The sequence below is a fragment of the Pelophylax lessonae genome, assembly GCF_965119305.1.
Source record: "Pelophylax lessonae genome assembly, chromosome: 8".
NCBI classification, from domain to species: Eukaryota; Metazoa; Chordata; class Amphibia; order Anura; family Ranidae; genus Pelophylax; species Pelophylax lessonae.
In genome coordinates, this window is record NC_138775.1 from 94699710 (window position 1) to 95641170 (window position 941461).

The 941461-nt window shown below is 46.9% G+C and overlaps 2 protein-coding genes and 2 pseudogenes across 5 annotated transcripts in view; 2 read left to right on the forward strand and 2 right to left on the reverse strand.

Moving 5' to 3' along the window:
• Positions 1-57917: 57917 nt before the first annotated feature.
• DMC1 (DNA meiotic recombinase 1) lies at positions 57918-843219 on the forward strand (the record flags this gene model as incomplete). The annotated part of the gene is made up of 14 exons (XM_082264958.1): positions 57918-57994; positions 97049-97107; positions 114670-114714; positions 233600-233746; positions 271906-271988; positions 276960-277012; positions 337012-337053; positions 420407-420479; positions 467355-467446; positions 547767-547840; positions 630750-630864; positions 685334-685394; positions 791366-791482; positions 843150-843219. The coding sequence occupies exons 2-14, from the start codon at positions 97054-97056 to the stop codon at positions 843217-843219; spliced, it is 1026 nt and encodes a 341-aa protein (XP_082121084.1). The 5' UTR covers positions 57918-57994; positions 97049-97053.
• On the reverse strand, positions 495100-501374 carry LOC309561166 (zinc finger protein 862-like; annotated as a pseudogene). The gene is made up of 2 exons: positions 500613-501374; positions 495100-496490 (listed from the first exon to the last, which is right to left on the reverse strand). The product of its transcript is annotated as a zinc finger protein 862-like (transcript).
• A 42306-nt stretch (positions 843220-885525) lies between the features above and the next one.
• On the reverse strand, positions 885526-887982 carry LOC309561025 (annotated as a pseudogene). The gene has a single exon. The product of its transcript is annotated as an uncharacterized misc_RNA (transcript).
• Positions 887983-907493: 19511 nt separating this feature from the next.
• The window catches only part of DDX17 (DEAD-box helicase 17), a 75940-nt gene continuing 41972 nt past the window's right edge, over positions 907494-941461 (forward strand). The window contains exons 1-2 of one of the 2 annotated variants that reach the window (XM_082266175.1): positions 907494-907727; positions 921138-921273. In XM_082266175.1, coding sequence (XP_082122301.1) covers positions 907693-907727; positions 921138-921273 — 171 coding nt within the window. In that variant the 5' untranslated portion in view covers positions 907494-907692. The remainder of the gene's footprint in view (positions 907728-921137; positions 921274-941461) is intronic. The other variant, XM_082266174.1, reaches the window with a different exon arrangement.

Consider the following 941461-nt stretch of genomic DNA (forward strand, 5'->3'; position numbering starts at 1 on the left):
ATACCACATAAACCTGTAGTGAACTGACATTTTACATATCACATGCAGTATTTGGATACATGACCCAAATATCACATGTGATACCCCTGTTAGTGAATAAATCATTGTATTGTTTAAATGCAACTTCTGCTGGCCATACACTATACGAAAAATCGTTCAAACTCATTTTAGGAAAACAAACATATCGGCCATAAGAGCAGACGATCGTGCCATCACGTAATGACCGAATTCTGATTGATAAATCGCTCAATGGACATAAATGAATTTGTTTTTCGTTCCTTTTGTCACATATGTCTAGTGTTACATAGTTACATAGTTAGTGAGGTTGAAAAAAGACATCAGTCCATCCAGTTCAACATATGATGTGTGTGTGTGTGTGTTTGCTGTTAACCGTACATTGTATACCCCTGTATGTTGTGGTCTTTAAGGTGCCCATCTAATAGTTTTTTGAAACTATCGATGCTCCCTGCTGATACGACTGTTTGCGGAAGAGAATTCCACATCCTTACTGCTCTCACAGTGAAGAACCCCCTGCGTATTTTAAGGTTAACCCGCCTTTCCTCTAGTTTTAGTGAGTGGCCACGTGTCTTGTTGTAGTTTCTTTCTATGAATAGGTTTTTCCAAATGCTAGGGTTGCCAGTACAATATTTGTACATTGATATCATATCCCCCCTCAATCGTCTCTTCTCCAGAGAGAATAAGTTCAGTGCTTGTAGTCTTTCCTCATAGCTGATGTCCTCCATTCCCCTAATTATTTTTGTTGCCCTTCTCTGGACTTTCTCCAGTTCCAGCACATCCTTCCTGAGGACCGGTGCCCAGAACTGGACAGCATACTCCAGATGTGGCCGTAGAGTGGGAGAATAATCTCTTTATTTCTGGAGTGAATCCCCTTTTTTATGCATCCCAGTATTCTGTTGGCTTTGCTTGCAGCGGCTTGGCATTGCATGCCACTGCCAAGCCTGTTGTCTACCAGTACCCCCAGGTCCTTTTCCATCCTAGACTCACCCAGAGGTTCCCCCCCTAGTGAGTAGCTTGCTTTCTGGTTTCTGGCACCCAGGTGCATTACTTTACATTTTTCAACAATAAACCTCATCTGCCATGTAGTTGCCCACCCCATAATTTTGTTCAGGTCCGCTTGTAAGGTTTCCACATCCTGCCCAGAAGATATTGGCCTGCTTAGTTTAGTATAATCCGCAAATACTGAGATTTTACTTGATATCCCCATCTCTAGATCATTTATGAAGAAATTAAACAGGATTGGCCCCAGGACAGAACCCTGGGGGACCCCGCTTTCCACACTCGCCCAATCTGAGTACTCCCCATTAATCACCACCCTTTGCAACCTTCCCTGGAGCCAGTTCTCTATCCAGGTACTCACCTTATGGTCCATACCTACCTTCCTTAGTTTGAACAGTAAGCGTTTGTGGGGAACGGTGTCAAAGGCCTTTGCGAAGTCCAGGTACACTACATCCACAGGCTTACCTTTATCTAGGTGGCAGCTCACTTCATCATAGAAGGTTAATAGATTGGTTTGGCAAGAACGATTTTTCATGAATTCATGCTGATTACTATTAATAATACCGTTTTCATTACTAAAGTCTTGTATGTGGCCCCTTAACATCCCCTCCAAAATCTTGCAGACTACTGATGTTAGGCTGACCGGCCTAAAGTTATATATCTCGGCCCCTTTTTAAATATTGGTACCACATTGGCTTTTTTCCAATCAGCTGGCACCATACCCATCTGTAAACTAGCCTTAAAGATCAAGAATAATGGTCTGGCAATCACCTGGCTGAGCTCTTTAAGAACCCTCGGTTGCAAGCCATCCGGTCCCGGTGATTTATTTATGTTAAGTTTCTCCAGTTTAGTTCTAAGTCTATCTTCTGTTAGCCATGGCGGTATTTCCTAAGGTGTGTTGTTTAGTTTGGCCTTACAAGCTGGGTTAGTGTAGCCCCCCAATTCTTTTGTGAAGACTGAAGAGAAGAAATGATTTAACACTACCGCCTTTTCCCTGTCCTCTGTGGCCAAAACTCCCTTATCGTCTTTTATGGGGCCAATGTGTTCTGGCCTTGCTTTCTTACTGTTTATATACTTAAAGAATTTCTTTGGGTTCTTTTTACTCTCTTCCTCTATATGTCTCTCGTGTTCTGTTTTAGCCGCCCCGATTTCGTCTTTACATTTCTTATTACACTCTTTGTAATGCTTGAATGCTGCCAATGACCCCTCAGTCTTGTATTTTTTGAAGGCCTTTCCTTTAGCATTAATATGCATTTTTATGTTGGAGTTTAGCCACCCAGGGTTTAGTTTTGATCTTTTAAATTTATTTCCCTTTGGAATGCACTGGTCAATCACTCTGTTAAGTATGCTTTTGAAGCACTCCCATTTTTCCTCCGTGTTCTTTGTTCCCAGGGTTCAATCCCATTTGATATTTTCTAGCAGAGTGTCCTTATATTGCCCTTGTGTTTACTATTACTATAATTAATACTGAAACTAAATGACCTATGGTCACTGTTTCCTAAGTTGTCCCGTATTTCTATATCCGTGAGCACGTCTGTATTGTTAGTAACCAGTAGGTAAAGTACCGCATTGTTTCTTGTCGGTGCATTCACCATCTGACCCATAAAATTGTCCTGCAAAACGTTTAGGAACTGCCGAGCCTTGGCTGAATGCGCGGTTCCTACCTACCCAGTCTATATCTGGATAATTAAAGTCCCCCATTATAATGACATTTCCCATCCTTGCTGCCAATCCTATCTGTAAAAGGAGGTCCGCCTCCCCCTCCTCCCTGTGGTTGGGGGGCCTATAGCATACGCCCAATATTACCTTCCCCACAGTGCCTTCCCTTTGAAGTTCTACCCATAGGGATTCTGCCTCGTCCATAGCTCCATTATTAATATCATCCCTCATATTTACTTGTATTTTTTTCTTAATATACAGACATACCCCTCCCCCTTTTTTACCTTCTCTATCTCTGCGATAAAGGGAATACCCCTGAATGGTCGCCATCCAGTCATGAGAGCTGTCAAACAAAGTCTCAGTTATCCGAACAAAATCTAAGTCCTCCTCAAACATCAGCAGCTCCAGCTCTCCCATCTTGTTAGCCAGGCTTCTGGCATTGGTATACAAGCCTCGTAATTTTGACCGGTTACATATATCCTCATTTGAAGTTTTTAGGCTGCTTTCTTGATTTTTCCCCATACCACCTCTGTGTTTAGGAGCTCCGAACAGCCTACCGCTAATGCCCCCATTTCTGCCCTCTGAATCTTGCTTTCCACTGGATAATTCTACATCTGTACCCTCCCCCCCCATCACCTAGTTTAAATGCCCCTCTAACTTTTCTGCCATCTTCTCACCCAGTACGGTTGCACCCTCCCCATTTAGGTGCAATCTGTCCCTCCCAAAGAGCCGGTGGCCGACTGAGAAGTCGGCCCAGTTCTCCAGGAACCCGAAACCCTCCTTACTACACCAGATCCTCAGCTACTTGGTAACTTCCCTAATCTCCCGCTGCCTCTCTGGTGTGGCTCGAGGTACAGGTAGTATTTCTGAAAATACTACCTTGGAGGTCCTAGTCCTAAACTTAGCTCCTAAGTCCCTGAAATCATTTAGGACTCTCCATCTTCCTCTGCCTATGTCATTGGTACCCACGTGTACCATGACAGCTGGGTCTTCCCCAGCCCCACCCAGTAATCTGTCCACCCGAGCGCCCGGTAAACAACAGACTGTTCGGCGCACATGGTCTTTGTGGCAGATTGCACTGTCTGTCCTTCTAATAATTGAGTCCCCTACCTAGTGCAAACAGTTCAGGTGAGAAACACATTAACCTTTTCAATATATCGTTAGTTCGGCAGAATTTTCCAAACTGTTCCTTCGATTTTTAAGCTCTGAAAAGTTAAAACCGATTTTCTATTTGTATCCATTAACTGGACAAAAAACGAACAAACTAACGGAGAAAACGACAGATTTTCAAACGATTTTTCGGCTAGTGTATGGCCAGCATTAGTGCTAGCTTACAGCAAATGTGTTACAATGCATTTTGCTGGATTTCCAATGCTGGAACAATTGTATAGAAAAAAAATGGTGACCATGGCCCTTACACTATTTATAAAATATCCCTCTTGTGTCCCTGTAATTCTGCAGATTATTTACATATAAAAGTGCTGCTAACTAGGGATGGGCGAATGGTTCGGGCTAAGCATGAGTTCAGCCCGAACATCACCCATATGGGTGTTCGCCGAACACCTGAATTTTCTGGACACTTGCCAGGATGTTCACCCGCCACGTCCTTAACAACAAACGAGTCACCAGCTGCCAACGGGCTGACAGCTGATTAAAAAAAAAAAACTATTGCCGAATTTGCTAGCAGTAGAAAAAAAAAAAAAACAGCATGGCCCTTTGGTTCTGGTATGGATTTTAAGGGGAACCCCATGCCAAAATAAAAAAAAATGTGTGCCCCCCCCCCCCAAAATCTATACAGACCCTTATCCAAACATTCAGCCAAGCAGGCCAAGAAAGGCGGGGGCGAGTGAGAACCCCCGCCACTTGCCCTTAACATGGGGGTTGCTTTGGGGCAGGGGGGGCTCTAACCTTTCACCCGAAAGCACCTTTTCCCTATGTTGAAGAGGACAAAGGCCTTTTCCCCACAACCCTGGGCGGTGGTTGTGGGGGTCTGCGGGCATTGAGTTTATAGGAATCTGAAAGCCCCTTTTAATAAGGAAGCCCCCAGATCCTGGCCCCCCCTATGTGAATGACTATGGGGTACATTGTGCCCCTACTCGTTTACCAAAAATTTGTCAAAAATAAATAAAGACAGGAGGTAGTTTTTAACAATTCGTTTTTTAAAAAAAATAAAAAAACAATGTCTCCCGATGTAGACCTATTGTCAATCACAACACCCGCCAGACTTCGGACATGCGATAAAGGGTAACTGCCGAATGCCTGCTCCCCTGCCTGAAAGCTCCTAAATAGGTAAGGGGCGGGGCCACCTGGTGACGTACCCTGGTGGCACTGCCACCAACCCAGCATGCACCAATCTGTGATATTACCAAGTGACATCACTAGGTGGCCCCCCGCCCCTTACCTATTTAGGAACTGTCAGGTAGAGGAGCAGGCATTCGGCAGTTAGCCTTCGTCCCAGTAAAGAGAACACAGGTGCCAATCTAAGTGCAGCATGAAGGATTTATTCAGGTAAAACGCATGGTATGGTACTCACAAACGAGCGTGTTTTCGTCCCAGGCAGAGCTTTTTTTTTTCCTGGGCCCGGCACTGCGGCAGGTTTCGTGGATCTACATCGGGAGAGATTTTTTTTTATTTGTTTAATAAAGGAATAACACTGCCTCCTGTCTTTTTATTTTGTACATTTTTTTTCAGTAAATGAGTACAAAGCACCCCATAATCATTCACATAGGGGAGGGCTGTGGGAGGGCCGGGATCTGGAGGACCCCCATAGTGGTAAAGCCACCGCTCGGCCTATAGCAGAATGGGAAGGTGTTAATCAGATAGAATTTTATTGTATATTTTATTTTTATTGTATAAGTTTGTATATTGTAATTTTATTTCATAAGCCTTTGTTTTTTGTATATATAAGCACACTTACAAGTACCAATAAGTAAAAGACATGGTGAATACAGAAGTCATACTTTGTGGGAAGGGGAAATCAGGATGCAAACAATAAAAATTGCACAGGATGTTGAGGGTGATTTGTCTTTTATCACAAAATAGCTGAACAACCATGCAATTTCTATGCTAACTGTTAAAATTCATAAATCTCTGCGTTGTAAATTTTTTCCAAAACTGTTTATTGTAGTTGAAATAAAGATTTACAACTAAATCTCTACTTTGTCATTGACATTATGTAAGTTTGTTCTTAAAGGGTAACTCCAATTTCATGGGAAAAAAATGGATTTTTAATTCATACTCACCTGTAAAGTCCATTTCTTGAAGTACATCACAGGACACAGAGCCATCAGTCATAACATATGGGTTATATAGCCACCTATAGGTGAAGGACACTGGCAACCAATCAGAATTGATGACCCTCTATATAACCCCTCCCATACAGGAAGTACTGTACCTCAGTTTTGTAGCAAGCAATAAAAGACCCCATAGAAGAGGGAGGGACCTCTGTGTCCCGTGATGTACTTCAAGAAATGGATTTTACAGGTAAGTATGCATTAAAAATCTATTTTTCTTTTCCTACATCACGGGACACAGAGCCATAAATCATAACATATGGGACGTCCCAAAGCAATGCAACTGAGGGGAGGGGGGCACCAAAAAGAATATTGCCATCTGACCCTTAACAGAAGGATTACACTGCCGCCTGGGTCCCAACATCCACTCTATAGAAACGAGTGATCATATGCACCGACGACCAGGTCGCGTCCCTGCAAATCGGAGCCATAGAGGCTTGATAGCGATGTGCCCAAGAGGCACCAACTCCTCTGGTAGAATGTGCCATTACAGAAAAAGGTGGAACCTTTCCTACTAAACCATATGCCTGGGTAATAACCTTGCGAATCCAACAAGAAATCGTAGATTTAGATGCTGCCAACCCCTTTCTGGGGCCTTCTGGCAGTACAAACAAGCTCTAAGTCTTACGAATCTGAGCGGACGAAGGTTTGAACTAGTGATCGACCGATATCGGTTTTTAGTTGCCGATACCGATATTTTGGCCAATGCATATCGGTTTCGGCCGATATGCGCTGATATTTTGAACATTTAACGTTTTTTGCAAAGAAACCCCACACATTTCGACACAAATCGGTTACTGAACATGTTAATATTTGTTTGTTAACATTTTTAACACTGCAGTCAGTGCAAATTAAACTGCTTGAAAAAAAAGCTAGACAACAAACAGCTAGACAGTGGACTGGAGGAGTCAGTGGACTACTACTGCCAGGCCCGGATTGGCTAATCGGGAGCACCGGGAGAATTCCCGGTGGGCTGGTCAGTTTTTTTGACCACTAGGGCTGTTGTCATGGCCAGGGGTGGACTGGCCAAGTTGCCTGGGGGGCCCCACGCAGGGTGGCAATTTCCCCGATCTGATCCCCCAGGACACCGCAGCAGCACCTTTAGCGTGCACTAGACTGGTTGCTAAGATGGCCAGCCGCCTGGCGTCTAGCAACCAGTGACGTGCAGAGAAGAGGACCCAGAATGCACGGCAGAGTAGGATCTTCCTCGTCCTCCTCTGCGCCTATTGGAATGTGTGGCATGTGGCTCCACCCACCTCCTCCCTGCATCTTCACTGTGCGGCCGACAGGGGCGGAGACTGCCGGTGTGAGGAGCGAAGGAGGAGAAGGCGGCACCCAGGGACAGCTAGCAGCTTTTTTAAATGCAGGAATAATGGCTTTTTTTTCAGCCAGGACCTTCGGTGCTGCCTCCTTGCATTGCCGCTTACTACAGTCACTTATAATCACAGAAGCCCAGCTTCTGTGTTTTATAAGTGACAGCAATCTCGGCAGCATGCTCAAAACCCTCCCTGCTCTTCCTGAATATTCAACAGAGGAGGGGGCGTGGCAGGATGAGCAGGGGGCGTGGCACGACGAGAAGGGGGCGGGGCACTTGTTTTTGAGCCTACAGTATCACAAGAAGCCCATGGCATCAGCCTGACCTCACCTGTAAGTTACAGTCTATTCTTTTATTCTTTTCTGTGGGGCAGAGGACAGGGAGGGGAGCCCTGTACTGCACTGGGCAGGGAGGAGAGAAAAGATCTGTAATGGAAGGGAGGGGGCAGAAATTTTGAAGAGTGCTCTGTACTGGGGGGGGGGGGGGGGGGAGGGTTGACCTGTGAGATATGCACACCTGCCCTCTGTACATAGCATAAGCTGTCCAACACAAACCTGGAAATTTTTCAGAAATAACAAAAAGAACAATATTATATATTACTTTGCAGTGAAGTGACAGTGCTAACCTACATACACATATATATGTATATACTCAAGATCCTAAATAATCTTCCAAAAAGCATGTATAATAGTGAAACAGAAAACATACTATAATATCCTTAATATGCAAAATCAATAAATATAATGTGTGAGAAATAGAAAGGCCATCTGTAGATCAGCAACTGTGTGTCAGGAAGCCCTTACAAAACACCTCCATGTGCAATGAAATTTTAACCCATTACAGGTTATATTGTGCCTTTTGTATGTTTGTTTATAGTCAGGTGTGGTTTCACTCAAGATGTATGCTCCTCTTCCGCTGAAAAACACTCCGCTAGGGAATGAGTACGCAAGGTATGAAAGAATAGGCTTTTAGCATAGTTGGTCTTAAAAATGAGGTATTTTAAAAATATTAAAAACACTTATATTTGCAGTACTTGCCAAAACGCATGTAAAAAACAGTCCTTGGGGACGATAAATCTCCTCACCACGATACTTCTGTGGGCACGGAAGTATCTAGGTGAGGAAGAGATTTACCACCCCAAAGGACTGTTTTTTTACATGCGTTTTGGCAAGTACTGCACTCCTGAACCCTGACATCTGTAGGTAGTGCGATCCTGAACCCTGACCTCTGTAGGTAGTGCGATCCTGAACCCTGACCTCTGTAGGTAGTGCGATCCTTAAACCTGACCTCTGTAGGTAGTGCGATCCTTAACCCTGACCTCTGTAGGTAGTACTATCCTGAACCCTGACCTCTGTAGGTAGTGCGATCCTGAACCGTGAACTCTATACGTAGTGCAATTCTGAACCCTGTAGGTAGTGCAATCCTGAGCCATGCACTCTACACATAGCACACTCCTGAACCCTACCCTCTGTAGGTAGTGCAATCCTGAACCGTGCATTCTATATGTAGCGCACTCCTGAACCTTACCCTCTGTAGGTAGTGCGATCTTGAACCGTGCACTCTGTACGTAGTGCACTCCTGAACCCTGTAGATAGTGCAGTCCTGCGCCGTGCACTCATCACATAGCACACTCCTGAACCCTGCCCTCTGTAGGTAGTGCGATCTTGAACCCTGCACTCTGTACATAGCGCTCTCCTGAACCCTGCCTTCTGTACGTAGTGCAATCCTGAACCTCGCACTCTGAATGCAATGTACTCCTAAACACTGCACTCTGCACGTAGTGCACTCTGTACGGAGCACAATCCGGAACCCTGCACTTTGTACATAGCACAATCCTAAACCTTGCACTCTGTATTCAGTGCACTCCTGAATCTGCACTCTGAATGTAACGTACTCCTGGGCTCTGCATATAGCATACTCCTAAACCCTGCACTCTGTATATAGCACAATTCTGAACCCTGCACTCTTTATCTAGCACAATTCTGAACCCTGTACTGAAAATTCAATGCACTCCGGAACCCTGAACTCTGTACACTGCACACTATATACAAAGCACACTCCTGAACTCTGCACTCTGTGCTTAGTGCACTCCTCAACCCTGTACAAAGCACACTCACACTCCTCAACTCTGCACTCTGTAGGTAGTGCACTCCTCAACCCTGCAATCTGTACATAGCGCACCGCTGAATTCTGCACTTTGTACGTAGCACATTCCTCAACACTGCACTGTTCACAATGCACTGCTCAAACTTGCACTTTATGTGTAATACATTTCTCAACTCTGCATTCTGTACATAACGCCCCCTAAACTCTGCACTTTGTGCATAATAAGTTGCTAAACCCTGTACTCTGTATGTATCACACTTCCCTCTTTCTTTCCTCTCCCTCTCTCTCTCCTTCCCTCTTTCTTTCACCCCTCCTTCTCTCACTCCCTGAATGAATTACAAGGCTGTAGAGAACAGTGCGCCATTGCAAACTTATATTCTGAGGTTTTAATATTATTATTTTAATATAGTCAGTCGTGAACTTAAAGCGGAATTCCAACCATTTCACTCACCTGTCCAACGGTCCAGCGATGCGGCCGCCCGAAGCCTCGATCCTCTCCCTCTGGTCTCGGCGGCGCCGGCATCACTGCTGTGGGCACCCGGCTGTGACAGTTTGCGGCTTCACATCCGGGTACCCACTGCGCATGCGCGAGTCGCGCTGCGCATCTTGATTGGCCGACAATCTTCTGGGACCTCTGACATGTCCCAGAAGATTGCAGGGAGGGAGGGGGAGAGGAGAAGTTCCGTTCAGGGCGCCGCGGCGCTCCGAGCGGAAGTGGGAGCGGGTACCTGTCAAAACTAGGTACCCGCTCCCCCCCCAAAAAAATGACATGCCAAATGTGGCACGTCAGGGGGTTAGAATACCTAAAGCGGAAGTTCCACTTTTGGGTGGAACTCCGCTTTAAGTGGGCTGGTCTAAGGCATGAAACTCCAGGACTGAAAATGAGTCCCACTCCGGCCCTGACTACTGCAGTAGTGCACTCCACTCACTGCAATGCTTTTAAATCACTACTGCAGTCAGTGCAAATTAAACTGCTAGAAAAAAAGCTAGACAACAACAAACAGCTAGACAGTGGATTGAAGGAGTCAGTGGACTACTGCTGTAGTAGTGCACTCCACTCAGCGCAATAATTTTAAATCAGTGCTGCGGTCAGTGCAAATTAAACTGCTAGAAAAAAAGCTAGACAACAAACAGCTAGACAGTGGACTGGAGGAGTCAGTGGACTACTGCTGTAGTAGTGCACTCCACTCAGCGCAATAATTTTAAATCACTGCTGCGGTCAGTGCAAATTAAACTGCTAGAAAAAAAGCTAGACAACAACAAACAGCTAGACAGTGGATTGGAGGAGTTAGTGGACTACTGCTGCAGTAGTGCACTCACTGCAATGGTTTTAAATCACTAACTGCAGTCAGTGCAAAACTGCTAGAAAAAAGCTAGATGGTGGGGAGTCAGTGGACTACTGCTGCAGTAGTACACTCACTCACTGCAATCATTTTAAATCACTACTGCAGTTACTGCACTGCAGTAGTGATTTTAAATTATTGCAGCAGTGAGTGGCACACTACTGCAGCGGTAGTCCACTGACTCCAAACTACTGTCTAGCTTTTTTTCTAGCAGTCAGTGCAAAACTGCTAGAAAAAAGCTAGACAGTGGAATGGATTGGAGTGGTGTGGACACTAGTACTATACTACTACACTTTCAATACTCCGAGTTAAGTAGAACAATATTATAGTGCAGAAAGCATAACATTTCAGCATGTTCACCAGTTAAACGGCTTATTTTCTTTTCATAAATTGCTGCCACTTCACTAAAAACATGCTCACTTGGTACTGAGGAAGGAGGAAGAGAAAGGTGCAGAAAGGTATCTTCTACCACAGCCCTCAAAAATTCCACTCGCCTGCTCGCATTTTGAGGATGGCGAGTAAGGGCTGTGCTGTAGTCCTGTGTATGGGGAATGTACTAGTGCCTGTGCCTGCCCCTGCCGCCGCCACCGTTCACAGCGCAGCCTGCAATTACATTCTTCTTCAGAAAAGGGTGGACCCGGGGCGCAGAGCAGTGCACCCTAAACCCACCCATTGTGTGACAATAGCGAATGAATATTCGCTATTGTCACAGGGATCCTCCTCCTGATCCTCCTCCTGGCCAATCAGGAGGCGGGTGCAAGACCCGTTTCCTGATTGGCCGAAAGGCGAACAATTGCAATTGGCCAAGGAGGAGGACTCGGGAGACACAGAGAACGCGCAGGATTGAGGAGAAGCCGCCGCTGCATCAGGTAAGTGCACGCTGGTCTCTCTGCACGCTGTTGGCGCTCTGAATTTAAAGGGGGCACGCTGTGGGTGCTCTGCATTGAAAGGGGGCACGCTGTGGGCACTCTGCATTGAAAGGGGGCACGCTGTGGGTGCTCTGCATTGAAAGGGGGCACGCTGTGGGCGCTCTGCATTGAAAGGGGGCACGCTGTGGGCTCTCTGCATTGAAAGGGGGCACGCTGTGGGCTCTCTGCATTGAAAGGGGGCAGGCTGTGGGCTCTCTGCATTGAAATGGGGCACATTGTGGGTGCTCTGCATTGAAAGGGGGCACGCTGTGAGCGCTCTGCATTGAAAGGGGGCACGCTGTGGGCGCTCTGCATTGAAAGGGGGCACGCTGTGGGCGCTCTGTATTGAAAGGGGGTACGCTGTGGGCGCTCTGCATTGAAAGGGGGCACGCTGTGGGCGCTCTGCATTGAAAGGGGGCACGCTGTGGGTGCTCTGCATTGAAACGGGGCACACTGTGGGCGCTCTGCATTGAAAGGGGGCACGCTGTGGGCGCTCTGCATTGAAAGGGGGCACGCTGTGGGCGCTCTGCATTGAAAGGGGGCACGCTGTGGTCACTCTGCATTGAAGGAGGCAATGTTATATGCAGGGGGGTGTAACACTCCTGCGTTTTTATTATAGGCTGGATTTGCAGCTGCAAAATCTCCACTCAGTAGTCATGTAGAGATGTGTTGAATACCAGATCCAACTCTCCAGGACTCATCACCGTGGGCCTGTCAGCTTCAACATACAGATATATACACACTCAATGAGATGTTCCTGGAGTGATAGGATGTATATGATAGTATGAAGGTGATGTGCTGAAGGGACAGGTGTGAACAGTGACAAGGATGGTAATCACTTGATAGGTTTTGTATAGGAGAGTTCAAGATGGTATTTAGGAATGCAGATAGGTTAGTATCGAGTATGCTAACAGGTGGTGAGGACAGCAGATGACAAATACAGGATAGACTAACCCAGTGCAAGGATAGATAGTAGTAGACAGGAGAGCTAGCAATCTATGCAACAGTGCAGATGATAGATGGTAGTAGGCTCAAGAGCTAGCAATCTATGTAACAGTGCAGATGATAGGATAGTATGGATAGGTAGTAACAGTCCTTAATGTGCATAGGTAGATAGTGCAATAAGGTTATGGAGGGTTCCCCTGCGGGGTACTTATCACTTGTAATGTTAGTAGTTTAGAGAGGTCCAGTAGATAAGGAATGATCCGGTAGCGAGATACAGGGATCAGTAGCGAGGTTCCGGTCTGCTCCAGGTAAAGGGAATAGCTGGAGGTTCCGATCGAGAGACAGGCTTGAAAGCATGTGGATAACATGGCAGGTTGAACGAACAATGTGAGTGAGACCGCCGGCGGTTGAAATAGCCGCTCTGCGGCGCTCAGCAGTGACATCATCGTTCTTAAAGGTATATGCGTACCACCTGAAGAGAAAGGTGGGACGCATTACAGAGAAAGTGGTGATTAAGGGTACCGGAGGTACCAGAATCTTACAGTACCCCCCCCCTTAAGGCCGGCTCCGGAAGGCCTATAGGACAGGTTTCTCTGGGTTTTTTCGAGTGAAAGTTCCGTATAAGTCTAGGCGCATGAATATCAGAGGTATCTAGCCAGGTGTCGTCTTGGGGTCCATAGTTCTTCCATCTTATGAGATACTGGATTCTTCCTCTATGGATGCGAGAATCCAAAATTTCCTTGATCTCATACTCTTCTCCGCCTTCAACTTGTATTGGAGGTGGAGGCAAGATGGTAGGCCTTATTCCTTGGTTAGGAACATGGGGCTTCAGTAGCGACACATGGAAGATGGGATGGATCTTGAGATCTGCTGGTAGGGTGAGCTGTACTGCAGCTTTTCCGATAAGTTTTTTAATTGGGAAGGGTCCCAAAAATAAAGGTCCAAGCTTCTTGCTAGGGATTTTTAATCTTAAGTTCTTTGTCGATAGCCAAACAAGGTCCCCAATAGCATACTGAGGAGAAGGTCTTCTACGAAGGTCGTAGTACTTTTTTTGTTGACTGTGAGCGTGTGATATAGTGGTATTGAGTAAACCCAAAGAGTCTTTTATTTGGGTAAGGTAATCCGAGGCTACTGGGTTACTTGATGGCAGGATGCGTGGTGGAAGAAGAGTGGGATGAAACCCATAGTTCAAGTAGAACGGACTTTGCTTCGTAGTACTGTGGGTTGCGTTGTTGTAAGCAAATTCTGCTAGAGGAAGGAGATCCACCCAATCATCCTGCAAGTATGATGTGTAGCAACGTAGATATTGCTCAATGCACTGGTTGACTCTTTCAGTCTGTCCGTTGGTCTGAGGATGGTAGGGAGAAGTGAGCTTTCGCTCAATGCATAAAATTTGACAAAGTGCTTGCCAAAATTTAGAGATGAATTGTGAACCACGGTCGGACAAAAGAGTTTTTGGAATTCCATGCAACTTAAACACATGTTTCATCAGTAGTTCCGCTGTTTGTTTAGATGAAGGTAGTCTACGGATAGCAATGAAATGTGCCATCTTTGTCAAGTGGTCCACTGACACTAGGATGGTATTAAATCCTTTAGAGGGTGGTAGTTCTACTATGAAATCTAAGGACACAACTTCCCATGGAACCTGGGGTATTGGTAGACTACAAAGTAGTCCAGATGGTTTTGTAGTGTCAATTTTGGACCTTGCACAGATGTCACATGAAGAAACGAATTTTTGTACAGACGTCTTCATATCAGGCCACCAAAACTGACTGGTGAGCAAATTAAAGGTTTTCGTTATACCCATATGTCCTGCCATGGGCACATCATGCGATAACTCCAAGATCTTGGTGCGCATAGTAGGGGGTATGTAGAGTTTGTCATTGTAATAGAGGAAGCCTTCTGCATCAGTACTTAGTTGTGGTGGAGGTGAATCCATTCTTATACTGTGCAAAATCTCTTCCTTCAAGGAACGGACAACACCAATAATGCGTTCATAGGGTATTATGGGAATGGAAGGGATTTCGGCGCAGTTATCTTCGGTTTATCGTGATAGCTCATCCGCTTTTTTATTTTTGTCTGCAGGCGTGTAGGTCACTAGGAAATTAAATCTTAAAAAGAATAATGACCATCGTACCTGCCGGTGAGAGAGAGTCTTGTTAGTCTGGAGGTATTGAAGGTTTTTATGATCTGTATATATGAGTATTGGTAACTGGGTACCTTCGAGCAGATGTCGCCAATTCTCCAGTGCCTGTTTTATGGCAAGCAACTCCTTTTCACCCACTGGGTAATTCACCTCTGGGCTGCTTAGTGATTTTGAAAAGAAAGCAACTGGGTGGAGTGATGAAGTGTTTGTTGGTCGTTGGGAGAGAACTGCTCCTACTGCCATATTTGACGCATCTACCTCTAGAATATATTGGAGGGATGGGTCTGGATGGCGTAGTATGGGAGCAGAAGTAAAGCTTGATTTTAACAAGCAGAAAGCTTGATTTGCTTCTTTTGACCATTTGAATGTTTTTTTTATACTTGTCAGTTGTGTGAGAGGTCTCACAATAGCGGAAAAGTTCTTGATGAACTTCCTATAGAAGTTCGAGAATCCAAGGAATCGCTGTAGGGCCTTACGAGTTGTTGGTATAGGCCAGTATAGAATACAGGATATCTTACTCATATCCATCTTAATTCCAGTTTTGGATATGAAGTATCCTAGAAATAATATTTCTTCTTTATGAAATAGACATTTTTTTAATTTCACATATAGTCTGTGTGAGAGCAGTCTGGACAACACAAGTCTTACATGTTTTATGTGTTCAGGCATAGATCGAGAATAAATAAGTATATCGTCTAGGTATACTACAACACAGACATCAAGTAAGTCTCTAAAGATGTCGTTTATGAATCTTTGGAAAGCTGCGGGAGCATTACATAGCCCGAATGGCATCACAAGGTATTCGAATAGTCCGTATCTGGTTCTGAATGCTGTTTTCCACTCATCCCCGTCACGGATTCGGATTAGGTTGTATGCCCCTTTCAGGTCTAATTTGGTGAAATAAGTAGCCCCACGCACCTGTTCAATAAGTTCAGGGATGAGCGGCAAAGGATAGCGATCCTTTATCGTAATCGTGTTTAATTGCCTATAATCGATAATAGGCCTTAGACTGGAATCCTTATTGCGGACAAAGAAAAGTCCTGCAGCAGTGGAAGAAGTAGAGGGTCTAATGAACCCTTTTGTCAAATTCTCATCCAAGTATTCCTTGAGATGAGAAAGTTCATCCTGTGAAAGGGGATAAACATGACCGAAAGGCAATTTGCTGTTAGGGAGTAGATCGATAGTGCAATCGTAATCCCTATGGGGAGGCAACACTTGAGCATTTTTCTCAAGGAACACTTCGGACAGATCCTGATAGCATAGTGGTGCAATTTCATCTGACACCACAGACAGAATCTTCCCATAAGATGGGAGGTTACACGTATTCTCACAATAGTGAGAAGGGAAAACCAAAGTCCGTTTTTTCCAATCTATGATTGGTTGGTGTGTGTGTAACCAGGGAAGTCCCAAAATAATAGGAAAATGGGGTGAGGATAGTATGTCAAAGGTGATGGTCTCCACATGTGATTCGTTGGTAGTGGCAAGGAGTGCCTGTGTCTGGTTGGTGATTGGACCAGAAGACAGTGGAATACCATTAATGAAACTAACAGAAACAGGCTTAGATTTTGAAATAATAGGTATTTTATTTAAGGTAACAAAGCGTGTATCAATATAGTTTCCACAAGATCCAGTGTCGACCATAGCCTTGGTGGTGATCCTAGTTTGGTCCCACTGTAATATTAAATGAACAAAAAGATAGGGGTTAGAAAAGGAAGTCGTTAATCCTCCCAGCAAGACATGTGAACACTCACCCTCTTTTTTGCGGACAAGGGGACAGGTGCTTATCAAATGATCCGAGGATGCGCAGTACATGCAGAGATTTCTGGATGTTCTTCTAGCTCGTTCAGTAGTCGTTAAAGGTGGGCGTATGGTTCCTACATCCATGGGAGTAGGGTCAACGGCCGAAATCTGAGAAGGACTAAACAATGGCATTCCCATCTTTTCAGCCCTTCTTTCTCGCAGTCGTCTGTCGATGTTGATACTAAGTTGTATCAAGGCCTCCAAGGTGCCAGGTAAATCCGCTCGGGCGAGCTCGTCTTTAACAGCTTCCGATAACCCGAGTCTGAATTGAGTTCGCAAAGATGTGTCATTCCACCCTGAATCAAGGGTCCATCTTTTGAACTCAGATACAAAGTCTTCTACAGGTCTCCTTCCTTGTTTTAAGGCCCTCAACTGAATATCAGCAGTACTCTGCCTATTGGGGTCATCGTATAAACTAGCGAGTTCCGCTAGGAATAAGGAATAGGTGTTGAGAATCTGATCATTATTCTCAAAGAGAGAGTCTGCCCAGGCCCGTGGATCACCCGTCAAGTATGAAATAACGGTACAGACTTTTATTTGATCAGTGGGGTATGTACGAGGTTTTAACAAAAAAAGCAATTGACATGCATATTTGAATTCACAAAATTTTTTCCGATCACCTGTAAACACTAGAGGAGGGTTTATTTTAGGTTCAGGAGGCTGAACAGCAGTAAGCCGTGAGAGCTGGGTTACCTGCTGTGTCAGAGTCTAATTCTTTTCTTGTACGTCAGTCAGAGCAAGTATTAACGCTTTTACTTGTTGTGTTAATTGTGTCACTTGAGTGGGTAATTCTGCTGAATCCATTTTTAAGGTTCGTTCAATCTGTAACGTTCCTGCGTTTTTATTATAGGCTGGATTTGCAGCTGCAAAATCTCCACTCAGTAGTCATGTAGAGATGTGTTGAATACCAGATCCAACTCTCCAGGACTCATCACCGTGGGCCTGTCAGCTTCAACATACAGATATATACACACTCAATGAGATGTTCCTGGAGTGATAGGATGTATATGATAGTATGAAGGTGATGTGCTGAAGGGACAGGTGTGAACAGTGACAAGGATGGTAATCACTTGATAGGTTTTGTATAGGAGAGTTCAAGATGGTATTTAGGAATGCAGATAGGTTAGTATCGAGTATGCTAACAGGTGGTGAGGACAGCAGATGACAAATACAGGATAGACTAACCCAGTGCAAGGATAGATAGTAGTAGACAGGAGAGCTAGCAATCTATGCAACAGTGCAGATGATAGATGGTAGTAGGCTCAAGAGCTAGCAATCTATGTAACAGTGCAGATGATAGGATAGTATGGATAGGTAGTAACAGTCCTTAATGTGCATAGGTAGATAGTGCAATAAGGTTATGGAGGGTTCCCCTGCGGGGTACTTATCACTTGTAATGTTAGTAGTTTAGAGAGGTCCAGTAGATAAGGAATGATCCGGTAGCGAGATACAGGGATCAGTAGCGAGGTTCCGGTCTGCTCCAGGTAAAGGGAATAGCTGGAGGTTCCGATCGAGAGACAGGCTTGAAAGCATGTGGATAACAAGGCAGGTTGAACGAACAATGTGAGTGAGACCGCCGGCGGTTGAAATAGCCGCTCTGCGGCGCTCAGCAGTGACATCATCGTTCTTAAAGGTATATGCGTACCACCTGAAGAGAAAGGTGGGACGCATTACAGAGAAAGTGGTGATTAAGGGTACCGGAGGTACCAGAATCTTACAGGGGGACAGAGAACACTGATGTAAGAAGAACATTGTTGCACCACCACTACAACCACCAGGAGAGGAAGGGAGCACGTGAATTAGATGAACTGCGCACTGTAAGTCAATATTCTTTATGGGTTACTAGGATTTGTACGCCTCTATAGCCGATGGTATTTTTCACTGCTGTATTATGTACTGTTGGGATTTGCAGTCCTCTATAGCTGGTGCTATTCTGCATTGTTGTATGTATTACTGAGATATGTAGTCCTGGTGGTATTCTGTATTGCTCCTTTCTTGTTCTCTGTAGAGATGTGACACCTTCCTATTCAACAAATTCCTGGCCTTTCTCTTCATTTTTAAAGCTTTTACAAGTTTTTGAAAGCACATAAAGAATCATGAAACAGAGCACATTAAACTTTTTTTCATTAAAGCAAAAGCTCAACCTACTATAGTGGAGTCACAATCAAACCCTATAGAAAAAGACAATGAATCAAGAGCAAATCCAGCCGCTAGTTGTAGTTTGCCTCACAACTCAACTGCCTTAACACCTAAGAGCAAAAATGATGGTGATGCTGACAAGACGTCTAGAAAACGCCCTTTTAATACTCATTGGCTGGAACAATTTTCATGGCTTATTTTCTTAGAGGATACAGATACAGCTACGTGTAAAGTTTGCAGTCAGTTCCCCCAAACTTCTAATGCAAAATGGAAAGACGGGATAAAGGCTCCATTTAAAAGGGAAACCTTTGTATGGCATGAGAAAAGTAATAAGCACAAGGAGAATGTTGATAAAGTGAAGGCTAAAGGCAACCCTGAAGAGAGGCCTTTAGCTGTGTGTGTCAGAAGAATGGATGCAGCAATGTTTCAGCACATGACACACGTGTTTAATATCGCTTATTATGTAGCTAAAAATGAAAAGCCATTTCGAGATTTCCCTGATTTATTAATTTTAGCTGCTAAACTTGATGTGCCAGTTCTGCAGAAGTATGGAAATGATGTGCAGTGCAAACAATTTATTCATTTCATTGCAAAAACAATCAGAGAAAGTCTTGTGGAAAACATTAAAAAGTCAGCTTTTATTGGTATCATGAATGACGGATCTACTGATCGAACTTCCACTGAACATGCAAACATTTATGTCCGTTATATTTCAGAAGGAGAAATAAAAGAAGATTTTTTGGGTACTTTTGCTCTAGAAAGAGCTACAGCTCAAGGTTACTTCAAAGGATTGACTGCCTTTTTGGATAGTCTACATCTTAATTACAAAGGCACTTCTTGGGTTGCAGGTTTGGGAATGGATGGGGCTGCAAGCATGCTTGGCCACAAGTCTGGTTTGGCAGTCCAGATGAAAGACTGCCCACAGATGATCAATATACATTGTGTGGCTCATCACTTGCAGCTTGCTATCTTGGATGTTTGCAAGGAAGTGCCATACCTACAAACATTTGATGATGTGGTGCGGCATGTTTTTAAATATTATCATGGCTCTGCCAAACGCCTACAGCAACTAAAAAAATAGCTAAATCTTTAAGTGAGGAAATCTTAAAACTAAATGATATACACACGGTGCTTTGGTTATGCAGCAAAGTTGATGCTTTGCATGCTTTTCTTCAAAACTGGAAAACAGTGGTGAGGCATTTTGAGCAGATATCAACTGAAGGATCAATTGATTCTTCTAAGGTTAAAGGTATCCTGAAAGACCTAAAACAGGTGAAGTTTGTGAAACTTTTGTATTTCCTACTGGATTTTTATGGCAAGCTGAAACCATTGTCAGAAGGTCTTCAAAACAAGTAACCTATGGTATGTCACATTAAAACCAAACTGGAACATGCCATTAAAATTCTCCAGGATCTTTGTAAAGGGAGAGGTAAAAATTAACTTGAATTCCTAGATAAGTTTACAGGTGATGGAACACTTCATGGACTACTTTTATAGGTATGCGATTCCCTGAGAGTATTTTAGTTCGGTTTTAGCCGTCATCCCTATGTATCTTTGAAAGGGGGGAGGTTTGATGCCTCAAGTCAAGGTGTGTGGGACTTTTTAAAGGGCTAGTATACAAGAGGATATTTTAAAAGAAAAATAATATAATATTTATTCCAAAATAACATATAAAGTAAATATCATGCGTTTCAGGTTACAGCTGATATGGTACATATAGTGTATGGGTTAAAGACCCATAGGTGAGAGTGAAGAGGAATATGAAAGAAGTGACATTGGGGTGAAGTGACATTGGTCTCTCTCTTGAGGTCCAAACGTCTTGAATTGGCGTTGGATCTTGGTATGAGAGAGTTTCTATTCCTACGCGTTTCGGCGGGGAAGCCTTTATCAAGGAATTATGTCAGATATCTCTGTGGGTATATTAAATGATAATCAGGTATTTGTTTTGTTTTTGACCATTTTGAGACATTTGTTTCTCATGTGGTCATATAGTACATACTTTAGAGGTTAGTACCGTGTTGTGCCTGGGCCTGCTTATAGTCCTCAGGTCCTCATAAGAATCAACTGGCTGTCGCTACTGGGATATATATAAAGTATAAAATCAGGTTATTGAGGTTAACTTTATATTGGTACATATGCCAGTTGTATTTTTATGTACTTACTGGTTATATGTATGCTTGGGCCCGTTTGGGAGTAGAAAACACATTAAACTCTTCCCGTGTCTGGTCAAATCTGTATATACAAGAAACGTATATTGATATAGAGTTTGGAGCATAATTTTGCTTCCCTGTAATCTATGCTTGTTTTGCACTTACTTAGCAACGTATACTTTAATATGTGTTTCCAATATCATCCACTAGAGGGAGTGTTACTCCAGCTGGTCCTGTGGTCATAAACAGTTCCAGTGGTCTCCACTAGGGGGTGCTGGTCCGGCTGTTCCTGTTTCCAATAGTAATGAACAGGAGAAGCCTTGTTATTATATATCCAAATAGTTTAAGATACCATCAATGCATGTGTTTGCATTGTGGTATACTTACAGTTTCCTATGGTCCATAGGTTTTAAGGAGATGGAGAGATCCTGGTAGCGTGGTCCGAGCGTCCTCACAGTTCCTTAAGCTTGAGGGAAGTGGCGCTCTATTCTGATTCCCGGCCTTTTTATACGCCGTTAGCGCATGCGCAATAGGTGCGCGATTACATAAACAGTGACCTTTGCCGGATGACGCAGCGTGGGTGCGCGCGCATCCTGTCATTGTTGCGGCGGTGTTTTTCATTAGCGGCCGCCGACACAGGGGGTGGAGCTCGGATCCCGATGCTGGGTCCTATTGGCAGATGATGGAACGAGTCTGCTTAACTCCTTAGTCCCCGGTTTGTTCAACCGGGGCTACCTGTGCCGGATGAGGATTTTTGGAGGCATAGACAGGCTTTAATTATTCCTCCAGGCAAAAAAGTGTGTATACAGCACAATTTTTATCCTTGAACAACATTCCATTTTGGGGGCCGCTTGGGGCTGTTTAATCCAAGGAGGGAGTAGTTTGAAGCTATATATATATATATATATAATATATGGAAATAATATTAAGGCATATAGTAGATATAGAATAAATGCAATTAGCAGCAATTCAATTTTATCTGTACATGTGTGATATGAGAAAGGCATAGAAGTCTCGATTTAGGCAAGGGGTGTTCAACCCGGGCAGGGGGTTTGATGGGCTAGAGAGGTATGGGGGGTCCATAAAGGGAGGGTTGTTTTCGGTGGTTCTATCCTCTACCTTGTTATTTATATGAGGAGGTTTGTTATTTCCAAGAATCTTGGAGGGCTTTGTATCTGGAAAAACGGACTGAGGATACAAATAGACACCCCAATATATGACGGAGAACATTTATTTATTTACTTTTAACAAACCTCCTCATATAAATAACAAGGTAGAGGATAGAACCACCGAAAACAACCCTCCCTTTATGGACCCCCCATACCTCTCTAGCCCACCAAACCCCCTGCCCGGGTTGAACACCCCTTGCCTAAATCGAGACTTCTATGCCTTTCTCATATCACACATGTACAGATAAAATTGAATTGCTGCTAATTGCATTTATTCTATATCTACTATATGCCTTAATATTATTTCCATATATTATATATATATATATAGCTTCAAACTACTCCCTCCTTGGATTAAACAGCCCCAAGCGGCCCCCAAAATGGAATGTTGTTCAAGGATAAAAATTGTGCTGTATACACACTTTTGCCTGGAGGAATAATTAAAGCCTCTCTATGCCTCCAAAAATCCTCATCCGGCACAGGTAGCCCCGGTTGAACAAACCGGGGACTAAGGAGTTAAGCAGACTCGTTCCATCATCTGCCAATAGGACCCAGCATCGGGATCCGAGCTTCACCCCCTGTGTCGGCGGCCGCTAATGAAAAACACCGCCGCAACAATGACAGGATGCGCGCGCACCCACGCTGCGTCATCCGGCAAAGGTCACTGTTTATGTAATCGCGCACCTATTGCGCATGCGTGAACGGCGTATAAAAAGGCCGGGAATCAGAATAGAGCGCCACTTCCCTCAAGCTGAGGGACTGTGAGGACACTCGGACCATGCTACCAGGATCTCTCCATCTCCTTAAAACCTATGGACCATAGGAAACTGTAAGTATACCACAATGCAAACACATGCATTGATGGTATCTTAAACTATTTGGATATATAATAACAAGGCTTCTCCTGTTCATTACTGTTTGAAACAGGAACAGCCGGACCAGCACCCCCTAGTGGAGACCACTGGAACTGTTTATGACCACAGGACCAGCTGGAGTAACACTCCCTCTAGTGGATGATATTGGAAACACATATTAAAGTATACGTTGCTAAGTAAGTGCAAAACAAGCATAGATTACAGGGAAGCAAAATTATGCTCCAAACTCTATATCAATATACGTTTCTTGTATATACAGATTTGACCAGACACGGGAAGAGTTTAATGTGTTTTCTACTCCCAAACGGGCCCAAGCATACATATAACCAGTAAGTACATAAAAATACAACTGGCATATGTACCAATATAAAGTTAACCTCAATAACCTGATTTTATACTTTATATATATCCCAGTAGCGACAGCCAGTTGATTCTTATGAGGACCCGAGGACTATAAGCAGGCCCAGGCACAACACGGTACTAACCTCTAAAGTATGTACTATATGACCACATGAGAAACAAATGTCTCAAAATGGTCAAAAACAAAACAAATACCTGATTATCATTTAATATACCCACAGAGATATCTGACATAATTCCTTGATAAAGGCTTCCCCGCCGAAACGCGTAGGAATAGAAACTCTCTCATACCAAGATCCAACGCCAATTCAAGACGTTTGGACCTCAAGAGAGAGACCAATGTCACTTCACCACAATGTCACTTCTTTCATATTCCCCTTCACTCTCACCTATGGGTCTTTAACCCATACACTATATGTACCATATCAGCTGTAACCTGAAACGCATGATATTTACTTTATATGTTATTTTGGAATAAATATTATATTATTTTTCTTTTAAAATATCCTCTTGTGTACTAGCCCTTTAAAAAGTCCCACACACCTTGACTTGAGGCATCAAACCTCCCCCCTTTCACTTCATGGACTACAGCTGACCAACCTTAAAGCCGGTGAAAGAATTTCAGTCTATACGCCAAACAGTATTGGCTAAAGCTGAAAGATATTTAATTTTGAGGCTTTCTTCAGTTTCCTCAGATATTGTGCAATCTTTTAATATATTTGACAGCCTGTCCTGGCCAGACAAAGCACACATCCTCAACTTTGGATTGACTGAGTTGCACAGAATTGCAAAGCATGTTTTGCATGAGTTTGAGGACAATGTTGCACTTTAAAAAGCAGAGTGGGCTGACATGAAACTCTCCATTCCAAGTGGACTTTCTTTCAATGAGACTTTGAAAAGAATGAACCAGCAGAAAGAGAGATTCCCTACAATCCTCCCTCTGGTCAACTTCTGTGCTGTATTGCCCCCAACAACAGCATCATGTGAACGTGGCTTTAGCTACAAAAACAGAATAAAGACTGTGTATCGTTCATCATTGGCATTAGAGACTTTGGATGACCTTTTGATGATTGCTGTTAATGGACCACCACTCACGGATTACAATCCAAACACAGCCATTGATAAGTGGTATTTTTCATCAGAAAGGGGACGTTACACAGGGCTTGCTACTTCTGTACAACGCACGCCATAGAAAATCTCTGTCTGAAATTTGCTTCATATTGTTATGCCATATTATTTGGCATGAAGGGAAGCCCTGCTTTATTTGCCTTAATGCCACACCTATACTCAGGGAAAGCACTTTTTTGCTTTTTATGTTTACATTGATACTGTTGTTGCTGTTAATATTTTTTTGTAACTTAATTCTAAATAAAACATTTAACATTGTATTTTTATGAGATATTTTACGAGGGCGTGTTTAGGGGCGGCGCAGGGTAGGGTTTGGGTGGGGCAACAAGTGGCGAGTAACTCTTATGGCCTGGCTAGTAGCTCATGACCTGAAATTTTGAGCCCTGATCTAAAGTACACTCTAAGTGTCACGTACCTGGGAGGAGTCTGAGTTGACGAGGTCGGCCTCTCTTATATCTCCGGCCTAGACCCCACTGAAGGTGAGACAGAGGGTGTCAAAGGCCAGGAGGGACACGAGTGCCTGTGGTTGTTGATGGATCAGGATAGGCTGCTTGTCCGGATCCTGGAAACTGGAACATGCAATGCTGTATGGAACATGTGCAGCAGATAGCCAGGCAAGCACTCGGGTAGTTCTGAGAGACAGAGTCAGAGTAGTAGGAAAGCCAGGGTCATCAACAGGCGGTGCAGCAGGGTACCAAATCGTAAGCAGAGCCAAAGTCAGGGACGGAGCCGGGTCAGGTTTAGCAGAGAAGCAGAAGCAGAATCCAAGTCCAAGTTCAGAACAAGCCAGGTCAGCAACAGGGAAGCATACAGGTATCATCAGGTCACAGGAAACAGCTGAAGATCAGTCAGCACAGGAAACAGGAATGAACTTCCTTTAAATAGCCTGTCTGGCACCACGCCCATTAGTCATTCTTCTGGGAATAGCCTGTGCACGGCGACGCCCCAGACGTCTCACAGGGATTCCCTGACATTGCCCCCCCCTTAAGGACAGCCTCCGGATGCCCAACATAGACCGTTTTTCCGGATGTTGTAGAAGGTAGGCTCGTAACAATCGAGGAGCATGGACGTTTGAAGCAGGTTCCCAGGAATTATCCTCAGGGCCATAGCCCTTCCACTTGATAAGAAGCTGTGTCCGACCACCCCTTCTTCTACAGTCCAGAATAGACTCCACCTCAAATTCTTCATTACCTTCGATCAAAAGGGGAGCAGGAACTTCAGATCCACGATCTGGGAAGGGGTTGGGAACGGCTGACTTCAGTAAAGAAACGTGGAACACGGGATGGATCTTCAGATTACCTGGTAAGATTAATTCGAAAGCCACAGAATTGATCTTCTTCCTGATAGGAAATGGACCTAGGTATCTTGGGCCAAGCTTTTTTGAGGGACACTTTAATCTCAGGTTTGCTGTAGATAGCCAGACCTTATCCCCCGGTTTTAAATTCAAATTCCCTCTCCTTCTTCTATCAAAAAATTTTTTATTACCAGCCTGTGCCTTCAAAATGGTTTCCCGCAAAAGCTGACTGTTGGTATTAAGAAAATTTAGTCTTTCTTGTACAGCTGGTACAGCAGATTCCATAGGTAACTCAGGTAGGAAGGAGGGGTGATATCCATAATTGGCATAGAAAGGAGACTGCTTGGTGGCGGAATGAACGGAGTTATTATAAGCAAATTCCGCTAAAGGGAGGAGTAACACCCAGTCGTCTTGAGAAAAAGAAGAGAAGCACCTTAAATATTGTTCAAGAGTTTGGTTTGTCCTCTCGGTCTGTCCGTTTGTTTGTGGGTGGTAGGCAGAAGACAAACAAAGTTCAATGTTTAATGCTTCACATAAAGCTTTCCAAAACTTGGAAGTGAACTGCACCCCACGATCAGAGACAATGCTGGCTGGAATGCCATGCAATCTCACCACTTCTTTGATAAACGTGGAGGCAGTTTCGGAGGCAGAGGGAGTTCCTTTCAGAGGTATAAAGTGTGCCATCTTGGAAAGACGATCAACTACGACAAAGATAGTTGTAAACCCTTCAGATGGAGGAAGTTCCACAATAAAGTCCATAGAGATCATACTCCATGGTTTTTCAGGTACGGGGAGGGATTCCAGCAGGCCCCAGGTCTTGGCCCGATCAGACTTGTTTCTGAGACACACAGAGCAGGATCTGACATAGTTTTTACAGTCCTTTAACCAATCTGGCCACCAAAAGGAACGGGAGACCAAATCAGAGGTTTTATGGATACCAAAGTGTCCAGCCAGAAGATGATCATGACACTTCTTAAGAATGGTGACCCTCAGTTGTTCGGGAATAAAAATTTGTTCCTTGTGGAAATAAAGTCCATCCCTCTGCTGGAGATGCAAGTTCAGAGGAGGTGGGGAGTTTGCAACTGTCCCCTTGATCTGTGACATCAAGTCTGTTTGCAAGAGTAGGAAATTCTTAGCTGGCAAAATGGTGTCAGGTTCAGGAGGTGGAGCTGGTTCAGGAAACATGCGAGAAAGGGCATCAGGTTTGCAATTCTTAGAGCCCGGACGAAAAGTTATATGGAACACAAATCGAGAGAAGAAAAGTGCCCATCTTGCCTGTCGAGGTCTTAATCTTTTCGCAGTTCTTAAATATTCTAAGTTCTTATGGTCTGTAAAAATAAGGATAGGGTGTGCAGCCCCCTCCAGTAGGTAGCGCCATTCCTCCAGGGCAGCCTTTATGGCTAACAGTTCACGATCTCCTACGTCATAGTTCCTCTCAGAGGAGCTTAATTTTCTGGAGAAAAAGGCAATAGGGTAGAGTAGGGACTTGGCTCCTTGTCGTTGGGATAGTATAGCCCCGACCGCATTTTCAGAGGCATCCACTTCAAGTACATAGGCTAAAGCGGGATCTGGGTGTTTTAAAATGGGAGCGGAAGTAAACAGAGTCTTTAATAGTTCAAAGGCGGCTTGAGCCTCTGGAGTCCATTTGAATGGGGTAAACTGTTTGGTCAGCTGTGTGATGGGGGATATGATGCCAGAAAAGTTCTTTATAAACTTCCTGTAAAAATTAGCGAAGCCCACAAAGCGCTGTACTGCTTTCTTGTCCTCGGGGGCAGGCCATTCCAGTACGGCAGATACCTTTTGCGGGTCCATAGCAATGCCATCCGCGGAGATAATGAGTCCCAGAAATTGGATAACCTGTTTTTCGAACTCACATTTCTCCGCTTTTGCGTAAAGACGGTGTTGGCGAAGTCTGTCCAGTACTTTCTTTACATGGTTTCTGTGTAGGTCGAGAGAACTGGAAAATACAAGGATATCATCCAAGTATACGATGATAAACAAATCAAGATAGTCCCGAAATATATCATTAACAAGATGTTGGAATGTGGCTGGGGCATTACAAAGACCGAATGGCATGACCAGATATTCGAAATGCCCAAAGCGCGTTCGAAACGCGGTTTTCCATTCGTCTCCTTCACGAATTCTGACTAGGTTGTAGGCACCCCTCAAATCAAGTTTGGAGAACACCTGTGCCCCTCGTAACCTCTGGAAAAGTTCGGGAATTAGGGGAAGAGGATAACGATTCTTGACAGTTATCTTATTGAGATCGCGATAATCCACACAGGGCCTAAGGGTATGGTCCTTTTTCTCAACAAAGAATATACCCGCTCCTGCGGGTGAAGTGGAGGGTCGGATGAATCCTTTTTCCAGGCTTTCATTAATGTAGTTACGGAGATTCTCTAATTCGAGCTCAGAGAGAGGGTAGATCCGGCCAAAAGGTATTTCAGCCCCTGGCAACAGTTCAATGGGGCAATCGTATGTACGATGGGGAGGAAGAGAATCAGCGCTCTTTTTATTGAAAACATCCAGGTATTCGTGGTAAACTGTGGGTACCAGTTTCAAGACTTCGGGGTCCGGGTGGATACCAAGGAGAGAGGTAACAGTAAGAGACTCCTCAGGAACACAGTGTGCCCGGCAGTAGGGAGAAGAGAAGGAAATCTCACCTGTGAGCCAATTGATGCTAGGGTTATGGGCCTTCAGCCAGGGTATACCAAGAATGACAGGAAACATGGGTGATGTTATAACGTCCAGGCAAAGGAATTCTTGATGACCAGAGGAGGAAGAGCAGAAAATTGGAGCCGTCTCTTGTGTCACTGGACCAGACTTGATACCAGAGCCATCAGCCAGGTGAACAACAAACCCTTGTTTCTTGGTACAGAGAGGTAGATTGTGTTGGGCTGCAAATGTCACATCCACAAAACAGCTACAGGCCCCAGAGTCTATAATAGCAGGAACAGAGATAGTCTTTTCAGGAAGTTTCAGATGGCAAAGCAAGGTGAGATGTGTTTGATTAGTCCCGGGTGGATGCATCATAGAAATCCAGTTAGAGGAGGTTCTGCAAGGCCTCACAGGACAAGTCTGAATGTGGTGACCGGCATCGCCACAGTAGAGGCAGAGATTGGAGCGATAGCGTCGAAGACGTTCCGATGTGGACAGAGGGGATCTCTGGAAACTCTTTCGTGAAGGGTAGTGAGGTACCTCTGGGGGGTTAACGGTAATGAGAGGAGTATCAGCCCCAAACTCCGGGCGGACCAAAGGAGCCTTGTTAGTTCTTTCAGCTTGCCTCTCACGTAGCCTCCGGTCAATCTGGATGACAAGGTTCACCAGGTCTTCTAAGGCCGTTGGTACCCCCACCCTGGCAAGTTCATCCTTTAGGGCATCAGACAAACCAAGACGGAACTGATGATGGAGGGCCGAATGGTTCCACAGAGTATCGGCACTCCATACACGGAAATCTGTCACATAATCCTCCACAGGCCTTAGGCCTTGCTTTAACTTGCTAAGCTTTGATTCAGCAGTCCGATGACAAAAAGGATCTGCGTATAGCTGGGACATGGCAGAAAAAAAAGAGTCCATGGTTGTCAAGGCTGGATCGTGTTGTTCCCGAAGATGGAAAGCCCAGGATTGGGGCTCATCCCGAAGGAGCGAGATAATGAACCCCACCTTGGTATCTTGTGAAGAGAAGGTTCGAGGCAACAGGGAAAAGTATAGTTCACAAGAATTACGAAAAGTCCGAAATTTTCTTCGATTTCCAGAAAAACATTCAGGAATGGGAACCCGAGGTTCCGGGTGGAAATCCGCCGCACAGGATGTGCTGGGCTCCGTCAGAGAAGAGTCATTTTTGCGGGCCGATAATTGATCTTCGATGCAATCCAATTTTCCTTGCAGGCTTTGTACCATGTGGGATAGTGCAGAGATCGATCGGCAAACGTTCTCCAGTGGAGAGACCTCCCTTTCAGACTCCATAGTTGGCTGACTGATACTGTCACGTACCTGGGAGGAGTCTGAGTTGACGAGGTCGGCCTCTCTTATATCTCCGGCCTAGACCCCACTGAAGGTGAGACAGAGGGTGTCAAAGGCCAGGAGGGACACGAGTGCCTGTGGTTGTTGATGGATCAGGATAGGCTGCTTGTCCGGATCCTGGAAACTGGAACATGCAATGCTGTATGGAACATGTGCAGCAGAGAGCCAGGCAAGCACTCGGGTAGTTCTGAGAGACAGAGTCAGAGTAGTAGGAAAGCCAGGGTCATCAACAGGCGGTGCAGCAGGGTACCAAATCGTAAGCAGAGCCAAAGTCAGGGACGGAGCCGGGTCAGGTTTAGCAAAGAAGCAGAAGCAGAATCCAAGTCCAAGTTCAGAACAAGCCAGGTCAGCAACAGGGAAGCATACAGGTATCATCAGGTCACAGGAAACAGCTGAAGATCAGTCAGCACAGGAAACAGGAATGAACTTCCTTTAAATAGCCTGTCTGGCACCACGCCCATTAGTCATTCTTCTGGGAATAGCCTGTGCACGGCGACGCCCCAGACGTCTCACAGGGATTCCCTGACACTAAGAATTTACATCTACATGTGTCATCTAATACTGGACTGTTTACACTGTCTAATTTGGGACTATTATCACTTTGATTTGTGTTATATGGACGTTGCACCTTAATGTCAAGCTGTGTAGATGTTTTTCCTCACATACAGTCAGATCCATAAATATTGGGACATCGACACAATTCTAATATTTTTGGCTCTATACACCACCACAATTAATTTGGAATGAAACAAACAAGATGTGCTTTATCTGCAGACTTTCAGCTTTAATTTGAGGGTATTTACATCCAAATCAGGTGAAAGGTGTAGGAATTACAACAGTTTGTATATGTGCCTCCCACTTTTTTGGGGCCATAAGTAATGGGACAATTGGCTGCTCAGCTGTTCCATGGCCAGGTGTGTGTTATTCCCTCATTATCCCATTTACAAGGAGCAGATAAAAGGTCCAGAGTTCATTTCAAGTGTGCTATTTGCATTTGGAATCTGTTGCTGTCAACTCTCAATATGAGATCCAAAGAGCTGTCACTATCAGTGAAGCAAGCCATCATTAGGCTGAAAAAAACATAGCAAAAACACACGCCAAATCAATTGCTTGGAACATCCTTAACCACATCCCGCCCACCCTATAGCAGAATGACGGCGGGAATGTGGTTGTATTATCCTGACTGGACATCATATGACGGCGGCAGGATAATACGCTCTGTGCGCCCGATCGCCTGTGCGGCGATCGGTGATGCCAGGTGTCCGCCTATCAGTGCCCAGCAGTGCCGCCTATCAGTGCCCACCAATGCTGCATATCAGTGCCGCCTATCAGTGCCACCCCATCAGTGCCACCCCACCAGTGCCACCCCACCAGTGCCACCCCATCAGTGCCTCCTCATCAGTGCCTCCTCATCAGTGCAGTCTCATCAGTGCTCATCAGTGCAGGAAAAACGTATTTACAAAATTGTATAACATAAACAAAAAAAACGTTTTTTTTCAAACTTTTCAGTCTTTTTTTTGTTTAGCAAAAAAGAAAAAACCTTGCGGTGATCAAATACCACCAAAAGAAAGCTCTATTTGTGGGGGGAAAATGACATAAATGTGGTTTAGGTACAGTGTTGCATGACCGCGCAATTGTCATTCAAAATGCAACAGCGCTAAAAGGTGAAAATTGGCCTGGGCAGGAAGGGGGTGAAAGTGCCCTGTATTGAAGTGGTTAAAAAGAGAGAACGCACCAGTGAGCTCAGGAACACCAAAAGACCCGGAAGATCACAGAAAACAACTGTGGTGGATGACCAAAGAATTCTTTCCCTGGTGAAGAAAACACCCTTCACAACAGTTGGCCAGATCAAGAACACTCTCCAGGAGATAGGTGTATGTGTGTCAAAGTCAACAATCAAGAGAAGATTTCACCAGAATGAATACAGAGGGTTCACCACAAGATGCAAACCATTGGTGAGCCTCAAAAACAGGAAGGCCAGATAAGAGTTTGCCAAACAACATCTAAAAAAGCCTTCACAGTTCTGGAACAACATCCTATGGACAGATGAGACCAAGATCAACTTGTACCAGAGTGATGGGAAGAGAAGAGTATGGAGAAGGAAAGGAACTGTTCATGATCCAAAGCATACCACCTCCTCAGTGAAGCATGGTGGTGGTAGTGTCAAGGCGTGGGCATGTATGGCTGCCAATGGAACTGGTTCTCTTGTATTTATTGATGATGTGACTGCAGACAAAAGCAGCAGGATGAATTATATTATCTGCTCATATTCAGCCAAATGTTTCAGAACTCATTGGACTGCGTTTCACAGTGCAGATGGACAATGACCCGAAGCATACTGCGAAAGCAACCAAAGAGTTTTTTAAGGGAAAGAAGTGGAATGTTATGCAATGGCCAAGTCAATCACCTGACCTGAATCCGATTGAGCATGCATTTCACTTGCTGAAGACAAAACTGAAGGGAAAATGCCCCAAGAACAAGCAGGAACTGAAGACAGTTGCAGTAGAGTCCTGGCAGAGCATCACAAGGGATGAAACCCAGCATCTGGTGATGTCTATGTGTTCCAGACTTCAGGCTGTAATTGACTGCAAAGGATTTGCAACCAAGTTTTAAAAAGTGAAAGTTTGATTTATGATTGTTAATCTGTCCCATTACTTTTGGTCCCTTAAAAAGTGGGAGGCACATATACAAACTGTTGTAATTCCTAAACCATTTACCTGATTTGGATGTAAATACCCTCAAATTTAACCACTTTACCACCGGAGGATTTTGCTGTCTTACGTCCAGGCCACTTTTTGCGATTTGGCGCTGTGCAAATTTAACTGACAATTGCGCGGTCGTGCAACGCCGTATCCAAACAAAAGTTACGTCCTTTTTTTCCCACAAACAGAGCTTTCTTTTGGTGGTATTTGATCACCAGTGCGATTTTTACTTTTTGCGCTATAAACAAAAAAAGAGCGTTTATTTTGAAAAAATAACAATATTTTTAACATTTTTTTTATATGAAATCCCCCCTCCCCCCCAAAAAAAAATGTAAAAATCTAATTTTTTTTTAATTTTTGGCCAATTTGTTTTCTGCTACCTATGTTTGGTAAAAAAAAATCACGATATGCGTATTTTGATTGGTTTGCGCAAACGTTATTGCGTTTACTAACTAAGGGAAAGATTTCTGTCATTTTTGGTGGTTTTTTTTTTAACGCGTAATGGCGGCGATCTGCGATTTTTTTTTTTTGCGGGAACTCGACATTGCGGTGGACAGATCGGACCCTTGACTGACATTTTTGACACTTTTGGGGGTACCAGTGACATTACTGCAGATCTCACTCGATTCCCCGACGATCGGGGAAGAGCGGCGGCGATCGCCGCCGCTCCTCCCCTGGCCCGACTCCCGCTGTGACTGAAAACAGCGGGAGCGCGCCTCCGGCGGCGCGCGAGCGCCGCCTACAGGGAGAGGAGTCCAGCGACGTAGGTCTACATCGCTGGACGATAACGAGCCACATTGCTGCAGTAGCAGCAATGTGAGCAGTGGGAAAGTGGTTAAGCTGAAAGTCTGCAGTTAAAGCACATCTTGTTTGTTTAATTTCAAATCCATTGTGGTGGTGTATAGAGCCAAAAAGATTAGAATTGTGTAGATGTCCCAATATTTATGGGCCTGACATATAGTTACATAGTAGGTGAGGTTGAATAAAGATAATAGTCCATCCAGTTCAACATGTGTACTGTAGGTGTGTGTGGCTGTAATCATCTAACATAGCCCTTAATGTCCTGATCCTTGAGATGTAAGTCCAAGAGTCTTTTGAAAGTCACCATACTACCCGCAGAAACCACCTCTTGTGGTAGACAATTCCACAATCTTGTAGCCCTAACAGTAAAGAACCCTCCTCGTTGCCTGAGGTTAAAAAGCTTCTCCTCTAATCAGATTGTATGTCCTCGAGTCCTCATGCAATTCCTTCGAATGAATAGCTTTTTTTCTAAGCTGAGATCCCCATTAAGATATTTATAAATTGCTATCATGTCCCCTCTCAGACGTCTCTTCTCCAGGGAAAATAAATCGAGCGATTGCAGCCGCTCTTCATAGTTAAGGTCCTCCAACCCCCTAATCAGTTTAGTTGCCCCTCTCTGGACTCTCTCCAGCTCCAACACATCCCTCCTGAGGACTGGCGACCAGAACTGGACAGAATACTCCAGATGCTGTCGGACCAGAGTTTTATATAGTGGAAGGATTATAGTCTTATCTCTGGAATACATCCCTTTCTTTATGCATGCTAATATTCTGTTGGCTTTGGAAGCTGCCGCTTGACATTGCATGCTGTTGCCTAATCTATCATCAACCAAGACTCCCAGATCTTTCTCAATTTTTGATTCCCCCAAGGGTTCCCCTCCTAACGTGTATTGTGTTTTTAGTCCCCAAGTGCAAAACCTTACACTTCTCCACGGTATACCTCATTTGCCATGTCGTTGCCCACTCCGTAATTTTGTCCAGGTCATTCTGTAGGATATCTGCTTCATGCTGTGCAGTTATTGCCCTGGCCAATTTTGTGTCATCTGCAAAAACTGATAACAAACTACTGATCCTGTCCTCAATGCTGTTTATGAATAAATTGAACAAGGTTGGTCCCAGGACTGAGCCCTGGGGCACCCCGCTTACTACCTCAGACCAGTCTGAGTATGCGCTGTTTATTACCACCCTTTGGACACGGCCTTTTAGCCAGTTCCGTATCCAAGAGCAAACCCTGCTGTCGATACCTGCAGACCTTATTTTATAAATTAAGCGCTTGTGGGGAACTGTATCAAACGCCTTAGCGAAATCAGAGTACACCACATCCACTGGTCTGCCCCTATCTAGCTCACAGCTCACCTCCTCGTAGAATGCTAAGAGATTGGTTTGACAAGAACGCCCATTTGTAAACCTGTGCTGGTTACTGCTGATGATGTTGTTGTCTTTAGCATATTCTACGATATAGTCACTTCTCATCCCCTCCAAAAGTTTACATATTATTGATGTCAAACTGACAGGCCTATAATTTCCCGGGATATGCCTCTGGCCCTTTTTAAATATCGGAATCACGTTAGCCTTCCTCCAATCCCCTGGTACATCTCCTGTCCTAATACTGTCAGCAAAGATCAGGAACAGTGGTCTAGATATAACCTTACTGAGTTCCTTGAGTACTCTCGGATGTACGCCATCCGGACCTGGTGATTTGTTTGTGTTAAGTTTATCCAGTCTTTCCCTGATTTCACCCTCTGTTAGCCATAGTGGCAAGTCCTGTATATTACTACTAACCATACAGTCATGGTCAGTGTACCCCTCCTTTTCCTGCGTAAAGACTGACGAGAAAAAAGCATTCAGCACGGTTGCTTTTTCAGTGTCCTCTGTAACCATCCTCCCATCATCGTTAATTATGTGTGCAATATGCTCTGCCCTAGTTTTTTTGCTGTTGATATATTTAAAGAATTTCTTTGGGTTTTTTTTTACTATCCTCCGCTATTTGTCTCTCAAAGTTGATTTTAGCCATCTTGATTTCTTGTTTACTTTTCTTATTTGCCTCCTTTTATTGCTGGAAGGCCGATACTGTGCCCTCTGATTTATATTTCTTGAAGGCCAATTTTTTTCCCCTAATAAGTTTTTTTAACGCAACGGTTTAGCCAGCCAGGTTTGGCTTTGTCTCTTCTAAATTTATTTACCATAGGAATGCACTGCAAGATGCATTTGCTTAATATGTTCCTAAAGCATTCCCATTTTTCCTCTGTGGTCAGTGATCCCAGGGTTTGGTCCCAGTTTACCCTTTCCATCAATGAGTACAGTTTTGGAAAGTTTGCCCTTCTGAAGTTTAGGGTTCTTATGTTCCCCACTTGCCTTGTTATATTGTTATTTATACTAAATGTGATCATCCTGTGATCGCTAGAGCCCAGGTTGTCCTGGACTCCTACCTCTGAGATTATGTCTGGGTCATTAGTGATCAATAGATCCAGGACTGCGTTTTCTCTGGTAGGGGAATCCACCAACTGTGACATATAGTTATCCTGTAAGGTTTCCGTGAAGTGAGTTTCTGTGAGTGTGCAGTCCCCTCTTCCCAGTCAATGTCGGGATAATTGAAGTCCCCCAATATGATGACTGATCCCAGTTTTGCCACTTAACCCATTAGTGCTAAAAATTCCAGCTCTACCTCCTCCCCTTGGTTAGGTGGCCTATAGCAAACCCCCACAACTACTTTTCCCTTATCTTCTTCCCTATCGAGTTCAACCCACACAGATTCTAAATCCATGCTCATCCCATCCGTAATGTCACTCCTTTCTATCACCTTTATATTGTTGTTGACATAGAGACATACCCCTCCCCCTCTTTTTCCTACCCTGTCCTTCCGGTACATCGAATACCCTTGGATATTGGCCAGCCAGTCATGTGAGGGGTCGAACCAAGTCTCTGTTATTCCCACAAGGTCTATGTCATCCTCATGTACTAAGATTTCCAACTCACCCATTTTATTAGCTAGGCTCCTGGCATTAGCATATACCCCTCTTAGTTTTACGGAAGTTAAACGTGATTGGCGGTTATGTTTATTTCTGTTTGGTCTGCGGTTTTCCCGCACAGACCCGCCAATTGACGTTGTGGACCTACTGTCGCTGCTGACCCTACAACTGCCTCCAGTCCTTTGCTCCCTCCTGACTGATTCTACTTCTGAGCCCCCCCCCCCCGTCTCCTAGTTTAAAAGCCCCTCCAACTTGGTGGCCATCTTTCTCCCCAAAAGAGCTGTACCGTCCCCATTAAGGTGCAGCCCATCCTTACTAAAGAGCTGGTAGCCGACTGAGAAGTCAGCCCAGTTCTCCAGGAACCCAAACCCCTCCTTTCTACACCAGTTCCTCAGCCACTTGTTAAGTTCCCTAATCTCCTTCTGCCTCTCTTGTGTGGCTCGAGGTACAGGCAGTATTTCAGAGAAAACCACCTTGGAGGTCCTTTTCCTCAATCTATTACCTAAGTCCCTGAAATTGTTCTTAAGGATCCTCCACCTACCTTTTACTTTGTCATTAGTGCCCACATGCACCATGACCGCTGGGTCATCCCCAGCCCCACACAACAATCTGTCTGTCAGATCTGCGATGTCCCGAACGCGGGCGCCCGGTAAACAACATACTGTTCGGTTACCGAGATCTTTCTTACAGATTGCCCTCTCTGTCCTCTTGATAATTGAGTCCCCAACTACCACAACCTGTCTAACCTTTCCTGAGTTATGGCCCCCCTTTTTCCTGGAGCCGCCCCTCCCCTGGCAGCTGGGGGAGGGCGCATGCTCCAGCTCTGACACCCCTGAGTTGATATCCCCCTCAACCTGCAACTCGGCAAATATGTTAGGGTGTACCAACTCAGGACTGGCCTCCTTGACACTCCTCCCACTAACATTCCTAACAGTCACCCAGGTGCGTACCTCTGCTGCTTGCGTCTCCTCCACTCCTTCCTCCTCTATGCTGGCCCCTGCCAGCTCCTGATGGGTAATGTCCAAGCTCCTTTCCAGGTTGTAGATGCCACGCAGTCTTGTCACTGTGTTCTCTAGATCCACGATGTGGGCTTCCAGAGCAACAAGTCGCTCACATCTTGCACAGCAGTATTCATCCTCGATTGGTTCATCAAGGAACGCATACATGCAGCAAGAAGTGCACTGAGTGGCATCCCCAATCCTGTCGGACATTATTACCCACTACTCTATGGGGATAATGTTAACGACCTGCTCTTCCTTACCTACACTACCTCTAACTTCCCTGGTACTAAACCTGGGGTACCCACCAGTCGCTAATACCCTCACCAGTCACTAGATACTCACCAGTCGCAAGGATCCTCACCAGTCGCAAGGATCCTCACCAGTCGCAAAGATAGTCACCAGTCGCAAAGATACTCACCAGTCGCAAAGATACTCACCCACCAGTCGCAAGATACTCACCAGTCGCAAAGATACTCACCAGTCGCACGGATACTTACCAGTCGCACGGATGCTCACCAGTTGCAAAGATACTCACCCACCGGTCACAAAGATACTCACCAGTCGCAAGGATACTCCCCAGTCGCAAAGATACTTACCAGTCGCAAGATGCTCACCAGTCGCAGATACTCACCAGTCGCAAGATGTTTACCAGTCGTAGATACTCACCAGTCGCAGATACCCACCAGTCGCAAGATACCCACCAGTCGCAAGATACCCACCAGTCGCAAGAGCACCTCTCAGTCTATAGTAGCCCCTTAGTAATCTGTATTACTTGTAGTTTTTTGTACTTGTATGTAGATTGTACTTGTAGTCCCCCACCAGCCCACCCCCTACCAGCAGATCAGTTGCTTCCTACTTACGCCCCTCGGTCAGGTCCAGGTCTTTGTCCCCGCCACTGCTGTTCTGTCCCCGCTCTGACTCCGCAGCTGCTCTGTCCCCGCTCTGACTCCGCAGCTGCTCTGTCCCCGCACTGGCTCCCTGCTGGTCCGCACTGATGCCGCTGCTGCTCCGTCCCCGCACTGTCTCCCTGGTCCGCACTGTCTCCCTGGTCCGTGGCTCCGAGGCTCCTGCACCCGGCCCCCGGCTTCCTAGTGCGGCTTTCCCCGCTCCCCCCCCCCCGCATGTGCGGCTCCTCCTCCGCTCCTCCTCCACACAGCTCTCCTCGCTGTGTGTGTGTGTGCTGTGGATCACTCGCAGCTCGCAGCTTCCGGCTTCCGCTTCCGCAGCTTCCTCTCCTCTGCATAAGGGAGGAATGGCTGGCTACACGGATCGAAATTAAGCTGCACGGCCTGCAAAGGGAACAGCAACACACAAGTTATATATATTTCGTTATACACATGTGATATTTGCTTAGGACAATGGTTTATGTATCATATATGTAACATTTTAGTATCAATGTTGGATTCATTGTGATCACACTTGTGTGGTTCCCTTCATAGGACCACCTATACGTTAGCGCAGCACTTATAACATATAGATTTCAGGCATAACCTGCAACAAAAATTTAATTTTCTCATGTCGTCTTCCAGGACAGCCCATGAGACCTAGGGCTCCTCCTACCAGGACAAGAAAGCGGTTAACCCCACCAGATAAAAGGCGGTCCTCCAGTCCTCACCCTTCAGGATTAGTGTTTCCTCCGGACAGGGGGTAACATGTTTCCTGGAACCTGGTTCTTTGGTCTCATGGCCTGTCCTTTGGACACTTGAAAGAATCTTACTTGCTCTCTCCTGCCCAGTGCGATACCTCTACTTACAGGTTAGTGGTGGCTGCTCTTTCTCCTGTTCTCAGTGCCTGGGGAGGGCCAGAACTGTTGATGGCATCCTAGGAAGCAGGAGGGAATCTTTCTGATCCATGTGGTGTTTTGGCGGCGGAGGAGGTGCTCAGGCAGTACACATGCACTGAGGTGTGTTTGCTGTTCCCTTTGCAGGCCGTGCAGAGTTCTGTGTTCTGGGTCTCCTGTATCAGCTCCACGTGTAGGAGGAAGGGGCGGAACTCCTGCATTCCACGCTGGCCCCAGGAAGAAACAAGGTCACTTCCAGTCACGGTGATGTCATCAGCAGGCGCCGGAGACGCTGGTTCCAGTCTTTGTAAGCGCGAACAGGAGATTGCTGGGCGACTGGTGTTATTTGAAGAACCCAGCAGAGGCTGTGGGAACACTAACAGAGCAGGATGGATTCCTCTGCAGCAACTGTTCAGGCAGCAGACGCAAGCTCTGGCACCAGCACCTCTCAGTTAAGCCTGGGCAATCTTCCCTTTTGCAATCCTGTGGGGTTTTTCTTTTCCCTCCATCAAGCTATGGGCCTGGTGAAAGGGGCACTTTTCCTCTCTCCTGCACTGGGGGTGTTTGGAGTTTCTTGGTGGTTTAAATTCTCAAACTGGATTTTTCTTTTTTGTTTGTTTGTAGAACAAGGCTCAAGACAAGGTCCAGGCACAACCACCCAGAAAGAAATGTGCAGTCTGCGGAATTAAGCTAGGCTCCACATGGAGTAATGTTGATTGCCGCGCATGCATAGACAGTTTGGTAAAGGGTGATCCAGCAATATCCTCCCAAAAGATGCTTACTTCAGTTAGAGATGAACTTTCCTCTACCTTTAGCTCTCTTAGGAACCTTATTGACAAAATGCAGACTTCCACTCGGAGTCAAGCCTCGGATATGCCTGTGGCTGAAGCCCCACCACAGAGTACAAGTGGGGAGGATCCTAGAGAGGAGTCTGCTGCCCCCCCCCCCATTACTCACTGGAAGAGTCAGGATCAGGGGAAGAGCCTAGGGTTAGGGAATCCAGTAGAGGCTCTAGGTACAAATTGTCACTAGAGGATGTGGATACTTTGCTAAAAGCTGTCTATGTTACACTTAAAATTGAGGAGGAGAAGGTTCAGTTATCTAAACATGATCTTATGTATGAAGGAATGCACAAGAAAAAAAAGACAGGGTTTTTCATGTGCACAGCTCTCTTCGAGGTATAATCAAATTAGAATGGGAGAATCCTGAAAGGAAACCATTTTTTTCCAGTAACTCGAAAAGAAGGTTTCCTTTCGATGATGACACAGCGCATCCTTGGAACAAGTATCCTAAATTGGATGCCCCTCTTTAAAAATTTTCCAAAAAGATGGATTTAGCTTTTGACGATATGGGTACACTTAAAGACCCAGTGGATAAGAAGGGAGATATCTTGTTGTGCAGGGCTTGGGAAACATCTATTAGTTTGAAACCAGCCTTGGCGTCTACTTGTGTAGCCAGACACCTAGAATTATGGCTTTCACAGATACAGACTCTTTTAACTGCCGGGACACCAAGGAATCAGATTATTAAATCTTCCCCACTTCTTTTTCAGGCAGTAGGTTTTCTGGCTGATTCCTTCGCTGAGTCGGTCAGGATGGCAGCCAGGACATAGGCGTTGGTTAATTCGGCCAGAAGTCTCTGGCTGAAAACATGGTCAGGAGACTCCGCTTCCAAATTGTGCCTGTGTAGTCTTCCCCTTTACAGGCGACCATCTCTTTGGCCCTGGGTTAGAGGAAACTTTGGAACGTACTGCTGACAAGAAGAAGTCAATCCCAGACAAGAAAAAGACCCCGTATCCTCTGATGTTTTTTTCAAGGGCATGGAGGCAGACAACCGGTTCTGCGTGAAAAAGAGGCCAGGCCGAGGAAACATTGGACTGGCCACAAAGGCAGAGGTGGGGGGGGGGGGATCCTCTTTAACCCTCCTCAACACCCCGCCAAGCTACAATGCAGAGTTGGAGGAAGATTAAGTGCCTTCCTCCCACAGTGGAAGGAGATCACTTCAAGCCCTTTTATTTTAGACCTGGTGGCCAGGAGATACAGACTGGAGTTTGATTCCCGGCTGCCGGAAAGATTGCTAATTACCAGTCTGCCCAGAGATCGAGTGAAAGCAGCTGCCCTGAGTCTCCAAATAGAAGACTTAGTAGATCAGAACGTTCTGATCCCAATTTCAGGGGCAGAGCGGGGCAGGGGGTTTTACTCCCACATTTTTGTGATAAAGAAACCCTCGGGGAATTATCACTTAATATTGAATCTGCATGCTCTAAATAGCTTGATCAGATACAAGCCCTTTCGCGTGGGAATCAGTGTATTCCATAGGAAATCTGCTTTACCAGGGATGCTTCATGGCAACTCTGGACTTAAAGGATGCTTACTTTCACATTCCTATTCACCAATCATACCAAAAATTTCTACAACTAGCAGTGAAGCTAGGATCAGAGATCCAACATTTTCAGTTCCAAGCACTGCCCTTTGTGTTATCATCAGCCCCAGGCATCTTTTTTTTTTTTTGCTCATTAATTTTTATTAAGTTTATAAAGAATAAGATACAGAGTTACATTGAAGCAGTGTTACATAGAGATGGCTTTGCGGTTCGCGGCAAATTTTGCTTGTTCGCTACCCGCCAAATTTTCGGATACATGGCGTCGTTCGCGGTGGCCATATTTGTTTACATTGGGGAGAACTTTGACCCGTGACACAGCCGTCAGGTGGAACGGGACAGCCAATTGAAACATTCCAGCACATGGACAGTCCCCCTACCCTATAAATAGACCTGATCTGGCGGCCATTTCACATTCCGCTTTCTGCCAGTATAGGGAGAGGTCTGCTGTGCTCATTAGGGAGAGTTTGCTAGACACATATAGCACTGTGAAGATCCACAAAAACCCTTTTCAGGGCTGGTATTTCGGTATAGGCCTTCTACAGTCTCTTTTCAGGTTAGGGACAGGTATCCAGTGGTTGCTTTAGGGGCAGTTAGAGATCGGCTGCAGTCACAAATCGCTCTGTCAATGTCCACAAAAGTCCTTTTCAGGGCTGGTATTTCGGTATAGGTCTAGTATTTTTAGAGCTTAGGGGCAGGTATCCTGTGATTGCTTTAGGGGCAGTTAGAGATCGGCTGCAGTCACACACAAATCGCTTTGTCAATGTCCACCAAAGTCATTTAAAATGCTCCAATGTCGTTTTAGGGTCTATTACAGTCTCTTTACTATAGTGGCAGGTATCCTGTGGTTGCTGTAGGGGCAGTTAGAGATCGGTTGCAGTCACACAGAAATCGCTTTGTCAATGTCCACAAAAGTCACTTAAAATGCTCCAATGTCGCTTTAGGGTCTATTACAGTCTCTTTACTATAGGGGCAGGTATCCTGTGGTTGCTGTAGGGGCAGTTAGAGATCGGCTGAAGTCACACAGAAATTGCTCTGTTAATGTCCACAAAAGTCATGTAAAGGGCTGAAAAGTTTTTGGTATTGCTGTGCAGTGCACTAAAAATGGGGGGGGGGGGAGGGGGGTAATCCACAGTGTAATATATTTTGTAGAAAGCATATTATAGTGGATTAGTACTATTATTGTGCACTGTGCAGCATTGTGACAGGTGTGGTGGTGAGACTGAGCGTTTCTGCAGCAACACTACACACAGTGACAAAAGCACTTATAATGTATTATAACTGGTGTGATAGACCAATTGCCCCCCCCCCCCCCCCCCCAATGCCACATATTGAAGTGGGGTGTTATCTGAGTAAACTTTTTCAAGTTTTTTTGTGTCATGCAACAATATTGCCTAGTTTGCTGAGTGAAGTCTGGTACACAGCGCCAAACTCACTGGCCATGTACAGTCACATCTGGCGCTCCCAGGACTCCGGCACATGGCTCCGCAGTGTGGGCTTTTATTAATGTGTCCGTTGCTGATACCAGTGTTGCCATCTGCAACCTTTGCAGTCAATGCATATGTCGTGGTAAGCCCAACACTCACCTAGGGACAACCGCCTTAAGAAGGCACCTGAAATCCCATCACCAAGCCTAGTGGGAGCAAAACTGTCAGAACCCACAAAGCCACACTCCATGCTCTCACCGTCCAGCCTCTTCTCCTTCTCCTCCCCCTCCCTCTTCTCCTGTGTCCTCACAGTTGTCCAACACTCCACCTTCCATGATGCCGTCATCACGTTTTTCTGGAAAAAGGCAGGCTTCTGTGGCTCAAATCTTGGAGCGTAAAAAAAGGTCAGTTCAACCCATGTGAGCTCATGTTTGCGGCCTAAACAGCCCGCCACCAACTTGTGTATACTGTGAACGCCTACTGTACCTCTAGCCATCATATACTACGTTCTTTGCTGTCAGTTCAACCCACGTGAGCTATTTTTTGCGGCCTAAACAGTCCGCCACCAACTTGTGTATACTGTGAACGCCTACTGTACCTCTAGCCATCATATACTATGTTCTTTGCTGTCAGTTCAACCCATGTGAGCTCATTTTTGCAGCCTATAGAGGCCGCCACCTACTTTTGTATACTGGGAACGCCTACTGTACCTCTAGCCATCATATACTACGTTCTTTGCTGTCAGTTCAACCCATGTGAGCTAATTTTTGCGGCCTATAGAGGCCGCCACCTACTTGTGTATACTGTGAACGCCTACTGTACCTCTAGCCATCATATACTATGTTCTTTGCTGTCAGTTCAACCTATGTGAGCTAATTTTTGCAAGCCTATAGAGGCCGCCACCTACTTGTGTATACTGTGAACGCCTACTGTACCTCTAGCAATCATATACTACATTCTTTGCTGTCAGTTCAAACCATGTGAGCTAATTTTTGGAGCCTATCTGAGTATACTTTTACAAGTGTATTTGTGTCCTGCAACAATATTGCCTCTTTTGCTGAGTGAAGTCTGATACACACAGTGCCAAACTCACTGGCCAATTTTTTGAACAACTGGTGTGATAAACCAGTGGCCCCCCAATACCACATATTGAAGTGGGGTGTTATCAATCTGAGTATACTTTCATAAGTGTATTTGTGTCCTGCAACAATATTGCCTCCTCTGCTGAGTTAAGTCTGGTACACACAGTGCCAAACTCACTGGCCAATTTTTTGAACAACTGGTGTGATAAACCAGTGGCCCCCCAATACCACATATTGACGTGGGGTGTAATCTGAGTATACTTTCATAAGTGTATTTGTGTCCTGCAACAATATTGTCTCTTCTGCTGAGTTAAGTCTGGTACACACAGTGCCAAACTCACTGGCCAATTTTTTGAACAACTGGTGTGATAAACCAGTGGCCCCCCAATACCACATATTGAAGTGGGGTGTTATCTGAGTATACTTTCATAAGTGTATTTGTGTCCTGCAACAATATTGCCTCCTCTGCTGAGTTAAGTCTGGTACACACAGTGCCAAACTCACTGGCCAATTTTTTGAACAACTGGTGTGATAAACCAGTGGCTCCCCAATACCACATACTTTCATAAGTGTATTTGTGTCCTGCAACAATATTGCCTCTTCTTCTCCTCCTCCTCCATCCTCCCTCTCCTCCTCGACTGACTCCTCCTATTCCGCTGCTACCGTCTCTTCTCCTGCGCCGCCCATGATTCCCAGAACCTATTCCACATGCCAGGTGAGACGTTGCCATGCTGTGCTGTGTCTGTTGTGCCTGGAAGCCAAGAGCAACACTGGTCCTGCACTCCTTTCAGCTTTGCCTTCACAGGCAGATCAGTGGCTGACACCGCTGAATTTGTCAGTTGGTAAAGTGATGTGCGACAATGGTGCCAATCTGCTGAGCGCAAAATAACACACATGCCATGCATGGCACACGACCTGAACTTGGTGGTGCAGCGATTCATTGCCAAATACCCTGGGGTCCAGGACGTCTTGCGGCAGGCCAGGAAAATCTCGGGCCATTTCCGAAGATCTTACACAGCCATGGCTCGCCTTGCTGAGATTCAGCGGGGACACAACCTGCCCCTCAGGCGTCTTATTTGTGACTGCCCTACGCGATGGAACTCAACTTTGCATATGCTCGATAGGCTGCTCCAGCAGAAACGTGCAGTTAATGACTACCTGTTCGAACTTGGCGGCAGGACAGGTTCTGGGGAGCTTGGGTTACTTTCACCTCGCCAGTGGCTGCTCATGCGGGACGCATGCAGACTTCTGCGGCCATTCGATGAGATCACCAAACTGGTCAGTCACGGCCAGGGCGCCATAAGTGACATCATACCTTACGCCTTCTTTCTGGAGCATGCATTGCATTGTGTCATTGATCAAGCCATCAAGGAGCAGGAAGATCAGGAAGTCGCAATGTTGAATGAATTCCCAGGGGGTGCTACTCCATCTGAGACAAATCAACAGCAGGAGTCTGAAGAGGAGTCAAGAGGAGGAGGATGGTGCTGGGGGGGGATGAGGAGGAGCAAGAAGAGCATGCTTTAAACCTTTCTGGGATCCCTGGTGTTATCCATGGATGGGGGAGGAGAACGAGGACGACATTATCCTGGATGATGAGCTGGAAGCAGGCCACTATACCACTTCCAGTTTAGTGGGAATTGGGGCCTACATGCTGCAGTGTTTTAAGGGGGACCCCCGTATAAAACACATAAAGGCCAAGGACCAGTACTGGTTGGCAACGTACTTAGACCCCCGGTACAAATACAAAATGGCGGAAATTTTACCACAATCACAGAGGGCGGTCAGAATGCAGCACTTCCAGGCCTTGCTGCGGGAAATGCCGCATTCTGCTTTTCCGTGCACTGGCAGAGGAATTTCCAGTCACAAAGAGACAGTTGCGGCTAGCAATCCAACAGCGCCTGCAAGAAGAGGGCGGTTTGAAGATGTCTTGGTCACTTCAGATATGAGACCCTTCTTTCAGCCGAACCATCGACAGCTGTACTCCCGATCCAGCATGACGGAATGCCTAGACCGACAGGTGTCTGACTACATCGGGTTAACGGCCGATGTGGACGCTCTGAGGAGTGATGAACCCCTGGACTACTGGGTGGGCAGGCTTGACCTCTGGCCAGAGCTTGCACAATTTGCTCATGACAGTGTAGACAACCTGACATTTATAAAAATTAATTAGGCATGGATCTCTGAGGAATTCAACACATGTGACCAGTAGACCAGGTTTCATCGAAATTCCTCCACCCACAACAATTCCTGGTCCTTGGCTTCGCTACATACAGCGGCATAAAAGGCATTTCATGTCCATTGAATGGCAAATTTTTGGGGCCTTTCAGGGCCGACAATTATTTTTTCTGTGAATGCCTAATGTACCTCCAGCCACCAAATACTAAGTTACTTTCACCTCGCCAGTGGCTGCTCATGCGTGAACGCTTACCATACCTCTAGCCATCAAAAACTAAGTTTTTTGCTGCCAGTTCTAACCATGTGAGCTAATTTTTGCAGCCTATACAGGCCGACACTTACTTCTGTATACTGTGTGAATTCCTAATGTACCTTCAGCCACAGAATACTACGTACTTAGCTGTCAGGTAAACCCATGTGGGATAATGTTTGGGGCCTGGAATGGGCGACACTTACTTCTGTATCCTGCGAATGCCTAATGTACCTTCAGCCACAGAATACTACATTCTTAGCTGTCAGGTAAACCAATGTGGGCTATTTTTTGGTGCCTTTTATGGCCGACACTTACTTCTGTATCCTGTGAATGCCTAGTGTACCTTCAGCCACAGAATACAACGTTCTTAGCTGTCAGGTAAACGCATGTGGGCTAATTTTTTGGGCCTGGAATGGCCAACGCTTACTTCTTTATCCTGTGAATGCCAAATTTTTCAGACTGGAAATGAAAAACAATGGGTCTGTAAAGGTTCCGCCAAATAGTGGAATGGATGCGGACCCATTTTACAGATGTGTGAATGGACCCAATATGTATTAGACAATGTATTTACCGGCTGCTGTCAGTTCTGGCTGATTTATGAAAAAAAAAATATTTTTTGCTGTAAAAAAAAAAAAAAATTTAGGGCAACTTTTTCAAATTGCAATACTTCTGTTATGACATTGTCCATGTGCTGGGACTATTTGTGCACAGCTAGTACGTCTTTTGTGGCTACAAATATGACCTAAAGGTTTTTAAAGTTCGCCTCCAATTAAAGTCAATGGGGCCCGCCGCGAACTCGCGGTTCGGACTTTTGAGAAAATTTGCGGCTGGCGTTGGTGAACCGCCCCCGGCCGATGTTCGTCCATCACTATTGTTACATAGTACATATCAAGGCACGGAACAGTGAAATTTATTCAAACTTAAACAGTAAGTTGTTCACTAAGGTTATTTGAAATAAAGGGGTTGTTGTCCCCCTCGGACACCCCATCTGGGAACATCCTGTGTCGCAGAGTGGGGGAACAAGGCTGCCCCTCGCATTCCAGTAGAAGATGCAAGAACACAACTGGTGTCAGCCATAAAGGTTTGCATATATTAATGAAAACCCATGTTTCCCACAGTGTGTTAAATTTGGTTGTATTATCGTGGGCTATAGCCCTGGTCTCTTCCATAGCATAGAGATTCTCCATAGCTCAGAGCCATTCTATAAGAGTTGGAGCTTGTTTTGACTTCCAGTGTTTTGGAATCAAAGACTTTGCTGCAGTAAGCATATGTCTAGTCAAGCAATTTTTATATTTGTTCATAGAGCAATTTGAGATGTGTAGCAAACAGCATGCTGCAGACAGGTCAATTGTAGTTTCTGTTATGTGCTTTATCAATTTGATAACATCTTACCAGAAATTTTTATTAATTGGGCATTGCCACCAAATGTGTATTAAGGTGCCCTTGCATCTCCAGCATCTGTCTGCGACGTCCGGGAACCATTGGTGTATTTTTTCTGGTGTTTTGTACCAGTGTGGGAGTAGTTTATAGGACGTCTCTTGTAAACGTGTGTTGATAGAGCATTTGTGGGCAAATATACAGGCTTGTAGCCACTGTTTACTGGAGAATGTGGTGTTCAAAGCTTTTTCCCAAAGCAACTTGTGTCTAGTGGGTTCCTTTGTGTCATCTGACTGCAACCATGAACATATCAGGGAAATCGTTCTACTAACTCCAGAGCCTGCCAAGCAATTTTTTTCAAGTGGGGGGTTAGGTTCCTTCTAAAACTTGGGTATTTGGATGTGGCATGTATATAGCTGTGAAGCTGTTGGGATGGCCTAAAGGTCAGATCCGGGCCGCCTTGTTCCTCCCTCAACGCACTATAAGGTTTTAATTAGCTTTTTTGTATGCAGTGTGTAACTAAGAGGTTTAGGGGTCTGGGTTAAGGCTAATGTCATTAGGCCTGGTGCAAAATCTGTTTGTCCTAGGTGAGTAATTGAAGGTTAAAGCATGGGCTCCTTGAAGCCCATAAGAATTTCCTTAGCTTTGCCTGTAAGGTGTGGAAAAAGCTGATTGGGATGGAGATCGGAATGGCTTGAAACAAATAGAGGACCCTGGGTAGGATCATCATTTTTATAATTGCCGCTCTGTCGAACCATGAAAAATATTTCAGTGTCCACCTATCCAATTCTTTGGTTATATATTTTTAAGCAAAGGTATAAAGTTTGTGGAATACATGGATCGCAGATTTGGCGTAAGCCAAACCCCTGATTATTTAAGTGCCTTTTCTTCCCATTTAAAGGTGCAATTAGTGTGAGTGGCTTGCAGAGTTTTGGTTGTGAGAATGAGATTTAGTGCCTCTGATTTCTTATAACTGATTTTGAAGTTGGACATATAAGCTATAGTGATTGCTCTCAGTGCAGAGATTAGGCAAGGTGATGTAAGTTGTGAGATGAAAAATAACAAGTCATCTGCATAACCGGCTGACTTATACATGGTATTACCAATCCGAAATCCATGTCTTATGTTTGCATTGTTTATTGTTCTGATCATAGGTTCTACTGTTAGAATGTAAAGTAGAGGGGATAATGGGCAACCCTGTCTCATGTCGTTGTGGATATGTACAGCATCGCTGGTTGGGTTAGTAAGGACTGTTTATGTTGCTTTTCAAGGGTTCTTATTTTATGCACTAGGTAATTGACCTCCTTTTCTGTTTCTTTTTTTCGGCCCCCATGCTAATCAATTCCCCCTAACCATGCATTTGTGTGCCAACCAATTGTCATAGGGTTGAGTTCGTCTGTCACGTTTTCCACAAAGTATGATTGGATAACTTCTGCTTTCCTGTGTTTTCTTTTGCTGTCAGTCACTAAAGAGGGGTTGAGTCTCCAGTTACTCCTTTTTTTGTGTGGGGTAGGTGAACCCAGGGACATGGATATGGGTGGATGGTCTGAAAAGGTTCTCAAACCAATATGGGCTCCCGATATAAGTGGTAAATCCCTCTGGGTGATAAAATATAATTAATTCTAGTAAATTTGTTATGTAACGGGAAAAGTATGTGAAATCCCTATCCGTGGGATTAGTGGTTTGCCACGTGTCGATAGTATGAGTTCTGCAAGGAGCATTTTTATTTTGGCAAGTTTCCTATATGATAGACACGATTTGCCATCAGAAGTGTCTTGTAGGGGGCTTAGCGGGACATTGAAGTCCCCCCTAAAACTATGCCTCCTGATACAAAACTCTTCAACTCCTCAACTAGGTGTTTGCAGAATGTGACGTGGGCTGTGTTGAGAAAGTAAGCATTTGCCAGAGTAATGGGAATTCCATTCCATTGCCCTTTAAGGAAGAGAAATCTACCATTGGGGTCAGCGAGATGTTGAGTAATTTCTAGGCCTGCATTCTTGTGTAGAGGTATCAACACCCTGTTAATTTTGGACGATTGGTTGATGGATTGATAAGGTTGAGGATAGTGTTTACTGTATAATCTGGGTATAGCCCCTGTTTTGAAGTGGGTTTCTTGGATAAACACCACATTGGGTTTTACTTTAGCCTATTCTCTCAGTAGTGAGACCCGTTTTTCAGGAATATTAAGTCCCCTGACATTGTGTGATATCACGAAGAGTTGCTTACCTAATGATGAATACGACATGGTCCGTCTTAGGAGTAAAGATGTTACTTCTGCGATAAATAAGAGCTCTCCACGAAGAAGAGTCTGTATAAAGTAAGTAAAAGATTAGTATCAGAGAAAAGAAAAAGGAACAGACAGTGGCAAGCCCTCAGTATCGTATTGCAATACCTAATATCTTCAACTTAATATGTTAAATAGGGCCCGTACCCCTGTCTGTCAGCAGATGAACTCCCGAATAGAGAGATGTCGGGAAAACGTTTCCAACCGGTCACCAGAGGAGAAAAACTAGCGTTAGCCTGTCCACACAAAAATGGTGGGTTGGTACTACCTGCGGGGGATGTGGGAGGAGTCGCCTACAGTAGAATGTATACACAAAAAATCGTTGAGACTATCACCGTATTGATTAGAGGAGAAGTGTCACCTCCCTGCATGTTTAAAAATCAGAAGAATATTTGTGAACATAAAATTCCAGCCTAAAAGCAATTAAGTATTAAGAGTATATAATTGGTAAGGCATACATATGACAGCACTTTTAAAAGCAAATTTATAAAAAACAAACAAAAAAAAATGGATGGGGGGGGGTGTAAAACCTATGTAAAGATTTGGAATGCAGTAGTATAATAGGCCATCAGCCTAAGTATTACTTGTAGGTATATAAACAGCTTACATAGTGTAACCAAAATGTGACGAATGAAATATTGTCTTTAGCTTATAAGCCTTTTAAACTATTAACAGAGGTTCTAAAAAAAAAAAAAAAACTGAGGATAATAGGGTCGTGTCCCAAAAAGTGACCCCGCAACTTGTAACTTATAGCCTCCGCATAAAGCTTGTGGTTCTTAGGCCAATTACTTCATTCTCCATAGTCGGCAAATTCAGCACATGTATCAAAAGTCTATTTCAGACCAGAAGATGGCACTTAAGGTACAAAACTATAAAGCAATGGGATGATAAAAAAAGGTATGAGTTTAACAGAGATGAACAATATCAAACCTAATCAATTCCGAACTTCATGAGAATAGGGATAATATTTTGGATCAGTTTCCATTGGTGTCCTGCTGTCTCAATGGATAGCGAGCAGTCAGGCAGTCAGAGACAAGGTTCCTGGCTCAAGAAAATCATAAGGATAAAGGTCTGCCAAACTGTTCAGGTGTTATCTCTGAATCTGGATCCTCTGTGCGCATAAGGAGTATGACCGTGGTTTGGGCCCGTACGCTTCCCAAATTTTGGCTTCTTGGAAGAAGGAGGTTTGGATGGAGAGGTCAGAGGGGTGGTAGGGGGAGTAGATGTGTAGTTGGGAAGACAAAATTACCTGTACCAATCTGGAAGGTCCAGCAGGGGGATATCCAACTGATCACAGAAAAGTGGAAGTTCATCTGGCATTTTCAGGTAGAATTGCTTCCCTTTTAAAGGTAGCATTCAAGGCAAAAGGGAAGCGCCAGCGATATGGAATTGCTTTTTCCCTTAGTATATCCAGTAGAGGGCGCAAAGCTCTCCTGTTTTGTAGTGTAATAGGTAACAAGTCTTGAAATAGGGAAATTATGTGATCATTGAAGTAAATCTGATAATTTTTCTTGGCCTTGTCGAGTATTTTTTCTTTAGGTGGAATGTTCTGCAAGCATCAATGTTCCTAGGAGGGACTTTACCTGGGGGTTTAGGTTTAAGAGCTCTATGAACTCTAACAAAATCAACTGCGGTGTCCTTAAAAATTGCCTGTATGGCTCATTTGATCTGTGGGGTTTCAACCGCTTCAAGGACCCCCCGAATTCTGATATTTTATCTCCTGCTCCTGTTGTCCAAATCCTCTAAATGTCTATTCATTTGCATGAAAAAAAATGGGTGGACAGTACAGTTTCTAGATGTTCCACTGCTCTGTCTCTTTTAGCATCTGCCCTTTCATTCTCAGTAATCCTGTCAGACAAAGTCAGGATTTCTGCCTTTAAGTCAGTAATGGCCAGGGAGAAAGTGTTCTTTATGTCTGCAGCTATTTTATGCATTTACGATAGTTCTAGTGGGTGATCCTCACTGTGCTCCCCCTCGTGTCTCGTCTGCGCCATCTTGGATATCGGCCTCCCTTGGGGTTGAGAGCGGAAAAGATCCGGGATGCTGTGTGATCCGGTTGCTGAAGAAGATCTTGGCTGTTGGGGGCCCTGAGAGGATCTATTAGGTCTGCCCATAACCATAATTCAGCGGCTATGGACTGCTGCAAGAGGCGATACAAGCCGCGGGAGTGCAGAACTCTTCTATTCTGCTGCCATCCCCGCTGCACACCAAGCCATGCCCCCCAGCCCCACGCATCTTTACAAAGGTCCTAGGGGAAGCGTTGGCCCAGTTAAGACAAAAATCAATTCTGATCATCCCATACCTGGACGACCTCCAAGTAGTGGCAGATTTGTGTCAAAAACTAGAGAGGAATCTCCAGACAGTTCAGGAGTTCCTCAAGTTGCTAGGCTGGATGGTCAACAAAGAAAAGTCGTCCCTGACTCCTTCCCAAAGCATGACATATCATGGGTACGAGATTTCCTCACTAGATAAAAGATTTTTCTTCCAAGGGCAAAGGTTTTAAAAACAGGTCAGATGATGGCATCCTTGCAAACCAACCAGTGGGTCTCAATCAGAGATGTTTCAATTTCAAGAGCCATAGGCCTTATGGCCTCCTGCTTTCCAGCTGTACCTTGGGTGGGGTTTCGACAACGTCCTCTTCAATTATTCCTTCCAGAAATCTGGGACGGGTCCCCAAGTTCCTTGGGATTTAAAATTAAAAAATTCCCTCCAAAGTAAAGAGGTCCCTGTGGTGTTGGAGGTCGCCATTACTCCTTGAAAAAGGGCTGGAATGGGTCATTCCAATATCAAAGCAAGCTCCTTTGGATGGGCAGCCCATCTTCAAAACAAAATAGCGCAGGGAGAATGGTCCCCGCTGGAAGCAGGAGCGTCATCAAATCAGAGGGAGCTCCTAGCAGTGCAGAGAGCCTTGGAAGTTTTTCAGGTAGAGGTCAGAGGGCGCCATCTGCAGATCCGATAACGTTGCTACTGTAGCGTACCTCAACAAACAGGGGGGTACAAGAAGTCAGACCTTGCAGTTCACAGTCCAAAAGATTCTATGTTGGGCCGAGGCGATTCTAGCCTCCATTTCAGCACTTAATCTGAAAGGGTCTCAGAGTGGTTTGGCAGATCACCTCAGCCGCTACCAGGTGTGTCGGGACAATTGTTCCCTCAGCCCGGAAATATTTTCAGAAATTGCTGCCAGGTGGGATCTCCCAGATGTAGACCTTTTTGCAACCCAAACAAACAGCAAGACAGTTTTTTCCCTGAACCCAAGGGATCAGTCTCTGGGGATCTACACTTTTGCGAATCCCTGGTCATTTAAATATATCTCCACTTTCTGTGTCTATATGAATGGGTTTGGGGAATAACCCACTAAACTCTGCATGGTAATAGGAAGGTGTAAATTGGTATGAAGTGTCTATAACAGTGCATACTAGTGAATAATGCTTATATCAACAAAATTATGCTTATATCAACAAAATTATAGTGCTTCCAGTATTCTAGTGCATACAAAACCTTGTTGAAAGGTGCTGCAGTGCTAAATAGTGCAATAATGCAAAAGTGCTTATGTGCAACAAAGGTGCAATCAATTAGCAACAAGGTGCAAGGTGTCGGCAGTCTTTTCCTTAAGCCCAATCTTTATATGTGTCCACAGGAGCACTTATTCCCAGGGGTCTCTCTGACCCTGATATACAGGCCGTGCTGCCGGTAATAGTCCGTATGTGGTGGATAAGTGCCCTTAAACAGGATACAAATGTTTCAGTAGTAAAACTTTTTTGGTGAGCCCGACTTCCCGGAACACAGCCCCCAGTAAGTGCTGGTTAGTGTCTTCACTCATGCCTCCCCCCTCAGGGTAAACACTCACCAGAAGCCAGACCCCTATTGGGGTAAAAAAGCCTTGCTTCTATGGTGGTGGTCCATAGGTGGCTCCTTTCCCTGCACTTGGACTGGGTGGATGGTTCCTCAGGATTACATAGAGAGAGTACCCATAGTGTAGTATTTCAAATTATCTTTATTAAATAAAAGATATCACACTTACATCAATGAAAGAAATGCTCAGCGTTAGATGTGGACGTCTGGGACTCTTCCTGCGTTCCATGAACTGAAACCGGAAAAATCGGAAGTGACATAATGACGCTTGGCGGATGTTAGTACTTTTCATGACTAAGGGAGAGGATATTGGGTGGTGAGGTTATTTATTACAGGTACTTATATAATGCCATCAATTTACACAGATTATATATATATATATATATATAATTATACATTCACATCAGTCCCCACCCTCAAGGATCTTACAATCTAAGGTCCCTAAGTTACATACAGTACACATACTAGGACCAATTTAGACAGGAGCCAGTTAACCTACCAGCATGCCTTTGAAGTGTGGGAGGGAACCGGAGTACATGGAGTAAACCCATGCAAGCACAGGCAGAACATGCAAACTCCAGACCCTAGTGCTGCTAAGCAAATGTACTACTCTCGCCTAACTCACAACACCCTCTACACCTACCCACCCCCATCACTGGCTGCACTATTACGATGAACCCACTTCGGCTGGCAGAGGTGCCGATTGGCGCTCTTCTGGGGGTCATCGTGGGGGCAGAGCAATGCGCCCGACACTCCCCACTTTTCTGATGTCTGGGCTGTGATTGGTCCAGACTCCAGCCTGGACCAATCACAGGAGGACATGGACCTGGTGACGTGACGCATGGGGGCGGTGCACCGCCACTAGGTCATGATCACCTTCCGTTTCCGCCAGAGAGAGGACACAGGAAAGGAGAGCGAGAGCCGCCGCCGAGGACGAAGCCGGGAGCCGGGAGGACCGGGGAGTCGCCACTCGCCAGTCACCGCCAGCGAGGACGAAGGCAGGAGGACAGAGGAGTCGCCAGTCACCACCGCCGAGGACGAAGCCGGGAACCGGGAGGACCGAGGAGGATGCCGGAGAAGCCGCCGCTGAAAGGGAGCCCAGAGCAGAGCACAGTACCGAGGAGCCTGGAGGTAAAGTAGTGACAGGATGTGATCCTCCTGCAGAGCGCAGACTGAAGGTTATTCTGTGCCAGCAGCTGCAGCGGGGCGGGTGGCCTCACGTTGTGAATGATTGGTCGGCTTGATCAGATCGTGCAGAGATAATCTGCGATCAGATCTCTGATTCACAACGTGAGGCCGCCCGCCCCGCTGCAGCTGCTGGCACAGAATAACCTTCAGTCTGCACTCTGCAGGAGGATCACATCCTGTCACTTCACCTCCAGGGATTGGCAAAAGAGGAGCTGCCCGCAGTGCCCAGAGAAGTCGGGGTGCACCATGTGGGGGAGCTGTCCCTCCGGACCCAGGAGCGACATGTCTCCCGTCTTCAGCAGCCCACAGCACAGCAGTCGGTCCGGTCGAGTGAGCCAGCCCAAGAGCAGGTAAGTGACATGACATGTGACATGACTGTGACATGACCTGTGACATGACCTATGACCTGACCTGTGACATGACCTATGACCTGACTGTAACATGACCTGTAACCTGACCTGTGACATAACTGTGACATGACCTGTGACCTGACCTGTGACATGACTGTGACCTGACCTGTGACCTGACCTGTGACATGACTGTAACATGACCTGTGACCTGACCTGTGACATGACTGTAACATGACCTGTGACATGGCCTGTGACATGGCCTGTGACATGACCTGTGACCTGACCTGTGACATGACCTGTGCATTAATGGGGATATGCTGGTCAGGTGGTCACTGTGCATTAATGGGAACATGCTGGTCAGGTGGTCACTGTGCATTAATAGGGACATGCTGGTGAGGTGGTCACTGTGCATTAATGGGGACATGCTGGTCAGGTGGTCACTGTGCATTAATGGGGACATGCTGGTCAGGTGGTCACTGTGCATTAATAGGGACATGCTGGTCAGGTGGTCACTGTGCATTAATGGGGACATGCTGCTCAGGTCACTGTGCATTAATGGGGACATGCTGGTCAGGTCACTGTGCATGGATGGGGGACATGCTGGTCAGGTCACTGTGCATTAACGGGGACATGCTGGTCAGGTCACTGTGCATTGATGGGGACATGCTGGTCAGGTGGTCACTGTGCATTGATGGGAACATGCTGGTCAGGTGGTCACTGTGCATTAATAGGGACATGCTGGTCAGGTGGTCACTGTGCATTAATGGGGACATGCTGGTCAGGTCACTGTGCATTAATGGGGACATGCTGGTCAGGTCACTGTGCATGGATGGGGGACATGCTGGTCAGGTCACTGTGCATTAACAGGGACATGCTGGTCAGGTCACTGTGCATTGATGGGGACATGCTGGTCAGGTGGTCACTGTGCATTGATGGGGACATGCTGATCAGGTCACTGTGCATTAATGGGGACATGCTGGTCAGGTCACTGTGCATTGAATGGGGACATGCTGGTAAGGTGGTCACTATGCATTGATGGGGACATGCTGGTCAGGTGGTCACTGTGCATTGATGGGGACATGCTGGTCAGGTCACTGTGCATTAATGGGGACATGCTGGTCAGGTCACTGTGCATTGAAATGGGGACATGCTGGTCAGGTGGTCACTGTGCATTGAATGGGGACATGCTGGTCAGGTGGTCACTGTGCATTAATGGGGACATGCTGGTCAGGTCACTGTGCATTGATGGGGACATGCTGGTCAGGTCACTGTGCATTGATGGGGACATGCTGGTCAGGTCACTGTGCATTAATGGGGACATGCTGGTCAGGTCACTGTGCATTGATGGGGGACATGCTGGTCACTGTGCATTGAATGGGGACACGCTGGTCAATCTTGAACCAACCTAATGATTGTTTGTTAAGTCACGCAATTTTTTACAGCGTTTTTTGCCACAAAGCAATACCTATTACATTTTTTTTTGCGCCCCCCCATATATTTTGAGCACCAGTTGCCACTGTCCAGTACACAGTCCATAGCCTGTCACTGGTCTGCACCAGCTTGTGGACCCACCTTACCAATGAGAACTCCACAGTCCTTCAAGGAGGAGGGGTGCAGGAGCAAGTCCTTTCCAAATACCAACCCTGATTCATTGGCTAACATGGACAGCAGCATAGCTCCCAACTGTCTCTGATTTGGAGGGACTGTATATAGAAACAAGAAGAAAACTCACTGCTCCAGGTGAAGTCAGAAGCCTAATGATGTAACGGGTGCCCGCCTCGGCACTGAATAGACATAGAAGAAATGGCCGCACTCCAAATAACATCAAGATTCTGCATTATTAGAATACAACAATGTTTGCTACACTGGGATGTTCGTCTAATAAATCAGAATCTTGATGTTATTTGGAGTGCGACCATTTCTTCTATGTCCTTTGGAGGAACTGTCCCTGATTTGTAACAAAGTCCCTCTACCCCTCTTTCCTCCTCATTTTGGTCTGATCAATATAATTGTATATAAAATGCACTTATCTTTTAAAAAGTGTTTCTTAGCGCTAAACCTTTCATCCAATTTCTAAATTGTTGCATTTGTACATTTAAAAAGCCAGTATAAAGGAATAGCAGTGGTACAGTAAAAAAAAGCCCTTTTGGGCTTAAATATATATATTTTTTTTATAATTCTCCTTTGAGGGGGTGTGTCCTTTGCCTATTTACTTTTTCTAATAGGTGTCCCTTGTTCCCATCTCAAAAAGTTGGGAGAGATGCAGCAGATAACAATCATCAAAGCAGCTAGCCTAGGAGTGGGGAGGATGTTGGCTAGTTGTTCACCTTTTTCATTTTTGCAAGAAGGTGAACTAACCCTTTAAGCAATCATTTCAGCTCAACTAATTTATCTAGCCGAATTTTAGTGCTGCTTCCAGGAAAGGCTGCTGAATTACCTGAATGTCCCTGTCCTATATGGGCGGAGCGCCATGCTGTTCATGCAGCTGGAACTCCTCCCTGTCGCTCTGTGGTGCTGAGTGCGGGGCAACCTATCAGATTGCGTAACAAGGCGCGGAAGGTCGCGTGAGGAGGGAAGGCGCCGAATGTGGTAGGAGCCAATCAGATTGCAGCAAAAGACGCGGCTGTTCGTTCATGTGAGGAGAGAAAAGCGCGGCTGTAGTTTGAGGAGATCTGAGCTGTGAGGTGATTGTTGCTTATCTCTCGGTTTGTGTTTATGATAGATATATCGCTATACTCCATAGAATTACCGGGGAAAGGACCACATACGAATCACTGTACTGACAATCAGCTACATTAGATGTTAGTTGGTCCACGTTTGAAAGGAAAGTTCCCTTTTTTTTGGAACCAAATCTAGTTGCTCTTTAGTTCTAATTGTCGTCTTTGTAAGGTTGATGTGGTTCCAAAAAAAAAGGGAACTTTACATAAACATTTTTGTGGTTTACATGTTCTTGCTATTTCAACCTTTATATCATAGTGGCTAATTTTTGGAAAACGAATGATAATTAGGGATGAACAAGATTCTTTACTAAATTGATGGATATCAAAGAGAAGATCATTTTGGCCTAGTATGCAGGAAACTGCTAAAAAAAAATGATCTAGAAAAGTTGTTACTATTTCATGGCCCCTGCCACAGAGAGACTTTGCTGAAAGGAGAAGTAGGGCCAAAGTTTTGCAAGGATCCTGACAGTATATGTCGGGATTTGCCCAGGAGTAGTAGCTGGCTCAGCCTTTCAGCGCACCGCTGAGAGCCTGCTGATCTGGCCCCTCCACTTCCAGAGCACAGTGGTGACTGCTCAGAGCGGAACTGATTGCTCCGTTCTCAGTGTAGAACCAGTGCAAGGGATTCCCACATTCAACTGGTTAAAAAAAAAAAAAAAAAAAGACTCCTGTATGGCCAGCCTAAGCCAGTTACACGCAGTAAGAAAAAAAAAAAAAAAAACCCTGAAAATTGAGTAAAGAATGCTGCAGCACAAAAATCCGATAAAATAATGCTCTCTGGGCGGGATAAACTAAAACTGGTGCACACAGAATCTGGTGCAGCTGTGCATACTAACCAATCAGCACCTAACTTCAACTTGTTCAATTAAGCTTTGACAATAAGCCCCTGTTCACATCAGGCTGATTTGACATGTAAAATCAGAGCCCATTGCCAGCAATAGCACTGTCCAAATCGGTACGATTCTGACTTTGTGGCACCGCACCACTGATCCCTAAAATTAGTTTCTGCACTTAGGCCCCTTTCACACGGGCGATCGATCCGCCTGTCAGTTTTTCAAGCGGACATGATTGGATGCTCCATGCATCCCTATGGGGCAGCGGAGTCCTCTCCGCTGACACCCGCTGCTATCCGATCCTGTCAGTGAAATCCGGACGGATGGAAACCCTATTTTCTATCCGTCTGGAGGATCGGAACGGATGAGAATGGACAGGTGGTCCGTTCTCATCCGATCTCCCCATAGAGTACAGCGGGGATCTGATAGCTCCGTCTCTGCACACAGAGCGGAGACTAAGCTGTCATCCGCCTGCTCAGCGGGGATTGGCGGATCGATCCCCCCGCTGAGCAGAACAGACTCCGTCGGGCGGTGTGCCCGTGTAAAAGGGGCCTAATGGTGCCTTCAGGGGTGATTTCAGTAGACATCTGTTCAGGAACCCGCACAGATGTCTGTCAAATCGCCCCCAAACTCGCACTGACATGTGGGTTTGAAATCGTGTGAGTTCAGCTGAACTTGCACGATTTCAAACCCACCCTATTGCTGGTAATGGCACAGTCTCAGTTGGTGCGACACTGACTTTGCAGCTCCACACCGATTTCTAAAAGTTGTTCCTGCTCTACTTTTGGCGACTTTGGTTGCAATTTCAATAGACATCTGTGCATGAACCCGCACAAGTCTTTCAAGTCTCCTCCGAATTCAGACTGAAACGCGGCTTTGAAATCATGTGACTTCAGATGAAGTTGCACAATTTCAAAGCCATGATCAATGTGGATGAGGGTTTAAACCTGGAAGCTGAGTAGTTACTACTATGCAAAAAAGGCATTGAATACAAAAATTACTAAAACAACTATGTGTAGCATTGGCTTGGGTAGTGCTGCCACACAGCAATTCTCTACCCACACAGGTCTCCAGGGTCATACCAACACCACGGATTACTTACGCATTTGTGTATAGTTGTTTTAGTAATTTTTGTATTCAATGCCTTTTTTGCATTCTACCACCTTAATAAAGTTTTTGATGCACCTTTAACCTTGTGAGCCCAGTTTCTGTGCAACCTTTCTGAGATGGTCACTTCCACCTCACATCCTTTTTGCTGATTAGTATTGTTTGGTTGCCTGAGGTTCCCGGTTATATTAACCGTTAAGGTATAGCTGACATTTTTTCAGACCCACTGATATAGTAAGGTCTGACGATCCCACTCACATCCTAGTTTTTAGCCAATTTCATGTAGTTACTACTATGCACAGCTGCAACAAATTGTTCACCAAAATGTTTTAAAACAGCGCAAAACACACACGCTCACAGCCAGGGTCAACGGCCAGGAGTGTGTGTACATATGTAAAGGCAACTGTCAGGTTTCATGTGGAAGCGATACAAGCAGCACTTCCACAACCTCTGCACTGTATGTCAGCGTCAGGTGTGGGGTCAAGGACTAGGTCACAGGGGGGCTTTTCAGATAGGCTGTACAGGGTCCTGTGACTTCTAAGCACCCTGTTTGTGCACATCAGCTTTAGTAAATCTCCCTCTTTACCATTAGGCCCTTTCACATGGGGCGGATTCGCTCGGCAGTCTGCGCTAGCTCAGCGGGGATTGCTCCGTTGATCCCCCGCTTAGCAGGCGGATGACCGGTCCGTCTCTGCTCACTGTGCAAAGACGGACCTGTCAGAGTCCCGCTCTCCTGTATGGGGTGATCGAATGAAAACGGACAGATGGCAAGTGTTTTGCCATCCGTCTGTTTTAAACTGATCTTGTCGGATCGGAAGACAGACGGGGGTCAGCGGACACATCTCCATAAAGGAGAATGGGTGGGCCGATCAGGTCCGCCTGTCTGTTTTTCAGGTCCAATCGTGTGAAAGGGGCCTTAAGGTGATAGTAAAGTCTAATTTTTAAAAATAAAAACCATAAAAAAACAAACATTTTATACTTACCTGCTCTGTGCAGCTGGTTTTGCACAGAGTGGCCCGTATCCTCCTCTTAAGTACCTCTTCTGTGCTCCTGGCCCCTCCCTTCTGTTAAGTGCCCCCACAGCAAGCAGCTTGCTATGAGGGCACCCGAGCCAAGTCACAGCTTCCTGTGGCAATTTAGACATAGAGCCACTACTCGGCCCCTCCCCACGCTCTCCTGATTGGCTGACTGATTGACAGCAGCTGGAACCAATCGTGCCGCGCTGTTCTCTCAGACAATGAGGAGGCGAGTCCTGGGCAGTTGAGACACTCCTGCAACATGGATGGATAAAGATGGGCTCAGGTAAGTATTAGGGGGGCTGCTGTACTCATAAAATGCATTAAGATAAAAAAAAAAAAAACTTCTGCCTTTACAATCCCTTTAACCACTTAACCCCCGGAAGATTTTACCCCCTTCCTGACCAGGGCCTATTTTGCGATTCGGCACTGCGTGACTTTAACAGACAATTGCGCGGTCGTGCAACAATGTATCCAAATGAAATTGACGTCCTTTTTTTCCTACAAACAGAGCTTTCTTTTGGTGGTATTTGATCACTTGTGCGCTTTTTTTTTTGATCATGCGCTATAAACAAAAAAAGACCGACAATTTTGCAGAAATAACAATATTTTTCACATTTTTTATATGAAATTCCCCCCCAAAAAAAAGTAAAAATCAAAATTTTGTAACATTTTAGGCCAATTTGTTTTCTGCTACATACGTTTGGTAAAAATAATTGCAAAAAGCGTATTTTGATTGGTTTGCACGAAAGTTATTGCGTTTACAAACTAAGGGAAAGATTTTTGTCATTTTTATTGTTTTTTTTTTTTTTTAACGAGTAATGGGGGCGATCTGCGATTTTTTTTTTTCTTTTTTTTTTTTTGCGGGACTGCGACATTGCGGTGGACAGATCGGACCCTTGACTGACATTTTTGACACTTTTGGGGGTACCAGTGACATTACTACAGTAATCAGTGCTATACATATGCACTGTTACTGTAAAAATGACACTGGCAGGGAAGGGGTTAACTTTATTTGAGAAGGAGGGGTTAAGTGTGTCCCTAGGGGCGTGATTCTAACTGTGATTGGATGTGGCTGTGTGTGTAACAGCAGAGATCAACGGTCCTACATAGCAGGACCGTATGATCAGTGCTGTTACACAAGGGAGAATGACAGGCGGCTTTGTTTACATTAGCCGCCTGCCTTTCTCCTGGTGTAACCGACGATCACGAGTGACGGGCGGACATCGGGTCTGCCGGTCACTCGCGCAGGGGGGGGGGGTCTGTGAGCGAGCGGGAGCGCGCCTCCAGCGGCCCGCTTGCTCCCTAGAGCCTCACAGGCTAGCGATGTAGACCTACGTCACTTTGCCTGTGAGGGGCTGACTGCCGACGTAAATCGTTGTTAGGCAGTCGGCAAGTGGTTAAAATAAACAAATGCAAAATAATAAATCTCAGTCACCTTAACCTGTTTACCCCAGCTATAAGCATATATGCGGCCACTGAGTGGGTGGGCTTTAATGCTAAGTGTCCATATACAGTGCCTTGCGAAAGTATTCGGCCCCCTTGAACTTTTCGACCTTTTGCCACATTTCAGGCTTCAAACATAAAGATATAAAACTGTAATTTCTCTTACGTCCTCCGACAGTCGCCGCCCACTCACAAGTCTTCACCAATGGGTATTGACCTTTGCTCCGCAGGAGTAGCTAGGCAACAAGAATTGTTAATACAAAAGCTTTTAGCATAGACACACCCCTAGGGGCTGTCCCCTCAGTCAATACCTCCCTGCACCAGCATTCCCAACTCAGTTTGACTTTGCCTAGCTTAGGAGTAGCTGGCTGTCCTGTGCTGGGGCTCTGTCTCAGCCTTCTACCCTTTCTTTGATTTTATTTCAAGTATTTTTCTCTTTTCCTTGCTAGCTGTTATTTTGGCAGTCTTAGTTTAGGGATCTTCTGATGAAGAATCATCATGCGGAGCTGGGTCTCGGACTGGCCGCCCTGGATCCCAGGGCTGAGAGCCAGATGGATCCCCGGCCTGCCATCGAGCGTTCAGCTTAGGTTTTACCCTGGCAAATTGAACGACCCATCCCTGTTCGCTGCAGGGATGCTGCCTGTGGGGTGGCTACCTCACTGGACGCCGTGACTGTGGTCCGCAAAGTGTCCTGGCTGCGGCACTCCCTGTCTGCCCTGATAGCGGTTTGTCGCTGGAGACGGCTCCCCACACCATCTGGTACGGTAAGCACCTTCTGTGTGGGGACCTTCTGTATGGGTGTCAGTCTGTGGCTGTGTCTTACCCTCCATGTCTGTGTAACTGCGGGCTCCCTGTCAGATCCCTTTGTGACTGCACTGCCTGTGGGATGCGAGGGGGGGTCATCCTGCTCAGCTATTTAACATGCTCTGGGTGCAGTTTGTGTGCAGACATGTGTGTATGCGGCGGTCGCTGCCATTTTTATGCCTGTATACTGTGACCGGCCCTGTCCTCTGCAGCGCCGAGTTTTGGCGCCATTCGCCGCCATTTTGGCGGGCGATACTCATCATGCACATGGCGGCGCCATTTTCTTGTAGCCTTTTCCCTCGGCCGAGCGGCCATTTTGCTGGAGCCTTCCATAGGCTATATCAATCAGTCAGCATTGCATCACTTCCTCTTTCTCTGGGAACAGCGATCGGTGGCAGCAGTCTGGTGTGCTCTCTCCAGGTTTTTACCTTTTTGTCCTGTCATTCCTTGCTCAGTATTGTCTATCCCTGCGGGGTCAGTGCATACGGCAGTGTGCGGTGGGCTGCGCTCGCCGTGGTATTAAAGGGCCAGTACCTTTATACTTTTCTGTACTGGGGCATGGATTCTCAGGATAGCAAGTTTCCCCCCGCCCTGGTGGGGGACCAGGGGGCTGCCGCACCCCCCGAGGGGGCCGATCTGACCACTGTAGTGGCTTCCTTAGTGTCTCAGGTGCAGATGCTGCTGGCTGAACGATCCGCAAAAAGGGCCAGGTTATCCATTTCCTCTGATTCAGAGGGCGATGTGGCTGCTGTGGCTGGCGTACCCTTCTCGGGGTCCCGCTCATCTTTGGACCTTGTGGGGTCTGAGGGGGAGCCTGAGGTGGAGGGGGTTGATGTTTCTCCCCCTGGCTCGCCTGAAGAGCTTGCACTCATGAATGAGCTGATTGCTTCCATAAAGGATACCTTGCACCTGGAGGATGAGCCTACTCCTCCTGCTAGGATGTCTGCCTTTGGTACACAGAGGGCTCGCAAATCAGCGCAGGTTTTCCCCTGCCCTGCTGAATTTCACCATACTGTTAATGAACAGTGACGCAATTTGAAGAAGCCTTTTACTGTGCCAAATAAGTTTAAATTGCTTTATCCGTTTGCACCTGCCACCGACGAGCGTTGGTGTCTGGCGCCTCCGGTGGATCATGCGGTAGCCGTTTTGAACAAAGCTACTGCGGTGCCTTCTGAGGATACTCCGGTTTTCCGGGACCCTACGGACAGGAGAATAGAGTCTCTTGCCCGTCATGCCTATATGGTGGCTGGGTTTATGCTGAAGCCTATTTTTGCTTCCATTATGGCGGCACAGGCTGTTGCTGATTGGACCAAGATGCTCAGGCGCACCTTGGCGGCTGATTCCGCCCTGCCTACCACGTTGGCTATGGTGGACCAGATCCATCAGGGTGTCATGTACTTGTGCGATGCAGACTTGAATTTAGCTCCCTTGGCTGCACGCCTGTCCAGCGTGGCGGTACTAAACCGTCGTCTGATTTGGCTGAAGAATTGGTCGGTCGACCAATCTTCTCGCAAAACGCTGGCGGATTTTCCCTACGCGGGATTTCGCCTTTTTGGCGAGGCTTTGGATACCCTGATAAAAGGGGTTACGGGGGGCAAGAGTACTCTCCTGCCCCAGTCTTTCAAGCATAAGTCTTTCCGGGGAAAGAGGAATTCCTCGTCTAGGCCCTCTCAGGGGTCCTTTTGTGCTTTTCGGTCACAGTCCAAGGGCAAGCCCTTCAAAGGCCAAGGCTCCCAGAAGAAGCCGTGGGCGGGGAAGCAGAAGTCCGGCCGGTCCGGTTCAACTTCCCATACCATTTCCGCCTGAAGGGGCGCCCTCACCTGTTTCTGGGGTGGGGGGACGTCTGCGCGGTTTCCTACAACCTTGGCTGGCCCGCATTCGGGACAGATGGGTTCAGGAAATCGTTCGATCTGGATACAAGATCGAATTTCTCTCTCGGCCGGCAGGGATTTTACTCCAATCTGTTCACTGTGCCCAGAAAGGAGGGCAAGGTGCGTCCGATTCTGGACTTGAAAGCTCTGAACCGCTTTGTGCGGGTTCGCAAGTTCCGCATGGAATCCCTGCGCTCAGTGGTGGCTGCCCTGAGTTCGGGGGAATTCATGGCCTCCATCGATCTGAAGGATGCGTACCTACACATTCCCATTTTCGAGGGTCACCAGAGGTACCTTCGGTTCGCCATTGCGGAGGATCACTACCAATTCGTGGCGTTACCTTTCGGTCTCGCTTCGGCTCTGCGGGTTTTTACCAAAGTGCTGGCGCCGGTTCTGGCCCTGTTGCAAGCACAGGGCATTGCTGTCTTGGGGTATCTGGACGATATCCTGATACGGTCAAACGCCAGTCAGAGCCTGTTGACCGACCTGTCCACCACGATGCGGACACTGCAGGAGTTCGGTTGGACCATCAACATTCCGAAGTCGACTCTGTGTCCTTCGGTTCGTCTTCCCTATCTGGGGATGATTCTGGACTCTGTCCAAGCAAAGGTCTTCCTCCCGGAGGACAAGCTTCGGACTCTTCAGGACGAGGTCAGGTCCCTCAGGGACAACCGACACTCGTCTCTCCGGACATGCATGAGATGTCTAGGTTTAATGGTCTCGTCGTTCGAGGCGATCCCTTTTGCCCAGTTTCACACACGGGGTCTCCAAGCGGAGATTCTGGCCGAGTGGGACGGGCGGCCGCAATCCCTGGATCTGCGGATCTCTTTGAGCCACGGCACCAGAAGGGATCTTCTGTGGTGGCTCCAGTCCCCGGCGGTGTCGGGGGGGCAAGTCTTTTCGTCCGTTATCATGGACGGTAATCACCACGGATGCCAGCCTGTCGGGCTGGGGTGGTGTTCTGGGCGTTCTGTCCGCCCAGGGAACTTGGTCGGAGGAGGAGTCCTCCCTTCCGATCAACATTCTGGAATTGAGAGCGATAAAGCTTTGCCTTCTGAGATGGACGGACCGGCTTCGGGGCCGTCCAGTTCTGGTTCAGACGGACAATGCCACCGCGGTGGCCTACATCAACCACCAAGGGGGCACCAGGAGTGCCCGAGCGGCTCGGGAAGTAGCCGACATTCTGTCTTGGGCCAAGACGCACGTCCCGGCGATAACGGCAGTTCACATTCTGGGGGTGGAGAACTGGCAGGCGGATTTTCTGAGTCGCCAGACCCTGGACCAGGGAGAATGGTCCCTTCACCCGGATGTCTTCCAGATGTTGTGCGCGAAGTGGGGGTCCCCGGATGTGGACCTGTTCGCGTCTCGTCTAAACAACAAGGTGGAAAGGTTCGTGGCACGGACGCGCGATCCTCGGGCAGACGCCTCAGACGCATTAGTGGCGCCCTGGCATCAGTATCGTCTGATGTATTCCTTTCCACCGATTCAACTGCTATCCAGGCTTCTTCGCAGGTTAGCCTCGGAACCGCACACGGTGATTCTGGTGGCGCCAGACTGGCCTCGCCGGTCTTGGTACGCAGACCTCGTAAATCTGGCGGTCGACGCTCCGTGGCGTCTGCCACTTCGAGAAGATCTCCTGTCTCAAGGACCGATATTCTATCCTGTTTTACAGTCGCTGGCTTTAACGGCCTGGCTGTTGAAAGCCAGGTCCTGAAGGATAGGGGTCTCTCCCCTGAGGTCATTCCCACTTTGATCAAGGCTAGAAAAGCCTCTATGGGGAAGATTTACTACCGTACTTGGAAGGCTTATTTTGCCTGGTGTGAGTCCAGGGGGTATTCCCCTCGCTCATACTCGGTGTCGAGAGTGTTGGCTTTCCTTCAAACGGGCGTGGACCAGCGTTTGGCATTGGCCACGATTAAGGGTCAGATTTCTGCGCTGGCCGTTCTCTTTCAACGCCCTGTGGCGTCTAATTCATTGGTTAGCACCTTTGTTCAGGGGGTGCGACATTTGGCCCCTCCTAGGAGGGACCCTTTACCTCCATGGGACTTGAACTTGGTTCTGTCCGTGTTGCAACAGGCTCCCTTTGAAAAGATCAGGGAGATCTCGTTGTCTCTGTTGTCCACAAAGGTTGCTTTTTTGGTGGCGATCACTTCGGCTCGCAGTGTGTCGGAGCTGGCGGCTTTGTCCTGCAATTCTCCCTACCTGGTGGTCCACAAGGATAAGGTGGTCCTGCAGCCTAACCCATCTTTTCTTCCGAAAAGGATCTCGGAATTTCACCTGAATGAAGACATTGTCTTGCCTTCGCTCTGCGCGAAGCCTAAGCATCCGAAGGAGGTTGCCTTACATTCCTTGGATGTTGTCCGGGCGATCAGGGTTTACCTGTCGTCCACTAAATCTTTTCGCAAGTCGGATTCCCTCTGAGGGACCTCGGAAGGGCACGGCGGCGTCGGCTGCGACCATCGCCAAATGGATCAGACAGATCATTGAGCAAGCCTATGCCTTGAAGAGGAAGGTTCCTCCCTTCCCTGTGAAGGCGCATTCTACCAGGTCTTTGAGTACGTCTTGGGCTTATCGTCATCAGGCTTCTGTGGCCCAGGTGTGTAAGGCGGCTACTTGGTCGTCCGTTCACACCTTCTCTATAAGTTCTATAAGGTGGATGTTGAGGCATCAGCTGATGCCTCCTTTGGCCGTAAAGTTCTCAGTGCGGCAGTTTCCTAGGGACCCTTGTTTTTGTGGGCCCTTGGTTGTTGGGGTGTTTTACCCCTGGGTTACTTGTTTTCCTGGGTTGTTGCTCCTGTTGAGCACGTTTTCCTGTTGCCCAGTTGGTTCTCTTACTGTGGTAAGGTTCCTTTCCCTGATGTGGGTACTGCGTTGCCTTTTCTACGGTTGCGTCTCCCACCCCTCATGTCTACACTGCTTTGGGACATCCCATTGGTGAAGACTTGTGAGTGGGCGGCGACTGTCGGAGGACATAAGAGAAAACTGAATTTTTGTAAAATCTTACCGTAAAATTCCTTTCTCTGAGTCCTCCGACAGTCGCCGCCCCCCGCCCCTCTTTTGGGGTTTTTGTGTACTCTTACTGCTATGCTACCAAACTGAGTTGGGAATGCTGGTGCAGGGAGGTATTGACTGAGGGGACAGCCCCTAGGGGTGTGTCTATGCTAAAAGCTTTTGTATTAACAATTCTTGTTGCCTAGCTACTCCTGCGGAGCAAAGGTCAATACCCATTGGTGAAGACTTGTGAGTGGGCGGCGACTGTCGGAGGACTCAGAGAAAGGAATTTTACGGTAAAATTTTACAAAAATTCAGTTTTTTTGTGAAGAATCAACAAGAAGTGGGACACAATCATCAAGTGGAACTAAATTTATTGGATATTTCAAACTTTGTTAACAAAAAACTGAAAAATTGGGCGTGCAAAATGATTCAGCCCATTTACTTTCAGTGCAGCAAACTCTCTCCAGAAGTTCAGTGAGGATCTCTGAATGATCCAATGTTGACCTAAATGACTAATGCTGATAAATAGAATCCACCTGTGTGTAATCAAGTCTCCATATAAATGCACCTGCACTGTGATAGTCTCAGAGGTCCGTTTAAAGCGCAGAGAGGTCCGAGATACTGTTGTGGATAAGTTTAAAGCCGGATTTGGATACAAAAAGATTTCCCAAGCTTTAAACATCCCAAGGAGCACTGTGCAAGCGATAATATTGAAATGGAAGGAGTATCAGACCACTGCAAATCTACAAAGACCTAGCTGTCCCTCTAAACTTTCAGCTCATACAAGGAGAAGACTGATCAGAGATGCAGCCAAGAGGCCCATGATCACTCTGGATGAACTGCAGAGATCTACAGCTGAGGTGGGAGACTCTGTCCATAGGACAACAATCAGTCGTATACTGCACAAATCTGGCCTTTATGGAAGAGTGGCAAGAAGAAAGCCATTTCTTAAAGATATCCATAAAAAGTGTCATTTAAAGTTTGCCACAAGCCACCTGGGAGACACACCAAAACATGTGGAAAAAGGTGCTCTGGTCAGATGAAACCAAAAACAATGCAAAACGTTATGTTTGGCGTAAAAGCAACACAGCTCATCACCCTGAACACACCATCCCCACTGTCAAACATGGTGGTGGCAGCATCATGGTTTGGGCCTGCTTTTCTTCAGCAGGGATAGGGAAGATGGTTAAAATTGATGGGAAGATGGATGGAGCCAAATACAGGACCATTCTGGAAGAAAACCTGATGGAGTCTGCAAAAGACCTGAAAATGGGACGGAGATTTGTCTTCCAACAAGACAATGATCCAAAACATAAAGCAAAATCTACAATGGAATGGTTCACAAATAAACATATCCAGGTGTTAGAATGGCTAAGTCAAAGTCCAGACCTGAATCCAATTGAGAATCTGTGGAAAGAACTGAAAACTGCTGTTCACTAACGCTCTCCATCCAACCTCACTGAGCTCGAGCTGTTTTGCAAGGAGGAATGGGCTAAAATTTCAGTCTCTCGATGTGCAAAACTGATAGAGACATACCCCAAGCAACTTACAGCTGTAATCGCAGCAAAAGGTGGTGCTACAAAGTATTAACTTAAGGGGGCTGAATAATTTTGCACGCCCAATTTTCCAGTTTTTTATTTGTTAAAAAGTTTGAAATATCCAATAAATTTTGTTCCACTTCATGATTGTGTCCCACTTGTTGTTTCTTCACAAAAAATTACAGTTTTATATCTTTATGTTTGAAGCCTGAAATGTGGCAAAAGGTCAAAGTTTAAGGGGGCCGAATACTTTCGCAAGGCACTGTATATGTTTCCAATGGGAACAGCTTTTCTGTGCTGAGAGCATGGTTACTGCAACCTCTTAGGTATACGTGTGATTGGGTGGAGAACATAGAAGTAGCAGGCGATGCAGGGCTAAAAGATGGGGAGATGGGGGTAAGCTTTGCAAGCAAGTTCCATCCTCGAAAATACGTTGTGAGCCAGATCTTGACTTTTCTCCAGTCTGGGGTTTATATGAATCTGGCCATGAGTACAATCAAGCGGCAGATTTTGGCCTTTGCAGTTTTCTTTCAAAGGCCAAATGCTGCTCAATCTTTAAAGCATGCCTTTGTTCAATGTATCATGTTCATGATTCCTCCAGTCAGGTCACCTTTTTCCCCATGGGATCCCAGTTTGGTGCTGTCAGTTTTATAGAGGCCACTTTTTGAACCCATTTGGGACCTTTTTAGTTATTTTGACATGGAGGATGCTGTTTTTTGTTGCTATTACTTCCGCATGAAGGGTGTCAGAATTAACGTCTCTCTCTTGCTAGGAGCCATTTCTGGTACTCCACTATGACAAAATTCTTCAAGCTCCGACATCATTTTTGCCAAAAAGTAGTTGAATTTGTTAGCTTATCTCTCAAACCTATGATCTGAAAGGAAAGGCTCCACTTCAGTGATGGCTCATTCTGCCAGAGGTGTTGTTGCCTCCTGGGCTGTCATCGGGCATCAGTGGTTCAGGTCTGCAGGGCCGCAACCCTGTTTTTAGTTCACACCTTTATGAGATTTCACCAGGTGAATGTAAGAGGCACTGAGGAAACTGCTTTTGGACATGCAATGCATTGTAGACTGCTGCGTAGATTTCTGGCCTGTCAAGGGTTCGCCTCCTCTTATGAGCATTGCTCTAGAGCATCCCTATCAGTAAGGTTTGAAGTGGTTCTAAAGGCAAAAGTTTTTTTTTAACCTTAATGCATTCTATGCATTAGGGTAAAAAAACCTTCTGTAAGCAACTTCTTCCTCCCAGACCCCCCTTATACTTATCTGAACCCAATATCAATCTGGGGGCCGAGGCTCCTAAGGCTCTCTCTCTCCTCATTGGCTCATTGGCTCCTGCTGCTGTCAATCACAGCCAGTGTAGAGGGGGGTGGACCTACAGAGCTGGAACGGCAGTGAGCACGCACAAGTGCTCCCATAGCATGCGGCTTGCTATGGGGGCACATACAGGCAGGGGGAGCCAGGAGCACTGGCAGGGGAATCTGATAAGAGGAGGATCGGGGCTACTCTGTGCAAGACCATTGCATAGAGCAGGTAAGTATAACGTGTGTTATTTAAAAAAAAATATTCTATAGAATCACTCTAATATGGCTGCTCTATGTCCCAGTACTCACTAGCATAACAATTCTCATTCTTCTTTATAGTCCATATGCACTGAGGTAGTAACCTGTGCTGCATGTTCTTTATGGTTTGACTTAAAGTGATACTAAAGTCTAATTTTTTTTCTTTCTATTGTTAAAAATAGCAAACATTTTATACTTCCCTGCTCTGTTGCTCCTCTTCTCGGGTCCCTCTTCTGCAGTCCTGGCCACTCCCTCCTGTTGAGTGCCCCCACAGCAAGCAACTTGCTATGGTGGCACCCATGCCGAGCCGCACCTCCGTGTATCCATTCATACACGAAACCGCGGCCTGGCCCTGCCCTCTCTCTCTCCTCCTCATTGGCTTACTGAATTTGATTGACAGCAGCTGGAGCCAATCGAGTCTTAGCCAACGAGGAGAGAGTCGATACACTCCTGCAACATTGCTGGATCGAGTTGGGTTTAGGTAAGTATTATGGGAGCTGAGGGGGGCTGCTGCACACAGAAGGCTTTTTATCATTATGCATAGAATGCATTCGGATAATAAAACCTGACTTCACAACCACTTTAACCACTTAAGCCCTGGAGGATTTGGCTGCTCAAAGACCAGGGCCTATTTTGCGATTCGGCACTGCGTGAATTTAACGGACAATTGTGCAGTCGTGCAACGCTGTACCCAAATGAAATTGACATCCTTTTTTTCCCACAAACATCTTTCTTTTGGTGGTATTTGATCACCTGTGCGATTTTTACTTTTTGCGGTATAAACAAAAAAAGCGACAATTTTGAAAAAATATCAATATTTTTCAATTTTTTTTTAATATGAAATTCCAAAAAAAAATTGTAAAAATCAAATTTTTTTAACATTATAGGCCAATTTGTTTTCTGCTACATATGTTTGGTAAACAAAATCGCAATAAGCGTATTTTGATTGGTTTGCGCAAAAGTTATTGCGTCTACTAACTACGGGAAAGATTTGTCATTTTTATTTGGTTTTTTACTAGTAATGGTGGCGATCTGCAATTTTTTTTTGCGTGACTGCGACATTGTGGCAGACAAATCGGACCCTTGCCTGACATTTTATGACACTTTTGGGGGTACCAGTGACATTACTACAGTAATCAGTGCTATAAATATGCACTGTTACTGTAAAAATGACACTGGCAGGGAAGGGGTTAACTTTATTAGAGATCAAGGGGTTAAGTGTGTCCCTAGGGGCGTGCTTCTAACTGTAAAGAGGCGTGGCTTTTTATGTAACCACAGACATACGATCCTACATAGCAGGATCGTATGATCTCTGTTGTTACACCAGGGAGAATGACAGGCGGCTTTGTTTACATTAGCCGCCTGCCTTTCTCCCTCTCCAGCGGGAGATTGCGAGTGACCGGCGAACATCGGAGCCCCCGGTCACTCGCGCGGGGAAGGCAGGGAACGAGCAGGGGGGCTCATGGGCGAGCGACGTAGCCCTACGTCATTTTGCCTGTACGGGGCTGACTGCCACCGTAAATAGTCGTGTGGCGGTCGGCAAGCGGTTAAATTTTTTGTAGTTTAGGATGCAACGGGAGGGATAAGAACTCTTGTCAGGTTTTCATTGATGTCTTTGCCCCCGTTAGGGAGATTCACCCTCTCTATTTGTCCTGTTTACTGTTATTGAAAGTAAAGAAAACCCCACATTTTGGGTTGACACCAGAACAGGAATAGAGGGGAAATATTCCAATGGGGACACTGGTTCTGGTTACCCTGGTTACAACCTAGGATTCCCTCATTTTGGAGGAATTTCCTCTCACTTCCTGTTTCAGCTATGGGACAGGAAGTGAAGAGAAATTTCCTCAATGGGACACACATGGCAAACAACCTGACAGGGGTTATAACGTTCCCTTTATCCAAAATTAAAAAAAAAATGGAAAATTGTATCATATTTACCGTAATTTTCCTTTCCTGGTGCCTATCCATGGCAGCAGACAGGTGATAGAGCTCTGCCTCGACTCCTCCCTCAGGACTAGTGAATAGCATAAAAGAAGACCTGGCCCCCTATCCCATCATTCTCAGTAATATAGAATACCAGGATGGGAGCGTATGCTGCCATGGATAGGCACCAGGAAAGGAAAATTACGGTAAATATGATACAATTTTCAGTTTTCCTGGTGCCTCCATGGCAGCATACAGGTGATAAATAACTAGCTCAGACGGGTGGGTTATTGCTGAACTTAAAGTATTTTAATTGGTTACAGACATCGCCGCTTGGATTGCTCTCTTTCCAAACTCCACAGTTGTGAGAGCACCTGGATCGACATGGTAGTGTCTCAGGAATGTGTGGCGAGACGACCAGGTGGCGGCCCTGCATACTGTTTCCAAGGAAACGTTAGCCCTTGCTGCCCAAGAAGCCGAGACTGCTCGAGTTGAGTGAGCGTTCACCCGCGCTGGAGGGACCATATTCCTCGACTTGTAAGCTTTTTGAATCAATTTCATGACCCAAGAGGCTAACGTTCTGCTGGTTGCCTCTTTTCCTCAGTTTTTGCCGAAGGGAATCACCAAGAGTCTCTGAGATTTCCTGAAGGATCTAGTAGATTCCAGGTAGGCCCTTAGAACTCTAAAGAGGTCCAAGTCGTGACATGCCCCTGATTCCGTATCCAAAAATACCGGTAATGGCCAGGGTTCCAGGAGATGACACGGGTTGTGACTTTAGGCGTGAAGCCACGCAGAGGGCGCAGTTCCACCCTGTCTGGGAAGAAAGAGATGTGGTCCTCGCCTATTCCCAAGGCGTGTAGCTCTGAAATCCTTCTCCCTGAAGTGATGGCCAACAGGAACATGGTCTTCAGGGTTAGGTTCCATAGTGATGCATCTTCTGAAGGGGAAAAAGGTTGATCCGATAAGGCTTGCAGAACCACAGACAGGTCCCACTGAGGATATGGATGCCCGACAGGTGGCCTGATTTTCAGGACTCCCTTGAGAAATGTGATCACTAACGGGTCTTCCGCCCATCTCCTATTTGTTGCGGCTGAAATGGCGGCTACCTGTATCTTTAGAGAGCTTAGGCTCAGTCCGAGGTCGAGACCTGTCTGGAGGAAGCGGAGTATATCCGTTGTGGAGGGCGAGGCTGGGTCTACCCCGCGTCCTGTGGCAAAGGATAAGAACTTGTTCCATACTCTTGAATATACCACATTTGTGGATGACTTTCTGGCCTTCATTAAGGTGGTTATAACCTCCGAGGAACAACCTAGGGCCTGAAACCTTTCCCTCTCAAGTTCCAGATTCAAAGGTCTAGTTTTTGGGGATCTGGATGGGTCAGTCCCCCTTGAGATAGAAGGTGAGGGAAGGAGGGAATTCTGACTGGAGGGCTCATCGAGAGATACATGGCCAGGGGAAACCAAGGTCTCTTTGGCCAAAATGGTAGGATCACCAGTATCTGTACATGTTACCTGAGGAGCCTCTAAAGAAATTTCAATATCAACGGCCGAGGAGGGAAGGCATATGTTGTTCTAAACGTGCATGGGCACAAGAGAGCATTCACTGCTTCCGCCTGGGGATGTGGTAGACGAGAGAAAAATCTCGTTAGCTTTGTGTTTTCCGCGGTGGCAAACATGTCCACCTGGGGGGTTTTCCAGAGTTTGCAGATCTAGCTGAAGATGTGGGGATGTAATGCCCACTCGTTGATGCCCACAAACGTTCTTGACAGCCTGTCTGCCTCTGTATTTGCGCTGCCTGGGAGGTAAACTGCCCTCAGGTCTACGAGATTTTTTTCTACCCAAAGCATTACCGGCTCCACTTCCCTGAGCAGAGATCTGCTTCGGGTTCCGCCCTGCCTTTGCAGGTAGGAGACTGCTGCTCTGTTGTCTAGATGGAGCACTACTCTCTGACCCTGTATCAGAGAAGCTAATGACGTTAGCGCTAGAAAGGCCGCTCTCATCTCTAGGATGTTCGAGACTATCCCTCTTGTGGGGTAGGTCCATCTCCCCTGTACACCGGTTTCCCCGCAATGAGCTCCCCAGCCTAGGCCACTGGCATCGGATGTAATTACGATCCAGGGAAATTAGCCCAATTGCCGAGAATTGGATAGGTTCCTCCGATTTGTCCACCAGTGCAGGCTCCTGCGCATCAAGCTGGATAGGAGGATCTTCTGAGAGAGACACCGTCTCTTCCATTGCGACAGGAAGCCCGTCTGAAAATATCTTAAGTGCCAATGGGCCCATGGAACCACAGGAATGCACGCTGACATTGTGCCTATGAGGCTCAGACACTGGGATGCCGTTATTTGGTGAGCTGTCATAACCCTCTTCATAATAACCTCTATCTTCTGAACGTGCAATGACACAGTTCCCCTCTGTGTATTGAAAAGTATGCCCAGATAGATCATTTGTTGGGAGGGGATGAGATGACTCTTGGCATGGTTTACGAGCCAACCTAGCTCCGATAGGGACCATAGTAGTATGTCCCTGTGGGAAATGAGCTGTGCTGGGCTGTTGGCTAAGAGGAGGATGTCGTCCAGGTAGTGGTGTACTCATAAGCCTCTCTCCCGTAATGGTGCCAGTGCCGAGATGAGGATTTACGCGCACACCCGAGGTGAGGTGCAGAGGCCAAAAGGTAGACCCTGAAACTGCAGGTGGGTCTGACCTACCGCAAACCTCAGGAATCTTTGGAATATTGGATTGATTGGAATATGCAGGTAGGCATCCTGTAGGTCGATCAAAATCATGCAATCCCCTGGCTGTACCACCTGGATGATCGTCTGTAACGACTCCATCTTGAAGCTCTCTAGATTTATATACTTGTTGAGCCTCTTCAGGTCTATGACAGGTCTCCAGTCTCCTGTTCTTTTCGCACCAGAAAAAGAGGGGAGTAAAAACCTGTGAAGCGCTCTGCAGCTGGCACTGGGATAGCTGCCCCTTGCATCTGAAGCAATTTTATGTACTGTAACAAGGTCTGAGCCTTCTGAGGCGATGTTGGAATTCTCGTTTCTTGAAAAAAGGACAGAGGAGGAAGATGATAGAAATTCCAGGAGTGGCCTGAGCCAATTGTTGACAGGACCCAAGGATCCTGGCAATGCTGAACCCATTTTGGCAGAAAGAACTTCAATCTTGTTCCCACCTGAAGGTCCCGCGTCCCCCTGGCGTCAAAAGGGCTTAGCGGGTTCTTGCGGAGCCGATAGGGTTCTGTTTTTACGGGGAGTCAGGAAAGTAGACTGCGTGCCCCTCCAGGGCCTTCTGCCGTCTCTGAGGTCTTGGATTCCTGAAATCCCTGACGTTGGTTGGGCGAAATCTTGCCGTATGAGCTCTAGGATTTCTCACTTTCCGATCTTGTGGTAAAAGACCTGACTTTCCACCCGTCACTCTTGAAATAGCTTGATCTAACCTCTCCCCGAATTGTATCTATGGCTGCTTCACCAACAAAATCAGCCGATAGTCTGAGCTCCTCTAGTGCCTTGATTATATCCTCTCTGGGGTTGTTCTGTCGTAAGGCCGTCTCGACGTTGTCTGTCCAGGCTCTGATCGCGTTGAGACAGAGGTAAGTGCAATCGCTGGTTTGCATGCTGCTCCTGCTTCGAGATAGCCTCTCTTAAGATCCAAATCGATACATCTATCTAGGGGATCCTTGAAGGAGGTAGAGTCATCCAAAGGGAGGGTGACATTTTTGGCTAGACGGACTATAGCCGCATCCACCACCGGCATGGGATTTAGCATCTGCGAATCGGATTCAGCCAAAGGATACAGTTTGTTGAAGCGGCCTAAGGAGAATTTTTTGTCCGTTCTCTGCCACTCATCCTGAATCACTTCCCTGATTTCTCCCATCAATGGGAAAACAATTTCTTTCCTCTTGAGAAAGGGGAAGTACCTCTTAGATGTTTGAGGAGGTTCCTCAGCATTTTCCCATTCGATCGCTGTATTAACAGCCTGAATGAAGGAAGGAATCATTGTGTAACTGAACCCTGAGGGTTCTGATTCTTCTGCCGACTCCTCCGAGTGTTCCTCTGGGGAGGCCTCCCTGGCTTGGCGGCCTGGTGGAGGTAGAGGAAGGCTGGCTGTTGATGGGCCTGGTGTATCAGAAGCTGCCTGCTGAGTCTGGGTGCCTGGAGTCGGTGTCGGAGCGGGAACCAAGGCTGCCAGTTCCGAGAAAGAGTCCCTCATTGTTTGCTTTAGAAAGTCAGCAACTTGTCGGCTTTCTGATTCTCGGTCAACTGCGTATTCCCTGAGGCAGCTCTTGCAGACTAGCTTGTCCAGAAGCGGGGTTGCCCCGCAGGCCCAGCACTTCCTCCTTGAGGAGCGGGAAGGAGGCGAAGGAGAACGGTACTGGTGCCATTACCTTGACCTGTCATAGGATCTGTGCCGAGATGATCGGGACCTTCTATCCAGGCTGTAGTCCTCACGATGTCTGGAGGATTTCCCAGACCTCTTGGAGTGTGCAGGACTGGAGAAAGAGAAGAATGGGTATCTCCATCAGCCGTGCTCTTTCTTTTTTTTTTTTATTTTACTTACCAATAGATGGTCACATACCTATTGCAGGGAGGATCTTGATTGCGGGATGAATGGCTCATGGTAGGACAGCAGGAGGATCAGCTTAGAGATAAGAGAAGTGCGAGAAGGAACACGTAAATAAAATTTGTACGGAAATTTGCTGGCGGGCAAAAAGCAAAAAACTTTTCCCCCCAAATTTATTTATTTTTTTAAATTACCAGCAGGGCTTATCGGCTCGGGAGGAGCAGGGCGCCACTCAAGCAAAAGAGGCAGTGAACTGCTCCCTGAGTTCTGCTTATATCTTAACGAGGATATTCATTAGGGGTGGGGGGAGGTCCAGGAATTACTTTTTTTATTTTTTTATTTTGTGAACGTTTAAAAGGGAAAAATTTTTGCCCTGTTTCCCTCATCCAAAATGGCCGCCAGAGCATTCTGACTGACTGAGCTCGGAGGAGGTGGCGTCTTAGAACAGGAAGCTGCCGGAGGGGATACTGCAATGCCATGAGCAGCCAGGACGGCGTCTGGACACACTAGGGCGGTCATACAAAGGTACATTCAAAGAAAACGACATTTTTAACCCCTGAGAGACCCTGGTAATGAATTTAGCAAGAAAGGAGGTGGATTAAGAAATTAATAGAACAACCTGTAAGAGAGGAAAGGAATAAGCTGATCCTCTAGCGATCCCACTGTGCCAGACATCAAAATTTAAAAGGCAGGGTGGTGTTCCTATGAGGAAACCCTGCAGATTAATACCCCAAAGATCCACAGAAGGGGGCTCCCACTCTATTTAGTGCTTTGAGCGACCCGAGAAGAGGGACTGTGCACTGGAGAGGCTCAACTCGGGGGAAGCTGCCAACGGCAGAGGTATGGACGTGCTGCTACTCTTCACCAGTCAAGAAGGTATGAGGAAAAAAAGGAGAATGATGGGATAGGGGGCCAGGTCTTCTTTTATGCAATTCACTAGTCCTGAGGGAGGAGTCGAGGTTGAGCTCTATCACCTGTATGCTGCCATGGAGGCACCAGGAAAAAGTTTTGCTATAGTTCTGCTTTCATCATCTGGGTTCATGGATGCTGGTATGCATACAAATGCTAGAATACTATAGGTACTGGGGCTGAAGCTGTGAACAAACAATTTGGTGAACATGTTAATGAGCCCGAATTTGAATAGATGAAAAACAATGTTAATTATGCTTGCACAGCTAACAGGGTTTTCAGTTTAAAACAGATTTATGATATCAACAACTTCCTAAAAAGTCAAACCTAAAGGTGGCAATTCCTTTAAGCTTCTAGTTTTTATGTCATTACTTTTTCTCTATTGTTCATTGACGAACAAAGTCCTCTGATGCATATCAGTAGGGTAGTACCGCCCCCCTACAGGAGTAGGACACTAGGCAGAAAGAATTTCTGGCTACGCCTATAGGCAGTCCCTGGGGGTATACCCTCTCTGTCCCTGCATAGGATGTCAGTTTTAATCTGCCTAGTCAGGAGTAAGGACCTAGTTCCTTGCTGGGATCTTTGGTCCTGGCGAGTAATTTTTTTTATGTAGATTTTTTTTATAGCTAGTCTTTTTTTTTTTTTTTTTATCGAATGTTTTTCCTGTGAGATCTTCAAGCAATTATGCCGGCCTAGGCGACAGACTAGACCCCCATATCCAGTGGTCACCCCAGTCTGGCCATCAAGCGCGTGCAGGCCTTAGCTCCGCGCTGGGTTGGCCACGACATAGTCTGGCCCCGCGAGTTAAATGTCTCGCCAGGACGCACACGACAGGGTCTAGACTTATGTCGCAGCGTTCCTATTTGGCCGACAGCCCCCCTACTCCGGTGGCATGGGGTCCTGTCATGAGATGGCGCCTTCCTGTGTTTCCGCTATGGTGACTACACATCCCCCCCCTTCCCTGGCGGATTTTGGGGTGGACAAGGGCCCTCTTCCTGGGATGGTCGGACCCTCACACTCCAGGGTTTCCCTTTGTCCTGTTGTGTCCCCCTCCCTCTCACACGTGGGGGACTGCTTGAGCCTACCTGAGGCTGGGGCCTAGTGTGCAGGCCGCATGGGGGACCGGGGGATGCGCCGTTCGCAGCGCTCTGCCGATGGTGCGGGGGGGCCTCGTGCGGGTCCTCCAGGGCTGAATGGTATAGTAGGGCTGGCGGGGGGTCCCCCTGTGGGGTGCTATTGCCGCACTGGTTGCCATATTGTTGTAGCCTTGTCTGCAGTTATGGCAGCAGCCATCTTGGGGGGTCGTTTTCGGACATTTTTCCAGATTTTTTGCTGGGAAGGCCCGTGAGTGTGCCTGGAGGCGTTTTTCCGGGGAGGAGCCCCTCCCTTCAGCCCGGGAGGCTCCCAGCTCACTTTCTTTTCATGAGCCACCGCTGACACGTGCAGACCTCCCTGATCAGATGTGGTGACATTCCTTTTTTTCATACAAAAAAAAAAAAAGTATTTTTTCTGTAATTTTCAAAGTTTGCTGGCTGGTTCTATTCGTGCAACATGGACCCCTCAGACCATGTGTCCCCATCTGACCCCCTCACGGAGGCCGCAGGGCCCTCCCAGATCTCAACTGTCCACTGATGCGATTAAAGCAGTCCTGGAAGCTTTTGTGTCCCGGGTGGAGGTGGCCTTTAGAGGGCGGGGTGCGCAAAAACGACCCCCTCCTTCCCCTGCCTCCTCTGATGTCTTGGACTCTGAGTCTGACCCAGCCACCGCAGACGCGGGTACCCCGGCCGGGTCGGGTACCCTGCGATGTGCCTCCTCTGATTGTGAGGATGAGCTTTCTGCCTCTTCTGCTGTGCAGGATAAGGCACGGGTGGACGCAGTGGTTGTTTCGGTGCGCAAAACCCAAAGTTGGAGGATGCGGCTGTCATTGCTCCTGGGGCGCTGGTTGTCTTCGGCACCCATAAGCCTCCAAGGGTGGAAAAGTATTTTCCCTTCCCCACTTATATTTACTAAATTACAGTAAGTGAAAAGTTGATCAACATAGTCAAGATGGAGCCAGATGACCTGGGATGAACCAGAAAATTGTCTAAAAGAGGGGAAGTTCAAAGCCATAAATCTGCTCTGGCATTAGATAAACAAATCTCCGGGTAAAGAATCCACATCAAAACATTGATGGATGCTAAGTTCGTGTTCCTTAAACAGGAAAATTCAAATGTATTGCCAAAGGACAAAATCGTTAATTGCAGAGCTGTCCATCACATGTTGTGCAACCAGGGAAAGAGGACGTTGCTTTCTGTAGTCCTAGTGTCGTTACCAGGCTGAGGTCCTTATGGGTAATTAAAGTGATACCAGCATACATATATAGTTTTTAACCTCACTGCTTGGTCTATGACTTTAGAATAGTTAGGCAGAGTTAGTCCAATCTTCCAACAGGATCCTCAGAAAGCTAATGAGGAATTGTCCCCCTTACCGGAGAAACCCTTATTGATTCAACATCAAATTTTAGGAAGAGCTACAGACAGCTCAGGGCAGCACCTTTCAAAAAAGGTAGTGTGTAGTGTGGCAGCCATAGTGAGCGACCGTGTAGTCATAGTCAATAGGTTCACTATAGGGTCAGGGTAGAGTTAGAGATCAATAGACCACAGTCTCTAAGAATGGCCAATAAGGCCTTTAAATCTTCTTACCCTGCCCTCTAGATGTGGGTAGACCAATCCCAAGTTGCTTGAGCAGAGTCCCCTTGTCATGGGCTTTCATCTCAAGATGGAAACTATTTGCAAGGTGGTGGCCTCCCTACATCAGGGGGACTTCCTGGCCTCAATCGACATCAATGATGCCTACCTTCACATTCCAATCTGTGCTGCTCACCAACGGTTTCTCCGTTTTGCCGTGGGAGAGGATCACTATCAGTTTGTGACGTTACCATTTGGTCTCGCCTCCGCTCCTCGGATCTTCACAAAGTTGTTAGATCTGGTCCTGGCGCTGTTGCGACAGGAGGGTTTATCGGTCATATGTTATCTGGACAATCTAATTCTCTGCGCGGAGTCCCCCGCGTTGCTGGCGGAAAACTTGGGGGTCACCATGAGGAGGAGTTCGGTTGGATCGTGAACCTTCAAAAGTTGTCTCTGACCCCCTTCCATGAGACTGGTCTATCTGGGCCTGACCTTGGACTCCTCTTCTGCCAGGGTGTTTCTTCCTCCGGAAAAACTCCAGAAGCTCCAGTCAGCGGTTCGTTTGTTGATGTCCAACGACCGGCCGTTCCTTCGGACCTGTATGAGAGTACTGGGACTGATGGTGTCCTCCTTCGAGGCGGTCCCATTCGCTCAGTTCCACACGAGGGCTCTTCAAAAGGAAAAAAAGTGGAACAAACACCAGAATTCTCTTTATTCTCGGATTTGGTTAAGCTGCAGGACCAGAGAGTCCCTGGTCTGGTGGCTTCGGTCCCCAATGCTCCAGTTGGGAAAATCCTTTCTCCCTATATACTGGACAATTGTCACCATGGATGCGAGTCTGTCCGGGTGGGGGGGAGTCCTCAATCAGGACTCGGCTCAGGGAGTCTGATCCCTGGAGGAATCTAGATTGCCGATCAATGTCCTGGAGCTGAGAGCAGTACGGCTTTGTCTGACGCACTGGACCGACCATCTGGAGGGTTGTCCAGTGCGCATTCAATCGGGCAATGCCATGGCCGTGGCTTACGTCAATCACCAAGGGGACACCAAGAGCGTCCTTGCGGCCCTGGAAGTGGCAGACATGTTCTATGTTGGGCGGAGCGCCATGTTCCGGCTCTCTCCACGGTCCACATTCCAGGAGTGGAAAATTAGAAGGCGGATTACCTCAAGCTTTGAATGCAGGGGAGGGGTCCCTGCATCCTGAGGTTTTTCAACAGTTGTGCCTTTGTTGGGGCACTCCAGACGTGGATCTGTTGGCGTCTCAAATCCAACAGGTAGGTACAAAGGTTTGTGGCCCGTTCCCGGGACTCTCTGGCAGATGCCGCATACGTGTTGGTGGCCCCCTGGGGCCAGTACCGGCTGATGTATGCCTTTCCTCCTCTCAAGTTGCTGCCGAGACTTTTTCACAGGATAGAGGCGGAAGAGATTCCGGCCATTCTTGTGGCTCTGGACTGGCCTTGTCACGCTTGGTACTCCGACCTGGTCAGGCTTGTCGCAGATGCCCCGTGGAGACTTCCTCTCAGGGTGGATCTGCTGTTTTAGGGGCCAATCTTCCATCCTGCTTTACAGTTGCTGGCTTTGACGACTTTGCTGTTGAAAGCCAGGTGCTGAAGGACAGGGGTTTATTTTCTTCAGTGATTCCCACTCTGCTAAAAGCAAGGAAGGCAACTTCCAGGAAGATTTATCATCGAACGTGGAAGTCATACATTGCGTGGTGTGAGTCCCTTGGGACCCACCCTCGCTCCTATTCGGTGGCTCGGATCTTGGCTTTCCTTCAACGAGGGTCAGGTCTCGGCCTTGGCTATTTTCTATCAGAGGCCATTGGCTGCCCATTCCCTGGTGCGTAGTTTTATCCAGGGGGTGCGACACTTGGTACCTCCGGTGCGACCTCCGCTTCCGCCACGGGATCTTAATTTGGTGCTGTCGGTTCTCCGGGGTCCTCCCTTTGAGAATATTAAGGAGATCCCCCTGCTTACCTTGTCTAAGAAGGTGGCCTTCTTGGTGGCTATCACTTCTGCTCGCAGGGTGTCGGAACTGGCGGCGCTGTCCTGTTCTCCATATCTGGTGGTTCACAAGGACAAGGTGGTTCTTTGGCTTAATCTGTCTTTCCTGCCGAAGGTAGTTTCCAGTTTTCACCTGAATGAGGACATTGTGTCACCTTCCTTGTGCTCTAAGCCTAAACATCCTGAGGAATTTGCTCTGCATACCCTGGATGTTGTTCGGGCGATCGGGGTGTCTACCGAGTCTTTTCGCAAGTCTGATTCATTTTTTTCTGCTCACGGATGGCCTGAAGAAAGGGCTGCTGCGACTATTTCCAGATGGATCAGACAGACAGTGGTGCAGGCTTTTTCCATTAAGGGTCAGGTTCATCCTTTCCCTGTCAAGGCGCACTCTACTCGGGCGCTTAGTGCTTACTGGGCCTTTCGCCATCAGGCATCTGTGCTTCAGGTGTGCGAGGCGGCTCGACTTGGTCGCCTGTGCACATCTTTACCAAATTTTATAAGGTGGATGTAATGACATCTACAGATGCCTCCTTTGGCTGCAAGGTTTTGCAGGCTGTGGTTTAGGGGGCCCCTTGGCCTTCCTTGAGGGTGTTTTTTTCTGTTTGTTTTCAGGTGGACCTCATCTGGTTGTCCTGATGTGTCCTGTGTTGCCTGGTTGGCCATGTTGGCCTTGGGGGACTGTTTTTTCTTTGTTTTGCTGTTCCCACCCCTCATTTTGGTACTGCTTTGGGACATCCCTACTGATGCATCAGAGGATTGCGTCTGTCAATGAACGATAGAGAAAACTGGATTTTTGACTTACCGTAAAAATCTTTTCTCTTAGGTTCATTGACGGACGCAGTACCCGCCCCTCTATATTTTTGAGTGGGTTGGTGTGCTTTTCTCTGACACTGCTTTGATACAAAACTGACATCCTATGCAGGAAGAGAGAGGGTATACTCCCAGGGACTGCCCATAGGCATAGCCAGAAATTCTTTCTGCCTAGTGTCAGGATCAGTATCATTACGTGGGTCACCTGCTGGTGGCACTGTTGTTCCTGAAACTGAGGGGCGCAGTTCCAGGGCCTACCAGCGGGTGTCTCCCAGCAGCTGGACTGTACTTTTAATTAAGCTGCACCTGAGAACTGCAGAGGGAATGTAAGCCCGCCCTTCACTGAGGCTCAGTGCTTCAATATTTTCTCTGCTAGCCTTGTCCCCCCTGTCTGAGCCTGATCCTGAAACCTGTATTCTGATCCTGAGTCCTGTTCCCTGTACCCTTTTTCCTGTACCTGGCTCCCTGCTTTCCTTGTCTCCTGTCCCTGTCCTGGCCTGCTATTGTTTGCTCCACCCTTTTGTATATAGTTTGTAAGGTTCTATTGGAGTTTTGTACTGTTATTATTTATATTTTGTTTACTTGTTTATGGTCTACTGGTTTTGGTATTGGAGTATGTCATTTTGGTTAATAAACTTTTCTCTTACGTCCTCCGACAGTCGCCGCCTCCTCTAAGTCATCACTATTGGGTATTGACTTCTGCTCCGCAGGAGTAGCTAGGCATAAGACTTAGTCAAAAGAGCAAAAGCATTTGCATAGACACACCCATGGAGGCTGTCCCACTGGTCAATACCCCCCTGCAGTGATCCCTCCCTTGTTTCTGCCTAGCGTCAGGAGTAGTTAGGCTTTCCCTGTGCTGGGGCTACAGTCTCAGCCTTTCTAATCTTTTTTCTTAGATTTTTTTTGAAAATGTCAGTTTTTTCTTTGATATACTAGCTGTTTATTTTGTCGGCTTTAGTTTTAGTCGATTCTTCAGATGAAGATGAATTCTTGCGGAGCTGGGAATCGGACTGACCGCCCTGGTTCTCCAGGACAGAGGGTCAGAGGGACCCCCAGCCTGCCATCGAGCGTTCAGCCATGTGTTCGTCCTGGCATTATGAACGACCCATCCCTGCTCGCAGCAGGGATGCAGCCTGTGAGGTGGCTACCTCACTGAACACATCTGCGGTGCTGCAGTGTCCTGTCCTTGGCTAACGGCATTCCCTGTCAGATGAGGACAGCGGCTTTCCGTTCATAGAGGCACCCCACGCCATCTGGTACAGGTAAGTACTTCTGTGTGGGGCCTCTGTCTGGGGTGACAGTACTGTGTTGCTGTGTGTTCCCCATGTCTGTGCCTGTGTGGGGCTCCCTGATGCGATTCCTGCGGGGGTCTCTTGTACATGCGGTGCTGTGTGTTTTTTGGGGGCCCCTTCCCCTGTGTCACTTCAGTGTTTTTGGGGGTGCAGACTGTGTGTGTGACGGCCGCAGCGGGGAAAAACCACGCGGTCTGCCATTTTTAGTATGGGCAAGCATGTCTGGCTTCACTGTGGGCTAAACTGCATGCTGTTTTGGCGCCATCTTGCGTGTGGCAGAACGATCGTTCCGAGCACATGTTTGGCGGCCATTTTGCCGAAGCCTTCCATTCAGTTCTATGGGCAGCCATTTTCCCTGGGTCTTGCAGCTTATAGTTCAGCCTCTGATGACCTCACTTCCTTTTCCTCGGAAGCAGCGATCGATGTGGTAACACTCTGTGGGGCTCTGCAGACTGTCTCTTCCATAACTCTGTTTTGTCCTTCCTGGCTCAGTTTCTTCTCCTTTTGGGGGTCTTTGGTCACTGTACATATAGCGGTGGGCTGCGCACTCCGCAGCGATTTTAAAGGGCCAGTACCCTTATTGCACGGTTGTTTTCTAACTTGGGCAATGGAATCTCAGGACAGCAAATTCCCTCCAGCCCTGGTGGGGGACCCCAGTCCTGCTGTGGCCCCTGTTATACCTGATTTGGCCGCTGTAGTGGTGTCTTTAGTGTCCAAAATGGAGGTGCTGATGGCTGAACGTGCTGCTAGGAAAAGGCCCAGATTATCTATCTCCTCTGATTCAGATGGTGATGTGGCTGCTGCGGCGGGCGTGCCCTTTTCAGGGTCTCGCTCATCCCTGGACCCTCTGGGGTCTGATGGGGAGGCGGAGGTGGAGGGGGTTGATGTTTCTCCCCCGGGGTCGCCTGAGGAACGCGCGACCATGGATGAGTTGATTTCTTCTGTGAAAGAAACGCTATACTTGGAGGATGAGCCCAGTCCTCCGGGCATTGTGTCCTCTTTTGGTACACACAGGACCCGCAAGTCGGCACAGGTTTTTCCCTGCCCCGCTGAGTTTCATTACACTGTGAATGAACTGTGGCGCACTTTAAAACGTCCATTAATGGTACCTAGTCGGTTTAAGTTGCTTTATCCCTTTGCGCCGGCTACGGAATCGCGATGGCGTGTGCCTCCACAGGTGGATCACACTGTGGCCGTTTTAAACAAGGCTACCTTGATTCCTACTGAGGAGACCCCGGTTTTTCGGGATCCCACGGACAGAAGGTTGGAGTCTCTAGCCCGCCATTCCTACATGGTGGCGGGTTCCTTGCTCAAACCTGTTTTCGCGTCCGTTCTGGTGGCTCAGGCGGTGGCTGATTGGACTAAGGTGCTTAGACGCAACCTTGCGTCTGATTCTGCCCCACCTGCCATGCTGGCTATGGTGGACCAAATTCACCAAGGAGTCATGTATTTGTGCAATGCGGCCTTAAATGAGGCCCCTTTGGTAGCACGCCTATCTAGTGTTGCGGTGCTTAACCGTCGATTGATCTGGCTGAAGAGCTCGTCGGCTGACCAGACGTCACCGAAAACAGTTGCTGATTTTCCCTATGCTGGTTCTCGCCTTTTTGGCGAGGCGTTGGATACCTTAGTAAAAGGCGTCACGGGGGGCAAGAGCACCATGCTGCCCCAGAACCCGAAGAACAAGTCCTTTTTGTGGTAAGCGGGGTTCCGCCTCTCGACCCAATCAAGGGTCCTTTCGTGCCTTTAGGAATCAAACCAAGGGCAAGCCCTTCAAGGGCCAAGGTAGCCAGAAGAAGCCTTGGGCGGGCAAGCAGAAGTCCGGCAATGCCGGAGCGGCGGGTCAATCCGTCTCTGCCTAAAGGGGTGCCCTCACCCATTTCTGGGGTGGGGGGACGTTTGCGCTGTTTCCTCCAACCTTGGCTGCTCCGAATTCCGGACAGGTGGGTTCAGGAAATCATTCGATCAGGGTACAAGATCGAATTCCTTTCCTGGCCGGCGGACAGATTTTTTTCCCTCAAATCTTCATTTGACCCCAGGGCGCCTCAAGCGGTGCAAGACCTCCTTGCCCAGGGGGTGATTGTCCCGGTGCCTCATCGAGACAGGTTTTGGGGGTTTTATTCCAATCTGTTCACTGTGCCCAGAAAGGAGGGCAAGGTAGGTCCTATTCTGGACCTGAAAGCGCTGAACCGCTGTGTGCGCGTTCGGAAGTCCCGTATGGAATGGTGGCCTCCCTGAGCCCAGGGGAATTCCTGGCCTCTATAGACCTGAAGGATGTGTACCTGCACATCCCCATTTTCGAGGGTCACCAGGGGTACCTGCGGTTCGCAATAGCGGAGGACCACTATCAGTTTGTGGCGTTACCTTTCGGTCTCGCTTCGGCTCCAAGGGTCTTTACCAAAGTGCTGGCACCTGTTCTGGGCCTTCTAAGGGCACAGGGCATTGCAGTCTTGGGGTATCTGGACGATCTCCTCTTAAGATCGAGTGTCAGCCAGAACCTACTGCGCGATCTGTCCACCAAGGTACAGACGCTCCAGGAGTTCGGATGGACCATCAATGTACAGAAGTCAACTTTGTCTCCTTCGGTTCATCTTCCCTATCTGGGAATGATCCTGGACTCTGCTCAAGCAAAGGAGTTCTTGCCGGAGGACAAGCTCCGGACCTTACAGGACAAGATCAGGTCCCTCAAGGACAATCCATCCTCGTCACCCAGGACCTGCATGCGGTCCCTAGGGTTGATGGTATCGGCCTTCAAGGCGATACCCTTTGCTCAGTTTCACACACGGTCTCTTCAAGCGGAGATCCTGGCCAGGTGGGACAGATTACTTCAGTTCTTGGATCTGAGTGTCTCATTGAGTCGCCGGACCAGAATGGATCTTCTGTGGTGGCTCCGGTCCCCGGCAGTGTCAGAAGGCAAATCCTTCCGTCCGTTACTGTGGACGGTGATTATCACGGATGCCAAGCCTGTCAGGCTGGGGTGGAGTCCTGGGCAATCTGTCTGCCCAAGGCACTTGGTCGGAGGAGGAATCCTCCCTTCATATCAACATATAGGAATTGAGAGCTCTGTCTTTTCCAGTGGTCGGATCGACTTCGGGGCCGCCTTGTTCGGGTACAGACGGACAATGCCACCGTGGTGGCTTACATCAACCACCAAGGGGGCACCAGGAGTGCCCGGGCGGCCCGGGAGGTGACCGACATTCTGTTTTGGGCCGAGACTCATGTCCCGGCGATTTCAGCAGTTCACATTCCGGGTGTGGAGAATTGGCAGGCCGACTATCTGAGCCGCCAGACCCGGGACCAGGGGGAATGGTCCCTACACCCGGAGTTCTTCCAAATGCTGTGTGCGAAGTGGGGATCCCCGGACGTGGATCTGTTCGCGTCTCGGCTAAACCACAAGGTGGAAAGGTTCGTGGCAAGAACGCGCGATCCTCTGGCAGACGCCTCGGATGCATTGGTGGCCCCTTAGCATCAGTATCGTCTGATGTATGCCTTTCCTCCGATTCAGTTGTTGTCCAGGTTCCTTCGCAGGTTAGCCTCTAAACCGCACTTGGTGATTCTGGTAGCGCCGGACTGGCCGCGCCGGTCCTGGTACGCCGACGTTGTACACCTGGCAGTGGCGCCTCCTTGGCGGCTGCCAATGCGGGAAGATCTACTGTCTCAGGGACCGATCTTCCATCCTGCTTTACAGTCGCTGGCTTTAACGGCCTGGCTGTTGAGACCCAGGTCCTGAGAGACAGGGGTCTCTCCCCAGAGGTCATTCCTACTCTAATCAAGGCTAGGAAAGCCTCACCTGGAAAAATCTATTACCGTACCTGGAAAGCTTATTTCGCCTAGTGTGAGTCCAGGGGGTTCTCCCCTCGCTCATACTCGGTGACGAGAGTGTTGGCTTTCTTCCAGTCTGGTGTGGACCAGCGCCTGGCGCTGGCCACGATTAAGGGCCAGGTATCTGCACTGGCTATTCTTTTCCAACGCCCTGTGGTGTCTCATTCCTTGATTCGCACCTTTATTCAAGGTGTGTGACATTTGGCCCCTCCCCGGAGGGAGCCTTTACCTCCATGGGACTTGAACTTGGTTCTGTCCGTGCTACAGCGTCCTCCCTTTGAAAACATCCGGGAGATATCGTTGCCTCTGCTGTCTAAGAAGGTTGCTTTTTTGGTGGTGATCACTTCGGCTCGCAGGGTGTCGGAGTTGGCGGCGTTGTCTTTCCGCTCTCCTTACTTGGTGATTCACAAGGATAAAGTGGTCTTGGGAACTCCTTCGTCTTTTCTCCCTAAGGTGGTCTCTGAGTTCCACCTTAATGAGGACATTGTTCTGCCTTCGCTCTGTGCGAAGCCGAAGCATCCTAAGGAGGTTGCATTGCATTCTTTGGATGTTGTCAGGGCGATCAGGGTTTACCTGTCGTCCACTGAATCCTTTCGGAAATCGGATTCCCTCTTTGTCCTTCCTGAGGGACCTCGGAAGGGCATGGCTGCGTCTGCATCGACCATTGCCAAATGGATCAGACAGACCATTGAACAGGCCTATGTTTGAAGGAACGGGTTCCACCCTTCCCTGTTAATGCGCACTCTACCAGATCTTTGAGCACGTCCTGGGCCTACTGGCATCGAGCCTCAGTGGCCCAGGTGTGCAAGGCTGCGACTTGGTCGTCGGTGCACAACTTTTCCAAATTCTATAGGGTGGATGTTCTGGCATCAGCCTTTGGCCGCAAAGTTCTCAGTGCGGCAGTGCCATAGGGGACCCTTGTGTTTTTTGGTGGGTCCCTGGCTGTTGGGGTGTTTATCCCCTGGTTATTTGTTTTCCTGGGTTGTTGCTCCTGTTGAGCCTTTTCTGTTGCCCAGAAGGTTCTCTTACTGTGCGTGTAAGGTTCCTTTCTCTGATGTGGGTACTGCGTTGCCTTTTCTACGGTTACGTCTCCCACCCCTCATGTCTACACTGCTTTGGGACATCCCAATAGTGATGACTTAGAGGAGGCGGCGACTGTCGGAGGACGTAAGAGAAAACTGAATTTCTCTTACGTCCTCCAACAGTCGCCGCCTCTTCATATTCGTCACAATGGGGTATTAGACTTTGCTCCGAAGGAGTAGCTAGGCACCAGAATATGTTAACATTAAAGCTTTTAACATATCCCACCCTCAAGGGGTGGTCCCCTCAGTCAATACCCTCCTACTTCCTGCAACCATATCTCAGTTTCAATGTCTAGCTTGTCAGGAGTAGCTGGTTCTCTCTGTGCTGGGGCTTTTTGCCCCAGCCTCTGTTCTTATTTTTTGATTTTTGTTTGAGTTTTTTTCTCTCTCTTTACTTAGCTGTTCTTTTTGTCAGCATTAGTTAGTTCTTCTGATGAAGAGGATTATGCGGGCTGGGTCTCGGGCTGATCCCCCTGGTCGCAGGTCGTGGGTCAGTGGCTTCCCAGCCTGCCATCGAGCGTTCAGCCAGGTAACGCTCCTGGCGCAGTGAACGACCCATCCCTGTTCGGTGCAGGGATGATTGGTGAGGTGGCTACCTCACTGGACGCTGTGCGGTTTCTTAACCCCCTTTTTGTGCGTCCTGAATGCGACTCTCCCTGCCTCATGTGCAGCGGCTTGTTCGCCTGTGCGGGTCCCCCACGTCATTGAGAGGTAAGTGTATCTATGTGGGGACCTGTATATCGCGGGGGGTGTCAGTCTGGGACTGTGTAACCTGCCTCTGTTCACACTGTTTTGTCTCCCTATCACTCTGCTGCATGCTGTGGGCTGCAAGGGGGGGAAGCTGTGTGACACTGTCTGTGTCAGCCTGTGTTCAGTGTGCAGAGCTGTGTGCTGTGGGGCATGTTTTCTGTCATGTTGGGGCACGATACAGCGATCGATGCGGCGATCTGCCATGTTTTTTTGCATGGATAGTGTTATCTGCATAACTGTATTGTAGGAGCGGCGGTTTCGGCGCCATTTTGCCTGCGCTCGCTCCGGCCGCATGTTCTACATGTAGGCGGCCATTTTCTTGCAGCCTTCACATAGGCTTTAATAGAGCGCCCTGGTTTCATCACTTCCTCTTCTCCTGGGTGCACCGATCGAGGCAGCTGCAGCGGCGGGGATCTCCTCAGGTTTTATCCTTCTGTTCTTCCTATATCCATTGCCTGTGTTCAGTTTATTGTCCCTGTGGGGGTCTCATTGTGCTTGTGTGAGGTGCGGTGGGCTGCGCTCGCCGCGCTTGTTAAAGGGGCAGTTAACCCTTTATTCTCCGGCATATTATATTGGGGCAATGGATTCTCAGGAGGGCAAATTTCCTGCCACCTTGGTGGAAAGCCAGGGGTCTGCTGTTTCCCCCCCAGGGGGGGATTTGGCCGCTATAGTGGCTGGCCTTGCTGCTCAGGTGCAGATGCTGGTGGCTGCTCAATCTACTAAAAGGCCCAGAGTTTCTATTTCCTCTGATTCTGAGGGTGAAGGTGATGGGGCTGTTATGGCGGGGGTCTCCTTATCAGGGTCCCGTTCCTCCCTGGATCTCGTGGGGTCCGAGGTGGAGGCTGAAGTTGAAGGGGTTGATAATTCTCCCCCTGGCTCGCCTAAAAGAGCTTGCAATCATGGATGAACTGATTGCTTCCATAAAACAAACGCTGCGTTTGCAGGATGAAGTGTGTCCTCCCGCTGCCTTGGCGGCTTATGGGACGCAGAGAAAACGCAGGACACCGCAGGTTTTTCCCTGCACTGATGATTTTCAGCGCGCTGTTAAGGAACAATGGCGCCACTTACGCAAACCTTTTGCTGTACCTAGTAGGTTCAAGCTGCGTTATCCTTTTTCGCCTTCCACTGATGAACGGTGGTGTGTGCCACCCCCGGTGGATCACGCAATTGCGGTTTTAAACAAATCCACTGCGATTCCTGCAGAGGATTCCCCGGTGTTCCGTGATGCCACGGATAGGAGATTGGAGTCTCTTGCCCGTCATACTTATTCTGTTGCGGGTTCGATGCTAAAGTCTCTGTTTGCCTCTCTTATGGCAGCCCAGGCTGTCGCAAGTTGGACGCAGATGCTTAGGCGCGTCCTAGTGGCTGATTCGGCCTCGCCGACGACACTGGCTATGGTGGATCAAATCCATCAGGGTGTCATGTATCTATGTGATGCGGACTTGGACCTAGTCCCGTTGGCTGCACGTGTACACAGTGTGGCGGTGTTGTCTCGCCGCCTGGTTTGGTTGAAGTGTTGAAGTCGGTGGACCAGTCTTCGCGTAAAACCTTAGCCAATCTGCCTTATGATGGGTCTCGCCTTTTTGGGGAGTCCTTGGATGCTTTGATAAAGGGGATCACCGGAGGTAAGAGCACTCTCTTGCCCCATTTCCCCAAGGCTAAGGGGGCTCCTGGGAAGAAGCATGCTAAATTTTCGGCCTTCTCAGGGGTCCTTTCGTGCCTTTCGGTCGCACTACAAGGGCAAACCGTTCAAGGGTCAAGGCTCTCAAAAGAAGCCCTGGTCTGGGAAACAGAAGTCCGGTCAGTCCGGACCTGCTGCCCATAACAGTGCGGCCTGAAGGGGCGCCCTCACCCAGTTCTGGGGTGGGGGGACGCTTGCTCGGTTTTCTTCAACCCTGGTTGGTCCGCGTGCGGGACCGGTGGGTTCAGGAAATCGTTCGATCTGGTTACAAGATCGAGTTTCTCTCTCGGCCGGAGAGCAGATTCTTTCCCTCAAATCTTCAACTGTCTCCGGAGCGTTTACGGGATATGCACCTAGCGGTGCAGGACCTGAGGGCTCAGGGAGTGGTGGTTCCGGTGCCTTATCGGGACAGATTTCGGGGGTTTTATTCCAATCTGTTCACCGTGCCCAGGAAGGAGGGCAAGGTTCGTCCAATTCTGGACTTGAAGGCTCTGAACCGCTTTGTGCGGGTTCGCAAGTTCCGCATGGAATCCCTGCGGTCGGTGGTGGCTGCCCTGGTTCCAGGGGAATACATGGCCTCCATCGATTTGAAGGATGCGTACCTTCATATCCCGATCTTCGAGGGTCACCAGAGGTACCTTCGATTCGCCATTGCGGAGGATCATTACCAGTTCGTGGCGTTACCTTTTGGTCTCGCCTCGGCTCCACGGGTTTTCACCAAGGTGCTTGCACCGGTTCTGGCCTTGTTGAGAGCCCAGGGCATCTCTGTCCTGGGGTATCTGGACGATATTCTGGTTCGGTCTGCGTCCAGCCAGGGTCTGGAAAAGGACCTGTCTCTCACGATGCAAACTCTACAGGAGTTTGGTTGGACGTTAAATTTTTCAAAGTCGACGCTGAGTCCGTCGGTTCGTCTTCCCTACCTGGGAATGATCCTGGACTCGTTCCAGGCGAAGGTCTTCCTGCCGGAAGACAAACTCAGGACTCTTCAGGAGGAAGTCGGGTCCCTCAGGGACGTTCCACACTCGTCTCTGCGGGCGTGCATGAGATGTCTGGGATTGATGGTCTCGGCCTTCGAAGCGATTCCCTTCGCCCAGTTTCACACGCGGGGTCTCCAGGCGGAGATCCTGTCCAGGTGGGACGGGCGACCTCACTCTCTGGATCTTCAGATCTTGTTGAGCCATCGCACCAGAAGGGATCTTCTGTGGTGGCTCCAGTCCCCGATGGTATCGGGGGGCAAGTCCTTTCGTCCTGTCTTGTGGACGGTGATCACCACGGATGCCAGCCTGTCGGGCTGGGGTGGTGTTCTGGGCGTTCTGTCCGCCCAGGGAACTTGGTCGGAGGGGGAGTCCTCCCTTCTGATCAACATTCTGGAGTTGCGGGCAATAAACCTCTGCCTTCGTCGTTGGACGGACCGGCTGCAGGGCTGTCCAGGTTCGGGTGCAGACGGACAATGCCACGGCGGTGGCCTACATCAACCACCAAGGGAGCACCAGGAGTGCCTGAGCGGCTCGGGAAGTGGCCGACATTCTGTCTTGGGCCGAGACTCATGTCCCGGCGATAACGGCAGTTCACATTCCGGGGGTGGAGAACTGGCAGGCGGACTATCTAAGTCGCCAGATCCTGGATCAGGGGGAATGGTCTCTCCACCCGGCTGTCTTCCAGATGTTGTGCGCGAAGTGGGGTCTTCCAGATGTGGACCTGTTCGCGTCTCGTCTCAACAACAAGGTGAGAAGGTTCGTGGCAAGGACGCGCGACCCTCTGGCAGACGCGTCGGGACGCGTTAGTGGTCCCGTGGCATCAGTACGAGCTGATGTATGCGTTTCCACCGATTCAGTTGCTATCCAGGTTCCTTCGCAGGTTGCACTCGGAACGCAGCACGGTGATTCTTGTGGCACCGGACTGGCCTCGCCGGTCCTGGTACACAGACCTCGTGAATCTGGCGGTCGACGCCCCGTGGCGTCTACCTCTTCGAGACGATCTGCTGTCTCAGGGGCCGATATACCATCCTGCATTACAGTCGCTGGCTTTGACGGCCTGGCTGTTGAGACCGAGGTCCTGAAGGAGAGGGGTCTCTCCCCTGAGGTCATTCATACATTGGTCAACGCGAGGAAGTCTTCCTCGGGGAAGGTTTACTACCGAACCTGGAAGACCTATTTTGCCTGGTGTGAGTCCACGGGGTTTTCACCCCGCACGTACTCGGTTTTTCGAGTGTTGTCCTTCCTTCAGGCAGGTGTCGATCAGCGTTTGGCGCTGGCTACGATCAAGGGTCAGGTGTCTGCGCTGGCCGTTCTTTTTCAACGTCCCGTGGCTTCCAACTCTTTGGTTGGCACTTTTGTTCAGGGAGTGCGGCATCTGGTACCTCCTAGGAGGGATCCTCTGCCCCCTTGGGACCTGAATCTCGTTCTATCTGTGTTACAACGTGCTCCTTTTGAACAGATCAGGGAGATCTCGTTGTCTATGTTGTCCAAAAAGGTCGCCTTTTTGGTTGCGATCACTTCGGCTCGCAGAGTGTCGGAGCTGGCGGCTTTGTCCTGCAAGTCTCCGTATCTGGTTATTCACTTGGATAAGGTGGTCTTGCGACCTAATCCTTCTTTTCTTCCGAAGCGAGTTTCGGAATTCCATCTCAATGAAGATATTGTCTTGCCTTCGCTGTGCGCGAAGCCTAAACATCCGAAAGAGGTGAGGCTGCATTCTTTGGATGCTGTTCGGGCGATTAGGGTTTACCTTAAATCGACTGAGTCTTTTCGAAAGACGGATTCTTTGTTTGTTCTTCCAGAGGGTCCTCGGGAGGGCATGGCGGCGTCGGCCTCTACCATCGCCAAATGGATCAGGCAGACCATTGAACAGGCATATGTCTTGCAGGGGAAAGTTCCCCCTATGCCTGTGAAGGCGCACTCTACTAGATCTCTGAGTACGTCTTGGGCCTGTCGTCATGGGGCTTCTGTAGCCCAGGTGTGTAAGGCGGCGACCTGGTCGACCGTACACACTTTCACAAAATTCTACAAGGTAGATGTTCAGGCATCGGCGGATGCTTCCTTTGGCCGCAAGGTTCTTAGTGCGGCAGTTCCCTAGGGTCCCTTGTTGGGACCCCTGGCTGTTGGGATATGTTTTTTTTATCCTGGGTTGTTGCTCCTGTTGAGCAAGTTTTTTTCCTGTTGCCCAGCTGGTTTCCTTCCTTTGGTAAGGTTCCTTTCTTTGATGCGGAGACTGCGTTGCCTTACGGCGCGGATGCGTTTCCCACCCCTCATGTTTGCACTGCTTTGGGACATCCCCATTGTGACGAATATGAAGAGGCGGCGACTGTCGGAGGACGTAAGAGAAAACGGAATTTTTGTAAAATCTTACCTGTAAAATTCCTTTCTCTGAGTCCTCCGACAGTCGCCGCCCCCGCCCCTCTTTTGGGGTTTGGTTGTATACTCTACTGCTATTCCACTGAAACTGAGATATGGTTGCAGGAAGTAGGAGGGTATTGACTGAGGGGACCACCCCTTGAGGGTGGGATATGTTAAAAGCTTTAATGTTAACATATTCTGTTGCCTAGCTACTCCTTCGGAGCAAAGTCTAATACCCCATTGTGACGAATATGAAGAGGCGGCGACTGTCGGAGGACTCAGAGAAAGGAATTTTACAGGTAAGATTTTACAAAAATTCAGTTTTTTGTAAAATCTTACCGTAAAATTCCTTTCTCTGAGTCCTCCGACAGTCGCCGCCCTGCCCCACTTTTGGGTTTTTTTCTTGTACACCTACTGCTATTCTACCAAACTGAGTTGGGAGGGATCACTGCAGGGGGGTATTGACCAGAGGGACAGCCCCCATGGGTGTGTCTATGCAAATGCTTTTGCTCTTTTGACTAAGTCTTATGCCTAGCTACTCCTGCGGAGCGGAAGTCAATACTCAATAGTGATGACTTTAGAGGAGGGTGCGACTGTCGGAGGACTCAGAGAAAGGAATTTTACTGTAATATTTTACAAAAATTCAGTTATTTACACCTTTATCCATCTGGGTCCTGATTCCGTGGTGCAGCCAACTGATCTGATCACCCTTGCTGGATTCCTGCATGTGGTATCCCTGACACCTAGTGTCCTACTCCTGTAGGGGGCGGTATTACCCTACTGATATGCATCAGAGGACTGCGTCCGTCAATGAACCTAGGAGAAAAGGATTTTACGGTAAATCAAAAATCCAGTTTTTATAGGGCCTCACTCCTAGGATCTAACATGTAATTCATCTGCTATCTCATTATAGCACTGAATAAAAACATATAGTATATATTACAGTATTGTTGATTTGACATTTTTTTTTAGATAATAATGTAAATTTGAGAATCTGTTAAATGTTATTATAATCCTATACAAGTGTAGTCTGCTTTTTGTAGCTATCATGAGATCAGCGGAGGACCAAGTAGTGGAAGAAATAGCAGGGTTTGATGATGAGGTAAGACACAACTTGATAATAAACGCAGGGCAAGTACTAATGTGATTTTTTTTTTTTTTTTTTTTTTTTTAATAATCAGAACAATTACATGAGGCAATGCATGTCTGATCATAAGTTATAGAGCTCATAAGGTAAATTGTTATCAGCTGGGGCACTTGTAATGCTCTGAGAAAAGCAGTGTTTTGTATCCATTGAGATGTGATTAACTCTTTGGGAGTATCCCGCCAAAATAAGACGTTAGTTGCAGAGGATGCCTAAAACCTGACTGTATTTTAGTGTAGAGTACTTCACACAAGCAGATTATTACTTGGTGTATAGAACCCCTCCAGAAGCCATACTGCATTACCTTTTTAGAAAATTACAGGTACTTTTTTAATAACAATAAATTGCCATATGGCTTTTGTAGCAACTGTATACTGTATGCTATATTATTTTTATCACTATATATTTTTTCCACAAGAGTGGAGTTACCCTTTAAGATAAAGGATTGGATTAGATAGAAAACTCCCTGCTCGATTCACTTTTTTCACTAACATGCGTGCTTAACTATCCCCTCTTTCCAAAGGTATTCCAAAAATAGATAGATGTGTTTTAATATAGAAATATAGCCTCCGCTACAATATTGTGCAATACATACATATTGTACAATAGGCAGTGTGTGTAATAAGTATTAGACAGCTAGGTTATGCCTTTTGTTCCATACAGTATGTGTAACACCATGGGGAAGATACATCATGTAGAAAGTGAGGAAGAGCTAAACTGGTCAAACTCTCTTAGATGTTTCTCAATAAGCTTGCAGGCCTAACCTAATAGAAAAACATTCAATGTTTTTCTGCTGCGCCCACTGTGTTCTGACAGCTGACACTGGCTTTCAGAATACCTGAACAGCGGCTATATCTGATAAGAGCAGCCACTATTCAGCCAAAAATGTTCCAACTGGCTCTTTTGATTTTTCCAATTGAAGGATGACAGAAGGGTAGGAGGGCCACCCACAGAACACATTTCTGTCTGTTACTCATATAGGGATCTATTTGTAAAAAAAATTACTCCGTGCAATTCTTAACATTCACGCAAAAGTCAAGAATAATACTTGTAATGTTTATACTATATATTAAATCTATTTGTTTCCTTTGAAAGAGCAAATGTAACAACCCTTAGGGCTCTTTCACATGGGCGTTCAGTTTTTTTTTGCCCGATGAGGTCCTTTTTTTTTTTTTTTTTTTGCAACGGACACGGATGACACTTGTGTCATCCGGTCCGTTTTTCATCCCATCCGTTTGCGGATGAAAAACGGACATAATGTATCTCTATGTAAATACGGATGTCAGCGGATGACACCACTGACATTCGTTTTTGCGTCTGTTCCGTTTTTTGAACGGAAGAAAAAATAGGGTTCTCTTCCGTTCCAAAAAACTGAACTGAACGGAACGGACGAAAAACAGATGTCAGCGGATGATCATCCGCTGACATTAGTATTTACATAGAGATACATTATGTCCGTTTTTCATCCGCAAACGGATGGGATGAAAAACGGACATACGGAAAGAGCCCTTAACATTTAATCCAAAGAGGAAAAAAAAAAACATAAGAACATTCAACAAATAGAAAAAATAGGATTAAGAGGAATGGTGCCCAGATCCTGCATGCAGGAATGAGGTCAGCTTGTAAGTTTGCAATTGACCTGTGGGTTATTGGTGACCTCACTAGCAGGGTGCTATATAGGTCCATGGCAGTGATCCCATGAAGGGAAGTTTGATTCCTAAAGGCCCTATGGGGCACGTCCAACTATGAGGGCTGAAGATTAGGCCTCTGGTCCTGCTACTGTGGAATGGTATTTGTCTCTTTAACCACTTGCCGACCAGGCACCGCAGATATACGGCGGCAGGTTCCCACAAACCGCTATTCCTGTATGGCGGTTCGCAGGAGAGATCCTGGGGACGCACACTCGCCCATTCGCCAGTGGGGAAGCTGATCTGCGGGGCCGGCGGCCGCAATTGCCGCTGGGCACCCGCGATCTCTCCCCGTGGAGAGAAAAAAGAGGTCTGCTGTTGTAAACACAGCAGACCGTTGTTCTCTCACCAATCAACACAGAGCTCCTGTGTTCCTCCAATTTGGGAATACAGGTCTCTGTGTTGATTCCATAAGCCCATCCCCCACACAGTTAAAAAACACCCCCTAGGCTCACATTTAACCCTTTGATCGCCCCTGGGTTAACCCCTTCCCTGCCAGTGTCATTAGTACAGTAACAGTGCATATTTTTAGCACTGATTACTGTATTAATGTCACTGGTCCCCTCAAAAATGTGAGGTGTCCGAACTGCCCACTGTAATGTCGCAGTCCTGCTAAAAATCGCTGATCTCCCCCATTACTAGTAAAAAGTAAAAATGAAAAATCTTTCCCCTAGGTTGTAGACGTGATAACTTTTGCGCAAACCAATCAAAATATGCTTATTGGGATTTTTTTTTTTACCAAAAATATGTAGCGGAATACAAATTGGCCTAAAATGATGAAAAAAATGATTTTTAAAGGTGATCAAATATCACCAAAAGAAAGCTCTATTTTTGGGAAAAAAAGGACATCAATTTTATTTGGGTACAGTGTCGCACGACTGCACAATTGTCAGGTAAATGTAATGAAAAATAATGTAATGTGTAAAGAAATACAAAAAAAAAAAAAAAAATTACCATTACGTTATATTAGTTTTTTTTTTTTTTTTTTTGTACTCGCCGATACCAATTACTGATACTTACTGCAGCTTTTTTGTTTATACTTCAGCTGTCAGCAATGGTGCAAAGCATTGAAAATATATTTCTCTTACGTCCTCCGACAGTCGCCGCCGCCTCTAAGTCATCACTGTTGAGTATTGACTTACGCTCCGCAGGAGTAGCTAGGCATAAAGACTTAGTCAAAAGAACAAAGGCATTTTCATATACACACCCATGGGGGCTGTCCCATCTGGTCAATACCCCCCTGCAGTGACCACTCCCAACTCAGTTTCTTTCTGCCTAGCGTCAGGAGTAGTTAGGCTTCCCTGTGCTGGGGCTACAGTCTCAGCCTAATTAATCTTTTTTTCGGAAGAAGATGGATCATGCGGTGCTGGGATTTGGACTGACCGCCCTGGTTCTCCAGGGCAGAGGGTCAGATGGACCCCCAGCCCGCCATCGAGCATTCAGCCGTGGTTCGTCCTGGCATTATGAACGACCCATCCCTGCTCGCAGCAGGGATGCAGCCGTGAGGTGGCTACCTCACTGGACACATCTGCGATGCTGCAGTGTCCTGTCTTTGGCTAACGGCACTACCTGTCAGATGAGGACAGCGGCTTTCGTTCTGAGAGGCTCCCCACGCCATCTGGCACAGGTAAGTACTTCTGTGTGGGGCCTCTGTCTGGGGTGGCAGTCCTGTGTTGCTGTGTGTCCCCCATGTCTGTGCCTGTGTGACTCCCTGATGCGGTCCCTGCGGGGATCACTTGTGCATGCGCTGCGGTGCTGTATGTTTTTGGGGGTCTCCTTCCCTGTGTCACTTCGGTGCTTGTTGGGGGTGCAGACTGTGTGTGTGTGGCGGCCGTGGCGGGGGAAAAACGCATGGTCCGCCATTTTAGGTATGGGCAGGCATGTTTGGCTTCTCTATGGGCAATACTACATGCTGTTTTGGCGCCATCCGCCGCCATTTTGCGGTAGCAGAACGATCGTTCCGACCGCATGTCCGGCGGCCATTCTGCCCGGAGCCTTCCATGCAATCCTATGGGGCAGCCATTTTCCCTGAGTCATGCAGCTTATAAGTTCAGCCTACTCTGACAGCACTTCCTTTTCCTCTGAAGCAGGACATCGGTGGCAACACTCTGTGGGGTTCTGCAGGTTACCGCTCTCAATATCTTTCTGTATTGTCGCTTGTGGCTCCGTTTTTTCTTCTCCTGTTTGGGGATCTTTGTCGCTGTAGCGGTGGGCTGCGCACTCCGCAGCGGTCTTAAAGGGGCAGTACAAACTTTATTGCACTGTTGTTTTGTCACCTTGAGCAATGGAGTCTCAGGACAGCAAATTCCCCACAGCTCTGGTGGGGGTCCTCAGTTCTCCTGTGGCCCCTCTGGGACCTGATTTGGCCGCTGTAGTGGCGACCTTGGTGTCAAATATGGAAATGCTGATGGCTGAACGTGCTGCTAAAAAGATGCCCAGATTGTCTGTCCTCTGATTCAGATGGTGATATGGCTGCTGCGAGCGTGCCCTTTTCAGGGTCTCGCTCATCCTTAGACCCACTGGGGTCTGAGGGGGAGGCAGAGGTGGAAGGGGTTAATACCTCCTCCCCGGGGTCGCCTTAAGAGCGGGCGACCATGGATGAATTATTGTTTCTGTAAAGGAAACTCTACATTTGGAGGATGAGCCCAGTCCTCCGGGCATTGTGTCCTCATTTGGGACGCACAGGACCCACAAGTCGGCGCAGGTTTTTCCCTGCCCAGCTGAGTTTCATTACACTGTAAATGAAATGTGGCGCACGTTAAAAACGTCCATTCCTGGTACCTAGTCGGTTCAAATTGCTTTATCCCTTTGCACCGGCTACAGAATCACGATGGCGTGTGCCTCCACAGGTAGATCACACTGTGGCCATGTTAAACAGGGCTACCTTGGTTCCTTCTGAGGATACCCCGGTTTTTCGGGATCCCACGGACCGGTGGTTGGAGTCTCTAGCCCGCCATTCCTATACGGTGGCGGGCTCGTTGCTCAGACCCATTTTTGCGTTCGTATTGGTGGCTCAGGCGGTGGCTGATTGGACTAAGGTGCTTAGGAGCAACCTCGTGTCTGATGATGTTCCGCCTGCCTGGCTGAAAAATGGTGGATCAAATCCACCAAGGAATCATGTATCTGTGTGATGCGGCCTTAAATGAGGCCTCCTTAGTAGCACGCCTCTCTAGTGTCTCGGTACTTAACCGGCGACTGATATGGCTGAAGAGCTGATCGGCTGACCAGTCCTCGCGGAAAACAGTTGCTGATTTTCCCTATGCTGGCTCTCGCCTTTTTGGCGAGGCGTTGGATACCCTGGTGAAAGGCGTCACGGGGGGCAAGCGGGGTTCTGCGCCTAGATCCACTCAGGGGTCCTTTCGTGCCTTTCGGAACCAATCCAAGGGCAAGCCCTTCAAGGCCCAGGGCAGCCAGAAGAAGCCCTGGGCGGGTAAGCAGAAGTCAGGCAATGCTGGCTCGGCGGGTCAGTCCGCCTCTGCCTGAAGGAGCGCCCTCATCTATTTCAGGGGTGGGGGGACGTTTGCGCGGTTTCCTCCAACCTTGGCTGCTCCAGATTTCGGACAAGTGGGTTCTGGAAATAATTTGATCGGGGTACAAGATCGAATTCCTTTCCCGGCCGGCGGACAGATTCTTTCCCTCAAATCTTCATTTGCCTCCGGGGCATCTGCAGGATCTGCACCAAGCTGTACAGGACCTTCTTGCTCAGGGGGTGATTGTCCCAGTGCCTCATCGGGACACGTTTCGGGGGTTTTATTCAAATTTGTTCACTGTGCCCAGAAAGGAGGGCAAAGTGCGTCCTATTCTGGACCTGAAAGCGCTGAACCGCTTCGTGCGCGTTCGGAAATTCCGTATGGAGTCTCTCCGCTCGGTGGTGGCCTCCCTGAGTCCGGGAGAGTTCCTGGCCTCGATAGATTTAAAAGATGCGTACCTGCACATCCCTATTTTTGAGGGTCATCAGCGGTACCTTTGGTTTGCTATCGCAGAGGACCACTATCAGTTTGTGGCGTTACCTTTCGGTCTCGCTTCGGCTCCAAGGGTCTTCACCAAAGTGCTGGCGTCGGTTCTGGGCCTGTTGAGGGCACAGGGCATTGCGGTCTTGGGGTACCTGGATGATCGCCTTCTCGGATCGAGTGTCAGCCAGGACCTATTGCGCGATCTGTCCACCACGGTGCAGACGCTGCAAGAGTTCGGGTGGACCATCAATGTTCAGAAATTGACGTTGTCTCCATCGGTTCGTCTTCCCTATCTGGGGATGATTCTGATCTCTGCTCAGGCAAAGGTGTTTTTGCCGAAGGACAAGCTCCGGACTTTGTGGGACAAGATCAGGTCCCTCAGGGAGAATCCGTACTCGTCACTCAGGGCCTGCATGCGGGGCCTGGGGTTGATGGTTTCGGCCTTCGAGGCGATACCCTTTGCTCAGTTTCACACGTGGGCTCTCCAGGCGGAGATCCTGGCTAGGTGGGACAGACTGCCTCAGTCCCTGGATCTGAGTGTCTCCTTGAGTCGTCAGACCAGATTGGCCTTTCTGTGGTGGCTCCAGTCCCCGACCATGTCGGAAGGCAAGTCCTTCCGTCCGTTGGTGTGGACGGTGATTACCACGGATGCCAGCCTGTCGGGCTGGGGTGGAGTGCTGGGCAACCTGTCTGCCCAGGGCACTTGGTCGGAGGAGGAGTCCTCCCTCTCAATAAATGTGCTGGAATTGCGAGCGATAAAACTGTCTCTTCCAGTGGTCGGAACGACTTTGGGGCCGTCCTGTTCGGGTACAGACGGACAATGCTACCGCTGTGGCTTACATCAACCACCAAGGAGTGCCCGGGCGGCCCGGGAGGTGACCGACATTCTGTCTTGTGCCGAGACTCATGTCCCGGCGATCTCAGCTGTTCACATTCCGGGTGTGGAGAATTGGCAGGCCGACTATCTGAGCCGCCAGACCCTGGACCAGGGGGAATGGTCCCTACACCCGGAGGTCTTCCAAATGCTGTGTGCGAAGTGGGGATCCCCGGACGTGGATCTGTTCGCATTTCGGCTAAACCAAAAGGTGGGAAGGTTCGTGGCAAGAACTCGCGATCCGCTGACGGACGCCTCGGATGCGTTAGTGGCCCCTTGGCATCAGTATCGTCTGATGTATGCCTTTCCTCCGATTCAGTTGCTCTCCAGGTTCCTCCGCAGGTTAGCCTCGGAACCGCACCTGGTGATTCTGGTGGCTCCGGACTGGCCACGCCGGTCCTGGTATGCCAGCGTTGTTCACCTGGCAGTGGTGCCTCCGTGGCGGCTGCCTCTGCAGGAAGATCTCCTGTCTCAGGGTCCGATCTTCCATCCTGCTTTACGGTCGCTGGCTTTAATGGCCTGGCTGTTGAGACCCAGGTCCTGAGGGACAGGGGTCTCTCCCCTGAGGTCATCCCTACCCTTGTCAAGGCTAGGAAAACCTCCTCTGGTTAAATCTATTACTGTACCTGGAAGGCTTATTTCGCCTGGTGTGAGTCCAGGGGGTTCTCCCCTCGCTCTTACTCGGTGTCGAGAGTGTTGGCCTTCCTCCAGTCTGGGGTGGACCAGCGCTTGGTGTCCGTACTGGCTATTCTTTTCCAACACCCTGTGGCGTCTCATTGTCTGGTTCACACCTTCATTCAAGGTGTGCGACATTTGGCTCCTCCCAGGAAGGAGCCCTTACCTCCATGGGACTTGAACTTGGTTTTGTCCGTGTTACAGCGTGCTCCCTTTGAAAACATTCGGGATATATCGTTGCCCTTGCTGTCTAAGAAGGTTGCCTTTTTGGTGTCGATCACTTCGGCTTGCAGGGTGTTGGAACTGGCAGCGTTATCTTGCCGTTCTCCGTAATTAGTGATTCGCCGGGATACGGTGGTCTTGCGTCCGCATCCCTCCTTTCTTCCTAAGGTGGTCTCTGAGTTCCACATTAATGAGGACATTGTCCTGCCTTCGCTTTGTACGAAGCCTAAGCATTCTAAGGAGGTTGCTCTGCATTCCTTGGATGTTGTCAGGGCGATCAGGGTTTACCTGTCGTCTACGGAATCCTTTCGGAAGACGGATTCACTCTTTGTCCTTCCTGAGGGACCTCGGAAGGGCATCGCTGCGTCTGCAGCGACTACAGGGAGTGCAGAATTATTAGGCAAATGAGTATTTTGACCACATCATCCTCTTTATGCATGTTGTCTTACTCCAAGCTGTATAGGCTCGAAAGCCTACTACCAATTAAGCATATTAGGTGATGTGCATCTCTGTAATGAGAAGGGGTGTGGTCTAATGAGATCAACACCCTATATCAGGTGTGCATAATTATTAGGCAACTTCCTTTCCTTGGGCAAAATGGGTCAAAAGAAGGACTTGACAGGCTCAGGAAAGTCAAAAATAGTGAGATATCTTGCAGAGGGATGCAGCACTCTTAAAATTGCAAAGCTTCTGAAGCGTGATCATCGAACAATCAAGCATTTAATTCAAAATAGTCAACAGGGTCGCAAGAAGCGTGTGGAAAAACCAAGGCGCAAAATAACAGCCCATGAACTGAGAAAAGTCAGGCGTGCAGCTGCCAAGATGCCACTTGCCACCAGTTTGGCCATATTTCAGAGCTGCAACATCACTGGAGTGCCCAAAAGCACAAGGTGTGCAATACTCAGAGACATGGCCAAGGTAAGAAAGGCTGAAAGACGACCACCACTGAACAAGACACACAAGCTGAAACGTCACGACTGGGCCAAGAAATATCTCAAGACTGGTTTTTCGAAGGTTTTATGGACTGATGAAATGAGAGTGAGTCTTGATGGGCCAGATGGATGGGCCCGTGGCTGGATTGGTAAAGGGCAGAGAGCTCCAGTCCGACTCAGACGCCAGCGAGGTGGAGTACTGGTTTGGGCTGGTATCATCAAAGATGAGCTTGTGGGGCCTTTTCGGGTTGAGGATGGAGTCAAGCTCAACTCCCAGTCCTACTGCCAGTTTCTGGAAGACACCTTCTTCAAGCAGTGGTACGGGAAGAAGTCTGCATCCTTCAAGAAAAACATGATTTTCATGCAGGACAATGCTCCATCACACGCGTCCAAGAACTCCACAGCGTGGCTGGCAAGAAAGGGTATAAAAGAAGAAAAGCTAATGACATGGCCTCCTTGTTCACCTTATCTGAACCCCATTGAGAACCTGTGGTCCATCATCAAATGTGAGATTTACAAGGAGGGAAAACAGTACACCTCTCTGAACAGTGTCTGGGAGGCTGTGGTTGCTGCTGCACGCAATGTTGATGGTGAACAGATCAAAACACTGACAGAATCCATGGATGGCAGGCTTTTGAGTGTCCTTGCAAAGAAAGGTGGCTTTATTGGTCACTGATGGTTTTTGTTTTGTTTTTGAATGTCAGAAATGTATATTTGTGAATGTTGAGATGTTATATTGGTTTCACTGGTAAAAATAAATAATTGAAATGGGTATACTGTATCTTTGATTTTTGTTAAGTTGCCTAATAATTATGCACAGTAATAGTCACCTGCACACACAGATATCCCCCTAAAATAGCTAAAACTAAAAACAAACTAAAAACTACTTCCAAAAATAGTCAGCTTTGATATTAATGAGTTTTTTGGGTTCATTGAGAACATGGTTGTTGTTCAATAATAAAATTAATCCTCAAAAATACTAATTTGCCTAATAATTCTGCACTCCCTGTAATGGCAACAGCCTTGATCTCATGTTTTCCTACCTATGCACCCCTCGCAACCTCTCCAACATTCCATTCCCTCTCTCTGATCACCACCTCATTAGTTTCAGTCTCTCCTTGTCCTCCTCCTTACCTTCCAACTACCGAACAATTACCCGTAGAAACCTTCGCCATCTTAACCCTTCACTTCTTTTTTCTGCTACAGATTGTCTCTTCAACACAATCTCATCCCTTTCCTGCCCCAACATGGCCACTTCCGTCTACAACAGTTCACTGTCATCTACCCTGGATGCTTTGGCCCCCCCTCACTACACACAGAATCAGGCCCCGACCACTACAACCCTGGCAGACAGACAATACCAGAAGCCTCAAAAAACGTAGTCGCCTCACAAACATCCCCTACCCAGGCGCTGTTGGGCAAACCGATTGAACAATCCCCCAAACACACCAAACACTTGGTCGCTTTTGTATTCACGGCGGCCAAGGTTGCCATAGCTCGTTCCTGGCGGTCCCCGGTAGTATTGTTGGAACTGCTTAAAGCTAAGCTGACCTGGATTATGGTGAATGAGCGAATGGTGGCCATCCTCCAGGATAAGCTACTCCTCTTTGAGAAGACCTGGGACCCCTGGATGAGATATCTGGCAGGACCTCGGTGAGTTGTGGATATTCCCTTGCTGCCTTCTGCTTGAGTAGCCCATCGCGACTGCTCTGCCCCCCTGCGGCGGACCTGGACACCAATCCCCTCTAATAATCCTGGACCCCATCTTCTCCTTCCCCCCCCCCCCCCCTTCCCCTTTTCCGCTTCTTTCTACCTTCTTTTTCTTCCTTTCCTATCTCTTTCTATACCCCTCTTTTTCTTTGTTGCTCTGTCACCTGACAGACATGGTCCCCTGGGGACCTTCTAAAACTTGTTAGCACCGCTTATTGGAGCTACAGAGGACGCCGTGATTGGACAGCGAAACGCGTCTAGCGCTTGCCTGAGCAGACCTGACGTCATTTATCTTATCATATATATTATGTCTTGTGGTGTATTATTAAAAAAATGTGTATTTTTGGTAACTTGATCTTTTGTTGGAGCACATCACAGAATACAGGGATCCCCCCTCATTTTGTGGGCTTGTTTGCACATGTAGTAGACCTCTGAAGAGCAGTCCAGAGTGGATCACATTCCAAAGGGGGTTTGACAGGCAGTAAGGAGGCATTACATCACCATTATGTTAGCCACTAAAAGCCCACACATAGTTACATCAGTCAGGTTGAAAGAAGACACAAGTCCATTTGGCTCAACCAATAAAAAACAAAAAACGGTAAAGAAAACCCAACCATACAATCCCGTATACACAATCATATACCTGCAGTTGATCCAGAGAAAGGCGAAAAAACCCCAGGAAAGCATGATCCAGTTTTCTACATCAGGGGAAAAAATTCCTTCCCGATACCCCAAGAGGCAATTGGATATTCCCTTGATCAACTTTACCAATAAATATTAGTACCCATTTATATTAGGTACACCTAGGAAAGAATCTAGGCCTTTTTAAAAGCAATCTAGTGAGCTAGCCAGAACCACCTCTAGAGGGAGTCTATTCCACATTTTCACAGCTCTTAAGGTAAAGAAACCTTTCCGTATTTGGAGACTAAATCTGTTTTCCTCTGTGTTGACCTTAAAGTGAATAACGCAACACCAAGTTTCACACAACTATGTTAACTACTAAAAACTGGCAATGAGTGCATTGCAAGTGGTTTTGGGGTAGTTGCAGCACGACTTATTCATTCAAAGGCGACAGGGCGTTTAATTCTTGCTGTATTGCTTGTTTTTATTCCACAAAAGCTTTATGGAAGCATCAGAAGGTTACAACATCAATGTAAAACAGTTCTGATGTAGTAAATGTCAAATATGGTTGGTGTAACATAGAAGATACAACCACAGCAATACATAAAATCCATTTGCAATACAGGGTACGCTCCTAGTTTTTAATACAGTCTTTTTCTCTTACGTCCTCCGACAGTCGCCGCCTCTTCATATTCGTCACAATGGGGTATTAGACTTTGCTCCGAAGGAGTAGCTAGGCAACAGAATATGTTAACATTAAAGCTTTTAACATATCCCACCCTCAAGGGGTGGTCCCCTCAGTCAATACCCTCCTACTTCCTGCAACCATATCTCAGTTTCAATGTCTAGCTTGTCAGGAGTAGCTGGTTCTCTCTGTGCTGGGGCTTTGTGCCCCAGTCTCCTTCTTCTTTTTTGATTTTTTGTTTGAGTTTTTTCTCTCTCTTTACTTAGCTGTTCTTTTTGTCAGCGTTAGTTCTTCTGACGAAGAGGATCATGCGGGCTGGGTCTCGGGCTGATCCCCCTGGTCGCAGGTCGTGGGTCAGTGGCTTCCCAGCCTGCCATCGAGCGTTCAGCCAGGTAACGCTCCTGGCACAGTGAACGACCCATCCCTGTTCGGTGCAGGGATGATTGGTGAGGTGGCTACCTCACTGGACGCTGTGCGGTTTCTTAACCCCCATTTTGTGCGTCTTGTATGCGACTCTCCATGCCTCATGTGCAGCGGCTTGTTCGCCTGTGCGGGTCCCCCACACCATTGAGAGGTAAGTGTATCTATGTGGGGACCTGTCTGTCTGGGGGGGTGTCAGTCTGGGACTGTGTAACCTGCCTCTGTTCACACTGTTTGTCTCCCTATCACTCTGCTGCATGCTGCGGCTGCAAGGGGGGGGGGGGGGGGGGAGCTGTGTGACACTGTCTGTGTCAGCCTTGTTCAGTGTGAGAAGCTGTGTGCTGTGGGGCATGTTTTGTGGCATGTTTGGGCACAATACAGCGATCGCTGCGGCGATCTGCCATGTTTTTTTATATGGATGGTGTTATGTGCATTACTGTACTGTAGGATCGGCGGTTTCGCCGCCAAACGGCGCCATTTTGCCTGCACTCGCTCCGGCCGCATGTTCTACATGTAGGCGGCCATTTTCTTGTAGCCTCCCATAGGCTTTAATAGAGCGCCCTGGTCTCATCACTTCCTCTTCTCCTGGGTACACCGATCGAGGCAGCAGCAGCGGCGAGGGTCTCCTCAGGTTTTATCCTTCTGTTCTTGCTATATCCATTGCCTGTGTCAGTTTATTGTCCCTGTGGGGGTCTCATTGTGCTTGTGTGTGGTGCGGTGGGCTGCGCTCGCCGCGCTTGTTAAAGGGGCAGTTAACCCTTTATTCTCCGGCATATCATATTGGGGCAATGGATTCTCAGGAGGGCAAATTTCCTGCCACCTTGGTGGAAAGCCAGGGGACCGCTGTTTTCCCCCCCAGGGGGGGATTTGGCCACTATTGTGGCCGGCCTTGCTGCTCAGGTGCAGATGCTGGTGGCTGCTCAATCTAGTAAAAGACCCAGAGTTTCTATTTCCTCTGATTCTGAGGGTGAAGGTGATGGGGCTGTTATGGCGGGGGTCTCCTTATCGGGGTCCCGCTCCTCCCTGGATCTAGTGGGGTCCGAGGTGGAGGCTGAGGTTGAGGGGGTTGATAATTCTCCCCCTGGCTCGCCTGAAGAGCTTGCAGTCATGGATGACTTGATTGCTTCCATAAAACAAACGCTGCGTTTGCAGGATGAAGTGTGTCCCCCCGCTGCCTTGGCGGCTTATGGGACGCAGAGAAAACGCAGGACGCCGCAGGTTTTTCCCTGCAATGATGATTTTCAGCGCGCTGTTAAGGAGCAATGGCGCAATTTACGCAAACCTTTTGCTGTGCCAAGTAGGTTCAAGCTGCGTTATCCTTTTTCGCCTTCCACTGATGAACGGTGGTGTGTACCACCCCCGGTGGATCACGCAATTGCGGTTTTGAACAAATCCACTGCCATTCCTGCAGAGGATTCCCCGGTGTTCCGTGATGCCACGGATAGAAGAATGGAGTCTCTTGCCCGTCATACTTATTCTGTTACGGGTTCTATGCTTAAAGCTCTGTTTGCCTCTCTCATGGCGGCCCAGGCTGTCGCAAGTTGGACGCAGATGCTTAGGCGCGTCCTAGTGGCCGATTCGGCCTCGCCGGCGACCCTGGATATGGTGGATCAAATCCACCAGGGTGTCATGTATCTGTGTGATGCGGACTTGGACTTAGTCCCGTTGGCTGCACGTGTTCACAGCGTGGCGGTGTTGTCTCGCCGCCTGGTTTGGTTGAAGTGTTGGTCGGTGGACCAATCTTCACGTAAGACCTTAGCCAATCTGCCTTATGATGGGTCTCGCCTTTTTGGGGAGTCCTTGGATGTGTTGATTAAGGGGATCACCGGAGGTAAGAGCACTCTCTTGCCCCATTTCCCCAAGGCTAAGGGGCTTCTGGGAAGAAGCATGCTAATTTTCGGTTCCCTCAGGGGTCCTTTCGTGCCTTTCGGTCGCACTACAAGGGCAAACCGTTCAAGGGACAAGGCTCTCAAAAGAAGCCCTGGTCTGGTAAACAGAAGTCCGGTCAGTCCGGACCCGCTGCCCATAATAGTGCGGCCTGAAGGGGCGCCCTCACCCAGTTTTGGGGTGGGGGGACGCTTGCTCGGTTTTCTTCAACCCTGGTTGGCCCGCGTGCGGGACAGGTGGGTTCAGGAGATCGTTCGATCTGGTTACAAGATCGAGTTTCTCTCTCGGCCGGAGAGCAGATTTTTCCCCTCAAATCTCCAACTGTCTCCAGAGCGTTTACGGGACCTGCACCTGGCGGTGCGAGACCTGAGGGCTCAGGGAGTGGTGGTTCCGGTGCCTCATCCGGACAGATTTCGGGGGTTTTATTCAAATCTCTTCACCGTGCCCAGGAAGGAGGGCAAGGTTCGTCCGATTCTGGACTTGAAGGCTCTAAACCGCTCTGTGCGGGTTCGCAAGTTCCGCATGGAATCCCTGCGGTCGGTGGTGGCTGCCCTGGTTTTAGGGGAATTCATGGCCTCCATCGATTTGAAGGATGCGTATCTTCACATCCCCATTTTCGAGGGTCACCAGAGGTACCTTCGATTCGCCATTGCGGAGGATCACTACCAGTTCGTGGCGTTACCTTTTGGTCTTGCCTCGGCTCCGCGGGTTTTCACCAAGGTGCTTGCACCGGTTCTGGCATTATTGAGAGCCCAGGGCATCTCTGTCCTGGGGTATCTGGACGACATTCTGGTTCGGTCTGCGACCAGCCAGGGTCTGGAGAAGGACCTGTCTGTCACGATGCAAACTCTGCAGGAGTTTGGTTGGACGATAAATTTTCCAAAATCGACACTGAGTCCGTCAGTTCGTCTTCCCTACCTGGGAATGATCCTGGACTCGGTTCAGGCGAAGGTCTTCCTGCCGGAAGACAAACTCGGTACTCTTCAGGAGGAAGTCAGGTCCCTCAGGGACTTTCCGCACTCGTCTATGCGGACGTGCATGAGATGTCTGGGATTGATGGTCTCGGCCTTCGAGGCGATTCCGTTCGCCCAGTTTCACACCCGGGGTCTCCAAGCGAAGATCCTGTCCAGGTGGGACGGGCGACCTCAATCTCTGGATCTTCAAATCTCGTTGGGCCATCGCACCAGAAGGGACCTTCTGTGGTGGCTCCAGTCCCCGATGGTGTCAGGGGGCAAGTCTTTTCGTCCTATCTCGTGGACGGTGATCACCACGGATGCCAGCCTGTCGGGCTGGGGTGGTGTTCTGGACGTTCTGTCCGCCCAGGGAACTTGGTCGGAGGGGGAGTCCTCCCTTCCGATCAACATTCTGGAATTGCGTGCGATAAATCTCTGTCTTCACCGTTGGACGGACCGTCTGCAGGGCTGCACGGTTCGGGTGCAGACGGACAATGCCACGGCGGTGGCCTACATCAACCACCAAGGGGGCACCAGGAGTGCCCGAGCGGCTCGAGAAGTGGCCGACATTCTGTCCTGGGCTGAGACTCATGTCCCGGCGATAACGGCGGTTCACATTCCGGGGGTGGAGAACTGGCAGGCGGACTATCTGAGTCGCCAGACCCTGGATCAGGGGGAATGGTCTCTCCACCCGGCTGTCTTCCAGATGTTGTGCGCGAAGTGGGGTCTTCCAGATGTGGACCTGTTCGCGTCTCGTCTCAACAACAAGGTGAGAAGGTTCGTGGCAAGGACGCGCGACCCTCGGGCAGACGCGTCGGACGCGTTAGTGGCCCCTTGGCATCAGTACAAGCTGATGTACGCGTTTCCACCGATTCAGTTGCTGTCCAGGTTCCTTCACAGGTTACACTCGGAACGCAGCACGGTGATTCTTGTGGCGCTGGATTGGTCACGCAGGTCCTGGTACGCAGACCTCGTGAATCTGGCGGTCGACGCCCCGTGGCGTCTGCCTCTTCGAGACAATCTCCTGTCTCAAGGGCCGATATACCATCCTGCTTTACAGTCGCTGGCTTTGACGGCCTGGCTGTTGAGACCGAGGTCCTGAAGGAGAGGGGTCTCTCCCCTGAGGTCGTTCATACCTTGATCAACGCGAGGAAGTCTTCCTCGGGGAAGGTTTACTACCGTACTTGGAAGGCCTATTTTGCCTGGTGTGAGTCCAGGGGGTTTTCACCCCGCACGTACTCGGTTTCCCGAGTGTTGTCCTTCCTTCAAACAGGTGTCGATCAGCGTTTGGCGCTGGCTACGATAAAGGGTCAGGTGTCTGCGCTGGCCGTTCTTTTTCAACGTCCCGTGGCTTCCAACTCCTTGGTTGGCACTTTTGTTCAGGGAGTGCGGCATCTGGTTCCTCCTAGGAGGGATCCTCTGCCCCCTTGGGACTTGAATCTCGTTCTATCTGCGTTACAACGTGCTCCTTTTGAACAGATCAGGGAGATCTCGTTGTCTATGTTGTCCAAGAAGGTCGCCTTTTTGGTTGCGATCACTTCGGCTCGCAGAGTGTCGGAGCTGGCGGCTTTGTCCTGCAAGTCTCCGTATCTGGTTATTCACTTGGATAAGGTGGTCTTGCGACCTAATCCTTCTTTTCTTCCGAAGCGTGTTTCGGAATTCCATCTCAATGAGGATATTGTCTTGCCTTCGCTGTGCGCGAAGCCTACACATCCGAAAGAGGTGAGACTACATTCTTTGGATGGTGTTCGGGCGATAAGGGTTTACCTTAAATCGACTGAGTCTTTTCGAAAGACGGATTCCTTGTTTGTTCTTCCAGAGGGTCCTCGGAAGGGCATGGTGGCGTCGGCCTCTACCATCGCCAAATGGATCAGGCAGACCATTGAACAGGCCTATGCTTTGCAGGGGAAGGTTCCCCCTGTGCCTGTGAAGGCGCACTCTACTAGATCTCGGAGTACGTCTTGGGCCTGTCGTCATGGGGCTTCTGTAGCCCAGGTGTGTAAGGCGGCGACCTGGTCGACCGTACACACTTTCACAAAATTCTACAAGGTAGATGTTCAGGCATCGGCGGATGCTTCCTTTGGCCGCAAGGTTCTTAGTGCGGCTGTTCCCTAGGATCACCTGTTGGGATCCCTGGCTGTTGGGATATGTCTTTTATCCCCTGGTTATTTGTTTTTCCTGGGTTGTTGCTCCTGTTGAGCAAGTTTTTTCCTATTGCCCAGCTGGTTTCCTTCCTTTGGTAAGGTTCCTTTCTTTGATGCGGAGACTGCGTTGCCTTACAGCGCGGATGCGTTTCCCACCCCTCATGTTTGCACTGCTTTGGGACGTCCCCATTGTGACGAATATGAAGAGGCGGGGACTGTCGGAGGACGTAAGAGAAAACGGAATTTTTGTAAAATCTTACCTGTAAAATTCCTTTCTCTGAGTCCTCCGACAGTCGCCGCCCCCGCCCCTCTTTTGGGGTTTTGGTTATATACTCTACTGCTATTCCACTGAAACTGAGATATGGTTGCAGGAAGTAGGAGGGTATTGACTGAGGGGACCACCCCTTGAGGGTCAGATATGTTAAAAGCTTTAATGTTAACATATTCTGTTGCCTAGCTACTCCTTCAGAGCAAAGTCTAATACCCCATTGTGACGAATATGAAGAGGCGGCGACTGTCGGAGGACTCAGAGAAAGGAATTTTACAGGTAAGATTTTACAAAAATTCCGTTTTTGTTACATTAAGATCTGGGCATATTTTAGGAGCCACAAACCTGTTCTTGCAAATATATAAATGACGTCATACAATAAATGCTAATGTAATATACTGTGTGGCCATATATCATGATTATAAATGTTTTATAGGTCATAAAAACTTTGTATTCATATTTCCTATTCATATCTTCTATCAATTTAGGAATCTTTTTTCCAAGATATTGACATGTTACAAAAGCATGGCATTGTAAGTATAAGATGATATGGACACTAAAGATGTTATGGACACTAAAAATGTAGATCATGTACCAGACAATTTTGCAATGGTTTTTACTTTTTAAATATATAAATTTCATTGACAGACGCAGCTTCATATCATCTTGACCATTGGGCTATACTGCCCCTTCAGGAGTAGGACACTAGGCAGGAAAAAGCTTTACCACGCCTATGATGCAGGCATAACCCTTTACACTCTGATGTAGCCCTCAGTTTGTTTCTGCCTAGTTTAGAAGTAGAACCTAGTTCCCTGCTGGGACTTTAATTTTGGGAACCTTTTTTAATGATTAATTTCTTTTAGTTAGAGTTCCTGGATAACTACAAGCAACAGCCGGCTGGGTTTCGGACTGGATATTCTACATCCTTAAGGTCTCCCAGCCTGGCCGTAAGCAGGTTATAGTCCAGCGCTAGGCCTTGCCACGCCAGAGCCCTGATGGACGGGAATGAGCCTGCGAGTGGACCGTGTCTCCGGGGCGCGGACGACCTGGGATGCCCTGAGTCACAGCGTACCCCCCACCCTGGGGTGAAGGTGGTCTGTTCAGAGTGGCGTCCTCCTGATACCGTGGTATGGTGAGTAAGTGTCCTCCCAATTCCCTGGCGGTCTCGGGGTGGACGTGGGCCCCCCCATGGAATAGTCGGACCCTCGGGTATCCCTCGGTTCCCCTGGCCTATCGGGCATACCAGGCCCCTCTTAGCTGGTTCTCACCCCCCTCTGTAGCAGGTTCATACCTCATGAGGGGGCGGTTATATTGTGGCCACTGCGGCGGTTCCGGGGGGGGGGGGGGGTGTCTGTCCTGGTGGGGTCTACTTCTGGCGACCCTCCGATGCCTCTGGTCTGATGACCCCCATGGGAGTCCTGGAGACCGCATGGCGTGCCGTGGGAGGCCTCCATTTTGCTGTACACTTCAGTTCTGCCCTAATGAAAAAATTGTTCTCATTACAATGCATGGGCGGCCATGTTTTGTTAATTCCCCATAGGAATGCATGGGGCGGCCATTTTCTTGTAATCCTCGATCACTTGACAGCAAGGGGAGACACTAAAGGCTCTAGGCATGCTTTTCATTTCCTGTGCCAGATCGTTTCTATCTTCAGCAAGGAATGTTCCTGAAGCTTCCAGACTGGTTTGGTGGTAATGTTTTTGGGGTCCCTGTAGGCATTGCTCATTCACACTGCTGCAGGTTGTGTTAGACTGTGACTTGTAGTACCGCTGGTGCAGCAGTGCGAATCGTGGTTTTTCTACTTTTTTTAAAGCGACACTGCATTTTTTTGTTTTTTAATGCTAATGGAGTCCAGGACCAAAAATTTCACCTACAGATCTCCTCAGTGCGGCTACGGGACCCTCTGGGTCGCAGCCCCTGTCTGCTTTTACAGCAGTTTTGGAAAGCCTGGTGCCAAAAGTGGATTTCGTTTTAAAAGAAATCCTGCTAGCTGAAAGCACCCTTTGCCTTCACTGCCCTCTGTGGTATCCTCAGATTCTGAGGCAGACATAGCCGCCGCGGATGCACCCCACCTTGGTGGATCTGTGTCATTGCATTCTGATGGCGAGGAGGACATGTCCTCATCAGCCGCTGCGCGAGAAAGCGTGCTGGTGGAAGAACTTATGGTATCAGTGTGGTAAACATTAAAAATGGTAGATGAGTCTACAGCAAGTGTCTTTTGGCACCCGCAAATCCAAGAAGTCGGGCAATTTTTGACAACATTGTCAATGAACAGTGAGGACGCATCACACAGATGTTGGTGGTGCCCAAGCGCTTTAAACAGCGCTACCCCTTTGCGGATGCGGTTTCCACTAGGTGGACCGTACAACCTAGGGTTGATCATTCAGTTTACAGACTGAACAAGTCCACAGTAGTTCTGGTGGAAGAATCCCTGGCTTTTACTGATCCTGTTGATAGACGGATTGAGTCTCTGTCCCACCATTTACATGTGTTAGCGGGCTCCATACTAAAACCGGTCTTTGTGATCACATTGGTGTCACAGACCATTACAGAATGGGTGAAGTTCCTAAAAGGTGACTTGGAAACGGAGCAGCGCTCTCCGGGTCTGATTGATCTAATGGACCAGAAGGGTAAAGCCCTGCAGTATATTTGTGATGCCTCACTGGATGCGGCTCCCCTGGTGGCCAGAGTGTCTGCAGTGGGGATTGCTATTAGACGCATGGTTTGGTTAAAGAGCTGCTCTGAGGACCAGGCCTCCAAAAAGGCTCTTTCTGACCTCCCTTTTATGGGGGACAGGTTGTTTGGATCCTCCTTGGATGAGCTGATAAAAGGCCTTATGGGTGGGAAAAGTACTCTTCTTCCACAATCCTCCAAGAGCAAGGTGCCATGTACTAGACGAGGGGCCCTCTTTCACTGCTCATAGGGGGGCCCTTTCGTGCATCAGAGTCGCAGGAGAAAGGAGCAAACCCATTCTGATCTTCTGGGGGTTCCAAGAAGACGTGGCCGGGTAAGTAAAGATCTGGCCAATCTTGATATGCGAACAAATCCTCGTCTGCATGAAGGGATGCCCTCACCAGTTTCTGGGGTGGGGTGGGGGGACGTCTTTTGATTCTTTCCGGAAACCATGGACTTCCTTGATTCAGGACAAATGGGTCCACAAACTGATCCGTTCGGGCTGCAAGATCGAATTCCAGTCTCGACCGTCGGACAGGTTCTTCCCGTCCAATCTACGCCTATCTCCAGACCGGTTAAGGGACCTACGAGAGGCAGTACAAGAGCTGCTGTCACAAGGGGTGATTGTGACAGTTCCCTCTCGGGAGCGCTTTCAGGGATTTTATTCAAACCTGTTTACTGTGCCCAGAAAGGAAGGCAAAGTACGTCCAATTCTGGACCTCAAGGTTCTGAACCGCTTTGCTTTGTGCAGGTACAGAAGTTTCGAATGGAGCCCATTCGAATGGTAGTGGCGTCTCGTCACCAAGGGTGTTTTTTGGCCTCTATAGATATCAAGGACGCATATCTACACATCCCTATCTACTCTGGGCACCAGTGTTTTCTTTGCTTCGCTGTAGGATAGGAGCATTATTAGTTTGTGGTGTTACCCTTTGGTCTCGCCTCTGCCCCCCGGGTATTTACCAAGGTGCTGGCTCTGGTGTTGGCAATACTGCGCCAATGGGGGATTTCAGTACTGAGATACCTGGACGATCTCCTGTTGAGAGCGGACTCTCATTCACCCCCTGTCGTGTGACCTGACATTCACGGTACAGACTCTGCAAGAGTTCGGTTGGAACATCAATTTAAAAAAATCTGCCCTGATACCTGCAATAAGACTGGATTATCTGGGCCTGATTCTGGATTCCACCTTTGCGAGGGTCTTTCTTTCTCCAGACAAGCTGCAGAAGTTGCAGGGGGCAATCTATTTGCTGTTGGCAAACAATTGGTTCTCTCTGCAGACTTGCATGTTGGCCTTGGGTCTAATGGTGTCAACCTTCGAGGCGGTTCCGTTTTTTCTCAGTTCCACATGAGACCCTTTTTTTTTTTTTTTTTTTTTTTTAAATCTTTTTATTGTTTCAACAAATAAAAAACAACAACATACAAACAACAGGTGCAAAAGGTTCACTAAGCAGCCTTACAACACATGGCCATCAACATGTAGAGCATGCAAAATCATAGGGAGCCCACGCAGGGGCGAAATGACATTGGCATCAAAAAATCCAACAGCACAGCAGTAAATAGCATGAGATAGAGAGTGCAGTACGGGCGGCATTTCAGCCAACTCTCAGTCGGCGGCTTGGTAACCCCCGGGCCACCCCCACCAAGGCAGGCAGCAAATAGCGGGATGGAAGAGTCCGCCAACCATCTGGCCCAAACTCTGTCGTGCTTCTTGGGGCACCTCCTATGAAAGTACGTGTCCCTGTTCAGCGGTATCACCGAATCCACCAGCGCCCTCCACCGCTGAAGGGGGGGGGGGACCGCTGTCTCCAGTGAAGCACTATATTCTTCCTGGCGAAGAAAAGGAGACCCATGAGAGTGCGGTCCGCCACCCTAGGCAATAGGTCATCCAGGAGGCCCAATAGAGCTATTTTGGGCGAGGGGTCAATTGAAACATGCAAAACGCCGTTCGAAGCAGCAAATACCCGCGACCAATAATCTGACAGATCCGAGCAGGTCCAGAAGATGTGAATAAAGTCCCCGGGAGTGCGGCCGCACCGCCAGCACTCCGGGGAGTGGGAACCATGTATCTTATGTAGGCGATGGGGGGTGAGGTAGGCCTGGTGAGCAATCTTATTTTGTACCATACGATCTCTGAGAGAGACCAGGATCTTAAAGGGGGAGTCCCACACCTGCCGCCAGTCCTCCGCGTCCATGTCCGGGACATCCCGAGTCCACCAATCCCGGAGATCCGAGAGCTTCGGAGAGCACACCTGAAGGAGATGGGCGTGCAGGACAGAGGCGGCACGAGCGGAGCAATCAAAACGAAGAACCCGCTCCAGATCCGACTGCACCGCCCCCACCCCCCCTTGTGGGAACTGGGCCCTGAAGGCATGGGACAACTGTAGATAACGGAATAAGTGAGACGGGGGCACTCCGTGGGAATCTAGGAGTTGATCAAACGTAGAGAGGGAGAGGTCCGAGGACAGATCGGAGATTTTTTTAATGCCAAATTTGGTCCAGGCCGCTGGGTCAGGGAGGGAGTACAGATGGGGTAGGGTAGGATTAATCCACAGCGGCATATTAGGGGAGACCGTGGTGCTCAGGTACGCCTCTAACGCCAGGCCCTGACGCCAGGCCCTGAGCGTTGTTCGCATTGAAGAAGTCAAGGAATATGGAGCCTTGGGGCCCCGGAATAACAGATGTGACAACGCTTCCACAGACCCCAACACCGCCGCCTCCGTCACCACTGCGGAATTGGAAGCGTCAGGAGACAACCACCATACCGCGGAGACCAACTGGGAGGCCAAAAAATACTTATGACAGTCCGGGAAGGCCAAGCCCCCCTGGGACTGAGGTCTCATCAGCGTGGAGAAGGTGATCCACACCACAGAAAGGAGGAGAAGATTTTGTTCAAATTGGTGAAAAAAGATTTGGGGATCCATTGGGGTGAGTGGCGAAAGAGGTAAGTCAATTTAGGGAGGATCTTCATTTTTACCAGATTCACACGGCCCAATAAGGAGAGGGGAAGGTTCTCCCATGCCTTCAGCCTGACCCGAATATCCCTCACCACCGGGTCCAGATTAAGGGATATGAAGTCTGTGGGATCCTTGGAAACTCTCACCCCTAGATACATAAAGCTGTCAACCCACTGCAGCGAGAGATCTGACGGTGCAGCACTCCTGGCCGCCCCATCGATCGCGAGCAACTGGGATTTGGTCCAGTTCACCCTCAGACCCGTCACCCTGGAGAAACCGTCCATTATGGCCAGAGCCCCCAGAAGGGAGGGACCCACATCTTGCAAAAATAAGAGGAGGTCGTCCGCGTACAGTGCCACCCTCTCCTCCAGCCACGCCACCTGAAGCCCCCGATCCTCCGACGAAGTCCAGAGTGCCTCGGCCAATGGCTCCATGGCGATGGCAAAAAGGGCCGGAGAGAGAGGACAGCCCTGCCGCTTGCCTCTGGACAACGGAAACAAAGGGGATAGCCTGAATAGCCGCCACCGGAGACCTATAGATAGTTTGCAACCACCTTATAAACAGGAGGGGGAATCCCATCCGTCTGAGGACCTCCCACAGAAAGAGCCATTCCACTGAATCGAAAGCCTTCTCTATATCCAGGGAGGCGACCACCCTCGTACCGGAGTTCAAGTGCTGTGTTTGCAAATTAGTAAAAAGCCTACGCAGTTTGACATCAGTGGACCTGTGGGCCATAAACCCTGTTTGATCCTGGTCGACCACGGAGGGGAGGATGGGGCGGAGTCTAGAGGCAAGGATCTTGGTGAGAATCTTGAGATCGTTATTAAGTAAGGCTATCGGGCGGTAGGAAGCGCACAGTTTAGGGTCCTTCGGTGGTTGAGGAATCAGGATAATATGAGCTTCCGCCATAGAGGGTGGTAGTGAGCCCATCTCCAGACAGTCATTATACAATGCTGCCAAAGAGGGGCCAGCACACCAGAGTGGGTTTTGTAAAATTCAATGGGTAGCCCGTCTGGGCCAGGGGCCTTGCCTCCAGGAATAGAACGAATCACAATCTCCACCTCCTCCTCCGTGACCTGCCGAACCAATTCAGAGCGTTCAGAATCTGATAACCAACCCAGGGCCACCAGGTCAAGGAGCTGCTGCAGGTCCTCCGTCCATAGATCAGCGGGTAGGGTAGTGGCATATAATTGGGAATAGAAGTCCCGAAAGGTCCCCAAGATCTCCACCGGGGAGGTGACAGCCTCCCCAGTAGGGGAGGTGAGCTCCGGTACCAGGGTGAGGGGGGCATCATAATGAGACATAACTGCCAACAGTTTCCCGTTCCGATCCCCATGTTCAAAAAACCTTTGCTTAGATTGGTACATGGACAGCCTGGTGACCTCAGACAGGTGGAGATGTAAATCTCTTTTGGTCGCCTGCATCCCCTCGAAGTTGGCGGCCGAGGGGTCCCGAGTATATCGGCCAGAAGCCGCCTCCAAGGCAGACACAGCAGCCGCCTGCTGCACCCGGACAGCCTTAATAGCCGAAATGTAGTGGCCTCTAGTAACCGCCTTAAAAGAATCCCACACCAGTCCGGGAGAGGACGTACCCGCATTAATATTCCAGTAGTCTCGAATCGCAGACGAAGTCTGAGCCACAATCTCGGGTTGGTCAATCCATTGGGCGCCGAGACGCCACATGGAGCTGCTGCGATCACATCCCGAACGGATGACGACCTGCAGGGGACTATGGTCCGACAAGCCGCTGGGGAGGTATGAAACATCCTCCACATCAGACAACATGGACGGGTTAGCGAAGCCATAGTCAATCCTGGAGGATGTCTTGTGGGTAGCGGAAAAGCAGGAGTAAACCTTCCCCTGGGGGTGTTTCCAACGCCATACCTCCTGGAGCCCGGCAGCCGTGGACCAGTGAAGAAGGTCCCCGGAGAAAGCCTTGGGAGGCGTGGGCCTATCAAGATCCGGGGAGAGGATGGCGTGAAGTCCCCCAGAAGAAGCAATTTGGCCGGACAGTAAGTGGAGACCCTCTCCAGGACGGTGTATAAGACCTCAGCCTTAAACGGTGGGGGCACATAAATGCCCGCCACCACATACCTTTGCTGCCACATGGAGAGCACCAGCACGACACATCTACCGGAGGGGTCAGTGTGTACCGCCTCCACCACGCAGGGCAAGGACTTACGGATTAGTATGGAGACGCCTCTGGCATATGTAGAGTAAGAGGCATGGAAGGACCTCTGCACCCATGGTTTTTTTCAGAGCCAGGAGCTTGCTGCCCACCAGGTGGGTTTCTTGTAGAATCAGTATGGAGGGGCTGTAACGTTGCACATATTGAAAGAGCAATGCCCGTTTGAATTTGGAATTGAGACCCTGTACATTCCAGGATAGCACGGAAAAGGTAGGTGGTTTATGTGATGCCATCATGGAAGGTTATAAGAATGGCACCCCAGAAGAACCACGCGTAGGCTCAGTCACCTGGGGAGCAGCAAGGCAGAGCAAACCCATGCACCTAACAAGAACACATACAATGTAAGCTCTCCAGGAGGGAGAGCACAACACCCCAAACACATAGTTCTTACCCTACTGTACCCCGGCACCCCCAAAAAACATATGGGGAGGGCCCGGGGACAGTTTAAACCCAAAACTGAGAAGAAAAAAAAATCGCGATTAGGCACCGGCTGTCTGACCAACTAGGCCTATCGCGGGAGCGAGTCCAGTGACAGTTAGTCCAAAATTGTCCACCAGCCTCCAACAAGGCCAGCAAGCAGCACAGGGCAGAAAATAGTCCAAAAAAAAACAAAATATATGGCAAAAAGGAGAGATAGGAAAAAAAAAAACACAGTCCACCCGAGCTCCGTGGTGAGTCAATAAGGACATAAGGGCCAAAGGAGGATAAAGGGTAAGCATCCCCCGCAGGTAAGAAGAGACAAGGTCCTAGGAGCCATGAGAGACACGTCCAGGAGAGGCAGAGTAGAGACAAAGACAAAATGAGGGGAAAAAAAAGAAAAAAACGGCAGGAGTCATTGCAGGAATCCACTTACAAAATCCAAGACATCACGCAGCCGAGGGGACCCAGGGAGTAGGCAGCAATCAGGCAGCAGCACCCAGGGTGTCAATCCAATCACCTGCATCCGAAGGGGTCTCGAGGAATCGTACTGTTCCCTGATGGGCCACTCGCAGCCAACTGGGGTACAGCATACTATACTTAATGTTTCTCTCCCGCAGGCGACGTCTCACATCATTGAAGGATCTGCGTCGTCTCTGCACCTCAGCAGAAAAATACGGGAACAGCATCACTCTGAAAAGAGGGCCAGCCAAACTAGCGGGGACAGAATCGCCCTATAATAGAAGGATGGGCACAGATGATCACGGAGCTCTGCAGCCACACGTCCGTTCAGGCTCACATCCCGGCCACGCCCCTCCACATGAGACCCTTACAAAGGGAAATTCTTGTCAAATGGAACAAAGATCCAAAGTCTTTGGAAACTTTGGTTCGGTGGAGTCACAACACGAAGACTGCTCTTCTATGGTGGCTTTGCTCGTTAGCACCACACCAGGGCAAGTCCTTCCTTCCATTGTATTTAAAGGTGGTAACCACGGACGCCAGCCTGTCAGGCTGGGGTGGAGTGCTGGGGAAGCTTTGCGTCCAAGGGTCCTGGGTGGTGGAAGAGTCAAAACTTCTGATAAATATCTTGGAGCCCAGGGCAATAAAGCTTTGCCTTGGAGCCCAGGGCAATAAAGCTTTGCCTGAGACACTGGATATCTCATCTGCAGGATTGTCTAGTCCGGACTTACATCAATCATCAAGGGGGCACAAAAAGTATCTTGGCGGCCCGGGAGGTGGCTGACATCCTGGTTTGGCGGAAAAGTTGCAGCCCTCTCTACTGTGCACATCCCAGGTGTGGAGAACTGACAGGCGGATTACCTGAGTCGTCAGGTGTTGGATCAGGGGGAGTGGTCCCTACACCAGGAGGTGTTTCATCTCCTGTGTGTCCGGTGGGGGACACCTGACGTCGACCGGTTTACCTCTCCACTCAACAAGAAGGTTCAGAGGTTCGTAGCCAGGTCTCTGGATCCTCTGGCCGATGCCACAGACGCTCTGGTGGATCCTTGGAGTTAGTATTTGCTGATTTATGCATTCCCTCCACTCAAACTTCTACCGAGGCTTCTACGCAGGGTAGAAGTGGAAGGGATTCCGGTCATTCCAGTGGCCCCAGACTAGCCTCTCTGGTCTTGGTACACAGACCTGATATGGTTGGTTGCCGATGCTCCCTGGGGACTACCTCTCAGGGAAGATCTATTGTCTCAAGGACCGATCTTCTATCCTGCTTTACAGTCGCTGGCTTTAATGGCGTGGCTGTTGAAAGCCATGTATTGGAAGGATAGAGGTCTTTCTGATTCAGTGATTCCTACACTGCTGAAGGCCAGGAAGTCTACTTCCAAGGAAGATCTATCATTGTACGTCAGAATCATACATTTCATGGTGTGAATCTTTGAAGGGGCACCCTCGCTTGTTCTCGGTGGCTATGGTTTTGGCTTTTCTTCAAAAAAAGTTTTTGAACCGCAGTTGGCATTGGGCACTATCAAAGGCCAAGTTTCGGCCTTGGCTGTGTTTTTCCAATGCCCTTTAGCTACGCATGCCCTGATTTGCACTTTTATTCAGGGTGTCCGCTACCTCCGTGGGATCTGAATTGGGTACTAACTGTTCTTCAAAATCCTCCGTTTGAGAACATTAGGAAGATTCCTCTGCTTACCTTGTCTCAGAAGGTTGCCTTTTTAGTGGCTATCATGTCTGCCCGCAGAGTATCTGAGTTGGCAGTGTTGTCCTACCGCTCACCCTATCTGGTGGTCCACAGAGAACAGGTGGTACTCCGACCTAATCAGTGTTTTCTTCCTAAGGTGGTTTCTGATTTTCATTTGAATGAAGACATTGTGCTGCCTTCTCTTTGTCCAAAGCCCAAGCATTCCAAGGAAATTGCATTGCATTCTTTGGATGTGGTGCGAGCAATTAGAGTCTACCTGGCGGCTACTGAGCCGTTAAGAAAATCAGATGCTCTATTTGTCCTTAACGAAGGATCTTGTAAAGTATTGGCTGCATCTGCTGCGATCATATCTAGATGGATCAGACAGACGGTAGTTAAGGCTTTGCTGAGGGGTCAGGTTCTTCCTTTCCTTGTGAAGAAGCTGAGCGCTTCCTGAGCTTTTCGCCATCAGGCGTCAGTGATGCCAGTTTGCAAGATGGCAAGTTGGTAGTCAGTGCACATGTTCACAAAATTCTACAAAGTAGATGTGTTGGCATCTTCAGATGCCTCTTTTGACCGCAAGGTTTTGCAGGCTGCTGTCTAGAAGATAATTTTTTTTTCTCTTTGAGGGTGTATGTTTGTTTTTTTTTTCCGGGTGAGCTCCAGTTGTTCCTGGTTGAGCTCCATGTTACCTGGTTGGCTAGGTTTAGCCTTGGGAAATTACGTTCTTTTTTGTGGTGTTTTTCCCACCCCTCATGCAAATACTGCTTTGGGATGTCCCAATGGCCAAGAAGATATGAAGCTGCGCCTGTTAATGAACGGTAGAGAACTGGATTTTTGACTTGCCGTAAAATCCTTTTCTCTGAAGTTCATTGACAGACCCAAGCACCCACCCCTCTATTTATGAGTGGAATGAAGTTGTGGTCTTATTAAACACTGTTTGCAACAAAACTGAGGGCTATAGCAGAGTGTGTGGGGTTATGCCTGCAGGGACAGCCCCATAGGCGTGGTAAAGCTTTTTCCTGACTAGTGTCATACTCCTGTAGGGGGCAGTATAACTCAATGTTCAAGAAGATATGAAGCTGCGTCTGTCAAAGGAGAAAAGGAATTTACAGTAAGTCAAAAATCCAGTTATTTTTAAATAGTGATTATGATCAGGTGCTTAAAGAGCCAGGCAAAATGCTAAATACACACTTGAATTACCTGTATATGGACTGTTATACCAGATAGTTGATGCAGGCACTCTTGCAACCCATAAACCCACTTGCTGTGTTGGCACTGGCTTGCCTTCTGCTGTTATTTGGTGCTTTCATCCTCCTCTAAGCAGACCCAAACCCTAACTGTATGACATGTAATTTTCTTACATACAAGTGCATCTCATAAAATTAGAATATCATCAAAAAGCTAATTTATTTCAGTAATTCAATTTAAAAGGGAAACTCCTGTTTCTCTTTCATTCATTGATGGACACCGCTCTCCATTATTCAGAACCATAGGGACACTAGGCAGAAAAAAGACTTGGCTACGCCTTTGGGCAGTCCTAGGTGGTATACATCCCCCTTTCTGCTATAGGCCTTCATTTTGTTTCTAAAAGGGGGGTAAATCCGCGCTAAGGATAGGGGTAACTGGCTGCTGCCCACCTCCAAAGTATAGCTCTAAAGAGATGTATGAAAAATTGGAAAGAAGGAATGTGAGGTAGATGGCGCTGCCTAAAACAATATATCTGGGCAAAGTAAGGTATGCAGGGTGGATCATAAAAACCATAAGAGATGTCACACTAATATCATAACATGGGATCAAGTAAATATTAAATTGAATAAATACGTGAAAGTGACAAAAAAAGTGCCAGTAGTAATATGCAATAAATTAAGGAGTATGGGGGTGAGGAGATAGAGTGCACTAGTGGCAAGTTCCTTAAATGAGACAACCACAATAAATAATAATACAGTGGATATAAATCAAGGTGGAACAGTGTGCAATATGAGGTAGTTGGATAATTTGTTGTAAATATCAAATAATAAATTAATAAATAATTAAAGTCTAAAGTGCAAAGTGGTCTCCAATAATAAGCAATCAGTGTGATAGCAGTTGATAATGTAATAAGGTGACTGGTGCTACAAAAACCAATGTGCAAATCACTGTTTGGAGTTCAAATAAATAAGTGACTACCGTAATGACGTCTGACTGACGAAAGGCGTAATCGCGTCACTTTCGCTGCTGTTGGGACGCACTTCCGGTGGTTGGAACGCACGGCGTTCCGGAAGCTCCGCTACACTGTATTATTTATTGGGGTTGTCTCACTAATTTAAGGAACTTGCCACTAGTGCACTTTACCTCCTCACCCTGATACTCCTTAATTTATTGCATCATATCACTACTGCCACTTTTTTTTGGCACTTTCACGTATTTATTCAATTTAATATTTACTTGATCCAATGTTATGATATTAGTGTGACATCTCTTATGGTTTTTATGATCTACCCTGCATAGTGCTTTGCTGCACCTTACTTTGCCCAGATATATTGTTTTAGGCAGTGCCATCTACCTCACATTCCTTCTTTTCAGTTTTTTTCTGCCTAGTCAGGAGTAAGGACCTAGTTCCCTGCTGGAATCTCTGGTCCTGGTAATTTTTTTTATTTTTCTCCTGTTTTTTTTTCCTGTGAGATCTACAATCAACTGCTGGACTGGGCGATGGGCTGGATATCTAGATCCAGTGGTCCCCTCAGTTTGACCTGCGAGCCCGCGCAGACCACAGCTCCACGCTAGGTCAGTCGTGACACTGCCCACGGGAAGGGGGCTGGTCTGCGAGTTAAATGCCTCGCCTGGTCGCATACGCCTGGGTCTCAGGCCCAAGCCCCAGCGTTCCTCCTTTCTGACAGCCCCCAATTTCGACAGAGAGAAGGTTCTGTCTGGAGTGGTACCCGCCTTGTTCTTAGTATGGGGAGTAGCTGTTCCCCCTCTCCCCCTGGAGGAGTTTGGGGTGGACGCAGGCCCCTCCCTGGGGCGGTTGAATTTTTTTAACTTGCGGGTTCCCTTCCTTCCCCTAAGGCTCCGCTTGGTTGTGTGGTGGTCCCTGTGGGTAATCTTGGTACCCCCCCGCCCCGCCCCGCACCCACCCCACCCCCAATCTGGGTGGGCACCACCGGCAGATGGGCTTCATGGCTGGGGGGAAGCTGGCTGCTACTGGTGGTCCTGTGCTCGGATCCCCCCCTTCATGATCGATGGTTTAAAGACTCCAGGGATCACTCCTGGATCCGTGGGAGCTTTGTGGAGCCGGGTATGGTGGCCATTTTGCCATAGTGGGTGTAATTTCTTTGGCTCCTATCTGTTTCTAATGGCCAGCGGCCATGTTTGTGTAGTTCGATAGCCATATTTTGTTGGTGGCAGAGCGGCGGTCGTAGCAGTGGAGCCTCTGGGTGGCGATTTTGGCTGTGGGAGCTCCTCCTCTTCCCCTAGTGTTAACTCCTGGGTTTATCCTTCCCCCTTGGACCCTGCACATGGAGCAGAGCTATCTCTGGTGCAGACCAGTGCTACTCTGGTTGGGTAGTGAGTCTGGTGGGGTCCCTCCCTCTCTCTGCTGCAGGTTGTGGGGTGCTCTGATGCTGGTGACCCCATGGTGCTACCTGCATGGTGGGGGTGTCTCATAGCGGTGCTAGAAATTTTTTGTGGTGGTCCCTCTTTTTACTTATGGAGTATAAGGAGCATGTTTCCCCACCTGACCCTCTCTCAGAGGCTGCAGATCCCTCGGGGGCAGAGCCGTCCATTGAACTGACAGGGGGCCAGGAGTCCTTTGTTTCCCAGGTGGAGATGGCCTTTGGGCGGCGGACTAGCAAAAAGCACCCCCTGCCTCATCTGTCTCGTCAGATCCTGAATCTGACCCACCCTGCGGGGTTTGCAGCCATGCTCCCAGATTTATCAGATAGTGAGGATGATTCCTCCACACCTGTAGCTGCGCATGAGAACCATAAGCCATCTCGCACGGTGAAAGTGTTTCCTTATCCCTCCTATTTTGAAAAACTTGTCTCTAAAGAATGGGAGCATCCAAAACTCCCCTTTATGATTCCTAAAAGCTTTGCTGTGAGGTACCCCTTTGAGAAGTCACTCCTTAAGAAGTGGACTGTTCCACCAGTGGTGGACCCCTTTGTCTCCAGGCTGAACAAGGCAACCTTAATTCCGGTAGAGGAATCTTCGGCTTTTAAAGATCCAGCTGACAGGAAGGCGGAGTCTGTTACCTGCAATACGTTCACTATTGCTGGCCCGGAGCTTAGGCTAGTCCTGGCCATTGCCCCGGTGTCACAAACATTAACTGTGTGGACTAAGCTTTTGCGCCATGACGGAGAAGGTGAGCAGGCTCCCCCTGCCTTTGCTGAGTTGGTGGAACAGTTGGTCCAGGGGCTGCAGTTTGTCTGCGATACCTCCTTTGGAGTGGCTCCCCTGATTTCTAAGCTATTTGTTTCGGCAGTGGTGCTTAGGTGTGTATTGTGGCTTAAGTGTCGGTCTGCGGACCAGACTTCTAAAAAACTCTATTTAAATTTTCTTCCATAGTCTGGGAAGGGGAAAGAACCTGCTCGCAGATGTGGTCCGACTTTCTCGGCTCACAAGATGTTTTTTCATCCCTCAGGGTCCACTGACAAGGGTTCAAAACCTTTTAAGCCCTCCTCGGAAGGTTCCAAGCGGACCTGGTCTGGCAAGCCGAGAGCGGGATTCTCCAGCCTGGCAGACAAGGCTCCTTCAGCATAAAGGTGCACCCTCACCCGTGCCTGGGGTGGGGGGATGTCTTCGCTAGGTTTCCAGGCCCGTGGACCTCCATAGTAAACAACAAATGGATCCACAAAGTGATACTGTCTGGTTACAAGATAGAGTTTTGTTCTTGCCCTCCAGTCTTCCCTTCCAATGTGCGTCTGTCCCTGGACCAATTGCAAGCTCTCTTTAGGTCGGTGCAAGACCTGTTGCTTCAGGGTGTGATTGTTTTGGTTCTGATATCGTAACGGTTTAAGGGTTTTTATTCAAACCTGTTGACGGTCCCAAAGAAGGAGGGCAAGGTATTTAGAATTCTGGACCTCAAGGCCCGGAACTGCTTTGTGCGGGTACAGAAATTCAGAATGGAGTTCATTCGCATGGTGGGGGCATCCCTTCATCAGGGGGGCGTTCTTGCTACTATCGACATCAAGGATGCTTACCTGCACACTCCATTATGTGTCTGACACCAGCACTTCCTCCATTTTTGCTGGGGGAGGAGCGATATCAGTTTGTGGTGTTACCCTATGGTCTCGCCTCCGCTCCTGGGGTCTTGACAAGTGTTGGCCCCAGTTCTGGCATTGCTACATCAGCGGGGGATTGCGGTACTGGGCTAACTTCCTCTTGCAAGTGGCGTTCTCTGCTGCCCTGATGAATGATGTAGAGATCACTATACAGAACCTGAAAGAGTTTGGTTGGCTCCTAAACTACCAGAAGTCTGCTCTGATTCCATCCAGAAAATTGTATTATCTGGGTCTGCAGGTGGTCCTCTCTCTGGACTTGCATGCGGTCGCTGGGCCTTATGATATCTACCTTTTGAGGGGGTTCCGTTTGCACAGTTCCATACGAGGTCCCTTCAAAGGGTGATCCTGGTCAAATGAGACAAGTGTCCGAAGGTCTCTGGGTAATTTGATTCGGCTGAGCCAGGAAACCGGGGTGTCCCTGGTCTGATGGCTTCACTCTCTGGCTCTTCAGCAGGGAAAATCCCTTCTCCCCTTGTATTGGAGAGTAGTCACCACAGATGCCAGTGGCTCTAGGGAGGTGTCCTGGGACTGCGCTCCGCTCAGGGTTGTTGGAGGAATCCAGACTACCGATCAATGTCTTGGAACTTCGGGCGATCAGACTGTGCCTAGTTAACAGGACGGATCGACTGCGGGGGCTCCCGGTACAGATCCAGTTGGACAATGCCACGGCAGGGGCCTATGTCAATCACCAGTGCAAAACAGAGTGTGTTGGCAGCCCTGAAAGTAGCCGGCATCCTCCGGTGGGAAGAACGTTGGGTTCTGGCCCTCTCCGCCGTACACATTCCTGGAGTGGAAAACTGGCAGGTGGACTATCTCAGTCGGCAGTCGTTGGACCAAGGGGAGTGGTCCCTTCACCCGGACGTGTTTCATCAGATATGTCTTCGGTGGGGCTTTACCGAGGTTGATCTGTTGGCATCCCAGTTAAACAGAAAGGTACTGAAGTTTGTTGCAAGGTGACTGGATCCTCTGGCGGACGCCATAGGTGCTCAGTTGGCCCCGTTGGGTCATTATCGTCTGATCTAGGCCTTTCCTCCTCTCAAGCTTCTGCCGCAACTTTGGGCAGGATCGAGGCCGAAGGAAATCCTGTCATTCTGGTGGCCCCAGACTGGCTTCACCGATCTTGGTACACCAACCTGGTGCGACTGGTCGCCGTCATCCCTTGGGGACTGCCTCTCAGGGAGGACATACTTTCCCAAGGACCGATCTTCCATCCTGCTTTACAGTCGCTGGCTTTGACGGCCTGGCTGTTGAAAGCTAGGTGCTGAGGGATAGAGGTTTGCCTGGGTCTGTGATTCTGACACTGCTGAAGGACAGGAGGTGTACCTCTAGGAAGATCTATCATCGTACGTGGATAGCGTACATTTCTTGGTGTGAGTCAATTGGTGTTCACCCTCCTTTTTTTTTTTTTTTTCCGCTGGCTCGGATTTTGACCTACCTTCAATGAGGTGTCGACCAGAAATTGGCCTTGAGTACCATGAAAGGGCCAGGTGTCAGCCTTGGTGGTCTTCTTTCAGTGACCCCTGGCCACGCACTCCCTGGTTTGTACCTTTATTGAAAGGGTTCAACATCTGCCTCCACCAGTGCGGCTCCTCTGCCGCTGTGGATCTGAACTTGGTACTTTTAGTTCTCCACATGCCTCCCTTTGAAAATATTCTGGAGATTCCCCTGCTTACCCTTTCCCAGAAGGTGGCCTTTTTGGTGGCTATCACCTCTGCTCACAGGGTGTTGGAGCTGCCACGTTATTTTGTCATACCCCCTACTTAGTGGTCCACAAAGATAATATGGTTCTTCGCCCATGTCCCTCGTTCCTTCCTTAGGAAGTCTCTGATTTCCATTTTATTGAAGACATTGTGTTGCCTTCCTTTTGTCCCAGGCCCAAACATCCAAAGGAATTTCCTTTGCATGTCCTGGATATGGTTCTGGGTAATTCGGGTGTATCTGGCAGCCACTGAGTCTTTTCAGAGGTCAGACTAACCGTTTGTGATCATGGACGGGCCAAGAAAAGGCCTGTCTGCTTCTTCTGCGACCATTTCCAGATGGATCAGATAGACCATAACTCAGGCCTATTCTATGAAGGGTCAGGTTTCTCTTTTCCCTCTAACAACGCAATCTACTCGGGTGCTTAGTGCTTCTTGGGCCTTCCGTTATCAGGCGTCAGTGGCGCAGGTTTGCAAGGCGGCCACTTGGTTGTCAGTGCACACTTTCACAAAGTTCCATAAAGTGGATGTGTTGGCATCTGCGGATGTTTTTCCTTTGTCCGAAAAGTTTTGCAGGCTGCTGTTTAGAGGGTCTGTTCCCTCTTTGGGGGTGTTGTTCAGGTTGGGCTCCAGTTGTTTTCTGTTGAGCTTCTATTTACCCTGTTGGCTATTGTATTTAGCCTTGGGATTTTTTTGTTGTCCCACCCCTAATGTTTGGCACTGCTTGGGGATGTCCCTGTGGTTCTGAATAATGGAGAGCTGTGTCCATTAATGAACGAAAGGGAAATGGGATTTTTGTACTTACAATAAAATCCAGTTAATTTACAGACACAGCACTCACCCCTCTACGGAGTTTTATTACTTCTGACACGGCTTGTTACTAAATTGAGGGGGTTCCCCTAATTGGGACTTTTCAGGCACATAGAAATTTGAAAACTTATATATATCAAATAATCACTTTATTGAGTACAAATGTTGAAAACAGGTTGAGATAAAAACATGTACAAGCATAAGACAGATAGGAAAGAAACTCAAACACTAGAACCTAGCAACCCGACATGTTTCGAAGATATATACTTTCTCCTTCTTCAGGGGTAGTTCATAGGGGTACTCTATTGATACAAGAATATGGTTATACAAATTTTATTATTCATGGCACTTATGCTCATATTCTTGTATCAATAGAGTACCACTATGAACTACCCCTGAAGAAGGAGAAAGTATATATCTTCGAAACATGTCGGGTTGCTAGGTTCTAGTGTTTAAGTTTCTTTCCTATCTGTCTTATGCTTGTACATGTTTTTATCTTAACCTGTTTTCAATATTTGTACTCAATAAAGTGATTATTTAATATATATAAGTTTTCAAATTTCTATGTGCCTGAAAAAGTCCCAATTAGGGGAACCCCCTCTTTGTGTATTCTATATTAGGGATGTGGCACCATCAACATAGGTCATTAGCACCCTTTACACTGTTACTAAATTGAAGGCCTTTAGCAGAGAGGGTGATGTATACCATCTAGGACTGCCCGTAGGTGTAGTCCAGTCTTTTTTTTCTGCCCAGTGTCCTACTCCTGTAGGGGGCAATATAACCCTGTGGTTCTGAATAATGGAGAGCTGCGTCCATCAATGAATGAAAGAGAAATAGTTTCACTTTTTGTATTGAGTTACTGAAATAAATTACCTTTTTGGTGATATTCTAATTTTATGAGATGCACCTGTATGTAAGAAAATTAAATGTCATACAGTTAGGGTTTGGGTCTGCTTAGAGGAGGATGAAAGCACCAAATAATGGCAGAAGGCAAGCCAATGCCAACACAGTAGGTGTCCATCAGAGAAATGGATTTTAGAGTAAGTACAAAAATCTCATTATTTTTATATAGATGCATTACATACTAGGCCTGCACGATATTGGAAAAAAATATATATTGCGATATTTTTTTTTCAACGATATATATTGCGATATTGAGAGACAGGTACAGGGTTAATGTTACTGTAGGGATACAGTGCACACTGCAGCCTTGTACTATATACATTACAGAGTTAATGTTACTGTAGGGTAGGGAAGTAGTGCAGCCTTCTGATTGTTCAAGGGACACCTGGGACAGCCAGGGTTAATGTTACTGTAGGGATGGGATGAGTTTTGCAGCAGCCCTTCTTCAGATTGTATATATACTGCACTGGGAGTCCGGGACAGCCAGGGTTAATGTTACTGACACTGTAGGGAAGGATGCTGGGAATGGACGGAAATCGTATTGCAGCTGGGCATGCAGGCAGCAGCACAACCTTCTGATTGTAATTGCAGATACAGGGCAGGCCAGGGTTAATAATGGTATACTCTCAGTGACAGTGTGGAATTGTGTGGAATCAGTCTCTCACTCGGGACTCACAGTGGTGCAGTGGTGGTAGGAGGACTAGGAGCCGGTAGAAGAACACAGCCATACAGTGACTCACTCGACTTCCTTGCAGCCCACACGTTCAGTCTCTGCCCTGCAGCTAGTTTTCTTCAATGGCACAGCGAACCAATCACGCCGTGAGTAGCGGCACAGCAAACCAATCAGGTGTGCAGGCACTCGTGATTGGTTAGCTGTGCAGCTGCTCACGGCGCGCTGCTCACTGCTGAACGGGTGGGACGGATGTAATCACTGAGAGTCCTCCTCCTCCCCACCGCCGAGTCCCGACTTCTCCCTGCCTATACTAAATATCGTGTCTTCGGCGATGTGAATATCGCCCACAACCACAGAACGATAGTCGATATCATATCGACTATCGTTCAGCCCTATTACATACAGAGTGATATGTTTCACGCATTTCGTTCTTTTAGTTTTGATGATTATATCTTACAGCTAATGAAAACCCAAAATTCAGTATCTCAAAAAATTTGAATATTATAGAAGATCATTAAACCAGGTATTAGTACTTTTGGCAGCTTGTCAGCAGAGGGAAGCATTAAGTGCTCTAGAATTTCCTGGTAAAAGGCTGCGCTGACTTTGGACTTGATAAAACAGTGGACCAAAACCAGCAGATAACAATGGACTCACAAATCATCACAGACCGTGGGAAATGTTGCATTTCATTTGGAAATCAAGGTCCTAGAGTCTGAAGGAAGAGTGGAGAGGCACAGAATCCAAGTTACATGAGGTTCAGTGTGAAGTTTCCACAGTCAGTGATGATTTGGGGAGCCATCTAATCTGCTGGTGTTGGTCCACTGTGTTTTATCAAGTCCAAAGTCAGCGCAGCCCTCTACCAGGAAATTCTAGAGCACTTTATGCTTCCCTCTGCTGACTAGGTTTATGGAGATGCTGATTTCATTTTCCTGCAGGACTTGGCACCTGCCCACACTGCCAAAAGAAAATACCTGGTTTAATGATCATGGTATCGCTGTGCTTGATTGGCCACAAAACTCGTCTGACCTAAACCTCATAGAGAATCTGTGGTGTATTGTAAAGTGGAAGATGAGAAACACCAGGCCCAAAAAATGCAGATGAGCTGAAGACCGTTGTCAAAGCAACCTGGGCTTCCATAATACCTCAGCAGTGCCACAGGCTGATCGCCTTCATGCCATGCCACTTTGATGCAGTCATTTATGCAAAAGGAGCCAAGTATTACGTGCATACTATTACTATACATGGACATACATTTCAGTAAGCCAACATTTCTGTGTTAAAAATTCTTTCTTTTTTATTGGTCTTATGTAATATTCACATTTTCTGAGATACTGAATTTTGGGTTCTCACTAGCTGTAAGCCTTAATACTCAAAAAAAAAAAAAAAAAAAAAAAAAAAAAAGAAATGCTTGAAATATATCACTCTGTATGTAACACATCTATATAAAATATGAGTTTCACTTTTTGAATTGAATTATTGAAATAAATGAACTTTTTGATGATATTCTAATTTTATGAGATGCACCTGTATTATGTTAAATAAATTACTTTTTAACACAAATAGTTGCAGTGTTTTTACATTAGAATTGTGTGTTCACTTTTTTGCACCTCTATCCTTTTTTCATTAACTTCCTGTTTGATGCTGGAGCAATTGCATGTACTGTAGCTGCACATCTTTACTGTTGATCGGGCTTCCTAAAAGTCCGCTGAAAACAGGGGTCCATGCCTGCTTAGTCAGCACGATAGGAGAACAGTTGTCACCCCAGCCTCAGTTTTTTTTTTTTTTTTTAACCCATAAAGCACCCTTCCAGTCAAAGTGTGGGACAGAATTAGATTTTTAAAATTAGCACTAGCTTTATAAAGGTTTAAAGTTTATATGTAACATATTGTATTTTTCCCTACTTTTCCTTAATATAAGTTTAAACTATTATTTATATTTCCTGAGAGACTCCATGGCAGCATACGTTTGGGTATGGCCCCACCTCCTCTCCTACCCTATAGGACCCCACTCCCATAAATCTTTGCTACCTTTCAGAATCAGTGTTTTTTTTTTTTTTTGTCCTCCTCCGGAGCACCTGGAGGGTGCTTTCGTACCTTCAGAGTTCAAAGTAGAGTCTGGCATGGAGCGTACCTGGGATGTTGGGTTGGTGTACCTCCGCTAAGCCCTTGCTCTTAGGATATGAAGGGGGCAAACGAAGAAGCCTATGCCTGGCCATTGGCGGGTGAATGGCGTTGGCCAAAAAGCTCAGCTGCTGTGGGTGGCCCTGGGTTGCCCAAATTCTGGTGTGCCTGGCCTGAAGATTACTGTGTAGCAAGTATGGTGTACCTTGTTTGTTTTTATGCCGTGTTTTCTGTGTCTCTGGTGTAAGCCTTTCCTCCCTGGCTGTATCTCCTGGCTTCGGCAGCTGGTTCGCTCTGCGTTCCAATGCGCTTTCTCTTGGCTGGTCAGCACATGTGCGGCTGGCTGCCAAGACCGAGGCTTGGTCGCGCATGCGCGATTCCGACTTTGTGGGAAGAGGTGGCCAGAAGCTCCCCCATTCAAGAGCTGAAGATAGCCTTGGCTTTCTTGGGTGAAGCGTCCATCGATGTTATCTGCCTTGTAACTCGGGTTATGTTATCCTCCGTCACTGCGAAGCGCGCCCTTTTGGCTTCGGCCCTGGTTAACCGACCCTGTGTCTAAGCAGGTGTGGTGCCTGATTCCTTTTTGAAGTTTCCTCTCTCTTCGGGAACAAGCTGGATAACGTTATAACCAGTAAAGGGTAAAGGAAAATCCGCGCTTAGGATAAGAGAGGAGGGGGATGGTAGGGAAAAAATAAAATACAATAAAATAAAAACCAATTGGCTGCAGCCCACTTCGGAATATAACCTGCTAGAGATTATACTAGATATGTGGAAAGAAGGAGGAAGTGCTTGGCGCTGCCAATGTGTGCGTGAAATGGTAAAGGTGCTTCACTCAATAGTGGGAGATGATAATATCACAAATGTCATACACAGATAAGAAATGCAGTAGGTATATAAATAAATTAAGTTAATTCCCAAATGTTCAAAAGGTAAAAGTGCAATGGTATAGTATAAAACTTATATTCTAAAAGCCAATATTAAGTGTATATAAAAGCTTGATGGTGATATAAAATATCATAAATACACTGTGGTAAAAAGTAGTGCCCTTCAAGTGAGGGTGAGGTAGTGACGTTGAAAAATATATATATTTTTCAACGTCACTACCTCACCCTCACTTGAAGGGCACTACTTTTTACCACAGTGTATTTATGATATTTTATGTCACCATCAAGCTTTTATATACACTTAATATTGGCTTTTAGAATATAAGTTTTATACTATACCATTGCACTTTTACCTTTTGAACATTTGGGAATTAACTTATTTATTTATATACCTACTGCATTTCTTATCTGTGTATGACATTTGTGATATTATCATCTCCCACTATTGAGTGAAGCACCTTTACCATTTCACGCACACATTGGCAGCGCCAAGCACTTCCTCCTTCTTTCCACAACGTTATAACCAGGGCCACGGGTGGTAGGTCGGGGTTTCTTCCCCAGCAAAGGCGCCTGACAAATCAGAAACAAGCTCTTCCCAGGCAGCAAAATGTGGATCGTGCCAGGGAGGTCCACAGCTACAAACCCATCAGAGAATTTGGGAGAAGCTGGAAGTCTAGACAGTTTTCCTTCCGGAAAGCCTCTAGGGGTAATTCTTCTGGTGAGCGGGAGGCCGCTAAGTCTTTTTTAGATTGGGCCCGCTCAGACATGTTGGGTGGGGGCATACCTCTTCCACTTTTGACATGTCTGGGCGGCCTTAATCCGGGACTCCTGGACCATCAGTATGGTCTCTCTGGGGCATTCCTGGAACTTCAGCAGCACCCCCAGACTCAGGTTCGTCCCCACTTCACTTCCATTGTTGGCAGAAAAAAGGCGGGCTCTTCTTTCTTATGTAGAATGCCTGATAGCTCAGGGTGCCGCGCTTCCCATCCCAGAGATCAAGAGGGTGCAAAGAATCTACTCACCTTTCTTCATGGTTCAGAAGAACAGCGCCTGGAGGCCCATCATAGATATTACGCATCTGAACCAGTTTATCAGCAGAGAAAGGTTCAAGATGGAGACACTGTTAACTATTCAGCAGTCGGTCCACCAGGAGATTGGTCAGTGTCTGTAGATCTGAAGGACGCCTATTTTCATGTTCCTGTTGCAAGAAATTTCCAGCGGTTCCTCCCTTTCGCCATCGATCAAACTCCTCTTCAGTTTACCTGTCTCCCCTTTGGGCTTTCAACATTGTGCCTCGCACATTTTCGAAAAAGTCTTGTTAGCAGTAGTAGCCTTGGTAAGAGTCAGGGGTATCCGACTTCATCATTACCTAGACGACCTGCTCCTCCTATCTCAAGACAGGTCCCAACTTCTCAAGCACATGGCTAAAGTCATTGCTATTCTCCAGGAGTTCGGGCGGATTCTGAAAATGGAGAAAAGTCACCTGGAACCCACGCAGTCCCTTGTGTTCCTCAGGCTCAGTTCAATACAGCAAGAGGCACTATCTCTCTGCCCTAAGATAAAATTCCTGTAATGTGAGACAGGATTTCTCTCGCTCTCTCTTCCTCCTATCTCACTGCCCAGCAGTGCCTGGGATTCATATGGACAGTGGTAGCCACAGCTCCCATGGTGAAATGGGCATTATGAAAGATATGGCCCTTCCAGAGAGGCTTCCTCCAGCAATAGAGATCAGAAGACAGGAATCAACGCATCTATCGGACTTCAGCCAGGAAGGGGTGCATTCCCTGGTGGCTTCTGTGGGAGAATCTCCTCAATTGCCATTCTATAGCTCCTGCCTCGTGGGTCATAACGTCAGATGCCAGCAGTACAGGTTGGGGTGCTCACTGTCTGTCGGAAATGGCACAAGGCAGGTGGGTCTTTTCTTCCCGCGGAATAGTCTCCAATGTCCTAGAGCTTCGAGCAGCTTTCAAAGTGTTACAAGCTTTCCGTCATCTGACACAGGGGTCTTCAGTGATGCTCAGGCTGGACAACACAACAGCGGTGGCCTATGAGAAGAGACTAGGAGTAACTCTCAGCCTGTCCTTGCGTGGGGAAGTGGAGCCAATTATGTCCTGAGCACAGAAGAACTTGTCCAACTTATCGGCAGCGTATGTTTCGGGAGTCCAGAACGTGCAGGCAGATTTCCCTCTCGTGTCTGGCACGACAACGACGAGTGGGTCCAGTCCCTGGGGTTCTCCCCAGAAGTCTACCTCTTTGCATCCCCAGGCAACAACAAGCTTTCAAGATATTACACAAGGTTCCGAGATCCTCCGGGCGTTCGGGGTGGGTGCCCTTACGGAGCGATGGAACTTTCGCAAAGCTTATGCCTTCCCTCCAATTCCAATCATTCTTCAGTTCCTGCGGAGACTCGGGTTGGAAGCGGTGGAGGTTATGATGATAATTCCTTTTTTGCCCAACAGGCTCTGGTTTCCCCTACTGACGCTTCCCAGTTACCAGGATTTGTTTCCCCTGCCTCCCAGACCGGACCTGTTGTCTCTGGGCCCTATTCTACAACCCTGCCTGGCTTGTCTGCACCAGTGGCGTACCAATAGGGGGGGCGGTCCGCCCCGGGTGCCACACATTAGGGGGGTGTCAGGGAAGACCAGGGTGACACCCGGGGCCGGCCGCCAGACTGCTTCCGCCGCGGAGGAGGAGGAAAGCAGAGGATGTGAGAGAGACTCACTGTCACTCCCGAGCCCTGAATACACAGCGGTCGGCGCCTCGCGGGAACTGCAGAAGTTACTATGCTGGTTGATGAGAAGGCGATTGGTTGTTAGGACCGCCTATCAACCAATCACCTGCTCATTAACCAGCATAGTAACTTCTGCAGTTCGCGCCGACCGCTGTGTATTCAGGGCTCGGGAGTGAAAGTGAGTCTCTCTCACATCCTCTGCTTTAAACAGTTCCTCCTCCTCCGCTCTCCTCCTAAAAAGGTGGTGGGGGGCGAATGTTGTATTGTAAAGGGGTACTGTGGAGGGGGGGGCTTTGTATTGTAAAGGGGTTATTTTGAGGGGGTGGGGGTTGTATTGTAAAGAAGTTCTTTGGAGGGGGGGGGGCTTTGTATTGTAAAGGGGTTATTTTGAGGGGGGGGGGTGGCTTTGTATTGTAAAGGGGTTCTTTGGAGGGGGGCTTTGTATTGTAAAGGGGTTCTTTGTGGGGGGGCTTTGTATTGTAAAGGGGTTCTTTGTGGGGGTGGCTTTGTATTGTAAAAGGGTTCTTTGGAGGGGGGGCTTTGTATTGTAAAGGGGTTCTTTGTGGGGGGGCTTTGTATTGTAAAGGGGTTCTTTGGAGGGGGGGGGCTTTGTATTGTAAAGGGGTTCTTTGCAGGGGGGGGCTTTGTATTGTAAAGGGGTTCTTTGGGGGGTGGCTTTGTATTGTAAAGGGGTTCTTTGGAGGGGGGGGGTGGCTTTGTATTGTAAAGGGGTTCTTTGGAGGGGGGGGGGCTTTGTATTGTAAAGGGGTTATTTTGAGGGGGGGCTTTGTATTGTAAAGGGGTTCTTTGGGGGTGGCTTTGTATTGTAAAGGGGTTCTTCTGGGGAGGGTGGCTTTGTATTGTAAAGGGGTTCTATGGGGGGGGCTTTGTATTGTATAGGGGTTCTATGGGGGGATTTATTGTAGAGGGGTTCTATTGGTGGGGGCTTTGTATTGTAAAGGGGTTATATTGGGGGGCTGTGTAATGTAAAGGGTTGTATGGAGGATGGGGCTGTGTAATGTAATGGGTTCTATTGGGGGGCTGTGTAATGTAAAGGGTTCCATGGGGGGGGGGTGGGAGCTGTGTAATGTAAAGGGTCCCATGGGGGGATGGGGGCTGTGTAATGTAAAGGGTTCCAATGGGGGGCTGTGTAATGTAAAGGGGGTAAGGGGGCTGTGTAATTTAAAGGGGTCCAGGGGTACGGGGGCTGTGTAATGTAAAGGGGTCCAGGGGTACGGGGGCTGTGTAATGTAAAGGGGTCCAGGGGAACGGGGGCTGTGTAATGTAAAGGGGTCCAGGGGAACGGGGGCTGTGTAATGTAAAAGGGGGTCTCCATACATTTTACACGTGACACGTCAATGGGCAGTTTGTCGCCTGGGGGGGGGGGAGGGGGTGCCAGATATAGGATCCGCCCCGGGTGCCAAATGCTCTAGGTACGCCCCTGGTCTGCACCTCAAGGTTAGGTTTTTGAGAGGGAGAGGCTGGAGGCTTTAGGATGTCCTGAAGAAGCTTTCTCTACACTCTTGAATGCCAGAAGGAGCACTAATAATGTCTATGAGAGAATATGGTCCAAGTTCTCACGCTGTTTGTTCCCCAGGGCTGGCCAGGGGTGGCGCCTACAGTCCAGAATGTCCTGGGCTTCCTACAGTCAGGTCTTGATCTGTCTCACTCTGATGCAGGTTTCAGCTATTTCAGCTTTCACGGGAGTGTCTTGGGCCAGGCATACGCTGGTTTGTCAGTTCTTCAAGGGGCAGTGAGACTCAGGCCTCAAAGGAAACCGAGATTCCCCAAATGGGATCTTTCGCTGGCCCTAGATTTCTTCTTGTCTGTTTAGATTCTGACAAGCCCCTTTCGATCAAAGAATTCACACTGAAAACAGTGTCTCTATCATTCATTTGACAGACGTAGCTCCATATTCTTCTTGACCATTGGGTTATGCTGTCCTCTACAGGAGTAGGACACTAGGCAGGAAAAATCTTTACCACGCCTATGGGGCAGTTCTGCAGGCATACACCCACTCACTCTGCTATAGCATTACGTTTTTTTCTACCTAGTTTAGGAGTAGGACCTAGTTCCAGGCTGGGACTTTGATCTTAGCTCGTCTTTTTTATTTTAAAGGGAACCTTTTTAAAAAAATGTAATTTTTTAGCTAGTTATGTTCTAAAGCGAACTGCAATCAACAGCCGGACTGGATATCCTAGATCCTTAAGGTCTCCCAGCCCCGCCAGCGAGTGTGTGCAGGTTATAGGCTAGTTACTGGGCCTATAGGCTAGTAACTGTGCAGTTACTAGGCCTTGCCACGACAGAGCCCCAATAAATGAACGGGGGCTGGTCCGAGAGTGAAACACCTCTTCGGGATGCACACGACCTAGTTCGGCCTGAGTCGCAGCGTACCCCTTGGCCATCAGCACCCCCACCCCAAGTGGAGAGGTAGTCTGTCCAGAGTGGCTCCCACCAGATGTCGTTGGTGGGGTGAGTAGTGTCCCCCCATAGTTCTGGCAGTCTCGGGGTGGATGTGGGCCCCTCCCTGGGAAGGTTGGACCCTTGGGTATCCCCGATTCCCTCTGGCCACACGGTATGTACCAGGCTCCCCAAGGCCTCCCTCCACACCATTGTAGAGGTCCCTACCTCAGTCAGCGACGGGGGTCCTCGGGGGTGGACGTGCCGATGCCATGCTCGGGGGGTGGAGTTAATCCTGGTGGGATGCTGCTAATCGTTTGGACCTCTTAGGGGTCCTGGAGACTGCATGGCGCTACGAGGACACCATTTTACTGTAGAATCGTTCAGCCTCCTTTTGCAGATGTTTCTATTGAAATGCGTGGGTGGCCATGTTTTTGTGGTTTCCCCATAGGAATGCATTGGGCAGCCATTTTCTCGGAGTCCGAACGCTGGGAGCAGCTAGGCCTTTACTCTAGTGATGACCCAGGTACTTCCTCTTCCTGTGAAGATCGTTTTTCTTCGGCACAGCAGACCGATCCTGTTCTCCTCCATATCGAATGGCGGTATGTCTATTGGGGTCCCTGTAGGTCTCTCTCTCTCACCCTATGTGCAGTGCTAGTGGCTGGAACTTGAAGTACCGCTGGTGCAGCGGTGGGGTCAGTTTTTGGCAGTTTTCTTAAAGGGACACTGCGCTGTTCCAGGGTTCATATGGAGTCCCAGGAACAAATTTTACCTACAGATCCCCTGTCACAACCCCTGTCTGCCTTAACGGCAGTTTGGGAAAATCTGGTGTCAAAATGGGATTTGTTTTTAAAAAGTGCCCTATACCCTTCCCTGTGTCCTCAGATTCTGAGGTAGAAATGGTTGCCGCGGACGCATGTGACCCTGACGGTTCTGCGTCATCGCACTCGGATGGTGAGGACGACATATCCTTGTCTGCAGCCACGCGGGAAAGCACGCTGGTGGAGGCACTTATAGTGTCAGTGTACGAAACTCTAAAAATGGCGAATGATTCTGCAGCGTCAGGGATGCAGGTGTCATTTGGCACTCAGAAATCCTGGAAGTCGGGCAAGGTTTTCCCTTGTCTGGAACTTTTTGACCAAATTGTCTCTGACCATTGGGGGCTCCTCAAACAGATGTTAGTGGTGCCGAAGCGTTTTAAGAGGCGCTATCCATTCGCGCACGCGGTATCCGCAAAATGGACCGCTCCACCGAAGGTGGACCATCCGGTCTCCAGACTGAACAAATCTACTGTGGTCCCGGTGGAGGAGTCCCCAGTCTTTACAGACCCTGTGGATCGAAGGATTGAGTCTCTGGCACGCCACTTACAATACTTAAACCGATCTTCGTGATCACTCTGGTGTCCCAGACCATAACGGAATGAGCAAAGTTACTAAAAAGTATTTAATCAGCTGATATCGGCTTTACACAGGCTGATACATTTTAAATTCTTACATAGGATCTACTATACGCCAGTCATGGTGGCCAGAATTTATCCGGGCCTCCAGCAGAATGCTGGCGATGCACTTGCTCTCCGGATGATTTTGGCCATGTGTTTTGGCACTGTCCGCTGGTCAAGAATTACTGGAATGACCTACTTAAATCTATAATGGAGGTTACTTCAATGCACGTCCCCATGATGGTGGCGGTATGCCTGCTTGGTCTGGTGGAGGGGTTGGTGCCTACGAGAGCTCAGCGCACACTATTGACCTTATTACTCTATTATGCTTGTATGGCACTGATTTTGTTTTCGAACAAGCCTGTCACGCCTAAGGTCTCCTATTGGAAGGGGCTGATCAATAAAATCCTGCCATTTTATATAGACATTACCAGACGCTGGGTTTTCTTCCCTGGTGATGCTCTGCCAGGCCTCTACTGCAACTGTCTTCAGTTCCTGCTTGTTCTTGGGGCATTTTCCCTTCAGTTTTGTCTTCAGCAAGTGAAATGCATTCTCAATCGAATTCAGGTCAGGTGATTGACTTGGCCATTCCATAACATTCCACTTCTTTCCCTCAAAAAACTCTTTGGTTACTTTTGCAGTATGCTTCGGGTCACTGTCCATCTGCACTGTGAAGCGCCGTCCAATGAGTTCTGAAGCATTTGGCTGAATATGAGCAGATAATATTGCCCGAAACACTTCAGAATTCATCCTGCTGCTTTTGTCAGCAGTCACATCATCAATAAATACAAGAGAACCCGTTTCATTGGCAGCCATACATGCCCACGACATGACACTACCACCACCATGCTTCACTGATGAGGTGGTTTGCTTTGGATCATGAGCAGTTCCTTTCCTTCTCCATACTCTTCTCTTCTCATCATTCTGGTACAAGTTGATCTTGGTCTCATCTGTCCATAGGATGTTGTTCCAGAACTGTGAAGGCTTTTTTAGATGTTGTTTGGCAAACTCTAATCTGGCCTTCCTGTTTGTGAGGCTCACCAATGGTTTACATCTTGTGGTGAACCCTCTGTATTTACTATGGTGAAGTCTTCTCTTGATTGTTGACTTTGACACACATACACCTACCTCCTGGAGAGTGTTCTTGATCTGGCCAACTGTTGTGAAGGGTTTTTTCTTCACCAGGGAAAGAATTCTTCAGTCATCCACCACAGTTGTTTTCCGTGGTCTTCAGGGTCTTTTGGTGTTGCTGAGCTCACCGGTGTGTTCTTTCTTTTTAAGGATGTTCCAAACAGTTGATTTGGCCACACCTAATGTTTTTGCTATCTCTCTGATGGGTTTGTTTTGTTTTTTCAGCCTAATGATGGCTTGCTTCACTGATAATGACAGCTCTTTGGATCTCATATTGAGAGTTGACAGCAATAGATTCCAAATGCAAATAGCACACTTGAAATTAACTCTGGACCTTTTATCTGCTCCTTGTAAATGGGATAATGAGGGAATAACACACACCTGGCCATGGAACAGCTGAGCAGCCAATTGTCCCATTACTTTTGGTCCCTTAAAAAGTGGGAGGCACATATACAAACTGTTGTAATTCCTACACCTTTCACCTGATTTGGATGTAAATACCCTCAAATTAAAGCTGAAAGTCTGCAGTTAAAGCACATCTTGTTTGTTTCATTTCAAATCCATTGTGGTGGTGCATAGAGCCAAAAAGATTAGAATTGTGTCGATGTCCCAATATTTATGGACCTGACTGTATATCCGTGCCAATGATGAAATAAATATAATCAGTGAAAAAATGTATTTTGCCAAAAAGTGAATAAATAACCAAGCAAATAAAGCAATGTGAATGTCCTATTAGGGTGTATATGGTGAATCCCTTCACCTATAGTTGAAGAATGTGGTAGATCCACCCAAAAAGATGTTTTCATTTTTTTACTGGTAAGGGGTTCTATCCCTGTAAAAGATGCTATGCGTGCCAAGGACATCTATGTACTGGATTATATCAGTCACTTATTTGTGGCTACAACATCATGGCGGCTGACATCGATTAGACAAAGGCCTCTAGTGGCTTAATGTTTACATAAAACAGTCCCACAATACATCCTCCATCGTCATCCCCGGATAAAGTCACGAAGCATGTGACGTAACGCGTAGGACAGAGACAAAGCGTACCCGGAAGTGACGTCCACACCAGGAAGAGCGGAACACTGCAGATTTACAGAGTTTTATTATGTGAGTTTTTTATGCTTCTTTATCAATAAAAAAAGTTTGAATTACTACACCATGGGAAGATTATCTTTATTCTCACTCCCAAGAGTATCAAAAGGTGGAACAGAGTGATTAGTGGCAGGAGCTGTATCACATGGGCCTTCTTTACCCAGGACCCCCTAGAGAATCCAGCTTGTCTTAAAGAGGCTGTTTAAAAAAGAAAGAAAGAGGTGAGAGGCTAGTGACACTGGGTTGGGGGCACCACACTGAAGACAACCATCACTTACCTCGAGACACCTATAGGTGAAGGGATTCACTGTATACACCCTAATAGGACATTCACATTCATATTGATTTATTTGCTTGGTTATATATTCACTTTTTAAAAAATTATGTTTTCCCGATTATATTTATTTTAATAGTTGGCACGGATATACGTGGATTCATCACTGCATTGGATATTCACATCACCATTGTCACACCGTTGTATTGACACTGAGCACTTGATTTAATTATTTTTCATTTATTTGTATTACAATGATTTTTTGTAACGCACATTGGATATTTGAACACATGATTATGCAATTAACTTACTTTATGTGATTTTGTAATATGGATTCATATTTTATTGAATTAACATCCCATCACCCTATACACAGGTATATCTATATTTAATTTTTTTCAGCTACACTCAGCTCTACACATGTAAGAGGTAGCGCTTTACTATATTGAATATTGAACACGATAAAGTGATAGCGGCAGCCTCATCTATACACCTTTTGATTTTGAATTACATGATAGCCCGGGAGACATTTTTTCTATACACCAATAGGGGTTTCCCCAAGAAATTTGAGAAGGTTCTGGCAGGCCTGGCTGAATATCCCTGTGACAGTGGCCTAGACCCATTCGGCAATCGGCTGACTTAAGTGTTTTCCCTGGTGTAGCCGCTGGACATGGGGGGAGTCATGGGGATGCCTTTGGTTCTCCTTACCTTGGTGATATGGGGTCCATTCCGGATCCAAATGTACGCTTACTGCTCCTTGGTTTTGAATTTGCCTAAGATGCTCCCCCCCCCTTGATGAGTTGTCCTCTGATTCCCTTTTATATAAATTAGAATGTAGTCTTTTATGTATTCTGAAAATTATATTTCGGTATTTGAACATAAACTTGTACCCTTGAGGGACATGGTATGTTATTTTAGTCAGCATGGGACTTATCCCAGGGGGTTGCCTGATAGGGAGTGAGGGGGGGGGGGTTTGGGGTTCTGTTTTTTTCACTTTTTTTGTGTGTATATGGCCCTGCGTGGCCGTTTTTGTTGCTTTTGTCTTCTGTTCTGTTTTTATGTGTAAAATGATAATAAAAATAACTTTAAAAAAAAGTTGCTAAAAAGTGACCTAGAAACAGAACAACTCCCTCCGGAGCTAACAGACCAAATGATCCAAGCCCTACTATTTACATGTAATGCGTAGCTAGATGCTGTGCCTCTTGTAGCCAGAGTATCTGCGATGGGGGTAGCTATTAACTGCATGGTGTGGCTAAAAAGCTGGTCTGTCGATCAGGCTTCAAAAAAGGGCTCTATCAGAGCTCCCCTATACGGAGGACTGTTGTTTGGATCCTCATTGGACGAACTGATCTAGGGTCTTACAGGTGGGAAGAGTATCTTCTTCCTCAATCCTCCTAAGGGCAAGTCATCGTGTAATAGACGGGGGCCTTATTTTACAGCCCACAGGTGGCCTTTTCGTGCCTCCGGTATGCAGGAGAAAGGATCTAAGCCATTTAGGTCTTTTGGGGGTTCCAAAAATACATGGCCGGATAAGCCGAAAGCAGGCCAATCCAGATCTGCAGACAAATCCCCATCTGCATGAAGGGAAGCCCTCACCTGTAACTGGGGTGGGGGGACATCTTTGTTTCTTTCTGGAACTATGGACTTCCTTGATTCAGGACAAATGGGTCCATGAACTGATCCGATCGGGTTACATGATCAAAATCAGGTCTTGACTGTCGGAAATATTCTTCTCTTCCAATCTACGCCTATCTCCAGATTGGATAAGGGATCTATTAAAGGCGGTACAAGATCTGCTGTCGCAAGGGGTGATTGTGTTCTCTCTTGAGAACGCTTTCAGGGGTTCTTTTTAAACCTGTTCAATGTTCCAAGGAAAGAAGGCAAAGTGCGTCCAATCTTGGACCTCAATGCTCTGAACCGCTTTGTGCGGGCATAGAAGTTTCAAGTCCATTTGCACGGTAGTGGCGTCCCTACACCAAGAAGACTTTTTGGTCTCCATCGATATCATGGACACATATCTACACATTCCTATTTACGCTGGACTCCAGCGTTTTCTTCGCTTCACTGTGGGAGAGGAGCATTATCAATTTGTTGCGTTACCCTTTGGTCTCGCCTCCGCTGCCCGGGTCTTCACCAAAGTGTTGGCTCCGGTACTGGCATTACTGCGACAACGGGGGGATTGCGGTACTGGAGTACCTGGACGATCTTTTCTTAAGAGCAGACTCACATTCAGTTCTGTTGGGCGACTTGACAATCACTTTAGGGACACTGCAAGAGTTCGGTTGGAGCATCAATTTAAAAACATCTACTCTTGTACCATCTTCAAAACTGGATTATCTGGGCCCGACTCTGGACTCTGCGTCAGCGAAGGTGTTTCTTCCCCCGGAAAAGCTGAAAAAGTTGCAGAGGACGATTTGTTTGCTGTTATCCAGCAACCTGTCCTCTCCAAGGACTTGCATGTGAGCCTTAGGTCTGATGGTGTCGACCTTCAAGGCAGTTCGGTTTGCTCAGTTCCACACGAGACCCTTACAAAGGGAAATTCTTGTCAAGTGGAACAAAGATCCATAATCCTTGGACACTATGATTCGGTTGAGTCACAGCACAAAGAGCGCTCTTCTGTGGTGGCTTCGTTCGTTGGCCCTACACCAGGGCAAGTCCTTCCTCCCATTGTATTGGACCGTGGTACCCACGGATGCCAGCCTGTCAGGCTAGGGAGGAGTGCTTGGGAAGCTGTGTGTCCAGGGGTCCTCAACCGTGAAGGAGTACAGACTACTGATCAATATTCTGGAACTCAGAGCAATAAAGCTTTGTCACTGGACAAATCATCTGCAGAGTTGTCCAGTTCGGATTTATTTGGACAATGCCACGGCCGTGGCCTACGTCAATCATCAAGGGGGCACCAAGAGTATCTTGGCGACCCCGGAGGTGGCCGAGATTGTGAAATGGGCAGAACATTTTGTTCCAGCCCTTTCCGCTGTGCATATCCCAGGAGTGGAGAACTTGCAGGCAGATTACCGGAGTCTTCACGTGTTGGATCAGGGGGAATGGTCCCTGCACCCGGAGGTGTTTCACCTGCTGTGTCCAGTGGGAGACAACCGACATCGACCTTTTAGCCTCTCGACTCAACAAAATGGTACAGAGGTTTGAAGCCAGGTCTCAGGATCCTCTGGCCGATCCCACAGATGCACTGGTGGCTCCTTCGGGTCAGTATCGCCTGAGCTATTCGTTCCCTCCACTGAAACTCCTGCCAAGGTTTCTGCGCAGAATAGAGGTAGAAGGGACTCCGGTTATTCTGGTGGCCCTAGGCTGTCCTTGCCGGTCTTGGTACGCAGATCTGGTAAGGTTGGTCACCGATGCTTCCTCTGAGGAAAGATCTGCTGTCTCAAGGACCGATCTTCGATCCTGTTTTACAGTCGCTGGCTTTAACGGCATGGCTGCTGAAAGCCTGGTATTGAAGGACAGGGGTCTTTCTGACTCAGTGATTCCTACACTGTGGAAGGCTAGAAAATCTACCTCCAGGAAGATCTATCATCGTACGTGGAAATCGTACATCTCATGGTGTGAATCGCTAAAGGTGCATCCTTGCCTTTTTTTAGTGGCTAGGATTTTGACCTTTCTCCAAAGGGGGGTTGAACAGCAGTTAGCTTTGGGTACTATAAAAGGTCAAGTGTCGGCTTTGGCTGTTTTTCCAACGCTCATTAGCTACGTATGCTTTGATTCGCACTTTTAATCAAGGGGCCAGTTATATGGCTCCTCTGAGACAATCCCCGTTACCTTCGTAGGATCTTAACATGCTACTGTCTGTTCTTCAAAAACCTCCCTTTGAGAACATTAGGGAGATTCTTCTGCTTACACTGTCACAGAAGGTAGCCTTTTTGGTGGCTATTACCTCTGCTCGCAGAGTATCTGAATTGGTGGCACTATCCCGCCGTTCACCTTATCTGGTGGTACCTCGACCAAATCAGTCGTTTCTTCCTAAGGTGGTTTCTGATTTCCATTTGAATGAAGACATTGTGCTGCCTTCACTCTTTCCTAAGCCTAAGCATTCCAAGGAAATTGCCTTGCATTCTTTGGATGTGGCTCAGGCAATTAGGGTTTACCTGGCGGCTACTGAATCTTTCAGGAAATCAGACTTTGTCCTCGCGTAAGGACCTTGAAAGGGATTGGTTACATAGTTACATAGTTACATAGTTAGTGAGGCTGAAAAAAGACACAAGTCCATCCAGTTCAACCTATGTGTGTGTGTTTGCTTTTAACCGTACATTGTATACCCCTGTATGTTGTGGTCTTTAAGGTGTCCATCCAATAGTTTTTTGAAACTATCAATGCTCCCCGCTGATACGACTGCTTGCGGAAGAGAATTCCACATCCTTACCGTTCTTACAGTGAAGAACCCCTTACGCACTTTAAGGTTAAACCGCCTTTCCTCTAGTTTTAGTGAGTGGCCACGTGTCTTATTGTATTCCCTTACTCTAAATAGTTTGTTCCTTATGCTAGGGTCGCCAGTACAGTATTTGTACATTGATATCATATCCCCCCTCAAGCGTCTCTTCTCCAGAGAGAATAGGTTCAGTGCTTGTAGTCTTTCCTCATAGCCGATGTCCTCCATTCCCCTAATTATTTTTGTTGCCCTTCTCTGGACTTTCTCCAGTTCCAGCACATCCTTCCTGAGGACCGGTGCCCAGAACTGGACAGCATACTCCAGATGTGGCCGGACCAGAGTCTTGTAGAGTGGAAGAATAATCTCTTTATTTCTGGAGTGAATCCCCTTTTTTATACAACCCAGTATTCTGTTGGCTTTGCTTGCAGCGGCTTGGCATTGCATGCCACTTCCAAGCCTGTTGTCTACCAGTACCCCCAGGTCCCTTTCCATCCTAGACTCACCCAGAGGTTCCCCCCCTAGTGAGTAGCTTGCTTTCTGGTTTCTGGCCCCCAAGTGCATTACTTTACATTTTTCTACATTAAATCTCATCTGCCATGTAGTTGCCCACCCCGTTATTTTGTTCAGGTCTGCTTGCAAGATTTCCACATCCTGCATAGAAGATATTGGCATGCCTAATTTAGTATCATCTGCAAATACTGAGATTGTACTAGATATCCCCTCCTCTAGATCATTTATGAATAAATTAAACAGGATTGGTCCCAGGACAGAACCCTGGGGGACCCCACTTTCCACACCCGCCCAATCCGAGTACTCCCCATTAATCACCACCCTCTGTACTCTCCCCTGGAGCCAGTTCTCTATCCAGGTACTCACCTTATGGTCCATACCTACCTTCCTTAGTTTGTACAGTAAGCGTTTGTGGGGAACGGTGTCAAAGGCCTTTGCAAAGTCCAGATACACCACGTCCACAGGCTTACCTTTATCTAAGTGGCAGCTCACTTCATCGTAGAAGGTTAATAGATTGGTTTGGCATGAACGATTTTTCATGAATCCATGCTGATTACTACTTATAATACCGTTTTCATTACTAAAGTCTTGTATGTGGTCCCTTATCATCCCCTCCAAAATTTTGCAGACTACAGATGTTAGGCTGACCGGCCTATAGTTACCCGGGATATATCTCGGCCCCTTTTTAAATATTGGTACCACGTTGGCTTTTTTCCAATCAGCTGGCACCATACCCGTCTGTAAACTATCCTTAAAGATCAAGAATAATGGTCTGGCAATCACCTGACTGAGCTCATTTAGAACCCTTGGGTGCAAGCCATCCGGTCCCGGGGATTTATTTATGTTAAGTTTCTCTAGTTTAGCTCTAAGTCTATCCTCTGTTAGCCATGGCGGCACTTCCTGAGGTGTATTATTTAGTTCGGCCTTACAAGCGGGGTTCGTGTAGCCCCCCGATTCCTTTGTGAAGACTGAAGAAAAGAAATTATTTAACACTTCCGCCTTTTCTCTGTCCTCAGTGGCCATTTTTCCTTTATCATCTTTTATGGGGCCAATGTGTTCTGGCCTCGCTGTCTTACTGTTTGTATACTTAAAGAATTTCTTGGGGTTCTTTTTACTCTCCTCCGCTATATGTCTCTCGTGTTCTATTTTAGCCGCCCTGATTTCATCTTTACATTTCTTATTACACTCTTTGTAATGCTTAAATGCTGCCAATGACCCCTCAGTCTTGTATTTTTTGAAGGCCTTTTCTTTAGCTCTAATATACATTTTTATGTTGGAGTTTAGCCACCCAGGGTTTAGTTTTGCTCTTTTAAATTTATTTCCCTGTGGAATGCACTGGTCCACCTCCTTGTTAAGTATGCTCTTGAAGCACTCCCATTTTTCCTCCGTGTTCTTTGTTCCCAGGGTTCTATCCCAATTGATATTTTCTAGCAGCGAGCGCAGTTTAGGGAAATTGGCTCTTTTGAAATTCAGTGTCCTTATATTACCATTATATTATATTATGGTTGCGTCTGTTGCGACCATATCCAGATGGATCAGGCATACGGTGGTACAGGCTTATTTACTTAAGGGTCAGGTTCCACCTTTCCCTGTGAAGGCACATTCTACTTGGGCACTGAGTTCTTGGGCTTGCAAAGTAGATGTGTTGACATCCTCGGATGCTTCTTTTGGCCGCAAGGTTTTGCAGGCTGCTGTTTAAAATAGAAAATATTCTGTTTTGAGGGTGTATGTTTTCTAGGTGAACTCCAGTTGTTCCTGGTTGAGCTCCATGTTCACTAGTTGGTTAAGTTTAGCCTTTGGGGAATTACGTTCTTTTCTGTGTTGTTTTCCCACCCCTCATGCAAATACTGCTTTGGGGCGTTCTAGTGGTCAAGAAGAATATGGATCTGCGTCTGTCAATGAACAATAGAGAAAACTGGATTTTTACCTTACCGTAAAATCCTTTTTTCTGAAGTTCATTGACAGATGCAGCACCCGCCCCTCTATTTCTGAGTGGGGATTTTTCTTCTAAACACTGCTGGCAACAAAACTGAATCCTATAGCAGAGTGAGTGGGTGTATGACTATAGGGACTGCCCCATAGGCGTGGTAAAGATTGTTCCTGCCTAGTGTCCTACTCCTGTAGGGGTAGCATAATCCAATGGTCAAGAATAATATGGAGCTGCGTCTGTCAATGAACTTCAGAGAAAAGGATTTTACAGTAAGCCAAAAAATCAGTTTTTCCTAGTGGCCATCACATCAGCAAATGGGGTTTCCCAGATTCAAAGTTTGGGCTCAAAGTAGCCTTTTCTATCCACCTTCCCAGACTTTTTTTGAGTTCAAACCCCAAAGTTACCTCCCTCTTTCATGAGAACAAAGACATTGTTCTCTCCACCTTCAGGACGAGTGAAGATTTTGTTGTTCATCCTCTTTAAGTGGGTAGTACCCTGAAGCAGTATATAGTAGCCACGGCTTCCTTTCGACAGTCTGAATATCTATTAGTTCTTCTTCATGGGGAGAAAATAGGAAGGCGTGCTTCGTCCAGAGCGATTGCTGCGTGGATCATTCAGGCCATTCCGTGGGCGTATAAAGCAAAGGTCCTGGCTCCTCCGGAAGCAGTGACAGCGCATTTAACCCGAAGCGTCTCTACATCTTGGGCAGTCTCTAGGTACATTGCTCCTGGTAGTAATCTGTAGGGCAGCTTCCTGGTCTTCTATTAACACCTTCCTGTCCAATTATTGTGTTGAGCCTGCTGCCTAATCTTCAGTTAACTTTGTTGTTCAAGTACTGTCGGTTGACGGTGCCAATTAACATTTTTTCTGTTCAGCATCTGCCCGCCTGGGTGTGTATGGCGAGTTATTTCCCAAACGTATGTTTTGAAGTCTGTCAGGAAAATGGATAATTGTCTATCAATTGCTTACTGTAATTTTCCTTTCCCGATGGATTCAATGGCAGCAGGAGTCCCCTCCCAGTTGCTGAGTAGGCTAGTTACAGAACACTGATGCTGAAAGGGAGAAAAGATTTATTGGAGTGGGGTCCTATAGCTAAAGGAAAATTACGGTAAGTATTTGATAGAGAATTTTCTGTTATTTTTACTACTGATTAAACCTGGAATACTGGGGAAAAAATGATCAGAATGCTATCTTTTTGAATATAAAAAAGTTTTGATGGGCATATCGGGTCTGAAAACAAAAGAAAAAATGTATTTATTTTTCAGTATGTTGGCTTCCAGGACACAGGATTCAAGGACAATTATGTTTAAAATCTTGCCCAGGAATATTTGGATACTAGAAAATATAAAAAAATAAATAATTGACCAGTCTGGTATTGCTTTTGCTAGTGCCTTAGGAAGATGGACGTTATTTCTCTATTGACAAAAGTGCAACCATTTTCCCCTTTTACAAGATTATTTGTTCAAGCAAGACTTCATCCACATGCTGCTAGAGCTGATCCTTTTGGGCAGCTATCCAAATCCACTTAACCTCAGCAATAGCTTTGGAGGTTATAACCAGACCCCGTTGGACTAGACGGTTATGGGGCATGCCTGTATTGTGATTTTTAGGCACTGGGTTCCATATTGTGATGCTTTCCAGACCTTGTACTGTGTCTATTAGCCATGCAATGCTTTCCAGGTCCAGAGCCATGGCTCAGCCTCTGGTATAACCCAGTCTCTGATGATTCACTTGAGTAGGCTGTTTGGGTTGAGTATCGGGAGCTGATTCGTTAATTACTAGAGTTGGGCACCATAGCATCTTCTTGCCATTTATTTATTTATTTATTACACATACTTATGTAGTGCCATCGATTTACATGGCACTTTACATATACTGTATATTGTACATTCACATCAGTCCCTGCCCTCCAAGAAGCTTACAGTCTTAAGGTCCCTAACTCGCATTCATACATACACATACTAGGGTAAATTTAGACAGCAGCCAAAAAAACCTACCAGGATGTCTTTGGAGCATGGGAGTAAAAAGGAGTAGTCATTGCTCCTTATTACAAGACACATGCGGTTTCAAATCGGTTAGTCTTTGCTGCTGCACATAGTAACCTGGTCACCTTCATATGTTGAGTAACCTCTTTACTTTCGATATGAGACTAGCATGCAAAAAACAAACGAATATTCGTCCGATAATCTGATCGTGTGTACGAGGCTTTACCTGCTTTTGGCTGTGGAGGATTTATCTGATGAAGAGTTTTTAGAAGGCCTTCCTGGGTGATGTCTCTGAGTAGTCGCACATGGCCACAGCAACTGCCACGCTTAGTTTTGTCTCTTATTCATGTGGTGTGTGCCAACTTAAAGATTGAGGCCTATGCTTCCACTAGTACTGACCTGTCTAAGATCTCTAAAAATTTCAGCCCAATAACCTTTTGAGGAGTCCTTTATTAAGAAGTGTGCTGTTCCCACCATTGACCCGGCAGTGACAAGTTATGTACAGGGTGTACCATTATTTAACCACTTGACTTTCGGAAGGTTTACCCTATTTTATGACCAGACCATTTTCGCTAATCGTCTTCCATTGCAACATCTGGGAGGTGGGCTCCTCCCCCCTGAAACAGGAAACAATAGTCCACCATTATAAAAACTTCAGCCATACCTTCTGCCTCAGTTTTTTTTTTTTTGGGTTTCCTCCAGATCCACTAGAAGTTACACCTGTTTATTATTTTCACAGTCTTCTTGCTGTGGCAGGAGGCTCCTTGACCAGCCTCCCCCATAGCTCATGGAGCCTCTGGAAGGAAGGTCAGTGCTAGCATAATGGGGCAATGCTAGCCCTCGTCTGATGTTTCATCCCTACTGAGGGGTATGCAACTATCCCCGCAGCTGTAAGATACCCAAGTAGTATTCCCCCATTAACTACTTGAAGGAGGTCAGCCTTGGGCAAAGTACTCAGGCAGAGAGGCCCCTCAAGCTGGAAAATCCTGGACCGGAAGGATGTGCAGTCAGCATGTGGGGGGGGGGGGGGGGGTTGCCAGCTTTGCAGGACCCACAGGTGTTCTCCCCCTCCATTTTCCATTGCAGGGGAGCGGAGCTTGGCATCACTTCCGGTGATGTGCTTCCGGACGCGGCCATCTTGGGAAGGGCGGATGTTGGCAGGGAGGTCTCCAGAGCCCACCTTCCACCCAGAGTTCAAGGGGCGTACTTCCGCTGACGTCATTGCCAGGCGACATTGCGAATAGGGCAAAGAGACAAAGAATGAATCCATCTTCTAAAAAAAAAAAAAAAAAAAAAAAATGACACCAAAGGGATGAAGCCTTAACAGAAGGAAGAGTACAAAGTACCCAGCAGAAGGATGTGCAGGTATGTCCACCAACCTGCAGCTAGGGGCGGGGCTGGAGCTACGGCAGGAAGCAGTATAAAGGTCCCTATGCTGTTTTCCTTTTCCTCGGACTCACCATGTCGGATGCCTCACCACCCTGCCCTGCAGATCCTGTTAGTCAGGAAAGCTCCAAGGTAAGCCAGAGTACTGTGGAATTCCCTGTCTTTACCTCACCACATATGTCTTGTACGGTGGTATATGGCAACTGCCTACCTCATGGGGCCTTGTCTTCCTGTTTTGCTGGAGGCTAAGGCCCAAGAAGAGAAAAAGGCAAAGTCCAGCAGCAAAGCATGTGCTTTTTCCAGAATGGAAAAAAAACACTATGCCAAAAATGCATCAAGAAAATAGTGGCTAAGGAATCGCAGGGTTTCCTTAACCACTTGCTGACCGCCGCACGACTATCTACGTCGGCGGTCAGCCCCTCACAGGCAAACTAACGTAGGGCTACGTTGCTTGCTTGTGAGGGTCTAGGGAGCGAGCGCGCGCCCCCGGAGGCGCGCTCCCGCGTGGTCATGGACCCCCCCGCGCGTGTGACCATCGGACCCGATGCCTGCCGGCCACTCGGCGATCGGCGGGGGAGAGGGAGAATGTCAGGCAGCTTGTGTAAACAAGCTGCCTGTCATTCTCCTCGCTGTAAAGACACTGATCACATGGATCTACTATGTAGATCCGTTGATCAGTGTCCTTACAGCTCAAGCCACAGCCAATCACAGTAGAAAGCGCGCCCCTAGGGACACACACAGCCCCTCCCTCCCAAATAAAGTTAACCCCTTCACTACCAGTGTATTTTTACAGTAACAGTGCATATATATAGCACTGATTACTGTAGAAATGCCACTGGTAACCCCAAAAGTGTCAAAAATGTCAGTCAAGGGTCCGATCTGTCCGCCGCAATGTCGCAGTACCGCAAAAAAAATCGCAGATCGCCGCCATTACGCGTTAAAAAAAAACAACAAAAATGACAAAAAATCTTTCCCTTTGTTAGTAAACGCGATAACTTTTGCGCAAACCAATCAAAATACGCTTTTTGCGATTTTTTTTTACCAAACATAGGTAGCATAAAACAAATTGGCCGAAAATGTTAAAAAATTTTGATTTTTACATTTTTTTTGGGGGGAATTTCATATAAAAAAATGTGAAAAATATTGCTATTTTTGCAAAATTGACGCTCTTTTTTTGTTTATAGCGCGTGATCAAAAAATCGCACAGGTGATCAAATACTACCAAAAGAAAGCTCTGTTTGTGGGAAAAGAAAGGACGCCAAATTCGTTTAGGTACAGCGACGCACGACCGCGCAATTGTCCGTTAAAGTCACGCAGTGCCGAATCGCAAAATACCCCCTGGTCGGAATGGGGGTAAAATCTTCCGGGGCTTAAGTGGTTAAAGACACGCTTAACTCCCCTCCGTTCGGCTATAACGAAGCTGGAGGCCCCAGCAAGTTCCAGCCGGGGCAGCAGCCCATCTACCAGTAAAGCCCCCATCCCTCCTATCAGTGGAGAGGAAGGGGATCAGGGGGAGGAGGTTTTGGATTCAGATGCCTCAGATTCAGAATCTGCAAACAGCCTAAATTCGGACTCAGATGATGAGGATCAAGAGGCATAGGATACACTTTTTCCCTCAGACACAGATAATTTGCTAAGAGCCATAGCAGACACTCTGGGCATCAAGGAGCAGAAAGTCGCAGAGCTCTCCCTACATGACAAAATGTATAAAGGCTTACAGCCAAAAAAAACAGGACTTTTCCAGGACATTATACTCTGAAAAACCTGGTCAAGAAAGAGTGGGAAGAGCCAGAAAAGAAGCGATTTACCCCGGCTGCAATTAAACGCAGATACGCTTTCACATCAGAGGACATCAAACCCTGGGAAAAATGCCCTAAGGTGGATGCCTCCCTGGCAGGAGTCGCAAACAAATTGTATTTAGTTTTCAATGACTGGTATCCTTGCTGATCCCAAGGATAAGAAGATAGAAGAACTTTTGAGAAGGGCTTTGGAGGCAGCAGCGGCAAACCTCAACCCAGCTATAGCTTCCACTTGCACAACATGGTCCCTACTAGTCTGGCTTACTCAGCTGCAGAAACTACTAGAGGGAGATACCCCAAGGGGGAGCTAATGAAAATCATACCCACTCTAACCAGAGCGGCAGCGTTCCTAGCGGACGCATCAGCAGAACATCGGCCAAAGCTACTGGCTTAATCAATTCAGCCAGGAGAGCTCTGTGGCTAAAGTCCTGGGGAGGAGACATCGCATCCATAAATAGATTGTGCGGCATTCCCTTTGTGGGTGATCTACTATTTGGACTCTGACCTGGAAACTATTTTTGATAGAACCGCGATCAAAAACAAGGAGTTTCCTCTAGCTAAAAAGAGGCAGAAGAAAATGCCCTTTCCTCAGTCCAGGAGATTTAATAAGGAGGGCTCAGAAAAGCACTGGGCCCAACAGGATCAAAAAGGCAAAAGATTTTATTCTCAAGCCTACCGCTCCAAAGGGCAAAAAACAATGACGGTCTCCAGGTGGGGGGGGGGCAGGTTGGTGTATTTTGCTCACCAGTGGAAGAGTATCACAAAGAATGGGTTTGTCGCACAGTAACAGAAGGCTTTTCGGTAGAACTCTCCTCTCGCCCCCCCAACCAAATATCTGGCGTCTAAACTCCCATACTCCTCAGACCAATTAGTACATTTTCTGACAGCATTAGAGAACCTAATAGCTCAAAAAGTGATCTGCCAGGTGCCGTCGGGAAGAAAAAACGGGAGTCTACTCGCACATATTTGCAAGAAGAAAACAATCAGGCAAGTTAAGGCTCATATTGAACTTCAAGCCACTCAACAAGAACATAGGATGCAAAAGGTTCAGGATGGAATCCATCTAATTGGACAGAAATATTCTCCTGGCGGGAGCATTCTTGGCAATAGTAGATCTACAGGATGCATATCTACACGTACCGATAGAAAAACTCTATCAAAAATACCTAAGATTTGCAATACAGGGGCCGGCTACCATGCTACATTTTCAATACATGGCCCTGCCCTTCAGTATCTCCTCAGCACCCAGAATCTTCTCAAAGATAATGGCGGAAGCTCTAAAGGAGCTAAGACAATGGGGCATAGGAGTGATACCGTGCCTAGACGATCTACTATTCTTTGACAAATCAGCAGACAAGCTGAGCGGATCTATGCGTAAGCATATCCTACCTGCAAGGTTTAGGGTGGATAGTGAACGAAGAGAAATCGCAACTATCACCAAGCCAAAGAGTCACTTAGGTTACATACTGTATGCCAGAGTGACCAAGATGTTCCTGCCAGAAGAAAAGGTCAGGAAGATCATGAAAGCAACGTTTTCTGTAACTGAGACCAGATTCATGACTGTAAGACAGGGCATGGCAGTCTTGGGACTGACGTCCTCAATTCCGGCCATTACGTGTGCTCAGCTCCACATGAGACCATTGCAGAACCACATCTTGGCCCAATGGGATGGCAGGACAGCTTCCCTAGAGGCAACCATCACGGTTCCCCTCGCAATCAAAAGACACTACAATGGTGGCTCAGGCCACTGACTTCCCTCGAAGGCCGCAAATGGACACAGGACGATCCAGTGCGGATCACTATGGATGCCAGTGCTCTAGGCTGGGGAGCGCATATGGCAGGCCACTACTCACAAGGGAAGTGGAACCCCAACTGGGTCCAAGCAGGCTCTAACCTAAGGGATCTAAAAGCTCTGGATGAAGCTCTAAAGGCATTTTAGCCGGCGATTCAGGGCAAAGATGTCAGGATTTAGTCAGACAACGCCACAACTGGGGCATACCTGAACAGACAAGGGCGAACAAAGTCACTCCGTCTAATGGAACTGACAGAAACAGCTCTTTTAAGGGGAGAGGAAAATGTCAGATGCATCTCCGCCATCCATCTAAAAGAGACAGACAACATAGTGGCAGATTTCCTAAACAGGAAGATCATAAGGCAGATGGGAGTGGTCCTTAAACTAGGTCTTTCTATGTATTACACGAGTCTGGGGGATGCCAGAGGTGGACTTTTTTGCGGCAAAGGCTCCCAAAGTTCTTCTCTCTAAACCCGATGGATGGAACTATCGAGGTGGATGTGTTCAGCCAAAGCTGGGCTCCCCATCTAGGTTATGCATTCCCCCCAAACTGTGCGAATACCAAAGCTGGTACAAAAGGTCAGGAAAGAAGGGGCAACAGTAATACTCATTGCACCTCACTGGCCTCAGAGGCCATGGTTCAGCCACTTAAAAAATCTCAGCGCACAACCTCACCTAACACTTCTGGATGTGCCGGATTTCCGAACACAGGGACCAGTCAAGCACCCAAACCACAGGGTAATGAGGCTATCAGCCTGGTTTCTGAAAGGGTGAGGTTGCAGAATAGAGGCTTGTCTAGCAGGGTGATCGACACCATTATAGCTAGCAGAAAACCGGTGACCAGAGCCATTTATGAGAAAGTAAGGAAGAAATTCATCCTCTGGCACAAGGACAAGAAAGTCTCCAAGGAGGAAGTTGTTCCCTCAATCCTGGATTTCCTACAAGAGGGGGTGAATAAGGGATCTCGCATAACATACTAAAGGTACAAGTGGCAGCCCTGTCTTCCCACCTCGACAACAGGCTGGCAGAGGGTACACTCATTAAGAGATTCCTTCTCTCCCTGAAGAAAGCTAGTCCTGTACAATGCAGCAGAGCTCCGACATGGGACCTTTCTACGGAGCTGAAAGGATTCCTCCTCGCACCCTTTAACCCACTAGAAGAATGCTCGGAGAAGTGCCTCACACTGAAAACCGTGCGGCTTTCTTTTCTACACTGAAAACCGTGCGCCTGGTGGCTCTCGTATCAGCAAGAAGGGTCAGTGAGATACAGGCCCTATCCATGATGGAACCATACTGCTGGATAAAATTATGCTCACGCCAGACCCAGCTTTTCTACCAAAAGTCTGTTCTACCTTCCATAGAACCCAGAAGATTGTGATTCCCTCCCTTCCAAACTCAATGGATAGCAGGATAAGAGTTACCTATAACAAGCTAGACATAAGAAAGTTCCTGATAGCTTACCTGGAGAGAACAAAAGACTGGCGGAAATCAACCTCGCTATTCATTCTCCATGTAGGCATCAACAGGGGTAAAAGAGCATCAAAGAGTGCGATAGCCAGATGGATTAAGCTTGCTATTAAGACAGCTTACCAGGCTTTAAACCTTGCCTCGCTGAGCGGAATCACTTCCCACTTGACCAGAGCATGGGCTTCATCGACTGCTGAAAGAGCCTGGGCATCTCCAGAGCAGATCAGAAGGGCAGCGACATGGCCGAGCTTCAATACCTTTGTTAGGCATTACTGCATTGATCAGCTGTCCAAGCAGGACCAGATGTTTGGATCACAAGGTGCTCCAGTCCTTATCCCCTCCCTAGTAAGTATTGCTTGCTACCTCTTCTCCGATGCTGCCCTGGAAGACGATTAGAGAAAATAGAGTTAGGTACCTGGTAACTCTTTTTCTAAGAAAGGGCAGCACTCGTTTCCACCCTAAACAACAATAGGAAACGGGCCTTTTTCTGAGGAATCATTAGCTACTGAGGGTTCCTTCAGTGCTTTAATATTACTGAGGCAGAAGGTATGACTGAAGTTTTTATAATGGTGAACTATTGTGTTTCCTGTTTCAGGTGGGGGGGAGCCTATCTCTCAGATGCTGCCCTGGAAGACTTCATAGAAAAACAGTTACCATTTACCTAACTCTGTTTTCTCTTACGTCCTCCGACAGTCGCCGCCCCTTCATATTCATCACCAATGGGGTTATGTCCTCTTATCCGTAGGAGTAGCTAGGCAATAGAATATGTTAGTACAAAAGACTTTTAACATATCCCCACCCCCAGGGGGTGGTCCCCTCAGTACATAACCCTCCACTTCCTGTAACCAAACCAGTTTCATTTGTCTAGCTGTCAGGAGTGGCTGGATGTTTCTGTGCTGGGACACCTTGTCTCAGCTCTCTTTCCTTTCTTTGGATTTTATTTGAGTTTTTTCTCTCTTTCTTGTTAGCTGTTATTTTATCAGCGTTAGTTAGTTCTTCGGAAGAAGAGGATCATGCGGGCTGCGTCTCGGGCTGACCCCCCTGGTCGCAGGTTGTGGGTCAGTGGTTTCTCAGCCCGCCATCGAGCGTTCAGTCAGGTATCGCTCCTGAGTTTTCTGAACGACCCATCCCTGTGTCGTGCAGGGATGCCAGGTGAGGTGGCTACCTCACCGGACGCTGTGCGGTTTCTCAACCCACCTTCTGATGCGTCCTAGATGCGACTCTCCCTGCCTTATGTTCAGCGGTTTGTTCGCCTGTGCGGGTTCCCCACGCCATGTTAGAGGTAAGTGTATGTATGTGGGGACCTGTCTGTCTGGGGGGTGTCAGCCTGGGACTGTGTTACCTTACCCTGTGTTCACAATGTTACTGTCTCCCTATCCCTCATGTTGCATGCTGTGGGCTGCAGGAGGGGGGGGTTGTGCTGCACTCTGTGTCAGTCTGTATGTGAACGGCTGTGTGCTGTGGGGCTTGAGTTTCTCATGCTTGGGGCACATTACAGCGCCGCTGCGGCGGTTTAACATGCTTCGTTTTGCTGGGCAATTTGGATGTTTTTTTACTTCACCCTCATGGGGTGTGGGAGCGGCGGTTTCGGCGCCAAACGGCGCCATTTTGGCTGCGATCGCTCCGGCCGCATGTTTTTACATGCATGGTGGCCATTTTCTTGTAGCCTCCATAGGCTTTAATAGAGCGCCCTGTATACCAGCACTTCCTTTCCTTCAGGAGCACCGCAGGCAGCAGCAGCAGCAGCGATCTCCAGGTTCATTTCCCTCTATTCCCTGTATCCTGCCTAGGTTTAATTGTCCCTGTGGGGGTCCCTTGTGTGGGGTGTTTGTGTGCAGTGGGCTACGATCGCAGCGCTCTCTTAAAGGGGCGGTCACCCATTTATTTTACTGCTACAGGGGCATGGATTCTCAGGAAAACAAATTTCCTACAACTTTAGTGGGAAGCCAGGGGTCTGCACTCTCCCCCCCTGGGGGGGATTTGGCTGCGATTGTGGCTAGCCTTGCGACTCAGGTGCAAATGCTGGTGGCTGCTCAATCCACAAAAAGGCCCAGAGTTTCAATTTCCTCTGATTCAGAGGGTGATGGTGCTGGGGCTGATGTGGCTGGGGTCTCCTTATCGGGGTCCCGTTCCTCCCTGGACCTTATCGGGTCAGAAATGGAGGCTGAGGTGGAGGGGGTTGATAATTCTCCCCCTGGCTCGTCTGAGGAGCTTGCACTCATGGATGAATTGGTTGCTTCTATCAAGCAAACACTGCGGTTAGAGGAAGAATCATGTCCTCCAGCTGCCTTGGCGGCTTATGGGACGCAGAAAAGGCGCAAAACGTCGCAGGTGTACCCCTGCACTGATGATTTCCAAAACGCTGTGAAAGAACAGTGGCGTAATATACGCAAGCCATTTGCTGTACCTAGTAGGTTTAAGCTACGCTATCCCTTTACGCCTGCTACTGATGAGCGCTGGTGTATTCCACCGCCGGTGGATCATGCGATAGCGGTTTTGAACAAATCCACTGCGATTCCGGCTGAAGACACCCCGGTGTTCCGGGATGCCACGGACAAGAGGATGGAATCTCTTGCCCGTCACACCTATTCTATTATGGGTTCTATGTTAAAAGCCTTATTTGCTTCTCTTATGGCGGCCCAAGCGGTCGCGAGCTGGACGCAGGTGCTTAGGCGGGTCCTGGTGGCTGATTCTGCCCCCCAGGCGACTTTGGATATGGTGGATCAAATCCACCAGGGTGTCATGTACTTGTGTGATGCGGACCTGGATATGGTTCCGTTGGCTGCACGTGTACACAGTGTGGCGGTGTTAAATCGCCGCCTGGTTTGGTTGAAGTGTTGGTCTGTGGATCAATCTTCCCGTAAGACTTTGGCCAATCTGCCTTATGATGGTTCTCGCCTTTTTGGCGAATCCTTAGATGCACTAATTAAGGGAGTCACGGGTGGTAAGAGCACGCTCTTGCCCCAATCCCACAAGCCCAAGGCGGCTCCTGGTAAGAAGCATGCTTCCTTTCGACCCCATCAGGGGTCCTTTCGTGCCTTTCGGTCACACTATAGGGGCAAGCCGTCAAAGGGTCAAGGCTCCCACAAGAAGCCGTGGGCTGGTAAGCAAAAGTCCGGCCAATCCGGTTCTGCGGCCCACAACAGTGCGGCCTGAAGGGGCGCCCTCACCCGAGTCTGGGGTGGGGGGACGCTTGCTCGCTTTCTCTCGGCCATGGCTGTCCCGGGTTCGGGACAGGTGGGTTCAGGAAGTCGTTCGATCTGGTTACAAGATCGAGTTTCTCTCTCGGCCGAAGAGCAGATTTTTTCCCTCAAATCTTCTGTTATCCCCGGAGCGTTTGCGGGACCTGCGTCTAGCGGTGCAGGACCTGAGGGCTCAGGGTGTGGTGGTCCCGGTGCCTCATCGGGACAGATTTCGGGGGTTCTATTCCAATCTGTTCACCGTGCCCAGAAAAGAGGGCAAGGTACGTCCGATTCTGGACTTGAAGGCGCTGAACCGCTTTGTGCGGGTGCGCAAATTCCGCATGGAATCCCTGCGGTCGGTGGTGGCTGCCCTGGTTCCGGGGGAGTTCATGGCTTCCATCGACTTGAAGGATGCGTATCTTCACATCCCCATTTTCGAGGGTCACCAGAGGTACCTTCGATTCGCCATAGCGGAGGATCATTACCAATTTGTGGCTTTGCCTTTCGGTCTCGCCTCGGCTCCGAGGGTGTTCACCAAAGTGCTGGCTCCGGTTCTGGCCTTGTTGAGAGCCCAGGGCATATCGGTCCTGGGATATCTGGACGATATTCTGGTTCGGTCTGCGACCAACCAAGGTCTGGTGAAGGATCTGTCCGTCACGTTGCAGACTCTGCAAGAGTTTGGTTGGACGATCAATTTCCCAAAATCAACATTGTGCCCGTCAGTCCGCCTCCCATACCTGGGAATGATTCTGGACTCTGTCCAGGCGAAGGTCTTCCTACCGGACGACAAACTCAGGACTCTTCAGGAGGGAGTCAGGTCCCTCAGGGACAATCAGTTCTCGTCCATTCGGACGTGCATGCGGTGTCTGGGATTGATGGTCTCGGCTTTCGAGGCGATTCCCTTCGCTCAGTTTCACACTCGGGGTCTCCACGCGGAGATATTGTCCAAGTGGGACGGGCGACCGCACTCTCTGGATCTTCAGATATCCTTGAGTTCTCAGACCAGAAGGGATCTTCTGTGGTGGCTTCGGTCCCCCTCAGTGTCGGGGGGCAAGTCTTTTCGTCCCCTTTCGTGGACGGTGATCACCACGGACGCCAGCCTGTCGGGCTGGGGTGGTGTTCTGGGCGTTCTGCCCGCCCAGGGTGTGTGGTCGAAGGAGGAATCCTCCCTTCCGATCAACGTTCTGGAACTGCGAGCGATACTCCTCTGTCTTCGTCGTTGGACGGACAGTCTCCACGGCTGTCCGGTCAGGGTGCAGACGGACAATGCCACGGCGGTGGCTTACATCAATCACCAAGGGGGCACCAGGAGTGCCCAGGCGGCTCGAGAGGTGGCTGCGATTCTGTCTTGGGCCGAGACGCATGTCCCGGCAATATCAGCAGTTCACATTCCGGGAGTGGAAAATTGGCAGGCGGATTATCTGAGCCGCCAGACCCTGGACCAGGGGGAATGGTCCCTTCACCCGGATGTCTTCCAGATGTTGTGCGCGAAGTGGGGTCTTCCGGAGGTAGACCTGTTCGCGTCTCGTCTGAACAACAAAGTTCCACGGTTCGTGGCAAGGACGCGCGATCCTCGGGCAGACGCGTCGGACGCGTTGGTTGCCCCGTGGCATCAGTACCGACTGATGTATGCGTTTCCACCGCTTCAATTGCTGTCCAGGTTCCTTCGCAGGTTGCACTCGGAACCAACTGCGGTGATTCTTGTGGCACCGGACTGGCCTCGCCGGTCCTGGTACGCAGACCTCGTAAATCTGGCAATCGACGTCCCGTGGCGTCTGCCTCTTCGAGAAGATCTTCTGTCGCAAGGACCGATCTTCCATCCTGCTTTACAGTCGCTGGCTTTGACGGCCTGGCTGTTGAAACCGAGGTCCTGAAGAACAGGGGTCTTTCCCCTGAGGTCATTCACACCTTGATCAATGCGAGGAAGTCTTCCTCGGGGAAGGTTTACTACCGTACTTGGAAGGCGTATTTTGCCTGGTGCGAATCCAGGGGTTTCTCTCCTACCACTTATTCAGTGTCTAGGGTATTGTCCTTCCTTCAGACGGGTGTTGAACAGCGTTTGGCGCTGGCTACGATCACAGGTCAGGTGTCCGCTTTGGCCGTTCTGTTTCAGCGTCCTGTGGCATCTAACGCTTTGGTTAGCACTTTTGTGCAGGGGGTACGTCATCTGATCCCTCCTAGGAAGGACCCTCTACCCCCTTGGGACTTGAATCTAGTCCTGTCTGTATTGCAGCGTGCTCCTTTTGAAAGGATCAGGGAGATCTCGCTGTCTTTGTTATCCAAGAAGGTCGCCTTTTTGGTGGCTATCACTTCGGCTCGTCGAGTGTCGGAGCTGGCAGCCTTGTCCTGCAAGTCTCCGTATCTGGTTGTGCATTTGGACAAGGTGGTCTTGCGACCTAACCCTTCTTTTCTTCCAAAGAGGGTTTCGGACTTTCATCTCAATGAGGATATTGTCCTGCCTTCGCTCTGCGCGAAGCCTAAGCATCCGACGGAGGTGCTGCTTCACTCCTTGGATGTTGTCCGGGCGATTAGAGTCTACTTGAAGTCGACTGAGTCTTTTCGCAAGTCGGATGCCTTGTTTGTTCTTCCGGAAGGTCCTCGGAAGGGCATGACGGCGTCGGCTTCTACCATCGCCAAATGGATCAGACAGACCATTGAACAGGCCTACGCTTTGAGGGGGAAAGTTCCCCCTGTACCTGTGAAGGCGCACTCTACCAGGTCTCTGAGTACGTCTTGGGCCTGTCGTCATGGGGCCTCTGTGGCCCAGGTGTGTAAGGCGGCGACTTGGTCGACCGTTCACACTTTCACAAAATTCTACAGAGTAGATGTTCAGGCATCGGCTGATGCTTCCTTTGGCCGCAAGGTTCTTAGTGCGGCTGTTCCTTAGAGCCCTTGTTGCGGGTTCTTTGACTGTTTGGGACTTTTGTTTTTTCCCTGGGTTTTCTTGCTCCTGTTGAGCGAGTGTTTTGTTCTTATGCCCAACTGGTTTCCTTCCTTTGGTAAGGTTCCTTTCTCTGATGGGGAGACGGCGTTGCCTTGGGCGCGGCTGCGTTCTTCCCACCCCTCATGTTTACACTGCTTTGGGACATCCCATTGGTGATGAATATGAAGGGGCGGCGACTGTCGGAGGACGTAAGAGAAAACGGAATTTTTGTAAAATCTTACCTGTAAAATTCCTTTCTCTGAGTCCTCCGACAGTCGCCGCCCCCGCCCCTCTTTTGGGGTTTTTCATGTACTCTCTACTGCTATTTCACTGAAACTGGTTTGGTTACAGGAAGTGGAGGGTTATGTACTGAGGGGACCACCCCCTGGGGGTGGGGATATGTTAAAAGTCTTTTGTACTAACATATTCTATTGCCTAGCTACTCCTACGGATAAGAGGACATAACCCCATTGGTGATGAATATGAAGGGGCGGCGACTGTCGGAGGACTCAGAGAAAGGAATTTTACAGGTAAGATTTTACAAAAATTCAGTTTTTTGCGATATGGCACTGCGTTACTTTAGCTGACGATTGTGCGGTTGTGCGACGATGTACCCAATGAAAATTTATTTCCTTTTTCCCCCACAAATAGAGCTTTCTAATTGTGGTATTTGATCACCTCTGAGGTTTTTATTTTTTTTTTATAGGCAAAAATAGACCAACAGTTTTGAAAAAAATAAAAAAATGTCACTTTTGTTCATTGACGGACACAGCTCCCGGTATTCATTGGGTTATACTACCCCCTACAGAAGGACACTAGGCAGAAAAGAATTTTGGCTACACCCATGGGCAGTCCCAGCGGGGTATACTCCCTCTCTCTGCCATAGCCACTCAGCTTTTTTCTGCCTAGTCAGGAGTAAGGACCTAGTTCCTTGCTGGCAATTTTTTTTTTTTTTAGAAAGAATTTTTTTCTCCTGGATTTGTCTTGTGAGATCTACAATCAACTGCTGGACTGGGCGACGGGCTGGATAATCTAGATTCAGTGGTCACCCCAGACCTTAGCTCCATGCTAGGTCAGCTGCGACATAACCCCATTGGACGGGGGCTGGCCTGCGAGTTAAACGCCTCACGAGCTCGCATACGAACGGGTCTTGGTCTGAGTTGCAGCTTTCCTCCCGGCCGACAACCCTCCTATTTGGATGGAGAAGGATTCTGTCTGGATCCTGGTTCCTGGTATGGTGAGTAGCTGTCCCCCCCCTCTCCTCCTGGAGGGTTTTGGGGTGGTTAACACTGCTTTGGGACGTCCCAATGGCTATGAATACCAGTAGCTGTGTCTTTCAATGAGCGAAAGAGAAAAAGGGATTTTTGACTTACCGTAAAATTAATTTCTCTGATGTTCATTGACAGACACAGCACCCACCACTCTGTGGAGTTATTGTTCTCCTGACACTGCTTTTAACAAAACTGAGTGGCTATAGCAGAGAGAGGGAGTATACCCCCTGGGACTGCCCATTGGTGTAGCTAGAATTATTTTCTGCCCAGTGTCCTACTCCTGTAGGGGGCAGTAGAACCCAGTGGTTATGAATACCTGGAGCTATGTCCGTCAATGAACATCAGAGAAATGGATTTTATGGTAAGTCAAAAATCCAATTTTTTTACTTTCTGCTATAAAACATATCTGATTAAAAAAAAATAATAATAAAATGTCCTCTGAAATTTAGGCCAATATGTTTCTGCTACATATTTTGGGTAAAACTAAATCCCAAAAAGCCTATTTGATTGGTTATACCAGTTACAAACTGAGATTTTTATTTATTTGTTTATTTTTTTTACTAGTAATGGTGGCGATCAGCAACATATAGTGGGGCTGCGATATTGTGGCAGACAATTGGGACACTTACACTTTGACACTTTTTGGGGACCACTGACATTATTACAGTGATCAGTGCTAAAAATAAGCACTGTCACTGTACTAATGACACTGGCAGGGAAGGTTTTAACATCAGGGGCTATCAAAGGGTTAAATGTGTCCCTAGCCTAAACTGTGAGAGGTGCTTTTACTAGGGGAAGGAACAGATCCATGCCTCTGCTTTGCATGAACACAAGATTCATGCCTTCCCTACTGACAGAACAGCAATCTGCCTTGTTTACATTCGTTACAGAAGCAGACCGCCATTCTGCTTCTGTAACGAATATTCAGCGGGCGCAGGCCAAGATCGAGTCCATGGTAGCTGCTGCTGGACTCCTGCCTATGTGATTACAGCGGTAGGGAGCCGCTTGAGGCACGCATGCGCGCTTCTCTACCCGGAAGAGCCCAAACACCTGTATATATACGTGATTCAGTGCATAGGTTCCACCCTGTAGCAATGAACTGCTATGGGGTGGACCTGAAGCGGTTAAGGATTTAATAGATAAACATTCCAAGACCTTGTTTTGCCTGGCAGACCCTGCAATGTGACCTGCTGTGGCCTCAATGCTGGTCTGTCAAGTTAGAATAATGGACTGAACTTAGGAGAGGGGCCCCATTAACACTTGTGTGACTTGTTCTGCAACTTGGGACTGGACAGTTGCATGATAAGTTTGTATCCCATGATTTCCAATGAATACCGTTTATATTTCTCTGTCGCTCATTGACAGACGCAGTCCTCTTTGATTAATATCAAATTGGGTTATACTGCACTCTACAGGAGTAGGACACTAGGCAGAAGAAAACGTTCTGGCCACACCTTAGGGACAGTCCCAGAGGGTATATCCTCTCTCTCTCTCTGCTACAGGATGTCGGTTTTTTTCTGTCTAGTCAGGAGTAAGGACCTAAGTTCCTTGCTGGGATCTTTGGTCCTGGCAAGATTTTTTAGATAGATTCTTTTTAAGTTAGCTTTTTTTCTCCAGTTGTTCCTGTGAGATCTTCAAGCAATTATGCCGGATCTGGGCGATGGGCTGGATGTTGAGGTCCAGTGGTCACCCCAGCCGGCCTACAAGCGCGTGCAGATTCCAGCTCCGCGCTGGATCGGCCGCGACACATTTAAACAATTTTGCTGGAGCTGGGCGACGGGCTGGATGTTAAGATCCAGTGGTCACCCCAGTCAGCCTACGAGCGCGTGCAGGCCCTAGCTCCGCGCTGGGTCGGCCGCGACATAGTCTCACTGGACGGGGACTGGCCCTGCGAGTTAAACGTCTCGCCAGGACACTTACGACCAGTCGGAAACTGAGTCGCGGCGTCTGTATTGGTCAACAGCCCCCCACCTCGGTGGAGAGGGGTTCTGTTAGGAGTGGGTGCCCGCCTGTTCCGGTATGGTGAGTGTAATGTTCCCCCTCTTCCCTGTCGGGTTTTGGGAATGGATACGGGCCCCTCTGTGGATGGTCGGACCCTCTTGATCCTGGGTTCCCCCTCTATCCTATGACATGTTTCACAGATCTCCCTCTTGAGTGTGATTTGGTGAATAAGAGATACCACTCCAGGAGGCTTGGTTTGGGAGCTGACTATCTGATAGTCACTGTAAAGAGCTGGCGCTGTAAAAGGAGGAAGCCATGACTGGGGTCAAGGATGAAGACAGGGGCTGGCGTTACTATTTGAAATAGTCATGTAAAAGGGTGATATGATCAAGCACCTACCTAATGCATAGTGATGCAGCTACATGGACTACCGCCATCCTCCCGCAGGTCGCACGGCACAAGCCGCTGCTATCCTCCCGCAGGCCGCACGATTCAGCAGGCCGCCGCCATCCTTCCACAGGCCGTCCGCAGGCCGCCGCCATCCTCCCGCAGGCTGCACGGAATCCGCAGGCCGCCGCCCTCCTTCCACAGGCCGCACGGATCCCGCAGGCCGCTGCCAGCCTCCCGTAGGCCGCATGACTCAGCAGGCCGCCGCCATCCTTCCGCAGGCCGCGCAGGGCCGCCATTTTGGCGTAGCCTGGTGTCTCCTGCATGGGGGTGGCCATTTTGGATACGCCCAGCTACCTCGAGGAGTAGCAGTGGGAGCGCCGGAAGGCGTGTAAAGGGGCGGAGCTGCCTCCTTTACCCGGGAAAACTATTCACAAGACTTCCTGTTCTGTAAAGGACAGCGCTAAGAGCGGTTTGGTAGAAGCTTCTGTGCATCAGGTTGTGAGCCCTTGGGGTCTCTCTATCTCTCTCTGTGGGGGTCCGAAGCAGGTAACGCTGAGGGGCGCTGTTGCGCTGGGGGATTATTACACACAAAAAAAAAAAAAAAAGTTTTTTCTTTTGCAATCTTTGTTTGCTGGCAAGTGTTCCTGGATTAGTCATGGACCCTGCCACACATGTATCCCCACCTGATCCCCTCGAGGTGGCCGCAGGACCCTCCAGTTCCCCACTTACTATTGATGCATTGTCAGCGGTTTTGGAGTCTTTTGTATCCCGGGTGGAGGTGGCCTGTCAGGGACGGGGCGCAAAGAAGCGACCCCCGCCTACCCCTATTTCATCTGACACTTCAGATACAGATTCTGAGCCTGTCACTGCAGCTGCAGGTCCCTCTTCTGGGGCTTGTGTCTCGGGTACGGTCTGCTCAGACAGTGAGGAGGACGTTTCTGCCTCCGCCATAGCACAAGAAGAAGCGTTGGTGGATGCACTAGTTGTGTCTGTCCGGGAAACCTTAAGACTTGAGGTTACACCGGCAGAGGTAGCTGATACTGAAATTCCTTTTGGTACTAACAAGCCTACCAAGATGGCGAGGGTGTTTCCCTTGCCCAAATGTTTTGGTAATATAATTAAAGAGGAATGGGGTCGTCCAAAACGAACCCCTGGTATTTCCAAACGCATTGCTAGGCGTTATCCGTTTGAGGAATCCCTCCTTAAAATATGGACAGTACCACCATTGGTGGATTCACCGATTTCCAGACTAAATAAAGCTACTGTTATCCCGTTGGAGGACGCTCCGTCCTTTAGGGATCCGGTGGATCGTAAGGTGGAAGCCGTGTCCCGCTTAATTTTTTCCCTGATAGGATCAGCCTTTAGGCCAGTGGTTGCCATTGGTTTAGTTTCACAAACTTTGACAGAATGGACCAAGTTGTTACGCCGTGACCTAGAGGGGAGAAGTATCCCCCCGGCAGTATCAGATTTGCTGGAGCAGATGATACAAGGGCTACAGTTCGTCTGTGACGCCGCTCTGGACGCCACTCCATTGTTGGGGCGTGCATCGATTTCAGCATTGGTCCTCAGGCGTGTGCTGTGGTTAAAGTGCTGGTCGGCGGATCAAGGTTCCAAAAAAGCTTTGGCTAATCTCCCCTTTCAGGGGAATCTCCTGTTTGGGACCACCTTGGATGAGATTATCAAGGATCTCACTGGGGGCAAGAGCACTTTTTTGCTACAGAATACTAAGGGTAAAGGACCTCGTCATAGACGGGGGCCTTCCTTTTCCGCTCATAAAAAGTTTTTTCGCTCCGCTGGGGCGGGCGATAAGGCAAAGCCCTCCAAAGCCCCTCCAGGAGGATTCAAGGGGCGCTGGTTTGGTAAACAAAAGTCCGGCTCTTCCAGAGCTGAAGATAAGACCACTAAAGCCTGAAGGTGCGCCCCCACCCATATCTGGGGTGGGGGGACGTCTTCACCGGTTTCCGGACCCATGGCTCTCCAGGATTCCAGACAGATGGGTTCAAGAGGTCATACGGTCGGGATACAAGATCGAGTTTCGATCACTTCCACCGGTGCGATTCTTCCCTTCCAATATCCGACTATCCCCGGATCGCTTAAAAGCTTTGCGGGGGGCAATAACTGATTTGATGCAACAAGAAGTGGTGGTCCACGTTCCTTGGACAGAACATTTTCAGGGGTTCTATTCGAACCTGTTCACAATACCCAGAAAAGAGGGCAAGGTGCGTCCAATCCTGGACTTAAGAGCACTCAATCATTTTGTACGGGTACAAAAATTCAAGATGGAGTCCATTCGCACAGTAGTGGCCTCCCTTCGGCAGGGGGATTTTCTGGCGTCAATAGACATCAAGGATGCCTTTCTTCATATCCCCATCTTCACAGGACATCAGTGTTTCCTTCGCTTTTCCGTAGGGGAGAACCATTATCAGTTTGTGGCGTTACCCTTTGGTCTCGCCTCTGCTCCCCGGGTCTTCACAAAGGTGTTGGCCCCGGTTTTGGCGCTGTTGCGACATCGGGGCATATCGATTCTAGGTTACCTAGACGATCTTCTTCATGAGGAGTCTCCGCAGGCTCTGTTGCTAGACTTGGAGATCACTATGATCTCTTTGCAAGAGTTCGGGTGGCTGATGAACCTGCAGAAGTCATCTCTGGTTCCCACCAGGAGGCTGGAATATCTGGGCCTAATTTTAGACACATCCCTAGCAAAAGTGTTTCTCCCTGCAGAGAAACTCCAGAAGATTCAGTCAACGTTTCAGATGTTACTGTCCGTCAACTGGCCTTCCCTTCGGACTTGCATGAGGGTCCTGGGATTGATGGTGGCCTCCTTCGAGGCAGTACCGTTTGCCCAGTCTCATACCCGAATCCTTCAAAAGGAGATTCTTCTCAAATGGAATCGGAATCCCGATTTCCTGGACAATCGGATCCGGCTGAACGAGCGGACCAGGGAGTCTCTGGTCTGGTGGCTTCAGTCTCCGATGCTCAGCCAGGGGAAGTCATTTCTTCCGATATACTGGACGATTGTCACCACGGATGCCAGTCTATCCGGATGGGGAGGAATTCTCGGCAGATTATCTGCTCAGGGACTTTGGTCCCTGGAAGAATCCAGGTTACCGATAAATGTGTTGGAACTGAGAGCGATCAGACTTTGTCTGATTCACTGGACCGAGCAGCTCCGGGGCAGCCCGGTTCGGATCCAGTCGCACAATGCCACGGCCGTGGCTTATGTCAATCACCAAGGGGGCACCAAGAGTGTCCTGGCGGCCATAGAGGTGGCCAGAATTCTTCGTTGGGCGGAACGGTTTGTTCCAGCTCTCTCCGCGGTATTCATTCCGGGGGTGGAAAATTGGCAGGCAGATTATCTCAGCCGTCAGATTCTGGATCAAGGGGAATGGTCTCTTCGTCCAGAGGTATTTCACCAACTGTGCCTTCGTTGGGGCACCCCGGATGTGGATCTGTTGGCGTCTCGGCTCAACAGGAAGGTGCGGAGGTTTGTGGCTCGCTCCCGCGATCCTCTAGCAGATGCCGCAGACGCGCTGGTCGCCCCGTGGGGGCAGTATCAGCTACTGTATGCCTTCCCTCCTCTCAGGTTGCTGCCGAAACTTTTTCGCAGGATAGATGTGGAGGGAATTCCAGTCATCCTTGTGGCTCTGGATTGGCCCCGTCGGGCCTGGTATGCCGACCTGGTCAGGCTGATCGCGGACGTCCCTTGGCGACTTCCTCTCAGGGAGGACCTGCTGTCTCAGGGACCGATTTTCCATTCTGCTTTACGATCGCTGGCTTTAACGGCCTGGCTGTTGAGACCCAGGTGCTGAAGGACAAGGGTTTGTCAGCTTCAGTTATTCCTACTCTAATTAAAGCGAGGAAAGCGACTTCCAGATAAGTCTATCATCGCACATGGAAGTCTTATATTGCGTGGTGTGAATCCCTTGGATTTCCTCCACGTGTCTATTCGGTGACCCGAATCTTGGCTTTTCTGCAACAGGGGGTTGAGCAGAAGCTGGCCTTGAGCACTATCAAGGGTCAGGTTTCAGCGTTAGCAATCTTCTTTCAGAAGCCTTTGGCTACTCATTCCTTGGTGCGGAATTTCATCCAGGGGGTGCGGCACCTGGCTCCGGCGGTGCACGCGCCCTTGCCGCCCTGGGATCTTAATTTGGTGTTGTCGGTTCTTCAGAAATCTCCCTTTGAAGATATTAGGGAGATTCCCTTGCTTACGTTATCCCAGAAGGTGGCCTTCTTGGTGGCCATCACTTCTGCACGCAGGGTGTCAGAACTGGCCGCATTAGCTTGTCGTTCCCCATATCTGGTGGTTCATAGGGATAAGGTGGTTCTTCGTCCGAATCCTTCCTTCCTTCCTAAAGTGGTTTCAGAGTTTCATCTGAATGAGGATATTGTGTTACCTTCCCTGTGTCCTAAGCCCAGTCATCCTCGGGAGTTTGCGTTACATTCCTTGGATGTGGTTCGGGCAATCAGGGTATACTTGAAAACTACGGACTCGTTTCGTAAAACGGATTCACTTTTTGTGATCACGGATGGCCCCAAAAAGGGGTTGCCTCCATCTGCCGCGACTATCTCCAGATGGATCAGACAGACGGTGGCACAGGCTTATTCTATTAAGGGTCGGGATCCTCCGTTCCCTGTTAAGGCGCACTCCACTCGGGCGCTTAGTGCTTCCTGGGCCTTCCGCCATCAGGCGTCAGTGGTTCAGGTTTGCAAGGCGGCTAACTGGTCGTCAGTTCATACCTTTACAAAATTTTATAAAGTTGATGTGATGGCATCGGCGGATGCCTCTTTTTGCCGCAAGGTTCTGCAGGCCGCTATATGAGGAGACCGTTGGTCTACCTCGAGGGTTTTTTTCTGTTGGGTTTTCAGTTGAGTCTCATCCTTTTGTTTGATGAGCCTTTAAGACTTTTAGTCGGCACCGGTTGGGCCTTCTGGATTTTAATTTTGATTTCTGTTATCCCACCCCTCATTTGTGGCACTGCTTTGGGACGTCCCAATTTGATATTAATCAAAGAGGACTGCGTCTGTCAATGAGCGACAGAGAAAATTGGATTTTAGTAAGAACTTACCGTAAAATCCTTTTCTCTTAAGCTCATTGACAGACGCAGTACCCGCCCCTCTATTCTGAGTTGGGTTGGGTTAAATTCTCTGACACTGCTTTGTGACATAACTGACATCCTGTAGCAGAGAGAGAGAGGATATACCCTCTGGGACTGCCCCTAAGGTGTGGCCAGAACGTTTTCTTCTGCCTAGTGTCCTACTCCTGTAGAGGGCAGTATAACCCAATTTGATATTAATCAAAGAGGACTGCGTCTGTCAATGAGCTTAAGAGAAAAGGATTTTACGGTAAGTTCTTACAAAAATCCAATTTTTGTACGACTTCAAGTTGCAGCGACTTCAAAGTAGTCTCTACTTTGGTCTGACTTTGCGACTTGAGGTCCATAGACCTCAAGATTACACAGGGAATCATTCAAGTTGCGTGGCAAAGTCGTGCGACTTTCAGGTCACACAAGTGTGAATGGGGCCTTAATCTTCACCTCAACATTGATCCTCTATTTTCAAAGCACTCTTTTTTTCCCAGATGAGTTTCCTATCAGTGAATATGCAGAAAACGTTTTAGTTGAAATGTTTGGGCTGTGAAGTAGGCATTTACTATGTCTGCCCTTTAAGGGACTGCCTTGGACACTCTCCAAGGATGTCAGTGGGAGTCAAAGTACTCATCTACCCCAGCAGAAAAAGCCTAGGTCTCAAACTAGGAAGAATCAGCCCTCCCCTCTGATGCCAAGAAGATATCCTTCTGTTACTCCTAGACTCCAACCTCCTAAGGTCAAGCCAAAGCCAGGAGCCCAGTTTAAAGTGATATTAAAGGTTCAGTTAAAAAAACAAAAAAAAACATGCCATACTTACAGTGGGTACGGAAAGTATTCAGACCCCCTTAAATTTTTCACTCTTTGTTATATTGCAGCCATTTGCTAAGATCATTTAGGTTCATTCTTCTTCCTCATGAATGTACACATAGCACCCCATACTGACAGAAAAACACAGAATTGTTGCAGATTTATTAAAAAAGAAAAACTGAAATATCACATGGTCCTAAGTAATCAGACCCTTTGCTCAGTATTTAGTAGAAGCCCCCTTTTGATCTAATACAGCCAGGAGTCTTTTTGGGAAAGATGCAACAAGTCTTTCACACCTGGATTTGGGGATCTTCTGCCATTCCTCCTTGCAGATCCTCTCCAGTTCTGTCAGGTTGGATGGTAAACGTTGGTGGACAGCCATTTTTAGGTCTCTCCAGAGATGCTCAATTGGGTTTAAGTCAGGGCTCTGGCTGGGCCATTCAAGAACAGTCACGGAGTTGTTGTGAAGCCACTCCTTCGTTATTTTAGCTGTGTGCTTAGGGTTATTGTCTTGTTGGAAGGTAAACCTTCGGCCCAGTCTGAGGTCCAGAGCACTCTGGAGAAGGTTTTTGTCCAGGATATCCCTGTACTTGGCCGCATTCATCTTTCCCTCGATTGCAACCAGTCGTCCTGTCCCTGCAGCTGAAAAACACCCTCACAGCATGATGCTGCCACCACCATGCTTCACTGTTGGGACTGTATTGGACAGGTGATGAGCAGTGCCTGGTTTTCTCCACACATACCGCTTAAAATTAAGGCCAAAAAGTTCTATTTTGGTCTCATCAGACCAGAGAATCTTATTTCTCACCATCTTGGTCTCATCAGACCAGAGAATCTTATTTCTCACCATCTTGGAGTCCTTCAGGTGTTTTTTAGCAAACTACATGCGGGCTTTCAAGAATGAACTTAAATGATTTTAGCAAATGGCTGCAATATAACAAAGAGTGAAAAATTTAAGGGGGTCTGAATACTTTCCGTACCCACTGTACCTGCTCTGTGCAATGGTTTTGCACAGAGCAGCCCCGATCCTCTTCTTCTTGGGTCCCCGCCAGTGCTCCTCCCCTTTTACCTGTGCCCCCAATAGCAAGCAACTTGCTATGGTTGCACTGGTGCGTACTCACTCCTGTGCCCTACTCTATGCATCCATAAGATACATAGGCGCGCACTGCCCCCTACGCTCTTCTCATTGGCTCACTGGTTGTGATTGACAGCAGTGGGAGCCAATAATCTGCTGTGTTTCAGCCAATAAGGAGAGGGAGACCCAGGACAGTCGAGGCTCCCGTGCACATCCCTGTATCGAGAGGGGGTTCAGGGTAGTATTAGGGGGGACTTTGGGGGGAAAAGCTCACAGAAAGTTTTTTTTCCTTAATGCATTCTTCAGCCCTTACAACCACTTTACCTTTTCCAACTGTGGGTTTCTAATTCAGCAAAACCCACAGATCATGTCTCTTTGACATGAAGGAATGCCCCCACATTCCATAAAAAGGTGATGTTTGTTAGCCTTTGTGAATACCTGGATTAAAAAAAATACCAGATTCATGGGTACGGGAGAAAGTTTCTAGGGCCTACTGTTCACCACCTCTCCTCCTGGTCCAGGTCTTCCAATCTACCTATGTCACTTCAAAGATTAGCAGACCTTAAGGCTACTTTCACACGGATCCACGTTTTGGCGCTCTTAAGTTAAAAAAGAGAATGAAAACTGCATTCCTTTTAAATCCTATGGCTCTCTTCACACTGGTCCCTTTCAGTGAAATAAATCCGGCTTGCTGCATTTTGGTGAATGTTTCTTCAGTTAAAAAAAAACAAAAAAAACAAAAAACACACCCCCCCATTAAAATCAATGGAAAACGCATCAAAAACATATAAAAAATACACCGTGATTTGTTTTTGGTGCAGTTTTAGAGTCACATATCCTTTAAAAAACGGACTGTGAACAAGTTTTTGCGGCGTATCAGTGTGAAAGTAGCCTAATTCGGCCCCTGTGTGTATTGTGGAGTTATCCCCCAAGTTTCAGGAGTGGAAAGGTTTCAGAAATTTTATTACAACCTTTTCACAGTTCCAAAGCCAAAAGAGTGCATATGCCTTATCTTGGATGTGAAGGCCTTGCATTTTTTGGTTCAAAAACATTTTGCATAGTCTCCACCTAATCTGTCCTAGCCTTCTTTCATCTGGGAGACTTTGACTTCTGTAGATATAAAAGGACATGTTCTGGCAGGTCTCTATTTTTTCTGCACATCAGTGATTTCTTTGCTTTGTTGTGGGTCCCCAGTACTTCAAGTTTATATCCTTCTTTCCGAATGTCTTCAACATTGTATTCACCAAGATTCTAGCTGTTTTTGCCTTGCTACATTTTCAGGGTATTATGGAACATCTGGACATGCTTTGATTGAGAAAACAGTTGGCACAGGTGCCTACCGACAATGTAGTATGGACAGCACAGACCTTGAAAAGGTTTGTTTGGATTCCTGAACTTCAGAAGTCTGCATTGATGCCAACCCATTGCTTGGAGTATTTGTGTCAGAGCACTATCCACAAGGGTGATCGAAGGCCTGACATCCCTTGCAGTATCTTGCTTTCCTGCCAAAATGCACAGAGCGCACACGGATTCACATTGGCATGCACGGGAGCACGCACGGACACGCATAATTATGCATGCCCCCAGTATAGTCTGGAACCCAGTGGCCTTTATAAAGAGGCCAGTCAGTGGCTGAAGTTGCTTATCTTCAGCTTCCTACTGTGTTCCTGTGATCCCTTGCTCCTGTGATTCTGTTACTAACCTGGCTTGTCCTTGACCTGTATCCCCCCTTCCTCCTGACCTGAACTGATACGGCTTGGCTTACGAATCTTCTCTTCTTGCTCTCCTGTGTTTGACTACAGCTACCCTTCTCACCTTGTCTGCTCTGTTACCTACCTGGCTCCAGATCCTGGCTTCAATCTGACTTCCCTTCTGTTTCATTGCTACCACAACTTGTCATGTCTCACAGCCACCACCTGCCTGCAACTACCACTCAACACACCAGCAGCATTCCTGAGTCTCTCTGCAAACAGCCCCGCTGGTGACTTGTGGCCCTATTTTACCTTCAGAGGAGTCTGGAACTTGGCCATAAGGGAAGCCCTCTCTCCATTGGCCTCCAACATCAGCTGCGTAATAGTATCAATCAGCCATTATGTCTTGAGGCTGAGAGAGGTGCTTCTGCGTTGGAGGCTCTTTGTCAACAGATGACGGACCTTAAACAAGCAGTCAAGAATCTGCAAGAAGGCTACTTCCAGCTTGAAGGATGTCTCCACACCCTTACTGCTTCTGTGACCTCTGCAGAGCCAAATCTGGCTACGAGCCCTGCACCTTCCAGTTCTTCTGTCGCTGCTCCATCTGCTATGGTATTACTTCCTCCAGGGCCCAGAGTCTCCAATCCTTTTCAGGGGATCGACGGAGATTCAGGGCCTTCAAGAATGCTTGCAAACTTTACTTTGCCCTGCAACCAAGGACTTTCGCACTTGAGATTGTCAGAGTGCGATTCATTATTTCCCTCCTGTCTGATGAACCACAATCCTGGGCCCTCAATCTATTAGAACAAAAGGACATAGTGTTATACTCTGTTACTACTTTCTTCAAAGCCATGGCTGGCTTATATGATGACCCACAGAAGACCACCACTGCTGAGTCTGCCGTTCATACCCTCTTACAGGGCCGATGACCGGTGGAGGATAACATTGTGGCGTTCCCGAAATGGTTAGCTGATACTGGATGGAATGGCGCATCTTTAAAATACTAGTTCTGCCTAGGCTTATCTGAGACCATTAAGGATGAACTGGCCAGGATTGAGGCTCCCACTTCACTAGAGAATCTAATTCAGGTCTCCATCCAGTTGGATAGACGCCTACGGAGGCGACACTCTGAACGTACTCAGACTTTCCGGCCCACCTGGGTATTGCCATAAGTTGCGGGTCCAACAGTTCCTGCCCCGTTCCTCAGCCCTCGAATACTTCTGATGTGGAACCCATGCAGATTGGCCTTATCCAACCCGCTCTGACTCTGGAAGAGGAGCGTAGATGACAGAATAACCTAGCTCTTTACTGTGGAGCTACAAGCCATTTCTTGCGCAATTGTCCCATTCGACCAAGTAAGTCCAGTCAACAATACCCTTCATACCTCAAGTTATCCGGAACTTTATTTGCTCATGACATTCTTCCCATCTCATTGCAGGTGGCTGGAAAGGAGGTCAAGCTGCTTACAAACGTTGATTCTGGAGCCTGCAGCTGCTTCTTAGATATCAACCTGGCCAAGGACTTGCACGTTCCCCTTAACCTAAAGAAACAAAGGCTTGACATACGCTTAGCTGATGGCACTACTCCCAGCTCGGGACCTGTTACCCAGGATACCATTCTTATCCTGGCAATCACAGCTACAGGTCACCAGAAACTTCTCCACTTTTATGTCAACAGATCCCCCATATTCCCAGCCATCCTAGGAATACCTTGGTTATGGGCTCACAACCCACAAATCTACTGTTCCAAAGGGCAGATCACCTTCTCATCTAACTACTGTCACCAAAACTGTGGCACCCCTATGCATGTTGATTCTCCAGTGTGCCTGACCATTCAACCCTCAACAGATAATAGTCATGCCTTTCCTTCTGTCTACCATGATTTCCTTGACGTGTTTTTAGCAAAAATACAGCCGATATCCTGCCTCTGCACCGATCCTACGACTATCTGATTGAATTGCTTCCTGGAGCAGAGATAACTTTCGGGCGCATGTTCCCATTGTCTGAGATTGAGCTGGAAGCTCTCCAGCAATATATTGATGAAAGCCTAGCTAAGGGATTCATTCGTCCCTCCTCCTCGCCTGCTGGAGTAGTTATTTTCTTTGTTGAGAAGAAAGATCACTCCCTCAGGCCATGTGCCAATTACAGGGAACTCAACTAAATTACTATTAAGAATAGGTACCCACTTCCCCTTGTGCCTGAGTTATTTCAGAGGTTCCGAACAGCCCGAGTATTCACGAAGCTAAACTTAAGGGGGGCCTATAACCTGGTCCGCATCAGAGAGGGTGCCTTGTGAACGTGCTTCAGTCACTCCGAGCACCTCGTAATGCCCTTTGGGCTATGTAATGCTCCTGCGACGTTCCAGCACTTTGTGAACAACATCTTCAGAGAATTCCTTGACCTGTTCTTCATGGTCTACTTGGATGATATACTGATCTTCTGAGTCTCACTCAAGCTCCATCGAAACCATGTCTAAAAAATGCTAAATACCCTAAGAACTCATGGCTTGTACGCCAAAGCGGAAAAGTGCTAGTTTGAGAAATGGTCCATCCAGTTTTTGGGACTCATATTATCCACTGAGGGGATTCCCATGGATCCCCAGAAAGTCTCAGCGATTCTGGAATAGCCCACACCTTCAGACAGAGAGTCCAGAGATTTATAGGCTTCGCTAATTTTTATCAGAAATTTATCAAAGGCTTTTCAACCGCCATTGCCCCGAACAGTCAGCTCACTCGCCTGCACACTTGTTTCCTCTGGAATCAGAAAATCTTAAGCAGCCTGCTCTGGTGTTGCAACATCCATACCCAGCACTCCCTTTTATTCTTGAGGTGGGTGCTTCCAAAGTTGCAAAAGGAGCTGTACTCTGTGTCAGGACCCAAAGCTCTGCTTCACCCCGTAGCCTTCTGTTCTAAGAAACTAAACCAGGCTGAAAGGAACTACGATGTGGGCGATGGAGAACTCCTGGCAATTAAAGTAGTATTGGAAGAGTGAAGGTACCTGTTGGAGGGCACTAGTCCCCCAATCATGGATCACAAAAATCTTGAGTACTTAAGATCTGCAAAACACCTAAGACCCCGGCAGGCTAGATGGGCCTTATTCTTCTCCAGGAAAAATTTTAATTTAAATTTCCGACCAGGATCCAAGAACGGGAAGGCGGATATCCCGGATGTTCCCTGAATCTGCTGAACCTACTTCCCCAGCACCATTCTTTCTACTCAGAATTTTTTGCTAATACAGCCCAGCCTAAAGTCATCCATTGAGCAGGCTTCCTTATGTTTCAAATCCGATCATGCCGCCTCATTAGGGAAACAGGATGGATTGCTGTGGCACCAGGATAAGGTCTTCATACCTCAGGAGGCAAGGCCTCAAGTTCTGAAGACATTTCACGATCACCAGTTAGCTGGACATTTTGGGGCTCGTAAAACAAGTGAGCTCATCTGGTGGCCTAACCTTAGTCAGGACTGTAGAGCTTATGTCAAATCCTGCACTGTGTGTCTACACAGCAAAAGCGGCAAAGCTAAGGCCTGGGGTTTTTTGAGAACCTTACCTATACCTAACCGTGCCTGGAAGATGATCTCCATAGATTTCACTGTAGATTTCATCCTTCCGCTCTGCCAGAGACCATGCCCGAATCAGCAGTTCCTGCCGTGCAAGACAGGCTTGCCTTTATACAGAGCAATTACCAAACTCTTTAAGAATGCATACTGAAGGCTCGAACAGATTATAAAAAGTTCTTTGACAGGAAACAAAGGGGAATCCTTTCCTTAAAATCGGGGACAAAGTATGGCTGCCAACAGTCAACCTGAAACTGCCTTGCCCATCAAGAAAGTTGAGGCCAAGATCTATTGGTCCTTTTCAGATCAAACATGAAGTAAACCCAGTGGCATTCGAACTGTCTCTGCCCGATTTATACAGAATCAACCCAGTCTTTCACGTTTCTCTTCTCAAGCCAGCCATTCCTGATCCATTTACAGGCAGAGTGGAACTATCTCTGCCATCAGTAACTGCGGGAGAAGAAATAAAGTATGAGGTGGAGTCGGTTCTGGATTGCAGAAAGTGAGGTAGGCAAATCAAACATCTGAAGAAGTGGAAGGGGTATCCACCCGAAGAAAGCTCCTGGGAACCTAAAACCAATATACATGCCCCCAGACTCCTTGAGGAATTTCATGCCAAGTATCCGAAAAATATTTTTTTCGCATTTGGGTGTATGACCCCCCGATCAGTGCAGTTTGGATCTCTCCTCTTGGTGGTTATCTTGTGGTTCCGTGGGATGCTAGTCTCTAAAACAGTGGCAATTTGGCTCTTAACCCTTTGATATCTGGTAAGTAGATACGCATGGTGTGGTGATAGTTGCACTGCGGTGGAGGATCATACATCACCGGTCTACTCTCCTATTTATCACCTTTATTTGAACTATATGGACTTTTTTTCACAAATTGGTTCTGAGATTGTGCACAATTCATTCATTTTATTAATTTATCATTCACTATTGAGTTTTCACCATATACATCATCACTAGAGGTTTATATTTGTGCACATTCAATTATTACAATTGATGATTGTGTTTTGATACTTATTCACTATTTATTCACGATTATTATTGTTGCGGCTTCTTTATCTGTATCTGGAAAAGATGGCTCAAATGGGCATCCGGAGGCTGCCTGTCGGGAAGGAGCACTGTCAGGGCACCATCCTCAAGAGCGCTTGAAGGCCTGGCATCCCTGCCAGTTTCTTGCATTGCCCCCGGAATGCACAGGAGCATGAACAGATTCGCATTGGTATATGCTGGTGCATAGGAGCGTGCATGGATGCGTGCTGGAATGCGCATGCGCACAACTATGCACGCTCCAGTATACTTTGGCGACCAGTGGCCTTTATAAGGAGGCCTGTCAGTGGCCGAAGTTGCTGATTGATCTTAAGCTTCCTACTGTGTTCCTGTGATCCCTTGCTCCTGTGATTCTCTGTTACCAACCTGGCTTGTCCTTGACCTGCCTGCCTCCTGACCTGAATAGTGCGCTATAAAGGTGGTATTGGAGGACCATGTCTCTATGCTGTAGATTACTTCTGGTGCGAGGTGATAGGAAGCCACACGTGACATTGGCACACTCCTGGTTCAGCATGTTGTCACTGTCTCTGAAGGAGCCAAACCTTTTGCTTAATAGCCAGTTGAATATCCAGCACGATCCATACATTGATGGTTCTGGTTGATACTTGCTTTCCTTCGTTCCTAAAGTGGATATAAACCCTATTTATGAAATCTGACCAGGGCACATAAATCTGTAGTGTTTACCTATCTCTCTCCAAAGCCCTAAGTCCTGTGTCTTTCTGCTGCTCCATTCCCCTGTTATCAGCATGATAACTTCTGACAAGTTCTCCGACACAGGAGATAAAAGCAGCTGGAAATTTGTGTCGGGGAAGGGACTTAGAGACAGGTAAGTAGAGAGCTTGTCTATTTACAGCATTACTCTGCAAGTTTCTTCATATATCTATGTGGAGGTGGGGGGGGGGGGTAGTGTGTGCCCTTCCTCCAATCAGCTCACACACAGTGTATGCCTAGACTCCCCTCCCACTGCTCAAACATGAAGAAAAATGTGTAACATGATGTGCACTTTCTAAAGTATATAGAAAGCTGAAGACAGCAGCTATATATGTAAAACTTATGTATTGGGATTAGTCTCATCTCTGTGTATCATCTGAGGCTGTTCACTTCACTGGGTATATGTGAGGGCTTACTGTACATCCACTTTAAGAGAAAGTAATTGTCAGAATATCAAAACAAAGCTGTGGATTGTAAGTAAGCTTATTGTGCACTACTGATGTTCAGTGGGTGGATCTGATCATCCTCGGTTGTCCTGAATGTGGGGAGAACATATTCTTTTCTCTGGAAAAGCTGAGGTCACTAATGGATTAAATCCCAGCATTGGAAGTAGAACTTCCAAAGGCTCTTATCTCAGTAACCCTCTTGGCTACGGTGATGGCCACTAGTGATTCTGTCTTAAAAAGAGAAGTCCTTACTTGAACTGAACTGAAAGTGATCAAATCTAGAGTTGGTAAGTAAGTCCAGAACAAGTGTTAAATCCCATTTCTCTATCGTTCATTGACAGATGCAGCTCCTTATCTTCATGACTCATAGGGTTATGCTACTCATTCTAGGAATAGGCACTAGGCAGGAGAAAAACTTAACCAAGCCTATGGGGGCTGTCCCTGCAGGCATAACCCCTCAGACTCTGCTATCATCAAACAGTTTGTTCTGCCTAGTGTTAGGAATAGGACCAAGCTCCCTGCTGGGACTTCGGTCTTAGCTGTAACAGGGAATGTTTGTGTTTTTTTTTATTTTTTAACTTGTTAGTTCATGAGGACCGAGATCCAGAGGAACTACAAGCAACAGCCGGCTGCAGTTTCGCACTGGACAATCTAGATCCTTAAGGTCTCCCAGACTAACCAGCAAGCATGAACAGGTTATAGTCCAGAACTAGGCCTCGCCACGACAGTTCCCTTTGGATGGGGAATGAGCCTGCGAGTGGACAGTCTCGCCTGGATTCATCAACCTGGAACGCCCTGAGTCGCAGCTCCCCCTTGGCTGACAGCACCCCTATCCCGGGTGGGAGGTGATCTGTTTCCGAGTGGCGTCCACCTGGTAACATGGTATGGTGAGTAAAATTGTTCCCCCAAACACACTTGGCGAGTGTGGGCCCCTCCCTGGAATGGTCGGACCTTAGGGGCTCCCTCAGTTCCCTGGCACCCCAGAGGACTAATCTGGTGTACCCCTTGGCATTCCCCTACCCCTAGCAGATTTTACCTTAGGGGGGGTGGGATTAATTTGGCCATTATAGTGCTGTTTTGAGGGGGGTGGATTGTCCTGGGTGGGTCCCTTAGATGCCAATTGTTCTGGGACTCCTTTGGGGGGTCCTGGAGACCGCATGGTGCGCTGTGGGGGCCGCCATTTTGCTGTGGTTCATGATCTCTGTGTTCCCATTAGTTTGCATTGAGAATGTACGAGCGGCCATTTTCTTGAGGTCCGTGGGATGGACAGGCATGCGGCATGGCTTGTAATGATAGAGGCAAAGCTTCTTCCTCTTCCTGTGCAGAAAATGTTGGTTTCGCTTTTGCACTGATCAGGCTGGATGCTTCTCTGTGGTCTGGTAACTTTCCTGGGTTTGTTCCTCTTCTACTCTGCTATTACATAATAATCAGGGATTGTGAATAGGCAGTAATAACGGTGGGACCGCATTTTTCAGGGTCTTAAAGGAACATTACACAAACATTTTTTTGATTTGAGCAATGGAGTCCGAGGATAAAAATTCACCTGCAGACCCCCTAGAAGCGACTGCGGGACCCTCTGGTTCACAGTCGCAGCCAGAAATTGCATTTTTTTTGCAAAGCCTGATGTCAAAAGTGGATTTTGTCCTTTCTAGGGCTGCCAGCCGCAAACGCCCTCCGCCCTCACCTCCATCGGCAGGTTCTTTGGACTCAGACAGATATGGTCGCCGTGGACGCAGACCACCTTGAGGGGTCGGTGTTTTCACATTCTGATGGTGAAGAGGACCTGTCCCCATCAGCTGCCGCGTGGGAACGCGTACTGGTGAAAGCCCTGATAGTTTCTGTGCGGGAATCCCTAAAATTGGCTGGTGAACCTACAGCGTCAGATATGCAGGTTTCTTTTGGCTCCTACATCTCGTAAATCGGGCAAGGTGTCCCCTTGTCCAGAATTGTTTCATACTATTGTGGATGAACAATGGCGACGCATTAAGCACATGTTAGTGGTGCCTACGTTTTGCATGCCGTTATCCTTTTGTGGAGGCGGTGTCCAATAGGTGGACTGTACCACCAAAAGTAGATTTTCCAGTGGCCAGGTTGAATGAAGTGACTCTGGTACCGGTGAAAGTGTCTCCAACCTTTAGGGATCCTGTGGATAGACGGGTGGTATCCTTGTCCCACCATTTGCATGTGGTAGCAGGTCACATGTTAAAGGCTACCTTTGTGAATGTTTTAGTAGTGCAGACTGCTACTGAATGGGTGAAGTTACTGGAAATATTGTGAATGAAAATATGCCTTCAGACAGCAGCAGTCTGAGCATATAAAAGAGTTAGTGATCGTGCCACATCCTAAAATTTATTAAATAGAAAACATGGAAGACTGGGAAGGAAGGATTTTCCAGGCACATAATATAACTATTTAATTTCCATAAAAAACAAAAAGAAAAAAGCCAAATAATGAAAACATATACAGTATAAAATCGATTAGGGCCCAAAATGGCTAGCTAATCGTGTGTATGGCATACAGCAGTTCTAATACATTTGATTGTACACAAATTCATTGCTGTTAAACATATCCTGAGTATAAGAGAAGAGCTATAAATACATCAAGGAGATCCTGTCAGTGGTTGGTCCAATTGTAGGCACCGTCCAGCCAGGGTCAGATGATGATGACAAAGAGTAATAATTCAATTGCTCAACATGTTTCACCTCATAAAGAGGCTTCATCTGGAGCTTAATTGTGAATAAATATTGTGGATAGATTCTGTATGAAACAAAAATTGCCATTAGACATATGTATTACTTATAATGGAATATGACATGTGGTGTTCTATAAAGTTGAGGACTGCGTGTATATTCATGATGACTCATCCAATCACTGGTTGGGAGCGCATATGCAAATAGGCAGGAACCCCCGTGGGCGCAACGGACAATGCACACCCAGAGGCTCACCAATCGGTTCCATGTGGGGGACCACACAATAATAATTGATAATTTAATGTTGGCCAATGGTAATTAAAATAGAATACCAACAAGCAAAAGCCAGGTGGTTATATACATACCTGTACACTTGTTATGCAGGACAGAAGTCACCGCAATGTGATTGGTAGTTAGTAACGAAGGGACACTCATGGGCTAGTCAGAGCTTGGTATCATATAAATAAGGCTGACCCAGGAATGGTAGACACCTGGTTGCCATCTAGATTGAGGTATAATAGTTAGATTAGTATTGAGCTATAATATATGGTTTAGCGACTCATAAATTATTCTCAGAGTGGAAGGTAACTAGCATGTAGGTACTATGCCTATAAGGATACCATAGAAACCCTATGCATGAAGTAAAGGCATGCAAGAAAGTAGTCACCAGAACACCGAGGATATTTGGTGAATAGTAATCTAAGTCCTGTCCACTAGATGGTGCATAATAAAGAAGTTGAAACAAAAAGAGAAAGGGGTTACCATGGGGCTTAGCATCTTACCAATCACTTGAACTTGCTGAGAGTATTTTCATATAACTTTATATGTATGAGTGGTTCCTGCGCTATCCGAGGTCGTATATGTTTCCCTTCCTGCTGCTGCACCACAGTACTGGCACCAGGAACCAGTCAATACAATGTGTGCAATTTGGGTGGGTGGTGCGCTTCAGAAGTGGAAATATAACTTAAAAGGGTGTGGCTTAAAACATGGCTTAAATTTGTGAATATATAAAATACAATAATAAAAACGTGTTCCTGTGGTAAAGTTGTGTTATCGTTAAATTATGCCGTGGTGATCAAATAAATTAAATGTAAATAAACCATTACAATATATCTTCTATACGAAAAAGTGCTGAGTACTTCAATTTCATAAAAAAACTCAGTGAATAAATAATCCGTTAACAAAGTATAAATATATAAATAGAACTTCAAAAACAATTAAAGGTGCTTTGTGCTTTCTGAAATAAATAAATAAAGTGCACTGTTCAAGGTGTCCATTCATAAAAATCCAAAAGTCAGGTGCAATTCCCTTCAATAGCTTCAAAGAATAGTAAACGTGCTCTCATGCAAAAAATAAGGGTGTTGTGACTTGTTGCCTCCACCAGGTGTCACATCTAGGTGTTCTATATTCTCACCTCAATAAGGTGTATATTGCGCCTGTATATAAAGCTTAGCCTTCGGGTAACATGTAGGCTTTTGCTAATTCCAATCTCCTGTTTCGACCTCCGGGTATTTTCCTGTCCTGTCCTTTCAGCTTTTGGGGTGTTAAGCTTTCTGGCGTCCTTAACTCCTTATCGTAACCTCGGGCTCAGTTAAAATAGAGGGCAATCATGGTGCAGTATATTAAATCAGGTTTAATTGCACTTACAATTGTAGATCATTCATTCGCAAATAATATATGAATGCAGCGTGGGGAGCGATATCGCTCCGATCTCCAACGTCACTTCCGGTAGTCTGGCGGCTCCTCCTACGCGTTACGTCACATCACGTGACTTCCTCAGGGAGATGTGACGTAACGCGTAGGAGGAGCCGCCAGACTACCGGAAGTGACGTTGGAGATCGGAGCGATATCGCTCCCCACGCTGCATTCATATATTATTTGCGAATGAATGATCTACAAATTGTAAGTGCAACTATGTTTTTAACAATAAACCTGATTTAATATACTGCACCATGATTGCCCTCTATTTTAACTGAGCCCGAGGTTACGATAAGGAGTTAAGGACGCCAGAAAGCTTAACACCCCAAAAGCTGAAAGGACAGGACAGGAAAATACCCGGAGGTCGAAACAGGAGATTGGAATTAGCAAAAGCCTACATGTTACCCGAAGGCTAAGCTTTATATACAGGCGCAATATACACCTTATTGAGGTGAGAATATAGAACACCTAGATGTGACACCTGGTGGAGGCAACAAGTCACAACACCCTTATTTTTTGCATGAGAGCACGTTTACTATTCTTTGAAGCTATTGAAGGGAATTGCACCTGACTTTTGGATTTTTATGAATGGACACCTTGAACAGTGCACTTTATTTATTTATTTCAGAAAGCACAAAGCACCTTTAATTGTTTTTGAAGTTCTATTTATATATTTATACTTTGTTAACGGATTATTTATTCACTGAGTTTTTTTATGAAATTGAAGTACTCAGCACTTTTTCGTATAGAAGATATATTGTAATGGTTTATTTACATTTAATTTATTTGATCACCACGGCATAATTTAACGATAACACAACTTTACCACAGGAACACGTTTTTATTATTGTATTTTATATATTCACAAATTTAAGCCATGTTTTAAGCCACACCCTTTTAAGTTATATTTCCACTTCTGAAGCGCACCACCCACCCAAATTGCACACATTTTCATATAACTGTTTTTGGGTTGAGCCCATACGTTAGACATGAAAAGAAATGAAAATTGAATTTCCTATGGTAGGTATAAATGGTATTATATAGATTGCCATAGAGAGCGACTTAGTATTCAAGCAAACAGTAAGAAGTAAAGTTAGGCTTAATCAGAATAGATACCTTTGACCAGCTCTGTCTACATGTCCATGGTGTCCTCTCCGGATGGGGAACCGCCGCCATAATGAAGCCTGGGTGCGTGGCCTCTTTATAGTGTGGGCCCCGAGCGGCTCGTCATGGACGTCACCTGCTCCGGCCACGCCCCCCGACGTAACCTCGCAAAATCCGGAAAGGCACCGACGGCCGCGCCGAGAGTCGTGGGTTCGTTCGGGGAGAGCGAGCGTGTCTGCAGGACAGGAAGTGTCCTCATATCCGCTCGCTAAGCCGCAGGACGTCACCGCCGGAAGGGCGGAGCGCCACTGCGGCCTATTTGGCCGCACATGTACCAATGAAGGGAGCCAGCCAGGAATCATCCCGCAGCGCCCCCACGGGGGTCACCACCCACAGCACACGCGATCCCAACAAAACAGCGATAAAGAGGAAGAGGTCACCGCTGCAAAATGAACAAAAATAGATGTTAGATATGAACCTGAAAAGGTTCAATATTAGTTACAATTTATCATCATCATAGCACAGAGTAGAAAAAACACAAAAATACATACAGTATATGGAAACTCAAAACAAAACAATAATAGTTTGTCAGTACAACTGGTATAACAATATACAGTATTCAGACATAGGTTACAAAACATACATAATGAAGAATTATGCCATATGGAAGGGGAATATATATAATTTGAGAGACAAAACTGCTGGGATAGTTGCTTAATAAGCAAACTGGTATCCCATGCAATACAACGCATTAAATCAAAAAGAAAAAGCAAAAGGAGGAAATGTCTCCAGACTGTAGTTACTAAAGATTAAAATACAGAGCTGAGCTGGGCGCTAATAAATCAATGTTGCAAGAAATTTCAACAATTCTAGCATAGATTAATTTAGGCAAAAAATGCAACCAAATAGTGCATAAAGTCATCACCGATCTATCATACTGATAAGATTTTGAAAGGTTTATAGGACTGCATTTTGTTGATCCCTGGCCTTTGTGTTGCATTTAAACACTCAATCCAGAGGGTTTCCCTCTGGAGGATGCGTTTATCCCAATTTCCCCCACGGGGATCTTGGGGGATAATTTCTAGAACAAAAAACCTAGCTTTCTTGGGATTGAATTTATGATGGAGGTCTATGTGCCTACTCACTGGTGTAATCATTTTACCCCCCGCTGATACATACACATGATCTCTAATTCGCTGGCGCAATTCCCTAATTGTTTTGCCCACGTAAAAAGTACCGCAGGCGCAATACATTAAATATATTACGCCGCGGGTGTTACAATCTGCTCTAAATCTTGGTATGAACATTTCACCATTAGGAAGTAAATACTGTGTGGATTCCTCCACCCATGGACAAAACGCACATTCTTTATATCTGTATGTGCCCTTAGAGGAATTTAGTCTGGTTTGTGGCATCTGATAGTGACTTGACGTTAGGTGGTCTCTTAGAGAAGTTGTGCGTTTGAACACAATTTGGGGGTATTCGCTTATGTATTTTTTGATAATGGAATCATTGTAGAGTAGGTGCCATTGTTTTTGTAAAATAGATCGTAGGACATTTGCATGTACTGAGTATTTTGTAATAAATTTGACTGTTGGTTGAGTAGGGGCTGTTTTTTTCTTAAATAAGAGATCATTTCTGTTTTGCGCTGCGGCCCGATTAAATGCTTCTCTAAGTATACGCTTGCTATAGCCTCTATGTTTAAGACGATCACGAAGTGAGTTCGCCTGCTTTTTAAAGTCAGCATCAGACGTACAATTTCGTCTGAGGCGGACGTATTGGGCATACGGGATGCTTCGGATTAGTGCCGGAGGATGTGCACTGGAAGCATGCAGGATAACATTTCCTGCAGTTTCCTTACGGTAGAGATCCGTGCTTAGATTTCCATTCCCTAGTTTACGTACCGTGAGGTCCAAGAAATTAACCTGTGATGAATTTTTTAGTACTGGTCAATTTAAGATTGAATGTATTGACATTAAGTGCTAAGATGAATTCATCTAGTAGATGTCTAGGACCTGTCCATACTACAAAGATGTCATCTATGAATCGTAACCAGACGGCCACATAGGTAAAAAACTTGGAAAGAACGTCATCAGACGTAATTTGTCGTTCCCACCCCCCCAGGTACAGGTTGGCATAGGCCGGTGCGCAACACGTGCCCATGGCCTCGCCCTGTACCTGGAGGTAGTGGGAACCGTTAAAGACAAAACAGTTGTGTTTAAGAATATAAGAAAGTAGCTGCAACAAAAATTCACAGAAGGGCCATGTTCGATGGTCCTGCTCATACAAAAAGGTATGTATCGTCTCAATGCCCTGCTCGGGAGGGATGCTGGAGTATAAAGCCTCCACATCCAAGGTCACGAGCAGGGCATCAGGAGGAACGACCATATCGTTTAATGTTTTAAGAAAGTCTAAAGTATCCTTGATATATGATGGAAGACTGGTTACGTGGGGTAACAAAAAAAAAAATCTATAAACCGACTAGCATTTTCCGTTAGACTCCCAATGCCCTAGACGATGGGCCGACCTGGTGGAGATTCAAGATTTTTGTGAGTTTTGGGTAAAGCATAAAAGGTTGCTTGTCTAGGGAATCGGTTATTTAAGAAATTGTATGTGTCCTGGTCAATAAGACCTGATTGGTGCGCCCATCCAATCAACTCAAGATATTCAGTTTTGAATCTAGATGTAACTGAAGGGGAAATCTTTTTATACCAGTTTGGATTTATTAGTATATCTAGGCACATTTGTTCGTAGAATGTTTTTGTCATTAAAACTACGTTTCCACCTTTATCTAACGATTTAATGACTAGGTCAGGGTGGTTTTTTAGCTTAGTCAATACTTGTGATTGTTGATGTGATAGATTACTCTGCTTCTCATCAAGCTGACATCTTTTTATTTCCCCGACACATGCAGTAAGGAAAGCCCATACATTTGGGTTAGTAGTCAAATCTGGAAAATTAGTAAATTTAGGTTTGAACTTAGTTGGCTGTATTAATGGAGTGGTTGGCTTGGTCACCTGACTCGGGCATTGGGAGTCCGAGGGATTGCTTTCTTCCAGTAACAAAATGAGGTCACGCAATGCTCGAAATTCTTTCATAGAGAAATGCTTAATCCTCTCCGATAATTCCTTCTCCTGTTGGTCCCTTTTCCTATCGGGATCAAAAAGGTAACGGTAGGTTAGATTTCTAACGAATAGATACAAATCTTTAATAGTTTCGTATCTATTCATAGATGCCGATGGGCAAAACGTGAGGCCCAGCTCCAAAATCTGTTGTTCCTCAGTAGTAGGGGGTCAAATTTATGATGGACAAGTTTAGGTGGGAAGGTTGGGAGGTCGACTCCCTTGAAAATTTGATGCTTGTGACTGGTTAAAGTGTGCATCTAGTGTCATCTGTTTAGAAAACTGTGAGTTAAGTGATAGTGAGGTAGGGGGAACTTGTAAATTGGATTGTGAGCTGTGTATTTGAGGGTTCGTGGTGAGGCCTTGTAGGGCCAGTGTATTCCCATTCGTGTTTTGTGTGGGTTGCAACATTTGGACTGCTTGGAGAGCCAAGCCTCCCAAATAGGGATCAGGTGCTTCCAATGTGTCTGGTGTGTAAGTGTTAAGTTACTTACAGGGGTGTCCTGTAGATGCAGCCCCTGTTAGGTTTTGAAATCTGGAGTGTTCTTCTGGTGGCTTTTTTGATCGTGGTGTAAGGTGTCCACTATCTTGTTGGCTTTGTTTGCGTGTGCCAGGATCGGTTTTTGGTCTAACATCCATATTGGAATTTCTGGACGATCTGGATAGTCTAGACTGTACAGATACGGAAGATGAGTCCGACTCACAGTCGGTTTCTTTCGACTTAGGATGTTTGTATGGTTCCCGGGGGCCACGCATATGGCGCGGCCTCCGCGAACCCACAGATCCTGGCCATCTATAGGCATAGCCCTCAGTAAAGGCCATTTTATCTTTTAGAAATTTGGTCTGTTTTTTAAAAATAATATCTCTGTTTAATTTGGTGCCGTAATCTTTCACCTCCTTCCATTTTTGTTCAAATTGACCATGTTTTTTAACATTTTCGTTCTTAGTATAAAGGAGCGACAGTTCTGTATCTAAAGCCGCTAAATCTAATTTATACTGTGAAACCAGCAACTGGCATAGATCAGTGCTGCACTTAGTCAATATATGTTCCCAATGAGTTTTAAATTAACTAGAGGCGTTATCAAACGTCGGAAAGAGGTGAATTTTCAGGCCCATAGGACAGATATTAGCCTGTATGTATTTGAGGAAGAACTCAATATGCCAATATAAATTGGACTTCTTTTTCAATAGTTTTTTAACCGTGCTTATATATTGGTTTAAGCTTAAATCTTCCTTAACTGGAATATTACAGGTAGCCTCTATTTCCGTCATGTAACCCGACCATACGTTACCAATAAATTCCATAATGGATAATATAGTTACAAATAATTCTTACCGAATCACAAGGAGTCACTTTCATTGATCAAAAGAGCAACAGGAGTAGTGTTGCCGTTCCCTAATTCAAAGGGACCCAATTCCGTAGAATTTTTTTGCAGCGGTGACCTCTTCCTCTTTATCGCTGTTTTGTTGGGATCGCGTGTGCTGTGGGTGGTGACCCGTGGGGGCGCTGCGGGATGTTTCCTGGCTGGCTCCCTTCGTTGGTACATGTGCAGCTAGATAGGCCGCAGTGACGCTCCGCCCTTCCGGCGGTGACGTCCTGCGGCTTAGCGAGCGGATATGAGGACACTTCCTGTCCTGCAGACACGCTCGCTCTCCCCGAACGGATCCGCGACTCTCGGCGCGGCCGTCGGTGCCGTTCCGGATATCGCGAGGTTACGTCGGGGGGCGTGGCCGGAGCAGGTGACGTCCATGACGAGCCGCTCGGGGCCCACACTATAGAGAGGCCACACACCCAGGCTTCATTATGGTGGCGGTTCCCCATCCGGAGAGGACACCATGGACATGTAGACAGAGCTGGTCAAAGGTATCTATTCTGATTAAGCCTAACTTTACTTCTTACGGTTTGCTTGAATAGTAAGTCGCTCTCTATGGCAATCTATATAATACCATTTATACCTACCATAGGAAATTCAATTTTCATTTCTACAATGTCTAACGTACGGGCTCAACCCAAATAGTTATATGAAAATACTCTAAGCAAGTTCAAGTGATTGATAAGATGCTAAGCCCCATGGTAACCCCTTTCTCTTTTTGTTTCAACTTCTTTATTATGCACCATCTAGTGGACAGGACTTAGATTACTATTCACCAAATATCCTCGGTGTTCTGGTGACTACTTTCTTGCATGCCTTTACTTCATGCATAGGGTTTCTATGGTATCCTTATAGGCATAGTACCTGCATGCTAGTTACCTTCCACTCTGAGAATAATTTATGAGTCGCTAAACCATATATTATAGCTCAATACTAATCTAACTATTATACCTCAATCTAGATGGCAACCAGGTGTCTACCATTCCTGGGTCAGCCTTATTTATATGATACCAAGCTCTGACTAGCCCATGAGTGTCCCTTCGTTACTAACTACCAATCACATTGCGGTGACTTCTGTCCTGCATAACAAGTGTACAGGTATGTATATAACCACCTGGCTTTTGCTTGTTGGTATTCTATTTTAATTACCATTGGCCAACATTAAATTATCAATTATTATTGTGTGGTCCCCCACATGGAACCGATTGGTGAGCCTCTGGGTGTGCATTGTCCGTTGCGCCCACGGGGGTTCCTGCTTATTTGCATATGCGCTCCCAACCAGTGATTGGATGAGTCATCATGAATATACACGCAGTCCTCAACTTTATAGAACAACACATGTCATATTCCATTATATGTAATACATATGTCTAATGGCAATTTTTGTTTCATACAGAATCTATCCACAATATTTATTCACAATTAAGCTCCAGACGAAGCCTCTTTATGAGGCGAAACATGTTGAGCAATTGAATTATTACTCTTTGTCATCATCATCTGACCCTGGCTGGACGGTGCCTACAATTGGACCAACCACTGACAGGATCTCCTTGATGTATTTATAGCTCTTCTCTTATACTCAGGATATGTTTAACAGCAATGTATTTGTGTACAATCAAATTCATTAGAACTGCTGTATGCCATACACACGATTAGCTAGCCATTTTGGGCCCTAATCGATTTTATACTGTATATGTTTTCATTATTTGGCTTTTTTCTTTTTGTTTTTTTATGGAATTTAAATAAATATTGATTTTAATTATATTATGTAGGCAAAAAATTTGGGGGAGCATACCCATGTATTTCCAAAGCTGCTGCAGCTATGAAGCAAAAGACATGTATATTAAAAAAGAATAGCGCGCAAATGCAAAAGAAATTACTACCAAATCTGAAGAGAGTCCATAAATAAAAATGGGGGTTTGGTCCCACCATATGACCATATCGTGCTCAAGCCCACTACTGCGTCAAAGTACCCCATTATCAGTGGGTCCTACACTATCCATGAAAAAAGAGATGAATCCAGCCTTTCTAACCCTTGGAGATAATACTCCTTGCTGGGAGAGATGTGCAAATGCACTACAGGGGACTCCTCCTATATCCACTTGATGGTGGACACTGATTGAGTACAGGTGTGTGTGGGGGGTGGGGAGGGCTGCTCAACCCCGATAGTCTGGTCAGACCGAATACATAATAAACAGGCAAAAAATTTGGGGGAGCATACCCATGTATTTCCAAAGCTGCTGCAGCTATGAACCAAAAGACATGTATATTAAAAAAGAATAGCGCGCAAATGCAAAAGAAATTACTACCAAATCTGAAGAGAGTCCATAAATAAAAATGGGGGTTTGGTCCCACCATATGGCCATATCGTGCTCAAGCCCACTACTGCGTCAAAGTACCCCATTATCAGTGGGTCCTACACTATCCATGAAAAAAGAGATGAATCCAGCCTTTCTAACCCTTGGAGATAATACTCCTTGCTGGGAGAGATGTGCAAATGCACTACAGGGGACTCCTCTTATATCCACTTCCCAGCAAGGAGTATTATCTCCAAGGGTTAGAAAGGCTGGATTCATCTCTTTTTCATGGATAGTGTAGGACCCACTGATAATGGGGTACTTTGACGCAGTAGTGGGCTTGAGCACGATATGGCCATATGGTGGGACCAAACCCCCATTTTTATTTATGGATTGTCTTCAAATTTGGTAGTTATTTCTTTTGCATTTGCGCGCTATTCTTTTTTAATATACATGTCTTTTGGTTCATAGTTGCAGCAGCTTTAGAAATACATGGGTATGCTCCCCCAAATTTTTTGCCTGTTTATTATGTATTCGGTCTGACCAGACTATCGAGGTTGAGCAACCCTCCCCACCCCCCCACACACACCTGTACTCAATCAGTGTCCACCATCAAGTGGATATAGGAGGAGTCCCCTGTAGTGCATTTGCACATCCTTCCCAGCAAGGAGTATTATCTCCAAGGGTTAGATAGGCTGGATTCATCTCTTTTTCATGGATAGTGTAGGACCCACTGATAATGGGGTACTTTGACGCAGTAGTGGGCTTGAGCACGATATGGCCATATGGTGGGACCAAACCCCCATTTTTATTTATGGATTGTCTTCAGATTTGGTAGTTATTTCTTTTGCATTTGCGCGCTATTCTTTTTTAATATACATGTCTTTTGGTTCATAGCTGCAGCAGCTTTAGAAATACATGGGTATGCTCCCCCAAATTTTTTGCCTGTTTATTATGTATTCGGTCTGACCAGACTATCGGGGTTGAGCAACCCTCCCCACCCCCCCACACACACCTGTACTCAATCAGTGTCCACCATCAAGTGGATATAGGAGGAGTCCCCTGTAGTGCATTTGCACATCCTTCCCAGCAAGGAGTATTATCTCCAAGGGTTAGAAAGGCTGGATTCATCTCTTTTTCATGGATAGTGTAGGACCCACTGATAATGGGGTACTTTGACGCAGTAGTGGGCTTGAGCACGATATGGCCATATGGTGGGACCAAACCCCCATTTTTATTTATGGATTGTCTTCAGATTTGGTAGTTATTTCTTTTGCATTTGCGCGCTATTCTTTTTTAATAATTATATTATGTGCCTGGAAAATCCTTCCTTCCCAGTCTTCCATGTTTTCGAAATTACTGGAAAGTAACTTAGAAACGGCACGGCTTCCCCCTGCGGTACTGGAACCAATAGACCAGTTGACCCAAACCCTGGTGTTCATGTGTGATACGTCCCTGGACTCAGCCAGTGGGGATAGCTATTAGGCGCTTGGTATGGCTAAAATGCTGGTTGGCTGACCAGGGTTCTAAGAAGGCTGTGACTGATCTTCCTTTTAAAGAGGAGAGTCTGTTTGGATCCTCCCTTGATGAGTTGATCAAAGGTATCATGGGGGGTAAGAGCACTAATCTGCCGCAATCCTCTAAGGGCAAGGCGCTGCCTACTAGGTGGGGGCCTTCCTTTACTGCTCACAAACGTCTTTTTTGTGCCTCCGGGTCGCAAGAAAATGGTAAACCGTTTTAGACCTTCTGAGCAAGTCCTTGGCTGCATGAAGGGGTTTCCTCACCCGAGTCTGGGGTGGGGGGATGTCTTCGATTCTTTCAGGAACCCTGGACCTCCTTGATTCAGGCAAATGGGTTCACTAACTGATCCGATTAGGCTACAAGATCGAATTCCGGTCTCGTCCATCAGGCAGGCTCTTCCCATCCAATCTTCAATTATTCCCAGTCCGGTTAAGGGACTTGCGAGGGGCGGCAAACGACTTGCTATCGCAAGGAGTGATAGTGCCGGTTCCCTCTTAGGAACTTTTTTAAGGGGTTTTATTCAAACCTATTCACCGTGCCTAGAAAAGAAGGCAAGGTGCGTCCCATCCTGAATCTCAAAGCCCTAAACTGCTTTGTGCAGGTACAGAGGTTTCGGATGGAATCCATCCGCACGGTAGTAGCTCCTCTGCATCAGGGAGATTTCTTGGCCTCCATAGATATCAAGGACGCATACAGTGGGTACGGAAAGTATTCAGACCCCCATAAATTTTTCACTCTTTGTTATATTGCAGCCATTTGCTAAAATCATTTAGGTTCATTCTTCTTCCTCATGAATGTACACATAGCACCCCATACTGACAGAAAAACACAGAATTGTTGACATTGTTGCAGATTTATTAAAAAAGAAAAACTGAAATATCACATGGTCCTAAGTATTCAGACCCTTTGCTCAGCATTTAGTAGAAGCCCCCTTTTGATCTAATACAGCCAGAAGTCTTTTTGGGAAAGATGCAACAAGTCTTTCACACCTGGATTTGGGGATCCTCTGCCATTCCTCCTTGCAGATCCTCTCCAGTTCTGTCAGGTTGGATGGTAAACGTTGGTGGACAGCCATTTTTAGGTCTCTCCAGAGATGCTCAATTGGGTTTAAGTCAGGGCTCTGGCTGGGCCATTCAAGAACAGTCACTGAGTTGTTGTGAAGCCACTCCTTCGTTATTTTAGCTGTGTGCTTAGGGTCATTGTCTTGTTGGAAGGTAAACCTTCGGCCCAGTCTGAGGTCCAGAGCACTCTGGAGAAGGTTTTTGTCCAGGATATCCCTGTACTTGGCCGCATTCATCTTTCCCTCGATTGCAACCAGTCGTCCTGTCCCTGCAGCTGAAAAACACCCCCACAGCATGATGCTGCCACCACCATGCTTCACTGTTGGGACTGTATTGGACAGGTGATGAGCAGTGCCTGGTTTTCTCCACACATACCACTTAGAATTAAGGCCAAAAAGTTCTATTTTGGTCTCATCAGACCAGAGAATCTTATTTCTCACCATCTTGGGAGTCCTTCAGGTGTTTTTTATCAAACTCCATGCGGGCTTTCATGTGTCTTACACTGAGGAGAGGCTTCCGTCGGGCCACTCTGCCATAAAGCCCCGACTGGTGGAGGGCTGCAGTGATGGTTGACTTTCTACAACTTTCTCCCATCTCCTGACTGCATCTCTGGAGCTCAGCCACAGTGATCTTTGGGTTCTTCTTTACCTCTCTCACCAAGGCTCTTCTCCCCCGATAGCTCAGTTTGGCCGGACGGCCAGCTCTAGGAAGGGTTCTGGTCGTCCCAAACGTCTTCCATTTGAGGATTATGGAGGCCACTGTGCTCTTAGGAACCTTAAGTGCAGCAGAAATCTTTTTGTAACCATGGCCAGATCTGTGCCTTGCCACAATTCTGTATCTGAGCTCTTCAGGCAGTTCCTTTGACCTCATGATTCTCATTTGCTCTGACATGCATTGTGATCTGGAAGGTCTTATATAGACAGGTGTGTGGCTTTCCTAATCAAGTCCAATCATTATAATCAAACACAGCTGGACTCAAATGAAGGTATAGAACCATCTCAAGGATGATCAGAAGAAATGGAAAGCACCTGAGTTAAATATATGAGTGTCACAGCAAAGGGTCTGAATACTTAGGACCATGTGATATTTCAGTTTTTCTTTTTTAATAAATCTGCAACAATGTCAACAATTCTGTGTTTTTCTGTCAGTATGGGGTGCTATGTGTACATTCATGAGGAAGAAGAATGAACTTAAATGATTTTAGCAAATGGCTGCAATATAACAAAGAGTGAAAAATTTAAGGGGGTCTGAATACTTTCCGTACCCACTGTATCTACACATCCCTAGCTATTCTGGACACCAGCGGTTTCTTCACTTTGCGGTCGCAGAGGAGCATTATCAATTTGTGGCGTTAACCTTTGGTCACGCCTCTGCTTCCAGAGTGTTTACCAAGGTACTAGCACCGGTATTAGCACTGCTGTGCCAGCGGGGGATTGCGGTACTGGGGTACCTGGATGATCTCCTGTTGAGAGCGGATTCTCATTCAGCCTTGTTGGGGGATCTGATGATCACGGTCAGAACTCTGCAGGAGTTCGGTTGGAACATCAATTTCAAGAAATCCGCGCTGACTCCGGTTCTGAGACTGGACTATCTGGGCTTGACTCTGGATTCAGCCTTGGCAAGAGTTTTTCTTCCCCCGGACAAGCTGCAAAAGCTGCAGGGGGCTATTCAGTTGTTGGACAACAATCTGTCCTCTCTACGAGCTTGTATGCGAGCCTTGAGTCTAATAGTATCGACCTTCAAGGCGGTTCCGTTTGCTCAGTTCCATACAAGACCTTTGCAAGTGGAGATTCTTGTAAAATTTGAACAAGGATCCAAAGTCCTTTGGATTCGGTGATTCGGTTGAGCCACAACACAAAATCTGCTCTGTTGTGATGGATTCAGTCTCCAGCACTGTGCCAGGGCAAGTCCTTCCTTTCCGTTGTTTTGGACGGTGGTAACCACGGACGCCAGACTGTCGGGCTGGGACGGGGTGCTGGGGAAGCTTTGTGCCCAGGGTACCTGGACCATGGAAGAGTCAAAACTTCTGATAAATGATTTGGAGCTCAGAGCGATAAAGGTTTGTCTGAGTCATTGGACGACTCGTCTGCAAGGTTGTCCGGTTCGGATCAATCAGATAATGCCACGGCTGTGGCATACATCAATCACCAGGGGGGCACCAAGAGTGTCTTGGCGGCCTGGGCGGAAAGTTTTGTCCCGGCCCTCTCTGCTGTTCACATTCCAGGTGTGGAAAACTGGCAGGCGGATTTCCTGAGTCATCAGGTGTTGGATGAAGGGGAATGGTCCCTACACCTGGAGTTGTTCCGCCTCCTGTGTGTCCGGTGGGGGACTCCCGAGGTCGATCGGTTTGCTTCTCGCCTCAACAAGTAGGTGCAGAGATTCGTAGCCAGGTCTCGAGATCCTCTGACCTATGCCACAGACGCACTGGTGGCTCCTTGGGGTTGGTATCGGCTAATTTATGCATTTCCTCCATTGAAACTCCTGCCCAGGCTTCTGTGCAGGATAGAGGTGTAAAACATTCCGGTCATTCTGGTGGCTCCAGACTGGCCTCGCCGGTCTTGGTACGAAGACCTGATAAGGCTGGTCGCTGATACCCCTTGGAGACTTTCTCTCATGGAAGATCTGCTGTCTCAAGGTCCGATCTTCCATCCTGCTTTACAGTCACTGGCTTTAACGGCATGGCTGTTGAAAGTCAGGTGTTGAGAGATAGGGGTCTTTCTGACTCTGTGATTCCTACACTCTTGAAGGCTAGGAAGTCAACCACTAGGAAGATCTACCATCATACGTGGAAATCTTACTTTTCATGGTGTGAATCGCTGAAGGTGCACCTTCGCTTGTTTTCGATCACTAGGGTTGTGGCCTTTTTGCAGAAAGGGGTTGAACAGCCATTGGCTTTGGGCACTATCAAAGGCCAAGTTTCGGCTTGGCTATATATTTTCAATGCCTGTTAGCCACGCATGTCCTAATCCGGACTTTTATCCAGGGAGTGCGCCATATGGCTCCTCCGAGGCCATCTCCGTTACCTCCGTGGGTTATCTGGTCTTCAAAAGCCTCCTTTTGAAAAAATTTGTCTCAGAAGGTGGCCTTCTTGGTGGTGATCACTTCTGCTCACAGAGTATCTGAATTGGCGGCATTGTCTTGCCGCTCACCGTACCTGGTGGTACACAGGGATAAGGTGGTACTTCGACCTAATCAGTCGTTCCTTCCTAAGGACGTTTCTGATTTTCATCTGAATGAAGACACTGTGTTGCCTTCACTTTGCCCTAAACCTCAGAATCCTAATGAGTATGCCCTGCATTCTTTGGATGTGGTGCGGGCGATCAGAGTTTATTTAGAGATCACTGAGTCCTTTACAAAATCAGACGCTCTTTTTGTACTTACTGATGGACCTTGTAAGGGATTGGCTGGGTCTGCTGCAACCATTTTGAGATGGATTAGGCAGACGGTGGTACAGGCCTATTCATTGAGGGGTCAGGTTCCGCCTTTCCCAGTGAAGGCTCATTCTACAAGAGCGCTGATTGCTTATTGGGCTTTTCGCCGTCAGGGGTCGGTGCTACAAGTTTGCAAGGCGGCAACTTGGTCGTCTGTGCATACGTTCACAAAATTCTACAAGGTAGATGTGTTGGCATCCACAGATGCTTCTTTTGGCTGCAAGGTTTTGCAGGCTGCAGTTTAAAAAATAACTCTGTTTAGTTTCTCTTTGAGGGTTACATTTTTTACAAGTGAGCTCCTGTTGTTTCTGGTTGAGCTCCATTTTGCCTGGTTGGCTAAGTTTAGGCATTGGGGACTTAAGTTTTGTTTCTGTTTCCTACCCCTCATGATTATACTGCTTTGGGACATCTATATGAGTCATGAAGGAGCTGCGTCTGTCGATGAACGATAGAGAAAACTGGATTTTTGTAAGAACTTATCATAAAATCCTTTTTATCTGAAGTTCATCGACAGACGCAGCACCTGCCCCTCTACTTCTGAGGTATGGCTTTTTTTTGTCTTATAAACACTACTTGAATACTGTTTGCTGATAGCAGAGTCTGAGGGTTTACGCCTGCAGGGACAGCCCCCATAGGCATAGTTACGTTTTTTTCCTGCCTAGTGCCTATTCCTAAAAGGAGGAGCATAACCTTATGAGTCATGAAGATAAGGACATGCATCTGTCGAACTTCAGAGAAAAGGATTTTACTGTGAGTTCTTACAAAAATCCAGTTTTTTGGAATCTTGGTTTTCTCTGAGGTCTAGGATGCAGCATCCCTTTAAAGAATCGGAATTCTAAGGGATGATTCATCCATGAGTCATTAAGCCGGCCATACATGGATCAAAATGTGGGCAGTTAAGCAAGGGCCGACCGAATTTCGATCCATAGGCACCCTGGTTGTACAGAAGTTGATCGACTTCAGTCAGTGCCACCAACTATAGCCGGCAGCACTGATCATTGTATTTTGATGGCGGGGAAGTCTCCCCACTGTCAGAATACAATTACTCAGCAGGAGTGATTCCCTCATCCACATTGAATTGGATCCTTTTTTTTTTTTTTTAATTCAACCTGCTGGTTGAACAAAAATATGTCATAAGTTAGCCTGTAACATTGTTTGTATACTCTTCCCTCCTTGCTGCATTTCTTCAACTTTGCTTCTTTTCACATGTGGTGTTTGGCTTCTCTGTTCACCTATGGGCGTCGCCTGCTCCACTGTGGGTTATATCCTTTTCCTTTCTATTATTTTCTGGGTCACCTCCCTGTTTGCTTCCCTATGTATACACTTGCTCATTGCAGTGCTCCTTGCCTGAGCAACTTCACTGTTCTCTAGCTTCCATCTGTATACCCCTAGGTTACTGTATCTGATTTACTGTGTACTGACCCTGGCTTCATTTTTCCATCTGTGTTTGTTTGCTGCCTGTCCTGACCTCGGCTTGTCTCTTGGATATTCTTTAGTCTGCTACTTTCTCTGCACATGCTAGCGGTCTCCACATCTTCAGCTGGGCCTACCTGGGGACCGCGACCTGGTTCCAGCTTGCTGCAAATCTATCCCCACCACCAAGGGCCCTGGTATTTTATTTTAAACAGAGTTCCAGTAATTTTTTTTGTTTGTTAAAAGTCAGCAGCTACAAAAACTGTGGCTGCTGTTTTTTAATGAACACACACTCAGCTGTCCCACGATCCATTGGTGCACTCATCCCAGATGTGTTCTCCCCGTGTCCTCCCTCGACGGCGTCTGTGTCTCTACTATGGGCACCCAGCTGTGACATCTTGCGGCTTCACAGCCGGGTGCCCACTGCGCATGCGTGAGTGGTGCTGCACTCTGTGACTGATCTCAAAGTCTTCTAGGACCTGTCGTGTCCCAGAAGATTTCGGGAGGGAAGTGGGAAGAAGAACTTCCGCCTCCGATCGCGTAAGGCAACCGAAACGGAAGTGGGAGTAGGTGGCTGTCAAAGTCCGGGTACCTGCTCCCCCCTCCACCCCAAAAGCTTTGTTTCACAAACAGGAGCTGGGGAGAAGGCCTTAAAGCGGAAGTTCCATTTTTGGGTGCAACTCCGCTTGAAGTCATCTTAGGGATGCTGCAGTGCTCCTTTTTGAGGTGTCTGAAATAATTCCTGTGCTTTGCAGGAGACTCTGCAGGATTTCCCCATATTTTTTTTTTTTTTTTTTTTATTCTTTTACGTTTTTACAAGTACAAAAAAAAGAGAGAGAGAAACAATCGCAGCATATATAAAAATTTACATTATATAATGTGATGGTAAGGTAACCAAACCAAGAAAATTTTACAGGAGTAAATATCGAACAGACTCCAAAATGTTTCCCAAAGTCAGGGCAGGGTAACACATTTGACAACAATCAAAAACCAACTCTCTTGGTTCCAGGGGATCGGAAGGGGCTTGTCATGAAAGTGAAGGGTGTGTCTGTCACATTCCAGGTATCTGCAATAATGTCTGGGCACAAGTAGGGAAAAAAAGAAGCCAGAGAGTAGAAAACAGTCTAAGTAACAGGGAGTGGTGCTGCTGTCCAAATACTGTATAGGGAACTTCTAAAGATTTAGGTAATAGAGGGGTGTAGATATCCCCTCAGAGGGCTATGGCTGAATTTAACTACTTCAATAGAGGGCACTTGCACACCCTTCCTGCCCAGGCCATTTTTCAGTTTTTATAGAACTATTGCATTTTGAATGACAATTGCGCAGTCATGCAACATTGTACCTAAACCAAATTTGTCATTTTTTTCCCCCACAAATGGAGCATTCTTTTGGTGGTATTTGATCACCGCAAAGTTTTTTTCTCTTTTGCTAAAAAAAAAACACTGAAAAGTTTGCAAAAAAAAAAAAAATAAATTTTTTTTTGTTTGTTATAAAATTTTGTGAATAAAATTTTGTAAATAAATACGTTTTTTCCTGCACTGATGAGGAGGAACTGATGGGGTGCAACTGATGATGAGGCACTAATATGCAGCACCGATGGCCACTGATATGTTGCACTGATAGGTAGCACTGTTATGCAGCATTTATGGGCACTGATAGGTGGCACTGATGGACACTGGTGGGTGGCACTGATAGATGGCAATGATGGGCACTGGTGGGCTGCACTGATAGATGGCAATGATGGGCGGCACTGATGAGGAGGGCACTTCACAGGCTCCCTGAGCACTAATTGGCATCCCTGGGTGCAATAAGTGGGCAATCCCTGGTGGCTCTAGTGGCATCCCCCAAGGGTCTGCACTGGTAATCAATTCTCTGATTACCAGCACAGACCCCCCTCCCCGTCATGAGAGCCGCCGATCGGCTCTCCTCTACTCGCCCCTGTCAGGCGCGAACTGAGGAAAGCCGATCAATGGCACTTCCTATTTACTATGTGACCAGCTGTGATTGGACACTACTGCGTCATAAGCTCTTTACCAGGATCGGAGATGCGGTGTGTCAGAATTTCAAACCGCACCACCGATCGCCGCTCTGCTGAAAGTCATATGACGCCCAGTCAGGAAAGAACAACCACTTTGAGGCCGTCATTTTCCTATATGACGGGCGGCGCGGGAAGTGGTTAAAGAGGGCTCAGGATCTGGTGCCACGGGTATACCACAGTTAGGTAATAGAGCTGCACGATTTTGGATAAAATGAGAATCACAATTGTTTTACTTAGAATAAAAATCACACTCTTCCCCAGGCTGTTACCCTGGTTAGCCTGGGGAAGAGTGTTTTCTTCCACAGGCTAACCAGGGTAAGGGCCTTCGTCACAGTCGGGGTTCTTCCCTTTCAGCTCGCAAACAGTTTCTTCATCCCTCGGGGGCGGTCGATGTGGCGAAGTCCTTCCAGACTTCCGTGTGTGGTTCCAAACGACTCTGGTCGTTATCAGTTTGTGGCGTTGCCCTTGGGTCTCGCTTATGCTACTAGGGTCTTCACAAAGGTGTGGCTCTGGTCCTGTCCACCACGAGAACTCTGGAGGAGTTCTGGTGGGTTCTGAACGTTCAGAAGTCATGCATGGTCCCTTTCATGAGACTGGACTATCTAGGCCTGACTTTGGACTCGCCCTCAGTCAGGGTGTTTTCTCCCTCCGGGGAAAAGACCTTTGGAACTTCAGACTGCGCTTCATGTCCCGCACATCGTCGTCCCTTCGGACCTGTATGCGAGTTCTGGGACTGATGGTGCCGTCTTTCGAGACGGTCCCTTTTGCTCAATACCTCTTGGTTATCCCCCCAGAAGGCGATCCTTCTCAAATGGGACTAGAATCCAAACTCTCTAGACTTTCGGGTTCTGGCTGAGCTGGCTGACCACGGAGTCTTGAGCTGGAATCCTCCCTCCCCTTTTTCCTGAACACATCACCGTGGATGCAAGCCTGTCTGGGTGGGATGGAGTCCTCAGCAGGTTCTCTGCTTTGGGAGTATGGTCCCTGGAGGATCCAGGTTACCGATCAATGTCCTAGGGCTTAGAGCGATCCGGTTTTGCCTGGTTCACTGGATCAGGCATGTGCTGCTGCCCGATGCACGTTCAATTGACTACGCCACTACGTGGCTTATGTCATTCACCAAGGGGGCACCAAGGGTGTCCTTGCGACCTTGGATGTGTCAATTCTTCGTTGGGCAGTGCGCCTTGTTCCAGCTCTTCCGCTGTTCCCTTTTCAGATGTGGAAACCTTGGCGGGCAGATTGCCTCAGTCGACAGGCCTTGAATGCAGGGGAATGGTCCCTTCATCCGGAGGTGTTTCTGCAGTTGTTTTTTCATTGGGGGCACTCCAGACATGGACCTGTTGGCGTCACATCTACAGGATAGTGCTGCGGTTTGTTGCCCGCTCCCGGGATCCTTCTGGCAGGTGCAATGGTGGCACCATGGGTTCTGTCATGGGCAAGAACATTTGCTAGGTTCAACTTGAACGATGCCGTGGAGTTTAGCATGGTCACCTGCGCACGGCTGCCGCTGGCATTGTCGTGTGTGCGTGCTCACAGATGGGCCAAGGTCAGTCTCAGCTGCGGTCTGCCTTTCCTGCTCCCAAGTTGCTGGCAAGAATTTTTCACAGGATCAAGGCGGAAGGGATTCCGGTCTTTCTCGTGGCTTCGGACGGGCCTCGCCGAGCTTGGTACGCCGGTCTGGTCAGGATGGCCACAGACGCTCCTTGGAGAATTCCCCTCGGGCCTTGGAGACAATAACTCCTCCCTATCTCTCGTCTGACTTTGTGGCCGCTGACTTTGCCGACTTGAATGCCAGGTGCTGAAGGACGGGGGTTTGGCTGCTTCAGTGATTCCCACCTTGCTTGAAGCGTGGGAGGTGACTTCTAGGGGTATTTTTGTTCATCATACGAGACAGTCGTTTATTGCGTGGGCTCCTCCTTGCTCTTACTCGGTGGCCCGGATCTTGGCTTCCTTCACTGGGGAGTTGATCACAAGTTGGCCTTGTGTACTGTCAAGGGTTGGGTTTTGGTTTTGGCAAATTTCTTCCGAAGGCCCTTGGCCGCTTGTGCCCTGGTGCGTGACTTCTTCAAGGGGGTGCAACACTTGGTGCTTCCAGTGAGACCTCCGTCACCCACTGGGGACCTTGATTTGGTGCAGTCAGTTCTTTTAGGCTAAGTTCACATGTAGGCGTTTTTTGGGGCGTTTTTCTGCTCTAGGATCAGCTCAAAAAACGCCCAACAAGACAAATCCTATTCATTTCAATGGCCCCCTGTTCACATCTGAGCGTTTTGACGTTTTAAGCAAAACGCCCAATGCTCAAAAAAGTACATGAGCTTCTTTTTGGGCAGATTACACACATTTTTATTTTTTTCCATTGGTCACTTGTCAAACTAAAAACGCCTGAAGAAACGCCTAAAAAACGCCTGTAAATAGCAACGCCAAAATGTGAACGTAACCTAAGACCCTTTGTTTGCGAGTATTCGAGGGTATCCCCTGCCTACCTTATTACAGAAGGTGGCCTTCTTGGTTGCTGTCACTCTGCGTGCAGGTGTCGGCACTGGCGACATTGTCCTGTCGTTCTCCCTATATGTTGATCATGGGGCCAAATGGTACTTCGTCCTGGTCCGTCCCACCCTCCGAAGGTAGTTTCTTGTGTTCACTTGCAAGGAGACATTGTATTCCTATCTTGTGTCCTGAGCCCTCACATCCTAAGGAATGTGCATTGCTTACTCTGTTTAGAGTGCGGGCACTCCAGGTGTACTTGGCGACTACTGAGTCTTTTCGTGAGTCAGGCTCGCTCTCTGTACTTACGGATGGCCCGTGAACGGGACTGCCTGCGTCTGCTGCGTCTACTCCCGGATGGATCAGACAGACAGTGGTGCAGGTTTATTCAATTAGGTCAGGTCTTGCCTTTCCCTGTTTAGGCGCATTCTACTCGGGTGCCTAGTGCTTCCTGGGCTTTTCGCCTTGTGGGCATTGGTGCTCCAGGTTGCAAGTCGGCTACCTGGTAGTCTGTTCACACCTCTACCGCGATGTGCTTGCATCTGCAGATGCCTCTTTTCGGCCCGCAAGGTTTTTTGCTGGCTGCTGTTTGGAGGGCTTTTGGCCTTCCTTGAGGGTGTTTACTGTTGTTTTCAGGTGGGCCTCATCTTTTGTGCTGATGAGTCCTATGATGCCTGGTCGGCTATGTTTGGCCTTGGGGACTTGTTCTTTTCTGCTGTTTCCACCCCTCATTTTATGGCACTGCTTTGGGATGTCCCTACTGATATGAATCAGAGAGAACTGCGTCCGTCAATGAACGATAGAGAAAACTGGATTACCGTAAAATCCTTTTCTCTTAAGTTCATTGACGGACGCAGTATCCGCCCCTCTATTTTGAGTTGGGTTGGTGTTACTTTTCTGACACTGCTTTGATACAAAACTGGCATCCAATGCAGGAAGAGAGAAGGTGTACCCTCCAGGACTGCCCATAGGCGTAGCCAGAACTTTTTTCTGCCTAGTGTCCTACTCCTGTAGGGGTCAGTATTACCCTACTGATATGAATCAGACAGAACTGCGTCCATGAACTTAAGAGAAAAGGATTTTACGGTAAGTCAAAAATCCAGTTTTTCTAGCAAAAAACACAGATTTTAACTTGCAATAACAAATGTCAAAAAAAGGCTTAGTCTTGAACCACTTGCCGACTGCTGTACGACTACAGCATATATATTGCGGCAGTCAGCCCCCTGCAGGCAAAGTGACGTATTGCTACGTCGCTCGCTCCCGCCGATCTGGGGCACGCTCCCGCGGCACCGCTGATAGTCTGAGTGGGTTCAGAACAAATCAGTCATCGGGTACAGGCCAATGATTTTTGGTCTGGACCTGTTGATCGGTCCTGCCCAATCAGATACTGATCTGTGCCTGTGTCATGTAAACACAGGCACAGAAAGACCCGCTCTCCCCTCCCTTGATCCTTTTTGGATTCATCGAGAGGAGAGAGCAGATCTAAACTGTGAGTACTGCACCAGCACACCCACGCACACTTAGATAGGCACATTTCATCCCCGATCGCCCCCCCCCCCCCAGTAAACCCCTACACCCCCTGTAACAACACACACTGTATACTGTATATAGCAGTTTCCTATATACCTGTATAAGTGTGACTTGTGACCAGGTTTAGCGCTTGCGGCCCTTCCTTTTACACTTGGGATACCCGCCAACCCCCCATAAAGATTTAACCCCCCGTTAACCCCTTCCCCCCTGTCACATTGCACACACGTAATATAGTGTTTTACTGTATTTTGTATTAGTGTGATTGTGACTTGAGTTAGCGTTAGCAAATTATTTTCTGTCCCAAGGAGACCCAGTTGACCCCTTTATTGCTCTGTCACAGTGTCACTTTTATATTGTAAAGTTTTTTTTCTGGTCGCTATTATTAGTGGAACAGGTGACATTAGTTAGTGTTAGCATCAGTCCAAGATAGCACAGATCCCCGGTGCATAGTTAGAAATAACCCCTTGATTACCACACACACACGCACACACACACACTTCCATTACTAGTATAGTGTTTGAACAGATCAATATCTGATCAGAACTATACTAGCGTCCCCATAGTTTAGGGTTCCCAAAACGCGGTGTTTGCATAATCAGCACTGATTCCTGCTAGCACCTCCGTTTAACCCCTCCGCCCAGACCACCCCACCCCACCCAGGCAAGTGTAGTAATCAATACATTACTGTCCCTTACAAAAAACACACAAAACCGTGGTGTTAGCAGAGTCAGGCCTGATCCCTGCTAGCATTAGCAGTTTTTTTTGGTAGCGGTTGAAATAGTCCTTGACAACCAGGCGCTTTTTTTACTGTGAGTCACACTACTTGTCAGGATGGCAGGTGGTGCCTGACTAATAGAGAGAACTCTCACCTGATGAGAAGGCCGTGGTAGCAGAGCTGGATGCCGTATGGACACCAAGGTAAGTACTCTGATAAGGACACAGGTTCACCTGAGGTGCGGAGTCTAAGTGTTAGCTGGTTTTCACCAGGGCCCCTAATGGTGGGGTTGGACTACGCTGCAAGCTAGCACCAGGTCGCGGTCCCCAGGATCACCCAGCCTGGCAGAGCGCAGGTTCTGGTCCAGAAGCAGAGAAGCAGACAAGGGTTAACCAAGAGAGTAGTCAGACGAGCCAAAGGTCAGGGCGGGCAGCAAGTAGCAAAGACAAGAGGAAGCCGGGTCAAATAATCAGGAACAACAGGTACACAGGAACACGGATCACAAGGAAGAGCTGAAGATAACACAGCAACTTCCTGTAGTGACAGCTGTGTATCCCTGACACTACTGTACCGGTAAATTTAGTTACTAAAATTACCAAATGGTGGTACAGTAGTGCAGAGGCTTACAGTATACTGACCATGTCAGATGAGAGCGATGGGGAAGCCTCACTGGCAGAATCAGGGTCAGTATACGAACCTGAACAGAGCAGCGGCTCCCTGACAGATAGCTCAGACGACGGATGGGTCCCTGTTAGAACCAGACGTACGCGACCCCATTCTGGAGTTGCAGAGGTGCAGAGATCGCAGCGTGCTCGTATGGAGCAGGGTGTCGGTACTAGTGCCGCTCATCATCCTTCTGGTGGCCTGGCAAGCGCCAGCAGCCTAGTACACCCTGGACCTAGTACAACCAGCACTGCAGTAACACTTGGTGACGTGGCGAGACCCATAAGTGCAGTTGAAGCTGGTGCGGTGGCTAGCACAAGTAGTGGCCCGCAGCCACCGCGTATTTGTAGACAGGCCCGTAGAGCCCATAGTGCCCTCCCTGATGCGCTGGCATATCCCAATTGGCAACTCACTGATACTACAGCGCCAGTACTTCCCCCATTCACTGCCCAACCTGGAATCCACGTGGAAACAGACAATTTTACGCCCCTGAATTTTTATGAGCTGTTCTTCACGGAAGATCTTTTCAGTTCTATTGTGGATCAATCAAATTTATATGCACAACAATTCATCACCGGCATTCAAATTCGCCCCTTGCTACACCATCCGGCTGGAAAACTTTTACGGTTCCCAATTTTAAAATCTTTCTGGGCCTTTCCCTCAACATGGGCATAACCAAAAAGAGTGATTTGCGGCTATATTGGTCCACTAGTCCAATTCACAATATGCGTGTGTACTCTGCCTCCATGTCCAGGGCGAGATACGAGCAAATTCTGCGATTTATGCATTTCAACGACAATGAAATCTGTCGTCCTTGGGGAGACCCTGAATATGATCGACCCCTCGTAGACCACTTCAATCAGTGGTTTGCAGCCTTGTTTACCCACGAACAAGTTGTCTGCGTTGACAAGTCCCTGATTAAGTTTACTGGCCGCATTGCTATGAAACAGTATCTCCCCAGCAAGCGTGCCAAATACGGGTTCAATCTGTACAAGCTGTGTGACAGGGCCACAGGCTATATAGTTAGTTTCCGGGTCTACGAGGGAAAAGATAGCTCTGTGGAGCCCCCCAACCGCCCAGACTACCTAGGGAGCAGCGGCAAGATAGTTTGGGACTTGGTGTCACCCTTATCCGGAAAGGGGTACCATTTGTACGTGGACAACTTTTACACAAGCCACTATTTAGTCACCTTCTTGAATTAAAAATTGGCGCATGTGACACCATGCAACCTAATCGCCGGGGCTTCCCCCAACGGCTTGTAAATTCTCGTCTTATTCGGGGGGAGAGAGTCTGCTTTAAAACGGACAAATTGGTTGCAGTGAAGTGGAGGGATACACAGAATGTTTTCGTTCTGTCCTCCCTTCATGCAGACACGACGATCCAAATTACTACGGCAACTGGCGTTATGGAGAAACCCCTCTGTCCACGACTACAACCTTAATATGGGAGGGGTGGACCTTAACGACCAGCTTTTGGCGCCGTACTTAGTTGCCCGTAAAGCCAGACGCTGGTACAAAAAAAGTGTCTGTTTATTTATTCCAATTGGCTATGCTGAAAGCCTTTGTCCTATACAGGGCGTCAGGACGAACCGGATCCTTCCTAGAGTTCTAGGAAGCGATCATCAATGCCTACCTATACCCAGGAGGTGTTCCGGCCCAACTTCCCTTTCCAAATGCAGTGAGCCGGCTGCATGAGAGGCATTTTTCACATGTCCTCCCGAGTACCCCTACCCAAAGACGCTCCCAAAGAAGATGTCGTGTCTGTAGCAGGTGCAGATTTAGGCATGACATCCGTTATTATTGTCCCACCTGGTCTCTGCATCGGGAAATGTTTTGAGCGCTACCACACACTAGTAGAGTATTAGTGTAGGGTACAGCACAACATAGTGTAGGGCACACAAACACATGGTCTCGAAAGATGTTCGATGGCTATCGACATTTTGAGAGACCCTAAGCTCTAAAATTGCAGTTCACAAAAAGAAAAGTGTTAAAAAAATATATAAAATAAAAAAGCCAAAAACAGTTGTCGTGTCAGTTATTTTTATGTTCTTCTACTCTTCCTACTGTACTTTTACTGTACTTTGTTTTTCATTCTTTTCTTAACCGGTTTCCCTTGCAGGTACTCTGATTTAATATATTCTGACACAAACAGCGTTTGCGCTCATCATATATGGATACCTCTGATGGCAGCGCTGTGGTAGGTTGATTTCACCACTGCAGTTAAAATACCTTTAGGTATACGTGAAATATTGTCATGTATAGTCACCATTAAATAAGTGGGTTTGGATGTTGTCGGTTAATGGTGTGTATACTACACAATTTTCCTGTGGTGATTTTTGTTAGGTTCTCTTTTTTTCAATCAGCCCACAGGCTGCATGAAAAAAAAAAACCTACACTATATGCCAATCAAGGACCAGCAATGGACTGGTACGTTGCTGGACTTTAAGTGGTTATACCAGGATGATGCCTGCAGATTTAGGCATCGTCTTGATCTTGTTTTTTTACAGCCAGCGGTCGGCTTACATGTAAAAGCAATCCTAGTGGATAATTGGCCGCTATACTGCTTTTACATGCAGTGGGAGGGGACACCCCCCCCCTCCCGCCACCTTCTGTGGTTTTTCTCGGGGCTCTCCTGTCTAACCCGAGAGTGCAGCCGGTGGTTCAATTATCTAACCATAGAGCTGATTGGAGACGAGAATGGCTCCAATCATCTCTATGGCCTAAGATACTGGAAGCTACGAGCATTCCATGACTTCTGTTTCGCCAGAAATAAACAGCGCCATTGGGAAAGCATTTTATCACACCAATTTTGGTGTGGTCAGATGCGTTAAGGTCAGAGGAGAGATCTAGAGTCTAAAGACCCCAATTCTTTTTAAAAAAAGAGTACCTGTCACTATAGATTGCTATCATAGGGGATATTTAAGTTCACTGTGATAACAATAAAAATTATAAAAAAAAAGAAAATGAAAGGAAAGGTGTCAAAATAACATAAAATGCAAAATAAAAAAAAATCAAGCCCCCCCTGTCCCCAAGTGGTAACCTGTAAAGACTTTTAAATGCTTTTAAAAATGTGCGTAGTTTGTTGCTGCTGCACAGGCATGCACAATTTTTAAAGCATGTCATGTTTGGTATCTTTGTACTTGGCATAAGATCATCTTTTAAATTTTAGCAAACAATTTGGAATTATATAGTGTATTTGTGCATTAAATTTAAAAAAAATATATTTTTGTTCGCAGAAATTGCATTTGGAAAATCTGTGCGCAAATACAGTGTGACAAATGAATTTGCAACATCCACCATTTTGTTCTGTAGGGCCTCTGCTTTAAAGAAATATATAATGTTTGGGGGTTCAAAGTAATTTTTCTAGTAAAAAAAAAATATTTTTTTAGGTAAACAAAAAGTCACAGAAAAGGCTTGGTTTTCAAGTGGTTAGAAGAGTGGGTTATGTGTGTGGCTAAGATTGAGCATAAAATGCCAGGACAGTTCAAACACCCCCCAAATGACCCCTTTTTGAAAAGTTGACACCCAAAGCTGTTTGCTGAGAGGCATATTGAGTCCATGGAGTATTTTATATATTTGCCCTAAGTTTCGGGAAGGTGACGTTTTTTTTATTTTACACAAATTTGGCACTAAATGATATATTGCTCACGCATGCCATGGGTATATATTAAATGACACTCCAAAATATATTCTGCTGCTTCTCCTGAGTACAGGGATATCACATGTGTGAGACTTTTTGGGAGCCTAGCTGTGTATGGGATCCCGAAAACCAATCATCGCCTTCAGGTTTTCTAATGGCCTAAATTGTACATTTTACTTCTGCACTAGCTGTCAAAGTTTCAGAGGCCCTGAAATTTCATGATAGCACAAAACCCCCCCAAATGACCCCATTTTGCAAAGTAGACACTCCAAGCTATTAGCTGAAAGGCATGGTGAGTCCATGGAATAGTTTATATTTTGCCACAAGTTTTGGGAATATTATTATTTTATTTTTATTTTCTTTTTACACAAAGTTGTCACTAAATTATATATTGTTCACACATGCCATGGGTATATGTGGAATGACACCCCAAAATACATTATGCTGCTTCTCCTGAGTACAGGGATACCCCATGTGTGAGACTTTTTGGCAGTCTAGCCGTGTACAGGACCCGAAAACCAATCCCCACCTTCAGGCTTTCTAATGGCGTAAATTGTTGATTTCACTCCTTACTTCCTATCACACTTTTGAAGGCCATGAAATGCCAAGATGGCACAAAACCCCCCCCCCAAATGACCCCATTTTGCAAAGTAGACACTCCAAGCTATTTGCTGAGAGGCATGGTGAGTATTTTGTAGCTCTCATTTATTTTGGAAAATAAAGAAAAAAACAGGAAAATGCATTTCTTTCCTCTTTATTCAAATTCCAAAACTTTGTGACAAAAAGTGAGATCTGCAAAACACTAAACATGCCTCTCGGCAAATAGCTTAGGGTGTCTACTTTCCAAAAAGGGGGTCATTTGGGGGTGGGGGTGGTTTGTGCTGTCTTGGCATTTCATGGCCTCCAAAACTGTGATAGGTAGTCAGGAGTGAAATCAACAATTTACGCCCTTGTAAAATAAAATATAAAATATTCCATGGACTCACCATGCCTCTCAGCTAATAGGTTGGGGTATCTACTTTGCAAAATGGGGTCATTTGGGGGGGTTTTGTGTTATCTTGAAATTTTAGGGCCCCTGAAACTGTGACAGCTAGTGCGAAGGGTGAAATGCACAATTTACGCCATTAGAAAACCTGAAAGTGGTGATTGGTTTTCGGAGTCCCTACACAGCTAGGCTCCCAAAAAGTCTCACACATGTGGTATCCCTGTACTCAGGAGAAGCAGCAGAATGTATTTTGGGGTCTCATTCTACATATACTCATTGAATGTGTGAGCAATTTATTTTTTAGTGACAACTTTGTGTTAAAAAAATGTAATTTTCCCGTAACTTGTGGCAAAATATAAAATATCCCATTGACTCACCATGCCTCTCAGCAAATAGCTTGGGGTATCTACTTTGCAAAATGGGGTCATTTGGGGGGGTTTTGTGCTATCTTGAAGTTTTAGGGCCTCCAAAACTGTGACAGGTAGTGCGGAGGTGAAATGCACAATTTACGCCATTAGAAAACCTGAAAGTGATGATTGGTTTTCGGGGTCCTGTACTCGGCTAGACTGCAAAAAAGTCTCACACATTGGGTATCCCTGTACTCAGGAGAAGCAGCAGAATGTATTTTTGTGGTGTCATTTCACATATACCCATGGCATGTGTGAGCAATATATCATTTAGTGACAACTTTGTGTAAAAAAACAATAAATAAATAATTTTACCGTAACTTGTGGCAAAATATAAAATATTCCATGGACTCACCATGCCTCTCAGCAAATAGCTTGGGGTATCTACTTTGCAAAATGGGGTCATTTGGGTTTTTATTGTGCTATCTGGAAATTTTAGGGCCTCTGAAACTGTGACAGGTAGTGCGGAGGGGAAATGCACAATTACGCCATTAGAAAACCTGGAAGTGGTGATTGGTTTTCGGGGTCCTGTACTCGGCTAGACTACAAATAAGTCTCACACATGTGGTATTCCTGTACTCAGCAGAAGCAGCAGAATGTATTTTGGTGTGTCATTCTACATATACCCATGGCACGTGTGAGCAATTTATCTTTTATTGACAAAATGTAATTTTCCCGAAACTTGTGGCAAAATATAAAATATAGCGAAGAAAATTTTCACCGCTCAATCACTACCCTGACAAAAGAGAAAAAGCAGCTGGACACTTAAATAAGGTCAAACCAACAAAACCTCAAAATAAAACAAACAAACATTAGTGCAATGCTAAAATGATGACAATCATATTATAACACACAGTGTAATAAAGTCCATAGTAGTCCAAAGAAAAAAGAGGATGCCAGAGTAAGAATGCCTTCAGTGTAGAAAGGGTAAATCAAACACCAAATCAGTGAAGCCTTTAACCAGTGAGTATTAATGCCTCTCACCTCCAGCACTCGACCACTAGGGGTCATCAGGCAAAACGGGCAGGACTGCTGACACAATTCCTCTACAAAGATCCTGGGCTTAATACGGACAAGTCATCCATTCAGGGGAAGAAAGAAAACAATCTAAGTGCTCTCTGTCTCCCTTAAAAATGTTTTAAATTAAGTTAAAATACCTTGCAAACAAAGCACTGACTCAGTGCTTAATGCAGGCATAGCAAATACACGTCTTCCACCGTGGGTGACGCCAGACTCCTCCCCCCGTACGCGTTACGTCAATTGGCGTGACTTCTTCAGCGGGGCTGGAGAATCGTCTGATCCCCGCTCATTAAATATACTGTAGTATAGCAACGTGATGCTACAGCAAGTATTCCAGGAAGTCAGGAGGGCAGCACTGCTGCGTCCTCCTCACACCGGGACCTGCCCTGTATTGTTAACCCCGGAAATGCTTACAATAAGAAAGCCTGCTGCAGTGATGGGCAAATAATATATATAACCCAAAAGTACTATAAAAGGAGAAAATTATGGTTAATACAACCTGACGCCTTCTTTCCAAAAGCTGGACATCATATTTAATACCGCTAAATAAATCTCCTTACAATAAAACAGCATATATATTATATTGTGTGAAATCACATAGAAATATATAACACTGAGTGCGATGTAATCCACGGCCATCCATTTACATCAATTAGACGTGGAAGAAGCAATTTCATCAGATTATTAAAATTATTAGAACAACTAATGATTGTTTGACAATAACTAAACAGTATTAACAATAACCAAACAATATAAACATATATAATGAAAATGATATAAAAATAAATAAATGAATAATAACCCCTATACCCAAAAGAACCTACCTATTAGAAATAAAGCAATTTAAATCGAAATCAACATTCAAACCCCCAGGTGACAATACATGTATGCGGTAAATCCAATAGGATTCTCTCTGGCTTAGCTTGCGAATGAAGTTCCCACCCCTCCAATGACGCTCCACCTTTTCCAAGCCCCAGAATTTTAAACCTGAGGGGTCACGCTGATGACAATTTTTGAAATGCCTGGGCACACCATGATTCATTTTACCCTGTCTTTTTTTACTTATGTTCCTCTACTCGTACATGAAGGGCCCTAGAGGTTTTTCCAATATATTGTAACCCCCATCCACACTGCAGCATGTAAACTACACCCTGTGTAGCGCAGGTTATAAAGTCTTTTATCAGGTGCATCTCTCCGGTAGCGGTGGCTGTGAATTCTTTCCTTTTCTTCAGATTACTTTTAGAGTTCCTGCATGCCACACACTTGATGCATGCATAGAACCCCTTCAAGATGGGAAATAATCTCCTATCCACAGTCACTGGGGGGTCAACCACCCCTGGTGCTACCCGATCACGTAATGAGGGGGCCTTCCTATAAATAAATTTAGGCCGTGCTGGGAGAACAGGGCCCAGAATGCAGTCATTCTTTAGTATAGACCAATGCTTGGCAACAATATTTTCAAACTTTCTATACTGGACATTGTAGTCCAATATCAAGCTAAATTCATTGCTCGATGCTGTCCTACGGGACCCAGCAAGAATTTTCTCCCTTTCAATGGAACCAATCTTTTCTATTTCTTCATTAATGAAGGAGGGGTCATAACCCTTATCCAGAAATCTAGTTGCCAACATCCGTGACTGCGATCGATAAATTACATCCGAGGAGCAATTGCGCCTTATGCGCATAAATTGCCCCCTCGGAATGTTACACAGCCACAGTTGGTGGTGACAACTCTTTCTGGAAATATAAGAGTTACGATCGGTCGGCTTAAAGAAGGTACGGGTCTGAAGTCTATCACCTTCCTTGAAGATTTCAAGGTCCAAGAAAACCGTTTTCTCTGTACTGACATTCCACGTTAATTTAATATTCCTACTATTGGCGTCCAACCTTCCCATAAACTGTTCAAGACTTGGAATGTCACCCTTCCAAATCAGGATAAGGTCGTCTATAAATCGCCGGTAACAGCTAAGTTGAGGGGGTCGGTTTGTGAAGATAACCTCCTCCTCCCAGTGTGCCATAAAGATATTTGCCACACTGGGAGCAAACCGGGCCCCCATAGCAACTCCTTTAGTTTGTAAATAGAAGTCCCTATTGTACCAGAAATAATTTTTTAGTAGGCAAAAGTCTAGATTCTCCAACAAAAAGTTGGAATGCTTGCGAGAGAGATCAGACCCAGACAATGCCTATTTTAGTGAGGTTAATGCATCCTCATGATTAATAATAGTATACAGCGACCCTACGTCAGCTGTCACTAAAATACTATCAGACACATCAGACAAAGTATCAAGCAATTGAATGACGTGCTTGGTGACTTTAAGGAAGGCGGACGTTTTCACTACCAATGGCTGGAGAAAATGATCGATGTACTGACCCAATCTAGCTGTCACGGAATCAATTCCGTTCACGATTGGGCGGCCAGGGGGATGGGTCTGGTGCTTATGTATCTAGGGTAAGAAATATATAATTGGTATCCTGCAAAATAAGGGATCAAGGTATAAAGCCTCCTTAGCACTCAAAATCCCTTGCTTTTCACCTTTACTGTATGTACCAAGATACTTAGTTATTTTTTAAACTTGATCATAGGGTCACCTGGGAGAACGGAGTAGGTATCTCCATCTCCCAGCAATCGGTGCATTGCTTCCCTATAATAGGCACCACTCAGTACCACCAGCCCCCCTCCCTTATCAGCAGGTCGAATTATAATTTCTTTTCTCCCCTCCAAAGACTTGATTCCCCTTTTTATTTGTTTTTCGGTCAGAAACTTTTCTCAGCTTAAGTGAGTCCAGTTCCCCGCACACCATATTTCTGAAAACATCCAGATGCTTGGTGTCTACATTAGGCTGGTTGAACACTGATTTATTCCTTAGATTGCAATGGGAGGTAGTCCTTACTGTCGCATTACTCTAAGCAAAGTTAGATAAAAAATATTAGCCTTTATTAATGGGTAATGGTGCACTCTGCAGGAGCAGGCTAGGCAGATAATTCATTAACAGGTTAATACAAAAAAACTTTTTGTACTTCAGCACGCCATTAGGGGGCCATCCCCCAGCCATTACCAGAACCTCATCTGATATTTCCTCAGTTTGAAGCTGCCTAGCATCAGGAGTAGAGTTAGGTCTTTCCTGCTGAGACCTAGAGTCTCGGTTTTCTTTATATTTTTTTCTGAATTTATGTGTTTTTCTTTACACAATAGATTTTATTTTCTCTCACTATCACTTAGTCAGGGATTTCTTTCCTGGAGGACTACAAGTGACCGCAGAGCTGGGCCTCGGACTGGGTATCCTAGATCCTTATGAAGTCCTAGCCTGCCAACGAGCGTCGCAGTTTACTGGTACGCCCAGGCTTCGCAACGACTGTGACCCGACATATGGGGACGAGCCTGCGGAGCTGCGCTTCGCTGAGGATGTCTCAACCCGGATCGACCGCGTGTTGCCAGCGTCCCTCCATGGCTGACGGCACCCCCACATTAAGGTGGGAGGTCTCCCGTATCTGAGCGGTGCCCACTTCTGGACTGGTGAGTACTGAACCCCCTTGTCCATGGGGACATTTGGGCGGGTTGTGGGCCCCCTCTTAGGGTATAGCAGGGCTGGTGGTCTCTGGAAGATCCCCCTTCTGGCCGGGTTTGGGGTTCTCCCTTCCCCCCCCCACGCTCCTGTGGGAGGCGCTGTATGGGGTACCGTAGGGGTCTCCCTGGGGTCCCTGAGGTTAGCCAGAATTTGTTTTGTGCACTTATTTGCCGCCTGTTGGGGCGGCCGCCATTTTGGGTGGTGTGCAGAATTTAATCTCTGTGTGAGACAGCAACCATGTGGGGATTCTGCTAGGGCTCCTGGTCGGGCGCCATCTTGAATGTGGGCAACATGCCTAGTAAGGGCAAGTGGCCATTTTCCCTGTGACTTTTGTCATAGACTTTCAATAGGCACCTTTTCTCTGGGCTCGAGGGCTGGCCTCTAGTGATGTGAGGTCACCTCCTCCTTCTTCACAGTCTCCTATACAGGACGCATGGTGGGCAAGTACTGACAGGCTGGGGGGATTTTTGCTTATTCCTCTGCCATTTTTCAACCAAATCAGATTTTGTTTGTGGCTTGTGTGTCTTCACAAGGGGCTCTTTCTGTTTATGCAGATTGAGGGGGGGGGGGGGGGTCCGCGGAACCGCCGATTTAAAGGGCCAGCGTCCTTTTGTTTTTTTATTTTAAGGCAAAATGAACTCCTAGGATAACAAATTCCCCACAGACCTGGTGGGGGCTTTGGGTACACCTGAATCCTCCTCCATGGCCTCCATATCTGCTGCTCTTGCGATTTTGGCGTCCCAGGTAAATCTGCTGATGTCAGAACGCTCCTCCAAAAAACGGCCTGTGCCCTCCCAGTCCTCTGACTCTGAGCCCAAATTGATTGCCATGGACGATGGCCCCCCTGAGGGGTCCCGGTCCCCCGCTTCTAAGCGAGATGAGGAGGAGAAGGAATCTTCCCCCTCAGTAGCGCGGGAACGCGCTAGGATGGATGCTCTTATTAGCGCCATTAAAGAAGCTCTTGTTCTTGATGATGAGCCATCTCAGTCACATAAGCGGTCTGCTTTTGAGTTCGACAGACTCCAGAAATCTGGTTAGGCTTATACCTGCCCTGAGGAATTTCACGAGATTGTGAATGACCAGTGGCGTCACATTAAGCACATGTTGGTGGTGCCTAAGCGTTTTTCCGTCCGCTATCCTTTCGCGGATGCGGTAGAAAAACGTGGATCACACTGTCTCAGCTGAATAAGTCCACCTTGATGCCTGTGGAAGATTCCCCGGTTTTCCGGGATCCGGCGGATAGGAGGGTGGAGGCACTCTCCTGCCACATTTATATGGTGGCAGGTTCCGTATTGAAACCTGTTTTTGCCTCGGTGATGGCCTCTCAGGCGCTCATGGTATGGGGCAAGGGGCTTCGTAGCACCCTGGTGGCAGAGTCGGCCTCACTGACTGCCCTTGCAATGGTTGATCAGCTCATCCAAACTGGGATTTATCTGTGCAAGGCGGCCTTGGACGACGCTCCTTTGATCGCCCGGTTGTCGGCGGTGGGGATCGCGATCCGCCGCATTAGCTGGTTGAAGAGCTGGTCCAAGAAGACGGTGTCTGAGATTCCCTATGCGGGAGGTCGTCTTTTTTGGGGAAACTCTGGACGAGTTAATTAAGGGGCTCATAGGAGGTAAGAGTACTTTGTTGCCCAAGGTCACTAAGGGTAAGTTCCCCCGCGCGCGAAGGGGACCCTCCTTCAAGGCTCAATGTACTTCCTTTCGTGCCTTCGGGACGCAGGAGAAGGGAAAACCCTTCCGACCTCCTGATGGCCAGAAGAAACCGTGGACGGGTAAGCCAAAAGCTGGACAGTCTGGCTCGGTGGCCCAGTCCACCTCTTCCTGAAGGGACGCCCTCACCTGTTGTCGGGGTGGGGGGGGGGCATCTGCGTTGTTTTTGGGAACCTTGGCTGTCCGGCATTCAGGACAGATGGGTTCAAGAACTGATTCGTTCAGGGTACAAGATCGAGTTTTAATCTCGCCCAGCAGACAGGTTCTTCCGTCCAATCTCCAGCTGTCCCACGATCCTCAAGAGATCTCAAGAGGGCAGTGCTCGATTTGCTCGCCCAATGAGTCATTGTACCCGTTCCTTCATGGGAACGGTTTCGCAGGTTTTACTCCAACCTTTTCACAGTGCCCAGGAAAGAGGGCAAGGTGCGTCCGATTCTGGACTTGAAATCTCTTAACCGCTGTGTGCGGGTGCAGCAGATCAGGATGGAATCCATCCGGTCGGTGGTAGCATTGTTGAGACCCAGGTACTTCCTGGCTTCAATGGAATTGAAGGATGCGTATCTGCACATCCCTATTTTCGAGGGTCATCAGAGATATCTCCGCTTCGCGGTGGCTGGGAAGCACTACCAGTTTGTGGCGTTGCCTTTCGGCCTCGCTTCGGCTCCCAGGGTCTTCACCACGGTGTTGGCTCCGGTTCTAGCTTTACTGCGTTTACGGGGCATTGCGATCCTCAGTTACCTGGACGACCTCTTGTTAAGGTCGAACCCATGTGTGACCCTGACGAGCGATCTGGCCGTGACAGTTCAGACGCTCCAGGAATTTGGGTGGACCATCAATTTTCAGAAGTCGGCACTGATCCCCTCAACTCGTCTTCAGTACCTGGGGATGGTCCTGGATTCAGCTCAATTTCGGGTTTTCCCCGGAGGACAAACTCAGGACTTTACGGGCACAGATCGGGGCCCTCAGGCTCAACGATCTCTCCTCTTTGCGGACCTGCATGCGAGTTTTGGGCTTGATAGTCTCGGCCTTTCGAAGCAGTTCCATTTGCTCAATTTCATAACAGGACTCTGCAAGCGGAGATCCTGGCCAGGTGGGTGAGGACCCCTCAGTCCTTGGAAAAGAGGATTTCCTTGAGTTGCCCGGGGCGGTCGGATCTCTTGTGGTGGCTCCAGTGGCCGTCTGTAACACAGGGCCAGTCTTTCCGGCCTCTGTTGTTGATGATTCTCACCACGGATGCCAGCCTATCGGGCTGGGGAGGAGTTCTGGGCACGCTCTGTGCCCGGGGGACCTGGTCGGCGGGGGAGACCTCGCTGCCAATCAATTTCCTGGAGCTCAGGGTGATAAAGCTTTGTCTATTCTGGTGGTCATCTCCGCTTCAGGGGTGTCCGGTCCGGGTACAGATGGTCAATGCCACGGCCGTGGCATACATAAATCACCAAGGGGGCACGAAGAGTGCCCGGGCAGCCATGGAGGTGGCCGAGATCCTGTCTTGGGCCGAATCGCATGAACGGCGATCTCGGCTGTTCACATTCCGAGTGTGGAAAACTGGCAGGTGGACTATCTGAGTCGCCAGGCCATGGACCAGGGGGAATGGTTCCTGCACCCGGAGGTGTTTCGCCTTCTGTGCACCTGTTGGGGAACCCCAGACGTGGATCTGTTCGCGTCCCACCTCAACAAAAGGGTGGAAAGGTTTGTGGCCAGAACCTGCAAACCTCTGGCGGACGCTGTGGACGTGTTGGTGGTGCCCTGGCATTACTACCGGCTGATCTATGCCTTTCCTCCAATTCAACTGCTGTCCAGGTTCCTTCGCAGGGTGGCGTCGGAACAGATGTCAGTGATTCTAGTGGCCCCGGACTGGCCTCGATGGTCCTGGTACGCGGACATCGTTCAGATGGTCGTCGAACCTCCCTGGCGGCTTCCACTGCGAGACGATCTTCTGTCTCATGGACCGATCTTCCATCCTGCTTTACAGTCGCTGGCTTTAACGTCATTGCTGTTGAAAGCCAGGTCCTGAGGGATAGGGGTCTTCCACAAGCGGTCATCCCTACCTTGTTAATGGCTCGCAAAGCCACTTCAAATCACCGCACTTGGAAAGCGTAAATCGCTTGGTGCGAAGCGAATGGTCTTCATCCTCGCTCCTTCTCGGTGGCGAAGGTCTTGGCCTTCCTGCAGAAGGGCGCGGATCAGCGTCTGGCACTGACTACGGTTAAGGGTCAGTTGCCGGCCTTGGCCATGTTTTTTCAGGGACCGTTGGCGTCGCATTCTTTGGTCCGCACCTTTATTCAAGGGGTGTGGCATTTGGCTCCCCCGAGGAGGGCTCCTTTGCCTCCTTGAGATCTGAATCTGGTTTTGTCAGTGTTAAAAAAAACCTCCTTTCGAGAATATCAGAGATTCCTCTGTCTGTGTTTTCACAGAAAGTTGCTTTTCTGGAGGCGATCACTTTGGCTCCCAGAGTGTCTGAATTGGCGGCCTTATCCTGCCGTTCTCCTTATCTGGTACTTCATAGAGATAAGGTGGTTCTGCGACCGAGTCAATTTTTTCTTCCCAAGGTGGTTTCTTCATTCCACCTCAATGAGGATATTGTGCTGCTTCGCAGTGTGCACAGCTCAAGCATCCTAAGGAGTTTGCCTTGCATTCTCTGGATTTGGTCCGGGCGGTCAAGGTCTACCTGTCCGCCACGGAGTCGATTCAGCAGTCTGATTCTCTATATGTTCTTCCTGAGGGACCTCGGAAGGGATCGGCTGCCTCCGAGGCAACCACTTCTAAGTGGATTAGACAGACGATTAAGGGTCAGGTTCCTCCTTTCCCGGTAAAGGTGCATTCTACTCGAGCCGTTAGTGCCTCTTGGGCTTTTCGCCATCGGGCATCTGTGGCTCAGGTGTGCAAGGCGGCGACCTGGTCGTCCGTGCACACTTTCACTAAGTTTTTCAAACTTGACGTTTTGGCATCTTCGGATGTTTCCTTTGGCCGCAAAGTTTTGAGTGCGGCAGTGGTTTAGGGGACACTGTCTTTTCGGTCCCTCCTTATGGGGTGTTTGTTCTGGGTTTGTACCAGTTTTTTTCCTGTGGGCTCAGGTTGTTACTAGCCCGGTTATTTGCGTTACCTTCTAAATTGGTTGCGTTGTTTTCCCACCCCCATTAGTGAAGGGTAATACCATCGGGCGCTGACTGTCAGAGGACGTAAGAGAAAATACAATTTTTGTAAGAACTTACCGTAAAATTATTTTCTCTGAGTCCTCTGACAGTCGCCGCCCCCACCACTCTGGTTTTTGGATCTGGGGGTTGGGGTCTTCCGGTACTGCTTGCTACAAACTAAGGTAATTTCAGATGAGGTTCTGGTAATGGCTCCCTAGTGGCGTGCTGAAGTACAAAATGTTTTGTTGTATTAACCTGTTAATGAATTATCTGCCTAGGCTGCTCCTGCAGAGTGCGCCATTACCCATTAGTGAAGGCTAATACCATCGGACGGCGACTGTCAGAGGACTCAGAGAAAATAATTTTACAGGAAGTTATTACAAAAATTCTATTTTTTTAATACTAAGTGTCCTCATATATTTTTGGATATTAATATAGATGTCAAATTTGTTCATGTTTCGGACAGGGGCAAATTTAAGGCCCCGGTCCAGAACACGCAATTCATCGTCGGTTAAAGAGACACCACTCAGGTTATAAATACCTGTCCCTAGTGGGGTTTGGGTCTTTTGTGCCCTTCTCCCTCCCCTGCATCCTCTTTTTTCTTTTCTTTAAATTCATTGGTCCGTTTGGGGCCTGATTCAATGGATGGGAGGGGGGGTGGTGTCCCACTTCCACTACATTCGGTACCGGGGTGCATAGTTGAGGATCCCTCCAGGGGGTCCTCTGAACCCCTAACAAATGTGGGTCCTCATTATACCCTTGTAAGGGAGCAAACCTATTATTCATAGGGATAGGATAACTATTAGAGGGACGCCTCCCCCTTCCTCTAGGGTGTCCTCTATTTTGATAAGGGACCGTTTGCCAAAGCTGGTTATTATAACCATATTCCCCATTGGCCCAGTCATTTCTCATGGGTGATTGGTATCTGGGCTGTTGACCCCTACCTCTCCCCCTACCTCTCCCCCTCCCTCTCCCCCTCCCTCTCCCCTTTCTCCCTCCGTGGCCTCTCCCCCCTAACGGGGGGACCTGCAAAGGAGGGGGGCCGGGGTCGGGGGGTTCCCCATTGGGACTCCAATTCAACCTGGGGATCCACCTCCAACAATGGGAGCTGGGGCTGGGCATTAGGATCCACATCAGGTGAACCAGAGTTCCCCTGAGCTACCTGCCACTAATATATTGAGTTCTCCCCAAAGTCACCCATGTCCTTAAGGAATTTCTTCTTTTTCTTTTCTTGGATTTCCTTATCCCATCTTACAAGTTTGGATTTGAGCTCTTCTGATAATCTGATAAACTCTGGTTTCTCCTTATCCTTTTCTATGTTTTTTTTTTTGATAGACTCAATCTGAGCCTCCAGACCTTCCATCTTGCGCTGTTTACGCGACAATAGAAAGGATAAGAGTTCAAGACCTTTAGCAGTAAAGAAATCCCCCCATTCTTTGTTGGAATCAACATCCATCAGTCCGTCGTTTGGTGGGATATCCCATCTCAACCGGCGGGGGATTATCTTTACTGATATATACTGCTGGAAGGAGACAATATCCCACCATGTTTTGATCTTTTTCTCAAATATATGCCCCAATTTTTTGAAGGCATATATGAGATCACTGGGTTCCTTCACAGCAGTGGTACATGAGAAAATATCATCCAATTTAATTTCCCGGGCTTCAACATACCGAAAAATATCCATAATTTTAAATATGTGATCAGCAGCTAAAAATAGAGGATTGGGTAAATCTTAAAACAATAGCGAAGAAAATATTAAGCACTTAATCACTACCCTGACAAAAGAGAAAAAGCAGCTGGACACTTAAATAAGGTCAAACCAACAAAACCTCAAAATAAAACATAAACAAACATTAGTGCAGCGCTAAAATTATGACAATCATATTATAACACACAGTGTAATAAAGTCCATAGTAGTCCAAAGAAAAAAGAGGATGCCACAGTAAGAATGCCTTCAGTGTAGAAAGGGTGAATCAAACACCAAATCAGTGAAGCCTTCCACCAGTGAGTATTAATGCCTCTCACCTCCAGCACTTGACCACTAGGGGTCATCAGGCAAAACAAGCAGGACTGCTGACACAATTCCTCTACAAAGATCCTGGGCTTAATACGGACAAGTCATCCATTCAGGGGAAGAAAGAAAACAATCTAAGTGCTCTCTGTCTCCCTTAAAATTTTATTAAATGAAGTTAAATTAACTTACAAACAAAGCACTGACTCAATGATTAATGCAGGCATAGCAAATACACGTCTTCCACCGTTGGGTGGCCGCGGGTGACGCCAGACTCCTCCCCCCGTACGCGTTACGTCAATGGGCGTGACTTCGTCAGCGGGGCTGGAGAAGCGTCTGATCCCCGCTCATTAAATATACTGTAGCATAGCAACGTGATGCTACAGTGAGTATTCCAGGAAGTCAGGAGGGCAGCACCACTGCATCCTCCTCACTCCGGGACCCGCCCTGTATTGTTAACCCCGGAAATGCTTACAACAAGAAAGCCTGCTGCAGTGATGGGCAAATAATATATATAACCCAAAAAATACTATAAAAGGAGAAAATTATGGTTAATACAACCTGACGCCTTCTTTCCAGAAGCTGGACATCATATTTAATACCGCTAAATAAATCTCCTTAGAATAAAACAGCATATATATTATATTGTGTGAAATCACATAGAAATATTTCCGGGGTTAACAATACAGGGAGGGTCCCGGTGTGAGGAGGACGCAGTGGTGCTGCCCTCCTGACCATCTGGAATCCTCACTGTAGCGTCACATTGCTATGCTACAGTATGATAAACGAATGGCGTTAGGCGCAAAAAGTACCTGCGCTTATTGGATAGAAGTGCAAATGTGCAAAAATATGTTTGTGAACAATACAATTGGTGATAAATATGTGAACTACATAGGTGGATAAAAACATAAACATATATAATTATATATAAAAATATATAGAAGTGCACAATGTAATGGTGTAAACCAAAAATAGGGAGCTGCGACTCAATCGTAAAAACGTATAGAATGATAGATGATACACCCAAGGTGTACTAAGCTGCGCTCACCTTAAAGGTGCAAATGTGCAATAAATAATGATAATAAAATTGCCATATAAAGTTCATAAATGTTAGAAATCATCAACTATTTACAAACGTTAATACACAGATAAAAATTGTTTAAATCGTAATAAATAATCCTGAAAAAGGTGCATAGTAAAGTGCATCAAAAGTCAGTGAATAAATAATTAATTCATGGTTATAGTCCCAATAAACAGATAAAATAGTGCAATCTCCAAGGGATATGACTCTTCACAAGATAAAAATCTTCAATCCCTTCACCATATAGGCACCCAATGTGTGAATGTGCTTACCAGAAAGCACCGACCCCTTATTACAGGGGGTCAATGAAAGCAGAATAATTCAATGCGACCAGACTCCAAACATGAAAGACCAGGCCCTCCAAAGTTATCCACTTCACAACCGCCTTTAAACCATAGAACTTCACACTCCTCCTCCACCTTACGCTCCTTATAGCAGCCAATCAGAATAAAAAATTGGCTGATCTAACTTCTTTAAATGGAAATGTGGTTGCTCTTGGTTGCTGCTCTTTACACATCCATATGAGCCTTTGTAGATGTCAGCTGGAAATCAGCATACAGCATTGGCGGTCAGTAATCATATTTCCTAGCACTATTGTAAAGGGAGATCATGTATTGTCCCTCAAGTTGAAAATGTAATTTTTTCTTAAAATTTTCGCTCTTTCATTAATATCGCAAAATATAAAAAAGCGCAGAGGTGATCAAATACCACCAAAAGAAAGCTCTGTTTGTGGGGAAAAAAGGATGTAAATTTTGTTTGGGTACAGCATTGCATGACCGCGCAATTGTCAGTTAAAGTCACACAGTGCCAAGTTGAAAAAAGGGGTCTTGTCTTTGAGCAGCCAAATCCTCCGGGGCTTAAGTGGAACTCCACCCAAAAGGGGAAGTTCCATTTTAAGCACTCCTCTCCCCAAAATATGCCAAATTTGGCATGTCATTTTTTTGGGGGGGGGGGGACAGGTTCTTAGTTTTGACAGGTACATGCTCCCACTTCGAGCAGAAGATCCCCTCTCCCTCCTTGAAATCTTCTGGGACACGTCAGAGGTCCCAGAAGTTTGCACGACCAATGGGGAGATGCTGTGTGGCATGCACAGTGCACACCCGGCTTTGAAGCCGCATGCTGTCACAGCCGGGTGCCCACACTTACAATGCTGGCTCCCCTGAGAGGAGAGGGAGAGAAGCGAGGCTTCCGGTGGCCGAATCGCTGAACCGTGGGACAGGTGAGTGTCTTGAATAAAAGTCAGTAGCTAAACTTTTTGTAGCTGCTGACTTTTAATAAACGCAAAAACGAGTGGAACTTTGCTTTAAGTAGTTAAACTGCCCTCATTTACAGACCGAAGTTCATCCCTTTGATTTAAAAGAACCAAATTTATAGAATGGTTAATTTTATCTCTCAGCGCTGAGCAATGTTGTGATAAACATTGCTGGCAGACTTTTTTTTTTTTTTTTTTTTTACACCCATCATCTGTGAGCAGAGAATGGCTCTGTGCTGAATAGTGGAAAAGCTGGATTAGGATCGTGAAGGGGATGAATCGAGACTGATTTTTTTTAACAGTTAATAGTGCAGCACTATTAGATAGTATTTGCAGGTTTGAATCATTTATGAAGGTGTGCTGCGTAGTTAGAAGAGAAGGTGTGATCTGTCCAATAGAACTATGTTTTGCAAAAGTATTTCTTCCGTCATGTTAGTTTCAGGTCTTGTCTGCTGCCAGTACAGAAGAACTTTTCTGCATTTAATAAGTGCTTTGTAAGTAATCGTTTGTATTGCTTATATGACATAGAAGCCAGTTGTTATAGTTGTACATCAGTAAATTTGTACACGAGATCCCTAACCTTGGTCCAGAAGGGCTGCAGGAACAAGGCAGCTCCAAAATATGTGAAAGTACACTATATTGTCAAAAGTTTTGGGACTTTACACACACATGAATTTAATGGCATCCCAGTCTTGGTCCGTAGGGTTCAATATTTAGTTAGCCCACCCTTTGCAGGGATATAGTATACTGATTGATTACATTAACTAAGAGACTCACAAAAAAGATTAGCTTTATTTTAAATCCGTATTAAATATATCTAATGTAATTGCTAATACCCATAATGTAAAACAAAGAGCCTAGGATGCAGATGCTGTCTGAACAAAGTAAAAACTAGTGTCAGTCACCTCTGACTCTGCCTGCACCAAAATAATGTATAAAAAAAATACACATTTGATCAATAAAGATTTATAGGGAGCTGTAAGGCCCCTTTCACACATGCTGTCCGTTTGTTCATTTTTCATCCATCCGTTGACGAATGAAAAACGGACATCAATGTAGCTCTATGTAAAAACGGATGACAACGGATGATCATCAGTTAACATCCATTTTCATCCGCTTCCAGCAATGTCCGTTTTTTTGAACGGATGAATGCTCTATTTTTCATCCGTCAAAAAAACGGATGACAACGGATGAAAAACGAATGACAACGGATGAAAAACGGATAACAACTGAAGAAAAACGGATGATAACTGACAAAAAACGGATGGAAAACTGATACATTTTGACGTGACTGAACTGATGAACTGAACGGACCGTATGTGTGAAAGGGGCCTAAATCAGTTATTTGAGTTTTATAACCTAATTTGAATTGCTTTTCTGAAACTGTTTTTAATACCTGTATCAGGTATTATAGCACAAGTGGTGGTGAATTCATTTAGCAAGAAAGCTCATTGGATTTATTGAGTTTCCTGGAAAAAGGAAACTACACAATGTTTGATTTCAAGAGACGTTTTTGTTATTGTTTTTAGTTGAAATATTGTATTGCATTGTTTTATGAAAGGTGTTGTGTTAAGAGAGTTAGATGCTGTACCTTTTGTGTGTTTAAACTGTTTTGAGTCATGCCTTTATGAGAGTGTGGGTGAGTACTAACAGGCAGCGGGTCTAACATAATATATTTTGGTTCACAGCAGCTCACAAGTTTTTTTTTTTCACATGACAGCACTAATCAGGGCTGGCCAGACAGACTTAAACTGTAGACAGCATACATCTGCAGAGTAATAGAAGCTCCTCCCAAAGATCTTTTCCTGTAAATGGCAAAAAAACAGAGAAAGTTAATATGAGCACACAACAGCTCTGCAGGAATAAGGTACTTAGGGGATTTAAAAGAAATAAAAGCAAAATACAGTGGCATGATATACTGTATATGATTTATGTGAATTAATTCTGCCAATTAACATTTCTGTGTTTAGTATCACTCAATTCACTCACTTCCGTTAAGGTGAGAAACCTACCACTGTCTGACATAAACAAAACAAAAGGGCTCAAAAGCCTAGTGCATTACTGTCATCACTGTAATAGCCAGAATATAAAAGCATAGTACAAAACCCAAGAAACAGAACGGGGATCCAAAAGATAGAACACACAAGGTCCTAACATGAATCAAACTACTGCTGACACGTTTCAAGGGACATGCACTCTTCAGAATACTTCAAATACACTTTTATGAAAATAAAAAAATACAGAAAACGTGGTAGTATAATATTAACCTACAGTACTTATAACCATCTTTTTTTTTTTTATCCAACAGAATGTAGCAGACATTAAGAAGTTAAAATCTGTGGGAATATGCACCGTAAAAGGCATTCAGATGACCACCAAAAAGACTTTGTGTAATATTAAAGGTCTGTCTGAGGCTAAAGTGGACAAGATCAAAGAAGCTGCAAACAAGTTAATAGTGAGTTGCAAACTGATAGCAATTTTCTAAATTATTTCTTTTGATTAGTGAAAAATTAAAAATTAACATGGTTTTAATTCTACCTGAAACTATACAAAAGGCCCCTATAGTTGTTTAACAGCTGTTCACCTTTGGAACATGTTACATATTCCACCCCTATTTATGGTGGAACATGTAACCTGTTCCAGCTCCTGCATTCTCTCTGCCCGATCCCCATCTCCCTATGACCGCACCTGCTGTCACAATTTAAAAACAGCATCCTCCTAATTCACAGATTCTTCCTGCAATTCAGTAACTGCCTGCCCGTATCTGAGGTACTAACAGACCGTTTGCTGAGAGTCTGCAGGATTCTGGCATTGCACCTGTGATCTGCTGATCGCGCGTGCAGTGCTTTACGGGCTACAGTATAAATAAAATAATACAGTAAATGCAAATTTACTACTTGCAAAAAGATGTGCATTTATCATTTCTCTTTCTTTCGTTGATGGACACAGCTTCCCATTATTCAGAAACATAGGGTTATATTGCACTATGAGTAGGACACTAGGCAGAAAAAAAACTTGGCTACACCTATGGGCAGTCCCAGGTGGTATACTCCCTTATCTGCTGTAGGTCTTCCGTTTTTTTCTGCCTAGTCAAGCGTAAGGACCTAGTTCTCTGCCAGGATCTTTGGTCCTGGGAATTTTTTTCTTTTTAAATGGCTTTTTTTTTTTCTCCTAGTTTTTTTCCTATGAGATCTAAAATCAACTGCCGGACTGGGCGATGGGCTGGATAATCTAGATCCAGTGGTCACCCCTGTTTGGCCAGCGAGCATGTGAAGTCCACAGCTCCACTCTAGGTCGGCCGTGACATAGCCCCAGTGGACAGGGGCTGGCCTGCGAGTTAAACGTCTCGCAAAGTCGCATACAACCGAGTCTCGGCCTGACTCGCAGCATTCCTCTTGGCCAACAGCCCCCCATTTCGATGGTGAGGAGGTTCTGTCTGGAGCGGTGCTCGTCTGGTTCCTGGTATGGTGAGTAGCTCCCCCCCTCTTCCCCTGGAGGGTTTTGGGGGACTTAGGCCCTTCCCTGAGACAGTCATAACTGTGGGTTCCCCTCAGACCCCCCCCCCGGTTGCTGGTGGTCCCTGTGAGCCATCTGGTATCCCCACCCCCCCCTCCCATCTGGGTTAGTGCTGGGGCTCGTGTGCTGCACTGAACTAGTGGGAGGGGGGGGGGGGTAGCCGGCTGGTTACTGGGGTCCAGTGCCCGATCCTCCCTCTCCTTGCTGGTTAATGCCAAGGCACCAAGGATCCCTCCTGGTTCCCTGGGAGCTTTGTTATAGCCTATGTGTTTCAATGGTCATGTTTGTGTAGTCTGGCAGCCATTTTTTGTTGGTTTGGTGTACTATTAGAGCGGCGGCCATGACAGGGGAGCCTCTGGGCGGTGATTTCGGCTGTGGGAGCTCCTCCTTTCCCATGGTGTTGACTCCTGGGTTTTTTCCTTCCCCTTGGACTCTGTAAGTGGAGCAGTGCTATTCCTGGTGCAGACCGGTACTACTCTGGTGGGTTGGTGAGTCTGGTGGGGTCCTTCCCTCTCTCTGGTGCAAGTTGTGGGGTGCTCTGCTTGCTAGTGACCCAGTGGTGCTAACGGCGCGGTGGGGGTATCCCATAGCGGTGCTAGACATTTTTTGCGGTGGCCCCCTTCATTACTTATGGAGTCTCAGGAGCACATTTCCCCACCTGATCCCCTCTCGGAGGCTACAGGTCCCTTCGGGGTCCCAGCCCCCCCATTGATGCACTGAAAGCGGTCCTGGAGTCCTTTATTTTCTGGGTGGAGGTGGCCTTTGGGCTACAGGCTAGCAAAAAGCATTCCCCACCTTCCCCGTCTCATCTGATCCTGAATCTGAATTGGCCTCTGCGGACGCGTCCCATCATGCGGGGTCTGCAGCCACACTCCCTGATTTATCAGATAGGGAGGATGATTCCTCCACCTCTGTAGCTGCGCATGAGAAGGCGCTAGTTTATGCACTGATTGCATCTGTGTGGGAAACTTAAAAAATGGAGGATGCGGCTTAGTCTGCGGCAGAGGTGCCAGTCCCCTTTGGCACCCATAAGTCGTCTCAGATGGGAAAAGTGTTTCCTTATCCCTCCTGTTTTGACAAATTTGTCTCTAAAGAGTGGGAGCGTCCGAAACGTGCCTTTGTGGTTCCTATACGCTTTTGCGGTGCAGTACCCCACCCCCTTGAGGAGTTTCTCCTCGGGAAGTGGACTGTTCCATAGTTGGTGGACCCCGTCTCCAAGTTGTACACGGAAACCATGATTCCAGTAGAGGACTCTCTGGGTTTTAAAGATCTGACTGACAGAAAGGCGGAGTCTGTTTCCCTACCAGGAGATATTGGATGACAATGTGATGCAGTCTGTCACAAACCTGAGGCTTGGGAGACGGACCTTTCAACAGGACAATGATCCCAAGCATACCTCCAAGTCCACTAGAGCATGGTTGCAGATTAAAGGCTGGAACATTTTGGAGTGGCCATCACAGTCACCAGACTTAAATTTGATTGAGAACCTCTGGTGGGACTTAAAGAAAGCAGTTGCAGTGCACAAGCCTAAGAATGTGACTGAACTGGAGGCTTTTGCCCATGACGAATGGGCGAAGATACCCGTAGATCGCTGCAAGACACTTGTGTCAAGCTATGCTTCACGTTTAAAAGCTGTTATAACTGTAAAAGGATGTGTATAAAGAATATAAGTGCGCAGGATCAATTATGTGAATAAGCAGCTACCTTAGAACCAAATGGTGATCAAAATAGAGAAAAGAAATCAGGTGCGCTAAAATTCACTTGTGTCACAAATCAGGATTTAGGTGTGACACTATAGTGAGTGTCCACCGTATACCCGTGGTGTGTGCCTGAGTTGATGTGCATTCAAGAGGGTGTACAGTTGGATACTATGCACCCTTATGCATAAACATAAAATTGCGTGGTAGATAGGTGATGGCAAATCAGTATTGTGATAACAACATAAACCAAAAAGTGCACTTGAATAATTCAAAAACAGTGTCCATATATTCAGTGTGTTGCCACCGCTGTGTATACTTTATAAGTTAGGAGAAAAAGGTGCATAAAGTCCCAATTCTTCCCTCACAAGCTGTGAGAGATTCGCAAAGTAGGTTCCCCTAAGTCTGTAGGGTGCAGTTGGGTTCCACCACCTAGGAGGGGATTGGCCCCTTACCATAGAAAAGGAGGTCAAGGGCGGATAGTCAACCCAGTAGTGTCTTAGGGATTTCAGGAGGTCACAGTGAAGAACACTCAATAATGAGGGTAGCCTCTTACCAGATCACTCTAAAAGGAGGGCAACTGTCTCACTGGTGTTTGGTTGTCAGGTCCTGGTCCTCTACACTCTGGGTATCTCTCTCAGCTGTCACGGGTGAGGGCTTCCGTATGTGACTCGTAAAACAAAATCAGACCATAGTGCAGTACATTAGCAGTGTCCCAGTCCAGATGGCCGGTCTCCTCAAACTCCCAGTCTTTCCGTTGTCAGTGGGAAGTATAGCAGCAGAGGTGGAGGAGGCAGCAGCTCAAGAGGAGAATGAGTTAACTTTCTCCTCTTGAGCTGCTGCCTGCTCCACCTCTGCTGCTGTACTTCCCACTTACAACGGAAAGACTGGGAGTGTGAGGAGACCGGCCATCTGGACTGGGACACTGCTAATGTACTGCACTATGGTCTGATTTTGTTTTATGAGTCACATACGGAAGCCCTCACCCGTGACAGCTGAGAGAGATGCCCAGAGTGTAGAGGACCAGGACCAGGAACTGACAACCAAACACCAGTGAGACAGTTGCCCTCCTTTTAGAGTGATCTGGTAAGAGGCTACCCTCATTATTGAGTGTTCTTCACTGTGACCTCCTGAAATCCCCAAGACACTACTGGGTTGACTATCCGCCCTTGACCTCCTTTTCTATGGTAAGGGGCCAATCCCCTCCTAGGTGGTGGAACCCAACTGCACCCTACAGACTTAGGGGAACCTACTTTGCGAATCTCTCACAGCTTGTGAGGGAAGAATTGGGACTTTATGCACCTTTTTCTCCTAACTTATAAAAGTATACGCAGCGGTGGCAACACACTGAATATATGGACACTGTTTTTGAATTATTCAAGTGCACTTTTTGGTTTATGTTGTTATCACAATACTGATTTGCCATCACCTATCTACCACGCAATTTTATGTTTATGCATAAGGGTGCATAGTATCCAACTGTACACCCTCTTGAATGCACATCAACTCAGGCACACACCACGGGTATACGGTGGACACTCACTATAGTGTCACACCTAAATCCTGATTTGTGACACAAGTGAATTTTAGCGCACCTGATTTCTTTTCTCAACTGTAAAAAGATGTTGTACTAAGTACTAAGATTGAATGTCACTTGGGGGTGAATAAAACTGATAATGATGTGAGCACAGAAAAGACATTTGTGGTTATTTCATTATAAATGTTATGTTATATTTGTCTGACCTACACGTGCCTCTTTGATTTAATTGTAAGCAGGATGACTGAATGATCAAAATCAATGTCAAACTGGTCAAAACAATCAATTTCAGTGGGGGTTGAATAGTTTTGAACACAACTGTATATATCTCTCTGCGTCCAGTCTCTGTATCCGTGGGATTGCGCTACTGCGCATGTGCCCCACAGACAGCCGTTGGGACTTGGAGCGCAGAGACTTCAGGCGGCCAGTGTCCTGTCGGATAATGCCTCCCTGTCAAAAAATGCATCTTCCATATATATAAATGGAAGAATTAAAATAAATAAAAAAAAAAAATATATATATCCTTCTGTTCTAAGTATACTAAATAAAATAAATAAATAAAAAAAAAATATATATATATATAGCTCCTTCTGTTCTAAGTATACTAAACACTGTTCTAAGTATACTAAACAATCTATACATATAAAGTACAAGTGTCTCTGCGTCCAGTCCCTGTGTCCGTGGGATTGCGCTACTGCGCATGTGCCCCACGGACAGCCATTGGGACTTGGAGCGCAGAGATTTTGGGGGGCCGGGCAAAACTGTTGAATCGGCGGATGTGCGCGGGCGCGCGGCGGGTGCGCGCTCGCGTGGACTTACTGCTAAGTCTTTTTTTACAAATGTTTGACCACATATGTTCTAGCGCCCGTTAATTTAACGGGCTTAATGTCTAGTGAAAGTAATAATACCTGTGATGTGATTATAAATGATACCCACCAAAATTCTATGATGGATATTATATAACTTATAAAGTGCAAATAATAGTGCTTGTGCTATATCCACAAATAAATACATACAGTGATATATATCATGAAAAATCTCTCATATAATGAATGAATCAATAAAGTGACAAGTGCTAGTGAAAATAACGTCCATTAACTCCTCTTCCTTATGTTCTATAGTCCTTGGTTAAGCAGTTCATAAATAAATAAAGTGACCGGTGTCCACTGTGCAAGATAATCACACTCGTGAAATCACACTGTGCCCAGGGCTGTGAGCCGTGCTCCCCGCTTTCCTCCCTACTCACCAGAAGTAGGTTGGATATGAGCCTTATAAATCTCCACTGGTGGTAATATGAAACACATCCTCCAGGGATAGGGGTCACTCCAGTGTATCCTCTTAGTGCTCCTGATACTTCGGGGCTATATCCTCCTCACCTCCACGTACCAGCCCTGTATTCTCCTATTACTATGTATTTGGTGACTACTGAGTCTTTTTGAAAGTCGGATTCGCTCTTTGTAATCACGGATGGACAGAAAGGGCTGCCTGCGTTTGCTGCGACTATTTCCAGATGGATCAGACAAGCAGTTGTGCAGGCCTATTCAATTAAGAGTCAGGTTCCACCTTTCCCTGTTAAGGTGCATTCTACTCGGGCGCTTAGTGCTTCCTGGGCCTTTTGCCATCAGGCGTCTGTGGTTCAGGTTTTCAAGGTAGCTACCTGGTCGTCTGTTCATACCTTCACAAAGTTTTAGAAGGTGGATGTGCTGACATCTGCAGATGCCTCCTTTGGCCACAAAGTTTTGCAGAGAGAGGGAGTATACCTTCTTGGACTGCCCATGGGCGTAGCCAGAACTTTTTTTCTGCCTAGTGTCCTATTCCTGTAGGGGGCAGTATAACCCTACTGTTAAGAAGAAAAGAGACTGCGTCCGTCAATGAACTTCAGAGAAAAGGATTTTACGGTAAGACAAAAATAAAATTTTTTCCTTCCTGCCCACAGACTGGTTACAGGGTCTGTTTGAGGCGGTACAAGACCTGTTCCATTAAGGGATGATTGTCCTGGTTCCGACTTTGGAAAGTTTTCAGGGTTTTTACTCAAACCTGTTCACAGTCCCCAGGAATGAAGGTAAAGTGCGTCCAATTCTGGACCTCACGGCGGTAAACTGCTTTGTGTGGGTAAACAATTTCAGAATGGAGTCCATTTGAACAGTGGTGGCATCCCTGCGTCAGGGGGATTTTCTTGCCTCTATCGATATCAAGGATGCTTACCTTCACTTTTCAATATGTGCCAGTCACCAGCGTTTTCTCCATTTTGCTGGGGGAGAGGAGCATTATCAGTTTGTGGCGTTACCCTTTGATCTCACCTCCGCTACTCGGGTCTTCACAAAAGCGTTGGCTCTGGTGCTAGCTTTGGTATGCCAATAGGGGATTGCGGTACCTGGCTACTTGGTCGATCTCCTTCTGTGAGCGGAGTCTCCATCTGTTCTGGTGGAGAACCTGAAGATCACAATACGAACTCTACGGGAGTTCTGCTGGATTCTGAATTTCCAGAAGTCTGCCCTGGTTCCGTCCACAAAGCTGGACTATTTGGACTGGACTCAGCCGCAGCCAGAGTGCTTCTTCCTCTGGATAAACTTCAGAAATTGTAGGCTGCAATTCGCCTCCTGCTGTCCAACAAATGGTCATCCCTCTGGACTTGAATGCAGGTGCTGGGCCTGATGGTATCTAATTCGAGGCAGTTCTGTTTGCGCAGTTTCATACGAGGTCCCTGCAAAGGGAGATTCTGATCAAATGATTCTCTGGACAATCAGATCTGACTGAGTCAGGGAACAAAGGAGTCCCTGATATGGTGGCTTTGCTCTCCGGTGCTTTGGCTGGGAAAATCCTTCCTTCCCTTGTATTGGACAGTGGTCACCATGGATTCCAGCCTGTCTGGCTGGGGAGGCGTCCTCGGCAAGCATTCTGCTCAGGGGATCTGGATGCTGGAAGAGTCCAAACTACTGATCAATGTCCTGGAACTCCGAGCGATCAGACTGCGCCTGAATCATTGGACAGATTGTCTTCAGGGACTTATGTCAATCACCAAGGGGGCACAAGAAGTGCCCTGGCGGCTCTGGAGGTAGCCGGCATTCTAAGGTGGGCAGAATGGTTTGTTGCAGCCCTCTCCGCTGTACACATTCCCTGGGTGGAAAATTGGCATGTGGATTACCTTAGTCTGCAGGCGTTGGACCAAGGGGAGTGGTCCCTTCATCCAGGGGTGTTTCACTAGCTGTGTCTCTGATGGGGTTCCCCCAAGGCGGATCTGTTGTTGTCTCAGCTCAACAGAAAGGTGCAGAGGTATGTGGATCAGTCAAGGCATCCTCTCACAGATGCCACAGACATGCTGGTGGCCCCGTGGGGTCAGTATCCTCTGATTTTAGGCCTTCCCTCCTCTGAAACTTCTAAGCAGGATCGAGGCAGAAGGGATTCCGGTTATCTTAGAGGCTCTGGATTGGCCTCGCTGGGCTTGGTACGCCAATCTGGTGCGACTGGTCGCCAACGTTCCTTGGAAGCTTTCTCTCAGAGAGCATCTGCTGTCCCAAGGACTGATCTTCCATCCTGCTTTACAGTCGCTGGCTTTGACGGCTTGGCTGTTGAACGCCAGGTGCTAAAGTATAAAGGTTTACCTGAGTCCGTGATTCCTACACCGCTAAAAGCTAGAAAATTGACTTCTAGAAAGATCTACCATTGTACGTGGAAGATGTATATTGCGTGGTGTGAATCTCTTGGGGTTCATCCTCACTCCTTTTCGGTGGCTCAGATCTTAACCTTTCTTCAAGGGGGGAAGGGGTTGAACGGAAATTGGCCTTGAGTACTATCAAGGGCCAGGTATCAGCCTTGGCGGTCTTTTTCCAACGACCTATGGCCACACTCTCCCTGGTGCGTACTTTTCTTCATGGTGTTCAACATTTGGTTCCTCCAGTGCAGGCTCTGTTGCTGATCTGGAATCCTAATGTGTTGCTTTCAGCTCTACTGAAGCTTCTCTTTGAAAATATTCGGGAGGTTTCCCTGCTTACGCTGCCGCAGAAGGAGGCCTTTTTGGTGGCTATCACCTCTGCATGCAGGGTATCGCCCCTGTCTGTCATTTCTTCCTAAGGTGGTCTCTGACTGTCATTTGAATGAAGATATTGTGTTGCCTTCCCTGTGTCCCAGGCCTAAATATCCGAAGGAATTTCATTTGCATGCCTTGGATGTGGTCCGAGCAATTAGGGTGTTCCTGGCAGCTGCTGAGTCTTTCAGGAATAAAAGGAAAATAAAGTGCAGCGCTATAAAATTACAAATGGTGCATAAAATCATTCACATTAAAATGTATAAAATGCACAATAAAAAGCACGTGGATCATAAATCATAAAGTCCTTAAAAGCTGATTTCCAAAGTGAAAAACAGGAATATTTAAAACGACACTGCAAACGTGACTCCTCCACCACAGATAATACATACAGCCTCTCACCTCCTGTATTCGACCACTAGGGGTCACAACACTTTGTATCAGTAAGCCAGAGGCAGCCAGAAGATCTGTATATCCAGGATCCAACAGGTTCACAGAAACTCGTGTATGGCAATCTGGAAAAGATAAATAAAACGATCTAATGCTCTCCGCTTAATTAAGGACATTTATTAAAGTAAAAAATAAAGCATCACTCACAAGCAAGGCACTGTCACAGTGCCAGATGAAAGCGAAAGTGCAGACATGTGTTCCAGGATCTCAGAGAGCTGCGGGTGACATCAGACTCCTTCCCCCGTATGCATTACGTCAATAGGCATGACTTCCTCAGCAGGGGTAAGGAGGGAGACCGCACCCGCTCATTATAAAGACGTCTCATAGCAACCAGAAGCCAGGTCATTACAAAACAGGAAGTGAAGGGGAATAGAAAACCTCCGCCCCCTTCAACCAAGGACCAGCCCAACTTCCTGTAGACACAGGAAATAAGAATAACAGAGCTGAACAGCAGTGGTCAGAGGAAATATACAACACGGATTAACCCCTGAAGCTCCGCTGCAGCTCACCATCAGTGACTAAATAAATTATGGCAATATAATTGGAAATGCCCAAATAATTCACTGCCTAACATAGACAGTCGAGCAAAATATTAAAATAAATATCCAATTTAAAACCAATATAAAATCGGAATATGACAACAACCGCAGCTCTCCGATTGGAACATCATACAGATTAAAAACATATACATATAAAACCTGCGCATAGAGAAATACATATATGTATAAATATAAATACAAAACATACAATATGCATGACCTACATGATACATGCAATAAAATTCCAAAAGAAAAGCTGAATAATAAATAAAACAGATCTATTAACTATTAGAGATAAAACAATTCAAATCAAAATCGGCATTTAAACCTCCTGGTGACAGCACATGGGTCCGATAAATCCAGAAGGATTCTCTGCGACTCAATTGTCGCACGAAATTCCCACCCCTGCAATGATGGCCTGTTTTTTCAATGCCCCAAAATTTTAAACTGGTAGGGTTGCAATTGTGGTGTTTCTTAAAGTGTCTCGGCACGCTATGATTAGTCTTTCCTTTCCTGATCTTACTTATATGCTCACCTATGCGTACATGGAGCGGTCTAGTAGTTCTACCCACATATTGCAACCCACACCCACACTGGAGCATATAAACTACACCCCGTGTGGTGCAGGTGACAAAATCTTTTATTACGTGGGTCTCATGAGTGGCAGTAGCAATAAACTCCTTTCTCCTTTTTAGATTTGCTTTAGAAGTGCTTGCACATCTGCCACAAGCGTAAAACCCCTTTAAATCTGGGAACAACCTGTTCTCAGCTCTAGACGGGGGGTCAACAACCCCAGGTGCTAAGCGTTCCCTGAGAGTCGGAGCCCTCCTATAGATGAACTTAGGTCGTTCTGGAAGGGCGGGGCCTAAAATACGATCGCTTTTTAATATGGGCCAATGTTAAGCTACAATGCCCTCAAACTTTTTAAACTGGACATTATAGTCCAGAACCAGACTGAATTCATTATTGGCAGGTGTCCTTTGCGTTCCAGCAAGAACTACCTCCCTATTCACTGAGCTGACCTTCACTATTTCATTATCAATAAGTGCCGGATCATAACCCTTCTCAAGAAACCTCTTAGCAAGTACATGCGACTGAGACCGGAAATCCTCTTCCGAGGAGCAGTTGCGCTTAATGCGCATGAATTGCCCTCTCGGGATATTACATAGCCACAGATGTTGATGGCAGCTGTTCTTAGGCATGTAGGAGTTCCGGTCCGTCGGCTTGAAATAGGTGCGAGTTTTTAGGGCTCCATTTTCCTTAAATGTCTCCAGATCCAAAAACACGATTTTTGAGTTGCTAACATTCCATGTTAACTTAATGTTTTTGGTATTGGCATCAAGCCTCTGCATAAAACATTCCAAACTGGACATATCACCCTTCCATACCAAGACCAGATCGTCTATATAACGACAATAACAGCTTAACTGGGGGGGACGATTAGCAAAAATGGCTTCCTCCTCCCAGTGTGACATAAAGATATTAGCCACACTGGGAGCAAACCGTGCCCCCATAGCTACTCCCTTTGTCTGTAAGAAATACCTCTGGTCATACCAGAAGTAATTTTTCAGCAGGCAGAAGTCGAGACACTCCAGCAGGAATTTACAATGCCTAGAAGGTAATTCAGACTTGGATAGGGCCCATTTCACAGAGGTCAGGGCATCCTCGTGATTAATGATAGTATATAGTGACCCCACATCTGCGGTCACTAATATACTATCCGAAATGTCAGGTAAGTCAGACAACACTTGTATCGCATGCTTAGTGTCTTTTAAGTATGCAGTGGTGCCAACTACTATCGGTTGGAGAAAACAGTCGATGTACTGACCAAGTCTGGCCTCACAGACTCAATGCCATTAACGATCGGGCGGCCCGCAGGCCTGGTTTGATGTTTATGGATTTTGGATAGGAAGTAGATTATAGGGGTTCTACAAAAACGGGGATTTAGATAGGCCACTTCCTTAGAGCTTAAAATCCCCCATACTTTGCCCCTATCCACAAGACCTCCCAACTCCTTTTTAAACCTAACCATAGGATTTCTCGTGAGAGGGGAATATGTTTCCCCATCACCGAGCAACCGCTGCATCTCCTCCCGATAATAGGCACCACTCATAACAACCAGTCCTCCTCCCTTATCCGCAGGGCGGATCACAATGTCCTTCCTACTTTCTAATGTTTTGATACCTTTCTTAATCTGCTGAGGGTCATTCGCCCTCTTCAGCTTAAGTAAATCAAGATCTCTGCAGACCAGATTTTTAAACACTTCCAGATGTCTGGTATCAACATTCGGAGGATTGAACACAGACTTATTCCTCAGTTGTGAATGGATAGTGGTGTCCGTAGACACATTTCTTTGGAACCTGGTTTGATAAAAAAATACTTTTTAATATTCATTGACCTGACAAATTTTTGAATATTGATATAAGTATCAAACTTATTCATATTTTTTACAGGTGCAAATTTTAACCCCTATCCAGGACTCGGACCTCATCCTCCGTTAGGGTAACACCGCTAAGGTTATAAATCCCTGTACCTATTGGGGTTTTGGTCTTTTGTGCCCTGTGTCCTCCCCTACATCCTCTTTTTTTCTTTTTCCCGATCTGTTCATGGGATACGATGGGGGGGCCTCATGTTGTTTCCCTTTGGGGTTGATGGACCCGGTGGAGGATCCCTCCAGGGGGTCCTCTGCACCCCTAAAAAATGAGAGTCATCATTATAATTTTGCAATGGCTGGAACCTATTATCCATGGGAATTGGACGGTTAATAGTTGGATGGCCACCCCTCGAATAAGTTAAACTTCCTCTATTCTGATATGGGACTGTTTTCCAATAATTGTCATCCTGATGATATACACCACTATTCCAGTCGTCCCTAGAGGATGATCGATAACTAGGTAGATTACCTCTGCCTCTACCTCTACCCCTCCCTCTCCCTTTTCTTCCTCCACGGCCTCTCCCTCTAGGCGGTGGGCCGGTCCTTAAAGGAAGATTGGGACTGGGGGTCCCTGATTGGGACACCACTTCGGGTAAATCATCCTCCTCAGTAGAATGTGGGAGAGGTGCTGCACCTGTACTAATATCGGGCACTGTGGCATTCCCAGACGGGACCTGCCACCTATAGATCAGGCCTGCTCCAAAATCTCCCACATCCCTGAGGAATTTTTTCTTTCTTATCTTGGGACTCTTTATCCCATTTAATAAGCTTATTTTTAAGCTCATCAGACAACCTAATAAATTCAGGTTTGTCTTTATCCTTTTCAATGGATTTTTTGATAGTATCAATTTGGGTTTCTAGAGTCTCCATCTTCCTCTGCTTCCGTGATAGCAAAAAAGATAAGAGCTCTAGACCCTTGGAGGTGAAAAAATCCCCCCACTCTTTGTTAGAATCAATATCCATTAATCCATCATTAGGTGGAATATCCCAACGCAAACGGCGAGGGATAATTTTGGCAGATAAATATTGCTGGAAGGACACAATATCCCACCAGGTTTTAATCTTTTTCTCAAAGATATGCCCCAGTTTCTTAAAATGGCTTCCTCCTCCCAGTGTGACATAAAGATATTAGCCACACTGGGAGCAAACCGTGCCCCCATAGCTACTCCCTTTGTCTGTAAGAAATACCTCTGGTCATACCAGAAGTAATTTTTCAGCAGGCAGAAGTCGAGACACTCCAGCAGGAATTTACAATGCCTAGAAGGTAATTCAGACTTGGATAGGGCCCATTTCACAGAGGTCAGGGCATCCTTGTGATTAATGATAGTATATAGTGACCCCACATCTGCGGTCACTAATATACTATCCGAAATGTCAGGTAAGTCAGACAACACTTGTATCGCATGCTTAGTGTCTTTTAAGTATGCAGTGGTGCCAACTACTATCGGTTGGAGAAAACAGTCGATGTACTGACCAAGTCTGGCCTCACAGACTCAATGCCATTAGCGATCGGGCGGCCCGCAGGCCTGGTTTGATGTTTATGGATTTTGGGTAGGAAGTAGATTATAGGGGTTCTACAAAAACGGGGATTTAGATAGGCCGCTTCCTTAGAGCTTAAAATCCCCCATACTTTGCCCCTATCCACAAGACCTCCCAACTCCTTTTTAAACCTAACCATAGGATTACTCGTGAGAGGGGAATATGTTTCCCCATCACCGAGCAACCGCTGCATCTCCTCCCGATAATAGGCACCACTCATAACAACCAGTCCTCCTCCCTTATCCGCAGGGCGGATCACAATGTCCTTCCTACTTTCTAAAGTTTTGATACCTTTCTTAATCTGCTGAGGGTCACTCGCCCTCTTCAGCTTAAGTAAATCAAGATCTCTGCAGACCAGATTTTTAAACACTTCCAGATGTCTGGTATCAACATTCGGAGGATTGAACACAGACTTATTCCTCAGTTGTGAATGGATAGTGGTGTCCGTAGACACATTTCTTTGGAACCTGGTTTGATAAAAAAATACTTTTTAATATTCATTGACCTGACAAATTTTTGAATATTGATATAAGTATCAAACTTATTCATATTTTTTACAGGTGCAAATTTTAACCCCTATCCAGGACTCGGACCTCATCCTCCGTTAGGGTAACACCGCTAAGGTTATAAATCCCTGTACCTATTGGGGTTTTGGTCTTTTGTGCCCTGCGTCCTCCCCTACATCCTCTTTTTTTCTTTTTCCCGATCTGTTCATGGGATACGATGGGGGGGCCTCATGTTGTTTCCCTTTGGGGTTGATGGACCCGGTGGAGGATCCCTCCAGGGGGTCCTCTGCACCCCTAAAAAATGAGAGTCATCATTATAATTTTGCAATGGCTGGAACCTATTATCCATGGGAATTGGACGGTTAATAGTTGGATGGCCACCCCTCGAATAAGTTAAACTTCCTCTATTCTGATATGGGACTGTTTTCCAATAATGGTCATCCTGATGATATACACCACTATTCCAGTCGTCCCTAGAGGATGATCGATAACTAGGTAGATTACCTCTGCCTCTACCTCTACCCCTCCCTCTCCCTTTTCTTCCTCCACGGCCTCTCCCTCTAGGCGGTGGGCCGGTCCTTAAAGGAAGATTGGGACTGGGGGTCCCTGATTGGGACACCACTTCGGGTAAATCATCCTCCTCAGTAGAATGTGGGAGAGGTGCTGCACCTGTACTAATATCGGGCACTGTGGCATTCCCAGACGGGACCTGCCACCTATAGATCAGGCCTGCTCCAAAATCTCCCACATCCCTGAGGAATTTTTTCTTTCTTATCTTGGGACTCTTTATCCCATTTAATAAGCTTATTTTTAAGCTCATCAGACAACCTAATAAATTCAGGTTTGTCTTTATCCTTTTCAATGGATTTTTTGATAGTATCAATTTGGGTTTCTAGAGTCTCCATCTTCCTCTGCTTCCGTGATAGCAAAAAAGTTAAGAGCTCTAGACCCTTGGAGGTGAAAAAATCCCCCCACTCTTTGTTAGAATCAATATCCATTAATCCATCATTAGGTGGAATATCCCAACGCAAACGGCGAGGGATAATCTTGGCAGATAAATATTGCTGGAAGGACACAATATCCCACCAGGTTTTAATCTTTTTCTCAAAGATATGCCCCAGTTTCTTAAAGTTGTACACCAAATCACTGGGCTCCTTGGGAACTGCCACCCGTGAAAATACATCATCTAACCTGATTTCACAGGCTTCTATATAACGGAAGATATCCATATAAATCAGATCAGCAGCCAAATTAAATAGGATTGGGAAGATATACAATAAAAATAAAAATTCAGCGCTTAAAATCAAATGGATGGGTAAGCAGCTGTACACCAGGATAGGTCAAACCTACCAAAACCTATAATATGCAATAAAAGAAAATAAAGTGCAGCGCTATAAAATTACAAATGGTGCATAAAATCATTCACATTAAAATGTATAAAATGCACAATAAAAAGCATGTGGATCATAAATCATAAAGTCCTTAAAAGCTGATTTCCAAAGTGAAAAACAGGAATATTTAAAACGACACTGCAAACGTGACTCCTCCACCACAGATAATACAGCCTCTCACCTCCTGTATTCGACCACTAGGGGTCACAACACTTTGTATCAGTAATCCTGGATAGGGGGTTAAAATTTGCACCTGTAAAAAATATGAATAAGTTTGATACTTATATCAATATTCAAAAATTTGTCAGGTAAATGAATATTAAAAAGTATTTTTTATCAAACCCAGTCCAAAGAAATGTGTCTACGGACACCACTATCCATTCACAACTGAGGAATAAGTCTGTGTTCAATCCTCCGAATGTTGATACCAGACATCTGGAAGTGTTTAAAAATCTGGTCTGCAGAGATCTTGATTTACTTACGCTGAAGAGGGCGAATGACCCTCAGCAGATTAAGAAAGGTATCAAAACATTAGAAGGTAGGAAGGACATTGTGATCCGCCCTGCGGATAAGGGAGGAGGACTGGTTGTTATGAGTGGTGCCTATTATCGGGAGGAGATGCAGCGGTTGCTCGGTGATGGGGAAACATATTCCCCTCTCACGAGTAATCCTATGGTTAGGTTTAAAAAGGAGTTGGGAGGTATTGTGGATAGGGGCAAAGTACGGAGGATTTTAAGCTCTAAGGAAGCGGCCTATCTAAATCCCCATTTTTGTAGAACCCCTATAATCTACTTCCTACCCAAAATCCATAAACATCAAACCAGGCCTCCGGGCCGCCCGATCGTTAATGGCATTGAGTCTGTGACGGCCAGACTTGGTCAGTACATCGACTGTTTTCTCCAACCGATAGTAGTTGGCACCACTGCATACTTAAAAGACACTAAGCATGCGATACAAGTGTTGTCTGACTTACCTGACATTTCGGATAGTATATTAGTGACTGCAGATGTGGGGTCACTATATACTATCATTAATCACGAGGATGCCCTGACCTCTGTGAAATGGGCCCTATCCAAGTCTGAATTACCTTCTAGGCATTGTAAATTCCTGCTGGAGTGTCTCGACTTCTGCCTGCTGAAAAATTACTTCTGGTATGACCAGAGGTATTTCTTACAGACAAAGGGAGTAGCTATGGGGGTACGGTTTGCTCCCAGTGTGGCTAATATCTTTATGTCACACTGGGAGGAGGAAGCCATTTTTGCTAACCGCCCCCCCCCCCCCCCCCCGTTAAGCTGCTATCGTCGTTATATAGACAATCTGGTCTTGGTATGGAAGGGTGATATGTCCAGTTTGGAATGTTTTATGCAGAGGCTTGATGCCAATACCAAAAACATTAGGTTAACATGGAATGTTAGCGACTCAAAAATCGTGTTTTTGGATCTGGAGATATTTAAGGAAAATGGAGCCCTAAAAACTCGCACCTATTTCAAGCCGACGGACCGGAACTCCTACATACCTAAGAACAGCTGCCATCACCATCTGTGGCTATGTAATATCCCGAGAGGGCAATTCATGCGCATTAAGCGCAACTGCTCCTCGGAAGAGGATTTCCGGTCTCAGTCGCAAGTACTTGCTAAGAGGTTTCTTGAGAAGGGTTATGATCCGGCACTTATTGATAATGAAATAGTGAAGGTCAGCTCAGTGAATAGGGAGGTAGTTCTTGCTGGAACGCAAAGGACACCTGCCAATAATGAATTCAGTCTGGTTCTGGACTATAATGTCCAGTTTTAAAAGTTTGAGGGCATTGTAGCTAAACATTGGCCCATATTAAAAAGCGATCGTATTTTAGGCCCCGCCCTTCCAGAACAACCTAAGTTCATCTATAGGAGGGCTCCGACTCTCAGGGATCGCTTAGCACCTGGGGTTGTTGACCCCCCGTCTAGAGCTGAGAACAGGTTGTACCCAGATTTAAAGGGGTTTTACGCTTGTGGCAGATGTGCCGCTTGCAAGACTTCTAAAGCAAATCTAAAAAGGAGAAAGGAGTTTATTGCTACTGCCACTCATGAGACCCACGTAATAAAAGATTTTGTCACCTGCACCACACGGGGTGTAGTTTATATGCTCCAGTGTGGGTGTGGGTTGCAATACGTGGGTAGAACTACTAGACCGCTCTATGTACGCATAGGTGAGCATATGAGTAAGATCAGGAAAGGAAAGACTAATCATAGCGTGCCGAGACACTTTAAGAAACACCACAATTGCAACCCTACCAGTTTAAAATTTCGGGGCATTGAAAAAAACAGCCCATCATTGGAGGGGTGGGAATTTCGTGCGACAATTGAGTCGCAGAGAATCCTTCTGGATTTATCGGACCCATGTGCTGTCACCAGGAGGTTTAAATGCCGATTTTGATTTGAATTGTTTTATCTCTAATAGTTAATAGATCTGTTTTATTATTCAGCTTTTCTTTTGGAATTTTATTGCATGTATCATGTAGGTCATGCATATTGTATGTTTTATATTTATACATATATGTATTTCTCTATGCGCAGGTTTTATATGTATATGTTTTTAATCTGTATGATGTTCCAATCGGAGAGCTGCGGTTGTTGTCATATTCCGATTTTATATTGGTTTTAAATTGAATATTTATTTTAATATTTAATATTTTGCTCGACTGTCTATGTTAGACAGTGAATTATTTGGGCATTTCCAATTATATTGCCATAATTTATTTAGTCACTGATGGTGAGCTGCAGCAGAGCTTCAGGGGTTAATCCGTGTTGTATATTTCCTCTGACCACTGCTGTTCAGCTCTGTTATTCTTATTTCCTGTGTCTACAGGAAGTTGGGCTGGTCCTTGGTTGAAGGGGGCGGAGGATTTCCATTCCCCTTCACTTCCTGTTTTGTAATGACCTGGCTTCTGGTTGCTATGAGACGTCTTTATAATGAGCGGGTGCGGTCTCCCTCCTTACCCCTGCTGAGGAAGTCATGCCTATTGACGTAATGCATACGGGGGAAGGAGTCTGATGTCCCCCGCAGCTCTCTGAGATCCTGGAACACATGTCTGCACTTTCGCTTTCATCTGGCACTGTGACAGTGCCTTGCTTGTGAGTGATGCTTTATTTTTTACTTTAATGTCCTTAATTAAGCGGAGAGCATTAGATCGTTTTATTTATCTTTTCCGGATTGCCATACACGAGTTTCTGTGAACCTATTGGATCCTGGATATACAGATCTTCTGGCTGCCTCTGGCTTACTGATACAAAGTGTTGTGACCCCTAGTGGTCGAATACAGGAGGTGAGAGGCTGTATGTATTATCTGTGGTGGAGGAGTCACGTTTGCAGTGTCGTTTTAAATATTCCTGTTTTTCACTTTGGAAATCAGCTTTTAAGGACTTTATGAATTATGATCCACATGCTTCTTATTGTGCTTTTTATACATTTTAATGTGAATGATTTTATGCACCATTTGTAATTTTATAGCGCTGCACTTTATTTTCTTTTATTGCATATTATAGGTTTTGGTAGGTTTGATCTATCCTGGTGTACAGCTGCTTACCCATCCATTTGATTTTAAGCGCTGAATTTTTATTTTTATTGTGAGTCTTTCAGGAAGTCAGACTCTCTATTTGTGTTCACGGATGGACTTCGAAAAGGTTGCCCGCTTCCTCTGTTACCTTTTCCAGATGGATTAGACAGACGGTGGTTCAGGCCTATTCCATAAGGGGTCAGGTACCTCCTTTCCCTGTCAAGGCGCATTCTACTAGGGTGCTTAGTGGCTCCTGGGCCTTCTGTCATCAAGTGTCAGTGATGCAGGTTTGCAAGGTGGCCACCTGGTCACACTTTTACAAAGTTTTATAAAGTGGATGTGTTGGCATCTGCAGATGCTTCCTTTGGCCGCAAGGTTTTGCAGGCTGCTGTTTATGAGGACCTAATCCTCTTTGAGTGTGTATTGTTTTCTTTAGGTGGGCTCCAGTTTTTTGGTTGAGCCCCTGTTGCCTGGTTAGCTAATGTTTAGCCTTGGAATTTTTTTGTTGTTTCCCACCCCTCATGTTTAACACTGCTTTGGGATGTCCCAATGGTCAATGACAGGAGCTGTGTCCGTCAATGAACGAAAGAGAAAATGGGATTTCTCTTACGTCCTCCCGACAGTCGCCGCCTCTTCATATTCGTCACTAATGGGGTTATTGACCTTTGCTCCGTAGGAGTAGCTAGGCAACAGAATATATTAATATCAAAGCTTTTAACATATCCCACCCCCAGGGGGTGGTCCCCTCAGTCAATACCTCCCTGCTTCCTGCATACCAACTCAGTTTCATATGCCTAGCTCAGGAGTATGCAGGCTGTTCCTGTGCTGGGGCTCTTAGTCTCAGCTACTTTTCTCTTTTTGATTTTATTTGAAGTTTTTTCTCTTTCTTTTACTTAGCTGTTTATTTTCAGCGTTAGTTAGTTTCTTTTGCTGAAGATGATCGTGCGGCGCTGGGTCTCAGTCTGGCCACCCTGGATCCCAGGGCTCAGGGCCAGGGGCTTCCCAGCCTGCCATCGAGCGTTCAGCTTAGGTTTTGCCCTGGCACATTGAACGACCCATCCCTGTTCGCTGCAGGGATGCTATCGGTGAGGTGGCTGCCTCACTGGACGCCATTGCGGTTTCGCACCGCAACTCCACTGCGCCATGCTTGCGACACTCCCTGTCCTCAGTGCAGCGGTTTGGTCGCTGGTGCAGGCTCCCCACGCCATCCGGACTGGTAAGTGTAACTCTATGTGGGGACCTGTCTATTTGGGTGTCAGTCTGGGACTGTGTGACCCTGCATGTCTGTGTGGCTGCTGTGCTCCCTGTCAGTCCTGTGTGGACTTGCTGCCTGTGTGTGGGCTGTGAAGGGGGGGGGCTATCCCGCTCTGCTGGGTGTCATAGTGAAGCAGTCAGATTTTAGGCATGCTGTGCGGCGATCCGCCATTTTTTTGGGGCAAAAATCATGGTGGCAGGTCCTGTGCGGTACTGCACGGCGCTTTGGCGCCAAACGCCGCCATTTTGAGCGGCGATCGGTCAGGCCACATGTCGGCGCCATGTTCTATTTGCCCTAAGAGTTCTCAGCCAGCGGCCATGTTTGTGTAGCCTTGCATAGGCTTCATGGGGGCGGTCAGTCTTGCATCACTTCCTTTTCCTCTGGGACAGCGATCGGTACAGCAGCCTGTGTGATCTCTCCAGGTTTTATATCTCCTTTTTTCCTGTATTCCTTGCCCAGTTTCTTGTCCCTGTGGGGGTCAGTGTGTTCAGTGGGTGCGGTGGGCAGCGCTCGCCGCGATCTTAAAGGGGCAGTACCCTTTATTAATTATTTTGCTGGGGCATGGATTCTCAGGATTGCAAGTTTCCTCCCACCTTGGTGGGGGGCCAAGGGGCTGCTGCTTCCCCCGAGGGGGCTGATCTGGCCACTATTGTGGCTAACTTAGCTGCTCAGTTGCAGATGCTGGTGGCTGATCGATCCACAAAACGGCCCAGGGTGTCTATTTCCTCTGATTCAGAGGGCGATGGGGCTGCAATGGCTGGAGTGCCCTTCTCAGGGTCTCACTCATCCCTAGACCTTGTGGGGTCTGACGGGGAGGCTGAGGTGGAAGGGGTTGATAATTCTCCCCCTGGCTCGTCTGAAGAGCTTGCACTCATGGATGAGTTGGTTGCTTCTATCAAGCAAACGCTGCATTTGCAGGATGAACCATGTCCTCCTGCTTTGATGTCCTCTTATGGGACGCAGAGGAAACGCAGAACATCGCAGGTTTTTCCTTGCTCTACGGAATTTCAGCATGCGGTTGATGAGCAATGGCGCAATTTAAAGAAGCCTTTTGCTGTACCGAGTAGGTTCAAACTGCGTTATCCCTTTACACCAGCTACTGATGAGCGTTGGTGTGTGCCGCCTCAGGTGGATCACGCGGTGGCGATTTTGAATAAATCAACTGCGATCCCTGCTGAGGATACCCCGGTGTTCCGGGACCCGACGGACAGGAGATTGGAATCTCTAGCCCGTCATGCCTATACTGTTGCTGGCTCTATGCTGAAGCCTATTTTTGCTTCCATTATGGCAGCCCAGGCTATTGCGGATTGGACGCAGGTGCTCAAGCGCACTCTGGTGGCTGACTCTGCCCCGCCGACACCTTTGGCTATGGTGGATCAGATTCATCAGGGTGTCATGTATTTGTGTGATGCGGACTTGGATTTAGTCCCTTTGGCTGCGCGCCTTTCTAGTGTGGCGGTCTTGAACCGTCGCCTGATATGGCTGAAATGTTGGTCGGTTGACCAATCTTCTCGCAAGACTCTGGCAAATTTGCCCTACGCGGGATCTCGCCTTTTTGGCGAATCTTTGGATGCTCTGATAAAGGGTATTTCTGGGGGTAAGAGCACTCTCTTGCCCCAATCTCACAAGAATAAGTTTGTTTGTGGTAAGAAGAATGCTTCGTTTAGGCCCTCACAGGGGTCCTTTCGTGCCTTTCGGTCGCACTATAAGGGCAAATCCCTTCAAAGGCCAAGGCTCCCAGAAGAAGCCGTGGGCGGGTAAGCAGAAGTCCGGCCAGTAAGGATCCGCTGCCCATAACAATGCGGCCTGAAGGGGCGCCCTCACCCGTTTCTGGGGTGGGGGGTCATTTGCTCGGTTTTCTTCAACCCTGGCTGGACCGCGTTCGGGACAGGTGGGTTCAGGAAATCGTTCGATCTGGATACAAGATCGAGTTTCTCTCTCGCCCGGCGGGCAGATATTTTCCCTCAAACCTTCAGCTTACTCCGGAGCGCTTGCAGGATCTGCACCTGGCGGTGCGGGACCTGCGGGCCCAGGGAGTGGTGGTTCCGGTGCCTCATCGGGACAGATTTCGGGGGTTCTATTCCAATCTGTTCACTGTGCCCAGAAAGGAGGGCAAGGTACGTCCGCTTCTGGACTTGAAAGCTCTGAACCGCTTTGTGCGGGTTCGCAAGTTTCGCATGGAATCCCTGCGCTCGGTGGTGGCTGCCCTGGTTCCGGGGGAATTCATGGCCTCCATCGACTTGAAGGATGCATACCTTCACATTCCCATTTTCGAGGGTCACCAGAGGTACCTTCGATTTGCCATTGCGGATGATCATTATCAATTCGTGGCGTTGCCCTTTGGTCTTGCTTCGGCTCCGCGGGTTTTCACCAAGGTGCTTGCGCCGGTTCTGGCCTTACTGAGGGCCCAGGGCATTTCTGTCCTGGGGTATCTGGACGATATCCTGCGTCGGTCTGCGACCAGTCAGGGCCTGGTGAACGACCTGTCCATCACGATGCGGACTCTGCAGGAATTCGGCTGGACGATAAATTTTCCAAAATCGACGTTGTGTCCATCGGTTCGTCTTCCCTACCTGGGGATGATTCTGGACTCTGTTCAGGCGAGGGTCTTCCTGCCGGAAGACAAGCTTCGGACGCTTCAGTGCGAAGTCAGGTCCCTCAGGGACATTCAGTGCTCGTCCCTCCGGATGTGTATGAGGTGTCTGGGGTTGATGGTTTCGGCCTTCGAGGCGATCCCCTTCGCCCAGTTTCACACACGGGAGCTTCAGGCGGAGGTCCTGGCCAAGTGGGACGGGAGTCCGCAATCTCTGGATCTGCGACTGTCGTTGAGCCGTCTCACCCGAAGGGGTCTTTTGTGGTGGCTCCAGTCCCGGCGGTGTCGGGGGGCAAGTCCTTTCGACCTTTGTCATGGACGGTGATCACCACGGATGCCAGCCTGTCGGGCTGGGGTGGTGTTCTGGGCGTTCTGTCCGCCCAGGGAACTTGGTCGGAGGAGGAATCCTCCCTTCCGATCAACATTCTGGAATTGCGAGCGATAAATCTCTGTCTTCTGCGTTGGACGGACAGGCTTCAGGGCCGTCCAGTTCGGGTGCAGACGGACAATGCCACAGCGGTGGCCCCTCAACCACCAAGGGGGCACCAGGAGTGCCCGGGCGGCTCGGGAAGTAGCCGACATTCTGTCTTGGGCCGAGACGCACGTCCCGGCGATATCGGCAGTTCACATTCCGGGGGTGGAAAACTGGCAGGCGGATTATCTGAGCCGCCAGACCCTGGACCAGGGGGAATGGTCCCTTCACCCGGATGTCTTCCAGATGTTGTGCGCGAAGTGGGGGTCCCCAGATGTGCACCTGTTCGTGTCTCGTCTAAACAACACGGTGGAAAGGTTCGTGGCAAGGACGCGCGATCCTCGGGTAGACGCCTCGGACGTGTTAGTGTCGCCCTGGCATCAGTATCGCCTGATGTATGCCTTTCCACCGATTCAGCTGCTGTCCAGGTTCCTTCGCAGGTTGGCCTCGGAACCGAAAACGGTGATTCTGGTGGCACCGGACTGGCCTCGCCGGTCTTGGTACGCAGACCTCGTGAATCTGGCGGTCGCCGTTCCGTGGCGTCTGCCACTTCGAGAAGATCTCCTGTCTTAAGGACCGATATTCCATCCTGCTTTACAGTCGCTGGCTTTAACGGCCTGGCTGTTGAAAGCCAGGTCCTGAAGGATAGGGGTCTTTCCCCCGAGGTCATTCCCACTTTGAACAAGGCTAGGAAGGCCTCTTCGGGGAAGATTTACTACCGTACTTGGAAGGCTTACTTTGCCTGGTGTGAGTCCAGGGGGTATTCCCCTCGCTCGTACTCTGTGTCGAGAGTGTTGGCTTTCCTTCAAACGGGCGTGGACCAGCGTTTGGCGTTGGCCACGATTAAGGGTCAGATTTCTGCGCTGGCCGTTCTCTTTCAACGCCCTGTGGCGTCTAACTCTTTGGTTAGCACCTTTGTTCAAGGGGTGCGACATTTGGTCCCTCCTAGGAGGGAGCCTTTGCCTCCATGGGATTTGAACCTTGTTCTGTCCGTGTTGCAACATGCTCCTTTTGAAAATATCAGGGAGATCTCGTTGTCTTTGTTGTCCAAGAAGGTTGCTTTCTTAGTGGCGATCACTTCGGCTCGCAGGGTGTCAGAGCTGGCGGCCTTGTCCTGCAAGTCTCCGTATTTGGTGATTCACTTGGATAAGGTGGTCTTGCGACCTAACCCATCTTTTCTTCCGAAGAGGATCTCGGAATTTCACCTCAATGAGGATATTGTTCTGCCTTCGCTTTGCGCGAAGCCTAAGCATCCGAAGGAGGTGGCTTTGCATTCCTTGGATGTTGTTAGGGCGATCAGGGTTTACCTGTCATCGACAAAATCCTTTCGCAAGTCGGATTCTCTCTTTGTCCTTCCTGAGGGACCTCGGAGGGGCATGGCGGCGTCGGCTGCTACCATCGCCAAATGGATCAGTCAGACCATTGTGCAAGCCTATGCTTTGAAGGGGAAGGTTCCTCCTTTTCCTGTGAAGGCGCACTCTACCAGGTCTCTGAGTACGTCTTGGGCCTATCGTCATCAGGCTTCTGTGGCCCAGGTGTGTAAGGCGTTGACTTGGTCGTCCGTTCACACTTTCTCAAAATTTTACAAGGTGGATGTTCAGGCATCGGCAGATGCTTCTTTTGGCCGCAAAGTTCTTAGTGCGGCAGTGCCTTAGGGTCCCTTGTTTAGGTCCTTGGCTGTTGGGGTGTTGTTACCCCTAGGTTACTTGTTTTTTCCTGGGTTGTTGCTCCTGTTGAGCACGTTTTTTTCCTGTTGCCCAGTTGGTTCTCTTAATTTGGTAAGGTTCCTTTCTCTGATGTGGGTACTGCGTTGCTTTAGGCGCGGCTGCTTTTTTTCCCACCCCTCATGTCTACACTGCTATGGGACGTCCCCATTAGTGACGAATATGAAGAGGCGGCGACTGTCGGAGGACGTAAGAGAAAACTGAATTTTTGTAAAATCAGTCAGTCGCCGTCGCCGCCCCTCTTTTGGGGTTTGTTTATGTACTCTACTGCTATTCTACTGAAACTTCTATGCAGGAAGCAGGGAGGTATTGACTGAGGGGACCACCCCCTGGGGGTGGGATATGTTAAAAGCTTTGATGTGAATATATTCTGTTGCCTAGCTACTCCTACGGCGCAAAGGTCAATAACCCCATTAGTGACGAATATGAAGAGGCGGCGACTGTCGGAGGACTCAGAGAAAGGAATTTTACAGGTAAGATTTTACAAAAATTCAGTTTTTTGACTTGCGTAAAATCCATTTCTCTGATGTTCATTGATGGACACAGCAATCACCCCTCTGTGGAGGTATAATTCTCCTGACACTGCTTGTAACAAAACTGAGTGACTATAGTAGGGAGAGGGAGTATACCGACAAACATAGTTACATAGTTACATAGTTAGTGAGGTTGAAAAAAGACATCAGTCCATCCAGTTCAACCCATGATGTGTGTGTGTGTTTGCTTTTAACCGTACATTGTATACCCCTGTATGTTGTGGTCTTTAAGGTGTCCATCTAATAGTTTTTTGAAACTATCAATGCTCCCTGCTGATATGACTGCTTGTGGAAGAGAATTCCACATCTTTACCGCTCTTACCGTGAAGAACCCCTTACGCACTTTAAGGTTAAACCGCCTTTCCTCAAGTTTTAGTGAGTGGCCACGTGTCTTATTGTATCTCCTTTCTCTGAATAGTTTGTTCCTTATGCTAGGGTCACCAGTACAGTATTTGTACATTGATATCATATCCCCCCTCAATCGTCTCTTCTCCAGAGAGAACAGGTTCAGTGCTTGTAGTCTTTCCTCATAGCTGATGTCCTCCATTCCCCTAATTATTTTTGTTGCCCTTCTCTGGACTTTCTCCAGTTCCAGCACATCCTTCCTGAGGACCGGTGCCCAGAACTGGACAGCATACTCTAGATGTGGCTGGACCAGAGTCTTGTAGAGCGGGAGAATAATCTCTTTATTTCTGGAGTGAATCCCCTTTTTTATACATCCCAGTATTCTGTTGGCTTTGCTTGCGGCGGCTTGGCATTGCATGCCACTGCCAAGCCTGTTGTCTACCAGTACCCCCAAGTCCTTTTCCATCCTAGACTCACCCAGAGGTTCCCCCCCTAGTGAGTAGCTTGCTTTCTGGTTTCTGGCCCCCAAGTGCATTACTTTACATTTTTCAACATTAAATCTCATCTGCCATGTAGTTGCCCACCCCGTTATTTTGTTCAGGTCCGCTTGCAAGGTTTCCACATCCTGCATAGAAGATATTGGCATGCCTAATTTAGTATCATCAGCAAATACTGAGATTGTACTCGATATCCCCTCCTCCAGATCATTTATGAATAAATTAAACAGGATTGGTCCCAGGACAGAACCCTGGGGGACCCCACTTTCCACACCCGCCCAATCCGAGTACTCCCCATTAATCACCACCCTCTGTACTCTCCCCTGGAGCCAGTTCTCTATCCAGGTACTCACCTTACGGTCCATACCTACCTTCCTTAGTTTGTACAGTAAGCGTTTGTGGGGAACGGTGTCAAAGGCCTTTGCAAAGTCCAGATACACAACATCCACAGGCTTACCTTTATCTAGGTGGCAGCTCACTTCATCGTAGAAGGTTAATAGATTGGTTTGGCACGAACGATTTTTCATGAATCCGTGCTGATTACTACTTATAATACCATTTTCATTAATAAAGTCTTGTATGTGGTCCCTTAACATCTCCTCCAAAATTTTGCAGACTACTGATGTTAGGCTGACCGGCCTATAGTTACCCGGGATATATCTCGGCCCCTTTTTAAATATTGGTACCACGTTGGCTTTTTTCCAATCAGCTGGCACCATACCCGTCTGTAAACTATCCTTAAAGATCAAGAATAATGGTCTGGCAATCGCCTGGCTGAGCTCATTAAGAACCCTCGGGTGCAAGCCATCCGGTCCCGGGGATTTATTTATGTTAAGTTTCTCTAGTTTAGCTCTAAGTCTATCCTCTGTTAGCCATGGCGGCACTTCCTGAGGTGTATTATTTAGTTCGGCCTTACAAGCAAGGTTCGTGTGGCCCCCCGATTCCTTTGTGAAGACTGAAGAAAAGAAATTATTTAACACTTCCGCCTTTTCTCTGTCCTCAGTGGCCATTTTTCCTTTATCATCTTTTATGGGGCCAATGTGTTCTGACCTCACTTTCTTACTGTTTATATACTTAAAGAACTTCTTGGGGTTCTTTTTACTCTCCCTCGCTATATGTCTCTCGTGTTCTATTTTAGCCGCCCTGATTTCGTCTTTACATTTCTTATTACACTCTTTATAATGCTTAAATGCTGCCAATGACCCCTAAGTCTTGTATTTTTTGAAGGCCTTTTCTTTAGCTCTAATATACATTTTTATGTTGGAGTTTAGCCACCCAGGGTTTAGTTTTGCTCTTTTAAATTTATTTCCCTGTGGAATGTACTGGCCCACCCCCTTGTTAAGTATGCTCTTGAAGCACTCCCATTTTTCCTCCGTGTTCATTGTTCCCAGGGTTCTATCCCATTTGATATTTTCTAGCAGCGAGCGCAGTTTAGGGAAATTGGCTCTTTTGAAATTCAGTGTCCTTATATTACCCTTGTGTTTCCTATTACTGTAATTAATACTGAAACCAATTGACCTATGGTCACTGTTTCCTAAGTTATCCCGTATTTCTATATCCGTGAGCAGGTCTGTATTGTTGGTAATCAGTAGGTCAAGTACCGCATTGTTTCTTGTCGGTGCATTCACCATCTGACCCATGAAATTGTCCTGCAAAACATTTAGGAACTGCCGAGCCTTGGCTGAATGCGCGGTTCCTTCTGCCCAGTCTATATCCGGATAATTAAAGTCCCCCATTATAATGACATTTCCCATCCTTGCTGCCAATCCTATCTGTAACATGAGGTCCGCCTCACCCTCCTCCCTCTGGTTGGGGGGCCTATAGCATACTCCCAATATTACCTTCCCCACCGTGCCTTCCCTTTGAAGGTCTACCCATAGGGATTCTGCCTCGTCCTTAGCTCCATTATTAATATCATCCCTCATATTTACCTGTATACTGTTCTTAATATACAGACATACCCCTCCCCCTTTTTTACCCTCTCTATCCCTGCGATAAAGGGAATACCCCTGAATGGTCGCCATCCAGTCATGAGAGCTGTCAAACCAAGTCTCAGTTATCCCCACAAAATCTAAGTCCCCCTCAAACATCAGCAGCTCCAGTTCTCCCATCTTGTTGGCCAGGCTTCTGGCATTGGTATACAAACCTCGTAATTTTGATCGGTTACATTTATCCTCATTTGATGTTTTTAGGCTGCTCTCTTTATTTTTCCCCGTACCCACCCTGGGTTTAGGAGCTCCGAACATCCTACCGCTAATGCCCCCATTTCTGCCCTCTGAAACTTGCTTTCCACTGGCTAATTCTACATCTGTACCCTCCCCCCCATTCCCTAGTTTAAAAGCCCCTCTAACTTTTTGGCCATCCTCTCACCCAGTACGGCTGCACCCACCCCATTTAGGTGCAATCCGTCCCTACCAAAGAGCCGGTGACCGACTGAGAAGTCGGCCCAGTTCTCCAGGAACCCGAAACCCTCCTTACTACACCAGCTCCTCAGCCACTCGTTAACTTCCCTAATCTCCCGCTGCCTCTCTGGTGTGGCTCGAGGTACAGGTAGTATTTCGGAAAATACTACCTTGGAGGTCCTTATCCTCAACTTAGCACCTAAGTCCCTGAAATCGTTTAGGACTCTCCATCTTCCTCTGCCTAGGTCATTGGTACCCACGTGTACCATGACAGCTGGGTCTTCCCCAGCCCCACCCAGTAATCTGTCCACCCGATCCGCGAAACAAAACAAAAAATCTCTTTTGCTCGGGTGGTATGTGACAAAGAACAGGTGTTCTTATATGTTCTTTATAGGCACCACTTAGGTCTTGCCGCCCCCTCAGGACCAAGGGTATCCAAAAAACACTGAAAAACAATAACAAGAAAGGGGCGCACTGACCTCGTGCATTACCACTAAAAAGGTTTATTAAAATCCGAAAACAATATACATTTTTATTTACAAAGAAATGATGATTAAGCACATGTAACACAATGGAACCAGTCGTCTCCAAAGTAGCCAGGGTACACCTCTGCTGGATGACATGCTGGTGTCCGCAAATGTCTGGCTGGGCTGACGGGTTTCAAGGGAGGACCCTCTTCCTCAGTGCCAAAAAGTGCTACAGTAGCAGTATGACCTCTGTGGACATCAAGTATGCATACCTGCATGTCCTAATTTTTCCAGTGTTTCAGTGTTTTCTACAGTTTTCTATGAGACCTCTCCCTTCCAGTTTGTGGCCCTCCCATTCGGCCTTTTGCACTTCAGTGTTCACCAAGGTGTTGGCCCTTATGCTAGCATTTCTGCACTTTTGGGCATTGCTAAAAAGTGACCTAGAAACAGAACAGCTCCCTCCAAACCTGGCAGAGCTAACGGACGAAATGGTCCAAGCTCTGCTATTGTTTTATATGTAATGCTAGATGCAGCCCCTCTTGTAGCCAGAGTATCCGCGATGGGGGTAGCTATTAGACGCATGGTGTGGCTAGAAAGCTGGTCTGTGGATCAGGCTTCAAAAAAGGCTCTATCAGAGCTCCCCTTTATGGGGGGGCGTTTTTTTGGATCCTCATCCGTAACTGGGGTGGGGGGGGGGGACGTCTTCGCTTATTTCCGGAACCATGGACCTCCTAGATTCAGAACAAATGGGTCCACGAACTGATCCGATCGGGTTACAAGATCAAATTCAGGTCTCAACTGTTCTTCCCGTCCAATCTACGCCTATCTCTAGATTGGTTAAGGATCTACGAGAGGCAGTACAAGATCTGCTGTCGCAAGGGGTGATTGTGCCGGTTCCCTCTTGGGAACGCTATCAGGGATTCTATTCAAACCTGTTCACTGTTGCCAGGAAAGAAGGCAAAGGGCGTCCAATCCTGGACCTCAAGGCTCTGAACTGCTTTGTGCGGGTACAGAAGTTTTGAATAGAGTCCATTCGCGTGGTAGTGGCGTCCCTACACCAAGGAGACTTTTGGGTCTCTATCGATATCAAGGATGCATATCTGCACATCCCTATTTACGCTGGACACCAGCATTTTCTTCGCTTCGCTGTAGGGGAGGAGCATTATCAATTTGTGGGGTTACCCTTTGGTCTTGCCTTCGCCTCTGCCGCCAGGGTCTTCACCAAGGTGTTGGCTCTGATATTGGCATTACTGCGACAATGAGGGATTGCGGTACGTGGGTACCTGGATGATCTCCTCTTAAGAGCAGACTTACATTCAGTCCTGTTGGGCGACATGACAATTACTGTACGGACTCTGCAAGAGTTTGGTTGGAGCATCAATTTAAAAAAATCTGCTCTGGTACCATCTTCAAAACTGGATTATCTGGGTCTGACTCTGGACTCCGCTCCGGCGAGGGTGTTTCTTCCCCCCGGAAAAGCTGCAAATGTTGCAGAGGGAGTTTCTTTTGCTGTTATCCAGCAACCTGTCCTCTCTGTGGACCTGCATGCGAGCCTTAGGTCTGATGGTGTCGACCTTCGAGGCCGTTCCGTTTGCTCAGTTACACACGAGACCCTTACAAAGAGAAATTCTTGTCAAGTGGAACAAAGATCCAAAATCCTTGGGCACTATAATTCGGTTGAGTCACAGCACAAAGTGTACTCTTCTGTGGTGCCTTCGCTCGTTGGCTCTATGCCAGGGCAAGTCCTTCCTCCCATTGTATTGGACCGTGACATCCACGGAGTCGTCAGGTGTTGGCTCAGGGGGGATGATCCCTGCACTCGGAGGTGCTTCACCTGCTGTGTGTCCAATGGGGGACAACCGATGTTGACCTGTTAGCCTCTCGGCTCAACAAGAATGTACAGAGGTTTGTAGCCACGTCTCGGGATCCTCTGGCCGACGCCACAGACACTCTGGTGGCTCCTTGGGGGTCAGTATTGGCTGAACTATGCGTTCCCTCGGCTTTTGCGCAGAATAGAGGAGGAATGGATTCTGGTCATTCTGGTGGCCCCAGACTGGCCTCGCCGGTCTTGGTATGCAGATCTGGTAAGGTTGGTCGCCGATGCCTCTTGGAGACTTCCTCTCATAGAAGATCTGCTGTCTCAAGGGCCGATCTCCCATCCTGCTTTAGTCGCTGGCTTTAACAACGTGGCTGTTGAAAGCCAGGTATTGAAGGACAGGGGTATTTCTGACTCAGTGATTCCTACACTGTTGAAGGCTAGAAAATCTACCTCTCAGGAAGATCTATCATTGTATGTGGAAATCGTACATCTCATGGTGTGAATCGCTGAAGATGCATCCTCACCTTTTTTCGGTGGCTAGCATTTTGACTTTTCTCCAAAGAGGGTTTGGACAGTGGTTGGCCTTCGGTACTATTAAAGACCAAGTGTCAGCTTTGGCTGTGTTTTTCAAATTTCCTTTAGCTACGCATGCTTTGATTCGCACTTTTATTCAAGGGGTTCGCCATATGGCTCCTCTGATACGATCCCCGTTCCCTCCGTGGGATCTTAGTTTGGTACTGTCTGTTCTTCAAAAAACCTCCCTTTGAGAACATTAGGGAGATTCCTCTGCTTACACTGTCACAGAAGGTTGCCTTTTTGGTGGTTATTACCTCTGGTCGCAGGGTGTATCTGAATTGGCGGCGCTATCCTGCCATTCACCTTATCTGGTGGTCCACAGAGATAAGGTGGTACTTCGACCAAATCAGTAGTTTCTTCCTAAGGTGGTTTCTGACATCACTCTGTCCTAAGCCCAAGCTTCCAAAGGAAATTGCCTTGCATTCTTTGGATGTGGTTCGGGCAATTAGGGTTTACCTGGCGGCTACTGAATCTTTCAGGAAATCTTTTTGTCCTCACGGAAGGACCGCAAAAGGGACTGGCTGCGTCATCCATGACCATATCCAGATGGATCAAGCAGACGGTGGTACAGGCTTATTCACTGAAGGGTCAGGTTCCACCTTTCCCTGTGAAGGCGCATTCTACTAGGGCACTGATTGCCTCTTGGCCTTTTCGCCATCAGGCGTCAGTAATGCAAGTTTGCAAGGCGGCAACTTGGTCTGTGCACACGTTGACAAAATTCTACAAAGTACTGTAGATGTGTTTGGCATCCGCAGGTGCTTCTTTTGGCCAGAAGGTTTTACAGGCTGCTATTTAAAAGAGAACATTTTCTCTTTGAGGGTGTATGTTTTCTAGGTGAGCTCCAGTTGTTCCTGGTTGAGCTCCATGTTCACTGGTTGGCTTAGTTTAGCCTTTGGGGAATTACATTTTTTTCTGCGTTTTTTTTTCCCACCCCTCATGCAATTACTGGTTTGGGACGTCCCAGTGGTCAAGAAGAATGTGGAGCTGCGTCTGTCAATGAACGATAGAGAAAACTGGATTTTGGACTTACCGTAAAATCCTTTTCTCTGAAGTTCATTGACAGACGCAGCACTCGTCCCTCTATTTCTGAGTGGGATGGGGTTGTTCTAAACACTGCTTGCAACAAAACTGAATCCTATAGCAGAGTGAGTGGGTGTATGCCTGCAGGGACTGCCCCATAGGCGTGGTAAAGATTTTTCATGCCTAGTGTCCTACTCCTCTATGGGGCAGCATAACCCATTGGTCAAGAACAATCTGGAGCTGCGTCTGTCAATTAACTTAAGAGAATAGGATTTTACGGTAAGTCGAAAATCCAGTTTTTTATGCTCACTGTAAAATCCATTTCTTGGCATCCCAAGAGGGACCCACCTCATTATGTTTTTCGTACTGCCTTGCCACATAACTGGAGCATGCTGGGAGTTAAAGGGATTGTCCTGCTCTGGCCTATAATTTTTCTCTTTGACAGTGTTCAAACCTCCTGTAGACAGTAGTTTAACCCAACAATAGATGAACATCTCCTGTGTCTCTCAAGTAACTCTTAGAAAAGGATTTTACAGTCAGAACAAAAAATCTTCTCTTGCTGTGGACCCATTATTCCCCTTATACTATTCATAATTACTGTAGCTTAGTTTCTGTAGCTGTATTGCAATAATGCTTCATAGAATAATATTATGTTTAATCTTTTTTTTATTGATTTTGCAGTCCCGATAAAACCATACCAATAACAGCAATAACATGTCAATTAAATACAAACGGATCATATCAGTGCCTGCATCTGTAGATAATGCATAGTAAGAATACGAGTATCAAGGATAATCGGGCCATATACATATGAAGTAGGAAAACAGCGCTCAATTCCATAATATAGTCAAGATCAAAAAAGATACAAAAACATGGATCTTAAAAGTAGGAGGGAGAGAAAACCCTATAAATATGCATTAAGGGTGTAATGGTAATACAGATAATCCTATAAAAAGAGCACCTCTGAGGCTAAGTATTTTAACATATCAGTAGAAGGTAGTGGGGAGCGGGAAGAAAGGCCATGAGAATCTATAGAGGCAACAGGAGGTGGCATAGGCTAATGAGAGGATCTTGGAAGACCCAGCAGATTAAGGCACAGTGGAGGTGAACAGATCAAAGGTAGATGAATACCGGAAATTATTCCAGACAGTCCAAATCTGTTTTAGAGTTAGGTTTATTTTCGTCATGCTATCATATTCAATTTGGTTCATTACACAAGCCCAAGTGACTAAGGTTGGTGGATCAGATTGGCGCCAGCAGCTGGTAATAACAGAACGAACTGCGGTCAAGAAAAATCTAATCAGACTTTTTGATCTGTTTGTAGGAGCCCAGAACCAGTGACAAAACCGTGAGCTGGACCTGGTTGGGGAAGGTATCACCTACCAGGTTGGCAAACAATTGCAAAATCTTTTCCCAAAAAGGGGCAATATGTGGAAAGGTACCTCAGATATGTAAACAGCGCCAACATAGTTCAGGCAAGGTAGAATCAATTTTAAGAAGAATGGAGGGGCAGTGATACCACCTAGAGAGTATACGATAATTTGGAAGATGCTGAGAGCCTATAAGATATTTTAGGCCACTCCAGTTCATCTGCCGGTATATTCAATTCCTGCTCCCATTTGGATTAATATAAGGATGAGTTTGGATAGGATTCCCGCAAAAAGATTTGATATAGCTGAGAAAATGGGTTGTCAGGTCTGAAGGACTTGGGAGATTAATGACTCAAACTTCGTAATTGGTCTAGTCAGGACATCCAGAGAGGAGTACTGTTTAAGGAAATGTAGCTGTGTATATTCCAGCCAAACACTCTGGATTGTGGCAGTCTGGAAGGATTCTAGTAAGTAGGACCAATGTTTTACCACACAAGGTACGGCACAATAAAGGGTTATCATTTTTTTCGCCAGGAAAGAAATTTAGATCTAGAAAGGGTTGGGGCAAACAAAGCGTTGGCCGAACAAGGGTGTCAAGGGGCTCAGCCTCAATGAGAGCAGCCCTCTACTCAAGTACTGGTCCCAGATATGCGAGGTAGTGCCAGTGAGGGTCTGTAAAAGGTCCTTCGGAGGCCTAAAACTAGGTACAGTTTATTGTAAACAAGTGAGGTCGGTTGAAAGTAGGGCATCTTCAATGTGGACAATCTTCTATGGTACCAGTCCTGTATGCAGAGCAGAGACACTGCCTGAGAATGCAAGGTAATGTGAGGCAAGGCTACCCCTCCTCGACACTTAGGTAAAGAAAGGGTAAACTAGCTAATCCTCTGTTTCTTCTTAAGTCAGATGCAGGTACATAGGTAATAGAATATTAAATATATACACCATTTTTGTGGAAAATGAGTATGCACTCCTCACCTCTGCAACAAGAAAAAAATATGACTGTGTATGGCACAGTGCTTACTAGAGACAAAAAAATAAATAAAATACCAGGGAGTAGGTGTGATCACGGTATCGGATCCATTTGGATATGATATCTCAGTTTGTTGGTATGTTCAGTACCAGGAACCACAGGCAACCGTAATATTGCTATGGGTGAAAAAAAGGGGGATATAGATCCTCTCAAGATGGTTGCAATTACTAGGCTCACAAATTTCTGAGGTGCATATATAAACTTTATTGGTGATTTCAAAATTTACAAAAAACAATATTAATGATATATACAATTGACAGTAGAGAAAGATGACTCAATATAATCATCGATATAAAAACATTGCTCTCTGGACCAAATAAGGTGGGGCAGCTAGTGGAAGCAGAATTCCCCACCGTGCCTTGCCCACCCTCAAAAATAGTGATGGTTGGGAGTAGAAACTCCGATGGGACAATGTATCACTTTCAATATAAGGTTTTTATTTCTTATAGAACCATATGTAGCCTATGGAGGTGAATCACTTAGAAATGAAAGATAAATAAATACACTTCTTTCAAAACATGCATGTAAATATCAAGTTTCAGTACGTGCAGAGTATACAAGTGATATAACCATAGGGCTTCTCCCGACTCACAAGTAACTAGGATGGAGGTTGTCAAGGTCACAATATGTCTCTTCAAAGTGGGGTGAAAAAATAATACCCCTGTATGGAGTAAATTCAATGATCAAAAAAAGAAAAAAAGAAGATTTATTCTTCTAATGATATTTAGATCTGTGCGTTGGAGCTCATATTGTGAGAATTGACAGCGCTGTGGAGTAGTCTTAATCCTATCTTTGGGAGTGCAACACTATGCAGCAAGTGGTATTAGTGTAGAATCTATGTGGGGGGGGGGGGGGGGGGGAGGAAAAGTGTGGGGGGGGGAGGGGTGGAGGAAAATTGTCAGATCCAGTTGATTCTGATTGTGGAAGGAGGGGGGTAGAAATGATTTCCTTTTCTTGTATTTTGTGCTTGTGGTTTAGAGGGTAGTATCTGTATTTAGTTCGCCGGCAATGGGGGCTCTTGGTACCCGGGACCTGGACACGTGTGTATGTGATGGGTATCTTCTGGGCTATACCCGATTGTAAGGCACAAAATTGAAGTGTGTGTTGCCTTTACTCACCACTCGTTGTCCGGTCGACCTGCCTCGGTATCACAGAGCTACATTACCTCAAAGCTTCGCGGGAACATCCAGATTTGTATCCCTCTATGTAGTTTACACACCACGCCGTTTGTTGCTGTCCGTTGCTCCGTTCCACCAATATAGTGCTTTGTGTTGAACGCTGTATAGCGGGATCTGGCGGGGGAAGGGTAGAGGGGAGACCTGCTTTTCCTCCGTGCAAGTGCTTTTTCCTTTTCTGTTGCTGCATGCAAGTGTTGAGTCTTTATGATCCGGTATGCAGCGGTTAAAGACTTCTGTGGAGCCGGCGGTTCCTATGTTGAGGATGGGCTGTTTGTAATGGCGTCTGCCGTTAGCTGTTGACGCATTTTGCGTGATTGTACACGCTTCTTCAGAACGTAGAGGGCGCTATTGGATGATGGTTTAAATAGTCTGTGTTTATTTCTGATTGGATAATTTTTATTAGTAGTTTTTTTCATCCAGTTTGAATGGTGCCATCTTGTGGATGAAATAAGTAATGCCCTCATTTGTTACAATTATTCCAGATTACTGTGCAGTTTTGGACAATAATAAAGTGAATAAGAAACTGACTAAGTATATATAGGTTACAATCAAAGGATAGTGGAGACTTAAAATAAAAAGCTTAAAAAACTTATGTCAGTTTTATTTGGTGTTTCTGCAGATGGCGTCTGCAGAAGGGACAGAGTGATGCAGTTACTGAATTTAAAGTATATAAGGGGTATTAAGAAAAACTATGTATTTTTCTTATAATGAAGTGATATTTTTAAGTTCTCTGTAGATCTTATTCAGTGTATTTTTTTAGGACAAATATTCCAGAAATTAAGTGTTGTAGGGCTATATAGAAGGTGTGCCGTGGAGAGGGGTTAGGTTAGGGTTTCAGGGATGGGCTCATGGGTCCAGAAATATTTTAAGACTTAGTTCATTATTCAGGCCTTTTGGGGTCAAGGTGTCTAGTCTAAAGATCCAGGCTTTCTCGTGGCGCAGCAGGACTTGGTCAAAGTCTTCGCGTCTTGCTGGAATTTTTAGTGCCCAGAAGCCTTTGACTTTGAGTCCTTTTGGGTTGCCTTCATGTTTTTCTTTGAAATGTTGTGCTATTGGGGTCTCCTCCTTCAGTCTTATACTTTTCAGGTGCTCTCCTATCCTTATTCGGAGTGTTCTTTTGGTTTTCCCGATGTAGATTTTATTGCATGGGCATGTGATATGGTATAAAAGACGTGAAGTACTGCAGTTTATGAATGAGTTTATACTAAAGTTTTTAGTACCTGACGAGTCTGTGAAAGTATTAGTTTTTTCCACAAATTCACAGATATGGCAGTGTCCACATGGGTACATGCCTTTTAATTTAGGTAAGTCTGTCAGCCAATCCCTTTGTGTATTTGATCTGGTATATTCAGAATGCACCAGATGGTCTCCAAGATTTTTAGATCTTTTTGCTACTAGTAGTGGTTTTGGGCCTACTACGTTTTTAATTCTGTCTGTCATTTGTAGAAGGTGCCAGTGCTTGTTTAGTACTTCCCTGACTTCTTTCCATTGATTTCCAAATTTTGTAATAAGGCAAGGTGGAGCTGTGGTGTTTTTGTTATTTTTTGGTTTTGATGTGTTGAGGAGTTGTTTTTTTGTTTTTTGGCCTGCTTTACGTCTTGCTCGTCGAAGGGTTCTATGAGAGTATCCCCTCTCTCTAAATCTTTTGTATAACTTCTTTGCTTCAATTAGGTAGTCATTATATTTGGAACAGTTTCTTTTTAACCTTATAAACTGCCCTACAGGGATACCTTTCTTCAGTGGTTCGGGGTGTGCACTGTCTGCTCTGAGTAAAGTATTTGCTGCCGTGCGTTTTCTGTAGGTAGTTGTTCTAAGTTTTTATATAGATGATTATATTGAGTCATCTTTCTCTACTGTCAATTGTATATATCATTAATATTGTTTTTTGTAAATTTTGAAATCACCAATAAAGTTTATATATGCACCTCAGAAATTTGTGAGCCTAGTAATTGCAACCATCTTGAGAGGATCTATATCCCCTCTACATACCCCCCTTTTTTCACAGTGCTTACTAGCTTGATATTCCTTGTGGCTCCCGAAACACAAGACTGCAATCTGTGGAAGTTGGAAGTCTAGATGAGAAGATACTAAAATTAAACTCCTAGATAAAGTTGTGTAATAAATAATAGTGACATATGTGGTGATTATTTTCTTTCTACACTCTCTAGGAGCCTGGGTTTCTGACAGCATTTGACTATAGTCTCAAGAGGAAGATGGTGTTTCACATCTCTACAGGAAGCCAGGAACTTGAGTAAATTATTAATGGCTACATAAATATATCTGCTACTAACGCATTATGTTATTATTATTTTAACTATTAAAGCTGATCTCTGAGAAAGTCCTCCCTTGCAGTGGGACTGTACCTGCACTAAAATAGTTAACTACTTGTTTATGCCTAAGGTATGGTGGCACTTTAATTTACCACAAGTGTGCATTGGGAGCTTTCAGGTACACGTTCGTTACTGTGCAGGGATAGTGTAGGGAGCACGCTTTCAGCACAGTGTAATGTTTACCTAACACCTCATATATGTGGCCGTTCAGCGTTAAAGCCCACCCACTGAGAGCCTGCAAACATGTGTCAGGTCGGCTGGAAGTGCTTAAGCTGGCCATACACATATAGATGGCAGCTGAACGGAAAGATTTAACAGATTTTTCTATCCATGCTACATGTGGATGGATAATTCTCCACTGCAGCTATAATAATTTGAGAGCCGGCCAAGCTGTCAACATACTTGGATAAGGCCTGCATTTGATTGGATGCAGCCATTGTTCAGTCTTTGATTTTTGAATTTAGTTCTTTAGGAACTTAACAAAATTATTCCACCAGTTGTACCCCCCTTCTTCATTTTCTTTACAGGTCCCTGATAGTTAGCTGGATACAATTTATAATATACACCCCACACCTCCTTTAAAGTCCCAAACTCCTTTTCCTTTTCAAATATTTAAAATATATGTGACCAATCGATAGATCAACTTCAGTACAACAAGCCTGAAAAAAGATGGATCGAAATTCATCCTTTTTCTGCTGAAAATGGAGAATTGCGATCCATCTATGGCCAGCTTTAATGTTGCCTACAGGAGAATTAGACATTAGACCTATAGAAACAGAAGGAAAAAACCTTACATCTGCTCCGTTACCCTTAAGCCCCATACACACGGACAGAAGGCTGGGCGACATTGGCCGTTTCAATAAAAAACAGCCGACATTCAGCCCCATGTGTATGCCAGCCAGTCCAACAGAAGCTGGCCTGGGTGGCCAGCTTCTGTCAGATGAGTATGCTGGAAAACCAGCAGCCGGACGTCTCCCGATCAGCACTCTCAGCCGATGGCTGGGAGCACTGATAAGAGTGTTTTTGGCAGGGGGGCCGTACCCCCTGTCAGAACACAACATCAGGGAGATAGCTTTACTAATGTTGGATCATTAGTACAGCCGCTCCGACCAGAGCTGACGGTTTTTGTTGTTGTTTTTTTTTTTTTTGTTTAACCCAGCAAAAAACTCATAGTGTAACCAGGCCTAAGTATCCCCAGGAGAATGGATGTCGTCTTCCTCTCTGCTATATATTTCGCTTGAATTGGAAATAGTTTTTACCATCAACAGACACTTATAATTTCATGTTTGGTGTTAAAAAACCCATGTGTTTTAGCTAGCTCGAAACTCAAGATTTTTTTTAGGTGAGGCCAGTATGTTTGGCAATTCCTTGCAGAGCTGTCAAGACCAGAGCTATTGCAGCTTTATTGGTCCCAGTTTCTAAAAACTCCACTCTCCAGGTCAGGCTAGAATATCAAGAAAATTATCGGGGACAGAACTGTAGCAGCTTTGTCTGTCCCCATCTCTCAGTGGTTGTAAGGATCTGAAGCAGGTTCTTGTTGTGTGGATTTTTTTTCCCCCTAATGTACCTGAGGTGTCTGTGGGTGTGACATTTGCCACACTAATGGCTATACTAACTGTATGCTTGTAAGAGGCCAGTTGCTCCTTTTTTATCTATGGCTATGTGTGTGTTTTCTAACAGCTAGGCACTTTTGTTGCCAAAGCCATCATTTAATTTAGCACAGCACTGTTTCTGTTCCTGATGGTCAGGTACCATTGTACTCAATCTGCCATTTGAATTTGCCACTTTGCTTCCTTCTCAGGCTGGGGGCTGATGATGCCACACAGTAAAGAGGCTGTGTGTGCACATGAACCAAGCTCTTTGTCAGGGACTCAGACGCCGCTGTGCAGCCAACGCTCCATCTAGGCGATTGCGCATGTGCGGGTGCGCGTGCACGCAGACGTGCCGGCGCAGCGCGCGTGCGTCATGACGCACATTGTACCAACCCAGCCTCCTCTTAAGGATCGCTCACCCTCTCATCCGGCGCTGGATTATCGTCCGCTTTCTGTACCTTTTGACCTGTGTTCTGTTCCTGTTTCCTGTTGTGACCCCGGCTTGCTCCACGGACTTGTCTCTGCCTGATAACTTGTGTACCGCCCCTGGCTTGCTCCACGGACTTGTCTCTGCCTGATAACTTGTGTACCGACCCCGGCTTGCTCCACGGACTTGTCTCTGCCTGATACCCTGTGTACCGACCCCGGCTTGCTCCACGGATCTGCTTCTGCCTGATACCCTGTGTACAGACCCCGGCTTGCTCCACGGATCTGCTTCTGCCTGATAACCTGTGTACTGACCCCGGCTTGCTGTTATTTGGACTGACCACACGTGTATGACCCCCGGCCCGGCATTTACCACTGCACTGCTTGCTTTCACTGGAGCTTCTCAGAAGGGACCCGGATATCCCTCTCAGCCATCCACCTGCACCACTACAAGCACCCAGTGCTACTTGGGTCGCGTCACCACCTGTCTCACTTCCAGGGGTGATTCGCACTGAGCTGCAAGGGAAGCCCTCTCAGCACTTCGGCCTCCACCCAGTGATCTGACACTCTTGCTCTCTCTCTCTTTGCTGCCTTTTTTTCTTCACATCTGTTCTTTCTGAGAGATTTTTGTACCCATTCAGTGCAGCATTTAGTGAGTCTGAACTCTCTGTCTCTGTCAACAACACAGGTAGCCAAGTAACAATCTGCATCTTTATCAGCTGTCAGGTACCAGTGTGTCAGGAACCATGAATCAGACTGAGACAGAAAATGCAGTAAAAATCACACCTTTAATGTAATAGTAAAAAATAGTACAGATCCGGAACGTAGTCAAAGATAAGCCAGGGTTCTGAAGCCAAATTGGAAATCAGACAAGCCAGTGATCAGGGAGCCAGAAATCGGCGAAGTCAGTAGTAGAAGGTCGGGATCCGGAACCAGAAGGGACGTCAGCTGAGCAATGTCTTTAACAGGAACACAGCAGAGAAATTCAGGATTTCTTGACAAGGCGAAGGCAGGAAAAGAATGAACAAGGCAGTTTAAATAGCCAGAAGGAGCTGGCTGTAGGTGGGACTGACAAGCAGATAATGATAACTAGGTGAGCCACTGAGGAAACTAAGAGTACTGACAATTTTCTGACAGCTGAGTAGCCTGAGCACAGAGTACAGAGCTGCTGCTGCAAGCCCAGCCCTGACACAGTGGAGCATTGAAGGACAGCCACTCTCATATCGCATGAACACTATGTTCTGCTCTGCAGTCTGAACTTAGGAACACAGCAAGGAGATGAAGCACACCTGTAGCTATTTCATTCAGCCTGCAGTGACAGTGACCACACAGTCTACCTCCCCTGCTAGTCAGCGAGTATTCCAGGGAAGTGGGATGTTTCTTTTCACTTGAGGTGCCCAAATTTTACTGTAGTGGTTGTTCTACAGTTAAAGGTGACCCACCAACTAAGGAATATGTTTGTGCTATGTTTGGTTAACAACAGGAACTGTAGATGTGCTCAGTGGTTAAGTTGATGTTAAAGAGGCACTCCAAACTCGCTGCAGAGACAGAAGCATTGTCACAGGAATAGCCAGTGCCGTAACGGGCGGGCAGCGAGGTACCGAATCATAAGCAGAGCCGAAGTCTAGAACAGATTCAGGGTCAGGAACTGCCGACGAGTCAGGAGCAAGCCGGGTCAGCAACAAGGGAACGCAGGATGAGCCCTGTTTCAGTCAGTAACAGATGAGCAGTGTGCCGTGTTTACAACGGCACACCGCCTTCTGTCAGTCCCTGCAGCGATTCCTGGGTTCCCGGTGACATGTTGCTTAACTGCAGGGCTAGAGAGCGGGCGCACGATCGTCCTGCAAGCAGCGCACGTTCGAGACCCGCTCCCGCAAACCGCCGTACAGTGGTTTGCACAGGAGAGCCAGACTGCCACATTATACAGTATCTGCGGCGGCTGGTCGTTAAGCCGTTGATGGATGATTGAGATAACAGGATGTTAGCACTTACTGTAAAATCCTTTTCTTTAAATCCATTGAGGAACACAGCTTCCTCCCCTCATATTGTCTCTTGTCTTTATACTGCTTGCTACAATTTAAGCAGGTGTGAGGTGGGTAGAGTTTTATAGCCTCTAGGGCAGTGTTTTCCATCCTTTTTCAGTCAAGGCACTCTTTAAAATTATGCACAATCTCAAGGTACCCCATTCTAAAATGTAAAAAACTAAACAATAGTTTTACAGAAAGCAGCGGCATCCTCACACCTAGGACACCCAATATTGGAGGTGATACTTTATATTATTTTAAAGAAAATACACCTTTGCATACTGGTACAGCATTTCCCTTCCCCTCTCGGTTTTTCTCCCTCACTCAGCTAATGTGATCCCAATTTTAATATAGAGAGCCAAACTAGGATGACATCATTGGTTGTTAGGATGTCGGTGACGAGACGATTATAATGTTATAGAATGAAAACCTTTGTGTAACTAAAAGGCAGGCTTCATCCAGTTACTGGCTTGTATACAATTTTTGAGCACCCCTGAAGAAACCTGAAGGCACCCCAGGGTGCCTGGGCACCCTGGTTTAAAAAAAATGGCTGGTCCTCAGTTTCTATGTGCCTAGTATCCATTTCACTAGTAATAATAAAACCTTTGATTGCTTATAATCCATAAATGCGTGTCCCTCAGTGGACTCCAAAACACGGATTTTTTTGGCAAGTAAAAATCTAATTATTTACTATATTTCTTACTTTTTCTTGTAGATCAGAAGCTTGTTTAGACATTCATATTTTTATGCCATTATTACATCATTGTAATGTCTTCGCATTGTCAGTACTGTAGAATATGCATAAAGCAGTAAAGCTAATAATTTTGGTATGCACCTTTTTATTTTTCAGCAAGCTTTTAGGAGGGGGAATTGAAAGTATGGCGATAACAGAGACCTTTGGAGGTAATTATTCAAAATGTAACTCTACGTATATAAGAATTAACACTGCATTATGAGTTGGCAGTAGATAAGGTATCTTAAGATGGCTGGACTGGAGATACCTGCCTGTCTTAGAATGAATTGCTTGAGCGCTGGGACTTGTAATGATTCTTGTCTAATGTTAACAATGGTGCATTTTTCATTTTACACTTTTCTTCAGTGCGCACGATATCATGTACATAAAATTTGTGTGCTGGTGTGCAGTGTAATGCTGCAATGCCTTGCATTGCTTTTTTCTTCCTCAAAAATTGTATTATATTATGCACTGCAGTGCATTGCAATGTGTTTTCCTCTGCCCTCCCCTATTAAAAGAATGTTCCATGTGTTTAAAATTGAAAGTGCTGTCCAACGCAGTAGAGTCTGACTGGCTGATAATGCTGCCCCTTTTCTCTAAAGCTGATAAAAAAATCTGATACTTGGCACTACTATGAGTATCTATGCATTGTTCTACAAAATGATTGTCATGTACCTGGCTGGAGGCTGAGGTGACGAGAGGGCTCCCCTTGTGGCTGAGTGCCGAGTACCCCTGAAGGTGGTGACGGAGGGTGCTCTGCCCAAAGATGCCTGCAGGTGAAGCTGCCTGAGGAAACCAGGACACCACGAAGGTGGTAAGAACCAATGGTTCTCTGGAGGTGCTGGGGGGTCTTGACAGTAGGGAAAGCAAGAGCAAGACCAGAAGCCAGGCCGTGGGTCACACACTGGATGTCAATAAGGAGCAGAGGCAGGTAGCGTAGTCGAGGTCAAGCCATGGTCAAACACAGGAAGATCATCTGGAATAGACAGGAGCAGGTCCTTGAAGCAAGCCAAGTTCAGAGCCAGGAAAGAAGTCAGAGCAGGTCAGGGGTAAGCCGGGTCGGTAACTGGTAATCAAACAGCGGCACAAGAAACAAAGGATATAAGCTGGCGATAATCCAGCAATGTATGATAGCCACTGATGTCTTTCTATAGGCCAGTGAACACCGGTAGTTAGCACGCTTTGCGTAGGCCAATGCGTCATTGCATACGACGATTTGCCATTGCGTGCCTTTCGCTAATGCGTATGCACAAATTAGCGCAATATTGGGCATTCGCATATTTGCCAGTTCTTCTCGGACTTCTTCCCTGACAATTATCTCTCCTGCTGCCTGGCAGGTAATCTCTACCCTGTTTTATAGCAGCTAATACGTTAATGTCAGGTCAGGTCAATGTCAGGTCTGGAAGACATTTCCCCTGACTCCGGTAGGACATGTAAATCTCCTCAATATGACCTTTCTCCTGAAATTTCTGTATTCTGTCTTCAGAAATCCCCTGGTTCCTATCCCTGTTTCATTCTTTACAAAAGTGGATGACAATATCACATCCTATATTTGGGCTGGATTGGTTCCTCGGATAGCAAAATTCACCCTGCAGTTACCCCTTTCCTCAGGAGGGTTGGCATTGCCCTGCTTCCGGAAATACTACTGGGCAGTAGTGCTGCTTATAGTGCACTGGTGGTTTGCGCAAACAATCAAATCCATCAGTTAATTTGGAGGCTTCTAACCTGGGGTTGTATTCAGCTCTGCCTAACCTAGTTTTCCGAGGGACGAGGACTATGTCGCGTATGACACTTTTGATGCATACGACGGTTCAGGTTTGGGAGCAGGTGACGGCCGCTCCTGGTGCAGTTAATACAGTTTTTCCACATACCCTGTTATGGGGTGTGGTGGAAATTATTGGGGTCTGGCGCATAGAAATTTGCTTGGTGCACGGAGAACTTTGCTGCGCTAAAAAGCGCACTTGCTGATATTAATACCCGCCAAGCGCCATTAATCCCTTGTACTGAAAGCTACAATGTATAGCTCTTTTGTATAAAGAAATCCTAGCATGCTCAGCGACAAAGAGAGAAACAGGCACAAGCTGTGCAACGATCAATGTCAACAGAAAGAGTCCCTGCTTCAACACAGGGCCCTGGTTTATTTATAGTCAGGAAAAAGGGGTTTACAGTGGGAGGGGACAACTGTACAGCACAACCAGTCACACACATGTATACATTCAAAAATTCAATAGAAAGGGGAATGTATATTCATGCACAAGCAAGGCCATGTGTCGGAGTTTCCCGTCGTTGGGTGCATGAGCGACCATGCACTATTGCTAACAATGAAACGCACATGTAGTAAAATGTCCGCCAAGCACTATACAATGGAACTAGAGTGTAGCTCATAAATGCTGACCCGCTAATACGTGTGCATGCCATCCCATCATAACCTGTTAGAGTGAATCCTATATAATATAGTTAATAAAAAACATATTTGATCGTGATTATGCTACTGTTTAAGCAAATCAGACTATATTTGCAAAGGAAAATAGCAGCAGTATTTCAATTATGCAGATCAAGCATAATAGAAAGCTACCAGCCATTATTTCAGCAAAAGGGCAGATACTTATCAAAACGATAATAATTCAACATCACAAACATATCTCTGCCAGTGAATACCGGGGCCCCGGCTGACTGATATACATTTGGAGGACTGCACTGCCATAGATCCAGACCGATGTTCGCTTGTTCGCGATAGCCGCTCAGAGCACCCACCGGTAGGGATGATCAGAAAAATTTGACAATTAATGTACCGTATATACTCAAATATAAGCCGAGTTTTTCTGCATGTTTTTTCATGCTGAAAATGCCCCCCTTGGCTTATACTCGAGTCGCTGGCTTCACTGTCTTTTTAAAAATGGTGCCGACGTGTCACTGCGCATGTGACGCATGCCCGGGAATAGCTGATCGTATTCGGGCTTTCCCGAGCATCGGCGGCGCATTTGCGGTGACGTATTGGCACCGGGCGCCATGATTTTTAAATTGTAGGCGCCTCACCAACAGGTAAGTGAGACTCTTCCGCAGCTCCTGCATTTCCTCATGCAGTGCTGCGGGCATGGTACAGGACATTCTCCTGTACCATGCCCGCAGCACTGCATCTCCTGTGCCATGCCTGTACATACTGTGCCATGCCTGTACATACTGTGCCATGCCTGTACTTACTGTGCCATGCCTATACCATTACCTGTGCTATGCCTATACCATCACCTGTGCCATGCCTATACCATCTCCTGTACCATGACCTGTGCCATGCCTGTACCATGACCTGTGCCATGCCTGTACCATGACCTGTGCCATGCCTGTACCATGACCTGTGCCATGCCTGTACCATGACCTGTGCCATGCCTATACCATGACCTGTGCCATGCCTATACCATGACCTGTGCAATGCCTATACTATGACCTGCGCCATCTCCTGTACCATGCCCGCAGCCCCTGTTTTGTGTCTCGTGGTTGTCCAATTGGGTCCAGTAGCTGCTGCATTTCCCACCCTAGGCTTATACTCGAGTCAATACATTTTCCCACCTTTTTGTGGTAAAATGAGGGGTCTCGGTTTATATTCGGGTCGACTTATACTCGAGTATATACGGTAAGTGCAAAAGAGCATACATTAAATCAATAAATAATAAAAACGTTTTGCATATAATCCATGCAAAATAGACAAATGGCATTAGTGAAAAAATGTACATAAGAATAAAAGTATAAATATATATGTAATCCAGTGCAGGTGATAAAAAATTAAGGTGACAATAGTGACAGTCCCAAAAATTGTGAGATGATCGCAGTAGTCTCAAACAGTATCCACCGCTGGTGTGACAATCCCCCACTGCATGCAGGTCTGCTTAACGAATGACAGGAATATAACAGCCAAACAACAAGCATCCAGGACAGCAAAGATTCCTACCAGCGATATGGATATAATCAAAGAGGGGTCCACTGCTAGGGAGGAGAGGCAGCTAATAGCAAAAGATCCTATTTCACTCTCATTCAACCGAGGTTAGCATCGGGGCCGCCATGTAAAAAACAATAAGGCTCCATAGTGTAAAACCATCAAAACCATTATTAAAATGAAGAGTAACACTACAGAATCGCAGACACAATGAGCATTAAAAACAAACGAGCCGGCCGGCTCCATGTTCCGCCCGTCCTTCCGGGTTCGCTAGGTGACGTCAGCACTAATTGTCACCTTATTTATGCCAATATTTTTCTGTACCATATTTACAGTGGGTACGGAAAGTATTCAGACCCCCTTAAATTTTTCACTCTTTGTTATATTGCAGCCATTTGCTAAAATCATTTAGGTTCATTCTTCTTCCTCATGAATGTACACACAGCTCCCCATATTGACGGAAAAACACAGAATTGTTGACATTGTTGCAGATTTATTAAAAAAGAAAAACTGAAATATCACATGGTCCTAAGTATTCAGACCCTTTGCTGTGACACTCATATGCTTTCCATTTCTTCTGATCATCCTTGAGATGGTTCTACACCTTCATTTGAGTCCAGCTGTGTTTGATTATACTGATTGGACTTGATTAGGAAAGCCACACACCTGTCTATATAAGACCTTCCAGATCACAATTTATGTCAGAGCAAATGAGAATCATGAGGTCAAAGGAACTGCCTGAAGAGCTCAGAGACAGAATTGTGGCAAGGCACAGATCTGGCCAAGGTTACAAAAATATTTCTGCTGCACTTAAGGTTCCTAAGAGCACAGTGGCCTCCATAATCCTCAAATGGAAGATGTTTGGGATGACCAGAACCCTTCCTAGAGCTGGCCGTCCGGCCAAACTGAGCTATCGGGGGAGAAGAGCCTTGGTGAGAGAGGTAAAGAAGAACCCAAAGATCACTGTGGCTGAGCTCCAGAAATGCAGTCAGGAGATGGGAGAAAGTTGTAGAAAGTCAACCATCACTGCAGCCCTCCACCAGTCGGGGCTTTATGGCAGAGTGGCCCGACGGAAGCCTCTCCTCAGTGTAAGACACATGAAAGCCCGCATGGAGTTTGCTAATAAAACACCTGAAGGACTCCAAGATGGTGAGAAATAAGATTCTCTGGTCTGATGAGACCAAAATAGAACTTTTTGGCCTTAATTCTAAGCCGTATGTGTGGAGTAAACCAGGCACTGCTCATCACCTGTCCAATACAGTCCCAACAGTGAAGCATGGTGGTGGCAGCATCATGCTGTGGGGGTGTTTTTCAGCTGCAGGGACAGGACGACTGGTTGCAATCGAGGGAAAGATGAATGCGGCCAAGTACAGGGATATCCTGGACAAAAACCTTCTCCAGAGTGCTCTGGACCTCAGACTGGGCCGAAGGTTTACCTTCCAACAAGACAATGACCTTAAGCACACAGCTAAAATAACGAAGGAGTGGCTTCACAACAACTCCGTGACTGTTCTTGAATGGGCCAGCCAGAGCCCTGACTTAAACCCAATTGAGCATCTCTGGAGAGACCTAAAAATGGCTGTCCACCAACGTTTACCATCCAACCTGACAGAACTGGAGAGGATCTGCAAGGAGGAATGGCAGAGGATCCCCAAATCCAGGTGTGAAAGACTTGTTGCATCTTTCCCAAAAAGACTCCTGGCTGTATTAGATCAAAAGGGGGCTTCTACTAAATACTGAGCAAAGGGTCTGAATACTTAGGAACATGTGATATTTCAGTTTTTCTTTTTTAATAAATCTGCAACAATGTCAACAATTCTGTGTTTTTCTGTCAGTATGGGGTGCTATGTGTACATTCATGAGGAAGAAGAATGAACTTAAATGATTTTAGCAAATGGCTGCAATATAACAAAGAGTGAAAAATTTAAGGGGGTCTGAATACTTTCCGTACCCACTGTATATTCTAATTTGTGTATTGGACCTATACACTCCTATAGTCACATTCACAGGTGTATTTATTTGCATAATATATCACGCCATTTCTAGCGGAACTTATTTATATTTTTCAAAAAGGTGCGTATATAAACCTAGGCCCATACATGCAATATCAGCGCTAGTAAGCTCTTGCTTCCAAGAGCAGCGAATATATCAAATAATCAAGGTAAATTAATATAATAATAATCAATCAACAAAAATGTCCTGTTGGCTGACCAGCATGTAAAAGTGATAATGAAAGTCTCTTATTTCTAGCAATGGGAAAATTAGAGTAGTGTTACATAGTTAGTGAGGTTGAAAAAAAGACACCAGTCCATCCAGTTCAACCTATGATGTGTGTGTGTGTTTGCTGCTAACCGTACATTGTATACCCCTGTATGTTGTGGTCTTTAAGGTGCCCATCTAATAGTTTTTTGAAACTATCAATGCTCCCTGCTGTTTGCGGAAGAGAATTCCACATCCTTACTGCTCTCACAGTGAAGAACCCCCTGCGTATTTTAAGGTTAAACAGCCTTTCCTCTAGTTTTAGTGAGTGGCCACGTGTCTTATTGTATTTCCTTTCTCTGAATAGGTTTTTCCATATGCTAGGGTTGCCAGTACAATATTTGTACATTGATATCGTATCCCCCCTCAATCGTCTCTTCTCTAGAGAGAATAAGTTCAGTGCTTGTAGTCTTTCCTCATAGCTGATGTCCTCCATTCCCCTAATTATTTTTGTTGCCCTTCTCTGGACTTTCTCCAGTTCCAGCACATCCTTCCTGAGGACCAGTGCCCAGAACTGGACAGCATACTCCAGATGTGGCCGGACCAGAGTCTTGTAGAGTGGGAGAATAATCTCTTTATTTCTGGAGTGAATCCCCTTTTTTATACATCCCAGTATTCTGTTGGCTTTGCTTGCAGCGGCTTGGCATTGCATGCCACTGCCAAGCCTGTTGTCTACCAGTACCCCCAGGTCCTTTTCCATCCTAGACTCACCCAGAGGTCCCCCCCTAGTGAGTAGCTTTCTGGTTTCTGGCACCCAGGTGCATTACTTTACATTTTTCAACATTAAACCTCATCTGCCATATAGTTGCCCACCCCATTATTTTGTTCAGGTCCGCTTGTAAGGTTTCCACATCCTGCCCAGAAGATATTGGCATGCTTAGTTTAGTATCATCCGCAAATACTGAGATTTTACTCGATGTCCCCTCCTCTAGATCATTTATGAATAAATTAAACAGGATTGGCCCCAGGACAGAACCCTGGGGGACCCCGCTTTTCACACCCGCCCAATCTGAGTACTCCCCATTAATCACCACCCTTTGCAACCTCCCCTGGAGCCAGTTCTCTATCCAGGTACTCACCTAATGGTCCATACCTACCTTCCTTAGTTTGAACAGTAAGCGTTTGTGGGGAACGGTGTCAAAGACCTTTGCGAAGTCCAGGTACAACACATCCACAGGCTTACCTTTATCTAGGTGGCAGCTCACTTCATCATAGAAGGTTAATAGATTGGTTTGGCTAGAACGATTTTTCATGAATCCATGCTGATTACTACTAATAATACCGTTTTTATTACTAAAGTCTTGTATGTGGTCCCTTAACATCCCCTCCAAAATCTTGCAGACTACTGATGTTAGGCTGACCGGCCTATAGTTACCCGGGATATATCTCGGCCCCTTTTTAAATATTGATACCACGTTGGCTTTTTTCCAATCAGCTGGCACCATACCCGTCTGTAAACTATCCTTAAAGATCAAGAATAATGGTCTGGCAATCACCTGGCTGAGCTCTTTAAGAACCCTTGGGTGCAAGCCATCCGGCCCCGGTGATTTATATATGTTAAGTTTCTCTAGTTTAGTTCTAAGTCTATCTTCTGTTAGCCATGGCGATATTTCCTGAGGTGTGTTGTTTAGTTTGGCCTTACAAGCTTGGTTAGTGTAGCCCCCCCAATTCTTTTGTGAAGACTGAAGAGAAGAAATGATTTAACACTACCGCCTTTTCCCTGTCCTCTGTGGCCAAAACTCCCTTATCGTCTTTTATGGGGCCAATGTGCTCTGGCCTCGCTTTCTTATTGTTTATATACTTAAAGAATTTCTTGGGGTTCTTTTTACTCTCTTCCGCTATATGTCTCTCGTGTTCTATTTTAGCCACCCTGATTTCGTCTTTACATTTCTTATTACACTCTTTGTAATGCTTGAATGCTGCCAATGACCCCTCAGTCTTGTATTTTTTGAAGGCCTTTCCTTTAGCATTAATATGCATTTTTATGTTGGAGTTTAGCCACCCAGGGTTTAGTTTTGCTCTTTTAAATTTGTTTCCCTTTGGAATACACTAGTCAATCCCTTTGTTAAGTATGCTTTTGAAGCACTCCCATTTTTCCCCCGTGTTCTTTGTTCTATGGGTTCTATCCCATTTGATATTTTCTTGCAGAGAGCGCAGTTTTGGGAAATTGTCTCTTTTGAAATTCAGTGTCCTTATATTGCCCTTGTGTTTACTATTACTATAATTAATACTGAAACTAATTGACCTATGATCACTGTTTCCTAAGTTGTCCCGTATTTCTATATCCATGAGCAGGTCTGTATTTTTGGTAATCAGTAGGTCAAGTACCACATTGTTTCTTGTCTGTCACCATGAAATTGTCCTGCAAAACATTTAGGAACTGCCGAGCCTTGGCTGACTGCGCGGTTCCTTCTGCCCAGTCTATATCTGGATAATTAAAGTCCCCCATTATAATGAAATTTCCCATCCTTGCTGCCAATCCTATCTGTAAAAGGAGGTCCGCCTCCCCCTCCTCCCTCAGGTTGGGGGGCCTATAGCATACGCCCAATATTACCTTCCCTACAGTGCCTTCCCTTTGAAGTTCTACCCATAGGGATTCTGCCTCATCCATAGCTCCATTATTAATATCATCCCTCATATTTACCTGTATACTGTTCTTAATATACAGACATACCCCTCCCCCTTTTTTACCTTCTCTATCTCTGCGATAAATGGAATACCCCTGAATGGTCGCCATCCAGTCATGAGAGCTGTCAAACCAAGTCTCAGTTATCCCCACAAATTCCAAGTCCTCCTCAAACATCAACAGCTCCAGCTCTCCTATCTTGTAGGCCAGGCTTCTGGCATTGGTATATAAGCCTCGTAATTTTGACGGTTACATATATCCTCATTTGATGTTTTTAGGCTGCTTTCTTGATTTTTCCCCATACCCCCCCTGGGATTAGGAGCTCCGAACACCCTAACCACTAATGCCCCCATTTCTGCCCTCTGAATCTTGCTTTCCACTGGCTAATTCTACATCTGTACCCCCCCCCCCCATCACCTAGTTTAAAAGCCCCTCTAACTTTTCGGCCATCTTCTCACCCAGTACGGTTGCACCCTCCCCATTTAGGTGCAATCCGTCCCTACCAAAGAGCTGGTGGCCGACTGAGAAGTTGGCCCAGTTCTCCAGGAACCCAAAACCCTCCTTACTACACCAGCTCCTCAGCCAATTGTTAACTTCCCTAATCTCCCGCTGCCTCTGTGGTGTGGCTCGAGGTACAGGTAGTATTTCTGAAAATACTACCTTGGAGGTCCTAGTCCTCAACTTAGCTCCTAAGTCCCTGAAATCATTTAGGACTCTCCATCTTCCTCTGCCTAAGTCATTGGTACCCACGTGTACCATGACAGCTGGGTCTTCCCCAGCCCCACCCAATAATCTGTCCACCCGATCCGCGATGTGCCGAACCCGAGCGCCCGGTAAACAACAGACTGTTCGGCGCACACGGTCTTTGTGGCAGATTGCACTGTCTGTCCTTCTAATAATTGAGTTCCCTACCACCAGCACCTGTCTTTCCTTTCCCTTTCTCCCGGCCTCACTGGAGGAGTTCTTCCCCTGGCAGCTAGGGGCGTCGCTCTGCTCCAGCAATGCTGGTCCCTGACTGGTTTCCCCAACATCACGCAACGGGGCGTATCTATTGGGGTGCTCCAGCCCGGGACCAGCCTCCTTGCCTTGTCCCCTTCTACCCCTCCTGTCACCCCTCTACTCTGCTCTGATGCCTGTACCTCCAATACTCCGCCCACCTCTGTGCAAGCCCCTGCCTGCGCCTGACTGGTACGATCCTGGCTCTCCTTCGGTATGGACATTTGGCTCAGTGTTGCCAGCTGCCTCCCTAGATTCAGGACCTGAGCTTCCAGGGAAGCAACGTGCTTACATTTTGTGCATTTGTATTCGCCCTCGATCGCATGATCGAGGAACACATATACATATCACAAGATGTACACCGAGTCGCATCTCCACACCCGCCGGGCTTTGTACCTACTAATCTAATCTAATGGGGATTTAGTAATTAAAATCTGTCCTGTGTGGCTGTTTCCTGGCTTCCTAACTCTACCTTCTCACCCTCTGGTACTCCGCTACACTCACTTGACACTCAGTTGCACGACACTCACAATCGCACAGCCTGATCAGTCGCACAACACTCAGTTGCAGACAGTCCAAAACAGATCCTCTTCGATTCCCCAAAGTTACACCAAGAGCCTTCACCACACCGCCATGCTTCCCCTACCTAGGTAATAAAAAAGTACCCTTATTGCATGATTCAAGCGCTTTGAGCAAATCAAGTGATCATCCACTTCCCAATGGCGATTCACATCCAGGTCCTGGCATAAGTTTGTCAATAAGGATCACCAAATCCCCATATCCTCACATGCAATGAAACAAGGGGACCCATAGCGTAACATGTACCACACAGAACGTTTATTAGTTAAAAGAAATACACTCACATGGGATAAGATATTCAAAGCATGTAGATGTACCAAAGTATACCGCTGCTCCTCCCGCCACAAATGCTGCCACCGTTGCGCCGCAAGGACCGGGTGCCTCCGTTACCGACTTCCTGGTTCCACGGACGTGTCGAACGGAGCAGCGGTATACTTTGGTACATCAAAAATTATCAAAAAGGTGCATATATAAACCTAGGCCCATTCATGTTTGGGCCTAGGTTTATATACGCACCTTTTTTATAATTTTTGATGGTATAGCAGCAGCTTATCTGAATATTGTGAGTGTATTATCTAACAGTGTTGCTCATCCTCAAGTGGTGATTGCCATTTGTTTGTGATTACATAAAGACCTAAGCGCTGAGTGGGTGGGACAGGGCTTGTTGTCCTGATTTTGCTCCTTTATTTTTTGTTATTTGTATTTTTACTGTTTACTGTGTTGTCACATTGGAAGTTGCTGCTTTTATATCCCACTAGCGCGGTTATAATTTTTGTGTTTATTTTGGTAGGGATGATCAGGCAAGTAGCGAGCAGTCTCCATTTATTGGAAGGTTTCCACAACTACAGGTCTTTCCGCAATGCCAGTTAAAGCCATATTCGCTGTGCAAAGCGAATACCGGTAAACTGACACTGGGAGACATAATGGCAATTTAACTAAAAACACATCCTGAAAAATGTCCACGCAAATATTAATAATATTTCAACAACAGGGGTAACCCCAAGTTAACACTCCTTAGATCTATTCCTGACCCTGGTGTAATGGGCTAGGTATGGTATTAAAAAACTACCACAGATTATGCTGGTTCTCCAGCTCCTTCCCTTTCCCACACTTAAGGAAACCTTTCAGCTTCCTACAGTACATAGATGCCTTCAGATGCCTGCAACAGAAACACACATTGTAGGTGCAGTTCCCGGTGGCATTAACTGTAACATCTAATGTTACAGTAAAGTAGAGAGATTCCTTACCACTCGAAACGCGGATAAAATCATCTTCTCAATTTATCTTTGCATCACTAGTGGTTAAACAGATAGAGACCCTCACCTATTCCAATCCTGGCAGGCAGATATTCCCACTCTCACAGAAGAAGACTGGGATGAAGGAGTTCAACAGTTTATACCTACAGTTTTTTTCAGCGAGTGGTAGATTTATAGAGCTAAATTCTTTCATAGGGCTTGCTATATGCCTCTCCTGGATCCATACTACATGATCTGAAACGTGTCCCAAATGTCAACAGGTGGTGGGGACCTATTTTCATGTAATATGTGAGTGTCCTCTTATTTAGGACTTTTGGAAGGCAGTGGTACTGGAGATCAATGTGAGGGAGCCCAAAGCAGGGTGGACAGCAAGGAGGAGTCATGTAGTTCTGGAGATCATAAAACAAACATCAGGGTAAGGAAGGCACCATTAAGACTACTCAACCCCAACTATTTAGGTACCATAGCAGTGAGTTAAAGTTTCAGAGATCTGTCCGACACCCACGCATCCCAGATTTTCCCAAACTTTTGGGGGCACTTTCGGCCCACATAGGTAAGCTTATAAAGGGCTAATACTGAATCAATTAGTAAACGCCACTGGGTGGTCTTAGGAGGATCAGATTGCTTCCAGTTCTTAAGAATGGCCTTTCTAGCATATGAACTCATATAGAACACAAAAAGCTTTCTGAGGGTTAGATTGAGCCACTGAGTCACAAATTCCCAAAAGAAGTATCTTTGGATCCAGCCATACAGAGAGATAACCAATCGATTTTCTCTGTCGCTCATTGACAGACGCAGGACTCATATCTTGATATCAGTAGGGTATTGCTGCCCCCTACAGGAGTAGGACACTAGGCAGAAAAAAAGATTCTGGCTACACCTATGGGCAGTCCCAGGGGGTATACCCTCTTTCTTCCTGCTATAAGATGTCAGTTTTTCTCTGCCTAGTCAGGAGTAAGGACCTAGGTTCCTTGCTGGGATCTCTGGTCCTGGCAAGCTTTTTAGATAATTCTTTTTTTAGCTAGCTTTTTTCTCCAGATTGTTCCTGTGAGATCTACAAGCAATTATGCTGGATCTGGGCGACGGGCTGGATGTTGAGATCCAGTGGTCACCCCCCCCTCCTGGGGGGTCTCTGTTGCTAATGGGGATGTGGGGAGGCTGGATCTGCATTGCAGGCTGCTAATGGGGGCGGGGGGTTGGCCGTGCCACCGGTGCGGACGGACGTTGTGCGGGGGGGGTTCCAACCTGGCTTCCCAGGGCCCATCTGACGGTCACTCGTCTGTCAGTCGGGGGTGGGGGGCCTTTAACGCCGCAGGCCGCCATTTTCTTGAAGCCTCCATGTGCTCTGCATGGCGACGGCCATCTTGTTACACCCGGCTCATTTCTTTCTTCAGAGCTGGAACACTGTGGGAGTTCCTGGAGGCATGTAAGGGGGTGCAGCTCCTCCCTAGACCCGGGCAGGCCTTCCTTGTGAGAGGACGATCGCTGCTGAGAAGACATCCTGGGCTTTCTGGTGCATCTTTGGGTGGTGAGCCTTGGGGGGTCTCTCTCTCTGCGGGGGGTCTATAGGCACGCTGCCTGACCCTGGGGGGGGGGGGGGGGCCTGTAGCGCTGGGAGACATTTTCTAGCAAAAAAAAAATAAAATGTTTCCGTTTTGTCAAATTTTGCTAACGGTTTCCTCTGGTGTACCATGGACCCTGCTGAACATGTGTCCCCACCTGATCCCCTCGAGGTGACCGCAGGGCCCTCCGGTTCCCAGCTCACTATAGATGCACTTTCGGCGGTGGCCTTTCAGGGGCGAGGTGCTAAAAAACATCCTCCGCCTACCCCTGCCTCGTCTGATGCCTCAGATTCAGAATCTGAACCAGTCGCTGCTGACACAGGTCTCCCTTCCGGGTCTACTGCCTCGCGCCCTGTCTCCTCTGATAGTGAGGATGACTTTTCTGCCTCCGCTGTCGCGCAAGACAAGGCGCTGGTTGACGCACTGATTGTGTCTATCCGTGATACCCTAAAGCTGGAGGACGCAGCTGCGGCTGCGACTGATACGCAGGTTGCCTTTGACACCTGCAAGCCCTCCAGGGTGACAAGGGATTTTCCTTTTCCCGCATGCTTTGACGATATCATTTAGAAAGAATGGGACCGTCTGAAACGCCACCCTGGGATGCCTAAGCGGATTGCTAGGTGCTACCCGTTGGAGGAGTCCCTCATAAAAAGTGGACGGTACCGCCTACGGTGGATCCGCCGGTCTCCAGGCTAAATAAGGCTACTGTGATCCCGGTGGAGGATTCCCAGTCCTTTAGGGATCCGGTTGATCGTAGGGTGGAGTCTGTGTCCTGCACTATGTTCTCCCTGGCAGGGTCTGCCTTAACACCAGTGTTTACCATTGCCCTGGTTTCGCAAACATTGACGGAATGGACTAAGTTACTACGCCGTGACCTAGAGGGGAGAAACCTCCCCCCTGCCGTGTCAGAGTTGGTGGACCAGATGGTGCAGGGACTGCAATTTGTTTGTGACGCCACACTGGATACTGCTCTAATGCTGGGGCGTTTGTAGTTTTCGGCGGTGGTCCTCCGGCGCATGCTGTGGCTGAAGTGTTGGTCTGCGGATCAGGCTTCTAAGAAAGCTTTGACTGATCTCCCTTTTCAGGGGGATCGCCTTTTTTGTGCTACCTTGTATGATATTATCAAAGGTCTCACTGGGGCAAGAGCACCTTTCTCCCACAGGCTGCCAAGGGTAAGGACCCTCATCGCAGACGGAAACCCTCCTTTTCACCACACAAGAAGTTTTTTTGTCCCTCTGGATCAGTCGACAAGGCAAAGCCCTTCAAGGCCCCCTCGGGGGGTTCCAATCGGCCCTGGTCTGGTAAACCGAAATCGGGTTCCTCCAGATCTGAGGACAAGGCCACTTCGGCCTGAAGGTGTGCCCCCACCCATGTCAGGGGTGGAGGGACGTCTTTGACGGTTCCCGGATCCGTGGCTCTCCAGGATTCAAGACAAATGGGTTCACGAGGTCATGCGGTCGGGGTACAAGATCGGGTTTCAATCAGTTCCACTGGTAAGGTTTTTCCCTTCCAATGTGAGGCTGTCCCCGGATCACTTAGGGGCTCTGTTGGGGGCAGTGCAGGACTTGGTACAACAGGGAGTAATAGTTCCGGTTCCGTGTGGGGAGCGTTTTCGGGGCTTTTACTCAAATCTGTTCACAGTGCCCAGGAAGGAGGGCAAGGTGCGTCCAATCCTGAGCTTAAAGGTGCAGAATTATTTTGTACGGGTGCAAAAATTCAAGATGGAGTCCATTCGCACGGTGGTGGCCTTCCTGCATCAGGGGGATTTTCTGGCCTCCATAGACATCAAAGATGCCTACCTTCACATTCCCATTTACGCAGGACACCAAAGTTTTCTGCGCTTTGCAGTGCGAGGGGACCATTATAAGTTTGTGGCGTTACCCTTTGGTCTCGCCTCAGCTCCCCGGGTCTTCACAAAGGTTTTGGCTCTGGTTCTGGTGCTGTTGCGGCAACGAGGGATATCGGTCCTGGGCTACCTGGACGACCTCCTCCTCCGTGCGGAGTCTCCGCAGGCTCTGATGTCAAATTTGGAGATCACCATGACCTCTCTGGAAGAGTTTGGGTGGCTTGTGAACCTGCAGAAGTTATCCCTGGTCCCCTCCAGGAGACTGGACTATCTGGGCCTGACTTTGGATGCGTCCTTGGCCAAGGTGTTTCTCCCTGCGGAAAAACTCCAGAAACTCCAAACAGCGACTCAGCTGTTGCTGTCTGCTAAATGGTCGTTCCCCTCTAACCTGCATGAGAGTTCTGAGGCTGATGGTGGCGTCTTTCCAGGTGGTACCTTTTGTTTAGTTTCATACGAGGACCCTCCAAAAGGAGATCCTTCTCAAATGGAACAGGAGTCCCGATTCCCTGGACAATCAGATCCGGCTGAGCGAGCGGACCAGGGAGTCCCTGATTTGGTGGCTTCGGTCTCCGATGCTCAGTCAAGGGAAATCCTTTCTTCCGATCTATTGGACGATTGTCACCACGGATGCTAGTCTATCTGGTTGGGGAGGGGTTCTGGGCAGGTTTTCTGCTCAGGGAATCTGGTCCCTGGAAGAATCCAGGTTTCCGATAAATGTATTAGAACTGAGAGCAATCAGGCTTTGCCTGTGTTACGTACCTGATCCGAAATGCAGAGAGGGCTCCCCTTGTGTCTGAGTGCGGCACACCCCTGGGGTTGAGACAGAGGGTGTAGCGCCCACAGAAGCACTGGTTGCCGGCAGGGTCCTGATGGTAGACAGGCGGTCTCTAGCAGAGTGCTGGGCAGTTATACACCAGACAGTCCAAGGAGGAACCAGGAACAACCAGGCAGTAGGTGTAAGACTGGCCGGGGGTCAAACACAGGGCTCGGCAGGAAGCTGCAACAGGTGCAAGCCAAAGGTATAGCAGGAAGGCCAGAAGCAGACAAGTCCGTGGGAAAGTCAAGATCAGGTACTGGAGGGCAGGTAGACAGGAAGCAAGTCAGTGAGCCAAACTGAGATCAGATAACGGGAGAGCCAAACTGGAGCAGGGATGGTCAGACGAAGCCGGGGTTCAAAGCAAGGAGAGAGAGCAGACAGGTCAGGAACAAGCCGGGTCAAACTGGAATCCAGGAAGTAGCAATGCTCAGGAAACAGAAAGAGCTGAAGACAATCCAGCAATCTGATGGGCTGAGCAGAGTCCTTTTATAGGCCAGTGAATTAGTCTATGGCCTGAGTCCATTGCGGCCATGGGAAGTACTGGCAAAGTTGCCAGTTGCAGCACAGCCATTTCACTGACAATGGGTCTATGGCCTGAGTCCATTGCGGCCATTGGAAGTACTGGCGGAGTTGCCAGTTGCAGCATGGCCGCTTCTCTGACAGCCTGGTTCACTGGTCCGAGCATCTTCGGGGCTATCCAGTGCGGATTCAGTCGGACAATGCCACGGCCATGGCTTATGTCAATCACCAAGGAGGCACCAAGAGTGTCCTTGCGGCCTTGGAAGTGTCCGGCATCCTCTGTTGGGCAGAATGCTTTGTTCCAGCTCTTTCCGCTGTTCACATTCCGGGCGTGGAAAATTGGCAGGCGGATTTTTTCAGCCGACAGACCTTAGATCATGGGGAATGGTCTCTTCATCCGGAGGTGTTTCACCGGTTGTGCCTTCGTTGGGGCACCCCGGATGTGGATCTGTTGGCGTCCCAAATCAATATGAAAGTGCAGAGGTTTGTAGCCCGATCCCGAGATCCTCTGGCGGACGCCACAGACACGCTGGGGGCACCGTGGGGGCAGTATCAACTGCTGTATGCCTTTCCTCCTCTCAAGTTGCTACCAAGACTTCTTCGCAGGATAGAGGCGGAAGGGATTCCGGTAATTATTGTGGCTCCGGACTGGCCTCATCGCGCCTGCTACGCCAACTTGGTCAGGCTGTTCGCAGACGCTCCATGGAGGCTTCCTCTCAGGGAGGATCTGCTGTTTTAGGGGCCGATCTTCCATCCTGCTTTAAGGTCGCAGGCTTTGTCGGCTTGGCTGTTGAGAGCCAGGTGCTGAAGGACAGGGGATTGTCTGCTTCAGTTATTCCTACTCTTCTTAAAGCGAGAAAAGCGACTTCTAGAAAGGTCTATCATCGTACGTAGAAGTCTTATATTGCGTGGTGTGAGTCCCTTGGGTTCCTCCACGTTCTTACTCGGTGGCTCGGGTCTTGGCCTTCCTTCAACGGGGTGTTGAGCAGAAGCTGGCTTTGAGTACTATCAAGGGTCAGGTCTCGGCCTTGGCAATTTTCTTCCAGAGGCCACTGGCCACTCATTCCCTGGTACCAAATTTCATCCAGGGGGTGCGGCACCTGGTTCCTCCGGTGCGCTCCCCATTACCACCCTGGGGCCTTAATTTGGTGTTGTTGGTTCTCCAGAAACCTCCCTTTGAACATATTGGGGAGATTCCCCTGCTTACCTTATCCCAGAATGTGGCCTTTTTGGTAGCTATTACTTCTGCGCGCTGGGTGTCAGAACTGGCTGCGTTGTCCTGTCGTTCCCCTATCTGGTGGTTTATAGGGATAAAGTGGTTCTTCGCCCGGATCCGTCCTTCCTTCCTAAGGTGGTCTCCGGTTTTCACTTAAATGAAGATATTGTGTTGCCTTCCTTGTGTCCTAAGCCGAGCCATCCTAAGGAATTTGCGCTGCACACTTTGGATGTGGTTCGGGCAATCAGGGTGTTCCTGGCAACTACTGACTCTTTTTGTAAGTCATATTCGCTCTTTGTGATCACGGATGGCCCTAGAAAAGGGTTGCCTGCATCTGCTGCGACTATTTCCAGATAGATAAGGCATACGGTGGTGCAGGCTTATTCGATTAAGTGTCAGGTTCCTCCTTTCCCTGTTAAGGTGCACTCTACTAGGGCACTTAGTGCTTCCTGGGCTTTTTGCCATCATGCGTCTGTACTTCAGGTTTGCAAGGCGGCTACCTGGTCATCTGTTCATACCTTTACAAAGTTTTATAAGGTGGATGTGCTGGCATCTTTGGATGCCTCTTTTGGCCACAAGGTTTTGCAGGCTGCTGTTTGAGGGGACCCTTGGTCTACCTTGTGGGTTCTGTTTGGTTTTCAGGTGGCTCTCATCCTCTTGTTCCGATGAGTCCTATGTTTCCTGGTTGGCTATGTTTTTGGCCTTGTGGAATGTTTTCTTCTGCTATCCCACCCCTCAATTATGGCACTGCTTTGAGATGTCCCTACTGATATCAAGATATGAGTCCTGCGTCTGTCAATGAGCGCCAGAGAAAACTGGATTTTCGACTTACCGTAAAATCCTTTTCTCTTATGCTCATTGACAGATGCAGCACCCGCCCCTCTATATTGCAGTTGAGTTGGTGTGGTTTCTCTGACTCGGCTTTGTTACATAACTGACATCCTATAGCAGGAATAAAGAAAGGGATGTATTCCAGAGATAAAACTATAATCCTTCCACTTTATAAAACTCTGGTCCGACCACATCTGGAGTATTCTGTCCAGTTCTGGTCGCCATTCCTCAGGAGGAATGAGTTGGAGGTGGAGAGAGTCCAGAGAAGGGCAACTAAACTAATTAGGGGATTGGAGGACCTTAATTATAAAGAGCGTCTGCAATCGCTTGATTTATTCTCGCTGGAGAAGAGACGCCTGAGAGGGGACATGATAGCAATTTATAAATAACTCAATGGTGATCTCATCATAGAAAAAAAGCTATTCAGTCGAAAGGATTGCATGAGGACTCGAGGGCATACAATGCGATTAGAGGAGAAGCGTTTTAACCTCAGGCAACGTGGGGGGTTCTTTACTGTTAGGGCCACAAGATTGCGGAATTTTCTACCACAAGAGGTGGTTTCTGCGGGAAGTATGGTGGCTTTCAAAAGACTCTTGGACGTACATCTCAAGGTTTAGAACATTCAGGGATATGAGAGATGATTTCGACCACACACCTACACAGGTTGAACTGGATGGACTATTGTCTTTATTCAACCTCAACTACTATGTAAGGAAGAGAGAGGGTATACCCCCTGGGATTGCCCATAGGTGTAGCCAGAATCTTTTTTCTGCCTAGTGTCCTACTCCTGTAGGGGGCAGCAATATCCTACTGATATCAAGATATGAGTCCTGTGTCTGTCAATGAGCTTAAGAGAAAAGGATTTTACGGTAAGTCAAAAATCCAGTTTCTCTTACGTCCTCCGACAGTCGCCGCCTCCTCTAAGTCATCACTATTGGGTATTGACTTCCGCTCTGCAGGAGTAGCTAGGCATAAGACTTAGTCAAAAGAACAAAGGCATTTGCATATACACACCCATGGGGGCTGTCCCACTGGTCAATACCCCCCTGCAGTGACCACTCCCAACTCAGTTTCTTTCTGCCTAGCGTGAGGAGAAGTTAGACTTCCCTGTGCTGGGGCTACAGTCTCAGCCTTTCTAATCTTTTTTTATTTGATTTTCTTTGAAAATGTCAGTTTTTTCTTTGATTTACTAGCTGTTTATTTTGTCAGCTTTAGTTTTAGTCGATACTTCGGATGAAGATGGATTCATGCGGAGCTGGGAATCGGACTGACCGCCCTGGTTCTCCAGGGCAGAGGGTCAGAGGGACCCCTAGCACGCCATCGAGCGTTCAGCCGTGGTTCGTCCTGGCATTATGAACGACCCATCCCTGCTCGCAGCAGGGATGCAGCCGTGAGGTGGCTACCTCACTGGACACATCTGTGATACTGCAGTGTTATGTCCTTGGCTAACGGCATTCCCTGTCAGATGAGGACAGCGGCTTTCCGTTTTCTGAGAGGCTCCCCACGCCATCTGGTACAGGTAAGTTCTTCTGTGTGGGGCCTCTGTCTGGGGTGGTGTAATGTTCCGGTACCTTTGGTACCCTAAATTACACTTTCCACAAGTGTATGCGCCCCACCATTTACTTTTGGAAAGGTGCGCATACACCTTTAAGACTGGAGCTGTCATCACTCAGCGCCGGACTAGATGGCTATTTAAGGCGTCGGTTCTCACTCACATGTGTTCGTTCAAACACCCTTACTTGGATGCTAACCTTGCTTGAAGTTTCCATGCTTGCAAGCTTACTTCGCTGACGGAACCTCGCTGCGCTGATCCCTTTATCCCGCTACTGGATCATCCGCCTCTCCTGAACCACCCTTCGGCTGTATCGCTAATAGTGCTAAGTACCCCGCAGGGGAATTCTCTATAAACTTATACTAAGCTTACACTATCTAGCTCTGCATAGTAAAGACTGTTTATTACATCTGCATAAACTAGATTGCTAGCTCTTGAGACTACTGCTACTTTTCTGCACTGGGTTGATCTCTTTTGTATGTCCACCTGCTATTCTATCATCTGCTATCATACAACATTGCTAAACCTTCCTGCATCCATCTGCTACTGTCTCACCTTCAAGTGTCTATCACCTATCACCTCCACTCAACCTATCCCTCAACCTTCATCATTGTGTTACCACATACATAAAGTCATTCTAGGAACCAGCTTGCTAATTGTGTGTATTTACTGGCTGAAATAAGACCTTCCACACATGATGAGTCATTGAGGTTGGGAATGGTATCTCAGCATATCTCTTACATGACTACTGACGTGGAACTATTTCTGCAGCTGAAAATCCACATCATATAAGAAATGCAGGAGCGTTACAGATTGAACGAACCAAAAAATGGATAAAGCAGAAATAACCACTCAGGTGACACAATTAAAACAGCAAGTATCGCTGACTTCCGGGATGTGAGGAGCTTCTTCTCCTAGCTCCGCTGCCGATCGATTCTCCTGCATCTAATCCTTTGCCATCCGGGCTCTAATTCGCTGGCTACTTACCTCCCTCGGCTCCCTGATCACTCCTGCATCCGACAGATATGGTGAAGTACGGCAGGGACAGGCCGGTGTCCCCGGAGGATCGCGATCCGGATCCCTCGGCACAGGTCCAAGATGACGCCCGATCCTCTCACGCTGCCGGGGCCTCTGCTGCAGCTGCTCACGCATCCTGGATGGGAGACAGTCCGGAATGGCCTGCACTGTCACCGAGTGCCCATGTCGCCACAGAACCTGCGGGACCACGCATATCCCAGGTACCTGAACCCACCCTGTCGCAAATCATGGATGCCATAAAAATGTGTCAGACCTCCCTTACATCCCAGATTGATGCTCTTAGGGTGGACTTCTCCCTCCTTAAAGACGATGTCCACAAGCTCAGGCAGAGGGTCACCACTGCAGAACAACGTATAAGCTCCGTAGAGGACGATGTATTCCCTCTCCCTGCAGCACTTAGAGGCATACAGGCGGAGCAGAAGGCCCAGGTGGCTAAGTTAGGGGACATGGAGGACCGCCTGCGGCGCAATAATCTGCGATTCCTGGGCTTCCCGGAGGGAGCTGAAGGCAGACATCCTGAGGCCTTTGTAGAATCCTGGCTGAAACAGGCGCTGGGCCCTGATTCCTTCTCCCCACTATTTGCTGTTGAGCGGGCTCATAGGGTCCCCTTTAAGGCCCCTGCACCGGGAGCTAGGCCCCGACCCTTGCTGGCAAGGATCCTTCACTACAGGGACAGAGATGCAGCTTTGAGGAAGGCCAGGGAACTACCGGATCTCCGCTTTGACAATGCTGTCAATACCATCTTTCCGGATTTCTCAGCGGGCACGCAAAAACAGAGAGCAGCATTTGTGCATGTCAAGAAACGTCTCAGGGAGCGGCAGCTACCTTACAGTATGTTGTATCCTGCTAAATTACGTGTGGTGTGTGGAGGCAAGACGCAATTCTTCCTGGATCCTGCGGACGCTGCTCAATGGCTGGACTCCTTGGGCAGGGGCTAAGGACTTTGCTGAGTGGGGTATCCTTCCTCCTGATATCTCTCCGGATGCTGAGCCTGTCGCAAGGTTGGGGATACCCTTTTTGTGCCTTGGATTATTGTCCGTCTCCTCTTCTTTACCTGTGGGAGGTGTACTCCTGATTCCCCTTCCCGGATGGTAACTTCTATGTGGTGTGACTGTATGGTGGCATTCTAGGAACGTTACTTAGGTTCGGTTCTCCACTAGTTCCACTGACTTGGTTTGGTTTGGGGTTCAGGCTCGGGCATGTTGGGGCTACGGGCAGGGTGGGGGGTTGGGGACTTTTTGTTTTTTTGTTTCTTCGGGACTGGTTTCTACCCTTCACGGATGCTTCCTGCGCTCCTTACCTCCTGTATACAGACGCTTCCTACGGCGGTTGATGCGCTGCCCCCTGTTGCCCGGTTTCTGGGGGACCTCATCAGCATGGGACTGTCCTCTTTTTTCTTACCATGGCTGTGGACAAGTTAACTGTGCTCTCCTGGAACGTTAGGGGGCTTAACGATAAAGTGAAACGGGCCCTGGTTTTTAATTATTTACAGAAATATACCCCTCAGATTGTGTTTTTACAGGAAACACATTTGACTGGGTCTAAGGTTCTTGCCCTTAAGCGGGCGTTTGTGGCGCATGGCTTCCACTCCATGTTTTCCACACATGGGGGTATCAATCCTGGTGACTCGTTCACTTCGGTGCCTGGTGAAACAGGTTGTTACCGATATATATGGGCGATATGTTATCGTTTTATTGCAAATTGAGAATGTGGTGTATACTTTCTTATCTGTTTATATCCCGCCCCCATTTACACTAGCCTTCTGGGACAAGGTAATGGCCCAATTGTTACAGGTGGCCGAGGGGCCTTTGCTGATTGCGGGTGATTTTAATGCAGTGATGTCCCCTGCGGTGGATAGGTATCCCGGAGATGTGTCGGCTTCTTCCTCTCTTGCGGCTTCAGTCGACAAGTACCAGTTGGTGGACTGCTGGAGGTGGAGGAACCCGACCGCTAGAGAATATTCCTGTTACTCGGCCTCTTATAAAACCCTCTCCAGGTTGGATATGTGTTTGGTCTCCCCGGACTTGCTCCCGAGACTAATTTCCGTCTCCTACTTGCCCAGGGCTGTCTCGGACCACTCTCCTTTGCTTATTACAATTGGCCTCTCCTCCTCAATCGGTTACAAACTGTGGAGGTTGAGCCCTCAGTGGCTCAACGAGGAAATCTTTTTCAATATCACTGAGAAGGAGATGGCTCATTTCTGGCTGGTCAATCAGGAGACGGCCTCTGGCGCTATGGTGTGGGATGCCTTCAAGGCTACCATGCGGGGCTCGGTGTCCGGGGTGATTAAGCAACTCAGGGAGGATAGGGCCTGGAGGGTGGAATCTCTCCAGTCGGAGGCGACTAAGGCTGAATTGGAATATATTAAAAACCCCTCATCTGAGAACTATTCCGTGTGGCGGGACAGTGCTCGGCAGCTGGATCTCACTTTAATAGAAAAGACTCAGAAAAAATTACTCTATCAAAAGCAGCGAGTGTTTGAATATGGCGATAAGAATAGTAAGATTCTGGCGTATCTCTTTCGCTCTGAGCACCCGGTCACGGCTATTGCCAGTGTTTATGATGCTCAGCATCGGCGGTGCACAGAGGGCACAGAGATAGTGGGAGCCTTTCTAGGTTTTTTTAAGTCCTTGTACTCCTCAAGAGCCACCTACTCTCAAGAGGAACTGGACTCCTACCTACGGGATATCCCGATGGAGACACTTGAGGTGGAGGATAGTGTGTCGCTTGAGGGCCCTATTACTGCTGAGGAGATCGCGGCTGCGATTTCCTCTTTTGCGGCTAATAAGACACCGGGGATGGACGGGTTTCCGTTTGAGTGGTACAGAGCCTACTCGGGGACTCTAGTCCCCCGACTATCTAGGGTTTATGCTGAAGCTTTTGAGACTGGGAAGCTCCCACCATCCCTTCGGGAGGCCCTGATAGTGTTGATACCCAAGCCAGGCAAGGACCCGATGCACTGCGAGTCTTATAGGCCTATATCCCTGATTAATGCTGACGTCAAAATTATGGCAAAGGTTTTGTCCCGTAGGGTGAATAACGTTGTCTCTAAGATTATTCACTCTGACCAAACTGGATTCATTCCAGGCCGCTCTACGGCGATCAACCTGCGTCGTCTCTTCATCAACCTGCAGGCTCCATCCTCTGGAGTGGACACCAGACTGATATTATCCTTAGATGCTCATAAAGCATTTGACTCGGTGGAGTGGCCCTATTTATTCGCAGTGCTGGGCAGGATGGGATTTGGTCCAAAGTTTATCAGGTGGGTGCGATTACTCTATGACTCGCCAGTGGCGCGCTTGCATGTCAACAACAGGGTTACTGAACAATTTCCGGTGTCCCGTGGCACTAGGCAGGGGTGCCCATTGTCCCCCCTGCTGTTTGCCCTGGCCCTGGAACCACTGGCCAACTTGCTCAGGCGTGATGAAAGGATACGTGGTTGCAGGGTGGGGGAGCTGGAAGAGAAAACATCTCTATATGCCGATGACATGCTGCTTTATTTGGATGACTCCCGGGAGTCCCTGGATGCTGCCCTGGAGGTGATAGAATCCTTCGGGCGATTCTCGGGATTCCAGGTTAACTGGGATAAGTCGGTGGCGTTTCCCCTTGACCCAAGTCGGGCACCTGACCTGGTGCTTCCGCATAGCCTTCAGGTAGTGACTAAATTTCGATACCTGGGTGTGGTCATTCAGCAACCGGTGGGCATGTACGCTGACAACAATATTGCTCCACTGATACTACGGTTGAAACAAACCTTGGTCACCTAGAGCAAATTGCCACTTAACTTGATGGGTAGAATCAATATATTTAAAATGATCTATCTACCCCGCTTCCTCTATCTCTTTTGGCAGGCGCCGGTGTACCTTCCCAAACGGTTCTTTGCAAGCATTGAATCCATACTGATTTCTTTTCTATGGGGTATGAAGCCGGCGCGGATCTCGTTCAGCACGCTAAAACTCCCTGCTCACGCTGGGGGTCTGGCGGCTCCAGATCTGCAGGCTTACTACTTGGCTGCTCAATTGACACATGTCCATGCGTGGTTCTTCCCGGACCTGCCGAACGCGGCAGTCACCACGTCGGCAGCGGTGATGGGCTCCTATGAGGCACTCCTTAATTCACTATATAGGAATGGTCCTTACCCGAAGGAGGGTGCCGCTATCCTTAGATTATCCTGCAAGATTGTGCATATTTGTAACGCTAGAACGGGGGGTTCTTCCTTCAATAGATCCCCTAATGCTCCTATATGGTTTAACCCGGGACTGCCAGATTTACATAAGTTGGATTCCTCTAGGAGGTGGGCGGGATTTGACTTAAAATATGCCCATCAATTGTTTGTGAACCAGACCTTTAAGTCCTTTGCTGAGCTGAGGACGGAGCTGGGGATTCCCTTGACGTGCTGGTTTCTGTATCAGCAACTTCGACACGCAGTGGCGGCCCAATTTGGTCTTCGGGGGGTCCACCTGGCTCCGACTCGGTTGGAAAAGGAATTGATGAATCCCGACCACACTAAACTCATCTCTCGACTATATGGGTTGACTCTTGACCAGGGTGAGGGGAGGATGGGGTCCCTTCGGGCAAAGTGGCAGGCTGATATACCTCAATTGGAACTGGCGGACTGGGATGATTTGCTCAGTGCCCAGTTCCATGGATTGATAGCTGCGGGGGACAGGGTTATTCAACTGAATTATTTACATAGAATTTACTATACTCCCTGTCGTCTCTTTGCGATGGGAAGGCTTGCCTCCCCATTGTGTTTCCGCTGCCAGGCAGTTAGAGGGGACTTCTTTCACATGGTCTGGTTATGTCCGCTGATTCAGTCCTTCTGGAAGGGGGTATGTACCTTTATCGCGGAAAAATTGGCACTGCCGAATATTCTCGCGCCGGACAGATGCCTACTTGGCAATCTGGGGGAGGAGGGTATTCGGCAGTCCCAGAGGACTCTGTTGTGTATACTTTTTTTCTATGCCAAGAAACTGATTGCCCTGAGATGGAAACAGGACGCTCCACCTACGGTAGCAGCCTGGGTGGAACTGGTCAACAATGCTCTTCCTATGTATAAATTGACATATCTGGCTAGGGGTTCCAAGAAAAAATTTGCTAAGGTATGGTCCTCATGGATGGACTCGGTTCTAGGGTCCAGAGAGGTCTAAACTTCTGAGATGATGTGTGACTATTTGTCAAACTTATTGCTCCTCCTTGGGGACGTTTTTGTTTTTTTTACCTATTGGGTGCCCGGGGCTGGGAGGGGGGTGGTGCTTCTTCCCTATGGTGGGTTGCATACTTGCTGATGTGATAGGAATGCATCCGTGAAGGGTTTTGTTAGGTTTGTACTTTCTCCTTCTACTATTTGGAAGGTTATATGTTTTAAGTTGTTGGGAGGGGGGGGGGGAAGGGGGGGGGGGAAACAAAAAAAAAAACAAAAAACTTTTTAAATATCATCCTACGAAGTTTCTGGTTGGAACGGGAGAGGCGAGGTGGGGGCAGTCAATTAAGGTTGCTATGTGTGCGCTACTGTGGTCGATGTTATTTGCCTTACTGCCCTGTACTTCTGTCTGTATGATTCTTGGATATGCATTATTTCCTTCTTGGTTGTACTTCCTGATTTATATCGGACTGTTGTCTGTGTTTTATGTTTATTAATAAAAATACCTTTAAAAAAAAAAAACAGCAAGTATCTGCGTTAATACACGCACTTGCTGAATTAAAAGAAGACAATCAGGCTCTGTCGCAGCAGGTAATTAGACTGACACAACTTACCTCTGCTCAGTCCCCTGAACCCAAGATAAATCCCCCTTTGGTATTTACAGGCGATCGCAAAAAATTTTGCGAATTTAAAAACGCATGTGAGTTACTTTTTTTGCTAAAACCTCGTACCTACCTTACTGATCACATTAAGGTTTGTACTATTATTTCTTACCTATCAAACGATCCTCGAGCCTGGGCAGATTCTCTTTTTGAGAAAAACGACCCGCTTCTCAACTCCTATGCCTTGTTCCTGGCAGAGCTCACTAGCCTATATGATGACCCCAATAGGCAGAGTACTGCTGATCTTCAGTTAAGATCCTTGAAACAAGGAAGGAGGCCTGTAGAAGACTTTGTCGCAGAGTTCAAGAGATGGACCCTTGATTCAGAATGGAATGATGCATCTCTGAAAACCCAATTTAGGCTTGGCCTATCAGAAACCGTTAAGGACGAGCTCGCCCGAGCGGATCTGCCAAAAACCCTGGATGCACTAATACAACTCAGTATTACCATAGATAGAAGACTACGAGAAAGAAAGGCTGAAAAGATGGGAATGCCATTATCCGTTTCCTCTCGGAGTCTGGCCGTTGACCCCGTTCCTATGGAGATAGGAACCATACGCCCACCGCTATCAACTATGGAAAAAGCCAAAAGACGAAATAAAAATCTCTGCTTGTACTGTGCATCCCCGGATCACAAGATAAACGTCTGTCCCCTAGTCAACAAAAAGAAGGGTGAGTGTTCACATGTCTCCCTAGGAGGATTGACAACTTCATTCACTAACCCCTACATTTCTGTTTTTTTGACATTACAGTGGGACCAGAACAGGATTACTACTAAGGCCATGATTGACACAGGATCTTGTGGAAATTATCTGGATATATGTTTTGCTGCTTTAAATAAAATTCCTATTATTTCTAAACTCAAACCTGTCTCAGTAAGTCTTATTACCGGTGTTCCGTTATCCTCTGGTCCGATCACCGATCAGACACAAGCACTTCTAGTCACTATTAACGAGTCTCATAGGGAGACTTCTACCTTCGATTTAATACCATCACCCCACTTTCCCATTGTGTTGGGACTTCCCTGGTTGCACACACACCAACCAACCATAGATTGGAAGAAACGGTCCTTGACCTTCCCTTCTTGTTATTGCGAGGAAACGTGTAACCTCCCGTTTTCCGGGAAGATTCTGTCTGTGGTGACAGATGAGATTGCACCACTATGTTATCAGGATCTTTCTGAGGTTTTTCTTGAGAAAAATGCTCAAGCATTACCTCCTCATCGAGACTATGATTGTAGCATTGATCTACTCCCAAATAGCAAATTGCCGTTCGGTCATGTTTATCCTCTTTCACAGGATGAACTTGCCCATCTCAAAACCTATTTGGATGAGAACTTGGAAAAAGGTTTTATTAGACCTTCCACTTCTTCCACAGCAGCAGGACTCTTTTTTGTTCGCAATAAAGATTCAAGTCTCAGACCTATCATCGACTACAGGAAATTGAATGCTATCACAATAAAAGATCGCTATCCTCTACCGCTTATCCCTGAGCTCATTGAGCAGGTGCGTGGAGCTACCTATTTTTCAAAATTAGACCTGAAAGGAGCATACAATCTCATTTGAATCCGTGATGGACACGAGTGGAAGACTGCATTCAGAACTAGATACGGATTGTTCGAATATCTTGTGATGCCATTCGGCCTATGCAATGCCCCTGCAGTTTTCCAACGATTTATAAACGATATTTTTAAAGACTTACTAGATTTCTGTGTTGTGGTATATCTGGACGATATACTTATATATTCACGGACCCTGTCTGAACACATAAGACATGTAAGACTTTTATTATCGAGATTGCTTGCACATAATCTTTATGTGAAGCTGAAGAAATGCTTGTTCCATAAAGATGAGGTACTCTTTCTAGGCTACATCATATCCAAAACAGGAATCGAGATGGACATGAGTAAAATATCCTGCATTCAGGATTGGCCTACACCAACTACACGCAAGGCGCTACATCGATTCCTGGGATTTTCAAATTTCTACAGGAAGTTCATAAAAAACTTTTCTGCTATTGTGAGACCCCTCACACAGCTCACTAGCATAAAAATACCATTTAAATGGTCAGAAGAAGCAAATAAGGCTTTCCACTTGTTAAAGACAAGGTTTACTTCCGCTCCCATATTACGCCATCCAGACCCATCCCTCCAATACATTCTGGAGGTAGATGCGTCAAACATGGCAGTAGGAGCAATACTCTCCCAACGACCTACCCACACTTCACCACTTCATCCAGTCGCTTTTTTTTCTAAATCCCTGAGCAGTCCCGAGATAAATTACCCCGTGGGTGAAAAGGAACTGCTTGCTATAAAATTGGCTCTGGAGAATTGGCGACATTTACTCGAAGGCACCCAACTACCAATAATTATATACACGGACCATAAAAACCTCCAATATCTTCAGACTAGCAAAACTCTCTCGCATCGACAGGTACGATGGTCACTATTCTTTCTAAGGTTTAACTTCCTAGTGACCTACACACCTGCAGATAAGAACAAAAAGGCGGATGCACTATCACGACTAACTGAAGAAAACTACTTTGAAATCCCTTCCGTTCCTATAATACCTCACAAACGCATTATTGGAGTTGTCCGTTCCTTAAAGGAAGAGGTTCTGCATGGTATAAGTTTGGATTCACCCCCACCACAACTAAATACTGATGCAGAAGGCTTCCTCTACTACAACGACAAACTTTACATACCACCTACCCTACGCACCAAGATCTTGGAATTATCGCATGATGTGCCTATGGCAGGACATATGGGTATGACAAAGACTTTCAATTTGATTTCTCGACAATTCTGGTGGCCTGACATGAAAACATCTATACAAAAATTCGTCTCTTCATGCAATGTGCCAGGTCCAAAATTGACACTACGAGACCATCCGGTCTACTATGCAGTCTACCAATACCCCAAACTCCATGGGAGGTTTTGTCATTGGACTTCATCGTAGAATTGCCTCCTTCCAAAGGATTTAATACCATCTTGGTGTCAGTGGACCATCTGACAAAGATGGCACATTTCATTGCTATTCGCAGACTACCTTCGTCCAAACAAACGGCAGAACTCCTGATGAAACATGTCTTCAGATTACATGGTATCCCAAAAACTCTTCTGTCTGACCGTGGATCCCAATTTATTTCTAAATTCTGGCAAGAACTATGTCACATACTACGGATTGAGCGGAAGCTCACTTCTCCTTACCATCCGCAGACCAACGGACAGACTGAAAGAGTCAACCAATGCATCGAGCAGTATTTACGTTGTTACACTTCTTACCAACAGGATGATTGGTTGGATCTTCTCCCCCTGGCAGAATTTGCCTACAACAACGCAACTCACAGTACAACCAAGCAGAGTCCGTTCTACTTGAACTATGGGTTCCATCCCTCTATTCTCCCTCCACGCATCCTTCCTTCAAATAACCCAGTAGCCTCAGACTATCTTACCCAAATAAAGGATTCTCTGGGTTTACTAAATACTACCATTGCACACGCTCACAGTCAACAAAAGAAGTACTATGATCTTCGTAGAAGACCTTCTCCACAGTATACTATCGGGGACCTCGTTTGGCTCTCAACAAAAAACTTGAGACTGAAGATCCCTAGCAAAAAGCTTGGACCTCTGTTCTTGGGACCTTTCCCAATCAAGAAACTTATTGGAAAAGCTGCAGTGCAGCTTACATTGCCAATGGACCTAAAAATCCATCCCATTTTCCATGTGTCGCTACTAAAACCCCATGTTCCGGACCAAGGAATAAGGCCTAATATTCCACCTCCCCCTCCTGTACAAGTTGAAGGTGGAGAAGAATACGAGATAAAAGAGATTCTGGATTCTCGTATCTACAGAAGAAGACTTCAGTACTTGGTTAGATGGAAGAACTATGGGCCCCAAGACGACACCTGGCTAAACACCTCTGACATGCATGCCCCTAGATTAATCCGCAATTTTCATGCGAGATACCCAGACAAACCAGCTCCAGAGGCCTTCAGGAGCAGGCCTTTAGGGGGGGGTATTGTAATGTTCCGGTACCTTTGGTACCCTAAATTACACTTTCCACAAGTGTATGCGCCCCACCATTTACTTTTGGAAAGGTGCGCATACACCTTTAAGACTGGAGCTGTCATCACTCAGCGCCGGACTAGATGGCTATTTAAGGCGTCGGTTCTCACTCACATGTGTTCGTTCAAACACCCTTACTTGGATGCTAACCTTGCTTGAAGTTTCCATGCTTGCAAGCTTACTTCGCTGACGGAACCTCGCTGCGCTGATCCCTTTATCCCGCTACTGGATCATCCGCCTCTCCTGAACCACCCTTCGGCTGTATCGCTAATAGTGCTAAGTACCCCGCAGGGGAATTCTCTATAAACTTATACTAAGCTTACACTATCTAGCTCTGCATAGTAAAGACTGTTTATTACATCTGCATAAACTAGATTGCTAGCTCTTGAGACTACTGCTACTTTTCTGCACTGGGTTGATCTCTTTTGTATGTCCACCTGCTATCATACAACATTGCTAAACCTTCCTGCATCCATCTGCTACTGTCTCACCTTCAAGTGTCTATCACCTATCACCTCCACTCAACCTATCCCTCAACCTTCATCATTGTGTTACCACATACATAAAGTCATTCTAGGAACCAGCTTGCTAATTGTGTGTATTTACTGGCTGAAATAAGACCTTCCACACATGATGAGTCATTGAGGTTGGGAATGGTATCTCAGCATATCTCTTACATGACTACTGACGTGGAACTATTTCTGCAGCTGAAAATCCACATCATATAAGAAACGCAGGAGCGTTACAGGTGGCAGTCCTGTGTTGCTGTGTGTCCCCCATGTCTGTGCCGGTGTGGGCCTCCCTGTTGTGACGATGTGTGTGGTGGCCGCAGCGGGGGAAAAACCGTGCGGTCTGCCATCTTTACTTTGGGTTAGCATGTTGGCTTCACTGTGGGCTGATTTACATGCTGTTTTGGCGCCATCCGGCGCCATCTTGCATGTGGCAGAACGATCGTTCTGCACATGTTCGGCGGCCATTTTCCCGAAGTCTCCCATTCAGTTCTATGGGCAGCCATTTTCCCTGAGTCCTTTGCAGCTTATAATTCAGCCTCTCACGACTTCACTTCCTTTTCCTCTGAAGCAGCGATCTAGGTGGTAACACTTTGTAGGGCTCTGCAGACTGTCTCTTCCATAACCTTCTGTTTTGTCATTTTTGGCTCAGTTTTCTTCTCCTATTGGGGGTCTTTTGTCACTGTTCATATAGCGGTGGGCTGCGCACTCCGCAGCGGTGTTAAAGGGTCAGTGCCCCTTTTTATTGCACTATTTTTTTCACCTTGGGCAATGGATTCTCAGGACAACAAATTCCCTCCAGCCCTGGTGGGGGACCCCAGTCCTGCTGTGGCCCCTGCTATGCCTGATTTGGCTGCTGTAGTGGCGTCCTTAGTGTCGAAAATGGAGGTGCTGATGGCTAAACGTGCTGCTAGAAAGAGGCCCAGATTATCTCTCTTCTCTGATTCAGATGGTGATATGGCTGCTGCGGCGGGCATGCCCTTTTCAGGGTCTCGCTCATCCTTGGACCCGCTGGGGTCTGAGGGGGAGGCGGAGGGGGTTGATGTGTCTCCCCCGAGGTCGCCTGAAGAATGCGCGACCATGGATGAATTGATTGTTTCTGTGAAGGAAACACTACATTTGGAGGATGAGCCCAATCCTCCGGGCATTGTGTCCTCATTTGGGACACACAGGACCCGCAAGTCGGCACAGGTTTTTCCCTGCCTCGCTGAGTTTCATTACACTGTTAATGAACTGTGGCGCACTTTAAAACGTCCATTCCTGGTACCTAGTCGGTTTAAATTGCTTTATCCCTTTGTACCGGCTACGGAATCGCGATGGTGTGTGCCTCCACAGGTGGATCACACTGTGGCCGTGTTAAACAAGGCTACCTTGATTCCTACTGAGGAGACCCCAGTTTTTCAGGATCCCACGGACAGACGGTTGAAGTCTCTAGCCCGCCATTCCTACACGGTGACGGGTTCCTTGCTCAAACCTGTTTTCGCGTCCATTTTGGTGGCTCAAGCGGTGGCTGATTGGACTAAGGTGCTTAGGAGCAACCTCGTGTCTGATGCTGTTCCACCTTTCCGGCTGGCTATGGTGGACCAAATTCACCAAGGAGTCATGTATTTGTGCGATGTGGCCTTAAATGAGGCCCCTTTGGTAGCACGCCTATCTAGTGTTGCTTAACCTTCGACTGATCTGGCTAAAGAGCTGGTCGGCTGACCAGACATCGCGGAAAACAGTTGCTGATTTCCCCTATGCTGGTTCTCGCCTTTTTTGGCAAGGCATTGGATACCTTGGTAAAAGGCGTCACGGGGGGCAAGAGCACCATGCTGCCCCAGAACCTGAAGAACAAGTCCTTTCGAGGCAAGCAGGGTTCCACCTCTCGGCCCAATCAGGGGTCCTTTCGTGCCTGTCGGAACCAAGTCAAGGGCAAGCCCTTCAAGGGCCAAGGTAGCCAGAAGAAGCCCTGGGCGGGCAAGCAGAAGTCCGGCAATGCCGGCTCGGCGGGTCAATCCGCCTCTGCCTGAAGGGACGCCCTCACCCGTTTCAGGGGTGGGGGGACGTTTGCGCGGTTTCCTCCAACCTTGGCTGCTCCAAATTTTGGACAGGTGGGTTCAGGAAATCATTCGGTCAGGGTACAAGATCGAATTCCTTTCCCGGCCGGGGACAGATTTTTTCCCTCAAATCTTCATTTGCCTCCAGGGCGTCTGCAGGACTTGCATCAAGTGGTGCAGGACCTTCTTGCTCAGGGGGTGATTGTCCCGGTGCCTCATCGGGACAGGTTTCCGGGATTTTATTCAAATCTGTTCACTGTGCCCAGAAATGAGGGCAAGGTACGTCCTATTCTGGACCTGAAAACGCTGAACCGCTTTGTGCGCGTTCGGAATCTCTCCGTTCGGTGGTGGCCTACCTGAGCCCAGGGGAATTCCTGGCCTCTATAGACCTAAAGGATGCGTATCTGCACATCCTCATTTTCGAGGGTCACCAGAGGTACCTTCGGTTCACTATTGCAGAGGACCACTATCAGTTTTTGGCGTTACCTTTCGGTCTCGCTTTGGCTCCAAGGGTCTTTACCAAAGTGCTGGGGCCTGTTCTGGGCCTGCTAAGGGCACAGGGCATTGCGGGCTTGGGGTATCTGGACGATCTCCTGCTAAGATCGAGTGTCAGCCAGGACCTACTGCGCTTGGGGTATCTGGACAATCTCCTTCTAAGATCGAGTGTCAGCCAGGACCTACTGCGCGATCTGTCCACCACGGTACAGATGCTCCAGGAGTTCGGATGGACCATCAACGTACAGAAGTCGACATTGTCTCCATCGGTTTGTCTTCCCTATCTGGGAATGATCCTGCATTCTGCTCAGGCAAAGGTGTTCTTGCCGGAGGACAAGCTCCGGACCTTGCAGGACGAAATCAGGTCCCTCAGGGACAATCCGCCCTCGTCACTCAGGACCTGTATGCGGGGCCTGGGGTTGATGGTTTCGGCCTTCGAGGCGATACCCTTTGCTCAGTTTCACACGTGGTCTCTTCAAGCGGAGATCTTGGCCAGGTGGGACAGACTACCTCAGTCCCTGGATCTGAATGTCTCACTGAGTCGCCAGTCCAGAATGGATCTTCTGTGGTGGCTCCAGTCCCCAGCGGTGTCGGCAGGCAAGTCCTTCCGACCGTTATTGTGGACGGTGATTACCACGGATGCCAGCCTGTCGGGCTGGGGTGGAGTCCTGGGCAACCTGTCTGCCCAGGGCACTTGGTCGGAGGGGGAATCCTCCCTTACGATCAATGTGCTGGAATTGAGAGCGATCAAACTCTGTCTCTTCCAGTGGTCGGAACGTCTTCAGGACCGTCCTGTTCGGGTACAGACGGACAATGCTACCGCGGTGGCTTACATCAACCACCAAGGGGGCACCAGGAGTGCCCGGGCGGCCCGGGAGTTGACCGACATTCTGTCTTTGGGCCGAGACTCCTGTCCCGGCAATTTCAGCAGTTCACATTCCGGGTGTGGAGAATTGGCAGGCCGACTATCTGAGCCACCAGACTCTGGACCAGGGGGAATGGTCCCTACACCCGGAGGTCTTTCGAATGCTGTGTGCGAAGTGGGGATCCCCGGATGTGGATCTTTTCGCATCTCGTCTAAACCAAAAGGTGGAAAGGTTCGTGGCAAGAACGCGCGATCCTTTGGCAGACGCCTCGGATGCGTTGGTGGCCCCCTGGCATCAGTATCGTCTGATGTATGCCTTTCCTCCGATTCAGTTATCCAGGTTCCTCCGCAGGTATGCCTCGGAACCGCACCTGGTGATTCTGGTGGCGCCGGACTGGCCATGCCGGTCTTGGTTCGCCGACGTTGTTCACCTAGCAGTGGCGCCTCCGTGGCGGCTGCCAATGCGGGAAGATCTGCTGTCTCAGGGACCGATCTTCCATCCTGCTTTACAGTCGCTGGCTTTAACGGCCTGGCTGTTGAGACTCAGGTCCTGAGTGACAGGGGTCTTTCCCCTGAGGTCATCCCTACTCTAATCAAGGCTAGGAAAACCTCATCTGGTAGAATCTATTACCGTACCTGGAAAGCTTATTTCACCTGGTGTGGGCCCAGGGGGTTCTCCTCTCGCTCTTACTCGGTGTCGAGAGTGTTGGCTTTCCTCCAGTCTGGGGTGGATCAGGGCCTGGCGCTGGCCTCAATAAAGGGGCAGGTGTCTGTACTGGCTGTTCTTTTCCAACGCCCTGTGGCGTCTCATTCCTTAATTCGCACCTTCATTCAAGGTGTGCACCATTTGGCTCCTCCCAGGAAGGAGCCTTTACCTCCATGGGACTTGAACTTGGTTCTGTCCGTGTTACAGCGTGCTCCCTTTGAAAACATCCGGGAGATATCGTTGCCTCTGCTGTCTAAGAAGGTTGCCTTTTTAGTGACGATCACTTCGGCTCGCAGAGTATCAGAGCTGGCGGCGTTGTCTTGCCGCTCTCCTTACTTGGTAATTCACAAGGATAAGGTGGTCTTGTGTCCACATTCCTCTTTTCTTCCTAAGGTGGTCTCTGAGTTCAACCTTAATGAGGACATTGTCCTGCCTTCGCTTTGTACAAAGCCTAAGCATCCTAAGGAGGTTGCCTTGCATTTCTTGGAAGTTTGTCAGGGCGATCAGGGTTTACTTGTCGTCTACGGAGTCCTTTCGGAGGACGGATTCCCTCTTTGTCCTTCCTGAGGGACCTCGGAAGGGCATGGCTGCCTCTGCGGCGACTATTGCCAAATGGATCAGACAGACCATTGAACAGGCTTATGCTTTGCAGGAACAGGTTCCACCCTTCCCTGTTAAGGCGCACTCTACCAGATCTTTGAGTGCGTCCTGGGCCTATTGGCATCATGCCTCGGTGGCTCAGGTGTGCTAGGCTGCGACTTGGTCGTCGGTGTCCACCTTTTCCAAATTCTACAAGGTAGATGTTCTGGCATCAGCTGATGCCTCCTTTGGCCGCAAAGTTCTCAGTGCGGCAGTGCCATGAAGGACCCTTGTGTTTTTTTGTGGGTCCCTGGCTGTTGGTGTTTGCTTTCCTGGGCTGTTGCTCCTGTTGAGCCTTGTTTTTTTTCTGTTGCCCAGAAGGTTCTCTTACTGTGCTGGTAAGGTTCCTTTCTCTGATGTGGGTACTGCGTTGCCTTTTCTACAGTTGTGTCTCCCACCCCTCATGTCTACACTGCTTTGGGACATCCCAATAGTGAAGACTTAGAGGAGGTGGCGACTGTCGGAGGACGTAAGAGAAAACAGAATTTTTGTAAAATCTTACCTGTAAAATTCCTTTCTCTGAGTCCTCCGACAGTCGCCGCCCCCGCCCCTCTTTTGGGGTTGTTTTCTTATTACCTACAGCTATGCTACCAAACTGAGTTGGGAGTGGTCACATCAGGGGGGTATTGACCAGTGGGACAGCCCCCATGGGTGTGTATATGCAAATACCTTTGTTCTTTTGACTAAGTCTTATGCCTAGCTACTCCTGCGGAGCGGAAGTCAATACCCAATAGTGATGACTAAGAGGAGGCGGCGACTGTCGGAGGACTCAGAGAAAGGAATTTTACAGGTAAGATTTTTCAAAAATTCAAGTTTTTTCTGCCTAGTCAGGAGTAAGGACCTAGTTCCTTGCTGGGATCTCTGGTCCTGGCAATTTTTAAATAAATAGGATACATTTTTCTCCTGGTTTTTACCTGTGAGATCTACAGTCAACTGCCAGGCTGGGCGGTGGGCAGGATAATCTAGATCCAGTGGTCACCCAAGTCTGGCCAGTGGGCGCGCGCAGACCTCAGCTCCACGTTAGGTCGGCCGCGACATATCCCCACTGGACGGGGGCTAGCCTGCGAGTTAAACGCCTTGCGAGGTGGCATACGACCAGGTCTCAGCCGGAGTCGCAGCGTTCCTCCTGGCCGACAGCCTCCCATTTCAATAGCGAGGGGTTCTGTTTGGAGCAGTGCCCACCTGGTTCCTGGTATAGTGAGTAGCTGTCTCCCTTCTCCCCCTGGAGTGTTTTGGGGTGGACATGGGCCCCTCCTTGGGACAGTCAGACCCCCGAGTTCCCCTCCTTCCCGTCAAGCACCCCCCCTTCATCTGTTCCCCTATCCTACCCCCCCTCTACTTTTGCTGGGGCTCTGCGGGTGGTCTGGTCCACCTCCTAGGGTTGGGGTAGGGCGCTATGCTGGCAACCCGACGATCGGCTTTGCGCAAGGGGGGGGAGTAGTACCTGGTGGGGGCTCCTACCAGGGTCCCTTGTCCTGCCTGGGCCCGTCCCTGAGGCCTAGGTATCAATGCACGGCGGCCATGTTTGTGTAGTTGGCCATTTTGCGGTGGTTTGCCATTGAAAATAGTGATGGCCATTACAGTGGAGCCCTCTGGGTGGCAAATTCAGCGGTGGGAACCCTCCTCATCCCCTGGTGCTTACTCCTAGATCCTTTCTTTTCCCAATTGCCCTTCGTGCAGTGCAGATTCTCCTGGTGGCTGCGGTGCATGGTTTCTGCAGGTTGGTGAGTCTAGTGGGGTCCTATCCCTCTCTACTGAGGATCCATTGGTGCTCTTTGACTGGCAACCGGGTGTGCTGCCAGAGCTGTGGGGGTGATCTCTTAGCAGTGTTTTATGCTCTTCTTTTCCACCTGACGCCCTCTGGGGCTGCGGGGCCCTCCGGGTCCCTTTTGTCCCGGGTAGAGATGGCTTTTAGGCGACGGGCTGGCATAAAAGGCCCCCCCCCCGCTTTCCCTTGCCTCATCTGTCTCCTCAGATCCTGATTCTGATTTAGCCACCGCAGACGTGGGTCACCTTGCTCAAGAAAACAAGGCGCCTCTAAGTGCAGTATATACCGTTTAATGGAGCATAAAAAGTTAAAAACACTTACAAGAAGTCGTACACTAAAAGCCAAAAGAGAAGCTGGAGTGGGTCGGTGGCATGTTTCCAAGACCGGTGGAGCCGATGCTCAGTAAATGGATGTTTAAGAAGCTGCTTCCTGTATCAGCGTACATTCAGAGTGGCGAGACTTCCGGCAACCACGCTGGAACGCAAGCAGCTGGCATCAAATGCAGGTGGATGGTTACATGTTTTGGAGCATGCGCAGCTCCTTCATCAGACCGCCACCCGCTGATAATCTATTAGTATGCTCCAGCAGCAACTGAAACTTTAATAACCTTGATAAAGTAAACGTGTGATGTGCAAAAAATGGGTGCGCTAGATGAGCAATGTGTGTTTAACCAAAAGGAAAAATACAATGAACAAAATACCTAATAAGTATAAATATACACAGATATTATAAATAGTGCACAATGTGAACAAAAACGTGCTATGGAAATAGGTGCAGTCCAAAACAAGTCCAAAATGAAAAAAGGCTGAAATCTTCTTGATGAAGGTGAAGAAGAGGACGTGCAAACACCTAATCCCTCTTGGCACCCACGTGTAAAGAAAAGAGAGGTAATACCCTTACCAACTCAACATAATAAAACACTTGAGAAGATGACACCAGCCAGTGTAATAGATATGAAGTCCCAACCTTTCACTCTTCCACCCAATATGTGGTATATCAAAACTCTTACCGAAGGCAAGTGTTTCACAGGTCAGATGGTGAGTGATAATGTTCTCCAAATCATCAGGCAAACTATCCAGACTAGCAGGCAGTGAATTTTCTTGTAAATCTTTTTCTGACTCCTATTGCTGTATGGGGGTTGGTCTCTCTCCTGTACCCCTAACACTCAGTGACAGATAGTGCCCAAAAAAGGATGGAACAGGCAATAGTGCATTACCTCTTAAACTACTTTATTAAGAAAAGGTAGAACACTTACAGTTAAGTTGAATAAATAGATGAGATTCTCCATTCCCAGTCGATGCCTTATCAGGGGAAACACGTCGGGGGGAGAAGTCTGCGCCATCACCACCCGTGGTCCGCGCTGCAGAGCGGCCACAATTGAATTTGCATTCGCCTATTTATTCAACTTAACTGTAAGTGTTCTACCTTTTCTTAATAAAGTCTTTTAAGAGGTAGTGCACTATTGCCTGTTCCATTCCTGTTCCATAAGATTTACAAGTATATTCACTGCCTGCTAGTCTTTACAGTTTGCCTGATGATTTGGAGAACATTGTCACTCACCATCTGACCTGTGAAACACTTGCCTTTGGTAAGAGTTTTGATATACCACATATCGGGTGGAAGAGTGAAAGGTTGGGACTTCATATCTATTACACTGGCTGGTGTCATCTTCTCAAGTGTTTTATTATGTTGAGATAGTAAGGGTATTACCTCTCTTTTCTTTACACGTGGGTGCCAAGAGGGATTTGGTGTTTGCACGTCCTCTTCTTCACCTTCATTTTGGACTTGTTTTGGACTGCACATATTTCCATAGCACGTTTTTGTTCACATTGTGCACTATTTATAATATCTGTGTATATTTATACTTATTAGGTATTTTGTTCATTGTGTTTTTCCTTTTGGTTTACCACACATTGCTCACATCTAGCGGACCCATTTTTTGCAAATCTATTAGTATATATAGGCAGATGGGGTTGGGGAGGGGCCAGATAATTATTCATGGCTGCTCAAACACAGAGACAAAGGGACAAAGAGAAGGTCAGGCTTACATGTCAGTATCGTATCTGTATCCCATCGATCATATATTGGCAGTAACAATGAAGAGATAATAAATGGGGTCAAAAAATAATAAACAAAAAACCGAACTGTGGGACAAGTACCAGAACATAATAAATATAATAAAATAAATATGTTAAAATATATAAAATATATTATATAAAAAAATATATAATATAAAAAAATATATAAAAAATATATTTAGGGGAAGGAGCAGTAGAGATTACAATAAACTACAACGACCTACAATAAACTGTTAACTTCTAGTTCTTCGTTTATCCCTCCAGGTTATAAAGCATCGAGAGCGTATATCCAATAGGTTACTCTGCGACAGAGGCGCACAAACCTTTCTTTTCTCAGGGAAAGTGGTGGGGATGGATTCAATGACCCATAATTTTAAACCAGTGGTGGATTTTGCAGTGTTTGGCAAAGTGTCTGGGGACACTATGTTCATCTTTGCCGGTCTCAATGGCCCAGCGATGTTCGCCAAAACGTTTTGGATGGCTTGCTTCTTTTGGAATTACTGAATCCCTATAAATGGGAATCCACTTCATCTTTGCTTTCCCTGAATGTTAAGTCCATGTATACATCCATCCCACTTGAATTTGCATGTTTGCCATACAATCCTCTGTATTAGATCATCAAACAATCAGATTAAATTTATTTTAGATGCAACATTTTTCTGCTTAACACACAACTATTTTCAGTTTCAGGACAATTTGTACCTACAAATCAATGACACTGCTATGGGAACCAATTTTGCCCCATCATATGCTAATCTTACAAAGGGTCATTGGGAAACTCAATATATCTGGACCCATAACCCGTATCTGTCACATATCGTCATTTTATGGGCGATATATTGATGACATTATTATCATCTGTGACGGGGACACCAACGATATATCTAACTTTGTTTCTCATTGCAACAACAATAATATGGGCCTTTCCTTTTCCTCCATCCAAGATAAGGAACATTTGGCATTTCTAGATTTAGATCTGTACCATGACACTGGCCAGATTCACGCTAAAAAATATAGCAAACTGATCTCTGGGAATTCTTTCTTGCATTATAACAGCTGCCACCATCCACGCTGGTTAACCACTTCTGGACCGGAAGGATTTGCCCCCTTAATGACCAGGCCATTTTTTGCGATTTGGCACTGTGTTACTTTAATGGACAATTGCACGGTCGTGCGAAAATGTACCTAAATAATATGGATGTCCTTTTTTTCCCACAAATAGAGCTTTCTTTTGGTGGCATTTGATCACCTCTGCGATTTTTATTTTTTGCGCTATAAACAAAAATAAAGCGACAATTCGGAAAACAAAAACAATACTTTTTCAGATTCTGCTATATAACATTCCCCAAATTTTTTTTAACATTCTAGGCCAATTTGTTGTCTGCTACATATAAGCTTATTTTAATTGGTTTGCGCAAAAATGTCTACTAACTACGGGAAAGATTTATGTAATCTTCATTTATTTATTTTTTTAAACTAGTAATGGCAGCGATCTGCGATTTTTAGCGGTACCGCGACATTGCGGCGGACAGATCAGACCCCTAACTGACATTTTTGACACTTTTGGGGGGACCAGTGACATTTCTACAGTAATCAGTGCTAAAAATATGCACTATTACTGTAATAACGCCATTGGCAGGGAAGGGGTTAACCCAGGGGCAATCAAAGGGTAAATGTGTACCTAGGGGCCTGTTTCTACCTATATGGGGATTGGGCTTGTGAAATGATCACAGAGACCTGTTATCCTATATAGAAGAATCACAGGCGCTCTGGGATCATTCCAGAGAGAAGAACGGTCAACTGTGTTTACAACAGCTGACTGTTCTTCTCTCTCAGCGGGGAGCGATCGTGGGTGGTAGGCGGCAATCTGAGCCACCTGCCCCTTGCATCGGAGTCCCCACTGCCGAGTGGGGGTGGGAGCGTGCCGCTGCCTGCGCGCGCTTGCCCCCTAGCTGTAGGCTCTCGACCAAGGTATACCTACGGAGATTCGCACAGGAGGGCCAGCCTGCCGCAGTATTTTTGCGGCCGGCGGTCCGAAAGCGATTAAATAATACACCCAAGAGCCAATTCTGCAGGCTTCGACATAATTGTACTAAACTTACAGACTACCAGATCCAAAGTAAATCCCTCAAACAGAAATTAGTGGAAAAGTATTATCCAGCTCCTTTGTTAGAAGTGGCATATGCTGCATATGATATCCCTGATCTCCATAAGACTTCAGCTAATAATCAGGTAAACACTATTCGCTTTACCACTCAGTTTCATAATCGATTCAAAAATATGGAACACATTATGCGGAAGCATTGGCCTATACTACAACAGGATCCCCACTTAAAAAATAGCATACCTATAACACCCAGATTTTCATATACAAAAGCTCCAAACATCAAAGGGAAAATAGCACCAAGCAAGTTAAATCTTGCAAACATATATCACCATCACTGAAATTTCTATCATTGGGATGTACCAATGCAAAAAAACCCTATGCCTTACATGTAGCTTTGTCCGTCATGGACAAAAATAGTTTATCATAAAAGGGAAGACATATCCTATAAAAGAATTCTACACTTGTTCCACTGAATATGTAGTATATTGCCTATCTTGCCTTTACAGCCTCCACTATGTAGGCTGCCCAATACATACAGTGCCTTGCGAAAGTATTCGGCCCCTTAACTTTGCGACCTTTTGCCACATTTCAGGCTTCAAACATAAAGATAATAAACTGTAATTTTTTGTGAAGAATCAACAAGTGGGACACAATCATAAAGTGGAACGAAATTTATTGGATATTTCAAACTTTGTTAATAAATAAAAAACTGAAAAATTAGGCATGCAAAATTATTCAGCCCCTTTACTTTCAGTGCAGCAAACTCTCTCCAGAAGTTCAGTGAGGATCTCTGAAAGATCCAATGTTGACCTAAATGACTAATGACGATAAATAGAATCCACCTGTGTGTAATCAAGTCTTCGTATAAATGCACCTGCACTGTGATAGTCTCAGAAGTCAGTTTAAAGGGCAGAGAGCATCATGAAGAATAAGGAACACACCAGGCAGGTCCGAGATACTGTTGTGGAGAAGTTTAAAGCCGGATTTGGATACAAAAAGTTTTTCCAAGCTTTAAACATCCCAAGGAGCACTGTACAAGCGATAATATTGAAATTGAAGGAGTATCAGACCACTGCAAATCTACGAAGACCTGGCCGTCCCTCTAAACTTTCAGCTCATACAAGGAGAAGACTGATCAGAGATGCAGCCAAGAGGCCCATGATCACTCTGGATGAACTGCAGAGATCTACAGCTGATGTGGGAGACTCTGTCCATAGGACAACAATCAGTCATATACTGCACAAATCTGGCCTTTATGGAAGAGTGGCAAGAAGAAAGCCATTTCTTAAAGATATCCATAAAAAGTGTAGTTTAAAGTTTGCCACAAGCCACCCGGGAGACACACCAAACATGTGAAAGAAGGTGCTCTGGTCAGATGAAACCAAAATTGAACTTTTTGGCAACAATGCAAAACGTTATGTTTGGCATAAAAGCAACACAGCTCATCACCCTGAACACACCATCCCCACTGTCAAACATGGTGATGGCTGCATCATGGTTTGGGCCTGCTTTTCTTCATCAGGGACAGGGAAGATGGTTAAAATTAATGGGAAGATGGATGGAGCCAAATACAGGACCATTCTGGAAGAAAACCTGATGGAGTCTGCAAAAGACCCGAGACTGGGACGGAGATTTGTCTTCCAACAAGACAATGATCCAAAACATAAAGCAAAATCTACAATGGAATGGTTCACAAATAAACATATCCAGGTGTTAGAATGGCCAAATCAAAGTCCAGACCTGAATCCAATCGAGAATCTGTGGAAAGAACTGAAAACTGCTGTTCACAAATGCTCTCCATCCACCCTCACTGAGCTCGAGCTGTTTTGCAAGGCAGGATGGGCAAAAATTTCAGTCTCTCTCGATGTGCAAGATAGAGACATACCCCAAGCGACTTCCAGCTGTAATTGCAGCAAAAGGTGGCGCTACAAAGTTTTAACTTAAAGGGGCTGAATAATTTTGCACGCCCAAGTATTCAGTTTTTTATTTGTTAAAAAAGGTTTGAAATATCCAATAAATTTCATTCCACTTCATGATTGTGTCCCACTTGTTGTTGTTGATTCTTCACAAAAAATTACAGATTTATATCTTTACGTTTGAAGCCTGAAATGTGGCAAAAGGTCGCAAAGTTCAAGGGGGCCGAATACTTTCGCAAGGCACTGTACTTTAAAAAAACAATTTGGCAAACATCGCCGGGCCATTGAGACCCGCAAAGATGAACAGTGTCCCCAGACACTTTGCCAAACACCATGCAAAATCCACCACTGGTTTAAAAGTATGGGTCATTGAAAACATCCCCAGCACTTTCCCTGAGGCAGAAACGCTTGTGCGCCTCTGCCGCAGAGAAACTTATTGTACATACCAGGGGTACTGAATTAAAATTCATGGAGGTCCGCTTAGTAAAATCTTCTTCCAGCGGAGGTCCATATCACATGTTTGTGATTTGATTCAGATCCTTTACATTGCAGCACCTTCTCCTAGGCATTCCCCTCTCTGCAGCTGGGGAATGCAGTTGAAATTGCACATGTTCCCGGCCCGCAGAGGAACATGCCACACTTCAGCACAGCTTGGTGCTGCACAATTTAAAAAAAGGGCCAGGGACTTGTTTCCCTGCCTTTTTCATGGGTAGTGCAGCCCATTAAAATGAATGGGTTGACCTACCTGTGACATGCGCAAGCAAATGCGCATGCACAGATCTGAACTGAGCCCCATATCACAATTCCATCCTTACATCAGTTCCACAGTGTCCACTGCACATCACAGTTCCCTTCCCTTCACATCAAGAGCCCCCCTTGTGTTATCATACCCCCTCATTACAGTACTCATATCCCCCACATTGTCCTCAGACCCCCATTACAGTCCCCAGCTCCCCCACATTATTGTTCCCAGCCCCCCAATAAATTATTTATCTCCCCCACATTCCTGTCCTCAGCCTCCTCTATTACAGTACTCCACTCCCCTACATTACTGTCCCCAGCCCCCCCCCCCCACATTACTGTCCTCAGCCCCCCCCCCCATTACAGTCCTCAGCCCCCCCCCCCAATTACAGTATTCAGTTCCCCTCTTTACAGTACTCAACCCATACCCCCCCCCCCCACCCTGACATTACAGTACTCAGCCTTAACCCCATTCCCCCCACATTAGAGTCCTCAGCCCCCACACACATCAGAGTCCTCAGCCCCCACACACATCAGAGTCCCCAGCCCCCACACACATCAGAGTGCTCAGCTCCAACACACATCAGAGTGCTCAGCTCCAACACACATCAGAGTCCTCAGCTCCCACACACATCAGAGTCCTCAGCTCCCACACACATCAGAGTCCTCAGCTCCCACACACATCAGAGTCCTCAGCTCCCACACACATCAGAGTCCTCAGCTCCCACACACATCAGAGTCCTCTGTCGGCTCTGCAAAGAAAGCATGACAGGTAAAAGGAGAACAGGCTCCTAAATGTCATGACTGCTGCGGTCCAGGAGGGAGAGTGATGGACTCGGACCGCCATTTAGTGATGCCTGGTATATACGCTCTCAATGCTTTATCACCTGGAGGGATAAATGAAGAACTAGAAGTTAACAGTTTATTGTAGGTTATTGTAGTTTATTGTAATCTCCCCTGCTCCTTCCCCTAAATATATTTTATATATATATATATATATATATATATATATTTTTGTATAATTACGGAATTTTTGTAAAATCTTACCTGTAAAATTCCTTTCTCTGAGTCCTCCGACAGTCACCGCCTCCTCTAAGTAATCACTATTGGGTATTGACTTCCTATCCGTAGGAATAGCTAGGCATATAGACTTAGTCAAAAGACAAAAGGCATTAGCATATACACACCCATGGGGGCTGTCCCATCTGGTCAATACCCCCCCTGCATCACCACTCCCAACTCAGTTTGGTAGCATAGCAGTAGGTAATAAGAACCCCAAAAGAGGGGCGGGGGCGGCGACTGTCAGAGGACTCAGAGAAAGGAATTTTACAGGTAAGATTTTACAAAAATTCTGTTTTCTCTTACGTCCTCCGACAGTCGCCGCCTCCTCTAAGTCATCACTATTGGGATGTCCCAAAGCAGTATAGACATGAGGGGTGGGAGACGCAACCGTAGAAAAGGCAACGCAGTACCCACATCAGAGAAAGGAATCTTACATGCACTGTAAGAGAACCAACTGGGCAACAGAATAAAACAATGCACAACAGGAGCAACAGCCCAGGAAAGCAAATGCCAACAGCCAGGGACCCAGAGAAAAAAATTCAAGGGTCCATCATGGCACAGCCGCACTGAGAACTTTGCGGCCAAAAGAAGCATCAGCTGATGCCAGAACGTCTACTTTGTAGAACTTGGAAAAAGTGTGCACCGACGACCAAGTCGCCGCCTTGCACACCTGGGCCACCGAGGCCCGATGCCAATAGGCCCAGGAAGTACTCAAAGACCTGGTAGAGTGCGCCTTAACAGGGAAGGGCGGAACCCGTTCCTTCAAGGCGTAAGCCTGTTCAATGGTCTGTCTGATCCATTTGGCAATAGTCGCAGCCATGCCCTTCCGAGGTCCCTCAGGAAGGACAAAGAGGGAATCCGTCTTCCGATAGGATTCCGTAGACGACAGGTAAAATCCGATCGTCCTGACAACACCCAAGGAATGCAAAGCAATCTCCTGTGGATGTTTAGGCTTCGTACAAAGCGAAGGCAGGACAATGTCCTCATTAAGGTGATATTCAGAGATCACCTTGGGAAGGAAGGATGGGGGTGGGCGCAAAACCACCTTATCCTTGTGAATGATCAAGTAAGGGGAGCGGCAAGAAAACGCCGCCACCTCCGACACCCTGCGAGCCGAAGTGATCGTCACCAGAAAGGCAGCCTTTTTTGACAGCAGAGGCAACGATATCTCCCTGATATTTTCAAAGGGAGCACGCTGCAACGCAGACAGAACCAAGTTCAAGTCCCTCGGAGGTAAGGGCTCCTTCCTGGGAGGAGCCAAATGTCGCACACCTTGAATGAAGGTGTGCACCAAGGAATGAGACGCCACAGGGCGTTGGAAAAGGACAGCCAGTGTGGACACCTGACCCTTTATTGTGGCCAGCGCCAGGCGCTGGTCCACTCCAGACTGGAGGAAAGCCAAGATTCTCGACACCGAGTAAGAACGAGGGGAGAACCCCCTGGACTCACACCAGGTGAAATAAGCTTTCCAGGTACGGTAATAGATCTTACCAGAGGAGGATTTCCTAGCCTTGATCAGGGTAGGGATAACCTCAGGGGATAGACCCTTGTCCTTCAAGACCTGGGTCTCAACAGCCAGGCCGTTAAAGCCAGCGACTGTAAAGCAGGATGGAAGATCGGACCCTGAGACAGGAGATCTTCCCGCAGAGGCAGGCGCCACGAAGGTGCCACTGCCAGGTGAACAACGTCGGGGTACCAGGACCGGCGTGGCCAGTCCGGTGCCACCAAATTCACCATGTGCGGTTCCGAAGCCATCTGCGAAGGAACCGGGATAGTAACTGAATCGCAGGAAAGGTGTACATCAGACGATACTGATGCCAAGGGGCCACCAACGCATCCGAGGCATCCGCCAATGGATCGCGCGTTCTTGCCACGAAGCTTTCCACCTTTCGGTTAGCCGGGATGCGAACAGATCCACATCTGGGGATCCCCATTTCGCACACAGCATCTGAAAGACCTCCGGGTGAAGGGACCAATTTTCCACACCCGGAGTGTGAACTGCCGAGATCGCCGGGACATGAGTCTCGGCCCAAGACAGAATGTCGGTCACCTCCCGGGCCGCACGAGCACTCCTGCTGCCCCCCTGGTGGTTGATGTAAGCCACCGCGGTAGCATTGTCCGTCTGTACGCGAACAGGTAGGCCCTGGAGACGATCCGACCACTGGAAGAGACAGAGTTTTATCGCTCGTAGTTCCAGCACATTTATCAGGAGGGAGGACTCCTCCTCCGCCCAACTGCCCTGGGCAGACAGGTTGCCCAGGACTCCACCTCAGCCCGACAGGCTGACATCCGTGGCAACCACTGTCCACACCAACGGACGGAAGGACTTGCCTTTAGCCATAGGACTGGATCCACCATAGACGAGCCAATCTGGTCTGGCGACTCAGGGAGACCTCTAGATCCAAGGACTGAGGAAATCTGTCCCACTTGGCCAGGATCTCCGTCTGGAAAGCCCGCGTGTGGAACTGAGCAAAGGGTATCGCCTCGAAGGCCGACACCATCAACCCCAGGCCCTGCATGCAGGTCCTGAATGATGAGGACGGGTTGTCCCTGAGGGACCTGATCACGTCCTGCAAAGACTGGAGCTTGTCCTCCGGCAAGAACACCTTTGCCTGAGCAGAGCCCAGAATCAGTCCCATATAGGGAATAGGACGCACTTTGCCCCCCTTTCCAGGCACCGCGAACAGATTGGAACAAAATCCCCGAAACCTGTCCTGATGACGTACCGGGACAATCTCCCCCTGAGCAAGAAGGTCCTACACCGTTTGATGCAGGTCCTGCCGACGCCCAGGAGGCAAGCGAAGCTTCGAGGGAAAGAATCTGCCCGCCAGCCGGGAAAGGAATTCGATCACGTCTCCTGATCGAATGATTTCCTGAACCCACCTGTTCGATATCCGGATCAGCTAAGGTTGGAGGAAACCACGCAAGCGTCCCCCCACCCATGAAACGGGTGAGGGCGTCCCTTCAGTCAGAGTCGGACTGACCCGCCGAGTCGGCATTGCCCGACTCCGGCTTGCCCTCCCAGGGCTTCTGCTGACTGCCCTGGGCCTTGAAGGGCTTACCCTCGGATCGGTTCCGAAAGGTACGAAAGGACCCCTGATTGGATCTAGGCGCAGAACCCCGCTTGCCACGAAAGGACTTGTTCTTCGGGTTCTGGGGCAGCATAGTGCTCTTGCCCCCTGTGACGCCTTTCACCAGGGTGTCCAACGCCTCGCCAAAAAGGCGAGAGCCAACATAAGGAAAATCAGCTACTGTTTTCCGTGAGGATTGGTCAGCCGACCAGCTCTTTAGCCATATCAGTCGCCGGTTAAGCACCGCGACACTAGAGAGGCGTGCTACTAAAGGGGCCTCATTCAAGGCCGCATCACACAGATACATGATTCCCTGGTGGATTTGATCCACCATTTCCAGCCGGGTAGGCGGAACACCATCAGACACGAGGTTGCTCCTAAGCACCGTAGTCGAATCAACCACCACCTGGGCCACCAAAACGGACGCGAAAATGGGATTGAGCAACGAACCCACCACCGTATAAGAATGGCGCACCAGGGACTCCAACCGCTGGTCCGTGGGATCCCGGAAAACCGAGGTATCCTCAGTAGGAACCAAGGTAGCCTTATTCAGCACGGCCACAGTGTGATCTACCTGTGGAGGCACACACCATCGCGATTCCGTAGCCGGTGCAAATGGATAAAGCAACTTGAACCTACTAGGCACCAAGAATGGACGTTTTAACGTGCGCCACACTTCATTAACAGTGTAATGAAATTCCCCTGGGCAGGGAAAAACCTGCGCAGCCTTGCGGGTTCTGCGTGTCCCAAAAGAGGACACAACCCCCGGAGGACTGGGCTCATCCTCCAAATGTAAGGTTTCCTTAACAGAAACAATTAACTCATCCATGGTCACCCACTCTTCAGGCGACCCCGGGGAGGATGTATCCACACCCTCCATCTCAGCCTCCCCCTCAGACCCCGGGGGGTCCAGGGATGAGCGGGACCCTGAAAAGGGCACGCTCGCAGCAGCAGCCATATCCCCATCTGAATCAGAAGAAAGAGACAGTCTGGGCCTCTTTTTTGCAGCACGTTCAGCCATCAGCATTTCCATATTTGCCACCAAAGTCGCTACTACAGCGGCCAAATCGGGTCGCAGCGGAGCCACAGGAGAACTGGGGCCCCCCACTAAAGCTGGAGGAAACTTGCTTTCCTGAGAATCCATGGCTCAAGTTATCAGAATAAAACACAGTGCAAAAAAATGATGTACTGTCCCCTTTAAGAGCGCTGCGGTGTGCGCAGCCCACCGCTACTGTCACAGCTATGAAAGACCCCCAAAGGAGAAAAGAAACTGAGCCAGAAGCGATATACAGAGGGAAATTGAGAGTGATAACCTGCAGAGCCCGCAGAGCGTTGCTACCAGTGTCCTTGCTGCTGATGGAAAGGAAATGCTGCTGGAGAGGGCTGGACTAAAGCCAGACCCCGGGAAAATGGCTGCCCCATAGGAATGCATTGGAGGCTACGCCAAAATGGCCGCCGACATGCGGTCGGACCGATCGTTCCACCGCCCACAAAATGGCGGATGGCGCCAAAATGACATGTACAATCGCCCCAGAGGAGCTGTACACGTGTGCCCACAGTAAAGATGGCGGACCATGCAAATTTTCGCCGCTGCGTTCGCCGCACAAGCACAAAACGTCTGCACCCCCAAACATGCACCTAAGGTGACACAGGGACAGGGACCCCTGGCAAACATACAGATCCGCACAAGCGAACCCCGCAGGGATCGCACAGGGAGCCACACAGGCACAGACATGGGGACACACAGCAACACAGACTGCCACCCCAGACAGAGGCCCCACACAGAAAGTACTTACCTGTACCAGATGGCGTGGGGGAGCCTCTATGCACGGATAAACCTCTCTCCTCATCTGACAGGGAGTGCCGTGAGCCAGGGACATGACGCTGCAGCACCGCAGACGAGTCCTGTGAGGTAGCCTCCTCACGGCTGCATCCCTGCAGCGAACAGGGATGGGTCGTTCGTAATGCCAGGGCTAACCATAGCTGAACGCTCGATGGCGGGCTGGGGGTCCATCTGACCCTCTGTGCCCTGGAGAACCAGGGCGGTCAGTCCGAATCCCAGCACCGCATGATCCATCTTCATCCGAAGAGAAGACTCTGACAAAATAAACAGCTAGTAAAGCAAGAGAAAAAACTGACATTTTCAAAGAAAATCAAATAAAGATTAGGAAGGCTGAGACTGAAGCCCCAGCACAAGGTAGCCTGACTATTCCTGAAGCTAGGCAAAGTAAAACTGAGTTGGGAGTGGTGATGCAGGGGGGGTATTGACCAGATGGGACAGGCCCCATGGGTGTGTATATGCTAATGCCTTTTGTCTTTTGACTAAGTCTATATGCCTAGCTATTCCTATGGATAGGAAGTCAATACCCAATAGTGATGACTTAGAGGAGGCGGCGACTGTCGGAGGACGTAAGAGAAATATTTTTTTATATTATATATTTTAACATATTTATTATATTATGTTCTGGTTCTTGTCCCATAATTCGGTTTTTGTTTATTATTTTTTGACCCCAACTATTATCTCTTCATTTTTACTGCCGATATATGATCGATGGAATACAGATGCGAAACTGACATCTAAGCCGGTCCTTCGCTTTGTCGCTCCTCCCCTGTGTTTTTGTCCTGTGTTGGAGCAGGCATGAATAATTATCTGGCCCCTCTCCATCCCCGGCCCTATCTGCCTGTGTATACTAATAGATCTTCAGCGGGCGGCGGTCTGATGAAGGAGCTGCGCATGCCCTGAAACAAGTAAGCATCCACCCGCATTTGATGCCGGCTGCTTGCGTTCCAGCATGGTTGCCGGCAGTCTCGCCACGCTGAATGTACGCTGATACAGGAAGCAGCTTCTTAGACATCTGTTTACTGAGCATGGGCTCCTCCGGTCTTGGAAACATGCCACCGACCCACTCCAGCTTCTCTCTTGGCTTTTAGTGTACTACTTCTTTTTAGTGTTTTTAACTTTGTATGCTCCATTAAACGGTATATACTGCACTTAGAGGCGCCTTGTTTTCTTGAACATTTCTACAGAGCCGCTTCTCCTCCCAAGTGCTGCCCGGGTGCATGTACTCCTACACAACCCACTGGATCCAGGACCCTATCCCATGGAAGCACCCACATACACACTTTTCACCTTGCTCGGGTCTGCAACCATGTGCCCTGAATCCTCAGATAGTGAGGATGATTCCTCCACTTCTGCGACTGCGCATGAAAAGGCACTGGTGGACGCACTGATTGTATCTGTGCTTAAGACGTAAAGTTGGATGCAGCTGCGATGGAGGCGCAGGTTCCCTTTGGCACTCACAAGCCATACAGAGCGGCAAAGGAGTTCCCTTTCCCCTTGCTATTTTGACAGAACTGTCACTGAAGAGTAGGGACGACCAAAGCGTCCCCTTGGGGCCCCTAAGCAAGTTGCTAGGCGATACCCCTATGAGGGGTCCCTTCTTAAGAAGTGGACTATTCCAGGGATTCCCAAACTACGGCCCTGCAGCTGTTGCAGAACTACACATCCCATGAGGCATTGTAAAACTCTGACATTTACAGACATGACTAGGCATGATGGGAATTGTAGTTTCTGAACAACTGGAGGGCCGTAGTTTGGGAATCCCTGGACTATTCCATCGGTGGTGGACCCTCCAGTTTCCAGATTAACCAAGGCAACCATGATTCTGGTTGAAGAGTCCCTGACCTTTAAGGACAGGCTGACAGGAAGGCAAAGGATGTGGCCCACAATTTGTACACCCTGGCTGGTTTGGCACTGAGGCCAATTTTCACCATTGCCCTGGTGTTGCAGACTTTGACCAAGTGGGCTAAGCTTTTATGTCATGACCTGGAAAGGGAGTGACTTCCCCTGCCTTTGCTGAGCTGGCAGACCAGCTGGTCCGGGGGCTGCAGTTTATCTGTGATGCCTCTTTGGATGCGGCTACCCAAGTGGCCTGGCTTTCTGTTTTGGCAGTGGTCCTTCTGCGTTTCTTTTGGCTCAATTGCTGGTCTGCGGCCAGACTTCTAAAAAGGCCTTGACTGATATTTCCTTTCAAGGAGGTCGCCTGTTTGGTGCTATCATGACATCATTAAAGGTCTCACGGAGGGGGGGGTACCTTTCTTCAGCAGGCTACTAAGGGTAAGGACCCTTGTTGTAGATGTGGGCTCTCCTTCTCAGCTCATGACAAATTGTTTAGTTCCTTGGGTCAACTGACAAGGGATTGGAGCCTTTCGGTGCCTCCTCTGGAGGATCCAGGCAAACTTGGTCTGGTAAGGCATGTGTGGGCTTCTCCAGACCCACGGACAAGGAAGCTTCAGCAGGAAGGTGCGCCCTCACCCGTATCTGGGGTGGGGGGGACATCTTTGCTGGTTCCCGGACCCGTGGACTCCCCTGGTACAAGAACAAGTGGGTCCACGAGGCATTCGGTCCAACTACAAGATTGAGTTTTGTTCTTACCCTCCGGTTCTTTCTTCTTTCTTCCGACGTGCAACAGTTCCCGGCCTGCTTACAGGCTCTTTTTTGGGCAGGAAAACCTTTTACTTTAAGGGTGATGTTCCCGGTTCTGACTTTGGAGTGTTTTCAGGGGTTTTACTCAAACTTGTTTACAGATCCCAGGAAGGCAAGGTGCGTCCAATTCTGGACCTTAAGTCGCTGAATTGTTTATGCGGGTGCAGAAGTTCAGAATGGAGTCCGTTCCCACGGTAGTGGCTTCCCTGCATCAGGGGGATTTTCTTGCCTCCATGGACCTCAAGGATGCTTACCTTCACATTCCAATATGTGTCAGTCTCCAGTGCTTCCTCCGCTTTGCCGTGGGAGAGGAGCATTATCAGTTTGTGGCATTACCTTTTGGTCTCGCCTCTTTTTGGGTATTCACAAAATTGTTATGCCAATGGGCGATCGTGGTACTGGGCTCCTTGGATGTCCTCCTTTTGCGAGCAGTGTCTTCTACTGCTCTGGTTTAAAACCTGGAAATCACCATACGAGCTTGAGGGAGTTTGGCTGAATTCTGAGTTTTCAGAAGTCTGCTCTGGTTTAGTCCACAAGCTGGATCATCTGGGTCTGACTCTGGACTCGGCCTTAGCCAGAGTTCTCCTTCTTTTAGAAAGACCCCAGAAACTACAGGCTGCAATTCGTCTCCTGCTGTCCAACAGATGGTCAACCCTCCGGACTTGCATGCGGGTGCTGGGCCTGATGTTGTCTACTTTCGAGGCAGTTCCTTTTGCGCAGTTCCATACAAGGTCTCTGCAAGGGAGACTCTGGCCAAATGGGACAAGAATCCACAGTCTCTAGACAATCAGACCCAGCTGAGCCAGAAACGAAAGAGTCCCTGATATTGTGGCTTCGTTCTTCGTCATTTCGGCTGGCTAAATCCTTCCTCCCTTTGTATTGGACAGTGGTCACCATGGATGCCAGCCTGTCCGGTTGGGGATGCTTCCTCGGCTAATATTCTGCTCTGGGGGATCTGGACACCGGAAGAGTCGAGACTACTGATCAATGTCCCTGAACTCCGAGTGATCAGACTGTGCCTGGAACATTGGACGGACTGTCTTCAGGGATATTCAGTGCGTATTCAATCGGACAATGCCACGGCGTGGCTTATTTCAGTCACCAGGGGGGGCACAAGAAGTATCCTGGCAGCTCTGGAGGTAGCCGGCATTCTAGGCTGGGCAGAACAGTTCATTCCAGCCCTCTCCACCGTACATATTCCTGGGGTGGAAACTGGCAGGCGGATTACCTCAGTTGGCAGGCAATGGACCAAGGGGAGTGGTCCCTTCATCCAGAAGTGTTTCATCAGTTGTGTCTCCGGTGGACATCCCTGAGGTGGATCTGTTGGCTTCCCGGCTCAACAGAAAGGTTCAGAGCTTTGTGGCTCAGTCACGGGATCCTCTGGCAGATGCCACAGATGCACTGCTGGCCCAGTGGGGTCAGTATTGTCTGATTTACGTCTTCCCTCCTCTCAAGCTTCTGCACAGACTTCTACACTGGATCGAGGCAGAAGGGATTACGGTCATCTTAGTGGCACTGGACTGGCCTTGCCGGGCTTGGTATGCCGATCTGATGCGGCTGGTCGTCGACGTTCCTTGGAAGCTTCCTCTCAGGGATGATCTGTTGTCCCAAGGACCAATCTTACATCCTGCTTTACAGTCGTGAGTCGGTGTTTCCAACGCTGTTAAAATCTAGGGATCCTACTTCTAGGAAGATCTACCGTAGTACGTGGAAGATGTACATTGTGTGGTGTGAGTCTCCTGGGGTTCATCCTTGCTCTTGTTTGGTGGCTCGGATCTTGACCTTCCTTCAACAGGGGATTGAGCAGAAACTGGCCTTAAGTACTATCAAGGGTCAGTTGTCATCCTTAGCGGTCTTATTTCAACGGTCTTTGGCCACATTTTCCCTGGTGCATACTTTTCTTCAGAAAGTTAGGCGCTTGACACCTCCAGTGCGGTCTCTGTTGCCATCTTGCAACCTCGATTTGGTGCTCTCAGTCCTCCAGAAGTCTCTTTTTGAGAATCTTCTGGAGATTCCCCTGCTTACACTGTCCCAGAAGGTGGCTTTTTTGGTGGCTTTCACCTCTGCGCACAGGGTGTTGGAATTGGCGGCCTTATCATGTCACTGGTGGTTCACAGTATTTAGGTGGTTCTTCATCCCATCCATCATTCCTCCCAAAGTTTGTCTCTGATTTTTATTTGAATTAAGACATTGTGTTGCCTTCCCTATGTCCCAGGCCAACACATTCGAAGGAAATTGCTTTGCATGGCTTGGATGTGGACCAGGCAATTAGGATGTACCTGGCAGCTAGGGAGTCTTTTAGGAAGTCAGAATCACTATTTGTGCTCACGGATGGGCCTCAGAAAGGTTTGTCTGTTTCCTCTGCGACCATTTCCAAATGAATCAGACAGACGGTGGTTCAGGTCTATTCCATCCAGGGTAAGGTTCCTTCTTTCCCTGTCAAGGCCCATTCTACTCGGGCATTCAGTGCCTCCTTGGCTTTCCGTCCTCCAGCGTCAGTGACGCAGGTTTGCAATGCGGCCTCCTGGTTGTCAGTGCACACTTTAACAAAGTTCTATAAAGTGAATGTGTTGGCATCTGTGGATGCTTCCTTTGACCACAAGGTTTTTGCAGGCTGCGGTTTAGAGGATCTGGTCCTCTTTGAGGATGTATTGTTTTTTTCAGGTGAGCTCCAGTTTTTTTTTTTATCAAGAAGAACTTTATTAAACATTCACATAGAAAACATAAGAGTAACAGAGTCCAAGACCGATTCACCCCCTCATTACTTACAAATATTACAAATATCAATTCCCTCCAACACCCAACCAACAATTATACATAGTGGAAATAATTAACACCTCCCCTTTTTTGCCTCTTTAAATAACAACCCGCAGTGTCGAGACCTACCAGTCCTCCTCTACCATACTGGTCATCAGCATCCTCTTTCACTTAGGTTTTCTCCTACATTTACCCACTACCCACCCACAGCCTATCTAATACCAAGTCCATCTGTGCCAACCCCGGCATAGCTAGCCAGGGGGCCCACAGCTTGTCAAATTTGCCCAGATTTCCCCTATGTTGATGAATGTACTTCTCCAGCCTTATCGTTTCCCCCACCTGAGTGATCCATTCCTTGACCGTCAGAGGATTTGGAGAGATCCAGTGTCTCAAGATCAACTTCCGGGCTTGAAACAGTGCCCGCAAGATGGCCTGTTTAGTGATCTCAGGAACCTGTACCTTCCCCAAAATACCCAACAAACAGAGTTTAGGATCCTGCTGCAATGTAATTCCAAACACCCTCGACATGTACAAAGCACCTCCCTCCAATATACATGAAGCTTCGGGCACCTCCACAATAGATGTATCAAATCTCCATGGTCCCTCAGACATCTAGTGCACAGGTCATTGTCACGTCTACCCATTCTATGCAATCGTGCAGGAGTATAGTGAGCGCTGTGAAGTATATACAGCTGAGAAAGCCTTTGTGCCACATTCAAAGAACTCGCCTGTACCGCCTGCAAAGCTTCCTCCCACTGCTCTTCCTCAAAAGATCCAACATCCCGCTCCCAAGCGGCAATCATACACAAAGGGTGTTGATCTAGAAAGGAACCCAGTAACAATGAGTAGCAGTGTGATATACAGTAAACCCTTTTAGAGAGTCCACTTCTGACATAAAATTAAAGACCGGGGTGGGGGACTGCACCCATATATCCACCCCTCCCTGGGCTCTAACTGCGTGCCTAAGCTGCAAATAGTAAAATTTCATATATATTGGTAGGTGATATGATTCCCTCAGGTCATCAAAGGACCTGAGGGTGCCATTGCAAATGATTTGTTTCAGGAGGGTAAAACCATGTGACTGCCACCTAGCCCGATGGGGCACCTTGGCCAGTTCAGAATACCTGGGATTGTTCTAAATTGGGCTGAAACTAGTAAACCCTACCACCTGCTGAAGCTACCGAGCTTTGTTCCATATTTTCTGGATAAGAGCATACGTGGGAAAGAGTTTATTAGATTTGCTGTAAATTTGGGACTCCAGAAGAGCAGCCAACCCACCTGGGACCACTGTATTGGTCATAAGTAGGGCAGTGGACTCCCCCCTCCCAGATCCCATGGACCTGGCTATATGCTGCAACTGAGATGCCAAATAATAAAGCCATGGATTTGGGATTGCCAGCCCCCCAAGATCTTTCGGTCGCTGGAGATACTCCAGCTTGATCCTAGGGTTCTTAGACAACCATAGCAGGGACCTAAAAATATAATTAATAATACGAAATACTCTCAGAGGTATGACCACCGGGGAATTATGAAGAACATATAACAACTGTGGCATAAGGATCATTTTAATTAGGTTGGCCCGGTCTGCTAACGGCATGCGAAGCCGGGACCAAACCCTAACTTTTTCCCGAAATGTAACCAACAAGGGGGACACATTAAGGCCTACAAAATCTAGCAATTAAGGAGTAATCTGTATACCCAAATATCAGAACTCCTCCAACACAGGAATACCCGTATTGGGTGAGGGCCTACCAACAGGTGACTCATCGATAAACATCAATGAGGACTTTGTCCAATTAACCAAAAGGCCAGAGTAAGAGCCAAAGTCTGTAATAACAGACATCGCCTCCACCAAGGACTGGGACGTGTCTCCTAATAACAGCATGGTATCATCTGCATAGAGCAGGATATTTTCCTCCACTGTACCATACCTAAAACCCACTATCTTCTGGTTAGTTCTATTAAGGGCGGCAAGAGGCTCTATAGCCACCGCAAATAATAGCGGGGATAGAGGGCATCCCTGCCTAGTGCCCATATATAGTGAGAATGGAGAGGACACACGCCCATTTTCCCTAATAGCTGCCTCCGGTAAATCAAACAAAAGTTGAACCCAGGAGATATATTCTTCCCCAAACCCAAATCTACGCATGACAACCCACAGGTAATCCCACTCCACGCTGTCAAATGCTTTTTGTATATCTAAAGACAGCAATGCACATTTGCCGCCATTATCCACCGGAGATTGCAGGTTCAAATAAAGTCTGCGAAAATTGAGGTAGACTTCTGGGGCACAAACCCGGCCTGATCCGAGTGGATAATGGAGGCAATTACCTTATTCAAACGTAGCGCCAGCACTTTCACTAATATTTTGATGTCACTTTGCAACAGTGATATAGGTCTGTATGATCCCGGATCCAGCTTATCCTTACCTGGTTTTAAAAGAAGGATAATATTAGCTTTACGCATTGAGGGAGGCAGTCGCATGGTCTGTTTCGCCTCCTGAAAAACCTCCAGGAGATGTGGTAAGGTCTCCTCTGAATATGTCTTATAAACTTCAATCGGGATTCCATCCTCACCCGGGGCCTTAGGGAATAAAGAGGTGGCATGTTGCAATTCCTCTAGAGTCAAGGGGGCATCTAAAAGTTCCCTCTCCAACTCAGAGAGGGACACCAATGGAATAGCCTCCACATATTCCAGCAGGTCCATCTCCGAGTGGAACAAACAAAAGTAAAATTCCCAGTTCAATTTGCTAGCCAGTTTGCTTACCAACCAAATTAACCTGTCTAACAGTTTGCGTCAAAACAGTGGTTTAGTTAGCACACATTTGCAAATGCATGTGTAAGCTGCAGGGCCACTCCACGGCTCCCTGTGTTACCTGCAGTCGTAACTCTAATGAATTTATAAGAGTCTTCACAGTGGAAGCACATGCAAGCTAATGGATAGATAGGGGGCTGGTGAGCCTGGAGGTGGCCCAACCCTCCTCTGAAAGGTAATGGGGGCATAATGGAAGCCCTTCTCCGAGTGGGCCTGTCTAGACTGATAGTGTAGAGTAGTATGATACTAGAACAACTTCCATAACGGCGTCCGGGGTGCTGATCAGGAGCTGTGTCCGTCAATGAACATCAGAGAAATAGATTTTACGGTAAGTCAAATATCCCATTATTCTCACCATGGAGTATTTGGTACCCAACTCTGAACTGATGCGTTACGGACCACTTAATAGATTTCACTGTACCTTTTTAGATGTCTTACTCTTTTTGTTTACAATTTCTCAGTGTATTGTGTTTAACTGTTTTATGACTTGTTTTATATCATCCATAGAAAGGTTACATTTATGGTAATAAAAAAAAAGTACTTTTACCAACTAAAATGTACAGTTTTTAATACTTTCAAATTAATGTAAAACTCCATAATTGAGTGCCTTTGATTTCTGCTTGGAAAACAATTAATGCAATCAGTCAGTATACTGCTAATGCCATCCAGGAAATACTAAAGCTGTGTTAAAGTCAAACTTCGCTATACTAAAGTACAATCAGTTCTTTACAGTCTGAGTTTTATGGAGCAGCAAGATTCCAGAGAACTTTTCATATTTGGGGTGGTTGGGTGTGCATGTAAATCTGTGTTGTGTAATGCCCTTTTTCTCCCAGCTTGGTTTATCACCAGTAACATTCAAACCTCAATAATGGGTTTTAATCTGCATGGTAGATGTAAGTAATTTCTACTGATACTTGAAATCTATCAGGTGCTCTGTGCATGAGATGCAGTGGGTGAATTTGAAAATGAATAGTTTATTTTACAAGCTGGTAAGTGAAAGGGTAAAGGATGAGATGGCTACATCTAAAAATGAACAATGCAAAAGAGAAAAAAAAGATAATATGCTTAGGAATTGCAAATCAGGTAAGACATTCAGCGTGACATTTTAGACTTTCTTCCTTTAGCATTCACTGATTTTTAGATTTTGTTACGATTATGAACGAGCTGCACTTATAATTTGCCAAACAACCTATTCATGCACATATTTTTCTTTATGCTTAGAATTCAGAACTGGAAAAACTCAACTGTCTCATACACTTTGTGGTATGTATATTATTCTACACTTATAGCTTCTAACATGGAATGTTTACTGTTTTTTACATATAAACAACTATCTGCCCTAAAACATAATTTCATCCCTAAATATAAGTGGATTCTGCAGTCTGCAAAAACCAAGCCTTGGATGAATTCCCCCTGCCTATGCCCAATTTGAAAGAAAGATAATTACCAAAAAAGTTTAAAATACTTCCTTAGACCCTGGTTACTGGCTTGTTCATCCTAGATCAGTGTGCCCTCACATGGCCTTCTCACAGGATCCTTAGAAAGCTGAGGATTCCAGATCTTATGAGAAATTGCTGACGTGCTTCTTGACAAAGGCACAAAATGACATCATCTTTGCCTGGGGTCTAAGGTATTTTATTTTCTTGCCATTATTTTTTTTACTGTAAGGCAGGCAGGCTTTATATATACTGTAGTAATAATGATGCCTTTCTTTCTATTTTTTTTTTACACACTAAATGCTGCAGCAAGGGTAAAAATACCATGGACAGTTGGACTTGCTCTCACACACAAGGAAGTGGGCTGGGTCTCCAGCAGTCTGCAAAAGCTATATGCTGCACACTGGTAAAGTTAAGGTACCCATGAGCAACAAGTAGATAAATTGGAGGATGATGAATAAACAAATAAAACTTGCTTCCATATTAACCATGAAGTAACATTTATTGTGTGGTTATAGATAAAGCACACAGTCCAGATAAAAACAGTCAGGTGTGAACGATAAAGTCTAGTTTTAAAAGTTAACCTTGACTTTAATAGTGCACAGCCTTTAGCCTTTGCATTTCTGTTTTGGATATCTCCATTCCTCCTGTGGATTGCATGCAGCACAGGACTGGGTCAATAGGGTGCATGTTACCACATACAGGCGGTCCCCGGGTTACGAACACAATAGGGACTGTAGGTTTGTTCTTAAGTCGAATTTGTTTGTAAGTCGGAACATGTACTTTTTTAAGTGTAACTCCAGCCCAAAAAATTCATAAGGATACAGACAGCAGTACAAACCTCATTGTGGCTCTAACCCCACACCATACAGTACTGTACTAGCCAAAACTAAAAGGCTAAAAGAGACCCAGAAGGATAGTTACATTCAACATAGCTAGAAGTACAAGTACAATACAGTGGTCCTGCTCCCAATACAGAGTAATGTAATCTCACCAGTTTCCAGACAGTTCCACCAGCTTCTGCCTGTGCAGTGGGATGCTTCTGGGCAGTGTGGGGCAATCAGTACATGTAGTACATGCAGCGTGCATTGTGGCTGGCACTAAGATGGATGCTATCCAGCACAGGAGCGAGAAGAAGCCGGAAGAAGCCAGCAGTGACGTCACGCGGGCGCCGACACCGTTCGTAAGTAGGAGTCGTTCGTCACTCCCCCGTTCGTAAGTAGGAGTCGTTCGTCACGGGGCCCTGTTCGTAAGTAGGAGTCGTTCACAACTCGGATGTTCGTAAGTCGGGGACTGCCTGTATAACTGCTTGCCCATTCTGTGGTTGAGCGCCTTGGGTCTGTTTGTTGCATTTTTGTCTCCAGCAGTCTGCACTCCTCTTGCATAATGCTCCAACCAACCGACAGTCACGATCAGGGATATGTCACAATATACATAACCCTGGTATTTTCAGGTAACATGGGATTTGGGACTGTGACATATGACCATTTTTTGGTTATTGAATGCTGGCTGGAAGCTGAACATTTCCAACCTTTCAGTGATGGACATCTCATTAAATATGGGGAAAAGAGATACACTTTTGCAACATTAGGCATACCGTTGTTTGGATTAGTGAAGGATAGCTAATGCAAAGCTGTTTTCTTTCTCTTTGTTTGGGGGACACAGGAAGACTTCCACCTTCAGGTGTATACTTCCACTTACAGAAGGATTGAACATTGGCAAACAAAAAAAACGTAGGCCAGCTTAGAATAACCCCTCATACTACCAACACACCTCAGTTTTGTAGTACACAGTACCAGAGGGATAAACAAAAGTCAGAGTCCCATCACAGTAGTTTTTTTGCTGGTGGCAAGATGGACGTCTTTTCTTCAGCTCTTCTGGGAAATGGTCAACCTATTTTTTGCTTGCATTTTTTTCTTTCTTTACTTTTCAAGCAAGATACTGCAGAAGGCTAAAAAGCTACTTCATGACCATCAATTAGTGGCTAGCTGGAAGACTCTTGTTTGAGACTACACATTCTATTCAGCCAAACATAGAATGTACACCAGAATTGACTATATTTGTCTTTTGTCCACCGGCGGACATAGCTGCTGCTTTAAATCATAGACGGATGGGTAATAAGCCTCACTGTTGCATCGTCAGTTTTAGCTGCCTTGTCTTAGGAGTGGGCAAGCAGCTCCCTGCTGGGACCTTTTTGTTCTAGGTCTTTTTTAAATGTCTTAAAGGGAACCTTTTTTTTTATTTATTGTTGCTGCTGACAGTTCCTGTGGAATGCCGGCTGGGTTTCGGACTGGCTATATGAGAGCCTCACGGTCTCCCAGTTTGTGCCAGCGAGCGCTTGCAGACCGTAGCTCCGCACTGGGTCTCCATAGTGACTATAGTCCCACGGACGGGGACTGGCCTGCGGGTGAAACACCCCGCCGGGATGCACACACCTGGCATGCCAGAGTCGCAGTGTGCCCCTTGGCCGACAGCGCCCTCACTGCGGTGCAGATGCAGTTTGTCAGAATGGACGCCCACCCTCAGCAGCGTGGTCCGGTAAGTACAGTCCCCCCCATCTGGTTAGCGGGCCTGGGGCGGACGTGGGCTCCTCCATAGGTGAGTAGGACCCTCGGGTACCCATATCTCCTTCCACCCTCCTCCACTATGAGGGGTCATCTGGGACCTTCCCCCCTCCTACCCTGACCTCTCCCTACCCTGGGCTCCAGACCCCCAGGACACTTTTAGTGGGGGGTCCCCTATGTAAATGTATTAATAGTGGGGAAGGGAAGAAGGATCAATCCTCCACAGGAGGGTCCAAGGGTAACAAGGAGAAAGGGTGGGAAATGGAAATGGACTTTGAGGGTACCATAGACTGTGTATAACCAGGTAAAAAGGATCTTTTCAAAATTTTTATTCAAAAGTATTAAAATCACAAAGAAAAATACAGAAGGTGCAAATACATATCAAAACTGACCATCCCAAACTGGGAATACAGAAATCCCTCAACATGTTTCACGGTATGAACCACTTCTTCGTTCTCATGATGATAATAAAATGTAATTAATGTCAATTAAAGATATAGATCTCACAGTACACATACATGATGATCGGTGTGGAGTGATCTCACCTGGAACCAATAGCCACCATAGATCATGCCCGAATCGGCCAGGCCACCAAAACCTCTCACTGGTGAGCATGGGAGACGTTTAGACAAAATACACTGGTATGGAATGATAGTATGAAATTAAAAATCCTTTTTCTCTTACGTCCTCCGACAGTCGCCGCCACCTCTAAGTCATCACTGTTGGGTATTGACTTCCCATCCACAGGAATAGCTAGGCATATAGACTTAGTCCAAAGACAAAAGGCATTAGCCAGATGGGACAGCATTGACCAGATGGGACAGCATGGGGGCTGTCCCATCTGGTCAATACCCCCCCTGCATCACCACTCCCAACTCAGTTTTTAATCTGCCTAGCGTCAGGAATAGTCAGGCTTCCCTGTGCTGGGGCTTCAGTCTCAGCCTTCTTGCTTTACTAGCTGTTTATTTTGTCAGCTTCTAGTGTTAGTCTTCTCTTCGGATGAAGATGGATCATGCGGTGCTGGGATTCGGACTGACCGCCCTGGTTCTCCAGAGCAAAAGGGTCAGATGGACCCCCAGCCAGCCATCGAGCGTTCAGCTATGGTTCGCCCTGGCATTACGAATGACCCATCCCTGTTCGCTACAGGGATGCAGCCGTGAGGTGGCTACCTCACAGGACTCGTCTGCGGTGCTGCAGCGTCATGTCCCTGGCTCACGGCACTCCCTGTCAGATGAGGACAGAGGTTTTCCGTGCATAGAGGCTTCCCACGCCATCTGGTACAGGTAAGTACTTCTGTGTGGGGCCTCTGTCTGGGGTGGCAGTCTGTGTTGCTGTGTGTTCCCCATGTCTGTGCCTGTGTGACTCCCTGTGCGATCTCTGTGGGGATCGCTTGTGCAGATACTATGTGTTGCCCGGGGATCCCTGTCCCTGTGTCACTTAGGTGCATTGTTGGGGGTGCAGACGTTTCTGGTTATGCGGCGACCGCAGCGGTGCATTTTCGCGCGGTCCGCCATCTTAACTTTGGGCATACATGTGTAGCTCCTCTGGGGCGATCCTGCATGTTCTTTTGGCGCCATCCGCCGCCATTTTGTGGGCGGTGGAACGATCGGTCCGGCCGCATGTTGGCGGCCATTTTGGCGTAGCCTCCAATGCATCCCTATGGGGCAGCCATTTTCCCAGGGTCTGGCATATAGTCCAGCCTACTCCAGCAGCACTTCCTTTCCATCAGCAGCAGGACATCGGTAGCAACACTCTGCGAGCTCTGCAGGTTATCGCTCTCAATTTCCTTCTGTGCTATCGCTTCTGGCTCAGTTTTCTTTTCTCATTTGGGGGTCTTTTATCACTGTAGCAGTAGCGGTGGGCTGCGCACACCGCAGCGTTCTTAAAGGGGACAGTACATTGTTTTTGCACTGTAGTTTGTTGAGCAATGGATTCTCAGGAAAGCAAGTTTCCTCCAGCTTTAGTGAGGGGCCCCAGTTCTCCTGTGGCTCCGCTGCGACCCGATCTGGCTGCTGTGGTGGCGACTTTAGTGGCAAATATGGAAATGCTGATGTCTGAACGGGCTGCGAGGAAGAGGCCCAGGTTGTCTCTCTCTTCTGATTCAGATGGGGATATGGCTGCTGCGAGCGTGCCCTTTTCAGGGTCCCGCTCATCCTTGGACCCCCCGGGGTCTGAGGGGGAGACTGAGGTGGAGGGGGTTGATACCTCCTCCCCGGGGTCGCCTGAAGAGCGGGCGACCATGGATGAGTTGATTGTGTCTGTAAAGGACACCTTACATTTAGAGGATGAGCCCTGTCCTCCGGGCGTTGTGTCCTCGTTTGGGACGCACAGGACCCGCAAGTCTGCGCAGGTTTTCCCCTGCTCAGCGGAATTCCATTACACTGTTAATGAAATGTGGCGCATGTTGAAACGTCCATTCCTGGTACCTAGTCGGTTCAAATTGCTTTATCCTTTTGTACCGGCTACGGAATCTCGATGGTGTGTGCCTTCACAGGTAGATCACACTGTGGCCATGTTGAACAAGGCTACCTTGGTTCCTACTGAGGATACCCCGGTTTTTCCGGGATCCCACGGACCGGTGGTTGGAGTCTCTAGCTCGCCATTCCTATACGGTGGCGGGTCCGTTGCTCAAACCCGTTTTCGCGTCTGTTCTGGTGGCTCAGGTGGTGGCTGATTGGACCAAGATGCTTAGGAGCAATCTCGTGTCTGATGGTGTTCTGCCTGCCCGGCTGGAAATGGTGGATCAGATCCACCAAGGAGTCATGTACTTGTGTGATGCAGCCTTGAATGAGGCCCCCTTGGTGGCTCGCCTCTCTAGTGTCGCGGTACTTAACCGGCGACTGATATGGCTGAAGAGCTGGTCGGCCGACCAGTCCTCAAGGAAAACTGTTGCTGATTTTCCCTATGCTGGCTCTCGCCTTTTTGGCAAGGCGTTGGACACCCTGGTGAAGGGGCGTCACGGGGGGGAAGAGCACTATGCTGCCCCAGAACCCGAAGAACAAGTCTTTTCGAGGCAAGCGGGGCTCTGCGCCTAGATCCAGTCAGGGGTCCTTTCGTGCCTTTCGGAACCAATCCAAGGGCAAGCCCTTCAAGGCCCAGGGCAGCCAGAAGAAGCCCTGGGCGGGTAAGCAGAAGCCCGGCAATGCCGGCTCAGCGGGGCAATCCACCTCTGCCTGAAGGGGCGCCATCACCCATTTCAGGGGTGGGGGGACGTTTGCGCGGTTTCCTCCAACCTTATCTGCTCCGTATATCGGACAGGTGGGTTCAGGAAATAGTTCGATCGGGTTACAAGATCGAATTTCTTTCCCGGCCGGCGGACAGATTCTTTCCCTCCAATCTTCATCTGCTTCCGGGGCGTCTGCAGGACTTGCATCAAGCGGTGCAGGACCTGCTTGCTCAGGGGGTGATTGTACCGGTGCCTCATCGGGACAGGTTTCGGGGGTTTTATTCAAATCTGTTCACTGTGCCCAGGAAGGAGGGCAAAGTGCGTCCTATTCTGGACCTGAAAGCACTGAACCGCTTTGTGCGTGTTCGGAAGTTTCGAATGGAGTCTCTCCGTTCGGTAGTGGCCTCCTTGAGTCCAGGAGAATTCCTGGCTTCGATAGATCTGAAGCACGCTTACCTGCACGTCCCCATTTTCGAGGGTCATTAGCGGTACCTTCGGTTTGCTATCGCAGAGGACCACTACCAGTTTGTGGTGTTACCTTTTGGTCTCGCTTCGGCACCAAGGGTGTTTACAAAAGTGTTGGTGACGGTTCTGGGCCTGCTGAGGGCCCAGGGCATTGCGGTCCTGGGTTACCTGGACAATCTGCTTCTGAGATCACGTGCCAGCCAGGACCTTGTGCGCGATCTGTCCATCACGGTACAGATGCTCCAGGAGTTCGGGGGGACCATCAACATTCAAAAATCTGCGTTGTCTCTATCGTTTCGCCTTCCCTACCTGGGAATGGTTCTGGACTCTGCTCAGGCAAAGGTGTTCTTGCCGGAGGACAAGCTCCGGACTTTGCGGGGCGAGCTCAGGTCCCTCAGGGACAACCCGTCCTCGTCATTTAGGACCTGTATGCGGGGCCTGGGGTTGATGGTTTCGGCCTTCGAGGTGATACCCTTTGCTCAGTTTCACACGCGGGCTCTCCAGGCGGAGATCCTGGCCAGGTGGGACAGACTGCCTCAGTCCTTGGATCTGGATGTCTCCTTGAGTCGTCAGACCAGATTGGCTCTTCTGTGGTGACTCCAGTCCCCGTCGGTGGCGGAAGGCAAGTCCTTCCGTCCGTTGGTGTGGACGGTGGTTACCACGGACGCCAGCCTGTCGGGCTGGGGTGGAGTTCTGGGCAACCTGTCTGCCTAGGGCACTTGGTCGGAGGAGGAGTCCTCCCTCCCGATAAATGTGCTGGAATTACGAGCGATCAAACTCTGTTTTTTCCAGTGGTCGGACCGCCTCCGGGGCCGGCCTGTCCACGTACAGATGGACAATGCTACCGCGGTGGCCTACATCAACCACCAGGGGGGCACCAGGAGTGCTCGAGCGGCCCGGGAGGTGACCGACATTCTGTCTTGGGCCGAGACTCATGTCCCGGCGATCTCAGCTGTTCACATTCCGGGTGTGGAAAATTGGCAGGCCGACTATCTGAGCCGCCAGACCCTGGACCAGGGGGAATGGTCCCTTCACCCGGAGGTCTTTCAGATGCTGTGTGCAAGGTGGGGATCCCCGGACGTGGATCTGTTCGCATCCCGGCTAAATCAAAAGGTGGAAAGGTTCGTGGCAAGAACGCGCGATCCGTTGGCGGACGCCTCGGATGCTTTGGTGGCCCCTTAGCATCAGTATCGTCTGATGTACGCCTTTCCTCCGATTCAGTTACTATCCCGGTCCCTCCGCCGCTTGGTTTCGGAACCGCACATGGTGATTCTGGTGGCTCCGGACTGACCGCGCCGGTCCTGGTACGCCGACGTTGTTCACCTGGCAGTGGCGCCTCTGTGGCGTCTGCCTCTGCGGGAAGATCTCCTGTCTCAGGGTCCGATCTTCCATCTTGCTTTACAGTCGCTGGCTTTAACGGCCTGGCTGTTGAGACCCAGGTCTTGAAGGACAAGGGTCTCTCCCCAGAGGTTATCCCTAGCCTAATCAAGGCTAGGAAATCCTCCTCTGGTAAAATCTATTACCGTACCTGGAAGGCTTATTTCGCCTGGTGTGAGTCCAGGGGGTTCTCCCCTCGCTCGTACTCGGTGTCCAGTCTGGGGTGGACCAGCGCCTGGCGCTGGCCACGATCAAAGGCCAGGTGTCCGCACTGGCTATTCTTTTTCAACGCCCTGTGGCGTCTCACTCTCTGGTTCGCACCTTCATTCAAGGTGTGCGACATTTGGCTCCTCCCAGGAAGGAGCCTTTACCTCCATGGGACTTGCACTTGGTTCTGTCCGTCTTACAGCGTGCTCCCTTTGAAAACATTCGGGAAATATCATTGCCTCTGCTGTCTAAAAAGGTTGCCTTTTTGGTGGCGATCACTTCGGCTCGCAGGTTGTCTTAACTGGCAGCGTTATCTTGCCGTTCTCCGTACTTGGTGATTCACCGGAATAAGGTGGTCTCTGAGTTCCACATTATTGAGGACATTGTCCTGCCTTCGCTTTGTACGAAGCTTAAACATCCTAAGGAGCTTGCTCTGCATTCCCTGGATGTTGTCAGGGCGATCAGGGTTTACCTGTCGTCTACGGAGTCCTTTCAGAAGACAGATTCCCTCTTTGTTCTTCCTGAGGGAGCTCGGAAGGGCATGGCTGCTTCTGCAGCCACTATTGCCAAATGGATCAGACAGACCATTGAACAGGCTTACGCCTTGAAGAAACGGGTTCCACCCTTCCCTGTTAAGGCGCACTCTACCAGATCTGTGAGTGCGTCCTGGGCCTATTGGCATAGGGCCTCGGTGGCCCAGGTGTGCAAGGCTGCGACTTGGTCATCGGTGCACACTTTTTCCAAATTCTACAAAGTAGACGTTCGGGCATCGGCTGATGCTTCCTTTGGCCGCAAAGTTCGCAGTGCGGCAGTGCCATGATGGACCCTTGTGTTTTTTTCTGGGTCCCTGGCTGTTGGCATTTGCTTTCCTGGGCTGTTGCTCCTGTTGAGCATTGGTTTTTCTGTTGCCCAGTTGCTTCTCTTGCGGTGCATGTAAGATTCCTTTCTCTGATGTGGGTACTGCGTTGCCTTTTCTACGGTTGCATCTCCCAACCCTCATGTCTATACTGCTTTGGGACATCCCAACAGTGATGACTTAGATGTGGCGGCGACTGTCGGAGGACGTAAGAGAAAACTGAATTTTTGTAAAATCTTACCTGTAAAATTCCTTTCTCTGAGTCCTCCGACAGTTGCTGCCCCCGCCCCTTTTTTGGGGTTCTTATTACCTACTGCTATGCTACCAAACTGAGTTGGGAGTGGTGATGCAGGAGGGGTATTGACCAGATGGGACAGCCCCCATGGGTGTGTATATGCTAATGCCTTTTGTCTTTGGACTAAGTCTATATGCTTAGCGATTCCTGCGGATGGGAAGTCAATACCCAACAGTGATGACTTAGAGGTGGCGGCGACTGTCGGAGGACTCAGAGAAAGGAATTTTACAGGTAAGATTTTACATAAATTCCGTTTTATATATATCAAAAATTGGGTAATCACTGAAAGGAAAGAGAGGTAGAGGAAATAAATCTAGTGGGTGGGAGGAAAGGAAGAAAAGGGAAGGAAAGGAGAGAAAGAGAAAAGTGGAGAAAGAAGAGAAAGGGAAAAGAAAGGAAAGGGGGGGGGGGAGAACGGGAAAAAAGGGGAGGAAGTGGAAGATAGGGAAGGGGGAGAGGAAAGGGGGAAGAGGAGTGGAAAAAAGGGGGATGTGGGGAAAAAAAGGGGGGGGAGAAAGAAGAGGGAAGGTAGGGAAGGGAAAAACAGGGGGAGTAAAAGGGTAAAAGACTGAGAGTAAGATCCACAAATATATCCAAAACTCCAAAAAAAATCACTTACCATACAAGTGTAGAAGGATAAAAATGATACTCCACAACCAGGGAACATGTGCTCGAAGAGCCAGAGGACTGAACAATGTCTAAGCCAGTAGAAATTGTAAATGGCTAGTTAATAGTATCAGGTACTGGGTCCGGATATGGTTTCCAATTATCCGGACACTTTTAGTGGGGGGTCCCCTATGTATGTCGTCTCAGGTGCTATACCAAGTAGTGGACGGTTTTGGCCTCGGAGGGGGGTACATGGTTGCGCCTCATACCGGTACCTTGGGGGGGGGGGGGAGGGTTTCATCCGCCGAGATGACCCTGCCAGGGCCCCCAGGCCTGTTACTAGGGTAGGCCTCACTAGGCCTGAGATCACATGCTCATCGGCACGAAGCCGCCATTTTGCCATGGCCTGCAGCCTTAACAGGCCTTAGCAGCCTGCCTAGGTACAGTATCCCTTTCACTGTAATGCTGGTGGCCATTTTGCTGGAGCCGGAGACAAAACAGTACAGGAGCTTCTGGCTCTTGTGGGCGGGGCTGTTTCCTTCTACCTTCTCTTCTCCATGCTGCTGATGGACCTTGTGTTCTTCATGTGGTAACTACTCTAGAGGAGTTTAATTACCCTGGCCTTCACATTTTCATCTTCAGAGGGGTTTCAGGCTTTTAGGGGGCTTAGGATTATCCCCCGGAGTAGCACTGTGTGCATTGCGATCCCCTCTTAAAGGCACAGTGCACGCCGGTAGCGGCAGACTTGCTGGTACCTGTGGTGCCTTTGTAACCTCTGTTAGCCTCAGGGGCGTTAATATTTGGCGATTGGGCGCGGATTGCTCCCTCTTAGGCCATTGCTCCTGTTTTCAGGAGAAGCTTTTGTTTAACCCCTTGCAGTGCAGGTTCTGGTGTTTCCCCGTTTCCCTGTCTGCTCTTTACATTCTTACTGTGCAATCCTACTGTTTGGCCATATGTCTAACATTAATTCCCCAAGTTTGTCTGCAACCCCTGATGTATTGTTGGGGCCCGCTTCTGATGTTCATGTGACTTTATTATCCGTGATGCAAGAAATGTCCAGAAAAATGGACAAAGTTATTGCGGCAGCATTTGCTAAGACTCGGCCCTCACCTGTCTCATCTCAGACCTCAGATTCTGAGGCCAATATGGTCGCCGGCGATGCAGACTTCCTTTTGGAGAAGGCGTCCCCGCATTCAGACTTTTCTGATGCGAAAGAGGATGTTTCCACACCCGCCTAGGCACAGGAAAAGGTGCTGGTAGATGATTTGATATCCTCAGTGAGGGACACTCTAAAAATCATGGATGTGATTTCTAAATCGCAAGGAGCCTCGGCATCCTTTGGATCCCTCGGGGGAAAGAAATTGGCCAAGGTTTTCCCTTGTTCCGAAGTCTTGTCCGCCTTGGTGGAGGAACAATGGCGGTGACCTAATTGCAAGCTTGCAATTCACAAACGTTTGGCTATACGCTAATCGTTGAAGGAAGAGATCTTACGTAAATGGTCGGTCCTCCCTCAGGTGGACCCCCACATCTGCAGTATTCACAAGGCCACGGTTTTATAGGTGGCAGAATCCTCATCTCTCCCTGATCCGGTTAACAGACGTATTGAGGTCTTATCCCGACACCTGTATACGGTAGTGGGATCTATTCTCAGGCCTGCCCTGACTACCATTCTAGTCTCTCAGACTATGTTTGAATGGGTAAAGGCTCTGAGAGAGGCACTGATGGTAACCCCATTACCGTCATCTGCCCTGGAACTCGCTGACCAATTATCGCAAAATCTGCAATTTGTATGCAATGCTAATCTTCTTCCGCTCGTGGCCAGAGCGTCAGTGGTAAGTGTTCTCATTAGACGTGCGATCCGGCTAAAGTCCTGGTCAGACGACCAGGCTTCTAAGAAGCTTTTGGCGGATCTTCCCTTTCAGGGTGATTGCCTTTTTGGTTCCTCCTTAGATGACTTGATCAAGATGGTCACTGAGGGAAAGAGCACACTCCTTCCTCACTCGACTAAGGGTAAGTCTCCCTCGCGTAAGCGAGGTCCTTCCTATACAGCCCAGAAGCGTCTTTTTCGTGCGACCGTGTCACAGAAAACCAAACAGACTTCGGGCGGAAAAGGATGCGGAAAATGGTGGGCTGGCAAGCCGAAATCCTCTGCCCCCAGCACCTCCAAGCAGACCCCTTCTGTCTGAAGGGGCTCCCCCACCCACTTCAGGGGTGAGGTTACGTCTCCGTTTCTTCCTGGATCCTTGGACCTCACTGTTGCACGAAAGGTGGGTCCACAAGGTAATTCAGTCCGGGTACAAGATAGATAGAGTTTTGTTCCCGTCCGCCAGACAGATTTTTTCCCTCCAATCTTCAGCTGTCCCCAGACTGCCTTGCAGGGCTGCAGGAAGCGATTCGGGATATGCTGTTGTCACAAGGCGTGATTGTACCAGTTCCTCATCAGGGACGCTTTCAAAGGGTTCTATTCGAACCTGTTTACCATTCCAAGGAAGGAGGGCAAATTGCATCCGATCTTGGACCTCAAAAACCTGAACCACTTTGTGCGCGCTCAGAAATTTTGCATGGAGTTCCTGCGGTCAGTGGTGGCGTTCTTGCATCAGGGGGACCTTGATCGATATCAAGGAAGCCTATCTCCATGTCCCTATTTGCCAGGGTCATCGATTCCTCCGCTTCGTGGTGGGCAAGGACCATTTTCAATTTGTGGCTTTACCGTTTGGTCTCGCCTCTGCTCCCAGGGTCTTCACCAAGGTGTTAGCCCCTATCCTGGCTCTGCTACGACAGAGAGGAATAGCGATTCTGGGGTACCTGGAAGATCTTCTTCTCCGAGCGGACTCGTCTGTGACATTGGAACGGGATTTGAAGATGACCATTCACACTCTAAAGCAGTTCGGTTGGAATCATAACCTTCAGAAATCTGCCCTGGTTCCAACAACCAGACTGGAGTATCTAGGGATGATCCTAGATTCAGCTTCGGCAAAGGTATTTCTACCTCCTGTCAAGTTACAGAAGTTAAGGGAAGCGATTCTTTCACTGCTGGCTTGCGACCTGGTGTCTCTCAGGTGCTGGGCCTGATGGTGTCTTCCTTTGAGGCCGTACAATATGCTCAGGCCCACACGAGACTTTTGCAACAGGAGATCCTTGTCAAACTGGACAAGGATCCTCTATCCCTGGACAGTCTGATTCATAGGAGTCGGAGATCCAAGGACTCCCTGAATTGGTGGCTCAGCTCTCCGAATCCTCTCCACGGGGAAATCCTTCTGTTATGAGGCAGGTGGAAGCCTGTCGTGCAGAGAAGGCTTACCGTTGCCAGTGGGCGGAGCTTGGATGGAAACTCGAGGTGAGTAGCACAGGCTAGCCTGAGGTGCGGGGTCTAAGCAACCACCGGTTTTCACCAGAGCCTCTGATGGTGAGGATGGATTTGGCCGCAGATGGATACCAGGTCGCAGTCCCCAGGGTCGCCCCACCAGCGGGTAACCGGTCAAGGTCCGAGGATGGATGAGCCGACAAGGAGAATTCAGAAGAGTAGTCAAAACGAGCCGAGGTCAGGGACGAGCCAAAGGTCAACAGGTATCAGTCAGGAATCAACAGGAAGCGGGTTCAGAACACAGGAGAGCTGAAGACAACACAGCAAAGTGCAAATGCACCAGCTGCCTGTAAATAGGCCTCCTTTGGCGCCAAACGTCCGGGTCAACGTGTGAGAACGCATAATGTGCGTGGGGTCACGCACGTTAGCTAATGCGTATTAGCCAGCCGCTAATTCGCGCATGCGTATTAGCCAGCCGCTAATTCGCGCATGCGTATTAGCCAATTAGCGTCTTCTAACATTGCCCCCCCCCCTTAAGAGCAACCTCCGGGTGCCCAACAAACTCCTTTTCTGTGGATGGGAGAGAAAAAATGCCTGGATTAAATCTGCAGCATGGATGTTCCGCTCCGGTTCCCAGGAATTCTCTTCCGGCCCATAGCCTTTCCACTTGATTAGGTACTGGAGCTGGTTACCTCGCTTCCGACAGTCAAGTATGGCCTCAACTTCATACTCCACGTCTCCATCCACAATCACAGGTTCGGCAGGTCCAGAATTTCTGCCAGGGAAGGCATCAGGAACCACGGGCTTTAAGAGGGTGACATGGAACACAGGATGGATCCGCAGGGTATCAGGTAAGGATAGTTCCTAAGCAACGGCATTGAGTCTCCTTTTAACTGAAAATGGACCAATAAATTTGGGAGCCAACTTCTTGGACGGACAGGCCAAGCGGAGGTTAGCTGTGGACAGCAAAACCCGAACACCGGGTTGGAGGATTAACTCTCCCCTCTTTTTCTCGTGTGAGGTTTTCTTGGACGCTGCCTTAGCCTTGGTCAACGTTTCCCGCAGAAGTTTGTTATTACCGGTGACAAAGTTGAAAATGTCCTGGACTGCGGGAACTCCGGATTCAGAGGAAATGTCAGGCAGAAAGGAGGGATGGAACCCGTAATTGGCGAAGAAGGGGGATTGCCCAGTGACGGAATGTTTGGAATTATTATATGCGAATTCCGCAAATGGTAATAAAGTTACCCAGTCATCCTAGACAAAGGTAGTGAAGCACCGGAGGTATTGCTCCAGGGTCTGGTTAGTCCTCTCGGTTTGACCGTTGGTTTGTGGATGGTAGGATGAGGACATAGCCAGGTCAATCTTCAGGAGCCCACATAATGCCTTTCAGAAACGGGACGTGAATTGCACCCCTTTGTCAGAGATGATACTGGTAGGTACACCATGTAATCTTACTACTTCCTTGAGAAAGATGTCTGCAGTCTCTTTCGCAGTGGGAGTACCCTTGAGGGGTAAAAAGTGGGCCATCTTGGAAAGCTGGTCCACGACCGCAAAGATGGCAGAGCACCCTGCTGAAGGAGGCAGTTCCACAATGAAGTGCATGGCGATTGTCTGCCAGGGCCGGTCAGGAACTGGGAGTGGTCTGAGAAGCCCCCAAGCCTTGTTTCTTGCGGTCTTACTCCGGGAGCAAGTGGTGCAGGAAAGGACATAGTGTCTGCAGTTCTTTTCCATCTCGGGCCACCAAAAGGTTGGCTGCAGAAGGTCAAGAGTTCTTTGAGTGCCAAAATGACCGGCTAGAAGATGATCATGACAGGCGCCCAGAACTGCCACTCGGACGTCCTCCGGAACGAAAATCTTGTCCCCGGCCCACAACAAGCCATCCCTGCGTGACGGGAGTTCCCGGCGGGTCAGAAATATTAGCCGAGGCTTGTTCGAGACGGGACCTCAGACCTGTGAGAAGAAGCAGAAAGTTCTTTTCAGACAGAATGGTGTCAGGTACTGGGACCTCTTTAGGGTTGTCAAACATCCGAGACAGGGCGTCTGGTTTGACATTTTTAGATCCAGGTCGGTAGGTGATGTGAAACGAAAACCTAGAGAAGAACAGTGCCCATCGTGCCTGACGGGGTCGCAGACGTTTTGCAGATCTCAGGTACTTGGGGTTTTTGTGGTCCGTAAAAATGAGAATAGGGTGTGCCGCACCCTCAAGCAGATATCGCCATTCTTCCAGGGCGGCTTTAATAGCCAGAAGTTCCCGGTCTCCCACATCATAATTCCTCTCCACCGTGGAGAGTTTTCGGGAAAAGAAAGCTATTGGGTGCATCAGGTCCTTGACCCCCTGTCTTTGGGAGATGACTGCCCCAATAGCGACTTCTGACGCATCTATCTCAAGAAGGTAGGGTAAGGTGGGATCTGGATGGCTCAGGATAGAGCAGATGTAAAGAGCTTCTTCAAAACTCCTGGGCTTCAGGAGTCCAAGAATAACGGACATCTTTCTTGGGGAGCTGGGTGATAGGGGAGATGAAGTTGGAGAATCCCCTTATGAACCTCCTATAAAAATTAGCAAAGCCGACAAAGCGCTGTACTCCCTTCTTGTCAGATGGCGGAGGCCAATCCAGAATAGCAGAGACTTTCTGGGGGTCCATCTTTATTCCTTCCGTGGAAATTATTAGCCCCAAAAATGAAATGCTGCTTTGCTCAAAGTCGCATTTTTCCGCCTTGGCATATAGACCATGCTGGCGGAGGCGGCTGAGAACATTTCGGACATGCTCTCGGTGTTGTTCCAGGGATGCGGAAAAGATCAAAATGTCATCCAGGTATACAATGACAAAGATGTCCAGCCAATCCCTGAAGATGTCGTTCACAAAATGTTGGAACGTAGCCGGAGCATTACAGAGGCCGAACGGCATCACTAGATACTCAAAATGTCCAAACCGGGTGCAGAAAGCCGTCTTCCACTCGTCCCCCTTTCGGATGCGGACTAGGTTAAAGGCCCCACGAAGGTCCAATTTTGTGAACAGGGCAGCAGACCTGAGTCTCTGAAAAAGCTTGGGAACCACAGGAAGGGGATCGTGGTTCTTAATAGTGATCTTATTTAGATCCCTGTAGTCAATGCAAGGTCGGAAAGAGTGTTCTTTTTTTTCCACGAAGAAAAAGCCTGCTCCCGCCGGGGAAGTGGATGGGCGGATGAACCCTTTTTTTAGGTTTTCGTCCACATAATCCTTCAGCGCGTCCAGTTCCCGTTCAGATAAGGTATAGATCCGGCCGAACGGAATCTCAGCCCCAGGCAGCAATTCGATGGGACAGTCATACGGACGATGAGGGGGCAAGGTCTCGGCGCCCCGTTTACTGAACACGTCCTGAAAGTTGTGGTAGGCCTGGGGCACGACGGAGCGTAGGTCAGGCTCAGACTCAAGGCAGAGTAGGGCTTTGGAAGCTTGGAGCGGCATGGTTAAGCAGGAGTTCCTGCAATATGATGACGGGAATTTGATGGCTCCTGTGGTCCAATCGATCTGCTGGTTGTGGGCCTGCAACCATGGTAACCCCAGGATAACGGGAAATAATGGAGATGCAATAACGTCCAGACTTATCTCCTTTTGGCCAGACAAGGAGACCATGGGAAGAGGAGGGGTTTCCTGTGTCACAGGTCCGGATTTAATGTGGGACCCGTCAGCCAGAAAGATAGTGAGGCCTTGAGTCTTTGGCTGGAGAGGTATGCCGTGTTGAGCAGCGAAGATGCGATCAATAAAGCAGCTGCAGGCTCCTGAAACAATGATCGCTGTAACCAGGACGTGACCTTCCGAGAGCTGCAATGACACAGGGAAAGCTAGATGAGAGGTATTGGTAACATGCCACACAACTGGGTGGAGGAACAGAACGAAACTGAGTTTTGCAGGGCAGGAACGCACATAATGGCCGGCTTCTTTACAATAGAGCCAGACGTTACCCATTTGCCGACGACGCCTCTCTTCTGGAGACAGGGCTGGTCGCATGATCCCGAGTTGCATGGGTTCGGGCATATCTGGAGTGGCACCGGTAGGAGCAGGACAGACGGGGACTGGTCCAGTCGGGAAAAAACGTGCGGGAGGAGTCACCCGTGGCAGCATCCAGGTTGGCCGAAACTGTTGTGGAGACCGCTCTGCCCAGCATTCCCGGAGCTGGCGGTCGATCTGAATGACCTGGGAAATCAGACCTTCCAGGGAGTCAGGTATACCCACTCGGGCTAGTTCATCCTTCAGCCCTTCGGATAAGCCCAGGCGGAACTGGTAGCGCAGTGCCGCCTCATTCCAGGAGGTATCGGAGCTCAGGCGGCGGAAGTCGGTGACTTAGTCCTCGACGGGCCTGCGACCCCTGCTGGAGAACGTGAAGTGCAACTTCTGCGGTGGAGGACCGCTGCGGATCATCATAAAGTTGAGCCATGGTCGTAAAAAATGACGATAATGAGTCCAGATGGGGACTGCCCTCCTCTAGAAGCCGATGGGCCCAGGATTGAGGCTCGCCTAGGAGCAAAGAAATGACAAACCCCACCTTGGTGACCTCCAGGGAAAAGGTCCGGGGCTTCAAGGAGAAGTACAATTGGCAGGCATTACGGAAGGCTCGGAATTTACCCCGGTCTCCGGAGAATTTTTCGGGGTTCGGAACACGGGGTTCCGGTGGCAACATCACCACCATAGAACTAGGAGCAGATCCTGCGGACGCTGCAGAGGTGGACGGAGCTGATACCACTGGAGGGTTCCCCGGGAGAGTTGCGGATTGCAATCGTCCCTCTAGCTGTGTGTAACCATCCTGGAGGGTCTTCACAGCTTGTGACAGGGCTGCGAGGTGCTGGCAAATTTCCTCCAACGGTGAGGCCTCTCTTGCAGGCTCCGACATGGCCGTGTTGTACTGTTATGAGGCAGGTGGAAGCCTGTTGTGCAGAGAAGGCTTACCCTTGCCGGTGGGCGGAGCTTGGATGGAAACCCGAGGTGAGTAGCACAGGCTAGCCTGAGGTGTGGGGTCTAAGCACCCACCGGTCTTCACCAGAGCCTCTGATGGTGAGGATTGATTTGGCCGCAGGTGGATACCAGGTCGTGGTCCCCAGGGTCGCCCCACCAGGGTGTAACCGGTCAAGGTCCGAGGATGGATGAGCCAACAAGGAGAATCCAGAAGAATAGTCAAAATGAGCCGAGATCAGGACAGGCAGCAAACAAGCGAGGTCAGGGACGAGCCAAAGGTCAACAGGTATCAGACAAGAATCAACAGGAAGCAGGTTCAGAACACAGGAGAGCTGAAGACAACACCGCAAAGTGCAAATGCACCAGCTGCCTTTAAATAGGCCTTCTTTGGCACCAAACGTCCGGGTAAACGTGTGAGAACGTGAGAACGCATAATGTGCGTGGGGTCACGCACGTTAGCTAATGCGTATTAGCCAGCCGCTAATTCGGGCATGCGTATTTGCCAATTAGCGTCTTCTAACACCTTCCTTCCAGTATTCTGGACGGTGGTGACGACAGATGCCTGTCTGACCGGTTGGGGGGGAGTGCTGGGCACCCTGAATGCTCAAGGGACCTGGACGTTGGAAGAGTCCAAGCTCCCAATCAACGTTCTGGAACTGAGAGCAATCAAGTTGAGCCTGTTCCACTGGCCGGACAATCTCAAGGGGTGTTCTGTCCGACAATGTCACGGCCGTGGCATATGTCAATCATCAAGGGGGCACCAGGAGTGCCCTGGCAGCTCTGGAGGTAGCCGAGATCCTGCACTGGGCAGAGGACTACGTCCCAGCCCTATCCACTGTGTACATTCCCGGCGTAGACAATTGGCAGGCGGACGACCTGAGTCGTTAAACCCTGGATCAGGGAGAGTGGTCCCTGTATCCACAGATGTTCCACCAGCTGTGTCTCCGGTGGGGGACCCTGGATGTGGACCTGTTCGCCTCCAGACAAAACAGGAAAGTTTCAAAGTTTGTGGCTCTGTCCAGAGATTCTCTGCTCGACGCGGTAGACGCCCTGGTGGCTCCTTGGAGCCAGTACGGGCTAATTTATTTGTTTCCTCCGCTGAAACTTTTATCTCACCTGCTATGCAGGGTCGGGTTGGAGGGGATTCCAGTAATTCTAGTGGCTCTCGATTTGCCCCGGAGATCCTGGTACGCCGCCGACGTGATTCGGCTGAAGGTCGCAGGTCTGTGGACACTTCCTCTGTGGGAAGATCTTCTATCTCAGGGTCCGATCTGCCATCCTGCTTTACAGTTGCAGGATTTAATGGCTTGGCTGTGGAGAGCAAAGTGTTAAAGGACAGGGGTCTGTGCAATTCTGTGATCACTACCTTACTCAAGGCTAGGAAGTCCACTTCTCGGAAGATTTATCATTGAACGTGGAAAGCGTACATTGCTTCGTGCGAATCGCTGAAGCTGCATCCTAGATCCTTTGCTATCCGCAGGATCCTGACCTTTCTACAGAAAGGAGTTGACCAACGTTTGGCATTGGGCACTCTTCAGTGTCAGATCTCGGCCTTGGCTGTGTACTTCCAATGCCCTTTGGCTACGCACTCTTTGATTTGTACGTTTCTTCAGGGGGTTCGCCATTTGGCTCCCCCCAGGAGGTCTCCGTTACCTCCCTGGTACCTTAATTTGGTTCTATCGGTTCTTCAGAAATCTCCTTTTGAGAACATAAGACACATTTCCTTGCAAGCCTTGTCGCAGAAAGTTGCCTTTTTTTGTGGCTATCACCTCTGCGCGCAGGGTTTCTGAACTAGCGACGCCATCTTGCCGCTCTCCTTATCTGGTAATACACAGGGATAAGGTCGTTTTACGGCCTTATCCGTCGTTTCTTCCTAAGGTGGTTTCAGACTTCCATCTGAACGAAGACCTAGTGCTTCCGTCACTCTGTCCGAAACCTTCACATTCTAAGGAAATTGCCTTGCCTTGGATGTGGTTCGGGCGATACGCGTGTATCTGGAGACTACTGAGTCCTTTCGTAAGTCGGACTAGTAAGGGTCAGGCTGCGTCTGCGGTGACCATCTCTCGATTGATCAGCCCCGGTTCACACTTATGCGAGTGCGGGAAGGCTGCGAATTCGCAGCCTGTTCCCGCATCGCACACGCACCCCCGGCAGTTCACACTGCCATATTCGATACGCTGGGGGTGTCAATGTAATCTTAACGACACCCCCAGTTTGATCGCATATCGCAGTGCGATCGTGCAGTTCGCACAGGATCGGATCGCACAAGTGTGAACCGCTGTGCAATCCGATCCTGATGCGGCTTCCAAAAAGGGTCCTGTGCGAGTTTGCTGCGGGTGCGAATTTAGCCATACAAACTGTATGGCTAAACTCGCACCGCACAGCCGATCGCATGTAATGAAGGAGCAGTGCGCTCCGACATTACATGCGAACCCCGCACTCGCAGAAGTGTGAACCGGGGCTCAGACAGATGGTGGTGAAGGCATATTCTCTTAAAGGGCAAGGTTCCTCCTTTACCTGTCACGGCTCACTCTACATGGGCGTTGAGTGCCTCTTGGGCTTTCCGCCATCAGGCATCAGTGATGCAGGTTTGCAAGGTGGCCACTTGGCAGCTGTACATACGTTCACCAAGTTTTATAGAGTGGATGTGTTAGCATCCTCGGATGCATCCTTTGGCCGCAAGGTTTTGCTGGCCGCCATTTAAGGAGCGGTCTACTTTTCCTTCTCCTTTATGGTTTTGCTACAATTGAGCCCCAGTTTGTTGGGTTCCATGTTATATAGTTGGCTGTTAGCCATGGGAATTGCATTCTTTTAAGTTTGTCCTTTCCCCACCCCTCAGTGGTTGCTGCTTTTGGACGTCCCATCTGTCTATGATTTAAAGCAGCAGCTACATTCGTCGGTGGACGAAAGAGAAAATGGGATTTTTTTACTTACCGTAAAATCCATTTCTCTGAGTCCACCGACAGACGTAGCTCCCACCCCTATTTTCTCTAAAAAGTTGGGTTTTGGTTATTATTCACTGCTTGCAACTAAACTGAAGATGCCAGGGGTAAAACTCGGGGACCCCGCCCCCCTGGGCGAGTGAAAGCCTTTGGCTCTACCTTGTCACTCCTAGTGGGAGGGGCGTATTACCCATCCGTGTATGATTTAAAGCAGCAGCTACGTTTATCGGTGGACTCAGAGAAATGGATTTTATGTAAGTAAAAAATAAAATTTTTTGTTGCATAGAGTGCCCTCCCTTTGCACTCCACTTCCACTATTGGTTTGTTCATCTTGTCAAGCCACACCCCCACACACTGCTTCCTCAAGATAGGGAACTCTTCACCTCAAACGTGTCACTGGAATTTGAATGAAATGCCGTTACAAGACTTGACTTATAAACTTCAAATCTCACTAGATTTATAAACTTCAAATCTCACTAAATTTAAAGGCTCAGTTCACCTTTTTATTTTTTCTAAATTACAGCTCCCCTATGTACCAATATAGCATTATTGTACTTATTTTGTAAAAATAAAACCACTTTCCATTAATTCTACACAGGCTTACCTTACTCTCTTCATACCTGTTTAAACACACTGCTCGATTACTTCTGTCTTACTTCCTTATTTTTCTTCACAAATGATGCTGAGGATGTCTCAACTTTCTGTCTCTAGGAATTACACAAATGTTTTATCTGGGGACTGCTCATAAAATTGGGATGCCACATAAGAAAAAACTTAATTCCCAGTTAGACTCCCTTCTTTCTGAAATGCCTAACTGGGGTCCAGAGCCCACAAAATCTTATATTCATACTGTGTTGGGAAAACAGATCTAAAAATTACATGTCTCTTTTGCTCATTGACGAACACATCTCCTCATCTTCTTGACTACGTGGCTTTTGCCCTCTACAGAAGTAGGACATTAGGCAGGAAAAAAATTAACTACGCCTATGGGGCAGTCTCGGGGGTATACTCCCACTCTCTGCTTTTTTCTGCCTAGTTAGGATTAAGGACCTAGTTCCTTGCAGGGATCTCATGTCCTGGCAATTTTTTTTTTTTAAATTGAATATTTTTCTTCTTTATTATTTTGTTCATGTGACATCTACAATCAAGTGCCGGACTGGGCAACGGACTAGATAATCTAGATCCAGAGGGTCCCCCCAGTCTGGCCAGCGAGCGCATGTAGACCGCAGTTTTGCGCTAGGTCGGCCATGACATAGCCCCACTGGACGGGGGCTGGCCTGCGAGCTAGACGTCTCAGGAGGGCGCATACGAACTGGCTTCGGGTCTGAGTCGCAGCGTTTCCTCCTGGTCGACAGCACTCACATTACAATGGAGAGGTGGTCTGTGCGGAGCAGTGCCCATCCAGTTTCTGGTGTGGTAAGTAGCTGTCCACCTTCTACCCCCGAAGGGGTTTGGGGTGAACATCGGCCCCTCCCTGGGATGGTCGGTCCCCCGGGCTCCACTCCCTCCCAGTCAGCTTTCCTCCCCTTTCTCGTGGTCTTCTGCAGGCCCTTGCCCCCATCTGCCCACACCCCCCCCGCCCCTCCCGGGGTGGACATGCCTTTTTAAGTCAGCCTGGAGTGTTAAGCTGGCGATCGAATGTTTGAAGCTTGGGTGGGGGATGGGCCTGGTGGGGGCGCCGGCCAGGGCTCCCCTTCCTGTTGGGATTGTTTTCAAGCTTCTGGGCCCCCGGGAGTGGTGCGGGGACACCATTTTCTTGTAGCTTTTTATGCTACAGATCGGTGACCATGTTTGTGTAGCCTCCACGGCCATATTCTTGTGGTGGCGGCCTTGTTTTTGGAGCTGAATAGGCTGTCGGGTCCTCCAACAACTGACTGCACTGATGGCAGTCCAAGGTAGATTTGGTCCTGGGCGAACGGGCTAACAAAAAGCGTCCCCCCGCCTTCACCTGCTTCCTCTGTCTCATCAGATCCAGAATCTGATTTGGTCGCCGCGGATGTGAGTTGCCCTTCGGGGTCTGCGTCCATGCACCCTGCATGCTAAGATAGTGAAGATGATTCCTCTGCTTCTCTAGCCACGCATGAAAAGGCATTAGTGGATGCACTGATTGTACCAGTGCGGAAAACCTTAAAGATGGAGGATGCGACTAACGCAGCATCGGAGGTGCGGGTCACCTTTGATACCCACAGGTCCTCCAAAGCAGCGAAGGTGTTCCCCTTTCCCGCCTTTTGACAATATTGTCACAAAACAGTGGGGGTGCCCGAAACGCACCTTTGCAATCCCTAAGCGTTATGCAATGCGGTACCCCTATGAGGATTCCCTCCTTAAAAAATGGATGGTTCCTCCTCCAGTGGACTCCCCGGTTTCCAGGTTGAATAAAGCCACCGTAATCCCAGTTGAAGAGTCCCACGTCTTCTCAGATCTGGCTGATAGGAGGTCGGAGGTCTTGACCCGCCATATGTTCACTGTGGCTGGTTCGACACTTAGGCCAGTATTTACTATTGCCCTGGTGTTGCAAGCTATGACAGAGTGGACAAAACGTCTACACCGGGACTTGTTTGGGCAACAGCTCCCTCCCGTCTCTGTGGAGCTGGTGGATCAGTTGGTCCACGGGCTACAGTTTGTCTGTGAAAAAGTAAAGAAGTCCTGTGCTATGGGTAAAAGGTTGAAAAAATATATAGGCTGCAGCCTCCCTTAAATATAACCGACGGTTATATCAAAAGAATGAAACTAAAAGGGAGGAGAAATGCGCTGCCTGGAAATAGGTGGAATATATTAAATATAATAAATATATGTATACGTTGACAGATAGTGCAACTCTATCAATAGTATAAATCAATAGACATATAATATAAATCAATAAAATTATAAACCATAAACTCTGAGTAATTCGTACATGAAGTGACTAGTATAAATCAATAAATAATATAAACATGTACTCTAAGCATTCCATACATGCATAGATAAAGTGATTGAGTGATGTGATCTAGGCCCAGTGGCTGGCCTAGTAAGGTGACTGAGTGATAAATATTGCAATCGCATAAATCTTAATCACATAAACATATATATAAAAAATGTGCTGATAAAGGATAAATACTAAAAAATCAGTGTAATATATAATAATTATTGAATAGTGCTCAGTGCAATTAGAAGTTGAAAAAATCCTGAATATTATAAAGTGACCAGTGCTGGGTGGGGTCTAAGGAGTGTTAGAACCAGTATAACCATAAGTAATTAAAAGTGACCTGTGCAAAAGGAACATTAGTGGTGTCATATGACAAAGATATTGATAAATATATTGCACAATATAGTCCCAGGTATTAGGTGTATTAGAAATAATAGTCCTTATCTAGAAGTAGAGAAATCTTCATATGGTGCTCCAGCCTAGTTGCGTGCAATAGGCGTGCCAAAAACGGTGGGTGCTCAAAGTGGCTCTGATTAAGATTGCACTCACCGGAGTGCCTAACCCCATACAGGGGTGTTAGGCAGGGGTTAAATAACTGTAACCACAGTGGGGGATGGTCTTCCTGGAGGTCCCAAGTGATCCTGAATCCCTGTATCCTTGTAAATGGTAACCGGGGGGGGGGGGGGGGAGCTGGATGTATATCCTCGACTTAGTGTTTTATAACAGGTGTAACTCCAGCCACGGTATACAGGGAATAAACAAGGGGGGGGGGGCACATAGCATAATCCTGTTTGTATAAGGTTTTATTCTGTATATAACATAGGGTACGCACATATAGTTAGGCGGTATACAGCATGTAAAAAGGGAACGTCTAGTATTCCAACGGCTCTCGTAGGTGCCGGAACGCTCTGCGTTCCACGGAGTATCCGGAATAGGAAGTGACGTAATCACGCCATACGCGTTTCATCATCGACGTCTTCAGCGGCAAATTGATTGGCCACAAGGTTTTGCAGGCTGCAGTTTAAGAGCGAACCCCCTTTTTTTGGTTTCTCTTTGAGGGTTTGTTGTTTCGAGGGAGCTCCAGTTGTTTCTGGTTGAGCTCTGTTTTACCTGGTTGGCTATGTTGGCCATTGGGGCATTCAGGTTTTATGTTCCGGTCTTGTTCCCACCCCTCATGTTTTTACTGCTTTGGGACATCCCTATAGTCTATGATTAAACAGAGCTGCGTCTGTCGATGAACGATAGAGAAAACTGGATTTTTGTAAGAACTTACCGTAAAAATCCTTTTTTCTGAAGTTTGACAGACGCAGCATCCCCTTTTTGAGTTATGGGATCTTTCTGTCACTGCTTGCAACACAACTGTTTGAGTATAGCAGAGTCTGACGGGTTATGCCTGTTGGGACAGCCCCTATAGGCGTGGACAAGTTTTTTTTCTGCCTAGTGCCTATCCCTAGTGGGAAGAGCGTAACACTATCTATAATATAAAGTACAAGTGTCTCTGCGTCCAGTCCCTGTGTCCATGGGATTGCGCCACTGCGCATGTGCCCCACGGACAGCCGTTGGGACTTGGAGCGCAGAGACTTCGGGCGTCCAGGCGAAAATGTTACACCCCTCCCCCCCACACTCTGGGCCCCTCTTCCTGTCTTCCCTTTTCGGTGCTCCCATGCAAGAAAGCACACTGTGAGAGCTCCAGGAGATGTCATACCCCACTGCCCGGCATCCCTCCCTCCTCCTCCTCCTCTGCCGGACGCCCTGACTGTGACTCCCGAATCCACAGATCGGCAATCGCGGCCACCTGACCCAGGCTGAGAACTGAGCGCCAAGAGATCGATTGACAGCTCTGGTGAAAGAGGCCGAGAAGGGGGAGGAGCCTACGAGCAAGATAGCAGCCGCTGGATGAATGCGAGAGGAAGAGTGGGGCGGGGACAGAGGAGGAAAGGGGCAGGGATGGAGGATGAGTGGAACAAGGAGATATTATTAGAGAGGAGGGGCGGAGGAGGAAATGGGCGTTCCCGTAGGTTTCTGAAGAACTGGATTACAGGATAACAAACAACATCATACCCCATATAAATCATATCTTACTATATAAAGTACAAGTGTCTCTGCGTCCAGTCCCTGTGTCCGTGGGACTGCGCTACTGCGCATGTGCCCCACGGACAGCGCAGAGACTTCGGGCGGCCAGGCAAAAATGTTGAAGCGGCGGGTGTGCGCGGGCTCGCGTTGTTAGAAAAAAAAAAAAAGAGATAAGCGAGGGCTGCTCAGTCAGCTCTGCACATAATGTTTGACCATATATGTTCTGCGCCCGTTAATTTAACGGGCTTAATGTCTAGTATTCTATAATTAAGCAGAGCTGTGTCTGTCCATGAACTTCAGCAAAAAGTATTTTACGGTAAGTTCTTACAAAAATCTATTTTTTTTTTTCTCCAGTCTTGTCTGGATCAACGTCTGGCCTTAAGTACCATCAACAGTCAGCCCTAGAGATTTGGGAAACCTCTTGCTTCTCACTCCCGTGGGAAGGCCTTTGTGCAGGGTATTGATCACATTGTTCCCCCTCTACATTCCCTAGTGACTTTGTGGGATTTCTTTTTTTTTTTTTAAACTGTATATAAATTTTATTAGTTTTCCATTATGCAAAATACATACACTTACTGTATTTCAAAAAAGAAAAACCCTTAGAGCCGATTCACACTTGTGTGGATGCGCTGATCGCATGTAATTCGGAGCGCACTGCTCCTTCATTACATGCGATCTCCTGTGCGGATGCGAGTTCAGCCATACACTTTGTATGGCTGAATTCGCAGCGCATCCGCAGCAAACTCGCACATGAGGCATCTTTTGAGCCACCTCAGAATCGGATCGCACAGTGGTTCACACTTGTGCGATCCGATTCTGTGCGAACTTGCAGATCGCACTGCGATATGCGATCAAACTGGGGGTGTCATTAACATTTAATTGACATCCCCTGGGTATCGCATATGGCAGTGTGAACTGCCAGATGTGTGGATGCGATGCGGGATCACGCTGCATATTCGCAGCGTTCCCGCATCGCACAAATGTGAACCGAGCCTCACATACAATTTTGTTCCCCTCCCTCCTCCCACTTTTCCTCAATCCCACTTGCATCTTAATATAGTGTGAATTTCTGTATCTTCCATTTCCTCCCTCTATTTTGTTTCACAGTCCCCTTAATTCAAAATATTTCTCTGTACTTTTAAATTCTATGCAGCCTCTCTAGAAATTTGTGAATTTTCCTCTTTCATTTCCCCCATAATAATACAATTCTTCTATATAATAAATTTTTTCTATCTTTTTCATCCAGTCTCTCAACGTTGGGCTCTCTGGTACTTGCCAGAATTTTGAAATTAGGGATTTTGCTGCATTTATTAAATGTGTTATCATCGTCTTTTTATATTGCTTAATTGTCAATTTAGTATTATGTATTAGATAAATATTCAGGATTTTTAGGCATATCTCCTTGGATCTGTTGCAAAACTCCCTGCCAGAATTCCTGTATCTTTGGGAACTCCCACCATATAAGTACCATTGTTCCCATTCTCCCACATCCCCTCCAACAAAGCGATATTTTTTCTGGTTGGTATTTATGTGCCCTGGTAGGTGTTATGTACCATCTCGATAGACATTTATAATTCATTTCTATCATATTTACCGTATACGCACCGGCATATAAGACGCACCCAATTTTAAAGGAGGAAAATCTAGAAAAAAAAGATTCTGAACCAAATACTGCAGTAAAATATTTTATATCAACAGGTGATGGTATAGGCATGGCACAGGTGATGGTATAGGCATGGTACAGGCATGGCACAGGTGAGGGTACAGGCATGGCACAGGTGAGGGTATAGGCATGGCACAGGTGGTGGTTTAGGCATGGCACAGGTGGTGGTTTAGGCATGGCACAGGTGGTGGTTTAGGCTTGGCACAGGTGGTGGTTTAGGCTTGGCACAGGTGGTGGTTTAGGCATGACACAGGTGGTGGTTTAGGCATGGCACAGGTGGTGGTTTAGGCTTGGTACAGGTGGTGGTTTAGGCTTGGCACAGGTGGTGGTTTAGGCTTGGCACAGGTGGTGGTTTAGGCATGGCACAGGTGGTGGTTTAGGCATGGCACAGGTGGTGGTACAGGCATGGCACAGGTCGGCTTCAATCACTTACCTGCTCTCCTGGGCTGCCTGTGAGACGTCCACGGCGCTGCTCCTCTCGTCCTCTTCTTCTGACGGCGGCGGGATTCCTGGAACCGTCCACGGCGCTGCTCCTCTCGTCCTCTTCTGTCTTCTTTGACGGCAGCTCTCTCGGTCCGGCGGGAAGGAGATCGGGCGGTGACGGTGCGTGACTGACGCACGCACCGGCACCGCCCCCATTGGACGTCAGGACTCAGCACAGGCAGCAGGCAAAATGTGTATTTGCCGTATAAGACGCACCAACTTTTCCCCCCCAGTTTTGGGGAAGAAAAAGTGAGTCTTATACGGCGAAAAATACGGTATATCTTTTGCTGTCCCCTCTGCTAGTTTCAATATTTTCTCTTTTTCTTGCTCGCTCCAGTTTGCATCAAGCTCTGCTTTCCATTTTCCCAGGGTAAGGCGAGGTTTCTGATTCCACCATCTTAGTGAGAATCTTCTATATCTGGGAAATGCAGTGTTTCAGCGCAGACTGTAAGCTGAGCATTTTTTCAAATGGTAATACGTTTTGCCTGATCTTATTGGGTGAGGTTGTGTCTTTATAAAAATGCTTTAGTTGGTGAAATTTCTTTTCATTAACCACTTCAGCCCCGCCCACTGCAATTTTACTGCGGCAGGCAGGCGCTACTGGGCAAAGTGACGTAGTACTATTTTGCTCGCTCCCGCCGCTCTGGGGCACGCTCCCGCGCGCCACTGGCCCTGCTGATAATCTGATTGGGTTCAGAACCAATCAGTCATCAGGTCCAGGCCAATGATTTTTGGCCTGGACCTGTTGATCGGTCCTGCCCAATCAGAAACTGACCTGTGCCTGTGTAATTTTAAACACAGGCACAGAAATGACCCGCTCTCTCCTCCCAAAATCCTTTTTGGATTCATCGAGAGAAGAGAGATGATCAAAACTGTGAGTACTGTACCAAGCACATTTCCACACACCTAGCTAGGCACACTTAACCCCTGATCACCCCCCCCCCCTTAACCCCTACACCCCCTGTCACATTGCACACTGTATACAGTATATAGTAGTTTCCTATATTTCTGTATTAGTGTGACTTTTGATTTGGTTTAGCTTTTGCGACCATTCCTTTTAGGCTTTGGATACCCGCCACTTCCCCAATAAAGATGAACCCCCTGATAACCCCCAGGTAACCCCTTCCCCCTTGTCACATTGCACACTATATACAGGTAATATAGTGGTTTCCTGTATTTCTGTAATAGTGTGATTGTGACTTCAGTTAGTGCTAGCGAGTTCGTTTCTGTCCCAAGTAGGTTTAGGGTCCCGCCACCCCACAATAAAGATTTAACCCCCTGATCACCCCCAGTTAACCCCTACACCCCCTGTCACATTGGACAATATAGACAGTATATAGCATTTGCCTATATTTTCTGTATTAGTGTGACTTAGTTTAGCACTTGCGACTGTTCCTTTTAGGCGTAGGATACCCGCCACCCCCCCAAATAAAGATTTAACCCCCTGATCACCCCAAGTTAACCCCTTCCCCCCTGTCACATTACACACTATATACTGGTAATATAGTGGTTTACTGTATTTCTGTATTAGTGTGATTGTGACTTCAGTTAGCGCTAGCGAGTTAGTTTCTGTCCCAAGTAGGATTAGGGTCCCCGCCACCCCTCTAATTAAGATTTAAACCCCTGATCACCGCCAGTTAACCCCTACACCCTTTGTCACATTGCACACTATATAGCATTTGACTATATTTCTGTAATAGTGTGACTTGGTTTAGCGCTTGCCACCGTTCCTTTTTGGCTTAGGATACCCGCCACGCCCCAATAAAGATTTAACCCCCTGATCCCCCCCCCAGTTAACCCCTTCATTGCCCTGTCACAGTGTCACTTTTATAGTGTACAATTTTTTTTCTGATAACTATTGTTAGTGTCACAGGTGACATTAGTTAGCGTTAGCGTCAGTCTAGGACAGCGCAGATCCCCGGCGCATAGTTAGAAATATTAGTTAACCCCTTGATTACCACATACACACACTCCTCCATTACTAGTATAATGTTTGAACAGATCAATATCTGATCTGATCAGAACTATACTAGCGTCCCCATAGTTTAGTGTTCCAAAAACGCAGTGTTTGCATGATCAGCACTGATTCCTGCCAGTACCTGCGTTTAGCCCCTCCGCCCAGCCCACCCCACCCCACCCCACCCCACCCCACCCAGGCAAGTGCAGTAATCAATAGATTACTGTCACTTCCAAAAAACACAAAACACACAATACTGCTGTGTTAGCAGAGTCAGGCCTGATATCTGCTAGCATTAGCAGTTTTTTGGTAGCGGTTGAAACAGTCCTTGACAACCAGATCCTTTTTTTTACCTGTGAGTCACACTACTGTACCTGTAAATTTAGTTGCTAAAATGTCCAAACGGTGGTACAATAGTGAAGAGGCCTACAGTATACTGACCATGTCAGATGAGAGCAATGGGGAAGCCTCAATCAGAGTCAGTATACAAACCTTTAGAGAACAGTGGCTCCCTGACAGATAGCTCCGACGATGGATGGGTCCCTGTTAAGATCAGGCGTACCCGACCCCATTCTGGAGTCACTGAGGTGCAGGAATTGCAGGGTGTTCGTATGCAGCAGAGTGTCGGTACTAGTGCCGCTCAACCTTCTGGTGAACTGGCAAGCACCAGCGGCCTAGTACACCCTGGACCTAGAACAACCAGCACTGCAGTATCAGTTGGTGACGTGGCGAGTCCCATAAGTGCATTTTAAGCTGGTGCGGTGGCTAGCACAAGTAGTGGCCCGCAGCCACCGCAAATTTGAAGACAGGCCCGTAGAGCCCATAGTGCCCTCCCTGATGGGCTGGCATATCCTAATTGGCAGCCCACTGATACTACAGTGCCCGTACTTCCCTCATTCACTGGCCAACCTGGAATCCAAGTGGAAACAGCCAATTTTACTCCCCTGAATTTTTTGGGGTCATTTGGGGGGGTTTTGTGCTATCATGACATTTCAGGGCCTCTGAAACTGTGACAGGTAGTGTGGAAGTAAAATGCACAATTAGAAAACCTGAAGGTGGTGACTGTTTTTCAGGGTCCTGTACACAGCTAGGCTCCCAAAAAGTCTCACACGTGGTATCCCTGTACTCAGGAGAAGCAACAGAATGTATTTTGGGGTGTCATTCCACATATACCCATGGCATGTGTTAGCAATTTATCTTTTAGTGACAACTTTGTGTTAAAAAAAAAAAATGTAATTTTCCCAAAACTTGTGGCTAAATAGAAAATATTCCATGAACTCACCATGCCTCTCAGCAAATAGCTTGGGGTGTCTACTTTCCAAAATGGGGTCATTTGGGGGGGGGGGGGGGGGGTTTGTGCTATCTGGAAATTTCAGGGCCTCCGAAACTGTGATAGTTAGTGAGGAGTGAAATCAAAATTTATGCCATTAGAACACCCGAAGGTGGTGATTGGTTTTTTCGGGGTCCTGTGCACAGCTAGGCTCCCAAAAAGTCTCACGCATGTGGTATCCCTGTAATCAGGAGAAGCAACAGAATGTATTTTGAGGTGTCATTCCACATATACCCATGGCATGTGTTCTCTTTTAGTGACAACTTTGTGTTAAAAAATACAAACATATTCCACGTTCCATAAAATATTCCATGGACTCACCATGCCTCCCAGCAAACCGCTTGGGGTGTCTACTTTCCAAAATGGGGTCATTTGGGGTGGTTTTGTGGTATCTTGACATTTCAGGGCCTCCTAATCCGTGATAGGTAGTGAGAAAATGCAATGAAAAGTTTACACCCTTTGAAATTCTGAAGGTGGTGATTGGTTTTTGGGGTCCCGTACACAGCTAGGCTCCCAAAAACTCTCACCTCACACATGTGTTATCCCTGTACTCAGGAGAAGCAGCAGAATATATTTTGGGGTGTAATTACACATATACCCATGGCATGCGTGAGCAATATATTATTTCAATGACAACTTTGTGTAAAAAAAAAAAAAATGTTTATTTTTAGTCATTTTTCTAACACCTGTGACAAAAAAAATTAAATATTCAACGAGCTCAACATGCCTCTCAGGACATTCCTTAGGATGTCTACTTTCCAAAAAGTGGTAATTGGGGGGGGGGGGGGGTTGTACTGCCCTGCCATTTTAGAACTTCATGAAATGAGATGGGCAGTCAGAAAGTAAAAGCTGCATAAATTCCAGTATTTACCCCATAGTTTGTAGACGCTATAACTTTTGCGAAAACCAATAAAAATACGTTTATTGAGTTTTTTTTTGTCAAAAACATGTAGCTAAATACATTTTGGCCAAAATATATAACAAAAATTGAGTATTGGATATAAGTCAAAGTAGAAAATGTCATTTTTTTCTCAAAATGTTCGCTCTTTTTTTTTATTAATATTGCGAAATATAAAAAGCACAGATGTGATCAAATACCACCAAAAGAAAGCTCTGTTTGTGGAAAAAAAAGGGCGTAAATTTCGTTTGGGTACAGCATTGCATGACCGCGCAATTGTCAGTTAAAGTCACACAGTGCCAAGTTGAAAAAAGGGGCCTGGTTATTGAGCAGCCAAATCCTTCGGGGCTAAAGTGGTTAATTGACAATACGTCTCTTTTGTGTCTTAATTCCTGTAGTGTACATATCTCTTTTTTTATAATGTCTTATAATTGTGCGTTCTTATCCATTATCCACACCCCAAAGAGTGGCTTCTTCCCTAGTAAAAAAAAAAGGTTCGGTATAAGTGGGGAATTATAATCCATTTTCTTTGTGCAATAAATCTCCTATTTTAAATACATGCATTGTGGGTGTACTAGTGTCTTTTGAAAAGTGACGGTATTGTTTTGGTACCCAAATCACCTTGTGCAGTGGTGTCTTACTTAATAGGTTTTCAATTTTAACCCAACCTTTTTCTTGAAAATTATATTTCCAATTAATAACTCGTGTTAATAAGCCCACGTTATAATATCTTTTAAAATCTGAGACAGCCAGTCCCCCTAGTATTTTATCTTTACTTATTGTTGCAAATTGTATTCTTGTTTTTTTGTATTTCCATATAAACCCCAATATCATCTTTTTTAATGTAGTAAAATAGCTCTGTGGCACATGAATCGGGAGCATTTGAAACTTATTATAACTTTTGGTAAAATACCCATTTTAACTATATTTATACGCCCTCCCAAGAGAGCAGCTCTCAATGCTTCCTCAATTTAATTTAATAGCAGGATTTAATTAATTTGATACAATTCCTTCCATGTAGCTGTTAAATTTACCCCTAAATATTTTAGTTTTTTTCCACCGTTTAAACAGACATTTTTCTTGCAAGCATTGGAACTCTTTTTTATCCACATTTATATTTAAGATTTCTGATTTTGTCGGGTTTACTTTGAAATTTGATAATTCTCCATCATTTTTCAATAATTTTATTATATTTGGTAGGGATGTTCTGGGACTTGAGACATAAAACAGAATATCATTCGCATATGCTGCCACTTTGTTTTTCCTCTCCTATTTTCACTCCTTTTAAATCTAAGCTGTTTTTAACATTTGCAAGTAGAGGTTAAAGCGATAGTGCAAATAGTAAGGGTGAGGCGGGACATCCCTGTCTAGTTCCATTATTCAATGCAAAGGATCGAGACAGGGTTACATTTATCTTAATAGTTGCTGTGGGATGCCTATACAATATCTTGATCTATTGGATCATTCTTGGGCCCTACCCCAATTCCTCCAATGTCACTAACATGAAACCCCAGTCCACTCTGTCAAATGCTTTTTCAGCATCTACTGACAGGAGTAGAGCTGGGAGTCCTTTCTTCTGTACTTTTTGTAAGAGTAACAATGTTCTCATTCCATTGTCTCTCCCTCCCCTCCCAGGGATAAATCCCACTTGATCCACTTGTATTCATTCCGGCATTAATCCTTTTAGGCTGGTGGCTAGTATTATGGCTTATAATTTTGTGTCAGCGTTTAATAGTAATATAGGTCTATAACGCGAGCATTGCGTTATGTCCTTCTCTTCTTTTGGTATTACTGTAATATATGCCAGCAGTGATTCCTTTCGCTTCCTTCCCCTATAGAATTCCAGTATGAACATGGTTTTGTTACTAGTAGTTCTTTAAACTTTTTATAATAAATGGCAGAGAATTTGTCTGGTCCTGGGCTTTTCCCCATAGCTGTATCCTTTAGTACTTTAAAAAATGTCTTCCTGAGTTATGGGACTATCTAGTGCTAACACGTTTTCCTTTCTCACTTTATGCAGTTTGGCTTCTTTTAAGTACGTTTGTATCCTTTCCTTTCTTTCTGGTTCTTTTATTTGTTCCTCAGGTGCTCTTACTGTATATAGTGTTTTAAAGAACATTTAGAATACCTCTGCTATTTGTGTTGTTGAATGTACTAATTCCCCTGAGCTGTTTTTTTTATTGTTTCTATGAAGCCTTCTTTTTCTTTAGTACATTTGCCAGATATTTTCCCGGTTTATTTCCTCATTGATATCTTTCTTTACTTTATTAAAAATTTGCCTTGTTTCCTTAGCATGTTTAACCACTTAAGGACCAGGCCTGTTTCTGACACGTTGTTTACAAGTTAAAATCAGTATTATTTGCTAGAAAATTACTTAGAACCCCCAAACATTATATATATATTTTTAGCAGAGACCCTAGAGAATAAAATGGAGATTGTTGCAATACTTTGTCACACTGTATTTGCACAGCAGTCTTACAAACGCTATTTTTTGGGCACAAATACACTTTTTTTTTAAATTAAAAAATAAGAAAACAGTAAAGTTAGCCCAATTTTTTCTATAATGTGAAAGATAATGTTACGCAGAGTAAACAGTTACCCAACTTGTCATGCTTCAAAATTGCGCACGCTTGTGGAATGGCAAAAAACATTGGTACTTAAACATCTCCATAGGCAACGCTTTACAAATTTCCCAATTTAGAGTTACAAAGGAGGTCTAGGGCTAGAACTATTGCTCTCACTCGAACGATCGTAGCTGTATCTCACATGTGTGGTTTGAACACTGTTTACATATGTGGGCGCGACTTGCATATGCATTCGCTCCTGCGTGGGAGCTCGAAGGGACAGAGCGCTTTACATTTTTTTTTCTTATTTATTTTACCTTTTATTTTTACACTGTCCCTTTAAAAACTAATTTTGATTACTTTTATTCCTATTACAAGGAATGTAATAATCCCTTGTAATAGAAATAACCAGGACAGGTCCTCTCTGGGGTCAAAAAGACCTCAGATTTCACATCTACCCTTAAAAGCAGAAGCAAGAAAAAAAATTTGGGCCCTTTAGGGCCATTGGGAGGAAGCGATGTATGACGTTTCTTCAGTCCTCCAAGGCCATTGAGTCAAGTGGGGGCCATCTTGCCCTCACTCGACTTCCTGTGCAGCACCTGAGAGGACCGGATCGTTTCCCCTCTACCGACAGCTCTGGTAAGCGGGGAAAATGACCATGAAGCGGCGGGAGGGTGGTCACCTCTCCCGCTGCTCATAAAAGTGACCTCGAGGTGAATTTGCCTCTGGGACCACTTTTTTGTGAAAGAGGACTGCCCGCCCGGTATTTAACGTCAAAATACCTATGTAAAACTGCACCGGGCGGTCCAGAAGTGGTTAATTAATCTCTTTTTAATACTAAAAGATGTTGTATACCAGTTTCCTTTTCTTTTTTATGCCTTTGTTCTAGTTCATATAATTCCTTTAATATTTGATTTATCCTATTCAGTCTTTCTTTTTCTGAGTTCCTATGGATGTCAGAATACCCCTGATATAGGCTTTATGGGCCTCCCATACTGTGGCTTCTGTTACTACTTGTTCTTTATTTTTCCTTCAGCCTCCTGATCTTGTATTTATGTTTCATTAAGGCCCGGTCCACACCAGCGCGACTTGTCAGGCGACTTGTCAGCCTGACAAGTCGCGCTCCCTCGCAGTCCATTAACTGCTACAGGACCCGTTCTAATAGGAACGACACAAGTCGCTCCGACTTAGAAAAAGGGTCCTGTACTACTTCAGGGCGACCTCGGAGCGACTTGCATGGACTTCCATTATGTGAAGTCCATGCAAGTCACTCCGAAGTCGTGGTGCATGGCAATGCACAAGTCGCCCCCGAAGTAGTACAGAGTCGTGTCGCCTTAGTGTGAACCGACTCTTAGTCTCCAGTTATTGATCTTATTCTAATAAAAATACAAAATATTGCGTTAAGAGACAGACCAAAAAAAATTATATAAACAAAACTAGTATGAGTATGAGCTGCTAGCACAATATCCCATTGGCAAGGAACAGATACAAAATAGAAAATAAAAACAGCAGTGCTCAAAAAGTTACAACATAAACAGAGTCCTCCAGTGAGATATGATGAACACTGTGGAAACACTTCAGAAGATCCACCACAAAAAAGGAGCCAAAAAGAGCAGCCTCTTACCAGATGGAAGTAATACAACAGCCGTCCAAACAAAAGGATTATTGATATGGGTCACCAGTTCTGGCAATGGGGATCCCACCAACTCCAATAGAGTGATGTTTGTTAAAAATAGAAAAAAACAACGATCATTGCGCAGATATCTTATGCATGTCTTTGCTAGAGACAAGAGATGGCGTATAAAACATAGAAACAATCCCTCAGTGAGATAGGATCAAACACTATGAAGTGAGGTTTAGTAGGTCCACCACCAAGGGAAAAGAAACACACAGCCTCTTACCAGAAGTGTGTATTTAAACAGACATCAAGGCTTGTGTGCTGCTGTTGTCCGGTCAATGGATCCAGCGATATTCACCATACTCATTCCAAATATTCCAAAAAAATATAAGGAGGCGATCATTGCGCAAACATCGTATACAAGTTTATTAAAAAGTTTAAAAGGCAAACAGAGTACTCACACTTTTCCCTTAAAGCATAAGCATGTCAAAATATGGCATAGGCTTGTTTCCAACCGTCAAAATGGCCGACCTCCAATAGTGTATGGCACTTGCATCAGACAGCTAACTTCCTTCCAACATGTTTTGTTATATTTAACATCATCAGGGGCGTGGCTACATGACGCATGCCCACTTCATATATAGGCTATGCACCGGAAATGGGTGGAGGTCAAAGGTCGGAAACATTAAAAATAAAAAATGAAATATAAGAGCAGGGCCACAAGAGTGAAACATGCGCCCCTCATAACCAGACCACTAAGTGGGGTATTCTTTTCAAAAAAGCAAGGAAACCGTGAGAACACCGCTTGCATAATAAAGCCGATGTAACGTTAAAAAACCATGAAAATTCCATACCCACGTCACTTCCTGTCATAAACTTAATGGAACAGCTGAGCAGCGTAGCAGTGCGCTTGCTCACAGCTCCCAATACATCATTGAACAGCTGAGAAGCTTAGCATTGTGCATGCTCGGAGGGTAGGGAATTTTCACGGTAGTGTGTTGTAACGTTACACCGCATCAGCTGTTGCGGCGGTTACATTAACCACTTGCTTACCGCTCACATGGGTACTACTGCGGCAAAGTGGTTTGTTATCGTCGCTGGACTCCTCCCCTTGTGGGCGGCGCGCGTGCCGCCGGAGGCTCGCTCCCGCTGTATTCAGTCACAGCGGGAGTCGGGCCAGGGGGGGAGCGGCGGTGATCACCGCCGCTCTTCCCTGATCACCGGGGATCGAGTGTGGAGATCCGCCCGCTTGTGTAAACAAAGCGGGCGGATCTCCTAAGTGACAGGCAGGGTCAGATTGCAGGATTCCGCATAGCTGAACCTGCGATCTGTGCCTGTGTCACATAGTCCCCTCCCCCCACACACGTTAGTAAGCACCAGGCATACATTAACCCCTTGATCACCAATAAAAGTTAACCCCTTCCTGCCAGTGTCATTTTTACAGTAACAGTGCATATTTATAGCACTGATTACTGTAGTAATGTCACTGGTACCCTCAAAAGTCAAAAAATTTCAAAAATGTCAGTCAAGGGTCCGATCTGTCCGCCGCAATGTCGCTGTCCCGCAAAAAAAATCGCAGATCGCCGCCATTACTAGTTAAAAAAAAAAAAACAATAAAAATGACATAAATTTCCCGTAGTTAATAGCTGCGATAACTTTTGCGCAAACCAATCAAAATACGCTTATTGCGATTTTTTTTACCAAAAATATGTAGCAGAAAACAAATTGGCCTAAAATTTTAAAAAATTTTGATTTTTACATTTTGGGGGGGGGGGGGGGGGGGGGAATTTCATATAAAAAAAATGTGAAAAATAGTTATTTCTCTTACGTCCTCCGACAGTCGCCGCCTCTTCATATTCGTCACATATGGGGTATTAGACTTTGCTCCGAAGGAGTAGCTAGGCAACAGAATATGTTAACAATAAAGCTTTAACATATCCCACCCTCAAGGGGTGGTCCCCTCAGTCAATACCCTCCTACTTCCTGCAACCATATCTCAGTTTTAATGTCTAGCTTGTCAGGAGTGGCTGGCTCTCTCTGTGCTGGGACTTTTTGTCCCAGACTCTTTCTTCTTTTTAATATTTTGTTTGAGTTTTCTCTCTACCTTTACTTAGCTGTTATTTTTGTCAGCATTAGTTAGTTCTTCGGATGAAGAGGATCATGCGGACTGGGTCTCGGGCTGATCCCCCTGATCGCAGGTCGTGGGTCAGTGGCTTCCCAGTCTGCCATCGAGCGTTCAGCCAGGTAACGCTCCTGGCACAGTGAACGACCCATCCCTGTTCGGTGCAGGGATGATTGGTGAGGTGGCTACCTCACCGGACGCTGTGCGGTTTCTTAACCGCCATTGTGTGCGTCTTGAATTGCGACTCTCCCTGCCTCATGTGCAGCGGCTTGTTCGCCTGTGCGGGTTCCCCACGCCATGTGAGGTAAGTGTATCTATGTGGGGACCTGTCTGTCTGGGGGGGGTCTCAGTCTGGGACTGTGTAACCTGCCTTTAATCACACTGCTTGTCTCCCTATCTCTCGGCTGCATGCTGTGGGCTGCAAGGGGGGGGGGGAGCTGTATGACACTGAGTATGTCAGGCTGGGCAGTGTGAAGAGCTGTGTGCTGTGGGGCATGTTTTAATGGCATGTTGGGGCATATACAGCGATCGCTGAGGCGATCTAACATGTATCCATATAATGGGATAAAATTGTGTGTGTTTTTATGCACTGTGGAGCGGCGATTTCGGCGCCAAACGACGCCATTTTACCGGCGCCCGCTCCGGCCGCATGGTTTACATGCACGGCGGCCATTTTCTTGTAGCCTCCATAGGCTTACATAGAGCGCCCTGGCAGCATCACTTCCTCTCTCCTGGAAGCACCGATCGAGGCAGCAGCAGCAGCGGAGTCTCCTCAGGTTTTATCCTTCTATTCCTGTGTTCCATTGCCTGTGTTCAGTCGGTATATTCCCTGTGGGGGTCTCATTGTGCCTGAGTGTGTTGCGGTGGGCTGCGCTTGCCGCGCTTGCTGAAAGGGGGCAGTTAACCCTTGGTTGTCTGGCATACAGGGGCAATGGATTCTCAGGAGGGCAAGTTTCCCACAGTATTGGTGGAAAGCCAGGGGACCGCTGTTTCCCCCCCAGGGGGGGATTTAGCCACTATTGTGGCTGGCCTTGCTGCACAGGTGCAAATGCTGGTGGCTGCTCAATCTACTAAGCGGCCCAGAGTTACTCTGTCCTCTGCTTCTGAGGGTGAAGGTGATGGGGCTGTTCTGGCAGGGACCCCCCTATCGGGGTCCCGCTCCTCTCTTGATCTAGTGGGGTCTGAGGTAGAGGCTGAAGTTGAGGGGGTTGATAATTCTCCCCCTGGCTCGCCTGAAGAGCTTGCAATCATGGATGAGTTGATTGCTTCCATTAAGCAGACGCTACGTTTGCAGGACGAGGTGTGTCCCCCAGCTGCCTTGGCGGCTTATGGGACGCAGAGAAAACGCAGGACGCCGCAGGTCTTTCCCTGCAATGCTGATTTTCAGCGCGCTGTTAAGGACCAATGGCGCGATTTGCGCAAGCCTTTTGCGGTACCAAGTAAATTTAAGCTGCGTTATCCTTTCTCGCCTGCCACTGATGAACGGTGGTGTGTGCCTCCGCCAGTGGATCATGCTATTGCGGTTTTGAACAAAGCCACTGCGATCCCTGCAGAGGGATCCCCTGTTTTCCGTGATGCCACGGATAGGAGACTGGAGTCTCTTGCCCGTCATACTTATTCTGTTACGGGTTCTATGCTTAAGGCTCTGTTTGCTTCTCTCATGGCGGCCCAGGCGATCGCAAGTTGGACGCAGATGCTTAGGCGCGTCCTAGTGGCCGATTCGGCCTCGGCGGCGACCCTGGATATGGTGGATCAGATCCACCAGGGTGTCATGTATCTGTGTGATGCGGACCTGGACCTGATTCCGTTGGCCGCACGTGTGCACAGCGTGGCGGTGTTGTCTCGCCGCCTGGTTTGGTTGAAATGTTGGTCGGTGGACCAATCTTCACGTAAAACCTTAGCCAATCTGCCTTATGATGGGTCTCGCCTTTTTGGGGAGTCCCTGGATGTGTTGATTAAGGGGATTACCGGGGGTAAGAGCACTCTCTTGCCCCATTTCCCCAAGGCTAAGGGGGCTTCTGGGAAGAAGCATGCTAATTTTCGGCCCCCTCAGGGGTCCTTTCGTGCCTTTCGGCCGCACTACAAGGGCAAACCGTTCAAGGGCCAAGGCTCTCAGAAGAAGCCCTGGTCTGGGAAACAGAAGTCCGGCCAATCCGGACCTGCGGCCCATAACAGTTCGGCCTGAAGGGGCGCCCTCACCCAGTTTTGGGGTGGGGGGACGCTTGCTCGGTTTTCTTCAGCCCTGGTTGGCCCGTGTGCGGGACAGATGGGTTCTGGAAATCGTTCGATCTGGTTACAAGATCGAGTTTCTCTCTCGGCCGGAGAGCAGATTTTTTCCCTCAAATCTACAACTGTCTCCAGAGCGCCTGCGGGATCTGCACCTGGCGGTGCGGGACCTGAGGGCTCAGGGAGTGGTGGTTCCGGTGCCTCATCGGGACAGATTTCGGGGGTTTTATTCAAATCTGTTCACCGTGCCCAGGAAGGAGGGCAAGGTTCGTCCGATTCTGGACTTGAAAGCTCTGAACCGCTCTGTGCGGGTTCGCAAGTTCCGCATGGAATCCCTGCGCTCGGTGGTGGCTGCCCTGGTTCCGGGGGAATTCATGGCCTCCATCGATTGGAAGGATGCGTACCTTCACATCCCCATATTCGAGGGTCATCAGAGATACCTTCGATTTGCCATTGCGGAGGATCACTACCAGTTCGTGGCGTTGCCCTTTGGGCTCGCCTCGGCTCCGCGGGTCTTCACCAAGGTGCTTGCACCGGTTCTGGCATTATTGAGGGCCCAGGGCATTTCTGTCCTGGGGTATCTGGACGACATTCTGATTCGGTCTGCGACCAGTCAGGGTCTGGAGAAGGACCTGTCTGTCACAATGCAAACTCTGCAGGAGTTCGGTTGGACGATAAATGTTCCAAAGTCGACACTGAGTCCGTCGGTTCGTCTTCCCTATCTGGGAATGATACTGGACTCGGTGCAGGCGAAGGTCTTCCTGCCGGAAGACAAACTCAGGACTCTTCAGGAGGAAGTCAGGTCCCTCAGGGACGTTCCGCACTCGTCTCTGCGGACGTGTATGAGATGTCTGGGGTTGATGGTCTCGGCCTTCGAGGCGATTCCTTTCGCGCAGTTTCACACGCGGGGTCTCCAGGCGGAGATCCTGTCCAAGTGGGACGGGCGACCTCAATCTCTGGATCTTCAGATCTCGTTGAGTCATCGCACCAGGGAAAACCTTCTGTGGTGGCTCCAATCCCCGTTGGTGTCCGGGGGCAAGTCGTTTCGTCCGATCTCGTGGACGATAATCACCACGGATGCCAGCCTGTCGGGCTGGGGTGGTGTTCTGGGCGTCCTGTCCGCCCAGGGGACCTGGTCGGAGGGGGAGTCTTCCCTCCCGATCAACATTCTGGAATTGCGTGCGATAAGGCTCTGTCTTCATCGCTGGACGGACCGGCTGCAGGGCTGCCCGGTTCGGGTACAGACGGACAATGCCACGGCGGTGGCCTACGTCAACCACCAAGGGGGCACCAGGAGTGCCCGAGCGGCTCGAGAAGTAGCCGACATTCTGTCTTGGGCCGAGACCCATGTCCCGGCGATAACGGCGGTTCACATTCCGGGAGTGGAGAACTGGCAGGCGGACTATCTGAGTCGCCAGACCCTGGATCAGGGGGAATGGTCTCTCCACCCGGCTGTCTTCCAGATGTTGTGCGCGAAGTGGGGTCTTCCAGATGTGGACCTGTTCGCGTCTCGCCTCAACTACAAGGTGAAGAGGTTCGTGGCAAGGACGCGCGACCCTCGGGCAGACGCGTCGGACGCGTTAGTGGCCCCGTGGCATCAGTACAGGCTGATGTACGCGTTTCCACCGATTCAGTTGCTGTCCAGGTTCCTTCGCAGGTTACACTCGGAACGCAGCACGGTGATTCTTGTGGCACCGGACTGGCCTCGCCGGTCCTGGTACGCAGACCTCGTGAATCTGGCGGTCGACGCCCCTTGGCGTCTACCTCTTCGAGACGATCTACTGTCTCAAGGACCGATTTACCATCCTGCTTTACAGTCGCTGGCTTTGACGGCCTGGCTGTTGAGACCGAGGTCCTGAAGGAGAAGGGTCTCTCTCCAGAGGTCGTTCATACCTTGATCAACGCGAGGAAGTCTTCCTCGGGAAAGGTTTATTACCGTACTTGGAAGGCCTATTTTGCCTGGTGTGAGTCCAGGGGGTTTTCACCCCGCACGTACTCGGTTTCCCGTGTGCTGTCTTTCCTTCAGACGGGTGTCGATCAGCGTTTGGCGCTGGCTACGATAAAGGGTCAGGTGTCTGCGCTGGCCGTTCTGTTTCAACGTCCCGTGGCTTCCAACTCCTTGGTTGGCACCTTTATTCAGGGTGTGCGGCATCTGGTTCCTCCTAGGAGGGATCCTTTGCCCCCTTGGGACTTGAATCTAGTCCTATCTGTGTTACAACGTGCTCCTTTTGAACGGATCAGGGAGATCTCGTTGTCTATGCTGTCCAAAAAGGTTGCCTTTTTGGTGGCGATCACTTCGGCTCGCAGAGTGTCGGAACTGGCGGCTTTGTCCTGCAAGTCTCCGTACCTGGTTGTTCATTTGGATAAGGTGGTCTTGCGACCTAATCCTTCTTTTCTGCCGAAACGAGTTTCGGAATTCCATCTTAACGAGGATATTGTTTTGCCTTCGTTGTGCACGAAGCCTAAACATCCAAAGGAGGTGAGATTGCACTCTCTGGATGTTGTTCGGGCGATAAGGGTTTACCTTAAATCGACTGAGTCTTTTCGTAAGACGGACTCCTTGTTTGTTCTTCCAGAGGGTCCTCGGAAGGGCATGGCGGCTTCGGCCTCTACCATCGCCAAATGGATCAGGCAGACCGTTGAACAGGCCTACGCCTTGCAGGGGAAGGTTCCCCCTATGCCTGTGAAGGCGCACTCTACTAGATCTCTGAGTACGTCTTGGGCCTGCCGTCATGGGGCTTCTGTAGCCCAGGTGTGTAAGGCGGCGACCTGGTCGACCGTGCACACTTTCACAAAATTCTACAAAGTAGATGTTCAGGCATCGGCAGATGCTTCCTTTGGCCGCAAGGTTCTTAGTGCGGCTGTTCCGTAGGGTCCCTTGTTGGGGACTCCTGGCTGTTGGGATAGTTTTTTGTATCCCCTGGTTTTTTGTCTTTTCCTGGGTTGTTGCTCCTGTTGAGCACTTATTTTTGCTGTTGCCCAGCTGGTTTCCTTCCTTTGGTAAGGTTCCTTTCTTTGATGTGGAGACTGCGTTGCCTTTCGGCGCGGATGCGTTTCCCACCCCTCATGTTTGCACTGCTTTGGGACGTCCCCATATGTGACGAATATGAAGAGGCGGCGACTGTCGGAGGACGTAAGAGAAAACGGAATTTTTGTAAAATCTTACCTGTAAAATTCCTTTCTCTGAGTCCTCCGACAGTCGCCGCCCCCGCCCCTCTTTTGGGGTTTGAATGTATACTCTACTGCTATTCCACTAAAACTGAGATATGGTTGCAGGAAGTAGGAGGGTATTGACTGAGGGGACCACCCCTTGAGGGTGGGATATGTTAAAGCTTTATTGTTAACATATTCTGTTGCCTAGCTACTCCTTCGGAGCAAAGTCTAATACCCCATATGTGACGAATATGAAGAGGCGGCGACTGTCGGAGGACTCAGAGAAAGGAATTTTACAGGTAAGATTTTACAAAAATTCCGTTTTTTCAAAATTGTTGTATTTTTGTTTATAGCACAAAAAGTAAAAATTGCACAGGTGATTAAATACTACCAAAAGAAAGCTCTATTTGTGGGGGAAAAAGGACATAAATTTAATTTGGGTACAGCATCGCACGACCACGCAATTGTCCGTTAAAGCAGTGTTTCTCAACTCCGGTCCTCAGGGCACACTAACAGGCCAGGTTTGCAAGAAAACTGAAATACATCACAGGTGATATAATTTGCTGCTCAGTGATTGCAGTATTCTAGTCTGCAGCTCCCCAAGGTAATACTTAAAACCTGGCCTGTTAGTGTGCCCTGAGGACTGGAGTTGAGAAACACTGCGTTAAAGTAACGCAGTGCCGAATCGCAAAATATGGCCTGGTCAGGAATGGGGTAAAATCTTCCGGTCCTAAAGCGGTTAAAAATACGCTCATTGAGAATTTTTTTGTCAAAGACATGTAGCTAAATACATTTTGGCCTAAATATATGACGAAAATTGGATATATTGGATATTTTTTAACTGTCAAAATGAAAAATATTGTTATTTTTTCAAAATTGTCGCATTTTTTTATTAATATCGCAAAAAAATGAAAATCGCACAGGTGATCAAATACCACCAAAAGAAAGCTCTGTTTGTGGGAAAAAAAGTACGTAAATTTCATTGGGTACAGCGTTGCATGACCGCGCAATTGTCAGTTAAAGTCGCACAGTGCCGAATCGCAAAAAGTGGCCTGGACGTAAGTCAGCAAAATCCTCCGGTGGTAAAGTGGTTAAAACATCTCGGCTGCAACATGAATCATCTCCGCTCCTACACCTGTCACTTCCCTGATCTTGGATACTAAATGTAAAAGCGGCGGCGGATGTATGAAATATAAATCACGGAGATCTCGGCTCATGTTGCAGCCGAGATGTTTTAATGTAACCGCCGCAACAGCTGATGCGGTGTAACGTTACAACACACTACCGTGAAAATTCCCTACCCTCCGAGCATGCGCACTAGAAAGCTCCTCAGCTGTTCAATGACGTAGGTGCGACGTAGGTGCACCGGAAGTGACGAGGGTAGGGAATTTTCATGGGTATGGTTTTTTCACGGAACACTGGACTGAAAATGACGCGGTGCTGGAAACCGGAAGTAGCGGTGTTTGCGTTCCAGAGCTTTAGGGCTCTTTCACACGGTCCGCCTCCGTAGGCGGATCCGTGTTGCTAAGCGGGGATCGATCCGCGATCCCCGCTGAGCCGGCGGATGACAGCTCCGTCTCCGCTTGCAGAGCGGAGAGGGAGGTGTCTCAGCCCCCGCTGCCCTCTATGGGGGATCGGATGAGAGCGGACCGCCTGTCCGCTCTCATCAGATTCGATCCGATTACTGAACGGATGGAAAAATAGGGTTTCCATCCGTCCAGATTTCACGGACAGGATCGGATACGGAGGGCAGCGGGTGTCAGCGGAGGTGTCTCCGCTGACATCCGCTGCCCCATAGAGCTGCATGGAGGATCTGATCAGATCCGCCTAAAAAACTGACAGACGGATCTGATCTGATCGCCCGTGTGAAAGAGCCCTTACAGTAGAAGAATACCTCAAGTGTTTAGTCACGCCCAGAAGGGCAGAACGAGCAACAGAACTTAAAAATTCATACAGCGGTGTATCTCCAAAAGGGCAAAGCAATTTCTAGAAATAATTGAGGCCACAATAAATAAACAAAAAGAGGCTGAGATGAGTAAATGGACATAATAATGGGAATTAAATCTGCTTAAATTTCCCCAACACCTAAAAGGGCGGGTCCCAACTTTAATTTAATAATCCAGGGTAAGAATTAACAACATAATAAGGACAAGATGAAATACAACACCGGGCAATGTAAATAACATAGCCTCCGGTAGTAATAACAAAATTGGTAAACCTCCAATTAAAGGTTAATAAAAACCAAAAAACTAAGGATCATAATCAAAATAGTTGCCTATTTGGAGGTTAATAGGGATCTAGATAGGGAAAATATAAAATCTAAATCAAAATGAAGATGTATATGGCATTAACTGTCATTACTCCTACCATTATAAAAATTCCCCAATATACATTTAAGAAGCAAAAAATGTATAAAATAATAACAAATTTGTGGCCTGAGGGCTACGTTATGTTATATGTTTATAGACACTAGTAATCGATGGAGATCAGCCTAAAATAATCAGCCAGAAACAAGCCGTGCCATTAACAGTCAAAAAACAATAAAAAAATAAAAAAGGCAAAAAGCAATAAAAAAATTCGAAAGGTGAACAAATTAGCTGTTCTTTATAAAGGAATTAATTTCCCAATCGACATTCAAGCCGAAGGGCCTGTAGGACTTATATTCAAAAATCCACTTAGTCTCTAAGTGTGAAATGCTCCTCCTAATGTTATCGCCCCTCCAATGGGGATGGTACTGTTCGATCGCATAATCATAAGCATAATGGGAGGAACCCTAACGGAACTTCCTTTATGGCGATCGAACAGTACCATCCCCATTGGAGGGGCGATAACATTAGGAGGAGCATTTCACGCTTGCAGACTAAGCGTCGCCATTTTTTTTTTTGAAAAAATTACGAAAAATCACATTTCACTGCATTTAAAAAAAACTAAACAGTAAAGTTAGCCCATTTTTTTTGTATATTGTGAAAGACGATATCACGCCGAGTAAATAGATATCCAACATGTTACGGTTTAAAATTGCGCACACCTGTGGAATGGCGACAAACTACGGTCAATAGAAATCTCAATAGGCAATGCTTTTAATGGTTACCAGTTTAGGGTTAGAGTGTAGCTCTTTTTTTTAAATTATCGCTCACACTCTGGTGATCGCGGCAATACCTCACATGTGTGGTTTGAACGGTGATTTAATTTGCGGCTCGACTTCCATATACGTTTTCTTTCGTGCGCGTGCGAACGGCGACGGGGGAGACTAAACCCGGTGACGGGTACTCTTTATGGAGGGATCGAGGGTCTAAAAGACCCTAGACCCCTCCACTACACTTCCATGCATTCAAAATGCCGAAAACTGCATTTCTCTTACGTCCTCCGACAGTCGCCGCCTCTTCATATTCGTCACATATGGGGTATTAGACTTTGCTCCGAAGGAGTAGCTAGGCAACAGAATATGTTAACATTAAAGCTTTTAACATATCCCACCCACAGGGGGTGGTCCCCTCAGTCAATACCCTCCTACTTCCTGCAACCATATCTCAGTTTTAATGTCTAGCTTGTCAGGAGTGGCTGGCTCTCTCTGTGCTGGGGCTTTCTGCCCCAGACTCTTTCTTCTTTTTAAGATTTTGTTTGAGTTTTCTCTCTACCTTTACTTAGCTGTTATTTTTGTCAGCGTTAGTTAGTTCTTCTGATGAAGAGGATCATGCGGACTGGGTCTCGGGCTGATCCCCCTGGTCGCAGGTCGTGGGTCAGTGGCTTCCCAGTCTGCCATCGAGCGTTCAGCCAGGTAACGCTCCTGGCACAGTGAACGACCCATCCCTGTTCGGTGCAGGGATGCTTGGTGAGGTGGCTACCTCACTGGACGCTGTGCGGTTTCTTAACCCCCGTTTTGTGCGTCTTGAATGCGACTCTCCCTGCCTCATGTGCAGCGGCTTGTTCGCCTGTGCGGGTCCCCCACGCCATGTGAGGTAAGTGTATTTATGTGGGGACCTGTCTGTCTGGGGGGGTGTCAGTCTGGGACTGTGTAACCTGCCTCTATTCACACTGCTTGTCTCCCTATCTCTCGGCTGCATGCTGTGGGCTGCAGGGGGGGGGGGGGGGAGCTGTGTGACACTGTGTGTGTCAGCCTGGTCAGTGTGTGAAGCTGTGTGCTGTGGGGCATGTTTTTTTGGCATGTTTGGGCATACACAGCGATCGCTGCGGCGATCTGACATGTATTCTGATACTGGAATGTAATGTGTGTTTTAATGCACTGTGGAGCGGCGGTTTCGGCGCCAAACGGCGCCATTTTGCCTACACTCGCTCCGGCCGCATGTTTTACATGCATGGCGGCCATTTTCTTGTAGCCTCCATAGGCTTACATAGAGCGCCCTGGCAGCATCACTTCCTCTTTCCTGGAACACGGATCGAGGCAGCAGCAGCGGCGAGGGTCTCCTCAGGTTTTATCCTTCTGTTCTTGCTATCCATTGCCTGTGTTCAGTTTGCATATTCCCTGTGGGGGTCTTATTGTGCTTGGTGTGGTGCGGTGGGCTGCGCTTGCCGCGCTTGCTTAAAAGGGGCAGTTAACCCTTTGTTGTCTGGCATTACAGGGGCAATGGATTCTCAGGAGGGCAAATTTCCTACAGCCTTAATGGAAAGCCAGGGGACCGCTGTTTCCCCCCCAGGGGGGGATTTGGCCACTATTGTGGCTGGCCTTGCTGCTCAGGTGCAGATGCTGGTGGCTGCTCAATCTACTAAAAGGCCCAGAGTTGCTCTTTCCTCTGATTCTGAGGGTGAAGGTGATTGGGCTGTTATGGCGGGGGCCTCCTTATCGGGGTCCCGCTCCTCCCTGGATCTTGTGGGGTCCGAGGTGGAGGCTGAAGTTGAAGGGGTTGATAATTCTCCCCCTGGCTCGCCTGAAGAGCTTGCAATCATGGATGAGTTGATTGCTTCCATAAAGCAAACGCTGCGTTTGCAGGACGAAGTGTGTCCCCCCGCCGCCTTGGCGGCTTATGGGACGCAGAGAAAACGCAGGACGCCGCAGGTTTTTCCCTGCAATGATGATTTTCAGCGCGCTGTTAAGGAACAATGGCGCAATCTGCGCAAACCTTTTGCGGTACCAAGTAGATTCAAGCTGCGTTATCCTTTTTTCGCCTTCCACTGATGAGAGGTGGTGTGTGCCTCCCCCAGTGGATCACGCAATTGCGGTTTTGAACAAAGCCACTGCGATTCCTGCAGAGGATTCCCCTGTGTTCCGTGATGCCACGGATAGGAGACTGGAGTCTCTTGCCCGTCATACTTATTCTGTTACGGGTTCTATGCTTAAGGCTCTGTTTGCTTCTCTCATGGCGGCCCAGGCGATCGCAAGTTGGACGCAGATGCTTAGGCGCGTCTTGGTGGCCGACTCGGCCTCGCCGGCGACCCTGTATATGGTGGATCAAATCCACCAGGGTGTCATGTATCTGTGTGATGCGGACCTGGACCTGGTTCCGTTGGCTGCACGTGTGCACAGCGTGGCGGTGTTGTCTCGCCGCCTGGTTTGGTTAAAATGTTGGTCGGTGGACCAGTCTTCACGTAAGACCTTGGCCAATCTCCCTTATGATGGGTCTCGCCTTTTTGGGGAGTCCCTGGATGTGTTGATTAAGGGGATCACCGGGGGTAAGAGCACTCCCTTGCCCCATTTCCCCAAGGCTAAGGGAGCTTCTGGGAAGAAGCATGCTAATTTTCGGCCCCCTCAGGGGTCCTTTCGTGCCTTTCGGCCGCACTACAAGGGCAAGCCGTTCAAAGGTCAAGGCTCTCAGAAGAAGCCCTGGTCTGGGAAACAGAAATCCGGCCAATCCGGATCTGCAGCCCATAACAGTTCGGCCTGAAGGGGCGCCCTCACCCAGTTTTGGGGTGGGGGGACGCTTGCTCGGTTTTCTTCAGCCCTGGTTGGCCCGTGTGCGGGACAGATGGGTTCAGGAAATCGTTCGATCTGGTTACAAGATCGAGTTTCTCTCTCGGCCGGAGAGCAGATTTTTTCCCTCAAATCTTCAACTGTCTCCAGAGCGTTTGCGGGACCTGCACCTGGCGGTGCGGGACCTGAGGGCTCAGGGAGTGGTGGTTCCGGTGCCTCATCGGGACAGATTTCGGGGGTTTTATTCCAATCTGTTCACCGTGCCCAGGAAGGAGGGCAAGGTTCGTCCAATTCTGGACTTGAAGGCTCTAAACCGCTCTGTGCGGGTTCGCAAGTTCCGCATGGAATCCCTGCGGTCGGTGGTGGCTGCCCTGGTTCCGGGGGAATTCATGGCCTCCATCGATTTGAAGGATGCGTATCTTCACATCCCCATTTTCGAGGGTCACCAGAGGTACCTTCGATTTGCCATTGCGGAGGATCATTACCAGTTCGTGGCGTTGCCTTTTGGTCTCGCCTCGGCTCCGCTGGTCTTCACCAAGGTGCTTGCACCGGTTCTGGCATTGTTGAGGGCCCAGGGCATTTCTGTCCTGGGGTATCTGGACGACATTCTGGTTCGGTCTGCGACCAGCCAGGGTCTGGAGAAGGACCTGTCTGTCACGATGCAAACTCTGCAGGAGTTTGGTTGGACGATAAATTTTCCAAAATCGACACTGAGTCTGTCGGTTCGTCTTCCCTACCTGGGAATGATTCTGGACTCGGTACAGGCGAAGGTCTTCCTGCCGGAAGACAAACTCAGGACTCTCCAGGAGGAAGTCAGGTCCCTCAGGGACGTTCCGCACTCCTCTCTGCGGACGTGCATGAGATGTCTGGGATTGATGGTCTCGGCCTTCGAGGCGATTCCCTTCGCCCAGTTTCACACGCGGGGGTGTCCAGGCGGAGATCCTGTCCAGGTGGGACGGGCGACCTCAATCTCTGGATCTTCAAATCTCGTTGAGTCATCGCACCAGAAGAAACCTTCTGTGGTGGCTCCAGTCCCCGTTGGTGTCCGGGGGCAAGTCGTTTCGTCCTGTCTCGTGGACGGTGATCACCACGGATGCCAGCCTGTCGGGCTGGGGTGGAGTTCTGGGCGTTCTGTCCGCCCAGGGGACTTGGTCGGTGGGGGAGTCTTCCCTTCCGATCAACATTCTGGAATTGCGTGCGATAAGTCTCTGTCTTCGTCGCTGGACGGACCGGCTGCAGGGCTGCCCGGTTCGGGTGCAGACGGACAATGCCACGGCGGTGGCCTACATCAACCACCAAGGGGGCACCAGGAGTGCCCGAGCGGCTCGAGAAGTGGCCGACATTCTGTCCTGGGCCGAGACTCATGTCCCGGCGATAACGGCGGTTCACATTCCGGGGGTGGAGAACTGGCAGGCGGACTATCTGAGTCGCCAGACCCTGGATCAGGGGGAATGGTCTCTCCACCCGGCTGTCTTCCAGATGTTGTGCGCGAAGTGGGGTCTTCCAGATGTGGACCTGTTCGCGTCTCGTCTCAACAACAAGGTGAGAAGGTTCGTGGCAAGGACGCGCGACCCTCGGGCAGACGCGTCGGACGCGTTAGTGGCCCCGTGGCATCAGTACAGGCTGATGTACGCGTTTCCACCGATTCAGTTGCTGTCCAGGTTCCTTCGCAGGTTACACTCGGAACGCAGCACGGTGATTCTTGTGGCACCGGACTGGCCTCGCCGGTCCTGGTACGCAGACCTCGTGAATCTGGCGGTCGACGCCCCGTGGCGTCTGCCTCTTCGAGACGATCTACTGTCTCAAGGACCGATTTACCATCCTGCTTTACAGTCGCTGGCTTTGACGGCCTGGCTGTTGAGACCGAGGTCCTGAAGGAGAAGGGTCTCTCTCCAGAGGTCGTTCATACTTTGATCAACGCGAGGAAGTCTTCCTCGGGGAAGGTTTATTACCGTACTTGGAAGGCCTATTTTGCCTGGTGTGAGTCCAGGGGGTTTTCACCCCGCACGTACTCGGTTTCCCGTGTGCTGTCTTTCCTTCAAACGGGTGTTGACCAGCGTTTGGCGCTGGCTACGATAAAGGGTCAGGTGTCTGCGCTGGCCGTTCTGTTTCAACGTCCCGTGGCTTCCAACTCCTTAGTTGGCACTTTTGTTCAGGGTGTGCGGCATCTGGTTCCTCCTAGGAGGGATCCTCTGCCCCCTTGGGACTTGAATCTCGTTCTGTCTGTGTTGCAACGTGCTCCTTTTGAACAGATCAGGGAGATCTCGTCTATGTTGTCCAAAAAGGTCGCCTTTTTGGTGGCGATCACTTCGGCTCGCAGAGTGTCGGAGCTGGCGGCTTTGTCCTGCAAGTCTCAGTACCTGGTTATTCATTTGGATAAGGTGGTCTTGCTACCTAATCCTTCTTTTCTTCCGAAACGAGTTTCGGAATTCCATCTTAATGAGGATATTGTCTTGCCTTCGCTGTGCGCGAAGCCTAAACATCCAAAGGAGGTGAGATTGCATTCTCTGGATGTTGTTCGGGCGATAAGGGTTTACCTTAAATCGACTGAGTCTTTTCGAAAGACGGACTCCTTGTTTGTTCTTCCAGAGGGTCCTCGGAAGGGCATGGCGGCTTCGGCCTCTACCATCGCCAAATGGATCAGGCAGACCATTGAACAGGCCTATGCTTTGCAGGGGAAGGTTCCTCCTGTACCTGTGAAGGCGCACTCTACTAGATCTTTGAGTACGTCTTGGGCCTGTCGTCATGGGGCTTCTGTAGCCCAGGTGTGTAAGGCGGCGACTTGGTCGACCGTGCACACTTTCACAAAATTCTACAAAGTAGATGTTCAGGCATCGGCGGATGCTTCCTTTGGCCGCAAGGTTCTTAGTGCGGCTGTTCCCTAGGGTCCCTTGTTGGGGACTCCTGGCTGTTGGGATAAGTTTCGTATCCCCTGGTTTTTTGTCTTTTCCTGGGTTGTTGCTCCTGTTGAGCACTTGTTTTTTGCTGTTGCCCAGCTGGTTTCCTTCCTTTGGTAAGGTTCCTTTCTTTGATGCGGAGACTGCGTTGCCTTTTCGGCGCGGATGCGTTTCCCACCCCTCATGTTTGCACTGCTTTGGGACGTCCCCATATGTGACGAATATGAAGAGGCGGCGACTGTCGGAGGACGTAAGAGAAAACGGAATTTTTGTAAAATCTTACCTGTAAAATTCCTTTCTCTGAGTCCTCCGACAGTCGCCGCCCCCGCCCCTCTTTTGGGGTTTGGTTGTATACTCTACTGCTATTCCACTAAAACTGAGATATGGTTGCAGGAAGTAGGAGGGTATTGACTGAGGGGACCACCCCCTGTGGGTGGGATATGTTAAAAGCTTTAATGTTAACATATTCTGTTGCCTAGCTACTCTTTCGGAGCAAAGTCTAATACCCCATATGTGACGAATATGAAGAGGCGGCGACTGTCGGAGGACTCAGAGAAAGGAATTTTACAGGTAAGATTTTACAAAAATTCCGTTTTTTGAATACACTTGTTTTTTTTAATCTGCCGCCTTTAGCAGCAGAGTAACCCGGACGTGACGTCATGGACGCCGCCTCCGCGTTACGTCATCAAAGACACTATCAAAGCCGCATCCGGCATAGATCGGGACTCCATCCAGCCGGCGGACGTGCCGGCTGGTCACTCGGGTCTCCCGGTGGGACGGGAGACCCGGGCAGAGCCGCGGAAGGAAGTGGGAGGGGTGTTTGTTCCCTTCCGCTCGCCGGGGTAACGATCGATCGGCTCCCGAGCCGCATCGGTCATTACCGCCGGAAAGCCGACCGCCGGCTCTAAACAACGGTACCGGGATGATGCCTCTAGCTAGAGGCATCATCCCGGTATAACCCCGCAAATTCAGCCGACGTAAATATACATTACTTGCGGTAAGTGGTTAATTATAACGAAACATGTTGGGAGGAAGTTAACTGTCTGGTGCAAGTGCCATACACTATTGGAGGTCGGCCATTTTGTCGGTTGGAATCAAGCCTATGCCATATTGTGACATGCTTATGTTTTAAGGGAAAAGTGTGAGTACCCTATTTGCCTTTTACACCTTTTAATAAACTTGTATACAATGTTTGCGCAATGATCGCCTTATATTTTTTTGGAATGTTTGGAATGAGTATGGTGAATATTGCTGGATCCATTGACCAGACAACAGCAGCACACTAGCCTTGATGTCTGTTTAAATACACACTTCTGGTAAGAGGCTGTGTGTTTCTTTTCCCTTGGTGGTGGACCTACTAAACCTCACTTCATAGTGTTTGATCCTATCTCACTGACAGATTGTTTCTATGCTTTATACGCCATCTCTTGTCTCTAACAAAGACATGCATAAGATTTCTGCGCAATGATCGTTGTTTTTTTCTATTTTTAACACACATCATACTATTGGAGTTGGTGGTGCAGCTAGGGTCGCTCTGGGGATAGATCCTAGCCAGTCTCTGAGGCGTATAATAGACTCTGTGCAGGAATTTTAACTGTATAAATCTGTCTCTGGCCGATATCATAGAGGGTATATAGGAGCTGGCACTCCTCCCAGTCATCCGTAGTCCATGTCGGAATGTCGCCCTTCCATTTGTCATAGGATCTGGTCAGACTCTGGCTGTAGGCCGCTGAAAGCCTCATGTAGAGAGAGGAGAGTGGCTTACCCATGACCTTAGAAGTCAGTAGGCGCTCCACGGGATCCGATTCAAGAGTGACAGCTCCCGGGGGCTGTGCCAACATGGCATGACGAATCTGCCAGTAACGGAACTCCATGGATCTGGGTAGGGAGTATGTTTGGCGGAAGTCCACAAAAGCGGGGCGCCTCCAATCCTGGATAACGTGTTGAATATAATTTAACCCTCTCTCAGCCTGGGAACACAGACAACGTTTGTCTAGGAGAGCAGAAGGCTTGGGAATCATCAGCTTTGTGGTCTGAGAGTCACCTTGCTGTAGGCTGGATACAGAGGAGGAGGTAGTGGATATCATTGGAATTACAAGCGCTTATTACCTGCTGTCTGGTAAGGGACCATTTTGGGTGTTTCACTTGGAGATTGGAAGCACTTTATTTTGTGGTCATCAGTTGATTTGTATTTTGCGTTCACCTTATTTCCGTCTGGTAAGGAGGAATTTCACCTGGTGGTGGGTTTACACACTGAAGTTTAAGAAGTAATTTATTCCGTGATACATCAGTTTGAATTCATCACATATGGACACTCATGATTAATTCATTATGGACTTTTGAAACATATTATGCACCTATTATCCAACATTCATGTTTGATTGCAATTTTTGATTTGCCTAGGTTGGATTCATTTATTTGTTTTAGCGCACTTTTACTATTTTCAATCATGTGATATGTGTTTCTTAAAGAAGAACTATGCTAGTGGACTAATGTTGGATTTCTTGAAGGATCTTATGTCTTTTTACCGAAGCCTTTCACGTTATACATTAATAGTTTAATCTTTGTCATGGTGAATGTCTATTTCCTTCTGTCCCCTCCTCGCCCCGCTCCCCACCACATGGACCCCTCCCAGAAGTACTGAAAGATGTATCCACGTGATTGGTTGCAGGGGGAAGATGAAAAGCACGGAGAGAAAAAAGGGAATAGATGCATTAAATCCACTTTGAGAAAGCCCCCCCCCCCCCTTTCTCCCTCTCCTCCTCCCCTCCCACTCCTATTCCCTAGATGTATTTGGTCATACTCCAACCTTAGTATCGGCGGGGAATCCAACTGTCTTCCCTCCAATATTGATTCTTTTGTCATGGGATATTGCTCTGTTCACGTATGCCTGCCGGTTCCTCTCCCCTAATATCGGAGTGTGGTTCCAGGAGTGCTCTAGCCCCCCCAATAGCCCAATACTGTTCTACATAGTTACATAGTTACACAGTTAGTGAGGTTGAAAAAAGACATCAGTCTATCCAGTTCAACCTATGATGTGTGTGTTTGCTGTTAACCCTACTTTGTATACTCCTGTATGTTGTGGTCTTTAAGGTGCCCATCTAAAAGTTTATTGAAACTATCGATGCTCCCTGCTAATACGACTGTTTGCGGAAGATTATTCCACATCCTTACTGCTATTACAGTGAAGAACCCCCTGCGTATTTTAAGGTTAAACCACCTTTCCTCTAGTTTTAGTGAGTGACCACGTGTCTTATTTTATTCCCTTTCTCTGAATAGGTTTTTCCATATGCTAGGGTTGCCAGTACAGTATTTGTACATTGATATCATATCCCCCCTCAATTGTCTCTTCTCCAGAGAGAATAAGTTCAGTGCTTGTAGTCTTTCCTCATAGCTGATGTCCTCCATTCCCCTAATTATTTTTGTTGCCTTCTCTGGACTTTCTCCAGTTCCAGCACATCCTTCCTGAGGACCAGTGCCCAGAACTGGACAGCATACTCCAGATGTGGCCGGACCAGAGTCTTGTAGAGTGGGAGAATAATCTATTTCTGGAGTGAATCCCCCTTTTTATACATCCCAGTATTCTGTTGGCTTTGCTTGCAGCGGCTTGGCATTGCATGCCACTGCCAAGCCTGTTGTCTACCAGTACCCCCAGGTCTTTTTCCATCCTAGACTCACCCAGAGGTTTCCCCCTAGTGAGTAGTTGCTTTCTGGTTTCTGGCACCCAGGTGCATTACTTTACATTTTTCAACATTAAACCTCATCTGCCATGTAGTTGCCCACCCCATTATTTTGTTCAGGTCCGCTTGTAAGGTTTCCACATCGTGCCCAGAAGATATTGGCATGCTTAGTTTAGTATCATCCGCAAATACTGAGATTTTACTCGATATCCCTTCCTCTAGATCATTTATGAATAAATTAAACAGGATTGGCCCCAGGACAGAACCCTGGGGGACCCCGCTTTCCCCACCCGCCCAATCTGAGTACTCCCCATTAATCACCACCCTTTGCAACCTTCCCTGGAGCCAGTTCTCTATCCAGGTACTCACCTTATGGTCCATATCCACCTTCCTTAGTTTGAACAGTAAGCGTTTGTGGGGAACGGTGTCAAAGGCCTTTGCAAAGTCCAGGTACACCACATACACAGGCTTACCTTTATCTAGGTGGCAGCTCACTTCATCATAGAAGGTTAATAGATTGGTTTGGCAAGAACGGTTTTTCATGAACCCATGCTGATTACTACTAATAATACCGTTTTCATTACTATTTAAAATGCTTGTAGATCTTCTGGGAACCGTATTCTCGCTCATTTACCATCTTTTTGTCCTTTTAGACATGCAGGAAATCCCCAGCTGTTGTTTGTTTTTTCACTTCTGTTTAAGAGGTGGCTTCAGGAGTCTTCTTCTTACCAGGGTTTCAGGGGCTAAATCTGTTAATATTTGAAGCTTTACATCTCCATAGTCCACTGCTGTTATTCCTCTGAGCTTCTCCCAAATCTGCGCTTTTTCGTCATAGGACTAGAATCTCACTATTGCATCTCTAGGGGCTTCTGCTGGTATATTTTGACGTTTCCTAAGCCTGTGAACTCTTTCTATTTTTATTTACAAGCACCCAAGGATCAGCAGAAGGGCACAATAAACAAGGATCCTTCCGGCTCGGTTCACACTTATGCGATGCGGGAAGGCTGCGAATTCGCAGCCTGTTCCCGCATCGCAAACGCACCCTTGGCAGTTCACACTGCCATATGCGATACGCTGGGGGTGTCAATGTAATGTTAACGACACCCCCAGTTTGATCGCCTATTGCAGTGCGATCTTACAGTTCGCACAGGATCGGATCGCACAAGTGTGAACCACTGTGCGATCCGATCCTGATGCGGCTCAAAAAAAGGGTCATGTGCGACTTTACTGCGGGTGCAGTGCGAATTCAGCCATACAAAGTGTATGGCTGAATTCGCACCGCACACCCGATCGCATGTAATGAAGGAGCAGTGCGCTCCGATATTATATGCGATCGCCGCAGCCGCACATATGTTAACCGGCACTCCAATGTGCCATATCAGAAAAAGTTCACGAACAGCTGCTTCTTAAACAATAAAACATTGAAATAACGTATCTACTCAATGAAACAAAAATGAATAGAATGATAATATAGTAGACAGTGGCGCTCACAAGATCACCTGTGAAAACAAATGAATCAATTCAAAATACACATAACAAATAAAAGGTATTTGAATAGTCCATTAAAATATTAAAATTAATTCAATAGCTGTCCACCACACCACGTGCATATGTCACCACTCCCTTATGGATGTGCACTCACCAAATATATATGTCAAATATTCTCATATTGGCAAAAACCCACTCTGGGGTTAATGGTTATTCACAAGATATATCCAATCCTTTAAGGTGCTCCATAGTCCATACATGAGTAACATAAGTGTGAAGAAAAAAGAAATGCCAATAGTGTAACGTACAAACACATTATTAAAAGACAGCTAATCCTCATATATTGCACTCACAATGTGGACATAAAAATGGCGCATATCAAGATGACAGGTATCCTTACATATTGTGGTTGGGGCTGGACCGATCACATATGATTCCGTGTCTCACCTAGCCACTCGCAATTTTCCGGATCGTCACTTCCGGTTTTGTGTAACTTGTCACTTCCGTTTGCCGTACAGCCACGTCCCGATGTGTTTCATACCGACTTCGTCCTGGGATTGGTTGTACGGCACCGCAACCTCTGTTATATGCAATTAGATATGATAATGAATTACTATCAGCCAATCGAAACTTGCATGTCTCCGCTACAAGGATATGCACAGCTTACACTTCACATAACCAAATACATCAGGGTACAAGTGTGAATTAATACTTACAAATAAAAAAAAATATGTATATTTAAAAAATATCTCAAACTAACGCAGCCACCAAAGAGCTATACATGATAGATAGACCATAGTCAGCCTCATATAAAGTTTTACATATTGTCCAATCCCAATAATTTCAAAGTGAAAGATAAACTAATAATCGCTAATAAAGCAATTTAAATCTAGTTCAATATTAAACCCCCTAGGCACTAAAATTTTCATTAAGAAAATCCATTTTGTTTCTCTTTGCGATAAATCTCTAACCCGATTAGAGCCTCTCCAAGACGGATATACACAGTCAATCCCACAGTATTGTAATAATGAAGGGTCCTTGTTGTGTTTTTCTCTAAAATATAGGGAGACACTATGCTTTTAAAAGCCTTTTTTGATGTTAGCTAAATGTTCCACAATGCGGATACGTAATAGTCTTTTTGTTCTCCCTACATAATAGAGACCGCACGGACACCACAACATATAAACTACATATGTTGTATTGCACGTAATGAATTTGTCTATGGTGAAGTCCAAATTTATTGTCCACATTAGTAACAGAAGTTTTTCCTCTGTGACAAATCTATACTGTCCTACAAGAAATACATTTACGGCATGGAAAAAAAACCTTTTCTGTCAAATTGTATCTTTTGTTGGCCAGGTGGGTCTAAAATCTTTTTAAACACTTGGTCTCCAAAATTAGAGGCTTTCCGATAAATAAACCTGGGGCTGTTCAGAAAGGAGAGGTCCCAAATCTCTATCATTACCCAGTATATACCAATGTTTCGTAAAAATATTTTCAATGTCTTTGTATTGACAATGAAAATTAGCGATAAAACTCCACTGCTGCTCATTTGATTTTAATTTTTGCTTCTTTATCCCTAGTTTATAGTTCCCCACTAGGCCTCGCCATGACAGAGCCCTGTTTTTGGATGGGGACGAGCCTGTGAGTGGATGTCTCGCTGGGACGTGACCACCTTGAATGCCCTGAGTCGCAGCGTACCTCTTGGCTGGCAGCATGGTCTGTCCGGAGCGGAGGCTCTGGACAGACCATGGAGCTACACAGACAGCTTGACCTTTCAAATTCTTTCCAGGCTGATGTCATATCCTGTGACTTTCATTTTCACTTCCTGCTATACAGATCGGTTTTGGAGGTTTCTCAGAGAGGTGGTAAAGTACTGGGGTCGTTGTGGGCATATCCCTGCGCACTCTGCTATCTGCATATATTTAGGGAACTCAGCTTTCCGCGGTGATCAGCGGTGGAGACCGCACTCATCGCTTTAAAAGAGACAGTACACCGGTTTTCTTTTGAACTAATTATGGAGTCCCAGGCAGTGGTTTCACCCTCAGACGCCCGTAGTGTGACTACCGGACCTTCCGAATCACAGTCGCTGGCCGCGATTCTAGCAGCACTGGAAAGCCTGGCCACCAAGGTCGATTTTGTGATGAACAGGGTTAATAGCTGAAAACGGCCGCTGCCTTCACCGTCATCAGTGGGGTCCTCTGATTCAGAGCCTAATATGGTCACCACGGATGCTCCCCTCTATGAGGGATCGCTGTCCTCGCAATCAGATGGTGAAGAGGACCTGTCCTCTTCAGCTGCAGCACAAGAATGCGCTTTGGTGGAAGCCCTGATTGTTTCAGTAAGGGAAACTTTAAAAATACAGATGAGCCCACACTGGCAGGGACACGGGTGTCTTTTGGCTCCCTCAAAACCCGAAAATTGGCCAAGATTTCCCCTGAAAATTTTCATGATATTGTTAATGAACAATGGCGGCGCATCAAGCACGTGCTAGTAGTGCCTAAGTGCTTTAACCGCCGTTATCCCTTTGCTGAGACTGTGTCTCGAACCGGCATTGGCTTTGTTGCTCTAAAAAGGGATTGCGATCCTGGGATATCTGGACGATCTCCTGTTGAGAGCGGACTCTCACTCGGCTCTGTTGGGCGACCTGTTGATTACAGTTCAGACCATTCAGGAATTCGGATGGATTATCAATTTCAAAAAATCTGCTCTGACGCCTTCAGTGAGGTCGGATTATCTGGGGCTGACTCTAGATTCCACCTTGGCGAGGGTCTTTCTTCCCCTGGAAAAACTTTAGAAGTTGTAGGAAGCGATCCGGTTGCTGTTGGAAACTGATCTGTCCTCACTACGGACTTTCCTGAGAACCCTGGGTCTGATGGTATCAACCTTCAAGGTGGTTCCATTTACTCAGTCTCACTCGAGACCTCTGCAAAAGGAGATTCTTGCCAAATGGAACAGGGATCCACAGTCTTTAGACAAAATGATACGCTTGAGCCAACTCACATGGTCTGCTCTAGCCTTGTGGATCCAGTCACCAGCATTGTGTCAGGGCAAATCCTTCCTACCACTGTTTTGGACAGTGGTCACCATGGAACGCCAGCCTGTCAGGCTGGGGTGGAGTGCTGGAGAAGCTCTGTGCCCAGGGGACCTGGTCATCAGAGGAGTCTTCCTTACCAATCAATATTCTGGAGCTCAGAGCAATCAAGCATTGCCTGATCCACTGGATGAATCGGCTATGCAGTTATCCGGTTCGGACCCAATCGGACAATGCCACGGCTGTGGCCCATATCAATCATCAAGGGGGCACCAAGAGTGTCCTTTGCGACCAAGGTAGTGGCCAATATTCTGGTATGGGCGGAAGACAATGTTCCGGGCTTTTCCGCAGTCCACATTCCAGGTGTGGAGAATTGGCAAGCAGATTACCTGAGTGGTCAGGTGCTGGATCAAGGGGAATGGTCCCTTCATCCGGAGGTGTTTCATCTCCTCTGTGTCCAGTGGGGAACTCCGGAGGTAGACTTTTTTGCTTTGATGCCACAGACGCCTTGGAGCCAGTATCGGCTGATCTATGCCTTTCCTCCGATAAAACTTTTGCCAAGTCTTCTCTGCATGGTCGGCGGTGGAAGGAATTCTGGTCGTTCTGGTTGCTCCAGACGGGCCTCGTCAGACTTGGTATGCAGGCCTTGTAAAAATGGTCGCCGATCCTCCGTGGAGACTTCCTCTGAGGGAGGATCTGCTGTCCCAGGGACCGATCTTCCATCTTGCTTTACGGCCGCTGGCTTTAGTGGTATGGCTGTTGAGGGGCAGGTGTTGAGAGATAGGGGTCTATCTGAATCTGTGATTCCTACCCTGTTGAAGGCTAGGAAGGCGACTTCTAGGAAGATTTATCATCGTACGTGGAATTCGTACATGTCATGGTGTGAATCGCTGAAGCTGCACCCTCGCTTGTTTTTCTATAGCTAGGGTTTTGGCCTTTTTACAAAAAAGGGTTGAGCAGCGGTTGGCATTGAGCACTATCAAGGCCAAGTGTCGGCCTTGGCTATTTACTTCCAACTTCTGTTGGCTGCTAATGCCTTTATTTGCACTTTTATTCAGGGGGTGCATCATCTGGCTCCCTCGTGGAGATCCCCATTGCCTCCGGGAGATCTCAATCTGGTTTGGTCTGTTCTTCAAAAGCCTCCTTTTGAGAACATTAGGGAAATTTCTCTGCTTTCTTTATCACAAAAGGTTGCCTTTCTGGTGGCGATTACTTCTGCCCGCAGAGTGTTTGAGTTGGCGGTGCTGTCTTGTCTTTCGCCTTATTTGGTGGTCCACAGAGATAAAGTGGTATTCCGACCTAATCCATCTTTTCTCCTTAAGCTGTTGTCTGATTTCCATCTAAATGAAGAAATTGTGTTGCCTTCACTCTGTCCTAAGCCTAAGCATACCAAAAAAATTGTTTTGCACTCTTTGGATGTGGTTCGGTCGACCTGACGGTCACTCAGTCTTTTAGGAAATCAGATGCTCTTTTTGTCCTTACTGAGGGATCTTGTAAAGGTTTGGCTGTCTGCTGCGACTATATCTAGATGGATTAGGCAGACGGTTGTTCAGGCTTATTCATTGAAGGGTCAGGTTCCTCCTTTCCCTGTGAAGGCGCATTCTACTAGAGCGCTGAGTGCCTCTTGGGCTTTTCGCCATCAGGCCTCAGTAGTGCAAGTTTGTAAGGCGGTGACTTGGTCGTCTGTGCACACATTCACAAAATTCTACAAAGTTGATTTGTTGGCATCTTCGGATTCATCCTTTGGTCGCAAGGTTTTGCAGGCTGCTACGTAAAGAGACTCATTTGTTTCTCTTTAGGGGTTTCTTTTTTTCTTTGATGGGTGAGCTCCTGTTGTTCCTGTTTGAGCTTCATGTTACCCATTTTGCTAAGTTTAGCCTTTGGAGTTTACATTAACTATTTGGTTTGCGTTCTTCCCACCCCCTTATTCCTACACTGCTTTGGGATGTCCTAATGGTCCAAGAAGCATAAGAGCTGCATCTGTCAATGGACGATAGAGAAAAATTGATTTTTTGGAAGAACTTACCGTAAAATCCTTTTCTCTGAAGTCCATTGACAGACGCAGCACCCGCCCCTCTGATATGGGGATGGTTTTGTGTCACCTTCTCACTGCTTGGAACAAAACTGTTATGCTGGAGCAGGGTGTGTGTGGTTATGCCTATAGGGACAGCCCCCGTAGGAGTGGTAAACTGTTTTTTTCCCTACCTAGTACTACTCCTGTAGGGGGCAGCATAACCCAATGGTCTAAAAAGCATAAGAGCTGCGTCTGTCAATGGACTTCAGAGAAAAGGATTTTACGGTAAATTCTTACAAAAATCCAGTTATTTCTAAAGTCTACGTTTACAAGGGCGTTTAACTGTTTGTAAAATGCTTTTTTGGGGTCATATGGTAACTTTCTATATGTTGACCTTATCATTCAATAATTCTAATAATTGGGTGTGGTAAAATTGTTTGTCCATAACAACCAGCCAACCCCCCTCCCCTTTTATCCGCTGGACGGATTATGATTGATGATATCTTTTCTATCCCCCAGGGATTTAATTCCCTCTTTAATATAGTCAGGATTCACCCTTAATCGATGGAAGATTCTCCATATCTTTTGGTACCACAGTTTTAAAAACCTCAAAACAATGGTTGTTACTATTTTACTACTTAATTTTACTACTTAAATTATAAATGCCAATATTTATGTGTCCCTTCTTCTCTTTTTTGTATTGCTTCCATCTTCCTGCTCTACACCCTCTCCTTCGCCTCTATATAGGGGTGTTTCCCTGTAACCTTGGTAGGGAGGTCCCTGATCCCCCGCCCAATTGTTTGGTTCCTGTTGGGAATGTTGTTGATTGGGTTCATCATATATGATGGGTTGAAACCGTGCATCCTGATATTCTTTCACAGGGGGGCGCTGATGCCATTGTGAGCTCTGATGGTAATACTGATTATCAACTCCAGGTGGTCCACAGGATGAATGATCTATCGCAGCTTGGGGGCTCCGATATTGTTGAGTTGGATTGGATAAAATGTAGATCTTTTTATGAGGCTGACTATGGTCTGTCTTATCATTTATATCTCTCTGATGGCTGCGTTAGTTTGAGATATTTTTTATATATTTTTGTTATATAATTTTTACTTGTATGTATTAAATCACACTTGTACCTTGATGTATTTGGTTATGCGGAGTGTAAGCTGTGCATATCCTTGTAGCGGAGACATGCAAGTTTTGATTGGCTGATAGTAATTCATTAGCATATCTAATTGCATTTGTTTTTCTTCACACTTATGTTACTCATGTATGGAGCACCTTAAAGGATTGGATACATCTTGTGAATAACCATTAACCCCAGAGTGGGTATCTGCTGTTTTTTTGCCAACATGAGAATATTTGGCATATATATTTGGTGAATGCACATCAATAAGGGAGGGGTAACACAGATGCATGTGGTGTGGTGGACAGCTATTGAAATAATTTTCATAATTTTTAATGGACTTTTTAAATACCATTACGGACTTTTATTTGTTATGTGTATTTTGAATTGATTAACTTTGTTTTCACGGATGATATTGTGAGCGCCGCTATCTACTATATTATCATTCTATTAATTTTTGTTTCATTGAGTAGATATGTTCTTTCTATTTTTCATTTTTGTCATCCCTTTTTCTACCCAAGAGCGGATTGAACACTGCTCAACTTTTTCTGCAGATCTTTTTCTTTTCTGGAAGGCCTCAGATTCTTAAATTTTGCCTCCTATTCCAGTTCTCCTGGTCTTCTACTTCATAAAATAGTATTTTCTCTTACGTCCTCCGACAGTCGCCGCCACTTCATAATCTTCACTAATGGGGTAATTGACCTTTGCTCCGCAGGAGTAGCTAGGCAACAAGATTTGTTAATATCAAAGCTTTTAGCATATCACACCCCTAGGGGGTGGTCCCCTCAGTCAATACCTCCCTGCTTCCAGCATTCTCAACTCAGTTTTCAATTGCCTAGCTTAGGAGTAGCTGGCTGTTCCTGTGCTGGGGTTTTCAGTCTCAGCCTTCTATGCTCTTTTTGATTTTATTTCAAGTGTTTTTCTCTTTCTTTTACTTAGCTGTTTTTTTCTCAGCATTAGTTTAGTTTTCTTCGGATGAAGATGATCATGCGGAGCTGGGTCTCGGTCTGGCCACCCTGGATCCCAGGGCTGAGAGCCAGGGGTTCCCCAGCCTGCCATCGAGCGTTCAGCTCAGGTTTCCCTGACATATTGAACGACCCATCCCTGTTCACTGCAGGGATGCTGCCTGTGAGGTGGCTACCTCACCGGACGCCATTTGCGGTTTCGCACCGCAGTCCACTGTGTCCTGGCTGCGACACTCCCTGTCCTCAGTACAGCGGTTTGGTCGCTAGAGAAGGCTCCCCACGCCATACGGACTGGTAAGTAAATTTCTATGTGGGGACCTGTCTGTTTGGGTGTCAGTCTGTGACTGTGTGACCCTGCATGTCTGTGTAAGTGCTGAGCTCCCTGTCAGATTCCTGTGTGGAATAGCTGCCTTTCTGTGGGCTGCGGGGGGGGGGGGGGGGGGGCGGCGATCGCTCCTGCAAGCACATGTCGGCGCCATTTTCTTATTGCCTTGATTCCCTCAGCCGAGCGCCCATGTTTGTGAAGCCTTCATAGGCTATATAGGGCGGTCAGTCATTGCATCACTTCCTTTTTCACTGGAACAGCGATCGGTGGCAGCAGCTGTGTGCTCTCTCCAGGTTTTTGCCTTCCTTATCCTGTATTTCCTTGCTCAGTGCTCCTTATCCCTGCGGGGGTCGGTACATACAGTAGTGTGCGGTGGGCTGCGCTCGCCACGGTCTTAAAGGGGCAGTACTTTATTTTCAGTTGATACTGGGGCATGGATTCTCAGGATTGCAAGTTTCCTCCCACCTTGGTGGGGGGCCAAGGGGCTGCTGCATCCCCCGAGGGGGCTGATCTGGCTGCTGTTGTAGCAAACTTGGCTTCTCAGGTGCAGATGCTAATGGCTGATCGATCCGCAAAACGGCCCAGGTTATCTATTTCCTCTGATTCAGAGGGCGATGGGGCTGCTATGGCTGGAGTGCCCTTCTCAGGGTCTCGTTCATCTCTGGACCTTGTGGGGTCTGAGGGGGAGGCTGAGGTAGAAGGAATTGATACTTCTCCCCCCGGCTAGCCTGAAGAGCTTGCACTCATGGATGAGTTGATTACTTCTATCAAGGAAACACTGCATCTGCAGGATGAACCGTGTCCTCCTGCTTTGATGTCCTCTTATGGGATGAAAAGGAAACGCAAATCAGCGCAGGTTTTTCCCTGCCCTGCGGAATTTCAGCGCGCTGTTGATGAGCATTGGCGCAATTTAAAGAAGCCTTTTACTGTGCCAAGTAAGTTCAAGCTGCGTTATCCATTTACACCCACCACTGATGAGCGTTTTTTGTGTGCCGCCTCAGGTGGATCACGCGGTGGCAGTTTTGAATAAATCTACTGCGATTCCTGCTGAGGATACCCCGGTGTTCCGGGACCCTACGGACAGGAGATTGGAGTCTCTGGCCCGTCATACTTATACGGTTGCTGGTTCTATGATGAAGCCTATTTTTGCTTCCATTATGGCAGCCCAAGCTATTGCAGATTGGACGCAGGTGCTCAGGCGCACCCTGGTGGCTGACTCTGCTCCACCGACAACGTTGGCTATGGTAGATCAAATTCATCAGGGTGTCATGTATTTGTGCGATGCGGACTTGGATTTAGTCCCTTTGGCTGCGCGTCTCTCCAGTGTTGCGGTGATGAACCGTCACCTGATATGGCTGAAATGTTGGTCGGTTGACCAATCTTCTCGCAAGACTTTAGCTAATCTTCCCTACGCGGGATCTCGCCTTTTTGGCGAGTCTTTGGATTCTCTGATAAAGGGAATTTCCGGGGGTAAGAGCACTCTCTTACCCCAAACTCACAAGAATAAGTTTGTTCGCGGTAATAAGAATACCTCGTTTAGGCCCTCTCAGGGGTCCTTTCGGTCGCAATACAAGGGCAAGCCCTTCAAGGGCCAAGGCTCCCAGAAGAAGCCGTGGGCAGGTAAGCAGAAGTCCGGCCAGTCCGGGTCCGCTGCCTATACCAATTCGGCCTGAAGGGGCGCCCTCACCCGGTTCTGGGGTGGGGGGACGTTTGCTCGGTTTTCTTCAACCCTGGCTGGCCCGCATTCGGGACAGGTGGGTTCAGGAAATCGTTTGATCTGGATACAAGATCGAGTTTCTCTCTAGGTCGGCGAGCAGATTTTTTCCCTCAAATCTTCAGCTGTCTCCGGAGCATTTGCAGGATCTGCACCTGGCGGTGCGTGACCTGCGGGCCCAGGGAGTGGTGGTTCCGGTGCCTCATCGGGACAGATTTCGGGGGTTCTACTCCAATCTGTTCACTGTGCCCAGAAAGGAGGGCAAGGTACGTCCGATTCTGGACTTGAAAGCTCTGAACCGCTTTGTGCGGGTTCGCAAATTCCGCATTGAATCCCTGCACTCAGTGGTGGCTGCCCTGAGTCCGGGGGAATTCATGGCCTCCATCGATCTGAAGGATGCGTACCTTCACATCCCCATTTTCGAGGGTCACCAGAGGTACCTTCGATTCACCATTGCAGAGGATCATTACCAATTTGTGGCGTTACCCTTCGGTCTCGCTTCTGCTCAGCGGGTTTTCACCAAGGTGCTTGCGCCGGTCCTGGCTTTATTGAGAGCCCAGGGCGTCTCTGTCCTGGGATATCGGGACGATATCTTGCTTTGGTCTGCGACCAGTCAGGGCCTGGTGAACTACCTGTCCTCCACGATGCAGACTCTGCAGGAGTTTGGTTGGACGATAAATTTTCCAAAATCGACGTTGTGTCCGTCGGTTCGTCTTCCCTACCTGGGGATGATCCTGGACTCTGCTCAAGCGAAGGTCTTCCTGCCGGAAGACAAGCTCCGGACACTTCAGGACGAGGTCAGGTCCCTCAGGGCACTCAGTGCTCGTCCCTCCGGACATGTATGAGATGTCTAGGTCTAATGGTCTCGATCTTCGAGGCGATTCCCTTCGCCCAGTTTCACACGCGGGGTCTTCAGGCGGATATCTTGGCCAAGTGGGACGGGCGTCCACAATCTCTGGATTGGCAGCTTTCGTTGAGCCGCCACACCCGAAGGGGTCTTTTGTGGTGGCTCCAGTCCCCGGCGGTGTCGGGGGGCAAGTCCTTTCGTCCCTTGTCGTGGACGGTGATCACCACGGATGCCAGCCTGTCGGGCTGGGGTGGTGTTCTGGGCATTCTGTCCGCCCAGGGAACTTGGTCGGAGGAGGAATCCTCCCTTCCGATCAACATTCTGGAATTGCGAGCGATAAAACTTTGTTGTAAGGGGGGATGGGTGCGCTGATAGTGTGTTGAAGCTGCTCCCGGTATTCAGTGCTTTTGAATATAGATAAATGTATATGTGGTGTGGGGTGCGCTAAACAACAAATAAATAATGAATATATAACATATATCTATGTGTGAACCAAATCAACAAAAGTAAATATATATAACATATATCAATCTGTGAAGCCAATTAATATGCAAATCAATTGGTGCATAAACATAAAAGTTCGTAAGTGTCCATAAGTATTTTGCAGGTGAGTAGAATTGTATTCTATCCGAATAATACGTGTATCCACCACCGAGTGAAATTCATCCTTACCAAACGGAAATAAATAAGGTGCAACCATATTTTCTTGTGCTGAAAAAATATCCAATCTCCTTGTGAACAAACACCACGTGTAAATCACCAAGAATTAGCCTCTTACCAGATGGTAATAGGTATGCACTTGTTCAGTGAAACCACCGCCTTGCTTCCTCTTTAAAATCCTGAAGTGGGATGTAGAACCGCTCTACCTTTCTTTCTCCACTAGATGGCAACGAGTACCAGCAAGAAACACAGCCTCATCCTTCTTTACAAGCTCACAAAACCACCGTGTATTAAAGGAAAAAAGAGGGCTAATAGTGTATTACCCTTGAGATTTATTCAAAAAACAGTTGATAATGCACTTACAATTAGATGTCTTGTATTCAGCATAAACATAGGCATACGAATTCCTGCAAAGACACTCCTGTCTCAGTAGAAGTCCTATGGGAAGAAACCGGTCAGATTAGGAGGCGCACACGTCACACACAACTTGCGGTCCGTGCTGCAGCCGGCCGCAAGCCTTTGCAGGAATTCGTATGCCTATGTTTATGCTGAATACAAGACATCTAATTGTAAGTGCATTATCAACTGTTTTTTGAATAAATCTCAAGGGTAATACACTATTAGCCCTCTTTTTTCCTTTAATACACGGTGGTTTTGTGAGCTTGTAAAGAAGGATGAGGCTGTGTTTCTTGCTGGTACTCATTGCCATCTAGTGGAGAAAGAAAGTTAGAGCGGTTCTACATCCCACTTCAGGATTTTAAAGAGGAAGCAAGGCGGTGGTTTCACTGAACAAGTGCATACCTATTACCATCTGGTAAGAGGCTAATTCTTGGTGATTTACACGTGGTGTTTGTTCACAAGGAGATTGGATATTTTTTCAGCACAAGAAAATATGGTTGCACCTTATTTAGTTCCGTTTGGTAAGGATGAATTTCACTCGGTGGTGGATACACGTATTATTCGGATAGAATACAATTCTACTCACCTGCAAAATACTTATGAACACTTATGAACTTTTATGTTTATGCACCAATTGATTTGCATATTAATTGGCTTCACAGATTGATATATGAGCGATAAAACTTTGCCTTCTGCGTTGGTCGGAACGGCTTCAGGGCCGTCCGGTTCGGGTTCAGACGGACAATGCCACAGCGGTGGCCTACATCAACCATCAAGGGGGCACCAGGAGTGCCCGTGCTGCTCGGGAAGTAAACAGCATTCTGTCGTGGGCCGAGACGCACGTCCCGGCGATAACGGCTGTACACATTCCGGGGGTGGAGAACTGGCAGGCGGACTATCTGAGTCGCCAGACCCTGGACCAGGGGGAATGGTCCCTTCACCCGGATGTCTTCCAGATGTTGTGCGAGAAGTGGGGTCTTCCGGATGTGGACCTGTTCGCGTCTCGTCTGAACAACAAGGTGGAAAGGTTCGTGGCAAGGACGCGCGATCCTCGGGCAGACGCCTCAGACGCGTTAGTGGCGCCCTGGCATCAGTATCGTCTGATGTATGCCTTTCCACCGATTCAGCGGCTGTCCAGGCTGCTTCGCAGATTGGCCTCGGAACCGCACGCGGTGATTCTGGTGGCACCGGACTGGCCTCGCCGGTCTTGGTACGCAGACCTCGTAAATCTGGCAGTCGACGCTCCGTGGCGTCTGCCGCTTCGGGACGACCTTCTGTCTCAAGGGCCGATATTCCATCCTGCTTTTGAAAGCCAGGTCCTGAAGGATAGGGGTCTCTCTCCTGAGGTCATTCCCACTTTGATCAAGGCTAGAAAAGCCTCTTCGGGAAAAATTTACTACCGTACTTGGAAAGCGTACTTTGCCTGGTGTGAGTCCAGGGGGTATTCCCCTTGCTCATACTCGGTGTCGAGAGTATTGGCTTTCCTCCAAACTGGAGTGGACCAGCGTTTGGCGCTGGCCACAATTAAGGGTCAGATTTCTGCGCTGGCCGTTCTTTTTCAGCGCCCAGTGGCGTCTAATTCATTGATTAGCACTTTTGTTCAGGGGGTGCGACATTTGACCCCTCCTAGGAGGGAACCTTTTCCTCCATGGGACTTGAACTTGGTTCTGTCCGTGTTACAACGGGCTCCCTTTGAAAAGATCAGGGAGATTTCGTTGTCTCTGTTGTCCAAAAAGGTTGCCTTTTTGGTGGCGATCACTTCGGCTCGCAGGGTGTCGGAGCTGGCGGCTTTGTCCTGCAGCTCTCCCTACTTGGTGATTCACTTGGATAAGGTGGTCTTGCGACCTAACCCATCTTTTCTTCCGAAACGGATCTCGGGGTTTCACCTGAATGAGGACATTGTCTTGCCTTCGCTTTGCGCGAAGCCTAAGCATCCGAAGGAGGTGGCTTTGCATGCCTTGGATGTTGTTCGGGCGATCAGGGTTTACCTGTCATCGACTAAGTCCTTTCGCAAGTCGGATTCCCTATTCGTCCTTCCAGAGGGACCTCGGAAGGGCATGGCGGCGTCGGCTGCTACCATCGCCAAATGGATCAGACAGACGATTGTGCAAGCCTATGCTTTGAGGGGGAAGGTTCCTCCTTTCCCTGTGAAGGCGCACTCTACCAGATCTCTGAGTACGTCTTGGGCCTATCGTCATCAGGCTTCTGTGGCCCAGGTGTGTAAGGCGGCGACTTGGTCGTCCGTTCACACCTTCTCAAAATCTTTACAAAGTGGATGTTCAGGCATCGGCAGATGCTTCCTTTGGCCGTAAAGTTCTTAGTGCGGCAGTGCCTTAGGGTCCCTTGTTTGGGCCCTTGGCTGTTGGGGTGTTTTTTACCCCTGGGTTACTTGTTCTTCCTGGGTTGTTGCTCCTGTTGAGCACGTTTTCCTGTTGCCAGGTTGGTTCTCTTACTTTGGTAAGGTTCCTTTCTCTGATGTGGGTACTGCGTTGCTTTATGCGCGGCTGCGTTTTTTCCCACCCCTCATGTCTACACTGCTTTGGGACGTCCCCATTAGTGAAGATTATGAAGTGGCGGCGACTGTCGGAGGACGTAAGAGAAAACTGAATTTTTGTAAAATCTTACCGTAAAATTCCTTTCTCTGAGTCCTCCGACAGTCGCCGCCCCCGCCCCTCTTTTGGGGTTTGGTTATGTACTCTACTGCTATGCTACTGAAACTGAGTTGAGAATGCTGGAAGCAGGGAGGTACACCTAGGGTGTGATATGCTAAAAGCTTTGATATTAACAAATCTTGTTGCCTAGCTACTACTGCGGAGCAAAGGTCAATTACCCCATTAGTGAAGATTATGAAGTGGCGGCGACTGTCGGAGGACTCAGAGAAAGGAATTTTACGGTAAGATTTTACAAAAATTCAGTTTTTTGTTCTGATTGTAAACTTTTCACTTGTTCTTTAAATCTTATTATTTCCTCAGTGTGTCTCTCCACTCTACCCTCTAACTCTTCTACCCATACCAGCATATGGCCCAGATCTTCACGCAGTGTTGTAATTTCCTTTTTATTAGTGTTCTCCAGTTTTTAACCACTTGCCGACTGCCCCACGCAGATTTACTATGGCAGGGCGGCTTGGCTGCGCATAATCACGTATCATTTCCGTAGCCAGTGACGTATCGTGGGGATGGTCGGTGAGCCCCAAAAGGTGGGGATCAGGGCTTTAGCTGCGTTAAGCATGTGAGGGATCATTGATCTTTTGTACTTAGAGAGCGGCATGGTAGTTCCATGTAGCAAAACAACCCAGGGATCTGATGGTATGGTGACTTCCGTGATGACCTGGATAAGCCGAAGGACTTCCAACCAGAACGGCCGAATTACCGAACAGTGCCACCAGATGTGTGCGTGTGATGCAGTATCTCCGCATCCCCTCCAGCATAATGGGGAGATGGCCGGAGAAATAATGTGCATTTTCCTTGGGGTGTAGTACCAACGGGATTATAGCTTGTAGTTGGATTCTGCCACCTTGGTGGAGAGAGAGGAAATGTGAGCCAATGCAAGAACTTTGTCCTTCCGAGCATCGGAGATTTGAGATCCAATATCCAGTTCCCACTTGTGTAGAAAGTCCGGGTAGGGTTGGCCTTGTAATGAGATAAGTGCCTTGTAAAACTGCGAGGTGGGGTGGAGAGGGGGGTCCCTAGGGCATAGTATCGTCTCAATAGGATTCAATTCCTTGGAGTCACGCAACGGACGTGGAAGAGTAGCTATGAACCTGGACAACTGTCTGTGTCTCCAATGATCCATGACCGTTACGGGGCTAGAGCCCATAATGTGGCTAAGTGGGTTACGTGAGATAACAAAAGGGGAGCCTTAGGAGACCAATTTTTAAATCCAGCATCCAGCTTACCAGGTATGAAGTGGTTGTGGTTCAGCAGAGGCATTAAGGGGGAGTTTTAGTTCCAGGAAAACTTTGTATGAATGGAATCCCAGACGGACAAGGTAGATAAAGTCAGGGGGGAAGTGTTTGGTGAGAGGGCCCTGGCGGACCTCGGAATCCATGGTACTGCAGACAAGTCTCTGTCACATAGGTCGTATTCCAGCTGTACCCATAGTGTAGAACTAAAAGAGTACTTCCAATCAGCCACACGAGTTAGTGCGACCGCCCGGAAATAATCCCTGATACTAGGGAGTGCAAGTCCCCCAGAACGCTTTGGACGAAAAAGCGTCGCCCTGGCAATTCTGGGGCGCCTGCCCTGCCAGATAAACCTGGAAATCAAAGACTGCTAAATAGTAAAAAGCCCAATAGGTACACCCAGCGGTAACATTTAAAAAAAAAATAGAATACGAGGCAAAATGTTCATCTTAACTATGTTGGTCTTGCCCAACCAAGAGTGATGTAAGGAGGACCATTTCCTAAGATTTGATTTGAGCATGTTCAGTAGGGGTATGTAGTTATGACGGAAAAAGTTATGCAGGCGGGGGGTTAGAAAAATGCCTAGGTATTTCAATTTAGCCGGACACCATTGAAATGGGAAATGTGGGGCCAGAGCAGAGGTTTCAGTGTGGGGGAGATTAATGTTTAATATTTCAGATTTAGACATGTTAATCTTGAAGTTTGAGAGGTGGCGGAAGTCTGCAAAGGCTCGTAAGAGTACAGGCAAAGAGATTCGAGGTTGTTGTATGAAAAAAAGTATATCATCCGCATAAGCTGCGTATTTATGTGTCTGACAGTTCACAGTGATACCATGTATGTCGTTGGAATGTCTAATAGTGGATAGAAAGATCTCGAGTGAGATGGCGAACAAAAGGGGCGACAAAGGACACCCCTGTCGCGTGCCATTATGAAGGGTGAAAGGAGTACTAAGGAGACCGTTAACCCGTACCTGAGCCGACGGCTGGGCATATAAAGCCGTAATCGTTGTATAGCCTTAGAGCCAAGGCCAAAAAAACGGAGGGTAGTCAACAAATAGTCCCAGTCCACCCTGTCAAACGCTTTTTCAGCGTCAGTAGAAAGAAACAGGGTGGGCTGGGACTCCGTGCGGACAAAGTGGATCAGGGAGAGAGCACGAAGGGAGTTATCTCTCGCCTCCCGGCCGGGGATGACACCAGTCTGGTCAGCGGAGACCCAGGAGGGGATCAGGGGCAGGAGTCTGTTAGCCAGAACCTTAGAGTATAATTTAAGATCTACATTCAGGAGAGATATAGGGCGGTAACTGCCACATTCTGTGGGGTCCTTTCCCGGCTTAGGCAGGACTGAAATGTGTGCGGCTAGTGTTTCTGGGCGAAAACCAGTGGATTTAGAGATGGAGTTGGCATACGAGGTTAAGTGAGGGAGTAGGACATCTCCAAATTTTTCGTAATAAGCGACCGTGAAACCATCAGGGCCAGGCGCCTTACCGGCTTGGGTGGATTTTAGTGCCAATTGGAACTCTTCAACAGAAAAGTCGTTTTCCAATTTCCGCAGAGAGCATTTGGAAAGGGTTGGTAGATTAGCCTTTTTTAGGTAAGACCAGATACGTTTGCGTTTTTCGGTTATAGGGAGATGACATAGATCGCCTTCTACATGATAAAGCTTGCTAATCCCTAAAGGCTTTGGCAATATCAGGGGAGGAATGGACCATAAGGCCGGTGGGGAGCTTCACCTATCTACAACCTATCTACAAACACCCCTCCCATTAACAATAAGAACCCGGGCCTAAAGGAAAGGGGGTAAGAAGGGGAGGAGAGGGGGGAGGAGAAAACAGAAGAGTAGAAGAAAAGAAGAAACAACAAGAAAAGAGGAGAAGACATAGACTCAATACAAAGACAATATCCAGTGGGACACCATGCATTGGCACGCAGTAGACTGCAGTGGTCCCTGGGGGGATGTGTGATCCCAAAGATAGGGCGCTGAGCAGGAGAATAAATCTCGCGCGACAGAGCCCCAGATCCAGGAACCCCCACCCCCAAAAGGAGAGAGGGGAGCGTATCGACCGGACGTAACATCATCCCGTGGAGACGCTCAAGAGGGAGCCGGCGGCGGCACCCCAATAAGCCAAAATGTAAATGACAAGGTATAGAACAAAACATCAAATCATTAAATAACCATGGAATAACCTCCTCTTGGCAGAGGAGAGAGTAATAAACCCAACATGAGTATGTAAAACAGGCATGATATAAACAATAAACTAATGATCCTGTAAGGAGAAAACGTAAATAGGCATGAGAAAGAAAATCATATCAACAGATAGAGATAGGAATTCCTCAAATAGGGGTCATCCCCGATTTGTGAGCAGAAGATGGCGCAGAGGTGCGCATTTTCTTGGAAGGCGTTTTACTCCAGGAGGCACCTGGTTTGAAAGTGAAAATGGGGATGCAATCATGCCACCCTGGGAGATCCAAGGGTGGGAGTCCAACATCTTGGAGAAAGGCTGGTAGATCTTCCGGGAAGCGAAGGGTAGCAGAATGACCATTCTTGGTAGCGATTAGACAAGCCGGGAAACCCCAGCGATAAGTGAAGCCATTGGCCCTAAGTTGTTCCAGGAGCGGTTTTAGTGCTCGGCGTCGTTCCAAGGTCTCCTTGGAAAGGTCAGGAAAGATGTTAAGGGACGCCCCGTGAAAGTCAACAACTTGAGTGCCGCGTAGTTTAGTCATGATAGCATTTTTGTCTTCAAAATAGTGCAGGCGACAGATGACATCCCGAGGCAGGTCAGAGGACAGGTTACGAGGTCTAAGCGCTCTGTGTGTGCGATCAAAACGTAAAGGATCAGTGGGAGCCCTCCCCAGGATGGAATTAAATATGCCCCTTACCGATGCTTCAAGATCGTCATCCCTGGTGGCTTCCGGGAGACCACGGATACGCACATTATTCCCCCGGTTGCGGTTTTCAAGATCCTCCATTTTATATAAAGCGGCTCGGTGGGCCACCGCCAGTTGCGTGACTTTGTCCTGTAGCTCTCTAATGGAGTCTTCTTGCGAGTCCTGCCTCCGTTCTGTGTCCTCTACCCTGCCAAGTATGTGGGACATATCAGCGCGGACAGCGGTGATCTCTTTCTTAAGTGACCGTTCTAGATTGCGAAACATGCCCCCAATTTCCTGTTTCAAACCGTGTAAAAGAGAAGACATATCATAAGCTGGCGGAGAGTTCATCTCTTCAAGCTGGTCAGAAAAATATGAGGAAGAAGGAGAGTGCTCCCGCGGTGATGCGGAGCGGATGGATGACACTGCACCCGATACTGAGGCTGCAGCCCTACTGCCTCGCGTGTGAGTGCTTGAGCCGCCTGTAGACAGAAATCGTCTGATAGTACCGGAGCTGGGTAGTTTGGATGAGGATCCCTTCCCGGATTTTTTGCCGGACATTAAACGTAAGTTGGGTGTTTTAGAAGGCATTGCCAGGGGGTTAGATCATCAGGGTGCCGCCAGAGCTCACTTTAATAATGGTCGGTCATCACCGGTCAAAAAAGTTCCATCTCCACTTGAATATGTAGAAGGAAAGGATTGCTCAAATGATGAGATAGGCAAGCAGAGGAAGGAGCAGCTGCAGCAACAAGCAGGAGAGATTGTGGAGGACAGTCTGTGTGCAGCAGCTGGGTGCATGCAATAGGCGGTGTGAGGGGCTGTGTACTTACCCTGCGACTAGTGTGAGGATAACATCCGTGGGAGAGGCCGCTGCTTCCAGTGCGACTAGGCCGCTATTTCGAGTGCCCTTCTGGTGCCCAGAAAAAGACACTAGATGACCGATGGCGGATCCTGCGGGCTCGTGTAGGCAGAGGGTGCCTGTGAGAGGGAGGCCAAAAGTCAAATTCAGCTTGTGCAGCCGCCGCCGCGCCGGACGTCGGACCGCGGCTACCGCTAGGAAAGTCTGCGGCTTTTGCAGGAGTGTAGGCCCCGATCTCGGAGCTCCGGATCCCGGCAGTCCAGAGCGAAAATAAACAGTCCGGCTTGAACAGGGGATCGCGGAGGGGCAGCTGCAGCCTAAGAGGTACAATAGTGGGGGGTCAGAGCGGTGGATGGTGACGAGTTGGAGTTGCGGCCTATTCAAGATGGCGGCTGCTCGCAGTAGGCCCGGGCTGGTAGTGCTGGTAGCGGCCTTATAGCTCCGCGTTGGCGTTAGTGGGGTGATGTGGAGGTCTCGGGGGGTCAATGCAGGATGACCGAGGGTCGGATGGCTTACCCTCTCACAGATGACGGCCTACGTGAGCCCGGGGATGCAGAGGCAGCGGTTCTTGACTAGGCCGCGGGTCCCGCCGCTCGCCGATCCGGCCTGTCTAGCGGAAAATAAAGGTATCCACAGGTGCCCCGAGGGGTGCACAATTACTTGGGGTTGGATGCGGGAGCTGGCTCGGTCTTGTATGCTCCGATGGCCGCGGATTGCTCTCCGGTGTTCTGGAGCTCAGACGGAAAGCATTTACAGCCAGTTGTTAGTCCTTTTAACTTTTGACTCACCCCCTCCCGTCCGCCTGCTTTCCTCCTCGAATGTCTCCTCCTTTTCCCAACCTGCTATGTGGTCCCAGGAGATCCATCTGACTCTCAGCCTCCGTTCCTGATCTGCGAGGCTGTGCTCCAGGGGGCATCCACTCATAGCTGATGTCGCCACTGACGGCGCTGCCTCTCTCTTCTCTTCACCCCCACTTTTTACTTCCAGCACGCCTCTCTCACCGCCGGAGCCCGGCCAGACCTTGCTGCTGTCTTCCTCCTCTCCACTCCACCTGGCTTCTGTAATTCTGCTGGGGGTGAGTCACCTCTATAAAGCCTGAACACCGCTACACTATGAGCCATTTGCCAAAGGAAGTATTGTGCTTAGCCGTTAGCAGCTCCTGACGAGTTAATTCCTCCTTCGGTGCAAAGCCGACTCAATGGGATTTCAACCTGGTCTGTTGACTCTACAAAAAACACACTTTGAACCCATTAGGGATATACAAAAAACACACTTTGAACCCATTAGGGATATACATCTATCTATCCTTAACTGCAAGGTTTTATTTCTTGTTGCCATTACTTCTGCAAGGGGAGTTTGAGAGAAAATGTTTCTCTATCGCTCATTGACAGACGTAGTCCTCGGTGATACAGCACCTTCGGGTTATGTTGCCTCCACAGGAGCAGGACTAGACAGGAAATAAAATGCTCTGGCCACACCCTAGGGGCAGTCCCAGAGGGTATATCCTCTCTCTCTCTGCCTCAGCAAATCAGTTTTTTTCTGTCTAGTCAGGAGTAAGGACCTAGATACCTTGCTGGGATCTTCGGTCCTGGCAGGATTTTTTTCTTAAAAAGATTTTTTTAGACAGCTTTTTTCTCCAGTGTTCCTGTGAGATCTTCAAGCAAGAAAGCTGAACTGGGCGACGGGCTGGATGTTGAGATCCGGTGGTCACCCCAGTTCAGCCTACGAGCGCGTGCAGGCCATAGCTCCGCGCTGGGTCGGCCGCGACATAGTCCCACTGGAGGGACTGACCCCGCGAGTTAAACGTCTCGCTGAAACGCCAAGGACCATGAGTCACGGCGTCCGTATTGGTCGACAGCCCTCCCGCCCCGGTGGAGAGGGGTACTGTCAGGAGTTGGTGCCCGCCTGGTTCCGGTATGGTGAGTAGCATGTTCCCCCTTTTCCCCTGACGGGTCTTGTGGTGAACGCGGGCCCCTCTCTGTATGGTAAGGATGAGTTCCCCTCTATCCTATAACATGGCACAGATCCCCCTACTTTGAGTGTGATTTTATGTGCAAAAAGCCAGGAGGCTTGGTTTGGGAGCTGACAATCTAATTGTAAACATGTTAAAAAAGATTGTAATTAGTGGCAGTATGGGTATCTTACTGTGATAATATAAGTATCCTACCAGTCAGTAGCCACGGACATGTAGACTGCTTTCCTAGTCAAGTCTCCAGCGATAGCAGGCCCTCCGAACGGCCATGCGGTCCGCCAGGGCCGGTACCGCCGACCAGGCTAAATCCCCATGTAGAGAAGGTGTTGTGATGCTCTGCAGTCACGCCGCTATTCGGTACTAACCGCCGCCATTGTTTGCTAGATCGCACGAGGCCGCCATTTTGGCGTAGCCTCGTGTCTCCAGCATGGGGGCGGCCATGTTTGAGGTGATCCAAACACCTCGTGGAGCTAGGGGAGGCGCCGGAAGGCATGCAGAGGGGCGGAGCCACCTCCTTTCGTCCTGGGCAGCCAGCCAAAAGACTTCCTGTTTGTGAACACAGCGCTGTAACCTGTTACAGTGAACTCTGAGCATCAAGTGGTGAGCCTGGGGGTCTATCTCTCTCTCTCTCTCTCGATCGATAGGGATCCCTAGCAGGTAACACTGAGGGGCTTTTGTGGCGCTGGGGGTCTGAAAAAAAAAAAAAAGTTTTTTATTTAAATTTGAATTGTATTTTCCGGGAAATTACTGGAATAATCATGGACCCTGCCACACAAATACCCCCACCTGTTTCCCTCGAGGGGGCCACGGGACCCGCCGGTGCACAGAGTATGGATGAATTTACAGCAGTTTTGGAGTCTTTGGTGGCTCGGGTGGAGGCAGCCTGTCAGGGACGGGGGTCAAGAAAGCGACCCCTGCCTACCCCTATATTATCTGACACCTCTGACTCAGATTCAGAGATGGTCACTGCAGCTGCAGGTCCCTCTGCAAGGGCTGTTATCTCAGGTAAAGCTCCCTCAGACAGTGAGGAGGACGTTCTTTCTCCCGCTATAATTCAGGAAGAAGCATTGGTGGACGCACTAGTTGTGGCGGTGCGGGAAACCTTAAGACTTGAGGTTTCACTGGCAGAGGCAACTGAAACAGAGATTCCCTTTGGTACTAACAAGCCCATTAAAACGATGAAGGTTTTTCCTGTACCCAAGTGTTTTGGTAATAAAATTAAAGGAGAATGGGAGCATTCTAAGCGTACCTTTACTATTTCCAAGCGTATTGCTAGACGCTATCCGTTTGAGGAATCCATCATTAAGAAATGGACGGTACCACCAGTGGTGGATCCACGTATTTCCAGGCTGAATAAAGCCACGGTTATCCCAGTGGAGGACACTTCGTCCTTTAAGGATCCGGTGGATCGAAAGATGGAAGCGGAGTCCCGCACTATCTTCTCCCTGATAGGGTCAGCATTTAGACCAGTAATTGTTATTGGTCTAGTTTCCCAGACACTAACGGAATGGGCGAGATTGGTACGCCAAGATCTAAGGGGAAAAGATATCCCCCCAGGGAACATCTGATTTGATGGAACAGATTATACAAGGGCTACAGTTTGTCTGTGACGCAGCCTTGGATGCTACCCCCCTATTAGGGCATGCATCTATGTCAGCGGTAATCCTCAGACGTGTGCTGTGGTTAAAATGCTGGTCAGCTGACCTAGGTTCCAAAAAGACCTTGACGAATCTCCCCTTTCAGGGGAATCGCCTATTTGGGGCCACCCTAGATGAAATTATTAAGGACGCCACTGGGGGCAAGAGCACTTTCTTGCCACAGGCTGCTAAAGCTAAGGGACCTCGCAACAAGCGAGGACCTTTCTTTACCGCCCATAAAGGGTTCGTACGCCCGGCTGGAACAAGCGGGAAAGGCAAGACTCCTCCAGGAGGGTTCAAGAAAGGCTGGTCGGACAAACAGAGGACCGACTCAGCCAAACCCGAAGCAAAGGATTACACAGCCTGAAGGTGCGCCCCCACCCGGGTTGAGGGAATAGACATTCCCTGAATAGATTTTTTCCTTTACCTTTTCCTAAGATTAGTCTCTATTCCCCACAAGAATCGGATCTGGTTGACCAGACAGACCAAGAAGCCTCTAGCCGGGTGACTTCGGTCCCTGAGGTTCAACCAGAAAAGATCACCGTTCCTGATAGGAATCAGGTATCTGATAAATGTGTGGGAACAGAAAACAACCAGACTTTCTCGGATGGTCGGGGCCAGATAGATCTAGGGACGCCTGGTTCAGATCCAGTCAGCGCCAGTGGTCCTAGAAATTCTAGGCTGGCCTCGTCAAGCCGGCCTGGCCGACTTGGACATGCTAGTCGCAGACGTTCCGTGGGAACTTCGTCTCAGGGAGTGTCTGTGGTCTCAAGGACCAATCTACCATCGTGCTTTACATTCGCTGGTTTTAATGGCCTGGCCATTGAGACCCAAGTACTGAAGGACAGAGGGTTGTCAGCTTCAGTCATTCCTACCCTTATTAAAGCAAGGAAAGCGACTTCCAGCAAGGTCTATTATCACACATGGAAGACTTATATTGCGTGGTGCGAATCTTTAGGATTTCCTCCACGTACCTATTCGGTGACTCGAATATTGGCCTTTTTGCAAAAGGGGTTGAGCAGAAACTAGCCTTGAGCACCATCAAGGGTCAAGTTTCAGCATTAGCAATCTTCTTTCAGAAACCTTTAGCTACCAAGTCCTTGGTGCGGAATTTCATCCAGGGGGTGCGGCACCTGGCTCCACCAGTCCGCGCGCCCTTACCGCCCTGGGATCTTAATTTAGTTTTGTCGGTTCTACAGAAACCTCCCTTTGAAAACATCAGGGAGATTCCCTTGCTTACATTATCCCAGAAGGTGGCCTTCTTAGTGGCTATCACTTCTGCTCGCAGGGTGTCAGAACTGGCTGCATTATCATGCCAGTCCCCATACCTAGTGATTCATAGGGATAAGGTAGTACTTCATCCTAAGCCATCCTTTCTTCCTAAGGTGGTTTCAGATTTTCATCTGAATGAAGATATTGTACTACCTTCCTTGTGTCCTCAGCCCAATCATCATCGGGAACATGCGTTGCATTCCTTGGATGTGGTTCGGGCAATCAGGGTATACCTGAAAGCTACGGAATCATTCCGTAAGACGGATTCACTTTTTGTGATCATGGATGGCCCCAGAAAGGGGTTGCCTGCATCTGCCGCGACTATTGCCAAATGGATTAGACAGACGGTGGTACAGGCTTATTTTATTAAGGGTCAGAGTCCTCCGTTCCCTGTTAGGGCGCACTCCACTCGAGCGCTCAGTACTTCCTGGGCCTTTCGCCATCAGGCGTCAGTGGTCCAGGTATGTAAGGCGGCCACCTGTTCGTTGGTACATACCTTTACAAAATTTTATAAAATTGATGTGATGGCATCGGCGGATGCCTCTTTTGGCCGCAAAGTGCTGCAGGCCGCAATTTGAGGAGACCGGTGGTCTACCTCGAGGGTTTTTTTCTGTTGAAAAATTTTTTTGTTGAGTCTCATCATTAAGGATGAGCATTGTAAACTTCTAGTTGGCACCGGTTGGGCCTTCTAGATTTGGATTTGATTTCCATTTTCCCACCCCTCATTTGTGATACTGCTCTGGGACTTCCCGAAGGTGCTGTATCACCGAGGACTACGTCTGTCAATGAGCGATAGAGAAAAATGGATTTTTGTAAAATCTTACCGTAAAATCCTTTTCTCTTAGCTCATTGACAGACGTAGTACCCGCCCCTCTATTTTTTGAGTTGGGTTGGGTTGAATTCTCTAAACACTGCTTTTGTGACATAACTGATTTGCTGAGGCAGAGAGAGAGAGGATATACCCTCTGGGACTGCCCCTAGGGTGTGGCCAGAGCATTTTATTTCCTGTCTAGTCCTGCTCCTGTGGAGGCAACATAACCCGAAGGTGCTGTATCACCGAGGACTACGTCTGTCAATGAGCTAAGAGAAAAGGATTTTACGGTAAGATTTTACAAAAATCCATTTTTTCTTGTGTTACACAGACACAGGGTTGTTTTGAGGCACAAGACCTCTTTTCTTTCCACAGTGTTTTTTTTTTTTTTTTTTTTACTTAACCAGGGCATCTCCCTGTCATACCTGCTCCTCTCTATTGTGTGGATGCATCTCCCTGTCATACCTGCTCCTCTCTATTGTCTGGATGTGGTACACACTGTTTGAGTTTATCTCACCGCTACAGCTCTCTTTCATCAGTCTGAGTTCCTTTTTTGTTGTCCCTAAAGGTCTCCGCAAAGGACAGTCTGCTTCTTGTTCCACTTTGACTAGTCGATTCATCATGCTGCCTTTGGTTGTAGGGTTCTTCAAAAGGAGCTATAGGCTCCCTTGTTAACTAATATTTTTTTTTCCTTGTGGACCTGTTAGTCTTTCAGTTGCTGTTGCCTACTCCTCAGTTGAACTACTTTTGGATGTCCCGGTGTTTCAGAATACTATTGTGTATGTAATGCATGACTAAAAAAATAGTATTTGTCTTGCCTGCAATATCATTTTCTAGGATTAAATTACAGGACTCGGATACTTCCCCTCCATTCCTATGATTTATTCCTGTCTTTGCTTGCTATTAAACTGAGGCATGCTGGGAGTGGAGAGATTATATTGAGCTGTCCTTACAACTTTGCTTTGCCAGTGTTCAATTCTCCTGGTGGCAGTATAGCTCAGTGATTCATAATAATTGTGTCCTTTAATGTACTGCCAGAAAAAGATTTCATAGGTAAAGCAAAAATCCAATGTTTTGACTGCAGTTCATATTTTGTTTTGATATTAATTTATGTAACGGAATATATACTTCTTTCTTTTAGTAACTGCACAACTTTCTGGACAAAATGGATATTCTGGAGGAAAGGTGATATTTGTGGATACAGAAAACACATTGTATCCTTTATAACAAGGACATTAGGTTTAGGAAATAAATACATAGTGTGTGTGTGTGTGTGTGTGTGTGTGTAAAGCCGGGTACACACTATTAGTTTTTTTTTTTTTTTGGGGTTGAACGAAAAAAAAAAAACTGTCAGCTCTGGTCGGAACCGCTGTACTAACCATGTGAGATTAGTTCAGCGATCTCCCCCGCGGAGCTGTTGTGTTCTGACAGGGGGCGGCCCCTCCGCCAGGACACTCGGATTGGCACTCTCTGGCACTGGCTGAGAGCGCTGATCGGGAGTCTGTCGGTTGCTGGTTTTTCAGCATGCACGTCTGACAGAAGCTGGGCAAACAGCCGCTTTATGTCAGACAGACCAGCATACACACGGGCCGAATGTCGGACCTTTTTTTTTTTTTTAACCGGCTGTTGTCTCCCAAAATTCAGCCCGCGTTTACCTGGCTTTAATTTACACAATTTAGCTATGTAAATTTATGGAAGAAAACGGAGGCTGACTTTTGAAGAGTGACAAGGTTTGAAAGATAGGATACAGATATGGTGGATATGCAAGGAAAACAGCTAATGAGTGAACTGTTGAACAAAGGTGAGTGAGGAAAATAATAGAAGTGCAAATTAAACGAAGAATTAGATAGATTTTTGAAGATAAATTACTAAAACATTGAAGTTGAATGTAGAAGACATCTGATGTTATGCAGATACTTGGAAAAGAAGGTAGGATGATATCAAATAAGTGACATACTGTAGTTTTGAAGGAGGGTTGACTGAAGTTTGGTTTCTTGCAAAGTGAGTTTGTGTTCCTAGTAAAACAAATAGGTGGATCTTTTGGTGGGAGCTAAGCAGTCTTTGAGATTTACAATCTATTATTTCACGTTATACTTAAGTTTACATTCACAAATAGCATATATTAATTAAAAATCAGATATTTTTTTTCCCCCCCAAGATCTGCAAAACTTACAATAGCATATGCATATAATTCAACTCAGATTACTCAGATGGCAAATTCAACTCAGAAGACTACTATATTCACTACTGTGGATAATAATCTCTCAGAAGAAATGGTGTAGCTTTCATAGTAAACAAAAGAGTGAGGAAAGCAGTACTGGGGTACAATTCCAAAAACGACAAGATGATCTCAGTCCATATTCAAAGCAAACCACTCTACATCACAGAAATCCAAGTTTGTGCACCAACCTCTGATGCTGAAGAAGTTGACGTTGACCACTTTTATGAAGATCTACAACACCTTTTAGAACTAACTTCAAAAAAAGCTATCCTTCGCATAATGGTAGATTGGAATGCTAAATTAGGAAGTCAAATAATATCTGGTAAATATGGTCTTGGGGTACAAAATGAAGCAGGACTGTCAGGTTCCGGACTGGTAGCAGGAGCGGTGCAGGGAGTGGATCCGCCGTGTCAGTGAGGGAATGGCGTGGACCGTACCGGAGGATCGGTTCTAAGTAGTTACTGGTTTTCACCAGAGCCCGCCGCGGGATGGTCTTGCTGCGGCGGTACCTACCAGGTCGTGTCCTCCGGTAGCGGCTCAACCTCACTAACTGCTGAGATAGGTGTGGTACAAAAGGGAAAGGCAGAGGCGTAGTCAAAGCAAAGGTCAGGGCAGGCAGCACAGGTGCAGAGGCGGTAATCGTTAGCAAAGGGTTCGGCAACAGGCAAGGGATTACACAAATAACGCTTTCACTAGGGCACTGAGGCAACAAAGATCCGGCAAGGGCAGGAAGGGGCAGGACACTTATATAGGAAACAGGAAGGGAGGTTTGGACCAGGCACCAATTACTGGTGCACTGGCCCTTTAAATTTCAAACAGCCGGCGCGCGCGCACCCTATGGTGCAGGGACGCGTGCGCCGGGAACCACGTTAGCAGGGAGTGGAGGAGAGAGCCGGAGCGGGCACAGGTGAGTGGATCTGGGACACGGGACACCTCGCAGCGCGAACCGCGTCCCCGACGGAGGCAGGGACAGAGTGTCCCCGGTCAGAGAATCTGACCGGGGTACTCTGCAGGAACGAACGCCGCGAGCGCTCTGGTCCAGGAGCAGGGACCGGAGCGCTCAGCGTTACAGTACCCCCCCCCTTTGGTCTCCCCCTCTTTTTGGTACCCAGAAACCTGAGGATGAGGTTACGGTCCAAGATCTTCTCCTCTGGCTCCCAGGATCTCTCTTCAGGACCGCAGCCCTCCCAGTCCACCAAAAAAAATCTTCTCCCCCTGACCAATTTAGAGGCCAATATCTCCTGAACGGAGAAGACATCCGAGGTACCGGATACAGGCGTGGGAGGAAGATTCTTGGGGGAAAAGCGATTAAAGACCGCAGGCTTGAGGAGGGAGACATGAAAACATTTGGGAATTTTAAGGGAGGAAGGGAGATGGAGTTGGTAACACACCGGATTGATCCTCTTCTTGACCTTGTAGGGTCCCAAGTAATGAGGACCAAGCTTGTAACTAGGAACCCTGAAGCGGATGTACCTGGAGGAGAGCCAAACTTTGTCCCCAGGAACCAGGACAGGAGGAGGCCGATGTTTCTTGTCCGCTTGGATTTTCATGTGGGATGAGGCCTGTAAGAGGGACAGGCGCGTCTCACACCAGATGGCAGAAAAGTCTTGCACCAGGTCATCCACTGCAGGTACTCCGGAGGAGGAGGATAACGGCAGAGGAGGCAGAGGATGACGACCGTAAACCACGAAGAAGGGAGACTTGTTGGTGGCGGAAGAGTCTTTGTGGTTATAGGAAAACTCCGCCCACGGGAGGAGGTCGACCCAATCGTCTTGACGGGAGGAAACGAAGTGGCGAAGGTAGTCGCCCAAGATTTGATTGACCCGCTCCACTTTTCCGTTGGTTTCGGGGTGGTATGAAGAAGAGAAATCCAGCTTGATTTTAAGCCGTCCACAAAGAGCCCTCCAGAATTTGGACACAAACTGGACTCCTCTATCGGAGACAATATGTGAAGGCAGGCCGTGTAACCGGAAGATGTGTCGGAGGAAATGCTTAGCCAACTGAGGCGCGGATGGTAAGGCTGGCAACGGGATGAAGTGCACCATCTTCGAGAAGCGATCTGCGACGACCCAAATTATAGTTTTCCCGTGAGATGGTGGTAGGTCCGTAACGAAGTCCATCGCGATATGGGACCAAGGGGTCTCTGGTATGGGAAGTGGCTGGAGAAAGCCGGCGGGTCTTTGGTGAGGGGTTTTGTCTCTGGCACATACAGAGCAGGACTGCACAAATTCAGAGATGTCCTTCTCCAAGGATGGCCACCAATATCTCCTGGAGATAAGTTGTACAGTCTTTCGGACACCAGGATGTCCTGCGAGAAGAGAAGAATGTCCACACTTAAGAACTTTTAGGTGAAGACGGGGAGAAACATAGGTTTTTCCGGGAGGGAGGTTACGCAAGTCTACAGGTGCCACGGTGACCAGACATTCCGGGGGCACAATGTGCTGTGGCTTGACTTCCTCTCCATCAGAAGAACGAGAGAGGGCATCGGCCTTGAAGTTCTTGCTCGCTGGACGAAAGTGGATCCGGAAGTTAGATCTGGCAAAAAATAGAGACCAGCGAGCTTGGCGGGGATTTAATCTCTGAGCAGACTGGAGGTATGATAAATTTTTATGATCCGTGTAGATGTTCACGGGATGTACCGATCCTTCTAGTAAGTGCCGCCACTCCTCCAAGGCCAGCTTGATGGCGAGTAATTCTCTATCCCCAATAGAATAATTTCTTTCAGCGGGAGAGAAAGTCTTAGAGAAAAACCCGCAAGTAACCGACTTGCCTCTCAGAGTTTTTTGCATGAGCAAAGCACCAGCACCAACGGAGGAGGCGTCTACTTCCAGGTAGAACGGCTTAGTAGGATCCGGTCTGGACAGAACTGGAGCGGTGGCAAAGGCAGATTTGAGAGCGCTGAAGGCCTTCTCGGCCTGGGGAGGCCAAGATTTCGGGTTAGCCCCCTTCTTGGTTAGGGCTACGATTGGTGCCACAAGGGTGGAGTAATGCGGGATGAACTGCCTATAATAGTTTGCGAATCCGAGGAATCGCTGGATGGCCTTAAGGCCAGAGGGACGAGGCCAGTCCAGGATGGCAGACAGTTTGGCAGGATCCATTTGTAGTCCGTTGGCAGAAATGATGTAGCCCAGGAAGGGAAGACTGGTACGGTCGAACAAGCACTTTGCAAATTTAGCGTAGAGGCGGTTCTTCCTGAGACGGGAGAGTACTAAGCGGACATGAGCATGGTGTAGATCCAAGTTAGTAGAGAAGATGAGGATGTCATCCAAATAGACCACGACACAGGTATAGAGCAGGTCTCGGAAAATGTCGTTAACGAACTCCTGGAAGACCGCTGGAGCGTTACAGAGTCCGAAAGGCATGACTAAGTACTCAAAATGCCCGTCTCGGGTGTTAAAAGCCGTCTTCCACTCATCACCCTCTCGGATGCGAATAAGGTTATAGGCCCCTCTGAGATCCAACTTGGTGAAGTACTTGGCGCCTTGTAACCGGTCAAAGAGTTCCGTAATCAGGGGAAGAGGGTAACGGTTCTTTACAGTAATGCTGTTGAGACCCCGAAAGTCTATGCAAGGCCTAAGGGTGCCGTCCTTCTTAGCAACAAAGAAGAATCCTGCTCTGGCAGGAGAAGAGGATTTCCTGATAAACCCTCTCTGCAGGTTCTCCTGGATATACTCCGACATGGCTAGAGTCTCTGGAGGGGAGAGAGGATATATTCTTCCCCTAGGCGGGGTAGTGCCAGGTTGCAAGTCAATGGGGCAGTCATATGGCCTATGTGTAGGCAACACCTCCGCTTGTTTCTTGCAAAAAACATCTGAAAAATCCACATATGGTTCAGGCAGACCGGGAGGAGGAGAAATAACTGGTGCAGACTTGCCTCGTACCGGCTTGAGACATCTGCCGAAACAAGCCGGACCCCAGCTTCGAACCTCTCCGGAGGTCCAATCCAGAACGGGACAATGGCGCTGGAGCCAGGGCAGACCCAAGAGGAGTTCTGAGGTGCAATGGGGTAACACAAAAAACTCCAATCGCTCGGAATGCAGGACTCCGATGTCCATCTGGAGGGGTTCTGTACGGAACTACACCATGCCGTCGAGTCTCTCTCCATTAACTGTGGAGATGAAGATGGACTTCAGCAAACGAACCACAGGGATGTTGAACTTGTTCACCAGCGAGGCGTCAATGAAGTTACCGGCTGAACCGGAATCCAGAAAGGCAGGGGCAGCAAAGGAGATCTTGGCGGACAAGGAAATCCGCACGGGTACAGTAATGCGTGGAGAGGAGGTATTCACACCTAGCAACGCCTCTCCCACGTTGACTAGGTGCGGGCGTTTCCCTGACGCGGTGGACGGAGAGGGCAGTCCTTTAGAAAGTGCTCAGTACTGGCACATTACAAACAGAGGTTCTCGTCTCTACGGCGGTTCCTTTCTTGCGTGGTCAGGCGAGACCGATCCACCTGCATGGCTTCCTCGATGGGAGGCCCAGAAGAGGGTTGCGGGGGATGCTGGAAGATAGGAGCCAGATGAGGAAAGCGTCTGGGGCGAGCACTTCCCTTTTCCTGTAGCAGTTCCTCTCGTCGCTCAGCAAAACGCAGGTCAATCCTGGTGGCCAAATGGATGAGGTCACTCAGGTTGGTAGGGACTTCTCGTGCGGCCAGGACGTCCTTTATGGCGCTGGACAAGCCTTTCTTAAAGGTAGCACAGAGCGCCTCGTTATTCCAGGAGAGTTCCGAAGCAAGGGTGCGGAAACGGATAGCATAGTCTCCGACAGAGGAACTCCCCTGGGACAAGTTCAATAACGCAGTCTCTGCTGAGGCAGCCCAGGCTGGCTCCTCAAAGACACTCCAGAATTCCTGAAAGAAACTCTGGACACTTGCAGTGGCAGGATTGTTGCGGTCCCAAATCGGTGTAGCCCAGGCCAGGGCCCTCCCCGAAAGCAGGCTAACGACAAATGCCACCTTGGCTCGCTCCGAGGGGAACTGGTCAGCCGACATCTCCAGGTGAAGGGAGCATTGGGATAAGAATCCGCGGCACAACTTGGGATCACTGTCGTACTTGGCCGGCATGGACAGACGGACTCTAGAAGTGGCTGCGGCCACAGGCTGCGGTGGTGAAGCAGGTGCAGGCGGAGGAGGCTGCTGCTGCTGTGCTGGAAGAAGCTGCTGCAGCATGGCGGTCAACTGTGCCAGCTGTTGACCTTGCTGGGTGATCTGCTGCGACTGCTGGGCCACAACTGTAGTAAGGTCCGCGAGACTAGGCAGAGGCACATCAGCGGGATCCATAGCCGGATCTTCCTGTCAGGTTCTGGACTGGTAGCAGGAGCGGTGCAGGGAGTGGATCCGCCGTGTCAGTGAGGGAATGGCGTGGACCGTACCAGAAGATCGGTTCTAAGTAGTTACTGGTTTTCACCAGAGCCCGCCGCAAGGCGGGATGGTCTTGCTGCGGCGGTAACTACCAGGTCGTGTCCTCCGGTAGCGGCTCAACCTCACTGACTGCTGAGATAGGCGTGGTACAAAAGGGACAGGCAGAGGCGTAGTCAGACGTAGCAAAGGTCAGGGCAGGCAGCACAGGTGCAGAGGCGGTAATCGTTAGCAAAGGGTTCGGCAACAGGCAAGGGATTACACAAATAACGCTTTCACTAGGGCACTGAGGCAACAAAGATCCGGCAAGGGCAGGAAGGGGCAGGACACTTATATAGGAAACAGGAAACGGGAAGGGAGGTTTGGACCAGGCACCAATTACTGGTGCACTGGCCCTTTAAATTTTTAAACAGCCGGCGCGCGCGCGCTCTATGGTGCAGGGACGCGCGCGCCGGGAACCACGGGAGCGGAGGAGAGAGCCGGAGCGGGCACAGGTGAGTGGATCTGGGACGCGGGACGCGCGCTGGGACACCTCGCAGCGCGAACCGCGTCCCCGATGGAGGCAGGGACAGAGTGTCCCCGGTCAGAGAATCTGACCGGGGTACTCTGCAGGAACGAACGCCGCGAGCGCTCCGGTCCAGGAGCAGGGACCGGAGCGCTCAGCGTTACAAGGACAAAGGTTAATAGAGTTTTGTCAAGAGAACACACTGGTAATAACAAACACTTTTCCAACAACCAAGAAGCGACTATACATGGACATCACTGGATAGTCAATATAGAAATCAGATCTATTATATTCTCTGCAGCCAAAGAGGCAGAAGCTCTATACAGTCAGTCAAAACAAGACCTGGAGCTGACTGTGGTTTAGACCATGAGCTTCTTAGGGCAAAATTCAGGCTTAAAATGAAGACATTTTGGATATGACCTAAATTGGATCCCTTGGGAATACTCAGTGGAGGTGACTAACAGATTGAGGAGGAGAGTGCCAGAGGAACTATAGAAGGATGTGTGTAACATCGTACAAAGATGCAGCAATAAAAACTATCCCAAAGAAGAAATGCAAGAAAGCAATGTGGCTATCTGATGAGGCCATACAAATAGCTGAACAAAGAAGGAAGGCAAAAAGGCAGTGGAGAAAAGGGAAAGTATACCCAACTCAATACAGACTTCCAGAGGATAGCAAGAAGAGACAAACAAGACCTTCTTAAAAAAAAAAAAAAAAAAAAACAGAATGGGAAAGAGTAGAGAGCTTTTCAAAAAATTTGAAATTGGAGATATCAAGGAAAAGTTTTGTGCAAACATGGGCACAATAATAGACAAAATGGCAAGGACCTGACAGAAGCAGAAGAGCTAAAGAAGAGATGGCAATAATATTAGAAGAACTATACAAGAAAGATCGGAATGTCCCATAAAACCACGATGATGCAATTATCTTGAACCAGATATCCTGGAAAGTGAAGTTAAGTGGTCCTTATAAAGCATTGCTAATAACAAAGCTAGCGGAAGTGATGGTATCCCAGCTGAATTATTTAAAATCCTAAAAGATGATGCTGTTAAAGTGCTGCACTCAATATGCCAACAAATTTGGAAAACTCAACAATGGCCACAAGACTGGAAGGAGGTCCGTTTACATTCCGATACCAAAGAAGGGCAGCACCAATGAATGTTCAAACTACCGTATGCAATAGAAGTTGTGGAACCGCACACAGGTGAATGAGTCATTCACCTGTGTACGGTTCCACAACTTCTATTGCATCATTCCGGATGGCGGGTCTTACCAGCACCAGGTTGGGCTAATACACCTGAGCGGCTTTCCTTCCCCGATTACCAAACTACCGTATGATCACACTTATCTCAACCGCTAGCTTATGCTGAAAATTCTATAAGGTAGGCTTGTGAACCGAGAGCTAGCGCAAGTACAAGCTGGATTTCGAAGAGGCAGAGGAATTAGAGATCAAATTGCCAACATTCGCTTTATAATGGAGAAGCAAGGGAATTCCAGAAGAATGGCTTCTTCTGCATTATTGACTACAGAAAAGCCTTTGATTGTGTGGATCAAAACAAGATGTGGGAAATACTGAAAGAAATCAGAATACCAGACCACCTCGCCTGTCTTCTAAAAAACCTGTATGCAAGTCAGGAAGCAACAGTTAGAACAGGATATTGAACAACTGACTGTTCAAAACTGAAAGGAGTGTGGCAAGGATGTAACCTTGTCACCCTACATATTTAACTTCTATGCAGAGTACATAATGTGAAATGCCAGGATCGACAATTCACAAGCCGGAATTAAGATCGCAGGGAGAAATAACAACCTGAGATATGCAGACAATACCACACTAATGGCGGAATGTGAAGAAGAACTAATGAGTCTCTTAATAAAGGTGAAAGAGGAGAGCCTAAACATTGAGAAAACTAAGTTTCTCTATCATTCATTGATGGACGCAGTCTCTGATGCATATCAGTAGAGTTATACTGCTCACTACAGGAGTAGGACACTAGGCAGAAAAAAAGTTCTGGCTACCCCTATGGGGAGTCCCAGGAGGAATACCCTCTCTCTTCCTGCATAGAATGTCAGTTTTAATCTGCCTAGTCAGGAGTAAGGACCTAGTTCCTTGCTGGATTTTTGGTCCTGGCAAAAAGTTTTTTTATTTTTATATAGATAAGATTTTAGCTAGCTTTTCTCCGTTTTTTTTCCCTGTGAATTCTACAAGCAACTATGCCGGATCTGGGCGACGGGCTGGATGTATAGATCCAGTGGTCACCCAGGCCGGCCACCGAGCGTACGCAGGCCTTAGCTCCGCTCTGGGTCAGCCGCAACATAGTCCCACTGGTCGGGGACTGGCCCTAGGAGTTAAACTTCTCGCCAGGTCGCATACGGCCGGTTCTAGGCCCGAGTCGCAGCGTTCCTATTTGGCCGACAGCCCTCCCCCCCACTTCGGAGAGGGGTCCTGTCAGGAGATGGTGCCCGCCTGTGTTCCTGGTATGATGAATAAATGTTCCCCCCTTTTCCCCTGACAGTATTTGGGGTGGACGTGGGCCCCTCCTTGGGACGGTCGGACCCTCACAATCCCGGGTTCCCCTCGGTCCTGTCATGCACCCCCTCTTCTACCTGCCCCCCCTCGCTGGGGGCTGTTGGGCCTACTCCTGGGGGCTGGGACTGCATTTTCAGGGGGCGGGGGTGCGGGCAGAGTCTCATTCTGTACCTTCAGGGCCCACCTGCTGATCGAACCCGCTGTGGAGTCCGGGGGGTCCCTATGAAGGTCCTCGGCTGCTCCGCAGGCCGCGTGGGGCCGCCATATTCTTGTAGCCACATGTGCTGAAGAGATCGACGGCCATCTTGGTATACCCAGCACGGCCATTTTGCTGTGAATTCTTCTGCTAGGAATCTGTATGGGAGTTCCTGGAGGCATTGTTCTGTGGGTGGAGCCCCTCCCTATACCCTGGGCGTTTTGTCAGCGATTTTCCTTTTGGAGAGCTTACTGCTGATACGTGCAGACGTTCTGGGCCTGCTGCTGCATCTTGGTACAGTGAGTCTGGGTGCACTCTCTCTCTCTGCTGGTTGTCTACAGCGTGCTGCCTGACCCTTCGGTGGGCGCTGTAGCGCAGTGGGACTTTTTTTGCAAATAAAAATTTTTCTGACTTTTTTTTCAGCTTTTGCTGACGGGTTCCCCTGGAGCAACATGGACCCTACAGATCACGTGTCCCAACCTGGCCCCCCTCGTGGAGGTCACAGGGCCCTCCGGATCCCAGCTGTCTACCAATGCAATTTTGGCAGTCCTGGAAGTATTTGTGTCTCGCGTGGAGGTGGTCTTTAAAGGGCGAGGTGTTAAGAAACGCCCTCTGCTGCCTATCCGTGCCTCATCTGATGTCTCCGGTTCTGAGTCTGACTCAGCGACCGCAGACGTGGGTCTCCCTGCCGGGTCTACTACCTCTCGTCCTGTCTCCTCTGATAGTGAAGATTACATTTCTACCTCCACTGCCGTGCAAGATAAGGCGCTGGTGGACACACTGGTTGTTTCTGTGCGTGAAACCCTGAAACATACTACTTTGCCGTTTGGAAACACTGCAGTTCACCTGTACCCTGACTTCTCTGCGGAGCTTCAAAAGAAGAGGAAGACCTTTATTGATGTGCGGCGCAGACTCCGTGAGAAGGAAATCAAATACTCCATGCTATTTCCCAGCCGTCTGCGTGTCCAACATGCTGGTTCTGTTCGGTTCTTCGATACCACTGATGACGCGGACGCCTGGATACTTACTCTGCGATGAGCTTCCTCGTCCATCTCCTGAAGTGCTGGTGACTACTGCCCTTTCCTGCTAGTTGTGTTTTATTTTTTATTTTTTTTGCCTCTGTTCTGTACTCCCCTCCTTTTTGTGGATTTCTTGTTTCACCCATCTGTCCCTGGAGCTCGGGCTGGCGACAGCCTTTAGTGCCTATTACCCCAAGACTACCGTGTCTGGTTTCCTGGACTGGTTTTTTAGGCCTCTGGCTGCCACTGCCTCTGGTTAGCCCCACGTGTACTCTTCTCCTGGCCCTGCGCCAGATGACTGCTGTCTAGGTTTTTTTTTTTCCTAGGCGGTGGTGTATTGTTTTTTCCTTTTTTGGGATGAAGTAGACCTGGAGCACGGTTGCTCCCTGGTCGACAGGGGTTTCTCTCTTTTTTCCTTTTTTACCTTTTTTGCTTTTTTCATGGTTTTTTTGGCTGCATACCCATGCTACACTGTGCTATTCCCTGTGCTAATTGCTGAATCACTGTGTTGTGCTATTATACTGTGGAACATGATCTGGGTTTTCCGCTTCTTCGTCTCTGGGATTGAGGGGTGGCGTGGTTGGTCTCTCACCTGGTGTCAGGGATCTGTGGTAGTGAGCCCTTATAGATCCCCAGCTCAGGATTCCCCAGGGCGCAGAGTCTAAGCCCCAGCCTGCTTCTTCACCCTTGCCCCTGATGGTGGGGATGGACTTGCAGCAGACTGGAACCAGGTCGCGGCCCCCAGGTAGGCCCAGCTGAGAATGTGGAGACCGCTGGCGTGTGCAGGGTAAACAGGAGACTATAAGGAGATCCAAGAGACAAGCCAAGGTCAGGACAGGCAGCAGACAAACGTAGACGGAGAAACAAAGCCGGGTCGGTACACAGGAGATCAGATACAATAGCCAAGGGATACACGGATGGGAGCTCAGAGAACAGGGTTGTTGCTCAAGCAAGGAACAGTGCACTGAGCCTGTGTATATATAGGGAAGTAAACAGGGAGGTGACCCAGGAAGTAATGGACAGAAACAGGATATAACCCACAGTGGAGCAGGCGACGCCCATAGAAGCCCAAACACCACATGTGAAGGGAGCCAAGACAGAAGCATTGCTGCAAGGAGGTAAGAATATACAGACAAAACTATAGGCTAACTTGTGACAGTACCCCCCCTCTTACGGGGCCTCCCCACTCGTTTGGGCCCAGCCTTGAGAGGAAACTTCTGATGAAAAAGTTTCACCAAACGAGGTGCAGAAACATCAGTGGAAGGAATCCAACATCTCTCCTCAGGACCATATCCTTTCCAGTCCACTAGATACAAGAGCCTCCCCCTGGAGAATTTGGAATCCAAGATTTGCTTGATTTCGTACTGATCCGAAGTACTGGCTATTGGAGAAGGACGACGAATAGGACGAGAAAACCTATTGATGATGTATGGTCTCAGGAGAGAAACATGGAAAACATTGGGGATTTTTAGATGTGACGGGAGACGGAGCTTAAAAGCGACAGGGTTAACCTGGCAGAGGATTGTAAAGGGACCAATGAAACGGGGAGCAAACTTCATAGAGGGTACCCTGAGACGGATATTCTTGGTAGAGAGCCAAACCTTATCACCAGGGAGAATTTTGGGGCTCGCACGGCGATGACGATCTGCAGCTACCTTGTACCTGGAAGCCGCCAGATGTAAATTCTTGGTAACATCTGCCCAGATAGAATTGAGAGACCGTTGCACCTCTGCGGCCGCCGGCACTTCAGCAGAGATCGGAACAGGAAATGGTACTGAAGGATGGCGGCCAAATACCGTGAAGAAGGGAGACTCACCAGTGCTGGCATTAGCATGGTTATTGAGGGCAAATTCTGCCCAGGGTAAAAGGTCTACCCAATCATCCTGATGGGCAGAAATGAAGGCACGAAGATACCGTTCCACATTCTGGTTAACCCTTTCCGTTTGACCATTTGACTGCGGATGAAAAGCTGAGGAGAAATCCAACTTGATTCCAAATGACGTGGCCAGGGCTCTCCAGAAGCGGGCCGTAAACTGAACTCCTCTATCTGAGACAATGTGTAAGGGCATACCATGGAGACGAAAGATTTCCCAAACGAAGATGGAAGCCAAAGTGACAGCAGAGGGTAGGCCTGGAAGTGGAGTTAAGTGACACATTTTAGAAAGCCTGTCCACCACCACCCAGATAACGGTGGAGCCCGCTGATGGCGGTAGTTCAGATATAAAGTCCATAGAAATGCAGCGCCACGGTACATCTGGAACAGGTAGAGGTAACAGGAGACCTGCTGGAGCTGAAGTAGAAGACTTAGACTGCACGCAAATGGAGCAAGCCTGGACATATTCCTCGACATCCTTCCGGAGTGAGGGCCACCAGTAGTAACGCAGCAGGAAGGCACAGGTGCGTTGCACACCAGGATGTCCAGAGAGTTTGGAATCATGTGCCCATTTGAGAAGCTTGGGGCGAAGGGAGGGCCTAACAAAAGTCTTTCCGGGAGGGATACGTGGAGACTGAAGGTGAGTGGAGGCCAGGAAACAATTGGCAGGAATAATATGTTCAGGTTCAATATGACACTCTGGGTCAGCAACGTCAAATTATCTGGACAAGGCATCTTCACGAGCATTCTTGGAGCCAGGCCGGAAGGTGATGTCAAAATTAAACCTGGCAAAAAAGAGAGCCCATCGTGCTTGCCTGGGATTTAAACATCGGGCGGACTGCAGATACTGGAGGTTCTTATGATCGGTATAGATCAGAATACGATGAGGAGTCCCCTCCAGTAGATGTCGCCATTCTTGCAGTGCCAGCTTGATAGCCAGAAGCTCCCGATCCCCGATGGTGTAGTTTTTCTCTGCATCAGAAAACTTCTTCGAGAAAAAGGCACAGGGGCGGAGCTTACTGTCATGTCTTTGGAGAAGGACGGCCCCCACTCCCAAGGACGAGGCATCTACTTCCAAGAAGAAAGGCTGAAGAATGTCAGGACGTTTGAGAATAGATGCCGATAGGAAGGCCGATTTGAGCTTGTGGAAAGCCTTGACAGCTTCAGGAGGCCAGGTTCTGGCATTGGCACCCTTCCGGGTCAAGGAGGTAATGGGTGCCACCAGAGAGGAGTAATCAGGGATGAACTGGCGATAGAAATTGGTGAATCCCAAGAACCGTTGCGTTGCTTTTAGACCAGAAGGCTGAGGCCAGTTGGAGATGGCCTGAAGTTTGGCAGGATCCATAAGCAGCCCTTTATCTGTGACTATGTAGCCTAGGAAAGGAACTTGGGTTTGCTCGAAGAGGCACTTCTCCAACTTCACATATAAGCAGTGGTCCCGAAGACGTTGAAGAACCGTACAAACATGCTGGCGATGAGTATTCAAATCTGGAGAAAAGATGAGTATGTCATCCAGATACACGATGACACAAACATATAGGAGATCAGAAAAAATTTCATTAACAAAGTTCTGGAAGACAGCTGGGGCGTTACACAAGCCAAAAGGCATTACGAGATATTCATAGTGCCCATCTCTGGTGTTAAAAGCGGTTTTCCATTCATCCCCGTCTCGAATCCTAATCAAATTGTATGCTCCACGGAGGTCCGACTTGGTGAAAATATGAGCATCTCGTAGCCTGTCAAAAAGTTCGGAAATCAAGGGTAACGGGTACCGATTTTTAATGGTGATGGCGTTGAGACCTCTATAATCAATGCAGGGCCGGAGTGTACCATCCTTTTTCTCCACAAAGAAGAACCCAGCCCCAGCAGGAGAATTGGATTTACGTATATTAATCCTTTCTGCAGATTTTCCTGGATGTGCTTGGACATGGCTTGGGTCTCCGGGATGGAGAGAGGGTAGACTCTACCTCGGGGTGGTGAAACCTCGGGTTGGAGGTCAATCGCACAGTCGTAGTGACGATGAGGAGGCAAACTGTCAGCAGCTTTCTTGCAAAAGACATCTCGGAAGGCCAGATACTGCCGAGGAAGGATTGGAGAGGTAGAGACCTCAGCCACAGGTACACGGAGAGGTGGAGACACCTTAGGGAGACAGGTCTGATGGCATTGCGACCCCCAAGATAACACTTGGCCAGAGTTCCAATCCAAATAAGGTGAGTGTTTCTTCAACCAGGAAGTCCAAGAATGATGGGACTAGAAGACTTGGGAAGTATCAGGAAGGAGACTTCCTCCCGATGAAGAACACCGACATGCATGGTGATGGAGGCTGTTCTGAAGCGTAGGGGTCCGAAGGCCAAGGTAGAGCCATCCACTGCCGAAACAGCTAGAGGCATAGCCAGGGGAACTAGAGGAATGCCAAGTTCAGTGGCCAAAGACTGCTCAATGAAATTCCCGGCTGCTCCAGAGTCTACATATGCAGAAACTTGATAAGAATTTAGGGCCCAATGAATAGAGACGGATATAACAAATCGAGGGTAGGTGGCTGAGTTCAGATTCTGGTCTAGATCGCTTCCCTCTGAGCGACCTAGACCCGAGAGTTTCCCGGACAGACGGGGCAGGATTTTATCATATGACCACCAGCTCCGCAGTAAAGACACAGGCCGAGTCTCAGGCGACGGGACCTCTCTTGTGGAGCGAGGCGTGTCCGGCCTAATTGCATGGGTTCTTCAGAAGCCAATACTGCCTGAGAGATGGGTTGTTCCGGAATGTTCTGGACAACAGGAGCAAGGTGACCCAGTGGGGGGTGACGTGACACAGTCCTTTCCAGATCTCGCTCCTGGAAGCGGACATCAATTTGGATGCTAAGGGAAATCAAGCCATCCAAGGTGGTGGGTACAGTTCTGCCAGCTAGTTCGTCCTTAATACGATCTGCAAGACCTTGCCAAAATGTTGCAGTAAGAGCCTCGTTGTTCCATGCCAGTTCCGAAGCCAGGGTGCGAAACTGAACTGCATTTTGACCAACAGTCATGTTTCCTTGATGAAGACGAAGAAGGGCTCCGGAAGCAGATGAGGCCCTGCCAGGCACATCAAAGGTATTATGAAAAGCTTGTAGGAAGGCAGAGAGACTGGAAACGGTAGGATCTTGACGCTCCCACAGCGGCGAGGCCCAAGCCAACGCTGGTCCCGACAGGAGTGAAATCATGTACGCCACCTTGGAACGATCAGTAGGAAAGTAATGGCCTGCTAGCTCGAAGTGGATTGAGCACTGATTGATGAATCCCCGACTAGCTTTGGGGTCCCCAGAGAAGCAAGATGGCGGAGGCAGCTGGAGTTTTGCAGGACTGACCTCTGCTGGAGGGACTGCGGAAGCGGAAGCAACAGGGGCGGACACAGGAGCTGGAATGGAGGAAGCGGGAGTAGGAACAATCTGCAGCTGATCCAAACGGGAAGAAAGAGCCTGCAGACACTGCATAATCTGTTCTTGATAAGCCTGCTGAACGTTAACTCTCTGTTCCAAACTCTGAAGTTGATCCTGAAGTGGCTACGGTGTCTCCGACGAGCTCATGGCTTGAGCAAACTGTCAGGGGTCTGTGGTAGTGAGCCCTTATAGATCCCCAGCTCAGGATTCCCCAGGGCGCGGAGTCTAAGCCCCAGACTGCTTCCTCACCCTTGCCCCTGATGGTGGGGATGGACTTGCAGCAGACTGGAACCAGGTCGCGGCCCCCAGGTAGGCCCAGCTGAGAATGTGGAGACCGCTGGCATGTGCAGGGTAAACAGGAGACTATAAGGAGATCCAAGAGACAAGCCGAGGTCAGGACAGGCAGCAGAAAAACGTAGACGGAGAAACAAAGCCGGGTCGGTACACAGGAGATCAGATACAATAGCCAAGGGATACACTGATGGGAGCTCAGAGAACAGGGTTGTTGCTCAAGCAAGGAACAGTGCACTGAGCCTGTGTATATATAGGGAAGTAAACAGGGAGGTGACCCAGGAAGTAATGGACAGAAACAGGATATAACCCACAGTGGAGCAGGCGACGCCCATAGAAGCCCAAACACCACACGTGAAGGGAGCCAAGACAGAAGCATTGCTGCAAGGAGGTAAGAATATACAGACAAAACTATAGGCTAACTTGTGACACCTGGCCTCTGGCTCCCCCTCAGTTGCTCCTAAGCCTCCTGATTTATTTTCCTCCACTATGCCATGGCTGATCATATCAAAGTACTGTCTTGGAATGTGCTAGGCCTTAACAATAAATTTAAACGTGCCCTTTTATTTAAATATCTCCAGTCTTCCAAACCACATGTAGTTTTTCTCCAGGAGACCCATCTGACGGGGAGTGCCATATTGGCCCTGCGCAGGCGCTGGGTGAGTCACACCTTCCACGCTACCTACTCTACTCATGCCAGGGGGGTCTCCATCTTGGTACATCGGGCTTTGCCCTGTCGGGTGGAGAGGTTTATTACGGACCCTAAGGGCCAGTATATTATCCTTGCACTTGAAATAGCGGGCAAGTTGTTTGTTTTTGTTAATGTTTATGTCCCTCCACCTTTTTCCAGTACTGTTTTATACCACATCTATGATCGTTTGGCCGAATTTTCGACCCAGCGCATCTTTGTGGCTGGGGACTTCAATAGTATACTTGATGGTGACCTGGACACATCGAATTTGAATCGTCAATCCTGCTCGGAACTGTGTACCTGGGCTTCGACGCTACAGCTCACCGAGCTGTGGAGGTGGAAGCACCCGCAGGATCCGCACTACTCTCATGTGTCCTCCTCGCATCACTCTGGCTCCCACATTGACTTAGCGTTCTGCTCCCCCTCAATCCTGCCATTTGTACTGTCGGCTGGCTACTTGCCCGCCGGTCTCTCTGGTCACTCGCCGCTCGAGATTGTGCTGCGGCTGGGTGATCGGGGGGAGCGGGGCGGCTGGAGGCTGGGTTGTGGTTGGTTGCAGACCCAGCGGGTGGTGGAGGGGATGACTGGTAAAATTGCCCAATACTGGGAAGTTAACGACCTCACTTTGTCTGCCTTGGTGTGCTGGGATGCTTTTAAGGCCACTATTCGTGGTGATTATATCTCTGCTATCAAGTCGGCCCGGGTGGAGTGTGCCGCGGCGCGGACGGAATTGGAGGCAGCAGTGACGGAGTCCGAGGCGCCTCGGACCCCTCCCCTGAGGCGTACTCCTCCCTGGCACAGACTTAGAGAGCCTTGCACCTGCACGTGTCATCGGCTGCCGAGGCGGAAGTGGGGTCACTGCGGGCCAGAATATTTGAGTCCGGGGATAAAAATGGTAGACTGTTGGCTAACTTATCTGCGGACACTAGGTTCTAAACTGTGGTCCCTGTTATACAATCTGCAACTGGTGGCATCCTACGGGATCCTGATGATATTCTCTTGGAATTCCGCAACTTCTACGAACATGTGTATGGGGCGGATCCTCCCCCGCTGGGGGGTAGGGACTTGGGGTCTCTTGGGGAGTTGGCATTGCCCACTCTATCCTCGGAGGACGTGTCTCTCCTGGAGGCGAAGTTTACGCTGGAGGAGGTTGAGCTGGCCATTCGCTCCCTCCCCCCTGGGAAGACCCCTGGTCCCGACGGCCTGCCGGGGGATTGGTACAAGATGTATGTCTCTGAACTGGCCCCTAGGCTTTTGAAGACACATGCTTCTTGTCTGGAATTGGGCTCTTTGCCAGAGTCCATGTCTCAGGCGCACATAGTCCTGATTCACAAACCTGGGAAAGATCCCATGCTATGCTCGGCCTACAGGCCTATTTCTCTTTTGAATTATGACTTGAAAATACTCACCAAATTGCTTGCTACCAGGTTGATGAAGGTCCTTCCTTACCTAGTCAATATTGATCAGACTGGCTTTATGCCAGGCAAATCCACTGATATTAACATACGTAGGGTGTTTTACACATTTGCAGGTCCCAGCAGAAGCACAGAGTACGCGTGTGATGGTGGCGCTTGATTTGGAAAAAGCATTTGATTCGGTGGACTAGTCCTATATGACGATGGTCCTGGAGACGTTTGGCTTCGGTCCCGTCTTTCGCAAGTGGATTGCCATGCTTTACGCGTGCCCTAGTGCTAGGATCAAGTTGGGGGGAGGCTGTCTTGTCCCTTTATGATTGCGAGGGGCACACGTCAGGGGTGCCCGCTATTGCCAGCCTTGTTTTCTCTGGCGGTTGAGCCTCTGGCGGCAGCTGTCCGGGTCTCTGGGGAGATCCGGGTGGGGACCCTGGAGGAAAAGTTGGCACTTTATGCTGATGACATTGTCCTCTTCCTCCGGGACCCCGTCCGGTCGCTTCGGTCGGCGCTGGATCTTCTGGCAGCCTTTTCCGCCCTATCTGGCCTGCGAGTGAATTGGGACAAGTCCCTTATACTCCCGGTGGGCGCGGGGGCCCGAGCCCTCGCGGACCCATCTTTACCCTTGTGTTGGACTGACAGGATTAAGTACCTGGGCATAGTAATTTCCCCTGATATACGAGAATTTTGCCACCTCAATCTGTCTCCCCTCCTATCGAAATTCGGGGATAGGCTTCGTGCTTGGGCTAATCTTCCCTTATCCTTGACAGGCCGCATCAACCTAATCAAAATGAAGCTACTTCCTCCCCTCTTATATGTGCTTCGCCATTCCCCCGGTTTCGATCCCTAAGACTGTTTTTCGTCGGCTTAACTCTCACATCCTCACTTTTCTTTGGGGTTCTCGCCCTCCTAGACTCCGCCTGACGGTATTACAGCGCCCCTGGACTCGGGGGGGGGGGGGGTTGGCGTGTCCTGACTTTTTTCGATACTCTGTGGCGGGACTTTTGACACAGGCTCACAACTGGTTGAACTCGGATACCTCCAATACTGCGGTGGCTTTGGAGGCGGCCCTGGTGGGCTTCTATGAGGCGCTCCGTAATCTGCTGCTTCGCGGACCACGAGCCCCGTACCCTCTCACCGTCTCGATGTTGGCGGTGATCAGGGCATGGAAGCTACAATCTCCCTATGTTCAGACGGGACCGGGTCGTCGCTCCCCCAACTCCCCTCTATGGATGAATCCGGAGTTGCCGGACTTTTACTCCATTCCGGATCCCTCTGTGTGGGCCACCAAGGGCATACTCTACCTATCTCACATTTGTCGGGGGGAGACGCTCGTGACCTTTGACCAATTGAAGACGGACTTCTCTCTGCCCAATTCCCACTTCTTTCGATTCCTGCAGCTCCGACATGCCTTTCACAAACAGTTCGGTGGTTCTCCCTGTGACTTTACTTTAGCTGATTTGGAGGCCATTCTCCGGAATGAGACGTTGAGAAAGCCTCTCTCTACCATCTATAGTGCCCTGCTCCCTAGTGTGCATTCTGGGTTAGAGACTCTGCAGGCCTTTTGGGTAGCGGAGGCTCCGGGTCTGGATGCAGAGGACTGGGAGGACGTTTGGGATTACCCATTTCGGCATTTGGTGGCCACCAGGGACCGCCTGGTGCAGTTTAAAATTCTTCATAGATTCCGCCTAACTCCGACCAGACTGCATAGGGCCTTCCCTGACACGCCCGCGACCTGCTGGCGCTGCGGCGCGATGGACCCCGCCTATACGCACATGCTTTGGCATTGTCCTCCCTTGGTTGAGTACTGGACCAAGGTCCTGGACTTTGTGGCTCGAGTAACCACCATCCGCGTACCTCTTAAGCTAGAATATTGCATCCTGGGACTTGTGAATGATCTGGCTCACTCTGTGGCGTCTCGCACACTTCTGGGCCTCTTGCTGTTTTACACTAGGAAATTGGTGGTTCTCAACTGGCGGAAGCCTGGTGCGCCCACCCTTTCCTCGTGGAAATCGCTGGTAAACTCTGTGATCCCGCTCTATAAAGCAACGTATGTAAATAGGGGTTGCCCGCAAAAGTTTGCGAAGGTTTGGGACATCTGGCTGGAGTCTGGTGAAACAACCGATGATGCTAGGAGCTCTGATGAGCTGACCTCGGGGCATTGAATGTTACAACTATTTGTTTTCAGCGAGTGAAGTGGACTCTGGACCTTTGTCGTCCTCCTGGACTTTTGGACTATCCCGCAGTAAATGACATCTTTCTATTTACACGATCCTTGTGCATGATGCCATTATATTCATTGTAGCTGGGTGCAGCCTTGTTTGGGGTTGTTTTTTTTTTACCTTCTTTTTGTTTTGTTGTGTAATGCTGTTTTTTTGTTGTTGAGCCAGGGTATGCCCAACGGCTCTGTTTTTGTATGTGGTTCTTTGTTCTAAAACTAATAAAAAGAATTTTCAAAAAAAAATATCTAAAAGCGGAAAGCAGCCACACAAATCTGGAATAATATACAGATCCAAAGAAGATAATAATAATAATGCAGCACTAGTCCTGTATACAAAGTCCCAAATTACAACTGGACAAAGCAGTTCTTCAGTGTCCACTTCAAAAAGAAGGAAATGTGGAAAACCGCAGGCCCGGAGAACCGCCACCAAGCACACTAATTACACCGCCTCTTACCAAATAAGAATGACCCCCATTACAGAGATCCAATATGGCCGAATGTGTAGGGGCAAAGATCGATCCTCCTTCCGATGATGCAGGGCTCACAGGTTCAACCGTATAAAAGCTCATAAAATAGAAAGCAAGACACTCTCATAGCGCAGACTGCATATAACTTTTTATTTGCACGCGTGGTTAAGAACACTTACAATGTGATAAAACAAAACAAACAAACAGCATCTTAGCTGATAATGTGTGTTCCTCTCTGTGCCATGCTGTGTTCCGAAAACCGCCAAGAAGATGGCCGCCACGTCTCCTCCCGTATCGGCGTGCTTTACCGTGAGCGCCACCCGATGCGTTTCATCAAGAGACGTTGTCTAGAGGTGTGGTCTCACGGTGAGCAACGCTATAAATAGCGGTGGAGGAGGGCGGAACTCATAGGGCAAACCGGAACCCGGACATGAATACATGCATTCCAAGAACCGGAAACCCCCTGAACTCGGATGCAAATGATTACATCCAGAGAACCCAAAGTTATTGACGACCAATAGGTAGCCAAACAGGCTCAATAACACAAAAACTCAGGAATATAAATAGTAACATGGTAAGATCCCTCAAACCATAATACAAAGGAAACTTATCAAGGATATCCAAAAAAACTTATAAATATGTATAATAATAACACTGCCAAAACCCGGAGGAGACGGCGCCATCTAGCGGTCACGGCACAGACCACACAAGAGGAACACCATTAAGCATCAGATAATAATAACAGATCAAATAAAAAAAAAAAATCACAAATTTTAAAACACCAAATATCGTATATGAAAGAGACAATAAAAAGTACATATAAAGAATATAAAAGGCGGAACAACTACAAATTCCTGCAGTAATGGTCAACCCATATGCATACCAGAAACAGATATCAGTACCTAGACCTGATCCACACCTAGGAATTGCTAATGAATGCATTCAGGTCCAATTCGATGTTTAACCCCAACGGGGTGTAGGACTTCATTCTATAAATCCAACTAGTTTCTAGTCTTGACACCCTGCGGGCCAAATTACTGCCCCTCCAATTTCCTGAAAACCTGTCAATGCCCAAAAACAGTGCCCTTAGGGTCTCTTTGGTGGCATTGGTCATAGAGACTTGAAACACTATGCTTTGGATAACCCTTGACTATGTTGGCCACATGCTCCTTGCGCCTCACATGAAGCTCTCAGATTGTGCAGCCAACATAGTCAAGGCCACATGGGCACCTAATCAGGTAACCACATATCTGGTGGAACAGGAAATGAAGGGCTTAATTGCAAATTCTTGACCAGTGGAACCCGATTTAAAAGATTCAACACATCTTCTTCTCTCAACATTCAGCTTGCAAATGGCACATCTCCTACATTTTTAGAAGCCTCCCTTCTGCTGGAAAAAGGAGACCTTCTTAGGAGGATCTCTAATGTTAGGGGCCACCGGCAACCTTAAGGGGGAACTCCCCTATAAACCACTTGAGGTTAGTGCAGTCTGCGCTATGAGAGTGTCTTGCTTTCTATTTTATGAGCTTTTATACGGTTGAACCTGTGAGTCCTGCATCATCGGAAGGAGGATCTCTCTTTGCCCCTACACATTTGGCCATATTGGATCTCTGTAATGGGGGTCATTCTTATTTGGTAAGAGGCGGTGTGATTAGTGTGCTTGGTGGCGGTTCTCCGGGCCTGGGGTTTTCCACATTTCCTTCTTTTTGAAGTGGACACTGAAGGACTGCTTTGTCCAGTTGTAATTTGGGACTTTATATACAGGACTAGTGCCGCATTATTATTATTATCCGCAATATGTACTCCCTGGCTGGGACTGCACTGAGACCGGTGTTTATGGTTGCCCTTGTCACGCAGACGTTGACTGAATGGGTGAAGTTACTACGCCGTAACCTGGAGGGGAAACAAGTCCCTCCTGCCTTTGAGGAACTGTTGGACCAGCTGGTGCAGGGGCTGCAATTTGCAATGCCACGTTAGACACTGCTCCCATATTGGGCCGACTGTCGGTTTCGGCAGTGGTTCTCCGGCTTATACTTTGGCTGATCTGCTGGTCTGCGGATCAGACTTCTAAGAAGGCCTTGACTGATCTCCATTTTCAAAGAGATCGTCTTTTTGGTGCCACCCTGGATGACATTATTAAGGGTCTCACGGGGGGGGGGGGGGAGAGTACCTTTCTTCCACGGGCTAATAAGGGTAAGGATCTGCGTCGCAGACGGGGTCCCTCCTTTTCAGCTCACAAAGTTTTTTCGTCCCTCAGGGTTAGCCGATAAGGCGAAGCCCTTTAAGACTCCCTCGGGCGGTTCCAAGCGACCCTGGTCTGGCAAACAAAAGTTTGGTTTCTCCAGACCTGCGGACAAGACCTCCTGGGCCTGAAGGTGCGCCCTCACCTGTATCTGGGGTGGGAGGATGTCTTTGCCGGTTCCCTGACCTGTGGCTAGCCCGGATACCAAACAAATGGGTTCAAGAGGTCATATGGTCTGGTTACAAGATCGAGTTCGATCCGTTCTTCCGGTAAGGTTTTTCTCTTCCAATATGCGACTGTCCCCGGATCGTTTGCTGGCACTCTATAGGGCAGTTCAGGACCTGGTACCAAAGGCAGTGATAGTTCCGGTTCCATGTGTGGAAGGTTTTCAGGGCTTTAATTCAAACCTGTTCACGGTTCCCAGGAAGAAGGGCAAGGTGCGTCCGATCCTAGACCTGAAGGCACTGAATTACTTTTCGAGTTCAGAAATTCAAGATGGAATCAGTTCTCATGGTGGTGGCTTCCCTACATCAGGGGGATTTCCTTGCCTCCATAGACATCAAGTATGCCTACCTTCACATTCCAATCTGTGCAGGACACCGATAGTTTCTCAGTTTTGCAGTGGGAGAGCATCACTATCACTTTGTGGCATTGCCCTTTGGTCTCACGTCTGCTCTTCGGGTCTTTAGAAAGGTGTTGGCTCCGATCCTGGCGCTGTTGCAGCAGCAGGGGATATCGGTCCTGGGTTACCTGGACGATCTGCTTCTCCGTGTGGAGTCTCCTACGGTGCTGTAATCAAATTTTAAAATCAATATAAGAACTCTGGAGGAGTTTGGATCGATTCTGAATCCTCAGAAGTCGTCCTTGATCCCTTCTATGAGACTGTATTACCTGGACCTGACCCTGAACTCGTCCTCAGCCAGGATGTTTCTTCCTCTGGAAAAACTCCATAAACTCCAGACTGCGGTTCAGTTGTTGCTGTCCAGCAAATGGTTGTCTTTTCGGATTTGTATGAGAGTACTGGGACTGATGGTGTACTCCTTCGAGGCAGTCTCCTTCGCTCAATTCCACACGAGGATCCTCCAGAAAGAAATCCTTCTCAAATGGAACATGAATCCAAACTCCCTGGACAATCAGATCCAGCTGAGCCAGGTGACCAGGGAGTCCCTGATCTGGTGGCTTCAGTCCCCGATGCTCAAGCAAGGAAAATCCTTTTTCCCTATATATTGAACAATTGTCACCACGGATGCATGCTTTTCCGGGTGCTCAAGGAGTCTGGTCCTTGGAGGAATCCAGGTTACCGATCAATGTCCTGGAGCTGAGAGTGATCTGGCTTTGCCTAGTCCACTGGACCGAGCACCTGCAAGGTTGTCCAGTGCGCATTCAATCTGACAATGCTACAGCAGTGGCTTATGTCAATCACCAAGGGGGCACCAAGAGTGTCCTTGCAGCCTTGGAAGTGACAGGCATCCTTCGTTGGGCAGAGAGCTTTGTTCCAGCTCTCTCCGCTGTTCACATTCCTGGAGTGGATAAATTGGCAAGCGGATTACCTCAGTAGACAGGCCTTGGATGCAAGGGAAAGGTCCCTTCATCTGGAGATGTTTCGGCAGTTGTGTCTTCATTGGGGCACTCCAGACATAGATCTGTTGGCGTCTCGGATCAACAGAAAAGTGCAGTGGTTTGTGGCCCGTTCCCGGGACCCTCTGGCAGATGCCGCAGACACGCTGGTGACCCCGTGGGGTCAATATCAGCTGATGTATGCCTTTCCCCTTCTCAAGTTGCTGCCGAGACTTCTCGGAGGGAGGGATTCCGGTCATTCTTGTGGCTCCGGACTGGCCTCCCTGAGCTTGGTACGCCGACCTAGTCAGGCTAGTCACAGACGCTCCTTGGAGACTTCCTCTCAGGGAGGATCTGCTGTCTCAAGGGCCAATCTTCCATCCAGCTTTATGGTCTCTGGCTTTGACGGCTTGGCTGTTGAAAGCCAGGTACTGAAGGACAGGGGCTTGTCTGCTTTAGGGATTCCCACTCTGCTAAAAGCGACTTCTAGAAAGATCTATCATCGCACGTGGAAGTCGTACATTGCGTTGTGTGAGTCTCTTGGGGTTCCCCCTCGTTCTTACTTGGTGGCGCGGATTGTGGCATTCAGTCAAAGGGTGGTTTGATTAAAAGTTGGCCTTTTGTACTATCAGATCATCAGATCAGATATCCGATTTCGGCCTTGACAATTTGTTTTGCAGAGGTTGTTGGCCACCCATTCCCTGGTGCGTAACTTTATCCAGCGGGTGAGACACTTGGTACCTCCGGTGCGACACCCGTTGCCTCCTTGGGACCTTAATTTGGTGCTGTTGGTTCTTCTGAAACCTCCATTTGAAAGTATCCGGGAGATTCCCCTGCTTACTTTATCCCAGAAGGTGGCCTTCTTGGAGGCTATTACTTCTGTTTGCAGGGTGTCGGAACTGGCGGCGTTGTCCTGTCGTTCTTCCTATCTGGTGGTTCAGGGATAAAGTAGTATTTCATCCGGGTCCGTCCTTCCTTCCGAAGGTTTTTTCTAGTTTTCACTTAAATGAGGACATTGTATTCCTTGATTTGTGTGTCCTAAGCCAAAACATCCTAAGGAATATACACTGCATACTCTGGATGTGGTGCGGGCAATCGGGGTGTACTTGGCGACTACTGAGTCTTTTCGTAAGTCAGATTCGCTCTTTGTACTCACGGATGGTCCAAAGAAAGGGCTGCCTGCATCTGTTACGACTATTTCCAGATGGATCAGACAGACAGTGGTGCAGGCTTATTCAATTAAGGGTCAGGTTCCACCTTTCCCTGTTAAGGCGCACTCTACTTGGGCGCTTAGTGCTTCCGGGGCTTTTCGTCATCAGGCATCTGTGCTTCAGGTTTGCAAGGTGGCTAGCTGGTCGTCTGTTCACACCTTTACTAAATTTTATAAGGTGGATGTGCTGGCATCGGCTGATGCCTCTTTTGGCCGCAAAGTTTTGCAGACTGCTGTTTAGGGGGCTTTTGGTCTCCCTTGAGGGTGTTTTCTGTTTGTTTCAGATGAGGCTCATCTTGTTGTCCTGATGAGTTCCATGTTGCCTGAATGGCTGTGTTTAGCCTTGGGGACTTGATTTTTTTCTGCTGTTCCCACCCCTCATTTTATGGTACTGCTTTGGGACGTCCCTACTGGTATGCATCAGAGACTGCGTCCGTCAATGAACGATAGAGAAAACTGGATTTTTGACTTACCGTAAAATCCTTTATTCTTAGGTTCATTGACGGATGCAGTACCTGCCCCTCTATTTTGAGTTGGGTTGGTATTATTTCTCTGACACTGCTTTGATACAAAACTGCAGGAATAGAGAGGGTATACCCCCTGGGACTGCCCATAGGCGTAGTTAGAACTTTTTTTCTGCCTAGTGTCCTACCCCTGTAGGGGGCAGTTTAACCCTACTGATATGCATCAGAGACTACGTCCGTCAATGAACCTAAGAGGAATTGATTTTACAGAAAGTCAGAAATCCAGTTTTATGGCAACCGGTCCCATCACTCCCTGGCAAATCTAAGGAGAAGAAATAGAAACAGTGACAGATTTTATCTTCCTAGGCTCCAAGGTCATGGCAGACGGTGACTGTAGCCATGAAAATAAGAGATGCTTGCTTCTTGGGAGGAAAGCAATGGCAAACCTAGACCACATTCTAAAAAGCAGAGACATCACCCTACCGACAATGTGGCCTATATTCCAAGCTATGGTGTTCCCATCAGTAACCTATGGCTGTGAAAGTGTGACTATAAGCACGGCTAAACGCTTAAAAGTTGATGCTTTTGAACTATGGTGTTGGAGTAGACTCTTGAAAGTCCCTTGGACGGCAAGAAGATCAAACTAGTCAACCCTGGATATTCACTGGAAGGACAGATCCTGAAGCTAAAACTCAAATACTTTAGCCACCTAATGCGAAAAGAGGGCTCATTGGAAAAGACCCTGATGCTGGCAAAAAGGAGAAGAGAATGACAGAAAACAAGATGGATAGATAGCATCATCAAAACAATGAACATGAAGTTAAGAAAGCTCCTGGAAACAGCAGACAACAAAGAAGCCTGGTGCTCTATGGTCCATGAGGTCACGAACAGTCGGACATGACTGAATAACAACAACAATGCATATAATTAAGGAAACCATCTATCTTCTGCAGGCAAGCCCTTAAAGAACCTTATGACTGCATACACCTGCTAGTATCCCTAATGTTTGTTTTTTTTTTTCAAATTAGACCAGGCTGTCACCTCTTTGGGTAAGTTCTGTTCCTAGGGTTGCTAGATCCATTTTTCAGCTTCCTCTGTCTGAAGGCGATTTAGCGCTACCTTGTTTCAAGAATAATTTCTGGGCAGCGGTCTTGGTATCCGTGAGGTGGCGGTTTGCTCAACATCACTCCAACCCTGCAGTAAATTTTGGAAGGGGCGGTTCTTGGGTCTAATTCAGAACTTGGCAATTTGGTGTATAGGGGGCCTCGTTCTAACCCACACATAACCATACCCATAAAAACCACGGTGCTAGTTTGGAGGCAGGTTACTACATCTATTAGTGTACCTTAAACTTTCTCTCCTCATACAACTCTGTGGGGCAACCCACTGTTGCCTCATTTACAAACTTCCAAACCCACAGGTCTGGGCCTGATATGGCATCAGGACTCTGCAACAAATCATGCCTGAATCAAATTGCCTGAACAAATCATCTCCTTTACAGAGATGATACGTCAATTTCAGCTTCCTTCCTGGATGTATTTCAGGTTTCTACAGTTTTGGCATGCTGTTGGTTTCCGGATCCAATAATACTGGCTTCTCACTTAGTTGAAAGGCTTCTTTCGGCCCGCAACATGACTTATCTGTGCGAGTGACTCTAGCGCATGAAGGTCATTTCTCACCTTGCAGCGGGATGTGCCGAATCTGACTGATGAGGACTGGAGCGAGAGTCTTCAGCAGTACCTTCCTCTTATGGTCTCAGCTATGGACAGTTTTGTTTAGTTAAAATTCTTCCATAGAGCATACTACATGCCCCAGAGACTGTCGTTCATTTATTGTACAGCGGATAATCTTTGTCCCGTGACGCGGGAGGTAGGGAATTTTGTACATATGGTTTGGTCCTATCCGCTGATACAAGACTTTCGGAGGGTAGTGGTTGCTGACAACAGTGTGATTAGTGGGGTCACTATTACCTTCGATACCCTGATTCTTTTTCTAGGGGTGACTAATAATTTACCTATTACCACTCATGTCAAATTATTTATCTTCTATACTGGTAATTATGCCAGGAAAACTATTTTGTCTAAATGGAAGACACCTGTCCCTTCCACAGTCCCTGCATGGAAATCTATGACTAATGCCACCCTACCGCTGTATAAGTTGACCTACATTGGGTGCAATTGTCCCAAAAAATTCAATAAAATGTGGTCTCCTTGGGTGGAAGCTAGGCAGCTCACAGTTTAGTACCTCAGTTTTGGTTTATTTATTTCACTATATTATTCTTTCTTTTTTTTTTTTTTATTGGATGGACTATTATCTTATCCAACTCTTACCAGGTGACACCACTTTTGGGGATATGATGCTCTTGATCTGTTTCTTTCTTATTATATACAGTATGTTAGGCTTTTAAATCTCACCTGGACTCCCCCACCCACCCTCTCGCTCTTACTTCCCTTCCCTCCCTGGCTTACCATCCCATTCCTACATCTACCCCCCCCTTTCTTCCCTCTTTAACTCCTCTGGATGAGAGCTGATATAGTGAATGTGTAAAGAAGCATCACTGAATTGTAAATCTCTGCTGTCTGGATAGTATGGTTTATATGCTATTACTTTCATACTTCATGTAATACATGCGTCATACTCGTGGCTAAGCTATACTGTTGGAGGTTGCGAATTTTTTCTGTATTATTGTTGAGATTCACATGTACACTGCTGTATTGTGTCAATGTACATTCCTTCTGTTAAAAAAGAAAACAAAAAAAATAAAAACGTATCACCGTCTTCTCTTACATGGTTTAGTCCAGTGTTTTTCAACCACTGTGCCACGGCACACTAGTGTGCCGTGAGATATTGCCTGGTGTGCCGTGGGAAAAATTCCAATTTCATCCGAAGCGCATGTTAAGGACTATAAATAGCTCCGGTGTCACTGTTATACTGACAGGAGGAGACATCGCAGTAGATAGCCGATGAGCAGAAGAGCGCAGATGGATCTGGATCTGGAGGAGACATGAGCAGAAGAGCGCTGACTGATGGATCTGGATGGAGACATGCGCAGAAGAGTGCCGAGTGTGACGGACAGCGGCTATCTGGAGGAGACAAGCGCAGTAAGTACTGAGTGACAGTGAGATACTGCAGTGATGGACACGTTTTTGAAAAGGAAAGAACTGGACTCTGAACAAAATTCGGAGCCAGATGAGAGCCCAAGTATGAGTGGGGATCAAAAGAAAGCAAAGTTTTTGGTTGGATACTGCCAAGGAGTTCCCCCTTCTGGCAAACAAAGCTATTTTGACATTGCTCCCATTTTCCACTACATATCTGTGTGAGATGAGCTTTTCAAGCCTGATTGCTATAAAAACTAAAGACAGAGAGAGACTGAGAGCTGTTGACCAAGAGCTATGTGTGCGTCTTTCTTCGATTCCAGACAGAATATCAGCTTTGTGTTCAGCCAAACAGGCCCAGGTTTTGCAGTAAGTAAACAGAAATATGAAAAATTATAAAATACTTTATTATTTCATAATAAAGTAATTATAAAATAATTTCTTTGTGTTTGATTCCTATTCAAGAGAATTACTTTATATATAGTCAATATAGGCACAGAGTTAAATTTTTTTTAACATTTTCTAATGGTGGTGTGCCCCGTGATTTTTTTCATGAAAAAAGTGTGCCTTTGAACAAAAAAGGTTGGAAAACACTGGTTTAGTCTATATATTCCAATAAATATACTGTAGATTTTAATATCGGGAAAAAAGATATTGATTTGCAAGCAACTGTAAACATAGCCACAGGCCCTAGCAAACTTTTTGAAAAACTGCTGACTGGCTTTTATGACAGATGAGACTTTATATGTCTCTTCTGCTTTTACTGCTTCACATTGCACTGCGGGAACGGATTTAACAAAATACTTTTAATAGTATATATTTACCAGACCAAAAAAAGTAACAAAGTAGATGAGCTTCATTGTGAAGGTTTACATATGCTTTAACTCTTAAAAGACAGGTGTATGTCTATATTGGTGCCCAGTGTGACTCATCCCTCAGCACAATACTTTTTCCCTCATTTTGTAAAAGCTGAAGCCATATTACCAAATTCCTGTATATTCAGTCACTTTCTGCTTGTGTGTGCGCACACTTTACTTAATTCACCACTGACATCCCACACCAATCCAGAACCCTCTGATGTATCTGGTAGGAGCATGACCTGTTTCCAGATAAGAGACAACATACATGTGAGAATTACAAGACAAGATTTCCAGCATATCTCTAAGTGCTAGGAAGGAGAAGTGGAGAGAGCAAGCCCAGTACAGCAGTAATCCTGTTAACACAGTATTGCCTGTATTTAAAGCAGATTAATCTGCAAAATAAGAATAATATGACGTATTTCACCCTTAAGTTTCTCATTAAAGTGATTATAAACGATCACCTTGTTAAAAAAAAAAAAAAATATTCAGTTTAACCACTTTACCACCGGAGGATTTTGCTGTCTTACGTCCAGACCACTTTTTGCGATTCGGCGCTGTGCGACTTTAACTGACAATTGCGCGGTCGTGCGACGCCGTACCCAAACAAAATTTACATCCTTTTTTTCCTACAAAGAGAGCTTTCTTTTGGTGGTATTTGATCAGCTGTGTGATGTTTACTTTTTGCGCTATAAACAAAAAAATAGCGTTTATATTGAAAAAATAACAATATTTTTCATATTTTTTTATATGAAATTCCCTCCCCCCCCAAAAAATGTAAAAATCGAAATTTTTTAAAATTTTTGGCCAATTTGTTTTCTGCTACCTATGTTTGGTAAAAAAAATCACAATAAGCGTATTTTGATTGGTTTGCGCAAAAGTTATTGCGTTTACTAACTAAGGGAAAGATTTCTGTCATTTTTGGTGTTTTTTTTTTTTTTAACGCGTAATGGCGGCGATCTGCGATTTTTTTTTTGCGGGACTGTGACATTGCGGCGGACAGATCGGACCCTTGACTGACATTTTTGACACTTTTGGGGGTACCAGTGACATTACTGCAGTAATCAGTGCTATAAATATGCACTGTTACTGTAAAAATGACACTGGCAGGGAAGGGGTTAATTTTATTGGAGAGGGAGGGGTTAATGTATGCCTGGTGCTTACTAACCTGTGTGGGGGGAGGTGACTGATTGACAGAAGGACAGATCGCATGTTCAACTATGCTGAACCATGCTATCTGTCCCTGCCTGTCACTTAGGAGATCCGCCCGCTCTGTTTACACAAGCGGGCGGATCTCCAAACTAGATTCCCCGACGATCGGGGAAGAGCGGTGGCGATCGCCGCCGCTCCCCCCTGGCCCGACTCCCGCTGTGACTGAACACAGCGGGAGCGAGACTCCAGCGGCGCGCACGTGCCGCCCACAAGGGGCGGAGTCCAGCGACGTAGGTCTACGACGCTGGACGATAACGAGCCACATTGATGCAGTAGCAGCAATGTGACTGGAGGTAAAGTGGTTAAAATAGAAATAAAAGGCAAGCCATTTGTATAGATATAAAATAACATAAATACCTTTTTTCCCTTTTTTATAAATTATCACATTCCCTCTATTCCCAGCTGCATAATATTTGGGTGGAGGAAAAGCAACAGTACACTGAGCGTGCCAGTGAATGGCTGTGCAGCGGAGACATGTCAGGAAAATTCTGCTCATTAGAGGAGAGCAGGCAGAGTTCCCAGCATAGCTAGAAAACTTACCATGCTGTGTTCTCCTGCTTAGTGTGGTCAGTTTTTTTAAAAATAGGAAAACAGAGGGACTGACAGGAACATAATGGATTTCACATAATGGAAGCAATACCAAGAGAACAGGATTCTTTCTCATACAAGTACATGGTACAGGAGCTACATATCCGGAATATGTGTTGGGGTAACAAACGCTTTAACATTCAGATAAAGGACTCATTATCTGTAAGAACTCCCAAACAGTTATTTGTCAGTAACTAAAGTCTAAATATCTCTTAAAAACATGTAAATGTAATTCCGAAAGTAATTTAATTATTTTAAAATCTGCAGGTTTTATTTAAATAATACCTGGTCATCCTGCCATTAATGTCCTTGTTTGGACTTTTCTTGTTTATGGGTGACAGCTCTCTGCCCTGCCTCCTATTGGTTGTCATGTATTGTCATTCTGTCACATAGGCTTCTAGTGAAGATTACAGGTGGCAATTTCAAGACATTTTGCAGACATAAGCCCCGTACACATGTACTGATTGTCGGCCGAACGATCGGCCGTCTTTTGTCCTGTGCTGTCCTGTCGGCTGAAAAGTGCAAAAGACTGCACACGAATTTTGTCGGCCAACAACAGCCAACTGCAGAAGTGATGTCATGTGATGGTTAACTTTCCGTGTGTTTTTTCTTCCCTGAGCATGCCCAGTCTTGCTCATCTGCTGTTTGTCGGACGAATTCTGTACTGACTGAGGAACAATCGGCCGTTCTGGTGTTCTGAACTAAACAAAAGAAAAAGAGAGAGAGCGCTCTAAGTGCAGACAGTCTTTATTAATAACAAGGCATAGGTGATATAAACTCACTAGAAACCAAAGTCATCGAGCTGTGTCAAGTCATGGACATCAGGAATTCCTCTGGGAGGTGCCATCCACTCGTGTGCAGCAATTCAGAAGCTTGATCACTGATCAGAGGAGAAAAGGAAGCCGGCTACCTCCTCCAGCAGTCGGCGGTCAGCGTCTAAGGCAGCGGCTGCGATGTGCGGTGGAAGCTGGAACGCGGCCTCGTCACCAGGGAATGTATGGTGTGTGGAATATGCACGGTATGCACGACGCGTTTCTGAGCATGCGCTGGGTCACGTACGGCCCTGCGCGCTCTTTCTTCAGGTGCTGTGAAGCCGTGTTTATTCCAGGGAATATATATGGTGCACAATAAAGGATAATTGGACACAGCCCAGGAGAAAGGGAACCTGCTAGTGATTTAAAACGACATATAGACAGGCAATACTATATAAAACTGCAATTAATCACTACATTAATATAAAACATTAGCGGCACATATGTGGAGTCTGTTCAATCGATGAAATATGTGAAAAATAAAAATAAAAAGACAATTGATCATCAATCTCATGCTTAGTAAAGAAGATAATTGAATAATAAAAATAGGATAAGATAAAACTAGGAGAACCCAGGCTAACCTAGGCTCACTGAGGACCCCTAGAGTTATATGGAAACAACAATACGTGAAATAAAATACAAGTATACTTGTGGTCCCTATAATTTACTTATACATGGACCTAAGAGAAAAAAAAAAAAAAAAAAATCACTAGCAGGTTCCCTTTCTCCTGGGCTGTGTCCAATTATCCTTTATTGTGCACCATATATATTCCCTGGAATAAACACGGCTTCACAGCACCTGAAGAAAGAGCGCGCAGGGCCGTACATCGCACATCGCAGCCGCTGCCTTAGATGCTGACCGCCGACTGCTGGAGGAGGTAGCCGGCTTCCTTTTCTCCTCTGATCAGCGATCAAGCTTCTGAATTGCTGCACACGAGTGGATGGCACCTCCCAGAGGAATTCCTGATGTCCATGACTTGACACAGCTCGATGACTTTGGTTTCTAGTGAGTTTATATCACCTATGCCTTGTTATTAATAAAGACTGTCTGCACTTAGAGCGCTCTCTCTCTTTTTCTTTTGTTTAGTTCAGAACTCCTCTTGTCTGTGGAGAGCAGCTCGGTGCCTTGGACATTTTCCATCAGGACTCTGTCATTCATCAATTTATGGTATTTTTTTCATCTCCGTTTTTTCATCTGCGTTTTTTCATCTGCGTTTTTTTTTTTTTTTGCAGTTTCTATTCCTCATGTTCTCTTCCCTTCCCCTCCCCCACCCGTTCTAACCCATTTACTCTTCATGTGCTGGAGGTTTTGTTAGCGCTCCTACATTGTTGTTGTTTTGTTCTGGTGTTGGCCAACAAAAATTTTAGAGCCTGCACATCCGATTCTGTTCGGCCGAAAATTCGCAGTCGGTTGTCGGAAGCATCATACTAACAAGCCGACAATCGGCCGATCGGTCGGTGGCCGAATATTTACGGCCGACAATCGCTACGTGTGTACGGGCCTATAGTCCACTATTGTTGCAATCAGGAAACCTTCCAAGAGAAATATCATGCAGCCATTGGTGGAAGGCATGCTAAGGATAGGTTGGTTAAATGTGAAAAACATTTTTTGATCTGGCGCCAAAAACCAATCTATGGCTCTATGTATGTTTCACAATACTATGCAGTATAATTGCTGTTAATTGACTGCAAGGGTATGCAGCAAAAAGGTGAGTAAAAAGAAAAAAAATCAGTGCAAAAATTCCTTCTTGAGTCGGTTTGGGGTGATTGGTGGAAGTAGCACACAGTGTTTTTTGGCACACACCTTTTATAGAAGATTAGTCACACTGAAATCTGTTTGCACTTTTTTTGCACTTTATTGGACTTTCTTTGGGACTTTTTAAGACTTTTAATGAGCAAATATTATTTATGAATTTTGTTAACACTTTTTTTACACTTAAGGCCCGTACACACGTACCGATCGTCGGCATACAAACGTCGGTGGACGAAGGATCTGCCGATTGTACGCGTGTTAGTATGGTGCCTCCGACAGATGTCTGCGCACAATCCGCGGACAAAAGTCTTTCTTGCAAACATGAAAATTTTTGTATGCCGACACCAGAACGGACGATTGTTCGCCTGTCAGTACACAATTCGGCCGACAGACCGCAGATTTGCAAGACTGGGCATGCTCAGAAAATAGAAAACACAGGGAAAGTTAACCATTACATGACATCACTTCTGCAGTCGGCGGACAAAATTCTTGTGCTGTCCTTGTGCTGTCTTTGCACTTTTCAGCAGACACCGACATCCCGGGGAGAAAAGAGGAACATTTGTATGCCGACCATCGGTACGTGTGTACGGGGCTTTATTTATTACATTGAGTTTTACATGTAGATGAATTGTTGATTGTTGTTTTTTTTGTAGAACAATTTGGATATAATTTTTTATTGCACATTTTAGCCCCCGTTCACACTAAGGTGACCTGTGAGGCGACCTGGTCGCCTCACAGGTCGCCTCCCATAGGGAAGCTGCGGACCCGTTCTAATAGGAGCGACACAAGTCGCTCCGACTTAGAAAAAGGGTCCGGAGCTTCTTTGGGGCGACCAGGAGGCGACCGCCATAGACTTCAATGTTATGAAGTAGCGTTGCCCCTATGTGAACGGGGGCTTACATGTATACATTTTTAAGATGCTTTTGATATGGTAGATTTGCCCTTTGCATTTGCACTTTTGCACTTGCACTTTCGAGTGATATTTTTTAGGACACTATATATAAGAAGTTCAAGGATAGGTTGGTGACTATGCTCAAGTACCTTTTAGGTTTTAATTTTCTTAATATTGGGGGCAACATTTATTAATAGGTTTTGAGTAATTTTTGGTGCATGTTTATAATTGCAACATTTGTTATGATTATAGAAGGTAAACAAATGTATTTTTGTAAATATAAGTATGAATTATTATTGTGTAAATTAGTAATATTGAGTATTCTCATTGTTTCTTGGCTAATTTTGCAAATGTTGTTGTGGCTGGTAAACTGGAAGCGATTTACTTCAATGTTTTGGGGAAGTATAGAGCGCTTCTATCTGCTACCTGTAGATATCCTGCCACCTTTAAGAGCCCATTCACACTAGCGCGACTTGTGAGGCAACTTGTGTTGCCCCAGGGAGCTTGACATAACAAAAGCAATGTTAATCAATCAGTGCCGTCTTGATTGGCACTACTGAAGTCTCTCCGACTTCAGAAAAGGGTCCTGTACTACTTTGAGGCGACCTGTGATCCGACTGTCCCATATACTTTAATGGGAGTCGCTTCCTTATCTTAATTGACACAACTTGTTATCCGACTTTCCAGGAAGAAGAAAGAGATTAGCCAGGCATTCCCCACAGACAAAGTCGCCTGTCTCTTCAAAGTAGTGCACAAGTCTCTTCCAAGTCTCTAAACAAGTCTCTAAACAAGTCTCTTCAAGTCACGGGGCGACTTTCTCGTCGTGGTAGTGTGAACCGGCTCTAAGAGGTTTAGACACTATGCCAACAAAACTAGGGCCAGCATCCTCTTGTGGCTATACTCGTGAACATGCCCTAGACCTCAGTTTAGCTTAGTATTCTGAGAGGGTATGATGACTCTTATGCAAGTCTTCAGAAAATGTTCCTATCAGGAAATTTCTGGCAGCCAGATTACCAGTTCCTTGATAGTCTGTAGAGTAGTTTCACAGTGATGTTATGCCTGCAGGTACCCCTATGATCTACCTGCATCTTTGCCAACTTTGAACCAACCCTGGAAGCTTTGGGCACACCTGCAGTTAGGCCTCACTGTGCCATGATCACTACCATCTGTGTCCCAGATTTCTGACTTTTGTATAAAGAAATGCCTCAAAAAAACACTCCCTACTATTTCATATTTCTGACGGAACAGGTTGTGCAGGTGGTGAAATACCCAGTAATCCACATCTTTGTGTTTACTGGGTACTTTGGCTGATAGATTGACCAGACTTCCAAGAAGTCTCTTTTCCATCTTCCCTTCTTCGGGGACAGGTTGTTTAGGGCATTCCTTAATGAGAATAATAGGAATGCCACAGAGGGGCAGTACTTGCTCAAAAAGTGCTCCCCTCTCTCAGTAATGCAATACTAAGTCTTCCATTTAGGAAAGCACACCTTCATTTCTTGTGCAAATGTACCTTTTTGGTTCGCAGGCCTTTTCTGTGTGAAGGCCTGCCCCACCTACACTCACATTGGGGAGGGGGATGTGCTTGTTAACATTCCCAGACACCAGGGCTTTCTGTACTTTGCAGTAGGTCAAAATCACTTCCAATCTGTGGCACTTTCCACTTTGTGATTGGACATCTGCTCCAAGAATGCTAAACAAGGCCTTGGACCTTGTACTAGTACTGTTACAGTTCAAGTAATCGACTACATAGACGACGTCTTGCTCAGGACATTGTCTGAGGAGTAGAAAGTAAAGATTTGAATCACTCTACAGCATCTGGAGGACTTTGAGTGGCTTCTAGGCACACAAAAGTCCTCTCTCATCCCACCCCTATGCCTGGAGTACTTAGGGCTTCTGGATACCAGCCTTGATAAGGTATTTCTACCAAAGGAGAATGCTGGGACTTTAAATTCTACTGCTTTGGGCACAATGCATATCTATATGATGCTGTATGTGGATCCTGGGGTTATAAGTTTCCATTTTGAGGAAGCTTCTGTTGCTTAGTCCCACATTAGTTCTCTCTAGAGTGAGGTATCAGCAAAAGGGACTGAAATCTGTGAAAAAATGAATTTAGCACTGATGCTTTGGACATGCAGTATCTTCCAGAGGGCAATGTGGTAATAGTTCAGTCTGACAGTGCCATGGCGGTGGTATACACGAACAATCGGGGCAGTACAAGTGGTGACTCAAGAAGTAAGTCAGATGTAGTTCAGCCTCTGATTCTGAGAACCAAATAGTGTTGACTCTCAGGCCCCCCCTGATTCTTTTTCAGCGACCTCTGATGAATTATTCTTTGGTACATGTTTGTCCGTGTTGACATTCACATTTTTTCTTCTATGAAGCTTCTGCCTGCTTCAGGAGATCTAAACCTGATTCAAGCTTTTATTTGAAAGTCTACATTAAAGCCTGTTTGGGGCATTTCCTTGCCGGCTCTGTCCCAGAAGGTGGCTTTTCTTGTAGCTATCTCTTTAGCTCTAATGGGTTTGGAAAATACATCTGTCTTACTAGGTATTTATTCATGTTCTTAACCGCTTGCCGACCGCCGCAAGTAGATTTACTGCGGCGGTCAGCCCCTGCCAGGCAGAGTGACGTTAATTAACGTCACTAGCCTGGGAGGGTCTGGGGAGCGAGCGCGTGCCCGCGGAGGCGCGCTCCCGCGCGGTCACGGACCCCCCCCCCGCGCGTGTGACTGGCGGATCCGATGTCCGCCGGTCACTCGGCGATCGGCGGGGGAGAGGGAGAAAGTCAGGCGGCTTGTGTAAACAAGCCACCTGTCATTCTCCTCGGTGTAAAGACACTGATCACACGGACCTACTATGTAGATCCGTTGATCAGTGTCCTTACAGCTCAAGCCACAGCCAATCACAGTAGAAAGCACGCCCCTAGGGACACACACAGCCCCTCCCTCCCAAATAAAGTTAACCCCTTCACTACCAGTGTATTTTTACAGTAACAGTGCATATATATAGCACTGATTACTGTAGAAATGTCACTGGTAACCCCAAAAGTGTCAAAAATGTCAGTCAAGGGTCGGATCTGTCCGCCGCAATGTCGCAAGTACCGCAAAAAAAATCGCAGATCGCCGCCATTACGCGTTAAAAAAAAAACAACAAAAATTACAAAAATCTTTCCCTTTATTAGTAAACGCGATAACTTTTGCGCAAACCAATAAAAATACGCTTTTTGCAATTTTTTTTACCAAACATAGGTAGGATAAAACAAATTGGCCGAAAATGTTAAAAAATTTTGATTTTTACATTTTTTTTTTGGAGAATTTCATTTAAAAAAAATGTGAAAAATATTGCTATTTTTGCAAAATTTACGCTCTTTTTTTGTTTATAGCGCAAAAAGTAAAAATCGCACAGGTGATCAAATACCACCAAAAGAAAGCTCTGTTTGTGGGAAAAAAAGGACGTCAAATTCGTTTAGGTACAGCGTCGCACGACCGCGCAATTGTCCGTTAAATTCACGCAGTGCCGAATCGCAAAATACCCCCTGGTCTTTTAGCAGGAAAATCCTCCGGGGCTTAAGTGGTTAAAGCGGAGTTCCACCCATTTTTAATAGGTTGGAATACATAGATCTATGTAATCCCCTTTAAAACGGCTTTTACCAATGGAAACTTTTTTTTTTTTTTGCTAGTAAATACCTTAATTTCTGCTTTATTCCTCCTCTCCTCACTTCCGGGTCCGATCGGCGATGACGTCATTCGGCGATTCGCAGTGTCTGCTGGGATGTTTTCTATTCCAGAAATCTCACAGTAGCTGAGCTGTAGTGAGCCGTGCCTGCCCCGCCTCCGCCCAGCCTCCTCTCATTAAGTTGTATTGTATGAATGAATTAAGGCCGTTCTCTGCCCCGCCTCCGCCCCGCCTCCTCTCATTGGTTGTATTGTATGAATGTATTAAGGCCGCTCTCTGCCCCGCCTCCGCCCCGCCTCCTCTGCCCGCCTCCTCTCATTGAGTTGTATTCATACAATACAACTCAGAGAGGAGGCGGGGCGGAGGTGGGGCAGAGAACGGCCTTAATACATTCATACAATACAACCAATGAGAGGAGGCAGGGCGGGGCGGAGGCGGGGCAGATAATGGCCTTAATACATTCATACAATACAACTTAATGCGAGGAGGCGGGGCAGGCACGGCTCACTACAGCTCAGCTACTGCGAGATTTCTGGAATAGAATACATCCCAGCAGACACTGCGAATCGCCGAATGACGTCATCGCCGATCGGACCCGGAAGTGAGGAGAGGAGGAATAAAGCAGAAATTAAGGTATTTACTAGCAAAAAAAAAAAAAAAAAGTTTCCATTGGTAAAAGCCGTTTTAAAGGGGATTACATAGATCTAAAGTTCCAAAAATGGGTGGAACTCCACTTTAAAGGAGTTGTAAGGGCAGAAGGTTTTTTATTTATTTTTTTATCTTAATGCATGCTTTGCATTAGGATAAAAAGCCTTCTATGTGAAGAAGCCTCCCCAGCTACCCCTAATACTTACCTGAGCCCCATCTCAATCCAGTGATGTCCACTAGTCCCTCCCTCCTGATTGGCTGAGTCACAGCCGCGGCACCATTGACTCCCGCGGCTGTCAACCAATGTCAGTTAGCCAATCGGGAGATAGAGGGGCTGGGCCAAACTGCAGCTCTGTGTCTGAATGGACACATGGAGCTGCAGCTCAGCTGGGGTGCCCCCATAGCAAGCTGCTTTCTATAGGGGCACTCGACAGGAGGGAGGGGCTAGAAGCAACAGAGAGGGACCCAAGAAGAGGAGGATCCAGGCTGCTCTGTGCAAAACCAACTGCACCAAGCATGTAAGTAGAACATGTCTGTTATTTAAAAAAAAGAAAAACATTTTTGCCCAAGGTAGTGTCCTCATAGTTTAATGGGGAGGTTATACTTCACTCCTTATGGCCTGGTCCAGTTCATGCTAGGAAAGTTGCACTTTACATCAGGAAGAAATATTCCGTTTGCATCATTCCGGATGTAGGCTTCTAGCATAACCATCTCCCAATAGATTTGTCAGGTCATTACTAAGACTAATACCTTAAAACATTGGGGGTCTTGGTTTCCTGTCACTACTCTCCATTCTTCCATAGTGGTGGACTCTTCAGGGCATTTAGTTATATGGTATTTGTTTCCTAGCTTTACATGGCTACCACTTGGCCTTTTACACTTTTACCAAATTCTATATAGTAGATGTGGATACATCAGTGGATAATAGTTGCAGACATATGGTCCTGCAGGTGTGTAGTTACCCAATTATGCTTATTTTGTTTCTCCTTGTTTCTGTTGAGTTCTTGCCCATCCTCATTTGAGGGTCCTTTTGGCCATTCCACAGTTAGAAGATTATAAAGCTTAATCAAAATATATGTGAAGATATAAATATTCCAATAACCATAGACACTATGCAAAAAAAATGTGAAATAAAAAACAACTATGTCCGTGCTACCAAATTGATAGCAAGTATAAGTCCTGTAGTAATAAATATCTAAACAAGAAACAATCTTCTATTCAACTTCTTTCTGTCTCCAAATGTGCATTAGTGATGCATGCTCCTCATTTTCTAGTGCTCCACTTTATAAAGTAGAAGATTATTTCCTGTCTTCTAAGAATAGAAGCTTGTTTCCGGTTTATATTTTCAGTACTACAGCACTTATACATACTATCAATTTGGTTGCATCGACTTGGTTGTTTTTTAATTCACATTTCTCTTTCGTTCATTGACGGATACAGCTCCAGAATCTTCTTAACCATAGGGTTATGCTGCCACCTACAGGAGTAGGACACTAGGCAGGAAAAAGCTTTACAACGCCTATGGGGCAGTCCCAGGGGATATACTCTTATGCTCTGCTATAGGCATTCCGTTTTTTTCAGCCTAGTCAGGAGTAAGGACCTAGTTCCTTGCTGGGATCTCTGGTCCTAGCATTTTTTCCTTTTTAAATGGAATTTTCTTCCTCTATTTTCTGTTCCTGTGAGAACTACATTCAACTGCTGGACTAGGCGACGGGCTGGATATTCGAGACCCTTAAGGTCTCCTCAGTCCGGCCATCCCACGCACGCAGGCCTCAGCTCCACGCTAGTTTGGCTGCGACAAAGTCCAACTGGACGAGGTCTGGACTGCGAGGTAAACGTCTCACGAGGGCACATACGACCTGGTGCCTCTTGGCCTGCAGCACCCCCATTCCGATGGTGCAGTGGTCTGCCCGGAGCAGCGCCCACCCGAAGTATTGTCCCCCTCCTCCCCTGGTGGTCTTTTGGGGTTGACATGGGCCCCTTCCTGGGATGGTCAGACCCCCGGGTTCACCTCTTTTCCCCCAGCCCCTCTAAAACAGTCACTGTGGGTCTTTTGGCCCCCCTGTACTTTGTGAATGTGAATCTCTTGGGGTTCACCCCTGCTCCTTTTTGGTGACTTGGAGTTTGGCTTTCCTCCAATGAGGTGTGGAGTAGCGTCTGGTCTCAGGTACTATCAAGGGCCAGGTTTGGCCTTGGCGGTTTTTTTTTTCATTGTTTCTTGGCTATGCTTTCTGTGTTTCACACCTTTGTTCAGGGCGTTCGCCACTTGGCTCCCCCAGTGTAGTCTCCATTTCCATCCTGGGATCTTAACTTGGTACTGCCGGTTCTTTAGTAACTGCCATTGGAAAATATTCGCAAGATTCCTCTGCTTACATTGTCCCAGAAGGTAGCCTTCTTGGTGGCTTTTTCTTCTGCACGTAGGGTGTCGAAGCTGGCAGCTTGTCCTGTTGTTCATCTTACTTGGTGGTTCATGGAGATAAAGTGGTGCTTCGTCCCTACCAGTCGTTTCTTCCTAAGGTTGTCTCTGGTTTCCAATTAAATAAAGGCATTGTGTTACCTTCCTTGTGTCCTAAGCCTAAGCACCCTAAAGAGATTGTCTTACCGTCGTTTGGATGTGGTTTGGGCAATCAGGGTGTACCTGAAGGCGACTGAGTCATTCCGAAAATCAAATTCCCTATTTTTCCTTACGGATGGACCCTGTAAGCGGCTGGCCGCGTCTTCTGCGACCATTTCCAGATGGATTAGGCACACATTAAGGGTCAGGATTCTCCTTTCCCTGTTAGGCGCATTCTACAAGGAGCGCTTAGTGCCTCTAGGGTCTTCCGTCATCAGGCTTCAGTGGTGCAGGTTTGCAAGTTGGCCACCTGGTCATCTGTGCACACTTTCACTAAATTTTATAAGGTGGATGTGCTGGTATCAGCGGATAGTTCCTTTGGCTGCAAGGGTTTGCAGGCCACTGTTAGAGAGGATTAGTCCTCTTTGAGGGTGTACTTTTTTGTCAGGTGAGCTCCAGTTGTTCCTGGTTGAGCTCCTGTTTTACCTGGTTGGGTACGTATAGCCTTTGGGAAGCATGTTTATTGTGGTGTTCTTCCCACTCCTCATGTTGACACTACTTTGGGACGTCCCAAGGTTCAAGAAGATATGGAGCTGTGTCCGTCAATGAACGAAAGAGAAAACTGGATTTTTGTCTGACATAGTTAGGTTGAAAAAAGACCCAAGTCCATCTGGCTCAACTAATAAAACAAAAAACGGTAAAGAAAACCCAACCGTAAAATCCCATATACACAATCCTATACCCACAGTTGATCCAGAGGAAGGCGAAAAAACCCCTAACAAAGCATGATCCGATTTGCTACAGCAGGGGAAGAAAAATTCCTTCCTGTGCCCCCGAGAGGCAATCGGATATTCCCTGGATCAACTTTACCTATAAATATTAGTACCCATTTATATTATGTACACCTAGGAAAGAATCCAGCCCTTTTTTAAATCAGTCTAGTGAGCTAACCAGAACCTTTTCTGGAGGGAGTCTTTTCCACATTTTCACAGCTCTTACAGTGATTTGGAGACGCAATCTGTTTTCCTCTAGTTGTAGAGTGCCCCTTGTCCTCTGTGTTGACCTTAAAATGAATAACTCAACACCAAGTTCACTATATGGACCCCTTATATACAGTGCTTTGCGAAAGTATTCGGCCCCCTTGAACTTTTCGACCTTTTGCCACATTTCACTTTTGCACATCGAGAGACTGAAATTTTTGCCCATTCCTCCTTGCAAAACAACTCGAGCTCAGTGAGGTTGGATGGAGAGCATTTGTGAACAGCAGTTTTCAGTTCTTTCCACAGTTTCTCGATTGGATTCAGGTCTGGACTTTGACTTGGCCATTCTAACACCTGGATATGTTTATTTGTGTACCATTCCATTGTAGATTTTGCTTTATGTTTTGGATCATTGTCTTGTTGGAAGACTAATCTCCGTTCCAGTCTCAGGTCTTTTGCAGACTCCATCAGGTTTTCTTCCAGAATGGTCCTGTATTTGGCTCCATCCATCTTCCCATCAATTTTAACCATCTTCCCTGTCCCTGCTGAAGAAAAGCAGGCCCAAACCATGATGCTGCCACCACCATGTTTGACCGTGGGGATGGTGTGTTCAGAGTTATGAGCTGTGTTGCTTTTACGCCAAACATAACGTTTTGCATTGTTGCCAAAAAGTTGGATTTTGGTTTCATCTGACCAGAGCACCTTCTTCCACATGTTTGGTGTGTCTCCCATGTGGCTTGTGGCAAACTTTAAACAACACTTTTTATAGATATCTTTAAGAAATGGCTTTCTTCTTGCCACTCTTCCATAGAGGACAGATTTGTGCAGTATACGACTGATTGTTGTCCTATGGACAGAGTCTCCCACCTCAGCTGTAGATCTCTGCAGTTCATCCAGAGTGATCATGGGCTTTTTGGCTGCATCTCTGATCAGTCTTCTCCTTGTATGAGCTGAAAGTTTAGAGGGACGGCCAGGTCTTCGTAGATTTGCAGTGGTCTGATACTCCTTCCATTTCAATATTATCGCTTGCACAGTGCTCCTTGGGATGTTTAAAGCTTAGGAAATCTTTTTGTATCCAAATCCAGCTTTAAACTTCTCCACAACAGTATCTCGGACCTGCCTGGTGTGTTCCTTGTTCTTCATCATGCTCTCTGCACTTTAAACGGACCTCTGAGACCATCACAGTGCAGGTGCATTTATACGGAGACTTGATTACACACAGGTGGATTCTATTTATCATCATTAGTCATTTAGGTCAACATTGGATCATTCAGAGATCCTCACTGAACTTCTGGAGAGAGTTTGCTGCACTGAAAGTAAAATTTTGCACGCCCAATTTTTCAGTTTTTTATTTGTTAACAAAGTTTGAAATATCCAATAACTTTCGTTCCACTTCATGATTGTGTCCCACTTGTTGTTGATTCTTCACAAAAAAATACAGTTTTATATCTTTATGTTTGAAGCCTGAAATGTGGCAAAGGGTTGCAGAGTTCAAGGGGGCCAAATACTTTCGCAAGGCACTGTATTTATACATGTTGATCGTGTCCCCCCTTAATCTCCTCTTCTCAAAAGGGAATAAATTCAGTTCCTCTAATCTTTCCTCATAGCTGAGCTTCTCCATGCCTATTAGCAGTTTGGTTGCCTTTCTCTGCACTTTCTCCAGTTCCCCTATATCCTTTTCGAGAACTGGTGCCCAGAACTGCATATTCCAGATGAGGTCTTACTAATGATTTGTACTGGTGCAAAATTATCTCTCTCTGGAGTCCATGCCTCTGTTAATACAAGAAAGGACTTTGCTTGCTTTGGAAACACAGCTTGGCATCGCATGCTATTTTTAAGCTTAGGATCTACCAGAACACCCAGATCATTCTCTGCTATGGATTCCCCAGTTCTTCTCCCCCTAGTATATGTGATGCATGCATATTCTTAGCCCCCAAGTGCATAACTTTACATTTATCAACATTAAACCTCATTTGCCACATAGTTGCCCAATGAAACAGTGCATTGAGGTCAGCTTGTAAGTTGGAGACATCCTGTAAGGAAGTTATTCCACTGCAAAGACTGAAATGGTACTTTTAATTCCAGACCCTATATCATTTATAAAGATATTAAAAAGTAAGGGTCCCAACACTGAACCTTGGTTACTCCACTGATAACCTTAGACCATTCAGAGTAAGAATCATTAACCACTATTCTCTGAATTCTATCTTTTTATCTTTTAGCCAATTATCTATCCATTTACAAACTGATCTTTCCAACCATTTACAAACTGATTGTGATCGGACACCGCACCCGCCCCTCTAATGAGTTTGGTTATATATTCTTCTGACACTGCTTGTTACAAAACTGAAGACCTATAGCAGTTAGTGGGAGTATACCCCCTTGAATGCCCTATAGGCGTAGTAAAAAAATATTCTGCCTAGTGTCCTACTCCTGTAGGGGGCAGCATAACCCCAAGGGTCAAGAAGATATGCAGCTGCGTCCGTCAATGAACATCAGAGAAAAGGATTTTGCGGTAAGATTCAGTTTTATTTTTTATTTTTTTGCATAGTGTCTATGGCTATTGGAATATTCATATCTTCACATATATTTTGATTTTAAGCAAGCACCTCAACACATGGATTATATATATGTGTTTTTGGAACACACCAAAAAAATTATGGCAGCAGTTTATTTAGCACCATTAGTAATTGATCTCAAGGGGCGCTATTTTGTTATCATGATCATAGAACAGTTTTGTACTTCAGTGATTTCTGGCGTAAATAGGATTTTTTTCTTAGCTCCCCCACATCTCTGTGGTTTGTCTTTATTGTTGCCCTTCAGATTTTGTGTTGTTAAAAGCGATGGTTCCCTTCTCCTTTTGTTTACTTCTTGCTACTGCTGAGCTCTATAATATGTGGAGGGGTAAAGCCATTAGAGGGAGCTAGTCTGTTATTTGCTGACATAGTGCCCAAACTTGGCAAGGTGACAATGCAGAAGGTTATAGAAGTGCTGTGACCTGAAATTAACTACTTATGTAAAGAATTAAGCTTTATTTTAGAAAAGTATTCTAGGCACTATGTTTCTAAATACATTTCAGACATTTTTCATAATGTAAATCCATCCAATGGAGGTTTCTCTACCTAAAATTTTTAGTAAAGCCAAATCACTGCCTGCATCTGACTACTTGTTGTGTTTCAGTGACTCATTAAGTACTGAAACCAATGGGTTAGGTAACTATTATTTACAGAATTAGGTCAGTGGTGGCAGGTCCTACATTTCCCCCATTACAGATTTACTTTTGTATTGCATCTGTTATTTAACCCAAAAGGGGGGGGGGGAAATCAGACATTGCTTCCTTGAAACTATTGACTTCAGCCGCCCAGATCGTCTCCGAGATATAGCTGACCGATTTGGTGTGGATCACGATGCAATGCTAGACAACGTTTTATATGCCAGAGCATACACTAGTAAGTGATAACCTGTCATTACTTTGTGATTTTTTAACAGTAAAAAAATGTATTAAAAGTTTCCAAAATACAATATATCAGCAAGAGTCAGTAAACTGTCACCACAGTTCAAGTGTCAGGAATCTACAGCAGAGATGGCCAAATCTGTGTGGCTACACTTAGAAACTGAGACCAGACTATATGTATTAAATAAAATGTATTTTCTCTTTCGTTCATTGACGGACACAGCTTCTCCATTCTTCAGAACCATAGGGTTATATTGCCCTCCTACAGGAGTAGGATACTAGGCAGAAAAAGGACGTATGCCTTTGGGCTGTTCTAGGTGGTATACCCCCCCCCCCCCCTTTCTGCCATAAGTCTTTAGTTTTTTTCTGCCTAGTCAGGAGTAAGGACTTAGTTCCCTGCTGAGATCTTTGGTCCTGGCACATTTTTTCTTTTTCAACTGCATTTTTTTCTCCTGTTTTTTTTTCCTGTGAGATCTACAATCAACTGTCAGGCTGGGCGAAGGGCTGGATAATTTAGATCCAGTGGTCCCCCCAGTCTGGAGCTGGCGTGACAGGCCCATTCCTGGACCGGGGTGGCCAGCGAGTTAAACGTCCCATGGAGATGCATATAACCGGGCTCTGATAGTCCGCGTCAGTGTTCGCTTGGCTGACCGCCCCCCTACTTCTGGGATGAGGTGGTTCTGTCCTGGGAGTGTTACCCACATGCTTTTGCTAAATCGGTATGTACAGGGCGCCCCCCCCCTCCTTCCCTGGACGAGGTGCGGGGCACGGGCACTCCCTGAGGTGGTCAGTCTCTTCGGGTGTTCCTTTATCCTTCCTGTTTTGAAAGATTTGTCTATAAAGATTGGGAGCGTCCAAAATGTTCCTTTGTGGTTTCCTAAACGCTTTCCTGTGAGGTACCACTTTGAAGAGTCACCTCTCAAGAGGTGGATTGTCCTAAGTCTCCAGGTTGAACAAGGCAACCATGATCCCGGTAGAGGAATCTCCAGTTTTTAAAGATCCGGCTGACAGGAAGGCGGAGTCGGTGGCCTGCAATATGTTCTCTGTAGCATACACTGAGTGGGCTAAAGTTTTGCAACATGATCTAGAGGGTGAGCAGGTTCCCCCTGCCCTTGCTGAGCTGGCGGACCATTTGGTCCTGGGGCTGCAGTTGTAAAACACTTCTTAAAAAAAAAAAGGCTCTGACTGATTTACCCTTTCAAGGCGATCGTCTGTTTGGGGCTGCCCTACATGACATCATTAAGAGCCTCGTGGGGGGGTTCCTTTCTTTTACAGTCTGGGAAGGGGGAAAGAACCTTGTTGAAGACGTGGCCATCTTTCTCGGCTCACAAGAAGTTATTTTCGTCCCTCAGGGTCCACTGACAAGGGTTCAAAATCTTTCAAGTTCTTCTTTGGGAGGTTCCAAGCGGCCCCTGGTCTGGCAAACAGAGCGGGATTCTCTAGACCCGCAGACAAGTCTCCTTCTGCATGAAAGTGCGCCTCCACCTGTGCTGCGGTAGGGGGACGTATTTGCTGGTTTCCGGGCCCGTGGACCTCCTTGGTAAAAGACAAATGGGTCCACAAAGTGATATACTGTCCGGTTACAAGATAGAGTTTTGTTTTTGCCCTCAGGAAAGGTTCTTTCCTTCCAATATAAGTCTGTCCCCGGACCGATAGCAAGCTCTCTTTGGAGCAGCGCAGGACCTTTTGCTTCAGGGTGGAAATGTCCCTGTTCACGGTCCCACAGATGGAGGGGAAGGTACGTCCGATTCTGGACCTCAAGGCCCTTAACTGCTTTGTATGGGTTGTGAGGATTAGCTCGGTGGTAGGCGTGGATGACCCCTTGGGGGGGTTCGTTTACACAAGAAGATATCCGAGAAGTGGTTGCAAACAACAGTTTGGTTTATTAATGCAATTTTCTTCACCAGACTGCAAGCGTCAAAAACAGCAAAATAAAATAAAACACCAAAATAAATCCTTGCCTCCGTGGGCGGCTACCTTCTCACACTGGAACCTACCTAAGAGTCTGTCCCCAACCTACTGTTGGGCAGACTTGGCTGATCGTACAGTAGACTCTCAATAGTCCATGTTTTATCTCTTCACACAGCACATGTTCATTTAACAGGTCCCTTTTCCTCTTCTCATTGAACATGTCCCTTTGCTTGTCTCTTCACATAGCAAACAGTTCATTTATTTCTTCCACATAGAAATAGTTCAAGACCTCACCTTGAGTAGTCTCCACACTTGCTACCCTCCTCAGCTTTACATCGCTGCAGGAGGTCTTCCCCATGCTCACACAGCTTTCAGGGGCACACGTCTGACTGCTCTCCTGTCCCCAGCCCACACGGCTTCAGGAGACAGCTTCCGGAGGCAGCCATCCATAGACTTCCTTTGGACAAATTATAGAGGCCTTAACTTCCTCATTCTGAACAGCTGAAGTCTGTTCAACATCTTTAGACATTTCTGCTGGCTTCTGCAGCCGACACCCTATAGTAATTGGTGAATTGTATCTCCAATCTGTGACAATACTCACAGATTTACCTGACTTCCTGTCACATTTACTTGACTTCCTGTCACAGGGTACAGAAATTCATAATGTAGTCCATTTGCATGGTGGTGACATCTCTACATCAGGGGGATTTTCTTGTCTTTATCGACATCAAGGATGCTTACCTACACGTTCCAATATGTGCCCGACACTAGCTCTTCCTCCGTTTTGCTGTGGGAGAGGAGCATTACCAGTTCATGGTGTTACCCTTTGGTCTCACCTCCGCTCCCCGGGAGGTGAGACCAAAGTGTTGGCCCCAGTTCTGGTGTTGCTACATCAGCGGGGGACTGCGGTACTGGGCTATCTGGACCACCACCTCTTGCAAGCGGAGTCCTCTACTGCCTTGATGGATGACGTGGAGCTCACTATACAGATCCTGAAGGCATTCGGTTGGCTTCTAAATTACCAGAAGTCTGCTGTCCAGCTGATGGTCCTCCCTTTGGACTTGTATGCAGGTGCCAGGCCTAATGGTATTTACCTACGAGGCTGTCCCATTTGCACAGTTCCATACGAGGTCCCTTCAAAAGGAGATCCTGGTAAAATGGGACAAGTGTCCGAAGTCTCTGGACAATCAGATCCTGCTGGGCCGGAAAACAAGGGGGTCTCTGGTGGCTTCGCTCTCCAGCTCTTCAGTTGAGCAAATCCTTTCTCCCATTGTATTGGACAGTGGTCACCATGCATGTCAGTCTGTGTGGTGGAGAGGTGTCCTGGGACTAAGCTCAGCTAGGGGGTGGTTGACTCTGGAGGAGTCCAGACTGTCGATCAATGTCTTGGAGCTTCAGGCTGTGCTTGAATCACTGGACGGATCGACTCCAGGGGCTTCTGGTGCGGATTCAGTTGCACAATGCCACGGTGGTGGCTTATGTCAATCACCAGGGCAGAACAAAGAGTGTGTTGGCAGCCCTGGAAGTAGCCAGCATTCTCCGATGGGCAGAATGCTTCGTCCCGACCCTCTCCGCCGTACACATTTCAGGAGTGGAAAACTGGCAGGCGGACTATCTCAGTCGGCAGGCGCTGAACCAAGGAGAGTGGTCCCTTCATCCGGACATGTTTCATCAGATATGTTTCCCATGGGGCTCCCCCAAGGTGGATCTGTTGGCGTCCCAGCTCAACAGCAAGGTACCATAGTTTGTGGTAAGGTCGCGAGATCCTCTGGTGGACGCCACAGACGCTCTGGTGGCTCAGTGGGGCCAGTATAGTCTTATCTATGCCTTCCCTCCTCTCCAGCTTCTGCCATGGCTTTTGTGCAGAATCGGAGTCCAGGGGATTCCAGGTCATTCTGGTGGCCCCGGACTGGCCTCGTCTGTCTTGGTACGCCAAGCTGGTGCAGTTCGCCGCCAGAGTTCCTTGGAGACTGCCTGTCAGCAAGGATCTACTGTCCCAAGGGCGGATCTTCCATTCTGCTTTACAGTCGCAGGCTTTGACGGCCTGGCTGTTAACTGCCAGGTGATAAAGAATAGAGGTTTGCCTGGGTCCGTATTTCCGACACGGCTGAAGGCTAGGAAGTCTACTTCTAGGAAGATCTACCATCGTACATGGAAAGCATATATTTTGTGGTGTGAGTCGCTTGGAGTTCACCCTCATTCTTTTTTGGTGGCTCGGATTTTGACCTTTCTTCAATAGGGTGTTGAGCAGAAATTGGCCTTGAGTACCATCAAGGGCCAGGTCTTCAGCGACCCCTGGCCATGCACTCCCTGGTGCTTACCTTTATTCAAGGGGTTCGACATCTGACTCCACTGGTGCGGTCTCCTTTACCACCTTGGGATCTGAACTTGGTGCTTTCAGTTCTCCAGAAGCCTCCCTTTGAAAATATTCTGGAGATTTCCCTGCTTACGCTGTCCCAGAAGGTGGCCTTTCTGGTGGCTACCACTTCTGCTCGCAGGTGTCGGAGCTGGCGGCGTTATCTTGTCATACCCCCTATTTGATGGTCCGCAAAGATAAGATGTTCTTCGCCCATGTCCATCCTAAGGTAGTCTCTGATTTCCATTTGATTGGAGACATTGTGTTGCCTTCCCTGTGTCCCAGGTCTAACCATCCTAAGGAATTTGCTTTGTATGCCTTGGATGTGGTTACGGCGATTTGGTTGTATTTGGCAGCCACTTAGTCTTTTCCAAGATCAGACTCACTATTTGTGATCAGGGACGGGCCAAGAAAAGAGCTGTCCGCTTCTTCTGCGACCATTTCCAGATGGATCAGACGGTGACTCACTCAGGCCTATTCTATCAGCGGTCAGGTTCCTCCTTTCCCTGTAACTTGGTCCTCGGTGCACACTTTCACTACGTTCTACAAAGTGGATGTGTTGACTTCTGCGGATGCTTCCTTAGGCCGCAAATTTTTGCAGGCTGCTGTTTAGAGGGTCTGTGTCTGTCAATGAACGAAAGAGTAAATATGATTTTTGACTTACCGTAAAATCCATTTCTCTGAGTTCATTGACGGACACAACACCCTCCTCTCTATGGAGTTGTAATCCTTTTGACACTGCTTGTTACAAAACTGAAGACTTATAGCAGAGAGGGGGAGTTTACCATCTAGGACTGCCTAGTGTCCTGCTCCTGTAGGGGGCAATATAATCCTATGGTTCTGAATAATGGAGAGGCTGTGTCCATCAATAAATTCAAAGAAATAGATTTTTTTTCGTTAAGTCAAAAATCTCATTATTAGTAAACCAAAAGGCATGCACACACCAGTAAACAGTGAACATAAAAAAACACCTCTCAAGAGTCGCAGCATTCCCCCAGGCCGACAGCCCCCCCATTTTGATACCAAGGGGTTCTGTCTGGAGCGGTGCCCATCTGGTTCCTGGAATGGTGAGTAGCTGTCCCCCCCCCTCCCCCTGGAGGGTTTTAGGGTGGACGTGGGCCCCTCCTTGGGATGGTTGAACCCCCTGGTTACCCCCCTTCCCGCATGCACCCCCCCCTGCCAGGTCCCTCATCCTGCCCCTTCCCCCTCCATGCTGGGGCTGTTTGGGTGGTTTCGCCACTTTCCTGGGGATGGGGGCAGGGCGCTATTTGGCGATGGGGGGCATCGTCTTCGACTGAATGATTGACTGTGCAGGACGGGGAGGGGGGGGGGGGGGTAGGCCTCCTGGTGCCATGCAGGGCCGCCATTTTTTTGTTGCCTGTGTGTTTCTATACACGGCCGCCATGTTTGTGTGGTCCGGCGGCCATTTTGTTGTGGTTTGCTATTGGAAATAGCGGCAACCATGCAGTGGAGCCCTGTGGGCAGCGATTTCGGCACGTGTAGTGCAGATTCCCCTGGTGGCTGCAGGTGCCTGTTTCTGTGGGTGGTGAGTCTGGTGGGGTCTATTCCCTCTCTGCTGAGGATCACTTGGTGCTTGTGCCTGGCGACCAGGTGGTGCTGCCAGCTGCCAAGGGTTGTCCCTTAGCAGTGTTTTTCACTTTTTGTTGGGTCCCCATGGTGACTCATTAAGTCTTTGGAGCATGTTTCCCCACCTGATCTCCTTTCTGGGGCCGTGGGGCCCCCTGGATCCCAATGATCCATTTATGCACTGACCGCGGTCCTGGAGTCCCGGGTGGAGGTGGATTGCGGGCGAAGGGCTAGCAAAAAGCGTTCCCTGCCTCATCTGTCTCATCAGATCCTGAATCTGATTTCACCGCCCTGGATGTGGGTCACCCTGCTGGGTCTGCAACCACTCGCCTGGAATCCCCTGATAGTGAAGATGGTTCCTCCACGTCTGTGACCACGCACAAAAAAGTGTTGGTGGATGCACTGATTGTATCTGTGCGTGAGACCCTGAAGATGGATGATGCAGCTGAAACTGAGGCGTAGGTGCCCTTTGGCACTCACAAGCCATCCAAAGGGGCAAAGGAGTTTCCTTTCCCTGCCTATTTTAGATGTGTTTCTTCCTTCTCAGCAGAATTTTTTTCGTCCCTCAGGGTCGACTAACAAGGGCTCAAAGCCTTTCAGGGCCTCTTCTAAAGGATCCAAACAAATCTAGTCTGGCAAGCCATGATCGGTGTTCTCCAGACCCATGGACATGGCTCCTTCTGCATGAAGGTGTGCCCTCACCCATATCGGGGGTGGGGGGACGTCTTCACTGGTTTCCTGGACCCCTGGACTTCCCTGGTGCAAGACAAGTGATTTGGTCTGGCTACAAACTCGAGTTTTGCTCTTGTCCCCTGTCAAGGTTTTTTCCTTCCAACTTGCACCTGTCCCCAGACCGCCTTACAGGGCCTGTTTGGGGTGGTACAAGACTTGTTCCTTCAAGGGGCGATGGTCCCGGATCCAACCTCGGAATGTTTTCAAGGTTTTTACTCAAACCTGTTCACAGTTTCCAGGAAGAAATGCAAAGTGTGTCCAATCCCGGACCTCAAGGCACTAAACTGCTTTGTGCGGGTACAGAAGTTCTGAATGGAGTCCCGTCAGGGGGATTTCCTCGCCTCTATCGATATCAAGGATGCCTACCTTCACATTCCAATATGTGCCAGTCACCAGCGTTTTCTCCACTTTGGAGCATTATCAGTTTGTCGCGTAACCCTTTGGTCTCGCCTCTGCTCCTCGGGTCTTCACAAAAGTGTTAGCCCCGGTGCTAGCTTTGCTACACCAATGGGGGGGGGGGTCGTGGTACTGGGCTACTTGGATGATCTCCTTCTGCAAGCGGAGTCTCCCTCTGCTCTGGTGGAGAACCTGAAGATCACAATACGAACTCTGCGGGTGTTTGGCTGGTTTTCTGCTAGAGTCTGCTATGGTTCCGTCCACAATGCTGGACTATCTGGGCCTGACTCTGGACAAACTCCAGAAATTGCAGGCAGCAATTTGCCTCCTGCTGTCCAGCAAATGGTCATCCCTCCAGACTTGCATGTGGATGCTGGGCCTGATGATGTCTACCTTCGAGGCTGTTCTGTTTGCACATTTCCATACGAGGTCCCTACAAAGTGAAATTCTGCCCAAATGTGACAAGACTCTGCAGTCTCTGGACATTCAGATCCGGCTGAGTCGGAGCACGAAGGAGTCCTTGATATGGTGGCTTCATTCTCCGGCACTTCAGCTGGAAAAATCCTTCCTCCCCTTGTATTGGACAGTGGTCACCATGGATACCAGCCTGTCTGGCTGGGGAGGCCTCCTGGGCAAACATTCTGTTTAGGGGATCTGGACGCTGGAAGAGTCCAGACTACCGATCAATGTCTTGGAACTTAGAGCGATCAGACTGTCTGGATCATTGGACGGATCTTCTTCAGGAATGTCCAGTGTGCATTCAATGGGACAGTGCAACAGCCAGGACTTATGTCAATCACCAAGGGGGGCACAAGAAGTGTCCTGGCGGCTCTGGAGGTAGCCGACATTCTAAGGTGGGCAGAATGATTAGTTCCAGTCCTCTCCGATGTACACATTCCTGGAGTGGAAAATTGTCAGGTGAATTACCTCAGTCGGCAGGCGTTGGATCAGGGGGAGTGGTCCCTTCATCCGGAGGGGTTTCATCAGTTGTGTCTCCGGTGGGGCACTCCCAAGGTGGATCTGTTGACGTCTTGGCTCAACAGAAAGATGCAGAGGTTTGTGGTTCAGTCAAGGGATCCTCTGGCGGACGCCACAGACACGCTAGGGGACCCGCGGTGTCAGTATTGTCTGATTTACGCCTTCCCTCCTCTCAAGCTTCTGCCCAGACTTCTACATAGGATTGAGGCAGAAGGGATTCCTGTCATCTTAGTTGCTCTGGACTGGCCTCGTCGGGCTTGGTACGCCGATCTGGTGTGGCTGGTTGCCGACGTTGCTTGGCAGCTTCCTCTGAGGGAGGATCTGCTGTCCCAAGGACCGATCTTCCATGATGCTTTACATTCAATGGCTTTGACAGCTTGGCTGTTGAACGCCAAGTGCTGAAGGAAAGGGATTTATCTGAGTTGGTGATTCCTACACTGTTAAAAGCTAGGAAATCTACCTCTAGGAAGATCTACCATCGTACGTGGAAGACGTACATTGTGTGGTCTGAGTCTCTTGGGGTTCTTCCTCGCTCCTTCTCGGTGGCTCGGATCTTGACCTTCCTTCAACGGGGGGGGGGGGGGGGGGTTTGAACATAATGGCCTTAAGTACCATCAAGGCCCAGGTGTCGGCTTTGGCGGTCTTCTTCCAACGACCTTCGGCCACACACTCCCTGGTGCGCACCTTTCTTTAGGGTGTCCGACATTTGGTTCCTCTAGTGCAGGCTCCGTTGCCACCTTGGGATCTTAATATGGGTCTTTCAGCTCTACAGAAAATATTCGGGAGATATCCCTGCTTACGGTGTCCCAGAAGGTGCCCTTTTTTAGTGGCTATCACCTCTGCGCGCAGGGTGTCAGAACTGGCGGCGTCATCCTGTCGTTCACCTTAACTGGTGATTTACAGGGATAGGGTGGTTCTTCGCCCCTGTCCTTCCAAAGGTTGTCTCTGATTTTTTTTTGAATAAAGACATTATGTTGCCTTCCCTGTGTCCCAGGCCCAAACATCTGAAGGAAATTGCCTTGCGTGCCTTGGATGTGGTCCAGACAGTTAGGGTTCACCTGGCAGCTACGGAGTCCTTCAGGAAGTCAGACTCTCTCTTTGTGCTCGCAGATGGACCTAAAAGGGTTGTCTGCTTTCTCTGCGACCATTTCCAGATGGATCAGACAGACGGTGGTTCAGGCCTATTCCATCAGGGGTCAGGTTCCTCCTTTCCCTGTTAAGGCTCACTCTACTAAGACGTGCTGCTTAGTGCCTCCTGGGCTTTCCGTCATCAGGCATCAGTGACGCAGGTTTGCAAGGCAGCCACCGGGTCATCAGTGCACATTTTTAGAAAGTTTTATAAAGTTAATGTGTTGGCATCTGCAGATGCTTCTTTTGGTCACTAGGTTTTGCAGGCTGCTGTTTTAAGAGGAGCTGATCCTCTTTGAGGGTGTGTTTTTTTCCAGATGGGCTCCAGTTGTTTGGTTGAGCTCCTGTTGCCTGGTTGGCTAATGTTTAGCCTTGGGAATTTCTTTGTTGTTCCCACCTCTCATGTTTAACACTGCTTTGGGACATCCTAATGGTTATGAATGTCAGGAGCTGTGTCAGTCAATGAACGAAAGAGAAAATCCCACCTCTCATGTTTAACACTGCTTTGGGACATCCTAATGGTTATGAATGTCAGGAGCTGTGTCCGTCAATGAACGAAAGAGAAAATGGGATTTTTGACTTACTGTAAGTCTTCAGGCCATTGGGCTTTATGCTGTCTCACTTCAGGAGTAGAACTAGGCGGAAACCATTTTGGTTATGCCCCTGGGGCAGTCCCAGAGAGTAAACCATCACTTCCTGCTGTAGGACTCCAGTTTTTTCTGCTTAGTCAGGAGTAAGGACCTGGCTCTCTGCTGGGATCTGCGGTTCTGGCATTTTTTTCCTTTTTTAAATGCAATTTTTTACTTTTTTCTTAATTTTTTTTGTTTCTGTGTGAACTACAATCAACTGTTCCTATGTGAACTACAATCAACAGCCGGGCTGGGCGACACAGTGGATATTCTAGAGATCCTTTCGTCTTCCCAGTCTGAGACCTTGACCCAAATATTAGCTCCGTGCTAGGTTGGTCGAGACATAGCCCTACTGGACGGGGGCTGGCCGGAGAGTGAAACACCTCACAAGGGCGCATAGCCCTTGTCAGGACAGCAGTCACGATCAGAGTATCAGCATACCTCAGGCCACAGCACCCCCATTCCAAGATTGTGCGGTGGACTGCTGGGAGTAGCGCCCGTCTGATGACCGTGGTATGGTTAGTAGTGTCCCCCCTCCTTTCCCATGGATTTGTTGGGCTGGTCGCGCTCCCTCCCTAGGGATGGTAGGTCCCTCCTGTGTCCTTCCTCCCCCTCATATATTTCCCCTTCTCCTTAGTGGGGTTCCCCCTGTGTAGGTGCCCTCATCTGCCCCCTGGCCCCCTCAAGGGGGCATGGGTGTGTTTGGCTGGGGGGGGGGGGCTTGTATGGTGCTGGGTCGGAGAAGTAGTGGGTGATGCCGCTACCACCCCCCTGGTGGGGGGTGTCCAAACCTGGGTGCTGCATGGGGGGGGGGGTTCTCTGGGGGGTTCCCTCCTGGGGTCTGTGTGCTTCCCTGGGGTTCGGGGTCCGGTGCAGCGCCACATAGTGCCGCCATTTTGCTGTATATTTCCGGCTTCGGCAGCCATGTTTGTATAGTCCAGTGGCCATGTTTTTGGTTTCCCTATAGTTTCATTGGCGACCATTTTCTTGTAGTCGGATGCGGTGCTGGGCTGCTGGGGCCTCTAGTGTCAGGTCGGCATTTCTTCTTCCTCTTACGAGCAGTGTGGCGCTCTCCAGCTCGGGTGATGAGTCTCTGGGGGTACTCTAGCCTTCCTCTACTGTATACAGCGCCGTGGGTGCGCTGATTCTTGTGGTGCCCCAGCGGTGCACAGGGGGAGAGGGCTCCCATTTTTTTCTGGAAAATAAAAATGTTTCACAGCAGCACGGTTCTGATCAACCCTTTATTATCATGGAGCCTCTGGAGCACGTTTTACCACCCGATCTACTCCTGGAAGCTGCGAGACCCTCTGGGTCTCAGCCTGCCCTGGTGGCCATGACGGCAGCCCTGCAGTCGCTAGTAGCCAAATAGATATGGCCCTGAAAAGGAGGCCTGGCAATAAGTGCCCCCCCCCCCCGCCTTCGCCTGTATCCTCTGCTTCCTCAGAATCTGAGGTTGATTTAGCCAGCGCGGATGAGTCAGCCCACTGGGTCTTTGCCCACTCACGCTGAGTGCTCTAATAGTGAGAATGAGTCCTCCTCCTCTGCAGCTGCACAGTAAAAAGAGCTGGTGGAGGTCCTGTTTGTGTCAGTGCAGGAAACTTTAAAGTTTGAGGACGCGGTGACGACGGTGCAGTTTGGCACCCGCAAATCTTCAAAGGTGACTAAGGTTTTTCCCTTCCCTGCCTATTTTGACGAGATTGTCACTAGTCAGTTGGGTATCACGAAACGCATAGTTTGAATACCTAAGCGTTTTGCTAGGAGATATCCCTTTGAGGAGTCTCTTCTGAAGAAACTGACGGTTCCACCATCGGTGGATTCTTAGGGTTCCAGGCTAAATAAAGCCACACTTTTAGGAACCTTGTGGCCAAAACAGCTAAGGCTCTGGTCTGATACCTCTTTACCGTGGCTGGTTCAATTTTGAGACCGAGGTTTGCTATCAACTTGGTATCCCAGTCTTTAACGGAATGGGCTAAGATTTTGCGCCAGGATCTGGAGGGTTTCCAATTGGGGCTCAGGGAAAATGTCTGGGAGGGGAAACTGCTTGCCCTCCTTACCCATCCAGAAAACTTCACTCTTGCCCCAGTTCACAAGTGAATCGGACGCCTCGGAATAGTCCCCAATCTGTTTCCACAAACCAGGCCTCCTCCCCACTTGAAACTACAATCAAGACGTCATCTGCATAGGCGATCACCTTCACCGCTGAACTGCGGCCACTGCCAGGCTCTACTGGAACCCCCCTCAGGTGCCAGCAATCTAGCCTTCGGACACAGGGGTCAACCGGAAAAACATACAGTAGGGGGCTCAACGGACAGCTCTGCCCACAGGAAAAGGATGGACCCTCCCAGCCATTGACAAGAGGGAAGCTCTCAGCCCTCTATAAAGCACACAAAGCCAATTGATCACCCTCCCCAGTAGACCATACCTTTCCAGAAGAATCCAGAGGTATTTGTGGATAACTCGATCAAAAGCTTTGGCCTGATTCAATGCCAACAAATACCGTCCACACCCGTCAGCCCTACACAGCCTCCCGGACGCCAATGACTGCACTAAAGGTGCTGCGGCCCGGAATTGCACAGTGCTGCGATGCAGACAGTACCCAACCAGCTACTGCTGACAGGGACCTTTGCCACCAGCTTCCTATCTGTGTTGAGAAGGGCGATAGGGTGCCAAATTACAGATGGGTCCTTCACCTTTGATAAAAGGATCAGGGCTGACCTTCTCATTGAGGGAGGTAACAGGCCCTCTGCCAAACACTGATTAAAACACTCTGCCAGATGAGCCAACAGGCCCTTAAATATTTGGTAGATCTCTGCCGTGAGCCCATCTGGCCCTGGTGACTTTAGATGACAAAGAGTCAATGGCCTTTTCATCCTCAGCCACTGATATGTCCCCAGTCAAAGGGGCCTCAGAGAAGTCAAACTCCTCCCCTAACGGAGTCTCGTTTAAGAATCTCTTGGCCCACTCCTCATCTAAACGCTGCAGCCCCAGGATGCCGGAAAAGCGTTCCCTCGCAACACCCAGAATCCCTGATCTGGACAGGACTATGCATTCCGAAGGTGTTTTTCAGGCTGTGTATGGTCTTCAAACTCACTGCCACGCCACAACTCCTGTAAGGATCCGGGGAGCAAAGCCTCCCATAATCCCTTTCAAGGGTCAGGGAGGCAGAACTATCATAGTGGCACTCCCTGAGAACCACCAGAGGATAAGAGGCGATCAAGACGCCTACACAAACCCAGCCAGGTTCGGTATTTGGAGCCTGCCCTGAACCTAAAGATCTTCCAGAAGAAGCCCTTTCACCTCTTCTTCACCGCTTCCCACCACTCAAGACGGGAGCAGCCACTCTCAAGGAGCAAGGCTTATTCCAAGAAGAAGTCTTTATAGGCTTCCCTGACAGAAGAGCCCTCAAGCAGCATCCCATTCAGATGCCAGATTCCACGCCCACATTCCAGGCTACAGATACCATCAGAGAACTGTACCACCTGCAGCTCTGGGGCTGCAAAGACAGAGTCCCCCTTCAAAAAAAAAAAACCTAATCTACTCTTACAATTACCTCGGGCATAAGTGAAACCAGTGAGACTGGGGAAGTGACGAACGTGCACATCCACCAATCCAGCTTCCCTAGCTATACTATTTAGAAATATACTATCACACCCCAGTGGGCTTCTGGCACCTGTCCTGTCTTTAGGCCTAGTAACCGTGTTGAAGTCACCGCCGAAAACCACTTGCTTGGATGAAAGAAAAAAGGCTTGACCGCCGTAAGAAGGCTCTTCCTTGCCCACTTGGTCTGCGGACCATAAAAATGTATAAGGCGAAGGGACAGAGCCCTCACGACAGCATCTACCACCAAACATCTACCAACCTCCACCTCAATCACTCGTCGGCAGCCTACCGAACCAGTCTTAAAAAGGGCCGTGACTCCACTACAAGGCTCGGCCACAAGAGACCAGAGGGAGAGCCCACATCTCTACACCCTCTTTACCAGGTGCATCTCTGCCACCGATGGCAGCCAGGTCTCTTTCAAAAATGAAATCTGAGCTTCAACCCGGCTGAGAAAATCAAAGGCCATATAACGAGCACCTGTAGAACGAATGCTTGCAACATTAATGGTCCCAAGCTGGATTGGAGCGGGCACAGCCATCCTTAGTGATTAAAGCATTGATGCTCCCTCCTACTATACCTTCATCATTTCCCTTCCCCAGGGAACTCCTCATCCTCCCCTTCAGACTCTGATGAGGAGAGGACCCCGTACATCTTGGAGAGGGACAAACCTTCCATGCCCGTGGACCTCCGAGCCTCCCTACCTGCCCATCAGGCGCCTGAGGCACACCTCTCCTTGGAGACTTTCGCTTCCTCTTTCCCTGCTGTTCCCACCCCCCTTTATCGCCACCCACCTCCCCAGAACTTTGTTCACTGGAGGGACCACTAACCACCCCAGGCAAACTCCCCCTCAGACACTTATGCGCCCCAAGATTGGAGCCATCAGGACCCTTCCTACCCAAAACAGCATTCCGACCTCCTGGGTCAGGGGGATCCAGGGGCCGTGATCCTACCCCCCCCCCCCATCCACTCCGCCTGACCAGCAGCAGGGGCTGTCGAGCCTCCTCCGGCACCCCACCAGTAAATGACTCAACCCTAGATGACACAGGAACTTTCGTCCCAGAGCGTATGGGCAACGGATTCACATGCTCCTCATGACCTTCAGCCCCTACAACCCCCCCCCCCCCCAGCCACACCATCCCCTCCTCCAGAGGCACCTGCCTGCCCCTTCCTCCTTTTTCCCACCACCTTACCTGGGAGGCTGTTTTCCTTACTGCGGGACTCACTCCCACCACCTCTGACCTAGACTCACCTGCCCCAGACCTACCTTCCTCAGACCTACCCCCTCCTGCCCTATCCCCTTCTGCCCTATCCACTGACCCACCTTCACTTACCCCCTCTCCTGCCCGATCCTCCCTAGCCCCTGAGGTGTAACTCCTAAAAGCTAATTTCTCCACACAGGTTGCTTCTGATCAGCACGCACTCATCCGCCAGGTGACCCAGGCCGCCACACCGCACGCACCTTAGTACGGCACAATCTGCACTGAAGTGCATCGGGCTGCCGCATTTAAAACATAGCTTCAGCTGCAGGGCAGCCATCAGAAATTTTGGGTCCCCTTACACAGCTTTAGGCCTGGGCCCTTCTGGGCCTGACCACCAACATTCCGCAGGGCCCGCCCTCTGACCGTCCCACCGAATCAGCCCACTGGCCATCCCACTGTGTCCTTCAGTGCACCCACTTCTATTTTAACACTCTTACAACTTAATAAATGAAAATGAATCCAGCTACAGGGGGGACCACCTCAGGAATAGGCCCCCGGGCCACTTCTGGTCCACCTTCCTTCACCGATACAACCACAGGCACCAACACCGTAACTTAACCCCCAACTACCCCTCCCAGGGCCCCAGAACCCGCCACTATTGGCCTCCCAGCACCGTCACCCATACCTCCCCCCATTGCCACAATGTTCACATCCTCTATGACAATGTTTCTCAACTCCGGTCCTCAGGGCACACTAACAGGCCAGGTTTGCAAGAAAACTGAAATACATCACAGGTGATATCATTTGCTGCTCAGTGATTGCAGTACTCTAGTCTGCATCTCCCCAAGGTAATATTTCAAATCTGGCCTGTTAGTGTGCCCTGAGGACCGGAGTTGAGAAAAACTGCTCTATGACAACCCCATCCTCAATCTTAACCGCACTTGTGCTCCGCCCTTCGCCTTGGTCAGCTGCCCCATCAATCAGGGACCCTGCATTTTCAGCTAAGGCCCCCCCAGTCTACAGGCCAGAGGCGGCGGCATCCTTGCACACAGCAGGTGACCCTTCACCCACTGAAACCTGTGGCTCTTCCAGTTGCCTAATACAGTCTAAAACCGGACAGTTAGTCTGGAGGACCCCCATAGCACAGTCCCCCCCAATTGTCAGTGACCAGGCTGAAGGGACAAATTTCCTGATAATACAGCATCTCTGGCCCCATCCACGCTTTTTACAGTACAATCTTTTCCGGGCTTTCACCAGTACATTCCTGTCCTCCAGGCACCTCTGTGACCATTCCTGACGTCACTTCTGGTCCGGACCGGAAGTGCGGTACCTGGAAGTGTCCGCCACACGGAACGCTGTATCTGGCTGCAGCCGCCATTTTAGTATCTTCCCCACTGCACTGAGCAGCAGCAACCGAGCCAAGCAGCTCCGAAACACCAGGAAATGAGGCAGCGGGGGCCAACAAGCTATCTGGCTTCTCCTGCATGCCTGCCCCAGCGACATCCACTGCTTCAGCGACGTCCAGTGCTTCCAGACCCTCTGCCATCAACTGTATTCGAGTTGGTAAGGAATCTCCTGAACCTGAACTATTTATCACAGGCAGGGAGGTAGTGGGCTTAGCAGGGGAGACGACATGAGAACCACTGGCCATTTCAACCACCGGGGTTTTAGGCACACTTATACCTGGGGTCACCACAGAACCCTACTACCACAGGGACCTCCACAGGAGCCTGCACCACCCCAGCTGCAACGACTTCAGCTGCATTACCAGCAGAGGATGAGGCAATAACCGTCTCCTCAATAGGTAAAGAGGTTTTACCCGCAGCACTGCAGGCCTGCTCACCCTGGGTTACCGTCATCTCAGCCTCCGGCACACTCACTGCCCCCAGTTTGACAGCACCACAAACCTCGCTACAGACTGGTCTTACCTCCACATTAGCTGCTTGTGATGTGCTGGCCCTCTGCAACCTTTCAGATATGGCTGATAGGAAATCTTTCTCACCCGGGCCACTACGGGATAGGTCACCAACAAGATTGCACAGCCCCCGGCATTCTTCCTTCAGGACCGTGATGTCCTTACTGAGTCCGGCCCTCTTGCATCTCCCTGATCTGTCCTTCAGATTCTGGTGAGCACTCAGCTGGGCTATTTTCCCTTCAAAGATGCTGTCAGTTTTGCACATTAGGCATCTGATTCTCCCTCTCCTAGCCTCCTCCTTGAACTGATTTTCACCCGGCAGAGCCCTAGACCAATCCAGGAGCTCCTTCTGGGTGTTCAGAAAGATACAGTCCTCCAAGGAGAGCTCCAGGTGGCCAGGGGCCATTTCCTCTGAACCAGGCCAAAGATCCCCCTCCTGGCCTGGGCTTGCTGAGGCCATCATAGACCTAAGATGGAAAGCTTTGGATCCTTCCGGGAGATCCTGCTGCACACAACCTCTCTCAAAGGTTGGACTGTAATCACCACAGATGCCAATCTGTCTGGATGGGGAGGTGTCTTGGGAGTGTGTCTGGCCCAAGGTGTCTGGACTCGGGAGGAGTCCAGGTTGCCAAACAACATCCTGGAAATTTGAGCAATCAGACTTTGTCTCAATAGACTGATTGTCTGCTGGGACGCCCTGTGCGGATACAATCAGACAATGCTACGGCTGTGGCATATGCCAATCATCAAGGGGGCACAAGGAGTGCCCTGGTGGCCCAGGAAGTGGCCGGTATCTTGAGGTGGGCCAAACTATATGTTCTGGCCCTCTCTGCTGTGCACATTCCGGGGGTAGAGAATTGGCAAGCGAACTATCTCAATCGGCGGACGTTGGTCCTGGGAGAATGGTCTCTTCACCCGGAGGTGTTACATCAACTGTGTCTTCGGTGGGGGACCCCTGATGTGGACCTGCTGGCCTCTCGTCTCAACATGAAGGTGCAGAAGTTCTTGCCAAGGTCTCTGGATCCTCTGGCTGACGCCGCAGACACCCTGGTGGTCCCTTGGGGTAAGTATCATCTGATTTACGCCTTTCCTCGAATACAGTTTCTGTCGAGACTGCTACACAGAATTAAGGTGGAAGGGATTCCAGTCATTCTGGTGGCACCAGACTGATCTCGCTTTTCTTGGTATGCAAGCCTGGTAAGGCTGGTAGCAGATGTCCCTTGGAAACTTCCTCTCAGGGAAGATCTTCTGTCTCAGGGAGCAATCTTCCATCCTGCTTTACAGTCACTGGATTTAACGGCCTGGTTATTGAAAGTCAGGTGCTGAAGGACAGAGGGCTTTCGGAGTCAGTAATTGCTACGCTGTTGAAAGCTAGGAAATCTACTTCCAAGAAGGTTTATCATCAAGTTTGGAAGGCATACATTACTTGGTGTGAGTCTCAGTGTAACGCTCCTGCGTTTTTGTTATAGGCTGGATTTACAGCTGCAAAATCTCCACTCAGTAGTCATGTAGAGATGTGTTGAATACCAGATCCAACTCTCCAGGACTCATCACCGTGGGCCTGTCAGCTTCAACATACAGATATATACACACTCAATGAGATGTTCCTGGAGTGATAGGATGTATATGATAGTATGAAGGTGATGTGCTGAAGGGACAGGTGTGAACAGTGACAAGGATGGTAAGCACTTGATAGGTTTGTACAGGAGAGTTCAAGATGGTATTTAGGAATGCAGATAGGTTAGTATCGAGTATGCTAACAGGTGGTGAGGACAGCAGATGACAAATACAGGATAGACTAACCCAGTGCAAGGATAGATAGTAGTAGACAGGAGAGCTAGCAATCTATGCAGCAGTGCAGATGATAGATGGTAGTAGACAGGAGAGCTAGCAATCTATGCAGCAGTGCAGATGATAGATGGTAGTAGTCTCAAGAGCTAGCAATCTATGTAACAGTGCAGATGATAGGATAGTATGGATAGGTAGTAACAGTCCTTAATGCAATAGTAGTAGTGTAAGTTATGGAGGTTTCCCCTGCGGGGTACTTATCACTATAGTATAGTAGTAGAAGGGTCCGGTGATGAGGAAGTGATCCAGTAGCGAGATACAGGGATCAGTAGCGAGGTTCGGGTCTGAGGAAGTGATCCTGGTAGTGAGATACAGGGATCTGTAGCGAGGTTCCACAGCGAGACACGCTTGTAAGCATAGATGCAAGGCAGGTTGAACGAACATGTGAGTGAGAACGCCAGCGGTTGAAATAGCCGCTCTGCGGCGCTCAGTGATGACAGCATCGGTCTTAAAGGTGTATGCGCACCTACCAGAAGAGAATGGTGGGACGCATACACGGAATGGAAAGTGGAATAAGGGTACCAGAGGTACCAGAACATTACACTCAGGGGGTTTCTCCCAGGTTATTTTCTGTGTCTCACCTGTTGGAGTTTTTACAACTAGGTGTAGATCAACAATTGGCTCTGGGCACCATCAAGGGCCAGATTTCTGATTTGGCCATATTTTTTCAATGGCCATTGGTGGCGAAGCCTTTGGTTCACACTTTTGTGCAGGGAGTTCGCCATCTGGCTCCGCTGGTGAGATCTCTGGTGCCTCCATGAGACCTCAGTTTGGTACTGTCGGTGCTTCAAAAGCCTCTCTTTAAAAATATTCTAGATTTTCCTCTGCTCACTCTGTTGCAGAAGGTAGCCTTCATAGTCACTATTACTTCCGCACGTAGAGTGACGGAGTTGGCTGTGTTGTCCTGTCGATCACCTTACCTGGTGATTCATAGGGACAAAGTGGTGTTGCGACCCTGTCAGGCATTCCTTCCTAAGGTTGTCTTGGGTTTCATTAGAATGAAGATATTGTGTTAGTGTCCTTATGTCCTAAGCCAAAACATCCTAAGGAAATTGCCTTACATTCCTTGGATGTGGTCAGGGCGATTTGGGTGTAGTTGACGTTGACCGAACCGATTCAAAAATCCGATTCTTTGTTCTTACAGATGGACCTCGTAAGGGGCAGGCCGCATCTGCTGCGACCATTTTCAAGGGTCAGGTTCCTCCTTTCCCTGTTAAAGCGCATTCTACGAGGGCGCTTAGTGCCTCCTGGGCCTTCAGTTTTTAAGTGTCAGTGGTTCAGGTGTGCAAGACGGCTATGTGATCGTCTGTACACACTGTGACAGAAGTCACTTTGGGCATGGGGGTTGTGGACCCCAAATTCCTTAAAGAGGTTGGGAGGCACTATGTCCAGCCTTGTGTGGCTTTCTTATGTTTAAGTCACCCTGCATCTGTTATGGATGCAGGGTGACCAGGAGGGTGGTGAACACTGACAGTATGGTTTGGACTACTACAAATGGGACAGTCATATTCAAGAATAATGTCTCCCTTGTAATATGAAGATTGTTGTTCCCATTTGAAATGAGGTCTCTGAACAGGAAGTCAACTCCTAATATGGTCATTACAGGAAGTTCAATGTGGAGACGGGCTGACTAAACAATGTTGCTTTTGGTCTGAGGTGGCTTTCCATTCAGCTATTGTCAGGTGTGCTAATGACCTCACCTGTTGTCTGCTAAGGGATGTATTGACACTCAGAGTAATGTGTATTGAGGGCTCGTTAGGGAACCATTGTTCGGTGTCTGACTATTGTGTACATTGATTGCCCCCTGGGGCTTCTGTCTCCTTGCACATGGCAGACTTCTGGTCAAGCTATCTGACCAATCCCTGTTGACTAATTTTCAAGTCCTCATTTGCATGGCAGCCCTTCTGGTCAAACTATCTGACCAATCACTGCTGACTCATTTTCAAGCCCTCATTTGCATGGCTGAAGAGGGGACCTTATTGGGAACTGCAGGTACTGTGCAATTGACCAATGGGAAAGCGGTTGTTGGGGGAAGGATGTTCCAAATTCTGTATAAAAGTGTGCTGTGTTCTTCCAATAAATGTTGTTCCTGTTTTACCCTCAACTCGGAGCTTTGTCCCGTTATTGGGGGGATTTTTTGTATGCCGTTCCAGTCTGACTGCTAGGAGTGTAAACCCTCCATATGGTTTTTCCTATTCAGCTGTACGCAGCATTCATAAGGTTCCAGCTACACTGTTTGCATCGTTCCTTGGTTTCCAGTTCGGGAGCTGTAATGCCAACCCATTTGGTATAAAGTTCATACATGTTGTAGACATGCACTCCTTGGTTTTTCTGAATCTAGAGTTATCCTGGAATCAAGATGGCAAGATAGTTTCCAGGACACACTTCAAGGAGACAGCGGGCAATTTCTACCTACATCGAAAGAGCTGTCATCTTTCTAAGTGGAAGGATAATATTCCTTATAGTCAGTTCTTTCGGTTGCGTAAGAATTGCACACTATGGAGTACTTGTCCCAGACAAAAGTCCTAATGAAAACATTTATAGACAAAGGGTATTAAAAAGACCATATCCAGACGTCAGTAAGCATGAGGCTTACATTTAACCCATTGATCACCCATAAAGTTAACCTCTTCCCTGCCAGTGTCATTATTACAGTAACAGTGCATATTTTTAGCACTGATTACTGTAGTAATGTCACTGGTCCCCCCAAAAGTGTAAGAAATGTCAGTTAGTGGTCCGATCTGTCCGCCGCAATGTCGCAGTCCGCCGCCATTACTAGTAAAAAAAAAAAAAAAAAACAATAAAAATGATATAAATCTTTCCCGTAGTTAGCAAACGCGATAACTTTTGCGCATACCAATCAAAATACGCTTATTGTGATTTTTTTTTTACCAAAAATATGTAGCAGAAAACAAATTGGCATAAAATGTTAAAAAATTTGGATCTTTTAATTTTTTTTTTGGAATGTCATATAGCAGAATGTGAGAAATATATATATATATATATATATATATTTTTTTCAAAACTGTTGCTTGTTTTTTTTGTTTATAGCGTTAGGGAACCATTGTTCGGTGTCTGACTATTGTGTACATTGATTGCCCCCTGGGGCTTCTGTCTCCTTGCACATGGCAGACTTCTGGTCAAGCTATCTGACCAATCCCTGTTGACTAATTTTCAAGTCATCATTTGCATGGCAGCCCTTCTGGTCAAACTATCTGACCAATCACTGCTGACTCATTTTCAAGCCCTCATTTGCATGGCTGGAGAGGACCTTATTGGGAACTGCAGGTACTGTGCAATTGACCAATGGGAAAGCGGTTGTTGGGGGAAGGATGTTACAAATTCTGTATAAAAGTGTGCTGTGTTCTTCCAATAAATGTTGTTCCTGTTTTACCCTCAACTCGGAGCTTTGTCTCGTTATTGGGGGGATTTATTGTATGCCGTTCCAGTCTGACTGCTAGGAGTGTAAACCATCCATATGGTTTTTCCTATTCAGCTGTATGCAGCATTCATAAGGTTCCAGCTACACTGTTTGCATCGTTCCTTGGTTTCCAGTTTGGGAGTTTGGTGTCCTGCAAGTAGCTGTGCCTATCTCTCAGAAAGGGGCATATCGCCTAAAGGGATTTTAACCCCTTGTCTGCTGAAACGGTCCGTTACACACACATTCACAAGTTTTATAAGGTGGATGCACTGGCATTTTTGGATGTGGTTGCAGAGGCTTCTGCTTCTTGAGGGTGTAATTTTTTTTACTGGTGGGGAGCTCCAGTTGTTACTAGTTGAACTCCTGTTTTTACCTGGTTGGCTTTGTTTAGCTTTGTTGAGAATTCTATGTATTGCTGTGTTTTTCCCACCTCTCATATTGATACTACTTTGGGACATCCCAATGGTCTAGAAGACATGGAGCTGTTTCCATCAGTGAACGAAAGAGAATACTGGATTTTTGTCTTACCGTAAAATCTCTTTCTCTAAGATTCACTGATAGACACAGCCCCCGCCCCTCTGTGGGGTTGAGTTATGTGTTCTTCTGACACTGCTTGTTACAAACTGAATTCCTATAGCAGGAAGTGATTGTATACCCTCTGGGACTGCCTCAGGGGTGTAACCAAAAAGGTTTACGCCTAGTCCTACTCCTAGAGAGAGCAGCATAAAGCCTAATGGTCTAGAAGACATGGAGCTGTGTCCGTCAGTGAACCTCAGAGAAAAGGATTTTACAGTAAGACAAAAAATCAAGTTTTTTTATTGTAAAAAAGGGCAACACATAACTAGTGCGATATTAGACGCTGCTTTTGATCTAAGGCAAGGATCTCCAAACTGTTGCCTGGGGGCCAGATGCGGTCCATTGCTTGCTTTATCTTGCCTTGGGGGCACTTTTCATCCCACTAATTTGAGACACTATTCTGCCCACTGACAGAGGAGAGTCACTGACACCAGCAATGCAGCACTATTCCTCCCCCTCATACCAAAGATGGGGCACTGTTTACTCCCACTGATGCCAGAAAAATGTTCTTTTCTCTCTCTTCACAGTCTGGGCCCCTTAAAGTGTGAAGGACAGTAAAATGGCCCTTTGTTTAGAAAGTTTGCACATTCCTGGTCTAATACATTAATATCTGGTTTAATGGATGTAGTAGCAATTCTCAATGAATTCTCAATGTGCTCATCGGATATTTTGACTCTAATTTTGCCCTTTGAGCTTCATCCTTGAAAATAGTTGCAAACTAATAAATAGGTGCTGCCGAAATTGATGACATGAATAAGGTGTGATTGTGATGAGTGGGATAAAGCTTTTAAAAGTCCAGTAAAGAGACACTTTAAAATTGTTCTTTCTCTATCGTTCATCACCAGACACAGCTCCATCTAGTCAGAGACTAAAGGGTTATGATTCTCCTATCAGGAATAGGCACTAGGCAGGAAAAAAGCCTAACCACCTCTATGGGGGTTGCCCCTGAAGGCATAACCCCACACACCCTGCTATCATCAACCCGTTTTTTTCTGCCTAGTTTAAGGAATAGGAACAAGCTTCCTGCTGGGACTTTGGTCTTAGCTATTATAGAAAAGTTTGTTAGTTTGTGATTTTTTATTTTCACTAGTTAGTTCCTGAGGACCAAGGTCCAGAGGAACTACAAGCAACAGCTGGCTCAGGTTTCGCACTGGACAATCTAGATACTTAAGGTCTCCCAGCCTGGCCAGCAAGCGTGAGCAGGTTATAGTCCAGAACTAGGCCTCATCACGACAGTGCCCTGATGGATGGGGGCGAGCCTGCGAGTGAACCGTCTCGCTGGGACACACATGACCTGGAGTGCCCTGAGTCGCAGCTTCCCCTTGGCTGACAGCACCCCCATCCTGGGTGGGAGGTGATCTGTTTCAGAATAGCGCCCAACTGGTACCATGGTATGCTGAGTAAATTTTCCCATCCAAAAACCCCCGGTGGTCTCGGGGCGAACATGGGTCCTCCCCTGGAATAGTCGGACCTTAGGGGCTCCCTCAGTTCCTCTGGCACCTCGGAGGACCAGTCCTGTGTACCCCTCGGCATTCCCCTACCCCTAGCAGGTTTTACCTTGGGGGGTCAGTAATAATGCGGCCGTTGTTGCGCTCTTTTGAGGGGGGTGACTTGTCCTGTGTGGGCCCCTGGGCAGGGACCTTCTGATGCCTATTGTTCTGGGCCCCCTTTTAGGGGTCCTGGAGACCGCATGGTGCGCCGTGGGGGGCGCCATTTTGCTGTGGATCATGATTTTTATTTCCCCATTAGTTTTTATGGGCAGCCATTTTCTATAATTCCTCATTGAGAATGCATGAGTGGCCATTTTCCTGAGGTCCATAGGCTGGACAGGCATGCAGCATGTTTTTTTAAAATATAGAGGCTGCGTTTTCTTTTCCTCTTCCTGTACAGTCAGTGTCAGTTTTGTTTTTGCACAGATCATGCTGGAAGTCTCCTGTGTGGTCTGGTAATGTTTTCCTGGGGTTCCCTGTGGGTTTTTCTTCATTCACTCTGCTATTATGTTATAATAACCAGGGATTGTGAGCCCGCACTTATAGCGGTGGGACCGTGTTTTTGGCGGTCTTAAAGAGACACTGCCTAATTATTTTAAAAAATGTAACATGGAGTCCCAGAATATTTCACCTGCAGACCCCCTGGGAGCGATTGCGGGACCTTCTGGTTCTCAGTCTCAGCCTGAGATTGCAGTTTTTTTTGCAAAATTTGATGTCTAAGGTAGATTTTGTCATTGCTAGTGCTGCCAGCCGCAAACGCCCTCCGCCCTCACCTCCATCTGCAGGTTCTTCGGACTCTGAGATAGACGTGGCCGCCGCAGAAGCATATCACCCTGAGGGGTCGGTATTGCTACATTCGGACGGTGAAGGGGACCTGTCCTCATCAGCCGCCGCACGGGAACGCGCTTTGGTGGAAGCTCTGATAGTTTCAGTACGGAAAACTTTAAAATTTGCTGATGAACTTACAGCGCCGGGTACGCAGGTGTCTTTTGGCCAGAATTGTTTCATACTATTGTGGATGAACAATAGCGGCACATTAAGCACTTTAGTGGTGCCTAAGCGTTTTGTATGCTGTTACCCCTTTGTGGAGGCAGTGTCCACTAGGTGGACTGTACCACCAAAAGTGGATCCCCCGGTGTCCAGGTTGAATAAAGTGACTCTAGTACCGATGTAAGAGTCTCCAAATTTTGCGGACCCCATGGATAGACGGGTGGAATCCTTGTCCCGCCATTTACAAGTGGTAGAAGGTCACATATTAAAGGCAGATATCAGGCACAGCTATGGATGCACACTTTGCACTCTGCTATGCCAACCTGTTTATGGGCTTTTGGGAGAAATGCAACATCTAGACCCAGAACCCATTTGCTCAACATCTAGTTTTCTTTGGACAATATATTGATGACGTGCTCATCTGCGATGGCTCTCTAGATACAGTGGGTAAATTTCTATCATACTGTAATGCCAACCCATTTGGTATAAAGTTCATACATGTTGTAGACATGCACTCCTTGGTTTTTCTGAATCTAGAGTTATCCTGGAATCAAGATGGCAAGATAGTTTCCAGGACACACTTCAAGGAGACAGCGGGCAATTTCTACCTACATCGAAAGAGCTGTCATCTTTCTAAGTGGAAGGATAATATTCCTTATAGTCAGTTATTTCGGTTGCGTAAGAATTGCACACTATGGAGTACTTGTCCCAGGCAAAAGTCCTAATGAAAACATTTATAGACAAAGGGTATTAAAAAGAGCATATCCAGACGTCAGTAAGCATGAGGCATACATTTAACCCATTGATCACCCATAAAGTTAACCTCTTCCCTGCCAGTGTCATTATTACAGTAACAGTGCATATTTTTAGCACTGATTACTGTAGTAATGTCACTGGTCCCCCCAAAAGTGTAAAAAATGTCAGTTAGTGGTCCGATCTGTCCGCCGCAATGTCGCAGTCCGCCGCCATTACTAGTAAAAACAAAAACAAAAATGATATAAATCTTTCCCGTAGTTAGCAAACGTGATAACTTTTGCGCAAACCAATCAAAATACGCTTATTGCGATTTTTTTTTTTTACCAAAAATATGTAGCAGAAAACAAATTGGCATAAAATGTTAAAAAATTTGGATCTTTTAATTTTTAATTTTTTTTTTGGAATGTCATATAGCAGAATGTGAGAAATATATATATATATATATATTTTTTTTCAAACTGTTGCTTGTTTTTTTTGTTTATAGCGCAAAAATTAAAAATCTTTCAGGTGATCAAATACCACCAAAAGAAAGCTCTATTTGTGGGAAAAAAAAGAACGTAAATTTCGTTTGGGTACAGCATTGCACGACCGCATAGTTGTCCGTTAAAGTAACACAGTGCCACATCACAAAATAGGGCATGGTCAGAAAGGGGGCAAATCCTTCCGGGGCTGAGGTGGTTAAGAAGGCTGTCCAGAAACATTGGCTTATTTTGGAACAGGACTCTTAGCCGTGTACTCCCAAAGAGGCCCAAAGCTGTCTTCAGACGAGCTAATAATGTGAAGAGCATGGTTGCACCAAGTAGAGTTAAGGTTAAACAACGACAGGTTAAAGACATCCCCATGTTTCTGAACATGTCAGGATCTTACAAGTGTAAGCTTAGTAGATGTAAGGCCTGTTTGTTTATTGACCATGGGAAACAAATGTTCTTCCAGAAGAATGGAAGGTCCTTTAAAATCCAACAGTTCATCTGTTTCAGTACTCAGTTCGTAGTCTATGGTCTGAAGGGCCCATGTGTTCTGCTTTATGTAGGAAGGACAGTCCAAGCCATGTGTGCTAGGTTTGGTGAACACCGTCGCTATATAGAGCAGAAAAAAGATACATAGTGTTCCTCTGCATTTTAGTGAGGAGCATGGAGGCTGCACAGGAAGTGTGGAGTTGTTTGGTATGGAGGCCATACCAGTGTCTCTACCTGAGGGGGAGAGGTTTTCACGGTTGTGTAGGCTAGAGATGTCTCCATTGGGGTTGAATGAAGAACTAGAGGTCAGTATCCTCATCTGAAAATTATTGTATTTATAGATCCTCAATTAAAAATATATATATTTTTTTTTTGGTCATTACCTTCACACGTTAAAGTATTATAAATTCCTCGCCACTAAAAAAGGTTTTCAAAAGATCTTTTAACAAGTTTTAAACATGGTTTTAAAGTTATTAAATGTTTTTAAATGAATCTACCTATTAGGATAATTGATTGTATCTTTGACTGTAAGGTTTCTTTCCAGCCCTTTATACCCCCTTTCTGTGGTTAAACTCTCCCTGGCATGGCCCCTTAAAGAAGAGGGGCATAGGAGGGGTTACTTCTAATAAAAGGAGGTTGGGTATCAGTGTGGGCGTGACCCGAGGAAGGAGGCTCCATCTCCAAAATGTGTCATCATAGCAACCAAGTAAGAATGCAACATCGTCCCGCTCTTCACTCCCTTACCATCTACAGCCTTCCAGCAGGGCCGCTTGCCCATGCGCAGTGGCGGCCAGCCAGCTGGTTGGGGCGCAGGTGCACTGGGCTGAGAACTCCGGAACCTTATCGAGGAGAATTTGTGTCCCACCACCAGGCACATCAGGTGCGGCGATCGAGCTCTGTATCACTTGAAGGGGCGATCCAGGGGAGAGAGAGAAAAAAATGGAATCTATTGATGTATATCAGAGCTTGACAAACTTGTTTGGAATCTAGGAGTCAGCTAAAAAAGTTAGGAGCCAGTTTTTTTTTTTTTTTTTAACAACAAAGCTTTATTTTCAATGACGAAAACAACCGATCTTAAATTTAAACATAAAGACGACTAGAACCAAACATCAAAGGCATTTAGCTTTTGTGTAGATAATGAATATATTCTGATGTGACACACCAGCTGTTTAATGAAATGTCATTTTTTTTCACTTGGCTTTTTGTGGCCATGAATATGCCTTGTACTTTTGCAATTAAAGTACCAATGGTCAACAGCCTTTGCAGGATCAAAATCCTTCACTGATGGTCCATTCATGTTGGTCATCAACAAATCGCCTAAACTTTCTTGCTGCATTAAAGATCTGAACTTATTTTTTACAAAGTTCATTAAGCTGAATCCTCTCTCACAACATGCGGTTGAGACAGGCAACACAGACACTATAGACAACAAGTTTCCCAAAACTGGAAATCTGTCTGTGTTGGAGAGTGCCAAATCCAGAAGTTCACTCAGTTTCTTTCCTTTTCCAAGGACTTTAAATTCATATCACTCATTGTGGATTGCATGCATGCATTTATCATGCATTTCAGGCAGTGAGAGTTGTTTCTGGAAATGCTGAGCCAATGTTGTAATGTCATCAACACCATAGTCTTGTAGTGCTTTTCCTGATGGCCAGGCAAAGGTATCAAACACTGCAGTGGAACGTTCAATATTCCTTTGAATGAGAAATCGTTCTTCTAGATATTTTACACCATACTGAATCAATTTGTCCTTTTCCTGCTGGATCAAAGAAGTTGCAGTATTACTGAGTCAATGCAACTGTACATCTTGATACTGTCCTTTGAGTGATGTTCCAGTTAGAAATCTCTCCTCATACTGTTGTGGCACATCTTTGAGAGATTTTAAAGAAGAAATAGTGTTTTTCACATGCAACTCAATTGTGCTTAAGAAAAGCTCTTCCCTTTGACATAAAAGGGAGAGGTTCTTAATAATTTCTAGGTAGTCAAGCAGACAATGGAGCATGTGAACAAATTTAAAATCAGTTCGTTTTTTCAACAAACCATGTGCAACTGCAGAAGCAGTGTCTTTTTCTGCAGCAACACTTTCCAGGTGGACTGTCACACATTTCCAATCTTTGACAAGTGCAGAGAGAGCACTAACTTTGCTTGACACCCATCTTATGTTATGCAAGTACTGAAATTTCTGGATTTTTTAATGAAAACTTTCAGCTACCTGCTTTAGCTGTCGCATTCTCTTGGGTGAATGCTGGTAAAATTGGTACAGCTTCTTTAAAACAGAGTCAAGGTCATCAATGCATTTTCCCTCTTTCACAGAGCTTAATACACTTAAATTTAATCTGTTTAACACATTGAATGCCAATGACATGACTGATATTTTGACGTACTTTCTGTACCAGTCCATTTTCAGCTCCAATCATGCTTGCAGCACCATCTGTACCAATTCCAATCAGCTGGTTTGAAAAAGGCCAATCTAAAAGACCATGTGTCTTCAGCTCTTTAGTGATGGTTTCTAAGTACCCATCTGCCGTTGCCATTTCAAGAGGTAGGATTGATAGAAATACTTCTTTGATCCTAAGAAGTGATAAATATGGACGCCTGAAGTATTTAGAATGTCTATAGTACCGGCATCCCGAATGGATATGAAGTATAGGGAATTCAGGAATACCCAAGGCCAACCTCCTAATTGGTCAATGGGGGGTGGGGGGGGGGGGGAGGGAAAGGATAATGAGAGGGAAATGTGTGTGGGACTTTCAAGGTACCGTATTCAACAATAGACAATAGTAAAATCTACAATTTTTATTTGAAAAAACAAAATATTAAAATCACATGACAATAATGTGGATATGATCAGTGTTACCATGTACTCCGAATAATGTAATACATATACAGTATGAGTTTTGCAATCCTGGGGTAGATTTTCAAACTTCAAAAAATGTGCAACCTCGACATGTTTCGTGGTATACCCACTTCTTCAGGAGGATGTTACACACATTAATACTTGCATCTAGTGATAATAATATAATAATTAATGATAATATAAACAACAACAATATAGCATAAATAATACAAAGCAGATATGGGAGGAGCCATCTTACCCAGTATTAGGAGCACAGGTGGATCACAGATCAGAGGACCCAGCCATCATGTGCCTCTCACCGGCAGACATGGGGGACACTATATATAAATTGATTATAGAAGGTATGCATATTTTGTCAGCTGATGTACAATTTAGAAAGATTATCACCACCATCCCAAAGAAATGAGAAAAAGAAAGGAAGAAAGGTGAGGGGAAAAACGGAAATGAGGAAGGGAGGAAGGGAGGGGGGAGAAAAAAAGAAAAAGGGAGGGGAGGGGAAAAAGGGGAGGGAAAAGAAGGGGGAGAAAATGGGGAAAAAGTGGGGGGGGGGGAACAGGGAGAGGGGTGAAAACAAAAGAAGAGCAAGATGTAGGACAAGAAAAGGATGGGGGGATTTGATGGTGACCTGGATAGGTGACAAAATAAATAGATAAAAAGGAGAAGCCACCAATCACCCAGCGAGAAAGCACCATGGTGTTATACAGGTCATGTTTGTATATGTCTATAAATAGACAGAAAACATACCCCAAACAGCCCGAACGGAGCCACCCGCTGATGAGGTAGGTAAATAACACCAATCCAAACCGATTTCCAACCTGGACAAGGGCCCGAGAATGAGGGGTTGTGTAAGAGCACTGTATGGATAATATAGTGCTGATAATAATAGCTGTTATACCCCTCTTGATGGGAGGGATTCAAAAGATGATTTGCTTAGAACTCAGACCTGCTTCCCTAAGCCAGGGGGAGCTCAGGGGATAGCCAACCTAAAGAACATATAGCAGATATAAGAATAGCCTAGCCTTACAAATCCATGTATAAGGCCAAAAAATGGTACGACAATGTAATATTTTATCATCCAAGTTTGTCTTACCCTCTGGGGTCCTGAATTTGGTGTGTCCAGGTGGAAGGTGAGGAATAATAGCCATTGTTGGCGGCGGGCGCTATTTATGTGTCCGCCTGGCGGGCGAACGTCACCGCGCTCCAAAAGGGCGCGTGACGTCAGACCGCTCTGACCACCATAGGCCGCGCAGGCGCGAATGATCGCGCATGCGCGGTATCACCGTAAAATGACCGTGACACTGATTGGGCGTAATGTAACGCACCAAGACTATGGGGTCACATGTCCACCAGTGAGAGTTGGCCCCGCCCGCAGAAACGGATCCAGCCGAGGCTCCTAATGTGAGAGATGGAAACAGATAAAGCAAGGATTAAATATATAACAGAATAATGCTATGCCCCATAAAACAAATTATATAGATCTTTGACAAGTGGAGTATATCATATTATGCATATACATGTTATTACAATTAGCGCAATACAAAAAATATTCATAATAAAGAAGCACCATCTAGTGGTCATTTTTGATAATCGTTGTTTGGGTCTTCCAATGGGAAAGTGAATGGGATAAAAGGAAAGATAAAGAGAAAAAAAGGGGGGGGGGAGAGAAAGGTGTGAGGGAGGGAATGAAAAATGTAGGGTAAAAACATATATACAAATAAACGAAAAAATATATAAAGGGAGAATGAAAGGAAAGGAGAGAGTGAATCGGTCATAAAAATATATATCCGGATATCTGAGAGATGACATCCGAATATCGAAGAAATAATTCCTGGCATATATGGATAGTTACAGAAAGGGTTTGTAACTATTTACTTCATTTATCCCCGGGGGGACTACAGCATTTAGTCTCTCTATCCACCGGGTTTCGCACTGTAGTAGCTCCCTGTCCCAGTTGCCACCCCTGGGATTTTCAGGGATGACATCTAGGGCAAAGAACTTGACCACCTCAGGTTGGTGCTTCTTTATTATGAATATTTTTTGTATTGCGTTAATTGTAATAACATGTATATGCATAATATGATATACTCCACTTCTCAAAGATCTATATAATTTGTTTTATGGGGCATAGCATTATTCTGTTATATATTTAATCCTTGCTTTATCTGTTTCCATCTCTCACATTAGGAGCCTCGGCTGGATCCGTTTCTGCGGGCGGGGCCAACTCTCACTGGCGGACATGTGACCCCATAGTCTGGGGGCGTTACATTACGCCCAGTCAGTGTCACGGTCATTTTACGGTGATACCGCGCTTTCGCGATCATTCGCGCCTGCGCGGCCTATGGTGGTCAGAGCGGTCTGACGTCACGCCCCCTTTTGGAGCGCGATGACGTTCGCCCACTAGGTGGACACATAAAAAGACGCTATTATTCCTCACCTTCCACCTGGACACACCAAATTCAGGACCCCAGAGGGTAAGACAAACTTAGATGATAAAATATTACATTGTCGTACCATTTTTTGGCCTTATACATGGATATGTAAGGCTAGGCTATGCTTATATCTGCTATATGTTCTTTAGGTTGGCTATCCCCTGCGCTCCCCCTGGCTTAGGGAAGCAGGTCTGAGTTCTAAGCAAATCATCTTTCGAATCCCTACCATCAAGAGGGGTATAACAGCTATTATTATCAGCACTATATTATCCATACAGTGCTCTTACACAACCCCTCATTCTCGGGCCCTTGTCCAGGTTGGAAATCGGTTTGGATTGGTTTTATTTACCTACCTCATCAGCGGGTGGCTCCGTTCGGGCTGTTTGGGGTATGTTTTCTGTCTATTTATAGACATATACAAACATGACCTGTATAACACCATAGTGCTTTCTCGCTGGGTGATTGGTGGCTTCTCCTTTTTATCTATTTATTTTGTCACCTATCCAGGTCACCATCAAATCCCCCCATCCTTTTCTTGTCCTACATCTTGCTCTTCTTTTGTTTTCACCCCTCTCCCTGTCCCCCCCCCCTTTTTCCCCGTTTTCTCCCCCTTCTTTTCCCTCCCCTTTTTCCCCTTCCCCCCCTCCCCTCCCTTTTTCTTTTTTCTCCCCCCTCCCTTCCTCATTTCCCTTTTTCTCCTCACATTTCTTTTTCTCATTTCTTTGGGATGGTGGTGATAATCTTTCTAAATTGTACATCAGCTGACAAAATATGCATACCTTCTATAATCAATTTATATATAGTGTCCCCCATGTCTGCCGGTGAGAGGCACATGATGGCTGGGTCCTCTGATCTGTGATCCACCTGGGCTCCTAATACTGGGTAAGATGGCTCCTCCCATATCTGCTTTGTATTATTTATGCTATATTGTTGTTGTTTATATTATTTTTATTATTAATTATTATATTATTATCACTAGATGCAAGTATTAATGTGTGTAACATCCTCCTGAAGAAGTGGGTATACCACGAAACATGTCGAGGTTGCGCATCTTTTGAAGTTTGAAAATCCACCCCAGGATTGCAAAACTCATACTGTATATGTATTACATTATTCGGAGTACATGGTAACACTGATCATATCCACATTATTGTCATGTGATTTTAATATTCTGTTTTTTCAAATAAAAATTGTAGATTTTACTATTGTCTATTGTTGAATACGGTACCTTGAAAGTCCCAGACACATTTCCCTCTCATTATCCTTTCCCTTCCCCCCCCCGCATTGACCAATTGGGAGGTTGGCCTTGGGTATTCTTGAATTCCCTATACTTCATATCCATTCGGGATGCCGGTACTATAGACATTCTAAATACTTCAGGCGTCCATATTTATCACTTCTTTGATCCTATTGTTCTTGATGTATCTGACATATAATATTAATTCTTCTACTCCTCCTTTGTCAGTTGATCCATCTAGCATCAAACTAACATATTTCGCCTCCTTTAGCTCACAGATGAGTTCTTTCCGGATTACAGTTGCAATATGTGAGATGAATTCCTTGCATCTCGTGTCATTTGCATACTCCTCTCTCACAGCAACCCCTAGTTTCCCTGTTAGCTCTAACAAACCTTTAAAGTCTGTATATGGCTTGTTGCTTTTTGCAATATAATAGGCCACATTGAATAGAACTTTCATGTGGTTGAACATCCCTTGGTCCATTTTGTGAATGCATACAGCCAATGGCGTTGCTTCTGGAGCCAACAGGGCATGTTTGGCCTTCATACATTTTTCATGCTGGAGTGACTTTCCATGTTTCTTGAAGGTCTCCAGTTTAAATGGTCCTGAAAACCCTTTCACAATCTTGGATGTGTGGTCCGCAATGCCAGGGAAGGAGGCACAACACTCACATATGGCTATACCTGTGTTATAGTCATATTTAAGCCATGTGAGTTCTTTGCCTCAATCTTGCTTAAACTTCCTTCTGCCATCATTTTGAGGGTGACTTGTTGAAGGGGGACTCCTCTGCTGGTTGTTCTTCTCTTGTGCAGTTTGATTCTGCAATAACATTTTGCACTGCACTTTCTGAACAAGAAGTCTTTGCAAAGAAATTTGTCATTCGCAGTTGCTTGGTATCTTCTGGCGTCACGCCTTTTGCAGCACGTTTCATTTCTTCTGAATTCACAAAGATGTTTTTGTTGAAATCCCAATAAGTAAAATAGTCTACAAATTATGGTGTGTATATATACTGAAGTTATTTGCTTTTTTTTTTTTTATACTAGTAATGGCGGCGATCAGCAACTTAGAGCGGGACTGCAATAGTGCGGCATACAATATGACAATGACACTAGGAGGGAACTAACTGCCACTGACATCTAAAGTGACACTAATACAGTGACCAGTGATAATATACACTGTCACTGTACTAATGACACTGGGAAGGAAGGGGTTAACACCAGGGGCAATCAAAGGGTTAACTATGTTCCTAGTAGCATGTAAGTGTTTATTTTGTGGTGCTTTAACTAAGGAATGTGACTGTTTTTATTTCCTGCTTTGTAGGACACAAAACCAGCACATCCCGCTATTAATTTACCAATACAGGTCTCTCTCCTGTCATCCGCTCCACCAATTGGCAGGCCGCAGTGATAAATTATTGGCCGGGCCCCCTGATTGGCATGTGCTGGAGCTGGAAGTGCCAGATCGCTACTTGCCCACAGCAGGGCTAAATGTAAAAAACACCTGGCTGGTGCCCAGAACTGCATGTACTGGGCATTGGGTGATATAGTTTGCACAACCCTGTGAAAGGAATGGAAGGCACAGCACTTCGAGCCCCCAGCCACAAACCAAACACAGCAGAAGGCATGTGGACCATCCCCAGTAGGTCAGAGGCCCAAGGCAGAAAGGCAGCATCACAGCCTGTCCATCACTAGGCCATGTAAAGCCTTGTACACGCTATCATTATTTTTTTTTTTTTTCGTTCATCCCAACAGGTTTAAGGAAAAAAACTAACAGCTCAAGTCTGAGCCGCTGTACTAACAATCCGATGTTAGTACAGCGATCTCCCCTGCTGAGCTATTGTGTTCTGACAGGGGGACAGCCATTGGGTGAGAGTGCTGATTTTATAGCATACTCATCTGACAGAAGCCGGCCCAGCTGCCATACAAACGGGTCGAAATGGCGGCCAGTTTTTATTGAGCTGGCCGAGTTTGCCCAGCATTTGGCCCATGTGTACGGGGCTTGATGGTGTGATGTGCAGGGGCTCACTAGGGAAAAACAGTGCAGCAAGGTTGGGGTGATAGGAGATCCAGTGACCAAGAGTAACATATGCCACCTTAGGCCCCTTTCACACGGGCGCCTACGCTAAGCAGAATCCGCATGCTCAGTGGGGATCTCTCTGCTGATCCCCGCTGAGCAGGCGGATGACAGGTCCTGTCCGCTCTGCTATGCAGACACAGCCCATTCTCCTCTATGGGGCAATCAGATGGAAACGAACCGTCTGTTTCCATCCGATGCCATCCAATCCGATTCACTGGACAGATGGTAAATAGAACCACCATCTGTCTGTTTTTGGCGGACAGGATCAGATGGCGGCCGCTTGCCACTCCATAGAGACTGAAGGGTCCAATCAGGTCCACCTGAAAAAATGACAGACGGACCTGATCAGAAAGCCAGCGTGAAAGGGGCCATCGGCTGTGTGGCATGGCAGGGCAGGGAGATGATGAAAAATAATAATTTATTTATTTTTTTCCCATAAAAGATTCTTTTTGTGAATAAGGGATTATAATGCAAAACAAAAGATCAACACATTGCAAGGAGATTACAAAATGCAATTTTTAAAGTAAGGCCCCTTTCACACGGTCCGCATTCCGTTGCGGACCGTGCTCTGCTCAGCGGGGATCGATCCGCCGATCCAAGCTGAGCCGGCGGATGACAGCTCCCTCTCCGCGCTGCTCTCTATGGGGAATCGGGTGAGAGCGGACCGCCTGTCCGCTCTCATATGATCCCATCCAATCCGATCCCCAGGACGGATAGAAAATAGGGTTTCCATCCGTCCGGATTTCACGGACAGGATCGGATGCAGATGGCAGCGGGTGTCAGCGGACTTGTCACCACTGACATCCGCTGCTCCATAGGACTGAATGGGGCATCCTTTCAGATCCGCCTAAAAAACTGACAGGTGGATCTGATTGGAACGCCCATGTGAAAGAACCCTAAGGGCTCTTTCACACGGGCGTTCAGTATGTCCGTTTTTCATCCCATCCGTTTGCGGATGAAAAATGGACATAATGTATCGCTATGTAAATACGGATGTCATCGGATGATCATCCTCTGACATCCGTTTTTTGTCAGTTCAGTTCAGTTAAGTTTTTTTGCACGGAGGAGAACCCTATTTTTTCTTCCTTTCAAAAAACAGAACTGAAGCAAAAACGGATGTCAGTGGTGTCATCCGCAGACATCCGTATTTACATAGACATGCATTATGTCAGTTTTTCATCCGCAAACGGATGGGATGAAAAACGGACATACGGACCGGATGACACAAGTGTCATCCGTGTCCGTTACAAAAAAAAAAAAAAAAGGACCTGATCGGGCAAAAAAAAAGGAACGCCCGTGTGAAAGAGCCCTAACACTCTTTTACAGAAGTGCATAAATATGTAGAACACATTATCCTTGATCTTCCAGGAGAGAGCAGTGTAAAATGGGATTTAAAAATAAAATCAAATAATAACCACACTCCCGGCACACTTATTTTTAAGCAAAGGGTGCCAGATGAAGACTGCAAAAACTTCTGTCTCTCCACCTCTTGAGAAGGAGAAGGGTGGGCATTGAAAACAAGCAGTGGAAATTCCTTGCATTTACAATTATTACTTGTTGTAATACTCCCAGCCACCACAAGAGGCCGCCAGTTCCCCATTGGCAGCATCTCAGTGAAGAAGGCACAAAAGCCGGGGACTCAATTTTCAGATGATGCGGAGTTCGAGCGCTCGGGGGGGAGCAAAGCGACAGGACATCTCCTGCAGTGCACCCCAGGCGCCAGGTCGCTAATTCTAGTCGCAAATGCGACCTGGCACCCGGGGATTGTCAAACCCTGATGTATATGCTTTTATCACCTTGAAATATGTGAGTGCATCCACAGAAGTTTTGTCCATTGTCTTATTAAAACTTTATTAGGCGAGGGTGGCTGTGCACTAGTGTCTCCTTTTGTAATTTTTGTAAATATTCATTGTTCGCCACCCAGTGGAAACAAGGAGAGCTGCAACAACCTCACATTGGAAAAGTGTGTATTTTCAATTCTAAAAAGACCACCAGCCAGCCTTGGATTGTGCATCTGTTCAGCGCATGAACTGGTGAAATATTATTTTCACATATTAAAGACTACCTTTGTGAAAGTTTTGGTAGTGCAGACTGCTACAGAATGGGTTAAGTTACTTAAAAGTAACTTGGAGGCTGAACGGCTCCCCCCTGCGGTGTTGAAACTACAGGACCTGGTGTTCATGTGTGATACGTCCCTGGATTCAGCCCCGTTGGTGGCCAGGGCAACGGCAGTGTGGATTACTATTAGGCGCATGGTGTGGCTGAAAAGCTGGGCTGCGGACCAGGCTTCTAAAAAGGCCTTGACTGATCTTCCCTTTTTAGGGGAGAGGCTGTTTGGATCCTCTCTGGACGAGTTGATCAAAGGTATCACGGGGGGTAAGAGCACACCTCTTCCCCAATCCTCTAAGGGCAAGGAGCTACGTCCTAGGTGGGGGCCTTTCTTTAATGCTCATAAATGTCTTTTCTCTTACGTCCTCCGACAGTCGCCGCCACTTCATAATCTTCACTAATGGGGGTAATTGACCTTTGCTCCGCAGGAGTAGCTAGGCAACAAGATTTGTTAATATCAAAGCTTTTAGCATATCGCACCCCTAGGGGGTGGTCCCCTCAGTCAATACCTCCCTGCTTCCAGCATTCTCACTCAGTTTTCAATTGCCTAGCTTAGGAGTAGCTGGCTGATCCTGTGCTGGGGCTTTCAGTCTCAGCCTTCTATTCTCTTTTTGATTTTATTTTGAGTATTTTTCTCTTTCTTTTACTTAGCTGTTCTTTTCTCAGCATTAGTTTAGTTTCTTCGGATGAAGATGATCATGCAGAGCTGGGTCTCGGACTGGCCACCCTGGATCCAAGGGCTCAGGGCCAGGGGTTCCCCAGCCTGCCATCGAGCGTTCAGCTCAGGTTTCCCTGGCATATTGAACGACCCATCCCTGTTCGCTGCAGGGATGCTGCCTGTGAGGTGGCTACCTCACCGGATGCCATTTGCGGCTTCGCACCGCAGTTACACTGCGTCCTGGCTGCGACACTCCCTGTCCTCAGTACAGCGGTTTGGTCACTGGAGAAGGCTCCCCACGCCATCCGGAATGGTAAGTGCACTTCTATGTGGGGACCTGTCTGTTTTGGATGTCAGTCTGTGACTGTGTGACCCGCATGTCTGTGTATGTGCTGAGCTCCCTGTCAGATTCCTGTGTGGAATAGCTGCCTTTCTGTGGGCTGCGGGGGGGGGGGGGGGCTCTCCCCCTCTGCTGTGTGAGATGTATGGGGCAGACTGGGCTCAGACATGCTGTGCGGCTACCGCTAATGCGGCCCGCCATTTTTTTCGGCAAACCATGGTGACCGGCCCTGTGTGGTACAGCGCGGTATTTTGGCGCCAAACGCCGCCATTTTTGAGGCGATCGCTCATACAGCCACATGTCGGCGCCATTTTCTCATTGCCTACAATGCCTCAGCCGAGCGGCCATGTTTGTGAAGCCTGCATAGGCTTTATAGGGCGGTCAGTCATTGCATCACTTCCTTTTGCTCTGGAACAGCGATCGGTGGCAGCAGCCTGTGTGGTCTCTCCAGGTTTTTTACCTTCCTTATCCTGTATTTCCTTGCTCAGTGTTCCTTATCCCTGTGGGGGTCGGTACATACAGTAGTGTGCGGTGGGCTGCGCTCGCCGCGGTCTTAAAGGGGCAGTCCTTCATTTCAATTATACTGGGGCATGGATTCTCAGGATTGCAAGTTTCCTCCCACATTGGTGGGGGGCCAAGGGGCTGCTGCATCCCCCGAGAGGGCTGATCTGGCTGCTATTGTGGCGAACTTGGCTTCTCAGGTGCAGATGCTTATGGCTGATCGATCCGCAAAACGGCCCAGATTGTCTATTTCCCCTGATTCGGAGGGCGATGGGGCTGCTATGGCTGGGGTACCCTTCTCAGGGTCTCGCTCATCTCTGGACCTTGTGGGGTCTGAGGGGGAGGCTGAGGTAGAAGGAGTTGATAATTCTCCTCCTGGCTCGCCCGAAGAGCTTGCACTCATGGATGAGTTGGTTGCTTCTATCAAGGAAACACTGCGTTTGCAGGATGAACCATGTCCTCCTGCTTTGATGTCCTCTTATGGGACGCAAAGTAAGCGCAAAACAGCGCAGGTTTTTCCCTGCCCTGCGGAATTTCAACGCGCTGTTGATGAGCAATGGCGCAATTTAAAGAAGCCCTTTACTGTGCCAAGTAAGTTCAAGCTGCGTTATCCATTTACACCCACCACTGATGAGCGTTGGTGTGTGCCGCCTCAGGTGGATCACGCGGTGGCAGTTTTGAATAAATCTACTGCGATTCCTGCTGAGGATACCCCGGTGTTCCGGGACCCTACGGACAGGAGATTGGAGTCTCTTGCCCGTCATGCTTATACGGTTGCTGGTTCTATGCTGAAGCCTATTTTTGCTTCCATTATGGCAGCCCAGGCTATTGTGGATTGGACGCAGGTACTCAGGCGCACCCCGGTGGCTGACTCTGCTCTGCCGACAACGTTGGCTATGGTGGATCAAATTCATCAGGGTGTCATGTATTTGTGTGATGCGGACTTGGATTTAGTCCCTTTGGCTGCACGCCTCTCAAGTGCAGCGGTGTTGAACCGTCGCCTGATATGGCTGAAATGTTGGTCGGTTGACCAATCATCTCGCAAGACTTTAGCTAATTTACCCTACGCGGGATCTCGCCTTTTTGGCGAGTCTTTGGATTCTCTGATAAAGGGAATTTCCGGGGGTAAGAGCACTCTCTTACCCCACTCTCAGAAGAATAAGTCTGTTCGCGGTAAGAAGAATACCTCGTTTAGGCCCTCTCAGGGGTCCTTTCGTGCCTTTCGGTCGCAATACAAGGGCAAGCCCTTCAAGGGCCAAGGCTCCCAGAAGAAGCCGTGGGCTGGTAAGCAGAAGTCCGGCCAGTCCGGGTCCGCTGCCCATGCCTATTCGGCCTGAAGGGGCGCCCTCACCCGGTTCTGGGGTGGGGGGACGTTTGCTCGGTTTTCTTCAACCCTGGCTGGCCCGCATTCGGGACAGGTGGGTTCAGGAAATCGTTCGATCTGGATACAAGATCGAGTTTCTCTCTCGGCCGGCGAGCAGATTGTTCCCCTCAAATCTTCAGCTGTCTCCGGAGCGTTTGCAGGATCTGCACCTGGTGGTGCGGGCCCAAGGAGTGGTGGTTCCGGTGCCTCATCGGGACAGATTTCGGGGGTTCTACTCCAATCTGTTCACTGTGCCCAGAAAGGAGGGCAAGGTACGTCTTAAAAGCTCTGAACCGCTTGTGCGGGTTCGCAAGTTCCGCATGGAATCCCTGCGCTCGGTGGTGGCTGCCCTGGTTCCGGGGGAATTCATGGCCTCCATCGACTTGAAGGATGCGTACCTTCACATCCCCATTTTCGAGGGTCACGAGAGGTACCTTCGATTCGCCATTGCGGAGGATCATTACCAATTCGTGGCGTTACCCTTTCGGTCTCGCTTCGGCTCCGTGGGTTTTCACCAAGGTATTTGCACCGGTCCTGGCTTTATTGAGAGCCCAGGGCATCTCTGTCCTGGGGTATCTGGACGATATCTTGATTCGGTCTGCGACCAGTCAGGGCCTGGTGAACGACCTGGCCATCACGATGCAGACTCTGCAGGAGTTCGGTTGGACGATAAATTTTCCAAAATCAACGCTGTGTCCGTCAGTTCGTCTTTCCTACCTGGGGATGATCCTGGACTCTGTTCATGCGAAGGTCTTCCTGCCGGAAGACAAGCTCCGGACACTTCAGGACGAAGTCATGTCCCTCAGGGACACTCAGTGCTCGTCCCTCCGGACATGTATGAGGTGTCTGGGATTGATGGTCTCGGCTTTCAAGGCGATTCCCTTCGCCCAGTTTCACACGCGGGATCTTCAGGCGGAGATCCTGGCCAAGTGGGACGGGCGTCCGCAATCTCTGGATCTGCGGATTTCGTTGAGCCGCCTCACCCGAAGGGGTCTTTTGTGGTGGCTCCAGTCCCCGGCGGTGTCGGGGGGCAAGTCTTTTCGTCATTTGTCGTGGACGGTGATCACCACGGATACCAGCCTGTCGGGCTGGGGTGGTGTTCTGGGCGTTCTGTCCACCCAGGGAACTTGGTCGGAGGAGGAATCCTCCCTTCCGATCAACATTCTGGAATTGCGAGCGATAAATCTCTGCCTTCTACGTTGGTCGGAACAGCTTCAGGGCCGTCCGGTTCGGGTGCAGACGGACAATGCCACAGCGGTGGCCTACATCAACCACCAAGGGGGCACCAGGAGTGCCCGAGCGGCTCGGGAAGTAGCCGACATTCTGTCTTGGGCCGAGACGCACGTCCCGGCGATATCTGCAGTTCACATTCCGGGGGTGGAGAACTGGCAGGTGGATTATCTGAGTCACCAGGCCCTGGACCAGGGGGAATGGTCCCTTCATCAGGATGTCTTCCAGATGTTGTGCGCGAAGTGGGGTTCCCCAGATGTGGACCTGTTCGCGTCTCGTCTAAACAACAAGGTGGAAAGGTTCGTGGCAAGGACGCGCGATCCTCGGGCAGACGCCTCTGACGCGTTAGTGGCGCCCTGGCATCGGTATCGTCTGATGTATGCCTTTCCACCGATTCAGCTGCTGTCCAGGCTCCTTTGCAGGTTGGCCTCGGAACCGCACACGGTGATTCTGGTGCCGCCAGACTGGCCTCGCCGGTCTTGGTACGCAGACTTCGTGAATCTGTCGACGCTTCGTGGCGTCTGCCACTTCGAGAAGATCTTCTGTCTCAAGAACCGATATTCCATCCTGCTTTACTGTCGCTGGCTTTAACGGCCTGGCTGTTGAAAGCCAGGTCCTGAAGGATAGGGGTCTCTCCGTTGAGGTCATTCCCACCTTGATCAAGGCTAGAAAAGCCTCTTCAGGGAAGATTTACTACCATACTTGGAAAGCGTATTTTGCCTGGTGTGAGTCCAGGGGGTATTCCCCTCGTTCATATTCGGTGTCGAGGGTGTTGGCTTTCCTTCAAATGGGCGTGGACCAGCGTTTGGCGTTGGCCACGATTAAGGGTCAGATTTTTGCGCTGGCCGTTCTCTTTCAACGCCCTGTGGCGTCTAATTCTTTGGTTAGCACCTTTGTTCAAGGGGTGCGACACTTGGCCCCTCCTCGGAGGGACCCTGTACCTCCATGGGACTTGAACCTTGTTCTGTCCATGTTTCAGCATGCTCTCTTTGAAAAGATCAGGGAGATCTCGTTGTCTCTGTTGTCCAAGAAGGTTGCCTTTTTGGTGGCAATCACTTCGGCTCGCAGGGTGTCGGAGCTGGCGGCCTTGTCCTGCAGCTCTCCCTACTTGGTGATTCACTTGGATAAGGTGGTCTTACGACCTACTCCTTCTTTTCTTCCGAAGAGGTTCTCGGAATTTCACCTCAATGAGGACATTGTCTTGCCTTCGCTTTGCGCGAAGCCTAAGCATCCAAAGGAGGTGGCCTTGCATTCCTTGGATGTTGTTCGGGCGATCAGGGTTTACCTGTCATCGACAAAATCCTTTCGCAAGTCAGATTCTCTATTTGTCCTTCCAGAGGGTCCTCGGAACGGCATGGCGGCGTCGGCTGCAACCATTGCCAAATGGATCAGACAGACCATTGTGCAAGCCTATGCTTTGAAGGGGAAGGTTCCTCCTTTCCCTGTGAAGGCGCACTCTACCAGATCTCTGAGTACGTCTTGGGCCTATCGTCATCAGGCTTCTGTGGCCCAGGTGTGTAAGGCGGCGACTTGGTCGTCCATTCACACTTTCTCAAAATTTTACAAAGTGGATGTTCAGGCATCGGCAGATGCTTCCTTTGGCCGTAAAGTTCTTAGTGCGGCAGTGCCTTAGGGTCCCTTGTTTGGGTCCTAGGCTGTTGGGGTGTTTTACCCCTAGGTTACTTGTTCTTTCCTGGGTTGTTGCTCCTGTTGAGCACGTTTTTTCTATTGCCCAGTTGGTTCTCTTACTTTGGTAAGGTTCCTTTTCTCTGATGTGGGTACTGCGTTGCTTTAGGCGCGGCTGCGTTTTTTCCCACCCCTCATGTCTACACTGCTCTGGGACGTTCCCATTAGTGAAGATTATGAAGTGGCGGCGACTGTCGGAGGACGTAAGAGAAAACGTAATTTTTGTAAAATCTTACCGTAAAATTCCTTTCTCTGAGTCCTCCGACAGTCCCCGCCCCTCTTTTGGGGTTTGTTTATGTACTCTACTGCTATGCTACTGAAACTGAGTGAGAATGCTGGAAGCAGGGAGGTATTGACTGAGGGGACCACCCCCTAGGGGTGTGATATGCTAAAAGCTTTGATATTAACAAATCTTGTTGCCTAGCTACTCCTGCGGAGCAAAGGTCAATTACCCCCATTAGTGAAGATTATGAAGTGGCGGCGACTGTCGGAGGACTCAGAGAAAGGAATTTTACGGTAAGATTTTACAAAAATTCAGTTTTTCTCCAGTCGTCTGTCCAGGACAGCACAGGAGATATAGGCTCCACCTCCGGAGACAGGAAACACAAAGGATCAGGTGAATAAAGGGGCGGACACCCACCATCTTCCCCAGTCTTTTGTGTTTCCTCCCCGGAGGAGGAGACAGGTGTGGAGCTCTGCTGTACCTGTCTTGGTGAAGGAGGTCAGCGGTGGGGCCCCCCGGTGGTCGATGAGGCCGTGTCCCGTGCATCTCCTCCTGGAGCCCGGGGAGGGCTTTGTCTAAGGCCTGCTACGAGGGGGAGTCCGGCCGCCGTACCAAGGACTTCCGCATTCAGAGCAGGGGGATGCATGCGCAGGCCTTGAGTTCCGGCCTTTGGAGCGCATCGGAGGAGGGCGGGGCTTCCGGCGCATTCACTTCCGGTTCCGGCTCTCACAGCGGTGATGGCGGCGGAGCCATGGTGGTTTATTTGAACTGCTAAAGCTGCTCCAGGTCCACGAGGCTTCCCTGAGCAGGATGCTGCAGGAAGAAGAGGCCTCTCTCATAGAAACTGCAGGACACAGCGGTGGTGGCACCATCTCAGCCCAGGTAGGTGTCACAAGGGTAGGCTACCTACTAGTCTGGGAGAGGGGGGGGTGAGTACAGGGACCCTCAGAATGCTGTGATTCCCCTGTTTGTTTTTACTCCCCCCCTCAAAGCTGAGTCTGGGCTAATGAGCCTAGGAACTCTGGCTTAGCTTCTCTGGCAGGGGGAAGGGGTGGCTATTGTAGTTTATCCCCCTCCTTGTTTTTTTTCTGTAAGGGTCTCACTATTTCGTTGTTTTTTCCCCTCTTCTCGTCTTCAGGCTCAGCCCAAAGACACAGAGAAACCTTCAGGGAAGAAAAGATGCCCGGACTGTGCTGCTAAGTTTAAGGAGGGCTGGAGTAAACCCCTTTGTTAACCCTGTATAGACAAATTGGTCTATAAGGAGTCAACAGGGGCATGCAAGGATTTAATCGCAGGAGTCCAAAAGGAGATGAAAGCGATTAAATCTATGCTGTCTAACATAGAAACCCCCAAACAGCCAGCAGAAGCCCCCCTAGTTTCAGCCCCAGAGGAGGGTGTAGAAACAGAGGCAGAGGACTCAGATTCCCTTGAAGAGCTTAGTGAGGCAGCTTCTTCCAGGGAGGTCCTTGAGTTAGGGACTAAATCGCCTAGGTATAAGTTATCACTGGAGGAAGTTGATGCTTTACTAGGAGTGATTTATGAGACCTTAGAAATTAAGGAAGAGCAGGTCTCTCTGTCCCTACATGACAAAATGTACCAAACCCTGAAAGAAACTCAGTCTAGGGTGTTTCCCGGTACATGACACTTTGTCGGACTCCATTAAGAAGGAGTGGGTGGAGCCTGAGAAGAAGCTGTTTTTCCCAAAAAGTTTAAAGAGGAGGTTTCCCTTTAACGAGGATCCCACTTGCATTTGGAACAAGGTTCCCAAGCTGGATTCGGCCTTCTCAAAATGCGCCAAGTCTACAGACCTGGCCTTTGAGGATATGGGTGTCCTTAAAGAGCCTATGGACAAGAGAATAGAGGTTCTCCTTAAAAGGTCATGGGAGGCAGTTATGGCTAATCTAAAGCCAGCTATGGCCACAACAGTGGTGGCCAGAAATCTGGCTGGACCAACTTAAAGCCATCTGGAAGGAGGGACTTCCCGTAAAGAAATTCTGGATTCCCTTCCTATGCTGTCAAAAGCGGCCGGGTATATGGCAGAATCGGTCAAGTTGTCCGCCAGAACTGCAGCCCTGGTGAACTCTTCACGTAGGGCCTTGTGGTTGAAATCATGGTCAGGGGACTTAGCGTCCAAAACAAAGCTTTGTGGTATTCCCTTTGAAGGGGACCTCTTATTCGGTCCAGACCTAGAGAAGGTCCTGGACCGAACGGCTAATAGGAAGAAAGCTTTTCCGACAAAGCCCAAGAAAGCTCCAGAGCGACGTTTTTTTTCGTGCCCAAAGACCACAAGGGCAAGCTTCCAAAATGCCAGCCGCTAAAAAGCAGGGGGGGAGAGGACAACAAAAGAAGGGTATTCTCTTTTCCTCTCATAAAAAAAAAACCCTAAACCCCAATGACCGGGTCCCGGTGGGGGGAAGGTTGGGTCAATTCCTCCCACAGTGGGAAAGCGTGACCCAAAACAGGTTCATACTGAAGATTATCAGGGAAGGTTATCGGATTTAGTTCCAGGGTATTCCACCCGCAAGAACAGTTCTATCCTCCCCTCCCAGAGATCCCCTAAAGGCGTTGGCACTGCTGTCGCAAATTGGCGATCTTGTGGACCAGAGTTCTTGTTCCAGTGCCCCAAGAAGAAACAAATATGGGTTTCTACTCGCACGTCTTTGAGGTGAAGAAGCTGTCGGGGAATTTTCGGCTAATCCTGAACCTAAAACCTCTGAACAGATGGGTGACCTACAAGAAATTCCGGATGAAAACCATCTTTACGGTGAAAGCCATGCTCCCCCCTAATTGCTTTATGGCTTCCCTGGATCTAATGGAAGCCTATCTTCATATCCCGATTCACAAGAAGTCTCAAAAACTTTTAAGAATAGCGATAAGCTGGGGGAGTGCTGTTCGCCATCTGAATCCTTCTTCTCCCAGGATTTTCACCAAAGTTCTGGCAGAGGCACTGGCTCTCTTAAGACTAAGGGGAATCTTGGTCATTCCTTATCTGGACGACCTTTTATTTTTTGCCCACTCCTTTCCCCAGTTGCAAGAAGACTTACGGGTAGCCACCCAGTTCTTGGAGGACCTGGGTTGGTTAATCAACAAGGACAAATCCAACTTGATCCCAACACAAGAGTTGTGCTCTCTGGGGTACAGGATAAATTCGATAGAGCAGAAAGTTTTTCTCACTCTAGAAAAGGGGGAAAAGGTAAAAGCGACAGCGGCCTCCCTGCAAACCAGCATGTCACTGTCCATCAGGACAGCTATGTCAGGCCTAGGGCTCCTGGCGGCAACAATCCCAGCTGTTCCTTGGGCAAGGGCCCACTTTCGGTGTCTCCAGGCCAACATCCTGAGAGTTTGGGACGGGAGACAACAATCCCTGGACAAGACCATCCATTTATCCCCAAAAGCCAAGCAATCGCTCTGGTGGTGGAGGAAAGAAGAGAACCTCTGGGGGGGGTCTTCAGTGGTCCTTCCCAATATCCATCCGGATAACTACGGACGCCAGTACCTGGGGCTGGGGAGCCCACTGGGGAACGAGGATGGCCCAGGGAGCATGGTCCAGGAGGGAATCTCGGGAATCAGCCAATTGGAGAGAACTGCGGGCAATCTGGGAAGCCCTAAGAGTTTTTTCCAAAGACCTGAACGGACACCATGTACAAGTCCTATCAGACAACGTGGTGGCGTCGCTTATGTCAACTAACAAGGAGGAACACGGTCCCTGTCCCTGATGCAGCTGACAGCGAACCTTTTTTCCTGGGCAGAAGCAAACCTGAGCTCTATTTCCGCAGTCCACCTAAGGGGTGTAGACAACGAGATGGCAGATTTTCTAAGTCGCCATCGGGTATCGGAATCGGAGTGGTCCCTAAACAGGGAAGTCTTCCAGTTGGTGACCCAGAGATGGTGACCCACAGCCAGCAGAACGAACAACAAAGTCCCAAGGTACTTTTCCTTGGAGAAAGGCAGAGGAGCCATAGGGCTGGATGCCTTAGCTCAGGAGTGGACGTTTCAGCTGAGTTATGCCTTTCCCCCGTTCAAGCTTATTCCTTTCGTTCTAAAGAAGTTCATCCAGGAGGATACCACCTTAATCCTGGTAGCCCCGTTTGGCCAAACAGGCCTTGGTTTTCATCCCTGTGGCATCTAGCAGTAGGTCCCCCCCTCATGTTCCCAGAGAGGGAAGACCTGCTATCCCAGGGACCAATACAACTGCCAAAGATCCAGAGAATGAAGTTGGCAGCCTGGTATCTGAAGAAGGTATTTTGAAGTCAAAAGGACTTTCAGATAAAGTGATTCGCACAATTCTTTCTAGTAGAAAGAAGGTCACCCAGGCAATTTATTTCAAGTATTGGAAAAAAAAATTTCTTGGCTAAAAACCCATAACGGGGAGGTCGGTATTCCAGCCATTCTTGAATTTCTGCAGGAAGGTGCTGGCCGTTAGCACTTTAAAAGTGCAGGGAGCGGCATTATCAGTGTTTCTGAAAAAATCCCTGGCTTTAGAACCTTTAGTGGTGAGGTTCTTCAAGGCATTATCCAGAATGAGACCAATTCCATTTAAGGTTCTTCCTAAATGGGACTTGTCAATAGTACTACAGGGTTGGATAAAACTTTCGCAGGATGTAGACCTGTCAAAGTATATTACCCTTAAGACCGCCTTTCTGGTGGCAATTTCTACAGCCAGGCGCATTAGTGAGTTACAGGCGCTTTCAGTTAGGGAACCTTTTCTTCAAATTTTTGAAGACAGGTTGGTGGTGCGTACAGATCCAGGATTCCTACCTAAAGTGGCTTCCAGGTTCCACAGGGCCCAAGAAATGGTGTTACCATCCTTCTGTTCCTCCCTTTCCAATCCAAGGGAAGCAGAGTTTCATCTTTTAGATGTCAGGGCCTGTGTGTTAAACTATCTAGAGTTGTCTAAGAGCTTTAGAAAATCCAATGCTTTATTTGTAGTGCATTCAGGGAAAAATAAGGGGAAGCAGACTTCAAAAAATACTATAGCCAGGTGGATTAAACAGGCGATAGTAGAAGCTTATAGAAGTTTAGGCAAAGAGTGCCCTTTTTCTCTGTTGGCCCACTTCACGAGGGCGTTATCTGCTTCTTGGGCGGAGCGGGCAGGGGCGACACCAGAACAAATTTGCAAAGCAGCCACCTGGTCTAGCTTCTCGACATTTTTCAAGCACTACAGACTGGACCTTCTCTCTGCACAAGATCAAGCGTTTGGAAGGAAGGTCCTCCAGGCGGTAGTCCCACCCTAATCTGGTAAGTTCTCGATCTCTCCTGTGCTGTCCTGGACAGACGACTGGAGAAAAACCAGAGTTAGACTTACCGGTAACTCTGTTTCTAGGAGTCGTCCAGGACAGCAGGGATTCCCTCCTTATAATGCTGTTATAACCATGGGCGAGTGTTTTTGTCTTGTTGCAGATGCCATGTCCGGGGAGTTCTCGGATAAAAAATGGGGAAGATGGTGGGTGTCCGCCCCTTTATTCACCTGATCCTTTGTGTTTCCTATCTCCGGAGGTGGAGCCTATATCTCCTGTGCTGTCCTGGACGACTCCTAGAAACAGAGTTACCGGTAAGTCTAACTCTGGTTTTTCGTGCCTCCGGGTTGCAAGAAAAAGGTAAATCATTCAGGTCTTCTGGGGGTTCCAAGAAGCTGTGGTCGGGGAAAGCAAAGACTGGCCAATCTGGACCTGCAGACAAGTCCTCGTCTGCATGAAGGGGCGCCCTCGCCCGATTCTGGGGTGGGGGAATGTCTTTGTTTCTTTCTGGAACCCTGGACCTCCTTGATTCAGGACAAATGGGTTCACGAACTGATCCGATCTGGGTATAAGATCGAATTCTGGTCACGCCCGTCGGACAGGTTCTTCCCGTCCAATCTTCGACTATCCCCAGTCTGATTAAGGGACTTGTAAGGGGCAGTACACGATTTGCTGTCGCAAAGAGTGATTGTACCAGTTCCTTTTCAGGAATGTTTTCAGCGGTTTTATTCAAACCTCTTCACCATGCCCAGGAAGGAAGGCAGGGTGCATCACATTCTGGGTCTCAAGGCCCTGAACCGCTTTGTGCAGGTACAGAAGTATCGGATGGAATCCATCCGCACGTTAGTGGCGTCGCTGCACCAGGGAGACCTCTGAGCCTCCTTAGATATAAAGGACGCATATGTACACATCCCTATTTACGCTGGACACCAGCAGTTTCTTCGCTTTGCGGTCGCAGAGGAGCATTATTAATTTGTGGCATTACCCTTTGTTCTTGCCTCAGCTCCCAGAGTGTTTACCAAGGTCTTAGCATCGGTAATGGCATTGCTGTGCCAGTGGGGAATTACGGTAATGGGGTATCTAGACGATCTCCTGTTAAGAGCGGCCTCTCCTTCTTTCTTGTTGGGGGATCTGACGGTCACTGTCAGAACTCTGCAGGATTTTGGTTGGAACATCAATTTCAAGAAACCCCACGCTGACACCTGTTGCGAGATTGAATTATCTGGGCTTTACTCCGGATTCAGCCTTGGCCAAGGTGTTTCTTCCCCTGGACAAGCTGCAAAAGTTGCAGGAGGCGATTCGGTTGTTGGCAAACAATCTGTCCTCTCTTCGAGTTTGCATGCGGGCCTTGGGTCTGATGTTATCAACCTTCGAGGTGGTTCCGTTTGCTCAGTTCCATACCAGACCTTTGCAAACAGGGATTCTTGTCAAATGGAACAAGAATCTAAGGTCCTTGGACTCTTTGATTCGGTTAAGCCACAACACAAGGTCTGCTCTGTTGTGGTGGTTTCAGTCTCCAGCACTATGCCAGGGCAAGTCCTTCCTTCCGTTGTTTTGGACGGTGGTGACAACGGAAACCAGCCTATTGGGCTGGGGCGGGGTGCTAGTGAGGATCTGTGACCAGGGTACCTGGACAATGGAAGAGTCAAAACTACCGATAAATGTTCTAGAGCTCAGAGCAATAAAGCTTTGCCTGAGCCATTGGACGACTCGTCTGCAAGATTGTCCGGTTCGGATTTAATCAGACAACGCCACAGCTGTGGCTTACATCAATCACCAGGGGGGCACAGAGTGTGTCTTGGCAGCCAAAGAGGTGGCCGAGATTCTGGCCTGGGCAGAAAAATTTATTCCAGCCCTCTCTGCTGTACACATTCCAGGTGTAGAGAACTGGCAAGCAGATTACCTGAGTCGTCAAGTGCTGGATCAAGGGGAGTGGTCCCTGCACCCAGAGGTGTTTCATCTCCTGTGTGTTTGGTGGGGGACTCCCAAGGTAGATCTGCTTGCTTCCCACCTCAACAAGAAGGTTCAGAGATTTGTAGCCATGTCTCGAGATCCTCTGGCCGACGCCACAGACGCTTTGGTGGCTCCTTGGGGTCAGTATCGGCTAATTTATGCCTTTCCTCCCTTGAAACTCCTGCCGAGGCTTCTGCGCAGGATAGAGGTGGAAGGGATTTCGCCCATTCTGTTGGCTCCGGACTTGGCTCGCCGGTGTTGGTACGCAAACCTAGTAAGGTTGGTCGCCGATGCTCCTTGGAGACTTCCTCACAAGGTCCAATCTTCCATCCTGCTTTACAGTAGCTGGTTTTAACAGGATGGCTGTTGAAAGCCAGGTGTTGAGAGAGAGCGGTCTTTCTGACTCTGTGATTTCCTACGTTGTTGAAGGCTAGGAAGTCGACTTCTAGGAAGATATATCATCGTACGTGGAAATCGTATATTTCATGGTGTGAATCACTGAAGGTGCACCCTCGCTTGTTTTCGATAACTAGGGTCTTGGCCTTTCTGCAGAAAGGCGTTGAACAGTGGTTGGCTATGGGCACTATCAAAGGCCAAGTGTCAGCTTTGGTTATATATTTCCAACGCCTGTTAGCTACGCATGCTTTGGTTCGTACCTTTATACAGGGAGTGCGCCATATGGCTCCTCCGATAAGGTCCCCGTTACCTCCGTGGGACCTCAATCTGGTATTATCTATTCTTCAAAAGCCTCAGGAGATTTCTCTGCTTTCGTTGCCCCAGAATGTTGCCTTCTTGGTGGCTATCACTTCCGCTCGCAGAGTATCTGAACTGGCGGCGTTGTCCTGCCGCTCACCTTATGTGGTGATACACAGGGATAAAGTGGTACTTCAACCTAATCAGTCGTTTCTTCATAAGGTTGTTTCTGATTTTCATCTGAATGAAGACATTGTGTTGCCTTCACTCTGCCCTAAACCTTCTAAGGAATTTGCGTTGCACTCTTTGGATGTGGTTCGGGCGATCAGAGTCTAGCTGGAGGCCACTGAGTTTTTTTAGAAAATCAGATGCTCTTTTTATCCTTACCAAAGGCTCTCGTAAGGGATTGGCTGCGTCTGCAGTGACCATATCCAGATAGATCAAGCAGACGGTAGTTCAGGCTTATTCACTAAAGGGTCAGGTTCCTTCTTTCCCGGTGAGTGCCTCTTGGGCTTTTCGCCATCAGCCGTCGGTGCTGCAAGTCAGCAAGGGGGCAACCTGGTTGTCTGTGCATACGTTTACAAAACTCTACAAAGTAGATGTGTTGGCATCTTCGGATGCTTCCTTTGGCCGCAAGGTTTTTCAGGCTGCTGTTTAAAGAGAACTGTTTTTTTTTTTTTGGTTTCTCTTTGAGGGTGTATTGTGTTTTCAGGGTGAGCTCCAGTTGTTTCTGGTTGAGCTCCATGTTACCTGGTCGGCTAAGTTTAGCTTTTGGGGAGTTACGTTTCCGTTTGCATTGTCCTCCCACCCCTCATGAATATACTGCTTTGGGACATCCCAGAGACTATAGTCTCTGACTAGATGGAGCTGCGTTTGTCAATGGAATGACAGAGAAAACTGGATTTTTGTAAGAACTTACCATAAAATCCTTTTCTCTGAAGTTCATCGACAGACACAGCACCCACTCCTCTACTTCTGAGTGATCGGGGTTTTTTTCTATTCTAAACATTGCTTGCAACTAAACAGTTTGATAATAGCAGGGTATGTGGGGTTATGCCTGGAGGGACAGCTCCCATAGGTGTGGTTAGGCTTTTTTCCTGCCTAGTGCCTATTCCTGATAGGAGGAGCATAACCCTATAGTCTCTGACTAGATGGAGCTGCGCCTGTCAATAAACTTCAGAGAAAAGGATTTTACAGTAAGTTCTTACAAAAATCCAGTTTCTCTATCGTCCATTGACAGACGCAGCTCTTATCCTCCTTATACCATTGGGGTTATGCTGCCCCCTACAGGAGTAGTACTAGGCAGGAAAAAAACAGTTTACCACGCCTATGGGGGCTGTCTCTATAGGCATAACCCCACACACCCTGCTCCAGCTTACCAGTTTGTTTCTGCCTAGTGAAGGAGTAGGACCTAGGTTTCCTGCTGGGATTTCAGTCATATTCTTTTATATATTTTTTGTTTTATTTTCTTTACTCACTTCTGCTAGTTAGTGTTCAGGGGGATCCTCCTGGTGAACTACAAGCGATAGCCAGCTGAGGTTTCACACTGGATAATCTAGATTCTTAAGGTCTCCCAGCCTGGCCTACGAGTGTGAGCAGGTTATAGTCCTGCACTAGGCCTCACCACAACAGAGCCCCGTTTTTGGATAGGGACAAGCCTGCGAGTGGATGTCTCTCTGGGACGCAACGACCTGGAACGCCCTGAGTCACAGCGTACCTCTCGGCTGGCAGCACCCCCACTCTGGGTGGGAGGTGGTCTGTCCAGAGCAGAGCCCACCCGGTCTATGGTATGGTGAGTAAATGCAACCCCCACATATCCCTTAGTGGTCTTGGGGGGGGGGGTCTGGGGATGATAGGACTGGTGCTTCCTAAAAGATCCCCCTGGCCTGTCAGGATGCCTGGCCCTGTGCCTTGGCCCTCTCCCCCTGTCCTTATTGCGGTTTTCACCTGGGGTGCGTAACTGCTGCAGCGCCGGTTGCCCTGGGGGGGGGGTGGGGGTGAAAATTGTACCTTTTTCTGCTGGGTCTTGTTGTAGATCCACTGTGGCCTCCGAGTTGGGGTTCCCTGACCGCATGGCACGCCGTGGGGGCTGCCATCTTTAGTGTGGGCATAGGAGAATTTATCCCCATTGATTTGCATGGTGCAGCCATTTTCCCTGTGCTTCCCATAGACTTGCATTGGCAGACATTTTTGTGTAGCTCTATGGAGCTACACAGGCAGCGTGACCTTTCACATTCTATCAGGGCTAATGTCATATTCTGTGACTTTCTCTTTCACATTCCTGCTGCACAGATCGGCTCTGGATGTTTCTCAGAGAGGTGGTAAAGTACTGGTGTCTCTGTGGGCATATTCCTGCGCACTCTGCTATCTGCAAGGGGGACTCCGCTTTCCGCGGTGATCGGCGGTGGGGACCGCGCTCAGCGCTCTTAAAGAGACCGTACACCTGTTTTCTTTGAACTAATTATGAAGCCCCAGGCAGTGGTTTCACCCTCAGGCCACCTTACTGTGACTACCGGACCTTCCGGATTGCAGTCGCTGGCCGCGATTTCAGGAGCACTGGAAAGCCTGGCGACCAAGGCCGATTTTGTGATGAAAAAGGTTAATAGCCGAAAGCGGCCGCTGCCTTCACCGTCTTCGGTGGGGTCCTCTGATTCAGAGACTGATATGGTCGCCACGGATGCCCCCCTCCTTGAGGGATCACTGTCCTCGCAATCGGATGGTGAAGAGGACCTGTCCTCTTCAGATGCAGCACAGGAACGTGCTTCATAGAAACATAGAAACATAGAATGTGTCGGCAGATAAGAACCATTTGGCCCATCTAGTCTGCCCAATATATCTGAATCCTATGAATAGTCCCTGGCCCTATCTTATATGAAGGATAGCCTTATGCCTATCCCATGCATGCTTAAACTCCTTCACTGTATTTGCAGCTACCACTTCTGCAGGAAGGTTATTCCATGCATCCACTACTCTCTGAGTAAAGTAATACTTCCTCATATTACTTTTAAACCTTTGCCCCTCTAATTTAAAACTGTGTCCTCTTGTGGTAGTTTTTCTTCTTTTAAATATGCTCTCCTCCTTTACCGAGTTTATTTCCTTTATGTATTTAAAAGTTTCTATCATATCCCCTCTGTCTCTTCTTTCTTCCAAGCTATACATGTTAAGGTCCTTTAACCTTTCCTGGTAAGTTTTTTCCTGCAATCCATGTACTAGTTTAGTAGCTCTTCTCTGAACTCTCTCTAGAGTATCTATATCCTTCTGGAGATATGGCCTCCAGTACTGCGCACAATACTCCAAGTGAGGTCTCACCAGTGTTCTGTACAGCGGCATAAGCACTTCTCTCTTTCTACTGCTTATACCTCTCCCTATACATCCAAGCATTCTGCTGGCATTTCGTGCTGCTCTATTACATTGTCTTCCCACCTTTAAGTCTTCTGAAATAATTACTCCTAAATCCCTTTCCTCAGATACTGAGGTCAGGACTGTGTCAAATATTCTATATTCTGCCCTTGGGTTTTTACGCCCCAGGTGCATTATCTTGCACTTATCCACATTAAATTTCAGTTGCCAGAGTTCTGACCATTCTTCTAGTTTTCCTAAATCCTTTTCCATTTGGCGTTTCCCTCGGTGGAAGCCCTGATTGTTTTAGTAAGGGAAACTTTAAAAATAGCAGATGAGCCCACACCGGCAGAGACACAGGTGTCCTTTGGCTCCCGCAAAACCCCAAAATCGGGCAAAGTTTTCCTTTGTCCCGAGAATTTTCATTATATTGTTAATTAACAAGCACGTGCTAGTAGTGCCTAAGCGCTTTAAACACCGTTATCCCTTTGCTGACATGGTCTCGAACCGTTGGACGATACCGCCTAAGGTGGATCATTCTGTATCCAGGTTGAACAAATCTACTGTAGTGCCTGTGGAAGATTCCCTGGTGTTTACGGACCCGGTGGACAGGTGGGTGGAATCCCTTTTCCGCCACCTTCATGTGTTGGCGGGTTCAATCCTGAAACCAATTTTTTCATCTGTTTTGGTGTCACAGACAGTTATGGAATGGATAAAGGTTTTTAAGGGGAACCGAAGTGCTACTTAGTTTCCCTGGAGCTGATGGGACTTATGGACCAGATGGCCCAGGCCCTGGTGTTCCTGTGTGATGCATCCTTGGATGCGGCTCCCCTGTTGGCCAGAGTGTCGGCTGTGGGGATTGCCATAAGATGCATGGTGTGCCTGAAGAGCTGGTCGGCAGACCAGGCTTCTAAGAGGGTCTTAATAGATCTCCCTTTCCTGTCCTGGGAGAGCGATTGGCGACTCGCTGGATGAGTGGATTTAAGGTTCTAACTGGTGGGAAGAGCACTCATCTTCCTAAATCCTCCAAAGGTAAGGCACCCTGTAGTAAGCGGGGGTCTTTTTTTACTGCTCAAGGTGGTTTTTTCATGCCTCAGTGGCACAAGAAAAAGGTAAGCCGTTCAGGGCTTCTGGAGGGGCTAAAAAGCCATGGTCAGGCAAGACCAGCCAGTCCAGTTCTGTGGACAAGCCTTCTTCAGCATGAAGGGGCGCCCTCACCCGTTTCTGGGGTAGGGGGACATCTGTGTGTCTTTCAGGAACCCTGGACTTCATTCAAGACAAATGGGTTAACAAACTGATTTGTTCCGGGTACAAGATCGAATTTCGGTCCCGGCCGGCGGAGAGGTTCTTTCAGTCAAATCTTCGCCTGTCTCCGGATTGTTTTGAAGGATCTCCGGGATGCAGTGCAGGATCTCCTTGCTCAAGGAGTGATTGTGCCGGTTCCACCGCAGGAACACTTTCAAGGTTTCTATTCAAACCTGTTCACGGTGCCCAGGAAAGAGGGCAAGGTGCGTCCAATTCTGGACCTCAAGGATCTGAACTGTTTTGTGCGGGTGCAGTAGTTTCAAATGGAATCCATTGTCGGTGGTAGCGTCTTTACATCAGGGGGATTTTATGGCCTCCATCTGCACATCCCCATCTACGGGGAACACCAGCAATTTCTCTGCCTTGCGGTGGCAGAGGAGCATTTTCAATTTGTGGCGTTACCCTTTGGTCTCGCCTCCGCTCCCAGAGTTTTTACCAAGGTACTGGCCCCGGTATTGGTCTTGTTGCGCCAAAAAGGGATTGCGATCCTGAGATATCTGGATGATTTCCTATTGAGAGCGGACTCTCACTCGGCTCTGTTGGGCGACCTTTCAAATACAGTTCAGACCCTTCGGAAATTTGCGTGGACTATCAATTTAAAAAAAAGCTGCTCTAAGGCCTTCAGTGAGGTTGGATTATCTGGAACTTACTCTAGATTCCGCTTTGGCGATGGTCTTTCTTCCCCTGGAAAAACTTCAGCCTGTAAGGCTGGAGTGGAGTGCTGGGGAAGCTCTGTGCCCAGAGGACCTGATCAACAGAGGAGTCTTCCTTACCGATCAATATTGTGGAGCTCAGAGCATTCAAGCTCTGCCTTATCCACTGGATGAATCGGTTACGCAGTTCTCCTGTTCGGATCCATTCGGACAATGCCATGGCTGTGGCTTACATCAGTCATCAAGAGGGGCACCAAGAGTGCCCTGGCAGAGTGTCCTGGTGGCCAAGGTGGTGGCCAAGATTCTGGTATGGGCGGAAGACAATGTTCCGGCTCTTTCTGCAGTCCAGAATTGGCAAGCGGATTACCTGACTCGTCAGGTGCTGGATCAAGGAGAATGGTCCCTTCATCCGGAGGTGTTTCATCTCCTCTGTGTCCAGTGGGGAACTCCGGAGGTAGACCTGTTGGCGTCCCTCCTCAACTAAAAAGTTCAGAGGTTTGTGGCCAGGTCTCGGGATCCTCTGGCCAATGCCACAGACGCCTAGGTGGCTCCTTGGAGCCAGTATCGGCTGATCTATGCCTTCCCTCCAATAACACTCTTGCCAAAGCTTCTCCACAGGGTGGCGGTGGAAGGATTTCCCCGTCTGTCTGGTGGCCCCAGAATGGCCTCTTCGGTCTTGGTACGCAGACCTAGTAAAATTGGTCGCCGATCCTCCGTGGAGACTTCCTCTGAGGGAGGATCTGCTGTTCCAGGGACCGATCTTCCATCCTGCTTTACGATCGCTGGCTTTACAGGCATGCCTGTTGAAGGGCAGGTGTTGAGAGATAAGGTTCTCTGAATCTGTGATTCCTACCCTGTTGAAGGCTAGGAAAGCAACTTCTAGGAAGATTTATCATCGTACGTGAAAATCGTACATTTCATGGTGTGAATCGCTGAAGCTGCACCCTCGCTTGTTTTCTATAGCTGGGGTTTTGGCCTTTTTACAAAAAGGGATTGAGCAGCGGTTGGCCTTGGGCACTTTCAAGGGCCAAGTGTCGGCCTTTTATATTTACCTCCAACGTCCGTTAGCTACTAATGCCTTCATTCGCACTTTTATTCAGGGGGTTGCGTCATCTGGCTCCCCCGAGGAGATCCCTGTTACCTCCGTGGGATCTCAATCTGGTTTTGTCTGTTCTTCAAAAGCCTCCTTTTGAGAACATTAGGGAGATTTTTCTGCTTTTTTTATCCCAGAAGGTTGCTTTTCTAGTGGCAATTACTTCTGCCCGCAGAGTGTCTGAGTTTGCGGCGCTGTCCTGTCGTTCACCTTATTTGGTGATCCACAGAGATAAAGTGGTACTCCGACCTAATCCTTCTTTTCTACCTAAGGGTGGTATCTGATTTCCATCTAAAAGAAGACATTGTGTTGCCTTTACTCTGTCCTAAGACTCGGCATCCCAAGGAAATTACTTTGCACTCTCTGGATGTGGTTCGGGCAATTAGGGTTTACCTGATGGTAACTTAGTCTTTTAAAAAATCAAATGCTTTTTTTGTCCTTACTGTGGGATCTTGCAAAGGTTTGGCTGCGTCTGCTGCGACTATATCCAGATGGATTAGGCAGACGATTGTTCAGGTTTATTCATTGAAGGGTCAGCTTCTTCCTTTCCCTGTGAAGGCGCATTCTACTAGAGCGCTGAGTGAGTGCCTCTTGGGCTTTTTGCCATCAGGCCTCAGTAGTGCAAGTTTGTAAAGCAGCGCATTGGTCGTCTGTGCACACTTTTACAAAATTCTACAAGGTAGATTTGTTGGCATCGTCGGATGCATCGTTTGGCTGCAAGATTTTGCAGGCTTCTGTTTAAAAGAGACTTGTTTGTTTCTTTTTAGGGTTTTTTTTCTTTCATGGGTGAGCTCCTGTTGTTCCTGGTTGAGCTTCATGTTACCCATTTGGCTAAGTTTAGCCTTTGGAGTTTGTTAACTTTTTGGTTTGCGTTCTTCCCACCCCTCATACCTACACTGCTTTGGGATGTCCCAATGGTATAAGAAGCATAAGAGCTGCGTCTGTCAATGGACGATAGAGAAAACTGGATTTTTCTAAGAACTTACCGTAAAATCCTTTTCTCTTACGTCCTCTGACAGTCCCCGCCCACTCATACAGTCTTTACGTCTGGGTATTGGTCTTATCAACAGGAGTAAGCTAGGCATAAGATTTTGTTTGAAAACATTCACAAAACCTTTGTATAGACACACCTACAGGGGGCTGTCCCTCTGGTCCCCAGCTAGCAGCATTCCCAAATCAGTTTGTCTTTGCCTAGCATAGGAGTAGGCTGGCTTTTCCTTGGCTGGGGCTGCAGCCTTTTTACTTCTTATTATTTTTTTTTCTCTGAGAAAGTGTTTTTTCTTTTATAATAATAGCTTTTTATTTGTTCCTGCGCTTAGTTAGTCGGACTTCGGAAGACTACAGCGTTTGCGGCCTGGGAATCGCACTGGTTATCCTAGGGCCTTATGGAATCCCAGCCTGCCATCGAGCGTTAGCAGGCTATGCGTACGCCCAGGCCTCGCAAACGACCATGTCCCTGTCCTCAGGGCAGAGCCTGCGAAGTGGCTACTTCGCCTGGGATGTCTCAACTGCGGTACGCCACATGTTGCTAGCGTCCTTTTTGACTGACGGCACCACCACCCGGAGTGGGAGGCTTCCTGTCACAGAGCGGTACCCACGTTTCGCTGGACCGGTGAGTACCATGCTACCTCTTTGTCTATGGCAATTGTCTGTCGGGGTGTGTATGTGGGCCCTCTGTTTATGGGGATGGCAGTGCACATGGATCTGTGATATCCCCCTCATGTCTGTCAGTGCGGTCCCTGTGTGTCCCTTCCTGGTCCCTGCGGGGGTGCTGTGGCGATTCTACCGCTCTGTGGGGTAAAGACATGGTGTAAAACCGCAGGCCACCATTTTAGGTGTTGGCAGGCTGTATTGGCCTTATTGTGAGGGCAGCACCCATTTTCTGCTATTCTTTAGTGCCCTTCGGGCGCCATCTTTAGTGTGGGCGCTATGTTTCTTTATGTGAACAGCGGCCATTTTCCTTCTGCCTTCTCCATAGACTTGTATTGGCAACCATTTTCTTGTGGCTCAGAGCTGTGTTCTGCCTCTAGTGGCGTGAGGTCACTTCCTTTCTTCTCACAGCCAGATCGAGCTGACAGCGTGTGACAAGGTATAGGCACACTTTAGGGGATTTTATGATGTTTCCTGGGCTGCATTTGTCAGGTCACCTGTGGCCAGGTGACAACTGCACCCTGTTGGAGGCAGGGGTGCAGCGCAAGGTAGTGAACCTGATAGCAGACTGCTGCGGATGGACCGGAACATGAGCCCAAGATTCCCCAGGGCGCGGAGTCTAAGACCCAGCAGGTGTTCACCAGAGCCTCTAGTGGTGAGGATGGACTTGGCTGCAGCTGGGCCCAGGTCGCGGCCTCTGGGGTCCCCCGGGTCACGCTCCGTAGGGAGAGAAGGGAAGCAGCCACTCAGGACACACGGAATGGTGATGGGTAATCCGAGGTCGGGGTAACAGGCAGATGAGGGTAACCAAGGGACAAGCCAAAGGTCAGGGTAACAGGCAAACAGGAATAGTCAGAGACAAGCCAAAGTCGGTACACAGAAAAGTAGATCAAGCACACGGCAAACAGGAAACAGGAAACAAACACTGTTGAACAGCAAAGCAGACCTGCAGTGCACTGGTTAATATAGACTTCCTGTGATGATCTGGGGTGGGGCAGGAACAGGAAGGAGAGGTGATAAAAAGGAACCAGAAGTGAAGTCTGACCTCTAATACAGACATGAAGGAACAGGTAAGCTTGCCAATCACTATTGCAAGTCCATGACAGTACCGCCCCCTCTTACGAGGCCTCCCCCTACCCTGCCTGGGCCCGGGTTTAGAGGGACACCTCAGATGAAACCTTCTTAACCACTTAAGCCCCGGAAGATTTTACCCCCTTCCTGACAGGGGGTATGTTGTGATTCGGCACTGCGTGACTTTAACGGACAATTGCGCGGTCGTGCGTCGCTATACCCAAATGAAATTGACGTCCTTTTTTCCCACAAACAGAGCTTTCTTTTGGTGGTATTTGATCACCTGTGTGATTTTTTTGATCATGCGCTATAAACAAAAAAAGAGAGACAATTTTGCAAAAAATAACAATATTTTCACATTTTTTTATATGAAATTCCCCCCCCCCCCCAAAAATGTAAAAATCAAAATGTTTTAACATTTTAGGCCAATTTGTTTTCTGCTACATATGTTTGATAAAAAAAATCGCAATAATCGTATTTTGATTGGTTTGCGCAAAAGTTATTGCGTTTACTAACTAAGGGAAAGATTTTTGTCATTTTTATTGTTTTTTTTTTTTTAACGAGTAATGGCGGCGATCTGCGATTTTTTTTGCTGGACTGCGACATTGCGGCGGACAGATCAGACCCTTGACTGACATTTTTGACACTTTTGGGGGTACCAGTGACATTACTACAGTAATCAGTGCTATACATATGCACTGTTACTGTAAAAATGACACTGTCAGGGAAGGGGTTAATTTTATTGGAGAGGGAGGGGTTAAGTGTGTCCCTAAGGGCGTGATTCTTACTGTGCAGGGATGTGGCTTTTCATGTGACAGCAGAGATCTACGATCCTACATAGCAGGACCGTATGATCTCTGCTGTTACACAGGGGAGAATGACAGGCGGCTTTGTTTACATTAGCCGCCTGCCTTTCTCCCTCTGTAACTGATGATTGCGAGTGACCGGCGGACATCGGGTCTGCCGGTCACACGCGCCGGGACCACAGTGAGTGAGCGGGGGCGGGAGTGCGCCTCCGGCGGCGTGCGCTCGCCCCCTATTGGCTCGCAGGCAAGTGACGTACCCATACGTCACTTTGCCTGCACGGGGCTGACCGTCACAGTATATGTACTTGCGGCGGTCGGCAAGCGGTTAACAGACGAGGTGCAAAGACCTCCGATGCAGGAACCCAAGACCTCTCCTCAGGACCAAAGCCTTTCCAATGAACAAGGTACTGAAGAAGGGCTCTACAGAGTCAGGAATCCAGAACTTGACTGACCTCGTATTCCTGATTATCCTCAGAGACCGGTGCCATGGTAGGGAAAGAACGAGAGAACTTGAGGACTAAAATGTTAGGTGGTATGGCGCTCATAGAATATGCAGGAAAATGGTAGCTGCAGAACAGGGTGAGGACATGTGTCCTAGATGGATAACCAGGACACTGGTCAGCGTGTTGCTAATAGGCTGTGGTGTGATTAGCACAAGGTGGGGATTTAAAGTCCGTGTGCAAGTCCCTGAAATGAAAGGGAAGTAAAAATGTCCTGGAATCCGTTGGGAGATGAGCAGGCACAGGCTGGATCCAGGGATAGATGGATGGATGGGTCAGAGGGCACTCAGGGCTGCTATCCATGGGAGTGAAGTCGACTCTGAGCAGTAAGATAAAAGAAGGGGAAAGCGCCTCTTGAGTGTGATTAAAGTACATTTTAATACAAGACAATGTAGTCACTTACGTGTAAGTAAGCAGATCAGTGCATGGCGCTCCAAAGGCGGCTGTTGGTGGTTGCATCCAGGTGTCCAGGTGATAGCTGGTGTCCGGGGAGCTGGAGAGACCCGCTCTAGCCTTCCGGATTCACGGGACAACGATGGAGACTGGTGCGGCGGCCGATGGTCGGCGGCAGCGCCTGACGTCACACAGGTATAAATGGGTAGTGTGGGCAGTCTGGGCTCACTTCTAAAGGCTTCAGAGGGGAAACATGGAAGGAGTTAGCAATTCTGAGGCTTTTGGGGATCTGAATTATGAAACAAACTGGATTCAGTTTAAAAATTATAGTATATGGACCAATGAATCTTGGAACAAACTTCAGGGAAGGCACTCGAAGCTTGATGTTCCTGGTGGAGAGCCAAACTTTGTCCCCTGGCTGAAGAGAAGGCGGTATACGCCTGCGGCGGTCAGCAAAGCCTTTGAATTTGTCGGTAGCTGCCCGGAGGGAATCATGAACGTCACTCCAGATAGAATTGAAGGATACAAAAAATGGGAAGAAATGTGCAGCGCTGGTAATAATAAATATGTATAAACAAATAATACATAAGAGTCCGAAACCTAAAAAGTCCATCAAAAAAATCCCATGTGAATAATTGTGATGACATAGATCCAACAAAGAGTAATGTGATCTTAATGTGCAGCAAATCCCAACACCAGTGAAGATAAAGTGAATTGCGCTCACCAGATGGATGGGACCCAGATACCATATAGTATAAGGGTCAAACAGGCTTTAGGGGATATTTGTGGAATGTCCCAGCTGGATTCACCGACCTCAATGGATTCCATATAGATCAGCAACGAGTATGGACACTCAAGATCTCCACTCCAACACGGTTATAGATAAAACCAAAAAGGGGGACAGACATAGTGTAATACTGCTAAAATCTATTTATTAAAAGATAAAGCCGATAGACTTACAAACATCCATAAATGAATTGCATGTCAGGTATACATAGCAGGGCTGACTGTAGTCCTCTTAACGCGTTTCAGCATAGATGCCTTTCTCAAAAGATAATGCCAGCCTTCAAATGCCCACTATATATGATATATTGGATAGTTTGTCCCACCTGTATAGAATCACCTCTACGAGCCGCATGGAAGCTTGTAATGGCGCCAGCGTGCGTTCCAAGCCTCACTGTGAAAGACCGCCAATAGCGTAACGTCACTTCCGGGACTCAGCGGAAGTGATGTTGTTGGAGCGCACCAGACGGCAAGCTTGCGGTTCAGGACTCTATTCAATGGTGTGTCTCTATGATAACTCCCGGGATAAACAGGAAGTAATGGTCTGAGACCGAATGATCGTACATAAATATGCTATTGCATTAAAAGACAAGAGAGCACACCACTGATAGGGTCTAAGGTGACTATCAACACAGGGGGACATAAATTGAATCAGAATAAATGTAATATTCAATAATAGTAAGTTAAAAAATGTTAAAATGTAATGTATAATATATACATGAAACGGCCAATTAAAGGCGTATAACATGTAAAATCATACATAATTTACATAACATTAAAATGCAAAAAAACAATTAAAAAAAATATGTTAAAACCAAAATGGATTAAAACATATCTAAAACAGGAAGGAGGAAAGGTATAAAATGCTAAAAGGTGAAAATTATGGAATAAATATATGAGTGTACATATCAAGCTGTGTTGATGAAGGCATTTATGTCCCACTCAATATTTAAACCATATGGATAGTAAGATTTTAGGGTATAGATCGAGTAAGTTTCTCTCTGGGAGACACCTCAAATTTTAGAACCACCCCTCCATGGAGATATATACTGGTCAATAATCTGGAAAAGGGTACCTGTAGGGTCTTTTTGGTGAAACAATAAGTAATGTTTGGATACATTGTGTTTATCCTTGCCTGTAATAATACTAGTAATATGCTCATTGACTCGTACATTAAAGGATCTAATGGTACGCCCCACATATTGTTTTTTGCATGGGCAAGTCATTAGATAAACTACATGAGTAGTGACGCACGTGGCAAAGAACTTTATTTGGTATAGACTATTAGTAACTGTGGATTGGAAAGATAAAAACGTCCTCCTCTTGTCACAGTTATACTCACAAACCCTGCATCTCCGACAAGGGTAGAAACCAATAAGGTCTGCAAAAAATGTTTTTGGCTTAATCGGTTCATCTGGTATATTAGGGGCCAGTTGTCCTCTCAATGCAGGGGCTCCCCTAAAAGTAACAGATGGCCGAACAGGCAAGCCAGTATTCAAGACGGGATCATTTTTGAGTACGTCCCAATGTTTTGAAAAGATCTTTTTAATCGATCCGTATTGCGTGGAAAATTCAGCTCTTAGGTATTCCACTCAGCCAAGATTTGTGGTGACAGCTGTCGGTTGGTAGGTAAGAATTGCGGTCAGTATCTTTAAAAAGATTTAAAAAGTACATTTTTTAAAGATACTGACCGCAATTCTTACCTACCAACCGACAGCTGTCACCACAAATCTTGGCTGAGTGGAATACCTAAGAGCCAATTTATTAGGCTTAGGAGGAATTGCACCCAAGATCAAGATTTCCTCCAACAAGCACAGATACTGAAGGGTAGATTCCTGACTAAGGGCTACAACCCTGACGTCCTCGAATCTACTATTATGGAGGTTGCACAGATTGATAGGATGCAATTATTATCTGGATCAAAAAATAAAAAAGATCAGTCCAATTTTGTAAAATGGTCTTTCTTTACTGAATTTTCCACGCAGTACGGATCGATTAAAAAGATCTTTTCAAAACATTGGGACGTACTCAAAAATGATCCAGTCTTGAATACTGTCTTGCCTGTTCGGCCATCTGTTACTTTTAGGGGAGCCCCTGCATTGAGAGGACAACTGGCCCCTAATATACCAGATGAACCGATTAAGCCGAAAAAAAATTTTGCAGACCTTATTGGTTTCTACCCTTGTCGGAGATGCACTCACTACTCACATAGTTTATCTAATGACTTGCCCATGCAAAAAACAATATGTGGGGCGTACCATTAGATCCTTTAATGTACGAGTCAATGAGCATATTACTAGTATTTTTACAGGCAAGGATAAACACAATGTATCCAAACATTACTCATTGTTTCACCAAAAAGACCCTACAGGTACCCTTTTCCAGATTATTGACCAGTATATATCTCCATGGAGGGGTGGTTCTAAAATTAGAGGTGTCTCCCGGAGAGAAACTTACTGGATCTATACCCTAAAATCTTACAATCCATATGGTTTAAATATTGAGTGGGACATAAATGCCTTCATCAACACAGCTTGATATGTACACTCATATATTTATTCCATAATTTCCACCTTTTAGCATTTTATACCTTTCCTCCTTCCTGTTTTAGATATGTTTTAATCCATTTTGGTTTTAACATATTTTTTTTTTAATTGTTTTTTTGCATTTTATGTATTTTAATGTTATGTAAATTATGTATGATTTTACATGTTATACGCCTTTAATTGGCCGTTTCATGTATATATTATACATTACATTTTAACATTTTTTAACTTACTATTATTGAATATTACATTTATTCTGATTCAATTTCTGTCCCCCTGTGTTGATAGTCACCTTAGACCCTATCAGTGGTGTGCTCTCTCAGTGGTGTGCTCTCTTGTCTTTTAATGCAATAGCATATTTATGTACGATCATTCGGTCTCAGACCGTTACTTCCTGTTTATCCCGGGAGTTATCATAGAGACACACCATTGAATAGAGTCCTGAACCGCAAGCTTGCCGTCTGGTGCGCTCCAACAACGTCACTTCCGCTGAGTCCCGGAAGTGACGTTACGCTATTGGCGGTCTTTCACAGTGAGGCTTGGAACGCACGCCGGCGCCATTACAAGCTTCCATGTGGCCCGTAGAGGTGATTCTATACAGGGGGGACAAACTATCCAATATATTATATATAGTGGGCATTTGAAGGCTGGCATTATCTTTTGAGAAAGGCATCTATGCTGAAACGCGTTAAGAGGACTACAGTCAGCCCTGCTATGTATACCTGACATGCAATTCATTTATGGATGTTTGTAAGTGTATCGGCTTTATCTTTTAATAAATAGATTTTAGCAGTATTACACTATGTCTGTCCCCCTTTTTGGTTTTATCTATAACCGTGTTGGAGTGGAGATCTTGAGTGTCCATACTCGTTGCTGATCTATATGGAATCCATTGAGGTCGGTGAATCCAGCTGGGACATTCCACAAATATGTCCTAAAGCCTGTTTGACCCTTATACTATATGGTATCTGGGTCCCATCCATCTGGTGAGCGCAATCCACTTTATCTTCACTGGTGTTGGGATTTGCTGCACATTAAGATCACATTACTCTTTGTTGGATCTATTTCATCACAATTATTCACATGGGATTTTTTTGATGGACTTTTTATGTTTCGGACTCTTATGTATTATTTGTTTATACATATTTATCATTACCAGCGCTGCACATTTCTTCCCATTTTTTGTATTCTTTGTCACTTTTTTGTCTAGTGATTAGTGCCAGCTGCTTTTCCACTTATTAGTTAGCGCAGTAATTTCTTGCTTCCTCATTTATTGTTTAGAATTGAAGGACTCCTGAGCTGAAGCCAACGCTGGGATATCCGGAGAACAGGCCATGGGAAGCGGAAGTTGAGGATGTCTTCTATAAACTGCGAAAAAGGGTGTTTTCTGCAAACTGGTATTTACATGATTGTTATGGGAAAATTCCGCCCACGGAAGTAGAGAGGACCAATCGTCATGATGAGCGGAGACTAAGGTGCGAAGAATAACCTCTAACTCCTGATTAACCCTCTCCGTCTGCCCATTGGATTGAGGATGGTAAGAAGAGGAAAAATCCAAGGCAATTTTGAGGGATTTGCAAAAGGCTCTCCAGAAACGAGATGTAAATTGAACGCCCCTGTCAGAAACAATGTGAGAAGGAACCCTATGGAGGTGGAAAATCTCTCGAATAAAAATGGGAACCAAGGCAGGAGCAGAAGGAAGACCAGGAAGGGGAACAAAATGAGCCATCTTGGAAAACCGATTGACTATCACCCAAATTACCGTATTACCGTCCGACAGTGGGAGATCGGTGATAAAATCCATGGCAATATGAGCCCAGGGTTCCTTAGGAATGGGCAAAGGCATGAGAAGACCAGCAGGAGCTTGTGTGGAGGATTTAGACTGAGCACAGACATGACCAGCCTTGACATAGTCTTTGACCTCCGAGCGGAGATTAGGCCACCAGTAGTGACGGCTGATGAGAAAGAAGGAGCGGAGAAACCCTGCGTGGCCCGCCACCTTGGAATCATGCCCCCAATGAAGAATCTTAGTTTTTAGCTCAGTGAGGACAAAGGTCTTACCAGGAGGAATCTTCGAGTCCAGGGTGGTAGAATGGGCAATAATGCATGAAGTGTGGATGATCGGCTCAGGTTCAGGATTGGACTACTCGTCCAAAGTGTCAAAGGACCTAGAAAGTGCATCAGCCCGACCGTTGCAGGAATCATGAATCGAACGGGAACAGTAATCGTACGTAATCGTGAAATTAAAACGGGAACAGACTCCACCTGGCCTGTCTGGGATTCAAACGTTTAGCATTCTGTAGGTACTGTAAATTCTTGTGATCGGTGAAGGTCGTTATGGGGTGAGGAGAACCTTCCAAAAGATGACGCACCTCTTCCAGCGCCAATTTGATTGCGAGAAGTTCCCAGTCGCCGATGGCATAATTTCTCTCTGCCTGAGAAAATTTTTTGGAAAAGAACACACATGGTTGACGTTTCTTCTCAAAGAGTTGAAGAAGAACAGCTACCACCCCCACTGAAGAAGCGTCCACTTCAATAAAGAATGCATCCCCAGGATTAGGTCTCCTCAAGAGAGGCCCGGAGACAAAGGCCTGTTTCAGATCATGAAACGCAGCGACAGCTTCGGGGGGCCAGACTTTGGCATTAGCACCCTTCTTGGTCAAAGCGATAATAGGTGCGGCAACGGAAGAGTAATTCCTTTTGAACTGCCTATAGTAATTTGTGAAGCCAAGAAAGCGCTGTGTGGCCTTAAGACTAGCAGGCAGGGGCCAGTTGGTAATGGCTAAGACCTTCCCAGGATCCATACGAAGGCCCAAACTTGAGACAAAGCATCCTAGAAATAGGACCTCAGAACATTCAAAAGAACATTTCTCCAGCTTGGCATAGAGATTATTCTCTCTAAGGCGCTGGAGTACAGTGCGGACATGGTTTCTGTGGACACGCAGATTTTCCGAAAAGATCAGAATGTCATCCAGAAAGATGACAACAAACTGGTACAGCAGGTCCCTAAAGATTTCATTGACAAAGTTTTGAAATACAGCTGGGGCATTACACAGCCCAAAAGGCATGACCAGGTAAACGCAGTCTTCCATTCATCACCTTCTCGAATTCGAATGAGGTTGTACGCCCCTCTGATATCCAACTTGGTGAAAATGGAGGCACCCTTCAACCTATCGAATAGTTCAGATATTAAGGGTAAGGGGTATAAGTTCTTAATAATAACAGCATTTAAGCCTTGATAATCAATGCAGGGTCTCAAGGAACCATCCTACTTGGTGACAAAAAAGAACCCTGCTCCTGCAGGCGATGATGATTTCCGGATGAAACCTTTCTCAAGATTCTCTGCGACATACTCAGACATGGCCTGGGTCTCTGGGATGGACAATGGGTAGGTACGACCCCTGGGCAGAGTTGCCCAGGGAACAAGGTCAATGGCACAGTCAAAAGACCTGTTGGGAGGAAGCACCGCAGCTGATTTCTTACAGAACACATCTCGGTAATCGCTGCTACCGATGTGGTAGCAACGGAAAGTCTCTCCTTTGGGGTCCCCTTGGAAAGACATGACGAGAAACATGAGGGGCCCCAAGCCAGGATCCGCCCAGAGACCCAGTCCACATGGGTAGAGTGGAGCCGTAGCCAAGGAAGGCCCAACACAATGGGGTTAGAGGCTTTGGGTAGGATGAGAAAGGATATCCAGTCCTGGTGAAGAATCCCTACCGACATCCTAATGGGTAGTGTCTGGAAGCGAATAGGGCCCCCTGGGAGAACAGTGCCATCAATTGCCGAGACCACCAACGGCGTAGAGAGGGGTGAAAGGGTGAGCTTCATAAAACAAGCAGTTCACCAATCCATAAAGTTGTCGGCAGCCCCGGAATCCAGATATGCAAGGGTCGACTGGGGAGAAGTGCTTAGGTGAAGGGACACCGGAACAAGAATATGGGAAAGTGATGTTTCTGGGTCCAATATTCCACCTTCTAAATGTATTACCCGAGCATTTCCCGGGCAAAGCGAACAGGAGTAACCAAAGTGGCCCTTGCCTCCACAATAGAGGCATAAGCCCAAAGTTCTGCGCCTAGCACGTTATTCGGGGTTAAGTCTGGTTCGACCCAGCTGCATAGTTTCCTCAACAGGCAGAGGATGCTCCACGGGACGGAGTGAGGGGAGCTCAGACTGGCTAAGACCTAGGGAGTGTTGGCGTCTTTTTTCTATGGACCTCTCCTGAAAACGAATATCGATCTCGTTGCATAAGGAGATGACATCGTCCAGACCGACGGGGATGGTTCTTCCTGCTAATTCGTCCTTCACTCGGTCAGAGAGGCCATGCAAAAAGGTAGCGACCAGGGCCTCATTGTTCCAGCTCAATTCAGCTGAGAGGATACGCAACTGGAGAGCATATTGTCCGACTGAACGGGATTCTTGGCGGAGACGTAAAAGAGCACTAGCCGCTCAAGAGGCCCGAGCTGGCTCCTCAAAGATGTTGCGAAAGAGCTTCAAGAAGTCGGACAGGTTGGAAACTACCGGATCATTCTTCTCCCATAGGGGGGCAGCCCAGGCTAGAGCTTCACCAGAAAGGAGGGAAATAATATAGGCTACCTTTGCCCGATCTGACAGGAAGTTTTGCAGCTGAAGCTCAAAATTGATGGTACATTGGCTAAGAAATCCCCTGCAGGCCTTGGAGTCTCCAGAAAAACGGATTGGAGGAGGTTGTTGCAGCGAATGCGAGTCTGTGGCTGGCGCAACAGGCCCAGCCACTGGTTGCTCTTGGGGTTGCGAATTCGGGGTTCCCAACGAGGTCTGAAGCTGTTCAAAGCGGGAATCCAGATCCTGTAGGAATCACATGACCTGAGTCTGATTAGCTTCTTGCGTCTCGAGTCTGTGAACTAAGCCCTGTAATGGATCGTCTTGGGGGAGCGGCACGTCAGCCGGGTTCATGGCTATTCAAACTGTCAGGTCACCTGTGGCCAGGTGACAACTGCACCCTGTTGGAGGCAGGGGTGCAGCGCAAGGTAGTGAACCTGATAGCAGACTGCTGCAGATGGACCGGAACGTGAGCCCAAGATTCCCCGGGGCGCGGAGTCTAAGACCCAGCAGGTGTTCACCAGAGCCTCTAGTGGTGAGGATGGACTTGGCTGCAGCTGGGCCCAGGTCGCGGCCCCTGGGGTCCCCCGGGTCACGCTCTGTAGGGAGAGAAGGGAAGCAGCCACTCAGGACACACGGAATGGTGATGGGTAAGCCGAGGTCGGGGTAACAGGCAGACGAGGGTAACCAAGGGACAGGCCAAAGGTCAGGGTAACAGGCAAACAGGAATAGTCAGACAAGCCAAAGTCTGTACACAGAAAAGTAGATCAAGCACCTGGCAAACAGGAAACAAACATTGTTGAACAGCAAAGCAGACCTGCAGTGTACTGGTTAATATTGACTTCCTGTGATGACCTGGGGTGGGGCAGGAACAGGAAGGAGAGGTGATAAAAAGGAACCAGAAGTGAAGTTTGACCTCTAATACAGACATGAAGGAACAGGTAAGCTTGCCAAACACTATTGCAAGTCCATTACAGCATTCCTGCTGGCTTTCATTCTTTTGCAATTTTTAGTAGCACAGGCCTAGTTCCTCATTGCGGTGCATTTGCGGTGGGAACCGCGGTAATCGCCGATTTAAAGGGCCAGCGCCTTTTAAATTCTGAAGTGCTATGATGGGAGTCCCAGGATAGCAAATTCCTCCCTGCTCTGGTGGAGGGTTCAGGTACTCCTGAATCCTCTGCTATAGTCTCACTTACTGCAGCGCTTGCGACTTTAGCATCAAAAGTGGATTTGTTAATGTCTGACCGGGCTTCTAGGAAAAGGCCCAGGTTTTCTCAGTCTTCTGATTCAGAGCCAGATATGGTTGCCACGGACAGTGTACCCCCTGAGGGGTCTCAATCCTCTCGGTCGGATGTGGAGGATGAGGATTCCACCTCCGGTTCAGAAAGAGAACGCGCTGCAATGTCTGCGCTTAATAGCGCTGTGAAAGACACGCTAAATTTAGATGATGAGCCCCACCTGTCGGATAAGCAGTCTTCCTTTGGGCCCCGCAAAGCCCAGAAGTCGGGTCAGGTTTTTCCCTGCCTCGCTGAGTTTCACGAGACCGTGAATGAACAATGGCGCAATTTAAAGCGCAATTTTGTGTTGCCCAAGCGTTTTCAGTACCGTTATCCCTTTGCGATTCCGGTGCATACGCGCTGGACTGTGGCTCCTAAGGTGGACCACACTGTGTCCAGGTTAAATAAAGCCACTTTAATGCCCGCGGAGGATTCTCTGGTGTTTAACCACTTGCCTACAGTGCACTTTCACCCCCTTCCTGCCCAGACTGATTTTCAGCTTTCAGCGCTCTCACACTTTGAATGACAATTACTCAGTCATGCAACACTGTACCCATAAAAAAATTGTGTCCTTTTTTTCACACAAATAGAGCTTTCTTTTTATGGTATTTAATCACTACTGGGTTTTTTATTTTTTGTGCCATAAATAAAAAAAGACTCAAAATATTGTGAAAAAACGCATTTTTCTTTGTTTCTGTCATACAATTTTGCAAATTAGTCATTTTTCTTCACAAATTCTGGCCAAAATTTATACTGCTACTTATCTTTGGTAAAAATAACCCAAATAAGTGTATATTATTAGGTCTTTGTGAAAGTTATAGAGTCCACAAGTTATGGTGCTAATCATTGAAAATGTATCACACTTAATCACACCTGATGTACTGAAGGCCTATCTCATTTCTTGAGACACTAAAAAGTCAGGAAAGTACAAATACCCCCCAAATGACCCCTTTTTGGAAAGTAGACATTCCAAGGTATTTAATAAGGGGCGTGGTGAGTTTTTTGAAGTTGTAATTTTTTCCCACAACTCTTTGCAAAATGAAGATTTTTTTTTTTTTTTTTACAAATTGACGTATTAACAGGTTATTTCTCTCACACAGCATATGTATACTTGCAACTACACCCCAAAACACATTCTACTACTCCTCCTGAGTATGGCGATACCACATGTGTGAGACTTTTTCACAGCCTGGCCACATACAGAGGCCCAACATCCAAGTAGCAACGACCGGCATTCTAGGAGCATAAATTACACACATCATTTCCTGACAACCTATCGCACTTTTGAAGGCCCTGAAGCACCAGGACAATGGAAACCCCCATAAAATGACCCCATTTTGGAAAGCAAACGCCCCAACGTATAATTTTTGAGGCATAATGAGTCTTTTGAACGTGTCATTTTTTTCCACAAGTTTTTGGAAACTGTGGAAAGAAAATGAAAATGCATTTTTTTTTTACACAAAGTTGTCCATTTATGAAAAATTTCCAACACATAGCATGTACATAGCAAAAATTGCACCCCAAAATACATTCTGCTACTCCTCCTGATTATGTCAATACCACATGTGTGAGACTTTTTCACAGCCTGGTCACATACAGAGGCCTAACATCCAAGTAGCACCGTCCGGCATTCTAGGAGCACAAATTACACATATAATTTCCTGACAACCTATCGCACTTTTGAAGGCCCTGGAGCACCAGGACAATGGAAACCCCCATAAAATTACCCCATTTTGGAAAGCAAACAGCCCAACGTATAATTTTTCAGACATAATAAGTCTTTTGAATATGTCATTTTTTTCCACAAGTTTTTGGAATATGTGGAAAGAAAATGAAAACGCTTTTTTTTTTACACAAAGCTGTCCATTTATGCAATATTTCTAACACATAGCATGTACATAGCTATTCTGCTATTCCTCCTGAGTATGGCGATACCACCTGTCTAGCACCTTTACACAGCCTAGCCACACACAGAGGCCTAACATCCAAGTAGCACTTTACACAAAGTTGTCCATTTATCCACTTTAAGACTGGGCCTATTTTTGACACTTGGTGTTTACAAGCTAAAATCATTTTTTTTGCTAGAAAACTACTTAGAACCCCCAAACATTATATATTTTTTTCAGCAGAGACCCTAGAGAATAAAATGGAGATCGTTGCAATATTTTTTATCACACCATATTTGCGCAGCAGTCTTCCAAATGCAATTTATTTGAAAAAAATTCACTTTTTTGAATTAAAAAATAAGAAAACAGCAAATTTAGCCCAATTCTTTTCCATAATGTGAAAGATAATGTTACGCCGAGTAATTAGATACCCAACATGTCATGCTTCAAAATTGCGCACGCTCACAGAATGGCGCCAAACATTGGTACTTAAAAATCCCCATAGGCAACATTTTAAACATTTCTGCAGGTTACCAGCTTAGAGTTACAGAGGAGGTCTAGGGCTCAAATTATTGCTCTCGCTCGAACGATCGCGGCGATACCTTACATGTATGGTTTGAACACCGTTTACATATGTGGGCGGGACTTGCATATGCGTTCACTTCTGCGCGCGAGCTAACGGGGACAGGGCGCTTTAATTTTTTTTATTTTTCCTATTTATTTTATTTATTATTTTTTTATTTTTACACAGTTTTAAAAAAAAAATGTTTTGATCATTTTTATTCCTATTACAAGGAATGTAAACATCCCTTGTAATAGAAATAGGCATGACAGGTCCTCTTTATTGTGAGATCTGGGGTCAAAAAGACCTCACAACTACACTAAAAAAGAAAAAAAAAAATTGTTGAAAAAGGAAAAAAAAAAAAAAAAGCGGCCCTTTAAACCAGTTGCTAGGCAACGACTTTTGACGTAGCTTCGGTCCTCCAAGACCATAGAGTCGAGTGAGGGCCATCTTGCCCTCACTCGACTTCCTGTCTCTGAGGATCCGGGACCGGATAGTTTTCCCCGCTGCCGGCGGGTCCGGTAAGCTGGGAAAACGTCTGGGACGCGCGGGAGGGGGCACCTCTTCCCCTGCACCGTAAGGGTAATTCCGCAGCGAATCCGCCACTGGGACCACCCTTATCTGAAAGCTGACCGCCCGCCGTTTAAAAAAATACCGGGGTTATGGCAGCTATCTGCTGCCACAACCCCAGTATTTAGCTTTTAATGGCCGACATATATAGCCGTTAGGCGGTCGGTAAGTGGTTGCATGTATATAGCAAAAATTGCACCCCAAAATACAATGTATAAAGGAAAGTGTACAGGAATAGTCCGAGTCCATCTCCGATCCGCTACTATTAGCGATTTCAAATTCCGAATCGGATTCGGATACTGATGAGAGCTCCCCGGTGCTCTCATCAGTCATGGAGAGGACCTGAAGGGCCTCCTCGCTGCTGTACATCCTTTTTGACATGCTGGCTGTGATGGGCTGTGCGACGGGTGACGGTTGACTGCGGATGATCACTGATGGAGTGACAGATGACGATCACTGATGGGGTGACAGGTGACGATGATTGATGGGGTGACAGGTGACGATGATTGATGGGGTGACAGATGACGATGATTGATGGGGTGACAAGTGACGATGATGGGGTGACGGATGACAATCACTGATGGGGTGACAAGTGACGATCACTGATGGGGTGACAAGTGACGATGACTGATGGGTTGACAAGTGACGGTGATTGATGGAGTGACAGGTGACGGTGATGGTCACCGATGGGTGACAGGTGACAAGCGATGGTGCACCGAGGTACTGATGGCAGTCTCTGGTGACCGGTGAAGTTTAGGCTATGTTCACATGTGAGCGTAGCGATTGCGGGCAGAATCACCGCGATTCTGCCCGCGATCCGGAAATCATTGCAATTCGCGGAACGCGTGTGCGTTGCCCGTGATTTGCAATAGCACCCCAAACGCTGTGCGATGTTGTAACATCGCGCAAACAATGCATGACGCCCCAAAGAAGCTCTTGTACCTTTTTTGGGCGTCGTGCGTTGTTACCGCGATGTTACCGCGATTTGGCAGGCGGAAATCGCGGCAACATCGCACAGCTTTTGGGGTGCTATTGCAAATCACGGGCAACGCACAGGCGTCCCGCGATTTGCAACGATCTCCGGATCACGGGCAGAATCGATGTGATTCTGCCCGCGATCGCTGCGCTCATATGTGAACGTAGCCTTATGGGTGGCAATTTCTGGGCACTGATGAGGTGACTGTTGGGTGACAGGTGCAATTGGGGGGGGCTGAGGACTGTGTGGGGACCTTTATTTTTGTGATTTTACTTTTACAGGTACACAGAGCAGTAGCTCACTGTTTCTGGCTCTGCTCTCCTCACACTGGAAACTGTGTGTGAGGGGAGAAGAGCTAGTAACAGTGAGTTACTGCTCTGTGTTCACATTTTGTGATCGGCTGTGAATGGATTCACAGCCGATCACATAGTAAACAGTCACTGTCAGTGACTGTTTACTACCGCCGGTGACTAGCTGGGTTCCTAGGGAACACAGAGCCACCGACATGACCGTGCTGCGCGCTCCCGATCGCACATGCGCTGTCTTCTTCCGGGCTTTGCTAATGTGATCGGCTGTGTCTTTGGAACTTGTGTCATTGTCACGTGGGAAACAGCCATTCCCATTGGCTTTTTCCCCCCCTGCCGGTGACGGGCTGTGTCCCGGGGACACGCCGACACCGGCAGTGCAGGGCGGCGTGCACACGTTCGCACGCCTGCTCTGCTTGAATGGGCCGCCGTCATATAACAGCGGCCCAGAACAATGGTCGCACCGCTCCGCCGTAATATGACGGCGGGCGGGCAGCAACTGGTTAAAGACCCGGCGAAAAGGCGGGTGGAAAATCTTACCCGCCACATCTACATGGTTGCGGGTTCCTTAATGAAACCCATGTTCGCGTCCGTAATGGTCTCTCAGGCTGTTGTGGAGTGGGCCACGGTGCTTAAACGCACACTTATCACTGACTCCTGCTACTCTGGAGATGGTCGATCAAATTATTCAGGCTGTTTTATACGTATGTGACGCGGCCCTGGATGAGGCCCCTTTAGTCTCACTCCTGTCTGCAGTTGCTGTGACGATTCGTTGCATCGTATGGTTGAAAAGCTTGTCGGCCGACCAGTCTTCCAAGAAGACGGTGTCTGACATCCCTTATGCAGGGAGTCGTCTTTTTGGGGACTCTCTGGATGAACTGGTGTAGGGGATCACTGGGGGTAAGAGCACGCTGCTGCCCCAGGTGTCCAGGGGAAGATCCTTCCGCGGTAAGCGGGGCCCTTCCTTTAAACCTAACCAGGGGTCCTTTCGTGCCTTCAAGGCACAAGACAAGGGTAAGTCCTTCAAGGCCTCTGGTGGCCAGAAGAAGCCTTGGGCGGGCAAGCCTAAAGCCGCCCACACGGGCATGGCGGCCCAGTCCGCCTCGACCTGAAGGGGCGCCCTCACCCTTTTCAGGGGTGGGGGGACATCTGCGCTGTTTTCCCGAACCTTGGCTGGCCAAGATTCAGGACAGGTGGGTTCAAGAACTAATTCGGTCAGGGTACAAGATCGAGTTTTGATCAAGCCCAGCAGACAAATTCTTTCCCTCAACATCGGGACAGGTTTCTGGGTTTTTACTTGAATCTGTTCACAGTGCCCAGAAAAGAGGGCAAGGTGCGTCCGATTCTGGACTTAAAGTTTCTGAACCGCTTTGTGCGGGTCCAGAAATTCCAGATGGAGTCCCTCCAGTCGGTGGTGGCATCCCTGAATCCAGGGGATTTCCTGGCTTCCATCGACCTCAAGGATGCATATCTACACATCCCTATATACGAGGGTCTTCAGAGGTACCTCCGATTCGCAATTGCGGAGGAGCATTATCAGTTCGCCGCGTGGCGTTGCCTTTCGGCCTCGCTTCGGCTCCAAGGGTTTTTACCAAAGTGTTGGCTGTTCTTTCCTTGTTGCGGGTTCAGGGGATTGCCATCCTGGGGTACCTGGACGATCTCCTTTTAAGGTCGAGTTCCACTCTGTTACGCGATCTGTCCACCACGGTTCAGACGCTCCAGGAGTTCGGGTGGTCCATCAATTTTCAGAAGTCGACATTGTCCCCTTCTGTTCGTCTCCCTTACCTGGGGATGATTCTGGACTCTGCCCAGGGGAAGGTCTTTCTTCCGGAGGACAAACTCCGGACTCTGCAGGACGAGGTCACGTCCCTCAGGTACGAGTTCTCCTTGCTCCGGACCTGCATTTGGTCCCTGGGCTTGATGGTGTCGGCTTTCGAGGCGGTACAGTTTGCACAGTTTCACACATGATCTCTGCAAGCGGAGATCCTGACCAGGTGGGACAGGCATCCTCACTCCTTGGAAAGGAGGATCTCTTTGAGCCCTCAAGTCAGATCGGATCTTCTGTGGTGGCTTCAGTGTCCGGCTCTGCGGGAAGGTAAGTCCTTTCGACCGTTGCTATGGACTGTGGTGACCACGGACGCCAGCCTGTCAGACTGGGGTGGTGTTCTGAGCAATCTGTCTGCACAGGGAACTTGGTCGGAGGGAGAGTCCTCCCTTCCGATAAATTTCTTGGAACTGCGAGCGATCAGGCTCTGTTTGCTCCGTTGGTCGGATCGTCTGCGGGGCTGTCACGTGTGGGTGCAGACGGACAACGCCACTGCGGTGGCTTACATCAATCACCAAGGGGGCACCAGGAGTACCTGGGCGGCCAAGGAAGTGGCCGAGATTCTATCTTGGGCCGAGATGCAGGTCCCGGCGATTTCGGCAGTTCACATTCCAGGTGTGGAGAACTGGCAGGCGGACTATCTCAGTCGCCAGACCCTGGACCAGGGGGAATGGTCCCTACACCTGGTGTTTCAGATGCTGTGTGCGCGGTGGGGATCCCCGGATGTGGATCTGTTTGCGTTTCGGCTAAACAACAAGGTGGGAAGATTCGTGGCAAGAACGCGCGACCCTCTGGCGGACGCCTCAGACGCGTTGGTAGTGCCTTGGAATCGCTATCGCCTAATTTATGCCTTTCCCCCGATTCAGTTGTTGTCCAGGTTCCTTCGCAGGTTGGTCTCGGAACCGAGGTTGGTGATTCTAGTGGCCTCAGACTGGCCGCGGATATCATGCAACTGGTCGTCGAGCCTCCCTGGCGGCTCCCACTACGAGACGATCTTCTGTCTCAGGGGCCAATCTTCCATCCTGCTATACAGTCGCTGGCTTTGACGGCGTGGCTGTTGAAAGCCAGGTTTTGAGAGACAGGGGTCTCTCGTAGGCGGTCATTCCTACCTTACTCAAGGCTAGGAAAGCCTCGTCCGGTAAGATTTATTATCGTACCTGGAAGGCTGTTTTCGCCTGGTGTGAATCGCAGGTGTTCCATCCCCGCTCCTTTTCGGTAGCGAGGGTGTTAGCGTTCCTGCAAACTGGTGTGGAGCAGCGATTGGCGCTGACCACTATTAAGGGCCAGTTATCTGCGCTGGCTATTCTTTTTCAACGCCCTCTGGCGTTGAATTCCTTGATCCGCACTTTCATTCAAGGGGTGCATCATCTGGCTCCCCCTAGGAGGGCATCCTTGCCTCCTTGGGACCTGAATTTGTTTTTTTCCGATTTGCAACATCCTCCATTTGAGAACATCCGGGAGATTCCTCTGCCGGTGCTGTCATGGAAAGTTGCCTTTCTGGTGGCGGTCACATCTGCTCGCAGAGTGTCAGAGTTGGCGGCCCTGTCGTGCCGGTCCCCCTATCTGGTTGTTCATAGGGACAAAGTGGTCTTGCGACCTCATCAGTCCTTTCTTCCGAAAGTGGTTTCGGATTTCCATCTCAACGAAGACATTGTCTTACCTTCGCTGTGTGCGAAGCCTAAGCATCCTAAGGAGTTTGCCTTGCATTCCTTGGATGTGGTAAGGGCGATCAGGGTTTGCCTGTCGTCTACTGAATCCTTCAGAAAGTCGGATTCTCTTTTTGTCCTTCCTGAGGGACCTCGGAAGGGTACGGCTGCGTCTGTGGCAACCATTTCCAAATGTATGAGACAGACGATTGTACAGGCTTATTCAATTAGAGATCGGGTTCCACCTTTCCCTGTCACGGCGCACTCTACCAGAGCGGTTAGTGCGTCTTGGGCCTTCCGCCATCAGGCGTCGGTGTCCCAGGTGTGCAAGGCGGCGACTTGGTCGTCCGTGCATACCTTTACTAAATTCTACAAGCTTGATGTTCTGGCATCGGCAGATGCCTCTTTTGGCCGCAAAGTTCTGAGGGCGGCAGTGCCTTAGGGGAGACATGGCGGTTTTTAGCCTGTCTCCTCCTGTTGGGGTTTTTTCCCCCTTGGTTATTTTGCTTTCCTGGGTTTGTTCGCTCCTGTTGAGCTTTCCTGTTACCCAGTGGTTACCTTTCTGGTTCACATAAGGTTCTTTTCTCTGACCTGGGTGCTGCGTTGCCTTTTTTGATGGTTACGTTTCCCACCCCTCACATCTACACTGCTTTGGGACATCCCAGAAGTGCAGACTGTATGAGTGGGCGGCGACTGTCAGAGGACGTAAGAGAAAATATAATTTTTGTAAGAACTTACCGTAAAATTATTTTCTGAGTCCTCTGACAGTCGCCGCCCCCCACCCCTCTTTTGGGGTTCATGGATCTCTATACTGCTTGCTACCAAACTGATTTGGGAATGCTGCTAGCTGGGGGTATTGGACCAGAGGGACAGCCCCCTGTAGGTGTGTCTATACAAAGGTTTTGTGAATGTTTTCTAACAAAATCTTATGCCTAGCTTACTCCTGTGGATAAGACCAATACCCAGAAGTGCAGACTGTATGAGTGGGCGGCGACTGTCAGAGGACTCAGAAAAAATTTTTATGATAAGTTCTTACAAAAATTCTATTTTTTTGCTGCATGTGTTTGGTAAGTATAAACACATTTTTATGGGGGGAAAAAAATTCAACATTTTTAATTAGGTTTACGATTTTATATTGGGTTACATTCATAGCCATCTTGGACTGCATGCGGCCTGTGGGCCGCAGTTTGGACACCCCTTTCTACACAATTCATGGTAATTAAGGTGTGGAAATACAGTAAATGATGATGTATCTTCCTGACACTTGTTGTAATACTGTCTATACTGACTATTGGATCTCTTTTATCACGGCTGCACACTTTGATTTATGATGTGCGTAATAAAAAAAAAAAGTTAAAAAAAGATATTATACAAATATTGGAGACATTAAATAAAGCATCAGTTTATATTATATATTTATTGCCATCACCTTGAAGGATTAGCTAAAATATGCTGCCACGTTCAACTCTGGCAAATATTTTTCGTTTTAGGTGAACATCAGATGGAGCTTTTGGATTATGTAGCAGCTAAATTCCATGAAGAAGCTGGTGTTTTTAAACTCTTGGTAAATACTCTACCATAATTAATAACTGTTTAGAAATGTAAAACATTTTTATATTTACTATAATTATTTTTTTTTATTCTTTTTAGAATATTTTCTTTTTTTTCTCTTTACTCACTTGCTAGCTAGTGTTCAGGGAAGAATTTTCCTGGCGATCTACAAGCAACAATGCCGACTGGGGCTTCGCACTGGTTAATCTAGATCCTTATGGTCCCCCAGTCTGGCCTACGAGCATGAGCAGGTTATAGTTCCGACCTAGGCCTAGCCACGATGGTGCCCCCTGGTCCGGAGGGGGACGAGCCTGCGAGCGGATGCCTCACCGGGACGCATCAACCTGGAATGCCCTGAGCTTTACATATAGTTTTACATAGTTTGTGAGGTTGAAAAAAGACATCAGTCCATCCAGCTCAACCTATGATGTGTGTGTGTGTGTGTTTGCTGTTAAGCATACATTGTATACCCCTGTATGTTGTGGTCTTTAAGGTGCCCATCTAATAGTTTTTTTGAAACTATCGATGCTCCCTGCTGATACGACTGTTTGCAGAAGAGAATTCCACATCCTTACTGCTCTGACAGTGAAGAACCCCTTACGTATTTTAAGGTTAAACTGCCTTTCCTCTAGTTTTAGTGAGTGGCCATGTGTCTTATTGTATTCTCTTTCTCTGAATAGTTTTCTTTTTTTTACCCTTTGAAATGTAATTATTATTATTAGTCAATACACACACAAAAAGAGAAAAACAAAATTCACAACATTTCAACGATTCACATACATAATTCTTAAAAAAAAAAAAAAAAAAACACCCCCTAAAGCGTCAGTTTTGTTCCACCCTCCTGTAAGCTCTTATATGCATCAGAAGACCTAAAATAGGCCCATGGTTCCCATAGCTTTTTAAAACCTCTTATATTCTCCCTTGCTACCACAGCTTATTCTTCCAAATCATAAATTGAATTCACAACTCCCACCCACTCCTTCAATGTGGGTATTCTAGTCGACTTCCAATATTTAGGAATAATAGATTTCGCAGCATTCAACATGTGCCTTACCAGCGACTTCCTATTCTCACTAAATGACCAGTTCGTTATATTCAGAAGACAGCATTCAGGGGTGAAATCGACCGGGGTATTAATAATTAATTGGATCTGACTCATCAGTTCTTTCCAAAATGTTTGTATGTTAACACAACTCCACCATATATGTACCATCGTGCCCCTGTCCTCACCACACCTCCAACACACATCTGATATTCCAGGAAACCACGCATGTAGCTTAACGGGCGTATAATACCACATAGTCAAAATTTTGTATGCCGTCTCCTGGATATTAGAACTAATTGAGCATTGGTGCGTCATGGTGCAAGTAGTAGACCACTGGGTATCAGTAAATGTTGTTTGTAACGCTAATTCCCACTCCGCCTTATATTTAGAGCCTATATCCAAGCCATGCGTTTGTATCCAGTCATACATTTTAGATGTCAATTTCTCTACCGGTTTTCCCTCAAAACACATAGTCTCAAATTGTGTCAGTTGTTTTGAAAAATTTAACCGATTAGTTGAACTCCCAACGTAACTGTGAAGTCCAAGATATTGCCAATATGTAAACTGGTTTCCAACTACCTCGGTTCGCAGCTGGGTGTAAGGCCTAAGCTTTCCTGCCTCCATGCAATGAAATACCGTTAAAGGCATTGATGGTTCTCCACCCCCGGGTTCCATCACCTTCTTGTTTTGTGCCCAATCCATCTTATACTCCAAAGGGGTCAACGGGCCTGGGAGGGAAACCAACTTATTATACTTAGCCACCTTATGAAATATCTCTAAAGTAGGTCCAATGGTTGGATGTGTTCTAACTTCAGTCGGATACGATTTATATGGGATCCATGGTAAAAATCTAAGTGGTAATGTGGATTTCAAGCTTTCCATGTTCACCCAATCTTTACATTTAGAATGACAATTCCAATTCCAATCAATGACCCTTACTAAATTCGTAGCATAATAATAGTGCAAAAAATTTGGTAAATTTATACCTCCCGCCTCTTTAGATCTGGATAATGTCTGAAGGCTTATTCTAGGTTTTTTATCCGCCCATATAAATTTCCCTATAATGGAGTTCAAAGATAGAAAAAAGCACCTAGGAAATCCAATGGGTAGACTCCGTAGATGATACAGCACCTTTGGGAGGACCGTCATCTTTACTGCCGCCGCTCGGCCAAACCATGAAAGAAGCTTTGCCCTCCAATTTTTAAGATCATCCTTCAATTTTTTTAATAGCGGAAGAAAATTTTGCATATAGATACCTGCCATATTCCACGGCAATACGATTCCCAAATATTTTAATTGAGCTGGCACCCACCTAAATGGGCAATTTATTTGAGTCTGCTGTAATAATGTTTTATTAAAGGAGATATTGAGCGCCTCCGACTTATGAATGTTAATTTTAAAATTAGACAAATAGCTGAATGTCTGGAATTCTTTCATTAGATTCGATATTGTAACCAGGGGCTGTGTCAAAGCAAAAAGGAGATCATCTGCATATGCCGCTAGCTTATAACTTTGCCCTTTTATGATTAATCGTTTGTAAAAAAGGCTCCAGGGTGAGCATAAATAAAATGGGTGTTAATTTTTACCGGATCCGACAGTGTACCATTAATTTTCAGTCTTGCAGTAGGAGATTGATAAAGCGCCTCAATCAACGCCAATATATTGGACTGAAATCCAATATGTCTACATACCGAGAACATAAAATCCCATGATATCCTGTCAAAGGCCTTCTCCGCATCAGTTGATAGGAGAAGGCCTTCTTCGGATCCTCCTTTAAGCTCATGAATAAAATTAATTGCTTTTATAATATTATCCCTCGTCTCCCCTCCTAGCGTAAACCCCACCTGTTCCGGACCAATAAGTTTGGGCAAATAATGCCCCAATCTCATGGCCAAAATTTTAGCTAATAACTTAATATCAAAATTCAGTAATGATATTGGCCTATAACTTTACTTGAACATTCAGTGGCGTCCTTTCCGGGTTTATGAAGTACCGTGATATAAGCCAAATTAAATGATGGTGGAGCTTTTTGAGATTTTTGTATAGAATTCAATGCTTTTAACAAATGAGTTACCAAAAGTGGGGCAAATGTTTTATAATAAATCCCTGAAAAGCCGTCCGGACCCAGACTCTTTCCAGATTTAAGAGACTCATTTGCACTTTTAAGTTCCCCAATATCAATTGTTTGATCCAATGCTGAAATTTCCTGAGCAAATAGCTTAGGCATTCCACTACTCTCCAAATATTGCTGCATTATGGGGGCGTGTCCTGTGTTCCCTGGAGTGTGGTGATCACCCGGTGAGTCCCTCATCTAACGTCCATAATGTCTACAAAGGGGAAAGAGGGGAATATCTGCTCGGGCCGTCCCGACCCAAGATGGCGCCCCGCAGCGTGCAGCACAGAAGACCACGTACCTGAAGGCTGCACAGAAGCTCTTTGCTAAGCCTGCTGCCCGGGACCCCCATGCTCTGGGGACCATCGTTCCGGCTCGCCGGGGTCGAATTCGGACACGGATGACACCGTTCCCCTGGGGGATCTCTCCCGCCAGCTTGCGGATTGGGAGGCTGCAGATGTGGACCAGGCCCCGAGGCAGTCATCTCCTACCCCTGACTCAGAACCCACATTGCGGGACACATTGGCTGCGGTTACCACCTGTACTACTTCAATTACGGCCCTGACTGCTGAGCTGAAGGGGGTCAAGGCTGAGATATCGTTCATGAGGCATGATATGCAGAAATTGAGGGAGAGGAGAGCAGCGGTGGAAGGCAGAGTCAGCTCCCTGGAGGATGACATGGCGCCTTTGCAAAGGGAAGTGAAACAGACTGCCCTGCTCTCGGCTCAGCAAGCTGCTTGCCTAGATGACATGGAGAATAGGATGAGACGGAGCAATATCAGAGCGATTGGGATCCCTGAGCGGGCGGAAGGTAAAGATCCTGTGGCTTTTATTGAGAAGTGGTTACTCTCCACTTTTGGGCAAGACTCCTTTACCGCCATGTTTTCGGTGGAACGCATTCATCGGGTACCTATGCGACCTCTCCCTCCTGGAGCCCCTCCACATACTTTCATCTTCAAACTCCTCAACTATAAGGACCGAGACACCATCCTCACTAAAGCCAGGGGCATGCAGGGGAGGCTGAAAATTGACAACTCAAGGATCTCCCTGTTCCCCGATTACTCTGCGGAGGTGCAAAAACAGAGGGCAAAATTTGTGGAGGTCAAGCGGAGATTGCGGGACTTAAATGTTTAATACGCTATGCTGTACCCTTCTAAACTCTGTGTGGTGGCCCAGGATGAGGTGTTGTTCTTCGATAAGCCTTCTGCTGCTGTTCAATGGCTGGATGCGAATGGTGGGGCCCTGCGAGCGGCTGCCTCCCCTAGGAGAGAAGACCCTTGAGGACTGTTCCTATTATCTAGTCCTTTTGAACTCTGATCGGCCGGTCATGGATCCTCCTGTTGGTTCTCCTGCCTGTACCTGGCACTCAAGGTTACACATACTTTTCCTGTTATGGTGGGAGCTCTTTTGCTGCACACATGGCTGCTACCCCTCACATGGTTGCTACTTTGGAGGAGACTGCATTGGCATCGGTGGTCCCTCTCCGGTTTCCCCTCCTTGGTCCTGACTTGACAAGCCCTATTGACTTATCCCTTTCCCCACACGTGGCAGACGTGTATTCCCTTTTTGTCCCCCCCTTTTTTCCCCCTTTTTTCTGGTCCTGGATTATGAGTCAATTTTTGCTTTTCCTGCATGCATTTAGTTGCTCTACTGCATTGATGTTACCCTATGCTGATGACGTTCCTACTGACTGTTCTATGTGCTGGGGCTGCTCCGGTACTATATGGGCTGGACGGCCGCTCCTGTTGTGTTCTCGCTTTGGTTGGGATGTGCTGAAGGGGGGTTGTGGGTTTACCCCTTTTGGGTACCCTTTCTTGCCTCTGGCCGGGATGCCTGACGCTCCGTGTATGGCTACATTTTGACTATGGCTGATAATGTTTGTGTAATGTCCTGGAACGTGCGGGGCCTCGTCAACCCGGTTAAGAGGACGGCAGTGCTCCGCACCATTAAACGCCTGCAGGCGGACGTGGTTTGTCTGCAGGAGACCCATGTGTCTCCTTCCGCTACCCCGTGTTTAGCTCCTAGTATATTTAGTCACCAGTTCCACTCTGTTTACTCCACTTATTCGAGAGGGGTGTGTATTTTGGTTAAGAAGGGGGTACGGTTTCTATGCTCTAAGTCTATGATTGACCCTGAAGACCGGTTTGTTGTTTTATCCTGCCAACTAGCAAAACCTTAGGTGTATACTTGTGGCGGTTTATGTGCCCCCCCCCCCCCCGTACTCTGCAGGGGTGCTTAAACTTATTGTGCCACATATTGCTCAACTCCCTGATGTGCCCCTGCTGGTGTTGGGGGACTTTAATGCTGTACTTGACCCTGGTGGTTGCGGCGGATTATGCTCCCCGGGAGGTATCCGATCATTCCCCCCTTTGGGTTTGCCTGTCCCTTCTAAATAATAGGGGGAAATCCCTTTGGAAACTCAATGCATTCTGGCTGACGCTCTTTCCTAGTCCTGATCCCCTACCACCCAAACTGACATCCCTTTGTGCTGACAATTTGGACTCCGCTGAGGTGGGGATGGTGTGGGATGCGGCTAAGGCTTTTATGAGAGGTCAGTTTATACGTACGGTTAATGGCATTAAGACGGTCACCAAGCAATGGGAGAATATTGTGCTGGATGCAGTCACAAGGGTGGAGGAAACTTATGTAAGGGACCCGTCTGATGCCACTCAGAGGTCTTGGCTGGCTGCCCAGTCTATGGCCAAATCGGTCTTGATTCAAAAGGCTGAAAACAAGCGCTTCTTTTTGCAGCAGAGGTATTTTGAGGAGGGAGAAAACACAGGTCATATGTTGGCCATGCTGGTTCGCTCGCAGCAACCTGCGGCCTTTATACCCACGATTAAGGATCCTCAGGGGGTGCTCTGGCACGCCACGGCTCACATAGGGAGAGTACTTGGGGAGTACTATGCTGACCTTTACTCCTCCAAAATCTCAGCTGACTCCCAGGAAATTGCCAATTTTTTAGCTTCCTGCGAGTTGCCTTCTCTGTCTGCCTCGGATGTGGCTGTGCTTGGGGCCCCCCTTACGGAAAACGAAATTTATGCGGCCTTGAAATCTACTAAGCCTGGTAAATCTCCGGGGGCTGATGGCATCCCGACGGAGGTTTACAGACTAAACGCTGAACAGTTGGTGCACGTGCTGCTGCGGGTATATAATGAAGCCTTCCGCATTGGCCACCTTCCTGCCTCTATGTCCGAAGCTATAGTTGTTTTACTGCTGAAGCCCGGCAAGGATCCGCTTTTGGCAGATTCTTATAGGCCCATATCTCTACTCACAACGGATGTTAAAATTCTTGCTAAGATACTGGCCACTAGGCTGTCCTCTGTTGTCCAGGGGGTTGTCCATAGGGATCAGTCGGGTTTATCCTGACCAGATCGGCGGCACTTAATCTCCGCCGACTATTTCTGAACCTTCAGATCCCGGTGGACAACCCGGGGAATCGGGCAGTCTTTTCGCTAGGTGCCGCTAAGGCATTCGATAGTGTTGAATGGGTGTACCTCTGGGAAGTTCTCAAGCGCTTCGGTGTGGGAGAGAATTTTCTGACCTGGGTGCGGGTACTATATGCTGCCCCCACGGCCAGACTGAGGGTGAACGGGGAGCTTTCTGGACCCCTCTGTTTGCACAGGGGGACTAGACAGGGCTGCCCGCTATCTCCTTTGCTGTTTGCCATGGCACTGGAGCCCTTAGTGGCGCGGATTCGGTCCTCCCCTGACATAGTGTGGTTCAGAAGGGGCTCTCGTGCAGACATTATCTCACTCTATGCGGATGACACACTGCTCTACCTAGGTGATACAGGGGAATCCTTAGGGGCGGTAATGTCCCTTATTGACTATTTTGGGTCCCTGTCGGGATTTTCCATAAATTGGGATAAATCTGTTTTAATGCCTCTTGATCCCATAACTCAGCCTCTTCCGGACTGTGCATCTGCAGTACGAGTGGTTGACTCCTTTAAATATTTGGGGATACATGTGTCTCCTGATCCTACCCAATATATCACGTTGAACCTCGTACCTCTGCTGCAAAGGTTCCGCTCTAAATGCACGAGTTGGTGCAAACTTCCCTTGTCGGTGGCTGGGCGAGTCAATTTAATTAAGATGGTGTGGGCTCCTCAACTTCTTTATGTCTTGCACAACTCCCCGATCTGGATACCCAGGAGGTGGTTCTATAGGATTGACTCCCAGTTCCGAGACCTGATCTGGTGCAAAAAAGTGTCTAGGATTAAGCTGGCTACCCTTCAGATGGGCAAGGATAGTGGTGGCTTGGCAGTTCCCAACCCAGAGTATATTTTCTAGCCTCCCAGGTTCAGCATATGGGGGGCTGGGGTCTTTTGGATCCATCCGATCCTATCGGGTCCTTATTGGTCCCTCCTGACTCGCCTCACCCTGTCCGTTTACACCTTGAAGCGGGGTTCTCCAATATGGGGACTCGGTTGCCCACAATCACCTTGATTCGCATGGTGTGGCGCTGTGTCAAGGGGATGTTGCAGATCACGAGTTACCTTCATCAGACTCCGATTTGGGGTAACCGCAACTTTTCGGAACTGTTTCGTTTAGAGGGCGCCGAAATGTGGAAGGCCCATGGTGTATATTTTATAGCACAATTGTTTAGAGCTGGGGTATTAATCTTTTCAGGACTTGCAGAGGGAGTTTGATGTTCCTAGGCACTATTTCTTTCGCTATCTCCAATTGAGACACGCGATGATGGCCCAGGCAGGCTTGTCTTCCTTAACACCCGACACTCACCGCCTGTTGGGTGAGGTGTTTTGGGTCCCTGACAAGAAGGGTATGATCTCGCAGGCTTATGCCCTTCTGTTGGGATCCGTGCAGGACCCCTCTTCCCTCCCTGCTCGTGCGGGGTGGAAGGGGGATCTTGGACCCATAGATGGGGAGACATGGGATCTGTGCCTCTCATCGATCCCTTTGGTGTCGGTGTCGGCCTCCCATAAGATATCTCACTTATTTTTGTTTCATAGAGCTTACAGGACACCGGTACAGCTGTTCCGTTGGGGACGCAGATCTACCCCCTTGTGCCCCAAATGTGAGAGAGACCGGGGTACACTTATACACATGCTGTGGAGATGTCCCAAACTGTTTCGCTACTGGGGGGAGGTAATTGCCACAATTTCTAAAGTGTATAATTTTCAGCTGCTACGGGATCCTGTGGTCTGCCTGCTTGGTGCTCTGGAGGTGGACACTCTGACCCCAAATGCTCACGTTGCCGTGTTGAGATTGTTCTACATTGCTCGCAAATTGATTGCTAGATTCTGGATCGCCTCCAGGGTACCGAGCAGGGGCCAGTGGATAACACAGGTCAATGCCTCTTTAATCAGGGAAAAGCTGACATACCAGCATCAAAAAGCTCATAAGAAATTTACTTCATTATGGCAACCTTGGTTGGATGACCCGGCCTTGGCTCCCCCCCCCCCCCCCCAGTTGGTTATGGATCGGCTGCTCATGGGATAGGGTGGCATTTCTTGAGCCGGTCTAGCGTGTAAAGTCCTCCCATCCTTTTCTTTCCTTCCCCCCCCTCCCTCCCTTTTGAGTTTTCTGCCACTGTTTTTTCCCTTCCCTTCTCCTTTGCACTTAGTACTTCAGGTGGGTTTTTGCTACTTCATGGAGGTGTGTGCTGTATTGCTTGATGTGCATGGTCCTATTACTATTGGGAGGGAATACCTATATGTTTTTATTTATCCTTCCCCTATGCACATGGGCACATGCTCAGATTTGTTTACTTGGCTGTAATAGTCACCTGAATGCGATGGTTTATGGATGTCGTTTTTCTGTAATGTTGCTGTTATATTCTTTGTACATTTGTATTTTTCTGAACACTGGTTCTGTAAATGGTTCTATTTACCGTTCATGTTATTTATTCAGTGTACTGTTTATACTCAATAAATATTATTTCCTGACAGACTCCATGGCAGCATACGTTCGGGTAGGCTCCGCCTCCTCTCCTACCTCATAGGACCCCACTCCCATAAATCTTTGCTCCCTTTCAGCATCAGTGTTCTTTTTTCGTCCTCCTCATACATATAGTTTTATGTTCCTACTTTCTTCGGTCCTATATGAAAAACGGTGGCAGATTGAGTCATGGAGTCTCCGATAAGCCCTGGCTCTTAGCGGGGTATGGAGGGGGCAATGGAAGAGACCCTTAGCAGGAGCTCTGTGGTCTGGCCGAGAGAGCCTTGCTGCTGCGGGTGGCCCTTTTTTTGCCCGAAGATTTGAGCTGGTGCTGCGTCTCCTGGACTCGATTATGCCGTCGGCAGGGTGGTAAGCCCTGATATGGGACCAAGTTTCTTATCCTTTTTTATTTATTGTGTCTGTTGTACTGCCAAAATTCATGTCTATGTTTCCTTCATGTAGTATTCAGTAGTGCCATTATTATAGGGTCTAGTTAGTCACCTGTTAACATACCGGTTTCTTCTTCTTTCGGTTCCGCTTCTCACGGCCATGGCCGCGATCATGTCCGCCGCTTCCGGGTTGTCCGGCGCCTCTGCGCATGCGCAGTGTGCTCCGGATAGGTCTTTTCGTCGCGCATGCGCAGACGCGATGTCTGACGTCGCGCGCGCATGCGCAGTACCTCGGAATCACCTCGGGGCGGCATATTTAAACTGGGTTATTGACCAGGGCTGGTGGGAAGGTCGGCAGATCGATAGCCTCCCCCAGTCTCTGGTATACTTAGCGAGGTAAGATTCTTCCTTTTCTGGGGTCTTTTTTTGTATTACACTGGGACTGATAGTCTTCTGTCCTCCCTCCAGCTAGCTTCAATACAAAGTCTGCTTATACTATGGATACCTCATCGCCGCCCCCTAGTGGCCAGCCAGCTCTTTCAAGGTATGTGCTGGATCCTGTAGCTAGTCTGATCTGAGTGTCTTTTTAGTGTCTCTTATACTCTGCTATATGTGTCTGTCTCCAGCTCTTTTAGGCCTGATCAACAGCCACGTGCACGCAGCGAAGACAGACATACAAAATCGCAGCACCGGCGCTCCTCATCCAAATCTAAACGCAGCTCCCCCCATAGTAGGGGACGCGATGGCCACTCTTCCACACATTATGGCCAAGTGGAACGCCAGCAGGGGAAAAAATGCTGGGGATGTCGCACTGTGATACCGGAAGGTTCCTCCCTATGTAAAACCTGTTATGCCCAAGCTACGGGCGAAAGAGAAAAATCAGACCAACATATTGAGGAGGTGGTGCGTAGGGTTCTCAAGGACTCTCTCGCTGATTTTCACAAGACAAATGCTCCTGCAGGGCCGTCCCACTCCCCTGATAGAGATCTTTTGCTTCAGGATCCGTTTGAATCTTCCCAGCCCAGCCATCCTTCTATTCTCCCGTCAGATTCCGAATCCGATTCAGATGACTCCGGTTCTGGATTTGAGTTCAGCCTCGTTTCCCCGTTAGTGAAGGCGGTTAGAGAGGCCCTTGACTGGGAAGATCCTGCTGTTTCTTCGCCTAAGCAGAAGAAATATTTCAAGCAGCTGTGTAAGGAGAGGTTAAACTTTCCATTTTTAGGAGAGCTGGGAGACATAATCTCTGAGGAGTGGAACAAGGTGGAGAGGAAAAATTCCATGACCACAAAAATGACAAAGATGTATCCTTTTAAACAGGAAGAGGTGAAGTATCTGGAGTCTTCCCCCAGTGTGGATGCCGCAGTGATGCGTCTTGCGAAGCATGTCACCCTTCCAATGGAAGATACAGCATCTTTTAGGGATCCTTTGGATAGAAGGATTGATGCTGACCTTAAACGGGCATATCTTTCAGCCGGTATGGCCTGTAAGCCAGCTTTGGCCTCGGCTACAATTTCCAAAGCAATGGAAGTTTGGATCAACGCCCTTGAAGATACTCTTGGAGGAGTTTCGGAAGAAGCTCTTCGGAGCTCCCCGATTCAGGAGCTGAAGATGGCTGCGGGCTTCTTGGGGGAGGCGTCTCTGGACACCATTCGCCTCTTGGCCCGAGTTATGCTGTCCTCTGTTACGGCAAAACGTGCCCTTTGGCTTCGTCCTTGGGTAGCCGATGCTGCCTCCAAACAGGCTTGGTGCCGAATTCCCTTTGAGGGTTCTTCCCTCTTTGGGAATAAGTTGGATGCAGCCATAACTCGGGCCACGGGTGGAAAATCTGGGTTCCTCCCTCAGGATAAACGCCCAGGCGCTCAGAAGCGTTCCTTTCCAAGAAGACAGAATACTAATCGTTCGAGGGAAGCGCGCAGCTACAGACCAGGAAAATCTTATGGTAGAAGCTGGAAGTCTAGACAAACCTCCTTTCAGAAAAATTCCAAAGGCTCTTCGTCCGGTGACCGGGAGGCCACTAAATCCTTTTGAGGTTGGGCCCGTCCAGTCTGTTCCGGTAGGGGCCAGGTTGCTCCAATTTCGGGACGTCTGGGCGGCCTCGATCCAGGATCCCTGGGTTTTAAATATTGTGTCCCAAGGGCACTCTTGGACGTTCGACAACGTCCCCAAACCCAGGTTCGTTGCAACTTCCCTCCCTCCTACAGCAGAAAAGAAGAAGGTTCTTCTCAGTTATGTGGATACCCTACTGGATCAGCGAGCTGTCGTACCAGTTCCCGAAGCGGAAAGAGGTCAGGGAGTCTATTCACCTCTCTTCCTCGTCCAGAAAAAGAATGGCACATGGCGCCCGGTAATAGATCTTACATATCTCAACAGATCTATCCATCGAGAGAGATTCAAAATGGAATCTCTGGTCACAATACAACACTCGGTCCTTCCAGGGGATTGGTTGGCATCAATAGACCTAAAGGATGCGTATTTCCACGTTCCTGTGGCAAGAGAATACCATCAGTTCCTCAGGTTTGCTGTCAATCATGTCCACATGCAATTTACATGTCTTCCCTTCGGGCTCTCGACTTCGCCTCGCACCTTCTCCAAGACGCTATTGGCAGTTGTGGCCCTCATCAGAACCAGAGGTATCAGGTTACATCACTACCTGGACGATCTTCTTCTTCTGTCCCAGGAGAGGTCCCAGCTACTGATACATCTGGAGCAGGTGATCCTCACTCTTCGAGAGTTCGGTTGGATTCTCAATTTGGAGAAGAGCCATCTGGTACCCACGCAGTCCCTGGTATTTCTCGGGGCACTGTTCAACACGTTGAATTGCACCATATCTCTACCAGAGGAGAAAATCCCAGTAGTCCAGAGCAGGGTGGCTTTCGCTCTTGCTGCCTCCCATCTCACTGCCCGTCAGTGTCTAAAGGTGGTAGGGACTCTAGTAGCTACCTCGCCCATGGTGAAGTGGGCTCTGTGGAAGTTGAGACCTTTCCAGAAAGGGTTTCTACATCAATGGACGACAGAGAACTTATCTCAAGTCATTTACCTAACACCATTCATGAAGGGGTGCCTTCCATGGTGGTTACGCCGTGCGAATCTAACCAACTGCCACTCAATTGCTCCAATTTCCTGGGTGACGATAACCTCCGATGCCAGCAGTACCGGTTGGGGAGCCCATTGCCTGGCGGAAGTGGCACAGGGCAGGTGGAATTTCTCCAGTCACGGAGTGGTATCCAACATCCTAGAGTTACGAGCCGCCTTCAAAGCCCTTCAGGCTTTTCACCATCTGACTCAGGGAGCCTCAGTGTTACTCAGGATGGACAACACCACGGCAGTGGCATACGTCAAGAGGCAAGGTGGAACTCGCAGCATGTCTCTACTCCACGAAACAGATCCAATTATGTCCTGGGCCCAGCAACATCTGGCCAATCTCTCGGCGGTCTTTGTACCAGGAGTGTTGAATACGGAAGCAGACTTCCTGTCCAGATTTCAGTTGGACAACAACGAATGGTCCCTTCATCAGGAGGTGTTCAACTGGGTTCTGTCTCTGGGAATCTCACCGGAGGTGGATCTCTTTGCGAGTCCACGCAACAAGAAACTCCAGAAGTATTATACGAGGTTCAGGGATCCCCGAGCCTTCGGAGTGGATGCCCTCACGGACAGATGGAACTTCCAGTCTGCCTATGCCTTTCCTCCGGTGCCAATAGTACTCCAATTCCTGCGGAGACTGAAGATGGAGGAGGTGGAGGTCATAGCAATAATTCCCTTCTGGCCCAACAGGCCTTGGTTTCCTCTGCTGTCCCTTCTCAGCTTCAGGGATCCGATCCCTCTTCCTCTCAGGCCAGACCTTCTATCGCAGGGTCCTACTCTTCATCCATGCCCTGCGCGGCTACACCTCAAGGCCTGGTTCTTGAGAGGGGGAGGTTGGAGGCTCTCGGATGTCCAGAGGAGGTGATTCCCACTCTTATGAGTTCTAGAAGAGCCAGTACCAACAGAGTTTATGAGAGGATCTGGGCAAGGTTTATGAGTTATCAAGCTCGGAGCCTGGGTTCAGCAGGCACCCCTACTATTCAGCAAATCTTAAGTTTCCTACAGTCCGGGTTGGATCTATCCCTCTCGGTTAGTTCTCTCCGGGTACAAGTTTCTGCCATCTCTGCTTTCACCGGGATTCAGTGGGCAAGACATCAACTGATCCAACAGTTTTTTAAGGGTGCAGTCAGGCTAAGGCCGCAGAGAAAGCCAAGATTCCCGAAATGGGATCTTCCGTTGGTTTTGGACTTCTTTACTTCAAAAGATGTCGCGTCCATGTCCATCAAGGAGCTTACACTGAAGACGGTATTTCTGGTGGCTATCACCTCTGCTAAGAGGGTTTCAGAGATACACAATCTGGGCTGCAAAGAGCCTTTTCTGACCTTCTTTCAAGATAGAGTGGTCCTAATCCCTATGCTGGGGTCAAACCCTAAAGTAACATCTGTCTTCCATGAGAATTCTGAGATAGTTCTTCCCACCTTCAGAACAGATGAGCAGTCCTTAGTCCATCCTCTGGACGTGGGCGACACTCTGAGTCGATACTTAGAAGCCACATCATCCTTCCGTCAATCAGATTTCCTGTTCGTTCTTCTCCATGGAAACAAGAGAGGAAGGCGTGCTTCTTCAAGAGCAGTGGCTGCATGGATTGTTCAGGCTGTACAATGGGCATATAGAGCAAAAGGCTTGGCTCCTCCAGAGGCGATTACAGCTCATTCTACCAGAAGCATCGCTACGTCCTGGGCTGTTTCTAAACATGTCGCGCCTGACGTAATCTGCAGAGCAGCCGCCTGGTCGTCTGTGAATACCTTTCTTACACATTACTGTGTAGAACCTGCTGCTTTATCTTCAGTTAACTTTGGCGTTCAAGTTTTGTCAATTGACAGTGCCAATTAAAGTTTTTTCTTTGTTCAGCATCTTCCCACCCGGGAGTGTATAGCGAGTTATTTCCCGAACGTATGCTGCCATGGAGTCTGTCAGGAAAACGGAAAATTGATATCAAATACTTACCGTAATTTTCCTTTCCTGATGGACTCCATGGCAGCAGGAGTCCCCTCCCAATTCCTGAGTAGGCTAGTTACAGAACACTGATGCTGAAAGGGAGCAAAGATTTATGGGAGTGGGGTCCTATGAGGTAGGAGAGGAGGCGGAGCCTACCCGAACGTATGCTGCCATGGAGTCCATCAGGAAAGGAAAATTACGGTAAGTATTTGATATCAATTTTCCGTTATTTTTCTTGAAAAAAAAAAATATTGCTGCATTATCTCTATCCTATCACCCTCTAAATAAGGAGGTGTATGTGATGGAGGGATATTATACAACTTGGAGTAAAAGCGCTGGAACTCAGAAGCTATCTGCTCAGTCCTAACCACCAACTTATCCTCAGATGTTTTAATTCGGGTAATCTGCGTGGTTGATCTCGCATCCTTTAATACTCTTGCTAAATACTTATTATTTTTATTCCCATGCTCATAAAAAAAGTTCTGTTTAGATAACAAGACCTGTTTAATAATTAAATCCAATTTAGCCTGCAATTCTTTTCTTGCATTTAAAAGGTATGTGGCTGATTGCACCGCCACTGACCTTTTGTGCTGTTGTTCCAGTTTATGAATTTTTTCCACCAAACTCGTACTCTCTCTATCCCTATCCTTCTTCTGTCTTGAAGCGATACTAATCAATTCTCCTCTTACTACACACTTATGGGCTTCCCACATCGAAAAGGGAGATACCTCCTCAGTATCATTCTCCAAAAAATAATTCTCAATCACCTTAGAAATATGAGCTGTATTATGAACATCAGCCAATAATGTCGGATTAAGATGCCAGGAACATGGCTTAAATGTCTTGCCCCCTACTTGAAGTGTTACTGAAAAAGGCGCATGATCGGAGAACGATTGAATACCTATATGTGCGTCCTCCAGGATCGACAAATACGTGAATATTTTTTATGAACTGTGGAAAAATAATCTCTACCTTGTGAATTAATAGTACGCCAAGAATCAACTAATGTCAAAGATGCCAACATTGACTTAAGTTTCTTTAATATACTAAACGAGACAGCCGACTTTCCGTTAGACGTGTCCTCTAAAGAATCCAGCGGCGCATTGAAATACCCCCCCTAGGATAACACACCCAGCTGCAAACCAAGTAAGTTCATCTATCATCTGGCGACAAAACGAGACATGGGCCTTATTGGGAAAATAAACATTAGCCAAGGTTATTATCATGGACTCAATCTTGCCCTTAATGAACAGATATCTGCCCTCAGGGTCAGCTAACTGTTGATGAATCACGAATCCTGAATGCTTGCTTATTAAAATAGAAACCCCCTTGGTCTTTGCTATAGGATTAGTAGAATGAAAAGCTGCATGGAAAATTTTATCTGTCATTTTGGGTATCTTTGATGATTTAAAATGCGTTTCCTGGAGAAAGACAAACTTCGGTTTAGTCCTTCCCAGGGAGCACATTAATTGTGTCCATTTTTGAGGGAAATTCAATCCCCTTACATTATGGGAGATTACTGTCGGACATTTGCCCAAATGGGAATACACCATTATATCGTATAACAATTACACCTGACCTAGGGTAAAAAAAAAAAAAAAAAAACCACAAGAACACAAAAAAGGTTTTATAATGCCCTCCTCACTTAGAGGACACAAGAATAACTAATACCCCCTGGCTCTGGGTGCCCACACCCGAGACAGAGGCAAGAAAGAATTGGGACTGTGGACAGTAAATGGAGCCCCAAAAACCCCCTTAACGGGAAAAAAAGGCACAGGAGGGGAGAGAAAATATAAAACCCCCAGCTCCATTTAAAAAAAAACCCACGGTACCCCCTAACAGGGGCAATGGGAGGCTACGACAAGTACAGGATTGGAAAAGCGCCTTAGCTCCCTACCTGCCTCAGCCCAAAAGCAAACCTATCACATATAATACTAGAACCCAACCTACGCATATCTATACGTTTATGTTTATATTTATCTACCTACCCCCCTGACCTCATATCCTATACTAGAGTATCATGACAATATAACCCAAAAAAAAAAAAACCCTCCCCCCTGCCACCCTTCTACTACTCAGCAGCCTGAGGCCCTCCACCACGAGTGGCCCCCTATAATACAGCTTAACAATATATCACAAAAAAAAAAAAAAGGGGGAAGAGAGGACAAAAAAAATCAAAAATGTTTCCCTTCTCTTCCTTCCCTCTCTCCCCTCCTCACTTCCCCTCCCCTTTCCCTTTCCATTCTTTTTCTTTTCTTTTCCCTTCTCCTCCCTTCATCCAACTACATTCTTCGGTACATCCTGTGGACAAAGGATAATATTCAAAGGAGGGATCAGGGACGGGTTCCAAAAACCATCCTTTTACTTGCAATCACTGATATCCACCGTCAAAAAAAAAAATGTATTCTTTTTCTTCCCTTTTTTTCTTCTTTTCTCTCCTTGCTTGAATATATCCCCAAAACACTAAGGTGCGATTTGCGAATTGCGATTTGCTCCTCACTATGCACTCTTTGTCTTTTTCCCCTCCTTTGATGGGGTTTTACCCTGTTTATCTTGCACAGACTGTCTAACTTGCACCGATCCGTTCGGGTTCCGTGTATTTGATACACCCGACGTGCTTGGTGTACCGGAGACCCTTGATCTGGGTTGCGTACCATCCCCTGGTGTTTGAACTCGGAATTCTTTATACAAATCTGGCAGATCTATTAATGGAATCTGTAAACTGCTGCAAAATGATTGTAAATCATCTGAGGTGCGTAGAAAATGATGTCTGCCCTGAAAAGTCACTTGCAGGGCAAACGGAAACTTCCATTTGTATATCAGCTTCTTTTCCCTTAATATTTCCAACAGGGGCCGCAAAGCACGGCGGTTATTTAGGGTGGTTGGGGATAAATCCTGAAAGAGGCTAATCCTTTGGCCATTAAACATTATTGGCTCATTCATTCTTGCTTTAATCATAATGTCCTCCTTGAGTCTGAAGTCCATTATACAGCAGATTATGTCCCTCGCAGAGGACTGATCTTGAGGGCGAGCCCTCAGTGCTCTATGAGCTCTTTCAAATTCGATGGTTGAATCTATTTGCCGGTTCAACAGCCTGTTAAAGATAATTTGTAACATAGGCACTATCTGCTCACGCTCAACCGCTTCCGGCACTCCCCTCACTCTAATATTACGCCTCCGGCCTCTGTTATCCAGATCCTCTGTGTGTCGACTTAACTCGATCAGATGTGTAGCATGTGCGCTGGTAAGATTCTCCAACCGGCTAATGGCCTCATCCCGCCTATCATTCTCTCTTTCCACTCCCATAATTTTGTCTGATAAAGCTGTTATATCTATTTTTAGCTCTGCTTTTAACTCGGATATAGTGGTAGATAATGTAACCAAAAAAGCCCTTTTAATGTCCTCCGCAATCTTTGTCATATCCGAGAGAGTTAGTAAACGGTCTGACAGCTCATAGCCCGACCTCCTATCCCCACCTCCAACATCCTGTACAATAACATGACTTTGTTCCGTTTGTTCAGTTTGCTCCCGAGCATACACTCTAATTTGAGAGGTCCCAGGGCCTTGTGCATTCAAAATGGTTTGTGCATTCAGAGTATTCCACATCAACTGTGTGTCTACTTGTAAGGGTTGAGCGGTCTGTGCAATTTGTGCGGTCTTGGCAGTTTGCGCAACTTGCACATTCTGTGTATTTGGTGCCTCTAATATAAATTGCTGAGGATATAAACTGCTCTGAGAAACTTGTGAGGCTTGAGCAACCATAGCACTCAGGGCTGTCTGTATAGCTTGTAAATGTCCAGCTTGAGCATTCTGTGCATCCTGTGCATTTGCCACAGCAGATTGAGTCCGGGCAGCCAAAACATCCTGTCCTGCCTCCATTTGAACACTTGTGCCTATACCTGCACCTGTACCAGCCTGAATGGTATGTGTGAGTAGTGCAGCTTGTGTCTTATGCATGCTTTGTACATTTTGTCATTTTAATACAGCCTTAATAGCCTTAACAGCACATACCTCCATCCCAGGCTGTGTACTCATTGCCGTCTGTGGAGCTTCAATGCGTCCTTCTTCAAGCCCCTGCTCCACACGCCGCTCTGCCATCCTTGCCTCCCGCTCTCTCAGCTGAGCTCTTGGAAGCGCCTTAAAAATATCTGGAAGAACAGCTCCAGCAGCAGAGATTGTCTGGCGTGATCTTGTACTTGCACTCGCACTTGGACTCTGACGTACATGCCGGGTGAGCCTTCCCATGTCACCACGGGCCCCCCACCTCGGCCGCAGTCTTAGCTTGCAGCAGCCCTGCCGCTTACAATCAGCTTTTAATATCTCCAATATCAGAGGCAATATCAGAGGCACCCAGTCGCCCCTACAGCCTGACAGCTTAAGAGCAGCGACTCGCCTTATCTCACTTGTCTCTCTGTCCTCCGCTCTCACTGTCCTCCGCTCTCACTGTCCTCCGCTCTCACTGTCCTCTGCTTGCACTGTCCTCCGCTCTCACTGTCCTCCTCTCGCACTGACCACCGCTCGCTGTACTCCGCTGCTGCTGCTGCGCTCCGACGAGTATCGCTATCCCAGCAGACAGCAGCCGGCATCGAGAAGGCAAAAAAAAAGCCGGGTTCCAGGCGGACAAGCGCTGAGGCAGCGTAGGTGCGGGTACAGGTGCTTCTCCTAGCAATCAGCCATCCTCACCTGCCGTCCCAAGCCACGCCCCCTCTGTCTGCTCGACTGTTTGCAGAAGAGAATTCCACATCCTTACTGCTCTGACAGTGAAGAACCCCTTACGTATTTTAAAGTTAAACCGCCTTTCCTCTAGTTTTAATGAGTGGCCATGTGTCTTATTGTATTCCCTTTCTCTGAATAGTTTGTTTCTTATGCTAGGGTTGCCAGTACAGTATTTGTACATGGATATCATATCCACTCCATCATATCGTACCCATTGCCTGGCAGCACCCCCACTTCGGGTGGGAGGCAGTCTGCCCGAAGCAGAGCCCACCTGATCCATGGTATAGTGAGTAAATGTGCCCCCTCGCCCCTGCTGGCTTTGGGGAGATGTGGGCCTTCCCTTGGGGATAATGGGATTTGTGCCTCCCAAGAGATCCCCCTGGTCTGCCAGGTACCCGGTCTGTGTGTCCTTCCCTGTCCCTGCGGGGACTGTGTGTCTGGGGTGACATGGTACCTTGGGCTTGCTGGTCCCTGTTGTGGTTCCTGAGGCCTTCATATTTTTTTGTCCCTAGCCATTTTTCCTGCAGCTTCCTATTGTTTCCTATGGTCGTCCATCTTTGTGTAGCCCTGGTGCTGTACTCGGCAGTGTTTCCCTATCAGGAGACCTCATTTCCTGTGTGGTCATTTCCTGCTGCTGTGCAGAGGTCACTTCCTGCTTTTCTCTCCATGCTGTGGTAGATTCAGGAGGAAGTGTGTCTGAGGTGGTAATGTATTGGGGTTCTCTGCGGGCATATCCTTACACTTTCTGATATCAGTTTGGTTTAAAAGGATTCCATGCAGACTGTTGCGATCGGTGGTGGATACCACGATCAGCGCTCTTAAAGCGACAGTATTTTTTTGCGATTTGCACTATGGAGTCCCAAACTGGAAAATCACCCTCAGACCCAGAGTCTTTGGACCCCGAGACTGTTCCTCCACGAACAGTGATCCAGGCTCTGGTGTTCCCGTGTGATGCGTCTATGGATGCGGCTCCCCTGGTGGCCAGGGTCTCGGCCGGGGGCATTGTTTTAAGACGCATGGTTTGGTTTAAGAACTGGTCGGCTGACCAAGCTTCTAAAAAGGCCTTAACTGAGGAAGCAGGTTATTTGGTGACTCATTGGATGGGTTGATCAAGGGATTGACTGGCGGGAAGAGTACTCTTCTTCCTCAATCTTCCAAGGGTAAGACACCCTGTCCTAAGCGGGGTCCTTCCTTTTCTGCTCACAAACGTTATTTTCGTGCCTCCGGGGCAGAAGAAAAAGGTAAGCCGTTCAGAACTTCTGGAAGTGCTTCAGCATGAAGGTGCGCCCTCACCCGGCTCAGGGGTGGGGGGACGTCTGCTCTTCTTTCAGGAACCCTGGACTTCCTTCATTTAGGACTATTACGTTCGCAAACTGGTTTTGTTCCGGGTACAAGATCGAATTCCGGTCCTGGCATGGGGACAGTTTCTTTCAATCTAACGTTTACCTGTTTCCGGAGTGTTTGAAGGATCTGCAGGAGGCTGTGTGAGATCTCCTGGCTCAAGGGGTGATTGTGCCGGTTCCCTAGCAGGAACGCTCTCGAGGTTTCTATTCAAACCTGTTCACTGTGCCCAGAAAGGAGGGAAAAGTGCATCCAATCCTGGACCTTAAGGCTCTTAACCGCTTTGTGCCGGTGCAGAAGTTTCGATCAGTGGTGGCATCTTTGAATCAGGGGGATTTTTTGGCTTCCATCGATCTCAAAGATGCATATCTCCATGTCCCCATATTCGAGGGACACCAGCAATTCCTCCGCTTTGTGATGGCAGAGAAGCACTTTCAATTTGTGGCGTTACCCTTTGGTCTCGCCTCAGCTCCCAGAGTTTTTACCAAGGTCCTAGCCCCTGTGCTGGCCTTGTTGCGTCAACGAGGTATCTCCATTGTGGGGTATCTGGACGATCTCCTGTTGCGAGCAGTTTCCCATTTGGATCTGCTGGACAACATCTCCATCACAATTCGGACCCTTCAGGAATTCGGGTGGACGATCAATGTCACCAAATCTGCTCTAACTCCGTCTGTGTGGGTCACCTATCTGGGGCTGATCCTCGACTCTGCTCTGGGGAGGGTCTTCCTTCCCTTAGACAAGCTTCAGAAGTTGCAAGGGGCGGTCAGGTTGCTGATGGAAGCCGATCAGTCCTCCTTGAGGGCCCTGGGTCTGATGGTCTCGACCTTCGAAGCGGTCCTGTTTGCTCAGTCTCAAACAAAACAGCTGCAGAAAGAGATTCTGTCAAAATGGAACAGAGATCCTCTGTCATTGGACCAGAGGATTTGGTTGAGCCATCTCATGAAGTCGGCTCTCTCTTGGTGGCTCCAATCGCCTGTCCTATGCCAAAGCAAGTCCTTCCTGCCGGTGTTTTGGACAGTGGTCACCACGGACGCCAGCTTGTCAGGCTGGGGTGGAGTGCTGGGGAAGCTCTGTACCCAGGGAACTTGGACGACAGAGTCTTCCTTGCCGATCAATATCCTGGAGCTGAGAGCGATCAAGCTCTGCCTGCTTCACTGGACAAGTCGGCTATGCGGCTCTCTCCGGTTCGGGTCCAGTTGATCAATGCCACAGCTGTGGCTTACATTTGTTCTTGCATGGCCACTTGGGTAGCTGCAGCTATCAAACAATTAGCTTTCTGTGGCTCGTGCTTGCACCAGTTGTTTCATGAGTTCCTCCATTATCCCTACTCTTTACTGGCACCAGTAACAAAAAAAAAAAAAAAAATGTTGTGATGTACTGTCCCTTTTAACCACTTTAAGACTGGAAGGATTTGCCCCCTTCTTGACCAGGCCCTGTTTGCAATTCGCACTTTGTTACATTAACTGACAATTGCGCGGCCCTGCGATGCTATACCTTTTTTTCCCACAAATAGAGCTTTTTTTTTTTGGTGGTATTTGATCACATGTGCAATTTTTATTTTTTGCGCTATAAACAAAAAAAGAGCGACAATTTTGAAAAAAAATATATATATATATATATATTTTAACATCTTAGGCCAATTAGTTTACTGCAATTTTTTTTTACCAAAAATATGTAGCAGAAAAGCGTATTTTGATTGGTTTGCGCAAATGTTATTGCATCTACTAACTACGGGAAAGATTTATGTCATTTTTATTTTGTTTACTAGTAATGGCGGCAATCTGCGATTTTTTTGTGGGACTGCGACAGATCGGACCCCTGACTGACATTTTTTACACTTTTGGGGGGACCAGTGACATTACTACAGTAATCAGTGCTAAAAATATGCACTGTTACTGTAATAATGACACTGGCAGGGAAGGGGTTAACATTATGGGTGATCAAGGGGTTAAATGTGAGCCTAGGGGAGGGATTCTAACTGTGGGGGGGGCGTGCCTTCTGAAATGCCCATAGAGACATGTGATCCTATATAGAAGGATCACATGGGCTCTATAATCATTCCAGGGAGAAGAACGGTCAGCTGTGTTTACAACAGCTGACCGTTCTCTCTCAGCAGGGAACGATCGCGGATGTCAGGCGCAATCGTAGCCGCCTGCCCGCTGCATCGGCTTCCCCGCTGGTGAGCGGGGACTTGAGCGTGGCACCTAGACTCTGGGTCTTGTGCCTGCTGCCAGCCACCAATTGTGGGGGATCCGACTCTAAGCAGGAACACGCTCACAGTTTCTTTAGAAAAACTTAATGTTTTAATCCAAAAAAGATTTCAAAACAGAAAAACAGGCTCCTTGCTATAAAACAACAAAAGTAAACTATTGCTCTGGTGAGCCTTAGGCCTCTTTCACACAGGCTGACCGTTCAGATCTGCCTGTCTGTTTTTTTTTTTTTTGGATCCGAACGGATGCCCCATGTCTCTATGAGGCATCGGATGTCAGCAGACATGTCCGCTGACATCCAATCTGATCTGTTAAATCTGGACGGATGGAAACCCTATTTTCCATCCATCCAGCGGATCGAATCTGATGGGATCGAATGAGAACGGACAGACGGTCCTTTTCCATCTGATTCCCCCATAGAGAACAGCGAGACCTTACAGCTGTGTCTCCGCACACAGCACGGAGACACAGCTGCCATCCGCCTGCTCACCAGGGGATCGGCGGATCGATCCCCCGCTGAGAAAAACGGAGTCTGCCGATGGACTCCACAGTGTGCAAGGGGCCTTACTGTGGCTGTAGCTTGATACAGTCCTAGATAAGTGTCCTTTACAGAGCAAACATTTTGTATCCTGGTTCAGAGATAAGCAGCCCTGCTCCCAGTTGCTTCCTCACTTGGAGGCATCCACACTCTCTCTGAGACCTAGGACCAACTGCCTTAACCACTTTACCACCGGAGGATTTTGCTGTCTTACGTCCAGGCCACTTTTTGCGATTCGGCACTGTGCGACTTTAACAATTGCGTGGTCATGCAATGCTGTACCCAAACTAAATTTACGTACTTTTTTTCCCACCACCATCGCTTTCTTTTGGTGGTATTTGATCACCTGTGCGATTTTTACTTTTTGCGCTATAAACAAAAAAAGAGCGACAATTTTGAAAAAATAACAATATTTTTCACATTTTTTTTATATGAAATCCCCCCCCCCCCCCCCCAAAAAATGTAAAAATCTAAATTTTTTATCATTTTAGGCCAATTTGTTTTCTGCTACATATTTTTGGTAAAAAAAATCGCAATAAGCGTATTTTGATTGGTTTGCGCAAAAGTTATTGCGTTTACTAACTAAGGGAAAGATTTCTGTAATTTTTGGTGTTTTTTTTTTTAACGAGTAATGGCGGCGATCTGCAATTTTTTTTTGCAGGACTGCGACATTGCGGCGGACAGATCGGACCCTTGACTGACAATTTTTTTACACTTTTGGGGGTACCAGTGACATTACTACAGTAATCAGTGCTATAAATATGCACTGTTACTGTAAAAATGACACTGGCAGGGAAGGGGTTAATTTTTATTCGAGAGGGAGGGGTTAATGTATGCCTGGTGCTTACTGACGTGTGTGGGGGGAGGTGACTGAGTGACACAGGGACAGATCGCAGGTTCAGCTATGCTGAACCCTGCAATCTGACCCTGCCTGTCACTTAGGAGATCCGCCCGCTTGTGTTTACACAAGCGGGCGGATCTCCACACTCGATTCCCCGACGATCAGGAAGAGCGGCGGTGATCACCGCCGCTCCTCCCCTGGCCCGACTCCCGCTGTAACTGAATACAGCTGGAGCGAGCCTCCGGGAGAGGGGAATGTCTGGTGACGTAGGTCTACGTCGCCAGAAAATAACGAACCACTTTGCCGCAGTACAGTCAACGTGACTGGTCGACAAGTGGTTAAACAAGGCCTAGGCAGAGACCATCAAACTGTGGTCCACGGAATTCAGAATCTGTCCCACCCGGAGCTCTATCACATTCCCAGTAAAACCAGCCCCGGAACAGACTTTACTAGTAAAAGGTAAATAACTATTTGGCTTTACCCTAACATCTCTGCTGATTTTACCTTAGGCTGCAAACCTAAGAATCCGCAGAGGAACATATACCCCATCAACCACTTTCTCTGCCATTTTAACCTGTTTTACTGGCACCCCGCTAAAATATATATATATATACAGTATCTCCCAAAAGTGAATACACCCCTCACATTTTTGTAAATATTTTATTATATCTTTTCATGTGACAACACTGAAGAAATTACACTTTGCTATAATGTAAAGTAGTGAGCTTACAGCTTGTATAACAGCGTAAATTTTCTGTCCCCTCAAAATAACTCAACACACAGCCATTATTGTCTAAACTGCTGGGGGGGCGTGTCCAAGATGGCGACTTGAGCAGACGTGCCTGCTGTGAGCTCCGAGAGCATTCTATCCTGTCGGTCATCCGTGGCTTGATTCCACTCACCTGTACCCCGCTCTGGCGTTCTGCAGGTCCTCCGGAAGGTCCCAGAGGGGAAAGAAGCTCCACTTTCCTCCTTCTACAGACTCACCCGAGACCGCTGCTCCCACGCGGACTAGGCCGTAGCCCGCTCCGCGCTCTGCTACCATGGCCACGCAGACGGACCCGAGTGAGGGGGCTGCTGCAAATCCCCCTGGCATTCCGGAGGTGATGGCGGCCATCGTATCCTGCCAAACGGCCCTCACCACCAAAATCGAGGAGGTCCAACTGGATGTGGGCTTGCTGAGGCAGGACTTTGACAAGGTCCGCTCCCGGCTCACCGTGGTGGAACAGCGTGTAGGCCCTGTCGAGGACACCCTTGCTGAACACTCTGCCTCCCTTCGGGTCCTTCACTCCCGGGTTCGGGCCCTGGAATATCGTGCTGAGGATGCCGAAAACCGTAACAGGCGCAACAACCTCCGGATCGTCGGCCTCCCAGAGGGCGCGGAGGGTAAGGACCCGACGATGTTTGTGGAAGACCTGTTGAAGTCACTCTTACCTGCGGCCCGCTATTCCCCACACTATACTGTGGAACGGGCTCATCGGGTCCCCCCGCGCCCGGGTCCGGAGGGGGCCCCCCCTCGCACACTGATCCTTCGGCTTCTCAATTTCCGGGACCGGGATGAGACCCTGCGGGCGGCCCGGGTCGCGGGCTCCCTGTCGTTTCAGAATGCCAGGCTGATGATTTTCCCCGACTATACGGTGGAGACCCAGAAGCAACGCCGCTCCTTTGATGCTGTGAAGGCAGCTCTTCGTACCCGGGGAATCAAGTACAACATGCTGTTTCCCGCCAAATTGAGGGTGGTCGATGGCGAGACCACCCGCTTCTTTGTGGACCTGAAAGATGCTTCGGACTGGCTGGAACAACTGCCCCCCCCGGGGGTGAGTACTGCTTTGAGTGTGTGGTTACCTCCCTGGAAGTGACTGCCCTGCCTGTGCTGTGCTGTCCTTGTCCTGCTGAAGTCCTGAGTCTACACTCATTGTGACTGGTGGCCTACCCTGCTGGTATTTCCTGGAAAAAAGATAAGTGCTGAACAGCACCCCCTTTCCTGCGCTCGGAAACCTGGTCCTCAGGCTGTCTCAATCCCGGAACTCGTGCTGATATTAGGCATCCATGATGGCTAGGCTTTGCTGCCCCTTACGACCAGGGTGGTCGACCAGACACTGAAAATACAAAGCAAAAGAAGGGCGCACCAGCCTAGCGCATTATCCTCAGCAAGTTTATTTGGATAAAATTGTTTAAAATCAAATACTCACAAACAAACATGAAGTTCAGGCACATCAATTCCATACACCTGCCTCCTACCAGAGGATCAACGTCTTTACTGGAAGCAGGGGGCTGACGCGTTTCGAGGCCGTGCCTCTTCATCAGAGCTCTGAGGAAGAGGCACGGCCTCGAAACGCGTCAGCCCCCTGCTTCCAGTAAAGACGTTGATCCTCTGGTAGGAGGCAGGTGTATGGAATTGATGTGCCTGAACTTCATGTTTGTTTGTGAGTATTTGATTTTAAACAATTTTATCCAAATAAACTTGCTGAGGATAATGCGCTAGGCTGGTGCGCCCTTCTTTTGCTTTGTATTTTCAGTGTCTGGTATTTCCTGGACCTGGGGAGTGGACTAGCTCCTGGGATCCTTGGGACTTTTGCCTATTCAGCGATGTTGCGTTCCCATCCTCCTGTTTTGCATGATTTTTTCTTTTTTTTTTTTCTCTTCTTCTCCGCTTTTACCCCCCTGTTTGTTGGGGTGCAGGATGTCGCTGGACCTTTTTTCTTTTTTGCTTTTCAAGCTGGAAGGATCCTTTTGTTTTTTGTTTGCTCTCGGCTGCGCCACGCAGCTGCACTGACTTGGTACCTGTTGTGCCTTACACCGCTGAGCTACCCTGGTGCCCGTTGGCCCTCAGTTACACGCCACTTATTTGACTTGTTGATTGTTGGGGTTTGGGGATCCATGCCTGCCTCTAGGATGAGGTCGGGCGGGGTGGGGGGGGGGATCCCAGCCGTTGCTGGTTTTTACTGCTTTTTGTGTTTTTCTACTGTTGTTGCTCTTTATGTACTTTGTTGTGTGGCTGCCTGGTGGAGTTGGGGGGAATGTGGCTGGTGTGCCCCCTCTGGCGTGGGTGGCGGGGTGGTGGGCGCCCGCCCTTGTGGTGCTATGTCTCTTGTGTCTCTATGGCTAAGGTTGACGTGATTTCCTGGAATGTGCGGGGCTTGAATTCGGCTGTTAAGCGCTCGTTGGTGTTTAATTTCCTGTGCCGATTCACCCCTCACATTTGTGTGCTACAGGAGACGCACCTGCTGGGCTCTCGTATTTTGGGCCTGAGGCGGGCTTGGGTGGGCGCTCACTATCATTCTACGTATTCTAACTACGCCAGGGGGGTCAGCATCTTGGTTCACAGGTCATTGCCGTTCCACTTGCTGGAGGTCCGGACTGATCCGGCTGGCCGCTATGTGCTACTGCACGCCACCATATACTCTGCTCCCTTTATTATTGTGGGATTATATTTGCCTCCCCCTGTTGACCCCGCATTTCTGTACACGCTTATGCAGCTTGTTATTTCTTATGATGTGCCTAATGTGCTCTTGTTGGGGGACTTTAATCTGTCCCCCACTCCTGATCTGGACCGCCTCCATCCTCCCTCTACCTGGTCCGACGCCCTGGCCCGCTGGATGTCCATGTTTTCCTTGGTGGACGTCTGGCGGTGCTTTCACCCGTCGGATAGGGAATATACCTGTCACTCGGCCTCCCATCGGACCATATCTCGTATTGACCTGGCCTTGGCCTCCACCGAGGTGTTGAGAATGGTCACATGTGCCCCTATTTTGCCTAGGGGCATATCCGACCATGCCCCCCTATTGCTCTCACTTCGGGTGGTGGCGGATGGGAGGTTGGGTGGGCGCTGGAGGCTGTCCAGGTACTGGATCATGGAGCCCTCGATTTTGGCGGCTCTGCCGGCTGAACTGTCTCAATTCTGGCTGAGTAATGAGGGCCACCCTAACCCTCTGGTACTGTGGGATGCCTTTAAAGCATGGTTGCAGGGTGTGTACATGACTCATATCGCTGCGGCCCGCAGGAGTTCTGTGCAGTCTCTGGAGCAGCTGGAGGCGGCCCTACGCTCCGCGGAGGGAGCCTACGTGGCCTCTCCGGATGCTACTCACTATGCATCTTTCCAGTGCGCACTTCGTGATCTAGCAGTGTGCAGGACTGCTGCCACTGAGAAGTCTCTTCTCTCGACGGCTCAACGCATTTTTGAATACGGTGATAAGAACAGGCGCCTTCTTGCTTGGCTGTCGAGGGAACAGACTCCGGTCACGCACATTGGTCGGATTCGCTTGACATCGGGTGCCCTACTGACTGACCTGGGCGACATCAATGATTGCTTTGGTGACTACTACCGTACTCTGTACGCCTCTAGGGTGACTTATAGTGCCGAGGAGTTGGATAGTTTTCTTGACGGTATTGTACTCCCTAAGCTGGACGCGGCTGCTAGGGATAGGTTGGATGGCCCCATTACGCTGGAAGAGGTACAGGTTGCTCTGACTAGGATGCAGTCCGGTAAGGCTCCGGGCCCTGATGGCATTCCGATTGAGTTTTTTCCTGTTTTCAGGAGCAGCTGGCCCCCCGTGTGGTGAAATTGCTGGCCAGGTTTGCGGACCTGGATGCCTTGCCGGACTCCTTCTCTGAGGCCCTCATCGTGCTCATACTCAAGCCTGGTAAGGACCCTGAAGACTGTGCCTCCTATCGCCCCATCTCCCTGCTGAACGCAGATGCCAAGCTCCTGGCCAAAATCTTGGCTCTTCGCTTGGCGTCGGTCATTGAGTATATTGTCGGTCATTGAGTATATTGTCCATGTGGACCAGACCGGTTTTATGCCAGGGAAGGGGACGGACATTAACCTCCGTCGCCTTTTCCTTAATCTCTCTGCTTCACATCTTAATCCGGGACAAAGGGTGGTGGCCTCTCTCGACGCAGAGAAGGCCTTTGATTCGGTCGAATGGCCTTACCTATGGTGCGTTCTGCGTCGCTTTGGGTTTGGCCCCAAATTTCTGGGCTGGCTGCGCTTGCTCTACCGTCGCCCCATGGCCCGTGTTCGTACAAATGGTGATGTCTTGGGGGCCTTCCCGTTGGGCAGAGGGACGAGGCAGGGGTGCCCTCTCTCGCCGGGGCTGTTTGCCCTGGCGCTGGAGCCCTTGGCTACCCTGCTCCGTTCCTCGAAGGAGGTGTGTGGCTGGCGGATCGGTCCCCTGGAGGAGAAGGTGTCTCTGTACGCCGATGACACCCTACTGTATTTGGCGGATGCGTCCTCCTCTCTGCGGGCGGCCCTGGATATTTTTGAGTCTTTTGGGGGGTTCTCGGGGATACGGATTAATTGGAGCAAATCTGTCCTGTTTCCCCTGGACCCGGACGCCCGCGCCCTGGCTGCCCCCTCCCCCTTGCAGTGGGTGGACGAATTCAAATATTTGGGTATCAGGGTGTCTGGGGATCCGGGGGCGTACCTCCCACGTAATGTAACCCCTATTCTGGAGCAGTTACAGGCGCGCTGCGCTGGGTGGGCCTCCCTGCCCCTTAACCTTCTGGACCGTATCAATATCATCAAAATTATTTTTTTGCCTAAATTCCTCTACGTTTATCGCAACTCCCCGGCCTGGCTCCCCGCCGCCTTCTTTCTTGACCTTGACAGCTGTATCGGCGCATTTTTGTGGGACCGGGGCACACCCCCGGTTGGCGCGTTCCACCCTGCAACTCCCGGTGGCTTCGGGGGGTCTGGCCTTGCCGCACTTTAAATTTTATTTTTGGGCAGCGGTGTTAGTTACCGTTCACTGGTGGTTTGCCGGCTCTCGTTCTAATGCTGCGACGTGCCTGGAGGCGGCTTGCCTGGGCTCCTTAGCTGACCTCGGCAACCTGCCCTACAGGGGCACGGGTGCGTACCCCTCCCTTCCTCTCCCCACTATGACTACGCTGCGGGTCTGGCGGGTGGCCAGGGCCCGGTTCCTCCAACCTAACACCTGGTCTCCCTATCAGCCCCTATGGGGCAATCCGTCGCTCCCACATCTGCGGATGCTCCCTGACCCGCAGGTGTGGGCCCGATGTGGTGTACGGCGCCTGAAGGATATCATGCCTGTCGGCGAGCTACGTACGCTCCCGGACCTTAAGGGGTCCTTTACCCTGCCCCGCTGGATAGGTTTCCGGTATTTCCAGTTGCGCCATGCGGTCCGTGCTCAGTTCCCGGTCACCCCTGTCCTACAGACTGATCGTCTGGAAGATGTGTTGGCGCAGGCGGACCTCCCTAAGCCTCTATCTGCTCTATACGCTACCCTGCTTGTTGTTGACTCGTTGACCTGCGTTGGAGCGTCTTTGGCAGAAGTGGTCTTCGGACATCCCCGACTTGGATAGGGAGGAATGGGAGGACTGCTTGGGGAATGGCTCCAGACTGCTGGTCATTGCTTCTAGAGACAAACTCCTTCAAGTCAAGTTCCTACACAGGGTCTATTACACTCCTCAGCGGCTGCACAGAATGTATCCTGCGAGGCCTGCAGATTGCCCTAAATGTTTTACTGCAGAAGGTTCGTACTTCCACATGTTCTGGACATGCCCACGGGTGGCGGAGTTCTGGGGGGCGGTGTTCGAGGTCATGAACACCCGTCTTCACCTCTCGGTCACGTGCACCCCGGAGCTGGCACTCTTGGGCATCCCCGATATGGTCAGGCGCACTAAATATTCCCGTTTACTGATTTCTCTATTGCTGTATTACGCTAAGAAGGAGATTGTCCTTCGGTGGGTCTCCCCCTCCCCTCCCACGCTGGCTGCGTGGGAGGCCCTGGTGAATGGGGCTCTCCCAATGTATAAGCTCACCTACATTAATAAGAACTGTCCCCATAAATACGAGAAGGTTTGGCAGCCCTGGATAGATGGCACGGGTTGATCCTCTGGTCTGTTTGTTGCTATCTGTCTGTGCTCCTTTTTGTTTTTTCCTTTTTTGTTCTTGTAGACTTGCATCTAGCCCCACTGTGCCTTTTACCTTGTTCTTATTGCTGGATTCCCCCACTGTATAGGTCTGTTGCCTTTGGCACACCTGCTCTTCCCCTGTGGTCTGATGATGTACAGCAGCTACACGTGTATTGTATATTGTATATTGTCCTGTGTTTTTTTCAATAAAGAGCAACCTTGTTTTAAAAAAAATAAAAATGTCTAAACTGCTGGCAACAAAAGTGAGTACACCCCTTAGTATAAATGTCAAAATTGGGTCCAAATGTCAAAATTTTGTGTAGCCACCATTATTTTCCAGCACTGCCTTAACCCTCTTGGGCACCAGAGCTACACATATTGCCGCTGGAGTCCTTTTCCACTCCTCCATGACGACATCACGGAGCTGGTGGATGTTAGAGACCTTGCGCTCTTCCACCTTCCATTTGAGGATGCCCCACAGATGCTTAATAGGTTTTAGGTCTGAAGACATGCTTGGCCAGCCCATCACCTTTACCCTCCGCTTCTTTAGCAAGGCAGTGGTCATCTTGGAGGTGTGTTTAGAGTCGTTATGTTGCAATACTGCCCTATGGCCCCAGTCTCTGCAGGGAAGGGATCATGCTCTGCTGCAGTATGTCACAGTACATGTTGGCATTCATGATTCCCTCAATGAACTGTAGCTCCCCAGTGACGGCAGCAATCATGCAGCACCAGACCATGACACTCCCACCACCAAGCTTGACTGTAGGCAAGACACACTTGTCTTTGTACTCCTCACCTGTTTGCCACCACACACACACTTGACATAATCTGAATCAAATTATTTTATCTTGATCGCATCAGACCAAAGGACATGGTTCCTGTAATCCATGTCCTTAGTCTGCTTGTCTTCAGCAAACTGTTTGCAGGCTTTCTTGTGCATCATCTTTAGAAGAGGCTTCCTTCTGGGGTGACAGCCATGCACACCAATTTGATGCAGTGTGCGGACTGTGATCTGAGCTCTGACAGGCTGACCCCCCACCCCTTCAACCTCTGAAGCAATGCTCGCAGCACTCATACCTCTATTTCCCAAAGACAACCTCTGGGTATGACGCTGAGCACATGCACTCAACGTCTATGGTCAACCATGGCGAGGCCTATTCTGAGCGGAACCTGTCCGGTTAAACCGCTGTATGGTCTTGGCCACCATGCTGCAGCTCATTTTCAGGGTCTAGGCAATTTTCTTATAGCCTAGGCCATCTTTATATAGAGCAGGGGTGGGGAACCTTTTTTCTGCCAAGGGCCATTTGGATATTTATAACATCAATCGGGGGCCGTACAAAATGATCAACTTAAAAATTTGTAGTTCGCCATTTATATGATGTCACACCACTTTTTATAGTTTTAATAACTAACTATCCAGTGTGTGTTAACACTTTTGCTTCCCTGGCACTGACTATCCTCTGAGTTGGTCCTGACTGGAAATGTAAAGCAGTCCTGAAAAAAAAAATGCATGCCATCCGTGTGTTTGTGTCATGGTAGATACAAAAACACAAGTTTACTGACACATTCATGCTCACTACAGACAAGCTCATTGGCACACATATGCTCATTACACAGTCTGCAACTGCCCTCAACACAATCTGCAATTCCCACAATGCAATCTGCGATCCCTCAATCCCTAATATGCAGTCCCTTACCCCCCAAAAAGAGGAGAGAGGGACACCGCTGATGGGTGCTGTTGTGGACCGAGAAGGGCTCAGAGAGAGTGTCATTTACACATATCCCTGCCGAGGAGTAGTAAAGCACCAGGTATTTTGCATGAGAGTATCTCAAAGGCCAATTTGACTCAGGGGAAGCCTCAAGAAATGGCTAACTCACCTGATTGAATGCCTTCTCTGCATCTTTGTACAGGAGGCATGAACATTTGTAGGAGAAACAGTGCTAATTGAAGGGTCTTATAGAACCTGGCAGAGTAGCCGTCGAGACTGACTTTTTTTTTGGTCAGGAGGGAAGATATAACAAGTCGGAGCTCTTCATTGGAAAACAGCGCTTCTAGTTCGTCGATAGTTTCCGAGGGTAGGGTAGGTAGGGCCATGTGTTCAATGTAGGATTTGATTTGGGTTAAAAGTTTGTCATAAGGGTAGATCAGCGTACTTTTCTGTAATAGTATTTAAACACCTGCCGCCAAATCACGTAGCTGCATCATCCCAGGATTGTTTTTTTCTGCAAGTGATCAGCTTTTATGTAAATGCCAACCTAGTGACTAATTAGCCATGGTGAGGCTTTTACAGGTAGTGAGGCCGACTGTCGCGTGTCTGTGCCTTTCCAGGCTCCAGCATCCCACTAACGAGCCCGCAGTAAAACTGGCAGTTCTGCTACCTTACCATAGAGCTCACCAAGGGTGGGAAGGTCCCCAATGAGCTCCATGGTATAGAAAACTGGAAGCGACAAGAGCAATTTCATCACTTCCAGTTTCCCTGAATGTAAACAGTGGCATTTTTAGATTTGGAAAGTATCTGATCACACAGATCTTGGTGTGACCCGATGCTTTTAAGGGCAGAGCAAACATCTGTGGTCTAATAGATCCCAGATCTCTCCGTAACGAGTACCTGTCACTGTGCCTATTGCTGTCACAAGGGATGTTTCCCCAAGGGGTTAATTGGCTTATCTCTCTCCCAACCTGTGGCTCCTCCTCGATCGATTTTTGGCTATCTCAGGGCTCCAGATCAACCCTTTGAAGACAACGGCGTTGAATATTACCCTCTCCGCTGACCTTGTGGAACATCTGCAAACACATTTCCTGTAACGCTGGGCGCCCCATTCCATTGATTATTTAGGGATTAAGTTTACTGCGACCTACTCCTCTCTGTTCTCTGACAACTATTATCCCCTCCTCCACACCCTGATTTGTCTTGAACCTGGTACACACAATGAGTTTTTTCCTAGGTTGAACAAAAAAAAAAAACTGTCAGCTCCAGTTGAAGCCGCTGTAGTAACGATCCGACGTTAGTACAGCGATCTCCCCCGCTGAACCCCCCACACCAAAACAGTCAGGGAGCCGGTCGGCTGCTGGTTTTCCAGCATGCATGTCCGACAGAAGAAAGCTTCTGTTGGACTGGCTGGCATACACATGGGCCGAATGTCTGACGTTTTTATTGAACAGGCCGATGTCGCCCGGCATTCAGCTCATGTGTACAGAGCTTTGTGCACTCTTGGCAATTTCCCTCTCTTACCTGGATAGGAAGGATTCACACTGTGAAGATGGAGGTTTTACCGAAGATTCTATACTACTTCTGTAAACGTTCCGTTCTGCCTACGCCTATTATATTTTCACTTCCTCCAACTAAAACATTGGATCTCTGCTCTCCTTCGCACATCCACCTATCCATTCCGTAAGACTCCCTTTGAGCATCCGTGCCAAAACACCTGGGGTCCCCCGGTCTCATTTCAGCTGTTTATGCCGCCCTGAACGGCCGACCATCTTCAGCATCCCTCACTTACATGTCTCATTGGGAGCGCAACCTTCAGACTTTCATCGATCTTGAAGGCTGGAGTAAGGCATGGACAATGATTGCCAAATGTTCTTTCAACACAAATATGCTTAAGGCTGTGTATAAGGTCCTTCTGAGGTGGTATTGGGTCCCCGTCCAGGTTGCCCATGCCAACTCTGGATGTAGTGACAGCTGCTTTCAAAATTGTGGTCAACGGGGGGGGGGGGGGGGGGACCTGTCGCGGTGGTCCTGCCCGAGGTTGGTAGAGTTTTGGTCTAGGGTGTATGGCCTACTTCAAACTCCATGTGGCAGTGCGCAAGGATGCCCAGTTTTCCCTTCTCCATTCTCCCATATCGCCTATCTCTTTATCTCAGCTAAACGGACTATAGCCTAGGCCTGGAAGACCTCAAGTTTTGTCTTCCAGGGCGGCGAGGGCGCGGATGCTTGCTCTGATGCTTAACGAGTATATACACAACCATAAAATATTGCGCTTGCCATATACCACAAAAGTAAACAAATTTAATTTACACCACTAACATGAGATATTTTTCACAGTAAAGTTATATATACATAACAATGTTGCGCTATAAATCAAATAAAAAAATGCAAGTGTCAAAGTCAATTTGCAAACAATGAATCTCAAATAGGTGATAATATGTGAAAGGAAATCTTGCATTCCAAAATCAAGGTAGAATCCCTCAACTACGTGAATTCATCGCCACCACATGTAAGGATGTACTCTTACCAAAGAGCATGGACCTCCTGTTGCGGAAGATCAAACAATCTATATGTTTCTGACGAGACCCTTGCTCGCTTGCTTCCGCTCTCCCGACACTCCTCTGCTTCTAGTGAGTCAGCTTGCAGATCGCAACGTCTGATGGTTCGGTCAACTAAGGCTCCGGGATCCGAACTACAGCTATGTGCCGTTCGGAATCCATTAGAACAAACACCAGGCAGGCTGTATGTAAGTTCAAACAGGAAGACCTTTATTGGAAGTACACAACCCACTTTTATACAGAATTTGGAACATCCTGCCTCCAACATTTTCCATTGGTCAATTGCAAAGTACATGCCGTTCTCCTTCAGGTCCTCCTTAGCCATGCAAATGAGGACTTGAAAATGAGTCAGCAGGGATTGGTCCGATAGCTTGATTAGAAGGACTGTTATGTGTAATGAGACAGAAGCCCCCAGGGGACAATCAATGTACACAATAGTCAGAAACAGAACAATGGTTCCATAACGAGCCCCCAATACACATTACTCTGAGTGTCAATACATCCCTTAGCAGACAACAGGTGGGTTCATTAGCACACCCGACAATAGGTGAATGGAAAGCCACCTCAGACAAAAGCAACATTGTTAGACAGTCAGTCTCCTCATTGAACTTCCTGGAATGACCATATTAGGAGTTGTACTTCCTGGTCAGAGACCTCATGGCAAATGGGAACAAATCTCAATATTTCTACATGGAGACCTTGCTGACAAATATGAAGCAATCAAAACCATCACCCATATGTCCTTAAATTCCAGTGACCTGGGAAACAGTCCAACAGCCACAGTGGGACCCCGAATGGGTCAACTCGAGGATGTTGGAAAAGTAGTCTTACGGTTCCAGGTCTGTCTGCCGGGATAACCCCTCCGCATTCCCATGTATATTCCTGGTGTAGGGGTGTGGGGCCTTTTTGTAATTGAGAAATCTACACATATGTGTCTTCCATCAAGTTCCATTTCATTTGCACGTTCTTTTGCCTCCTTTGCGTCTTCAACATTTTCAAAGTAGACAAACGAGAAACCCCTGGAACGTCGAGATTGCTGATCATACACAATGGATACATCAGCTATTGGACCATATTTTTAAAATACTTCTCTTAGATCTCGCTCCGTTGTGTAAAGACTTAGGCCAAACACGCCCAAACAGCAGTTAGGATCAGGATTTGCCGAACTTACTCTACTTTCTATATGCCGCCTTCGATTTGACATGGGAGAGCGACTGTGGCTGTGACGTCTGGTGGTCCTGGCCATGGCGGCCTCTGGGGCATAAGAGGAAGTTAAATGGCCCAAATCGTTCCCCAAAAGTACTTCTGCGGGTAACGCTCCCCTGAGCCCCAATCCAAGAGGACTTGGGCGGTGGATAAATGTAGCACCTTGCCCCCTGCTACCCTGACTGCAACAGTCTGGCTGTTCCGGGCTGACTGGGGAATCATGTGAGGCTGGATGAGGGTAATTGTAGCCCCGGAATCGCGGAGTCCCTGGGCCGGCTGCCCATTAACCCATACTGCCTGGCGATGGTGCTGCCAATTATCTCCGGCAGCAGCTTGGACAGGATCCGGTTCGAAAAGTTTGCCCCACTCTTCCTGAACATCTCGATGATTGGGCTCATTCTGGAAGCAATGAGCAGCTGGTCTGGATGGATGATTAGTCTATCGATACCTCGTGGATTGGGTAGGGCAATATCGTTGCAGATGACCGGTTCGGTTACAGGTATAGCACTTAGGTCCGGTAAGGAGGGATGGGTCGGGCTGGGGGTCTAGAGGCGGACCACTGAGGTACTGAAGTCGGCTTAGAGGCTGGTAAACTGGGCCGAGATGGTGGATAGCGCTCGTTTTCGCCTGACCTTCGAGAGTCCAGATATTCATCGGCCAAAGTAGCCGCTTGCTGTACCGTCCGTGGTTGCTTATCTCGCAACCAGTCCTGTACTACCGGAGGGGTGTGGTTAAAGAACTGTTCTAATAGTACTAGCTGGGTGATGTCCTCTATGGTGTGAGCATGGCTTCCCTGGAACCAGCTCTTAAGGTACCGCTGCAGACGATGTGCCCACTCCACGTATGTTGTGTTGGTTTGTTTCTGGGATTCTCAAAACGTAATCCGGCTGGCTTCAGGTGTAATGGCAAATCGGGCTAGCAAAGCTTCTTTTACCCAGTCGTAGTCTTTAGCGTCCCCGTCCTCCATGGCCCTATATGCATCCGCCGCTCTGCCAGTTAAATTACTCACCAGTAAGACGACCTAATCTTGGGACAGTACTTCATGTATCTGGCATAGTCTCTCAAAGTCCTGCATGAATGCTTCAATTTCCTCCTCTCCTTCCTTAAATAGTTTGAACGCCCGAAAGGGCAACTTACGGAAAGTCGCTGCATGTTTAGGCGTTTTCTCCGATTGCCGTATTTCTGCCATTCTCTGCTCATGTTGCCGCTCTCGTTCCCTCTCTTGTCGTTCTCGTTCTTTCTCTTATCGCTCTAGTTCTTTCTCTTGTCGTTCTAGTTCTTTCTCTTGTTGCTCATCCTGCAGCTGGATGTCTCTAATGGCATTCTGTATGGCGGTCTCTGATGGGTTAGCACCATATAATGCCAACCGCTCTCAAACTCGTTGCTGAAACAAGTCTTCAACTGACCGGGGTCCTGCATCACCCTCCCTCTGATCCATCTCGGCTAGCTCACTGATCAGGATGGCCTTGTTCTTTGTCCCACCGGTCCCTCCGCGGCTCTCAAGTAAGTGTTTCAGCGTGGCTCTCCTGCATGCTGCATAGCTGGTCATTGACTGTGGTGGTTTGGAGTGTCCCAGTAACTGGAGAGCAAATCCCACCGCTGCCACCAATGTGACAAAACCCTTGCTCGCTTGCTTCCGCTCTCCCGACACTCCTCAGAATTTGGAACATCCTGCCCCCAACAACCGCTTTCCCATTGGTCAATTGCAAAGTACATGCCGTTCTCCTTCAGGTCCTCCTTAGCCATGCAAATGAGGACTTGAAAATGAGTCAGCAGGGATTGGTCCGATAGCTTGATTAGAAGGACTGTTATGTGTAATGAGACAGAAGCCCCCAGGGGACAATCAATGTACACAATAGTCAGACACAGAACAATGGTTCCATAACGAGCCCCCAATACACATTACTCTGAGTGTCAATACGTCCCTTAGCAGACAACAGGTGGGTTCATTAGCACACCCGACAATAGGTAAATGGAAAGCCGCCTCAGACAAAAGCAACATTGTTAGACAGTCAGTCTCCTCATTGAACTTCCTGGAATGACCATATTAGGAGTTGTACTTCCTGGTCAGAGACCTCATGGCAAATGGGAACAAATCTCAATATTTCTACATGGAGACCTTGCTGACAAATATGAAGCAATCCAAACTATCACCCATCTGTCCTTAAATTCCAGTGACGGTGAACACCGTCACAGTCTCCTCCAGCACTGATCACATATAAAAGACAAATTGAAGCAGTTCCAAATAGGCCACGGGGTACCGTTAGGCTCCATGTACACGGGACATTAGAAAAAAACGTGCTGCAAAGCCAGTTCTGACGCCGGGAAAAAGCAGCTGTCAAACGTGCTTTCAGTAGCTTTTTCCATTGGCGTTATTGCACGTTTGGCCACGTTGCTTTTAGCAGTGTTTTTTCTGCCTCCATTCAAAATCAATGGTTCCCTATGGGAGCCTATTGATTTGAATGGAAGTCGCACCACAAGCTGGATCGGATCAGGTCCCCCTGGACCATACCAGGCCACATGCCCTCAACATGGGGGGGGGGGTGTTGGTGCTTTGGGGCAGGGGGAGCTCTGCACCCCCCACCTCAAAGCACCTTGCCCCCATGTTGATGAGGACAAGGGCTTCTTCCCCACAACCCTGGCCGGTGGTTGTGGGGGTCTGCGGGCAGGGGGCTCATCGGAATCTGGAAGCCCCCTTTAACAAGGGGCCCCCCAGATCCCGGACCCCCTCCCTATGTGAATGGGTATGGGGTACGCTGTACCCCCACCCATTCACCCCATAAAAGGCAGTGTGTGTAAATAACGACAGGAGACGTTTTGGAAAGTTTATTAACCGCTTGCCGACCGCCGCAAGTAAATTTACTGCGGCGGTCAGCCCCTGCCAGGCAGAGTGACGTTAATTAACGTCACTAGCCTGGGAGGGTCTGGGGAGCGAGCGCGCGCCCCCGCTCCCACGTGGTCACGGACCCCCCCGCGTGTGTGACTGGCGGACCCGATGTCTGCCGGTCACTCGGCGATCGTCGGGGGAGAGGGAGAAAGTCAGGCGGCTTGTGTAAACAAGCCACCTGTCATTCTCCTCGGTGTAAAAACACTGATCAGACGGATCTAGTATGTAGATCCGTTGATCAGTGTCCTTACACCTCAAGTCACAGTCAATCACAGTAGAAAGCACGCCCCTAGGGACACACACAGCCCCTCCCTCCCAAATAAAGTTAACCCCTTCACTACCAGTGTATTTTTACAGTAACAGTGCATATATATAGCACTGATTACTGCAGTAATGTCACTGGTAACCCCAAAAGTGTCAAAAATGTCAGTCAAGGGTCCGATCTGTCCTCCGCAATGTCGCAGTACCGCAAAAAAAATCGCAGATCGCCGCCATTACGCGTTAAAAAAAAACAACAAAAATGACAAAAATCATTCCCTTTGTTAGTAAACGCAATAACTTTTGCGCAAACCAATAAAAATACGCTTTTTGCGATTTTTTTTTTACCAAACATAGGTAGGATAAAACAAATTGGCCGAAAATGTTAAAAAATTTTGATTTTTACATTTTTTTGGGGGGGAATTTCATATAAAAAAATGTGAAAAATATTGTTATTTTTGCAAATATAGCGCAAAAAGTAAAAAGCGCACAGGTGACCAAATACCACCAAAAGAAAGCTCTGTTTGTGGGAAATAAAGGACGTCAAATTCGTTTAGGTACAGCGTTGCACGACCGCGCAATTGTCCATTAAATTCACGCAGTGCCGAATCGCAAAATACCCCCTCGTCGTTTAGCAGGAAAATCCTCCGGGGCTTAAGTGGTTAAAAATCTTCATCTGGTCTTCTCCGCTCCGGTCTTCTCTTCTCTTCTGGTCTTATCCGGTCTTCTGGTCTTCTGCTCTTTTGCTGTCCGCTCTTCTGCTGTCCAATCTTCTGCTCTTTTGCCTCCTCTGGTCTTCTTCTTCCTCCGGTCCTCCTCCGACGATGTCTCCGGTGATTATGCCGGTCTCCGGTCTCTGCAGCTTGTTATATAGCCATTGTGGGCGTGGCCTCCCGGTGACATCACCGGGAGGACCCGCCCCCTTGCGTCACAGATCATCACAAAAGGGTAGATCGGCAAGTATTCACAAGATACAGTGCATTACAGTGCAAAATAAGCATGACAACAAAGAAAAAACGGAAGGAGAAAAATAAGTGTCACAATATCAGCAATAGTAAGTGCCATTCATCATAGAACGCTCATCAAAATACAAAGAAAACAGTTAAACCAAACCAAATAGAATATACTGCCACCATCCCAGCCACTACGTATATAGCCATCATCATTATAAAAGCAGGCGATTCAAGACTTAAGTTGAGGAGGAGCCACCGCAGGGGCAGCTAACCAGCAACCCCAGATGCTCTCAAACTTCAAGGGTGATTTCCTGTGATAATAAGTATGTTTTTCACGTATCAGAATAGAGTTAACAGACTGAATCCACTGTGCACCAGTGGGGGGGCTGGAGGACATCCACAATATAGAAATACATTTCTTGGCCAAATATAAAAGTCTGAGCAAAGCCACATAAATGTGCGGATGGTAAAGAGTTTCGTCCAGGCCACCCAAAAAGCACGCCAGCAGATCCAACAGAATTTGAACATGATAAACCTAATTAATAGTGGATACCACGAAGCTCCAGTAGCATACTAATTTAGGGCACCTCCAGAGCATGTGGATAAAATCACCTGTATGTAGGTTACACACTTGGGACACATGGGTGAGTCTTGCCTACCCCACTCATGAAGTTGTCGCGGAGTCCTATAGGTGCGATGTAGCACAAACAAATGAGATAGTTTATGACTAGCGGATACAGAAACTAAGGGACCTGTCTCAAGTATTTGTTCCCAACGATCACCATCAATGGGACCAATATCCCTCTCCCACTTTGCCCTACAGGGGAGTAGGGAAGAATCCTGTAAATAAGAGCGCAAAGTATTGTACATCCTAGAAATGATGCCCTTCTTTTCCCTGTCCATGAAAATGGATTCCGAAAAAGTAGATTCAACCAACCTCAAGGGGGTGTGCCGGCCCTGACTCCGAAGTGCATGAATTAAACGTATATATTGATATCTACAGTTTCCAAGCTGTGGGAATTCCGCAACCAATTGAGCAAAGGGTTTAATAGCCCAGCCACACAGCTGGGAAAAATATCTAACCCCAGCCCGAATCCAAGCAGGAAAACTACCCAATCTACCCAGTTCCCCGTAGAAACGATTATTCCACAGCGGGGTGCATGCCAAAAATCCAGAAAGACCCAGGGAATGTTTTACCATCTTCCACAGCCGGACAAAAAGCTGTGAAGTAGGGCAGTGAGGGGGAATTCCAGGGAACCCCATCTCCATCTGAGAGAAGGAGGTTTACCCAGAGTCAAGTTGCAAGAGCAGGTCCCGAGAGGGATCCACACAAGTAGGAAGGTCCCAGCCCGTGAAGTGCTGCAGCTGTGATGCAAAGAAATACATCTGTGCATGAGGGAGGGCCATCCCACCCCTATCCTTAGGGTATTGCAGAGTCTCAAGTTTTAAACGTGTTGTGCCACCTTTCCAAATGAGGGCCCTAAACTGAGAGTCTATTTTATCAAACCAATACCTAGGTATCCATCCTGGGGAGTTATGGAGAATAAAAAGTAATTGAGGTGCCTAGATCATTTTGATTAAGTTCACATGGCCCGTAACAGTAAGAGGAGGCTTACACCAACTAGCACACTTAACATGAAATTGGCGAAGGAGGGGTTTAAGATTCAGGGAGATATAGTCCTTAGTGTCAGATAAGATAACACAAAACAACATACTATTCCTTCAAACATAAAAGCAGGTTTAGGCGTTATAAATAAAACAATTGACATCCCAGTCAACATTCAAACCATATGGTATATAGCTCTTGAGGAGATAAATCCACTTAGTTTCCATCCTAAAAAATTCTTACTCTAAGGCTCCCTCTCCAATGGGATACAAAATGGTCTATTCCCATGAAGAGGGTCCCAGCTGGTTCTCTACCATGTACAAGATCATAGTGTCATGAGACACTATGATTTTTGTACCCTTTTGAATATTAGCTATATGCTCATTCAATCTGACATTCAACACACAGGTGGCGCGGATATTGTAACCTGCAAGGGCACTGAAGTAAGTACACCACATACGTAGTACTACAGGTGATAAAATGTCTCACCGTGTAAGTCTTAGAAGTAATATTGGAGGAAAATTCAAGCATTTTTCTAGTTTTCCACTTATTAGGACTACAAACCTGGCACCTACCACACTTATAATAACCAATGAAGCTATGAAAAAAGGAAGGTCTAAAGGGGGAATCAAGAATACTTTGGGCAACCCTATCCTTTAAAGAGGGAACACCTTTATAAATAAATAACTTGTGGTCTGCAAGGAAGTTAGAGGCCCAAAACCCTATCATATTGTAAAATATTCCAATGTTTTTGCATTATACGTTTAATGACATAATACTGTATAGAGTAAGATGTAAGAAAAACCAAATTATTGTTTAACCAGTTCTGGACCGGAAGGAATTGCCCCTTTAATGCCCAGGCCATTTTTTGCGATTCGGCACTGCGTTACTTTAACTGACAATTACGCGGTCGTGCGACGCTGTACCCAAATAAAATCGATGTCCTTTTTCCCCCCACAAATAGAGTTCTTTTGGGGGTATTTTTATTTATTTATTTTTTTTGCGCTATTAACAAAAAAAGAGCGACAATTTTGAAAAAAAAAAAACAATATTTCTCTTACGTCCTCTGACAGAGGCAGCCCTTGCAAGTTTCATCACTATTGAGTAATGGCGCCCTCTGTAGGAGCAGGCTAGGCAGTGAAACTTCATTAAAAAAACTTTCACTAGACACACCTTTAGGGGCTGTCCCTTCAAACATTACCCCCAGACACATAGAGATTTCTTATCAGTTTCTTGCTGCCTAGCTCAAGAGTAGGACCTAGGTTTCCCTGCTGGGACTCCGGTCTCAGTTTTTTATGTTTCTTTGAGAAATGTTTATTTTTTCTTCACTCACTATCGCTAGCTAGTCAGGGGGATCCTCCTGGTGAACTACAAGCGACAGCCGGGCTGGGCTTCGCACTGGATGATCAAGATCCTTATGGTACACCAGCCTGGCCAACGAGCGTGTGCAGGTTTTGGTCCGCCAAAGCCTCGCCATGACGGTGCCCTGACAGATGGGGACGAGCCTGCGGAGAAGTTCTTCGCCGGGACGCATCAACCTGGAACGCCCTGTATTGCAGCATCCCCCCTTGGCTAACGGCACCACCACTCAGGGTGGGAGGCGACACGTATCGGAGCGGAGCCCGCGGTCCATGGTATGGTGAATAATGCTACCCCCTGTGTCCCTGAGACGGTACCTCTGTGGGGGGTGATGTGGGCCCACTCCTGGGGATGTCAGAGCTACGGTCTCTGTGAGCTCCCCACTGGCCGGTCTGGACGGATCCTGCCTCCCTGCTCCATATGGGGGCGCTCTAGCGGCGTCCACTGCATGGAGGGGGTGTATGGCTCCTACCCTGTCCTGGGGGGCTTCCTGTAGTGGATTCCCGCGGTGGCCAGGGTCCCTGGGCTCCTGATGGTTGGTGCCGTTTTCGGCCACCATTTTGGGTGTGGGCAATCCTGGCTGTATCAGTTTAATGCAGCACCCATTTTTTGCATTATTGTATGCTTTTGGCGCCGTTTTCCGGTGCCATCTTGGATGTGGGCAAGCCGCATTGTGAGGGCGGCGGCCATTTTCCTTTGCTTTCCCTATACTTTCTATTGGCACCATGTTTGTGTGGCTCAGGGCACTTCAGCCTCTTGTGACGTTAGGTCACTTCTCTTGCCATTTTTCACTGACTGCAGAGATGCGTGGAGAGCTGTGTGTCCTTTCTCATGCACAGTAAGGGGTTTTTTTAGTCTTTTGGGGCATTTTCCTCTGACACATTTGCTTTAATCAGTTTACCTACTTATTAATTGGGGACTCCAGCGGCAGCACGGGATCGCGGTGCAGGCCACTATCGCGGTTTTAAAGGGCCAGTGTTCCTTTTTTATATCATTGCCAAAATGGAGTCCCAGAATGACAATTTCCCCACTGATCTGGTGTGTGCATCCAGGAACTCCGGATCACCTTCCCTAGCATCTTTATCTGCAGCCATTGAAGCTTTGGCATCCAAAGTTGATCTTGTCATGTCACAAGTTCCTATTAAAAAACGGCCGATGCCATCTCAGTCTTCTGATTCAGAGCCTGATGTGGTTGCCACGGACACTGCCCTCCCTGAGGGTTCCCTGCCCTCACACTCTGACGGCGAGGAGGATGGGTCCTCCTCCGCTGCAGCGTGGGAACGTGCTTTGATTAAAGCGCTTGTTCGCTCCGTCAGGGAGACCTTGAATATTCATGATGAGCCCACCCAATCAGGAAAGGGGGTTGTCTTTGGCTCCCACAAAGCACAGAAGTCGGGGCAGGAGTTTCACGATATTGTGACCGAACAGTGGCGATGCATTAAGCATGTGCTGGCGGTGCCTAAGGGTTTTCAACGCCGCTATCCTTTTGCGGACCCAGTTTTCAATCGCTGGACAGTGTCCCCTAAGGTGGACCACACTGTTTCCAGGGTAAATAAATCCATAGTGATGCCCGTGGAGGACTCCCCGGTGTTTAAAGACCCGATGGACAGGCGCGTGGAGTCGCTTTCCCGCCACATGTACTTGGTGGCGGGCTCGCTCCTGAAGCCTGTGTTCGCTTCCTTGCTGGTTTCTCAGGCCATGGTTTATCTGTGTGATGCAGCCCTGGACGAAGCTCCCCTGGTCGCAAGACTTTCTGCGGTGTGGCTTAAAAGCTGGTCAGCAGACCATGCCTCTAAGAAGAGCGTGTCAGATGTCCCCTATTTGGGGGAACGTCTTTTTGGGGACTCCTTGGATGAGATGGTCAAGGGTCTCACAGGGGGTAAGAGTACCCTTCTACCCCAATCCGTGAAGGGTAAAGCACCCCGCGCGTGGAGGGGTCCTTCCTTCAAGGCTTACAGGGGGCTTTTTCATGCCTAAGGGGTGCAGAAAAAAGGAAAATCCTTCAAAGCCTCTGGCGGTAATAAGAAGTTTTCTTGGTCAGGTAAGCCCAAGGCCGGTCAGTCCGGTGCTGTGGCCCAGTCTTCTTCCACATGAAGGGACGCCCTCACCCATTCCAGGGGTGGGGGGACGTCTGTGTTACTGGCCGTCCCTAATTCAGGACAAATGGGTTCACGAACTGATTCGTTCAGGGTACAAGATCGAATTTCAATCTCGTCTAGCACACAGATTCTTTCCATCAAATCTCCATCTGTCTCCGGATCGTTTAATGGATCTCAAGGGGGCAGTGCAAGATCTTCTTGCTCATGGCGTTATTGTCCTGGTTCCTCAGCGGGACAGATTTCACGGTGCCGAGGAAGGAGGGCTAGGTACGTCCGATTCTGGACCTCAAATCTCTGAACCGCTTTGTGCGTGTACAGAAGTTCCGGATGGAACCCATCCGGTCGGTGGTAGCGTCTTAAAGTCAAGGAGATTTTCTTGCTTCCATCGACTTAAAGGATGCATATCTGCACATTCCTATCTATGAAGGTCATCAGCGGTACCTCTGCTTCGCAGTGGCAGAGGAGCATTTTCAATTTGTGGCATTATCCTTTGGTCTAGCTTTGGCTCCCAGGGTCTTCACCCACGTTTTGACCCCGGGGCTGGCTCTGCTACGCAAGAGGGGGATTGCGGTCCTCGGTTATCTGGACAATCTCTTGTTGAGGACGAGCTTGTGTGCCACTCTGTCGGACGATCTGGCGGTCACGGTTCAGACGCTTCAGGAGTTTGGGTGGACCATCAACTTCCAGAAGTCGGCACTGACTCCGTCAGTCCGTCTCAGCTACCTGGGCATGGTCCTGAACTCCGCCCAAGCAAAAGTTTTTCTCCCAGAGGAAAAGCTTCAGACTTTGCAGGGCGAGATTAGGTCCTCCCTGCGGAACTGCATGATGTCCCTGGGGCTGATGGTGTCAGCTTTTGAGGCGATCCCTTTTGCCCAGTTTCACACAAGGCCTCCAAATGCAGAGATCCTTGCCAAATGGCAAAAGAATCCACAGTCCTTGGACAGGATGGTATGTCTCAGCCGTCTCACGAGGCCGGAGCTATTGTGGTGGCTTCTGTCGCCCGCTCTGAACCAGGGCAGGTCTTTTCTGCCCCTGCTGTGGACGTGATCACCACGGATGCCAGCCTGACGGGCTGGGGTGGAGAACTGGACGCTCATTGTGCCCGAGGAACGTGGTCGATGGAGGAATCCTCCTTGCCGATCAATGTCCTGCCTGCTTCATTGGGCGACTCGGTTGCACGGTCGCCCGTTTCAGGTTCAAACCGACAATGCCACAGCTGTGGCTTACATCAATCACCAAGGGGCACCAGGAGTGCCCGGGCGGCCAAGGAACTGGCCGAGATTCTGTCTTGGGCCGAGGCACACGTTCCAGCTATCTCCGCTGTTCACATTCCGGGAGTGGAGAACTGGCAGGCGGACTATCTCAGTCGTCAATCCTTGGATCAGGGAGAATGGTCCCTGCATCCGGAGGGGTTTCATCTCCTGTGTGCCCGGTGGGGGACTCCGGACGTGGAGTGGGGGCCTCCGGACGTGGATCTGTTTGTGTCTCGTCTCAACAAAAAGGTGGAAAGGTTTGTGGCCTGGGCTTGAGATCCTCTGGCCGATGCCACGGACGCGTTGGTGGTGCCATGGCACCGGTATTGGCTGATTTATGCCTTTCCCCCGATTCAACTGTTGTCCAGGTTCCTCCGCAGGTTGGCGTTGGAACAGGTGCAGGTGATTCTGGTGGCCCCAGGCTGGCCTTGTTGGTCTTGATACGCATACCTCGTAAAGATGGTCGTCGAGCCTCTTCGAGTGAAGATCTGCTGTCTCAAGGGCCGAACTTCCATCCTGCTTTATGGTCTCTGGCTTTACCGGCCTGGAGGTTGAAGGCCAGGTGTTGAGAGAGGTCTCTCCCATGCTGTAATTCCTACCTTGATGAGAGCTCGGGAGGCTACCTCCAGGAAGATTTATCATCGTACCTGGAAGTACCTTGCCTGGTGTGAGTCACAAGGGTTGCATCCCCCCGCTCCTTTTCGGTGGCGAGGATGTTGGTTTCTTGCAGGAAGGTGTGGAACAGCGTTTGGCATCGGGCACGATTAAAGGTCAGGTGTCGGACCTCCCTTTGAAAAATATCAGAGACATCTCTCTGCCTTTGTTGTCCCAGAAGGTTGCCTTTCTGGTGGCTATCACCTCTGCGCGCAGTGTGTCTGAATTGGTGGCTCTGTCCTGCGGTTCGACATATCTGGTCATTCATAGGGATAAGTTTTTTCTGCGACCCAACCAGTCTTTTCTCCCTAAGGTGGTGTCTGCCTTCCACCTCAATGAGGATATTGTTTTGCCTTCTCTTTGTGCCAAGCCCAAGCATCCCAAGGAATTTCCTTTGCATTCATTGGCTGTGGTTTGGGCAAATCAGGGTTTACCTATCGGCCACGGAATCTTTTCGGAAGTCTGATTCCCTGTTTGTCCTTTCTGAGGGACCTCGGATGGGTTCGGCTGCGTCCGCTGCAACCATTTCAAAATGGATCAGACAGACTATTGTTTAGGCCTAATCACTAAAGGGTCAGGTCCTTTCCCTGTGAGGGCACATTCTACTAGAGCTATGAGTCCCTCTTGGGCTTTTCGCCATAAGGCTTCTGCGGCTCAGGTGTGCAAAACGGCGACCTGGTCATCTGTGCACACCTTTACAAAATTCTATAAGATTGACGTGATGGCATCCTCGGATGCTTCCTTTGGCCGCGAAGTTTTACAAGCTGAGGTTTGTTGGAGACATGCTTTCTCTTCTTGGGGTGAATTTTTGTTCTGGGGTTAGCTCCTGTTGGTCGAGTTTCTGTTGCCCTGTTGGCTACGTTTTTTTTTGGCCTTGTTGACATGTTGCCGTCTTGTTGATTGCGTCTCTTCACAACCCCCACACCTGCACTGCTTTGGGACATCCCAATTGTGATGAAAAACTTGGAAGGGCTGCGTCTGTCAGAGAATGTAAGAGAAAATAGAATTTTTGTAAGAACTTACCATAAAATTATTTTCTCTGAGTCCTCTGACAGACGCAGTTCCCGCCCCTCTATTTTGGGGTTGGTTGTCTTCCTGTACTGCTTGTTATGAAACTGATTAGTAAGCTCTATGTGTCTGGGGGTAATGTTTGAAGGGACAGCCCCTAAAGGTGTGTCTAGTGAAAGTTTTTTTAAATGAAGTTTCACTGCCTAGCCTGCTCTTGCAGAGGGCGCCATTACCCAGTAGGGATGAACCTTTGAAGGGCTGCGTCTGTCAGAGGACTCAGAGAAAATAATTTTACGGTAAGTTCTTACAAAAAAATCTATTTTTTCACATTCTGCTAAATAACATTCCAAAAAAAAAAATTCAAAAATCACATTTTTTTTTTATTCTATTAGGCTGTGTATTCTGCTACATATTTTTTGTAAAACAAAATCGCAATAAACGTATTTTCATTGGTTTGCGCACAAGTTATAAAGTCTACAAACTAGGGGAAAGATTTATGTCTTTTATTTATTTTTTACTAGTAATGGTGGCGATCTGCGATTTTTAGCGGGACTGCGACCTTGCGGTGGACAGATCGGACCCCTAACTGACATTTGTTACACTTTTGGGGGGACCAGTGACATTACTACAGTAATCAGTGCTAAAAATAGGCACTGTTACTGTAATAATGACACTGGCAGGGAAGGAGTTAACCTAGGGGTGATTAAAAGGTTAATTGTGAGCCTAGGGGAGTCTTTACTAACTGTGGGGGGAGGGACTTGTGAAATGATCATAGAGACCTGTGATCCTATATAGAAGGGTCACAGGCGCTTTGTGATCATTTCAGAAAGAAGAACGGTCAGCTGTGTTTACAACAGCTGACCATGCTTCTCTCAGCGGTGAGCGATCACGGGTGCCCGGCGGCAATCACGGTCGCCGGTCCTGTGGATCGGCATCCCCACTGTCTAGTGGGGGTGGGAGCGCTCTGCCGCCGGTGTGCGCTCGCCCCTAAGCACCACTACCGCGACTCGTTGTACCAGCCTGCCACAGTATATATGTCTAGTGGGGGTGGGAGCGCTCTGCCGCCGGTGTGCGCTCGCCCCTAAGCACCACTACCGCGACCCGTTGTACCAGCCTGCCACAGTATATATGCGGCGGGCGGTTGGCAAGTGGTTAATAGTAGTTCCTTTTGAGGTCTGTCACTCAATAGTAAATCCCTGTCAATCATTTTGACCTGACCCAGTGTAGAGTTCAAAGAAGAGGGGTCATAGTCTTTCTCCAAAAACCTATGAACTAACACCTGAGCTTGTTTATCAAAATCTTCCAATTTCATGCAGTTCCATCCAATTTGAAGCAACTGTCCCTACTCTATTCAACCATGATTAATGATGACAGCTATCCTTCTAAATATAAGCTTTACGGGCTGTGGTCTTGAAGAAGGTGGCAGTGACCAGATCACCATCTTCCACCCTAATAATGAGATCTAAGAAATGAATTCCTTTGTGACTCATCTTATAATTGAGTTTTATCCCTCTATAATTGTGATTCAATTATTCCCAAAATTCCACCAAGGAGGCGGAGTCCCCTTTCCATAGGAGGAGGATGTCATCTATGTAACAAGCCCATTGAGCCAATTCAGGCCTCTGTTGGGCATAGATGAAAGCCTCCTCTCATTTGGCAATAAAAATATTGGTAACACTAGGGGCATATTTTGCCCCCATCACCACACATCTAATCTGCAAAAAGAAATTCCATAATTAATTAAATATAAATAGATAACAGACCAGAGTCTTTATTTACCCACTTGCCTACAGGGCACTTTCACCCCCTTCCTGCCCAGGCCAATTTTCAGCTTTCAGTGCTCTCACGCTTTGAATGACAATTGCGCGGTCATGCTACACTGTACCCATATTAAATTTTTATCATTTTTTTCACACAAATAGAGCTTTCCTGGCAGTCTCCATGGCAGCCTACGTGTGGGTTAACCCCGCCTCCTCTCCAATGGTATAGGACCCCCCTCTATAAATTTCAGCTTGCAGGCACAGCCAGTGTTCCTTTTTTGTCCTCCTCCAAGGACCAACTATTTGGATTATTTCCTGTTGGAATTTGGTCGGCTTACCTCAGAATGAAAAGTCGATGTCTATGTCCAGGGCCCAGCCATGGGCGGGTGAGTGACATTTCAAAAATCCCCTTTGGCTGATAACTGTGCGGTGCTTCGGATGGCCGACGGATATCCTGACAGGGTCTGAAGATTGTCTTCTCCATGGCAGTGTTTTTGTGATGTTTGTTTGTCTCAAACTACCTTTCTTTGCTATCCCTGGTGGCCCAATAGCGGCTGGAACGTTCCGTGCGTTCCAGCCATCTCCTTCCTGCTCCCCTCTGCTCAGTCCGGCGGACGCATGCGCTGTGTAGTAATGGAGCTCCGCTCGCTGCCTGCGCATGCGCACTTCGCTGCGATCGGAAGCGAGGCCATGCGCACTTGCGATCGCGGCCGGCCGTCACTGACGTCATCCTGGCGCGAAAATTTAAACGCCTGTCAGCTCCAGGGCAATTGGGAATGCACTGTGGGCATAGCGACGTCTTCCCGGTACCTTGTCCGTGTGAATACCAGGTATGTGGGGACCGGACGCTGCATTCTTTTTGGCGGTGTGCAGGGGGGGGGGGGGAGAGCGGTTGGATGCATATTAGGATACACCTGAATGTTCCTTATTTCCTTGGTAGTTATCTGCTGTATGCTCTACTTCCTAGTGAGTTTGTGGTTTTGCCTGAAACATGGATCCTGCTTCACCGCCCTCTTGTGGCCAGCCCTCTCACAACAGGTGAGTTCTGGTACATTTTAGAGGGATTTGAAGGGAGGGATGCTGGCTCATGATTCATGGCTAAATCCTGTGTCTCCCTGGATTTCTCTTTCTCCCAGCTCCTCCAGGTCTGGTCAAGAAAGAGACCCTGTCAGGCCATGAAGAGAATCATCTTCAAGGTCAAGACGCCATGAGTCTCCATCAGGGAGCAGGCATGAAAGGAGACGCTCAAATTCCTCCTCCAGACACCGCACACACCGCCACAGTAGCCAAACGGCCCAGAGAGCCTGTTGGGGTTGTGGGGCGCATGTCCAGGAGGACAAGTCCCTTTGCGAGCCTTGTTTCGCTCGTGCATCTGGTGAAAGAGAGGCTGAAGATCAGAGATTGGAATCCCTGGTGAAACGGATTGTCCAGCAATCCATGAAAGAGTGGAATGCTAGTCCCACACCTGGGCCTACTACTCCCAGCTCTCCTGCTGATGCTCCTGAAGAGCAAGGTCCCTCTCAGCCAAGCTTCACTTCCGGGAAATCCTCAGAGAGCGATTCGGAAGAAGAGGAAGGTGCAGTTGCGGGTTTTGATTTTGCCCTTGTTGCACCTCTCATAAGAGCAGTCAAAGAGGCTCTGAAATGGGAAGATCCCAGTATCCCACAAGTGAAACAGAGAAGGTTTTTCAAACACTTGGGGAAAGAGCGGCTGAACTTTCCGCTCCTTTCAGAATTGAAGGATGTCATCTTAGAAGAGTGGAGTAAAGGGGATAGCAAGACCTCCTTATCCTCCAAGTTGTCAAAATTGTATCCCTTTAAACCAGAAGAGGTCAGTCACCTGGAATCAGCTCCTCTAGTTGATGCTGCAGTTTCCAGATTGGCGAAACATGTTACACTCCCGCTGGATGATGCGGAGTCCTTTAAAGACCCTCTGGATAGGAAAATGGACCTGGTTTTAAAAAGGATTTATATCACAGCCGGTGCGGCTTGTAAACCTGTGCTAGCCCTAGCAGCCATGTCTAAGGCCATGGAAACCTGGGTTTCTGATGTTGAACTAAAATTAAGGAGTGTGTCTGAAGATACAGTAGAAAATTCTCCTGTTCAGGAATTGAAGTTAGCTTCTGTGTTTCTTGGAGAAGCTTCCATTGATGTGTTACGTCTCTTATCCAGATCCATGTTGGCCTCTGTCACAGCCAAACGGGCCCTGTGGTTGCGTCCCTTGCTGGCAGACCCAGCCTCTAAACAGGCTTGGTGCAAAATCCATTTTGAAGGATCCTCTTTATTTGGGAACAAATTGGATAATGCAATTACTAAAGTGACAGGTGGAAAGTCAGGTCTCCTTCCCCAAGATAGGCACCTCTTTGGCCCTAAGAAGCAGCAACCAAGAAAGCAGTTTGCAGAGCGTTCAAAGGATGCCCGCTCATATAGGCCTGGGCGAGATTACAGGAGAAATTGGAAAAGCAGCCAAGCATCCTCTCGTAAGCCGGTCAGAGGCTCGGCACCTTCCGGACAAGAAACCTCAAAGTCCTTTTGAGATTGGGCCCGTTCAGACATGCCAGGTGGGGGCACGCCTGCTCCGCTTTTAGCGTGTCTGGGCGGCCTCAATCTCAGACTTCTGGACCATCAGGACAGTGTCCACAGGACACACATGGACTTTCTCAACAGATCCCGTGTCCAGATTTATTCCCACTCGCTTGCCTTCTCAGGACGAGAAAAGAAGTGTTTTGCTCGACTATGTAAGCACTTTGGTAGCTCAGGGCGCAATAGTTCCGGTGCCCTTGCAAGAAAGATTCCAAGGCGTATATTCGCCCCTCTTTCTAGTACAGAAGAAGAATGGATCTTGGCGCCCTGTTATAGATCTCACCTATCTCAACAGGTTCATCAAGAACGAAAAGTTCAAAATGGAGACCTTATCTACCATCCAGAAAGCAGTGCTTCCAGGAGATTGGCTAGTGTCAATAGATCTCAAAGACGCGTATTTCCATGTGCCTATAGCAGTAAACTTCCACAAGTACCTCCGTTTCGCGGTAGAACATCGACACTTCCAGTTCATCTGCCTTCCTTTTGGCCTGTCCACATCCCCAAGGGTGTTTTCCAAGGTCCTTCTAGCTGTGGTAGCTCTAATCAGAACAAAGGGTGTACGTCTACATCACTACCTAGACGATCTTCTACTGTTGTCACAAGACAGGGATCAACTTTTGTCCCACAGGGACCTGGTCACTACAACTCTCATGGAGTTCGGATGGTTGTTGAATCTTCAAAAAAGTCACCTGGAGCCCTCTCAACATCTGGTCTATCTAGGGGCTCAATTCAACACAGTTCAGAATACACTTTCTCTGCCGGTAGAGAAAATTCCGGTGGTTCGGGAGAGGATCTTTCCAGCCCTCTCCTCCTCTTTTCTGACGGCATCCCAGTGTCTCAAGATCATCGGCACTATGGTTTCGACGGCCCCTATGGTCAAGTGGGCACTGTGGCAAATGCGGCCCTTCCAAAGGGGCTTCCTTCGGCAGTGGAATCCGGAAGAACGCGAGCAGCGTATCTTTATTTCCCACAGCATGAGGAGCAGCTTATTATGGTGGCTCCAACGCAAGAACCTGCTCAATTGCCATTCTCTAGTTCCCATCACTTGGGTCATCATTACAACCGACGCCAGCAACTCTGGCTGGGGAGCCCATTGCATGGCAGAGGTGGCTCAAGGGAAATGGCCTTCACAAGCCCACTCCCTGGTTTCCAACGTCCTGGAGCTTCGTGCGGCTTTTCTAGCTCTTCAAGCTTTCCACCATCTAATATAAGGCAAATCCGTACTTCTTCAAATGGACAACACCACGGCAGTGGCTTATGTGAAAAGACAGGGCGGTACCAGGAGTCTCTCCCTTCTTCAGGAGGTAGACCCAATCATGACATGGGCCCAAGCCCATCTGTCCAACATCTCGGCGGCCTACATTCTGGGGCCACAGAATGTCCAGGCAGATTTCCTTTCCAGAGTCCAGTTGAATCACAACGAGTGGTCTCTCCACATCGACTCATTCAAGTGGATTCTGTCTCTAGGGGTCTCACCCGAAGTAGACCTGTTTGCATCTCCATGCAATCACAAGCTGGACCGATACTTCACACGCAGCAAGTGTCACCAAGCCTGCGGAACGGATGCTCTGACCGACAGTTGGGAATTCAGCAGGGCATATGCCTTTCCCCCATTTCCCATCATCCTCAGATTTCTTCAGAGACTCCAAGCAGAAGATGTGGAGATTGTCATGGTAGCCCCTCATTGGCCAAACAGGCCCTGGTTCCCACTTCTCCTACAACTCAGTTATCGGAGCCCGATTCCCCTGCCCCTCAAACCAGACCTTCTCTCGCAGGGAACAACATTACACCCCTGCCCCGCTTTGCTCAGGTTAACGGTTTGGTTCTTGAGAGGGAGAGGTTGGAGTCACTCGGATGCCCTCCTGGGGCAATCCCTACCTTAATGAACTCCAGAAGACCCAGCACAAACCGAGTTTACTGCAGAGTCTGGTCTAGATTCTTGGAATTCACGTACCCGGAGGGAAACCCTTCCTTGAATTTCGGAGTTCAAGAAGTCCTGAAGTTCCTTCAAGCAGGTCTGGATAAATCTCTATCAGTTGGGACTCTCAGGGTGCAAATATCAGCCTTATCGGTATTCTCAGGGTTCTCCTGGGCCAAGCATATACTCATACAACAATTCTTCAAAGGTGCGGTCAGACTCAGACCTCAGAGGAAGCCAAGGTTCCCGAAATGGGACCTTCCTCTTGTTCTTAACGTCCTTTCAAGAACTAGCTTTTCGGACTCCATTAGAGAACTTACCATTAAAACAGCCTTTTTAGTGGCAATCACTTCAGCTAAAAGAGTTTCTGAGATGAGTTCCCTTGGTCATAAGGAACCTTTCCTCACGTTCTTTCCGGACCGAGTAGTCCTAATCCCGATGCTCGATTCTAATCCGAAGGTATCATCGGTTTTTCATGAAAACCAGGAGATTGTGCTTCCTACCTTTCGATCTTCAGAGGATAATGAACCTCACCCCTTGGATGTAGAGAAGACTCTTATGGAATATCTTCAGTCAACGTCTTCTTTTATAATATAAATAGAAGAAAAATTTCCGCGCTAGATGTGACAGAAAACCAAATGATTAAGAACAATAGTGAGCAGCTGGCACAAAATCAACTAACAGTGATTCAAAAAATACAATAAAAACCAAAAAGTGCAGCGCTGAAATCAGTATACAATTATATAGCTGAAAAGCTCATATAAAGAAAACAAAAAAGGAGAGGGGATAATGTCCAAATGAATAGTCCCAATATTAAGTGCAGAGATGTGAATCCACGTGCAAAATAACTTTCTTCCAGTGACACCAGGGAAAAGTGTAGGAAGGGGACACCCTTGTGCTCAGGTATAACAAGCAGCTTACCGAAATTCCGTGGCTGCTCAATTTAATGAGACAGCCTCTCCCAGCTAGTAGTAAACCAATAGGTCAACCGATATCAAGCTCAGGTGCTTCGAAAGACTCCAAAAGCCGAAAGCCGTTTCCGGTGTGTTGTTAAACCGATCACATTAATATGTGGCACACTTGGAACTTCTCATATACTCCATTGAACGTAAAGCCATATGTAGAAAGAAACAGAGGCCCATAGCGTAATCCCGTAAACCAATAGGTAAATTTATTAAAAAAACTACTTACAATTTAAAAGACAGAAACAGGCATGTAGTATGTGCCGGTCATGGATCTAACCGCGGCGTCCCGCAAGTCTCCAGATCAGCATATGGATAAACGGCCGGCTTCGTTGGGGGGCGTGTGGACGTTTATGTCTGGGATCGCCAACGTTTCGTCATAAGAAAGACTTCTTCTGGGCGTGACCCCAGACGCAACACACACGCCTATGTACCCCCACACCTATGTCACATGACGGTCACCTCTGCCAATGGGTGTTCAATCCCAGGGGGGCGGGAGTAATATGTTAATAACTCGATTCCAATAGGTTAAAAGACCAAAGGAAACCGTCTGGAGATAGGTGGTACAAAACGCTAATAGGAAGTGATGATCCGTCTTCCTTAATGCCCATTCGTTCAAAAGGCAAAGGGGCAGGGAGACGGTCGTCACGTGATGCACATCACATGATGAACAGGAAGTGATGATCAGTATCCTCCGATGACTCATCGTCATCCGGGCGGAAGTGACACGCTCACGCCCATAGCTGACAGGGTAAGAGGGCGGAGGCGGAGGTGCGGTCGTCACTCCAGACACATCCCTTGTAACAGGAAGTGATGATCCTCACTGTTCAAGAGTGGTGTCAGCAGAGTATGTCAAACCCTTGTAACAGGAAGTGATGATCCTCACTATTCAAGAGTGGTGTCAGCAGAGTATGTCAAACCCTTGAAACAGGAAGTGACGATCCTCACTGTTCAAGAATGGTGTCAGCAGAGTATGTCAAACCCTTGAAACAGGAAGTGATGATCCTCACTATTCAAGAGTGGTGTCAGCAGAGTATGTCAAACCCTTGAAACAGGAAGTGACGATCCTCACTGTTCAAGAATGGTGTCAGCAGAGTGTGTCAAACCCTTGTAACAGGAAGTGATGATCCTCACTGTTCAAGAATGGTGTCAGCAGAGTATGTCAAACCCTTGAAACAGGAAGTGAAGATCCTCACTGTTCAAAAATGGTGTCAGCAGAGTTTGTCAAACAACACCGTCGGTATTCAGGCACCCCTGTGTACAGAGTGCAACCTCCAACAACATAATATGGTTAAAACCAAAATACATATATACCAAGGTCTATAACGGAATTAAAAATTATTAAGGATGTGGTGGAATGCTAGATAATCATTGAAACAGGCAAAGGAGTTGATGTCCAATTCCTTCTATGTAAATTTATTTTACATATTTAATAATTGGCCATTGTGATACTTCATTTCATTGATATAAAACGCCATCTAGTGGCCAAATAAGTGTGACACCACTGAAGGAGATAAAAATCAAAAAGGATAAAAATTAATTATGTGAAAAAACACTGTTGGTGAAAACAGTGAAAATGGGAGTGGGTTAAAATAAGTGATATTTAATCGAATAATATAAATTAACATGTGAATGAACACATATTATTTTGTGAAATAATTAACCCTTACTTACTCTCCCTATATCCAAAATTTCCATAAAATTTTTTTTTTTTTTTTTTTTTTTTTTAGTGAGTGAATAAAAATAGTGATAAATATGTATAAAATGAAAAATATGTGAAAAATGCAAAATATTAATAAATGGAATGTGTATCACACATAGCCTCACAATTTAGAACCAGCCTGTATAAATCAAGATATACATAAACTTATGAGAAAGATTAAAAGGATTAAAAAGGTTGAAATCAGCTATTATTAATAAAACAATTTACATCCCATTCCACATTTAACCCATAGGGAATATAGGATTTTAGGCAATAGATCCAGCGAGTTTCCATCCTGGAAATTTCTCGCCTTACGTTGGATCCTCGCCAGTGAGCTTTAAACCTATCTATCCCTATAAAGAGTGTGTTTTTTGGGTTCTTGTGGTGGCATTGGTCATAGTGTTTGGAGACACTATGACCAGGGAAGCCTTTCCTAATGTTGCCCACATGCTCTCCTAGCCTGATCTGTAATTTCCTCGTTGTGCGTCCAATGTATTGTTGACCACATTTACATTGCAACATATAAACGACGTTGGTGGACGAGCAAGTGATGAAAGAATCTATCTTGTATTCTCGTCCAGTCGTGGAGGATACAAATTTTTCGATTTTTCTCCCTTTGAATGAATTGAGGGAGCAGATCTGGCATCTGTGACAGGGGTAGAAACCTCTAAAATCTCCAAAGAAAGTGGGCTGAATAGGCCTTTCAACAACGTTTTGAGCTATTTTATGTCTCAAAGATGGGACTCCCCTGAAAATAACTTTGGGATGTTCAGATAAAACAGGGCCCAGAACCCGGTCATTTTTAAGGACCGGCCAGTGTTTTTTAATAATATTTTTAATTAAAAAATGCTGGGTAGAATATGAAGTAATAAAAGAATTTTTAAAACTTTGGTTGTTATTACCCTTTAGACTTGGACGTAGCAACGAGGATCTGTCGACAGCCGCTACGTCTCTAATGGTAGTGTCTAATTGGGAAACGTTGTACCCTTTCTCTATAAATTTCATTTTAAGGGTGTTAGCCTGTTGAAAAAAGTCATTTAATTGGGTGCAGTTTCTGCGTAATCGCAGGAACTGTCCCTTTGGGACAGCATTGAGCCATGATTGGTGATGACAACTATCATGTGGAATGAAGCTGTTCCGGTCCGTTTTCTTAAAATGAGTGGTGGTAATGATTTTATCCTCCTGTACCACCAGATTCAGATCAAGAAACGTGATTTGTGTAGAGCTACTAGTGTGATCTAGTTTAATACCTCTATTGTTGATGTTTAAGTTCGAGATAAAGGAGTCAAGTGAGGGGGCATTGCCATCCCATAGGAGGAGGATGTCGTCAATGTAACGCCGCCACAGGATCAACTGCGGCGGTCGATTCGCAAAGACGACATCCTCCTCCCACTTGGCCATAAATAAGTTGGCCAAGCTGGGTGCAAATTTTGCCCCCATCGCGACCCCCCTGTTCTGCAGGTAATGAGTGTTGTTAAACCAGAAGAGGTTATGAGACATCGCAAATTTGATAATGTCTACTATAAACCTCTTCTGTTCGCTGGATAAAGAGCTCCACAGATCTAGATAATACTGTACAGCCTCTAATCCCTGCTCATGGTCAATTATGGTGTACAGGGACGCTACATCCGCTGTAGCCATAATATACCCTTCTTTCCAGGAAATATCCTGGAGGATATTTAGGACATGGGTCGTGTCTTTGAGGTACGACGGAATTTGTTTAACAAGGGGTTGTAAAAATTCATCAGCATATTTGCCTATCCGGGAGCAAAGGGAATCTATCCCGCTGATTATGGGGCGTCCCGGAGGTTTAACGGGATTCTTGTGGACTTTAGGTAAAAAATAAATAATAGGCAAACGAGGTGCGGAAGGTATTAAAAACAATTTTTCTTTTTTGCTTAAAATCCCCTCTTCATGTGCCTTATCAACTAAGGATTGTAGCTCCTTTTTATACTTAGGAGTAGGATTGGAGGCTAAAACTTTATATGTCTCTCTATCGTTTAAGATACTATTCATTTCAGAAACATAGTCAGTTTTATCCAGAACTACTATGCCGCCCCCCTTGTCAGCGGGGCGGATCACTATGTCCTTATTATCACAGAGTTTTTGAAGCCCTGTATGGAATTTATCCTTAGTAGGAGGTTTTTTGATTCTGATGTTTTCTATGTCTTTCAAGACCAAATCTTTGAAAACCTGGACTGAGGGGGCAATTTTTCCAGGGGGGTTGAACAAGGAAGCGTTAGCCAGGGATGTGTGTACATACCTATGATCGGTATTAGCCAAAGTGCGAGTGGGATTAGAGATAATATATCTCTGAACGTTCAGTTTCCTGACGTACTTTTGCACGTCTATAAAGGCGCTGAATTTATTCAGCGCCTTAGGTGGTGCAAATTTTAATCCACGATCAAGAACGGCTTTTTCATCGTCAGAAAACTGAGCCTTTGACAGATTGAAGATGCCAGGATCTTTTACACTCTTCTTCTTTTCCTTCCTTGTCCGCCTCCCCCCTCTGGTCCCTCTCTGTGTTCTATATAGCGTTTGTTTCCTCCTCCCCTGTGAAAATCCCCTTGTTGATAATTATCTTCACGTGAATACTCGTAGGAAGGATAATTTGAACGGGGGGTATTCCTGGGTGGATAGTATTCATTTTGAGGTCTCCTGGTGGCTGACCATCCATTATTAGAGATATCACCCGGATGACGGGTGATTACTCGGTCTCCAGTGTCCAGGGGGGAATCCCATCCCCCATTTTCTAGGGGGGTGAACCTATTATAAAGGGGAACCTCAGACCGTCTTGGTGTTATAAAATTAGGGTTAGACCCTTGTTGATTGCCATTATTATTTCCCCTATTGTAGGGTGGATTTCTATAAGGCAATAGGGAATTATTTGAGTTGTTATTTCTCAAGGTCTGGGGTCCCTGTTTGTTTGGGGGGGGTTTTCGTCCTTTTCCCCTCCTTCCCACCTGTTGTGGTCTAGGGGGAAGGGGGGGGGGGGAGGAAGAGGTGTGTAGGACTGTGTCTGGATCTCCATTTCCTCATCACGAGGGTTAGAGGTCGCAGAACCTTCAGAATTCCTTACCATTTGCCATTTAAAAACAGTATCATTCTTATAGTCCTGTAAATCCCTATTGTATTTCCGTTTCTTTTTATTTTTTTGTTCAATTATTTCTTTTTCCAAATGTTTCTTGAGTGTGTCAGATCTCTTTTTGTATTCCTCATCATCTTTAAGATCAGCAAGGGACGTCTTGAGAGTCTCAATTTCCTCATTGATCTTAACCAGTTTACTTTTTTTCCTACTGATAAGGAATTGGATAAACCTGACACCTGCCTCATTAAAGTATTGAAACCAGCCTTCTATATCTGGTTCATCGCTTTGGGGGTTGACTTCCCACCTGAGGCTGCGGGGGACCATTTTATCAACTACGTATTTTTCTAAAAATGCAATATCCCAATTTGTATGGGTTTCAGATGTCATCAAATTTTTAAGGCGTAGAAAACGGCCAGCTATGTCATCTGAAACGACTCCGCTGCCATCAAAAACGTCCCCTACATCTAGAATATAGTTACTTCTATATTCAAAAATGTCTATATTGGTTGCCATGATAGACACAAAGTTATAAGTGATAAGCTGCAGAAATGGTGTTAGTAAAAACCAATGTAATATAAATAGAAGAAAAATTTCCGCGCTAGATGTGACAGAAAACCAAATGATTAAGAACAATAGTGAGCAGCTGGCACAAAATCAACTAACAGTGATTCAAAAAATACAATAAAAACCAAAAAGTGCAGCGCTGAAATCAGTATACAATTATATAGCTGAAAAGCTCATATAAAGAAAACAAAAAAGGAGAGGGGATAATGTCCAAATGAATAGTCCCAATATTAAGTGCAGAGATGTGAATCCACGTGCAAAATAACTTTCTTCCAGTGACACCAGGGAAAAGTGTAGGAAGGGGACACCCTTGTGCTCAGGTATAACAAGCAGCTTACCGAAATTCCGTGGCTGCTCAATTTAATGAGACAGCCTCTCCCAGCTAGTAGTAAACCAATAGGTCAACCGATATCAAGCTCAGGTGCTTCGAAAGACTCCAAAAGCCGAAAGCCGTTTCCGGTGTGTTGTTAAACCGATCACATTAATATGTGGCACACTTGGAACTTCTCATATACTCCATTGAACGTAAAGCCATATGTAGAAAGAAACAGAGGCCCATAGCGTAATCCCGTAAACCAATAGGTAAATTTATTAAAAAAACTACTTACAATTTAAAAGACAGAAACAGGCATGTAGTATGTGCCGGTCATGGATCTAACCGCGGCGTCCCGCAAGTCTCCAGATCAGCATATGGATAAACGGCCGGCTTCGTTGGGGGGCGTGTGGACGTTTATGTCTGGGATCGCCAACGTTTCGTCATAAGAAAGACTTCTTCTGGGCGTGACCCCAGACGCAACACACACGCCTATGTACCCCCACACCTATGTCACATGACGGTCACCTCTGCCAATGGGTGTTCAATCCCAGGGGGGCGGGAGTAATATGTTAATAACTCGATTCCAATAGGTTAAAAGACCAAAGGAAACCGTCTGGAGATAGGTGGTACAAAACGCTAATAGGAAGTGATGATCCGTCTTCCTTAATGCCCATTCGTTCAAAAGGCAAAGGGGCAGGGAGACGGTCGTCACGTGATGCACATCACATGATGAACAGGAAGTGATGATCAGTATCCTCCGATGACTCATCGTCATCCGGGCGGAAGTGACACGCTCACGCCCATAGCTGACAGGGTAAGAGGGCGGAGGCGGAGGTGCGGTCGTAACTCCAGACACATCCCTTGTAAATTCTTTTATTACTTCATATTCTACCCAGCATTTTTTAATTAAAAATATTATTAAAAAACACTGGCCGGTCCTTAAAAATGACCGGGTTCTGGGCCCTGTTTTATCTGAACATCCCAAAGTTATTTTCAGGGGAGTCCCATCTTTGAGACATAAAATAGCTCAAAACGTTGTTGAAAGGCCTATTCAGCCCACTTTCTTTGGAGATTTTAGAGGTTTCTACCCCTGTCACAGATGCCAGATCTGCTCCCTCAATTCATTCAAAGGGAGAAAAATCGAAAAATTTGTATCCTCCACGACTGGACGAGAATACAAGATAGATTCTTTCATCACTTGCTCGTCCACCAACGTCGTTTATATGTTGCAATGTAAATGTGGTCAACAATACATTGGACGCACAACGAGGAAATTACAGATCAGGCTAGGAGAGCATGTGGGCAACATTAGGAAAGGCTTCCCTGGTCATAGTGTCTCCAAACACTATGACCAATGCCACCACAAGAACCCAAAAAACACACTCTTTATAGGGATAGATAGGTTTAAAGCTCACTGGCGAGGATCCAACGTAAGGCGAGAAATTTCCAGGATGGAAACTCGCTGGATCTATTGCCTAAAATCCTATATTCCCTATGGGTTAAATGTGGAATGGGATGTAAATTGTTTTATTAATAATAGCTGATTTCAACCTTTTTAATCCTTTTAATCTTTCTCATAAGTTGATGTATATCTTGATTTATACAGGCTGGTTCTAAATTGTGAGGCTATGTGTGATACACATTCCATTTATTAATATTTTGCATTTTTCACATATTTTTCATTTTATACATATTTATCACTATTTTTATTCACTCACTAAAAAAAAAAAAAAAAAAAAAAATTTATGGAAATTTTGGATATAGGGAGAGTAAGTAAGGGTTAATTATTTCACAAAATAATATGTGTTCATTCACATGTTAATTTATATTATTCGATTAAATATCACTTATTTTAACCCACTCCCATTTTCACTGTTTTCACCAACAGTGTTTTTTCACATAATTAATTTTTATCCTTTTTGATTTTTATCTCCTTCAGTGGTGTCACACTTATTTGGCCACTAGATGGCGTTTTATATCAATGAAATGAAGTATCACAATGGCCAATTATTAAATATGTAAAATAAATTTTTCATTACATAGAAGGAATTGGACATCAACTCCTTTGCCTGTTTCAATGATTATCTAGCATTCCACCACATCCTTAATAATTTTTAATTCCGTTATAGACCTTGGTATATATGTATTTTGGTTTTAACCATATTATGTTGTTGGAGGTTGCACTCTGTACACAGGGGTGCCTGAATACCGACGGTGTTGTTTGACAAACTCTGCTGACACCATTTTTGAACAGTGAGGATCTTCACTTCCTGTTTCAAGGGTTTGACATACTCTGCTGACACCATTCTTGAACAGTGAGGATCATCACTTCCTGTTACAAGGGTTTGACACACTCTGCTGACACCATTCTTGAACAGTGAGGATCGTCACTTCCTGTTTCAAGGGTTTGACATACTCTGCTGACACCACTCTTGAATAGTGAGGATCATCACTTCCTGTTTCAAGGGTTTGACATACTCTGCTGACACCATTCTTGAACAGTGAGGATCGTCACTTCCTGTTTCAAGGGTTTGACATACTCTGCTGACACCACTCTTGAATAGTGAGGATCATCACTTCCTGTTACAAGGGTTTGACATACTCTGCTGACACCACTCTTGAACAGTGAGGATCATCACTTCCTGTTACAAGGGATGTGTCTGGAGTGACGACCGCACCTCCGCCTCCGCCCTCTTACCCTGTCAGCTATGGGCGTGAGCGTGTCACTTCCGCCCGGATGACGATGAGTCATCGGAGGATACTGATCATCACTTCCTGTTCATCATGTGATGTGCATCACGTGACGACCGTCTCCCTGCCCCTTTGCCTTTTGAACGAATGGGCATTAAGGAAGACGGATCATCACTTCCTATTAGCGTTTTGTACCACCTATCTCCAGACGGTTTCCTTTGGTCTTTTAACCTATTGGAATCGAGTTATTAACATATTACTCCCGCCCCCCTGGGATTGAACACCCATTGGCAGAGGTGACCGTCATGTGACATAGGTGTGGGGGTACATAGGCGTGTGTGTTGCGTCTGGGGTCACGCCCAGAAGAAGTCTTTCTTATGACGAAACGTTGGCGATCCCAGACATAAACGTCCACACGCCCCCCAACGAAGCCGGCCGTTTATCCATATGCTGATCTGGAGACTTGCGGGACGCCGCGGTTAGATCCATGACCGGCACATACTACATGCCTGTTTCTGTCTTTTAAATTGTAAGTAGTTTTTTTAATAAATTTACCTATTGGTTTACGGGATTACGCTATGGGCCTCTGTTTCTTTCTACATATGGCTTTACGTTCAATGGAGTATATGAGAAGTTCCAAGTGTGCCACATATTAATGTGATCGGTTTAACAACACACCGGAAACGGCTTTCGGCTTTTGGAGTCTTTCGAAGCACCTGAGCTTGATATCGGTTGACCTATTGGTTTACTACTAGCTGGGAGAGGCTGTCTCATTAAATTGAGCAGCCACGGAATTTCGGTAAGCTGCTTGTTATACCTGAGCACAAGGGTGTCCCCTTCCTACACTTTTCCCTGGTGTCACTGGAAGAAAGTTATTTTGCACGTGGATTCACATCTCTGCACTTAATATTGGGACTATTCATTTGGACATTATCCCCTCTCCTTTTTTGTTTTCTTTATATGAGCTTTTCAGCTATATAATTGTATACTGATTTCAGCGCTGCACTTTTTGGTTTTTATTATAACGTCTTCTTTTAGACAATCGGATAATCTCTTCGTCCTTTTCTCAGGCAAAAACAGAGGAAAACGGGCCTCGTCAAGGTCCATTGCAGCCGGGATTGTGTCTGCCATTCAGCGAGCTTACTGTGTAGAGGGTTTGGCTCCTCCGGAGGCGGTGACAGCCCACTCAACGAGAAGCATCTCAACGTCCTGGGCGGCTTCACATCATGTTGCACCAGAAGTAGTCTGCAGAGCAGCTTCCTGGTCTTCTGTAAATACGTTTATGACACATTATTGTGTGGAGCCAGCCTCCTTATCTTCAGTTAGTTTTGGCTTGACTGTTTTGTCTGCTAATAATTTGAAGTAAAATTTGATTTGAAACATTCCCACCCGTGTGGTTTGGGCTAGTTATTTCCCACACGTAGGCTGCCATGGAGACTGCCAGGAAAACGGAAAATTCCTATCATACTTACCGTAATTTTCCTTTCCTGGTGGTCTCCATGGCAGCCAGAGGTCCCACCCTCTGGTCTTGGATTCGGCTAAGATATGGAACACTGGCTGTGCCTGCAAGCTGAAATTTATAGAGGGGGGTCCTATACCATTGGAGAGGAGGCGGGGTTAACCCACACGTAGGCTGCCATGGAGACCACCAGGAAAGGAAAATTACGGTAAGTATGATAGGAATTTTCCGTTTTCTTTTAGTGGTATTTAATCACTGCTGGGTTTTTTATTTCTTACAAAAAAAAGGAAGAAAAAAGACAGAAAATTTTGAAAAAAAAAAGTTTTTCTTATTTTCTGTGAGTAAATTTTGAAAATAAATACATTTTTCTCCTTCACTGATGTGCGCTGATGAGGCGGCACTGATGGGCACTGATAGGCTGCACTGATGGGCACTGATAGGCTGCACTGATGGGCACTGATGAGGTGGCACTTATGGGCACTGATGAGGTGGCACTGATGAGGAGTTACTAATATGCGCACTGATGAGCACTGATAGGTGGCACTGATAGGCGGCACTGATGAGCACTGATAGGCGGCACTGATGAGCACTGACGGGTGGCACTGATGGACACTGACGGGTGGCACTGATGGACACTGATGAGCACTGTTGGGCGGCACTGATGGGCACTGATGAGGTGGCACTTATGGGCACTGATAGGCTGCACTGATGGGCACTGATGAGGTGGCACTTATGGGCACTGATGAGGTGGCACTGATGAGGAGTTACTAATATGCGCACTGATGAGCACTGATAGGTGGCACTGATAGGCGGCACTGATGAGCACTGATAGGCGGCACTGATGAGCACTGACGGGTGGCACTGATGGACACTGACGGGCGGCACTGATGAGCACTGATGGGCAGCACCATCAGTGCCCACACTCAGTGCCCATAGTGCTGCTAGTCAGTGCCCATCAGTGCCTAGATGAGCAGGCACTGATGGGCACTGACTGGCAGCACTATGGGCACTGATGGCGGGCACTGATGGCATTTTATTTATCTCTTGTGTAATCAGGGCACTGGTGATCAGTGCCCTGATTACATTTCTCTGTGTCTGATCGGCTCTCCTCTTCCTCACACTGCAGTCTCTGTGTGAGGAAGAGAGCTGGCAATGAGAGATGATCTCATATGTTTACATTTGAGATCATCTCTCATTGGATGTTCCGATCACGTGGTAAATGGCCATTCACCACGATCTGTGATTGGCTGTGTCCAAGGAACACGGCCGACACAGATTTTCCTTGATGCGCGCTCGCGGGAGCGCCCTAGGAGCCTGTTACTGGGAGGCCTCCCGGAAATTAGAGCCCACGCTGTAGCCGTCTTTCGGCTATAGCGCGGGCGGGAGGTGTTTAAATTGTGGGACACTGCCGACAGACCAAAACTGTGAGGAATAATAGTTATAAGTGATCACCGGCCACCACCCTTCCTGAAAGGAACAATTCTTAATCAAATTAATGACACACTTGGTGTCTTTGATGTAGGACGGCATATTCTTGACTAATGGCTGTACATAATTATCAATATATTTGCCAACCCGGGATGTGATGAAATAAATACCACTAACTATAGGACGTCTCGGGGGCAAATGGGATTTTTGTGGACCTTCGGTAAGTAATAAATGATTGGTGTCCTTGGAAAGGAGGGGACCAAAAAAAGTTTTCTCTTTTATATTTATAATGTCCTGTTTGTAACGTCTTTTGATTAACCTCTCTAGCTCTCATTTATAGGTCAACCCTGGATCTCTTCTCAAGAGGACATAGGTATCTTGATCACTTAGGATATTGGACATATTCACTGTATAAGCACTCTCTTATCCAGTACAACAATCCCTTATCAGCAAGTTTGATCACAAGCTCCTCGTGATCACATAGCTGTTGCAATCCTGTCTCCAAGTTTGCCTGCATTTTAACATTCTTTATCCTTACCTTATCAATATCCCTTAAAACCACATCCCTAAAATCTCTAACGGAAAATGTCACCCCCCCCCCCTCCCCCCCCCCCGGAGGTTTAAACAATGAGGCATTTGAGAGATTCGATGATTGAATACCTGAGGAAATTAGTCTTCCCACTTTAGTTTCAATATTTCTTTACAAGTAATAAAATGGGCTTATTGCTGCGCTAGTCTTAATAAAAATTGGAGCAGCTATCAAAAAGATCCTGAAAAAAATCTTAAACAATGTGAGTGAAGGTGCAGCGCTAGTTCATAAACGGGACACTCAAATCCCTAGAACATGCAGCAAAGAGTCCATGTGAGTAATTAACTCTACACCAGCCAGCTTTAAAGTGCAAGGAGATAGGGTTCCACCACCAGGTAATGTTTTATATACTCTTACCAGATAACCAGACCTACACAGGTCATAAAATGCAGATATCAGGCAGCAGAAACCAGAACACTGATGTTCACAGAAAAGTTCTCCCAGCTTAGCTCCCAGTTCTCCCACCGCGGCCGGTGTCACTCCTTACGGCTGTAAAACAAAGTGCCTCTCATAGTGCAGTAAGTTTTACATATGTTCCTTGAAATATATGTTCCTCCTCTAACATGTCCATAAATAAATTAGCCACGCTTGGGGCATAGCGGGCTCTCATGGCCACACCTTTGTTTGGACGTAAAAGTCCTTGTTAAACCAGAAGTTATTGCTTCCCATTGATATTTCCAAACCTTCTAATATATATTAAATCTGTACTTGTTTAAGGTTGGTGTTGTCGTGTAACGCTTTAGACACACCATCCAACTCATCCTGCTGTTTTATACTAGTATATAAGGAATTGGCATCTATCGTGGCTAAAATACAAGTATCTAAGATCTCAATTTTTTGGAGTTCTTTAATCAGTTCTGTGCTGTCTTTTAAGGTAAGATCTTCCCTTCTGCACCAAAGGTTGTGAGAATATATCCAAATATTCACCTAGCCTGGAAAAAAAGTGATTTCACACCACTAATAATTGGCCTTCCAGGAGGCTTATCTGAATTTTTGTGAATTTTGAGTAGGTAATAAATTACAGGTGTCTTGGAGGATTCTGGCACAGGGTATCTGGCCTCTTTACTAGTCAAAATCCCTCTCTCCTTACCTTTATTAATGAATGTTTTGAGTTTCTTTGTGTAATAGTTTTTGGGGTTGCCACTAAGTTTCTTATAAGTCCCTTCCACTTGTAGGAGGTTCCCCATTTCTTCTTCATAGTCCTGTTTTCTCAGTATAACCAAACCTCCTCCCTTTTCAGCAGTGTTAATTTTGGCAACAAATTTCAATTTAGTCTTAGGACTAAAATGGCATTTTAGTTTTAGTCCCATTTTAGTTTTCTGCAAGTGTTTTAGTTTTAGTCGTATTTAGTCGACTAATTCTCCAGTTAATTTTAGTTGACTAAAACGTCCTACATTTTAGTCGACTAAAACTTCCAACATTTTTTTTTGAAAGGTGTTTATTTATAATTTTGCAATAAAATACACACTAAAAACACTACAACCAAGGCAAGGAAAATGACAAAGTGTTCACAGTGAAAGTAGTGTAAAACATGTCAACACAATAGCAGATTCATTGACAGGCCAACCACGGCCAACTGAGGGAGGGAAGGGCCCCTAACAGCAGGGCCCCACCTGAAACTCAAAGGATAGCCCATAGGACAAATTCAAGTAGGGCATCAAAGAGATCCAAAAACAAAAAAAAAACAAAAGGAACAAAAGACAAACAGCCATACACACACATCCTACATGTGCGAAATCACGCACAACACACATACACACACACCTTCCCCCACCCTCCACCAACCCGGCCCCGAGGGGGCAACTGACACCACAGTATAGTCGTCCCATACAATCCATGACACAAGAGGGAGCACCCGGGTCCCAATCAGTTTACAAACTCTGAGGCAGAGGGGCTTCTGTCCAGAATGAATCATCAACATTCAGCCAGGGTTGCCAAAGTTTAGTAAACTTACCGGGACACCCCCTACTCTTGTATATCAATTTGTACAGTGGCATTTCCCCTCGTACCATACCATAGAATTGCTGTACCGTGGGCGGCTCAATACTCTTCCAGTGCAGCAATAGTACTTTCATAGCGTAAAACCAGTGGTGGCTGGTGTGTTGAGGGCGCAGGGGCGCCGCCCCCCATCCATGCGTCCGGCCCCCTAATCTACATGCAGGGGCGCCAGACACATGGAGTTCAATGGGATTTTTTTTTCCATCACCTGATTAGAGCCAGAGGCTCTAATAGGGCGATGCAAAGGGTGGAGCCGGGGCGCAGAGCAGTTCGTCCCGACTCCACCCATTGTGTGACAATAGCGAATGAAAATTGCGAATCTTGAAAATATTGATCCTACCTAAAGGATTCAGGGGCAGGGAGGACCAGGTGCGCAGCCAGGCCTTCATATGAAAAATTATAGGCTGTACATTCAGGGAGCAATAGGTCGAAAGATCAGAGTGCACCTGTACACCCAGATATTTAAAGGCGGGTGACACGTGAATCCTGGACCCGTGTAGGTAGCTAAAATCTGAGGCTGGGCCGATCGGAAAGGCAACAGATTTGTCCCAACCGACTCGGAGGCCCGAGACCCCCCCAAACTCCACCACCCCCAGCAAGGCCACAAAGGACGACTCACGACTATCCAAGTAGACCAATGCGTCATCCGCGTATAGCCATATTTTCTCCTCCAGTTCGCCACAGGTGATGCCGCCCACCGTCGCCGTCTGCCGCACCGCCAGAGCCGACAGTTTAATGGCAAGAGCAAACAAGTGCGGCAAGAGAGGGCAGCCTTGTCTAGTGCCACGCTGGAGGGCAAATGGTTCAGAGACATCTTTATTCGTACACACCCTGGCCAATGGTTTTGAGTAGAGCAGGCGCACCCACTTAATGAAGGAGAGGCCGAAGCCCATTTTAGACATAACCTGCCAGAGGAAAGACCACCATACAGTGTCAAAGGCCTTCCTGATGTCGAGGGATAACACAAGACCACTCCTAACGTCCCTGTCCGCCCATTGTAAATATAAGTAAATCCGGCGGATGTTATTATACGTGCTCTTTCAGGGCATGAACCTGTTCTGGTCCGGGTGAATGAGATGGCCTATAACTTTACCGAGGCGGGCAGCCAAGAGCTTGGCATGAACCTTTACGTCACTGTGAAGCAAGGAGATGGTGCGGTAGGATTCACAAAGCAGCCTGTCCTTGCCGGGTTTGGGCAGTACCACGAAAAGAGCTTTGCGCATAGAGGCCGGGAGTTCACCGTCCGTCAGAGCCGCTTCAAATAGTCCCCGCAGTCTGTTGGCCAGGTCCCCCACATATACCTGGTACCACTCTGCGGGCAGACCATCCAGGCCAGGGGTTTTATTAGAAGGGAGGGGGTCAATGGCTGTCTCAATTTCCTCAGAGGTCAGGGGGCCCTCCAGCAACTGTTTAGACAGCATCGGGAACTGCAGAGATTCTAGAAAGCCCACAAGCGCAACTTCTTCCGGCTCATGTCGTTCGGAATAAAGCTCAGCATAGAAGGACCGTAACGTGGCATTAATGAGTAGGGGATCCGAGGTAATCGAGTCGTCCACCTGGCGAATCTGAGCAATAGAGCGGTCCACATAGTCCGCCCTGGAGAGGAAAGCAAGTAGTTTGCTGTTCTTCCCACTATGCTCATGAAGTCTAGCAGTCAAATATAACTTATAAATGGAAAAGGGGGGTGCGCTGATCTTGTGAAAAAGCTACTACTGAAAAAAATGTGGAATATGTGTATATTGTGATGAGTGCGCTTTTCCTATGTGATTATTAATAAATAAAATTATTAATGGTGATTTTCCAATATTAAACAATATCAAATAGTGAACACGTGTATAAACAAAAGCTTAAAACACAAAATAATTATAAAAGTCCAATTTCATAAATCTTCTTTCAAAGTGATGGTTGTGATGAAAGGGTGAAGGAATCCAAACAAATAAATAGTGACTGTGATATCCCTCCACCAGGTGAATTTCCTCCTTACTCGGCGGAAAAAAGGTAGGAGCCTTAGGTGTATCCAATTTATCCTCAATCACTTATAATTTGCAATCCACCTTCAATATAGTGATAACACCAATGTGTGAAGGTAATGGCCTCTTACCATAAAAAGAACCTTTTACACTTGTAATACACTCGTATGAAGATGGCGCTAATCCCTCTTAATCTGTACAAGGTGCAAGGCTCCCTCAGTTATTCCAGCAAAGATGGAATTATCCTCCACTTAGACATAAAAACAAATGAGGACTGATAGTGCATTAACCTTTACCAGGGTTTTATTTAAAGAAAGATTGCACTTACATGTATTAAGCAGTTTGCAGGCATAAATCAGTCTAAGAGCATGGAAATGTGGTTAAGGTACTCACGTCCGGCTGTAGCACGGACCGCGGGTGACGTAGTGACGGCACGCCTCCTTACTGACGCGTTTCCTCCAATAGGACATCGACAGAGATAGGAAATGATCGCGCGGCGTCACTTCCGCCTTTTTATGCAAGAAGGAAACAGTATCTCTTCCGGTGTCCGCAAGAAAAGACCGGATGCAGGGGATCGTTCCTTATTTTGCCTTTGGTTTATAATTAACTCAATTAAAAGCAATCTTAAGGTTTTTTTTTTAATATAAAAATAAATTCACTTCACCGGTTTTATTAATTCTTACTATTCGGGTCCATTAACTTTTGGCTATAGATTTGTGGGAACTTCTTTTTGGCCCCTAGTGACACCGGAAGTCTCTTTTGTCTTTAGTTCCTGTATAGTACTTCCTAAAGCGGCGAGGAAAGATCTGTCCTTCTTGCATTTACAGATGCAGATATATTTATTTACTTATAAATTACTTTTAAAACCGATTATTATTAAAAACAAATGCAATAAATTGAAATTAAAAACGCTAAAATTTAACAGTTTAAAATTATTAAAAACTCATTTTTATAAAAACACATGAGCTAGAAATAAATTATCCATTTTATTTTCATCAATGAGTATATTATGTTTTTATATTTTAAAAGTCAAGAATTTGGAGATATTGTTAGCTATTATTTATATGGAATTGATATCCCACTCTGTTATGGCCCCTTGGCCGGGAGCACTTAAGCTTAAATATCCAGAAAGTTTCGCTTCTGGATATGGATCTTTTGAGGTAAATTCCCCTCCAATGGGGAGTGTGCTTTTCGATGGCAATGATTTTGAGGTTTTTAGGGTCTTTTTGATGACTATTGACATAGTGTTGAGATACACTATGTCCAGGGAAACCTAACTGTATATTAGCCACATGTTCTCCTACACGTATACTGGTAGTCCTTATTGTTCTTCCTACATATTGTAGATTGCACTCGCACTGTAGGAGATAGACTACCCCTTTTGTGTGGCAAGAAATAAATTATTTTATCGGATATTCTTTACCAGTTACTGTGGAGAACTTTTTAGTTCTAATAGTGTTGGCTTCTTTACAGATTCTGCAATTCCCACATGGGTAAAAACCCTTCATATCTGGGAATATTTGAGTCATTGTAGGTTTCTCTACCGGATTTTGTGCTATAAGGTCTTTGATGTTATTGGCCTTTCTAAAGATGATTTTAGGTTTTTTAGGTATCACTGGCCCCAGAATTTTGTCCTCCTGTAATACTCCCCAGTATTTTCTAAAAACATGGTTTAACCATTTGTAACTACTGGAGAACTTGGTGGTGAACGCATATTCTATTTGAGAAGGGCCTTTCACCTTTGTGTCTTCTTTTATTCTTGCTTCCGTTAATGCCAGTTGTTGAGTGGAACCGATCTTTTAAATTTCTTGATCCAAATTACTGGGATCATACCCTTTCTCCATAAATCTTTGTTTGAGTATGGTGGCTTGGTTATGAAAGTCTGTATCTTCTGTACAGTTTCTTCAAATCCTTCTGAATTGTCCTTTCGGTACCGAATTCAGCCAAACGGGATGGTGACAGCTGTCTAGGGCAATGAAGCCATTCTTGTACGTGGGTTTGAAGTAGGAGCGAGTGGCAAAACTGGAACCTTTTTTGTAGATAGTCAAGTCCAAAAAATTGACTGAACTTCTACTAAATTGATATGTAAACCTAATCCCCCAGTTGTTGCAGTTTAGGGTCTCCATATATTTCACCAATGATGTCTCATCTCCTTTCCATACAAACAGGGCGTCATCAATATAACATCTCCAGATGATAAGTTCTTTGGCTCTGTTGGTGAAAATATTTTTGTCCTCCCACAGAGCCATGAATAAGTTGGCTAGACTTGGGGCAAATTTGGCTCCCATTGCCACACCTGTACGTTGTAAATAGAACTGCTGATTATAATAAAAATAATTATGCTCCATCCCAAATATAAGAGGCTCCAAAATAAACTTTTTTTGTTTGAAAGGTATTTCATAATTCATCTCTAGAAAAGTACTGACCGCTTCATATCCCATCTCGTGTGGTATCACGGTATACAGTGAAGTGACATCTGCGGTGACTAGTATTGCATCATTAGGAACTTCCAATTGTGTCATCTCTCTGATACACTGAGATGTGTCTTTTAAAAAGGCAGGTGTATCTTGCACTAAAGGCTGTAGAAAGAAGTCTACATACCGTCCTATTCTTGAGGTGACAGAGTCAATCCCACTCACAATAGGTCTTCCCGGTGGTTTGATTAAACTCTTGTGCACCTTAGGTAGGTAGTATATGGTTGGGATTCTTGGACACAGGGGAATTAAAAAATTCTTTTTCTTTCTTGTCAAGAATTCCCATTGTGTATCCCTCTTGAACCAATTTCTCTAACTTCTTTTTGTACCGTGCTGTGGGATCACTTTTCAGAATCTCATAGGTATTCCTGTCTGCTAGAAGATTTTCCATCTCTTGTTGATAATCTTCTTTGTTGAGCAGCACGATTCCTCCTCCTTTATCTGCCGGCCTTACAATAAGGTTTTTGTTTTCACATTCGGTTAGGTCGATTCCACTTACATTAAAAATTCCTTGTGTCTCATTAGTGACTCTTTTTTGTTTGAGCCACCTCTACGTCCTCATTTTATTTTATTTTTTTGTTTTTCTTGTGGCCCTGTCCTAAAAAACTCTTCTTTTTAGAGCTAATAGGAGTTTTGGATGGAGGAGTTTTCCAAAGTTCCTCTCTCTCTTCATACCTATTATGTCTCAAAGGTTCAAACCTGTTTTGATAGTTTTGTGGATAAAATCTAGGAGTGTGAGGGGAATCTGAATAGTTTCCCATATAATCCATCAGTACATGTCTAGGGGATCTAGACCGTCTATACGATCTTTCTGTGGATCGATGACGATATTGTTGGTCTCTTGTTTGCTGATCATATTCTGATGGACGTGGTCGGTCCTTTTTATTATCAAATTTGTTTTTACCCTTAGAACTTTGACCTGATGGTTTTTCTTTGAGAGGTTTACATTTTTGTGTATTTTTTGGTTCTTGAGGTTCAGTGGGTTTTATCAGGGGTTCAGGAGCTTTAGAGTCTTTCTTTGATATCTCTTTAGGCTCTTTGAAACCCCTAGGTATTATAGCACTTCTGGAGGTCCCTTCCCCCGCAGGGTTCTGGGATTCTTGAGAGTTTTCTTCTTTTTCAATTAGATTCAATTTCCATTTAAAGACTTTAGAGATCTGATAATCTTCCAGGTCCCTAAAAAACGTTTTCCTCTTTTTTAATTTTTGTTCTTCTTCTTCTATAGCCAATATCTCTCGGAGTTCTTGATTATACATTTTATAAACCTCTTCCTATACAAAAGGAGTACGTTTTTCTTTGATTTCTAAAATTTCTTTATTTAGTTTAAGAACTTTTTTCCTTTTCCTATCAATGAGGAAATTAAGAAGACCCATTCCGGCCCAATTAAAAAATTGGAACCATTCCAGGAGATCTTGGTCACCTTGATCAGGAGAAAGGTTCCATCTTAAACTCCTGGGTACCATTTTCTCCTGTACATATTTCTCCAAAAAGACTATGTCCCATGATGTGTGTAGCTCTGCTACCATAACATTTTTTAGTCTCATAAAGATTCCTCGCAAGTCTGTGGAGTCAGACAATGTTTTAACAAATTGTTTTAATTGAAAAAGAAGAAAAATCTCAAGAATCCCAGAACCCTGCGGGGGAAGGGACCTCCAGAAGTGCTATAATACCTAGGGGTTTCAAAGAGCCTAAAGAGATATCAAAGAAAGACTCTAAATCTCCTGAACCCCTGATAAAACCCACTGAACCTCAAGAACCAAAAAATACACAAAAATGTAAACCTCTCAAAGAAAAACCATCAGGTCAAAGTTCTAAGGGTAAAAACAAAGTTGATAATAAAAAGAACCAACCACGTCCATTAGAATATGATCAGCAAAGAAGAGATCAACAATATCGTCATCGATCCACAGAAAGATCGTATAGACGGTCTAGGTCTAGATCCCCTAGACATGTACCGATGGATTATATGGGAAACTATTCAGATTCCCCTCACACTCCTAGATTTTATCCACAAAACTATCAAAACAGGTTTGAACCTTTGAGACATGATAGGTATGAAGAAAGAGAGGAACTTTGGGAAACTCCTCCATCCAAAACTCCTATTCGCTCTAAAAAGAAGAGTTTTTTAGGACAGGGCCACAAGTAAAACAAAAAAAGAAAATAAAACAAGGATGTAGAGGTGGCTCAAACAAAAAAAGAGTCACTAATGAGACACAAGGAATTTTTAATTTAAGTGGAATCGACCTAACCGAATCTGAGAAACATACCCTGAGTAAAGGGCTGAAATATGCCCCAAAAAAGGCGTTAAATAAATTTGAAACATTTGTGGATATCCATAAGTTTATTAGAAAACTTAACGTGAAGAGACACTTTTTGTCTAAAGCGGGAGATAGAAATTATGTTTCTTATCAAGAATCCACCTCCATTCCGTTCGATCTAAAGAATGCTTCATTGTTTAATCCTCCTGGAGCCGCAAGTAACCATGTGACAGTATTTAAAGACCTGGTCATCAAGGAATTGGAGGATAAACAGTTGAAAAACAAGCCACAAACAGATCTAAATAAAGGCATAAGAACTTTATGTGAAAACAAAAACCTTATTGTAAGGCCGGCAGATAAAGGAGGAGGAATCGTGCTGCTCAACAAAGAAGATTATCAACAAGAGATGGAAAATCTTCTAGCAGACAGGAATACCTATGAGATTCTGAAAAGTGATCCAACAGCATGGTACAAAAAGAAGTTAGAGAAATTGGTTCAAGAGGGATACACAAGAGGGATACACATGTAGACTGATCACATCGTGCCCCCTTTCAATGCAGACTGACCACAGCGTGCCCCCTTACAATGCAGACCAACCACAGCGTGCCCCCTTACAATGCAGACTGACCACAGCGTGCCCCCTTACAACGCAGACTGACCATAGCATGCCCCCTTCAATGCAGACTGACCACAATGCAGAGTGAACAGCGTGCCCCCTTACAATGCAGAGTGAACAGCGTGCCAAGCCCCCCAGACCAGTGCACTTGACTTACCTGTTGTAGCGGCGGCTTCCTCTCTTCAGTCCCCGCGTCTCTTCGAGTCCTCCCGCGTCTTGCCTCCTTCTCGGCCAATGGCATTGGCAGAGGAGGAGGAGGATCCGTGAGACAATAGCGAATTTTCATTTGCTATTGTCACACAAATGGACGGGCTCGAGGCGTACTGCTCTGCGCCTCGGGTCCACCCATTTCGGAGACTAAGTGTCAGGACGGAGCCATCGGCTCCTTTTGACACAGCGGCACGGGGAGGGGGGGCGGACATAAAATTCGTGTGTGCCGGACGTCAAGATCGTGCGGGACGCATGCGGCCCGCAGGCCGCAGGTTCCCCACCCCTGGTCTAAGTCCACTGGGAGAACCTTGGAGAAATTCTTGTTCCAGCATCCACCAAGTGGCAAAGCGGCTACCTGCTTTTGAAAGGTACCCTGTCCCCACATCCGTCGGACCTCACCACGGCGAGGTATGTGAGAAGTTCTCACACGGTATGTGTAGCTGCTGACTTTTAATTTTTGGAAGGGGGGCGAACACTGCTTTGTTTTACTTGGATAGATCAGCTCATATTCGTAAGAGCGAGAGCTTGTTTGAGCTGCCAGAAGGGCCCAGGAAGGGGTTGGCTGCATCTAAGTCTTTAATTTCTCATTGTATTCGCCGGGTTATTACCCAGGCGTATGATTTAGAAGGGAAGGTTACACCTTTATCTGTGAAGGCACATTCTACCAGAGGAGTAGGTGCCTCTTAGGCACTTTGCCATCAAGCCTCTATAGCTCAGATTTGCAAGGCCGTGACCTGGTTGTCAGTGCATACCTTTACTCTTTTCTATCAAGTGGATGTTGGGACCCAGGAGGAATCTGCATTTGGCCACAGTGTTCTGCAGGCAGGAGTGTAATCCTTTTTGTGGTCGGATGGTGATATTTTTTGGTGTCCCCCTTCTGTCAGATGCAATGCTTTGAGATATCCCATGTGTTATGATTTATGGCTCTGTGTCCCGTGATGTACGAAAAGAAAAATGTATTTTTTAATACATACTTACCTGTAAAATCCATTTCTTGAAGTACATCATGGGACACAGAAGTCCCTCCCCTCTTCTATGGGGCCTTTATTGCTTGCTACAAAACTGAGGTACTTCCTGTATGGGAGGGGTTTATGGTGGGACATCCTTTATGATTGGTTGCCTCTGTCCTTCACCTGTAGGTGGCTATATAACCCATATGTTATGATTTATGGCTCTGTGTCCGGTGATGTACTTCAAGAAATGGATTTTACAGGTGGATTTTACAGGTAAGTATGTATCAAAAAATCAATTTATTCCTAAATGCACAAAACAGTATGTTATGAAAACTTTGCTAAACGCAGTGTGTGAATGGGGCCGTAGGGATGCATTGTTTTCGTTTAGCTACTGTAAATAGGTTCCTCTTTCTGCAGCTAAAAGCTGAATTCTAACCGTTCATGTGAAAAGGGCCTCATATATGCTGTACACTCACTTCTTTACATTGTAGCAAAGTGTCATTTCTTTAGTGTTGTCACATGAAAAGATATAATAAGCTAGGAAACAGCCACACAGGATAGACTAAAATTACTGAATCCCCATTAGATTAGATTAGTAGGTACAATGCCCGGCGGGTGTGGAGATGCGATTTGGTGTGCATCTTGTGAGATGTATGCGTTCCTCGATCACGCGATCGAGGGTGAGTACAAATGCGCAAAATGTAAGCACGTTGCTTCCCTGGAAGCTCAGGTCCTGAATCTAGGGAAGCAGCTGGCAACACTGAGCCGAATGTCCATACCGAAGGAGAGCCGGGATCGTACCCGTCAGGCGCAGGCAGGGGCCTGCACAGAGGTGGGCGGAGTATTGGAGGTGCAGGCATCAGAGCAGAGTAGAGGGGTGACAGTTAGGAGGGGTAGAAGGGGACAAGGCATGGAGGCCGGTCCTGGGCTGGAGCACCCCAATAAATACGCCCCGTTGCGTGATGTTGGGGAAACCAGTCAGGGACCAGCATTGCTGGAGCAGAGCGTTGCCCCTAGCTGCCAGGGGAAGAGCTACTCCACTGAGGCCGGGAGAAAGGGAAAGGAAAGACAGGTGCTGGTGGTAGGGGATTCAATCATTAGAAGGACAGACAGTGCAATCTGTCACAAAGACCGTGAGCGCCGAACAGTCTGTTGTTTACCGGGCGCTCGGGTTCGGCACATCACGGATCGGGTGGACAGATTACTGGGTGGGGCTGGGGAAGACCCAGCTGTCATGGTACACCTGGGTACCAATGACATAGGCAGAGGAAGCTGGAGAGTCCTAAACGATTTCAGGGACTTAGGAGCCAAGTTGAGGAGTACGACCTCCAAGGTTGTATTTTCAGAAATACTACCACTACCTCCAGGCCATACCTGAGAGGCAGCGGGAGATTAGGGACGTTAACAAGTGGCTGAGGAGCTGGTGTAGTAAGGAGGGTTTCAGGTTCCTGGAGAACTGGGCCAACTTCTCAGTCAGCCACCGGGTCTTTGGTAGGGACGGATTGCACCTAAATGGGGAGGGTGCAGCCGTACTGGGTGAGAAGATGGCCATAAAGTTAGAGGGGCTTTTAAACTAGGTGATGTGGGGGAGGGTACAGATGTAGAATTAGCCAGTGGAAAGCAAGATTCAGAGGGCACAAATGGGGACATTAGCGGTAGGGTGTTCAGAGCTTCTAAACCCAGGGTGGGTATGGGGAAAAAAATCTAAAGAGCAGCCTAAAAACATCAAATGAGGATATATGTAACCGGTCAAAATTAAGAGGTTTATATACCAATGCAAGAAGCCTGGCCAACAAGATGGGAGAGCTGGAGCTGCTGATGTTTGAGGAGGACTTAAGATTTTGTGGGGATAACAGAGACTTGGTTTGACAGCTCTCATGACTGGATGGCGACCATTCAGGGGTATTCCCTTTATCGCAGAGATAGAGAACGTAAAAAAGGGGGAGGGGTATGTCTGTATATTAAGAACAGTGTACAGGTAAATATGAGGGATGATATTAATAATGGAGCTATGGATGAGGCAGAATCCCTATGGGTAGAACTTAAAAGGGAAGGTAATATTGGGCGTATGCTATAGGCCCCCCAACCAGAGGGAGGAGGGGGGGGAGGCAGACCTCCTTTTACAGATAGGATTGGCAGCAAGGGTGGGGAATGTCATTATAATGGGGGACTTTAATTATCCAGATATAGACTGGGCAGCAGGAACCGCGCATTCAGCCAAGGCTCGGCAGTTCCTAAATGTTTTGCAGGACAATTTCATGAGTCAGATAGTGAATGCACCGACAAGAAACTTGACCTACTGATTACCAACAATACAGACCTGCTAACGGATATAGAAATACGGGGCAACTTAGGAAACAGTGACCAGTATTAATCATAGTAATAGGAAACATAAGGGTAATATAAGAACACTGAATTTCAAAAGAGCCAATTTCCCAAAACTGAACTCTCTGCTAGAAAATATCAAATCGGATTGAACCCAGGGAACAAAGAACACGGAGGAAAAATTGGAGTGCTTCAAGAGCATACTTAACAAAGGGATTGGCCAGTGCATTCCAAAGGGAAAAAAATTTAAAAGAGCAAAACTAAACCCTGGGTGGCTAAACTCCAACATAAAAATGCATATTAATGCTAAAGAAAAGGCCTTAAAAAAATACAAGACTGAGGGGTCATTGGCAGCATTCAAGCATTACAAAGAGTGTAATAAGAAATGCAAAGACGAAATCATGGCGGCTAAAATAGAACACGCGAGAGATATAGCGGAAGAGAGTAAAAAGAACCCCAAAAAACTCCTTAAGTATATAAACCCCATAAGAGACAACAAAGGAGATTTGGCCACAGAGGACAGGGAAAAGGCGGTAGTGTTAAATAATTTCTTCTCTTCAGTCTTCACAAAAGAATTGGGGGGGTACACTAACCCAAGGCCAAACTAAATAACACACCTCAGGAAGTACCGCCATGGCTAACAGAAGATAGACTTAGAACTAAACTAGAGAAACTTAACATAAATAAATCACCGGGACCGGATGGCTTGCACCAGAGGGTTCTTAAAGAGCTCAGCAAGATGATTGCCAGACCATTATTCTTGATCTTTAAGGATAGTTTACAGATGGGTATGGTGTCAGCTGATTGGAAAAAAGCCAATGTGGTACCAATATTTAAAAAAGAGCAGAGATATATCCCGAGTAACTATAGGCCGGTCAGCCTAACATCAGTAGTCTGCAAGATTTTGGAGGGGATGTTAAGGGACCACATACAAGACTTTAGTAATGAAAATGGTATTATTAGTAGTAATCAGCATGGATTCATGAAAAATCGTTCTTGCCAAACCAATCTATTAACCTTCTATGATGAAGTGAGCTGCCACCTAGATAAAGGTAAGCCTGTGGATGTGGTGTATCTGGACTTTGCAAAGGCCTTTGACACCGTTCCCCACAAACGCTTACTGTTCAAACTAAGGAAGGTAGGTATGGACCATAAGGTGAGTACCTGGATAGAGAACTGGCTCCAGGGGAGAGTGCAAAGGGTGGTGATTAATGGGGAGTACTCGGATTGGGCGGGTGGGGAAAGCGGGGTCCCCCAGGGTTCTGTCCTGGGGCCAATCCTATTTAATTTATCCATAAATGATCTAGAGGAGGGGATATTTAGTACAATCTCAGTATTTGCGGATGATACTAAACTAAGCATGCCAATATTTTCTATGCAGGATGTGGAAACCTTACAAGCGGACTTGAACAAAATAATGGGGTGGGCAACTACATTGCAGATGAGGTTTAATGTTGAAAAATGTAAAGCAAGCTACTCACTAGGGAGGGAACCCCTGGGTGAGTCTTGGATGGAGAAGGACCTGGGGGGTACTGGTAGACAACAGGCTTGGCAGTAGCATGCAATGCCAAGCCACTGCAAGCAAAGCCAACAGAATACTGGGATGCATAAAAGAGGGGATTTATTCCAGAAATAAAGAGATTATTCTCCCTCTCTACAAGACTCTGGTCCGGCCACATCTGGAGTATGCTGTCCAGTTCTGAGCACCAGTCCTCAGGAAGGATGTGCTGGAACTGGAGAGAGTCCAGAGAAGTGCAACAAAAATAATTAGGGGAATGGGGAAAGACTACAAGCACTGAACTTATTCAATCTGGAGAAGAGACGATTTAGGGGGGATATGATATCAATGTACTAACTAAACCAAAACTAGAGGAAAGGCGGTTTAACCTTAAAATACGTAGGGGGTTCTTCACTGTAAGAGCAGTAAGGATGTGGAATTCTCTTCCACAAGCAGTCGTATCAGCAGGGAGCATCGATAGTTTCAAAAAACTATTAGATGGGCACCTTAAAGAGCACAACATACAGGGGTATACAATGTACGGTTAACAGCAAACACACACGCACATTATAGGTTGAACTGGATGGACGGATGTCTTTTTTCGACCTCACTAACTATGTAACTATGTAATAAAATATTTACAAAAATGTGAGGGATGTACTTACTTTTGTGAGATACTGTACATGGTAGCTAAAGAGTTTTGTCTTACTAATACTGTACAGGAGGTGTGTTGCTGGCCAGATCACCAGGTGAAAACGGGAAAAAAAGCCAAAGAAAGGAAAACTGTTGCAGCCACATTATATAATGATTGGTAACCTGCAACATGATACATTTTTAGTTTTGGGTGTAATACCGCTTTAACCTGTAAGTTATAATGTCACAAAAAAATTTAAAATGCATTTTACCTTTCTATTGTGGTATATTAACTTGGCTAACCTTTTTGACTGACGTTTGGAATTGCAATTAGAACATACAAATAATCACAGAGAATTAAGCCCAATACTTTTCTTCTTATATATTTAGATTATTGATTCTATTATGGCTCTTTTTCGTGTGGATTTCAGCGGCAGGGGCGAGTTGGCTGAGAGACAGCAAAAGCTAGCTCAGATGCTTTCTAGGATTCAGAAAATCTCAGAAGGTAAGGATATCTGTTTATCTCACATAGTCCTTTCCAAAGATATAAACATACACTGATCAAAATTATAAACGCAACACTTTTGTTTTTGTCCCCATTTTTCATGAGCTGGACTTTTTCTATGTACACAAAAGGCATATTTGTCTCAAATATTCACAAATCTGGCTAAATCTTTCCCGAGATAATCCATCCACCTCACAGGTGTGCCATATCAAGATGCTGATTAGACAGCATGCTTATTGCACAGGTGTGCCTTAGGCTGGCCACAATAAAAGCCACTCTAAAATGTGCAGTTTTATCACGCAGCACAATGCAACAGATGTCGTATGTTTTGAGGGAACGTGCTGTGACGAGACCAATCTTGCCCCATTGCATTGGAGGAGCCTGGTTGCCCGCCTGCTGCCTTTGGACTATGGATCAGGCTTTAAAAGACTTTGTTCCCCTATGTTTTAGCTGCTACGCTCCAAATTCCTTTAAAGAGGTTGTCACTATGTCTGCAAATTCAATGGGTATTAGCTGCAGATTGAGGGGGGGATTGCTTCCAGCAGCCCCCTCCTAAAGAATGTCTACTGATTAACTCAGTGCTTTTGTCTAAAATAGGACAGTATGTTAATAGAGTCTGAGACTATTGATAAGCATGTTAATGAGCTCACCTGGCTATAATTACACAGTCATTGTTCATGTGGTATTCTCAAAGTATATATAAGTGTGTGTTTCTTGCAATAAAAGAGAAGAGAGTTACTCTTGATCAAACCTCACTACAGAGCCTTGTCTCGTACTTGGGGGGGAATTATTGATGTGCTTCATGTATGGCGGATTGGAGTGGTCGGTAGCTGTCTGGGTGTTTGGGAGTGGATTATCCTAGACGACTGTAACCCCTTTTATACTTTGGGGTGTCGTAACAATTGGTGGCAGCGGTGGGATCGATCCTACAGCCAGAAGGACAGCTACAGGGGACACCATTGCTCTGGATTTTACAATTGAGGGCAACGCATGTCCCTGTACAGCGACCCTGACAGCACCAGCATGGAACCAGCAGTGGAGTACAGATATTCTCTGAAAGAATATGACCGTATGATGTGGTTACGGATGAGCTTCTTCGGACCCAATCCACTGGAGAGATCCAAGCGGTTCGCGAAGAACTTAGTGTTCGGGACTCTGCTAGACAGGGCAGAGAGAGAGGGCCAGCTGGCACGTTGGGAGGAACTCCAGCGGCAGGTACAGTTAAGGGAAGAGGAGAACCCAGTCTCCATTCCCCAGCGGCAGCCTGATTTATTGGGAATTGGGAGCCCAGTCTCCATTCTCCAGCGGCAGGCTGAGTTACAGGGGGCAGAGACAGTCAGTCCTGTCGCCCAGCAGCAGATTGATTTTTTGGGAATTGGGAGCTCAGTCTCCATCCCACAGCAGCAGAGTGTCCTGCAGGAAACAGAGAGCCCAGTCTCCTTTCCTCAGCAACAGGACACTGTATTGGGAGCAGAGACAGTCGGTCTCCCTCCCCAGGGGCTGGAAGTATATTTGGGAGAGGAGCTTGTTACCCCCTCTCCCCATTGGCAGAGTGATATCCAGGGAATTGGGAGCGCAGTCTCCATCCCTCAGCGGCCGATTGACTTACAGGGGGCAGACACGGTTGGTCCTGTCCTCCAGCGGCAGATTGAGCTATTGGGAATTGGGAGCCCAGTCTCCATCCCACAGCAGCAGCTTAACATACCAGGGGGAGACAGTAAGCCCCCCAACAGTGCAGATGGGACCGTGGTCTCTGCACTCACAGCACAGGGGGTAGGGACAGTCGGTCCTGACCCCCAGCAACAGGGCTGTTTAGCCAAAGGGAAGACAGTCGGTCTTCTGCCACAGCAGCATGGTGGTGTATCTAAAGGGGAGACAGTCGGTCTCCCCCTCCAACAACCCGTCTCCAACCAGGCTACTTCTGTGGTAGCGCTGGCACCAGGGCAGAGTACCGCTGGTCTCTGCCCACTCAGCAACCCACCAAGGCAGTCTGCCAGTCTCCCACACAGCCAAGGTGAGGCACCTGGACATGTACAAATTTCTCCTCTACCCAGGTGTAGTGACCATTTATTGTGGGTGGGCTGTACTGTGTTTTCTGCTTTGTGGGTGGGCTGCTGGACTAACGAGGGCACTGACCGGCAGGAGGTCAGGTACCCTGTTAGTCTTTTTGGAAAGGGGGAGAGATGTGACGAGACCAATCTTGCCCCATTGCATTGGAGGAGCCTGGTTGCCCGCCTGCTGCCTTTGGACTATGGACCAGGCTTTAAAAGACTTTGTTCCCCTATGTTTTAGCTGCTACGCTCCAAATTCCTTTAAAGAGGTTGTCACTATGTCTGCAAATTCAATGGGTATTAGCTGCAGATTGAGGGGGGGATTGCTTCCAGCAGCCCCCTCCTAAAGAATGTCTACTGATTAACTCAGTGCTTTTGTCTAAAATAGGACAGTATGTTAATAGAGTCTGAGACTATTGATAAGCATGTTAATGAGCTCACCTGGCTATAATTACACAGTCATTGTTCATGTGGTATTCTCAAAGTATATATAAGTGCGTGTTTCTTGCAATAAAAGAGAAGAGAGTTACTCTTGATCAAACCTCACTACAGAGCTTTGTCTCGTACTTGGGGGGGGGGAATTATTGATGTGCTTCATGTATGGCGGATTGGAGTGGTCGATAGCTGTCCGGGTGTTTGGGAGTGGATTATCCTAGACGACTGTAACCCCTTTTATACTTTGGGGTGTCGTAACACGTGCAATTGGCATACTGACTGCAGGAATGTCCATCAGAGCCGTTGCCCATGAATTGAATGTTCATTTCTCTACCATAAGCTGCCTCCAAAGGCGTTTCAGAGAATTTAGCAGTACATCCAACCTGCCTCACAACCGCAGACCACGTGTTACCACACCAGCCCAGGACCTTTACATCCAGAATCTTTACCTCCAAGATTGTCTGAGACCAGCCATCCAGACAGCTGCTGCAACAATCGGTTTGCATAACCAAAGAATTTCTGCATAAACTGTCAGAAACCATCTCAGGGAAGCACATTTGTATTCTCGTCGTCCTCATTAGGGGCTCGACCTGACTTCAGTTTGGTTGTCGTCATAACCGACTTGAGTGAGCAAATGCTCACATTTGATGGCGACTGGCACTTTGGAAAGGTGTTCTCTTCATAGATAAATCCCGGTTTTCACTGTACAGGGCAGATGGCGTGTGGGTGAGCAGTTTGCTGATGTCAATTTTGTGGATTGAGTGGCCCATGGTGGCGGCAGGATTATGGTATGGACAGCCGTATGTTATGGACAACGAACACAGGTGCATTTTATTGATGGAATTTTGAATGCACAGAGATACCATGATGAGATCCTGAGGCCCATTGTTGTGCCATTCATCCACATTCGTCCTAGGAAGAGACCAGTGTCCAGTTCAGGGGTGGAGGGAACAGCGCCTACTAATGTGGCCAGCATCTGCACCATATAATCATGTGGCCCTCTGATTCTAGAACTTTTCCTATCTTCAGTTCTGTCTGGTGTGGCCGGCACTTCTGCCCTCTCACCTCATGTTGCAGCATGATAATGCACGGCCCCATGTTGCAAGGATGTGTACAGAATTTTTGGAAGCTGAAAACATCCCAGTTCTTGCATGGCCAGCATACTCACCGGACATGTCACCCATTGAGCATGTTTGGGATGCTCTGAATCGGCGTATACGACAGCGTATTCCAGGTCCTGCCAATAGCCAGCAACTTTGCACAGCCCTTGAAGAGGAGTGGACCAACATTTCACAGGCCACAATCAACATTCTGATCAACTCTATGCGAAGGAGATGTTGTTGTACTGCCTGAGGCAAATGGTGGTCACCCCAATACAATAAAACATTTAAGAGGGACCCCTATTGTGGCCAGCCTAAGGCACACCTGTGCAATAATCATGCTGTCTAATCATCATCTTGATATACCACCTGTGAGCTGTGAGGTGGATGGACTATTTCGGCAAAGGAGAAGTGCTCACTAACACAGATTTAGTCAGATTTGTGAACAATATTTTAGAGAAATAGGCCTTTTGTGTACATAGAAAAAGTCTTAGATCTGTCAGTCAGCAGCTCTTTGCTCTGCTCCCTCCTCACTCATTGGAGTGGTGAGCTGTTGAGGGGCGGGGAGCGGCTGGCTCAGGCTCTCAGTGGCTCGCTGAGAGGCTGAGCCGTGTGTGGCGGATCCCGATTCCGTGGTCGTGATGGCGCGGTGCCCGAACTGACATCTGTGATGTCAGCAGAGAGCTGACGGGTCACAGGAGTACAAAACTAACTGCACTCCCATGATCCTTAGGAGATGTACAGCCAAACAAGCTTTGGCTGTGCATCTCCTTTAATCTTTGTGTTATAATGCTGCCTAAAAGAGGATTGGATACTGCGAACAGTGTAGCTAGTGTCCTAGGAAGAGACCAGTGTCCAGTTCAGGGGTGGAGGGAACAGCGCCTACTAATGTGGCCAGCATCTGCACCATATAATCATGTGGCCCTCTGATTCTAGAACTTTTCCTATCTTCAGTTCTGTCTGGTGTGGCCGGCAATTCTGCCCTCTCAGTTAAATTCTTTACTACAGTTATACAAGACTTTATGGTCCAAATTACCCAGTTTTCTGATCACAGAGGCCGCAAGCATAATCACTTGCATTCCCCTGCAAAGTTCAGTATCAAATCTGCTAGCAGCCTTACTGGCCTTTGAACCATCAGCTTCTCCTGCCCTTACTTATCAAGTTTGCCTCCAAGGACTCAGTCTTCTGCTATTACTTCCAGGTTAAAAGAGATTGCTTTGGCTCCTACTGATTCAGTGAACACCGCTCTGAGTACCAGCCTGTTGCTTTTACCAGTGCTATTCCCAGTCATGAGTACATTAGAGCCTCTGAGACTGCAAATAACTTTCTCAGTGAATCTGTTGTTTTGAGTGGAAAACAAATGCTTATTAGTATTGTATCCCTTCGAAGAAGTCTTTGTTAAAAAGTGGTCTCCTGTCACTAAGTATTCAGCAGTGTCCCACATTAGCAAAATGACCACCATTCCGGTGGAGGATGCACCTGTCTTTAACCACCTCCCACCCGGGCCATTGTAAATATACGGCCGGGTGGGAGTCTCCTCCTTCTGATCGGACATTCCGGAACGTCCTTCAGAAGGAGAGAGATCGTGCCGCCGCGGGCACGCGCAGCGGCGCGATCTCTATGTGCCTGTATCCCTAGGACACAGAGCAACAAGCCTCGGCAGGAGGGCCCTGTGATTGGCCCTCCTGATCACATGACGGCTGTGTCCAATCACAGCCGTCATGTAATGTCAATACAGCCGTTGTAACGGCTTCGATCTCTTCTCCTCCTGACAGATCCTGTCAGTGAGGAGAAGAGCAGAGGATCGATACTGCAGCCGGGGTGATCAGTGAGTATTTCTAATTACTCACTGATCACAGGGGGGGTCTGTGCTGGTAATCAAATGATTGATTACCAGTGCAGCCCTGGGGGGAGGGGGTGCCACTAGAGCCACCAGGGATGCCCACCCATGACCACCAGGGATGCCCACCATGGCCACCAGGGATGGCAAACAGGGCTCAGAGAGCCTGCCAGTGGTGCCCCCCTATTAGTGCTGCCCACCAATGCCATCTATCAGTGCTGCCCACCAGTGCCCGTTATTGCCATCTATCAGTGCCGCCCACCAGTGCCCATTATTGCCCACCAGTGCTGCCTATCAGTGCCCCCCATCAGTGCCGATCAGTACCGCCCATCAGTGCCACCTATCAGTGCCCATCAGTGCTGCTTATCAGTGCCCATCAGCGCTGCCTATCAGTGCCCACCAATGCTGCATATCAGTGCTATCTATCAGTGCCACATATCAGTGCCCATCAGTGCTGCATATCAGTGCCCATCAGTGTCTCCTCATCAGTGCCTGTCAGTGCGGCGTCATCAGTGCTCATCAGTGCAGGAAAAAACATATCTATTTACAAAATTTTATAACCTAAACAAAAAACTTTTTTTTTTTTTTTTTCAAACTTTTCGGTATTTTTTTATTTGTGCACCAAAAAAGAAAAAACCTGGCGGTGATCAAATACCACCAAAAGAAAGCTCTATTTGTGGGGAAAAAATGACACAAATTTGGTTTAGGTACAGTGTTGCATGACCGCGCAATTGTCATTCAAAATGCAACAGCGCTAAAAGCTGAAAATTGGTCTGGGAAGGAAGGGGGTTTAAGTGCCCAGTATTGAGGTGGTTAAAGAGTTTCTTCAGCCAGGTTTCCAAAAATTAAAAGTCAGCAGCTACAAAAACTGTAGCTGCTAACTTTTAATGAACTGGCGCTCATCTGTCCAGGGATCCAGCGACGTCCTCATCCGGGCTTTACCAGTCTTTGGGCCTTTGGCGACAACATGGTAACTGTGGTAAGCCAGCTGTGTCTCCTTGTGGTTTCATAGCTGGGTCCCACTGTGAATGTGCGAGTCGCACTGTGTCCTGTCAGTGGTCCTCTTGAGACCGGTGACATGTCCTAGAAGGTTGCAGGTTGGGGGGGGGGGGGGGAGCTAAACTTCCGCTTGGATTAGCTAGGGCAGCATTGAAAATTACCACTCACCTTCTTGCATTTATCGAGTGGATATAAGGTGAGGGCGAGTGTGGAGCCGCATTGGAGTGGGGGGGGGGGGGCGAGCACTGATTCTCCTTCAAGCGATCAGCCAGGAAACTCTTGGGAAGGGAGAGGAGAGCAGGCCGGATCACACTGAGAGGGATCTCCCCCTGTGACACAGCTTGGATCTGAAAGGCCAGCCACTGTCAAACAAAGTCCCGCCTCCTACTTTGACAGCGGCCGGAGTTTACAATCTTAACTGTCACAGCGGGAGATCCCCGCTCTGTGTGATCCGGCCTAGTCTCCTCCCGATTCCTCCCTGTGATCTCCATGCAGTGATTGGCTGCATTGATGGGAACTGATAGGCTGCTCCGATGAGCACTGATAGGCTGCATTGATGGGCAATGATGAGCCTGCACTGATGGGCAATGATGAGCCTGCACTGATGAGGCTGCATTGATAGGCACTCATGGGCACTGATGAGGCTGCACTCTTGGACACTGATGAGGCTGCACTCTGGGGCACTGATGAGGCTGAACTCTTGGGCACTGATGAGGCTGCACTCTTGGACACTGATGAGGCTGCACTCTGGGGCACTGATGAGGCTGAACTCTTGGGCACTGATGAGGCTGCATTGATGGGCACTGATGGGCTGCACTCATGGGCACTGATGTGGCTGCATTGATATTCACTGATGGGCACTGATAGGCTGCACTCATGGGCACTGATAGGCTGCATTGATGGGCACTGCTGAGGCTGCATTGATGGGCACTGCTAAGGCTGCATTGATGGGCACTGATAGGCTGCATTAATGGGCACCGATGAGGCTGCACTGATGGGCACTAATGAGGCTGCATTGACGAGCACTGATAAACTGCATTGATGGGCACTGATGAGGATGCACTTATGGGCATTGATAGGCTGCATTGCCTTCAATATCCCCCCCCCCCCCCCAAGAAAAAAATTCCAAATTCGGAGGGGGGGAGGAGGGGAAAGAGTTGAACTTGCCCTTGTAATGCTTTCTCAGCTGTGACTTTACTTTGCCAAACTCTGGCTATTTAGTCAAAGTCAAATAAATAGGATCTTCTCACTATTGCGACTGATCTCTTAGACTTATAAAATTTGGAGCAAATGACTGTTGCTTAAAGTGGTTGTAAACCTGAAAAATCAAAAATAAACTTACATGTATAGCTCACACTGTAAAGCATAAGAAAGCATCGGTCCCTAGTCTCACCCACCAAGAAGCAACCAGTAATTTAATATCTTCCCCTCTTTCCTACATAAATAAAAGATGACACATAAAAAAAAAATGTGTCACCACACCCCCTCACCTGTGACTGACAGAATACTAAGTAATCTTTTGTACAAGCAGTGTCACATCCACCTAGATCATTCCCCCTACCTCCAACGGCTCTCCTATGATTGGATGGTCCTCGCTGGAGTATAGTTGGTCAACATGAAGTCAGGTGTTGCCCTCCTAGATGTCCTGTTGGTTGGGTTGCTGGGTAGCTTTGACATGCGCACAATTCTTAGGCCATGTGCGCACTCTGGGAGTGACGTACGTGTACAATTTCTGGGCAGTGCGCGCTGCTAAGCCGTTCTACTGTACTTGTGATTAAGGGGAGTGTACAGGTGGGAGGGGAGTTAGTGATGTCACATCCTGAGCTCTGGTCTGTGGACATGTCCATGGACTTTACCATGCCTATGGGACAGTCCCAGGGGATATACTCCCCCTCCCTGCTATAGGCACTTTTTATTTATTTTTTTTCAGATTTTTTTTTCTGCCTAGTCAGGAATAAGGACCTAGTTCCTTGCTGGTATCTCTGGTCTTAGCATTTTTCTTTTTTTAAACTGAATTTTGTTTTCCTCTTATTAATTTCTGTTCCTGTAAGAAATACAATTAACTGCTGGACTGGGCGACGGACTGGATATTCTAGATCCTTACGGTCTCCCCAGTCCGGCCAGCGTGCACGCGCAGGCGCGTGCAGGCCTCAGCTCCACGCTAGGTCATTTGCGACACAGCCCCACTGGACAGGGGCTGGCCTGCGAGTTAAACATCTTGCTAGGGCGCATACGACCTGGTCCATCCTGAGTTGCAGCGTGTCTCCTGGCCCGAAGTACCCCCATTCTGGTGCAGTGGTCTGCCTTGAGCGGTGCCCAACCGGTTCCATGGTATGGTAAGTAGTGTCCCCCCTTCCCTGATGTCCTTTTGGGGTGGACGTGGGCCCCTCCCTGGGATGGTCGCATCCCTGAGTTCCCCTCTTACTCACACAGCGCCCCCCTCATATGTCTGGGTCCTCTGTGGACCACCCCCCATCTGCCCACACCTCCCCCCCCCCCCTTAGAGGGAGTTGTCCTGGTCGGGGGCTCCTGCCATGGCCTCCCTTTACTGCCAAAATGTCCCCTGGGGTCCCGGGAGACACATGGAGCTGCCATTTTTTGTGGATGGCTGGCTGTAATATCGGTGGCCATGTTTGTAGTCCGGCGCCCATTTTCTTGTGGTTTCCTATTAAATAGAGCGGCGGCCATGTTTTTAAAATCTTATGGGTGGTAATTGTTGTGGTGGACCTCTAGTGCTGACTCCTGGACTTCCTCTTTCTCTCTGATCGCCACATGGTGTGCCGCTCTCCTCTGTGCCTGACCGGGGGTGGTGAGTTCCTGTGGGTGCCTTCCCTCTCTCTGCTATAGCAGTGGCTGGTTGTGCTGGGACCTTTGGCGCCGCTGGCGAGGGGTCATTTCGCAGTGCTTTCTCATTTATGCCTGTATGGTTCCTGTGACGGAATCCGGACACCAACGACTGGGTATCTCCGCCAGTAACCTGCTTCCTAAGCTCTGGAACACGGGATCCGTGATTCTGGCTATAGTTACCCCAAGAACTAGACAGTACAAGTTTTGGAGTGAAACCAGAATGGACTGTTTATTAAAACCAACTCACAGACTTTTATACATTGGAGAAGTATGTCATTGGCCAGTCAAATATTTACACAAAATATCACACAATAGCTACGATAACGAGGTAGGGCTGACCATGATATCATTAACATACCAATTAACTGAGCACTTAAATCAGCCTAGGCGGAATGCACAGAATGCTAGCAGGCAAACAATAGATGACACAAACACCTGAACATTCAGGAATCTCATTCAAGGCCAGACACACCGGCATCGAGATCCCAAAGAACAATAGACAGCATTAAAGTGTAACACACCCCCCCCCCCCCAGCAAGAGTCTGATTAGTGCAGAGCTGGCCTGACTAGGGTTTTTGGTCACCCTGTGCCCCTTATAGACACAGGGTGATTTACACATAAGAGGGACTGGGGATGCTGGACAAGGGGTCTCCCAACCTCCCTAAAGCAATTGGGGTTCCACAAGCCCCCCAACCAAAGTGTCTCACGTCACAGTTCCCCTGGTTAACCATGGAGTCCCTGCAGCACATTTCACCACCTGATCCCCTCTCCTAGGTGGCGGGCCTTTCTGAGTCCCAGTCCACCCTATCTGCTATGGTCGGTGGCCCTGGAGTCCTTAGTGTCTAAGGTTGATATGGTCCTGCATAAGCAGGCCAGCAAAAAGTGTCCACCGCCTTTACCTGCCTCCTCTGTCTCTTCAGATCCTGGGTCTGATCTGGCCACCATGAGCACGAGTTGTCCTACTGGGTCTGCGTCCAGGCACCCTGAGTGCTCTGATAGTGAGGATGATTCCTCTTTTACTACAGCCGCACATGAAAAAGCACTGGTGGATTGTATCGGTGCGGGAAACTTTCAAAATGAAGGAAGCAGCTGTGGCTTAGTCGGAGGCGCCGGTCACCTTCGGTACCCGAAAATCCTCAAAAGCGGCAAAGGTTTTTCCTTTTCCTGACTATTTTGACAAAATTGTCGCGAGTCAGTGAGGTTTTCCTTAACGCAATGTGGCGGTGCCTAAGCGTTTCACTAGAAGGTATACCTTTGAAGAGTCCCTGTTAAAAAAGTGGACAGTCCCACCTGTGGTGGATTCTCAGGTTTTCCAGACTGAATAAATACGGTGGAGGAGTCTCCGGCTTTTAAAGACCCTTTTGATAGGAGACCTTGGTCCGACACATGTTCACTTTTATCGGGAAGAACCATCCCCGTCGGTCTGGACGATGTCATCTCCTTATGCAACCAGATCGATATTCATTTTCTGGAGAGGTCCATAGAAAAAAGACGCCAACACTTAGCCAGTCTGAGCTCCCCTCACTTCGTCCCGTGGAGCATCCTCTGCCTGTTGAGGAACCTATGCAGCTGGGCCGGACCAGACTTACCCCCGAAGAACGTGCTAGATGCAGAACTTTGGGCTTATGCCTCTATTGTGGAGGCAAGGGCCACTTTCGTGACTCCTGCTCGCTTCGCCCCGGGAAACGCTCGGGTAATACATTTAGAAGGTGGAATATTGGACCCAGAAACATCACCTTCCCGTATTCTTCTTCCGCTGTCCCTTCATGCAAGCACTTCTCCCCAGTCGACCCTTGCATATCTGGATTCCGGGGCTGCCGGCAACTTTATGGATTGGAGAACCGCTTGTTCTATGAAGCTCACCCTTTCACCCCTCTCTACGCCATTGGTAGTCTCGGCAATTGATGGCACTGTTCTCCTAGGGGGCCCTGTTTGCTTCCAGACACTACCCATCATAATGTCGGTAGGGATTCTTCACCAGGAGTGGATATACTTTCTCATCCTACCCAAAGCCTCTAACCCCATTTTGTTGGGCCTTCCTTGGCTACGGCTCCACTCTCCCCATGTGGACTGGGTCTCTGGGCGGATCCTGGCTTGGGGCCCCTCGTGTTTCTCGTCATGTCTTTGCTACGAATACCTGGTCATGCCTTTTGGGCTGTGTAATGCCCCAGCTGTGTTTCAAAACTTTGTCAATTAAATCTTCAGAGACCTGCTGTACCAGTTTGTTGTCATCTATCTGGATGACATTCTTATCTTTTCAGAAAATCTGCGTGTCCACAGAAATCATGTCCGCACTGTGCTCCAGCGCCTTAGAGAGAATAATCTCTATGCCAAGCTGGAGAAATGTTCTTTTGAATGTTCTGAGGTCTTATTTCTAGGATGCTTTGTCTCAAGTTTGGGTCTTCGTATGGATCCTGGGAAGGTCTTAGCCATTACCAACTGGCCCCTTCCTGCTAGCCTTAAGGCCACACAGCGCTTTCTTGGCTTCACAAAGGCAGTTCATAAGGAATTACTCTTCCATTGCCGCGCCTATTATCGCTTTGACCAAGAAGGGTGCTAATGCCAAAGTCTGGCCCCCCGAAGCTGTCGCTGCAATCTGAAACAGGCCTTTGTCTCTGGACCTCTCTTGAGAAGACCTAATCCTGGGGATGCATTCTTTATTGAAGTGGACGCTTCTTCAGTGGAGGTGGGAGCTGTGCTTCTTCAACTCTTTGAGAACAAACGTCAACCATGTGCGTTCTTTTACAAAAAATTTTCTCAGGCAGAGAGAAATTTGCCATTGGTGACCAGGAACTTCTCGCAATCAAATTGGCGCTGGAAGAGTGGCGTCATCTTTTGGAAGGTTCTCTTCACCCCATAACGATCTTTACTGATCACAAGAATTTACAGTACCTACAGAATGCTAAACGTTTGAATCCCAGACAGGCCAGGTGGAGTCTTTTCTTTTCCAGTTTTAAATTCACGATTACGTACAAACCTGGTTCCTGCAACGGTCGGGCTGATGCACTTTCTAGGTCCTTTGACACTTTGGACGAGGAGTCCACTCCTGAACCTGAGCCGATCGTCCCCACTTCATGCATTATTGCCCATTCTACCACCCTGGACTCAAAGATTCCTCCTGGTAAGACCTTTGTCCCCACTAAGCTAAGAACTAAGATTCTTCATTGGGGGCATGATTCTAAGGTGGCGGGCCACACAGGGGTTCTCCGGTCCTTCTTGCTCATCAGCCGTCACTACTGGTGGCCTAATCTCCGCTCGGAGGTCAAAGACTATGTCAAGGCTTGTCATGTCTGTGCTCAGTCTAAATCCTCCACACAAGCTCCTGCTGGTCTCCTCATGCCTTTGCCCATTCCTAAGGAACCCTGGGCTCATATTGCCATGGATTTTATCACCAATCTCCCACTGTCGGACAGTAATACGGTCATTTGGGTGATAGTCGATCAATTTTCCAAGATGGCTCATTTTGTTCCCCTTCCTGGTCTTCCTTCTGCTCCTGCCTTGGTTCCCATTTTTATTCGAGAAACTTGCCGCCTTCATGGGGTTCCTTCTCACATTGTTTCTGACAGGGGAGTTCAATTTACGTCTCGTTTCTGGAGAGCCTTTTGCAAATCCCTCAATATAGCCTTGGATTTTTCCTCTTCTTACCATCCTCAATCCAATGGGCAGACGGAGAGGGTTAATCAGGAGTTAGAGGTTTTTTTCGCACCTTAGTCTCCGCTCATCATGACTATTGGTCCTCTCTAGTTCTGTGGGTGGAATTTTCCCATAACAAATCATGTAAATACCAGTTCGCAGAAAACACCCTTTTTCGCAGTTTATGGAAGACATCCTCAACTTCCGCTTCCCATGGCCTGTTCTCCGGATATCCCAGCGTTGGCTTCAGCTCAGGAGTCCTTCAATTCTATCTGGAGTGACATTCATGATTCCCTCCGGGCAGCTGCCGTCAAATTCTTTGCTGACCACCGCAGGCGTAAACCGCCTTCTCTTCAGCCAGGGGACAAAGTTTGGCTCTCCACCAGGAACATCAAGCTTCGAGTGCCTTCCCTGAAGTTTGCTCCCAGATTCATTGGTCCATATACTATAATTTCTAAACTGAATCCGGTTTGTTTCAAACTTCAGATCCCCAAAAGCCTGGGAATTGCTAACTCCTTCCATGTTTCCCTTCTGAAGCCTTTAGTTCTCAATAAGTTCTCTCGCCCTTTCCCTACCATGGCACCGGTCTCTGAGGATAATCAGGAATACGAGGTCAGTCAAGTTCTGGATTCCCAACTCTGTAGAGGCGTTCTTCAGTACCTTGTTCATTGGAAAGGCTTTGGTCCTGAGGAGAGATCTTGGGTTCCTGCATCGGAGGTCTTTGCACCTCGTCTGTTAAAAAGGTTTCATCTGAAGTGTCCCTCTAAACCTGGGCCCAGGCGGGGTAGGGGGAGGCCTTGTAAGAGGGGGGGGGGACCCCAGGAGCCGCGACCTGGGCCCAGCTGCAACCAAGTCCATCCTCACCACTAGAGGCTCTGGTGAACACCTGCTGGGTCTTAGACTCCACGCCCTGGGGAATCTTGGGCTCACGTTCCGGTCCATCCGCAACAGTCTGCTATCGGGTTCACTACCTTGCGCTGCACCCCTGCCTCCAACAGGGTGCAGTTGCCACATGGCCACAGGTGACCTGACACCTCCCTAATTAAAGACAGGTGGGTCCACAAGCTGATTTGGTCTGGCTACAAGATCAAATTTTGGTCTTCTCCTCCAGTGAGGTTTTTTCCTTCCAGCCTGCATTTGTCCCCAGATCGCTTGCGTGCTCTCTACAGTTCCCAGGAAGAAAGACAAAGTTTGATCTATCCTGGACCTCAAAGCCCTGAACCGCTTTGTCTGGGTACAGAAGTTCTGGATGAAGTCTATTCGTACGGTAGTGGCATCCCTTTTTCAAGGGGATCTTCTGGCCTCTATCGAGATCAAAGACGCTTACCTCCATATTCTGATTTATGTCGGGCATCAGCGCTTCCTCCACTTTGCCATGGACGAGGAGCATTATCAATTTGTGGCGTTTCCTTCTCCCCTTAGATCCTCAGGTATTCACAAAAGTGTTGGCCCCGGTGTTAGCATTGTTGCTGGACCTGGACAATCTTCTTCTGCGAGCAGAGTCTCCGACTGCTCTAAATAACATCCTGGACATCACTGTGCGGTCTCTGCAGGAGTTCGGTTTGACATTGAATTTCCAGAAGTCTGCTCTGGTTCCGTCTGCCAAGTTGGACTATCTGGGTCTGACCCTGGACTCGGCCTCAGCCAGGGTGTTTCTTCCGCTGGACAAGCTCCAGAAGCTGCAGGATGCAATTCAACTTCTGTTGTCTAGCAGTCGCTTGTCTCTCAGGACTTGCATGCGGGTGCTGGGCCTGATGCTGTCTACCTTTGAGGCAATTCCGTTTGCACAATTCCACACTAGACCTCTGCGCAGAGAGATTCTTGCCAAGTGGGACAAGAATCCACAGTCTCTGGACGATCTGATTCTGTTGAACCGGGGAATGAGAGGGTCCCTGATTTGGGGGCTTCGCTCTCCGCTTCGACAGGAAAAATCCTTCCTTCCCCTGTACTGGACCAGTACCACGGATGCCAGCCTCTCCTGTCTTGTCGTTGCCCTTACTTGGTGGTTCACAGAGATAAAGTGGTGCTTCGCCCTTGTCAGTTGTTCCTTCCTAAGGTTGTCTCTGGTTTACATCTGAATGAAGACACTGTGTTGCCTTCCCTGTGTCCTGAGCCTAAGCATCCTAAGGAGATTGCCTTGCATTCTTTGGATGTGGTTCGGGCGATCAGGGTGTACCTGGTGGCAATCGAGTCGTTTAGGAAATCGGACTTACTTTGTCCTTACAGATGGACCTCGCAAGGGGTTGGCCGCATCTGCTACGACTATTTCCAGATGGATCAGACTGACGGTGATGCATGCTTATTCAATATAGGTCAGGTTCCTCATTTCCCAGCATTCTACGTGGGCGCTTAGGGTCTCCTGGGCCTTCTGCCATCAGGCATCAGTGATGCAGGTTTGCAAGGCGGCCACTTAGTCGTCTGTGCGCACTTTCACAAAATTTTACAAAGTAGATGTGCTGGCATCTGCGGATGTTGCTTTTGGCCACAAGGTTTTGCAGGCTGCTGTTTAAGAAGACTAGTCCTCTTTGATGGTATATGTTTTTTCAGGTGAGCTCCAGTTGTACCTGGTTGGCTAGGTTGAGCTGGATCCCTGGCCTTCCTCCTCAGGTTTCGGTCTTGGATCGCCTTCTACAGTGACTGTGAACTGGTGTTGATTCAGGGAGGGGGGAGGGGCTTAATTATGGATTACCGTGATCTACCATTTACCTCTCTGTTGGGGGCAGTTCCTTGTAGGGGGAGTATATTTTGTTATTGGTGTTATTTCAGTTATATGGATGTGCTTGTATTTGGGAATGATGTGACTTGTGTGCAATCTGTAATATCTTGTTTTCTTCAATAAACTTGGTTTCTGATTAAAAAAAAATATCAATTTCTTGAAGTACATTGCAGGACACAGAGCCATAAATCATAACATATGGGTTATATAGCCACCTACAGGTGAAGAACACTGGCAACCAATCAGAAAGGATGTCCCCCTATATAACCCCTCTCACACAGGAAGCACCTCAGTTTTGTAGCAAGCAATAAAGGCCCCATAGAAGAGGGCAGGGACCTCTGTGTCCCATGATGTACTTCAAGAAATTGATTTTACAGGTAAGTATGTATTAAAAATCAATTTCTCTTACGTCCTCCGACAGTCGCCGCCCCTCATATAGTCTTCACCAATTGGTATTGACTTCCTCTCCACAGGAGTAGCTAGGCATAAGACTTGTTAAAAACAAAAGCATTTAACATAGACACACCCATGGGGGCTGTCCCACTGGTCAATACCCCCCTGCATTAGCCATCCCAACTCAGTTTGTCTTCTGCCTAGCGTTAGGAGTAGATAGGCTTCCCTGTGCTGGGGCTACAGTCTCAGCCTTCTAATCTTTCTTATGATTTTTATTTGCAAGGATGTCAGTTTTTTCTTTGCTTTACTAGCTGTTTATTTTGTCAGCTTTAGTTTTAGTCGGATGTTCGGATGAAGATGGATTTTGCGGAGCTGGGAATCGGACTGGCCGCCCTGGCTCTCCAGGGCAGAGGGTCAGATGGATCTCCAGCCCGCCATCGAGCGTTTAGCTATGTGTTTGCCCTGGCACTATGAACGACCCATCCCTGTTCGCAGCAGGGATGCAGCCTGTGAGGTGGCTACCTCACTGGACACATCTGCGGTTCAGTGCTCCAGTGTCCTGCGTTTGGCTGACGGCATTCCCTATCATCTGAGGACATAGGCTTTCCGTTTCATAGAGGCACCCCAGGCCATCCGGTACAGGTAAGTACTTTCTGTGTGGGACCTCTGTCTGGGGTGGCAGTCCTGTGTTTCTGTGTGTTCCCCCATGTCTGTGCGTTTGTGGGGCTCCCTGATGCGATCCCTGCGGGGGTCTTTTTTATTGCACTGCTGGCGCTGTGTGGGTTTGGGGGCCCCTCTCCTGTGTCACTTCGGTGTTTTGGAGGTGCAGACTATGTGTGCGGCGGCTGCAGTGGGTAAAAACCGCGCGGTCCGCCATTTTAGGTGTGGGCAGCATATCTGGCTTCACTGTGGGCTTGTTAACAGCTTGCTATGTAGTGGTTTTGGCGCCATCCGGCGCCATCTTGTGTGTGGCAGAACGATCGTTCCGAGCACATGTCGGCGGCCATCTTGCCGAAGCCTCTCATTGCTTCCTATGGGCAGCCATTTTCCCTTAGCCTTGCAGCATATAGTTCAGCCTCTGGTGACCTCAATTCCTTTTCCTCTGGAGCAGCGATCGGTGTGGTAACACTCTGTGGGGCTCTGCAGACTGTCTCTTCCATATTTCTTTGTTTTATCCCTTCTGGCTCAGTTTTGTCCCTTTTGGGGGGTCTGTGTACACAGTGTGTCGAGCGGTGGGCTGCGCAGTCCGCAGCGCTCTTAAAGGGCCAGTACTTTTTTTCTGCAATGGAATCTCAGGACAGCAAATTCCCCCCAGCCTTGGTGGGGGGCCCCAGTTCTGCTGAACCCCCTGTTATACCTAATTTGGCCGCTGTGGTGGCGATTTTAGTGTCCAAAATGGAGGTGCTGATGGCTGAATGAGCTGCTAGAAAAATACCTAGAATATCTTTCTCCTCTGATTCAGATGGTGATGTGGCTGCTGTGGCTGGCGTGCCCTTTTCAGGGTCTCGCTCGTCCCTGGACCCGCTGGGGTCTGAGGGGGAGGCGGAGGTGGAGGGGGTAGATGATTCTCCCCCCGGGGTCGCCTGAAGAACGTGCAGCTATGGATGCGTTGATTTCTTCTGTTAAAGAAACACTACATTTGGAGGATGAGTTCAATCCTCCGAGCATTGTGTCCTCCTTTGGTACACATAGGACCCGCAAGTCGGCGCAGGTTTTTTCCTGCTCCGCTGAGTTTCATCACACAGTGAATGAACAATGGCGCAGTTTGAAACGCCCTTTCACGGTGCCTAAACTGTTTCAACTGCTCTACCCCTTTGCGCCTTCTACGGATTTGCGCTGGTGTGTGGCCCCCCAGGTGGATCACACTGTGGCCGTGTTGAACAAGGCTACTTTGGTTCCCACTGAGGATACCCCGGTTTTCCAGGATCCTACGGACAGGAGGTTGGAGTCTCTTGCCCGCCATGCCTACATGGTGGCGGGTTCTATGCTCAAACCTATTTTTGCTTCTGTCATGGTGGCCCAGGCGGTGTCAGATTCTCTCGCGTCTGATTCTGCCCCACCTGCTACGCTGGACATGGTGGACAAAATTCATCAAGGGGTCATGTATTTGTGCGATGCGGCCTTGAATGAGGCCCCTTTGGCTGCACGCCTGTCTAGTGTCGCGGTACTTAACCGTCGGCTGATCTGGCTGTAGAGCTGGTTGGCTGACCAGACGTCACGGAAAACGGTGGCTGATTTTCCCTATGCAGGGTCTCGCCTTTTTGGCGAGGCTTTAGATACTTTGGTGAAAGGAGTCACTGGGGGCAAAAGCACTCTGCTGCCCCAAAATCCAAAGAACAAGCCTTTTCGCGGCAAGCGGGACCCGCCTTTAGACCCAATCAGGGGTCCTTTCGTGCCTTCAAGCCACAAAACCAGGGCAAACCTTTCAAGGGCCAAGGTGGCCAGAAAAAGCCCTGGGCGGGCAAGCAGAAGTTTGGCCATGCCGGTGCGGCGGCTCAATCCGCCTCTGCCTGAAGGGACGCCCTCACCTGTTTCAGGGGTGGGGGGACGTTTGCGCGGTTTGCTCCAACCTCGGCTGCTCCGGATTCCGGACAGGTGGGTTCAGGAAATCATTCGATCAGGATACAAGATCGAATTCCTTTCACGGCCGGCGGACAGATTCTTTCCCTCAAATCTTCATTTGACCCCAGGGCACCTACAGGACCTGCATCAGGCGGTGCAGGACCTCCTTGCCCAGGGGGTGATTGTCCCGGTGCCTCATCGGGACAGGTTTCGGGGGTTTTACTCAAATCTGTGCCCAGAAAGGAGGGCAAGGTGCGTCCGATCCTGGACTTGAAAGCTCTGAACCGCTTTGTGTGCGTTCAAAAGTTCCGTATGGAATCCCTCCGCTCGGTGGTGGCCTCCCTGAGTCCAGGGGAATTCCTGGCCTCGATCGACTTAAAGGATGCATATCTGCACATCCCCATTTTCGAGGGTCATCAGAGGTACCTCCGTTTTGCCATAGCGGAGGACCACTATCAGTTCGTATCGTTACCTTTCGGTCTCGCTTCGGCTCCAAGGGTCTTTACCAAAGTGCTGGCGCCTGTTCTGGGCCTGTTGAGGGCACAGGACATTGCGGTCTTGGGATATCTGGACGATCTCCTGTTAAGATCGTGTGTCAGTCAGAGCCTGTTGCGCGATCTGTCGACTACGGTACAGACGCTCCAGGAATTCGGTTGGACCATCAACGTTCAGAAGTCGACTTTGTCTCCTTCGGTTCGTCTTCCCTATTTGGGAATGGTTCTGGACTCTGCTCAAGCGATGGTATTTCTGCCGGAGGACAAGCTCCAGACACTTCAGAACGAGATCAGGTCCCTCAGGGACAACGAATCCTCGTCAACTGTATGCGGTGCCTGGGGTTGATGTTGTCAGCCTTCGAGGCGATACCATTTGCTCAGTTTCACACACGGTCTCTCCAAGCGGAGATCCTGGCCAGGTGGGACAGACTACCTCAGTCCTTGGATCTGAGTGTCTCGTTGAGTCGCCGGACCAGAATGGATCTTCTGTGGTGGCTTCAGTCCCCAGCTGTGTCGGAAGGGAAGTCCTTCCGTCCATTACTGTGGACAGTGATTGCCACGGATGCCAGCCTGTCGGGCTGGGGTGGAGTTCTGGGCAACCTGTCTGCCCAGGGCACTTGGTCGAAGGAGGAGTCCTCCCTTCCAATCAACATCTTGGGATTGAGAGCGATCAAAATGTGTCTCTTCCAGTGGTCGGATCGACTTCAGGGCCGTCCTGTACGGGTACAGACGGACAATGCTACCGCGGTGGCTTACATCAACCACCAAGGGGGCACCAGGAGTGCCCGGGCGGCCCGGGAGGTGACCGACATTCTGTCTTGGGCCGAGGCTCATGTCCCAGGCGATTTCGGCAGTTCACATTCCGGGTGTAGAGAATTGGCAGGCAGATTATCTGAGCCGCCAGACCCTGGATCAGGGGGAATGGTCCCTACACCCGGAGGTCTTCCAAATGCTGTGTGCAAAGTGGGGATCTGTTCGCGTCTCGGCTAAACCACAAGGTGGAAAGGTTCGTGGCAAGAACGCGTGATCCTCTGGCGAACGCCTCGGATGCGCTGATGGCCCCTTGGCATCAGTATAGACTGATGTATGCCTTTCCTCCGATTCAGTTGTTATCCAGGTTCCTTCGCAGGTTGGCCTCGGAACCGAACTTGGTGATTCTGGTGGCACCGGAATGGCCACGCCGGTCCTGGTACGCGGACATCGTTCACCTAGCAGTCGCGCCTCCTTGGCAGCTGCCAATGCGAGAAGATCTACTGTCTCAGGGACCGATCTTCCATCCTGCTTTACAGTCGCGGCTTTAATGGCCTGGCTGTTGAGGGCCAGGTCCTGAGAGACAGGGGTCTCTCCCCAGAGGTCATTCCTACCTTTATCAAGGCTAGAAAAGCTTTGTCTGGTAAAATTTATTACTGTACCTGGAAAGCTTATTTTGCCTGGTGTGAGTCCAGGGGATTTTCTCTTCGCTCATACTCGGTTACGAGAGTGTTGGCTTTCCTCCAGTCTGGTGTGGACCAGCGCCTGGCGCTGGCCACGATAAAGGGCCAGGTATCTGCACTGGCTGTTCTTTTTCAACGCCCTGTGGCATCTCATTCCTTAATTCGCACCTTCATTCAAGGTGTGCGACATTTGGCCCCTCCCCGGAGAGAGCCTTTACCTCCATGGGACTTGAACTTGGTTCTGTCCGTGTTGCAGCGTTCTCCCTTTGAAAACATCCGGGAGATATCGTTGCCTCTGCTGTCTAAGAAGGTTGCCTTTTTAGTGGCGATCACTTCGGCTCGCAGGGTGTCGGAGTTGGCGGCGTTGTCTTGCCGCTCCCCTTACCTGGTGGTTCATAAAGATAAGGTGGTCTTGCGACCTAACTCATCATTTCCCCCCTAGGTGGTGTCTGACTTTCACCTTAATGAGGACATTGTTTTGCCTTCGCTCTGTGCGAAGCCTAAGCATCCTAAGGAGGTTGCCTTGCATTCCGTGGATGTTGTCCGGGTGATCAAGGTTTACCTGTCGTCCACTGAATCCTTTCGGAAATCGGATTCCCTCTTTGTCCTTCCTGAGGGACCTCGGAAGGGCATGGCTGCGTCTGCGGCGACCATTGCCAAATGGATCAGACAGACGATTGTTCAGGCCTATGCTTTGAAGGAACGGGTACCACCCTTCCCTGTTAAGGCGCACTCTACCAGATCGATGAGTACGTCCTGGGCCTACCAGCATCAGGCTTCGGTGGCCCAGGTGTGCAAGGCTGAGACTTGGTCGTCAGTGCACACCTTTTCAAAATTCTATAAGATTGATGTTCTGGCATCAGCTGATGCCTTGTTTGGCCGCAAAGTTCTTGCGGCAGTGCCATAGGGGACCCTTGTTTCTTTTTTGTGGGTCCTTGGTTGTTGGGGTTGTTTATCCCCTGGGTTATTTGCTTTCCTGGGCTGTTGCTCCTGTTGAGCCTTTTCTGTTGCCCAGAAGGTTCTCTTACTGTGCGTGTAAGGTTCCTTTCTCTGATGTGGGTACTGCGTTGCCTTTTATACGGTTGCGTCTTCCACCCCTCATGTCTACACTGCTTTGGGACATCCCATTGGTGAAGACTATATGAGGGGCGGCGACTGTCGGAGGACTTAAGAGAAAACTGAATTTTTGTAAAATCTTACCGTAAAATTCCTTTCTCTGAGTCCTCCGACAGTCGCCGCCCCGCCCCTCTTTTGGGGTTTTCTTGTACACTTACTGCTATGCTACCAAAGTGAGTTGGGATGGCTACTGCACGGGGGTATTGACCAGTGGGACAGCCCCCATGGGTGTGCCTATGTTAAATGCTTTTGTTTTTAACACGTATATCATGGGACACAGAGCCATAATTCATAACATATGGGTTGCCCCAAAGCAATGCATCTGAGGGGAGGGGGATACCAAAAAATACCACCATCCGACCACAAAAAGGATTACACTGCTGCCTGCAGAACACTGCGGCCAATTGCAGATTCCTCCTGGGTCCCAACATCCACTTGATAGAAATGAGTGAACTTATGCACCGACGACCAAGTTGGGGCCTTGCAAATCTGAGCCATAGAGGACTGATAGCGAAGTGCCAAAGAGGGCACCTTCTGGTAGAATATGCCTTTACAGCAAAATGTGTAACCTTCCCTTCTAAATCATACCCCTGGGTAATAACCTGGCACATCCAATGAGAAATGAGTATACGTAGATGCTGCCAACCCCTTCCTGGGCTCTTCTGGCAGCACAAACATGCTCTCGGTCTTACAAATCCGAGCTGATCTTTTCAAGTAAAACTTAAGTGTACGCATTACATCAAGAGAATGCAATAACTTTTCCTCCTCTGACTGAGGATCTGGAAAAAAGAAAGGTAGTATAATGTCCTGATTCAAATATAAGACGGACACCAACTTGGGCAAAAAAACCTGGGTGTGGATGTAGAATCACCCTATCTTTATGAAAAATCAAGAATAGCTCTTTACAAGAAAGAGCTGCTAGTTCTGATACGCTTCTAGCCGAAGTTATTGCAATCAAAAAGACCAGTTTCTTAGTTAGCAGAACCAGGGGAACCTGCCCCATGGACTCAAAAGGCTGTTTTTGTAAAACTGCCAGCACCAAATTCAAATCCCAAGGACATAATGGTGGCTTCACAGGTTCTTCCCTGGAAGAAGGTCTGAACCAACGAATGGGAAGCGATTGGTTCTTGGAAGAGAACTGATAAGGCTGAAATTTGCCCTTTAATAGTGCTCAAGGCTAATTTCATATCTTCCCTTGTTTGAAGGAAAGCTAGAATTCTCCCGATGATATATTTGTGGGGATGCCATTCCCTGGCTTTACACCAGGCAATGTAGGATTTCCAGACCTTGTAATAAATGTTTCTAGAGACTGGTTTCCTAGAATTTATCAGGGTATAAACTGGAGAGCCAGATACACCCCACTCTTTCAAGATTAAGGCTTCAATAGCCAAGCCATCAAATTTAGAGACAGCAGGTTGGAATATGGGACCTTGAGAGAGTAGGTCCGGAGCCAGTGGAAGGGCCCAAGGCCTTGTCACTGCCAACCTTTGGATTTGTGCATACCAAATCCTCCTCGGCCATGCCGGAACTACCAGGATTACTGGTTTCCCCTCTAGCTCGATCTTGCACAACAAACGCAGTATCCGCTGCAACGGAGGAAAGGCAAAAATCAGGGAATACTCCTTCCAAGGAGTCTCTAAAGCATCTGCTCCAACTGCGAGTGGATCCCTGGTCCTGGACAAAAAATCTCTTCAACTTGTTGTTGAACCTTGATGCCAACAGATCTACATCTGGAACCACACAGCGCAGGCAGATTGATTGAAAAACCTTGGGAGGTAAGGACCATTGCACCAGAAATATCTGTATTCCTGGAATAAAAACTGCTGTCAGGCATGGCACAAACTTCTCTGCCCAGGACAGGATGATAACCACCTCTTTCTGGGCTTCTCCAGATTTCTTGTCACCAAACACCAATTCAGACTCTGACATACTCTTGGTTCCAGAGACATGGGCCAGTCCAGAGACTGAACCCTTGTGCATGTAGACAGAATGTTGTTCTGTAAGGGTCTGGCATGGAATTGAGCATAGGAAATTGCCTCGAAAGCAGACACCATCTTCCCCAATAACTTTATGCAGACGTACAGAAGGATATCTCAGCCTTCCTACAGACCAAACCTGATCCTTAAGGTCTGTGACCTTTCTTGTTGGCAAGAATATCTTTGTCTGCACTGTGTTCACAAGAAAACCCAGATATTCCAGACTCTGGACCGTCTGTAATGCTGACTTTGCTAAGTTCAGCATCCAACCCAGACATTCTGCGAACTGTACTGTCTGGAGGACATTTCGGCCTAGAGCTGAAGCCGATCGATCTATTACTAATAAATCATCCAGATATCATATTACAGATATCCCTCGGGACCTTAGAACAGCCAATACTTGAGCTAGGGTCTTTGTGAACACTCTTGGAGCCGTGGCTAACCCAAAGGTCAGGGCCACAAATGGAAAATGATGGTTTTCTACTACAAAGCGTAGAAACCTTTGATGAGCCCAGAATATAGGCATGTAAAGATAAGCATCCTTGATGTCTATGGATGCTAGAAATTCCTCTCCCTGCAGGGAGGCTATGACTGAACGAATTGACTCTATATGGAAAGTACGAATGTTCAGAAACTGGTTTAGAGCTTTGAGATCCAGAAAAGGTCTCACATCCCCGTTTGGTTTGGGGATTATGAACAGGTTTGAGTAAAAACCCCTGAACCTTTCATTCTCCAGAACCTCCGTTATCACTCTGTGGGCCCTCAGCTGGTCCAATGCCAGAAAGAAAGATCTTCTTTTTAGGGGATCTGTCAATATACTTGACTTTACAAACCCAAGATGCGGGAACACCCGAAATTCCAGCTTTTAACCCTACGAGATGGTGGAGATAACCCAGTTGTCTTGGATTTTTTCCACCCAAACCTTTGAGAACTGAAGCAGCCTCCCCCCCCCCCCCACCCAAGTGAGTGGGGGTACCCCTTCACATGGTCGGTTTAGAGGAAGACTTGGCTGATCTCTGGGCCCAGGGCTTTTTCTGTCCCTGCCCTGAAGGCTTGGTTCCGGACCCAGATCGCTGAGGCCGTCGCCACCGTCTGGAATTAGAAGCACTGGTAGTATAGGTGCTGGGGGTTTTAAGAGGGACGCTTGCTCTTCCTTTAACGTACTCCCCCCGAGATCTTTTGGATATACTTATCCAGATCGTAACCAAAAAAGGCGTTCTCCCTGAAAAGGGAAGCCAACCAGCCACCTTTTACAGTACATGGCTGTTCCACAGACCAGCTCCTTAAACAAAGGATTTTGCACATATGCACTGTCATCAGAGTGAACCGAGACATTTGCCTTAAAGAGTTCGTAAGAGCAGGAACTTCAAAACACAAAGTGCGAGGTAGATCTGACCGATCTTCCACAGACTCTCCTTGAGAAGGAGCTGTCTTGGACACTCGCTTCATATGGTCTTTTAAAGACTGACAAACTCCTATGGCCGCTACTGCTGGTTGTATTGCAGATCCTGCAACAGCAAAGGAGGCTTTCAATAAAGATTCCAGGGCGCAATGAGCCTAGAGAGGAAAAATAGACTTCAGCTGTCTCTAAGGGAGGAAATTTGTATCCAGACCGGACCATTTTAGTAAGAGACTGAACCAACAATCTCTGGGTCTGAGAGGCTGATAGACTCCTCTGACTCTGACTCCCCAGAACAGAAGTGGAAACCTCAGCTTGACCATCCATAGTGTCATCGTCAGCTACTTCTTCCACTTCCTCTGCACAATCCTGAACTGATTCAGGGGGTGGCTCAGGTAAAGGGGATCTACCGCGTTTCCTCCCTACTTGAGATGTTTTAATCATGCCAGCAATCTTACCCTCAAGGCCAGCTAATGCCGATGCCAAATCGTCCTTCGTGACGTGGGTTGCGGCAGAAGCACCTGGAGTAGCTAGATACGGTACTACCATAATGGCTCAAATTGACTAGTCCCTTCTGGTTCTTCAGGGGGAGTAGACACATGTAGTAGTAAGCATGGCTTGGACCTTCAAGGCCTGATGGTGGCATCACAGTGCCCCTTCCAACTGTGCCTCCCCCAGCCCTTTTTCAGGCAGACATTGCTTTATAGCAAGACAAAAATGTGCATGCGCGGCATGCTACATGGATTTCAAACATGTCCTCTATGCGGCGTACGCCTGTTTATAAAAGGCGAAGATTCGCGATCGAGGGAGGAGACGAAGTTGCGGGCGCCTATTCTCCAAGACAAAAACAGCAACATAAGGTGAGAGTAGCTTAGACTGAATCTTGTTTTTCACAGCTGATACCTTTCAGGTGATCAGTCCAGGGTAAAAACAGTGTGTCAAACAATAAGCAAAGAAATAATGTTTAAACAAACTTTGCATCAATTCCACAACTGCACAAGCTCATATAATAATTCCAATCTTCACCCATTACCGTTAGCTTTGTCTTGGTGACCTGCAAGGACTGGGTCCCCTTGTTTTAGAGGGGCCACGGCCTTGGACATGTAGAACACCCTGCTCGGAGCTCCTTTGGGGTTTGGTATTACCAAGGGTGCGGATCCCAGGGTCCAGCGCCTAAAAAGGACAACATTACAGGAAAAACCTCGTAGCTGCTTCCCGAGGCTCAGGTACCATCTTTTTAGTCCACTGACTTTGTTAGATTAATCTGATAGTTAACCCCTTAGATTCAGTGATCTTTGATCGGGTTATGTAGCATAATCTTCCTTCTTCTTTTGAAGAAAATGTGGAGAGACTCTCCATCGTGATCATCACCTTTAGACACTGGCGAAAAAACTGAGGTACTTCCTGTGTGGGAGGGGTTATATAGGGGGACATCCTTTCTGATTGGTTTCCAGTGTCCTTTTCAACTGATACACCCGCCGACTGCTTCAAACGCATTTTTGGGGGGAGGAAGGGGGCCCCCCCTTCTGCCCATTCCTTTGTGGGAGTCCTGGGACCTGCGTGGGTGCCACAGGGAGCCGCCATTTTGCCGTTGATGGCTGCTGTATCTATCGGCGGCCATGTTTGTGTAGTCCTGCAGCCATTTTCTTTAAGTTTCCCATTGAATAAAGCGGCAGCCATGTTTTTGGAGCCTACAGAGCAGTTATTCAGCAGTGGGCCTCTATTGTTAACTCCGGCGCTTCCTCCTCCTCACGGTGTGCAGCTGAACGCTCTGCTTTGTACCTGGGTGTGGTGAGTCCCTGTGAGGGTAAACGGCTCTCCCTCTTCTCTGCTATAGCAGTAACTTGGTGGGCTGGGACCTGTGATGCCACTTGTGCAGCTGTGGGGATTTTTTGGCAGCCTTTTTATTCCTGTCTGCTATGGTAGCCCCTGGAGCATGTTTCACCACCTGATCGTCTCTCAGAGGCTGCAGGGCCCTCCGGGGGCCCAGTCTGCTTTGTCTTCTATGACGGCGGTCCTGGAGTCACTAGGTGGATATGGACCTGCAAAACAGGTGGGCAAAAAGGAAAGCCCCCCCCCCCCCCGCCATCACCTGCATCCTCTAGAAGGTACCTTTTTGAAGAGTCCCTATTAAAAAGCTGACAGTCCCACCTGTGGTGGACTCTGGTTTTTAGGTTCAATAAAGCCACCCTTCTCCTGGTGGAGGACTCTCCGTCTTTTAAAGACCCTTTTGACAAGAGTCTCTAGTCCGACATCTTTTTACCATGGCCGGTTCCATCCTTAGACTGGTGTTTACCATAACTTTGGTCTCCCAGTCCTTAATGGAATGGGCAAATCTTTTGCCCTAGGATTTTGAGGGGGAACAGATTTCCCCTGACCTTGCGGTGCTGGCGAGCCAGTTGGTCCAGGGATTGTAGTTCATCTGTGATGCCTCTCTGGACGCGGCTCCTTTAGTCTGCAGGGTATCTATAACAGCTGTGACCCTGAGGCGCCTTATTAGGCTCAAACATTGGTCTGTGGACCAGGCTTTCAAGAGGGTCCTGTCTGATCTCCGCTTTGTAGGTGAGTTCACGAGCTGATCCGGTCCGGGTTACAAGATCGAGCTCCAGGCTTCGCCTCAGGTAAAGTTCTTCCCTTCCAACCTGTGTTTGTCTTCGTAAAGGGCTGTCTTCTGGACCCCATAGATATCAAGGATGCTTACCTCCATATCCCAATATATGTCGGGCATCAGCGATTTCTTCGCTTTGCCGTTGGCGAGGAGCATTATCAATTTGTGGCATTACCCTTTTGTTTAGCCTCAGCTCCTCGGGTGTTCACAAAAGTGTTGGCCCCGGTATTAGCATTGTTGCATCAGCGGGGGATTGCGGATTTCTGGCCACCAAGCTGGACTACCTGGGCTTGACCTTGGACTCGGCCTTAGCCCAGGTGTTTCTTCCGGGGGGAAAACTCCAGAAGTTGCAGGATGCGTTTCGGCTCCTGTTTTCCAACAGGAGGTCATCTCTCAGGACTTGTCATCTCTGCAAGTGCTGGGCCTGATGGTTTCCACCTTCGAGGCGGTTCGGTTTGCACTGTTACATACGATACCTCTGCAAAGGGAGATTCTTGCCAAATGGGACAAAAATCCAGTCTCTAGACAAAATGTATCCTGTTGAGTCGGGTTACGAGAGGGTCCCTGATTTGGTGGCTTCACTGTCCAGGTCTTCGACAGGGAAAATCCTTTCTTCCCCGTTTCTAGACATTGGTCACCACGGATGCCAGCCTGTGCAGGTGGGGACGGCGTCCTGGGCACGGATTGTGCTCATGGGATTTGGATTCTGGAGGAGTCCAGACTGCCGATCAATATCCTGGAACTTCGGGCGATCAGGCTTTGCCTGACCCATTGGACGGATTGTCTGCAGGGGCAACCGGTCAGGATTCAATCAGACAATGCCACGGATTTGGCATATATCAATCTCTTAGGGGTCACAAAAAGATTCCTAGAGGCCTGGGAAGTTACCAGTTGGTGGGGAGAACGCTTTGTACCAGCCCTCTCTGCTATGCATATTCCAGGGGTGGAAAATTGGCAGGCAGACTACTTGTCGGAAGGCGTTGGACCAGGGAAAATAGTCTCCTCATCTGGAGGTGTTTCATCAACTGTGTCTCCAATGGGGAACTCCCGAAGTGAACCTGTTGGCCTCTCGCCTCAACAGGAGGGTACAGAAGTTTGTAGCACGGTCTCGGGATCCTCTGGCTGACGCCACATACGCTCTGGTGGCCTCTTGGGGCCAGTATCATCTGATATACGCTTTTCCTACTCTGAAACTTCTGCCAAGACTTCTGCGAAGAATCGAGGCAGAAGGGATACCAGTCATCCTAGTGGCCCCAGATGGACTTCGTAAAGGGCTGGCTATGTCTGCTGTGACCATTTCCAAATGGATCAGGCAGACTGTGGTGCAGGCCTATTCTATTAAGGGTCAGGATCCTCCTTTCCCTGTTAAGGCGCATTCTACAAGGGCGTTTTGTGCCTCTTGGGCCTTTTGTTCAATGACGGACACCACACCCACCCCTCTATTGAGTTGGGTTTCATTTCTTCTGACACTGCTTGCAACAAAACTGAGTGCCTATAGCAGGGAGGAGGAGTATATCCCCTGGGACTGCCCCATAGGCGTGTTGAACATTCTTTCCTGCCTAGTTTCCTACTCCTGTAGGGGGCAGCATAACCCAATGGTTTAAGAAGATTCTGGAGCTGTCCAGCAATAAACATCAGAGAAAAGGATTTTACGATAAGACAAAAATCCAATTTCTCTATCATTCATCGACAGACCCAGCTCCATCTTCATTACTATACTATATGCTCCTCCCATCAAGAAAAGGCACTAGGCAGGCAAAAAGCTTAACCACACCTATGGGGGCTGTCCCTGCAGGCATAACCCCTCACACTCTGCTATCATTAACCAGTTTGTTCTGCCTAGTGTTAGGAATAGGACCTAGACCTGCTGGGACTTCGGTCTTAGCTGCAACAGGGAAAGTTTGTGACTTTTTATTTTTTCACTAGTTAGTTCCTGAGGACCAAGATCCAGAGGAACTACAAGCTACAGCCGGCTGTGTTTTTTGCACTGGATAGTCTAGATCCTTAAGGTCTCCCAGCCTGGCCATCGAGCGTGAGCAGGTTATAGTCCAGAACTAGACCTTTGCACGACAGAGCCCCAATGCATGGGGACGAGCCTGCGAGTGGATGTCTCGCTGGGACGCATACGACCTGGAACGCCCTGAGTCACAGCTTCCCCTTGGCTGACAGCACCCCCATCCCGGGTGAGAGGTGATCTGCCTCGGAGTGGCGCCCACCTGGTACCGTGGTATGGTGAGTAAATGTTGCCCCCCCAAAACCCCTAGCGGTCTCGGGGTGGTCATGGGTCCCTCCCTTGAATGGTCTGACCTTAGGGGCTCCCTCGGTTCCCTGCAACCTCTGAGGACTAGTCTGGCATTCCCCCACCCCTAGCAGGTTTTTACCTTGAGGGGGGGCGGTAATAAAGCGGCCATTATGTCGCTTATTTGAGGGGGGTGGCTGGTCCTGTGTGGGTCCCTGGTTAGGGACCTTTAGATGCCTATTGTTCTGGGACCCCTGGGGTTCCTGGAGACCGCATTGCACGCCGTGGGGCCTACCATTTTGCTGTGGTTCATGATTTCTATGTTCCCATTAAGATTGCATGGGCAGCCGTTTTATATAATTCCCCATTGAGAATGTATGAGCGGCCATGTTTTTGAGGTCCATGGGCTGGACAGGTTTGCAGCATGGCTTTTTACAGATAGTTTTAACCACTTGCCGACTGCCTAACGCAGATCTACGTCGGCAGTCAGCCCCTCACAGGCAAAGCGACGTCGCTAGCTTGTGAGGGTCTAGGGAGCGAGCGCGCGCCGCCGGAGGCGTGCTCCCGCGCGGTCACGCACCCCCCGCGCGTGTGACCGGCGGACCCGATGTGTAAACAAGTTGCCTGTCATTCTCCCCTGTGTATGAAGGATGATCATACGGTTCTACTATGTAGAACCGTTGATCACTGTTCATACATCTGAAGCCACAGCCAATCACAGTAGAAAGCACGCCCCTAGGGACACACATAGCCCCTCCCTTACAAAAAAAGTTAACCCCTTCACTGCCAGTGTATTTTTACAATAACAGTGCATATGTATAGCACTGATTACTGTAGAAATGTCACTGGTAACCCCAAAAGTGTCAAAAATGTCAGTCAAGGGTCCGATCTGTCCGCCACAATGTCGCAGTACCGCAAAAAAAATCGCAGATCGCCGCCATTACGCGTTAAAAAAAAAAACAACAAAAAATGACAAAAATCTTTCCCTTTGTTAGAAAACGCGATAACTTTTGCGCAAACCAATCAAAATACTCTTTTTGCGATTTTTTTTTTACCAAACATAGGTAGCATAAAACAAATTGGCCGAAAATGTTAAAATGATTTTTACATTTTTTGGGGGGGGAATTTCATATAAAAAAATGTGAAAAATATTCCTATTTTTGCAAAATTTACGCTCTTTTTTTGTTTATAGCGCATGATCAAAAAAATCGCACAGGTGATCAAATACCACCAAAAGAAAGCTCTGTTTGTGGGAAAAAAAAGGACGCCAAATTAATTTAGATACAGCGTCGCACGACCGCGCAATTGTCCGTTAAAGTCACGCAGTGCCGAATCGCAAAATACCCCCTGGTCAGGAAGGGGGTAAAATCTTCCGGGCCTAAGTGGTTAAAGAATTTTCTCTTCCTCTTCCTCTTTAGTCAGTATCATACACTGAACGTGCTAGCAGCTTCTTGTGGTCCGGTAATGTTTTTTTCCTGGGTTTTCCTGAGGTTTTTCCTCATCTGCTTTGCTATTATATATTTATCAGGGATTGAGTGCCTGAAGTGTTAGCGGTGGGACCACGTTTTTCGCGGTCTTAAAAGGAAAATACCGTAAACTTTTTATTACATAACTTGGAGTCTCAGGATAAAATTTCACCTGCAGACCCCGTGGGAGCGATTGCGGGACCTTCCGATTCCCAGTGTCAGCCAGAGATTGCAGTTTTTTTGCAAAATGTGATGTCCAAATTGGTTGCTGCCAGCCACAAACCCCTCCGCCCTCACCTACATCAACAGGGTCTTCAGACTCTGAGATAGATATGGTCGCGGCGGACGCAGACCACCTTGAGGGGTCTGTGTCTTCGCATTCTAAAAGTAAAGAGGACCTGTCCTCATTAACCGCAGTTTGGGAACGTGCATTGGTGGAAGCTCTGATAGTTTCTGTGCGGGAAACTCCTTAAATGTCCGATGAACCGTTAGGTGCGCAGGTGTCTTTTGGCTCCCGCAAATCCCCTAAGTGGGGAAAGTGTTTTCTTGCCCAGAATTTTTTTACTCCATTGTAGATGAACAATGGAGACGCATTAAGCACATGTTACTGCCTAAGCGTTTTGCATGTCATTGCCCCTTTGCGGAGGCCGTGTCCAATAGATGGACTGTTCCACAAAAAGTAGATTCTCCAGTGGCCAGGTTGAATAAGGCGACTCTGGTACCAGTGGAAGAATCGCAACTTTTCCGGATCCCGTGGATAGACGGGTGGAATCGTTGTCCCGCCAATTAAACGTGGTGGCAGGTCACAGGTTAAAGACTACCTTTGTGGATGTTCTGGTAGTGCAGACTGCTGATGAATGGGTGAAGTTACTTAAAAGTAGCTTGGAAACTGCACGGATCCCCCCTGCAATTCTGGAATTACTAGACTAGTTGGCTCAAGTTCTGGTATTTATGTGTGATACGTCCCTGGATTCAGCTCCATTAGTGGCCAGGACGTCAGCAGTGGGGATTGCGATTAATCGCTTGGTATGGCTGAAATGCTGGTCAGCTGACCAGGCCTCCAAAAGGCTGTGCCTGATCTTCCCTTTTTAGGGGAGAGGCTGTTTGTATCCTCTCTGGACGAGTTGGTCAAAGGTATCAGGGGGGTAGGAGCACTAATCTGCTCCAATCTTCTAAAAGTAAGGCGCCATGTCCTAGGCGGGGGCCTTCCTTTAATGCTCATGAACATCTTTTTCATGCCTCCGGGTCGCAAGAGAAAGTAAAATTGTTCAGGTCTTCAGGGGGTCCCAAGAAGCCATGGTCGGAAAAGACTAAGTCTGGAAAATCTGGTCCTGCCGACAAGTCCTCAGCTGCATGAAGGGGCGCCCTCACCCGGTTCTGGAGTGGGGGGATGTCTTTGTTTCTTTCAGGGACCCTGGACTTCCTTGATTCAGGACAAGTGGGTTCACAAACTGATCCGATCAGGGTACAAGATCGAATTCCGGTCTCGTCCATTGGACACTTTCTTCCCGTCCAATCTACAATTATCCCCAGTCTGGTTAGGGGACCTGCGTGGGGTGGTACAAGATTTGCTTTCACAAGGAGTGAATGTACCGGTTCCATCTCAGGAACGGTTTCAAGGGTTTTATTGAAACCTATTCACAGTGCCCAGAAAGGAGGGCAAGGTGCATCCCATTCTGGATCTCAAGGCTCTGAATCGCTTTGTGTGAGTACAGAGGTTTTGGATGAAAACCATCTGCACAGTAGTGGAGTTTCTTCACCAGGGAGAGTTCTTAGCCTCCATAGATATCAAGGGCGAATATCTACACAGACCTATTTACTCTGGACTTTGGAGGTTTCTTTGCTTTGCAGTAGCAGAGGGACATTATCAATTGTGGTGTTACCCTTTGGTCTCGCCTCCACTCCCAGAGTGTTTACCAAGGTCCTAGTTCCGGTATTGGCATTGTTAAGCCAGCATGGTTTGCGCTACTAGGGTACCTGGACAATCTCCTGTTTAGAGCGGACTCTCACTCAGCCTTGTTGGGGGATTTGGAGATCACTGTCAGGCCTCTACAAGAGTTCAGTTGGAACATCAATTTCAAGAAATCTACGCTGATTCCTGTCCTGAGACTGGAGTATCTGGGCTTGACTCTGGATTCAGCCTTGGCAAAGGTTTTTCTCCCCCCGGACAAGCTAAAAAGTTGCAGGGGGGGGGGGGGATTCGGTTGTTGCTGGACAACAATCTGTCCTCTCTGCGAGTTTGCATGCTGGCCTTGGGTCTGATGGTATCGCCCTTCGAGGCGATCCCCTTTGCTCAGTTCCACACAAGACTGTTAAAAAAGGGAGATTCTGGTCAAATGGAACAAGGATCCAAAGTCCTTGAATTCTATAATTCGGTTGAGCCACAACTCAAAGTCAGCTCTGTTGCGGTGGATTCAGTCTACAGCTCTGTGCCAGGGCAAGTCCTTCCTTTCATTGTTTTGGTCAGTAGTAAACACGGACGCCAGCCTTTCGGGCTGGGGCGGGGTGTTTGGGAAGTTCTGTGCCCAGGGTACCTGGACCATGGAAGAGTCAAGACGTCCGATAAATTTTTGGAGCTCAGAGCAATAAAGTTACAGTATGTCTGCGTCATTGGACGACTCGTCTGCAAGATTGTCCAGTTCAGATTCAATCAGACAAGGCCACGGCTGTGGCTTACATCAATCACCAGGGGGGCACCAAGAGTGTCTTGGCAGCCAAGGAGGTGGCCGAGATTCTGGCCTGGGTGGAAAGCTTTGTTCCAGTCCTCTCTGCTGTACCAGAGTCGTCAGGTGTTGGATCAATGGAAGTAGTCCCTGCACTCGGAGGTGTTCACCTCCTGTGTGTTCAGTGGGGGACTCCCGAAGTCGATCTGTTTGCTTCTCGCCTCAACAAGAAGGTTCAGAGGTTCGTAGCCAGGTCTGGAGATCCTCTAGCCGATGCCACAGGCGCACTGGTGGCTCCTTGGGGTTGGTATCAGCTGATTTATGCATTTCCCCCGTTAAAACTTCTGCCGTGGCTTCTGCGCAGTATAGAGGTGGAATGCATTCTGGTCATTCTGGTGGCTCTGGACTTGTCTCCCTGGTCTTGATACGGGAACCTAATGAGGCTGGTCATGGATACTGCTTGGAGAATTCCTCTCAGGGAAGATCTGCTGTCTCAAGGCCTGATCTTCCATCCTGCTTTACAGTCGCTGGCTTTAACTGCATGGCAGTTGACAGACAGGTGTTAAGGGATAGGGGTCTTTCTGACTGATTCTTACGCTCTTGAAGGCTAGGAAGTCGACTTCCAGGAAGATTTATCATTGTACGTGGAAGTTATACCTCTCATGGTGTGAATCACTGTATGTGCATCCTCGCTTGTTTTCTATGGCTAGTATTTTGGCCTTTCTGCAGAAAGGAGTTGAGCAGCAGTTGACTTTGGGCACAATCAAAGGCCAAGTCTCGGCTTTGGCTTTATATTTCCAACGCCTTATAGCTACGCATACATTGATTCGTACTTTCAGCCAGGGAGTGCGCCATATGGCTCCTCCAAGAAGGTCCCCGCTACCTCCGTGGGACCTCAATCTGGCATTATCTGTTCTTCAAAAGCCTCCTTTTGAGAACATTCGGGAGATTTCTCTGCTCTCGTTGTCCCAAAAGAATGCCTTCTTGTTGGCTATCATTTCTGCTCGCAGAGTATCTGTACTGGCGATGTTGTCCTGCCACTCACCTCATCTGGTGATACACAGAGATAAAGTGGTACTTCAACCTAAGCAGTCGTTTCCTCCTAAGGTGATTTCGGATTTTCATCTGAATGAAGACACTTCACTCTACCCTAAGCCCAAACATTCTAAGGAATTTGCATTGCACTCTTTGGATGTGGTTTTGGCGATCAGGGTCTATTTGGAGACCACTAAGTCTTTTGGAAAATCAGACGCTTCTTTTATCCTTACCGAAGAATCTCGTAAGGGATTTGTTGCATCTGCGCGACCATATCCATATGGATCAGGCACACGGTGGTTCAGGCGTATTCACTGAAGAGTCAGGTTCCTCCGTTCCCGGTGAAGGCACATTCTACAAGAGTGCTGAGTGCCTCTTGGGCTTTTTGCCATCAGGCGTTGGTGCTGCAAGTGGGGCCTTCTGTGCATACGTTTACAAAATTCTACGTGTAATATTCTAGATGTGTTGGCATCCACGGATGCTTCTTTTGGCCACAAGGTTTTGCAGGCTGCAGTTTGATAGAAAGCTCTTTTTTAGTTTCTCTTTGAGGGTGTAATTTTGTTCTGGGAGAGCTCCGGTTGTTACTGGTTGAGCTCTGTGTTACTTGATTGGCTACGTTAAGCCTTTGGGGGACTTACATTAGTTTTTTGCGTTGTCTTCCCACCCCTCATAAATATACTGCTTTGGGGCATCCCAACTAGTAATGAAGATGGAGCTGTGTCTGTCGATGAACGATGGATAAAACTGGATTTTTGTAAGAACTTACCGTAAAATCCTTTTCTCTAAAGTTCATCGACAGACGCAGCACCCACCCCTCTACTTCTGAACGTATGGGGTTTTTTGTCTTCTGAACACTGCTTGCAACTAAACTGATTATTGATAACAGAGCGTGAGGGGTTATGCCTGCAGGGAAGCTTTTTTCCTGCCTAGTGCTTATTCCTGATGGGAGGAGCATAACGCTACTAGTAATGAAGATGGAGCTGCATCTGTCAATGAACTTCAGAGAAAACGATTTTACGGTAAGTTCCTACAAAAATCCGTTTTTGTTTCATCACCTCTTAAGTCCAAACCCCCTGAAATTGGTTCTCAGTCCACCCACAAGGATTGGTGCTTAAAATCTGTCAAACTCACAGACGAATCTTCAGCACGAAAGTGTTCTTCTGGTATAACAGACAGAGGTTTTTCCCAATCTGTTTACAGTTCCCAAACCCAAAAGGAGCATCCGCCCCATCTTTGAGTCTTAATGCTCTGAATGTCTTCACTTGAGCTCAGAAATGTCTGTCTTTGTCAGAAAGATTTCCTGGCTTCTGTGAAAATCAAATATACAAAGCTGCATTTATCTGTCTGTTCCAAAGTGGGGAGCATCTGTTAGCCTTTGTGGACACTCTGACAACCTGCATCTCAGATGCTCCTAGTTGGTGTAGATGATTACAGAGGCCATAAACTAGAGTTGCTCCCAGCCACCTCACTGTTTTATTAATCTCAGCCTGACTATGTCTCCACACAAATCAGCAGATCTTTGTGCAGCCCTAGTGAGTCTTCTAGAGCAGAATGTCATTGTCCCAGTCCCTGTGGGAGAGAAGTTTGAGGAATTCTACTCCAACCTGTTCATATTTCCCAGACTAAAAGGGGGCATTCACCCCATCTTTGATAACAAAGCACTAAATGTCTTCATTCACGCTCAGAAATTCTGCATTTAATCCATCAAGTATTTCATTATCTCTTTTCACGAGAAAGATTTCCTGGCTTCTGTGGACATCAAGGACGTATACCTGCATGTACGCCTCTTTCCAGCACATCTTCGTTTCCTGCGCACCTATGCTACTAGTTTTTGGCATGGTCCTTTTGCCATTAGGTTAAATAGTAACTCCTATTGTTCCCAGACATTGAAGATCCCCCTTGTGGTATGCCCCATGTGATGGTCAAAGCCTGCACCTTTAATAGGACTAGCATTGTGGATAAGGTAGGACAGGGTTCCCCTGTGTATTACACTAGTACTTGGCTTTTACTTAACACAATCTAAATTGCATAGCCCATTATGCGGTTCTCTAGGCAGGAGATCTAGTTGTTTGTAGCTTGGCACCCCCTGCCATCTTGTCTTCTGTTTCTCAGTGCAAGCAATACAACTTGGCTTTTTTTCTCCTCTAGTCCAGACATTACTCTCAGGAGGTTGAGGTAACTGCATAACTCTTCCTGGATGTTGCCTTCCAGTATGCTTTCCCCACCAAAAATGCACACAGTACATCGTTGCAGACCTTCTGCAATCTTCTACAGGGACACAGCCACTTGAACATAGTCAGCTCCTGGGTTATAGTGGTTTCTATATCTGAACATGCATAACCTCATTCATTACGCACTTTATAAACCTAAGTACCCCACTGGGGATATCATCACTTAGCAATGGCAGATTAGAGGCACAACGAAGCTGGTGCAACTGGGACAGATAGCATATGTTCGCAGACAGCATACAGGACATTCTAACCACCGCTCAAAGTGATAGCTGTTCCCTTGTCCTGGAGCAATATTCTATGATGCCACCGCTCACATTATCTGACTATAGCTCCTTTTTAAGCACGCAGCATTCAACCTGTCTGAAAAAAGCAGATTTTTCTATTCCCTTGAAAACAGAAAACAGGAATGCCACTCTAAGTGCAGTAATAGAAGGACTGTGGTTTTATTAAAAACAAATAAGCAACTTACAAGACATAAGATGATATGTGCATGTCAGACCCTCCAGGGGTCAAAGAGGCTGTAACACAAAAAGTGCATCTGGAGCTCGACAAGATCCGTGCGGCTGTCAGCTCAGTTCTCTATTCCCTTGACTGTTCCAGATTTAGAAGCAGAACCTCATTGTTTTGAGGATTGGAGGAAAGTATTAAGAACCCTGCTTTCCTGACAGACTCCATGGCAGCATACGTATCGGGTTTGGCCCCGCCTCCAAACCTACCCATAGGACATCACTCCCATAAATCTTTGCACCTGTTCAGCACACGTGTTCCTTTTTTGTCCTCCTAATGGATTACCTGTATCCTACCTGAAGATGGATCCCAGGAGATGGATGTCTCTACCATTCGGGTATTGAGTTCTCCAATAAGCCCCAGCTGTTGCGGGGTATGGAGCAGGGGCAAAGATTCTACTGACGTGCACCTTGGCCAAAAAGCCCAGCTGCTGCGGGTGGCCTGTACCCTTAAAGAATCATGAAGTCCGGAGTGTGCTGTATGCTCATCCATCCCTGGTGGCTAGCGGTTCGTTGGTGGTCGTGAGTACTCCATGGCAGCTTAAGTTTTTATTTCAGCTGGTTTTGTATGTTCTTACCTTACTTCCTGTCATTTCCTGGTGGCTAGGGCTACTGAGCATGTGTGGGCGCCTCAGAACGAGGCTTGGTTCTCGCACATGCTCAGTGACGATGTGGAGCATGTGCAGTAGGGTTTTTCGGCGCTGCTTGATGTCAGCGGGTGCCATATTGAAAACCCTTCAGGTGTCAGCAGAGTGTGTAGATCATACACTCTGTTGCTGGAAGTCTGTATTTTGCTGTCGGTTTCTCGGTGTGTCTACCTGCGGCATCCGCTGCTGCTCTGCATTTGCCCATACGGTCTTCCTGGTGAGTACCGGCCCCAGGCTTTTGGGAGTTATTCCCCCTCTCCTTTCTTCCTCTCTGATCCCGTTGTCCGGCTCATCCCTGCAGGTCAGCGCCAGATGGAAGCCTCCTCACCCTCAGCCCGCCCTTAATAGGTATGCGGGGCTTGGGGGTTGGGGTGTGTAGAGAGGGGGGGATTAGGGCATAATTTATGTCCTGGCTCCCTGTTTGTCTTGCTTTGTTCCTTTGTTTTACAGCCCTCCTAGGTCGGAACGGCATTCCTCACGCAAGAGTGAGCATCGCTCAAGTTCTCACCACCGGCACTCCTCCTCGAGATCTGCTCGGAGGTCACAGTCAGGCTCCCATCATCGTGGGAAATCATCTGCCTCAGCGGGCCCCTCGCAACGCCCAGATAGAGGGGCACGTGTCCCTGAAAGCAAGTCAATGTGTGACAAATGCTTCTCTCAAGCTGCGGGAGAGAGGGACAATCCAGACCAGCGACTGGAGGCCCTAGTCAAGAGGGTCGTCAAGGATTCCCTGGCAGACTTGGGAGTAGGTCGGGCGCAGAGCCCAGAAATGACTCCTCCAAGCCCTCCCCTTGGAAGACAGCCTAGGGAAGATCCTGAAACCTCTCAACCTAGTCACCTGTCAACTTTCCTGTCAGAGAGTGATTCAGAGATTGAAGATCCCTGCTTGGGATTTGAGTATGCTCTCGTCCCCTCCTTAGTCAGAGCGGTAAGAGAGACCCTGAATTGGGAAGACTTGGCTGTTTTCTCTGCCAAAAACAGAAGAGATTCTTTAAGCAGCTCTGCAAAGAGCGACTCAACTTCCCTTTTTTGGGTGAATTAGGGGATATCATTACTGAAGAATGGAATAAAGGGGAAAGGAAGAATTCCATGCTTTCCAAAATGTCCTGGTTATATCCTTTCAAGGAAGAAGATTAGAATCTCCTCCCTTGGTGGACGCCGCAGTCATGAGGCTGGTCAAACATGTGACCCTCCCACTAGAGGACACAGCCTCCTTTAAAGATCCTTTGGATAGGAAGATGGATTCTGATCTTAAAAGAATCTACCTGACTGCGGGAATGGCCTGCAAGCCGGCACTGGCCTTAGCCTCATTATCCAAAGCAATGGAGTTGTTGTCTGACTCAGTGAATGAGTCCTTTCGGAGCCTTTCTGAGGAGGCTGCCAGAAGTTCCCCGATTCAGGAACTTAAGATGGCTTTGTCTTTTCTGGGGGAGGCATCTATTGACCTTATACGTCTGTTGGCCAGGGTTATGCTGTCCTCAGTAACAGCCAATAGGGCTTTGTGGCTCCGCCCTTGGATGGCTGACCCAGCTTCCAAACAAGTCTAAAGCCGTATTCCTTTTGGAGGCTCCTCCCTCTTTGGGAATAAGCTGGATGAGGCGATAACCAGAGCCACAGGCAGCAGGTCTGGGTTTCTCTCTCAGGATCGACGCCCTCTCAATCCAAGGAAAGGACAACCCAGATGGTATGTTTCTGACCGTGCCAGGGAAGCACGTACCTATAGGCCTGGCAGAGAATTTGGTCGCAACTGGAGAGCATGGAAAACCTCCTCGCGGAAACCTTCTAAGAGTGTCCCCTCCGGTGAACGTGATACGACCAAGTCTTTTTTAGATTGGGCCCGCTCAGACATGTCGGGTGGGGGCTCGGTTGCTACACTTCCGGCATGTCTGGGCGGCCTCAATCCGAGACTCCTGGACTGTCAGGACAGTCACGTACGGGCACAAGTGGACTTTCAGAGAAACTCCAAGATCAAGGTTTCTTCCTACCTCCCTGCCACCCTCAGGAGAGAAGCGCCAGGCACTATTTTCCTACACAGAGTCACTCGTTTCTCAAGGGGCTGTCGTCTCCGTACCAGAACCAGAGTGCAGCCAGATAATCTACTCCCCTCTTTTCTTGGTTCACAAGAAAAACGGAACATGGAGGCCAGTCATCGATCTGACCTTTCTAAATCAATTCATCAGAAAGGAAAGGTTCAAGATGGAAACTCTTTTTTCTATTCAACAGGCGGTCCAACCTGCGGACTGGATGGTGTCTATAGACTTAAAGGACGCCTATTTCCATGTCCCTGTTGCAGAAGATTTCCATAAATACCTCCGGTTTTCCGTCAATTAATTACACCTTCAGTTCACTTGCCTCCCCTTCGGGCTCTCTACTTCTCCACAAACCTTCTCGAAAGTTTTGCTGGCTGTGGTAGCTCTATTGAGAACAAAGTGCATTCGCTTTCATCATTACTTGGACGATCTGCTCCTCTTGTCCCAAGACAAATCTCAGCTGTTGAAGCACCTGGACCAGGTGGTGTCCATCCTTCAGATGTTTGGGTGGCTGCTAAATCTAGAGAAAAGTCATCTAATTCCCACCCTGTCTCTCGTCTACCTCGGGGCCTTGTTCAATACACTTCCGGAGGAGAAGATCACGGTGGTCAGGGACAGGATTCTCCGTGCCCTCGCATCACCTCACCTCCAAGCGCGTCAGTGCTTGAGAATAATCGGGACCATGGTGGCTGTAGCTCCCATGGTAAAGTGGGCCCTATGGAGAATGAGGCCATTCCAAAAAGGCTTTCTTCCTCAATGGGACACCTGGCATTTGGATCATACCATCTTCCTGACCCCAGCCATGAGAGCAAGTCTTCCAGCGGGAGCATCTTCTGTGCTGCCATTCTCTTGTACAGACCTCATGGGTTGTGATAACATCGGATGCCAGCAGCACAGGTTGGGGGGCTCATTACCTCTCGGAAGTGGCTCAGGGCAAATGGAAATTCCCCTCCCAGGGGATAATGTCCAACATTCTGGAGCTATTGGCGGCCCTTCAAGCTCTGAAAGCGTTCCCTCACTTGACAAAATGTCTTCCAGTGATGCTAAGACTGGACAACACCTCAGCAGTCGCATACATAAGGAAGTAAGGAGGGACACGCAGTTGGTCCTTGCTGCGAAAGGTGAAGCCAATTATGGTCTGGGCTCAAAAGAACTTGTCTGACCTGTCAGCAGTGTATGTTCCGGGAGTCCAAGGTGTCCAAGCCGACTTTCTATCTCGTGTGCAGTTGGACAACAACGAGTGGTCTCTCCACGAGGAGGTCTTCGAGTGGATCCTGAGCCTGGGGTTCTCCCCAGGGGTAGACCTGTTTGCCTCTCCTCGCAACCGCAGGTTGAAAAAATACTGTGCGAGGTTCAGGGATCCTCAGGCTCTGGGGGTTGGACGCCCTCATGGATTGTTGGAGGTTCAACAGGGCATATGCCTTTCCCCCAGTTCCCATAATCCTTCAGTTTCTCCGGAGACTCATGTTGGAAGCAGCGGAAATAGTGGCGGTGATTCCATTCTGGCCCAACAGGCCTTGGTTCCCTCTGCTAACACTTCTCAGCGTTCAGGAACCCATTCCGCTGCCTCTCAGGCAAGATCTACTATCTCAAGGCACCATATTGCATCCTTGTCCAGCCCGGCTGCATCTGAAGGTTTGGCTGTTGAGAGGGGGAGGCTACAAGCCTTAGGGTGCTCTGAAGAGGCCATCTCTACACTTTTGAGTGCCAGAGGGAGTTCAACTAATAAAGTGTATGAGAGAATTTGGTCAAGATTTTCCTTGCATCTCGCCACTAGGTTCAACCCTCATTCATCCATCAGGATTCAGGATGTGCTAAGCTTTCTACAGTCTGGTCTAGATCTTCCTCTATCAGTGAGTTCTCTGAAAGTTCAGGTGTCGGCTATTTCAGCCTTTACCGGCATTTCTTGGGCTACCCATACGCTAGTCCGACAATTCTTCAAAGGGGCAATGAGACTCAGGCCCCAGAAGAAGCCAAGGTTTCCCAAGTGGGATCTCCCCTTAGTTCTGGACTTTCTATCACAACGATTACATGACACAGATGAAACTCTTACCATCAAGGAGTTGACATTGATGACCGTGTTCCTGGTAGCCATTACATCGGCGAAGAGAGTCTCCGAAATCGGAGCTTTAGGGGCACAGGAGCCCTTTCTAACCTTCTTTCCAGACAGGGTAGTATTAATCCCTATGCTGGAGGCTAGACCGAAGGTTACTTCAGTTTTTCATGAAAACACGGAAATAGTTCTGCCTACCTTTAGGCAAGAAGAAGATTCTTCTGTCCATCCGCTGGATGTTGGAAATTGTCTCAAGCAGTATCTGGAAGCTACGGTCTCCTTTCGACAGTCAGATCATTTATTTGTCACTTTCAGTGGAAAGAACAAGGGTCTTCGGGCTTCTTCAAGGTCCATCTCTTCTTGGATCATCCAAACTATCCAATGGGCTTATAGGGCTAAGGGCTTGACCCCTCCAGTGGCGATTACGGCTCATTCAACTCGGAGTGTCTCTACGTCCTGGGCAGTGTCCAGACACGTCTCCCCTGAAGTGATTTGTAGAGCAGCGTCCTGGTCCTCTATAAATACTTTTTTGTCTCACTATTGTGTTGAGTCGGCGGCTCTTTCTTCTGTTAACCTTGGTTTACAAGTCCTGTCTGTTTGACAGAGTAAAATTAAACTTTTGTTCAGCTCTTGCCCACCCTTTTGTGTACGGCGAGTTATTTCCCGATACGTATGCTGCCATGGAGTCTGTCAGGAAAACGGAAAATTTATATCAAATACTTACCGTAATTTTCCTTTCCTGATGGACTCCATGGCAGCAGGAGTTCCCTCCCGGATTCTGAGGAGGATAGTTACAGAACACGTGTGCTGAACAGGTGCAAAGATTTATGGGAGTGATGTCCTATGGGTAGGTTTGGAGGCGGGGCCAAACCCGATACGTATGCTGCCATGGAGTCCATCAGGAAAGGAAAATTACGGTAAGTATTTGATATAAATTTTCCATTTTTGTAGCAGAGGCTGCAGGTGATTTCCTCTCTCCTGCGTTTTATGAGGTGCAAGATGTGGCATCATGCCAATTGCTCTCTACTGTGGAAACACTAATTGACGTGGTTTGAATTAGACTTTGCGTAACAGCATCTGACTCTTCACAAGCCTAAGGGCAATTCAAAACTGGCTAAGTCCAGAAAGACTTTTCCAATATTTGCACAGATTGATTGTGCACTTTATTGATACTGGGCCTTTTTTTTTTTCGGGTCCTGCCATGCAGCCAGCTATTGCTGCTATGATGATCATTTACTAACTACTGAACACAATACATTTGAATAGAGAGCATAAACCTGCCTTTGAACAACCTGCCATTAGCATTGTTGTTTTGTGATGATGTTCTAGTCAATGTGATTCCTCAGGTCTCTAAAATGTCTCATATCCCTGTGCATATGCGCTGGATTTTTTAAAAATAAAAGCTTGGTCTGCTGAACTTGCATGTGAAAAGCATCTTCTATCCATATCTTTTAAAGGTGAATGCCTATTTGGGGAATCCCTTCATGAATTCATAAGAAAGTCACTGGGGGAAAGGTGCTTTTGCCCCACTAGAAGAAGCCTAAAGCTTCCAGTCTACAATGCAAATAGGTCCAGTCTACAATGCAAATAGGTCCTGAACAGTTAAGCAAACCCCCAACCCCCCCCCCCCCTAGTTTTTAGATATCGGTTTTGTTTTGTTTTTTTGATAGCTATGTACCATTTCTAATGTTTTTAAGCTGCCCTTGTGCCCTACCTCACCGTGGCGAGGTACATCATTTCCATGATTGCTTTGGGCCCCCCACTGCCTTCTGGGACCTGTGTGTTTCCCAGAAGATGGTGGGGACCACTCAGAAAGCGCAGCAGAAAATGATGCACATGCGCAGTAGGAAACCTTTAGGTGCGCCTGCACCCAAAGCGGAAGGGCGAATCGGCTTGAGGTACCGACATCGCAAGAACCCTGGACAGGTAAGTGTCCTTTTATTAAAAGTTAACAGCTACAGTATTTGTCGCTGCAGGCTTTTAATTTTTGTACAGGCTGGAACTCTGCTTTAAGGCCTCATGCACACTGGATGTTTTTACAGCTGCTGTTTTTGGCTGCAGGTGTTTTTCCTACAGTCAGTAAACTCCCCAGCATGTTATCCTATGCATCCATGCACACATAGGCTTTTATCAGCAGTTTTTAGTAGGGATGTTTTTTGGCTGGAAGACTAAGAACTAGTGGGTTTGTAGAAGAGTTTTTCAGCTGTAAAAATGCTCTAACTCTTTAAAAAGCTGGAAAACGTGGCTATTCTGCGTTTATGAGCACTTTTGAGCCATAAACTTTTGTGAGGATATTGTTTTGCTAAAAAAAAAAAAAAAACCACACTAAAAATGCGGCAAAACGCTAAAAAACTCTAATTTTTACAGCAGCATTCTACAGCTAAAGCTACTGGCGTTTTTATAACATCCAGTGTGCGTGAAGCCTAAGGCTTTTACTTCTACTGCTACTATTTCTAAGCGAAATAGTTCCTTTTACTCTGTCCAGGCGTGTGTGTCCATATCAAGCCTTAGAACCTCCTTTGGTCATAAGCCCTAGACTCCCAAGTCCACCAAGCCTGCCCAGAAGCCCCCCTCACAATAAAGGGGCATTCCTACTCTTAGGATTGGGGGGATATCTGGTGTCCAAGACATCCTGGCCCTTGGGGCCTAATCTGTCATTTCAAAGCAAATGGCTGTACACCACAGCTGGTCCTGAATCCTGGTATTGAAATACCCCACTGTGACACACACAGGTTGTGATAAAGTACAGTTTTTTTGGTGAAACGCGTTAACCATCTGTAACTTGCCAGTGTCCTGTGTGTGTTTTAATAAAATGATTCAGGACCAGCTGTGGTGTGCAGCCATTTCCTTTTTCCAGTACATGCTTCACGGAGGCAAATGTGTGGAATCTTAGAGGCTTTTACATCCCACCTGGAGCAGTGTGTCTCTTGCCCTTCATTTTAATCAATCTTCAAATTCGTTTCTATGCCTGTGCTCATCACTTTTTAATCTGCTAGCTTCAGGCCAAAAGAAGGGCCGATTAAGTCACTTCTTTGCACCAACCTCAGACACAAGGAGTGTAGTAGATTTTCTAGTAGTAGTCTTTCTTTGTAGTAGTTTCTATTAAATCATATTCACCTATATTTGGCATCAGTAGACATACAAAATGCCTATCTATGCATTCCCAACTTCCCCTCACATCAGTGCTCTCTGTGTTTTGCTGTTGGAGCCCGACACTTCCAATTTGTAGCACTACTATTCATGCTCTCCTCTGCACCTCCAGTGTTTACAAAAGTGCTTGCCCCGCTTCTGGCTCATCTACAAACCGAGGGCATTCATGTCACAGGTTACCTGGGCAACCACCTACTAAAGGACTCTGCAGCCACAGCACTGGCTAACAATGTCCAGAGGAGATTTCAGTTCCTTTAAACTGTCAGATAGATAATTAACTTTCCGAAGACTGCTCTCCAACTCTCTCACCACCTTGAGTATCTGAGCCTAATCTTGGGCACAACCCGAGCCAGAATTTTCCATCCACAAGAAAATATTTATTCCGTAAGGTCCCACACGAAGACCCTCAGGCCAAAATGGCATCCTCATTTCTTTATGAGGGTCCTGGGCTTAATGGTAGCCTCCTTTTAGGCAGTTCCCATTTCTCAGTTTTGTGCCACACCTCTTCAGTCCAACCTACTCATGACATTGAATGAACAAATCCAATCCTTGGACTGCCCAGTGCTTCTGTCCAGCCAGACAAAGCTCTTCTCAACTTGGTGATCCTCCAATCCTCATATGTCTTGGAAGGTGGTGACAATGGATGCCAGCTTTACAATTCCCTGACTACCTAGGAAAACTGGTCCCCACAAATGTTTAACCACTTCCTGCCCGCCCTATAGGCGATTGACAGCGGGAAAGTGGTTGCATTATCCTGACCGGACGTCATATGACAGCGGCAGGATAATAGGGGCACGCAGGTCGGCGATCGGTGATGTGGCATGTCACTCTGACACACTGCATCTCCGATCTTGTTAAAGAGCCTACTGACATAGGCTCTTTACCATGTGTCCAGCTGTGTCCAATCACAGCTGGTCACATAGTACACAGGAAGAGCCGTTGATCGGATTTCCTTCGTTCGTGCCTGACAGGCACGAGTAGAGGAGAGCCGATCTGTGGCTCTCCTGACAGGGGGGGTCTGCACTGGTAATCAGATCACTGATTACCAGTGCAGACCCTCAGGGGTGCCACTAGAACTACCAGGGATGCCCACCCATGACCCCAGGGATGGCCACCAGGGATGGCAATCAGGGCTCTGGGATCCCGCCAGCGCACTCCCCATCAATGCTGCGTGCCAGTGCCCTCCCCATCAGTGCTGCCCATCATTGCCATCTATCAGTGCCGCCCACCAGTGCCCATTATTGCCCACCAGTGCCGCCTATCAGTGCCCACCAGTGCCACCTATCAGTGCCACCTATCAGTGCCCATCAGTGCCACCTATCAGAGCCCATCAATGCTGCCTATCGGTGCCCAGCAGTGCTGCCTATCAGTGCCCGCCAATGCTGCATATCAGTGCTACCTATTAGTGCCACATATCAGTGTCACCCCATCAGTGCCTCCTCATTAGTGCCTGTAGTGCAGCCTCATCAGTGCAGGAAAAAACGTATCTATTTACAAAATTATATAACAAACAAAAAAAAGTTTTTTTTTTTCAAACTTTTAGGTCTTTTTTTTATTTGTTTAGCAAAAAAGAAAAAACCTTGCGGTGATCAAATACCACCAAAAGAAATCTCTATTTGTGGGGAAAAAAAATGACATACATTTGGTTTAGGTACAGTGTTGCATGACCGTGCAATTGTCATTCAAAATGCAACCGCGCTAAAAGCTGAAAATTGGCCTGGGCAGGAAGAGGGGGAAAGTGCCTGGTATTGAAGTGGTTAAACTTATGATCAACATCCTGATCATGCTGTTGGTATTGTTTGCTACAAAAATGTGAAAGGTGAAAGTGCCCGGTATTGAAGTGGTTAAACTTATGATCAACATCCTGATCATGCTGTTGGTATTATTTGCTACAAAAATGAGGTGTGCTTGGGGGGGGCTTTATCCTGAGTGGGTCTACAGTTTGCTTGCCAGTGTCCAATCTTCCTGTAGGTGGCAGTGGGTCCATTCACACTAGCGCGACTTGTCAGGCGACTTGGTCGCCTGACAAGTCGCAGTCGGTCGCTCGCCATTGAATAGTACAGAACCCGTTCTAATAGGAGCGACACAAGTCGCTCCGACTTAGAAAAAGGGTCCTGTACTACTTTGGGGCGACCTGGAGGCGACTTGCATTGACTTCAATTATATGAAGTCCGTGCAAGTCGCGCCGAGGTCGCAGTGCACACTGTGCACCGCGACTTCACAGGTCGCCCCACAAAATCCTGTCGCGGCAGTGAGAATGGGCTGAAATCCTAAACTGAAAGACTTACTGTGTCCCTCATTTATGGACTCCAAGAAAATAATTTCGGGTGAGTACAAAAGTCCTATTTTAAGGATGATCCTCCTATTTTTGTAACAGAATGTTGAACTATTTCTTTTCAAAATAGGGAGATTTGAAGAGTGTACATTATAGGTAATTATTACAGGGCTCATGCCTTCTTATAAACTTTAAAGGAAACCTTGTATGAGAGAACACAGAGACTACGGTTACCAATTTTCTGAAAAAAAAATTGAGTACAGTTTCCCCTCATTCTTTTTAGTTTGTTTTTGGTACCTTTACAAGCCAAGATTTGTTATGTGAACATGAAAAGTGAAGATCATTTTTATGCTGTGACCTGCTGCTCTCTTGTTGAAATGTTTTGATTTGCTTAGCAAGAACAACTGTACCGATAAGGGCTTCTGACTGTACTCTGATTTTCCTGTAATGCTGTAAGATCCTGGTACCTTCGGTACCCTTCCAGCCTCTTATTTCCGCATTGCATTCCACCATTCAGATAGGTGGAACGCATATAGCTACCTGTCCCTTTAACTCGCATGACGTCATCACTAGGCGCCGCTCTGAGCGGCTATTTCAATCGCCGGCTTCCACTCACAAGGCGTTCGTGCAAGCCACCTGTAAAGCAGCCATACCTGACGCTACTTGATCTTCCTCCAGCTATTTCCCCAATATCTGGATAGACCGGAGTCTCGCTACTTGATCCTGTATCTCGCTACTGATCCTGTATCTCGCTACATGATCCTTATCTCACTACCGGACCCCTCACCTCTCTAAACCAACTAAGTGATAAGTACCCCGCAGGGGATTCCTTCCTATCAACTTACACTATCTACTCTTGCATACTAAAGACTGTTGCTATCTATACATTATTGTTTCTATCATCTGCACTGTTACATAGATTGCTAGCTCTTGAGTCTACTACCATCTATATCCTAGTCTCGCTACTTGATCCTGTATCTCGCTACTTGATCCTGTATCTCGCTACTGATCCTGTATCTCGCTACCTGATCCTTATCTCATCACCGGACTCCTCACCTCTCTAAACCAACTAGTGATAAGTACCACACAGGGGATTCCTTCCTATCAACTTACACTATCTACTCTTGCATACTAAAGACTGTTGCTATCTATACATTATTGTTTCTATCATCTGCACTGTTACATAGATTGCTAGCTCTTGAGTCTACTACCATCTATATCCTTGCACTAAGTTAGCAACTCCTGTACACTTCATCTGCTGTCCCCTACCACCTGTTACTTGTACATGATTGCTAACCTATCTGCATACTATCTATCACCATCTGCTAACACTCCTGAACATTACTATTGAGTGCTTATCATTGCTATCACTACTCACGCCTGTCCTTTCAGCACATCACCTCTATACTATCGTATACAACCTATCACTCCAGGAACATCTTGTCTGAGTGTCTGTATATTTGCATGCTGAAGCAGGCTGGGCCACAATGATGAGTCTGGAGAGTTGGATATGGTAATTCAACACATCTCTACACGACTACTGAGTGGAAATTCTGCAGCTGTAAATCCAGTTCACTAAACAAACGCCAGAGCGTTACAAATGCATACTTCTGTGGTCAGTTCCTGAGAAAATATTGACGCCAGTGGGTCAGAATGATATCCAGACAGATGATGGCAAATATAATATGGGCAGTGGCGTACCAATGGTGGGGGGGGGGCGGGGGGCGGCCCGCCCCGGGTGCCCCGCCCCGGGTGCCACGCACTGCGGGGTGTCAGCCGGTGTCCTGCCCAGCGTGTTTTGACAGATCCCTATCGCAGTGTGAAGGCAGCTGCAGTGGCAGTTCCTTCAGTCCGCGCTGCTAGCGGGGGGAGGGGGCAGAGCCTAGGCGGGAAGAAGGGGGTGGAGCATCGGCGGGAAGAAGGGGCGGAGCCTCGGCGGGAAGAAGGGGGCGGAGCCTCGGCGGGAAGAAGGTGAGTGCCCATTGCCCAAGTGTGTGTGCTGGATAGGAGGGGGCTGGGGCCTCTGCATATAGAGGAATTCATCTTTCCCTATTCTTCCTGCAGCTGCCTGCTGAATAACTGATCTCCTCCTCTCCCTCCGGCAGGAAGAATAGGGAAAGATCAATTCATCTATATGCAGCTGCCCCATCCCCCTCCTATACAACTTCTTTTGCTGGCTCCCCAGTGCTCTTAACTCGACCCCCCTCCAGTGCTCCTAATCCCCCCCCCTCAGTGCTTTTAGCCCCCCCAGTGCACTAGACCCCCCTGTTCTTTAGCCCCTCCCCCCGATGCTCTTCAGCTCCCCACAGTGCTTTTCATCTCCTCCCCCCAAGTGCTCCCTGTCCCCCCCAGTGCTCTCCACCCCCCTGATTTTCCCTGCCCACCCCCCAAGTGCTCCCTGTCCCCCCCAGTGCTCTCCACCCCCCCTGGTTTTCTCTGCCCGCCCCCAAGTGCTCCCTGTCCCCCCCCCCAGTGCTCTCCACCCCCCTGATTTTCCCTGCCCACCCCCCAAGTGCTCCCTGTCTCCCCTCCCCCAGTGCTCTCCACCCCCCTGGTTTTCCCTGCTTGCCCCCCAATTGCTCTCCACCCCCTGCACCTTCCAACCCCCCTACAATGCTTTCCAAACCCCCTCTTAATTCTCTCTAGTCCCCCCCCCCACCGTGCCCTTCAGCTCCTCCAGTGCTCTCTGCTTCGTCTGTGCTCTCCGGCCCCCCTAGTGCTCATCTATCTTCTGTCATGTCCTCAGTCTCTGAGCATCTCCTGTATCAGGTCTGCAGTCTCTGAGCATCTCCTGTAGTATGTCTGTAGTCTCTGACCATCTACTGTATTTATGTCTGCAGTCTCTGACCATCTACTGTATCATGTCTGCAGTCTCTGAGCATCTCCTGTATCATGTCTGCAGTCTCTGACCATCTACTGTATCATGTCTGCAGTCTCTGACCATCTACTGTATCATGTCCTCAGTCTCTGACCATCTCCTGTATCATGTCTGCAGTCTCTGACCATCTCTTGTATCATGTCTGCAGTCTCTGACCATCTACTGTATCCTGTCTGCAGTCTCTGACCATCTACTGTATCCTGTCTGCAGTCTCTGAACATCTACTGTATCATGTCTGCAGTCTCTGACCATCTCCTGTATCACGTCTGCAGTCTCTGACCATCTCCTGTATCTTGTCTGCAGTCTCTGACCATCTACTGTATCATGTCTGCAGTCTCTGACCATCTCCTGTATCATGTCTGCAGTCTCTGACCATCTACTGTATCATGTCTGCAGTCTCTGACCATCTACTGTATCATGTCTGCAGTCTCTGACCATCTACTGTACTATGTCTGCAGTCTCTGACCATCTCCTGTATCACGTCTTCAGTCTCTGACCATCTACTGTATCATGTCTGCAGTCTCTGACCATCTCCTGTATCGTGTCTGCAGTCTCTGACCATCTACTGTATCATGGTTGTAGTCTCTGACCATCTACTGTATCATGTCTGCAGTCTCTGACCATCTACTGTACTATGTCTGCAGTCTCTGACCATCTCCTGTATCATGTCTGCAGTCTCTGACCATCTACTGTATCATGTCTGAAGTCTCTGACCATCTCCTGTATCATGTCTGCAGTCTCTGACCATCTACTGTATCATGTCTGAAGTCTCTGGCCATCTCCTGTATCATGTCTGCAGTCTCTGACCATCTCCTGTATCATGTCTGCAGTCTCTGACCATCTCCTGTATCATGTCTGCAGTCTCTGACCATCTCCTGTATCATGTCTGCAGTCTCTGACCATCTCCTGTATCATGTCTGCAGTCTCTGACCATCTACTGTATCATGTCTGCAGTCTCTGACCATCTACTGTATCATGTCTGCAGTCTCTGACCATCTACTGTACTATGTCTGCAGTCTCTGACCATCTCCTGTATCACGTCTTCAGTCTCTGACCATCTACTGTATCATGTCTGCAGTCTCTGACCATCTCCTGTATCGTGTCTGCAGTCTCTGACCATCTACTGTATCATGGTTGTAGTCTCTGACCATCTACTGTATCATGTCTGCAGTCTCTGACCATCTACTGTATCATGTCTGCAGTCTCTGAGCATCTCCTGTATCATGTCTGCAGTCTCTGACCATCTACTGTATCATGTCTGAAGTCTCTGACCATCTCCTGTATCATGTCTGCAGTCTCTGACCATCTACTGTATCATGTCTGAAGTCTCTGGCCATCTCCTGTATCATGTCTGCAGTCTCTGACCATCTACTGTATTATGTCTGCAGTCTCTGACCATCTACTGTATCATGTCCTCAGTCTCGGACCATCTCTTGTATCATGTCCTTAGTCTCTGACCATCTCCTGTATCATATCCTCAGTCTCTGACCATCTCCTGTATCATGTCTGCAGTCTCTGACCATCTACTGTATCATGTCTGAAGTCTCTGACCATCTCCTGTATCATGTCTGCAGTCTCTGAGCATCTCCTGTATCATGTCTGCAGTCTCGGACCATCTCTTGTATCATGTCCTTAGTCTCTGACCATCTCCTGTATCATATCCTCAGTCTCTGACCATCTCTTGTATCATGTCCTTAGTCTCTGACCATCTCCTGTATCATGTCCTCAGTCTCTGACCCTCTCTTGTATCATGTCTGCAGTCTCTGACCATCTCCTGTATCATGTCTGTAGTCTCTGAATATCTCCTTTAGCAAGTCTCCAATCTCTTACTCAAACTTAAACCCATTGCTAATAATATTAGCTATCTATGCTGAAGGTAGGACTGTGCAGGGAAGGCAGAGAGTGCGAAAGGGGGAACTGTGATTAGAGAGACGGGGGGCAGACTGCAAGGGGCACTGTGATGGGGGGCTGTGAAATTTGTGCAATAAATATTCTTGAAAACATTACAAATTTTTGTGGGTGTTTTTACATTTTAAAGTTGGGGGGGGGGGGTGCCAGATATAGGATCCGCCCCGGGTGCCAAATGCTCTAGGTACGCCACTGAATATGGGCAACCCATATCACATCTTCATCGGGCTGGCTTGCATCAGACCAGCTATGCTTTGCATTTTCAGCTCCTGAACTCGACTTCTTGACATACAACTAACTCACACAGTTGTACTGCACACTTTGAAATTATTTTGTAAATGGACCCCTGAGCGATTCATATAATATCTTACCAATTAATCCTGCAAGATATCATTTTACAACTGACTCTATTCTGAATAAATGGGAGAGAGACCTGAACAAAGGGATTGACTTACTAAATCCAGATAGGTTGTTCACTTTCCAGGGGAAAGGGTATTTGCCTTAGACCTTAAGGAATGTGGTGAAGATTTTTGCAAAGAATACCTAATTACATGCAAGGAAAAAAAAAAAACAGCATACTTGATTGTACATGATTGGATGATGGAAGTCAGCAGAGCTTTGCCTCATTCACTAGGCTTCAGGGCAAATTTCCTTGCAAAGTGCAACTCCCCTTGCAAAGTGAAAAGCCTATTTGGATTTAATAAATTACCCTTATTTTAATTTAAGGCTCGGTACACACTGCTGCCATGCGGGTAACGCACAGGAATCGCTGCTTTTCCTGCATCACATCGCACCGCATAGCAATCGCACTGTGTTCATGCAATTTGTTGGTGTCATTTAAAAGTTAATAAGTTAAAAGTAGGTTGCAGAATGCAGTGCCTTTGCTACAATCAGATTGCATGGGTATGAACACCCATGTGATCTGATTACAGTGCGGCAAAAACAAAAAAGGTGCCTGCACTCTTTTCTTGTGGATGCGGTGCATTTTGAGCCATACAAAATTATGCACATAATTGCATGTAAAATGCACAGGATTGTGGTGTGATTCCTGTGGGAATCATACTATGTGAGGCATTGCTTCATTGTGAACCCAGCCTAAAAAGAAACATGTGCTGGAAGATATATAGGCTCCCACTGCTGACCTCATTTTTAAAAGGATAGCTGCCTGGCTGACCCTGACCTAAATACTTTTTGAATTTTTGACCTGGAGAGTACACACCAAGTGAGGTCAGAACTCTTTATCTGCCTACTTGATCTAAAAAATACAGAGATTGCTGTTAATGACTTTTGGAATCCATTTAGCGGGTTCAGTACAGTCTCCCCTAAATCTTTTATAATGCCTATATAGTACTTTTTAAAGCCAAGGATGGTTATGTGAACTTGAAAAATGGAGATAACTATTTTTTTCTACTGTGCAAAAACAAGCCTTTATTATTTTATGTCCTTGGATTCTGGTAAATGTAAGGTCTTTATTTCTGTGGTGTTACCAGTTATTTATACCTAACCACAAATGTGACCTATCCATATCTGAAGTTTTTACTGACTTGTTATTTTGAAATGTTAGTTGCCAAGCTGACCTGACCTGCAGGCTCAGAAAGGCTTGAAGAAACCATGTAGAAAGTATTTTCAGTAGAAGAGTTCAGAAATGGCAACCTCATATTTCTTTCTGTACAGGTTTTCCTGTACTTCAGTCTTGCCGAAATCTGTAAATATGTCAATTTATGTCTGCTTTTAACCTCAACAATTAACTTTAAAATAAGTATTTTTTTTCTCTCACTCTCTTCAGAATATAATGTGGCTGTCTTTATCACTAATCAAATGACTGCTGACCCTGGTGCAACAATGACGTAAGCTATATGACATGTATATAAATGTAAATTCTATAAGGATAGTCTTGTAGAGTATTAAAGTTGAAGTCCAGTCAAATACTAACTATTCTTTAACCTACTCCGACCCCCATTCTAAGCCTATTTCTAACTAACCTGTAGAGCAGGCATGTCCAACTTGCGGCCCGAGGGCCGCATGCGGCCCAGAACCGCAGGCAATGCGGCCCACTGCCCCCTGACATTTTTTTTTTGCTGGGGAGGAAGGAAGTCAGGTCGGGGGCACGGCCACAGCAGCTTCCAACTGTAGGCAGAAGCTGCCTCGGAGGGGGGGAGGCACTTCTGACTCCTACCACCATGACCACTTCAAGTCACTGAAGTGGTCATGGTGGTTAGAGTGTTCCTTTATTATCTCTCAGGAGATATGAAACCTCTGTATACTGATTCCATTTCATTTGATCATCCTCAAGTTGTGTTAAATTAGCGCGGGAAGGGCGCGGCGGCATTTTATTACTTATATACCTTAACTATAGGTTGGAAATTTATGTAATATTGAATATTTTGTCAACAGCGCATATCCTGTAGCAGGGTGGTATGGGAAAAATTGGTGTATGGAATGATATATGGATATCAAATGTGTTGGTTTTGACACCAACAAGTCTACCTATGACTTAGGGGTTGCTGCTGCCAACAGCCCTAAAGGTGTACGTATAGTACTAGGTAGTGTGATAAATGTTACCTACAGCGTATACCTGAATATAGGGGGTGTCTGATACCACCTATATGTTATTCATATGTGCTTAATAAACCACAAAAAAATGAATTGTGCATATACTGTGCTAAATTTGACTTTGCAGTCATAAACAATAATAATGCACACACTAATCCCGTGTGCTTGCTTAACCAAATAAAATTATATGAAGTGCATAGGCTGTGCTTATTTTGGTTATTACAAACAAAATAATGTATATATTTTATAAATAAATATTAATAAAGCAGTGATAAAAAGTTCATTAAAAAGTCCAATAGAACAGAGAAAAAGTGCTTAGTGCAAAAAGATGGTGTCCATATACTCCAAAAATAAATAGTAATTCCAAGTGACTGTTCTAATTTCAGTGTTGGTGTTTTTCAAATCAACAGTGCAATAGTGGTGTCACCCTTCGTGCTCCTGTATACATGATGTAGGCAATGCAAACTCACCAGATGTTGTTGACCCCCAATGTCATACGGCAAGTGGGTCAAATGGGCTTATGTGGTGAGTGTCCAGCGGGGTCCCAGCCGTCCGTGCTCGGGTGGTCCTGGATCCTATTGGTTGGTGTATTGAGACAAAAATATCGCACTCCTCATGGTGTAGTATAAAACTCTGTATTTATTTAAAAGAACAAAAAAGTGCAATAGTGCTTAAAAATAGTTCATATAAAACGTTGGTGGTACAGTGTTAAAATGACAGTGGAATACCGCAAAAAACCTGTGAGTGATTGGAAGCCTTGCGGGACGCCGGTGAGGGTTCGTCCGCTCTCTACACGGAGCTTCTGGGTACAACTCGGCTTGCGTTCCACGTACCACAGTGAAAACGAGGCTACGTGCGGTTCAACTTGATGCGTTTCGTCATCAATGCGTCTTCGGAAGTTGGGCGCACGTCTCCTCGTCACCATTGTAAATAGGTAGAAGGCTCCTCCCTTCATGCCCATGTTTTGGATTGCTCCAATGGGGACTAATCTCCTCCTACTCCGCTCCTAATTGGTTTACGAAGTATAAAATTAATTTTTATTTTTAATTATGGCAATCTTATTATGCTCTACTTAGGCATGTCCCGTATTATTTAATTTGTTGTAACATGGCGCCTATTTATTGTATGGCGCGGCACCTGTTGTTTTGTCCTAAGTGAGCCCTATATGATTGTTTATTGTGATATCTTATATTATGTGATTCGTCAAAAACTTCCGTGCCCATGGTTAATGGAAAATAAGTGTTATAAATTACTAATAGAGTAATAGAATGTGATTGCTCAATGTGCAAAAATGCAAAGAGGTTCATTTACATGACCTGCATTGTTTTAACCAGATTAAAACCATCTGGTTGTGTAAGTAAAGTTTATGTTAAAAAACGTTTTATTTAAAAAACGATCGATTCCTTGTGCATGCTATTGTGGTCTAATAGGTTGACAACAGCCCATACTATTGTGTGTAGATTATATGGGTTAGGAAACACTCCAAGATTGTCTGGTGCCTTGTGATGCATGTTACTGAAAAACAGCATGCATGCTATATAGGGAATGCAATAAAAAAGTTGTGTATAAAATTCTTAGGGTTAGTTATAATTGCCTATAATGTATATATTTTAGAGAGCTTACCAGGGTCTTCTTGTACCTTTCAACAAGTATTACTAAGCATGTTTAAAAAATATTTTAAAAGTTATATATGTAAAATTCTCAAAATGTATTTTGATTGCCTGTGATTGATACATGTGGCATTAACCTATAATATGTTACATCAAACCCCATACTGTACTGTACTTGGGATTTAATTATGTAGTTTGCCCATACAGTGATGAATTTGGGACTTTTTGAAAAACAATTGCTTGTTTTTGGCCAGTTGCCTATTTTTTTATATTTTATTTTGAACCAAACATCAATATATAATTAACCCCTTTCCCTTATCTTGTCATATCTATTCTCTAAGATGTATATTAGTATGGTTTCCCTCTAATTATGGGGTATGTACTGAGGGTCATGGAGTGATGTAATGGGGTAACAAAGGGTTACCCTATTAATTGTGGTGAGTCATAGGTGTTTCTTGCTAGAAGGTTATTCGGGCTATCAGGTGTTAGAGAAATTTTTTAGTAGTTTGAAATGAAACAATTAGTATCAAAGTCAATGTTCATTCCCTGCGGGTGGAGGGTACCCAATTCGTTGATCCAGCCGGACTCCCTCCTTGAGACTGCTACCCTCATATTGGTACCCCTCCAGTTTTTGTCTATTTTATCAATGCCGCAGAATGTGAGCAGGCCAGGGTCCCTATTATGCTTCTGTCTAAAATGAAGTGATACACTATGTTTTCTAAATCCCTTGGTGATGTTATTCATATGTTCTCCAATCCTAGTTGTTAACTTACGGGTCGTGCGTCACACATATTGTAGCCCACAAGGGCAGGAAAGTAGATAAACAACATGTGTGCTTTGGCATGTAATTAATGTCTTTATAGGGTTTTGTTTTTGTTTGTAGTTAGATGTAAAAGTAGTTGTTTTTCGTTTTCTGCTCCTGCTGGTTTTACAGCATTTGCAATCACATTCTATTACTCAGTAATTTATAACACTTATTTTCCATTAACCATGGAAAAGTTTTTGACGAATCACATAATACAAGATATCACAATAACCAATCATATGGGGCTCACTTTGGACAAAACAACAGGTGCCGCGCCATACAATAAATAGGCGCCATGTTAGAACAAATTAAATAATACGGGACATGCCTAAGTAGAGCATAATAAGATTGCCATAATTAAAAATAAATGTAATACTTTGTAAACCAATTAGGAGCAGAGTAGGAGGAGATTAGTCCCCATTGGAGCAATCCAAAACATGGGCTTGAATGGAAGAGCCTTCTACCTATTTACAATGGTGACGAGGAAATGTGCGTCCAACTTCCGAAGACGTCACGCATTGATGACGAAACGCGTCATGTTGAACCGCACGTAGCCTCGTTTTCACTGTGGTACGTGGAACGCAAGCCGAGTTATACCCGGAAGCTCCGTGTAGAGAGCGGGCGAACCCTCACCGGCGTCCCGCAAGGCTTCCAATCACTCAGGTTTTTTGCGGTATTCCACTGTCATTTTAACACTGTACCACCAACGTTTTATATGAACTATTTTTAAGCACTATTGCACTTTTTTGTTCTTTTAAATAAATACAGAGTTTTATACTACACCATGAGGAGTGCAATATCTTTGTCTCAATACACCAACCAATAGGATCCAGGACCACCCGAGCACAGACGGCTGGGACCCCGCTGGACACTCACCACATAAGCCCATTTGACCCACTTGCCGTATGACATTGGGGGTCAACAACATCTAGTGAGTTTGCATTGCCTACCTCATGTATACAGGAGCACGGAGGGTGACACCACAATTGCACTGTTGATTTGAAAAACACCAACACTGAAATTAGAACAGTCACTTGGAATTACTATTTATTTTTGGAGTATATGGACACCATCTTTTTGCACTAAGCACTTTTTCTCTGTTCTATTGGACTTTTTAATGAACTTTTTATCACTGCTTTATTAATATTTATTTATAAAATGTATACATCATTTTGTTTGTAATAACCAAAATAAGCACAGCCTATGCACTTTATATAATTTTATTTGGTTAAGCAAGCACACGGGATTAGTGTGTGCATTATTATTGTTTGACTGCAAAGTCAAATTTAGCACAGTATATGCACAATTAATTTTTTTGTGGTTTATTAAGCACATAGGAATAACATATAGGTGGTATCAGACACCCCCTATATTCAGGTATACGCTGTAGGTAACATTTATCACACTACCTAGTACTATACGTACACCTTTAGGGCTGTTGGCAGCAGCAACCCCTAAGTCATAGGTAGACTTGTTGATGTCAATACCAACACATTTGATATTCATATACCATCCCATACAGCAATTTTTCCCATACCACCCTGCTACAGGATATGCGCTGTTGACGTAATATTCAATATTACATAAATTTCCAGCTTTTCACCCCTAGAGGTTAATCACAGCAGCAATCCATTTTCTCATCAATCACAAAGATTAAATCATTTCCATACCTTAACTATAGTATATATTTTATATGCGGCCTTAAATGTCTCCTCACTCATTGTGGCCCAGAGAAGACAAAAGGTTGGACACCCATGCTGTAGAGGAAAGATGTCTATACTTATCTATTCTGAGGGCTCTCCCAGCACGAGCTTCAGTGTAGAGGAGGGACAGCCAACAACAGATGCCCCATGGTAAGCCTATGGGTGACGTCAGAATCCAGGCTCTGCAGCCGATCTCTCCTCTTTACTGAAACCGTCCGCTGGGGAGAACATGTCCAACCTGCTGCCCACGACAGCTATAAATGCGGCCCAACATAGTATTGTAAATTTACTTAACCACTTCCCGCAAACTGACATACCTGTATGTCATGTATGTCAGCTTGCAGAAGTGGTTGTACCAGGATGATACCTGCAGCTACAGGCATCAACCCAGTTCCGTTTTTTAGAGCCGGCGGTCAGCTTTCAGAAGATAACAGCCATTATCCCAGCAAGTGAGAGGGGATGTCTCCTTCCTGCCGCCTTCCACAGCTCTGCCCGGGTATCGCCTCCCACAGGGAGACCCGAGCAACCAGCCGCAACGTCTGCTGGCTGGTTGGAGTCCGGAATGAAGCTGGATTCGGCTTCAATCAGGTCACCGATCATGTAACCTGGAAGTGACATCACAATGTCATTTCCAGTTTACTCGGCTGCCAATTGCGCAGATTTAAAAAAAAAAAGTGTCAGTATTAAAAAATGTTGATTTTGGCATTTTAAATACTTTGAAGTGCAGTGGAGGGGTCTGGGGTCTTTTAGACCCCAGATCCCTTCCATAAAGATTACCTGTCACTGCCTATTACTGTCACAGCGGATGTTTACATTCCTTGTGACAGTAAAAAAAGTGATCAGATTTTTTATTAATTTTTTTTTAAACAGTCAAAAAAAAAAATGTTAACGTGCCCCCGTCGCCGTAAGCTTGCGCACGAAAGAAAACGCATGCGTAAGTCGCGCCCGCAAATGAAAACAGTGTTCAAATCACACGTGAGGTATTGCCGCGATCGTCAGAGCGAGAGCAATAATTCTAGAAAAAGACCTCCTCTGTAACTCTACACTGGTAAACGTTAAAACTTTTTAATACGCCGCCTACATAGATTTTTAAGTAACATCATTTGTCGCCATTCCACGAGTGTGCCCAGTTTTAAACTGTAACATGTTAGGTATCTATTTACTCGGCATGACATCATCTTTCACAATATACAAAAAAATTGGTATAACTTCACTGTTTAGTTTTTAAATTCAGTGAAATGTATTTTTTGCAAAAAAAATTGCGTTTGAAAGACCGCTACGCAAATACCAAAAATATATTTCAACGACCACCATTTTATTCTCCAGAGTCTTTTCATAAAAAAATATATATCATGTTTGAGGGTTCTAAGTAATTTCCTAGCAAAAAATACTGATTTTAACTTGTATACAACAAGTGTCAGAAATAGGCTTGGTCCTTAAGTGGTTAAACATGTCGAAAGAAAGATTTGACAGTGTCACTTTACTGGACTTTTATAAGTGTATTTTATGTGTGGAAAAATATATAAAAGTGCCACGTGAGTGTGACTACTAGAGGGCCATAGGAACCATTAAAAAAAATACCTGTCTATATAATGCAAATAATCAAATGAGCAAAAATGATCAACAAATTAGAGTTGAATGGATGGGCAAATAACCATATAGATAAAGTGCCAATAAATTGTACAAAATCAATAAATGTGCAAAAATAGCAATGGAAATAAAATTAGTCCATGTGTGGAAGGGGAAAAACAAATAGATAAGTTCATCAATCTGCAGCAAAAAACAAAAAAATGCTCTGAATAAATGTCCATACCCAAGACAAGCCCGTGTTCTGAAACGGAAAACTTGACACTCTGGATGCGACCGTCACCAATGAATAGTCAGGAGCGCTTACCGTAACAAATGGACTCTACTACCAGCCGTAAAGAGTCATAAAACAAGAAAAACGTAGACCAGTCTCCCGGTAGCCATTGATTTTTTTCAGCCAGCAGTCGGCTTTCATGTAAAAGCAATCCAAGTGGCTAATTAGCGGCTAGACTTCTTTTACAAGCAGTGGGAGGGGATGTCCACCCCCACCTTCCATGGTTGCTCTGGCTCTCCTGTCCCACTGGGGAACCCGAGAATGCAGCTGGTGGTTCTGCGAGCTGATCAGAGACCAGAATGGCTCCAATCATCTCTATGGCCTAAGAAACCAGAAGCTACGAGCATGTCATGACTTCGGTTTTCCTGGATATAAAAAGCACCATTTGGAAATTGGGAGCGCATCTTATCACACCATTCTTTATGTGGTCAGATGCTTTAAGGGCAGAGGAGAGATCTAAAATCTAATAGACCCCAACATTTTCCAAAAAAAGTACCTGTTACTACCTATTGCTATCACAAGGGATGTGTACATTCTGTAAGCTGGGGAACAGGTAGCAGGTGCAAAGCTCCCTGGGATGAGCAGTCTTTCAGGGACAGATACCAAATCCACTGAGGGAGTGACAAACAGCGCGGTGTTTATTGGTGCTATATACAAGTTTATAAACAGGTGCTGTACAGTGCTTTAAGGAAAACAAGCAGGAATAATAATAATAAACAAAAGCTTAGCCGTGTCCCGGCGCTTACTACACACAATGCAGTCCCTAACTAACACAGACTGAGCAAGCCTACAGCTTGTCAGCTTCCAAAGACACACACTGACAGTGTTACCAACCTTCTGCTCTCCTAGACAAACGTTGTCTAATTTCCCAGGCTGAGAGAGCACTGCTGTCTGTCTCAGGTGAGTTTAAATTGGCCTGGTGAAGAGGAGCAAGATCTGAACTGGATCATGGATCAGAGATCCCTAAAGGTATACGAGAGATGCCTGGGTGATGTATAAACCCCGAACAGGACTTTTCCTATCTCTCTCTGGGATCCTCTGCTACATATCCCCCCCCCCCCCCCCCTGTTTCAACCCCAGGGTTGGAACACCTGTTGCCCAACAGGAGTAAACACGGGACAGGGCATCTACATTCCCCATCTCAACACCTGGCCTGTGTTTTACAGTGAAGGAGTAATCTTGTAGAACCAAAAACCACTGGTTCACCCGTCTATTAGTCTCCTTCTTTTGGGCCATCCATTTCAGAGGAGCATGGTCAGTTATCAAATCAAACTGGCGCCCTAACAGATAGTACCGTAGCGCGTCCAAGGCCCACTTTATGGCTAAACATTCCTTTTCAATGACTGCATACTTTCTCTCGTGTTCATTAAGCTTTCTGCTCAGGTACACCACAGGGTGTTCTTCCCCATTGTGTACCTGTGACAATACGGCCCCAATACCTACATCAGACGCATCCGTCTGAACCGAGAAATCAGGGGAGTACAACACTGGCTGTGCACAAAGAGCCTTCTTTAAGACTTGGAAAGACTCCTCTGCTATTGGGGACCATTTCACCATTACTGATTCTTTCCCTTTCGTAAGGTCGGTCAGTGAGCAGCTAGAGTTGCAAAATTCGGGATAAACCTCCTATAGTACCCTGCAATTCCAAGAAAGGCTCTGACCTGCTTCTTGTTTGCCGGACGTGGCCATTCTTGGATGGCTTCTACTTTGTTTAACTGAGGTTTAATGACTCCACGACCAATAGTGTAGCCCAAATACCTGGCTTCCTCTAAACCAATGGCACATTTTTTTGGGTTTGCTGTAAAACCTTCCTTGAAAAGGGAATCCAGAACAGCCTGTACACGGGGCAAGTGAGACTCCCAGTCAGTGCTATGTACCACTATATCGTCCAGGTAGGCAGCTGCATACTGTCGGTGAGGTCTTAGGGTCCTGTCCATGGCCCTCTGAAATGTCGCAGGGGCATTTTGCAACCCAAAAGGCATTTTTATATACTGAAATGAACCCTCTGGGGTAACAAACGCAGTCTTTTCTTTGGCGCTATCAGTCAGGGGTATTTGCCAATATCCTTTGGTCAAGTCTAAAGTAGTTAGATAGCGGGCTTTGCCAAGTCTGTCTATAAGTTCGTCCACTTTGGGCATTGGGTACGTGTCAAAATTTGTCACTGCATTGAGTTTTCTGAAGTCGTTACAGAACCTCCAAGTACCATCAGGTTTTGGGACTAAAACGATGGGGCTAGACCATTCACTATTGGATTCCTCAATGACATCTAGCTCCAGCATCCTTTTTACTTCATCACTGTCCCTTCTCCTCGCTTCAGGAATTTGGTATGGTTTTAGCTTGACACGGACCCCAGGTTCAGTAACAATATCATGCTGAACTGCTGAAGTCGTACCAGGTAACTCCGAAAATTTCTCTCTATTCCTTATCAGGAACTCTTGCTTCTTGTTTTTGGGAATAAGACAGGGTATCTGGAATCATGACCTCAGGGACCATCGGGGACTCAGTACCCCTAGATGTCACATGGAGGGACCTCGCAGTTAAGGCCAGCCTATCCTTCCAGGGCTTTAACAGATTTATATGGTAAATCTGCTCTGGCTTCCTTTTTCCTGGTTGATGCACTTTATAATTGACCTCCCCAACTCTTTCCAATACTTCGAAGGGACCCTGCCACTTAGCTAGGAACTTACTCTCGACAGTAGGAACTAACACCAGGAACCTGTCACCAGGTGAGAAGACACGGATTCGGGCTCCCCTGTTGTATATTCTCTGTTGAGCTGCCTGGGCCTGCAGTAAGTGTTCCTTTACCAAAGGCATGATCGCTGCAATCCTGTCCTGCATTTGAGCGATGTGCTCAATTACACTTTTGTGGGGTGTCTGCTCCCCCTCCCAGGTTTCCTTGGCTATGTCTAAGAGTCCCCGAGGGTGTCTCCCATAAAGCAATTCAAAAGGAGAGTATCCCGTAGAGGACTGGGGTACTTCCCTGATGGCGAACATCAAGTACGAAATCAAGAAGTCCCAGTTTGTTCCATCCTTGTCCACAACTTTTTTTAACATACTCTTTAATGTTTTATTGAAGAGTTCTACAAAGCCATCAGTTTGAGGGTGGTATACGGAGGTTCGCAACTGGGTCACCTTAAATAACTTGCACAACTCTTTAGTTATTTGTGACATAAATGGAGTGCCCTGGTCCGTAAGGACCTCCTTAGGGATCCCAACGCGACTGAACACCATGAACAACTCTTTAGCAATGTTCTTAGCGGATGCAGTGTGTAAGGGAACTGCCTCTGGGTAACGGGTAACATAATCCATGATTACAAGAATGTGTTGATGACCCCGGGCAGACTTGGGGAGTGGACCCACGAGGTCCATGGCGATCCTCTCAAAGGGCACTTCAATAATGGGTAAGGGCACTAAAGGACTTCGGAAGTGGGGTAGTGGGGCTGACATCTGACATACAGGACAAGATTGACAATAATTGTCAATATCTTTCTGTATCCCAGGCCAGAAAAACCTGCGTAACACCCTTTCAGTGGTTTTTTCAACCCCTAAATGACCTCCTAGTAAGTGTCCATGAGCCAGTTCCAGCACCAGTCGTCTGTAAGGCTTAGGGACCACCAACTGTTCAACAATTTCATCGTTCTTTTTATATACACGATACAATAAATCCTCATTGCTGCTGAAAAAAGGAAAACAGGGCCTGTCCCCTGGTTCGACAGGTACATCATTAACCATTACTACATTCTCCCAGGCCCTGGCAAGGGTAGGGTCTTTTCTCTGCTCGGTACCAAAGTTTTCATTGTGCACATTAAGATCAGCAAACTCCAATGTACCCTCAGGGTCAGCAGAAGATTGTCCACCTTGACTGGCTGTGGGGACTTCCTCAGGGTCCTCCAGTTCTCCTGCCATAACAGAGAAAGGAAAATCCGGGGAACCGTGAGAGGAATCCCTTGAACCCATATGGTCGGTGCAGGCCAGGAGTTCTGGCTCCGCCACTGAGTCAGTTTCGGTGACCGAGTCTGGACGGTCCCACAGTTCCCAAAACTTAGGGAAGTCTCTACCAATGATGGCCTCGTGCACTTAGTAGGGTACAAGTCCAACCGGATGGGTCACCGTACCCAAGTCAGTTTCAAAGCTAACAGTAGCTATAGGATATCCGAGTATCACCATGTACACAGATCACAGCAACTTTTTTAGCATTTAAATTCACCGTTTCAACCATTTCTGCTTTAACCAAAGTCACTAGACTTTCTGAGTCCAGCAATGCCGTAATAGGCTTATTATTAGCAGTCATTTGGCATATGTGTTTTCCTATACTTGGTGCAGCAGCGCATGAAACAGCAGCAAATATAGACTGCCTTCTCAGAGAGATATCACACTGCATGGGTTCATCTGTCAATGGACAGTTTGCTGCAACATGTCCCAGTTCCTGACAACGGAAACACCGGATGTTACCCCAGTTAGGTTTGCTGACAGGCAGTGGCTTCCCTTGTTTGGGACGCCAAACTTCAGCTCTGGCACCAAAAATCCTCCCCCCTGTCTCCTTGCCATGCTGAACACCCACTTCCCCTGGAACAGTCTTACCGGTTGTCTGGGGAGACCGTGGCTTTGGGTGGAAATTCTGTGCGGCTGTATTGGGGCTGGTGATCAGGTTCTCTGCAGCATTGTACCTCTCAACAAGCTCCACCAGGTTGTCCGCCGACTTGGGGTCTCCTTGACTCACCCACTTCTGCAAAGGAGTGGGTAATGACCTCAGGAACCGATCCATGACTACACGCTCCACTATTTGTGGCCCAGACAAGGACTGTAGCCATTTTCGCGCCAGGTGGATTAGGTCAAACATCTGTGATCTTGGGGGCCTCTCATCTCGGAAGGACCAGCTGTTGACCCGTTGGGCTCGAACGGCCAAGTTGACACTGAGACGCGCCAGGATTTCCTGCTTGACCTTTTCATACTCTCCTGCATCCACGGACTCCAAATCGTAATAGGCCTTCTGCGATTCCCCAGTAAGTAAGGGAGCGATCAATCCTGCCCACTGGGTTTTTGGCCAGCCTTCCCTCTCAGCGGTTCTCTCAAATGTAACCAGAAAGGCCTCTGGGTCATCATCAGCAGTCATCTTGGACAGGAAGCGAACAACATGGATGGCTGAGGAGTGGTCTGTAACTGTTTTCACAGCAGACTCCTGTGCAAGTGTCTGCACCACCTCAACCAGCACCTTTCTGTCTGCTTCTGCAGCACTTGCCAGTTTTTCAAACATCAACTGGGTTTGATTTTGTACAGCACCAATCTGTTGTTGAATCAAAGAGTTTGCTTGCTGTTGTGCAGCGTTTGCTTGCTTCGTTTGTTCTTGTACAACACCAATTTGTTGTTTAAACAAAGAGTTTGCTTGCTGCTGTGCAGCGTTTGATAACACCAACTGTTTGAGGATTTCCTCCATGTTTAGTCACTCCAGGTACTGGCCCTTTAAGTAGTAACTTACTACCACTGCCCGCAGGCCTCCACCATATGTAAGCTGGGGAACAGGTAGCAGGTGCAAAGCTCCCTGGGATGAGCAGTCTTTCAGGGACAGATACCAAATCCACTGAGGGAGTGACAAACAGTGCGGTGTTTATTGGTGCTATATACAAGTTTATAAACAGGTGCTGTACAGTGCTTTATGGAAAACAAGCAGGAATAATAATAATAAACAAAAGCCTAGCCGTGTCCCGGCGCTTACTACACACAATGCAGTCCCTAACTAACACAGACTGAGCAAGCCTACAGCTTGTCAGCTTCCAAAGACACACACTGACAGTGTTACCAACCTTCTGCTCTCCTAGACAAACGTTGTCTAATTTCCCGGGCTGAGAGAGCACTGCTGTCTGTCTCAGGTGAGTTTAAATTGGCCTGGTGAAGAGGAGCAAGATCTGAACTGGATCATGGATCAGAGATCCCTAAAGGTATACGAGAGATGCCTGGGTGATGTATAAACCCTGAACAGGACTTTTCCTGTCTCTCTGGGACCCTCTGCTACAATTCCCTGTAATAACACTAAAAATAATAAAAAGAAAAAATGAAAACGATAGTGTAAAAATAAATTAAAGCACTCTTGTCCTCCCCCCCCCCCCCCCCCGTGCTCACGTGCAAAGGCGAACGCAAGCATCGGTCTCATGTCATATGTAAACAGCATTTGCACCATGCATGTGAGGTATCACTGTGAACGCTGCACGAGCGTGCGCAATTTTAAAGCATGTCGTGTTTGGTATCTATGTACTCGGCATAAGATTATCTTTTATGTGTTAGTAAACAGTTGGCCAATATAGTGTGTTTTTGTGCATTAAAATTCAAACTTTTGAATTTCACCAAAAAATTGCGTTTGTAAAATCGCTGCGAAGATACTGTATAAAAATAAAATTTCAACACCCACCATTTTCACCAAAAAGGGCTTGGTCTTCATGTGGTTAGAGGATTGGGTGATGTGTGGCATAAGCTTCTAATATTTGGCAGAAAATACCAGGACAGTTCAACCCCCCCCCCCTCCCCCAAATGAACCCTTTTTGGAAATTAGGCACCCCAAGCTATTTGCTGAGAGGCATGTTGAGTCCATGGAATAATTTATATTTTGCCACAAGTTTTGGGAAAATTACACTTCCTTTTGTTTTTTTTTTTTAACACAGTTGTCACCAGGCCTCGACAAACCCCGGGCGCCAGGTCGCATTTGCGACTAGAATTAGCGACCTGGCGCCTGGGGGGCCCTGCAGGAGCTGTCCTGTCCCTTTTGCGCCCCCACCTTCTTTCCCGAGTGCACGGACTTCCACGCCATCCATAAATTGAGGCCCCGGCTTTTCGGCCTTCTTCTGTTAGATGAGAGGCTAGGGGAACTGGCGCCCTCTTGTGGTGGCCGGGAGTAATGCATGCTCTCAATGCCTTCCTTCTTATCTGCTCTTTGGAAGGAGATGGGAAGTTTTTGCAGGCTTCATCTCTCTGTCCAGTTACCTTTGCTTAAAGGTAAGTGGACAGGGAGTGTTTTTATTATTATTAATTTATTTTTTAAATTAAAAAAAATAAATAATAATACATTTTTTCTTTTTTTTTTAATTATTAAAAAAAAAAAAAACCTTTTTTTTTTTCAATTCTTATAAAAAAAAATATATGATTATATATATATATATATATATATATATATATATATCATATATTTTTTTTTTATAAGAATTGAAAAAAAAAAGAATGTTTATAATATATATATATATATATATATATATATATATATATATATATATAAACATTCTTTTTTTTTTTTTTCAATTCTTATTAAAAAAAAAAAATGTTATATAATATATATATATATATATATATATATATATATATATATATATATATTTTTTTTTTCCTCATCGCCGTGCCACAGCCGAAGGCCCCTTTCACACGGGCTGTCTGATCGGGTCCGCCTGACAGTTTTTCAGACAGACCTGATCGGACCCCTCATTCTCCTCTATGGAGCGGTAATCTGAGGATCGGATCAGATGGCATCGGATGGAAAAAGAGAGATAGTCTGTTTCCATCCAATTGCGCTATAGAGGAGAGTGGGGTTCTAGTCGTATTTATGTGTAAATTTAGTATCCGTTTTATTAAATAAAGCTTGGTTGTTAGTTTAAAAAAAAAAAAAAACTGGCTCCTAACTTTTTTAGCTGGCTCCTAGATTTCAGGCAAATTTGTCAAGCCCTGGTTGTCACTAAAAGATAAGTTGCTCACACATGTCATGCGTATATGTGGAATGACACCCCAAAATAATTTCTACTGCTTCTCCTGAGTACAGGGATACCACATGTTTAAGACTTTTTGGGAGCCAACTGTGTACGGGACCCCAAAAACCAATCACCGCCTTCAAGCTTCCTAAGGACGTAAATTGTGCATTTTACTTCCTCACTGCCTATCACACTTCCGGAGGCCCTGAAATATCAAGATAGCACAAACCCCCCCCCCCCAAATGACCCCATTTTGTAAAGTAGACACTCCAAACTATTTGCTGAGAGGCATGGTGAGTCCATGGAATATTTTATACTTTGCCACAAGTTGTGGAAAAACTAATTTTTTTTTTTTTTTACACAAAGTTGTCACTTAAATGCTATATTGCTCACACATGCCATGTGTATATGTGAAATTACACCCCCAAAATATATTTTCTGCTTCTCCTGAGTACAGGGATACCCGACGTGTGAGACTTTTTGGAAGCCTAGCTGTGTACGGGACCCCAAAAACCAATCACCACCTTCAAGCTTTCTAAGGGCATAAATTGTGTATTTTACTTCCTCACTGCCTATCACACTTTCGGAGGCCCTAAATGTCAAGATAGCACACCCCCCCCCCCCCAAATGACCCCATTTTGTAATTTAGACACTCCAAACTATTTGCTGAGAGGCATGGTGAGTCCATGGAATATTTTATAGTTTGCCACAAGTTTCTAAAAAATTATTATTTTTTTTTACTCAAGGTTGTCACTTAAATGCTATATTGCTCACACATGCCATGGGTATATGTGAAATGACACCCTGAAATACATTCTGCTGCTTCTCCTGAGTACAGGGATACCCCATGTGTGAGACCTTTTGCTAGTCTAGCCACCTACAGGACCCCGAAATCCAATCACTGCCTTCAGGCTTTCTAAGGGCGTAAATTGTTGATTTCACTCCTCACTACCTATCACAGATTCGGAGGCCATGAAATGCCAAAATAGCATAACCCCCCCCCCCCCCCCCCCCAAATGACCCCTTTTCCGATAGTAGACACCCTGAGCTATTTATTGAGAGGCATGTTGAGTATTTTGCAGATCTTGCTTTTTTGTCACAAAGTTTTGAAAATCGAAAAAATAAAAAATGTTTTCTTTTCTTTCTTCATTTTCCAAAACAAATGAGAGCTGCAAAAATACTCACTATGCCTCTACTCAATATGCCAAACTTCTCCACAACAATATCTCGGACCTTCCTGGTGTGCTCCTTGTTCTTCATGATGCTCTCTGCGCTTTAAACGGACCTCTGAGACTATCACATTGCAGGTGCATTTATACAGAGACTTGATTACACACAGGTGGATTCTATTTATCATCATTAGTCATTTAGGTCAACATTGGATCATTCAGAGATCCTCACTGAACTTCTGGAGAGAATTTGCTGCACTGAGAAAAAAGGGGCTGAATTATTTTGCACGCCCAATTTTTCAGTTTTTTATTTGTTAAAAAAGTTTGAAATATCCAATAAATTTCGTTCCACTTCATGATTGTGTCCCACTTGTTGATTCTTCAAAAAAAATACAGTTTTATATCTTTATGTTTGTGACCTTTTGCCACATTTCAGGCTTCAAAGTTCATGTATGGATGGCATGTGTGAGCAATATATCATATATATCATATTCAATGACAACTTTGTGTAAAAAAAAAAAATGTAATTTTTCCGAAATGTGTGGCAGAATATAAAATGTTCCATGGACTTAACATGCTTCTCAGCAAATAGTTTGGAGTGTCAACTTACCAAAATGGGGTCATTGGGGGGGGGGGGGGGGGGGGGGGTTGTGCTATCTTGACATTTCAGGGCCTCCGAAACTGTAATAGGCAGTGAGGAAGTAAAATGTGCAATTTATGCGTTTAGAAAGCTTGAAGGCGGTGATTGGTTTTTGGGTTCTCGTACACAGCTAGGCTCCCTAAAAGTTTCACACATGTGGTAGAAGCAGCAGAATGTATTTTGGGGTGTCATTCCGCATATACCCATGGCATGTGTGAGCAATTTATCTTTTAGTGACAAAAAAAGTGTAATTTTCACAAAATATAAAATATTGCATGGACTCAACATGCCTCTCCGCAAATAGCTTGGGGTGTCTACTTTCCAAAATGGGGTCATTTTGGGGGGGGGGGGGGGGTTTGTACTATCTTGACATTCCAGGGCCTCCGAAACTGTAATAGGCAGTGAGGAAGTAAAATGTGCAATTTATGCGTTTAGAAAGCTTGAAGGTGGTGATTGGTTTTTGGGGTTCTGTTTATGGCTAAGCTCTCAAAAAATCTCACACATGGGGTATCCCCATACTCTGGAAAAGCAGCAGAATGTATTTTAGGGTGTAATTCCACAGATACCCATGGTATGTGTAAGAAATATATAATTTCACTGACAACTTTGTGTAATTTTTTTATTTCTTTTATTTGTTTTATTTTCAGTCACTTGTGACAAAAAATGAAATATTCAATGGGCTCAACCTGCCTCTCAGCAAATTCCTTGGGGTGTCTACTTTCCAAAAAGGTGTAATTTGGGGGGTTTTGTACTGCCCTGCCATTTAAGCACCTCAAGAAATGATAGGCAGTCATAAACTAAAACCTGCGTCAATTCAAGAACATGTGCAATAGTTTGTAGACGCTATAACTTTTGGGCAAACCAATAAATATACACTTTTTGAATTTTTTTTTATCCGAGACATGTGGCTGAATACGTTTTGGCCTAAAAGTTTGAAAAAAATGTAGTTTATTGGATTTTTTTTTAACAAAAAGTAGAAAATATAATTTTTTAATAAAAATTGCAGTCTTTTTTTGTTTATATTGCAAAATTAAAAATCCCAGTGGTGATCAAATACCACCAAAAGAAAGTTCTATTTGTGGGAAAAAAAAGGACATAAATTTTGTTTGGGTACAGCGTTGCATGACCGCACAATTACCAGGCAAAACAGCATAGTGCCAAATTGCAAAAGGTGCTCTGGTCAGGAAGGGAGTAAAACCTTCCGGAGCTGAAGTGGTTAAAGGAGTCCCACACCATAGTATCCTTAGCTGAATTGAGATTGTGGACCCAAAACTCGGACAGGGGGCCCAAACCTTGGCTAACACCTGCTCCGACTGTATCCAACCAGGGGACTTCACTCCTCCCCCCAGCCCTGGCCGCCACCAAGATGCTCAGTAACAATGGATCAGGATCCTAGAGGCCACCTGCCAAATAGGAAGCAGCCCGTATCAGCGAAAGGCATGCCCCATTGGCAAAGGCCACGTCGATGCGTGAGGCTGTTTTGTGGGTGTAAGATATTCAGGAGTAGCTCCGCTCCCCCGGATTTGTCCCCTTTCACACCTTCGTGAGCTGGACAGCCAGGACCCAGGACACGAGGTCCGAAGAGGATGTCCTCGAGGGATTAGAGGTGTCCAGGTCTGCATCCAGAATGGTATTGTAGTCCCCGGCTAGTAGAGGAAGGTGCAAGTAAGGAGCCAGTTTCACCAGGAGATCATACAAGATCTGCGAGTGAAAGGGTGGGGGCACATAAATACAGACAATTACCATAGGTACACCCGAGATGTCCAATATTAAAATAAGGTATTCCCCCCAGATCAGAGATCAACCTCTGGATGGTGCAGGGCACATTTTTGCCAATAAGGATGGACACTCCCCTAGCATAGGAGGAGAAAGGCGGATGGAACATATGTTGTATCCATGACCTGCGAAGTGCCAGAACCCTTCTCCCTTTCAGATGGGTCTCCTGTAGGAGAACAATATGTGGCCTAGCCACCTTCCAATAGGCAAACATTGCAACTCTTTTAACTTTTTCTTTCAGACCCCTAATGTTCCAGGACAGAATTTTTACCGACATAGCCATAACAAATCCCTAAGACATATAAATGACCCCGAGGGGTTTTAAGTGAGCAATAATAGTTAACTCCACCTCCCAAGGGACAGTAGATAAATGTAATGCATAATAAAGGGACCCATGAGACATTTCCTTGAACATTGGGGTGCCTGAAATCCAAGAGAACAAACCCTGCTGCAATACCTAAACTCAAAACAATAAAAAAAATGGCATCCGGTTTATACCCAAAACTTTTAGCCAAAGGCTTTGTAGCGTAGCTAGAACAGTACATCAAAGTCCTCCGCCCAAAAAATGGTCAGAAAAAGAAGAAAAAAAATGAAAACACACCCCCCCTGCGGGTATAAGTCTCACAAGTTGTAGGACCATAGGGTATGGTCACCCCCAGAGCCCCAACCTCAGACAGCGAAGTTCAAGTCCATCCTTACCCTCCGGATGTCAGGGGAAAAAAATCAGTGAGCTTTAAATAGAGAAAACATTGGAAACGACGATAAAGCTGAGCATTTTCAAAGGGTAACAATGTCCGGATGAAGAATATAGGTAAGGACTCACACAAGCCAAATCATACAGGATCAGCATCCATATCCCAAACAGCACCTCCAACAGCACCGGGGGGGGGGGGGGTACAAGAGTTTATGTAACCCAGTCTAGATGGAATCAAGCCAATCGGCAGCTTCTCCAGAGGATTAAAAAAAATTAACCGTGCCCTGATATTCCACTCTCGGCTTGCTCGGATACAGTGGCGGTTCTACACTAAATTGCTCCCCGGGCTAGACTCCCTCCCAGTGCCCCCCCCCCCCAAAAAAAAATTAAAAATAACATGACAACATAACAATAAATGCAGAGTGCCACAGCAATGCCCCCAATAAATGCAGAGTGCCACAGCATTGTTGCCCCCAATAAATGCAGAGTGCCACAGCATTGTTGCCCCCAATAAATGCAGAGTGCCACAGCAATGCCCCCAATAAAAGTAGAGCGCCACAGCAATGCCCCCAATAAATGCAGAGTGCCACAGCATTGCCCCCAATCAATGCAGAGTGCCACAGCATTGCCCCCAATCAATGCAGAGTGCCACAGCATTGCCCCCAATCAATGCAGAGTGCCAAAGCAATGCCCCCAATAAATGCAGAGTGCCACAGCATTGTTGCCCCCAATAAATGCAGAGCGCCACAGCATTGCCCCCTTTCAATGCAGAGCGCCACAGCAATGCCCCCTTTAATGCAGGGCGCCACAGCAATGCCCCTTTTCAATGCAGAGCGCCACAGCAATGCCCCCTTTAATGCAGAGCGCCACAGCAATGCCCCCTTTAATGCAGAGTGCCACAGCAATGCCCCCTTTAATGCAGAGCGCCACAGCAATGCCCCCTTTAATGCAGAGCGCCACAGCAATGCCCCCTTTAATGCAGAGCACCACAGCAATGCCCCTTTTAATGCAGAGTACCACAGCAATGCCCCCTTTAATGCAGAGTGCCACAGCAATGCCCCCTTTAATGCAGAGTGCCACAGCAATGCCCCCTTTATTGCAGAGCGCCACAGCAATGCCCCCTTTAATGCAGAGCGCCACAGCAATGCCCCTTTTAATGCAGAGTGCCACAGCAATGCCCCCTTTAATGCAGAGCGCCACAGCAATGCCCCCTTTAATGCAGAGTGCCACAGCCATGCCCCCTTTAATGCAGAGTGCCACAGCCATGCCCCCTTTAATGCAGAGTGCCACAGCAATGCCCCCTTTAATGCAGAGTGCCACAGCAATGCCCCCTTTAACGCAGAGCGCCACAGCAATGCCCCCTTTAATGCAGAGCGCCACAGCAATGCCCCTTTTAATGCAGAGTACCACAGCAATGCCCCCTTTAATGCAGAGTGCCACAGCAATGCCCCCTTTAATGCAGAGCGCCACAGCAATGCCCCTTTTAATGCAGAGCGCCACAGCAATGCCCCCTTTAATGCAGAGTGCCACAGCAATGCCCCCTTTAACGCAGAGTGCCACAGCAATGCCCCCTTTAATGCAGAGTGCCACAGCAATGCCCCCTTTAATGCAGAGTGCCACAGCAATGCCCCCTTTATTGCAGAGCGCCACAGCAATGCCCCCTTTAATGCAGAGCGCCACAGCAATGCCCCTTTTAATGCAGAGTGCCACAGCAATGCCCCCTTTAATGCAGAGTGCCACAGCAATGCCCCTTTTAATGCAGAGTGCCACAGCAATGCCCCCTTTAATGCAGAGTGCCACAGCAATGCCCCTTTTAATGCAGAGTGCCACAGCAATGTCCCCTTTAATGCAGAGTGCCACAGCAATGCCCCCTTTAATGCAGAGTGCCACAGCAATGCCCCCTTTAATGCAGAGTGCCACAGCAATGCCCCCTTTAATGCAGAGTGCCACAGCAATGCCCCCTTTAATGCAGAGTGCCACAGCAATGCCCCCTTTAATGCAGAGTGCCACAGCAATGCCCCCTTTAATGCAGAGTGCCACAGCAATGCCCCCTTTAATGCAGAGTGCCACAGCAATGCCCCCTTTAATGCAGAGTGCCACAGCAATGCCCCCTTTAATGCAGAGTGCCACAGCAATGCCCCTTTTAATGCAGAGTGCCACAGCAATGCCCCTTTTAATGCAGAGTGCTACAGCAATGCCCCCTTTAATGCAGAGTGCCACAGCAATGCCCCTTTTAATGCAGAGTGCCACAGCAATGCCCCCTTTATTGCAGAGTGCCACAGCAATGCCCCCTTTAATGCAGAGTGCCACAGCAATGCCCCCTTTCAATGTAGAGATGCCACAGCATTGCCCCCTTTAATGCAGAGTGCCACAGCATTGCCCCCTTTCAATGTAGAGATGCCAGAGTGCCACTTTTCGAAGCAGAGCGCCAGCGTCCCCCCCGCGAGACCCGTCCGTGCACAGCACTTACCTTCACTTCTCTTCACGTCTCTTCAGTCCTCCCGCGGCGCCTCCTCCTCGGCCAATGGCGTGGGGTTTGCCTTTCGGCCAATCAGGAAGCGGGAGGACCCGATCCCTGATTGACCAGGAGGAGGATCAGTGTGACAATGCAAATTTTCATTCGCTATTGTCACACAATGGGCGGGCTCGGGGGGGAGCAATGCTCTGCTCCTCGGCTCGGCTCAGCTGCGGCGGTTTTAGGCATGAGCAAATGGGGCTCGGGCGGTCCAGTACCATTTGATCCACGGACCGGTACCGGTCCGCGGCCCGGGTATGCCGCCCCCCACGTGTTATGAAAAAATGCCGCCCCGGGCGACTGCCCCGTTCGTCCGTGCCTAAAACCGCCACTGCGTTGACATTTGCGGACCTCAGTAAAGGAGCGTCGCTTCTTCTGTGTCTCCACAGCAAAGTCAGGAAAAAGCATAATTTTAGAGTTCTCATAGTGCAACTCCACTTTCCTGCGTGCCTCCGCCAGGATCCTATCCCTGTCACGAAAATTTAGGAACCGGACCAGAAAAGGCCTTGGTGGTGCCCCCGGCGGCCTAGACCCTGTTGGCACTCTGTGGGCCCTCTCAACTACATACGTTGGGGAAACATCCATCAGCTGCAGGAGATCTTTAAAGAACTGCTCAGCAAACATCGCAGGTTGAGCCCTCTCAACCTTCTAAGGGAGGCCCATCTGACGTTGTTTCCACACTGTCTGTCTTCAGCATCCTCCATTTTTGCCGCCATTATGCTCACCTTAGACTGTAACTCCCCAATTTGATTATTGTGCACAGCAACAGCATCCTCTACCTCAGAGATTCTCTCCTCAGCTCCCGTTAGACGGCCACAGATTTTATCCAGATCATGCCTGATGAGGGTGCACTTGGAGGGCAAATGATCTCTTCGTATCATCAGGGCAGCCTTGCAGCTGTCTATGGTCTCCAGGATAGGCTTTGTAATATCTGCAGCCTGAGTCTCCCCCTCCCGTTGAGAAGACACTGCAGGAGACAGCGCCTCAGAGTGTGAATGCTGGGCAGCCCCGCCAGGAGACTTCTGAGTCCTCTGCTGGCGCGGGGGATGCAGCGCATGCACCAATTTTCTGCCTGCCATGAGCCTGCCTCTCTCCTGGATCACCTGATGCAGTCGTGAGTGGCACTGGGTAAGTATACACCCTGCTCCGGAGTCGGATAATAGCCGGATGAAGAGGAGCTCCGAGGGAACACGTCTGGTCTCATTCACATTCCGGCCACGCCCCCACCTCTGTGGGATCCTCCACTTGGTACTGTCTGTTCTTCAAAAACCTCCCTTTGAAAACGTAGGGAGATTCCTCTGCTTACACTGTCACAGAAGGTAGCCTTTTTGGTGGCTACCTCTGCCTGCAGAGTGTCTGAATTGGTGGCGCTGTAATCCCGTTCTTCTTCTCTGGTGGTCCACAGAGATTAAGCGGTTCTTCAACCTAATCAGTCGTTAATTCCTGAGGTGGTTTTGGAGGTGGTTTCTGATTATCATTGAATGAAGAGATTGTAATGCCCAAGCATCCCAAGGAAATTGCCTTGCATTCTTTGGCTGTGGTTTGGGAAATTAGGGTTTGCCTGGTGGTTACTGAGTCTTTCAGGAAATCAAACTTTCCTTTATTCCTCATGTAACGGATCAACCGGCACCCCGACCTGATACCTTAGATGACGGATGCTCCTAGTGCTTCCCGAAGGCTCCAAGCACTCCACCAGACACCATAACCACTTCAGACCCCACGAACCGCCGCAGCTTGGTTAGGATCTCGCCGTCTGCTACCCACCTTGGACCTACGACAAGGCTCCAGGTTCCCGTGGGTGAACCTCTCTTTCTCCAGAGAGTGCAGCAGGAACAGAAACAAGCTCTTACAAGAGCTTAGTGATTATCCAAAGGAGTTTGAAGGACATAGCAATCCCTTGTAGAATATTCCACCCAATGAGAGACAGGACTCTAGATTGAGGGTGAATACTTTCACATATCTTTCCCCCATAGGTAGACGAACCAGGTACCAGACCTCCAACTGGTCTGTGCCTGAGTTAGTCGGGTAACAAGTCCCAAAGAGTCAATCCATCATGGCAGCTTCCTTGACAAAGTTCCACATTTTTTGCAAGTTTGTCTTGGCAAGGCGCATGGAGCTCTCATACCTGATCAGTCTGTGGAAGTCTGGTTTGGGCAGGCCAGACTGGGCTTCTTAGGCACTATGTGTCCCTAATAGACACAGGGTGACTTAGACATAAGAGGGGCCTAGTGGGCTGAGAGAGCGGTTTTCTAACCTCTCTAAGGTAGGCTGTTTTCCACGGGCCCTCCCAATGTCCGCACCCATCCAGTACCCCGAACAAACTATCCAGAAAACAGCGTTACTCACCCAGCAAATCTCGGCCTCTCTCGTAGACCATACCCACCACTGCATGGACTGGCCCTTCTCCTGGGAGTCCTTTCAGCTGCTGGAGAGAAGACAGGGTGGTGGGGCTCACTTCATCAGGCTGTTGGGGATCTGGGCTGACTGTCCAGCATCCCTGGGGTATACAAGTGAAGACTGTAGTCCCATCCACTACCACAGGAACTCCATCTTTTGTACATTGAGGACAGAGGCCAGTCACACTCTGCTCTGTTGCCAGCTCTTCTACTGGGTTGGTGTCATCATTCTGGGGCACCAACTGCTTCTGGGAAGGGGAGTCAGCTGCTCCATCTTCCTTACCCCCTTCTGGCGTTTGGGACAACCTTTCTCCGGTACTGTCTCCCAGATACACAGATCCTGGCTTTAGAGGGAAGACAGTTTCCTCCGCTCTGACTGACTGTTAGGGAGGGAGGACAGCAACCTCCTCTCCCTTCTCACACTGGGCCTCACACCTCACGATAGGACTTCGGAAGGGATTGGCTGCGCCTGCTGCAACCATATCCAGATGGATCAGGCAGACAGTGGTACAGGCTTATTCACTTAAGGGTCAGGTTCTACCTTTCCCTGTGAAGGCGCATTATGCTAGGGCGCTGAGTGCCTCTTGGGCCTTTCGCCATCAGGCGTCAGTAATACAAGTTTGCGAGGCGGCAACTTGGTCATCTGTGCACATGTTCACTAAATTTTACAAAGTAGATGTGTTGACATCCTCAGATGCTTCTTTTGGCGGCAAGGTTTTGCAGGCTGCTGTTTAAAAGAGCATTTTTTTTCTCTTTGAGGGTGTATGTTGTTTCTAGGTGAGCTCCAGTTGTTCCTGTTTAAACTCCATGTTACCTGGTTGGCTAAGTTTAGCTTTTGGGGAATTACATTCTTTCCCTGCGTTGTTTTCCCACCCCTCATGCAAATGCTGCTTTGGGACGTCCCAATAGCTAAGAAGAATATAAAGCTGCGTCTGTCAATGACCGATAGAGAAAACTGGATTTTTGACTTACTGTAAAATCCTTTTCTCTGAAGTTCATTGACAGACGCAGCACCCGCTCCTCTATTTCTGAGTGGGTTGAGTTTCTTTTTACTTCTAACACTGCTTGCAACAAAACTGAATCCTATAGCAGAGTGAGTGGGTGTGTGCTTTCAGGGACTGCCCCATAGGCGTGGTAAATTTTTTTCCTGCCTAGTGTCCTACTCCTGTAGGGGGCAGCATAACCCAATGGTTAAGAAGAATATTGAGCTGCGTCTGTCAATGAATTCAGAGAAAAGGATTTTACGGTAAGTCAAAAATCCAGTTTATTTGCTAGAAAGTAACGTAAAACCACCAAACATTCTACATTTTTTTTTAGCAAAGACTCTCGTTGCAATATTTTTTGTCACACGGCATTTGTGCAGCTGTTTTTCAAACTCAATTTTTTGGGGGGAAAAATAGATTTCACTGCATTTAAAGAGGTTGTAAACCTCAGAATTAAAAAAAAACACCTGAAAGACAAACACATAATGAGCTAGTATGCATCACATACTAGCTGATTATGAAATACTTACCTTAGAACGAACCCCCTGAAGTACCGACCGCTCACCTCTCTCATGGGTGACATGTTGTGTCGCCCTTCTTCTGGGTTTGCGGCATCCGGCCATCTGATTTGCTGGAGCCACGATGACGTCACTCCGGCGCATGCGTGCGGGAGTCGACGGTCACGGCATGGGGCTCTGAAGGAACGGCACGAGCGGCCGTTCCTTCAGAGCGCATGCGCTAGTGATGTCACTGGCTGCATGCAAAATAAATATCTCCTAAACGGTACATGTTTAAGAGACATTTACAGTACCTATATGTAAGCCTTAATATAGGCTTACCTATAGGTAAAAATTGCAGTGGAGGGTTTAATTCCTCTTTAAAAAAACTAAACAGTAAGGTTAGCCCATATAATATAATGTGAAAGATAATTTTACGCCGAGAAAATTGATACAAAGGGCCTAATTCACTATAAGTTTGGAGTAGAGCTGCTCACTCCAGAAATAACTCCAGCCTAAACTCATTAGCATCCTAATTAGGTAAGTGGCTGGGGTTAAACCTTCAACTAGGTGCTTTAGTGAATTCGGAGTTGGAGTTAACTAAGAATGAATTTGGGTTTGGAGTTAACCGAAATCCCTTTGTGTTTTTCATAAAAGGAAATTTGTCTATTCTGAATCACTATTACACAGCAATGTCATCTATTATGGTTTATTTTAATTTTAAGGTATAGTTATGTATCTTATGTGTTTTAACCTTTAGATTTACTGATAGCAGACTACACAGCTGTCTAATTAGCAATCTTCATTCTTTATTCATCTGAAACTTTCAGGCATCTCTGATTGTATTTAGCACTTTGGTGTAGTGGGCTATGCTCATAGACAAAGATTGCTAGGTCATGAGTTCAAGGCCCAACCATGATAACACCCTGTGTGCTCACAGTTGTGTGTCATTATTTTTTTTGGCCGCATAGTAATACATTGGCTACATCACCTAAAATTGCATGTCAATGGCCATGTATATTCAAGAAACAGACATGCATATGTGCAGGGTGCAATTATGCATTTGCCAAGTTTCAGTATTTATTTACAATTGTCTAAAATTTAAGGAGGTGATGGCACACTTGGGATTTGAACTCATGCTCGCAGTGTTTATAGACAGGAACACTAACCACTAAACCATTGAGCTGAGCATGATTACCCATGGAATATTTATTCCCATGTTTCAATAGTTAACCCCTTCCTGCCCAGCTTTTTATGCTGTTGCATTTTGAATGACAATTGCGCGGTCATGCAACCCTGTACCTAACACAAATGTATGACATTATTTTCACACAAATATTGCTTTCTTTTGGTGGTATTTGATCGCTGCAAGGTTTTTTTTTTTATTGGCAAAAAGAAGACCTAAATGTTTGACCACTAAAAAAATGTGTTTTTGTTTATGTAATAAAATTTGGTAAATCAATGTTTTTTGTTGCACTGATGAGCATTGATGAGGCTGTGCTGGCAGGCACTGATGAGACACTAATATGCAGCACTGATGGACACTGATAGGCGGCACTGATGGGCATTGATAGGTGGAACTGATGGGCAATTATTGGCACTGGTGGGCAGCACTGATAGATGGTAATGATGGGCAGCACTGATGAGGAGGGCACTAACAGGTTACCTGCGCACTGATTGGCATCAATGGTGGCATGGGTGGGCATCCCTGGTGGCCATGGGTCAGCAATCCCTGGTGGCTCTAGTGGCATCCCCCAAGGGTCTGCACTGGTAATCAATGCTCTGATTACAAGCACAGACCCCCCCCCCCCCCCACACACACACACTTACTTTGCATATGAATGCCGTTTCTTCACAGCTGAAAGTGGCCCTCACCATGATTAGCCAGTTGATTGTGACCACTTGCTGGAATGTGTGCAAGTCAATTTGGTGTCATTTCAGGTCCAGGGCGAACGCCAATGTGCCATTTGCAATTTATTGTAAAGAGATTTTGCTTTATTTTAAAAATGGTGCACACAGACAACTAAAATGTATTGGAAATGTTTTACCTAGGCCAGTGATGGTAACACTAAACACCCCCCCCCCCCCCCAGATGTTTTTGCCCTACATTTCCCATAATGCTCATGTACTCTGCAGTGTAGGTGAGCATCATGGGAAATGTTACAAAACACCTGTGTTGCCAAGGTTCATCATCACTGACCTAGGCCAACTAAAAAGGTGAGTGAGCGCTGTAGCAATCTTTTATTTAGTAATAATTTTTAGTGATTTTTTTATTAAATGTTTTGGTTACATTCATCCACAGAGGCTGAATGGAAATTTTGTATTATTCCTTAATTTATATATATTTTTAGCTAAATATATACATACACACTTTAATTATTTCTTACAATTTAGCCCCCCCACACACTCCTCCCACCCACACACACACACACACACTCTCACACACACACTCCTCCCCCCACACCCCTCCCCCCCCACACACACACTCCTCCCCCACCCACACACACACTCCTCCCCCCCACCCACACACACTCCCCCCCCTTACCCACACACACACACACACTCCTCCCCCCACCCCACACACACACTCCTCCCACACAAACACACACTCCTCCCCCCCACACACACACTGCTCCCCCCACACACACACACACTCCTCCACCCACACACACACACACACTTCTCCCCCCACCCACACACACACACACTCCTCCCCCCCCCCACCCACACACTCCTCCCCCCACCTGTAGCAATCTTTTATTTAGTAATAATTTTTAGTGATTTTTTTATTAAATGTTTTGGTTACATACATCCACAGAGGCTGAATGGAAATTTTGTATTATTCCTTAATTTATATATATTTTTAGCTAAATATATACATACACACTTTAATTATTTCTTACAATTTAGCCCCCCCACACACTCCTCCCACCCACACACACACACTCACGCACACACTCCTCCCCCCACACACACACACTACCCCCCCCACCCACACACACTCCTCCCCACCCACCCACACACACACACTCCTCCCCCCACACACACACACACACACACACACACTCCTCACCCCACACACACACACACACACTCCTCCCCCCCCACACACACTCCCCCCCACACACACACACTCCCCCCCCCCCCACACACGCACTCCTCCCCCCCCACACACACACTCCTCCCCCCACACACACACACTCCCCCCCACCCCCACACACACACACTTCTCCACACACACACACACACACTCCCCACACACACACTCCTCCCCCCCCACCCACACACACTTCTCCCCCCCACCCACACACACACACTGCTCCCCCCCCCCACACACACACACACTGCTCCCCCCACACACACACACTCCCCCCCCCACCAACACACACTCCCCCCCACCCACACACACACACTCCCCCCACCCACACACACACTCCACCCCATCCACACACACACACTCCTCCCTCCACTCACACACACACACACTGCTCCCCCCACCCACACACACACACACACTGCTACCCACACCCACACCCTCCTCCCCCCCACCCACACACACACTCCCCCCACACACACACACCCCCCCCCCCCACACTCTTCCCCCACACACACTGCTCCCCCCCCACACACACCTCCCCCCCACACACACACCTCCCCCCCACACACACACCTCCCCCTCCCCACACACACCCCATTTCCCCCGCCATACACACCCATACACACTTCGCTGGAGTAAAGGGAGAAACCCTACCCATGTTCATACTGTACTGCCATTGCACACACACAAAAAATAAATGGATTACATTCAATAGACACAAAAGATATCAGAATTACATCCAGACAAATATGAAGAAAAGAAAACAAAAAACCAGGAGCTGTGTACAAATGAATAAGCTTTATTGAACATGTATAAAACATCAGTAATCACTCAAGCAGGCATGTGAAAATGCCCCCCCCCCCAAACCCCCCAAAACCCCAAATCAAGTAATCTTTATTCAAATTACAGTGCAAAGATACAATATATGATGGAAATGAAGGAGCAGTTGGGCGTTTTTTTTTTTTTTTTAGAAGCCCCTGAACCCACCTCTGTTATCTTATCTGTCCATGTACACAGGGTCATTTGCAGGCAGTTCAGGGGCGTTTTTTTGGAAAGCAATTATTTGCGTTCGAACGTGTATTTCCCGACGTTTCAAACGCAAAAATGCGACCGAAAATTTTCACCTAAAAATAGTCAAAATTGAGGTAAAATAGAACAAAATCAGCGTTGGAGGTACATTGAACTTGGCCCAAAATGTCTACAGGTTACCAGTTTAGAGTTACAGATGGGGTCTAGGGCTAGAATTGTTGCTCTCTCTCTAACGATCGTGGCGATACCTCACATCTGCGGTTTGAACACACATACATATGTGGGCGCGACTTGTGTATGCGTTCGCTTCTGCGTGCAAACTCAGAGGGACGAGGCACTTTCAAATTTTTTTTCTTATTTATTTTTTATATTTGCACTGTCCCTTTAAAAAAAAAATTGGAGCACTTTTATTCCTATTACAAGGAATGTAAACATTAAGGAATGTAAACATCCCTTGTAATAGCAATACGTAATTTTCCCAAAACTTGTGGCAAAATTTTAAATATTCCATTCCATGGACTCAACATGCCTCTCAGCAAATAGTTTGGGGTGTCTGCTTTCCAAAAAGCGGTCATTTGGGGGGGGGGGTATTTGAACTGTCCTGGCATTTTATGCCCAATATTAGAAGCTTTTGCCACACATCACACACTCTTCTAACCACTTGAAGACCAAGCCTTTTCTGACACTTTTTGTTTACATGAAAAAATTATTTTTTTTTTACTAGAAAATGACTTTGAACTAGTGCTCGAAATCTAACTATATCGTTTTTTTTAGTGCTGATATCAATACCGATATTTTGGTCATCGGTATCGGCCGATATTGGCCGATTTTTTCAGACATTTGAAAAAAAAAAATGTTTATTTTTTATTTTAAACAGGTACTCTGGTGGAGGCATCCTCTCCTCTGCACTTAAAAGCATTCAAAACGCCAAGTTTGGCTGTTTTGAATGCTCGCATTTTTTTAATTTGCTGCCGAGTATCCGGAAGTGATGTCATGACATCACTTCCGGGTTTTTTACATGGAGACCCGATCAGAGCCGAATATGGCTTTGATCGGGTCTTCTCTTCGGAGGCTGTGCAGGTAGGATGCCCGGGTCTCCCAGTGAGACGGGAGACCCCGGGCAAGCCGCGGAAGGCGGCGGGAGGGGGGGAGACATCTCACTCCCACTCCTGGTAATGACAGCCGAGTAGCTTCTCAGCCACATCGGTTGTCATTACAAGACAGCCGACCGTCGGCTATGGACGCTGGTACCAGGGTGATGCCTCTAACTGCAGGCATCACTTCGGTACAAGCACTTTCTGAAATACCGGTAACCTCAGGGGCCGATTCCGATATATCGGGGAAAGTGCATATCGGCATTGCTGATAATCGGTCGATCCCTACTTTGAACCCCCAAACATTATATGTTTTTTTAAAGCAGAGGCCCTACAGAACAAAATGATGGGTGTTGCAATTTTTTTTGTCACACTATATTTGCGTAGAGATTTTCCAAACGCAATTTTTTGCACAAATACACTATATGTTGCCCAATTGTTTGGTAAAATGTAAAGGATAATCTTATGCCGAGTACATAGATACCAAACATGACATGCTTTAAAATTGTGCACGCCGTGCAGCGGCAACAAACTATGTACATCTTTAAAAGCCTTTACAGGTTACCACCAGATTTACAGAGAACGTCTATTGCAAGAATTACTGCCCTTGATCTGGTGTTCTCGGCGATGCCTCACATGCATGGTGCAATTGCTGTTTACATATGACACCAGACCAATGCTTGCGAGCGCCTTTGCGCACAAACGTGGGGGAACAAGGGTGCTTGAATTTTCTTTTTTGTATTATTATCATCTATTTAGTTTTTTATTTTATTTTGACACCTTCCCTTCCCTTTTCATTTATTTATTTTTTTCATTGTTATCATAGGGAATTTAACCTATGATAACAATAATTAGTGACCGGTACTCTTTTTTTAAAAAAAATTGGGGTCTATTGGACTCTAGATCTCTCCTCTGCCCTTAAAGAATCTGACAACACCAAGATTGGTGTGATAAGATGCTTTCCCAATTTCCAAATGGCGCGGTTTATATCTGGCGAAACCAAAGTCATGAAATGCTCATAGCTTCCGGTATCTTAGGCCATAGAGATGATTGGAGACAGTCTCCAATGAGCCCTATGGTCAGCTGACGGAACCACCGGCTGCAGTCTCGGATTACCTGGTGGGACAGGAGAGCCAGAGAAAGCCGTGGAAGGCGGCGGGAGGGGGGGTAACCTCCCACTGCTTGTAAATGCAATCTAGCGGCTAATTATGTGCTAGGATTGCTTTTATATGAAATCTGACCGCTGGCTGTAAAAAACTATACCAGAAAGTGTGTGGTATGCCCATCATTAGACCTCCCAGCATCCACCCACTTCTAATGATGGGCATACATGCAATGTATGGGCTGAAGGAAAAAAAAGAACATAGCAGATTCCTCCATTCGCATTGATCGACGTGGATGAAGAAATCTCTGGCAAGAAAAGTGTTAAAAATATGGTCAAGTATAGGGGAGATCGTTCTCTGTCCACCCCAACCCCTATGCTTCGCCATATATGCTCTTTTTAACTGCGGTGATGAAATCACCTCCTACAGCGCTACAATCATTGATTACGTATATGGTGGGAGCAAATGCTGTTGCTGTCAGAATAAACAAATCAGTGCTGCAGCTGATGGGCGTACCTACAAAGCAAACAATGGTTAACGATAAAACACAGTAACAAAACATTGCAGTATAACAGTATATTATAAAGTACAGTAAAAGTAGAAAGAGTAGTAAATTGGAGAAAGAACAGAAGATTAACTCAATAAAACGACAACTGTTTTTGGCTTTAACTTTTTTTTTTTACACTTTTTTTTTTTTTAACTGTAAATAAACTGTTCCAGGCTAGGGTCTTTCAAAATGCGATAGCCAACATCTTTTGAGACCCTATGTGAAAAATGTGCCCTTGACTGTGCCATGCTGTACCCTATATTAATACTCTACTAGTGTGTGGTAGCGACAAAAACAGTCCCCGATGCAGAGACTAGGTTGGCCAGCACAGGAGGGACAAAAATAGCGGGTGTCACACCTAAATCCGCTTTTCCTGTAGACAGGACATCTTTGGGGTGCTCTTTTGGTAGGGGTACTAGGGGGGACATACGGAAAATGCCTCCCATGCAGCCGGCTCACTGCATCTGGATTGGGAATTTGGGCCGCAGTACCTTCTAGATACAGAAGTGCTGTGATGATCTCTTCCTGGAATTTTTGGAAGGATCCACTTCGTCCCGACGCTTTGTATAGCACATAAGTGTTCAGCAGAGCCAATTTAATTAAGTATACAGATACTTTTTTGTAGCAGTGTCTGGCCTTACAGGCATTTAAGTATGGCGCCATCATCTGGTCGTTGAAGTCCACTCTTCCCATGTTAAGGTTGTATTCTTGGACACAGAGGGGTTTCTTAACAACACCAGTCGCGTTTGGAATTTGGACTGTCGTATCTGTTTGAATGAAGGACAGAATGAAAACATTCTGTGTGTCCCTCCACTTCACTGCAAGCAATTTATTACACTTCAAGAAGGCTCTCTGCCCCCGTCAGTGATCAGAAAAAAGATCTGTACACTATAATAGTGACACAGGGCAATGAAAGGGTTAACTGGGGGTGCTCAGGGGGCAGGGGCCCTAAACCTATCACACTAACTGAAGTCACAAGTGACACTAATACAGTGATCAGTAAATTGTCTGTATACTGTAATTAGTTTACACTGTGAAAGGGTGACCAGGGGGTTACATCTTTATTGGGGGATATATGACAGGGACCCTTAACCTATTTGGGACTACCACTAACTGCCTTTTGCACTAACTGAAGTCACAAGTGACACTAATACAGTGAATAGTAAAATGTATCTGTATACTGTATAGTGTGCACTATGACAGGGAGTGAAAGGGTAATTAGGGGGTGATCAGGGGGTTAAAAGTGTGCCTATGTGTACTGGTGTCAGTGTAGTGATTCTGTACTCACAGTAGATGTTGTCTCCTCTCACGCTGGAACTGAAAAGGACTCCAAGAGAGGAGATGACATCCTATCCTGTGCCTGTGTTTATATTACACAGGCACAGCAGGTTCTGCTATTGGTCAGAACCGATCAACAGGTCCAGGCCAATGATTTTTGACTGATGACTGATTGGTTCTGAAATGAATCAGAACATCGGGGGGGGGGGGGGGGAGTGCGCGTACAGGTACAGCGGTTCACGCAGCCGATCCAGCCTGCTGCAATATACAGTGCCTTGCGAAAGTATTCGGCCCCCTTGAACTATGCGACCTTTTGCCACATTTCAGGCTTCAAACATAAAGATATAAAACTGTAATTTTTTATGAAGAATCAACAACAAGTGGGACACAATCATGAAGTGGAATGAAATGTATTGGATATTTCAAACTTTGTTAAATAAAAAACTGAAAAATTGGGCGTGCAAAATTATTCAGCCCCTTTACTTTCAGTGCAGCAAACTCTCTCCAGAAGTTCAGTGAGGATCTCTGAATGATCCAATGTTGACCTAAATGACTAATGATGATAAATAGAATCCACCTGTGTGTAATCAAGTCTCCGTATAAATGCAACTGCACTGTGATAGTCTCAGAGGTCCGTTTAAAGCGCAGAGAGCATCATGAAGAACAAGGAACACACCAGGCAGGTCCGAGATACTGTTGTGGAGAAGTTTAAAGCCGGATTTGGATACAAAAAGATTTCCCAAGCTTTAAACATCCCAAGGAGCACTGTGCAAGCGATAATATTGAAATGGAAGGAGTATCAGACCACTGCAAATCTACGAAGACCTGGCCGTCCCTCTAAACTTTCAGCTCATACAAGGAGAAGACTGATCAGAGATGCAGCCAAGAGGCCCATGATCACTCTGGATGAACTGCAGAGATCTACAGCTGAGGTGGGAGACTCTGTCCATAGGACAACAATCAGTCATATACTGCACAAATCTGGCCTTTATGGAAGAGTGGCAAGAAGAAAGCCATTTCTTAAAGATATCCATAAAAAGTGTCGTTTAAAGTTTGCCACAAGCCACCTGGGAGACACACCAAACATGTGGAAGAAGGTGCTCTGGTCAGATGAAACCAAAATCAAACTTTTTGGCAACAATGCAAAACGTTATGTTTGGCGTAAAAGCAACACAGCTCATCACCCTGAACACACCATCCCCACTGTCAAACATGGTGGTGACAGCATCATGGTTTGGGCTTGCTTTTATTCAGCAGGGACAGGGAAGATGGTTAAAATTGATGGGAAGATGGATGGAGCCAAATACAGGACCATTCTGGAAGAAAACCTGATGGAGTCTGCAAAAGACCTGAGACTGGGACGGAGATTTGTCTTCCAACAAGACAATGATCCAAAACATAAAGCAAAATCTACAATGGAATGGTTCACAAATAAACATATCCAGGTGTTAGAATGGCCAAGTCAAAGTCCAGACCTGAATCCAATCGAGAATCTGTGGAAAGAACTGAAAACTGCTGTTCACAAACGCTCTACATCCAACCTCACTGAGCTCGAGCTGTTTTGCAAGGAGGAATGGGCAAAAATTTCAGTCTCTCGATGTGCAAAACTGATAGAGACATACAAGCGACTTACAGCTTTAATCGCAGCAAAGTATTTACTTAAGGGGGCTGAATAATTTTGCACGCCCAATTTTTTAGTTTCTTATTTGTTAAAAAAGTTTGAAATATCCAATAAATTTCTTTCCACTTCATGATTGTGTCCCACTTGTTGTTGATTCTTCACAAAAAATTACAGTTTTATATCTTTATGTTTGAAGCCTGAAATGTGGCAAAAGGTCGAAAAGTTTAAGGGGGCCGAATACTTTCGCTGTATATGCGGTGGGCGGCCAGCAACTGGTTAACGTCAAAGTAGCGACGTATAACAAACTGGTTAATCACTTTTTCCACTGTCCACCACCCAGCAGTTTGTCCACAGACTGGTCTGCTAGGCAATCACATACACAAATCTCCATCTGGCAGATCTGCTAATACACAGTGCAATTATATATAGATTGGCAAGTAACTTAGACCAAGCACATAGACACTACAATGCAACAATCTCTCCAGGGATATGAGCTAGCTTGTGTATAAAAGGACAAAGAGAGAGGGATGAGAGGATCCCACAGCAAACTGGGGTCTCTACGGTCTCTCACATAGAAATGGGACTTTAGAGGCTAGGAGTGGGTATTGATCCTGATGAAAATAAATACACCAATAATATATAAAAAATATAGCATTTATTTTTATAGGCATAAAAAATCTTATATAAATATCAAAAAAAGCATACATTCAAATGGCAAATAATGCATGTACATAAGACAATACAGGTAAACCACTGGATCCCAACAAGCCTCTAAGAGCAAAGGCAATTGATGTGAAATATCTAATAGGTCATGATATAATCATGATACCAGTACATAATAGTATGGGATACATCAGTGGAAACTCTGGAATCGCGACGCGTTTCGCTCATGTCGCTTCCTCAGACGATTCCTTTTACCCCTGAAAAAATAACAATGTATCAACTTCACTGTATCAGATTCAAGAGGGTTTGTATACTTAGTTGTAATAAATCAACAACAGTGCTAAAAACAAGAAACATCTTAGCAGTCAGATTAACTCAATAACATAATTACAGAGTATAAAGCAGAGATTGAGATATATATTTCATTAACATTTAAATCAACAAGTATTCATATCTCAGAAAAAAAAAAAAAAAGGGGGAGGGAGGGAAAGGGGGAAAACGAGGAAGGGAGGAGGGGAAAAACTGGGAAGAATCCCAGATTTCCCCACACAGAAAACCAGGCCAAAATAAGGGGGAGGGGGAATGCAACTGACAAAAAAACCTAAAGGACCTGAAAGAAAATGGTGGCCTAAAAAGACCAAAATACTGCATAGATTCAGTATCAATTAATGGTGTAACCATATATCTAATGGTGCACTAATAACAAGTGAAAAGGGAGAGGATGTTACAGTTGGTGTATCAAAAATCTGAGATCGAGAAAGATCGAAGATCCAAAAGCAATAATCAAAAATAGGGTGTAGATGTAATCAAATTACTTAGTAAAAAAAGAAAAGAAAGAAAAGAAAACAATTCACAAATAGATTGGATTCAGAAAAGCACTCACTTGTCCATTGAAAAGACATGCTTAAGTAAGCGAAATCTTTATGCCAGAAAAAGATATATCTGGTCCAGGTGGAGGCGTGTCACATGTAACTCCTACAGGTTTGGCCCTTGTTGGCTGCACAGCACAAATTAATGCTCAATGTCTCGAGTGTTCCATAAGGAATCAAAACGGTGCATCCCCCACTGTTGTATAGAAAAAGAGAAATATATACAAGTACATTCAAATAGGTTCCATCTGACCCAGATATGTAGGGGATACACATATTATGTTCAAGAACATAGCATTGAACAGGGATGACCCTAAAATGCTAGGGGGATCCAACCAAAAGGGAAGCAGCCACCCAGGGGGTTCAGTCCCTTAAAGAGGGGAGATTACATGTCCGGACACATACTAACCTTTAGGAAGGAGTGCTTATCAGAAGCCAAAGTTAGGTTGCCAGAGAAGTGAACCCGGTCACTAACGATATGACCAACCGCCTCTCCATGTGGTAGGCACGCCAGCACTGGTCGCTCTGGGGGACTACCCCCTCCTTATATGTTGCATGTCACAGATTGGGTTGCATCCGGTTCTTCCCCAAACCACGCCCAGACACGTGTGCATGGCGTGGGCGGATACGACCCCGGGAGATTCCGGCCGCCCGACGGGCCGCCATCAGATCCGGGGATGGCGGGACGGGAGACAAAGGACGGCTACCTCGTCACTTCCGGATGGACCGGTGAACACACCGGAAGTGCGCGGCGCATATCAATGCGTCAGCGCTACGGGCCGTCAATATATCTCCCGTCCCACCAGGACCCGACACGGAGAGCTCCCTCTTGTGGAGGCAATATTAATTGCCGATAAAAGAGTCAGTGGACCCGGAAATAGAAAAGGTGAAAGGTGAAGGTGACAAGAAAAGGCAAAAGGGGCCAACAAAGAGAAGAAATTAAATTTAAAAATAAATATCGTAATTCATCATGTAGGGTTATATAAGGAATATATGAAGCAATTAATAAACTCTTAAGTGCTAGTGGTGAAGCCATTATGACAATAAAGACTGAGAGGAAAACAACAAAAAATTGTTAGTTCCTGTCAGACTATAAATAATGTAAAAGTGAATAATATAGACATGTAACATATAGCATACATAGCCATGGGGTGATTATACTCCATGACGAAAATAGGGAGGGGGAGCTCTGAAGTAGGATCCCGTATCCTAAGGCCTGGGGAAAAAAAAAGGAAGGAAAAAAGGGTTTATTCCAGGGAAAGAACCTAAGAATACCATCATGGGCTTTGTGGTACTAGGGATCCAGTTATGCTGCAGGAAAGGTTTATAGCTGACAGACTCATTCAGGCCTGGAGGATTGGTGGCCCGTAGGTTTACAATCCATTTTGTTTCCAATCTCAGTAGTTGAGCGTCTATGTCACCCCCTCTTTCAGATGAGGGTACATGTTCCAGTGCGTAAAATTTCATGACCCGACAGGTCAAAATTGTGATATAATCCTACATGCCTACTTATCGCTGATTCTAGTTTGCCATTATGAAGTAGGTAGACATGGTCCTTTATTCTTTTCCAAAAATTTCTGCGAGTTTTACCAATGTAAAATGAATTACAAACGCATGTCATGATATAAATGACTCCAATTGTTTGGCAGTTAATATGGAATCGGGGAGTCCATGTCTGTCCATTAGGTAAGATAATATTTTTGCCTATATCAATCCATTGGCAAAATTCGCAGCTACCGCACTGAAATGTACCTCTCCTCTGAGTTTTTTGTTTAGTTCTACTGTCTCTGGGTAGGTGGCTTGTAGTTAGACGATCTTTTAGAGATCTTATTTTCCTATATGTGATAGTAGGTTTCCTGTCTACATATCTTGAGACGATCTTATCTTCCGTAAGAAGATGCCAGTGGGAAGATAAAATATCACGTACAATATAGTTACATAGTTACATAGTTAGTGAGGCTGAAAAAAGACATCAGTCCATCCAGTTCAACCTATGATGTGTGTGTGTTTGTTTTTAACCGTACATTGTATACCCCTGTATGTTGTGGTCTTTAAGGTGTCCATCCAATAGTTTTTTGAAACTATCAATGCTCCCCGCTGATACGACTGCTTGCGGAAGAGAATTCCACATCCTTACCGCTCTTTACAGTGAAGAACCCCTTACGCACTTTAAGGTTAAACCGCCTTTCCTCTAGTTTTAGTGAGTGGCCACGTGTCTTATTGTATTCCCTTACTCTGAATAGTTTGTTCCTTATGCTAGGGTCGCCAGTACAGTATTTGTACATTGATATCATATCCCCCCTCAAGCGTCTCTTCTCCAGAGAGAATAGGTTCAGTGCTTGTAGTCTTTCCTCATAGCCGATGTCCTCCATTCCCCTAATTATTTTTGTTGCCCTTCTCTGGACTTTCTCCAGTTCCAGCACATCCTTCCTGAGGACCGGTGCCCAGAACTGGACAGCATACTCCAGATGTGGCCAGACCAGAGTCTTGTAGAGTGGAAGAATAATCTCTTTATTTCTGGAGTGAATCCCCTTTTTTATACAACCCAGTATTCTGTTGGCTTTGCTTGCAGCGGCTTGGCATTGCATGCCACTTCCAAGCCTGTTGTCTACCAGTACCCCCAGGTCCCTTTCCATCCTAGACTCACCCAGAGGTTCCCCCCCTAGTGAGTAGCTTGCTTTCTGGTTTCTGGCCCCCAAGTGCTTTACTTTACATTTTTCTACATTAAATCTCATCTGCCATGTAGTTGCCCACCCCGTTATTTTGTTCAGGTCTGCTTGCAAGATTTCCACATCCTGCATAGAAGATATTGGCATGCCTAATTTAGTATCATCTGCAAATACTGAGATTGTACTAGATATCCCCTCCTCTAGATCATTTATGAATAAATTAAACAGGATTGGTCCCAGGACAGAACCCTGGGGGACCCCACTTTCCACACCCGCCCAATCCGAGTACTCCCCATTAATCACCACACTCTGTACTCTCCCCTGGAGCCAGTTCTCTATCCAGGTACTCACCTTATGGTCCATACCTACCTTCCTTAGTTTGTACAGTAAGCGTTTGTGGGGAACGGTGTCAAAGGCCTTTGCAAAGTCCAGATACACCACATCCACAGGCTTACCTTTATCTAAGTGGCAGCTCACTTCATCGTAGAAGGTTAATAGATTGGTTTGGCATGAACGATTTTTCATGAATCCATGCTGATTACTACTTATAATACCGTTTTCATTACTAAAGTCTTGTATGTGGTCCCTTATCATCCCCTCCAAAATTTTGCAGACTACTGATGTTAGGCTGACCGGCCTATAGTTACCCGGGATATATCTCGGCCCCTTTTTAAATATTGGTACCACGTTGGCTTTTTTCCAATCAGCTGGCACCATACCTGTCTGTAAACTATCCTTAAAGATCAAGAATAATGGTCTGGCAATCACCTGACTGAGCTCATTTAGAACCCTTGGGTGCAAGCCATCCGGTCCCGGGGATTTATTTATGTTAAGTTTCTCTAGTTTAGCTCTAAGTCTATCCTCTGTTAGCCATGGCGGCACTTCCTGAGGTGTATTATTTAGTTCGGCCTTACAAGCGGGGTTCGTGTAGCCCCCCGATTCCTTTGTGAAGACTGAAGAAAAGAAATTATTTAACACTTCCGCCTTTTCTCTGTCCTCAGTGGCCATTTTTCCTTTATCATCTTTTATGGGGCCAATGTGTTCTGGCCTCGCTTTCTTACTGTTTATATACTTAAAGAACTTCTTGGGGTTCTTTTTACTCTCCTCCGCTATATGTCTCTCGTGTTCTATTTTAGCCGCCCTGATTTCGTCTTTACATTTCTTATTACACTCTTTGTAATGCTTGAATGCTGCCAATGACCCCTCAGTCTTGTATTTTTTGAAGGCCTTTTCTTTAGCTCTAATATACATTTTTATGTTGGAGTTTAGCCACCCAGGGTTTAGTTTTGCTCTTTTAAATTTATTTCCCTGTGGAATGCACTGGCCCACCCCCTTGTTAAGTATGCTCTTGAAGCACTCCCATTTTTCCTCCGTGTTCTTTGTTCCCAGGGTTCTATCCCATTTGATATTTTCTAGCAGCGAGCGCAGTTTAGGGAAATTGGCTCTTTTGAAATTCAGTGTCCTTATATTACCCTTGTGTTTCCTATTACTGTAATTAATACTGAAACCAATTGACCTATGGTCACTGTTCCCTAAGTTGTCCCGTATTTCTATATCCGTGAGCAGGTCTGTATTGTTGGTAATCAGTAGGTCAAGTACCGCATTGTTTCTTGTCGGTGCATTCACCATCTGACCCATGAAATTGTCCTGCAAAACATTTAGGAACTGCCGAGCCTTGGCTGAATGCGCGGTTCCTTCTGCCCAGTCTATATCAGGATAATTAAAGTCCCCCATTATAATGACATTTCCCATCCTTGCTGCCAATCCTATCTGTAACATGAGGTCCACCTCACCCTCCTCCCTCTGGTTTGGGGGCCTATAGCATACGCCCAATATTACCTTCCCCACCGTGCCTTTCCTTTGAAGCTCTACCCATAGGGATTCTGCCTCGTCCATAGCTCCATTATTAATATCATCCCTCATATTTACCTGTATACTGTTCTTAATATACAAACATACCCCTCCCCCTTTTTTACCCTCTCTATCTCTGCGATAAAGGGAATACCCCTGAATGGTCGCCATCCAGTCATGAGAGCTGTCAAACCAAGTCTCAGTTATCCCCACAAAATCTAAGTTCTCCTCAAACATCAGCAGCTCCAGCTCTCCCATCTTGTTGGCCAGGCTTCTGGCATTGGTATATAAGCCTCGTAATTTTGATGTTTTTAGGCTGCTCTCTTGATTTTTCCCCGTACCCACCCTGGGTATAGGGGCTCCGAACACCCTACCGCTAATGCCCCCATTTCTGCCCTCTGAAACTTGCTTTCCACTGGCTAATTCTACATCTGTACCCTCCCCCCCATTCCCTAGTTTAAAAGCCCCTCTAACTTTTTGGCCATCCTCGCACCCAGTACGGCTGCACCCACCCCATTTAGGTGCAATCCGTCCCTACCAAAGAGCCGGTGACCGACTGAGAAGTCGGCCCAGTTCTCCAGGAACCCGAAACCCTCCTTACTACACCAGCTCCTCAGCCACTCGTTAACTTCCCTAATCTCCCGCTGCCTCTCTGTTGTGGCTCGAGGTACAGGTAGTATTTCGGAAAATACTACCTTGGAGGTCCTAGTCCTCAACTTAGCGCCTAAGTCCCTGAAATCGTTTAGGACTCTCCGTCTTCCTCTGCCTATGTCATTGGTACCCACGTGTACCATGACAGCTGGGTCTTCCCCAGCCCCACCCAATAATCTGTTCACCCGATCCGCGATGTGCCGAACCCGAGCGCCCGGCAAACAACAGACTGTTCGGCGCACACGGTCTTTGTCACAGATTACACTATCTGTCCTTCTAATAATTGAGTCCCCTACCACCAGCACCTGTCTTTCCTTTCCCTTTCTCCCGGCCTCACTGGAGGAGTTCGTCCCCTGGCAGCTATGGGCGTCGCTCTGCTCCAGCAATGCTGGTCCCTGACTGGTTTCCCCAACATCACACAACGGGGCGTATCTATTGGGGTGCTCCAGCCTAGGATCAGCCTCCTTGCCTTGTCCCCTTCTACCCCTCCTAACTGTCACCCCTCTGCTCTGCTCTGATGCCTGCACCTCCGATACTCCGCCCACCTCTGTGCAGGCCCCTGTCTGCACCTGATTGGTACAATCCTGGCTCTCCTCCGGTATGGACATTCGTCTCAGTGTTGCCAGCTGCTTCCCTAGATTCAGGACCTGAGCTTCCAGGGAAGCAACGTGCTCACATTTTGCGCATTTGTATTCGCCCTCGATCACATGACCGAGGAACGCATACATATCACAAGATGTACACCGAGTCGCATCTCCACACCCGCCGGGCATTGTACCTACTATCTAATCTAATGGGGATTCAGCGATTTAAGTCTATCCTATGTGGCTATTTCCTGGCTTCCTAACGCTACCTTCTCACCCTCTGGTATTCCGCTCCACTCACTTGACACCGGTCAGTCACCCAACACTCACAATCTCACAGCCCGGTCAGACGCACAACGCTGAGTCGCACAGCCCGGTCAGACGCACAACACTAAGTCGCACAGCCCGGTCAGACGCACAACACTAAGTCGCACAGCCCGGTCAGACGCACAACACTAAGTCGCACAGCGCGGTCAGACGCACAACACTAAGTCGCACAGCGCGGTCAGACGCACAACATTCAGTCGCACAGCCCGGTCAGACGCACAACACTGAGTCGCACAGCCCGGTCAGACGCACAACACAGAGTCGCACAGCCCGGTCAGACGCACAACACAGATTCGCACAGCCCGGTCAGACGCACAACACAGAGTCGCACAGCCCGGTCAGACGCACAACACTGAGTCGCACAGCCCGGTCAGACGCACAACGCTCAGTCGCACCGCCCGGTCAGACGCACAACGTTCAGTCGCACCGCCCGGTCAGACGCACAACGCTCAGTCGCACCGCCCGGTCAGACGCACAACGCTCAGTCGCACCGCCCGGTCAGACGCACAACGCTCAGGTAGTGATAGGTACTCCCAGACACTCAGGTAGCAACAGGTACTCACAGATACTCAGGTACTCACAGATACTCAGGTACTCACAGATATATGATGTTGCTGGGAGTATCGGGTGACAATCCTAGTCTGCAGACTATTTACATTTTGTTTCTTGGAATGTATGAGAGACTGTCTCTCTTTTTGGGTAGCTCTATTAAAGGCTTTTTTAAGGTTTTGCTGTATCCTCTTTTTAAAAGTCTTATTCGTAGTTCCTTTGCTCGACAAAGGAAGTCCTCTTCCCGTGTGCAATTTCTCCTCAATCTGAGGTATTGCCCATACGGGATACTTTGTACCAAAGGTTTGGGGTGGGCACTCGAGGCATGTAGCATATTATTCGCCGCTGACGGTTTTCTATAAAGATCCGAAAACAAGTGTCTATGTTGGTCCAAATCCAGGCCTGAATGAGTCTGTCAGCTATAAACCTTTCCTGTAGCATAACTGGATCCCTAGTACCACAAAGCCCATGATGGTATTCTTAGGTTCTTTCCCTGGAATCAACCCTTTTTTCCTTCCTTTTTTTTTTTTTTTCCCCAGGCCTTAGGATACGGGATCCTACTTCAGAGCTCCCCCTCCCTATTTTCGTCATGGAGTATAATCACCCCATGGCTATGTATGCTATATGTTACATGTCTATATTATTCACTTTTACATTATTTATAGTCTGACAGGAACTAACAATTTTTTGTTGTTTTCCTCTCAGTCTTTATTGTCATAATGGCTTCACCACTAGCACTTAAGAGTTTATTAATTGCTTTATATATTCCTTATATAACCCTACATGATGAATTACGATATTTATTTTTAAATTTAATTTCTTCTCTTTGTTGGCCCCTTTTGCCTTTTCTTGTCACCTTCACCTTTTCTATTTCCGGGTCCACTGACTCTTTTATCGGCAATTAATATTGCCTCCACAAGAGGGAGCTCTCTGTGTAGGGTCCTGTTGGGACGGGAGACCTATTGACGGCCCGTAGCGCTGACACATTGATATGCGCCGCGCACTTCCGGTGTGTTCACCGGTCCATCCGGAAGTGACGAGGTAGCCGTCCTTTGTCTCCCGTCCCGCCATCCCCGGATCTGATGGCGGCCCGTCGGGCGGCCGGAATCTCCCGGGGTCGTATCCGCCCACGCCATGCACACGTGTCTGGGCGTGGTTTGGGGCAGAACCGGATGCAACCCGATCTGTGACATGCAACATATAAGGAGGGAGTAGTCCCCCAGAGTGACCAGTGCTGGTGTGCCTACCACGTGGAGAGGCGGTTGGTCATATCGTTAGTGACCGGGTTCACTTCTCTGGCAACCTAACTTTGGCTTCTGATAAGCACTCCTTCCTAAAGGTTAGTATGTGTCCGGACATGTAATCTTCCCTCTTTATGGGACTGAACCCCCTGGGTGGCTGCTTCCCTTTTGGTTGGATCCCCCTAGCATTTTAGGGTCATCCCTGTTCAATGCTATGTTCTTGAACATAATATGTGTATCCCCTACATATCTGGGTCAGATGGAACCTATTTGAATGTACTTGTATATATTTTTCTTTTTCTATACAACAGTGGGGGATTGTAAGATCCTGGTACCTGCGGTACCCTTCCAGCCTATTATTTGTACATTACGTTCCACCATATAGATAGGTGGAACGCATCTAGTACCTGTCCCTTTAAATTCCATGACCTCATCAGTGAGTGCCGCTCTGAGCGGCTATTTCAACCGCCGGCATTCACTCACATGTGTTCGTGCAAACCGCTTGCTACAGCATTACCTAACGCTGCCGAATCCTCCAGCTATTCCCTAATACCTGGATTGACCGAAGACTTGCTACAACATCTTGTATCTCGCTACAAGATCATTACCTCACCGCCGGAACCCTCTCCTTACAAACCTACCAGTGATAAGTACCCCACGGGGGAATACCTTCCTAATCTACTTTCACTACTACTCTGCTTACTAAAGACTATTGCTACTCTAAGAACTATACTGTTACATCTAACATCTGCACCGCTACTTAGATTGCAAGCTCTTGAGCCTATTACCATCTTGTCACTGCACTAGCCTAGCATCTCCTGTACACTTCATCTGCTCTTCACTACCACCTGTTACCTGTACATGATTGCTATCCTAAGTGCTTACTATCACCATCTGTTACCTCTTACCATTGCTATCACTATCCACGCCTGTCCCCTCAGTATCACCTCTATACTTTCACATATAAACATATCACTCCAGGAACATCTTTAATGAGTGTCTGTGTTTGTGTATGTGCTTGCTGAGACAGGCTGATGCACAATGATGAGTCTTGAGAGTTGGATATGGTAGTTCAACACATCTCTACATGACTACTGAGTGTAACTTCCGCAGCTGCAAATCCACACCACACAAATAAACGCCGGAGCGTTACAGGGATGCACCGTTTTGATTCCTTATGGAACACTCGAGACATTGAGCATTAATTTGTGCTGTGCAGCCAACAAGGGCCAAACCTGTAGGAGTTACATGTGACACGCCTCCACCTGGACCAGATATATCTTTTTCTGGCATAAAGATTTCGCTTACTTAAGCATGTCTTTTCAATGGACAAGTGAGTGCTTTTCTGAATCCAATCTATTTGTGAATTGTTTTCTTTTCTTTCTTTACTAAGTAATTTGATTACATCTACACCCTATTTTTGATTATTGCTTTTGGATCTTCGATCTTTCTCGATCTCAGATTTTTGATACACCAACTGTAACATCCTCTCCCTTTTCACTTATTATTAGTGCACCATTAGATGTATGGTTACACCATTAATTGATACTGAATCTATGCAGTATTTTGGTCTTTTTAGGCCACCATTTTCTTTCAGGTCCTTTAGGTTTTTTGTCAGTTGCATTCCCCCTCCCCCCTTATTTTGGCCTGGTTTTCTGTGTGGGGAAATCTGGGATTCTTCCCAGTTTTTCCCCTCCTCCCTTCCTCGTTTTCCCCCTTTCCCTCCCTCCCTCCCTTTTTTTTTTTTCTGAGATATGAATACTTGTTGATTTAAATGTTAATGAAATATATATCTCAATCTCTGCTTTATACTCTGTAATTATGTTATTGAGTTAATCTGACTGCTAAGATGTTTCTTGTTTTTAGCACTGTTGTTGATTTATTACAACTAAGTATACAAACCCTCTTGAATCTGATACAGTGAAGTTGATACATTGTTATTTTTTCAGGGGTAAAAGGAATCGTCTGAGGAAGCGACATGAGCGAAACGCGTCGCGATTCCAGAGTTTCCACTGATGTATCCAATACTATTATGTACTGGTATCATGATTATATCATGACCTATTAGATATTTCACATCAATTGCCTTTGCTCTTAGAGGCTTGTTGGGATCCAGTGGTTTACCTGTATTGTCTTATGTACATGCATTATTTGCCATTTGAATTTATGCTTTTTTTGATATTTATATAAGATTTTTTATGCCTATAAAAATAAATGCTATATTTTTTATATATTATTGGTGTATTTATTTTCTCATCAGGATCAATACCCACTCCTAGCCTCTAAAGTCCCATTTCTATGTGAGAGACCGTAGAGACCCCAGTTTGCTGTGGGATCCTCTCATCCCTCTCTCTTTGTCCTTTTATACACATTTTGTAGGGATGTGGCAGGAGTGGTACCCTCAGTATGTCTCATTCACTCTCTATATGAGCTAGCTTAGCACAGAGAAGTCACTTATTCATTTTATAATTTAATATCCTAAGAGTGGGCAGTGCATAAAACATATACAAAGACAAAGAATTACATAAAAAGACAAAAAGACATACACAATTGGCTATTTACTATGAAAATACAAGGGAATAAAAACAGAAAAATAAACTTTACAGAGGTTTATCCTGTGATAGGAGCATATCAGAAGCAGGGCTTTTTTTCTCCAAGAATATTTGCAGGTACTCCCCTCTTCTGAGTCACCCCTTGTCTCCACCCCCTACCTACCTCTGAGCGCTGTCCTTTGGTTCCACCCTCTACCCACCTCCCAGTATTCCCCTCCCTCCCCCCTTTTAGAGAATACAGAACCAAGTATCATTTTGTGGTTTGAGGTAATTTGTATAGAATTTGTTAATGATAACTAAAAAAGCAGTAAAATAGATCCCCTGGAATCAGCAACAATAGATCCCCCCAGCAACACTAAAACTTCCCCTGCAACAATAGAAAAAACAGTAAATTAGATCCCCTGTAATCAGCAACAATAGACCCCCAACAACAATAAATCTTCCCCTGCATCAATTACCCTCCCCCCTGCAACAATAGACCCCCCTAACAACAATAGCCCCCCCAGCAGCAATAAATTCTCCACTGCAACAATAGCCCCCCCCCCCCCACAACAAAATGTCGTCCAGCAACAATAGATTTACCCCAGCAACAATAGATCCCCCTGCAGCCAGCATCAATAGGCCATTCAGCTCACCCCACTGACCCCAGCACCCCTTTGCCATTGCATACATTCAGACTGGAGGTGCCGGGAACTGCGTTCCCCCTCGTTCCCGCTTAAAAATAGCCCTGATCGGAAGCATCCGTAATTCCCCAGTCAAAGGGACCGACTCTGTAGGAATCATCCCGCCCATATCTCGTGTTCCTCAATTCATTGGAATATGGATGTGGGCTGGACTTTAGCCCTTGGCGAATCAACCCTGGGGATGTTCTCTTCCCAGCCCACAGGAAGTTCTGTGTTCTGAAGTGATCAGGATCAAAAAGGCCCTGGACAGTTCCAATGGCTGGGTCAAGGATAGGTTTTCCAACACCGGCGCGTCAGTCCGATTGCGACCTTACCCATCACTGCCTGGCTGCCGCAATCAGGCACCATATAGCGGTTTTGTGTGTTTCTTCGGGATTCTACATACTGTAAGGGATTAGCTCGGTGGTAGGCGTAGATGACCCCTTGGGGAGTGCGTTTTCCCAGAGAGATAGCCGACAAGTGCTTGCAAAAAACAGTTTGGTTTATTAATGGTGTTTTCTTCACCAGACTGCAGGCAGCAAAAACATCCAAAATAAAATAAAACAGAAAATAAATCCTTGCCTCTGTGGGCGGCTACCTTCTCACTCTGGAACCTACCTAAGAGTCTGTCTCCAACCTACTGTTGGGCAGACTTTCTTGTCCTACAGCGGACACTCAATAGTCCATTTATAATCTCTTCACAGGGCAAAACATTCCTTTATTTCTTTCACACAGAAACAGTTCGTCTTCTCACCTTTGAGACGTCTTCCCACTTGGTTACCCTCCCTGGCACACATCACTCCAGGGGGTCCCATGTCCACACAGCTTGTCGGGAGGCACACGTCTGTCTGTCCTCCTTCTCCCAGCCCACATGGCTTCAGGAGACAGCTTCCGGAGGCAGCAATCCTGAGACTTCCTTTGGACAAATTATAGAGGCCTTCATTTCCTCATTCTGAACAGCTGAAGTCCGTTCACCGTCTTTAGATCTTCCTACTGGCTTCTGCAACCGACACCCTATAGTAATTGGTGAATTGTATCTCCGATCTGTGACAACACTCACAGATTTAGCTGACTTCCTGTCACATTTATTTGACGTCCTGTTACAATACAAATCTCAACTAATTCAGATTTACATATATATGTAGCCCAAAATGTGTACAATCGGAAGGAATTATTTTCATCTCTGCAACTTTTATTTTAGCTTTTATGAGAGATAAAAAAATAAAATCATCAGATCTGTTGATATAAATCAAAGCTAGCAGACAGTTCTGGGCCTTCTCACTGTCTCCTGCTGGTTCTTTTACCAAAATGACTAGGACTTTCTTTGAGGCAACAGGAAGGTGAGAAAACGACATCTACATGGAATTGGATAATTTTATTGGCATCTAGGTGTCAACCCTAACCTAGAAGCCTGCTCTGTCCTTTTCAAATGCTAGTTGGTTAACACATGTCTGATTAATCAAGGGAATATTGTATCTCTAATAACACAGAATTAAAGCGGAGTTCCAGCCACGGGGGTGAAATTTAGCTAAAAATACCCCCGGGACAGTCAGGGCTAGTACATTCCATAATGGATAGCCTCTGTACTGTCCCGGGTCGCACTTACCTTTTAGAAGAAATACTTACCTTGAAAATTTCTTCTCCAGCGCTGCCATCTCAGATGTGGGCAGCTGAAGCCAGCGCGTCCTCTTCTGCGTCCTCTTCCGTGTCCTCTTCTCCCAGAATGCGCCTGCACCGGCCCCGTTCGTCACTTCCGGTGCGAGCGTGTCATCCCTCCACAGCTTCTGGGCATGCCCAGAAGCTGTTTAGCAGGGAATGAGGCGCCCGCACCGGAAGTGATGAGCGGGGCCGGTGCAGTCGCATTGGTTCCTGGGAGCGATGACGTTCAGCTCCCAGGAATCAATGCAAAGAGGAAGTGACGGCGCGGGCCGCGGCCGCAGAGGGAGGAAGTGGAAGAAAGGTGAGTATATTTTCTTCAATAACCAGGTAAGTAAACAAAAAAAAAATCGTGACTATCCATTTGTTTTTCAGGTGACCAATAGCAAGCGGATGGCCCAAAATCGATTATGTCGATTTTGTGGCCGGAACTCCGCTTTAAACTACAGTGCCTTGAAAAAGTATTCATATACCTTGAAATTTTCATCATTTTGTCATGTTACAACCAAAAACGTCTATATATTTTATTGGGGTTTTATGTGATAGACCAACACAAACTGACACATAATTGTGAAGTAGAAGGAAAATGATAAATGGTTTTCTAATTTGTTTACAAAAAAATATCTGAAAAGTGTGGCGTGCATTTGTATTCAGCCCCCCTTACTCTGATACCCCTATCCCTAACTAAAATTTAGTGGAAACAATTGCCTTTAATAGTCACCTAAGGGAATCCTCCTAGCGATTAAACACACTATTAATTGGCACCTCAAGGATTTAGTGAATGACCCAGATAGCTGCTATATTATCCTCACAGGATTGTTCAACGGATTACCTATGACCCTAGCATCGATCTATGCTCCTAACACACATCACCTGCGATTCCTCAGAAGAACACTCAAAGCCATCTCTAAGATCAAGTATGGCAATCTTTTGATCTGTGGTGACTTCAACCTGACATCCAATCCAGAGATGGACACTTCCTCCTCTCCAAACAACAGAAGAACCTCTTTACAGGGTTTGTTTCATAAGGAAAGTTTGTACTATGTTTGGAGGTGTCTCCACGCATCTGAGAGAGATTACACTTTCTACTCCTCCAGACATCGTACATACTCAAGGTTAGATATGTTTGTGTCTGATTGGCGACTTCTGGGGATGAGCTCATCTGCGGCCATCAAAGATATCACATGGTCTGACCATGCTGTGGTGGAGGTGACCGTGGATGAGGGAATCCCCAGGGGAGCTAACTCTGTATGGCGTTGCAACATTAGAAACCTACATTCCGATGTGTGTAAAAAACATGTCTCCCAACATCTTACTGAATTTTTCCAACTAAACACAAATTCGGTGTCGGACCCTTGGAGCCTCTGGGAAGCACACAAGGCCTACATGAGGGGAGTCTGCATACAGCAGAGCTCTAAACTTAAGAAGAAATACAATCAAAAACTCTTAAACATCCTATCTCAATTTCACGACCTTGAATCCAAAAACAAAATTCTCCCCGACCCCAAAATTGCAAAAACCTTGGCTAACCTACGAATGGAACTTCGTTCTATCCTATTGGAAAAGAGCGATATCCAATTTAGAAAACTTAAGTTAACATGCTACGCCCAGTCCAACAAAATAAGTAAAGCTTTAGCAAATAGATCCCGACAAACCAAATCACAAATTAACACATCCCCAGGAAATAGCAGATGAATTTGCTGACTATTACTACTCACTTTATAATTTGGAGTCAGATCCCACAATCCACAAACCAGTAAGTACAGATGTTTCAGCCTTTCTAGAAAACCTCAATCTGCCCCGTCTCTCTGAAGCCCAACTCCAAATGCTTAATGCGCCCATAACTATTGACGAAATTAGAAAAATAATAATATCCCTGCCTCAAGGCAAATCACCGGGCCCAGATGGTTTCCCAAGTGAGTACTACAAACTATTTCAACACACCCCCACGCCATTTCTACTTGAGGTAGTCCAAAAAGCGGTTGACACGTCATCATTCCCAAGAGAAATGCTAGGAGCACATGTGACCACAATCCCTAAACAGGGGAAAGACCCTGCGAAACCCGAAAACTACAGACCGATCTCACTGTTAAATACAGACCTCAAAATATTTGCTAAGCTATTGGCCAAACGTATGCAGAGGGTATTACCCTTTCTGGTCCGGAAAGATCAGTTGGGTTTCATCCCCGGGCAAACATCAGACGCAACTAGGAGAATTATAAATGTCCTTGATATAGCGGAAAAACGTTGGACGCCTTCTCTGCTGCTTACTTTAGACGCAGAGAAGGCGTTTGACAGAATCAACTGGATGTATATGTCATCCGCCCCACGTAAATTTGGCCTGGAGGGTAACATATATTCAGCAATTATGGCACTCTACTCCCAACCTACAGCCAAAGTCTTCACGTCTGGGACACTTTCCAAACCCTTTAAAATTTCAAACGGCACAAGACAAGGCGGCCCTCTTTCACCAACGATTTTTAATTTATCCATTGAGCCCCTAGCCGAAGCAATAAGAACTTCTCCCAACGTACAAGGCTTCACTATTGGCAAAACAGAACACAAGATTACTTTGTTTGCAGATGACATTATCTTGATGTTGACGTCTCCAGAAACATCCCTACCCGCAGCCCACACTATCCTTACCTGTTTTAGTAAGATCTCTTACTATACAGTAAAGTAAATAACTCCAAATCACTAGTCTTGAACCTAAATGTTTGTCCTGACACAAAAAACGTTTGCTAAGACACTGCCCCTTCTCATGGACGGATGAGAAAATATCTTACTTAGGCATTACCATTACACCTCGAACTTCTGACCTTATCCATTCGAATTTAAAACCCCTAAAGCAAAAAATCTGTGAAGACCTATCATGGGGGGCTAGAATGGCGGTAATAAAAATGACCATCCTTCCTCATATCTTATACTTATTTAGAGCATTACCCGTCCCCATGCCCAAAACACAGTTGAATGCCCTTACAAGTATTATTAGGAAATATTCTCACTGCACACAAATCCATGGGTGGAGCTGGACTACCAAACTTACAAGCTTATTGGTGGGCCTCAAGGCTCATGACCTATCACTCACCATCTCTAAAATAACTTTAGTTCTAGCCAAACATCCAATATCAGACCTACTAACTAATTCCCAAACTTGGAATTTCATCTCCACAGTACCGCCCCTAACTAAAGGTATATCCCTCTTTTACTCCTGCCTTACATCTGATTCCCTTAAAACTAAATCGCCACATATGCTGAAATGGGAGAAAACGCTCAATCACTCTTTCACCCTAAAGCAATGGCAAATAGCGATCAATTCGACCCACAAACTATCCCACTGTACAAATCATTGGGAAATGATGACAAAGATTGTAAATAGATGGTATTTCACTCCCTATAGATTATCTAAGATGAATTCTTCCCTTTCTCCATGTGCTGGAGAGAATGTGGTAGAGTGGGTACCTTACAGCACGTCCTATGGGAGTGCCCCTCCCTCACAAGCTTTTGGAAAGCAATTTTCCAATGTATGGCATCCATAGACAAATGATTGTGCATCTCCTTTCGGCTGCCAGAACGTTAATACTACGTAAGTGGAAAACCACTGACACCCTAAATCTTTGAGGCAATTACCCTAGTTAATGAGAACTATAAACTAAAGAAAGCTTTATCCTTCAACGCATTAACCCATCACAAATTTCAAAAAGCTTGGTCGGAGTGGCCCTATTTAACACCTGAAACTAGAAGCTTATAATAGAACCTTTTATTTAAATTAGTTCTATTCATTCTGATCCTGGGGATGATGGGGGGTGTCGACGACTCAAGGCTTGGTGACATTGTTCCCCTAGGGGTTCTGAGTCGGGGTGGTTCGACACCTCTCTTCTCTTCCCATCATCAGAATACACTATGTCAACCTTTACATGCATGATGTCAAAGTACTCTTGTACGAAGCTTATAACTATTGTTTGAACACTGTATCATCCACTTTTGGATAATGTTCTACCTTGTTGTTATCATTTTCTTGTATCACATTCTGTTGATGTGATTTTCTGTTTTTTTCAGTTGTATTTGAAATTCAATAAAAATTTAGTGATTGAAAAAAAAAAGAAAATAGTCACCTAATTAGTAAATAGAGTCCACCTGTGTGTAATATAATCTTAGTATAAATACAGCTGTTCTGTGAAGCCCTTAGAGGTTTGTTAGAGAATCTTAGTGAACAAACAGCATCATGAAGGCCAAGAAACACACTAAACAGGTCAGGGATAAAGTTGTGGAGAAGTTTAAAGCAGGGTTAGGTTAAAAGAAAAATATCCCAAGCTTTGAACATCTCACTGAGCACTGTTCAATCCATCATCCGAAAATGGAAAGAGTATGACACAACTAGAAAACCTACAATTTCCGGGAAAATTGTGTGAAGTGTTCTTGCCGCCACCAGTAGTCTCCAGCTGGAGTGGGCGGAGTAACTATGTGTGCGTGGCAGCAGTTTGTGTGGTGTGTTGTGTGTAAGTGGTGTGTTTAAGTGTGTGTGTAAGGTGTGTGTGGGAGTGGCAGCAGTTAAGAAATTTTGGCAGTTGGAAACAAACAGTCTAGTTTTGAACATTCCGGAACATTCCGCCATTCATTCTTATGGGGCAACTTACATTCATTCCTATGGGACCAATTTCGCCAAATTTTGCCACAAAAAAACGACAATATTTCATAAACCATTTGGCAAAACCTTCCAAAAAGTAATAGCAACGCGTTCGGGAACGATCCGCTCGTTTCGGTATATTACTTGTCTATGTAGTGTAAAAACTGTGGGAGAAGTTAGGGTGCCAAATTTTCCCATAGGCTTTTACTATAATAAGAATAATATATATGTGAAAGAATAGTAAGTGTACTTGCCATAGGCAAGAACACTTAACTATAAACCTACCAAGACATGGCCGTCCACCAAAACTGACAGGCCGGGCAAGGAGAGCATTAATCAGAGAAACAGCTAAGAGGCCTATGGTAACTCTGGAGGAGCTTGTCCACAGGACAACTATTAGTCGTGCACTCCACAAATCTGACCCTTATGGAAAAGTGGCAAGAAGAAAGTCATTGTTGAAAGAAAGCCATAGGAAGACCCGTTTGCAGTTTGCGAGAAGCCATGTGGGGGACACAGCAAACATGTGGAAGAAGGTGCTCTGGTCAGATGAGACCAAAATGTAACCTTTTCGCCTAAAAGCAAATCGCTGTGTGTCAGAAAACGAACACTGTATATCACCCTGAACACACCATTGCCACCGTGAAACGTGGTGGAAGCATCATGGTATGGGGTTGCTTTTGTTCAGCAGAGACAGGAAAGCTTGTCAGAGCTGATGGGAAGATGGATGGAGCCAAATACATGGCAATCTTAAAAGAAAACCTGTTATTGTCTGCAAAAGACTTGAGACTAGGGCGGAGGTTCACCTTCCAGCATGACAACGACCCTAAACATGCAGCCAGAGCTACAAAGGAATGGCTTAGATCAAATCTCATTTATGTGTAAGAATAACCCAGTCAAAGTCCAGACCTAAATCCAATTGAGAATCTGTGGCACGACTTGAAAATTGTTGTTCAGACGCTGTCTACCCAATCTGACAGAGGTCGAGCTATTTTGCAAAAAAGAATGGGCAACATTTTCACTCTCTAAATGTGCAAAGCTGGTAGAGACATACCCAAAAGACTTGCAGCTTTAATTGCAGCGAAAGGTGGTTTTACAAAGTATTGACTCAGGGGGGCTGAATACAAATGCATGCCACACTTTTTTATCATTTCCCTTCTGCTTCACAATTATGTGCCACTTTGTGTTGATCTATTACATAAAATCCTAATAAAATACGTATATGTTTTTGGTTGTAACATGACAAAATGTGGAACATTGTAAGGGGCATGAATACTCTTTTTCAAGGCACGGGTGTATCTACATTTACACTTCTTTTACAGATCATGTCACCCCCTAGGTATTGGCAAAACTATCCTACTCTAGCATTTATGTTACATCTACATTCACATTTATGTTACATGGGGTCACTGAGGAGAATAATGGAGAGGGGGCTGAGGACCTTATGGGGGGGGGGGGAGGCTGAGGACAGTAATGGGGGAACTAAGCACATTAATAGGGGGGACATGAGACAGTAATGGGGTCACAGAGGACAGTCATGGAGGGGCTGAGAGCAGTGTGTGACAGCTCCAGACAGCACAGAGTCTGTGGGGCAATCAGTCAGTCACTCTGTGAGGGGGGGTCACTGATGTAAGGGGAGGAATGGAGACCCTAAGGTAAGGGAGACAGATATAGATCAGTGTTCCCACTCCCCTCTTACATCAGTGAACCCCTTTACCTTAGTGTATTCACTTTGCAGACCTTAGTGTAAAGGAGAACTATGATATAAGGGATTCTCTGGTCACAAAAGCCCCCCACCCTCTCAAATCAGAGTTCCCAGCATCTCCCTTACATCAGAGTCAGTACTGTAGGTCCCCCCTTACAATGTAAGGGGGAACTCTGTGAGCTCTGATGTAAGTGGGGCTTTGGTGACCAGGGAACCTCTTACATTAGAGTTCCCCTTTACACTAGAGACTGCAGCATACCCCCTTATATCACAGTCCATAGTGTCCCCCTCTACACCAGGCTCTGCAGAGTTCCTCTTTGCATCAGGGTTCACACAGTTCCATTTTACATCAAGGTCCGCAGAGTTCCCCCTTGCACTGTGATGTACTGTAAAGGGGAACTCTGATGTATAAAGCAAAAAATAGTGCAGCGCTATCGGATATGGTGTAACCCATATATTAGAGTGAAGTGTTAAATTACATTAAGTACACAGTGAACAAAGAAGTCCATGAAGTCATAAATTATAATCCAAAAAATTAATAATAAATAATAAAAGTCCCAGAGAGGTGATGATAGACCCGAAGACTTGAATCCAAGGATAGAGGCAGGAGTGCACCCGTGGAATATACAGTAAGTAGCAAAGTGGCAGCTTACCAGAAGCTTAGGTCCCCAACTTAATGGAACGGCCACATGCACTAAAATAGTGATTCCAAATGGATCGCCTCCTCCAAAGACCAGGTAAACAGATATATTCCTCTATATCATATAGGTAGTCCAAACGTGGTATCATGAACATATGAAAGGAAATAAGCAGCACATAGTGTAATTCTTTTTAATTTCCACAAAGGTTTATTAAGATTGCACTTACATGGGTAGCTTGTAAATAGGCACATCAGAAACATCCAAAGCCGATACAAAAGACCGCGGCGTCCCGCGTGTGTGTAAAGCCGGCGTCTAGGGGGCGTGACAGTTGTGCGTCCAGTACCGCCCGACCGGTTTCGTCATACGTGACGTCATCCAGGGCGTGGTTACCGGACGCTGCTGTCACACCAATTAAATCCCCCAGATGCAATGACGCTTCCGCATCACGGGCCAATCAGGTGAAGTGAGGGCACGTAGGGCGGAAGTATCGTACATGTACATGCCGAAGTGAGAGAAAGGGGCATCTATATCACCTCCATATACGTCTTATATCAAATGCCAAATTCGTGCAGATATCTAATGGCTCTGTGATATTAGCGGCAAACCAATTTTTTAAAGCCAAAGCAGAAAGAATATCTTCATATTATGAATGATATCGCTGGCATCAATTCTTATAAGGCTTCGTCAAAAAAAGGAAAAAATAACTCTTAAATGTAAAAAGAGTATATGTATATGAATATATATATACTCTATAAAAAGGATTTATTTAAAATTACTAAAAAAGCCGATATTTATAAAGGATGGTCCATACATAAAACTGGAGATTTTATAAGAGCTCCATCTAGTGGCGAAATTAGAATGTAGGACTCAATGTATACATTTAGCACTATTTAAAATATCATGGAGTAAATAAATGACACTTCCCCACACATAAAAACTGCATAAATATCACATAACATCATCATATAACGTATATAAAACAACAATATAAAATAAAAGACTTAAAAACAACTGTAAAAAGCCCCTAAAAAGTTTACCAGATAAAATACATGTTAGTTGTTATTAATAAAACAATTAATATCCCATTCTATATTCAAGCCATGGGGCACATAAGTTTTGAGGATATATATCCACCGTGTTTCAGCACGGGATAGTTCTCTCTTAATATTAGATCCTCGCCAGTTGGGGACATAGCGGTCAAAGGCTACAAATAGAGTATTTTTGGGATATTTATGGTGACACAAGTCGAAGTATTTTGAAACACTATGACCGGGGAATCCCTTACGAATGTTGGCTACATGCTCACCCATGCGTATTTGCATGTTGTGCAGAGTACTGCCAATGTACTCTGATGTATAGGAGGCTCTAGGAACGCTGATGTAACGGGGGATGCTAATGTAAGGGCAGGAAGGGCCCCCTAAAGAAAATGTTAAAGGGTCCTGCTGCTAGACCATAATAAAGGGCCCAGTAAGAGGAGTAAAGGCCCCCTGGAATCAGTGGGAAGGGTTCCGGTCAAGGGGGCCCTTTGTTGTTTCATGCAGCAGGGCCCTGAGGGTTCTAGTTCCATTTCTGGGGGTGGGAGCAGGTTTAAGTATAGTTAGCATATGACTGGGCTTCTACTTATTTTTTAATTATTTAACCACTTGCCTACAGTGCACTTTCACCCCCTTCCTGCCCAGACTGATTTTCAGCTTTCAGCGCTCTCACACTTTGACTGAGAATTACTCAATCATGCAACACTGTACCCATACAAAAATTGTGTCCTTTTTTTTCACACAAATAGAGCTTTCTTTTGATGGTATTTGATCAATACTGGGTTTTTTATTTTTTGTGCTATAAATAAAAAAAAACTGAAAATATCGTGAAAAAACGCATTTTTCTTTGTTTCTGTTATAAAATTTTGCAAATTAGTCATTTTTCTTCACAAATTTTGTCCAAAATTATAATGCTACTTATCTTTGGTAAAAATAACCCAAGTAAGTGTATATTATTTGGTCTTTGTGAAAGTTATAGAGTCCACAAGCTATGGTGCGAATCATTGAAAATTGATCACACTTGATCACACCTGATGTACTGAAGGCCTATCTCATTTCTTGAGACACTAAAAAGTGAGGAAAGTACAAATACCCCCCAAATGACCCCTTTTTGGAAAGTAGACATTCCAAGGTATTTAATAAGGGGCATGGTGAGTTTTTTGAACTTGTAATTTTTTCCCACAATGCTTTGCAAAATGAAGATTTTTTTTTTTTTTTACAAATTGCCGTATTAACAGGTTATTTCTCTCACACAGCACATGTATACTTGCAACTACACCCCAAAACACATTCTACTACTCCTCCTGAGTATGGCGATACCACATGTGTGAGACTTTCACAGCCTGGCCACATACAGAGGCCTAACATCCAAGTAGCAGCGTCTGGCATTCTAGGAGCACAAATTACACATAAAATTTCCTGACAACCTATCGTACTTTTGAAGGCCCTGGAGCACCAGGACAATGGTAACCCCCATAAAATGACCCCATTTTGGAAAGCAAACAGCCCAACGTATAATTTTTGAGGCATAATGAGTCTTTTGAATATGTAATTTTTTTCCACAAGTTTTTGGAAAATGTGGAAAGAAAATGAAAACACATTTTTTTTACACAAAGCTGTCCATTTATGCAATATTTCTAACGCATAGCATGTACATAGCAAAAATTGCACCCCAAAATACATTCTGCTATTCCTCCTGAGTATGGCGATACCACATGTGTAACACTTTTTCACAGCCTGGCCACATACATAGGCCTAACATACAAGTAGCGCTTTACACAAAGTTGTCCATTTATCCACTTTAAGACTGGGCCTATTTTTGACACTTGGTGTTTACAAGCTAAAATCATTTTTTTGCTAGAAAACTACTTGGAACCCCCAAACATTATATATTTTTTTTTAGCAGAGACCCTAGAGAATAAAATGGAGATTGTTGCAATATTTTTTATCACACCATATTTGCGCAGCAGTCTTCCAAATGCGATTTTTTTGAAAAAAATTCACTTTTTTTAACTAAAAAATAAGAAAACAGTAAATTTAGCCCAATTTTATTTTCCATAATGTGAAAGATAATGTTACGCCAAGTAATTAGATACCCAACATGTCATGCTTCAAAATTGCGCATGCTCACAGAATGGCGCCAAACATTGGTACTTAAAAATCCCCATAGGCAACATTTTAAAAATTTCTGCAGGTTACCAGCTTAGAGTTACAGAGGAGGTCTAGGGCTCAAATTATTGCTCTCACTCTAACGATCGCGGCGATACCTCACACCGTTTACATATGTGGGCGGGACTTGCGTATGCGTTTGCTTCTGCGCGCGAGCTAACGGGGACAGGGCGCTTTAATTTTTTTTTTTTCCTATTTATTTTATTTATTATTTTTTTATTTTTACACAGTTTAAAAAAAAATGTTTTGATCATTTTTATTCCTATTACAAGGAATGTAAACATCCCTTGTAATAGAAATAGGCATGACAGGTCCTCTTTATTGTGAGATCTGGGGTCAAAAAGACCTCACACCTCACAACTACACTAAAAAAGAAAAAAAAAAAAAAAAAATTGTTGAAAGAGGAAAAAAAAGCGGCCCTTTAAACCGGTTGCTAGGCAACGTCTTTTGACATAGCTCCGGTCCTCCAAGACCATAGAGTCGAGTGAGGGCCATCTTGCCCTCACTCGACTTCCTGTCTCTGAGGATCCGGGACCGGATAGTTTTCCCCGCTGCCGGCGGGTCCGGTAAGCTGGGAAAACGTCTGGGACGCGGCAGGAGGGGGGGGGGGCACCTCTTCCCCTGCACCGTAAGGGTAATTCCGCGGCGAATCCGCCACTGGGACCACCCTTATCTGAAAGCCGACCGCCCGCCGTTTCAAAAAATACCGGGGTTATGGGGCTATCTGCTGCCATAACCCCAGTATTTAGCTTTTAATGGCCGACGCATATAGTCGTTAGGCGGTCAGTAAGTGATTGCATGTATATGGCAAACAGGTGACGATGACTGATGGGGTGACAGGTGACGATGACTGATGGGGTGACAGGTGACAATGACTGATGGGGTGACAGGTGACGATGACTGATGGGGTGACAGGTGACGATGATTGATGGGGTGACAGGTGACGATGATTGATGAGGTGACAGGTGATGATGATTGATGAGGTGACAGGTGACGATGATTGATGAGGTGACAAGTGACGATGATTGATGGGGTGACAGATGACAATCACTGACGGGGTCATGTGACGATGATTGATGGGGTGACAAGTGACGATCACTGATGGGGTGTCAAGTGACGATGATTGATAGGGTGACAGATGACGATGACTGATGGGGTGACAAGTGACGATGATTGATAGGGTGACAGATGACGATGACTGATGGGGTGACGGTGATTGATAGGGTGACAGGTGACGGGTGATGGTCACTGATGGGTGACAGGTGAGGGGCGATGGTGCACGGCGGTACTGATGGCAGTCTCTGGTGACAGGTGAACTTTAGGCTATGTTCACATGTGAGCGTAGCAATCATGGGCAGAATCACTGCGATTCTGCCCGCGATCCAGAAATCATTGCAAATGGCGGGGCGCCTGTGCGTTGCCTGTGATTTGCAATAGCACCCCAAACGCTGTGCGATGTTGCAGCGATTTCCGCCTGCCGAATCGAGGTAACATCGCGCAAACAACGCATGACGCCCCAAAGAAACTCTTGTACCTTTTTTGGGCGTCATGCGTTGTTTGCGCGATGTTACCGCGATTCGGCAGGCGGAAATGGCGGCAACATCGCACAGCGTTTGGGGTGCTATTGCAAATCACGGGCAACGCACAGGCGTCCTGCGATTTGCAATGATTTCCGGATCGCGGGCAGAATCGCTGTGATTCTGCCCGCGATCGCTGCGCTCACATGTGAACGTTATGGGTGTCAATTTCTGGGCAATGATGAGGTGACTGTTGGGTGACAGGTGACATTGGGGGGGGGGGGGCTGAGGACTGTGTGGGGACATTTATTTCTGTGCTTTTACTTTTGCAGGTGTACAAAGCAGTAACTCACTATTTCTAGCTCTGCTCTCCTCATACTGGAAGCTGTATGAGGGGAGAAGAGCTAGTAACAGTCAGTTACTGCTCTTTGTTTACATTTTCTGATCGGCTGTGAATGGATTCACAGCCGATCACATAGTAAACAGTCACTGTCAGTGACTGTTTACTGCCGCCGGTGACAGCTGTGTTCCTACGGAACACAGTGCCACCGACATGACCGCGCTGCGCGCTCCCGATCGCGCATGCGCGGTCATCTTGTGGGCGCCTTCATTGTGATCGGCTGTGTCATTGGAACACAGCCGATCACGTGGGAAACAGCCACGCCCATTGGCTGTTTCCCCCCTGCCGGTGACGGGGGGTGTCCCGGGGACACCTCGACACCGGCAGTGCACGGCGGCGCGCACGCGATCGCGCGCCTGCCCTGCTTAAAGTGCCGCCGTCATATGACTGCGGCCCAGGATAATGGTCGCTCCGCTCCGCCGTCATATGACGGCGGGCGGGCGGCAAGCGGTTAAACAAAGAGACGTGCATCCTACATAATACCATACGTCAAACATAAACTTTATTTCTCCCTTATTAAAAATATATGTATTTAGAGGATATTCACCTACCTAAACTATCCTCCTGTGATCGACAGAAGCTGAATGCTCCTATCACAATAGAAGAACACGCCAATACTGTTAAGCAATTACCTACCCATAAGTCCCCAGGCCCTGATGGGCTCCCTTATGCGTACTTCAAGACTTACTGCACATCTTGGCCCCACACATGCGATCCCTCTATAACTCCCTACTAGATGTAGATGGAAAGCTTCCTCACTCCTCATTCCTACACTCTTTCATCAGTGTTCTACCAAAACCAGGTAAAGACCCATCCCTCCCCGATAACTATGGACCAATTAAGCTTGGACGCCCAAAAAGCGTTTGATAAATTAAGCTGATCCTATATGTTTGCTACGCTAAACCGGATGATATTCTGCCATAATTAACCCACCCTCGCCTCTCCTTCCCATCCCTTCATGCCCTGCTGTCCAAGTTTAGCCTCTTATCTGGCTATAAAATGAATACTTCCAGAACAAAAGCTATGCCTCTCCATATTCCCCCGGAAGACCTCTCAGTTCTACAGCAGACGTATCCATATAGATGGTGTCCTACCGCCCTTAGATACCTGGGGGTAGAGATCACTCCTACATACTCATCATTTTGGACAATAAGGAGTGATAAATATGTTAGATGATCAATCTCATAAATACACTCACCCTGCGCTTAAAAGAATACAAGATAGCCCAATGATAAATAATGTTGACTTGACGTCAAAGCAGCTGCTATAACAGTAAATGATCAAGAACAAAGGTGTCTGATAATATTATGAACAAAACAAATATAGTCAAACACTAGCAGCGCTAAAGCAGACGAACTTAAGTAATAATTCAAAAGTCCTTCATCATAAAGATGGGTATTCAGGTCCTGAAGCGGGTAGGTAATACACAGTCCTTTATAAAGGTAAGGGTGTGAGGGATCCTGACTGCAGCACCAGACTTCCACCACCACTTTGTGCACCCCCCCTATCCTTAACACTCACCAGATGACAGTGAATAAAGATCCTTCAAAGTTTTCCACCACTCGGCTGTAAAACTGGACACTGGACCCACTTTTCCTCTAATATTCACACAATCTCCTCCGTTCAAAAGACCATGTAAGTGAACAGAGTGGGGGCAACAATAGTGTAATTCCGCCAATGACGTTTATTAAAACACACAGCAAACAACACAATGTAGCCCCTCTCCCCTCAAGATGTCTACTTACAAGAAGAAGCATCTAGTGAAGGCATTGAGTGAGAATATATATCCGCTGGACGGCTCTATAACCAAATTCTAAACCACTCCTGGGGTCTTGGAAGAGCTCCGGCTTGACTGTAGGTGTCCTAAGCGACCGCGCACAACGGCTCAGAGCTTTATTCAAAGACATTAGAGACATGCTAACTCGCTGGAATTCATACCCTATTTCTTGGTTAGGCAGGATAAACATCCTGAAAATGTCCATCATGCCTAAATAGCTTAATTTTTTTTAAACACTTCTAGTACAGATTCCCATGTTCCAACTAAAAACACCTAAACGCTGGTTTCTTAACTTCATATGGAGCAATAAGGCGCATCGGGTTGCCAGCTCAGTGATCTTCTCCCCCAAAAATAGGGGAGGCCTGGGAGCTCCTAATGTCCTCAAATACTACCTTGCAGCTCACCTTTGTTCGATCTCCTCTTTGTCCTCCCAGGAAGCACCGAACAGAAGGTCAGAAATTGAAATGGGTTCCCTATATCCCCCCCATCCATGCTCCTTGATCTTCTTCCCACCTGGACCCCAAACTTCAGGGACTATGTTGGGCTACAATGCTCTTCACTATCAAAATTTGGCGTACATGTGTCAATAAGTTCTCTCTCTCCTCGCCATGTCTTCCCCAAGCCAATATACTTTTTAACCCTCTTCTCCCAGATAGCTTGTCACAAGCCCATGTGTCATCCTGGGCACAAGCAGGCCTGTTCCAGCTTTGCCAACTCGTACACCCAGTCACCCGTAGGTTTTGTGCATTTGAGGACCTCCAGTCCAAATACCACATTCTGTGGTGATAGGTAGTGACGAGTAAAATCAACAATTTACGCCCTTAGAAAGCCTGAAGGCGGTGATTGGTTTTCGGGATCCTGTACGTGGCTAGACTGCCAAAAAGTCTCACACATGGGGTATCCCATACTCAGGAGAAGCAGCAGAATGTATTTTGGGGTGTAATTTCACATATACCCATGGCATGAGTGAGCAATATATAATTCAGTGACAACTTTGTGTAAAAAAAATAATAATAATAACAATTTTCCCAAAACTTGTGGCAAAATATAAAATATTCCATGGACTCACCATGCCTCTCAGCAAATAGAGCAAATAGCTTGGAGTGTCTACCTAGCACAACCCCCCCCCCCCCCCCCATGGCCCCATTTTGCAATCTTGAAATTTCAGGGCCTCTGAAACTGTGACAGGTAGTGGGGAAGTAAAATGTGCAATTTACCCTATTAGAAAACCTAAAGGTGGTGATTGGTTTTCGGGGTCCCGTACACATCTAGACTCCCAAAAAGTCTCGCACATGTGGTATGCCTGTACTATTTCCGCCAGAAAATGTGTAGTATACCCACCATTAGCCGCCCAAAACATCCAACCCACTTTCTAATGATGGGTATACATGACCAATGCCATGTATACCTATTTTTTTTTTTTAACTGTGGTGGTGAAATCACCTCCTACAGTGATGCCATCAGAGATTTCCATATATGCTGAGCGCAAATGCTGTTTGTGTCAGAATATATATAAATCAGTGTGGCAGCTGATGAGTTTACCTGCAAGGCACACTGAACATTAAACATAAAACATTACATTGGTACCTGAAAAGTAAAAAATGGTTACAAATGAAAAACAGTAACAAAGTACAGTAAAAGTAGGAAGAGTAGAAGAGCAGAGTAAGAACAGAAAATTAACTCAAACGACAACTATTTTTGGTTTTTTTATTTTATTTTTTTTTTTTTTAACTTTTTTTGTAATTTTTTTTTGAACTTTTTTTTTTTTACACTTTTTTTGTTCTTCAACTCAACTGTAACATTCCAGGTTAGGGTCTCTCAAAATGACGAAAGCCATCAAACATCTTTCGAGACCCTGTGTTAGTGTGCCCTAGACTGTGCCGTGCTGTACCCTACGCTAATACTCCACTTGTGTGTGGTAGCGTTGGAAACATTCCCCGATGCAGAGACCAGGTTGGTCAGTACAGAAGGGACAATAAGTGCGGTTGTCACTCCTAAATCCGCGCTTACTACAGACACGACATCTTCTTTGGGGGTTTCTTTTGGCAGGGGTACTCGGGAGGACATGTGGAAAATGTCTCTCATGCAGCCGGCTCACTGCATCTGGTAGGGAAAGTGGGGCAGGAGCACCTCCTGGATACAGGTAGGCACTGATGATCTCTTCCTGGAATTCTAGGAAGGATCCAGTTCGTCCAGTTTGTATAGCACAAAGGCGTTCAGCAAAGCCAATGTGAATAAATAAACAGACACTTTTGTAACAGCATATGGCTTTTATGGGCAACTAAGTACTGCGTCAAAAGCTGGTAGTTGAGGTCCACCCCTCACATATTAAGGATGTAGTTGTAGACACCGAAGAACTTCTCCAAAACACCAGTTGCCATAGGAATTTGGACCATTGTGCCTGCGTGAATGGAGGACAGAACGAAAACATTCCGTATTTCCCTCCACTTCACTGCAAGCAATTTGTCAGTTTTCAAGCAGGCTCTCGCCCCTGACTAAGACGGAAATCTACAAGCCGTTGGGGGAAGCCCCGGCGATTGGGTCGCACGGTGCCACATGCACCAATTTGTAATTCGAGCAGGTGACTAAAAAGTGGCACTCTTGAATAAAAATTGTCCACGTACAAATGGTACCCCTTTCCGAATAAGGGTGACACCAAGTCCCAAACTATCTTGCCGCTGCTCCCTATGTAGTCTGGGCAGTTGGTGGGCTCCACAGTGCTATCTTTACCCTCGTAAACACGGAAACTAACTGTATAGCCTGTGGCCCTGTCACACAGCTTATACAGCTTGACCCCGTATCGCTTACTAGGGAGATGCTGCTTGATAGCAAGGCGGCCAGTAAACTTAATCAGGGACTCATCAATGTGTGGAGCCAGTCATATCCAGGGTCTCATTGTCACTGAAGTGCATGAACCACGGAATTTGCTCGTATCTTGCCCTGGACATGGAAGCAGAGAAAGGACAAAAAAGAAAAAGAGGGGCGCACCGACCTAGTGCATTACCATAAAACCATTTATTAAAATATTAAAAAGTGTACAAAGTACTCACAAGACTGTGTACACTTTTTAATATTTTAATAAATGGTTTTATGGTAATGCACTAGGTCGGTGCGCCCCTCTTTTTCATTTTTGTCCTTTCTACCAGTGGTTCTGGATACCCTTGATCCTGAAGGGGGCAGCAAGACCAAACAGCTCTCTCTACATCTGAGTTTGTAGTGCACCTCTTTCTACTCCATCAGACAGCACTTGAGCGCAGGAGGTTTTGTTTTTACATGGAAGCAGAGAACACAGGTATATGGTGAATTGGGTTAGTGGACCAATATAACCGCAACTTACTCCTTTTAGTTATACCCATGTTTAACCTTCCTAGCGGTATTCCCGAGTGTGACTCGGGGTTAGATTTTAGTGCCAAAAGCGGTAACCCCGAGTCACACTCGGGGTAGCGCTAAGAAGATCGCTGGATGCTGGAGGAGGTTTTACTTACCTTTTCTCTGGGATCCAGCGAAGACTGCGAGCGGTGTGCGGCGGCGGAGCTCTCTCCCGATCGTCTGCGAGCCCCGGCTTCCGTCTCCGGCGACGTGACGTCCGCCGGGGGGTGGAACCGGCGGCAAATTCGAATGTAAAATGCACCAAACACACTGATATCGTTCAAAATAAAATCACATTACATTACCCCCCAGTGCCCTTTCCTGCAGTTTTACTGTACTTTTTATGTAAATACAGTAAAACCTTGGTTTGAGAGTAACTTGGTTTAAGAGCGCTTTGCAAGACAAGCAAAATTTTCAAATAAATTTTGACTTGGTTTACAAGCGATGTCTTGATATACAAGTAGCTTCAAGTCACAGCTGAGTATAAAAGAGAAGAGAGGCGCCTCTAAGTGTAGCAATATGGTTACATTTAATGAAGGTACAACATTTAGCAACTCACATGGCACATCTAAGTATGCAGGCATCCAGGCTAAAGCTGTCCACATAGACCGTCCTCTGCACCGCCATCTACGTCATCCCTTCCATGCTGCCCCTCGCTTTTAGATCCCTTTACTGCAGTGGTCTTCCCGGTCAGGATTACAGACTGGCATCCGGCGGTGCAGAAGATAGTCCATGTGGACAGCTTTACCCCGGATGCCTGCATACTTAGATGTGCCTGTTTTATTCATCAACCATGTGAGTTGCTAAATGTTGTACCTTCATTAAATGGAACCATATTGCTACACTTAGAGGCGCCTTTCTTCTCTTTGATACTCTGTAGCTCCTACTGGATTTTGCTTCTTATCCCCTTGTGGAAGTGGCTATTTGTGGATGGACATTTTATGGTTATATAACCTATCGCAATGCTATAATCTTTTTATATGGACTATAAATTGAAGGATTTATGAATGAATGGTTGTGGAACGAATCATCGGAGTTTCCATTATTTCTTATGGGGAAATTTGCTTTGATATAAGAGTGCTTTGGATTACAAGCATGCTTCTGGAACGAATTATGCTCGCAATCCAAGGTTTTACTGTATATGTATATATATATATATATACAGTGGGTACGGAAAGTATTCAGACCCCCTTAAATTTTTCACTCTTTGTTATATTGCAGCCATTTGCTAAAATCATTTAAGTTCATTCTTCTTCCTCATGAATGTACACATAGCACCCCATACTGACAGAAAAACACAGAATTGTTGACATTGTTGCAGATTTATTAAAAAAGAAAAACTGAAATATCACATGGTCCTAAGTATTCAGACCCTTTGCTGTGACACTCATATATTTAACTCAGGTGCTTTCCATTTCTTCTGATCATCCTTGAGATGGTTCTACACCTTCATTTGAGTCCAGCTGTGTTTGATTATACTGATTGGACTTGATTAGGAAAGCCACACACCTGTCTATATAAGACCTTCCAGATCACAATGCATGTCAGAGCAAATGAGAATCATGAGGTCAAAGGAACTTCCTGAAGAGCTCAGAGACAGAATTGTGGCAAGGCACAGATCTGGCCAAGGTTACAAAAAGATTTCTGCTGCACTTAAGGTTCCTAAGAGCACAGTGGCCTCCATAATCCTCAAATGGAAGACGTTTGGGACGACCAGAACCCTTCCTAGAGCTGGCCGTCCGGCCAAACTGAGCTATCAGGGGAGAAGAGCCTTGGTGAGAGAGGTAAAGAAGAACCCAAAGATCACTGTGGCTGAGCTCCAGAGATGCAGTCAGGAGATGGGAGAAAGTTGTAGAAAGTCAACCATCACTGCAGCCCTCCACCAGTCGGGGCTTTATGGCAGAGTGGCCCGACGGAAGCCTCTCCTCAGTGTAAGACACATGAAAGCCTGCATGGAGTTTGCTAAAAAACACCTGAAGGACTCCAAGATGGTGAGAAATAAGATTCTCTTGTCTGATGAGACCAAAATAGAACTTTTTGGCCTTAATTCTAAGCGGTATGTGTGGAGAAAACCAGGCACTGCTCATCACCTGTCCAATACAGTCCCAACAGTGAAGCATGGTGGTGGCAGCATCATGCTGTGGGGGTGTTTTTCAGCTGCAGGGACAGGACGACTGGTTGCAATCGAGGGAAAGATGAATGCGGCCAAGTACAGGGATATTCTGGACAAAAACCTTCTCCAGAGTGCTCTGGATCTCAGACTGGGCCGAAGGTTTACCTTCCAACAAGACAATGACCCTAAGCACACAGCTAAAATAACGAAGGAGTGGTTTCACAACAACTCCGTGACTGTTCTTGAATGGCCCAGCCAGAGCCCTGACTTAAACCCAATTGAGCATCTCTGGAGAGACCTAAAAATGGCTGTCCACCAATGTTTACCATCCAACCTGACAGAACTGGAGAGGATCTGCAAGGAGAAATGGCAGAGGATCCCCAAATCCAGGTGTGAAACACTTGTTGCATCTTTCCCAAAAAGACTCCTGGCTGTATTAGATCAAAAGGGGGCTTCTACTAAATACTGAGCAAAGGGTCTGAATACTTAGGACCATGTGATATTTCAGTTTTTCTTTTTTAATAAATCTGCAACAATGTCAACAATTCTGTGTTTTTCTGTCAGTATGGGGTGCTATGTGTACATTCATGAGGAAGAAGAATGAACTTAAATGATTTTAGCAAATGGCTGCAATATAAGAAAGAGTGAAAAATTTAAGGGGGTCTGAATACTTTCCGTACCCACTGTATATATATATACGTATATATATACACATATACATATATATATATATATATATATATATATATATATATATACACACACACACACACACACACACACACACACACATATTATATATATATATATATATATATATATGTATATATATATATATATATATATATACACGTATATATATATACACGTAATTCTTGTGAATGAGCAGCCCAAACCAACTGTATACATTATATATATATATATATATATATATATATATATATATATATATATATATACGTATATATATATATATATATATATAATATATATATAATATATGTATACATACATATATATATATATATATATAATATGTATAATAAATGTATACAGTTGGTTTGGGCTGCTCATTCACAAGAATTACATGCTTTCAGCACCTAAAATAATGGTACCGCTTTCAGCACCTAAAATCCAAAAGAATCATACCGCCAGGGAGGTTAAGATAAGTCCCAGAAAAGTTTTAAACTCAGAATCCGTTATAGGTTTCCAGCCAAATTCTCTGGCAAGGGATGAATTTGGATGTGCAGCGATATATTGACAAGCATATCAATTGCTTTGGTCCACAATAGATCTGTACAGATCTTCCTTGAAAAACAGCTCAAAAAAATTAAGGGGAGTAAAATTGTCTGTTTCCACGTGAATTCCGGGTCGGGCAGTGAATGGGGGAAGTACGGGTGTTGTAGAATCTGTGGGCTGCCAATTAGGATATGCCAGCACTTCAGGGAGGACACAATGGGCTCTACGGGCCTGTCTTCGAATTCTCGGTGGCTGCGGGCCACTACTCGTGCTAGCCAACGCACCAGCTTCAACTGCACTTATGGGACTCGCCACGTCACCAAGTGATACTGCAGTGCTGGTATGTCTAGGTCTAGGGTGTACTAGGCCGCTGGTGCTTGCCAGTTCACCAGAAGTGTGAGCGGCACTAGTACTGGCCCTCTGCTCCAATACGAACACCCTGCAATTCCTGCACCTCAGCAACTCCAGAACGGGGTCGGGAACGCCTGACCTTAACAGGGACCCCTCCGTCGTCAGAGCTATCTGTCAGGGAGCCACTGCTCTCTACAGGCTCGTATACTGACCCTGATTCTGCCAGTGAGGCTTCCCCATCGCTCTCATCTAACATGGTCACTATGCTGTAGGCCTCTTCACTACTCTATCATCGTTTGGACATTTTAGCCACTAAATTTACAGGTACAGTAGTGTGACTCACAGGTAAAAAGCACCTGGTTTGAGCATCCCTAGCATTCAGGGCTGTCTGCGCAGGTTGTATGGGTCGTGTAAATTGCGAAAATTCTAAATGTCCGACTTGATCCCTTTTTGCTCCTACCACAGTAAATTGAGTAAGTTGAGTCTGAATCGCCAACTCATCTTTTCCTAAAGCGCTTGTACCTGCATTTGTGCCTACACTTGAGCTTATACCCGCCTGAACAACCGCCTAGACCTTTTGTGTGAGCAATACCACTTGTGCTGCTTGTGCCTGCTGCAAGATTTGAACATTTTGTGCATTCTGAACCTTTTGTGCAGTTTGTGACTTTAATACAGCCTGTGCCTGTGCTTTCTTAACCACCTCAATACCGGCCCATAGTACATATACGTCCTGAGTTTAAAGCTAAATACCGGTGTTATGGCAGCAGATAGCTGCCATAACCCTGGTATTTTTTTAAACTGCAGGCGATGGGCTTTCCGATAAGGGTGGTCCCAGCGGCGGATTCACCGCGAGATCACCCTCCGGGATGGCGGAAGGGGTGCCCCCCTCCTGCCGCGTCCAGGTCCTTTCCCCGCTTACCGGACCCGCCGGCAGCGGGGAAAGCGATCGGGTCCCGGATCCTCACAGACAGGATGTCGAGTGAGGGCAAGCTTGCCCTCACTCGACTCTATTGTCTTGGAGGACCGGAGCGACGGCAAACGTCGTTGCCAAGCAACCGGCTTAGAGGTCCCTTTTTTTTTTTTTGTCATTTTTTTTTTTTTTTCCCTTTCTATCTTTATTAGTGTACTTGTGAGATCTGAGGACTTTTTGACCCCAGATCTCACAAAAAAGAGGTCCTGTCATGCCTATTTCTATTACAAGGAATGTTTACATTCCTTGTATTAGAAATAAAAATGATCAATTTTTTTTTTTAAAACGGTGTAAAAATAAAAAATAATAAATAAAATAAATAGTAAAAAAAAAAAAAAAAATTAAAGCGTCCTGTCCCCGTTAGCTCGCGCGCAGAAGCGAACGCACACGGAAACACCGCCCACATATGTAAACGGTGTTCAAACCACACATGTGAGGTATCGCCGCGATCGTTAGAGCGAGAGCAATAATTTGAGCCCTATTTCTCCTCTGTAACTCTAAGATGGCAACCTGTAGAAATTTTTAAAGTGTCGCCTATGGGGATTTTTAAGTACCAAGGTTCGTCGCCATTCCGTGAGCGTGTGCAATTTTGAAGCATGACATGTTTGGTATCTATTTACTCGGCGTAACATTATCTTTCACATTATGGAAAAAAATTGGGCTAACTTTACTGGATTCTTATTTTTTAATTCAAAAAAGTGATTTTTTTCCAAAAAAATTGCGTTTGGAAGACCGCTGCGCAAATACGGTGTGATAAAAAATATTACAATAATCTCCATTTTATTCTCTAGGGTCTCTGCTAAAAAAAAAAAATATATAATGTTTGGGGGTTCTAAGTAGTTTTCTAGCAAAAACAACTGATTTTAGCTTATAAACACCAAATGTCAAAAATAGGCTTAGTAGGCAAGTGGTTAATTACACGTACCTCCGTCCCAGGCATAGTTCCAGATGGTGTGTTTGGTTCAGTTTGCAAAGCTCCAATACGCCCTTCTTCCTCATCAAGCCCCTGCTCCACACGCCGCTCAGCCAACCTGGCCTCTCGCTCTCTCAACTGGACTCTCGGATGTGCCTTAAAGATGTCTGGGATAGCAACTCCAGGAGCAGAGATTGTCCGGCGTGTTCTTGTGCTTAAACTAATACTTGGGCTCTGACGAATCTGCCGGGTGAGCCTTCCCATGACACCACAGCACCCCCTCTGGTATGATCTGAGGTTGCAGACCGCCCGCCCGCTCCTCCGGTATTTCAGATATCCCTGGTATCTCAGGAATGTGATATGCTAGCAATCTGGTATGCCGATATGCTGCCGCTGCTCCTGCTCCAGTCACCTCAATCTTTCTCTGTAATTGCTGATATTGCTCCTAGTACCTAGTCGAGGCTGAACGACCGAGGCTGATACTGATATTGAAACAGAAGCCGTTCATAGCTCACAGCCTCGGAATGCTGCCCCTCCGCTGATACACTCCGCTCTTCTCTGCTCCACTATCGCTCCGCTGCCGCTGCAGTGCTCTCCTCCTCCGCCTAACACTGGCATTGAATGGGAGACATTATCGTGCGGACATCAGGCAGGCATCATCTAAAAGCTGAAAAGGGCTGATCTTTCCCAGGTCGGGTCTCGGTCTCAATCTCCTGCGGACATACGCTGAGGCAGCGTGGGTGTATGTCAGGGCGCTTCTCCTAGCCGACAGCCATCCTCACCTGCCGTTCCCAAGCCACGCCCCCCACAATGTTGTAAGAATAGCTAGGGATGCTCAAGCCCCACAAGCTTTACAAGCTTCTCAGAGTGCCTTATACGCTCAGCAAACACAGCAAGTAATAGTAGAAGTGCCAAATGTACAGCATGTACAAGCTGCACAAATTGCCCAGAGCGCTCAGACTGCTCAAACCGCACAGAGCGTTCAAATTGCACAAATGGCACAAAGCGCACAATCCTTATTGGTAGATGCACAAGGGATGAGGAATGTACTGACCACCGTGGATGCACAAGCCTTGGGGCTTTCTCAAAGCAGAGTGAGTGTCCAGGATAAAATTGATCAAATTAAACAAACGGAGCAAAGTCATGTTGTTGCAAAGGATGTTGGCGGTGGTGATAGGAGGTCGGGCCATGAGTTTTCTGATCGTTTATTAACTCTTTCGGACATGACAAAGATTGCAGAGGATATTAAAAGGGCTTTCTCTGTTACATTAGTCACCACTATATTTAAGTTAAATTTTAGTTAAAAGCAGAATAAAAAACGGATATAACAGCTTTGTCGGATAAAATTCTGGGAGTGGAGAGAGAGAATGACAGGCGGGATGAGGCTATTAATCGGTTGGAGAATGTTACCAGCGCACATGTCACACATTTGATTGAGTTAAGCCGACTTACAGAGGATCTGGATAATAGAGGCTGGAGGCGTATTAGAGTGAGGGGGGTGCCGGAGGCGGTTGAGCCAACGCTACAAATAATTTTTAATAAGATGTTGAATCGGCAAATAGACTCTACCATTGAATTTGAAAGGGCTCATAGGGCACTGAGGGCACGCCCCCAAGATCAATCCTCTTCTAGGGACATAATCTGTTGTTTAATGGACTTTAGACTCAAGGAGGATATTATGATGAGAGCAAGAATGAAAGATCCAATAATGTTCAATGGTCAAAGGATTAGTCTTTTTCAGGATTTATCACCAACCACCCTAAATAATCGCCGGGCTCTGCGGCCTTTGTTGGAAATATTAAGGGAAAGGAAATTGATATACAAATGGAAATTTCCATTTGCCCTACAAGTGATTTCCCAGGGTAGATATAATCTCTTACGCACCCCAGATGATTTACAATCATTTTGCCGCAATTTAAAGATTCCATTAGTGGACTTGCCGGACTGGTATAAAGAATTTCAAGTGCAAACATTAGGGGAGGGTACGCAAGCCGGATCAAGGGTATCGGATGCATCAAGCTCGTTGGGTGTATCGAATACAGGGAACCCAAACTCGAATGAAATGGTGCAAGTTAGCAAGTATGCGCAAGATAAAAGGGGCAAAACCCAATTAAAGAAGGGGAAAAATTTGAAGAATGCATAGCGAGGAGCGAATCGCATTCACGCGCCATGGAGACATATTAAAAGCAGAAAAAAAAATGATTTAAGCTTTCTTTTTTTTTTTTTTCTCCTCTCCGTCCCCCTTGTGAAGGTGGTTATGGGGGATTGGAATTAAGGGGATCCTCCCCTTCCTTTTTTTTCTTTTTTTTTTATGGAAGTAACCTTTATCCCCCCTCTGAGCATTATCCCTTTTGAAGATTGAAGATGGATCAAGGGAGAGAGAAGGGAAAGGAAAAGAAGAGAAAAGAAGGAAGGGAAGGGAAAGACAAAGGAGGGGGGTGGAGGGGGGCCCATTTTTTTTTTTTATAATCCTGTTTTGATATTCTAACATAGGATATGAGTTCAGGCAGGTATATATATATACATATATAAAAAAATATAAAGATAAACATACAGATATGCTTTGGTTGGGGTCTAGGATTATAGTAATGTATATGAGATAGGTTTGAATTTGGGCTGAGGCAGGTGGGGAGTTGGGGGGCTTTTCCAGTCCTGCACTTGCCGGAACCTCCCATTGCCTCTGGTGTAGGGGTACTGAAGGTCTTTTTCTGTAGGTAAATGGAGCGGGGGGGGGGGGGTTTATGTTTTCTACCCTCCCGTATTTTTTGTTTTCCCTGATAAGGGTTTTTTTTCGGACCACAGTACCAATTTATTTTTGCCTCTGTCGCGGGTCAGGGCACCCGGAGTCAGGGGTTATTAGTCATTCTTGTGCCCTCTAAGAGAAGAGGGCATTCAAAACTATTCATTTCCTTTTTTTTTTTTTTTTCTCCTTCTTCCGTTTGTTTGTTCGATCTGTTTCTGTCCCCCAGGTCAGGTGTAATTTTTATACGCCATAATGGTGTATTCCCATTTGGGGAAATGTCCGACAGTGATCTCCCATAATGTAAGGGGTTTGAATATTCCTCAAAAAAGGACACAAGTAATGCGTTCCCTGGGAAGGACTAAAGCGAAGTTGGTCTTTCTCCAGGAAACGCATTTTAAATCATCAAAGATACCCAAGATGACTGATAAAAATTTTCATGCAGCTTTTGATTCCACCAATCCGATTGCAAGGACCAAGGGGGTTTCTATTTTAATAAGCAAACATTCAGGTTTTGTGATTGACCAACAACTAGCCGACCCTGAGGGCAGATATTTGTTTATCAAGGGCAAAATTGGATCCATGTTGATAACTTTGGCTAATGTTTATTTTCCCAATAAGGCCCATGTCTCGTTTTGTCATCAGATGATAGATGAACTTACTTGGTTCGCAGCTGGGTGTGTTGTCCTAGGGGGGGATTTTAACGTGCCGTTGGAGCCTCTTGAGGATACATCTAACGGAAAGTCAGCAGTCAAGTATAGTATACTAAAGAAGCTTAAGTCAATGTTGGCCTCTTTGACTCTGGTTGATTCCTGGCGAATTACTAATCCACAAGGTAGAGATTACACCTATTTCTCTACAGTCCACAATAAATATTAATGTACCGACTGTATATTTACCTCTCAGAGAGATTTAGCGATCTTGGAGGATGCGCAGATAGGAATTCAATCAGTCTCTGATCATGTGCCTGTGTCAGTAACACTTCAAATAGGGGCCAAGAAATCTAAGCCTTGTTCCTGGCACCTTAACCCAACATTATTGGCAGATGTCAGTAATACAGCTTATATTTCAAAGGTGATTGAGAACTATTTTCGGGAGAATGACAATGAGGAGGTTTCTCCCTTCTCGGTGTGGGAAGCCCACAAGTGTGTAGTAAGGGGGGAATTGATTAGTGTCGCGGTGAGAAAGAAGAAGGAAAGGGATAGAGAGATTACAAGACTGGTGGAAAAAATTCATAAACTGGAACAACAACATAAAAGGACTGTGGCGGTGCAATCAGCCACAGACCTTTTAAATGCAAGAAAGGAATTGCAGGCTAAATTGGATTTGAATATAAAACGGGTTTTGTTATCTAAACAGAGATTTTTTTACGAGCATGGGAATAAAAATAATAAGTATCTAGCAAGAGTATTAAAAGATGCGAGATTAACCACGCAGATTAATAGAATTAAAACAGCTGAGGATAAATTGGTGGTTAGGAATGAGCAGATAGCTTCTGAGTTCCACCGCTTCTATTCTAAGCTGTATAATATCCCTCCATCACATAAACCACCGTATTTAGAGGGTGACAGAAGAGAGATAATGCAGCAATATTTGGAAAGCAGTGGAATGCCTAAATTGTCTGCTCAGGAAATCTCTGCATTGGATCAACCAATTGAGATTGGGGAACTTAAAAATGCAATTGAGTCTCTTAAACCTGGAAAGAGCCCAGGCCCGGACGGCTTTTCAGGAATTTATTATAAAACATTTGCTCCACTTTTGGTAACACATTTGTTAAAAGCATTAAATTCCCTTCAAAATTCTCAAAAAGCACCACCCTTATTTAACCTGGCTTATATTACTGTACTTCATAAACCCGGAAAGGACGCTGTTGAATTTTCAAATTATAGGCCGATATCATTAATGAATTCGGATATTAAGTTATTAGCGAAAATTCTGGCCATGAGATTGGGGCATTATTTGCCCAAAGTTATTGGTCCAGAACAGGTTGGGTTCACACTGGGAGGGGAGACAAGGGATAATATTATAAAAGCAATGAATTTTATCCATGAGCTTAAAAGAGGTTGTGAAGAAGGTCTTCTCCTATCAACTGATGCGGAGAAGGCCTTCGATAGGATATCATGGGATTTTATGTTCTCGGTTTGTAGACATATTGGACTTCAATCCAATATATTGGCATTGATTGAGGCGCTTTATCAATCCCCAACTGCGAGACTGAACGTTAATGGAATATTGTCGGATCCTGTTAAAATGAATAATGGCACTAGACAGGGGTGTCCACTTTCACCTATTTTATTTATTCTTACTTTGGAGCCTTTTTTGCGAACGATTAATAAGAATCCCTCTATCAATGGCATTAATATAAAAGGGCAAAATTACAAGCTTGCGGCATATGCGGACGACCTCCTTTTTGCCTTGACACAGCCCCTGGTTACAATACCGAATTTAATGAAAGAGTTTGAGATATTTGGCTATCTATCTAATTTCAAAATTAATATTCATAAATCAGAGGCGCTTAATATTTCTTTAAACAAAACATTACTACAGCAGACCCAAATAAATTGTCCATTTAGGTGGGTGGCGTCCCATTTAAAATACTTGGGAATTATACTACCGGGGGATATGGCAGGTATTTACACACAAAATTTTCTAGCGCTATTAAAAAAATTGAAGGGGGATCTTAAAAACTGGAGGGCAAAACCGCTCTCGTGGTTTGGGCGCGCAGCGGCCGTAAAGATGACGGTCCTCCCAAAGGTACTGTATCTCCTAAGGAGTCTGCCCATTAGATTACCCAGGGTTTTTTTCCTATCCTTGAACTCCATTATAGGGAAATTTATATGGGCGGATAAAAAGCCGAGAATAAGCCTTCAGATATTATCCAGACCTAAAGAGGCGGGAGTTATAAATTTACCAAATTTTCTGCATTATCATTATGCTACACATCTTGTAAGGGTCGTTGATTGGAATTGTCACTCTAAATGTAAAGATTGGGTGAATATGGAAAGCTTGCAATCTACATTACCTTTAAGATTTCTACCATGGATCCCATATAAATCACTTTCATTGGAAGTTAGAATACATCCAACCATCGGACCCACATTAGAGATATTCCATAAGGTGGTTAAGCATAGGGATTTGGTTTCCGTTCCGGGTCCATTGACCCCCTTGGAGGGCAAGATGGACTGGGCACGAAATAAGAAGGTGATAGAACCGGGTGGTGGAGAATCGACAGTGCCCTTGAGGATATTTCACTGTATGGAGGCAGGAAGACTTAGGCCTTACACCCAGCTGCGAACTCAGGTAGTTGGAAACCAGTTTACATACTGGCAATATCTTAGACTTCATAGCTATGTTGGGAGCCCGATCAATCGGTCAAATTTTTCTAGACAAATGACACAATTTGAGGTCATGGGTTTTGAGGGTAAGCCGGTTGAGAAATTAACATCAAAAATGTATGATAGGATACAAAGTTTTGGATCTAGCAGGTTTCGGATCTAGGCTCTAAATATAAGGTGGAGTGGGAATTAGCATTACAAACCTCATTCTCTGACACCCAGTGGTCTAATGCTTGTACCATGGCGCACCAATGCTCGATAAGTTCAAATATACAAGAGACGGCATATAAAATTTTGACAATGTGGTATTATACACCCGTTAAGCTACATGCGTGGTATCCAGAAATATCAGAGTTGTGTTGGAGATGTGGCAAGGATCGGGGCACAATGGTACACATATGGTGGAGCTGTATAGACATAAATTGTGGAAAGAAGTGTCGAGGCAGATCCAATTAATAATTAATATTCCGGTCGATCTTACCCCTGAATGTTGCCTTTTGAATACAACAGGTCGGTCACTTAGCGAGAATAAAAAGTTGTTGGTAAGGCATATATTGAATGCTGCGAAATCTATTATTCCTAAATACTGTAAGTCAACTAGAATACCTATTTTGAAGGAATGGGTGGGAGCGGTGGATTAAATTTATGATTTAGAGGAATTAGTCGCGGTAGCTCGGGAGAATACAAGAGGGTTTAAAAAGTTATGGGAACCATGGATCCACTTTAGGTCGTTAGATGCATATAAGAGCTTACAAGGGGATGGAATAGACATGGCAGTTTAGGAGTGTTTTTTTTTCGTTGTATATGAGTCGTTGTATATGAGTATTGTGAGTTTTGTTAGTTTTTTTTCTCTTCTTTATGTATGTATTGATTATTAATCAATAAAAAAAATTAAGTGTAAATAAAAAGCACCTGGTTGTAAAGGACTATTTCAAACCCTACCAAAAAAAACTGCTAGTGCTAGCAGGGATCAGGCCTGACTCTGCTAACGCAGCGGTTTGTGTGTTGTGTTTTTTGGAAGTGACAGTAATCTATTGATTACTGCACTTGCCTGGGTGGGGTAGGGTGGGCTAAACATAGGTGCTGGCAGGTGTCGTGACCAATCCTGCTAACACTGCGTTTTCAGAACCCTAAACTATTGGGGACGCTAGTATAGTTCTGATCAGATCAAAGATATTGATCCGTTCAGATACTATACTAGTAATGGAGGTGTATGTGTGTGTATGTGTGTGTTACTGGTAATAAAGGGGTTGACTAATATTTCTAACTATGCGGCGGGGATCTGCGCTGTCCTAGACTGACACTAACTAGCGTTAACGCTAACTAATGTCACCTGTGACACTAATAATAGTGATCAGAATAAAAAACTGTACACTATAAAAGTGACACTGTGACAGGGCAATGAAGGGGTGATCAGGGGGTGATCACGGGGTTAAATCTTTATTGGGGGGGGTGGCGGGTATCCTAAGCCTACTTGGGACAGAAACGAACTCGCTAGCGCTAAATCAAGTTACAATCACACTATTACAGGAATACAGAAAACAGCTATATACCTGTATCTAGTGTGCAATGTGACAGGGGGTGAAGGGGTTATCAGGGGGTTAAATCTTTATTGGGGGGATGGCCGGTATCCTAAACCTAAAAGTAATGGTCACTAGCGCTAAACCAGGTCACAAGGCACACTATACAGTGTGCAATGTGACAGGGGGTGTAGGGATTAACTGGGGGGGGGGGGTGATCGGGGGTTAAATGTGCCTATCTACGTGTGTGGTAGTGTGCTTGGTACAGTACTTACAGTTGATCTTCTCTCCTCTCACGCTGGAATCCAAAAAGTATTTTGGGAGGGGAGAGATGATCTTTTCTGTGCCTGTGTTTACATTACACAGGCACAGCTAGGTCTGTGATTGGTCAGGACCGATCAGCAGGTCCAGGCCAAAAATCATTGGCCTGGACCTGATGACTGATCGGTTCTGAACTGAATCAGACCATCTGCGGGCCCCGGGAGCGAGCGCCGTACATGTACAGGGCTTTGCCTGTACGAGCCAGCTTGCCGCAGTACATCTGCGGCGGCTGGTCGTAAAGTGGCTTCTCTTTTGTTTATTGAAAGACACAACTGGATCAGTAGACCATTGGGTTATTAAGCCACCTGCAAGATTGGGATGCTAGGTAAGCAAAAGATTAGAATCCAACCAAGTTGCAGCCCCTGCTTGTATCCAAGCCCCTCCACCCATCCGCAACACACATCCAGTTTTTTACCTAGCGCTTAGGAGCTAGGATCTAAAAAATGTTTCTCCTCCTATTTTCAAGTTTTTTTGTCTTCAACCACTTGAAGACTAGGCCTATTCTTACAGTTACTTAAAACCCCCAAACATTATATATTTTTATTGGAGAGTCCCTAGAGAATAAAATGGTTGTTGCAAATTTTGTATGTCACACAGTATTTGCCCAGCAATTTTCACATGCAATTTTTTTTTTTAAAAAGTAAATTGATAGCTAACATGTCACACTTTAAAATTGCACAAGCTCGTGGAATGGTGATGAACTATGATACTCAAAAATCTCCATAGACAACGCTATAAAAAAATTACAGTTTACCAGTTCAGAGTTACAAGGGAGGTCTAGTGCTAGAATGATTTCTCTCGCTATAACATTTGCAACGATACCTCACATGTGTGATGTGAACACCATTTAAATATGTGTGCTCAACCTACGTATGCGTTCACCCCTTTTTTTTTTTTTTTACGCTGCTTCTTTAATTTTTTTTAGCACTTTTTTTGCTGTCACAAGGAATGTAAACATCTCATGTGACAGCAACAGACAGTGACAGGTACTCTTTATGAAGAGATCTGGGGTCTGTTACCCCAAATGTCTCCTCTACCCTTAAAGGCAGCTAATCACACCAAGATCAGTGTGATCAGACCCTTTCACTATTTAAAAATGGCGTTGTTTACATCTGGGAAACCGGAAGTGATATTTGCTGACAGCTGCAGACATAACTCTGGTATAACCACTTTCAGTCAGTTACGTACATGTATATGATTTGGCAGCAAGTGGTTAATCCCCTGCAATGCTAGGTAACAGGCCACAAATATACAGTAGATATTGGTAGTCCCCACCAACACTGCCCTGCTCTCTGTGCTGGTGGCATCAACTGCAACAACTCTAGGGACTCAATGGACATGTATGATGGTTCTTGCCTTGTTCTGTGACGGTGCCATGAATGAGCATGCAATGCCATGGATGGGCAGATCAACATCAATAGACATTTGCAGTCCTTGGAGACACTAGCCATCAGAAGATCCTGTGGAACTACATGTACTAGCATGGCTTGTGTGAGTATGCTCCCTCTGGGTTGGGTACATCTGATTTCCTTTGGTTTCCCTTGCCCCAAGGCTGTGCTCCCATTCTGTTAGAACTTTTCTGCAGTTCTAGTGTAGTGGCCACTAGGTGATGCTATTTGGGCGGGTTTTCACTGTGGCAGCTGTGTTCCCTGTCAATTTGCCCTGGGAGCACTCCATACGGGGGTGCTGTTGGGGCAGTTCTACATGGTGCACAGAGTACTGCTGCTGTGTTTTTCAGGTCTCTGGCTTCCGACTGAAGGGCGAGCATTCCCTGCTGGGGAATAAATATGCCAGTCTGTATTATCACTGCGTGGCCATAACCAAACAAACGATGTGTGGTGGCTGGAAGATTTTCCCCTAAAGACCCTCACTGTGTTGCCTGTGACTATATCTCCCCCCACCCCCCATCCTTGAAGCCACAGCTCAGGTTTCTGGACCAACCTTGAATTTTGACAAATTTACCACCGCTATGGAGGGCTAGGTTTCCCCAATGGAAAGTGCACTTCTGCAGGAGACTCCTGAAAAGCATCCTCCACTGCCTGCATCCACATTTGAAAGCTCGGACTTTCGGTCTTCCTCTCCCACAGGTGATTTAAAAAAGTTAATTGAAAAACATTTTTGTTAAGTGTAAAAAAATGTAAGTTACACCCAAGCACATAAACCCGCCTAAAGAAAATGTTTTTGAGCCCCCCACCCCCACATATAGACTTGTACAAGTGTAAACGCACTCATCGGGGATGCTTACGTATGAAAATGTAAATTGCAATATACATGTTACATATCAGCTTGCACGCTGAAGTGAGAGCCATGTTTCTTTTTTTTTTTTTTTATATACAGTATTTATGTTCATTTTTCAACAAGCATATATAATAATTCAAATTGTTACAAAAATCACCAATCATATTCAAACATTGCTTAAAGCGGAGTTCCGGGCACAAAAACGACCTTTTTTTTGTGCCCGTCCGCTTGCTCTTCTTAACCTGAAAAGGAATTGGATAGTTAGGTTTTTTTTTTTTTTTTTACTCACCTTGTAATTTTAGATAGAAGATACTCACCTATTCTTCACTTCCTCCCTCTGCGCCGCGGCTCCGCCGTCACTTCCTGTCTTGCGATGTTTCCTGGGAGCTGAACGTCATCGCTCCCAGGAATCAATGCGACGGCACCGGCCCCGCCCCGCACCGGAAGTGACGAGAGGGGCCGGTGCAGGCGCATTCTGGGAGAAGAAGACACGGAAGAGGACGCCGAAGAGGATCGCGCCGGCTTCAGCTGCCCACAAGAGAGATGGCAACGCTGTAGAAGAAATTTTAAAAGTGAGTATTTCTTCTTGCAGGTAAGTGCGAACCGGGACAGATCAGAGGCTAGCCATTGTGGAATGTACTAGCCCTGACTGTCCCGGGGGTATGTTTATTAAAAAAATGTTTCTGTGCCCGGAACTCCGCTTTAAAGACTTTGCCATCTTAGTGACCCCTCCCTCCCAAGAAAAAAAAACACCATCTCTGACCAAATCTCCTCCCCTCTATTCTCTGTTATCTTCTTTGCATCTTAGCATCTCTCTCTCTTATATTTTGTTTCGCCAACCCCTATCCTGGACTTATAAGGTCCAGGTGGTTTTACTCCTAGGCTGTATCCCCAGCTGTCTCACATACCCAACATCTTTGTATACTCCTCCATTTTTTTTAAACCTCAGCCAGTCCCCCCAGATGTCCAGGTATTTCTCACAAGCGTCCTCTGCTCCAGATATCATCTCCTCCATGGATCTCCCCCAATCCACCCTTATGGCCCATTCCCTCATGTTCCGGGCTTCTGGGACTCGCCTGAGCGCCAGAATCAAGCTTTTAGCAGCATTCAATAACTGGGGCGCCAGCATGTTTTTATATACTGTCACCTTTTTTTCTCCATGCTGTGAAACAAACAAGTCCAAGGTTCTACCTGAATACAGTCTCCTGTAATCTGGTGGATTAACCTAGTGATCTCTTCCCAAAAAAATTGTATCTTTGTTCACTCCCATCATAAATGCGCAACCGTTCCAGGGGCTTCACATCCTCTCCAACAAGTTGGGGATATCTCTGCACCGAACCTCTGGGCTCTCTGCGGGGTAAGGTACCACCTAGCAAACAATTTATAACACATCTCTGTTGTCCTTAGATCTACCAAAGAATAACAAGCTAGTCTTAAAACTTTCTTCTTCTTTTCTTCATCTTGAAGGGGTCCTAATTCCTGTTTCCGTTTCCCTAAGTAAGGCAGGTATACAGGTTCTAATTCCCTCAGTAGAATCTTTTATAGCTTTGATATGCTATGATGAAGGTGAAGTAATCAATTAATATATGATTACCTATAGCGCTTGCCAAAAAATATTTTAACCAATAATCTTAAAACTATAAAATTCAGACTTATAAAAGTGCATACATATCCCTGTGATCCAATATAAATATTAAATAAATAGGTACACTTTAAATATGAATAAATTAAATACAGTATAAATTAATTCGATAAATTTGCAAATTCGTATATAGTGCAAAAGATTCATAAAATCAAAGCCCATATACAAAAAAGTTCATTGTTTTAAAGTGATGTGACTTCTTGATAGTGAATATTCAAGTAAATAAATAAAAGGTGCACAGTGAAAAGTGCTAAGTGCTGCTGTAATAGATCTTCCACTCTATCCCTGGTGTCAATCCTTGTGCTCCACTGTGACAAAATAGAGAGATTTCTTACTCACCAGATTGCGTGGGCCCTATGTGCCTTACTACACTAGGACCACCAGAGCTTTATGACCCCCATGCATGTGGAGGAGCTAAATAACCTCTCCAGTGGTCTCGTATTACTCTCTCAGCGGGGAAAGATCAATTACGGCCGCCGGTCCCGTGGATTGGCATCCTCTCTGTCTAATGGGGGCCCCCAGGAGCACGCGCTTGCCCCCAGGAGCGCTCCCGCTAACTGACCTACCCATACAAAACAACAAAATATACAAGTAGGCACTTTGTACCCACTTTTAATGTACAGAGAGGAAGAGGTGGAGCTCTAAGAGGAAAAAGGTGGAGCCTAAAGAGGAAGGGGTGTGGTATACAGATGACAGGGCGGGTCTGAAACAGGAAGGGGTGTAGCCTTGACAGGAAGGGGTGGGTCGTAGTTAAATTAGGGGGTGCACGAATTTAGTCTGGCCTAGGGCAGCACAAAACCTAAATACACACCACTGGCTTGTACCTAGCATACTCATGCAGGTGGCATAATAACTTAATGGTCTACTGATCCAGCTGTTTCCTTCAATGAAGTCAGAGATTCAAGATTTTACGGTGACTAAAAAAATCATTTTTTTTTTTTTTTAATAGAAAGAAAGGGGCTCTGTTTTGTATGTATATGTATATTGTAAGCTGGGGAACAGGTAGCAGGTGCAAAGCTCCCTGGGATAAGCAGTCTTTCAGGCACAGATACCAAATCCAGTGAAGTAGTGACAAACGTGCGGTGTTTATTGGTGCTTTATACAAGTTTATATACAGGTGCTGTACATTGTGTATCTGTGACAATACGGCCCCAATACCTACATCAGACGCATCCGTCTGAACCAAGAAATCCTTGGAGAAATCAGGGGAGTACAACACTGGCTGTGCACAAAGAGCCTTCTTTAAGACTTGGAAAGACTCCTCTGCTATTGGGGATCATTTCACCATTACTGATTCTTTCCCTTTCGTAAGGTCGGTCAGTGGGACAGCTAGAGTTGCAAAATTTGGGATAAACCTCCTATAGTACCCTGCAATTCCAAGGAAGGCTCTGACCTGCTTCTTGTTTGCAGGACGTGGCCATTCTTGGATGGCTTCTACTTTGTTTAACTGAGGTTTAATGACTCCACGACCAATAGTGTAGCCCAAATACCTGGCTTCCTCTAAACCAATGGCGCATTTTTTTGGGTTTGCTGTAAAACCTTCCTTGAAGAGGGAATCCAGAACAGCCTGTACACGGGGCAAGTGAGACTCCCAGTCAGTGCTATGTACCACTATATCGTCCAGGTAGGCAGCTGCATACTGTCCGTGAGGTCTTAGGGTCCTGTCCATGGCCCTCTGAAATGTCGCAGGGGCATTTTGCAACCCAAAAGGCATTTTTTTTGTACTGAAATGAACCCTCTGGGGTAACAAACACAGTCTTTTCTTTGGCACTACCAGTCAGGGGTATTTGCCAATATCCTTTGGTCAAGTCTAAAGTAGTTAGGTAGCGGGCTTTGCCAAGTCTCTCTATAAGTTCGTCCACCCTGGGCATTGGGTACGTGTCAAACTTTGTCACTGCATTGAGTTTTCTGAAGTCGTTACAAAACCTCCAAGTACCATCCAGTTTTGGGACTAAAACGATGGGGCTTGACCAGTCACTATTGGATTCCTCAATGACATCTAGCTCAAGCATCTTTTTTACTTCGTCGCTAATGTCCTTTCTCCTAGCTTCGGGAATTTTGTATGGTTTTAGCTTGACACGGACCCCAGGTTCAGTAACAATATCATGCTGAACTGCTAAAGTCGTACCAGGTAATTATGAAAATTTCTCTCTATTCCTTATCAGGAACACTTTAGCTTCTTGTTTTTGGGAATAAGACAGGGTGTCTGGAATCGTGACCTCAGGGACCAGAGGGGACTCAGTACCCCTAGATGTTACAGGGACGGACCTCGCAGTTAAGGCCAGCCTATCCTTCCAGGGCTTTAAAAGGATTAATATGGTAAATCTGCTCTGGCTTCCTTTTTCCTGGTTGATGCACTTTATAATTGACCTCCCCAACTCTTTCCAATACTTCGAAGGGACCCTGCCACTTAGCTAGGAACTTGCTCTCGACAATGGGAACTAACACCAGGACCCTGTCACCAGGTGAGAAGACACGGAGTCTGGCTCCCCTGTTGTATATTCTCTGTTGGGCTGCCTGGGCCTGCAGTAAGTGTTCCTTTACCATAGGCATGATCGCTGCAATCCTGTCCTGCATTTGAGCGATGTGCTCAATGACACTTTTGTGAGGTGTCTGCTCCCCCTCCCAGGTTTCCTTGGCTATGTCTAAGAGTCCCCGAGGGTGTCTCCCATAAAGCAATTCAATAGGAGAGTATCCCGTAGAGGACTGGGGTACTTCCCTGATGGCGAACATCAAGTACGGAATCAAGAAGTCCCAGTTTTTTTCCATCCTTGTCCACAACCTTTTTTAACATACTCTTTAATGTTTTATTGAAGCGTTCAACAAGGCCATCAGTTTAAAGGGTGGTATACGGAGGTTCGCAACTGGGTCACCTTAAATAACTTGCACAACTCTTTAGTTATTCGTGACATAAATGGAGTGCCCTGGTCCGTAAGGACCTCCTTAGGGATCCCAACGCGACTGAACACCATGAACAACTCTTTAGCAATGTTCTTAGCGGATGCAGTGCGTAAGGGAACTGCCTCGGGGTAACGTGTAGCATAATCCATGATTACAAGAATGTGTTGATGACCCCGGGCAGACTTGGGGAGTGGACCTACGAGGTCCATGGCGATCCTCTCAAAGGGCACTTCCATAATGGGTAAGGGCACTAAAGGACTTCGGAAGTGGGGTAGTGGGGCTGACATCTGACACACAGGACAGGATTGACAACAATTGTCAATATCTTTCTGTATCCCAGGCCAGTAAAACCTGCGTAACACCCTTTCAGTGGTTTTTTCAACCCCTAAATGACCTCCTAGTAAGTGTCCATGAGCCAATTCCAGCACCACCCATCTGTAAGGCTTAGGGACCACCAACTGTTCAACAATTTCATTGTTCTTTTTATATACACGATACAATAAATCCTCATTGCTGCTGAAAAAAGGAAAACAGGGCCTGTCCCCTGGTTCGACAGGTACATCGTTAACCATTACTACATTCTCCCAGGCCCTGGCAAGGGTAGGGTCTTTCCTCTGCTCGGTACCAAAGTTTTCCTTGTGTACATTAAGATCAGCAAACTCCAATGTACCCTCAGGGTCAGCAGAAGGTTGTCCACCTTGACTGGCTGTGGGGACTTCCTCAGGCTCCTCCAGTTCTCCTGCCAAAACAGAGAAAGGAAAATCCGGGGAACCGTGAGAGGAATCCCTTGAACCCATATGATCGGTGTTGGCCAGGAGTTGTGGCTCCGCCACTGAGTCAGTTACTGTGACCGATTCGGGACGGTCCCACAGTTCCCAAAACTTAGGGAAGTCTCTAAAAATGATGGCCTCATGCACTAAGTGGGGCACAAGTCCGACCGGATGGGTCACCGTACCTAAATCAGTTTCAAAGCGAACAGTAGCTATAAGATACTCCCGAGTATCACCATGTACACAGATCACAGCAACTTTTTTTGCATTTAAATTCACATTTCTCTTACGTCCTCCGACAGTCACCGCCTCCTCTAAGTCCTCACTGATGGGTATTGTCATCTGCTCCGCAGGAGTAGCTAGGCATATAGACTTAGTTAAAAACAAAAGGCATTTGCATGTATACACCCCTGGGGGCTGTCCCATTTGGCCAATACCCCCCTGCAGTGACCACTCCCAACTCCCAAGTTTTTAATTTGCCTAGCATCAGGAGTAGTTAGGCTTTCCCTGTGCTGGGGCTTCGGTCTCAGCCTATCTTATTTTTTATTTGATTTTCTTGGAAAATGTCAGTTTTTCTTTCTTTACTAGCTGTTTATTTTGTCAGCTTTAGTTTTTAGTCGACTCTTCGGACGAAGATGGACATGCGGTGCTGGGATTCGGACTGGCCGCCCTGGTTCTCCAGGGCACAGAGGGTCAGATGGACCCCCAGCCCGCCATCGAGCGTTCAGCTATGGTTTGCCCTGGCACTATGAACGACCCATCCCTGTTCGCTGCAGGGATGCAGCTGTGAGGTGGCTACCTCGCTGGACGCATCTGCGTATCAGCAGTGCAATGTCCCTGGCAAACGGCATTCCCTGTCAGATGAGGATAGCGGCTTTCCTTTCTGTGAGGCTCCCCACACCATCGGGTACAGGTAAGTACTTCTGTGTGGGGTGGCAGTCCTGGTTGCTGTATGTTCCCCATGTCTGTACCTTGTGTGACTCCCTGCTGCGATCCCTGCGGGGATCGCTTGTACATGCGCTGCGGCGCTGTGTGTGTTTGGGGGTCCCCTTCCCTGGGTCACTTCGGTGTTTGGGGGTGCAGACTGTGTATGGACCGCGGCGGGGTGACACCGCACGGTCCGCCATTTTTATTGCAACAGGCATGTGAGCTTCTCTGTGGGCTATACAACATGCTGATTTGGCGCCATTCGCCGCCATATTTGCGGTGACCGAGCGCTCGGTTCGGCCACGTGTCGGCGGCCATTTTGGTGGAGTCTCCCATTCTTTCTATGGGGCAGCCATTTTCCCTGGGTCATGCAGCAGATTAGTTCAGCCTACTTTTGCAGCACTTCCTCGTTCCTCTGAAGCAGGACAGCGGTGGCAACACTCTGCGGGGCTCTGCAGGTTATTGCTCTCAATATATCTCTGTACTGTCGCTTCTGGCTCAGTTTTGTCTCCTTTCCTGTTTGGGGGTCTTTTGGTCTGTATAGCTGGAGCGGTGGGCTGCGCACTCGCAGCGCTCTTAAGGGGACAGCACCTAATTCTTGCACTGTCCTTTTGTTTCTCACTTGAGCATGGATTCTCAGGATAGCAAATTTCCACCAGCCTTGGTGGGGGCCCCCAGTTCTCCTGTGGCCCCTCTGAGACCTGATTTGGCCGCTGTAGTAGCGACTTTGGTGTCCAATAGGGAAATGCTGATTGCTGAACGTGCTGCTCGTCAGGGACCCAGATTGCAACTTTTTTTGCATTTAAATTCACATTTTCAACCATTTCTGCTTTAACCAAAGTCACCAGACTTCCCGAGTCCAGCAAGGCTGCAATAGGCTTATCATTAACAGTCATTTGGCATATGTGTTTTCCTACACCTGGCGTAGCAGCGCATGAAACAGCAGCAAACATAGACTGCCTTCTAAGAGACATGTCACACTGCATGGGTTCATCTGTCAATGGACAGTTTGCTGCAACATGTCCCAGTTCCTAGCAACAGAAACACCTGATGTTACCCCAGTTAGGTTTGTTGACAGGCAGTGGCTTCCCTTGTTTGGGACTCCAAACTTCAGCTCTGGCACCAAAAATCCTCCCCCCTGTCTCCTTGCCATGCTGACCACCCACTTCCCCTGGAACAGTCTTACTGGTTGCCTGGGGAGACCGTGGCTTTGGGTGGAAAGTCCGTGCGGCTGTAGGGGTGGTGACCAGGCTCTCTGCAGCATAGTACCTCTCAACGAGCTCTACCAGGTTGTCCGCCGACGTGGGGTCTCCTTGACTCACCCACTTCTGCAGAGGACTTGGTAATGACCTCAGGAACCGGTCCATGACCACCCGCTCCACAATTTGTGGCCCAGACAAGGACTCCGGCTGTAGCCACTTTTGCGCCAGGTGGATTAGGTCAAACATCTGTGATCTTGGGGGCCTCTCATCTCGGAAGGACCAGCTGTTGACCCGCTGGCCTCAAACGGCCAAGTTGACAACGAGACGTGCCAGGATTTCCTGCTTGACTTTCTCATACTCTCCTGCATCCACGGACTCCAAATCATAATAGGCCTTCTGCGATTCTCCAGTAAGTAAGGGAGAGATCAATCCTGCCCACTGGGTTTTGGGCCCGCCTTCCCTCTCAGCGGTTCTCTCAAACGTAACCAGAAAGGCCTCTGGGTCATCATCAGCAGTCATCTTGGACAGGAAGCGACCAACATGGATGGCTGAGGAGCGGTCTCTAACTGTTTCTGTTTTCACAGCAGACTCCTGTGCAAGTGTCTGCATCACCTCAACCAGCACCTTTCTGTCTGCTTCTGCAGCACTTGCCAGTTTTTCAAGCACCAATCTGTTGTTGAATCAAAGAGTTTGCTTGCTGCGTTTGTTCCTGTACAACACCAATCTGTTGTTGAATCAAAGAATTTGCTTGCTGTTGTGCAGCGTTTGCTTGCTTCGTTTGTTCTTGTACAACACCAATATGTTGTTTAAACAAAGAGTTCGCTTGCTGCTGTGCAGCGTTGGATAACACCAACTGTTTGAGGATTTCCTCCATGTTTAGTCACTCCAGGTACTGGCCCTTTAAGTAGTAACTTACTACCACTGCCCGCAGGCCTCCACCATATGTAAGCTGGGGAACAGGTAGCAGGTGCAAAGCTCCCTGGGATAAACAGTCTTTCAGGCACAGATACCAAATCCAGTGAAGTAGTGACAAACAGTGCAGTGTTTATTGGTGCTATATACAGGTGCTGTACAGTGCTTTAAGGAAAACAAGCAGGAATAATAATAACAAAACAAAATCCTAGCCGTGTCCCGGCACTTACTACACACAAAGCAGGCCCTCACTAACAGGCTGAACAAGCCTACAGCTTGTCAGCTTCCAAAAACACAGTCTGATAAGTGTACTGACCTTTCGCTCTCCTAGACAAACCTTGTCTGATTTTCCAGGCTGAGATAGAGCACTGCTGTCTGTCTCAGGTGAGTTTAAATTGGCCTGGTGAAGAGGACCAAGATCCGAACTGGATCATGGATCAGAGATCCCTAAAGGTATACGAGAGATGCCTGGGTGATGTATTAACCCCGAACAGGACTTTTCCTGTCTCTCTCTGGGACGCTATGCTACTATATATATATATATATATATATATATATATATATATATACAGTATATATATATAGTAGAGTATACAGTATATTATGCATGGGGTTTTTGTAAGAGGGGAAGGTCATATGTGAGGAGAGAATTTATAATATTTTTGGAGTAGTTGATAGCCTGCTTACAGCAGAACGGAAACGGTGCTTTACGTTGGCAATAGGATGCCATGATAATAGAACACTGAGAAGGTATTAGTGAGGTGAGAACATAATTTGACTCTGAGCCTATAAGACATAATGTGTAAGGCGGAGTCAACTGTGACATCATAGAAGGAATCACAGAAAATTGATGTAGAACTATTGTGTAGTGAGTGGAATGGTGCAAACATTATCTAAGTGAAACTGTACTGATTGCTTGGTAAAAGATATCCTAAATATTTGATTTCTGAATAGAGAACAGGCAGATGATTGAAGGTCCCACACCCTTCATTCAGAGATCATACTTCATTCCTAGAAGCAGCTTAGTGGAAAGGATGGGCATAATTTGACTCTCTTGATTAGAGCCAGTGACAGCCCCATAGTTGTATTAACCACTTGCCAACCACCGCACGACTATTTACTGCGGCGGTCAGCCCCGGCCAGGCAAAGTGACGTAGTACTACGTCGCTACTTCCCGACGGTCCTGTGCGCGCTCCTGCGTGCCCCCCAACACCGATGGCTTGATTGGGTTCAGAACCGATCAGTCATCAGGTCCAGGCCAATGATTTTTGGCCTGGACCTGTAGATCGGTCCTGCCCAATCAGAATCCATGCTGAGCCTATGAAATGTAAACACAGGCTCAGAAAAGATGTGCCCTCCTCTTCCATGATCCTTTTTGGATTCATCTCGAGAGGAGAGCACATCTAACTGTAAGTACTGCATCAAGCACACACTTGTAGACTTAGATAGGCACATTTAACCCCCGATCGCCCCCCCAGTTAACCCCTACACCCCCTGTCACAACACACTGTATACAGCCTATAGCATTTTCCTATATACCTGTATAAGTGTGATTTGTGACCAGGTGTAGCGCTTGCGACCCCCCTTTTTCACTTAAAATACCCGCCAACCCCCCCCATAAATATTTAACCCCCTGATCCCCCCTGATTACCCCCAGTTAACCCCTTCCCCCCTGTCACATTGAACACTAATACAAACGTAATATACTGTGTGTTTTTGTATTAGTGCGATTGTGACTTGACTTAGCGCTAGCGGCTTAGTTTCTGAACCAAAGGAGGTTTAGGGTCCCGCCACCCGCCCAATAAAGATTTAACCCCCTGATCACCCCTACACCCCCTGTCACAACACACACTGTATACAGTATATAGCATTTTCCTATATACCCGTATAAGTGTGATTTGTGACCAGGTGTAGCGCTTGCAGCCCTCCCTTTTTCACTTAAAATACCCGCCACCCCCCAATAAAGATTTAACCCCCTGATCCCCCCCTGATCACCCCCAGGTAACCCCTTCCCCCATGTCACATTGCACCCTAATACAAACGTAATATACTGTTTTTCTGTATTTTGTATTAGTGTGTTTGTGACTGGAATTAGTGCTAGCGACTTAGTTTCTGTCCCAAGGAGGTTTAGGGTCCCCGCCACCCCCCCAATAAAGATTTAACCCTCTGATCCCCCCCTGATCACCCTACATCCCTTGTCACAACATACACTGTATACAGTATATAGCATTTTCTATATATCCGTATAAGTGTGACTTTTGACCAGGTCTAGCACTTGTGGTCGTTCCTTTTATCCTTAGGATACCCGCCACCCCCTCCCAATAAAGATTTAACCCCCCGATACCCCCCTGATCACATCCAGTTAACCCCTTCCCCCCCTGTCACATTGCACACGAATACACACGTAATATAGTGTTTTTACTGTATTTTGTATTAGTGTGATTGTGACTTGAGGTTGCGCTAGCGAGTTAGTTTCTATCCCAAAGGAGGTTTAGGGTCCCCGCCACCCCCCCAATAAAGATTTAACCCCCTGATCCCCCCCTGATCACCCCCAGTTAACCCCTTTATTGTCCTGTCACAGTGTCCCTTTTATAGTGTACAGGTTTTTTTTTCTGATCACTATTATTCGTGACGCAGGTAACATTAGCTAGTGTTAGTGTCAGTCTAAAAAAGCGCAGATCCCTGGCGCATAGTTAGAAATAACCCCTTGATTACCACACACACGCACATACACTTCCATTGCTAGTATAGTGTTTGAACAGATCAATATCTGATCTGATCAGAACTATACTAGCGTCCCCATTGTTTAGGGTTCCCAAAACGCGGTGTTTGCACGGTCAGCACTGATTCCTGCCAGCGCCTGCGTTTAACCCCTCTGCTCAGCCCACCCCACCCAGGCAAGTGTAGTAATCAATAGATTACTGTCAGTTACAAAAAAACACAACACACAAAACCGCTGTGTTAGCAGAGTCAGGCCTGATCCCTGCTAGCATTAGTCAACACTACTGTACCGGTAAACTTAGTTACCAAAATGACCAAACGTTGGTACAGTGGTGAAGAGGCTTATAGTATACTGGCCGTGTCAGATGATAGCGATTGGGAAGCTACACTGGCAGAATTAGTGTCAGTATACGAACCTGATGACAGCAGCGGCTCCCTGACAGATAGCTCCGACGACAGATGGGTCCCTGTTAGACCCAGGCGTGCCCGACCCTATTCTGGAGTTGTTGAGATGCAGGAATCGTAGGGTGCTCATATGGAGCAGAGTGTGGTTACTAGTGCCGCTCATCCTTCTGGTGACCTGGCAAGCACCAGCAGCCTAGTACACCCTGGACCTAGTACAACCAGCACTGCAGTAACACTTGGTGACGTGGCGAGTCCCATAAGTGCAGTTGAAGCTGGTGCGGTGGCTAGCACGAGTAGTGGCCCGCAGCCACCGCGTATTCGAAGACAGGCCAGTAGAGCCCATAGTACCCTCCCTGATGCGCTGGCATATCCCAATTGGCAACCCACTGATTCTACAGCGCCAGTACATTCACTGCTCAACCTGGAATCCACGTGGAGACAGGTGGTTTTACGCCCCTGAACTTTTTTGAGCTGTTCTTCACGGAAGATCTTTTCAGATCTATTGTGGATCAATGAAATTAATATGCACAACAATTTATCGCCGCCAGCCCAAATTCGCCCCTTGCCAGACAATTCGGCTGGAAACCTATAACGGTTTCCGATTTTAAAATCTTTCTTGGCCTTTCCCTCCACATGGGCATAACTAAACAGAGTGAATTGTGGCTATATTGGTCCACTAGCCCACTTCACCATATGCGCATGTACTCTGCCTCCATGTCCAGGGCGAGATACAAGCAAATTCTGCGATTTATGCATTTCAGCGACAATGAAATCTGTCGTCCTCGGGGAGACCCTGAATATGATCGGCTCCACAAAATTCGGCCCCTCATAGACCACTTCAATCAGTGGTTTGCAGCCTTGTTTACCCCCGAACAAGTTGTCTGTGTTGACGAGTCCCTGATTAAATTTACTGGCCGCCTTGCTATGAAACAGTACCTCCCCAGCAAGCGTGCCAAGTACGGGGTCATGCTGTATAAACTGTGTGACAGGGCCACAGGTTATACAGTTAGTTTCCGGGTCTATGAGGGAAAAGATAGCACTGTGGAGCTCCCGAACTTCCCAGACTACATAGGGAGCAGCGGCAAGATAGTTTGGGACTTGGTGTCACCCTTATCCGGAAAGGGGTACCATTTGTACGTGGACAACTTTTACACAAGCGTGCCACTATTTAGTCACCTGCTCGAATTACAAATTGGCGAATGTGGCACCGTGCGACCTAATCGCCGGGGCTTCCCCCAACGGCTTGTAAATTCCCGTCTTAGTCGGGGGCGAGAGCCTGCTTGAAAATGGACAAACTGCTTGCGGTGAAGTGGAGGGATACACGGGATGTTTATGTTCTGTCCTCCCTTCACTCAGACACGACAATCCAAATTCCTACGGCAGCTGGCGTTATGGAGAAACCCCTCTGTGTCCACGAATATAACCTTAATATGGGAGGGGTGGACCTTAGCGACCAGCTTTTGGCGCTGTATTTAGTTGCCCGTAAAGCCAGACGCTGGTACAAAAAATTGTCTGTTTATTTATTCCAATTGGCTATGCTGAACGCCTTTGTCCTATAAAGGGCGCCAGGACAAACTGGATCCTTCCGGGAATTCCAGGAAGAGATCATCCTTGCCTACCTGTACCCAGGAGGCATGCCTGCCCAACTTCCCCGGCATGCCGGCTGCATGAGAGGCATTTTTCACATGTCCTCCCGAGTACCCCTACCCAAAGACACCCCCAAAGATGTCGTGTCTGTAGCAGGCGCGGATTTAGGCGTGACACCCGCTTTTATTGTCCCAAATGTCCTGACCAACCTGGTCTCTGCATCGGGGAATGTTTTGAGCGCTACCATAAACTAGTGGAGTATTAGTGTAGGGTACAGCATGACACAGTGTAGGGCACACAAACACAGGGTCTCGAAAGATGTTGGATGTCCATCGACATTTTGAGAGACCCAAGCTGGAAAATCGCAAGTCGCAAATCGAGAAACAACAGTTAGAAAGAAAAATAAAAGGATCCAAAAACAGTTGTTGGGTCAGTCATTTTATATGTTCTTCTACTCTTCCTACTGTACTTTTACTGTACTTTGTTTGTTTTTCATTCTTTTGTGACCTGTTTCTTTTGTAGGTACTCGTCGGTTGCCACATTTGATTTTATATATTCTGACACAAACAGCGTTTGCGCTCAGCTTATATGGATACCTTTGCTGGCAGCAGCTGTAGTGATTTTCTGATTTCAGCACTGCAGTTAAAATCCTATTTTGGTATACGTGGAATAGTGTCGTGTATACCCATCATTAAATTAAGTGGGTGGATGTTTGGGCGGTTAATGGTGGGTAATACTACACATTATTCCTGTGCTGATTTTTGATAGGTTCTCTTTTTTTTCGATCAGCCCACAGGCTGCATGAAAAAAAAAAAAACCTACACTATATGCTAAATAAGGACCGGCAATGTACTGGTACGTTGCTGGACTTTGAGTGGTTATACCAGGATGATGCCTGCAGATTTAGGCATCATCTTGGTATCGTTTTTTACAGCCAGCGGTTGGCTTACATGTAAAAGCAATCCTAGCGGATAATTGGCCGCTAGACTGCTTTTACATGCAGTGGGAGGGGACTCCCCCTCTCCCCCCCCCGCCGCCTTCCGTGGTTTTTCTCGGGCTCTCCTGTCCCACCGGTTAACCCGAGAGTGCAGCCGGTGGTTCAATTATCTAACCATAGAGCTAATTGGAGATGAGAATGGCTCCAATCATCTCTATGGCCTAAGATACTGGAAGCTACGAGCATTTCATGACTTCTGAAAGACAAAGGGGGGGGGAGGTGTATGGCGCTGCCTGTAAATTCTTCCTAATTAATTGGAAAAACTTCACTAATGTGCAACAGTGCAATAAATATATAAAATGTAAAACTCCTTGGTATTAATAGTGAAGGTGAATGAAATTAAGTAATAAGGGGAAACTGGTGATAGTGATTAAGAGATAAATCATTAGGTAGTGATAAATAATGTAGATAATGTTTTAAAATGCTCTGTGGTCCTATGTAGGACCTAATATCATTAAAATTAATAGTGAAAACAATCACAAGTGGACAAGCTATGGCTTGGTATAGTGATATAAAGTGAAGGGCAAATGTGAATGGTGCTTTAAGGTCAGGGGAGGGCTGGCAGCCTTAGGCCTGGGGGGCAAGTCCAGTCAAGTGGCCCTCTGACATCCTAAGTCTCCCGCAGCAGCCGGGAGATTGCACGGCACTAGCAGTAGTCCGTGAGCCGCCAGCCAAAGGTGGGAGACTTCCGCAAATCGCAGGAGACTTGGGATGTCTTGGACAGATGCCTCAAGCTGGTATAGAATGTAAACATTCAAATTAGCTAAACAAGGTTGTACAAGGGCATACATTCCAACTTGAGAATGAGGGACAACTAGGGTAAGAAAAGACATGTGGCGCACACTGTGGTGAAAATGCACTTAATATTGAGCTGGCTTTGAAGGAGCATGGGTTAACTAGAGTTAAAGCCTACACATAGTAAAAATACTTACCCTCCGAAAGGTTTTACCCCTTCATGACCAGGGCATTTTTTTTCAGATTCAGAATTGCGCTACTTTGAATGACAATTGCGCAGTCATATAACACTGTACACAAATTACATTTATATCATTTTTTTATTTTACACAAATAGAGTTTTTTTTTGGTGGAATTCGATCACCACTGTTTTTTTTTTTTTTGTAAGATCTACATAAAAAAACACAGAAAATTTCTGCTAGAAAAAAAATATCCAATTAAAAATGTTTAAAAAAAATCAAATGTCTTCATGAATTTACATACCTAACTAGTGAAACAGCCGGCCACTCCGAAAATTCTTTTGAATCCTAAATAGCGCAAAAAAGCGATATAAACAGAAAAAGAGCGACAATTTTGAAAACTAAAATCTAAATTGTTGAATTTCTGCTATAAAACATTCCCAATAAAAAGATTTAAAAAATAAAACTTTTCATCAATTTAGATCAGTATGTATTCTGCTACATATTTTTGGTAAAAAAAACCCCCAAAAAATAAGAAGTGTATATTGATCAATTTGTGCATATTTTATTGTGTCTACAAACTATGGGATACATTTATGGATTATTTTTTTATTGTTTTTACTAGTAATGGCGGCGATCAGTGCTTTTTAGTGGGACTGCGACATTGCGACGGACAAATCTGACACAAAGTGACACTTTTTGGGGACCATTGACACTAATACAGTGATCAGTGCTAAAAAATGCACTGCTACTGTATAAATGACAATGGCAGGAAAGAGGTTAACACTAGGGGTGATCAAGGGGTTAAGTTTGCTCCTAGGGAATGCTTTCTTACTGTGTGGGGGATGGATGTACTAGAGAAAAAAAAAAAAGATCTGTGTTCCAGCTTAGCTGAAACACAGATCTCCATCTTCCTGTGACAGAACAGCCGTCTGCCTTGTTTACAAAGGCAGACCGCCGTTCTGTCATTCTCCTGCATGATCGCAGGTGACCTGCTGATTGGCTCCCGCTGTGTCGCTCCCCCCTAGAACCCATGCACAAAATCACGTACCAGTATGCGATTTTGCACAGCCAGGCCGCCCTGCAACACTATATATGCGGTAGGCGGTCTGGAAGTGGTTAAGCTGGAAGAGTGGGTCCTGTAGTCCTTCACTAGTTGGGGGATCGGGGGTGTGTGACACATGCTGAGCTCTGAGGGGCTTATGCTGGGACCTGTAGTCCTTCACTTTTGGGGGGGTTACATCCCCAAAAGCAAAGGACTACAAGTCCCAGCATGAACCCTGGCTGAGATCTAATTATGTGACCTCCTCCTTTGCGGCCAGCTTACGCTCCCATGACAAAAGGGGGAGCCCTAGGGGACCTCAGGGACAGTGGCGGCTGGTGCTCAAAATTTTGGGGGGGGGGGGGGCGCAAACAGAAAAATGTAATAGGCATTGCTTTGCGGCAAAAGACGCTGTAAAAAAATTCATGACTTTGAGGTCGCAAAAGTGTGAAAGGGGCCTTCAGTAATTAAGGTATAGTGTGCCTCCTTTCAATGCAGTGACCAGCGTACATGCCCCCTTCAATGCAATGACCAGCATACATGCCCCCTTTCAATGTAGTGACCAGCATACATGTCCCCTTAGAATGCAATGACCAGCGTACATGCCCCCTTTCAATGTAGTGACCAGCATACATGCCCCCTTAGAATGCAGAGACCAGTGTACATGCCCCTTAGAATGCAGTGACCAGCACACATGTCCCCTTAGAATGTAGTGACCAGCACACATGTCCCCTTAGAATGTAGTGACCAGCACACATGTCCCCTTAGTATGCAGTGAGCGCACATGTCCCCTTAGTATGCAGTGACCAGCACACATGTCCCTTTAGTATGCAGTGAGCAGCACACATGTCCCCTTAGTATGCAGTGACCAGCACACATGTCCCCTTAGTATGCAGTGACCAGCGCACATGTCCCCTTAGTATGCAGTGACCAGCACACATGTCCCCTTAGTATGCAGTGACCAGCGTACATGTCCCCTTAGTATGCAGTGACCAGCGAACATGTCCCCTTAGTATGCAGTGACCAGCGCACATGTCCCCTTAGTATGCAGTGACCAGGGGCACATGTCCCCTTAGTATGCAGTGACCAGCACACATGTCCCCTTAGTATGCAGTGACCAGCACACATGTCCCCTTAGTATGCAGTGACCAGCACACATGTCCCCTTAGTATGCAGTGACCAGCGCACATGTCCCCTTAGTATGCAGTGACCAGCACACATGTCCCCTTAGTATGCAGTGACCAGCGCACATGTCCCCTTATTATGCAGTGACCAGCACACATGTCCCCTTAGTATGCAGTGAACAGCACACATGTCCCCTTAGTATGCAGTGACCAGCGCACATGTCCCCTTAGTATGCAGTGACCAGCACACATGTCCCCTTAGTATGCAGTGAACAGCACACATGTACCCTTAGTATGCAGTGACCAGCGCACATGTCCCCTTAGTATGCAGTGACCAGCGCACATGTCCCCTTAGTATGCAGTGACCAGCGCACATGTCCCCTTAGTATGCAGTGACCAGCACACATGTCCCCTTAGTATGCAGTGACCAGCACACATGTCCCCTTTCAATGCAGAGACCAGCGTGCGTGCACTTACCTGGAGCCCTGGAGCAGCTGCTCTTCTCCAAGTCCCGACCCCCTCACCGACACCGCTGCTGGTAACTTGACTCTGGACTTCGGAGGTGCTTCGGTTGGAGGCTCTGCTGTGCTGCTGTCTTGAAATCTGGATTGCCACCCATGCAGTTTACCAGGCCAGGCCAGCCCTCTTTTCTGCATCGGCCCCACGTTGGAAGATGGATGGAGGAGGAGCCGGAGGTGGGTGGGGCCGGGCGGCTGGGGCCAGTAATCGGCGCGGAGGACGAGGAAGATCCTCCTCCGCTGACAGCGGGTCTTTGGATGATGGGTCCTCTCTGCTCTGGAGACCGTGACGTCACTGGTTGCTAGACGCTAAGCGGCTGGTGATCTAGCAACCAGGTCTCCAGGGCAGGGCAGTCGCCGGCCGCGGCCAGTAAGTGACAGCGTGAGTGCCTCCATGCATATTGACTGACCCAAGAAACTGAGCGGCCTTTTCTGTAGGGGGATCAGATCGGCCCGGGGGGAAATTGCCACCCTGCCCCCCGGCCCAGCCCGCCCCTGTTTAAGGTATATAGAATGATATCACTAGAATTTGTAAATCATAAAATAAGTGAAAATCCCCTATGTATCCTGTTCCTAGGTATAACTGAATGAAGACAATCTAAAATATATGGTATAAAACCAGCAGAGCACCATATATAAACCAATTTATAAATAATCTAAGAGATACGTAGTATAAAAAGTATACAAACAGCAGGAAACCACATAAAAACTTAGATATAGGAAGTAGCAGAGATTAATATCCCAAAAATCTCAATAAATATAGTAAAAATATAGTCCAGAAATGAGCAGTCCAATCAATTTCTTTCAGATATATCACAAAGAATGTTTTTCACAGTTTATCTTACAGTGCTATAATGATATAATATCCATAAGTGACTTCTGTGCAAAGAGAGATAATTTCCCAAAAAAGTGACTTCAGTGCAGGTGCCTCAATACGTCTCTTTAAGGGTGCGAAAATAAGGTGATCACTCCGTGCTCCCCGCACCCCCAGGACCGCACTCACCAGAAATAATTACCCCTACAGGGGTAACAGGCCTTGGGTATACTATTGCCTCTGGTAGCCTTTGGATCCCCTTTGGTCTCCCTGGACGGTCCTGTTAGCTCTGAGTGCTGTCCTATAGCCTGCCCGAGTCCGGTCTCACTGTACTTTGCATATATACTCCACGGGTATGTATGGGGAAGAAAGGGCCTCACATAGAGTAGTATTGTCTAATAAATCGTTTATTACATCCAAAAATAATACTCACAATATGAACGATATCACTCAGCAGGAAGAAAACAATAGCGGTCGCGCACTTCCGGAACTCTGTGCGTTCCACAAACCGGATATGCGTTCCAACCAGGCGGATGTGATGTGATGACGCTCTACGCGTTTCTGTCCGACGTCATGACTTCTGTTTCGCCAGAAATAAACAGGGCCTTTGGGAAATTGGGAAAGTATTTTATCACACCAATTTTGGTGTGGTCAGATGCGTTAAGGTCAGAGGAGAGATCTAGAGTCTAAAAGACCCCAATTTTCTTTAAAAAAGAGTACCTGTCACTACAGATTGCTATCATAGGGGATATTTAAATTCACTGTGATAACAATAAAAATGATAAAAAAAAATGATAGGAAAGGTGTCAAAATAACATAAAAAAGCAAAAAAAAAAAAAAATCAAGCCCCCCGCGCAATGGCGCACGCAAGCATTGGTCTAGTGTCATATGTAAACTGCAATTACAGCATGCATGTGAGGTATCGCCGCGAACGCCAGGTCAAGTGCAGTAATTCTTGCAGTAGACCTCCTCTGTAAGTCTAAAATGGTAACCTGTAAAGACTTTTAAAGGCTTTTAAAAATGTACGTACTTTGTTGCCGATGTACAGGAGTGTGCAATTTTTAAAGCATGTCATGTTTGGTATCTATGTACTCGGCATAAGATCATCTTTTAAATTTTACCAAACAAATTGGAATTATATAGTGTATTTGTGCAATAAATTAAAAAAAAATGTATTTTTTTTGCAGAAATTGCGTGTGGAAAATCTGTGCGCAAATACCGTGGGACAAAAAAATTTGCAACATCCACCATTTTATTCTATAGGGCCTCTGCTTTAAAGAAATATATAATGTTTGGGGGTTCAAAGTAATTTTCTAGTAAAAAAAAAAATATTTTTCCATGTAAACAAAAAGTTACAGAAAAGGCTTGGTTTTCAAGTGGTTAGAAGAGTGGGTGATGTGTGGATAAGATTGAGCAAAAAATGCTGGGACAGTTCAAACACCCCCCAAATGACCCCTTTTTGAAAAGTAGACACCCAAAGCTATTTGCTGATAGGCATATTGAGTCCATGGAGTATTTTATATTTTGCCCTAAGTTTTGGGAAGATGACAATTTGTTTTTTTTTTTGTTTTTTTTTACAGAAAGTGGTCACTAAATGATATATTGCTCACGCATGCTATGGGAATATGTGAAATGACACCCCAAAATACATTCTGTTGCTTCTCCTGAGTACAGGGATACCCCATGTGTGAGACTTTTTGGCAGTCTAATGCCAAGATGGCACAAACCCCCCCCCCAAATGACCCCATTTTGCAAAGTAGACACTCCAATCTATTTGCTGAGAGGCATGGTGAGTATTTTGCAGCTCTCATTTTTTTTTTTTTTTTGGAAAATGAAGAAAAAACAGGAAAATTCATTTTTTTCCTCTTTTTTTCAATTTCCAAATCTTTGTGACAAAAAGTGAGATCTGCAAAACACTCAACATGCCTCTCTGCAAATAGCTCAGGGGGGCTACTTTCCGAAAAGGGGTCATTTGGGGGGGGGGGGTTGTGCTGTCTTGGCATTTCATGGCCTCCGAAACTGTGATAGGTAGACAGGAGTGAAATCAACAATTTACGCCCTTGGAAAGCCTGAAAGTGGGGATTGGTTTTCGGGGTCCTGTACTCAGCTAGACTGCAAAAAAGTCTCACACATGGGGTATCCTTGTACTCAGGAGAAGCAGCAGAATGTATTTTGGCTTGTCATTTCACATGTACCCATGGCATGTGTGAGCAATATATCATTTACTGACAACTTTGTGTAAAAAAAAAAAATATATATATATATAGCTTTGGGTGTTTAGTTTCCAAAATGGGGTCATTTGGGGGGGTTTTGTGCTATCTTGAAATTTCAGGGCCTCCGAAACTGTGATGGGTAGTGAGGAGTAAAATCAAAAATTTACGCCATTAGAAAACCTGAAGATGGTGATTGATTTTCGGGGTCCCGTACACAGCTAGGCTCCCAAAAAGTCTCACACATGGGGCATCCCCATACTCAGGAGAAGCGGCAGAATGTATTTTGGGGTGTCATTCCACATATACCCATGTCATGCGTGAGAAATTTATCTTTTAGTGACAGCGTTGTGTAAAAAAAAAAAAAGTTAAAAAAAATTTTTAATTTTCCCAACACTTGTGGCAAAATATAAAATATTCCATGGACTCACCATGCCTCTCAGCAAACAGCTTGGGGTGTCTAGTGTCTACTTTCCAAAATGGGTTAATTTGGGGGGGGGGGGTTTGTGGTATCTTGACATTTCAGGGCCTCCTAAACTGTTATAGGTAGTGAGAAAATGAAATGAAAAATGTACGCCCTTTGAAATTCTGATGGTGGTGATTTGTTTTCGGGCTCCCGTACACTGCTAGGCCATTTTAGCACTTCATGAAATGAGATAGGCAGTCAGAAATTAAAGCTGCGTAAATTTCAGTATTTACACCATAGTTTGTAGACGCTATAACTTTTGGGAAACCGATAAAAATACGCTCATTTAATTTTTTTTTTTTGTCAAAGACATGTAGCTAAATATATTTTGGCCAAAAAAATGACATAAATTGAGTATATTGGACATTTTTTAAAAGACAAAGTTGAAAATTTAATTTTTTCTAAAATTTTCCCTCTTTTTTTATTAATATCGCAAAAAATAAAAAGCGCAGAGGTGATTAAATACCACCAAAAGAAAGCTCTGTTTGTGGGGAAAAAAAAGGACGTAAATTTCGTTTGGGTACAGCATCGCATGACCGCACAATTGTCAGTTAAATTCACGAAGTGCCAAGTTAAAAAAAGGGGTCTGGTCAGGAAGGGGGTAAAATCTTCCGGGGCTTAAGTGGTTAACCACCGCTGCACCAGAGGTTGGGGTGTTAGAGATGGAAGAGGACTTCAAATAAAAGAAGAGGAATTAGCACAATGAAAACATCCTACTGATTAAAAGTTAAGTCCCTAGTGCTAATTTTAATATTTTTTCATTTTAGCTACACTTACACTTTAAGAGAATGAGTGCAGTGTCAGTAGTTAGGGATGGAGACTCCATTGCACGAGTCTCATTTAAAGTCCCATCTCTCTTTCCTTCCCTCCTTCTATTGCCCCCTCCCTCCCCATATTTTCCTTTATTCCCAATATATACTATATAGACATAGGGATGGAGGTGTGTCACCAGTTTTTTCAACATTTTTATTCAATCTATATATACCCAATTCCATTTAAATAATATATTTTTTATTACTCCCCATTATACATCTAGTACATGCCACTGGGGTGTTCACCATTTGGGTACCCCTTTTATAATACAGATTTTTCCAAGTTTTGTTGTCACTGGGGTCGGGATGTTCACTCCCATTCCGTCCCTTTGGGAACTGCAATGCGCCCCTGCCGTTTCCCTCCTCTCCCTCCCCCTCCCCCGCATTGGCGCCACTATTCTCCATGCAGAGCATGACGTCATCCGTCGGCGTCTCTACGCGTGATTTCCATCGGCGTTCATATCTGGGACGCCATCTTAGGCAGCCACAGTCTGCCCAGTGGTGTTCCTTAATTTTGAACTGCTCGTGATGCTGGAAGCTGTCCCTGCCTTTGCCATATCTCTGCATCTTTATTTTCAATACTTTTCTATTATCATGGTCACACTTTTCAATATTTCTGTATGAGATGCCTTCCCTTTCACAGTTTTGGTTACACTTTCCACTATCTCTATCTGGGATCTCCTACCCAATAGTACTTTGATGGTTTGTCACTTTTCTCCTTTGTTTGCACTTCCAGCACTGCTCTCTGGCACACCATGATATTACCTGTCTTGGTCGTGATGTTTCCCTAATGCTCACACTTCCCCTATTTGGACTATTTGCTGCACAGCTATACAGATCTTGTTTTCTTCCTTTTGCACTCTTGGTCTTGGGCTCATTTACTCTACCCTTATACCCATACGGTCTTCACTTCACTCATTATTGTTTTGATACATTCCTATAGAGCCTTACTTGACCACCAAGCCTGAGACTCATTATGAAATTCATGCTATGTTCATGGACCTTGCTCATCGGAATTGTGCGGAGTTGTTGCCCCCTCAGTTCCCACTCTGGATGTATTTCTGGGTGACCAACAGCCTCTTTGATAGTCATTATTCTACTGTAAGTCATCATCCTCAATTTTGTAGTATACCCCTTCATTGGATGCAATATCATTGATGTTATACATGTTTTTTAAAAAACCAAATTGTGCCTGCTCCTGATGAAGTGAAATCCTTTTCACGAAACACGTTGAGCTAAGAAGGCCATTTAAATTTATTGCCAATTCCAGCATGCATCCAATTATCATTCTTTACCTACATTTTACGTTTGTTGGTCTATTCTGTTATTGTTTTCATCATTTATTATGGTCTTATCATGTTATCCATTTGTATACTGTATATGTCGCCTTTCATTGGTTGTGTACCTATTGTACCTATGTAAACTGCTATAGAACATGTTAATAAACACGTGATGTTAATCATATGCTTCTTTATGCTTACCAGCAGATGTATATGTACTACCATTATATCATTATGTGTATACTGGCCACACCTCATATAAAGTCCCACTTTTTTATTTTTTGAACACTATGTATTCCTTATGTTCATCTTATTAGGGATGGAGACTCCATTTAAAGTCCCATCTCCCTTTCCTTCCCTCCTTCTATTGCCCCCTCCCTCCCCATATTTTCCTTTATTCCCAATATATACAGTGTCAGTAGTGGTTATGTTGCATATATTGTTGCATTGGAAGACTTGCATGTACTGCATTATTGAAAAAATACAAGCGTGTGCCAGAAAACCTAAAGGTAGACTGTTAAGCGATCCTTCTTTTGCACAGCTTTTTGCTTTGTTAGATTCTAAATCTTCACTCTAAATATAAAATTTTACATCGGCAGAAGTTTTTTTTTTTTTTTTTTTATTTATAGCTTTCAAGCTGACCCAAAAAAGCCAATTGGAGGTCATATACTTGCACATGCTTCCACAACAAGAATCAGCTTAAGAAAAGGTAGAGGGGAGCTACGCATTGCTAAAATCTATGACAGGTAATTCCATATGTAGGGGTTTCCAAACTCTTCAGTTCATCAACCTTTTCATTACATTCAGATTGTTTATTGCCCCCAAGCATTTCATATATGAAAAAAAAGCATTAAACACCTCTCTAAATAATAGTATTATCAATACTGTATGTCTGTGAAGGTTCTCTTTAATCAAGGTCATGGCATAAATGGTATTCGTTAATCACAATCAAATCAACCTTTTCTGTAATGTTGAAGTTGTTTCACAGCTTATACAAGCCACTTCAGGAACATACCCCAGCATTTTTATTTACATGGGTAGCACGATCACCTTAATCTAATCAACATAGAATGTGTTAAGACAGATGTTGATTGTCTGAGATCAAGGTGGGATGTGTGAAAATGAAGGAACCAGTCCATTCTAGTTACATAATTCCATCCCAAGTTAACAATAAAGCACACCTTTTACCATGTAAATCGAATCATTAGCACCTATGCAAGTAACTAGAACAGGGTGGTTCCACAATTTTCCCACTTCCTGTTTTTGGACAATCAAAATCTGTCTTGACCTATTCCATGATGATTGGATTAAAGTGGTATTAAACCCAAAACCAAAATGTAATATATTTCAGCTTAGCAATCATTAGATGTGGTGGCTGCATTTGTTTTATCTTTTAGGCTTTTTCCCCTTGGTTTTCACCTGGTTATTTGGCCAGTAACACATATCCTGTATTATAGTGCCTCCACTCTAGATGAATGAGCACAGGGGCACCTTTGAACAGCAGCATTGTCAGACTATGGGGAGGGAAGTGTTAGATGGAGTAGCAGATTTAGATACACTAACAAGTTCAAAGTGATCTTCAGCTAACACTTTTTAAGCAGTTACAGCCACAGTTTTTTTTTCCTTTTGTAATAAAGGTTTTACATGAATAAAAGATGATCATTGTAAGCATCCCTGTCAGTAGTAAATGGTTTGTGTCAGTCCTCTAACTACTAAATCTGCAAGAGAGCTTGTTCTTTTGAAAAGCAACAGACTGGGGGGATCACCAGGTGAAAATAAAGGAAAGAAAGCCTAAAAAGAAAATGAATGCAGCCACCACATCTAAGAATTGGTAAGCTGCAATATAATAAATGTTTGCTTTTGGGTTTATTGCCGCTTTAAGGTGACTGTGCTCCTTGCATGGATATAAATGCATGGGCGCCTGACACATTAGAACTGAAGAAGTGATTTGGATAAGCTAAAAGGAATCTTTAACATTGTGGGAAAAGTAATACTTAAATTTCTTTTTTATATATAAATGCTTGGGTTATATTCCAAAACTGTCTTTTTATTAATTAAAGAGTGTACAAAACAAAGAAGGTGGAAATCCACATTATCTCACAAGCAAGTCCAGAATGATTTTACAAAGCTTGCAAAACAACGGTGAACAGAACGGGTTTCCATGTGATTATTCTGGCTTAGCTCTCAAAAAAAAAATACAGCAGGAAACATAACAATCAAAACATCACATGGCAATTGCAGTATAGCATAGGAGGAATAAGTAGCGCAGACATAAAGCCTGGAAACATAACAATCAAAAACATCACATGGCAATTGCAGTATAGCACAGGAGGAATAAGTAGCGGAGACATAAAGCCCCTTTTGCAGGTAAAAAATTTACATTATCAGGTAAGCCCTTTAAGGTGGACAAAGGTGGATATCAGGAAAAAGAAGAAAAGGAAAGAACAAGAGAAAAATAAAAAGATGAGAAAGAAGAGAGTATCTGATGCACTTCATGACCATACGAAACCCACAGCCCACTCCCACCCCCTTGAGGCAGAGAGGGGCAGGTGCGTAAAGTATCTACGGGTAATGGTCAAGGTGGATATTCTTACATCTCCAACACCTGTCATCAGTAGTGGGATATATAGATCGCAGTTTATATAGGGTATAGTACCAGTGAAAAAGCATCTTATATTGGTTTTCTCAATATAAGGTGCAGATGGAGCTCTTAACCGCCTGAAACCATATTGTCTGCCAGGTAGCAAAGGGTAGCTCCTCTCCCATGACTTGTTCCCATTTTTTTGCATATAAAGATGCTTCGAAGGAGAAATGGAAGGTATGGAAATTAGGATCTTGTAGATTTGGGAGATTGGATCCTTGCTAGACAGGCCATCCAAACAAATTTTCTCAAACAGGGACAATTTAGAAGATTGAAGGGATTTCGTCATAGATTTTGAAAAGTGGTGGATTTGTAGAAAGCCTAAAAAGCCTGCCTAGAAAGATCATGGGCTTTTTCAAGATCCTAGTGCTGGGATCCACCAAGTGGCCAAAATGAAATAGGCCTCTATTTCTCCAAACTGAAAACATCTGGGAGGTCAAGCTATCTGGAACAGCCGGGGGGGATAGAAAGGAGGTAGCCAGAGAAGCTGCAGTCTTAAGGGAATATTGCCTGTGGGCCCATCTCCACAGGGTGTAAAGATGACAATGAAAACAAGAGAAGGGCGCACCGACCTAGTGCAATTCAGTTACAACATTTGTTGAAAGATAAAAAAGTATCATACATCATACTCACAAACGCATGTAGTAAATGCACATGTCAAAGCACTATATAGGCCCTCTGAGGAAGAGGGTTCTCCCTTGAAATGCGTCAACCTAGCCATTACAGATGCCATCTGGTCTTCCTGCAGCATTGGAATAGTCGTGTAGGATACCTATTGAAATAGTGCTTCGACACGCGTATTTACTACATGCGTTTGTGAGTATGATCTATGATACTTTTTATCTTTCAATAAATGTTGTAATGCACTCAGTGCGCCCTTCTCTTGTTTTCTAGTACTTGTGGATACCCATGGTCCTGAGAGGGCAGCAAGATCCTAGGCGCTGTCAACAAAGTCTAAGACACACTCTCTTTCCTTGAGCATAGCACCTGAGCGCAGGAGAGTTACTTTTTGAATTAGGTGTAAAGATGAGTCGTAGGCCAGAGCAAGTTAGCTAAGGTTGATAGGGTGGTAGAGCTCCATAACTTGGAGTTGGGGTGGACTGGCACCATCCACAGCTTCTCTAACTCCATCCATCTATTGTAGGAATGCAAAGTAAGCCAGGAAGCTAACAAGCGCAATTGAGCAGCTAGCAAATATTTCAAAAGGTTTTGGAAGGCCAATCCGCCTTGGTCCCGTGTTGCATATAAGACAGATCTGGCAACTCTTGTCATCTGAAGTTCCAAACAAAGTTAAATAATTTAGTTTGGGGTTTTTTAAAATGAGACAATGGGACAGGGACAGGGAGCGTTTCATATAAATACAAAAATGTAGATAAAATAAACATTTTTATTGTAGCAATACGGCCGATGAAGGAAATTGGAAGGGACTTCCACTGAGAAAGAAGTTTATCAATATTATTGTAGAGAGGAAGGAAGTTTTCCCTGTAGAGTGCGGGTAGGGGTTAAGTTCACCCCTAAATATTTCAGCGCTTTAGTCTTAGTGTTTTAACCAGGCGATATAGAATTGGGGAAGGAATGTTTAGAGGTAGAGCTTCAGTTTTGGAGTTATTTTTTTACCCTTAGAAGGGGCCAAATAAATTGAATTCCTGGTGAAGATTAGGAAGGTCATATGCAGTTGGCTAATTGTTAGAAGGACATCATCCGCAAAGAGTGAGAGCTTAAATTCTTTAGTGTGCACTGGGATACCATGAATGTCAGGATTATTCCTAATGTGGGCTGCGAGGGGTTCGATGCAAAGGGCAAACAGAACCCTGCCTAGTAACATTGTGGATCACAAAGGAAAGCGCATTAGCATATGGTGTTTTATTAGAGGCAGTAATCTTAGAGTAGAGGTGTAGAATAGCTCGGAAAAAGCACCTCTCTTTCCCAGATGACTATTGGTAGTAAACAAAAATAGCCAACTAGCCTTTTCTGCATCAAGGCTAAGTAGAATGGCCTCCATTTTCTGCCCGTTAGACACCTCAATAAGGTCAACCGCTCTCCTGGTGTTATCCCCTTGCCTGGCAAAAGGTGATAAAACCGACCTGGTCCTTGTGGACAATGGAAGGAAGAAGTTGTTGAGTCTACAGTATTCGCCAGAAGTTTAGTAAAAATCTTCAAGTTGGGGTTCATGAGAGCTATTGGCCGGTAATTGGAGCACAAAGTGTGATCCTTGTTGTGTTTAGTAAGAACTGCGATGTAGGAGGACTGCATGTCATGCGGAATAGGGGAGTCTGCAAGGAAACCATTAAAGTGTGACCTTGAGAGGGAGAAGAGTAGGGAGGAATGTCTTATAATAGGAATAAGGAAGGCCATCCGGGCCTGGGGATTTGTGCGCAGGGGAAATGTTTTGAGTAGGTGAGTTAAAGTGGATGTAAACCTTCACACATACCCAGTGAATTGAACAGCCTCAGATGATACACAGAAATTAGACAAATCTCCCTACATAAGTTTTACATGTATATCTGCTGTCTTCAGCTTTCTACAGTGCCTTGCGAAAGTATTCGGCCCCCTTGAACTTTGCGACCTTTAGCCACATTTCAGGCTTCAAACATAAAGATATAAAGCTGTACATTTTTGTGAAGAATCAACAAGTGGGACACAATCATGAAGTGGAACGAAATTTATTGGATATTTCAAACTTTGTTAACAAATAAAAAATGGAAAAATTGGGCGTGCAAAATTATTCAGCCCCTTTACTTTCAGTGCAGCAAACTCTCTCCAGAAGTTCAGTGAGGATCTCTGAATGATCCAATGTTGACCTAAATGACTAATGATGATAAATAGAATCCACCTGTGTGTAATCAAGTCTCCGTATAAATGCACCTGCACTCTGATAGTCTCAGAGGTCCGATTAAAGCGCAGAGAGCATCATGAAGAACAAGGAACACACCAGGCAGGTCCGAGATACTGTTGTGGAGAAGTTGAAAGCCGGATTTGGATACAAAAAGATTTCCCAAGCTTTAAATATCCCAAGGAGCACTGTGCAAGCTATAATATTGAAATGTGGCAAAAGGTCGCAAAGTTCAAGGAGGCCGAATACTTTCGCAAGGCACTGTATATTGTTTAGAATGTGCACATCATGTTATAACCTTTTCTTCCCAGTTCAGCAGTGGGAGGAGAGTCTAGGCATTCAGTGTGTGAGCTGATTGGTGGAAAGGCACACTCCCCCCCCCCTCCAAATAGGCAGAGGAACTAAGAAACTTGCAGAGCTGTGCTGTGAATAGACAAGCTCTCTGCTTATCTGTCTTTTGAGTCCCTTCACCCACACAAATTTTCAGCTGCTTCTATCTCCGGTGTCAGAGAACTTGTCAGAAGTTATCATGCTGATTACAGAGGAATGAAGAGGCAGAAAGGCACAGGACTTAAGGCTTTGGATAGAGATAGGTAAACACTACAGATATTTGTGCCCAGGTCAGATTTCATGAATGGGGTTTACATTCCTTTTAAGCTTAAGAAGGTCTGAAGTGGGGATTTTGTGCATACTGCTGTCCTCGAGATATTGTTGAAATTTTTTTGAAGTAGGGCCGGAGGAGTAGGAGTTTGGGGGATATCAGGATTATTTTAAAGGGAAGAATAAAAATCAAAAAAGAGATGTGCCAACTTGGATAGGTGTAAATGAAGGTGACCCGTGCTATCTTTTATAGCATGCAGGGCAGAATGCGCTGCCCTCTCACATAGTTTGTGCACCAACAGGGCATGGGCCTTGTTGCCCTTTTCATAAAAAAGTTGTCTAAGTTGAGACAAAGCTCTTTCTGTTTTACCTACATCAAGATCTTTGAGGGTGGCACGGATCTGAACTATGTACCTAAGGAGAGTAAAAGAGGCAGAAATTGAAAGACTAGATTCAGTTATTTTGAGCTTATCTATCAACAGCTGGTAGGTAGCTTTAGAATCCTTTTTAAAAGCAGTAGCCTGGCAAAATAGTGTCTTCGTACCACTGCCTTGTGTGCCTCCTAAAGCGTATCATCAAAAGTAAAAAAGGGCTCTCATAGTGTAGTAAATCAGGATGAATTTAATAATAAAAATGCAGAAAACTTACAGTTAAGACTGAACAGATGCGTGTAGTAAGCACAGTACCGCAGATGCGGTATACTCCGATACTTCCGGTCTCGGCCGTAGACCGGAAGTGACGTCACCACGGCTTCTCCCGACGCGTTGCGTCACAAACACACGTGACTTTTTCAAGGGTTTCAAGACTGGAGTATACCTCAAGTATCGGAGTATACCGCATCGGCAGTACTGTGCTTACTACACCCATCTGTTCAGTCTTAACTGTAAGTTTTCTGCATTTTTATTAATAAATTCATCCTGATTTACTACACTATGAGAGCCCTTTTTTACTTTTGATGAGTGAGTGTCCCAGGAATATCGATTTGTTTACTTGTGAACGATGACACCACATTAAGGAGAGGAACACTGATTGGGCATTATATTGTGGAGATCCATGCACTAACATCAATAAGCCCCTGATTGTATCTGAGAACATCCGGAGGTCCCTTATGGTGATTGACTACACCAAAACGCTAAATTGAGTGTTAATGGAGGTGAGCGGCCATTACACTTGATTAGGATTCCCAGCTCACGAATTACACGCACTTGGCTGTCACCGGAATTGTTCCCTAAAGTCACTGGATCACTTATGAACTTTCACTATCCTCACTGGATATTATTAGCATTATTTATTTTTGCACTCATTTTTATGGGACTTTGTACCTTTGAGTATTTTTCTTTATTTATTTTGAAGCACCATGCAGCATTCATTTTTGCACTTTGGAATATTTTGCACTGAATATCTTTCACACCCTCACTTGCACTGAATATTGGTATTCACATCACCTTCATCCGTGCAACCTGTTTTTTGCCCACCATTAGCTTTTTTTTATTTATCATCATGTATATGATCCAGCACTGATCATTTCTTATTTGTATTTATTTAATAGAATTGTCATTTTATTGCTTCAGATCATTATTTTATCATCATTTTTCTCTCACGTTTATATTTGGTCACATCTCTTTGACGTTTTATTTAACGGTGGTCCACCATTTTTAGAAATCAAGCGCTAATTCCCCCTGCGTTTTTATCTTGTTTAGTATGTTGTGAGACTATTGAATTGGCTGCTGATTTCTGGTGTTCCACCTGATATTTTTATTCCACATCCTTCTATATATCTCACTGGTAGTGCATAGGTCCACAACCCTTTACATTTATACACTTCCCTTACCATTGTGGCTGGTGAGCCACTGTACATACAGGCTTCTGTTGATTATTCTTTATAGGGGGTCACAGGAGATCTGGTAAGCAGGATTTGAGTGTGAGAGGTGTCACTGGGTCTGCATCAGAGTCTTTTGCCCATCACAACAGTTGTGGGACTATCACCTTCATTGGATTTTGGGCCTTTTTATAGGATTAATGGTTTAATTGCTTTGATATAATGACAGCCCTGCACTATTTTTGTGTCCTAAGGATAATGAACGACCTAAAACATCCGTGTATACCTTATGTAGTTGAAAGGAAGAACCCCACTTAGAGGATTGCTACCCCAGCTTTTTTCTGTGGGTTAGAGGATAAGTACATTTTTAAAAAAAAGGTTTGGAGCCAAACAACATAATGCCAGATTCATCTGGATACGTCTCTTGAACAAAGATAATATCGGCTGCAGAACGCTTAAATTCTCTCAAGGTCAGATGTCTTTTACAGATGGCATGGAGACCTTTAACATTAAGAGAAAAAATATAAATCATGGTAGATACAGATTATGGATAATTGTTATACTTAGCTGTCCAGGAAAGGCCCTAAAGTAGATATGGCGTATCCCAGGTGAAAAAAAATTGAAAGAGGATTATCGCCAGGAGAGAGATACACGAGGCCCATGTGTTCCGAGGCATCGGGAAAAGACAGAGCAAAAAAAAAAAAAAGGACTTGGAAAAGAACAATACGATAAGGGAAACTTGAAAGTCAGAAAGACAAACAATAGCATTTGCATGACCATCAAACGTAACACCAAAAGTGCAAATTAACCTACCACTAATAGGGCACACCTCAGTCAACAGGAGGGGGACAGAATAGCATACCTGTTAAGGCATACAAAAGGTAGGAATAGAGGTGGATGAGGAGACCTATGGGGGGGAGGTAGGGGTAGTCTCACTAGGAGCCAATACTAACAGACCTGCCTCTCTAGACTAGGTAATTAGCTATCAGCCTCTGTTCAGTCAATACAAAATAACCTGCTATGCGCAGGAGCCAAAACAACAACAATTGTAAGGATAGTGATATGGGAGAAACAATGCTGCTATAATGGGAGGCTGCAACCTTCCCCTGGGCAAGTCCCCCCTTCAGTTATAGTAAAAGGTAGAAAAAATATATATTTGTAAAACAGGTCTACTCTGTGAGTAAACATTGGTGCCTGGGCGCTGCATGGTATAAAGACACAAGACCACAAAAGTAGTAGCATTAGAGGACCCGTGCAAGGGGAGACTATACCCATGAGGAGTGTCTTGTACATGAAGGCAGAACTCTGTAGAAAGGCCAAACCCATCTTAAGCTAGGAAGCTGCACATCCCACAGATATTGAGCGGAGCAAAAGGAAAAAACAATGAGTTTCAATCTCTGCAGAAAACGTAACAGAGTTCTAAGTTATACAAACAGTACAGGCCTGGTAATGTATATAGACCACTAAGGGCACACAGCCGGGGAAGACCCCAGTGGGGACACTGGTCTGGGACGCTTCTTGGTGGTGACAATGGTCCAGCCCTCTGGATAAGAGGGGAGGGTCGGAAGAGGCCAGCCAAAAGGAGAAGGTGCATGGATATCCAAAGCCTTGCAGAAGGTGTTTAAGTCCTCCGGATATCTCATAGTGATGGACCTGCCATCCCTGCGGGCAGTCAGGCTGGTTGAAGGAGAATCCCCAGGAATACCAAATGCCATTTTCCCTAAGTGTTGTCAAGAGAGCTTGGAGGGTTCTACGGCGTTGGAGAGATCCAGGAAAAGCTCCATAAAAGTCAATGGCACGTATATTGCAAGCTTTTTGCATGATTTGCTCTTTAGGGGGAAACTTATGAACTCTGCAGATGATATCTCTTGGCCTGGAGGGTGGACCAGGAGGACGCAGGGCCCTATGTACAAGGCCCGGTTGAATTTCCATATAGATCAGATGTCCCAAGACATCATTGACAATGGTTTGTAAAAAAAAAACCTAAGTAATCCTCTTAATGGAGGCTCTGGCATGAAGAAGCAAACTTCTGTCTCTGTTAAGATACTGTCCTCACAGAGACACATGCAGAACAAGCATGGTGAGCCAGTAATGGCTAAAAGATCAGCTGCAGGAAGACCACAGGTGACATCAGGTGAACATTGATTCCAGAGTCTATTCAAGAGCGAAGTATGGCAAAACTTTTTGTTGTTCTACTTCTCTTTTGGTTAACAGGAGTACATTTACTGATGTTCTCCTGTGACCTAGAGTCAGTTGATAGCAGGTTATTGCCCGCTGTTAGCTTTTGGTGCAGAGCCGTGCAAAGTCCAGGAAGGAGTCTAGGATGGAAAAGGACTTGGGGGTACTGGTAGACAACAGGCTTGGCAGTGGCATGCAATGCCAAGCCGCTGCAAGTAAAGCCAACAGAATACTGGGATGTATAAAAAAGGGGATTCACTCCAGAAATAAAGAGATTATTCTCCCACTCTACAAGACTCTGGTCCGGCCACATCTGGAGTATGCTGTCCAGTTCTGGGCACCGGTCCTCAGGAAGGATGTGCTGGAACTGGAAAGAGTCCAGAGAAGGGCAACAAAAATAATTAGGGGAATGGAGGACATCAGCTATGAGGAAAGGCTACAAGCACTGAACCTATTCTCTCTGGAGAAGAGACGACTGAGGGGGGATATGATATCAATGTTCAAATACTGTACTGGCGACCCTAGCATAAGGAACAAACTATTCAGAGAAAGGAGATGCAATAAGACACGTGGCCACTCACTAAAACTATAGGAAAGGCAGTTTAACCTTAAAATGCGTAAGGGGTTCTTCACTGTAAGAGCGGTAAGGATGTGGAATTCTCTTCCACAAGCAGTCGTATCAGCAGGGAGCATTGATAGTTTCAAAAAACTGTTAGATGGGCACCTTAGAGACCACAACATACAGGGGTATACAATGAACGGCTAAAAGCAAACACACACACACACATCATAGGTTGAACTGGATGGACTGGTGTCTTTTTTCAACCTCACTAACTATGTAACTATGATCCTGACAATATTGCCAAGATCCACTATCTGCCCTATTTAACATCTGGCTCCATCTTTCAGGGTGTGGCTGAGAGCCAGTGGTGTCTGCCCCTCCCAAGCCTGCAGCTCTAGTAAGTATGGTGGAGCAGAGTGGGAAGGCAGTGGCCGACAGTCACTATTCTCCACTGCAAGCAGACCTAGAGCTAACTGATCAGTGGTCAGATGACTGCTTGGCTCTGTCAAGGACCTGTTGTAGGACAGCTGTTATGTATATTTGTTTGGTTTTTGCAACCAACCTACTAGTTGAAAATGAGAATACAAAATGATATGTAACATATAATTTTTAAAAAATACAAGGCTTTCTGTGAATGGTGCCAATGTCGAGCGAGCAACCCCCTGTGGTTACCATTCAGCAGGGCAGATGCTCAACCTGGAGGGTGCCCTCTTAATACATTGCTGAAATTCAAACAATATCTCGCTGGACTGCAACACCTTGTGAACAAGGCTAGATGAATTGCAGTATGACTCGAATCCAATCACGGAAAGGGAAAAAAGCGAGACACAAATAGACTAAAGTAAAATGACGGAAGGTCAGAAGCATAATTGATATATATAAAGTATTCCAGCTTCACACCAAAAAGGTCAGATGTCACATAAACAGAAACAACTTTAGGAAATATTAAACAAATAAATATAAAAATTTAAATAAATACCTATTGGACCTTCAATGCTTAATCATTCATTTTTTAGGAAGTGGTAGGCCAGCACCTGGATTTCTCAGCCAAAGTCAAAATTACATACTAAAATACCAGAGTTTCTGGGCTGCCAGTATACTAAAGAAGTTATATGTAGGTACTGTCACTGTTAGCTGTTTCCAGAATCAACCTGTGTCACTCCCTGGAGCATTTAGCTCCCATGCTTGATTTTTGTTCACCTGTGCAACCAGTTCAGAATTCACAAGAAACACACGCTGTAGGTCTTTTACTGCCCACACATTTAGACGCTTTTGCACTCCCCCTGCTGATTCTTAGCAAGCAGTGCTTCCTCTGAGGTCATATTCTGGAAAACTATTTAAACCTGCTCAGTGCATTTGGGAGTTCCCTGAGCAAATACCTTTCTGAATACCTGTTCACAGGCTTCTGTTTCCCTGACTTTTGTTTTAGTGCTAATTCCTGGTAATGAATTCTGCCAGTTTCATGAGGATCTTTAAGTGGCTGCCTGGACCTTTTGCCTGTTTGACCATGACCTTGTTTGATGATTTTTGGCCTGCTTTCAGCTGTTGCCACTCCAAGTCCCGCAACTTGTGAGTCAAAGCCCATCATTCCTTGCTTAGTTCTCTGATGATCACCAGGTGTTTTCTTAGACCCTGGCCCTTTAAAGGCCCTCAATTTGCTTGGTGACACAGAGGGTCCACTAACTCTGAGAAAATTTGCAAATGCAATGCACTGTGCTGACACTTTTCAGCAAGATCTATTTTTCTAGGTCCAAAAGAATGAGGCAAAATGGGCAATGTTTTTGAAACTTTCCAGTGATATGCTGTATGCTTTCAAACCCTGGCCTGTGAGTTAGGCTAGAACAATCAGGCTTTGGCGGTGGTGTTCTGGAAGAGCTTATTGGACCGCATTGAGGAAAAGTTGGCCAGCAGTAATTACCTCAGCATCCTCACCAAAGTTTGTAAGATTAGCTTGAAATGTGACCCACGAGCGGTGGGCTCTGTATTGTGGCACTTTTCAGACCCGTGTGTACTGTGCCAGTTGCAGAGCTTTCTGGGTCAGAGCCGTGGCACAGCCTTTGAAGACAACTCAAGTAAGAAGTAAGGAAGATTGAGCTAAAGCACAGGAAGATACTTTACAGTTGGTGCTATTGGATACCATTTTAAAATTCCCGCAACTGCCACCTTACTGTGGTGAAGGTTAAGAATGAGGAAACTGAGCACTGGTGTGAGCTGTTAGATGGAGTGTTACAAGCTTGCTTCTTCAGCTGCCATTCAGCATAGAGGAAGCATCATCCTTGCTTCTGAAGCACCTCTTGGATCATACAGTCTTGTTCCACTGCTTGCCTATGGCGACTTTGTCAGGTACAGCAACCTGTGGCCATCGTCAGCTCCAACTGCTTGGGATTGTGAGTTGAGTTGTGTCTTTTCAAAGACACACAGAGGACAGAAATGCTGTAACAGATTACCTCAGCCCATACTCTCCTACTACTTCTAGGGGCAGTTTATCATTGTACCCAGAAGGAACCCCAGAAACTGTAACCTAGATCCTAGGCCTTCAAATATAGGGTCATCCTCCTTAGAAGATTCTGTATCTCTTTTGGGTGGGGCCAAGACTTCCTGTATGTCCACTTGAAGCATTTTGTCAGTTTGTACACCGGTAATGGAGAAATCTGTTTGTAGGGGGCTCTAAGCAGGTTCTGGCAATACTCACTCTGACACTTCTGAGTCTCCATATCTAAGTGTGCCTGAGGCTCTTCTAACACTCTGATACAATTTGAGTCCTCACAGTCTACTCCTTTAGAGGCTGTTTTAGTGCAAACTCCATATAACTCCTGTCTCCTCGGCCGAGCGCCAGGCAGTCAGCCCCCCTGCTGTGCCCGCATGTGAATTACTCACATGCAGGCCATCCTCCTGTTGTCGCGCACCCCTCTCCTCGGTCCTTGCGGGCATGGCGTGGTCCTGCTTTCCTGTTGTCTGTGCCCCTGGAGACAATAGCTGCGCTCCCTGTGTGGGGCCGGCTTGAAAGGGGCGAAGCCTGTTGCCAGGGTAACCCGAGGCCAAGTCACACCTGAGCGGGGCGCAGAAAAAGATCCTCCCCGACTCTGTTGCTTTACTGTGGGTGGTCCGGAACCCCCAGACCCCCTGCTTAAACACAGTGCTGTACTAGACCTCTACCTGGCCTGCCTCTACTACAGGTCCTGAAGCCCTCCTTCCTGCCTGGCTGGTGACTCTTTAAACCCTGTTGTGCCAGCCTCTTTACTGCCTAGCCCATGTGCCAAGGACTTTAACCCACTGTTGTACCAAACTCTGCTCTGCCCAGCCCGTGTGCCAAGGAGTTTGACTCACTGGTGTGCCAAACTCTGCTCTGCCCATCCCTGTACCAAGAACTTTAATCCCTGTTGTGCCGAACTCAGCTGTGCCCTGTAAGCCATGCTGTACCTTCTGTTTACCTGTAGACTATCCCCCCTATTACCCTTCCTGTACTCCAAAGTCCCCAATAAATGCCCGCTAGTCAGGTATTGTCTGATCTGCCTCCGTGTGCTCTCTCTGTGCTCCATTCTCGTCACCTATATGCTACTACCTGTCACCTATATGCTATTACATGGGTAGCTTCTGATCCCTTATGTCACAGGTGTCAAACAATGCGGCTCCCCAGGCCATTTCATGTGGCCCTCGCACCTCTCCTGCAGCTGGGGCACCCCCCTTGTCTCTGCCCCCACCTTGTCTCCGTAGTCAGCAGCAGAGAGGACAGAACTCCTTTGCCAGATCCTGCACTCCTCTGTGCAGCTTAAGGAAAGCTTGTCTTTGCCCCCCCCCCCCCCACCCCACTTCCCAGCAGGCTTCCCAGCAAAGCGGCGCTTGTCCTACACATGTCATATTTCAGCACGCACGCCAGAAAAAAAAATTAGAACAACCAACATTTTATTCTCTAGGGGTGTCTGCGGTTTTAAGTAATCTTCAGGCCTAAAATGATTTTCTCTTTCGTTCACTGACAGACACAGCTTCAAGTCGTCAGACCATTGGGTTTTATGCTGTCTCTCTTTAGGAGTAGGACTAGGCGGAAACCTTTTTGGTTACGCCCCTGGGGCAGTCCCAGAGGGTATACCATCACTTCCTGCTGTAGGACTCCAGTTTTTTTCTGCCTAGTCAGGAGTAAGGACCTGGCTCTTTGCTGAGATCTGCAGTCCTGGCATTTTTTCCTATTTAAATTGAATTTTGTACTTTTTATTTATTATTTTTACTCCTGTGTGAACTACAATCAACAGCCAAACTGGGCGACAAACTGGATATCCTAGATCCTTACAGTCTTCCCAGTCTGGCCTGAGAGCACGACCAAACTACTACGCTAGGTTAGCTGCGACATAGCCCCACTGGACAGGGCTGACTGGCGAGTGAAACATCTCGTGAGGTCGCATAGCCCTGGTCACAACAACAGTCACGATCACAGTCGCAGGGTACCTCAGGCCGCAGCACCACCATTCCAAGATGGTGCGGTGGACTGTTGGGAGTGGAGCCCGCCTGGTGACCGTGGTATTGTGAGTAGTGTCCCCCCTCCTTTCCTGCGGAATTGCTGGGGTGGTCGCGGGCCCCCCTCGGGGATAGTAGGCCCCTCCTGTGTCCTTCCTCCCCCTTGTGTTTCCCTTTGCGGGGTTCCCCCCTAGGTTGTTGCCCTCATCTGTCCTTTTGGGGTGAATGGGTGAAATTGGGTAGGGGGGCTGCATGGTGCTGGGCTGGAGGAGTGGTGGTTGATGCCACTGTCAGCCCCCTGTAGGGGGTGTCCGTCCCTGGGTGCTGCGGGGGGGGGTCCCTGGGGTTCCCCTCCTGGGGTCTGTGAAATTTTCCCTGGAGTCCAGGGTCTTGTGCAGCACTGCGTGGTGCCGCCGTTTTGCCTTGGTCTGTATATTCCCGGCTTCCCGACACGTTTGTGCAGTCCAGCAGCCATGTTTTTGGTTTCCCCATAGAGTTTCAATGACACCCATTTTCCTGTAGTCTGATGCAGTGCTGAGGCTGCGGGGGCCTCTAGTGTCAGGTCAGCGTTTCCTTTTTCCAGCAGTGTGGCAGACTGTTTTGGCGCTCTCATGCTCGGGTGGTGAGTCTCTGGGGGTATCTATCCTTCCACTGCTGTATACAGCGCCGTGGGTGTGCTGATTCTTGTGGTGCCCCAGCGGTGCACAGGAGAGAGGGACCTCTCATTTTTTTTTTTCTATGCTGAGCAGCCTGGTTCTGTTTAACCCTTTATGGTCATGGAGCCTATTGAGTGCGTTTCACCACCTGATCCACTCCTGGAAGTGGAAGATGCGGCCCCCCTTGTAGCCAGAGTGTCCGCGGTGGGGGTAGCTATTAGACGCATGGTGTGGCTAAAAAGCTGGTCTGCAGATCAGGCCTCAAAAAAGGCTCGATTAGATCTCACCTTTTCGGGAGACTGTTTTCTTGGTCAATCAAAGGACTTACAGGCAGGAAGAGTACTCTTCATCCTTAATCCACCAAGGGCAAGTCACCGCGCAATAGACGGGGGGGCTTATTTCACAACCCACAGGTGGCCCATTCGTGCCTCAGCCACGCCGGAGAAAGGATCTAAGCCATTAAGGTCTTCTGCGTGTTCCAAGAAGACATGGTCGGGTAAGCTGAGCACAGGCCAATCCAGACCTGCAGACAAATCCCCGTCTGCATGAAGGGATGCCCCCACCCATATCTGGGGTGGGGCCGTGGGGGACATCTTCACTTCTTTCTGGAACCATGGACTTCCTTGATTCAGGACAAATGGGTCCACAAACTGATCCGATCGGGTAACAAAATTTAATTCTGGTCTCGACTATCAGACAGGTTCTTCCGGTCCAATGTACGCCTATCTTCAGACCGGTTAACCACTTTAAGACCAAGCCTATTTTGACACTTACAAGCTAAAATCCATTTTTTTTTTGCTAGAAAACTACTTAGAACCCCCAAACATTACATATATTTGATTGTTGCAATATTTTTTATCACACCGTATTTGCGCAGAGGTCTTCCAAACGCAATTTATTTTGAAAAAATTCACTTTTTTTAATTAAAAAATACGTAACCAGTAAAGTTAGCCCAAACATTCCTTGTAATAGAAATAGGCATGACAGGACCTCTGTCAGTTACCTTGGTGGAGGCCGAAGTGCTGAGAGGGCTTCCCTTGCAGCTCGGTGCGGATCACCCCTGGAGGTGAAACAGGAGATGACACGTCCCAAGGAGCACTGGATGCGGGTGAACTCCGGATGGATGGATGGTTTGGTGTGGACACCCAGGACCGCTTCCAGGAGATCTAGAGATGCTCAGTGTAAAAAAACAAAAGGTTAATGCCAGGCCGAGGGTCATACACAGTTAGTCAGTCCGAGGGAATGGAGGTAACAGAGGGGCAAGACAAGAGAGAGAGTCCGTGGGATCCAAGCCAAGGTCCGGTACACAGAAGATCCAGAAGAGGTGTTTTAGAGCAAAGAGTGGTCAGGCAAGCCGAGGTCGATCAAGGGAGAAGGTGCAGACAAGTCAAAGGAGCAAGCCGGGTCAAAGCAGGAACACAGGTAAACGGACAGGTCACGGGTACAGGAGCTGATGATAAACCAGCACCGGAGCCTAGCAGGAGAGTGTCTTATATAGGGCCAGGATGGGCGTGATGACACACCGGCGCGCTCCCGCGCATGAGCTCCCCCCTCCGCATCGTTATTGTTGCTGAATGGCGCTTCCTTTCCTGACAACCTCTTTATTGTGAGATCTGGGGTAAAAAAGACCTCAGACCTCACAGGGTACACTAAAAAAAGAAAAAATGGTTAAAAAAAAAACGGCTCTTTAAGTCGGTTGCTAGGCAACGACGTTTGACTTTGCTCCGGTCCTCCAAGACCATAGAGTCGACGGCGGGCGGTCGGTAAGTGGTTAAGGGATGTACGAGAGGCGGAACAAGATCTGCTGTCGGAAGGGGTGATTGTGCTGGTTCCTTCTCGGGAACGCTTTCAGGGGTTCTATTCAACCTGAGTCACTTGGTTCAATTGGACAATGCCACGGCCGTGGCTTACATCATTCATTAAGGGGGCACCAAAAATGTCTTTGCGACCCGGGAGGTGGCGGAGATCCTGAAATGGATGGAAAATTTTGTTACAACCCTTTCTGCAGTGCACATCCCAGGCGTGATAAACTGGCAGATGGATTACCTGAGTCGTCAGGTGTTGAATCAGGGGGAATGGTCTCTGCACCCTGAGGTGTTAAACCTCCTGTGTGTCCGGTGGGGGACACCGGACATTGACCTGTTAGCTTCTCGCCTCAACAAGAAGGTTCAGAGGTTTGTAGCCAGGTCTCGGGATCCTCTGGCCGACGCCACAGACGCACTGGTGGCTCCTTGGGGTCAGTATCGACTGATCTGTGCATTACCCTCCTCTGAAACTCCTGCCAAGGCTTCTGCGCAGGATAGATGTGGAAGGGATTCCGGTCATTCTGGTGGCCCCAGACTGGCCTCGTCGGTCTTGGTACACAGATCTGGTAAGGTTGGTCGCCAATGCTCCTTGGAGACTTCCTCTCAGGGAAGATCTGCTGTCTCAAGGGCCTATCTTCCATCCTGCTTTACAGTCGCTGACTTAAAGGGCGTGGCTGTTGAAAGCCAGGTATTGAAGGATAGAGGTCTTTCTGATTCAGTGATTCCTACTCTGTTGAAGGTCAGAAAGTCTACTTCTAGGAAGATCTATCATTGTACGTGGAAATCGTACATGTACGTGGAGAAAGTGCAGAGAAGGGCAACCAAACTGATAAGAGGCATGGATGACCTCAGCTATGAGAAAAGATTAGAGGAACTGAATTTATTCTCTATTGAGAAGTGGACATTAAGGGGGGATATGATCAACATGTATAAATACATAAGGGGTCTATATAGTGAACTTGGTGTTGAGTTGTTCACTTTAAGGTCAACACAGAGGACAAGGGGCACTCTTTACATCTAGAGGAAAACAGATTTTGTCTCCAAATACGGAAATGTTTCTTCACCGTAAGAGCTGTGAAAATGTGGAATAGACTTCCTCCAGAGGTGGTTCTGGCTAGCTCACTAGATTGCTTTAACCGCTTGCCGACCGCCGCAAGTAGATATACTGCGGCGGTCAGCCCCGGCCAGGCAAAGTGACGTATATATACGTCACTAGCCTGTGACATCGAGTCCGCGCGTGTGACCGGCGGACCCGATGTCCGCCGGTCACACTACGATCGTCGGTAGAGCGGGAGAAAGGCGGGCGGCTTATGTAAACAAGCCGCCTGTCATTCTCCCCTGTGTAAAAATGGAGATCAGACGGTTCTACTATGTAGAACCGTTGATCTCTGTTTTTACAATAGTAGACCTGTCCCATCACAGTTAGAAGCACGCCCCTAGGACACACTTAACCCCTCCCTCTCCAATACAGTTAACCCCTTCCCTGCCAGTGTCATTTTTACAGTAACAGTGCATATGTATAGCACTGATTACTGCAGTAATGTCACTGGTAACCCCAAAAATGTCAGTCAAGGGTCCGATCTGTCCGCCGCAATGTCGCAGTCCCGCAAAAAAAATCGCAGATCGCCGCCATTACTCGTTAAAAAAAAAAAACACCAAAAATGACAAAAATCTTTCCCTTTGTTAGTAAACACGATAACTTTTGCGCAAACCAATCAAAATACGTTTTTTGCGATTTTTTTTACCAAACATATGTAGCATAAAACAAATTGGCCGAAAATGTTCAAAAATTTTGATTTTTACATTTTTTTTTGGGGAATTTCATATAAAAAAATATTGTTATTTTTGCAAAATTTACGCTCTTTTGTTTATAGCGCATGATCAAAAAAATCGCACAGGTGATCAAATACCACCAAAAGAAAGCTCTGTTTGTAGGAAAAAAAGGACGTGAAATTCGTTTAGGTACAGCATCGCACGACCGCGCAATTGTCCGTTAAATTCACGCAGTAAAAAATCGCAAAAAACCCCCTGGTCAGGAAGGGGGTAAAATCTTCCGGGGCTTAAGTGGTTAAAAAAGGCCTGGATTCTTTCCTATGTGTACATAATATAAATGGGTACTAAAATTTTTTTTAGGTAAAGTTGATCCAGGGAATATCCGATTGCCTCTCGGGGGATCAGGAAGGAATTTTTTTCCCCTGCTGTAGCAAATTGGATCATGCTTTGCTGGGGTTTTTTTTTTTTGCCTTCCTCTGGATCAAGTGCGGGTATAGGATTGTGTATATGGGACTGTATGTTGGGTTTTCAATACTGTTTTTTTTTTTTTTTGGTTAAACCAGATGGACTTGTGTCTTTTTTCGACCTGACTAACTATGTAACTATCAAAGGCCAAGTGTTTGCTTTGGCTTTGTTTTTCCAACGTCTTTAAGCTACGCATGCCTTGATTCACACTTTTATTTAACCACTTAAGCCCCGGAAGATTTTACCCCCATTCCGACCAGGGGGTATTTTACGACTCGGCACTGCGTGACTTTAACTGACAATTGTGCGGTCATGCAATGTGGTACCCAAACAAAATTTACGTCCTTTTTTCCCACAAACAGAGCTTTCTTTTGGTGGTATTTGATCACCTCTGCGCTTTTTATTTTTTGCGATATTAATAAAAAAGAGCGAAAATTTTGCAAAAAAATGACATTTTCAACTTTGTCTTTTAAAAAATATCCAATATACTCAATTTATGTATTTTTTTTTGGCCAAAATATATTTAGCTACATGTCTTTGACAAAAAAAAATTCAATGAGAGTATTTTTATTGGTTTGCGCAAAAGTTATAGCGTCTACAAACTATGGTGTAAATACTGAAATTTACGCAGCTTTAATTTTTGACTGCCTATCTCATTTCATGAAGTGCTAAAATGGCAGGGCAGTACAAAACCCCCCCAAACTACCACTTTTTGGAAAGTAGACATCCTAAGGAATGTTCTGAGAGGCATGTTGAGCTCATTGAATATTTAATTTTTTTGTCACAGGTGTTTGAAAAATGACTAAAAAAAATTTTTTTTTTTTTTTTTACACAAAGTTGTCATTGAAATGATATATTGCTCACACATGCCATGGGTATATGTGTAATTACACCCCAAAATATATTCTGCTGCTTCTCCTGAGTACAGGGATACCACATATGTGAGACTTTTTGGGAGCCTAGCTGTGTACGGGACCACAAAAACAAATCCCCACCATCAGAATTTCAAAGGGCGTTCATTTTTCATTGCATTTTCTCACTACCTCTAACGGTTTAGGAGGCCCTGAAATGTCAAGATACCACAAACCCCCCCCCCCCAAATGACCCCATTTTGGAAAGTAGACACCCCAAGCTGTTTGCTGAGAGGCATGGTGAGTCCATGGAATATTTTATATTTTACCACAAGTTTTGGGAAAATTACTATTTTTTTTTTTTTATTTTTTTTTTTTTTTACACAACGTTGTCACTAAAAGATAAAATTCTCACACATGACATGGGTATATGTGGAATGACACCCCAAAATACATTCTGCCACTTCTCCTGAGTATGGGGATGCCCCATGTGTGAGACTTTTTGGGAGCCTAGCTGTGTACAGGACCGCGAAAACCAATCAACACTCCCAGGTTTTCTAATGGCGTAAATTGTGCATGTCACCTCTGCACTACCTGTCACAGTTTCGGAGGCCCTAAAATTCCAAGATAGCACAAACCCCCCCCAAATGACCCCATTTTGGAAAGTAGACACCCCAAGCTATTTGCTGAGAGACATGGTGAGTCCATGGAATATTTTATATTCTGCCACAAGTTCCGGGAAATACATATATATATATATATTTTTTTTTTTTCACAAAGTTGTCAGTAAATGAAATATTGCTCACACATGCCATGGGTATATGTGAAATGACACCCCAAAATACATTCTGCTGCTTCTCCTGAGTACAGGGATACCCCATGTGTGAGACTTTTTTGCAGTCTAGCCGAGTACAGGTCCCCGAAAACCAGTCCCCGCTTTCAGGCTTTCCAAGGGCGTAAATTGTTGATTTCACTCCTGACTACCTATCACAGTTTCGGAGGCCCTAAAATTCCAAGATAGCACAAAACCCCCCCAAATGACCCCATTTTGGAAAGTAGACACCCCAAGCTATTTGCTGAGAGGCATGGTGAGTCCATGGAATATTTTATATTTTGCCACAAGTTCCGGGAAATATATATATATATATATATATATATATATATATATATATATATATTTTTTTTTTTTTTTACACAAAGTTGTCAGTAAATGATATATTGCTCACACATGCCATGGGTATATGTGAACTGACACCCCAAAATACATTCTGCTGCTTCTCCTGAGTACAGGGATACCCCATGTGTGAGACTTTTTTGCAGTCTAGCCGAGTACAGGACCCCGAAAACCAATCATCGCCTTCAGGCTTTCCAAGGGCGTAAATTGTTGATTTCACTCCTGACTACCTATCACAGTTTTGGAGGCCATGAAATGCCAAGACAGCACAACCCCCCCCCCCCCCCCAAATGACCCCTTTTAGGAAAGTAGACACCCTGAGCTATTTGCAGAGAGGCATGTTAAGTGTTTTGCAGATCTCACTTTTTGTCACAAAGTTTTGGAAATTGAAAAAAGAGGAAAAAAAATGCATTTTCCTGTTTTTTCTTCATTTTCCAAAAAAAATGAGAGCTGCAAAATACTCACCATGCCTCTCAGCAAATAGATTGGAGTGTCTACTTTGCAAAATGGGGTCATTTGGGGGGGGGGGTTGTGCAATCTTGGCTTTTTATGGACTTCAAAAGTGTGATAGGTAGTAAGGAGTGAGATCAACAATTTACGCCCTTAGAAAGCCAAAAGGTGCGCATTGGTTTTCCGGGTCCTGTACGCGGCTAGACTGGCAAAAAGTCTCACACATGGGGTATCATTTTACTCAGGAGAAGCAGCAGAATGTATTTTGGGGTGTCATTTCACATATACCCATGGCCTTTGTGAGCAATATATCATTTACTGACAACTTTGTGTAAAAAAAAAAAAAAAAAAAATTTTCCCGAAACTTGTGGCAAAATATAAACTATTCCATGGACTCACCATGCTTCTCAGCCAGTAGCTTGGAGTGTCTACTTTGCAAAATGGGGTCATTTGGGGGGGGTTTTGTGCTATCTTGAAATTTCAGGGCCCCTGAAACTGTGACAGGTAGTCAGGGGTAAAATCAGCAATTTACGCCATTAGAAAACCTGAAGATGTGGACTGGTTGTCGGGGTCGCGTACACAGATAGGCTCCCAAAAAGTCTCACACATGTGGTATCCCTGTACTCAGGAGAAGCAAAATAATGTATTTTGGGGTGTCATTTCACATATTCCCATGGCATGCATGAGCAATATATCATTTAGTGACAACTTTCTGTAAAAAAACAAAAAAAAAAAAAATAATAATAATTTTCCCGAAACTTGTGGCAAAATATAAAATACTCCATGGACTCACCATGCCTCTCAGAAAAAAGCTTTGGGTGTCTACTTTTCAAAAAGGGGTCATTTGGGGGGTGTTTGAACTGTCCCGGCATTTTATGCTCAATCTTAGCCACACATCACCCACTCTTCTAACCACTTGAAAACCAAGCCTTTTCTGTGCCTTTTTGTTTACATGAAAAAATATTTTTTTTTTACTAGAAAATTACTTTGAACCCCCAAACATTATATATTTTTTTAAAGCAAAGGGCCCTATAGAATAAAATGGTGGATGTTGCAAAATTTTTTGTCACATGGTATTTGCAAACAGATTTTCCAAACGCAATTTTTGCGAAAAAAATACATTTTTTTTAAATTTATTGCACAAATACACTATATAATTCCAATTTTTTTGGTAAAATTTAAAAGATATTCTTATGCCGAGTTCATAGACACCTAACATGACATGCTTTAAAAAAAAAGCGGCAAAAACATAAAGTTAAAAGTCTCTACAGGTTACCACTTTAGACTTACAGAGGAGGTCTACTGCAAGAATTACTGCACTCGTTCTGGCGATCGCGGCGATACCTCACATGCATGCTGCAATTGCGGTTTACATATGACACTAGACCACCGCTTGCGTGCGCCATTGCGCGCAAGCACCGGGGGAAAGGGGGGGGCTCAATGTTTTTTTCTTTTGCTTTTTTATGTTATTTTGACACCTTTCCTTTAATTTTTTTTTTTTAAATCATTTTTATTGTTATCATAGTGAATTTAAATATCCCCTATGATAGCAATCTGTGGTGACAGGTACTCTTTTTTAAAAAAATTGGGGTCTTTTAGACTCTAGATCTCTCCTCTGACCTTAACGCATCTGACCACACCAAAATTGGTGTGATAAAATACTTTCCCAATTTCCCAATGGCCCTGTTTATTTTTGGCGAAACAGAAGTCATAAAATGCTCGTAGCCTCCGGCATCTTAGGCCATAGAGATGATTGGAGCCATTCCCATCTCCAATTAGCTCTATGGTTAGATAATTGAACCACCGGCTGCACTCTCGGGTTAACCGGTGGGACAGGAGAGCCCGAGAAAAACCACGGAAGGCTGCGGAAGGCGGCGGTGGGGGGGGGAGGCCCCTCCCACTGCATGTAAAAGCAGTCTAGCGGCCAATTACCTGCTAGGATTGCTTTTACATGTAAGCCGACCGCTGGCTGTAAAAAACGATACCAAGATGATGCCTAAATCTGCAGGCATCATCCTGGTATAACCACTCAAAGTCCAGCAACGTACCAGTACATTGCTGGTCCTTGTTTGGCATATAGGTTTTTTTTTTTTTCATGCAGCCTGTGGGCTGAATGGAAAAAAAGAGAACCTATCAGAAATCAGCACAGGAATAATGCGTAGTATTACTCATCATTAACCGCCCAAACAACCACCCACTGAATTTAATGATGGGTATACACGACACTATCCACGTATACCAAAATTGGATTTTAACTGCAGTGCTGAAATCAGAAAATCACCACAGCTGCTATCAGCAAAGGTATCCATATATGCTAAGCGCAAACACTGTTTGTGTCAGAATATATAAAATCAATGCGTGGTAGCCGACGAGTACCTGCAAGAGAAACAGGTCACAAAAGAATGAAAAAACAAAAAGTACATTAAAAAAAGTACAGTAGGAAGAGTAGAAGGACATATAAAATGATTGACAACAACAGTTTTTGGATCTTCATCATTAACCGCCCAAACAACCACCCACTGAATTTAATGATGGGTATACACGGCACTATCCACGTATAACAAAATAGGATTTTAACTGCAGTGCTGAAATCAGAAAATCACCACAGCTGCTATCAGCAAAAGTATCCATATATGCTGAGCGCAAACGCTGTTTGTGTCAGAATATATAAAATCAATGCGTGGTAGCCGACGAGTACCTGCAAGAGAAACAGGTCACAAAAGAATGAAAAAACAAACAAAGGACATTGAAAAAAGTACAGAAGGAAGGAGTAGAAGGACATATAAAATTACTGACACCACAACAGTTTTTGGATCCTTTTATTTTTCTTTCTAACTGTTCCTTTATTTCTTGATTTGGGACTGCGATCTTCTCTTCCAGCTTGGGTCTCTCAAAATGTCGATGGACATCCAACATCCTTCGAGACCCTGTGTTTGTGTGCCCTACACTGTGTCGTGCTGTACCCTACGCTAATAATCCACTAGTGTATGGTAGCGCTCGAAATATTCCCCGATGCAGAGACCAGGTTGGTCAGGACATTTGGAACAATAATAGCGGGTGTCACGCCTAAATCCGCGCTTGCTACAGACACGACATCTTCTTTGGGGTCATCTTTGGGTAGGGGTACTCGGGAGGACATGTGAAAAATGCCTCTCATGCAGCCGGCTCACTGCATCTGGAAGGGGAAGTTGGGCAGGCATGCCTCCTGGGTACAGGTAGGCAAGGATGATCTCTTCCTGGAATTCCCGGAAAGATCCAGTTCGTCCTGACGCCCTGTATAGGACAAAGGCGTTCAGCATAGCCAATTGGTATAGGTAAACAGACACTTTTTTGTACCAGCGTCTGGCTTTACGGGCAACTAAATACGGCGCCAAAAGCTGGTCGTTAAGGTCCACCCCTCCCATATTAAGGTTATATTCGTGGACACAGAGGGGTTTCTCCATAACGCCAGTTGCCGTAGGAATTTGGATCGTCGTGTCTGGGTGAAGGGAGGACAGAACATAAACATCCCGTGTATCCTTCCACTTCACCGCAAGTAATTTGTCTGTTTTCAAGCAGGCTCTCGCCCCCCGACTAAGACGGGAATCTACAAGCCGTTGGGGGAAGCCCCGGCGATTAGGTCGCACGGTGCCACATGCGCCAATTTGTAAATCGAGAAGGTGACTAAATAGTGGCACGCTTGTGTAAAAGTTGTCCACGTACAAATGGTACCCCTTTCCGGATAAGGGTGACACCAAGTCCCAAACAATCTTACCGCTGCTCCCTATGTAGTCTGGGCAGTTGGGGGGGCTCCACACAGCTTTTCCCTCATAGACCCGGAAACTAACTGTATAGCCTGTGGCCCTGTCACAGAGCTTGTACAGCTTGACCCCGTACTTGGCACGCTTGCTGGGGAGGTACTGTTTCATAGCAAGGCGGCCAGTAAATTTAATCAGGGACTCGTCAACGCAGACAACTTGTTCGGGGGTAAACAAGGCTGCAAACCGCTGATTGAAGTGGTCTATGAGGGGCCGAATTTTGTGGAGCCGATCGTATGCAGGGTCTCCCCGAGGACGACAGATTTCATTGTCGCTGAAATGCATAAATCGCAGAATTTGCTCATATCTCGCCCTGGACATGGAGGCAGAGTACATGCGCATATGGTGAACTGGGCTAGTGGACCAATATAGCCGCAATTCACTCTGTTTAGTTATGCCCATGTGGAGGGAAAGGCCCAGAAAGATTTTAAATTCGGAAACCGTTATAGGTTTCCAGCCGAATCGTCTGGCAAGGTGCGAATTTGGGTTGGCGGCGATGAATTGTTGTGCATATAAATTTGATTGATCCACAATAGATCTGTAAAGATCTTCCGTGAAGAACAGCTCAAAAAAGTTCAGGGGCGTAAAACCAGCTGTCTCCACGTGGATTCCAGGTTGGGCGGTGAATGGGGGAAGTACTGGCGCTGTAGAGTCAGTGGGTTGCCAATTAGGAAATGCCAGCGCATCAGGGAGGGCACTATGGGCTCTACGGGCCTGTCTTCTAATACTCGATGGCTGCGGGCCACTACTTGTGCTAGCCACCGCACCAGCTTCAACTGCACTTAGGGGACTCGCCACGTCACCAGGTCTTACTGCAGTGCTGGTTGTACTAGGTCCAGGGTGTACTAGGCCGCTGGCGCTTGCCAGGTCGTCAGAAGGATGAGCGGCACTAGTAACCACACTCTGCTGCATACGAGCACCCTGCGATTCCTGCATCTCAACAACTTCAGAATGGGGTCGGGTACGCCTGGGTCTAACAGGGACCCATCTGTCGTCGGAGCTATCTGTCAGGGAGCCGCTGCCGTCATCAGGTTCATATACTGACACTAATTCGGTCATTGTAGCTTCCCCATCGCTATCAGATGACACTGTCAGCATATAACTGAGAAGCTCTTCATCACTGTACGAACGTTTAGACATTTTGGTAACTAAATTTACCCGTACAGTGATGCGACTCACCTGGTTGTCGAAGACGATTTCAAGCGCTACCAAAAAAACTGCTAATGCTAGCAGGGATCAGGCCTGACTCTGCTAACACAGCGGTTTTGTGTCTTGTGTTTTTTTGCAAGTGACAGTAATCTATTGATTACTACACTTGCCTGGGTGAAAGGGTTAAACGCAGGTGCTGGCCGGAATCAGTACTGATCGTGCAAACACCGCGTTTTGGGAACCCTAAACTATGGGGGCGCTAGTATAGTTCTGATCAGATCAGATATTGATCTGTTCAAACACTATACTAGAAATGAAAGTGTATGTGCGTGCGTGTGTGTGTGCGTGTGTGTGTGGTAATCAAGGGGTTACTTCTAAACTATGCGCCGGGGATCTGGGGGGGGGTGGCGGGGACCCTAAACCTCCTTTGGGAAAGAAACTAGCTCGCTAGCGCAACCTCAAGTCACAATGACACCAATACAAAATACAGTAAAAACAGTATATTATGTGTGTATTAGTGCTAATGTGACAGAGGGTATAGGGGTTAACGGGATGTGATCAGGGGGGGATCAGGGGTTTAAATCTTTATTGGAAGGGGCTGGCGGGTATCCTAAGGATAAAAGGAACGGTGGCAAGCGCTAAACCTTGTCACAAGTCACACTTATACGGGTATATAGAAAATGCTATATACTGTATACAGTGTGTGTTGTGGCAGGGGGTGTAGGGGTGATCAGGCGGGGGTCAGGGGGTTAAATCTTTATTGGGCGGGTGGGGGGGACCCTAAACCTCCTTGGGACAGAAACTTAGTCGCCTGCGCTAATTCTGATCACAATCACACTAATACAAATATACAAAAACACTGTATATTATGTTTGTATTAGTGCTGATGTGACAGAGGGTGTAGGGGTTAACTAGCGGTGATCAGGAGGGGATCAGGGGGGATCAGGGGCTTAAATCTTTATTAGGGGGGGGGTGGCGGGTAATTCAAGTGGAAAAGGGGGTACCGCAAGCGCTAGACCTGACCACAAATCACACTTATACGGGTATATAGCAAAATGCTATATACTGTATACGGTGTGTGTTATGGCAGGGGGTGTAGGGGTGATCAGGGGGGGGTCAGGGGCTTAAATCTTTATTGGGCGGGTGGCGGGGACCCTAAACCTTCTTGGGACAGAAACTTAGTCGCCTGCGCTAATTCTGATCACAATGACACTAATACAAAAATACCGTATATTGCGTTTGTATTAGTGCTGATGTGACAGAGGGTGTAGGGGTTAACGGCGGTGATCAGGGGGGGGGGGGGGTCAGGGGAGATCAGTGGGTTAAATCTTTATTAGGGGGGGTGGGGGTAATTTGAGTGGAAAAGGGGGGGTCGCAAGTGCTACACCTGTTCACAAATCACACCTATACAGGTATATAGGTAACTGCTATATGCTGTATATAGTGTGTGTTGTGTCAGGTGCTGTAGGGGTTAATCGGGGGGGGCGATCGGGGGTGAAATGTGCCTATCTAACTGTGTGTGGGTGTGCTTGATGCAGTACTCACAGTAAGATGTGCTCTCCTCTCACGCTGGATCCAAAAAGATCATTGTGGGGGGAGGGCACATCTCCTCTAAGCCTGTGTTTACATTTCACAGGCTTAGAGTGACATTTGATTGGGCAGGACCGATCAACAGGTCCAGACCAAAAATGATTGGCCTGGACCTGATGACTGATCGGTTCTGAACCCAATCGAGCCATCGGTGGCGGCGGGGGCGCGCGGGAGCGCGCACAGGGCCGGCAAAAAGTGCTGACTTAGGCCTACGTCAGTTTGCCTGGCCGGGGCTGAGTGCCGACGTAGATCGTCGTGCGCCGGTCGTAAAGTGGTTAAGGGGTTCGCCATATGGCTTCTCCGAGGCAATCCCCGCTACCTCAGTGGGAACTTAATTTGGTATTGTCTGTTCTTCAAAAATATTCTTTTGAGAACATTAGGGAGATTCCTCTGCTTACACTGTCACAGAAGGTTGCCTTTTTAGTGGCTATTTCTTCTGCCCGCAGAGTATCTGAATTGGCGGCGCTGTCCGGCCATTCACCCTATCTGGTGGTCCACAGGGATAAAGTGGTACTTCGACCTAATCAGTCATTTCTTCCTAAGGTGGTTTCTGATTTCCATCTGAATGAAGACATTGTGTTGCCTTCACTTGTCCTAAGCCCAAGCATCCCAAGGAAACTGCTTTGCATTCGTTGGATGAGGTTCGGGCAATTAGAGTTACTGGATCTTTCAGGAAATCAGACTTTCTCTTTGTCTTTACCGAAGGACCTCCAAATGGATCGGCTGCGTCTGTTGCAACCATATCCAGATGGATCAGACAGACGGTGGTACAGGCTTTTTCACTGAAGGGTCAGGTTCCTCCTTTCCCTGTAAAGGCATTCTACGAGGGCGCTGAGTGCCTCTTGGGCTTTTTGCCATCAGGCGTCGGTAATACAAGTTTGCAAGGCGGCAACTTGGTCGTCTGTGTACACGTTCACAAAATTCTACAAAGTAGATGTGTTGGAATCCTCGGATGCTTCTTTGGCCGAAAGGTTTTGCAGGCTGCTGTTTAAAAGAGCAATTTGTCTCTTTGAGGGTTTATGTTGTTGTTTCTAAGTGAACTCCAATCGTTCCTGGTTGAGCTCCGTGTTACCTGGTTAGAAAAGTTTAGCCGTTGGGGAATTACATTTTTCCTTCCCCTCATGCAAATACTGCTTTGGGACGTCCCAATGGTCAAGAAGAATATGGAGCTGCGTTTGTCAATAAACGATAGAGAAAACTGGATTTTTGACTTACCATAAAATCCTCTTCTCTGAAGTTCATTGACAGACACAGCACCTGCCCATCGAATTATGAGTGGGATGGGATTTTTTTCTTCTAAGCACTGCTTGCAACAAAACTGAAGCCTATAACGGAGTGTGTTGTTGTATGCCTGCAGGGACTGCCACATAGGTGTGGTTAAGTTTTTTTCCTGCTTAGTGTCCTACTCCTGTAGGGGGCAGCATAACCCAATGGTCAAGAAGAATATGGAGCTGCATCTGTCAATGAACTTCAGAGAAAAGGATTTTACGGTAAGTCAAAAATCCATTTTTTTTCTGCCTAGTCAGGAGTAAGAACCTAGCTCCTTGCTGGGATCCCTGGTCCTAGCATTTTTTCCTTTTTAAAAATAATTTTTTGCTTCTTTTATTATTTTCTGTTCCTGTGAGAACTACAATCAACTGCTGGACTGGGCGACAGACTGGATATTTTAGATCCTTACAGTCTCCCCAGTCCAGCCTGCGAGCGGGACCCGTCCTCAGCTCCGCGTTAGGTCGGCCGCGACATAGCCCCACTGGACGGGAGCCGGTTGGCAACTAAGCGCCTCTTGCCCGCAGCACCCTCATTCCAAGATCTGCCTGGAGTGGTGCCCGCCCGGTTCCAAAGTGTAGTAAGTAGTGTCCCCCCTCTCCCTTGGTGGTCTTTCGGGGGGGATGTGGTCCCCCTCCCTTGGATGGTTGGACCCCGGGTTTTCCCCCAAGCCCCCAGGTGCGCACCTCACGCGGTTGGATCGGCCAAAAATTTAAGCTGCAGCTTTGTAGTCTTCTCGCGGCTGACAGACCGAGCTGTCCAAGCTAGTGACCAAGCTGTTTGAGCTGCTGGCCAAGCTATCCAAGCTGTTGACCAAGCTATTCAAGCTGCTGAAGCTGACAGAGCTGCTGACGGGCCTCTGCCTTCCCCCTGGGTGGTCAGCTCCGCTGGGGCTCGCATCCTGGCGGGTGGGTGCCCTCAAAATTTAGGTCGTGCCTTGCAGCCTACTGGATCCCTGCCTGAGGCCTACTGGACCATGCAGCCGCTTTGACTCCGCTGTTGGGGGGGCAGTCTAAGTGCGTTTAGCTGAAGCCCCCAAATCTCTCCCTGGGCATTTGCCGGACTGTGAATCTGGACAAATGCGGCTGGACCTCCAGTGAAAAATTTAGGCCGCAGCCTACTGAGCCATATGGTCAGCCTGGCGCCTCCCTTGAACCAGGTGACACCATGGGGGGCGCTTCAATTTTAGTGACAGTGTAGCAACCATTATTGTGGGGGGTACTCTGCCTACGAATCCAAGTCACAGCGAGCGCCTATCCTCCCCTCAGCTCAAGGGGGCTATGTCCTATTATGTCCGCCATGGAGGGTGACCCTCTTGCATTTTTGCTGGGGGCGAATAGGTTGTCTTTTTGTGAACCTTTGGCCGGTGTCTCCGTGCGGGACTGAGGTCGATGGCCTCCTTGCTTGTTCTTTTTTCGGGGTGAGCTTAGTATATAGCGACTCTACTTGGTCTGCGTCCACGCACTTTAATTGCTCTGATAGTGAGGATGATTTCTCTTTTACCGCATATGCACATGAAAAGGTGCTGGTGGATGCACTGATTGTATCCGTGCAGAAGATTTTAAACATGGGGGATGCAGCTGCTGCTGTGTCAGAGGCGCTGGTCCCCTTGGTGCCCGTAGGTCCTCTAAAGCGACCAAGATTTTTCCACCTACTGTGACAAAATTGTTGCTAGTCAGTGGAGTTGTCCTTAATGCTAAATGGCCATGCCTAAGCTTTTTGATAGACAATATACCCTGAGGAGTCTCTGTTGAATATTTGGGCAGTTCTACCTGTGGTGGACTCTCAGGTCTCCGGGCTGAATAAATCCACCCTATTTCCGGTGGAGGAGTCTCTGGTTTTTAAAAGATCCTTTTGACAGGAGAGCCGAGACTTTGGTCCGCCATGTTTACTGTGGCCGGATCGGTCCTTAGGGCAGTGTTCACTACAGAATGGGTGTCTCAGACGTTAACTGTGTGGACAAAGCTTTTGCGACAAAATCTGGAGGGGAGAACAGCTTCTCCCTGCCTTTGCGGAGCTGGCGGACCAGTTGGTGCAGGGTTTGCAGTTTGTCTGTGATGTCTCTCTGGAGCGGCTCCCTTAGTCTCTAGGCTGTCCGTGACAGCAGTGGTCCTTCGGCGCAGGATATGGCTAAAATGCTGGTCTGCGGACCAGATCAGATAAGAAGGCCTTATCTGATCTTCCCTTTGTGGGGGATCACCTATTCGGATCCTCCCTGGATGATATCATTAAGCAGGATTTCAAGATAAGGGATCAAAGTCTGTAAGGACCTCCTCCAGAAGTTCCAATAGGACCGGGTCTGGTAAGCCGAGAGCGGGTCCTTCTGGACCCGTGGACCTCCCTGATTCAAGACAGGTGGATCCACGAGCTGCTTCGGTCCGGCTCCAAGATCGAGTTTCGGTCTTATCCTGCAGAGAGGTCCTTTCCTTCCTACCTGCGTTTATCCCCATACCGCCTGCGAGGTCTCTTCGGGGGGGGTGCAAGACTTGCTACTACTAGGGGTGATTGTTCTGGTCTCAAATTCGGAAAGTTTTTTTCATGGGTTTTATTCAAACGTGTTTACAGGTCCCAGGAAGGAAAGCGAGGTACGTCCAATATTGGACCTCAAATCTCTGAACCGCTTGTGCGGGTACAGATGTTCTGAATAGAGTCCATTCGTACAGTAGTGACATCCCTACATCATAGGGATAATCTGGCCTCTACCGTTATCAAGGACGTTTACCTTCATATTTCGATAAATGTCGGTCATCCCCGTCTCCTCTGCTTACTGGGGGGTGAAGAGCATTATCAAGAGGTAAGAGGTCTTGCCTCGGCTGCTCGGGTCTTCACAAAGTGTTGGCCCCGGTGTTGGCATTGTTGCACCAATGGGGAACCGTGGTACTGGAGTACTTGGATGATCTTCTTCTGCAAGCAGAATCTCTGACTGCTCTAAAGGACAACCAGGATATTACTGTGTGTAACGCTCTTGCGTTTTTTGTTAGTGAATGGATTTGCAGCTGCAGAATTATTACACTCAGTAGTCATGTAGAGATGTGTTGAACAAACATATCCAACTCTCAGGACTCATCACTGTGCACAGCCTGTTTTATGCAAATATACATACACTCAATATGATGTTCCTGGAGTGATAGGATGTATATGATAGTATAGAGGTGAGAGACAGGCGTTAGAAATGGTGAGCACTCAGTAGTAATATTCAGGAGAGTGGTAGGTGATGATAGGTAGTATGCAGATAGGTTTAGCAATCATGTATAGTAACAGGTGGTAGGGGACAGCAGATGAAGTATACAAGAGAGAGTAACCTAGTGCAATGATGTAGATGATGGTAGGCTCAAGAGCTAGCAATATATGAAGTTATGCAGATGATAGGAATAGTGCTTACATAGTAACAGTCCTTAGTATGCAGAGGTAGATAGTGTAAGTTAGTTAGGAAGAAATCCCCTGTGGGGTACTTATCACAAGTTGGGTTAGTAGTAGCAAGGTCCAGTAGCAAGAGAGTGATCCGGTAGCGAGATACGGGATCGGTAGCGAGGTTCCGGTTTTGTTCAGGCAAAAGAATAGCTAGAAGATCCTGCAGCATAGGACAAGACTGGTCAAGCATGCGGTTTGAACGAACAATGAGTGAGAGAAAACCGGCGATTGAAATAGCCGCTCATAGTGGCGCTCGGTGATGATGTCATCGTTCTTAAAGGTGTATGCGTTCCACCTAGTTAGCAAGGTGGGACGCAATATTAAGGTAGAAATGGGAAATAAGGGTACCAAAGGTACCAGAATCTTACAGTACCCCCCCCCCCCCCTTAAGGCCGGCTCCGGAAGGCCTATAGCACTGGTTTTTCCGGGTATTTCGAGTGAAATGTTCGTATAAGCCTAGGTGCGTGAACATCAGCAGTATCCAACCAGGTGTCGTCTTGGGGTCCATAGTTCTTCCATCTTATGAGATATTGGAGTCTTCCTCTGTGGATACGAGAATCCAGAATCTCCTTGATCTCATATTCTTCTCCGCCTTCAACTTGTACTGGAGGTGGAGGCAAGATGGTAGGCCTTATTCCTTGGTTAGGAACATGTGGTTTTAGTAGCGACACATGAAAGATGGGATGTATTTTGAGATCTGCCGGTAAGGTGAGTTGCACTGCAGCTTTTCCAATGAGTTTCTTAATTGGGAAGGGTCCCAGAAATAAAGGTCCAAGTTTTTTTACTAGGGATCTTTAATCTCAAATTTTTTGTAGATAGCCAAACAAGATCCCCAATAGCATATTGAGGAGAGGGTTTTCTACGTAGGTCGTAGTACTTTTTTTGTTGACTATGGGCATGTGATATGGTGGTGTTGAGTAAACCCAGAGAGTCCTTTATTTGGGTGAGATAATCAGAGGCCACTGGGTTACTTGATGGAAGGATGCGTGGTGGAAGAAGAGTGGGATGAAACCCATAGTTCAAGTAGAATGGACTTTGCTTAGTAGTACTGTGGGTTGCGTTGTTATAAGCGAATTCCGCCAGCGGGAGGAGGTCCACCCAATCGTCCTGTAGGTATGAGGTATAGCAACGTAGATATTGCTCAATGCACTGGTTGACTCTTTCTGTCTGTCCGTTGGTCTGAGGGTGGTAAGGAGAAGTAAGTTTTCGCTCTATTCGTAGTATCTGACATAGAGCTTGCCAAAACTTGGAGATGAACTGTGAACCACGGTCAGACAGAAGGGTCTTTGGAATACCATGTAACTTAAAGACATGTTTCACTAGCAATTACGCTGTTTGCTTGGATGAGGGTAATCTTTGAATAGAAATGAAATGTGCCATCTTGGTCAGATGGTCCACTGACACTAGGATGGTGTTAAATCCTTTGGAAGGTGGTAGTTCTACTATGAAGTCTAAGGACACAACTTCCCATGGAACCTGGGGTATTGGTAGACTACAAAGTAGACCAGATGGTTTTGTAGTGTCAATTTTGGACCTTGCACAGATGTCACAAGAAGAAACAAATTTTTGTACGGTCGTCTTCATGTCAGGCCACCAAAACTGCCTAGTAAGTAAATTGAATGTTTTAGTCATACCCATATGTCCTGCCATAGGCACATCATGCGACAATTCCAAAATCTTGGTACGCATAGTAGGGGGTATGTAAAGTTTGTCGTTGTAATAGAGGAAGCCTTCTGCATCAGCACTTAGTTGTGGTGGAGGTGAATCCAATCCTATGCTGTGCAAAATCTCTTCCTTCAGGGAACGAACAACACCGACAATACGTTCATAGGGTATTATAGGAATTGAAGGTATTTCGGCGTAGTTATCCTCAGTTAATCGTGACAGCGCATCCGCCTTTTTATTTTTGTCTGCAGGAGTGTAGGTCACCAAAAAGTTGAATCTTAAAAAGAATAAGGACCATCGTACCTGCCGGTGGGAAAGAGTCTTGTTAGTCTGAAGGTATTGAAGATTTTTATGATCTGTGTATATGAGAACTGGTAATCGAGTACCCTCATGTAGGTGTCGCCAATTCTCCAATGCCAATTTTATTGCAAGCAACTCTTTTTCACCCACTGGGTAATTCACCTCGGGGCTGCTTAGTGATTTTGAGAAAAAAGCAACTGGGTGAAGTGGTGAAGTATTTGTTGGTCGTTGGGAGAGAACTGCTCCTACTGCCATATTTGACGCATCTACCTCCAGGATGTATTGAAGGGATGGGTCTGGATGGCGTAGTATGGGAGCAGAAGTAAAGCTTGATTTTAACAAGCGGAAAGCTCCATTTGCTTCTTCTGACCATTTGAATGTTTTTTTTATACTTGTGAGTTGTGTGAGAGGTCTCACAATAGCAGAGAAGTTCTTGATGAACTTCCTATAGAAGTTAGAAAATCCGAGGAATCTTTGTAATGCTTTACGAGTTGTTGGCACAGGCCAATCTAGAATACAGGATATCTTGCTCATATCCATTTTGATTCCATTTTTAGATATGATGTATCCTAGGAATAGTACTTCTTCTTTATGGAATAAACATTTTTTTTAATTTTACGTATAAGTTGTGTGCAAGTAGTCTGGACAACACGAGTCTTACATGTTTTATGTGTTCAGATAAAGATTGAGAATAAATAAGTATATTGTCCAGATATACTACAACACAAACATCAAGTAAGTCTCTGAAGATGTAATTTATGAATCGTTGAAAGGCTGCGGGAGCATTACACAACCCGAATGGCATCACAAGGTACTCGAACAATCCGTATCTGGTTCTGAATGCTGTCTTCCATTCATCCCCGTCACGGATTCGGATTAGGTTGTATGCCCCTTTCAGGTCCAATTTCGAAAAGTAGGTAGCCCCGCGCACCTGTTCAATAAGTTCAGGAATGAGGGGCAAGGGATAGCGATCCTTTATTGTAATGCTATTTAATTGCCTGTAATCAATAATAGGCCTGAGACTTGAATCCTTATTGCGGACAAAGAAGAGTCCTGCAGCAGTAGGGGAAGTAGAAGGTCTGATGAACCCTTTCGCCAAATTCTCATCCAAGTATTCCTTGAGATGAGAGAGTTCATCCTGTGAAAGAGGATAAACATGACCGAAAGGCAACTTGCTATTAGGGAGTAGATCGATACAACAATCATAGTCCCTATGGGGAGGCAACACTTGAGCATTTTTTTCAAGGAAGACTTCCGACAAATCCTGGTAACATAGAGGTATAATCTCATCTGTCACCACAGACAGGATCTTTCCATATGATGAGAGATTACACGTGGTTTCGCAATAGTGAGAAGAGAAGGTTAGAGTTCTTGTTTTCCAATCAATGATTGGTTGATGTATGTGTAACCAGGGAAGTCCCAAAATAATGGGAAAATGTGGTGAGGTTAGTACATCAAAAGTGGTAGTCTCCATATGAGACTCATTGGCAGTGACAAGGAGTGCTTGTGTCTGATTGGTGATTGGACCAGAGGATAACGGAATACCGTTAATGAAACTAACAGAGACAGGTTTGAGTTTTGAAATAATAGGTATTTTATTTAAGGTAGCAAAACAAGTATCGATATAGTTCCCACAAGATCCTGTGTCGATCATAGCCTTGGTGGTGATCCTAGTTTGGTCCCACTGTAATGTCAAATGAATGAAAAGATAAGGATTAGAAAAGGAAGTCGTTAATCCCCCTAGCAAGACATGTGAACACTCACCCTCTTTTTTGCGGACAAGGGGACAGCCGCTTAACAAATGATCCGGGGAGGCGCAGTACATGCAGAGATGTTCGGATCTTCTCCTGGCACGTTCGGTAAAGGATAAAGGTGGACGTATCATTCCTACCTCCATTGGAGTAGGGTCAACAGCCGACATCCGAGAAGGACTGGACAATGGCAATCCCATCTTCTCAGCCTTTCTTTCTCGCAGTCGTCTGTCAATATTGATACTGGTCTGTATCAGGGTAGCCAATGTGTCAGGTAAATCCGCTCGGGCGAGCTCGTCTTTAACGGCTTCTGATAGGCCGAGTCTGAACTGAGTTCTTAGAGATGTATCATTCCACCCTGAATCAAGGGTCCATCTTTTGAACTCTGCCACAAAGTCTTCAACAGGTCTCCTTCCTTGTTTTAAAGCCCTCAATTGGGTATCAGCAGTACTCTGCCTATTGGGGTCTTCATATAAACTAGCTAGTTGCGCTAGGAATAAAGGATAGGAGTTGAGAAGTGGATCATCTTTCTCAAAGAGAGAGTCTGCCCAGGCACGGGGATCACCCGTCAGATAGGAAATAGTGGTACAGACTTTAATTTGGTCAGTAGGGTAGGTACGAGGTTTTAACAAGAAAAGCAATTGACATGCGTTTTTAAATTCACGAAATTTTTTCCGATCACCTGTAAACACTAGAGGAGGGTTTATCTTAGGCTCACGGGGCTGAGCAGCAGAGAGCTGTGCGAGACGGCCAACCTGCTGTCTCAAAGCCTGATTTTCGTTTTTTACCTCTGTAAGGGCAAGTATCAATGCATCTACTTGTTGTTTTAACTGCATAACTTGAGTGGGTAATTCTGCTGAATCCATATTTTAAGGCTCGTTCAATCTGTAACGCTCTTGCATTTTTTGTTAGTGAATGGATTTGCAGCTGCAGAATTATTACACTCAGTAGTCATGTAGAGATGTGTTGAACAAACATATCCAACTCTCAGGACTCATCACCGTGCACAGCCTGTTTTATGCAAATATACATACACTCAATATGATGTTCCTGGAGTGATAGGATGTATATGATAGTATAGAGGTGAGAGACAGGCGTTAGAAATGGTGAGCACTCAGTAGTAATATTCAGGAGAGTGGTAGGTGATGATAGGTAGTATGCAGATAGGTTTAGCAATCATGTATAGTAACAGGTGGTAGGGGACAGCAGATGAAGTATACAAGAGAGAGTAACCTAGTGCAATGATGTAGATGATGGTAGGCTCAAGAGCTAGCAATCTATGAAGTTATGCAGATGATAGGAATAGTGCTTACATAGTAACAGTCCTTAGTATGCAGAGGTAGATAGTGTAAGTTAGTTAGGAAGAAATCCCCTGTGGGGTACTTATCACAAGTTGGGTTAGTAGTAGCAAGGTCCAGTAGCAAGAGAGTGATCCGGTAGCGAGATACGGGATCGGTAGCGAGGTTCTGGTTTTGTTCAGGCAAAAGAATAGCTAGAAGCTCCGGCAGCATAGGACAAGACTGGTCAATCATGCGGTTTGAACGAGCAATGAGTGAGAGAAAACCGGCGATTGAAATAGCCGCTCATAGCGACGCTCAGCGATGATGTCATCGTTCTTAAAGGTGTATGCGTTCCACCTAGTTAGCAAGGTGGGACGCAATATTAAGGTAGAAATGGGAAATAAGGGTACCAAAGGTACCAGAATCTTACACTGTGCAGACTCTCCAGGAGTTCGGTTGGAAATTATATTTCCAGGTATTGACTCTGGTTCTGTCCACCTAGTTGGACTATCTGGGTCTGCTCTGGACTCGGCCTCCGCCAGGGTGTTTCTCCCATGGGACAAGCTCCAAAATCTGCAGGATGAATTTGTCTCCTGTTGTCCAGCAGTCGGTCGACTTTCAGGACTGGCATGCGGGTGCTGGGTCTAAAGGTGTCTACCTTCGAGGCAGTTCCGTTTGCACAGTTCCTCACGAGACCTCTGCAAAGAGAGATTCTTGCCATGCGGGGCAAGAATCCACAGTCTCTAGACAATCTGATCCTGTTGAGCTGGGGTACGAGAGGGTCTCTGATTCGGTGGCTTCGCTCCCCACGCTTGGACAGGCAAAATCTTCTTTCCCCTATACTGGACGGTGGTCACCACGGATGCCAGCCTGTCCGAGTGGGGTGGTGTTTTTTGGCACGGTTTGTGCTCAGGGGGTCTGGACTCGGGAGTAATTCAGACTACCGAACAATATTCTGGACATTTCCTCCAGATGTGTTTCATCAGTTGTGTCTCTGGTAGGGAACTCCCCAGGTGGTCTTGTTGGTCTCTCGTCTTAACAGGAAGGTGCCTGGGTTTGTGGCACGGTTTCAGGATCCTCTGGCCGACATCAGACACACTGGTGGCTCCTATGGGGCCAGTATCGTCTGCTATTTGTCTTTTCTCTTCTAGAACTTCTACCAAGATTCCTGCGTAGGTTCGAGGCTGAAGGGATTACGGCCATCTTAGTGGCTCCAGACTGACCTTGCCGGTCTTGGTACGCAGATCTTATACGTTTGGTCGCCAATGCTCCTTGGAGACTTCCTCTTAGAGATCTATTGGCCCATGGGCCAATCTTCCATCTTGCCTCACAGTCACTGGCTTAACGGCTTGGCTTTCGGAAGCCTGGTGCTGAAGGATAGAGGGTTGCCTGAATCGGTGATTCCAATGCTAGTAAATCTACTTTTAGGTAGATTTACCATCGCGTTTGAGGAGTGTATTTTGCGGGTGTGAATCTCTCGTGGTTCACCTCCGTTCCTTTTCGGTGACTCTGAGTTTGACTTTCCTCCAACGAGGTGTTGAGCAGCATCTGGCCTCAGGTACCATTAAGGGCTAGGTTCCGCCTTGGCGGTTTTCTTTCAACATCCTTTACCTAGGCATTCTTTGTTTCGCACCTTTGTTCAGGGGTTTTGCCACTTGGCTCCCCCAGTGTGGTCTCCATTGCCCTCATGGGATCTCAACTTGGTGCTGTCGGTTCTTCAGTAACCGCCATTGGTAAATATTCGCAAAATTCCTCTGTTTACATTGTCCCAGAAGGTAGCCTTCTTGGTGGCTTTTTTCTCCTGCATGTAGGGTGTCGGAGCTGGCAGCTTTGCCTTGTCGTTCACCTTACTTGGTGGTTCACAGAGATAAAGTGGTGCTTTGTCCCTGCCAGTCGTTCCTTCCTAAGGTCATCTCTGGTTTCCATTTAAATGAAGACATTGTGTTGCCTTCCTTGTGCCTTAAGCCTAAGCACCCTAAAGAGATTGCCTTACATTCTTTGGATGTGATTCTGGCAATCAGGGTGTACTTGGCAGCGACTGAGTCGTTCCGAAAATTGGATTCCCTGTTTGTCCTTATGGATGGACCCCGTAAGGGTCTGGCCACGTCTGCTGTGATAATTTCTGGATGGATCAGGCAGACTGTGTTGCATGCCTATTCCATTAAGGGTCAGATTCCTCCTTTCCCTGTTAAGGCACATTCTACAAGGGAGCTTAGTGCCTCTTGGGCCTTCCGTCATCAGGCGTCAGTGGTGCAGGTTGCAAGGCAGCCACCTGGTCATCCGTGCACGCTTTCACAAAATGTTATTTATATGGTGGATGTGTTGGCATCTGTGGATGTGGTCTTCGGCCGCAAGGTTTTGCAGGCCATTTCTCAGAGAGGATTAGTCCTCTTTGAGGGTGTAGTTTTTTGTCAGGTGAGCTCCAGTTTTTTCATGGTTGAGCTCCTGTTTTACCTGGTTGGCTACGTTTAGCCTTTGGGAAGCTTATTGCTGTGTTCTTAAAACCCCTCATGCTGACACTGCTTTGGGACGTCCCAAGGGTCAAGAAGATATGGAGCTGTGTCCGTCAATAAACAAAAAGAGAAAACTGAATTTTTGTTTTACCATAAAATCCTTTTCTCTGATGTTCATTGACGGACACAGCACCCACCCCTCTATTGAGTTGGATTATTTTTTCTTCTGACACTGCTTGTTACAAAACTGAAGACCTATAGCAGGAAGTGGGAGTATACCCCCCTGGGACTGCCCTATAGATGTAGTCAAACATTTTTCTGCCTAGTGTCCTACTTATGTAGGGGGCAGCATAAACCCAACGGTCAAGAAGATATGGAGCTGTGTCCGTCAATGAACATCAGGGAAAAGGATTTTATGGTAAGCCAAAAATCTATTTTTTTTTCTTTTTTACACAAAGTTGTCCATTTATAAAGATATTTCTAACACATAGCATGTACATAGCAAAAATTACACCCCAAAATACATTTTGCTACTCCTCCTGAGTATGGCGATACCACATGTGTGAGACTTCGACACATACAGAGGCCCAACATTGAGGAAGTACCATCATTTCCTCACTACCCATTACACTTTTGTGAGGCACTGTAGGGCACTAATAAGCACTGTAGTGGCACTGATGTGGCACGGATGAGCACTGATGTGGCACGGATGAGCACTGACGTGGCATGGTTTTGGCACGGATGAGCACTGACGTGGCACGGATGAGCACTGACGTGGCATGGATGAGCACTAACAAGGCATGGATGTGGCACGGATGAGAACTCATGTGGCATGGATGAGCACTGACGTGGCATGGATGTGGCACGGGTGAGCACTAATGTGGCACAAATGAGCACTAACGTGGCATGGATGTGGCACGGATGAGAACTGATGTGGCATGGATGTGACACACATGAGCACTGACGTGGCATGAATGTGGCACAGATGAGCACTTATGTGCCATGGATGTGGCACGGATGAGCACTGATGTGGCACGAATGAACCACAGATGAGCACTGAGGTGGCATGTGAGGGCACAGATGAGGCATGGATGTGGCACGGATGGGCATTATTGAAGAACAGATTGGCATGATTGTGGCATGGATGGGCATGATTGAGGCATGAATGGGAATGAATGAGGCATGGAAGGGCATGATGGAAGGACGGATTGGCATAATTGAGGCATGGATGGGCATGATTGAAGCATGAATTGGTGTGATTGAGGCACGGATGGGTATGATTGAGGCATAACTGAGGTATTATTGAGGCATGGAGGAGGCAGGGGTGAGTGGTGCTGCAGCCTACCTCCTCTCCTCGCACACTGTACCAATCACTGCGTACAGCGTGCGAGGGGAGAACTGAACCAGACATGCGCCGGTTTGTTGACAACTGATCGTGGTAATCACGCAGTAAAGGTCTGCTGTCATTGCCATGATTCGTGATGCACGGACACTTTCGTGTGTGCGATTCTGGGAGGATGTCGTACGCCCTCCCAGATTAATCCGACCGCGCTGTAGCGCTGTAGATTCATGAAAGACAGAAGTTGTCAAACAAACCTAAATCTTTTTATGAGGAGGTAGGTAAAACCTTGGACAGAGGGGTGGCTGTTGACATAGTATATTTGGGTTTTGCAAAAGCATTTGACACAGTTCCCCATACACAATTAATGTGTAAGGTAAAGTGTACAGGCTTGCAAAAATCAGTTTGTAAATGGATAGAAAACTGTCTAAAGTTTGTGTGTGCTCCCGTTGTGGTTCTCAAAAAATGTGCCACATCCCTAAATGGAAAGCAAACAATTGTGGTTGCCCTTGGATTGGGACTTTTTAGGCACAATATAATATAAATACCAAAAAAAATATTATAAAAAGTTATATGTATTAAACATGTACAATATACAAGAAAAGAGACAAATGTATCATATTAAAAGCATAAGCAAGCAAGAAGTAACATGTGCAAAATAGCAAAACTCAACCATCCAGTCCAAAAATGTGCACCCAACGCGTTTCGAGGTTTGTCAACTCTTCATAAGGGGGAACTCTGGAGTGTTCTCTGTAAGTGTTACAAGAATATATATCACAGTATCAAGTAAATTATAAAAATAAATTATAAATATAGAATAACTTCAAAATGATACACAGTAGAAAAAATGACTCAAATAATTAGAAAATAGTTTGAAAATGTATTACACTTACATGGTTGGTTGCACAACAGATAACAAAGTGCTTGCTGCAATAAAAACGGAAAGTGTCAGCAATGGAAACCCTGCGCTGCCTGGTTGGCGTCCGGAAAGAAGACGCCTCATCCCGTGCCGAGTGCGAGGAGACACATAGCCCCATCAGCTACCTGCAGAAAATTGAACTATTGAGAAAATTATTAAACATTGTAATCCCTGCGCTTATAAAAATCATATGCTCCGCAATAACTTGCGGTTTGTCGGCCTTCCGGAGGGCGCTGAGGGTGCTTCTCCAGCCACCTTTTTAGAGAATCTGCTCATCGCTACCTATGGCCGAGAGCCCTTCTCCCAGTCCTTCGTGGTGGAGCAAACCCTTTGTGTGCCTGCCAAACCACCGCCCCCAGGGGCCCCTGCACGTGTGCTTATTGCCAAGTTTCTCAACTACAGGGATCGGGATGCTATTCTCCGTCTGGCTCGTGATAAGGGGAATATCCCTCACCTCAACACCCAGGTGCTTGCCTTCCCTGATTTTTCCGTGGAGGTCCAGAGGCGTCGGGGCAAGTTTACTGATGTCAAATGGAAATTGCGCGCTCGCAACCTGAAATACGCCATGTTGTTCCCGGCCCGGCTCCGTGTGGTTGGTGAGGACAGGGTGCATTTTTTTGAAGATCTGGATGAGGCTATGATGTGGCTGGACAGACCGCGACCTGCCTAGGGTATGAGTACTCTCCCTCTGTGCCACGTTTCCTGCTCTGCCATGCTTGTGTTCCTTTATTGTTGGCCCCTGGACGAACTGGCCCTTTAACGCTGGGTGCCCTGTGTATTTGGCTTTGTGTGGCCCTCCTGTGCCCTGGCTTCCCCTTCTTTCCCTTGTGTCCTGCCTCATTGATCTTACTGCCCGCTGTTATTTTTGTATTGGAACGGTTCTGGGTGGACTATTTTCCCGCTTGTTTTTTCGTACTCCTGCTTTGATGGAACATTATCAGACTGCCGTGCGGCTCCCCTCTCTCTCCTGATCGGCTTCTGGATGTTCTGTCCTCTGGGAGTTGATTGCCGGTTGCGTCACATATACTCTTTTGACCTTCAGAGATAGGTTGTCCCCCCACTACATGACAACCATGCTGTTCCTATTCTGATATCTGTTTTTTTATGCCTGGTACCCCAGCTGTGGTTGTGGGCTCTGCCATGGCTGGTGCAATTTTTGTCATGTTTATGCAACTGTTTATTCAGGGATGTATGCTCGCACAAGTTGGGGTCGTTGCAGAGCTGGGTGGGTTGGGGTTATGTTTTCTGTGGGTTCTTCTTTTTTGTGTACTGCATACGATATTTTTCTTTTGCTGCTATATTTGTTTATTATGTTTTTTGGAGCTGATTTTGTATTTCCTATATGCCTCTTTTGGGGGGATTTTTTCACTGTTTTATGGTCTATTTCTCTGCTGTATGGTTCTGCGGGCTCGGTCTCCACTGACGCTTATTACCCCTGTGATACGATTTTTTCCCTCTTGCCATGGCTCCCCTGAAGCTGTTCCTTTTTGAACGTCTGTGGCGCTAGGGACAAAGTTAAACGTACCGCCCTTTTCACTTTTCTAAAGGCCCAATCTGCTGATGTTATAGTGTTAGTTGAAACTCATGCCACTGGTTCCCTGGTCCGAGCCTTCCGGAAACCTTGGGTGGGGTGGGCGTATCATGCTACATATAGTTCCCATTCCTGTGGTGTTTTGATTTTAGTTGCCAAATCCCTCCCCTTTGCCATTTGCTCAGTGGAGACCGATCTGCAGGGTCGCTATGTATTTATCTGTGCTACTATAGCTGGGTCCCCTATTTTCTTATTGGCTTACTATATACCTCCCCTGTTCACTGGTGCAAGTTTGGCCCCGGGTTTAGAATATTTGGCCCGACACCCCTCGATACCCGCTTTGTGGTTGGGGGATTTCAACATGACGATTGATCCCGCCATGGACAGGGTTGGCTCAGATCCCTCCGTGCCTTATTCGGGCGGACTGACTCGATTCGGTCAGGTTATGGCTCAATTTTCCCTGATTGACACGTGGCGCCACTTGTACCCCGAACGGAGGGCTTATTCCTGCTTTTCCGCTTCACATGCTACCATGTCCCGCATAGACTATATATTTGTATCTGCCCAGCTTACTCCTCAATTGCGTGCAGCAGGTTTTTTACTGGGTGGTTCTCGATGTTTTGTCGAGGCCTCCAAGCGGTAATTGGCATCTCAATCCGTTCTGGCTCACAGTGCTCCCGGATTCTGCGGCCATGGAGGTGGAGTGGGACTCTTTCTTTGCGACGAATGACGGTACCTCAGATTCTCTAACGGTGTGGGATGCGTTTAAGTTGCATGCTCGCCTACATTTGTCCTATTGCATATCTAAATTTAAACGGCAGTCACGAGCCTTCTATATGCAGGTGCTGGGGGAATTGACCCCTTTGGAGGATCAATATGCCCGTGCGCCGTCCCCGGAGGCTCTTGATAGACTTCGTCTGCAGACGCGGGTGGCGGAGCAGCTTAGTTATGAGAGGGCCCGACACAAACTGTTTTTTGCCAAGCAGCGTATATTTGAGCAGGGGGAGCGCCTGGGTAGGCTGCTGGCCTATCTGGTGCATTTGGACGCTCGCCCCCCCCCCCCCCCCCGTTGTGATTTCCTTGGCTGCCCCGGATGGGTCTTTGGTCAGTGATGCTGCTACGGTCGCCCGTATATGTTTGCTGATTTTTTTAGGGACACTTATTCCTCTAAGGTAGTGTATGCGGAACATACATGTAGAGCTTGCCACTCTAATGTGTATGTGTAAGTGTAATGTGTAATGTGTAAGTGTATGTAGAGCTTGCCACTCTAATGGCTGACCTTCTGCTCCCTCAGTTGTCGGTGGATCAGGTGGAGGCTCCCCTCACCGCTGAGGAGGTACAAGCTGCCATTTCTAGCTTTGCCCGTTGTAAGGCCCCTGGCCTTGACGGGCTCCCCACCGAATTTTACACGCATTTTTCCTCTGCCCTTGTCCCTCCTCCCCCAATGAGAGACAGGACTCTAGATTGAGGGTGAAGTATATCTCAACTTTATTGAACAAGAAACAGACTTTTATACAGTTTTCCCCCCACAAGGTTACCGCCAGGTGGACCTTGTTGAAAACAGGCCCTGACATTCACAATCCAATGAAAACAGAGTTTTACACTCCCATACAGTGTACACAAAGATATACACTGTGGGACAATCCCCCCTCCCCCTTAGCAGCCAATACACATATACATCCCATAATAAGCTTATCTTAAAGTGGAGTTCCACCCTAAATTTACACTTACCTCCATCTTCTCGCTCCGGGTCACCTGAAAAACAAATGGATAATCGCAATTTTATTTTTTTTTTTACTTACCTTGTAAAGAAAATATACTTACCTTACTTCCTTCTTCCTCCCCTCGGCGGCCACGGTGATTCGTCACTTCCTGGCTTTTGTAATTATTCCTGGGAGCTGAACGTCATCGCTCCCAGGAATCAATGCGCCTGCACCGGCCCCGACGTCAGTTCCGGCGCGCACGCGTCATTCCCTTCTAAACAGCTTCTGGGCATGCCCAGAAGCTGTGGAGGGATGACGCGCGCGCACCAGAAGTGACGGCGGGGCCGCTGCAGTGCATCGTGGGACCGAAGAAGAAGGAAGAGGACGCCGAAGAGGATCGCGCTGGCTTCAAGCTGCCCACACCTGAGATGGCAGCGCTGGAGAATACTTTTTCAAGGTAAGTATTTCTCCTAAAAGGTAAGTGCAACCCGGGACAGATCAGAGGCTAGCCATCGTGGAATGTACTAGCCCTGACTGTCCCGGGGGTATTTTTATTAAAAAAAAGTATCCCCTGGGTGGAACTCCGCTTTAAGGCAGACAGAACAATGTGAGGTCATTAACATTTAACAATGAGACAGGCACAATCCACATTCCCTCCCAGTACACAAACAATAGGGAAGTCTGCCAATGACCGTCTGTGTGTCTCTCCCACAGACAAGCCCATGGAATACACTGTGAAAGGTGGTAATAACTCTTCATATTTCTATATGAAGATATGGTTGACAAATGTTACTGTCCCATCTGAAGCAATTCCAACCATTAAGTATCTGCTCCTCACCTCCAGTGACGGTGAATACCGTCACACTGAGGTTTGTGGCAAGGTCATGGGATCCTCTGGCGGACACCGCAGACACCCTGGTGGCTCCGGGGGGGAGGGGAGGGGGGGCCAGGATCGTCTAACCCAGGGGTGGGGAACCTTTTTTCTGCCAAGGGCCATTTGGGTATTTATAAAACCATTCGGGGGCCGTACAAAATTATCACCTTAAAAATTAGCCTGTTAGATTTGGTCAAACATTTAATTAACTCACCCCTAATGTGATGGCTGCAACTGCTTCTCTTTGGTGAGGTGTGTGATGTTAGCTGGTATTGATGATGTTGCTACTCGCAACAGGTTTTCCAGGTTTGCATCTGGAGCGCAGACGACTTTTTTGTGGTGGTAAGTTTTGAAAAGAACTGCTGGCAGGTACTGCTGGTGGGTATAGCTGGCTGGTACTGCTGGTGGGTACAGCTGGCTGGTACTGCTGTGGGTACTGCTGGCTCAGGCTGGTACTGCTGGCTTGTACTGTGCTGTGAGTACTGCTGGATGGTACTGCTGGCTCAGGCTGATACTGCTGTGGGTACTGCTGGCTGGTACTGCTGTGGGTACTGCTGACTCAGGCTGGTACTGTGCTGTAGGTACTGCTGGCTGGTACTGCTGGCTCAGGCGGGTACTGCTGTGGGTACTGCTGGCTCAGGCTGGTACTGCTGGCATGTACTGCTGGCTGGTATTGCTGTGGGTACTGCTGGCTGGTACTGTAGGTACTGCTTGCTGGTACTGTTGTAGGTACTGCTGAATCTGGCTGGTACTGCTGGCTCTGGCTAGTACTGCTGGTTCTGCTGTGGTTACTGCTGGTTCTGGCTGGTACTGCTGTGTGTACTGCTGTGAGTACTGCTGGCTCTGGCTGGTACTGCTGTGTGTGCTGCTGGTGGGAAATGCTGGCTAGAAGAAGTGTAGCAGCGCCACGCTGGAGAAAGAGTTGATGTTTCCTGTATTGGTCACAGGCGGAGTGCATTTGATATCACTCCGCCTGTGACTCACTCATACTGTCATAACGGAGCAGGAACTATACAGGAAGCATCGGCTCCATTCTGACAGATCAGCTGAGAGACACAGACTCGGCTGCACGGGGGGCCGGACCAGATGACTTCGGGGACCGCATACGGCCCCCGAACCATAGGTTCCCCACCCCTGGTCTAACCTATGCCTTCCCTCCTCTCAAGCTTCTTCCGTGGCTTCTGTGCAGGATTGAGGCAGAAGGGATTCCGATCATTCTGGTGGCCCCGGACTGGCCTCGCCAGTCTTGGTACGCCGACCTAGTGCAATTGGTCCCCGGCTTCCCTTGGAGGCTACCTCTCAGGGAAGACCTGCTGTCCCAAGGGCCGATCTTCTATCCTGCTTTACACTCGCTGACTTTGACGGCCTGGCTGTTGAAAGCCAGGTGCTGAAGGATAGAGGTTTGCCTCGGTTGGTGATTCCGACTATGATGAAGGCTAGGAAATTTTACCTCTAGAAAGATTTATCATCGTACGTGAAAAGCGTACATTTCATAGTGTTCACCCTCATTCCTTTTTGGTAGCTCGGATATTGACCTTCCTTCAATGAGGTGTTGAGCAGAAGTTGGCCTTGAGTACCAACAAGGGCCAGGTGTCAGCCTTGGCAATCTTCTTTCAGTGACCCTTGGCCACACATTCCTTGGTGCGTACTTTCATTCAAGGCGTTCGACACCTGACTCTGCCAGTGCGGTCTCCTCTACCGCTGGGAGATTTGAACTTGGTACTCTGTTCTCGAGAAGCCTCCCTCTGAAAATATTCAGGAGATCCCTCTGTTCACGCTGTCCCATAAGGTAGCTGTTTTATTGGCTATTACCTCTTCTCACAGGGTGTCAAAACTAGCGGTGTGATCTTGTCGTACCCCCTACTCAGTGGTCCACAGAGATAAGGTAGTTCTTTGTCTACGCCCGTTGTTCCTACCTAAGGTTGTCTCTGACTTTAAAGCAGAGTTCCACCTTAAAATTAAACTTACCTCCATCTTCTCGCTCCGGGTCACCTGAAAAACAAATGGATAATCGCAATTTTTTTTTTTTTTTTTTTTACATACCTTGTTTAGAAGAAAATATACTTACCTTACTTCATCTTCCTCCCCTCGGCGGCCACGGCGATTTGTCACTTCCTGGCTTTGCAATGATTCCTGGGAGCTGAACGTCATCGCTCCCAGGAATCAATGCGCCTGCACCGGCCCCGACGTCAGTTCCGGTGCAAGCGCCGTCATACCTTGCAAAACAGCTTCTGGGCTGAGATGGCAGCGCTGGACAATACATTTTCAAGGTAAGTATTTCTTCTTGCAGGTAAGTGCGACCCGGGACAGATCAGAGGCTAGCCATTGTGGAATGCACTAGCCCTGACTGTCCCGGAGGTATTTTTATTAAAAAAAATGTCCCAGGGTGGAACTCCGCTTTAATTTCAATGAAGACATTGTGTTGCCTTCCTTGTGTCCCAGGTCTGTTCATCCCAAGGAATTTGTGTTGCATACCCTGGATGTGGTTTGGACGATTCAGGTGTATCTGGCGGCCACTGAGTCTTTTCAGAGGATCACTTTTTGTGATCACGGATGGGCCAAGAAAAGGACTGTCCGCTTCTTCTGCAACCAGGTGGATCAGACAGACGGTGATTCAGGTGTATTCTATCAAGGGTCGGGTTCCCCCTTTCCCTGTAACGGCGCACTCTACTTGGGTGCTTAGTGCTTCTTGGGCCTTCCGTCATCAGGCATCAGTGGCGCAGATTTGCAAAGCGGCCACCTGGTCGTCTTGTAAAAGGTAACTGATGCTATAAAACGTCAACCACCCGCCCGGCGCTAAAATATATATATAAATCAGTGTAAGGTATAAAGAAATAAATATATCTACTCAAATCATGAATAAATAGTAAATAAAATCATGTAGATAAAATCATGTAAAACATGTCACTCTGTGCATCCTTTTAATGTACTAGCTGCCACTGAAAAACGTAAAACTTGCAAAATCAAATGTATAATAATAGCCCAATCTGTGCGTCTCAGTTCGTTATATCATACATTCAGCGGTCGTCGGTGCACACTTTCACAAAATTCTATGAAGTGGATGTTTTGACATCTGCGGATGCTTCTTTTGGTCGCAAGGTTTTGCAGGCTGCTGTTTAGAAGGTCTGTTTCCTCTTTGGGGGTCTATTGTTCACGTTGGGCTCCAGTTGTTTTTTTGTTGAGATCCTGTTACCTGGTTTGCTTCTTGTGTTTAGCCTTGTGTTTTTTGTCCCACCCCTCATGTTTCTGGCACTGCTTGGGAACGTCCCTATGGTTCTGATTATGGAGCACAGTGTACATCAATGAACGAAAGAGAAAATAGGATTTTTGTTACTTACTTATGGAGTTTTGATACTTCTGATACTGCTTGTTACTAAACTGAAGCCCTTTAGAGAGGGGGATGTATACCAGCTAGAACTGCCCATAGGCATAACCAAGTTGTTTTTCTGCCTAGTGTCCTACTCCTGTAGGGGAGCAATCTAATCCTATGGTTCTGAATATGGAGTGCTGTGTCTGTCAATGATTTTAGAGAAATAGATTTTATGGTAAGTACCGAAAATCATATTTTTCTGGTTATAAACATGTATATGAATCAGATGTGTAGGCATTTATAAAATACTGCCCATAACCCAGTTATTTATGCATTTAAAAGCTCATATGGGCCCACTTAGACTTTCATATCAGGGTAATATGAGAAAATACATGGTAACTGCACATGCCATTCTAATGGCATCCCTTTGCAGAAACACAATGCACCTGTGTTGCAGCACACCGTAATGCATGGTAATGCAACTTGTACAAGGATAACGTCTAATTTTAGGGATCATTGGCAGCCCATATTGTTTAGATGGTTTGCTTTAACATCACATGCACTAGTCCACTATAAATAAGTAAATTAGCTCTCAAAGTATTCTCAAATGTATCTTGGCTTGCCTTTATATCTACCGTTTGTAGATCCTTTCACATCAGGATACAGTCTAGGAAAGGAGAGGGCAGCACTGTATGCCAATATGGTTTAACCACTGTGAGCATAGTGAACTTGGAGGTTTGAAGTGAGAGCTAAGGTATAACTTCATCAGTATGTTGCTATTACTTGGATGTCAGCCAAAGGGGTGATCAATGACCAAACTGCAGTAGAAAAAAGTAAAGGCTAAATCTGGCTGTGCTGTCTAGCACATTGTGTGTATTAGAATGCAGACTGAACAGAATTACATACAGTATATTTTGACTTGTAAGATGGTTCACACTTGTCTGCTTCAACTGTCAATTTAGCTGTTTGCCTACACTTTTGCTTTAAGTAAACAGAGTTCAGTGGTGTTTTATCTATTTATTTTTGTATAAATATAGAGATTTGATATATATGATATGTTTGCCCAACCTTTCTTGTGTGATCAATCTTTAATTCCTCATTGTTATCTTTCTTCTAACACTGCTACTGCAAGATCTTTCTCAACTTTTCAACACCCAAAGTTAAGTAGAATTGCTATCTCAGGGACATTCCCTGGTGTTAAATGTTTCCCCCAAGTTTTCTTGAGTAGAGCTGACCACTTTTACAATAGAAGCCCTTTTTTCCCCACGTTAGAAGTAGAGCCTGGTACACACAATTTGTTTTTTTTTTTCCGTTGAAGCCAGTGGGTTGAACAAAAAAAAACTATCAGCTCCGATCAGAACCACTGTACTAACGACCTGACAGTAGTACAGTGATCTCCCCCACTGAGCTGTTGTGTTCTGACAGGGGGACGGCCCCCCTGGCCAGAACATTCCAATCAGCACTCTCCGCCATTGGCTGAGAGCACTGATTAGGAGCTGGTCAGCTGCTGGTTTTACAGAATGCTCGTTCGACAGAAGCCGACCAAAGGGCCAGCTTCTGTCAGACAGGGTGCCATACACTCAGGTCAAATGTTGGCCTGTTTTTCTTTTTCTTTTTTTTTTAACCGCCCAATGTCGGCCTGCATTCAGCCCGTGTGTACAGGGCTTAACTTGAGGGCTTATGAGTGTTACCTGAGGAGCCCATAGGGGATGTTTTACCAAGCCATTTAATTAACAAATTGTAATTCAATATAAAACAAGTACATTATTTACAGTATTTAATTTTATATATAATGTTTATATTTTTTTCACTCTTACAGCCCAGAGATGCCAGAAAATGAAGCCACATTCGCTATCACAGCTGGTGGAATTAATGATGCAAAAGAGTGATAACAAAAGAGTGATTTAGAATAATTTTGTATTCATAAGGTTTAACATTTAGAAAAACATTTTCAGTTTATGGTTTACTTTAAAGTAGATCCAATCTAAGTCACTAGATAACACATTCATGTAAGTTAAAAGTTGTTTTTAATCTTTTTTTAATATGCTGTTTTAAAAAATATATCTGTTAATCCAGCAATGAAAGTACTTGTTTATTCACTTGCTTTAATGATATGACAACTGTCAGTCAATTGTACTCCTGCATTGTCACCCTGTCACATACACCCCTGATTGTGATTATTAGGGGTTGTATTCTTACATGTTGCACAGCCATAGTCCATCTTTGTCGGTATCAGGAACCCAATCCAGGGCAAGGTTGTACACTTGATGAATGTAGACTGGAAAAGGTTAGATGAGGTCAACAGCACTGATGTAAAAAAACTGAAAACCAACATTTTATGGAAAAATAGTTAATTGTTTCTGCTACACAGTGGTTTAGCAAACAAAAGGTTACCCAGTTGGGGATTAGATCTACTTTATTTACAATAATGAAAGAATGTGATAGGAAACATGCTTGTTTCAGGATCTTCTTTTTTTTTTTTTAAGTTAATGTTCACTTTATTATATTTTTATTTATGTATTCTTGAAAGAATTATATAATACATGTATTAAAGAGAAACAGTTTCTTCAAATATTATTTTTTGTTTCCTACTGTTGTAGCAGGTGTTGGCAACATGTGATCTATGTAGCTGTCAGGGGCGCACTAACCATTAGGGCTCTTGGGCGCTGCCCGAGGGCCCGGGGCCTGTAGGGGGCCCCGTGAGAGGCTCTCTCACTGCATCACTACTTGTTGCAGAGCACCGATCATACAGGCTCCCTAAAACATTTCTGTACAGTGGTGTCTGTACTTGGTGCTCTCCTCAACGGTTTTCTATCAGTTCCAGTAGATCAGTGACATGTGATGGTCCCCCCATCCTCCCTGCATACACAGATTCCCTAACTGTAGGACAGGATGGATACAGCGCTGAGAGCCCCATGCATGGCAAGCCCCACCCCTTCTCTGCTGCCCGGGCACTGGGATCACAGTCCTAGCTCTGCAGCCCTGATCTCCGATTCATTCTGTTGTGTCCCCTGCTGGGGCAATTCGAAGATGTTCCTGTTTGTGGATGGAGGATGAGCAACTGCATAAAAGAATATTAGACTCACGTACAGTGCACACACTGCTGTTAAGGGCCCATGGAGGCGGCAGATGTAACACAGCAGCTCTAGATCCTGGCTGCATGAGCTGAGGGGAGAGCAGCCTGGGCCATGATTGTGAGTAGCAGACATACTGAACACCCCATTCCTCTCTCTCTCTCTCCCTCACCTCCCTCTCTCTCAGTCCCCTCTCTCACCTCCCTCTCTCTCATTCCCCTTTCTCACCCCTCTCTCTCTCTCATCCCCCTTACTCACATCTCTCTCCCAACTCTCTCTTACCCCCCTCTCCTTCTCCCTCACCTCCCTCTCTCTAACCATCTTTCACCTCTCTCTCTTTCTCTCACAACCCTTGTTCTCACCTCCCTCTCTCATCCCCCCTTTTCACCTTTCTCTCCCAACTCTCTCTCCCTCACCCCCCCTCTCTCTCACCCCACTTTCCTCTCTCTCTCAACAATCTCTTACACCCCCTCTCTCTCACCACCTCTCTCTCTCTCTCATCCCCTGTCTCTCCATTTATCAAACCCCCTCTCTCACACCCCTCTGTTACCCCCTCTCTCTCTCCCTCCCCTCTCTCACCCCTTTCTCTCTCACCCCCTCTCGCTCTTTCTCTTACCCCCCTCTCTCCCTTACCCTCTTTCTCTCTCATCCCCCTCTCTCTTGCTCCCTCTGCCATTCCCCTCTCTCTCTCATCCCCCTCTCTCTCTCTCTCACCCCCCCTCTCTCTCTCTCACCCCCTTCTCTCTCTCCTGTCAGGAAGTGTGGGTAGGGAAATAGGGGGGCCCCATAATCTCCTATTGCCCGGGGGCCCCATGAGTTGTCAGTCCATCCCTGGTAGCTGTAAAGAACTCTGTATTATAAGGAGCCCAAAGCTAGATTTGCACCCCATTGTAACCTAAGTTAGGAAGTAAGGAAGCATGTCCCTCATATTACATATTTTAGGTTGAAAAAAGTCCATCTGGCTCAACCAATAAAAAACAAAAAACTGTTGAGAAAACCCAACCATACAATCGCATATACACAATCCTATACCCGCAGTTGATCCAGAGGAAGGCGAAAAAACCCCAGCAAATAGTGGCGGCCGGTCGATAGGGGGCGCAGGGGCGCCGCCCCCCCCCCCCAAAAGAAAAAAGAAAGATTAAAAAAAAAAAAGATTGAAAAAAAAAATAAATTTTTAGCCCACTAGGGGCGCCGGACTCACTGGTGGCTATGGGGGGGGGGGGTTTGCACTGCGCTCCGACACTCCCCTTTTGTGATGTCCTGGATGCGATTGGTCCAGACTCCAGCCTGGACCAATCATGATTCAGGACATCCCTGCTGACCTCTTTGGGGGTTGTGCCGGTGCGTGCATCAGTCACTCACCGTCACCGCCCGGTCACCTTCCCGCTGCCGCAAACGAAGAGGAATCTCAAGGAGAAGAGAAGCCGGCGCCGCTCACCTTCCCGCCTGTTCCCGCCACAGAACGAAGAGGGGAGGGAGAAGCCGCTCACCTTCCCGCCGCAGAACGAAGAGGAGATAAGAAGCCGCTCACCTTCCCGCCGCCGTCAGCATGAAGAGGACTCGAGGAGAGGAGCACCCGCCGTGGACGTCTCGCAGGCAGCGTGAGTGTGGAGTCAGTGAGCCAGCCCAGGAGAGCAGGTAAGCGATTGAAGCCGCTGCAGCGATGCCATGACCTGTGACGTGACCTGATTGTGACATGACCTGTGACATGCCTGTACCATGACCTGTGCCATACCTGTGTCATGACCTGTGACATGCCTGTGTCATGACCTGTGACATGCCTATACCATCACCTGTGACATGCCTGTGCCATGCCTGTACCATGACCTGTGCCATGCCTGTACCATGACCTGTGCCATGCCTATATCATCTCCTGTACCATGACCTGTGACATGCTTGTATCGTCACCTGTGCCATGCCTATACCATCACCTGTGCAATGCCTATACCATCACCTGTGCCATGCCTATACCATCATCTGTACCATGCCGGTGCCATGCCTGTACCATCACCTGTGCCATGCCCTTACCATGACCTGTGCCATGCCTGTACCATCACCTGTGCCATGCCTATACCATCACCTGTGCCATGCCTGTACCATCACCTGTGCCATGCCTGTACCATCACCTGTGCCATGACCTCAAAGTCACGCAATTTTTTACCACGTTTTTTTGCCGCAAAGCAATACCTATTACATTTTTCTTTTTTGCGCCCCCCCCCCCCCCCAAAAAAAAATTTGGGCACCAGCCGCCACTGCCAGCAAAGTATGATCCAGTTTGCTACAGCAGGGAAAATAATTCCTTCCTGATTCCCTGAGAGGCAATTGGAAATTTCCTGGATCAACTTTACCTATAAATGTTAGTACCCATTTATATTATGTACACCCAGGAAAGAATCCAGGCCTTTTTTAAAGCAATATAGTAAGCTAGCCAGAACCACCTCTGGAGGGAGTTTGTTCCACATTTTCACAGCTCTTAGGCCCCTTTTTTTGGCGGATCTGAACGGTGACTCCATGCAGCTCTATGGGGCATCGGATGTCAGCGGAGACATGTCCACTGACATCTGATCTGATCCATCAAATCTGGACGTATGGAAACCCTATTTTCCATCGGATCAGATGGGATCGGATGAGAACAAACAGACGGTCCGTTCCCATCTAATTCCCCCATAAAGATGCATGGGGACCTGACAGCTGTGTCTCCGCACACAGCACGGAGAACAGCTGTCATCCTCCTGCTCAGTGGGGGATCGGCGGATCGATCCCCCGCTTAGAAAAACGGAGTCCGTCCGATGGACTCCATGTGTGAAAGCGCCCTTAAGGTGAAGAAACCTTTCTGTATTTGGAGACAAAATCTGTTTTCCTCTAGACCAGGGGTGGCGAACACGCGGCTCTCGAGCCGCATGCGGCTCCCGGCCGAACTGAATGCGGCTCTTTGGCTCTTTGCCTCTTATGGTATACTGTGGCTCGTCTAGCGGGACCTCTGAGGAGAGATCTCCAAGTGCGTAGTCCCGCCCCCAGGCTGCGTCATCACGTCTCCCATCTCCCAACACTGCACGGGCCAGAGAGCGCGGGGACCCGTGTGTCTCCCTCCCGCCTCAGCTGCATCTTCCCCGCCGAGGCTCCGCAGCAACTATCCTTTTGTTCTCCCTGTTGCATAGGTTTTTTTTTTTTTTTTTTTTGCTGGCTCCAGAGTAATCCCTGGTAGGTTAACTGGCATTCCCCTATTCCCCCTCAAGGTGTGTGCCTTATTCTCTATTGCAGATATTAGATTGTAAGCTCCTTTGGGTCAGTGAATGATTTCAATGCTTCAGTTGCCATTTGTGTGTGGGGGTCTCTGATGGGGGACATTTATGTGTGTGGGGGTCTCTGATGGGGGACATTTATGTGTATGGGGGTCTCTGATGGGGGACATTTATGTGTGTGGGGGTCTCTGATAAGGACATTATTGTGCAGGGGTCTCTGATGGGGGACATTTATGTGTGTGGGGGTCTCTGATGGGGGACATTTATGTGTGTGGGGGTCTCTGATGGGGGACATTTGTGTGTGGGGGTCTCTGATAAGGACATTATTGTGCAGGGGTCTCTGATGGGGGACATTTATGTGTGTGGGGGTCTCTGAAAAGGACATTATTGTGTGGGGGTCTCTGATGGGGGACATTTATGTGTGTGGGGGTCTCTGATGGGGGACATTTGTGTGTGGGGGTCATTTCAACAAGGTAACAAAAAACACCTGACTGAGCATGTTATATTATGTGTTTAATATATTATTGTTAAAGTTATATGCTTGTGTGTGAGTGTTTGTCTGTTTTGGCAGGTCACTGCGTGGTGTGGCTCTCACAGTTTAAAATTTTGGCTCCTTTTGTCAAACTTGTTCGCCACCCCTGCTCTAAACGTTCTCTGTGTTGATCTTAAAGTAAATAACTCAACACCAAGTTCACTATATGGACCCCTTATGTATTTACTGAATACATGTTGATCATATCCCTCCTTAATCTCCTCTTCTCAAGAGAGAATAAATTCAGTTCCTCTAATCTTTCCACATAACTGAGCTGCCTCTTATCAGTTTGGTTGCCCTTCTCCGCACTTTCTCCAGTTCCCTGATATCCTTTTTAAGAACTGGTGCCCAAAACTGAACTGCATATTCCATATGAGTTCTTACTAATGATTTGTACAGGGGCAAAATTATATCTGTCTCTCTGGAGTCCATGCCTCTGTTAATACAAGAAAGCACTTTGCTTTGGAAACCGCAGCTTAGCATTGCATGCTATTATTAAGCTTAGGATCTACCAGAACACCCAGATCCTTCTCCGCTACGGATTCCCTCAGTTCTACTCCTCTTAGTATGTATGATGCATGCATATTCTTAGCCTCCAAGTGCATAACTTTATATTTAGCAACATTAAACCTCATTTGCCACATAGTTGACCAATGAAACAGTGCATTGAGGTCAGCTTGTAAGTTGGAGACATGCTGTAAGGAAGTTATTCCACTGCAAAGCTTGGTGTCATCTGCAAAGACTGAAATGGTATGTTTAATCCCAGACCTTATATCATTTATAATGTTATTAAAAAGTAATGGTCCCAACACTGAACCTTGGGGTACACCACTGATAACCTTAGACCATTCAGATTAAGAATCAATTAACAACTACTCTCTGAATTCTATGAAAATTATGGAAGAGACAAACTTGACTGGTCCCAATGTACAGTCATTGTCTAAAAAGGTAATGGGACTTTGTAGGAGAGGATCACCAGTAATATAGGTAAGCAAGAAGGCATGATCAAGTTAAAACCAATCATTTATTACAAGAATACATCATAAAACAGGTCCAACAAGGACTCAGAAACATAGAAAATACATATACGTGACAAAGCATATGTGAAGGTAATCTCAAATAGGCGTCCAGTATTCGACGCGTTTCGCTGGCTGTAAACGCCCCAATTGCTTCTTCAGGAATCTGGACAGAGATATATCTTCTATCACTTTAATGAAAAAATATATATCAATAGAATGGCATAATAATAACATATCAAACACCACGCTAATGGCACATATATATTGCTACATACAGCAGTTTTCATAATTCATGTAACAGCTTACCATACTTGACAACTTATAACAGTACAAAACAGCTTCCTGATCGAGACATCGCGAGGCAGGTGACCACTAGTTCAGGCTGTAAGTCAACGAGAGCGACAGCGCCGCTCTCAGAGCTCCGTTGAGTCATAAATATGTTTTGTTGTAACTTAAATGTAATTAGATTGTGTATACTTTGTTGATTCTTGATGGGTAGTCGCTGTGGCAGGTCTCCGTGTTCTCCTCCACAGGTTCGGGCGCCAAGCGGAGGGAGCTCGCCTAGTGGTGAGTATTTCCTCCCCCGATCGTAGATCGTGTTTCACTGAAAGTCGCCGTTGGGTTTCCTCCCACCACGGCGCCCGGAAGTGACGCAATGCGCCCGCACCGGAAGTGCAGCGGGCGGGATACGCGTCACTTCCGGTGGGACCGTCTTAAAGATGGACCGCACGTGGAGGACGCCGTTAGCGGCTCCTCCTGGCGCTCCATCGTTACAAACCAGCAGTGTTAAGGTAAGCAATATCAGCACCATGATGAATAGATTCAGGGGTAACCCTCTGCTATTGCTAAGCATGTTAGATGTACCCAAATGGAAATTTGTCACCCAATATCTGTATACTATAGGCGAGTATGCATTCATATAGCCTTAAACTTCCTCCTATTGAATGGGCAGTAATATTGAATGTGTAAACAAAGAAAGGAGAATGTATCCCTAGGACACCGCGTGTAGTGTGCATATACTAGTTAGATGCCAGCTACCTATTTAAAGTAAAGTTTTAACTCCATGAATGCGATGATGTTCAGGCATTATTACACTGCCCCCTAAGAAAGAATGTATTTGCCAGGGCGGGAGGACTCCAAGGTGCAATCAGTAATATTTGGTGCTGATAGTTCGCTATATCCATTTAAATTTTTAGAATGGACCATATGGAAAGTCCCTTTCCCGTCATGGGATTAGTCCTGGTGAATTAAGACGGTCCAACCTGTGGTTTTCGGCCGGAGCCCTGAGAGCGGCGATGTCGCTCTCGTTGACTTACAGCCTGAACTAGTGGTCACCTGCCTCGCGATGTCTCGATCAGGAAGCTGTTTTGTACTGTTATAAGTTGTCAAGTATGGTAAGCTGTTACATGAATTATGAAAACTGCTGTATGTATCAATATATATGTGCCATTAGCGTGGCGTTTGATATGTTATTATTATGCCATTCCATTGATATATATTTTTTCATTAAAGTGATAGAAGATATATCTCTGTCCAGATTCCTGAAGAAGCAATTGTGGCGTTTACAGCCAGCGAAACGCGTCAAATACTGGACGCCTATTTGAGATTACCTTCACATACGCTTTGTCACGTATATGTATTTTCTATGTTTCTAAGTCCTTGTTGGACCTGTTTTATGATGTATTCTTGTAATAAATTATTGGTTTTAACTTGATCATGCCTTCTTGCTTACCTATATTACTGGTGATCCACTCCTACAAAGTCCCATTACCTTTTTAGACAATGACTGTACATTGGGACCAGTCAAGTTTGTCTTCCATAATTTTCATACAATTACAGGGATGTGGAGTGGACTAGATCTGATCACATACATAATTTATACTCTCTGAATTCTATCTTTTAGCCAATTTTTTTATCCATTTACAAACGGATCTTTCCAAGCCTGTAGACTTTACCTTAGACATTAGCCATGTGTGGGGAACTGTGTCAAACGCTTTTGCAAAATCCAAGTATACTACATCCACAGCCACCCCTCTGTCCAAGGTTTTACTCCTCATAAAAAGAAATCAGGTTTGTTTGACAACTTCTGTATTTCATGAATCCATGCTGTCTGTTGCTTAAAATATTTTTTTCCAGCAAGAACTCATCTATGTGGTCTTTTTTTAAACTCTCCAGCATGTTCCTGACTATAGAAGTTAAACTAACAGGTCTATAGTTACTTGGCAAAGACTTTGATCCCTTTTTAAATATAGGCCAGTCCAGTGGTACTATTGCAGTCCTTAATGAGTCCCTAAATTACCGAGAAATTACAGCGCTCAATTCTTTTAGGATGTGTGGGTGGATGCCATCTGTTCCAGGTGCTTTATCCACCCTTATTCTGTCTAAATATTTCTGGACCATATCACTTTTGAGCCATTGTGGATCATTTGGGGCTGTGTCAATACCATCCTCATTATGGTCATGAGCTCCCCCATGCTCCTTTGTATACACAGAGCTGAAGAAAGTATTTAATACATTTACCTTCTCTTCGTCCCCAGTCACCCACTCCTGATTATTTTGTAAAGGGCCTACATGCTCAGACCTTACCTTTTAACAATGAATATATTTGAATAATTTTTTGGGGTTTGTTCTACTATCTTTTTCAATCTGTTGTTCATTTTGAATTTTTTCGTCCTTGATTTCCTCTTTACATGTACTGTTATATTCCTTATAACAATTCAACAATGATAGTGTTCCTTCATTTTTATATTTTTTAAAAGCTCTTTTCTTATTATGTATAGCTTTTTAACGTTGGCCGTGAGCCACATAGGTTTTATTTTTTAGCCTTTTCAACGTATCCTCTCATACTAAGGCCTCTTAGTATGGTGATGGTGTGGTAGCGTTGGAAACATTCCCCGATGCAGAGACCAGGTTGGCCAGGACAGAAGGGACAATAAGTGCGGGTATCACGCCTAAATCCACGCTTACGACAGACACAACATCTTCTTTGGGGGGTGTCTTTGGGTAGGGGTACTCGGTAGGACATGAGGAAAATGCCTCTCATGCAGCCGCCTCACTGCATCTGGTAGGGAAAGTCGGGAAGGAGCACCTCCTGGATACAGAAAGGCACTGGCGTTCAACAAAGCCAAATGGAATAAATAAACAGATACTTTTTTTTTTACCAGAGTCTGGCTATACGGGCAACTAAGAACGGCGCCAAAAGCTGGTGGTTGAGGTCCTCCCCTCCTATAATAAGTTTGTAGTAGTGGACACAGAGGGGCTTCTCCAAAACACCAGTTGCCGTATGAATTTGGACCATCGTGTCTGCGTGAATGGAGGACAGAACGAAAACATTCCGTGTATCCCTCCACTTCACTGCAGCAATTTGTCAGTTTTCAAGCAGGCTCTCGCCCCCCGACTAAGTTGGGAATCTACAAGTCATTGGGGAAAGCCCCGGCGATTAGGTCGCACGGTACCACATGCGCCAATTTGAAGTTCAAGCAGGTGACTAAAAAGTGCCACGCTTGAATAAAAATTGTCCACGTACAAATGGTACCCCTTTCTGAATAAATGTGACACCAAGTCCCAAACTATCTTGCCGCTGCTCCCTATGTAGTCTGGGCAGTTGGGGGGCTCCACAGTGCTATCTTTACCCTCGTAAACACGGAAACTAACTGTATAGTCTGTGGCCCTGTCACACAGCTTATACAGCTTGATCCCGTATCTGGCACGCTTGCTGGGGAGATACTGCTTGATAGCAAGGCGGCCAGTAAACTTAATCAGGGATTCATCAACACAGACAACTTGTTGGGGGGTAAACAAGGCTGCAAACTATTGATTGAAGTGGTTTACGAGGGGCCGAATTTTGTGGAGCCAGTCATATCCAGGGTCTCCCCGAGGACGACAGAGTTCATTGTCACTGAAGTGCATGAACCACAGAATTTGCTCGTATCTCACCCGGCCATGGAAGCAGAGAACATGGGTATATGGTGAATTGGGTTAGTAGACCAATATAACCGCAACTCACTCCTTTTAATTATACCCATGTTGAGGGAAAGGCCCAGAAAAGTCTTAAACTCAGAAACCGTTATGGTCTGGCAAGGGGCGAATTTGGATTGGCGGCGATGAATTGACCAGCATATAAATTGCTTTGGTCCACAACAGATCTGTAAAGATCTGCCGTGAAAAACAGCTCAAAAAAATTAAGGGGAGTAAAATTGGCTGTTTCCACATGAATTCCGGGTTGGGCAGTGAATGGGGGGGAAGTACGGGCGCTGTAGAGTCTGTGGGCTGCCAATTAGGATATGCCAGCGCCTCAGGGAGGGCACTATGGGCTCTACGGGCCTGTCTTCGAATTCTCGTTGGCTGCGGGACACTACTTGTGCTAGCCACCGCATCAGCTTCAACTACACTTATGGGACTCCCCACGTCACCAAGTCTTACTGCAGTGCTGGTTTGTCTATGACCAGGGTGTACTAGGCCGCTGGTGCTTGCCAGTTCACCAGAAGTGTGAGCGGCACTAGTACCAACTGCTCCATACGAGCACCCTGTGATCTCTGCACCTCAGCAACTCCAGAATGGGGTCGAGTATGCCTGACCTTATCAGAGACCCCTCCATCGTCGGAGGTATCTGTCAGGGAGCCACTGCTGTCTACAGGCTCATATACTGACCCTGATTCTGCCAGTGAGGCTTCCCCATCGCTCTCATCTGACATGGTCAGTATGCTGTAGGCCTCTTCACTACTGTACCACCGTTTGGACATTTTAGCCACTAAATTTACAGGAACGCTAGTGTGACTCACAGGTAAAAAAGCACCTGGTTGTCGAGGACTATTTCAACCGCTGCAAAAAAACTGCTAGTGCTAGCAGAGATCAGACCCGACTCTGGTAACGCTAAGGTTTGTGTGTTATGTTTTTGGGAGTGACAGTATTCTATTGATTACTGCACTTGCCTGGGTGTGGTGGGGTGGGGTGGGCGGAGGGGCTAAATGCAGGTGCTGGCAGGTGTCGTGACCGATCCTGCTAACGCTGCATTTTGGAAACCCTAAACTATTGGGGACGCTAGTATAGTTCTGATCAGATCAAAGATATTGATCAGTTCAGATACTATACTAGTAATGGAGGTCTTTGGTGTCTGTATGTGTGTATTACTAGCAATAAAAGGGTTAAATTATATTTCTAACTATGCGGCGGGGATCTGCGCTGTACTAGACTGATGCTAACTAGCGTTAAACGCTAACTAATGTCACCTGTGACACTAATAATAGTGATCAGAAAAAAAAACTGTACACAATAAAAGTGACACTGTGACAGGGCAATGAAGGGGTTAACTGGGGCTGATCAGGCGGTTAAATCTTTATTGTGGGGGATGGGGGGTACCTTAAACCTACTTGGGACAGAAACTAACTCGCTAGCCCTAAATCAAGTCACAATCACATTATTACAGAAATACAGAAAACCACTATACCTGTATATAGTGTGCAATGTGACAGGGGGTGTAGGGGTTAACTGGGGGTGATCAGGGGGTAAATCTTTATTGGGGGGTTGGTAGGTACCCTAAACCTACTTGGGACAGAAACTAACTCGCTATTAACATATAAATGAAAAAAGACTGACAATTTGGAGGAAAAAAAAGGAAATGTTCTACTTTTTCTGCTAAAAAATATCCAATAAACTTGATTTTTGTCATACATTCAGGCCAAAATGTATTTACAGTAGCTACATGTCTTTGATAAAAAAAAAAATCTCAATAAGCATATTGGTTTGCCCAAAAGTTATAGCGTTTACAAACTATGTTGTATATACTGGAATTTACGCAGCTTTTAGTTTCTCACTGCCTCATCTTATTTCTTGAAATGCTAAAATGACAGGGCAGTGCAAAACCCCCTAAATTACCCCTTTTTGGAAAGAAGACACCCAAGGAATTTCTTGAGAGGCATGTTGAGCCCATTGAATATTTTTTTATTTTTTGCCAGGTGTGAAAAAAAAATGACAAAACAAAATAAAATGTTTTTTTTACACAATGTTGTCATTGAAATGATATATTGCTCACACATGCCATGGGTATATGTGAAATGACACCCCAAAATACATTGTGCTGCTTCTCCTGAGTATGGGGATACCACATGTGGGATACTTTTTGGCAGTCCCCCGAAAACCAATCAAAGGCTTCAGGCTTTCTAAGGGTGTAAATTGTTGGTTTCACTCCTCACTACCTATCACAGTTTTGGTGGCCATGAAATGCCAAGATAGCACAAAACCCCCCAAATGATCCCTTTTCAGAAAGTAAACACCCTAAGCTATTTGCTAAGAGGCATGTTGAGTCCACTGAATATTTTATATTTTGCCACAAGTTTTGGGAAAATTACAAAATGTTTTTTTTTTTTTTTCTACACAAAGTTGTCAATTAACCACTTGCCAACTGGGCACTTAAATCCCCTTCCTGCCCAGGCCAATTCTCAGCTTTCAGAGCTGTCGCACTTGGAATGACATTTGCACAGTCATGCAACACTGTACCCAAATGAAATTCTTTTCATGTTTTTCAAAAAAATAGAGCTTTCTTTTGGTGGTATTTAATCACTACTGGGGTTTTTATTTTTTGCTGAACAAACAAAAAAGACCGAACATTTTGAACAAAAGAAAACAGTTTTTATAGTTTGTTATAAAATTTTGAAAACAGGTAATTTTTCTCCTTCATTGATGTGCGCTGATGAGGTGGCGCAGATGGGCCCTTATAGGCTGCACTGATGGGCACTGATAGGCTGCACTGATGGGCACTGATAAGGCGGCACTGGTGGGCAGCACTGATGGGTGGCACTGAAGGGCACTAATAGGTGACACTGATAGGTGGCACTCATGAGCACCAATATGTGGCACTCATGGGCACTAATAGGTGGCACTGATGGGCTCTGATAGGTGCCAATTATAGGCACTGGTAGGTGATACTGATGAGTAGCACTGTACTCAGGAGAAGCAGCAGAATGTATTTTGGGGTGTCATTCTACATATACCCATGGCATGTGTGAGCAATATATCATTCAGTGACAACTTTGTGTAAAAAAAAAAAAAAGTAATTTTCCCGAAACTTGTGGCAAAATATAAAATTTCTCTTTCGTTCATTGACGGACACAGCCACATATCTTTATTAGTCAAATGTGTTATGCTGCACTTCCTAGGAGTAAGATACTAGGCGGAAAAGGGTTAACAAAGTTAACAGAATTTTAACTATACCCATGGGGTAGTTCCAGGTGGTATACTTCCACTTCCTGCTCTAGGATTCAGTTTTTTTCTTCCTAGTCAGGAGTAGGACCTAGTTCCTTGCTAGGATCTCCGGTCCTGGCATTTTTTTCCTTTTAAACTGAATTTTTTTCTTCTTTTATCATTTTCTGTTGCTGTGAGAACTACAATCAATTTAGTTCCTGTGAGAACTACAATCAACTGCCAGACTGGGAGACGGACTGGATATTCTAGATCCTTAAGGTCTCCCCAGTCTGGCCAGTGAGCGCGTGCAGGCCTCATCTCCACGCTAGGTCAGCCGTGATGTAGTCTCATAAGATGGGGACTGGCCTGCGAGTGAAACACCTCGCAAGGACGCACGCGATGGTCGCGGCCTGAGTCGCAGCATACCTCTAGCCCTCAACACCCCCCATTCCAAGATGGGGAGTAGGTTTGCCAGGAGTGGTGCCCACCCAGTTCCATGGTGTGGTAAGTAGTGTCCCCCCCCCCTCCCTTTGTGCTCCCTCGCGGTGGACGTGGGCCCCTTTCCTTAGGATGATCGGACCCCCAGATTCCCTTCCATTCCCCCCAGCCCCTCTAACAGTCATGGTGGTCTTTTGGCCCCAACCTACCCCCACGCCCCCCCCCCCCCCCAGGTGAGAAAGGAGCTGGCTTTGCCACTTGCTCCAGTAAGGAGGGGTAGATGTGGGGGCCTTTGAGCAAGTTACCAGCCCCCTGGGGGTAGTGACTGGGGCAGGAATGACCTTTGGGCTCCTTGTAGTAGTTATAGGCTGGGGGGGAGCAGGGTCTGCGCCTTACGTGGCTGGATCGGGCCGAAAATTTAGTCCGCGGCTTTGCGGTCTACTCGCAGCTGTCTGGGTACCTGACAAAGCTGTCCGAGTGCCTAACCAAGCTGAGCGGACGGTACTGTTGCCGGGCGCCTCATGCGGCCGGATAAGGCCAAAATTTGAGGCCGTTGCTTTGTCACTGACAGAGCTGGCTGTCCGAGTTACTGACCAAGCTGTCCGAGCGGCTGACTGGGCTGTCTGAGCTCCTAACTGAGCTGTTCCAGCAGTTGATCAAGCTAACTGAGCTGCCAGCGGAGTCGCGTCCGGATCGAGCCCCAAATTTAGGCCACAGCTTTGTGGCCTACTCGCGGCTGGCTGGCTGTCCGAGCTGCTGGCCAAGTTGACCAAGTTGTTGACAGGCTGTTCGGTTTCAAGCTGCTGACCGGGGTGATAGAGCAACAGACAGTTGTACACCCCCCTCAGGGGGGTGGACATATGGACTGCCTGGCGCCCCCCTAATCTGTGGGGGAGGAGGCCATGGGGGCTGCATTCTTTTCAGAGAAGTGAAGCAACCATTTATTGTGTGGGAGTACTCTGCCTGCACGTCTGCGTCATGGCGGGCCCCCCCTTCCCCTTTCTAGGGGGCTGTGTCCTTTTTTTGTCCTTTATGGTGGGCGACCCTTAGTTCTGATAGGTGGTCCTTTTGTGGACCTTTAGCCGGCTTCTCCTTGTGGGACTGTGGTTGGCGACCTCCCCTGCTTGTTATGCTCTCAGGGTGAGCTTAGCATATAGCGACTCTACTAGGTCTGCATCCACGCACTTCATGTGATCTGCGGTGAGGATGATTCCTTTTTTTATTGCAGCTGCCTTCTGCAGATGCATAGGGATGACATTAATTCCTAATAGTCCCCCGACGCAGCTGGCAAGCACACATGTGTTCGCAGCCGGAAAAATGCAGGGTACCACAGTACCGTGTGGTTTGGTGCAGCGAGATTTTAGAAATTGTGTCTGAACTATTTTTGCATGGGCATGCAAGGGCGCTGGTGGATGCACCGATTGTATTGGTGCAGGAAACTTTAAACATGGGGGATGCAGCTGCTGCATCAGAGACGTCGGTCCCCTCTGGGCCCACAGATCCCCTTAAGCGACAAAGGTATTCCCTCTTCCCGCCTACTGTGGCAAAATTGTTGCGAGTCAGTTGAGTTTTTCTAAATGCAATATGGCAGTTTCTGAGCATTTGGATAGACGTTATTCCTTGCAGAGTCTTTGTTGAGTACGTGGGCAGTCAGATGGACTCTCAAGTTTCCAGGCTGAATAATTCTGTCCTTTTCCAGTGGAGGAGTTTCCAGTTTAAAAGACCCTTTTGACAGGAGAGCCGAGACTATGGTCCGTCACATGTCTTCTGTGGCCGATTCGGTCCTTCGGCCGGTGTTCACCAGTGCATGGTGTCCCTGACTTTCCCGAGTGGGCAAGCATTTTGCCAGGATCTGGAGGGGGAAAAGATTCTTCCTGCATTTGCGGAGTTGGGTGACTATTTGGTACAGGGGTTGCAGTTAGTCTGTGATGCCTCTCTGGATGCGGCTCCCTTAATCTCTGGGCTGTCTGTGACAGCAATGATCCTTCGGCGCACAATATGGCTAAAATGCTCGTCCGCTGATCAGACCTCCCAGATGGCCTTATGTGATCTTTCTTTGGTGGGGAATCGTCTGTTCAGAGCCTCCCTGGAAGGAACTCCTCCGAAGATTCCATGAGGGCCTGGTCTGGTATGCCGACAGGGCCTTCTAGACCTGCAGACAAACGGGCTGAAGGGGTGCTCTCACCAGTATCTGGGGTGGGGGAGGACGTCTTCACCTTTTTCCAGACCTGTGGATCTCCCTGTTTCAAGACAAGTGGGTCCACGAGCTGTTTTCGGTCCGGCTACAAGATCGAGTTTTCGGTCTTCTCCTCCAGAGGTTCTTTCCTTCCAACCTGCCTTTTTCCCAGACCGCCTGCGAGGTCATTTTGTGGTGGTGCAAAGCCTTGCTACTATAAAAAAGGTGATTGTTCCATTCTCAGAATCTGAACATTTGATGTTTCCAGGTCCCAGGAGCCTACGGCCACAGCACCCTGAATGCGCCCGGTCTTGTCTGATCTCAGAAGCTAAGCAGGGTCGGGCCTGGTTAGTACTTGGATGGGAGACCGCCTGGGAATACCAGGTCGCTGCAGGCTTAAAGAAAAGCGAGGTACGTCCAATTTTTGGACCTTAAGCTTTGAACCTGCTTGTGGGGGTACAGATGTTTCAAATGGAGTCTATTCGTGCGATAGTGGCATCCCTACATCAAGAGGATCTTCTGGCCTCTTATCGCTATTAACCACCTCAATACAGGGCACTTAAACCCCCTTCCTTCCCAGACCAATTTTCAGCTTTTAGCGCTGTTGCAATTTGAATGACAATTGCGCGGTCATGCAACGCTGTACCTAAACCAAATTTGTGTAATTTTTTCCCCACAAATAGAGCTTTCTTTTGGTGGTATTTGATCACCGTCAGGTTTTTTCTTTTTTGGTGCACAAATAAAAAAAGACTGAAAAGTTTGAAAAAAAAAAAAAAATTTTGTTTAGGTTATAAAATTTTGTAAATAGATATGTTTTTTCCTGCACTGATGAGCACCGATGATGCCGCACTGACAGGCACTGATGAGGAGACACTGATGGGGGGGCACTGATATGCAGCACTGATGGGCACTGATAGGTAGCACTGATATGCAGCACTGATGGGCACTGATATGTGGCACTGATAGATAGCACTGATATGCAGCATTGGTGGGCACTGATAGTCAGCACTGATTGGCGGCACTGATGGGCACTGATAGGTGGCACTGTTGGGCGGCAATGATCGGCACTGATCGGCACTGATGGGTGGCACTGATCGGCACTGATGGGGGGCACTGATAGGCAGAACTGGTGGGCAATAATGGGCACTGGTGGGCAGCACTGATAGATGGCAATAACGGCACTGGTGGGCAGCACTGATAGGGAGGGCACTGGGGGGCTCTCTGAGCCCTGCTTGCCATCCCTGGTGGCCATAGTGGGCATCCCTGGTGGTCATGGGCGGGCATCCCTGGTGGCTTAGTGGCACCCCTCCCCCCCCCAGGGCTGCACTGGTAATCAATGTTCTGATTACCAGCACAGACCCCCCCTGTGATCAGTGAGTAATTAGAAATACTCACTGATCACCCCCGCAGCAGCACCGATCATCCCTCTTCTCCTCACTGACAGGATCCGTTACAACGGCTCTATTTACATTACATGACGGCTGTGATTGGACACAGCCGTCATGTGATCAGGAGGGCCAATCACAGGGCCCTCCTGCCGAATGATGTTGCTCTGTGTCCGAGGGACACAGGCACATCGAGATCGCGCAGCTGCGCGTGCCCGCGGCGGCGCGATCTCTCTCCTTCTGAAGGACGTTCCGGAACATCCATTCAGAAGGACGAGACTCCCGCCCGGCCGTATATGTACTATGGCCCGGGTGGGAGGTAGTCAAGGACGCTTGCCTACATATATTATTATTTTTATTATTATAAAAGGATTTATATAGCGCCGACAGTTTACGCAGCGCTTTACAACTTGAGGGTAGACAGTACAAATACAATACACTTTAATACAGCAGGAATCAGAGGGCCCTGCTCGTTAGCGCTTACAATCTAATAACCAACATATGTTGGTCTTCCATGTTTCCTCCACTTGCCTTGGGCGTGGAGCATCAACAAGAGGTCTCACCTCAACCCCTCTGATTTTTTGCTAGTGCTGGTCCTGGTGTTGGCATTGTTGTGCCAGCGGGGGATTGCGATATTGGAGTAACTGGATGATCTTCTTCTGCAAGCATTCTTCGACTGCTCTGAAGGACAACCGAATGATTACTGTGAGGATTCTGCAGGAGTTTGGTTGGAAATTACATTTCCAGGTATTGGCTCTGGTTCTGTCCACCTACTGTAGTTGGACTATCTGCGTCTGTTCTGGACTCGGCCTCAGCCAGGGTGTTCCTCCCATGGGACACACACACCTCTTTTAATCCCCTTTTTCTCTTCAGGGTGTTCCTCCCATGGGACAAGTTCCAAGCTCTGTCCACACGAGATGTCTGCAAAGGAGGTTCTTGTCATGTGGGGCAAGAATCCACATTGTCTAGACACTCTGTTCCTGTTGAGCCGGGGTACGAGAAGGTCCCTGACATGGTGGCTTCACTCCTTGGTGATTCGACAGGTAAATCTTTCTTTCCTTTCACCACAGATGCCAGCCTGTCCGAGTGGGGTGGCGTTTTTTGGCACGGTTTGTGCTCAGGGGGTCTGGACTCTGAAAGAATCCAGACTACTGATCAATATACTGGTCACTTCTTCCGGAGAGGTTTCATCAGTTGTGTCCCCGGTGGGGTACTCCTGAGGTGGTTCCTGTTGGCCTCTCGTTTCAACAGGAAGGTGCTTGGGTTTGTGGCACGGTCTTGGGATCCTGTGACCGACGCCAGAGATGCTCCGGTGTCTCTTTTGGGACCAGTATCATGTGATATACGTCTTCCTCTTCTAGAACTTCTGCCAAGACTCCTGCGTAGACTTGAGGCAGAAGGGATTACGGCCATCCTGTTGGCTCCAGACTGGCCTAGCTGGTTTTGGTATGCAGATCTGATATGGTTGGTTGCCGATGCTCCTTGGAGACTTCCTTTTAGAAAAGATCTGTTGGCTCAAGGGCCAATCTTTCATCTTGCCTTACGGTCGCTGGCTTTTATGTCTTGGCTGTCAGAAGCCAGGTGTTGAAAGCTAGAGGGTAGTCTGAATGAGTGATTCCCACGCTGCTGTAAGCTAGTAAATCTACTTCTAGGTAGTTTTACCATCTCCTTTGAAGAGCGTACTTTGCAGACGTGAATCTCTTGGGGTTCACCCCAGCTCCTTTTCGGTGACTCAGGTTTTGGCCTTCCCCCAACGCGGTGTGGAGCAGCATCTGGCCTCGGGTCCACTGAGGGCCAGTTTCGGCCTTGGGGGTTTCTTTCATCGTCCTTTGGCTAAGTTTTTCTGTGGTTCACGCCTTTGTTTGAGGGGTTTGCCACTTTGCTTCCCCAGTGCGTTTCCATTGCCCTTGTGGGATCTCATCTTGGTGCTGTCGGTTCTTCAGTAACCGCTGTTGTAACATTTTTACAACATTCCTCTGCTTACATGTCCCAGAAAGTGGTTCTTGGTGGCTTTTTCTTCTGCACATAGGGTATCAGAGCTGGCAGCTTGTTTTGTCGTTCACCTTACTTGGTGGTTCACGGAGATAAAGTGGTGCACCGGCCCTGCCAGTCGTTCCTTCCAAAAGTTGTCTCTGGTTTTTCATTTAAATAAAGCATGTGTTACCTTCCTTGTGTGCTAGCCTAAGCACCCTAAAGAGTGTGCCTTACACTCTTTAGATGTGGCTCGGGCAATTAGGGTTTACCTGGCGACGACTGAGTCGTTCCAAAAATCAGATTCCCTATTTGTCCTTACGGGTGGATTCTGTTAGGGGCTGGCCCTGTCTGCTGTGACCATTTCAAGATGGATAGGCAGACAGTGGTGCAGGCCTATTCCATTAAGAGTCAGGATCCTCCTTCTCTGTTATGGTGCATTTTATATGGGTGCTTAGTGTCTCTTGGGACTTTCGTCATCAGGCGTCAGTAGTGCAGGTGTGCAAGGCGGCCACCTGGTTGTACGTGCTCATTTTCCCAAAATATTTATAAGGTGAATGTGTTGGCATCTGCGGATGCCTCTTTTTGGCTACAAGGGTTTGCAGGCCGCTGTTGGAGAGGATTAGTCCTCTTTGAGTGTGTACTTTTTTGTCAGGTGAGCTCCAGTTGTTCCTGGTTGAGCTCCTGGTTTACCTGGTTGGCTATGTTTAGCCCTGTTGGGAATTGTTTCTTGCTGTGTTTGTTTCCCACTCCTCATGCTGATACTGGTTTGGGACGTCCCATTCGACTAATGAAGTTATGTCGCTGTCCCTGTCAATGAACGAAAGAGAAAACTGGATTTTTGTCTTACCATAAAATCCTTTTCTCTGATGTTCATTGACAGACACAGCACCCTCCCCTCTGTGGAGTTGGGTTATGTATTCTTCTGACACAAAAAAAAGTGAAAAACTATCAGCGCAATAATATAACAAATGTGAATAAACAGTGATCAGCTGCAAACACTAATTGGGATCCCACTACACAAACCATAAATAAAAAATAAAAAAATGTGTTGCGCTATATCAGATAGGAATAAACGTGGTTCAAAAGATCTCATAAATCTAAAAAAAATTAGAAAGTCCATGTGATAAATAGTGTCAAAATGGTGATATAGATGCTCCCATTAGCAAATAATAAATAAAAAGTCTGTATAAACCAATGGTGCTGCAATCTCACAAATTCAGACACCTCCATGAATGTGCTCCAATCCACCACCAGATATTAAAGCCTCTCCTTACTATCTGACCCAGGAATCACCCAGGGTCAGATATAGCAGTCCCCTGTAGGGGTAATGTATGACCAGCAGGATAGCATATAAGGGGATATCCAAGATCCAGTAGCTCACAAATCCATAAGAGGAAAGCCAGATGGGGAGGGCAAAGGAACAAACAAGATCTAATGCTCTCTGTAGCGTTTATAAAAGAGCAATTTATTCAGCAGATATATACTCACAAGACACTCTGTTTGAATAAGCATGTAGGACAGCAGTGTCTCAGCAGGAAGAGAGAGGGTGTGACGTTGGCAGCTAGGCTCCGCCCCCTGTACGCGTTACGTCGGCACGCAGAGCGTTGACTTCATCAGCAGTATTGCACTAGTGGAGCCCTTTTGTTTCCTTTACATGCTATGTGAGAGAAGAAAGGCTGCCCAAAAGGAGATATTGTTGGTGTAAATATCCTGATTGCCACATTCAATGCTTTTGCGTTATGAACCCTATCCATGAAGATGGAGGGCAATAAATTGGGGTGAGTAGCTTGGCTGAGGGGCGTGCAAGCACGGAGGTGGTGGAGCTTTTTGGTGTTCCTTCATTCAGCACGCAACCTACTGTAAGTCTCATCTGACCATCTGTCATCACTATTCTTATTTTCTTATTCTTATTTTCATTTGGAGCACACGACAGCGGACGTGGACTGTTTAGTTGCTTTGATTTATTTCACCACACTTGGAGTTTACTTTTGGTTTATATATTTTGTGCCCTTATTTTGTCACATTATATGATTTTTTATGTATATATGCGTGGCTAGTTGGAATATATATTCACTATTATTGGTATTACTTTTTTTAAATTAATGCACAAATACACGATATTTTGTCCAATTGTTTAGTAAAATATAAAAGATGATAAAAGAAATATAAAAGCCTTTAAAGCATTTACAGGTTACCACTTTGGAATTACAAAGGAGGTCTACTGCAAGAATTACTGCCTTCGATCTGATGTTCGCGGCGATACCTCACATGCATGCTGCAGTTGCTGTTTACATATGACACCAGACCGATGCTTGCATTCGTCTTTGCGTACAAACGTGGGGGAACAGGGTTGCTTGAACTTTTTTTTTTAATTTATTTTGCTTTTTTAATTTATTTTGACACCTTACCTTTCATTTTTTTAAATCATTTTTATTATTATTATCACAGGGAATTTAAATATCCCCTATAATAGCAATAAGAAGTGACAGGTGTACTCTTTTTTCAAAAAGACATGACCTGGGGGAGCCGGACGCAGAGAGCCAGCAGCAGACCATGCCCTCAACACCATTTTTATAGCCTCCGTTATAGGAAAAGGAGCAGCGAAGCCACGATAAAGAAGGTTCCTTAACGCTTCATTAGAACCAAGGCAAGACGCCTCCAGAACCACCGCTACATTGGACTCATCTGAAATTAGCCAATTATGTGCGTGTGATAGTAGGGCTGCGAGAAAATACTTATATAAGTCAGGGCAGGTGAGACAACCCTCCCCCTTTGCCAAAACAGTTAATTTAAATCCTCCCCTTCCAGTAATGTGTTAGGGAAAACGTGTTATGGACTGATGACTGCACATCACCAAAAGAACACCAAACCCACAGTGAAGCATGGTGGTGGCAGCATCATGCTTTGGGGCTGTTTTTCTTCAGCTGGAACAGGGACCTTAGTCAAGGTAGAGGGAATTATGAACAGTTCCAAATACCAGTCAATATTGGCACAAAACCTTTAGGCTTCTGCTAGAAAGCTGAACATGAAGAGGAACTTCATCTTTCAGCATGACATCGACCCAAAGCAAACATCCAAATCAACAAAGGAACGGCTTCACCAAAAAAAGATTAAAGTTTTGGAATGGCCCAGCCAGAACCCAGACCTGAATCCGATTGAAAATTTGTGGGGTGATGTGAAGAGGGCTGTGTACAGGAGATGTCCTCGCAATGTGACAGATTTGGAGTGTTTTTGCAAAGAAGAATGGGCAAATATTGCCAAGTCAAGATGTGCGATGCTGATAGTCTCATACCCAAAGGACTGAGTGCTGTAATAAAAATCAAAAGGTGCTTCAACAAAGTATTAGCTTAAGGGTGTGCACACTTATGCAAACATATTATTTTACTTTTGTTATTTTTACTTCCCTCCACCTAAAAGAGTTCAGTTTGTTGTTTAACTGAGTTGTACAGTTTAAAATTCACATTAAAGGTGGAAAAATTTCTGAAATGATTTATCTTTGTCTCATTTTTTACATCACAGAAACCAGATCATTTAACAGGGGTGCACAGACTTTTTATATCCACTGTACTTACCAAAAATCAATCTTGGTTTGATTTGATGCTTTGGAGGCTAGAGAAGACCCCAGATCTCTCTGCGAAGAAGAGCTGGCACGGCCAATGACATACGTGTCAGGTATTACCACAAACATCAGAGTGAGAGCAATAATTCTAGCACCAGACCTGTGTAACTCTAAACTGGTAACCTGTAAAGACTTGTAAAGCGTTGCCTATGGATAATTTAATGTACTGTAGTTTGATGCTATTCCACGGGTTTGCACAATTTCTCTTACGTCCTCCGACAGTCGCCGCCTCCTCTAAGTCATCACTATTGGGTATTGTCATCTGCTCCGCAGGAGTAGCTAGGCATATAGACTTAGTTAAAAACAAAAGGCATTTGCATGTATACACCCCTGGGGGCTGTCCCATCTGGTCAATACCCCCCTGCAGTGTCCACTCCCAACTCAGTTTTAATTTGCCTAGCATAGGAGTAGTTAGGCTTTCCATGTGCTGGGGCTTCGGTCTCAGCCTATCTTCCTTTTTATTTGATTTTATTGGAAAAATGTCAGTTTTTTCTTTCTTTACTAGCTGTTTATTTGTTCAGCTTTAGTTTTTAGTCGACTCTTCGGACGAAGATGGTCATGCGGTGCTGGGATTCGGACTGGCCACCCTGGTTCATCAGGGCACAGAGGGTCTGATGGACCCCCAGCCCGCCATCGAGCGTTCAGCTATGGTTCTCCCTGGCATTATGAACGACCCATCCCTGTTCGCTACAGGGATGCAGCTGTGAGGTGGCTACCTCACCGGACGCATCTGCGGCTCAGCAGTGCAATGTCCCTAGCAAACGGCACTCCCTGTCAGATGAGGACAGCGGCTTTCCGTTCTGTGAGGCTTCCCACGCCATCGGGTACAGGTAAGTGCTTCTGTGTGGGGTGGCAGTCCTGGTTGCTGTGTGTCCCCCATGTCTGTGCCTTGTGTGACCCCCTGCTGCGATCCCTGCGGGGTTCGCTTGTACATGCGCTGCGGCGCTGTGTGTGTGTTGTGGGGTCCCCTTCCCTGGGTCACTTAGGTGCTCGGGGGTGCAGACTGTGTATGGGCCGCGGCGGGGTAACACCGCGCGGTCCGCCATTTTTTTACACTGGACAAGCATGTGAGCTCCTCTATGGGAGCATCTCCATGCTGAATTGGCGCCAATCGCCGCCATTTTTGCGGGGACCGATCAGTCGGTCTGGCCGCATGTCGGCGGCCATTTTGGTGGAGCCTCCCATACGTTTCTATGGGGCAGCCATTTTCCCTGGGTCATGCGGCAGATAGTTCAGCCTACTTTCACAGCACTTCCTCTCTCCTCTGAAGCAGGACAGCGGTGGAAACACTCTGCGGGGGCTCTGCAGGTTATTGCTCTCAATATATCTCTGTACTGTCGCTTCTGGCTCAGTTTTGTCTCCTTCCTGTTTGGGGGTCTTTTTCAATATTTATAGCTGGAGCGGTGGGCTGCGCACTCGCAGCGCTTTTAAAGGGGCAGCACATAATTCTTGCACTGCCCGTTTTTTCTCACTTGAGCATGGATTCTCAGGATAGCAATGTTCCACCAGCCTTGGTGGAGGCCCCCGATTCTCCTGTGGCCCCTCTGAGACCTGATTTAGCCACTGCAGTGGCGACTTTGGTGTCCAATAGGAAAATGCTGATGGCTGAAAGTGCTGCTCGTCAGGGTCCCAGATGGTCCCTCTCCTCTGATTCAGATGGTGATATGGCTGCTGCGGCTGCGGGCGTGCCCTTTTCGGGGTGCCGCTAATACTTGGACTCCTTGGGGTCTGAGGGGGAGGCTGTGATGGAAGGGGTTGTTGCCCCCTCCCCGGGGTCACCTGCAGAGCGGGCGACCATGGACGCATTGATTGTGTCTGTTAGGGACACCTTACATTTGGAAGAGGAGCCCTGTCCTCCGGGCTTTGTGTCCCCGTTTGGGACACACGGGACCCGCAAGTCTGCGCAGGTTTTTCCCTGTCCAGAAGAATTCCATGGCACTGTTAATGCACAGTGGTGCACGTTGCAACGTCCATTCCTGGTACCTAGTCGGTTTGGGTTGTGTTATCCCTTTGATCCGGCTACGGAATCACGATGGTGTGTGCCGCCACAGGTGGATCACGCTGTGGCCTTGCTGAACGCGTCTACCTTAGTCCCTGGTGAGGATGCCCCGGTTTTCCGGGAACCCACGGACCGGCGGTTGGAGTCCCTATCTCGCCATTCCTATACGGTGGCGGGTTCGCTGCTCAAACCTGTTTTCGCGTCCGTTCTGGTGGCTCAGGCGGCTGCTGATTGGACTAAGATGCTTAAGCGCAATCTTGTGTCTGCTGGTGTTGCACCTGCCCGGCTGGAATTGGTGGATCAAATCCTCCGAGGTGTTATGTACTTGTGTGTCGCCTCTCTAGTGTCGCGGTGCTTCAACGGCGACTGTTATGGCTGCAGGGCTGGTCGGCCGACCAGGCCTCAAGGGAAATGGTTGCTGACCTTCCCTATGCTGGCTCTCGCCTTTTTGGTGAGGCTTTGGACACCCTGTTTTCGGATGTCACGGGGGGCATGAGCTCTATGCTGCCCCAGAACCCGAAGTCCAAGTCCTTTCGAGGCAGGCGGGGTTCTGCGTCTGGTTCTACTAGGGGGTCCTTTCGGCCCATCCCAAGGGCAAGACCTTCCAGGCCCAGGGCACCCGGAAGAAGCCCTGGGCAGGTGAGCAGGAGTCCGGCAACGCCGGCTCGGGGTGTCCGTCCGCTTCTACCTGAAGGGGCGCCCTCACCCGTTTCAGGTGGGGGGACGTTTGCACGATTTCCTCCGGCCTTGGCTGATCCGGCTATCGGACTGGTGGGTCTAGGAAATAGTTCGATCGGGTTTCCGGATCAAATTCCTTTCCCGGCCGGGGGACAGATTCCTTCCCTCCTATCTTCCTCTGCTGCAGGACTTGCATCGACCGGTGTTGGACCTGCTTGATCAGGGGGTGTTTGTCCCGGTACCTCATCTGGACGGGTTTCGGGGGTTTTATTAGAATCTGTTCGCTGTGCCCAAGAAGGAGGGCAAAGTGCATCCTATTCTGGACCTGAAAGCGCTGAACCGCTTCGTGCGTGTTCGGAAGTTTTGAATGGAGTCTCTCCGTTCGGTTGTGGTCTCCTTGGGCCCAGGCGCATTCCTGGTTTCGATGGAGCTGCAGGATGCGTACCTGCGCATCCCTATTTTCGAGGTTCATCAGTGGTACCTTCGGTTTGCTGTCACAGGGGATCGCTACCTGTTTGTGGCGTTACCCTTCGGTCTCATTTCGGCACCCAGGGTGTTTACCAGGATGTTGGCTCCGGTCCTGGGTCTACTGGATTTGCTTCTGGGATCGCGTGCCAGTCTGACCCTTGTGCGCGGTCTGTTCTTCGCGGTGCAAACGCTCCAGGAGTTCGAATGGGTCGTCAATGTTCAAAATTCAACATTGTCTCCGCCGCTTCGCCTTCCCTAGCGGGAAATGGTTCTGACCTCTGCTCAGGCACAGGTGTTCTTGCCGGAGGCCTAGCTCCGGATTTTGTGGGACGGACTCAGGTCCCCCAGGGACAATCCGTCCTCGTCACTCAGGACCTGCATGCGGGGCCTGGGGTTGATGGTGTCGGCCTTCAGGGCGATTCCCTTTGCCCTGTTCCACGCGCAGGCTCTCCAGTCGGAGATCCTGGCCAGGTGGGACAGACTTCCTCAGTCTATGGATCTGGGTGTCTCCCTGTGTCGCCAGATCAGATTGGCTCTTCTATGGTGGATCCAGTCCCCGTCGGTGGCGGAAGGCAAGCCTTTCCATCCGTTGGTGCGGACAGTGGTTGCCACGGACGCCGGCCTGTCGGGCTGGGGTGGAGTCCTGGGCAACCTGTCTGCCCGGGGCACTTGGTCGGAGGAGGAGTCCTTCCTCCCGCTGACTGTGCTGGAGCTACGAGCATTAAAACTCTGTCTCTTCCAGTGGTCGGACCGTCTCCGGGGCCTTCCTGTCCGCGTACAGACGGACGATGCTACCGCGGTGGCTTACATCAGCCACCAGGGGGGCACCAAGAGTGCTCGGGCGGCCCGGGGGGTAACCGACATTCTGTCTGGGGCCGAGGATCATGTCCTGGCGATCTCGACAATTCACACTCCGGGTGTGCGATTTTGGCAGGCCGACTGTCTGAGCCGCCAGACCCTGGACCAGGGGGTATGGTCCCTACACCCGGACGTGGATCTGTTCGCATCCGGGCTACATCGAAGGGTGGAAAGGTTCGTGGCAAGAACGCGCGATCCGTTGGCAGTTGCCTCGGATGCGTTGGTGGCCCCTTGGCGTCAGTGTCGTCTGATGTACGCCTTTCCTCCGATTCAGTTGTTATCCCGGTTCCTTCACGGATTGGTCTCGGAACCACACATGGTGATTCTGGTGGCGCCGGACTGGTCTCACCGGTCCTGGTGCGCCGACGTTGTTCACCTGGCTGTGGTGCCTTCGCGGCGTCTGCCCATGCGGGAAGATCTCCTGTCTCAGGGTCCGATCTTCCATCTTGCTTACAGTAGCTGGCTTGACAGCCTGACTGTTGAGACCCATGTCTTGAAGGACAAGGGTCTATCCCCTGAGGTTACCCTTACCCTTATCAAGGCTGGGAAATCCTCCTCTGGTTAGATCTATTACTGTGCCTGGAAAGCTTTTTTCGCCTGGTGCGATTCCAGGGGGTTCTCCCCTCGTTCTTACTCGATGTCGAGAATATTGGCTTTCCTCCAGTCTGGAGTGGATCAGCGATTGGCGCTGGCCACGATAAAGGGCCAGGTGTCTGCACTGGCTGTCTTTTTCCAGCGTCTAATTCCTTGATTCGCACCTTCATTCAAGGTGTGTGGCATTTGGCTCCTCCCAGGAAGGAGCCTTTACCTCCATGGGATTTGAACTTGGTTCTGTCTGTGTTTCAATGGGCTCCCTTTGAAAATATCAGGGAGATCTCTTTGCCTCTGCTGTCAAGAAGGTCGTCTTTTTGGTGGCGATCACTTTGGCTCGCAGGGTGTCGGAGCTGGCGGCGTTGTCTTGCCGCTCCCCTTACTTGGTGTTCCATGGGAAATGGTGGTGTTGAGAACACCTCCGTCTTTTCTTCCCAAGGTGGTCACTGAATTTCACCTTGATGAGAAAATTGTTCTGCCTTCGCTTTGCGCGAAGCCTATGCATCCGAAGGAGTTTGAAATGTAGAAAATCCGCGCTTAGGATAATTTTAGATTTCTAGTGTTTCATATTGGCTGCAGCCTACCTTTATACTATATTCCTAAAAATATAGTGAGATTGAAGGAAAAAAAGGGGAAGGTGTATGGCGCTGCCAAAATGTGCTGATGGTTCTGTATGTCCAAAAAAGGTGCTAAAAGTATATACGATATAAATCACCACTATGAATAATAATTAAAGTGTCAAGTGCATCATGTGTGTATCACTAATAAATATGTGCAATACTGTAGGATATTCAACTCTGTGGATGATAAATACTTGTGCTAAAACTGTGAGGAAAGGTTGGTACAAAATTGGTGTAAATTGGTGTGTATACAGTTAGGTAAAAAAATTAAAAATAAATAAAGTATATGAAATATAAAAAATATAAAAAACAGTTGGATCCACTTAAATCTACAGCCTTATAATCGTAAAATACAAAGCATCAAGTATGGCATAAATAAAGTGCACAGTAGGTATATAAATATTATGGCAGCAATAGTGCAAGTATAAATAAGTCCGTAACAACTAAGAAAGGAGGATAGTCCCACAACGGTAAAAAAACTTTTCCTAAAATACAGGGCAAAAAGTGACTTGAGTGCAGGTGCTCTGATGATGAATATTGGAGGTGCTCAGGTATATGGTGACCATTCAGTGCTCCCCGCACCCCTTGGACCGCCCTCACCAGAGCTATATACCCCTACAGGGGTGTCAGGCCTTGAATCTATAATCCTGGGTCTCCTCCACTGACCATCAAAGTGGTGGGGTGGTCCAATTATCTGCCCGAATCTTGTAAACCCGGCTCCTTGGTATTAGGGTCCAAAGGTGTACCGATATATGGGGGAAGAAGGCTCACATAGGGTAGTACCGCTTTTGAAATGCTTTATTAGAGATTAAAAATTAGGTACTCACCATCAGCACATTTTGGCAGCGCCATACACCTTCCCCTTTTTTTCCTTCAATCCGAAGGAGTTTGCCTTGCGGTCTTTGGATGTTGTCCGGGCGATCTGGGTTTACCTGTCGTCTACAGAATCCTTTCGTGAAACGGATTCCCTGTTTGTTCTTCCTGAGGGATCTCAGAAGGGCATGGCTGCGTCCGCAGCAACTATTGCCTAATGGATCTGACAGACCATTGAGCAGGCTTATGCTTGAAGGATTGGGTTCCACCCTTCCCTGTTAAGGCGTACTCTACTAGATCTGTGAGTACGTTCTGTGCTTGTTGGCATAGTGCCTCGGTGGCCCAGGTGTGCTAGTCTGCGACTTGGTCGCTGGTGCACACTTTCTCAAATTTCTACAAAGTAGATGTTCTGGCATCAGCTGATGCTTCCTTGGCCGCAAAGTTCTCAGTGCGGCAGTGCCATGTAGGACCCTTGTTTTTTTATGGGTCCCTGGCTGTTGGTGTTTGCTTTCCTGGGCGGTTGCTCCTGTTGAGCATTGTTTTTTTCTGTTGCCCAGTGGGTTCTCTTACAGTGTATGTAAGGTTCCTTTCTCTGATATGGGTACGGCGTTGCCTCTTCTACGGTTGCATTTCCCACCCCTCATGTCTATACTGCTTTGGGACATCCCAATAGTGATGACTTAGAGGAGGCGTCGACTGTCGGAGGACATAAGAGAAAACTGAATTTTTGTAAAATCTTACCTATAAAATTCCTTTCTCTGAGTCCTCCGACAGTCGCCGCCCCCGCCCCTCTATGGGGTTCTTGTTACTTACTGCTATGCTACCAAACTGAGTTGGGAGTGGACACTGCAGGGGGGTATTGACCAGATGGGACAGCCCCCAGGGGTGTATACATGCAAATGCCTTTTGTTTTTAACTAAGTCTATATGCCTAGCTACTCCTGCGGAGCAGATGACAATACCCAATAGTGATGACTTAGAGGAGGCGGCGACTGTCGGAGGAGTCAGAGAAAGGAATTTTACAGGTAAGATTTTACAAAAATTCCGTTTTTAAAGTGTGACATGTTTTTTTGACTTTCAAAATGCAGTTTATTGAAAAAACAAACTTAAGTACAAACAGTCCAGCAGCATGAAACAATATAGTAACCCACTGAGCAGTAGAGCATATGAGATACAGGGAGAAACATCATATCGGTACATGAAGATGTAGGAACAAACAACAGTAACAATATGGAACATCAACCCCAAGGGAGTCAACCCAGAAAAACAAAGAACAATACTTGAGCCAAAATCCCATACCCAGCCCCAAAGGGGGGGGGGACCCACTATCACGACCATATGGGGAGGCAAGCAGGGGGGGGTGGTCTCACAACTGACCAATGCACGTGCGTGAGTCCTCCACCCAGCGGCCCCACACCTTATCAATTTTTTTGGGGCAACCCCTGTGTAGGTAAACCAAACGTTTGTATGGGAGGGTGGAGTTAACCTCGGCCATCCAGAGGCGGAGAGTAGGAGGTTGTGTACGCATCCACATTTTTGCTATAAGCTTACGGGCGTGAAAAGGTGTTCCATGTAGAAAGGTGGTAAGAAACGTATCCGCTATATCATCTGGAAAAAGGCCCAAAACACATTGTGAGAGGTCGACTTGGAAAGGGGATCCCATATGCTCATGGAGAAACGCGATGACCTGCAGCCAAAAGATTTGCACCACAGGGAAGGACCAGAGGATATGCAAAAACGTGCCAGGGTGGGCATGACAGCGGGGACAGTCACCATCCACCCCCTCCCGATATTTAGCCATGCGAATAGGGGTAAAATATGCTTTGTCTAGGATGTATAGTTGTGTCAACCGGTCCGAGAGTTTAGGGGAAAACAATTTAGGGCTGTCCAAAATAGCATCCCAGTCAGAGTCGTCTAATTGAGGGACGTCAGAACTCCACTTGCGTTGTAGATTCTCCACCACCCCCTCGACGGCACGCGAACGCAGCTCCATATACATGGCCGAGATCATCTTAGAAGGGTCCTCACCCATAAGAATAGTAAGGGCCGGGGCCTCAACCAGGTCTGGAACCCCATCGGGAAGCTGGGCTAATAACGCATGCCTGAGCTGAAGATACCCGAATTACATGTGGGGCAGGATCGCAAACCGCGCCGTCAGGGACTGAAAAGAGCACACACCGGAAACCCTGCACCACCTAGTGCAGGAACACAACCCCCTTCGCCGCCCACAGCTCAGCCCCAGGTAGGGAGCCCAGCTCGGGCAGACAGGAGTTACGCCACAGAGGAGTAAAGGCGTGGAACTGCGCCAAACCCAGACTCCTGCGCGACAGTTCCCAGATGCGTCTATACAGGACCACTGGGGGAGCGGACGCAACCGCCGCCAATGGCAAACCCAGACCCCGCAAAACTACCTGCATTGGGAAATGAGTAGCCTGATCTGGGTCGACACATAGAGCACAAAACCGCGAAGCCTCCGATCCGTGGTAGAAATGAAAATGGGAAAGCTGTGCCGCTAAGTAATATGCTCAGAAATCAGGGACCGCTATACCCCCGCGCGTGGTTGGGTTCTTAAGTGTCGACCAGGAAAGCTTGTGATGGCTCCGGCCCCAAACAAAAGAATTGAGAATAGCATCTATCACCTTGAATAACTTCAGGGGGATCAAGACAGGAGAGTGCCAAAAGACATAAGAATTTTGGGAGCAAGATCATCCTGATCAAGTTTACCCTGCCCGTCACGCCCAAGGGAAGTCTAGCCCAGGTTTGTACACGGTGTTTCAACATCGGGACTAAAGGCTCCACATTGTCGGCAACATAATCCGACGTTGTCCTAGTAACCAGGATCCCAAGATAACGAATCCTGGAGACTCGGGCGAGCGGTAAAACCGCAGACTCAGCCGTAGGGGCGGAGGGGTCTAGGGGTAGTATCTGAGATTTATCCCAGTTAATCCGCAGGCCCGAATGTCGTCCAAAGTCATTGATGGTTTCAAGGGCTGTGCGCAAAGAAGGGCCAGTGTCAGATAGGTATAGCAGCATGTCGTCTGCGTATAGGCCCACCGTCTCTGTGAGGGAACCCGCGCGCAGTCCGACAATGCCCAGATGAGCACGGAGTGCAATTGCCAATGGCTCCACCCCCAAGGCATAGAGCAGCGGGGACAGTGGGCAGCCCTGTCGGGTTCCACGGCTCAGGGGAAATGGGTCAGATATCCACCCGTTAACAGCGACTCTGGCAATCGGACAGTAATACAACAGATGCACCCATTGAACAAAGGATGGACCAAAGCAACGCAGGCACTTCCAGAGATAGCACCACTCCACGGAGTCAAAGGCCTTGGGGGCATCAAAAGCGACCACCGCCCTGGTCCCCACCTGCTCATGGCGCGCCTGCGTATTAAGGAAAAGTCGCCTGGTGTTCATGGCCATGTCTTTCCCAGGCATAAATCCCGTTTGGTCGGAATGCACAAGGGAAAGGACAACAGTTGCTAGTCGGCGGGCCAGTACTTTTGCCAGTATCTTGATGTCGGCCTGTAAAAGGGAAATTGGGCGATAGGATTCTGGAAAGCAGACATCCTTCCCCGGTTTAGGAAGAACGATAATCGTAGCCTCGCACATAGAGGCAGGCAAGGACTCCGTCTCAAAAGCATGGGTATAGGTTGATAACAGGGCAGGGGCCAACACTTCAGCGTAAGTGGCGTAAAAATCCAGGGGGAGCCCGTCCGAACCCAGCGCCTTCGCCAGAGCCAACGAGGCTATGGCATCCGAAATCTCACCAACAGACAACGGGGCCTCTAAGGCAGCCTGCTGGGAGGCAGTCAGCTGGGGGAACTCCACAGAGCCGAGAAACTCTCGGGTCTCCGGCCCAGTCACGGAGGTTTGGGAGGCATACAGGGACTCGTAGTATGAGCGGAACAGCTGAGCCACTCGGGCTGGGTCAGTAACCTCCACGCCGTCCGCACCCAGCAGAGACACCACCACCGGGGGAGCGAACTCCTGGTGAGCCAAATAGGCCAAGAGCTTGCCCGCTCACTCACCCTGCTCAAAGACCCGCTGTTTGCAGAAAAATAGCTTCCGCTTAGTCATCTCATATTGCAATTGCTCCACCACCCGGGACTGGGATTTAAGGTCATTGACATTGGTCAGGGATGGGTCCACAGCACATGTCTCAGTGAGTGCAGTAAGACGTGTAAGGGCCTGTTGGAGAACAGTTTTAGAGGAGGATTTCAGACGATTAATACGCCTGCTGAGAGTGGATCTGGCATGCAGTTTAAAAGATTCCCAAACATGCGCAGCCGAGGCCGATCCTCCATTCGTGTCCAGGAAGAAAGCCCACTCCCGGGGGGAGATCGGGCTGGTCTGCCAAGGCACGAAGCCAAAAAGGATGAAGGCACCACGGTCTCGGCACAGTCGAGGGTGCAAGGTCTAGAGATACCCAGTAGGGAGCATGGTCTGACAAAGAGCGAAGGTGAAACCCGGAAGATACTGAGAACGGAAGCAGCTGCGCAGAGATCACAACCAGATCAATGCGGGAGAAGGACGAGTGAGTGGTGGAGAAACATGAATACGCCCTAGTAGAGGGGTGAAGGTGTCACCAGGTATCCGTCAGTGCAAATTCCTTAAACAACCTATGCAGTCGAGTGACAGTAGGGGTATTAGAAGTCAGAGGTTGGGACGGGCGTCGGTGTGACGCTACGGGTCCTTCACCCACGCCCCCTCGCGAGATCTGGCCATCTTCTCGCGAGAGCTGCCTACATCCGTGCCGGCGGTCATGTGACGCCAGGCGCCGCTGCGTCATCTGTGCGTGGTGGCATCCGGCGCCGAATTGACTGGGGGAGCGCCATTCGGGCGTGAATCTACACCCCCTCCCCCGATCTCCTCCCCCACATGGGGAATAGCGAAGGGGGGGATGCACAATCAGGAATGGGCCACAAGGATATTGCTCACATTTGAGGATTGGGGACATTCAAATCATATGCTCAGTGGAACCACCCCCCTTTCTTCCCTCCCACGACCTGTTCAGGAATTACCCTAATTAGGTAAGTGCCAACAGATGGAGCATATAAATGCTCTTAGTCTGATATTACTCACCACCTTGTAACGCTCTGGGGTTTGACTTAGTGAACTGGATTTGCAGCTGCAGAATTTCCACTCAGTAGTCTTGTAGAGATGTGTTGAATCACCTTATCCAACTCTCCTGACTCATCATAGTGGCTCAGCCCGCTTCAGTATGCACATACACAAACACTCAGATAAGATGTTGCTGGAGTGATAGATATCTATGCAATAGTATGGAGGTGATATACTGAAGGAATAGGCTTGAGTAGTGATAGCAATTAATGATAGGCACTCAGGTAGTAATGTTGCAGGAGCGATAGCAGATGGTGATAGATAGTATGCAGGAGGGTTAGCAATCATGTACAAGTAACAGGTGGTAGGGGATAGCAGATGAAGTGTACAGGAGATGCTAAGTTAATGCAAGGTTATAAGTTACAGGTGGTAGTAGGCTCAAGAGCTAGCAATCTAGGTAACGATGTAGGTGATAGATATTGTAGTGCATATATCCTAGAGTTTAGCAACAGTTCTTAATATGCAAGAATAGATAGCATGTGACTTGATAGGAAGGGATCCCCTGCGGGGTACTTATCACTAGCTGGTAAGCGAGGTAAAGGATCAGGTAGCGAGGTAAAGGATCCGGTAGCGAGGCTCCGGTCAATCCAGGTATAGGAAGATAGCTGGAGGATTCGGCAGCGTCAGACAGGGATGTATAACGAGCGGTTGCACGAACACCTTGTGAGTGCACAGCGTCGGTTGAAATAGCCGCTCAGAGCGGCGCCTAGTGATGACGTCATCAGATGTTAAAGAGACATGCAGCTATATGCGTTCCACCTACCTGAATGGTGGAACGCAATGCGGAAGTAAGAGGCTAGAAAGGTACTGAAAGTACCAGGATCTTACACACCTTTGGGTCACTACAGAGATACTTGCTGTTACTCTGCATTGGATTTCCAGCTGGGTAAGTGGGGTACCACTATCCTCCCCTTTCTCTTGCCTTCACTTTATTCAACATATGACTAATAATCTGAGATAGCTAATTCCCCCTATTTGTGCATCCTTGTTAGGTGTGGATCCATCCCTCCTCAGGCGCTCCTCGTGACCACTGTGTGGACACGACCATCAGGGAGTAGCTTAAAACTGGCAGTGGGGACACCAAAATCTTACCACGCTGTGAAGGGATTCATATCCCCCTGCAAAGTTAATATATTTGGTGGATTCAGGCCATACCCATATATACTATGGTGCAATACAAGTGGACTCTATGAATGAGCTGCATCCCAATGCTACACAGATATCTATCTCCAGATACGGCCACAAGGACATTTTTTCGTTCCATATTCCCTCTGTGGATACGCAAGTGGTGATTGCACGGTTGTGTATATACTTTCCCTGAAGAAGGAATTTTGAAAAATTCCGAAACATGTTGGAGGATACACTTACCTGTCTCATGAACCCTTGATTTGCTATCCCTTACCAGGATATGTATATGGAATTTTATTTAATGTTTTATCTCTTGTATGTTATTTGCTGAATTTTAACATAACTAAATAAATGTTAATTTTTATATACTTTCTCCATACGTTTCTTACTATACTGACTATTCCAGCCTATCCATTTAAATTCCCCAGGGACATCGTTGTTTGTTTCTTGGACGAATGGTCAAGGGCTGGACACAGGACCATATTAAAATCCCCCAACCACACAGCGGGAACGGTGGGGTGTTGTGCCATGAAGGCCACGTCATCGTTAATAACCGCCGCGCTGTACGGGGGGGGGGGGGACATAGCGGGCTAATATAAGATACGGTTTAGAGTAGATGAGAATGTGGAGAAAAAAAAAAACTACCCTGGGGGTCAGTGTGCAAGTCAAGGAGGGAAAAGTGGAGCGTCTTGGCTATTAGGATGGAGACACCCCGGGAGTGGGACGTAAACACTGCGTGATAGGCCCACCCCACCCATGGACAGCGCAATGCCATTGTAAGTGAGTCTCAGTTAAGATCACCACATCCGCCCTGTACGATTTAAGACATTGGAAAACAACAGACCTTTTAATTTTGTCCCGCAAGCCACGGACATTCCACGTGAGAAAGGTTAAGGGTCCCATGGCAGTGACAAATAATAGACGGTGCGGATGGGTAGCCAAAAAAAAATCACGGGGGTACACGCCACTGTAAGAGAACGTTTGCTGTGCAAAGACGTGTTCCTGTCAGAAACCTGACAATGGCCAATGCGCAAATTCGCTTAACCGCGCACGCACGTTCGCGAGTACGCGAACGTGCGTTAGACATTGGCGCCAAAGGGACTATTTAAACCCAGCCATTGCACTGCTCTAGTGCTGCTTTGTCTTCAGCCTTGTTTACCTGAACCTGCTAACCTATATCCTGTTTACCAGTACCAGACCCGGCTTGTCCTGATTATCCTCTGCTCTCCGCCTGCACCGACCTCGGCTTGTCCCTTGACCTTCGCTCCAGTCTGCTCCTTCTGGCTCCTGTATGATCGTTTGGCTTCTGAACCGGCTTGTCTCACTATGCTCCTGCCACCAGCACTAGTTGCCTACATAACTGCTCTGGACCTACCCGGCTATCCCTGTCTGTGGACATCAGCCTGCTTCCAGCTACATCAGGCACTCGTGCTACTCTATACTCGGCGCCTCCTGTCTGCACTATCAGGGGTCCCAAGTCAGAGGCGTAAGAGAGGCCTTCCTCACCGTTCAGGCTCACCTCCAGGTACGTGATAGTACAAAGCAGCCAGATGTCAGAGCCTGAATGAGGAACCTCTCCAATGGACGAATTATGCCATCACCTGGCGGCACTTACAGTCTGTCAAGGACCTGCAAGAGGGCTATACCCGACTTGAGGAACGTGTCCAGTCATTAACCTCGTCATCTCCTGCATCTCCTGCTCCTGGAGGATCTTCTGCCTCACCAGCTGTAATGTTTTTGCCACCAGAACCCCGGGTACCAACCCCGGAAAGATTTTCAGGTGATTGCAGCAAATTTAGATCCTTCCATAACGCCTGTGAGCTGTACTTTGCCCTACAGCCCCGTACCTTCTCCCTGGAGGCTACCAAAGTAGGCTATGTTATTTACCTTCTGCAAGGAGAACCCCAGTCCTGGGCCCACCGTCTACTTGAACATAAGGATCCTTGCCTATCAAATCTGAACTTATTCTTCAGAGCCATGGCTCAGTTGTATGAGGACCCTCAGAAGACCAATACTGCTGAAGTGGCCCTTCATACCCTTCAGCAAGGCCACAGAACGGCAGAGGATTATGCGTCAGACTTCAGACGCTGGAGTGCTGACACCGATTGGAATGACGCCGCCCTCCACTATCAATTCCAGTTGGGACTTTCCGACCCTCTAAAGGACAAATTGGCCCGTGTGGGGGTGCCAGGTTCTCTGGAAGCTCTAATTAATCTGGCTATCCAGATCGATCGGCGCCTAAGAGAAAGCCGTTCAGAAAGGGCCGGTGAGCAACATTGACCTATGTGGATGATGCCGCGAGTCTTCCGCCCTCCAGGGCCTACACCCTCAGTCTCTGCCACACCTGCTGCTGACACTTCAGAGCCAATGCAGCTTGGCATGCTTCGGCCTTCTCTCTCCAGAAGAACGCCAACGCCGTCCCTTGAACGATCTATGCCTGTACTGCGGAGAGAGTGGACACTATGTGAGATCCTGCCCCGCCAAGAGCCGTAAGTGCTTAACTCTTTCTTCTATCAACCAGGAATCAAGTTCCCACAACTCCTCTCACCTGACTATCCTTGTCTCCTAACAGCTTCCAGAAGGGGCTATCCAGGTACCCGCCATTACTGACTCTGGAGCCTGTAGCTGCTTCATCGACCAAGAATTTGCTAACCAATTCAAGGTCCCTTTACAGCTGAGATCTAAAGGAATGGCAATCCATTTGGCAGATGGGTCACGTATAAAGTATAACTGTGGTATCCCTGTACTCAGGAGAAGAAGCAGAATGTATTTTGGGGTGTCATTCCACATATACCCATGGCATGTGTGAGCAATTTATCTTTTAGTGACAACTTCTTGTTAAAAAAAAAAAATGTAATTTTCCCGAAACTTGTGGCAAAATATAAAATATTTCATGGACTCACCGTGCCTCTCAGCAAATAGCTTGGGGTATCTTCTTTCCAAAATGGGGTAATTTGGGGGGGTTTTGTGCTATCTTTAAATTTCAGGGCCTCCGAAACTGTGATGGGTAGTGAGGAGTAAAATCAAAAAATTTACGCCATTAGAAAACCTGAAGATGGTGATTGATTGTCGGGGTCCCGTAAACAGCTAGGCTCCCAAAAAGTCTCACACATGTGGTATCCCCATACTCAGGAGAAGCAGCAGAATTTATTTTGGGGTGTCATTCCACATATACCAATGTCATGTGTGAGAAATTTATCTTTTAGTGACAACTATGTGTTAAAAAAATTTAAAAGAAAAAAACTGTAATTTTTCCAAAACTTGTGGCAAAATATAAAATATTCCATGGACTTACTATGCCTCTCAGCAAACAGCTTGGGGTGTCTACTTTCCAAAATGGGGTCATTTGGGGGGTTTTGTGCTATCTTGACATTTCAGGGCCTCCTATACCTTTATAGGTAGTGAGAAAATGCAATGAAAAATGTACGCCCTTTGAAATTCTGATGGTGGGGATTGGTTTTCGGGGTCCCGTACACAGCTAGGCTCCCAAAAAGTCTCACATGTGTGGTATCCCTGTACTCAGGAGAAGCAGCAGAATATATTTTGGGGTGTAATTACACATATACCCATGGCATGTGCGAGCAATATATACATTTCAATGACAACTTTGTGTAAAAAAAAAAAATACATTTTTTTTTAGTCATTTTTCAAGCACCTGTGACAAAAAAACGGAAAATTTATATCAATACTTACTGTAATTTTACTTTCCTGATGGACTCCATGGCAGCACATGTATGGGTAGGCTCTGCCTCCTCTCCTACCCTATAGGACCCCACTCCCATAAATCTTTGCTCCATACCAGGAGCCGTGTTAAATAAATAGACTACTCCAGCAGATGGGAGGGGACTCCTGCTGCCATGGAGTCCATCAGGAAAGGAAAATTACGGTAAGTATTGATATCAATTTTCAGTTTTCCTGACAGATTTCATGGCAGCACACGTATGGGAAATAACTAGCCATACACACCCAGGCGGATAACTGCCGGTTTAACAGAAAATAGGTTTAATTTGCACCGTCAACAGACAAAACTTTTAAACCAAAATTGACAGAAGATAAAGAAGCCGGTTCAACACAGTAATGCGTCATGAAGGTATTGATTGATGACCAAGAAGCCGCTCTGCAAATCACGTCAGGAGTTACATGAAGAGAAGCTGCCCAAGACGTAGAGATCCCTCTAGTGGAATGAGCCGTCACCACCTCTGGAGGAGCCAGTCCCTTGGCTCTATATGCCCACTGGATGGTCTCAACTATCCAACTCGCTATAGATCTTGAGGAAGCTTGTTTGCCTTTGTTTTTCCCGTGGATGAGGACAAAAAGATGGTCTGATTGGCGAAAAGGAGCCGCGGTCTCCAGATATAGCCGTAAAGTTTCCCCCACATCAAAAGGATGGATAGAATTTTCATTCTGAGATTTGAACGTAGGCAGGACAATCTCCTGGTTGACATGGAAGACCGACCTTACCTTTGGATTGGAGCCAAGCATCGGAACCAATACTACCCGGTCAGGAAAAAACGTAAGGAATGGTTCCTTGTAACCCAAGGCACTGAGTTCGGAAACCCGTTTGGCTGATGTAATAGCCACTAGAAAGGCAGTCTTCATTGAGAAATTTTTAAGGAAGAACGGATCCTCCTGATTCAAGGTGACTGAGGAAAGAAAATCCAAAACCGTAGGAAGATCCCACTTAGGAAACCTGGGTTTTCTAGGAAGTCTTAGCCTGGTAGCACCTCTGAAGAACTGGCGAACCAGAGAGTGTTTCGCCCATGCAGTCCCAGTAAAAGCCGAAATGGCTGAAATTTGGACTCGAAGAGAATTTACTGCCAATGACAGATCCAGCCTGGACTGGAGGAAACCTAAAATATCCTGGATTCCTGGGTCAGTAACAGAACCAGATCTGCTATCCACGTAATCCTTAAATTTGGACCAGATTCTTTCGTAAACGTTGTTGGTGCCGGGTCTTCTGGCACTCATCATTGTAGAGATCGCCTCGTTTGGACAACCAAGAGCTTTCAGTCTTTCCCTCTCAAAAGCCATACCATGAGATGAAGCTGTGCTGGGCAGGGATGAAGAATAGGCCCTTGGGACAGAAGGTCCGGCCTGGCTGGCAGAGGTACCGGGTCCCGACAGCTCAGCTGGAGCAACAGAGGGAACCACGGTCTCTTTGGCCAGAAGGGGAGAATCGCTACGATCTCCACTCTCTCAGTCCTGAGTCTGAAGAAACTTGAATATGACTGGCACTGGGGGAAACGCGTAAGCTCTGTGAAAGCTCCAATGATCCGTCAGGGCATCTATCCCGTAGGCCTGGGGATAACGCCACCTCGTATAGAATTTCTCTAGTTTGGCATTGCTTGGAGAGGCGAATAGATCTACCTCCGGACGGGATCCTAGAGACATGACCCACCTGAAGGTCTCTGGATGAAGTGACCACTCGTTGTTGTCCAGAACAGACCTCGAAAGGAAGTCTGCCTGGACGTTCTGAACACCTGGAAGGTAGGCGGCCGACAGGTTGGACAGATGTCTTTGAGCCCAATCCATAATTGGTTTCACTTCTTTCAGAAGAGAAGAACTGCGGGTGCCTCCTTGTCTCTTGTAGGCGACAGCTGTCGTATTGTCCAGTCTTAAGAGGACCGAGGCATCGGTCGCCAGATGCTGAAAGGCCTGGAGAGCACAGAACGCTGCCCGCAGCTCCAGTACATTCGAGACCACCCCGCAGGCAGGGAAATCCCAACTGCCCTGGGCCACCTCCGACAGGCAGTGCGCTCCCCACCCCGTCCTGCTGGTGTCCGAAGTCACGACCAACCAGGATGCTGGAATGATCTAATGGCAATTTAAGAGATTTTCCCGCTGAAACCACCAGGTTAAGCTTTCCCTCATGGATGCGGTTATCCGAATGAGGACTTCCGGACTCTCGAAACTCCACTGTTGGAGGAATCCCATCTGAAAGGGCCTCATCTTCCACTGTGCCCACTTCACCATGGGAGCCGTGGAGACCATGGTCCCAATTAACGATGAGATGAGAGGCTGATAATGCCGGACGAATCCTGCTGCGAATTATCAGAAACTTCTCCAATGGAAGGGAGATAGTGCCTCTGGAAGTGTCGAAGAGGGCCCCTAGGAAGACCAATGACTTTGTGGGTTCCAGATGGCTTTTTTCCAAATTCAGGAGTGTAAAATGTTGCTGATATTAAAAAATATCTGTAGCGTCTTTTCAGGCGTTGTGTTCAAATAGTTCATTAGCCAGGCTTAAACAAAGTGTGATTTTATTCAAACACACTTGGCACATCAAGCATAAATACAATGTAAAAAGTATAACAGTTCAGTACATTGTAAGTAAATAAGAAGAAGTATGTGTCCTGCTAACTCTGCTTCCAGAAGGGGACTGTGAAACAGCTGTTGTAGTTAGGTTGAGTGTGTAGGCCTAAAGAAAACAATGAAATGAGGTTTCAATATGTATGTGTTGAAATTCCGTGTGAAGGAGGTGTGTCAGTGTCTGTATGTGATGTCCTCCATCTGTGCTCGAGGACACTGCTTTTATACTCTTTTCAGTCCATCAAAACTCATAATGCAGTTATGACCTAATACAGTTTAAGCTAAATGTGTGATGCCCATATTAGTAATAATTCCTAATATGTATATGACCAAAACGCTGACTTAGACTTGAACTACTTTGATTGACAGAAACACATAGTAGTATTCTTGAAATACACACTGTAGTATAAAATGACCTTTCCTGAGTCAGAATAGATAACCTTTGTGACATATACATTCTTTTACAACTGTAACCATACTTGCAAATGGATAATCAATTTCAATATTATATATATATATATATATATATATATATATATATATATATATATATATATATATATATATATATATATATATATACATACATATATACATATATCCATATATCACAACACACAATTCTTTACACTCTATTAAACAGTTAATTTACTTAAATAAGTAACTTAAATACTAACTTTATTATGGATAACCCACTATTCTTGACATAAAAGATATTCTACTTAGGTATGTCTCAAATATCTCCTGAAGCTATATTTGACAAGTTAGCCACTGACCTGTTGACCTCTCAAGCAATAAACTCTGGCCAAGAGAGAAGGGAGACAACTGGACAAGAATAACATTCAAACTGCTATACTGGTTTTGAACTTATGCCTAGGCTTCCCAGTAGTAACTTAAAAGGGAACCTATGAAAGATGGCATAAATGCATAAACCATATTAAAGCCGAATTAATAAAATAATTCTACAATCCCCCCTAAATATAATTTATTATATTACCTAACTCACGCACACTCCATTTATGGCCCTTTCATTCACATTTTTGAATCAGTTGCTCCAGATGTACCATTGTTCATTACTTGATCAGTTAAGCCAGAAGTAACTCTTCGACTAAATACACCTGTCATCATTTCTTCACCTTTTTTCATTTCTTTCTTAATTAAGTTATAAAATCGCTTCATTCTAATCATAATACAGATTTGAAATAAAATACATAATATCATAATACTAAATAAAATCACTAACGGATGCAATATTATATTTCCGGCTGCAGTAGTAACTGAAGTTTTTCCCCACATCGATACAGTATGTTTAAACCTTAACCACCATGAATGACCTGAAAACTCAGACCAATCATGCTCTATTCCTTGTAAATTTCCCTGTTCATGCTTAAATTTAATCTCTGCCTTCTGAAGTTCTTCAGATAAAGCAATCAATAATCCTTTATCTTTTTATATGATATCAGCCCATTCCCTTCATGGGAATTCATCTACTTGAGATATATTATATTATATAGGAAGAACACTTACATTTCTCATAAGCATATTCGTTAAATTAACTCTGATTCCATTTATATTGATTCCTGTAAGGTCTCCCTCTATACAATACAAACCTCGACTCAAAATTTCTGCTTGTGTGCAGGACAAGAAAAAAGCTTTTACTGTTTCAGTGTTAGTCATAACTTGAAAACAGACCTTCCTTTTTCCTACTGGAGTAACTAAGTCTAAGGAAGTTTTTAATTTCTCTATTCTTGCTGTACACAATGAATGATTATGGAAACAAGAATTAAAAATACCTTTGTCCTGTTTAGGCAAACAGATTACCTTTGACTGAAAATGTAAACAAGAAGATAAATCTAGTTGTTCTGGTTCCGAATTATTATTATTCAAAACGAAATCTGTAAACTGTAATTGATAATACAATAACTGAGTATCACTAACTGGTAATCCTAAGACTGTAATTGGAACCAATATTTGTTCTCTCCCAGCTATAGGAATCATTGAGGTACTAAAGCATTCATGCTGATCACAGCCTACCCATTTGTTTACCCATAAATCTGTATGATTCTTTGCAAACACATATTCATTAGGTAGATTTTGTAAAATACCTAGAGGGGTTATTCCACTTTGAAAAGCTTGAGCTATTATTTTAAAATTGGTGGAATACTCTGTCTGTATCTCTAGACATATCCTGGCTATGTGGGAATGTTGTTCACTGTCCATCAAATTCAAAGTTATATTTTGTAAATGGACTATAGATGGGCCTATAACTGTTACTGTCTTTATTATCATGTTTTCTAATATTTGGTTTAAATTTCTCTGAACTTTAATACTTTTACTTCCCACTAAGCCTGCTGTTTCTAGATCAGACTTTAATGTATTAATATCCATACTATTGGTAATACTTCCAATAGTACCAACTCCTCCAAGGATACCTTCTACAATACCTCGTTTATTCCTGTTAACATTTTTACTACTAATTCCAAACCATTTATTGATACCCAATTCCATATTAGCTAAATACTCTAGACATTTAGGATACCTTGATGAAATCTTCCATTCAGAAATGTTAAATTTCCAAAGCATAATAACAAAATGTCCTTCTCTTAAGAGATGTCTGGATTGGAAATGATTAATTTGAAAAGGACTGGCAGCGATAAATTTCCCATTAGTACACTTCGTTTTTTCAGGGGATAAAACAATAACATTGCTAATATTACATTTCATAGGATAATTTCCTAATGATATGCAACACTCATATATGCCTGTGTCATTTAGAGTTGGACTAGTGTGATGATAAATAAAACTATTATCTGTCCAATCTATATTTCCAAAATTACCCTTCCGAATTATATTAGTTGAGCTATGGAAAAGACTACCCAACAACTCACCATTTTTCTTCCAAGTTAATAGTGAATTTTGAGGTATATATATTTGCGTAGTGCATCTCAAAATTAAATCATCTTTCCCTTCTGTAACATTAAGAGATTGCGGAGATACCTTTATATCTGGAATAATCAAATCAACAACTGTAATAAGCACCTTTACATTGACTTGAGCTAAACCTTTTACTATTTAAAAATCCCATGTTCTGTTTACATCTCCTATTTCATCTCCTGCAATTTTTAAATGTTCAGGATCTACAAACTGTATGTAATTTTGTGTTAAAAACCAAATATCTGATTTGGATCCTCCTACAGAAGCAATACTTATCCTATCTGTTGTTAAATCACCAGTCCAGGTCGTAGATTCATTTCCTTTTAAAACAATAACCCAGAATCCCATATTTGTTAAACTACATTCATATGTACCAGTTTTGTTATTATGTAGATATTATCCTTGCATTTTTGTAAACTCTGTTTTGGATTCTATTCTAGCATGTATTTCAATAGTGTTACTATGAAAAAAAATATAGTTCCATGCAACAAGTAGTCCCATAACCTATGCAAATGAATCCATATATATCGTTGCTTGTGTCAAAGTTACTGTATCTTGGAAAATGTCTCTTATTCCTGGATAGTAGTAAGTCTCTTTTATGCAGGGTCTCAGTCTGATTTTCTTCTGCTGAGCTGGAAAAAGTCTTGTAAGTTTGTAAATAGAAGAATGTCATTAAAGAAAAAAGGAGTCCTGTGATGATGAATTTCCTCCCTTTTATGTATTTTCTTTCATTCTGATTTTCTGATGTTTTCTTTATTTTGGAGTTTGTTGATTCTCTATATTCGATTATCGGATTCCGTAATCTGCTAAAGAAATGCAATATCATTATCTTGGCATAAACAATTTGCATTGATCAGTGTGAACCCATATTTTTTGTTGTCTCCGTGCATTTTTTGCAGAATTGAGAGGCCGTTGGACTTGTATCATTACTCCTAATGTGTCCAAAATCTCAAAGGGACCTTCCCAATTACTTTGCCACGGTCCGGTTTTCCGGAAAGTTTTAATCATGACATGTCCACCTATCGCAAACTTTGAGGAGTGCGGAGGTATCATTTTCTGCATATGAGAAGCTGCATGTGGCAAAATAGTGTTCAGATTGTCTTGCAACATCTGTAACCATTTGGTTCTCTCAATTGCTTCTTTCTGCGGAGTAGACAAAAAAGGTTCGTGTGGAAATACCAGAGGCATTTTCCTACCTGTCATTAGTTCAAAAGGACTGTATTGTGTAGATGAGGATGTTGTACTCCTGATACTCATTAGAACAAATGGTACGGCATCTACCCATGTACTACCTTTGTCCAGAAGTATTTTTGCAATTCTGGACTTGATAGTCCTGTTCATTCTTTCTACAATACCTGCAGATTGTGGATGGTATGGAACATGAAATCTTTGTTGAATACCCAAAATTTTGGACATTGCTTGCATTATTTTACCTGTAAAATGCGTTCCTCGATCTGAACTGAGGTTTATAGGGATCCCCCAAGTGGGAAAAACATGATTAATCAACATTTTTGCAGTTGTTAGTGCATCATCTGCGCGCACCGGTAAAATCTCTGTCCATTTTGAAAAAACGTCTACGATTATGAGAGCAAATCTCAAACCGTTTTTTCCTGTTGGCAGTGGTCCTATATAGTCAATTTGTAATGTGGACCATGGACCATTAGCTGGAGGAACTCTTTGTAAGGGAGGTTTTTGTCCCTTTGGTCTGGGGTTTACTTGAGCACAAATTAGACAAGATCGAATTACACTGTCTACAGTTTCTTCCATTTTTTCCCAGAAAAACTTCTCTCTGAGAACCTCAAGTAATTTCTGCTTACCTACATGGCCTAAGCTTTCATGATTGTATTTTGTGAATTCCACCTGCAAATGTTTTGGTATAACAGGATGCAGAATTCCGTTTAAGTCATGACACAAAATCCCGTTTTCACAAACAAAGGGAGATTTTGGATCAACCTGAGAAGCAGAAAGGGATTGATCCTTTTTCTGTTCTTCTGCAAATGAAGGAATCTGTGTATCTGTTTTTCTGACTACACTCACTGAAACTGCTTCAGATGGAATCTCTGACTGTTCAATAACAGCTGCTTCTTTTGCTAATGTGTCAGCTGTCCTGTTACCAATGCTTAACTCATCATTGTCTTTTTTATGAGCTGGAACTTTCACAATAGAATAAACACAAGGGTTTTTCTCTGCTAGTGTGAAAATTGATTGTAGTGTTTCTTTATGTACCAAAACTTTGTTTGAGGCATTAACAAAACCTCTTCTTTTCCAAATTGGCAAGTAGTCAGTAAGAGAACGCACAACATATGAACTGTCACTATAGATTCCTAGTGGACCGCGGTTCTCTTCATTGTTTACAGTCAGTACTGTTTCTACGGCTAACAGTTCTGCTTTTTGGGCTGAAAAATGTCCTGGAAGTCTGTGCTGTATGGCATATCCTCTATTTGGAAACCAGATTGCATAACCTGCAAAATACTCTCCTGAAACACAGTATCGTGAACCATCCACAAACACTGGTTCATCAGTCTTCTCTGCTTCTCTGCGAAACAGAGGAGAGTAGGAATCCTGGACCTCACATGAACACTCTTGTTCCAATCCATTATATTCCATCAACTGAGGAAGTACATACTTTGCATTATGTTCAACCTGGATCTGTTTAGGTGATAAAGCCAACAACCATTGTGAAAATCTTTGATTTGAAACACCTGGAACATTTTTCTCAAGGAGAAATTTCAGGGTGGAATGAGGTGTTTGTAAGACAATTTTGTTGAATCCTACGATGTGCTCAGTTGCTTTTACTGCATAGTGAACTCCTACCAATTGTTTCACACATGTGTCAAAACCTTTCTCGACTGGAGTTAAAATCCTAGAGAAATATCCCAAAATCCTCCAATTTCCTCCTTGTAATTGAAGCAACACAGAAGAAATTGCTTTTTCAGATGTATGCACCTGCAAAGCAAACAGTGCTTGCGTTTCTACTGTAGCTAGGGCTGGTGCAGTCTGTAAATTTTTCTTCAAAGATTCAAAAGCTTGTTGATGAGCTTCAGTCCAAGGACCAAAACCATTTTCCTCATTGTTTTTCAGAAGTTCATACAAACATTTTGCTTTCTCAGCAAATGACTCAATGAACTCTCTTGAAAAATTCACTAATCCTAGGAACTGTCTTAGAGATTTAAATGTAGTTGGTACAGGAAGTGCGGCAATAGCATTAACCCTTTCTTGCAAAGGTTGACGTTTTCCCGGACTGATCTGAATACCGAGAAACTTCACCTCGCGTTTTATGAGCTGTACTTTACGAGTATTCAGCTTGAGACCTGCATCTTGCAACAGATCAAACAATTCTGCCAAAAGAGTTAAATGCTCTTCCTCACTTTCAGAGGACAATAAAATATCGTCCACATACTGTAGAATACAGTCTGGCCTAGAAAATTTTGATAAGACTTTTGCTAAAGCTTGATGAAATACACTTGGGCTAAGATGGAGGCCTTGAGGAAGACGATTGAAAGTATATTGCTCGTTTTGGAATGAAAATGCAAATTTATATTGACAACTTTTGGTTAAAGCAATTGAAAAAAATCCATTTGCAATGTCAATCACAGAGAACACCTTTGCTTTTGCATCAATTCGGGACATTATGTCAGGTGTTTCTGCGACTAATGGGGCACAATTTGGGGTATATTTATTCAGCATTCTGAGGTCAACCAGAAGCCTGAATGAACTAGGATCATCTCTTTTAGGTACTACCCATAATGGATTGTTTGTAACTGAATTTGTTTTCCTAATAATGCCTTGTTGCAAAAGTTCTTGTATTACAATTGACACTGGTTCAATTGACTCCGGTGGCAATTTGTATTGCTTCTGAGCTGGTGGGTCACGTCCTTGCACATCCACTTCAACATCTTTGAACAAACTTGCCTCATTTTTACCTTGGCTCCATAGATTTTTGAATGATTTGACCAATTGTTCTAGCTCCTGATTGTCACCGATATCTGGCCATCTATGGTCTTCAGCAATCACTTCAGCTAAACAAATGCTGCCGACTTCACAGTAATCTGCTGGGTCAATTACCACAGGCTTACGATTAATGGAACCTTTCCAGATAACACCGTTACCTAGGTCAATTATCCAACCTCTTTGTTGAATGACATCTGTACCAATAATGTTCTCTGCACCTTGACAATACCAAATATCAATTTCAGTATCTAAATAACCAGGAACTTCGAATGAAACCTGTTTACACTTAGAAGCTTTAGAATTACCCGATCCATTAAATCCAACAACTGTACAAACAGCTGCGTCTGTCTCAAGAGGTAGTCTTACACCAGTAATTGAAATTTCAGCACCTGTATCAATTAGGAACTTGAGATTTTGCCCATTCAATTTAGCTTTAATGTAGGGACGCCAACTTTTATCTAGACTTATTGGTGTTACATATTCTAGATGATGGGACTTTATTTCCTTTTTGTTTTCTAGTCAGGGGGTTGGCAATAATGGATTTGAATCAACAGTTGCTGATTGCAAGCTCTTTTCACTCATACCATTGCTGATTGATAATTCTCTGATTTGTTTTATCAGAGGAGCATAAGGAGAAGAAGATTGAGTTATATTTGGACGAGGAGGTGCGGATGGTTCAAGAGGTATAAGTCCATTTTCTTTACCTATGTCTCTTGACTGTTTCATCTGCACATCCCTCAAGAATTTTTTACATTGCCATTTTAAAAGACCAGGATTATGACAATAGTAACAAGTAATGGGATCTCTCTTTCTCATTTGCTTGTACTTGTCATTGCTAGTAGCAACAATCAGTCCTGTCTTAGTTGGGGTATGACTATTCCTGTTTAAAGTGTCATTATGAACTAGAGCGATCTTGGACTTAGGATTGCCCTGTTTCATTTGTCTTCTAACTTTATCAATGAAGCTAGCAGCTTCTGACAAAGAAGTCTTATCATAAGCAATCGCTAATGTAGTTGGGTCAAGATATTTAAACTTTTTCACAAATAAATGTATCATTCCAGTGTCATTTTCATCGTCAACACCAAAAATCATTTTGTATGCCTTTGAGAATTTAATTTAAAATTCAAAGGGATCCTCTCTAATTGATGTCTGTAATGCATCTATTGTGTCAATTGACGGAACTTCCTCACCTGTTGTGCATAGTATCAATTGTCGTAATCTGTCAGATTCGTCACCATGTCTTTCCTGTCCATTAGCATCAATAAAAGGTGATTTTGTTAATCGTCGTGCATAGTGTGCCGGTAACCAAAGGTAAAATATATGATTACGTTGCTCATCTTTCAAATTGTATCTGTCAGTGTACGACTCAAATATATCTGCATTAAAAAATGCATCGCAATTTAAACTGTATGATGGAATTTCCTTTAAAACTTTCATTAATTGGTCATGTATTTTCAACTTTAATTTTGCTGCACGGTCTAGTAGTTTTTTCTTCCTAACCTCTGCGTCATCCTCACCGTCATTGTCTCCTATTTCCGAACTATCCGGAATATAAGAAGCTTGAGTTTTTGACGTAGATGCAGTCTGTCCATTTGTTATAGTAGAAACCTGTCTACTGTCATTCTGTTGTTGTGACAAAACATTTGTTTTTGAGTTAATTTGTTCCTCAAGATCCTCTATATAACTACAGAAAATTTCACAGTTTGGACAATTAAGAGAGTCTTGGGACAAATTTTCATGAATCCCTGTGTTCTGTACAGTGTTACATTCTGTCTGTACTAATACTTTTGGCAGGTAAATTAACATTAAGTAGCATTTTGTTAAAAATTCTTACCAACTGTAAGATATTAGAGATCTTCTTACTCTGTTTATTTACAGTAAATTTAGATTTGTCTATCTGAACATTAGCTTGTAAACATTCCTTGTACATATATGCCCATAAATGACTGTCATTTGGATACATAGACACATCTTTAAACTCTAGCTTACTGTCTCTAGCTAGGTCATCAATAAATTCCATGACTTTTACTCACCGTAATCAGAAGATTTTCTCGTCTTCAGCCGGCTATCTTTTCACTGGACTTCTTGTCCACGTCTGTTGGAACACCAAAGCCTCTGTTCTAGGTTCTTTGATCGTTGTTTTTCTTTCCAACTTGGTCACGGAATTGCGCCAAACTCCCCTCTAAGCAAGTAGAAAAAAACGACGACTATGGCTGGCATTCGCCAAAATGTAAAATGTTGCTGATATTAAAAAATATCTGTAGTGTCTTTTCAGGCGTTGTGTTCAAATAGTTCATTAGCCAGGCTTAAACAAAGTGTGATTTTATTCAAACACACTTGGCACATCAAAGCATAAATACAATGTAAAAAGTATAACAGTTCAGTACATTTTAAGTAAATAAGAAAAAGTATGTGTCCTGCTAACTCTGCTTCCAGAAGGTGACTGTGAAACAGCTGTTGTAGTTAGGTTGAGTGTGTAGGTCTAAAGAAAACAATGAAATGAGGTTTCAATATGTATGTGTTGAAATTCTGTGTGAAGGAGGTGTGTCAGTGTCTGTATGTGATGTCCTCCATCTGTGCTCGAGGACACTGCTTTTATACTCTTTTCAGTCCATCAAAACTCGTAATGCAGTTATGACCTAATACAGTTTAAGCTAAATGTGTGATGCCCATATTAGTAATAATTCCTAATATGTATATGACCAAAACGCTGACTTGGACTTGAACTACTTTGATTGACAGAAACACATAGTAGTATTCTTGAAATACACTGTAGTATAAAATGACCTTTCCTGAGTCAGAATAGATAACCTTTGTGACATATACATTCTTTTACAACTGTAACCATACTTACAAATGGATAATCAATTTCAATATTATGTATATATATATGCATATATACATATATCACAACACACAATTCTTTACACTCTATTAAACAGTTAATTTACTTAAATAAGTAACTTAAATACTAACTTTATTATGGATAACCCACTATTCTTGACATAAAAGATATTCTACTTAGGTATGTCTCAAATATCTCCTGAAGCTATATTTGACAAGTTAGCCACTGACCTGTTGACCTCTCAAGCAATAAACTCTGGCCAAGAGAGAAGGGAGACAACTGGACAAGAATGACATTCAAACTGCTATACTGGTTTTGACCTTATGCCTAGGCTTCCCAGTAGTAACTTAAAAGGGAACCTATGAAAGATGGCATAAATGCATAAACCATATTAAAGCCGAATTAATAAAATAATTCTACAAGGAGCCACCCGAACTCTTGAAGGGTGGACATTACTTGAGCCTTCTGATGCAGAATTTGATCTTGGTGTCTTGACAGAAGAAGCAAATCGTCCAAGTAATGGTAAAGACGAATCCCTTTTGCTCTGATCAGGGCTACCACAGCCAGTAAGATCTTCTCCCTTCCATTGGAGAGGATTCTTATAATTCGCAGCAGGATTCGTCCGGCATTATCAGCCTCTCTAAATTCTTTAAATATATCAACAGCAAAAAAACTAGGGCAGAGCATATTGCACACATAATTAAATGATGATGGGAGGATGGTTACAGAGGACACTGAAAAAGCAACCGTGCTGAATGCTTTTTTCTTGTCAGTATTTACACAGGAAACGGAGGGGTACACTGACCATGACTGTATGGTTAGTAGTAATACACAGGACTTGCCATTATGGCTAACAGAGGGTGAAACCAGGGAAAGGCTGGATAAACTTAACACAAACAAATCACCAGGCCCGGATGGCATACATCCGAGAGTACTCAAGGAACTCAGTAAGGTTATATCTAGACCACTGTTCCTGATCTTTGCTGACATTATTAGGACAGGAGATGTAACAGGGGAGTGGAGGAAAGCAAACGTGATTCCGATATTCAAAAAGGGTCAGAGGCATATACCGGGAAATTATAGGCCTGTCAGTTTGACATCAGTAGTATGTAAACTTCTGGAGGGGATGATAAGGGACTATATCGTAGAGTTTGCTAAAGACAACAGCATCATCAGCAGTAACCAGCACGGGTTTACAAATGGGCGTTCTTGTCAAACCAATCTCTTAACATTCTACGAGGAGGTGAGCTGTGAGCTAGATAGGGGCAGACCAGTGGATATGGTGTACTTAGATTTCGCTAAGGCGTTTGATACAGTTCCCCATAAGCGCTTAATTTATAAAATAAGGTCTGCAGGTATCGACAGCAGGGTTTGCTCTTGGATACGGAACTGGCTAAAAGGGCCAAAGGGTGGTAATAAACAGCGAAAATACAAAGCAAAGAAAAGGGCGCACCAGCCTAGCGCATTATCCTCAGCGAGTTTATTTAGCTGAGAATAATGCGCTAGGCTGGTGCGCCCTTTTCTTTGCTTTGTATTTTCAGTGTTTGGTCGACCGCCCTGGTCGTAAGGGGCAGCAAAGCCAAGCCATCATGGATGCCTATTATTAGCACGAGTATCGGGATTGAGGCAGCCTGAGGACCAGGTTCCGAGCGCAGGAAAGGGGGTGCTGTATAGCACTTATCTTTTTTGGTAATAAACAGCGCATACTCAGACTGGTCTGAGGTAGTAAGCGGGGTCCCCCAAGGCTCAGCCCTGGGACCAACCTTGTTCAATTTATTCATAAACAGCATTGAGGACGGGATCAGTAGTTCGATATCAGTTTTTGCAGATGACACAAAATTGGGCAGGGCAATAACTGCACAGCATGAAGCAGATATCCTACAGGATGACCTGGACAAAATAACGGAGTGGGCAACGATTTGGCAAATGAGGTTTAACGTGGAGAAGTGTAAGGTTTTGCACTTGGGGACTAGAAACATAAAAGCACAATACACATTAGGAGGGGAACCCTTGGGGGAATCAAAAATGGAGAAAGATCTGGGAGTCTTGGTTGATGATAGACTAAGCAACAGCATGCAATGTCAAGCGGAAGCTGCCAAGGTCAGCAGAATATTAACATGCATAAAGAAAGGGATGTATTCCAGAGATAAGTCTATAATCCTTCCACTTTATAAAACTCTGGTCCGACCGCATCTGGAGTATTCTGTCCAGTTCTGGTAGCCAGTCCTCAGGAGGGATGTGTTGGAGCTGGAGAGAGTCCAGAGAAGGGCAACTAAACTAATGAGGGGATTGGAGGACCTTAACCACTTGCCTACAGTGCACTTTCACCCCCTTCCTGCCCAGACTGATTTTCAGCTTTCAGCGCTCTCACACTTTGAATGACAATTACTCAGTCATGCAACACTGTACCCATAAAAAATTTGTGTCCTTTTTTTCACACAAATAGGGCTTTCTTTTGATGGTATTTAATCACTACTGTTTTTTTTTTTTTTGTGCTATAAATAAAAAAAGACTGAAAATACTGTGAAAAAACGCATTTTTCTTTGTTTCTGTCATAAAATTAAGCAAATGAGTAATTTTTATTCACAAATTTTGGCCAAAATTTATACTGCTACTTATCTTTGGTAAAAATAACCCAAATAAGTATATATTATTTGGTCTTTGTGAAAGTTATAGAGTCCACAACTTATGGTGCTAATCATTGAAAATTGATCACACTTGACCACACCTGATGTACTGAAGGCCTATCTCATTTCTTGAGACACTAAAAAGTCAGGAAAGTACAAATACCCACCAAATGATCCCTTTTTGGAAAGTAGACATTCCAAGATATTTAATAAGGGGCATGGTGAGTTTTTTGAAGTTGTAATTTTTTCCCACAACTCTTTGCAATATGAAGATTTTTTTTTTTTTTTTTTTTACAAATTGACGTATTAACAGGTTATTTCTCTCACACAGCATATGTATACTTGCAACTACACCCCAAAACACATTCTACTACTCCTCCTGAGTATGGCGATACCACATGTGTGAGACTTTTTCACAGCCTGGCCACATACAGAGGCCTAACATCCAAGTAGTACCGTCCGGCATTCTAGGAGCACAAATTACACATATCATTTCCTGACAACCTATCGCACTTTTGAAGGCCCTGGAGCACCAGGACAATGGAAACCCCCGTAAAATTACCCCATTTTGGAAAGCAAACAGCCCAACGTATAATTTTTGAGGCATAATGAGTCTTTTGAACTTGTCATTTTTTTCCACAAGTTTTTGGAAACTGTGGAAAGAAAATGAAAACACTTTTTTTTTACACAAAGCTGTCCATTTATGCAATATTACTAACACATAGCATGTACATAGCAAAAATTTGCACCCCAAAATACATTCTGCTATTCCTCCTGAGTATAGCGATACCACATGTGTAACACTTTTACACAGCCTAGCCACATACAGACGCCTAACATCCAAGTAGCACTTTTCACAAAGTTGTCCATTTATCCACTTTAAGACTGGCCCTATTTTTGACACTTGGTGTTTACAAGCTAAAATATTTTTTTTTGCTAGAAAACTACTTAGAACCCCCAAACATTATATATATTTTTTTAGCAGAGACCCTAGAGAATAAAATGGAGATTTTTGCAATATTTTTTATCACACCATATTTGCGCAGCAGTCTTCCAAATGCAATTTTTTTGAAAGAAATTCACTTTTTTGAACTAAAAAATAAGAAAACAGTAAATTTAGCCCAATTTTTTTCCATAATGTGAAAGATAATGTTACGCCGAGTAATTAGATACCCACAATGTCATGCTTCAAAATTGCGCATTCTCACAGAATGGCGCCAAACATTGGTACTTAAAAATCCCCATAGGCAACATTTTAAAAATTTCTGCAGGTTACCAGCTTAGAGTTACAGAGGAGGTCTAGGGCTCAAATTATTGCTTTCGCTCTAACGATCGCGGAGATACCTCACATGTATGGTTTGAACACAGTTTACATATGTGGGCGGGACTTGCGTATGCGTTTGCTTCTGCGCGCGAGCTAACGGGGACAGGGCGCTTTAATTTTTTTTTTTTCCTATTTATTTTATTTATTATTTTTTTATTTTTACACAGTTTAAAAAAAAAAAGTTTTGATCATTTTTATTCCTATTACAAGGAATGTAAACATCCCTTGTAATAGAAATAGGCATGACAGGTCCTCTTTATTGTGAGATCTGGGGTCAAAAAGACCTCACACCTCACAACTACACTAAAAAAAAAAAAAAAAAAAAAAAATTGTTGAAAAAGGAAAGAAAAAAAAACCGTCTGGGACGCGGCGGGAGGGGGGGGGGGGCACCTCTTCCCCTGCACCGTAAGGGTAATTCCGCGGCGAATCCGCCACTGGCCACTGGGACCACCCTTATCTGAAAGCCGACCGCCCGCCGTTTAAAAAAATACCGTGGTTATGGCAGCTATCTGCTGCCATAACCCCAGTATTTAGCTTTAAATGGCCGACGCATATAGTCATTAGGCGGTCGGTAAGTGGTTGCATGTATATGGCAAACAGGTGACGATGACTGATGGGGTGACAGGTGACGATGACTGATGGGGTGACAGGTGACGATGACTGATGGGGTGACAGGTGACAATGACTGATGGGGTGACAGGTGACAATGATTGATGGGGTGACAGGTGACAATGATTGATGGGGTGACAGGTGACAATGACTGATGGGGTGACAGGTGACGATGATTGATGAGGTGACAAGTGACGATGATTGATGAGGTGACAAGTGACGATGATTGATGGGGTGACAGATGACAATCACTGACGGGGTGACAAGTGACGATGATTGATGGGGTGACAAGTGACGATGATTGATAGGGTGACAGATGACGATGACTGATGGGGTGACAGGTGACGATGACAGGTGACGGTGATTGATGGGGTGACAGGTGACGGGCGATGGTCACCGATGGGTGACGGGCGATGGTGCATGGCGGTACTGATGGCAGTCTCTGGTGACCGGTGAACTTTAGGCTACTGCCCGCGATCCAGAAATCAATGCAAATCGCGGGACGCCTGTGCGTTGCCCGTGATTTGCAATAGCACCCCAAACGCTGTGCGATGTTGCTGCGATTTCCGCCTGCCGAATCGCGGTAACATTACGCAAACAACGCATGACGCCCCAAAGAAACTCTTGTACCTTTTTTGGGCGTCATGCGATGTTTGCGCGATGTTACCGCGATTCGGCAGGCGGAAATGGCGGCAACATCGCACAGCGTTTGGGGTGCTATTGCAAATCACGGGCAACGCACAGGCGTCCCGCGATTTGCAATGATTTCCGGATCGTGGGCAGAATCGCTGTGATTCTGCCTGCGATCGCTACGCTCACATGTGAACGTAGCCTTATGGGTGTCAATTTCTGGGTACTGATGAGGTGACTGTTGGGTGACAGGTGCAATTGGGGGGGGCTGAGGACTGTGTGGGGACCTTTATTTTTGTGCTTTTACGTTGTGACAGGTACACAGAGCAGTAACTCACTGTTTCTGGCTCTGCTCTCCTCACACTGGAAACTGTGTGAGGGGAGAAGAGCTAGTAACAGTGAGTTACTGCTCTTTGTTTACATTTTGTGATCGGCTGTGAATGGATTCACAGCCGATCACATAGTAAACTGTCAGTGTCTGTTTACTACCGCCGGTGACAGCTGTGTTCCTACGGAACACAGTGCCACCGACATGACCGCGCTGCGCGCTCTCGATCGCGCATGCGCGGTCATCTTGTGGGCGCCTCCATTGTGATCGGCTGTGTCATTGGAACACAGCCGATCACGTGGGAAACAGCCACGCCCATTGGCTGTTTCCCCCCTGCCGGTGACGGGGGGTGTCCCGGGGACACCCCGACACCGGCAGTGCAGGGCGGCGCGCGCGCGATCGCGCGCCTGCCCTGCTTAAAGTGCCGCCGTCATATGACGGCAGCCCAGGATAATGGTCGCACCGCTCCGCCGTAATATGACGGCGGGGGGCGGCATCTGGTTAATCTGCAATCGCTTGATTTATTCTCCCTGGAGAAGAGACGCCTGAGGGGGGACATGATAGCAATTTTTAAATATCTCAATGGGGATCTCAGCTTAGAAAAAAAGCTGTTCAGTCGAAGGGATTGCATGAGGACTCGGGGGCATACAATGCGATTAGAGGAGAAGTGTTTTAACCTCAGGCATCGTGGGGGGTTCTTTACTGTTAGGGCTACAAGATTGTGGAATTCTCTACCACAAGAGGTGGTTTCTGCGGGTAGTATGGTGGCTTTCAAAAGACTATTAGACGTACATCTCAAGGATCAGAACTTTCAGGAGTATGTGAGATGATTACAGCCACACACACCTACCCAGGTTGAACTGGATGGACTGTTGTCTTTATTCAACCTCACCTACTATGTAACTATGTGATGTGGTAAGCCTGAAAGGGAGACAGGTAAACTGAAGATGCACCTGACCCACTGCGAATCGAATAAATTTCTGCATTTCTGTTGCGACTGGGACGTGAAAGTAAACATCTTTCAGATCTATGGATATTATCCAATCCTCTGGCTGCACCACTTGACGAATTGTGAAAAGTGTCTCCATCCTGAACCTCTCTTTCTTGATGAAGGTGTTAAGGTGTGTTAGATCTATAACCGGCCTCCAAGAGCCGCTTTTCTTCAAGACCATGAAGAGCGGAGAGTAGATGCCTTGGAGCCTTTCATCGGTTGGGACAGGCACTGCCGCACCCTGGGCAACCAGGGATTCTACAAATGATAGAAGAGTCAACTTCTTTTCTTCTGAACGGGGTAAGGCCGTAGGAATGAAACGAAGAATAGGACTTTTGTCGAAGATCCACACATGCCCGTGTGATACGGTTCTGACAGTCCACTGATCTTCGACCGAGGCTGCCCAGACCTGCGCAAATTGAAGTAAGCGTGCGCCTACCCGCACTGTCTGGACAGGCTCGATATCAAAAGGACTTAGTTGCCTCTCGACCTCCAGAAGATTTCCCTTTGGAGAACTTTTGCCCCGTAGACTGAGGGCGCTTCCAGTTCTTCCTAAACTCACGGCCAGGCCTGTAGAAACGAGCCTCTCTGGCACGATCGGGATTTTGCCTGTTTTGAGGTCTTCTCTGGTCTATCAACTGTCGATCCTGGGGAAGGAACCCCGATTTACCACCAGTGGCACGGTCAATAGCACTGTCCAGTTTATTACCAAAGAGAGAAGAACCCTCAAAGGGGATTCTACACCAAGCCTTTTTAGAGGCAGGGTCAGCCAACCAGGGACGCAACCACAAGGCACGCTTGGCCGTGACTGAGGACAGCATGACCCGTGCCGCCAAGCGGATGATATCAATGGATGCCTCCCCCAAGAAAGCCGTTGCCAGCCTCAACTCTTGAATGGCCAAGCTCCTGGCCACCTCTTCGGAGACACTCTGAAGTGTAGCCTCCACGCTGTCCACCCAGGCTTCCATCGCTTTGGATGTGGCTGCCAACACCAGGGCCGGTTTACAAGCCATACCTGCGGAGAGATAAATCTTTTTAAGATCTGTATCGATCCGCCTTTCAAGAGCGTCTTTGAAGGAGACTGAGTCTTCTAATGGTAAGGTTACGTGTTTCACCAACCTCATCAAGGCCGCATCCACAGTGGGAGCAGAATCTAGATGTTTCACTTTATCATTCTTAAAGGGATACATCCTGGAGATCTTGGATGACAAAGAGTTTCTTTTTTCAACTCCCTGCCACTCATCTGTAATAATTTCTACCAATTCCCCCAGAAGGGGAAAATGGGAACGCTCTTTCTTAAGATGCTTGAAATATTTATTTTGCTTAGCTGGAGACTCTGCTGGATCTTCCCACTTTAGTGCCTCCTTAACCGCTTTAACTAGCGGTGGGACCATAGCAAGTTCAAAACCTACATTCTGGTCTTCCAAATCATCCTCGCTGTCTGTAGAATGTTCCGACAAGCGACTTGGTTGCGAAGTACCTGGCTCCAATTCATACCTTGGAAGAGGCCCAGGAGCCTCTGAAGAGTGACCAGACAGCCTACCAGGATCCCAGTCTCTGAGGGATTCCTGTACGATCCGCCTAACCATAGACTCCACTGGTTGTACAGTGTCTTGCTTCTCCTTTAGTACCCTGGAATAACAGGTATCACATAAGGATCTATCCTCAGGGACAGGGGCTCGGCAGCACCAGCATGACTTCCCTGAACCGCGGTCAGAATGGCGGGATTGTCGTGGTGCGACTGAACTGGTATTGTCTTCATGACTTTTAGACCTGGAGCTAGACCTATGACCAGATTTTGATGAAGAGTGTCGGTGGACTGAAGGAGATCGATCCTTTGATCCAGAAATGGGACATTGGTCAGACCTAAGAGGGCTGAATAGAGGAAAAAAACAGGGAAAATACACTTAGGCTCCACACACAACCAGCCAACGCAAGTAGGTAAGGGTTAAGGTAACTAGCTCACCTGTTGCGCAGGGACTGGCCACCGGGGGGTGGTGAAGCATCCATTACAGATAGAAGCACAGCCTGCAACAGGAAGAAAGTAAGCATACATGTACTAACTTTCGTCTCCACACCATCCCCCCCAACCCCCAATAGCCACTGGTTCAAAGCATGACTCACCGTTGAGGAGCAGAAAGACGGCACGGGGAAGCCACCGCAACGCCCGCAGACATCCCACTGAAAACAGCTTTGACAGCTGCTTAAATCTCCCGGGAGCCCGAAGCCACGCCCTCATCGACGCAATAGCGTCATAGGAGATCAGGAGCAGTGCGCGCGCATGCGCGAACGAAGCCAGAGCCAAGCCTCATCCTGGACGACCAATCGGAGGTCCGGAGAAGCAGGGGGAGGAGCCTAAGTGGCGATCTGGAACGCAGGAGCGCTCCAGCCGCAAACAAACAGGAAATACAATGACCAAAGAAAGTTTTATACTTTACCACCATGATTAAAGCCGAACAGTCTCAGGCCTGGATAAATACACGCGTGTGTGACAGGGCATCAGGGCCTATCCGCTTAATAGCAAGGACGTATTGGCCAACAATGCAGCCCACCTCTCATGCAAGATTTACGGCATCTTCAGCATCAAGACAATATTGCCCGGGTCCACCCGATAAATATTGAGATTGCTGGACATAAAACAGGAGGCATCCGACAACAGGAAGGTCCACACGCCACCAGGTCGCCTGAAACCGATAGATATCCTATAAGGTAAGACTTCCTTCTTGGAGGAGGAGGACAAAAAAGGAACACGGCTCCTGGTATGGAGCAAAGATTTATGGGAGTGGGGTCCTATAGGGTAGGAGAGGAAGCGGAGCCTACCCATATGTGTGCTGCCATGGAGTCTGTCAGAAAAATGAAATATTCAATGAGCTCAACATGCCTCTCAGGACATTCCCTAGGATGTCTACTTTCCAAAAAGTGGTAATTTTTGGGGGGGTTTTGTACTGCCCTGCCATTTTAGCACTTCATGAAATTAGATAGGCAGTCAGAAATTAAAGCTGCGTAAATGCCAGTATTTACACCATAGTTTGTAGACGCTATAACTTTTGCGTAAACCAATAAAAGTACGCTCATTGAGATTTTTTTGTCAAAGATATGTAGCTAAATACATTTTGGCCAAAATATATGACATAAATTAAGTATATTGGATATTTTTTAAAAGACAAAGTTGAAAATGTAATTTTTTCTCAAAATTTTCGCTCTTTTTTTATTAATATCGCAAAAAATAAAAAGCACAGAGGTGATCAAATACCACCAAAAGAAAGCTCTGTTTGTGGGAAAAAAAGGATGTAAGTTTAGTTTGGGTACAGCATTGCATGACCGCGCAATTGTCAGTTAAAGTCACTGGGGCTTAAGTGGTTAAATAGGTGCCCTGCCTGCATGAGGCCTAAATTTCACATCAAAAAATAATAATAAAAACAGTGGTACACTCAAAACAATATCTAATAACAACCGACTCAACAAAAACAACGGGTGGTGCAGTGCCGACACAAGGTCACCTGGTGCCCAGGGCGAAGATGGCAAACGCCCCCCCCAGATATGAAGAAAGAGTCAGTGTCATTTCAAAACAAGAAAATACTTAAAACAATACAAATCAAATGAGGTTTAATTCGATAGAAACAGAGCTTGCTCACACAGATTTATTAAGCCAGCTGGTGACTATGGTCAGTCTACGACACCCACAACTGAGATCACTTTAAAATGGAGCAGTTCTTATATACATGACCTGACAATAGGAATGGCCTGGGGCAGTTTATGTCCCCTGTGTCTAGTGTGATTGCGGACATTACAGCCACATCAGTCCCTTGTGTAGACATGGATTGCTGAACTTCATACAAGTCCACGCCAAGGAATGGAGACAGTCAGTAACCATCAATGGAGCTATTCTCACATCACCCATCACTTTTACATCTAAGGAGGCACCTGCCTGGGCTCTGGACATCCCTATGGTGTACTGGCTCTGTGACAGCTACTTGCTAAGCAGCGAAGCACTGCAACAGCCGTTGAGATTCAAAAGCCTCAACACACACACCACACAGACACACACACACTAATGCCCCATACACACGTGCAGATTATCTGCAGACTTTTGTCTGCAGACTTACCTTTTCTATGTAGTGCAAGGGCCTGCCGGATTGCATACAAATTGAAAGTGTTTAGGTTTGACCACATATTATATGGTTTTGGTAAGTCTGCAGACAAAAGTCTGCAGATAATCTGCACGTGTGTATGGGGCATAAGGACACACAAAGACAGAGACACGCGCACACAGAGACACACCTCACCTAGAGATCCACAGTGGCCCCGCCCACACTGATCACATTCTATCACCTCCATACATCACTGCTGCTACTACTACTGGGTTCTTTAAAGGCAGGCCGTAGATCGGTGATCACTGCTCACCTCCATACATTGCTACATGCTATATACACAGCCAGACAGGAGATCGACAATAGCTGCTCACCTCCATACACTGTACATTATTGAGTGTTTCCACTTCCTGGTCCGCCCACCTCCCATCAGACCTGTAGAACAAAGGCTAGAAAAGAGTCACAGGTGCTGGATGGGCGGGCCAGCCAGTAAGTGGGCGGGTCAGCCGGTGTTCCGTGAGAAGCGGCTCTAGGCTCCGTGATTTATCTTTTCATACACCCGCCGCCGCTTTTATATTTACTAGCCAAGATCAGGGAAGTGACAGGGATAGGAGTGGAGATGACTCATATTGCAGCACAGCTGTTTTAATGTAACCGCCGCGTGGGTAGGTTTTTTTCACGGAACACCGTGATCATTTCATACTAGTGCGCATGCGCACTAGTCAGCTCCTCAGCTGTTCCATTACATATCCGGGGCTGTGAGCATGCGCACTGTTGCGCTGCTCAGCTGTTCCTGGCAGGAAGTGACGAGGGTAGGTTTTTCTCACGGGGTAGGTAATTCTCACGGAACACCGGCTGACCTGCCCACTTACTGGCTGGCCCACCCATCCAGCCTTTTCATACACCCGCCGCCGCTTTTATATTTACTAGCCGAGATCAGGGAAGTGACAGGGATAGGAGTGGAGATGACTCATATTGCAGCACAGCTTTTTTAATGTAACCGCCGCGTTACACACACTGCAGTGCACCGGAAGTGACGAGGGTAGGTTTTTCTCACGGGGTAGGTAATTCTCACAGAACACCGGCAGATGGGCTGGGACAGAAGCCGTGGAAAATGCCTGAACTAGATTTGGGCAGATATAATACTAAAGCCTTACAGGAGGTGGCCGGGACGCGGGCACAGAGGCAGACAGTGCATATCTAAGAATACAGAATCCTTACAGATTGTGTGCGGGCGGCCGGCGGGGACAGAAGCCAATAGCTAGTCCTGATCATACCACCAGGGAGGTTAAAGCGGTACGTCACTAGCCTGTCACTTCCTTGTGAGCCAATAGCAGGCGAGGGACACGACCCTAGGGACACACTTAACCCCTCCTTCCCCAATAAAGTTAACCCCTTCCCTGCCAGTGTCATTTTGCAGTAACAGTGCATATGTATAGCACTGATTACTGCAGTAATGTCACTGGTAACCCCAAAAGTGTCAAAAATGTCAGTCAAGGGTTCGATCTGTCCGCCGAAATGTCGCAGTACCGCAAAAAAAATCGCAGATCGCCGCCATTACGCGTTAAAAAAAAACACCAAAAATGACAGAAATCTTTCCCTTAGTTAGTAAACGCAATAACTTTTGCGCAAACCAATCAAAATACGCTTTTTGCGATTTTTTTTACCAAACATATGTAGCAGAAAACAAATTGGCCAAAAATGTTAAAAAATTTTGATTTTTACATTTTTTGGGGGAATTTCATATAAAAAAATGTGAAAAATATTGTTATTTTTGCAAAATTGACGCTCTTTTTTTGTTTATAGCGCAAAAAATAAAAATCGCACGGGTGATCAAATACCACCAAAAGAAAGCTCTGTTTGTGGGAAAAAAAGGATGTCAAATTCGTTTAGGTACAGCGTCGCATGACCGCGCAATTGTCCGTTAAATTCACGCAGTGCCGAATCGCAAAAAACCCACTGGTCAGAATGGGGGTAAAATCTTCCGGGGCTTAAGTGGTTAAGTACAGTAAGCAGATGTGTGTTTTTCTGTATGGAAAATGCACAACAAACGCGTCAAGATGTGCGATTTGAAAACCTGCAAAGTTACATGAGCTACTATGATATGTGTAGGGCAGCCATTGAAATAAACAGGCTGCCCTAACAGCCCTATGTGTGAAGCCAGAAGATGCACACAAACCTGGCAGGCTTTTATGTGCATTCTCAAAACACCCAACTGTGAATGCAGCCTATAATTCCATTGCATTGGGCTAGAGAGGGGGAGGTCCTCTTTTGCGATTATGTAATGATTGACATGCGCTATTTTACTGACAACTTTTCTATTATTGAACATTTATTTTGAGTTAATGAATGAAGTTTGTTGCTGGGAATGATTACATAATAGTGACCCGCATTCCCGCCCAGCAACCACATTTACCACACCTGTCCCGCACACTTTACGAAACTCTCCTCCTCCGCCCGGGAACGCCCACTTCTGGACAATTCTGCGCTTCGGGTGACGTAGCTTGCGGGCGGGTTCCTATTCTTTGCCTGATTTACGAATTTATTCTTCAGGGCAATCACGCAGCAGAGTGGCCTTTACTCTACGCCATTAGCGTTGCGCGCCATTTCAAGCAATTGACGAAGAACAAGGGAAGAAGACGTCGGCCATTTTGTGCTGGCGCTTTCCTGGACGACATCAGCTGGTCTGGCTTTCACGTCCTTTACTCTAACATTTTCACTTCTAAACGCGAAAAGGCATCAGGGCCGTCTGTTTTATTTGACTACAATAGTGACCAATTCTTTACCTTCACCGTGTGCTGCGCGACGATATCATGAGGGGAAGCTTCATGGACCGGGACCGAGGCGGGTGAGGAGAAGGTTTTATTGTAGAAGAATGGTGGTGTCTGTGTAGGGAGTGTGCTTGTTCTGGCCTGAGCTCAGAGTCGTGTATTAGTAGATGGGTGAGTGCGGTTGTGAGCGGAGTGCTGGAGGCCGGAGCCGACGACTGTGTGCTGTGCCCGGTCAGCCATGATGAGACGTGCTGAGACTTGTGGCGGCAACAACAACATCTGCCTGCAGCTGGGACCCCATGAGAGGCGGCCCGGCATTATGTGAGCGGAGGAAGAGGGGCGGCCACCGTCTGATCACATCTCCCATCCTGTGTGAGGGACAAGATCGGGACAACCTATGTTTCACAAGGACGACATCCCCATTTGTGCTATACATGGCTAAGCAATGGATTTAAAGTCAACATCAAACTAGTTTTCTGGTTCTAGAGTGAAAAAAGGAAAACTTCTGTTTTTATTATTTATTTTTTTTTGCTGCCTTGTGGGGCTATGTAATGTCAAACACATCCTACAATCTAACCACGTACTGTATGATCTGACTATACAATCTAATCTTCTTTAGCTCAATTATGTGAGTCATCTTGATTCAATATGCAAATTGAATGGAGCAAGCATTTGTTTGTCCCTTTTGTTAAAGTTTTGTAAATTCTGAAGGAGACTGTACAGAGATCATGCAGTCTAAAGCTAGCTTTAGATCTTCCAACAACTGCATAGTGGAAGAGACTAGCCTGATTGGGTAGTTTTACTGCGGCAGGTTGGCTCTGTTACACAAAAAACGTACCTGTATCTCGTTTTGTGCAATAGCCAGTGGGGACGCACACTGATTGGCCAGAGGGGGAGCCAATCTTCGGAATTCCGGCGGACCCATGATCTCTCCCCATAGAGACAGTGGCAGTCTGCCTATGTAAACAAGGCACACCGACGTTCTCTCACAGATGAACACAGGGATCTTGTGTTCCTGCTACTCAGGAACACAGATCTGTGTTCATCTAGTGAATCCATGCTCCACACAGTTAGAAAGCATCCTCTGGGGACACACTTAAAGGGTAACTCCTCTTTCACGGGGAAGCAAATAAAGAAAAAATAATATAGCGTATACAATTGCGTCACAGATCGTATTGTAATTGAATGTTATTAAAAATTACCTTTACTTTTTGAAATTGCAATGCAATATGGCTACCTGGAGCTGTTCTGTACACAGAATGTGTACTGACCACACCCCAGAAACCTAATTTCCTGCTTGTGTTATTGGCTCATAGTGGAAGATTTTTGCCTGATTGAGTAGATGAGGTAGGTTACAGTGATTAAATCTAAAGTTGATTGTGTAAGACCTCATGTACACTACAGCTGCTAAACTGAAGTTTAGAAGGAGCTGTGCATTTTTTTCAGCAGCCCCTCAACTCTTCTGTTATCCTATGTGTACATGTACACTCAGTAGTTTGAGGCTTCATTTACATCTAGCCACCCTGAATCGCGGGCAGAATTGCCACGATTTTGCCTGCAATCCTGAGTCGCAGCAACTTGTAGGATGCACTTGCGATGCCGTCAGGTCCAATGGCACCCCAATTGTGGCGCGATATTGTTTCCCGACATATCGAAAAATTGCGGGGACGCCTTTTTCTCAAAAGCAGTTCTGGAACGTCTCTTAGTAGACAGACGTCCCACGATTCGTCTGGTGACAATCGCGGCAAAATCGCACTGCGATAGGGATCGCAAGCGTGTCCATTGATAAGCGGGTTCCCGCCCGACTAAGCGTGGGTAATTCGCACAAACAGAATCGCGGGATGCCTGTCACCCAGGAGAAATTCCGGAACTTCTTTTGGGCGACAGGCATCTCGCACTTCGGGCGGCAATCACGGCAAAGCCGAGCCATGATTGGGGTGTCATTGGGAAGTAATAAAAAATCATATAGTATATTATCCGTGTTAAAAACATATATTACAAATGAGTGGCTACTTAACCACTTGCCTACAGTGCACTTTCACCCCCTTCCTGCCCAGACCGATTTTCAGCTTTCAGCGCTCTCACACTTTGACTGAGAATTACTCAGTCATGCAACACTGTACCCATACAAAAATTGTGTCCTTTTTTTCACACAAATAGAGCTTTCTTTTGATGGTATTTGATCAATACTGGGTTTTTTATTTTTTGTGCTATAAATAAAAAAAGACTGAAAATATCGTGAAAAAACGAATTTTTCTTTGTTTCTGTCATAAAATTTTGCAAATTAGTCATTTTTCTTCACAAATTTTGGCAAAAATTTATACTGCTACTTATCTTTGGTAAAAATAACCCAAGTAAGTGTATATTATTTGGTCTTTGTGAAAGTTATAGAGTCCACAAGCTATGGTGCGAATCATTGAAAATTGATCACACTTGCTCACACCTGATGTACTGAAGGCCTATCTCATTTCTTGAGACACTAAAAAGTCAGGAAAGTACAAATACCCCCCAAATGACCCCTTTTTGGAAAGTAGACATTCCAAGGTATTTAATAAGGGGCATGGAGAGTTTTTTGAAGTTGTCATTTTTTCCCACAACTCTTTGCAAAATGAAGATTTTTTTTTTTTTTTTTTTTTTTTTTTTTTTTTTTTTTTTACAAATTGCCATATTAACAGGTTATTTCTCTCACACAGCACATGTATACTTGCAACTACACCCCAAAACACATTCTACTACTCCTCCTGAGTATGGCGATACCACATGTGTGAGACTTTTTCACAGCCTGGCCACATACAGAGGCCTAACATTCAAGTAGCAGCGTCCGGCATTCTAGGAGCACAAATTACACATATAATTTCCTGACAACCTATCGCACTTTTGAAGGCCCTGGAGCACCAGGACAATGGAAACCCCCATAAAATGACCCCATTTTGGAAAGCAAACAGCCCAACGTATAATTTTTGAGGCATAATGAGTCTTTTGAATATGTCATTTTTTTCCACAAGTTTTTGGAAAATGTGGAAAGAAAATGAAAACACATTTTTTTTTACACAAAGCTGTCCATTTATGCAATATTTCTAACACATAGCATGTACATAGCAAAAATTGCACCCCAAAATACATTCTGCTATTCCTCCTGAGTATGGCGATACCACATGTGTAACACTTTTTCACAGCCTGGCCACACACATAGGCCTAAAATCCAAGTAGCGCTTTACACAAAGTTGTCCATTTATCCACTTTAAGACTGGGCCTATTTTTGACACTTGGTGTTTACAAGATAAAATCATTTTTTTTGCTAGAAAATTACTTGGAACCCCCAAACATTATATATTTTTTTTTAGCAGAGACCCTAGAGAATAAAATGGAGATCGTTGCAATATTTTTTATCACACCATATTTGCGCAGCAGTCTTCCAGATGCGATTTTTTTGAAAAAAATTCACTTTTTTGAACTAAAAAATAAGAAAACAGTAAATTTAGCACAATTTTTTTCCATAATGTGAAAGATAATATTACGCCGAGTAATTAGATACCCAACATGTCATGCTTCAAAATTGCGCATGCTCACAGAATGGCGCCAAACATTGGTACTTAAAAATCCCCATAGGCAACATTTTAAAAATTTCTGCAGGTTACTAGCTTAGAGTTACAGAGGAGGTCTAGGGCTCAAATTATTGCTCTCGCTCTAACGATCGCGGCGATACCTCACATGTATGGTTTGAACATCGTTTACATATGTGGGCGGGAATTGCGTATGAGTTTGCTTCTGCGCGCGAGCTAACGGGGACAGGGCGCTTTAATTTTTTTTTTTTTTTTTTTTTTCCTATTTATTTTAATATATAATTTTTTTTTTTTTTTTACACAGTTTAAAAAAAAAAAATGTTTTGATCATTTTTATTCCTATTACAAGGAATGTAAACATCCCTTGTAATAGAAATAGGCATGACAGGTCCTCTTTATTGTGAGATCTGGGGTCAAAAAGACCTCACACCTCACAACTACACTAAAAAAGAAAAGAAAAAAAAAAAATTGTTGAAAGAGGAAAAAAAAAAAAGAAAAAAAAAAAGCGGCCCTTTAAACCGGTTGCTAGGCAACGTCTTTTGACGTAGCTCCGGTCCTCCAAGACCATAGAGTTGAGTGAGGGCCATCTTGCCCTCCCTCGACTTCCTGTCTCTGAGGATCCGGGACCGGATAGTTTTCCCCGCTGCCGGCTGGTCCGGTAAGCTGGGAAAACGTCTGGGACGCGGCAGGAGGGGGGGGGGCACCTCTTCCCCTGCACCGTAAGGGTAATTCCGCGGCGAATCCGCCACTGGGACCACCCTTATCTGAAAGCCGACCGCCCGCCGTTTCAAAAAATACCGGGGTTATGGGGGCTATCTGCTGCCATAACCCCAGTATTTAGCTTTTAATGGCCGACGCATATAGTCGTTAGGCGGTCAGTAAGTGATTGCATGCATATGGCAAACAGGTGACGATGACTGATGGGGTGACAGGTGACGATGACTGATGGGGTGACAGGTGACGATGACTGATGGGGTGACAGGTGACAATGACTGATGGGGTGACAGGTGACAATGACTGATGGGGTGACAGGTGACGATGACTGATGGGGTGACAGGTGACGATGACTGATGAGGTGACAAGTGACGATGATTGATGGGGTGACAGATGACAATCACTGACGGGGTGACATGTGACGATGATTGATGGGGTGACAAGTGACGATCACTGATGGGGTGTCAAGTGACGATGATTGATAGGGTGACAGATGACGGTGACTGATGGGGTGACAGGTGACGATGACTGATGGGGTGACAGGTGACGGTGATTGATGGGGTGACAGGTGACGGGCGATGGTCACTGATGGGTGACAGGTGACGGGCGATGGTGCACGGTGGTACTGATGGCAGTCTCTGGTGACCGGTGAATTTTAGGCTACGTTCACATGTGAGTGTAGCGATCACGGGCAGAATCACTGCGATTCTGCCCGTGATCCAGAAATCATTGCAAATGGCGGGACGCCTGTGCGTTGCCCGTGATTTGCAATAGCACCCCAAACGCTGTGCGATGTTGCTGCGATTTCCGCCTGCCGAATTGAGGTAACATCACGCAAACAACGCATGACGCCCCAAAGAAGCTCTTGTACCTTTTTTGGGCGTCATGCGTTGTTTGCGCGATGTTACCGCGATTCGGCAGGCGGAAATGGTGGCAACATCGCACAGCGTTTGGGGTGCTATTGCAAAAAACGGGCAACGCACAGGCGTCCCGCAATTTGCAATGATTTCCGGATCGCGGGCAGAATCGCGGTGATTCTGCCTGCGATCGCTGCGCTCACATGTGAACGTTATGGGTGTCAATTTCTGGGCACTGATGAGGTGACTGTTGGGTGACAGGTGACATTGGGGGGGGCTGAGGACTGTGTGGGGGGACCTTTATTAGTGTGATTTTACTTTTACATGTGTACAGAGCAGTAACTCACTATTTCTAGCTCTTCTCCCCTCATACTGGAAACTGTATGAGGAGAGAAGAGCTAGTAACACTGAGTTACTGCTCTTTGTTTACATTTTCTGATCGGCTGTGAATGGATTCACAGCCGATCACCTAGTAAACAGTCACTATCAGTGACTGTTTACTACTGCCGGTGACAGCTGTGTTCCTACGGAACACAGTGCCACCGACATGACCGCGCTGCGCGCTCCCGATCGCGCATGCGCGGTCATCTCCCGGCCGCCTCCATTGTGATCGGCTGTGTCATTGGAACACAGCCGATCACGTGGGAAACAGCCACGCCCAGTGTCTGTTTCCCCCCTGCCGGTGACGGGGGGTGTCCCGGGGACACCCCGACACCGGCAGTGCACGGCGGCGCGCCCGCGATCGCGCGCCTGCCGTGCTTTTCCTGGGTCACGTCATATGACGTCCGCCCAGGATAATAGCCGCACCGTCCCGCCGTCATATGACGGCGGGCGGGCGGTAAGTGGTTAAGCAATTTGTGACTCTAGATGCAAGAATTGTGATCAATTTTTTTAGCACTGCCTCATGTATTTAACTCCATATTGTGAAAACACAAAAATGAATCAATATGACATCAAACTTATTAGGTGAAAAATGTGTATAAAGAAATCACACCAAATATATAGTGTCCATAAGAGCCCCATACACAAGGGCTGGAAAGGAAAAATACATGTGAAACAAGGTCCAAAGGAAATAAATTGTCTTTGAATTCACTTGCTCCACCAGTGTCCCCAAAGTCACAATTCATAGTGCTTCCACCCCCAGGTGACACCAAGTATTGAAGCCTCCTACCGGATCTGATGACCATCATATAGTATGGTCAAATGTGCGTGTTCCATCTCCTTATGAAGGGAAACTCCAAAGCACCAGACGTGATCCAGTCAGGGTTGGTTCATCAGCAGGAGGAAAAACTAAGAAGCATTACACGCCCATAGTGTAACCCATAAAAAATATTTATTCAAAAAAATGAGTGAAACTTGCAAAGGGAATCACAGTAAGCAAATCCTTGGGCAAAAGGTTTAAAAAACTGGCATATAGCAATTAAAACAGATACAGTTGCTCTCCCAAAAAAGCAGCAGGCTGTGTGGTTGCATTGGAATCTTCCACCAGTCAACAAGCTTGCGTTATGACGAAGCGTCATAGCCAAGCCCAACTGGTTTAGTCAAAGATGACGTAGTTAAGGGGGGGGGGGGGGGGCTGGATTTTCAAAAGTAATGGCATCGTGCAACCATCCCACAATTTCAAATCGCGGGCAGAATTGCTGTACATCAGATTGCTCAGATGTGACTTACAGTAGTTTAGAGGCAGTTGAGGTTACATGTCGTTTCTTCTTCGCTTTTTTTTTTCTTATTTTTTTGAAAGCAGAAAAATTGAAATTGCGTTCAGCACTGTAACTTAAACTTCCAGTAGCAACTAACTTGGTCCTCTCACACAGTTCTTAACGTCTTCGGAGCCTCAGGAGCCATTCCTCACACCTGCTCATGATGGGATTCATAGTAAAAACACAAAAAAATAGACCACTATCCACAAGAATGGCTGAAATAGTTAATTTACTTGTTTTTAAGGCATTGTGGGCATTTGGAAGGGTCCGCTGAGGTTGTCCTTAAAAAGCGCTTCTAACAAATGCTCATAACAGCTCCTAAACTCCCATAAACACGGTATGTAGAACAAAAGTTTTTTACCCTCGGTTTCCAGCTGTTACCTTTCCATTGTTCAGAAAAGGTTTTAGCCCTCATGCACACTGGGCGTCAGAAAAAACGAGCTGCAGAGCCACTTCTAACGCTAGGAAAAAGCAGCTATAAAAACGTGCTTTTAGTAGCTTTTTGCATTTGCGTTATTGCACGTTTGGCCACGTCGCTTTTAGCAGCGTTTTTTCTGCCTCCATTCAAAATCAATGGTTCCCTATGGGAGCTTATTGATTTGAATGGAAGGCGCATCGCAAGTCGGTTTAGGATGATCCGACTTGCGCTGTGAGAATCTTGAGGGGGAACTCCACACCAAAATGGGGAAAAACCGGGTCTGGTATGGAATTTGAGGGTAGCCCCATGCCGGAAAAACGGCGCGGGGTCCCCCCCAAAATCCATACCAAACCCTTATCCGAGCATGCAGCTCAGGAAAGGGGACGAGCGAGTGGCCCCACCCCCCCTGGACCATACCAGGCCACACGCCCTCAACATGGGGGGGGGGGGTGTGGATGCTTTGGGGCAGGGGGGGCTCTGCACCCCCCCCCCCCCTAAAGCACCTTGTCCCCATGTTGATGAGGACAAGGGCCTCATCCCCACAACCCTGGCCGGTGGTTGTGGGGGTCTGCGAGCAGGGGGCTCATCGGAATCTGGAAGCCCCCTTTGACAAGGGGGCCCCCCCCAGATCCCGGACCCCCTCCCTATGTGAATGGGTATGGGGTACATTGTACCCCTACCCATTCACCCCATAAAAGGCAGCGTATGTAAATGACAGGAGACGTTTTGAAAAGTTTATTAATCTTCATCCGATCTTCTCCCCTCCGCTCTTCTTCTGGTCTTCTGCCCTCCGCTCTTTTGCCTCCTCTGGTCTTCTTTTTCCTCCGGTCCTCCTCCGACGCTGTCCCCGGTGATTATGCCGGTCTCCGGTCTCTGCAGCTTATTATATAGCCATTAGGGGCGTGGCCTCCCGGTGATGTCACCGGGAGGCCACACCCCTAATGGCTATATAATAAGCTGCGGAGCCCGGCATAATCACCGGGGACAGCGTCGGAGGAGGACCGGAGGAAGAAGACCAGAGGAGGCAGAAGAGCGGAGGGCAGATGTTGATGAGGACAAGGGCCTCTTCCCCACAACCCTGGCCGGTGGTTGTGGGGGTCTGCGGGCAGGGGGCTCATCGGAATCTGGAAGCGTCGGAGGAGTACCAGAGGAAGAAGACGACCAGAGGACGCAGAAGAGCGGAGGGGAGAAGACAAGAAAAGCGGAGAAGACCGGATGAAGATTTTTAATTAACTTGCAAAACGTCTCCTGTCATTATTTACATAAATGTAAATTGGTATATCACTCGTGCCACTGGTGCATCCAATTAGGAAGTCAAACAAATATAATAAATATACTAAAATGGGAGCTGCTAGTTCAGTAAATGGGTATTGTAAAATGTAGGTTGGTTAAAAAAAACTGCGCTATCCCTATTTAATAGTGTTATTAATATTAAAGTGCTCATAAAAAAAAAAAATATGTTAATATGCAATGCAGTGTGAAAATTGAAGTGACACCTGTGTGTACCTATACCTCCAAAATAGTGTAAAGTGCAATGTGCTATAATTGATTGCTCAATAATATTAGTGCAAATGATAAAAACAGCCCTGCGGCTGTTAAAAATCTCATATAAAACTTTACAATATATATAGTGCCAACAATGGTGAATAGGTACAAAAATAAATATATAATAAAGTCCGTGCTACATGGTTGTCGGGAAGAGGCCTTTGTCCTCATCAACATGGGGGCAAGGTGCTTTGGGGTGGGGGGGGGGGGTGCAGAGCACGCCGCTCGCTCGTCCCCTCCCCTTTCCTGGGCTGCATGCTCGGATAAGGGTTTGGTATGGATTTTGGGGGGGACCCCACAGTTTTTATTTCGGCGTGGGGCTACCCTCAAATTCCATACCAGACCCGAAGGGCCTGGTTTGGAACCTGGGGGGGAACCCCATGCAGTTTTTTTTTTTTTTTTTTTTTTTTTTCTTTTTTCCTCCCCATTTTGGCGTGGAGTTCCCCCTCAAGATTCTCACAGCGCAAGTCGCACCGCAAGTGGATCATGCTGATCCGACTTGCGGTGCGCCTTCCATTCAAATCAATAGGCTCCCATAGGAAACCATTGATTTTGAATGGAAGAAAAAAAAAATGTATAACGTGGCTTAACGCACATTAAGCAACGTTATTCAGCCTTTAGCAGCGTCAGACGTTTTTACAGCTTGACGCTGCAGCTCGAGAACGCACAGGTCCTGGGGTTTTTTTTTTTTTCTTTTTTTTTTTTTTGGAGCTGTAAAACGCCTATGCCACTTGGAGCTCCTAAAAGCTCTATGTGTGCATGAGTCCATAGAATAACATGGATGGGCGTTCTGCAGCTGTAAAAAAAAAAAAGTCTGACGCTGCTAACAGCAGCTCCAAAAACGTCCAGTGTGCATGGGGGCTAAAAATGGAAATTTAGGCTCCAAGCACACAGGGCGTCATAAAAACGAGCTCCAAAGCTGTTTCTTGATGCCAGGAAAAAGCAGCTGTAAAAACGTGCTTTTAGTAGCTTTTTCCATTTGCATTTATTGCACGTTTGGCCACGGCCCTTTTAGCAGCGTTTTTTCTGCCTCCATTCAAAATCAATGGTTCCCTATGGGAGCCTATTGATTTGAATGGAAGGCGCACCGCAAGTCGGATCAGGATGATCTGAATTGCGGTGCGACTTGCGCTGTGAGAATCTTGAGGGGGAACTCCACGCCAAAATGGTGGAAAAAAAACGGCGTGGGGTCCCCCCCAAAATCCATACCAAACCCTTATCCGAGCATGCAGCCCAGGAAAGGGGTCGTGCTCTGCACCCCCCCACCCCAAAGCACCTTGCCCCCATGTTGATGAGGACAACGGCCTCTTCCCCACAACCCTCGCCGGTGGTTGTGGGGGTCTGCGAGCAGGGGGCTCATCGGAATCTGGAAGCCCCTTTTAACAAGGGGGCCGCCCAGATCCCGGACCCCCTCCCTATGTGAATGGGTATGGGGTACACTGTACCCCTACCCATTCACCCCATAAAAGGCAGTGTATGTAAATAATGACAGGAGACGTTTTGAAAAGTTTATTAAAAATCTTCATCCGGTCTTCTCCGCTTTTCTTGTCTTCTCCCCTCCGCTCTTCTGCTCTTTTGCCCTTCTGCTCTTTTGCGTCCTCTGGTCGTCTTCTTCCTCTGGTCCTCCTCCGACGCTTCCAGATTCCGATGAGCCCCCTGCCCGCAGACCCCCACAACCACGGGCCAGGGTTGTGGGGAAGAGGCCCTTGTCCTCATCAACATGGGGGCAAGGTGCTTTGGGGTGGGGGGGCAGAGCCCCCCCTGCCCCAAAGCACCCACACCCCCCATGTTGAGGGCGTGTGGCCTGGTATGGTCCAGGGGGGGTGGGGTCGCTCGCTCGTCCCCTCCCCTTTCCTGGGCTGCATGCTCGGATAAGGGTTTGGTATGGATTTTGGGGGGGGGGGGGGGCCCTACGCCGTTTTTTTTTTTTTTCGGCGTGGGGCTACCCTCAAATTCCATACCAGACCCGAAGGGCTTGGTTTGGAGCCTGGGGGGGAACCCCACGCTGTTTTTTTTTTTTTTTTTTTTTTTTTTTTTCACCATTTTGTCGTGGAGTTCCCCCTCAAGATTCTCACAGTGCAAGTCGGATCATCCTAAACCGACTTGCGATGCGTCTTCCATACAAATCAATAGGGAACCATTGATTTTGAATGGAAGAAAAAAAAACGTTTAACGTGGCTTAACGCACGTTAAGCCACGTTATTCAGCCTTTAGCAGCATCAGATGTTTTTACAGCTTGACGCTGCAGCTCCAGAACGCAGTTTTTTTTTTTTTTTTTTTTGGAGCTGTAAAACGCCTGTGCCACTTGGAGCTGCTAAAAGCTCTATGTGTGCATAAGTCCATAGAATAACATGGATGGGCGTTCTGCAGCTGCAAAAAGAAACGTCTGACGCTGCTCCAAAAACGTCCAGTGTGCATGAGGCCTTAAGGTCACTATAAAATCTGACAGTATACAGGCGGTCCCCGGGTTACAAACATCGGACTCATAAACGACTCCTACTTACAAAAAGGAGGGAGACAACAGGAAGTGAGGGGAAATCTACTCCTAGGAAGGGAAATTTACTCCTGTAAGAGTTCTCATGGGAAAAAACATGTCTCCACTGAAGCTTTCTAACCAATCCTTGTTTCCACAACAACCCAGCATTTTCAAAATCCAATTTTCATAGGGACAAAGTGAGGTTAAATCTTCTGAACAGGGAAACAGACAGCAAAACAAATGTTACAGGGGTGTTAACCCTTCCCTATGCTATCCAAAAAACGTAAAAAATATTATTTTGGCTGTAGCTACACTTAAAAAATGTACCGGTTCCGACTTACAAACAAATTCAACTTAAGAACAAACCTACAGACCCTATCTTGTTCGTAACCCAGGGACCTCCTGTAATCTATGTTATGAGGACCTACCTCAACTGGCAAGTCTGTTCCACTACATAGTTGTTGGCAGATCTAAAGAAGATTATAGTCAGATTGTAAGTTTTTTTTTTTTTTTTTTTTTTTTTTTTTTTTTTTTTTTTTCTTTTTTTTTTTTACCCCCTTAATGACCAGGCCATTTTTTTTTTTTTTTTTTGCCAGTTACTTTAACCTGACAATTGCACGGTCATGCAACGTTGTACTCAAAATTGATGTCCTTTTTTTTTTTTTTTTTTTTCTCACAAATCTAGCTTTCTTTTGGTGGTATTTGATCACCTCCTGCAATTTTTTATTTGTTTTTCTTTCTGCTATAAAACATTTCCAATAAAAAAAAATTTAAACTATTTTTTCATCATTGTAAGCCAATGTGTATTCTGCTACATATTTTTGGTAAAAAAAAATCCCAATAAGTGTATATTGATTGGTTCGCGCAAAAGTTATCGCGTCTACAAACTGCGGGAAAGATTTGTCATTTTTATTCTTTTTTTTTTTTTATACTAGTAATGGCAGCGATCAGCAATTTTTAGCGGGACTGTGACATTGCAGTAGACCAGACACCTAACTGACACTTTTCTGGGGGACCGGTGACAGTGCTACAAATATGCACTTACTGTACTAATGACATTGGCAGGGAAGGTGTTAAAACAAGGGGCGATCAAAGGGTTAAGTGTCTGCCTAGGGGATGCTTTCTAACTGTGTGGGGGTCGTATTTACTGGATGAACACAGACCTGTGTTCCTAAACGACTGCCCCCACTAACTGCTACAAGAAACAATGTACATGTATGTCGTTTCACGCAACAGAGCCAACCTGCCGAAGTATAACTGTGGCGGCTTTTAGGCAAGTGGTAAAGTAACCAAACACATTATAATCTCCCCTAGATCTACCAAAGGGTATGTAGTGCGAGGGCCTACCTGATTGGCTGACTGGATACAAACTAATTGGTTTAGTCGGGTACTCATATAGTTTAAGTTGATTGTACAGTCAGATTATAATGTCTGTGTGGTGAGCCTAACTCGCATACCGCTGACAATGAGGGGAAATCTGCAGCAGTGACACAGACAGAAATAAAAAAATCTAAAGATTGTTCTGTCCTTTCTCAACATCACCCTCCCCGCCCCCCCCCCCCCCCCCCCCCCCCGCCAGATTTTGTTTTTTTTGTTTGTTTTCTCTTTAGAGAACATTAATATTTTTGGTCTGTGCTGCTGCTGGAGGGTTTTCCTCCCAATTTCCTGTCTGGTAAAAGGCTGCCTATAAAGTTGGCCATACACTAGTGGATTCTTCAAACGGAAAACAGAGGTCTTGGGACTTTAATTGAGGCAGGTCACGAACTAAGATACAAAAGTAGAATATAAACTTTAATAATTTATTGTACATACAGTATTTGAGACAAATGACATCAGTTACAAATATGATGCAGACATGTTTACAGAAAAAGCTGACACACATAAATGCATATAGTATACTATTTATGCAGGTATTCTAAAGGCAGATACCTTTTTAATATACTATAGCTTTATCTAAGGGCCGATGTCCTCATCTAGGAAGTAGATGCTGACCTTGGCTGATGCTTGTACAAAGATGGCATCAGTCTTGGAGGGAGCATGGAAGATCAAGGCATTGTCAGGGAGAGTACTGTAATAAATACATGTGTTAAATTGGCTCATTCTTAGCATGCACTTGAAATGGAAAACTATCTAGTGCCAGGTCTGCTAAAAAAAAAAAAAATAACCATGGTTTAATGTATGTGTTTGTTTTTTTTTTTTTTTCCTTTTTTCCAGCATGGGTGGCCCCCGGTTTCCAAAGTTTGGTAATCCAGGTGAACGTCTTCGCAAAAAAAGATGGGATTTAAACGAACTTCCAAAATTTGAGAAAAACTTCTACCAAGAACATCCAGAAGTTGCACGTATGACAATAGTAGGTTGAGAAGAAACAATTACCACATTGTACAAATTTGAGAGTCGAGCAAGACGGGGCGGTGTTTGGTTTTTTTTTTTTTTTTATATATTGATTTTTAACTGATAACTTAAAGTTGTTCTAAAGCCTAAACCATTTTTTACCCTTGAAAGTAAAAATGGGCAAATAGGCAGATTTCTTTTTTTTTTTTTTAATGAAGAGACATGCTTTGTCTCTTCTGCCCCTGCCTGTTACCTGCCTGTCTGTCTGCCCCTGTACAGTGAGTTCACACGTGCAGCTCACTGTACAAATTTAGCAATGCTGAAGCTGATGGGACACATGCGTAAGAGTGGCATCATCGCAGTCCGGTCATTGACAGCAGCTGGTGGTGAGGACCTGGAAGCCGACAACCAGGGGAGCTCTGGGACGTTGCATTGCTGGACTGAAGGTGATGTATAGTTCCACTTTAATTGCATTGCTTGCAATAGTATTTTCGGTAGCAGTATGCCCCTTCACTTCCCTCCTTTTTTTTTTTTTTTTTTTTTTATACCTGACCTGAGCCTTCACTCGATCCAGCACTGTGCTCGTCTATATCAGGGCTCTCCCTTCTCCCAGCTATAACAGCTGTGAGTTTTAGGAGCTGTTGGCTCCCACTACTGTCCTTCAAATCCTGGGGCAGGACAGAGACGTGCGGTCTTATAGACACAAGCAGCTTGGGAGCAAATCTGCAGGTGTGCCCCCCGCAGCAAGAAGTTTGCCTTGAGGATATACCATGAGTAGGAGCCAGAAGGGCCTGTGTTTTTGTAATTTTTTTATTTTTTTTTTTAAACATTTACAATCCCTTTTATTTGTCATGTATTTGTATGCGTTACATTTTGTTTTTGTTTTATTTTTTTCATGTTTCCATTGTTCAATTGAACGACCGTGGTTGCTAAGTCCTAGTTCACACTGGTGTGATGCGGGAGATCCTGCAATTCCAGTGCAGGTTCCCGCATTGCAACTGAATCGCACACTGGTTTACACTGATATCTGCAAACCGCTGGGGGTGTAAATGTAAAGGTAATGACACCCCCAAATCAGATTGCAGTGTAAACTATCAAATAGTACAGGAATCATGAATACCCATGCGATCCATTTCGATGCAGACCAAAAAAAAAATGTTCCTGCACCATTTCGGTGCGATTTCAGCCATACAGTTTGTTTTTTGGCTGAATTTGCATCCCACAGACATTGCATGTGATCTGCACAGCAATGCGGTGTGAATCACACGGAATGTCTGTCATCGCACAAGTGTGAACCCAGCCTCAATGATAGAACAAGATCACCTTTTGTAAAAAAAAAAAAAAATAATAATGCACATTTTTTTTTTTTTTTTTGCAGGTAAAAGTGCATTCATTATTTTTTTTTTTTTTTTTTTGCATTGCACCTTCGATCAGCAGATTGTGGGAGCAATGCATGGATCCTCCAGACACTCAGTAATCAGTCTACTCATATATGGACAGGCAGTTACTGAATGGCATTAAGAATCAGAGAACTACATGCTATTGGCTACAGAGGCTAACTGTACTTTAGTTTAATTCACAGGAAATGTAATAAATAAAGCCGCCATGTGGAGGCGGAGCCCCAGACAGCCTCACTGGTTTCAAATTGTGACAGCGGGTGCAGGCCTAACAGCGGGGGGTTTACACATGCACACACACACACACACACACATTCCCGATGCAGTATGTATATCTGACAAGCAGGCTGCCGCCTGTCAGATGAAAGCAGTCCAGCGGCTCTGGAATTTCGTTGAAACCCCTAGTAGCAGTGCCCCACTACACACCATGCATGTGCATCTCATTAACAGGAACTTGTCACCAAAAAACAGCAGATCGGGGACTTTGTCCTCTGTGATAATGTGATAAAACAAAAAAAAAATTCTGACAGACGCAGCTCCATATTCTTCTTAACCATTGGGTTATGCTGCCCCCCCTACAGGACTAGGACACTAGGCAGGAAAATAGTTTACCACGCCTATGGGGCAGTCCCTGAAGGCATACACCCACTCACTCTGCTACAGGATTCAGTTTGTTTCTGCCTAGTTTAAGAGTAGGACCTAGTTCCCTGCCGGGACTTTGGTCTTAGCATTTATTTTATTTTAAAGGGAACCTTTTGTTAAAATTAAATCTTTTTTTTTTTTTTTTTTTTTATTGTTCCTGAGAGAACTACAATTAACAGTCGGACTGGATATTCTGGATCCTGAAGGTCTCCCAGTCTGGCCAGCGAGTGTGTGCAGTTCACAGCTCCGCGCTAGGCCTCGCCACGACAGAGCCCCAGACGGGGGCTTGCCCGCGAGTGAAACATCTCGACGATATGCACACGACCTGGTTCAGCCTGAGTCGCAGCATACCCCTTGGCCGTCAGCACCCCCTATTCCAAAATGGGGAGGTGGTCTGCCCAGAGTGTTGTCCATCCGGTCCATGGTGTAGTAAGTAGTGTCATCCCCCACCCCCCCCTTTGTGGTCCCTCGGGGTGGACGTGGGCCGCTCCTTCGGATGGTCGGACCCCCGGGTTCTTTTCCATCCCCCCAAGCCCCTCCTAACAGTCACGGTAGTCTTTTGGGCCCAACCTACCCCTCACGTCCCCCCCCCTGGGGTGAGGTAGGAGCTGGCTTTGCCACTTGCTCCAGTTGTGGGGGGGCGTTGATGTGGTTGTTGCTGATGGGGCTGTCTGGATCGTACACAGGAGTCTTTGAGCAAGTTCCCAGCCCCCTGGGGGTTAGTGACTGGGGCATGGATGTCCTTTGGGCTCCCTGCGGTTGTTATAGGCTGGTGGGGGAGCGGATGACTTTGTCCATGGGTCTGTGCCCCACGTGACTGGATCAGGCCAAAAAATTTAGTCCGTGGCTTTGCGGCCTGCTCGTGGCTGTCCAGGTACCTGACCAAGCTGGCCGATGGACTGACTAAGCTGTCCGAGTGCCTTACCAAGCTGAGTGGACGGTACTGCCGACAGGTGCATGCCGCCGGATCGGCCCGAAAATTGAGGCTACAGCTTTGCGACCTACTCGCAGCTCTCCGGGTACCTGACCAAGCTGTCCAAGGGACTGACTAAGCTGTCCGAGTGCCTTACCAAGCTGACCAAGCCGAGCGGATGCCGACGGATAGCCTTAGGAGGCCGGATCGGGACAAAAATTGAGGCTGCGCCTTGCGGTCTAATCGCGGCTGACAGGGCTAACTGCCTGAGCAACTGACCAGGCGGTCCACGTTCCTAACTGAGCTGCTAATCAAGCTGAGGGCCGACTCGGGACCGGATCAGGACCGCCTATTTGGGTCTTTGTTGGATGAACTTATCAAAGGACTCACAGGTGGGAAGAGTACTCTTCTTCCATTTGCTAAGGGCAAGTCACAGCGTAATAGATGAGGCCCTTATTTTTCAGCACACAGGCGGCCCCTTCGTGTCTGTCACGCAGGAGTTGGGACCCAAGCCACTTAGGTCACCTGGGGCAAGAAGACGTGGTCGGGTAAGCCGAGAACAGGCCCCTCCAGATCTGCGGACAATCTCCGTCTGCATGAAGGGACGCCCTCGCCCGTATCTGGGGGTGGGGGGGACGTCTTTGTTTTTCTGTCCGGAACCAGGGGCCTCCTTCATTCAGGATGAATGGACCCTTGAGCTGCTTCCATCAGGCTACAAGATCGAATTTGGTTCCTGACCGTCGGGACTGATTCTTCCCGTCCAATCTACGCTTTTCTTCTGATTGGTTAAGGGATCTCCCAGAGACGGTACAAGATCCGCTGTTGCAAAGGGTGATTGTGCCGGTTCCCTCTCAGGAACGCTTTCAATGGTTTTATTCAAACTTGATTATTGTTCCCAGGATAGACTGGAAAGTGCGTCCAATTCTGGACCTCAAGGCTCTGAATCGCTTTGTGCGGGTACAGAGGTTTAGAATGGAATCCCATTCGCACAGTAGTGGCGTTCCTACACCAAGGGGACTTTTTGGCCGCGGACGCATATCTGCACATCCCCTATTTAAGCTGGACACCAGCATTTTCTTTGCTTCGCTGCAGGAGAGGAACATTATCAATCTGTGGAGCTACCTTTTTTGGTCTTGCCTCCACCCCCAGGGTCTTCACCAAAGTGTTGGGCTCTGGTATAGGCATTACTGTGACAGCGGGGGGATTGCGGTACTAGGGTACCTGGACGATCTCCTCTTAAGAGCGGGCTCCCACTCAGTTCTGGTGGGTGATCTGTCAATCACTGTACGGACTCTGCAAGCGTTCGTTTGGACCATCAATTTCAGAAACTTTACTCTGGTCCCAGCCTCCAAATTGGTATATCTGGGTCTGACTCTAGACTCTTCCCCCCTTGAGGGGGGGGGGCAGTACTTGGAAAGCTGTGTGTCCAGGGGACCTGGACTCTGAAAGAGTCCAGACTTCTGAATAATATTCTGGAACTCGGAGCAATAAAGCTTTGCTTGAGTCACTGGACAAATCATCTGCGGAGTTGTCCAGTTCGGATTCAATCAGACAATGCCACAGCTGTGATTTGCGTCAATCAAGGGGGCACCAAGAGTGTCCTGGCAGCCCGGGAGGTGGGCCGAGATCCTAAAATGGGCAGAAAATTTTGTTCCAGCCCTCTCCGCCGTGCATATTCCTGAAATGGAGAACTGGTAGGTGGCTTAATTGAGCCATCAGGTGTTGAATCAGGGGGGATGGTCCCTGCACCTGGTGGTGTTTCACCTGTTTTATCTCTGGTGGGGGACATCCAATGTAGACCTGTTTGTTTCTCAGGTCAACGAGAAGGTACATAGGTTAGGTTTGTAGCCAGGTCTCGGGATCCTCTGGCTGACGCCACAGGCGCGCTGGTGGCTCCTTGGGGGTCAGTATCGGCTGATCTATACGTTTCCTCCGCTAAAGCTTCTGCAGAGGCTTCTGTGCAGGATAGAGGTGGAAGTGTTTCCGGTCTTGGTACGCAGTTCTGGTAAGATTGGTCGCCGATGCTCCTTGGAAACTTTCTCTCAGGGAAGATCTGCTGTCTCCAGAGCCGATCTTCCTATCTTGTTAAGCCAGCGACTGTAAAGCGGCCTACCTGTTGACTGCCAGGTATTGAAGGATAGGGGTCTTTCTGACTCAGTGATTCCTATATTGTCGAAAGCTAGAAAATCTACCTCCAGGAAGGTTCATCATCGTACATGGAATAAGGTGAATCCACGCTCCTTTTCAGTGGCTAGGATATTGGTTTTCCTCCAAAAAGGGCTTGAGCAGCGGTGGGCCTTTGGTACTATTAAAGGCCAGGTGTGGGCTTTGGCTGTATTTTTTTTTTCCAACACCCTTGAGCTATGCTATTTTTATCCAGGAGTTCCTCATGTGGCTTCTCCGATACGGTCCCCGTTAACCTCGTGGGATCTTAAATTGGTAGTGTCTGTCCTTCAAAAACCTTCCTATGGAAAACATTAGGGAGATTACTCTGCTTACATTGTCACAGAAGGGAGCCTTTATGGTGGCTATTACCTCTGTCCGCAGGATGTCTGGATGGGCGGCGGTGTCCTGCTGTTCACCTTCTCTGGTGGTCCACAGAGATAAAGTGGTACTTTGACCTAATCAGTCATTTCTTCCTAAGGTGGTTTCCGATTCTGATTCCATTTGAATGAAGACCTTGTGCTACCCTCATTCTGTCCTATGCCAAAGCATCCCAAGGAAATTGCCTTGCATTCTTTGGATGTGGTTTACCTGGCGGTTTCTGAGTCATTACGGAAATCACTTTTTTTTTTTTTTTGTCCTCACGGAAGGACCTCGGCTGCGTCTGCTGCGACCATATCCAGATGGATCTGGCATAAAGTGGTACAGGCCTATTCACTTAAGGGTCCGGTCCCACCTTTCCCTGTGAAGGCGCATTCTACTAGGGCGCTGAGTGCCTCTTGGGTTTTTCGCCATCTGGTGTCAGTAATGCAAGTTTGCAAGGCGGCAACTTGGTCGTCTGTGCACACATTCACTCAATTCTATGAAGTAGATGTGTCGGCGTCCTCGGATGCTTCTTTTGGCCACAAGGTTTTGCAGGCTGCTGTTTTAAAGAAATGTTTCTCTTTGAGGGTGTATGTTGAGTTTAGGTGAGCTCCATTTGTTTCCTGGTTGAGCTCCATGTTATCTGATTGACTAAGTTTAGCTTTTGGGAAACTACGTTTCTTTTTCTGCGTTCTATTCCCACCTCTCATGCAAATACTGCTTTGGAATGTCCCAATGGTTAAGAATATGGAGCTGCGTCTGTCAATGAACAATGGAGAACTGGATTTTTGACTTGCCGTAAAATCCTTTTCTCTGAAGTTCATTGACAGACTCAGCACCCGCCCCTCTATTTCTTAGTGGGTTGGGGTTTTTTCCCTCTGACACTGCTTGCAACAAAACTGAATCCTATTGCAGAGTGAGTGGGTGTATGCTTCAGAGAGACTGCCCCATAGGCGTGGTAAAGATTTTTCCTGCCTAGTGTCCTATTCCTGTAGGGGGCAGCATAACCCAATTGTTAAGAATATAGAGCTGCGTCTGTCAATGAACTAAAGAGAAAAGTAGAAAAGGAAATCCAGTTGTGTTTTTTTTTTTTTTTATAACTGTATTAGTCACACCCAAGTTAAAAAAAAAAAAAAAAAAAAAAAGGGGCCAGTAGCTACGAAAACTGTAGCTGCTGACTTGAAAAAAACAGCCTACCTGTCCTACGATCCAGCGGTGCACTCAGCCCAGCCATCTTCTTCCTCTGTCCCCCCTCGGCGGCGCGGGCAATTTTGCTATGGGACCCGGCTGTGACAGCTTGCGGCTTCAGTCAGATGCCCACTGCGCATGCGTGAGTCATGCTGCACATTGTGAATGGTGGATGCAGTCTTCTGGGACCTGTTAGTGTCCCAGAAAATGCAGGGGGAGGGGGAGCGAGAAGGAACTTCCATTCCAAATGGAAGTGGGAAGCAGGTACCTGTCAAAATCGGATACCTGCTCCGGCTTCCTCCAAAAGTGCCAATTGCGCAAGAGGAGCGAGCGGGGGACGAGTCCTTTAAGCAGAACTTCCCCTTTTGGGTTGTGTTCCACTTTAAGGTTTGACATATGGGTTAGCTATTAACTAGGTACAACCTCATCTTTAATATTTTACCAAAATTGGCTAATTTATTGCGTTTCTGCGTCCTAAAATTAACTTTAGTGTATTTTTTTTCAGAAATGTTTCCTAAAGCTTTGCTGTAATATCGTGTAACGTAAAAAATTGAAACTACTACTATTTTATTCTTTAGGGTGTCTGCTTTCAGAAAACGTTTTGGGGTTTTATGCAATCTTCAGGTCTAAAATGATTTTCTAACCATTTGAAGACCAGAGCTTGTTTATTTGCTAAATAAAAAAAATGCTTAGAACCCCCAAACATAGTGTGTGTGTGTATATACAGTTGGGCAAAAAAGTATTTAGTCAGCCACCAATTGTGCAAGTTCTCCCACTTAAAAAGATGGGAGAGAGGCCTGTAATTTTTCATCATTGGTACACTTCAACTGTGAGAGACAGAATGGGGGGAAAGAATCCAGAAAATAGCATTGTAGGATTTCTAATGAATTCATTTGTAAATTCCTCTGTAAAATAAGTTGGTCACCTACAGAATGGGGGGAAAGAATCCAGAAAATAGCATTGTAGGATTTCTAATGAATTCATTTGTAAATTCCTCTGTAAAATAAGTTGGTAACCCCGAGCCACACTCTGGATTACCCCAGAATGTTACTCCCCTTCCCTTCAATCCCCCGGTGTCCTCACACTTCTCCCTGCTCTGTGCAGGGCCGATGCCGGCACTTGCCTCCAATTCCCTTCCCTGCGAGCGTTGCAACACAGGGGGGTGGAACCGGCGGCAAATTCAAAAATGTAAATGCACAAATGACATGATATAAAGTTGTGATCCTGTGCCCTGTCTGTGCTTTTCCAGTGCTTTGTGCCTGAAAAATGGAGAATGACCATGGCGTCCAAAAAGCATTTTCTCTTACGTCCTCCGACAGTCGCCGCCACTTCATATTCATCACTAATGGGGTTATTGACCTTTTCTCCGCAGGAGTAGCTAGGCAACAAAATAGTTAATATCAAAGCTTTTTGCATATCCCACGCCTAGAGGGTGGTCCCCTCAGTCAATACCTCCCTGCTTTCTGCATTCCCAACTCAGTTTCTAATGCTTAGCTTAGGAGTAGGCTGGCTGTTCCTGTGCTGGGGCTCTGTCTCAGCTTCTTTTCTCTTTTTTGATTTTATTTGGAGTTTTTTTCTCTTTCTTTTACTTAGCTGTTTATTTTCAGCATTAGTTAGCTTCTTCTGATGAAGATGATCGTGCGGAGCTGGGTCTCGGACTGGCCACCCTGGATCCCAGGGCTCAGGGCCAGGGGCTTCCCAGCCTGCCATCTAGCGTTCAGCACAGGTTTCCCTGGCACATTGAACGACCCATCCCTGTTCGCTGCAGGGATGCTATCTGTGAGGTGGCTACCTCACTGGACGCCATTGCGGTTTCGCACCGCAGTTCCACTGCGTCACGGCTGCGACACTCCCTGTCCTCAGTACAGCGGTTTGGTCGCTGGAGCAGGCTCCCCATGCCATCCGGACCGGTAAGTGTATCTCTATGTGGGGACCTGTCTATTGGGTGTCAGTCTGGGACTGTGTGACCCTGCATGTCTGTGTGGCTGCTGAGCTCCCTGTCAGTTCCTGTGTGGAATTACTGCCTGTGTGTGGGCTGCGAGGAGGGGGGGGCTCTCCTGCTCTGCTGAGTGCATACATGAAGCAGCCTGGGTTTGGACATGCTGTGCGGCGACCCGCCATTTTTTTTTTGCGGCAGAATTGTGGTGGTAAGGCGCAGCGTTTTTGGCGCCAAACGCCACCATTTTGGCGGCGATCGATCAGGCCACATGTCGGCGCCATTTTCTATTTGCCTATGAACTCCTCAGCCGAGTGGCCATGTTTGTGTAGCCTTACATAGGCTTTACAGGGGCAGTCAGTCCTGCATCACTTCCTTTTGCTCTGGGACAGCGATCGGTGGCAGCAGCCTGTGTGATCTCTCCAGGTTTTTACCTTTCCATTTTCCTGTATTCCTTGCCTAGTGTTCTTATCCCTGTGGGGGTCAGTGTATTCAGTGGGTGCGGTGTGCTACGCTCGCCGCAATCTTAAAGGGGCAGTACTCCTTTTTTCCTAATACTACTGGGGCATGGATTCTCAGGATTGCAAGTTTCCTCCCGCCTTGGTGGGGGGGCCAAGGGGCTGCTGCTTCCCCCGAGGGGGCTGATCTGGCTACTATTGTGGCAAATTTGGCTTCTCGGGTGCAGATGCTGGTGGCTGATCGATCCACAAAACGGCCCAGGGTGTCTATTTCCTCTGATTCAGAGGGCAATGGGGCTGCTATGGCTGGAGTGCCCTTCTCAGGGTCTCACTCATCTCTAGACCTTGTAGGGTCTGAGGGGGAGGCTGAGGTGGAAGGGGTTGATAATTCTCCCCCTGGCTCGTCTGAAGAGCTTGCACTCATGGATGAGTTGGTTGCTTCTATCAAGCAAACGCTGCATTTGCAGGATGAACCATGTCCTCCTGTTTTGATGTCCTCTTATGGGACGCAAAGAAAACGCAAAACATCGCAGGTTTTTCCTTGCTCTACGGAATTTCAGCGTGCGGTTGATGAGCAATGGCGCAATTTAAAAAAGCCTTTTGCTGTGCCGAGTAGGTTCAAGCTGCGTTATCCATTTACACCCGCCACTGATGAGCGCTGGTGTGTGCCGCCTCAGGTGGATCATGCAGTGGCAATTTTAAATAAATCCACTGCGATCCCTGCTGAGGATACCCCGGTGTTCCGGGACCCTACGGACAGGAGATTGGAGTCTCTGGCCCGTCATTCTTATACGGTTGCTGGCTCTATGCTGAAGCCGATTTTTGCTTCCATTATGGCAGCCCAGGCTATTGCGGATTGGACGCAGGTGCTCAGGCGCACCCTGGTGGCTGACTCTGCCCCCGCCGACAATTTTGGCTATGGTGGATCAGATTCATCAGGGTGTCATGTATTTGTGTGATGCGGACTTAGATTTGGTCCCTTTGGCTGCGCGTCTTTCAAGTGTGGCGGTATTGAACCGTCGTCTGATATGGCTGAAATGTTGGTCTGTTGACCAATCTTCTCGCAAGACTTTAGCTAATTGGCCCTACGCGGGATCTCGCCTTTTTGGCAAATCTTTGGATACTCTGATAAAGGGTATTTCTGGGGGTAAGAGCACTCTCTTGCCCCAGACTCACAAGAATAAGTTTGTTCGTGGTAAGAAGAATGCCTCGTTTAGACCCTCTCAGGGGTCCTTTCGTGCCTTTCGGTCGCACTATAAGGGCAAGCCCTTCAAGGGCCAAGGCTCCCAGAAGAAGCCGTGGACGGGTAAGCAGAAGTCCGGCCAGTCCGGATCCGCTGCCCATAACAATACGGCCTAAAGGGACGCCCTCACCCAGTTCTGGGGTGGGGGGACGTTTGCTCGGTTTTCTTCAACCCTGGCTGGACCGCATTCGGGACAGGTGGGTTCAGGAAATCGTTTGATCTGGTTACAAGATCGAGTTTCTCTCTCGGCCGGCGGGCAGATTTTTCCCCTCAAACCTTCAGCTGACTCCGGAGCGCTTGCGGGATCTGCACCTGGCGGTGCGGGACCTGCGGGCCCAGGGGGGTGGTTGTTCCGGTGCCTCATCGGGACAGATTTCGGGGGTTCTATTCCAATCTGTTCACTGTGCCCAGAAAGGAGGGCAAGGTACGTCCGATTCTGGACTTGAAAGCTCTGAACTACTTTGTGCGGGTTCGCAAGTTTCGCATGGAATCCCTGCGCTCGGTGGTGGCTGCCCTGGTTCTGGGGGAATTCATGGCCTCCATCGATTTGAAAGATGCGTATCTTCACATTCCAATTTTCGAGGGTCATCAGAGGTACCTTCGATTCGCCATTGTGGAGGATCACTACCAATTTGTGACGTTACCCTTCGGTCTCGCTTCGGCTCCGCGGGTTTTCACCAAGGTGCTTGCGCCGGTCCTGGCTTTATTGAGAGCCCAGGGCGTCTCTGTCTTGGGGTATCTGGACGATAGCTTGATTCGGTCTGCGACCAGTCAGGGCCTGGTGAACGACCTGTCCATCACGATGCAGACTCTGCAGGAGTTCGGTTGGACGATAAATTTCCCAAAGTCAACGTTGTGTCCGTCCGTTCGGCTTCCCTACCTGGGAATGATACTGGACTCTGTTCAAGCGAAGGTCTTCCTGCCGGAAGACAAGCTCCGGACACTTCACAACGAAGTCGGGTCCATCAGGGACAATCAGTGCTCGTCCCTCCGGACGTGTATGAGGTGTCTGGGATTGATGGTCTCGGCCTTCGAGGCAATTCCCTTCGCCCAGTTTCACACATGGGATCTTCAGGCGGAGGTCCTGGCCAAGTGGGATGGGCGTCCGCAATCTCTGGATCTGCGGATTTCGTTGAGCCGCCTCACCCGAAGGGGTCTTTTGTGGTGGCTCCAGTCCCCGGCGGTGTCGGGGGGCAAGTATTTTCGTCCATTGTCGTGGACAGTGATCACCACGGATGCCAGCCTGTCGGGCTGGGGTGGTGTCCTGGGCGTTCTGTCCGCCCAGGGAACTTGGTCGGGGGAGGAATCCTCCCTTCCGATCAACATTCTGGAATTGCGAGCAATTCATCTCTTCCTTCTGCGTTGGCCGGACAGGCTTCAAGGCTGTCCGGTTCGGGTGCAGACGGACAATGCCACAGCGGTGGCCTACATCAACCACCAAGGGGGCACCAGGAGTGCCCGCGCGGCTCGGGAAGTGGCCGACATTCTGTCTTGGGCCGAGACGCACGTCCCGGCGATAACGGCAGTTCACATTCCGGGAGTGGAGAACTGGCAGGCGGATTATCTGAGTCGCCAGACCCTGGACCAGGGAGAATGGTCCCTTCACCCGGATGTCTTTCAGATGCTGTGCGCGAAGTGGGGGTCCCCAGATGTGGACCTGTTCGCGTCTCGTCTAAACAACAAGGTGGAAAGGTTCATAGCAAGGACGCGCGATCCTCGGGCAGACGCCTCAGACGCGTTAGTGACATCCTGGAGTCAGTATCGTCTGATGTATGCCTTTCTACCGATTCAGCTGCTGTCCAGGTTCCTTCGCAGGTTGGCCTCGAAACCGCGCACGGTGATTCTGGTGGCACCGGACTGGCCTCGCCGGTCTTGGTACGCAGATCTCGTGAATCTGACGGTCGACGCTCCGTGGCGTCTGCCTCTTCGAGAAGATCTCCTGTCTCAAGGACCGATCTTCCATCCTGCTTTACAGTCGCTGGCTTTAACGGCCTGGCTGTTGAGAGCCAGGTCCTGAAGGATAGGGGTTTCTCCCCTGAGGTCATTCCCACTTTGATCAAGGCTAGAAAAGCCTCTTCGGGGAAGATTTACTACCGTACTTGGAAGGCGTATTTTGCCTGGTGTGAGTCCAGGGGGTATTCCACTCGCTCATACTCTGTGTCGAGAGTGTTGGCTTTCCTCCAAACTGGAGTGGACCAGCGTTTTGGCATTGGCCATGATTAAGGGTCAGATCTCTGCGCTGGCCGTTCTTTTTCAACGCCCTGTGGCGTCTAATTCTTTGGTTAGCACCTTTGTTCAAGGGGTGCGTCACTTGGCTCCTCATCGGAGGAATCCTTTACCTCCATGGGATTTGAACCTTGTTCTGTCCGTGTTGCAACATGCTCCCTTTGAGAAGATCAGGGAGATCTCATTGCCTCTCTTGTCTAAGAAGGTTGCCTTTTTGGTGGCGATCACTTCGGCTCGCAGGGTATCGGAGCTGGCGGCTTTGTCCTGCAGCTCTCCCTACTTGGTGATTCACCTGGATAAGGTGGTCTTGCGACCTAACCCTTCTTTTCTTCCGAAGAGGATCTCGGAATTTCACCTCAATGAGGACATTGTCTTGCCTTCGCTTTGCGCGAAGCCTAAGCATCCAAGGGAGGTGGCTTCGCATTCCTTGGATGTTGTTCGGGCGATCAGGGTTACCTGTCATCGACAAAATCCTTTCGCAAGTCGGATTCTCTTTTTGTTCTTCCAGAGGGTCCTCGGAAGGGCATGGCAGCATCGGCTGCGACCATCGCCAAATGGATCAGACAGACTATTGTGCAAGCCTATGCTTTGAAGGGGAAGGTTCCCCCTTTCCCTGTGAAGGCGCACTCTACCAGGTCTCTGAGTACGTCTTGGGCCTATCGTCATCAGGCTTCTGTGGCCCAGGTGTGTAAGGCGGCGACTTGGTCGTCAGTTCACACCTTCTCAAAATTCTACAAGGTGGATGTTCAGGCATCGGTGGATGCTTCCTTTGGCCGCAAAGTTCTTAGTGCGGCAGTGCCTTAGGGCCCCTTGTTTTGGGTCCTTGGCTGTTGGGATGTCTTTATCCCTAGGTTACTTGTTTTCCTGGGTTGTTGCTCCTCTTGAGCACGTTTTCCTGTTGCCCAGTTGGTTCTCTTACCTTGGTAAGGTTCCTTTCTCTGATGTAGGTACTGCGTTGCTTTAGGCGCGGCTGCTTTTTTTCCCACCCCTCATGTCTACACTGCTATGGGACGTCCCCATTAGTGATGAATATGAAGTGGCGGCAACTGTCGGAGGACGTAAGAGAAAACTGAATTTTTGTAAGATCTTACCTGTAAAATTCCTTTCTCTGAGTCCTCCGACAGTCGCCGCCCCCGCCCCTCTTTTGGGGTTTTGTTTATGTACTCTACTGCTATGCTACTGAAACTGAGTTGGGAATGCAGGAAGCAGGGAGGTATTGACTGAGGGGACCACCCTCTAGGGGTGGGATATGCAAAAAGCTTTGATATTAACTATTTTGTTGCCTAGCTACTCCTGCGGAGCAAAGGTCAATAACCCCATTAGTGATGAATATGAAGTGGCGGCGACTGTCGGAGGACTCAGAGAAAGGAATTTTACAGGTAAGATCTTACAAAAATTCTGTTTTTTTCTTTTATTTTTTTTACACAAAAGTGCTTTTAGACGAACTGGAAAACAGTGAAACTGAGTTACTTGAAGAACAGAGCGATAGCAATTTGAGGGAAAATCCATCATCGGGTACGGAAAGTGACAACCGCTACGATTCTGATGTCTTTCTGGCACATAGCTTGTGGAAATTGGGGAAGTATATCAAATGATTCTTCAGAATTTCCAACGAAGCTATGTGCCAGAAAGACATAAGAATCGTCGATGTCGTCACTTTTCCGTACCTGATGACGAATTTTCCCGCAAATCGCTAATGCTCAGTTCTTCAAGTAACTCCGGTTTGCCGTCGCATCCCTGTTTTCCAGTTCGTCTAAAAGCGCTTTTGAGCAAAAAGAATGCTTTTTGGACGCCATGGTCGCTCATTTTCTAGGCACAAAGAACTAGAAAAGCACAGGCAGGGTACTGGAAAAGTCACCAGGTGCAATTCTGTGGTGAAATGGCATGATACAGTGTAATCCGTTAGGATCACAACTTGGTATCATGTCATTTAGTGTATTTACTACATTTTTGAAATTGTCTCTGGTTTCACCCCCCTGCGTCGCAACGCTCACAGGGAAGGGAACCGGAAGACAGGTGCCGGCATCGGCCGAGCACAGAGCAGGGAGAGAGTGTGAGGTCAGCGGGAGGATGGAAGGAGGATGGCAGGGGATCGCAGGGGAAGGTGAGTTTTAAATATAAAACAGATTTCCATGCAAAACAATGTACCGCTTTTAGCACAGAAATACTGACATAATCAGGCCGCCAGGGAGTTTAAGAGGCTCCTCTGTCCTCCACTTGTTACCTGTATTAATGGCACCTGTTTGAACTTGTTATCAGTATAAAAGACACCTGTCCACAACCTCAAACAGTCACACTCCAAACTCCACTAAGGCCAAGACCAAAGGGCTGTCAAAGGACACCAGAAACAAATTTGTAGACCCTGCACCAGGCTGGGAATGCTGAATCTGCAATAGGCAAGCAGCTTGGTGTGAAGAAATCAACTGTGGGAGCAATTAGAATATGGAAGACATACAAGACCACTGATAATCTCCCTCGATCTGGGGCTCCACACAAGATCTCACCCCGTGGCGTCAAAATTATCACAAGAACGGTGAGCAAAAATCCCAGAACCACACAGGGGACCTAGGGAAATGACCTGCAGAGAGCTGGGACCAAAGTAACAAAGGCTACCATCAGTAACACACTACGCCGCCAGGGACTCAAATCCTGCAGTGCCAGATGTGTCCCCCTGCTTAAAACAGTACATGTCCAGGCCCATCTGAAGCTTGCAAGAGAGCATTTGGATGATCCAGAAGAGGATTGGGAGAATGTCGTATGGTCAGCTAAAATTAAAGTAGAACTTTTTGGTAAAAAACTCAGCTCGTTGTGTTTGGAGGGGAAAGAATGCTGAGTTGCATCCAAAGAACACCATACCTACTGTGAAGAACGGGGGTGGAAACCTCATGCTTTGGGGCTGTTTTTCTGCAAAGGTACCAGGATGACTGATCCGTGCAAAGGAAAGAATGAATGGGGCCATGTATCGTGAGATTTTGAGTGAAAAACTCCTTCCATCAGCAAGGGCATTGAAGATGAAATGTGGCTGGGTCTTTTCAGCATGACAATGATCCCAAACACACCGCCCGGGTAACGAAGGAGTGGCTTTGTAAGAAGCATTTCAAGGTCCTGGAGGGAGTTGAAAGTGGGCCAAAATACCAGCAACAGTGTGTGAAAACCTTGTGAAGACTTACAGAAAACGTTTGACCTCTGTCATTGCCAAAAAAAGGGTATATAACAAAGTAATGAGATGAACTTTTGTTATTGACCAAATACTTATTTTCCACCATAATTTGCAAATTCTTTAAAAATCAGACAATGTGATTTTCTGTATTCCCCCCCCCCCCCCCCCCCCCCTCATTTTGTCTCTCCTAGTTGAAATATACCTATGATGAAAATGACAGGCCTCTGTCATATTTTTAAGTGGGAGAACTTTTTTGCCCTGTGTGTGTGTGTGTGTGTGTGTGTGTGTGTGTATACAGTTGTGCTCATAAGTTTACATACCCTGGCAAAATGTGATTTCGTTGCCATTTTTCAGAGACTATGAATGATAACACAAAAACTTTTCTTTCACTGATGGTTAGTGTTAGACTGAAGCCATTTATTCTCAATCAACTGTGTTTTTTACTCTTCTTCTTTTTTTTTTTTTTTTTTAAGTCATAATTACAACAGAAACTACCCAAATGACCCCGATCAAAAGTTTACATACCCCAGTTCTTAATACCGTGTATTGCCCCCCCTTTAGCATCAATGACAGCTTGAAGTCTTTTGTGGTATTTGTGGATGAGGCTCTTTATCTTCTCAGATGGTAAAGCTGCCCATTCTTCCTGGCAAAAAGCCTCCAGTTCCTGTAATTTCTTGGGCTGTCTTGCATGAACTGCACGTTTTGAGATCTCCCCAGAGTGGCTCAATGATATTGTGGTCAGGAGACTAAAATGGCCACTCCAGAATCTTCACTTTATTCTGCTGTAGCCAATGACAGGTCGACTTGGCCTTTTGTTTAGGATTGTTGTCATTTTGGAATGTCCAAGTACGTCCCATGTGCAGCTTCCGGGCTGATGAATGCAAACTTTACTCCAGTATTTTTTGATAACATACTGCATTCATCTTGCCATCCATTCTGACCAAATTTCCTGTGCCTTTGTAGCTCACACATCCCCAAAACTTCAGCGATTCACCTCTGTGTTTCACAGGAATGGTGTACCTTTTAGTGTCCATTCACACTAGTACGACTTGGTCAGCCTGACAAGTCACGCACTGTCACGGTCCATTGACTGGTACAGGAACTGTTCTAATAGGAGCGACATAAGTCGCTCCGACTTAGAAAAAGGGTCCTGTACTACTTCGGGGGACCTGGAGCGACTTGCATAGACCTTCATTTTATTAAGTCCGTGCAAGTCGTGCCGAAGTCACGGTGCACGCGACTTCACAGGTCGCCCCCGAAGTTGTGCCGCTGCAGTGTGAACCGGCACTTAAGGCCTTGTTGACTCCTCTCCAAATGTAGCGTTTATGATTGTGGTGAGAGCTCAATTTTGGTCTCATCACTCCAAATGACTTTGTGGCAGAAGGTTTGAGGCTTGTCTTTGTGCTGTTTGGCATATTGTAAGCGGAATGCTTTGTGGCATTTGCGTAGTAATGGCTTTCTTCCGGCGACTCGACCATGCATCCCATCTTTCTTCAAGTGCCTCCTTAATGTGCATCTTGAAACAGCCACACCACATGTTTTCAGAGAGTCCTGTATTTCACCTGAAGTTATTTGTGAGATTTCTTTGCATCCCAAACAATTTTTTCCTGGCAGTTGTGCCAGAAATCTTAGTTGGTCTACCTGACCGTGGTTTGGTTTCAACAGAACCACTCTTTTTCCAGAGTTTGAACACTGATTGGCATTCTCAATTCCTTGGATATCTTTTTATATCCCTTTCCTGTTTTATACATTTCAACAACCCTTTCCCGCAGATCCTTTTGACAATTCTTTTGCTTTCCTCATGACTCAGAATCCAGAAATGTCAGTGCAGCACTGAATGAAAGATGCAAGGGTCTGTCAGTAGTCCAGAAAGTCAATTGGCTTTTTAGAAGCACACACTAATTACAAGCAAACAGATCCCAGGTGAGTATGGTTACCTTTTTTTAATAGCCATTCAAATCCTTTTGTGTCAACTTGTGCATGTTATCAGGCCAAAATCACCAGGGTATGTAAACTTTTGATCAGGGTCATTTGGGTGGGTTCTATTGTCATTATGATTTACAAAGAGTAAACACAGTTGATTGATAATAAATGGCTTCAGCCAAATGCTAACCATGAGTGAAAAAAGGTTTTGTGTTTCTCATTCATATTCTCTGAAAAATGGCCAAGAAATCATAAATTCTGCCAGGGTATGTAAACTTATGAGCACAACTGTATGTGGGTATGTGTGTGTGTGAAGAAATTACACTTTGCTACAATGTAAAGTAGTGAGTGTACAGTTTATATAACAGTGTAAATTTGCTGTCCCCTCAAAATAACACAGCCAATGTCTAAACCGCTGGCAACAAAAGTGAGTACACCCCTAAGTGGAAATGTCCAAAGTGGGCCCAATTAGCCATTTTCCCTCCCTGGTGTCATGTGACCTGTTAGTGTTACAAGGTCTCAGGTGTGAATGGGGAGCAGGTGTTAAATTTGGTGTTTTCGCTCTCACTCTCATACTGGTCACTGGAAGTTAACCACTTTACCACCGGAGGATTTTGCTGTCTTGCGTCCAGGCCACTTTTTGCAATTCGGCACTGTGCGACTTTAACTGACAATTGCGCGGTCGTGCGATGCCGTACCCAAACAAAATGTACGTCCTATTTTTTTTTCCCCACAAACAGAGCTTTCTTTTGGTGGCATTTGATCACCTGTGCGTTTTTTTTTTTTTTTTTTTTTTTTTTTTTTTTTTTGCGCTATAAACAAAAAAAAACCTATTTTTTTTTATATAAAATTCCCCCCCCCCCCCCCCCAAAAATGTAAAAATCCAAATTTTTTTTAATTTTTGGCCAATTTGTTTTCTGCTACCTATGTTTGGTAAGAAAAAAAATCGCAATAAGCGTATTTTGATTGGTTTGCGCAAAAGTTATTGCGTTTACTAACTAAGGGAAAGATTTCTGTCATTTTTGGTGTTGTGTTTTTTTTTTTTTTTTTTGCGGGACTGCGACATTGCAGCGGACAGATCGGACCCTTGGCTGACATTTTTGACACTTTTGGGGGTACCAGTGACATTTCTACAGTAATCAGTGCTATAAATATGCACTGTTACTGTAAAAATGACACTGGCAGGGAAGGGGTTAATTTTATTGGAGAGGGAGGGGTTAATGTATGCCTGGTGCTTACTAACGTGTGGGGGAGGTGACTGAGTGACACAGGGACAGATCGCATTTTCAGCTATGCTGAACCCTGCAATCTGTCACTGTCTGTCACTTAGGAGATCTGTCCGCTTTGTTTACACAAGCGGGCGGATCTCCAAACTCGATTCCCCGACGATCGGGGAAGAGCAGTGGCGATCGCCGCCGCTCCTCCCCTGGCCCGACTCCCGCTGTGAATGAATACAGCGGGAGCGAGCGCCGCCCACAAGGGGAGGAGTCCAGCGACGTAGGTCTACATCCCTGGACGATAACTAAGCACTTTGCCGCAGTAGAGCTCGAGTGAGCGGTCGGCAAGTGGTTAAACATGGCACCTCATGGCAAGGAACTCTGAGGATCTGAAAAAAAGAATTGTTGCTGTACATAAAGATGGTCTAGGCTGTAAGAAAATTGCCAAGACCCTGAAACTGACCATATAGCGGTTTAATAGGATAGGTTACACTCAGAACAGGCCTTGCCATTGTTTGACCAAAGGAGTTGAGTGCAGGGGCTCAGCGTCATATCCAGAGGAGGTCTTTGGGAAATCGACATATGAGTGCTGCCAGCATTGCTGCAGAGGTTGAAAGGGGGGGTTACAGCCTGTCAGTGCTCAGACCATACGCTGCACAGTGCATTAAATTGGTCTGCATGGCTGTCGTCCCAGAAGGAAGCCTCTTCTAAAGGTGATGCACAAGAAAGTCCACAAACAGTTTGCTGAAGACATGCAGACTAAGGGCATGGATTACTGGAACCATGTCCTGTGGTCTGATGAGACCAAGATAAACTTAGTTGGTTCAGATGGTGTCAAGCGTGTGTGACGGCAACCAGGTGAGGAGTACAAAGACAAATGTGTCTTGCCTACAGTCAAGTATGATGGTGGGAGTGTCATGGTCTGGGGCTGCATGAGTGCTGCCGGCACTGGGGATCTACAAGTTCATTGAGGGAACCATGAATGCCAACATGTACTGTGACATACTGAAGCAGAGCACGATCCCCTCCCTTCGGTGACTGTGCCACAGGCAGTATTCCAACATGTCAACTACCCCAAACAAACCTCCAAGACAACCACTGCCTTGCAAAAGAAGCTGAGGGTAAAGGTAATGGACTGGCCAAGCATGTCTCCAGTCCTAAACCCTATTGAGCATCTGTGGGGCATCCTCAAACGGAAGGTGGAGAAGCACAAGGTCTCTAACATCCACCAGCTCCGTGATGTCATCATGGAGGAGTGGAAGATGACTCCAGTGGCAACCTGTTGAAGCTCTAGTGAACGCCATGCCCAAGAGGATTAAGGCAGTGCTGGAAAATAATGGTGGCCACACAAAATATTCACGTTTTGGGCCCAATTTGG